The 1,153,433-nt window shown below is 34.6% G+C and overlaps 64 protein-coding genes, 2 long non-coding RNA genes and 1 other non-coding gene across 130 annotated transcripts in view; 38 read left to right on the plus strand and 29 right to left on the minus strand.

Annotated features, from left to right (window-relative positions):
* The window catches only part of LOC132700930 (uncharacterized), a 148,106-nt gene extending 130,667 nt beyond the window's left edge, over positions 1–17,439 (plus strand). For 2 of the 3 annotated variants that reach the window (XM_060668526.1, XM_060668527.1), the window contains exons 9-10: positions 1,123–1,295; positions 10,832–17,439. In XM_060668526.1, the coding sequence (XP_060524509.1) occupies positions 1,123–1,295; positions 10,832–11,086 (428 nt within the window). In that variant the 3' untranslated portion in view covers positions 11,087–17,439. The remainder of the gene's footprint in view (positions 1–1,122; positions 1,296–10,831) is intronic. The other variant, XR_009618700.1, reaches the window with a different exon arrangement.
* Positions 17,440–111,310: 93,871 nt separating this feature from the next.
* LOC132700859 (homeobox protein Hox-B4-like) lies at positions 111,311–111,991 on the plus strand. The gene has a single exon (XM_060668431.1). The coding sequence runs from the start codon at positions 111,311–111,313 to the stop codon at positions 111,989–111,991; it is 681 nt and encodes a 226-aa protein (XP_060524414.1).
* Positions 111,992–137,075: 25,084 nt separating this feature from the next.
* On the minus strand, positions 137,076–296,995 carry LOC132700756 (uncharacterized). 2 transcript variants are annotated; one of them, XM_060668278.1, is made up of 13 exons: positions 296,791–296,995; positions 189,867–190,056; positions 171,975–172,247; positions 169,045–169,334; positions 167,398–167,547; positions 163,180–163,534; positions 161,478–161,608; positions 156,572–156,808; positions 148,027–148,279; positions 147,761–147,970; positions 146,307–146,481; positions 143,585–143,861; positions 137,076–142,147 (listed from the first exon to the last, which is right to left on the minus strand). In XM_060668278.1, exons 2-13 carry the CDS (start codon positions 189,934–189,936, stop codon positions 141,422–141,424), a joined length of 3,147 nt encoding a protein of 1,048 aa, XP_060524261.1. In that variant the 5' UTR covers positions 189,937–190,056; positions 296,791–296,995; the 3' UTR covers positions 137,076–141,421. The 2 variants fall into 2 exon arrangements, with proteins under 2 accessions (XP_060524261.1, XP_060524260.1); XM_060668277.1 differs by having other exon boundaries at positions 143,540–143,861; positions 296,791–296,993.
* On the plus strand, positions 159,622–161,440 carry LOC132700951 (cilia- and flagella-associated protein 157). The gene is made up of 2 exons (XM_060668550.1): positions 159,622–160,058; positions 160,106–161,440. Exons 1-2 carry the CDS (start codon positions 159,653–159,655, stop codon positions 161,419–161,421), a joined length of 1,722 nt encoding a protein of 573 aa, XP_060524533.1. The 5' UTR covers positions 159,622–159,652; the 3' UTR covers positions 161,422–161,440.
* Positions 220,690–224,305, plus strand: LOC132701089 (uncharacterized). The gene is made up of 2 exons (XM_060668764.1): positions 220,690–220,946; positions 223,765–224,305. The coding sequence occupies exons 1-2, from the start codon at positions 220,733–220,735 to the stop codon at positions 224,121–224,123; spliced, it is 573 nt and encodes a 190-aa protein (XP_060524747.1). The 5' UTR covers positions 220,690–220,732; the 3' UTR covers positions 224,124–224,305.
* Positions 231,470–235,508, plus strand: LOC132700861 (uncharacterized). Its single transcript, XM_060668433.1, has 3 exons — positions 231,470–232,021; positions 232,067–232,133; positions 233,823–235,508. The coding sequence occupies exons 1-3, from the start codon at positions 231,471–231,473 to the stop codon at positions 234,396–234,398; spliced, it is 1,194 nt and encodes a 397-aa protein (XP_060524416.1). The 5' UTR covers position 231,470; the 3' UTR covers positions 234,399–235,508.
* Positions 236,666–237,247, minus strand: LOC132701142 (uncharacterized). The gene has a single exon (XM_060668847.1). It carries the CDS (start codon positions 237,224–237,226, stop codon positions 236,801–236,803), a length of 426 nt encoding a protein of 141 aa, XP_060524830.1. The 5' UTR covers positions 237,227–237,247; the 3' UTR covers positions 236,666–236,800.
* Trnal-uag (transfer RNA leucine (anticodon UAG)) lies at positions 295,877–295,956 on the plus strand. Its single transcript has one exon. It is a non-coding gene; the product is annotated as a tRNA-Leu (tRNA).
* A 2,329-nt stretch (positions 296,996–299,324) lies between the features above and the next one.
* Positions 299,325–470,503, minus strand: LOC132700280 (poly(rC)-binding protein 3). Of its 13 annotated transcripts, XM_060667446.1 has the most exons (11): positions 470,376–470,503; positions 470,136–470,244; positions 364,387–364,409; positions 324,278–324,401; positions 320,446–320,502; positions 320,264–320,380; positions 317,639–317,908; positions 315,277–315,573; positions 312,575–312,668; positions 308,677–308,965; positions 303,546–306,179 (listed from the first exon to the last, which is right to left on the minus strand). In XM_060667446.1, exons 4-11 carry the CDS (start codon positions 324,347–324,349, stop codon positions 305,840–305,842), a joined length of 1,536 nt encoding a protein of 511 aa, XP_060523429.1. In that variant the 5' UTR covers positions 324,350–324,401; positions 364,387–364,409; positions 470,136–470,244; positions 470,376–470,503; the 3' UTR covers positions 303,546–305,839. The 13 variants fall into 13 exon arrangements, 12 of the variants coding, with proteins under 12 accessions (XP_060523438.1, XP_060523437.1, XP_060523429.1 ...); XR_009618624.1 differs by lacking the exons at positions 364,387–364,409; positions 470,136–470,244; positions 470,376–470,503 and adding exons at positions 299,325–303,536; positions 325,073–325,271 and having other exon boundaries at positions 303,879–306,179; XM_060667447.1 differs by lacking the exon at positions 364,387–364,409.
* On the minus strand, positions 353,113–356,081 carry LOC132700682 (uncharacterized). The gene is made up of 3 exons (XR_009618675.1): positions 355,952–356,081; positions 355,627–355,895; positions 353,113–355,507 (listed from the first exon to the last, which is right to left on the minus strand). It is a non-coding gene; the product is annotated as an uncharacterized LOC132700682 (long non-coding RNA).
* A 4,094-nt stretch (positions 470,504–474,597) lies between the features above and the next one.
* LOC132701221 (uncharacterized) lies at positions 474,598–475,843 on the plus strand. Its single transcript, XM_060668995.1, has 4 exons — positions 474,598–474,758; positions 474,818–474,963; positions 475,585–475,686; positions 475,748–475,843. The coding sequence occupies exons 1-4, from the start codon at positions 474,689–474,691 to the stop codon at positions 475,796–475,798; spliced, it is 369 nt and encodes a 122-aa protein (XP_060524978.1). The 5' UTR covers positions 474,598–474,688; the 3' UTR covers positions 475,799–475,843.
* A 1,729-nt stretch (positions 475,844–477,572) lies between these two features.
* On the plus strand, positions 477,573–479,749 carry LOC132701308 (uncharacterized). Its single transcript, XM_060669113.1, has 4 exons — positions 477,573–477,702; positions 477,807–477,955; positions 479,485–479,586; positions 479,657–479,749. Exons 1-4 carry the CDS (start codon positions 477,633–477,635, stop codon positions 479,705–479,707), a joined length of 372 nt encoding a protein of 123 aa, XP_060525096.1. The 5' UTR covers positions 477,573–477,632; the 3' UTR covers positions 479,708–479,749.
* A 4,822-nt stretch (positions 479,750–484,571) lies between these two features.
* On the plus strand, positions 484,572–515,186 carry LOC132700308 (uncharacterized). Of its 11 annotated transcripts, none has more exons than XM_060667509.1 (14): positions 484,572–484,605; positions 493,902–494,163; positions 494,211–494,863; positions 508,962–509,048; positions 509,096–509,238; positions 509,286–509,345; positions 509,727–509,825; positions 509,877–510,059; positions 510,677–510,783; positions 510,894–511,115; positions 512,942–513,885; positions 513,933–514,158; positions 514,213–514,368; positions 515,004–515,186. In XM_060667509.1, the coding sequence occupies exons 3-14, from the start codon at positions 494,691–494,693 to the stop codon at positions 515,184–515,186; spliced, it is 2,583 nt and encodes an 860-aa protein (XP_060523492.1). In that variant the 5' UTR covers positions 484,572–484,605; positions 493,902–494,163; positions 494,211–494,690. The 11 variants fall into 11 exon arrangements, with proteins under 11 accessions (XP_060523492.1, XP_060523490.1, XP_060523495.1 ...); XM_060667507.1 differs by lacking the exon at positions 484,572–484,605 and adding an exon at positions 493,367–493,420; XM_060667512.1 differs by lacking the exon at positions 484,572–484,605 and having other exon boundaries at positions 493,419–494,163; positions 512,942–513,151; positions 513,203–513,885.
* Positions 515,187–515,189: 3 nt separating this feature from the next.
* LOC132700864 (uncharacterized) lies at positions 515,190–552,830 on the minus strand. Its single transcript, XM_060668436.1, has 14 exons — positions 552,765–552,830; positions 550,994–551,105; positions 548,024–548,172; positions 536,963–537,211; positions 532,475–532,699; positions 532,256–532,421; positions 532,037–532,175; positions 528,944–528,998; positions 527,960–528,071; positions 527,032–527,180; positions 521,028–521,276; positions 516,302–516,526; positions 515,937–516,093; positions 515,190–515,326 (listed from the first exon to the last, which is right to left on the minus strand). Exons 1-14 carry the CDS (start codon positions 552,811–552,813, stop codon positions 515,272–515,274), a joined length of 2,091 nt encoding a protein of 696 aa, XP_060524419.1. The 5' UTR covers positions 552,814–552,830; the 3' UTR covers positions 515,190–515,271.
* A 2,432-nt stretch (positions 552,831–555,262) lies between these two features.
* On the minus strand, positions 555,263–557,239 carry LOC132700294 (inhibitor of growth protein 3). 2 transcript variants are annotated; one of them, XM_060667477.1, is made up of 6 exons: positions 556,921–557,239; positions 556,786–556,857; positions 556,121–556,731; positions 555,908–556,068; positions 555,603–555,843; positions 555,263–555,548 (listed from the first exon to the last, which is right to left on the minus strand). In XM_060667477.1, the coding sequence occupies exons 1-6, from the start codon at positions 556,946–556,948 to the stop codon at positions 555,432–555,434; spliced, it is 1,230 nt and encodes a 409-aa protein (XP_060523460.1). In that variant the 5' UTR covers positions 556,949–557,239; the 3' UTR covers positions 555,263–555,431. The 2 variants fall into 2 exon arrangements, with proteins under 2 accessions (XP_060523460.1, XP_060523459.1); XM_060667476.1 differs by having other exon boundaries at positions 555,603–555,849.
* An 884-nt stretch (positions 557,240–558,123) lies between these two features.
* LOC132700298 (post-GPI attachment to proteins factor 2-like) lies at positions 558,124–561,392 on the plus strand. 4 transcript variants are annotated; one of them, XM_060667486.1, is made up of 6 exons: positions 558,127–558,499; positions 558,554–558,749; positions 558,798–558,959; positions 559,015–559,120; positions 559,172–559,390; positions 559,445–559,579. In XM_060667486.1, exons 2-6 carry the CDS (start codon positions 558,564–558,566, stop codon positions 559,576–559,578), a joined length of 807 nt encoding a protein of 268 aa, XP_060523469.1. In that variant the 5' UTR covers positions 558,127–558,499; positions 558,554–558,563; the 3' UTR covers position 559,579. The 4 variants fall into 4 exon arrangements, with proteins under 4 accessions (XP_060523467.1, XP_060523468.1, XP_060523469.1 ...); XM_060667483.1 differs by having other exon boundaries at positions 558,128–558,467; positions 558,521–558,749; XM_060667484.1 differs by having other exon boundaries at positions 558,124–558,728.
* LOC132700297 (surfeit locus protein 6 homolog) lies at positions 560,243–561,201 on the minus strand. Its single transcript, XM_060667482.1, has 2 exons — positions 561,041–561,201; positions 560,243–560,984 (listed from the first exon to the last, which is right to left on the minus strand). Exons 1-2 carry the CDS (start codon positions 561,156–561,158, stop codon positions 560,248–560,250), a joined length of 855 nt encoding a protein of 284 aa, XP_060523465.1. The 5' UTR covers positions 561,159–561,201; the 3' UTR covers positions 560,243–560,247.
* On the plus strand, positions 561,385–562,897 carry LOC132700296 (F-box/WD repeat-containing protein 4). The gene is made up of 5 exons (XM_060667481.1): positions 561,385–561,587; positions 561,634–561,918; positions 562,006–562,308; positions 562,352–562,622; positions 562,697–562,897. Exons 1-5 carry the CDS (start codon positions 561,385–561,387, stop codon positions 562,856–562,858), a joined length of 1,224 nt encoding a protein of 407 aa, XP_060523464.1. The 3' UTR covers positions 562,859–562,897.
* A 77-nt stretch (positions 562,898–562,974) lies between these two features.
* LOC132700295 (pantothenate kinase 1) lies at positions 562,975–566,451 on the minus strand. Of its 3 annotated transcripts, XM_060667479.1 has the most exons (8): positions 566,132–566,451; positions 565,662–565,797; positions 564,686–564,864; positions 564,161–564,334; positions 563,861–564,105; positions 563,634–563,810; positions 563,377–563,512; positions 562,975–563,316 (listed from the first exon to the last, which is right to left on the minus strand). In XM_060667479.1, exons 2-8 carry the CDS (start codon positions 565,783–565,785, stop codon positions 563,146–563,148), a joined length of 1,206 nt encoding a protein of 401 aa, XP_060523462.1. In that variant the 5' UTR covers positions 565,786–565,797; positions 566,132–566,451; the 3' UTR covers positions 562,975–563,145. The 3 variants fall into 3 exon arrangements, with proteins under 3 accessions (XP_060523462.1, XP_060523461.1, XP_060523463.1); XM_060667478.1 differs by lacking the exon at positions 566,132–566,451 and having other exon boundaries at positions 565,635–565,785; XM_060667480.1 differs by lacking the exons at positions 565,662–565,797; positions 566,132–566,451 and adding an exon at positions 565,470–565,569.
* Positions 566,452–566,598: 147 nt separating this feature from the next.
* Positions 566,599–571,855, plus strand: LOC132700293 (juvenile hormone esterase-like). The gene is made up of 10 exons (XM_060667474.1): positions 566,599–568,236; positions 568,302–568,436; positions 568,994–569,143; positions 569,198–569,522; positions 569,574–569,797; positions 570,490–570,634; positions 570,706–570,881; positions 570,940–571,069; positions 571,421–571,559; positions 571,620–571,855. Exons 1-10 carry the CDS (start codon positions 568,192–568,194, stop codon positions 571,807–571,809), a joined length of 1,659 nt encoding a protein of 552 aa, XP_060523457.1. The 5' UTR covers positions 566,599–568,191; the 3' UTR covers positions 571,810–571,855.
* Positions 571,856–575,562: 3,707 nt separating this feature from the next.
* LOC132701583 (juvenile hormone esterase-like) lies at positions 575,563–587,713 on the minus strand. Of its 3 annotated transcripts, none has more exons than XM_060669651.1 (9): positions 587,652–587,712; positions 583,362–583,499; positions 583,155–583,298; positions 577,371–577,910; positions 576,562–576,706; positions 576,328–576,503; positions 575,999–576,134; positions 575,806–575,944; positions 575,563–575,754 (listed from the first exon to the last, which is right to left on the minus strand). In XM_060669651.1, the coding sequence occupies exons 1-9, from the start codon at positions 587,694–587,696 to the stop codon at positions 575,568–575,570; spliced, it is 1,650 nt and encodes a 549-aa protein (XP_060525634.1). In that variant the 5' UTR covers positions 587,697–587,712; the 3' UTR covers positions 575,563–575,567. The 3 variants fall into 3 exon arrangements, with proteins under 3 accessions (XP_060525634.1, XP_060525635.1, XP_060525636.1); XM_060669652.1 differs by lacking the exon at positions 587,652–587,712 and adding an exon at positions 587,511–587,643; XM_060669653.1 differs by lacking the exons at positions 583,155–583,298; positions 583,362–583,499 and having other exon boundaries at positions 587,652–587,713.
* A 22,031-nt stretch (positions 587,714–609,744) lies between these two features.
* Positions 609,745–613,198, plus strand: LOC132701585 (juvenile hormone esterase-like). The gene is made up of 9 exons (XM_060669655.1): positions 609,745–609,799; positions 610,038–610,169; positions 610,693–610,845; positions 610,899–611,432; positions 611,755–611,893; positions 611,950–612,125; positions 612,191–612,320; positions 612,379–612,511; positions 612,678–613,198. The coding sequence occupies exons 1-9, from the start codon at positions 609,761–609,763 to the stop codon at positions 612,862–612,864; spliced, it is 1,623 nt and encodes a 540-aa protein (XP_060525638.1). The 5' UTR covers positions 609,745–609,760; the 3' UTR covers positions 612,865–613,198.
* A 3,970-nt stretch (positions 613,199–617,168) lies between these two features.
* LOC132701582 (juvenile hormone esterase-like) lies at positions 617,169–623,740 on the plus strand. The gene is made up of 9 exons (XM_060669649.1): positions 617,169–617,274; positions 617,544–617,675; positions 620,377–620,529; positions 620,583–621,116; positions 621,681–621,819; positions 621,871–622,046; positions 622,103–622,232; positions 622,287–622,419; positions 623,427–623,740. The coding sequence occupies exons 1-9, from the start codon at positions 617,209–617,211 to the stop codon at positions 623,611–623,613; spliced, it is 1,650 nt and encodes a 549-aa protein (XP_060525632.1). The 5' UTR covers positions 617,169–617,208; the 3' UTR covers positions 623,614–623,740.
* Positions 623,741–624,258: 518 nt separating this feature from the next.
* LOC132701580 (juvenile hormone esterase-like) lies at positions 624,259–627,910 on the plus strand. Its single transcript, XM_060669647.1, has 10 exons — positions 624,259–624,363; positions 624,443–624,577; positions 625,229–625,378; positions 625,433–625,757; positions 625,811–626,034; positions 626,186–626,330; positions 626,387–626,562; positions 626,616–626,745; positions 626,799–626,934; positions 626,987–627,910. Exons 1-10 carry the CDS (start codon positions 624,280–624,282, stop codon positions 627,171–627,173), a joined length of 1,692 nt encoding a protein of 563 aa, XP_060525630.1. The 5' UTR covers positions 624,259–624,279; the 3' UTR covers positions 627,174–627,910.
* Positions 627,911–629,797: 1,887 nt separating this feature from the next.
* Positions 629,798–633,817, plus strand: LOC132701584 (carboxylic ester hydrolase-like). The gene is made up of 10 exons (XM_060669654.1): positions 629,798–629,872; positions 629,933–630,070; positions 630,133–630,285; positions 630,546–630,870; positions 630,925–631,127; positions 631,185–631,332; positions 632,996–633,171; positions 633,219–633,348; positions 633,406–633,532; positions 633,587–633,817. Exons 1-10 carry the CDS (start codon positions 629,828–629,830, stop codon positions 633,771–633,773), a joined length of 1,632 nt encoding a protein of 543 aa, XP_060525637.1. The 5' UTR covers positions 629,798–629,827; the 3' UTR covers positions 633,774–633,817.
* A 297-nt stretch (positions 633,818–634,114) lies between these two features.
* On the minus strand, positions 634,115–636,274 carry LOC132701581 (para-nitrobenzyl esterase-like). Its single transcript, XM_060669648.1, has 8 exons — positions 636,209–636,274; positions 635,966–636,100; positions 635,756–635,908; positions 635,173–635,709; positions 634,972–635,116; positions 634,746–634,921; positions 634,437–634,699; positions 634,115–634,367 (listed from the first exon to the last, which is right to left on the minus strand). Exons 1-8 carry the CDS (start codon positions 636,263–636,265, stop codon positions 634,181–634,183), a joined length of 1,653 nt encoding a protein of 550 aa, XP_060525631.1. The 5' UTR covers positions 636,266–636,274; the 3' UTR covers positions 634,115–634,180.
* Positions 636,275–636,394: 120 nt separating this feature from the next.
* On the plus strand, positions 636,395–639,128 carry LOC132701587 (juvenile hormone esterase-like). The gene is made up of 10 exons (XM_060669658.1): positions 636,395–636,541; positions 636,595–636,729; positions 636,777–636,923; positions 636,976–637,306; positions 637,582–637,787; positions 637,842–637,980; positions 638,031–638,206; positions 638,256–638,385; positions 638,436–638,568; positions 638,624–639,128. The coding sequence occupies exons 1-10, from the start codon at positions 636,500–636,502 to the stop codon at positions 638,805–638,807; spliced, it is 1,623 nt and encodes a 540-aa protein (XP_060525641.1). The 5' UTR covers positions 636,395–636,499; the 3' UTR covers positions 638,808–639,128.
* Positions 639,129–641,766: 2,638 nt separating this feature from the next.
* LOC132700873 (juvenile hormone esterase-like) lies at positions 641,767–644,116 on the plus strand. The gene is made up of 10 exons (XM_060668450.1): positions 641,767–641,841; positions 642,110–642,244; positions 642,307–642,453; positions 642,508–642,838; positions 642,887–643,092; positions 643,146–643,284; positions 643,335–643,510; positions 643,561–643,690; positions 643,747–643,879; positions 643,933–644,116. The coding sequence occupies exons 1-10, from the start codon at positions 641,794–641,796 to the stop codon at positions 644,114–644,116; spliced, it is 1,629 nt and encodes a 542-aa protein (XP_060524433.1). The 5' UTR covers positions 641,767–641,793.
* A 252-nt stretch (positions 644,117–644,368) lies between these two features.
* LOC132700874 (uncharacterized) lies at positions 644,369–655,358 on the plus strand. Its single transcript, XM_060668451.1, has 19 exons — positions 644,369–644,420; positions 644,484–644,618; positions 644,672–644,824; positions 645,830–646,160; positions 646,218–646,423; positions 646,773–646,908; positions 646,962–647,140; positions 647,190–647,455; positions 647,508–647,685; positions 649,526–649,624; positions 649,696–649,830; positions 649,889–650,041; positions 653,437–653,767; positions 654,077–654,282; positions 654,340–654,475; positions 654,534–654,709; positions 654,762–654,891; positions 654,952–655,084; positions 655,141–655,358. The coding sequence occupies exons 1-19, from the start codon at positions 644,376–644,378 to the stop codon at positions 655,325–655,327; spliced, it is 3,315 nt and encodes a 1,104-aa protein (XP_060524434.1). The 5' UTR covers positions 644,369–644,375; the 3' UTR covers positions 655,328–655,358.
* A 90-nt stretch (positions 655,359–655,448) lies between these two features.
* LOC132701589 (myrosinase 1-like) lies at positions 655,449–663,741 on the minus strand. The gene is made up of 9 exons (XM_060669659.1): positions 663,534–663,741; positions 663,336–663,478; positions 663,188–663,284; positions 661,673–661,763; positions 659,489–659,828; positions 659,342–659,436; positions 657,218–657,652; positions 655,711–655,817; positions 655,449–655,653 (listed from the first exon to the last, which is right to left on the minus strand). Exons 1-9 carry the CDS (start codon positions 663,572–663,574, stop codon positions 655,527–655,529), a joined length of 1,476 nt encoding a protein of 491 aa, XP_060525642.1. The 5' UTR covers positions 663,575–663,741; the 3' UTR covers positions 655,449–655,526.
* A 2,607-nt stretch (positions 663,742–666,348) lies between these two features.
* LOC132701586 (transferrin-like) lies at positions 666,349–675,246 on the minus strand. 2 transcript variants are annotated; one of them, XM_060669657.1, is made up of 9 exons: positions 675,092–675,246; positions 673,391–673,478; positions 672,106–672,500; positions 671,597–672,046; positions 670,943–671,192; positions 668,897–669,234; positions 668,729–668,836; positions 667,969–668,234; positions 666,349–666,755 (listed from the first exon to the last, which is right to left on the minus strand). In XM_060669657.1, exons 1-9 carry the CDS (start codon positions 675,147–675,149, stop codon positions 666,573–666,575), a joined length of 2,136 nt encoding a protein of 711 aa, XP_060525640.1. In that variant the 5' UTR covers positions 675,150–675,246; the 3' UTR covers positions 666,349–666,572. The 2 variants fall into 2 exon arrangements, with proteins under 2 accessions (XP_060525640.1, XP_060525639.1); XM_060669656.1 differs by lacking the exon at positions 675,092–675,246 and adding an exon at positions 674,438–674,738.
* Positions 675,247–703,668: 28,422 nt separating this feature from the next.
* On the minus strand, positions 703,669–707,498 carry LOC132700955 (uncharacterized). The gene is made up of 3 exons (XR_009618701.1): positions 707,393–707,498; positions 707,011–707,208; positions 703,669–706,939 (listed from the first exon to the last, which is right to left on the minus strand). It is a non-coding gene; the product is annotated as an uncharacterized LOC132700955 (long non-coding RNA).
* Positions 707,386–729,089, plus strand: LOC132700954 (retinol dehydrogenase 11-like). The gene is made up of 3 exons (XM_060668553.1): positions 707,386–707,683; positions 727,126–727,748; positions 727,802–729,089. The coding sequence occupies exons 1-3, from the start codon at positions 707,533–707,535 to the stop codon at positions 727,985–727,987; spliced, it is 960 nt and encodes a 319-aa protein (XP_060524536.1). The 5' UTR covers positions 707,386–707,532; the 3' UTR covers positions 727,988–729,089.
* Positions 719,463–724,904, minus strand: LOC132701296 (uncharacterized). 4 transcript variants are annotated; one of them, XR_009618755.1, is made up of 4 exons: positions 724,516–724,904; positions 724,392–724,455; positions 724,007–724,335; positions 719,463–720,176 (listed from the first exon to the last, which is right to left on the minus strand). XR_009618755.1 is itself a non-coding variant. In XM_060669095.1 (3 exons), the coding sequence occupies exon 3, from the start codon at positions 723,966–723,968 to the stop codon at positions 720,204–720,206; it is 3,765 nt and encodes a 1,254-aa protein (XP_060525078.1). In that variant the 5' UTR covers positions 723,969–724,298; positions 724,392–724,455; positions 724,516–724,904; the 3' UTR covers positions 719,463–720,203. The 4 variants fall into 4 exon arrangements, 3 of the variants coding, with proteins under 3 accessions (XP_060525078.1, XP_060525076.1, XP_060525077.1); XM_060669095.1 differs by having other exon boundaries at positions 719,463–724,298; XM_060669093.1 differs by having other exon boundaries at positions 719,463–724,335.
* LOC132701297 (uncharacterized) lies at positions 724,898–726,403 on the plus strand. Its single transcript, XM_060669096.1, has 2 exons — positions 724,898–725,113; positions 725,774–726,403. Exons 1-2 carry the CDS (start codon positions 725,068–725,070, stop codon positions 726,124–726,126), a joined length of 399 nt encoding a protein of 132 aa, XP_060525079.1. The 5' UTR covers positions 724,898–725,067; the 3' UTR covers positions 726,127–726,403.
* A 14,465-nt stretch (positions 729,090–743,554) lies between the features above and the next one.
* Positions 743,555–749,287, plus strand: LOC132700940 (cytochrome P450 4c3-like). Its single transcript, XM_060668539.1, has 9 exons — positions 743,555–743,753; positions 745,635–745,744; positions 745,804–745,894; positions 745,948–746,133; positions 746,184–746,560; positions 747,123–747,191; positions 747,247–747,341; positions 747,399–747,655; positions 747,711–749,287. The coding sequence occupies exons 1-9, from the start codon at positions 743,588–743,590 to the stop codon at positions 747,866–747,868; spliced, it is 1,509 nt and encodes a 502-aa protein (XP_060524522.1). The 5' UTR covers positions 743,555–743,587; the 3' UTR covers positions 747,869–749,287.
* Positions 749,288–751,707: 2,420 nt separating this feature from the next.
* On the plus strand, positions 751,708–829,006 carry LOC132700648 (sonic hedgehog protein). 2 transcript variants are annotated; one of them, XM_060668112.1, is made up of 5 exons: positions 751,708–751,789; positions 754,770–754,899; positions 755,536–756,282; positions 819,017–819,278; positions 827,492–829,006. In XM_060668112.1, exons 3-5 carry the CDS (start codon positions 755,986–755,988, stop codon positions 828,163–828,165), a joined length of 1,233 nt encoding a protein of 410 aa, XP_060524095.1. In that variant the 5' UTR covers positions 751,708–751,789; positions 754,770–754,899; positions 755,536–755,985; the 3' UTR covers positions 828,166–829,006. The 2 variants fall into 2 exon arrangements, with proteins under 2 accessions (XP_060524095.1, XP_060524096.1); XM_060668113.1 differs by lacking the exon at positions 754,770–754,899.
* A 1,669-nt stretch (positions 829,007–830,675) lies between these two features.
* LOC132700392 (WD repeat and FYVE domain-containing protein 3) lies at positions 830,676–853,530 on the minus strand. Of its 2 annotated transcripts, none has more exons than XM_060667673.1 (37): positions 853,275–853,530; positions 851,714–851,948; positions 851,256–851,501; positions 850,373–850,531; positions 850,091–850,283; positions 849,845–850,031; positions 848,406–849,390; positions 847,152–847,471; positions 846,931–847,087; positions 846,719–846,856; positions 846,415–846,656; positions 846,095–846,366; positions 845,814–846,035; positions 845,117–845,439; positions 844,839–845,046; positions 844,658–844,777; positions 844,315–844,600; positions 844,032–844,260; positions 843,803–843,975; positions 843,113–843,752; positions 842,659–843,033; positions 842,244–842,605; positions 841,026–841,852; positions 840,420–840,969; positions 840,069–840,299; positions 839,781–840,006; positions 839,193–839,729; positions 838,922–839,132; positions 838,176–838,429; positions 837,924–838,113; positions 837,109–837,344; positions 836,823–837,053; positions 833,757–833,916; positions 833,554–833,700; positions 832,417–832,528; positions 832,178–832,358; positions 830,676–832,090 (listed from the first exon to the last, which is right to left on the minus strand). In XM_060667673.1, the coding sequence occupies exons 2-37, from the start codon at positions 851,924–851,926 to the stop codon at positions 831,980–831,982; spliced, it is 10,254 nt and encodes a 3,417-aa protein (XP_060523656.1). In that variant the 5' UTR covers positions 851,927–851,948; positions 853,275–853,530; the 3' UTR covers positions 830,676–831,979. The 2 variants fall into 2 exon arrangements, with proteins under 2 accessions (XP_060523656.1, XP_060523655.1); XM_060667672.1 differs by having other exon boundaries at positions 830,677–832,090; positions 853,305–853,530.
* A 536-nt stretch (positions 853,531–854,066) lies between these two features.
* On the minus strand, positions 854,067–859,293 carry LOC132701256 (poly(ADP-ribose) glycohydrolase). 3 transcript variants are annotated; one of them, XM_060669046.1, is made up of 11 exons: positions 858,471–859,293; positions 857,125–858,419; positions 856,677–856,939; positions 856,429–856,578; positions 856,132–856,376; positions 855,952–856,046; positions 855,714–855,879; positions 855,482–855,612; positions 855,236–855,423; positions 854,953–855,181; positions 854,067–854,854 (listed from the first exon to the last, which is right to left on the minus strand). In XM_060669046.1, the coding sequence occupies exons 3-11, from the start codon at positions 856,923–856,925 to the stop codon at positions 854,193–854,195; spliced, it is 2,115 nt and encodes a 704-aa protein (XP_060525029.1). In that variant the 5' UTR covers positions 856,926–856,939; positions 857,125–858,419; positions 858,471–859,293; the 3' UTR covers positions 854,067–854,192. The 3 variants fall into 3 exon arrangements, with proteins under 3 accessions (XP_060525029.1, XP_060525027.1, XP_060525028.1); XM_060669044.1 differs by lacking the exon at positions 858,471–859,293 and having other exon boundaries at positions 857,019–857,147; XM_060669045.1 differs by lacking the exons at positions 857,125–858,419; positions 858,471–859,293 and adding an exon at positions 856,990–857,035.
* Positions 859,294–876,152: 16,859 nt separating this feature from the next.
* On the minus strand, positions 876,153–889,560 carry LOC132700875 (uncharacterized). The gene is made up of 24 exons (XM_060668452.1): positions 889,367–889,560; positions 887,416–887,522; positions 887,254–887,344; positions 887,011–887,196; positions 886,370–886,436; positions 886,182–886,308; positions 885,953–886,132; positions 885,073–885,141; positions 884,811–884,976; positions 884,195–884,374; positions 883,979–884,137; positions 882,969–883,117; positions 881,876–882,078; positions 881,645–881,808; positions 879,883–879,992; positions 879,735–879,825; positions 879,487–879,672; positions 878,709–878,778; positions 878,525–878,651; positions 878,312–878,464; positions 878,187–878,255; positions 877,967–878,138; positions 876,435–876,614; positions 876,153–876,361 (listed from the first exon to the last, which is right to left on the minus strand). The coding sequence occupies exons 1-24, from the start codon at positions 889,521–889,523 to the stop codon at positions 876,195–876,197; spliced, it is 3,330 nt and encodes a 1,109-aa protein (XP_060524435.1). The 5' UTR covers positions 889,524–889,560; the 3' UTR covers positions 876,153–876,194.
* Positions 889,561–894,154: 4,594 nt separating this feature from the next.
* Positions 894,155–900,313, plus strand: LOC132701168 (cytochrome P450 4c3-like). The gene is made up of 11 exons (XM_060668891.1): positions 894,155–894,269; positions 896,091–896,256; positions 896,307–896,413; positions 896,482–896,575; positions 896,629–896,814; positions 897,320–897,389; positions 897,437–897,563; positions 898,665–898,820; positions 898,875–899,109; positions 899,238–899,417; positions 899,979–900,313. Exons 1-11 carry the CDS (start codon positions 894,267–894,269, stop codon positions 900,140–900,142), a joined length of 1,488 nt encoding a protein of 495 aa, XP_060524874.1. The 5' UTR covers positions 894,155–894,266; the 3' UTR covers positions 900,143–900,313.
* Positions 900,314–900,316: 3 nt separating this feature from the next.
* Positions 900,317–905,681, minus strand: LOC132701169 (uncharacterized MFS-type transporter C09D4.1-like). The gene is made up of 7 exons (XM_060668892.1): positions 905,191–905,681; positions 903,824–904,009; positions 903,526–903,706; positions 903,264–903,475; positions 903,109–903,212; positions 902,578–902,688; positions 900,317–901,207 (listed from the first exon to the last, which is right to left on the minus strand). Exons 1-7 carry the CDS (start codon positions 905,434–905,436, stop codon positions 900,883–900,885), a joined length of 1,365 nt encoding a protein of 454 aa, XP_060524875.1. The 5' UTR covers positions 905,437–905,681; the 3' UTR covers positions 900,317–900,882.
* A 2,364-nt stretch (positions 905,682–908,045) lies between these two features.
* On the minus strand, positions 908,046–915,443 carry LOC132700798 (heme transporter FLVCR2-like). 2 transcript variants are annotated; one of them, XM_060668339.1, is made up of 7 exons: positions 915,161–915,443; positions 913,160–913,288; positions 911,141–911,321; positions 910,868–911,082; positions 910,703–910,806; positions 908,879–908,989; positions 908,046–908,814 (listed from the first exon to the last, which is right to left on the minus strand). In XM_060668339.1, exons 1-7 carry the CDS (start codon positions 915,413–915,415, stop codon positions 908,505–908,507), a joined length of 1,305 nt encoding a protein of 434 aa, XP_060524322.1. In that variant the 5' UTR covers positions 915,416–915,443; the 3' UTR covers positions 908,046–908,504. The 2 variants fall into 2 exon arrangements, with proteins under 2 accessions (XP_060524322.1, XP_060524321.1); XM_060668338.1 differs by having other exon boundaries at positions 913,103–913,288.
* A 3,277-nt stretch (positions 915,444–918,720) lies between these two features.
* LOC132700458 (aarF domain-containing kinase 1) lies at positions 918,721–920,796 on the minus strand. 3 transcript variants are annotated; one of them, XM_060667786.1, is made up of 6 exons: positions 920,705–920,796; positions 920,142–920,646; positions 919,759–920,090; positions 919,451–919,700; positions 919,217–919,395; positions 918,721–919,165 (listed from the first exon to the last, which is right to left on the minus strand). In XM_060667786.1, the coding sequence occupies exons 2-6, from the start codon at positions 920,568–920,570 to the stop codon at positions 918,823–918,825; spliced, it is 1,533 nt and encodes a 510-aa protein (XP_060523769.1). In that variant the 5' UTR covers positions 920,571–920,646; positions 920,705–920,796; the 3' UTR covers positions 918,721–918,822. The 3 variants fall into 3 exon arrangements, 2 of the variants coding, with proteins under 2 accessions (XP_060523769.1, XP_060523770.1); XR_009618645.1 differs by lacking the exon at positions 918,721–919,165 and having other exon boundaries at positions 919,341–919,395; positions 919,451–919,535; positions 919,598–919,700; positions 920,142–920,784; XM_060667787.1 differs by lacking the exon at positions 918,721–919,165 and having other exon boundaries at positions 919,359–919,395; positions 919,451–919,535; positions 919,603–919,700; positions 920,142–920,786.
* Positions 920,797–920,893: 97 nt separating this feature from the next.
* On the plus strand, positions 920,894–921,925 carry LOC132700459 (probable oligoribonuclease). 3 transcript variants are annotated; one of them, XM_060667788.1, is made up of 4 exons: positions 920,894–921,106; positions 921,155–921,234; positions 921,296–921,457; positions 921,505–921,925. In XM_060667788.1, exons 1-4 carry the CDS (start codon positions 921,043–921,045, stop codon positions 921,859–921,861), a joined length of 663 nt encoding a protein of 220 aa, XP_060523771.1. In that variant the 5' UTR covers positions 920,894–921,042; the 3' UTR covers positions 921,862–921,925. The 3 variants fall into 3 exon arrangements, with proteins under 3 accessions (XP_060523771.1, XP_060523772.1, XP_060523773.1); XM_060667789.1 differs by having other exon boundaries at positions 920,901–921,046; XM_060667790.1 differs by having other exon boundaries at positions 920,905–921,234; positions 921,280–921,457.
* Positions 921,925–930,939, minus strand: LOC132700457 (ribosomal protein S6 kinase 2 beta). 2 transcript variants are annotated; one of them, XM_060667783.1, is made up of 12 exons: positions 930,772–930,939; positions 930,199–930,288; positions 929,822–930,145; positions 929,567–929,770; positions 929,279–929,514; positions 928,996–929,214; positions 928,745–928,943; positions 928,518–928,688; positions 926,670–926,846; positions 926,381–926,602; positions 925,402–925,661; positions 921,925–924,545 (listed from the first exon to the last, which is right to left on the minus strand). In XM_060667783.1, the coding sequence occupies exons 1-12, from the start codon at positions 930,823–930,825 to the stop codon at positions 924,434–924,436; spliced, it is 2,268 nt and encodes a 755-aa protein (XP_060523766.1). In that variant the 5' UTR covers positions 930,826–930,939; the 3' UTR covers positions 921,925–924,433. The 2 variants fall into 2 exon arrangements, with proteins under 2 accessions (XP_060523766.1, XP_060523767.1); XM_060667784.1 differs by lacking the exon at positions 930,772–930,939 and having other exon boundaries at positions 929,822–929,983; positions 930,040–930,145; positions 930,199–930,215.
* Positions 930,940–931,181: 242 nt separating this feature from the next.
* On the plus strand, positions 931,182–939,296 carry LOC132701329 (E3 ubiquitin-protein ligase Mdm2-like). The gene is made up of 6 exons (XM_060669142.1): positions 931,182–931,328; positions 931,535–931,699; positions 931,756–931,889; positions 932,058–932,246; positions 935,017–935,221; positions 935,339–939,296. Exons 1-6 carry the CDS (start codon positions 931,301–931,303, stop codon positions 935,701–935,703), a joined length of 1,086 nt encoding a protein of 361 aa, XP_060525125.1. The 5' UTR covers positions 931,182–931,300; the 3' UTR covers positions 935,704–939,296.
* LOC132701327 (thymosin beta) lies at positions 935,100–957,426 on the plus strand. 5 transcript variants are annotated; one of them, XM_060669137.1, is made up of 6 exons: positions 935,100–935,236; positions 954,229–954,382; positions 955,558–955,671; positions 956,472–956,585; positions 956,692–956,805; positions 956,890–957,426. In XM_060669137.1, the coding sequence occupies exons 2-6, from the start codon at positions 954,229–954,231 to the stop codon at positions 957,027–957,029; spliced, it is 636 nt and encodes a 211-aa protein (XP_060525120.1). In that variant the 5' UTR covers positions 935,100–935,236; the 3' UTR covers positions 957,030–957,426. The 5 variants fall into 5 exon arrangements, with proteins under 5 accessions (XP_060525120.1, XP_060525122.1, XP_060525119.1 ...); XM_060669136.1 differs by lacking the exon at positions 935,100–935,236 and adding an exon at positions 939,483–939,630; XM_060669139.1 differs by lacking the exons at positions 935,100–935,236; positions 956,692–956,805 and adding an exon at positions 939,480–939,630.
* Positions 957,427–957,559: 133 nt separating this feature from the next.
* On the plus strand, positions 957,560–961,585 carry LOC132701326 (putative bifunctional UDP-N-acetylglucosamine transferase and deubiquitinase ALG13). 3 transcript variants are annotated; one of them, XM_060669134.1, is made up of 9 exons: positions 957,560–958,292; positions 958,442–958,601; positions 958,655–958,842; positions 958,893–959,050; positions 959,103–959,360; positions 959,413–959,798; positions 959,854–959,969; positions 960,554–960,723; positions 960,777–961,585. In XM_060669134.1, exons 2-9 carry the CDS (start codon positions 958,473–958,475, stop codon positions 961,172–961,174), a joined length of 1,803 nt encoding a protein of 600 aa, XP_060525117.1. In that variant the 5' UTR covers positions 957,560–958,292; positions 958,442–958,472; the 3' UTR covers positions 961,175–961,585. The 3 variants fall into 3 exon arrangements, with proteins under 3 accessions (XP_060525117.1, XP_060525116.1, XP_060525118.1); XM_060669133.1 differs by having other exon boundaries at positions 957,560–958,112; XM_060669135.1 differs by lacking the exon at positions 957,560–958,292 and having other exon boundaries at positions 958,299–958,601.
* Positions 961,586–962,690: 1,105 nt separating this feature from the next.
* Positions 962,691–967,444, minus strand: LOC132700584 (T-complex protein 1 subunit theta). Its single transcript, XM_060667996.1, has 7 exons — positions 967,296–967,444; positions 966,935–967,211; positions 966,455–966,880; positions 966,181–966,398; positions 963,838–964,056; positions 963,196–963,411; positions 962,691–963,003 (listed from the first exon to the last, which is right to left on the minus strand). The coding sequence occupies exons 1-7, from the start codon at positions 967,353–967,355 to the stop codon at positions 962,785–962,787; spliced, it is 1,635 nt and encodes a 544-aa protein (XP_060523979.1). The 5' UTR covers positions 967,356–967,444; the 3' UTR covers positions 962,691–962,784.
* Positions 967,445–967,844: 400 nt separating this feature from the next.
* LOC132700876 (angiotensin-converting enzyme-like) lies at positions 967,845–996,432 on the minus strand. Its single transcript, XM_060668453.1, has 19 exons — positions 996,114–996,432; positions 995,501–995,762; positions 993,537–993,967; positions 991,728–991,897; positions 985,395–985,519; positions 985,213–985,337; positions 984,941–985,158; positions 984,746–984,886; positions 982,653–982,857; positions 974,082–974,288; positions 973,114–973,375; positions 972,026–972,456; positions 970,461–970,630; positions 970,278–970,402; positions 970,100–970,224; positions 969,463–969,680; positions 968,286–968,426; positions 968,048–968,223; positions 967,845–967,991 (listed from the first exon to the last, which is right to left on the minus strand). Exons 1-19 carry the CDS (start codon positions 996,399–996,401, stop codon positions 967,939–967,941), a joined length of 3,873 nt encoding a protein of 1,290 aa, XP_060524436.1. The 5' UTR covers positions 996,402–996,432; the 3' UTR covers positions 967,845–967,938.
* Positions 996,433–998,022: 1,590 nt separating this feature from the next.
* On the plus strand, positions 998,023–1,061,403 carry LOC132700713 (centaurin-gamma-1A). Of its 3 annotated transcripts, none has more exons than XM_060668209.1 (10): positions 998,023–998,461; positions 1,043,795–1,044,027; positions 1,047,983–1,048,124; positions 1,050,439–1,050,573; positions 1,052,189–1,052,628; positions 1,054,455–1,055,118; positions 1,055,208–1,055,444; positions 1,055,537–1,055,654; positions 1,057,069–1,057,426; positions 1,060,292–1,061,403. In XM_060668209.1, exons 1-10 carry the CDS (start codon positions 998,284–998,286, stop codon positions 1,060,559–1,060,561), a joined length of 2,775 nt encoding a protein of 924 aa, XP_060524192.1. In that variant the 5' UTR covers positions 998,023–998,283; the 3' UTR covers positions 1,060,562–1,061,403. The 3 variants fall into 3 exon arrangements, with proteins under 3 accessions (XP_060524192.1, XP_060524191.1, XP_060524193.1); XM_060668208.1 differs by lacking the exon at positions 998,023–998,461 and adding an exon at positions 1,032,977–1,033,347; XM_060668210.1 differs by lacking the exons at positions 998,023–998,461; positions 1,043,795–1,044,027 and adding an exon at positions 1,046,558–1,046,679.
* Positions 1,061,404–1,066,975: 5,572 nt separating this feature from the next.
* LOC132700961 (large ribosomal subunit protein mL51) lies at positions 1,066,976–1,067,731 on the plus strand. Its single transcript, XM_060668562.1, has 2 exons — positions 1,066,976–1,067,308; positions 1,067,365–1,067,731. The coding sequence occupies exons 1-2, from the start codon at positions 1,067,038–1,067,040 to the stop codon at positions 1,067,586–1,067,588; spliced, it is 495 nt and encodes a 164-aa protein (XP_060524545.1). The 5' UTR covers positions 1,066,976–1,067,037; the 3' UTR covers positions 1,067,589–1,067,731.
* A 313-nt stretch (positions 1,067,732–1,068,044) lies between these two features.
* Positions 1,068,045–1,072,723, minus strand: LOC132700959 (dipeptidyl peptidase 9). The gene is made up of 9 exons (XM_060668559.1): positions 1,071,757–1,072,723; positions 1,071,145–1,071,424; positions 1,070,875–1,071,091; positions 1,070,717–1,070,818; positions 1,070,422–1,070,658; positions 1,069,774–1,070,082; positions 1,069,501–1,069,723; positions 1,069,254–1,069,446; positions 1,068,045–1,068,256 (listed from the first exon to the last, which is right to left on the minus strand). Exons 1-9 carry the CDS (start codon positions 1,072,466–1,072,468, stop codon positions 1,068,052–1,068,054), a joined length of 2,478 nt encoding a protein of 825 aa, XP_060524542.1. The 5' UTR covers positions 1,072,469–1,072,723; the 3' UTR covers positions 1,068,045–1,068,051.
* Positions 1,072,724–1,072,942: 219 nt separating this feature from the next.
* Positions 1,072,943–1,082,369, minus strand: LOC132700960 (uncharacterized). Of its 2 annotated transcripts, none has more exons than XM_060668561.1 (7): positions 1,082,220–1,082,369; positions 1,078,122–1,078,234; positions 1,077,926–1,078,069; positions 1,077,197–1,077,319; positions 1,074,465–1,074,605; positions 1,073,346–1,073,480; positions 1,072,943–1,073,282 (listed from the first exon to the last, which is right to left on the minus strand). In XM_060668561.1, exons 3-7 carry the CDS (start codon positions 1,077,981–1,077,983, stop codon positions 1,073,089–1,073,091), a joined length of 651 nt encoding a protein of 216 aa, XP_060524544.1. In that variant the 5' UTR covers positions 1,077,984–1,078,069; positions 1,078,122–1,078,234; positions 1,082,220–1,082,369; the 3' UTR covers positions 1,072,943–1,073,088. The 2 variants fall into 2 exon arrangements, with proteins under 2 accessions (XP_060524544.1, XP_060524543.1); XM_060668560.1 differs by having other exon boundaries at positions 1,077,926–1,078,077; positions 1,082,220–1,082,368.
* Positions 1,082,370–1,090,842: 8,473 nt separating this feature from the next.
* On the plus strand, positions 1,090,843–1,092,759 carry LOC132700877 (uncharacterized). Its single transcript, XM_060668454.1, has 4 exons — positions 1,090,843–1,090,903; positions 1,091,845–1,092,186; positions 1,092,267–1,092,639; positions 1,092,708–1,092,759. The coding sequence occupies exons 1-4, from the start codon at positions 1,090,843–1,090,845 to the stop codon at positions 1,092,757–1,092,759; spliced, it is 828 nt and encodes a 275-aa protein (XP_060524437.1).
* A 1,647-nt stretch (positions 1,092,760–1,094,406) lies between these two features.
* Positions 1,094,407–1,104,261, plus strand: LOC132701024 (prion-like-(Q/N-rich) domain-bearing protein 25). 2 transcript variants are annotated; one of them, XM_060668652.1, is made up of 6 exons: positions 1,094,407–1,094,536; positions 1,094,998–1,095,243; positions 1,099,741–1,099,875; positions 1,102,667–1,102,933; positions 1,103,778–1,103,906; positions 1,104,148–1,104,261. In XM_060668652.1, exons 1-6 carry the CDS (start codon positions 1,094,437–1,094,439, stop codon positions 1,104,222–1,104,224), a joined length of 954 nt encoding a protein of 317 aa, XP_060524635.1. In that variant the 5' UTR covers positions 1,094,407–1,094,436; the 3' UTR covers positions 1,104,225–1,104,261. The 2 variants fall into 2 exon arrangements, with proteins under 2 accessions (XP_060524635.1, XP_060524637.1); XM_060668654.1 differs by lacking the exons at positions 1,103,778–1,103,906; positions 1,104,148–1,104,261 and adding an exon at positions 1,103,011–1,103,763.
* Positions 1,104,262–1,105,552: 1,291 nt separating this feature from the next.
* LOC132701266 (fibrillin-1-like) lies at positions 1,105,553–1,113,360 on the plus strand. Of its 2 annotated transcripts, XM_060669063.1 has the most exons (6): positions 1,105,553–1,105,753; positions 1,107,720–1,107,927; positions 1,109,631–1,109,845; positions 1,111,317–1,111,442; positions 1,112,139–1,112,258; positions 1,112,677–1,113,360. In XM_060669063.1, the coding sequence occupies exons 3-6, from the start codon at positions 1,109,776–1,109,778 to the stop codon at positions 1,112,760–1,112,762; spliced, it is 402 nt and encodes a 133-aa protein (XP_060525046.1). In that variant the 5' UTR covers positions 1,105,553–1,105,753; positions 1,107,720–1,107,927; positions 1,109,631–1,109,775; the 3' UTR covers positions 1,112,763–1,113,360. The 2 variants fall into 2 exon arrangements, with proteins under 2 accessions (XP_060525046.1, XP_060525045.1); XM_060669062.1 differs by lacking the exon at positions 1,107,720–1,107,927.
* Positions 1,113,361–1,113,367: 7 nt separating this feature from the next.
* On the minus strand, positions 1,113,368–1,118,462 carry LOC132701267 (multiple epidermal growth factor-like domains protein 10). The gene is made up of 6 exons (XM_060669064.1): positions 1,118,329–1,118,462; positions 1,117,916–1,118,062; positions 1,115,695–1,115,832; positions 1,115,044–1,115,304; positions 1,114,833–1,114,991; positions 1,113,368–1,113,579 (listed from the first exon to the last, which is right to left on the minus strand). Exons 1-6 carry the CDS (start codon positions 1,118,417–1,118,419, stop codon positions 1,113,389–1,113,391), a joined length of 987 nt encoding a protein of 328 aa, XP_060525047.1. The 5' UTR covers positions 1,118,420–1,118,462; the 3' UTR covers positions 1,113,368–1,113,388.
* Positions 1,118,463–1,118,608: 146 nt separating this feature from the next.
* LOC132700879 (glucose dehydrogenase [FAD, quinone]-like) lies at positions 1,118,609–1,124,970 on the minus strand. Its single transcript, XM_060668455.1, has 5 exons — positions 1,124,805–1,124,970; positions 1,123,052–1,123,360; positions 1,122,797–1,123,003; positions 1,121,935–1,122,740; positions 1,118,609–1,119,030 (listed from the first exon to the last, which is right to left on the minus strand). The coding sequence occupies exons 1-5, from the start codon at positions 1,124,968–1,124,970 to the stop codon at positions 1,118,680–1,118,682; spliced, it is 1,839 nt and encodes a 612-aa protein (XP_060524438.1). The 3' UTR covers positions 1,118,609–1,118,679.
* Positions 1,124,971–1,125,134: 164 nt separating this feature from the next.
* LOC132700880 (uncharacterized) lies at positions 1,125,135–1,130,671 on the plus strand. The gene is made up of 6 exons (XM_060668456.1): positions 1,125,135–1,125,240; positions 1,125,298–1,125,375; positions 1,128,933–1,129,133; positions 1,129,190–1,129,411; positions 1,130,044–1,130,301; positions 1,130,352–1,130,671. The coding sequence occupies exons 2-6, from the start codon at positions 1,125,342–1,125,344 to the stop codon at positions 1,130,669–1,130,671; spliced, it is 1,035 nt and encodes a 344-aa protein (XP_060524439.1). The 5' UTR covers positions 1,125,135–1,125,240; positions 1,125,298–1,125,341.
* Positions 1,130,672–1,131,543: 872 nt separating this feature from the next.
* LOC132700377 (uncharacterized) lies at positions 1,131,544–1,132,488 on the plus strand. Its single transcript, XM_060667645.1, has 4 exons — positions 1,131,544–1,131,689; positions 1,131,740–1,131,803; positions 1,131,859–1,131,957; positions 1,132,011–1,132,488. The coding sequence occupies exons 1-4, from the start codon at positions 1,131,618–1,131,620 to the stop codon at positions 1,132,247–1,132,249; spliced, it is 474 nt and encodes a 157-aa protein (XP_060523628.1). The 5' UTR covers positions 1,131,544–1,131,617; the 3' UTR covers positions 1,132,250–1,132,488.
* A 22-nt stretch (positions 1,132,489–1,132,510) lies between these two features.
* LOC132700372 (uncharacterized) lies at positions 1,132,511–1,136,700 on the minus strand. Of its 3 annotated transcripts, none has more exons than XM_060667637.1 (4): positions 1,136,639–1,136,700; positions 1,135,406–1,135,681; positions 1,135,109–1,135,342; positions 1,132,511–1,135,055 (listed from the first exon to the last, which is right to left on the minus strand). In XM_060667637.1, the coding sequence occupies exons 2-4, from the start codon at positions 1,135,439–1,135,441 to the stop codon at positions 1,132,515–1,132,517; spliced, it is 2,811 nt and encodes a 936-aa protein (XP_060523620.1). In that variant the 5' UTR covers positions 1,135,442–1,135,681; positions 1,136,639–1,136,700; the 3' UTR covers positions 1,132,511–1,132,514. The 3 variants fall into 3 exon arrangements, with proteins under 3 accessions (XP_060523620.1, XP_060523619.1, XP_060523621.1); XM_060667636.1 differs by lacking the exon at positions 1,136,639–1,136,700 and adding an exon at positions 1,136,458–1,136,595; XM_060667638.1 differs by lacking the exon at positions 1,136,639–1,136,700 and having other exon boundaries at positions 1,132,511–1,135,062; positions 1,135,109–1,136,162.
* LOC132700373 (protein MAK16 homolog) lies at positions 1,136,678–1,138,490 on the plus strand. 2 transcript variants are annotated; one of them, XM_060667640.1, is made up of 8 exons: positions 1,136,678–1,136,822; positions 1,137,085–1,137,127; positions 1,137,184–1,137,227; positions 1,137,284–1,137,330; positions 1,137,386–1,137,842; positions 1,137,902–1,138,045; positions 1,138,096–1,138,170; positions 1,138,227–1,138,490. In XM_060667640.1, exons 3-8 carry the CDS (start codon positions 1,137,213–1,137,215, stop codon positions 1,138,374–1,138,376), a joined length of 888 nt encoding a protein of 295 aa, XP_060523623.1. In that variant the 5' UTR covers positions 1,136,678–1,136,822; positions 1,137,085–1,137,127; positions 1,137,184–1,137,212; the 3' UTR covers positions 1,138,377–1,138,490. The 2 variants fall into 2 exon arrangements, with proteins under 2 accessions (XP_060523623.1, XP_060523622.1); XM_060667639.1 differs by lacking the exon at positions 1,136,678–1,136,822 and having other exon boundaries at positions 1,136,989–1,137,127.
* A 30-nt stretch (positions 1,138,491–1,138,520) lies between these two features.
* LOC132700376 (large ribosomal subunit protein eL19) lies at positions 1,138,521–1,139,567 on the minus strand. Its single transcript, XM_060667644.1, has 4 exons — positions 1,139,443–1,139,567; positions 1,139,159–1,139,265; positions 1,138,942–1,139,105; positions 1,138,521–1,138,887 (listed from the first exon to the last, which is right to left on the minus strand). The coding sequence occupies exons 1-4, from the start codon at positions 1,139,445–1,139,447 to the stop codon at positions 1,138,564–1,138,566; spliced, it is 600 nt and encodes a 199-aa protein (XP_060523627.1). The 5' UTR covers positions 1,139,448–1,139,567; the 3' UTR covers positions 1,138,521–1,138,563.
* Positions 1,139,568–1,139,624: 57 nt separating this feature from the next.
* Positions 1,139,625–1,141,213, plus strand: LOC132700374 (protein ILRUN). Of its 3 annotated transcripts, none has more exons than XM_060667642.1 (6): positions 1,139,625–1,139,763; positions 1,139,823–1,140,173; positions 1,140,310–1,140,429; positions 1,140,484–1,140,710; positions 1,140,767–1,140,921; positions 1,141,016–1,141,213. In XM_060667642.1, the coding sequence occupies exons 2-6, from the start codon at positions 1,139,986–1,139,988 to the stop codon at positions 1,141,055–1,141,057; spliced, it is 732 nt and encodes a 243-aa protein (XP_060523625.1). In that variant the 5' UTR covers positions 1,139,625–1,139,763; positions 1,139,823–1,139,985; the 3' UTR covers positions 1,141,058–1,141,213. The 3 variants fall into 3 exon arrangements, with proteins under 3 accessions (XP_060523625.1, XP_060523626.1, XP_060523624.1); XM_060667643.1 differs by having other exon boundaries at positions 1,139,642–1,139,758; XM_060667641.1 differs by lacking the exon at positions 1,139,625–1,139,763 and having other exon boundaries at positions 1,139,777–1,140,173.
* Positions 1,141,214–1,142,796: 1,583 nt separating this feature from the next.
* On the plus strand, positions 1,142,797–1,152,412 carry LOC132700787 (juvenile hormone esterase-like). Its single transcript, XM_060668321.1, has 9 exons — positions 1,142,797–1,142,902; positions 1,143,803–1,143,937; positions 1,144,197–1,144,337; positions 1,144,786–1,145,113; positions 1,145,937–1,146,142; positions 1,148,236–1,148,547; positions 1,148,601–1,148,730; positions 1,151,982–1,152,114; positions 1,152,172–1,152,412. The coding sequence occupies exons 1-9, from the start codon at positions 1,142,852–1,142,854 to the stop codon at positions 1,152,356–1,152,358; spliced, it is 1,623 nt and encodes a 540-aa protein (XP_060524304.1). The 5' UTR covers positions 1,142,797–1,142,851; the 3' UTR covers positions 1,152,359–1,152,412.
* The last annotated feature ends 1,021 nt before the right edge of the window (positions 1,152,413–1,153,433 follow it).

The raw sequence follows: 1,153,433 nt of genomic DNA on the forward strand, positions 1-1,153,433 counted from the left end.
CTTCCTAAAACGTGTGTTTTTTGAAACAAAATATATTAAATTATATGCCAAAAATCCGTTAGTTAACTCAGATGATTTAGTTACAATGCTGCAAACACTGAATTTGAAATTATTTATATAAAAAAATTAATGAATTTTGTTTTATATATTTTTTTTACAACACACACTTAATATTATTTAAATTGATTTCAATAATTGTCTTAGAAAATATGCTACAGTAGTTGTTTCGACGACAGTGATTGTTATGATTGCAAATAAAAATATTGCTTGATCAAAAGTTATAAAGCAATTAAATGCTTAATAATTTATTCAAGTGTTTTATAATTTTTTTTGTCTATTTAATATTTTTTCATTTAAAAAAATAAATGAACCGCCTTACCAGACATTTGTTATTTTATATAAAATGATTTTTACATATTCACAATGATAAATACAAACATTTAAATAAAATTGAACAAAAATCATAAAAAATGTTAAAGCCATAGAATTTATTCGAAAATTTCATACTTTCTCTGGCCAATTTATTAAGAATGTTCTGCTAAGTATTTTTATTTAACAAATAAATCCAAATTTAATTGAATTTTATGCAATTTTTTAAGGCTTTTTAACAGTTATTGTAAACAAATAAACTCTGTTAACACGCACTTGTTATTTTATTTAAACTGAGTGTTATGCAGTTTTTTACACCTTCTTAATATGTTAAGGTGTATGTATGTATATTTTATCCAAAAATTTCATGAATTCGTTTGTCTGTTTAATAATTTTTTTAATCTTATGTTGAAATTTTTTTTGAAATGTGTATGGCTTTTCAACAGTAACCTTATGAAATACGCTACGATGGTTGTTACCATGACAATTAAAAGATATTTTAATGGAGTTGAACAAAGATCATAATCAATAATTAATTAATAATAATTTCTTCAAGTATTTTCCTCTCTATCTGCTGTTTTTATATAATTAAAAACACCTAAAAAGGCGCATTATATGCTCCAATTTCGAAAATTCAATTAAATAAATCAAAAAAAAATTTTTTTCTGCCCCCTCAGTATGAGGGAGTGATAAAGCTAAGAGTAAAAATTAAAATAGTTAAAAATTAAAATTATCAAATCCATCGCATTCCAGGTGTCCAGTTCTTGCGCGACTGCCCCAGAGAACCGAATATCCCGATTTATATGGTGGTGGGCGGCAGCGTGGGCTGCATCAAAATGGGTCTGACGCTCTGGTCGCAACTTCACACCAGACGCATGGACGCGCAGTCATCGAACGCAACTTCCATCGGTTCCAAAGTCGCATCGGTATGAATATCTATTAGTTTTCGTCTAGCCATTCGCGGCAAATTTATTGCCGAAGTTAAATTGGTTTTTCAGCGGAGATACGGTGATTCGACTATGCGATGCCGCCCACGTAAACGGCCACCCATTTTTAATTAAGGCAGACCGCTCTCCGTGAACGATCGCGAAGCTTCAGTTAATAAATCAAAACGAAACTCGTCGGGTCTGAAATAGTTTCCCGATTTGAAGATTGGAGCGCGAGGGAAGCAGATCAGAAGAATATTACAATTTCAGTTTTACAAACTTAGGAAATCAAAATAAACGCATATTTTGATCGTAATTCATTCGGCATTTGTTATGTTAGTTATTCTTGGCAGTCCTAATATCCTTGGAGTTCCAAAATTACTTTGGCATTTAAACATTAAAACATGGTCAAACAAATTTTTTATATGGTTGCAACAGGACAACAGTGTGACAAGATAGTGGGAGATTTTGACATATTTCCGTTTTTGAGTTGCAAATTATGAAAATAAACTAGTGTAATACTTGAGAGTATCTCAGCGCTGCGAAAATTCAAAACCAATAGCAATATTTAATAATGGGATAATCTCAATATTTCACTTCTGGCATCCATCACAATATTTATGTAAACCTGTTTGAGCTACCGGTAGAGGGGGAAAATAAGATTTTTAATGGCTTGAAATTTTAGCAAAAATAAGAAAAGGTGATTTGGAGCGATATCAAAATTATTTGAGTGAAGAAAGTGGAAGCTAATAAAATTATTAAAGATATTTTTTACTCTAAAATATTAAATAGAAAAACTGAAAATGTGTATGGAAGATATGTCTTTTTTACCATGTTAATGTTTAGACATTATGCACCATTAAATCTTGTCGTTAAATGGAAATCATAACAACTAAATCAGAAGATTTGGAATGAACGTCGTAGTATCCTAATTATATCTAGTATATTTCTATTAGTTAATTGTTACCACCTCAAAATAAAAAAATAATTTAAAATTACTAATAGTTTATGAGTAAAAAAATATGATATGATTTTACTTTAAAATTCTTAAAGTAGGAAATAGAAGAACAATATCTGTTATTCCCACATTATTTTATTTTGTGAATCACATTTTTATATTCTCTAATATTAAGTACTGGCTAGAACGCTTGTATTGATTGTAATATGGACTTATTTGCAATTAAATTGCTAAAATTAAAACATATCTAACTCTTAAGATTCTAGAATATATTGTTGTTGTGAGAACTATAACTTTAGCTTAGCTTCTTCGATTATATTTGATTGAAACTTTTTGTGATCCTAATTTTGAAAATAACATTTTGTAAAATCGGGTTACCATTTCTGAAATTTACTTAAATAAATAAATTAATAAAATTCTTACAGTTTTTGAAAAACAAAGCCTAGGTAAATCTAAAAACCAATTTGACGATAAAAAGATGATAATTTTAAAAAACACCGATGGGCTTGACTGAAGGCAATAAGACTTTTTTATTTCTCCTCTGTCATCGTTAAAAATGTCCGGTCGCATTCTGACCGAAATCCAAAAATCTACTTGGAGGTTTTCGCTTGAATGGAAAAACCCGAAGTGGCCTTGCGCGATATGCCAAGAACGCGAAGTGCTCGGCATCAAAAAGACCGGAAAGAATTCCGCCATTATTTCTCCGACGTAATGTCAGGTATTTTTGCCGGTTTTACGGTCTGCCACAACAAATGACGGGGCGAATTTTCCGGGAGGAAAAGAACCTCATCGCGAGCAAAAAAAAGCGGGCCAACATTGTATATAAATAAAACACCGAAACTCCATTCCGTTTTCGTTGACATTAATCGACTGCGTCTGTGGCGGCTTTGCAGCGTGGCATTTTTTTTTATTATTCGTTCTAATGTAGTATGTCTACAGGGTGTCCGGAAATAACGGTCGAATAATTTAATTGAGGAGAAGAACATTCTTTTTAATATATATACAGGTCCAAAGAAGCATGATTTTTAAAGTACATTGTGCCAAATTTAAAAAAAGGTTTTGAATCTGTTGTGACAAGAGGCTCATTCAAGATTATGTAAATTAAAATTATAAAGTGCAGTAGCATCCCGGGAGGCACCTCACCGAATATTTTCGACAAAAAATATGTACCACTAAGTTTCCAGAAAAAGGAATGTATTCTATGTCCCTAATTTGCAACATAATCCATCGGTTTTTCATAAATATCACGCAGTATCGTTTTTTACTCGAAAACGCAATATTTTTAAAAAGTTGGACACCCTATATCTTGAAAACATTTCCGAACCCAGACATGTCATGTTATCCCTTAAATTATTTCCATGTTATTACCGAACAACCTTTATATAGAGTATTTTGAAGGAGATGATTTCTAGTCAGTTTAGAGGACAAGACTTCAAATGAAAGATAGCAGGCTTAAATAAAACTTGAATCAAATGCTATTCTTTTATAATCAATTATTTCTTGGGAATTCAAAAAAAAAAACAAATATATTTTTTATTATTAGAAATACAGTTTAATAAAACCTGAATGAAAATACAATCGTCGAACAGATTCGAAGTGATTTATAAAAACAATAAATGATTAATTATTAAATAATTGATTTAATATTTTAATTATTTGAGTCATAATAATAGGCAAAATAAATAATTTATAAATTTATCACAAAAATTTATCATGTTGGCAGAAACATACAATATCACAAAATAATAGGAAACTTGAACAAAGTATTAATTTGAAAAATATTGCTAATAAAAGTAAGTTTATGCTATCAAAAGAACCACAGTTTGGTTGTGACCGGTTGCTTTTCTTATCTTGTGTTTAGTATCAAAAAGAAAGTTTTGAAAATGACCGAAGCCGATTTTTTAAGAGGTCAATCTGGTAATTTACCTTTAGCGATTATGTTTATGTTCGCGGTTTTAAAGCTAAAACGCTTGTTCATAGAAAATTTAGCCACTAGCTATAAACCAACAAAATATTGTAATCAGCTTAAAGTTTTATATATTTTAAAATTCAAATGGAATATCAAATAAAATGTAGACGAATAAACAGTTTATCTGGCGTTTTAAGGGTTTTACTGAAACACTATAGCATGATTTGTAATAATGTTTTTGTGTGCTTCCATTAGTATAATGTAAAGCACACTAAGCACAAATACACACTGGCGTAGATTAAATACTTTAAATAAGCCAAAAATAAATGTAAATAATATAATTCTAGGCCTATAACCTGAAAATAACACTATACATGTCGTCGTATCGATCGAAAATCAGCGGTATGACGTCACGATCATTCCCGTGCGTTTAGTGTCGTTTAAAAGGAACAGCCGGGTTATACAAGTTCAATTATTTATTGCAACGTAAATATTGAATTTTGAATATTGTATTAAATAATTTGAATAATATATACCTAAACAAATGTATAAGGGAAATAAAAAAAATGTCAAGTTCCCTATTATCTCCAATTACATGGGATGAATTTAAAAAAATACATTGGAAGTATAGAAATAAAGATAATAGATTAATTCTAAAGGAAAAATTATTCCTACCACAATAATAAACGCAAGATTTAAAGTTTTTCCTTTGTGTTGACGCCACGTGTAACTGATACTTTAAAAAATATTATTTGTGTTCCATGAGACTGCTCTTTTTCAATCACCGCCAAGTCGATATACTCCTCTTATCCGAAAGTCGTAAATTCACTTCGACGATCGATTTTTGGAATCGCCCCAAGAAATTGACATTTATAGCCCGATAATGCCCCAAGAACCTTATAAATGTCAGGATAACAATGTTGATACCGTCGTTGGTCTTAAGCAGCGTGGTCAACCTTTTAACTTCCTCAAAACTTTTAGTTTATAAATGAATATGGGTCGTATACCTCCTTAGACAAAACCTAATTTTTAAAGTTATGGTAATAAATAGTCAAAAATGGGAAATGAAGTCGGAAATATAGTAATGATATCAGCAGCAACTTGGTAATTTGCTCTTTGAAGGTGTAGCAAAAAAGCAATGAAGATAAAGAACGAAATTTTATGCCGAATTTAATCAAAAGTTAATTTAAAATAAATTATAGTTTTGATTAGTTTTGCATCTCTCGATGCCGAATTGAATAATATTAAAAAGGATTTGCTTCAGAATGTAACTGTAAGCGGGAAACAACACCGGAACTATGTGAGGTACTTTTTCTCTCTTGACGGTCCCATACGCGAAAGCAATACCAGAAAAGATTAGGCGAATAGTTAAACAATATAAAGTTAAAACTGTATTTAAATCTGGATCAACATTAAGAAGTGTACTCAGAAAAACAAAGCCTGAAACATGAACTCAAGAGAAAGCGTGTATCTACCTGATACCCTGTGAACGCGGAGAGTCATATATTGGCGAAACCAAACGACCTCTACAAATAGGAGTTGAAGAACATAAGACATATACAATGAAGGGTGAAACGCAAAAATCAGGTATCGCAGAACATGTGTGGACCAAACAACACAACATGGTCCAGAGCGCGGGTTGTTCACAGAGAGCAGCATTGGAGAAAGCACAAATTTAAAGAAGCATTTTTTATGAGAAACAATGAAAACATCTTCAGCAATCCAAGCGTGGATATACCAACAATTTGGCAACGTCTAATAAGGCGCACCAATGCTGGCGTTCTAGTTGAACTTCACGCTTGACTACACCCGACTCCGTCATGGATAAACGCCATCGCCTAGTATATAAACCTTGTAGCCTTAGAATTAAGTTTACTTTACACTTGTTAACGGGTAGTGATACAACTGTCCGAAACGTTGTGTAAGTGAAAAATAAAGACAATGGAAGTTCGACATCCTTTAGTATTATGGACAACTACGGGTGTTGACAGCAACCCTTTTGGTGGAAATGTTTCCCAAAATAAAATTCCAAATTTGGTTTTATGTTCTTTTACTCATATTTTAGGATATGACAAAAATATTGAGATGTGGTTTTGACTAGGTTGTTGGGGTTTAATTAAGCGATTACCTCTATCATAGGAGCCAAAATCGTTCTTAACGGCTCCACGTTTATTAAAATGCGTTAAGCCATTTCGGAGTTTTAAGATTACTTTTAAACTTTAAGAAATAAATGCAAAGCATGAAAGACTGACGGAAACTAGTACCATGAAGTTCTCTTTTGTGCGCCTTATTAGTAGTAAAAAATAAATAAAAATATACGAAATAACCAGCAATAGCCATAAAGAAAGTAAACCCTAAAATCACAAGGAAAAATTGTTTTCCTTAAGAATTGTAATGTTTCCCTTTCGTGAAGCACTTTTTTCTAAGCAGCGAGTCTGCCCCTGCTACCGCAAACAAAATATCGACGGTACCCCAAAAGAATTTTAAACATTGCCTCGGATAATCCTCGTTACGTGAGCTTTTTTCACGAAAACGAAACGTCTTGGCAATTTATTTGTGCTAAAAACGTAATCCCCAAACACCGTTGGTGCATCATCCACTTCGAGAAATAAGTCGCGACCGCCATCATTTAGATGAGGGATTGGTCGAATTGATAGGATGATGGAGAGGAACGTTTGTCTGGCTTTTATTTGGTTTACCACTTCGTTAATTAAAAATAATCCGATGACGGCTTGAGGCCCTTAAGATCTATAATTTAATTCCTTTGGCAAAAATATTACGAAAAATTATATAATATTATTTATTTATTTATTAATTTTTATTTGTATTTCAAAGGCCGCTACTCAGTTAGAGAATGGCACAATATAGACTTCTACTATTTAACAACATCGGGAAGGTGAGCAATAAATCTTTATGTCTACAACGTAAGGAAAGATTAGATTTAAATAAATTATAACTACGAGCTAAAGAAGTTTATATACGATTGTCTTAACTAAACTAAGGCTTGAAAAACACGATTTTTACAATACTGAGCACATCTTATTATAGTAGACTTAGAAAAGTAAAACATATGTCTCGTGGATTAGCGTTAAAGTTCAAGTAATTAATAAAAAAGAAGAAACAGAAACAGTTTATTCGAGTTCTATGCGACTTCAAATTGTACAAAAAAATAGGTATTCTTCGTATGAGCAAAAGTGTCGATCTCTGTTGTATCTAAAGTTTAAGTTGTAAAAAAGTTTTTTTTGTATGCTTAGTATACTTACTATGAATTGGATTCCAAACTGTGTATGAGTATCCTAGCACAGATCTTATCATGCTATTATACCGTGTTATTACACATGCTTGTTGATCACTTTGGTGGTTCTCAAAACGAAGCCCAAATTTTTCAAACATTTTTTGACAATAGTTTCGATATTAGCCTCAAAGTTTGTCTGTGAGTCGAGAACAATTCCCAAGTTCTTTATTTGCTTAACACTTTTCAGCTGCTTATTATCAAGCATTAAGTAAAATGCTTTTTCCTTGTAAATAGAATATATCGGCGTTTTTGAAGATTTAAGAATAAATCTGTGGTTTCTGCAATAATCAGTAAATTTGTCAAGATAGCTCTGAACCTCTAGTACATCTAATTGTGGAATATTTCTTTTTACTTTTAAATCATCAGCAAAAGAGGCATAAATAGTAATCGGAATGCAAAGGCCCTTGACCTAGACATTTATTAAAGAGAATGTTAAGAGTTTTCGACAAAAGTGGGCAATTTTTGTGCCAGTATACGTTCCGGCCGTGGGTCCTCTTTAGGATCCAAGTTGAGCAATATTTTTCCAAAAGAACTGTCTGAAAATCCAGATATGACATAGGAATTGATGAAATGTACGACGGAGTATCCCTCGGTTCGAACACATTATTAAGATAGTCACAAAAAAGTGAAGACATATTTTGAAAATCATTTGCTGTAGCACCGTTATTTTATCAGGCAGTGGATATCTGGGCATAGTTTGAGAAAATACTGCGCAGAAAATGGCAAACTGACAACTGATTCACGAACTTTTGAACGCCACAATTTCTTATTGGTTAAAAGCCATTCATCTCTACAAATATAAATTTGACTAGTAGAAAAAATTTTAAGTACCAATTTTTTTTTGCGTTTGAAATTTTGGTTTAATAATTACTTTCCTTCTCATATTTTTTGTTGTTGCTGTTCACAATCCCAGTGAAAATTCAATGAAGAATAAATTAAATGAACGATGAATACTTAATAATTGTTTTTCTGATTGCACTGGATAATGTTATTTGAGCGTACAAAAAAAAACACAAATGAACAAAACTTCTACATCTTATTATTATAATAATTGCATCAAGTTTTAATATATTTTGCCAAAGGTATGCCACGCCAAAAATATATTATTTATTTAATTGCAAACTCAACATAATTCGGGAATATTATTAACTTACTAAAAAATTTGTATGAAAAAATTACTGCAGACATTTCTTCTGTTTTGTAGAGAATGAAGTTTGTATGATTCCATAATGCCCGTCTTTGGTAGGTACACTTCGTACACACCAGTTTTACGGCCATTGAAATAGCTCAGAAACTTATTTTATACTTTTTCAATGTTATACTCAAAGAACAACATTCAAGTATACTTCTGACAAATGATGTGTACAATACTAAATATTTCCGGGCTTTTGAGCCGTGGTCCCGAGATTAAACTCGACGTTTCGTCTACAACTACGGTAGACATTTTCAAGAGCGGCGATGCGGTAACGGTCGAAGTGTTCTTCCGTACTGCTCTCCGATGACTGGTTGGTTGACTGGAAGATCTGCCGTATTTAAGCGCGCTGTAGTGGGCGTGACCTCGGTGGCGGGCCTTTGCTTTTTACAAAGGTGACCATCGTATCATGTTCAAAGACACGCAGGTACTGGACAAAACACCACATTTTTATCCACGTCTTTTCAGAGAAGCTATTGAAATTCAAAAACATCAGAATAATTTCAATAGAAAAGAAGAAGGTCTCAATATCAGTAAAACATGGACTCGGGTCATCAACAAAACAACGTGTTTACCCAGACAAGCTCAACCCAAGCCCGCCACCGAGGTCACGCCCACTACAGCGCGCTTAAATACGGCAGATCTTCCAGTCAACTAACCAGTCATCGGAGAGCAGTAGGGAAGAACACTTCGACCGTTACCGTATCGCCGCTCTTGAAAATGTCTACCGCAGTTGTAGACGAAACGTCGAGTTTAATCTCGGGACCACGGCTCAAAAGCCCGGAAATATTTAGTAATGTAGTTTCTGGCCGTGAAAGCGTAACATCTTTGATGTGTACAATATTTCAGGACATATAAAATTAAAAGCCTTACAATTTATTATGATTAACACTCTAGATGTTCTACCTTCTTTTATCATTTATACGCGTACTGAACGATAACTAAGTATCAAAAGCACATCTAAGATCCCTCATTTCTATTACTCTAGCAGACACTGTTCCCCCAGTTTTATATTCAAAATCTACTTGTTTCTCTATACTAAAGCTAAGCACAAAACATTAATCCGTATTAAAATGTAATTTATTTTTCTACTTCCATCTGTAAAATACCTAATTATATACACATCGATATAGCGTGCGGGAAGTATCACTTTACCAGGTCAGTTTCGTTTCCCACGGATCCGAGCCATTTCGGACATTTCCGTGATATTACCGCACGCGTTTGAGAGCAATCGGATGTTTTCGCAGATTTTACCGTACAGCTTGAATTTTGACGTTTGTCAATTCTGACGATCATTGCAGTGAATGTATTGGTGTTGTTTTGCAAAAATGTCCCCAAAAAAAGTACGCTCGTAGAAAAAGTATAGTAATTTTTTTAAGTCACTCGTTTATTAAACATTCCCTTCGCTCGTGCCAAATAAATTCAAAAAAACTCAAATGCCGTTTACCACACTTATTGCATAATATACTATTTTTTAGTCCAGCCATGTATATTCCGTAGGGCTTGTTGAAGTTTTAGATAGTCGATTCCGGGATAAAGTTTCAGATAATCACCATATAATAGTAAACGGCATTTGACTCAAGAGTTTATTTGACACGATGTTTAATAAACGAACGTGTTGCATACTATATTTTTGCTACGACCTTTAATTTTGGATACACAACAACATTTTGCACAACAACACGAATACATTCACTGACATGACCGTTCGAATTGACAAACATCAAAATGCAAGGCGTGGGTAATATCTCCGAAAACATCCGATTGCTCCCAAACCCGTGCGATAAAAACCCGGGAATGTCCGAAGTGGCTCGGATCCGTGGGAAACGAAACTGATGTGGTAAAGTGACGCTTCCCGCACGCTAGATCGGTGTGTAATTAAGCATTTTGCCGACGGAAGTAGAAAAAAGTATTTTCCAATTATAAACTAAAAAAATGCGAATCGCCCTAGCAAAATCTGTACAAATAACATCATCTTGACTTTATTTGTCCAATCCCTCAGCAATACATTGAGTAATTTTACAAAGATTTTTAGATGCAGATTTTTTATTTAATAAGCTATGTTGCTTTGTTGATATTTTGTCCCTCATATGTAGCACAAAATATCAACAAAGTATCACCTCAGTATCACCTTTCCCGTTGTCGTGGTATCCCACTTGCTAATATTTAGCTTTTGTTCCAGGTCGCTCTCACCGTCCTCCTCATCACCTGGTTCGGCCTGGGCAATTACTGGATACTGAGAATAAAATGGCCGGATTATGCACCGTCGTCCATCTTCGAACCGAACAAGTGGTGTCACCGTACGCTGTACGTGTTCGCGCTGGTCCACCTGTGCATAGTGTATTCCCTGCTAGGGGCAGTGTTCGTGCTGGTAGTAGTGTTGGCCGGGTGTCAGATTTTCGGGTGCCCTTGGCTCGGACCGGCCCGATACAAATAGCAAAGCCCGCCCGACTACTTCGAACTGTGGGACGTGCCGAGGACTTATCATTAACTTGCTCAAAGTGGTCCGTCGACTTAATGGAGAGTGCGTGCTATGCGTATGGGGGCTCACATCAAACGGAACAGACGTCTAAGTAGAAAAGTGTTAGCTGTGCTTATGATTAGGTAATTACTGTAGCCGTAAGACGTCGCGAGATTGCATTTCCTCAGTTTCTTCGACCCTCTGGGTTCTTTCTTTGTTCGTTCCCAGAGCATGTGTCCAGAATCAAATCAATATTACGTAGACCTTATCCGATCGTTAGCGGCATTAGATACTAATCTTTAGTCAGCCCTTTCGTATTCGATTTTCCCATCATGCAAGCAGTAAAATAAATGATACATTTTTGAGGTATAATCTTTTCAATTTAAAGCCACGCCATGAAAATGTTCTCTGCTCTTTTACTATAGATCGCGAACATTGTCGCCATGTATGATGTAAACGAATGCATGACGCTTAACGTCTTGCCCAGTTTTAGTTTGGGAGACATTGAATTTATAATATCCTATTTTTTTTTTGTAAGGATTTTATAAAACCTGTACGAACCTTAAAATTTGTCTTCTTTTTTCTTCTCTTACAATTCTAGGATCACGAGCAATAAACATGCAAGAAATCGCTAATTGAACTGAGGTGACTTTTACTTGATGGAAATCCATTTATCAAAATAAATAAGAACTAAAAGTTCAGATTTTCACGAAATTATATATTTTTACATGACAATTGTTTTAACAACACCGTGTCTTTGTCAAATGTCAACATTTGATAAAAACACCACCATGTCGTATTGGAGGTTTTTTATGATAGAAGAGAACTGACATAAGCGCGCGAGGTACCTGGCTGAGAGTCCCAAATTCTCAAGACCATAGAATAGGAACACCACATTTTTGTATCATAAAATACAGGAAATACGAAAAAAAAAACGAAAATATTATTCTAGCAATTCAATATTCTATAATTCAATATCAGTTCGTATATGATCCACAGAACTGGTTAAAATTACCAGGTGTGATGTAAGTGATGGACCCCTGCTTTGATCGATATTAGCAATCTTGTAAGCCAAGAGTTCTTTTAAGTAATACTCCAAAAAGAAAGCTTTAGTAACAATTGTCATGTGAAAATATATAATTTCGTGAAAATCTGAACTTTTATTTCTTATTTATTTTGATAAATCACTAAGTTAAATTATGCCTGATTTTTTTTCTAAATTAATTGGTAATTACAAGTATGTGCCACAAATCGAATTACGTTTAAAAATTGAAGCTGGAAACTTTCCACCGTTCCAAATTCTGGATACTCTGCATATTCCCGCACTATATTTTGACGTTAACCCAGTCTCTAAAGACTTCGATGTTCGAATGTTTCACAAATCTTGCAAAATCCGTGTTAATTTGATGTGGGATGATGTGTCATGATATTCACACTGTTAGAATCAATATTCGAGAACGAGTGCAAACGCTTGTTAAGTTTTTCGACTTTAACGGTTAAAATAAAAACGGATGAAAACAACAGGCTCGAAGGAACGATAAAAAAAACCGTAAGTCGGCAGCAAATATGGTCCCTTTGGAACCCCGTGCAAGTCGCGATGTGCTTATGCTCCGTTTTAAATTGAATTTTGCGGGAATGTTTTAATATAGGCTGCAGGCAGGTTTTATTAAAGGAAAATGTCCCCGTAGAGAAACCAATTTTCTTTCCATCTTTGAATATTCTAGGTGGCATCGTATCATTTTTATATGGGAACATTTATACAATATGTATTAACAATGTTTAGTAAAAATTCGTTTTCCCAAATTCGTAGAATCTGAAAATTAATTTAGGTTTGGCGATTGGAAAATGCATTCTTGTATTCCTTATGGAGAAAAATGTTTCTAAGGAAACCAAGTTCACTATAAATAATATTGAAGTTTTTTTGCACACATTAAATAAATTCACTTCGAAAGAAATTCCAAAAACCGGTGTTTTGCGTTTCGTGCCAATAAAATTATAACGTACCAAGACAAACCAAAAACTAAATCGAGTTTGATAAATGAATCGCCCAGACAAATGATATATTGTTACCTCGTTCCTCGGTTATGGATCCTCTGTGTAATATTATATATATTGCCGCCGTTGATGGTTTTGATCGATGAAACCTTTGATTGAATGAGATGGCTTCTTGTATCGGACACTGCTGGGGAAAATAACCTTGGGGAGATGTATTCTCGTCGGCTTTTCCCAGAGGCGACGCTTCCGTACAACACAGGGTGGTCCAGAATTAGATGAAATAGAGCTAAAAATTTTCTTGCCGACATTTTATAACCATTCTAAGATGTAGAATTTTGGGGATACCCTGTATTCGTTGATGTTCTCGGTCTCGTTTCGAATTGTCTAATAAATTTCATTAACCTACCAAACTTCAGGCGATTAGAAGACAGCCGGAAATGAAAGGTGTTTCTAAAGTTCCGGACGCCTTTATAGGCTTCTGGTGTTTTCCAGCTTCCCCTATTACGTTGCGGTTTAAGGTTTATTTCTGCTACGTCGCATTAGGGAAAGCAAGACCACTATATATAAATTAATAACGTATATCATAGAATTTCTATACAAATCTATATTTTGTCATTTTTTTAAACGATTATTGAGCTGCTGCTCCGTCATACGGAAGCAGCGGGAACTTGCGAGGTCCAGCTTTAAACATAATGAAAATTTAGCCAGAGAATTCGAGTTGGGAAGTCGAAGCTAGGTGTCGGTTTAGCGTTACGTAAACATGTTTCATTCTTTACTGGTCTGTACGCAAATAAACGATAGGCGATCTTCATAAATTTTGCTATGACATTAAGCCAAAGTATTTTAGAGAAAATATATATACTTAAATTTCAACCTATAAAAATTACAGAAAAATTAGAACAAAATTGATAAAAGCGCGATAAAAAGGAGGTAGATATTAAAAATGGAAAAATAAGGCTATATAGCAATGGGGATAATTGTATTTCTCTAGCTCTTTTTTTAAATACTTTATTTGCAGAGATTTTTCTTGATGAAATTATTTAAATATGATTATTTGATGAGCAAACAATATTTTCTTTAAATATTTGTGGAAAATAAAATTTAGAATACTCAAAAGTCTTAAAAAAGTCCCAAAACAGCGCACACAAATTCATAAACTTAATAATTCAAAATTTTAGTCATTGAATAAAATATATAAATATAAATAAAACATTATTAATTCTTTTTTAAGGTTTAAAAAATATATTTTATCCTTCTTTCAAATGAACCTAACATATGCAGCTTTTTTCCTGACCATTTACCAATATTTTTTATCCATTACATTCAATACAAGAATTTGCCATTTAAAAAAACGTCTATTAACAACGGCATGAATTATCAGTAGATATTGTACATACACAAGATTGGCTCAGTCAAAATTGAAAAAAAAAATTATAATTTGTAAATAAAGTTAAAAAAATTTTTTCGTATATGGGAATTTATTTTACAAAATGAGACCTAAATAGTATCTGGACCTTTCACGGCGAAATTGTGGCCATTGAGGTGAAATGCTGTAAACCATTAAAATAATTTTATAAAGAACCCTCAAACGCTCAAAGGAGCTAAAAAAATTAAAAAATAATATTAAGCAATTAACAACAATTAAACTTAAACAATAATTATTACGACCCGTCTCCTTCTTTCTAAATAAAATTTACATCAAAAAATAGATATTAACTGCATTACCGGATCATTTCAAATTAAATCGAATATCCTGTAAACTCCCGCCGCATGCTGAACAAGTTTGGCTCTTTTCAAATGAAAGTTTAGTATAAAAATGTTGCCTTTAGTTAAATGTTTGAATCTAAATCGTAATTTCCACCTGCAATTCCGGCTGCGATCAAAATGCAAACAAAAACCTTTAAACGGTTAAAGTTTATTGGTTTTAATCGGAATCATTTAATGTCAAAAATCAGGTCGCAGTCGGCTTTTAAAAACACGGTCGGGTCGAGCTTTGACATCTAAATGGAATCCGTTTCCTGTTTTACCCGCGAGAGTGAACGTTTGAGAGAATCGGTGCCTATTAGAAAGGTTACCAACCCTTTCCTTTTTCTAACGCGCTCAGAAAGGTTTATCGAAATCGAGTTATTTATTTTCCAAACCGCTACCATACACTAGGCTTGACTTCCACAAAATAAACTGTACATTTAAAAAATGGGAAACTCCGAATTCTGCTGGGACTGTATGTATCTTATAAAATTGTAAATTTGTTTGATGTATTAGGAAATCATGTGGGAATTGCTTGCTCGCAGGCGTCGGCGTCTAAAAAACCAAAATGTTAGGCCTCTTTTTAGTCTACGGCCATCCGGCGAATTATGATTAGTTCGAATATTTTGCCTAACATTTTAGTAATTATCAAAAAGTCTAGTCGAAGTAGCAGCAAGTGACAGCAATCGATTCAATTAGATTCATATTTCTTCACAAGTGGACAAAATACACAAAGGTATAATTGGTTGCATATATTTAAACAATTTCCACAGCAGATCTCATTTTTCCTAAAAGAACATTTGCGTTGAACTGTGTCTTTGTGATTGGCTCAAATTGACATGAGGGAATTAGTAAGAAGCCAATTTTTCTGAAACTGGTATGGTGACAATATAATGGTTATTAAAAATGTATTTCTATGTGAAAATAAAAAAAAAATCAAATTTACCTGTAACACAATTCAAACATTCTACAGCTTGAGAACGTAAGACCCATTATTCGAAATGAGATAAGGTAAGAGCTACAATAACGAGTTTAAAACAAAAATTTCTTGTATTGGCTTCTTATGAATCTGGCATTTGTGTATTTCGTAAAGTATCTAATTTCAATTGAAATCATTTCTATATTAGAAGGATGCATTCCAAGACAATTTCAAGCATATATAACACTCCAGGCCTGTGAAGCGACATTTCATATCAACGGAGGGCTTTCTGTTTTTTGGCAGAAACGAAAAGTGTCAGAGCGATTAAATTACATATTTGATAGCAGGGTCTCGGGCTATAAATAGACTAATGGTATATTATGCAACAGGTGCGATAAACGGCATTTGACTCATGAGTTTATTTGACACGAGCGGAGCGAGTGTTTAGTAAACGAGTGAGTTAAAAAGTTTACCGAACGTGTTGCATACTATAATTTTTCTACGACCGTTAGTTTTTGGGTACATTTTCGTAAAACAACACGAATACATTCACTGACATGACCGTCAGAATTGACAAACGTCAAAATTGAAAGCGTGGGAAATATCTCCGACAACAACATCCGATTGCTCCCAAATCCGTGCGGTAAAATCCCGGAAATGTTCGAAGTGACTCAGATTGATGGGAAATGAAACTGACGTCCTAAAGTGACGCTTCCCGCGTATTTTACAGACGGGAGTAGAAAAAATTATTTTATTTATATTTTACTTATTTGGCAAGTTATAAGAATAAAAAAAGTATTTAACACGCTCGCTATGACAGTTTCCGTTTATGCCAAAAAGTGATACATCATATGTACATATATACAAAAAAATATTAAACACTCCCTATACATTGAAAACTTATACTTAAAACATTTAATTATAAACAAGAAATTTCAGTAATATTTTTTCTAAGTGCACTACGTTATACTCTGAATATGCAACCAACTATATACTGGAGTATTTTATCCACAACAGGCCGGTTTGCTTGCTATTTCAAATTGAATTTTAATCAATTTTGAATACGATTAAGGAAAAAAGATTTTTCGAAGTGATATTGCTCCCGCCATAAGTCAACAATTCACTATAAAATAGACGGCAGCGAACAATTTCCACCAAATAGAAAACGATATAGAATAGGGAAAACATATTAAACCCCAACCTCGTATTATGTGTGCGTGCGTTGAAGAACGATCGTCATTATTATACATCGAAATGTAAATGTATAAGCAGGAAACTGGTAGATAAACTTGTGTATAGCATTCTAAATATATGCTTTATGAAAGTGTCAATATTTAAACGTATATGCAGAGAAACTATTTACAACGTCATTGTTTAGGAATTTTCTAGAAGGGGATTGCGGAAGGGCAGTCCGCGGGACGCTCCCGCGGATTCCATGTTCTAAATTAAAGAAACCGACCGGTTTATTTATAATACCGATAATCAAAAATTCTATAAACAATTGAATATTGTTTATTGTAAAGGCTGTTTTTAGTATAATATACCGTTTATTTTCATTGTGATATATGTTGACGAACAAAACGTGTGCGCTTTCGATGTGTTTGTTATGAATTAATGATTTTATCGATTGTTTATGTTCGATATTGTTTATATGGTTATGAAAATAAAACCTGACAATGTAATTCGTATTTTATTTTTACGTTCGGTACTTTTGCCATTATTTGACTTGAGCCAAAATCAATCCACTTATGACGTTTCATTTTCAAATCCACATTAAGTTATTTAATCAAAACATTGTATATAAAGAATTAAATGTTTCTAAGATATGCCTAAACCATTAAATCGACTTAGTTGCCTGGCCACAACGTACCTGCTGCAGAATGTGGACATTAGATCTGCATAGTCTAAAGCCGTACTACTAGAGGATTCGTGCTGTGTTTCAGGACAATTGTTTGCCGTCGAATACGTATATAATAATATATATAACATTTTAAATTCAATAATGCTAATGCTTGTACACTTCAAATTTTTGATAAATCCATATAGGAAATATCTACTAAGTTATAAATCAGGACGAATTCTTTTCGGTGCGCAACAAGCTGGAAGATTAATGAATTATGAAGTGCGGTGGTGTTGCACCTTCTAAAATTTTTTACCAAAAAAAAAAATGGGTGCCCCACTGATCAAAATACCCAATTTCGGAAAAAAAAATGATGCTTTTGGTATTTTTTCCCTTGTTACAAAGAAAACGTCTTTGGTTCGATTATTTTGCTTTTGATTGAAAATCATTGTTGTTTTTATAATAATTTTGTGATTCTTTTAACTATAAATGCTTTTTTCTGCTCCCGTCTATAAAATATCTATTTACGCACCCATCAAGCGTGCAGGAAGCGTCACTTTACCACGTCAGTTTCGTTTCCAACGAATCCGAGCCACGTTTGTTAATTCTGGCAGTCATGTCAGTGAATGTATTAGTGTTGTTTTGCGAAAATGTACCCAAAAACTAACGGTCGTAGAAAAAGTATAGTATACAACACGTTCGGTAAACGGCATTTGACTCACAAGTTTATTTGATATGAGCGGAGCGAGTGTTTAATAAACGGGTGACTTAAAAAGCTTACCGAACGTGTTGCACACTATATTTTTTCTACGACCGTCAGTTTTTGGATACATTTTCGCCAAACAACACGAATACATTCACTGACATGGCGGTCAGCATTAACAAACGTCAAATTCAAGGCGTGGGAAATATTTCCGAAATCATCCGGTTGCTCCCAAACCCGTGCGGTAAAATTTCAGAAATATCCGAAGTGGCTCGGATCCGTGAGAAATAAAACTGACGTGGTAAAGAGGCGCTTCCAACACGTTAGATCGGAAGATAATTAGATATTTTACAGACGGGACTATAAAAACGTTTTAACTCACTGGTTTATTATACACTCGCTCCGCTAGTGTCAAATAAACTCGTGAGTCAAATGCCGTTTACCGCGCTTGTTGCATAATATACTATTGAGATAATCTCATTGGCTTTGTTTCTATAGACTTCCATGATTATATTCATGCTGAAAATCCCAGGTCTTTGATATTAAGGTCTTACGGCATTGGGTAGAGATATTTAACATCACACGCCGCGCCTCCTGGCCATTTTTTGTGGTGTGGTTTCGTGGTCGTTACAAATGCATTTTTGGAATAAACACTATGGCTGATTTAGAGAAATTCACACATCTTTCTGAAACATGGCGTTTCAGCCACATGACGAAAATATTTAAATAGAAGTCAATAACTTCATTAAGGAATGCAGTGTAATTTAGAATATTAAACCAAATTACATTATTGAGGAACTAAACAAAACAATAGTAGTTTCTCTATGAATTACGTTATTTACGAACATTTTTTATCTCTGTGAGGTAACCAATAAAGTTTAGACAAAAAAATCTTATGTCTCCACAACAAAGTTCTTCTTGTGTCAATTTCTTGAAAGAAAATTCCAACTTCTCATAACAAAATTAATATTTTAGTACTGTTTGTTGTACGTTGCCTTAGAGGCATAACCCAAATAACCATACTGAGGCGAACATTTTTTATTTTGTATAACAGAATATAGATGGACCAAATATTTTAGTATATATCAGAAGAACAAATAAATGCCAATGTATTGGAGACAAAATTAAGTTACAATTAAGTTGAAATAAAGTTAGGAAAATGAAGTAAGTACCTACTATAATAAAAACTATACCATATACGTTAATCTAATCATTTGTCGTATTCTTGTTTGTATATATTATTTAAACAAACTGGGTTTGGTAGTAATAGGTAATATTTGAAAATTTATCTTAATAAACTTCTGAAATTAAATTTCGTAGGTATATTGCCCAAAACGCTATTTTAAATATCTTATCAATATTGTAGTGATTAGTTCCATTCCATTTCCAGTTCTATTTTATTGACTTTACAATAGTTTTGCCACCTCATTTTGTATTGACTAAGAAATCTGTGTTATTTTTGAAATATATAAAATATATAAAAAAAAAATTTATTTAAGGTTAGATTTTCTTCCATGAATGGATAACGTAAGATAATTTAAGGAAAAATTCTTAGGGATTCTTAAAGCGCATAGATTGTAACGCAACTATTTGCTAGTATTATTACATATCAAGTGAATAATATAATGTCTTCCTTTTAAAAGGTTCTAACCTTAAACCAATTTTTAATGATCTTGAACCAAAGTAATAAAGCAGTTATGATAAAAGTGAAGGCAAAGCACAAAACTCTAAGTTAATGCCTCAATTTCATATAATTTTAGGCTAAAGAAAATGGGGGTATTTGTCCCAAAGCTTCTTTTGTATCAGATCATAATCTCCATTAATTTCGCCTATTTCAAATTATCAATGCACTGTTTTCTCTTTAAATTAAGCAACTATAACTATTTAAATGTTCCGAATTCGGGAGAGCGTTTTTAAAAAAAATTGTTTATACGGAAAGCAAAATAAAGTTTTATTTAGAATAGCCGATACAAAGGCTGGAATAATTAAGAGCGTTTTTACAATGCGACAATCGAATATATAAGGCTTTTGATGCAATGTCAGCTAAACGTTATTTTCGCTTAGCTTTTAGCTTCGTCTGCTGTTCGGGATATATTGTTTCATGATTTTTTTTCGTATCTTACTTCGTTTTCGAGAAAAAAAAACATTCTTTCCCATGATGCTATTTGGCAAAAAATTCTAATCGATATATAATAACCGTTATCCGGAAATGTGGCAGTTTAAGAGGCCAATTTATCTTCAACTAAATGAAAATTTTTGGGTCCAGGGACGCGCACTATCTATTGACAAAAATTTCTTATTTTTTCGTATTGAATCACCTCCTTAAATTACTAGAACGTCATTTCCGTCAAATCCGGACAAATGTAGCATCCTTTTTAGCAACTTAAAATAATAAATAATGAAAAATAAAGTAAAATTCTTAAACTTAAACAATTAGATAAGCTTCAGTCCTTCTTTTTTACAACAAAACTTTTTATTTTTCTTATTTTGGATTGGTAGTTTCACACATTCACAGAAGTTTTCTTTGTTGTCTTTTCAAGATGTACTTGGCAGTAACAGAACTTCTTGATTGGATATATTTTCTATAAAGAATAAAATTAATTGGTTTAATTGAAATGTTTCAGGATTCAAAATAGTACATTGTACAAAACGTTACAAATATACACCCCATCTTATAAAAGAGTGATTTAAGAAGCTAAACTTTATACTTTGTTTTCTACCACCATTAGTTTTTAGTTACATTTTTACAAAACAGCTCGAATGCATTCACCGGGATTCTTTCATTTATAAAGAACTTTACCAGGCTATTTTGCAGATGTCTCGTAATTTTAAACGTGTTGCGATATTTACTGCAACCTAAACTGCAGGTGTGTTGCAGTAAACTTCGTACATAACCTGGTACATGCTTAAATTATGGACGAAACATTGCTGCAAAATTAGCCTCGGTTATCAGTGCAAGATGTTTTTGAAGTTTAAATTTTAAAATTTTCGAAGATTTCGAGCAGATATGAATAATAAAATCCTGCAAAATTTTTCCCACTTTAAATCCGGGTTTAGTTATTTCTACCCAGAACTCACTCCTATTTATAATATTAAGAAAGCCACTAATTACAGTAATATACCGGTTAGTTTAAAAACTATTTTTTAACGTGAAATTCAAAACTTCGTAGAGCCTGTGATTTCGTCTTTTCTTGTCAAGAAATAACTTCGTTTCTTGATAATTTTATGCGATAACGTTTGGATTTTTTTACTGAAACCGACATTTCTCTCCGCTTTATTTGTTTTTTTAATCCAGATAACTCAAAAACGACTTTTAAAATCAAATTATCAAATTTAACCTTTCTGTTGATCATTTGGTTGTCAATGTATACAAAGTACAGCACCTGGGGTCTTCTAAATTTTATCACGAATATGAACGTTGGTTTTAATTTTTCATCGCACAAAAACCCTCCTAGCCAAATACGATAAAAAAGTAAGATGAATTTGTATTTCGCTTTTGCGCGGAGCTAAGTCAAGTTATATCGTCATATTTTTGACGTCATGAAGACACCTTTTAGAGCTACCAATTATAATCGTCGCTAGAGAAAAAATACAAAGCGTAAAGACCAAGTACGTTAAACTGTCCAATTAAGTCAGAACGCGTTGCCCACAATTCCTTTCGTAAATGGTATTTCGTATTTTATATTCATATAGAAGCTCAGATGGGATTATTTTTTCACTTCCGCTTCTACGCACCAATTTAATGATCGACATAGTATCTCGCACCGGTTCTAATATCCGCATTGCGAGTTGCCGAAACGATTATAACTGCGACGTTAGTCCAGCCTAAATACATAAGGAGGCATCCTTTATATACCCCAAGGTCGTAATTTATACTCGGAAATTTATAAAACTACAATACCGAAAATTTATGTTCGGCAAATACGGCAACAAAAGGCATATGAATCCGTGATATAAATTTGCTTCCGAAGCAATTATTATCCCAACATAAAGAAGGGAATATTAATTCCTAAAATAAACATATAAAACAAGATTTGGATTAACCGTTAACAATATAACGCGAAAATAACCAGTGTTTGATGTTTTGCCCCTCGTGAAAGGGAGAATGCATCAGATACAGTACCCATTCCGAACCAGGGTCGGCATCAGCGAACTTTTATTTACATTAATTTTCGAATATCCATACTGGTAACATATAATTATGATATAATTAATTAATGATTAATGTTTCTTGTCATTTTAAATGGAAAAATATTTACTGTTTTCCAGCATAACAAAAGTAGAAATAAGTCGCAAGTGTGCGTGTAATTTATCTTGTGAACACCTGTGCGCGGAGGTCAATGGCACCATTTTTGTTCAAACTACACTCTTTCAAATAACGTAAAATCAATGCGGAAACAAACTCCGGGACAATGAAAGAAAGAAATAGCTTCCGAGAAATAAACTACCTACGAAATTATTCATATCGGTCGAGGGCTAGCACGTCACTGTCCCTTCTTAACCTCCAAAATCACGTTCTTTCGGGTATCTAACCGATCTCTAATATGGAGTCAAATATGGCCGCAACTTCTACCAACCATTAGGTAGATCGATAGAACAATAAAATATTACGGAAGTATTACTATTATAAAAACACGCGTTCTGCTTTTTTTAGATTTTAAGTTCTTAAGTTAAGCAATGACATATAAAGAATTGTATTTTGTTTATTATGTTTTTTTTATAAACTTTTGTATCTGCTGCAATTATTTGCTTTCCAAATAAAATCTAAAGCTATCTTGTGGGCTTTTGTTACTTCTTAAGTGTTCCTGAATATTATTATTATAAAATTTATCATATAATCATTTAGGAGTTCAATAATTAGAGTTTTTGCACGTGCGTATTATATCAACAAATCTTTTAAAAAATGTATTTTCGTTTTGCTTTAGATGTCTCGCTTATTTGTTGTATTTTTATTTGAGGTACATTGGGTAAATAAAATATTTTTAAAATAGTTTACGCGTAAATAGGTCAATTAGTTTCAGAAATGCTTATTGATAAATAATTTTTGTAATGTAATTGTTCAGAAGATAACTGATAAATGTTGGTACAAAATACAATTCTTCGAGAGCACCTAAATTGGTTTTCAAAAATATGTTTTTTTTGGACACGCAATGGTTTACATTTAATTTTTCATTTAGAAACTGTAAGTTTCATGAAAAAATTGCAATAAAGAAAAAAGTTTATAATAAACCCGTCTATCGAAATCATTTTTTTCCATGATATTTAGTTATGTTCATTGATAGGGGTAGTCTAATCTAGTCTAATCCCATCTACTCATTTTAATAAATGCGAAAAGTGTGTTTTTATAATTAATAGTAATGCTTTCGTAATATTTTATTGTTCTATCTCTATCTATATAAAAAATGAAAAAAAAAAAGACTTTTGACCAAATATTTATGTAACAAACACAGAATCACCCCTCATAAGATTTTGGCATACGTTTTGAAACACCGTGTACAATTTAGAAAAAAATCTGCACTTTTCCATTTTTGAAGCAAAGAAATATAGTAAAAATATTACTTTCACCTTTGTACTCCGTAAAATAATATAAAATTAAATAGTTACCTTTTCTTACTAGAAACTTTTTTTTTTGGAAAATTGAAACAACTATTATCACAGATACACCAACTGTAACATATAAAATTAGAAGTATTGAAAGCGTCACTTTAACACTTCATTTTCGTTTCTCACGGATCTGAGCTACTTCGGACATTTCCGGGATTTTAAAGCCCGGGTAATGAAAGCAATCGGATGTTTTCGGACATATTTTCCACGCCTTCAATTGTGACCTCTGTCAATTCTGACGGCCATGTCCTTCCAAAATAGTATTTTATGCAACATGATCCCATGTTGCATAAAAGGATTTAACAAAAAAAATATTTCAAGATTTAACTAGGAAGAATCCACTAGAGGAGACAAAAAAGTTTACGTAAAATAATATAGCAAATAATATCGCAGCTAAAAAATATGTAAAACGAAAATAATAAAAAATGCACGATTGTGACTTTTATGGCACGCAGACTAACAGATTTGGCTGGAAGTCAAGAAGATAACCCAATTTTCCCGCCCCTTTCTGTTTCAAAATATACATAATGTGATTTACTGAGGGAGAGGCCTGCTTTCCGCAAAATTTAATAACCTCTCTTAAACGATAACATTGGTCCCGGGTCGGAGGACAAGAAGTACCCCTCCCCCCTCCCCCCTCCTCGTCCTCCTCGCGAAGCAATAAAACAGGTTGGCGCAATATTTTCGAAATTAAAATTCCTGACGTGTCATTCACGTTAGTAATTCGGATCGTTGTTGCAGGCGTGCCAAATTTCTTCTACAAGCAAGGGCGGTTTAAATTAAAACTTCACCCTTCTCACGGTTGCCAATGTCTCTCATAGGCGCCCAAACGTTTGAGCAAATTAAGAAAAAAAAAATTTCTTTAAGTAACTTTATCCATATTGAACAGCCTGATTGAAAAGGGGGAAAACAAGTTCATATAATAACGTTATTTTAAAAGGGTGATGCGGAATTTTGTATAATAATAATATTTTCAATAATCCGCGCGTATCTCAAAAATACAAAATGGAATTTTTTAAAATTAAAAGACAAAAACAATTTAGGACTTTTAGCACTTTTTGAACCTTGTTTTGGCTACAATGGTATACACATATCGAAACAAATTCTCTGAAACAAAATTATATTTTTAACTTTAACTTATTAATTATTCATAAATGTTATTTTCATATTTTTTATTATTTTTATTTTATTATTTTATAATATTATTTGTATTATTTAATATTAAAAAATAAATTTAACGAAGGATTTTACTTACTAAAGCAATTAGAACTTTTCCACTTCATTTTTTACCTTTTTAAATATTTTTTCTCTTCTACAATCATATACTATTTCTAAAAGAAAGTTGTACACTGCATACACAAACTAATTTTACTATAAGGGTAAACATTATTTACCATTATTTATCATAAATTCATATATTTGTCTGGTACATTTTTAAATATCATTCAGCATTACTATTACATTACTAATGGATGATATAATATGATTCGCAAAAGACCTTTTGAATATTTCTGTGGAGTGTTTCAAACATAAAGTCCTTTCCGAAAATGATGAATGTCGTGATTATTATCATTTACTTGATGTCAAGTGATGGCTTATTAGATTATATAACACCGCAGGCATAGTAATTTTTTAATCTTATTTGACTACATATGTTTTAAAGATGCTTCATATAATATAGTGCCGCTGTTTTATTGATATAGGAGCGATGCTGATAAATCCTATTTAGATTTCTTTAAATCTTACGAAGACACATATTTATGTGATCTGTGTCCACCCAAGATCATGATACATTATCAAACCTAAATGGTTTATGTTTCTGAATTCCTTTATGGGGTCGAAACCTAGTTTGATATTTCCTCGAACTTACTAGTCGATTAATGGGGATAAACTACAAAAGTTGATCGTAGGTACTGAATTATGTATATGTATATACGTTTTATTCCGTTAAAAACGTTACGCCCGCCACTGGCGAGATCAACCTGCATTATTTCGATTACATCGCGCATAGATGCGAACTAAAAAAGGCTTAAATTAATCTAAACCCGTGACGAAACGTCCTAGTGTTGGACCGTCGAAATGGAAAAACGGGGCGCAGCCCCATACGCGCAGCTGTCCACGAGTTCACGCCTTTTAAAATTGACAAGCTCGTGGAGAATGCCTTTGTCGTCCGATTTTAAGGAGCATATGCACATGTTTCATTTTCACGTTAATCGGCCACACTTAAACATTATTAAAGTAATGAACATCACTTACCTCGTTTTGCAGGCGGTGTATAAAGCACAACATCACGAACGTAATAATTATTATCCGCGAACGCTAACTTGACAAGCACCGAGCGAATTTGACAGCACAAGCGTGCCGTCGCGTCGCAGCCGCCTATTCTTTTACGAGGTTTTGCGAATAGCTCAGCGTGCAATTAAGGTTAAAACGGTCAATAAAATTTGTGCGAAATTAAATTGGCCGGTCAGAAAAATGGGGCAATAAATTGCCAGGCTTTATTTAGCTCCGGGACAATCTGTTACGGGAATATTATTTTGCGCTACCCGGAACAGGCGTGATTTATATACATTTGTGTTTTACGAACCTATAACTGTTCCGACTTACGTCGTATCGCCAATCGTCAAATCAAATGGAATTTTATCTTTTACGGATCGAAGATGCTGAGAGATTTTTGGACATGTGGTAAACCTGGTTTTGAAGTCAGACTTCTTTAGATCTTTTGGTATGTGGTCAGTGATATTTTAAATGTAAGGAAGGACCACAGTGGCAAGTGTAGCATTTCTTTCGGCCTCATTGCTATTGGAAGGTTGTGGTGAAGTGTATTTTTGGATCGAACGCTTAATATCTTTAATGTGGGAACTATTAGAGAGAAAAGCAGAGGTATGGTGTTTTAATTCTCGGTTCAGTGACTCGGGCTGAGACAGAGGGATCATATCGTCAACTTAAAAAAATCTGTTATCTGTTATCAGAGTCAGTGAAAAAGTCTGTCTAAAATTCCTGGTCTCTACGGACTCTCACTCCCTTCCTTATTACAACGTTTTACACGGAAAACTGGTAGTTTCGTATTTAATTCCTTTCACATTGAAGAATTAAAAAGCATTAGATACACAAGATATTCTAGTTAGTTTCGACATAGAATCCCTCTTTAAAAAAGTTCCTATTCCTGAAACTCTCAACATCATTTCAGATACATTAAAATCCGAGAATCTGGAACCAAACCTTCTCATCTTAATTGAAAAATAATTATTTGGAACATATGTTTCTTATAACTGTATAATTTTTGAACAAACGGCGGGATCAGCAATGGGTTCTCCACTATCACCAGTCATCGCGAATATGTTTATGGAAGCCTTTGTGAATAAAGCTCTCGACACCATTCATCTAAAACCAAAATTATGGAAACGCTACGTGGATGATAATTTTGTTATTTGACCTCATGGTCAAGAAACCCTAGTAGATTTTCTTAGACATTTAAACTCTATATACCCTAAATTTTTAGATATTCTTATCAATAGAAAATCAAACCTAACATTGGGTCATTGTTTTTATAGAAAACCTACGCATACAGACCGATACCTTAATGCATGGTCGCATCACCATCCGGCCCAAAAATCATCGGTTATCAGCTCTCTTGTTTACAGAGCCGTAATATTACCTCAGCCCGAGTCACAGAACCCAGAATTAAAACACCTTACCGCTGCCTTCTCTTAAGCGTTCGATCAAAAAATATACTTCACCACAACCTTCCGATAGCAATGACCGCGAAAGCGATCCTACACTTGCCACTGTGGTCCTTCCTTACATTCAAAAAATCGCTGGTCATATATGAAAAGTTCTAAAGAAGTATAACATCAAAACCATGCATATGCGGCAAAGAATACATTAGAGGGACCCGACGAAAAATATCAACTAGGCTCAAAGAACACGAAAGAGCCTTACGAGTAAGACAAATAAACTCATCAGCTGTTGTGGAACACAATCACGAAAACGGACACAAAATTTTATTCGATAAAACTAAAAATCTTGCATGTAATCAGTTCTTCTACCAACGAAAAATCCGAGTATCTATAGAAATCTATAAATAACCTAACAATCTTAACCGCCGAATATATTCATACAGTATTTTTGGAAAAAAGGATATCTAACAATGAATTACGCAAATCAATCAAATATTCGTGTTCAGTTATTTTGGAAACACTTGTTAACAGGAATGAGACACGTAAGAGAAACTTTGTCTAAAAAAAAAATCTATATATACACAAAATACTCTAAATATTATAATTATTTTCTAAGGATTAACAATAAAAAATGGAAAAATTGCAATTATAAATGGGAATAGGAATATTATACAAAAAAAGTTAGCTGCTATGTACTTAAATACGGGCAAGAATAAAATAGAAAAAGAGAATGAGAGAAAAAGAATAGATCCCCATAACGAAGAAATGTGAACTTTTTTGTTTTTCGCTCAAAATGGCACAATGAACATTATTTATCTCTTAAGGAATTCAAGCTTAAAAGTTTTACTTCATAAATATATCTTTTTAACTAACAGTTTTATTATGCCTGTTATAAAAGTGCAGCTGGTAATCATTTGCTGGAGTGGAAAAAATTTGTATTTTTTCATGTGTATATATAGATTATTTAAAAGCTATTAAAAGCAACTAATTTTAATGGGGTAAAATGTACAATATAACGATTTGCCGATTTAAATATAATTCTTAATATATAATTTTGACATATTTGTAACTTTGTCTAACTGTTGTAAGCAGTTAACGTTATTTCGATTGATTTATATTGATGATAGTCAAAAAGATTATTTAAATTTGTAACTTGAAATTTAACGAAAAAATAACAATTTTTCAAAATATTTTTAAAAACTTTGCATGTTATTGAGAACAGTCCTCAAAAATTCATCGGTAAGACTCAAAAGTAAGATGAAATCGCGTATTGAATATTTAATTTTTTTTTATTTCGCTATTTTAGGATAAAAAACAAAAAAATAAGACTATTTCCAAAACAAATAAACTCAGGAAAACATTCCTCTATAACCACGCCTAAAATTGTTTCTTTAAATCGCACACAAATCGTATGCAACAATCTTTGAGCCTAATCACATTCCTTACAGGAATTTACTACATCAAATGCCTATATTTTCTAATTTTTAAATTATTAAATGCTTAAAATTAAGTCCATCGGATTATACAGCGTCAAAAAATTTTTCTGGAAAATTTAAGAAATAATAGGAGTTTAAAAAAGTTTAGGGATTTAAGGAATATTTCCTCGGGAGGTATTTTTTCTTTTTATTTTGGAAAGAGAAATGGGTTTTGACGTCAGGATTTATTGTATAATTATATACGTATAATAGAGCACAGACCACATTTTATGATTATCAGAAAATAAAATAATTTCTTGAAACTTATTTTATTCATTATCTTAGGAAGTTCAAGATTAATCCAAATGATATGAAGTAACAAGAGAGATGTGAGAAAAATATTGTGCCTTATTTTGTATTATATATCTTCTCTTGTTTATTTAAATTACAAAATTTCTGACATTCCACTAATTTATGGAAAACTTTTATCTACTTTTCTGCTAAGCAACGTTTCCCATTATGTTGTTTAGTTATTTTTTTAATCCTAATATTAATAAAAGAAAAGGCCTGATACGGGATTATTAACTCCTTCGAAGGTTCTTGCCACGTTGAAATCAATCGGGAAGAGCGTCGAACGGACGACAGCCAAGAAAAAGGCAATTTTTTAAAACCTGGTCCGCGCTTTGTCTCTGTACCGTAAAAGTGGAGCTAGGAGCTTTCGACGGAAATAAAAGATACGATTGAGACGAATGGTTGGCTCCTAATTAAACGAGGGATCGTTCTCCGGGAAACAAGGGTTTAGAAAAAAAATCACTTTGCAAAGTAGAAAAACTTGTAGCGAAAAATTGAAGTTTTGACGTTGTTTGGCGGTTCTGCAGACTTTTCCTCGTCTGATTGGAATTTCGTTTGGGCGAGTGAACGAACAAAAGATTATTCCCGCCGCTTAAATCGAAAATATTTTTGCAAGAGTCTCGATAATTATCGGAAACCTTCTTGCTAATTGGACTTCGAAGCTGCATAGAAAGAAACGCGAATGTATAGGTCTAGTTCAAAAGAGAACGGGAAAACGGTTTCAATACACCTGGAATATTAAAATAAAATGGTGGAAGTAGGTTGTGCTGGTTTTAACTTTCCTTTCAAAAATCTAAATTGTTCAAATATTTCCATTAACGGTCGATTTAAAATGCATAATATTAAATAATGTCGGTTTTGGTTTAGTTTGTTGGTTAGTAGCTATCTTGGTTTTGAATTGTTGCTATGAGTAGCCAACTTTTTCTGAGGTTCTTTCTTCTCCGACATTCATACCAGGATCAAGCTTTTTCGTAGATATTTTGTCAAAGTATTCTAACTACGGGAGCCCCGAAAATATCAATTTGTACAGCGATGCCAGATTTCATATTTGCAGCTACGCTTCGCAAGACTCAAGTACGTTTGGTAAAAAAATTTCGTACAAAAGTTTCATCGACTCTCCTGAAGATTTGAAATATTACAATTCTGTTGATTCAGAGTGTCCCAAAAGTGCCCCCCGACATCAATCAAATCTGTTATTTTAAGAGGAACACCCTATATATTTCGACATTTTTTGAATCCTTGGTTAAAATAAAGGTCACTTTCTTAAGAAAGTCCTATTCAAATTTTGCATATTTTAGGCAGAAATTGAGGTTTAGTGTTTTTGTTTTCATATTTTGACTAAGGAGATGATGCAGTACTCAATCAGTTTGACAGATGCGCCTCAGCTCATACAGGATATCCCAAATAGGTGGTGATGTTTTGGCGAATTGAATAGACAAAATCTCAAGATTTTCAAATTTAACACCCTATATTTTTATACAGATATCAATTCTAACAGAAAAAATAAGGTAAGTTTGTAACTTATCTTATATTTAAATTTTAATTACTTTTTAAGATACTCGAGGTTTAAGATAACACCTGTATATATTCTTGTTGAATTTAAGATATTTAGATATTTTTTAAATAGCAAAGACATGATACTACTTCTATTACAAATAGAGTACTCCAGATATACGAATAAAACCTATCGCCAACAATACAGATTTAATAAAACCTCGGAATTCATAATTAAAGAAAAATTTAATTATCTAGATTCATTGAAAATACCTAATAACAAAAATAAATGACTAAATTTTATAGGCTAACTAACCAAGGTAACAAATTTGAATAAATAAATCTACAAAAAAGTTAACTAACCAAAACAAAAAACAAATATCAAAATATTTAAAAATGTAATTGGCTATGACATCACAATCCTTTTTCTTGGCGCATTAAGGTATAAACACACTTTGACATTGCTGTTTGTTTTTGTTGTTTTTCATATTTCTACTTAAAAAGTTCTTAGTTTTCAAGTTTTTTGCTAGTATATATTTTATTTGTATTTTAAATAAGTTTTAGTTTTTTGGTGTACCTACAAACTTTAATTATTTATTTTTGTTATTAACTATTTTGTTTTTTTAAATATAATTTCTGAAGTTTTATTAAATCTGTTAAAGGGTGTAGTATAGAGTTGATTTTTTTCAAAACTTCCACGTATTTATGGACACCCTGCATTGTTAGCAATAGGGTTTATTCGTATATCTGAAGTATTGTATTTTCAAAAGAAGTAGTATCATGTTTTTGCTATTGAAAAAAAAAACCTAATATTGCCAACAAGTAACTTAATGTGTACGTCAGCAATTAGTAATTTCGGTCTTTCATGGTAACATATATATTGTTTCCCTTTACGCACGGATTTATATATCATATTTTGATCTAGCTTTAGTTATTGACATATCATTTTTCTAAATTTTTTTTGAGCTAAGGTTCTATCGAAAAAATTACCAAATAAACACTGCCGAAGATAAACAATCGAACAAAATGTTCATACAATGACGACATGGAACCTCTAAAAAGTTTTGCCAATTTGGGAGGTTTCAAAATTCAAGCTGATCACAAAGCGAAAAAAAATCTTTGGATGACGAATGATTAATTACGCTGTTAAGGTGTGAGATCCCAACGGAAAATCTGACATTACTACCCATTAAATCAACGCGCCAAAATTTTTTCAAAGTCATTTGATGAAGCGAAATCGAACCTCCAATAAAATTTAAATAATTACATCGTTAAAGTAATGGGGTAAATATGTAAATTTGGCATCTACACGCACAATATCCGCTCTTTCCTTTTTTTTTTCTATCCACCCCGTGTTAAGCAGCATATAACTGCATCGTGATTGCATAACGAACTCTAATTAAATTCTTCCGTGAGTAGTGAGGAGAAGGGTTGGAAATTACAAAGGAATTGTCCGTCATGTTCCCGTAATAAGTTTCGGACTATACAGGAGGCGTTTCGATATTATTTGATGTATAAATGTTTGCCCCTGTTTCTTTAAAAACCCCCGAGCCTCCCCCCCCCCCACTCGAGTTAACGAAGACAAAACCGTCGTACAGTGTTTACCGGTAAAAAAATAATCTTTCTTGGGGCTTTTACGAACCGAATGGCCCATTTTCAAGACGACGAACCTTGCGACTTGGGTTTTCCGAAACTTCAAGCGGCCATTGTTGTTGTTAATTGGATTTACAGGAAAGCACGGGACGGAAATGGCACAAATTTCTCCGCTCTAAGCTTTTCAATGAGCATTTTATTTTTGAATTGCTTATCGACCTATTTCTAGTGGAGTCGTAAATTTTTAAATCAGAATATTGCCGTTTATTGCCGATGTGGATTTTTTAATAATACGAAGCAACTTTATTTTTTATTTGAAAAGTTTCAATATATATAATATATGTAATTATATATAAAATGAATTTACTAAATTATTTTTGTGCACTGCGGCGTGACATTGCTTCTATGCACTTTGACACGGTGCTAAAAATATTTTTACACCTCAATAGCTGCCGAAAATAGTTGAATATTATATATTGCTTCTTAAAATTAAATAAGAAATTATTTTTTATTTTGTGAAATGGCTTATTCTTAAAATCAATATGTAACATGTTGGAGATGTTTCAATTAATTAATGATCAGTCGGGCGATTCTGGTAGTTTGGTCAGGAGTTTCGGAGCTATCGAATATTTGCAGCAGATTGTAAATACTGATAGTATTGGGATGATCACTTCACACTTCACTCAGTGAATGTATCGAGGGCGCAGAAAACAATAGATAGGTAGATAGATACATTCATTTATTGACTACGTTTCGTACAAAAGGAACGTACAATTGTAGCAAGTCAGAAGTTATATTCAAGTGTAATAAAATCACATTAAAAAATAACATAAAAACACACATCTAATACAAACAAAATTATACAGTACTACACAGTTTTATAGCGCATCGATACCAGTGACAGTGTCAATGTATGCTCGCAGGGAGTAAAAACAATGCCGTTGTAGCAATTCTTTAATAGTATGTTTAAATTTTCTATTGCTCATCTTTTTCGAGGTACCTGGCAAAACAGGTTCAATGAGTTGCTCTCAGACTTCCTCAGTCTAAACTTAGGCCGTCTAAGGATATCCTCCGAACGAGTTGGATAGGCATGGCAATCAGAATTAGCGCTAAAGTTTCCTTTCGTTCTTTGTATCTCTAATAACTGCTAGTAGATATAGATGCAAGGAATGGGCATCACTTTAAATTTTTTAAAATAAGGTTGACAATGGTCCCTATATCCTATATTAGCAACGACTCGAACGGACCTTTTCTGCATTCTAAAAATCTCCACAGCAGTTGAGGAATCATAGACCATAAGCAGAGTCCTTGCTCCTATCAGGTCCTTCAGTCGTCGAAGAACGAACATGTTGGTGGACAATCTATTTTTCAGGTCTTAGATATGTTGTTTCCAATTTAGACTATCATCGATCCTAATGCCAAGCAACTTGACGGACTGTCCACTATTTACCAAGCAATTGGAGGAAAACACAATACTCTGGGTCTTGTCTAAATTTAATTTAAGATAGTTATTCTCGAACCAAACATTAGCCCTGTCCTCCAACATGCCAACCCTAACGGACAACTCCTCGACACTCTTAGCAGATGTGATGAAGGATGTATCGTCGGCAAACATCACGCAGTGATTGGGGGCCAAGAAATGATAAAGATCATTTATGTAGATTGTAAATAGTAGCGGGCCCAGGACGGAACCCTGGGGCACCCCGCTTACTACTGATTCAAGTGATGAACGGTCATCCTGGTATTCTACAAACTGCTGTCGGCCCTGCAAGTAGGACGCTATAAGATCTAAGGGCAGACCTCGTATACCATATCTATATAGCTTTTTAATAAGAACCTGGTGAGAAACACAGTCGAAGGCCCTGGAGAGATCACACAAGGTCAAACCAACTAATTCACCGCCAATATATTATTTTGGCATTGCGTAATGCACATTTTTCAGGCCAAATCTTACCACTTAAATATACTGCAATATAAATTGCTTTTTTTTTCAGCATCACGTACATGTTTTTGAGTAAAATCAAACCATTAGCTTCATCCCATGGAATGATATAATAGTTAAGTATTCATGCAACAGAGATCATTCTTCTTCTATTAATATGTATTCAAGATATTTATATGTATTCGATTTTAATATAAGGGTTGAATTGCAGAGTCAGCGACACTAAAGGAATATTTTGAATTGCTGTTCTTACCGGCTTCTCTTTTCTTTAGCGTGGACAAACGAATTTTGTAAAAGATTATGGTGTCATCCTCAAAATTTAAAAGTATTTTTTCGGCAATTTCCATTTGCCGTTCACGAAAAAATTAAAATTAACTGACGAATATAGACTGAAGACCTGGCCGTAGAACTACTTCTTAAGTTTAGGATCTAAAGTTACTACAATTACCTCTACTATTTCGGTGAGTCGTCAACGAAATTATCTAATGACAGTGAGGCACAGAACAGGAAAGAAATTAAACAGGGAAATAAAACTATTTTAAGTCGATGTCCAAGTTGAACCTTTGAATTGTCTCAGCAATGTACAATAGCCTATAATAAAATTCATTAATACTTTAATAAGAATAATAAGTAATGCCAAATAAATCAAACTAAGCGTATAATATATTATATATATATATTAATTTTGTTAATAAAAGTAATTTCACCCACTCTCTGCTTTAATGGCTTAAAATTTTGATTACGAGTAAATGTTTATGCGGAAACGAAATAATGAACGGCGTTGCCTGATTGGCGTCAAAACTCGGCTGGAATTTGACTAATGTAAACCGGGAAACCTCGCATAATGATAATCCAGTAGTTTCCATGCATTAGGACAATCGATATGCGTACTTTATTATTCAACAAGCGTGAGGAATTAAAACCCCGAACGTTCGTTTGGAATAGACAGTATATAGCTTCAAAAATGTCCCCTCTCCGTTCCTCCTTGATTAAAACGAAGATGGCCACTTTTATTTAACTCTTAAGCAAGCTGGAGTAATTAACTTTGGTCGTATATTTGAACTAAACTGGAATGGCGAAGCAAATTTTATTTAGAGTGGGACGGGTTGTGAAGGGGATTGTTTTCCTTGTCGTACGCGTTAGCACTAATGGCAGATAAGTGTAATAAGAGATTGTTCTATAATAATAATAATATATCTTTATTTAAAGTATATGTACATACATTAAATAGCGTCTAAATAACAGTATTTACAGTTTCCTGATCTTGGTGTAAAACTCTTCCATAGTGTACGGTTCTATTCTGACTAGAATATTAGACATTTCTTTCTTTAAGAGGTTGTTGAATATTTTTATGCACTGGTAATAAGGACTCTTTTCAGTCCCTGAGAATCGATGGTAAGGAAAACTAAAATTCTGTGTACGTGTTGCATAAACAGTCTATGATTCATTAGGGGTAAAACAGGATCTAGTTTTTAGAATGTATATGACGCACTCCTGTATGAACACTGCAATAAGAGATTAAGTTCTTTAAACTTTCCTCTGCACGACTGTCTACTTTCTAGACTTAGAAGTATTCTGATTGCACGCTTTTGTACTATAAATACTTTTTCAATGTCTCTGCAACTCCCATACAGTAGCACTCCATATCTAATATGACTTTCAAAATTAGCATGAAATAACATCTTTTTAGCATCTAAACCTATGTAATCGTTTAGGACCCGAAACGTATAACATACCTTGTTCAATTTATGCACAACATAACTAACGTGGAATTCCCAAGTTAACATATTGTCCAAGCACATCCCCAAGAATTTGATCTTATTGCTTAGGTCTATTTCACATCCATTGATGTTCATCGTTTTTGGTTCAGCTACTTTGCTCTTGTTAGTCTTGAATAGTACTACATTTTTTTGTTATTATTAACAAGCAATTGATTTTTATGAAACCAGTGTTCAACTGTCGTCATAAAGCTCGTGGCTGCGTTCTTTGAGAACATAGTTCTGGGGAATTCCCACTGAGACAGGAGCAGGGCTAGATACAATTCTCTCCAAATCAGTATACCAATATACGTATCCCTCAATTTTCCTCCTTTTTTTGTTTTTTGGTTGTAAATCGTTGGCTATATCCCTTTTCGAACTAAGTAGTTATGATACATTTTGAGTATTTTCAGCGGCGACAACCTTGTGTGTGTAGAATAATTGACATTTTTTAAAGAGAATCACTTGTGTTCCATATCGTTGTAGGCTGAAGAAAATGTCTGGCGAATAAATTTTGAACCGGCTAAGTTATTTCAAGATGGACGAAATTCCGGCCATCGAGATTTATCGAAATATTTTATTCTTTACGTTTTAATAAGAAAAATACAATCTAACTAATTGGACAAGTTATACTGAAAAAATAGAGATTATATAGAGAGTTATAACAAACCGCAAAAAAGCAATCAAAAGATTTTTATGATTCGTTAGGTTAGAGACATTGATTTTTACTCCATAGTTAGTAACATAAAGAACATGAAGTATAAAGAATATAAACATATTGTACTTAATAACGAATATTTTTAATTTTATTTTGTATAAGATGGGATTGTATGTACGTTTGTGGGTATTATTTGGTAATAAATAATAAAGCAGTATTTTGGTTTTATTTAGTTTTGTAAAAAATACATATAAGACATCAACAAAATGTATTTAATTTTTTTTTTAATAACAATGCTGAAAACATACATATACACATTGAACATATATTTCTAAAATCAAACGACGAGAATACCCCTTTATCTAACTTATATAAATGACGAAGAGAAGGGCAAGAAGAAATTTTACTAGCCGATGTTATTATTTGCTTCACTTTTCTATAACACCATTATTCATTTGCAGCAAGAAAAAACAAAGTTAGGATAATAGTAATTTTGTTTGTATATTGCGTATCCCAATCTTTTTGCCATATGAACTCTGGAGTTCTTGAATGTTGTTAAAAAACGAAGTTTTGCAGGAAATAACCAGCTTTCCCCCCATTTGTCTCACAGTATTTCCGTTTTTCCGATAAACTTATTTTTGTCGTCATAAAATGGTGATCTGGCCGTGTGTTAGGGTGTGTTACTGCAAATCGTTCAAGCTGACGGGAGCGATTCAGTAGCTAATGGACGATATTTTAAAGCCGTAAAACTGCCGCGCTCTCGCATCGAACGCCCCAAATTTCAAATCGAAACCCTTTCGTTGCAGCCGGATTATCGCCGCAGTCAAACAAACCGAACAACCCATAAAATGTAAACAATTATTTTCAGACAAAACTGCTACAATGATGCGGCCCTGGTGTTCAGCAAATAATGCGTGGCTGGTGTCTCCCACACAATAAATCCGATAGGTAGATGTGAAAGAAAATAGAACATAATGCAAGCGCATCCCCAGCAACCTACCATTGGTTCTGTATCGGTCCAAAATAGTGGGTGTGCATATGTATTACTTATTTGAAATTACCGGTAGAAACATTATAGGAAAAACCAGTACATCGATCCAAACAAACCCAAACTTTCAATTCTTGTATTTTATACGGGGTGTTATTTATTAAGAGTCCGATATTTCGCAAGATGTTTTGTAATTGTTACATTTAGTCGCAAACTTCTATTATGCAAGCTTCAGCACAATATTCTAGTTGATGCTTGAAAATCTTTTTTGGTTTACCGGCGACTGTTTTATCATCGATCAACAATTTAATGAAAGACTTGCTAGTGGATTTAGTTAAAATGGGCATATGTATAAAAGGTGTGCTAGATGGTGCTAAGTTCAAAATAAAGGGTAGTGTAATATATAAATGCATACAACAAATTACAATTTTTTTGTTTTTATGTTATATAAAGGAAAAAAGATACATCAATACAATTTTTAGCAATTATAAAATATCGCTATTATGAAGACACACTTTACTCATGTAAAATGAATGGCGGGGGTTGACTTAGACTACCCCATCATTCTTTCTAATTAAGTTTAAAGGATAACTTAGGGAATGATCGTGATAAAAAAAAATTCCCTAGTATTTTTTCATAAGACTTAGCGTTTCCAATTAAAAAAAAACATTGCTTGTTGAAAAATGAAAATTATTGAATGACTAAATTATGAATAAATACCGTTTTCAAGACAAAATGAAAAACGGTTTTTGATACAAATTTAATATTTTTTATTTATTTGTTTTCAATATTTATTTTTAACACCAATTTTTGGATTATTTTTGCGATACTTTACAATAGACTTTTTTTACGTATAGTCTTTCAGTAATGTTGTATAAGGTGCGCATTGACACCGAATTGCGACATCTGCGCGCTTACTACAATTCGAGCGGGATCTGGGTAACGCTTTGAAGATAGCATTTTGGCAAAGGTAACAATAGAGCGAGTTTGTAAACATACACCGCGTTAATTCAGGTTGACATTGATAAGGTTGAAAGAGCAGGGAGAATCCCCCGTCAAAGTCTGTACACGTTCTTCGTTATAATACCTTTTCGATCATACAATCTGATAATTGGAAAATGTAATTATACCGTTTTATGCGAGATTCCGATTACATTTACCCTCTCCCATATCTGTCAGTCTTTAACATTCACGATATATTGAAAAATCGCTCACACTTCTGCGGAATCTTTTTTTTTGTTGTTTGTTTAATTAAAACTCAATAAAAAAGAAATCCCCCTAGGTATCACGCTCAGGTCTCTCAAATCCCTCAGAACCTACATGGCTACATATGTAACAGCATCAATATCAGTGTCCAAAAATATTTTTTCTACTAACTACTATAAAGTAAATAAGTATTTTGCACAGATCAAGTATGCGGAAAGTGTCACTTTAAACGTCAGATTCGGTACCCATGGTTGCGAGTCACTTCGGTTTGTTGAGTCAATCACTTTAGTTTGGGGTTTGAGAGCGATCGGTGGACTTCGGTAGATTTTAGCCACGGATATTATTTTGACATTCGAGAATATAAAACAAACATAAAATACCGCTGCAAAACATATTATCATTAAAATATAAAACAGATCCACTTAGACTGCGAGATATTTTTATATTTACCCGTTTTATTTTTACGCAAATAGTTCAGCTTATTTTTAGTACGGGGTTCGATTTTCCTATTATAAGGGAAGCGTTTTAATCAACGTGTCATTCAAGGCATTGGACAGATAACAAAAACATCTAAAAATAAACTGAATTACATCATCACGGCTAATAAATAGGGAACAGACGCCGCTGCACAACCCCAATTAGCGGGTCCTTCCACTAGCGGTAACGTCGTGATCCCCCCGCTGAGACTGTTTTCGAAGGCCCATTCAGGACCGGACTTGACTTAGTACCCAATCGCTGAATACAGTCTTCTAAAATCATTTTAAGAATGTTCTTTTGTGACCCCTAAGCACCACTAAACAGACGGACCCTGACCCCACTAAATTTTTTTTATTCTATTATTTATTTGCAGGATTAACCAGTACCCTTGAAAATTTGGTAAATAACAATGTTGAAGCTTCAGTAAATCCTGAAGTCCCGTAGACAGGCATCTTGTTTTATAAATTTTATGTAGCAGATACAAAACTTTAGGTAATAAATAGTAATTTTACTCTCTTAAATAAATACAATAAACAATTCTGGTCATCAAACGTTAACAAAATGTAAAAACAGAAGAATATCTAGAATATAATATAAACATTTTTTCACTTCACATAAAGTAATTGCGTTTATTTATATCAATATGGTGATGATGATTTATACTATTATGACAGGCTGATAACTCTATCGAGAAACTTCAAAATAGCTGCACGAGATTTTCTTATCAAATACCATACAGGGGTCATAAAAAAATGGCTGAACAAAATTTAAATAATAAATAAGAAAATTTTAACTATGGCTAATGATGATGCGATGTGACGTGATTTTTATTTATTAAAATGTGGAATAAGCTACAAAATTGTATAAAAAATTCAAAACCAAAGCTTTGTTCAAAAAACAAGACAAATGTTATCAGTTGTGTTATTGAGACAATTATTTTTTAGTGTCTTTTATAGGTATAGTTAAAAAAATTGTAATCGATTGTTGGCGAAATAAATGGTTGGATTGTACTATTGTATTGAATATATTATTAAAATTTTGAATAATCAAAAATATAGAAATCGAAATTTGTACCTTTTTGGTGGTACCAACAACCGGCTTTCGTATAATCGAAAATTTTGCAAAACGTTCTACTACTTTATTGCTTATTCTGAATCCGTCTCTGCTAACATAATAAGAGTGTTTTCGATAGGCAAGTCCCTCGTTAAGGGTGGTCTCGTGCCATGCGTACGGTCACCTCCCCGTAGCGAATGTTTGATGTTTCCCACACGTTCGAGTGCTATCTCCTGATGGGATAGTGAATGAATTACGTTTAAGTTGTGCTGTTTTTAAAACATCATTGTCCGACCCCGACCTTTTTAATTTACTTATAAGGCTACGTTTAGTGTATGCAATCGGGGGTCTCGAATAATCCAATAAAATTAATAAACGGTAGGTTGAAACGATAGATATACTTACTTAAAAGTCACCACTGAGCACTACGCTTCCTAATGCTCTGTGGAAATTTTAATTGTATTAACATAATAGTCAATAAAAATTGACTGCCTAATTGCCTGAAGACGCAGATGCGAGTTATTTCAAATATCTCTTTTAAATACTTTTTACAAAACTTCCGGATTTTTCCGGTGTCGGTTTTTGCTGAGTCGATATTGCTGACGTTTCGCCAATCATCCGGTTGGCTTCTTCAGAGCTTGACTGAAACTGGCTCATGTTTTACTCTGTACCTGCTTATATATTGTTTCAAGGGGGCGCTAATGAGGGGCATAAACACCGTCTTGGTGACAGAAACCTGAGCCGCGGTTAAGATTATTAGGTTGTTTATAAATTTCTATAAACTCTCGAATTTTCCTTTGGTAGAACTGATTATATGCAAGAATTTTAGTTTTATAGAATTAAACTTTATAAGGCTCTTTCGTGTTCTCTTTTAAATGTGTTCATTTTCCTAATTTCAAATGATACCAAGCTGCTTTTAAAGATGATCATGACCAACTGAGTTGATAGATTTAGGAGTGACTGCTAACAGAAGAAAACTGTTGGGAAGGGATGCCACATTTCTTAGACCGATCAGTATTTTCGAGAAGAATATTCTGACGAGCTCAGATCTATAAACTTTAAAGCTGACAGATCTAGAATTAATGCTATTCCAGAATGACTGATGTGTGTAAATAAAGATGGATTTGCAGCAATGAGAGCTGAGCTGGAATCTGTTCCGCAGGAACTAGAAATCAGTATTAATTTTGAGATTTATCAATAAATTGTACTATTTGTGAATGGTCGTTTAACATCAGTATCTTTTAGACATTTTGCTATTGAATGGTTGCTGTCACTTTTGGACCTATTTGGCTTATCGATACTTGTGTATAATATAGACCAGATAGGTCAATGATGCCCTTTTTAGGGCCGTTGGTAGGTAATTGCTTTGTTGCGTTGTTTTGCATTTATTTTGTAGTATTATATTTTTCATTTTCATTCAACAATTAGAAAGAGAAAAAATACGAAGCAATATTTCGCGCCTTTTTTAACCAAACCAATCGACAGCAAAGAATAGCTGCAGTGAAGAAGAAAGAAAGGTTTTTTCGTTACAGATAAGAAGATTCTCACCTCGAGGCATTCGACAAAAATAAGTGTCTAGAATATGAAGTTTAAGCGAGAAAAAGTTCTGATCTTATTAATCCCCACGTAAACTCGAACAAACGATTTAGTTAGAGTTAATTTTTGTCCGCGCCCGCAGGCAAGCGGTTATCGAGTTATGAAACCTATACGACGCTTCCGATCTGCAGGAAAATATTCAATTATCGCGACTGCTATCGTGATGTTAACGCCCAGCGGCAAATGGAATTGGGTTCCGCTTCGTCGGTAATAAAAAGGAAAGACAAGGAATAGCGAAACGTATAAAAATCCTCCAAGATTCGTTTCGCGAACAATAATAATACACAGTGTCCAAAATAAATAGGACCACTATGGGGATCTTGGAGACTGTAGGCGACACTGATTTCATTCGATTGTAGCAAATTGGCGTAGTCAAATCAAAATCTGAAAATTGTGTACTTTTTGATGTATTTTCTAAAAAATTAAGCTTACAGGATTTCAGAAATATATAATGACAAATGGTAGTATTATGAAGTTTAAACTAAGATTGAAATCAATTAGCCACACCAACACCTGTGATAATAGTTGAGTATTCTTCTGGGGTCACGAGTGAATCAGAAGGCTTTTGTTTTGTCGTTCTAAGAGATGTGGAAAAAAACCGAAGCGAAGAGAGAATCCTATTTGACACATTTACTAAGGGGGCGTGAGAATAACGGTAGGTCTAATGAACTAAAGAAGTGGAAGTAACTCAAGTGTTCAGCAATGTGTTTCGTAACCAAATTAGAGATAATACATTTGGTAGTCATTGTGGAAACTGTGGAGTCAGATTAGAAAGATCAATAAAGTATAGTTCGCAGAGCGATATACCGTTTTTAAAACCTTTTATGGTTTTGACTTCGGAATAAGTTTAAGCCCTGCCTATTGCAAAACCATAAATGAGAGACAAGTTTTGATGGAATTAAGAAGAATTTCGAAGTGGGGGCCAAGAAATTCGTCTTAAAAACGTTCTCATCATATATTTAGATAAGAACTGGTTTGATAGCCACGATACTGTCAAGAAAGGATGGAATGATGGTAACAGCAGTAAATGTTCGTTGGCTCAGAAGCTGGTCGGCTAGATAACGCTTTGTTACTTTCTGCAAAAGATGTCACAAAATCATGACAGCAGACATCTTGGAAAAATGGTTTTCTGAAAAATTGCTTCCCAGTTTCCACCAAACAGTGTTGTCGTGATGGACCACGCCAGTTGCCATTGCACAAACGGAAAAAATACCGAATTCATCATCGACTAAAGAAGTCATTCAAAATTTATTGCTTGAAAATGATATGCATTTTGAAAATTAATATAAGAAGCAGTAATTGAAAAGTTCTTCTCTGGAGCGGGGATTCAAATTTATCCGTCTTCCACCATATCAATGCAATTTTAGTCCTATAGAACTGAATTGGGACAGCTGACACTCATAAAAATTTACCGAAATTAAATACCGAATTATGTCGTAAAAATCGAATATCGTCCGGAGAACTATACAATAGATATTTTGGCTCACAGTGATCTTTCCCAGTAGCTAACAATGCTATCTTGGAAGTCGGGAAAGAACTGCGGTCAGTTTCAGTTAAGAATATAAAATTGAGTATTTTTAAAATATCTTAAAACCTAAGATTTCTAAACATCATCTTCTTTTATCCACCGTGTATTCGGCTCAAAGTAAGGGAAAACCCCCCGGGCGCAGAAATTTTGTACATTTCCGAGCAGCGAGAATTTTCGGCAGGATGCGAATATTAGTCCGTGCAGGAACTACAAACCTTTGAAAGATTTACGTATTTCACTCGCGAGTATGGAGCGAAGACGTGACAAAGAATACAAAATGCATCCAGGACGGGGGTTTGCGGAACCGAAGCCACTTAAGGTCTAATTAACATCTCCCTTTAAGCCGGTTTAAGTCGCTCCGGATCGGCGATACTTTTCGTTTTACATCGTAAATACGGATTAATCCGGGCTTAAAGTTGCCGGAGGAGATTGTTGCGCGTGTTAGTGGCGTTCGTAACGAATGGCCTTTTAATTAAAGTAGCGTCACAAAAATTAAGAGTAGTTTGGTTAGTTTGAAGATTAGTTTCGAAGGAAAAGGGGGAGGAGAATCTAACTATTACCAGTAGTTCGATGCAAACATTGTCTTGGAACGTCAAAGAAAGAACGAGCGAATGTAAAATTTTCAATAATAATGTCAGGCTTGCTTGCTTGACTGGAATATCTTTTAAAAAGAGACCTGCTCCTTGATAGCTTTGGTATAACACGAACTAACTAAAAACTAAACCAAATCTATTCGATTTTTTTTTTTTGGTTAAATTTTCATATGTTGCAAAAAAGTCTCTGTCTCTCGTTTTTGTTGAGTTGTAAGGTCTTTATGTGTCTGAATAAGTCAGAGCAACCAGTGGAAAATAAGATGCATTGTAAGAACTCCACTAGAAAAAGTTCAAAGGAAAGAGATGTGATTGGGAGATTTATATATAGAAATGAAGAATTAAATAAAAAAGAAGAAGCAAGAGCAAAAGGACGTGAAAGAAATTTAGGAATATTTGGTTATTACTTTATTACTTATTTATTATTATTTATTGCTTTGGTTTGGAAATAAGAACAGAATTAAGATTACTTACTAGAAATATGTTAGATTCTCATTATTGCGAAAATGTAAAAGTGGAAATTGAAAACGATACTGTCGTTTGGAAGTAATCAAAAGTCTAACGAATCACTCTCCATCATCGGTTTAGTTGTTGTTTACTTTGTCCATCCGAATTTAGGGAAAACTTTCCTAATTAAACAGTCGCTCTCGTTAGACGACGAAAAATAAATAAAAACTGTTTTCCGCCGACGCGAATCGGGCAGCCATTTTCCGATAACGCGAAAATATTCCGGCGATATTACGCACGCAACAGCACGGAGAGGGTAGACAAAAATCTAGTGACGCTGATAAATGGCACTTAAGTGATTTAAGTGGTTCTTATCGACTTTATCAACCGGACCAGTCTTAAATCGCTTTTCGACGCGCTAGTCTGCTGCGGAAAAGTTTTTCTGTTTTTTTTTGTACTTCTTTCACTTTACGTTTAGACGGTGTTGGATTCAAAGTGGAAATTTTCCTTTTACGAATAATATTTTGGCGATTTCGTATCCCAAATTTTAAATTCTATTTAAATTTACTATTATAGCAATCGAATACTTTCTTAGTTTTTTGCTATTGTACGGAAATATTTTTTAAGTTCTCTCCATCCTCTTCATCATTAATGGAAAAAAACTCAAATAAGCAATTGGCACCTATTAATTAATTGATATTTTTTCTCTGAAATGAACATTTCTAACCATTTTCAGTCTAATATCTGGCCCTGTATAATACAAATACAAAAATTATTCATTTCGGTACGACCTACTAATATATTTTTTTCCCAATAAAGTATTTTTTTAATTTTGGCTCATAAACGAAACACTTTGTATATTATTTAATGACTGGTATAGGATCAAGCTAGTCCCGGATTTTCGGTTAAAAAATATTCCGGAGGACCGGCAGTTTTCCAGAAAAATATGCCTTTTCTTACTAGGAAAGAAAAACTCAATGTTTTCTTTAAGAAAACTATTACTTATTATTATTATTATTATTATTATTATTAACTTATTACATATTATAACTGCCCAAGCGTTCATAGTAATAATGAAAAACAACAAAGGAAAGTCGCAATTAATAAGACAGCAATATAATTAAACTTTAGACACATTTGAGATGTCCGTGTTCTGATCATCACCTTCATCCTGCCGTTGAGATTATAAAAAAGTCAGTCCTGGCGAATTATATTGTGGAATAATAAAGGGATTCTTGCCACTATAAACGGATAGTCTATAGAATTATTAAGAAGTTTTTAAAGCGTTTTAAAGATGGACAAATCTGTCTAACCCTAAAAGACTCCATGTCAGACAGTTGGAGTAAGAAAAAAGTGGGAGGAAATATCCACATATAGTAAAGTGTACATATTTTAGGCATTTACGTTGCACACTTTGCAAATTAGAAGGGTGACTTCGTGTAGCCCAGTAATTGGGATTCAGTTCTCAGAACGTACCAGCTCCACCTCCACCTCAACTTGGCATTTGACAACATTATTCTTCTCAGAGCGGATCTGAGTTAAAGGTTTGCAGACTACTGAATCAAAGTTGCTTAGACATCATAGATGTGTTTACATACCAATCACCATGTTGCTTGAATTGTCTTTTTTTTTTAGATAATTTCGATGCTCGTTAAGAGAAATTTGGTTGTCTTGGATGCACTCTAGGAGGTGCCTTGATGATATACTTGTCCAAGGATAAATTTGAACTTCACAGGCATTTCATTCTTATTTTTATAATGTTAGGCTGAGTAGGTTACTTTTCTATTTCCAAAAAATGGTTTATGATTTCGCGGAATATTAAGCACAGTGCAAAGTAAAATCCAAAGTCATTATTTCGTTTTTAATATGGGTTAATCGTGCGTTATCGCTTCCATCATTTCAACGCCCTATTTAGCACTTGACGTGCAAAACTTCGACCAACTGAATCGGTCCATAAGCGTGCCATTTATCATTAGACTGTAACTCGACGTAATGTAGTGTATAATGCGAAACTTGAGCACGGTTTAGATTCGTATCTATACGTTCGTTACAACGACGTAGAAATAATAAACACGAAGTACCAAGTGAAACAAGTGCGTAGAGTCGTCATCAGACGCTTCGTCTTTGGAATAGCTACGTTTCCGGGGAAATAATTTGATTTCCAATCACACTGCTGTCGACGGCTGTCGAGGTCTGAGGGCTCCATCGTTAGAGTGGTTTCGGGTTAAATAATAACTCTATCGGTGCGTGACTAAATGTTTTGGGGTTAACGCTGGAATCTAGCAGGTGATATTTTTAAACTAGATGTAGATCGCACAACATTTGTTGTTTAATGGAAAGAAAACACTTGTTCAGACCTGAGTTTTTCAACGCATATTTCTTCACTTGTTCAAAAAATCTATGGCAGATTAACTCATCACTCGCCGCTGACGCAATACGTCATTTTTTGTTCTAAATCCAGTACCTGCTGACGCAATAATACGTCATTTTTTACTTAAAATCTAGTAGAAGTACGTTTTTTGACAAAATAACTTTGTGCCATCACTTTTTAAATAAATATAGACTAATTTATTATTTAACCTGCTTTATAATGGAAGAAGACGATTTGAATCGATACTAAAAGAAAGGTTTTACCTATTGTAAGTGATTCTGAGAGCAGCGATTCCGATGATGACGAGTTTGAAAACGAAAACATTACAATTGCACACTGGTTCGAAAGTGATATTGATATAAATATAAATGCATTTTTGGGAAATGATGGTGTGAAGTTGGACAGATACAACAATAGCCGAAATGAAGAAGTTTCTTGGTTTGAATATTTTAATGGGACAGGTAAGAAAAAGTAGTATAAACCATTATTGGTCTACTGATCTACATATTGAAACACCAATTTTTGGCAAAGTTATGGCTCGAAATAGGTTTAGACAAATATTACAATCATTACATTTTTGTAATAATGATGAAACGCCAGAAAACGTAGATCGGCTCTTCAAAATTGAACCAATAACAGAATATTTTTTAAATAAGTTTGGCACAGTTTATAAACCCAAACAAAATATTTCATTGGATGAGGCAATGACACACCACAGAGGCCGTTTAAGTTTCCGAGTCTACAACCCAGGCAAGAGAACTAAGTATGGTATGCTTGCCATAATTTTATACGAATCGCAAAGTGCATACATAACGAACTTTAAATTCTTCAACGGAAGTGGACAAAAGTTGCAAAATCTCGTAAAAAATCTTTTAGATAAATATGAAAATATTTGTTACCATGTTTACATGGATAACTATTATAATAGTGTTGAATTTGCAGAGTATTTGCTTTCCAGGAAGATAAGAATATGTGGTACAATTAAAGAAAATCGTGGGTTGCCTCAAGATATAAAAAAAAATAAGTTAAAAAGAGGCCATCATATTTTCCGTAGAAAAAAAGAAATTTTAATTCATGTACGGAAAGACAAGAGATATGTCAAAAAGATCTCAGCGATACATCAGGCTCGGCTTATAGAAACCGGTAAAATAAATCGTAAAACTGCTGAAATTATTAAAAAACCAGAAAGTATTATACATTACAATAAGCATGGCAAAACACTACACCATCAATACTTTTCTTATAATCTTATTATCAAGTTTCAAATGGACCAAATAGTTTTTTATGTTTATGTTGAACTGCGCATTATTTAATTCATTTGTGATATACAAGAAATTGAACCCGGCACAGAAAATAAAATATACCTCTTATTTACTAGAAGTTGCTAGAAGTTGGGTCGAAAATCAAGAAGATGGGTTTAGAAGCAGAAGTTTCTGAAGGCCCATCAAAAAGAGTTTCTCGTGAAGATCCACCAAGTAGGCTTCCAGGACATATAAAAACACATAGGCTTGTAAAATTTAAAAGTTCGGGAAAAAAAAATGTCCAAGGTGCAAAGTTTGCAAACTTCACGGCGCTTTATGTGAGAATATTGTGAAATGCCTCTATGTGTTGGAAAATGTTTTAAGGACTACCACATTAAAAAAAAATTAGAAATGTAATTTTTAAATTAGGTACTTTTTGCAAGATTGACACTGGCTGCAAAGATGGTGTAGTTTTTTGATATGCTTTATTGCAAAAAGATATCATAATTCTCCAAAAACTTCATGATACATGTCCAGTTGTTTATAACGTGTGCAAATAAAATCTTATCACCTCAACCGGATAACTAGCGTTAAGCATTTGGCAATCGTTATTCTTAAGTTTGGATCTAAGAGGTGTCGTGAATTTTTTTCAAAAAAAAAACACACACTCTGTCCCTACTTGCCATTGGATGTTGCACCAAAGATCTTTTAGTTACAATACCGTCAGCATCTTTAATTTACACACGTCAAATAAGGTCCAACCATTATGATCTTAAAAAAAAATAGTCAAAAACTTGCACTACGTCTGTAACTGTTCTCTGAAACTTTTGCCTTTCCTTCCATTTGTTTATTTCTCGCTTTTTAGTAGCTTTTGGGCTGGGCCTAGTTGGATAACCACCCATCGAGTTATATTATCTCCAAAACTTCTATCGCTCTAGATGAATAAATTTTTATAAATTTATTTTATTGATAAATAAGGAAAAATACATCAGATGAATATTCAAAATTTTCATTTCGACAGTACTAGTACAACAACGGACATAGTATCAAATTATGCAATTTAATCTTCCGAAAATACAAATACTAATACTACTAATAAAAATACTAATTTTTAGAAGCCTTCTGTGGCGGTCAGAATAATGACAAAAAATCGCTGTTGTTCAGTTCAGTTAACCAGAAAATATTTGTCTTTGTCACGGGGGGTTATTTGAAATTAGATTGGAATATGCTTTAAACAAAAATTAGAACATTTTTTAAAAAAATTCTTTTATACTTTGCAAAAAAAAAACACATAAAAAGCTTTTCGTTAAAAGTTCCAGCCAATTAGTCGCCTTCAATGGGATTCACCCTTTAGGGGTGTTTTTAACTTAATACCATTAGGCTTGTTTAGATTTTATTAAAAACAAAACATTATTCAACATAAATGTTTTGTTTCTCTCCAGATATTTGAAATGGCCAGGTGAAACGTGCCGAATGGATATAAATATAATAACAATAATATTTATTTCAGCAATTAAATAATACATTCAAGAGAATATATCAAATGTACAATGATTTTGAGAAATTTGTTTAGTCTAATGCAACTTACAATTAACAGAATAAATTTAATTTTATTTACAGTTAATTTATCACTTCCATAATGCATAGTGAACACTATACAACCAAGCCTCTTAATTTATGTATATTCTTTATTTTGCAAATACAACAGAAGGTTGCTCTGCACTGAAATAAATTAAATTTTACCATCGGTACTGGAATGGCCTGCTTTGATACAAATCTGGTTTGTACTGAATGACCTATTATTTCTTTACTGATGACTGTTTTAATGTAGATTTTGTCGATACTTAGTACTTTGGCTTCAGTAAACAATTCTTTAGAAGGATAGATAAGAGAGTTTGATTTTGAATAATATTAATTTCAAAACACGCTTCTGGCTAAATGCTAGCGGTTGAAGAACCTTATCCGCTACAGCACCCCAGACACATATACCATAAGATAATTGATTGATTGATTCTACTAAAGATTTATATATGACAAACTTTGATGTGATAGAAGATTTATCGAATAACTTACGAATTTTCAAAGTGATATAATTGATGTGGTCATCCCATTTAAGGTTCTGATCAAAAACTATCCCTAAATATTATAACTTTTTGGTGGAATTTATATAAAAATGGCATTTGCAATTCGTGTCATACCCACAGTCAAAATTATGAATTCATAATTTTTGCAAGTCTGGAGCACCAGCTTGCGTCATGGAATAACTAATGAATTGGCTGTTCTCTAAATTATGTGGCAGCAGTCTATAATCAAGCCATTTTCTTATCAGACTTAGTAATTTTTCAGCCTTTGAGACAGTTTCTTTCCAAGTGTTTTCAACAATAATTATAGCAGACAATACCTTCCTTCGGTTAAATAGAAAATATTCGCCGGCCCTGCGGCACACCATACCCTACCGGAAGAAAGCAGCTCATGGGTCACCTAGTTTAACCTTTTGCACTCTATCTTGTAGGATGTAGGTAGTTTTTTTTACTAGCCCTCTAATACCTAAGTCTTCAAGTCGCTCCAGCAAGGTATGGTGCGACACAGTGTTGAATGCCTTGGCCAAATCGAGTCATTAAAAGATCGGACTGTGCCGCCAGCTTCCTCGATCAATGCAACTTCCGTGCCAACCTTTTTCCTTAATTGATTGATTAGTATTGAATGAAGCATTTTTTTCTAAAAATTGTTTTAATCTAATTTCAATACACTTTTCAAGGACTTTACCCACACTGTGTACTAGTGCAATTGGCTTGCAATTCGACATTTGGTCTCTCGAATTTGATTTATATAACGGGATAATAACGGATTCCTTAAAAAAGTCCGAGAAGACTCCTTTGTAGAATAGCAGGTTAACCAAATATAGTAGCGGTGTAGTAAAATATTTATATGTTTTTGGTAATAAGAGCTTTAGACATATCATCCCCAACCTGCGAATCTTTATTTTTTAGCGATTTTATTATTTGCATTAATTCTTTTTCTTTTTTTAGTCTTGGCGGGAAAAATACACTCAAATTACTTTTTCCTGTCTAATTGGCATTTTATTTGGCACCCCGATCCATTTATTTTTGAGAAATAGCCACTTGCTGTGATTTCTTAGTTAAGTAAATGATTGACTCCATCAACTTTGATCGTTTACTCAACACTTTTTAAACATAATAGTCACACATTGTCCCCGACTATAAAAACTCAATTTATGCCCCTGCCAGGGAAACCCGATCTTTTTTTGAGCGAACGTGCCGTCAGCCGTGAATTACAGACTACGACCCCCTCACATTTTCATCTCAAATGTCATTTTTTAAAGGTTGCTTGGCTACCGAAAACCATTTATTATTTTTCAATTGAAACGATTATGCCCGATAAGATCTTAAAGTGTGTCAAACCTATGGTGAACGTGGCAGTATAATTTAGTGGGTTTGTGCCTTCTGTACATAATAATATGTACTTTAGCAGCACTTAAGTTGAATGGGTGGAAAGGGTGTTTAACTTTGAATTTGGTGGCGCAAAGTAAAGTTTGAATGTTCAAATATAATTTTACAATTTTTGTGACACTTTTAACAGCTTTTTTCTACTTTGGACATGTCTGGGATATCACTCACTCAGTGTTTAGGAGCGATCGGATGTCACTCATTGCGCTGGTGAAAAAGCAAGATCGTAACTAAAGTGGCGTTTATAAGACTTGTTTGATGTATATTATTTGGAAATCTTCCGGATTCCTCCTGCATTGGTTGTTTATAAATCAAACTCGCTGACGTTTCGCCAATCATCCTGTTGGCTTCATCAGAGCTTAACTGAACCTGTGAAACTGTGGAAGTTTCATTGAAAAATTGCATTATTAGCGATTTTTCGTGAGCCGAAGTTTCGATTTAAAAATTAATCAACATTAATTTTGATAAGTAAATAAATACTTTTTGATAAAACTTAAAATCACCTTGTATATACTTTATATAGTTAAAACTTCGTTTTAAATTATTTTTGCTTCGTTCATAAAGAAAAATTGTCTTATAAAAAACACAGGAACAACGGAAGATGGTTGAAAATCTCGTTTTCAATTGTCTGCCATTTTTATTGTTTTAAATTTAAATATAATTCTGTTTTCAAAAAATTATATTTATTTGGTATTATAAGCTCGCTATCATGTTGGTAACCTCTTGCAGTTTTGGTTAGTTCTGGTTCGTTTCTTATATAATAGAGTCAAAATATGAGTATCCATTGACAATTAGGTCACACACACGTGTATCAATTGAAAATTCATTTTGAGAATTGGCTTCCTTTGGTATCTGACGAATTTCGTTTTACCGAAGTTCCTTAAATTGAAGTGCTCCATCGAAATTTGTTCATTGGTTTCGTTAATTTAATAATAAAAAATATTTTCAAAAGGACCGAAACTATTTTGGTTCGTTGGCCAGTTGTAAACAGATTTGACAGAAATTGAAATTTATATTTAATACGCAAAGTGCTTTTTTGCAAATATGTAAATTTATCAGGTTCTAGATTGAATCCCAAATATTCTATGTATAAGCTGAATCAGTAAAATTTATCCGGATTGTCGGTTGAATTTTTGAAAAGTAACCCTGCGTTTTGATAGTCTCCTGAAATTTTTATGTATAGTGACACTTCAATCACCAATAACATAAAAGAAAAACTTTCGTCCAATCGATTTATAGAATTCTTTTCTTTTGAAAAATATATTCGCAAAGCCTATCCTTTCAGCGGGACGATTTCTTTTAAAATGGCCGCCCCTTACTGTATAATAAGCACAAAAGGTTCCGACAAAGGTACGTTGATCAATTAGGAAAAGAGAAAATTTAATTTCCTTCAGGTAGTTACGGGAACGATAGATGCCGACGATCGAAATAAAATACCCCTTCCCAGATTAAAATCTAGTTTTATAGAAATTCTTACGTCTTCCGAGAATAGAATGTCTGAGTGGCAAAGGACGACGATGAGACCTCTAGATAGCTGAAATTCGCGGGAGTCAGTTTAGCGGAAACACGAAGTTCCACCACGAATAGATACACGCTTCGCTTGTTTTTTGATGAACTCGCACGACGAAAAACCGTCGCTATTTCCGCCACGAATTTCCACTGGAAAACTGCTTAGCGTGCTGCTTCGGTCTCCCACATTTGCTTCGATTTAGTTGAGACGTCGGAATTTTCAATCTTTTTAACCCTTTAAATAATGACGCTGCCGGTGAAAGCCCTAGATGTTTTAAATGTTACCACTACTTGATTCCACTAGATATGATTTAGCCAAAAATTAAATATCATTTAGAAACTACAAAAAAAACAAAATCAACTGAATGTCGAAAACAAAGACCAGATTCAAAAGATAATCACAGAAACAATCTAGCTTTTAATTTTATTTGAATTTGGTATCGACTTTCTATGTTTCCAACTGTACAAATTAATGGTTTAAACTTTTCACAAAAGTTAGTATCCCAAAACTGAAACTAATGGTGGAATATCGATAAATAGAGAATTTGTAGCCACAACTGCACTGTAACTTATAAGCAATAAGCAAATGGTCTAAACTCAAAGGTCTAAACACAAGAAACTGTATTTTTTATTTACAATGAATGAAATATACAACGTAGTACATAACATATAAAAAATGGATAAAAAAAATGCAAGATATAGAACACAATCACGTAATGGTCTCTATCAAGAATCTTAAAGCGCGACTAAAAATATAAATATAGGTTTTCATTTAATTAATCAAATTTTTCAGGAATAAGTCATAATTTCTGAGAAACAAGTCAGAATTTCTCACACAAATCAAGATTTGTGAGAAACAAATCAGAGTTTCTAAAAAATAATTCTGAATTTCTGAAAAAAATCTCAGAATTTCTGACAGAAGTCTCTCGCAAGGGACATAAAACCATCAATTTTTATTACTATACTTATGAAAACTTTTTCAATTAAAGGAAAAAATTCAGAATAAAATCAAAACATTGAATTATTTCGGAAACCAGCATGAGACATATTGAGCTTATTCTGTATAACTGATCTTTTAATTTGCATTGTAGAAATTGTAAAAAATTCTTACTAATTCTCTGCAGAATTAAAACAATTCTCCAAAAGAATTATTTTATTTTGCTTTTAAAATTTTTAAATGTGACCTAATGAAGAATTTTTGACGCTGCCAATAAAAACTTACTCACCCGAAGCAAATCTGATGATTTTGGGATATCTAGGATTATCTGAGACGAGTGATAACCGATTTTTTGAGTTATGAATTCCGAAAACTTCGTTATACATGTATGGCAGTGTCATAACCCTAACTTTTTGAAATAGCAGTCGACAATTACGTCCAAACAATTGTTATGAAATTTGAGTTTCCCCACAGTACAACAAGTGCGGAATAGCTCGATATTAGGCAATCTTTTCAGGTTTTTTTCTTAATTTTATGTCGTTACAACTTTCGGGAAGAGTAAGCCTCTCTGCCTAAGCGCTAGACAGTGGATTTTAGGTGAAAGAAAATACTATTTTTCATCAAATTTTAAATAACCAAAATTAATTGTGACTTCTTAGGCATTTAATTCAATTCTTGCATTTCCTTTATAGTTAAAAATACGATCAAATGCAACTTTTCAATTTTCGTTTGACGAAAAATTACTCACGACACATAATTTAGATTTGTGGCTAAGTAGTTGCAGTAAAGTAAAAATTATCTGCACATATTTCCATTATTGACATTGTCGGCGGTGATACATTTTATGTGACGGTGAGCGACAACTTCTTAAATATTTTGCAAGAGTAACATGTTTATCTTCTGTAAATTATATTTTAGAAATCGATTACTAACATTTTTACCAATTTATTTTATATAAATATAGATTCTGGTATAAAATACTACCTATTTGGATAAGCATTAATGATCTTACAGAAGAAATTATTCTAAATGACCGTAGAAGTGAAACGCTAATTAGAACGAAATTTGTTTCTTTCCTAAAAGACAGTGTTTTCTATCAAATCAAAAAGTTGCAAGTTCGCAGGGTAGAACTTTTTTTGCAATGTAAATATATTTTGCTCTGCTCTCAAAACATTTTTTTTTTTCATTTTATATTAAAAGGGTGATAATTTATTAGGGGAAATAACGAATAACAAATTTATACTGGGGTCCATAGATAAACTAGTCAGCACTTAAAGCAATATTTATTGCTCGTTAGCGCTTGCTTGTACTTATTACGTAATGACTGGAGCTGTTTTGCAATCCAGAATACAGTTGCAATCGAGTTTGCCCCAGTCGCAGTCGGGATAATACACTCACAATTGAGTTTACATTAATCATTGCATAGTCACAGTTGTGTTTGTTTACAACTCCGGTTACAATAATAGATTAAAGGATTTGTCAAACAACAAAATTTCGTTAGCTCTATTCTGAAATTCTTCCCAAATACAGTGCATTAAGTTTTTTCGTTAAAAAGTTGAAAAACTATGGAGCCAGAAATATTAATCATCTTTACTTCAGAGTTACATTACTCACTGGAATCACCACCCAATTATTTTTATGACGAATATTCTGGTGATATTTTCCAGTTAAATGTCTTTTCTATTGACGAGTAACACTCATAGAATTAAAATAAATTTGGCGGTTATCCAATTTTAGCAAGTATCAATTACTTAATATCACTCTAACCCCAAGATCTTATTTATTTGCTATTAAAACTGAGAATCACAAACGTGTTACTGATGTTTAACGTTTAAATAATCTTTAACAACTAAATTTCTAGTTACATCATCTCGTCGCTAGAAACACTTTAATGTTTGTGCCAAATTAAATGTTATACTCGAATATTTTACCCAAACATTTTCCATCTCGCTTCCTCCTTTTAAGATCTCAGAGTAGCTGAATCGCACTTGAGATGGAACCTATGATGCGACAAAATTGTATGTGACTAAAGTTAGATTCGGATTTGGATTCGGATTTGCGAATATTAAAGTGGATCACTTCGTAATTTACCTTAATTAGAAAAACGTATTTCTGTGAAAATGTAGAGATTCAACCAGACCATTAAAAAGTCACTTAGGAGAGCTTCAAAATAATGTATTGTTCAACCACCTCGAAATGGTCGGGAAGTTATAAAACTACCCTCAATAATGATATACCTAAAAGTTCGAAATATTTATTTCGCAATCGCAAAAAAATCTGACGTTGTCCCAGATATTCAATTGGACCATTAAAGAGCTACATAGGAGAGCTTCAAAATTATGTATTTCTCAACCACCTTGAAACCATCGGGAAGATATAAACCGATCCCCCTAGATGCCATAGAATTGGTTTTCAAATGGTTGTCATATTTAAAAGGTTAAGTTGCACACCCTGTATATTTTATCATAGTTTATTGCTATGGTTAATTTTAAGTTAATTTTCAAAAGGTGTATATCCCTGTCTCTTTTGCGTTTTACATCCAGCATGATAATTATTGCTCCTAATCCGGAAACGATTCAAATTATTTGTTCTTTAGATGGGACACAATGTTTCTCTAAACGGCATCAAGTACAGAATTTGGTCCCCTGTCGAATATTAGCGTTTCCTATACTGCAATTGTTATTAATCACAAAAGCTCAAATTTTTGCGCAAATGTCGTCCCAGAAAACTTTTAATGAACGGCTAGATGAATGTAAAGATGAAATGTAAAAATAAAATTGAGAAAGTTTTCTGAATATCGCAAGCATCCATGATCGATAGATGTGTCTTTGCGGGTAAATTTCGAGTCAAAAACCAAATTTCAAAGTATAATCGCGAATTGGGGGTAGTTTTATATCTTCCCGACGGTTTCGAAGTGGTTGAGTAATATATCATTTTGAAGCTCTCCTAAGTGGCTTCAATGATCTAATTGAATATCTGGGACAACGCCAGTTTTCTTTTTGCGATTGCAAAATAAATGTATCGAACTTTTGGGTATTTCATAATTGGGGGTAGTTTTATATCATTTTGAAGCTCTTCCAAGTGGCTTTTCTATGGTCTAATTCAATGTCTGGGACAATGTTAGATTTTTTTGCGATTGCGAAATAAATATATCGAAATTTTTTGTATTTCATTATTGGTGGTAGTTTTACATCATCCCGACCGTTTCAAGGTGGTTGAGTAATACATCATTTTGAAGCCCTGCTAAGTGGCTCTTTAATGGACTAATTGAATATCTGGGACAACGTCAGATTTTCCTTACCATATTTCCGTGCTTACTTACCCAGCATGTCCACAGGAATATGCTTTTTAGTCCACTGTAATATTGCAAATCCGAATCCGAATCTAAATCTAACTTCAGCCACACATTATTTCAGTATTGTAATAAAATTTTATGATGGATCCCCATATTTATCAACGTCTGGTTGAGTTTTTCCATAGGAGGCAAGTGGAAAAGTCATTCTTGGGAGATAAAAATCTCTGAATAGGGTTAGAGTAATTCTAGGGTTCTACAACTCCTTTCTAATTGCATCGGAGAGTACAATGTATTAATTCTTCGCTGAAAAAAAAACTAAAACGATGTCGTCGGTGAAGAATTGTGCAATAATCCACCTCTACCGGTTTGCTCTCGATTACATCTAAGTGGAAACGGAACGTCTACTTAATTTAACAACTCGGAGAATTTGAGAAATGCGATTCCACCGAACGGTAGCAGTTCCGCCTGACGTGTAACGCGGGTAGAGATTCATCCCCCGAACCGGAAGTGGGGAAGGGAGGCAAAAGTTAACGGTTCAGGTGGAATAGGTTTAATTAACGTTCGAAATGTGGCCGCCGCCGCCGTCGCCGCCGAGTTTTCGTCGAATTCGGAAAACGGAGTCTGCCAAATGCGTATTTTCCATTATCGCGATCGAATCGAGCATCGCCCCAAGAATGTTTTTTGCTAACCGTTAAAATTATCGAAGCAGTCGATGGAAATTTCCGATGGCACAAGCCTGCAGTAAACCGTCTGTTTTGAAGCCACTCAAGTCAACAATGATAAGAAAATAAACTTTGAGTTGGATAATCTTCAAAATTATGGTAGAGTTCACCGAACGATATATCGTTTTTACAACATTTTATGGTTTTGACTTCGGAATAAGTTTGTTGTAAAACGGAAGGAACCATTCGTTTCAGCACGTGTACGACAAGCCAAGACCGTATTTAAGATGTTAGCCGACAAAAACTGTGCCGCGCGGACTATTGTATTTTAAGATTAAGGAATTTTTCTTTGATTACAAGTGAAGCAGGAAAATATATCTGCTTCCAGATGGAAAAAATATGTAGAACATGCCATCGAAGAAGAAAATGTTTACAGAAGTCAGTGCCTGAATTAATCATTAATGTGGAGGACTAGTTCAGTAACGATAGCGATTATTTTGATGTAGAATAACTTTTTTTTATATAAATATTCCAACATTGTTTTATAGCCATATTTACTGCTTCATTTATATTTACAATAAACATATTAAAGTAAGAATGGATTTTTCACTCCATGTCCGTCCGCTTTCAGCATTTGAATGTACAAAGTACCGAAATACGGTTCTGGAACGTCATTGTAGAATTGCGAACATATTTATTGAATGTTACAAAGAGAAACTCAAGCCAGGTCGGTCGGCGGTTGGACCTTCACAAAAATTTATCAAAGTTAAATACTGGATTAACTGGTAAAAACGGTATATCTTTCGGCGAACTCTAATACTGTAGTAGTATCCTGGTACGAGAATTGGGTGTTCTAGCACATATTTCATTGCCAGAATATTAAAAAAAAGTTCCGCTCAGTTTCGGAGTCGGTCATAATCGTAGGTAAACTTTGTACAAAATAATTATATTTGACCCCCATTGTATATCCACTATTTTTCCCCCATTTTTGACAAACTACATCGTTTTACTATAATGTGATATACTGCGTCTCATTATTTTTTATAGCACTTTAATGAATTACAACATACATACGGACGGTACTTTTTCAAACAAACTTTCGCTTTTTACAAATCCTCTGGGTTCCTCCTCGGTTGTTTATAAATCAAACCTGATTACGTTTCCCCAATCATCCTGTTGGCTTCTTCAGTGCTTAACTGCGGAGCTAAAGGAGGGTCAAATTGGTCATATTAGTCAAAGGTTGGTTAGTCATAGATTTCTATGGATTCTGTGGATTTTTCTTTTGGAGAAGAATTACATACAAGAATTTTAGTTTTGTCGAATAAGATTTGATGTCCGGCTTCATGATTGTGTTGGGCAACTGCTCATCAGTTTATTTGTTGTAGTCTTAAGGCTATTTCATGTTCTTTAAGCCTAGTTAATATTTTTCGTCTTATCCCTTCAATGTGCTCTTTACCGCATATGCATGGAATTTTGTCTTTGACGGATCGAAGATGTTGATTTTTGGACAAGTAGTAAATCAGGTTTTAACGTTATATTTCTTAAGAAGTTTTGATATGTGGTCTGTGATTTTTTGAATTTAAGGAAGGACAATAGTGGCAAGTGTGGTGTTGCTTTGAAAGGTTATGGTGAAGTGTATTTTGCGATGGAACGTTTAATATAATTATGTGGATATTATTAGAGAGAAGAGCAGATCTAAGGTGTTTTAATTCTGGATTCAGTGGCTCGGGTTGAGATAGTTTTATGGCTCTGTAAACAAGATGGTGATGTCACAATGCATTAAGGTATCGGTCTGTAAGCGTAGGTTTTCTTTAAACACAATAACTCAATGTTAGGTCTGATTTTCTATTGATAAGAATATCAAAGGATGGGAGATTATGATTAGTCTCTAATTCGATAGTAAGTTAGAGTCTATAGAGTTGAAATCGCTAAGGAAATCTAGCAGGGATTATTGACGATGAGGTCAAATAACAAAAGTATCATCATATCATATCATATCATATAAATTTGATTTTAGATGCAAGGCGTGGGGTGATTTCTTCTCAAAGGCTTCCGTAAACATATGCGCGATGACTTGTGGTAATGGAAGAACTTATGGCGTTTGTTCATAAATTTGACCGTTACAAGACAAGCATTTTTCAATTTTTTAATTAGGATGAAAAGGTTTGATTCCTGATTCTCGGATTTTAATATATCTGAAATAATGTTAAGTATTTTAGGAGTAAGGACTTTAGTGGAAACTAGACAGAATTTCGTTTGAATCTAATGTAACGGCTTTCAATTGTTCAGTGAAATGAAAGAAATTAAGTAGGAATGAAGCAGTTTACCCTGTAAAGGAAATTAATATAATATTTTGTTAGAATTACGAAGTCACGATTAGATTTTAAAGATTTTAGAGCCATTCCTTAAGGATTTTTGCAGCTTCAAGTCGGATTTCATTAGTTGTTTGAAATAACAGTTTGCTTAAGACAGAGACGAACTTTGAAATGATTTTCTCTTTTGGGATCATACGAGGGACAAGGACGAACCTTTTGCAAGAACTGATTATTCCGTCTCAGAACGTTGGTGCGTCGACAGATTTACCACAGTGTTTGGTAGTCTAGAAGAGTTTGATGGTTTCAATAGTGTAAGTTTTTCAATTTTTTGAACATGATTCTGGGTAAAAGATAAACGAGGATTTTGAACTGTCATGAATGAAAATGAAAATTTGAAAGGGTATCGAACATGTAGAGAGAAGAGTCTTATTGGTTTGGTCTATTTTTTTAGAGATATGATGAATTCTCTCCCAAAGTAAAGCAAGACTATTTTTAGGAAGAATTATATAAGCAGATAGGGTATCTACAACGTAATAACAAAGATCAGTATACTGCGCAATCTTACCAGTTTCAATTTTCTGCTTTTGCGCTTGATAAAGGCTCCATAAAGGCTTGTTAATTTTTCAAAGAAGAGATATTAAGCGTTCCATCGCAAAATACATTCTAGCATAATCTTCCGAAAGCAACTCCGAGTGAAGTCGGAAATTTGTAAAATTTTTGGGACAGAGAAGGACAGAATTAGAAAGAAAATTTCAGGCAGACCAGTAAGTCCTTGACGTAGATATCAAAATTGTAATTGGAAGAAAATTTCTCTCATTTTAATAGAGCTTGGCTAGGAAAACAGTGATTTCGTTGATATCTAGAAAACTTTTATGGATCACATGGAGCATAATCATGGACATTTTATTGAAAATATTGGAGAAATGTAAAGCACTACCCAAGAAAACAGAAGAAAATATTTTATCTTGATGAGAAGTAGAACATTGCAAGTAATATAGGGCTCACCAAGAAAGAATTTTGCCAAACAAAGTGGCTTCGTTAGAGCACTGTATATTCTGTTTGCCTACCTCATGTGCTTTTACTACTTTACATCTTTCTGAAGTCAGTCGGCACCTAACGAATTTGCAAATCGTTTGTTTATTTACTTACAGAATCCGAAGAAACCAAAAAATTAATGTTATACAAGTGAAAAACTAAAAAGAGCATGTTCTTTGAATGAGAACGACCGTCAACCATCAAAAATTACATCAAAAATTACAAAAAACTTTTTTCAAATATTAGCCTTATTGTCTTGTTTTTGAAGACGCATACACATTTTTTTTATTGCGTCATGTTGCGGCCACATGGAAAATAATCAACTAAAAAAGTCGCTACTGTCTGGCCTTCGTTAATTAAAAAAGTTTGCGACAGCAACATTACCCCCGCCGAAGACAATAGGATGTTGATGACATTTTCTTCGCTTTTCGTCGGTTTATTAAAAAAGTTTTCCACCGCTAAATTTAGCACAATATTATTTTTATGCTCGTATCGTATCGTATGCTCGAATTTCACAAATAAACATAGAAATGCATGTCATTTATTCGGACGTCACTGCTTTTCATTATTGCAAATTAAATTCCAGCTCTTCCCGCACGCTTTTATTTTCTGAATTTCCTTTGGTTTTCTCTGCCATTAATTAACTTTAGTAATTTTTTAATTATAAGCAACTTTTCTGTGTATTTAGGAAAACATATACGGGTACATTTTTTGAGACCCATAGATCTACTGCAGAGGCAAATAGTGATAATTCGAAAGGCAATAGAATTATTATATTGGGCAACAGGGCCAACAGTTTCGATTAGTTTTGTAGTAAATTAGGAAATAAGGAGTTCACAAAACCGATGGAACAAAACAAAAACAAATGCTGACAGCACTTTCTAATAGAGTTCGATTCTTATAGATTTGTAAAGATAGCGGTTTTGGAAATTTTAGGAACTCGTTCCATTGATATATTTGTCGTAGTCTTACCATTTCAAAGCACTATTACACGAATACAGACGTATCTGTAAACCCGAAATTACTCCGCCCGGAGTAAGTTTAAAGTGCCTCATCTAAATTAACAACCACTCTAAAAGCACTATGCCATCAAAGAAAGTTTAAAGTTAACAGTTAAAGTTTCGAAAAAGTTTTATCTATAACATGGGAAATTAAAAATAGTCTTTAATTGTACTTATCAACCAATGGAGAAGGGAACCTGAAATGAAATTTTTCCTTGTTAGAATATAAAATACAAATCGTACAATAGAACAAAAATGGCATAAGTGCTAAAGCTAACGATCATTATCCATTCCATAAATTCTGGTTGGGACTAGGTCGAGCAACTAACAGTTCCAACCGATAGAAGATCGATTTATTAGTCACTCTTGCAACCGCAAAAAGCGGCCGGGTGGCGCGCTAAACCACGTAATGCGGAATGCTGGCGGATTTATACCCGGAAAGGTCTGATTAATGAGGGAGCATCTCGATAGTGACCTGCGCTGCCGAAATCAAAATCAATCGCACAACGGCCAGATAAGAATCGTTGGCCTCAATTGCTTAAGTCCAGCGCACAAAAGGATTCCTCGAGGAGGCCTTACGCTATACGCCGACGAATGAACACGATGCTTTAGTGATTTCGACCTTAAAGACTTTCGAGCAGCAGAGTATGTATAAAGAGACAAAAAGTAAGTCATTCAATTTTCCCGATAAAAATAGTGGGATAAAAGTAAAAACCAATGAGACAAGAAGAAGATGTTTGACATTTAATAACCAATTTTTAACCAAAATCGGCTATCAATTTTTATATAAGGAACCTATCGATGTCATTCAGAAGTACCGTTTTTTGGGTTGAACACTAGACTCCAAATTGCCATAAAGTGGTAATTAAATTCAGCTTTTTTATCAAGTTTCAAATTGCATAATTTTTATCCAAAAATGTCACCGAAACTTCTTGGACCTAATTACAAACTGCCAGTTAGTCGTTTTGGGAATAATCAATTTTGGTCGTCCGCAAACACAAATATAAAAACAACACTCCAACGATCTTGCAAAGCTGCGGTTCAAATGGTACCGGTTTCCGCAAAGTATATTTTAGTAACAATATAAATGTTCCCACTGTACGAGTATCTAAAACCTATTGTTGTGGAATTGACCGGTCAAATTTTTTTGTGTCAATTGACCGAAATGATTATTAAAATACCATGAAATATTTATATTGTGCCTTACACCGCCGTCGCGTCGTTTTGGTAACCAAATGGCGTCGATATTATTATTGGGATTTCCCGAATCGCTTAGTATCGCATTCGGGTACTTCTTGAAGAGGGTTATAGGTAAATTGTACATTACAAATGCATAATAATTTACTATAAATTACAAATTATTATTAAATAATGATAGGTAACACCTTACAATTGCAAGATGTTATTTAAAACATTTTTTGAATAGTCAATTAAGAAGTGCACAATTGACCAGTCCTAACACTACTAGAATATCTTAGGTTCTCTTTCTACATTTAATTTAAATTGATTTTGATTTCGTTGGTTTTATCTTGACTGACCATTTCTATATAATCAAAGGCATTGTTTTCATATTTTAGATTGAAGTGCTAAGACAATGTTGTTATTGCTGCCGTTAAACTCAATCTACTTGAACATAATTGCTTGCCTATATTTCGTGAAACATTAAGCATAAAATGACAAGTAGTTCTTTTTTAAATTTCTTCACAGCAAATACACGCTTAAGGCAATGTCTCGTCTGCTTTTGTTTATTTTTTATGAGAAAATTGACTTTTTGAAGCTAACTAGGTTTGTGTTGTCCATTTATGCTTAGTATTATTTACTGTAAAATTGAAATGTGTAAAATTTGTTTAATTTAACTCTTTACAATGTAATTATGAAGTTTTTATTATTGCTACATTACAGGCTCATATTTATTGCCCCTCTTGAGCATTATTTTCTACCACCGTGCGTGGTTGCCATAGTAACCTTTTGTAAATAGGCAACCCTTCTCACCCCACTCGTCCCTAATCCCAATATTTCCCTCACAACAATAATAGCAATTTTATGAAATAATCATATAGTCTCTTTTAGCTGGACGCTTGTACGATGCTGTCCCTAAAAATTAAATTCCGATTTATAATATATAAAGGAATTACTTGTGTCCATTGACTGTAGATGTTTATCATTAAATTTAAATTTTAAAATATCTAATCGAACTAGATCTGGGGATTTATTTTGTTAACCATTTAGAGCAGCAATTTATGACAGGCATGACCCAGTTGTTAGAATGCATTGACTTTTTAATGAATTTGAGCAGCAAGAGCCGTTTGAAAACAGTCAAACGTTGTTTTTTTTATGGCTTTTCTATTTAACAATTATAACAGTGAAATAACCAGAAATTGCAGTATTATCGGTAATTATGGGCAATAGAAATATGTATTTATCGACACTTAGTGGCAAATTATAGTACAATTTAGATTAAAAAAAGTATCGAACTGCATTAATAATGATAAATCTCCCCTATCGCCACATACTCAATAACGTATTCAGAATGATGTTATTTCCTCATTAGTAGAATATCGGAGATTCGCCGTGACCACCAGAATTTGCGCTTACGTGCCGCTGACGCACATGAAATTTCTTGTGGAGACATTTTCTTACGAAAATTGTGTTCTCTTCATTGGAATATAAATGTTTACACTATTTACACAATAAGCAAGATGTAATAAAAAAAAGTGGAAAAGTGATGGGGAGTCTCTGCAAAATAAACATCGAGAATCACCATACACTTGTCGATGAATAGTTTTCTTTAACACAAACTTACTGTCCATCCAACTCCTTCGCCTTCAACAGCCTTTGCAATCAAACCCATTGAGCTTTGATTCAAAAATCATTTGGGAATTATTTATCTAAATTGGTTGTATTATTTTAATATATCTTTGCTTTATCTAAATATTTACAACTTTATGTTTTATGCAGTTTTCTGTAACCTTTGAATGGTTGGTGATTTATCATTTGGAAAGAAAGGGAACACAGAATCACAAAATTGACAATTAATTATATAATGTCAAGAACGGTAGTAATTTAAACTTGTATTGTATAGGATATAAAAGGCTTTAAGATCCGCAATTTGAAAATTCTACATTTTGGTGCTTTACAAAGACGCTGACAACTTTTTGCTTTTTTATAAGAGTTTAAGGATAGTTTCCAAACATAATAATTTTTAACGAAACCATCAGAAACCTTTGCCTTATACGACACAGTTGCTATGAATATTGCTAGGTATGATTTTATTGAATAATAGGGGTAGAATGAACAAAACCGATGCCATAAAGTCTACAGTTCCAGTTAAAATTAATAATACTAAATTTTGTAAAATAGTATAAAGAAATAAAGATAACAACCACTCACTTGAACACTGCCAGATAAGATTAGCACGCGGAAAGCGACTTCCGTGGATAGTGCCGGAAAATCAATATTGGAAGTGAGACTTTATTCGTCCCCTTAGCAGACGATTGCTTTCCTCTCGAAAAAGAGCGAAAAGATTCCGGGATTGTCAGCGAGTAATGTTTAACTTGTTGGCCGGAGTCCTTTTTCGATGACGAAGGCGAAGATTCCTCTCGTGCAGAAAAACCGATTACTCCGTCGATTACGTGCAAACAGATAGTTAAACTATAAAACGCGCGAGCGATAGTTGTTTTATATATCGCTCATTGCCTGCATGCTGGAAGAAGAAGAAAGAAATGGAATTTTGCCGATCCCCACTTTTCTGCTAGTTAGTTTTAGCCAACTATTTAAAAACCCTCGATAAACTTCGAATTTGCTAGTATGATATCATAAAGATCTCGTTTTTATTGCTTTAATAAATAAGGAAAAATGGTCCATTGGTAATGACCTGACCAAACATAAAAACCTCAACACAAACAAAAATTGGTTTCTTGGTTTTATTTACCACTTGATTTTATTGGAGGTATAAGAAATTTAAGTACCTCCACGAAACTTTATTTTATTATGCAGATTATTTCAGTACAAATGCGAGAAACGTACGTACGTTAAAATAAAGTTTTTTTGAAAAAACGATAAGAGATAGAACAATAAAAATCGAGTTATCGCTATTATAAAAATGCGCAGAAAGCGTGTTTTAATACTTCTCTAGAAAGAGTGTAGGCTATCCTTCTCCCTCTGTAGGGTTATTTAGAAACTTGTTTATTTCTTGTATTTTTTTTCATAAAACCTAAATATTGTATGTCAATAAAAGGAAATTTATTTTTGTTCCATGTCATTGCACAAAGTGTTCCTTAAATTTAATTGGCAGGAACAATATGGGGATGGCTCAATTCAATCCATTCTTTTTCCAAAAAAGTTAAAAAATATGCAGAGAGATTTTATGGTAGTCACACTTCAATAAAATTCTATTGTTCTGTCCGTTTCGTTTTTAAGATAAAAAATTAAATATTTATTTTGTCCTCATGTTTTCGTAATGGAGTTTTTCGTACTTGTTTTGAAACACAATGTATACTTAATGTCAATGATTATATTAGACAAGCCAATTTTTCTAATAGTTTTAGTTTCATCAAATTTTATTGCTTTTTTCTCTCTTTCTTTAAAAAAATAAAAACTTTATTGTGTCCTCACATTTTTGTGGTATTTCGCACTTGCTTTGAAACACCCAGCGTACCGGATATCAATATGACAAATAAGTTGTATGAAAACATATATTTTAATATTTTTCCAATTTTGTATTTCTGAGATAATTCTGGATCGAAATGTGACAGTATCAAAAGTTTTGCATTTTGTTCCAAAATACAGGGCATCAAATTATAATTTAATAAAAAATAAATAAAATAATAACAAACTTATAATTGGAGGAAAAATAAATAAAAAACATTTTTTTAACCAGTGATTTTGACGTCTAAAAATGGTTATTCATCGAGTGGCGGCAAAAAGGGGTGCCGGAAAAAGCACCAGCTGCCCTTTTATGGATAACGTATACATTAGTCGCGGATTGTAGTGCGCTCGACTCATTTTTATTAAATTAAATTATTTTAAGATGACAGAACATCTTTAAAACGCGTAGGCGCCGTTAGAATGTCGTATCTCGTGAATGTTCGCTTCAATTGGCCAATCACAAAAGATCCTTCGAGCGAATTCATTCGCCTGTCGAATTGTGTTTTATTTTTATATTTACCGGAGCCCTCAAACAAAAGACTGGGGGACGCGTAAAGAAAATATTTTTCTTATTTATATGGAAACCGGCCGGGGGTGAAATTTAAGGGCGGCACTAAGGCTTCTTCTCATCTGGATGTTTCCGGGGAATTGGTTTAAGTGATATAAGATGGTTGAATGGCACTAAATTGAAGAAGTTTGAATCGTTTATATAAAATAATGGTCCTTGAAGATACGACACTAATCTGAATCTTGAAATGAAGAAAAAAAGTATTAAAGCCCTTCATAGCCTTCGAGTTTAGACATGTTGGATACTCGGGTGTTACTGAATGTTATGAAAAAAATTCAAATAATTTTGAACTATTCCTGGCATATTACACGCGGATAATTTACTACTTCAGGTTCGTTTGAATTGTGAAGTTTGGCAATTAAAAAAAAAACTAATACATAGAAAAATATATCAGACAATTTAAATACTACGTGCTATACGCTACAATTAAAATCTAGTGGATTAGTTGGTACGTAAAATGACATTTATAGTCTATGGATAATACAGAAATTTCAGATACCGTTCGCGTGAACTTTAGTGGTTTTTACAGTTTTTATTTCAATATCTTGCCGAGACCAATTGTACCAAATATCCATGTATTATAAATACAAACAAAACAAAATTGAAGGTTAGCACCTATTTTTTTTTTGCTTGTACGATCTTAAAAAATTAAGATTCCTAAAAGCTCTATTCTTGGACGATTTTTCTTCCAATTACATTCTATTCTTTAAATAAACTACTTAATGATTAATTGTAAAAATTAAATAAACAATATAACGTTTTACAATTGTTTATTCCGTTGTTTATATGACATATCCAATAATACATCCCTCTCTGTCTAACGTACGCTCGTGTCAAATAAACTCGTGAGTCAAATGCCGTTTGCCGCACTTGTATAATATACTATTACAGATGGGTGTAAAAAAAAAATTCACATGTGAATGTGACCTTCAGTGAATCAGTGGCGTATAGGAAAACTCGAGAAATTCAAAATAAACTGTAAATGACGGAAAAGTTTAAACACCCGGTACCGTGAAAACAAGAATATACCCATGGATTTAGAAACGTTTTTTCATAATTTAAAATAATTTTAATTTTTTTCCGCAACACTCTCTGAAACCCTGTATAAAATACAACTTCTAATAAAATATTTAGATATTGAGTTTAAATCCTCTTTAGAAAGAATATTGACCATCGCCTGATAAAACCAAAGTATGAATGTAATCCTCTGCATTCCTAAATAAAATTTTGTTACTGCACTCTAAAAAAGTACAGGACTTGTTGAAATTTTGTAAAGTATCTCTTCCGAAAGCTTCGCCGACTATTTAAAAGTTAGACAAGAGAAAATTTCCTCGCATAGTAGTATTTACTGTTGCGTTGTTAAAGAAAGTTTGCCGACATTCGAGTTGTCGCGTACACTTTATAATAATCTAGTAAACTTTCGTAATATTTGTCACTTGAGGCGAGTTTTAACAACAGACCAAGATTAATACTGTGGCAGTTGTTTTCGAAATGGTACAGTGTATCCGCATGCCCTATTGTTTTGACGTACCATAGATGTCGCTTAATATCAAAATGTATCAGAACAACATGCCATAAACCATCTTCCACGCAACTGTTAGCCTCACCTTCATCACGCAAAAATCGAAGCTGTCAGAATTGTTTAATATCACGAATAATCTTACTAAACTAAAAAGCAATATAAAAAGTTGGGGGGACTTACAGTTTCTCTTGTCTTCCTCGTGCAATATGATTACCTAAAAAAAGAACTTGATGTAATTTCACATATACAATATAAAACTTATATGTCACTCTCACAAATATAATTTCATACATGTCGCAAAGTTTTGCGCTTCCACCTTCCCACGTTTCGAAAGTATCTACGTCGCTTTGGAACATTTAGGTAAGTTGATAAAGCGAAAACATAAATGTACCTACCAATAATATCTTGTTCCTTCACCGAACATAAATCCAAGACTTAGCAATTTCTGTCAATTTCATTGATTCGATTTAACTGGTAGTAACAGGTAATGAGCCATTTTATGAAGCCACTGTTATGAAAAATGACGAAATTAGTAAAATTATTAGCAGGCTATGAGCATGACATTTCATGAATGTGTGGATTGAAACGTTTGCAAGATGGCGCTTGATAAAAGTGACGTTTTTAAGCATTTATGTCCGAAATTTGGCGTTTTTTGAATTAAAAATATGTATAAGCATCCTGTCTCAGTTATTACACTCCAAGCAATCCGATTCAACTTCATAAACAAAATACCGCCGTGATTGTGACGTATCGTATAGTGGCCTGGTGTTTCGACTGGATTTGCATATGCGTGAGGTTAATCGCTACCTGAATCGAATCGCGCCCTTGTAATGAATTAAACAACCCGTCGGGGTGAGAAATAATAACCCTACAATGAAGTGGATCCCGTTTTTGGATAATTGCCGTCAAGGGTCGCGTTTTTTACCGAACAAGACTTAGTGTCTCGTAAATCAACAAAGACACAAAAACTGTGTCCAAAGCTTGTCGCAATAATTCCACAATTACCAGTCATTGTTTTGGCGTTTCCTTTTTGGGGGTTTTAATTTCGGGCGGTAAATCATAAGGGCTCCGAAAAAAAATTTATTTATCGCTCGGGTTGGTACTGCAATCTTTAAAGCGATAGGAAAGTTGTTGTGGCAACCATTTTATGTTAATTGAATCACCTAGAATAAACATCAGAACTCGCTAATAATAGTTCGAAAAGTTCAACAGTTTCACAAACGATTTTATAAATGAATATTTAGTGTATTAACGGTTTTAATTATTTCTCTTTTTATTTAACTGCCACGCAAATATAAATGAGATATTAATTGCATTTTTGAAACAGATCTCATTTATTAGGCACATTTTAAACAATTTTCTGCCGTTGAGTTGTTGAGAGATTCCAATTTACAAATGAATAATTATAATTTTATCAGAAAAGGCGATCCATTCCAATCTGTTTTTGACGTTGAAATGAGTATCTCATAGATAAAAAATGGAAATAGATAGTTATCTGCAATCAAGATAAATTGCTCCTATTGTGCTGTCAACGCGATTGGAGTGTGAACCAAATAATACCACCAAATTATGAATTTGTGGCAAAGTAGTCGTGATATGATTTCTTCTGTATCAATGTCAATAATCTTTTGAGCCTGTGTCAATAAAAACAGTTATTTTTTCACTTCATTTTTATTTGAAAATTTTAATAACATTGTTTCAATATGTTACAGGAACTGATGACTGAAACTTATTGCCATTTTTACAACACCAAAACATGTTTCATCAGCTATAGTTAATAACGTTAACATAAATAGTAATAATATAAATAAAAATATATATATATATATATATATATATATATATATATATATATATATATATATATATATATATATATATATATATATAAATATATATAAAAATAATAATATAAAAAATAAAAGTAATAAAATAACACTTTAAGAAACACCAAAATGAGGAAATTCTGAAATCTTTAACACTATCAAAAGATTCAAAGTAAAATGACGTGATGATGAAGCAGGACAGTTTTAAACGTCATTTGTTGCGACGCTAGCTACGAGCGGTTGTAGAGCAAACTGCAATAAATTTGTTTTCTACCGTCTGTAAAATACCTAATTACGCACCGATCTAGCGTGCGGGAAGCGTCACTTTACCACGTCAGTTTCGTTTCCCGCGAATCCGAGCCGCTTCGGACATTTCCGGTATTTTACCACACGGATTTCGGAGATATTTCCCACGCTTTGAATTTTGACGTTTGTCAATTCTGGCAATCATGTCAGTGAATGTATTCGTGTTTTGCGAAAATGTACGCAAAAACTAATGGTCGTAGAATGCAACACGTTCGGTAAACTTTATAACTCACTCGTTTATTAAACACTCGCTCGGCTCGTGTCAAATAAACTCGTGAGTCAAATGCCGTTTAGTGCACTTGTTGCATAATATACTATTGTTTACCGCAAACATCTATTTGTTACGTTTATCTATGGCACATGCGTGGATGGTCCAAATTGTCATGGAATGCAAAATCACATTTTGTGAGATAATGGCGCAATGATTTTCACAAAACTCTCTGTTTTGATTTCAAAAATAGTTGCTTTTTACCAGTTACAATTTTCATTAAATGTTTCGATGGTAGTATCTTCAAAAACGTTTCCCGTAATTGGACATTTATATTTCTAATTTTGCTTTGGTTTCAAATGATTGGTTTCTCTTGCAGCATTATCAATTCTCTTCAAATTAAGAGCGAGCTTATTAATAACTCAAAGAGGCAATTTCGGTTCCGAAATTATCAAAAGTCGAGGTTATGGGACGTCGACAAAGAACCGATAACAGTGAAACGAGTCTAAGAAGTTAAAGCCGAGAGTTCTTTGCTCGTTTCAGGTTTGAGCTCAGTATGGAAATTAAAGGACTTATTAGGCAATTACTATGCATAAGTGCGCGTTCATCTGTCAGCGAACCGCTTGCTCTAGCAAGAGGAAGTAATGGGATTTCTTGTCAATTGCATTAAACTTATAGTCCGAGTTATAGTTCCGCTTTTGAACTCTACAGATATTAACTAATCCCTCGACGTCGAGGGAAAGGACGCTAGTGCTCGAGTAGACTTTACCTAATTAAGTCCTGTATTTACGAACGTCGAAGTTATACAAACGTAAATTCAAAATTGCTCGCGTGTTTTATCGAAACCTTCTCGTTCGGGTAAACATTCCACGAAAATACAGAATTCTGCGATGTCTTTCTAATGCTCGCGCTGACTTTTGTTGTATAGTTTGCCTTTACCGTCCGGGCAATCAAGTCGAGTGGAAAAAGTACACAATGACAAATCATTCGAAAGATTTCTTAAATTTGGCTACGGCCGACCGTCAAAGGTTGCATTTCAAAGCTTTCCATTCAACCTTCTAACGCGAGGGCTCTTTAGGCAAGTCGATGGTCGAGCGTAATGCTGATTTAAGCGTTCGTTGCTCAAGCAACAGAAATATATTATGCGTTTTCATTTTGCTTGAACCAAACGTACAACTTTAGTTAAATAACATTTTTAATAGACGTTCCAATGTCGGAGTATTAAATGTATTTTTTGGATACAGGTAAACCTATTATAAACAATTATCACAATCGTATAATAAATGTTACTAATAATTCCATAAAATAAATTACAAGTATATTCTCATATACGTTTGATGGAAACGGCTATTTTTTGCAAATATTAAAGGTTTGCCGCTAAATTTTTCGGATCGATATGCGAAATACGAGTTTTGAATACGACACTTCTATTATGGCTTGAGGTACTGCCCGAAAATTATTGATTGCCACAGGATGCCGGTTCAAAACATAAAAAAATGCCACATGGCGATCCCGCGCTAATGTAAATTATAGCCAGAATAAAAGTTTTCTTTAAAAAATTATACCCAAAAGAAAAGAACAAAAATATACTATATTTGAGATTAATTACATACTATGAGGGAGAAACCTGAACAACAAATGTTTAACAAACTTCTTAACATCTACCCAATAAACGTAAATCAGATAGCTATATTTTCATCTCAGTATTCATATCCAATAATATTAATCTAATTAATATAAAATTCCTCTGCCCTTATCACCAACAAAAAAAAATTAATTCAAAATTTGTTTCTATTGAAATGACCATTATTTTTTTTATTTTTGTAATCGTTCCTTTTTGTATAGAGGGTGGTAATTTTTTTTTTTTTTTAAATTCAACGATATATGAGTATGGGTCTGGGATGCACTGTTTCGAACTTATTAGCGATCATCTTCAGAATTCAGGTTACGTTCAACCATCATTGCTGGCTTGCTTATTAACTGTTTACACTTTTTCCCATCTAAAAGGATGCTTTTCTATAGGCAATGATCAATGATACTTTTCTCAACTTGTATATGATTGGATTTTCGAATAGCCAATTAAATAACAATTTCAATTATATAACATGGTACCGTTTTGGCTTAATTGTAAATTATTTTCCAATAATACATAAATTCTTTAACTTAAAATAAGGTCCTTAAATGGAAAAACACTTTTAAAAAATATTCATATTCTTAATAATATAGACCACATGTGTGTTTCGAGATATGGCATAGGCCCCTCTTAAACTGGCCACCCTGTAAAGAGTAGAATGCGAAAAGCTCTGAAGAAGACAACAACATGATTGATGAAACATCGACAAATTCCATTTAACTACAACAAAGCCAGCAAGTGTACAGATTTGGAAATAGTATTACTAGAAATAGTATTATTAGAAAAATTAATATTCGATGTTAATAACATATTTATTAAAAACGCGTAATAATCGTGTAATAATATCAAATAACAAAATTGTGTAATTAAGTATGTTCCGCAGTAGTTTTATAATGTAGTTGATTTTATATTTATTAGTAGTATTTAAAAATTGTCATTTATCATATATGTATATATTACAATACCAAAACGGAAATTAAGTGAAATTTTAGTTTAGTAAAGGTTTTTTACACCTTTTGGTATTGCTTGAGTCGAATCACACAAAATCTGTATGCACAAGGCGTTATTGAAATGATAGAGTCTAGTTTTATTAGTAAATCTCGATCCCATCCTGATATCGAAAATGTTTTAGTAAAGGTATGCGCAGTACGCCTAACTATCGATTTACAGTCCCTCAATATTTTTAACTAATAACTAAAACTACAGAGAATAATGGATCATTTTTATTTGGTTTCAAAATATGTTGTTCCAGCATAGCATACTTCATCCTCAAAGGGGGATGAGGGTAAACTCAGCATGAGAATATTTTATTTTTCTGCTATATCTTCATAGGCATATTTCAAAAAACGATTTTTTTGTAAATAGATAATATTTCTTTCTTTACCATGCACTTGCAGGTAAGTCCATGTCCAGGCCAGTATTACCATGTACTATTCAAGAACAGACTTTAGTTGGCCCCCCTTTTTCAACGTCCAATTAGACTTAGAATCCACTTCGTAGAAAAAAAAACAATTTATCGGTGCAATTTCAAAAACCGGTTACGGTTTTATGAAATCGATATCAAATTCCACCCAATCCATATCAGAAATCTTCAATTTCCTTTTTTAATCCGCCCAAGCAACGTCGCGGCAAGTGAAATTCCTAACCGACAGTGGTTTTGATGGTGCGGCCACATAAATTCGGCCTTATCGGCCACCGCCATTGGTCGGAATATGACCGCCAATTCCATTGGTTAAGTGCATTTGGCTTTACGCATTCGGTCTGTGGGAGAATATTTAATTAAACCCGATGCTAGTGAATTGAATAAAATTTGACATTCCGTATTGAGGGAATCGCATTACATTTAATGACTTGAATTGAAGCAAAGAAAATCGGGACATTTCCAACTGAACTGCCAATTTAGGTTAGCGATGTTTTAATCAAATCGGAATTTATTAAGTGGACTTCCACGAAATTGTCATGATTGTTCTTTAATTTTATTTTAAAAAACGCCCTTACTAGCGATCTTTTCCTTGGTACCAGAAAGAGAAAGCAATTGGGATGCTTGGTTACGTGTGCTATGTGACAAAGGATTTTGAGTCAGTTACTGCTGAACTGAAGCGGATTTTACTTGATGAAAATCTATTTATCAAAATAAATAAGAACTAAAAGTTCAGATTTTCACGAGATTTCGTGAAAATCTGAAGTTTTAGTTTTTATTTATTTTCAGTTACTACTGTTGTTAGACTTTACCAATCCTTTGTGTGAAAAAAAACATCGAAAACTGTCTGAATTATAACTTGGACAGACTTCGTCACTACTGAGGTCAATCTGCTGCTTTATATTACGCAGTTAATCAGAGAGGTGTTGATTGTATTGTTGATATACAAGGAATGTTCAAAAAGTATGACGACTTTTACGTGTTAATTAATGTTGTCCCCTTCAAAGTAATCCCTCCACATATGTGCCAACGTGTTTTTAAATCCTCGAAGCACTTGTGGTAAGCCCTTTCTAGGATAGCCTCTACTTCTTCGAGCAATTTTTTCTTTATCTCTTCAGTCCTTCCAAACCTCCTTTCTTTCATGGGTTTCTTGAGTTTTGGAAACAGGACAAAGTAGCAGGGAGCCATATCCTTTGAGTATGTTGACTGAGGCATGGTTGTGGTTTTGCTTTAGGCCAAAAAGTTAGACACAAGCAACGATGAGTGAGCAGGTGGGTGCATTATCGTGATGCAAATTCCATGAATTGTTTTCCCAAAATAAATAAGAACTAATCAGATCAGATTTCCACGAAATTATATATTTTTACATCGCAATTGTTTCGACGACACCGTGTCTTTATCAAATGTAATATTTACAAACTACCAGCTACTATATATACCGAAAAATGGCAATAAAACCGTAATTAATGTTGTTGTGAGAATTTAAGTTCAATAAAGGAGAGCTATTTATATCTAATTGATCGTCAAGCACTACATTTGAATGTCTCATTTTGATAATCTCAATGGCTTTCAATAAATTTAATTTTCTACTTTTTGTGGCTATATGTAAAATATCAAAATTGTCATCAAAAATGTGTTTTTCTGTGTTTAAGTTTATAATTAGAATGTTGATTATTGTTTTTAATGTTCGCTAATGCGTTTCTTGAAGGATCTACCTGTTTCTCCAATATACATTTAGGACAAGATCCGCATTCAAAATGTAAACACCTGATTTTTGAGATTTTGGACATTTCGTTTTATTGTTTTTTAAAAATTTTCCTATTGTGTTGTTAGTTCTGAAAGCAATTTTTAAACCACACTTTGACAAATGTTTTGAAACTTTTTCACTGGGTTCTCCTATGTATGTAATTGTTTTAAATTTTTCGTGTTCTGTATTAGGTTTCGGATAAATAGAATTTACTGTTGTCTGGATTTGTTTTTTATTTATAATTTTATCTATAATAGTAGCCGTTGTTGAGTGCAATTTGTTTAGTGATATTAAGTTCTTTGTTGTAATTTTCTTTTGAGAGTGGCGTATTAAGAAATCTGTGTATAAAATAGTGAAATGCAGTCATTTTGTTTGTATAAGGGTGATTTGAGCTGTTATGTATAACTGTGTCCGTGTGTGGAAAAATCTAATTTGTTTTGGGTTTTCGTAATAGTCAAGTCTAAAAAATTAATAGAGTTATCCTGTACAATCTCGATAGTGAATTTTGTAATGTAATGAGTTAATGTAATTTAAAAAAGAATTCAATTGTCTGTCCGTTAAAACAAAGCAAGCAAAACCATCATCCACGTATCTATACCACCATAGAAAACTTTTACTTAAAGGATGTTCTAGTATATTTTCGAAATTATCCACACAAATCTTGACTAACAAAGGACTAAGTGGGTTTCCCATAATCAAATCTTCCTTAGAGATGTAAATCTTAAATTCAAAATAATTGTTTTCCCACAATTCCGGAAGATTTCTTCGTATTGCCTGTCGCAAACGGCACTAACTTCAAGGTAACTCTTTATTGGTCGTGTTACCTTGTATTAAGAATTCTTGATGTACTGCGCCACGATAATCAAAGAAAATATTAAGCATTTGATAGAACTTGACGTACATTTTTCTTTTTTGGCGATTCTGGGTTCTTCCATTCTGACGACTGGGCTTTGGTTTAGATATCATAACCGTCACCAGACCTTTTTGAGCATATCAATACCATCATTACCGTCGTTTAAAAGATCTTGAGCGATGCTCTTTCAACGGTCAAAATTAAGCAGTTTCGGAACAAGTTTTGCTGCTACACGTTTCATGCCCAAAACATCGATCCAATAGAAATGCCGAGGTCTTCACACAGTTCTCTAATAGTGATTTGATGATTTTTCAAAACCATTTGTTTCACTTCTTCGACGCTTTCATCAATTATTGACGTGCTGGGGCGTCCACCGGCCATCTTAGAACAGCTTATAAACATTTTTTTTCCTCAAAGTAAATTCACCATATGCATTTCAAGTGTTGTGCAGTACTGTATTCCAATTTTTACACCAAATATGTCTAACGCTTCTGTTTCACAAAAAAGTAAACTTTGCAAATTGGCTGAAACTGTGAACATATGTGAGGGACATGTGTACCAACAAAACAAAAAAATATTGAAGGTCGGATGTACGTAGCCCGCCTGATTAAAAAAAGTCACTTTACTTTTTGAATACACCTCGTATTATTGTTTCGAATATGTATGTCAAATTATACGTAAAGTTTGCTGTTGTTGGGCTGTGATAGATCTCATGCAGAGCGTGATATGTTGTACCAACATTTTGACCATTTTAAGCGCTACTTGAAGGAAATAATGTAGTAGAATTTAGTTTCACTGTATATTAACTGATAGATTGTGCTACCTTATAATTTGATATTCTATAAATATCTGCTAAGAATACTGCCTGATAAATAAATAAACAAATTAATGAATGAATTAATTAAAAATTATAATTATTATCATATTTTAAAAAAACACTGGTTTTAATAATGGCGACAAATTACAATAATCCTTAAATCCGACGACATTCATATTTTAATTTCCAGTTTAATACTTCCACGCGATAAACGCTCGAGGCCCTAATTACTCGGCAATTAACGACTAATTAAAACGAGAATAAATTTGGGCCCACGGTTGTTGAGAGCTAGCTGGAAGCGACTTGAACGTAAAGTTTGAAATCAGTACGTTCCGCTAGTTGACTTGACAGATTTATGAGATTTCACGTCAACAATTTTGCGATCCTTATAGTCTACGAGCTGTTTATCTGTGGATATGATAACGAAAATAACAAAGTTAAGTATTAAAAGTTTTTTTTTACAACCGTGGAAAAAGAAAAAAATTATAAATTTTATAGTGACTCTCTTTTTCTTAAACATTTTCAGCCCACGATGCAATGGACACCAATGCTATCAGTTTATATTTTATGTATTTATTACTGGTCAGAGGGATACCAATTTTGATAAAAATGTATTTATTTGTATATATGTGCGTGTGTGCAAAACTACGGTAATAAAAAATATCTTAGAATTGAAAAGGGAATATAATAACAAACCACAAGTGGTGATACCTATTAATTATAAACGGTAAAACTATATTGGTCTCGTCTCCAAAAAAATATGTTTAAATCATTTATTGAAAAATACTCTAAAATAAACCTATAGACCTCTGAGGATTTCATTTCATTGAGTGTAAATCTCGAGGGATGCTGCTCATATTATTGGTAACTTATAATATAATATAATATAATTTTTTGGTTCAAACTTTCTTTGTAAGAATGTATAAAAAAATATATAAATAGAGTTTTGAACTCTACCTATACGCTTTGGATGTAGTTTGTCCAATTTTTTTCTTGAGGTTTTTAACCTGTTTAACTAATTTTTTATAAATCATAAAAATCTAAATCTCCGTAACCATAAGTAAAAAATATAAAAACATATAGGCCTCTCGATATATATGACGTTTTTAAAAAAATGTTTAAAATAACATTTATATTCCTTAAAACAATATTTAGGAATAACTCAAAAATTTTCTCCCGATCGGTTTAAAAGGGAATATAAATATTTATTACTAAGTGACCCTCAGTGTGACCGTCCAAAATTTTTACAAACTAAAAGTGATTAGACCTTATTATGTTTTTAGTCATAATTGTACATTCTTCTGGTAAACTAAATATTTATTTTTTCAAAGAAACTTCCACAGGCTACTGTAATACTTTTTACAAAACTTGTGGATGCCTCCTGCTTCTGTTTTTGCTGAGTCGAACTTACTGACGTTTCGCCAATCATCCTGTTAGCTTCCTCAGAGCTTGACTGAAATTGTCTCGTATTTTACTCTGTAAATATTTATTATTATTAAGTAGGTATTTAAAATACAATGAATTAGGGGAAATGGAGGAATCTCAGGGAAAATATACCAAATCCAAAGATTTACTAAATAAAAGAAATTGTCGTCAGTTTGAACAACATTCAAGTAAACACTCAAAGACTTGCTAATATTTTACTCCACTGCTGATTATTTCAGCCTAAACGCCATGGGGTAGCGATAAAATTTACGAAAATTTGAAGAATTAAAATCGAAAATAAATGTTACGAGCGAGGAAGAATACATTATCTAAATAAGGAAACACTCGCCATAAATATTAAACGAAATACCGCCTTGAATCTTTTTTATATTTAATTAAGTAATTAAAACTCCGACAGTCAACTCTCCCACTTAATTAAAAAGACCCGGCGTTTTTAGGGTTAATTAAATATTGCTCTATCTAATTCGATTTAAACGAGTTGACGATTTTTTTACCCCCTGTTCGAATTTAATTATTTTTTCCAACTTCGCCGCGAATTAGCTCACCCTAAGGGTTTGATCGGCAACCGAAACGCATTTTTTTTCTTGTTCACGTAAGAAATGCGTTTTTCCCGGGGGCGGAGGAGAAAACTTGCACGTTATTGTGGAATTACCGAGGCAAGAAATTCGACATGACTCTCAAAATTTTCACCTGCCTTTTACGGAATTAAGTGCCGAACACCTCATTTCCTTTAGAGCTCATTGTTTAATGCGCGTTAAATCATGCACCGAAAATAGAGGATTGATTACCGAGAAATACATCAAGACCTTAATGGTATCATCAATCCAAGAGACACAATCATATAAAAATTGAATTTACTGATTCAGTCCTGAACAACTAATCATTTTGGTGTTCTAACCGAGTTAAATCAGGAGACAGAGTCTTAGAAAAATTTAGTATATTAATTGAGTCCTGAATATATCGTTTATGTATCATTTTTCTGATTCGACTTATTCAGAAAAGATACGTCATATAAAAGTTGGTTGTGGTCAAAAAAAAAAAATTTAGGAATTATTAACAAACCGCATAAATTATCTTTATGACATGTACTGTCGAACAAGCCTGCAGTTATTAAAATTAGATAAGAACTGAAAAATTAACACAAAATCTGATAATCGTTTCTTTACTGATAGTCTAACTGTAGGGCCAAAATTATGTTCAATGAGGTAAGAGCGAGCATCATAATGCAGTATATGTGTAAATACTATATGATGTGGTCAGTTTTACAAAGGGAAGGTATGGGTCATTTTTAAATATTAAATTATTAACAATTAATTATAACGTTATATCTCAAAATTTAGAAAATTGCGATTTCAAAGTGTGTTTTTCTAGTAAACAACAACAATAGACATGAACTACTATTTCTAAAATTAGACTAGATTTTAACAAATAATCCAGAAATGATGAACAAAAATACAAATAGTTGATTTCAAATTTCATTGATCGTAGTGGTTCAAAATTGGGCCACCCTGTAGACAAAACGAGCGGATTTTGAGAAAACTCCTCGTTAAATTGGGAATAACGGTGTTAGGAAGCAAATACTAAACTTAAAGAATGTTAAATTTGAATTTCTAGATATGTGTTAGTCCCCTTCTCCACTTAATTTTGGTAGCTTCATGGCATGATGTCTCTACATACCTTTTATTCCATTTTACCCATCCTATGAATTGTTTTAAAATTGCGATTTATAAAATATTAATTCTTTTTTGCTGAATTCGTACGAGACAAGAAAATTTTCAAAATAATTTATTATGAAATGGAAATAAGAGAAAGACAAGTATCCCCATTACTAACCGTCTTTTTCTATTGTAAAATTTGCCTTGTGGTGCATCTGGAGGAGCAGGAGAAAGAAAAGACCCGATAATGTGGATAGGCACCATTGTACATAATATCAACATACATAATATCAACAAAATCCAGTAATTAGTTCACACAAAATATTTGTAGATATATATATATATATATATATATATATATATATATATATATATATATATATATATATATATATATATATATATATATATATATATATATATATATATATATATATATATATATATATATATATATATATATATATATATATTTATAAAAAATTAAAATATTTTCTTAGTTATTATTTTGAGACATTTTCACTATTCAGGTTTTTAAAAATTCGTTTGCAGATCGAAAACGAAACTGTTTGAGAATAACTAGCAACGCAGCTACAATCAATAAAAAATAAAATCAAATGTAAAATATTAGAGAAGTGCCGGATAAATGAAAATGAAATTTCTCGAGAAACATGAAATGCTACTTATAAATTTTAATAAAATGTAAACAAACAACTCTGGTACATACTAATATTATATAATAATAATAATTTTTTGGCGCTCATAGTAGATCAGGCCAAAGCGTATAATGGTCGTATAAGGCTACCAAGATCAAAGTTCCCTATAAAGCGTCTGAAACGAAAATGAAATTCGATTGAGCTAACAACGTCCCACTAGGCGCTCAAATTTACTTATCGAACAAAACGACTTAGCTCTAGCACGGATGATCTTAACGCTTCTATCTTTTATCGAGATGCCAATTCCCGAATTTAATTACGGACTAGAGCGTTCTTTAAGGCGTAACTCATTTCTCTTTGTTCGATACCGACCGTAGGTAATCATTTATTGAACGAATAATCCAATCTCCGTTCGGGATTCGCCGAATCAAATATTAAAATAGTTTTCGCTCGTCTAACGATAAACAAACATTGCGCGAATTTTGTTTGACGGCGACGGTCGTTTGGCATCGGTCTCCCCTAGGAGACAATTTACGTAATTAATGACGTAATAAAGTGGTGTAATATTGGCTGAATTTAGGGTAGATTATTCTATTATACAACGTATGGGGCGAACAAGGGGATAAAGAGGTACGGCATATGTATTTCACGTGCGACGCACCATCCCCTCTCTCTCTTTCGGTCTGTGGGGATTTGTCGTCGACTATAATGCAGTCGCTTTTTTTCGAGCATCCCGTGATTTACTTTTATTGTCGTCAGGGGAATTGAATGCCCAGGAACGCTTAAATTCTGAGATACGGGGTGTTAATATCATGTCAAGTAAAATTCTTTAACCCGTGGTATCGGGTGTAGAACTTTACCAAATGTTGTGCCTTTGGGCTGCTCAGATTGATAGCTGGAAGGGCGGGTTCAGGTTATCTGTTTCCTTTTTTTTTCTTTTATTTTGTCGGGCGCCAGTCCTTTTTTTATACAACGGAACAAAATTGGAAGTTAGGAAAAGGACAAATCTAGCTTCCTACTGTTTCAAAAAAAAAAAATTGGAGGCAAACAAGGTCTCAGAATCAGAAGATAATATAAAACAGTTAAAATTTAATTCTGCATGGATTCCACAACTTAATTAATTCCCACCCCTTTACAAGTACCCTGTTACTTGTCTGAGGTTTGACTGCTGATGCTTGACTGGCTGCAGATGTCACAGGACGGGGCAACTGGTTCCGTCAACCTGGTCGCTCGACTGGTTGGGTAACAAATTTCTAGGTTATGTCGGAGTAGAACGGCACCAATGTTCCCAGCGTCCTTCGAACTATCGGTTCGGGATGATTTAACCTCAAATAAGACAAGGCAACAGCAGTAACTTGTAACGGAGGAATTTAAGAGTACAAAACCATCAGTTTTCAAAATTTAAAGTAGACTGAAGGTCTAACGGCTAATGATTAAAAATAATTAACAACAATGATGATGGTGCTCAGGCACCCTAACAATGAAATGAAAATTACAACAGACCCTTAAAATTAATAAAATTATTACAAAAATTGCCTTTTTTTAGCCCAAATACAAAAATTAAAACACTATTCGACGAAGCGTGTTAAGAATAGAATTTATCAAATTAATACAAAAAATAAATGACTGAAATGGATAATTCAAAATTAAGTTGCCTTTGGAGGGGCGGTATTTATAAATGTGATATTCAAAATATAATTTCTTGTATTTTAGGTATCAAAACCAAAAACTGCAAAAATAATCAGTAAAAGAACATGAAGCTCATCGATCATTAAAACAAAACTGAAAATATAAATCTTAAATGTTACCGAAAGGAGGTATCGAACACTATTCAAACGAAGGAGTCTCAAACCACAGATATCGAGAGATAAGTGTAGGTGTTTAAGCAGTGGTAACTTGTGATTACTTACAACAGTAAAGTTAAAAAAAATAACCACTCACCCGCAGGTATCCTGGCTGAAAGTACTGGCAGAAATCTCCTCCTTTGTTTGGTGTCCCTTCGACTGGATTTAAATGGAAATAAATCTGGAATTTCTTCGAGTAAATTGCAACCTGACACAATGTTCTTTCTACACTAAAAGAAACCGGCAGTATCAGCGTTCAATTTACCACAAGCAAAGGAGAGAAAGAGAGGCCCCCAATCTTAGGTTTGGTGATTTCCAACCTCGACAACCCGCGTGAAATGTAGACTAGACATTCTTGTCTTTCATTTGGTTGCCTTGTTTGTATCTGCGTACATAATGTTTATTTTTTGAACTAAGGTTTCATACTGCATTGATTTCATATTACATGATTTGCACTAACTTTATGGATGCCTAAATGATTATGCAGGATTCGACGAACACTTGCATCAAAAAGCTTAGTAATTTCTGAGATTGCTTTGACCTTTAAACGTTGATCACTCAATACCACCTCCATTGGTCGACCAGTTCTTGAATACAAAGAGAACACCATCCAGCCTTTCTTTAATAATTTCAGGTGCTAACCCTTCTTTTGTCAAAAACTTTTTGACTGCTCTATGCTCAATTTGCGTTATTTGCGACATTTTGTCGGACATGTCTTGTTTAAAATGCTGTCAATAAAAAACTATTTGACGCAAGACTTCAATTTTTTTTTCGCAGCCTACTGTAAGATATCTATTTAAAGGAAGACAAGTTTTATCGTGATACTGGAACTGCATCTATGTCAGGCCGGGAAATTTTTTGCGCTAACCTCGTATTATTTTGCGATATTTTCACTATTCAGGTTTTCAAAAATTTGTTTGCACTACTATTTAAATATGTGCTGCAATAAATATGAATTAAAAGGCCAATATTTGGAAATTTTAAGTTGTAAAAAACACGTAATATCCGATTGGAATAAATACCAGAAATGCAGCAATTCGGACGAAAATGCCTCCGGGTATTAATTTTTTTTTTCGTTTATTTATTAAACCATTTATTTCAATTACCCTTTAATCAAATAGCCGTGCCAGGCAAATCAGAATTTAATTTCGAAACAATGAAATCGCGTCCCTTCAGATAAATAAGTGAGGGAGCAGCTAAAAATAGTTGGTCGTATAATCCCATTCCGCAAAACTCTGGACTGCATTTCTTCGAAACGTGTATTTTTCAGACTTAATAATTGACACCCTAATTTTATCATTGGGATGAAAATTCCATTTCCAGCGATGACGTTGACGTTCCCGGCCAGTCAGTTGGCCTCGTCCCGTCAGATGCATCGCCGCCTCGGATATTAATTATCCCGCAATTCCGCAGTGGGCTGGTCACTTTATTTTGAAGTCGGCGTTTGAACGTTGATCAAAATGCAATTTCGAATTGCTGCTGCTAGAGGTCGGAGAAATCTGACGAATAAAACTAGAAACAATGCGGTCTGCGATTCATTGTTGTTGAACCGATCGGACATGTGTGTACATACAAAGATGAAAAAAAATGATTCGCATATTTCGTATTCGTAAACTTGATTTTAAACATAAAATTTCTTGTGAGAACAACAACAACCATACTGCTAAAAAAGTATCTTTATAATTTCAGTGGAGCAACATACATATCGGGTGTCCCAATAAGGGCAACGAGCTACGGTATTTGGAAAATGGACGGTCCTAGGCGTAATTGTTATCTTGAATTTTAAAACTCTGTTTCTACAAAAATATCTAATGTTAACCATAGTTAAATCTGAGACAAAATCATATCATTTTTGTATATTGCTGTTTGCTCTATCACTACACGAAAAGGGGTAGGAGTAGTCCAACATTTTCCGAAATAAATAACCATGTTTCCAAAATTGCATAATACATTTTAATAAACCAGAAAAATCTATCAAAATTAACCAAAACTAATCAATCAGTACAACTTTCATTGACCTAACCTAAAATATGATTAAAAGAACTTAACGCTCAAAACATTTTTTTTGGGATTTCAGGAAAAATTTCCACATTACTTGTTTTTATTTAAAATTGAAATAAAATATTGTTATTTGTCTTCGGTGGTAAATTTTGGTCACACACCCAGTAACCATTACTACTTTTTGTTAATTATTGTAGTATTTAAGTGTATATTTGTTATGTATAATGTATATTGATATAATTACTATTTTTCTTTATTCGGGATGATAAATATTAATTGTAACCCCCATAAAGGGGAATTTTTTTCCAAAATCCAACTTTAATCGATCGTAAAGTTCGTTTATTCGAGTGGGAGGTTCGACTCTTACAATCAAATGACATAAAAAAGTCATATCTTTACCTGTATTCTTTTTTCAGATTTTTTTTTGCAATTGTATCAGAAAACGCCACCTGGCAAGGTAAGCAATCGCATTCGAGTCAATCGTAGCACGATAGGACTTTGGAAAAACCATTTTTAACTGGAGATATGGACATTTTTTAAAGAAAGTGTTCCAACATCCCCCATCAGTTTCCTTGCCGAGCCAGCAGCATTTAAAAAAGAGTAGACCATTTGTGGAACCATGTAAGATCAAAGGCCAGAGCAGAAAATGTTACCCCTGCTTTAAGTCCCAGTGTTATAAATTTCATAAAATTGTAATTAATAACGTACCAATTGAGAGCTGAAAAAATTTAGTACAGTACATTAGAAAAATTGAGGACTCTTACATTTCTATACAAAACAACATAATTTCTATTATAATTAATCTTAATGACGACCCTGATTGTCAAACAGGATTAGATTTAGACATTTATAAATTTATTGTATATTTTTTATGTCATTGTTTTTTCTTAGTGTAATCTAATAAGATTATGCCCACCTAAATACCTTTGACAGTCCCTCCTTAATGTTCTGTCCTTTAATACCTACCCGACGCGAGCTTTATTGCCGTCGGCAGGTAACTTCCATAATTGCGAGCAAAAGCCAGCACGATGAAGATTGAATGAGATTATGCACGGCGTAGTAACTAGTTATCTGAATACTTTTTGAAAGGCCTGAATTTTGTCCATTATCTGTTTGTAATATCCATTACCTTTGAAAAACATCTAAAAAGTTAAAGGCTTTAAAGCAGTTTTCTAAAATCTTTCTAGTTGTGGTTTTTTTAGTCTTTGCTAAATAATTTGTTGCATTTGACATGAATAGGAGTCATGATTTGCAATTGCATCTCCAATTAATAAATTAATTTCAAGAATAGTTTTCAATTTTGCACTCGTATTTATAAAATATATAATAAAAAAAAATGAAGTCAGAAGAAATATGTAAAAAGATGAAATAGTATATAGGGTATTTCCACAAACCATCTACAGACTTTTATGAAGCAAATGACCTTCAGTGATATTCTTTCAATTAGGGAAACAGTTAAATTTTAATACTTTCTTTACCTGTTTTTTTTTCATTTAATTAGTACTTAAATTTTACGTCTACAATGAAATGGGCCATTTTATGCCAAAACTACCAAAAAATTAGAGAAACTGGTAATCTGGTCAATAATTAATAACTCTTTATTGTGTAAAATCTTTTCAACCCAGTGTCGACTCTAGACCTTGAATATAACAATAATAATAACAATACAATACAATAACAATACATACTATTCATTTCAGCATAAAACTTTCAACCTACTTGACTGACACACTAGATAATACAATTTGAAATTCGCCATCCGGGTGTGATATCCCAGTGGAATGGTAATTTAACTAAAAGTTCTGAAGAAGTCCACAGAATGATTGGCGAAACGTTAGCAAGTTCGACTCAACAATAACCGACGCACGAGGAAATAGCGACATTTAGAGTTACCCAGTGAAACTCGAAAGCTGCGCAAAGAAGGCTTTGAAAAAGCTAAAGGCAATAATGGATGTGGGTGCTTGAAATTACCTTTACCACGAATAACCAAAAATATTGCGTTCTGTAAACGGCAGCTCTGGGTAAATAATGCTGGAATTCACAGTGGTAAAGAAGACATTAGGGTCGAAGAAGAAGCTGGCCGAGGATCTCAAGAAGTGGGATCATTTATATTAAAGCACAGTCAAACATACATTTCCTCAGAAGTAAAACGTTTTATTCTGTGGAGTGACTCGTGTGGGGGTCAAAACAGAAATATTAAAATGACTCTTTTTTTTATTTATATTTTACAAAATACCCCAAGTTTCGGAACAATTACCTTAAATTTTCTAACCTCGGGACACAGTTTCTTACCGAACGACTCGGACTACAGCGATATAGAATGTAAATTAAAATCATTCCAACGTATTCACACGGCTGATGACTATATTGATATTATCAGAAACTGCCGTAAAAAAGGCATTTATAGTAACCAAAATGAAATCGAATAATTTTTATGGAGTTTCAAATATTGAAAAAAATATTGTAAACAGACGACAAAGCGAAACAAGAGAAAAAAGAAACGAGCCACATCTTAGTTCAAAATAAATAAGAACTAAAAGTTTAGATTTTCACGAAATTTCGACAACACCGTGTCTATTACTATATATACCGAAAAATGGCCATAAAAAGTTAATTCCTGATATTGTGAAAATTTAAGTTCAATTTAAATCTAATTGATCGTTAAGCAATACATTTGAATGTCTCATTTTGTTAATCTTCATGGCTTCCGATAAATTTAATTTTCTACTTTTTGTGGCAGTATGTAGAATACCAAAATTGTCGTGAAAAGACAGGGTGTTGTCTAAACAATTGTCATGCAAAAATATATAATTTCGTGAAAATCTTAACTTTTAGTTCTTATTTATTTTGATAAATGGATTTTCATCAAGTAAAAGCCACCTCAGTTCAACATATTAGTTCGACTAAATTACAAAAAAATGACCCGTTTATGATCTTAGTTAAGGAAAATAATTTCGCAAATATAAATAAAAAAACAATAAAAATATACCAAATATTAAAAAAAAATCTTAAAGGAAAACCATCCACAACCATTAGTTTGCCTTTCACATCTCTAGTGCCTTTGTGGCCAAATGGTAAACCAATCTCTTGAAAAGAAACGAAAAGAAGTTTAACGAAATGATGCATCTTATACCGGGAGATGCTCTGCCTTTTTATAGCAGCTTAAAATCAGATAAACGTATAGTTCAAGATGTATATGGATTCGACGTGGAGGAGCTAGATTTCAATGTTTAATATAATAATCTGATGATACTTCCTACTGCTTTTCTTTTTGGTATTTTTGAAAAAAAAATCCTGTTGTGTTATAAAGTATGATACTTGTACCGTTGCTACGATTTTTTTCTATTTAGTTTCTTTTGCGTTGGCTGCAGATTTTTTTATTTAGAAACAAGTTCATTTACGAATGTCTCAATATTATTGATTAGAGGATTTGAAGGTTTTTGCATGACATGGCCAAATTAATAATATCACACTCTTTTTCTTACCCTTTCTGGCAAACGAATTGAGTATAACTTAAAAAAATATAGGTTGCAGCAGTAAAACATTTATGTATTTTATTTTAAGGGGTATGGTCTGTTCATAGATATAAGAAAGCGACCAATTGCTTTTAAATTGGATTATCCAAGGGAGGTCATTAACATACAATGCAACAAGATTATTACCTAAAGTTTCGGAATTGAAATTCAGGTAAAATTGTGGTCCGTAATAGAAAATAATTTTATACCTACCTGTGTTTAATAGTATTTAGTTTGGTATACTACTTAGTTTAAGTTTCTTATTTCGTGTGTAATACAACGTGTGTTGAATCGTCTGCGAATTATACAAAATATGTGCGCGTCTAGTGTATCGCAGGAGATGCTCCCGCCCAATTGTAGAAAACACTATTCTATTGAGACTAAGGAAGTAATAAACAAAGTTTATTTGACTCTCATTGAACGTGGTGCCAGCGAGCAAGCAAGTTTAGAAGAAATGGCTACATTGACGAAAATTCCAGCATCAACTGTATGGAAAATTGTGAATAATCCCATTTCAGCGAGGAAAAAAAGAAGCGATGCTGACATTTTCTCGAGTGTAGATGAAAGTGATCAAGATATAATACGGCGTAAAATTTACCAGTTATACGAGGAACAAAGCGTGCCTACATTGGATATGTTAATTAGGAGGCTTGAAAAAGGTGAAACCGGTGTTAAATGTGGAACAACTACCTGATGGTGTATTCAACACATTGGTTTCATATTTAAAAAACTTTACAAAAGGCAAGTTTTAATGGAATCTGTTAGAACTCGGAAATGGCGACTAGAATATCTAGAAAAAAATATGATTTACAGAGAACAACAAAGGCCAATAATTTACTTGGATGAAACCTGGTTCGACACTTATTATTAGTTTAAAAACAAACTACTTCCAAACATTCCTCCTAATAGCGTAATTGTAATGGACAATGCAAGTTACCGACATTTATTTTCACGAAGATTATACCAAAAAGCAATTAATTGAGGTTCTACAAAGCTTGAACCTACAAAGGGAATACGTCTGCAATAGTTATGCAGACGTATACAGTTTTACCACTGTATATTTAATCCCATTGAACATGTTTGGCACCAACTGAAATCTGCCATTCGTCGTAACAATGTTTTTCCCTGTGTTAAGTCCTCAAAGTTATAACTTTTTAACATCCCTCCATAAAGTTGTGCAAAATTAAAAAGCAGAACAATCGTATATCCATATTGCAAATAATATAGAACAAATAATAATTAGAACAGGCGATGATAGGGATAGTGATACTGATATATTATGTAATTTAAGCAGGTAGGTAATTTAAGTATTTAATAAAAATAATTTGTAATTTTATTTTAGATTTAAACATAAATACATACATAAATAAATAAATATTGTTTAGTATATTTCCTAACAAAACCCCAAATAATTAAATTCTAAGCAAAGTACGGACTTGTTCGGCCATATTTCATTCTTACACCTTGCCCGGGTCATTCCTCAATTCGTATCAGTTAGTCACTTTCTTATATCTATGAACAGACTTTATACGTTTAAATCGTCCCATGTGGCTGCAACATAATACGCCCAGAAGTAAGTATGTTCTCTAAGTACCTGTCACTCAAAGGCTCGTACTGCAGGGTCGCGCCTCCGTGAGGGCCCGACGAGTACAATGTTTAATATTCGTTCCCGAATTCATTCACTCATGTAATTATTATTTATTTGTCCCGCGAAAATTGGATGGCAATCCATTATAATTTATCAAGCAACGTCAACAATGCATTATGTTTCAAGCAGGTATAATGTCACGGTCATTGAAAAGCTTGTAGAGTTAAGAAGCGGGATTATGAATAATATCAGCGACAATAATAATACGGACCGGGAGTAGATTTTTGAGAGCCGTTCACGTTCCTTGGACCTTTTTCGTCGATCTCTCTCCCCGCGCCCAAGCAAACCCCATTGTTCTATGTTCACGCGTCATTTAATACTATATACAACAGAGTATAACTGACAACGCCGAAAAAATTCAATCTAACTCGTTTTCTACTAACGAAACGGTTTTGTTGTAACATAACTGGTTGTTATTTATGATACAAATAGGCTGGCCAAAACTAGATGTTGAATAATATTAAATACGGAAATAAAAAATTCCTTTTTAATTGACCTCACAATTTAGAAAACCAAAATGGTTGATATTTTAAAAAAAGTACAAAAATTCGAACAAATAGGTTAGTGCCTTAACCGGTTTTAAAACTTAATCTTGTACTTAAAACAACTATAACATAAGCTGTTAGCTATATATCTCTCAAGTCGAATCTTCGCAAATAACGATTTGTACGTCTTTTTTGGTATATCCATTTGGTTAACAATAGCATAGGACATTAATTAATATTTGTAAAAAAAATAAAACATCTGATTAACCAAACGGGTTGCCATTGAAATTATCTTATTAAAAAATAAGTAAGTATTTGTTTTTCAATCACAGAATTACACCTTCAATTGATAAATTCATTGTTGTTGATGCCAATTACATAAATTAAAAAATAAGTTTGGTAAGGAACTTTAACATAACAGTGTGTCCACAGATTCTGATTTTATGGGAATATCGTCTCTGCTTGATCTCAAACTAAGAGGTTAAGAAAACGAGTCCAATTAATTAATACATGGGGTGGTTTAGAACTGATTCGATAGTAGTGTTGAGAACCCTATTTTAAAAGACACTGGAAAATGTTATTAGAAAAAATTTGGATAGATAAATATGAATAATGTGAATTATTATATAATTATTCCAAAGTCCCAAGCAAGTAATATATACTTCAGATCAATAATACCCGTATATTACATTAAAATCAATACAACTAAAGTTGAACTACTAACGTGAAAATTGAACTAATATTGAACTATTAAACTGACATTTAAAACATAAATCAAAAAGGTATTGTTATTCTATTCCCGTCTGTAAAATGCCTAATTACACACCGATCTAGCGTGCGGGAAGCGTCACTTTACCACGTCATTTTCGTTTCCCATGGTTTCGAGCCACTTCGGACGATTCCGTTATTTTACCGCACGGGTTTGGGAGCAATCGGATGTTTTCGGAGATACTCTGCGTTATACTGTAAATTTAATACTGGCAAAAATAAATTGAATTCGCGGTGGGCTATAGTTGCACCCAGTGTCCCATGTCAAAGGGTTTGGAATGGGTTTGACCCCTTAGTCATTCCGGAGTAACCAAATTAAAAGTTCTCCCCTATTATCGCGTTAATTACCATATTTTCTTTAAACATGAACAAAGGGATTTATTCTTTGCGTCAGGGCTTACGGTGTCGAGAACTTTAGAGCTACGAAAGCTGTTTTTAAAGCTTGTTAAAAGTTTCCACGTTCTTTACTATCCTTTTGCATTTGAAAATGTCGGAGGATCAAGCGATTCGAGCCGTTGCGTAATCTACGGGGCGAATACGTGAATACAACAATTTGAAATGATGTTTTTCCTTTTCCATAAATTCAAGGATCGATGAAGAAATATTAGAAAAGATGTACATCGAATTGGTAAATTCTTTCAAACTGCTTTACCCGAATCTCTGAGAAAATGAAAGGAAACATAAGCTGTGTAGTTCGTTTACCATAAAGCCGTTTTTATTTAATAATTACAAATAAGTATAAGCTGTTCTATTAAATTCACTGATGCTCTACGAACGCGTGCTAGGAGCTAGGTAGTTAGCTAGCTTCATGAAGTGAGTAGAAAGCTATAAAAGTTATTGAACCTTGTATCCACTTGGACGCTCAGTCAGCTATTCCGTTTTATATTGTAGATATTCTTTTATGGCGTATACTGTCTAGTATGTAATTATGTAGTTCACTGTAGCTTCGATATTCTCATATTGTGAAAGTCATTATTAATGACTAAAGCGGCATAGAAAGAACCTCAGTGTTTTTAATTATGCACAATACATATCAAATGACAATAGGAAAAACTGTTATCGTGCTTAAGTGTTGGAATGTTTGGTATCAATGGAATGAAAAGCTGCAATATGTTAGAAGTCTATGTCAACCTTAGAAACATGTGTCTAAAAAACCCTTTAAAACCTTTTTTTTGCACTTGTGCATTAATTCTTATTCATTTAATTTCGTGAAGTAGATCACTTAAGTGAATTTATTGCCTTGTTCGATATTGCTACTACTTACTACTAAGCGTTAACGAACATTTAGAACAAAACTAATACGGTTTTGTTTAGAATAAAACTTTGTATATGAGGTAATCAAAATGGATAAAAATGTGTACGATGTGAAGCGACAATTTTCTTTGGCATTTATGTAGATGAACTGGTCTTGGTAAATCAAATATCTGGTAGGGTGGTTTTTAAATCGAAATTATATGTATATTTGATACAATTACATTTTTCTACAGAAACGAAAGGACTTTTGAAACACAAACTTGACATAATTACAGCACAGCAATATAAGAAAGGGGTACGGGTTTGAGTTAGTGTTGAAACGGCGTTTCAAAGAAAGCTAAAACAATTAATAGTGGACTTGGAACCTTATAGAATTAGTGACCTTTACAAATGTAAAGGTTAGCTAAGCTATTTAGGTTATAATTATATTAATATTATCTAATTATATTATATACAATTTGGATTGGATTTGATCGATTTGGGCTCGACTTTTGAGAAAAGTCCAAGCATGGAAACCCAATATTGATAATTCAACTTGGTTCCAAGCTATAGATTGATTCTCAAATACATGCATTTTTAAAATGTCCTTATAACTTTCTCGTTTCTAAAAATTTCTAAATGTTTTAGATTAAGGTGAGTCTGCGAGAAGTACCATTGCCAAATTGCAATTACATTTAGAGATATACATAAATTAATAGGACACTTTCTCTTGAAACAAGCTAAACAGAAAAATGCTTTAGTTATTTTTATTCTTCCTAAATTTTTCTTTATTATTAATTACACGCAGTAGGCTATAAATATAAAGCATAGCCTTAACTATAATTTCTACGCCAAACTGAGTATTGACAAAACTAAAAAGCCGTTTGGTACAAACAAAAAATTGTTAATAGTCCTCAATTATTATTGTGACATGTAATGAAATATGCATAACCATATTTAGAAATGCCGCATCCAAACATATTGTCTACCTGCCAGCGGCCATGTTGGTTATTTAATGCCGCAAAATCATTGCTTAAAAATTGAATTATTAATCTAACTTTATTGTTACGTTATGATACACTAAGATTTTTGTTGCTGTTTGAAAAGATTTTGCAAATGCCGTTAATGCCAGTTAAATTCTCTATTCGCTTCTCTAACTTGACCCAAACTCACTTCTACTCAAAACTAACATGCGTATGTGAGAAAGGGAGGGTAAACAATGGAGGCATCTGTCGTCGAATTAAAAACACCTCGCGTCGAAATTATTTCTTCGCCGGAAACGTATAAAACGACGAAACGCATTTCTTCCACCCGTCAACTGAGTTGTTTCGCGTCGCATTGTGGCGCAACAATGTTCCGGAAATTCGTTTCAAATTAAACCTCCACCTAATTCGAAACGTCCTAAGTGCCGGTATTAATTCCGGATGACTTGCAATTGCCGTCCAACTTTGCGCCGATTATTTCGCAAAATGGAAATGAGAATATGGCACCTCGCGCTTACGATGGATGAAGGTGAGCTTCAACCAAATTGCGCTCGATTTCCACTTTAGATAATGTCAGTCCAAGTTCTGGATTTCCAACTGCAGAACATTATTGTTCGGAAGTGTTCCTTCGCCTCCATTGGCACAATTGTTTGTTATATGATCCTCCCTAGGGCGATATGAAATGTTTTTCATTTTCGATTAAGTTCTCGCGTCTGGTTGGTTGTGTCATTTTTAAAAAAAGTAATTTGTGTTGCTTTAATTCTACAACATTTTTCCTATATAAAAATATAAACAAAAATTAACAGACATTCTCCAAAAAAAAACAAAAGCTAGTCGTTATGTCACAAATAACCCCTTCTACGGGTTCCTTGTGACGCTGCTAAATATTATCACCTGAGTTTTGGCAGATCAAGTACGGATTTTTGTCTGTGCACTCTATATGATCCCAATATTTGCACTTGGTATTGTACGACCAGAAATATAGTGCATTTATCACTTTGACGTTTTAAGTATAGTAGTTCTTCGGTTTGTAAATAACAACAATCTTTTTTAAGACTATAGATTAAATTCGCGGTCGATAAAGGTACGTCATAAGAATACAGATGAATATTTATTAGAATATTATAATAAAAAAATTTTTGAATGTTCCTGTATTTAACACTATAAAATGTGAAGACCGTGAAATGAATCAGATGGAAAAAGACATGGAAAACAACGCATTATTTGAAGATGAACCTAATGACAATTTACAAGACAAACTACCTCAGCAAATAAAAAAAATGGATCCATTTATCTTCGGATGCTAAACAAATTGTTCAGAATTTTTACAATTTTATAAGTAATTAAGAAGGGGAAGTAAAGCAGTAAAAACAAGTGACATAGAACGTAATAAATTGTCACTATGTACTAATTTTTTTATTTACATGTTTCAAGAATTGCTCAAAAAAGATTGAAAACATACTTATACCCCGCTTCTTAGTGTTCCATTCCTAATACGGTCCTGGGTCCTGTTAAGGGTCTGCTCGACAGGGTGTTCTATAAGGGGCTGCGGCCGATTGTAAAAGCACCATAATTCTGGTCGAAGTATACTCCGAACCCATTTTTCTCCCGGAAGAGAATTCGAATAAAGCTCTCGACAAATCAGATAAAATGTTTCCGTGTCATCTTCATCGGAGCTGTTGATGAGGCCCTTATAATTTCCTTTTTCTTCTGCTTGCACTTGCCACTATTTGTTGCCTTACCCTTGATGCAAATATTTCTTTTTGCATCAGACTCGTTAGCTTTTTTCTTCAATTTATTTTCTTGTTTCTTTTTATATTCTTCTTCTAACTCGTCCTTGTTGAAGGTGTCAGTCCAAATAGCTGCACTGCCACGTTTGCGTTTGGTGTTCATCCTTTTGACCGCCTTGGGTTCCCGAAGCGAAAAATATGATTTGCGCTTGCTTGGTGGCGGTTTAATTTGTCGCATCTACCTGACTTTTTGGAGCAATCAGTAAACTTAAATCGGAGATTAAGTTCATGCTTTTTGGTGACTTCTTAATTGGTGCTCTGTTTTGGGAATCTAACAATTTTTGAGCATCACTTTCTGTATATCGAGGAAATATTCGGCAAAAATAAATAAAACAATTCAGTAATTACTAATATATGACACAAAAAAATAAAAGTATATTGATGATGATGCTTAGGTGTTTCATCAACGAGACACAAGATAATTGATAATATATTTAATGAAATTTTTTTTTAAAGGAACTTCCACAGGCTACTGTAATCCTTTTTTTACTTTTAAATAGGTAATTACTAAAAATAGTACATACATAAATACATAACATAAAAAACGGTAATTAAGAAGAGCAAACTGAAAGTTTGTTTACTATTTAGCCACTATTAAGCACTGATTAAATCATATAGTTTATCGGACAAGCGAAATAAATATTGGTCAGGTAAATTTAAAAAATTCACCAGTGGTAACATTAATTTCGAATTTTGTAATTACCAAACCCTTGTTTCTCTATTGAAAAATTTAAACAAAACATTGAATTTGGTTGAAAACTTTATTAAAAATAAGTCAGTTTCTTAATTACCAAATCATAATAAAAATGAGAAATTATTGTATATAAGAAATTGCAATTTTACTTAAACTTGAATGGTTTAAATTAACTTTAATATATTAACAAACTATGTTAATTTATCTAAAATGTAGTGTAACTAATAGGAATGTTTAGAAAAAGTTTAATTGTTTAAAAGACACATTTTTGTGTTGTTGAATATGTTGAATGTTGAAAAAGAAGTTAAAACCTCCTGCTTATTTCACTATCCTAACCGTCTTAAACCGTGCATGCATTCTGAATGTTGAATGTTGAAAGTATACAAACATTTTTTGATGTTCACGTCAATAGTGCTTGTATTATCAGCTCAGGCGTGCCCACTATAGATCTGGCAGTTATATAGTTAAAATTCATGTGCCAGCTGCGGGTTATTTCAAAATAATATTGAATATAAAGACTTTTGAAATAAGACACGGGTTCCCGTTATTTAACAAATGATCACTCAATTTGCGCAGAATACGCACAGACATCTTCATTGTTACTTGAAGTGGATTTCGTTATTGTTGGTCTAACAGAAGTAATTAAAATTATAATGCCTGTACATACTACATTATTATCTGTGAACTATTAACTAATAATTTGTATGGACCTATCAAATTTATTGATTATTAAATAGCTATCTACTAAAAGATAAAAAATGACGATAAAAAAGAGGTTTTAAAATAGGTTCATATTTTTACAATGTATGCATTTTATTGAATGTATTCTGCTTCTTTTTGAAAAAAATTTATTTTACATCATGCTATACAAACAATTACTTAATTCTGTAAGGACAATTATTGAATTAGAAGAAGTCAATTTTTATCCGGTTGAATGGGCATTGTTTTATTGAATCCATATTAACAACCTCAAAAACCGTAATTTATAATATGGAGAAGAATAACTGCCTCTCCGCTTTCCGAGCAGCGTCAAACCATACTTGCCAACCAAACCAAAAGCTGTAATTTATTCATTTCAAAGCAAATCCATTTTCTGCATTTACGAAACGACTAGTCGACAAAGAGGAAGAGAAAATGTTAAAAATGTCTGAAACGTTGACTATTACTACCATTTTTTAGAGTTTTGAAATACAAATTTAGTTCATTAAAGCATTAAATCTCAATCCTGATTCTTGTTAAACAAATTGCTAGTAGCACATAAAAGCTTTTGTATGTTCCTCATTGGCATTATTAAATTAAACAGTGTGTGCGTTTAGAATGTGCTCTTATTTGCATACAACGTCATTGGAACAGAACCAAAGCTGAAAACTATAAGCGTCTGTTGCGCACATTCATAACTACTCGCCCCAATGTTGACCCCTTTATGAAATATTCGTCGACGTCGGCGTTATTGCTCTAGTTTACGGTCTTATTATTCTCTGCCTGCCGGCGCTTTATATTTTAAAACGATTTCAACCATGTCGGATAAGCACCTGAGTCGCGTAACGTGAGGAATATTCGAGTGGATTTCTGTTTGCTCGGTAGCGTCTTCGAACCGTGCGAAGCCTTTTAAGTACCGTTGCCCGCATATATCGACTGATACGACACTAATGTTTAAAGCAAGTGGATTAACAGATCTTACAACTATTTTTCAAAATTAAGTCAGCTACCTACATTTAAACTGGCTGCTGGCTTCTTCAGAGCTTAATATCTCTAATGTGGAAATTATTAGAAAGGTGTTTTCATTCTGGGTTCAGTGACTCGGGCTGAGATAGTGAAAGAAGAGAGTTGATAACCGATGATTTTTTGACCGGATGGTGATGTGACAATGCATTAAAGTATCGGTCTGTGTGCGTAGGTTTTCTATAAACACAATAAACCCAATGTTAGGTCTGATTTTCTATTGATAAGAATATCTAAGAATAGGAGGTTATTATTAGTTCCTAATTCAATGGTAAAACGTATATTAGGGTGTATAGAGTTTAAATATCTAAGAAAATCTACTAGGGATACTTGACCATGAGTATCATCGACGTAGCGTTTTAGATGAAAGGTGTCAACAGCTTTCTTCTCAAAGGATTCCATAAATATATTCGCTATGGCTGGTGATATTGGAGAACCCATATCTGTTCCGCTATAACATTCGAAAGACCGGACGAAAAATATCAACTAGGCTCAAACAACGTAAAAGAGCGACATCAGCAGTTGCCGAATACAATAGCGAAACCGGACATAAAATTTTATTCGACAAAACTACAATTCTTCCATGTAATCAATTCTTCTACCAGGACTTTACCTGTCACCAATATGGTGTTTATGCCCCTCATTTAAGCCCTGAAGAAGCCAACAGGATGATTGGCGAAACGTTAGCAAGTTCGACTCAACGAAAACCGATGCAGGAGGAATCCAGAAGGTTTTTAAAAAGTATTACAGTGGCCTGTGGAAGTTTCTTTGAAAAATTGATCTGGGATTGCTTTCTGATTATTAAATATGCCAATTACGGGGTTACACACCTTCGATTGATGAAAAATATTCATCAATATTCAAAACTAAAACACCAAAGTACCTTAAAAACCTCATATTTCGACACAAATCCATCAACAATAATTACGTTTAACCGATTTGCTTAGAATTCCAAAACATTAAGGAACAACTTCAAAACATTAAGAAACAATCCTCCAAAAAGATGTTTTCCTACCTGCCTTCTTTACGTGCTAATAAATAGAAAATTTTGCTGGCAGCGTTATTGTTTTAAGGTAATTTCAACAAAAGGAAAATTGAAAAAAAAGAGAAGAGTGTAGCTTTGTGTGCTAATTTCTATACTAGATACACACAACGGTTTAATTTTAAATGTTAAAAATATTATTATTATTGTTATTACTTTAATTGTAGAAATCGAAGAACAAAAATGTGAATCTGAGAAAATGATAACCCCAATCAAACAATGGTAAGCAACAATAGTACCAGGACTAAGACAAGGCAAGTATACATAGGATATGCCTTAAATTGTGAGCAAATGTAAAACTATAGCCATAACAAGTTGCTCTGCGCGAATGATTACGTCAGTTATATAGTCTGAAATTAGTAGGTGAATATACGAAATTGTACTTTAAAGGTGAATTAAGATAATTACATAATTATTCGGCACATGATGGCAGAGATAAACTAGATATATGAAAAAAAATGTCACAATAATCATCCAACCAAATCTAAGGAATGAAAATATAGATAGATAGATAGATAGTTTTATTCACAAAGCCCAGTTTGTAAACAGTGGAAGTTTCGTCAGGAAACGAGTACATTATAGAGTAGTATAAAGGTACATGGAATTATGTATATAAACAATAAATAGTTAATGCTTTTATGCTTGTAGGAAGCAAATTATAGTAATAAGGTCCTGCGTAATTTAACGACTTTTTGTAGAACATGTAGTTCAGTATTGACTTTAGAAGGTGTTCTCTGTTTCGGGTGTTATAACCGTGGACATCCGTGCGTTTCTTGAGGAGAACCTTTATTTTTATGAACGATGTTAGTATTTTATACTTTATAAATATATCTTTGTAGGATAGCCTCGGGAGCAGTCTGAAAATCAACCTAAGTATCTTTTTTTGCTGAATGAACACCCTCTCCGCATCACTCGCTTGTCCCCAGTTTACGATATTATATGAAATAGACGAGTATGCTGAGGCGTAATAGAAAGTCAACAAGGATCTTTCAAAGATGATTGTTAACATTGCAAAAAACGTTTTGTTCAGTTTATTACAAACACTATCTATGTCGTAGTCCCACCTTAGGAAGGCATCGATGTAAGATCCGAGAAACTTTGATGTGTGGTTTAATTCCACGCGTGAACCCGCGAAGCTGAACGCTAGGTTAGTCAGAGGTTTAACGTACTGACCAGTGAATTCGAAGAACAAACAAATTTACCAAATGATATTTGAAAGCTATGTTGGATCCCCACGTTGGGTAAAAGAAGCACTTTCAGATTTAATACTTTTATTAAATAACTTGCAAGAATGAAAACATTCACTTGAAAAATAATACGGAATTAAACTAACAGCAACTTGCTTGCCTTTATGTCTTTTTTTTGTATTGTTTCTTTTATGTTACAACTTGAAACTCTCATAGAAAAATAAAAAGAAAAATAAGGTAATGAATTTTAATAAAAATGACTAAAAAATATTAAAACTTATGAAGTCTCGGCGGAACTAAAAAGACAGCATTAGGAATATAGGAATGATAGGAATATCTTAATTGGTTTATTTGTTTCTAAGTTTTTCACCTGCTCTCTTTTAGAGGCCGACTGATAAATGTTAATTGAATCACGCAAGAAGAATAATTGCCTAATAATCCTAATTTAATATACTAGGTCTAACAGCTAGAACGAGGGAAATAACGATGATAAACAAAATATCATAGATAAAATAATGGGGGCAGCATATTACTTCATTTAGTTAAATACTAATTACATTTAATTAAATCGTATTTATAAAAAAAACATTTAATTCCACTAAATCAAATAAGTAATTCCCAACAATGTAAATTGTACAGTAGCCAAATAGATCTTTCGATTTTTGATGATGGAGCTGACGAACTCTAAACGTGAACTGGAGGGAAAATTAAAACCACAGAAATGCGTGTGAAATAACCGTCCAACAGCATCGAATCCTCCGCGCTAATGAGAATCGCAAACACATTTCGGGGTTCCAACAACTGCCGCACCGGCTTCAATTGTTGTTAACAGGTACGAGCAAATATTAAATCAATAAAGCAGTTCTTTTGGCGAAACCACTTTAGGAGGTTTAACAGAAAAGCCTGAATACGGGCTGTCATACCCATCCGCGTTTTAAGTGACAATCGGCGAAGGGTCAGGATACTTTCGTTACAAAGGACAAAAGCACGAAAAAAGATTTCAATTGTGCGTATTGTGTTTTACCGAAACGATTCGGGGCTACGATTTTTTATTCTTGTTGGTTACGAGAGCGCGGGGAAACTAAATATTTGATTTGAATTGAAAGTGCGATTAGTAATCTGTTATTTAAGTTGTCCTGCGGTTGCACTTGAGGATTTGCGGTAAAAAATAAAGCTGGATAATTCAGTGATCTGTTAACAAAATTCTTATAAGAATATCTTTTTATTCTTCAATCTTAAATTATATACAAATATAATGTCTGACCTGTTCTTTGGTTTAGGGTGTTCAATAATATCTATAAAACCTTTAAAAAATATATATTTTATTAAACTTTTTCAAAGACACTTCCACAGGCTACTGGAATACTTTTTATAAACCACCACCGTTTCAACCGCAATGTCGAACTTTGTATATTAAAATATTTACATAAAGTTTGTTCATAGATATAAGAAAGTGACTAACTGATACGAATTAAGGAAAGATCCGGGCAAGCTGTAAGATTTGTTAGGAAACATGCTAAACAATATTTACTTAGCCTTAGCCTTAAAACTGTATGCCCTAGATTTTTTGCATAATTATCACAGACCTCAACTAATTACTTTTTGGTATATTCTTCGTGAAAATAAATGTCGTTATTATACATGTAGTTTTGAATTGTTGCTTTTGTCTCACATGAGGAAGGGTTTCTACTATCTACCGTTACAATTACGCTATTAGGAGGAATGTTTGGAACTAGTTTGTTTTTAAACCAACTTTCTAATAAATCAACGGTGGTGTCTTCATGGTAATCCAGAGAAGAATCTTTAATAATTTTCGCAGACAGAGATAGTCCATTTGGAATCCAACCATCTTTAGAGCCAGCAGCATGTTTTTTTCCTCGCTGAAATGGAATTATTCACAATTATCCATACAGTTGATGTTGGAATTTTCGTCAATGTGACCGTTTCTTCTAAAGATGCTTACCTGCTGGTACCACGTTCAATGATAGTCAAATAAACATTGTTTATAAATTTCCTTAGTCTCAATAAAATAATGTTTTCTACATTTGTGCGGAATCATCTCCTGAGATACACTAGACTCGCACATATTTTGCATAATTCACACACGATTCAACACACGTTGTATTACACACGAAATAAGAATGATTACTAATAAACTTAAACTATATATACCAAACCAAAGAATATTAAACACAGGTAGGTATAAAATTATTTTCTATTACGGAGCACAATTTTATCTGAATTTAAATTCCGAAACTTTAGGTAATAATCTTGTTGCACTGTATATTAATGACCACCCTTGGATAATCCCATTCAAAAGCAATTGGTCACTTTCTTATATCTATGAACAGACCATACCTTAGTGTTATGTTCCAAGTCTATTGCAATATATAAATACGTAGAAATCTTAAATAATTGAAGTCAATATTTTGACGTTGATGTTTATGCTGTTGCTAAGAGCTTATTCTTTCATAAGAAAGCTGATATTATTTTTAATTTAGATTATGTTAATAAATTGTGGTATAATAGACTTAAATTACTAATATCATTTACAGCACTTATCTCACTTTATATATACATAATTTATCTGGGAAAATAACTTTGCTCACTGTGCCCAGTTTTCCACAACCATTTTTAAGTTCATTAGAAAGTAAAACTCCAATTAAAAACAAATCAAATATTTTATACTCAATACCTTGCTTAAATTACCCAAAAACAATTAAATAAACTCTTGGCAACACATAGTCATGAAAGTAAGAGTATTGATACTATTTACAAATCTTCTGGATTCCTCATCCGCAAGAATTTTGGTTTTATCAAATAGAAGAGGCAATTGCTGATGAAAAGTGGTAAAAGTGGTTTTGACGTTATATTTCTTAACAATCTTTGATATGTGGTTGGCAATTTTTTGAATGTAAGTTTGATTTATACACAACCAACGAAGGAAGGATCCAGAATTTTTGGAAATAATATTACAGTGGAAGTTTCTTTGAGAAAGCAAAATATTCATATCAATTATTCCATATTTCTAGTTATTTATACATTACAATAGATATTGAAAATAACACTAATATAAAATATTTAATTTATTCTAACATTATATGTCATGGCCCATATGTATCATTATCTGTGAAACATCACATCCTTCAAAGGCTCGACTCTTAGGACAATAGTCCCAGCGGTCCAATTTCCAACGACTCTTTCGCATAAAGCAAAAACGTCGGTCGATGGTGGATTATTAGCATAGGCCTGCGATTTCAAGAAACCCTACAAGGTCTAGCAGAGTCAAACCGCATGACCCTATTGACCAGTTCACATCAGCCCTGTGAGAAATAAGTTTATCCTTAATCATTCATGTAGAATTTTAATTGGTGAGTCCGTTGTGTGGCATCTAGCGTCGTCCTGGTTAATATCGTTCTGGATCGCTCGCTGTTGACACAAATGTCCTGAAAAAAAGAACTGTTTGAAGATGCATTATCACCTGGTATATCTCGTGTGGGCTGGTTAGTTTTGGTAGTCTATGGTGAAAAACTTTGAGCTCCTGGTGCAGTTTCATCTAATACGAGGGATAAAATGTTATTATTAGAGTGTAGTGTTCAATGGTGTGACTTGGCAGGTAACTGAATAACAAGCAGATAATTTCACAGACGTCATCTGTTAATCTACCAGTCCCATATGAAGAACCCTTTAGTACAATCTCCACTCGACATCAACGAGATCTCCCATTTCATTCTTCCGCAGTCTGTAATGGCCGAATTTGAAAAAACGAAAAAATTAAATCAACCCAAGTGATTCCTAAAGGAGCTTAATTTCGTTTCGGTTGATGTAAGAGTTTGTCCACCTATTTTATTAATCATTAGACAGTTGCTTGCCGTAAAGTTTCAAACTTGAACCCTAATAAATTTTTCATTTGATCCAAAGGTCAACCAACTTTTCAACCCCCCTGGGATATTTCTTAAACTTAAATCAAATTCGTGTGAAGCAAGTGCCGGTATTGTAGGAATCATTCCACAAGCCTCGTCAGTCTGCTTTAAGAATTATTAGCAAGCTGATTACGGTAAGGTATAAAAATTGCAAAATGGATCCATAAATTATAGGTTAAAGTTTTTAAAAAAGTGTTATACTCTATTAATTGTGATCGATTTATCCAATCTACGTTGGTTTTAGAAAAAAACGTGGAGAAAAATCCTTTCTTTTTTGAATTATTTATTTAATTGAAATGTAAGCAAATTTTATTAAGAAAAATAAATTTGTAAAAAATAATAATAACAAATGATGATATTAATGACCGGTTTTTAATCGTTGCGTATGAGATGGACAGGCTCTCGTGCTATATTTACAAGTTTAATGACGTAAAGGGAAGTTAGGAGTTTTTTCTCATACTAAAATAAGAACTAGCATAGTCACTGGTTTTATGTACTTATTATATTTACTATTATTATATTAACTAAATTACTATATGATGCCCCAATGCTGTTTTGTGTTTTGCGATTTAAAAGTTTAATGTCTCAATACATGTTATTGGTTTTATATTTACATGAATCCCTTAACCTATTTACCTACCACTAACAATCACTTTGGGCTGTGTTAACAGAAAAAAAATCTGTTACCAAACTGACAATGAGAAATTGCTAAAAATTATCATAAAGTTTCTAAAACGAAAGCTAGGTACAACTCCGATCTTATATAAAATTCCATCATATAGATTTTAGACGTTTTGTCTCAACCATCTTGCCCTCATTGCTGAGGTAGATTAACTCGGTTTTTGTTGAATTTTTAGTAACTATGGATTAATCATAGCACTAAAACGAGCTAGGTATCTAGGCTTGCTCAACTACTTTAAATATAATAGTAATATGCGTTAGACAATAGTTAGGAGATCCTGTTTTACAACTTGCACATGCAACTTAGGTGTATTTTTATAGTTTGATAAAAAAATAATAATAAGTGCAAAAAATTTTTAACACAGTAGCATTCTTAATTAATACCATTCTAAGAAAATATGAGGAATAAACCATTAATTTAATTAACTTGCCTTAAAGTAAACGCCAGATAGCTAGTCCACTAATTTTTTAAACCTTCGGTTTAGAAGTTATATAACAGAAATTACTTTAACACTAACTACATATTATCTGAAATGAATATTTATCGAACAAACTTCGTTACGCCCATTTTCCTCGACTCGGCCGGTCATTCACCAAAAACGCATTATGTTCCAAGCAAAAACTGGTGAATAGAGGGATGCCCGAGTCAAGACGTTTAACACCTGTGTACAATACGCCGCCATTATGCAAACTATTTTCATTCACGTTTCTAATGTCGATGGTAAACTTACTCGAGTATGCCCTACAATGGACAACAACAGAATTTAAAATGTATTAGCGGACGGTTTTTTGTGTCATCGTGCCGGACAGGTAGCGTGACATTCAACTTTCGGTCCATTCATAAAAATCCCTTTTTGCCGAAATTTCGGAATGAAACTCGCCAAGATTTGTGCCGGGATTGTACGCGGGAGAGTAAAGTCAAGTACACATTCAAAGCGGTGAGCTTTTTCTGGTGAGTTTTATTGCCGCCATTGTGCACGCGGAGGTATTTGGTTGTGGAATAGTGTAGGTGATCAATGGGTTCTTTTCACGCGACACAAAAGGTCCGATAGAGTGTGAGAAAGTTGGATGGATGCTTTCTTTGTCGAGAGATGCTTAATCATCGAACGTAGTAAAGGGAACAATGGATATAGTACGGTTATAATGACAAATTTTGCTGGGATGTATTTGACGGTTCGGCTCACCTTCTAATTTCTATATCGATTAGAATAAAACCATAACTGCGATTAGCCTAGTACATTTTTGGGGAAATAATAGTTGTTTGTTGACAGCCATCTAAGAAAACCTCATTTCTTATATTGCTAGAGGCTGGGTACGAATAACCTTGGAATGAAGAATTTACAAGTAAAATTTGATGTTGAATACTCACAGGTATCATCATACTTGGAAACGAGAGCAAGTCCTAACTGAACCTTACTAGAACTGTTTACTAACATGGAAAAAACTAACAAAAACCAGAATTGTAGATTACCTAGAAAGTATCGGTGAGCTAAAGGACTAGCTAATTTTCTAGCGTTAGGTGGGGGGAAATTTAAAAGGCAACAAAATATAAATGGAGCTAAGGCAGCTTTTACTTGGACAAACAATTAAATCAAACGCGAAACTTCTATTAGTGGTTGGTTGTTTGTAAGCAGTCATAGGACGGAACCATACCTTAACCATAACAATAAAAACGCATACCTATAATGTGTGCAAGTACATAATATGTACTTTACACACATAATATAGCCAAGCTAAGTGATTAGATTTGAATTATTGGAAACTGAAAATAACTGAAAATCACTAAACCCTTTACACATTTTATCCAACCTCACAATAACCATCAATTTACTTTTATTTTGGATCTCTAGGGTCTGTGCGCTTAAACAATCGGACAAGAGAATGCACGGTAGAAAACAAACCAAAAATAAATAAAATGGGTATTTTGTTTTGCAATTTTGTTGTTTCTAATCAATACATACCCAACGCTTTCAACCATCCGAAGGCCTACAGATGAACACTGAAATGAACCATAAATCGTAACTCTATTTGTTTAAATTTGGACAAATTTGAGTTGCGCTACAATGGTAAGTCGATTCTTCTCGTTTAATTTATCACTTTTTTTATAGTTTTCTGTTCGTTGTCTAGATATTCAGTACACATAAAGAAATCTGCAAAGGGCTAAGACGAATCACAACAATTACTCTCAATTTGTTTTAATAGTATTCGACAGACATGTAATTATCTGGGCTTTAATTTATATTCAGCATAATAACGTAATTAAAATTTTACCTGAATTTGTTACTTACATTAGTCTTGATTTCACTCCGTAGGGACTTGGCATTTTGTCACTTGAATAACAGACTTTACAGTTTGGGACAACAAAAATTCTGTTAGCATTCACTTATTTTGTACTGTTTTGACAAATCTTCACTAACGTTGGTTTAAAGTTTAAGCAAGCTGAACAATTATACAACTGGAGTGCGAAATTTTGAAACATTACTTTCTCTTTAGATTATCTTCTTTTTGTAGCCTTTCACAGTTTTATTTTTTTTAACTGAGGCTTATAAAATTCTAATGTGGTCAAAAACTCTTAACGCAAGGCTCAAATTACCATTCCAGATTTAGTAGCCGCTAGAAAATAGATTATTATACAACAGTACACACACAATGGAAGTTTCTACCGAGCTAGGGAACTGCCACAGAGTGTTTTTGCATACATTATGGGGCAATTAGTCCACTAAATTGAGTTGCTGCGCCAACTGAATTTTATCATTTTAGTCGCTTACAGAATATAGTAAATTAGTTAAAGTTTATAGAGCTTATGATAAAATTTGGACAATATAGATTATTGTTGCAAGTGCAAAAAATTATCCAAAAGAAATAAAGGAAACACAGACGCGTCAGAATTAAATGTTTAACTTCAAAAGCTATTATGGCTCAATGATTGGACAACATTTTAATTACATCTCCGTTGATTTTATTTGAGCTTCTTTAATCTCTTTAATTGTTGATTTTAACTTTAAACTAATAAAATAAGATAAGGTATCTTCATATCAGCGTAAGACTACCTAGATTCTGTGGTAAAGGTTCCGTGGTATCTTAATTGCCAATATATTCCAGCAATTATCATTTAATGATAATGGATTAGGTTAATCTACGTATACGATTAATCGGCATTTACCGAAATTATTCAAGCTGTGTGCTAGAACATCAGAGAATTGCAAGCCGCTGGGGGATATTACATTAAAATTAAATTACTTAACCCGTATTAAAGTGTTTTCATTGAAAATACATTAGCCCATTGCACTTGGCCGCTTTGAGGCTTTGAACTCCTAGGGAATAGAAATTATAGTTAAGTACGAAATTTCTAGCTAGTTCGACAAATAATTATAGAGGGCGTCTCATAAAGACAGCACCAAAATAATTCGATAAGATGTGTTTAGTATGGCCGTAATGTTGGTATAAAAAAATACAAGGTGTTTAAATTGGACATTTTCAATTTCATCATGTTGATGTTTTAGAAACGTTGACTACAAACTGGGTAGAGGACATTTTTTTCAGGCCTAAACTATGGACAGTAATGCTGGACGAAATATTGCAAATTATTTTAATGATGTTTTATTATATTGATCCAATGTAAGTAACAAATCTTAAATCTAACATATAGTCAACTATTAGGCACTTTTCGCTACTACAAAACAAGTTGTGTTTTGGCATAGCATTAGAAAAATGATTTCCGTACAATTTTGGTGCTTGCTTTACAGTTTATAGCGTTGCAAGTTTCTGAATATACTCAAGAAAACTATTTGTCTGGAAAAACTTTTAACTATTGTATGTAGATAAAAATTATTCTTCGGGAAAAGAGTGACAAATTTCAGCCATATCCATCGTTCATCTCAATACTATTTTAGAAAACAAATACAACATTAAACAGCTTTCAATAGAAAGCATAACGAGTAGATAGATAATTTATCTAATATGGTGCCTCCCTCATTTTAGTATTTATATATTCAGGTTTTATTCATATCACTTAAAATGTTCGGCTCCTTTTCAGGAGTCAAAATATTATCCTGTAATGAAGAAATGCTGAGTAAAGTCTGTTCATAGATATAAAAAGGTGACTAACTGATACGAATTAAGGAAAGCTCCGTGCAAGCTGTAAGAATGAAATATGGCCGAACAATTCCGTACCTTGCTTAGAATTTAATTATTTGGGGTTTTGTTAGGAAAGATACTAAACAATATTTATTTGTTTATGTATGTATTTATGTTTAAATCTAAAATAAAATTACAAATTATTTTTAATACTTACTTAAATTACTTAAAATTATTCACGTAATATATCAGTATCACTATCGCTATCATCGCCTGTTATTATTTTTTATTTTATTATTTATTTGTTCTATATTATTTGAAATACGATTATTCTGCTTTTTCTATATGTATAACAGAATTTGCCCAACGTTGAGGAGGGATGTTAAAAACTTCGGTTTCTATAATTTTGAGGACATTAGAGTCAACACGGGGAAAACATTGTTACGACGAATGGCAGATTTCAGTTGGTGCCAAACATGTTCAATGAGATTAAATATACAATGGTTAGGTGGAAGCCTAAAAACTGTATGCCCTAGATTTTTTGCATAATTATCACAGACGTATTCCTTGTGTAGGTTCAAGCTTTGTAGAACCTCAATTAATTGCTTTTTGGTATAATATTCGTGAAAATAAATGTCGTTATTATACATGTAGTTTTGGATTTTTGCTTTTGTGTCACATGAGGAGGGGGTTTTAGTCAACTGTCTACCGTCATAACTTGCATTGTCCATTACAATTACGCTATTAGGAGGAATGTTTGGAACTAGTTTGTTTTTAAACCAACTTTCAAATAAATCAGCGGTGGTGTCTTCATGGTAATCCAGAGAAGAATCTTTAATATTTTTCGCAGACAGAGATAGTCCATTTGGAATCCAACCATTTTTAGAGCCAGCAGCATGTTTTTTTCCTCGCTGAAATGGAATTATTCACAATTATCCATACAGTTGATGTTGGAATTTTCGTCAATGTGACCGTTTCTTCTAAAGATGCTTACCTGCTGGTACCACGTTCAATGATAGTCAAATAAACATTGTTTATAAATTTACTTAGTCTCAATAAAATAATGTTTTCTACATTTGGACGGGAGCATCTCCCGATATACACTAGACTCGCACATATTTTGCATAATTCGCACACGATCCAACAGACGCTGTATTACACACGAAATAAAAATGATTACTAATAAACTTAAACTAAGTAGTATGCCAAACCAAAGAATATTAAACTCAGCTAGGTATAAACTTATTTTCTATTACGCACCACAATTTTACCTGAATTTAAATTCCGAAACTTTAGGTAATAATCTTGCATTGTATGTTAATGACCACCCTTGGATAATCCCATTCAAAAGCAATTGGTCACTTTCTTATATCTATGAACAGACCATACCTAACTTCAAACTGAATGCCCCCGTCAGAACAAATCAATTGAGCGATAAAAACGGATTTACTTATAGATTCATTGTTCAAATTGCGACGAAATACACCACACTGCTGATTACTAGATCTTTGACATTGTACAAAATATGATAGATTTTTCTAATACAGTTGCTGTATTTCATCAATAAAATTAATAGCGAGTGCCATATTTAAATTATAACCTAACATACGTACCATATTGCCCATGGTTAATCATAGCAAACCGGTATACCCAACGTAAAACCCAATCATCCAACTATACAAACTTACATTACCCCGAGGGTGGTATGGGGGGGAGAAAAGGGCCGTCCGAGGCGGGGCCCACAATAAAACCCTTGTTTGTTAGCCTCGTATAAGCTATTAAGGAGGGGTACGACATATAAACCTGAATCACCACCTTAATCCTCAGTGTCCCGTTGCTTCTCGTCGAAATAAGTGTTCGTCCGGCACCCCCAATGACGAGTAGCAAAATGTCTTCTAATTTTTCAGTCGAATCGCTTATCGGCAACGCTTCCAAAGACGCGCATTCGCAGTACGTCCCTCACTTACCTCACGGTCAATCCAAGACCTTGCTGCCTTATCCGCCGAATTACCTTAGCTATTTCTACTCGCTGAGCTTTCAGCAACAACGCATGATGCAGATGTACGGGATTCATCATCGTCCTCATGAAGGTCCGATTCGACCGGTGGCGGCGCATCCAAGATTGGTACCCCAAGTATCCCCGAAGTCTTCGACGCCTTCGCCGAAGTGCGAGACCAGGGATTCGACGCCAAGTCCTCCGTTAACTCCGGAAAAGAACCCGGATGCGTACCTATCGAAAGACAACTCCAGTAAGAGGATCCGTACGGCCTTCACGTCCACTCAGCTGCTGGAATTGGAAAGAGAGTTCGCGACCAACATGTACTTGACACGCTTGAGGCGTATACAGATCGCCACGTGTTTGAATTTGTCGGAGAAGCAAGTGAAAATTTGGTTCCAAAATAGGCGGGTGAAGTACAAGAAAGACCTGCCCAATCCTCAGCGCGGCAACTATTTAAGAACTGCGGCACATCGGAAGTCGAGATTTTCAATGTCCGAGGATGACGTGGACGTCACCAATTTGGATTCCGACATGGACGTTGCCGGACTGGATAATGTGCATCTGGAATGACGTAGGTGGCGAGGGCCCGGATCCGCTGGCGGTTGTATATATTTTAAGATATTTATTATTTGTTATTGTTGATAATAGTGAGATATACTTCTAAGTTTGAGAGTGATGTAGAGATGCGAGGCTTTGAAAGTCCCCGGGCTGTGCCCAAAGAAATATTTTTGTATGGTCAAATATATATTTTTGACATAATAAATGAGTTTTTTTTTCGTTATATACATCAAATGTCAACTAACCGAAACAATACTTTGAGTTGATACAGATTGAAGGAAAAAATGTTTATAATTTATTTTCAATAATGTATAATTTAAGCTTTTATCTGTTTTAGCTATTTTAAATTAAGTTGAGAAATCGGAATGTGAGAGTGGCCATTTTTAACAGATGTTCACCACTAGTCACTTCATCGTGAAGTATGTCTCTGAGGATCGACATTTTCATTAGCTATTCCTATTTTCTGTTTCATGTAACAGTATTTAATTTATCAAGTTAGTTAATGTTATTTGTCAATCAGACATACTCAATTGACTGTACTTGACATTTATCACTATCCCAACGAATAACAAAGTATTGCGACTACTCAATATTCACAATAGGCAAATTTATTACATTACATTTATTACTTTCTGTGTATGCTTTGTAAATTATTTTTGTGAATGTGTGACCTAATTATAAATTATGCTTTTATCTGGTATAGCTGATTGAAATTAAGTTGTTCACCTCTAGTTACTTCATGGCAAGTTATGTCTCTGTCTCATGTGACAATATTTAATTTATCAAATGGGTTAATATTATTTGTCCCTCAGACGCACTCAGTTTTCAATATATTAAGAAAATGTGGTCAGTAGATTTGCTGAACTTGATTTTTATCCCTATCCCAAACAAAAACAACCTGCAGTGATGAATTTGGATAACAAAATATATATATCACGACTACTCAATATTGATAATAGACAATTGTACTATATTCCTTTTGATATTTTTGGGTAAGCAGACAAAATAAAATAAAAAACACAAAGAAGATTTTTAATTTAGGTGACGACATGGAAAAATCACTCTTTGCGTTTTATAAATTTTATACAAAATGATCAAAACTATTTTTCTCGCATTTTTTCACCACTAGAAATACCGGGTGACATCAGAAACTATAACTTATAAACTTATAAACGGCTTGAAATAGCGATTTGAAATTTGGGTGGGTAATTATAGGCTGAATATCCAATTTTTCAAAGTCTATGGTTGCACTTCCGGTTTGAATGGAAACGACAGTAAATTTCGAATTTTAAATGCACAACCTATATTTTTTGCATTTTTGAATTCAGGAGATTATTCTACATAGAAGAGGATGGTTTTTCTTTTTTTTTTTTCATTTTTGAAAATTGTGTCTAGGACGCTGGGACCAACATAACCAACCAACACCAGATCATGGGAAAAATTGTAAATGAAACTTTTCTTTACTTGTCTAATGGCAAATAGTAATAATGTAAGAAAACACTAGTTTTTTCAAATAGCACCCTTGTGGGAACAAAAACTTTTTAAAACCTGTACTTTTTTAGCAACATTTTGACACCAACATTTTTAAAATTCGGTAAAAAATAAGTTCACAGGAATCAGATAAATAAATACATCTATATAAAAAAAAATATTACTTAGGAGGCGTGATTAAAAAATTCAGACAGTTTGTATATTTTTATCTGATTATCGATTTTTCTATGTTATCGATTTGGATTATAATGGAAAACAATAATCAATTTACAAATGGAGAAAAAGTTGATATGTTTCTAACATACGGGGAATGCAGAAAAAACTCTCGACAGGCCCGTGAATTGTATGCAGTCCGCTATCCGGGATGTCTCCTTCCTACAGATTCTTTCTGTAGAAAGCTGGAATTGAAAATGAGAAATCCAGAAAATAATCGATATGATAATTTTATTATGAGTGAATTAATGGAAATCAATGTTGTGGGATACGTCAAAGTAAATCCAGTTACGTCGCTAAAAGAAGTGGCATTAGAATTAGACATCTTAAGAGAATCTGTAAGAAGAATTTAAAAAAAAACACGGCTGTCATTCAAGTATAACCTCCATCAGCATCTTTATAAAGACTTTGTAAGAAGACTTCGATATGGTAATTGGCTGTTAGATAAACACGAATAGAATTATAATTTCGTTAACTTACTTTTGTTCACTGATGAGTCACGATTCTCAAATAATGCTTTATTTAACCGACAGAACAATAGATAAATAATCAAAGAATTATTCGTTCGGGTCAGTTTCAAAAACTTTTCGGAATCAATATTTGGACAGGAGTGATAGAAAGGCGAATTATTTGACCTGTTTTTTTTTTTTTTCATGGTGCCTTAACTGTTGCATATTTACAATTCCTAAGAAATTAAATATGTATTTTCAGCAGGATGGCACGGATTTTGAAAATATTCCTGTCAAAATGTTGCAAAAAAAGTACAGGTTGCATTAGATAAGTAAAGAAAAGTTTCATTTACAATTTTTCCCATGTTCAGGTGATGCAACAAGTGCGGAACATCCAATTGCTTCCAAACCCCTGCGGAAAAATCCCGGAAATGTCCGAAGTGGCTCAGATCCGTGGGAAATGAAATTGAAGTGGGGAAGTGACGCTTCCCGCACGCTAGATCAGTGTGTAATTAGGCATTTTACAGACGGGAGTAGAAAAATAGTATTTATGACGGCCACAGCCTCCTACACACAATTTTCAAAAATGAAATAAAAATAAAAAAAGAGAAAAACCATCCTATCCTATTCTGACTCCAAAAATGCAAGAAAAATATGTGCCAATTAAAATTCGAAACTTACTGTCGTTTCTGCTCAAACCGGAAGTGCAACCAACTACTAAAAGTTAAAGAGTGTTCTCACTTTCTTGTGTTACCCGGTATATTAAATTAAATGTTAAAGTATTTTCAAAAATAAACAACAATTTTGTTGTTGTAGAACAAAGCGTAAATAAAACAAAATATTCTGAAATCAAGCGAATCGCCGATTAAAAAATTCCCGTTGGAATGCTTTTTAGCAATCGTCCAGCCAGATAATTCGAAAATTCGCAGCCATTGTATTTTTTTTTTTGCGAAAATATTGCTGGCTTCGGCGACCCTTGCGTTTGCCGCAGCGTATTATAACGAATCAAGTAGATTTTCGTTTGTTAAAAATCAGATAGCGTCGGCAATAGAATTACGGGTGTTTTTATCTTGTTAACATCCTATGCTGTCGAGCCCTTTATTGTACCGTCTCTCTCGTTAATGTGGCCCCTCCCATATGTTATGATTAAAGGGCCCCGTTTTGAAATTCGACCAACGAAAGAGGGGGTACGCTGTGGGGTGGTAGCGGCGACCCCCCTATGGCAATTATTTTAAAACACGTCCGTTACTATTATAAGTTTTCAAATGATGCTCGGGCAATTCGGCAGATATTTAATTGTGTTGCCATTGTGCTTCAAAAGGTATTTATGAATGTAGTGAATAGATAAGAATGGAATAAATGAATAAATATTAACCGCATTATCGGGGCGGTGGGGTTAAATCGCTACCGATTTGAAACCGCGCGGTCTTGAATATAACAATGTTAACATTTCGTAGTTATAACAGTGGAAATTTTATCACATTTTATCACTTTTTTTTTTGTTAATTGATCAATCAATTGATTGATTAGTTTTCAGTAACTTTTTGAGTTCTACTTATTTTTCACTTGCAGAATCATTTATATCTTATGGAATAAATGGTTGGGGTGCTGTCTGTCACACAACTCTTCAGCCCCTTTACGTAATAAAAAAAAAGAACTTTGAAAATTATATTTTATTTAAATCTGCGATATCCATCTGACTTAATTTTTACTCAATTTCAAATACTTCACATAAAAAATTTATATTACAATTCATCCCTTTTGTTCTTAATAAAAAATAACTTTCTGGTTTATTCAAAAACTCACGAGTACAAAACACGCTTAAAACTTGGAGAAAAATTTACTTTACAAAAGCTATATTTATCTGTTGGACAAAAAAATTACTTTCATACTGGTCAAAAAATGTATAACGCACTACCTCCAGAACTGAAAAATAAAATAAAATTAAAATCATTAAAAAAAAATGACCTAAGTGGCTTATTGATGTTAAATTGTAACTTAGTTTTAAGTGGCTATTTACTATAAGTCAAATTCACAGATTCACTAATGTATAGTAACTATATAAAATCTTTTTTTTTTGGTAGAATACTATTTTTTTTTCTTATTATCTAATAGATGGGAAAAATAGTTAAATTAATTTCCGTTATGTTCAGAGATGGCTGTCAAGTTTTTAACTTAGTATACCTTGAATCCAAGTGTTTTTTTCTATTAATATTTATATAATGTTTACGTTAAAATAAGTTGTTATTTTTCTTTATTTACATAAATATTATTATTATTATTATTATTATTATTATTATTATTATAAAGTGCATTTATTAATTTAATTGAGTGACAATATATAACGTCATATCCACCGGTTCCTTCAAAATACATGATAACAAGTAAAAGAAGTATCATTAAGAGAAATGTTCAGAAATTCAATAACTCAATGGTTTAATAAAATTTTGGAAAAATAAAACAGGCTAAAAAATAAAATATATAAATGTAAGTTAAGTTTTATTATCTTTTGGTCTAAATATTTACATAAAGGTTGTCATTTGTTGAAAAGTAGTAATAATAGTAAAAATAAGAAAATATTAAACTCGTCTTTGAAACGTCAATTTATTGGTTTTATATAATCATTAAAAAATCAAATAGACAAAAAATGCATCAACGGAAAGCGAAGATATACATAAATTATTTAAAATAAAAAAGTTCAAATGCAGATACAATTTAAAACGATATTCTGGAAAATATAAAAACAAAAGTAAGAAACAAAATAGAAACCACAAGCCTACAAAGCGGAAGTGATATATCAGTAGAAGGTTTATTTTAAAGGTATATTGATGCATTTATTAGGTTTTGGTTTGTCAGGTACAGATTGGTCCATATTAGTAAATAATTTTACTTTTACGCGTTCAGGATATAACCGTTTTATTGAGTTGCACAAGTAGTATTGTAAAATGAAAAACGATTTGATTGAAACAAAACTGACCCTGTCTTTTATACATTAATATAATTAAAATGTTTCAAACGAAATATTTTGAATATTTCGTTTAAAACATCTAAAAACCATCATCAATATTCTAGAATCTGGATCCAGAATAAATAACACGGTAAAACAAATACGTCGTTACATTTGGTCAGTTAAAAGTAATAATAATAATAATAATAATAGTGAAAAAAAAACAAAAGAAAAAAAAAATTATTAATTTTATCTATCCAATTGATACCCACGTTGTACTAAACAGTATAAAAAAATTAAAATTAAAGTGCCACTACATTTGCACTATTTTGTAGAGGAGGCAAAAACCAAAAACGTAACTGCATTAGACACTTAAAATTACTCTACAAACTTCCATTTAACCCCACTAAGATGTCCTCCGTTTCTTTAAAATAAAATATAATCTTATAGTGAAAATAAAGCCGACATATGAAAGAGCTATATATCCAGCGAACAAAGATAGGAAATATATGTCAGGTTGTGACTGAGAAATATTTTTTTAAATATCATATTTTGATGATTTATTTTCATTTTCAAGTAACAATAGCGCAGGATATATATTTATTGTTTTGGAACAATATTTTATATAACTTTTAGGTGGGAAAATAGGACAGTTCCAGAAAATTTGAAAAATCACCATAACACATTTCTTTATTTCTCCAAAATTCTTTGGAAAAAATGCTTGATCGTTGCAGAGAAGATTATTTTTTACTGATGCTGACCAAAATATAAAGGAGAGAAATGCACTTGGGCTTTCCCTGTAACATATCGACACGTATCCTCTGGATTGAAAAGTGTAATTAAACTCCAACATCTTCGTAGGTTTATCCTCCAGACTTGAAATTGCCAACGCCATGAATGGAATTGATGAGCGAGAAAAAGGATAACGACGGGAACACTTTTTTCTTGGTCGTCCCGAAGAGGCAAGTGATGTAGCTCTCCATTCGAATGGAATCGATTGTTCCCTCGGAAAATATCCCCGTTTTATTTACTTTCGCCCCACCCCATTTATCCCGGTTTACAAACGGATGTTCGCGAAACAGTATTTGCTACTGTTTTAATTTTTCCATCGGGCACAATAATTGAGTGGTTTGCAATAAAACGGGTTGTTTGGAAATAGTCAAAAATACGTACCGGTTAGCCAAATAGATGTGCAGAGTGGTTTTATTGTTCAAAAGAAGAACTCTCTGAAATTCATCCAGAAATTATAACCAAAAAATATTTGCATTTTAAGGCTAAGCTTTATTAAAACTTTTTTTTACAGATTTTTAGCTTTATATTAAGATAAAGTGGTAGGGATTAATTAAGTGTTTTTTTTTTAATAAACAGCTGCGACTCCTAAATGACGGATTTTAAAATACTTGATTCCACAGGTAAGCGTTTTTTGATACAATAACCGGTTATCCATGGCCCATCAAACCCGTCTTATCTGGTGATTACTGATGCCGAGAGAGTGTGTTTTTTGTACAACACCTTAATAGAAAGGCAGGCCCTAACCTTCAATTTTGTTTTGTTTGTACTGATGAGACATGGATATTTGAAAATGGTACAATTGATCTTGGCAAGATATTAATATAAAAACTGTAAAAACCACTAAAGTTCATGCGAACGTATGTAAAATTTCTGTCGGAAACTTAAATTATAAATGTCACTTTACTTACCGACTAGTCCACTAGATTTTAATTGACAAACGTCAAAATTCAAGGCGTGAGAAATATATCCGAAAACATCCGATTGCTCCCAAATGTGTGCGGTAAAATCCCGGAAATGTATGAAGTGGCTCAGATCCATGGGACAAGGAACTCATGTGGTAAAGTGACGCTTCCCGCACTCTAGATCAGTGTATAGTTGGGTATTTTACAGACGGGAGCAGAAAAAAATATTTTCGACGGTCTTCATTTGACGGATTTTTTTATCGTACTTATCGATAGCAATTGACAGGTCACCTAAAAACCACTGTGGTTGAATAAGGTATTTTTTCCATTAGAATTTTTGGTGACCTATTTTGAATACGTAGTACTACCGGTACTCTTTCTGGTATTCATGTGATAAAAAAATATTGTTGATTTCGGTTAGCTTGCAATTCTAAACTGTAATTTTGAATTCCTAACGTTATTTATTTATTGCTTTGTTTTAAATGGTTGTTAGAAAGATAGCTCAACTCGTTTCTCAAACCTTTCACACCACAAAATGAAATAGCAGTTACACCTAGATATCAAAATATATTAATTTTCCAAATATGAGAAATCACAGAAAATTTTCTAAAATTACTAGCCGAAATCCAGATAATATAGCGTACAGTCGAACATAACAATTCTAAAGTACTTCGTCGGTCTCACTTTGACGTAAAATTTTTGTAGTTTTTTGTAGTTATTAATCAGCGATATTACTTCTCACACTATCAAAATAAATATTTATCTCAAAATCTATCCATTGGATATATAAGTTTAATGAATGCAATAATGTCGGAATCATTTTCATATAGCGCAAAAAAAATTCACGTGTGTCTAGGGAAACTCCTGAATGTCGCCCGTACTTAAACTTGCCAACTCCCCCAACGAAGCAAATTGCATTTGCAACCGGAGAGCTATAGTTAAACGCGCGTCCGCCAGAGGTAAACAAACAAGCTTCCAAACTTTTCCGGACCCCTAATCCCTTTAAAGCTGCAAACTTTACAATTCGTCGTCGCGGCATCCTGACTTACGTCTCAAATGCATAGAGTCACAGCGTAATTTAGTGTTCGCGGCGTTGTCAGTTCGTCATTACTGTAATAATACTTTGGTATGGGATATATAGTGATATATAGTGATCCTAAGGGGGGTAAAAATTTAAGCGCCTCAATCGTCTATGATATTTTCGTAGCAAAGGAATTGATTTTCAGTGGCCATTGCACTTTTCTACATTCTTTCTTACATCTTATCTTATACTGGATGTTGGTAATCGTGTTGGTTTCCAACATGTTACTGGCAGCTGTCTTATTGAGGTTCTTTAGGCAAGTCCTCTTCTCTCTTTTATTACGAGATGTAAAACGCCATATTTTATAATCCGGTTTTCTTATCCTGCCCTGGCTGACACGTTCTTTTAGTTTGTTTGGTTTGTTTGTTGTTCATACTTTCATAAGACGAAATGTTTTCAAACTGCAGCCTCAGTCAGTGTCCAATATTCTGGCTCATTTATTATATTTTGCTTGGAAGTCTGGTTCTAGTTTTCATTGTTCTTGACAACTTATTGAAACCATTTTTCCGGAGACCTGGAACAGTGCGTCTGTGTTTAGTAATAAGCACTTGTTTGTTATTCCTGACATTTTTAATGCCTAGAAATTCCTGCCTTCCTCCCAAGCAGCATTGCTTCTTACAGCCAGCATCCACTTATTCCTGATCATTTCCAGCAGAATTGTAACTTCTTCTGACATCCCAATCTATGTTATGACCATGGTTGCAAGGTTTCGAATTCGAATATCTTTGTCGTCTTGTCAGTTTCTTTTCTCTTGCCATCTTTCCTGTTTAACCACAATCTATACAACAAGGCAGGAAGCAATATGGATTGCACCCTGACGAGTCCTCAGACATTGACCAAATCGATCTTTGGATTACAATTTTAATTTTACATTTAATATCCTGTGAGAATATGGCTTGTATAAAACTTAAATTATAAATCGAAGTGATGTGTTCTTAATACAGGCATGTGGACAAGAAACTTAGGCAGGGTATATGGCTCTGTCGTAGATATTTTTATTTATTTTTAGTTTTCAGCTCCGGTGCTGTATCCCCAAATGTAATGGTAATTACAACAATGAGCCTAAAGTTACTATATTTAGCAAAAATTTCAATGCAAAAAAACTTTATACTTAGTAGTAGTAGTAGAGTAAGTAAATAATCTATTGGCTAGATGTTGTCAGGTGTTTTATTTACCGTTAGTTTTTTTAAATTATTTTAGGTACGTAAGTTGCGCTGTCAAGGTGATTTAATTCAGAGGAAAACTACATTTGCAAATGAAGGAACAACCGAAATATCAGAGGCTCCTTTGAAATTTTGAAATTACCGAGATAGCGGTAACTAATAGGTTTCATTCATTCTTGATATTGATTGATGATTGATTGCTCTTATTGTAGGTGATATATCATATTTGTTCAAGTTGATGCCTGTTTTCGAGAATCTCCAGACACAAAACGGAAAAACATAAATTACGTTAATTTTTGAGCAGAAAATAAATTCTTCAAGACAGTTATTGTGTTGTTTATTTAAAAATATTTATCCTTAAAAACAAAAAAGCATCAAAAATATAAACTACAAAGTTACAGCACAAGTTAGTGAAGCACTATTTTTATTTTATTTATTTATTATAACAAGGAAGCAGCCGAACTAGCATCACAATTTACAATGGTAAACTAAAGCGAAGTACATTTATCTTAATTCAAAAGAGTAAGTAAAACTATTTCTAAGCCCGAAAAAAAAAACAAGAAAGGATGTAGAAATAGATTTAATTTAGCCCGAGCGAAACCCTCTTCTTATTGCTTGATTTCCAAATGAATTGAGTGACAAAGCAAAAATATCTGTGTGCAGAAAGTAACTGTTATAATTTCTTTGCAAAAGAGATATTGGTGAGTTGCTTCCTAAATTTGTACTATATTGAGACGCGTTGGACAGTCTACTCTGTTATTAACAATATTGTCCAAAAAATGCAACTATATATTATTTACCTAAAGATAATTTTTACATATGATAGAAGTCAAGGCTTGCTTCATGGGATACACGTATTAGATTGTGGTTACAACTAAAGTTCATGAGAAAAATATTTTTTTTTTGAATGCTTTCAATTCTGTTTATGCACTTATTATATTGGGCACTAACTAACCAAAACTATGATGACTCATACTTCCCATAGTTCGTATGGCGACCTGTGATGACTATTATGTTGTAGTAGTTGTTTAACCCTGAAACCATGTTGCCGATTTAGAGGACTAAATACCAAGTGAAAACTGGCAACGTTGATCGGATCCGAACATAAAGATGACATAGGCGTTCGTTTGCAATTTACCGTGTAGAGGGTGGAGGGCTACAAAACTAGGTAATTGTCGCCGAAATTTCGGGAAGAGCTGGGAACACGTGACGGGACTTTCCGTTTAGACCGGAGAACGAAAAGTTACACACGCGTCAACTACGAGCGTGCTTCGGGGGCGGTCGCGCGGGGGGGTAATTACAAGTCCGCAGGTCACGTGACAGGATGCAATAATTCGGGATCCCGCGCTAGGCTGTTAATTGGCAATTGAATGTTTTGTCAATAAGAATAATTTACTGCGACCACGGGGGTGCCGACGTTTCGTCACGGTTTAATTTGAAACGAATTCGGCCGTGTTTATGGCTTCCGCGCGCGGAATAAGTGTGAGAAAGCCCCCGCTATGCAGAAGCCTTCGTGTAAGAAGTTCTGGATTACAATTTTGAACTTGGGAGAGGTCGTGAAGGTTTCGGAGCAAAAAATATATATTTTTTTGTAATTTGCAATTGTAATTTGAAAAAAATAATGATGTTCTTGAAGTATCTTGTAACTATCAAAAAAGTGGTATGGGGTTAGAAAGTAGAAGAAATAGTGGTTTCCCAAACATTTTCGATAAAGATACTCAAGCTCAGTTTCAAATGAGTTTCATGAAAAATAACTATATCTGTTTGGTATATTCGTTGAATTTTTATGTAAAATAAATTAATTTCCTACAACATATCTTTTTTTTAAGGAAAAATATTCCTTAAATTGAAAGGTGGGGAATTTTTGTATAAACCGCAGTTGCGTTATATTTTTCGAACGTTGGCGCATAAAAACAAAATTGATTTCCACCAAATTGTTTGGCGGAATTTCAGAAATTTAGTAAGTTTGTCCGAAAGAGTCAAAAATTTTGACCATATTCACTTAGAAATTGTGTTTTGGTTCACCAACGAAGTAAAAGAAAATACATAATTATAATATTATTGCCATTGCCGAAAAACATTCCTTAAATAAAAAAATGTAATCTACTACACTCTTTTTAGAAAAATTTCAGAAAATTATAGACCTTGCTCGGACTGTTAAAGAACAAAGCAAATTGCTTCCAAAGTATAAATAAAGTAAGAAATTCATATTCCAGCGTATGAACAGGAATCAGATTAGCTGTAAATAAAAAAATGCATGTGGTATTAAAATGTAACGGGATCAACTAATAGATAAAATTATTTGGTTGTTAAAACTTAGGAGAAAATAAATATAATCTCATGACTTTCATGTCTTTCTCCTCAGATTTAGTAAGAAATGAAGTCCGATTATAGTCACTTTCTTAAATTTGGCAGAGGTCATGAGCATTTTTCGGTTTTTTGTTTTCTAACAGCAAAGACGCAATTTCAAAAAGTGGGATTAGTGATTTCTGAAATATTTTCGAAAAAGACCTGAATTTCAAATGAGCATAGAGAAAAAAAACCTATTTGTTTGATACATTTGTTGAAAGTTATTGCAAAACAAATGAAATTCATACAACATATAAAGTTTTGTTACGGAAAAGTATTCATAAAACTACAAGTTAAGAACTTTGTATATATCAATCCAAGTACCCTTTTATTTTTCAAATATTGTTGGATAAAATCAAATAAATCACTACAATTTAAAAAAGAAAGTGATAATGAAGGCAATAAATCGAAAAAATTGAACATACTAAATCTATTTTAGTTTTTTAATGTGCTTTCGAATGAACAAATTTTTTACAAAAAATTTAATGACACTAAAATCGGATATTTATAAAGTTATGTATATTTATATTTATATTTATATTTATATTTATATTTACATTTACATTTACATTTACATTTACATTTACATTTACATTTACATTTACATTTACATTTATATTTATAAAGTCGATTTTTTAATACTCTAAAAAGACTAAAAAAATTGAACGTAAGTATTTAAAATTTTTATTTCTGTCATATAAAAATGGAAAAATTCGAAACTATGTATTTGAAAACACATTTCATAGCTGTATCATTTCTTGCATAAATTAAATGTTATTAAGTGCTCTGGATAATAATTACTTCAAATTAACTGAGAAGACTTTCCTAATTATCTTATTCGGGAAGGCCCTATATACTTGACGATAATATCTGTACATTATAAGAAGTTGAGAGGACTTTAAAACTTTACAACAAGTCGCACCATTTCAAAATGAAAAGAATAAAAATATCAAGCAATTCAAAATCAAAATAAAGCATTTTTTCTACTCCCGTCTGTAAAATACCTAATTATACACCGATCTAGCGTGCTGGAAGCGTCACTTTACCACGTCAGTCTCGTTTCCCACGGATCCGAGCTACTTCGGACATTTCCGGGATTTTACCGCATGAGTTTGGGAGCAATCGGATATTTTCGGAGATATTTCCCACGCCTTTAATCTTGACGTTTGTCAATTCTGACGGTCATGTCAGTGAATATATTAGGGTTGTTTTGCGAAAATGAACCCAAACAATAACGGTATAGTATGCAAAACGTTGGGTAAACTTTTTAAGTCACTCGTTTATTAACACTCGCTCCGCTGGAAACAGCCAGTTTTTTAACCTTTTTGATGTTATAACTAATACCGCGTGTTTTGTCCAAAATCTACCAATTTTCCAACCCAGAAATGGCACCTATCAAACCAAAAACTGCCACATTTAGCCACAAATGCCAGGAGCAGGCAAAACTGACATAGAGCCTGCTGCAAAAAAATTATGTTTAAATTTATGCAAGAATAAAACGGTCTAGAGCCCTCTAACATTAAACAAATCAATAAGTTCAATTTCTCGCCATCAATATACTAACTCTCTCATATATGCAATGTTCCTGAATGAAAATATTATAAAAATGTATAGTTTTTTGTACGCGCTGTATATCAAGAACCGTTGCGGATTCATATTTTTCGCTTAAAATTAGTCAAAGATTCACGCTTCAAACTTTGTTCAAGTACTTAGTTGACATTTGACATTGTCCGATATTTACAAGTGTAATGGAAATAAAGATTAATATTTTTCAAACTTATTTTTGCTCAGCTTTAATGTTATTTATCATTAAACCAAAAACGCCTTGTTCTAGATATATAACACATTTACAACACGATACGATAACTGGAAAAAATATATTTTGGTATACACTAGAAAAAAGTTTACAAAGGGGGACAATCTTCCCAACAAATTCCGATGCGGAAAACTGAAAAATATCAAATATAATAATCGACACTTAAAGCGTAACGAATGTCGTACACGCAACCTTTTGTCGTCCCGAGGGCTCTTCTCCTTGTGAATGAAAGTGAAGCGTTATTCGTTAGTCACACGTATTTGTATCTGTACCCGCAATTAGAAACACTACGTTGCAATTTCTAGTGTCGCAACAAAAGACGTTCAACCCTCCTCTACACCGGGACACCAGAACTTAAACATTATTTCGTTAGCCATTTTTGGGGGTGAATCCCCGAGACCGATTTTTCCCGTCATTTTCTGGCAATTTTACGTTAGAATGAACACCAGGTGGACCGGACCCGACACATACGCATATACAAAAGCGAACTCGCGCGTTTTTGTTGCCCTTTTATTAGTTTTATTGGATTTTTGTGTTAAAAGATCCCGAAACTAGTCGAGCATTATCGGCGCGATATTGTGTTGTTTGCGAGTTTTTTTTCCATCGCCTGACCACTCATTTCCTCTATTTAGTCTCCACAAAAAGCCTATTATGGAGGTAATAAATTTTGCAGGCTGCTGCCGGAGCTGTTCGAGCGGGATTAATCCAAACACGTGTTTAATTCATATCGGAGAGATTTATGTATATTCCAGAGTTGTTTTTATTTCGAGCCTTCCGTTGGTTATCTAACGTACAGATTACAGCACCAGATAAAGAAGAACAGACACCGCAACTTATCTCTTTCTTATTTTATAACTGACACAAAAAACTGCTCCAACATCGCTTAAATTTGGCAAACTGGCTCTGTACTCACATATTTAGAACATCAAGAAATGAAATTTATTTGGTCCGACGATTTCATTGGTTATTATCGGCGCATTAATGACTACCTTTTCACATAACTATTTGCAAATAAAAAGAAATGAAAATTAAAAAAAATTACAGCAACAATTAATAAATAGATAAATGTTATGACAAATGGTTCTATGATAATGCAATCCAATCCAAGTCATAAATGCTTAATCAAATTAATAAGAGTGACTATTAATTGTAAGTTTACTGCAAAAATAATTTAAAGCATTTTATTGTCGTGGTGTGAAGTTTAATAAAGCGTTTACTTGACCAACAACTGTTTACTTATTGCGCCTTCGCATAATTCCTTTTATTTTAATTTTTTTTTTAATAAAATAAATAAATTAAGAATCATTAGATATGAAGTTTTTGAATAAAATTTTCTCTGAAATTTATTAATTCACATTACTCATTCTCATTCGGTAGGGCATAATAATAAGTAGGCCTTAGCTTTTTTATGCTTACTTACTATAATAATAAATAATAAAAAAATATATATTTTATATATATAATTTTATTTTAATATTTATATATATATATATATATATATATATATATATATATATATATATAAATATATATATATATATATATATATATATATATATATATATATATATATATATATATATATATATATATATAATTATAATTATATATATAAAGTAATAATTAATTTCTAGTGCCGTAATCTGAAAGCTTACGATAAAGGTTACACATACCTAAAGATGAAGATATAAGCACAATATTATATGCAACAAGTGTGGTAAACGGAATTTGAGTCACGAATTTATTGGGCACCAGCGAAGCGCAGCGGAGCGAGTGTTTAATAAGCGAGTTTAATAAAACCTTAGGTATCATTTCCGAAAACATCCGATTGCTCCCAGACTGGTGCAGTAATATTCCGGAAATGTCCGACGACTCTAGGATCCGTGAGACAAGAAACTCAAGTGGTAAAGTTCGGCGTATAATTAATTATTTTAAATTTAGTATTAAAATTATTTAAAATATTCATTCATTATTCATTATGTAACCCTGGTTATAGTTTGGTTTACAGTAAGTCAATAAAGATAGGAATGAAATTAGAACAGACACTTTTAGGTTCATATCATAATTATTTGCACAATAACATGCACATAAAAAAACAATTTAATACTGTCAGTAACATGAATAAGCACAGATCAGTGTCTTAAAACAAGGCATCCACTATTTAAAGTGTAAAGTGGGCCTTTAAATTACTTATATAGAGTGGACGAGAGCCATTTCAGACGTACTTTAGACATGAGTTTGGGAGTAATCGGATGTTTTCCGTAGCTTTAAGTGATAATTTTTTAACATCTCTCAATTTTGATGGTCAAGTCACGCAGTGCTGTTTTTCAAAAACCAGAGAAAAGGTATTAGAATGCAGCTAGTTGGTAAACTTCTTCACTTCTGTGTCCAAACTCAGACGTCACACGTGACTAAAATGATATTTATCAAACAAACATTTTGCTAAAGTACACTGAAGTTGAACTGAAAATCCTACAAGTTCTCTTTTTCTTTCACGAATGTCTAGGAACACGAACGATTAATTCTGATGGTGCCATAATATTTCGCACATTATCAACTGAATTTATTTAATTAATAATTAAATTACAGTTTAATTTAATTTTGGGTCGAGTATTTTGGCCTACATCTTTTTAATATCAACTGTTAATGCGTGATAATTACGACCAATTATATATTATATATTATATACATAAAGTTATAAATATACGTAAAATTGTACTTTTCAGTCAGTTAGAATCAAGCGTCTCGCTTTAACTGGCGCAGTCCGTAGGTTGAATACTATTTCGAAGCGACAAATCATTTTAAAATATTGGATACGAATTATGCACCCAAGTATTACTAAAAGGTGGAATCTCTATAAAGAATTATTAAAAATACAAAGCTATATAGGAATAAATAGAATGCCTCTTAAAGTTACCTTAGTAAATACATTTGTTTACGAAAAAATTATATAATTAGATTGCTTTATACTAAATAACAAAATAACATATTTTAAAAATACCAATTGCTTATCAAGCCGAGTTTAATTTTCTTCATTTACACTTTATACCTGTTCTGAAAAACAGTCAGTTCAAGACCGTAATTCCGGGTAACCAATTTCTTTTAAAAAATAAATTGCACTAATCATACACACAAAAGGAGTGCAAAAAAGTAATACATCTACTATATTTATGTAACGATATTGACTTAGAAGAGAACGATCAGAGTAGCCCCTGCACTGTCAAAGTGCTTGATTCCGCTAAAGACATCACCAATTGTGACCAAACAGAAATTAAACTTACAACTCCGCTTATTCGGCAGTGAGATGGAGGCGATCAATGATTGTTTGTACTGAGTAAATAAGAGCTCGTTAAATGCACTTGTGGTGGCCAAGAAGAAAGTCTAAACCTGTTCGGTACATACCTGTTAGCCATACCAAATAGTTGTCAAGTTATTATTAATGAAAAGACGATTGCCAAGAATCAAAAAAAGGTCTCGATTACCTATATACTGTGCCCCAACTTCAAAGGTAAAGTTACCTTTCTGCCTACCCTAGAATTAAACGCCCACGTTCAAGACGTAAAGCTCTACGGATTATTCGAACTTAGGGACAAAATTTTGGTTAGTTATTCTTCTGACCTATATCGACTTATCCTAGTATATGGAGTATTATTATTTACTCTATTGGTTTTACTATAGTCTCCGCTTGCTGCGTTAGGAAAATACGCCGTTCGAAACTAATAAACAAGAGACAAGTTCCGGAGTTCAATCATTTAACTGGCGGCACACCTCAAAGTATTTCCCTCGTCCAGAACATTTGGAATTAAATTTCAGTAATTTTTCGTAATCGAATCGAAATCTCAAGCTCGCCGTATAGAATTAGGAACGACCGTAATTGGTTTTTTTCGCATTCAATAAAATTCGTTCACCGTTAAAATGTTTTCATGGAAGGCGCGCTTCCCGAAATGGTCTTCCGTCGGGGAATGACATATAATCCCCGAGCTCATCTGTATCCCTACACGAGACGGTAATAACACGACAGGAGTAATAGGATATATAACAATATCACTCCGGTACACACAATATGTGAAAAGTATAAGGTAAACGGACGCTCTACACAATGGGCCCCGACATAATCCGATAGGAAAAAGGGCAATATGTGCAGAAAATTGGTCTAATGTTGAATACATTACGGGCGAGCATTGTCGCCGAAATCCGGATTAAACGAGTGCCGGAAAAAAAAATTTTTTATGTTATTTGGGCGGCGCGCGACCCACGTCAATCTCGATCAAGATTAACGCTACGGCGATTGATTTTCGATGAGCGAAAAATTAAAGCTTTTGACGTAGACCGGGAAATGTTGACGAGATTAAGCGAATTTTGAATAAAAGCGAAGCAAACATGAAACGGAAAATGGAAATAAGAAAAAGATAGAAGTTCTAGTGCAAAACTATAATCTACCTGGCCCTATAGTTTGTATAGTCTGGTCTATTCGCATTTTTGGAAGTAAAAAGTTTTTTTTATTATTTTATAGTCCGAACTAAATATGTTTAAAGAAATCGGTACTTCACTGCTGTCCTAAAAATAAAATTAAAATGCAAACTAGAGCGCAACTCCTTAAATAATACTTGATACTATTTACAAAACTCCTGGATTCCTCCTGGATGAATCGAGCCTGCTGACATTTCGCCAATCAACTTGTTGGCTTGTTTAGAACCTAAATAAAACAGTTTAAGTTGAGCTCTGAAGAATCCAGAAATTTCTTGGAAAAATTAATAATACTGGATAATCGCACCAAATGTAGGTAACCAAAACTAAAAAAACTAACCAAAATTAAGCTGAAATTTTAAGAGATAATTATAATGGCCAGCATCAAAATAAAAAGATAATAATAAAACTACCGCCTCAAACAATATAAAATCTGTGTGTCACTTAGAATTTAAATACATTTAAATGCGTTGTTAAAGTTATAAAAAAAATTATCATTTCCATATCATTATTTGTTAGAAGTGTTAACAAAATAAAAAAAATTGAATCATACAGAGAAAAAAGAAAATTTTTTGAGGTAAAAAAATAAATTCAAAGGTTGGGGTTCCATTCGTGTTTCTCCATCATTGAGAAACAAAAAACAAAATAAATCCGCAATATAATTTATTTTCTGTATTTATATAACAATAATTTATTTCCTTAACTAATCTTGTATTGTATAGTATTTGTTTGAATTAGTTTTTTTTGCAAATCATTTAATTATTATTTAGGGAGACAATAGGTAAAAACAAGTATCTTTTAAAGCCACTTCTTATACCGCAATTTTACACCAAGCATTCAAAAATGTATTAAAAAATATGGTAAAAAAGACATTTCTTTATAATTCAGTTTTCCTTATAAAAGAAAGAAGCAAAAAATATTGCGTTAAAGAAAATATGGGAAATCTTTAGGACATGTGGAGAATTACGGGGAAATACAGGGAAATATTTTGCCATGAAGAAATATATATAAAATTTTAGGGTTTGGGATTATGCTTATGATTAATTGGTAGTTTAAAATTAATGAAAAATCACACGCTGAATTTTTTCACATTTTGAAAATAATGTGCAACGGGTGTTATTAAAGTGCCCATCATATAATTTTAAAGCGAATTTATCTTCGAATTTATTGAACTTCTTGTTGCACCAACTCCACAAAATATAAGCTGAAAATTAATACAGCGCTAGTGTCATTAGTATGTTGTAAATACTTAAGCAAATAGGTTTGTTCAAAAATTCAAAGTTACCGAATAATTTAGGCAATTGAAAAATCTGAACCCGGCTCGAAAGACCGAATAATGATGTCGTAGTCCGTGCAATTTGTTCGAGTGACTTGGAAAGGCAATTTCAGAAGGAAGTCGACAATAAAAACCAACCGCGTATTAAATGGTACCATAAAAGCCCGAACCTGCTAAAACTGCCGCGTTTTTGCTTTATTTTAATATTCCATTAGGGCGAGAGCATTTGGATGACGTTTACGTCCGTAATAAAGTAGTTTTAGCACTTTTAATACAATAGGACTCAATTAGATCATTTTGTTACTGCTCGCCGTGAGCTGACAACTTCAACTTTAACTACTTAACTAAAATCAATTTTTATCACGTCCTAGAACCGTATATCATAGAGTATTGTTTGATTTTGTTCTAGGATTCAGTGTTTTATTGAACTTTGATAACAAAGATTTTGAGATTTGAATTATTTTGAAAAATATTATAGAATATTTTAAAAACTATTTTCAGAAAGGAAATTGTGGTCTCAATGTCAGTGTTAAATTAATAGGTAAGTAAATTAATAAATAGACAAATAAACTAATAAATAAATAAACAAGTTTTCAAAACGGGCATAAAAATTATTATGTAATTTCCTTCTTAGTACATGTTTAAGACATTTAGTAATGAAGTTTGATGATAATAGCATAGATCGATACATACATTGATAATTTTCAATTAGTTGTGAGGGAAAAATCCATATTAAAGAACCCAATAACAATAACAATAATAATTATTAATTATAGACGAACTAATTGATCACATATTGATAACATTTAATTACCACCAAACAGGCCATCCTCAGTAGTGGACACAAGATTTAGACACACACACACACACACACAATATACTGTATGTTTTTCTCGGAATTTATAGTATTAATTGCACTTACATTTTTTAATTTTTAAGTTTTTTTGGTTGGATTTGCTAATTGACGTCCGATTGCCTTAATATTCCTTTATTTTCACCAAGCTAATGTTAAAGATGCTTACATTAATTATTTCTGTTTCTGGCGTGTTCAGGCCGGAGTCATATTATAATGAGCATAGAGTCCGTTTCGCATAGTAGGCCAAGGGCCTTTTACAATATCCGACGTCGTGACTTTTCGATTTCCGGACGATATATCAAGGACCAATGAATTAGATAATACGTCATTTGTCGGAACCACACTTACTAAGTACGCCGGATCACGTGGCACGACATACGGTGGATGAATCGACAGTTTATTTAATTAAATACTTAGTCAGTCTTTCGCTAGACTGAAAATCGTTAGAGACGCTAGTAGAAAATGATATTTCAATAGCGACGGCCATCAAAAGTAGTTTTTGAATAATTCAACAAATTGCTCTTGTATTTTCTTTTGAGGCAATATATATCTTCTGGAAAAAGAATATACAAACGGCAACGTTGCCTGTTGTTGCCGTACAAACCGCGCAACCTATAAAATAGGAAATGTAAATAATTATGGAAGATACCAAAGTGATAGTAATAAAAATTTGCATAGAAATTAGAGACTAGAGATAGAGAGAGAGAATACTTTAATAAAATAACTACTCAAATATCTCATGGGCCGTTTATCTTGTGACACTACTATATCTCAGAAACCATAGGCAAAAGTTAAATACAAAAGTTAATTGAGGTATTACAAACCTTCAATGTATTTTAATTTGGTATATACACGGTATACTTTTTCGTTGGATTATATCAACTTTTTTATTTTAAATGAAACATCTATATAAAATTCTAGACATATTTTGTGTATAATGTCCTATACCTAAGTGTAACCGTTTTTGTTATGTTGTAGACAAAGGAGTGGAATAACGGACGCGAAAAATAAGATTAAAAATGAAATCATAGAAATGGCCAAATAACTTTTATTTTTAAATGGAAACTACCTATTTCTATAATTTTATCATATTTAGCATTAAAAATTAAGGCAATTTTATATGACTTTGTATGTGCCTAATATTTTTACTTTTTGAAATATTTCCTTTTAAACATTTGCCTATCACAAATAATATACTGTTGCCATATAAGTTCAGTTAGCGTTGGCTCTGACGGCGTTTAAATAAAACAAGTGCTAGAACGCTGCCTCCATGGACGCGTGTTTTGTTGTTGATTACTCTCATAATTCAAATATTTTTAGGCACATTATTATTATAATTTATTCGCTTGCTTGCGTATCATGTTTACTATAGAGGAAAACATTGATATGTTAGAAATTTATATATCGAACAATAAAAACCGGACTCTGGCTGTTAAGAAAAAAATCGACGTCGTCATATTTTGAAAAATGAAGAGCAACTTAATATTTTGTTATATCAAAAGAACTTCGCTTCGAACGTGCCTTCAAATGAACAACTGCAGGTCCTATAAATTTTGTCTAGTGCAGAAATTAGAGCAACAGGATTACAACATCAGGTTAGAATTTTGCAACAATTTTATGGAGAGACAATTTTCAGAATAGATATTTGCTAATATTATTGGGACTGGAGCAACACGAATAATAAAAACATATGGAAGTTACTAGATCAGGTAGAACTTCTATCAAAGTAAGTTGCGCAATTTGGAGGTTCAAGATTATAGGTCCAGTATTTTTTGATCAGAATTTAAATTCTTGTTATTGAAAATTGGCAGCCGGATGGCACTCATTTAAATGCGCACTATAGATCATTTTTCGCATAAAAAATTAAAAATCTCAAAAACGGTTATACTTGTATAGAATTTTGTATAGAATTAAAAAATGAAGTAATATACTAGGTGTTCTATTTGAAATAGGAAAATTGATATTCTCCCACGAAAAATTAAACACTGTATATACCAGATTAAAATATATCGAAGGTTTGCAAACACATAAACGTATTGCGTGAAAACATCCGAGTGATATTTTTTCAGGTGTTTTTAGATATTAATTTTCACCTGTTTGCCTAGCGAAAATGCGATTTCAATGTTGACAAACTATCGATTTTAATGTCGGGCTTTCCCGTATTAGAATTCCTCGCATATGGGAAAAATTTCCATTTGCTTCTATTCGTTTACCACGACTAAAACCGCAATAATTTATTTTAATAAATCAACGAACGCTCATCCCACTCGAGTGGTTACCTAAACGCACAAGTTATTTGTGCAATTTTCGATAAAGGAAATTATCATTACAATACGAAGATTCGAGGACTGACTAAGGGTGTCATCTGCCACCCCTCGACGAGCCGCTTCTACGCCTTTGTGTACGGTTTCATTAAATGAAATTTTCGGCATGCGATTCGACATTTTTCATACGACCACTATTGGCTTCGTCATGCAAATCCGCATGATCTGCAAATCAGATGTTCTATAACGTGGTAATGTTGTATGATGATTTCGCAAGTTTACAAACGATTCTAATTGCAATTTATTATCATAATTGAAATTGGTGTTACTGATGTCCTTGTTCTTGTCCATAAAATTCATCACTTCATCACCAGAAGATCGCAAAACAAACTTAATTTTTATATCTGGCATGGCGATTTACAAAAAAGTTTTCTCAAACTCAAATGGAACAACATAATACCTATTTTTCATATCTGCACAAGTTTTTTTGAAGGGCAGTGGGTTTGTGACCTAATTTTTAGTGGTTTATTTGGTTTTGTGCACGATTTGAAAACTTGTAACAAATTGGTGATGGAATAGAAATATATGAATATTGCGATTTTGTTTGATTGATAATTTGCATATCGATTTTAGGGTCTCACATTTATAGCAAATTTTTTGGAAGAGAATAATCTGAAAGAATTTAAATTTAATTGTATTTTAAAGGAGAGCTATATTACGCTCCATTGAAACTAAAATAGACATAATCCAGTAATAATATGTTGTATTAAATGAAAATGAGTTGTTTTAAAGCATAAGTTATACTTAAAAACCCCATTGTTTTAACTTTCTAGCAATTCCGTAGTATTTTTTGAAAACAAAAATTTAAAACCCGTGCCACCATCTAGTGCCGAGTGGTTGCCCTAATAGCAATCCCTCCAAATTATCCCTCGATTTTGAAATAGATTTGGTGGGTTGCTCCCTAGATGACAGTGTTTTTTGGTTTAATTTCTATAAAGAATTTAGGGTTTCACATTTGTATTAATTTAGACTAGACTAGACTTAGAAAAGGAAAAACTATAAAAAAGAATAACCGAAAAGCTTTTACATTTAATTTAATTTTGAACAAAACATATGTTAGCATCCATGAAAACTGAAATGGACATACCTCAGTTAATAAAATTAACCGAAAGCACGCGAGTTGAGCTAAAAAATCCTATTTAAAACCCTTAAACCTAAATTTAACAGCAGTATCCATCCAAACCATCCCTCGCTTTTAAAATCGGTTTGGTGCGACGCTCCCTAGATGGGGGTTAATTTTGTCGTATAATCGCACCGATATATACTTAATTGATTGTATCCAATTAACGTACGTTCTAAAAGAGCTTTATTTCTTCGCGGCTTGTACATACATTAAAAAGTGTGCCACCTTGTTCGGTTCGACCCCCACATAAACTGAAACTTTCTGCCGGTAATATAACCCTTAAAAATGACCCTAGATGGCGCCACTTATACAACAAATTTTTAGTTTGATTTACGTGAAGATATAAGGGTTTCACATGTATGTTAATTTTTTTGTTCCCTTTATTTAAGTCTAGACTAACGGAAGAGAATAATCGGAAGGCGTCTAAATTTAAAAATCCCATGTAGCTCTAAAGCAGTATCCATCCAAAGCGGTGATTATTTTAATAATTATATAAAAATGTTTTAGGTTTTCACTTTTATATTAAATTTCTTTATGGCTTTATACTTACTTATGCAACGGAACAATTGGGAAGCATTTAAATTTAATTTAATTTTGAAGGAGACATATGTTACCATCCATGGAAACTGAAATAGACATGACCCAGTTAATAAAATGGGTACCATTAACCGAAAATATCAATTAGTTATACTAAATCACCCCTTTTAATATATATTTGGAGCGACGCTCTAGAGAGCGGTATTTTTTTAGTTTATTGCTTGGGGTGATTCAAATAAGCTAATTGGCCTGGCAAATCTGGATTGAAGCAATGATTAGAATTTTCATTGCAGTTCGACTAATTTAAATTGGCGATATTTGTTCATCGAGGCCCTCGGATCTCGGTTTCAATGAACTAAACTTTTTATGCACTGACGTTCCTCTGTTAAATTTTGCAACCGACATTCAACTAACAAGTTATTTACTGCATTCTACTGGAATTTTATTTGCCTCTTTTAACGTTTCGAGACTTCCCTTTTCGAGTCGACTCGTGTCGTCTTTCTTTCAACATGCTAGAAAGCAGATCAGTATTATCTCTTTTTAGCCCAACCAAAAATGGTCTTCGCTACTTTGTTTTTTTTTGTGAATTTAAGAAATTTCTGCAATTATGTTTTGAGAATCTGCATCAACGAGAGAGAGAGAGAGAGGGGAAATATTCTTCGCTGTCCGCTGGGCTCGACTGCCGTGGTCATACATCCATTTTCCGGCATCCACCGAGGATTTTTATTTTGGTCACAGACCACCAAATGAAAAAGACTATAACAAACATTTGTTCTCGGCTTGCAAAAAAGGACTTTGACCGAAACCAAAAAACGACCACCCCCGCTACCACCACGGACCATCCGGGCCCATCCGGCCTTTAACCGGCGCGAATGACAGAAATAGCTAGGCCGACAACGATTGGATACATTCACAAAACACTTAAGAAACAAAATCCACAGAATTGAAAACTTTTTTGGGCGATTACAAAGGATTCTGCAGAGAACGAGAAAAGAAACCAAACAAACCAATACTAGAAAATGACAAGCCCTATGGGAGATTTGGTGATTTGTCAATATTCTTCGATTGCGATTTTCAATTTTGTTTTATTTATGTTACCTTCCACGGTCTTTTACTTTATTTCATATTCTGTGTGTTTATTTTCGTGTTTCAAAATCGGGAATACAAAAGTTGTGTTTACTATGTTGAGAGAATTGCTTTGCTTGGTGTAATTTTTCATCAACATTAGAAAGTTATTATTATTTCGTGGTATTTTTCCCTAATGGAAGATATTGAACATGAAGGGGTTGGGTAAATAACAAGCATTCCACATTAAATTTATTCCTCCTTAAACATCTTCAACAAAAAGGTTCCCGTTTCGTACGTTCCGTTATAAACGAGCATCTAAAGAGGGCATGTAAAAATCAAATCTTCCTTATAAAAACCAATTTGTTTATTAAAATCTCTATTTGTCCTCTCTAGAACGCAACGGGCACAGAAAACATGAAACAATTTGCGTAAGCCAACTAATCTGAAGCTTACTAGCATATGTAACGTACAGCAAATATTACTTCTTTTAATTCAAAGCACGACAGAAGTTGGGCACTATACAGAGCGGCCAATTAATAAGGGAGGCAATCGGGTCTATATCCCACATCTTTTCTTGGGAATGTCATACAGCCGCTTGCCTTTCTTATTTGGCACGAACAAATTAAGTGAGCGATTTCTTATGACAGTACTTTATAGTATTTAAAACGTAAATATTTAATTATTAAAATCAAAATTGGTGCCGTTTGCTGTCGAAATGTTCGCAGCTCTATACAGTTACCGAAAAATAGTAATGATACATCTTTGACGAACAATTTCTAATCCTCGAAAATATAAATTTTAAAACAACAGAGTAGGCATCTAACATCTAATCTAAACCTTAGTTAATTTATTCACAAATATAGTACTCTTCCCACAAGCGGTGACTAGAAATAGTGACTAGTATCTTAAAATGTAACCAACATTCAGTCTCATTCATATTACGCTTACATACTAGAAAGTATCCACAATCCTGAGTTATTTTTTTGATCGTGTTTGTTTATTTATGGCCAACAGGATACCTACTGTGTAGCCCAACAATTTTTTCCGGCAAAATATTGCCCGACATCGGCGGGATGCACCGCTATAAATCAAGTACCTAGAGTTTTGGCCCAACTCGATCGCAATTTTGTCGAAATCGGAAGTCTAAATGTCGAAAAGTGATTTATTAGAGTTCTTCAAACGATATACCGTTTTTCAACTTTTTATGGTTTTGAGTTTAAGACACTCCTGTTGTAAAGGGACCATTCTCTTCAGCACGTGTACCACAAGCCAGGGCCGTATTTAAGATGTTAGCCGAAAAAGAACTGTGCCGTTCGTAACGCTATATTTTCAGGGAAGGGAAATTTTCTTTCATTAAACTGTTATATTAACTCATATTAGTGTGCTTTTTGCAAGTCTTCCTAAACAGACTCTATATGAGGTGGCTCATTTTCAAGTTCAGTTTGCCATTAAATAAGTGGATCTCCCATATTAAAAACACTTTAGATATCCAATTTAATGGTTTAACATAATTGCTCTAAAATATTTTCCTAGGAAAGTAATACAAAATCTTATATAGATAATTGATGTATAATGGACGTTTTCCCAATTTGTTATTGGTTGATTTGTGGAGATTGGTGTAATCGGAGTATACCGTCAGTTTTATGTATTTTATTAGCCGTCGAAGCTTTGTAGTTATTTCTGTTCCGTCTTGTGCCTGTAATTTGTTACTGTTCAATTCAATTCAATTCTTTTTCAAGACTCAGTGTGCCACTTTTATTGAGGTACCATATACATTTTACTACAATTAGTTTCTTACCAAATACCAACATTATTCAATTTTGTTAGTCACATGCGATGTCCAGCGACGAAGAAGTTGAGATTGTGTTCGATGACGTAATAATCGAAATGGATCAAAGACTAGAACACATTTTCCGATTGCTGCTAAAATTACAATTTTAAATGTTTGTGTTTCTGGAATCGATATTCGAGGAAGGTGGAGCCATAAAATTAAAGTCCGAGATGACTAAAACACCGTATGCCACATTATGTGACATAGTTGTGAATGGTGTCCAAGAAAGTAAAATGCGGAAAGATCGTGGAGTCCCAAAAAGTCTACTTGACATGCACCATGCCGGGATAGTGAGACGGTTGATATATGATGCATATCAAAAGAAGATCGCTTTAACAATTAAAATTTTACATGAAGAGTTGCGTAGTGTTTTGAGCATTGACTGTTGCCGACAGACTTTGACTACGTTTGCAAGAAGAATTGGTTTTTATTACAAAACAGAAGAATTTCGGAGTGGATGACAAGAGATTTGAGAGAAATTCAAGAAAATGGTGCTAAGAATGTCCTCATCATATATTTAGATGAGACCTGGTTTGGTAGCCACGATACAGTCAAGAAAGTATCAACTAACGGTAACAGCAACAAATTTTCGAGGGGCAAACGAATTATCATACTATGTGCAGGTTCTGAAGCTGGTTGGGTAGACAACGCTTTGTGCCTTTCTGCATAAGATGTCAAAGAAGTAAAGGTTGAGTACCACGACAGCCATGGAGCGGGAATTCAAAGTTGTCCGTTAATTGTTAATTGTTAATTCGATGGAACTGATACGGGGGAGAGCTGAAACCCAGTTCAAGAAGAAACAACACTTCGCCCAAATTTAGTTTTGGAGCAATAGATTTAATTAGAAGTGAATTAGAAAAATATCTGTTTTTAAGTTTTGATGAAGAATAACTTTTTTTTTTAATAAATATTCCAACATTCTTTTATAGTTAAATTTACTACGTCATTCATATTCATAATAAACCTTTTGTAGTAAGAACGGATTTTTCACTGCATGGACTAATGATAATCGCGGAATCTGACCTATGAAGCTCTACACAAATCCGTGAGCTTTCACCATTTGCATACACGAAGTATCGAAGTACGGTTCTGGAATGTTATTGTGGAATTGCGAATCTATTGATTGAGGGTTACTCAAGTGAGGTAGGCCTGCTGTTAGATCTTCATAAAAATTTACCAAAGTTAAATACCGGATTATGCCGTAAAAACGTTATATTGTTTGGAGAACTCTACCTTGAAACGTTTAACCACGGCCGCTAATATAGCGCTATCCATAAATTATAAAATAAATTCTGAAGTTGTGTTTTATATTTTCTTTTTCTCTATCACTTCCCTTGTTCATTCAAAATCTAATCTTAGTATAATTAAACTTAGCTTTTATTTCTAGACATATAATTTTGCGGACATCTTTTCTTGTTTTTCCGATTATACACAATTTTGGGGCTGAACTTTGACCAGTTCTGAATTGCCTTTAGTCCCTTTTTGCGGATAATTATTTATAATTTATTTATTACTTATATTATTATTATTATATGCAGTGCTGTACCATATTTAGATGCTATATTAAGATCTCGCACACGGTTTATAACGACTCGACCTTTATATTCTGAATCTCTGGCCGTTTTTGATATCCTAGTGGTCCACGATTACAGAATAATGTTAATATAATGAAAAGAGATTTAATAAAAAACACATATCGCTCACTGAGTGCAATAATGGCGCATATCAAAAAATAGCGATTTTTAGTTAATTACTTTTTGTTTTGAAAAGAGAATAATAGAAATCAATAGGCAATTATAAAGACATAACACTATGAATTTTGTAATAAGTCGGAAACTTGATATGAGTCACCTCTATGTGTCAGTTTTTATTTTCGCAAATCTATCACTATTGCACACAATGAGCGCTATTTTAAAACTAAAATAATTCAGCTCTAGTAGTATTTTTTTGCTTTCAATTCGAATGTTCATTGTTACCATGATGATACGATTTTGGTTACAGTATTTTTCATATATTTTCGTTCAAAAATAAGATTTTGTTTCTATTTAAGGAAGTTAAAACGTGAATATGTTTATTAATTCAACTAACATGGAAAATTACCCAGAAAACTGCAATTTGGTTGCTCAGTTGGAATTTGATAATTTTTATGATTAAGTATCAAATTCAAGTGTTATGTATGTCACAGAAACATATTATGGTGCTTCTTGGTTAATCAACCAAATTCAAATATTTTCCAAGAGATGTAATATTGAAGACATTTAGTAAGTCTCAATAAAAAATTCAAACAAATTATTAATGTTAATACTTTTTTATGCTATGTTATTATGAGGAATAATAAATTACTGTTTTGTCTGGTATTGTAAAGTTCTACTAAACCAACCAAATATTGATTGCAGAAATACATCGGATCCTACGATAATGATGTTTGGTGGGCAATTAAACAAATTCTAAAGCTTTATAGTCACCTCATTTCTATAAAAGAGCTATAAGATATTGTTAATTTAACAGATTCCTTATTGCAAACGATACCGACTCATTATTCTTACCACACAAAAAATAACCAGCCACTTAGGGATTATTAATGGCAACATTATTCGGCAGCGCAATTATATCTTCTTTACTCTTTTTTAACTCTGGAGAGACTATATTGGGATGGTTCAATTTCACACGGGCCTTGCGGCGATACTTTTCACTATAGAATTATCAAATGCATCCCGCTTCATTCCAAGCGATTACCCCAAGCAACAAAAATCAGTCTTAACTGGAAGATAAAACATTTGAATCTTGATATGACACGTTTTCATTATTGCACTGCATTTCGTTCAAGTCTAAGTCGTCCTCGTCGTCGTCGTCTGCAAATCGAATTTCATCCTCGTCAATGCTCGGTGATTTTTGCACCTCCGTCTCCTTCTCCATGTCCATCTTGGACAATTTCTGCGTCCGCAATTTTTTCGGAAACTCGTGCAGCTGTATCTCGACGATCTTGTTGTTCACCAAAGGCTCCGCCTCGTTCAAGTATCTGTTGTCGATCACCTCGCGGTTTCTCTTGGTACCATGCACCAAAGGGTATACCACTTTGGTTTTCGCCTCGTTAACAGTTCTAGATTTGGGAAGTAACGACTCTTCTTCCGGCGACTCCTTGTTACTACCAGGATCGATGTAAACCTTCGGCGCGATGTCTTCGAGCTCGTGGTATTCTTGGTCCTCGGGAGGAAGAATCTCGCCAGACTCGTCCAGCGGCGGGATCCAAACCAAGAAAGCCGGATCCATTCCCAGATATGATCCGGGAGCTGCGCCAGCGTTGACGACGTTGTAATCGTAATAATCGAATTCTAGATCGGTGTCTTGCCCAGCTATGGAAAATTCCGATCCGGTCGGGCCAGCCAGCAGTTTCTCCCGATTGCGTTTGTCTTTGGTGGCTTTTGCGTTGGTGCTTCTGATAGTCGCCGTACTCACCATACTCGACGCCGAGGAATAGCAACCCTGCGGAATTTGTTGGTGTTATAAAAATTTTGTATTTAATTGGTTCAGTGCTGTTTAATGACTAAATCAAAATTTCTGTTGACCGAAAAGTGAGTGTAATACACATTTGATGCTAGAACAGTGCTCTGGTGAAGATTCGAACTCAGGCTGAAGAACGATACTAGGACAAAAAATCTGAAAATTCGGTGTTATAATGTGATATTTTCAGTTTCAGTTCATAAAATATTAACATTTTAGTTTAGTTTTATTATATTTATTAACGCTTTTGAAGAAATTAGAAGAATAATTGAAATATCAAAATTTGTACAGTCGTGTTTGTTTGGACAAAAGAGCAGTGTTGTATGTATTGAATTATGCTTTGAGAGGAAAAACTTTTTAATTAGCTTACTTAATACTGAATTTTCAAATTTTTGTTAGGTATAATTTCTCCCACGGTGTAAAATGGTGTGAGATTTGCGGCAGCCATTGCAAACATAAAAGCCTAAAACCTAAAGGCGTCAAGTAAAAAAAAAAAAGCAAACAGAATCCAAGTTTGAAAATATACTCTTGGATGTAGGAGAATCATGAAGTTTCATAACTGCAATATATTTCTCCAACCAGGCCTGGACTCTAAGAAGAGAGTTAATTAAATATTTAGATTAAATCCGAATCTATCATACATTCATTTCATCAATTTGCGTATAAAATAAAATGTTAGGGCAATTTTATTATTAAATTCATCGAATTCCTATGAAATAGCTGACCCCCTAAATTCATAATCACCTGCCGCATACCTGTGTTTTGAATATTTCGGATTAGATCACCACACACCAAAATTATTACGCACTCCCTAATTAAACTCGATTTAATTTCATGAAAATACAAGCAAATTTACAAATTATAAATTTTGATGGCTATAACTTTATATTTTGGAAGAAAGGAAACCGGTTAGTACTCCACTTCAGCGGTTACCTTCAGGTAACAAAGTAACTACATATAATTATCTAAAAATAAGTTAAAATGCAAAATACAAAAAACTCACAATAGGAAAAAAGTGTGGCATAGAAAGTAGTCAACTTCGCACCGAAGAAACTTCTCCACTAAAACTGCGCTCAAAAAGTATTTTTTAAAACTCTCAGTGTAGTTTAGTAAATCGGTTTACAAAATTCATAATTTTGTTTCCTTCAAACAACTCCACTGTGATGATAGACTGATTTGTACTTCATTTTCTTCCAAATTCTCGGGGAAAAAAAGATTACATTTCCGCCACCAGATATTAAGAATTTCAGAAAAAAGTTTCGGCCGATTTTTTCCCGAAGAAAACTCAAAATATAGGCAAGTAATCAAACGAAGCGAGTGATTAGAGTTTTAAAAGTGCAACGAAAAATAGCAAAGCGCAAAAAAATACTTCACCGGATCACTCTTAGAGCACAGCGTCCCGCACAGATCATCGCTCACGTTTGTTAAGGTTACGTCGCCTACTCTTCTGAACACGGCCTTCGGCAGCCCTTTGGGCGGACCGCCCTTTTCGGTAGATCGATCTTTTTCACTCGCTGAGGTTGAAGATCGTCTTATAGATCGATAACATTCGATCAGATGGGGCGAAGTAGGCAAGCTGACCGTGGGGGTGACGTCATCCGCCTCCGAAACCGCCAAATTCGGTGCCGTTGTTGCTGTAGTGTCGTTTTGGGCGGTCAGGGTGGCAGTACTCGCGCTCAGAGAATCCTCCTCTTTTCTGCAATTAGTTACCATTTCATAAATTTATTTAGTAGTAGGTATTGGTCATCTGGCTGCGATGTCTTGGGATACCGAAATTACAGATTACGATCTAGCTAAAATGTTTCGCCGTTCACCCACAGATAGCAGCACAAGTCAAAGAATTACAGATTCCAAACTATCCAAACAAATCTAATTTCGTTTCCTATCGTCAAATTTGTTTTACACATTGGAATAGAGAAAAAAAAATTATACATTAAGAAGCTAAGCTGCGTAAAAAAATTGTTCAAAGAAACTTTCACAGACTCTTATAATAGTTTTTATAAAACTTCTAGATTCCTCCTGCGTCGGTTTTTGTTGAGTCGAACTTGCTAACGTTTCGCCAATTATCCTGTTGGCTTCTTCAGAGCTTATTTGTCTTATGGCTCCTTCATGTTCTTTTAACCTAGCTTTTATTTTTCGGCATCTTAAATGAAATTTTGTTTTTGTCGAATCGAAGATGTTGAGAGATTTTTGGACAAGTGGTAAATCTGGTTTTGACGTTATATTTATTTGGAGCAATTATGGGTTCTCCACTATTACCATATTTATATATATATTTATCGAAACTTTGAGAAGAAAGCCCTCGACATCTTCCATCTAAAACCAAACTTATGGAAATGTTACGTCGATGATACTTTTGTCATTTGATCTCATGGTCAAGAATCTCTAGTAAATTTTCTTTGACATTTAAACTCTATGCACCCTAACATACAGTTTACCATTGAATTAGAAACTAATAACAACCTCAAATTCTTAGATATTTTTATCAATAGAAAATTAGACCTAACATTCATTGTGTTTACCGAAAGCCTAAGCACACAAACCGATACCTTAATGCATTGTCACATCACCATCCGGCCCAAAAATCATCGCTTATCAACTCTCTTGTTTGCAGAGCCGTAAAACTATCTCAGCCCGAGTCACTGAACCCAGAGTTAAAACACCTTACCTCCGCTCTTCTCTCTAATAATTTCCACATTAAAGATATTAACCATTCCATTACAAAATACACGTCACCAAAACCTTCCAATAGCAATGAAGATGAAAGCAATCCCACACTTGCCACCATTGTCCTTCCTTAAATTCAAAACTTCACTGATTACATATTAAAAGTTCTAAAAAAATATAAACCAGATTTACCACTTATCCAAAAATCTCTCAACATCTTCCATCCATCAAAGACAAAATTCCATTCGAGATGCCAGGAGTTTACAGCATTCCATGCATATGCGTCAAAGAATACATTGGAGAGACCGGACGTAAAATGTCAATTAGGCTCAAAGAACAAGAAAAAAATAAACTCATCAGCGGTTGCCTAACACAATCATGAAATCGGACATAATTTTTTTTCGATAAAACTAAAATTCTTGCATGTAATCAATTCTTCTACCAACGAAAAATCCAAGAGTCTATAGAAATCAATAAGCAACCTATTAATAAATATCTCAAATTTACGACTATAATAATTACAAATACTTAATCAAACTTAATCAATTTAATACATTCCTAATTGCTTAACAAAATGGGGATTTCAATGGGATTAAACATTGGTTTTGATAATAATTTGATATACCTATATTATTGTACTTTTTATAAAACTTCTGGATTCCTCCTGCTTCAGGTAGAGACCTGACTCGCGGTTAGGATTATTAGGATGCTTATAGATTTCTATAGACTCTCAGATTTTTCGTCTGTAGATAATAATAATAATCTTAACCGCGACCCAGATATTTACCAGTTACCAATAAGAGAATCAGCCATCCGAGACGTTGTTTATGCCCTTCATTTAGGTCCGTTCCTCTTAAACAATATAAAAACAGGTACAGAGCAAAATGCTAGCCAGTTACAGTCAAGCTCTGAAGAAGCCAACAGAATGGCGAAACATTAGCCAGTTCGACTCAACAAAAACCAACCCAGGAGCAATCCAGAAGTTTATGAAAAGTAATTTTTGGATATGCTTACTAGCAGCACCTGCTAGATACTAACAATTTACAGAGAAAAATTTCATTGGTAAAAACACTAGCCCTGTTGAAGCTTGTTAAGCTTCAAAAAGCTTCAACTTAGTTTAATTTTTGACAGCTACTAGTACCTGCTTTTCGAATTCTACCGAACAAAATATAAATTTAGTACACTCTGTCTATAACATTTCAATTTGACAGAGGCCATTATAATCAATAACTCGCCGACATTACGCTAAAGGGATTTCGAACTGAAGATGTTCGCGGCGCGTAAAATCCGCTAAAACCTAATGTGCACGATGAAGCGCTTTAAAGCTGTACGGGCTTGTCTAATGCGGCGTGGAAAATTGCGGAAAGTTCGCAACAAGGTTTTTGGGTGATTTCAAAGCCAACAAGGGAAAAGCCCTCAACTGTATTCGAAAAATTACCGGTTAACAAGCAACATAATAAAAATTTGTACTCACGCCAATGTTACTTCCTCTTGGTCCCGATCGCAATCCATCGACTCTCTGAGGCGCACGTGCTTACTTGTCCCAACTTTGATGTTCAGAGGTCTTAGTTTAGTCAGCGATATCACCTCGGATAGGAGGGTCGCATTCGATTGGGCGCGAGCGGTCAGGGGTATACTCGCGCTGGAAGCTAAAAAGGAAAAGAAGGAAAGAAGACATACTCTGCTCGCTTTTACTAAACGTAGGTATGTTTTGTGTTTTACGTTTAAATAAAAAGTCATATTTATCGCATATGAGCGACGACTTAATCTGGTTCGCACATTTCTATGTTCTAGTCACTTGCGTTGAAGTCAAATCTATTGCAATAATAATCTATAACTCGTAAGCCAGAAGAATTTAAAAACGCATGAAAATCAATCAATAAAACGTGGCTGTGTGAAAACTGGGAATCCGACACAGAAATAAGATGTCGAATTGAAAATGCCAGAAGTGCGTTCATGAAATTCAAAAAGGTGCTCACCAATACCGATCTCGATCTCAAGCTAACGATCAGATTTACAAAATGCTACGTCTGGCCTGTATTACTGTATGGTATGGAGGGATGGACACTAAAGGTGAGCTATATGAACAAGGTTGAAGCATTCGAGATGTGGATCTACAGACATATACTGAAGATTCCATAGATGGCAAGAAAAACAAACTATGAGATCGTGATACGCAATGAAAGATACCAATTCCTATAGTTGATAAATAAAGGGAAGATTGAAGGAAAGAGAGGAATCGGCAGGTAGAGGATGTCTTGGCTTTGGAGCAGCAGACAGTGGACGGGACTGAGGACAATGGAAGAACTAAACATATAACAAGAAATAAAGAAGAGTTAAGGGATATGCAGTAGCAGCAACAGCAGCAGCAGCAGAAGAAGAAGAAGAAGAAGAATCTATCTACTTACTTAGTCTTAGTCTTCCAGATTAACAATAATAACAATAATAATAATATTCGTTGTTCTCCCAGGGAATATACATAATTGGACAAAAAAGTACATTTTCTTACCTTATGCATATGAATAAAAATTTATTGAAAATTCAGACTGCCAGCCTAGCACAAATTATTATTGATAATATATAGTGTTTAATATAAATATTTTTTGTTCTAAAAAGAAAATAATACGAATCAATGTGTAATTATAAAGTACAAAGTAAGAGTATTACAGTTTTTATTTTCCTAAATCACTGATTTTCTCGGAACTATTATTTTGTGGATGTGCCATTAGTGCACCCAGTGAGCGGTACAACTTCTTTGCACACAACTATTATGAAGAATTCTGCGTGACTGAACCAATGATAAATTATTTATTTCGATGTTCTGTGGTTTTTGTTCTGAGATATATTAGTTTATAATTGAAATAAGGGAAATCGATGTATATCGATGTATTTCCAGAATTTCTAATTGAAATATTATGAAGCTCTTACCACCTAGTGACTCTTGGTCTTCAGCTTGCGCGATGTGATATTTCCTGTAGCGAAACAGATATTGCGTTCCCAGCGAAACCGTGGCGAGGATGAGACCACTCAAGAAAAATATTGCGGCTATATGAACGGCCGTCAGTTTCAAAACCACCGCCGGTATAACCCCGACGCTCTGAGCGACTGGGATCAGTGTGATGTTATACTTGTCATTTTCTGAAAAATAAATGTTGGGTAATCATCGACAGTTAAACATGATCACTCGCACTCACTAAGTTGGGTCGATTCCGCTAAGAATCCACCAGCGCACAACTGTCCTCCGATGGTGACTTCGTCCGTGTAAAAGTCGAGGAGCAAATCCGGCCCCGTAGAGTTTATAACTGACGGTGTGGATCCAGGTTCACCTGTGAGGTCTGCCAAAAGGTTTGCCGATAGGGACCTGCCGTCTCTTATTTTCAACCACTGATTGCCGCAAGGTAAATAAAACTGCTCGACGCGAAACTGGATGATAGAGTCGTGGTCGGCCTATCCAGAATAAAAATATTCAAATTCAACGCCAAAACCCATTTTAAAAAATGGATACATAATGAACTGGTTTGGAATGACGACCACCCGTTGCTTCAGATCTAATACCTAGTGACTGCTGTTTAATAATTAACATATAATGAAAACTTAAAATAAATGCAATGTGTTTATCTAAATCTTGTTCTTATGTATACAGCGGATCAAATTACAACAACTAATGCGCCATTTTCTTCTATCCTGGTTATCCTCTGAGCATAGTTGTCTACTTTGCATGAGTCCTTCTACGCCCTCTGCCCATGTTCTTCGAGCTTATCTTTTTTCATCCATGCCACCTATCTTCATTATTGTTGTATTGGGGATATGTTGAACTTTACAACTCTATTTCTAACGCCTGCATTTTATAGCTGTATTTTTTTGAGAGGTCCCATATTACTGCGATTTATAGTATTATTCTTTCCACTGTGCATGGATGGAGTTATACCACCGTATAGAATTTAGTTGCTGGATGGCCTTTCGTCCTTGATGTATTCGATTTTCTATATCTAGCGAGGAATTCGGTTCTCGTATATTAATATAACCACCTTGTTGTCACGTTACTGGTGACAACAAGAGTCGTTTACTCGAATCCCCATATTTGAGCATTTCTTTAGTCAATTTTTGATAGTATAAGATTCATATATTTTGAAAAGAACATTCCTGCAACAAGCCTTTTAATGTTGGGAATGAATTTGATAGTTTCCGTTTATCTTCACTAAATATGTTGTCATATAGAAAGATATTCTTCGCACATGACGTGACCACTCTATAGCCGCTTTGTGCTTCTATATATTCCACTTGTTTCCACTCATTTGGTACTGAGAACTGCCCTTTCATATACTGCGTGGAAACTTCAGTTAAATCTTCTTTGAACTATGAAGAAACTTTTTGTGTATATTCTTAGCGAATTGGGTTGTTCAAGGAGCACTGAATGTGTATTTCCGTCTCTGCTTCAGATTTTAACTAAAATGGGATAAAAATCGACTTAGTCACTGTTTGTTGTAATTTTTCGTGTAAGTTTAAATTTTTTAAATCGCCAGAGTTACCACAATTTTATCAGAACAGAAAAAATCAAGTTCCAAATATATAAAAGTTATTTTTACCTCCGCAGTTATTTCTTGGAGTTTTGGGAAGTTTTAGAAGTATTAATATTAAAGTTAAAAGAAATATTTAAAATGGAAAAAATCAAAGTATTTTTGACACCATGTTTCAATATTTAATCTTCCAAATAACGAATTTTCTTAAAGAACATGTAAACAAAATCTCGGGCTCATTTTCTTCTAAGGTCGTGTAAATTTTTAATAAATTCGTAACAACGCGGTACGAAGGAAGTTTCTCGTTATAATTAAAACACCGAAAATGAGATTTGTTGGGCTCTGCAGCCTTAAATATTACGCTTCTGCTTCTATGTAAATCATTTCTTTTGCTTTCGGGGTAAGCATTTTACACGACAGAGTGTATTACTAAACTTAATACGCCGAGCTTATCTTCACAAAATGGCAATTTATATTGTGGTTGCGGGTTACCCTTCTAGCCTATGAATAAATAATATTGAGAACGCTGCCGCTTTACGCCTTTTAACGAAATTTTAATATCCAAGAGCCAAGCGTCGCCGAAGTGGTTTAAAATTAACGTTAAGTTGAATCCGAAATGGAAACGAGCCAAGAAATTATAATTTAGGGAAATTTTTGGCAAGTTGCGATTACTAGAACTCTAAGGAAAGGCGCAAAAAAGTTATCAAAAGGCAAATTTAAATTTTCAAGGCGATGCCGTTGGGCTAAATAGTGAAAGTTGTCAGGTTGACTTGGCAAATTTGAAATGCCAACCGAAAACTGGATTAAAAAAGTATAGAAACTTTGACACATACGACATTCTCAACGGATATATTTTTTTTAGCCCTCGGTACCACTGACCGTTGCTGCATTTTCTTATTTGCAAGAAAAGGAGCTAATTTTTTGTCGTAATTTTCATATTACTAGAGGTATTATTTACAAAACTTCTGGATTCCTTCTGCTTTGATTGTTGTTGAGTCGAATTTGCCGACGTTTAGCCAATCATCAAATTAGCTTCTTCTGAACTTAACTGAAACTCAAAAAAAACTCATATTCTACTCTGTACCTGCTTATATATTGTTTGAAGAGGGCCGAGCTAAATGGCGGGCATAAACATTGTCTCGGATGATTGATTGAAAGGTAAATCCTGAGTCGCGGTTAAGATTGTATTGTTGCTTATAGATTGAATAAAATCTCATTTCCGGTTTCTTGAATGTGTTTCTTAACTGCTGAGAAGTTTATTTGTCTTAGTCTTAACTGAAACTGGCTCGCATTTTACTCTGTACCGAGTTATATAATGTTTGACAGTCGCTGGGCTAAATGAAGGGCATAGACATCGTCTTGGATGACGGCGAAAAGTAGAGAAATGAAGAAGCTAACATTGGCGAAACGTTAGCAAGTTCGAGCCAACAAAAACCGATGCAGGAGGAATCCAGAAGTTTTGTAAATAGTACTACAGTTGTCTCTGGAAGTTTTTTTGAAAAATCACTCGAAGTGTTTTTACGAAATGTACGTAGTCGACCAAATTGGGCACTTTTATAGGAAAACTCTTCTAACGATACGAAAAGTAATGCTGCTGGCTGGTGGTAAATAATGGCATATGGATATCTGTTTCCGTTTCAAAGTTATAAGATGTTTTTTTGAAAATATGTGATTTTAAATAATCCCTGCGACTTTTTTCTTATGTAAAATTTTCTGTTTCTATGACAACATTGTATTATATATATATATATATATATATATATATATATATATATATATATATATATATATATATATATATATATATATATATATATATATATATATATATATATATATATTTGAATATTGAAAAGAACTTAATATTATTCTTCCAAAGTATAAGATAATTGATACTTTCGTCCAGTTTTATTGGAGACAAATAGAAACCGGTAGGCGTTGTACGGGGCATCCACAATCTGGAAAAAAAATATCAAGAGGTTTGAAATCAAGGGAAAACCCATACTAGATTACATTCTCGGAATCACATGTACCATGAACTTTTCTGGAACTGGCATGTATGTTTTTTTAAGTTGCACACATTTCTTGTACTTCATATGGATTTCATGTGTAGCTTTTTGGCCACTTTTTCTCAAACAGATTACTATTACTAAATAGGTTGTGTTGCAATCTATGGGAGGTTGTTTTCATTTAGGATATTGTTTGATATAGTTTGACGCTATTTGGACCACCCGGTACACAACTTATAATCATTAATTAAGCATGTTCTTTTACTGAACGAAAATTATTCAACTTTTGGAAAAGAAAAAGCAAAAATAATTGGACAAGGCAAATTCATTTAAATGGCACGCTTTGCAGCTTATTGCTGTGGCTGTAAAAGTTAAATTAAACATCATGCTATAAACCTCGGATTCTCTAGTGCCACACACTTGCAAACACAGCAATCAAGTTATAACTAACAGTTATACTGTCCAATACTTCATGACGTAATGTAGTCTTGTATTGGCCTTCAAATAGAACAAGTTAGCCTGCAGCGTCTTCAAAATGCTTGTCTTAAATTTACACATACAGCTCTCACTATTAGCTACAAAAATAATAATACTAAATAAAATAATAATAATACATGAGAACAGTTCGTTATTTCCAGGCTTTAAGTTTAGATCCTTCACCTCATCAACGACTTTTAACGATATCCTTGGATACATTATTCGTAACGAATTCCGAACATCTACTAGGTTATCTTTCTGGATTTTTTTTATTTTGTTACTTATAATACAAATTTGTAGTATTGGTTGCAAATCTATAACTAGGTTCACAAATGTATGTATCTGTATGTATAATCAGGAGTGTCTCAATCTTAGGGTCCGGTAGGTATTTTACCACCGAACATTTGGGACGGGCTCTCAAAGATTTTGGTAATAATATTTTTTTTATTTATTTAGGTGGGTATAATTTTATTAAATTACACTAAGAAAAAACAATGACATTAAATATATACAGTAAATTCATATCTAGGAATATCTACAGATAATTACATTTTTATTCCAAATGTCTGTTTCGCCATCATTGAGATTAACTATAACAGGAATTATGTTGTTTTGTATAGAGATAAAAGAGTCCTCAATTTTTATAACGTGCTGTATTGAATTTTTCCAGCTCTTGGAACAGTGGGAGCTGTTCTGACCTTTGATGTTACTTGGTTCCCAAATGCTCTAGGGGGTTAAACATGCAATGATATAAAGGAAGACGTAAAACAGCATGCTCCGTCTGGTTTTTTTTCCTGTGAGGTTATTTTTTAAAGGATTTTGAAAATTTTGGTGTCAAAATGTTGCAAAGAAAGTACCGGTTTTAAAAAGTTTTTGTTCCCACTAGGGTGCAATTTGAAGGAACAAGGTTATTCTAAAAAATTATAGTTCATTACATTAAATGCTATTTGCCATTAGACAAGTGAAAAATTTCTTTTCCAATTTTTTTTTATTTTGATTATTTAACCAAATATTGTCGTTATTCACACTCTGGAGTATTGACACTCAATTACTAAACACCCCGTATACTCAAGCCCTCGCTCTTCCCGATTCCAACAAGGGAAGTGCTTTTTTTAATTTTTCGTTCCCTAAAGCTATTGCTTAAAGTGGCCGGTCCGATACTCTTGTTCCCCTGACTGATTTATCTCGCGACATTAACGGCAAAAAGGAGGCGATAGCCCGAAGGAAACGCAATAACGCGGCCAGTCCCGTTTTGTCCGGAGTGGGAAATTCTCGATTTAATTGCCCGCATTTCCGGACGTCTTCAACCCGACCGAAACGTACGATAAATTTTCGACGACGTCGGCTGAGTAATGGCCATTTTGAAAATCGAAAATAACACGACCGGCGGACAAGGAGTGGGTTTCATTTGTTCCGTTTTGGTATGGGGAATCATATCTTGTAAGGCACAACCAAAAATAATTACAAATAATGTAATAAAAATATTGTGAAATAAAATAAATAATAACATAACAATAATATCTTTATTATAAACCTAATTTAAAAAAAAAGGCCTAAAGAGCAGGTATAATGAGAAGAAAAACTAATTGAAATGAATAGACTATAAAAATAAATTTCGAGCAGATTAACAGGTGTTGCTTGACAAATAGAAAATTGATATTTTAATTCTATTCTTAAATGCTATACGTGGCACCGAAAATTTATATACCGGGTGACACAAGAAAGTGGGAATACTTTTAAACTGCTTGAAATAGCGATATGAAATTTGGGATGATTGCACTTCCGGTTTGAGCGGAAACGGCAGTAACTTTCGAATTTTAAAGGGTACAACTAATATTGTTTTGCATTTTTGTATTCGGATCATAGGATAGGACGGTTTCTCTCACTTTTTTTTTTGTTTTTTTTTTTAAATTTTTGTTTAATTTTGAAAATTGTGTCTAAGAGGCTGTGACCATCATAAATACTAATGTCCGCGTCGCCTGACCCTGTGAAAAATTTTAAATGAAACTTTCCTTTACTTGTCTAGTGGGAACAACAACTTTTTTAACTCGGTATTTTTTCAAAATCCACTAAAAAATAAGCTGATAGGAAGGAAAAAAACAGATAAGTCGGAATGATTGCAAATTCTGACAGTTAGTACATTTTTATCTGATTATCGATTTTGTCGTGTTATCGACTTGGATTATCATGGAAAACAATAATCAATTTACAAATGGAGAAAAAGTTGATATGTTTTTGATATACGGGGAATGCAGAAAAAACTCTCGACATTGTATACAGCCCGCCATCCGGGACGTCGCCTTCCTGCACATTCTTTCTTTAGAAAGCTGGAACTAAAAATGAGAAATCCACCAAATCATCTACATGATAATTTTATTATAAGTGAAGAAATGGAAATGAATGATGAAGTATAACCTTCATCAACATCTTTATGAAGCTGACTTTGTAAGAAGACTTCGATATTGTAATTGGCTGTTAGATAAACATGACGAGAATAATAATTTTCTTAACTTAATTTTCTTCACTGATGAGTCACGATTCTCAAATAATGCTATGTTTAACCGACAGAACAACAGATACTGGTTTTTAAATAATCAAAGAATGATTCGTCCTGGATAGTTTCAAGAACGGTGAGGAACCAATGTTTGGGCGTGAATGATAGGAAGGTGAATTATTGTAAGTGATTTTTTTTCATGGTGCCTTAACTGTATGGTGCACGATATTTACAATTCCTAAGAAATGCAATTGAATACTCGTTATATGATTTACCTCTTGCCGGGACATTACGTATGTATTATCAGCAGGATGGCGCGCCTCCCCATAATTAGAGATTTCACTGATCACCTAATCTCAACACATGGTCAAGCTAATGGGCCCCCACGGTCACCGGACTTGACACCGTTAGATTTTTTTGTTTAGGGGGTATGAGAAAGGCCGTGTTTATGTAACTTCAGTGTTCGACCTACAAGAATTACAGTGGCGAAGATCGGCTGCATTTGATGAAGGATTACAGCGAATGCAATTTCTAGAGCCAGGGAGTGTCATATACAAGCATTCTATGAAAGTTTCAACTTAAAATAAATTGGTTAATAAGTAAATATCAATCGCACTTATTTAATTCAACTAAATACAAAACTCCAGTTCCAAAATAAATGAATGTGAAGTTTTGTGTGTGTGTGTGTTTTGTGTTTTCAAAATATTGTGTTCAATTATCCCAAAAAGTAACAGATTTGAAAAGAAAAAAAAATTATATTCTCTTTTTCTTCTGAGTTTCCGGTAAAAAGTGCTTTTATTTTATGACGTAGGTTACTTTTTGACTATATCCACGTATTTCAAACGCATATTAACTTTTTACCATAATAAAACACTTTCAACAAAAAATTCTAGTCGTTGAATCTCAGAAGAAACGCCCACGAATTTTTGTTTATTTTTTAAATACTAATCTGTTTTTTCCTTTCCACTTGTCGACAGTATTTTCTGCATTTTCAATCTTACCGACTTACGATATTTAATAGTGAATAGAAGCAAATTCACCTAAGTAATATTTTGTTTTCATAAAAAAGTATTGACTTATCTGGTTTTTTCCTTCCTGTGAGATTATTTTTTTATCAGATTTTGAAAATTGTTGCAAAAAAGTACCGATTTTAAAAAGTTTTTGTTCCCGTTAGGGTGCAATTTGAAAAAACAAGATTATACTGAAAAATTGTAGCTAATTACATTAAATGCTATTTGCCATTAGACAAGTAAAGAAAAGTTTCATTAACAATATTTTCGATGATCAGGTGACCCGGTAAATAGTATTTATGGTGGTCACAGCCTCCTAGACACAATTTTCAAAAACTTAAAAAAACAAAAAAAAAGAGAAAAACTGTCCTATCCGCTGTAGAATGATCTCCTGAACCCAAAAATGCAAAAAAATATAGGTTGTGCAGTTTAAAATTCGAAAGTTACTGTCTTACTGCCTATATTAGCCATTCCTAATTTCAAATCGCTCTCTCAAGCCGTTTAAAAGTTATATACTGTTGCCACCTTCTTGTGTCACCCGGTATATGCAGATTTTTTTTTAACTTTAAAAATTTGAAAATAATTCGTTTAAATTATGTACATCAGTTCTGGAATAAATTTTGGTTTACATGTAAGGAAACTGTGAAAATTTTTATGCAACAAATATAAATAGTATTAATTAAAATAAATTTTCCACTATTTACTATTAAATTAAACCAGTAGAAGTAACTATTGAGTATTTTTTTAATATTTTGGTTCAAGTTTAACCATTAAACTAAAATAAGTAAAAAATAAATTCTAATTAGCAATCTGTAGACGAATTTCCCTAACATTTTATATTACCAGTTCGTCGTGCAGAGAAATGTAAATTTTGAAAAATCCTGGAACAGCTGCGTCTAGACTAAATGGCTATTTAGTACTCAAATATTTTTTTAAAGTTCTTGCAAAGTCCTCGAACACTGATATATATTAACAGTTGTGTCTAGAATAAACAGCTACATAGTGCTCAAACAATTATTCATAAAGTTTTTGTTAAAATCTGGCCAGATAACTTTATGAAAATTGCTATTACATGTTAATTTATCAGAAATTAGCAAAAAAAAATAGGTGCAAGTAGCCTATTATCATCAACATTGTTCATCATCAGATTTTATTAGCATTGGTAAAACAGAGTTTCCAACTTCTTGTTACCATACGTATGCAATTTCAAATACCGAATAGCTAAGACTTACCTCTATTAACCAAAACGTCCTCCCCGGACAGCTCTGCGAAGACACGGTCAGAAATCTTCTGCGTTTGGCCTCCCCCAAGTGAACGACGCATCCACATCTGCAATACGGAGACACCTCCTCGGTTACTTCGCGCATTTGTGCCGCCATGACGTCGTTTCCGGATACGGTGCCGCTGTAAAAACATTCCCAACCGGAGCCGAGCCCTACCCCGCATTTTTCCGTTTCCACGGCATCACCCTAAAAGATAAAACAAAATCCAATAATGTAATCCAAATTGAATCAGACAAGTGCACGACAAAAACGTTTTTACATATGTAACTTACAGAGACAAAGATTTTGAACCGCCACCCATAAATAGTAAAAACGAAAACCGTTCTTTGAACTACAATATTTTATGTATACTACTTGATAAAATAATTAAAGTCTGTTCATAGATATAAGAAAGTGACTAACTGATACGAATTAAGGAAAGACCCACGCAAGCTGTAAGAATGAAATATGGCCAAACAGGTCCGTACGTTGCTTAGAATTTTATTATTTGGGGTTTTGTTAGGAGAGATACTAAACAATATTTATTTATTTATGTATGTATTTGTGTTTAAATCTAAAATAAAATTACAAATGACAAACAGGATTACTATTGCTATCATCGCCAGTTCTAATTATCATTTGCAATATGGATGTACGATTGTTCTTCAGAATTTGCCCAACTTTGTGGGGGGATGTTAAAAACTTCGGTTTCTGTAAGTTTGAGGACATTGGAGTTAACACGGGGAAAAATATTGTTACGACGAATGGCAGATTTCAGTTGGTGCCAAACATGTTCAATGGGATTAAATATATAGTGGGCCTTAAAACTGTAGGCCCTAGATTTTTTGCATAATTATCACAGGCGCATTCCTTTTGTAGGTTCAAGCTTTGTAGAACCTCAATTAATTGCTTTTTGGTATAATCTTCGTGAAAATAAATGTCGTTATTATACATGTAGTTTTGGATTGTTGCTATTGTGTCACATGAGGAAGGGATTTTAGTCAAATAGGAGGAATGTTTGGAACTAGTTTGTTTTTAAACCAACTTTCAAATAAATCAGCGGTGGTGTCTTCATGGTAATCTAGAGAAGAATCTTTAATATTTTTCGCAGATAGAAGAAGTCCATTTGGAATCCAAGCATCTTTAGAGCCAGCATGCAAAATATTTATTCTTTTACCTCTTTTTGATGGCGCGTTTGTTTTACACTTATCACTTGAGTCAATCCAACCCTTTTCCGGGATATCATAAGTGTCGAACCAGGTTTCATCCAAGTAAATAATTGTCCTTTGTTGTTCTCTGTAAATCCTAATTTTTTCTAGATATTCCAGTCGCCATTTCTGAATTCTAAAAGATTTCATTCAAAAACTTGTATTTTCTCAATTTTTTTAAATCAAAAACCTATGTGTTGAATACACCTCCATAAGGTAGTTCTGCCACATTTAACACCGGTTTTATATTTTTCAAGCCTCCTAATTATGATATCTAATTTAGGCACGCTTTGTTCCTCGTATAACTGGTAAATTTTACGCCGTATTATATCTTGATCACTTTCATCTACACTCGAGAAAATGTCAGCATCGCTTCTTTCTTTTCTAGCTGAAATGAGATTATTCGCAATTTTCCATTCAGTTGATGTTGGAATTTTCGTCAATGTGGCCTAAAGACGCTTGCTTGCTGGCACCATTTTCAATGAGAGTCAAATAAACATTGTTTATAACTTCCTTAGTCTCAATAGAATAGTGTTTTCTACATTTGGGCGGGAGCATCTCCTGAGATACACTAGACTCGCACATATTTTGCATAATTCGCACACGATTCAACACACGCTGTATTACACACGAAATAAGAATGATTACTAATAAACTTAAACTAAGTAGTATACCAAACCAAAGAATATTAAACACAGGTAGGTATAAAATTATTTTCTATTACGGGCCACAATTGTACCTGAATTTAAATTCAGAAACTTTAGGTAATAATCTTGTTGCAATGTATGTTAATGACCACCCGGGGATAATCCCATTCAAGAGCAATTAGTCACTTACTTATGTCTATGGACAGACCATACCTTTATTATTTTGGTTTATATGAGTGTAAAGTCTGGAGTCCCCCGCTTTGGGCCTTCACGGATTAATATTTTTATCGATGATATGCCACTTGTTTTTAGATGACTTAAAAGTAAGAAAAGAAATCCATTCTTAACCGAAGCTCCAGAATGATTTCGATAGGTTTACTGTTTACTCTTAAAATCACTGACATTTTAGAATTAAACAAAGAAAAGGAAAAGTTTAAAGATTTAGACATCATTCTGGACCCACAGTTAACATTTGAAGCACATCTATTGAATATATTGTAAAAAGGATTCTAAGACACATTTTACAAAACTTCTGGATTCCTCCTTCGTTGGGTTTTGTTAAGTCGAAAGTTTGGCTTGTTCAGAGCTTCACTGAAACTGGCTCGCATTTTACTCGCTTATATATTGTTTGAGGGGGGCGAAGCAGATTCTAAGACATCAGGGTTTTATATTACATACAACTTTAGCAACCAGAAATCAATAGCTTTTATTTATAATAGCTTCATCAAATCAAAGAAAGCTATTTAGAAACCTGAAATTTACGTGTAATAGAAAGATACTACTCCAAGCATGAAACTAACGCACAAATTGCTCAGATGTAATTTTTTAACAATGTTATTGAATGAGTTGTCAAGTATGCATCAGGCTAACATTTTCTATGGAATATTTTAGATCAAAACACTTCTCAAGCTCAAGTGTTTTTGTCAACAGGAAGATACTCATTTATTTTTCTTGCGTCATTAAGTAATTTTCTTTGAATACTTTCTATTAGCTTTAAGAATATCTATTTAAGTTTCTTTTTGCACTCCCGACTACTGTGAAATCATATAATTATGTTAAATAGCGCTAGCCTGTGACTGCAGACTCTCGGCCAGTAGGAAAGCGGGTTCAAGGAAATAATCAATAATCATCACCTTGGAAACCAAACAAATCAAAATCTGAAGCGTCCGCGTGTGTGAAAGTCGAGCTCAAAAGAAATGGCCAAAAAAGGAAAAAAAGGCAAAGGCAAAAAGAAGAAAACGGTAGAGGATGACCCGAACGCGCTCACGGAAGTAGACAAGACGTTCTACGAGCTAACGATAGCGGACTTGAACCGGAAACTGGCCAGACTTCGAAGCTTGACGCAAGAACTTGAAGAAAGAAACGAATTGCTGGACCGGGAGAAACAAACCTTGGATGAAGATCGGGCAGACGTTATTGCGTATTTAAAACGCATACTCCAAGAGAAGGTGTTCGAGATAAATGAACTGGAAGAAAGGATAATCGGGCTTCAGGAAGCCAAACGGCACGATGCAGAAAAATACGAGGCGAAAATTGTAGATTTGGAGAAGGAATACAAGCAAATGCACGAACAACTGACCTCCGAAAATAAGTTGCTCGAAGGTGAGTTACATTTTTATCCTAAAATTATGCAAAACGTGTTGTTTAAGGCAAGCTGAATTCGCTGGAGGAGTTCCGATCGCAACGCGAAGAGCTGATGAAGAAATTCGAGAACCAAGAGGAGCAAATGCAGACTCAAGAGAAACGGCACACCAGAGAGCTTTACGAAATCGAAAGGAAATTCATCATTAGCAAAGACAAACTCAAAAAAGACATGGAAGCGCGTCTCCTGCAGCTATCCACTGAGTTTCATGACGCGTCTGAACTGAGAATAGCTGCCACGACACATAAGGTGATTCGTGAAAACATAGCGGTGAACAACGAATTAGATTCGATGCTGGTGGCGCATCAAAAGCTTTACAAGGATTATCAAGTCATCAAAGCCCGCGACAAGACTTTGCGTCAAGAGGCGACGCTCCACGATGAGGAAAAGAAGAAAGCTCTCATGAAGGTGAGGGTTCAGCAAAAAGTCATCGAGAGACTCACCGACGAGCACCGCGATTTGATGAAGGATTTGAACAAGTTCAAACACCTGGAAGAAGAAGTGCGCGAGTCTCGCAATGCAACCCGGAAATGGACACAAAAGATCGCTTCCTTGGAATACAAAATAAAACTTCTTGAACAAAACTTGCACAACGTCAAAAGTGAGAACGTCTCCTTAAAGACAGACAGTATGTACCTTCAAGAGGAGAACAATAGGTTAAGTGACGTACTCATGGAAGGTGTGAGCTGTATTAAGGAAGCCCTCACCATAAAATCAGAAAGTGACGTTTCCTTGAGGGCGACGAAACGGGAAAATCTCCTCAATACCTTGTTCGTTCTCCTGGACAAAGCTCAAGAACAGAAAGTTAAAAAACCATCTTTAGAGACCGTTCCTTCGGTGGAAGCCACTTACGCTGTTGGAGATCTGGGTTTCGTACCAAAACCTGTCGACATTCGTCCAAGTGTAATCACTAAAAGAAATATGGAGGCTCAAACCGGTAGCAGTTTAGAGAACTACGGTGGCGCGACCCGGCTTAGTAGGAAAAAAAGTCAAGCCGCAAGATCTGACTTGGAACTAGAACACGAAGAGGATATGTCCGATGACGAAGTAGAGGTTGCAGAGAAAGAAAGTGTTCTGTTCTTTCGCGAGTCAATTATAGAAGAGGAAGAAACGGATGGCGAAAGTAAAGAATTCGATCCATTCGCTGATTACGATAAGTCTTCCGAAGAAGATTTATCCAGGAGAGCTTCAAAGAGTGATAGACAGAAGAGCGTGGTTGGAAAAGCTTCAGCGACCGGTGCCAGGAGAGCCACGATAAAAAAATCTTTGGGCATGGTGATTGAGAAGAAGAAGTCCATCGTAGTTCGTAAAACGAACGAGTGACGCTCTCAAGACTGAATTAAAACGACTTAAATATACAGAATGGTTGTTTCACTTACCTCGCAGAATTTTGCCCCGTATCGTGGAGGTGGTGAATCGCAGAACCTGTACCGGGTTCGGATTCCTCCAATGCAGGTGCTCGAACACGCCGTCCATTCACTCCACCGTCCCCAACCACCGCTCTCCTGGTCTAAAAATCCCACAATTAGTTAATATTCTGTCGATCACTTGGACCAACATAACGGTGGTCCCAGAAAGGAAGCAACACTGTACTGTAAGGATTATTAGGGTTCACAATTTAAAATTATTTTAAAGTAAACAGAATGGCCCAAAAACGAGTGACGAAAAATACGTTTTTTTAAACCGAACACCCTATTTTCAAATTTTGTTTTGGATTCGTTTTGACAGTCTTCAATTTTTTTGTTAATAATAATACATATCGAAACCTATCTTGCTGAGACCATATTTATTGGAACTTAATGTTATCAATGTCATGTTGAAGTTAAGGTCTCTGCAAAAAGTTTAAATATCTAGGCCCTTTTGAGTGGTTCGATTAAAAGAATGTGGCCCAATAACGTTAAGGTGTTTTATTCCACACCACACATAAGGTAGTGGTTTTGGTTTTGCACTTGTTGTAACCCGAACGGATTTACTGTTGAATAATAATGTATGTTATGACGATTAACCTCATTATCTAATGCTAAATTTTTAACCGTGCATCACAGTCTATAAGTTCTTGGGTCAGTTCCATATGGAAGGGATAATATTTGTATTTTGAAGTAGACTGGGATGTATCACATAAGCCAGCTACGTGACAGCTGCGGGCCTGGGGATTATCTTGAACTTGAAGTAAAGTTTCCAAACGTTTCTTCATTCCGGTTTACCAATTTCAGTTTTTCATATTCAACACTACCACCAGCATCAAACCGTCCCATTTAACACTGTTTAGTTGATATACTCACAAAATATACTCACAACATATTTTTTCTGACTCACCCGGTATATAAATCATAACAATTACTCGGCTGTCAGATAAAAATTTGACATTGTCACTTAGTCAAGGCCAACTAATGCTGTAACAATAGTTTTAGGAAGAAAGAAGAGTAAAATACTGAAAAAGTTAAAATAAATCGCAAAGGATATAAAATACTTTTGTATGATCCAAATATAATCGTTTATTTTGAACACCCTGTAGCATCTACTTCAAATTCTGTCATCTGTTATCTACGAAAAAAAATTCAAACACTATTATTATTATTAATAAAAAAGTTAAAGGATTTTAAAATTTCAAAATAGGATGTTCCATTTAATAAAATGTATTTAATTAAATGTATTTTTTAGCCATCCTTTTTACTTTAAAACAATTTTAAATTCTACAGTGCGTTCAATTTATCTTGATAACAATTTAATTGGCTGTAACTTTTTTGTTTTTAGAGATATTTGTTCCATTTAGAAAAATATGATGTAGGCTAATATGTCAGAAAATTGATAGTGTTTTGTTTTATACGCCACTTGGAAAAAGACTTGGCTGCTAACCCTATATTTTGTTTTTTTTTTATTTACCCTGATATCTCTAAAAACAAAAAATTAAAGCTAATTAAAATGTTATCAAGATAAATTGAACGCACGGTACCTCCTAACAACATTTACAACTGTTGTGTTTACGACTTTCTAATAAATTTTGAAACTTGGTACCACCAATCTGTCAGTAGTTTTTGTTAAAAGCAGTGAAGCTACATAGTGTTGAGGAACTTTCCTCACCTGTAACGGGCAACGTAGGTACACAATCAATCCGGACATCATCTACAGCTCCGCTAATCGACTGACTCACGTAGACAAAGCAGTACTCGACGTAGTGTTCGGTGAAGATTTCGCAGTCGAAATGCAAACTGTGCTGGCCCCTATTAATCTTCTGTTCGGTGATGTATTCCAGGGTTGTGGGTGGCGACAGAGAGGCAACATTCGCCCTCAATCGGCCGTAGATTCGGACGCGATCACCTATCGCCAGTATACACGATGGGTATTGAAAGAGAACTGTGATCCCATTGCCGTGGGGATCGCACGGGAATATGGAACGGGCGTGAACATTGAAGACAAACTGCTCGCTCCATTCCGCCTGGAAAAATAATTACGCCTCGTTGCAGGATATGTATTCAAAATACGAGGAGTTTTCCACACCGGGCTATCGCTCTTTCCAAAGTATCGACATCGCTACACAGTTGCTCGGGCCTTCCGCGTTATTTACCACGCTATTTCACTTGCGTATCAACTTTAAGCTACATATTTTATTGGCAACGGTTTATAAATTGAACCATTTTTCACGCCGTTGTTCGCCCACTTGGCTGCTTCGTTTCGTCGTAAATTTTATTAAGGTAGGAGGTATCGCATAAAGATAATCAGCACTTCACTGTTTTATTTTTATTTAAAATAATCGCATTTTTCATAGTTTTATGTAAAAATAGCATAAATATTGGAACAACAGGCAACTACAAGTCACCTTCATTTGAAAAACAAATCTTTGTTTAGGATCTAGAACACCTTTTTCCAGAAAAATTACCAAGAAAAGTAAAAGTATAAATATTTTCATGGGACGTTTTAAAGTCAAAGCAATTAAAGGTAATTATTTCAATTGCTTGCAACAATTCGGATTTTCTAGTTTCAATAGTTTTGAGTCTGGTCAATTTACCGGTCAATTGACCACTCCTTTTAAATTAAATCTTGCAATTGTAGAGTGTTATGTATCATTATTTAACAATGATATGTATTTTATAATAAATTGTTATGCGTTTGTGATGTCCGATTTACCAATTTACTTAACTCAGCGATTCAAGGAATCCCAATAATAATGTCCATTTCGTTCCCAAAACGAAGCGACGGCGACTGAACGCATAATGTAAATAAGTAAATATAAACTAAATGGTATTTTTAAAACAATTTCGGTCAATTCCACACCCCTCATTATAATAGATATACAGACAAGCGTTCCAAACAGAATACATATCTTCAAGTTTAGATAATTTTCTACTTAGCAACTTGGAAAAGCATCGCGCCTCCTAAATTAAACGAAGGAAAGCTATATAGATACCTCAGAAAAGAAAGTTGGGAGGTCCTATTACAATCTCAAGTTTTCCACTGAAAAAAAAAAGGTATAGAAGACTAAAATTACAAGCAAACTTAAATAAAGAAAAAGATAAATTCTATTCTAAATTAAACGAAGGAAAGCTAAATAGATATCTAAGAAAAGCCTTGGATAACGCAAGATCTAATAAATTAAATGAACAATGAAGATGAACAAATATACAAAAACTTTAAGAGACGGATGACTGTTTTGATAAGGATAACGGAAAATAATTACTATTTACAAAAGTTTTGGTTTGTTTTAGTTAGTTAGTTGGAACAGCATTGTGTCAGTAATTGATCAATATGGTCAGATGTGGAAGTGGCCGAAACATTTAATAAATATTTAAGTGAAGTAGGTGCCAAAAGGGCAAGTAAAATGACTAAGCTACATTTTAAATTTGAGGCAGATAATTTTAATTTAAATAAATCAATGTTTCTCCTATCAATTATAGAAAATGAAATGATAATTGAAATAAATAGCCTAACCCAAGATTCCGCACCTGGTTGGGATGGAATCCCAAGAACAACCACCATCTTATTCTATCTTATTCTATCCGGAAGATATCCAGAATGGTTTAAAAATGCAATTATCACGCCAATCCATAAAACTGGAGAGAAAAAATAACGGAAAATTATAAACAGTAACTTCTCAAAAATGTATTAAATTACGCTTAAATAAATATCTCGATAAGGATAATTTTATTTCAGAACATATTCGTTCTACCGCCCCTGCATTTTAATGAATGATTTAACTAATCTAAATAGCTAATCAACACGTATCGGCACAGTGCCATGTTTTTCTTGAAAATAAAAATAATTATTCTTTTTATCAACATACATTTAAAGTGAATTGAAGGATTGAAATGAATCTAACACTTTTAAAAATTTCCCTTTTTTTTTCAATTTTCTTCCAATTCTCATAAGTCTGCTTCCTGTGTTTTACAGGGTTTTTAACATTCTATTTTGAAAAGAAGCATTTAATAAGTAATAATTTTAATCGAAATTGCATGCGAAAAATTGTTTCATAAATCCATGAAAAATACAAATTGTCCCACAATGTATTAAAACCAAAACCTAAAGAGCACAAATTCCAATTTTTTGATTACAAGTAGATAAATTGTCCGAGAATTGTTTTTCTAGTCAGTAAGTCCTGTGAATTTTTTCTTTGAAAATTTAAGTTTGGTGAAAATATATAAAGGCACTGTTGAAATTAAGTCAGCTTCCACCACTCATTTTTTGTACATGGACTGTAACTCTTTCTTCAGCTAGTTTTCTTTTAAAAAAAGCCACTGCTGACGCTGATCATCTGCTGCTGTCCATGATAAGTTAATAAAGATAATTAATAAATACTTACATAATTGTTCAATGAAAGCAAAAATGAAAACAGAAGAAAATAAAACATAAACTTTTTATATCTTCTGTTGATGCTACCCGTCTATAATATTGCATAAATTTTGGTTCGAACTTTATTCTATCCATCATATTAAATTTATAATGCATTAATGTAATAGATACCCACTTGAAAAGTTATTTAATAAAATATAATTTCTGAAATTGAAATAATGTATAATATCAAAACTATTATTCATTATTTTATTTTACATAATTACTTTAACCAATCGAAACTTTTGAAATACTTATCTAAATTTATAATCTCTTATTTTTACGAGTGTTTTCCAAATTCGTTTTCATGTCCAGCAAGTTCTACGATTTCTCGTTTGGCCTTTTCAATTAAAACACAAAAGCAAGACAATCCAGTAAAGCTCCCTACAAATTATGCACCAAGAGTGTTGTTTAATGATAATCCTAGTCCTACAATATTTCCTAACTTTCGGACAACTACTTAAAGCAGCCGAGAAGGCGGCGATAGCGTTCGAGCCCTTCCGGAGGAACTTTCCAAATATTTTCCAGGCTCCTATTAATTAAACAAAACTTCATAGTTGGAGATCTATTTGTCGGCTTAAGTTCATTAATCATTTCTCTTAAGAGAGGAGCCCAGTGGATCCGAAGGAAGTTATTAAAGTATTTCTTTGCGAAGTTCCAAGTCCGTCGGGAGGAACTAATATAAGATTTTTGCCTTTTATTTGCGACGCGCGACCTATCGAGATTATCTGGAATTAGAGCGTAATTTGCGGAGACGCCGAATGGCGAAAAAAGCGCCATTATCGTTCCGATGAAATGAACCCGCACTTTCCGACCGAGAGACAGATCGGAAAATTGTAGGGAAACGTTTTTCTGCTACATTTACAATATTCACTGCTCACGACTTCCTAAAATTGAAAAAAGTTTCCTTTTTTTATGAAAAATTTCGAAGCTGTTAGATTCCCGTTGGTAGAGCAGTTAATTACTGAGAGCTATTCAAAGATATTAAATTATTAAATTACTGAATTATTGTCCAATTATTAATAAGCAATGTGGAAATATCGAGATCTTTATCTTTAAATTGCAATAAAACAAGTTTCTAAAAATCGTGTTATCTTCTGACATGGTGCGTTTTAATAAACAAGGAATTACTTCAAATTCCTTTTGAAGTAAAGGTTTTCAACTGATTTGCACTTTTATTTTCATTTTTACTAAAGTAGCCATAGAAAAAGTAATTCAAGTCGTCAATTGCCTTTTTAATTTATTATTTTTTTTTTAGCTCTTTAGCTCTTTATTAGTAAATTTCTATAAATTCTCATTCCTCCTGAAAAAAATCGTTTCAAAACCACTTATTTAAACAAATTAATCTGATGAAAACAACAAATTTGTTTGCGTAAAAAACAGATAATTGGATTTCGCCATTTTTTTAATAAAACGAATTTACGGTTCACAGATTTACGTTATAATCGATTATTGTGATTGAAAAATTGTTGCTACCTTCACGTAAGCCGCTGTGCGAGGCAGGACCGGGTCCAGGTTCGTGGGTCTCAGCATCAGGGCGTAGTGGCCAGCTCTGCCGAATAGCTCGCATCTCAAAATGAATACGCTCCGTCCAGGCAATCCGCGTACTTGTTCAGAGTACAACACCTGAAAACGAATTCCTGTTTAGTACGAAAAATCAGAGGTAATTAATTAACTAGATTTAAGGAGAGGAAAATTTGCATTTCCCAATATTGTTAGTGTCAGGGTGCTTTTTTATGCCATTGTATTGTAGGAAGTTCACAGATATGAATACAAACTGCTCATAATTGAATTTTTTAGTTATAATTTTGTTGAAATTTCATTGCAATAAAATTAATTGCAGACATTTTTCAACGTCTGGATATTATAATTTTCAAAATTTTATTTCCTTTCATATTTAATGAGCAATCTGTGTATACACGATATTTTGTATAAAATAAATTCCAGATACTTTTCAAGTCCTGGATTAAGAAAAATATGTTTAATATTATAATTTTCAAAATTGTATTTTGTTGCGTATTTAATGAGCAATCTGTGTGTACACGATATGAAATAAGAACTACACGTTAATAAACTGAGATTTGTTTGATGAAAAGTACGCAAAATAAGATATATAATCAAATCAATTTCGAGAAAAAAAAAGTTTCAGAAGAAGCAAAGAAATTAAAAAAAAGAATGTCCGAAAAATGCTGTCAACGACTGTGTTTTGATAAGCTAAGCATAAATTAATAATTTTAATTAATTTCTTAAATGTATTTAACTTTAAATAAATATTTTAGAAACATTTTTTTAAATAAATTAGAGTGGAAAGAAGATGTAGAGATATTTACAGGAATGAATACAATAAACTACACATTAAAGAAATTAAATTTTAATTATTTTTATTTTTTTGCAATTTGCACCTTTTTCTAATTTTATTTCCAGACCTGGTTTAAGACTTGAATTAAGAAAAACAGGTTTAATATTATTTCCGCAAAAAAAAAATTAGAAATTTTAGAAAAAAAACTGAACTGAAGAAATTGTGTTACAATGGGTTAGCATAGATGTAAAAAAAACTCTGTATCTATGTTAAGTAAGCAAAGTGGCAAATCCGCATGTAAAATAACTCAGGCGCAAAATAAGTAGTGATGACTCATTAACTCAAAAAAGTTAAAAAATGCTAATATATGATACAATATTTTCTGTATTGGAATCATTCACAATGAATCAATCGCATTAGATACTGAATTGCATGCTGGAAAAATACTGCTGAACATCATCTAATAACAAATTTCAGAGGGCTCCGAATTAAGAAATCAAATCCTCTTTTTTACTGGACCGTCGGGCACCTGCTAAAAGGTATATAAAAACTGACCCAAGCGTCTAAAATCTAATCAAATAGAAGAATGCGAGCAACATAAATTAATTTACTGCACAACAAATTTAATCTGCATGGAAGCATTCAAATCTTTAATAATATTATAAATATTATTATCATATAAAAATTGAACCATATCGTAAGAAATGGTAAATTGTTATTTTGTTAAGCATCGGTGTCAGCACCAACATTGTTACTGTTTTTGAGGTCATTTATAAATAAATCAATAAAAATGAAAATAAAGTGCAACGGTTAAAATTCGTAACCTGATGGTCGGTTTTGTTGGCGGCCCGCTCGGAATCCACGGTATTATCACAGGTAAGCAGGGAATGCCCACAGTAATGGAGCTCTAGCCAAAATTCCGGTATGGCAGACGGCGCGGTTCCCACGACCGGAGGGCATACTACTTCGGGGAATGTCAATATGGCCGTCACCGGACTCTCTGGATAAGTCTGGACGTGTTCGGGGGTGAGGGAGAGCTGGGGCATCGGCCACCGGACATCCAGACTGCGGACGATTACGTCCGAATCAGACCAGTCCGACGTCGAGTTTTTTCCTGAAATATATTCGAGTTTCCAGCTATCTTAAAATTTTCTCTAATTGATAATTAAATAACAAGTTATAATTACTAGAATAATTGCGAAATAATGTCACCAGTAAAACCAACAAAAAAGAACTTGGCAGTAGGCACTTACCACAAAATTTGAAAATCAGTTTTGCAATTGATTCACAATATATTAAAATTCTGCACAAAAAAACCTTCAGAGTTCTATTGGAGGCTGTAGCCCCTTAAATAAACATTATATTATTACATATTTACAGATTACGTTATTACATTGCATAAACATACAACGTGGTAAAATAATGGTTTTAAGTGTACCAAAAATTCGAAATGGTAATATTTTGCAGTATTTTACACAGCCCCGATCTAGTAAAAGTCGTTGTTACAAAATAAAAGTGTTTCGAAAATCTGTCGCTGAGGGCCCATTTCCTAGAACATTTTTTTATTTTGCCCGTATTTTGTTTATTCATACTGGATATTGCAAAATAGAATAGCTTGCGTTCAGCGGAATCACAAATCCTCAAAAATTGTTACTCTTGTTTTGAGTCGATGAGTGTTTCGTTTAGCCACAAATCGAGTTTTTTATTTTCGACTCGAATACCCCGCACTTCTAATTTATATAAAGGCGATACTGGTTATCGCGATATGTATTATTAACCTGCAAGCGACGTGCACCAAATTTTTCAAAAAAGTAAGGAAATGGCATAATTCAATGCAATAACATATTTAATTAAAGTAACATAAATACATTTTACATTTTCGAAAATAAGAAATTATTAATAATCTGGAATTAAACAGTATACAACGCTAATTACAATTAATTTTCAAAATACCCACCGTTCATTCATTTTAAAAAATACGCCTAGCTTATTTCTAATGATTTCGCCACCATTTATTGTTTTTTGTCGTAGATCATTGATATCTGTTATAGGTGTTTCATACACTATAGACTTTAAGTGTCTCCAAAAAATTGAGTCCATTGGATTAAGATCTGTTGAGTGGGGGGGCCCAACTAGAGTTCCGCCTTTTGACCTATCCATCGATGTTCAAATGCCTGATTTAAATACAGCCAATGTAAAATTGGGTGGAGCGCCATCTTACATCAACCACATGTTTTGTGCCCACTGCAAGAGTACCTCTTCCAACAAAGGTGGTAGGTGTTCTCGGAGAAATTGCAAATACTTTTCCCGATTAAGAGTTCCGTTAAATAAATCATGTTCTATATGATTATCTCCTATAATCCCCGCCCATACATTTAAGGAAAACCGGAGCTGATGCTTTCCCTCGATTTGTGCATGTGGGATTTTAGCTGTGGGTTAAATGTGGGTTTTTCCACTGACGCATATTTCGAAAATTTACAATGCCATCAAGACTGAATGCAGCCTTGTCAGTGAACAAAATGCGATTTGAGAATTCCGGGTAATTTTGAATTTTTCCTAAAATTTGTACGCATAAAATTACTCTCGATTGCTCATTACTCTCATACAGTGGTTGAACCCTTTGAACAAAAAAGGGCCGAAGATTATTTCCATTCTAAACTTCTCAAACTGTAAAGCAAGCAATTCTTGCCTGATCAGCAAGTTTTGAAGTATTCTTTCTTCTCTTGCAGCGGTTCTTTTATACCTTGGTCTCCCTTTATTCATATTATAGGGTTTGAATGATCTTGTTTGACCAAGTATTCAGTGTATGTTGACGAACGTCTTACCAGATGGAACGTTTTTATTGGGATAAGCCTCGATATAAAGCATTTGCTCTTCGCGATATTCAGTATTTGTGACAATGACTTCTTCAAATTTCATCAAGTCCTGTTCGCTAAAATCACAGGTAAAATTCGAGGAGAGAATAAAAAATCGGTTTGTGGCTAAACGATAACACATATCGACTTAAAACAAGAGTGACAATTTTTGATGATTTGTGATTCTACTTATGGCAATCTGTTCTATTTTGGAATATCAGTCTAAATAAGTAAAATACAGGGAAAATAAAAAAAAATATTCTAGGTAAAGTGCCCTCTAATGACAGATTCCTGAAACACTTTTATTTTGTAACTACTACTTTTACTAAGTCAGGGTTGTGTGTAAAATACCAGCTTATTCCGTCTAGAATTCAGCAAACTGAGTTAAAAATAAAATTAAAAAGCCATAACTCGGAAAATATTACGATTTCGAATTTATGTTACATGACTTACTAACATTTTTTTACCAGGTTGAATCTTTCCTCCAAGTTTCCGAACTCAATTTCCGAACACCCTGTATAGTGGAATAGTCTATTAAATACAACGTGTTCCATCAAAAAATACTTTGGGAATTTTTTTATCATTTAAAAACCCCCCTGTATACCAAAGGAACACACTTGTCTACACAAAGCAATATATGTGCCCTTGGTAAACTACGCCAAAAACTTCAGCTTTCTAGGAGTTTACACACAATCATTTTCTTAGAGCTATGTTTTCTCCCAAACTGCTAAAGCTATGTTGAAGCGGAAAATATACTAATATATAGGGGATCCCATTTCAAACATCGTGTAAATGAGCAAACTTTCTGAACAATCCTACTACTCGTTCTCCACAAATGTTTATTTCAACTTCTCATCGACATGCAGATATAAAACAAAATTATAACAACAGCTACTCACCCAATATAGGTTGCCTCTTGATCTGAATATAATACTGGCCGCCCTTGGAGAAGTATCCACATTGTATTTTAGCCACCGTTAAGTTTCTCTTCAGCGCGCCGGCTTCGGGATAAACGGGAAATGTCGTCAAGGGCTGAGCTTTATTCCCCTCAAGTCTCGACAACTGAACGACCAGAGGCAAGAATGACGACGATCCGATGCTTATATTAAGATCTCCACTTAGCGCAATATGCGAAGGGGGTACGACAACGTTGATTTCCGGTATACCTTTTCCTGAAACAATCGTCAAAGTTATCAGTAGCGGCGTCGATTCCGAACGCCTTCATTTTGTCAACAATTTGCTTTACTAAAAGAAAATATTTATAAAGTGAAGCTTAAAGGCTGCGAGTCTTCTAAAATGTGTTCTACAAGGTGTTATATTCAAAAATATATTTATGATATGATATACCTTAAATGAGAATTCCGCTAAAATGGAATGAGGGTCAAAAAAATGTTATATTTGCTAAAGAGTTCGTTGTTTTTCAGCGTTTTTACCAAGTAGTTTTTAACACCGGAACTTTTGGTCCTCGTTGTATATTATTATTTAATATTTTGCTTCCAAGGGCCTTTTTCTAACGTCTACATTTCTGAACTATTTACTCTGTCAATCAAATTTTAAAAATTTCCGAAAGTACCTTAGAACCGATACTATACTATGCTACTAATTTGAATTTCGTTAGTAAAATTGTTGCCTGCATATGCAAACCCGGTGGTAATAGTATATTATGCAACAAGTGCGGTAAACGGCATTTGACTCACTAGTTGATTTGACACGAGCGGAGCGAGTTTTTAATAAACGAGTGAATTAAAAATTTTGCCGTAGTATACTTTTGCTACGACCGTTAGTTTTTGGGTCCATTTTCGCAAAACAACACGAATAGATTCACTGACATGACAGTCATAATTGATAAAAGTCAAAATTCAAAGCGAAATGTCCGAAGTGGCTCGGATTCATAGGAAACGAAACTGACGTGGTAAAGTGACGCTTCCCGCACGCTAGATCGGTGGGTAATTAGGTATTTTAAAATAGCATATTATGTAACAAGTGCCAGCACCGTTACCATCTCCGGCGCAGAGTATAAATACCGCACGCACCGCCGATAACCCCAGTGTCCGAAGTGTTTTCGGAGCGCGAGCATTGAAGATGCCAAGTGAGATTTTGGCGAAACGTCTGCAGGATTCCAGTCGGATGCAGGATTCCAGTCGGAGTTCAACGAGCGAATATTTTGTTTTTTCTTAGACCTTCTCTATATTTATGTTTAGCTTTTGGTTCTTGGGTTATAGGTCTTTGTATTAAAAGCGATTAAAATTTTTTTTGTCCATATATTGACGTTTCGGTCTTCTATGACCTTCTTCAGAAAGGGGTACAGTCAAAAAGAGACAAACACAGTAACGTCGACGCGAGCAAACCTCGCGTATCGGTATTATTATTATTATTATTATTTTAAACTCTTATATATATTTTAACTGTTTCGTTAAATTTGTGTGTATTATGTGTGTGAGTGCCGTATACAAATCATTTTTTGTTGGACTTTTATCTTTTATCAAGGGCACTATGACAAAACCAAACGCTTTTAAAGTATAAACTTTCATATGATGCTACCTCTTCAATTTTAAGATTTGTGTTTGTCTCTTTTTGACTGTACCCCTTTCTGAAGAAGGTCATAGAAGACCGAAACGTCAATATATGGACAAAAAAAATTTTAATCGCTTTTAATACAAAGACCTATAACCCAAGAACCAAAAGCTAAACATAAATATATATATATATATATATATATATATATATATATATATATAATTATATATATATATATATATATATATATATATATATATATATATATATATATATATATATATATATATATATATATATATATATATATATATATATATATATATATATATATATATATATATATATATATATATATATATATATATATATATATATATATATATATATATATATATAACTTTTATCCGTTTTCAAATTCGTCCCATTTTTCAGCAATCTAAACTATCAAAAAAGCTTAATGAAGCTGATAACCTTTTTTAGGCGAATTTTTCTGATGTGGTAAGGCAGTTCCAAAAACAATATTCACTATCTGCTTTTGTGCGTTGAATATTATGTTATTTTTGAATTATATGCAAGATACTAAACTTTTTTGAGAAATAGTATAAAAATAGGAGGATATAGAATGTTGCTCTGTTTGATACAATTTTAGCATTTTCCACTCATTGTTACCACCATGCGATATCAAACTGTTCTTAGCCCAGTATTGCGTGCAAGTGATATATATATATATATATATATATATATATATATATATATATATATATATATATATATATATATATATATATATATATATATATATATATATATATATATATATATATATATATATATATATATATATATATATATATATATATATATATATACAGAATTATATGCAAGATACTAAACTTTTTTGAGAAATATAATAAAAATTGGAGGATATAGAATTTTGCTCTGTTTGATACAATTTTGGCATTTTGCTCTCATTGTTACCACCATTCGATATCAAACTGTTCCTAGTTCAGTATTGCGTACAAATGATATCTAATCATACCTCCATATCTTTCGACGGAAACGCTGCAAATCTGAAAGACAACGCATTTCTTAAAAAAGTTTCCCACCATCTTAGACGAGCCTAACAATTCTATTCCGCAGTTTATTATTTGCGAAACTAGTATTTCGAACGATCAGACTTAATTCTCTAAAATATAACATTAAGCGTGGATGCGCAACTGAATTCCATTAGCCGCAAAAAAAAAAAGAAAAGTTTCTACCGACGCAGAGGAATAAAACATGAGCTCTGGATTAAAGCCAACTGGGTTGCAAGCGGGTCAAGTTCCAAATGGAGTTTGAGTCTTTTAGCGTCGGAACAAATCTTGAGTAAAATCTGCAATAGCGATTAGGATAAATCATCTCCTCACTCAGGGATTGTTTGAACGGTCTCCCGGGAGGTTGTCTTTTTTTTTTTGCTAGTGCTAAATGTTAATATTCTGGGGTAATGGTAAGGATAAGATTTATTTTGTTAAGTAACTGCGCAAAAAATCTACTTTATTTTTTGAAATAAATAATTAACAAACAACGGACAATATCCATCTTACAAAACATTCGCATATATTGTTAATTGTTATTTACAGTTAATCAGTAATAAATATCTAAAATTTACGACTATAATAATTGCAAATACTTCCTAATGGCTTAACAGAATGGGGATTTCAATGGGATTAAACATTGGTTTTGACAATAATTTGATATACCTATATTATTTATTACATTTGTTTCATAATTACGCACCTGACTAGAAATTATTATTTACTGTAGAACTTTGGTGTTTATTCATAGCGCTGCATATTAGTTTTGTACTTTGTAATTTGTGATATTTAAATGTTATCAAATACGCGTATAATAAATGCATGTATTTAAGATACAAATCGAAGGTTACATCATGGCGTATTTTAGTGTACAAGCCTAAGGAATTTCGGCGCAATTTGGGGAGTTCTGGAGAATTTGGGGGGTATTTCGGGCTCCTTTCGAAAAAATTCAGGGTATTTTGGTGTTTTTGGAAATTTCTAAGACTTTTGGGAAATTTCATAAAATCTCAAAGCATTTTCAAGTTGTGGTTGTAAGTTAAGGTAGGTTCCTAGGTTCCTCATCATTTTTTACATTAGTACACTAAGCAAATCCAAGAAGGAGGTTCACTACATTTTCTAAAGAAAAGTCGGCATCCACCAACAAACAAAAAGAAGAGCTAGCGAATTGATTCTGAATTAAAAAAATTCCGTTAGAATTGGGTCAAAAATCAATCGCGTCACGTTTTTTTGAACCCGAGTGTAAACTTCGGGAAACACTTTTGACACGGGCAATATCATGCTGTCGAATCCGAATCGTTTCAGTCGAACCGTGTATTCCGTCTGGTAAATTTATTATTCTCTTTCGCTCGTTCCCGTGTCCCAGTTACTTCAACGCTTCGGTAAAATATGGGAAAAGAAAAATAAGAATTGCGACGAGTTTGATTGCCGAAATGGAGTGGACAGTAGGGGAATGGAATTTAACACTTCGCGTGGTGATAAACGACGTTCCTAGTTTAAATTTGATTTATTTATTTGTTGGTTTTCTTCCGTACTTCACAGTATACAAATGAAATACGTTGACATGATTTGACAGTCAACGAAAATGAAAAAAATTTAAGTATTAAATAGTAAAAAAGTAATTCAGTGAAAACTCCCTATAGCGAATGTGTATAACGTAAAACTCTGAATACGAACAAAATTTGTTGTACTATTAGGTCTCCATCCAAAGATGTGTATTAACCCATTGTGTATAACGAATTTCTCATTCTCTGTATAAAAAAAAGGGCACATCAGGTAACAAAGTAAGGAAAGTAGGCCGACTTGTAATTAATAGAGTCTCTTACCTTCCTGGTCATCCTAAGTGTTTTTCTCGTAATAAGCAATTATTTTAATGCCTTTATCGGTACGTATAAAAGCACACCAATCAATCAGTTCTAATCTGACTTAGTCAATATGGCGAGCATGGCGAGTAAGCGAAAAATTTTATCTCTAGATGATAAAGTTGCTTTAATTCGGGAGATAGAACGGGGAGAAAGAAAAGTGATGTGGGACGTCGATACGGACTTACACCGTCGACTGTAACCACGATTTGAAAGTCCAAAGAAAAAAAAAAGGCTGAAGCGGCAGGCAGTTCTAGTAAAAAATAAGAAAGCCAAAATTTGAAGACGATTTTTCAACAGCAACGTCTTAAAAATGTACCACGCTCTGGACCTATCGTAAAACTAAAAGCAGAAAAGTTTGCTGAACAGCTTGGCATTATCGATTTTAACGCGTCGGAAGGATGGTTGGGGAAGTTCAAACAGAGACATGGTATAAATTATGGACAGATAAGTGGCGAAGCCCGTCGACAAAGACGTCACTAACGATTGGCTGGAGAAGACGTGGCCAAAACTAGCAGACAAGTATTCTGCTGACGACATTTTTAATGCTGACGAAACTGGTATTTTTTACAAAATGACGCCAGATAAAACTCTTAAATTTCGAAGCGAAAAGCGTGTGGGTGGAAAACTTTCCAAAGAACGTATAACGCTGTTAGTAGCTGCCAATATGAGTGGGACAGAAAAAAGAAAGCTAGTCGTGATTGGAAAATCAACTAACCCACAATGTTTTAAGAACATCAAGCATTTGCCGGTCACTTACAAGGCAAACAAGTCTGCATGGATGACATCGCAAATTTTTGAAGAGGAGATACGGAAATGGGATGCAGAATTAAAGAGGTTAAAATATTGCTTCTCTTAGGTAACTGCCCTGCACACCCCCATATTCCAAATCTACAGAATATTGAATTGGCATTTCTTCCATCCAAAACAACAAGTGTATTACAGTCGATGGATCAGAGCGTAATAAAAAGTCTTAAGAGTCGATACACGAAAAACATTTTAATGGAAATGATTGAGTCCGAAGACAAATTTTCCATTAATATGCTATCAGAAACAATTCAACACCCCTATCGTCATGCAGGACTTATTACCGAGACAGAATGTGAACAGGACTTAGAAGATGATCAGCCACTAAGCGAGTGGATAAAGCAGTTTCAAACAACAATTACGTATACAAGTGAGTAGTTTATCTCTAGATGGTGATAGATCAGGATTTGCCTACAACAGCAGACTTGACAAAGGAAGCCATATTACAACAAGCAAGAAGAAGATGAAGAAGTTGATCTGAAACCATCACCAACCATTCAACAAGCCCCATATTCAGTTAAGCTGCTAGAAGTTTTTTTTATGTATTAAGGGGGAGATGCGCCTCTCGAACAAATGGCGAAAATACAAGCCAAAGTACTAGATGCTTATTGGCAACTGCATATGGTAAACCTACTTTAAACAAAAAAAAATGGCAGGACACCCTAGCACGTCAATAAATGAAAGCTTTGAAGAAGTGAAACAAATGCTGTTGAAAAATCGTCGCATCTTTATTTACTGGCGCCATGCAATTTTTTCAGAAGTTTTGGGTATGAAACCTGTCCGCCGGTAGATCAAAAGCTGTTAAACGACGTCATTGATGATCCTGATATATTCAAAAAGGTCGAAACTTGATACGAATCATGGGTACATGATTATCACGTCGAAACCGAAGTCCAGTCGTCCAAATGGAAGAACCCAGAACTGCCAAGACCGAAAAAACACATCAAGTTCAATCAAATGTCAAGATTTTGTTTACTGTTTTCTTTGATTTTCGTGGCGTAGTACATCAAGAGTTCTTACCACAAGGTCGTACGGTCAATGAAGAGTATTTCCTGGAAGTTACCAATACGAAGAAAACGTCCGGAATTGTCGGAAAATAATTCATGAATTTTGCATCACAAAAATGCACCTGCTCATTTGCTTGTGTCTAATTTGTTGGCCAAAAACAAACCACAATCATACGTCAGCCACCATATTCACCGACTATTGCTCCCCGCGACTTTTTCCTGTTTCCAGGAAAAACCCACGAAAGGAAGGAGGTTTAGAACGATTGAGGAGATGAAGAAAAAATAGCTGGAAAAACTCAAGGCTATACCAGAAAGTGCTTCGAGAATTGGAAAAAACGTCGGCACAAGTGTATTATATTTGGGGGATTACTTTGAATGCGAAAACATTAATTTTGATGAATAAACAAATATTTTTTGATAAAACCTAAAGTCACTTTACTTTTTGAACACACCTGGTACAAGTAAACACAAACCATTTCACCGTTACCGAAGTAACAATTTTAATTTTCAAAATGGAAAACATAAATAAAATTTGAACGTTGAAATATTAGATTCGAAGAAACGCTAGTAAATAAAAAAAATATATTGATGTAGAAGGAAATTAATTTTAAGTCGTATATCTTTCGTGGCATAAATATTTTAATTGTGTTCGAATGCCGTCTATAGCTGTAAAAAATAGAATTCTATTTAGAAAATCTCCAAACTGTTCGGCTTTAAAATCATTTGACATATAAGTTATTTTATATATAGAGGCAGTTAAAATGGCATTAGAAAACCGAAAACAGACGGCAAAAGCAAAAATTCACATAACCCAGTTTCAATGTTGCAGGCAAATGCGTCTATCGAAAAACCTGTAATGCGAAAAAAATTCCTACCCGCATAAAATTGGTACAAGAAACATTTTGTCTATATTGCGGGATGAAATGGGAAGATCTCGAGGTTATAGGGGACCGCTTGGGAATTTATGCGGTACTTTTGTGTCTTCCACTTTTACTTTTCCAAGCTATTGGATCCTTTTATGAGAGCAAGCGACCTTTTAAACGAATTTCGTTTGAAAAAATCGACTTCGGAGGGATGAGACCGGTAAAAAATAGTGTTTTCAGAGGGGCGAGAGGTCTGCGAACGTGTCTCGATGAGTTGATTGCCCTAGCAACGTAAAATAAAGTCTTCAATGAAACTGTACGCTCGGCGAACTGTACATGCCAATTCCTAATATACGAAATCGACGTGTCCCAAAATTCACGCGCAAATATAGACATCCAGTAAATTTAATCCGTCAGGCGGGACATTCCAAACAAACTAAAGAGCATTGGCAAACAAACTCGTACTTGGTTTTGGAACAAAAGCTCGACTTTGATTATTTATTCGATTTTACTCGTCGACAGGGGTACTGCTATAAGCAAAAAGCCTTTTAGCCCAAAACGTCCGAAATCTAAAATATCATCCCTTGAATATTCGATTTACATCTTGTACATCAGTATAAGTAGGGCAAAATTGCTAATAATTAAAACTTAATATTAAATTACAAAAACGCACTTACTTTTGCAATAATCAGTTAATTATCATAAATAAACAGTAATTAATGATGGAATTTCATAGAAAGTGACATCAAATTCAAATTTTACTCCCTGTGTGTGCATATGTAAGAGGAGGGTAGCCTTCACTACATCACTTAGCCCTCACTAGGCCCATAAACTCCCTGAATATATTTTTGCTCAAACTCATCTTTTTTCTTTTCTGCTCCTTTTAAAAGCACAATAAATTTTACTGAACCATACTTTGAAAAGTTTTCAACATTTTTATCTTGGTTTGTCTTTCAAAGAAGACATTCGGGAAAAAATTACCAACACGCAAAAACGCTTGAACGCCTTGAATGAACCTGGAAATCGCAGGGATAATTCTGACCACGATTTACAGAATCTTACCTTCCAACCTAGGCAGTTTCCAAATCTAAATCGATCATTTCTATCAAAACAATTTCAAATTGTGTTTTGTTTCTTCGACTTCATTGTCGGTACTACTAGATCCATCACGACTAATTTTCATGGCTTTTTAAAAATATTTTATGGTGCTGTTACTAGTTTAAATTCATAGCAGGATACCACTTGTAAAATATATTCAGACAGTGGAAGGTTGATTTTCACTCAATACTAATCCCCAGGTGTAGAAAAGAAATCCCCCATCTAAGCACTAATTGAACCTGAAACATCTTGTAGCAGCAAAATCAAAAAAGTTCTCAGAGAAGAACTATCGTACTAAGTAATTAAGAAGCTCAAACAAATTAAATTATTGACACTGAGGCTTGAGCAAGCATCTTAATGATTCGGAACTTGGTGAGAACACTACATGTGGAATATGTGAAACACTGTTGACAAGTGTAAGGCTACTCTCCATATTCAGTGTTTCCTAAATACTAACCAAAACCTAACCTAATGACTAAAACTAACCAAAAGGAGGAGGAGGCAAGGAGCGGGCACCCTCACCTTATATTTGTCAAATATCGAGTTTGACTAAATTACCGGTGTTAATTGCTTAGGTTGAAATTGGGGGACACTCTAAATACTGCTGTCCCTCTGCCGCTTAGCATCTAAGCCTAGTGGGAGTGCAAAATAATGTTGTAAATGTAAATCTGAATCAACTATTTTCGTTCTTCTACAGTGTGTCCCACTTAAGAAGCGTAAACAAATCTTTGTTTACGGTTCGATTTTGATTTTTTGTTGTTAGATAGATCTCTGAAAAATGCACTAAAACCTTGTTTTAATTATTCTTCAACTTAAAGTGTTGGGCCAACTCAGACTATTTAACAATAGATAGAGAAAAGAGAAATACTACTAGGGATTAAAAAATAAATAAATTGGAGACGAATTCTTATTCAGGAGCACTTGGAACCCAACTATACCAATTATTATAATGTTTCAATACAAGGTGTTTGAAATATCGTTTGTGCCCCGCTTAATTAAAAAAATACAACGTTGTAAAGTCTGTTTAATTCGTATCAAATCCTCTCTAGTCATATCTAATTTAAAAAAAAATCGTTAGTGTCATTCAAAATTGAGCCATAAACCAACATTCTACAGGAGTAATGTTCAAAAGAGGCTCTCGGAAAATTTCGAACACCCTGGATACTTTAATACTTTTTATAATACTTTTGGATTCCTCCTGCGTCGGTTTTTGTTGGGTCGAACTAGTTAACGTTTCGCCGATCATTCTGTTGGCTTCTTCAGAGCTGGACTGAAACTGGTTCACATTTTGCTTTGCACCTGCTTTTATATTGTTTGAGAGAGGCGGACATTATTAGAGAGAAGAAAAGAGGTAAGGTGTTTTAATTCTGGATTCAATGACTCGGGCTGAGATAGTTTTACGGCTCGTAAACAAGAGGTATCGGTCTGTTCGCGTAGGTTTTCTGTAAACACAATGAGCCAATGTTAGGTCTGATTTTCTATTAATAAGAATATCTAAGAATGGAAGATTATTATCAGTTTCCAACTCAATGGTAAAACGTATGTTAGGGTGTATGGAGTTTAAATGTCTAAGACAATCTAATAGGGATTCCTGAGCATGAGCCCAAATAACAAACGTAGCGTTTCCATAATTTTGGTTTTAGATGGAAGGTGTCAAGAGCTTTCCTCTCAAAGGCATGCATAAATATATTCGCGATGACTGGTGATAGTGGAGAACCCATACCTGTTTGATTCCAGATTCTCGGATTTTAACATAACTGAAATGATGGTGAGAGTTTCACGAATAGGAACTTCAGTAAAGAGGGATTCTACGCCGAAACTATGTAAGGGGTACTCCTGATTTGCGAATCTTTGGGAGTCCGTAGAGATGAGAGATTTTAGAGTCATGAGGGGTGACAGATTTTTTCAAGGAGTCTGATAGAGGGTAAGGACAAAGTTGGAACCTTATAATAGAACTGATGTTTGCTGAAAGTTGGTGCGATGATACATTTATCACAGTGTTTGGTAATTGAAAAGAGTTTGATGGTTTCCATGGTGTTGACATTAGTTTTCCAGATTTCTGAATGTAATTTAGCATGAATCATGTTTGAAAGCTCTGAAGAAGCCAACAGGATGATTGGCGAAATGTTAGCTAGTTGGACTCAACAAAAACCGACGCAGGAGGAATCCAGAAGTTTTATAAAAAGTAGTATAGTTAGGTTTTATGTAGTCCTGAATAAGAATTCGTTGACAATTTATTCTTAAAGAAATCCCGAATAGCCCTTGTCGATATTTGACATCAAAAATTAGTCCCAGTTAGCCATGACTTCAGGTTGATGGAATAAGAAACATCATACAACGACGTACAGCCTTAAGCGGGGCGCAAATGATATTGAAACCTTATAAAAATATAAAACATTAGAAAAATCCCTAATAGTACTCACTTTTATTAAATAATATCAATTGGACATGACTTTAGGTTGAATCAATAAGCAAAACAAGGTTTTAGTGCATTTTTCGGACGCAGAACTATCAAAATCGTACCATAAACAGATATTTTAAGTTCACACTGTATATATCTAATTTTTTTAAAGCCAGCTGAAGCGATTTAAAATAAAACGGTTCAATGTTGCGGGATGCGAAACAGCAATCCGTAACCTTTTTCCTCTATTTAATATCGCTTCGATTGATCGTGTTATTTAATCGCATAGATTATGCTGTTTTGCGGCAGACGTCGCTCCGCAATGTCACGAAAAGTTTCTCGACACAAGAAAGTTTACATTTAATTCCGTAATACGTTCCGCCGAGGCCCCCGTCTTCGGAAACTTAATCCCGCGAAATAATTACACCAGGAATTAGGGCTGTAAGTGTTTCGCTAGTTACAACGCTTCTGGCTTCGCTATTACAGTAGCGAATGCGTATATGGTTGTAAGCGACGTAATAAAAGTTTTAGTAGTTTATGGTGTCTGGTTTCGGCAGGGTTAATTTTGACTTAGATTTCTTTGCCGATGTATTATTAGCTAGTGGAGTATAGCGTCATCTTTTCGCGATGTCGGATTTAGAAAAAAATCTTTTTAATTATACCGGATGTCACTGGAGGACAGCGAGTCCTATGAAACAATAATAGGTACCTTTTAAACTGTATCAAGCAAATGAAATCGTAAACACCACCGTCGTGTAAAAAAAGAGAGTTATTTAGGCTAGAGGAAGATCAACTCCTCCCTAATAAAAAGGACATTTTAAAGTTACAAATAAGCCAAACAATTTTTTTTATGAATACCTCTAAATGTCATAATTAAAAATCTTCATAACACTCTATAATCAGTTTGAAACTTCAAAAAAGTTTACTGTTTACAATCTTGTCGGTTGTTTATAAATCAAACTTCCTGACGTTTCGGCAATCATCCTGCTGCTTATATATTGTTTGAGGGGGCGGAACTAAAGGAAGGTCATGAACATTGTCTTCGGAAAGCTAAAGACCTGAATGGCGTTTAAGATTGATTGGTTGCTTCTAGGTTTCTGTAGATTCTCGGATTTAATATTATCGAATAAGATTTCATGTTCGGTTTCATGATTGTGTTCGACAACTCCTGACGAGTTGGTTTGTAGTAGTCTTATAAGGCTGTTTCATGTTCTTTGAGCCTAGTTGATATTTTTCGTCCGGTCTCTCTTTGCCACACATGCATGGAATGCTGTAAACTCTTGGTATCTCAAACGGAAGTTTCTCTTAGACGGATCAAAGACGTTTATCGATTTTTTGAAGAAGTGGATTCGAGTTATATTTCTTAAGAACTGCGTGGGGTTGCTTTCGGACTCATTGTCTTTAGAAGGTTGTGATGAAGTGTATTTTGTGGTGGAAGAGACTTGGGTTGAGGCAGTTTTGCTGTTCTGTAAACAAGAGAGTTCATAACAGATGGTTTTTGATAATGTGTGTACGTTTTCTGTCAGCAGAATGACACAATGTTAGGTATGAATTCAGTGGCAAAATGTATGTTAGGGTGTATAGAGTTTAAATGGCTAAAAAAATATGAAAGGGATTCTTGACCATGAGGCCAAATAATAGAAGTATCATAATTTTGGTTTTGGAAAGGCAATGTCGAGGGCTTTGCTCTAAATATTGATATAGCTGATCCCGACGTTTGTTCTTAAATTTGTCCGTTACTTTAATTAAGTAATGCTTTTTAATTATTAAATAACATGAAAGGATTAAGTACGAATCTATCTGTTTTCCCTGTAAAGGGTTTTAATATAGAAGCTAGATATTTTGCTAGAAAATATGATGGAGAACGAATGGTGCTGACAATACTTCGAAGGGGTAATCTTGCTTTGTGAATCTTAGGCACTCCGTAAAAACGAGGAATTTTAGAGTGACTGACTTTTTTTATGATTGTGATAGAGCAGAAGCTCTAATAACATATTTAAGTTAACGATCGAATAAGAAGAAGAAGAAGAGGTAAGTATATCTTGATTATTTTCCTGGTATGCACTTTTGTACATGACATCTTTTATTTGCTTTTAGAATTTCGATATCGGGATTAGGTTTTAGAGATTTTAGGGCAATGCGTCCAGGCTTTGGAATATTGGAATATTGGAAATTGAATTTCATTAGCTGTTTGAGATGGCAGTTTGTTTAGGATAAACTCGATATTTCAGCAGTATGGGAGTCAGTTGTCCGTTCATGCCTCGCCTTTAGCTGCGCCTCCCTCCAGCAATATATAAGCAAGTACCGAGTAGAATGGGAACCAATTTCAGGTAAGCTCTGAACAAACCAACAAAGTCAACAAGTGCGCTCTATAAACAACCGACGTAGCTGGAGTCAAAAAATAAGAAAATTTCGTTTTGATACGCCGTTGCCGTTGACCGTTTTCTTTACAATTTTGAGCTTCAATTTTAAAATAAAATCAGATTTTTTTACAACGTCTATATTGCCCGTGAATCGCAATATAAAAAACAAAACAATTTCGAAATTCTTTCTCCATAAATTAAAGTTTGCAACTGCCTAATATTCACATCCTGTATAACGCCAAGCGATTATTAAGAAATTCGAAGCTACTAATTGAACAAATGTGCCAACAACTGAACCAAGGGTGGAAAATCCAACTTTCCCAATTCATCTACAGTTGAGCTTATTAAAAACCTAAATATTTTTGAAAAATCGCCTAATCCACAAGCCTCGCTTCATTAGACTGGCAATAACAATTGCTTATCCTAAGAACTAATATATAAACAAATTGTTATCCTCAGTGGCCCAGTTTATATGCGCAATTTGTAGTAAACTTGATATACAAACACAACTTAAATCTTTTTTTGATTGCGAACCGATTTTGACATAATATAAACTGATAAAACGTTTTAGTGCAAATGTTACCAACCAAACGTATTGTGAATTGTCTGACCTAGTTTTAGAGTTTACATATCGTTATTCATTTTTAGTATATTTTTTTGCCTTTCCGTTCTGGTATTGTTATCAAATGTGGAATTTCTGAAGCTTTTTCATGTGTGTGGTTGTCATGAATGTATAACCTGGCCAAAGGATGCTATCTTTTGATATAAACCCTTTCTTTTATCCGATATTCCATAGAAGGATAAAATCCTCTTTGCAGCTATCACCACAACTATAATCTTTAAAATTCAAAATTCAATCAATTTGTGAAAAAAAAGTACAGACATTATTCTAGATCTTTTATAGTAATTTGTTTATGTATGTTAGTTTTGTGAGTACGAATCAAAAGTCCGTAAAACTTAAACAACGTCAGGAAAACTGTGATAATAATTTCCAACCTTGACACATAGCAATTTGCATAAACAGCGATAAACAAGATAAAAGCGGGCACAACACGATACGATTCGAATATCTGACGCAAAATTTAGGATTGGGAAACGTTATTTTTCTTTGTATTCGACGATCCATTTCGTCCTTAAAACTATCCTCGTTGTTCGCGGAAAGTTATTCGGTATTCATGCCATCATTAAAACTTGAGAAATATCTCTCTATCTCTCCGCGATCGCAATGCCACATTCTAATGCAGTTTGAGAAGTTTGCCGGCAACGTTATCGTAAATAATCACGATCAGGGGCATCGCTGATATTTCTCCCCCAATAAAAACTTTTAATGCTTACACTCGCTTCAGCGGCGCAGTGAAAACATTCACAACCGGGGTGATAATGATATTGTGATTCCATTTAAGGTTTTATGGCGATCATCAAGGAGTTCTTTATGACGCGTCAGACAGTGAATATTTACACTTTTACCGCTGCTGGAGTGTTTCAGATATTTATTTATCTATATTTACTTGGTAAAATAATAGTTGTAAGTCATATAACAAAAATGCGAAATCGAGTGATAGCTTGTCAAAATTCATTTTTTTAAATATTATTTTTAATGCAGTGGGGTTCATTTTCAATTTCATAAACTGGTATTTTACACACAGCCCTGATTTAGAAAAAAAATCATCGTCACAAAATAAAAATGTTTCAGAAATCTGTCACCAGAGGGCACTTTACCTAGAACATTTTTTGGACTAATATTGCAATATAGAATAGATTGCCTTAAGCAGAATCACAAATCCTCAAAAATTGCCACTCTTGTTATCATTTAGCCACTAATTGCACCTGCAACCTGCAACAGGACGTAATGAAATTTGAAAATGTCATCGTCCCAATCCTTTAGTTTCTATTAAAATAGCTTATTATCCAACTGCTACTGCTACGGAAGACCAAATTGAAATGCAGATCAATATGCACAGAAGACTTGGCGAAAGAGGATCATTCAAACCTGATATTATGAATAAAGGGAGATCAAGACATAAAAGAGCTGCTGCAAGAGAAGAAAGAATACTTCAAAATATGGAGACTAAGCCGTCGTGTAAATTTTTGAAATATGCAAAAATTGAAGGAAAACATCAGCGCCGATTTTCTTTAAATGTATGGGCAGGGATTATAGGAGATAATCTTATAGGACCACATTTCTTTAACGGATCGCTTAATGGGTAAATGTATTTGCCCTTTCTCCAAGAGGAACTACCACCTTTACTGGAAGAGATATCCTTGCCGTGGAGACAAAACATGTGGTTAATTCAAGATGGCGCTCCATCCTATTTCACACGAGGTACGAAGGTATTAAAATCAGGCATTTGAACATCCATGAATAGGTCGCGGCGGAGATCTAGCTTGGCCGCCTCGCTCACCAAACCTTAATTTTTTTGTGGCACCTAAAGTCTTTAGTGCATGAAACACCTACAACAGATATCAATGATCTACGACAAAAAATAAAAAAAACAGTGTTCGACAGCATTTTTTTATATGTATAACAAAATGTTTAGTGGGTATTTTGAAAATGAATTGTAATTAGCGTTGTATACTGTTTAATTCCCGATTATAATAACTATAAAAAAATACGTAAGTGCGAATGTGTATGTGTCAAAAGTCACGACGCGTTCAGTTCCAAGGGTGGCTCGAAGCGGATCAGGTTGTGTCTGATTGTTAGAGCAAGTGCGAAGGCCAACTTGTCAGTGGTCAGGTTTCGCGCCAAGACTGTTTCTACGTGATTTTCGTGGCAGAATAGTCGCTGAAAAAAATGGCAAATTCTAGATTATCAAAGAAACACGAAGACATTATGAGGGAATTCATAGAAATATATAAAGACAATCCGTGCTTGTGGAAGATAAAATGAAAAGAGTGGTTCAATAAAATATCAAAAGAAGAGGCATGCAGGCATGTTAGTTGAGAAGTTGAAAGAAATTAACGAAGATGTAGCAAAGGGAGACGGTATCAAAAAATAATTCAATGCGGAGTTGTTTAAATTTAAATGTTCGATTCTAATCTCAATTCATTTATTAAATTAACATGCGAGTATGTATTAAATTTGAAAAACCACGACTTCACCCATTTCCGTATTTTTCTTTTCTTTTTTTCCACACCTTCAACTGCAAGAACGAGAGAGGTTGTAATTACACACATTTCTTCGACGTTAATTTTGTGCAGAGAAGCAGGTGCACCAACTGGTAAACCTCGACGTTTGCCTGAATAGTGTGTGGCCGAAGTTCGTTTGGCACTTGCTCGTGGACTTATCTGGACACACTTGCGCGCGGACTTGCGTGCATGTGTATAGCCCCGCATTAGAAAATAGTGTCACATGCAGTCCATCCTGCAGGCTGATAAAATTTTGGAATAAAATGCAAAGAATTCACACAACGCTAGATATTGCAATATCTCTGTGGAGTCAACTTTGTTGAAATAATTTTTTTTAGAAAAATTTCGCATTGGCTTCTTTGCTATGCGGGAAACCCAAGACCGAAATCCAATCCGTCAGCTTTAACAATTGGGAATTACAACGATTTTCTTTGGTACCCTGGCTGCAAAATTAGAGAACCATATTCCAATATTTGCAAAGTTTTCGAAAAAGAACGGTTGTATTTTTTGTCCATTTCAGCAGCTTGTAATTCATAATCGGGATGGGATTGCTTCTTTTGGAGAAACTTGACTGTAAAAGTTGGTAAGTATACTTTTTTCTACCTAAAATTTATTCATTTTTTTTTTCTTTTTGATTCATTTTGATGATGATTGGTTATTTCAAGTTTTGACTAGTTACGAAGATTATTATTTGATACAATATATTACGTCCATGAAATTCATAAAAAAATTTGTAATAAGTAGTAGAAACAGCAAAATATATACTGTACTATAAGATTATAGATTAGAAAATTTCTTTAGAAAATTAAGTAAAAAATGTCGAATAACTAAAATGGTTTTCACTTAACAGGGAAACCGTATTAAATATCAACAAAAAATATAAATTTACGAAAAAATCTTATGCGTCATATTTTATAAGTTATGTAAGTTATGTTATAAGTATGTAAAAATAATTAAAACATTTTTTTTGACCAAAATGGTTTAATAACCACATATTGGAGCAGATTCTGGCTTAGTCTTGTTCGTTCTCATTTACCTACTTGTTTATTTTAGTAGTTTTAATTAATAGTTTTGCCAAGTGTAGGTTGTCAATATTACATTTCAGGATGACTAGATTGCTAAGTGGAAATTGGTGCTAATTAAAGTTATTTTTAGTGGTAATTCCTGAGGTAGTTTCTGATAAAAGTAGTGATTTACTCCGCTGGTGCACCATCGTTGAAAAGAAAGTTAATCTGTAATTTGTACCCACAAAGCTTTGGCGTTATTCGTTCATCACACAAATTTGTGGTACCCCAACTTTAATAAATATCTAAATGCATTAAATATTTGGCTCAACTTTTAAAACAAAGCCCAAAATTAGTTGAACACAAGCTTTGTAAATTTATCGTTGTAAAATTTAAAGCGTGTCATAATACATTTTATGTGCGGTTTTTACTGCGCAGAAGGATATTAAAAACGTTTACGATTGACCATTAAAAACTCAACCCCAGGGCCAACGTTATTACTCCCACCCCTTTCCTGCACGGGGAAGAGCACGCACGTTGTAAAAAGAGCAATTCAAAAAAATCCACTTCTCACCACGCGATCGCAATTCAAACGAGATTCGGCAAAACTAATTAGCCGACTTCTTCTGAAAATTTGATCATCCTATCGGAAAAAACCTTTCGTGCCTACCTGTGTGAACAGCCTGAGTCAGGTGAAACAGCAACAGGAACAATGGAAACGTGTTGGCGAATGTTGTCATGTTTCCGAACTACTTCACGCAACATTTTGCAATCTCCTCCTCCGGCCTGCCGCTTAAAGAAACGTCGCTGGTCTGCATTTGAAGGGTCGATACAGGAATTTTACTCGCCGCGATCACAATCTGTAATAGAAACGCTGGTTAAATAATGGCGCTAGAGTTTTTATAAACTGCTGTAACCGAAGAGCGGCTAAACGAAAATCGTGCTTTCTCTTCAAAACCAAAAAAGAAGGTTAAACAGCGATTTTTATGTATGAAACAGCTTTTTATTTGCTTTGGCGGAGTTCTTATAGAGGTGTAATTTTTATTCGTTGGTTAGGTCTAAACTCGAATATGTTTCCAATGTCTGGGCATCAATTTACTTAAGTCGCAATCGATCTATTTAGTATGTTCAACGACGATTTATAAACTATCCTATTTTTAGAGTAGATGGTGACTAATTTGAAAGAAGGGTTGATGTTAAGAGTTGTCGAAGCCAGTTTGATATTCAAGCCTTAGTTCCACGACGCATCTCTGACATTCAACAGACCCACCAATTTTCCATGACTCTCATTACTGTGACTTATATATTTAAGGTGCAACTGTTTCCCTTTTCCTCTTTTATTTGCATACAGGGTGTATATATTTTAGGTGACTCCGTCTTGACAAATTTGAAGAAAAGTGTTTATAAACATGGCCGCAAATGGAGAGCTTCCACTTTACAGAGTGTTGGAAAAATATTAATGAATTTTAGTATTAATAAAATAAAATTATTAACCCCAGTGACATCCATAACATAAAATACACTGCAAATGTCTAGCATCCACCTCCTTACTCGACGAATCATTGACCTTCAAACTCAAGCCCCCGGGACGCCACTGGGCTTAATAATTTCAATAGGATCGAGATAACATTTATTTAGATAACCAATAATTTTTTTTTCATATTTTTTTCCTGTGTCTATTTTGTAAACTCTCTATCTATAGTTCGTTATAGCAGATATTTTGTTTTTGTTTCTGTAATTTATGTATACTTCTGGACAATTTAATCTATTATTATTATTATTCACAATTACACAGGTTTCCTGATGCTTCAAGCTGTCACATCGGTCTACTGACAAGATGGTGAGCTTTCTGATAGCATTGAAAATGCCTTTAGTCCTGCATTCCAAGAATTCCCCTCACATTACTGCACGTTTGTAATATAACCGATTTTTGAATTGGCAAATAAAGTTAAGGTTTCAAAGGTTTTCAAAAATTGTTTTCATCTGTCACATATTTATTGCACACATATTAAGATTACTTGTGTCACAATTTCCTGATTAGGTTTAATCTTAAAATGCATTTCAAAACTTGTGAAGGTTTAAGTAGTGAAAAGGAAAGAAATATTAATAATAACATTAATTATATAATAATATGCTTTATTTGTTTTTCCACACTAAATAATGTTCGGCGTCGTCCCATAGTACATAATAGTGCTCAATTCAACATGAGAAAAAATAAAGTAAAATACAAATAGATAAAATTTAACTAACCCAATAGATAAGGTTTACATTTAAAATTTGTGACAAACACAGACATAATTACTAGAAATTTTTAAACGACCCTCGCCAATCCAGCAACAAACTCGTCCACTGCGTACGGTAGAAGATCCAGGATCTAATGGGGGGCGAAAGTGAATTAAAAAGTTTTATAGCTACAAATATATAGCTTTTATGGGCAAGGGATAACCCATGTTGAAGCAACAATACATCTTCGAAATGCCGTGTATCATAGACCTAATAAAAATAGACCATTATCATCATAGATTCTGATAGACCATCAGACCCTGCAATAGATCCCTAAAGCTATCCCAGGATCCAATCCAATCAGCAGAGGTCCCCCAAAATAGAAGTCCATATGATATTCGTGACGTGTAGGCAGTTCGAGATACATTGTTATGATTGATACATCTTTTACTCTGCGGCTGAGGCTGTAAGTTCGTTGACATATAAAATAAACAATAACATAACAATAGATTTTTTTCATGATCAACAACTTGTGAACGACCCGATAAATAGGCTTGTATTAGATGGAGCCTCTAAAGCCATAGCTTGGCAGTTTATCAAGCAATATCTGATGCGACACATAGTCAAACGCCTTCGAGAAGAATACTGCCGAAGCAGACTGCCCCCCCTCGAGGCACCCGACAATATGTCCCACCAATTCATTTACCGCATCTTTTGTTGACTTTTTCTTCCTAAATCCGTACTGGGATTTTGAGACAAGATTACAATTTTCCAAGAACGATACTCTATTATTAAAGCATATTTCAATAGGTTTAGACAGAGAGGGCACTATGGAGATTGGCCTATAATTGTATGGATCACTATCCTGTCCCTTCTTGAGCACTGTTATTACTCTACTGACTTTTAGTTTCTTCGGGAATGTACTCAAAAGAAAACATTTATTAACAATAATTGAAAGAGTGCACCTATCAGCTTCAAAATTTTGTTACCAAGGCCTAACACATCTGTGGCCGTATTGTTACTTAAATTACTCACTTGTTCTGTGCTTACTGGAACATTGAGACATCATTATGTATATATTTAGTTGTCGCATTGGGCGGGTCTAGATCTGTTTTTTGTAAGTTAGTGGTGTTGTTATTTGATATGTTAACAAAATAGAAGTTAAATTGTTCTGAAGTAAGCAAAGAATTTAATACCTTTTAACTTTTATTATTTGTACTTTTTACAATGCCCCATATTTCTTTCGATTTAATCGCACTATTCTCAATTTTGTCAGAGTAAAATTTAGTTTTGGTTATCTTTATTTTATGTTTGTAGTCTTCTTTAAGTTTGTTAATTATGTTAGAAATTTCCATGTTTTTGTTTTGGCTGTTAAATACATAAAGAAAGTTTAGCATATCTCAGTCAACACTTTGCGGCATGCCTATGCATGACTATACATTCAATTATGTAGCTGAACCGGTCTGAGGTTGGAAAAAAGTGTCAACAAGTGCGCACCTATATAAAGGTTAAATTTAAATTAGAGTAATCCATTAAATTTATTGAATGTTTTATATTTATCAATTTTTGTGATCAGATTAACAAAAAATTTCACAAAAAAAAAACGAGAAACATAAAAACACTAGGATTATTACCACCTTATTAGTTATTTATCTTCCAATTCTTATTAGTCAATATGATAGAGTTCTATTTGATATAGAGGAAATAGATATGTACTAGCAAAAATTACACAATAATGATTATTATTTATTTTACATACTATATGTATTAATATATAATAATATTTGCTTATTTATCCCTTAATAATTTTCTTAATATTAAAAAATATACTTTTTATATACCTATAAATATAAAAAAAAAAACACTTTAAATAATAATATATAAATTTATTATATGATAAATAATATATGCGGGGATACAAATTATTTAGAATTATTAATTTAAATTATTATGTTAAATAGAAAATTAATATTGCGATTTTTTTTCAATTTGATTGCAAATTTTTAGGTTTTAGTTGAATTTTTTTTTTAAATTTACGTAAAAGGGGGATTAGGGAAATTCTTAAGGAAGGTGCAATTAATGAGTCTAGAAAAAAAAATTTAAAAAAAAATGGAAAATTCAATTTAAAGGTAAATTTGATCCAAAATGCTGAAAATTAAAATTTTTTGAATTTTTGGAAATTTTAGTGGGAGTTTTTGATCCGCCCCCCTTAAAAAAATTTAAGTTTATCTAATGCAGAAATTGCTCTGTCTATGTATATATGTTAAAAAAACAACAAATAGCTAAAGACTAGAAAAGGGAAACGACAAACGAATACAAACGCTTCTATGAATGTAGGTACTTATTAAAAATGTTTTAGTTTGTTTCCTTTTCTCTTTTTGACGCATGCAACAACATTGAAAAATTGGCATCTGGTTGAACGCCCTCCTAAATTATTTATTATGTACAAAAATACCTGTCTGCCTTTTTGGCTTTTCCAGACACCACAGATACCTCTGAACACAAACGATATTTTTGCGTACTTTTTTTACAGAGTTCGACAGTTCGAGTCATTGGAAAACTCCCCTTGCATATTTTCGACGATCGTCCGTTAATTTTCGTCGACAAAAGACCCACCGTGTTCGTTTAAAACAGCAAAACCGGATTGCCTCTTCGTGCGGTGGCCAAACTGAATAACCACCGGTCGGATGGGCACTTCGAATTAATTGTATCAACCTCCGCATCGATTGACGCCATTAATCTCGTTTTATTTTAACGCTCTATGGATCCCCGACAATCCCCAGACGGATTAACCCAAAGTGGATTTATTCCGGCTGCGTCGTTGAAATATGACTTCCCGACGCAATCGCTCGAAGAAAATGTGCGGCAGCGATTTAAATTTTCACCGATAAACGCCGTTCCAAAAAACTCCTGCGTTTTCAAATTCAGATGGCTCATTGCAAGTCCAACTTTGTCAAAATCGGTGCCAACTAGAAAGACTTTTGGTGGAAGATATAGAATTAGAAAAGTCCCTTCCTGGTGGCTTCTTCAGAGCGTAACTGAAAAAGGTAAATCTGGTTTTGGCGTTATATTTCTTAAGAACTTTTAACATGTGGGCAGTGATGTTTTTGGTGTAAGAAAAAACAACAGTGTCAAGTGTGGGACTTCTTTCAGACTCTATTGGCAGGTTGTGGTGAAGTATATTTGGTGATTGAACGCTTAATATCATTAATGTGCAAATTATTAGAGAGAAGTTCAGTGACTCGGGCTGAGATAGTTTTACTGCTCTGTAAAGAAGATAGTTGATAACTTATGATAATGGAGAACCCATACAGTTCCCGTCGTTTGTTCAAAAATTTGACCGTTATAAGAAAAATATGTTCCAGACAGGCATTTTTCAATTAAGGGAAATGATGTTGAGAGTTTTAATAATAGAGACTTTAGTAAAGTAAATGTAATGCTTTTTAATTGTTCAATAAAGTGAATTCAGTATCAGTTTTCCCTGTAGCGGGTTGTAATAAAGAAGCTAGATAATTTGCTATAGAATATGTTGGAGAAGCAATGCTGTTCAAAATAGGTCGAAGGGGTAATCCTGGTTTGTGAATCTTAGGGAGTGCGTAGAGACGAGAAAATTTAGACTCATGAGGGGTGATAAACTTTTTCGCAAATTCGGATAGAGAAGCAGGCCTCAATAACAGATTTAAGTTTGCGGTCCATCCATGCATCCGTCTTTTTTAAGTTGACGATAAGAATCATGTTTGAAAGGGTATCGAACCCGGATGGGGACAAGATGGAAGCAATTTCAAGATATGGACAGGAGAGTCTTATTAAGTTAAGCTCTGAAGAAGCCAACAGAATGATGACGCAGGAGGAATCTAGAAGTTTTATAAATAGTAGTATACAGGGTGTCGTATTTGAAAAGAAATTGGGCACCCTGTAGGTGATAAATAAATTCTAATAATAATGATAATAATTGAGATGATAATATTGTCTAACTTTTGCAAAGTATAGTTATCAGATCAAATGAAAATTCCGAATACCGATATTGTACCAAAAACCAACAAAACCCAAGGCAAGAACTTATACATAAACGAAAAAAAAAATCAAAACCGAATCTACAATAATCACCTGAAACGTAAAAAGCTATCTTTTGAGGCCAAAAGTAAACAGAGCTAATATCTATATCACTATGAATACAATAAAAATGACAATTTATTTAAAGAGTGACCAAGAACTTTGTAGAGGGAGTTGGAAAATAGAATATTGGAGATATTTTGATGCCCCGCTTTAAAAGAACATTATAATCAAAATATCTTTGTGGAAATCCAATATCACACTTAAAAGCTAGATATTTTTAAAATTGTCTTTAAATTTTTTCTAATGGAATAATATATTTATTATTATTTATTATATATATTATACCTCATACTCCAGCTTGAATCTAACACAACTAAAGTAGAGTGCCTTTAGTGCCTGTTTGCTCGTAAAACTGACTAACATTCCGAAATATGAATCCAAACTTTTTGAACGCGCTGTTACAAGTTTGATTGATATGGTTAGCAAACGAAAACTCTCAAATCTTTGGAGCCATCACTTCTTTTTAATTTTATATTGCATAGAAAATAATCAAAACCTATGCAACCAACCCTGTTCGAAAAACTAACAGAAAAAATTGCAATCTGTTGACCTTACACCAACAATTTGCAATTTGAAGGACCTTCTGAAGAATGTGATAGTCATCTTGATTACGGAAAACTCTAGAAAAATTTTAAAATAGTATATATATATATATATATATATATATATATATATATATATATATATATATATATATATATATATATATATATATATATATAGCAAAGATTTGAAAGCATAATGCATCGGAAGGCTACCAACGACAGAAATGCAGCGCAGGAATAGTTTCTACAGATTCTTCCTTCAGTTTTTTCCAAAATTAAGTTTTATGGCATTTCTCCTTATTAAAGAGGTACTGCCCTTCCTTGAGAGCACATGGTTCTTTTATGAGAGGATGTTGCCATAATGGATCGGAAGATTTGAACGCGCCAGCCTTCAAGGACAGATGAGCATCGCAGTTTTTTCCAAAATTTCTACAGCTTATTGCTTCATTCAGTTTTTTCACAAATTATTTCCCATGTCCTTGCTCCCTATGAAAGAGATCTTGCTCTAGGGCACGGGGCCCATTTAGAGGATGATGGCATAATGGATCATAAGGTCAGAATGCAGCACTCCAGGCCACCAAAGACAAGAACGCACGGCAGGAACAGTTTCTATAGCTTCTTCCTACAGCTTTCTCCAGAATTATGTTCTATGGTTTTAGAAAAATAAAAAAATAGTTTGTTTAGTATTCTATGTCTGCCTTGAAGTATGTATATGTTCCGTATTTCTTAAAGTACCTAAAAACGATTTAAAATTATGTAAAAGCTCTTCTGTAAATTAAAGTGAAATTGTTAAGTTGTTAATTAAAAGAGTTTCGTTTTAAATCGTGTTTCCCCGCGTTAGCACGGAAAGCTCGTTACGACCGAAAAGAAAACATCTCCGACGCTCAAGGAAACAACGAACTCTCGGGAGAAGTATAAATCATCTTCAACGCGGCGCATATTCAAAAATTAATTGTCCTTGACTAAGCATAGAGCGAGCAGGGTTTTTCATAGCAGCGCCATTTATTTCACCTCCCCACCCCCGTTATTTATAACCGTCTGGTAAGTCTCTCTGGACTCCGTAAGGTGAAACGAAAAGTGCAGGGTCTTACGCGAGACAATGTCTCTTTTTTTGCATCACCAATAAAACCATAAAACAAATGAGAAACGCCTGAAGTCAATGCCCCGGCAGACCATAAACACGAGCGTTACGTCGCCCATTTGTGCGATAAAACCTGCAAACGGTGCAACCTAAACAACCCCGAAGGCCTTAGCGGGCGAGGTCTTGATACAGAATGTAATTTTCGCGTGCAACTTGATGTATTATGGCGGGACGATTTACCGCAAACCTACTATCGGGGTGAATATTCAAAGAATCGCTCGGGGACGTTATTTTCCGTGTCAACTTTGTGGGTCAAAGATGCGGTTCGTTTTGGCTCTCGCTTCAGCAGCATGACGGAGTAAGCAAGCCCGTAAGCGGGTCACGGGATAGGTAGTCTATAAATAGAGCATAGAAGTTTAGGTCTACTACTGTAGCGCTAGCTGTAATTTGAATTGGAACTTCATAAAATTCCTTTTATAAACAACAATGGAAATGATATTTTTTGAGGAACAGCCCATTTGTGCTTGATCCTATTGAAAACAATATTAAAAACACTTTTAATGGTTACAAAAACATTACACATTTGTACCAACTGTACTTATTTACTGAATTTTGTACTCATTTTTTAGCAAACCGTACTCTTTTCAAATCCTGAACTCTGAAAGAACTCATTATTACTCAAAATTACATTTGTGAAAAGATATATATATATATATATATATATATATATATATATATATATATATATATATATATATATATATATATATATATATATATATATATATATATATATATATATATATATATATATATATATATATCTATCTCTCCAATATTTCTGTACGTAATCCCCAGACTGATATTTGATGTGCAGTATTCATGCTTGACAGCTTCACGCATTAGTATGTACATACGGCAAAGTTTTATCGGAATTCCTTTTCTGTTTCATTAATTTGAAAACCAACAATTTCGTACTTTTTGTTCAAGTTAACAAGATTTGAGATGTACAAAATAAAACAAAAGGTTGTTTTATTTATCCAGTGATATAATTTTTAGATTATTAATTCAAATATGAGCTATAACAAAGGAAGGAAAATTGGTTAAACGAAAATTTTAAAAAAGATTTTCTTTTCATTGTAGTCAAAAATCGAAATGATGACTCCTTGGTTAAATGTACAATTTGCAATAAGGAATTTTCATTTTCATCACACAGCATCATCAATATCCAAACTAACAACATTTTTTCAAGGAAATACTTTTGGAACTAATGAAAAAAATTTCAGTATGGAGGGTACTTTGGCTTTTCACATAATAATCTATAATTAAACTTTTGGCAGGATGGACTGCACTACTAAATCATTTTAAAAAAATTGTGAAAAAAAAATTCTCTTGTACTAGAACAACATGTGAGTCTCTATCGTAACCAGCGTATTTAATGAATACTACAGGAAAATGGTATCAGAAAATCTTGATTCTGTATCATATATATCTATTCTATCAGTATTTCGATATTAAGAACAGTATTCAAATTAAAATTTTAAATTTCGAATCCATCGAAGGGGAAACATCAGACATTTGGTTAGTTACAACAGACAGCAATATTCAATATTCAATATTTCAATCGGTTTACAGCAGGGTAGAAAATTTGAAAGAATATTGTGAAGAGGCTGCTTGGTTATTCCTCAGATGGCTTGCTTCAACTCCAGCCTTTTGCAGTAATATGATCCACTACGTTCATAATTTTTAAGTCCTACAATTTTGAAGAAATTCTTTCAAAGCGAAATGTCAAAACGTACGCTTTATTTTATTCGCAGCCTGGCGTCGTTGTTTCAGAAAATTACTCTACAAATTGAAGTAGATAAAATTTCAGCAGCTGAAGTTTGAATTATATTAAACGATTTCATACTGCAATGTAATTCAAGATTTAATGATGGATTGTTATCACCAATTCTAAAGAATAAACTGACCGTTTTGGAAGGATCCAATCCCGCAATAAACAATTACTTTTTGAAAGAAGTTAATTTTTTTTATAAAATTTTCTATAAATATATCGACGAATGGATAATTACTTTAAAGCATTAAATAGTTTCAAATGAACCCTTCTAAATAGTAAAATTGAATGGAAAGAAGTTTCTTCAGCAGTCGAATTTGTAATGAAGGAAGTGAAAGATATTGTTATTAATGACAATTATCTCTTTGAAGAAATTCGAAGAGTAATTTTATATTGAAATGAAGAAAAATTGAAGAAATGGAACTATGAGAAAATAGAACTTGACAAATTTAAAAAAAAAATTAAAAGTTTTAATAATAATTTATTGTCCAGGCAAACTGTTGAAAGGGTATTTTCACTAGGGAATGATTATTGGAACAGTGAGAAGTCGCAACTTTCTGCAAAAACGTGATCTGCCATCTCAACAGTCACATTTAATATGCAAAATGAAAGTTGTTCGGATGTGGCTACATTATTAGACGAACATCCTCAATTAGCAAAAAAAAATCCGCTCCAAAGATTTAAAAGAAAATACGTGTACCCTTTTTGTACAAAAAATAGTTGGTCCCCTTAATTAAAATTCTAAAATAACATTTGTCTTTCCAGAATTTCTTTGCTGTCCTTCATTTGGTCGCAACATTTTGAAGTATTCTTGTAGTGTTACTTTTTTGCTACTTGTGCTAGCTAGATCACCAGATATAGAAGGTTTCATCTGCCAAAGTTTGTGGGAAGGATGTAGGCAACGAGTTGTTAAAACTACTTGTTTATATTTTCATTGCCTTGATTCAATTCCATTTCAGAGATGTAAGTTGTTAAATGTTAAATTGGCAATTAGCAATTGGTAACTAAATAATTTAAAAATGGTCTCAAAAATTTCCAAAAAATTACATTTATCTCTACGCAATCGTCAGCAAAAGTGGTTAAACTCAAAATATGAAGAATGTGACCCGTCGAATCGTAAGTGGGGAAAATTTCAGTGAACATCTTCCATGGAACTGGAGAGAAAATTGATTTAGAATGAGACTGTTTAATAGTAATTGCAGGTAACTGTAATAAGACAAAATAAGAATTTTTGTTATCTGTTCTGACTTTTTCAATAGGTTTCAACAGCTTCGTAGAACTAAGTGATTCTGATGCATTTGAATTGATTTTAATATTAATTTAATAAACATTTTTTAAAACGGTAAATTCTTTTGTTGCATGTAGCTCCAGAACGCAGTAAATAGCAAAAAAAAAGTTTTAGGGTATGTAAAAAACCACTATCGCATATTAATATTATATTAATAAATAATTACTCATCTCTCATATAAATAGATTATCTTTATATAAAGTATTTCCATGCAATAACGAAAATTAATTTAAATTTGCGATTTGTAAGACATTATTTTGAAATGAAACACTAAGCAGTATTTTAGTATTCTTTATCTTCCGTTTGTAGTTGTGGAAAATTCAAATATATTTCATATTTTACAGAAATAAATTATATATTTATATATTTATTATATATTTATATATATTTTCAAGAAAAGAAAAACTACACGCTCTATTTTCTGACCAATATTTTTTCAAAAGACTTAAATAATTTGAATTTTAACTTGGATTTTTTGGACAAAATTAGATTTTTGTAAGTTTCATTTTTTACAGATGCAAATATTTAATGAAAATATATTGGCAAACAAGATAATTAGACACACTCTCTTAAATTTGCCTCACATTTCTATTGAGCACTTGCCATTCTATTTTAGATGTAGTTCACAGATCTTAAGAGAAAATACGCAAGCGTATGTCTGGTTGCATACTCCAAGAACAACGTGGTTTTTCTGAACTTATTTAGTTACTTAACACTACAATACAGCGACGCCTGATCTAAAACCAAAAACTCCGGAGGTGCGTCAGCAACATTTTGAAATGTTGTTCTACCGAACGGTTAAATTTATCGCCCCCGCAGATTGCTATCGTAGAAAAGACGATTAAATTCGACCTTCCGACTGCTTTACTTTGATATTATTGGAAGATAAAACACGTTGATAAATTTGACCCCAAACGGTCCTTTTTCTTGCGAATAATCAATTGTTTTTTCGCCGTCGCCGCGTTGCCCTTTCCCTTAATAGGGGCACCATTTTTATCCGCGCGCGGAAAACGCAAATATTGACCCGGAGTTGTGAAAACCCATGGAAATGTTATCGGCCTGATTCCATACGGCAGGGAAAATAGCCGGGCCATTATTTCACAACCGGAATGTTTATCTAAAGTGCGCGTAAAGTCCTATCTTTCTAGCGTCGCCGCCGCGCGCTATTCGAAAGTTTTTTTTTTAAATAAAAATTTGCTCTCTTTCGCCGTTAATTTCCGGGGTGTGTTTTCCGGCACCTGTTCATTCTCTGACGTCCTTTAGCCTGACAGCGTTAGAGCAAAACACGCATTTCGCATGCTTCGGTAGGAATTGACGGAAAATATGCAATATTCGCGATGTTTTTACGTGAATTGAAATAAATTAAATAAGCGGATTCTTTTGTTTGTAAAGATTCCATTTTGGAGAAGATCAGAAATTACCTTGCTTTCCACCAAATATATTGAATTTCTAGATTATTTTATAAGGAAGATGCTATGGCATATAACAAATTTAAGTATAACTGTGCCGCGCACGTCACTATACAATTGCGCACTACATCCTATGGAACAAGTGACAAGCTTTGTAGAAAATACAGCAGGGCATTCGAAATGACACTGGCAAACCAGTCACGCAGATTTTTTATCCACGAAGGACGCTTATCCGTTCTTCATAAACTGTGCCAGATATTGCAATTTTGTTTTTTTGATTGTTTTAATATTTAAATTGTTTCTTTTTTCGTCCATCTTAAAACTTAATTATTTGTTACTCTTTCTCGTCAGATGGTTTCAAAACCGCCAATGTTCGAAAGCTTCTTATTCTTTTTACGCCTCCCTATTTCAAGATCCATGCGTTCGTTTCATAGATAATTCAAATTCTTATTTTCTGGGAACAGTGATTGTCCTTATTTATAATATCCGCGAAGTATTTATACTTTGCTACCCGTTCAACTGATTGATTATGCATGTTGATTTGTCCGACATTGTTCGTTTGTTTGTTAACTAACATGAATTTTAGTTTTTATGTTTTTACTGTCAATCCATATTCTTCACTTTTTCATTCATTTTTTTTAGAAGCACTTGTAAATCTGGAAGAGTACTTGCTAACAATACCATGTCGCCGGTATCTCTCAAATTGTTCATTGGTATCCCATTTATGATGAACCCCTTCGTTTCATTGTATGATAGATTTTTCATGATTTTCTATAAATGTAGGTTGAAGAATGACGGTGATAGTATATATCGTTGTTTGAACTCCTATTTTCATTTTTGCTTAGTTGTACTATGTTCCTCTATTTTTGAAAAATCATCATAGCAGAACGCGCCAAACATCCAAACATCCTAACCCGATTGGTATTACCTGCACTCGATAGACAGCCAAACAATAAAAACGGGTCTCTCTCTCTCTCTCTCTCTCTCTCTCATTTTTATAATTTTTATATTTAGTTTTTTACCATGTTATTTAAAATGCAATGAAAGCATAACCATAACCATAACCATAAATTAATTATTTCTGAAAAATATTTCGAGCAATAACCGTACATGGTTTAAATAAAACATGACACCACTTCATAATTAAGAGCTTGAAAGCTTGTTGAAGACTTCAATTATTGTTAACATAATAAATAATAGATAATGCATAACGATTCTAGCACTAGACGATATACCATATGTATTTTAAGTTTTTTTGTACTGTTTTTACTTGAGTTTACTTTATATTTCTTATATGTACTTTCGAACAGATTTGAATTCCTGCAGTTCCATTTGAACGGCGCTTCGTTTAGAATCAGATAATATATATTATTTTTCTTATTTAGACGCTTTTGTAATAAGTAATTTCGAAAAAAAAACAGTATTATAAACGTTATTTTAGAAGATTTTTTGAAGTTTTGAAGCATCTCAATGATGCTGTTGAGCACCAAATGTGATCTAGCACTACCAGCATTTTTAATAATAATCTCGATTATTTTTAACCCAACCAAAACTAAAATAAAGAATACAATATCGCTGGAACCAAATTAGATTGCTACAGATATATAAGGAGAGGCATTCAGCATGACAGTCAGTCGGTCAACCTTGACAATGACAGTTGTAAAACATAAACGTTCGAAAACAAAACCGAAAATAAATAAAAAATGATTCAGGCAAAAAACAGCGATGGGGACTTCGCTTTCGTTAAAACTCAACTTGAATTGGAACTTCTTCTTTAGTCAAATCCCGATAATAAACTTTTAACGAACGGTTTGGACGGGTACCTCCGTTAACATTATCTTTATGTACAGCGCAAATATTTTCGTTATTACGTACTCCAAAAATCGTCAATTTTTTGTTTCGAGTCGGAACGTTATTATTTTTAATAACGGCATTTTTCTGTGCGTGTTTATCCGTCGTTTTATTTTTATCCCTCCTGGTTTATTAACGTCGGGGTACGGAACGTGGACTAACAAACCAAAAAAAGTCCGATCGGATCGATATTACCATATCATCGAATGTTATCGTAACATGTAATTCGAATTATGCCGGCAATTTTTCTGAAGCCGTACTTTAGGGTTCATTTTTCAACCGATTGTGTAAAATAGGTTTGTTCGCCTGTAACGTCTCGGTTCGGGCACTAATTTAACTTGGGCACAATCTGAGTCTATGTGGCTTTTAGATTTACACCGCGTCGATGGAAGTTGGGCAAGTTATTTAACATAGTTTAGCCGACACATCAAGCTTAATGGCCGCAGAATGACTGTCAAGGGTGCATATTGCAGTGACGACGTCATTTGAAACTTCCCCTTCCAACGGCTTCAGTTTACGCTAGCTTAGCAAACCGTTCCCATTACCAATAAATAATGGAACGAAATATCTGTAGTTTATAAGACACAACATAATTGTGTATCGTAAGGTAACAAAAATAGTTCCCGGAAGGGAAGATTTCAGCCTTTGGATAAACAAAGGCATAAATATAGTATGTACATGGTGGCCAATATAACGTAACCCTATACCTTATCTCAGAATATACAGGGTGTACGAGAAAATCTTAAATACAAAAGTTATCTGGTTTGGCACGAAGTTTTATTTTATTATATTTTTACATATGCAGGGCACTCAGTAATGCCTAGGTAAACACAGGTTTTTTTAAATGGAACATCCTGTATATTATTACATTTTTAGATTCTACTCAAGTTTCTATGAAAATTTCATATATAACGTTCTATACCTGTGTCAATGGTTTTTGACATATTTAAGTGTTTATCTCAAATATGTAATTTGCAGGCCCTAAGAAAAATATCAATTTTTACTAAAAGCAGATCATTATTTTTTTATTTGGGTTTAATACCTTGTCGACTTGAACCCACTGTAACAGAATTTTTATAATATTTTGGTTACTAATAATACAGGATGTTCAAAAAGTAAGATTAAATACTAAATTCAGAAAACTTCGAAAAATCATTTTTTTTAAATTGAAATTCCCAAATCTCATAATTTTATCTTATTTTCCATTAAAAAGAAAGGTAAGTTTGTATAAAGTTGTTTAAAAGTTGGAAATGTTTAGTTTCCGAATGATTGAACCATGTTAGATTCGTTGATATCAAGTATTTCCTGTCTTATTTTCACTTTTAAATTCTCCCTGTTTTCAGTCAGATTTTGATAAGCTTTATTATTATTTGATTTTATATTAATAATCAGCAAACTTAGAATTTCATACCTTGTGCATTCTGGAATATAGTCTGTATCTAAACGGTGTAGAGTAAACGGGCGATTACGCTGAGTACTACCAAACTTCAGCGTCATCCACAAGCATGAGTAGAAAATCAACGCATATCATTTGGGTAGGTAATAAACATCGATAAACACTTCTAATGTAACAGCAACAACGGTAATAATGGCATTAATACATAAATTGGAGTACATCATCCACAGTCGTTCAGTCGTCAAAGAAAAATTCATTGTTACAAATATACGTGATTGTTTAGACGTGATAATCCTAAGTTACGATACAAGAAAATGTTGATGAAGGTTGCAGAATGGCAAGATTTCAAAATGGGGGCGGGAAAAAAGTAAGCATGTCAAGTTGAACCTCTCGAAAAATGTCCAGATAGATCAGCGAAAATCCTTGATGATGACTTAAAATATGCGATTCAGAGAAAAGTTCACTATTTCTACTTTAACAAGGAAATACACAACCTAAACAAAATTTAGTATAGTACAATCTGCAAACTATCTATCTATTTACCTAAAACAGGACGGTCCAATCTGCTTTTGATAAATTCGTATCTGTGGGTTGCCCTGTTATACTGCTCATTAATAATGAGGTATTATTACTTACTATTATTAATTATATTTGTAACTTACTATTGCAATTTTAAAAATATTTAGAGTGAGGTGAACTGTCACAAAAATCTAAACAATTAAATATAATTAATAGCAGAAGTCCATCTCTGACATCCTTTGAAAATCATTGTTAAGGAACAGGGATATCAGGAATGACCTTAAACAAAAACTGAATTGTCTAATATGCACCTTAAGTTTTATTACGATATTTTACACTTAAAAGTGTCGAAATTTATTCTCGAACCTGCATAGCTTATCTACTACGGCAAAATTAGACTAGAAATATTCTCTTTAATGTGAACTTTGGTGCTTGTCCGGTGTCGGGATATTTTAGGAAAAAACGTAACCATCCGTACTTCAAAGGAAAGTTATGCTTGCGGAATAATGGAGACCCAACTTGCTTACTTAATTAAATTAATTGAGTCGCGAGCCAAGCAAACACACCCTCCCGCCTTGCGACACAAAACAACGGTGTGCCGAGAGGGTGGTCGCGTCTGAGCCCTGTTTTTATGTACCGCCCCCTACACCCGCGCCTTCGGTCAGATCAATAGCGACTGCATTTACCCGTGGACAATCTCATTAGCGACAAAGCGAAACCTTAGCGAAAGAAGTTGAAGTCAAGTTTCTTTGGAACGCTACGCGAAGTTTGGAATTAAGTCTGCGTTTTTATTACGTTTTGTACAGTTTTTCGGGCAAGCTGGCAAGTTTAAACGGTTTTCGGGGCGAATGCTGTTGGGGACGTTCCGGTAAAATATTGGCCGGAGGGACCAAATCGCGTGGATCTGACTAAAATTTGCATATCTGGTTTTTTCCACGATCATACGACGTATTTGGATCGCGCGGAATAGCCGCCATCAATTTTCGTTAATTTTTTCGAAATCATTTTCAATTAGTGCTGCAATGTTCCAATATGTTATTAATAACCTGCTTTTTGAAGTATTTATTGCCATCCTGAATAAAACTTTACTATATCTGGTCGAATCGAAATGTCTTTATTTGGACGCGGCATTGGTGAGCATCAATTATGTACCCTGAAACCACCTCGAATGGTGAGTAATTTTATCACTCTTTTGGTTAGTTACCTAAGACTTATAAATTACATCAGGTATAAGCAAGTGACTGACAGTCAACCAATATTTTCCCAAGCAGTTCATTCCCGATCAACATTTAGTCAAGCAGTCCCATATACGAACAATATTAGCTACAGTGATGATGATTTACAGTCAAAACGATAGCACCACCACCATCAGTGTTTATATTGTATGTGTAAGAAGTTATCTTAGTGATTGAATGCAATAAGTCGAGACAAGCCCATATCAGCTCGAGAAACTGTTTGTTGTGGTGTGCCGCAAAGTTCTATACTGGTACCTCTGTTATTTGCAACGTACACCAGCAAAATTTGTCTCGTATATGAAAAATATCACGGCATACTTTTATGCTGATGATACTCAGGTACTGTATTTGTTTGTCCCCAGTACCTGATGTACGGCTCGACAATCAATTAATAAAGATTCTCACGTCACGAATTGCTCATTCATCCAACCAAATCATCTGTTATGCTCTTTGGGAGGAATAGGGATCGTGCGGTGACTGAACTTAACTTACAAGTGGGAGACAGAATTTTATATTTTACAAATTGTGTCAAAAGTCTTGGTCTAAAAATTAACACAGATTTTGGTTTTAAAGAGCAAAAAGGGTGTTATTTACAAATGACATACATCTCCTTAAGGTTGCTTTATCCGCATCGCCATTTATTGTTTGAAGTTCAAAAAATAAAACTAGCAGTTGTTTTAGCTATTGTGACGTTTTGTATGCTCCATATTGAAATACAATCAATAAAACTAACCAAAACTCTCTACGGTTTATTTATGGTATAAGGAAATATCTCGCTTAAACTACAATATGCCAAATGATTGAATATGAACAGGCGTAGACTACACTCCTTGTTATTTTCCATGACATTATCAGTCCACCTTACTTGAAAAATCACTACTACTTTTAAAACGGAAATTAGGACCAGATTGTTTAGTCAAAAAGCACAATTCATGTGATTTTCGAATTTAGTTTCAAAATTTTCTAGCCTATTTTTGATTTCTTTGCTATTGTTTATATTATACACCATAGTATTATACTATAAGTGTGTGTTACTCAATCAACTTAACAGTCAGAAGTAGTTGTTATGTAAAATTTTATATATGTATATATCATATTTATATATGAACTTTGAACAATTTGTAATTACCTTCATCTCCTTTGCTGCAATTCTATTTATAATATATTATTGTATTGTATACTGAATAGAGTAGAATAAATTTATTATTATTATTTTCATTATAATAATAATAATAATAATTATTATTATTATTATTATTATTATTATTATTATTATTTTGTAATACCGTCAGTAATACTGATCAAATAGGGCCGCTCAATCAATGTTATTTTTGTGCTCCGATGGACGCTATCCCTAAAGTTGTTAATCATCTATATTAATCCTGTAAAACAAAAATACGAAAAGCAGTAGAATCGTATTTAAACTGGACGATGGAACTGTAAAAAACTTTAAAAAGTAACAGAGATACATGAAGTATTCATTGGCAAAATATTAATATCAGTCGCCATCAGTAATACTAGCAGTTTTGGACCTTGAATCTTTAACTTGCACAGACGTAAAGAGAGATATCAAGTAGATAGTAATAGATAGTAATAGAAAGAATATATTAATACCCATTAAAATCAACTTTTTCTAAAATAAAGAGCACGTAATCACAGAAATTAAAAATACTACGCAGAGGTGGTAAAAGAAGAACCCATCAAACATACAAAGCAACAGAGAGAGTAGATAAGGCAGTACAACCAAAAAATTAAAAGAATCTTAGATAAAATCGAAGTATTAGAAAATTAAAACAACCCAATACTATCCGAACGCCCCATACACAAAGCTCCAGAATGTGTAATAACTTTTAAAACGATATAACCCAAATTTGACAAGATAACAAATTTTTCAAATTGAAAACAAAAGCAGAAGTATAAAATAACGTACATCTAAAAACCAGCGGTTTTCTTGTGTATATAGTGCGTTGTCTATATAGTCATCTTTACTACATAACCAATGTTTTATTAAGTCAAGGGCTTTTGAACAGCTATACAGATAATGATAAAATGCCGGCTTTGCGACAAATTGACCTATAGAGGCTAAAGAAGTTGGCAATTTCTTGTTTTGTCATAATCGTTAAGTCGATCAGTGCATAAAAGGTCACGGTCAAGGTAATTTGAATGGTGTGGTCTTAGAAACGTTGATGCCAAAATAAGGGAAAAAATGTATTTCCAAACCTCCCACAGTATAACAAAACTTACAGTAATCCTTAAATTTCAATTCCCACGTTTTCAAATAAAAACCTTTAACTACATCATGACAAATGTGAATACATCATGCTGAAAAAGATTACTTAAATCGACCGTACTCGAACGAAATCAGAATCTCTCCAGGAAATCTCACACGCGCTAAAGGATTCGTCTCAAAACCGCTTTTAATAAAGACGTCGATCCGACTGGCTTCGAATCACCAGATTAAACCGAGCGAAATGTCCCCCGAGTACTCATTGAAATATTAAAATGCTCGTTCTTATAGAAAATCGCTTCTAATCGAAATCTGGACATTTTGCTTTATTAAGCCGAAAATTTCGCTCGAAATTTAATCAATTCTATTGTCTAGTGCGACCGAATGGCGATCGCAGCGTGAACCTATTTACAAAACGTGTACGGGAAAATGGTTCAGACGCTTGTGAGAGCCGATTCGCTAGCATTTACTCGAATGACGAATCCGCGAGAACTAATTTAAGGTTAGTTTGAATGAGTGCCCTCCAATGCATTTTCCTTGGTTTATTAAAATGCATTTACGTCTTTGGACTTATTTTAAGATCTCGAGATTTTCAGCAAATTTTACTAAAACTATTTAATTCGCAAGTTTGTAAAGTGCATTTTATTAAATAAAGTCTGCGATGAATTAGTTATGTTATAGCAATAGCAACCCGGAAGAGAATTTCTACAAAATTACACGAAAAAGCTTTGAAGCTTATGAATTATTTTTTTCCGAATATACTATAACTAAAAATTTCCTTGACGTAGTATGTATAAATGTAAAAATTTTTGTCTTTTATTTATTTTTTATCCTTTTTTACATCTACGTATTGAACTTGTATGATTTCTTTGCGGCATTTTTCTAAATCTCCGCGTTTGTATATATCACGCTCTGTGATCGCAGCATTCTGCCATGTTAAAATTATTGTTCATTACATTCATTAGTTTTTATATATTTACATGTTTTATATATTACATATTACATATAAATATTGTTTTGAAATAAATTTTTCATTTCGCCCCAAATCCAAGGTAGCAAAAATTGTCTCGTTGTAAAGAAAAAATATTTTGTTTTTACAATTGTACGCACATTTTCGTTAGCTTTAAATTAAATTAGAAAGCGACAAGAACCCACATTGTCAATACAAGATCCGTTGCACACTACTACTACAATAATGAATGGACCTTTACAAATTTTTTGTCATACTTGTTTCATAAGTTCGTGTATTATCAGCATTGTCTGGGCCACTATATCTCTAGTAGCCATATGGTTGGACGTCATCAAAACGTCAGGTTATAGGTTTGTCATTATTGTTATTGTTAATAAAGGATTATACAATATTACTAAATATACTAAAATTACAATGTTGAAAATTTCATTCCACTTTTATAATTATTAGACTATTATTAAATAATTATTTTATTAATCCGATCTGATTAATTTTTACTATTTTATTCGTTGATGGGTATTTTTTCGAATCTTTGAGTATTTTTGAGCTTGTATAATTAGCGATTTGAAACAATTGAAGAGTATGTGCGTGGAATTTGTAGGTTTGCTGATTATTTTGTACTGGAACACGAAAATAGCACCTGATTGCAATCGGTAAGATTATAAGGATTAACGTTTCATGCGACAAGAATGTAAGATTTTCTCAAATTAATTATTTTATTTATGTTCTTGTAACACAATTTCAATTTTTTTTGTTACTAGAACACGAAGAGATTTTCAAGGTAATGGAATTTCAAATTCTTCCATACCTAACAAACAATCCTATTATCCCTAAAGATATAATGAATGACGTAGTAAAAGCACGAGATGAGAATAGTGCTACGATTCTAATTATGCTTGATTACACTAAATTCTTTGACGTGATTCATCATGTACCTTAATATTCATTTCATATATCTATCTATATTGGTTTTGATGAAGCTGCCTTCTCACTAGTATTGTAATTTTTGACCGACAGCCATTAGAGCGTCGATTACGACAGATAGAGTTAAAATTGGAATAGGAGTCCAGTGTCCCAAAATGTCACATGCTTTTTGTTCACACGGAAGCTAAGGAAGACAGTAAATATTATTATTACATATCTGTCATAACTTGGCAACAGATTCAATTTTCTGGTTGATGACATTCCTAAAATTTCTAAATAGCGTCCAAAAATTACAAAGTGAAACTAATCCAATACTCCAACTACTCTGATGTTCAATATACCTAGCTTATAAGTTTTAGGTAGCTATTAATTTGAGGCGTCGCGTTTATGTCATTTGAGGGTGAAAAGCACATTAAAGCGCGTTGCTCCGAAAAGACAACCGAGAGAGCATATTCCACACGACACCAGCGAAGCTCATAATTTAAGCTCCGAGCATATGCAAAGCTCTCGGTAATTACAAGCGATTATCGTCTTACTGAAACGGACAAAAACAGGCGTGTGTCTGTTTAAAACTGTCGTTTAATCAATGAACGGTTAAATACATTTAACGCGCTTTCTCGCGGAACAGGATAATTAGTGACATTCGCTAAGACTCGTTTAAAATGCGCGGCCCCGCCGCTAGAAGCTGCGGAGCTGTGATTCGGAAAGTAAGTCGATCTTTTCTGCCTCACTTAGTGTTTGTTAAGGCTTATTTTTCTGCTTTTTTACCTTCTTCTGAAATTCATCCGTGTTACGGAATACGACCTAAAATACTGAAAAGCCTCTTCGATTTTTTCATAACTGATGACTAGTTAAAAATGTATATATTGCTTTTCACAAAACTTCTGGATTCCTTCTGCGTCGGTTTTTGCTAAGTCGAACTTGCTAACGTTTCGCCAATCATCTTGTTGTCTTCCTCAGAGCTTGACTGAAACTGGCTTGCATTTTACTGTGTACCTGCTTATATATTGTTTGAGGGAGGCGGAGCTAAATCAGGGACACCATCTCGCATAACCGATCCCTATATTGGTGACAGGTAAAGACCTGAGTCACTGTTAAGATTGTTAGGTTGCTAATAGATTTCTATAGACTCTCGGATTTTTCGTTGGTAGTCTTAAGACTCTTTCATGTTCTTTGAGTCTAGTTGATATTTTTCGTCCGCTCTCTCCAATGTATTCTTTGCCGCATATGCATGGAATGCTGAAATCTCGTGGCATCTTAAATGGAATTTTGTCTTTAACGGATCGAAGATGTTGAGAGATTTGTGGACCGGTGGTAAATCTGGTTTTGACGTTATATTTCTCTTCAAACGTTCTAAAGAAATATAACGTCAAAACCAGATGCCAGGAGTTTGCAGCATTCCATGCATATGCAAAGAATACCTACATTGGAAAGACTGGACGAAAAATATCAATATCAAGAAAAATACAATATATAAGCAGGTGTAGAGTAAAATACGAGCCAGTTTCCATCAAGCCCTGAAGAAGCCAACAGGACGACTTGCGAAAGATTAGCTAGTTCGAATCAACAAAAACCGACGCAGGAGAAATCCAGAAGTCTTATAAAAGGTATTGCAGCAGCTTCTGGAAGTTTCTTTCAAATTTTTTTTGCATGTTATAATTAAAATTGTTAATTATATTTTGTCATGTGACGATCACATGTGTTGTCGTTGGGTTAATTTGTGGGTATTAACAATACACATAAAAATAAAACAGTATTTTGCTATTCTTCTTTGTGATTTGGTTGTCAGAAAAGTGTAATAAATAATTTTTGTTTAAACTCCAATAATTCGATATATATGCGCTTCTTGAAGATTTTTTCATATATATTGTTATATAAATAAAATAAATAATAAATAAGAAAACAGAATAAAAAGATGGGGGAACATTGAAATCTTAAATGGAAACCCGCATTTTTTATTACAGATTCGGATTCAATGTCACATAAACATCAAGTTTAGTCTGAAGTCTTCTCCTGGATGGCACTATATTCATAAAAAGGGTTATTTATTGTATTTGTACTAGTACTATACTAGACTGTTTTGTTACAAGGAGTGTGTTGAGTTGTGTTTTCTTAGTCCGTTTTCTACTTTTCATTTTCATTCTCTTTCTAATTCAAAGTTTTTCTTTTCTCATTTTCAATTTTTTCTTTCCTATAAAGATTGTTACTATGTTAATATTATCAAAATAAATAATTTTTCTGAAAGCTTCGTGGTCTTTGGGTCCGCTGGAAGAAAATAAATAAATAACATTTGTTTTTTCGTTCACTTCTCTGTTCTTCTTTTTTGCATTCTTTTACTATAAGAATGATGGATAATGTTGGATGGATAAAACTAAAATTTTTATGTGACCAGTACTAGAAGCAAGTTATACTAAGAACACCAAAAATGTTCCTTACAACTTAATATCACGAAAGTGGTTATGAAGACGAGACGAAGGGACTGTTGCGCCCGGAATTCTCCAGGAAGCGGACAAAAACAAAAAGGGCGTTATCGTTCGATTGTAAATCTTCCCTTGCCGCCAACATCCCCCTGCGAAGGGAAGCGAAATTAAGGTGGAAGGAGTCGGCGTCTCACCTTTCGTATATACACATCCGACTACGCGAAGAGAAACCATAAAACTAACAATTTAACCCCGGGTGCAATATAGGGGACGCCGGATCGTATAGTACACTGACGTCGCATCGTGGTAGATTGTCCCTACAAAAAGTCAAGCACGCGCGACCTTTTCTTCGATAAGAAATTTAATATTTTAGGAGCAACATAAAGACGTATTCTTCGCGTAAGTTTAATAAAGTGATTGCAAGACCTCGCAAGAAATTTATTTAATTCGCTAAATTTTCCCGAGCGCATCGCATTTTCCGGAATGTCTACAGAGGAGTGACAATGTTGCGAAGAGTCAAGAAACTTAATAATAGTAATAAAATCTACAGTGTTTCGAAATGACGGCTTAAAATTTAGATGAAATAGATTTATTCACTATCATCATCTTTATTTAAACATCTATTAATTTGGGAAGCTGCTAAAAGTCAGAAAATTTACATTTGCAAAGCTGGAAATGTCAATGAATGAATTAAAATGCTGCAAAAGTTTTTGAATTGAATTTTATTACCATTCTTTATTTATTCTGTCAATTATGACCTTGGTGTGTCGTTTGAACAATTTTTTTTCTGTAGCACTATTTTTAAAAAATGGTGATCAATTTTCGAATTTGGAGATTATCGTTCTCAATCAAATTGTTCGATGCAATTCTTAGGTTAGCTCCTCCTAACCATAACTAGAATTCGAAAGTTAAGATGGTAAGATAAAGCCTTAAAGTGGTTAATTTTTTAGGCTGCCGAAATTTTACTTATATTCTCAAATTTTGTGAATTATTCCTCATTAACACCAATTTTAATTATGAAAACTTTTATTCAGTTGGATGCATTGATATGAATATTAAAAAAACTCTTTTTAAATACAAAATTAGATTTTTCAGAAAACCTATATTGAAATGTCGAATTGGGCAGAAATAATTGCAAAAAATTAAGGGAAATCATTATTATATACCTAATTTTAGTTGAGTTTCAGTCACTCGCAAAACCTGGTAAAAATTGTTTAGAAACAAAAAATTTGATTTCAATATTAAGGCACAATATCAAGACGTCTTTAGAGAAGGCTTTACTTGACGGCTATGACAATATCAGTCCCTGGTAGACTAATATAATAGAAGTCGCACAAATATGACAATTAAAAGGAGAAAGTATATATGATATGTATAGAGAGATCAAGTGGAGCCAACTAGGTACAGAGACTTTGAAAATGAAAAATAATTCCCTAAAATCTATACCTTGGCGTAATATGTTCGACTTAAATTCTATTGATGAAAACGTAACTTTCTTGAATGGAAATATGAACATTCTATTGGATGCCTATGCTTAATTAAAAACAGTCACTTTTAAAAAGAAACACTTACCATGGATCACAGAAAACACTAAGTTTCTAATAAAATTAAGAAATAAAGCCAAATTTAAGTACAAAAATAAAAAAAAAACACCTGAAAGTCATGCCCGTTATAGCTTAGAAACTTTACTAACAAAGTGATCCATAGCGGGAGAAAAACATATATATAGTATTTAGGAAATCTCTAAAAAAATTAAATGTGATAAAAAGTACAAAAAACAGAGTTAATAATCAAGTCTTTCATTAACTCTACAATACAATTTCAAATTCAACATCGCCAATGAGAACTCTCCTTATCCGCAAGATAAATTTCAGTTTTCTATAGTTATATTTATATATTGCACACTTTCTCACTCAAATTAAAACTAAAGCGGTTGATCATGACGGAATCCATATTAACTTTATCATTTTTTGTTTTCCTTTTATATTAAAGTACATCTGTCTTCTTGTAAATTTTTGCATTACCCATTCTGTTTTTTCCTCTCTTTGGAAAGAAGCTAATATTGTCCCTCTTCCATTTCCATCTTGCCAATATTATCCAAGGTGTCCGACAAACTCAAATAACAAATTATGTTGAAAAGGAGAAACTAACTGACAAAACACAGGCAGGTTTTAGGAGGGGGCACAGTTGTGCTACAGCGCTTCTTAATGTGACAGATAATAGATATCATTCGAGGGATTGATGAAGTTGGTGTTGGTGTTGTGTTGGATCTACTCGATTATTCTAAGGCTTTTGATACCATTAGTCACAATATTCTGCTCACTATTCTTATATACTTAGGTTTTGGGGGGCATCAGTAAATTTAATTAAAAACTACTTCACAGGGAGAAAGCAAAAGGTGGTCCTGAATGCGGTCGAGTCTGCTTGCCTAGACATAAGACGTGGAGTTCCTCAAGGCTGTTCTGTTTATTATTTTCACAACAAAATTCTTAGATTTTCTCGAGTATTGCGGTTGCAGCTTGAGTGCCAAAATATCCACCTTGAACGAATTGACAGAATTTCCAGACATCACGGTTTGCTTTTAAACCCAAAAAAATCTTCTGTAATGTTTTTTGTTCGGTCGGTGGATGTTAAGCGTCTTCTTAAGCTTCTGATGTAATCATACAAATACACAATATAACTCTTCCACTTCAAAACGAGACAAAAAAATTGGGGTTATAATAATAATAAAATAATAATAAACTGAAGGAAGCGGGTTGGACAAATATGAAGACGCGGCGCTTGTTATTAATTCAAAATAATTAAGACAAAATTCCTCCCCGAAGAAATAACTTTTAGAATAGGTCATAATTCCTCGTCACCCATCTGGTATATTTGAAAGATCCTTCAGTTACCTGTCCGTTCAGAATGCGACAATAAATTCTTTTCCAAATAAACTAAAAACGTGGTTATGTTCTAGAATTTAATGGGAAAAAAAAAGAAAAAAAAATATCGAGAATTTACAGAACGCAGGAAGAATCAAACCCCTGTGCACTGCTAGAATTTTTTAAAAACTGTACGTACTTACAGTAATTTAGCCCCGACTTTGCTAATAGTTCTTTTATTTGCAGAGGTAGGTTTAGGTTTTTCATTCTGTTTTATAATTAAGTGGTAACATAACGAAATTGTAACACAATGGTGTGATGTTATGTGTAAGAATAAGTGTAGAAATCAGCAAGCAGATACGTCTGGGCGCTGCACTCTTGCCTTTTCTTGTAATTTTCCTTGTCGAAATTATCTGAATAAAATGTATTATTATTATTGTTAATATGATTACTATTATTATTATTATTATTATTATATTTTCCACGGGACTTTCCCGGATTTCAACTTTTTTCCGGTGCTCTCGGCCAAGGACAGAAATCCGGTTGGACTTTAGTTAGTCTGCAGAGAGGTAGTTCGTTTTTTTCAAATGTTCATTACTTTGCGTACTATTCGTTATTATTACTATTATTATTATTATTATTATTATTATTATTAAATTAGTTGGATATTATTGTCGTCTCAGTACCTCCAGAGGAGGAACTGCTATATATGTTAAAAATAATATTGCCTGTAGCAGTCTTAATCTGAGTAAATATTGTCTGGATCTTCACGCAGAGTTTTGTGGTGTGGAGATACCAGTGCTTAATCTTATTTTAACCAATGTTTATTGCTCTGCCTCTAGAGGCAATTTTTCTTTATTTGTAGAAAAACTTGAACTCTTGCTCGCTGAAAGCTTAATATTTTGACCTTGCCATCACTATTTATTTACTATACAGTCACTCTCATACATGAGCTAAAGAACGATATGCCTAAGCACTGTGATCGCCACAATCACTACACCAGGGGATCTGAATTAATTGTCCAGGGCCATTCTAGGCTGCGCACATCCGAGTTAAATAAATTGTACATTAATTACTACAATGTTCTACCAACCGTTGTCAAGGATCTGCCATTCACTAAATTTTGTAATATAATAAAACAATTTCTATTGGAGAACGCATTCTATACTGCAGATGAGTACATCCGTGTTGCGTCACGAGTGTCTCCATAATACTAATTGGGAATTTATTTATTTATTTATTTACTTTTTTTTTTACCTAATTTTTGTTTCAATGTTTGGTGTTTGTCTATCTGATAATTATGTTGCTCTCTATGAATGTTATTAGAATGTGTTTGATATTGTGACTTGCCATTTGTTGTTCTTGTAATGTATTTAATGGCCAATAAAGTCTAAAGTCTATTATTATTATTATTATTATTATTATTATTATTATTAGTATTTTATGGTTAAGCTAGGGTTTCAGAGCAGCAAAAAGTCAATATCAACCTATATTTCGGACCAAATTATACCCCACATAGTGGAGCGTAAGTCTAGGAAGGGCAGTACAAAGGCTACGTTGTCCATTTCGACAAGCAATTTTTTTATTTTCTCTTGCGGTGACACAGTGTCTTCTTTCTTGGAGACTTTGGATAGTTTGTTGGCATCAATAAATTGACCTGCTTGTACTTTTAGTAGTCTGCACTATATTGGGGCGTAACTGATTAGTAAATGAATGGGAGTTTCCTCTTTTAAACATACCCACTCCGCAATTTCAGTCTAGTCAACTAGTCGCGCAACTTGTTCGGGTAATAATTGGTTTTATTGATCGCCATACGAACGAGTCTACATAATTTAAACTACCACATAGTTTCGTTTTATTCGTACCTGAAACTATTATTACCGAACCTCGTTTAAAATTAATTAGATTTCGTGGCTATTAATGGGGTTGTTTGGAGATGCGATGTTTCCAGTTCTGGAAACGGTCTCGTCTGTTATCTGCAATCTGCCTGCGGCGTAGATTTCGAACGCTGTCGGAAAGCCCTGCCATTGCCAGTGCCGTATAAAAATTATGATTCAAATAAAATCATTCATTTTTATACTGTAAGAATTTTTAGGTTACTTATTTTAATTGACATAGAAAATTGGACGAGAAAAATGCATATTTGCAACTTTCGCAAAACTAAACAATGTTCTACCAAATCTTCGTAAAATGTCTTTGAGAGTTGTATAAAAACTGTAATCGAAAAATAAATAAATGTTTTATTTTTATATTGCGAAAATATTTTGGTTAATTGTTAATTGGCGGGCAAAATGCATATTGGATCTATAAAATAACTTTCCCAAAAGTTGGTAGCAACAATCAAAACGAAAAAACAAGTTTTAGTAGAATCATACTTTAAGTTTAGTTGATAACATAAATAACATATTAGGATATAACAAATTTAATAATAGTTAAAATATTTTAGATGGGTTGACTGAGAAAATGCATTACACTTTCTTTGGAAGTTTTGATTTGTATTTTATTTTAAATAAATCGAATATAATATAAAATAATTTAATAGGTTTATAGCAAGCAATCAGAAATATTTATTTAAAAAAACTCCACACCCATACTCCACGTTTGCGAAAACTGTATTTTTGAAATCAAAAATTTCTTTCTTTTTTCTATTTCGGAATTTATAGATTCGATTCGACAGGCATATATAAATCAAACTATTTCGAACGCGCGGGATATAAATTGTGACCTCGACGGAATGCTGTTTCTGACCTATGATATAATAAATTTAAATGAATAATTTAATAAACAGCCATACGTTAATGTTATATTCAGGACTCGTCGATTTTAGTTCAATGTCCCAGCCCACATTAAAATATTTATTCCGCAAAATTTAAAAAAAAACCAACTAAACCAATAATAATTTTCAACAATTTTTGTGATTAACATAATAATAACGAAAATACAGGCCCAATAGTGAGGTAAAATTCCTTATTTACCACTAAATGTTGAATAAAATTAAAAGGTGCACATTTTAAAAACAGTTTAAATTATATCAAAGGGAAAATAGAAGAACAATTTTTTTAGGATATTATTTAAGCATAATAAGCTCCTTAAATGTTTAAGTTTTTGAAATTTTGGCAAAAAATTGAAAATATTTCACAAAACATGAGTATTATCCCTACATTTTTTCATGCGCATCCTTTATATACGAAAAATTGACTCCAATATAGTCAAAAGCATTACCAAGACTATAGTAAAACAATAATGACCTCGTTTTCTAAAACAACGAATAACATATTAAATCAATTTTTCAAAATGTACCGCACCTGCCTTGTACGCAACGCAGAAATGTCGCGACAGAACTTCATTAATGAATTTAAATGGAAGCTGCCTTGACAAATTAACCCCAGGATAATGAGAAATGTTTACGTATTGTTTGATAATTTATAAGCTATTATTAAATCATTTAAGCAGCACAGCACTTAATTTGCCGATGTACAAAATTGATTTAAAATTGAAAACGCTGGTTTATATAACTATTACAAGTTTTTAGAAAAATTTCAATAGGCCCTTGGTTCACCTGCTGCGGTCGGTACTCTCGGATAGAAATAAATGTTTCATATAATGGGCACTCTTCGGAGGTACTTTATGCCACGTCCGGGGTGCCACAAGGATCTAATCTTGGCCCTTCACTTTTTCCATTTAATGAAATTCCTGTGCTGTTTAGTTGCCTGGTTTTCCTGTTTGCTGACCATTTAAAAATAGTATTTTGTATTACTAGCGTCAACTGGGAATAGTGCGCTATCTTTTGTCTAACATATTTGGAGCATGGTGAATTGTGCTGTGAGGATGTTGGGATTTATTAATAAAGATTGTCATACTTTCTCGAACTTAGTGACTAGATCTACACTGGAATGTGCATGCAGAATATGGGATCTAATTTATAATGTTCAAATCCATGCTAGAGAGAAAGTAGAGGGAGGATTGAGAATTGAAGATATAGAATGGCGAATTGAGAATATTGAATAGTAACTTCAAAGTTCAGACCACTGGAACAGTCACAAAATATCAATATGAACAAGATCAACTTGCTAAATCTACTCCAGCAGCTACTTACGAGAGTCTCACGATTCATTACTGCTTCTATTATTGCATCTGGATGGTAATTAAAACCATTACCTTTACAATTACATAATAACAATAAAAGACACGGAGGTTGTTTTATTAGCTTCATTACAGCAATACTAACTGTTTACTTTTGCTGACTGGGGGAGTTCGTACCAGAAAAAAAATGGCCGTGTCCGGGACTATTAAGAAGTTTGAAAAAGAAACGCAAATCATCACGGTATACATTAGCTACCCCGATTAACGCATAATTAATTACCCCCGTACAAATCGCCATCGAAATTTCAATAACCTCCATAGAAAGCGACCTCGATAGCGTTATTGACCCTTTTTCGCCAACCAGGAAAGCTACAATACAAAATTGTAAAATTTCGCACGTATTTTGTTCAAGAATAAAGCGCGCTTTGCTATATATACACCAAAAAAAAAACGGGAAAACATCGTTAGCGTATCGCGAGAGGGGGACCTCTCTTATACAGAAAAGCCCAATATCGAATCAGACTCTATTCAAAACCCAAGCAGATTCAATAATGTGGCGTTTGACAATCGTCGCACTGATGATGTTGATTGCGGTGGCGGCAACCGAGTCGGTCGACTCTCCAGTTTACAGTGCGAAATACGCAAATGTGCATTATCAGCCGGATATAACCGCGGCAGATAACGAAGGAGCCAATAAAACGGTAACCAACGATGGAAACGGCAATAAAACCGAATTAAATTTCCGCGAGAGGCACAGGGAGGAAGGTAAGTTTACGGAAGCCTTTATTTCGGTTTTCCCTATATTTTTTTCTGAAATTTTGCGTTTATGTTTCGTCTGCAAAAGAAGCATGCAGGTAAAAGACCAATCAATTATCTACTATTCTATTAACCATTAAATCCACATAATCATTTGCTTATAACAAATAACGACTGAAAGATCTCAATTCCTAAAGTTACTTCAAAAAATCCACTACTAACAAACTCCAATCTCAATTTAAACAAAAGTTTATTAATTAAACAATCTATTATTTATAACTTACACATGTGTTCATTAATGGCATCTTACCACTAGAAAGATAATCTATTACCGCTTCTTATGCAAAATAAAAAATATTTTTCTCATGTTTATTTTTAAAGAAGTTTTTTTCTTAAAATGAGTAAGAAATCTTATTTCTTTCGGTATTGTGACACCAGTTAGAACGCCCTATATTTATCTGAGTTTTGAAATTGTTAATGCCTTAAGGATTTTGGTTAGTTAGTTGATTTTTCATTAATTTTTTTAATTCCATTTGTAATTTAAATCTCCGTCTAGTTTAAGGCTAATTACATCAGGTAAATTTTTCATAGTTTTTTAACTTTGTACCCCATCTTTGTAAATTGTAACGTATTTTATTTGATGCAATGAAAACTAACCAAAATTGCCCGAAACACTTTTTGTATTTTTTTTATAATTTACCTATTATTCATATTTTATTTCATAACTATTTATTTAATTTTTATAGTTTTGGATAGAAGAGAAATTAATATTTAATCACGTGACGGGCAATACGAACCGTCAAATATAGAAACAGATTTTGTTGGCATTTACCTATTTGCCATTTTCAAACAAAATCGATTACGAGCGATATGGAAAACAAACATAAATACCACAAAAAAGACAATGGAAAATATTTTTGTGTGCTCCTAAAAATACAAAATTCAACTAATCCTTTTGGTAAAAAATCTAATAAAATAAGTATCATTTCGATTTAATTATTATATCCAACCACATTTAGGTAACATCTTACGAAATAAGCTTGTGGATAAATGGAACATATTAAAGCATTAAAATTAAGTTTTATGGTGATGGGCTCCAGATTTGAAAAAAAAAATAAACAGTTTTTTCTTGAAATTAAGTTTTTATATTTTAAGGTTAATATTCAGATTGTTTATTACTGTTTCTGTTTAGCGAACTGGAGACCTAACAGTACTTAACAAAGCTGATTTTAATATGGGTGATTTTAGTGTAATTACATTAAAAAAATTAGACCCAAAATGCAATTCGGTTCCATCTAAGTAATTTTTTTAATTATTATGTCTAACCACATTTAAGTAACACCTTACGAAATAAGTTTTTGGATAAATGGAACAAATTAAAGCATTAAAATTTAGTTTTATGGGGGAGGGCTCTAGATTTCAAAAAAAAAAAAATTTTTCTTGAGTTTAAGTTTTTATATTTTAAGGATATTATTTGGATTATTTATTACTGTTTCTGCTGACCTAACAGTACTTAACAAAGTTGATTTAAATATGGGGCGATTTTAGTGTAATTACATTAAAAAAATTAGACGCAAAATGTAAAATAGGCCGGTTTTGCGTATAATACAACTACAGGCCTGTGGCCCTCTTACTAATTGTTGCACAAATTTTAAAAAAATATTGCAGATCAAATTCTATCTTGAACAATATGAGTTCTATTATGCTTAACAATATGGTTTTTTCAAAAACAAAGAAACACAATTAGGACTAGACACGAAAGACCCTTTCATAGATATAAAAAAAGCATTTGATACTATTCTTAAAAGGTAAGAAGCGAACCTGAGTGCTAGAATTTAATATTTACATTGATGAACTCTAAATAGAAAAGTTAATTTTTACATTTACTGATGATATAGCACTCCTATATTTGAATGACTAACAGGAAAGTATTACGTAAGAATTAACAGCGATTAAATTTATATAATAGTGGTTTCACTTCACTTCTCAACTCAGAAAAAACAAAAAACAGATAGTAAGTACTTAAAAAAAAACTTCGAGACCATCGTACTCTCGTTGGTTCGCTCACCTTTTGCGTAAAACTATAAAACTGTAAACACTATTCAGAACGATTTTCTTAGAGTAATTAACATCAAAACTTAAAGTTCACTAGATCAATAATATAGCTATTAGTACAAATACCTTTTGCTATATTAAGTCGCATTCAAAACTCAAAATTATGTTCAAAGAACAAAAATATTTAAGGCTGTGCCAGCACTAAATCACTATTTCAAAAAAATAACCTTAACCTTATTCAAATTAAAAAAGTAATAAAATATATAATTCGAACTCAAAAAACCGTATCGTATATATTAAGATAATAGATTACAATATATTACGTAGTTATTTTTACTTTACGATAGTTGTGTGATTTATAAAATCCTAAATGATCTCTTAGATGAACGAAAACTAACTGATAGCCATGTATATCGGCAGACAAGTCGGCATCAGATACATGGGTACTAAATTATTAATTAACAGGTCGAATAAATAAAATGAATAAAATAAATAAAATAAAATAAATAAATAAATAAATAAAATAAATAACATAAATAAAATAAATAAAATAAATAAAATAAATAAAATAAATAAAATAAATAAAATAAATAAAATAAATAAAATAAATAAAATAAATAAAATAAATAAAATAAATAAAATAAATAAAATAAATAAATAAATAAATAAAATCTTATTTCGGCCTCTGTCTAGTAGTCTATAGTAATCCGTTGAGATTTCGGAACCCGACACTTTTGGCAAAGGTCTCGCTACCGAAAATTATCTCTTGCAGTTACGGAGCATCCCAGAGTCGCCGGCAACAACCAGGAAGTGTCGACCGAGCCCGAGTCGGAGCAAATAAATTTCGCCAGGATCCAAAATAGGAAGATCAAGAGCGACAAATTGCAAGAAGACGCGGATGAGGTCGAAGACGCATACGAATTGGCCGATCTGAATCAACAAGGGGTCTATTATATTTATCACCCTGACGGGGTCCTGCAGAAAGTCGTGTACGCCACGAGGGACAGTCTCAAAGACATGGAATATTCGGCGGAGGTGAATTATCGCAACGTCGAACCCATTGTGGAACCCATTTACACGTACGATCCCAGCACTTTTGTTCTACAGCGATTGCGGTTGATAAATACGTAGACGAAGGGGCATAAATTTGTTTAACGCGTTTTCATGTAAAGCGAGAGAGATTAGTGGGGGGGCATGAGGGGCGATTTGTTTTCGTGTCGTAGCCGCGCTAGAACAATGGTCGCGGCTGCGTGTTGGTTTCCATTTTTACGGGATCCGTTTTTGTTTGTTAATTAAATTATTTTTTGATAAATGGCCTAATTGCTTTGTTGTGTTTTTTTTGTTTCGCCGGTCTGGTCGCTGATATTTCCGCAAGTTTGATTAACTTCGCTGCGGAAGTTGCATCCGAAGTTTACTTTCCGAGTTGTGCGAAAGTTTTCAATTTGTATCGTCGAAGTTTTAACGGCGTTTAAACAAAAGGAATCGCGTTAACGTTATCTCGCGTCTCCAAGGCGTCCCTTCGTTGCGAAGGTGCGGCAAAGCCGTTTGAGATGGGCTAATTTTCCAATAAAAAAATCTCATTTTCAAAATACCACAAAACTTCCAAGTGATTGTTTTATCGGCAATAAAAATAATGGTAAGCTCAGTTTTATAGTGAATTTTTTTGTTATATATTCATGCATTTCTGGCTAGTTTCGGACGGCAAACTCGACCGATAAACCTGTGATAGAGACGCAAGACAAATTTCACACTAGAAAAAGGCGTAATGGGAATTCTTGTCTTTCTCTTTCTCATTGTTATTTGATGTTCATATTACCAATATTTGCGAAAAAGAAAAATTACAATAGTTTTCAAATTAAAAATATTTAAGTCCATTTAACGTTTTACAAAAACTATATATTTATATTTTTGAATTTATTTTATTTTTCTTGTTAAATGCTTGTGAAAAATCCAATATCCATGGGGTCACAACAATTTACCATTTTATTAGTAGGTATTAAGGTACACAAGATTATCGCCATCAAAAATATAAAATATATTACAACTACATGGCTAAAAGAATGATAGGCCATTGAAAAGCTTTTCGAATGTACGAATTTCCATCTCTTATTGCACTTACTCTAAATAAAGTTTGCTTCACTCTTTTAGAGTAGGGAATAGAAAACATTTGTTAAAACGAAGATTTCATAATAGTAAAATCGGATTCATATTGTTAATTATAAATTTATTTGACAAATACAACAAATAACCCTTCTTACGATTACAGTGCCATCCAAAAAAAGACTTCAGACTAAACTTGATGTTTTTGTGGCATAGAACCCGAATCTGTAATAAAAAATGTGGGTTTCCATTTAAGATTTCAATGTTCCTCCATCTTTTTATTTTATTTTATTATTTATTATTATTTATTTTATATTGAACGTTCAAAAAAAAATTGCGTATTACATTTTTGTGACAACCGAATCACAAAGAAGAATACCAAAATACCGTTTTCTTTTTTATGTGGATTGACAATACCCATAAATTAACATAATGACATCACATGTGATAGTACACAGTGACAAAATATAAGTAAAAATTTTAATCATAACATGGAAATCATTTTTCAAAGAAACTTCCACAGAATACTTTTACAAAACTTATAAAACTTCTGGATTCCTCCTGCGTCGGTTTTTGTTGGGTCGAACTAGCTAACGTTTCACTAATCATCCTGTTGGCTTCTTCAGAGCTTGACTGACACTGGCTCGCATTTTACTCTGTACCTGCTTTTATATTGTTTGAGTGGGGCGTAGCTAAATGAGGGGCATAAACACCGTCTCAGATGACTGATTCCCATATTGGTGACAGGTAGAGACAAATAAACTTATCAGCAGTTGCCGAACACAATCATGAAACCGGGCATAAAATTTTATTCCATAAAACTAAAATTCATGCATGAAGTCAATTCTTCTACTAACGAAAAATCCGAGAGTCATTTGAAATCTATAAGTAACCCAACAATCTTAACCGCGACTCAGGACTCTACCTGTCACCAATATGGGAATCAGTCATCTGAGACGGTGTTTATGCCCCTCATTTAGCTACGCCCCCCTCAAACAATATAAAAGTAGGTAGAGAGTAAAATGCGAGCCAGTTTCAGCTAGTTCAGCCTGAAGAAACCAACAGGATGATTGCCGAAACGTTAGTTAGTTCGACTCAACAAAAACCGACGCAGGAGGAATCCAAATGTTTATATGTTTTCTATGATATTAAATTCTACCTCTAGTTTTGTGCAATTTTATAGTAAACAACTCTACCAACTACCAACTCGCCAAATAATGAAAAACATCGATATTACAAAAAGTTATTCTTGGTTAGTTTGGTAAACGCTAAGACTTCCTATTAATTAGTTTACTATATTGATAAAGAAGACAGATTCGTTTTGATCAGAAAGTTATTATTTAGTATTACTAGGCGAAGCCTTAACAACATTTCAACAGGACTTCGAAATTGAATTCTCTCTAAAAATTCAGCGCAGTCGATAAACTGATCTACTTTGGAGTTCACCACTTTCCCATTCACGTTTCTATTGATGATAATAATGATTAAATCAACTCGCATCAATTGGAATTATAGTAAGAGTGCTTTAAAGTTATATTAATAATTAATTAATGGCATTGTGTCTTTCAATGGTCTCCAAATCAAAAATTGGTTATGTTTTCAGGTGTTTGCAGATGAGCAGTTTGTAGATGGGAAATAAGAACAAAACGAACCACACCCTTCGTTAATGAATTTCATTTTTCAAAATAAAACAAAACTTCACCACATTTCACACCATGCAAGCTGAGGTACCCTAATATTTGATTTTATTTAAAAGAGCTTTAAGTCTTTCCACCAAACAGGAAAAGCGTTTAAAGCGGAAAAAATAACGACCAATTATAAATTTGATTTCTTGCGCCAAGTCCAAACTAAATTGTGGTTCGCCCAATAAATTACATTCGGCCCGAAATTAGCTCCAACCTAATAACAGACTTAACGAAGTTAGGATTATTTGCCTGACGCGAAACTTTTCTTGTAGATTAAACGCTTTATCACTTGCCGAAATAATTAAGTCTAGAACCTCTCTCGCGGTCTTAATTTCTGCTTGGCTGGCCTCCTAACGACTCGATTCCGCGAGACTTTAAAATTCTAATTCTCCCTGTCTTTGGACCGCCTAACGGCCGCCATTTCACCTCGACAATGTCGTTTTGCGAACCGCAGCCAAGTCTGAAGTCTCGGCCTAGTTAACCTTGTTATTGTTTTGACATTAATATGGATACAGTTTAAATTAATGTTCCGAAATTTCTTAGGGATGGTTGTTGGGTCAGCTCTGGCGACTGACGCCACTGGAATCGATAATTCTAATCTAATCAGCTGCGAGTTAGTCTACATCACAGAAATGTACACCGTGTGCCGAATAAAACGAACCACTATTCGATCTTTCATACACAACACATACAACATTCTTTAGACTCTCCTGAAGATTTAAAATATTATAATTTTATTGATACAGGGTGTCCCAAAAATGTCCTCCCCCCAACATCAACTTTGTTATTTTAAATGGAACACCCTGTGTATTTCGACATTTTTGGAATCCTTGGTTAAAATAAAGGTACTTTCTTAACAAATCGCTATTCGAATTTTGCATAGTTTAGGCAGAAATTGAGGTTATGTGTTTTTTTAATATTTTGATTGCCCCATATCAAATTGTGCTATGCCGTTATTGATCCAGGTATTGCAACGAATATTTAACCACATACTAACGGGATGATGCATTACTCAATCAGTTTGACAGATGCCCCTCAGCTTATACAGGGTGTCTCAAATAGGTGGTTCCGTTTTGGCAAATTCAGTTAACGAAATCTGAAATAGAACACCCTATATTTATATTCAGATATCATTTCTAGGACAAAAAATAAGGTAAGTTTGTAACTTATCGTATATTCAAATTTTACTTACTTTTTGAGATATTCGAGGTTTAAAATAACACCCGTATAAATTCTTGTTGAATTTAAAGCTGCCCACATTAAGTTACTTGTTGGCAATATTTGGTATTTTTTAAATAGCAAGGAGATGATACTATTTCTTTTAAACTCCAGACATACGAAGAAAACCTATTGCTCTACAATACAGGATGTCCATTAGTAGGTATAAATTTTGAAAAAAATCGACTCCATACTACACACTGTAACAGATTTAATAAAACTTCAGAATTCATATTTAAAGAAACTTTTACTAGTTAATAATCTAACTTGATTGAAAATACCTAATTACAAAAATAAATAATTAAATTTTTGAGGCTAACGAAACAAGGTAACAAGTTTCAATAAATAAATCTAAAACAAAAAGTTAACTAAAAAGAGTTCGTTAATTCGGTCCATGAAGTTTAGTTAAAAATGTTCCTCTTAAAATGCTCGTTTCATCTGGCATCAAAACAACAAAAAAATATCAAAATTTTTAAAAATGTTGGCTATGACGTCACACTTTTTTTAACACATTAAGGTATAAACAAACTTTGACATTTCTGTTTGTTTTTGTTGTTTGTTTAGTCTGTGGTTAAATTTTCGTTGCAATATCAGGATCACAGGCGTCGCAACACAATTTTATATGGGGCAATCAAAATATGAAAAAAAAAACGCACAACCTCAATTTCTGCCTAAACAATTCAAAATTTGAATAGGATTTTTTTTAAGAAAGTGACCTTTATTTTAGCCAAGTATTCCAAAAATGTCAAATATTTAAGGTGTTCCATTTAAAATAACAAATTTGATGTCGTAGGGAACACTTTTGGGACAGCCTGTATCAACAAAATTATAATATTTTAAATCTACATCAGAGTCCAACAAACTTTTGTACGAACATTTTTCTCTATGGGTTTCCAGATCGTATAGTGGGTAGTTTTATTTGGCACACGGTCTACAAAGTTTCATCAAAATCGGCAAGACTATAGATGATGTGGATGAAACAAACAAATTTTTATGATTTGGTTAGTCTTCTTCTCCGAGTATAACTAAGGTTGTATAAGATCATTTCTTCATGGCCGTATTCAAGTCAGAAACATTTACTCAAGAGGAAGAGTGTATTTGATCTATCAAATACACTGTGAATGCAAAAAAGTAAAGACAATTGAAGTGCGTCTATTCCTTAGTATTAGTATTAGTTATTATTAGATGTTTGCTATTCGAAATTTATTTTATTGAATTTATTTTTCGGGTACGAGATTCCTTAAATACCTTTTAGAACCTTTCATTACAGACAAAGATATTCAAGTTTCTCTGTTTTCCATGTATTTATATTTTCTTCCCTTTATCTATTCTATTTAGAAGCTGCACGTTTGATAGTCTATCCACTCAATATATGCTCAACTGCAAAGCTTGGCGTATGCGAGTCATCTTGAAAATAACTTTGTTGCCCCAGGTTCAAATGATACTTTCCGAACTCTTTGATATTGAATCGATATTTCATTTCTTTGTAATAACCATGAAGTTAGCTTTTTGTTCAAGTTCATTATAAGTTCGTATTTACTGCATGTGTCGTTTCTTCTTTGGAGCAGACTTTGAAGTACCTCCATGAATCCTGTTATTAAGGCATGGTGATGTTTAATTAGTTAATAGTTAATTGCCATTGCTTTTGAGCGCTCGTTTGCTCAAATCTAGAACACCTAGAAGATTTAAATAAAAGAATATTAAAGACTAGTAAAACTTTTTGTAAATCCACTTCTCAGTAATTTATGCGCCGTAACTTGAAAACCTCAAATTATTAAATAATTCACTAAAAAAAAAAAGTTGAAATGAATATTCATAACAATTTTTAAAAATGTCCGTTCGCCGTGTAAAATTGTGGCCGCATTAAAGGCGAACTTTGAACAATTCACCTTATTAAGAACGATCTCAAAAGGTCTTTTTCTACACCGCTAAAGTGTTTCGGTCTGCATTTTAAATAACGAACTTGTCGAGCATTTTTTCAACCAAACCGACGAATAAATTCATAAAATGCGGTGAAAAGCGTATAAATATAAAGCAAACCCCCCCCCCCCTCCCCCAGACATCCCTGCCGGTACTGAATATAAAAAGGGGAGCAAATAGAAACGTTGACAAAACTCTTTTACTGCACAATCCGACTGAAAATCGAGGAAAATAAACAAAATATATGCCTCGCGAAATGTAATTTTGCTCAATGTCATTTACAGCGCTTAATTGGATATGGGTCGTTTTTTTAACTCAAGCTTCAACTCAATTTAATCCAAGTAAATGTATATTACCTACCAGAGTTAAACCGTTCTTCTACTGGTTGGTCTTAGTTGTCTTTGTTTAACCAATTATTACCTTAGCTTGCTAGATAGTCTTACAAACTTCAATTGAACAAACAAAATTTTTGTAACTGTAAAATATAAATTATAAAATAAGGTTCAGTTCAATTGAACAAAATTTTGGTCTATATCACAAACAGAAACAAACAGAATCAAAATTCTTTGGACCAAAAAACCATAAAGTCTAAATCACAAATATAATCAAAATGAAGATTCTTAGGTCCAAAAGCCAATAAACAAACTTATATTCTAAACCCAAAATAGCAAACAATACATCTGAAACCAGAATTTTGGAAACGCCACGTATTTGTTATTTGGCCTCATGGTCAGGAATCCCTAGCAGATTTTCTTAGACATTTAAACTGTATACACCCTAACATACCATTGAATTAGAAACTAATAATAACCTCCCATTCCAAGATATTCTTATCAATAGAAAATCAGACCTAACATAGGGTCATTATGTTCACAGAATACCTACGCACACAGACCGATACCTTAATGTATTGTCACATCACCATCCGGCCAAAAGTCATCTGTTATCAACTCTCTAGTTTACAGAGTCGTAAAACTATCTCAGCTCGAGTCACTGAATTCAGAATTAAAACACCTTACCTCTGCTCTTCTCTCTAATAATTTCCACATAAAAGATATTAAGCATTCAATTCTAATTTAAATGTCTAACAAAATCTACTAGAGATTCTTGATCATGAGGCCAAATTACGATACGCCAGTACATCGATTTAACATATCCATAAATTTTATTAGAAGAGGAATCAGCCTGCCCGTGAAATAATTCGAGATATCCAGCTTTGCTGGGAGAAGATTACGACTTCTTTTGAGATTTTCTCTGCAACCGAGAAAACCAACAAAACCGTTATCAAAATCGGCACACATAGCAAAGTCACATGCAACTTTAAACATAACTTCCATTCTAAGGTATTAAATATAATTTTTCTACATTTAAATTTACGTTCATTAGAATGCCTGGCACAGCACCGACCTTACGACGCATCAATCAGGTCAAACGTCCATTTAATAACAAACGAATAACAATTTCCCTGATTTGGCAACGGCCAATATCATCGACGAATGACGCTTCGTATAAATAAGAATCCGATTACGACATTTTTATATCAGTGCGCGACACGATGCCTTTCCTAACTTCGATTTGTTTTATTTTAATAGCCGCTCAAGCCCATGGCGAACCTCTGGGTTATTCCTACCACCCCAACAATGAAAAAACCGAAGTTGAGATACAAAAGGTGGAAGTTTACGAAGTACCTTGGGTAGGAGATTTACCTCCTCAACAGCAATATGGTCCTCCTCAGAAGGAATACGGTCCTCCTCGGCAACAGTACGGTCCACCTCAGCCACCCAGTCAAGAAGGTACGACCACAAGTTACCCCGATCTTACTACGACTTCGCTACCGGCTAACGCAACGAATAGTACTTCTGACGAGGGTGGCAACAATACGACGAATGTACAAAATGCGAAACTCCAAAGCGGTACAACTGAACAGGGGCAGTACTACGTTTACCACCCATCGGGGGTATTACAGAGGGTTGCGTATGTGACAAGAGACGATCCTGCTAGAATGGAGTTTTCTGCGAGGCTGATGTACAGGAACGTGGAGCCAGTTAGGGGGCCTATTTATACGTACGATCCGGACACCTATGTATTTTCCAGAATAAATAAATAGTTTGTTTTATTAGCCAATTTGTTTCTTAGTTTCTATTTTTTAAGTCTCAAATTTACTGGCAAGCACAATACGCAATCTTCTTCTTCTTTATGTGCCGGCTCCTCTAAGAAGGTTGGCTATCATCATTTTCACTTTGGACGCGGCTATTTGGAATAATTCTATTCATCTACAGTGGTACTACTTCCCTTACCGTGCATTTTTCCCTGTATTATTATGTATAATTTATCTGTATTTGTTACTCTCTCTGTCCAAGAAACTCTAAGCATGTGTCTGTATACCCAGCCTGGACTCTCTTTAAGTCGTTTTTGTTCGTTCTCCACGACTCTATTATGTAAAGAAAGATTGAAAAAGTATAACATCTCTATTCGGATCTTAAGTTTGATGTTTAGAACTCTGGCGCAGAATGCTTTTCACATGTTGGTAAATGCAGCTCTAGCTTGTCATATTCTGGATCTTATTTCTCGGGAATGTCCTCCAGTAGAGTTTAACAATATGGTGTCAATCAAAAAGTTTTGCTTGGTTTCAGTTTCAGTTGTATCGGAAATTAATTGAGATTGCCCTAACAAAATTTGATTGAAATAATATAGATGTAAAGGACTCGATACTAGAGTCATATTATGAATCCCTTGAAACCAATTTATTTTCCAAAAAAAGAAGTGGACTAATTCGAGTTTAAAGTTGTGAGAAAAACTAGAATTTTCAAATCAATGATGGAGACTCGAATTAAAGTGATTTTTTGTTAACAAATTATAAGTCCCAGTGTTTCGAGCGTATCTTTGTACTTGGACTAAAGAACTTCTATTTCAGTATTTTGAAATTGCTAAGTCTTCCTATTAAAACTTCCAGCAATAACGAAAAAGACTCAAACAGAGTCCTTTACAGTATTCAAAAGACACATACAAAACATCCTGCAGCGAAAAACTAAAAAATGGTTGTTAAAAAATGCTACATTAATTTCAGTCAAAATGGTAAGGTTATTTTTCTCATCGAAATAAATCTCAAACCGTTGATTTTAATTGCCATATAATTGTGTATTATACTCGTACTTACATAAAAACTAAATGATACTGAAACCGAAAAACACCCCTTAACTTCTTTTTTTTTATCACTTAAATGAGGAAAACGATTTGGATTTAAAGAAAAAAATAAAAATTTGAATTATTTTTGAACTTGCTTGAAATATTTTAAAAAATAACTAAGAAAAAATGCATGGAAAAGCTATAGTACCGTTTCATTGCGTGAAACATATATCACAGAAAAATATGGGAATTAATTTCGAAATTATGTTTTTTATATTTGTTAGTTTGTTGTATCATTAAGAAGTAGTTTTTATTTTAAAATTGTCTTTAGGAATGTGAACCAACATATCTTTAAATAACTGTTAAAGATTTAAATAGGTTGAAATGAAAAGAGAGTTATTAATTTATAATTTAATATTACATAATTTTATGCATATCTAGTTTTGTCCATCTGATGTATTGTCTTTGTAGTAGTAGAAAAAAGAATTGAAAAAATGTGTTTTATTGCCTTCTTAAAAATTCTTCGATAGTCCCGATTTATTAATTCAATGTTAAATTTACTTGTAATACGTGCAAATGCATTTGCAGTCGAACGACACTAACGAATCATCGATACTAATTAATATTTCGTTTCCGAAATACCTTGGCTCCAAAACCGATAAAGGACGACATCCGATCCGCATACTTAATAGCCTGCGTTTGTTCAAAAAATACGATTTTTATTATTGCTATATAAAGGCAACGGTGCTGTTAGTCAAACATCAGTCGATCCCGATAGTAAACAACAATGTTCGTCGTAGTTTTGTTCGTGGCTATTCTAGCTTCGGCACTAGCCGAAGCTCCGTCGAGAACCGATCAAGCTCGTCCGCAAACCAACCCAGAATTCGCACCGTATCTCCCATCGGGATGGAAACCTTCAGGACCCATCTTTCGTTTTCCAGACAATCCTCCGATCCCGGTAACCTTCTTCAGTCCGCCACCAGACCAACCACCGCTAAGCTATGGACCTCCATCAGATGCGACCACTCCCTTGCCGGATCTGACCACTACAGAATCGATTACGGAAATAACCACGACGGAATACTCAGAGACCAAAAACGAAACAGCTGCTCAGCTGCAAAAAGAAGATTTGAGGCAACAAGAGCAGGACGACAAAGCAAAACTGAACGAATCTGAAGATGGGATTTACTACATCTATCATCCAAGCGGACTGCTTCAAAGGGTCGTGTACTCCACGAGAAACGACGCGCAAAATATGGCGTTCAGCGCTAAGCTGAAGTACGAAAATGTGGATCCTATCAGCGGGCCTGTTTACACATACGATGCTCAGAGTTTCGCATTCATGAGGTTGTATTAGCGAGAGTGTGCCATTTATTTATTAAATTTCCGTATTTTTTTTTCTATATTTTTATATACAAAAATATAATTACAATTTCGTATTGGTTTCAAAAGTATAAAGATGCATTTTTCATAAAACTAACTTTCTCTGTGTTTATTTTTTAAAATAATGTCCATGGGTTTGCCGCTTCATATACAGAGTGATTTTGGATACAATGTGTTTTTGGATATTTTCGTATTATTAAAATTATTGAACGCGTCTATGCGTCGGAAGAAATTGCAATAATTAATATCATTCATCTATTGCCAATAAGAAGTAAATCATTGTTGCAATTAAAAAACAATTTATTGGCAATATTTCGAAATATACAATTTTTTGACTTTTAAAAAATGTTTCATTTAAATTTGTAATGTTAGTTTTTGATCACCGTTTATTTATTTATTTTTGAAATTTCATTACAGATTTCTAAAGTAGAGTCCTCCCGATATATCTACACAAGTAAATGAAAATAATAAAATTGTGCAATTTCTTTTTTAACTTTAATTATGTCAAAAAATAACATCGCAGTTACAAAAAAAGAGAGAATTTACACATAAAATATTGGGAAATTCTACTAAAATGATAATGGAAGGGCCGTAGAACATGGGCAACGTCAACAAAACGCGTGTACCTGCTGTAAACTTCTAGTAATGGCTAGAAACCCTTTTTTAGCTAAATCTAATGTGTAGAGTATACAGTACCTACAGATACCGCTCAGTATGACCAAGATAATTTTTAAAATTTTTAAATAAAACTTCCTGTAAATCAGTGTGGCACAACATTTCTTCTTAGTGATTTGGGTTAATCCTTAATAATATTTCCAAAACGGAAGAAATATCAGTGACTTTAATTATGGGCCAGACGATATATTAACTTTTGTTTAATTGTGAACGGAAGAAACTTCTATTAAAGAAGGTCATAAAACCTCTATATTTTTCAATAAATCTATAGCGAAAACGAAACGAAAAATGAAAATTTATACAATATTAACAATGAAATAAAAATAATAATAACAAATTTTAGAAGAATCATATAAATAGATATATAAAATAATATAATATAAGATATTGTAGGACCTATCTCCATAGTACACGATAATGATCTGTTAAATTATATATATATATATATATATATATATATATATATATATATATATATATATATATATATATAATAATAATATATATATATATATATATATATATATATATATATATATATATATATATATATATATATATATATATATATATATATATATATATATATATATATATATATATATATATATATATATATATAATAAATTTTGTTTGTTAATAAATACATTTGAATTTTAGTTTTTTTAACGCATATTTTTAATATAAAAAATTAGCGACTATAAAATTTGCCGGCGAAATTTCTCTTTTTATGATATTGATTCAGGCTAAGCAGGAACGAGCGAATGCCAATACCAAACAAGCCAAATTTTCATGTTTCTCATCAAACGTTTTTAATTTTTTAATTATTAATTACATCACTCCGTTTTTCTGGCGAGTTTTTTTAGCTTTTCCATTTGTCAAAGCCTGAAATGACTAAAAGCTCGAGGGTTTTGCAGCTCGTGAAACGCTTGATCAGCATAAGATGTCGACAACAGATATTTATCACGTTTTCTGGGTGTCTAGCTGCACCTTAATATATCTTATGCATATCTTAAAAATGTTATATGTTACACAAAGGAACACCCAAATAAGAAACTAAACAGTTCGAAACAGAACATCATATTTTGGTTAATAAATTTTTTACTGAAAATCAAACACACACAAATGAATTTTAACTACTCGACTGACATAGAAGGGAGATGCCCAAAATTACCTTTATTCATTTAAAAAACGTAGACTAGGTGAGGAAAATTTAAATTAAATTACATGTTAAGACGTTTTCCAAAAATTTTACAGATGATAATTTATAACATCTTCATGCATTGTAAAAATTCCAATTCCTACTACACTTCTTGGACTTGCGTGCTGAATGCAATCTTGAAAAGATAATTTACTAATTTATTTCCGAGGCTTTAACGATAGACGATTTAAGAGATTAATTTTCCGAAACGCAAAAAATATAAATAAATTTTCACCGCCGCCCTCCTAACGACTAAAATATGCAAAAATCGGGGGGGTGGGGGGGAACAAACGAATTACGGTAGAAAGAATTTGTTTTTAGAGTTTCCTTCGGTCCGCTAATGAATTCCGATTGCGTGAAAAGGAAAATTAATTTCCCTCCCCGAAAAAACCGTTTATCGCGTTTACGTTCCCGTTGGCGAAAGCGACAAAAATTGCACAGACTCCATCGCGATTTCAACTTTATTAATTATATAATAGAGGGAATAAATACAACATCGATTATTTCTGGAGCTGTCTCAAAACGTAGGTCTGAGGGTCGTAGGTGTAAACGGGGCCGCTGATAGGTTCGACGTTTTCGTACGTCAACTTGGCGCTAAACTCCATCCGTCTTTGGTCGTCTTTGGTCGAGTATGAAACCTTCTGGAGCAACCCGTTAGGGTGATAGATGTAGTAAAAGTTGTTAGCTAGCAACTTTCCGCTTTGAGCAGACGTATCGATAGGCTCACTTGCCGGCTCCGTGGTGGTCGGTGCTTCGGTGGTGGTGACTTCTACTGGTGGGCCGTACGACGGTGATGGTTGAGTTGGTGGCCCGTATATGGTATGAGGCACCGGAGCAGTCTCGATCCTGGCAAACCTGTTCCTGAATCTCGGAGGTACAGCAGAAACGATCGCGAAAACGGCTATCAGAACCAGTAGAGTTCTCATTTTGACGTCGCTTTGGAGTAGTGCGATTGGAATGATTCACTACACTGACGGAGGTGCATTTATATACAGATGCTTCGACAATGGACTTCGCTAAATATATTAATAACTTTTACGAGTGATGAATGTTTAAGTAGGTCCATCCGTTTCGGGCAAGTTCGGATACGGTTAAAATATTAATGTTTTGACATAATTAAGAAAGGACGAAGTGCAATTTTGGGAACGGGGTACGTCCTTAATTAGTAATCTTAAACTGCAAATGATTAGCTGTTATTATTATTAAAGAATTATGATTTAACTTGAGGAAAAAATCATTTTCCTGTAAAATATGTATTTTGTAATTAAAAACTCAATTCACTGGATTTATATATGTTTAATTCAAATTGCCATTATTTCCTCCAGACATAACCATATATAAATATATAATATACAAATATATAAATTTTTAAGAGATTCTTGGTTCTGTGTTTCTCATTGAGTTGGGAAAGTCGTGTCTATAATCCAATAGTAATGAAAAACGATTTTACTGATAAGAAAAAATTATATTATCTAACGGTCTAATCGTCAAAGTTTTCTGAATGTAAATGACTGGCATAATTAGAATCCGAACGTTTTTTTTTTATACGCCATTTTATGTTCGTTAATTCGTTTCTTAAATGTTTTACCTGTTTGTCCGATATAAATTTTGGAAGATGATCCATATTCTAACTCCAGATTTTTGAGTTTTTCGTAATTTAGTTTTATTGTTTTTTAAAAATGTCCTATGGTGTTTTCATAAGACTAAATTTAGATAGATGTTTCGAAATTTTCTTGCTAGGTTTTCGTATGTATTTTATTGGTTTACAAATTTTGGGTTAGGTATTAATATGGGATAGACAGAGTTCCCAGTTGTTTGAAACTGTTTTTCTAATTCTTGGACATTATTTACTAATTTTACTTTTTTCTGATCTAAGAAATATTATGGCAATTTATGATATGATATGATATGTTTTTACCTAATGTGTTAAAAAATGTCTTTCAAATCTGTGCAAGGGTCAGTTTGGGAATTGGTTATATTTATTAATGAAGTTTAGTTTATGCTTGAGAAATATAAATGTGTATTTGTGTCTAATATTAAGATTGTGGACATCAGTTCTAAAACTTATTTTGTTATAGAGGTATGGCGGAGATTTTAAATTAATAATTTTGTGGTATAAACAACAACAACATGTAGAACCAACCAATTTTCTTAATTTTATGACTAATTCTCTAAGATTTCCTTATTCGTATAAGTCGGAGACAGGAATTTTGCATTTTTTGCAAGCGTTAACTATCTACAACTGTTATGTAACAATTATAGAGACTGTCGTAATAGTTAAAATGTCTGAACGATTAGAGGAAGGTCTTAAGGTTAGCTCATGTAGTATTGCTGAATTTATTCGTTATTTTTTAAAAATTATATGGTTGTGAAATGTCTTTTACACTCTGGTATTTGTGGTTTACTTGTATATTCATGCCTATTTCATATTCGTATTATGTTGTAAAATTGAAAACAAAAACAAACCAGTTATAAAAAATAGAAAAGAAATTTACTTTACTCTAAAAAACGGTGATGAGCTTCGTTATTTGCGGTGATAACGTGAAAAATTTCGAGTGCGCATACAGTAGGGTCTTAATTAATGTATAGGCTTCCAACCGGAAGTTTTTAGTGAGATAGTCGTTACAAAAACATTAATTCTTTTGTTTGGTATTTTGCTACATCGGCAAAACGTGGTGCACTCTCATCCAATTTAAAACCTTAACTAATATAATGAATAGGAAAAAATAATACATAATACCAACAAATATCTAAAAAGCAATCATTAATTAATCAAATTAATATTAATATATACAATGAAGGCTTTTATTTACGCAACAATAAGAGGAAAAGATTCAAAAATTTTGTTAATCTGCTGTTGACCAATTTTACAAAATACAAAATAAAATAAAACAAAAGCAATCACGTGTTACCAAATTTTAGTTTCTACAAATAAATCCATAAAATTAATAATAAAACCAAAGTTCCTAAGATTATATAATTATTTTTAAATACATGAAATGTTCTTATTTTAGATTTAAAAATTCGGAATTAACTACTGTTATTTCAATAGAATAAACTAATCATAACTAAAAGTGTAACAGGGGAGTAAGATTTTCTTGAATATATTAAAAGAAAAATAAATTTTTGTCGCCATGTTGAATCAGCTTACACGCGCTGCCGATCAAGAAGTGTGATATTGAATGAAAATAAAATGACACAGGAAATATAAATAACAGTTTTCAATGACTTAAGTCACGAGAGTCGAAGCGAGAACCATACAGTGTATTTCCACATCTAAATTAAAAAATAAACAAAGACTTCAATAAACCCTAGCTAACGACTTTTAAATAGAAAACTGCAAATCTTAAGTCAAATTTGAATATGAACATGGTTCATAACTTGAATGAAGAACGAGATTCGGCATTTTTGTTCGGTTCCTTTTTGTTTCAAGTTAATTTTTTTCTCTCCATATCAATAGTGTTAATTTTTCTACATTTTTAACGGCGGTCGCCGAACACCAATAACATATTTACGTTTTATTTATTTTATTTAAGTCTCGCTTAGCAACCTACGAATCGCTCTCAATAACTGTTCCCCGCCGATAACATCAAATTTTTAAACGCCTTTGTGTTGAACGAACTCGAAGGCGCCCGACGGATATTACCCTCGAAATAAGCAACCCCTCACCGCGCTTCGTGATATCTAAAATGTATGACCGCCGCTGCTTCGAAACAGGTGGCGCTTTCTCACGAAGGTTCCGGTGTTACCATGTTCGCTTGTTTATGGAATTTGTTATTAAACTCTTCAAAACGAAATCTTTTCGATTTTATAGTGGGGAGTTGCACCGATAGCATTTTAACGACGCCTCGTTGCGAGAAATTTTATTAAATCGGCCGAGATTTATAAGAAAGGCCTTGTTCTAACCTTATTAAGTCTTAAGTCATTAGCTTTGGTTAAATATCGACAGCCGCCGTCGAAATAACGAAGTGAAATTTCTTAGACAAGGTAGTGTGAACAACATTCCTACCATTACCTAAAAATCTTAGGCTCCTACTCCAATTCTGCAAATTTACAATCGGCCAGTATTTTGTTTTAATTTCATGTGGAGCCGAATTGACATATTAATTTTGCCATACAAGCATAGTTTAAACTATGAATAGTTGTCACTCAAAAAAGTAACCAATTCTTTGTAAATGTTCTCTGCAGCAGAAAATCTTTGGTCGTAAAGGAGCCATCGCAATCAGCTCATGATAAAGAAGTTTTTCAAAAGTCTACCTCTGCTTTTGCAGATTACGCAAATAAGCAATGCTGCTGGTCGTTCTCTCTTTAGGAGCCATTTTTATTTCTGCATAATCCAAGGAGGATGTGAACGGAAACATTGGTTGTCTTTTTATTGACCACAACAACATATTGACGATTTTTAGTAGTTAATAATAACTTGGTCCCAGTTGCTGAAACTCAAATTATTTGAGGTTATTTGATTTATAAACTCAGTGCGATATGTCTCTCTACAGGGATACCAACATATAAATCTAAAAATAAGGTGTATGTTACCTATCGTGTTCTTCCTTTTCAGTAGTGTTTTTCGTTAAATTTTGAAAAAACAAAACTTCGTAACCAAAGCTAACTAATGCTAGGTTCACTTAGATACGTGTCTTTTTAAAACTAATTTATTATATTGTCTTGAAAAGTATTTCATCGTGTTGCGGAAGTAGAGAAGGGCATCGTTATATTGCGTTAGAATTTTGTGAAAAGTTTGGATAGTTACGGTAGAGATGTATTGATTTTGATTTTGAAAACCAGTTATCTACTTTTCTATGTGTGTTTCGTTATTGTCAATTGTCAAAATATTTTCTTTCATTTATTTATTATACGCTTTTAATTGTTATTATCATTATCATTATTATTGTTTTATAATCAAATTTTCCTAATTGTAATCGAACGAAGCTCTTAAAGCATACTCACTTTACACTTCATTAAATTATGTTCTAGTATTTGACTATCTTTCTTGCTTTAGAACAGTGTTTATATGTTATTTAGTTAAAATGTTTTATTCAAGATTTAGAAACACAAATGGTTCTTGTCTTTGCTACGTCGCTATTGAAACAACATTTTGGGTCAAGTATTGGAAGGAAAATTGGTTAAAAACATTTTAAAGAAGGTTCGGAACAGTTCAAATGGTTTCAAAAGGTTTTGAGAATGTCAAAAAGGTGTAGAATATCAGAGTTCGCTATTTTCTGATTTGTTTCCACTTCAAAGTAGATATTCCTACAATTTTGGTGGTAATTATGATTATTTTTATTTATTTATTTATATGGAATACTAACAGATAACATAAATACATAACAAGAATTCGCCTATTTGCTACAATATGCTTAAACTAAACCAAAATACGAGGAAAAAAATGTTGAAGTACAACTATAATTACAAGGTAAAGGGAATAAAATCATTATAAAATTAATTTCATTTGCATGTTAAAACAATTTAGACTTCAATATGGCTACAGTGCTCGGTAACTCTTGATAAAAGCTCTGACTAACAAACTGTGAAGTAACTTGTACCATGAAGGGATATTATCTTATTACCGCTTGAAAAAGAGTCATGAGTACCATTCATGTGTTGATGATTTTTGTGAGAGAGATATTTCAAGTATTTATTTTGGATTGTATTTTTGATATCTCGGGTTCTACATGAGCCAAACCTGAGTTTGCTTAAAATATTAGATGCTCGCGTTTACTGCTTTATACTGAAATAACCTTTTTGATTTATTTCAACAGTTGTCATTACTGAATGAGACAAAAATTTAATGAAAATTAAAACGTGAATAAATTTATGAAGAACTTGTTTGACGAGAATTTGATATCAAAATGGTGCATTAAACTAATCAGGTTTGTTAGCGAACCACCTTCATGAATTAATTCATGTCACTTTAAAACTGGCATTAGATGTTATTCCGAAACGCTGCCGAAAGTAAAAGTGGAAAAAGTCCGACCGTCCGATCGACTTGCGTAACAAAACAATAAACAATCAAATCGTGTCTCGAATATGGACACTTATATTCAAAATTATTACACAGACTGGGTCATTGGTACATCTGCCGCGGTCGCTTCTTGAATATCTATCAGTGCCTATAAAAACGCGTGTGAGTACTTAGACACGAGTAGTTGATATCACTAAACTGCCAAAATGATTTCAATTTTCGTGCTGTCGGTCTTTATAATTCCGGCGTTGTCGGATCACCCGCGGGAAAATTCGAAGCTCTCCGAATCGTTCCAAACCTCTAATGGAAGATTGGAGTCGGTGCAGACCGTTTATGGACCTCCGAATGACAGCGGCCGACCTACAAACGATGACGCGAACATCGATAACAGACGTAAGGTGCTTTTGAACGAAAAGCTTCGACAAGGTAACGCGGTAGCCAATAACGTCGGCGGCGGAGGCATATACTACATTTTCCATCCGAATGGGTTGTTGCAGAAAGTGGTTTATTTTACCGAAGACAATCCCGACGAAATGGCGTTCGCGGCGAAGCTCAAGTACCAAAACATTGAACCCATCGTTGGACCGGTTTACACTTATGATCCTAAAACGTTCGTGTTCAGCAGACTGAAATAAGATGAAATTTCACTTGGATATATGGACTAATTATGTCGTAGAAAATCATCAATTAAGTAATTAATTAATTAAAAAACGGGGTCATTAGGAGGCATTATTTGTCGGTTAGGTTGTAAAACACAAAGATTGTCACTCGCCAATTCTGTTGAAGAAAAGCCACGAATCATATGGCCTAAAAACGACTGCTAAATAGGTTCCTATGTACCTATATTTAAATACGAAATGTTAAACTGTTTTGAAAATTGAAAATAGGCAATATTTACTTCGTTACTAGATTCATAAACAGTGCGTTTTTGCTGTCCATAGGGATAAGAATAATTAAAAAATGTATTTCCATCCATAATTTATTGACTATGCCAAAGGATGTACACAACTCAAGGGAAAGTGCTGCACAATGTCACAAAAATAAAAACGACCTTGACAATAGACTTTTTATTAAATATAAAATAAAAATAATTGATGCGAAAAATTTGGTGTCAAACGTTTTTCGTTGATAAAATACGGAGGGTCGAAAAGAATCTTAATTTTGGGAAAATTAAAATAATTTTGAAACGAAGAAAGATATCAAATTCAAGCCGTGGTGAGAAATCCGAATTAGGTACTAGTTTGAACCTAATTCGCTTGGCGCTTTCATACTAAATCTAGCACCTTGTACTAGAAAAGTTGTTCCGGGAGATATTCGTTTTTGAATATTTTATGTTATCGATATTCGAAAATCAAAGATTCCACAAAATGTCTAGCGGATTTTTCTATGCTTTTGATTAAGATTGATTAAGAAGAATCAGTCATCATGCCCTTTGAGACAATTTCAGCAGAACTACCGCAACTGAACATGAGTGGAGCGTAACTGTGGGTCGATGTCCATGGATTGGAGCTTGTGCGTTACAGTCATACCGTTCTCGGTTGGTTATGCTATTAACCAATGGACAAAGACAGCTACATCTGGAGTGGTTTTCAGTGACCAGTGAAGTTATTGTTTATGTTCTTGTTATTCGTCTCTTTTGTCGATGATTTAAATATCGAAACTTGTTTTCAAATTATCAAAATCTTTCGAAATTAAGTTTCACTTCGATATCCCGTATTTATTTATTCATGTATACATTTAAATTTTGATTTACAATACCGCCGATTGGTCTATGGTGGATAAGTTTAGAAGAGTTTGCAGACAAAAACAAAAAGATGATTCGTGGTGTACCGCGCAAACATAATTCAAAAAATTAAAACGATCCATTATAAAATTACATTTTCGAAAAATTACGATAATTTCAAAACGGAGAAAGCTATCAAGTTCAAAATTGGCATATTTTTCTATTAATCCTTTCTACCCAGTATATCTGAACTTGTTTTTCTGACTTCATACCAGGAATGAACCGTTCTTTGTTCTTTGTGCAGATATAGTTGGTAAATATCGATATTTCAAGCCGTACGTTTTCGAATAATTCATCTTATCAATGTACCAGGAAATCACAAAATATGGTAATTGTTTTTGCTACTTATTTCTTTTGTCAATGATTTTAATATTATTGCCAGTTTTTAAATTATTAAAACTTTTCAGAAACAAAGATTTATTCTCAACACCCTGTATTTTTTGAACGATTAATATTTGACGTCACATTTTTATTTTGAATTATTATATCACCCTTCCTCTATGGCAGATAAAGTTAAGCGTCTACTTGAGAAAAAATTTAGAGAGAGAGTTTAGAGATTGGTCTGGGTGTGCTGTCCATTTGAGATCAGTTGTGGTCTTGAGATACGTATTTTAACAATCACTTCTTGACACTTGTGAGTGACAGTCTGAGTGTCTTGCTTGTAAGTTGATGGCTTTTTAATTATATTTTCTCAAAATAGATTTGCGTCAGGTCCTAGATTTTCAAAACTCTCGTAAATGAGTTGCGCCTGGAGGATGCACAACGTTTTAAAAATTGTATTAGAATGGCAGCAGTGAAATTTGAACTGCTTTTAAATTTAGTCAAACAAATTATGTGATTCAATGCCTATTCTATTACCTGCAAGTCCAATTCCAAATGTTTTGCACCAAAGGAATGTGTAATATTGTTTTATAGTTCCCACCTCATACTACTTCGTAAAAATTAACTTAAAGATAAAGATATTATTTCTAATCTCGTTTATTTACAGCCTTTTCGACTCTCACTTTGGTAAATACGAAAAATTAATACAGATAAATCCTGGAAATTATTAAATCTACTTTTTTGGAATCTCGAGATTTGAAACATTCTTCTGACAATGACAGAAGACTGGAAACCAAGTCTGCGACACGTATAAGTGTGAGTCTCGAGATACTCTCTCGATTATTTTGTCTCCAATGGAAACTTAACTTAAGTTATGGGACAGCCTGTATATTATAATTCAAAAGGTATAGGAAGTTTTCAAACAAAAACTGAAAAGGCCTTCAAGCTGTAACGCGCGAATATAATGTAGCGCATAAAAATAAGTGCATTTGTTTACTCAAAATTAATACATACGGGTAAAAGTGGAGCACGGAACGCGCAAATGAAAACAAAAAAAAAAGAGAGAAAACTGCTTTTCGCTTACCGAAATTTGGATCTAACGAACTTTATGCGGACGCGGATGACGCCCCGCAAAAAAAAAGTTTTAATTAAAGTCGACTTTTAGGAATTTTATTATTTTTCAACGAAACGCTGGTTTATCTGGCCATTTTAATTTCCAGGCATACCGCAACTAATGCGCCAGGTTGAATCTGAGTAATTTTGACTTGTTTTATTTTAATAAACCGTTGCGTTATGAAAAATGCTACAGAAAGACTGACATATTGTTTTGTTATTACATCAACTTAAATGGCGGTAACAGCTTGTAGGTTTTGGTCTACAGTTATAGGTTAGAAAACTGCAACTTTGCAAATGGAAACGAAGCATTGAATAAAGGACAGATGCAAACTTATTGTTATGGTTAGTTCGATATGTAATTCATAACTTAATTGAATGACATTTGCTTGAATAAAAGGTAAAAAGTTGAAATTGTGAAAGGCAATATTGGATTTATCAAAATTTGATGAAATCCTAATTTTCAAGCCAATATCATAAATAATTATAAGGCATATGTTACTTAAAGCAGTTATAATTAGTTAGGTTCCAAACCGCCCCATGACCGCAAATGAAGTAATCTACAGGAAATTACCTTTCTAGAACGGTTCTCTATTCTATTTTATCTACTTGAGAGTTTAATATTGTCTACATACTTATCAATGCCATTTTATCATAGAAAAGCCACAAGAAAGAACGAGCACCAACGAGCCTTATTTAATGGCATTTTTTTAATCAGGCGATTAAAAAGCGCAGAGTGCACTTTACGTCATAAAACACAGACAAAAATTCATATAAGCTAGTATCATATAAGCCGTTTTTTTTAATAATTTTGACAACAAATTTTGAAGATCAGTTTATACAAATTAATTTCATGTGTTTCCACTACAACTAAAAATTGTTTAAAAAAGTATGTTCCTTAAATATACAACTTTGGTTCTATACCGGGTGTTTCAAATTCGATTCTCACTATTAGGATCTCGGTAACGGTAACAGATACAGTGTGACTTATATTAGGGAAAAGTTGCGCATCAGTGAGCTCAATAATGTACCGTTTTGAAATTGAAGTCATTTTTGTTACTTTCGGTTTTCGTTCTCATTTTTTTATGTCTTTATGTTTAAACGTAACCAAAATTTGTAAACACGTTCTTATTGGAATCTTTTAGACTTCATCATATGACCAAGTCAAAAATCCTAACAACGTTTCGTTTTTCTCAAACCGTCATCAAATTTAATTTTTTTATGGTGACCATATGTATCGCAAGTGGTATTTGTGTCCCTCAGAAAGACTTTTATATGACAGTAATTTTAATATCTAGTGCATTAATGGTAAGATAAAGTAAGATATGGTAAAACTTTATTATAAAAACGATAGGAATGATGTCAATACATCGGAAATGTATTTGGATATGTATCCTGAAAGACGACAGCCTCACGCTAAGTTTGCTTCGTTTGAAATACTAAGACAAAAATATGGAGACAGAATGCATGAGAAATCTAAAGAAAATTTAGTTAATGAGGTAAGATATACGTGAAATTATTTTTTTCCTTTCAATAAAAGTTTTGCAAATAAATATGAACCCGGGAAAATCCACATGTCAAATTTACTCGATACAGGTGCTTCTTCTCATTTGAGTGCTTGGAGACACCTGAAAAAGTGGTTTCAAATGCCGCAAAATTCATATCTCCCAAAAATTACATCCAGAATCTTAAAATCCGATTACAGTTTTATAATTGGCTGCATAGGAGACCCGATTTTCCAGCTTTCTTAGAAAATGTGATTTGGACAGATGCAAGCATAGCATGTAGTTTCAGCAAGATGACGCCCCATCTCAAAACGCAATACAGATGATCGTGAATAATGGACAAGTGAAAGGGCCAGCCAAGTCTCCAGATCCTATGAGGTACACTTAAAAATTGAACTTACGGGCTGGGTGAATAGCAAAATATCGAAGAGCTTCAAATCAACATCATTAGAGAGTTTGAAAGATTACGCAGACCGCAAATACATCGCGCAGTGCATAACATGCAGAGAAGAGTAGAACTGCGTTGGCAGAATCACACAACATTTGGAGCATCTTTTGTAATTTGTTTATTATCTTTACTTATAGCAATTATTATTATAAGTTTTTTTAAAATATCCTGAAGTTTCTCATTAATTATCCATTCATAGTTTTAGCTTAGTTTTTCAAACGACGCAAACTCAGCGCGATTACTATCCAGTAATTTAAGCAAAGTGCGATGAAGTTATCGTCTTTCGTTGTCTTGACATCGTTTCTATCGACAAATTTGAAATTTCAAAGCTTACTATAGTATAAAAGCTTTTGTTCAACACTTCGAATTTCGAATAAATAAAATGGTAACAATGCGGGTTATTCAACACTGTCAAAATTCAATATGGCGAGCGTAGGAAAAAATAAAATTGATGATGGTTTGAGCAAAACGAAACGTCGTATATTCCAATGAGAAAGAATTTACAGGTTTTTGTTTATTTTTAAAATAAAGAAATAAAGAAATAAAAACGAAAACAGGAAGTTTCGGATTTTCGGAAATTATAAAATATATAAATTTATTTCCTTTCATGAAGTTAATAATAGTAATAGTAAGTAAAAACACAGGGTCATCAGAGAAGTTTCAAACCAAACTTCAACTACATAGACATTCGACAGAAGAAATGAGCAATCATAAAATACGAAAACCAAAGTTCAAAAATATTAATCAAAAATTTTACAGGATAATTTTTGAGGTAAAAAGTGACTTATAAAGTGTGGTCTTAAATACTTTGTTTTTGAGATACAGGATGTCAAAGTTGTATTTTAGTTTTTAATTTTTATTCTAATTTCCTAAATACCTTTGATTTCTAAAAGCAAATTGATACGTGAATTTGTTGTTAATATTAATAAATAAAAACTAATATAAATATAACAGTCCGTATCTCGAAAACAAATCATTTTTTACCACATGTTTTTAATAACTTTTTGCTTCAATGCTAGTCGCAAAATCGGCCTATGAAATAGTGGACAATTATTAAATAACACCCTGTATATTGAAAACAAATGGTTCAAATGGAAATCGACTTAAGAAGTGTTATAATTTTATATGTGCTTAACCGATTGACCTACGTTTCTGTAGAGCCCTGTGCCTGGTTGTTTATAACAACCGGCAGAATGAAAACCACCCGGGCAAAAACAGAGCCAAAGCGATTAACCGGTTTATTTCCAACTGGAACGTAACACGTGGTATTGGGTGACATCGTTATCCAGTTACATTGTTACATCTCGGTCTAATTAGTTAGTGAATAAAAGCAATTATACGAAAATGAGCTGACGCGAAAGGGTCATTCAACTGGGGAACAAAGCAAAGGTTCGCGTCGCCAGCAAATTTTCTAATTTTCTTTGGGACCCCGGCCACGCCCACGAGACCCTATTAGCCGTCCACGGTTCTACGAAGCTCGTGTTTTGCTGCCTCGCGTGACTAATTTGTTTGGACGAATTTCCTTTAGCTTTGCCGTTTGTGCGGTTCTGTTTCGGTGGTGGACCGCGTCGTGGGGCTATTGTGTGGAATTTTTGCGTCCCATCGAACAGAATTACGGCCCGAAACTTCGCAAATATCTCACCGTTGAGTTTCGGTGACCAATTCAAGGTTCCGGAGTCCACGTTCGAGACGGGCGACGACTCGAAACGTGTTCCCGGAGTAATCCCGAGGAATCGATTTTACATCAATTGCCCGAATTCAAGGTTAAGCGTGACTGAAAGCACGGGAGCTAACTGTGGAGGTGAAATCGGCAACCTGACAGATAAAAGGAACACAAAAATCTTTGCGTGCAATCTTTGCCTTTTTATTGAGGACCTTGGAATTATTTATTTGAAATCCGGCAACATATATATACTATTTCATATATCCCCACCATACTTCATTCACGACTGTAATCAGCATTAAATAGTAATAAATATTATCAGGCAGCCTTGTACCTCTTTGAAGCTTTTGGAAACAATACCAAGGGTATAAAAAGTGCAGTGACAGTCAAGGTTTCAATAATTCCTGTATTTTAGTTACACATGGCTCTTGGTTTCATCAACTGCTGGGTTATAAATTTTTCCAATTTTTTCAAACCGCCAAGTAATTGACTATTTTCAGCCGATACTGTTAAAATCCACAATGTTTTTTTTTAAGTAAAATATTTACTAGAACTTTCAAATCTATTTATAAGCTGAGCTTTAAGAAAGCTACAGAAACATGTCACTCTATTTATAAAATATATGTGAAAGTTCTAGCAAATATTTTGTGTCCTAAAAGACTTTCCAAGTAAAGTTCGCCGAACGATATCACGTTTTTAAAACCTTTAGTGGTTTTGACATCGGAATGAGTCTAAGACCTGCCTCTTGTAAAGGGTAAGAGATTATTCTTTTTAGCACGTGTACCACATGCCAGGGCCGTATTTAAGATGTTAGCCGCCAAAAACCGTGCCGTGCAGACTGTTTTATTTTAAGAATAGGAAAATTTTCTTTGATTAAACTGTTATATTCATTCACATTAGTGTTGTTTTTATAAATCTGCCTAAGATAGTCCCCATTTGAGGTAGCTTGATTTCAAGTTTCTTTTTAAGGTAAGAATGGATTTTTCACTGCAAGGACTAATTATAACCAAGGAATCTCACCGATGAAACTTTACACAAATCCGTTTGCTTTCAGCATTTCTGGAACGTCATTGTGAAATTGCGAATCTATTTATTGAGAGTTGCAACCCAAACGAGGTAGGCCTACAGGTTATACCTGCATAAAAATTTACCAAAGTTAATATATCGGATATTGCCGTAAAAATTGTATATCGTTCGGCGAACTCTAACTAAATTTTGAACCACTCGAGTCTTAAGTCATTGTCGAAGATATCTAACATCCGGGAAAATCTGACAAATATCTTTGATTCAGATAACAAACGAAAAAATAATATAAACATGTTAATATAATTTTTTCGTCGCCTCTAAAAAAAATTTGAAGCAATGATGACCGCTAGTTTGACCCCTAAACTAGTATCTCTAAAACATATTCAGCTTGTTGCAATCAGACATTACGCAAAAAGATAGCCGTATAAGTAAAGTAAAATGTTCAGTATATAGTATTTGAACGTCAAAAATAGTTGTTTTTGGGTTTTCCAATAAAATATGTTATTTTTATATTCAAAGATAAATGACTTTTTCTGAGATAAATTATCAGATGCTTATGTTAATGTAATAATGAAAAAAAATCAGTCAATACGCTTACGTGTCATCTTTGAGGCTTTGAATCGACGCTGGGCTGTTGGTGTAGAGCTTATCTTTCACGTGGCCCCAGCGAAAGAAGTCGCAATGCAAGAAGATCTCGGTGGGCAATTGTGATCACCTCTTCAAGAGACAACACGGTGCGAACACATTTCCCGTAAAAGATCGATGGTTTCGTTGCTCGTGTGGCACGTGGCGCCGACTTCCGGGCACAAAAAATCATTAATCATCTCTCTATAGCGCAATCCAATGACCCTAACTGGTTCTCTAGCGTCATTTTCGAAAAAGTAAGGTCCAATAAGCCCGCGGACTATAAACTGCACACGTTGAGGATGGAGAAGCTTATCAACAACAAATCTTGGGTTTTAAGAGCCCCAGATGCGACAATTTTTCTTGTTGACTTCGCTACTGAGGTGGAAATGGGCAAACCTATGTTTTCTTCAACGCTTCGGGCTACAGTAGCAATATTCTTGAATGATGTAAGCGGGTTTTATATTTCACAGTACTAACTTGTCCCAACAGCTAGAATTTTTCCACGAATTTCTGTTTTGCGGACTCACAAGATACTTCACGACGACCCAAAAGTGTGTTAGTTTTACGAACCGTCGCTGCCAATTTTTCACCATTTTTATAGTGAATTTTAATAATTTCAATGCGTGATTGAAGGCTGTATCCTCTTATTATTAGAAAACCCTTTATTTTACAGGCTACCCCAGTTTTTCATATTTCGCAAGAATTTCGCTTAATTCTTGTATGATCAGAGCGAACAGAAGAACAGGGTTCGTCAGGGGTAGTAAATAAAATTTAGTGATAAACAAATTTTCAAGAATAGTAGTAGCGTTGTTATTGAGAACATCAAGTAAGCTATCCAACTATCTCTCTTTATCCCTTAAGTCACGTAAAATCCGATTTTGATTAGAACAAAACGGTTATTTCGTAACGGATAATCAAAACCAACAGCACCAAATGCAAATTACAATTTTACTCTCATTATTAAACTCGGCGCAGGTTCGTTACTGAAATTAACAGCCCGTTAGTGCAGTTAATCCCGAACATAGTGCCGGTGTTTAAAACCCGTAAATTTTCATTCAAAGTTTGATCGAAATACATAAAAGCGAAACAACCGAATCCTATCAATTACTATTACGTCCGAATAAGCCCGTATTTATGGGACATTTTTCTAAATAATCGTTCGACACAATTTTTCCTTTCGACGGGTCATCGAAAGTCTCTAGTCATAACGACGGTATTTTGTTTCATACCCTCTTCTTTCTGACCTTAACCTTCATCGAGTTTGAAAATATCTGCTTGTGACGCGATACAAGTTCCCGAGACTGTCTGATTTATGAACGTTTTGAAGCCTTTCGAGCCTGGCGAAACACGGCAAAGCTAAAAATAAAATTGATAATCGTCATAAAATATTTGGAGGAAAAATTTTGTCACCACTTTTTTGTACTCCCTCTCATTTTAAAAAGTCAGCTTCCTTTGTCGAGCATTTCCGATATATGACTTGCAATTTGCAATTTGGCTTGCAAAAATTAATTCAGAAATTAATGGTAGTAGAAAAAGTATAGTATGCAATATATCCGCTAGAGCCAACTCATCCTCGTGACTGAAATAGCGTCTCAACAGTTAAATCATCCCGAATGCTAAAGGATCAACTACAGATTATCTTATTAGTCATAATCGGAAGTCCAAGTGACGGAGGAAAAGTTTCTGATCACAAAATCCCATAGAATTTTAATTATTCTGATTGTTGATAAAACACAAATTTTAATTCTCCATGCTGGCCAACAAGTCTTGACATAAGTTCAGACAGATACCAAATAGCATAAATTTTTTATTATTGCTGTACCTTGAGTGATATAAGTACCACACTTGCCTTAATGATAAAAAATACGAGGTGTGTTGTTAAAAAAGTAAGGTGACTTTTCTAATTGGAAGGGTTATGTACATTCGATCTTCGATTTTTTTGTTATGTTGCTACACATATCCCTGACATATTTTTTTGGAAGAACTGAAGGCTATACCAGAAAGTGCCAACATTAATTTTGATGAATAAATAAATACTTTTGATAAAACTTAAAAGTCACCTTGCTTTTTGGACACATCTCGTACACATAATATATATGCAACAAGTTTGGTAAACGCCATTTGGAGTTGAGATGTATGACAATTACCGAAAATGTCCGCAGTGGCTCTCAACCATAACGAAACGGACGTCTTAAAATGACACTTTCTGCGCCCTTGATCCGTGCACATTTGGATGTATATATTTTGTTTATAATTTGATTAATATTATTAATCCTACCATTATCTGCATTTCTCTTATTTGAGTTGACAAATAGTAGAAGTAGATATTTTCATGCTTATTTCTTATTAACTGTATGGACTACTTCGAATGTGTTCATTTTAATTCATCTCGTTGGATAACAATAGGGTCTAACAGTTATAGTTCGAACATATATCACTGTTTCTCTATACCTCGACGATTCACTTTTATTTTCGCAACCTAATATTGCCTCGAAATTTCCATGTTAATCGAATATGATTCCGACTAGTTGCCTTCTGGATCCTAATCCTATCACCGGTTGCCAATGCGAGGCGGCAAATGTTATTTGCTGTGTAATGAAATAAGTTGATCCGCAGTCCGATTTTCAACCCTTTCAGCCAGCGGCGTACCCGATCCAAAACGACTCGTTATAAACTTAAGAGAGAATAGATCAGCAATTTAAAATGTGCCTCGAATGATGGACCAGGAGTGGCAATGATGGCGAGGAATAATTTATCAATATAATATCTATCGACTAAATAAAAACTTTTGCATTAAGTTCATATTAGAAAAAAAAATCCTCCTATCTACAAAACTTCTGGATTCCTCCTGCTTCTCAAAGCTTAACTGAAACTGAAACAGTCAAATGAAGAATCCAACAGGATAATTGGCGAAACGTTAGCAAGTTCGACTCAACAACAACCAACGCAGGAGCAATCCAGAAGTAAATAGTATTACAGCAGCAAGTTACTTCTGCAATAAAAGAAGCAGTAAAATTAAGAATTTTTTTTATTAAAATGATTGTTTGCATCTCATTGAAGTGTTATTTAATTCCATATGGTGATGTTATTTGGTTGGTTTTGGTTAGTTTTCACTGCTACTGACATTAAATAAACCTTGCTCTAAAGATGTATCTCAAGTTAACCTCGTACTTTTGAACCTTTGACCGGATGATCCTACCTGGATAAGCGCCAATATGTCCATGTGGTTTGGGGAAAATGGCGCAAGACAAAATCTACAAGAGTTTTGTAGAAATTTAATGCCAAACATGTAATATTATTTTGATCTACTGTAGAGAACGATAACTCAAAAGGTAGGTAGGTCAACACCAAATCATACAGGAACATTCTGGGTAAGTTTGGGAGGTGGGTTGTAATTTTGTTAAAAAGAAATGCTCGGGAAATTATAATTGGTCTTCCTACAGGCAAGTTGATACCTTTTCCTTCGCTTTTCTTCCTCAATGATTAGAAAACGCAGATCTTCCCAGATTGAAACTGTGCGGTTTGGCTTTCTAATATTAATAAGGGAATGAAATTATTTTTCGGTTTTCACTATACGTATCAGTAGGGTTGTGGAATTGACCGGTCAATTTCTTTTGTGTCAATTCACCAGTCAATTGACTGAAATAATTTTAAAAATGCAAAGAAATTTATAATTATTTATATTGTTGTTATTTATATTGTGCATCACCATTGAATAGTTCGAAAAATCAAGTAGAGTGGATATTGCTAAGTATCGTATTCGAAAATTTTTTGATAAGGGTTATAGGTAAATCGGACCTCACAAACGCATAAGAGTTTATTATAGAATACACATTATTATTAAATAATGATAGATAACGTTCTACAATTGTTATTTAAAACATTTCGATCGAATTGGACTAGTCAATTAAAGAGCCGTCAATTGACGATCAATTGACCAGTCCCAACACTACTTATAACTAAACATTAAAATAATTATTATGTCTAAATGGGTAACTAGTATGCGTTGACGAAGTCCGGATTTTAACTCAGCAAATATTCTCAGCGCTACGGCTATGTTCAGGTGTTAACCCGCCCCCGTAACCTTGACGACGAAGTTAAAGAGAGTTTGTATCACACCCCCAGCATATAAACCGTTAAAATTGAGACATCGAGTTCCCAGCGTTTGAGAATACAATCGCGGGTTCTCATTGTCGTCTCGAATTAATTTGTTCTGAGCGAATTGGTTTTGCGAGATTTATCCGCCAGGAAACTATTTGTACTATAATCTCAGCGGCATGAAGAAAAACGAGTAAAGCTCTCGCGTTACCCGGTCATTGCGAATTCCTCCTTGAGAGTAGATGCGAAACTTTTAAACTTACTCGCGAACACCTGTTCGAGAAGGCCCGACACGTTTATTCGATTAAATCGTCCCGTAAGTTTTGGAACATTAGAAGCAACAGCTTGACACGCCATTTGCTGACGATTTACTCTAATGCGGGCAAAGTGCTCGCCTGCAAGGTTTGGAGGATCTTATAACGAACGATAATACAAAATGATCTAAGACGACGAGTTTTTTCCGGATCTACGTCATTTCGGCTTAAGCTTTATATTTCAAAAACGTTTTATGTTTATGAACATTTAGAACTGACTTTAATCATTCTCTTGAAAAAATTGTCATTAGGTGTACATCCCAAAAGACGCTATTCTCTACAAAACTAGTAGGCAGAATACTGGTAAAGTGCACCCAAAACTTCGGGTTTGTAAATATACACATACTGAAGGAATTGGAATTTTTTTTCCTTTAAAAACTCATTGTGTTTGAGGAAACAAAAAACTTTAATGATGACAACAAACTTTAAGAGTCCATATACAGATTGGTACGAATTGTAATTGAGAAACTTTAACCGCGTATTCACCAGATAAAAATAAGTAAATATGTACATATAGATAGATAGATAGATTCATTTATTGACTACGTTTCGTACAAAAGGGACGTACAATTGTAGCAAGTCAGAAGTGATATTCAAGTGCAATAAAATCAAATTAATAAATAACATAAAAACGCACATCTAATACAAACAAAATTAGACAGTACTATACAGTTTTATAGCGCATCGATACCAGTGACAGTGTTAATGTATGCTCGCAGGGAGTAAAAACAATGACGTTGTAGGAATTCTTTAATAGTATGTTTAAATTTTCTATTGCTCATCTTTTTCACGGTACCTGGCAAAAAATTATACAATTTCAGGTTCAATGAGTTGTTCTCAGACTTCCTCAGTCTAAACCTAGGCCGTCTAAGGAGATCCCCCGAACGAGTTGAATAGGCATGGCAATCGGAATTAGCGCTAAAGTTTCCTTTCGTTCTTTGTATCTCTAATAACTGGTAGTAGATATAGATGCGAGGAAGGGGCATCACTTTGAATTTTTTAAAATAAGATTGACAATGGTCCCTATATCCTATATTAGCAACGACTAGAATGGCCCTTTTCTGCATTCTAAAAAATTCCACAGAAGCTGAGGAATCGCCCCACAGTACCGTGCCATAGCATAAGTGTGAATGCAACAAAGAAAAATAGACCATAAGCAGAGTCCTTGTTCCTATCAGGCCTCTCAGTCGTCGAAGAACGAATATGTTGCTGGACAATCTATTTTTCAGGTCTGAGATATGTTGTTTCCAATTTAGACTATCATCGATCCTAATGCCAAGCAACTTGACGGACTGTCCACTATTTACCAAGCAATTGGAGGAAAACACAATACTCTGGGTCTTGTCTAAATTTAATTTAAGATAATTATTTTCGAACCAGACATTAGCCCTGTCCTCCAACATGCCAACCCTAACGGACAAGTCCTCGATACTCTTAGCAGATGTAGCGAAGGATGTATCGTCGGCAAACATCACGCACTGATTGGGGACCAAGAAATGATAAAGGTCATTTATGTAGATTGTAAATAGTAGCGGGCCCAGGACGGAACCCTGGGGCACCCCGCTTACTACTGATTCAAGTGATGAACGGTCATCCTGGTATTCTACAAATTGCTGCCGGCCCTGCAAGTAGGATGCTATAAGATCTAAGGGCAGACCTCGTATACCATATCTGTATAGCTTTTTAATAAGAAGCTGGTGAGAAACACTCAAACTCCATTTGAGATGCCAGGAGTTTACAGCATTCCATGCATATGCGGCAAAGAGTACATTGGCGAGACTGGACCAAAAATGTCAACTACTCATCGGCAGTTGCCGAACACAATCACGAAACCGGGTATTAAATTTTATTAGATAAAATTAAAATTCTTGCATGTAATCAATTCTTCTACCAATAGAAGATCGGAGAGTTTATAGAAATCTATAATCTATATCTAAGAATCTTAACCACGACTCTGGTCACCAATATGGGAATCACAATATAAAAGCAGGTACAGAGTAAAACGCGAGCCAGATTCAAACAAGCCCTGAATAAGCCAACACGATGATTGGCGAAACGTTCTACTCAACAAAAACCGACGCAGGAGGAATCCAGAAATTTTGTAGAAAGCATTTTAGGATTGCCGATATGAAATTAGATGGTCTAATAACACGGTTATCAACCGTCATTTAAATTTTTGAATAATTCCATTTTTTTTGGAATTTTATTAAAATTTTGGTCTTCTTTTGCCACCTAAGTATTTTTTACTTTATCTACGATCTGACATTTTTTAATTGTAAGTAGTTAGGCCTATGTATAAAATGTATCCTTATAGTCATATTAAATACCTATTATTAAAGTCATCTATGAAAAGTACTTTGAAACGTCAAATAGTGGATACCTTGTTTCGAAACATTGTTCTCTGCTTTCTTTACATTATTGACAGTGTTGCAATGTTTTATTTAATAAAATATGTACTTAATTATATGATATAGAAGTAACATGGTCTGTTTTAATTAATATTCCCATATTAACAAGCTAAATATGGTTAATATTCCTTTTCTTCTTCTTCGTGTGTCTCTACAAAATCAATTTAACAATCATTTATGTACCCACCCTTCGTCCTTAGTTTCTAAAAATATCTTCGAGCTATAGAGGGAAGCAAATGCTACATTTTCTAAAATGACGTGCTTCTAGCAGCCCGGAATGTTCGGCTAAGATCTAATAACTTCCTCACTTGCAGGCGATTAACAATCAGTCAAGTAACAAACGAATTAGCGTTTGCAATACAGCCGAACAGCCGAGTCGAAATCTAATTTTCGGATAATGAGACTAGGCATCAGACGGAAATAAAATAAAAGCAAAACGATTTCGCAACGTTTCCCATTCAGACGCTCGGCCTGATTTACGGCTTATTTGCTTTGACAGTCGATAAACATTAATCTAATCCCGAAATGGTAACAAATCCAACAGAAAAGCAATTTGCGCGGACCAAATGGGGTCGGCGTTACGATTCGGTAACCGCACGCAAACTGTTAAACGTCTAATAATATCGGCCAATTGATAATATCCGTTATCAACATACGAATCTTGATTTCAGTTAAGCTTTCATCCTGCAAATATACCTCAAAAAGGGAAAGAATTGTCTTACTCTAAAGGCGCGATCTGATGACGCTTTGTTGATCTCTGGGCAGACCCTCGAGGCTCTTTTTCCCAACATTTGGAGTGCGTCGATGAAGAATTCATGGTATAAAAATCATCCTCATTGATTAATTGTCTCGTGTCTTATAAATACTTGTTAATGGCAGATTCTCTGTGTAAATATTGGACTTCCATTATGATTTTTTTTATTTATGGGGTTTGCTTTCTATCATGCGTTGAACTTTATTACATTTTTATTTCTTAATCTAACAGTTTTCACATATTTTATTAAAATTTTCATTTAAATTTTACAAATAAAAATGGGATTTTAGCAAAATAGAAATTGCACTGTACCCTATTACCTCCCCAAATTATATCAGGACTTGAAATATGAATGAAGTTAAAAGTTTAAAATGACTATTAGTAAATAATCGATAGTAATAACCGACAATAACAAGATTCTTAAGTGCAAATAATAGTAATACTTTTTATTAAAACCTTCTAGATTCCTCCTTCGTCGATTGGCTTCTTTCGAGAGTTTCAGTTAAGATTTGAGAAAGCCAACAGGATGGTTGGCGAAACGTCAGCAAGATGGATTTTTTAAACACACGACGGAGCAAGAATCTAAAAGATTTGCAAACCTGTAAAAGTTTCTTTAAAAAATTACTTTTATTTAATTTTTAGTCCAGAACAAACGCAGCTTAAAATATCTACAAAGAAACTACTAATCGTTTTGCACTTTTATGAAGGTTCCAAAAAAAAAATTGTCGAAAAATGTAAGCACATAAGTTTATTTTGTGTCTTCAAATAATAATTGCAGTCAATACTAACAACAGTAATATGCATTTTGATGTAAATTTTGCTTTATTATTTTGAAAATTTGAATGAAAGAAAGTTTCTGTGATATTTTCTTTTTTTTTAACAGTTCAACATAAAAATGAAAAAGACATACTAGAAGTCCTAATATTTTTTCAAAAAGAATCTATCATTAATAAACAGGGTGAACCATCTTTTCGACTAACAACCTATTACGACGGGGAAACAAAGTAACATTAAACACTTAAATAAAGTAACTATTCGTGTATGTAATACTTTGTAAACTATTAATCATCATAACAGTAATTTCAGCCACATAATGGGCGAGTGCAAAAATTATTCACACACTAAATCATCAAAATGCGATAAAAAAAGAAAAATTGAACACTATTTACAAAACTCACTGTACCCGGAATTAAGAGACCTTATCTCTGCTCTTCTCTCTAATAATTTCCACATTAAAGATATTAAGCGTTCCATCGCAAAATCCACTTCACCACTACCTTTTAATAACAATGAGTGCGAAATCAATCCCACACTTGCCACTGTTGTTCTTCCTTACATCCAAAACATCACTGTCCACATATTAAAAGTTCTTTAGAAATATAACGTCAAAACCAGATTTACCACTTGTCCAAAAATCTCTCAACATCTTCGATCCGTCAAAGACAAAATTCCATCTGAGCTGCTAGGAGTTTACAGCATTATAAAGCCTTAAGACTGAGACTAATAAACTCATCAGCAGTTACTGAACAATTTCACGAAACCGGACATAAAATTTTATTCGACAAAACTAAAATTTTTGCATGTAATCAATTCTTCTACCAACGAAAAATCCGAGAATCAATAGAAATCTATAAGCATCCTAACAATCTTAAACGCAACTCAGATCTTTACCTGTTACCAATATGGGACTTAGTCATCCGGGACGATGTTTATGCCCATTTAGCTCGGCCCCCCTCAAACAATTTATAAGCAGGTACAGAGTAAAATGCGAGCCAGTCACAGCTACGTTCGCCTCCCTGATTGATTCCACGGTTTCGATATTGCCTCTTTAGTGTAGCTGGTTTGGTTACGCCAAGCATTGGGAACGCACTCTCGATGGACCTCGGCATAACAGCTGTGTGGCCGTTTCCTGCTCTTCTTGACAAAATCTGCAGTCAGTACTTTCTTCGACTTCCATTAAACTTCGATGCCTTTTAATGCCGTAACGACACGTCAGTAGAACTGACATTATTCTTTTGTAGTTTAGCATCTCTGCCGTAAATTTGGCCGATCGGTTTCTGAGGAACATTACTGGCGCGTCTCACAAGTATTCCTTCCGTATCTATTTTTTATGGCCAATTTTTCTGTGAATAACGTCACAAAAAATTTTGGTTCAATCATCATAGTTGAAGAACCTTCGCGGACTATTCGTCGGCGCCTTACATTTGTGACCTTTGGATCAGAAAGCAGCAACATTTTCGTTTCTGCAAAGACCTTTGAAAGAACAATGATAAATAGGACACTAAAATGCTGTAGTATTCCAAAGTATAATTTAAAGTATTACTTTGTGGTCGGTAAGGAGTACCCTTCACCATCATACCGGTCAAGCAGATGCACATTTTTCTTAAAATTTGGAAAATTGGAGGTGGGTTACTTATTCTATTCAATCCATTAGGGCATCAGACGAAAAATTGGTTTATATCCAGATTCCATTTTCTTATTTCCTGACCGGAATTTCGCCAAACCAGTCGGTGCCACCGTCGACCGGGAAGGCCACGTTTCCGTAATTTCAACCCTTATCCGTAACTCAAACATGTTACCCCCGGTGGAAGGGTCACGGAAAAGTCGGAATAATTCAAGCGATATCTCCCGCTGAAGTATATTTACTGACATTATCGGACCTCGGGTATTTATAAAATTCGAAGGTGAGCGAGGAAAGGTTATCCTCCGGAGATGGTAACTTCACCCTTGGGTCGTTTGCTCGCTCCCGCGCCCTTATCAAAGTAAGAAAGCTTGTTAGCGGGGTCTGCGAGGTTATTCGTCCACGTTTTTTTAAATTGATGCGTGGTGGTGACACCCGCATATCTTATGTGCATGGCGTTTTGTTAAAAAGGAAATTTTAAAGAAAAATACGCGAGAAACTAACGGACTTTTTGGCCCACGCATATATTAAGTTTATTACTTTTCGTTATTGTTTTATTTCTCACTATACATTTTTGTCAAGTCGTAAAATAAATTACGAAAACCTTAGCAAATTTTAAATTTAAATATAAAAAAAAACAAGAAAGAGATAGAGATAAAATAGATGGTATACTTAGTGAAGAGCGAACAGTAAACCAGAAGCCACCAATTTATATCATATTATAAACCCTTTCAGTTTCCAATCAAGTCGTATAGAGTGATGCAAAGAATCAAAAACTACTGTTCCGAGGAAAACAGCTTACCAATTTTTAGAAAGGTGGAATTAGATGCCGAGGCAATTCAACAATGTAGCCATATTAAATGATTTGAAGTAATATTGGAATGTGACTTGGGAAGCTTAGGAATCGTGCCTAAAATATTGGAGAGACAAACTCAAAAAATCCAGAGGTAGTTCCAAAGCCCGCGGCAGTTTCTTTAAAAAAAAGTATGTATGTAATTTTAGCTAATAGTAAATGGGAATCTAAGACTAAAAAGTCTTGTCTTCAAATTGAAGACATTTGCGAAAATAACCATCTTATCTATCTATCTCTATCCTTTCCACATTCCATTGTAGCAGATATAGTGAAATGGTTTTAAAAAACTTTGTATAAATCCCATTTGCTTATACGCCACATCCTTGAGAATAATTACCGACCATTTTCCATGGTTTCTTTGCTAATTTTTTCCGTGGCCAAGCGGCCAATTATCAAGATACAGCCGAGCGCCAAACGATATACCTTTTTTACGACATACGATTATTTTTGATTTTTTTCTACTTTCCCACTTTTTCCACCCCATTTCCACTACAGAAAAAAACGAATCTGTCATCGAAATTTGGCAACATTCTTTGAGGATCGAAGATTTTTTTAAACTTAAACAGACTTAAGGAAACATCCAAATAAGTAAGATGAAAAAAGTTGCCACCTTTTCCACCGCATATCATGTAAAAAACCTTAGCGAACCTTGCCAATATTTTTTTAACATATCGAACATCGGATTTAAAATAAAACAATCCGCCCATTTCTTGTCTACTAATATCTTAAATACTGCCCTGGCTTGTGCTACACGTGCTGAAAAGAATAATCTCTTCCGCTTTACAAGAGCCCACTCTTAAACTTATTCCGAAGACAAAATCATAAAAGGTTGTAAAAACAGTATTTCTTTTGGAGGACTCTACATCTATTATCACATTCTTTTTCCAAAAGTATCGTTCATTTTTTAGTTTACTAGGTTTCAATTAGCGACCTCTTCGAAAGACGTTCGCTGCACTATTTTTTATCCGATCAAAATGGCAAAAATGGCTGACTACAATAATTCAGACACAGCGGCGTAAAAACTTCTCCGATACGCTGATACAGCCACGGGCCCGAGGGGTCGTCTTTTATCGTCCCGTCATTTGCCAAATATTATGATTATTACTTTCGGTAGCCGATCATCAATTTGAGCCTGTCATCGTTTTTTTTTTTCTCCCGCTCTCCTCTCAGATCGATAATACTTTAGGTTCCAGTTCATTGTACTAAGTGGTTAAGAAAAACGTAATATTTCTCTTCAAACATGATTTATCGCGTCGTATTTTGTAGACGACGGTTTCTCGTTATTGCTGCCGAATGGTTTCCACAGGCGGCGCAAAAACCGCCCGACCACGACGACGTGGATTACGAATCATCGATTAGTAGATTAGCGACGCTCACTAATCAGAAACGAAACTGTTACGAGGCTGACTCCCTGCTGGCAGTCTGCCACCATAACAACTTGTCTACGGCATAGGGCAGACCTTTCAGCGGTAAACAAGCAGGTGTCTGGCAGGATTACCAGGCCAAATAATGCGAGACCATTTGCCAAGAGGTGTGGGAGGGTAAATAAAGCCCTTCGCACTCTAATTACGCATCCGTTAATATGAATAACGTAAAATATATACAGCGTTCGACATAAGAGTGGGCAATTTCGAAAACATTAAAGCTGCGGGAATTAGAAGAACTTTGCTTCATTTTCTATCTGTCAACATGTTGGACAATTGGAAAGTTGCAAAGTTGTTGTCAGTGGTTACGGAGATATCAGTAGAAAAAACTATTTTTGATTTTTTTCTACTTTCCAACTTTTTCCACACAATTTCCACTACTGAAAAAAACGAATCTGTCATCGAAATTTGCACAAAATTATTTGGGGATCGAAGATATTTTTAAACTTAAACAGACTTAAGAAAACGTCCAAATAAGTAAGATGAAAAAAGTTGCCTCTTTTTCCGCACCATATTATGTAAAAAAACTTAATCGAACGTTGCCAATATTTTTTAACATATCGGACATCGGATATGTGTTTTCTACAGAATTAAAATTAAAAAACCAAGCAAAATAATGAAGAAAAAAAATAATTAACATTTCCTTAGTTTTAAATTTTATCCTGTATGGCATAAAATGAACACATTGGGTTGGTGAACCAAAGCATATAAAATTACTACCCTTTCATGTTCGTTGGTATGCTGATAAAGAAGCGAACTTAAATCTGAACTTAAAAATGAAAAAAAATCAAAGTTTAAGTGAGCCGTGCACCCAGGAGTTTAATATCGACAGTTTAATTTTGGTCTCACCGAAAAACATTACGGGTCAAAAACGAAATCAAATTTTATTACCACTCTAAACAATACTGTTTTCGAAACAAATTGAAAGCAATGTTTTTTGTCGAAAAAATGTCCCATGTCTCTTTTAAACATTTTTTGCTGGAATGAAATAAGCCCCTTTTTGAAAAAATATTATATGTTTTTCTGGCGGAATTTCATTGCATTGGTGGTGTTTATCAGAAAATTGATTCAGAATACATTTTATGTTCACCTCAGGCTTCCCCTCATTCTTCTAATTCTGCTTTTTGCCTTCAACCTAATTCTCTTTGAATAACGTACCTATTTACGTTTACCTCAATTTTACAATTGAATATTTTCAAGTCCCGAATTTTAGTATTTAAATGCGAGCAGGTAAGTAATTAAAAATAGTATGCTACTCTATACACTAGAAGTTTGCTAATAACTTTCCAAGTAGAAACTTGAGCCATAATTTTGAAATTGTAATTATTTGCTGGTCAAATTATCTTACTGCATATATAAACATTCAGAAGATTCGAATTCAAATTCGCCTTTTAACTGACGTTAAATATTCCTATACCCAAATCTAAAGGTTTTCGAAAAAAAAAGTTTTTTTAAAAGTCGACTTATTTTAACATATTTAATATTTGATGAAACATCATAACCGATATCGTTATGAAAACTGGTGGAATGTTTATAGCACTGAGAAATGTTGTATTAATCATTATTAAAAACTTCTGAGAAAAACTCATTTGAACTGATAAACTTAAGTTTCCACGAGAAAGTCATCTGCATTCGAAGAAGTGACCATTTTTGAGCTGACCAGAAACCAAAAGCTATAAGGGAAGTGGTTTTTGAACAGAAATTTTTGTTTTAACGTTGAGGCTTCCCAATTTATGACAAAATGTTAAATTCGGTCAACCTTCCTGGTAGAATACCGGACCTATTGCAGAACCATAGCTATGATCGGACAAAACTATCTATCACGCTGCTAGATTTATACTCGTGAAGTACTTGAAAACAAAGAGTCTACAATACAATACCAGTAATAACGGAAGAGGGACTACAGAGTCATATTCTATTCTGTAAACGATAGAATTTTAAAATACTTGGAGAATAATTAGTGGAAACTTGTAATTTGGACACAATATCGACAAAATTTCGTATTTTAAAACAATCCAATATCAATACAATGCTACCAAATGTCACATGTATCACATGTATGATATTTCATCCCTATTTACCGACCACATAAGTATTTAAAAAAAAATGTGGAGATCTTTTTTTTTTCGAAAACATCAATTAAAAGTGATTTAGACTTTAGACATTAAAGTTAATGACATTAAATTAAAATTTTCAACTACTGCAAAGTATCTGGGGTTTGCATTTTCAGATTCGTTTTAAGGAACACTTGAAATCTATTTTCAAAAAAACCTATAGCCAACAAGAGATGTTTTATAATAACAGGCATATATTAGGCAAAAGTTTGAGAAGAAACTTATGTTAGTCACTTGTCTTGTCTAACTTTAATCATTGTGATTGTGTCTACGGTTTTTGTTTGGATCGTGAGAGACAGGGTTCAAAACTTATGTCCCCGTTTTGTCATTGGGATCCGAAAATTTGATCATACTTCTCATCTTTATATCGAAAATTGGCTGAGAATGGATGCTCGTAGATATCTGTATTTCAGTTGTTTTTTAATTAAAATTATTAACGAGCCTCTTGCTCCCACCTCTTTCCCATGGGAGATCAATATTTCGTTGAAACGTACATAATTTAAATATTAGAAGAACTATTAAACTTACAATGCCCCACCATCGGAACGCCATGTTGCGTCGTTCCTTTTCGTATAACGCAATGCGTTGTTACAATTCAATACCCAAACCCTGTTTAAGTCTCAATGTTAAAACTTTCAAATATACGTATCAAAAAATTATGTTAAAATCGGTTTAAGCTAACAATAACATTTTCATATTGTAAACTTGTTTATGATTTTTAAAGGATTTTTTTTATTTAGGCACTGACCCCGAAAAACTTAAATTTTTATTGTTATGAATTGCTCGAATGCGTAATGTCTAAAGTTGAATGTCTTGCTTAAATATCTCAGCGTCCGGTTCAGTAGAGTAGCTTTTAAGCTAGACTGCGTGATCAATTTATTGTAATATACTCTTGTTGATGATACATTACACAATAAAAGGCATTTATTATTATTATTATTTTGTTAATTATGTATCAGAATATCGAATATTATACAGGGCGTTGCATTTTAAAAATTTGCCTTTTTGATTATTTTGTATAAGGCAGTAAAATTATGCTTTTTTAAAAATCCTGTACATCGCAGAATTTCATATTTTACAGCAAACTAACTCCCAGGATGTTGACAATAAAAGGCATTTATTATTATTATTATTTTAATTATGTATCAGAATATCGAATATTATACAGGGCGCTGCATTTTAAAAATTTGACTTTTTGCTGATTTGGTATAAGGCAGTAAAATTATGCTTTTTTGAAAACCCTGTACATTGCAGAATTTCCTATTTTACAGCAAACTTGCAAATCTTGAAAATGTTTAGTAAAAGACGGCCAGGAAATGGTAGCGAAAGCGGAAAATGGAACAATTGATCCGGCAACACTGCGGTAGCGAGATAATTCTAGAACTATAGAAAATAGTCACAAACCTAAGTGATTCAAATTTCAGAAATTTTCTATTCTCCGATACGCTCCATTGATTATAACGTGTAAACACCAAGTGAGAGTTTCATATGTGACACATTCAGCTGGGGATCAATCTTTAAACGCAAGTTTCAACAGGTAAAACGTGTATATTATTTCATATACAAAACAGATGGCGCCATAAACTTTTACAACACCAAGCGTAGATACAATTTACGTATTGATAACATAATACGGCAAATACGGGCTGTAAAAGTAGCCCGACACCAAATTCGGAATCAGGTAACTCGGTCCCTGAGTAGGAATCACCGTAGGTCTGCCATTGGCGCCGACGTTCACGGGCTGAACGGGTTCCGAATCGGGATTGATTTTTCCACCAACGTTCACTTTATCCGTGCCGCAGAACTCACAAGGACCTGGAGTAGTGACTTCCTCCCTGCCTTCGTCCTCCGCGACCGTCGGATCTAGTTCGTTGGGACGCGGATGTGCCACCACCTTAACGTCTTGCCTTTCTTCCGGAAAACTTCTCAAGTCTACGATTCGAAACTGAGGCGACGTAAACGACACTGCGTAAGATTGAAGCTGAGCTTCGCTTTGCCAGACCAAAGCGGAGACGAGACAGCAACAAACATACAACGGATGCATCGTGATCAATCGCGGCGCGTACACTGAAGAGTTTCATTTTTATATCCAACGAAACGGGGCTCGTCAATATTAAACATTTCGCGTTTAATTAATCGGTCGACATTTTAGGGAATTATTCCCGTCACATGCCAGAACAAGGTCCCGTCGCACTCGGAATTTTAATGAAGCGACGGGAAAGAGTACCGCCAATGTTAATTTGTTGATATTTTAGGCACGTAGGGGTTTTAGACGTTGTCAAAGGTTGAAATTATACTCGCGTTAATAATTGGTACCTAAGTCTCGTGGAGAGAGGTTTGTGGATACTCGGAAAAGCCTGGTGAGGGATAGTATCTTTCCCGTGCAAAGAATTTTTAATGGGTAATGTTTAGGAACGGGTTCGAGTCCATACGAATAGTGTATTATGCAAGTTTGATAAACGACACCTTAGTCATGACAGAGAGAGAGAGAGAGAGAGAGAGAGAGAGAGAGAGAGAGAGAGAGAGAGAGAGAGAGTATTAAACAAGTGTCTGCAGAAGTTTATCAATGTTTATTCTTGACTCGAAACTGTAAACAGTTATGATTTTGTCATTTATAATATCTTGGACCCATGGGGGAACCCGCTTTGGTATTTTTTCCCAGCGCAGGCGAAGATAGTCTGGCTTTATGAAACCACTGGTCAGGTCGGATTTTAAGTAGCTGTCATAGTTTATTTATGATTGGCCATTTTGTAGTTGATCTAGCTGGTCACGAATCGTTAATAATGAACTAAGTTATTAGTGTTGTGCATTCTTTTAATATGTCCGAGAAGCCTATGTCGCCTCGCTCGCCATCAAAACCCGCCACTTCGCGTTTCTATTTCTATTTTATAATTTTTATTATATTATTTCTTACCATCTCCGACATATATATTTTTGCGAAACAGCACGAATACATTCACTGTGTACCGAAGTAACAAAAGTCAAAATACCGAAATTTACCGAAAACATCCGATCGCTCCCAAACCCAAAGTACCGGGAACCTCCGAACTGACTCGCGAAAGTGTCTAACGAACCAGCCATCTTAAAGTGACATTTGCCTGGTTAGTGCCAATTAAACAGACTGCTGCACTAACCACTGTGGCGAAGCACTTTTTAAACTTCGTTTAAACCCTCGTTATACTTGTTTCACTGCGCTACGCTCGCGCCTTAAGAAACTCGTGACTAAAGTTTCGTTTATAAAACTTATTGCGGGATATAGAGTACCCCAAACTTGTTAGCTTATTAGGAATATACGGAAAATGGAAAAATATTGGTATTGGTGTTAGATAAATAGATAGATCATTAATTAACTAATTTCGGTTTAAAAAATAAAACAATTTGAGTCATTTTGTACAGGTAAATACATAAAATATAAAATGTAAACGAGTGACAGTGACAAAATACGAGACTATTACACATTAAGAAAGAGGTACACAGCTTAAGTAAAAAAAATGCATACAAGCGCCTGCTACAGGCAAATACATAGAATATGAAATCTAAAAGAGTGAAAGTAACATAAACAAGAGTAAAAAAAATAACAAAATACGGAACTATTACACATTAAGACAGAATTACATAAAAAATATCACAGATTAAGTTAACAAAAATACATATAAGTTGTTAGCATCTTCTGTCATGATGGTGCTGTCCATGTACTCCCACGGAGTGGAAATAGTGCCTTTGACGAAACAGTGACGTACTTCTTCGAATGAATCAGAAATTGAAAATAATAAGTAAAAAGTCAATGCAAAAGTGAAAAGTGGAATACTTCACCCACATAACGAGACACCCAGAAAAATACGAACTCCGTAATTTGATTACTCTTTTAAATTCTAATTTTTGTTTGTACCACCATTATTATTATAATTTGTTACAATACCCCCAATTGTCAACCCTCAATTGTACCCCAATGGGTTTCCAATTTCGCCCCCACAGAAAATATAAGTAAATGATAATTTCTTGTTATTTTGTAATTCATATTATATTTTTTTGTGCTATTACACGAACAAACTAGTTCAGACTTTATAAATATACTCCATAAAAAATATTTTTTAATTTTAATGGTATTAAAAAAAAAATGCGGGGTAATGACTAAAAAAGTTCCCCAATCGCTGCTCTAGGGGAACTATAGATATTGACCTGCAATTATTTGGTGAATTAGGTAGTCTGGACACTTTAAAATACTCTGTTGAACAGGTAAGTAAGGGGCATCAATATAAATTCAATAACCTCTTTAAGAATAATACTGTTAATATAATAATAATCAAAGGAACCTGTTTTTTTCAAATCTTCAACACAGCTCAAGATATCCAAGAAAGTTGCATAATCAGAAGGTATATTTTTCAGACATTCCCTCTTCACCTCTGGTCTGACTGTTAAAAACGTCAAAATTGAATTCAGTTGCAGAAATATCACCGAAGTAATCTTCTCTTTTAGAGCGATTTCTCTCATAACTAATTATTTCCCATGCATGTCTAATTCTAGTACCTGATAATATACTTGACATATGCCTCTCGTTTAGTTATTTTTTTATAAAATAAATACATTTTCAGTTCGCTGATCTACATTCAGCTTATTGTTTTCAATGCAACTAATTTTTTTCTCATATTTTTTATCTCATCATTAAACCACACAGCCGGTAACCTCCTGCACATTGCAGCTTTGCCTAATCTTCTCAAACCAGATACAACCTTTTTAGTTTTAATTGAATTCTCTGTATATTATACAATTTGAATATTCTATGAAAATTATGAAAATTAAATATAACCAGAATAACACAAGTTATCTATGCTTGATATATAGGTTAGTGACTTTGAAAAACCCTGCATGTGTCATTGGTCCAATAATGATCATTGACATGTCTTATAGTCTATAGTGATAATTTGTGAAATACGGGAAACAATATTTTGTTTTATGACAAATTTAAAGTGATTCAAATTTAAAGGTTTTGTGTTTCATGCGATACACTTCTACTATGAGGTTAGTTAGTTATGCTGAATTGGATTGATAGATAGATATTTTATTGTTTATTATCTATTGTCTGTTGACCACATTTCAATGTGATATAGATTGTAGCCGGTCAAACATGAAAGACAAACAAAATTGAGTGGCAACGCACTATGTACTCTGTAAACAGGTAGATCGAGTAACAAATAAATTTTTAAAAATATAAGAATGTTCCTTTCTATACCTGGTCCTTATATTAACTAACCAAAAGTAGGCCAAACTAACCAAACTGAAAAAGAACACTGACTAAACCTAACCCAAGCAAAGGAAAACTAACCGAAACTAACCATGAATGAATGAATGAAAATGTTTTTATTTCTGAAGAAGTTTTTCAAAGAATATCACAATAAAGAAGCATGAAAAATTGTTTATAGTAAATATTCATTTCATTCGTAAAAGACAGTATATTTGTTATAACGTAGGATGTTGAAAGGAGGAGATATGTAACTAAACCTATTTGCCTACTAAGGGAATTAACAACCTTAGATACTCTGATGATAAATTAATACTCACAAACAGTAGCAATCAATTTGGCCTTAAATTGAACATTAATAAAACAAAATATGCAGTTGGAGTTAAGGTAATATATTTTTCAAGCACCGTGAATGCATATTGGGAAGCGTCATTTGGAATCAAAATTCTGATGGATGGCGCAACTAAGAAGAAAAGAATCAGGAATTGAAAATAATAAATTGTAATTGCAAAGAAAATGATAGCCGACGATCAATAACGCAATGCCACTTCATGACAAGAAAGATCAAAATATTTTTTAAAGTCAACTAAGATGTATTTATTTAATAACTTACTCTCACTTAATTTACGCCATGCTTGGGAATGCACCATTTACAACATGTTTCTTAAAAAATTTTCTGCAACAAGTAAATCTATCAAATTAATGTCGAATAAACCCAGTAAAAATAACGTGATTAGAGTATCCAGAAGTAGCATTTGTGGCACGGTTTGGCCGCTTATAACGGAGATTTATAATAATGGCATAATATTTTCGGTTAAGTATCGAGATTAAACTGTGGAAAAAGCTCTAGCTGCCACATGGCCTAAAGTAAACTAGATTCGGGCCCGAGAAAAAACGACCTGCAAAAAGCACAAACGACTCTGTCAGGCGCGTAAAGAAGGGTCAATCCGTTTTAATCCATTTTTTTACCGGAATTTACGGGGCAAACTGTCGACGCTTTGTTTTTCACTGCGACGTAATTTTTAGCAACAAAGTTTCCAGTATTCTCGCGGGTATTCCGGCACCGTGACACGTCGTATATCAGTGTTTCCCCTTAATACAACTTTGACTGTCTATCGATAAAGTTTGATACAGACCTTCCTCCCCAGCGTGTCGTCCCGTCTGCTATTCGTTTTAATTTTATTTGCTTAACCATAGAAAACGGGCACATTTATTTATTAATTTATTAAGAATACAAATACAGCGGATTTCTCGAAATAGTATCACGATGATGCAAAATTCACAATATCCATTCTATCCATCTATTCCAGAAACTTAGTATAAGGTTTAAATTCAATCTAAGTCTAGATTGGCGTTTAGTTGTATAGTATGATTAGTTTTAGGTAGTAGTTAGTTGAGTAGAAGGGGATGATTTTTTCATAATGCAGATAGTAGGTACATTTTTCCGCATTGTAATCAATAACTACTTCGTTTATCACTCAATCGTCAGTTTAAAATCAAATAGGACCAGAAGATCCTTGAAATGAAAAACTTTCCTAATACACACTTCCTAATTTTTACTTAATAATTTTTAATAGTAATTCAAGTTTGTAGACCCAGATAGTTGATTTATCAAATTTTATGAGATTCATTTTTATAGAAATAAGCAGTATTCAAAGCATAATTTAATATAATTAATGTAGATATAAAATAAAAAGCGATTTTTGATCACGCATATAAAAATCTTTGTTTAACCTTCCTCCCTAAATAATCTAGATACAAAAAAAATTATAACATAACCAAGCGAGCGACAGGATGTCGAATCAAAAACTTTCCTATCACTTCTCTCAATTAGCGCCATAGAAAAGTTTACTTTTAAGTTAATTTCCGGTGCATGGGTTTATTGTTCCCGGAAGCTTTCGAAATGCGTCCGTGATGCAACAATTTAAAACTTAAATCGATTGTATAGCTTGCTCGGAACATCGTTGTAACAACATTATAAACTTCAGTGCTTTGTTACTAAGTAGCTATACGTATACGAACACATACAAACTTCGATCAATTATGTGGCAAATTTGATCACTCAGTTTGTTTGAATAGCGGTAGTTGCTCAAAACCTAAAAAGTTTTAGAATTGAGAGCTATACTTGGTTAGCACTGCATTAAACTTTTAAAACTCCAATGGGTATGGGTATGACCTATAAGAAATTTTGCGTATATTTGTTTTTGTCATTTGAGTTTTTGCTCAACTCAGGAAAGTAATATTAATTATCTGAAATGCATCACTAATTTCACGCTGTTTAAGGCTCGTTTAAGCTTTAATATGATTTAAAGATAATTAAAAATTAGAAGTTTCGTACCGAAGGGTTCGTTCTGGGGTCCGATATTTTATATTGTCTGCATAAATAAATTTGCCCCTTTTGATCCTATGACACTTCATTCACAATTTTTGGTGATCTTTGGCATTAAATTTCAGATAACTCTAATAATAATAATAACACCGATGCATCACGTGACCTGACTCAATTAAACATTTACGAGATTATAAGCTATTAAAAAAGTAGCTCAAGAGCATAAGATGACACAATAAAATCGCAAAAATTTATTAATAATAAAAAGACAGAACAATCGACAATATTGCATACCCAACAAACCTGAAAATTACAACAATAAAAGCATAGCAGTGTAGTCTCACCTCTCGTTTAAATCTGCCTCTGTTTTCAACTCTAACTATGCCGCTAGGCAAGGATTGATATGCCTTGACCGCCCCATAATGTGGACTTTTTTCAAAGAAACTTGAGTTGTTTAAAGAGATATTGACAGTCCTCACTGGCTTAGCAAAAAAGTTAGAGTTGTTGTTAAGGAGCCTAGGATTTTTCTTCACGAACGTAATCAAAGACAGAAAATGTAGAGAAGAATGCAGATTGAGAATGTATCCAATAATTCTAACAATTATTTTCTGGGTCTTGAAAATGCTGCATGCTTGGAAGAACTCCGGGGCAATACCCCATATGCAATCCCAGACACAATTTTTTTTAAGCCTGGGCACAGAGAGTTTAAGTGATCCTTCCAACTAAGTGAACAGTCAACAATCATTACGAGAAACCTAATTATTTTGGCAGCATCTCGACAGTGATTGAAATAGTTAATTAAAAAAAGTAACATTTGGTTAGTTTTACTTGACCTCGAGTAGTGTTGTAGCTGAATGACAACAGATTGTCCAGGTTAGATGATGGTTCTAATTTATTTCGTGCAACCTGAGTCCAGACACGATATACGTAGTTGTATATTGTGTCTCAAAGCCCATCTGCCAATCTGACCCGTCGGTATTGTTGAAAAAGCATCAATTTCAGTTTTAATACTTATTGCAGCAGACGGCTATGACCCGGAATATTTTTTAAAAGTCGCTTTTGAAACCAGTTTTCAAAAAGATGTGCACATGTAGCTTCATGGTAGCCCAAGCTAGGGCCCTTTATATTCTTATCAGACCATAGCAAGCAAAAGTTTGATTGATCCAGCGCTTTGTCTAACAGCTTTTACCGGAATCAACCCACAGTTTGAATACTGTATCGGACCAGGATTTATCAAAATTTTCGGATTTGTATTTAATAAGAATGAAGGGGTCCGTCAAAAGCCAGGACGATATACTTTGAGACACTATACCACTCAGTATTGCAAGTGTGTTTAGAATGCGATGGTCTCCTTCGGGTCTTGGGTAGGAACTGCTATCAGATTTAAGTCCCTTGGGCGCGGGATTTAGTCACACATGTTTCAGGCACCACAGCAGGTTATCAAAAGTTGTCTACTTGAGAATAACAGCATACTTCCGGAAAATAAGCTACCCATCTCTATGTCTAAATATCATTTGATGTTTCCGTTCATGTGTGGCGGTAGGTTTGTGGGCACAGCTAAAAGAATGGCATCCAACCAACCAGAGTAGATCCTTTTAAGTGACCACAAAGGGCATTTTATTGCTGACGTACATTGAAGATGTCCAAATTTTAATAAGGTACAACGTTGATTTTGCGCGGTTCTGTCTATTTCGAATTTTGTCCAATGGGGAAGGGACATAATAGGGAAGAATACGCAGCACCGATGTCAAATATACCTGACCAATCAGTACGCTATAAATATTGTCGGAATTCTAAATTTTCGAAATTTTTGACGCTGGTATCCTGGTTTTTGTTTTTGTTTTTTCATTGAGAGTTTAATTTTAATATTTGAATAAGTAGGTAGTCTGCTTAATGATAAAAGAATCACACTGTAACTTAATTCATAATAGTTTATTGCTTGTCACTCTCTCTACTTAAAAAAAAGATTTAGGCCTCGCTGCTTTTCTTGCCTAGATGAGGTATATGTATTCTCTTGCTGGGAATTATTTTAATTATTTTAGTTATACTGTAACTATAAAAACGACAAATAGTTTTAAATCTTTTATAACTTACAAAATAATATAGACACGTAAATCCCTAAAGGATTTCATGCTTATATTGAATGATTTTTTATTAGAAAAAATTTTTGATCATGTAAGGCAATTTGTTGCAGCTGTTGCTATTTGTATTGTATTGTTAGCTATGGGTTTCGCAGTGTAGTATTTTTTCAAGTCAAGGTTCGCCGTTGGTTTAAGCCACGCTCCAAGAGCTAAAAAGTCACGCGCCTAATAAATATTTTATATTAACCGGAGGACCGGATGCTCGGCTCGTTTGAGAATTTTCCACCCGTTCCTGGGCCTCAAAGTTGCCAAATTATTGAAGGGGACGGTATTTAATTTCGCATTGCGGACGTGTTTGGCCAATCTACAAAACTTTTAAATAACTATTTCCCCAATTAAACGACTTAAATTATATCCGTGCGGTAGCATTAATGGTGGGCTAACTGGCCAGTCGTTCATTAAAACAATAATTAAACGGTATCTGATGTGTTGCAGTCATTTGCTGATATCGTGACATTTTAATTGAAAACGTCGGATGCAATGCTGATTGGATGTGCGATGCTTAAATACGGGAAAAATATCGGGAATAATTTCCCAAAAATTCGAATAAAGTAAATTTTAGATAAACGGCGATACAGATAAACAATATTAACGTATTCCAAAAAATGCGTCTTTAGTTCGTTTCTTTAAAAAAAATGTACCTGGAGTCCGATTATAATAATATATACTTTATATTTAACGGCCAAATTGTTTGATGTTAATGAGTAACTAGCACAATTAAAATATTTAAAAATAGCTAAAACCTTTTAGCTATTAAATGAACGACTTTTTTATATTGTCCCATGAGCAACAGTTTTGAATGAAAATCTATATCAACAAAAGCAAGTGGTTTATTGCATCTAAGAGAAATTTATCTTAGAAACAATTGCAAAAATTAAATAAATAAAATGCAATACACCTGAAAAGAAAAGAATCAAAATAAGTTAAGGATCTAATTAATGTTATACGGATAAGTCTAATCAACAATTTAAAAAAGACAGAAGATATTTACAAGACTAAACTCGAGTAGTAACTTCAGAAAAAAAAATGTAATAGACATTATTTACTTAACAGAGTGGAGGATATATAATAATTATATATAATTCTATAATTCTATTAAAAATAAATATCAAAATCAAAATAAGTATTTACACATAATTTCTCTGAAAAACATTATTAATATACAGTGTATCCCACTTTAAAACTGCACACACTTGTAAAATCTTTGTGCATGGATCGATTTTGATGATTTTTTTTGTTGGAGAGATGTCTGAAAAATGCACCAAAACCTTGTTATGTTTATTATTTCTACTTACAGTCATGACCAACTTGGACTATTTAACAAAAGTCAGAGAAGAGAGAAGTGCTATTAAGGATTTAAAAATATATATAAATTAGCAACGAATTCTTATCCAGGAGTACATAAAACCTAACTATACTATTTTCATTTGAAGTTTGCCTAAGCATAACTCCCGTTGAATGTTTGTTTATGGCTCAATTTTGATAACTCTTTTCTGCTGGGTACATCTTATTAAAGAGAAATAAAACGGCTTTTTCATATAGCATCGACTAAAGTCATGGCTAACTGCCACAGTTATTTGAAAACCGGGAAGTACTTTTAGAGATTTTTTCAAATTGAAAATGACAACAGATTCGTATTCAGGACTACCTAAAAGTAATTAGACTAATCACCAAAGTTTTTAATGTTTTTTAAAAAAATAATTTAATTATAAACGTTGTAAATATCGATTATTTTGTATGTGATTTTAACATATTACAAATTATAGTTACACAAATTTCAAAAATAATGATAAAAAAGATTTTTTTAGGGACACTTCTTTTTTAATATGATCTTAAAACAACAGCATTAATAAATCTTAGTGTTCGAAAGGTAGCTAATGAATTTGACAATCGAATATTCGCTCCTCCATAGCAAACTTGGTTTTATCAAGGAAACAGTATTTTGGTATTTCTACTGGATGAGAAAGAAAAATCCTTTTCAAATAAAAAAAATACAGCGTTGTAAAGTCTATTTAGTTTATATCTCTCTCTATCTCTTTTGTTAAATAGTCTCAGTTTGCCACGACTTTAAGTTGAAGAACAGAGAATTTTCAAGGGTGTACAGTTGTTAACTGGGACACAATGTATAATAATAATAACAAAACTAACATTACTATTACATGTGTCAACCTCTACATCATCAGAGTGTACAAATAAAAACATTCACACAAAATTAAACAAAATATATGGTATACGAAACACGTAGAAACAGTTAGTGTTAAAATATTAATGCGAGACACCTCTAGAATTAATTTTTTACTGATGTCATAACAATAACTATCACTTTTAAATCAAAACTAAACTTAAGATAGATAGATTGCCTATAGATATATAGTAAACATAAGACGATTTTTTTTTAATTATTCGTCAATATTCCGAGGGATAATTCTTTTTAGGCATTTTAATAACGAAGGCAGGGAGCATAACGAACAATTTATTTGGCAGTTTTCCGTCAAAACGCTGATCCACGGACTAAGGGCGAAGTTATTATTATTGGATCATTACCATCTGTCGCGCAAAATTTAATCTGCGTCCTGTCGAGTTTAATGAACGAAATTCAAAAGCAATTTTTGTGCCTTTTTTATGAATCAACCTGGGCCCTTAATGCAGTTCAGCGCGAGATTTTCTCCCTTCGAAGCTTGTCAGGCAATCAATAGACGCAAGATCACCCCTGCCTGAAATATTCATTCGAACTAGATTTATGTTATTTATGACAATATTTTAGTAGAAAAATGGTGAAAACAACAGTGTGGTTCCTCTTAACAGTTATAGAGAAGTAACAAATTTGTCACTATAATAATAATAATAATAATAATTATTATTATTATTATTATTATTATTATAATTAGTTGTAAAAAAGAAGTTAAATTTTTAGGTCTTACGTTTGACTCAGCCCTTAACTGGAAAACACATATCAAATCGATAGTTCCCTAGTGGGAAAATGCAGGAAAATGTTAGATATAATCAAAGTCTTGTCCCACACCCGTTGGGGAGCAGAACACCAAGCGCTACTACAAATCTACAAAGCTCTTGTGGTATCTCGCATAGACAAAGCTTATATAAAGGAATCGGTTTTCCTCCACTCGCCATACGAAGAAACAAATTATTAGTTGATTATATGACAAAACTAGTAAATCCGGAACATCCAAGTTATACACCTGTTCTACAGGTGGCGTAAGATTCCAAGAGTTATTAAAACAAATGAATATAGATTTACCGGTGATATTACCAGAAGGCCCAAATGAAATTCTTCCCTGGACGATACCAAATATAAAACTAAGATTAGACTTTGTGGATTTCGACAAAAATGAAACATCGGAAAGCGTATTAATAAATAAATTTATGGATATTATATATGAATGCCCAGATAGACAAATTATTTACACCGACGGCTCTAAGACCGGTAACAGAGTAGGTAGTGCGATAGTAGACAGACTGCGCTTCAGTGGTGTCTACAGAGGAACTCGTCGATATTTTTTGAGTCTCTTGGATGGTTTACTTGACGTGTATTCGCAAGATGCTATAACACAATTTATACCAGCCCTAGTGTATAGTATTCTACTGGTTACCAAATCACGTTGGAATCCCAGGTAATTAATGTGCTGATACCGCAGCACACCAAGCAGCTGTAAATGAAGAAATAAACGTAACCTACTTCAAAAAAGACAACTTTAAAAATTTTTTCAACAGTAAAAACCTGGAAGAGTGACAGCGGAGATGGACCCAAGTTAATACTCAACTATCGCGTATTAAAGCAGAAATAAGATCTCGCTACCACCACTTAGTAGACAACATATTTTAAATGGCACACAGGCACCATCCTGTGATCTGTGTCAAGTTGTTTGGAATATAGGACATATTATCTGTCCTACGCATGCAGTAGCCAGACATAAATACGAATTAAGTGAAGATTTGCAAGATAATCTAAAAGACAAAATCTACAGCAAGTTATAATTTATGAAAGAAATACCACTCTACCATAAAATATAGCTTTAAATAAAAAATTGGTTAAAGAGCCAATGACCTAGGCAGTTGACGCTCAAATAATAATAATAAAAATATTAACATTAATAATAATAATAATAACAAAAATTAAACGTTTATTAAACCGATAGAGAAAAAAGCTTACAATAATAAATAAATAATAAGTGAATAACATATAAAATTCTAGAAATATTTTCTTTAATTTAAAAATGAAAAATTAATGTAAATACTAGAATAGACCCTGTCTAAGAATTTGGAGAAGGTTCTGGTCGATCATTCGAAAAAGCAACAAATACCTCTGCTTGAAGTTCACAGATATTAGTTAAATTTAATACCCGATACCAACACATTTTTATTTAGTGGCTTTAATCAGATTTTGGGAATTTTTTTTATAAAGAAATGCAACCTTAGTATTAGTAACTCTAACTATTTGATAGAACAAATAATCTTAGAATAATCTTAGAGAAAGACAGAGGAGGGTGTGTATACTGTGTGTAACCTGAAGATATTTGAAGTACTAACTCATTTCTTGTACCTATGCTTTCTGCTGATTTCGATTTTCATTATAGGTCTAAGAGTATCCAGGTATGAAATTGATACCTCTTTGGGTTGTTAATGCCATTTAAAATTTGAACTAGACAGACCAACCTACAATTCCACCAAAACTAAAATACGCCTCGTATACGCAAGTACAAAAAAAAATAACACGCACCCTCGGAATGTCTTTCGACAAACAGACATGTTAAGAATCTCAGAAACGCAACTGCATTGTTTTCAATTGTTTTGTAATCAAAACGGGGCGGAATAAAAGACACGCGTCAACTGAAGGGGTGGAGAGGTCATTCTTATAAAAACGTGTTCCTCGCCCTTTATGGAAAACGACACCTTCCTGCGAGAGGCCGTCAAACATTTATTTCAGGAATAATATTGAATTTCTCCGCGTGCCTAAGATATGACACGTCAGGAAGGAATTCCCTCGGAATTTTTAAATTTCTCCCCCTGGACGTTCCGAGATTGTGTTGCGAGATGATGAAATATCGACGAGTGTCGCGTTCGGAACGGGTTCAGGGAAAAGGTTGCGGGGTTGACGGGCTCAGAGGAAATGAAATCGCTCCATTTGTGATAATAGGATTGCGGTATTATGGTATTAATTCGGCGGGGAAAAAAGAAGAACTGAAAAATGAATTCCGCGCTCCCTTCTAAAACGCGAAATTAATTTAAATCGATTAACGTTAGCTTAACAAATCGATGAGAAAACATTTTATAAAAATCTGTAAATTTCCATGTCAATTAAAAACATTACGGTATGTTTTGTGATGCATTTTCCTGTTGATATGTCTGACACGATACTGTTATATACATATTATGTATTTCTGTTCAAAATTATATTAAAACAATTTTAAAGTTCTTTAAATTACACACGACTATTCCGCGGGTCTGGGAAAATGTAGCCAGTCTCTGGGATACAGGATGCGAATACAGGTAAAAAAAAAATGACAATTTGATTTAATTTTTTCTTTCAGGCACTGGAAATTGCTGTTTTTATTGAAATGAATACATCCACTTGAACTTGAAACAATGTATGAATTTATATGTTCAATTTATACTAATTTATCACTATAACAGTGTTTTTAGAACAAAATGGTAATAAATGCTTAATTTAATTTGCATCATTTTTCAAATAATAAAATTTGATTTTCTTTTTCTCGATTTATCGATATTTAACTAGTATAACTTTTTTTTCCAATTAGCTCAAGATTGCTTTCGAAAAATCGTCGCTGGGTGGGGCAAGTTCGTAGCACACAGCGAAAAGAAAAGCCGTTTCGTGTGGTAAACGGAAGCATGGTTTTTCTATCGTGCTCCCGCGGACCACTATGGAACTGTCGCAAAATCGGTTTAATTTAATTGTGCATGCACCCTGTATAAAACATCAAACAACAAACATCCGTAAATATTAAAATAGCGTTGTCGAATGATATTTTTTCAAATATTTCGCGCCCCGTATAATTGACGAAACCTAAAACTCTCTTACGACACGCTTTAAGATGCTGTTCAAATAAAATTATCCCATCTTTAACGGTTTTTCATTTATCGCCAATAATTTACCCACAAAAACGGAAATTTTAAGGAACTTTTAGATTTTCTGCCAATAATCGACACACCCTGTATATAATTCAAACAATGTTCGAAATAGGGGTGATAGCCCTGGATCTCCCACGTTTCTTGGTGTATGATTTTTTTCAATAGAGTAAGTTATTTTCAAGAAAATACTTGTTTTTTGAAACCATGCCGTACGCCGTAATAATGAATGACGTCATCGCGTCTCGATTGAAGGCGAGGAATTGTGATTTTCAGTTGGATTTTTTCAAATATCTGGAACAGCGTATGTGATAGACGAAAACCGTAAATACAAAAATTGTAGGTCTCGATGTGACTTATTACACAGTTTAAACCAATTGGCCATATTTTTCACAAATTTTGATTTACGGCTAATAATTTAATAGCGAAAAGAACGATTTTCATGGTCTTTTAGATTTTTGTCCATAACTGAAAAACCCTGTATACAATCGAAAAAATGTCTAAAATAAAAGTCATAGCCCTCGATCTCCCGCATTTCCTGGTTCTAAAATTTTTCTGATCGGTTCAATAGTTTTTTGAGAAAATCATATTTTTCTGGAAGCCAAAATATTCAAAGAAAATTTTTCAATATTTTTAAAAAAATATTTGGTGATACTTGATTACGCTCAAATTCGACTGTTTAGATGTGGGTATAGACTTTTCAAAACAAATAAGAACTAAAAGTTCAAATTTTCATGAAATGATATATTTTGACATGACAATTGTTTCGACAACACCGTGTCTTTATCAAATGTCCTTCCTTCCTTACTTCCTTGTCAAATTTTAAATCGATAGCTACATATTTGGGTCACTTATGACGTTTTTGAATATAGTACGGAATATCCCGATCACCCTGTACAGTATGTGAAAACTTTAAATACAAAAGTTTTAGCTGTCCATAGCTATGTAAAAAAAACTGGCAACAGAATCACAGCCTTCTTGTTATGGTCAATTATCATTACAAAAGGAGACCAATTTTCAGTTTTTTGCAAATTACCGACGCACCCTGCACATTTTTAAAAAATCATAAAGGATAAAGGTTTTTAATTGATTGCCCGTCGTTAGGTTAAAGAATTTTTTCTATCGTATATACCTTCTTGGAGACATTTTTTTCTCTGATACCCTGCAAGTGCGGTTTTTGATTTTTACAAAATACTTCTCGATTCCCCAGCCCCCCCAGTTTCAATAGGCTTTCGGTTACGGAGCTAAACTTTATATATGTGCCAAATTTCAAGTAGATTTCGGACACTTATCGTGTTTCATAGTCAAGTCCAGAAAACAGATGAAAATCGAAAAAAAAAAGATGGACGCCTTGGTTTGATCAGACCCATTTTTTTACTGGTTTCTGTACGTCGTGCACGGCTTAAAAGGAGCCAAATTTGAAGATCGTGCTGCAAACCGTTCAAAAGATATAGCCAATTAATGCCAGGTCTACAGAGAAACGGAGAACGGAGAACAGAAAAAAAAAGTTTTTTTTGACGCTGATCATTTGTATACCAATGGCGGTCTCAACGGAAACTTTCAGGTTCGTCCTTTAGGAGTTTATAGCTATGTAGTTTTGTCGGAATCGCAGAGGTTTTCACACTTGAAATATAACTTGACAAAATAAACGGGACACCTTAATGAAAGATCTTCAAGAACTGACTCTTGCTCCTTTTCAAGGAACCAAAATCCATTCAGTGGTCCACAATCGAATTAAATTGCTGACAAATAACGACGCCCTATTATTTAACGACTCTTTTCTACGTTTACGTAAATAGCAAAATATGTGGTAATTTTTTTCTACTCCCGTCGTGAAATGCCTAATGACACGCCGATCTAGCTGCGGGAAGCGTCACTTTACCACGTCAGTTTCGCTTTCCACGGATCCAAGCCACTTCGGACATTTGCGGGATATTACCGCACGGGTTTGGGAGCAATTTGGAGCAAACTGAGACAGTTTCAGTTAAGCTCTGTTCGACTTAACAGGAAGAATTCAAAAGTTTTGTAAATAGTATTACAGTAGCCTGTGGAAGTTTCATTAAAAAAACTTTTCACCTGCCTTTAGAACAACTATCGATATTTTAAAAATACTATAAAATTGATATTTCTTCCTTTTTTACTGATCAAATTTTATATCAGATGGTTGTATTTCAAGTTTTAGAGTATGGTAAACATTGTGTATTGCTATTGTTCTTGAATTAACCTGTACTTTTTTTAAAATTACTATTTTTTTGTTGGCGTGCTCAAATCTAACAAAAAATCCGTTGAATAAAATGTTCCTCTTCGTTTCTTCGTTTAATCCGTTTTCCGCGGAACTCAATTATGTCGCGGTTCGAATTACGACTCCGTTCGATATCGCCGCAACCAAATAAACATCAGTTTCCACCGTCAATAATAAAGTGCTCGTTTACCGAGACGTAGCTAAATATTTTTCTCTCGTTAGAACTACAGAGTTTATCCAGTCCCGGATAAATTCCGACTGCTGCTGGATGCATATCATCCAGAGATTTTATTACTGTCGTTATGTGCGACGTCACGTGCTGAGGGAGGCGGAGCGCTGTGCGTTTCCTGGCACGGACCGCGGATAGGATAATTTTCCGACGGTTGCGATTCTTTGGGAGCAATAAATATGGACTTGCAATTTGGAATATTTTGCAATGCGATGGCGGCGGTAGTCGACCTCGACTGAAACGGATGTTATGATTTAGGATCGGCTTGCGTTCCGGCCAAACTAAAGATAACCACTAACCGACACTGACGTCATTTATCTTTCAAACTAATCGATTTTGGTCACTGTATTGGAGTCATTGATAAAAGATGATGATCGAAGTGTGAATTAAATTTTACCCAAATAGTTAGCTTGTGCAGTAAACGGCATTTGAATAATCATAATGTAATAATAAAAAAACACATTAAAATATCATATTAATCTTAATTTCTGGGCAATATTAAGACATTCAACGTTGAACAGAGAATAGGAATAGGCTCATCCAAACATCTTAACCAGCCTATTGTCATTTTCACAACCAACAACACAACACAAAAAAAATGTCGCATCAGCTATACTTAATAAAGTTTACACGATATCAAATGACACTAACCAAATTGCGAAAAGAATCTTCCGCCGTCAACCCCGTCACCGTCATTCAAAATGAAATTTCACTACGGTGACGCATAATAGTTTAAACCGTTATTTCATAAATTTGTTGTTCTTTAATTTCTCATTAATATATATAACAATGCCACCAAAACACAAGGCTGCTGCCAAGTTGCTCATACCATAGTGTATAAATGGTTTTATCCTTTTCTCTTTATAAGTAAAGGGTGGTCGGTTTAAGAGGGGCCTACATCTTATCTCGAAACCAACGGGGGTTACAAAAAAAATGTAAATACAAAAGTTGTTTCTTTTTTTTATTTTCCTAATCGTCACTTCTTGATATACAGGGTGGTAAAACAAAGTTACATTTTATTGCATTTTTGGATATATATGAGTATGGGTCTGGGATGCACCGTTTCGAACTTATTCAATCCACTTCCATGGTAAGGAGCGCCATCTTGCCGCCAAATTAAATATGGATGATCTCTTTGCGGAATATTATTATATATAAGTGGCCGAATTTCGTTCATCAATAACTTTAAATATGGGTCCTAAAATTCTAGATACCCACATTGCGCATCATACTTACACGGATCTTCGTCCCTGCTTGTTTACTTCAAAAACATATTTTTTTATTTTCTGAACTCCAATAATGCGTATTGTTTCTATTAAATAACACCACAGACGTTGTAAATATTCATTCATCGCTCCAAATTATATTTTGAAATATTTTAAATTTTATTATTGGCGATGTAACATTTTTATAGGTCAACTTTTTCGTCTTTCATAAACATTGTACAAAATAGACTCAACAAAAATGCAACTTAATAAAATAAATAGAAAATAGTGGAAGTCCAAGAAAATACGCCTAAAATATTATTATACACTGATACCTGTCAAAAAATCAGTAATAATATTACCACAACAGAGCACTGCTATTGTTTTCAAAGCTACTGCGATGATTATGTCAAAAGGTCAAAATTAATAATAATATCATCAATTTTGTGTTTGTGTTTTTCAACACGCAGGTTTCTAAATATTTTTTAAGACATATGGTCCATATTATTAAAAATATGAATGTCTTAATATAAAATAAGTTTTTTATTTAAAAGATTCTTAAATTATGGATGTAAAACAAATTACTTATTATTGGAAAAATAATTCCCAATTAAGCGAAAATGGTAAGTCAGAGACCCGTACTAAGTTTTATAATTGAAATTGCCATTAAAGTGGCTATTCGAAAATCCAATAATATACAGGGTGTCTCATTTAAGAAAATTGGGGAAAGTATTATTTTGCCAAATGTGGCTACACCGCTTACTTTAAGAAAATATTTTAAATTTAATCATTGCCTAAAGAAAAGCATTATTTTCGGAAAAGAATAGAAGAAAAAAAGTTTAATGAGTTAATAAGCAACCCAACAATGATGGTTTAAACATAACCATGAAGATGATCGCTATTAAGTTCGAAACGGTGCATCACAGACCAATACTCATATATATCGTTGAATTTGTCTTTGAAAGGACTATCCACAAATACAATAAAATGTAGCGTGTTCTATTTAAAAAAATGTAACTTTCTTTTTTTACCACCCTGTATATAAAAAAGTGACCATTGGGAAAATAAAAAAGTCATTTTAATAGAAGTAACTTTTGTATTTAATTTTTTTTTTGTAACCCCCGTAGGTTTCGAGAAAAAGCATAGGCCCGTCTTAGACGGGCCACACTGTACAATTTATTTGGCCACAAAAGCGTAAAGCATATGGCCAACTCACAATAAAAAAAGGTCAATTTAATAGAAATAACTTTTGTATTTAATTTTTTTTTGTAACCCCGTAGGTTTCGAGAAAAAGCATAGGCCCCTCTTAAACGGGCCACACTGTACCATTTATTTGGCCACAGAAGCGTAAAGCATACGGCCAACTTACAATAAAAAAAAGTCATTTTAATAGAAATAACTGTTGTATTTAATATTTTTTTGTAACCCCCGTAGGTTTCAGGAAAAGGCATAGGTCCCTCTTAAACAGGACACCCTGTACAATTTATTTGGCCACAGAAACATAAAGCATAAGGCCAACTAACAACAAGTTTACAATATTGATTCAAAAATCCTTCTCATAGACAGGGTCTGGAATCTAAGTAATTAGTTGTAAAATGACAATCGATTGACAAAACGACTCCCCGTCTGAACATCCGATATTATTTGGTCTGGGTGTCAAACACCTATGCCTTTAGCAATTCAAATGACGATTATACTTATCAATTTTTTTTATCAAATGAATGAACGAACATCGGCCATATGCGATGTATCCAAAGTTTCAATTTTACTGTGATTTCGTTAATGTGCTGGAACGTGTGTTGGTAAATCTTGCTCATTTATCTGTGTATTTGTCAAAATTTTCGCAAGAAATTCCGAAAACAAATAGCCACTCAAGAAAGACCACTGATCCAAATTATTTGGCAAAGAAAACTGATGCTCCTTGGTACCATGCCATCGAGAATTCGTTTCGTACTTTTCCTGACTACGAAATAAGTGATGGAAATGTTGATACATCACTCAAATTTTCATTAGGAAGCTATGGTTTATCTCAAAGTATATCGTGTAGCCTCTAACCCCAATAAAGTATTTGATTAGCTATTACTATTTCGCGATAAAATCACTAGCAAAAAGCAATATCTGTAAGTAACAACTGAGTTACCTTTCCAAGGAGAAAGAAGAAGGCAATCAAAATCAAAAATTAATATCAATTTAAAAGAAAGAGCCAGAGACATTAGCTCTAAAATCGAGACTTAATTAATAAGGCCTAGATACACAGGTAATTATTTACTTTACTTCAAATATGACCTAAGGTCAAAATTGGAACGTAACACCCACCAATTAATGATTTATTCCTTCTTGAGTAACAGGGTAAGTATTACTCCTATTTAAATCCCAGTGACATAAAGAGTATAAAATAAAATATTAATGTAAAATTTCTTCAAATTGTATGAAGAAAATGATGTAAAAAATTCGGAGGTGACTCCTAAAACACGTTAGAAAGATGCCTATCTATAATCATGGGATGAACAGCTACTGCAAAACTATCTGCCCTAACGATTTTATGAAAAATATTTGTTATCGCCATTGCAATTAAGGACAAACTTGTGCCAGCATGGATTTTTTTCTAAAACTTATCTTATTTTTAGGTTTGCGTTAAAAAATATATTTTCATTTATTTGTCAATACGTAAAATGACAAATAGTCAGCTTGTAAGAATTAACCATGATTCTCATGATACAAAATTTTAATGATTCCTGTATATTGATTTAATCATTAAGTAATTTGGATATTGCTGAATTTTTACATGCTAACTAATAACAGTTTTAAGTAAATAAATATTTTTTTATAAAAATAAAAATATGGATGGAGCATGGCAATTATCAAGCGACGAAACTGAATGCGAACAAGAATTGGCAGATAAATATAGTGTTATACGAAAATAAACCCTCAAATTCTCGGATAACAGTCAAACCAACGCTTTATAAAAAAAAAGCGGTATATACCGAGATATAAACGTTAGGTGTCTCGGGGGCGGGTAAAAAATTTGGGCTACCGCCGCCATTAATATCTTTTAATATGGTATCGCCAATCCACGTAGGCCGCGGAATATATAGCGCAAAACGTAATTTATATCGAATAATATACACCAGTTTGGGAAATTGGATTCCGAAAATAACGGTAAAAATGGCGCCCGGAATAAAAATTTTAAATCGCCAGGAAATAATCGATTTGGTTTTACGGGTATAATTTTTTGATCGAGTTGACAGCAATTATATTGTGTATAATGATTTACGCGGTAGCTCCCTTGGCTCTCTATTACACCCAAGTGGGCACTTACACATACAGGATGTTACTTAATAAGGGTCAAAGGATTATTTTTATTTTTGTTCATAATTTTATATATAATTGCTGATTTCTGAATGAAAATTGCCTTCCGGAAGTTTGTAAAATGAGCTACCTATTCTAACTTTCAAAGGCTCATGACTTTTTGTACGGCCCTTTGTTTTTGATAAATATGATAAATTTTTAACTAAAAAATGCCCTTTTATTAATAGTCTCTGAAAAGTTGCAAAAGTGAAACAATTCTAATAAGGAAAGAACGATTAAGTGGACTAGCAAATTGTAAAAAATACAAACACAATAAATTTTTTTCATAATCAGTTAAAATAAAACCTTGACACCCTAAAACAAACAAGTTTATTGTACCTTAAAAATATTTGAGAAATAATACCGTTAAATATCAGGCACTTATCAAAATAAATAAGAACTTAAAGTTCAGATTTTCACGAAATTATGTACACACAGAAAAACACATTTTTGACGACAATTTTGATATATTACACACAGCCCCGAGAAGTAGAAAATTAAATTTATTGGAAGCCATGGAGATTAACAAAATGAGACATTCAAATGTATTGCTTCACGATCAATTAGATTTAAATACCTCTCGTTTATGGAACTTAAATTCTCGCAAAAACATTAATTAAGGTTTTATGGCCATTTTTCGGTATGTACGGCCCTTTGTTTTTGATAAATATGATAAATTTTTAACTAAAAAATGCCCTTTTATTAATAGTCTCTGAAAAGTTGCAAAAGTGAAACAATTCTAATAAGGAAAGAACGATTAAGTGGACTAGCAAATTGTAAAAAATACAAACACAATAAATTTTTTTCATAATCAGTTAAAATAAAACCTTGACACCCTAAAACAAACAAGTTTATTGTACCTTAAAAATATTTGAGAAATAATACCGTTAAATATCAGGCACTTATCAAAATAAATAAGAACTTAAAGTTCAGATTTTCACGAAATTATGTACACACAGAAAAACACATTTTTGACGACAATTTTGATATATTACACACAGCCCCGAGAAGTAGAAAATTAAATTTATTGGAAGCCATGGAGATTAACAAAATGAGACATTCAAATGTATTGCTTCACGATCAATTAGATTTAAATACCTCTCGTTTATGGAACTTAAATTCTCGCAAAAACATTAATTAAGGTTTTATGGCCATTTTTCGGTATATATAGTAGCAGGTAGTTTGTAAATATTACATTTGATAAAGACACGGTGTTGTCGAAACAATTGTCATGTCATAATATATAATTTCGTGAAAATCTGAACTTTTAGTTCTTATTTATTTTGATAAATGGATTTTCATCAAGTAAAAGCCACCTCAGTTCAATATCAGGCACTTATTAAACAAAATTCTGTATATTATGTATAACATCTATCTTAAATATCAAAAACTATTTTAAAAATTAGGGACGGTTATTTATTGTTTGTCGAAATTTTTTTTGCCGAAAATGAACGAAGAGTAAACGGAGTGAATTCTTTTATTTACTTATAATTCCTTCGTAAATAGTCGTAATTCCTTCGGAGTTCTTTAACTACTTGGGAATTCCGTTCATTTCATTTTTTCTTCTCATTTTTCACAAATCAAGCGACGAGATTTGATGCGAGTAATAACAAATGTAGACGCACGATCGACTTTAATATTAGCGCTATAATTTTGTTTTCTACGTGACCAATCGTAAATAACCGGGTGTGTCGCCATATTAACCGCGGATATCCCATCACCCCACACCTGCCACCGTTTCGGATGAATTATCGCCAAATTTAAGCTTTTGCCTTTGCCTAATCAATACGCATCAGCGGCTGATATAAATATGAACACGTCCGTGAACCAGATTCGCACAACAAAGGCCGAGCTGTTAGCGAGGGTGACTACAGATCCATTTCTCAAACACTATCTTGCAAAATATGTGAGCAGCGTGTATAAACAAGTTTCGGGAATTTTTAACACGCATAAAAACCAACACCAACCACATAAAAGCCGTAAATGGCTGGTTTCAAGTTAACAGCAATATAAAATATGTTTTTGACTCCAATTATTACAGGTGAATTTTGTCAACAGCTTTGAAATTTCCTAGATGTTTCATTTCGTAAAATCATCAAACATTAGCCATTTTTTGAAATATGAAGGAAAGAAAAGAAACTTCTAACTTATTCTGTTCTTAAAAATAATCAAAAAATATAAAAGAGGAAGATAAAAGATCAATATTGAAATCATTTGTAGTTACCTTAAGAAAGTCAATTTTGTTTGTTTCGAATACCTTTCGAACTTAATACTTTTAGCTGGAATATTATTAATGTTATAATAATAACGTTTCGCCAATCATCCTATTGGCTTCTTCAGAACTTGAAGAAGCCAACAAAAACCGACGCAGGAGGAATCCAGAAGTTTTATGAAAAATATTACAGTAGCCTTTGGAAGTTTCTTTGAAAAATTACTATTAATGTTAATTGTTAAATTATTTTAATTAATTTATTTGTATAAGTTTGCTGTTTTGTAGCTCCAAACTAACTAAATTAGCAATAATATTTTCTAATTGTTGATATCTGCAGCTTTGCATTGAAATTAATGGAATATTTTGAATTTATTTATTTATATTCATTAAGTTTTCTTTTGTATTTTGCGAATGCTTCTAAGATCTTCTAAAATTGCAGTGAAGTTCTTTAAACGAACCAAAACTAGTAGAGCCTCACCAAATTCCTTCAAATATTGGTATCCCCAGATGTCCACTTTTGAAAAATTTGTAAAAATGTCATTTTCAAAGAGTAATAAGAAGAACTTGTTTTCAGTTTTCTTTCTTTTACTTATAAAACCTTGTAAATACATTTTGGAGGTTTGAGATCCAGATGACTAACGTGGTTCTGGACACATTTATGAAAAAATTTCTAGCGAAGTGCAAGCCAATCATCTGGTGAATTTTTTGGCGTTTGCCTATAGAACTTCTGACTTGAATTTGAATAGTGTGTTTTTTTTTCTCCTCGATTGTAAGCATGAGTTCTTTTGTTTAGGATTTAGAGCATCTTCGTTCTTTATTATTTGAATCAATGATATACGTAACATACTCTACAAATAACTTCTCTTTTCCCTTTCCATTGGTAGACAGAAGGTCCAGCTTTCCATCCATACAGCATGAGAAAAAATATACCATCTAACCATACTTATACGGAGTTCTACATTCAGAAGTGATCTTTGGAAAAGCTATCTCTTGTTTATAACAGGTTCAATTCCGGATCTGATCTCTTTCTTAGCGGTGATGTGTAAATATTTGAATGACGACACTATGAAGATGTCATTCAGTATCCAATGGATAGAGATGATTGTTTCGGAGACACTAAAAACTCTGTACTTCGTCACATAGACTACTTTTTGATGTTGACGATTATTATAATGATTATTAATAACAACAACGCTATTTACGCTGAATGATGGCCAAAAAATCATCGCCTATGGTGTTTCACAAAGCGCAGCATGCTAATTGTGTACCATTGTTCTAATTTTTCGGGACAACGAACAGGCTTTCTTTCCGCACACTCGGCACCTATTAATATCCATTTAAAGTTATTAAAATGGCTTCCTCCGCCTATATTCGCAACCGTTTTTTATTCTTCCACACGTATACGAACTTTTACTGACTACGTAACGAGATTTTAATGCATCCCTTAGTTCATTACCATACAAAGGATATTAACTATATTTTATACCGTTTCAGCATTTTTGCGTGAGTATTACGAAATAGCGTGTGTTCAGCGAGAAGGAGATACCATCTAATGGACATTACGTATAAAATGATCTTTTTAAAATATCAAAGTACCCGGCGTTTCGTGACGTCGAGGCTTTTAAATTTATTGCCCCTAAAATGCAATCCACATTAATGGTTTACCCTTAAAGTTCGTATAATCGCTGTTGTATTCAAGCTCATAAATTCCTTTAGAGGCGGTGTGTACAACGATTCATAGTTTTCAACCAATAGAGATCGCACCCGCAAATCAATGTACCGGGCGTCTCAATAAAGGCGACTGGATACAGTCTATTAGAAAAACGGATCGTCTTAGATATTTGAAAAATTATTATTAAGTTAACGCAAATATTTATAATTCGTTCGAGTTTCTAATATTGCCACCAGGAACAATAGTTGTCATCTTGTTTTTCAAAACTTTTTTCTGCAAAACTTTATAAATTTAAAAAATAAATATGAAAAATAGATTAGGTTTCACTGTATCTTTGAAAAGAAAGTCAATCGATTGCTATGGCATATTTTGACATAATTGCAGAAAAAAATATGTTTGTCAAAAAATTAATTAAATGTTCTTTTAAGTCGATATAACCAAAAATCAGAGCAACAACCCCGTGAAACCCCGTCTTTATTCTAACCTAAATATATTAATAAGAATATTCAATTTGTAAATTAAAAGGCAAATTACTTATTTAGCATGCTAAGTCATATAAAATATAAATAAAATTCCGTTATTTATCTTTCTTATACAATATCTTCGAAGAGAAACCATACCTGGAAGTCGACATTATTACCACGTTATGAAATCCATCGCCTCACTCATAGCACGTTTGACAGCATAGAAAAAGTGCTTCTCAACGACTCATTTTTAATTAAAATGCGTTAAGAATTTTTAAGGAGACACCCTGTATAATAATTAAATAAGTTTAAGTTTACCTAAGTTTCTTTGAGGTTATCTACACCACTGGTTTTTCGTTTTGGATGAGCAGTTAGATGAACGACGGCAAAGTCTTTGTTCACTACGTCGATAAACTTTTGAAATGCGAGCGGATGCGCCTTCAATTTCCTAGCAATTTCTCGAAAAAATACACCTTTCTATCCTTGGACTCTCTCTCTCTCTCTCTCTCTCTCTCTCTCTCCATTTCCTCTAGTTTCAAAGTGCGACTAAAATTATTTCCCCATTTCGCATGGCTGTTTTTATTTTCTAAATTAACTAACAACCGGCGAATATTTCAAATAAATTATGCTCAATAATACTGTATGATCCGCATGGAATAGCAGGTATACCATTTACATAAATTTCTTTTCTTCTGGTTTTCAGACAGGGCCGCGAACAAAATAGCCTCACAGTAGATATTAAACAGTAATAGGGAAAGCAAGCACCCTTGCGACTGCCTCTGAATTTCTATCTCATCCGATATATGATTCTCCACCTGAACCACCTTATGACACGCTAATCCATCCCGATGTTTTGGTGTCATTTTGTCATAGTAGATAAAATACATGTATGCTTTGAACTAGCACGCTAAAGACCAATTCTGAAGCCAAATTACAGACAGCTTCTTCACATTTTTTGTATATCCTGTTCCTTTAGGAAAAGTTTTAGTATAGCACCTTTCGGCATTAGCTGTTTTTGGTAGCGTGCCAAAAGTGGACTCCTACCAGTTCTGTGGTATTCTTCCCGACGTGTATATGGTATTAAGCAATTCAGTGAGCACCCTGGAGACATTATCCTCTGCTCTGAGAATACCAACATAGATGTAGTCAGGGCCTGCAGCTTTACTGTACTTTGACTAACGTACAGCTTGTATGATTTGCTATTTTAAGATATTTGTACCAGTACCATGTTGTTCAGGTCTGTCATCCTTAAATAGATGCTTTATATAACGTTTCCATGTTTGCAGATTCTCCTTTATATCTGTTAAGACGGTGTTATTCTCTCCGATTAAATTGCCATTTGGAAGTTTTCTTTTATTTTTTTGGGTAGATTGAAAGAGTCATGCTTCCCTTGTAATTGCCGCCATTTGCGATTCTGCACATATTCATGGTAATTGGCTCTGCATCGATCGCGATTATGAATTTTATATATTATGTGAATTTAAAAGATCATAAATGCTGAGGTACCTGCGACATCCCTTGCTAAATCGAAAAATTCAACTAAATATCGCGAAAGGAAACACGAAGCTCAAAAGGCTTTTTCGGTTACTGAATCTCCCCGTTCCGCCACCGGTCGGCTCCCAACTTCAGTGCATACGACATACAATTTCGGGGAACAATCAATTCTAACTTATTGTTGACCGCCACTGCCGGAAAATACCAGCAAAGTCCCCAAAGTTCGGCGTTTGTTTTTAAAGAAGCAACTAGACCGGAACATACCCTAATAGGACAGTAAAGAATAAGGACATCGCAACGGGGATGAGATCATCCCCCACATGGAAACGGGATTTTCACTCACCACCCCTACTAGGGTACAGTGTAGCGCATAAATTTTGTTTATTTCGCCCGACGTTATTTTGCATTTCGATTTAGGATGTCGTCTCCGACGCGCTTGAATGTCAAACGAAGTGACGTTTCAGTTAGTGACATATGAAAAACGATGGGGTTACTATTGGCTGTTACCTTTGGAATACGTTGTTGCGCAAGGACACGAAATTTATCGCAAACTCGTTTCTCACTTGGCAACTTTATGACGGTGCTTTATATCGTTGCCCAAGTTTCGGTGCGGGTTCCAATTTTAATGCTCGTGTAATACATCAAATTGGTGGTGACGTCGCAGCGACTTTTTTCGTTGGTAACTGGCAACGTATCAGATACAAACATACCGATTTGCAATATGAGTATTTCATTCAAAATTAAAATATACCTAACCTATAAGTAATGTAACAGCAATAAACAACGGTGACCAAAAGATTAGCTGTTTTATTCAATGTTGGCTAACATGCTGCATATCGAAATGTCAATTGTCAAATGTATGTGTCGTTGCATTGAATTCCCTAAAGTTTCCAAGAAGACAGCTTTAGATGATTTTTTTTTCTCCGATTGCAATCCAAAGTTATGGAAAAAAAAGAACAAGAAAACGATTAAATAAACTAATAAAACTTTGCCCAAAAGAATTTTGAGCAACACTCTTTTTGAACTTTATTACAAAATTTAATGGAAGGACAAGGATATAACGCAAAATGCCGGTTCAAAAATACATAAATTGAATATCAGAACGACTCTCGGCGATATCGGATGTCATTCAAACTCGTCGCCGACCCAGATTGTAGTCGGCGAGCGTAATTTTGATAAATATGCGCTTGGAAGTTGTCCAATTCTGGCAATTAGCGTCGTCACAGTTATAAGCTGCAAGAGAATTAATCATAACCATTATATGAAACGGGTTGGTTAAGACCAAGTTTGAGGCAGCACAATATGCCTGACAGTGCAATTTATCATGCGCTTTGATTGGGGAATAAGAGGTGCACTTTAGAAAATTGGCTTTGCATGTGTCCAGCTATGGTACAAAAAGGAATAGAGTCTATAGAAAGTCAAATCCCGTAAGAACGAAACCCTGTTTATTGGCTGCTTGGCTTTTAAACATTATAATAGCAAAAATGACACTATATTTATAGATTTTGTTTGTTAATAAACGTGTCGATTTTTTTTTATTGACCAAAGATTATGGAAAAATAAATTTCAACCACTCATCAGACATTGCATTATCAATTGCACAAACAACTATTTCCTTTATCCAAAATAATAGTAAATATATTGCCAATTCGATGCGGACTTTTTGAAAGCCCCTTTATATCAGATAAGGTAGCGGAGTGATGGACTTCGCAAAACTACAAAACAACCAGTGACACTGCGATAAGGCATCTCGAATACAATAGACACAATGCAGGTCATTGTCTATCGATAACATCAAGATACTGATTGCTGACCAGCGTAACGTGCCGTAGTTTAGCTCGCAGCGTCAACTTTTTGGATAATACGCATAGCGATCAGATACGAAATATATCTAAAGTTAAGAAATATGTAATTAGCACTAGCAACGCTCAAGTGAGTGGTTGGAAATCTACTTGTACGAAATCGACTCGTGAACATATTGAATAATGATGATAAGGGGGCGATAAAATCTAAAAATATTAAGAAAGAAGAATCATTTTGTTGTGCGCCGAGTATTACCCGCCATCGACGACGATTTAACCAGGAGGCAGCGTGGCCGAGCGGTCTAAGGCGCTGGTTTTAGGCACCAGTCCGAAAGGGCGTGGGTTCGAATCCCACCGCTGTCAAAACTTTTTTTCGTTAAAATTTCATTCAATCAACTTTTACTAATTTCCCGCTCTGTATATATATATGTGTATCTATATTTTTCAAATTAAAATTCATCACAATATAACAAGCTCGTATTATAAAAATTCATCAAAAATTATTTTGTCATGATTGGAGGCATAATAACTCAAATGTAATATGATTAGCTAAAGATGTTTCATATATTTCATGTTTAATTTATTCCAAATTGCCTAAAAAAGTCTACATTTCTTTAGAAGAGTTCCAAATTCGGATGATATTCAAGATGAAATAATATAACAAATTATAATCAGTTTTCCACGTAAACAACTTTGAAACCTATAAACAAGAATACGTATATCTGAAGAAGAAAGAACCCATACAGGATAAGGGATATAGGTTTTAACTTTGGGCAGCTCGTTCACAATTAATGTTTCAAAAAAAAGATGAAGCAGGTTCACTAAAGATGATTACGCAAAAATATGAAATTAAAAAAAAATTAAAAAAATAAACAAAATCTTCCAGCACTGATGTTATTGTCAATATTCGATATGAATGTCAATAATACAATCATCTGGGATTTATGGTCAACAAACATTTCTTTTTAATAATAAAATTGGAGTTGATTATAATTATATTTTCTTTGAATATATTTTTTTCTTTCCTCGTCATCTTCATTAATCAATTCGAAACGTTTGTGTAAAATTTAATATTTGTATCGATCTTTTATGGAAATAATTTAAGAAAAATTTTTTGCATCAAATTGTGCAAAGATTTCATATTTTTGACTTAAGTAAAGCGATAAAAATATTCCATTAAGTCCATTCGATACTTACCCAAATTTCCATCTTCTAACCACCGACGGAAAACATAACGAAAAATACAATTTCGTAATCACAACTTTCGCTTCGAAAGCTTCCTCCAGAACTTCGCGAATAAAGGGCGTCTATTACGCGGAAATCGTCATTCACCGGCTACACAGCTTTCGCAAGAACTTAAGGGTGCGCGTGTAAAGCGCGAACTGTATACCGACGCTTTCCCCTCGACGGTGGACGCGACGCGTCGTTCCACCCCCTCGCCGCATGCCGCTCCCTGCCATTGTACCAAACTACCCTTTGCGACGGACCAAGAGAGGGCTCCGATAAAGAATCCCAATGAAAGCACTACGTGTGGATTACGGGAAATCGTATCATTTGAGTTTAATAGCTTTGGCCCCGTGTCGCATACTAATGAACCGGATTTTTTATTTCGGTGAAACGGGGGTTTCGTTATTTGCTTTAAAATAAAAATAAAAATAAAAAATATTACATGTTTCAAAATATTCGAATATTCTTGATTCCTTGGTCAGATTAAGTTCCATGACTTTAGGGGTTTATCAACTGGCGCGTATATATTCGTAAATTTCGTTGTTGTTGTGCCTGTGAAATCTTCTGTACATCATTCACTTACTTATGCCAACTCGTCATGACAAGTTACATCATTAAACAGCATGTTCAAATGATAAAATTTTAGCAGCAAAATGCGCGCATCGCACCAATTTTAGGGTAGACGTGGTGACTACTCGCAGTCACATAGTTGGGTGGCCCACTTTAAGACGACGAGTTCGCTCTACAAGATCCAACTGAGCCAGGAGCTCCAAGTTCATGACTATAGACAACGCTAACTGAACTTAAAATCGTTTGAAAGATGACCTCCCTTTTTGGATGAAAAGCTGTGTTAATAAGGAAAATTGAAAACGGAATATGATATGACACTAACCCACGTGACTTTAAAAGACATCCTCAAAAAGTAACCGCTTTGGTGTGGGTTTTGAGGTTGTGGCATCACTGGTCCGTACTTTTTCGGGAACTACGTAAATGAGACCGTCACCGTCAATTGTGAACGCTAAAGAAAGAAGCTAACCAAATTCTTATTGTGTATATTGAAAGATAATGGACTAAGAGAGCGCTACGTTCCACACAATGGACGCCATAATTAATAGTTTGCTCCAAGGATATGAGAGTAAGGTTATATATCTCTGGCAGTGGCGATGTGAATTGTGATTTCTCACACACAGCTGTTTTTAATTTCATTTCAACATCTAAATCTCTTTACTTAAAGTTTTATCTCAAAACAAAAGTAGAATGATGTAGTTTTGTATTTCTTCATTTAAAATAACTTGTGTCAAGCGTATACTTCAAAGAAATTAAAATTAAATCTCCAACAATGCCAGAAATAAATGGTGCAACATATAAGTCGAATGAAAGAAAAGAATATTCACAGCTACTTCTGCAATCAAGCCGTCAAATTATTTCAAAAATTTTATTTGGATATGCGGTATGCTCTCCTACACATGCAACTTCAATTTGAAGTTTGCAGAACATTAGACTGCAATCCTGCACTTTGAGAAGAATATCATTCAGAATTCCACACTTGTAATTTTTAAATCGCTACGGAAACAGCGAATTATACCGGTAATTTTTATAGAAACATGCGTCGCTATCGAAATCTGTTAACCAAATCAATTTTGATTGGTTAAAAACCGCTGGTGTGCAATATTCTTACTGCATACCATACGAGGTCAAATTAAATGCGGAAATTTTTTGATCGCTAGTGATATTACTAGTGAAAATTGTGTCAGTGTCAGGTATGACTGCCGGGAAGTAAAGGAAAATTTGTTCTTTACTGAAAATGTTATCCACGGTTGCCGGTGATTTCGAATTTAGGTCACAATAAAAAAAAGGTGACGGACAATTGTAGGCAACCAACAATACCGACGAACAATATTTTCAAATTTATTTCTCCTTTACAGGATAGCGTTTCTCTTTAAATTTAGATACTATACCCGTATTATCACCTTCTGTCATTGTAATTGTATATCAATAAAATCAAAATATTTAATTTTATAAAAATATGTTCTAAGAAATAGACACTTTTCATTTTTCTGGAATGAATTTTCGCAATTTTTGCAGGAATTTGAACGTCGTTGGCAAGTTTGTAAATCTTTGTATCGTGAAACAAACGAAAAATATTATCAACTGAGAAAATCCAATCCTGATCAATAGCAAACACTTTGTTTTACAATGGTCTCCCTATTGATTATGCTGTCGATATTTACTTTTATAATTAAAATTACGCTTTTTTTATTAGGGATTTTTTGTTGGCAATTAAAGTGGAATTCGGCGAATAAAATTTGGCATTCGGCATTTTAATTTATAGAAACAATGGAGATCGCTACAAACAAATCGGCTTTATTGACGTGTTTACGGGATAAACAGACAAAATAAAATTGCTGGCGCGAAAAGGCAAACGCTTCTTTTTGTTACGGTTGAAAACGAATGAATTAGTGCGATATAAAATTGCGGGTCACATGAAATAAAACCCAAAAAAATAATAGTCACACTTTATTAACCAAAAACAAAACGTAAACCATCTTATAAATGTAAATACTCTAAACATTTCGCATATGATAAGAACAGCAATTGAGTGTACCGAAAAGTCTAACATTGTTCTTATATGCACAATTTCGAATCTAAATATTCTTTGGAACTACTCATGTTGTATTTTTCCGTTAACATGGTAATCTCATATCAAAATACTTTACTTTGGGTAGACAATAAAATACGATATGAGAGAAATCATATTGAGCAAAAAATTCAGTAGTTGTGTAGTAACATGTAGCAATTATTATTAACACTCCCACGTAATCAGATTTGCAGACAGTAATAAGGGATATGTAATAGATATGACAAGAATCGATATTTGGTACGAGCTAGGTAAATAATTTTTTTAGTAACAGCGTGCTTCTAGTCTAAAGTACGATACAGTCGTGTTGTGATATTTAAGCAAAAAGCTTTATAAATATAGAGCGTACATACAGATATTCTCGACACTAAACTATTTGCACTTACTAGAACGTAAACGACTACGCTTGCGGTTTCAAAGTCTTCGCCAAAACGAAAAACTCATTACCCTGAAAATTGTTGCCACAAATTTCCGGTAATTGCGAATGTGTGTGTATGTGTGTGTGATCATAAGTTTTATTTAGAATATTGCTTTGGCAACTTCATAACAATATAAAAATGGAATATTAACTTTTGGCATACTAAAATATATAATTTCACACAAAACAATGCTGCTTTTTTTTATTCTTTTTTATGTTGTACAGACGAAATTCTCTTCACAGTAACCTATATAGTTTCTCTTATTTTAATAAAGACCCTGTATTCAAAAAGGCTATAAAATGATATTTTTTCATGATTGTGTGATTTCAATAATCAGAAGAGTTCAGGGCACCGAAATTTATTTATGTACAATAACTCTTTTAACCGTATCGGTGGTGGCGTTTGCAAAAATATGTTATAAATCAGTCATATGTATTTTGTAAATACAAAGTTCAAAATATTTTACACTTAATAATTGCATTAATATTATTACTTGGTCGATAATTTCATAAATTAACATTCAATTGGCTAAACTCCACTAGATCGAGAAGGTCAATCTTAATACACCAACGGTAGAGAGGTTAAAGAATTTTTTTTTGCTGACAATTAAAAAGGGATAAGTAGGACACCGATGAGATAATTACCATTAACCACTATCAGAAACCAATAGTCCGTATTTGTACTATACACTGGAAAGAGACATGTATACAATAAAGTACAACTCCTGTTATTTTATGAAATTAAAATTAACCAACAGTTTGCCGTTGCGGCTCCGTAAAGTACTGATAGCGCGTTTTAAATCGCTACAGACAAGCTAACCTCTGATTGCCTGGCACAACACGACATCTATGAGATAGCCGAACATTAAGGCCCCGTCTAAAAAACACTACTTACCACTAATGTCAAAGCTTTGTTAACGGATCACAATGGGGACCCTCAAAGAACTATGGTACGCAGATTTTTTGGCACATAGATCAGCGTTTTTTTTAAAATAACAATTCAATCGTTTTAAAAAAAAAAAAATAACACGAATTTTTACTATGTTCAGACATTACGTTGCTCCAAAAAGAATTGTGGAAAGTGGATCCAAAATGGAATATAAAACATTTACATCATACATCTTGATATGATATTAAATTGTTAATAAAGCGAAAAAATGAACGAAACTCATTGAAAAACATACCAATATTCCCCCAGCGTCCCGACTATATAACCATTAGTCAAAATGAACCTACGGTGATCAACTACCTACTTGAGGGATGTAAATATATCGCCAGTGGCGGTATGATGTTAATTACTCAAGGTATTGTTAGAATTTTAAGCAGACCACCCTTGACGGAGCGTTTTCAAATCCAAGAAGGGTAGTTTTGACTAGAAAAATATCAGATCCGTTTGCAAAGTGTGATTCCGTAACAAACTACGAGTATTTAACAACGTTCCTACCTAACCGGATTTGTACGAGATCACACTCTATTGTTTGGGATATCAAAATCCATATCTCCTTCACTTTTCACCTTCATTGCTAATACGAGATCCATCGGAAAACTACTCTACTACCGGTCATTACGTACCGCAAACTGGAGTTCCTGTAGACTTTTAAACAATTTTAGATAAGAATTTGAAAAGTTGTTTACTGGCCAATCCTTCCAATCGGAAAACAATTCTTAACCGATGAGGTGGTTAAACTGATCGCTGATTAATTTTTTTGTAAATCCCTTACGAGAAAACCGAGATAATTAGCGGCCAAGATAGCTCCGTAATTGTTCGTTTCAGTCGCGACAGTACTTTATCATAGAATCGATTGGATTTAAATTGTCTCTCTCCTTTATAACTCCTCTCGAGATTGTTTAAAAGTTGTGTGTCCATCAGAAACGAGTTTAGCGTTGATAAAACCAGGCCAGCACTTTTCCGATAACCCAACCATTATTTCCTTTGGCACTAAGAATAATAGTATTAACATAAACATCTAGTACTAAGGGAAAACGGATTGTCCCCAGTTATAGTCACGTGGATATATCTAATTACTTTAAAATACGATAAACTCTTACAGCCTAGCCTAAAGGTTTACCTCGGACGACAGTGCCATTTGTCCGGATGATTTTGTCTTTTTGGTCCACTAAGATAAATTAACAGAGAAAATGTCTTTTATCAATTCGACAGTGTTGTTCCGAAGTAAACCACCAAAGTGTTTGAGCTCAAAAATGACTAGACCTATTACCTCAGACGATAACGAACGTTTAGATTATATAATTATCTATTGCGTAAAATAAATAGTGTACACATTTAATAACCGTAGCTAGATTGAAACTAGATAAGTTGGAACTGTTCCAAAAAAATAATAAATAATTCATAACTGCAAAGGATAACATTTGCTCTGTACGCAAAAGCTGTACTTCCGAGCCGATATTTTTGTAAAATAAAAGCCGGAAGGCGTATGAAAAATAAATACTGCTAACAAAATCAACTGGTACGCCGCCTAAAAAGCGCATGGGGCTGGTTTATTTTCAATCTGCCCTCCGAATACACCAACGTGGTTTTTGTATCCACGTCATGGTAATTGAAAATAGACCGACCACTAGAAAAGCTACCATTATATAAGCAAATGGTAATTCAACAGTGCTCGTTTCACCTAGACGTGATCACAGCGTACTTACACTATTCACAAACAGGGATTTGCGTCATAACACCGATAAATAACATCGTTAATTACACAAAATTTAATGCGAAATCGAATAAAGATGAAGTGAAGTGAGCATTTTAGTTAAAAATGTGTCGATCGTTAGAAGGAAGAAAATTTGGCACCTAGTTTCATGCGGGGAAAAAATCACAATCATTAATCAACATGTAACAAAATACTTTAATCCACAGCCCGATATTTAAAAATGCAAAAATGCCTTGCATTTATATTTCACCTAATACTTTATTAGAATCACAAAACTGCCCAAATCACTCCAATTGTTTGCAATGTCGAACAATTAACGTATCTAATAATAATATATTATAAGTTACTAACCCAAACAAAGAACTGTATAACAGTTAAAATACCATTACTGTCCTGTCTCCTTGCGAAGAATTCATTACCTAGTGAATCGGTTTTCATTTATGGGATTTATCGAAAGAAAGAGATATTTTCTAGTTCTACAGAAGTTTGGCATTTGCAAAAAAAAACAATGGAAGAGAACAGGACAGAAACAAGATCCAATCAACACCTCACGAGACAAACGCAATTCAAAACAGGCCAATAAAATAAATAAACCTAAATACAATAAATAACTAACGGCAATTGTATGATTTCACTTTATCATCTATAATGTAACTAGTATGTAAATAGAATATACATATTTTAATTTTGTAAAATATCGAAAGAAAAATTCTTTGGTTTTGTTCCCAGAACCGTTTTCTTTTTCGACTCGACATATTGTCAGAAACATTTTTTTATTCGCGTTTTCTTTCGCTTTTTTTTTGGCAATTGCACAGATTTTTTTCCGGTAACGGTAGAAGTTGACACTAAAACATTTACCACTAGATCGAGTTATTGCTGCAACGCCTGGGCAAAATGAGCGAGAAGGCCTCAGTGTATCGGCGCCTTCACTATGTGATTTGGAGCGATGTAGTGATAACCCGGGAGACCTGGTAGCCCCGCAGTTTCCATGGATATCCTAAAGGAAAGAGTGAAAACGTTTTAGATATTATCAGGATTCATTTTATGCATAAAAGAAAGACGGGCAAAGTTTTGTGCAATCTCTAGAAATTTTTGCCAAACATTAATAGGACTGCACCAAAACAAAACCTCAATATTACAATAAGTTTTGAAAACAGTTGGTTTCTTGGAAGGTAAAAGAGTTAACAACTGGGTGGCGTGGTAATATTTTCAACGCGACATTTTTTGAGCATCGGCAATTTTTTGTTTTAATATCGAAATTTGGCAAACCGAATTGTAAAAAAAATTGCAGGAGCTCGAATGGTTATAAAGGGGAGAGAAAATGGATGGTAGAGCTTACCGGGAAAATGAGTCTTCTTGGCCTGGATTGGTTGGTTCAAAGGCATCATTCTGTTAGCTTAGGCTTAGGATGTGATTTTGATGGTAGACATTATTTGTGGTGGACACGCAACTTTCACTCAGTTTTTTTTTTTCAAACAATAGGCCAACTAATAGAGCCAATCGCGAAATTAAAATTAAAAAAAAAAAAAAAAAACGCTAACTAGTTACCGAAACATCTTGAGCGAAATAACAAATGCACAAGAATTTTGTAACACTGAAAAATTTAGTAATACCATTCGCATAACTTAAGACGTCGCAAATACCTGCAAATCGTAAAATAAATATAATAAAAAAACTCAAAATATTTAAGATACATAGAGTTGTATTAACTTTAAGCATTACACGTGAAATTAATCAAATACACTAATATGCAAAAAGACAGTTTAGCCTTATCCTTAATACTATCTTAACAATTATAAATGTACTTATTTTGTAAAAAAAAAGAAATATCCGTAGAACTAGATTGTACGTAAAATGTAAAAATCTGGTTCTCCTGATGATACGATGATATGTCACCCTGGTTATCAAGAAATGAGACATCCATTTGCCAACCAGAGAATTTCTAACATCGGAACTATGTAACGTTACATATAACTTTATTCCAAAACAGTTCCCAATGTGTAATTCGCAAAAGCGCAACGACAATGACTAAAAGAAAACATTTGCAAAACATTTTTCAAAATTTTGAATAAAAATGTTCATTTTTTTAAAAATAACTTTAAGTGATTGCTTTTATACATAAAACACCAATTTTATGTGTATGTAAAATCCACAATTCTAATCATCAGCTAAAGAACCCAAAATAAAAATTGTGTATAAAATAATTTAAGTATAAATATTTTTTCAATATATATCAGCAAAAGTGCAAATGTTAGTAAAGTGTATAATAAAATGAAAATTGAACACTCTGCACACAATAGCATCTATTTTGTACCCTGTCATTCAAAAGACGCTTTAAAAGAGTCAACTCGGAAAAAAAGGGGGAGGAAACTCTCATATTTAGTTCGCGATATTCCAAATACACTTACAACCAATTAATATATATGTGTAACAAAAATATGCAAAAATACATACTATGGAACTTTATCGACTTTATATTTTTACTGAGAAAAGCAATGTTGGAATTGCTTTGGGTCATTGAGTAAAATGTTTTTGAAAATGTTGATCGGGCTTTGTAGGTCAACGGATTAGAAAGTCCTAATATGAAAATTAACTTACTTTCACAACGAATCACAAATAGATGTTTCGAATAACGTGATGTGGGGTTCTAGTGTCAAAAATTGAAAAAGGGACCAGCAGTTCACGCCATTGTAGCACCTGGTCTTGCTAATCCGTTCTGTAGGTCAGTAGTGTCAAATTTCAGTGATATGTGATGCACGTTTCCGTTTTCCCGAAATTTGGTCGAATACTAATGACAAAATGTTATCCTAACCCCGCATTGAATATGTATAATAATAAATTAATTATGGTGCTTACGTGTACATTAACCAAGCATATTACAATGCTTTGAAATTACGCATGTCTTTTCGAAATATTCCTTAAAACCTAAATTGTATTGAAAGTATGTTTTTGTCTTAAAATACAAACCACTAACTAAACATTAAAGAAGTATTTGGTTTACATTTGCCGTTAGATTTAAAGGTATACTCCATAACTCTAAAGGCACTACCATTATTAAACCTTACACGTTCAGCCTTTACCATCGAATTCGATGCCCAATGACCTAACAGTTGTTTTACTACTAATAATTGAGCTTTATCCGAAAAGCCGTTAGTTCACTGTTCAAAGTCCATCCGTCCCTTAAAAGTATCAAGCGATTACTTCACCTATTATAACACGCTACAGTGGCCCCGTTACTTTGCGAAAAAATATAAAGTCGAGAGCTACAACTAAATAAGTGACGTCGGACGATAGCAGCACCTAGTATGGGTTAAACTTGTTTCTCTCGCTCTTCAGTTTGGAGCCCTCCGACGGCCCTCCGGATCCGCCCGGGGACCTCAGTCGGGGCGTGTAACTCTTGTGGGTGCGATGGACGCCGGTGGTCTGGACAGGAGGTACACCACCCTGACCACCCAACAGCTCCGAGAGGCCGCCCAACGCGCTGAGACTGGTCAGCGCGTTGAGCGCCCCCGGCTTGGTTAAGAGTTGGGCGAGCGGGATGGCACTGGCCAGGGGAGAGGCGGCGGTGGTGGATGACTGGCTGGAGCTGCCAGTAGTTGGGGAGTTTTGGGCCTCTAGGTTAGCTTTCTGCAGCTCAACACTGTGGGGAAATAATAAACAAGGGATTGTTGAAAATGTGAGAGAGCTAGCGGTAGTAGTTTTTGTGGTGCAGGGAAACGTTACGTAGAGGGAACGAAAATTTCTGTTTACTCTAAGGTTAAACAAAAAAATGCTTTGAAAGAAAAAAACAGTTCTTGTTGATCTTTATTAACGTTGCACTCGATGTCAGTGGCCTTCATCGATCGGCAGAATATTATTTTTCATTTAGCCTGCTAGTGTCTCCACCAATACGTAGATCATACTAAATTTGGTAGATCGCTACTACATATACCAAGGAAGCAACACCATTCATCTAAAAATGTTTTAGTATTGGAATATTTCAATTCCAGTGGAAACAATAGTCGAAAAGGAGTTTTACTATTTAGGAAACCGAACTGAAAATAGCTTCCTAGGAACACATTTTTGTAAATAAATTGATAGATACCATGCTTTAGCAGGACCCACCTATATTGCAGTAATATAGAAATAACCAACAACAGGTCTACAAAAGATTAGGAGCGCTTAATAAAATAAAATCAGGAGGCAGATTCAATTTTTATCCTATATAAAAAGAACTTCTCGTTATAGGAATAAATAAATGGGAAAAACATTGCCGGAAACAGGGAAACAAAAAAAAATTTCACCCAAAATATACAAAAATTATGAACATATTTTCCAGCAAAACATGTGGAAATTTAATAGAGAATCTTTCGCGATGCATTGTAGATCTGTAGCTGGACTGCGATGTTCGCCATGTTTTGATGCTGAAACTCCTATATACTACACTGTATAATATTACCGACTAAACGCTATGCTTTAGGCCAAACCCGGAAAAGAAAAAAGGAGCAAACTGACCAAAACTAGCTGCTCCGGACAAACTAGTCTTGGTTTGTTTCTACTCTTTTAGTCGTGGCTCCTCAATTGATTTGGCCGGTAACATATACAGAGTATCTCGCAATCACAAGTCACTATTTTAACCACACACAGATAAATGTTCTTATAATAAACTATGGTCCACTTTTTCCCTATTATAATATCGCCTTAAGAGCTGATAACGAGTTTTTTAAATAATTTGAGCTTGGGACACATTTAACCCGATTTGCGTTTTACTCAACACCTAAACAATTGGCACAAACTTTTCCCAACTTAATTCCTAAAACATTTACAAAAACCCGTCATCAAGACCGCACCTTCCCAAAACGAACAAGTTATGTGTCATAGTTTATATGATTTCTATTTATGTAGTGAAATATGTGGCGAAAATAATTGACCTCTAAAATGTCACAAAAACAACTCGAAAATCACTTTTAATGTCCAAAATTGCCTCTGCTTAGTTTTTGACGGCGAAACGGAAAATAATGAAATACACCTCCAACATCGGCGAAGAAATTTAATTCTTTCACAAACGTATTAAAGGCTTTATATTTTTCATTGGTAAGAAGCAAATTACAGTATGTGCCATCAAAATGGTCGCCAGTACATGCACAGTATTACCTCGCGGCAGAAAAAGTGCCAAGAAAGTAAGGGGACCGTGAGGACCGTTTTTAATAGTAACATAAAATACTGCAAATTGTGAATAACGACTACAATTTGCTACCTATATCGCAATAAATTCAAAAATAAAACACATGAACAACCCCCACCTCGCTAAACAAACTCCTAGAAGTTTTTTTTTTGCTATTATCCAAAAATTTCTGAAGTTTTGTTTCCTGAAAATCTTAATTACTGTTGTAAACAAGGAAAAATGAGTACTAAAAAAATACAGAAGAAATAATGTGGATTTTGTTCATCGCAATCCTTTTTTTAGGTAAATATTTCAAGCAAGACCGCAACATTTTGTAATATATTTTGAATGTGGAAATGCTCAGAAGTAATAAGTTTTTCCCCAAAGTAAAAGTGAAAACGAACTTTTTTAGGAAAAATTTGTAGCTATTTCTGTTTCAGCACTACTGTACATATTATTAATCTAAATAGATTTTTAAAATTTATAACTTGAAAAAAATTATAGAAAAACACAGGTTTTCAATGTAACGTAAAAATCCACTTACAAAACATTGAACTTTGAAAATATCCAGAATAAACCAGTAACCACCTATTCATAAAATGTGCTTCAAGTATAATAAAATAGCTAATAAAAACTGTGATCTTTTAAACAATTTGTTTGAACCACCTTGACTTATGTGTAATAATTTAGATGCCATTTTTGCTAGAAAACAATAATATTATATAATTTCCGCATGAATATCATTTATGTAACGCATGCCTGCCTCGGACGTATCAATTACTTCTTTATTGGACATTGGATAATCAAATAAATAAATATATAAATAATGTTTAGCAAAAGTCGTTTGGTTGTCCAAACTCGACACCGCCATTAATACGCATACGTACAGCACACTCTTGCGATCGACGGGAAAGAAAAACGGGTCTCGGGCGCATTGCAACCGGGAAAACGATAGGAAAATCAAGGTCGACAAAGTACCGGCCCGACCGCTTACCTCATGTTGATCAAATATTGGGCCAACGCGACGGCGTCCGGGTTCCCCGATATGGTGATGGTTCTGTCCGAGGAACCGCTCTCGCGGTCGTCACAGTTCGAAATCCGTATCATGGCGCCGGAAATCTGCCGAATTTCGGCGATCTTCGTGCCCCCTTTACCGATGATACACCCGATCAATTCGTTCGGCACCGTCATCTCGTGCGTCTGCTGGTTCGAATTGTGTTGGTTGCGAGAATTCGCGCTTCTGAGCTGAGAACCGGCCAGTGCCGCCAGAGCTGAGAAATCGACTGAACGTCATTTGGAAAATTAAGCTTTGCTGCCATTTTGGTCGTTTCTGTTTATACGCATCGCAATTCAAAGGTTAATTTTCTCTTGAATCGTTTATTGTTGAATGTAAACAAAATGAAAACATTTTTATCGAAAATTATGCTTTAGGCATGCACAGAGTGTGTTTTATACTCAATGTTTGTCATGTTCTGTGGGAAGTTAATGAACACTATCATTTCTGGGCATATTGTTATTTAATTCACGTGTTCATTTTACATATTAAAGGAAACATAGAATTTAATATCAAACGCAACAATTACAGTTTATTACAAAAGAAAAATTGAAACAAATTCATAAACATTAAATAAAACATAGTCAAGGTGGGAGTTGATCTCTATGCTGCCTAGGGTTGTGGAATTAACCTGTTCAAATGTTTTTGCGTCAGTTGACCAGTTAACAAATTCAAGTGTTTTGCTTCGTCTTGAATCAAATTCTAAACACTTAATTTACCAAACTCTAAGAAGACAAAACAATGACATCTTAGAATGTTTTAAAACAAAACTAATTGAAACGGATTTCAACATTTCAATCGGTTCACACCACAGCTCAAGCTTTACACCCTCTGATCTACCATCCAGCTATTTCAATTGCCAATTGTCAATGGCCATTTTAAGAATTATCGCAAAATTAAGATTGAGTAATATTTTTCTGAAAAACCTGATCAGATCTGCTCCATATGAGACACTAATAAATAAGAATAACTTTCTTACAGCTTTGTTTGGGTCAAAACGTTTTGCTTATCTTATTATAACTACATTAAAGACCCGCGCCTTTCTAGGAAACGAGTAGAAATAAAACTATAATTTGTATCTGTGTATTTAAAATCACATGTTGACAATAGATCCCTATTAGTTTACTACTTTCTTTTTTTTAGGCTTATATAATGCCTGATGCGTCTCATTGTGGAATTGTAATTTCTGATAAATAACAAATAATAGCAGTTTTCTATTTATCTATTTATATTGTGCCTTACACCACCATTGCATCGTTCTAAGAACTAAATAGAGGCGATATTTTTATTGGGATTCCCCGAATCGGTAAGTGTCGTATTCAGACATTCCTTGAAGAGCGTTATAGGTAAATTGGACATCATAAACTCATAATAATACATATACGCATACAATACATATAATTAATAAATAATGACAGATAAGACTCTAAAATTGCAGCATTTTGATCGAATTTGACTGGTCAAATAAGAAGTGGTCAATTAACGGCCTACCCCTTTGTTCAAGGTCTTATTTAATTAATTTTGCACTAATCTTGCAGAATAAGATATGAAATTATAAAACTTCTCTTGTAATCTGGCAAAACTTATTCCTTTCATATTAAATACCTCATAGTATGGACAGCAATTAACACAAAATATAACCAAATTTGAGTACATAATTGCTTATTTAACGCTCTGTATACGCCTAAAACTTAAATTTTAATAAAACTGTTTTTCGTTAGGTCTTAAGAAAGAAAAAGGAAAGAAAAATATGTATATCCGAATTGAATCAGCAGTTTGCGAGAAAATTTACTTTGAAATTGAGCAAAAAAAAATGCTAATAAAGTTTTAGCTTTTTATAAGCAAAAAATGAGCAAGGAACTATTTAATAATTTAAATAAAAAAATAGCCGACACCTTTAAAGTATTAGTAGTTTATGTATATTTAGCAGTCGGAATACCTAAGAGTTTGGGAGAGGCCAAGTTTAATTTATTCTGAACCATACATATATAAAACGAATTTAGAAATAAACGATTAAACTCATTAAACCCATTTAAATCAGTTCGCAAAAAATGAGGTCAAAAATACACTTGACCACCCACAAAAGTTTTAAAACGTTATGTGTTAAAATTCAGTCAAGGGACGAGTGAGGTGAGACGTGTTGTTTAATTATGAATTGTTGCTATGGTAACCACATAGGGTGGGAGGAAATAAATCCAGAGAGGGCCAACGAATCATTAGCGTGTGAGATTAGAATAATAAATAATTAAATTATAAATAGGTAAATTAAACACAATTGATACACTTTTAGAGATAACGCAAACCATATCTGATGGATGTGATTCTTCTTTCGAAATACACAATATATGTAGATAGATAATACAAAACACAAATATACAAAACAAGAAAAAGTACACCCGCCTATGAAATCAAAACCCCAAAAACCCCTTTTGAGTTTAGTCAAAGCTGACGTTGTGAAATCGAGGTTGAAAACTCCCCTACATTGGAGCAAGCGGTTTTTCGTTTTAAAAGTTCTGAAATAAAACCACATGACTATCGTTAAAAAAAGAACTTTTTGTAATTTGAGTAATATTTAACAAAGAAATATTAGCAAGACATTTTATTAACATATATTGAGTTAAATTTCTAATTTAACTATACTTTTGAATACATAAAAATATTATTCTGTGGTATGCTGAATGAATAGGTAAAAAAATCGGGCCACGTTCAGCACTGCCAACATTGTCTCAGTCCGTCAAGGCATAAAGGTCATCTTATTCGGTTAGAGCATTATTGTAACTGCGACAGAGTAACACCCAAGCTCTTGGAATGTAAGAGTGACTAGAAATATACTCTGTTGCCACGAGATGAAATAAAAACCTGTTTGGCTCCCCCTCCCCACACCCGTGTGGGGGGAAAGAAAAAACGTCTCGTATAATTAATAATATTCAAAAGCATGATTGTTTACTTTATTGTAAAAAATACTTACAATCTACTGACCAGCAATTTGTTCCTGAGCGTCAATTAAATGAACAAGGGGAATGGCGAGAGTTGGAAGTAAATATTTTAAAGAGAAATGATTACAAGTGACCACGTAGGAAATTTTGCCAGCAGATAATGAGAAACGTATGGTATTCTGTAAAGAAACGTTTGAACGAGCTAACCAAAATAAACATTTTTTACCGAATAATTTATTAACCGATGAATCTTCATTTTCGTTACATGGATGTCATAATTTGGCAGTGGCTGTTGGGTATTCAAAAGAGAACTAACTAAAGTCTAGGCTCGTATTTTAAGAAACCATACCATTAGTCTTCTTTTTATACCAAACATTTATATCTTTTGCCTGCTCGAATAATTCCAGCTGTTCGGGCTCTTAATGAAATTTTGTACCAATAAGATGGTTGCCCCTCACAAAATGCTAGGAGAGTTCAGGATTTTCTGAATGCAACTTTTCCTAATCGCATAATAAGTGGAAAGATCTAGCACCAAATGATTTTTTTCTTTGGGATTACATTACTAGTACTATTTACAGGTACACACAGGTTCATGCAAATAATTTAGAGGAACTTCGTAATAAAATTATCGATGGTATTAGCAATGTTACCGCTAAAACACTGGCCAAAGTTCGACAAGAATTTTATGATAGGTTGGGACATTCCTCAGCTAAAAATGGTGGACTTTTGTTTGAGGAGACAACATATTTGCATCTCACTTCGATGCTTTTAAAAAATTCGTTTTACTTTGTCACACTAACAATATCCCTATAACCCAATATTTTTCGTGACCTGTATATACATCTACGGTGTTGACAGTGTGAACAGCCGTTGGATTAGCATCGCGATTCGAAACGTCTTACCTGCGGGATTGAGACCTCCCGTGTTCGCGGGAGCCAATCCGCCTAAACCTAAAGCGGCCAGACCTGCTAGAGGATTTTTCGTTAACGCCGCTACCTGCAACAAACAGAGCACGGAAAACTGTCAATTGGGCGGATCGACATCTGCAAAATATTCACTTCCGCTTCGGGTCACTTACTTTGTACGGTTCCCACGGCAAATCAAATAACGGCGTGAAAAATGTTTTTTCCCGTTGACACTGACATCAACTAAGTTATCCAATTATTCAAGCAAGCAAGAAATATTAACCGCGGACAATTCCAATACAAAACAATAACATTTATTGTCGTAAATCATCAAACTAACCAAACCAAACCCAAATTAACCCTGATTAAAATCATATAAACGCATTTCCCATCGGCTAGATTGAAAATTAATCGTTTGGTGGCCAGTCTTTTCAATATAGTCCATGCATCGAAACGTAACCGTCAAATACGACGAAGTCCCCAAATAATTATCGAAAAAGTGTACCCAATACGAAATACTGTCAGCAAAAAGCAACCAGAAAATTACCAACATTTAAAATACCTCACGAATTTCAATCGGTAACTTACATTATACAACATGCATACACAATCATCTTACACCGTATCTAGTTACCATGCTAACCTTGTTCTGTATCATACAGTCAACCACGAATGCACAAACAAATAAAATTTCTAGTCATCCTCGGTGCTTGATATAGATCAATCCATATCCATTTTGAATTAAAAAAATAAATATTTAACAAAAGTTTTAGCCACCATAATATCCATAGCAGACCTAGCAAACTGTTGTGGAGCCAACACATATGTAGATCACATTATAAAAACACATAACCACAAACTCATCGACCACAAGCTAGAAATGTGAAGGGCTAAAGGGATGTGTCCCTGCTTTCCAATAAAAAAACTTTCTATAGCCAAAAGAGTAGGAAGACAACTGGTTCACTGTTCTTAATGTATGTTAGCTGCAAGTTTGTAGCAGGGCCGACTTTCAAGATTACAGTGGTAACTGTCATAGAAGCAGACTCAGATGATAATTATTTTTTAGGCGAAAATAAAAATAACAAAAAAAAAAACAAACAAAAACAGTCCCATATTGAGCCCGGCAAATGGGCTTAGCCAATCCTGGACCGTTGTCGAGAACGAAGAAATTAAAGCAAATAAATAATAGGGGTACTTCGATACTTACCAATCCCCCACCCCCCCGTTATGCATTCCATCAGCGCAAGCAACTAATTCTAACAGACTAAGCAATCGGAGACTACCTACAACGAAAATTCTAACGACCATTCGTGCTAATAAGGGAGCACAGAAACCCTTGGTGCGTTCTTAAAAATGCCTGGGAGTCTTACGTAAGGTTCAATCCAGAATGTCCACAAGAGGCCTAGGGGGGATAAACTAAAGGACTGTTTCAGTATAAAGCGACGAACCGACATCGACATTTCACCTTGTAGCCTAACTCAGTGAGCCAAGCATCTCAAGTCCAAGCGTGATAGTAAAAGTGCAAAATATTGATAACTTTTTCTGAAGTTTTAATATTTCCAAAAAAAAAAAATATATATATATATATATATATATATATATATATATATATATATATATATATATATATATATATATATATATATATATATATATATATATATATATATATATATATATATATATATATTATTTTGGGTTCTGTAAACAAACACCGTGTAATTGTAATTACTTTGTGGCTTTTTTGATATGCGGTTTTCTTATCAGATTTTTTTTATTATTTTTTTTTTAATTTGGTGGTTAATTTTTAAGGGCGGGACAAATAGGTTAGTCCATAGTTGCCCAACTCAACAGTGTGTCAATGTGCGTCAATAAAACTAATTCTAACAGACTAAGCAATCGGAGACTACCTACAACGAAAATTCTAACGACCATTCGTGCTAATAAGGGAGCACAGAAACCCTTGGTGCGTTCTTAAAAATGCCTGGGAGTCTTACGTAAGGTTCAATCCAGAATGTCCACAAGAGGCCTAGGGGGGATAAACTAAAGGACTGTTTCAGTATAAAGCGACGAACCGACATCGACATTTCACCTTGTAGCCTAACTCAGTGAGCCAAGCATCTCAAGTCCAAGCGTGATAGTAAAAGTGCAAAATATTGATAACTTTTTCTGAAGTTTTAATATTTCCAAAAAATATATATATATATATATATATATATATATATATATATATATATATATATATATATATATATATATACATATATATATATATATATATATATATATATATATATATATATATATATATATATATATATATATATTATTTTGGGTTCTGTAAACAAACACCGTGTAATTGTAATTACTTTGTGGCTTTTTTGATATGCGGTTTTCTTATCAGATTTTTTTTATTATTTTTTTTTTAATTTGGTGGTTAATTTTTAAGGGCGGGACAAATAGGTTAGTCCATAGTTGCCCAACTCAACAGTGTGTCAATGTGCGTCAATAAAAGTGAATAAAATTTATCCATTACTGAATGAACTTAACATGGTGGCGCCAAACCAAAGAAAAATTAAATATAAATACGGTACTACTGAAACAGTCCATAGCCACACGATAATATAGCTCATCGGCAGAACACTGGTACGTCCGGGGAGAAAGGAAATTAGACTGGGGCACCAATACGATCAACTTACATCTGGCAACAGATGCGCGGGCGGTAGTGCAGCCTGCATATGTCCATTCTTGATTGGCTCGAAAGGCATGAGGGGGGCAGCAGCGGCCGCTTGGGGCGCCAAGGCCAACGGGTGGCCGCCGAGTGACAAGTGGGGATGGGGGGCAAGAAGGGGGGTCATTACTGAGCTACTTACGTCTGTGTGGGCGGGAACGGCGTAGTTGCCTTGGATGGTATAGGCCTGTCCGCCGGCCAGGATCACGGGGCCACCCACTTGGGGTTTGGGTCGGTAGGGGATGGTTGCTCCTTTGGGAGGGGACTGCAAAATAAAAAACACTGTAATATGACGCAACATTGAACTAGGCTGATTTAAAAATGCAACAACCTTTTTATGCCAGCAAAGTTAAATATCACTTCTTTTTCTTAGCTCAACATTTTTAGCTTTTTTTTTGCAAAATTCTTGCTTCATGCTGAAAACACAATAACACTAACATTGGTCGCATTCAACGGACGCAGTAAAGTGCTCCTGATAGGTAGCAATAGAGAAAGTGTAAGCTTACAAAACCGTACCGGTGACACATGAGCGACAAACCCCACGCACGCGGGCGCCACTTTTTGAGGCGGGTTTATTTTGTACTAGGTAGCGGTAGACAAGCGATCTATAATGGCAGAATCAGGTTTTGAAAGTGGTGAATTGGATCACGGTGTATTTGACAATGGCGGTGAGTATGAATCTCCAGCATAATAAATATATTTTATTTGTTATTATTCATATTATTATTAGTATTTACAGAAAACATTTTTTTCAACGGGAAAGTTTTCTCGAAAATCCCTTGAGTATTCGAAGATCATATCAAGGTATGTCTTTTATAAAACGAACGGTAATGTTTTTTAAACGCAAATTACACTCACATGAAATAGATATACAATTTTTTAAGTTATTTGCAGAATGTATTTTTACTAAATATTATTTTTCTAAGGCCCCCGACCGAAAGTTTTATCTAAAACCCCCCTACTTCTCTGGTAGAGAAAATATCTATCTGTTATTTGGAGACAATTTTTTAAACATTTTTTTTTTCAGAATATCTGAGGGAACCTTTAAAAGAAAACCAAAACTAGCATCTAGGTATGATCTTTTTTTAAAATGGCTCCTTTCTTACTGGGACAAAGCGACTACACTATTATTAGTGGAGCGTTATATGCATGTTAAGGATTCATTTAGAGATCCTAAAATTAAAAGAAAAAACTACGGATAGAAATTAAAAACATTTTTCAGTCAAAGGGTTATTGTGGAACTGACGAAAAACCTGAAAAAACCTACACAGGTATCAAAGACGATATACGGAAAAGTGGAAGAGGCAGAATTTGCTGGGAATATTATCACCAGTTTGATGAAATATATAGGGAGGACAAAACAATTAACCTCCCTAAACTAATAACGTCGGCAGCAGTTCCTGTTATAAGAAAAAAAGAACCCCTTAAAAAAAATCCAGCCTGTATGTTAAGTTTCAACAATTTTTTTATTGGCATAATTAAAAACATTAAAGTCTTGTAGCATGTTTTTATTTTAGAAGTTCCAAGACTAGGGAGTCAAAGAGTGGAATGTTATATCTACGAAGAAGGCTGTCAAAAATCGAGGAAGATCGAGTACAAGAAATGAAACTCTTACGAAATGCCATTGAACCACTTCCAGGTGTGGTAGCTCCTCTTCTCGCTGCTCCGGAACGTGCTAGATGTTGTAATTAATTCTAAAATGGATCTCTTATAATAAGTTTACAAATGTAGGCCTCGTCATAAGAAAATGTTCTAAGAGTAAGTTCCCTTGATAACTCCTTATAGTCTTTTCATAATACTTCTGATTTTTGGGTATTGGACACCTACCACCTTTATTATCCTCAAATATTCGAATTGGTTCTGCTAATTCCAAAGCCATCACACTTATATTTATATTATCCTGCGTCATTTGGTTTTGAATTAAAATGTTCACTTCTACAAATTTATGATGTAGGTAGCAGGTACTAAAGACCAAAGACGTTTCCACTTTATTAACACTTGTTACACCAGCAGCACTACACACAAACCTAAAAATCTCAAAATCAACAACACCCAAACAAAAATAAGAAACTATAACCTCTAAATATGTCAAAAATGGAAACGGCAAATGACTTGACAGCGAAGTTGGAACACGTTCCCCATCACAATCGCTAACGCTACTTATCACAAGCATTTTGTTACCTCCGCTGAATGCGACCATTAATGTTTTATAATTTCCAAGTTTACGAAAGTCTACATCCAATTTTTGTCAAAAATTTTCAAACCAAAGCAGAAGTTTTAGTCGCGGCATTTTTAATCCAAGATGGCTTTCTTTTAAAGGTTTTACTTACCGCGAGCATAACATTGCAAATGTGATAAATGCACTGCGTGATGGCCTCTCCCGTTCCCGAGATCGTGACCGCCCTCTCCGTGGAATTGGGCAACATCTCAGAAGCGACCTGGATCGACGCTCCCGTCACTTCGCGTATCTCTTTGATCTTCGAACCGCCCTTGCCGATCAACGAACCGCACTGGCTCGCCGGCACTATAAGCCTGAGCGTTATAGGCGGTCGCGGCACACCACTACCTGTAGTGTTGACATCCTGGAACTGGGAACACCACTGTGGTCGCCCGATGAAAAGGGAACACAAATGGGGAATTAACAAAAAAAAATGCACCGGGACTATCTACTACGGATAATAACTAGAGCTAAGTAAATTTAATCGACGCATTTTATAGAATAGCGGAAATATTGACACTCTTGTCAATTTCTCAAAGAAACAGGGTATTTACAAAACATCTGGATGCCACTTGCGAACTTGCTAACGTTTCGCCAATGATCTTGTTGGCTTATGGGGGGAATCCACAAGTTTGGTAAATAGTGCGATACTCTTGTCAATGAAGGGGCTAACCTCTACTACAGATCATCTATTCGCAAAACAGTTAAGTACATATGCCTTAATTTAATTTTTGACGACAAAATATTGACTGTAAAATGAGCCCAAGTCCAAGTGAAAATGAGTAATTCGAATGGATAAATTCTGATGCTTGCGCTAGTGGAAAGCAACAGATATGTACGCATTTAATTTCCAATCGACTGATTTCTTTTGTACTTTGCTCACAATAAATGCTTGCTGATTCTATGAAGCCATTTGAAATTGGCACAATGTTTTAAATTGAAGCACAGATGACCGAAATGTAGTCAACATGCACCGCTTGTTGCAATAACTATCAAAATTACAAATGGATTACATATACAACCTTTACGTGGTATCTCACTATATTATAATAACATACGAGCCCTAACAACTAAATGTTCGGACGATGTAAAAAATTATAAAAAAGACATTTTTATATCTATTTCATTTTTTTTTTGCTTTGTCGATTGAATATTCAATTTACGCACTTATTTTTTATTTCGCATGAATTACATAGCAAAATAACGGAAACGTACCAAATTTTCTGACAAATAAATCTTCGGACGCGAATGTTTATTGACCAAAAAATCAATGCTACCCATGCATTGATGGTAAAATGTAGTGTGCTTAGATAAATGAGATGTCAGTTCGGGTTGTATCTTTCAAGTTTGTATAATAGTTGATAAGAAAATGACGCGTGGTGTTGCAACAAACAAAAAAGTGCAAGAAATTATCATATCTCAGTACTGCAAAGGTAAATCAATGCAAAAAAATTCAAATGACTTGAGTATTGCAAAATCAACAGTCGGGGGTATTATAAAAAAGTATGGAGAGAAAGCTAGTGTTAGCGTTCGTGGTAAAAGTTCAGGGTGATCCCGTAAAATCACTGAAAGAGATCGTCGTAATTCAAGCCGAATGGAATCACGAGGCAAACTTAAATGTCTCCAGGGAATGTTGTAGACAATGCATGCATAAGTCTGGTTTGAGTTTTTATAAGGTAAGTTTACAATTTTTTCTGTTTCAATATAAAAATTATTAATATTCTTTGATCTACTTTTGTTAAAGGCAAAGAAAAGACCATTATTAACGTCTATTCAGAAGAAAAAACGTTTGGATTGGGCAAAATCTAAAATATCCTGGACAACGGAAATCAAAATTTGATGTGTGTGTAGGCGATTTTCGAAAAAGGGTGATTGGTACACAAAGATTGTCTAAAGCGCACTGTAAAATTTCCCCAGGGTGTTATGATATGGGGGTGTATGAGTGGTAAAGGGGGCAACTACGAGTTCGTTGATGGTACTGTAAATGCAGAAAAATACCAACAAATTTTGTGAAGAAGTTTGATTCCATCAATTGAACGAAATCTTGGAAATGAAAATTTTATATTTCAACAAGACGGTGCGTCCTGCCATACTGCGAAAATAGCAGTGGTTTGGGGACCATGATATGAAAGTTTTATCGTGGCCATCAAGTAGCCCCAACTTGAATATTATTGAAACTTTATGGCATCATGGCAGCGTACAGTTCCAGCATTAAAGGCAAAAATCACCGAAATTTGGAACACTTTCTCCTCCGAATATTGCAAGACTTTGGTAGATTCCATGCCACAACGCATAAACTGTATATTGCCGCCAAAGGTGATGTTAGTTCTTATTAATGTTCGGTTTAAAGTAAAAGATTTAAATGCGTCCGAATATTTATTTGTCAGCAAATTCGGCATGTTTTTGATATTGTGTTATGTAATTTATGTGAAATAAAAAAATAATTCATTACGATAGCACTTTTTGGTATAAAAATAAGTGCGTGATTTCATTTTCAGTCAAAAAAGCAAAAAAAAATCAATTTAAAATAAGTATAAATATGTTTTCTTATTTCGTACATCGTCCGAACAATTAGTTGTTAGGGGTCGTATTATCAGTTCTTTATTTTGCATAACAGTTTTTCTACCAAAACTATGCCAAAAAATACAAAATTTAATAATAAACGTGCAATGACTACTTTATAGGAATCTGTGTCTTAGCCTGGATAAATATAATCAGAATATTGTTAAGTCCTTACCTCTTCGAACTTTTTACAAATAAGTGTAAAAGCTTTAAAAATTGCACTTGTTGATCCTGTAACGGTTACAATTCTCTCCGGGCACGAACCATCCGAAATGTTTATTTTGGCTCCCGACTGAAATATTTTAGAATAGAACAATTAGAACGGTAAAACTTCGACTGTCGATAAGCGCCACTTACTTCCTCCCTAAATCTGTTTACGATTTCCCCTTTCTTGCCTATTATACTGCCAACTTCCTGAAACGGACAAAGAAAATAAATTATTCTCGACGACCGAGTGGCACGTTTTATCTGGATACATATTAATATTAAACTCTATACTTCTTTGGAAGAATGAAAACATTCATTAAAAAAAAAACATCTTATTCCAGCTGGGAGTAACGAGCAATGAAAATTATTAATGAGCTTTTCCAACGCAATCGTCGAATAAAAAAAAATACAATCCGAACCCGCAGTTACTAATTGGACATCTTATTTCGTTTGTTCAACTCCGACCAATAGGTCAAGGACATACATGCGTAGCCTGTTGGGGGCGTATATCGATTTGCTTCGACATACTTAAAAACCTAAAATTGACGTTTGCCAGTAGGCGTTTTTAGCGCCCAACGACAACTCTAAACGCCACGTGCAACCCTAATGGGATTTCAAATACAACGGAAGCCATTTTTTTACATCACTCCGGGGGATTATGTCCATTTCATATTTCCGTTAAAAGAATTATTTTTTCCAGACTCGCCGGCAAGGCCAGACAGATTGTAGGCCGACACATACACATACAAAACAAAAAAGAAAATCACTGATGGATATGATTTTGACTTGACCCAAACAAACCAGGTTCAACTACCTGCGAGTAGGCAACTGCGTCTGGTAAAAACCATTGTACAAGAACAGGTTTTAATCTCATACTATAATATTTATCCCACTTACACACTTTGCTTAATTATTGCCCGTATAAATACGGTATAAGGCGGCCTAGTGAAACACTGGCGTGTTTTCTAGACTTTCGGATGTATTTTCCAAAGTGATCAGATATGCTACTCATTTTTATAATTTACGCAGATGAAATCGCATTTTCGAAGAAACACAAACTTTTCTAGGTTCAACAAACATTGTTTTGGACAAATACCAAGTTATAATCACACGCAAATTGGAAAAAATAAATATATATATAGTTATAAATGAATTACTTTATGTTCAAAGATTCAGTTAAGCGTTATTTAGATCCGCTTATTTTGCGGCAAGTATTTTTGTATTTAACATATTTGGAATTTTGAAATGGTCATTAAAAACTGCCGAATTTTTTCAAGAAATGCCCAAAAATGAAACAATCAAAACCACCCAACTTATTAATATACTTGTTTTGTCAAAACATCCGGATCACCTTGTAATTGAAAAAACAAGCAATTTATATTCATTCATTCGACAATTTTACTTAATTCGACAACAAAATAATTTTCGAAAAAATATATTCTGGTACCAAGCGACGGGATTAATCGAACAGCTTCGAAATTGTAATTATAATTTTAGCAACTCATTAGTAAAAGTGTGTCCGACGGTTGCATATTTTTCCGGTACATCACAAATAACTTGGCAACGTACTTGTCGATTGACCCAGACGGTGTTTGTTTCAATTTTTAGCCGCGTGTATCAATCTATAATTACATTAATTGGCAAACACCAAAAGGAAAATCGTACGTCTGTAATTTTCTTTTTCTCATTACCAATTGACAATAAAAGTTTTATCAGAGCGAGTGTAGCCTTTACGTTTTTTTTTTCTTATTTCCGACGTCAACTTCCTTTTCAATTTTAATTGTTTGATGTTTTTTTAATCACTTACAATTTTGTGCAGGCGATATATCATTTCATTCATTTTAACATAACATAACATGTTTGCTCGTTTATTTCAGGATACAATGCCATAAAATCTTAATGGAATTTCATAATTATTTAACACTGCTGCTGATAGCAGTTTTTCCGAACATACAGACAGAAGTTAAAGAAATACTAAGTTGATGCTAATGACATGGTTTACGCTAAGAACAACCAAAACGAATATTTCTGGATATACATATTATCCATATTTTTGGACCCACTGTATATAAACAAACTTTCGCAACAAATTATACAATTAAACAACAAATAAGCGAAAGAACCAACTACAGCAAAAACTGTTGCCAATAGCTGAAGACCATAAACCCATGACAATTGTTTGAAGGTTGCAAGGAAGGAGAATACCGCAAATTTTGTTGACACATCAATATGCGTCTAAGAATAGAATGTAATGAGAAAATTTTGCGTTGACTACAAAAGCGTGCACAAAATCACAAACCTGATCCTGCGAATCAAATTAGCATACATAATAAGATGCAATTTTGCAATTTTAATTAAATATTAAGCATCAGTTAAAGTAGAATCACATAATTTACGACAATTAATAAGTAACGATCGATGTAAAAAAAGAACCACAATTTTATAATTCAGAAAACTAATACAGCACAAGGTGTTCACGATAAAACTAACATCAAATCTCCTAAAGAAAGTATATTACCAAGTAGAAAAAAAAACAAGATACACATCTGAGAGGGTGAAAAGCAAAGTTATTATCCATACTCAAAATCATCTCAGAAAAATGATGATCTTGCTTACACTACTTTAATTTTCCCAATTTCCTATGCATAATGCGTTTATAAGTACCGGGTATCCAATTAAGGATCAGGAGAGACCTGGAAATTATTTTTAAATTTTTAGAATGAACGCCAAAGGGCGTAGTCGCCTTCATGAATTATAAATGCCGTTTTCTGAGAACTAATCTTATAACGGCTACCTAAAATTAACACCGTTTTAAAGTTGAAAGCAAAGTAAGTATCCGATCATTTTCGAAAATAAATGTCAATAACTTCAGAATAACTGAACGCATGTTGTCAAAGTTTGAAAGGGGCCCTCACATCACTACAAATAAAATTTATTTTCTCAAAAAATTTGAATGCAACAATGTCGACTCTATTGCAACAAAACAACAAATAAGAGACTGATCGATAATCTCAGTAAAATAAATAAAAACAAAATTATTTCGCTATCTTTGGGAATATTTTTAGGATACTTATCATTCTTAGAAAATAATTATATAATAATAATACATTAGATATAGATATAAATTTAGTGTTAAAATGCCAACATCACATGAAGAACATAATGATGAAGAAAAGATAACACTCTTTCTTTTTGACCTATTCTCTGCACTTCTATAAGGCCACTAACATACACTATAAATAGCTGCAATATTAATATGCTTGACACTTAAACAACAGCATTATGATTTTTATCTACTTTTTGCTGCAATAAAAGTGATATCCTTGCATTTTTTTTTAAGAACATGAATTTTATTTACAGTGATGTCGCAAAACACTCTTTGGCTGAGATAAAAGCAATCTAAATTAATCTGTTCAAAGCAGCGCTGAAAGCAGCAGAACAACCCTTTTCAGAAAGTCAGTCATTTGACAAAATGCGTTAAGCCGTATTGATGTTATCGACATTTATATCCAAAAATGTTCTAACACCAACCATCACTTTAACTTAAAAGGTAGAGCAGAAACCGTTTAATGAATAATAATCGAAAAGAATTTATTCTAGTTTTACAATGGTGTCTTCCATTTTATCTATCTGTAATATATTATTTCTTTAAAAAACGGAATTTAAAATTCGGGAATGCGATTACGCCCCCTGGCGGCACTTATTGCAACTTGTCCGCTTTATGTTTTTTCGTCTAAAGTTTTGCGGCAATTGCTTATCAAGATAGGACACCTGGTACGATTTTTAACTCACAAACTAATAAATTTGCAGTTTCAAAATCTCTAAGACATTTTATAATTTCAACCAAATTTCTTTCCATATCGGTTTTAAAATCAAGCTTTTATATAGTACTTAAACTATTTTAAGATAAAAAGGTGCAATAAAAACTAATTAAAGCAAATAATACATGAATATTCAAACATTTATATAAGTGTTCACATACCTTCCCCTGCATAATCAGTCTAATAGTAAGTGTAACATTCGGCTCATCATTCATAATTTGTTTGGCATCCATGGTTCCTTGGCAGGGGATTCAGGGTGGTTGGGGAGAAGCGGTGGGTTTATTTCTGAAAACAAGAAAGGAAGTACTATTACAACTGACTCTAATGTCATACTAAACTAAGTTCAATGTTGCTGGACAAGCGAGGAGTTACATGTGATTCAATTAAATTAGGTTAAAAACAAAAATGCGATTTTGGAGGGGTGAAACACTTAAAGCAGAAACATGCAGTGGCCGGTATAACCTAATTTTTAACGTTTTTAAATAACGTCTTAAACACAGGAGTAATAGGTGTTTAGCTGTTCTAAAATACCCATCACGATTGATATTATTTTAGTTGGACCAACCCAAATTGGTTAGCTTCAAACATTGAAACCATAATTTTCTTCTTTCAGCTCAAATAGGCGTGCGTGTGTAAATCTAATACGATTGTCTGAAATATATCTGCAATGATATCTGAATATGGCCAATTCTATTCAACATAAAGCATTCAAAGCCGCAACAACATATATTTTAACCATAAATTCGATAAACAAATCCTAGTTATTTTACTGAGCAATGCATTATTATATCTATTTTTAGAATAATGCAGTTGTCATGACCGGCTTGGAAGCAGACCATAAAACTAAGCGAATAAATAAAACGTTTGGCATCCATTTTCCAGAGCCAAAACAGCGAAAATAAAAGGGCATCCTCGATAATTGAAACCAGAACATAACCACCAAATGGCGAAATTACCAACTACAGTTATCCGAAATATCGACGACGGTGTCTTCCGTAAATATACACTAATTTACTCCGCACTGAGAGATCACAGTTTCATTACAAGAACTTACATTAAATACACTATTCTGTATACAAAAGTAAAAAACTATGGGAAGCTTGCCGACGCTTCTCTCGTTCGTTCTCTTTCGCACGTGCTTCACGCGACAATGCTGCCAAGCCAAACCAAACGAACCCGACGCATGATCAAAGCAGGGTCGCCATACTTAGAGTTTAAAAATACCCACTTCCATGTTCGCTGGAGGGAAATAAACGCGCGCGTTTCGAATTCTGGCGAGTATTGATCGATTATAACGCGGAACACAAACTTTGCAAAGAACAAGAAAAAGTTCGGTTACAGTTAATGCGCCACAGAAGTTACCCGGAATGATGAATCGCAAAACGAGCAGCGTATACAAGAAAAATATCTTAAATGATGAAGGGCCGCGACGGACTTTTTTTATACATTGTGGATTTTATTTCCGCCCAACTTCTTTAAAAGTAAGGGAGAGATTATATATAATAAAATGTAACGCATTTGTTCTTATTTCCGACGCTCGAGGATTATGAGTTTATTGCACGACGAAATAAAAGTAAGGAAGAGGTAAAAGATCGATTTTAAATTTTATTTAACTTCAGACGCAATTTCATTTCAATATGAGAAATTGATTGCACCATCTGTTAAAATTTAATTGTGTCAACTTAAATTATATTGAGCATGCACCTACACCGTGACGTAAAAAGCAGTGCCTATGTCTAGTCCAGTGATTTCCAAAGTGAGCGATATATGCACCAGAGGGGTGGACTTAATTAATTTATTTTTACTTTACGTGTTTTTTAAAAAAATGATTACCTACTTAAGTATTTTTATGTAATTTGTATTAATAATTATTAATTACATTCCATAGGAAAAAAACTAGAGGTACGATTTTTAAAGTAATTGGACGGTCTGAGGAAAAAAACTAGAGGTACGGATTTTTAAAGTAAATGGACGGTCTGAGGCACTAGTTCAATTTTGAAAAATTTCTGATCTAGTCGAATATACGAATGTGAATATCCAAAAAATGTTTACTAAATTTTTTATTTTTGTTTCAAATAATACCAGACAAAACTATGACGGACACATGAGTAGATATTTATTTATCAGGCTATATATATCTAATCAGTTGCTGAACTTGCATTACTAAACTTCTTAGGTGGAATGAAGTTACATTAAACATTGTGATAAAACTTGAGAATGTTTAAAGGTATTGACATAACTATTATAAATATACGAGATATTACATTTATTTTGGTATATTTTCTCGATTTTCTACTTTGTATATACCGTTCATTCTCTATTTGAATTTGAAAATTGGGGCACAAGGAAACCGACTGTGCAAATATAATCAAAAATCGACACAAATCTCCTCTTGCAAACTATACGTGTTGTCCATATTTTTTAATTTGTAGCTTTCGAGTTGAAGAATGCGCAATTAAAGTTTCCGAAAAACAATAAAATTTTAATATCAGCGACCAAACAATCTTCTCTTATTCTGAATTTTTAAAGTCAGGCTAAAATTATCCCGGCGACTTTTCTTTATGACTCTTTTATGGAAAGATCTTTTCATCTCAAGTGAAAACTGAGTAGGTATATATATATATAAGCCGGCTAATAAAAGCGAAGAAAGTTCAGCCGTAAAACCAATAAGCTCGCTTTATCACATCATTGAGAATTTGCATATGGTATGAGTCGGTTGGGAAACTTTGACAAAGCAGTAGTGTTTGTTATGATATATATCAGGCGCCGTTTTCATTTTGCAGCACGGAGGAGAGGAGAAAGTTTCCTGAAAACGGCGGACACACAACGAACAAAATTTCCTTCTTTATTGCTCATTTAACTCATCGTGCCTTTGATGGGCGACGAAAAACATTCGAAAGCATAATTTTGCTAGGAATTGGTATACACTTTTTTAATTCTTAAAATAACGCCAATTGTATCTACTTCTTAATTGGAAATTAATTAATTAAGGTGCAAGGTACGTATCTCATCTAAACGGCATCAAACCTTACAAAACTAACCTCAAATTTTATTTATTTAGTACGTTGAACATTGTCAATTTTAAATTTAAAATTAATTTACTGGCACTATAAAAACGTAGTTTATAGTTTACTTTAAATTTAAACCACACGCTTTAAAAAATTAAATGAACTTTTCCATTTATACTCTGTTTATTAATTCGAGAAAGTAATAAAATGTAAATTTGCAACGATGGCGATCATTAAACAGGGTGAACAACAAAATTCCGTAATTGAATGTCATATAAAGACGAATTTGGTGAATGAAAGCAATATGACAGCGGACAGTTTAAACGTTCTCTAACGTTTCCTGAGATCCTGTCGCCATCGTTCTCAATCATTTTCTTCTTCCAAGCCTCTATCTCTAATCTCCTCATTGATTCCTGATTCCTCCTCGTCTTGTTCCTGCTGGAATCCATGTCATTATCTGTTTTGGTAATATTTACGCCCAGGTACTTGTACTTTCAGCAGTTTCTTATTCTCTCGTCCTTTTCCAAAATCAGGTCTTGTTGATTTCCTCTTACACTCATATATTATGCTTGTGCTATCACGATTTAGTCGTCCGCGAAGCGTATATACTGTGAAGTGGTTATTATATATATTTGAAAATTTTGAATGTTTCTATTTCATCAAGCCTTTTTCGAGATATATTTTAAAGAGTGTTGGCGAAAGACAGCAACCGCGTTCAAGTTCTTTATTTTGAACGAATCCTTCAGAGAAGTTTGGCAGTTTAGTATTGATGTTTAGGTTCGTTGTAACCGGAGCTTCCCGTAGCTTAACCAGTAGCACGATGTCGTAGGCTTTCTTTAGGACATTTTATGCAACAACTGTGTTATACAAATTAGATGGTCGATTGTTAATCTTACCAGTCGGAAGCTAACTGGTTCTTCCACATCGTGATCGGCATATTCACGTTCTATCTGTTGTTCAAAACTTTGCAATACCCCTATAGTTGTCGCCATTTTAATTAACACCCTTTATATATAGACTAGCTCTGTGGAAATGCCCCCTGGATCCGGTGCTTTCCTGTTTTTTAAAATAGATATGGAAATAGGTAAATTGTTATAAATTTATATTATTTCTATTCTTCTTCTTCTTCTATTTCAACCCAATCCAATGTGTTTATTCCCTCTTTATGCCTTTTTGACTTGCGACCATAGCATTTAATTGATAGCGATATGGCGATAGGCGAAATTTCGCTTTGTTTTGAATTTAAAATTTTCTGTAGCTTTTCACCACAACTTTCTGAAATTGCTTCTTATACGGCAATAAATGATGTAATTTTTTTCAAGAAGAAATGGGATTTTTTTCGCATTTTTTTAGGGTAGTGGCTGGTATTATCTATAGCCACAACAGACCGATGAGGAAGTAGGATGGAAGTAGTCTACGTGATAGTCTCCTCTCCGATTTGATTGAAATGCTAGTAGCAATCCACCATCGACATATCTATTTTTGCTTACGAATATGCGTAGTTAATCTTTTATCTTTTCAGCTATGTGCTTCAGGTTTTTTTTGTAACTAAAATTCATTGCTTTCAAAATTTTCTTTTCTTCTTACTTATGGGCGGAATAAAATCACCCTTTTTCATGCAAGTGCAAATTAGGTGCTTATTTTTTAAAGTATTATTCGATATACATTGCAATTACATTTCTACAACAAGAAATTTATTTTTACTACATTTCTTAGAAACACGCGACTCTTTAGTATATTTATATAAAGATAAGTAAGACATTTTGACCCACGTGAGAACAAATTTTTAAAGCTGTAATAAAGGCATAGGAAAACTCCATGTTACGAAGAGCCTTATACATCGGGAAACTGAATAGAGGGTGGTAAATAAATTTTTCAAAAAAATTTCCACCGGCTACTGTAATACTTCTTACAAAACTTCTGGATTCCTCTTGCGTAGGTTTGTGCTGAGTCGAATTTGCTAACGTTTCGCCAATCATCCTGTTGACTTCTTCAGAGCTTGACTGAAACAGGAAGAAGAAGCCAACAGGATGATTGTCGAAACGTTAGCAAGTTCGACTAAGCAAAAACCGACGCAGGAGGAATCCAGAAGTTTTGTAAAAAGTAGGATGTCAAATCTGATCAGGTTTAATGAAGCAAGTACAGCCTTTATAGGAGAACTTCAGAAAAAACGTTATTACTCAATCTTAATTGTGCGATAATTCTTAAAATTGAAATTGACAATTGACAATCAGATCAGAGAGTGCAAAACCTGAGTAAAAATTCGTATAGTGTTAACCGGCTTCAATGTTGAGATCTGCTTCAAAAAGTATTGTTTTAAAAATTCTTTTGCCGTCTTAGATTGATATATTATGGATTGCTCCACCACTCACCATAACCCAACTCACGAAACAGCTCTCTAATCTGACATGCCCCGTTGAATTTGGTGTGCTTTGTGTTATTGATCAAAACACAGTCTCGCACAGTCACAATTTTCGTCCAGTTTTCGTCGTAGTTTCATAAGAAAGCTGAGGCAAGATTTAAAGGTTCGGTAAATTAAGTGCGTGGAACCTGTTTCAAGGCGAAGTAAAGCACTTAAAGTTGATTTAGGAAGTAACAATATTGTTTTTAAAAAGTTGGTCTGTACTTGCTCAAGTATAACGGTATAACGTAACAGCGAAAAAAATATTTACCATGGTTATTTCGTATATTTTTGAATTGCGATCTAAGAGGAAAGCTTACTCTTTCTCAGCATCGACAATGCGGCCCCCACTGCCTGACTCGCTTTTGAAACTATTGTGTCTGCCATTTCTCTAAAAAAACCAACACGTCACACCTTTTAAACAATGAAGCATTGAATCGCCGAAGAAGAGCTTTGGCTGAGTTGTTGAAGGGGAGTTACTAAAGCATATAACTTTAGTTTTGTGAGCTTTGATTGTGAGAGAATTTCCGTTCCGTACCTGGCTAGACTAGTCAACATTTTCTGTAATCCGCTCTCTGATTCAGCTGATAAAACGACGTCGTCTGTATAGGCCAGTAAGCTGAGGCTATGAAACGCGTCAATAGAGAGGCCTTGAAGAAAAGTAGTCGTCAATATCTACAAGAAAAATATATCTAACATTTTAGTGAAGCCATCCTTCACGTTAATTTGAAATGTCGCCACTTCATGAAAGTTTGTGATTATTGAAATATACCTAGAATAACGTATGCCAGATACAGCTTGTTCGAAAAGTGCGTTTAAATTCAACGGAAGTTACAAATGCCTTTCCTTTTTTCAGTCTAAGTTGGAGTTGAATTGCCGAAGACAAAACATAAACATTGTCGATACAACCGCGTAAAGATTTAAAACCTAACTGAGATTTGGCTGCACAGTCCATGAGACTTTTTGTCAAAATGTTCGCAAATACTTTTGCGTTGCAACTAAGGAGCCCGATAGGGTGGTGACTTGTGCGATCATCAAAGCTGCCTTTTTTGTGAATCATGCAGAACAGCACTTGACCCCAAGATAAGGCGGCCGTTCGAGACTGAAATATGTAATTGAGTGGTGAAGATAGATATAAAAACCAATTATCTGGTACATTTTTTAAAAGTTCGTACGGTATTAGATCTATACCATTGTTTTAAAATTGGTTTCATGTAATCGACAGTTATATTAGAATCAAGTAAAGGGTCTGAAGCATCGAAGAAATGTGTGTAATCTATCACACGAGACGAGTATGAGGAACATAGAAAAGCCTCCTACTTGTAAACGGTTAAATTGTCTTTGTTATTATGATTATTAAACTGTTTGAAACATGGCCAGAATTTGCGTTGATTTTTTAAGTAAAACTAGTGTACCATTCACCTCCACTTATTACCGTTTACCGTTTGATGACCCATTTTGCAACTCCCAATGTTGAGTTTTGGTAGCGAAGAGTGAAGAGTGAAGCAGTAACAAATTCAGAAGCACTAATTATTTTCAAGAACGAACTTTGCCGGAAAGTAACTATAATTGTAATTTTAAATATTAAAACACAGGTAGATCAACAGCCTCTCCGTCTACCTGCTCTTGACATCATAGGTGTAATACTATGCCTACGGAATATGGTTAAATTCACCAAGTTTTACACTTATCTCGCGTTAAGAAACGGAGCATAGTTTATTTGATTGTTATAAGCTTTTAACCGTAGTGCTATAATTTTGGTTGGTATCATAAAAGGGAAGGACCTCTCTCGTTACCCGTATATCCACCATTTAGTCCATATGTGGCAGTCACGGCAAAAGTCATCCCACCGCACAGTAGCGCCATGTCAATGTTATTTAGCAATCTATCAAACCAAACACAAAATCTGCTCTCGCAAGCTCATTTTCGTCACAATGGAAAGCCTATTTCGAACGCACAGTGTCGTCCTGTAGCTCAGAGATTGCACAGAATTAGTTTCCTTTTGTTTAAGCCGAACTCATTAGATTCCCCGGGCCCATAATGCAATTAACTATTTGATTTATATTAAGTATTAATGCATTTTAACGTTTGCATATTGTTCCAGGCAAGTTCCATCTCGGCTAATTAGGACGTTTATAATGAGATAGTCTATTTATATTCTGCAAAGACTAAGCAAATTGGAAACCACGCGACGAAACTTGAGATGTATATTATACGATTACCGTCGCCGTAGAGAAAATAAAGAAATCTTTTCAGGAAAAAGAGATAATTTAAACTTCAATAAATTTAAGAAAAAATCTCGGCATCGGAACAATGGCGGTAAAACTGTATACCCCAAATTAAATTAGCTGGTTGGGCAATATTCCGGTGTAATATTTTTACAGCGCAGCTGGAAGTTTCATATTTCAGCCTCAAAATGCGGCAGGGAGGCAGGTATTTAGCGTTTTCCGTAACAACGTAATAATGGGTGATTAAACTGTCTGCTTTGTGGTTATTTTATGTCTTTCCGGGAGCTTTTTATATCCTCCCCTTTTACTCGGCACTTTGTGCCAAAAGAATGCGATGTAGTTCAATTATTTTCTCCATAGGACCGCTATTATTATAATAGCAAATGCGCTGCTTCAACATTTCTAGTTTGTAGCTAGAATAGTTATAGCCAATAATATTTAAAGGATAGCTGCCAAGCACCAATTATCATCGGAATATTTTATTATGAAGCGTAAAAACTTTGACCTTTATTAGTCTTTAGTTTTTTTTCGCATGTTTAGTAGCCGAATTCTCGTTTACACCCTGTGATCTTGCGCTTCGATATTTGTCGTTTGTCGTTTATTAGTATATTATGTAAAAAGTGCGGTAAACGGCATTTGGCTCACGAGTTTATTTGACACGAGCGGAAAGCAGCGGAGCGAGTTTACCGAACGTGTTGCATACTATACATTTTTTACGATCGTTAGTTTTTGGGTACATTTTCTCAAAACAACACGAATACATTCATCGACTTGAGCATCAGAATTGCCAAACGTCAAAATTCAAGGCGTGGGAAATATTTAACAAATTAAAACTAATAACAGATTATCGGGTTACTAAATGTCGTACCATTGAAACAAAACATTTACTAGTTGCCATTAAATCTATTCGTTTATCGTTCCGATCGGTTCTGCTATTGTTGTTCCTTTTTAACTGTGTGCGTTAGACAAAGAGAGATGTAAGGATAGAGCTTTTAACAGGATTAAATTATTAAGATCGTATAATCAGGAAAAAGCTTGTACTGATGAGACATGGTCTTGGCAAGATATTGATATAAAAACTCTAAAAACCACTAAAGTTCATGAGAAAGGTATGTAAAAGTTCTGTGGGAAACTTAAATTATAAATGTCACTTTAGTTACCGACTAGTCCACTAGATTTTAATTGTAGCTTATAGCACGTAGGCATTTAAATTGTCTGAAATATTGCATAACATTTTCCTGTGTATTACTTTTTGGGTACATTTTTGCAAAAATAACACGCATACATTCACTGACATGACCGTCAGAATTGACAAACGCCAAAATTCAAACCGTACGGTAAAATCTCCGAAAACATCCGATTCCTCCCAAACGTGAGCAGTAAAATCTCGGAAATGTCCGAAGTGGCTCGGATCCGTGTTATACAAAACTGACGTGGTATAGTGACGCTTCCCGCACACTAGATCGGTAATTACTTATTTTACAGAGGGGAGTAGAGAAAATTGTTTTTTTCTACTTCTTTCTGTAAAATACTTAATTATACAGCCTTAATTAGCCTGCGGAAAGCGTCACTTTACCACGTGATTTTCTTGTCCCACGGATTCGAGCCCCTTCGGACATTTCCGGGATATTACCTCACGGGTTTGGGAGCAATCAGATGTTTTCGGAGATTTTACTGCACGGCATTAATTTTGACGTTTTTCAATTCTGATGGTCATGTCAGTAATTGTGTTGTGTGGCACAAATGTACCCAAAAACTGTTTTATTAAGCACTCACTCCGCTGTGCTCTGCTAGCGCCAAATAAACTCGTCACTCAAATGCCGTTTACCAAACTTGTTGCATAATATACTATTGAGAAAACCAGCAACAACCGTGTGACTTTCTTTACAAATAGGTGAATACGCGCATAAAATAAACAGGAACCTAATTAAAACCCTTGCGCTCTTGAATAATGAAAATTAAATGTGACGCAAGGTCAAGTAATTATCTACCTACTTTATTGTATGTAATGTCATAATTCCAAAAATAAAAAACGCTAAAAAGTAATAAAGATTATTTTTATTTTATTTTTGTAATTGGTTGTACTCATATAGTTACTAGATTTATCGAGGCCTTGCCTATGCTGTTAATATAGAAATTTTTGAACCGACGATACAAGCAAAAGTCATTCAATATGCGCATGCGCGGTCATTTCCTGGCAACCAATAAGGCATGCAACAACGTCAGGTTTCAGTGTTGTTGTGGCATTTTTGTGTTATTATTTTCTAAGAAAAAGAGTTAAGTGTTTGGAGGAAAGAAAATGTCGCAAAGTATACGTTATCTAATAACTATGTGGTTGTACTATTTTCAAGTTTTCAAATCGAACACTTTTAATATTCTTTGAAGAGTAGGTCTAATGTCCCAATTCAATATAGTTGTTTTTTTTTATCCAACTTCGGGTGTACTAATAACATTTAAGTTTAATTGTTATTGTTTACAGCACAAAATATACTATTTCGTCTACGAAAATTAGATTTTTTTATAGTGGGGCATAACATTTGGTATATTTGATCCATTCTATGCAAGCATAAAAACTCGCAAAGTAAGTTTTTTGAACATTCTTTGAAGGTTCAGTATTTATTAATAAATATTTCAAATATTATACAATTTTCAATAGTTACGTTTTTGACCCACATAAATAACTTCTTTTGCTAGTCACAAATATGCTTTTTATGCTGTGCGTGGATTTTTGTGGAATTGAAGATAACGGGGATAATAAATGAAAAAGGAAAAGAATTACAATGGCAATTTGCTTCAGAAAGTCACATGACTATCTAGATGGCAATAATATACAGGCTGTAAAAATATATCTAAATTTATGTAGGTTTTGTTTTTGTAGAATTGACACTACCAACAACAAGAAGAGACATTTTTATTGTACATGCACATAGGAAATCTAATATGTCCAAAGAAGCGAAGTCAGAAATTTAATTCCTATTTAATGCTAGACACGACAATAAGAGTTACAATTAACGAATCAAGTACGATGTAAATGTGACGTATAATGTTTTGTTTTCAAAATCCTAAATTGTTTAAGATTTTGCCACTAAATATATGTTACCAGTTATTCTTATTATTTTTTATATTTTTGGTCATTATTTTGACTTTCTAGCCCTCTATGTGATTGGTTATATTTTCACAAAACCATTATCATTTTTATCTATATAATTACTTGTACCTAAAATTAATAAAAATCTTATTGCAACTGAATCTCGTGTTTTTCTATAATAACCTGAATAAATTGTCCTTGGATTATGCAGCCAGCTAAACGCTTGTGTATATATTTTCCTTACTTTTGAGGACAAGCAATTATATTACGAAATCATTAATTTATTCTAGTATATAATTATCCGATTGTCAACCAAACATCAGTATACAGTATACAGCGTCGATCTTTTTCTTATCTCGATTTTCAAAATTTGTAACGTGTGACGGCTAACTAAAACAGCTGAGTAATCTAACGTCTCGGCGGCCCGCACAATAAATTATCCTGCAAGCTTTCCTGCACTTTACATAATACAAAACTGCCTTAATCCATCCATCGGTTTACCAGATTGTGGGTACGAATAGCGGGATGACTAGAGAGCTTCCACCTTTATCATCAATCAATCACGGGGGCATATTTCCGGTCCATTTGACGACCATTTGCGTATAAACAATATTAAAGGGAACTCGACCATGTTCGATGGATTACACATGTTTGACACCGAGAGGGTGGACGAGGAGGATGGCGGTGATAATAATTTTTACGATTTTTCAATTCGAACCGATTTATGCAAATAATATGAAAAATGTCGGTCGCATTTTGAACAAAACCAGTCCGAATTTCAACGCGATCTTCGATGACTATCGACGGATTGAATCGGGATCAATTATTAAAATTTAATTCGCTTTTAACGGAATTGTACGAATTTCCAATTACGTTAAAAGCTTTTGCCAAAATGACGATTGCGATATTTTTTTCGACTTTATTAATTGCCGAACAGGATGTTTCCTTTGCTTGCGCGCTTGATGCGGCATTTTTACTTCATTCGATCCAGAACGAGAGAGAGAGCGAAGGAAAGAAGAATCAATTACACCCAAAAAAAAAAATCTTTCCTGTCTCCATAGAAGCGAACATTTCTTAGACAAGCTGTGCAAAGAACTCAAAAACCGCTATGCTGGAATTGTTATTTTTAGTACAAGTTGGCAAAATATATCGATTTCTCTCTCAAGAACTTGAAAGCACAAACACTCCCTCCCCTTGCGCAAAGCTAGGTGTAATACATATAAGGTGTAAATACAAACATAATTTTTCTGAAAAAAATAATTAAATTGCTATCCTTGCAGATGATACCAATTCTACTGACCGTGCCTGCAATTTCGATAATCTTTGGGGTCAAAGTGTAGCTTCTTGAAGCATCAAAAAGTGTTATTCGAATTTTGTATATAACGCCCTTCGCCTTTGGCAATGTGTTTTCATGTTCACTTTCATTGAAATTCACACCATTAATGACACATTCTTCATAAAAAAAGACCATTATAACATAGGATTAGACTGACTGACTATATTACAGCATAGCCTTATACGTTGAATTTAAGTATATACAACAATCAGCCAATTCAAGTAATGGAATTAGGAATAATAAATTTTACAAAATCATAAATTACTTTTCCCGCCTTAAAGAATTATTTTATAACAACGCGTCTATTCAATATATTTATACTTTTACACTATCCCCAGAGACTTACCTATTATTTGAACTCCATAATTATGCAGAGAGCTGTACCAGAAACTTTGCTTGCAAAAACGATCTATTATATAAATCTATATATCATTTTTGTTGCTGCTCCATAATTTCGTATGGCGCCCCATTTGGCTGCCTCGTGCCGAATTATAAGTTGCTAACTAAGCCAAAATCAATAGCATCTGCGTACAAAGCTCCCAACTAATGACTGAGCGTATTGCCTATTTAATTCTGATAGCTAAACGAGCTTGAGGAATCATTTATTTCCTGCCGTAGCGATTTTGAGAATGTATAAAACGTTTTATAAAATCCCCGAATGGCAAAGGGCGCAAAGAGTTTCAAGTTTATAGAATTAAATAAACGCTAAGAGACACTTTTTGGGCGGAAATGCATGAGTGCTTTTACCTAAGAATTTATCTGATTTAGTTGCTTCAAATGTGTTTTAATGCAGGTCGTTCCTGACGTGAAGCGGGTACATGTGTTATATAAAATATAACCAAAAGCGGATGCTTCGATTCGCCAAATTTTAATTAATTATTTTATTTTGGGATTAGAAAGACACATTTTCCTAGTGAAAAACCTTAAATGACGATCTATTAAAATGATAAATGTACGATAATTGCCGTTACAAGTTACAAGAAGATATACTTTGAGAGCAATTTGTAGGGGGGCATGATTTTAAGAATCTCAGTAAGCTTCAAAAACTAAGCAGTTGTGTCTATTTTACTTAGATGAGCACGTAAAGTAAGGGCGTTTCAAAGGCGAGTTTAAAATCGGCAAAGTTCGAGTCCGACTCAACCGACTTATTTTAATTTAACACGCATTTAAAATCGCTTAAAATTTCAAACAAAATTCGTTTACGTTGGTCCCGAAAAATATTATAAACTGTTTTTGTTTCCGATTTAGAGTTGAAACTAATCGAAAGTTTCACCTACCCGTTTAAGCTTTTAGGAACGCGTTTCCGGAGCAAACTTTTACTGTAGAACTGAACCTTAAAATAATTAAAACTTGTCCTATGGGTGGGGGCGGCAAATTTTGCATTATCCGCCGTTTCAAATTCGGTAAACGAGTGGGTCCTGTCTTTGTTCGTACATAAAAGTTAAAGCAATTGTGAGTACTGCAAAGTAGATTGATAAGACTTTGATTTAGGACTTCGGTGCAATTTAAATTGAGACAAGGCATTCTAGAACCTTTTACACCGTGCCTCAGTGTAATATTATTTTTCTGAGTGTAATAATTTCGATCGAGGTATCTACACTTTTAACAATGTGTATTTTATTCAAACTACACGAGAAAATGTTTGAAAAGCCGCGAACTTTTCGCGTTGATTTTACCGACTTTTATATGTCTTGCATAAAATATGTCTTTTTTTTGCATTTTATTAGTGTTAGAAAAATACCTGTATATTTTACTAAAGTGTAGAGTAAATAATATAGATGGCTATAGTCCTTGGTAGTTTCCTTTGAAAATTCCATTCACTTAATACAGTTGGTGTTAGATTACACTGGTATACATTGGTTTTGTTGCCCTGGATATGAAACTAATTTTATATATATTTATGCTCACAAGTCATGAAACTATCAATGATTTTGTAAAAATTGCCCTAAATTTTGTTAAATATTAGTTTTATTTTGAAAGATTAACAAACATTGAAGTAAATAAAGAAAAAATGTTAAAAACATACTATATTTCTATAAAACGCCTTTCATTAGCTTTTCTTTTATAACTCTTCTTTGGGCAATCTCTTTTTAAAGACCAGCAGTAATCATGTGACAATCCCAGCGATTAGATCCTGGTGGAACCGCTCTCCCTGTTCTTCACTATAATTCCTTAAATTATACGGGAATTTATCTAGATGATTGCGAAGATAGTGTAACTTGATACTCATATTTGCTCCTAGAATCTGAAAATTTGTCAGCATATTTTGCAGAATTTCTTCATAATTTGGTGCTTTATGATTACCTAGGAAATTTTTGACTACCAATACAAAACCTTCCCAAACTTTACTTTCCGGAACAGTCATAACTTTGATAAAATCTGAGTCTTTCTTTATTTGCCATATTTGAGGACCATCAAATATTCCACATTTCAACTTTTTCATACTAAGCTTACGACATTTTTTACAAATGTAATTAAAACAGTTTCCGTCCATGTCTAATGCTTTTACAAATTGCTTGATCATTCCTAACTTAATATGTAATGGTGGGAGTATGATTTTGTCTCTGCTTACCAATGGCTCTCTTATTACATTGGCTTTACCGACAGTTAAAGAATCTCTCACAAGCCAAACATTTTGATTCCAATGATGTTGCTTTGCTCTACTGTCTCTGTTGACCGAGTAAAAAATTAACCATTTTCAAATGTACACAAATCGGTCATTGATGTTCCGAGTATTTAATTTTTTCTAAAACTAATTTTACATTTTCATACTCCTCTTTGAGTTTTGTTGAATGAGCAATTGGAATAGATGCAAATTTATTAGCATTGTGCAGTAAAATGCATTTCAAAAAAAAAAAAGTCGCCACTCAGTAGGTTTGTATGCACTTAAACCCATGTCTAAAAGTAGCTTCGCGGTATCATTACAGTACACCAGACCTTCGTCTTTACTAAAAAATTACAATTAATCTTTTTGTCGTGTCCTACATGTCGTAATTGTCACTGTTGGGGCCAATAGTTTTTTTCTGTCAATCTTGAGGCTAATAATTCTGATCCTTGTTTGGAATATAGAAATATAGAATATAGAAAATAGAGATCACGTATTAAGTCACTGAGTTCATTTTGAGAAAATAACTTGGGCGTAGATGTTTCACCGTCCCATTCACTTCCACTTGTAGACTGTCCCGATTTCTGTGAATTTGGTAACATCATTGTTTCTGAGGGCATTCGAATTACTTTTGAAACGTAAATAGGCCGAGGAAGATTTTAACTGTGTAGTATAGGACATTTTGTATACTATAAATCTGGATATCTCCAGGTTTCATTGCGATGGAAACCTTTAGCATATACAACGCAAAAGTAACGATCATCGAAATGATTTGTAGGCTCCATCTAAATCATCGGAATCTCCATTTTTCCATAACCGTAAAGACTCAACGCATAACTTACAAACTTTATGAGGAACCCATTTGTTTGTCCATTTTAAAATCGAAATATTCAGTGTAAGCCTCCTTAACAAAGTCTCTAATGTTTCATTGTTGTTTTTTTGTTAAATAAACACCGCAAATATAACAAAACAAATCAGTACTATATTTACGCTTTCTTCTTGACGAAGTCATATTTTAAAAGACAAAACAAATATATATTTAAATATATATTGAGTAATTGAAACGAAATATTAACTCATAAGAACGTATTTAGATTCACGTGTAGGTCCTTCGTATTGTTGAATAACAGATCTCAGCTGTTCTGCAGAGCAAAGGGTGGGGATCGCTAAGACTAGGGATCACGTGATGTTTGAATGCGCGAAAAAGTTGTGCAGCAGCCTAATCAAGACTGATAAAATCGATATTTATGAATAAAAAGCTGATTACTGTTCAAATTATAAGATTTGTGAAAATCATAAAACTAAGAACACATTCAGTGCTTTCATATATATATTCGTGATCTGGACACATGAAAACATAAAAATTTTCACAGATATCCAGGGCAACAAAAAAATCTTTATTCGTAGATTTGTGTTATTTATGTACAACAAAATTGGTGAACTACACCGTTATCCGCAAAACTCGCTAGTAGTTAGCTTAGCTCACTTCGAGGACCGCCGTCCACTGACAGTAATCTGGAGATATAAATAAAAATGTTGAAATACAGGTTTCTAATTCGCTAAGTACAGAATCGAGATTTAGTTTCGTCACTCATCTATAGATTGTTGATTTAGTTACCTGGTAAAGGAGAATCCTGCGACCCTTTTTATAGTATACTCATAAAAGAATAGAAATTGTTTTTCCGGTTATATGTTTCAATCATCAATCATTCTCATCAATAAATACCCAACGGTTTGCCTTTTTGCACTATCCAATCCATTATCAACTCGGTGTGTAGTTAGAAGAATATAGACGATTTGTAAATAGTTAATAGTATATTACGCAACAAGTGCGCTAAACGGCATTTGACTCACGAGTTTATCTGACACGAGCGCAACGCAAGTATTTAATAAACGAGTGACTTAAAAAGTTTACCGAACTTGTTGCATACTATACTTTTTCTACGACAGTCAGATTTTGGGTACATTTTCGCAAAACAACACGAATACATTCACTGACATGACCGTCAGAATTAACAAACGTCAAAATTCAAGGCGTGGGAAATATTTCCGAAAACTTCCGATTGCTCCCAAACCCGTGCGGCAAAATCCCGGAATGTCCGAAGTGGCTCAGATTCGTGGGAAACGAAACTGACGTGGCACAGTGATGCTCCCGCACGCTAGATCGCTGCGTAATTAGGCATTTTACAGACGAGAGTGCATTTTTTTTTATTTGGAGATATTGACTTGAGTTACAGGCACACTGAATTCGTCACTCTCTTTTTATGAGTTTTCTCTATGACGAAAACTAACCTGAAATTTGTGAGCATCGAATTGCCGTCAAGTCAATGAAGACACCAAAAACACCATAAAACAAATACAGACAAATTTTACAAACACTTATCGTAGCAGAAGAAGTTCGGAAGTTTTGAAAGCAGTGATTATAAAAGTTGAAAGATGAAAATTGAAGGACGACTTGATCTATCCCTATTTAGTTTACTATATTAATGACATTTAACTTGTAATGGACAGGTCTAAAATATTATGGACAATTTTAGATAAACATCAAGGCTTATGTGACCACTATGGAATTTATTTTAATAAATTGAAATCTTGAAAAATATAATGCAAACACCACATATAAGTCAACATCAAAAGCTCTTGGGTGCTGCATAAAAATGCCAGAGTAAAAAGTTAAAGTTTTCCACGTTATATTGGATTTTCCGAAGGTAAATGTCATTGTTTATACTTGGTCGTTTTTATTCGTCCGCCCTGTTTACGTTAGATGCAGATTTTTCGCCGTAGCCTGCAATAAAACCCGGTTTAATACGGTTTAGAGTTTAGGCAAACTTTTCAAATTAAATTTTTGCCCTTTGCTTAAACGTCGTACTAATTTAAGCGGTCGGTGACTTTGTAAAAACCTCAAATTTATCGGGATTGTTTTCAAAGAGGTTTTTTTTTCGTGTCGCAATAGAATTTTTGGTTTTTCCTTTTTTGATAGAGCGAATTTCGTCGATGAGTCTGAAATTTTGCACGTAATAGATAACTGCAATTAGCAATTAACCTGTACTTCGGATATTTCGGATTAAATTTGCCGTTACAGAACGTAATAATATGCCCATACCGATATTCCATGTCGGGTTTTATTGCCGCTATTTCCTAAATTGCTTGTTTTGTAACAAAATTTCGAGTGATGCGTTTCCAGCAAATTAGCTACAGTAAATTAGCATTATGGAAACCCATTTCTGCCGTTTGAACTGACGATGTCTATTTTGGATACACGTCAATGGTTATTTCTGGCCTTTGAATGAAATGCAATTAGGATACAAATAACTTTTGTACGTTTTGGAACTCCTACAATAATTATCAAAAGTTTAAAAAAATTGAAACTAACAAATAATAATAAAATAAACTATAATGACATATGAGCTAGTCAAACGAAAAAAGTAATACAATAATAATAATAATAATAATCGTTTATTGACCACTTACAAATACAAAAACGTATTTTTGAAGTGAGCAAAAGAATAACAATTTATAAAATAACTTAAAATAACTTAGATCTACTGTGCCCGATGAGTAACAAATTCGTTTATGGAATAGAAACAATGCTCTTCAAAAAACTTTTTTGATAATTGTTTGAATTTTTTAATGGAAAGTCATTTAACATCAATATTTTTGGACCGAAAAACAGTGTTTGCAAAAATATTATACAATTCTAGATTAAGTTTATTTTTTTGTGTAGTACACAACCTCGATCTTAATGTTATGATATTGTCAGCTGTTCGCGTCATGTAACTGTGATATCCACCATGAGTCGGAAAAACAGACAAATTTGAGTGGATTTCAACTAAAGTTTGGAGAATAAACATACATGGTAACGTAAGTATTTTCAATTCTTTGAATATTGGGCGGCAGTGGCTGGACGGCGGAACACCCCCAAGAATCCGAACCGCAGACTTCTACAATCTAAAGGCTCTCTCGGGGCAGTCGCGTTCCCCCAAAATAGTAGTCCATATGATAAGACACTATGAAATAGTGCAAAATAAACTATACGGAGAGTGCTTTGCGAGATGGAACCTCGCAGTTGTCTCAGAACAAAAACGTGAGAAGACAACTTACCGCACAGGTAGTCTATATGAGGCGACCACGTTAAAAACGCATCTAGGTAAACACCAAGGAGTTTGACCGGTTCAGATTTTTTACTTCTTCGATTGGTATTGAAAATTAGAGTCTTTGTTTTATCGGAATTTAATTTAAGTTTATTTGCAGAGAACCAATGCTCAACCATGGAGAGTGTAGTGACAGCCTTTTTATTTAAATTAGTTAGATCTTTCTCCGATTCAATCAATGATGTGTCATCCGCATAGAGTATACTGCGAGCAGCATTTGTTGCAAATACTACATCATTTATATATATTATAAACAAAAGTGGACCAAGGATGGAACCCTGAGGCACTCCATTAGTAATGTCTAACAGAGTGGATTCCCGATCATTCCAGACAACATATTGCTTTCTTCCGGTCAAATAAGATTTTAAAAGGGCCTAGGTATTTTCACGAATTCCGTAGTACTCAAGTTTAGACAGAAGTATATTAGTATCCACGCAGTCGAATGCCTTGCTGAGGTCGCACATCGTTACCGAAGTCGCCAGGCCCTCCTCAAACCCATCAATCACATGCTCAATCATTGTGTATAAGGCACGGATGGTGGACCTACCTGACCGAAAACCAAATTGGGAATCTGTTAATAATTTCCTTCCCTCAAAGTAAGCGATAAGTTTATCTTTTATTATCGACTCAACAATTTTTCCAATGATAGGAACGATTGCTATTGGTCTAAAATTATCTAAGATGTTAGTATCCCCTTTTTTATGGAGTGGAAGAATTTTTGTCACTTTTAATTCATCCGGAAAACATCCCTCTTCAATGCTATTGTTTATTAGTAACGTAATCGGTTTCAGAAGTGAAGATATTGATTGCTTAATAATATTGGCATTTAGACCATAATAGTGAACACAATGAAAGTTTTTTAGTTTTAAAATCGCTTCCCTAACATCACTCTCCACAACTGCCGACATAAAAAACGAGAAATTGGGTCTAGTTGATCTGGAGATGTAGGTAGGTCATAGCATCTACTACTGACAGAGAAGCAAAATATCTGTTGAACTCCAACGGAGTAATTGATGATTGAATAGAGTTACTGTGCTTAGACCGTCTCTCCGAATTAACAATATTCCATGTCGTTTTAGATTTTTCATTTGAAAGTTTTAACATTGAGACTTAAACAGTGTTCGGGTATTGAATTGTAACAATGCACTGCGATATACGAAAAGGATCGACGAAACATGGCGGTCCGATGGTGGGGCATTGTAAGTTTGATAGTACTTCTAATATTTAAATTATGTTCGTTATAACGAAATATTAATCGCTGACCAATAGAGGTGGGACCAAGGTTTTCGTTAACAATTTTAATTAAAAAACAATTAAAATGTAGATCTCTATGAGCATCCATTCTCAGCCAATTTATATCGCTATCCCATGTATAATAATAATAAAGGACCTTTATTATTATTATTATTATAAGCTGCAATACAACCCCCAGTAATTACAAATTTTAATTTAGGGTCATTAACTTTAATGTTAAGTCTACCGACTAAAGGTATAGTTTTGTTTTTACTTTTGAAAATCATGACGCATTATTTTATAGGGTTCAATTTGAGATAGTGGGCACTAGAAAGGTCATTTATAATACGTAAATCGCGATGTATATTAGACTCAGCCTCAACATAGTCATCGGCTTCAAAACAATAGAGTTGCGTGTCATCTTCAAATGCTTTTACCCTACTCCACAGAACGGAGTTCAAAATGTCAGCAGTGTAAACTAAAAATGGAACCTTGTGAGACCCCAAAAATCAAAGCAACTTGATCGGAATATATATTATTAGAGAACCTTCTTTGAAATCTGTTTGATAGATATGTTCTAATTAAATTACACATTGCTGGATGCTGGTAAGAAACTATAAAACTTTAACTAACTTATAAGAAAACTGTGATTGATGGGGTCAAATACGAAATATTGGAATAATTTAGTAATTCTATAAGGTAATAAAAATGTATGAAGTAGGTTCTCGGTACTAGTTGGGTTTCATACCTAATCAGGTATGCTTGCTACTTGTGCACAAGTTGGAAATGTTGTGTTGAAGTGACTGAAAAAAAAATTGTTGGGCATATTATGATTGGAAATTAACAACAACTTGCAACAGTGCACGCATGCGTCAGTATCGGTACTGGAAGTTCGAAAGACCACTAAGTTTTACAGTTCAGTAACAGAGCATATAAACATGCAGCCCATAATTTTCTTATGGTAGCGACAACTTTTCCGTATTTTACTTTAATTAAACAGCTTTCTATAAAAGCCAAATATTTCAAAAATAGGCAGCCATTTTTTAAGCAAAACAAACTCATTCAATTATTCAATCCGCGTATGCTCGTTTTGGCTAATTGGCAAAGTTTCTATTGAATGGGCAACAAAAAATTATGTTATTTCATTTCCTAGAAAATGTCAACCCCGCAAAGTTGAAAATTAAATTGAAACAACAAGGATAAAAACTAATTCAGCAATAATTTAAATTGTTCCTTGTAATATAATAATAATATCACATGCCAATCAATTTATTCCCTATTTCATCTTCATTGGTAATTATGTATTAAAAATGATACTTAATAACTATTAATATTTTTACAAAAATTTAACATTTATTGGGTATTCTCTTTACACTATTTGATCTTTAGGTCATTTTAACTTACTGGTTGCTTTTCCTTAGAGAGTCAAATACAAAATTTGCTACTAATTAATTAATTAGGCAGCTCTCCAAAATTTATTGAAATTTTAAAAAGTTTATGCTGAGAATATTAATTTTTTAATTTAATACCTTAAAAGCTCATAAAGATATCAAAAATGCAGTTTCTAGTTTACCACTTTTTAGAGTACGTCCCAAATTCACGGAGTTATGTTGCAGTGCTAAGTCAAATACTGTGACCTACAAATTTTTTGTGCACCCCATAAATTTCACATGAAAACATCTGCCAAAGGCTGTTTTCATATTTTCATTATCGCAAAGGAATGTGGAGACAAATAGTGGTACCGAAAACGCATTTGTATTGGATCCTATTAAATTTCTCACGAAAAAGTCTTTGCAGGCTACCGAAATCATAAATTTAATATTTATTATTTATTAACGACACTACAACTATATCATATATATCATACTATCATATAAGATTCACCCGATACAAAGCCACATGACAAATTTATGTTGTCGCGTGTTACAGTCGTTTCACTTGAATTTTTGGAACTAAAAATGTGACCGCGGCAACGAACGAGTGATGCTTTAACACACTTCTGTGGACCACTTAATTGGAAAGAAACGGAAATGCAAGCTAAGCGAAAATTTTCCGGCTGATGCTGAAAAACCGTCGAGTGGGGGTGTGGGAGAGGGAGGCTAAAAACAATGGCCGGGTTGCAGCTGTATAGGCCCGTCGCTGAAAATTTTCTTTCAAAAAGTTCCCCGACTGAGATAAAACAAGCTCGCGCGAAACCAATCAATTTTGCTGCCCTTTGGAAACGATTGCTGCAGAAGTGTTCGCGAAAGTGACATCAAAGAATTCTGTTTTTGTTTTGTCTTTCTCTGTCTCGGGCCGCCTTTCAGGAGGTAAATTCAGCTCTAAATCCAGTAGTCAGTGTGAGTCACGTTCCTTTTGGTGGGGTCGTTTAGTTCAATTCATCCGACATATCAATTAAAAAAAAAAGTGTTCAAAAGAAGATCAATTTTTTATATATAAATTAATTACGACAGTCGATTACGACTGATATGCATTTGACTCTTGGAAAATTAGTTTCTCTGAGTAGATTAACAACACAAAAAATATTTACTTATTTTGATTTCAAATTAAAGGGATCACACAATATCATAACTCAGTAAGAAGCGTATGTATTTTGTTCCAATCCTTAATCAAAAATACACAATAATGTACAGCTTCATTGTATACTAGCCATTGGAAGCACTTCCGGTCTTTAGTCGCGAGTTTGATAAAAATCGAATATTTTGACATATGTTAGTCAAATTACATGTCACTCTTTTTTTTCTTGCTGTGCACTGTCTGACTTCAGACGTTAGCGATCATCATGGTAAATAGGGCGACAGTTAGGTCCAGTATTCGCTCTAATATTTACGTCCCTTAACAATATGTCCGTATGTTGCGTTTATAGTGTTAATGAGAGTCTGGTATTCTTCTTGGCAAGAACATTCTCGTCGAAAGTATGGGTAACCCAGAATTTTTTAAGCCTAACACCATAATCCCAATGCTTCTAATTTTTTTAATAATTGATGCTTTTAAGGTCCAGGTCTTATTATCCTAAAGCGATACCGACCAAACATAGCATCTAAGGGGTCTCTTTCAAAAATACAAGGAGACGTTTCTGTTGCTTAAAATCTCCAATCAGTGAATATGCACCAATAGCTCCAAAATGTTTACAAGCCATTTTAGTCTTGCCTAAATATTCGTGCCTAAATTGGCGTTTATCATATTTGTTGCTTATTACAATATTTAAAAATGATTATGCTACTGTATTATCAATAATTTGAATGTGTATATACGTTTTAAAATTTCACGCCTTCTTTAATAGACTTTTTTTTTCGTAAATTTTGTAATTGTAATTTCTATTTTCACTTTTTTTCTGTTCCTCTATGTTTTTTTTTTCGAGTCATCATACTTTCCATATTTCATACTATAAAATATTTAATTATTATTGATTTTGAACACTGATTTTGTCAGTCTCGTCAGAAATAGCAAGTATACAACTTTGACAATTTGAATCGCCAAAAACCAAGCATTTTCCGACAACACGTTTTTAATAACTATTTATACTAATAATTAATATAATAAAATAAACTGATACTGTGAAATAGTAGACACTTAATAATACTTTTTATAGTACCCTTTATTAGTTTAAAACTTAATAGTAATCAATTTAACTGATTAATTAACTGTTCTGAACCTTTGTTCTTAAGAATTTTCTATAGTGTCGCAGTGCGGATCTCCCGTATGATACAACACCTTCGATTGGTGTCCACAACCGCAAGATTGGCGGAAATCACCCAATATCGGTTGTAATTGTATCAAAACCCAAATCAATTTCCTAATAAAACGAGCGACACCTCGCGTCGGCTTGATAAAATAACACCACTCCATAACTCCGGCCCCGTGGGACCGAAACTGATTATTTGAAGTCACGTGATATATCGACGAGGACCAATTATGTCCGAGATGTCGAATTTTTTCCAACGTTCAATTTCAACTTTCAGTATATGAAAAATTGAGTTTCCATCGAATCTCGCTCGAAGTGTGCTATATCCTACTATAGCACCGCCCTAATTTGAAAACGTAATCACATGGAATTTATTTTCTTGAAACTAGCAGGAAATTCGGCGGAATTGCGATTGTAGAGCGTGAAGCACTTTCAATACAAACGATTTTATCATACGGTTCCAACCACTATGGTTTGGTTTTAAATGGAGACGTTCTTCACGATGCCTGCAAATTCTCGTCTTCGAAAGAAATCAGCAGTCTAAAAAGTTCATTCGTTACTATCATTATAAACAAGACTTAGGTTGAAACAAATTCAATACAATAATTTTTGCTTGCAGTTTATAAATAAATATTCAGATCTGCATAAATGAAAGGCTGAATGAATGAAAGGCTCAAAATTTATTTTTTTTGTATTTAATTTTATTCATATTTGGACAGCTTGCAGTCGTTTAAATAGGAAAATTGTTATAATCCTTAATTATTATTATATCGATATCGATATCGTCGGTAAAAGGTCCTGGAAAATTAGTTCGATGTCTGGGTCCATTATGTTTAATTTTTTCTTTATTTGATTTCGGTAAAAGTTGGACGTTCATTGGTACCTATTGCAATTTACGAAATTGTCCTTTGATTTACTAAGAGATTGAGTTTCGTCCGACTTGTATAAATGAGTCAGTTTTTGTGTTTGTGTAGCAATTGAATACCACGGACTGCTATGTTATTATTTATTTATTTAGTAGCATACCCAGACGAGAGCTTTAACCATTATCAGTTTATTGAAGCAAACTTTGACTGCCTGCTCCTAGTTGCTTTCGAAAATAGATAAAATTGAATTTTTCGGAAGTATCTATGCTCGTATAAAAATTTTATGTCTCGGTAACTACTAAAATTTTTGTATTTAAGGTTTTTGACCTATTGTAAAGAGTGTTCCGGATATTTCGTGCTATATCAAAAATTTAATGTGATTAAGTGACCTAACATCTGAACAGTAGAAATTGAGAAATATCACCAAGACTTTTATTTATTTTTGAAAAAGTTTTTTGGTTGTTTTTGCTTGCAGAAAAACATGATTTTCTCAAAAACTATTCAACCGATCGGCAAAATTTTAGAACGAGGAAACAATTTTTTTATTTACGGTTTTCGTATGCTGCTCGAGATATTTGAAAAAATATATGAATATCACTATTCTTTGCACTTTGCTTGGACGCTATGACGTTCATTTGGTATTACTATCCACTGCATAATAAATATATATTCTTGAAAACCATTTACGCTATTGGAAAAAATGGAAAACTCCATGGATCAGGAAACGTGGGAGATCCAGGGCTGCTACCCCCAACCATAGCAACTTTTTCGATAATATACAGGGCATGTCTTTAATGGGTAAAAAACCTAGAAGACCCTTAAAATTGGTGTTTTCGTGGATAAATTGTTAGCCGTAAATGAAAAACTATGAAACATGGGATTCAGACAATTTTGAAGCACATTTTCAGCGCGAGTTTTGATGTAGATGCCGCCTTACAAACCTACATAGATCCAGTCGATTCTAATTAGACCGGTGCGCCGCATTTTGTATTAAAATGATGCAAGGATCGATATTCCCGATTAGTAACTCTGTTGTGGGTCAAAGTAATCGCAAACCACGAGATTTTTTCCTCGAACACACGGATGAAAGGTATCCACAATCCGCGGTAAACGTCAAAGCATTGTAGGTTTATAATATAAATTGTGCCAAACTACCGTGGAGCCAACGACTCCCTAACACTAGATAATGGATTACGGCTCTTGGTTTCGGCTTTAGCTTTAACTCGCCGACATCAATCAACGGAAAGCCGACTTTGAAGTTCGTCGGGGCGTACAAACATGCAAACGCAACTGGCAGTTTGTTGCTATACGTAAATTGAGTCTTTCGGAGTTATTGGTGAACTATAAATGCGACGAAGTTTGTCGGGGACATAAGTTTTTGCGTTCCGGATCGAGCGATCGGGTTTGTGACTGTTCGTAATTATAAACCTTTACCAACTTGCATCTTTTTGACTCTAGTTTGAGCATGCCGATGACGCAAGACGGTAATGAATGGAATGCGATTGACAATGGCCTCCACAAAATAAACAATAAACTCCATCTATCGAACTGTGAGGAAAATTTCATTTAGGGTGAGACGGGTAGTAATTCTGTAACAATGGTTCTTTTCTTGGACACACTAGTTGTATAATGAGAGATTGTTTATATTGTTTTATTTGAATGTAAGTACTTAGTTAATGGGTAGGTACTTTGTGAAATCGTTTCAATCGTTTTTCCTTCTGTGAACTCAGTATTTGTGATATTTTTACAATTTTTTACGATGACCATTTTGTATGTGTATTTACAAACAATAATAATAATAATAATAGCACTTTATTTCCAACAGGTAACATGACCCAATTACAGGAAATGTGATATGAGAGAGGGTAAACATAGCAATAAAATTTTAATTTGAAAATGTATAATACGATATACGATATAATGAATAATTATTAAGTTTTTTTGGGCCTAAACGTGATTGGGCCATCAGCGAGGTGACACGGGTTCACATCTGAAACTAAAAAATATCCTGAGTACCAAAAATTATTAAGATTACTAAAACAAACTTAATTTTACTCAATATCACCAGAAATCACAGATAACAGATATATCTTGCATAAAATCTGGAACTGAGTTTAGGCTGGTACTAAGGGCAGGACACACATAGTACCTATTTCAATCACTAGTGCTGGTTATTCCGGTCGTGCAATCGATACTAAAGGCAGAATAACCACAACGGCACTGTCGCGTGTCTCTGCGACAGAGCATTAAACAACAGGTCATATTATACTGAAGGGCAGAACACACATCAGCATATTGGTACTAAGGGCAGAACCACGCTTAGTACCTCTTTCAATCACTAGTGCTGGTTATTCCGATCGTGCAATGGATACTAAGGGAAGAGTCACGAGAAGTATCCTGTCGCAAATAGCCACACAGGGACTGAAGGGCAGAGACATTCGACAGTAGCCTCGACTTTCAACAAGCAAAGTAACAATGGTTAAAAGAGTTCAAAGGGAGAACACACTAGTATTTAACTAAATTACTTGGGAATATTTTATAAATTAAAAATGAAACCGATCAATAAATAAATCATTTGGTAGTTTGGTATTTTGACCAATACTCTACTCACCTTTAAGTATCCGCAATTTCACGGAATGCAAACAATAGCCCGCACCACTCGAATGCACGGTTAACCGAGTAATGCCGGAAATATATTTGTTAAAATGTTACTGCACCCCAAAAGTATGTTTATTATAAATGACGCCCTTCTACTAATCGATATTCTGACAGAGCTAGGGGTGAGAAATGCGGTTTTTAAGAAAACATCTGGCTGACAAGTGGTTGCTTATTGCGTCGCACGTAAAAAAATTTTATAGGGTAGCTTAAAAAAAATGCGTCTTACATATATATACACAGGCGACGTAAAAACTAATCTGAAATGTACTAATCTTATAACTAAAGACAAAAAGGAAAGGACAGTATTGCTAGTACGGATCACCCAATGCCAAATCAAGTTGCCTAAGTATCGCCTGGAGACATCATAATATAAATCGCAGTGCGACGAGAGTCTGTTGACGGTAAATATGTTTAACTGCTGTAAGAAAGTTGCTTGATTTCTCCCTTCCGGCCGCGGCAAGTTAAAACGTAATTGTTCCAGAAGAAACGGATAATCGACTCCGCGATGAATTGTAGAGAAATTAAACAGATTGCAAGTCTCTGCGCATGCTCAGAGGCAGTACAGTGAACCTTCCCAGCAGAATATCGTGATCAAATCTCCTCTCAGGATAGTAACTGTCCTCCCTGAACACTTTAGTAACCTTCTCTGTACACCCTCAATGAACTGAGCGTGGCAGTGATATATTGGTGACCATACCAGCCAGCTATCGTCAAGCTTGAACCTAACGTAACAGTTAAATAACAATTTAACCGTAGCTAAGCTACAAAAAGTCTACAATTTCTTATTACGAATCATAAAATTTGGAGTGCACTGGAAACCATTTTAGTAATGTGAGGTACAAAAGAGAACGTCACGTCTGGTCAAACAAGATCTCCGGATCCTTTACAGTGGCAAGTCTAGTCAAGATAGTGCCATCCATACTGTAATTAGAGATTATAGAAGTTTTTATGCGGTGGTAAGAAACCGCATTACACTTGCTGATGTTAAGATACAATTTATTTTTAGTACACCACTGATTGACAATATTAATGTTGTCCTGGAGAGTCATAGAGCAAGTGCAGATGATCAAATATATTGAAAAGAAGTGGTCCAGGGTTAGAACTTTGAGGCACACCAGAAGTTGGAACAAAAGGAACAGATATTATCCCCTCAACGAACTGTCGACGATTCACCAGGTAGGATCTCAAAATTGAGATGCTTTTCCAATCGATAAGTGATGATCCATCTGGTCAAACGCTTCAAACGCAACTTGACCTTGCTTATTCAGGGAGCCACAGACATAAGAAGACAGAGAACATAAGTTGGTGATACATGATATTTTCGCATAAAAACCATGTGGTTGCGTAGATAGTTTATTTTTAAGTTGAGCTAAAATAAATGTATGTAATATAGTCTCCATTATTTTCGAGAAATTGGACAAGATCGAAATAGGTCGGTAGTTTTCAACTACGCACAATTTTTTTGAGAATAGGATAAACTTTAGCAATTTTCCAAGGTTCTGGATAAAAATAACCATTTATGGAGTTATTACATCAATAAAATATACAAATATGCTTTTATAAATACGGTATATTTCTGTAATAACAAATATTGTTAACTTGATGTTATTATTCTGCGACAACTAATGTATATTTTTTGATTATTATTTAGAATTAAAAAATAAATTAATAACAATGAATATTGAGCAATAATGCTTATTCTAAAATTATTTATATATAATAATATATAAATGCGACAACTAATGTATATTTTTTGATTATTATTTAGAATTAAAAAATAAATTAATAACAATGAATATTGAGCAGTAATGCTTATTCTAAAATTATTTATATATAATAATTTTAAATTCACTTGGACTTAAATTAAAAAAGATTTACATCAAAGTGCCTATTAAAGAATTTAAGCGCCCTATCAAAAGGGTCATTGCAAGCATAATTTCTAACATGAAAATTTGCATAAAGCATGAGTCTGTTTTTTAATAATGTTGCATCTAATTCCCCTCGATAACATCCAAGTTAGTTTTGGATTGTTATGACGCATTAAACGAGATAAAAAGTCAGAACGAAGTGAATCTGTTATGGGTGCCCGCAAAAACTCGTCAAGGCGCATGATTACATCACATTGATAGATTAGCTCAATACATTGCAGAATTAGCAATCAAAAAATGACTATATCGAACAACTTGCAAATGAATTCAGAGTCAAATAGAAATCTTCCATTTCAAAGTGTTTGCTGGAGTTACCCTATGGTGTATTATTGTCTTACCAGTGTTTATGACTGCATATTTTAGGAAAATATAACTGTACTTTTTTAATTCAGTAAATGTGTTGTTCGTACAAAGTAGGCCAGGCTTGTTGTCACAAAAATATAAAAAAAAAACATTAAAATCTTATTTCAAGAAAGAAAAAATATTGGTTGAAGGAGTATATTTGGATAAATAAAATTAAAAAATAATAATAAATTAAATTAAATTTTTTGAATTCCTAAGTGATTATTTAGTATATTTTATGCAAGTAAATAAAGTAACAAAATGATCTTAGGTACAAATATGTAGACACCACGCAATTTATGAGACAGATACAAAAGTTTTAAAGCGTTATTTTGGGACACTCGAGCTGACATTCGTAAAACTGGTTAATATTTTGGATGTTAGTGTAGGTTAAACGCTGCTTTAGTCACAAGTTTGTTTTGGAATGAGCGTGTTTTTAATAAACAATTGTCCGATGAAGTTTATCAATATGTTCTACACTATACTTTTCAACGACCATTAGTTTTTTAATAGATCTTTGCAAAACAGCACGAATGTCATTCACCATCCGATCGCTGCCAAATCGGTGACTAAGGTACAAGGTACAGAAGTGACTCGAGAAAGCGTTTGGACTAAGTTGACGTCTCATTTTGCTTGATCGGCCCTTAATTGGAGATACGGAGTAGAAAAATAATATTTAATTCATTAAAGCTTCTATTTTATATACATTAAGCTTAATGGTGTTCGCGAACCGTGCTTAAAGTCAACAGAAGTTAGAATCGATTTATATCGTAATTACACCCGTGGGAGCGGGCGGGGCGGCGGGATATAACGCAAAGAACCGCCCATTTATATCCAGCTTTAACCGCAAATCGCGGCAGCGGTGAAACCAACGAACTTGTTAAAAATCTACCCCGTTATTTATCCTGCACCGAATATATCTATCTTCATTACGGTGATGGACGATTTTAATTCGTCGCACGGTGGAAATGTGATTTTTTGCGTTTAGAATGTTATGTTTATTAAAGAACGAGACGGGTTTACAAGCCTAAAAGACATAAAAGCCGAAATGCATTGCGATACTGGGAAAAAAATCGTTAAATCAAAAAAGTTTATTTTTCGGATATGTTCTCGGGTACAAATTTCTTCCTTATACACCCACAAGTTATTATGTGCGTGGTAAAAATAATTTTGCATAAGATTTAACCGTTTAACACTAGCAAACAGTAAAAAGCATCTAATTTTTCAAAGAAACTTCCACACGCTACTGCAATACTTTTTATAAAACTTTTGGATTATTCCTCCGTCGATTTTTGCTGAGTCCGACTTGCTAACGTTCCGTCAATCATCCTGTTGGCTTCTTCAGAGCTTAACTGAAACTGGCTCGCGTTTTCCTCTGTACCTGCTTATATATCGTTTGAGGGGGCGGAGCTAAATGAGGGGCGTAAACATCGTCTCGGATAACTGATTCCCATGTTGGTGACAGGTAAACACGTGAGTCGCGGTTAAGATTGTTAGGTTGTTTATAGATTTCTATAGACTCTCGAATTTTTCGTTGGTAGACGAACTGATTACATGCAAGAATTTCAGTTTTAACGAATACAATTTTTGGGTTTGTGTTCGGCCACTGCTGATGAGTTTATTTGTTTCATAGCAGCTAAAACCGTAATGAACCATTAGATATCGACATAAAACCCCCTTTCTGAGTCAAATAGTTGCCGATTTCGATAAGATCCCAGTCAGAATCTGCTTTTTGCCTCTTGTTGCCCCGAAAGCTAACTTGGAAATGCAGATATGTGCTGAGATGTGTGAGAAATAATTGGTTTTTGCTCTTGATTTCAGGCAGATTATAGTCAAAACTTGCATTTTCATAACTTACCAGACTGAAATTGAAAATACATTAAAACTGTGTGACGGTTTCATATTTCAATGGTAAAATTTAGCATTTTTAAAGTACCAGTGCTGGCACATTTGCGAAGTAACGGGTTTATTTTATTAGTACCTTGTAGAATTAATTGTACTGTCCATTTCCTTCACCTTTTGCTGTTTGGCGAGTGCTTCTTAACCATTAAAATTCTTGTTTATTAGGTTCATATCGATTTTGCAATTTGAACACACGTTCTTTTGTAAACTCGGTTCCTTTAGTTTCGGACTTGTACTCCCCGGCCGATTGTGTTGCCGAACCATAAATATTTTATGCTGCAACGGCTGTGTGCGTGGCCCCTTGTTCGCTTGGTTTTCTCTTAAGTGACACCGGTTTACTGAGAGATACTAATGCAAAAAAAACAGAGTATTAGTTGCGCATTAGAAGGAGTCATAACCATTACCATCTGTCACTCTATGAGACTAGGGACCGCATTTGCTTTTCATTGCTTCGGTATTCCTTGGCGAGCCTAGTAAACATTGTTTCTTAACCTATTCTTCCTCGATTTTCTGTGACTGGCCGTCCGGTCGCCACCATAGATAGCGTTCGGGTAATTCGATCTCGTTGACGCAACCTCGATTCTTTGGCACGGGCCATACGGCCATCACCACAGATATAGTTCGGTTGTTCTTTCTACTGGCGGCGTACCGTCGACTAGGTTGGCAAGAGTGGCGTTTTCCCTCTAATTTTTTGTGCCCGTTTAGCCTTTTAATAAAACTGGTTCTCTGAATCGTCCGGCATTTTGTACGCTAGCTTTTGAAGCTTGGGGTTGTGGCAGATTTTCTTTTGTGTGACCGATTTCTTTTTGAGCCGGTAGTGCTACCCCAATAAGAGGGGGATATGTAAATTGGTCACTAATTTATGATTTCCCATACTTTTGGATCTATTTGGAGTTTGGAATGGGAATCTTCCTCAACGAGGGATTTTGAAAAGAATTGTCATTGCCCCACATTTCCAGAAAACCCTCGAATCGAGGTAAGTTACCTTTTGGAACCATTTCGCCACCTAATCAGTGTTCCTCAATTTATGCCGATTTTATTTTAGTGTTTTTTTTTTAATTGGTATTGTACGTATTGTTGCTCCGTTTCCCGCAAACCTTCCACGTGGTTTCTTCTTTCACCGGAATACCAGACCAGGCTTGGTGTCTTGCAGTGTATGCTGTCTCTTGGGTACATGTTTAGTTGTGGAGTTTCCCCTATCGAGCAGCCGGCTTTCCGGACGGACTTTGCTGGGTTAACTGAGACTGCCCACCTGCGGCTGTCTCATTGAGCCACCATTCCATCTTGGCTTGGTTCCCGGGATAGTGACAGACAGCTGTGTAACGTTCGGGACATCTTGAGGTTTGGGTAGCTTAAGTGGACTGTTCTCTTCAAGAACGGTTTGCGGAACTTATAGCCTTAAATTATAGTGTCTTACATTCTTTTGCACCGCCAAAACTTGAAGGTGAGATTTGACACTCACACCTACCACCAGGTTGAAGGAAATAAATTATTGTTCGTGATTCACTTGTTTATTTCCTTTACGGGTTGGAACCTCGGGTTGATAAGTACCTTTTTCGAATCACGTGGCGCCTACCTACCACCTTCCGGGACTGACCGAGGTGCCCTTCACCGCCTTCCAACCTGGCTTTGGTTTAGTATATATATATTTTTTTTCTTTTCTACTTTATTAATTTTTCTCGGTTGTTAATGAGCTAGCCTAGGCATTGTCTTACCTCACTATTAAATTACGAATTTAATTAATTAATGCGTTTCTTTTTCACGACCCTGAGATGGAGAGGTAAGAACTGCAACTGCAAAAACCCATTTTTTTTGATTGATGGTAACTTTTTCTTCCTCATTTCAAACAGATTCCAGTCAAAATCGGCTCATCCGATATATATCTTACCTAAATCCGCATCAAAACAGCAGATATCCGCTTAAACTATAATTTTTTGATCCAGTGGCCTTTTCGCGTCAATATCTTTCAAATACTAGTCAAAACCGGGCTTTATAGTAACTATAACCTTAATAAACCATTATATTTCGACGTAAAACCCCCTTTCTGAGTCAAATAGTTCCCGATTTCGATAAGATCCCAATCAGAATCTGCTTTTCGCCTCTTACTGTACCCAAATCTACCTTAGAAAAGCAGATATGTACTTAAAACCCCTCTTTTTGGGACAAATAATTGGTTTTCGCTCTTGATTTCGAGCAGATTATAGTCAAAACCAGCATTTTCATGATCTAGCGAACTGAAATCCACTTTAAAACTGCAGATTACTACTTAAAAACCCACTTTCTTGGATTGATAGTAGGTTTTTCTTCCATTTTTCAAACAGATTCCGGTCAAAATCCGGTCACATATCGAACCTAAAACTGCATCAAAACTGCAGATATCAGCTTGTCTTAAGGCTCTTTCATGTTCTTGAGTCTAGCTGATATATTTCGCCCGGTCTCTCCAATGTATTCTTTGCCGCATATGAATGTAAACTTCTGGCAGCTCAAATGGAATTTTGTTTTTGACAGATCAAAGATGTTGAGAGATTTTTGGACAAGTGGTAAACCTGGTTTTGACGTTATATTTCTTAAGAACTTTTAATATTTGGGCAATGATGTTTTGGATGTAAGGAAGAACAGTGGCAAGTGTGGGATTGATTTCGGCCTCATTGCTATTGGAAGGTTGTGGTGAAGTGTATTTTGTGATAGAACGCTTAATTTCTTTAATGCGGAAATTATTAGAGAGAAGAGCAGAGCTAAGGTGTTTTAAGGGTTCAGTGACTCGGGCTGAGAGTTTTACAGCTCTGTAAACAAGAGAGTTGATAACCGATGATTTTTGGGCCGGATGGTGATGATGTATTAACGTGTCGGTCTGTGTGCGTAGGTTTTCTGCAAACACAATGACACACAATGAGGTCTGATTTTCTATTGATAAGAATATCTAAGGATGGGAGGTTATTATTAGTTTCTAATACAATAGTAAAAGGTACGTTACGGTGTATAGAGTACATTTAAACTTTACTACTTATTTAACTATGTCTTCTTAAAAAAAACTATTTTGTACCATGTTACTTAAGGAAGGTATAATATAATATAATTTAACTTCTAAAAGTTTGTGATTATTTCGCGCTTGATGGACTTTTTGGCTTTCGTCTATGATATAAGGTTTTATATTAAAATTAATACTGTGCTGTGCTTCAAACTTAGACACGACAAGTTGCATTTTCTCCGAATTCCACGTTTTGTGTGACTCCGAAAAATCTCGGGCAAGAATACTTCATGACAAATCTCACAGAATTGGAAACTATAAATAATACTTTTACTCAATTTTGTTAATTAATCTAAAATACAGATCTGTCAAGTGGATATAGGCAAACCGGAGACAGAGCAAGACTTTAAGGTCACAGTTCTCACCCAACTCCGACGAAGCAAAAAACAACCCTTGGCAAAGGAATTTATCCCTAACGTCACGTCAGAGTCCCTTACTTTAGTCAATTTTCATCATTTAGCGAAACATCTAGATTAAATTTGTCAATCGCCGGTCCATCAATGTCCCGGCCTTCCCCGAATCACTTAAATAAAACGTTCCGTTAATGAAAATCCCGCCTCTTTCGTTCGGTTACGGTCCGTTACTATTAAGGAGACGCGGGGCTTCTTCATCTTTTCGGACTTTTTTACATCTAATAATATCATGAAAATTACTGGTGAACAAACTGACGCGAAATCTTAGAGAAAGCTTTTAACGGAAACAAGCAGCTTTTACCCGGAAGCCTTTTTGTTTTTTAGGGATCCCGTCAGATGAATATTCCCGTAACGAAGGTTCTCTAAGCTTCCTTTCTTCTGACATGTTTTAAAACATCATGCCGCGGCCGACGAGGCCCTGTTCCAATCCGAAAGTTTCCATGATAATTATTATTAAGGCTACGCGCTTTCAAGACTTTTAAGGAAAAAATATTAAAATGAGAAATGAGCAGTGATTTAGCGGCAGATATCACTTTCTTTTGTTTTTTTTAAATGTCCTCACAGCAATTGAAATTAATTCACGTGAATTGCCTGACCTTAGTCTTAATTGTACGCTTTGAAGGTATTAATATCAGTTCAAGGCTTCTTTAAAATTGTAAGAAGCTACCGAGAGTCGCCATCTAGATAAAATATTAGATATGGTGGATTGGCGGGTAGCGGGTAGATATTCACCTATGACTCCGATAGGTGATAGATCTGCTTCAGGGATGCTCCTCTGCCTAAGCCGTCCCTGGTTTATCTCCTCCATAAAGGGGAAAACCATTGTCACACCTTAAGCTGCTAATAAAAACCTATTATTTCCTCTTCAATGACCACCACCCACCCACCAACCCGCTTGGCAAGTATGGTGTTCTAAAGCCAAAAAACCCTCCATATCAAATGAAATGTTAAGTTTCAAGACCAAAATACCACAGGGGGGATAGAAAATTAACGTATGAAAATTTCCATAGACATAAGAGATACAGGAGAACATTCAAATTATAAACATCTCACGTGAGCAGCAACTACTGTTTTTAAAATCAGGTCACATGGTATACTCAGACGGAAATTTTAGTCTGCTTATACAAAAGAAATACATATCGGATATCAAGAAAATATCAGGAGGAGTGACCTACATAACAAGGCAACTAGAGGAAACAGATGAAACACAAATTGGAAAAGTCAATGTAATAAACCAAGGATCTGAACTTATGCCAAAAATAACACCGAAGCAGATGAAAAGTAGCCTACAAGAAGTGAAGAATACTAAGACTCCGGGAGATGACCAACTAGTAACAGAAGCCATTAAAGTAGGAGGGGAGAAAGTACTAGAAGTAATAAACCAGTTATTTAATTATGGTTTATACCAAGGTAATGTCCCAAAACTTCGAAAAACGCAATCTTACTAAAGAGAAAAGGAGGTTATACACTGATAAGCCTGTTGTCTAATATTTGCAAATGGTTTACCAAAGTCATCACGAAACTGTTCCAAAATTAGATTTTTATCAACAGAGAGAGCAGCCGGGTTATAGAAACAGCTATAAAAATTTTGATTGAAAAATGTATCGAGTATAATAAATCATTGACTGTGATATTTGTGGATTTCAGAAAAGCTTTGGAACTGTCTGCAATATGAAAAGCATTGGAACAGAGCCGTGTAGACTATAGATATACGAAGCTGTTGAAACATATACTTTATAACGAATATAACATATATATAACAACGCAACAGCATCCGTTTAACCTCACGATTTCACGGAGAAATACAAAATTAAAAAAGGCATCGGACAGGGGGATACAATCTCTCCGAAATTGTTTGCGACAGTTCTGGAATATACTTTTAAGGAAATGGATTAGGATAAAAAGGGAAAGTTTAAAGGAAGCCTTCGAAATGATAGAACATCTAAAACAGGCAATAGAAAAAGAAACATTAAGTTTCAGAAAACAAAATACATGACAAATCTAGTTCCAAGTGAAAGTATGAAAATAGACGGGTATAAGAGACATTGGCTATACTTATCAGGGACATGAGATTAGAAGAAGTAATGATAATCAAACTTGCGAGATTCAACGCCGTATAGGTTTAGGATGGACGGCAAATTACAACATATTCTGACCTTACCTCTGTTTAAAGGAAAAGGTCCACAACCAATGCATTTTTCCACTGACCACATACAGCTCGGAGAAGCTTACGTTGACTAACAAGTCCGCAGATAAGTTGAGAGTAAGTCAAAGAAAAATGGAACGAGCAATGCTGGGAAGTGGAGATGGGCGCTTAAGCGACCAAAACTAACCAAAAAATTGATAGAATGGAGACCCAGGGAAAATAAAAGAAATCGGGGTAGTCCCCCCCCCCCCCACAAGAAGGGAAGACGATCTGAGAAAGACAGCTGAAAAGTGGAAGTAGAAAGCACAAAACAAAACACTGTGGAAGCAGATGGAGAAGGCCTATACCCAACTGTGGATGCAAGGAGGTTGGCGGATGACGGTGGATTGAAGGGAAACCAAAATCGATATTGGCAAATATCATGACAGCGGAGAAACTCACATTTACTGGCTGTGATTACCAGGAATATTTAAATAACGACAATTACACAATTTCCTAACGACACCCTAGGTGGTCGGGTAACAGACCTAATCTAAAAACTTTGTGTTTGACGAGTGATATTGTGTGTCGTTAGTCAATATATAATATATAATATCTATAATAAGCCTACGCAAATCAAAGTTGTGTTGAACGCTGTGTATGAGGACCCGGCTCCGACATTTACCACAGGGAAATTTTGGGCAGTTGAATTTAAACGTGGCCTAACTTAGGAGATGATGAACGTTTGGGACGTCCAAAAACTACCGACCATAATATTGCTAAAGTTCATCAAATGATGTTAAACGACGGTCAAATTAAAGTGAGAGTGATATCTTAGTAGGCCGCGAAAAATAAATTGAAGTCTTGCGTCAAGTAGTTTTTTATTGACAGTATTTTAAACAAGAGGTGTCCGAAAAAATTTCGCAAATAATGCAAACTGAGTATAGAGCAGTCATAAAGTTTTTGACAAAAGAAGGGTTAGCACCTAAAATTATTAAAGAAACGCTGGATCGTGTATACGGTCAAAGTTCTCCTTGGTATTCTGTAGTGAAAGAATGGGCAAAACGGGGTAGCAGTCCCTTGAAGATGATTCAAGAACTGGTCGACCAGTGGAGGTTATAACGGAAATCTCAGAAATTACTAAGTCGCCACGATCTTTTGGGATTGTGAAGGAATTCTTTTGATAGATATTAAAGAAACTAATACCACTGTCAATGGTAAATATTACGCAACATTATTACATAAATTTCGAGACTGCATACGTGTAAAACGTCGAGGAAAACTGACCAGAGGCGTGCGTCTTTTACACGATGATGCACCTGTCCATACTGCTGGTGTTGCACAAGCTGTCATTTTAGAGTGTGGGTTCCAACAGACAGATCATCCCCCCTATAGTCCAGATATGACCCCCAGCGACTATTCTTCGTTTAGATATTTGAAAAAGGCCTTACGTGGACGGCGGTTTAACGACGAAGTTGAGTTAAAAGAGAATATTTTTTTAAAGGGATTGAGTTGTTAATAAAGAGATGTAATAAGTGTATTGAAGTTAAGGGGGATTATATTGGAAAATAATAGAAAATTGTTACTCTACTTTGTTTCTTTCATATTCAGGCCTGGAAATTTTGGCGCTGCCCTCGTATTTGTCATTTTACATCAAGATTTAGTCGCGAGAAAGCTGTCCGCGCCTTTACTTAAGTTAAATCAAGAACGTATTCGAATGAACGTTTCCAACGCTCTGTTAGCTCAGTTTAGGAGCAATAAATCCGAGTTTTGGCACCGATTATTCGCCCGCATTAAAAATACTCTGAAAACAATGGATTGCGAAGGGGGAACAGACTCCGAAAAAAGCAAAAACTGTTTTTTCAGCTGGGAAACTCATCTTAATCGATTACCTTCAAAAAGGAAATCCATGACAAGCACGCATCATTACTTGACAATCTGTGGACAGAAATGTTGCCATGGCGAAAATCCATGAATTACGGTTTGAACTGCTTGACCAGATCTACCCCCAAGTGACTTCTTTTTGTTCCCTCATCTGAAAACTGCGCTCGGAGGACAAAGATCGTTTACTTTCGTGAAAAATTATTTTGCGGAGAAAAATGCTGGGTACTATTTCGACGGGTTAGAGAGATGCAAGCATCGCTGGGTATAGAGTTATAAGGAGACTATGTAGAAAAATAAAAAAATATGAGAAAAAATGTCTGTGTGAGCGGCGTATTTGTTGGGAAGAAACAAGCAAAGTAAAACAAGGGAACAATTTCTCGGTGTGTTGACTTTTCGACGTTAAATTACTTTATTATAGCGGCACTAAAATGGATATACGAACTATATTCCCATTCACAAAATTAAAAATTCGTGTTGATATTTGGGTCGTCCAGAAGAGGTAGTATTTCTCTCAAAATGAAGGAATTTGGTTGGATCAATGGAAAATAGGCGCACAAATTATTGGGGTGTTTTGTGGATAAGCTTCTTCGCATTTCTAAAACTATGAGCCATATAAATCAAAATTTATAGCCACGTCTTAAATATTGCATTAATACCAGACAGGCATAAACAACAGTTCAGTATCCTCCACATATCATACTCCTTTGTCTCAGAGAACTTTCTCGTTGAACGCTTTTGAATTATATACCTCTTTGAAAGATTCATATTCATACGTACTAGAAAGAAAACTATACATACTTGCTGCAATAAAATAATTGGTAATTTTTTGACGGGTGTATTCAAAGTCGGTTACATGCTTAAGTCATCATTTTTCTTGACGATCATTACTTAAATTACTATTTAATTCAAATACCAAAGTTCTCATTTATTACTACGAAAACTGCATCGCATATATTCCGTGGTACGTATATTCTATTAAAGCGGTGGGTAAACTTTTGTGCTAGGGTTTGCGATTTTCCGAAATGTCACGTTTATATCGACAGCGAGGTATTTTGTGTGTGTAACAACAGCGAGCTCCTTAAACAGGTATATCGAGTCCGCAAGCCTCTAATAATTTAAAGCTTAACGTTTAATAAATATTCATATTTTACACACTCCGTCCAAGCATTATTTGGAGCACGCAAGGATTAGAAGCAATTAAAAGTGGACTAAAATATTTACATTTTATTAATTGTGGAGCTTTCGGTTTGCTCCCTAAGTAGGTTAATTTTATGCGATATTTTGGCTTCAATTTCCGCACTTGCAGTCCTCGAATGGCTGTAAAAATGGTCGCATTGATTCATTTAATGTTCTAAAGTGATTGATTTAATTTCCCTGGATAAAACTTACCTTCAACGTGAACAATTTTAATCCTGGAACAAAAGTAATAGTTAAATAACGTTGAAAAGGAACATCCTACCCACAATACTACCCACTAACTAAAAATATTTTAATCAGCTAACAATATTTTGAGGTTATATTGGACCCCTCACTTTTTCTATGCAAGGATTTCGGAAAATAAAAAAAAATTATGTTGCGATATTACGCGTTCTGAACAAAAGTCTTAACAAGTTTACTTTATTACAATTCACAAGTATGCAAAATGATCGCACTTCATTTTGGATAGCACTGGTACTAGGCCGTACCAGTTTTCAATACAGGGGTGTTTTAAATTACGGACAACTAAAATTGAGGGGTCCTTCTCAAATTTTAATTTCGCCTATTCAATAGTGGTAATATTATAAAATGTTTAAAATTCTTGTTAGCTTAATAGAAGCAGATAAATGCCTATAATTCCACGAAAAATGGGGTTAATTCTAAAGAAGTTCATTTAATTCCGCCAAACATAATAAAATTCCCAGAAATTTTTCAGTATGTATTATATTTTTCACCCAAAACATTTCACATTTTGAAAAGCACTATTTATAATCCGCGTCGTTTCAGCAAATTTATATTTCCCGTCTTCTTTCGGTACGCGTACGAAAGACCAAAACCGAAAATATGGTTTTAGGTGTCACTGTCGACGTCGCCTTTAATCTCCTTTTTATCTTTTTGCAAATCGGTTTCTGGCTACGTCTATTAAGTTTCCATTCGGATATTTTCGCGTCTCGCCCTATTTTCCGTGCAAGAAAATCCCCCTCAGCAGATTTAAAATGGAATCGCAAGTGTGGGAATAATACGCATGTTTTAGAAGCTTTGCACTTATCGAGTTTTTATTTTTTTAAAAATATGTCTGCGGCGATTTTTGATGGAAATCCCACTTTAACGGCGGCGTGTTGATTTTTCCTCTGTCTTCGCTATACGATTTTCCGAATAAATTTATTCAGAATTCCGACCGATGATTTCTCGAGTTCGATAACGAGTTTCTCTGCTGTTTCCAAAAAAAAAAACATGTATAAAAAACGTTCTAATATTTATATATTGCCCGAATTCTCAATTGACGCGGATTAATCAAAATAAACTAAGTAAATTCAGGTAAGGGAACTGATCCTTAAATATTTGCATGAAAAATTGAATTTAAATTATTAATAAAATATGTTAAACATATTTTTTATAATATAAAAATATAATACTAAATTAAATAATATTACGACAGTAGACAGAAGAACTAAGCCCCCTTTCGAAGTAATTTCGGTTAGTTTTTTCCATTGAAATTAAGTTATATATTATTCAAATATATAGTGGGTTCAAATAAACAAATTGAAACACTATTTTGAGCTTCTGAAGAGGAAAACCAAATATGGATAAAAGTGCCCCAATCCTTGATAAAATACTTATTTTATTTCGTTCGTCATTGTCTTTTAAACTACTATAGGTGAATTAATTATCAAATTAGTTGCCTATATCTTTGGGCAATATAAATTTTACGTTCAATCCTTATTTCACCCATAACGTTTTTAATCGAGTCATCTTGGGCCACCTCTACATCGAATGTGCGGTATAGCATACAATCTGAAAATGTTTTTTAATTTTAATAATGGTAATCACATTTACAAAAAAAAAACAGATTAAGAAATAGAGAGCCAGGATACCCAAGAACGTTGACACCGGAAAAAAAAATTGCAAAAATGTTTGCAAATTTATTAACTATTGATGGAAATGACTATTCGTACCGCGCCGAGAACTGTAATATAGAATGTAACAGTTAATAATACTTCAGAAAGTAAATATCACAATAATAAAATAAAAACGTATTAATGTGGAAGTTGCAAAATTGTTATTGACCCTTATTCGGTTTTTAGCATAATTTATTTTTTGTCGTGGAGTGCTGATGGGATATATCAAAATATTTAATTTAATAGTAGTGTAAATAACTCAAAAATTTTGAATTCCAATTAGATTTTTTACAATAGAGGTTTTTGGTTAGGTGATATTCGGTAGGCATCTTCTGCTCGCGTTCTCTTACAATTTTTTGTGCTCAGTTACATTTCATTTCATTTTGGTAATGTCTCAAATATAGCAGTAAATGTATATAATCAGTCAGCGGGAAAAGATAATATAAAACAAAATACGATTAAATTATACATAATATGGAGAACACACATATTCTTTTAGCTAAAAAGCCATAAAAAATCCTGCGGGCAACTGAGCGTATATGAAAGTTAAACGCAGCACATCACGAAATCATATCCCAGAAAGCAGGGAGGTATAATCACTTAGATGTGAATGGTGTCTAGAAGAAGGATAAACTCCTGAGTTGAATCTTTTCAGTCGATACTTGTTAAAAGTTAAAATCTATAACGTTTTGTTTTAGAAAACAAAATCCTTCGTTAACATCAGTTAGTTTGAAAAAGTCCTAGTAAACATTTTGCTTTCTAAAAAAAAACATTAACGATAAATTCCGGCAAGCTATAGAAGCCTATTGCGTGTAATGTGTTTTTGACTATGTTTTTAGGTGAACTTTTGTCTCAGGCTATAATTTGTTAAAAAAAATGGATACAGTAGCAATTTGAAACTAACCTCCAAGAATTAAGAGGATATCAGGTCTGAAGTTATCCCTGTTTGCGTGTAGTTTTAAATTAATGATTTTATGAAAAATTGTAGCTTTAATTACCCCTTTTTTTCATAAGAGTTTGCGAATAACTGAGTTAAGTGTTTTGACTAATTGCGAGTAAATTAGGATCAAAATCAAAACCAATTAATTATCAAACAGTTTTGTTAGCAAAATAAAAATTTATTAAAAAGTGTCGCTGAATACACAACTAAAAGTGTCGCCCCCTATAGTCGTTTTTGCTTTGAGATTGATATGAAGACCTTTCCAATTTAGCATTGTCACCACATTTATACCGTATATATATGTATAAATCACGCGAATTCGTCGGCAGACCAGAAACGAAATTAAATAAAAACAAATATTTAACGAGTGAAATTTCCGATCAATACCTTTTCGTCATTTCCGACACGTATTTTTGTTATTGGGAAATATGTTTTTATTAGCGGTCCGGCGTCCGCGTTTCATTAAATGACGGAATGACGTGGGGCGACCTCAAAATGTCTGATATTATTAAAACGTCGACCGGGAAACATTCGAAACGTTCTCCTTTGCTGTAATAAAGGCTAATGTTACGTTGAAAATTTATATGCCCGCCGAAGCAAACAAAATTACGATATTTTTCGCGTTTTTGTAAACGGATCGGTTTTCGCGCGCCCTCCGGGGGGCTGGGAGGATTTTATATCGACATTTGAGAGACGCGTTTATTTATAACAAAGTTTCGGGCCTATTTATAGGTGCATTAACAACTAATTACTAATTTATATTAGCTTTAGAGTGAGTACATTATTTGTCTGTCCATTAAACTCCTCTAATTCGGTAATGATTTATTCATGATTCGGGGGGAATAGGTCGCGGCTTTTGGTATCATATTATGACATATTTCTTTCATAACCCTGCTTGAATATTTGTAAAAATCCTGAAAGCCTGCTGATTTTCTGTTTAACATTTACAGTTTAAATTTTGGCTGCCATATATCGTTTTGTATCGTAATATTATAAAAAAACTTCAGAAGCATCGCATCCCCTTATTAGGAGCTCGTACAATGTAGACTCTGTCTAGGGGTGGTGTCTTCGATGCTAAGCTTAGAAAAGTTTGTTTATAAAGAACAGCATGTCAAATATTCAATCAAAAAACACAGGTCTACAAAATTAAACTTTTTGACAGATATTTTTATTTTGAAAACTGATTTTAGTTAATTTTGGTATTCTGATTAAGGTTGACGCAAGTTTTTTTTGCAAATATTGAAGGAAGAAAAAACGATTTTTATATAATAATTTATTTTTTTTATTCAGTGAAAAAAAAACTTTACTCAGACTTTTTTGAGTGAAATCTTCGTCTTTTTGCCAGAAAGCTGCGTTGTCCGGACATTGTGTTGTGTTTTTAAGGGCATATCCAGTTTTAACATCCAGCAGTAGTCTGCCATCATCGTTATGCTTCTTCTGCCTTGGTATCGCCGATAAATTTCCTTAATGTCCCGGTGAAACCCCTCTCCCTGTTCTTCGCTGCTCCAATATTTTCAGGAAAATAGTTCAAAGGTAAAAATAGGAAATGCACTTCTAAACCCATATTACAACCTAGACGATGTAACATATTTTGAGGAATACTTTCGTAGTTTTCGTCTTTAGATTTTCGGGATCCCAGTAAAACCTTGATGTGTAAATTGTAAATGTAATGTAAATGCTTGTCACGAAGTCTGGACACTAACAATTCGGATGCATCCTTTCGAGGGTGCAAATCTCTAATTAAACCATTTAATTAGCTCCGGTTAAACACTTCGGGTTCTCTGAAATCTGGTGTGAAATCTGAGCCATCTAGGTCGGAATTAGATGCCTTTAATTCAGACGGTATGAGGTTTTCTAGTTCTTTTGGTTCGGTAGGTATCGGTACATCTGATCCATGAGGAACTGGTCGAATAGCAGAGTCAAGATTGGGATACACAATTTGTTTTTTATTTTTTCTGTTGAATCCTTGAATATTACACCAACAAAAATAAGAATCATCACTGTGATTCCTAGGCTCTCGCCATACCATAGCAACACCAAAACTTAAACCTTCCTAGCTTTTTGCCCGTTTCTTAATGCTTCGGCGCAAACGGAATAAACAGTATGAGCAGCCAGGTCTTTGTCGCTACTTTTTACACCAATATAATTGGTATATATTTTTCACAAATGAAATTATAGTTTGCCTTTGCTTTACTACGACATTACTACCACAGATATAACAAAAATTATTTGGATTATTAACACAATGACTTCTTTCCATATTTATACATTCTAGAATATTAGAAATACATCAGATCGAAGACAACAGCCAGTGGAACGACGACCAATACAACCAAACTGCGTATAAGCAGTTTACAACGCTGTATTGACGCTTCTGCGCCAACTCAGTGTTGCCAAATTACATTTAACTTCATAAAAATCAATTTATTTAAAAATCATTCCTAATATGGAACAAACATGTTAATTTCATAGCTATGTATATTAATAAAATAACATTTTGAAAATATGGAGCGCTATACAAAAAATGATGTGATATGGCGTTTTTTGGTAAAAGGCCCCCCAAAAATATACAAATAAGCAAACAACTTTCAAATATCAAAATCACTGTAGAACTGTGATTGTTTATATTCAATTGTTACACATAATACAAATTATGTTATACAAACTCTATAAAATCTGTTCCAAAAACTAACAAATGTAAAACACAGTAACAATGCAAACACAAAATAACTACGGGATCGCCCAAATTTGTAATGGGAGCCAATAAAAGATCTAAGTGCTCGTTAAAATATTGTTTTTTTAATGGAAAGTCAAACTTTCGCTTATGAATATAGGCTTTCTCAGGACAACTGCAAATTATTAGAAAAATATTCCATCCAATCAGGACATGAGAGAAAAAGATTATTTGAGCAAGTCGAGGAACGCTTCAAACACAGAAACTAATACATTCAATGAAAATGTGGCAGTCATCTTATACTGACATCCTTTTAATAGTATGTTACGTAGCATTACAAAATTAGTTATTGTTAAAACTCGGTATTGTCGAAAATATTAATATTAACGGGATCGTATTCAACAGAACGTAAAGCCAAGCAAACATTATTTAAAAATTATTATTACACAGATTATGCCAGGCATCTTAAAACAACGAACTTATCATAGAATGACGTATGTAAGACAAATACGTGACCAGAGAATCATCGGCTTTACACACCAAGGAAAAAATGACAAAACACATACCATGAATTATAGAAGTAACAAAGAAGTAAATACCATAGTATACAAACAAGACTTAATCCAAAGGAACCTATTATACAAGAATACATACACATACACCCTATAGTTATGTAAACAGGTTACTAAAAAGGGCAAGCCAGGCAATATCTAATGAAACAATCTGGGATATTAGTTTTTTTAGTGAAATTTTGGTTCAATAAGTAGACATATATACTCAGACCTTGCACATATTTTTCTGGTTGATGAAACTGTTACATAAAATCATAAAACACATTTCCAAAAATGTTCTCTTAAAGGTGTTTTGTTCGGTGGAAAAGGCTATTGCATCATTGTAAAAAATTCGGTGGTCGGTAATATTCAGGTGTGTACTGAGGCTGGTTACATTAGGCTTGTGCTCAACTTCACTTTTATGTGCAATTATCCTTTTTTCAATCTTTGTAACGTATGCCCAATGTACAGCCTGTCACATTCGCACTTAAGATTTCAAACCACGTTTTTGGAGAATAGGGGTTGCATCCTTGAGATAAGAGTAAAATTGCCTGAGAACTTTCAAAACATAACAAGCTATTTTTAAATTTACTGGTTGAAACATTTTAACGAATTTAAAATCCTCATCAACTATATTTGTTAGGTAAGGAATAGAGTGTGTGGATCCGTAGTATCGCTTTCCCAAAATAATAGCTGACTAACCAATGCCCATTTATTATTATTATTATTTATTCTGTACTAATAAGTCTCGTAATGAATGTAGATTCTTAAGTGCTAGAGTAGGATGACAAATTCTATTTATATGATTTTTTTTGTTTGTAAAGATGGTAAGAATTTAAGGAATATACCATCTAGCATAACAACTTTGTCCTCACTCTGTATAGCTTTTGCACCTAAGAAAAGGACAGAACGGGCAATCTCAGTCTCCACAATGAACACAAGAATTAAGAAAAAGTCGTCTAGATATTGACAAACCAGTGTAAATTCCAAATTGACCCTAATAGATACGAAATATAGCAGTCGACCATTCTTTTGGAATAAGGCAATTGAATTTTATTCAATAAAAAAGTTCATTTAAAAATGACAAGACCAAATCCAGTGACATGTTAGTGAACAGAGAAGTCACATCGAAGGAAGCCATAACAAAGCCTTGGGGTACTCGGACACCGTTTGATCGTTTAACAAATTAGAGCATACCGTCGATTCTAAATTTATTGAAAGTTCTTGGGCAATGGTTGTGCTGTAGCGCCCACACTTGGGCAAATTTGGGCGATCCCGTATTTCTATTGGTAGAGTTCTCCAACGATATACCGTACTTCGATTCGGTACTTCTTGCATACTAATTCTGCTAAGACGGACGGATTTGTATAGAGATTCCTCCATTATTAGTTCATGTAGTGAAAAACCCATTCTTACTTTAAAATGTTTATTATAAATATAAAATGGCACACTGAGCCTTGAAAAACAATTGAATAACAGTAAGTTGGCAATTACTAATTAGAAGCACAAGACGGATTAGCAATAACTCCAAAGCTTCGATGGCTAAGAAAATACTGTTTCATAAACCTGACAGCATATTCCGATTTCACCAACCCCCACAAACCAACCAATAGAAAACTGGTAAAACGTCCATTATAAATCAAGTATCTACATAGGATTCTGCATTGCTTTCCTAATGCGTTTTTTATATAGTAGATCAAGCTATCTGAGGTAAATTCAACTTGAAATCGTGCAAATTCAAATGGGGACTGCTTTAGGAAGATTTATTGAAGAAATTGAAAAGTGTTACACTCGCTTAGAGTAACAACCCGCACTCAAGCAAACGGTATTTAATATTATAAAAGTGGGTAGGAACAGTTTGTTAGGATAAAAACAGAATTTAAACGGTTATACGCGGTAAAATCTCTGAATCAACCCGTTGCCGACTGACACTCGCGTCAGTACTCACACAGCGGTCTGGGCCTACGATGGTACATCCAGGTGGGCCTCCTATGCGTGTTCGTCACAAAAGTAGATATTATTTACTAATGTTAATAACCGCTTTTGATTTGATGGTTTAGAAGTGTACAGTGTTAGAAGGATTTGGGGGATTATGTGTTTGTTTATAATTTATAATATTATTTAAATTTTAGGGGATACAAATACTTATTTGCATTGATATAAGGTTCCCCGAACAGGCACCACAAGGAAGACTCAGGAAAAGCCAAAGAGACTAATGGCGACTGCGAGTCCGAATATGTAAAAATGCGTTTTTAAACCCTGACCAAATTTAAACAAAATGATATTTATGTAAATACCTTTTGCGTTGTGATTTTAGTAATGTCAAGGAGAAAACATATTTCATCTGATGCTAAAGAAATAAGTCCGCAGAAATTCAAATTAATTTACCCGAGCAACAGTCGCACACAATGAAAATCTGCTCAGCATCAGAATCCCTTTATGAAAATATCTAAATTTCAAGGTCGCCGCGCAATTCACGGCGTTTGACAATATTATACTTCGAAAATCGAACTGGGGGGTTTTGAATGAGGCAATCTCCAAGTTACAATGGGACGAAGCCAGCTGGAAGTCCTCAATGTCGAGTCGAATGGCGTTTGTAACACGAAGACAATGGAAAAGTTAGACAAACCTAGCGCGTAGCGGTTGATAAAGAAATGAAACTTTTTGCTCGAGAAGTCATTAGTTTAAAGAGACAACATGGGCAGTAAATCTTTCTGAGCCAAATGTTACGCAGTGCGTGTTTTCGCAAATCTATTTAGAGAGCTACTCCTAATACCAGTTGGCAAAGAATACGGAAACAGCTTTAGATTTTTGGTACTCACAATTTTACAAGATTTTGTGATACAGGGTGTTCGGAAATTGAGTTCGGAAACTTGGAGGAAACATTCAACCTCGCAAAATAATGGTAGTAATTCACGTAACAAAAATTCGAAATTGTAATATTTTCCGAGTTATGGCTTGTCAAAAAAATTTAAAATTTAATTTTTAATGCAGTGGGCTTCATTTTCAACGGAATAAACTGGTAGTTGACACACAGCTCTGACTTAGTAAAAGTCATCGTTAAAAAATAAAAGTGTTTCAAAAATCCGTCACTAGAGGGCACTTTACCTAGAATATTTTCCTTATTTTCCTTGTATTTTATTTATTTAGACTGATATTGCAAAATGAATCAAATTGACTTAAGCAGAATTACAAATCCTTAAAAATTGTTGCTCTTGTTTTAAGTTGATAAGTGTTATCATTTAGCCGCAACTCGATTCTCTATTCTCCTCTCGCATTTTACCTGTAATCGTGATTTTACAAAACACGACCTAATGAAATTTGGAAAAAGAGTTTATTATCCAACTGCTACTGCGGTGGCTCATCAGGAATATTCAAATACTGAATATCGCGATATGCATTTTTGCTGCGGAAGAGAAAATCGAAATGCAGATCAAGCATGACGGTTTTATGTCGAGGCTTATCCCAATAGAAACGTTCCATCTGCTAAGGCGTTCATCAACATACACAGAAGAATTGGTGGCATAATGTTCGACAAAGTTTCAAAATTCGTAATGAGCTTTGTTTCTGCATTAAACTGAATTAATCTGAATTACACATAACCTCACCTGCTTGTCTACTTCGCCTGCTGCTTAACCAAATTACCGCACTCTTCATGCAGATAAAAAACACTGGGGTTTGAGTGAGAAAGATAGATATCATTTTTGCTTAATGCGTATTTAAATTCTAATATCTAAATTCTAAAAACAGAACCATATCACAACTTGTTTAGGTTATATTGAGAGTTACGTTAGGTTATATTAAGATTAATGTATTAATAAAAAAAATAATTTTAAGGAAAACCAATATAATCGTTTATTACGCTTTTTGTAAATATACCTTCATAATTCACCTGTCAAGCACCACAAAAACTGGTAACAGAGGCCCGAATGATGCTTTATTGTCGTTTATGTAGGTAGAGTTGGTGAGTTTTGGTTGGTTTACTGACAGCAGCGCCACCGCAATAAATATGCTGCGAACCAAATGTAACAATACCGTTTTTTTTATAACCATCCAGAGGTGTAAAAACTTACGATTTGGTACAGGGCATTGGCTACAGCGAAACATTAACGATTTTACGAGCCTGCTTTAGTAATATCAAACATTTTAGTAGCACTAAATTTATCATTCGGAGCTTAATTAATCCTTTTGACTGTTATTGTTCCGGTTCGAGGGAACATATAAACCGTGGCACTAAACTTACTGGATGCATTTAACGTCTGCTTGGCACGTCAAGATATTCCAGGTACATCAACGGCCCTTTAGGGATATTAATGCGATTAACGACTGGCACGGGGCGCGGGCAAAATGGCCGCGCTAAGTCGCTTGCCTCACGCGGGATAAAAGCGATACAATTAACCTGACGGGAATAGAGAAAAATTAGACCTACGCGCTTTTACGTTTTATAGAGCTCGTGCTGAATTTATTGATTCACGAAACACAGAGTATTTCATTAATAATGACGCTTAAGGATCGTTGTTAAATGGGAATGAAGATGGTTTAGGAAATTGAGGTATTGAAAGTGAAAGTTGAGCTCTGAAGGTGCCAACAGTTAGTTTCCATTCATCAATATTCGACTCAGAAGATTTGTATTTGTAAGAATAGTATTACAGTAACCTGTGCAAACCAAAATTTTGTTATTCTTTTGCACTTAGTATCGACTTCAAATTTAGCAGTTCTATGTTTTTCCGGGATGAAATGATTATATTGCAAACCCGGTAACGCAGCCAATGTGGACTTCGTGAATCAAATTTTATTTCGATCGAGATTGATAGTAAATAAAAAAAAAATGTTTTATTATTATGATTTCTCAAGGATTCTTAGCTTTTTATAAGTAAATCGTTTGTTAACGGGTCAGATTCTGTGGACTAAGTGGTTGACTATTGTTGACGGTCACTACCTTGATATTTCTTGGGTAAAATATGATATTAATGTAAAGTAACGCATAATTGTAAATCGGAATTATTTAGAAAAAACATTCACTAATTAGACCACTAACCAACCATTCAAATATAAGTCATATTGACCGCTTTAAAGTCGTCAAGACATACGTATCCCTAGGATCACTATTGAGAAATACAGGCATATCTGAACAAGAAGTGAAGCGTAGGTGCAACATGGCAAAGGGAGACTGGCCAAGATCTGGAAAGACTACTAGCGTTTAAGAGCCATGAAAAGCAGGCTAGTCAACTGTCTGGTACTCTCAATATTGACGAATCGCTGCGAATCGTGGACTCTCAGACAGGCGGAACGTAAGAAGATCGACGCTACTGAAATGTATTGTTATAGACGTATGTTCCGTATCCCATTGACTGAACTTAATAATACCAACAGGTTTTCAAGTGAAATCCGACTAAATGAGGTAAAGACCGGACAATATGGTAAGACTCATAATTCAAGGCAAGGTGGAAAGGCGTAGACCACGTGGCCGCTCTCCGACTCGATGGATAGAGCAGACCATCGAGAGGACAAAACACACGTGTGGAGAAGAATCATCCATTATGTTACGCTGACCACTACACTCCCTAATGGGGGTACTTCCATATAATAACGAAATGTGTTTATTTTATTGTATCATTTGTGACATAAAATCTATAGTTGTACCCCTTAGAAATAAACAATGGATCATTATTAATTATAATTAAAAATTCAAATTTTTCCCCTTTTAGAAAAATAAAAAATAATACCTGGAATTTTGTGAATTTCTAAATAATTAAAGCAACTTTTTTTTTATCAAAAAATAATAATGAGTAAATAATTTCAATAAAAATGTATCGAGTAATCAAACACGAGAATGTGATGGCGCAAGAGCAAGAGAAAGGAAACTATTTTAATTTCTACCCGTGTTTCTCTATTATGTTCAGCTTAAATCGAGTTCATCATTTATTAGCGTTGCTTAGACAGGGCCTAGACTGAACTTTTCTTGACGAGTGTCAAATAATTTTTCAAAAATGAAAGAAGCACATGTGAAACTGTTCGAACTTTTTAATATTCTATGTGGGGTTTACGAAATGAATGGGGATGTTGTATCAGCCCAAACTTCATATATCCCCGAGAGCCTACAGATATTCTAAAAATATTTGCTGTTGATTGCCGGTCCCTACCGAAATCAAAGTGGAACTATCCGAAAAATGGAGTCCGTATTATGGAAATCCGATTAAGGATGGCTAACGAATTTTCGAAGTTTAGTTCCAGTTGCTTGTTTATTAATAAGTCAGCCGAACTGTTTACCGTCGGGTTTCCGAAGCTCAGCTTTATTTGCAGACGGGTGCAAAACTACAAGCAAATATTTCGTAGTTAGGAAACTTCCCGAACGGACAGAAAGATTGTATTTGCACGAACGTGTATAGGTAACATGGCGTCGATGAGAGCACCAATGCGAAGAGCTTTGACTTAATGAGTAAACAGTAAGCTTCACCTGCGTTGCACGTCAGCATATGCGCATGCAAAGTTCTAACCATATTGGATAAATCGCCTTGCCTACGCTGGTAGTCCCTTTTCCTAATCGATTATATCGGAAATGGATACAGTTTTGTATAATTAACAAACTTTCCTTTCTGAAATACAACGTATTTTGTCAAATTCCTTTTAAGCAAAAAAGTTATAGGATTTTTAATAATTATGAAATTTTGTTTTATACTTTTTTCTATACTTTTAACTAAATTGGTTTCTATAAGAAACAAACAGTGATGGCAATGAACATTGTTCCTAGTGGTTATTTTATACGGTATGTTTCTCCCATTTGCATTTTATGTGGCTTCCATAGTTTGAAACTGTTAATTAATAATAATATATAATGTAATAAAATAATATATTTAAGATTAATACCCTATAGTCATTGTTTCTTGATGTATGTGTATTTTGGCACTGGGTCCTAACGTAGAGCTTAAAAACTTATTTGAGAGAGGAGTTTTTTCGTTTTAGCAAAACAAATAGTAGGACATTTTAACTATTAGGAGTCCGTTTAGATCAAACCCTAACACAAAAAAAAATCCGAATTAACCCCGAAAAAAAGGTCGCAATAGCAAATTTGGTCCCCGTTTTGTGTCGTGTACGTTGGCAGTAAACTGCGCCGCCACTAGAAGAGGGTTTTACTGTCAAATTAAATTTATTGTTCTGCTCGGAATTAAATCCCTTTATTGCCGCTGTTTAATTAGGGAAGTACACACAAAACAAAGCATAAAGTCATCCAGACACACGCGGAGCGATGCTTCTTCGGGCGGGGGAGAGCGGTGTCCCCTCCCGCAAATACGACGTTGATTTAATTAATTTAAAAGCCAGTATCTTGAAAATAATTAAAATCCCGCGAACACAGAGGTGCAATAAAGATGGGTGTTAATGCGGCAATATAGTCCAAGAGCTAATCAAATTTACAGTCTCCCAGGATGACTCAGGTACCGAATTTTTAAACAGACGGCAAAACGTTCGATTTTTTTATGAATTCATTTAAAGTTCATATAATTAAGTTCACACGACAAATTCGTACTTGAGATACATATAACAAAAAGTTAAATTTTAGATATTTTATTTATAAAGTAACAAAATTTTAATTTGAAGTATATTGTTTACAAAAGTAAGTTTATACTATTAAAAGAACCACAGTTCATAAAAAAATCAATTTCGTAGTTCCATGTATCAAATATAAGCAATTAAACATTGTAAAATTTAAATCCTCTTTGAAATGAGCTGTCATTGGGTGCGATCGGTTGTGAAGTCAATTCGCTCGTTAGACTACCCACCGGTCGGAAAGGTAGCATAAAGAAGCCATTAGAGAACGACACGACGCGTTCGCCGTTTAATTTTAATTTTAGTTTTGATCCTGCCGCTTGCTTTTGTTATCTTGTGATTAGTATCAAAAAGAAAGTTTTAAAAATGACCGATTTTTTAAAAGCTCAATTTTCAGTGGAAATGTTTATGGTGACATCTTACATACAAAATACAGAAAGTTTTCTATTTGCTGAGGTTCGCGGTGCATAGAAAATTTAACCACTAGTTTTAAAGCAATATAATGTTGTAATCAGCTTAAAGTTTTCTAGTTTTTAAAATTCTAGTGGAAACCTAAATACTGATTTTAAAGTATGTTGGCATTAATAAGTTGAAGTCATTCCTGTGGATGCTACAATAGGATGGATGCAAGTAAAGACTAAAGTGACACCTGAACATAATGTTAACAAAAAACGATGGCTTTTATTTTCTATTATTTTACAGGTTGTAGCCAAGCACGATGGCACGAATTGTAATATTGTTTTTGTGTTGATTAAATTATCATGTAAAGCACACTAAGCACAAATACAAATTGGCGCAGATTAAATTCAAACATACTTTACAGGTTCCAAAAATAAATGCAAAGAATAAAATTCTAACAACCTGAGAATTACACTATAACATGTCGGCGTATTGATCGAAAAGCAGAGGTATGACGTCACTTGTTCTCGCGCGTCTGGTGTCGTTCAAAAGGAACAGCAGGGTGTCACAACTTCAATTATTTATTGCAACTTAAATATTGGGTTTTGAAAATTTGATCTTTGGTATGCGTTAAGTCTATGCATAAAAAAATGTATTAAAGAAATAGAAAAAATAATCTAGAATTTTGTAATAGATAAAACAAGGAAACAAAAAGAGAAAAAAAAGTCTCGGAAATTCAATAACTGATTTTCAATGTTGTTAATGTGCTGATTGCAACAATCCCACCATATTTTTTCAATCAGTTCTCAGTTCTTGTAAACCTAATTTTTCTACACTAATTTTACCGGCCCTGCGAGTTTTGAAAAAAATAAATACGAAGAAAATTTCCGTTTATTTCGAGAGGAAAGAATCTTACTTGCTCCCTTGCATATAAAGCTAGGCCTGATGAAGCAATTTGTAAAATTGTTTTTGGTACTTGTCACGTAAAATGGAATTAGAACGGAAAAACTAATAGCTATAGCATATATTTGATTGTGATTCAAGATTCACAATTTACCACATTAATGAACAAGACTGAATCTAAAGCTTGGCGTTGATTTGTTTAGTTACTATAACATTTTGTTGGTAATCATAAAGCAGACAATTAGGGAGAATTAGTGGAAGCTATGCTTTGAAATTTTAATATTCTCGGTTGTTACTTGAGTATAAAACTTAGGTGATTCTAGTGAAGAACAGGAAAAAAATATTTCATCAGAACATTAAAACAATGGAAAATGGGATGACCGCATGATTGCCGACTACTGCTAGAGGCTTGAACGAGATAGCCCTAGTAAACTCTATACTAGAAAGTGGTATAAAAAATTTAGTGATGACTAATATATGTAAATGGAGTTTTTGTAAATAGTCTACAGCAATATGCAGTTATAACGTAAAATATACTTAAGCTGTCTCAAAAACTAGAGCTAGAAGGCTCCTTTGAATTCTGCACCCAACAGTTACTCCGGAATATTTGAAAAATTATAAGCGTCAAAATGAATGTTGGCCTGTGTATTGGAAAACTCTGATGTTCAACTGGTGTTTTGCTGCTACATGCAGCGAGGTATTAACAATGTACAACATGTTATTTTTATCGCAAAATTCAGCTCTTGAAAATTATACAAGTGCCTCGTATAAATTATTAAACAAAATGTATAATTTTGGTCGGGCGGAATGTGCGTTCTATTATATATATTCCCCAAGAAAGCGTAATATAGGTCTCTCGCGCTCTCCAAACTCGAGCATCTCTGACCTCAACCTCATTTGCTACATATTTGATTGTCTCGGTGGCGTCCTGAAGCGATTTATTCTCCCTTGCTAGATTTCCACTCGCTTTGGACCCGCGAAGTATCGCCAGCTTTGTGTTTCAAAAATTTATGAAATATTTTAGGGCTTTATTGAAATTTTTGGGTCGTTATTAGGTGGCACTTTGCTTCTAGCTATAAAAATTTTATTAAAACTCGAATAAAAATGCGGGACAACCCAAGGCGGGGGGCAAGAACTTGCGCCATTGCTGGAAATTTTATTCAGTTCTAAATCACGATGCACATATACGTGAGACACGAAACGCTGAACATTTTTGATAAATGAAACCGGTAATGCCACATACTAATGAATTGAAGTAACACAACACAATAGGGTAACGCATCTTTAGAGAGTCAATTTAAGGTAAGTTAATATAGTATTCACTTTTTACAGTCGCAATCGGTAAAAAATAATTAAACCACAGTCTTCGTACAAAAAAAAAATGCGTAATAAGTACGAGCCCTAACGACTAATTGTTCGGACGATGTACGAAATAATAAGAAAACATATTTATACTTATTTTAAATTGATTTTTTTTTGCCTTTTCGTTGGAAAAATGAAATTACGCACTTATTTTTCTACCAAATAGTGCTGTCGTAATGAATTATTTTTTTAATTCACATAAATTACATAACAAAATATGAAAAACATACCGAATTTGCTGAAAAATAAATATTCGGACGCATTTAAATCTTTTACTTTAAATCGAACATTAATAAGAAGTAACATCACCTTTGGCGGCAATATACAGTTTATGCGTTGTGGCATGGAATCTACCAAAGTCTTGCAATATTCGGAGGAGAAAGTGTTCCAAATTTCGGTGATTTTTGCCTTTAATGCTGGAACTGTACGCTGCCATGATGCCATAAAGTTTCAATAATATTCAAGTCGGGGCTACTTGATGGCCACGATACAACTTTCATGTTATGGTCCCCAAACCACTTTTTTGTTGTTTTCGCAGTATGGCAGGACGCACCGTCTTGTTGAAATATAAAATTTTCATTTCCAAGAGTTCGTTCTATTGATGGAATCAAACTTCTTCATAAAATTTGTTGGTATTTTTCTGCATTTACAGTACCATCAATGAACTCGTAGTTGCCCCCTTTACCACTCATACACCCCCATATCATAACACCCTGGGGAAATTTTACCGTGCGCTTTAGACAATCTTTGTGAAAGGCTTCTGATTTTGTACGAATCACCCTTTTTTGAAAATCGCCTACACACACATCAAATTTTGATTCGTCGCTGAAGATGACGTTACTCCACATTTCCGTTGTCCAGGATATTTTAGATTTTGCCAAATCCAAACGTTTTTTCTTCTGAATAATGGTTTTTTCTTTGCCTTTAACAGAAGTAGATCAAAGAATATTCATACAACATTCCCTGGAGACATTTAAGTTTGCCTCGTGATTCCATTCGGCTTGAATTACGACGATCTCTTTCAGTGATTTTGCGGGGTCGCCCTGAACTTTTACCACGAACGCTAACACAAGCTTTCTCTCCATACTTTTTTATAATACCCCCGACTGTTGATTTTGTAATACTCAAGTCATTTGAATTTTTTTGCATTTATTTACCTTTGCAGTACTGAGATATGATAATTTCTCGCACTTTTTTGTTTGTTGCAACACCACGCGTCATTTTCTTATCAACTATTATACAAACTTGAAAGATACAACCCGAACTGACATCTCATTTATCTAAGCACACTACATTTTACCATCAATGCATGGGTAGCATTGATTTCTTGGTCAATAAACATTCGCGTCCGAATATTTATTTGTCAGCAAATTTGGTATGTTTCCGTTATTTTGCTATGTAATTCATGCGAAATAAAAAATAATTCATTAGGATACCACGTTCTGTCTGCTATCGTAACGTACGTAAATTGATTATACAATCGACAAAGCAAGAAAAAAATTTAAATAGATATAAAAATGTCCGAACATTTAGTTATTAGGGCTCGTATTACAATCAATATAATTAGAGAATCGCTTCAACTATATTAAACCCAGAGGCTATAGCTAGTCAAATATTATTACTGGAGATAGAAGAATATAAAAATATTGATATGAATATATTTTCATCGTGTTAAACACTATTAATCGTGTACATTTGCTGCTGGTTTTTTCAGAGCACTGACTGAATCTGAGGGCCGATTACCAACAATTAACAGCATCAAGATTTCGTAAGTTATCTTTCCCTCTCTTTCTCCCTCATATCATCCAAACCAGATTCTCTACTTTCTTAAAATTTACCTAACCATATTAACAACACATAAATATTATTTTAATATTCAGACTAAAGTTAGGTTATTGTATATTTTAATTATTATTAAAAATTACGAAATATATGGCCCGTTTCTTTGTGCTTTTAATAATCGAAGAATACAAACATTCCAAAAGTGGTGCTTGAAATTTTTGGGTTACGTAGTCGCCATAGGGAACCTTACAAACTTCACGACTCGTAGTTACTGAATATGTTCAACAGCCAAAGTAACTTCACATAAACCTGATATTTCGTACTCAAATCCATGAAGGACGTTTAACGGAATTATTATATATTAATTTATTTATTATTTGTTAATTTATTTATTATTTATTCATAATTATGAATTTATTTATTATTAATTATTAAATATTAAGATATTTTCCCACCCGACTACTTTATTTCGTAATAAATATAAAAATTTTCATTTTCATCAGTCAGTTCTCAGATGAAAAAAAATTAAAACACAGCTCTTAGTCTCAATAAATATTGTATGCGGGCGTTCTGTTCCCGTGCTGTCTTTTCCCTTCCTTTACCTTAATAGTTTAATAAATATTACAGATTTGTTCCAACTATTCTAATAGGCTAGTCTTACGTTTTTTTTCGAAATAATGCGTTATGCGAAAACTAATTTATTTTAGTTTTTCACACATTTAAATATTTCATTGACACAAATGTATAACTGCCGATTATCGTACAAAATTGACTTTATTAATTATTAAATTTGTATAGTATAAATACAGTAAGCAAAGTTCACTATGGAAAGACCTTCACGCAAGATTTTGTTTTTTATTATATTAAATATTGCGTACATTATGGCGCGCATTCTTTGCCTACAGCGTTACTGTCTGCAAATAAATAATGCAATAAAATAATTTCCTCTTCTTGGGTCGCCCACTAACGCAATAATTTCTTTAAAAAGGTTATATCGCGTCACCCCATTCCACCGGGTTATTTAACATATAAATATAAAAAGTTTTCGGTGTTATTACGCACGGATAAAGACTTTGCTGGCGCGTACTCCCCTAATATTCCGCAACCGCATATACAATTCAGACCGCATCAAAAATGAATGTCGTTCCGCTTACATGTTTCCCCCACGGATTTTTTTTGCTTTGATATAAGGACCGACAAACGGACGAAACGGGGGTTTTAACTCCCCCGCAGTGGCTCGTAAGTAAGGTAACATGTCGTAGAAGTGGCCAACGTCTTTCAATTTGCCCCAAGTGTTGGGCCTCATCGATTTCGTGTCGGGAGTTGATTTTCGGAAACTTATTCGTCAAAGTTGCCGCGGAAGAAAGTTCAACCCCCCCAAACGAAATTATTCGATTAGAGCAATTAAGTTGCTTACAAGCCGTGTGCCAGGTTAAATGAACTTCCGCTTGAGGATCTTCGTAGTGTGTTTGTCGAACGTACTTATCATAACATTTGCTTTGGGAAGTTACCGTAGCTTGAAATTGACGTATCACGTGTCGCTTTGTTGCCGAAAACTCGCTCCACTAACATTACTACGGTATATTTTTTTGCCCCCGTTCCCTCACACGCGTTATTGCGACAATTCGAACGAACAAAATTTCCCGCATGAGGAAATTATAAATCACATTCAAGGAAATCATTGATTAAAATATTAAACTTTTTGTATTAATTATCACGTAATTTTTTTTTACAAATATTAATGAAAAAAAACAGTGTTTCTAAAATAATTTATTTTTTCATGCAGTAAGCATTCGATAATGACCTCCTCAATCGGCCCAAAGCCTATGTCAGACAACACGTATCGACTAAAGTATCCCTTCCTGTCATTAGAGATACCACGGGAGAGGTCTCCTATAACCGGGACTTTCATTTTTTTTGACCAAGAGGACGTGAATTTTCTGCTCCCGGACCTGATGGAATTTCCAGTAAAATCTTAAAATAATGTGCCGCTTTGCTTGCAGAGCCTATTTATGTTATTTTGTGAAAATCTTTGGACTCTGCCACACTCCCGACCCAGTGGTTATCCGCATATGAAACAGCGATTTATAAAAAGGGTGATAAGCTCGATGTTTCAAATTACCGCCCTATCAGCCTAGTGTGTATTATATGTAAAGTTCTTGAACGCCTTATAGTAAATCAGCTGTTATCGTTTTTGATCGACTGCCATATTATACCTACATCGAAGCATGGCTTTGTTCCCGGCAGATCAGTCACATCAAATATTTATTAAACATATATTTATATTAGACATTATCTCTTGGCTCAGGTGATCCGATGTATATTATTTACCTCTACTTCAACAAAGCTTTCGACAAAGTGCCTCATCGACCCTTGTTATTCAAACTTGAATAGGTCGGAGTGGGGGGGTAAACTGCTAGAGTGGATAGCGGAGATTTTCAGCCACCGATCGTTCAGAGTTCGAATTGGTAACCCTTTTTCAGTGCCACAAAACGAGCCTAGTGGTGTTCCCCAGGGATCGGTGCTGGGACCAGTGCTATTCTTAGTGTATTCCGTGTATTTGCTCTCCTGGATTGATGCTCATGTGAGCGCTTATGCTGATGACACTAAATTATTTGAAAATCCTACAAAACACATGCGGACGTATTGCAGAGAGATGTGAATACTATTTCCAAGTAGTGTTCAACTTGGCTATTGCCGTTAAATGCTGAAAAGTGCTCTGTGCTGCATGTTGGCAAGAACAATTCCGATTTCAACTATTACATCAATGGAAACTTTGCGTCTAGTGTTGATTCTCAGATGGACCTAGGTGTGACAGTAACTAATGATCTAATGAGCGTTATTTTTGTTAAAAAAGACTTTTAAAAATCCTAGCTTACAGACTTATAACCACTTACATTCGCCCCATCCTTTAATTTGCTTCCCCAGCCTGGAACCCATGGCTATTGCGTGATTGGGATGTTCTGAAAAGAGTGAAACGAGCCGCAACGCACTGGCCACTTCAATTTAGACATACACCATTTAAAAAAAGAAAGGAACAATTCAGGACTTCACATCACCTGCGTTTTATAAGTAACAGGTCTTTCGATTATTGGAACAGTTTACCCCCAGATGTGTGTGCGCCGAACTTGTCTGTATTTAAATGTCGCTTGGACAGTGTATTGTTTCACAGCAATAACTAAATATTTATTATATGTATAACATTCTCATGATACTATCAATGTGCACAATAGGTCCTCCTCTGCACTTTATTCTTTGTAATAATGATAAAAAAGTGAAATCCTATTTAAAAAAAAATAAAAAAAAACATTACTCATAATTTTTTGAGTGAAATCTTGGTCTTTGTGGCAGAAAGCTGCATTGTCCGGACATTCGGCCGTGTGTTTTAACATCCAGCAGTAGTCCGCCATCATCCTTATGCTCCATCTGCCTTGGTATCGCAGTTCCACTTCGCTGTTCTTCGCTAACTGCTCCAAGATTTTCAGGAAAATATTTCAAGTGTGAAAACAGGAAATACACTTTCAAACTCATATTGCAACCTAAACGATGAAAGTGTTGTAACATATTTTGAACAATACTTTCATAGTTTTCGTCCTTAGAGTAGCCAAGAAACTTATGAATTTCTTCTTTAAACGAAACCCACACGTTTGATATGAGGAGGCAGTAAAACTTTTATGGGTTTTTCTAAGTTGTCTCTTAATACATTTTTGCTACCAGGTGTAACGCTTGTTCCAAAGGGCAATTCTATTTGAGTCCAAAGTCTGATGTTCTTGGCAGTTTATTTTCTTCCAAAGGAGTAAATTTGCATACGTTTCTTTTAAATGTACCGAATGTGCAACGGAAACCGAGGCCAGTTCATTGCCATTGTGCACTAAAACAGGCGTCATTCTTCTTTTATATACGGCACATTTCCTAATTTTGAAACTAATATTGTTGCAATACACTAACGGTTCTGAAGAAAAATGTAACTCTTTTTCGCGATCCCGCTAAAAGCTGGATGTGACGCCAGGTGCCAGTAAATGCTTGTCACGAAGTCTATATGTTAACAATTCGGATGCATCCTTTGGACGGTGCAAATCTCTAATTAAATAATTTAATTCACTATGGTGAATTACTTCGAGCTTTCTAAAATCTGGTGTGCAATCTGAGTCATCTGGTGCGGAATTAGATTCCTCTGATCCATGAGGGACTACTCGAATAGCAGAGTCAACATTGGGATACAGAATTTGTTTCTTTTTTTTGTTGAATCCTTGAACATTACACGAACAAAAACAGCAATCATAACTGTGATGCCTAGGCTCTCGCCATACCATAAGATCACCAAAGCTTAAACATTTCTTTCTACCTTTTTTCCAGTTTCTTAATGCTTCAACACAAACAGTATGAGGAACCTAGGACCACAAAAGAAGCTACAGTTTTGCTTTGCTTTACTACGACATAACTACAACAGATATAATTAAAGTTAGTTGGATTGTTCACACAATGTCAACACTAGAAATACGAACAACGAAGCGGCGAACACAGTAGCACGACGACCAATACAACCAAACTGCGCAGAAGCAGGTTACAGCGATGTACTGACGCTTCTGCGCCAACTCTGTTGCTTTGTAGACAATTTTAATATTATCCAGTGTTGAAAAATCACATTTAATTTCATAAAAATCAATTTATTTTAAAATCATGCCTAACATGGAACAAACATATTCATGTCATAAGTATGTATATTAACAAAATAACATTCTTAAGATATAGAGCGCTATAAATTAAATGACGTGATAGGGCAAAAGTATGGCGTTTTTTAGAAAAAGGTCCCCCAAAAATATACAAATAGGCAAAAGGCTTTTAAACATCAAAATCACTGTAGACCTGTGTTATTATTTATCGGCGACTCACGTAATCGAAGTTTGTTGGGCCGTACACTAGAGGGCGCGTTATTTGAGAAAAATTGGTGAAACGACTTGGTGGTTACTGCGTCGTTCCAACATCAAATCACAGATTTTAAACATTTGAACAATTATCTAATTTATTAATTAGTTAGCGTATTTCGATATGACGGCGTGAAACTTGGAGATCTGTTAGTTGGAACAAATATTTTTAAAATCAGTCCTCGCTTCGCTTGTGTTGCATTCGCTTATTTTAAGTTAATTTTTGAGTCATTCTGGTCAGAAACTGTCAATAACGTTGCCGATTAATCCATAACATCTACATTTAGATACAGGTGATTTAAATGTAATTTTAAATTATGGGCTACAGCATCAAATTAAACTGTTGGTTCAATTAAAAAAAATCTTATAAATATAATTCCCAAGCATTATTCACAAGCAAAGATACACAAGAAGATTTCATAATATATTTATGCAATAAAAATATTGTTCCACTCCCTTTAGTAAAATACCTAATTATACACCGGTCTAGCATGCACAAAGCGTCATTTTACAACGTCACTTTCGTTTCTCACGGTTCCGAGCCACTTCGGACATTTTCGGGATATTACCGCACGGGTTTGGGAGCAATCGGATGTTTTCGGAGATTTTACCACACAGCTTGAATTATGACGTTTGTTTTGCAAAAATGTACCCAAAAACGAACGGTAGTAGAAAAAGTATAGTAAGCAACACGTTCGGTAAACTTTTTAATTCACTCGTTTATTAAACACTCGTGACTCAATTGCAGTTTACCGTATTCTCTGTATAATATATTATTTTCTACTTCCTTCTGTAAAATACTTAATTATACACCGATCTAGAGTGCGTGAAACATCACTTTACCACGTAATTTTCTTGCCCCACGGATCCTAGCGACTTCGGGCATTTCCGGGATATTACAGCACGGGTTTGGAAGCAATCTGGCGGTGTTGTTTTGCAAAAATGTACCCACAAACTAACGGTCGTAGAAAAAGTATAATATGCACCACGTTCGGTAAACTTTTTTTAGTTACTCATTTATTAAATCGCTCGCTCCGCTCGTGCCAAATAAACTCGTGGCTTATATGCCGTTTACCGCACTTGTTGCATAATATACTATTAGCAAACATGTCATTTTTCTAAATAAATCTGAAAGTAATCCTAGGTTTAGTTAAAGCGCCTTTAAGTAACTTACTAACTTAAAATCCAGACTCTCTTTAAATCGTGAAAACAAAACTGGACAGTACTCATTCGCTTAACCTCTATGCGATAACTGAAATTAACATATGGTACTTCACTCCCTGAAGATTAATTGGCATCATTGTTAGATGTACACCACGCATCATATCTATTGATATTTCTCTACAATGAGCTATTAAGATTTCAAATAACTAGCAATTTTTAGGGTTCTATTAAGGCGATTTTAAATCAGTTACTTCGAGTTGAATTTTTCTGATATAAGTTATACTACTTTGCTTGTTTTTGTTTACTTCGCGGCTGAGCTTTGGGTTTTGGTTAGTTCAATAAGATTGAGATAAATGTCGATATTGTATACTTTCAGGAATCCAGAGATATCCCGATTAACAAGTGCAACCACATTTTTTGTCCATAATTTCTAATACATACCCTACGTCATATTTCCTTCATTAACTAAGTAATAAATGTTGTAATTAAAAGAAAGTCGTCATCATCATTTGTCATTTAACTTGTTTTTTTTTTGACATTTACCGATAACTGTGAATCTTCCAATCAACTCAAGCGTAACGTCATTAGTGTGAGTTCGGTAGCTTGAATAATTTTGACTAACTAAAATTAAAATTTAAAAAATTTAAAATTATTTAAAATTAAAAAAATTAATTTGACTAACTAAAATTAAAATTTAAAATCGCCTTATAATGTTAACACAGTTATTGACGGAAGAAAATACCTAATAATCAAATTAAAATCAGTTAAGTAATGTTTTGCAACAACGTTCGTCTTTTATAGCCTCGGATAAACGGGGCCTGACATAACATCCTTCCCTGTGGGACGCGGAAAATTATTATCACAAAGGACGTTGTTAAGTTTTCGCGAAAAGAGCCATTAAAAGGTGACATTTTGTCAATTTTGACAACAAGTAGTACAACATTCCCGTAAAGTAGATATAAGAACTGCATGCTCCTCTTGCATCTCGCTCCCTCATTTTAGTCATTCAACTCTAAAGCTCAAATTAATGCTGAAATCGGCGGGAGCGTCTTCCGTCTGGCAAAAAGTAAAGTGAAACGAAACCAATTACCACCGCAGGAAAAAAATTATAGCGCGTCGCTGATATTTGATGTTGTATGCCGCGCGTCGTTGCCATAGCGACCGGGCAAGAATGAAAAGCGCGTGTTGCCAGGTTACCGGCAGGTGACTCGCGAGTGCTTGTCCGGAAAAGCGAAATTATGTGACGTCGGAGTGCCTCTTACCAGATTTGCAGCCAGCGGCGCGGCTCAATTAGATTACCGCCCGCCAATCGGTTAACTAGGATCGCGAGGAGTTGAAGGTTAGCTTGGTTAATAAAAGATTTGCGGTTCCAGGATCTAGAAATGTATTTGGTATGCGTTCTCCGCAGTTTTGTGTTTTATACCTTTCTACCGCCTGTTTAACGCAGTTTTATGGAAAGTAAGAGGATTTCTGCATAGCTTCAGGAACCTAAGAAAAACTGAACGTAAAAAAGAAAGCTTTAAATATAGTTCGATTCTGTTGAATTTAAATTATGTATTTTCAATTATTCCAAAATCTCAATTTGCTTGGGTATTGTTGTAGTTGGTCGATTTCGTTTGGTTAGCACTTGATGATAGTTAGTGATATAACGCACCGACACGTTGAGTGGTTTTTCAGAAAAGATTAGGTAAATTTATAATTTTTACTATTTGCTCTATAATGTTGCAAGTCATTGCTACAAGTATGTTTCTGTTTTCATGCTATTACATGCACTTTAGGTGTCGTACATGTTAAAAGTGTCTCTGATGGTATTGATGAGTTGATGAGTGACAAGCGAACGGATGATACAGTGTCATATATATATATATATATATATATATATATATATATATATATATATATATATATATATATATATATGATATCCCGGAATATAGTGTCATCATATATATATATATATATATATATATATATATATATATATATATATATTGCATTTGATAATGGCACAGTGTTGCCGAAACAGCTGTCATTAATCATTAAAAACTGTGAAAATGTGAACATTTTTTTGTTCTAATTTAATTGTCTGAAATATTACTCGCAACAATTAAAACCAGCCCCAACTTATTGTTGCTACGTGACACACATCTTCCTTTTCCAGATAAATTTATTTTGTTACTTAAATAATAAAATTTATGGATGGTTGCATATTCCATTTGAATAAATAAGCTATAGCTTGTTAAGCGCTTTGCAAAATGGACCACAATTTTTAAAAAGACCAAACCGACCCTTTTTCTCGTCACGCGTTACGTCACCGTCGCGTCATTTTTATAACCAAATGGAGTATTTTTATTGGGATTCCCTGAATCGCTAAGTGTCGTATTCGGATATCCCTTGAAGATCGTTATTCGTAAATTAGACATCACAAACGCATAATACTGCACGGGTTTGGGAGCAATCGAAGGTTTTCGTAGATTTTACCACACAGCTTGAATTATGATGTTTGTTTTGCAAAAATGTACCCAAAAACGAACGGTAGTAGAAAAAGTATAGTCAGCAACACGTTGGGTAAACTTTTTAATTCACTCGTTTATTAAACTCTCGTGACTCAATTGCAGTTTACCGCATTTTCTGTATAATATACTATTTTCTACTTCCTTCTGTAAAATACTTAATTATACACCGATCTAGAGTGCGTGGAACATCACTTTACCACGTAATTTTCTTGCCCCACGGATCCTAGCGATTTCGGACATTTCCGTGTGTTGTTTTGCAAAAATGTACCCAAAAACTAACGGTCGTAGAAAAAGTATAATATGCACCACGTTTGGTAAACTTTTTTTAGTTACTCATTTATTAAATCGCTCGCCCCGCTCGTGCCAAATAAACTGGTGGCTTATATGCCGTTTACCGCACTTGTTGCATAATATACTATTAGCAAACATGACATCACAAACGCATAATAATTTATTATAAAATATATATTATTATTAAATTATGATAGATAATACTCTACAATTGCAAGATTTAAAATATTGTTTGATGAGTCAATTAAGAAGTTGGCAATTGACCAGTCCCAACACTATTAATAAGCAATTAGTTTTGTTTACTTTTGTGTTGGGATATTCCTTGTAGAGGTTTAAATTTAAATTTTACTTCACAAACGCATAATAATTTATTATAAAATACATATAATTATTAAATATTGGTAGATAACATTCTACAATTGCAAAATGTGATGTCATTTAAAACATTTTTTGATTATTGAATTAAGAAGTGGTTATTTTACGATCCATTGGGCGGTCCCAACACTACATATGTGATAAGCATATCTAAGGCAGACTTTCCTGTCTGAACTCTTTGATCAATTTTTTAATTCCTTTTGGACAGCATCTTCGATGCTGAGACTCTATTGACATATCGACGTATTTTTTATGAACTTCTCTCAAAAGTTCTTTGTCAAATAATAGGTAATTACAAATCGACTGCTTTGCTCATTAAAATTTTACCCGCGTCCGACCGGCGTTACTTTCCGAGTGTCTGAAACTTCCAGGGAGTTTTTTTTATTCACCCACCTCGAGCAACGAGTTCTCATAAATCCCAACCCTCCGGCGATTTTTTATATCCGTCTCGTTCTGCGGAAAAAAAATATCGCCCCCTTTGAGACCCCGCGCTCAAACAAAATAAGAACTTTTCGCGGAGAAAGAGAACGGAAACCAACCCGAACAGAAAATTCAATCTGTTACCGCATTTTCGCCGCCTAATTTGCCTGATTGCTTTACACTTTCACCTTTAATCTTTTAATTCGCCGCGAGGGGTGGGGGATTTTTATTTATCGTCGAACCCAAACAAACGCGACTTAAAATTTAAGTCGTGTGCGTGAAATTGAAAACCCAATTGCACGAAAAACCGCACCGGCAATTTTAATTCGGTTGAAAAATGTTGTCTGAAATAACTGGGGAGGAAGGGGGGTCGAAGGTTTAATTGAAATCGTCTCGCTCGCAGCCCGTAAACAAAAGCTCGAATTATAAACAGTTGAAGGCGTCTACTTAGATTAATTGCTTATCTGTCGGAGCAAAGGATTAGGAAGTCCAACCGCTTAAGATACAAAGTTGTTCTATTGTGTTTTGACAAATTTTCGTTTCATACTGTGTCACGTTCAGAGACCGATTAGAGTACCCCCTTAATGCGCGTCTTGGATGGGGAGCTTTATTCTAAATTTGAGGTGTTGAAGGACTTTTTCTTAGAATATCCCGAAAAATTATTCCCAGACTCGGCAACGATGCTGACATAGACAGTTTAAACAATTCAATTCAATTGCAAAAAGTGAAAGAAATTGAAATTATTTTGAAGTTCGAATTTCCACTTCTTCTGCTTGGTCGATATGCATCTCGCGCGTTGGAGATTAATATGTTTATTACGAAGTTTCAATTTGGGTAAAACATATCGATCAAAATCGATAAAATATGATTTTTCCGTCAGTTTTTTTTTACATTTTGTTAAAGTTCTCAGTGCAGATTGAACTTGCTCATTAGCTCATACTTATCGAGTGCGTCAAATTTGTTGTAGTTTTTACCTTGATTGATCTATACGACCCGTTACTATTTGTCCCTTATTGATGATGGATATTTTTAATTATCTGCTCACTAATTGCTATGGTTTTTGTTTTAGCAATGTTAAATTGTAGCTGCCTCATTTATCTTATTTAACAAGTATTGCGGGTCTTAGAGTGTATGTGTCGAAATTACTGCCTAGTCTACGGAGTGCAATCCGCAAATAATACGACGATAAACATATAACATTATTCCAAAAGCAGAGTAGTAACTGCAAGAAAAAAAGAAACAACCTTGACTTTTCATAGCGTATGGCTAGGAGAAATGGTTGGCGCGTATTTCACATGAAGCCCCTATCAGCATCGTGTAACTTCACATCAGATCTCATGGCAGTCGCGTACCATTTTGCTCTGTTGCCAAGCAACGGTAACTATTGTATTGCGTTTATACATCATTAAGCGATACAAATACGGCAACAGCGACATCGTGTAAAGCAAAATCTGAATGCATGATCCGTGCTGACGATTCGTCCTGCTCAAGTCATTTCGTATTTGTAATAATAAGGGAGGATCGAACAATGTATTTTGTAATATATCGTTTAAATATCATTTTAATTATCTTTTGTTTAACTGTTTAGATTAAAATGTATAAATTAGTTTTATGCGGGTGCTACACATTTTTGTGATTCTTTGAATAAAGTTAATTGAAATGGTATTATTTTATTGAACACTAAACTTAAGTAACAGTCAGTAGACACACGTCCCAATTATTAATTAATAATAATAAATTGGGAACACAAAACATTTTTAAAAACGCTACCAGAAACAATTAACAAGTTTTCATGCAATAAATGCATAGCAAGTTGCACTACGACTATGTGAATAAAATAAAACCGGTTTTTAATGAAATGTAAAATTTTAAAATATTTGAATGATACGCAACATTAAGGGGGATGAATATTAACCTTCGGTAACTTCTGATTTGCATCATATATTATATTCAATGTCAAATTCCCTTAACAATTATCCATTTAAAGACGTTTTCTGTCACTTCTTAATTATCGAGTCAGAACAAATATTGAGAGGAGAGCAAGACGCGAAATTAACTTCGGTATTGACCTTTTCCCGAAGAAATCCAATGGAACATGAATGAAAAGCTCAGCGAGGCAGCATCGTTTTCAGCGTGGCTGGTTGACGGATTTCTCAGGGGAACGGCAATCGCCATCGTCCGTGAAGTGTAAAATGACGTGGCATGTTCTCTGATTTTTTTTTTCGTAAAAGATCTGATAAAAGTACGAGCTAAACGACCGTGTCGCGACATTTGTCGAGATATTTGACTGTGGCTAAAAAATGTTTTATGTTTGCATGTTTAGCTCTTTTAATCTTTAAACAATAAAAGTCCGCATATTTAGTTACTAAAGATATTAATTATTTTTACACTATTATTTTCTTTTTTTTCTCTTTATCAAAAGAAATCAAAATCTAGGAATTTTTTATTTGACTACGACACTGAATTAATGAGGGCAAATATGTGTCATTGAACCTCGTTAGGTCAACTACTAGTCTGGATTAAAAGATATATTTATTAAAAATTTGTATAATTGATCAAAATGTGGGATTAGTAGAGGTAATTGAGCTTTAAATTGAAATTAGATTGTTTAGTAAACTATTTAATAATTTTAGCTATTTTGTTAGTTAATGGCATGCAAATTTTATTTATAAGTTCATTACTTTGTGTTTCATATCAGTGCTATTTTAAATTTTGTTGGTCCAGTGGCGGTTCAAAGATTTTTTTATTCTATTAAATTTTTTAATTTTAGGTCGTGATTATATTTTTTAAGACATTTTGAGTATTTCTATTTGATTGGGAATCCAGCAGTGAGGTCAAATTTGGAAAGAAGATACACAACAAGCTTCTGCATTTATTAATAAGGGAAGTCATAGAGTACCCTGATATTGAAAACTATGTTGCGAAAATTTGTCCCAGGACGTGCAAAAAAGCTATTTGAGAATGGAATGAAATTTTCCAAGGTTGTTTCCAACTCTCATATTTTACTCTTAAAGATTGGGAGGTAGCACTTGAATTTAATATATATAGTTAATTTTGAGACCCTCTGTATATGTAGACTTATAAAAAACTTTAATGCAATTCCCAGTTTTTCCTCGACAAGTTTAGTGTCAATATTTTCAAAATTTATTTTAAACTATTTCAATTTTTTGAAGAAAGATTTAATCGATCTTTTGTTGTCAAAACATTACAAATGATGATATTATTAATGATTAGTTTTAATTTGATTTCCTAAACACCGCATATATAAAAGAGTTTTCCAGGTAATTGTTACCAATTCAATGGATCGACCTATTCGGTAAAATTAATCATTGGCTTTTCAGTCCGAACAATTAGTTAGACGTTTGACAATCGGGTTTCCCTCGAAAGCGCATTCGGGGTCCATTTGGAAAGCGTTTGAAAAGCTTTAAATAGCAAATCAGTCGATTCAATGGCGGTGAAGTCAACATCACCGAATAGAAAGCAACAACATGCATTAATCACGCATTGCGAAAGATTAGGGATGGCAGACAGGTAATCCGGTAGCAAAATTTGTACTGCATACTGTCTCGGTGATTACTGATAAAAAATCGTTTTATAAAAGTCAACGATTCGTTGTTTTGCCTTTGTGAATAGGAAATCAAAACTCTGCACCTAAATAAGTTATTGAATTGGCTTTGTTTGTTAAATCAAAAAATGCATTTTCCAAATTTGTGAACGGTAAAAACTGCAAACATCAAATATTGCCACATGAAAATGGACGATAACCACGCAACGCGTTTATCCTAAATGTATGGAAATAATGGTGTTTATCCATTTATTGTGCACTCTACTTTGTTTGTTTTATTCGATTGAACCAATATTCGGTGAGCTGTAACCTAAAATGTATTATAAATTTAGTATAAGCAGCGTATTAATTATATATTCCTATAATGAAACTCTGTTCGTTCCATACAACCTTCTAGGAAGAAAAGAATAATAAAAAGTAATGTTAATTTCAGAATGCCTTTAAATGATCGTTTTTTTTTAATTTTCGGTGAAGTGGATAAGATGAAATTAAAACCACAAATACTTTTGAGCGTGGCTAAAGGGTACAGATCTGCCACTTGTTTTGACCCCAAACTATTCTTATGAGGGTGTTAATTGTTTGGACAAAATGTGCTCTTGTTTAAAGTAACGAAAAGTCTGGTTTTCGAGTTATATGAGTTTTAAGCTATTAACGCTAACCGCATAAATAAATTATTTAACGTAATTTTCAGAATCAGGTATTTCAGGGGTAAATTAATGTTCAGAAACAAGTATTTCGAACAGTAACATTTATGACTTTTACTAACCAAAGTAAGTAAATATCCTATTTATAATAATAATGAAAGCCCTTATTTAAATTATAAACAATTTTACGATATAAGTAAATAAAATTTTATCGAAATTTAGTCTACTACGTGTTCTAGTCTAACCCGAAGAATTCTCAGTTCTGTCACTTAAAGGCTATACTTTAAGTGAAACAACCAGTAGAAGATTCGTAAATGTAGTTTTAAATCTAATATGCACTTTTGGTTTCTTTCTCATTTAAGTGAACTTGCAACGCAACATATTTATTGAAAATTTGTGGGATAAATTGGTTCCAAAATTGGCTCTGTGTAATTTAGGTTGGTAAGACCACAACAACAAACACGAAACACCGTTGACACTTTTCCATATATCGGGTGTCCCATATTTAACGTACAAGCCATAATTATTTAATTTTCAAAAATAAAAATTCAATTACGAATGATTAGCAAGTCTCTTTAGAAAGTTAATTTTAAAAAACTATTCTCTGCAAACCAACCCTAGCTTATTTTTCTTGAACGGCGTTTCTGTTAGTTTTTTGAAATTTTCTAATGTTTCTGAGACAATAAAGTCTATGGAATAAAAAATATTTTTAACAACAAATTGAAGTAAATTTGTATGTATGATAATTATACCTATATGATTTTTTTTTATTTAACACAATTTTCTAAATAAAGCTCTATCGACTTATACACAAGCTTCATTGCGCCTAAAATTTCTCCGAAATAAGGAAGCGGTCTGAATTATGTTATATCATAAACATTATATAAACTCAAAAAATATTAAATGCATTATTTAAGAAAAAAGCTTTGGGTTGTTTTAAGAAATGTTTTTGGTCAGTATTTTTTATTATTTTGGAACGAGCTTTGCTAATCACTCAAAATGTTTTTAATACAATTTTTATCTTTACACATACTCTAAACCGATATTACCATACCACTTATTAATAATTGTGTTCCCATCTATTGAGTGGTGCTTGGCTTTATAGATCCCGTGCCATCTCCCGGGGGGTCGAATATTCCAGTCGTCTCTCGATGGGAGACTGGCTTTTTAGACCAATATATCTGCTTATGCCGAATTTCCACAAATGGTTGAAAAATGTATCCAGTTTTAGTCGTTATATTAGTCAGTTATTTCTTTGCTTATATTCATTCATTTCGTTCACTTTTCAAGAAACATAATCAAGATATTATTTTTCAAACAGAACGGAGCCAAAACATCATGAAAACCGGCCTGTTAGTCCCTTAAAGCGAGTGGAAACCAAAAATAACATCGTCGCTTCCAAGGGGTAATCTCATAATGTCCTGTCGATTTGATCCGGATTTGTGTTCTTTTCAGTCATCGATTCTCCCCCCGAGAGACAAATTCAATTTGGGAGGGAGGATCTTACGTCCAGAGTAAGTAAATATTGTGTTATGGCGCTTAGCGCGTGACGATCTGTTCAAATTCTCGTTAACAGTTTGTTCATTTGCAGTTTTTGCCGCTAGACGTGTGCAAATAGACCAACTGTTGCTCCGAAAGGGCCGCTTTCATTGCTCGCGTTTTCTGTTAAAGTATTATTCACTGTCAGGTCGTTGCGACTTATGTTCCGGGCGCGGGTTCTTTGGCGTTTTCACACGTCTCGGTGGGAGTCGTAAAAGTTATGTTCCGGCTCGTAAAATGAACAACGGAATATATAAAATAACAACGCCGCTTCCGGACCTCACAAAGTCGCAGCTCCAACAATGTCGGCGTAAATGCGTAGTATAGATCTTTAAAACTAATTAGCTCCGTCGTGCAAGTTAAAAAGAAAGGAAAGGTATTTTCCAAAAACTCTAAATTGTATGTTCTCAACTTAATTAAATAAAAAAAAAGTTTTCAATAAAAAAGTACAGAGGTAAATTTTGGTAAGCAATTTTTTTAAAAATTTAACCAAAAAGAGAGTGACAATAACTTAAAAGTGCATTTAGTCGAACCAATTTCAGTTTTTAAACCAAAGCAAAGAAGCGTAACCATGAATAACCCAAGAAAACAATCAGGAAATCAGTAAAACTAATATATATCTGTCTATTAGATAATATAGTACAGTTTATGTATCAGTAAAAATATAACAGAAGTTGAAGGTAAAGGATATCGTATTTATACAACTTTAAAGGTTTTATACATATGCAACACACAATTATCATTATGAATTAAACATCTCAACTAGTAAATGGAAAAAAAAAACGAAAATCCGCCCAAGTAAATGTCAGAAAATTTTGGGGTTATGATAAACATTTTGTACTTTCTAATAAATGGTACATATTAGGCTGCATTTTGTGGCGTTTTCTTTTTAAACAGCGATCTTACCCACTTAATTGCCTTAAATTTCCCATAAAAAAATGAACAGTATCGAATAAACCAGCTGTCTGCGGCCATGTTGGTTGTTACACTAGGTCTACGTGTATCATTGGTTCAAAGCTTGATTTGTATTAACAGCGTATGCGCACTTCTCAACATTTTTTCTAGTAGCTATATGATTGACCTGAAATGGTTCTGGTAATGGGTAAATAGGAATTTGAAAAGCAAGTTTTATTTAGAGCGAGACAGATAGTAATGGGGAGGGATGAAAAGTTATTACTAATTAATACCACTCGGTTTTTTGGGGGTGTGGGTTTGTTTTGTGGAACGATGTCATCATCATCATTTATCCTTCTTTGAACTAAGTGGTTGTGATACACTTTAACTCCTTTTTACGGAAGGAAAGTTTTTTTTGGGTAAGTAAAGTATTTAAAACTATTATTGCATTTCATATGATCCGTTTTTATAAACAGATAATTCATTTATCTATTATATAAATGAATAACATAATTATATAAATAAAGTATTTATTATTATTCTTATATTATATAAATAAATAACAAAATTATACAAATAAACTATTTTTAAGCAATAATAATCCTGAGAAGAATAATGTCATATTTTGAAAAATAGATTTATTTGTAGGTCTGAATTTTAAGGTTCTTTTAAATTAGATTGTTATTCGCTTTAATTTTTAGAAATATTTGTAGAAAATGATCACCAAATAATAATGGGTAAATGACTTCAGTAAGAATGTATCTGCAAATAACCAAACACCTTCCATTCACATAAATGAACAGAAGAAATGCAACAATGTCCATTTTCCATTGGAAAAGTTGAATCACTTTTCCAGTTTAGATCGAGTTCACTGGCAAAAACATATTATACTAATCTTGCATGTCTTACTGGTTTTAGAACACTTCCATTCTTTTTCAATTATCACCGGTCAATACTTACCCACGTTTAGTGAACCTACCCAGTTATAACTACCTTGAATAAAGAACTTGCATTACTATAAAAATGAGAACAAAAATGAATTATGAAACTAACCAAGAAGAAATTGTTAAAGAAGATGCATTTTCTTTTATAATCCTTTTTTATAATTTAGATCAATTTACATATTTGTATTGTCTAAATTTTATTCTTATGAGCTTTTTTGTCTTAAAAGGACCCGAAGCTTTAAGACCTTGTGTCCAAGACCACAGCCATTAAATAAAAAACTGTTACAATTTTTATAATGAAAACGGTGCTGTGGGATTAAAATTAATCACGACGCTCAAAACAATACATCATTCGAGGCGCGAGACTCCGTAATCCGCATTGATTACACCCCGTCGGTTGTACGTGACGTCACATCCGGTTCGGTGCGAAATTCGGTTATGATGATTTCGTTTCGCGTCATGGATCCGATTAGTGATTCCGATGGCATTTAAACGTCGTAACTAGGGCTGTTTGCAGACAAACAGCACGTTTTTGTTTTTTGCTCGGGAGCGGGACGAAATTAAATACGCCTCTGTAGATTTTATTAAATGTCCTCGGAAATATTCCGAAAATTCGATTGCTTTTGAAATAAAAGTTGGATCGAGTCTGTTCATAGATATAAGAAAGTGACTAACTGATACGAATTAAGGAAAGCTGTAAGAATGAAATATGGCCGAACAGGTCCTTGCTTTGGATATAGGATTCTTCTGCTTTCTCTATACATTTAACAGAATTGGCCCAGCTTTGTGGAGGGATGATAAAAACTTCGGTTTCTATAAGTTTCAGGACATTGGAGTTAACACGGGGAAAAACATTGTTACGACGAATGACAGATGTCAGGTGATGCCAAACATGTTCAATGGTATTAAATATACAGTGGTAAGGTGGAAGCCTTAAAGTTGTATGCCCTAGATTTTTTGCATAATTATCACGGACGTATTCCTTTTGTAGGTTCAAGCTTTGTAGAACCTCAATTAATTGCTTTTTGGTATAATCTTCGTGAAAATAAATGTCGTTAATATACATGTAGTTTTGGATGGTTGCTTGTGTGTCACATGAGGAAGGGGTTTTAGTCAACTGTCTACTGTGATAACTTGCATTGTCCATTACAATGACGCTATTAGGAGGAATGTTTGGAACTAGTTTGTTTTTAAACCAACTTTCAAATAAATCAGCGGTGGTGTCTTCATGGTATTCCAGAGAAGAATTTTTAATATTTTTCGCAGACAGAGAAAGTCCATTTGGAAACCATCTTTAGAGCCAGCATGCAAAATAGTTATTCTTTTACCTCCTTTTGATGGCGCGTGTGTTTTACACTTATCAGTTGAGTCAACCCAACCTTTTTCCGGAGTATCATAAGTGTCGAACCAGGTTTCATCCAAGTAAATAATTGGCCTTTGTTGTTCTCTGTAAATCCCAATTTTTTCTAGATATTTTGTCAATTTTTTTAAATCTAGAACCCATGTGTTGAATACACTTCCATAAGGTAGTTCTGCAATATTTAACACCGGTTTCATCTTTTTCAAGATATTTAATATAGGCACGCTTTCTTCCTCGTATGACTGGTAAATTTTACGCTGTATTATATCTTGATCACTATCATCTACACTCGAGAAAATGTCAGCATCGCTTCTTTTTTTTATCGCTCAAATGGGATTATTCACAATTTTCCATACAGTTGATGTTGGAATTTTCATCAATGTGGCCGTTTCTTCTAAAGATGCTTGCTTGCTGGCACCATGTTCAATGAGAGTCAAGTAACATTGTTTATAACTTCCTTAGTCTCAATAGAATAGTGTTTTCTACATTTGGGCGGGAGCATCTCCTGAGATACACTAGACTCGCACATATTTTGCATAATTCGCACACAATTCAAGACACGCTGTATTACACACGAAATCTAATAAAATTAAACTAAGTAGTATATTAAACACAGGTAAGTATAACAGTATTTTCTAATACGGACCTCAATTTTACCTGAATTTAAATTCTGAAACTTTAGGTAATAATCTTGTTGCATTGTATGTTAATGACCGCCCTTGGATAATCCCATTCAAAAGCAATTGGTCACTTTCTTATATCTATGAACAGACCATACCGCCTTTAGAGCGCGTTTTGCAACATCACTACAAGCAGAATTTATTTTTTCAGAAAATTAGCTCCAATAATATCACTTTTATTGCCGCAACAAAAGACCAAATAAGGGCAAAACTGCGTTTTATATTTGTTTCCTAACCTATAATATCAGTAGTCTGCTCCATAATGACATCCGTGCTTTCTCTTCGCCTTTTTCTTAATTTAGATCGATGATTTCTTCCTATTATTTAGAAGTGATTTTACAAAAAATGTTCTTCTTTTTCTTTGAATACAGTTTCCCTCATGGTAGTCTATCCTGTGTTTATTCCAGTAAAGCCTCTCCAGATAAGGAAGTCCAGCATTATTTCCATAGTCTCGGCGGTTTTCCTCTCGATCTTCTTCCTACTACGTAGTATTCTAAGTGTATGATTCTTTGTAATTTTTGGCAATCTGTCAACGACCATTCTGTCTGCTTGTTCATTCCAGAATTTTTTTCTTATTCTAACCCTTTTTGCCAAGTCTTGGAAAATAAATAGGAAACATGAAATAATTCTACGGCTTTAATATGATTGACACATAAACACCAGCGTTATAATTTTTGGAATTTTGTTTTCCAAGCATAATTAGATTTTAAACATTTCGACAGATGGGCAATATTCAACAATATTGAATTAATATTAAAAATTATTGACATTTTAAATTTAATGTTCGTATAATAGTACATTGATACATATTTTGCTAAAATAAAATGCAGTTTTCACTAGCGAGTTGTATGGAATTTTATGTATTTATGTATTTTTTTATAAATTTCTGTAAACTTGGGTTTGTAATTTTTTCCAAATACTTTTTTAAAATGACTTTATCTTGTATAATTTCGTAATTATATTGTACTGTTTTCAAAAATGCCTTTAATAATGCTGTTTTAACATTTTTTTAAATTTAAGTAGCAAAAAAAGTTATAGGTTACAACATAATTTGTCAAACTTTGTCCCTTTTGCTATTTGTGTATCTTTCAAAAATTGCAGTTGACGCATAAAAAACAGATTTCAATAGTTCTTCTGATATGTAAGCTTTCGCCAGTCATCTCGGAAATTAAAATGCTGCTAAAATTGGACAGCCGTGCACGATTAATACGCCATAAATGGCGATTTTAGTGATCAGGCTGTCGTTTTGCAAACGAGCTCTCACCCCTAATGGCTTATTTGAATTCTCTCGGATTTCAAACGTACACTTTTCGCATATTTTATACCCCTCTCGACACATTTTATTCATACCATTTGGGGTGGTGAACCTTATCCGAACATTACTAATTAGCGACAATCTGAGCGGTCAAAGAAAAATTTCGATAAATTCAATGGCGTAATATTCAAATGGGGCCTTAAAAATCTGCGCTAATAATCTAAGGTGAATAATATTTACTAAAATTGAAAATGTCATATAAAAGTGCAAGTTTTATAATAGTTTCAGCAAACTGCGTATAACACGGGTAGTTTTTACTTACAGAATTTTAAAATAGTTGGTGGAATAATTCCGTGGATAATAATATTTGTTCCTTACATTTACTTATTTGCTTTATTTGTTTAAGTGCATTGTTTCTTCTTCAAAAGCGAAATGAACAATATACTTTAACAGAAATATTACTTTTTTTACTCCCGTCTATAAAATACCTAATTACACACCGATCTAGTGTGCGGGAAGCGTCACTTTACCACGTCAGTTTCGTTTCCCACGAATCCGAGCCACTTCTGACATTTCCGGGATTTTACCGCACGGGTTTGGGAGCAGTCGGATGTTTTAGGAGGTGTTTCCCACGCCTTGAATTTTGAAGTTTGTCATTCTGACGGCCATGTCGGTGAATGTATTCGTGTTGTCTTGCTCTTGCGAAAATGTACCCAAAAACTAAGGATCGTAGAAAAAGTATAGTATGCAACACGTTCGGTAAACTTGTTAAATCACTCGTTTATTAAACACTCGCGCCGCTACGCTCCGCTGGTGTCAAATAAACTGACGAGTCAAATGCCGTTTATTACTATCTCGACCAAGTGACTTAGCTCGTCGCGTTGCCCTAATATCAGTGTGGCACCGCAGATCTAGGAGGACGCTTTTTTCTGTCGGTTGAAATTGAAGAATTTTTGCAGGTATCTTATAATTACATTGATCTTGTGCATGTGCGAAAGCTTTAGCGTAATTTCAGCGCTTGCTGCCTACTTATCGCATAGAGCATATAAACCACGTAAAAGTATAACCTACGACTGTCGAAAAATGCTGCGTCGTTTCAGTTTTTCTGCACAAATTAGATACAGAGTGTCTCAATTTTTTTTTTACAAATGGAGAAGAGTTTGTCGTACATTTCTAAAAAAAATCGCATATGATTTTGATAAATGATCAAAACATGATTAAATTTCAAGGGAAGAGCAAGACATTTATATCTAGTAAACAGTCAAGTTACATTTTGCGTCTATTGAGAGCACTCTACCTTAACGTTTTTGGAGTTTTTAATTTGAATCAAAATGATATATAAAAATGTTTATCTTTTTTTTAAGGAATTTCGCTTCTAGTCTCTATGTTAAATAAATTTGTATGAGCGTTGTTAATAACTAAAGAGACTGCCGAAAATAAAAAGGTTGTCGGAACGAAATATAAACAGTCGTTGTTGCCACATGAAACGGATCACTGGCAACTATTTTTTTATCAACAGATACCCGCAGGTAATTTTTTAACGTTTGCCTAACTACAAACTAAAAAATTAATCAACAGGACTATATAGGTACAGAGTTATCACAGGGAAGTGGCCGAGAAAAACTTTTAACACAAAAGTTGTATTATTTTTGCAGTCTTATCTTTTAAATTTGTAATATAAAATAAAATAAATACGTATGTCAAAGTTGGGAAACAGTAGCAAGTGTTTTATTTTTAAATATTTTTTGCTCTCCTGATTTCTGTTCTGTTCTGTTCTTGAATTATTTAATTTTAAATTTTTGATTAACTAAACAGATGTTTATCGAGTTGGCCAGGCGACAGTGTGACATATTACATTACAGTAAATCGAAACATTTAATTCAAAAAATGGGTTACTCAGAGGAAAAAGGCTTCAAATAGTTCATTTTTTTTATTGAACTAACAATATAATAGCTGCAGTTCAATGGCAATACCGTCAAATTAATTATGGGCGACGTATACCGTCCGATGGCAAACGCTAAAATTTAATGAAACCAAAGGTCTTAGTCGAAAAAAGAAAACCGTTGTTAATAATGAAAATGAAAACATGAATGTTTGTATGTTTTTAAGGCTACTACTGTTATGAATAATAATTAAATATAAAATTAATTTCATGTAACTTTTTAGAAAATCCCGTTCAAGTTCAATCTCAGAATGGGATTTACTTTAAAATATTATAAATATCATCCCTACAAATTTATTCCAGTTCAAGGCTTATCTGAAGGAAATAAAATTTGAAGGTTACAATATTCTCAAGAAATGTCGAGGCATATAAAAAAAAATCTCGATTTTTTGGCAAAATTCTCATAAAGCAACCTTCACGACGGAAGGTAAGTTTCATTGGAAAAATAAACATTATATAATGGAACTGATTTTGCATTGAGTCAAAGAATTGAACAAGAAATATTCATGCTCAACAGAGATAATCCCGGCTTTGTTTTGAATGTGACTCATCATAAAATGAGAGGTAATATTAGAAAATGGTTGGGAAATCATATATAGAAAACACATGGCCATTTACTTCACGTTAAATTTTCATTACTGTTAGTTTAATTATCGTTGTTATCGGTTTTATTGTCGTTTGTTGTCGATATTATGTTCTTCAGATTTTTTAGTATTATTGGTTAATTCATACTTATTGCAATAAAAAAGGCGAACTACTTAAAGATTTTCTTTGTCTGAGTAACCCATTTTCCTAACTGAAGGTTTCAATTCGGGGAAAGCCTGACCAACTTGATTAACATCTGTTTAATTAATCCAGAATTTAAACTTAAATTATTCAAGAAACATCTTTCTTGATAACAGAAAATACATAGGGAGTTCCATTTAAAAATAAAAGATGTTTTCATATAAACTGAAATTATTATTTTTAATTAAACAAACTAAATCTCAATTTTCTGTTATGGCCATTTAAATTTGGCTTTAAAGGTATATTAGTGTACATTTTTGCATTTATTGGTGATGTTGATGGCGAGACTAATTAAATTAAATGTCTAAGAAGAAAAGAAGAAGAAGAATAACATTATATATTTAATTGAAAAGTTTATGCCACGTCCAATACGTTGTGATTGCAAGCTTAGTATTGTTTAGATTTTTCTCTACATGTTCGAGTTTTCGGATCATGATTGCTTGCTGATGGTTTCACTTTTTGTATTTACCAGGCGCGTCAGCAAGTTACTACGATTTTTAAAGCGGTTTTACTGTTAAACTAATATTTAGCAAATCCGATTAATTAACCTTTCGGCTCCAATTAAAAGCGGATTTTGTTTATTTACAGATTGCGTTATATCGACAAAATAATAGCGCTACCTAATTATCGGCGCGCGGCGTATTTTTAAATATGGAATTGCCTATCGAGGATTATTTTTATTTGTTTAATCGGAAATCCGCACCGTTGAATTGTTCCGGATGCAATGATTTTCCGCGATTCGTACGGAAAAATGTTATTTATACTGGGTATTTTAAAAAACGCGAAGCTAATTTCTATAATAATTCTAGAAAATTAAAAAAAAACGTTAGTGTGTTTAATAAATATGTGTCAAAAGAGCCAAAAAGTGTCTTTTTAAAAATTATTTCTAAAACGCTTTAAGATTACTAAATTATATTTACGATACAACTTAAACAAATAAAAAAGTTAAAGAATTCAAAGTTGTTACCCCCTCCTCTGTCTTTAAATACTTTTATTGCATTCTAAAAATTACCGACCTTATTTGTTTACGATTAACCTGTTCAGTATTGGTATGCAAAAAGAAAACCTCAAAGTATTAAATCATAGTATTCTCAATTTCAAAAAAGACCTTTGTATATGACCTCAAAAGTTTCAAATAAATTACCACACAGAAAAAAGATCGCTGGTTTAGACTACTATATTATGCAACCAGTGTGGCAAACAGCATTTGAATCACGAGTTTATTTGGCACGAGCGGAGCATAGCGGGGCGAGTGTTTAAAAAACGAATGACTTAAGAAGTTTACCAAACGTGTTACATACTATACTTTTTATATCCCGGAAATGTCCGGAGTGGCTCGGATCCGTGGGACAAGAAACTCACATGGTAAAGTGACGCTTTCCGCACGCTAGATCTGAGTATAATTAGCTATTTTACAGAAAGGCGTAGAAAAATGTTTATATTGGATGTTACTAGAGGTCATTTGCAGTTATTTTGCGTTATATTTGAACTATTCGAAATTTCTCTTATTACATTACATTATTGGTTGATATAAATAAAAATTCGCAACCTGGAACATCCACTTGTAAAAGCAACTTTTATATTAACACTTACTTATTTTAAAATTTTCATATACTTTTGGCTAAAACAACTCAACAATGATGTCTATTAACATGTTCCTAATTCCATAACAAAAGTGATCTTAAATAACTAAAATAGTAACGTTTTTGACTATAAACAACAGTATGTTTTTATGGAAAATTGTTTCAGAAATATAATTCTGGACAAAAAATTATAAAAATAAGAATTTCTGAAAAAAATTGTTGTTGTTCTTTTATTATCCAAAAAGTTAAAAATTTAATTTTCAACACAGTCACAAAATGGGATAAAAGTAACCACTCTTTTTTTTTTAATGCAGATGGATATTTCAAGCAAATAACCTATTAAAAATGAAACCACCAACCGAGAGACAAATATAGTTTAACGAAGAAAAAAGAACTAATCAAGCCCACTATAATAAACAACTATCCTCATTATCAAAAATAAATATTTGTAACCTTTTTTGAAATTAACTACCTACAGATAAGTCCTTTAAAATGTAAATTGGTAATTTGTTGAATAATTTAGGAGCGTTATATATTTATTTATTAAAAAAGTTATATTCTTATTTACGACGCCACTGCACAAAATTTTAAAATTTTGTGGACAGTGACGTTTATTACCCAATTTTCGTCCAAATTTCATTAGGATATCGTTCCAGAAGCAATTAAAAAAGATATCTTTCTCCAGAGTCGTATATTTTTGAAGGAGACGTTTTCGAAATATATTTATTAAGTATTCAATGAAGAATTTAGCGGAACGTTTTTCGAAAGACTCCGCATATGTGTGCCGTTTTAATCCCGCTTCAACCGCATAAACGGCTACCATAAAATATAGATGCAATGTCCCGTCAGATACTACATATTTTCAACTTCGTAGCTACCTACACAATTTATCCATTATCGAATCCTCCGGGAGGAAAACGAACCGAACGTATTGCAGGCCGACTCGACTTTGTTTGTGACGTTTATGTCAATATCAATACAAACGGTATGGCCATTCTCGTATAGGTTTTCCGCTATATGTGACACTCGTATAAAGATCAGAGGGTCTAGACGGCGAAAAGGACAAAATCAGATAAACAATTTTTGTTTGGGCGGACCTCTGTGCGTTTGACATATGGGTAATAACGACCGAAAAGGGTTTCTAAAGGGTAATAAAATAAACGGCACGTGTTCGAGCAAAATTGGACCAAGCAGTTTTGAATATTGTAAAAATAGCCGAGAGTGATGAAATAAAGATTTCGGTAAAGACAGGAAAAAGAGGCCAAATAAAGTTCAATGAATATCGGACAATAATGGTGGTACTTTTAGATTTGAATTTATTTAACACTAATTTGATTTTAAATTACTGGACTTACGTGGACTTTACTCACTAAATTGTGGCCGTTTGTTAAGCCATCATGCAACATTCACTGAAAAACATGTGGTACATAATATTAATAAATGCTGAACATTAAAATCGTAGTGCTTCAATGATTTATTTGAAAACTGGTTCTTCAAATAAATGAATGGCCGTTCGTTAAAAATACCTTAATATTAATTATTATTTAGAGCACTGAATTAAGGAATTGAATTCATTAATTTGATAATCATATCATATAAATAACGTAAAACAGTCCTTGACTTCGTTGCTATTGATATTAACTTAACAGTGTGTGAATTTAGAAGGCTGGTTAATATTATGAAAAATATAAAATGCTCACAATTTGAAAAAAAAACACTTTGTTCATTTTTTAATATGTAACTCAAAAATTGAAAAAAAAAAAAACAAAACGAACTTCGAAACAATGTTGAATTGGCAATAAAGTTTTTTTTTAAAGAAACTTCCACAGGCTACTGCAATACTTTTTATAAAACTTCTGGATTCCTCCTGGGTCGGTTTTTGTTGACTCTAACTAGCTAACGCTTCGCCAATCATCCTGTTGGCTTCTTCAGAGCTTCACCAAAACCGACGCAGCAGGAATCCAGAACTTTTATAAAAAGTATGCCAAGTAAGTTGTCTAGAATTCTACCTACTTTATCACGTTCCTATGTCTTGTACTTTTCGGGATTCCTGTAGTGTTCATTCCTGCCATGAACACTCTGTATACCTGTACCATATCATTAATTTAATTTAGTCAATTTAAAAAATTCCTGACATAACTGAAACAATTGGTTCTTTAGCTCAAAGTTTAGAATCCATAAATTCAAAGACCAAATTACCACAGCCCTTAATTACAGCAAAATTATTAGATATAAAGGTTGTTATTATGTAAAACCGGTGTTCATTGAGTCAATGTTCAAGAATATGTTCAAAAAAAATATTCGTTTGAAGGAGTTACGCTGAATTTGCTACATCTTACCATTCAGTTTTATTACTTCAATATTTGACGAGCGCATAATAGTGCTTAAATTAATTTAGATGTTGTTAAACTAATCTCCCTTTGATAAATGCCAATTTTGGTGATTCTATCAGTTCTCATTTCCTTCCACTAGACGATAATAAGGACTATCTGACAAAGCGGCGGAAACTTGCACTTGAAACTTGATTACGTGACATCTCTCTTTGACTCTCTCGGCGCGTGACATGGCAAAATGGAAGGGGGAGTTAAACTTTAAACATAGCCAACCAGGAATTATTCAATTAGGACATCTAGTGAATAACACTAAACCAAAAGGAGAAGAATGAAGTGCAGTCTATATGGTTGGTTGATTAAAATCACGGCTAAAAGAAAGAAATCTCTCATTGATAAAATTCAAACTAAGAGGTATAAGGGGCTAGATCAGCATAATAGCAATATGTTGGACATAAGTTAGCAATAAATATAGTGCAGTACTACAACAACAGATGGCAGTGACATTGAAGGGGTTATATTTGGTCTGCATCTTGCACTATTGGTGACAAGCGTCATTAAGTGTTGACCTCCTCAGCGCCTGCATATTTTTCGAACTCAAGTAACCAGCCATTTTCAAGTAATTTTATTGTCGCAACCAATACTACTTTTTACATTTCACCCTAACAGGACCAACAAACCGAGGGAGAGCTTGACAGCGCTTCTGTTCCTTTTATATAATATAATAATATTATCTAGCCATTCTCAATATGGCCGAGTAACCGTGACAAAGACTTTAACTATGAGTGAAGCACAAAATTAACATTTAGTGTTTTTATCTCTCGAAGAATTACAAAGGAACTTAATAAAATAAATCTTCCATTGAATAAACCCAAACTGAGTTGTACGAGTACTACAGGTGCAAGGCACATTAAAAGGATTATAGTGGGCGATTATCAGGCATTGTTTTAAAAAAGCAGTAAATGATATAGTGCAATCACTGAGCACTACAAAAGGCTAGGTGAAACTCGTATTATAAGGGCTGTAATGGGTAGTTATTACTAATAAAGTTCGGATTCTTATGCACAGAAAATGCTTAAAATATGGCCATAAATATGTCTGGTTTTTCCAAACAATTGGGGAAATATATGCTTTTTTCTAACATCTATGTACTTTTATGCCCTTTATTTTGTACGTATATTGTTTACTGAAAATCAAGGAAAAACTAAAAACTATTTGGTTTTACAATCAGACCTATTATTATTGTACAAATTGACAATTAAGTGTTGTTCTCAATTTTCTATGGTTATTTTTTGTCTTTTATAGTTTAATATGCTTTTGTACTTGAAGAACGCGCTTTCGACGTCGACCGAAGTAATTGGCGCGAATTTAAATGATGCACGATGTTTTGGTTCCAAATAATGTAAATCATTATCAACCGTCGCATCTAATGATAAAATTTTTAAGTAACTTTTGACACCCTTCATTTTTTGTTGTTACACTATTAAATTTATCAAGAATAATTTTCCCTATCCTGCTTGGAACTTTTTTCACTCTTCTACTATTGAAATTGACTTTCACGGACTCCATTTTTTTAATAAAGCCACTTACAAAACTAAAATTTACTTTGATGGTATATACTGATCTATAAGCTCACATTTTTTGAAAAATTATAATATAATAAGTTTTTATCGCAATGTTTAAAATATATTCAATTACACATTTCAAATTATTTAATGAGAACTTACCACTTTTCCACAAGCCTTGCAGGAAACTTCTTCTTTTTCCAAAGATAGCTCTGGATGATTTTTAATCCATACAGACACCAAATGATAATTCGCCTTCGGCATTTTGAAGTCAATGATAGTTCACTCTCGAACCCTCGGAGAGCAAATAAAGTGTTTAAAATGCTTGGAAAAATTAAAAAGTGCATATGCAGAGGGTGGGGTGTATTTCACAAGCTCCATCAGTGATAATTTTCAGAAGAGATTGTTAAAATTACATTAGATCAAAGCGTCAAACAACAAAAGATACCAGGACTTATCCTTAGGTAACGGGATTTGAAGTCCACAATATTGCAATATTTTAATCTTATCCGCTTGGAAAATCCCAGTAATAAAGTAATGTATAGAAAAATAGAAAAATTGAAAATATCCATTTTATGTACAAACTCTAGGTATTAGATTTTGTCTAGGCCTCTATGCCAACGGACTCCAGTTGTGCAAAAATTAACTAACTTTCAATTGATAGATTTTCATACTTACGGCATATAAAAGAGTACCATGAAAAAAATGAATAGAAAAAAACAAAGATGATACTGTGATACAGAAAAAGAACCTCATTAGAGATACTATTTCACACTGTACAGGCTGGACATGCAGGAACTTTTTTTGCGGCCCATTTTCCAGACTGTATATAGTTGATAAAAAATTATTATTACTGGTTTATTTATGTACGCTCCTGAAGTAAAAACGTGACCCAGCTTCCCGCGTTCTTTCCCGACGAGCGTAACGCCTTCTAGATTGCGAAATAACTTTCGAGGGAACAAATTGAATAGATAATAATTTCGTTGGGATCCCTCCTCTTACGCAAGCGTTTAGTCTAACTTAACCAGGTTAGCGGAACCGTTTGGAGTTAATGCACGCAGACCGCATTGAACCATTTACATTTTGATGAGGTGGAAGTTTCTTTTGTGTCTAAGAGATCCATCCGTCCTCCGGCTGGAGCTCAATATTTAGATCTTTATTCAAATTTGGTCTTTGAATTCGACACTCCCGTCATTGACAACGCCCGACTGACTCTAGTGTCTTTGTCGTGTGGGCCATTGGCAGAGTAATTTAAGTTTAGGAATCGATTGCCATCAGCCCTCAATCGAAAGACGCCGTCGACTGTTTTTTTTTTGCAGGGGACTTTAATTAGAAGCCTACGCGTCTCTAGAAATCTAATTGAATTTTGGTGTTCGAGTGCCTGTAATGTGTGGAACAGCGACTCAATTAAGGGGAGAAAAGTCACTAACCATCATACCGCAGATTACTTGTTACGAACTTGTTTTGCAAACTTGTCGTCTATGTTTCCTATATACTAATTTTAAATTAATAAAAATAATTTCTATTACTATGCAAAGTCGAAATTTTGATAGTTTTGAAGTTGTTTTCCGCCTCCATTATGCAAAAAGTTTCATACACTATAGTGTTAAAATATGTATTGTATATACAGAGTGATTTCTAATTGGATGTCAATAATGAAGAGGGTGATTTTTAGATGCTTTTAAAAAAAAACTCCATTTAAACATGTATCCTAAATGTCTTAAATTTTGAGATAGCAAAGTTTTCAAAAATAAAATATAAATTTTTAATATCTGTAATACCACTTATTATTTTTATTTTATTCATTTTAATAAAATTTGGCACACATATAATATGTTTCAAGAGACATTATTTAGTATACCATAATTTTTTTAAAATGCACCAGTTGCGGAAGTAAGGACTTTCACATGTTTATTTTGGCACGCCACTGATTTCTCTTAAAATGAAAATTATTCTTACAAAATCCAATAATTTCTAAAGAAATTTAATTTTTTCATTTTTTCCATTCGATGTACGGTTTTTGCTTGGTCATAACAATATCGCTAATATGCGATATACTAAAAAAAATGAAGAGATCAAATCATAAGTGCTCATAAGTGAATGCAAATGTCATTATATTTTTTAAGGAAATCAGTGGACTCCCACTGACTGTCTACAAGACAAGAAAAATTAACGATTCTTATGACAATTGAATTTATTTATTTAAGTTTACGTACTTTGTACTCGCACTTTGATTTGTTGGAGTATTTCTATAATTCCCTGCATTCTGTCATATTAATAATATTTTTATGACCAACCGTACATCGGATTGGAAAAAATCAAGAAATTAAATTTATTTAAAAATGATTGGAGTTTGTAGGAATAATTTTTAATTTAAGAGAAATCAGTGGTGCACCATCAATATCTGCCAAAACAGACATATGATATTCGGTACCCCCGCCACTCGTGCGTTTAAAAAAAATGGGATACACTAAATAATACCTCTTGATACGTGGTACATTTGTGTCAAACTTCATTAAAATATCTTAAGTGATATTGAAAAAATAAATTTTATTTTTGAAAAAATCCTAAATATGAATTTCAAAAGTTAAGACGTTTAGGAAATATGGTGAAATAAAGTTTTCTTGTTAAAGTGGACTCAAAAATCGTCCCGGTAATTATTGACATTCAGTTTGAAAAAACACCCTGCAATTAAATCGTTATTTATTTGTTTTGTACGATTTTATCGAATTATGTCAGCTATTCCATCAGAACTTTCATATTTTATAACGTCATAGCGCTTCACATCCAAAATTATGATTATATGATTCAATAATAAACAAAAATATTATCCACTTAATATTTTAACACTGTGCACACAGAAAAAAACTATTAAGTTTGGGTTAAAATATTACATAACACAATATGAAATTTTAAATATACTTTCATTATATGTTCAATTATATGTTCAAATATATTTTCATTAAAATAATTATATATTTCCACTCCATAAATTCTCCATAATTTATTGTTCATTTTAAATACCTACCATCAGTTATTGTTTAAATGGTATTGAATTAATTCATTTTAAGGTTAATTAGAATAGGCTATTTAAGGGTTAGATCAACTCCATGGCAGTTTTTGATATATTGCAGGTAAAATATTAAGAAATAAAGATATATACATACGATGAGAACATTTCGAAAAAATAAATTCTTTTTCAAACTTTTATTCAACATTTTTTCAATATCATGCAATGAGAAATATTTTTTATTGACATTATTTTAAGATATAGGCCTATGGAATTAGGGCCCATCATTAGGTAGCACCCTGTATAATTCAGAGCACGTTTTATATTATCGTGTTTAAAATGAGACTTCACTCTAATAATTTTCCTGTGAAATTTTCGATGTCGGTCGCCTGAGACTTTATTTTAGGTCGGTATTTTGTGACAAGTCAAATTTTGAACATTTTTTTTTTAAACTAAAGCAGACGTTATGAATTATTTCTGAAATTGCATTAGTATAATTTATATTATTAGTTTATTAACTACACTTGATACAAAAGTGTGATAGCAGCCCATTATTATACATACTTATACATTCTACCCCCATTAGTGGTGTTTTTCTTCACTCGATTGTACTTTCTATCGCATATTCGATTTTATTTATCCAATTATTTTTGGAAGAGCCATTAAATCGGATCCCTCTTCATCATATCGAGGACGAATCAGCTCCGGCAAAGTTTCAATCGATATTCGACGGGGTGAAATATTTAAATACCTCGAAAACATATCATCGCAAAAATTTCAACCGGCCCATTGTTCGCTAAAACACAAAGCCTGTACTAATTGTCTGTGTGAATGAATTTTGAAAAAAGCTTACACGTCCTAGTTCACATCGCGAAATTCGCGATTTACTCCCGCACAATGGAACAAAAACGAAAAAAATAAAGGACAGTGCGAGTTTGATTGATAAGTCGGTTTAAAAGGGATAGAGTCCTGGAAACGTTGTTTTAGTCGAAAGTAAATATAACGGAAAAATTTGAATGCAAACCGCGGGAATTACGAAAATAAAGCGTACATACGCAAAAACGAAACACAGCGAGAACAAATCGCAAACGTTGGTGAACGACCATCGCGTTGAAATTCGGGCGCTTTTCAAGTATAGTCGCCCTTGAATGATTATAGAGTAATAAAAACGAATTAGAGAACCTGTGATAACTAGTCTACAATATCCAAAACAGGAATGTAAAGCAGACCAAGATTTATGTAGTGTCATGTTTACGTACAGAATAGAAATGTGGCCTTTGGATGCTCCCATAATCAAGAAATTTGAGTTATTTAAGATATATACACCTACTAACCAAAACAAACCAACTACGAAGTTCTAACAATGGACTCAAAAGCAAAGAGTTAACAATTATTAAAAAAAGAAAAAAAATTACACCTGCTTTAAATATCCTGGTTAGAAAACACAAGAGATTGAATAAATTTCAAGACGAAAAAAATTTCTTGTGGTGACGAACTTTCAATGAAAAGACGGCATGGAAAGAACAAGAATATCCTGGAACCCAAAAGAATTTCGAACTTCCAACCTTTATTTGATTTGATAGTGACAGTGACAACATTATAAGTTTTAAGTTGAAGTTTAAGATGAAACGTTGTCCCTTTCATTCCAATAAGACCCTAAATAATTCTATCGATTTAATTTTTGTTTACTATAATGAGTTGCAATTAGATAAAAAGTAAAATACCCGTATACCTATTGAGTTGTAATCTAATGGTTTTCTGTGCAATATGGGTAATAAATTTTATAAACACTTGAGTTTTAGATCCGGCAGGAGCAAATCTATATTCGAAATGCACAAACGTACAGTTGCCATGATTACTAGCAACATCTTGATACAAAATTATTTAACTTCCGCTATTAGATTATTTAATAAGTTGGTTTCAAGTCCTCGATATAAGTTCAACATTTTCAGCATCAAAAACGCTAACAAGCAGAGTTTTCCCACCCACTCTACATTAACCCAGCCCAAAGAGACTGTAGTTAATTTTCACCACGTTCAGATTCCTTTTTAGTTCAATTCAAGTTCGAGTTGCAGCTGATTGATCAGTAGTCCACAGTGAAAACCAGAACTGACTATCATATACACATTTTTTTTAGGTATATTATAAGATAAATGTACAACGAGTTACTGAGCAAATCAAAGGTAAAATTCGGTCTGTAAGTTGAATGAAGTCAAAAAATCTAAAAAGAACTTCAAAAATCAAAGTGTATAAAATTATATTCGGACTCATAATTACATATGGAGGCGAAACATGGATAAGGACCAAAGGAAATGAAAATAAAGTCAGACGCTTCGAACCGAAAATGGTAAGAAAGATTTTTGTACCCGACTACCAACCTTCATCGTATTTGAACTAATGCACAGGTCGATTGCCATCAGATCTCAATTGAAAGGCTGCGTCGGCTGTTTATTTTTTGGTCGGAAACGTTAATTAGAAGCCTACGCGTCTCTGAAAATCGAATTCAATTGTCGTGTCCGATTACCTGTAATATGAGAACAGCGGAACCAGTCAAGGGAAGAATAGTGACTAACCGACATAGCGCAGATTACTTGTTATGAACTTGTTTTACAAGTGACTATTACTACTATTTGAAAGTTCTCTATATAGTAGATGTACAGATTAATTTTCTATTTTTAAAAAAGTTTCACAGGTTATAGTATTCAAATATAAAGTATAGCGACATGGTCCAAAGGCTACAGGATAAAACGCATAAAACTGGCGTGGGAGCATGTTCCAACAGGCAGAAGAACACTTGGTCGTGTCATGAATCATTGGAGAGAAAACCTCAAATCAAACCTCAAAACAAATAAACATCCCTCTTGATTATAAGTTAATGAAAGACAGGGAAAAACGTTGTACCGTCAGCCAAGACTCACCTGGGTAAAAATAATTTTGCATAATTCCATTAAAATGCTATATTTAGAGATATGCGATATACCTAATAACTTTAATCAGATGTCACTCGACAATGTACACGATGCGTTTTAGCTACGGCTCAATTTTGAACTGCTCACTGCAATCGATCGAAAACGTCTGTCGCAATGAAATCTTATTAAGTTGGCAATATCGGGGGTTGTGTATATGTAAAACTCTTTGATCTGCTCTCCTGGCTTCATTGTTGCGACAAGCCCGGTATTTGTATTTGTCACCGGCAAATAACAACAGAGGGTTTTGTTGTTTGAAGTTGGCGGTATTGGATCCATGTCGCTTGCGACACAAAAATTTTAGTTTTCATTAGCATTTTTGTATTGAATATGGTGTCACAATAATACTGTTCAAATAATCTAAGAGATAATATTAAATTAACATTAAACATTTGTTTTAAGAGTTAAATTAGAATCTATATTTTAATATACTTTATCAATTTATATTTATCTATATTTTATATTATTAATTTATACTTAGTCTCTTAAGTTCAAGTGGAATTCATTTCGAGAATAATTCTGGACAAATATTTAGGTATGTAGTGTCATTAAAAACTCTCCAATTTTCAATGGAAAAAAATTGAGTTTTTGTCCGGCCTGTTCATAAAAACTTTATATTTTAAAAATTGAATTTGTGACTCCAAGAAGCGTTTACTCACATGTTAAAAGCTTCCAATCTCAGAAAGTATAAGTGATCCTCAGCTGCTCGATGACTTTGTTGTTTATAGATAGGTGGCCTCTGTTATATTTATTCTTGAATAAAACCGGCATATTTGTTTTGTTAATATTTATGCTGTGCCCATATTCTTCACTAGTATTGACAGCTGGCTCAATCTCCAATGCACAGTAAAGTTGCTTCAGAAGTTCTATATAATAATAGTATCTTATGTAACAAGTGCGGTAAACGGCATTTGAGTCAGGAGGTCATTTGGCACGAGCGGTGTGCAGCGGAGCGAGTATTTAATAAACGAGTGACTTAAAAACTTTACTAAACGTGTTGCATACTATATTTTTTCTATAACCATTAGTTTGTGGGTACACAACAACACGAATACGTTCACTGACATGAGCATCAGAATTGACAAACGTCAAAATCCAAAATCAAAAAATCAAAATATCCCAGAAAAAACACCCGATTGCTCCCAAACCTGTGCGGTAATATCCAGAAAATGTCCGAAGGAGATCTATGAGACAAGAAAGTCACGTGATAAATTGACGCTTCCCGCACGCTAGATCGGTGAATAATTAGGTATTTTACAGAAGGGACCAGAAAAAAGTTTTTTTGTAAAATACATAGGGGCTAGTGCTAACAAACTTAACCTCAATGAATCAAAAACACAACAAATTATATTTTCTTTATGCGAGTCAATATTCAACAATGCATTACATGCGAAATTGACGTTCGAGCAGCATATTACTGGTCTTTGTGAGAAGCTCCCCAGGATGGTGTACTTGTTGCGCGGTTTGGTCGGCGAGGTCTCTCAAAGTATAGCCAGAATGGTATATTTTTCACTCTTTCAGAGATTATTTAGCTACGCAATTTTGGTTTGGGATCACTCCTCACATACCGAAAGAGTGTTTTCGATACAGAGGCGAGCCATCAGGGCGACGACGCAGTTGAATTTTAGGGACGATGTAAGAGCAAAGTTTAAAGATCTCCAAATATTAACAGTTCCATGTTATTATATTTATTCAGCATTAAAGTATACTAAAAGCAACCAGGATCAATATCCCCTTCATATTAATGTTTGCCACCATCTGACCAGAAACAGAAACGATATGTTGATTAACTACTCAAGAATTGCAAAGACTAGAAATTATAAGAACTATTGTGGATCTAAATTCTTCAATCTATTGCCTCTAAGCGTCAGAGAACTGCCGGATAGACAATTTTCTATTAATTTGATGACTTTTTTACCAATTTTAATAATGGTGAGAGTTTTTTGTGTTATGTCGCGGTGCCTTTGCAATTATACATAGATGAAGATTTTGCTTAATGTTTTTGCTGACTTGTGTAAAACCGTAGGGTTGTTAACGTCAATAAATAAATTATCATCACACACCTATTTAGTGAGCGAAAAGTGTCATGTTACCACGTGAGTTGCGTTTCCCAAGGAACAAAGCCACTTCGGACATATCCATTGTCAATTCTGACAGTCATGTTAGTGAATACTCTTTTACAAAAACGTACCCAAAAGTAACGATCGTAGAAAAGCTATAATATGCACCACATTTGGTAATTTTTTTAAGTCGTTTGCCACAGTTGTTGCATAATATACTATTACATTTTCAAAATTTTAACACTTTAATAGTCTTCTTACATATATTACAAATATGCTCAGAATATTTTTTTTATCGAACATAACTCCTGGATCGTGGATCTTCAAGATCATCTCGTTTTAGGTAGCAGGTATATTGAAATTAATCTACTTCGTAGTAAAATGTATTACTCTCTTATCAGCAAAGCCATGTGTTCGGAAAGACCGAACAAATAAAATAAATTCAAATGCGTTCGACGCCAGGCACGCTGGCAACCCGTGACACACTGGGAATGAGGTTATGAGGGACCGGAAGAAGCATCTCCGGCTTGCTGCAATTAATCGTTTCTTTTGATTTTTCCTTCGATGTTGTGACAAAGAATTTATAAATTTTACGATTAGTAGAGTGAAATCTCGTTCCTGCTTTACGTTTAGTGTGTGTTATCCAAAAATGGTTTTTAGTTATAAACGCAAGGCATACCATATTAGCGATAATTACCTCATTAAAGTGCTCGGGAAAACTTTTTTGGATTTGAATTAACCAGATGTTGCAACGGCGGTACAATTTTTGGAGCATTTTACTATACCGAAAGCAGGTGTGTAAATTACAAAAAATAAAGATAAAGATAAAAATTAAAGAGTGGTGACTATTTTTTCTGCCTATCTAGCTTTCCACGCCGATTTTAATTAATCTTGTTATAAAGCTAAATTAAAAATATAGTCAAAAGCTAAACATTTCAAAAATTTGTCGAATACTTATACGCTTGTTAAATTCATAAAACGCATTTCCTGTTGTCATAAATTTTTATTACTGCTGTGCTAGTATTATAGCATTTTTAATAGGTTTATTTTTATTATTTTAGTAATATTATCCTGAACAAAGTTTAATTATAATAAATCGAAAATGATAAATACATGTAAGTTTAATATTTTTTAAATAAGGTTTGGTAATCTGACCGATATTTTGACTTGACAAATGCGTTGTGAAAATCACCGAATGTTTCGATATTTATTGCCCGCCATTACCGCGAAATCATATCGATATTAAAACATTATATTGAAGGCGTTAGAGGATATTAGTCAAGTCGACGGCTGCCAGTGATTTGCCACGCTGAAAAAAGATTTATGTTTAAAAATATATGGCCATTAGCGCGCGTTCGTTAAATTTCGAGAACCTGTTCCGTTAATTAAATTTTTCAGCAGCGGGGCACCAGTCGAAGCGAAAACTTAATCGTGCCCATAACATTTCCGGAATTTTATTTTTAACGTAACACGAACTACGAAAAATAAAAATTTCAACCGGGCTTTAATAGAGTCGGGAAACAGTGGCGCTTTTTATTATGTTACACAAACATTCTTCGACGATTAATTAAAAGCGATTATTAAAAAAATAATAAAACCATAACGAAGGGGTCACGCGCGTGCCACTGATTGTGTACGAAAATCCCAGCTTGAGATAAATCTGATATCAGAGAAGAAGGAAAAAGTTTCTGAAAATAGTGAAGTAAAAAGAAAAGCAGGTAGTTCACACTTGCTTGTTGCCAATTCTCTTCTTTTTTGTAGTTTTAGGCTAGCAGTTTCTTAAAGTATCCCTTAAACAGTGCATTATTTTTTTTTCTATAAAACCGATCATTGGACATATACGCTTGCATAATCTCTTTTAGGTGGTCCTTTAGATTCCAGTCTACGCGTATACTTTTTTCTTCAATGCATTTTTCATGGCCTCTATTATCATGAAAAGTAAAGACTAGAGCACACAACCCTATTTTAGTTTCAAATTGTTGTGAAAGCTTTCCTTCATGCTGGACCATGCGAGAGAACTATTGAACCGTTCTTTAATTAGGTTAACAATTTTTTTTTGGGCGTTCCTCTTTGTTCTAATATTAACAAGCTATTCTCTTTATCGACACAGTCAAAAACTCTTTCGAAATATATAAAATTGTAGAGGGTATTAATTTTCCGAGGATTTTTCTTTTATTAGTTTTGTTACTTCTTAATTTCATTCATTTTTAATTGTTAACTGTTTCATGTTATTCCTTCCCAGTTACTACCATTTTAAGTTCTCCATTTTCTGGGATTTTAATAATAATTCTAGTCTCCCAATTTGTTTTCCTCTTGCTGTACCACTACGATGCTGTTCTTAATTTAAACTAATGGTTGATTTTGTTTATGGTTAATAATCTGTATATTATAGTTGAGATTAATATATTATATATTGAATTTTGTAAAATGCATGATACTACTCCTTATAATAATAATAATAATAAAGGGCCTTTATTCGGTTTCAAAGGTTTCAATCTTACAAAAATATATAACTGCGGGGGCGGCATCCAACATAGTTGGTCTCATGGAACCCCCTAAAACCAACATATGACACTATTTATAAAATAAAATATAGCATATAAATTACATAGACATTCATTCAAAATAGTAGAGTTAAATTGTGAAGAAAAAAAAATTTAATAATTTTTAATTTTAACAATTTTAACACTGCTAGAGTAAATTCAAAAAAGAAATACATACATACAATTTCATAGTTACTAGTTTTATGATCGGTCTCAATTATGATAAATGTATTGTTTAAGTTTTTGTTTGAATGAAGTTAGTGAGGTGATTGATCTCCGTTGGAGAGGGAGTTTGTTGTAAGCCTTGATAGCATTGTACGTGAAACTGCGTTGAAACTGTGCTGAAGTATGTTTGGGAACGTTAAACAGCCCCCTGTGGGGAGTATTAACCGAATGAATATCTGATCCACAAGTAAGTTTGTCAAAAAGATACGTCGGACGTTGGAGATATATTACTTTTTTAATTAAGACTAAAAGCTGAGATTTAAAATGTTCGTCTAATGTTAGCCAGCGAAAATCCTCTAGGCTAGTAGATATGTGATCAAATTTACGAATGTTGTATGAGAATCTGAGACAGGCATTCTGAAGACGCTGAAGACTAACCTTGTCCTTTTGAAGTAGGGCAGGCCAGTAAACTACCATACAGTATGAAACAGTTTCAGTTAAGCTCTGAAGAAGCCAACAGGATGATTGGCGAAACGTCAGCAATTTCGACTCAGCAAAAACCGACGACGACGAGGAATCCAGAAGTTTTGTAAAAAGTATTACAGTAGCCTGTGGAAGTTTCTTTGAAAAATTAACATTCTTGGTTTTTTTGGATATGGATCACTTACAACTTGTGCAGAAAATATCGTATGTGTGCAGTATAAAAGCTACTTTTAAAATTAGTACTTTTTTCGTACTACAGAAAGTACGCATCGGTAATCTTCTTATGATAGATATCTGTTTATGATCACCTTTTTCGTAGTATTCTAGTTGTATGTTGAAATTTTGGGTAAATCAATTCAACTAAAACCAGTCCTCGATCTGGCTTCGGCTCCTAAACAACGCAAATAATTCAGAAAATATAAAAGGATTCGGTGACATCTGATGTAGGCTCGACGCAAGCCATCCACGTCGCAAAGAGTGACAATCCCCACACTCATCTAATACCAGGATGTTTGTCAGTGATATTACCACAGGGAACCAGCCGAGCTCCTAAGTGAGAAATGAGCTCGAGCAGGGTCGGAATGAATTCAATGGGGGAAAAACGGAAACTTAATTTTACGTTTTTGTACATCAACATTATTTCAACCCATACTTCGAAAGACTGAATAAGATCACGATTGTATCCTTTTCAATTAAAAAAGTTTTTTGACTGGGTTTTATTGGCCCACAATCAAATGTATCGCTTTACACTGTCGCGCATTTAAGAGTATTTATTCCGTTGTTTGTTCTTCCTTGTTTCTTTTCGTTTATATTTGTCTTAAACCACTTTTTTTATTAGTTAATTGACTTACGTGTCGCTACGAGCTTAAAGAACTGTGTAGCATTTCTATTGTTAGTCATTGTCATCTATTTTTTTTTTCCGTTAATACGGAGAAGCACCGGGTGAACCTCTAAAACCCACGTAGCACGCACAACGGAAAAAAGAGACAAAACAGTAACATTTATCAAAGTTGGCGAGGCCGTGCCTGCACTGGCACAATTCAAATAATACATGAGGGTAAGACAAAAGGTAAATAGATTTCGCTTTACTGCGTTTTATCATCATTCAGTGACAGTTTGGGGAATTGAAACGTGATAAATTTATTTTACAGGCTTGAAGGGCGTCGCTCGGGAATATAAAAGGTATTTTCGATGTGTGTATCCTTTTCCCTTTTCCAAAACTCCGGATCAGTATAATTATCGCAAAAATGCTAATATTTGCTCTGTATTACGCGATCTTTCTCGCTTACGTTATCGTGAAATTATATTTGTTTGTATTAATTTTGTTTCAGAAACTATTCTTTTTAGTTTTGGTTCAAGTATTTAGATTGTGGCAATCGTAACCTTTTTCTCAAGTGTTTCACTAAAATAATTTCCTTCAAATATGATGAGACAAAACTTCAGTCGCACGATGCTATATTTTTGATGAAAACTGTACACGGTATCGGTTTAACGTAGATGGAAAGTCATCCACAGTCTCACATTTCCGCGGTATCTCTCCCTCCGTTGAAAGCACCCAACCCACGTCCTTCCGGTTGAATTACTTCATCCGTAGCAGCCTTAAAATTAAAAACATTTTTCGATTAATGTTAACTTTAGAAGTTATTAAGATGCCTTTCATTCGGACGTATCTCCGTCCCGAATGGGCCTTTGCGCAATTTTTATTTAATTAGCGGTTTAGGAAGCACGAAAATTGTGGTGTCGCTACCCAAAGATAAGACATAGAGGAAAATGCCACCAAATGAGTTAAAAGTTCAAAATGTGGAGGCTGATCCGCCAACGAGTACGAGAAAACTTGCTGCTCAGGAAAGAATTGCTTGCTCTACAGTTTGGGAAGTTTTGCACGAAAATGATCTTCTGCCCTTTTATGTTCAAAGGATTCAAGAACTGTATGAGGGTGATGAGCGATTGATCAAATTTTAGGATATATTCAAAATTACCCGCAATTCTTAAATGTCATTTTGTTCACTGACAAGGCTGCATTCAGTCGATTTCGAGATATGCATCAGCGGAACATTGAAAACCCAAATGCAAAAATTGAAGCAAAACATCAGCGCCGGTTTTCTTTACATCTACAGGACGGAGTTCTAGCTTGGCCGCCTCGCCCACCAGACCTTAACCCGATGAACTTCTTCTTTTTGGGGCACTTAAAGTCTTTAGTATATGAAACACATATAACAGATATCAATGATAATTTTTACAAAACTTCCGATTTCCTCCTGCGTCGGTTTTTGCTAAGTCGAACTTGCTGACGCTTCGCCAATCATCCTGTTGGCTTCTTCTTCTTTCATGACTGAAACTGTACTCTGTACCTGCTTATATATGGTTTGAGGGGGGCGGAGCTATATAAGGGGAATAAACACCGTCTCAAATGACTGATTTCCATATTGGTGACAGGTAGAGACCTGAGTCGGGGTTAAGATTGTTAGGTGTTTGTGTCCGGTTTCATGAATGTGTTCCGCAACAGCTGATGAGTTTATTTGGCTTAGTCGTAAGGCTCTTTCGTGTTCTTCGAGTCTAGTTGATATTTTTCGTCGGGTCCCTCAAATATATTCTTTGCCGCATATGCATGGAGTGCTGTAAACTGCTCAAATGAAATTTTGTCTTTGACGGACCGAAGATGTTGAGAAATTTTTTGACAAGTGGTAGATCTGGTTTTGACGTTATATTTCTTTAGAACTTTTGATATATGGCCAGTGATATTTTGAATGTAAAGAAGGACCACAGTGACAAGTGTAGGATTGCTTTCGGCCTCATTGTTATTGGAAGGTTATGGTGAAGTGTATTTTTTGATGGAACCCTTAATATCTTTAATGTGGAAATAATTAGAGAAAAGAGTAGAAGTAAGGTGTTTTAATTCTGTTTTCAGTGACTCGGGCTGAGATAGTTTTACGGCTTTGTAAACAAGAGAGTTGATAACCGATGATTTTTGGGCCGAATGGTGATGTGACCATGCGTTAAGGTATCGATCTGTGTGCGTAGGTTTTCTGTAAACACAATGACCCAATGTTAGGTCTGATTTTCTATTGATAAGAATATCTAAGAATGGAAGGTTATTATTAGGTTAAAACTGATTGGTAAAACGCATGTTGGGGTGTATAGAGTTTAAATGTCTAAGAAAATCTACTAGGGTTTCTTGAGCTTTTTTCTCAAAGGCTTCAATAAAATAATAAAATCGACGCAGGAGGAACCCAGAAGTTTTGTAAAAAGTATTACAGTAGATTGCGGAAGTTTCTTTGAAAAAAAAAAACATATCAATGATCTGCGAAAAAAAAAAAACGGTTGCCAAATCGTTAGAAATAAGCTAGGCGTATTTTTTCGTGTTCGACAGGATTTTTTAAAATGTTTAAGAAAATGTTTAGAAATGAACGGTGGGCATTTTGAAAATGAATTGTAATTGGCGTTGTATACTGTTTTATTCTTATTATTATTATTAATATTTTTTTAATCTGTAGCATACTGTTTTGAAAAATTTAGTGCACGTCGCCTGCAGGTTAATAATGCGGGCCTGCATTTCCACTTGCTTTTTCGTAAGTGAAATGCATATCGCGATATCCAGTATCACTTTTCTGTAAATCATAAGTGCGGGAAAAAAAGTCGGTTTGTGGCTAAAAGATAACATTTGCGAACTTAAAGCAAGAGTAACAGTTTCATGTTCTTTGGGCCTAGATGATATTTTTCATCCGGTGTCTCCAGTATGTCCCTTTCCGCTTTGAATCTGCTATTTTCTCTAATAATTTTCACATCAGATATATTAAGTGTTCCATCATAAAATACACTTCACCACAACCTTCCAAAGGCAACGAGTCTGAAAGCAACCCCACACTTGCCATTGTTCCTTATATTCAAAACAGCACTGACCACATATCAAAAGTTCGAAAGACATCTTCGATCCGTCAAAGACAAAATTTCGTTTGTGCATAATAATTTTTTACCCTTGATTTGGCAATAACACAAAAACTAACCAATCGAATTTGATATTTATTCGGTTTTCAAATTAATCACACTCTTAACCGGTCGTTTAATGGCGACCGAAACACGTCACCCCTATAGTGTACATAGCGAACGCTTTTGACGCAAGTGTAAACCTTAAATTGCAAAATCACAATAACCACCCCGGAGTCTCGAATGCGTCGCCCGGAGTTAATTCGGCTCCGTATATTCCTCCGGGGTGAGGCAATTAGCTTTCGGCTTGAGAGATTGAAAGACGTACGCGTCGTATATACACCGATTATCGCCGTATAAATTGTCTGTAGTTCGCGCAATGTTGTGCGAGGAATGGGATCAATTAATTATCGCACGACAAACTACAATTCACGGAATGATGTGATATTATTCGGCGTGCGGGTTTAGGTATCTCCCCATATCATACTTTGCACGTAATAATAAAGCGCGCAATTCATTGATTGCTTCGACGGAAATTGCGCATTTGCGTGCGGTCTCGATTGTTTGTAGACAATTAGTATTATCCCGGCTCCATCGTCCAGTTTCCCAAACCTGCGAGTGATTAGTTCTTATTTTCAACGCAACCGCACTCGCGTGCGCCTCTTCGACGACCCCAGACGGTGAAAAAGTTATTTCCTCTTTTTCCATGCATAATAAGTTTCAGGTAGAACTGTGCAAGTATGAAATTATAGTTCGATAATGATATACCGTTTTTAAGACATAATCTGGTATTTAACTTTGGTCAATTTTTATGAAGGTCTAACCCTCAATAAATAGATTTCCAATTCAAAATAATAAGAACTAAAAGTTCAGATTTATCAAATTCTCACAACATTAATTAAGGTTTTATGGTCATTTTTCGGTATATATAGTAGCAGGTAGTTTGTAGATATTACATTTGATAAAGACACGGTGTTGTCGAAACAATTGTCATGTCAAAATATATAATTTCGTAAAAATCTGAACTTTTAGTTCTTTTATTTTGATAAATGGATTTTCATCAAGTAAAAGTCACCTCAGTTCAAGATTTCCAATTCCACAATGACGTTCCAGAACCTCGTGCATACGAGTTTCATCGGTGGGATTCCTCGATTATTATGAGGTGAAAAATCCATTCTTACTTTAAAATGTTTTTTATAAATATAAATGAAGGAGTAAATTAGGCTATAATACAATACATCAAAATAATCACTATCGCCACTGGACTCGTCATCCGCATTAATAATTGATTCTGGCACTAGTCGACTTTAAAACAACATTCTTCTAATACGCATCATGTATCAACCGTCTCACTATCCCCCCCCCCCCATAATCTTTCCGCGTTTTTCTTTCTTGGACACCATTCACAACTATATCACTGTACAGAGTCTTTGATCCATTTGAATTTGACCGATGTTCGTCATCAACCATTATCACCTCATCGACCACAATCTCAAGTTCTTCGTCGCAAGTGACAAACAAAGAAATAAATTATAATAAAATGTATATAGTACCTCAATAAAAATTGCACACTGGAAAACAATTGAATAACACTAAGTTGATATTTACTAATTACCAACACAAGACGGAATAGAAGTAACTTCAAAGCTTGGACGGCTAAGAAAATACTGTTTCATTAAACTGACAGCTTACTTCCTTTGATTTCACCGACCCCCAGAAATCAACCAATAGCAAACTGGGAAAACTTCCATTATAAATTAATTATCTACATAAGATGTATTGCGGTCCTAGGAAAATATTTTACAAGCATTATGTTGGCTTTCTGATATCTAATGGGAAAATTCTACTTGAAATCGTACTGGCTCAAGTGGGGACTGTTTTAGGAAGATTTACAAAAAGCACACTAATATGAATTGATATAACAGTTTAATCAAGGAAAATTTCCCTTCTCTTAAAATACAACAGTCCGCACGACACACGTGCTGAAAATAGTCCCATTCTGCTTTACAACAGGCGGGTCTTAAACTCATTTCGAAGTCAAAACCATAAAACGTTGTAAAAACGGTATATCTTTAGGCAAACTATACCACCGAGAGCGGTCTAAACTGCATTTGCAAAGGCTTTAGAGAAAAGTGAGGCAAATTTTTAGAATTGGAGAATTGGGTGTATCACTGTTTAATTACTTTATTTACCCGTAATGTTATTATTTGATTTCATGATCAAACAATATACTCCTTAAATATTTGTAAAAAATTAATTGTATAATTCATGTGATACTATTCATATATTTATTTATTTTTAAATAATTGTAAAATCTAATTATCAATTTGCGTTATTACATGAAAATACATTATTTATATTAATAATTTTTGCGTATTTTATTTATACACATAATAAATTCAGATAAAATCTACAGTATCTCATATGGTTTGAGCCCTCCCACTACTCTATCAAATTGTTAAAAATAAAATGAGAGTTAAGAGGGTTGTTGGCCATTAATGCAGATGACATTTCGACTTTTTAGCGCTCTATTGTTTTGTAACGTTTCACAAGTGTGAAGAACCTCTATCGTATCCTCCGACAGAAATCAGTGGTTCTCGGATAGTAATTGATTAGCAAAAATTGGTTTTGTTAGAGTACGCAGAACAATATACCATTTTTACGACACAATCCGGTGTTTAACTTTGGTAAATTTTTATGAAGGTCTGTCTAACCGCAGGCCTACCTCGCTTGGGTTCCTCTATGTGACCCTTAATAAATAGATTCGCAATAACATTCCAGAACCGTACTTCGATACTTCGTGCATACTACTCTAAAAATACGTCCGCACGGCACAGTTCTTGTCGGGTAACATCTTGGTTTGTGGTACACGTGCTGAAAAAAATGGTCCTTACCGCTTTACAACAGGCGGGTTTTCAACTCATTGCGAAGTCGAAACCATAAATGGTTGTCAAAACGGTATATTGTTAGGCCAACTTTATCGTTACCTTATTATTGTTGTTTTTTAAGAACTGTGCTGTGATAAACAGCGGGAATTCTCCACAGTTTGGCTGGTATACGCTAGAAGACCGCAAAGGGTAGAATCTGTCCTTGGTCTTAACAAGATGAACTTTCAACGTGTTACTTGTTATATACGAACAAACAGCGTTTGCGGAAGGGGGTTGGGGGGGGGGGGGCTCAAAAAATCTTGCTACCTTTGCGGATATATCTCTGAAATAGGAGATTGACCTGTAACTTCTAGATGGTGTTTATGAAAGTACAAATCTGTTAACAAATCTGTGAATATTATTAATATATGAAGCCTATGAAAGAAAGAGTGAAAGCTAGCAAGTTCATACCTTAAGGGAGTATTTGAACCAAATTAAATAATATTGATTATGGCAGAAGACTTCCGGGAATTCTGCACTATAACATATAATCTATGTTCCTTTTTTTCGAAAATAAGGTTGCCTTCAAATATCTGGTAATAAGTTTTTTCCCTAATATATACTTATTTGATTTGATTAATTACTAAATTAATTTGATTAAGTTTATATTTTGACCAATGATACTCTAAATTTCGAGAGAATGGACGAACTTTTCAATACAATAAACTGTACAGTAAATTTCCTTGCTGTCCTCTTCCTATTTTTGGTTAGAAAAGGAAAGACTGTTTTCAGCAAAAAGTGTTTTTTTGACAGACAAAACAAAAAAAATATCTGGTCGATCAGTAGAGAGTACCTATTAGAAATTTATAATTGTTTAAAAAATTACCACAAAACCGGTAAACAAACCAAAAATAGCCGAAACTAAAAGATAATAAAGAAAATTTATTCATCATTTAAGAGAACGATTAAACGTTTTTTGAAATCTGCATAGTTTAAAAATTATTTAATACAGCCTTGGATACCCATACACATTTAGATCTTAGCATTAAAAGTTTTGGTTAGTAGCCGTTTCCATTTTAGATACTAGTGTACAATTACATCATTATACTTTACAAATTTGTGGCATATTTGTCCTTATTTGCTTCTGCTAATAATAAATAATAAATAAAAAACAAAAATACATATGTATGACATTTATTTTTATTAACAGAAATAAATCTCGCAAACGAGTATCCGCCGCGTCTTAATTTTCGCGATAGGGCTCGAAAAATTACCCGGGCTAATAAACGCGAAAGTAAATCAAAAACTTTGTTACTCCTGAAGTTGTAAGGGCAAGTTTAAACATCGCGAAATGATAAATAGACCCCTTAATTGGCCGTCGGCCGTAAGACAAACGGTCGGCCATAATCGGCTGTTGACGAGGGTAAATGTAAATGTACTCATCCTACGTCAGAAATTCGGGGTGGCAAGATTACTTACTTAACAATAGTTTGTTATTTATGATAGCGCGGCTTTGTCGAATATTGTAAACAGGAGCGATGCAATAAGGATGCAGCGCAAGGATTTCACGCAGTGCTTAAGTACTTTGGGGCCACGGATAGAATAATTCGTTTGGAACTTATTGGATCGAACGTAAAATTAACCGAAGTGCTCAGCGAAAATTCAAACTGAAAAGAGTTCTCGACTTCAAATATTACGAAAAGCAAGGTTGCGTAATTAAAACCGAATTTTTAATTGACCGGTGTAGGTTGTTTGGTGCAAGAAAAGAAAATTCTCCAAAACTCCCCCATGAAACTTTAAGATCTTATAGACTAGTTATAGAACAATGGTTATATTTTGTTAAACACTTAAGCGGAACTGTAGCTGAAAAGGCCATCTAGGCACTCCAGAGAGAGAACGCGATTGCAAGTAGAGTTCCAGTGAGAACTTTTGTGGAGATTCAACCAAGTTGGCTCAGAAATATGGTTGTAATTGCCTATAATTGTCTCGTGGATATGAGTTCTGAACCTTTTGTAAACTACTTCTATCAATCATATTGTAGGGAATACTATCCGTATTCTGACGTTGCCAAGTCATTATATTTTATTGTGTCTTATTTACGTCAAGAAGAATGCTGAACTCTATACGACAAATACTAAAATCCACGAACATAACACCCGTGGTATAACTGATATAAGATTGATTGCCTTTTACAAGATTGACTCATAGCAGGTACTTTTATAAATATTACGTTCCTGTCTTATATAATAAATTACCCAACAAGTTAAGGGATTTAAGTTTGAGTGCGTTTATAGCAAACTTGAAAAAAAATCTACTTGAAAGGGCTTTCTACAATATACAAGAATATCTCGAATATCTCAAGTTTCATTTTGGAAATATGAATTTCAGGTAGATAAGGTAGTGTTTGTGGTTGGAATTGGCATAGTGTTATTTAAATTTTGTAAACTTGTAAATATCACGAAATAAATTTGAATTTGAATCTGGAGCTTTGTGGGCCAAACAACGACACTACAGTATGCAAGCTGCTAAAGAACCAAATCATCACACAGCTTAAGTTTTGACTTCCTTACTCAATTCATTATGCATATTGTAGACATGTGGTTGTCAAATTTAGCATACGATCTTCGGAGTAAAATCGATGCGTGATATAAGAACAATTTTAGAGGCAAGCTATGGTGACATTATTTCAGAAAAATGATGAGTTGCCTTTCACCATAATCTACAAACCTAGATTTACAGGATGCCAAAACAATTTTGTGTTGTTAGGATTGTTTTGGGAGCGAAAATGGTCTAGAATGGCCATTTGTCCTTCAAAAAGAATTAGTACAATTTGCAGAGGTCACTTTTCGAACTAGAGGATAAAAAAATGATAAATGTATTGCTCAATGGAACAAGAGAAGTGGATTTAAGTTATCTAGCAGCTTAGATGTCAATGAGTGGAATTTTTCCAATATCTTCAATGATCAATGTATCAGCATGTTAAACTCGCAACAATAATTTTCCATTATGGAGATATGCCACACTAGCATAAGGCAACCGAGTACTTACTAAAGGAAACGCAAAAACCACTACAAAATATTTTAAATATCAATTAATTCTTATTTATTATTTTGCTTAAGATGCGGTTCTCCACGCATTAAATAAACGACATTGCCTAGGCTTTAGCCCAGCGACTGGTTGGTAGAAAATCATTAATATTATTTAAGCGGGAGATGAATGGCTTTGTTCTGGGAACGAGAGAAGTTAAACGGGATAAATCATTATTCGAAAACGGCGAATGCCATGTTCCATCTCCGTTGATTCTGTGTTTCAAACTTCGGACGTTTTGCCCTATTTACCTTGGTTAATAATGGCAACGGTGTTTTTTAAATGGAATTGCCGCTCGCTTTGGATTATTCGAAGGGAACTTTGGTCGCTAAATAATTTATACTTCCATTAATATTAATTGTTATATGATTGCGCCGATGAGAAAAACAATTCGGAAAACGAAACAAGGTACAATTGAGATTTGTGTCAAATTCTTGGAACAAAATCTTCAAGATAATATACTTCTTTATTATTTTTAACTGGTAATAACAGTTTAAAATTTAGTAATTCTAATAAAAAATACACCATGTAATAATAATAATAATAACAATATCCATAATAATTCACAACAGTATATAAGCAGCTGCCATACAACTAATAGGGCAATAACTGGAAAAACAAACCTCGTCAAAGCCGTGAACCCGCTTGGAAGCAAAGGATGACGTAGCAGATAGGGCGATTACGTAGGAAAATCGACATAATAGAGGAGAAATCCATCACAAGCTCCGCCACAAAGGCAAACTAAGACAGAAGGTAAAACCTAAGGGAGCCCGCCTCAGGAAATATAACGATAAGAAAAATGCAAAATAAACAGTTTACCAATAACCAGAGGATTTTTTATCGCTCTCTCGACAAACAGTAGAATGAGCTTCTGACAGAATGGATCACTGAAAAAAAAATCCTGGGAAGACTCGACCTCATTTAATACGAAAATCATGGATAAATTGGAGCCCCTCCTTACGATGCCTGAAGTGCTGAAGACATCCATAATAAGACCAGATCTCTATCTGGTTGGAGATCACCAAGGCCTGATGATTATAGAAAAAGTGGCCGAAATGCTGCTGACAGCTGTTTTATATACAAAGATCTATGAGCACTGCATATGTAATGAGATCATATCACCAGAACAAAATGATGAATCAGAAAATCATTAGGGTGCAAAGAACAATTTACAATCGATTCAGTAATCCTCAAACAGGCTCAAGTCAAACATAGAAATCTCAGCCTCTGTTACATCAATTACAGCAAAGCGTTTGACTCTGTCCCACACGACTGGTTAAAAAAAACCTTGTAAATATATAAACTACACCCAGCGATACAACAGTTATTAACCACTTTGATGACTCGGTGGCGGATCCAACTACACCTAGACAGAGACAGATTGGGGGAAATTTACATTCACAAAGACATTTTCCAAGGGGACAGCCTCAGTTCACTTTGGTTTATCCTCTCCCTTAACCCACTGTCAATAATACTTAACTCAGAACCGAGCGCCTATCGACCTAATATTCGAAGGGGACCAATTGCAGCCGCATATAAAAACAACGAAAACTTTTAGGTGTGATGTTGGGATGTCGTTAGGTCTGGATAAATGCTGTACAATACAAATCGTAAAGGGTGGAGTTCAGCAAAGTCGAGAGGTGGAGGAAATTCAATCTTTGGACCAAGAAGTGGTGTACAAATACCTCGGCATTGGACAGAATCGGTCAATCGGTCACTGCCCTTAAAAACGAATTTAAAGAAAAATATAGAAAGCGATTAATCAAACTGCTTAACACATTTTAAACTCGGGGAACCTGACAACCGCTGTAAATACATGGTCAATACCGGTTCAATACCCACATAGCGACCCCCATGAGCTAGACAGATTGTCTCGAAGGACCTTCACTAAATTTAGAGCTTTCCATCCCCGTGCAGCTGTCGAGAGAATCTATTTAAGCAGAAAATAATGTGGACGAGGCCTCATCGACATCTATAAGCTATGCCGGGACCAAGAAGAAAAAATGAGAATCTACTTCCAGAAATCAAACTCTTAACTTCTTAAAGCAATTGTCGCAGTCGATGAAACATACTCCGCTCTAAATCTAAGAAACCATACAGAAACTCAAAGGCAACCGGGGTAAATACCCCAAGACTCTACAGGATGAGCGCATAGACAAAGAGGACTCACTCACTTGGTTGAAAAAAAGCCAACTGTATAAAGAGACCAAAGGATTTATAGTGGCCATCCAATATCGTACGATAAAAAGCAGATCATATGAAAAAACCTGTCTAAAGAAAAGGGTGGTGGACATATGCCGAAAGTGTGGTAATCCTGGAGAAACAATTGAACATACCACGGCTGCTGGGCTGCCCAGAGCTATTTAACACAGCATACCTTGGCAGCCACAACTAAGTTGCAAAAATTATCCACATAGAAATAACAAAAAAACATGGCCTCGTCTATAATCCCTCGCCCTATTATCAATGCTCACCAGAACCTGTACTGGAATCCAACACCCACCTACTCTATTGGATCCGGCCGATAATTACCAATAGAACTGTGGATTTCAAACGATCTGACATAGTGGCCATTGACAAACAAATCCAACATGCATTTATTATAGATGTGGCGTGCCTACTTAGTGAGAACGTTTGTAAAATGGAGGTTGAAAAAATTACAAAGTATGAGAACTTGGCAACAAAGATCAAAAATAATAATAATAATTTCAGCAAACGGAGTCTTTACGATGCGCCTAAAGAAAAATATCGATAAACTAAACTTACCAACACGATTGTACGAAATCATGCAAAAATGCGTAATTCTTCAGACATGCCATATAACGCGAAAGTTTCTGAATGGGACAGAACTATGAAATGAAAAGAAAAAGGATCTAGTGGAAAAGAATGAAATTTCTCTCCACCAGCCCCAGCCTAGCCCAAACATGAAGAAAACACCAAAGAAGTTATTGGGCAGGTGACAGTTTCAGCTTCAGATAAGGAAAAGAATAATAAAATAATAATTATAACATTGTCTTTTTGTCTATATCTCGTCCACTTATATAACTGTGCTTTCTGAATTAACTGAATAGTGCAAAAATAATAGTTATTATCAACTGTAGCGAGGAAAACTCCGTTAAATTGATCTTCTGACTTTGAGGTCATACCGCAAAAACCGAGAAATCTATCAAATTTATTTTTAATTTTTTAATTTTATATCCAAATATATTTGACTAAGCTAAGAATATTGTTAAAATTTTGGGTGGTGCGATACTTTATGGGTTACCAACGAATGTAGATTAAATTTTATTACAAGTAAAACTAAATTTAAGATAATCAACAGAAACAAACATCATATCAATGACTCAACTTAGAAGAGTAATCCAATAGAAATACTTCGGATGTTTGCTGTAGTCAGATTTGAGCCCTGATAAGGAAATCCAAAACAAAATTGAAATGGCAATAATAATGCATTTAGACAATCTGGATAGGTAGTTAAATAAAATGGCCTACACCTATCATTACGCGTTATTACTATTATATTAATATTATATTATATGGGGTAGAGATATGGATGTCAAACTCCGTAACTATTAATAAAATAGAAGCATTCGAAATGACATGGACAGACAGACGATTGCTTAGGATTTTATGGATTGATAAAGTAACAAATACCGACGTGCTAAATGGAAAGAAGAAAAGAAAAACTGCATATCTTGGCCCATTTTTAAAAATGAAAATTCTGATATACCACAGAAAAATAGGGTGAAAACAAATGTCAAAAATGAATACGATTAATTGGAGCACTCATTCACACTGCGCTAACCCGATCACAATAATTCCAACGTAACCGTCAAAAGTGGCTGAGAATCGGCACTGCTCTACTACTTCAATCGAAGAAAATTGAATTAATAAAAACATTTGTCTAATGTAAGTGACTTATTTTTGTATCTATGTAATAACAATCTTCTTATTCGTAATTCGAAAAACGCCAGGCAAAGCCATTTTTGCTGAGCACAGAACGAGCTTCCAACGACACTCGATGCCGTCGTTATATTGATAATAAAATCCGTTATCTTGCTGCACCTCAAGGCAGAGATTATGCTAATTTTTGGTAAAACGGCTGCTTAGAAGTCGCGCTTTTCGGCAAACAGAGCGAGAATTAAATGGGAAACGATTATTAAAAAATAATTGACGCCCCGAGATAATCGTCAGGGTATTTTGTACGTCTAGTCGTAATTTTTATTTATGAGGTGCGCCCGGAGCGGTAAGTTCATTTCAGATGGTGATAATAACGGCGGCTAATTCTGATTAAGTATTTGGCATTAAGATGTTCATTCTCTTGGCGCCGTTTAGTACATTGGCGCGTTCAGGATAAATCGTAAACATTACGAAGCAGCAAACTTAGGGAATAATAACTATAGGAAATAGTATTACGCCGCAATAAACTCTCTTCATGGAGAAAAATTTTAACTTGCATAATTTTAACTTTGCAATATAGATTGGTCATTTTTGATATACAGAATGCAAAAATTCTTGAATCAATCGAAATTTAAAAAAGAATGAGTTATTAGTTCCTGTATTTAGTAAAAAAATGAATATAGCTCAAGAAAAATTGAACATGTGGTTTTTTTTCTAGAATTTCAGCTTACAAAACAAATTTACAGGTAAAATATATATTTTTTTAAATGCGACCAGCATTATATAATTACATTTCCATACAAAATTGTCCCTAAAGTTTCATTTTTAATGGCATACCACTCCATACTTGTGCCCCATGGTATATGGTATAATAATAACGTTAATTACTAACAGCATGAAAAATTGCAATAGATATACATAAGTGTAAGTTAATTAAGAAAACATGCAGCAAAAGGGTTGAAATAAATGTCAGCCATCTAGGCAAAACCCAGATACTCTTAAAGCCTCATCTGAAAAGAAAAATCATTGTTCCTCATAGCAAAGAATAACACTTTTATATAAATAAACAATAAATATCCAAGAGGGAAGGAAAAGGGAAAGGTGGGTCTAAAAGGAGAAGAATAGGAAAACTTGAACAAGAAGGAACAAGCATTGCAACATACTACTGTAGACTTTTGAGAAGACTAAATTTAAACTTAACTCTAAATGGATGGTAGGCACCACCGAGACCATACCAGTCCAGAGAGTTAACTAGAGAAGCAACAGTGTAAGAACATGACCTTTGAAATACTTCCTTTCTGTGCTGTACAGCATTTCCCCTGATACCCAAATTAAGCCCCTGGACTCAACTGATAGAGAACACCTTTAATCAAAAAATTGGTTCTTGCAGTTACTAGGTGAAATACAGGTAGACCTTGAGGGAACAGGGAAGTTTAGCTGGCACAGCAACTCAGAGGAATCTACTAGTGAATTGCAAAGGTTATATAAAAACTGAAGTGAAAGGGACCTCCTACTATTCAACAGTGACCTTAAACGTTAGTAATCAATCAATATGTCCCCTAGCTGGGTAGGAACCAACTATATAAAAGTAAAGGAATTTCAGAAACTTTCTCTGTAAGTTTTCAATTTGAGTGATGTACTTGCCAAATATTGGTTGCCACACCGTTGAACCGTACTCTAGTTTCAAATGCACATAACTATAATATAATGGCTTTAAAGTATGTTCCCTTGGAAAATTTCTAGAGTTTCTCACTATGAATCCCAGCATTTTGAGTGCACTTCCACAGACTTTATCGACATGATTTCATAAGGACAGTTTTGTGTCAAACAGGTCTTTGAAATTGTCACATTTTCTCAATAATACGTGATCCAGATGGTAATTAAAAGCTATAGTATCAGTTTTGTTTGAAAATGTCATTGCGAAACATTTATCTGTATTCAGGGGTAGGTTATTAGAAGCAAACCAAGAACCAATAATCTCCAAATAGTTCTGCAGAGAGACACAGTCGACCACACTATCAATTATTCTAAACAATATCACATCGTCAGCAAAGAGCAAAATTTGCTAAATTGCTACCCTGGGGAACGCCGCTACTAGCCACGAACCTAAGCGATGAGTGACCGCGGAGCTCCACATACTGTAATCTGTTATGCAGATATGACTTTATGAATGCCACAAAGTCATGACAAAATCCAAGCATCCTCAGTTTAGAGAGCAATACAGTGTGGTCCACCCGGCTAAAGCCTTTTCAAAAGTCTGTGTATAGCAATCTACCCACCTTTCGTCGTCCAAAGCCTTAGCAGTGAATTTTCTAAAGCAAGCCAAATCACTGACCAAGTGTTTCATTTGGTTGAAAATACTATCAAGCAGCGACATCTCGAAAGCCCTCGCAAAAGGCGATTTTATCGATACAGGCCTTTAGTTGGATATATCAGATGCTTTTCCATTCTTTAGGACGGGAGTAATTCTAGCCTCCTTCCAGACATCTGGAAGGACTAAGTTAAAAACAAGAGACACGGCTCTAACCAAAGCATATGCACAAAGAACTTTATCAGGACCACAAGATCCATTGTTCTTAACTCATGCTAATACTCATAATATAGTGTCATCAGTTAAGGGACCAATGGTAATAAATGCACTAGAGAATCCATTCAACTGAGGGATCTGTTGTTGAGAAGTATTGTATATCTCCCCAAAAAACTTAGCAAAAGCATTAACAATCTCTTCAGGGCTGGCGTAACTCTCTTCCTTGTAAGTGAAAATCTCTGGCAGTTCCATATTTGAGCGATTGGATCTAATAAACGACCAGAAAGTCGGAGTTGTTGAAGAGTTTGTGGAAATCTGCTCTCCTGAAATTGTATTTGCGTTGTTGTAAATTCCTCCATAGAATTTTTTAATTTTTTAAATATCTGTTTAAGGTTACAATTTTAAACGAGCGAGTAGCTAATAATTTTTGAAATAATTTAAATAATTTTTGAGATTCCTTTGAACATAATTAGCATAATAATTAACGTGCATATTTTTCCCAAAAATTTGACATGGTCACAGTTTTGAATGAAAAACAAAAAAAAGTGAAATGGGAGACGGAATCCTGGAAACGCGAAGAAATTTTTACTGGCATGCTTTTGATTGTGCCCGGAGACATTAGGTTGATTTTATTACGAAGAAGTCGCAGTTATATGTTTTAAACTGGCGTGACGCCATTAACAGAAAATTGGACCGCAAACGAATTGCCGGAAAAGGAAGTTTGAGGAAAACTTATAGAGGGTCAATTTCTTAAGGCGCATTTGTGTCATTCGGGCTTAGGGGTTCGAAACTTTCAAACGTGGACGTCATGTCTCATACCGTTATAAGCGCAGTTCTTCAATTTTTCATTTATCCGGATGCGGTTGCGGTAATAAATCATTAAAGTTTCGGGCAGTCGAATTAATTGATTAGTTTCAGTTCCATTTCGTTGGAAATCACGAAAGCTGCAAGTACAAGGACTGCACTTCTATTTAGTGCCATCTCTTAATATCTAGATCAAAACAATCTGATTCCAAAGACATCCATTGAAAAATAGCAGTACTAGCACTAAACAAAAGTGCAGTTCTAGAACGCGCAAGTTTTTCCATTATAAAATGCTGTCTTAAGGTGGACCTTTGGATGATTTTTGATATACAAGGTATTGAAATTCAAAAAAATAATATAATTAAAACTGCTTCAGGATATTTTGTTGAAAGTTACTAAGAGTTTTTTTTTTAAATAAATTGCATGTTCAGTATCCCGATTCATGCCTTACTAAAAACGATCTTTTGATGTTGAATTAAATTAAATGTTAAATAATCGCAATTTACTACTTAATATGACAAAATAGCATGAAAGAACGTGAACGAAAACAAAAAAAAACATATCTAAATTAACTGTTCTACAAAATTAAGTAATTACGGACCTACAGTGATATGAGCTGTATAATCGTCGATAAAACTAGAAAGAAATCGTTCAAAATCTAAAAAGAGATAGCGCTCAAAAATCTGAAAAATAAGTAAAATAGTTTCATGTTCACCAGGTTCGCTTTTTAAAAGGTTATAAAAGTTAATAAAAATTAATTCACTCTTTAATTAATAAAATAATTAAGTAATAAAATATCTTAGGAAACTTTTATAAAACTTATCTAGGTGTCTTATAGCAATATTTTACTTCAATTTAAAAGTTACCGAAATGATATTTATAAAAACCGTAACCGTCATAAAACTAAAAGTAACCGGAAAACAAAAAAAAATTATTAGCCCACAAGCGTCAAATATCAATTATGAAATAATAATATAGTTTTTTTATAAGTATCTAAATAAAGTTTAGAATTAAACTAGTCATAAAAGCATTCTCTTTGGCAGTCGTTCCAAGTTCATAGGAGCCCAGGTGTCAAAGTGGTTGCAGAAAATTTATTTGGCGCTTTAAGATTTAATGAGAGTTTTACGGAGTTATGCTATAAAAGCCTAAGAGTAAAAATGTTATAGGTTTTTAAGGACGCTATAAAACATTTTTAAAAAAACCTGAAGTAAGGGAAGATTATAAAACTTAATGCGCGTTGGTACTTATTGAACTTTTTCTTATAAAACTATAAAAAAAAAACTGTTATAAAAGCTAACGATTCTTATAAACCCCTAACAATAAAATCTAAAGCTGCGAAAAATATTAGTTATGGAGCTTAGGAATATATTTTTTCTTATACTAATAACTAAATACTTATATCTGAATAATGTGTATACTAGGTTCTCCCCTGCATATTATGCTTTATAATAATAATATGTAATAATATTAGAAACAATGTAATATTTCCGATAAAAAACGGAACGGTTACATGACGCAAATTAAAAAGGGGAAGTTTTTCTTAATTATTACTTCCTCCGACGCAAACCCCTATTTTTACTTGGCAAATTTTTGTTCGTTATTCTTGCGAAAACACGAACGGCCTTTATTAACTGCAAATTAATTAAATTCGAGTTAATAATGTTCGCGGAACGTAACTTTATTGGACGACAAAATGCCACGGCAATACTGTCGCAAGAAGTGATTGGTGTGGGTACAAGTTCAAAGGGTAATATGAAAATTGTCCTCTCGCTAAAACGAAGTGAAAAGAACCGGGATAAACGAATTCGGAAAATGAGATGAAGTTTTAATTATTACTTCACATTCATTTTAATCCGTACATCTGGACCGTAAGCGAGAAAATTGGTGTCTCTGCACCATGCAAATTTAGTGTATGTTTTGCTGATAATTATTTGTATTTTGTTTTGTCAATACGGACAAGTGCTGACCAAATAATGCATAAAATAAACGAAAGTAATTAGAAAGAAGAGTAGAAAACTAAATCGTATAATAAAATAACTATATGAAAAAATATTGACTATGTGGATAAATTTTACTTTTGTAAATGAAATACATAATTTCTCACTCATACTTATACTTACGAAATACAAAACTATCACAAATATTAAACAATAATCCCAATATTTTAACCTAATGTCATTAATTTTTCGGTATTATTCTAACAATTTAGTCAATCAGCCTTAAAATTCTCTTTGTTGTGATGCTAATATTGGTATTTAGGCAAGAGGCGAATGGGATGAGGAATGTTCCCTAAAATTGAATGACAACGTAAGGTGGGAGAAAATTATTCCCCAGAGGGGCAAATCAATGGCGTGTAAGATTATATTGTAACAATATTATAGTATATTATGCAACAAGTGCAATAAACCGCATTTGACTCACGAGTTTACTAGCCGAGCGAGTGCTCAATAAACGAGTGACTTAAAAAGTTTGCCGAACGTGTTGCATACTATACTTTTTCTGCGACCGTTACTTTTTGGGTACATTTTCGTAAAACAACACGAGAACATTCACCGTCCATGAACATGACCGTCAGAATTGACAAACCTCAAAATTCAAGGCGTGGGAAATATAAAATAGATAAAATTTCTGCGGGAAACTTAAATTATAAATGTCACTTTACTTACCGAATAGTCCACTAGTAGCTTATAGCACATAGTATTTAAATTTTATGATATATTTCATAACATTTTTTTGTGTATTAGTTTTTCGGTACATTTTTGCAAAACAATACAAATATATTCACTAACATGACATACGTCAAAATTCAAACCGTGCGGTAAAATCTCCGAAAACATTCGATTGCTCCCAAACTCGTGCGGTACAATCTCGGAAATATCCGAAGTGGCTCGGATCAGTGGGAAACAAAACTGACGTGGTAAAGTGACGCTTCCCGCACGCTAGATCGGTGTGTAATTAGGCATTTTACAGACGGGAGTAGAAAAAATAAGTTTTTATTCAACTCTTAAAGCTTTTCTACAAATAAACATAAAATTATTATTTTTACGGTATTATTAAGTGGTTAACCAAATTTGACACATTTTTACAGATAATGCAAATGACAACACTTGCAGCACTGTAAGGAAATATACAATAGATAAAATTATATTATATATTATATTTTATATATTATATATTATATTATATTATATTATACACGCCTTTGACTTCTTTATATACGCTTGAAATGACACTCCACAGTACTGCGGTATTATTGCTACTTGTAATAGCAATCTCCAAAAGTCCTTCTTTATATACACTTGAAATGACACTTCACAGTACTGCGGTATTATTGCTACTTGTAATAGCAATCTCCAAAAGTCCTTCTTTTCACAAAAACCAGATGTAGTCCAAGGCGTACGTGAAATCATTGTTAAAAACTAAGTAAGCGTTCATTAGTTGTAACATTGTTAAAAAAACTAGTATTTGTTGTTTTAGGTTTAATATTTAACTAAATAACGTCAATGTATAATGACTTCAATTTGTTATTACCTATGCCTTTGAATGCAAAAGAATATTAGACATAAAAATCTCCAGAACATTATCCCACTCCGTGAACACATTTGGATCACGTTAAAATGTAAACCATACATCTCCTTTGATTATACATCTATGGATATTTTTCAAATAAAGATTCAATATTTTAATGTTATTTGTCCTCCTTCTCTTATAAAAACGGAAAATTCTAGATCCGGTCCTTGAATACTTCCCGCCCGATCATCGGCCATTTGGAACTGCCATGCCCTCTGCTTTTAACTTAAAAGCGATTAAAATTTTATTAAGCAAAAATCCTTTATCCGGCGGATGAGCTATGATCGCTGATGGGATTTGATCTCTTTGGAATTAAAAATTTAACCTCGTACTTGGGGACGTCGGACGAATACTTGTAATTCTCGGATAACTATTTTTAGCCACTCCCGGTGTCAGCGGTCAAATCCTCTCCCGCAAAAGGCTTTATTATAAGACGATTTTATCTCTTGTTTATCTTTTTCATCGATTTTAGATGTTCCTTCTAATTTTTCGATGAAGACATTGCTAAAGTTCGAAATTTTCTATGTCATATTCATTATTTGTAGGCATTACATAGAATAATTATTAAGAATAAATAGCCCTTATTCGATTTAATACTTGTGAGTACATTAACACTGTAACTTTTTCGAACTAACGTGAAATCTTATCCAAACTTCATCTACATACAGTGACTCACATCTTAAATGGTGCAGTCGCTACAACAAAAACTGAACTGAGGTGGCTTTTACTTGATGAAAATCCATTTATCAATATAAATAAGAACTAAAAATTCAGATTTTCACGAAATTATATATTATGACATGACAATTGTTTGGACAACACCGTGTCTTTATCAAATGTAATATTTACAAACTACCTGCTACTATATATACAGAAAAATGACCATAAAACCTTAATTAACAAAATAGGAAAGAAACTAATTAAAAATAGGATAAACTACTCAGCTAGACTAAACTGAATACTTTAAAAAAGGGTTTTCTTTAAATTTATCTTAAAAACCCGATTTCAAAGAAAATCTTCAAAGTTGATCCAAACGTTAATATGGCTTTAAAATTAAAAAAAATGTTAAATTATAATTAGATGAAGTGGAAAACATTATTAGGTTAATATGGATTAATATCCATCAACCACAAATTAGACATCTAGTTCAAAATATGAGTTGTCTATGTCAATCGGTCGTAAGAGAGACCATTTATTTGTTTAAGTTTTACGATTTTGTTTCAAAGTTATTGTAAATATCAAAGTGTAATTGTTACTTTTGATAATTAATTCCGTATTTCGTTTAATAAGTAATATAAAGACGTAAATAAAAAAAAATATTAGCGCTGCGCTGACCGAGACAGACACCTTGAGAATTTCCGCAGAGTGTGACAAACATTGAGTAGGTATAGAACTAGTTTTATGGACTCTGCACATGCCGAAAACTTAAATTTTTATTAAAATATTTTTCATAAGATCGTTTCTGAAAATTTATGCTACAATTTAAAAAATATGTATATATCCAAATCAACTCAGCAGTATCCGAGAAAATCAACATTGAAAATAGCCCAAATTTTAGTTATTAATAATTATTAATAACACACCTAGTTTAACACTTATTCTACACATTGACTATTTTTAGTATGGTCGTTGCACTTGATAAACCTGTCAATAGTAAACAAAACACAAAATATACAAATACGTCAATTTTGCAAATCGATTAGAAAATCAAACAATGAAACTCAATTCTAGGGCTTTTCTGATTATTCCCCATATCAAGCTACCTCAAAATTTTCAAATAATGGCTTTAGAACGATTCTATGTACTTCCAAAAATTGCTTTTCCACTCAAATACATAACTAGATACTTAGTAAGTTTGGGATATTTCACTTAATTGCAAGTTTGCGTCTTTTGTCATTCGAAACAGGTAACGTTTCACTATCCGCATCACAAAATACTCGGGTCTATCGATTGGCATCGTCTTGTCCGGCAACCGACCGGGAATGGTACATTGTTACTTTGTACAATGTTGCTCTAGGTAATGATATGGATCCTATTCAGTAGCGCAATCCGATACGCTCAAGAACGCGCCATTAAAATTGAGAAAACCCGCTCGTTACGAGGAACAAGCTTTATTATTTCGCGTTTAGAGAATATCCTACCACCCAAATGGGGCAAAAGAGTTGTTGTGCCGACGGCGTTGAAATCTATACCCGGGTTATGTAGGCTCTGACGTTTGATGTAATTTTCAAACAGAAACGCTAAACATTTGACCAGTTACTTGAGAATTTCTTCGCCTGTGCGATCAAAATTGACGTTCGCTTTTTTATAAACTCAAATACGATTATTTTGTGAGCCTCTAGGAGAGCGTTTGAATTTTATAAAAGCAATCTCGTATCCGTGAACTTTACAAATATATTTGTTGACGCATTCGTCGGTAAAAGGAATCTATTGCTTCAAAATCAATAACCGTCATACACAAAGGAAACCCTAAATGTTTATAGCGCCATTATTCTGGCACATTGTACTCGAAATGAACATGTTGCAAATTTATTATTTGTTCATGTGAAAATATTTTTAAAAGATGCCTGCAGTGTAGGTAGGTACTAATTTAATTAATTCACATTAGGGTTGATTTCATGACATCGTCAAACTGTTAACCATTTTGGTTACTGATTCGTTTTCCTACGCTTAGTCAAATAAGACTAATATCATGTTAAAATGGCGTCCACGAAACCGGACCTCAAATTTTATTGGATAAAACTAAAATTCTTACATGTAATCAATTCTTCTAAAAACGAAATGTCCGAGAATCTATAGAACTCTATAAACAACCAACCAATCTTAACAGCGGCTCATGTCTTTACCTTTCACCAATATGTAAATCATTCATATGCGCCAAACATCCTTTAGCTCCGCCCCCCTCGAACAATATATAAGCAATTACAGGTAGAATGCTAACCAGTTTCAGTTAAGCTCTGAAGAAGTCAACAGGATGATTGGCGAAACGTCAGCAAGTTCGATTCATCAACAACTGACTTAAGCGGAATCAAGTCAATGGAAGTCTCTTTAAAAAAACTTTATTTGGGTCATAGTCATAGTCATTTGGGTAAATAGTTTATTACTTTCGATACTTTCCGCAAGAAGGGAGCTGAAAAAAGAAATTTTAAGTTTTGTGATATTTTAAAACTGCGTAGTTGGCCGTCGCTTTCTAGGTTATAACAAATTTGAAAAAATTTGGTCAAGGTCTTGTACTTAACAAATCGTTTAAAGTTTTCTTCACGTATTTATAAACAGTTTGGTTCTTGAAACTCCCACTAGACGACCTGTAACTGGTCACCAACGAAGAACTAACACTCATGATGGTGTCACAAAGTCTACGACATCGTCATGATACAGCTGTGGGATCAGAAATCTGACTGACTGACTGACTGACTAGTCATAGACATATAACAAGTCAAGAGCATGTTAGACATCATTGAGTTGGGCGATTTCAATTTACCAGGAACCATCAACAGCGAAGTGAAAATGGAGGCAGATTGTGTTTAATGTTCTTATAAGTCGAGTTTAGCCTACGATCTTCAGATCATGAGGGAGTATAGCGAAAGTCACAAGAATGTTTTGCATTTTTTTGGATTTTCTCATCGTTCCAAGACGCTCTTTAACTGGTACATTGAAGACATTCTGGAAGATTTTGTTGTTTGTTGATGTTAATGGAGATAATTTTATTCTTATTCATTATAATGCCAGACCCCAGATACGAACCTAATTAAACATGTTTAGGTTTAGGTTGGGGCGGACAATACGAAGTAGTAAAACTTATATGGTCAGCTTATATGGGGACTTATATAGTCACGGAATGACCACAGTGAAAAATGAGGGATAGCTTTCAGACTCATTTTCTTTGGGAGCTGGATTGAAATTGTTTAAGAGAAGAGCAAATGTTAGGCGTTCCAATTCTGGGTCCAGGGCTCTGTAAACAAAAGAGTTGAAAACCGTTGACTGTTCATGTCCCTCAATTAGACATGCGCCAGCTGATTTTAGGCACGCCAAGAAGAATGCTAGCAATTATTCCGGAGTGTGGATGGAAACACCCATTATGAGAAATGCAACCTTCCAGTTTTCGTTAACATGGGCACAATGGGCACAAATAAGAGTTTTTAGTTTCAACGGTTGCTTGTTGATAGATAGATTAATTCAATAAAATTTTACATTACATTTTTTTAAGGTTAAAAGTCCTCCGTTTTTCGTGCAAATAAGATACTATTTTCTACCACGATAAAATAGTGTTCAAATTTGGCCGGTCGGTAATGCGAACACCCTACGTAAAGCCATTAATAGAGAAAATTTCGAGTGGTTTTTCAAATAAAAAATAAAACAGTGATGAGTAGTTTGTGTAGAATACACCGATTTTGTTTCAAACGGTTCATACGGAACCGGGGGTTATTTTTGACCCTTTTGAAATGAAATTCGATCCATCGAACGCATTTGCTATTCCCACTTGTTTTTCCGTACCCAAAGGTTTCGAGCGAAATAATGCCACTCCCCCAGCACTCCCCCACTCCCCAAAAAAAAAGATAAACAATCGACATATTTGCAGCCGAATATGGGGTTTATTGAATGGCAAATAAACGAAACGCGATAACATTTTGCATGTGATGAAAATAGCCCGCGGCATTTTTTGTTATTCGAAACAAAACACGGCAGAATTCCAAATGGAAATCGGTTAAAAAATAATGAATTATCCATAGAATAATAATTAACGAAATTTGCTTGGGCCTAAAACGCTTTTGCGAAACCGACAATTGGGTTTCCACGCAAACATTGTTTGTAATAAATTTAATTACGTTCATTAATTTTCATCGATTGGCGAAACATCGAGGATCATATTCGGTAATTAGCAATTTCAGGATAAAGTTTTTTTTTTAAAAAGAAAGGTTTGATTTTCACGAAATTTGGATTAAAAACAATCAATATTATTTCGTTAGGCTTTTTGTTGCTGTTATCAGGAATTAAATGGGATTATAAAGGAACTAACAACTAATTGTTCATCAATAATTTATATCATTTTGAACCTAAGAATTTATTTGTTTCTTTATTAATGTCAACAGCTATTAAAAAATTAGGGAAGTTTAAATTACAAATTATGATATCAAATGCAACATTAAAACAGTTGAGTTCCATACCCCGAAATTAATATAAAACAAAACTTACTTTATCTATACTTACTTAAATTAAAATATCAGCTGAAGAACTACTGACACTAGTGAACATCCCGTCATTAATATCAATTAATCAATTAAAATCAAAAATTCCGTGCCATTTAAACTGTAAGAATTCTGGATTTCTATTAGCGTCCTATTTTTGATGATTTTGCGGCGTATCTGCCTTTTTAATAAAGCCAGCGTGTTAAAGCTTTCGTTATCTAAGACTGCTTTTTTATGAAATGACAAAACAGAAATCTCATAGCTATCGTGGATTTTTAGACACAATGTGATTTTGGAAATTTTGCACTTTTAGATACGCTTTGCAGCTCGTTTATGCGTAAACTAACCAAAACTGGCGGCGCAGTCAATTTTCTTCTGGAATCAACACTTTGTAATATACGATCTGCATACATATCTTGTATTAACATGAACCCTAGCAAAAGAACCTCGGCAGAAATTTTAATAATAATTACGAAGTGTCATGACTGTTTTTACAATTACTTTTCATTATGAAAACAGGCACGAATTTTCACAAAAAACAGATAAATGCCTTGTATTTGAATTAGCTTTTATGTGGTGACATATTTGAGTAATAAAATTATTTAAAGGCATTCGCATTTCCAGCCAAGTTCAGTTCGTATATCAAAATTTGACAGTTTTAGAAGAAAACTGACTCCGATACTGGATCTTACGCCAAAAACCATATTCAGAGCACTTTTTGCTTTTCGATAAAGGGTGTCTAAAAATTGAACATTTTCAGAATCAAACTGTACCTAAAATCTTATTTATGCCACATTTCAATTCATTAAAAAGAAAGCCGCAATAAGCTAGGTTTGTTAATAATAACCATTAAAAATGGTGCACATTGTACAGCTTGAAGTATTTTATGGACCAAGAACATTAACTGAAAAATTATTAATTGTATTAGATTTTGCAACTTTTTGGATTTATTTTGAAATAAATTGAATTGAAATATTTTTAGGATTCAGAAGATACTCAATTATTCATAGATGAGAGTTTTAAAAGTATTGAATCTTAACATTTTTCTAAAATAAATAAATAACCAAAAATCCGTGGCAAAAAGGGATAGCGTAACGATAACAACGTCAAACTTCGCAGGAATTTTCGTCAAAAATACGCCACCATGTTACAATGTTAAATAAATAAGCATCGGGGCAGCGGGCAGCTACAGCTTCCCATAGAATTTTTATGCAGAGTTGTTTAGGGTTTCCTATTTATCGAACGGCCTCCGCTGCATACATAATATTTTCAAAATTAATTTCGCTCAGAAAATATACATAAAAATTGTTTAATTTACTCGCCGCGTTTCCGCGTTGGGATTGATCCAATATGTTATATATTAGATTGCATTTTTTACAAAAGTGAAGACGAAACAACAAAATATGCAAAATTAGCTCAATAATCAAAATTTTTAATGATATATAAGAAATTGTTATCAATTTTGTTACACTATTAATTGGGCTTAATAACAGAGCTAGTGAAGAATGACTGATAAAAGATTTAAAATTTATTTTGAAATACATCGCGAGTAGATACGTAAAGCCGATTGCAAAGCCGAAATTATAACATAACCTCGAATGTTACAAATACGCTGAGGCAACCTGAGTCTTTGTAGGGTCGGGTTAGGCCCCCAGCATAGATGTAGTGGGGCCCCGCATTTGTATGCTCAGCTCCACCACCCGGCAACGGTTGGTCCAAGCTGGGTATTCTCTCGTAGCAGCGTGTATTTGCCCTTTTAGAAACTCTATTTCATTTATTTAATCTACAATTCACTAATCAACCTTTCATTTAGGTACGTCACCTATTGGCCGAAATAAAAATAAAACGCATTATAATGTATTAGTATAAAATCAAGTAATTCTAACTAGGTTCTTGCTAACGATGTTCCAATCATAAACTTAATACAAACTTTTTCTCAATTTTCCCCTTTAAGTATAATTATATACTTGTTTTTAAGATTTTTAATTTTTTTTATTATATCCTCTAAATTCCCGGCATATCCTATATTTCTGCGGATATGTATTCAAGGTTCCAAGGGCCTGTTTAAGATTTCAGATCGCGATACGCAGGAGTTTGACATCCACTCACGGCAGGATTTTCGCGCAATTATCTCAGGGTGTAACAAACAAGCGTAACACAATTAGAGGCCAGGTTGTGTGATGATGAAATATTCACCATCTTTGCGCCGCGGGGTCGGTGATTTTGATTAAGAGTGCAATTAAGCATAAAATTTGCTAAAGCTTTGTTAAACGCTGAGGCTAATTGGACTAATTCGATTGGGATTAAGAAATTTATGCTAATGAATCAGAAGTAACGTAGGAGTAAGTTCTAAAATTGGAATCGCCCTTTGATTAACTGTGGACGTCATTTGATAAATTTACGCCATTTTTATGGCCCGTAGAATATGCTGGGTAATAAAAACAGTTCATTGAGTTGATTGTTCACCTTTTTCCGGTAAAAACAAACTAGAATCGGAATTGAAAAATTATCTGCTTAATTTAGTCCGCTAAATGAAGCAAATTTCAATATGAAAATAATTTTAAATGGGAATTAAGAGATTACCTCTAGCAAAGAAGATATGCATGCGATTAATGCATCGTGTCTTGTTAAACTGCAACGTTCTATGTGACTTAGCTAAATTTTTGGTCAATTCTGTTGTTATTGTTGCAAACGTCTTTCTGATCTGATTTTACGTTAAAAATTAAAGTTTTATGTTTAATGTTAATAGATGCTGGCGTGAATTCACTTAACTCGAGGAGTACAGAAATTGAATTTTTTGTTGTTTTTGTTTTTTATGCAGCGTTTTATTTGTTAATAAATAGCAATCCTTTATTTCTTTGTCTAAAGTCACACACCAATGAGAGCCCTACGGTGCTACAATTCTGCTGTTTTAGACTTTGCTTAATTAAATTCCTTTACCGTTGCGTTGTGTTCTTTGACTTTATCCTTTCAAGTTAAATTCCTTTTATGAACTGTTTCAGGGATAAAGTATATTGTTATATAGATTATATTTTAATAGAAAATAATAACGCAGACATTCCGCGACCCGTTGCGAATTAGGCGGGCAGAATTATCGATTGGGTATTTTTAATGAAAGGAGTATACTCGTACCTTTTATCTGGCTTAAGAGATTTGGGGCGCGCTCATGGGGAAATTTGCGAACGTGACAGTTTTAAATGGGAAATCTTTATTGGGGATTTTTCACTTTTACACGCCGTCTACTCGAAGTATGTTTAATTTAACTTTTTATCGAATGAAATTTTGTAATAAAGTTGCTAGTGCATCGAGACCGTTTCACCTTTAGTTAACGCGGATAAAGTTATTTATTTCATATTTTCGTACTCCTGAAATTGATTTCTTTAATTGAGCCAGCTATAAGGGGTTTATTCACTTCGCTACTAAAAAAAATTATGCACCTATAGTTCCGAGCGAATACCAAAATAGAAAATTTTCCATTATTTCATTATTTATTTGTTTTTTATATTTTAAATAAAGGCAGCATAGTTTTAAAAAAATGATATAAGAAAATTAAAAACGATATAAAAATTAAATCAATATGAAATTCCGTTAGCTTGCTAAATTCTTCTGAAAACTATCATTCAGATGTGCAAAAAAAACCTAATAGCGATTACGCCCCATAAATAAATTAATTTCCAGTATTTTGTCTAGACTGATTTATTTTACAGTGAATAAACCGCATCTGAGTCACGAGTACTAGCGGAGCGCAGTGGAGTGCTTAATAAGGAAGTGACTTAAAAGTTTAACAAACGTATTGCATATTATAATTTTTCTACAATCGTTTGTTTTCAGGTGTCGTGCGGTATATCTCCGAAAACATTCGGTGACAAATTTTTCACGCTAGATATAAGAGGGAAGTAGAAAAATTCATCAACATTGCATTTTACCATGTCAGTTTCGTTTCCCGCGGATAAAGAGCCACTTCGGATATTTCCGGGATTTTACCGCACGAGTTTGGGGGCAATCGGATGTTTTCGGAGATTTTACCGCACGGTTTGAATTTTGACGTTTGCATGTCAGTGAATGTATTCGTGTTGTTTTGCAAAAATGTGCCGAAAAACTAATATACAAAAACATTTTATGCAATAAATCAGACAATTAAAATACTACGTGCTATAAGCTACTAGTGGACTAGTCGGTAATTAAAGTGACATTTATAATTTAAGTGTCTCACAAAAATTTTATCTACCATTTGCATGAACTTTAGTTGTTTTTACAGTTTTTATATTAATATCTTGCCAAGACCAATTGTACCATTTTCAAATATCCATGTCTCATCATTACAAACAAAACAAAATGGAAGGTTAAGACCTTAAAAGTTCTATCCTTGGATGATTTTTCTTCCAATTACAGTCTTTTTCTTTAAATGAACTACTTAATGGTCAATTGTAAAAGTTAAGTAAGCAACATAACGTTTTAAAATTGTGTTTATCCCGTTTTTTATATGACATATTCAATAATACATCTCTTTCTGTACACAGAGAGAGAACAGCAGAACCGATCGGAACGATAAATGAATAGAATGGCCACCAGTAAATATTTTGTTTTAAACGTACGAAATTTAGTAATTCGATAATCTGTTATTATTTTTAATCTGTTAAATTGTGATTCTTTCGTGACGGTCGTAGAAAAAGTATAGTATGCAACACGTTTGGCACTTTTAATCCATTTTCGAATTCGTTGAACAGGTAAGTAGTTTACAATTACATTTCTGTCATCTAAATGAAATTTAGATAATTTAAATTTCATTTTTTATTGGATATGGAAACAACACGAGACCTGAAGAAGTTTGCAATTTGTTTAATGCAAAATATGCAGAAAATTTATAGTCCTGTATGTACACACAAAATTAAACATTTTAATAAGAGTTAAGGATAATCCCCATAGTGCATCTTCTGAAGCTTTGAGTTCATTAAAAGAAGAAAAGTATCTTCCGTACGAAATGACATTACTACAGGAGCTGAACAGAGATGATCTCGACAGCGGACTGCAGTTTTGGGTTAATTCAATTTTTCCATCGCCAGAAATTGGTTAGTTTTGTTTAAATAGTACGATAAATAGACAAAATTGTAGATATTGAAGTACAAACATTTTCCGGATGGATGCGAGAAAATCATACACAACATCCATAAAAAATTAAGGACCTCATTTCTTCGATCAAAATCTTACTGAAGCCCAAGTTTTACTATTTCTACCAAAGGACTTAATTCCTACTGTCGCAGTTTCTTTCCCAAATACAAATTAGAGTAATGGGATGATGCTCCGCTCCGTTTTGCTCGACAACAATATTTACATACGGTATTTATCTTCCGATATTTTTCCACTGGAATTTTTTCTTAATGATATATGGTATAGGGTAAGTTACATGAATTATACGCCAAATTTGCCGTAAAAATCAAAAATAGGTTCTAGAAAATTAGGAACTTGGTTTAGCCATTAACTTTTTGACTCACCCTGTATATTTTGTATTATAAAATTATAATGGAACTGTGCGAGCATTTTTCTTGAAATCTAATACCTTGTCTTTAAATTAATTTTTTCCATATTTTGGAAGTTCACTGTATAATTGTTATCGGGAAGCCGCTATATTATAATGACCGTTATACCAATACAAACGAACGAAAGAATGTTATGGAACCGCCTCCAAGTATCGACGTGCTCGATGGGTTCTTTCCCTTGTTCCACGTCGCAACAGAAATAAACTTAATGGCCTGTTTTCCTTTTAATGTCCGCTGAAAATGCGATTCGCCGTAAATAAAACGCGAACTTTTCATCGGACGAATCTTTTTAATTTAACTGGAGGACCGTCAGCCATTTCCAAGACGAGCAAAAATCGGGTACCGTTTGATTCACGTTACGAGCATTTCTGAGATAACGAACTAAAAATAATTTCGAATCGAACGTCTCGGCATTTAAACGGGCCGAGTGCTAAATAGATATTTAGTCGGAAGATCCGGCGACGATTCGCGCAAAGTTTCGATTTGATATTTCTGGCACTTTAAGTTTGCGAATCGGAATCGGGGAAATTAAGCGGGGGAGTTCGAATTTCAAATGGGGCATTACCCGGTTCGAAACAAACCTCGTTATTCGCGATTTTGCTTGTCGAAAGCGCGGAACCGAATTAATGAGTTTAATATTGTTTATCCGCATCAAAAATATGGTAATATCGAAACCGAAAACTAAGTCGAGGTATGCAATAAAACAAAACCTGAGCTTATCATTGACAATATGCTAAGAAACTCGCAGCCCACTTAAAAGAAGTTTACTAATTTCACTGAATACTGGTCCCACGAAGTTTACCGCCTTGGTCAATCCGAGTAAAAATAAAAACTGCACAAAATAACAAAAATTTGGAAAAATCCTAGCAGTCGAGATAGCGAGAAGTAAACGAGAACCACCAACACAAACTGTAGTCACAACAAGTAGTCTAAGAAGATTGAGAGAAATAAACATATAACGCTATGAACTTAAAATTAGAAAATTCGTATTTAGGTTGCAATAATTAAGCCACCCCAAATGAACTTTCCTTGAGTTAATTTTTCATTGAGTACTACGATTTAAGCACTAGGAAGTAATCCTTGATAAACTATAGAGTCGTAAGTAGGTTAATATTTAAATACTTAAATTTAATACCCTACTTACGTAAACAATTTGCGAGAGAAATCTCTTTCAAGCGGGTTTTTAAAACGAGGAGCAATTATTATTCACTCAAATCTAAGGAAAATGTTGTAAATTCATTATTGAATCTTTTAACGATAGTGCAGTACAGTGCAGTCTTGCCCAACAGCAGTAAAGAGAAGAAGAAATGCCACAGAATAACAAAAAATTTGAATGATGAATAAGAAAGAAAAAGAAAAAATGTCTTGAACTGAAAATAACGCAAACTATATAGTTCAAGTGGTATAAGAAGAGTAAGAAAAATAAAAAATATGTTGATGCGGAAATTCATTTTTCTAGTACTGCGATTGAAGTACTAGCGAGCAAAGCTTAATACTATAGGTATAGAGTAGTTTAAGGAAAAAAAAATATATTTAAAACTGTAAACCTTACCACTTCGTCCTTTTCTGTTAGAAAAGAATAAATGACAGCTACCGCTTTCTGAATAATGCTCTCTCTGGTTTGTTAATTGGTTTGTAAAATTTTGGAAATAATAAGAGATTGTCGAACTTCTATTGCTTTTTTTGTTGCCACAACGTTCATAGCAGAATTGTAAATTTTTGTATATTTAGAATTTGCGGATGGAAAAGAATCTTGAGGTTGCATGAGATTTTTCGGTTTCTTTTTCTGCCTTTCACAGGGCTGGCTTTTTTGTACCTTACCGCCTCATTTATATTTCTAAAACTTTTGCGCATATGGGTTAGTACTACTGTATTGCTCAGAGACCAGATGATTAATTGCTCTGAAATATTACTTAATTATTTTTTTCTACTCTCGTCTGTAAAATACCTAATCACCCACCGATCTAGCGTGCGGGAAGCGTCGCTTTACCACGTCAGTTTCCTTTCCCACGAATCCGAGCCATTTCGGACATTTCCGAGATTTTATCGCACGGATTTGGGAGCAATTGGATGTTTTCGGGGACATTTTCCCACGCTTTGTATTTTGACGTTTGTCAATTCTGACGGTCAGGTCAGTGAATGTATTCGTCTTGTTTTACGAAAATGTACCCGGTCGTAGAAAAAGTATAGTATGCAACACGTTCGGTAAACTTTTTAACTCACTCGCTCCGCTCGTGTATTTATAAAAGTGCAGATTTTATTCTACCAGTATTTGCACGAAAATCTCCACTTTTTTCTTTTTTATTTCCTCATGCTAAGCGTCTTTTTAGTAGTCCTAGAGAAGCAAATAGTTTTTTTTTTCAATTTGGCCATGATCTATATTTTTGAAAATTTGAGAGAACTTCAATATTTCCAAATGAATTTGAGACCGGTAAAAACATTGGAAATTTAGATATAATGTAAAATTCTATCCCGTCTCTTTGCATTACTTGCCTTTATTATGGCTTAATATTTTTTTCTGTGAGTAAGCTACCTATTTGAATGTTTTACAGGAGTTAGATAATACATTTGTTTCAATTACCAACACCAACTACATAAAATTAATAAACTCCGAAGCACGGAGATGTTAAGGAAAGTTACTTAGGATTTTGCGCAAAACCAGAAAACTTACTAATATGCACGATGATTTATTTGAATTTATAATGTTGTCGTCTTCATTCAGAAAGTTCCTGAAAGTTAGTTATATTTCAACTTGACCGGCAGTATCCCTTAAATCATCTTTTTAAGTATTTAACTATTCGACAGCTATACTATAAAGAAACTATGTGGAAAAACCCATTATTCAACAACCACATATCTCATGATCACTTTACTCTAGGAAAAACGAAAGAAAACTTAACTTGCTTTTTGTGACACGGGTACCGAATGATGTCACCTCAGAATTAATACAAAATTATTCAAAAAAACGTACGAATTCTACTGACACTGTTGTTAAAATCCGAGACCAAGAACAAAATCAAAATAACTAATCTTTCATGGTCGTTGTTGAACCAACATTTTGAAATTTTATGCATCAAGGAACATTGGCGAAGTGAAGCTGAAATATCCTCATTCTCTATTAATGGGCATGTCGCTGCAGGGTTATAGTGGAAGACAGACAGTTACCAGTGGAGATAGAGTTCTTTTTGTTAAGAGTGATCTGAAGGCAATTACTAAGAACTTTGAAGTTAACTACAATATTGAAAAATGTTTTGAATTTTGCTGTGCGTATTTGAAAGGTTTCAATATGTTCGTTTTAACTATATATAGGTCGCCGTTAGGTCAGTTTGACGCCTGTTTGGAAGCAATAGACAAAGATTCTCTTGATACCAGAAAGAACCTCATAATAGCAGGAGACTTGAATGTGCATTTTAACACCAACGAAACAAACACACTTCGACTTACTGATTTTTTAGCTAGCTTTGTATGTGGTACGGTGTATGTGGCGATCAGAGGAGATACGTGTTTAGATATCATTTCCATAAGTGCTGAGTTAAATTTTCAGCTTATCAGTGTATTAGATCTCGCGATCTCTGATCATAAGGGTCAGATCGCTAAACTAATTTTGTAGCTATTACCTGACACTTTGCAACGATTCAAAAAAATATGTAGGCCGATCAATCATTCAGGCGTAAGCGATAAATTTAGTAATTTTATGGATATCTTGGAATCTGATTATATTCGATCATTTCCAGTGAAAATGTATCTTGTATCTTCTGATCACTCTAATAATATTAATTAGCTCACATAAATATCAAAACAAAGAATCTAAAAAGCTTTATCGAGCTACAATAAGTAAAGCTAAGATCGAAGCCAATAATAATTTGATACGTTCATCAATAAACAACATTAAATCCATGTGGGATTTTATCAGTAAAAATAGAGCAATCCGTACAGTGATGATGAATTCAATACTTATTTTGCTAATATTGCTCAGTCTCTTGTAAGTAAGGAAACTGCGTCCAATGTGTCCCATTTCATATTTGTATAAAATTAAATTATCTCATTTTACGTTTGCTGAACTTAATGAAGTTAGGGAAGTCATAAATAGTCTCAAAAATACAAGTAGTCGAGACGTATTTGGCATAAGCACGCAGTTAATAAAATCAATCAAGAATGAAACTTATAAATTTAAGTATTCAAGCCAACACTTTTCCAGACATTTTAACACCAGTATTCAAAAAAGGTAATCCTGATGTTGTTTAAAATTGTCGACCTATATCTCTACTTCCAATTGTTTCAAAAATTGTAGAGAAATGTATAGCTAAAGAATTAGTTCAATATTTTGATATTAATGGCATTTTTAATAATAATCAATTTGGTTTTAGAAGAAATAAAAACACTGTTTCAGACATTCTCAGTTTAGTTTCAGACATTACAGATGCTTTCCAAAATTGGCAATATAACACTGTATTATTTTGTGATCTCACTAAAGCCTTCGACTGTGTCGATCATGGAATTCTTCTGCGCAAGTTAGACGCTTATAATTTTTCAAATAGCAGTCTTAGTTTGATGCAATCTTACCTTAGCAATAGATGCCAGGTGACACTCCACCACTTTATAATAAATTAATTAATACTAAGTTAGTCATTCCTTGCGCCACTCACTATTAACACCCTGTATAACTTCTCTGCACTTGCGAGTGCGTGCCATGCCGTAAAAAATCCCTTTGTTCGCGGGAGACGATCTCGCATAAATTTATGAAAATAAATGTTTTGCCTTTTCAGGACGCGAAGGGTTAATTAATTTTTATGCAATAACGCAAAAAACAACTCTCCCGGGGAGAATGAAATATCAACTAGCATAAAAGACGGTGGGGGGAGGGTGTTCACAAATGTTACCTTCAATAATGACGTCGGCTGTAATTTCTAAAAGCAGGTCTTGCCGTTTCGCTAAAATATGCGCCGGCACTCGGGACGGCAACTAATTAATTAAATTAATTTGATGGCGGACTTTTCGTAATTTTCTCATTTTGAGGTATCGCCCGTTGTCAAGCCTAACCTTCACCCCGTCTCATCCATAGAAAACGGCTGTCATTTGTTTGTTTTTCGTATGATCTTTATCTGCGGATGGAACCCTTAGGTCAAACTGAAGCTAACTGAAAGATAACGGACTCTCGGAGCTATAGTAAGGCATTAGCGCCTAAACTTATTTTTATTTTGTCTGGAATTTTTTATTTTTTGTTGTTCCCTAATGATTTATATATCAAATGTTTTCTTTCTTCCTAGAAAAGGATTATTCAATTTGACTAACAAATTACTAGTTTAATAGTTTGTTTTATCACGATTGCGAAATATCAAAGAGAAGTATTATAACTAACCAAAACTAACTAACTAACTAACTGGTTATAACTAACCAAAACTAACCAAATATTATTTCAATTGAGACATTGATATCAGCCAAGAATTACTTCTTTTGATTTTAAAATTACGATTCAATTAAAATGATGCTTATATGATCACAGTTGCAGCAAAATTTCTTAATTGTTTTGACCTGAAATCTTAATTGTCATTTTTAGGTTATATTATTACTTTGTTTTTCTTGTCATCATTCATTAAATCAATACTAAAAAGACCATAAGACCATAGGCATATAAAGGGTGATTCAATAAGGGTTAAAATAATAAAAAATCTCGTAAGAATATAAAAATATACAAACATTTTTATTTGCCATTTTAGATTGGCGAATTACAATTAGGTATGAAACATGATGTCATTCAAATGACCCCCGCAACTCATGTGGCATGACGTAATTCGTTTATTGAAATTTCCTATCACTTTTTGGCCCAATTCAGGTTCTATGCCGGTTATTTCGCGTCTAATCTCCTGTTTCAGATCTGGAATAGTGTTTGGCTTATTTCTATACACTCTGCTTTTTAGATACCCCAAAAAAAAATCTAGAGGAGTAAGATCCCATGATTCCTCCACACCAAACAGTCACTTTTTGAGGATGCATTGCTTTTTGAACAATCTCGCATGGATTTTCTAATCCCCAAGTACGAGCATTGTGTTTGTTTACAAAGCCAACAACGTGACAATGTGCCTCATCGCTAAAGATGATTTTCGTTGAAAAATGAACACCTTGTTCTCGTATCCATTCTGCAAACACGCGGCGCTGTTGATGATCTCGAGGTTTCAACTCCTGAGTTATTTGGACTTTATATGGGTGTAGATGCAAGTCTTTTGTTAAAATTCGCTGTGTGGTTGAATACGTAAGGCCCACTTGCTGCGATCGATGACGAATCGATGTGTTTGGATCTTCGGCTACACTTTCGCGAACAATGGCAATATTTTGATCTGACCGACCTGCACGAGCACGTTGCGGGACTTTGAGGTTAGTTACAGATCCAGTTTGCTCACATTTCTGTACCACATTCCAAATTGTCCTCTCAGAAGGTCGATTTTGCACGCCGGAAAATTCACTTAGAGCTCGAAATGCATTTTTTCCTTATCGACCATTTTCATAATAGGCTTGCACAATTTTTACACGTTGTTCAGTCGTATATTGCTCCATGACTAATTTTGTTTATGTTTTGAGGATATAAATCTTATATAATAATAAACAAAGACAGTGGCGTTTCAAAAATATTTATAATTTATAATTTCTTAGCCCCCGTAACACAAAGAAACGGATATTAAATATAAGTTTTTACTATTTTGGGGGTAAAGCCTATTTCAGATATTGAATTACAATATTTTCAAGAATTTGTTTTAAACAGACTGGATCCTTTTCAGAGTTTCAGAGAGCAGAGGCAGATGGCAGTTGGTCCTTGGACAGCTTCTTCTCTTCACTAAGAGGATTCGATACTGAATTATTAATCGCTGAATTGTAATTTACTAAGGTTTAGGATTGCAATTTTGTAGACTTAGAAAACATATATCTTTCAAGTAACAATGCTCCAGTTAAACTATTAAATTACCAAGCCGATTCTTCAGCCCTACTACAAAACATACATATGCCCTCCGAGGATTGATCAAGAAACACTGGCTTTTTTATTGTTCCAAAAATGGTTAAATGGTCCACTTAACTTCAACTATTTACGTGGCTGAGGGTCTACATCTTGGCATGTGTACTACTAGGGTCATGTGCGACCTGATTAGATCATAACAGAGACTATCAGTGCTTAATGCTGGAGAAATTATGATTCTGCTATTTATTAATGACCTGCTCATGTATGACTTACGAGGTGCTTAGCTGACATGGTTGGCCAAAGTCAAAGAAAACTAGACATTGCAACAAACTGGTTCTCTTCTCAAAAAACTGAAGTGAAATTAATCAAAAACTTCTTCTGTACTTCAGAAATCGGAGTGGGTACGCTGCAACTTATCTTGATCTATTAAGATCCTTATTTATTAGCTTTTATAATTCATTTACTTTTTCCGTTATGTATAAGGCTAGAAAATTGAAAACGAAGGGCGTAAATGACATAAAGCAGAGGGCTAATGACGAAACCTTCTAGTACTCCATCACAGCTTTGCAATGTCTCGCTACAACGCCCTACACGATTTTCCCCTAATGCCCATATTATGTAATTCACAAAAGAATATCTACGCGAACTGTGCCAAATGCTTTATGTAGATTAATTTAAACGACAACTGCAAGATTCTTGTGGTCTAAAGCTCTTAAATACAATATAACTATAATTTTCGTCAGTTAAAATATTCAGATCCGGGAATCGAAAAAAAAAAGAACTTTAATTCCTTTTTAACACTATCAACGTGATATTTCAATTCATTAAAATCTGTTTTACCCCGTGGCGAAGTAATTTCGATGCTCTGCTATTTTTCTTTCCCCGGCTGGTAAAAGCAAAACGACCATTTTAAATGTAAAATCAGCAGCAATTAAAAACGAAACGGGCCCGACGTCCGTTATTCGGAACTTTCCTCTTTCCATTATTCTATTTTTTATTTTTTTAGAATGTCGAATAACCCTCCAAAGTGAGAAACTGCATTAAATTATTAGGCCGAAGAGTTAATTATCAAAGTTTCGGGACAAACGCTCTCACTGCTCCTACAGCTCGCTGGAGTTCCTTGAAAATGTTAATTAATTGAATTAAATGGGAAAGTCGATGTTGTATCGCGCGATACAATGAGGTATGTATCTACCCCTTTATTATTAGGTTAACGATGGTGAATAATGCCTCAATTTGGCATACTGTGGCAAAAAACAACTAGGGAAAGGTCGCTGATAACTCAAAGACTCTAACACTAATTTCTAACCTAATGTCTTGAAGATTTGGCGTTCGAAAACTATTGACAACAATAACGTCATATAAGGAGACGAATGTTAGATATTGCTTTCTATTTTCTCATGTTGAAAGCGATTTATAAAAGAAAATGTGGATGTTTGATCGGAGGGGAAGGCAAGAATCACGTAATATTTTTTATCGCCAAGGTCACTACGTCATGTGCTGTAATCCCATCTAACATGCGAAATCTCCAGGGGAAATGAAAGAACAAGGGCCAACCGCTTTCGTTTTCTGCGGAAAAACCACAGCCACAAAAAGGAGATTGATATTAACGATCGGCAATCCTTCTTTCTCGAAATTTTTGGCGACGGTCATATCCATAATACATCAAACAGCCGGTGTTGCCACGTCGGCGAGCTTTTAGCTAAGTGATGGATAATTTACACTTTCTAGCTTCCACTATCGTATCGTTATTGTCATTTATATCAGTGCGTCAAAAATTAGTAATACTGCATAAAAACTAACGCCATATATTTGGAGCCTGTTTCATTCAAACAAAGAGGCATTTCTAATTGTTGACATATTGTGCACCTGGAAAATTTAATTCAATAAAGGCGAATGCAATTTGGTGAAGATGTGGGAGAGTTGGAGCGAAAAGATAAGTGGCGCTATAATAATGTGTTAGGAAAGAATTGAGGTTATTTGCAGTTAAGCAGTTATTTACCTGTCTCTCCCTTGCTCCTCCTAAGCACTTTATGGCAGCTTTAAATTCGTTATGTGTATACAAATAATAAAAAAATACAATATTAAGTTCAACCCTGATGAGATTGTGATTAGTTTTGCCGATAAAATACGTTTTTAGTTTTGTGAACCGGTTTCGCATCACAATCCTGAACGAGCGTATTACTACTTCGCCCTTAACTTATTTCTCTTTTCTTTGTAAGTCTTAATCTCTGCCTGTTCCTTTCTCCTGACTGGGTCTTTGTTATAGATGTGTCATTAACCTTGTTCTGTTAGTTGGTTGGATGGTTTTCCCCAACTATTCTAGCGCTTTATTCAAGCACAGTTATTCCAAAATAAAACTATACAGGATGCAACCAGTGTATTGGAAGAGTTGAGAGTACTTTCAAAACCATCTAGAAAAGTTCATAAAAATATAGGAAAACTATTGTTGATTCAGGATCTGGAAATCGGATACTGAAAGTCTTTTCTACTTTCCTCCATGGAGCTTAATTTTAGGTGTGGTGTGGTTCATTATCTTTTTCTCTTAGTTAGTTGCTTCTTAATTAAACTTTCCACCGCTTTGGTTCGTCTTGGGTAGAAAAATATGCAACCTTTCGTAATAAAATGCTTGATGAAAATTTCCATTCAATAATTTGTGAAAAAACTGATTTTGACTAGAATTTCATCGAAATCTTCTGAAGAGAGGTTTCGATGAAGAGATTTTTATTGATTTTTCATTGCTTTTTCGTCAAAATTCGTGCTCGGAGCTACCGTTAAACCAAAAAGTGAGCATTAAGGTTTATACCTGCAGGTAGGTGTCATAAGTTTAGTAAGTGATAAAAAAGCTGATTTTGACTCGAATTTCATCGAAATTCTTCAAAAACCTTTCTAGGAGCTCCAGTTCAACCCAAAAACTGAGGTGTATAATTGATACCTACAGGTTGAATGAAATTTTAGTTAGTAGTGAAAAAGCTAATTTTGAGGACAATATCGTCGGACAATACAAATTAAATTTTTCAAAGAAACTTCCACAGGTTACTGTAATACTATTTACAAATCTTCTAGATTCTAGATTATGAATCGAACTTGCCGACTTTTCGCTAATCATCCTGTTTAATTAAGCCAACAGCATGATTAACTGAAACAGTTTCAGTTAAGCTCTGAAGAGCTAATAGGATGATTGGCTAAACATCAGCAAGTTCGATAGATTTGTAAATAGTAGAACAAGTGCAGTTTCACTCACTGTTTCTTGTTTTTTCATCAAAACTCTACTTTGTAACAATGTCTTAATACAAATTTTTCTCGTATGTTGCGAATTTCTGAAAGACACTGTATCAGCGGCAAACCGATTTTAATTTCCCCACCCCTTTCACACCCGAGCGTTTGCGTCTTGTAAAATACGAAACTGGCGTTACATTGTGTGTCGGAGCAACACGTTCGGCATCGCACAGCAACAAAGGCCCATTATGTCGCCACTTTATTGAAATTCATTCGCGACCACCTTATCAGTACTCCGTTCTCCCGGTGCCGGAGATGTCAGCTTGATATTTATATAGAAACGATGGCGGTTTGTATTTCTCGACAGAGGCGCCGCTTCACGACCGGTTCACTATACTGTTTCTATTAACGTGTCAGTCTCCCCCGCTTTTGGCGGAATCGCGTCTCATTCACCGCTGCTGCTGATACGTTAAGCGAACATACGACGTCTGTGGAATGGAACGTGCTAGGAAAAAATCGACGCTATTAAGCGATCACGCAAATCACGTAATGTAAAGTTATTGGGTCTAGATTTTTCGTCGTGGTGGGGGAAGTTTTAAACTCGATAAAAATGTTGCTCCTGCGTCGGTTTCTGCTGAGTCGAACTTACTGACGTTTCGCCAATCATCATGTTGGCTTCTTCAGTGCTTGACTGAAACTGGCCCGCATTTTACCCTGTATCTGCTTATATATTTTTTGAAGGGGGTGGAGCTAAATGAGCGGCATAAACACCGTCTCGGATGACTGATCACCATATTGGTGACAGATAAAGACCGCGGTTAAGATTGTTAGGTTGTTTACAGGATTCTATAGAGTCTCGGCTTTTTCGTTGGTAGAAGAATTGATTACATGCAAGAATTTTATTTTTATGGAATACAATTTTATGTCTGGTTTGGTGATTGTGTTCGGCAACAGCTGACAAGTTTATTTGTCTTAGTCTTAAGGCTCTTTCGTGTTCTTTGAGCCTAGTTGATATTTTTCGTCCGGTTTCTCCAATCTAATATTTGCCGCATATGCATGGAATGCTGTAAACTCCTGGCATCTCAAATTGAATTTTATTTTTGACGAACCGAAGATGTTGAGAGATTTTTGGACAAGTGGTAAATCTGGTTTTGACGTTATGCTTCTTTAGAACTTTGGATATATGGTCAGAGATGTTTTGAATGTAAGGAAGGACCACAGTGGCAAGTGTAGGATTGCTTTCGGCCTCATCGCTGTTGCCGAACATCATCACGAAACCGGACACAACATTTTATATATATCTTTTTATATTTTATAAACAACCTAACAATCTTAACCGCTATCTGTCACCAATATGGGAATCAGTCATCATTTAGCTCCGCCCCCCTCAAACAATATATAAGCAGGTACAGAGTAAAATGCGAGCCAGTTTCAGTCAAGTTCTGAAGAAGCCAACTGTATGATTGTTGAAACGACAGCAAGTTCGACTCAGCAAAAACCAACGCAGGAGGAATCGAGAAGCTGTGTAAAAAGTATTACAGTAGCCTGTTTCTTTGAAAAATTAGATAAAAGTACCTACTATTAGGTGTAAGAATAAAGTTTCCGTGTGTCTCGTGTGTAGCTTGAAAAAAGGAAAGAATTCACCAGAAATCGAAATGAAACAAGGAGAAAGGGTTCTATGTTGCCAAATTTCTCATCAACTTTACCTCCAATGAGCGTCGGCACTTTTATTCCAACCTGCATAATATATTATTCTAAAATTTTGATGATCAACTGACCATTAATGCAAATAAATCAGACTCAGAACAATTATGGAGCAAACTGAGAGACTTAAACATTGTAAACAAACATAACAAAATTGATATTCATGACCTTTTAAATAATAATAAATAATCAAGTAATACGAATTCATTACATTTTTACAATCAAAATACAAAAAAAGAGTTTAATAGACTTTTCCACAATAACAAAAAATGACGTTAAGAGACATATTCTAGAAATTAAATCTCTTGCGATGGGTGTGGATAAACTGAACTTGGAAATTATATTTCTGTGCCTTGATAGAATACTTTCCTTTATCACGAATATAATCAATTGCTGCATTATCGAATACGTATTTCCAAAGACTTCGAAAATCAAAGAGTATCACAACAATGGACGAAGCATCTTACCCGTGTTTTCAAAAGTTCCTGAAAAAATAATAAACCAACAAATTAAAGATCATTTAGATATTAACCAGTTACTTTCCTCCTCGCAGTCAGGACTCCGAAAAGGGTACAGCTACACGTCAGCACTGTTAAATATAACAGACATTCTTCGGGAGAGTGGTATGAGCAAAACAACTGCGCTTATTTTGTTGGATCAAAAACTTTCGACAAAATCATGAAGTTCTATTGTTAATACTGCTGGCTGCAATTTAATTTTTGCAAGTCCTGCAGCCTCTTTTATGCCTAGTTAGTGTACCGAAATTATAGACACGGATATCAAGCGCGTTGAAGAGTTTTAGACTCCCATCAACTCGAAATAAATGCTACCAAACCTTACCTTATGCTCTTTGGTCAATCTAAACAGGTAATTAGACCTCACTTTCGAATACATTTAATTTGGGCTGAACGCGCGCGAAATTTGGGACTAAACTTTGATAGCGATTTGCGTTTGAAATCCCACGGAAATAAGTGCATTCAAAAAGCCTATATGAGTTTAAAAAACATTTATCCCAGTCGTCCCCTTAAAATTAGATTAATGCATTCGCTGGTACTTTCTCATTTTAATCATACAGATACGATTTGTGATCCTTGTTTGGATCAAGAAGATGTAACCAGAATACAGAGAGTGCAAACGTCGTGTTTACGATTGATCTACAGTTTCAGGCGACGTAATGGCATATCGTATAAACTCCTTGAGGCAAATTAGCTATCAACGTCGACAGTTCCATGCAATCATTTTTTACCATAATATGATTTTAAATGCCTACTCTTCATGTCTCTCTGAAGAAAAAAAATATAGAACTGATGTCCGCACTTTGAATGTTCGATACAGGGGTCATATTACTCCTCCCGCGCATCTTAAAGCATTGTTTGAAAGATCGTTTTCCTACTGTGTCTACAAATGGCATAATGCTGTTCCCAGTAACGTGAAGAAACTGATGCCCACATCTTTTAGAAAAATTATAAAATTTTTCTTTATAATCAATCTATTAGTCACAGATCATTAGCCGAAGTAGATTTCTAAATAAGATACTGTAGAGTTGTGTTTTTTTTTTTTAATTTTTATATAGTCATGTTAATGACTTGATATATTCATTGTGTATCATAATATGTTAAGAAATAAGAGGCCATAAAATTAGGGACTGGGCTCTGATCTTTTTTAAAATTGTTTCCCAGTTCTTTTTTTGCGCTGTACTTTTGGTTTACTGCTAATAGATAAACGTAAATCCGAAGTGCAAAAAATTAACATATATTATTATTATTACTTGCAAAAAAAGTATGGCTTTAACCTATCCTAATTAATGAAATGACAATGGTGATCCGTGGTGTTCCAGGATACCAAGTGTTTCTTACCAATTTTAATAAAAATGTATAGAAGAAAAATATGATTTTGCATTCATTAAAAAAGCCTCAATTAGCAGCCACTTCCACAAGTTGTTAAGCAAGAAGTTTTTTCTAAACAGCTGAATAAATTTTCTCTAGGAAACTTCAAAGGGATCCGTTTGAAGACGGACATTTCTTCATTCAGAACCTCCTCAAAGTCTGCATCGATAATACCATGCTAGTACGAAAGTTGGTTTAGGTTCACCCCATTTTTATAGTTCATGATTAACAGATTTCTCTAAGGGTAGTGAAAATTTAAGGAAATACTCCTACTATTGGCCATTTATGTCCATTTTTAAGCCTGTATCATCCTATAACACACTCTGTTGAAAACAAAAATATCTATTAACTAGGCGAGACTTGGGTAAATGAAGGATATACCGCTGATAAAACATGACAGGATAAACATTTTAAAAGCACGAGGCAAGCTTTCATGAAAGGATCGTCCACTGTGGTTTTAAACAAATATTACATTTCTAAAGTAATGACGTGTCGCATATCGAGAACTAAATCCGATCCTATCTTTATGTCGAGACGATGCAAATTGGATCATAACGTATCAAAGAAACGGCAAAAGCCTGTCAATAATGGACGTCAATTTAAATCTACTCGCGCAAATGCTCCTCGGTATTTATGGCGTGCGAAAGGTTGTAAATAGAACTTTACGCTGAAGTGTTATAAATCGGACAGGAGCGAATACGCGACATTTAGCTGGCCACAAATCCAGACGGTTTTATTGGCGACTATTTTATTTAATTCGATAAAATGTTTGCATTTTACGCATACTTATATATTCTGCCGACCACCATGATTTCGTTTAAATTAATCATCTAAAAAAAAATTATTAGTGCTTTTGATGAAAATTCTCGGCCTTGTATAACTTTTCCCTATATAGGGTGTTTCCAAATTTATACAGCCCCTTATGAATTAAAATTTGTCAAAAATGAAAAGATAAATCTGTGAAGTACTGTCAATGTCTGACAAATCTGCAGGTCTGATTCCAGACCACCACAATTGACGGATTTAGAAAAATATCCACTTGTATACCAAAATATCGATAGCTGTATTACAGATATAATTAAAAATATACATATTTTTAAAAATTTTACCACCATCTTCAATCAAATGAAAACTAAAATCGTCGCCTTAAATAGTGGTAATAAATTAATAAATGAACAAACTCTTAGTATTTTTAACTCCCTTTATAATAGTTTTCGCCAGAAATACGATTCATAAAAAATTGTCACGTTAAACCAAAAATAACGCCCATGTTACAGTTTATGAATGTCAGTTTTTGCAGATTAAAAAAATAAAATTGAGAATTTCAAATCGATGAACCAGATGTAATTTGAACAGTCAGAAAAGTGTATATTATGAATTAATAGTATTTTCTTTTCTTTTAAGCAATCTATAACACAAAAATGGCGTCAAATTCATTAAAATTTGAAAAATCTTGATAATATTATTATTATTAATAACATTTTAGTGTTTGTTTCATGAAATTTCCTATTAATATATTACAATACAGCAAAGCAAAAAAGCATGTTAGACAAGAAATACATAACAAAAAAGACATAAGCTACAATATCATACAAAAAGCTAATATACATATGTTGAGATAAAGTAAATGTTTCCCTACTTATTTTTTTAAAAATTAGGTACCGCAATTTGGAAATAAAGTTGCCGAACAATAAAATTAAATCACCTTGTATTACAAAACTCCTTTAACGTTATTTTAAAAGTTGTATTTAAGTTTATGTATAGGAACTGGTCAATTGATTTATTAAATTTTTGGAGACACATTCTTCCAAAAACGCATGCTAGTTGGGAGCATATAAAACTGAAACTTCCATTTGAACTTGTATCGTGACCGTGAGCTTCAAATTCTCGTGCCAGAGGATTTCTATTTTTTATTACATGAATAATAGTATAATATATGAACAGACTTAAAAATACATTTTTTGAAATATTTCCTTCAAAATGTCATTTTATCTAGATTAGTTATCTAATATTCTTTTTCTTGAGCAACAAAAACAGAGGAGGACCTGCCCAAATTATCCCAGTATACACTGTGTTGCATAATTTAATATAAAAATTGTAAGGTCACAGTTTATTAGCCAAAAATAAACCATTTTCAGCCAACCAGTTTCATTTAAATATGTATCGAAACTTGCTTCTTTTCAAGATACAAGATGTCAAGATTTATAGGAAAAATTGATTGTTCGCTAGTCTATGGCTATTTTTGAGATATAAAGTCTCTTATGACGGCAAAATATGCACGCCCATATTTACGAAAATTATTTTTAAAGTTTTTAAATAATTAATAAAAAAAACGATTTCTTCGGAACGGCTAGGTTTTAAAGATTTTTTATAGACAAAAAAAGAAAAGATAAAAAAAATCCTTTAAAAGTTATTACATCTTGAAAATGTCAACGGGGTACAATGATTTAACCTATACTAATACTTTTATTTTAATTAAATAAATAATAGTCTTTTATGACGACAAATAAACATATGAAAAATATGAAAAACCACTTCAATTTTTTTTAACTTTTGAAACTCCCTCTAGAATTCCATACATAACCGATTGAACGATTCCAAAATATAACAACTAAAGAGTACTGCCTGAAACCGTATCACAAATATAATTATAGTCCGCTAAACGACAAATGCGGCAGGTTTAGCAAACAAGCAGTTCGGAGATAAGACAAAAATGACTCACCCACGTGCACTTTGCACCAAGATGCACCCAGTAGCGTTGCGGCTGCGGTTCGACTGTCTCGGGATGTCGGACGAAAATAAACCCGGCCTGATGATGGTATTTAAATATTCTGGGACGAATAATAATGATAATTACTTTTTTTCGCTACGCGAAAAAAAATAAATTGCCTGCTGGTCAAGGAAATTGCTCGAAAAAAATACAAACGGTATTATCTATTTAAATATATATATATATATATACCCTATTAGATATATATACTCGCACTTTTTTCAAGGGAGATCGCGTGACCAGGTTGGGGCAATCGGAATGGGGAGGTTAGGTGTTACGAAAACTATATAAACTGCACAATTCCAATGCCCACTTTGGACTGACGACGGGCGCCGAGAGAAATCCGCGAATGGGGATGCTGCCGTGCGTCGCGACGCCTCGAACGTAACGCCGTCTCTTTTCGATACGCGGCGACGGTACCGGGGGAGAAGGAAACCTGTGCGGGGTTTGTAAATGGACACAATGCGTGTTTCGTTTCTATCGGGCCATCTTCCGTTCTTCGAAGGAGAAAAATTTAATTTTCTAATGGCCGCATGCCGGGAATATTAAAAATCGCGTATCGTCGTAAATCGTTGTGAATTTGTATTAAAGCCTGCTTTCGGTTCGGTGTTTTGTAGTATTTTTCGACATTTTCGGCTCCGCTAATTGCTAAGATAAATTGAATATTAAAAATGGAATGTTAAAAAGCATCAAAACTTGCTTCTTTTCAAGATACAGGATGTCAAAATTTATAGAAAAAATTGATTGTTTATTAATTTCTCAAAAATCTTTTGGCTAATTTTGAGATATTAAGTCTCTTATGACAGCAAAATATGCACGCCCATTTTTAAAGTTTTTAAATATTTAATAAAAAAAAAAACGATTTCTAAAGAATGGCTAAGAACTTGCAGGGCAGGGTTTTAACAGTTTTTTACAGTCAAAAAAAGGAAAAATTTAAAAAATCGTTCTTTTAAAATTATGAAATCTTCAAAATGTCAACGGGGTGTAACGATTTAACCTATATGTATCAATTTATGTATACTTTTATTTAAATTAAACAAATAATAGTCTTATGTGGCGACAAATAAACTTGCAAAATTTTATCACAAACAGCTAAAAGGGTTTTAAATTATTAAATTTCCGCATCCTGCCTTTGGAAACCAAGACCACCACTTAATTTCGTATTGAATTTTGAAACTCCCTGTAGAATTCCATACATAACCCATTGAACGATTCCAAAAGATGACAACTAAAGAATATTATCTGAAATCGTATCGCAAATATAACATAGTCCGCTAAACGACAAACGCGGCAGTTCGGAGATAAGCATATTTAAAAATAATGTTTATTTGGTTAATAAATATGTGTCCGCAAACGCCTCCGTCAGAAGATACGGCGTTATAAGGAATCTTTTTTTTTAATTATATCATTTTATTCTGAAACGAACAAAATTTTAATATGAATAAATAAAATACCAAATTTTAATTTTAATAAATTAATGCAAAATATTATATTCTGCCATCCATAAAATACCTAATTATACACAGATCTAGTGTGCGGAAAGTGCCGTTTACCACAGTTGTGGCATAATATATTATTAACAATTTTTTCTACTCCCGTCTGTAAAATATCTAATTACACATCGATCTAGCGTGCGGGAAGCGTCACTTTGTCACGTCAGTTACGTTTCCCAAGAATCCGAACCTCTTCGAACATTTCCGGGATTTAGGTACAATCGGATGTTTTCGGAAATATTTCCCACGCTTTGAATGTTGACGTTTGTCAACTCTGACGGTCATGTCAGTGAATATATTTTTCTACTCCCGTCTGTAAAATATCTAATTACCCACCGATCTAGCGTGCGGGAATCCGAGTCACTTCGGATATTTCCGGGATTTTACCGCACGAATTTGGCAGCAATCGGATGTTTTCGCAGATATTTCCCACGCTTTGAATTTTGACGTTTGTCAATTCTGACGGTCATGTCAGTAATGTATTCGTTGTTTTGCGAAAATGTAACCAAAAACTAACGCTCGTAGAAAAAGTATAATATGCAACACGTTCGGTAAACTTTTTAACTCACTCGTTTATTAAAAACTCGCTCCGCTCGTGTCAAATAAACTCGTGAGTCAAATGACGGTTACCGCACTTGTTGCATAATATACTATTGTGTTGTTTTGTGAAAATGTATTCAAAAACTAACGGTCGTAGAAAAAGTATGTTATGCAACACGTTCGGTAAACTTTTTAAGACACTCGTTCATTAAACACTCGCTCCGCTCGTGTCAAATAAACTCGTGAGTCAAATGCCGTTTACCGCAACTATTCCATAATAAAACGTACCCTTGTTTAAAGTAAAAAGATACGGACTTTGAAATTATCAAAGGATTTAACAATTAATACTTGTTCTAATAAATTATTTTCATAGGTGATGATTATCTCAGGGAACTATTTCACATAAAACTGTGAAGGCAAAATATTGTAAATTTTGAGCTTAAATTTTGTCCGCAGTAATCGTTATTACCCAATAGAATTTAGATATCTTAAACCAAAATAATAAATAAACATCTTTTGGAGCTCTATTAACTACCTATATTAATCAAACTATCGTTATTCCTTAATATTCCATTTAATCTATAAATTAGGGAAGCGTTTTGTGAGACTCCCTACCTATGTAGAACATGTCCTATACCCACTGACGTCATTTTTGTTTATCTTCACGTGACAACGGTGACAATTTTTGGGTGAACTCCATCTAAACTGCAAAACTGCAACTGCAAAAGGTTGTTATTGTTACTTTATTTACACAAAATTATTTACACATTATTATTTGGTGATCAAACAATATTTTATTTAAATATTTTTATAAAATCAAATTTATAATAATCTAACTTCTTGAAAACTCATTTAAAGAATTAGATGCTAATTAATAGCAAAAAAAGTCTTCAATTATGCAGTGATTTACACAATAAGTACCTGTAACCAAAATTTTATTTATTTATTTTACATTTTAACGACAACCGAATCAATAGGCATAGATATAATAAGCACAACAATATATCATCCCAAAAAGATATACAAACTCTGCATTCAGAGCAAATTGGCAATATTATAAAACAATCTCAGTTATCTGTTATTCGTAGTAGCTTATATGACAAAGAAAACAATCCCCATCACTACTGGTATGATTCTAAACAAAATTTGTCAGTAATATGTTAATAATCTTGTATAAAGGGTGCTAATTGCAAAAAATCAAATATTGAAAGAGATATAACTCAAAGGGGAGTTGAAGTTGTTTGCACTACATAGTATGCGCTTTTATTACAAAATACTGAAATTCGAGCACGCTGCTTACCTTTTCTTGCGTATTGTGCACAACACCAATATCGAAGTATCTTAACAGTTCAAGCTCATAATAAAGAACTTATCCTATTATAATGGGTCTCTAATACAATAAATAAAAAATACTATTTTATTCCTTTGTGCTTATTATCCTTCTAATATTTTGTTTCCCTATTTTGTTAATTTTTTAATTATATTATACGTATTAACCCCAGTCCTTTTCTTCACTTTTTTTATTTATTTTAACTACTTTTATATTTTCTTTACTTGTTGTATGTGTTTCTCATGTTTAAATAATATACAGAGCTGCATTGGTGGAACAGAATCTGCGGTATTCTAGAGAAGTCTCAAATATGTGCTTTCGTTTGGCAATTGGATTTCTTTTTCTCTTAAAATAATATTTCTATAACTATCTATTTCCCTATGTTTTTCCCAAATTTAAAATCGATATTATTTATACACCGAAATAATTTGTTTGAGAAGTTATTCTCTCGTTTTATTGGGGGTTTGTTCCTTTTTTCTAAACTTAGCGAACAAATAAAAGTTAAAATATGGAAATAGGTAGATACTGCTATAGAAGTAAGTGTGTTAGCCTTCGGCTAGCTTTATCAAGATCTGCAGAAAAAATAAGGGATAATTTTTTTGTTATCTAAGTCATTCAGAACTATCTAATGCTAATGTTAATTCGATTAGGCAATAAATTTATTTTAATAATGAATTTATATTCATCAATGAATTCCCGAAACAGAAAAGCAAAAATACATTTTCTAATCATTTTGTTAATGTACCTATATGTTGTTGATTTTAAAACGGTTCTATCTTATCTGCCGATAACGAAAAAGTCATGATCACTTCGTCAGTATACAAACTCCGAACTTTTCATAAACGCCATGTCAAACTCCATTTCAACGTAGGACATTGTACCGGCTTCAAATTGTCTCTATGGGGCAAATTATTTAAATAGATAACGAGGAATCTACTGAAATTAAAAAATCGTTACTCAATATCCAAAGCAAACAAATTAATCTCTTACGGTAATTGCTTATTCATGTGTTTCGATACATGCACATATCGCTGTACAAACGTTTCAAAGATAACGCCAAGTATTCGAATCGAGGTATAAATAGACGAAACGGAATCACAGGGCAATAAAATTTTACCGTATTCGCAAAAAACCAAAACAGCATGAGTCTACAGGGCAAATATACCTTCGTGAAAGACGAAGGAATGGATGAGTTTTTTGCAAGCCTTCCCCGTGAGTAACATCGGTTCTAGATTACACTTTCGACGATACATTCGGTTGCGTTATTTTAGCCGACGCTTTGAAGGCTGCTGCCTATAAAGAATTAGAAATAACCGTTGGCGATGGCGTCATTATTGCCAAAAGCCCTGAACGCGAAAAGAAGTACGATATTACTCAAACGGTTGAAGAAACGTTTCCTGACGGCAAGAAAGGCAAGGTACTTCATAAATCGGCTACTATCTGACAGTTTGATTGCGTAAGAATTAATTATGACTATATAAAGTCAACAAGGACAATTATAATTGTTGCATGCACAGATAAGGATACAAAATTTAAATCTTGGCGAATGCTTTGCAGTGGAAGTATATATTTTCTACAATAAGTTTAATCGATAATATGTTCTTACGAACATTTTTAGTATTATAGTAAAATTAAACCACTAGTTACTGATTATGTGGTAATTACTAGAAAACCTCCTGTATTGTGGATTCTAGTGAAACTGTGCTGAAAACCGCAAAAACTTACACTGTAAGACTAAAAACAAGCTGATTGCATGACAAAACAATTAGTTTAGATAAAAAATAGTTTCAAATTATTTATTTATATCTTTAATTTGCATTTTTTAGTTCTTGTTGTTACATTTCACAGAATTATAAGCAAATATGCTTGTTCTGCGTCTCAATCGACTGGTTTTCTTTCATTAAATCGTTTGAAAAGTTTCCCATAAATTTTATTCTGTAACGTCATTTTGCAAATATTCCATCCAAAGGTTATCCTGCAAAGCAATATTTTAGATGCATTTACTAGATGCATGTACTAATAATTTTTGTATATTCAGACAACCGCTACATTAAAAGGTAACGTCTTGACCGTGGAAACTGTAGGCGAGCAGGGCTTGTTTAAAAGGATCTTTTCCGCAACTGCGTCGGGATTGGAAGTGGTAGGCAACTTTTATTTTACTTATACAGTCTATGATTAAACTAACGATTTACAATTTGCAGGTAGTGAGTAACGGCAAAGCACAAGGCAAGCGCATCTTCTCGAGGGTCTAAACTGTGAAATGTATTTAGCGAAATAAAATAATTTATACACACCTGGCGCGTTTTATTTAATTACTTTTTATTTCAAGTCGCAATATTTTCCGAAAACTGGTTCCAAAATGGAAATCGAACTATGTGTTTTTTCAAAAATTTGAAAGCGAAGAAAATTATTATTTTTAAATATACTTAATTAATACATAACATTATTTGATCAAAATGAACAAAAGGCTAAATAAAGTGAACACTAAATCGCTATACTTTACAAAAATTGCAAAAGAACTTGGCTTAGGTCGGTATCTTACGATATGCACATTCCACTGGGAAAAATTTGCGACTTTGATAAAATAAACTATATAAGATTTCATTTTCTTTTAATTGTAGTCCTTCTGCAACTCTCTCTTTTTTTTTGGACTCTTCTTTGTTAATTACGAAGGCATGAAATTGATAAAATTTCTTTAATTCTTCTTCTAAACTTAAGGTAATCTAAGGTATGAGCTTTTTTTTTTAAATCAGTATTTGCAAGAGTAAAAACATCTTTTTTATTTTTTCTGTTGAATAATTTACATTTTATTTCATATACCATTTGGATTTTAAAAACTAGAAAACTTTAAGCTGATTGCAATATTACATTGATTTCAAATCTGTAGCTAAATATCTATGAACAAAACTTTTAGGTTTAACACCGCGAACCTCAGCAAAAGAAAAACTTTCGGTGTTTTGAATGTAAGATGTCGCCATAAACATATTCACTAAAGTTAAATTTTTAGATTGAGCTTTTAAAAAATCGGCTTCGGTGTTTAGAATGTAAGATGTCGCCATAAACATATTCATTAAAGTTAAATTTTCAGATTGAGCTTTTAAAAAGTCGGCTTCGGTCATTTTTGAAACCTTCTTTTTGATATTTAACACAAGATGACAAAAGCAAGCGACATGATCAAAATTAAAATTAAAATTAGCAAGGCGAACGCGTTGTTCTCTAATGGCTTCTTTATGCTCTCGGCTGACGGGCGACAAGCGAATTGACGTCACAACAGGTGACCAACGAGTCAAAGAGGATTTAAATTTTATATTTGTTACATAGAACTAAGAAATTATTTTTTTTGTGAACTGTGGATTTTAATAGTATTAACTTACATTTGTAAGCAACACTTTTTAAACTAAAATTTTGTTCTCTATTACTAAAAATCTAAATAATCTCTATGCACATAAAATTGTGAAATATTATGGACAATAAGAAGAAAAAAAAACTTATCAAATATTGAAATTCACTCCTCGATCCAAAACTTTCGAAAAATAACTTCCATTAGTCCATTATTTCTTGAAGGGTTTTCAGCTAGTGTCAGCTGTGGGGTTTCAACTCCACACCACAATCCAAATTATTCGAGGAATTGAATATTACGCAGAGGCTATAATAAGCACAGCGCAAGGTCGAAAATTTTGGTTTGTATTTAAATCGACACAAAAGAATAAACGCACCGTAGACTTTGACTTGGAAACAATTTTTTAAATGTACGCAAATCAAAGACAAAACAATCGAAATTATTGTGATGTAAGTAAATAATTTAAAGGCATTCGAAGAAAATCCCAAGTATTTTTAACATTTTTGATAACTCATGCACATTTTTAGTATATTTTAAAACAAAACAAATACCTTACAATTGCTCGAAGCTAATAAAAGAATCCCAAAAGTTAAATTACCTATTCATTTGTGCGAATACAAGCCTTTATCGTTATACAAACGGAAAAGATAAAGATGAAATATTCAAATCCGAAAGTATAAATACCCGACGAATAACGCTTTCATCGCAGTGCAATAAAATTTTAACGAGCCACTCGAACAAAAAACATGAGCCTCCAGGGAAAATACACTTTCGCGAAGGACGAAGGATGGGATGAATTTTTCTCGTCCATTGTTCGTGAGTAACTTTATTTATATTTTTATTCTAAGCAGTAATTTTGCCACCAATCAATATACTTTAAAAAATTATGAACCTTAGTACAGTTTAGCGTGATATTTTAGCGGACGCTCCAAAACCGACTGCCGCTTTCAACGAAATTGAAATTGTTGTGGGCGCGGACGTTGTTACGGTCAAGAACCCTGGACGGGAAAGGACGTACGCCCTAAACCAAACAGTGGAAGAAACGTTTCCAAATGGCAAGAAAGGCAAGGTAAGCTACAACATGAAGGAGTTGTACTTTCAAATTAGGTTTATATAAAAGCCACAATATATTAAGTCAAAATTACCAATTAGTTACTCTCATGCTTTGAAAATTTTCATCACCCAATTTTTTTTTCAAAAACTTGATGTTGAAGTAGGAAGCTACATCCGGCCCAATGTAAAATATATAGTTGCAATTATACCTAGTTCATTTTGATCAATTTCTATTCTAGCTTCTCTAATGCTAGATTTGATCTCTATTTTTTTTTTAATTTCATTAGGATCAACATATTTTTACTTATACCCCCGTTGGCAGTTTCTACTTTCAAAACATTGCTTAGCTAATGCAATTTATTTAAAAAAAGTTACGTTGCCATGAAACTATCGAAAATTAAAAAATAAAGCAGTAATTTTGCTTTCTGCGGGAAACGTTAAATATTCGGCGTCATTAATATAATGCAACTAAAGCTCAACAATATACAAAAACGCATTGCAACACAACCGCTGTCCTTTCTTATTATGTTACCACATATTGGACACTGGCGCCATAAATGCTCTTAGACTGTCAGAAGCTAAATACAATGTATCCTAAACCAAAAATCTTGATGTAGAAAGAAAGCAAAAATGAACAAGTATCCAATCAAATATTAAGAAATAGAGCATTTAAATGCTATGTAAACTGTTGTTTTTTAGATGTCAAATAGGCACCTCAATTCGATAAAAAATGTGTAAGAGCGCTATTTTGCAAAAAAAATATGTTAAATTAAACATATTATGCAAAAAAAATAATGAATTTAATGTAACATCTAGATTAATATTAGAATGATTTATATCATTATATGTCTCGAATATCTGGATATCATCTTTCCCCACGTTCATCAATCATTTTTCTACAACTTCCAAGTAGTTGTCACTCTTATGGTTGCTCAGAAAGCACTTTATAATGGCACGAAAAGCGTTTCTTTTTTTTCATTTTTAACCAATTATTTTTCAAAGTCGTCCAAGAGCCGGGATTTTAGGTCGACAAGACAAAAATAACAATCTACCACACTACCTACAATTTCTTGGAATACCAAATGGCATTTTTTCTAGGCTGGCCTCTATACTATGCCTCTAGGATTTATCGAAAGTTGCCGTCCAAGTTTTGTGTTTTGAATAATTTTAAATTTCACATGTTTTTTTATATGTATCATATTATGATCGCAAACATATCAAACTATTTTGTCGGGGCTTGCAAGTTCCTTTGGAAATCATATTAAGGCAAAATAAACCGAAGAGACTAACTAAACTGACCAAAACAAAGTCAGAAGTATCAAATAGTAACAACGGGGTTAGATTTGACAGCAAAATATATGATATACCATCAGGGGTCACGACCCACTCCATTTTGCAAGTATAAAATCCAGATAACCAATCTCATGTTACATCTGTGCTACCTTTTTGCTAAAGCTTCTGTTTTATATGTATTGGGATTTATTTCAAAAATATATTCGTAAATGGAAGATTAAATATAACTTATCTATTATTTCTTATGTTCAGACCACTGCTACGTTGAATGGGGACGTCTTGAGCGTGGAAAGTGTCGGCGACGAGGGTGTTTTTAAAAGAGTCTTCTCCGCTTCCGCATCGAGCTTGGAAGTGGTAAGTAATTTTTAATTTGACATCTCAAAATATATCAATACGTATATCTATAACGATTTACAATTTGCAGGTGATCAGCAACGGAAAATCTCAAGGCAAACGCATATTTTCGAGGGTTTGAGTGACTAAAAAACGTGAAATAAAGTAATTTATACAAAACAGACCTGTTCGATTTACTTCCAGTATTGCGGGACTCGATTTCAAAAGTTTTTAATTTAAAATTTTATTGACCAACGGATCAAATCAAACTTTGTAATAACCGTTCTAGAAAACGATATATCTATATCGATATAATTTGTGACGGAAAATCTCAGGCAATTCGGCGTGAAGAAAATCATTTAAATTGCATCTTGGGCCGTCACGCTGATACATGAACCCGATATTACGTGGAAATATCTTTTTTAAGATTCGTCTTCCTAAAACTACGTTTTCGAGTTTGAAAATATGATAATTTAAAGTTTTTTTTTAATTACAATTCACACCAGTCGTTTCTAGTAAAGTGTTTTAAGAATTTTATACAATTTCCTCAACTAAATAAAATGTGGAACACCAATCCAGAAGTATACCTGAACGGAATATTACAGTTTTCATATGTCTAAGTTTTTTAAGTATCAAAAATATATTTTTATACTTGCTTTTGAAAATTTCTTTTGAACTATGAGACTGTCAGTTTTGTGAAGGCTAGTGATATTAAAGTAGTAAAATTTTTGAGAAAAAAAAAAAAACAAAAAGAATAAAGTACCACTGGCAAACGTTAAATATGCGAATTTTGTTGTGTCATTCCTCTTATTGCTTGCACGTACAGAAGCCTATAACAACAAATATGAGAGGTGAATTCGCTACTCGTTGGAAAACAGCTATGATTGTTGCAATTTTTTAAAGTAGTCAAGAAAAATACGTAACTAATTAGAGAACAATAAGTAAAATGTCAGCCGCCGCAAGACTGGCATATGAATGTAATGTAAAAAATCACAAAATACAGGAAGATACGGTCCACACTGACTATAGCCTTTCGATAAAATAAGTCATAATATATTGTTGAAGAGCGTTGCTGGAGTCGGTATAAAAAAGCAGTAGACCACATCAGTTTGGTATGTATTATGATTAAGTTTGCTCACATGAGGTTAAGTTATTTGGTTATATTTCTAGAAAATGTGCAGAATTTACAAATAATAGGGTTATTGTTTGCTTATTTATCAGGTTTGTGCCTGGCAAGCTTTTATTTGGTAATGTAGCCTGGAGTCCATATTAGCAAAGATCGCTTTTAAAGCGTTCAAAATAAATTTCTAAAATAAATGTCCCTTTGGCTAGTTTTAGATTAACCGAAATGTGTAATGGTTCCTTTAGGAACCCTAATTCTACATAAAGTTGTCCACAGACCCATAAGCCCTATAGACTCGAATATTCAAAATCACTGAATGACGTGTAACGTGATCGTCAGAATTAGCAAAATTCAAGCAGCGAGTATACACCCGATTGCTTCCAAACTCGTGAATAATATCCCGGAAATGTCCGAAGTGACTTGCAGCCGCAGGTAACTTAAAAGTCTATTAGGCACGAGCATCTTGCATACTATACTTTTTGAACAACCGTTAGTTTTTGGGTACATTTTTGCAAAACAATACTAATATATTCACAGCCATGACCGTCATAATTGACAAACGTCAAAATTTAAGCCGTGCGGTGAAATCTCCGAAAACATCCAATTGCTCCGCGTGATAATATCCCGGAAATATCCGAAGGAGCTCGAAGCGTGGGACAAGAAACTCACGTGGTAAAGTGATGCTTCTGTCTATTGTCCCGATAATCTGTAGAAATAGATTATACTAGATTTTGTTTCATTATTGAGCAAATTATGTAAATTGTCGTTTTTGGATACCATTAAGGTTCACCTGTAGTACAAAAAATAAAATCACGAGCAACTGATGAGGCTTCAAATTTGAACATCCCAGTTAAACGTTCTTCAAATTTAAGCTCAGCGATGTATAACAAAATGGTCGGCATGCATAAACCGACCAGCAATTTTTATATCGCTGTAAACGCAGCAAAAATCTGGGTAAAGAAATACCGACCGGAAAATAAAAGTGCAACACTAATTTAAAATGCCTGAATAATTAACATTTTTTTCAGTTCCTGTTGCGTATCTTCTAATTAACGGATTTCTTTTGCTATCTCATGTTTGTATTTCGTTTCAAAGCCCGGTAAAATTTAAACCGCTTTAATGTACAAAAATGGAACTTCAGTAATTTAGCTTTGCCATCCATTCACGTCGTTTTACTTTGATAAAAAAAATCGCATGTAAGCACGTCAGCAATCTATACAATTAAAAGTCATAGAAAATAAGAGTCCTTGAGGGCATTTAATTGGTTTGTTTATTGAGTATCTATACATTGATTAAAATTCAAGTTTTTGCCATTTCTTGACATACACAAGCGTATAATTGGTTGCATAATTTGCAATGTTTTCAGTGGCTCGTAAGAACACGTATATTACTTATCCTATTAAGAAGAAATTTTAATCAATCCAAATTATAATACTAAATACGCGATCGTATAATTCGTTGCTTATTTCGTCTACCATGTTTTCGCTGAATCATAGGAAGACGTAGCATTATTTGTGGAAGCAAAATTAATAATAAAATCTAACTCAAATTATAACATAAAATTCGGAATAGTAAATTGCCAAACGGAACATAGGAAATCCCATGTAAATTTTTAGGTGAATAAATATATAAAGTTGTAATATAACTTTTTTTTACAATTAACTCATTTACCGAGTTTGAATAAAGTTAAATAAGCCAATTTTCAGTTATAAACACGAAAATTCCTGACAACAGCAATCTTTTTATTTTTAATTGTTTTACGTCATTAAAGACGCTTTAATTTAAGCTAAATATGTGTTATTCAATTGAAGAAAAAGTAACCACAATTAATTAATAGTGCAGAAAAACAGTTTTGGAGCAGTATCTGAAATGTTTTTAGTTTATTTTCCTGCGAGAACTATAACTTCGATTTCTACAATTAAACGTATTATTAACTAATTCGAATCCGAAGCCACGGTAATAAATAACTGCAAATGTGAGAGCAGAAGAAAGGAACAATAGAGATTTGAATATTTTGCTGCATGTGGAAGGATTCTTCGACAAGCTGTAAATAAACATCAAACCATAGTGTTGCACACAGAATGAACAGTAGCACTTTGTTCTGCAATGATGGAAGAAGAAAATTTTTTTCTAAAATATTTGTTTTACTGATGAACGCTCAACAATGAACCAAAGGTTCAAAACTGATGGCATTGGAACCAAGGAATGTTTTGTTCATACTCGAAGCCAATATCCTCAAAAAATAATTGTAATGGCGGGAATTGGCGGAACTCATATAATTGGGCTATTTTTTATAGATTGTAACCTATTTGGACTTATTACAAAATCAAATTGAACCAGCACTAGTGGTTCGTGAAGATCAGGAGATCTGGCACAAGATGGATGGTTATCCCGCCTATAATTCCCGTATGGTCAGGAAGTATTTGGGAAATACTTTTAACACGAATATTATTTGCCCAAGGTGCCTTCTGTGGGGTCACTTGCAAAGCATCTATAAAAATGTTAGATTTGAGCATCTTAATCAGTTACAAAACGTTATTTCCTTAGAATGTGATAGGATCTCGCAATATCAACTAAGCAATGTTAGAAATGAATTTTATGATCCCTTTGGATATTGTTTAACTGTTAATTGAAGGTTGTTTAAACATTTACAGAAAAAATAAAGTTTATTTTCAATAACATTTATATTTAGAAATGTTTTGTAGCCGCATTTTTATAATAATTATTAATTATTTTTAATAAAAAGCTTGAAGATCAAATTTATGGTCGTTCCTTGAAACTTCTTAAAAGGTCTTTTAAATAAAATTAATTCCAAGAACGTTTTAAAGGACAAAGTGGTGTTAAGAACCCAGTATGAGTTTGATCCAAAAAAAAAAAATAATGAACCTCCATACTTAGTTTTTTTCTAATGTGTGAAACCAAATGAAACCTTTATTTGACATGTCATTGTCCAGTTTGATGTCGGCAAGTTTTGGAAATAGCGTCATGGAATATATTCATTGACGCTTGTTGTATTGAAATTCTGCAATTTTGCCATCACAATTAAGTCACTAACTGAAGATTTTATTACTAAAAGCTATATTACAACTTAGCTATAAAATGTACAGGGGAGTCAATATTACATGGGACTTTCTATGTTCCGTTTGGTAATGCATCATCCCGGAATATACAATGCTTTCATTGAAGTAGATGAGATTGTTTGTATGCATAGAAATCACCTTTCGTACAAAATGTAATGTTTTCTTAAAGGCAAGTCTTGTGCCGTCTACTTTTTTAGTGTTAAGAGTAACAAAAATACGTAGTTCCTTTACTTTTATTAACAGCAATCCAAAGTCGTTAGCACTGCTTTTGCCATTATTCAGTTCAAACGATTACCTACTGGTTGTTAGAGACATATATAGCAAGTCCCAATTGATTACGTCGACTGGGGGAAAAAACCATGAGAAAAATTCCCTCCCATTTCAAAGATTTTGCCCGGAATTCACGTTCTCCATGAATTACGAGCCGAACATAAAGCTCCCATCGCAAAGTAAATTTCCGGGTAAAGATTGCAAATTTCAGAACTCGATTGGCAAGCAAATGTTTTATTACAAAAGCAACGGAGAAATGTTATGCGCCAACGTGAAATAATTCCTTTACGAGAAACCGAAAGCTTAAACTCAAAGCTGTGCTTTGATTAAGTTTTTATTCGTGCACTTAAACTTCACCATTACATATTTGTTTCCTTGCGAGCTAATAATGGCATGAATAATAAATAATTACAATTAGGAAGGAACTAGAACGGTACAAAAACGACATGAATAAAACAGCACTGTTGTAGGTAATGGTGTTTACCGTCTCGCCATAATATTCTGTTGCTATTTATTGAGTTATTGTCGTCAAACTGTCGTGGACTAAAATGGATTACCTTTTCCAGAGTAAGTAAACGTGATATATTTGATGTACAATATATTGTGCGGTATTTGCCACACGCACACAAGAACGTTTTGCGATATATCAACCGGCTTAAGCATTTTTGGTATTAAAGAAGAATTCGCTTACTTTAATGGTGAGTTTATATAAAAAAAAAATAACGGCAAACAAATTAACAACCTAACTAAAAAATAAACTCTCAACTAAGCAATAACGGCAGTGATTTAAAAATAAAATTATTATTGGAAACTTCGAAAGTTTTCTAATTGGCTGGAGAATTTATGATGGATATATAACTTTCAATTATATTTCAATTTCAATCGTCATATTAAAGTTTTTTTTTATATATTTTATTTCAACCCAATACTTAATATGTATAATCTATATCTGCTCTATGTGTAAGTTTATGCATCATTTCAAGGTTTTCCCAGCGGCTTCTTGAAATGATGCATAAACATACCCTCCCGCGTCGGATTTTGTTGAGTCGAACTAGTTAATGTTTCGCCAATCATCCTGTTGGCTTCTCCAGAGAGCTTGATTGAAACTGGCCCGTATTTTACTCTGTACCTGCTTTTATATTGTTTGAGGGGGGCGGAGATAAATAAGGGGTATAAACACTGTATCGGATTACTGATTCCCATATTGGTGACTATTACAACTATTTTCAACTAAAAGAAGCCAAAAAAGAAATTTTGCCTTCCAATATAATTGTATCTGATATTTCTGCAGAAGTAGATTTGCAGAATCTTTTACACAAAACAATAGAAAGCATTTTAAATTTAACTAATTTACATGGTGCAATGAAACTAAAACTTATATGCAAGTATGACTTTGACGGTAGTTCTTAAAATTAAATACCCTACATATTATCACTCATTCAAAGAGCAAATTTCGAATGATGAATTTTGTCAATATACCTAAAAATCGTTTGGTTTCTGAAATAAAAGCAAGTTTTTTTGTAGAAACTTAGTTTGAATGTGTCTTGCTTGTTAAAACATAATAGAGTAACTTTTTCAATTAAATTTCCACCTATGTGGTTCGTTAAAATCACGAGTTTATTTGACACTGGTGTAGAGCAAGGAAAAGTTACGTTATTGCATTGCATGATGCTTTAAACAAATAGATCCATTGGAGATAAAGAAGGCTACTACTACTACTAAAGTGTTTGGATGCAATGGTTAAAATGGTTTACAAAGTTTTTCTTAATTCTGGCAAATTTTCTCTTCTCCATATGTTATATCATATCAGGATTCGTTTTATTAAATTTTCTCCGTGTTTCGGTAATAATGTGGTTGCATGGTCCATAAGACGAATATTTCTTGGCCAAGATGTTTTATGCCAAAGTAATCCAAAGTTTTCAGAGAAACTTACTTTCATTTCAGAAACCAGGTATAAGTATACATACTCATAGATCATTCGAAAGGGAATTTAATTGGCTCTTAGAATATGTGATAATATACAGGAAGCTACACTTAAAAAATGTTTTTCGCCATTTTGGTCTCTCGTATGTGTGTATGTTATGTTGTTTGATTGGTGAAAGACCTGAGTCGCGGTTAAGATCCTTAGGTTGCTTATAGATTTCTATAGACTCTCGGATTTTTCGAAGGTAGAAGAATTGATTACATGCAAGAATTTTAGTTTTAAAAAAATAAAATTGTGAAAAGCTATGGGTTCTCCACTATCACCATTCATCGCTAATTATGGAAGCCTCCACACCTTCCATCCAAAACCAAAATTATGGAAACGCTACGTCGATGATACTTTTATTATTTGGCCGCATGGTCAGGAATCCCTAGTAGATTTTCATAGACATTTAAACTCTATACACCCCAACATACGTTTTACCATTGAAATAGAAACTAATAACAAAGTCCCATTCTTAGACATTCTTATCTACTACGACTACGCCTTAATGCATTGTCACATCACCATCCGGCCCAAAAATCATCGGTTATCAATTCTCTTGTTTACAGAGCCGTAAAACTATCTCAGCCTGAGTCATTGAACCCAGAATTAAAACATCTTACCTCTGCTCTTCTCTCTAATAATTTCATCATTGAAGATAGTACGCGTTCCATCACAAAACACACTTCATCACAACCTTCTAATAGGAATGAAGCCGAAAGCAACCTGACACTTGCCACTGTTGTCCTTCCTTATATTCAAAACATCACTGACCACGTATCAAAAGTTCTAAAGAAATATAACTTCAAAACCAGATTTACCACCTGTTCAAAAATCTCTCAACATCTTCGATCCACCAAAGACAACATTCCATTTCAGATGCCAGGAGTTTACAGCATTCCATGCATATGCGGCAAAGAATACATTGGAGAGACTGGACGAAAAATATAAACTGGGCATTTGACAACACAATCACGAAACCAGACATAAAATTTTATTGGATAAAACTAGAATTCTTGCATGTAATCAATTCTTCTACCAACGAAAAATCCGAGAGTCAATAGAAATCTATAAGCAACCTAATAATCTTAACCGCGACTCAGGTCTCTACCTGTCACCAATATGAGTAATCGCCGATGACCATAAGTTAATTGAAAAACACTCCGAATGGTTGTTAAATTAGACACGGTACCACTTCACACGTTACTGCAATTTTGCAAAAGTGCACCGAATAAAGAATATTCCTTTGCAATTTATTGTATTTATAGGATGGCAGTAGTTGATTAACTTCTTCAGGCACTCATTTATTAACTATTCGTTTGCATTAAATTACCATTCATTTATTATATTTACACCTACAATTTCCATTTACATTACCCTCAAGACGTAATTATAAAATTTGTTATACTTTAATAGTTATTTTTTGTGATTTTTGAATTGAAGCGTTAATGACATTTCGTAGACCCACCAAATTTATACAATAATCTCGAGAAACACTAAACTTAAGATAAAAACAAATAACGGACGGAATTTAGAAGTGGTGAATTTTTCCTTAACGCGATAAAATATCCCTAAAGCGTCAAACCGTTTACCTATACAATTAACTTACAGGCTCTTAACTCTGTTTTCCATTCCGTCACGGTCGTCATTCTCCATTTTCTCCCGGAACAATTTACATCTAGCAATCAATTGAACGCTTTTCACTTCTGCGTCGGATTTCTGATGTTTAGAACGCAGAGGCATCAAGTTTGCATTTAAATAATGCATTTGATTCAATTACAATTGACATAAATCTCACCGTTGGGAGTTTTATCGTTACTTTCCCGGCGAAAGACGTGACTCGGAAAAAGAATAAGCGTAATGGTGGATGAATGAAAGCCAACAACGAAAAGTTTGCCTTCGGCTGTATCGTGTATTTGGTGAATAAAGCGCGTTAAAAAAAAATATTCCGCAGAATGATGCCTTACGCAAAACAAAAAGTTTCCTTATGTTACTAAGGGCTAATTTAGTTCAAGAAAGATAAATATTGCTAGTTTTAAAATTATTATGAACTATACAATTAAAGCCACACGGTTGCCATTACATTTCAGCTACTAAAATTCCTAGCATAAGCAAACAAACCAAAACTAATTTTATTCTATTAAAAAATCAAAAGTTAAATAATTAAGACTAAGAAATGCGTTCCATTGCAAGCATTTGTGAACTTTCTATATTTTAATCGATTAATTTACCACCAAAGTTGCGGAAGGGAAAAATAACTTTTAGGACCAGCTAACATCGTGAAATTACTCCGTTTGTGCAATATCTTTTAATTAACTCTACCTACGGGGCGGTAGTTGGAGTTGGTATGCCACCAGAGCATTGCGGGAATGTTATTATACATATATATATAGATCTGCGGGACCACAGCACATAATACATATGTGCAACGCAATGAATAAATACGGGCCCATATTTCCGGGAATTCTCCATTTCCCTTATTTTGTCTCATGACGTTGTTCAAATGGAATACCGAACAATCCCGGAGTTTGGGAAAAAAAATATTCAGAGTTTTGTATTCGACCGGACCGTATTGCTAAGACGAAAGCTTACGTAAAAGCATTTGTGGCAGGAGGAAGCCCGAAGAATAAACCACTGTAAAATTGTGGCCTCGCGGTGATCGCAAATATTTTATCGGGAAAAATGAATGGAGTAATACGACAAATTATGAAGCTGTGCATGGAAACACTGAATTGAGATTTGGAATTGAAAATTTATAAAGAAAATATAGACGCTCTGTGTATATTTGGAATATTCTTTTATATTGATATAACATCAAACATATGAAACTGGCATGACTTAACTCAACCCGTGCCTAAATCTAAAGCCGAACGTTTTCTCTCCGTATTTCTGTAATTTTACAATAAATTTCCGGTTAGGTATCCGATTGTTGCTATCAAATCTCGATGGGATTTTTTAGTAATTTTAAATGAAGGAGTTAAAGGATAAACAACGGTTGTTTAACCAACAAAAATTTAAATAATCAGTAGTACGTAAACGCTGGCTAACCCCACTAAAACGATCCGAATGTAAACCAACCATGAGAGTTGGAAGTTTCCAAGAGACTCGTCGCAACTTTCCGGAATTCCAAGAAGAGTGATAAATTTTCAGCGTATATTACTTTCGAAATGGCAGTAATAAGTTTCTCTGCTATGAATTCATTTTCAGAATATCATGTAAAGTTCACTGACGCTATTTGAGAATATAACTTAAAAAATAGATTTATGACATTTTATTCGACATCGCAACTTTTTCTCTTTTAAGTGTTTATTTGTTACTCCTTGACTTAGTAACCTATTATAAGATATATTTTTAATGAATCTAAAAATATCAAATTTTGCAGCGCACTGCGTTCCTAAAGCGCGTTGATTTTTCGCTCACTAAATCCGTTACATTCAATAATGTACAAGTCAATTTTATTTTTAAATAGGATGTTTTGCGTGCCACTTTATAGCCCACCTTCTTTTCTAATCTCCTAGAAAATATTTCAAACTTCTAGATGGGTTATAAAATTGTCTGTCGAGAAATGCTTTATAACTAAGCAGGCTAAATTTAGAGTTATTGAGATATTATAATATTTTAAAGAGAAGAAAACTTGAGTACCTAGGCCATATAATGCGAAATGACAGCAAATACCACCGCTTCAAAGAAATAGTCCAAGGAAAAGTTTACCTTTAGAGAGGACCTGGAAGGCGAAGAATATCATGGTTGAAGAATTTAAGAACATGATTTTCCAAAACAACCACTGAAATTTTCAGAGCCGCCGTGAATAAGGTCATCGTAGCCAGAATGATCGCTACTTTCGAAACGAATAGGCACCTGAAGAAGAAGAAAATGTTTTCTTTTAAACAGCAGTTACTACAAGCTTCTTTTCGTCGCCGTTTAAATTCTTCCGATTAGGTTATTGGCGCGGGTGGCACGGTCCACCATTGGACCCAGAACCCCCTTGGCTATACTACTTATAACGTTACTACGCATTCTCCCAAGAATAAGGATTTTTTTGTTCATTTTCGTGGTGCTACCTGAACCTATTCATGCAGCAACGTTATCGTCCGAATTGACCTTCAATCACCGCCGAAGCTGATATCGCAAATGGAAAAACGGATATCTGGCCTTGCGGGATACGCCGCTTCCGCAATATGAATGCAAACAGAGTTACCAACTTTAATTAAGAGTCGAAATGAAGTTTTACATTATTAACGCAAACCGGTCAGGTTATATGTGGTTATGCATCGCACCGAACGGTCGAACACCTCCCCCTGTTTTACTCTAGGGGATTTATTGAATTTTTTCGTTGTAATAGTACGCAGCCAAGTGTTGTTCTCGTTTAGCTGTGGCTCCGAGAAGACATTGCGAAATGTTTGTTAATTTAATTGTTAATTAGATTAAGCAGAAACGTTTATATCAACAAATGTCTTAAATTCTTCATTTTTGAGCTACAGCATATTATCGTAACAATTTTCTTATTCCTAGAGATTTTTTAACCATTAAAGAGCGTTTTTGGACTTAAGATATATAGATTATTTTTGCCAGTAATGTAGCTGCAATGTTTAAACTGACTAATTTTGCTGAAAAACACTGTGAGAAACTGCATTATCTAACCATTGAAATTTTTTTTGGACATAAAGTTGTCAAACAGGATTGGCAATTACAATTAGTATGATAAAATCCAATCTCAATTAACTTTGATGCAGCAGAAATTTGGCTCTTTAGGGACGCCGCGTTCAATCCACTAGCAGCCTCTCGACTTTTGTCTCGTTAACAATCTCGGATGGCTAGCTGACCTGCCTAACGGTTTGTCCTAAGATTTCTTTCTCATAAAGCTGACTTGTGTTCGGGCTCCCAGCACTAACCTTGCTTCCAAAAATTCGATCCTGTAGAGTTCACAGTTACAAAATTATATGCTTCATCATACTTAGGCTTACAACTACTTCATCGAACTAGTTTTTCCGGTTCTTTCAAAATTTTCTTTCTGTGATGGTTCTGATTATGAAGTAAAAGTTCTTTATGACGACGTCAAGAGAGCACTGAAATTAACTAAATCCTCGAAAGTTAATAAAATTATGGGTGATCTTAATGCAAAAGTAGGCAAAGGTCGAGGAGAAGCAATAGTAACAAAATATTTAGGAATACCATACAAAAATATAATATATAAGGCGCAAATGTTCATAGATCGCTCATTGCTGGTTGCTACATTGAAACTGAAATTAAAGATGATCAGAAAATCTCCGGCCATACAAACTATAGGTACAAAAAAGCTTTTAGTTTAAGCAACAAGAACAGAAATTTAATGTTAAATGAAGACGACATTGAAAGCACATGGAGACAGATTAAAACATCAGTAGTCGAGGTTAGTCAAGATAAACTGAAAACTACCAAAACTAAACACAAAGTTTGGATCACCGATGATATCCTGAAATTATTGGACCGCCGTAGATCACAGCAAAAGATTCGACAAATGAAAGAAAATTGGTTAACAGAACAGTGCAACGAAATAGAGCAGTTAGAAGCCAAGCATGACTCTATTAATATGTACAAGAAAATCAGACAGACAACTACTCAACATAAAAAGAGCAACAAAAACAGTGTCATGAATGATAAACAGCAAATTCCTAGTACCACAGAAGAACAATTACAGGAATTAAAAAAATATATCTACAAGGCAGAACTCATACACGCTATATCAAGTGTAAAAAATAGTTGAAGGAAGATAGCACTTTCACACTTCTGTTAAGTTTGCTAAACTTTATATATACAAAACCGGAATAATTCCTATTGATTGGCACAGGTCGTTGCTATGCCAAAGAAAGCTAACTGTATTGAAGTTGTTCTTGAAAATCGTTCACTCCAGAATATACATAAAATGCAAAGAAAACATTGGTGTGTCTCAATTTGGTTTTAAAAGTGGGTTCGATGCTGTTTAGCATCCAGGTTCTCATACAGCGATTGTCTAGGTGTGGAAGTTGATGTATATACCTGCTTCGTAGATTACAAAAATGCATTTGACACTGTTCAGCATGATAAATTAATAACTGCACTGAATATAGGCAGCTGACATAAGAGTTAGTGGCCAGATATCTGAAGAAGTGCCTATTATAAGAGGAGTTCGACAAGGATGTGTGCTCTTCCCCCTTTTGTTTAATTTATATGCAAAAAAAATCTTCAGTGAAACCGTAGAAGAAAGAATAGAGGGTGCAATTGCTAATGGAATCGTTATCAACAATTTAAGATACGCTGACGACACGGTCTTACTAGCCAAAGATAAGTATGATTTACAGCTACTTTTATCAGCGGAAACAGACCATAGCCAACAAATAGGTATACGCTTAACTATAAAGAAAACCAAATGCATAGGCATCAGCAAAAACAAAAACATAACTAATAACCTAACAGATATCAGCGAAATTGGAGAAATAGTGGAGAAAGTACAAACATACAAGTATTTGGGGTGCTGGGTGAATGAAAACTGGGACTCAACCCAAAAAATCAAAAACAGAATAGAGCAAGCAAGAACATCTTTTAAGAACACTTAAACTATGTTAACTGGCAGAGTCTTAAGAATTCCCCTATTACGTTGGCGTGGCCCCTCACTGAAACAATGTGTAAGAAGATTATGTGGGTTTACCAGAGAATGTTGAAGATATGGACACAGTGACGAATCAAACGGCGCTGCAACATATGAACAAAGAAATAGAGGTACTTAATACCATTAAAAGAAGAAAGCTGGAGTATTTTGCTCACGTAATGAGAAATAAAAATTTGAATTGCTACATATATTCATGTAAAGAAAAATACAGGGAAAACATGATCCTGGCCGAAGAAGAACGCCATGAATCAAAAATCTTCATCAGTGGTATGGAGTAAGCACCACCACATTGTTTAGATCTGCTGCGGACAAAGTGAAGATCATGAGGGATCATCAAGGGAGGACGCGGAACTTGAAAAAGCAAGAAGCCTAAATAACCCTTCTCTTAATGCTTTCTATTCAATACCGGAGACAATAATATGGTGGTTAGCCATCGTACTACACCCGCTCCTACCCAGGGAAAATAACAAAGCCGTTACTGATGTGGTATCGATGACGTCGGTCGGTCGGCAGTCGGTCAAAGCTGCCCCGAGCCAGAGCCAGACAGGTAAATTTAATACGTAACCTTTGAAACGTCCGTCAATACTATCTGCCGGTGACAGGCCGCTCGGACGGCAAAATCATTATCACTTTATTATTGTGTCATGCGACTATTATATAAAGTTAATTACATCGGACACATATACGCAGATACAGAGAGGGGAAAGCCGGGAAAAATTGCCACACAACATTTCGCAGTCTCCATTCTGAAGTTACATTCATACTTTTAGTGCAATTAATAGTGTTGTAGGGTAAAGAAATAAGCTTTCTCAATTTTAAAAAGTTCCTAATATTTCAAACAATTCAATTCTATTTTTATTAACACGTTCTAGATGTTGTGACCCTTATTAAAAAAGCTAGAGAAACTATTTTCAAAATTTTTCATTTTTAGGCGCTCTTTGTAGTAATGACTTATCAAAAAGGTGAACACTGTCCCAGATAGCATAGTTGCGTAGGATCCAGCGGTGTACTCAGTTTTGTCAAAATCACGTCATTTTCAAGTCATAGGCTAAGGCTACTCGTCAGTGTTCCGAAAAACATGTCAAATTGACGTCAAAAAAGGATGTTTATTAACTAACAAAATGACTTGATAAATTCCAGATATGAAGTTTATACAATAATTAATTTAAAGTATGGTCAAAGTCTTTTATTTAAAACCATGATATAAGAGAATAATATCTAGAGGGTGTCCAGTTTGGCAGAGTAATCTAGTTCATTTATTATTTATTTTAGAGAAAAAAAATAAGTTTATGGCCAAGTATATGCAGACGACCTTGTGATAATGACACAAGGGACGGACGTGGGAAGGATGCAGGGGCTCCTGAACGGGGCATTGGCAAGATTCTCACAATGGTGCCGGCACAGCAAGTTAACTGTCATTCCTGGCAAGGTGGAGATGGTCATCTTCACCAGGAAACGAAAGGTGGAGCGTAACCTCAACATTTCGATGGATGGGGTGCACCTTTCTGTAAACGGAAGCGTCAAGTACTTGGCGGTAAGGTTAGACTCCAAGCTGACCTTCCAGGAACACATAAGTTCTAGGATCAGATCGGCTTTTGGAGCTCTGTGGGCGTACCGGAGAGCGGTGGGGCACTTGGGGCCTGGAGCCAAACATCATGCATTGGATCTACGGTACCATGGTGGTACCTATGCTAATGCATGGAGCCGTGGCATGGTGACCGGGGACGAAAGAGCAGGAGCAAGACTAGTTCTTGATAAACTGCAGGGATTGGTATGCTTCTGCATAACGGGCGCCATGAGAACAGCACCCACGAGGGCTCTAGAGGTAAGTCTGCCCACTCTAGCAGATGGAGGCGGCCGGAACGGCTGTAAGACTATCGAGCTGCGGGCTCGGGAGAGAGGGAACCTTCAAGCGGGGCCCGTACGACATGTTAGAGGGCTGGTTCGGGGATCGCGGTTTCATGGGCATGTCGAGTGACGTCATGATCCCTGAGACGACCTTCTTTGATAAATGGACCTTTCTCTTCCCATCGAGGGAGGAGTGGAGAGAGGGCTCCTGGGATGGACTCGTCTGATACACGGACGGGTCCAGAATGGGAGATTTGGCGCGAGCTGGAGCGTACTGCGAGACAACGGGATCGAGCTTGTCGGTCGCTCTGGGTCGTGTTTCAGGCGGAAATGTTCGCTATATTGATGGCGGCCAGAGAGGCGCTTCGGGTCCACCACGGTAGCAGGTGAGTATTCTTCTGCTCTGGCAGTAGGGCTACACTTATGGCGCTAAAATCAGTATGCATACATTGCTTTTTGATAAAGGAGTGCAAAGGGGTAGTGAGATAAGTGGCCGAGGTGAGGACTGTCACTTTTGTCAGCGGAATGGGAGCCAGGGAAGGCTCCTCGCACAATCATATGGGACCAGAGCCCCGCTTGGGGATTGCCCCGTGCGTGAGGCGGGAAGCTCTTAAACTTGGGTGAGAGAACGAGCCGTGGTGGGATGGAAGGTTACCCCGGGAATGAGGCACGCAGGCAGCTACTTGGACTGCTCAGAATGGAGTGTGGAGCACACCCAAAAGATATTTTTTGTAATAAATTAAATTTTACACCTTTTAATAATAATAATAAATAGACTAAATCTTAACTCAGAATGAGAATGGTGCGAGACTATGTGTTTTCTGTGCTTTTATATGGATGTAAGTGTTGGGCCCTTTATCCTTGCTCCGTCTTCTTCGAATTCCCTGGGCACAGAAAGTGAGAAACATACATATCATGAGAGGCCCAAAATACGAAATCCTACGTTTAATTATTGAGGGTAAAATAAAAGGTAGAAGATCTATTGGAAGAAGACAGAATTCTTGGATGAAAGACATGCGAAGATGGTTTGGATGTTCGTCAAATGATATTTTCAGAACAGCAGTTTCCAAAGTTTGTTTACTTAGATGGATCGCTAACCTTCGTAAGGAGACGAAGTGGAATAAGAGGAATTCAATCTTGAAGTGCGTAATCTGTGTGATCCCATTACTACTTGCCTTTTGTCTATTGTGAGTTATTTAAATCCCATTTTACAAACAACTTTATCGAGGGCGGTACGCCTTATATTTATCAGATTTATCTTGGTTTCATCTTCTTATAGCTTCTTTTTCAGTTTACCCAAGGTAGGAACAACTAACTTCGATTGATAAAGGCATATTCCTTCTTATTAGGTCCCGATGAATATTGTTCACAAGGTAAGTTTGAAAATCACTACGTTTATTCTTTTTCTTCAATTCTCCACTATATATAACATCCCTTATTGACGATAGTGTATTAAGTTCTCTACTCATTGAAGTTTCATACATATTTTTCACAACCTGTTTTGCATCAAGGGACAAATGATTTCGATACGACTTACATATTCTCGTAAAATAACTTTTGCGAAGCCAAGGTTAAAAACAATTATTTAACAATCTAGAAATATAACAGAAAGAAAGAAATATACCTGACTCACCCCTGCCTTGTCACTCGAGCAAGACTAATTTCTTTGATAATGGCTTTACCCAATAACAATAGTAATAACATCATTAAAGTTTTATCGGGGAGGGTCCGTCGAAAGCCAACAAAATGAATATTGAGACAGACGATACTCTGTATAACTATCAAAAGTAAGACTGACGACAACTAACTAACTAACGACTAGCTAACCAACGACTAACTAACCAGAACTAATCAACCTCTGGCGAACGTCTTCTCTCAGAAATTCTATTTTTTAACTGTGATTTGCCTACTGAGCGCCCAACCACCTCTGCCTTGTTTTTCTGATGGCATCTCATTTCTTTCCCAACTCCAACCCTATTAATTTCACCTCCCATCTGGAGTATCAACTGCACGGGATAATTTTCACTGAAAACTAGTATACTTCTCCAGGACAACGGCATCGTACGCATTCTTCCTTTATTTCCAAAAGAATATTTATTGAACACCGGACATAACTCATAATTCGCTAATTTTCGCAGCATTCCGGTTGCGAAGCAAGCACTCGAAATAACCTTCACTCGAATCAATGGAAATTCCGCGCAAATATCTCGCGATTCGAAAATAATTTCGACGGGAAAGTTCAACCAAATTGACAATCTCATTGAACCGACTACAAAAATTGGAGCAAATAAACAAACGAGCGAGCATCGAGCCACTAGCCGTGAACCAGTGCCGAGTTTAAATTAACAGGAAAAAAACTGGCGAACTCTCAGAACAACGGCTAATCAAAACTACCGGACATGCAAATGGAAAAGTCCACTGCACGGCACCTGCAAATCGGATGGAAATCAGCACAAGAATATAATCGAGAAAATAAAGGGAAAACTAACATTGGATTTTCTGGCAATGCTACAAATTCCGCCAGCCAGGGACGTACTGGTACTTTGACGTTTTGCAAAACTGTGACGTTCACGTCACATATCATATATCGCTTTGCTTTTCTTGTGGGCACGTCTAGTCAGGACATTTGCCTATTACCGACATCCGTCAAGAAAATGTACATATTACATATACGCTGATTTAAATGCAGTAATAATTATTATCTGTTCCAACAATGAACTTTAACCAATAAAAAAAAAACGGCTTCCCTCCGCTTCCACCAAAGGCCATCTGGGTCTATCCGACCTCCAAGCGGCGTAGATGATCAAAACAGCAGGAGCAGCACCACTCATACCTCAAAAACGTGCACACGACTCACAAAAATCGAAAACCACTCAATTCAAACCGACATGAAAACTTTAGAGACGAAAACACCTTGATAAAATTCTTAATTCATTCTTTCATTAAACACTCCCTAACTAAAATTGTGTTTATCAACTGAGCGTTTTCTGTTCTTTAATTCATACTAGTAGTTATTCGTCTTTTTATTTTAGTTAATGATATGATAGCTTTAAATTTCGTATCTCTGTATTGATGCACTTCACAGAATTGGGTAGATGGTTAACACAATTTTTCAGGTGACGGGGTGCGAGTATTATAATGTTATTGTATTGATTGTAAATATTAGATATTCGTAAATATAGATTACACACACAGTAATTACGTACAATTGCTCGAATCTTCCTCTGTATACAAAAATTATGCAAATTCATTTTTTCATTGATGTTATGGTCCTCTTCAGAATTTAATTATAAATTTTTTTATTAGATGTACAATCCCAATAGACAATCCTTAAGGCTTTTTGTTCTCATCTACCTACCTGATTGCATAAAATACCCTAGTTAATTTTGTACATAGATGTTGATTTAAAGGAAACTCCTAAAATTGCTACATATATAATTGGAAATCAATGTGAGTTGATTTTGTTCTGCTCATTTTGCTGGTGTTAATTGTTAGTTTATTTTAAATAAAACACCAACCTGTCTTGGTCTACAATTGATTGCATTGTCCTTTCTATAAGCTATATTGGCCACACAATTGGTCCGTGTTGGTACGCGTAAGCACCGATTACGTCACACCTCCCAAGTCAACCAAGTAGTTTTTTAGTCAAATTTGGAATACCAGTCGATCGGACTACCGTCCGTAGTTCGCCGTGTACCGATAATCAGTAAAATGGACGTTTTAATGCCAAAGCATTACGATTTCATTTGAACAGCAGCAAAATTGGTTACCGGCATACACTTGAAACGCAATAATCCCTTCGAAAATCCAGGCCCGCAAAATAATTGCAACCTTTCGTTTTGATACGTTAATGCCGTTATTAAAATTAATTATTATGTCTGACGGCGGGCCACCAGCGCTAAACAAGGAAATTAGCGCTGTTTTATTACTAGTAGGCAACTAAAATTCAGAGGTATTATAACGGTTCATTACTTTGTAACATTTTGGCGCGGTTTAACGTCATTTGGAAACCCCGCGGATTAGTTATCAATTCCGCACTTGGATCAAATTCGCGACAATGTTTTATATTGGTTATGGCAGTATTCCAGAGGACGTATAGAAGCGAACTGGACATGATAACAACGTTACCAAATGGTTATCAAAGGTAACAACAACCTAACAATGCGTGTTGATGCGCTGAGGAAAGATTAAATCAAGCAAAGTTAAAGACATTAGAAAAGTTCATTTAACATGAACCTTCCCCGGTGATCAGAGATCTGCAACAAATGACCTCTGCTTAGCATGGGAAGATGTGAAAAAGAAACTAACAAAATGAATAATAAATTGGCGTAAGCATTTAGCCTCTATTGGAATAAGGTGGGTACATAAGTGGGTATTTCCAATGCTTGTTCTAGTAAAAATTCAACTTGTTTTTTTATATTTTACTGTAATTCTTGTACACTAAAACATATTACCCAAACATTCTTCGTAGCTTAAATGTACGTAAAAATGTAGGAAATTCTGTTTAGTAAATTCACATGAAAATATTTATGTAAGTCTTTTTTCCAGTTTGTTAGAGGTCAAATATCACTGTTATTATACATGTTTCTGAGTACTGTTCGGACATATTGACAACAACAATGGCACAGGGCACTGACTATTCTGTGACAACGGTAATTACTTATATCGGCGTTGTCAATTATGTTCGGACTTCAGAGATTGATTTTGAGGGCTTATAAAAATTAATCAATTTTCCAGAAAAATTACGGCAACTCAGATAGCTTGGGGTGACGCATGCGCAAAAGATCCATACCTTCTTTACGAAAATATCATAGCCACATAGCACATCAATTTTTAGCCTAGTAGGGCGACCATATTATCTTATAGCTCTATGGGCATATCCAATGAATGTCACCAGAAAGTATTCCGAAACTAGTAATGGAATGGAGTCTCCATGAAAAACGAAAACGAGAATGACCGCTACCAGAAAGAGAGAAAGAACGCTATGGACTGGAACTAAGGTTAGACGCAACTGTTTCGCAATCATCAAAATTGATTAAAATTCAATCATAAAGCGGAAGTGTTAAACAAGTAAGTGCTAATTGAAAGAATGGCAAATAATGTCAAATATACATTTCCTAAATTTTAAAAATGTAGAAGCACAAGTGATGCACTGAAGATGATTTTTTTAATGTAGCTATAACATTGATATTTTTAGAGGATTTTTTTAGATAGAGGTTTTCTTCATTTTGTTTTAATAAATGATTCTACATTGTTTTCATTATGACTATTTAATTACTAACTTTTGAGACAAGTTTTTTCTATAATCAATAGCGCACGTAACATAACGATAGCACAAAAATATTAAAAACGGTATTAAATTATATTTAAGAAAAAAAAATGCTTCTTCGTAATTCTCTAAAATTTATATTAAATTATTGTTTGCGCGAATCTGAAAATATTTCTTCGATTTATATCGCGTTTAAAGTCATACAGAAGCCGACGGGCCAATAGCGCGTCAACAAAAGAGAAAATGATGGGTTATGTTTGACGAGCAGATACGTGTGTAGCGCTGTGAGAGTTCGAAATTCAATTTCCCTGAATTAGTTCTGTTTGAATAGAGAATCTGTCATGTATAACCTAAAATGAACATCGAATATCAATCCTGTTTTGTATATGTATATATACCTGCGACACTATATCTCGGGAAGATGGAGTTTGCCTTTTTTTCGGCGCGTTGATTTAATTTTCGTGAAAATTAAACGAACGTTAATTTTACGTGCCTGTATTCCCCAAATTGCTTTATACGCCGCAAAGATTTCGGAAAACCGTACCGTTCGTTTACAATTACAATTAATGTGCAATGGAAAATTTGTAAAAAAATCTAACAAAATATTACCTGGAAAAACAGCACATTTCCGAGTGTCTTAAGGATGGAAATCTTACTGTTTCCAGAGTGGCATATTTTTTAACTTTTTGTGCTTGTTGTCACTTAAATTTGTTTATATTTTTAAAAACATATTATTAGAAATAAGAGTCAATATACGTATAAAATGATAAATCACGTTACTTCGTACTTGTGTGTGGGTACTATAAATCCTTTTACACTTAAATTTGGGAGGTTTGAATCAGAGAAAATGCTTTTTGGGTGTTTTCTACGAAATCGAGATTTGTCCCTTATTTTTTTGCTGAGAAGATAATTGACGTTTACAACAAAAATGATTATTCTAATTTTTAATTTAAAATTTTTATCTTAATACAATACTTTTTTGTTTGTATTACATGTACTATCAACTATTTACTTATTTAAAAGAAAAATTTTTTTCTTTTAAATGAAAATTTGTGTCTAAATACTTTTAATATAACAAAGCTCCTATTTTGCTTTACTTTTTTTCTTAAACATCCATTGAACTTCATTTTTTTGTGAACGTTATTTTACATTAACAACTAAAATTACTTATATAATATATCTGTATATATGTTATAAAATACTAAATAACATACAAAGGAAATGGTATATGCAATAAGTGTGGTAAACGGCATTTGAGTCACAAGTTCATTTGATACGAGCGGAGCGAGTGCTTATTAATCGAGCGACTTAAAAGTTCACCAAATATAGAAAAATTTAGAGATTGTCGAACTTTCATAGCCTTAATTTTTTGTGAACACAACATTTCGGGCAGATGTATCAACTATCCGTTATCAAAGTTCTACAATCTCTTACTATTTCAACTCAATCATTGTCTACCATCTTCAAGTGTCCCAAACATACTTTTTCTACGACCATCAGTTATTAGGTACATTTTTGCAAAACAACATGGATACATTCACTGACATGACTGTCGGAATTAACCAAAGTTAAAATTGAAGCAGTGGGAAATATCTCCGAAAACATCCGATTGCTCCCAAACTCGTGCGGTAATACCCCGAAAATATCCGAAGTGACTTGCAGCCGTAGGAAGCGAAACTGAGGTTTTAAAATTACACTCTCTGGACGCTAAATCTTTGTATAATTGGGTGTTTTAGAGAAAGGAGTAGAAAATAGTATATTATGCAACGCACTTGAGTCAAGAGTATATTTGGCATGAGCGGAGCGAGTGCTTAATAAACGATCCAGTTAAAAGTTTACCAAACGTTGAACTGAGGTGAAGGTGAGGTGAGGTTTACTTGATTAAATCCATTTAACAAAATAAATAGGAACTAAAAGTTCAGATTTTCACGAAGTTATATATTTTCAAATGACAATTGTTTCGACAAATCCGTGTTTTTATCAAATGTAATATTTACAAACTACCTGCTACTATATATACCGAAAAATGACAATAAAACCTTGATTAATATTGTTGCGAGAATTTAAGTTCAATAAAGGAGAGGCATTTAAATCAAATTGATCGTTAAGCAATACATTTGAATGTCTCATTTTTTTAATCTCCATGGCTTCCAATAAATTTAATTTTCTACTTTTTGTAGCTGTATGTAAAATATCAAAATTTTCAAAAATTTGTTTTTCTGTGTTTAAGTGTGTAGAATCATTAGAATCTCGACTTTTTTTTTTTCAACGCTCTTTTATTTTCGTTAATGCGTTTCTTGAAAGATCTACCTGTTTGTCCAATGTAAATTTTAGATGTAAGATACGCATTTCAACCTGTAGACACCCGATTGTTGAGATTTTGGACATTTCGTTTTATTGTTTTTTAAAAATTTTGCTATTGTGTTGTTAGTTCTGAAAGCTATTCTTAAACCACATTTGAGAAATGTTTTTAAACTTTTTCACTGGGTTCTCCTATGTATGTAATTGTTCTAAATTGTTCGTGTTCTGTATTAGGTTCCGGATAAATAGAGTTTACTGTTGCCTGGATTTGTTTTTTATTTACAATTTTATCGATAATGGGCGGATTGTAGCCGTTATTCAAAGCAATTTGTTTAATGATATTAAGTTCTTTGTTGTCATTTTCTGTTGAGAGTGGAGTATTAAGAAGTATGTGTATGAAAGAGTGAAATGCAGCCATTTTTTGTGAGTAAGGTATGACTGTGTCCATGTTTGAAAGTAAATGGAAAAATCTAATTTGTTTTGCGTTTTCGCAATAGTTAGGTCTAAAAAATTAATAGAGTTATCCTGTTTATTCTCAATAGTGAATTTTGTACGATTATGTAATGAGTAAGCAAGCAAAGACATCTTCTACTTATATATACCAGCATAGAAAACTTTTACTTAAAGGTTGTTCTAATATGATATGCGCTAATATCTCCAAAAAACATCAGATTGCTCCCAAACACAGGGAATGTCGTAAGTGATTTGCATCAGTGGAATATGAAACTAGGGTGGTAAAATGACACTTTGCTCACTCTAGGTGTATAATTGGACATTTTAGAGAAGGGAGTAGAAAAAGATATTTAACCATTTCTTTGCCTAGGTTCACGTTTTAAGAAAGAGTTGCCTCTTTTACTCATTTTCAAGAATTTTTGTTGAAATGTTCGGTAGACTTTGTTTTTTTTTTATTACAACACGTTTGGTAAACTTTATACGTCACTCGCTCCGCTCGTGCCAAATAAACTCCTAACTCCAATGCAGTTTTCCACGCATAATATAGCATTTTATATTTCTGCTTAAGACGGATAAAGACTTATTAGTAAAAATTCGCTTTCCAACTCCAAAAGCCTTTCAAAGATGACCCTTTTCCGTTAACGTTTACACGAAAACCGTCGTAAACAATGCGACTACTACACGAACCAACTGCGGATATCGAAATATATTTGGAGCATCCCTAATCGACAGACGGAAATAACCCTTTTGCACTAAGTAAATTAACACACAAGCGGGTAGTCACAGGGATTCACTCGTCGCTTGTCCTTTTTAATCGTATCTATTAGGTCTGAAGATCAATGAGATATTTAAAAATAACCACGGGGGAGAGATCCGACCCGCCGACCCTCCGCCCCATACATGTTGGGGGGGGGTTGGGGAAGGGGGGGCTCGTTCTGCACCAGTTGCTTCGAAGCTCTAACTGGCGCGGTAAAATTTACCCTCATGTTGTCAAGTGAAGTGTTCAGCCTTCAGATAAAGCTCTCCGATGTTGTTGCTGCGATGAACACACATCACGTGTTTGACGAGATGTATAGGAACTTTTCGATTATGTCACGGACCGCCGTTCGATAAGGCGGTTGTGCTTTTGTTGAAAACTAGATAAGGTTGTGTTTTTTAACAAGATCTTAGGATTCGACCACTGCGGGAAAAGACTAAGTTACCAGATTTTATTTCAACATTGTGAATATTAAATTCCCGTGAGAAAGACGAGAAAGTGGGCCTTTTAATGCTCTGTTTTTTAATGCAAGAGATTAATAAAAAGTTACCTAAAGGTTATATCGTAAAGTTCAGATAATTGATAGTTTTTTTCAAAACATGTTAGGGTTACACTAATTTGCAGACGAGGACTAGTTTGGTGAATGAAAATAGTGTAACAGCGGCGTTACTATAGGTAGTACATTAGATGACTATAATTATCGAAATATTCAGATAATTGAGATTTTCATTATTCTAAGATCAACTGAATAAAAGTTACATAGAAGTAAGGATAATATGAAAATAGATAAATTGTTATTTATGATTATCAACTATTTACGTTATTTAAATTGTAAATTTTAGTAGGATTAACTATAGTCGGTGGAGTCCAGAGAAAAAATAAAGGGCTCTAGGGTATTTTCTGACATGCGGCTTCCACGATCTTTCTTCAATTTCAATCCCGTTCGACGCACTCCATTTATTACAATCCGTCTTTAATTTCTCTTGGAAGAAGGTTTGAATGTGCCTGATTATAAAAGTGGCATGTTTTGAAGCGAGGTTTCTTCAAATTTTCAATATCCAGTACTTGTTTAACGTGTGCCAATGGACGATGTAATTTTTTTTTTCCAGGAAAACGTGGATTTGGATTTTCTTGAGCAGTTGCTGGCATTATCTATGTGCATAACAGACCCAGGAGAAATTAGATCCGATCAGATCAGTATTCATGTCTTTATAATAGCCTCCAGTCCATTTTAATTGAAATTCTGGTAAGCCATCAGCGACAAATCCATTTTTGCTACCAATGTTATTATTATTATTATTGATCTTTTAATTATTCCCAGCATACTTTTATTCCAGAGGCGTCGCGCTTTTTCAATTTGGACAGTATATCCTTTATTTCTCGTCGTCATCATCAGATAATTTTGTTTATGTTGTTATGTTTGTAGCGAAAATTAATCTCGCATTAAAAGACCGAGGAGAGTCACGCAAATCGCTAAAAAATGACTGGGCAATAATATTATATAATAATAATGTCTACAATGTTTCCGAATTTGGTGTAATTTAATGTCTTTTAATATTTGTTCGATACGGTATAGACCCTGCAACAAATTAATAATAATAATAATAATAATTTATTGACTTTGAGAACCCTACGATTTGTTGTGTTTTTCATGCATTGAGGTTAAGTTTGTTAGCACGAAACCGATCACTTGCCTCGGACTGTACCCCCTCCATCCTGTGCACCAAGTCGTTCTCAGAATGACTTGAATAGAAGAGATAATGGAACCTTGAGGTACTCCATGTTCAACAACTCTAATTTGTGATGATTTTCCATTCAGGACCATGATCTGAATCCTGTTGAAAAGATAACTTTGAAGGAATCCAACCGATGAGGGATCCACACTATACCACTGAAATTTACTCAGAAGAACAGGATGCCTTCAAAAGCTGCGTAAACCTGATCAAGAACTCTACTAATCGGTCCACAAGTCGATCTAAAACGTCTAAACCCAAACTGGGCCTGAGACAACAAACGGTTGTCCTCGAAGAATCTTTTCAATAATTTTACCGATTTGTGGGGATAATAGATATTGGACGATAATTATTTATATCATTTACATCGCCTTTCTTGAAAACTGGAATCACTCTGGACAACTTCAAGGACTTGGGAAAAATACCCTCGAATATACACCTGTTCGCCAGCTTGCTACGTTTGAAAAATATTCATTAAAATTGTCGGGAGTGATACCCAGTCAATGAAAATTTGATCCACTCTTGCGATTCCTATTGATGTTGATGACCTCCCATGCTGCCTTAGAAGTGTTATCAGGAAATTTAGGATTTTGTTTTTTGATATGCTGAAGAAGGTTTTGTAATTCGTCGGTATAGCATTCGATATTTAATTTATTATTTTTAACTTATTCTTGAAGGGCAAAGCACAGTTAATTTCGCTTATGAATATATCCAGAAATGTACTGTATTTTTGTTCAATATTCGTGTAGGATACAAAAGACCAATCACGTTTACCAATGCCCAAATATAGATTGTTTAAACCAACCTGAGTTATAGGCCTATGACGAACAGTCTGCGCCCTCTCAGTTGAATTTGTTGGGCAATAAATCTCACACGTAACTGCACTGTGGTCAAACAATACTCTGATAATCAAAATTTATAAAAATGTTATCCAAATAGTTTTGCTGCCTGGTTGGGATATCAATTCGAACTTCAAGGCCATGGAAGAGCGTAAAATCCAAGAAGTCACGTTTATTCATTTTGTCTTTGTAATTTTTAACATTTTCTTGAAAATGGACATTAAAGTCCAAAAGCAAAGCAACTTTAACTTTTAAACTTTTAAAATACTAGTGACAACAATTAATTTAATAATTTTAATTTTTAATTTAATTTATTAATGTTTATTTATTTATTTATTAATATTTATTCATATTTATTTTATCTGCATGCTGGAAAATATAAATTTTGCCTGATAACTTTCACTAAAGAAATCTTTACCGTATTTGCAATAATTGGGGAGCTTCACTCAAATTCAGACATCTTCATATTTTACATAAAATGTACATCGAAGAGATTTAAAATTTTATCGGCAAGTTCTATATAATTCATTTTTAATTTAATAATGTTTAATCCAATATCAAAATGTTTTTCTCCAAATCAATTTATAAAAACTGGTTTTAAGTGAACGCTCCTAAATTGTTGTTGATGGAATTCATGACAATTAAATATAATTAAATTATAATTAATTTGACTTTGGTATATCAGTAAAGGATTCGTGGGGTTTTTAATATATTTAATTAAAATTCTCTAATACAAGTTTGACTTCGTACTGATATATAGTAAAGTCTTTTAATTTTAGAATTTTAAAATTGCTACCAAAGAATAAAATCCCAAATAGTGCGCTTGTTATCGGCGAGCCGATCCTGGAAAGTAAATTTAATTTTAATGCGAAACATTTTCCCAAAAAGTGCACAGTCCGCCGCTATACACGGTTTGATTCCATTATTCGGTCATAAATCTTGTTTTAAATAATACGGACGGCGGAGTTTTGTTGCGAAAAATCGGATTAACTGTAGATCTTAAAATGTGATTAATGCAATTTTAACGACAATATAAGTCCATCGCGACTCACAATTCTAACGGACAGCGGCCCCGGATTGTGTGATAAATTACTTTTGCCCGTTAAAAATTTGAAAATTAAAAAATACCCGGAGCTTACGAGAACGTCGATATTTTCCGGGCAAGTATACTAAATTTGTTCGGCCCGAGAAAAACGCCACAACGTTGTTACCGAAAATAACTTTTTAATCGAAGTTGAACAAATATTTTTGCCCAAAACGGCGCGCGGATTTGCTAAAATCATGGCGGTGTTGTTTGATCGATAGTGCAAATGAAAACGGCGGCTTAATACGCGATTAGCGATGGAGGTAATGGAAGATGGCAATTTAATGGACAAAGTCAACATACTTATTCAGAGAGATATGGAGTATTACAAGGTGTGTTCGAGATATTTAACGACATGTTAAATTCACTTGTTTAAATGTCAGCGCTGTAAATCTATGCCGCTTAGGCCGTAGCTATTTCAATATGTCGATTCTAAAAAATGAGTTAGTGGATCTCTGTGATTTTAAAATTAGAAAATTTTTATAGTTTAGGTAATAATTCAAACACCAGTAAAATATAGTTTGAGAATAACAACACTAAAATTCGCCACAGTAGCAATATTTTTATTTGCGATTGTTATACGTCATTGAATGCGATTTACTTAAAGCTGAATATGATTTATTCAATTGGAAATAAAGTAAACACAATTAAGTGGTATTATGGAAACAGTCTTAGAGCAGTGTACGAAATGTTTCCAGTTTATTTTCCTGCTAAAACTATACCTTCAATTTCATCAATAAAACATATTATTACCCAATTCGAGTAGAAAGTCACCGGAATAAATAACGGCAAATCTTCAGCTTAATAGTAGAGCAGAAGAAAGAGAGAATAGAAATTTGAACATTTAGAGGAAAACAAAATGATTAGTACCAGAATCCTTGGAAAAGTATTTTTCAAAAAAAGCACTCAGGTATTGCAGCTAAGAAAATGAATATCGTTTTGTTCATACTCAAAAAATAAGTGTCATGGTGGAAATTTCCAGATATCATATTATTCGGAAATTTTTTGTAGTTCATAACCTCACGGCAGAAATCTATTTGGACTTATTACAAAATAAAATTGAACCCGCATTACACGGATCCATCTGCTACCAGATGGATTGTTGTCCCGCCCATAATTCCCATACGGTTAGGGAGTTTCTAGGAAATACTTTTAAAGGCCTAAAGTGCCGAATAATTTGGGCCCCAGGTCACCTGACCTCCCACCGAACGACTTCTTTCTGTGGGGTCGCTTGAAAATTGTTATCTATAAAAATGTTAAATTTGAAAATCTTAACCAGTTACAAAATTCAATTTCCTTAGAATGCATTTCTCAATATTAACTAAGCATTGTTAGAAATGAAATTTATGATCCCTTAGTATATTGTTTGACTGCTAATTGAGGGTTGTTTCAACATTTACTTAAAAAATAATGTTTATTTTAAATAATACTTATTTTTATCATTTTTTTTTTAATAAAAGACTTGAGGGTCAATATTATAGTCATTCTTTAAAGCTTCCTTGTCGCTTAAACTGTTCCTTAAATGAAATTCATTCAGACAAGGAGGTCTTAAAAACCGAGTACGAGTTTGTTCCTAAGAAAAACATAACGACATACCTACATACTTAGTTTATTTTCAAGTCTTTATTGTAAACCAACCTTCATTTGTATATAAAAAATTATAATTGAAAAATAAAAAATAGATATACTTTCGCTTAAACAAATACCTATCAATACCCTATAGTTTTAAGATAATAGAAAAGTATGTTTAAGTTTGATTTTCAAATTAAATGATTATTATAATCTACAATTAACAATTCACAATGTTTAAAGAAAAACTGGTAAGTATTACTTAAAAACATATATGCATATGGATTATATTTCATTTTGTGGATTTGCGTCCACTAACGGAAACTCGAGCGGTGAACCGCAAAGGTGTATACTATGAATTCCAAATAATTCCGAGAAATTCCGAGAAGAATTCCAAGGAATTTCAAATACAAATGAAATAACGCATCGCTCTGTGATTTGCCACCTTTTTTCCATACGCATAACGTTTTATTTCTCAGAGCAAACAATCGGTTTTGCAAGAAACGATTTGTCCGGGAATCATCGGGGGTCGATTGGATTTTCCGCGGTCCGCTTCGTTCGCAGCGGTAAAACTGGTAACCTGGTGGGAAGACGAGTACATTGCTGCTTTTAGAAGACCATCAGGATTCATGCAAAAGAACGACGAAACGTCCCGAGACAGCATGCAAGCCTCCGGAGGCTGCGGAGGAATCGTGCGGTCATCAGACCCTTCGAAGTTTGTTAGTCTCATTGGCAAATCTTCCGATCAGCTGATGGGTAAGTCCCCGGGTTCGATTAGACCTCATTGACTTAAAAAATTCCAGAACACCTTCACGTTCTCACCCAGGAAGCGTTGGATCACGCCGATTTATCAGTTCTCACTGGTAAGTACTCGTTTCTATGTATTTTTTCAAATGTTGGTGTTACGTTTGTATGTTGGTGTTAGTTTTGTATTATTTACATATATAGGAAAAGAATAAATAATATTGATATTAACGTAATTGTTAGTAGGACAATGGATGAAGCCTTCAGAGACATTTTGGATTTAACTGAGCCAAGAAAATCTTTTATTTGAAAGGCTATTTAAGTAAAAACTAACACTGAACTAAATGCGCAGTAACTAAGAACTCCGAAAACAGTGTCAAAAAAATTCGAGGTCAATTTCTTTGAAAAAAATGGGTATTTTTTGTTCCTATTGTGTAAATTTGAAGCAGTGGTTTACTACGTTCATAATCCGTGGCTACTAGCTAACAAGTATTTTTAAGGCACGATCGGCGCGGCAGCCATCTTGAAAAATTGTCTGTGGTTTTACATTCAGATAATAAACGAAATTAAAAACGCGTCCCTAGAACCTCTCCAAAATGGTAAGAAAGAGAGACCAATCCGATTTTTTTGATAACTACTACTTTCATTAGGGTACAAAAAATACGAAGAAATGTGCGAAGCATTGGCCGAGAGGCTTTTGGATCTTCACTGCAGGTTGCTATCACTTTACATCCTCCAGGACGCCGACTGTTTGGACTGGGAGAGCGAGAAGCCCTTTTTTGAGTCGGAGAGGGGCTCCTACATAGTTCAAATGTGGTGGTTATACATGCAGGGTATTGGCATCAGTTTTTTGAACCTCAGTCGTATTGTCTTTTTTTCGCTCTTACCTACGTAGTTCTCTTAGGAAGTCATTTAATTAAAATAAGTTTAATTTTGCTTGTATGTAACCACGTAACCACAATTGATCTTTCAGTGCTGCCCAGCTGCCTGAAAATAAGTTCAAACCCAACACCCGCAGATCTCCGTGGTCTCTGCGTTGATTATTGTATCAAGCCTGACCTATATCTCAGTCCTCTGGTGCTGCTTGCATATATAAAAACACTTATGTTGATTAAAATTCAAAAATTTCCTTAGACAATACTAACAATACAAGAGACTCTAGATTATTATTAACTCAATAGTGGTAATATTTTTTCTCCAAGCATTTCAAAAGACTCTGAATTCGAACCAACAGATGATATCTTATCTATTACACCACAACATATTGCATCTAGATCTATCTACTCATATTAGGCCAGTAAAGTTTTTTAGGGATACATGTGAATGTTGGTTGCTACTTTAAATATGGCAACGACTTTTTTGCTCTCAGTTCTTCCCCACCTCGAATTTTCGTTTTTCTTATATTTTGTGTTAACTAAACAAAGACTAACTAACCCAGTGATCTTGGCAGGGACCAGGGAAGACTTGTGGAACACCGTTCCACCGAAAATGGCCCAAAGGGTATTCGCCGGAATGCTGAACGAATCTTTAACCATACTGACGGTTAGATACACTCAGGTATATGTTCTCACGTTATATAGAGCGCGCGAAAAAAAACGTACCGTAAATCTCTGAAAATAACCATAAATCTCGTGGAGAATTACTTACCTTGCGCGTGTCTCTCGCAGAGTTCACCGTCGGAGGCCAGAAGTCATTTACTTCTAGTCGACGTGAGCAATTTACTATTATGTGTCGCTCAATTGCTTCCCTCCATCTGCGACACTACTGAAGAATTTATAGGCTTCTCCTTAAATAATAGAACCAACATCCTGAGAGATATACACACCAAATGTCAAGATTTGTTTTATTGTTTTCTCGTGAGAGGAGCTTCGCTGGATACTCTTCACAAGGTAAGCGAAATATGTTTATTTGGAGAGGCGTTTCGAGGTCGCGTGTGTGTGATTTGATTTGCGGATGATTCGGATCGCATGTCGCAGTAGACAAATTTAACATGAAAATAAGATCGTGATACTTTCTTTAAGGTCAATTTTTATAGAAACATTTTATTTTAAAGCTGATTGCAATTTTCATAAAAAATTTTCGGTACTTCTTTGGGACGTAACATTATTTTAAAATTTTAGAATTTCAACATTTCCCTACTGGAAGCTAAAATTAAAAAAACATTTCAAGAAATTTGAAAATATTTTAATTCAACTTTCATTTGCGTGAGACTCAAAAAATGTAATTTAGAAATGTATACTTCGTGTTATGCGCACTGAGAAAACATTTTCTGAGCTGAATAAAATTATTTTAATAACAAACGTTACGTAAAAATTAATTGCAAGAATAAAATTACGTTCACAGTAAATCAACTTTTGTTGAGACATAATAGATTATATTCTTACTTTAATTGCCTTAACTAAAATATTTAATTCATTAACCCACAATTTTGTAAATTATATTCTTATTGCACCTCTACAGTTTTGCTGAAATTTTCTACGAATCGACTTTAACAAAATATTATATAATTTATTCTCTGAGTTAAACAATTCTTAACATCAACTGGAATTCAAAAATTATTGCTTGGAATAAAGCGAATATTAAATTAATGGTAGGTTTCCATATTTCCTCAAATTAAAATTTATTTGCTGCCAATAAATTCCTAATTCCCGGAAGCAAAATCTTTTCGACACGCTGCCAGGCGCACATCGCCATTTGTATTGCCGCCATGTTAGCCTATAACATAACGGCAATACAAATGGCGATTGATAACATTTTGTTCTGATGTTACTAAGTTAAATTATTTAGTACGTGATAGATCCCTCAAACTTAAAAAGTGGAAAGCTAATATTGCTGAGTCTAGGGAACCTGTTGTTCTGCAATTTACATTGTTTCTATTGAAGACATCTGTTCAGATAGAAGAAGCTGTAAGTGCAAAAAGAGGGAAAGTATGAAAATATGGCATAACATTAAAATCCTTTGCCATTGTAGAAGCTCCAACAGTAACTAAGGTTGGATAACTTTTTATAAAGAGTATTTTTTTTAATAAGCAGTACAAAAGTGGGGCCAAATTATAAAATTACTGCAATTCGCAATTCACTGCTGACCGATCCAAATGACCGACAAATAGCTACGCGAAGAAACCAACCTGAAGATAGCAAAACTGATTTTTCCAAAACGTCGATTTTCGCCACATTTCGTTACTATTATCGTTATAATTGTGGTTCCTTCATTATAATGTAAATTAATTTTACATCGCTGGAAACAAAAAATCCACTTTTGTTACTTCAACGAAAACTTCTTCTTCTTCTTGCAATAACTAAAATAGAATGGTAATATAAAAGATGTTTCTTGTAATTGTGTAAGACTTTCCCTAGAAAATAGAACTTTTTTAAAATTTCAAAAAAAAAATTCTTCGAATTCGATATTTAATTGCTCGATACGAATTAAATTATTTAATTAGAACAAATGTGCTGTGTACGATAAATTTATTTTTTGTTTTATTTTACCTTATTAAACTTAAGTAGTTAAATTCATTTTCTTCTCCCGTTTAGTGTATTGTGATTACAAAGGCTTATGTTTTCTGTTTTTAAGTGTAATAAATGGTTTTGTCTCTTCAATTTCTCACCCCGTTTCTGATGTTCTGATGTTCCATTTCTTAATGTCTAGGTTGTTTAAAAAGTAAATTTATATCATAATCTTACGAAGATACACTCTGTCTTTATATGTTTGTTAGCTGGTTCGAAACGGCATTGAGAATATCGAAATATGTAAAACTAGAAGCAAAGGTCCTATGCCGTGGACGATATTCGCTCTGCCTGGTATTTTCAAGAACCTGAAACATCGGATAGAAACCTTAGACGATCTAGACGACAGTACTTCCATCTCTCTTGAACTCACTGTCCTTCTTGCTCAGCCACAACCAAATTGGGCGCTGTTATTGAGGGTAACTAAAATTAGACCTCTAAATTTGCAATTAACTCATATTCCGTTTGAGGTGGTTTGCAACAAAAACTTCAAAGTTTTACAACATCTAATACAAGCTTTCTTCGACAACTTGAACACTGAATTGCCGAAAGCAAATCATAAACCGACCGATTGCAACGGGTTCCTATGTCCTGGCGATGGAAGCTGCAAAAACGTTGACTCATCATCTCCTATTCTTAACGATGTCCACTACTACGACCTCATACGCTCCCTAACTGATATAATATTATATATAGGCAGCGATGCCGAACTAAACGACATCTTAATCAGTACGATCACCAAACAACGTTGTTGGTCAAAATGTCTCGACAGGAGACAAGTTTGGAACCAGAACCGTTTACCGTGGTTTGACGCATTGCTCGATTTAGTATGTCCGTTGGTACCACTAGTCAGAGACTCAGTCGTTAATGCCTTGCAAACTGGGGCTACGATGTACCAAGCGATGTCTCTTATTCTGGCTTGCCTCAGTCAATATTGGGATGTCGTTAACCCATGTTTGCCCAGGATCGCCACCCTTTTACAAGAAGTCATACCTACCGAGACCATACCTTTAGCTAATTCGGTCCTCATGCAAATTTTAATTAGCGCACTCTACACCAGCTTGATTGACGTTGTTAACGAACCAAGGAGAGTATCTTTTGAAGATACAGCTTCAGTTTCTTCGGCGAACAGAAATGAAGCTGCGTGTTCAAGGTAGGTGTAGATGATATTGTAGTGATATTCTAAAGTTGTGTATAAAGCTCACTCGCTGCGGTAGCACTGGCGGCCGCCGAAGCTCTCTGCAGTATAGACGAAGACAACAAACATACCGACCAAATTGACGAGTTCTTAGATGAAGTAAAATCGAGAAAAGATTTTGATATATTTATCGGGGAAGGACATCGCAGGATCGACAAAAATCCTCAGATCGGAGAGCTGCTGGTCAGCGAATTGCTTCTGACGGCAGAAGGGAAACACAGTCTGAAGGTTTGAAAGATGATTTTAATTAGCAGCGCGATCGAGGCTAGTTATTGGTTCTAGGTAGTATATCATTTTATTAAAAACAACAGTGAGTGGCTGTTCAGTAAGCTAGGCGTCGCTCAGGCGAGGAATGTTGTTAAACCTAACCAAGTTATAGCTCCTCCTCAGTTAATTCTGCACAAAATGTTTCTGATCGGTTCCAGTTCATTCGACCAGGTATTTTGCAGAGCATTCTCATTTAAAATAGTTTATGGTGGTAAAATTGTTTTATACTTTTACTTGTTCTTTAGAGTCAATGTAGATGTCTATCAGAATCATGTGAGATTCACAGTAATTCCGTGAAAGTTCAGCTTCATGTGACAACAAATAATTAATTAATAATAGTTCTCTTAGAAGAGTCTAATAATATTGATTTGATTTGGTTTTGATACCTCGGTAGGATCACGTTGTATACGCTTAAGCAGAGATTTGGTTAGTTTTGGTTAGTTAATTTGCGAAATCTTATTGGGAAGCTTTATTTTTAATTGATAGATAGATTTTGACTGGATTTTTTGAGATCTAGATAAAAAAAAATTGTATTTGATAAAGGCACGATGTTGCCAAAACAGATGTCACACACCAATAAATTAATTGTGAAAATCTGAGCAACGTTTGTTATAATTTAACTTGGATCACATGGATTGTCGTAAATTAGACACGAACTCAGTTCAATAATCGTGAAACCTAGACCTGATTATTCCACTGTCACTCGAAGTTTTTCCTTCATGTCTATGATAACAAGAAAAAATAAAAGAACGTAGACTATTCTTTGGAATTTACCGAGTTATTTCATTAGTATATTTCTCTCGTAGCTATTGACAGGTGAACTGAAACCGAACTGGCAGGTTTTGCTTCAGACTCCCATGGGTTTAAGTCCGGAAAGATTGTGGATGCAAATGTCGCTGCGATGGGAATTCAGAGACGCAAATTCGGGCAAGCTTGCTTTACACGATGTACAGATAATCGATCAGATAACGTCGATTTTAAAACAATAGCAACGGGAAATGTGGAAAACGAAACGAATTTTGTCCTCAAACTAGATATTTTAAACCAAATAAATCTATCTGACTACCGCTTATTTCAGCCGTTGTAGATTCCGATCAATCCGGTATCCAGGTAAAAATCCCCTTTGTCCCTAAAAATTACGTACCAAAAATTAAAAATTCATGGCAATTACATCTAAGCCGCACGCGATTGTGGAATCGTCGTTCTCGATTTTGTGGTCAGTTTTCGTTTTCCCTTTTAAAAGCAGTCAATAAATCGGACACTTTATGATAGAAACAAGAAACCTAAAATTACACTAACTGACTGACAGCATAGACTGAACGGAAAGTCCCTTTAGTTTTAACTCCCCTCTATGTTTGCTAAAATTCAAATAAACATTCATCACATCCTATTTTTTTATTATTTTGCTTGCAATTTAACCTTAAAAATAATAGTAGAGATTTTATTGCCCATTGCTATACATTTTTTAAATCACGAGCATTCAAGCATTTGAATAATGAATGAAAAACTGTATGATCTCTTTGCAGTCACAGTACTTGTGAAAACAGGTGACTATATCATTAGTAGATTACCGACAGCCAACATAAAATCTGGTTATTTTGATTAGCTCTGGAAGGATAAACACGATATTGAATAAACTAACCCAAGCTAACCAAGAAAACCAACCAAATTCGATAAAATTTCTCATGTGAACGACGATTTCAAACCATTATGCGTCCAAGAAAAACTGCGCGTCTTACTTGGGATCCGCAGCCACGCCCAAATAGGATACGGGCGTGTTCTTGCAGTACCCCAATTTGAAGGTAGCGTAACTATCACACTTGTGACTGGGAAACAGATACGGGCTTCTCAAAGTCTCGACGTACAACTGATACGAGCGAAAGTGACTGCAGAAAACTGAAATATGAAAGAAAAAAATCGAAACAGGGATCTGCAGTTTGCTCTAAATTAGATCGGTAATGGTATCGGTAATTTTTTAGTTTAACTAGGCTGTGTAACTTTCAAATAATACAATTTCAATCCTTAAAACGTGACCCACACGGTTTTTGTAAAACCCATTCTATCGCCAAATGAATGGGTACGCATCTTACGAAAGGCGACTTACCCAACCACGGTATATAGATTCCATATCGATTGATGATTTCCGGTATACTGCAACCGGGTTGCTTTTTGCCGCCACCGTTGGGCCAATAGTTGACATCTCCGACAGAGTACTTCATCCCCCACAGGCCAGAACTCGTGAAGATGACGTCCACAAAGTCCGCATCCGAAGGGTCGATCCGTTCGTTTTCTTTGACGAAGTTGAACAGAGGTCCGGCCGGATCAAAGGCTTCAATTATAACGTATCGTTTAAAAGGGTGAAAGTGGGGAGGGACCATTCGATAAGAAATTTGAAAGAAAACCCAAATCACTTTGGACCGTTTTGTTAAGAAAACCCCCCCTAGCGAGTCAAAATGGGACACGCACAATAAGCCATTGTGCTTTTTCAAATGGCTTTTCGGATTTGATGGAATTTTAATATAAATGCCCGGTAAACAATTAGCAAAGTATAGAAAGGAAAAATTTCAGATAAAGTTATTCTCTTTTCCAATTAATTTATTTTCACTAAGAAAAAATTCAACAATTCAAGTTATACAAATACGTAATTTTTATAACATTTATTATTAATTATTATTAATTAATTAATATTAATTAATATTATTAATTAATTAATATTAATTAATATTATTAATTAATTAATATTAATTAATATTATTAATTAAATAAAATAAAAATGAGTTTTCATTGAAAGGTTTTTTGTGAAAAATTCATTAACCTTATTTCACTTTTTATAATTTAAATTAAAATTGTATATTGCAAGAAACAGTTGTGCAAACAATATAATTCATATATTATTAAATTAAAATTAAATTATATTGAAACTTTAGTTATTAACACTTAGACGGTTTTAAAAATATTTAATTAAATTTGTTTTAGTTGCAATAACTTTTGTTAATATGGAATTATTAAATAGAGTAAATATCAAAAAATGTGAAATATTGGTACTTATTTTTTAATGATGATAACGCAAGCGAAGCATTAATTTCTGTAATCGTAGTCGCTCGTTTTCATTAATTCCAACTAACAGATCAAACTTATATTTCGTTGAAAGTTCCAAAAGTCGATTTGCTAGTAAAAGTTACATAAGTGTGAAACCTTATTAAAAACTTCGAATCTTGTACAAAGTGTTCAAAAATTTATCCCAATCTAACTACAACTCTAACTTGATTAATCAATTGGAGTTAAGGTATTCTGTGGCTAATTTTTCGCTTTTTTCTCAAAATTTTGATATGATTGTAGTGGTGTTTTTTAGCCCTAATAAAATTTACAAAAAAAAAACGCTTTGATATGATTTTTATGCTTGACCAATGTCAAACTAAATATGCTCCTTTGATTTCATGCAATCTTTATAGTCAATTTTGATTGGCTAATGAACTAATTTCCAAAATTTTTAAAAATCTTGAACATTTTAATTATTATTATCCATGTTATTGTTTATAGCACTTGACTAGTTGATGAACCATTGATTTTTAAACACGTCACAAGTTTTCACTCTTAATAACAGAATTTGCACCAATATCAAGTCGTGCTAAAGTTTATGAGAAAGTGATCAAAGCAAAATCAGACCAAATTGAAATATGTTATTTCGTTTAAATTAATCAAGTTAACATTTTTGGCCACCCTGTATAAAATGGCATGCAATTTCGTTATTGAGATTTACAATAAATTGTTACACTTTACTGTAGATTTAGCTCACACACTTTCATAAAGTTTATGTATTTATGTATTTAAGAAAGTAACTTTTAATAACATGCAAAGACATAAATAGAATAAATATAGAAAGATATAAAATATTATTATCATTATTATACTTTTTATTATTATTATTCTTATTACATAGAACAATGTGCGTCATATTTTGGTTCTCTAATTTTTTGCATTAGGTATTAATTCATTGACAACTTAAATTCCAACTAAAACACCAAGCTTACATTTCGTTGAAATTTCTACACGTTTTCGAATATTATTTTCGTTATAAACACAATTCCAAATAGCACGCGCTGCTATAATTTACATTTTCAATTTATTGTTATAAAGTTTGCAATTTAAAAGTAAATATTTGATTTACATACTTTTATTTTATTTCATATTTAAAAATTACTCCTATATGTATTGCATACGGGAATTTAAATGCAAAATACGTTTATTAAAATTAATATAAGCTGTATTAGATCAGTTCGAATTTATCCATTTTAATGCATCTCCAACTTCCATTCCAATATATCAAACCTTCGCGCAACATACCACAATTATAATTAATTAACGTTAATACCCTTATAACGTTCTGGGAACTCTCAATATTACGCAAGAAATCAAAGATTAAATAGGTAATATCCATTCGAAAATGTGATCCTTACTGTGTACGTATCGGATCCTCATTCGATAACTCTGCGAACAGATTTCGTCGGGATTTACCTTAAATGTTTTATTCAAGTGTTGTTATAGAAAACAGAGTTTTCCCGGAAAACGGAAATCGACGTAATTCACTTTAGTGTTTGGGATCGCCGAAATATCTCGAATAACAGCAATACGGTTTCCGTATTGCTGTTAGCTCGGATATGTATGACGGCTTGGAAATTGTATCGGCCGAACTATGGGGATTTTATTTGCTCAAGAAACAAAAACGCAGGTTAAGAAATAAGGTGCAGTTAATGGTACATCAACAATATATACATATACCTCATTCTACACACGCGGTATTTAAAAACCTCGTTCTATCATCTTATAATCATTATCATAGTAGTAAATCACAAACCCATTAACTCAGTATATTCCTCCAATGAATGGCGTCACAAGGGAACATTTACAAATTCAGCCTAAACCTACATGTACCGCTGCAGAAAATATGATGCATTTGGCAAAATATTTAAATATGTTTTTCTATAATTAGAATTAAAATAGACATTGAAGTCTAATGTGGAGTTAAACTTTTAATAATTATGACGGTAATAAATATTACTATTGCTATTCCCAATCGTGTTCTCGGTAATTCCTTTCCAAATTAAATTTTCATTATCATAATTGTTCTTATGATACATGCTTACAATTATAGAGATTAAATGATAATTAATATAATAATAACTATAACACGAAGTAATCATATGTACTGTAGTTGTAGTCCAGGGAAATTATTTCAATGACTCTCAACTTAATGATTCAAATCGTCTGGTTACCATGGAAACGTCAACAATAATTTTGTAACGTTTGTAGTCAGTATCATTTTGAGAATGTTTTATTTATACAATTTTTCATGTGAAAAGCGTAGGGGATTTATGAAACAAAATTAGCTTTTGACAAAATTCAAGATGCAGGAAGTTCGTAAAGGTAAGTTTTGAGACTAAGTTTATGATAAATAAATTACTTAAAAAATTCTACATTCTTTTGAGCCACATTAGGAAACTAACCCAACAAAGTATGTTTGTAATTTATTAAGCAATATGTTACAATTTTAGCACAAATTAGGGATGCGGTTGATACTATGTATTAAAGTAACATGTTGTGGTGTTACGTGTAAGATACAATCTTGCTCCCACCTGCTCCATTTCATAAAAATATTTTTTAAAAGACTCACCACGTGGGCAAAAAAGACGGAGAAATATGTCTTTCGTTATAAGTTTTGACCTATTAATATATAAATTGATTTTTTTTTTTATAGAGCGATAGTGTAACTTAAGTTTGATTCATGTAAGATATTGTTATTATTCTTGGCATTTCAATAATGGAAGGTAATGTCATAACTTTTGTTTACTATGCGATGTCATGCTCTTTTGACTCTTAAGACTAACTATAAATCAAAACCTAGAATGAACGCTCTAACTTTTTAACTTTTTAACTTTTAACTAACTTTTTTAGAGCTAGGACTAATGCAAAAGTTGTAACAAAAACAGAGCCAAATGTTTAACTGAATGATACATTAGATGTATTAAAACCCTGTTATAACAATAACAATATTTTGTTTTCATTTATATTAAATAAATAATTAGTTTTTTTGTTAAATTGTTATTTTTGGGACACCCTGTATTATTATTTTTTTATTTACCTAAATATATGTATTTCACAATGTTTTTACATTTTGTGTAGTGTTATTAAACCGTTACCATGATTTAATTAAAAACTGTTTCTAAATATAAAGTTTTTTTTGTGAACACCTTGTATAACTGACTGGATCCTTCTGCACTGCACTCACACACAATAACGCGTTTCACCACAAACCGAAACTCAATTTTACGTACTCGAAGCGGGTATCGCCAACCAAATTGGCATCTTCAGGAGAAGATTAAAACAGTTTTGGTTAGTTTGGTTTAGTGGTGACTGGTATTATCCATGAGTGGGAAGTAGTCTCTAAGCACCAACCGTCAAATCCATTTTATCCATCTATTCTATTCAATAACTCCAGCCTGTTTATTTGGTTAATAATGCATAATATCCAATAAAATTAATACAACGCACGAAAAGAAGAGAGAAAACAATAGCACCTAAAAGATGTACCAGCGCTGAAACACTTTTATAATGTTTGTTACATTCTAATATTAATCTAGCACTGTACGGACTAATGGAAGTGAAATTTGAGCATATTCGATATACGGGGAATCAACGCAAGGAATTTGTTTGGGAAATCCATCGAGTCAGCACTATCATGTATAAAAGTATTAGACCGGTCTTGAATCGCTTATGATCTGAGTCTTGAACATCAAATTTGCTTCACCTTCGACACCTTTCTTAGTACTTACCAGTAATTCTGGGAAGACGTCCGCTTTTTACGTACTGTCCCGTCATACCAGCTATTTGTCCTCCCAAACTAAGCCCGATCACGTGGAGTTTGGACAGCCACATTCCTCTCGACACCAGATAATCTATAAATCTACCACAATATCGGGCAATGGGTTGGCAGTTGTATGCGGCGGTGATGTAATCCGGACCCGCCAGTAGACGTTCGTTTTGGACCAAGATGACGTTGTAATCTCCTACCTCCAAATATGCTGAAAAATTAATTTCAGTCTCTACAAATAGTATACTATGCAACAAGTTTCATAGTTTTTAAAGCATAATTGAATAATTTCGAGTAAGGAGTAGCGAAAAAGAAAAGGTTCATTTGTGCTTAGAAAGAAAGACAATTAAAGAACCTCTGTACCTACATAATAATCATTAATGTTTATTTACCCACGAAACTATAGATTATTTGGAAATATTTAAGTTATGAAATTGGTTATTCGGGCCGATAAATCGTGATTCTATTAATAAACAAACTAAATACATTTGAATGAAGCCCTCCTTCATCAAAGGAAGAGCCAAGCTTGTGTCAGTTTGCGGAAGAGACATCTGTTGTGCTATATGACATTTCCAGTCGTAGTCTGTCATTAGGAACTTGTGGTATGGCAGAATCGATAAAAACCGTTATTGATAGCCTTTTCTGAAAGTTCTAATAACACATGCTTCTTGCTGGTTCGATGTGATTGAAGAGCAATTCCAATAATGATCATATAAAATTCCTGGTACTTCTTATAAACGCAAACCTGTGCTGGGATTATCACATTTCTTGTTTTCATTTGACAATGAGCAATCTGTGTGGACTGGTCAGAACAATGAGAGAGATTATTGAGACCATTAAACTTTTTTATCATGATCAAGTCCAATCCATTATAAGGTTTGCTTCGGGGATTGCAGGCGTCTTCAGAATTTTAGGATATTTTGAAATTACAGAAACTCGTCCTGTTGAACATTATATAACCAATTTAAAGAACGTAGTGAGAAAAACATGCATGTATTTTCTCAAAACAGATATCTGCATGCTGCTGATATGGAAATGTTATCAAGATACAGAGGTGGAAACATATTTTATAGCAATTAAGGCATATATGTTTGCGAACTTAAGGCAATTTTAAATGTACTTTTTGAAATTATTAAATTTATTTTTTATTATTGTTATATATTATATTTGTATCCAGGGTGAGCATTCTATATGGTTTTTGTCAGTCAGGAAAATGTCGTTCCTTTAGTCGTAATGATCCCATATGTCTTTGTCGCCCTTCCTTGTTGACGTTTGTACTCAAGTGATATTTTTCATTCCTTTCTTCTATCACCTTTGTTCTGTATTCCACATTATCCATCGCTCCTCCATTCTTTTTGAACAAAATAAAAGAGTTGAAAATAGCAAAATCAAATAAATGCATAAATATTTTTTTATGATATTTTTCCCCCGTTTTTTAGTTAGTTGATAGTCATGTAAGTGTTGATCTAATCTATCGACGCCTCCCATGGGTGTCGTAGTCCACAACTAATTTAGGTTTCTTTATGGGATTTCCTTCTTTATCTTTTTTCGCAGTTAGGACATTTTCGGGATTGTGAATTGTCGACAAGAGACAAATTTCTTTCTTGTCATGTCACTGAGTTTTTTCTTTGGAATACTATATATTCTCCTTTATTAGTTTTTTTTTGTATCAAGTTGTCAGAGTACCATATAAATCAGTCTTTGTGGATACAAGTGATTCTACCAGTTTTGGGGACGTGTAATTGTCGGTCGTTACAAAATTTCCCATATCTAGTAGAGAATCTGCTAAACACAATACGACCTGTGAAGTAATAGACGCATATCTTTATATTTTTGGGATATTATATTATATTATTTCCAGTATAAATGATAAAAGAATATAAATACCATGTTTTAGATTCGCAGAGCATGTAGATTTTTATCCCAAAACGAGATCGTTTTAGAGGGATGTACTGGATCGAACCCAATCGTCCTTTTTACAATAACAAACTTTCATCTACACTTATGTTTCGTTCAGATATGTAAAATGTAGCAAATTTTCTATTTAGAGCTTCATTTATAGGTCAAATTTTGTTTAGTTTAGGTTTCGGATGAGCATGACAGTCATATGATTCATTATCAGAAAAATGTATTTTTTTTTGTATAAATATCGACGTAAAGATATTAGTTTTGGAAATATTGGAGTAGCAAAAATGTCTCTTTCTAAATAAATTTTTTAATATTAAACAATAAAAAAAAATCTTGCGTGAGATAAAATATTTTATAGTGTTGTACTAGCGTAAAACTGATTATTGTAAGATGTCTTGGACTTTCGAAAATTGAACTGAGGTGGATTTTACTTGATGAAAATCCATTTATCAAAATATATAAGAACTAAAAGTTCAGATTTCCATTAAATTATATATGTAATGTAAGTAATGTAAAATTTACAAACTACCTGCTACTATATATACCGAAAAACTTTAATGAATGTTGTGAGATTTTAAGTTCAATAAAGGAGAGGTATTTAAATCTAATTGACCGTTAAGCAATACATTTGAATATCTCATTTTGTTAATCTCCATGGCTTCCAATAAATTAAATTTTCTATTTTTTGTGGCTGTATGTAAAATATCAAAATTGTCGTCAAAAATGTGTTTTTCCGTGTTCAAGTTTGTAGCATAATTAGAATCTAGACCATTATTTTTAAACGCTCTTTCATGTTCGTTAATGCATTTCTTGAAGAATCTACCCGGTAGCGTCCAATATAAAATTTCTTTTTATTGTTTTTGAAAAATTTTCCTATTGTGTTGTTAGTTCTGAAAACTATTTTTAAAGCACATGTTGACAAATGTTTTGAAACTTTTTCACTAGGTTCTCCTATGCATGTATTTGTTTTAAATTGTTCGTGTTCGTGTCTGGATTTGTTTTTTATTTATAATTTTATCTATAATGCACGGATTGTAGCCGTTGTTCAGTGCATTTGTTTAATGATATTAAGTTCTTTGTTGTAATTTTCTGTTGAGAGTGGCATATTAAGAAGTCTGTGTATAAAAAAGTGAAATGCAGCCATTTCATGTGTATAAGGCTGATTTGAGCTGTGATGTATGACTGTATCCGTGTGTGAAGGTTTTAGATAAATTGAAAAATCTAATTTGTTTTACGCTTTCGTAATAGCTAAGTCTAAAAAATTAATACAGTTATCCTGTTCAATCTCGATAGCGAATTTTATACGATTATGTAATGAGTTAATATAATTTAAAAAAAGAATTCAATTGTCCGTCCGTTCCAACAAAGCAAGCAAAGTCATCATCCACGTATTTATACCACCATAGAAAACTTTTACTTAAAGGATGGGATTTTCAAATATCACTGCATATATGAAAATTTCCGAGAATGGCAATAATCTACCATCCAACGTGACAGATACGCACTTAAAATATTTGGAAAATTATATTTCTCTATCAACCGTGACCGATACGGAGCTGTAATATTTTGAGACATATAAAATTACAGTGCCCGTGACGTTCACGAAGGTGCACAATTCTGTCGGTAAACGTTGCCCGTGTATGTCTTGGAGGTGTACATTAAGCGGTTAAGAAAAACTGATAATTTTTTAATATATTTCATTGTTTGTTTAAATCCAACGAACGTTTTGTAGTAATACTAATTTATTGAACAAAAGGAAAATATTAAAATCGCAGGGCGACATAAATCCGATCGGTTTGGGTTAAAATTTCTTATTTCCGGTTTATCCGCACGCACGTTATGAGGCGGAACAAAAGAGAGCCACCGTCACCGCTCCCGAACTGCAATGCATATTGCGCCTGGTTTTGAAATAATATATTATTTAACTTTCCCATTTCCACACGTACACACACACACACACACACACACACACATATATATACACCAGCGGAGCAGTAAAATGCAAATGGTCTGAAAGCCAATCCAAAAAAAAATGCATTTAATTAAACACCGAACGTTCCGATTTAATTTAATGTGGTAATAATTGTTTTCGGTTAATTTCGTTTCTAAACGATCTCTGAGGTGAAAATACAAACACAAGTTGCCAAATAAACTATGCATTATTCATTTACGTGGTCGGTCATGTATATGGTAGGATGCCGCGGGAATTAATAAATTAATAACCCTTCCTTCAAAGATATATTCAAGACTGTTTACGCTCTCAAAATTCTTTAATCCATCTTAATTTATAGTGTAGGAAAGTCGCTGTATAACAGCATAATAGAAAAGTGAGGCAAATTTTACAATAAAAAAGGACTGCTACTAATAAGAATTCTTGTCTTTATATTACTCCTTTAGATATATCAGAATGCGGTGTTCTCGTTATTTGATTACTTTATTGACTAATATGTTCGCACTGCACTTATTTACTAATACCTACTATTTACTGTGGCTTAAAAATCTCACATTTCCACATGAACAAAAACCTATACGAACCACTGTTTTCAACAAATAATAGGAAAAAAAATAAAATTTTGTAAGCTATAAATTACACCTCATATAAATTATAAAAAAATACATACTTTTATAAAAATATTCATTTTTATATATATTTTCTTAATTTTGCAAATAATAGTGACGTTTTTATGCTGCTCAATTGTTTTTTTTTGTTTGGTCGCCACCATACTTTCACAATGTAAAAAACCTTTTGTTGCTAATTTTAAAAAAAGTATAACTTTTTACAATATATTTATAAATTTTAAAAATGGGATATTTTCTTGGAAAAAAATGTGCTTTTAACTATAAATAAAACGCACAAATTTACGTACAACACTTTATTCATGTAATGACTCTATTAGTTATTATTTCTTTAAAAACGAAATCAGATATGTATTATGCAATAGGTGTAAGTTCCTTACTTATCCAAAAAAATGAACTTTTTTTTTGCTGGGTTTATAAAGACAGAGAAAAATTATCACCGTCCGTCCACCCACTTATCAAAATTTTAATATTATCTCTTTCGCATTTATTAATTTATCTTTTTCTTAAAATTCAGATTTCCATGATACTCAACCCGAAACTTAATTCTATACTTACCTATATTTGTCATTAATATTATTATTGTACAGGTTGGCTTTTATTTGCAGTTTATGTATATTTTTCTCAAGCGTTTGTCAAACAAATAAATACGGACGTTGTGTGCTCACCATAAAGTCACCGCAACCACTCGAGATAACGTTGCAAAGGGAAAATATAAAAAATTGAAAACTTCGGCTGAACTGCGGCAGCGAATGTGGAAATTAAATTCTATTAAAAATATTGTGCCCCGCGGAGGTGTAAGAAGTTCCTCAATTTCCTTGCGAACGTAGGCGGAGCGGATTTTACAAAATGGTTAATTTTAATGAAAAAGAGAAAAATGTTTTTTTTCTTTTTTGCTCGCAAAAAAATACTGTAGGTTGTTGATCGTTACTTTCAAAATTAAAAAAGAGCTACATGGTTCCGACTGTAGTGTACGCTAATGGGCAACAACAAGAAGATAAAAGTACGTTTGGACAATAATGTTCACAATTTTAATTGAATCCTACGGAATTTATTTTTTATATGCGATGGAATCAGTCTATTGTGGTACTCTATAATTTCTATTTTTATGTGCCTCAAATTGGTTTATTGCGTTTCTCTATTTATTACTTCGTTTTCCATTCATTTTGCCTTCTTGATTGTTAATTTCACATATAATTTATAATTTTATATAATTATTTACATATATGTATTTTATATAAAAATGTTTGTAGTTTCATTATTTTTTTTCTTCTAAATAGTTACTTTTTCAAATTTTCCTGCCCCTTGCTCCAATTGGGTGAAATTTTAACAGTTGGCACTTAAAAAAAATTCTTTAGATACCATATTGCCAAAATTTTTCTTGAAATAATATTATAGCCAAATTTGATTGGATTTTTTAATTCTGCGGCTCCTTTTCGATACGTCCTTAATAATTTCATAATCAACGTGGTATTACTTACCATTTTTCACCGACTGTCCGTCGTCATTTTCGTGAGATTCCAAATATCCGTGAAAGAAAATAATTGTTTCTAAGGAAAAATCTATATTGGATCTGGTCAATGATTCGTCGTCATCCAGGAATATAATCTGCGATATTTTCGGATTTTTCCTAAAACGAGAGTGATAAAAAAACTGTTTTTCATCTTATGCTATTCTTACAAGAAATATACCATATTAATTTCAGAGAGTTATAAGGGGTAAAACTTATTGTAAGCATAAGATTACAAAAAAAAGATGGAGCTAATATCTGTTAATATTTTGTTAATGATAAGATATGAAATGCTTGTAAGTGACTCTTCGCATATATCTCCAAATACCTTTTTCCAGATGAACAAAATCCTATAAGAACAACAAATAATAGAAAACATTTAAAAATTTTAAGACTTATAAATTATAAAAAAAATACATACTTTTATAAAAACACTAATTTTTATATATTTTTTCTGAATATTGCAAATAATAGTGACGTTGCCATCCAGGAATATAATCCGCGATATTTTCGAATTTTTCCTAAAACGAGAGTGATAAAAACCTGTATTTCATCTTATGTTATGTAAAAATTAAGCATAACATTATTAAAAAAAGGATGGAGCAAATATCTGTAAATATTTTTTAATGGTGAGATATATTGGCACTAAATCAGTTTCTCGTCAGAATTAATAAATGACATTCACGCAGACAAACATTGCTCGAGTGACTGAATGTGCAATACTTCGAATTATCATTTTCTTGGTGAAAGGTGTGTGCCAAAAACCACTAAATAAATTACTATTAGAACTAAATATCGTAGACACACGATCCGCGGTAATTTGCAATAGACACTAAATTTACGTTTCGAATCTACCTATCTATCAAATCCAATAATTTTTAAATCTGAAACACACTTACCTGGTGTATAAATGAAAAATTGTGTCCCTTAATGGGTCAAACTCGGGACATATTCTTTTATTGACCGACCACAATTGCAAGGTCATGTTCTGGAATCTAATTGACGGAGGTCCTTAAAATGAAACCAAGTGTCAGATTCAAGAATATTTAACCAAATTGATCTATTGATTTTTAACTTTCTTGTTTATAAAATTCAAAATGTGGTAAAAATTTGCCAAAGAAGCCTATTATGCTTAAGCTAAGTTCATTAAAGTTAAGCTAAGATACAAATTCAAACTGAAATCGCTAGTATATAATGTAATTTTCAATGTCAACTACTACTCTATACTTACTAAAGTGAGATGCGCACCATTTTTGAGCAAACAACACAATGAACGGTAAGAAAACATTTTTAAAGGATTTTCATCGCACTTTTTTTTTTTTAAGTTATTTTTAGTTTCCAAGTTTTTTTAAAGAGAAATGATATAAGTGATCTTGAATAAGGACTATTTTTACCCCCAAAGTTAAATTTGTAATTTATAATTATAATAATACAATATTTGTAATGTTTTTCAAATTTAACAAAGAACCTTGAATAATTATTTAAGGCATTTCAGGATGAGTTTAATTTAGATATTATTTCGTGTAATTTTGAATTTGAACAGCTCTCCTACATTTAACTAGACCTATTCGATTCGATTGCGATTTTGAAAAGGATATTCGTGCAAATTTCCCAAGAATATTTTTTCTGAATTATTGTCAATGTCAACATTTTTATTTAAGTTTTAATAAGTCATAAGATTTTTAAATTAAATACCTAAAATTATTTTGGTCCAAAGTAAAATTTATTAAACTTTTGTGACCACTACCAACAAAAGCAATTGTTCAGTTTGATTCCCGAAAAATTCAACTAAACGTGCATTTTTGTTTGCCCGGTTTTCGATCGAAGGTGAAGAAGAGAAGCCGAAACACGCCGAAATAAAATAAAAAACACTCACTACTTACCCGGCATATTGGCCAAGAAACAAAACAAGGAAAGGCCGGTAGCCATGTCTCGTCGCTATGGATAATAATAAAAATTTCGTTTTTGCATTGACTTATAACAATTTTATTGAATGCGTTAACAAACCGATCAGCGGCAAACCGATGTGAATTTCAACACCCGATTTCAAGCCTACCCGAACATGCCTAAAAGATATTTTACGGTCATTTAATGGGTGCACGTGCCACGAGATTAATAGTCGACGGCCAATTATCATGCAAAACGACTTTTTGTTTCTAAAAATTGCCACTGTCCAGCACACAAACCAGTACGTTAAAGTTCGACCACATTTTACTAATGTTTTGGTGGTGCAATTAAAATTTCATTCTTGCAGTATATTATATTAGATGGTTTTGAAACGACTGCTAGCGGGGGCAATAAAAAAGTATAAATACATCACTTTACAGCCAATTTCATTGTAATGGAGGCTCTCCAGTTGAAAGTACTTATGACCGAGTGACAATCAATAATCAACTTTAATCGAATCAAAGAAGAACGTAAATACAAGAAATTTCGACTATGACGACAAATACTTGGATGTTCTACAATGGATGTTCTGAAACAAGAGAAGCTTATCTAAGCTGCAGCCTCACTAGTGGGTAGTGAACGACTTCAAGTATCATTGAATTGAATCTTACCAATTACATAATTGGTACAGTCCTAATAAAAGTAACCAATTTACATGTACATGTTACATGGTAATTAGAATAATCACAAACCTCAAATATGCTAGCGGGGTCAATAAAAAAGTGTAGATACTTCACTTTACAGCCAATTTCATTGTAATGGAGGCTCTCCAGTTAAAAGTACTTATGACCAAGTGACAATCAATAATCAAATTTAATCGAATCGAAGAAGAACGTAAATACAAGAAATTTCGACTATGAAGACAAACACTTGGATGTTCTACAGTGGATATTCTGAAACAAGTGTGTAGTAAACGAATTCAAGTATCATTGAGTCGAATCTTACCAATTACAAAAATGGTACCATCAGAATAAAAGTAACCAATTTACATGTACATGTTACATGGTAATTAGAATAATCACAAACCTCATATATGAATGAATAAAGTTAACCCCTACAAAATACGGAATAGGGACAACCTCTGACCTGACTTCTTCCTTCTTCCTTCTTTCTACTCCATCAATTTTTTTAATAAACTTAGGCCTGAGACAAAACAACGCCCAATAAACAGGTTCCAAAACTTAGTCAAACATTCGACTCCCCCTTTCGATGATAAGTTTCTGTGATAATCTTCGTTCAGCTTTAATGTATGTCCAGATACCCACAGAGCGCGTTATGTTTTATGTTTTATGTATATTGTATTTTCTCTATATTATATAAATCAAATGAAGAGGAATTCCAATTTCAAAAGACCTAAAACAAAGAGTAGTAAATGCATTTATGGAAGGTACCGATCAAGCTGATATTTCAAGACAGTTTATGTTACCGCGGTACAGCGTATCTAGAATAATTTCATCGTATAATGACAGAGGACACTTAGAAACAACGGTTTTGACTGACAGGCGCATTAAAAGAATTGCTCAACAAGATCCTTGGAAGTCCGCACCTCGAATAGTTGCCGAAATTCCAGAAATTACGGTTGGTATACGAACTGTGCAAAGAAGATTAGTAGCAAAAATTGATAATTTAAGCACCAAATTTAGTAGGTATGCGCTTGGTTTTGGAAAGTAACTAAACGTATACTTTCCATTACCGTACTTATTAAGCCGTATCGGCATTTTTTGGTTAATTGGAAAAACCAAATTAGGTATAATGTAATTACTACTGTCACACATTATCTGCAAAACTTTTAAACCCCCTGCGTAATAGCTAGCTAGAGACCGATAATAATATTGGGCAACGCGGACTATTAAGAAATTTATCAACGGTTTAAAATGGCGACAACAATGAAGTGTAGTTAATGAATAAACTGAGTTTAATGTTTTCCATCGACAATGCGTAGAAATGCACAGGAAGACTGACTGAAAATACTAGGTATAAATAAAAAGCATAATTACTGTGATGATATTTAATTATGTCATTTAATTTTCTTGGTTTGAATGGTAAATTTTATCTACATATACATATCGAGGTACATTGCAATAATTGTTCAAGAAAAAAGCAATTTTCTGTACAAGGTATATCATAAATATTTTACATAACTTTTCTCTTAATTATTTACAGGACAGAAATAAATACTCTTACTCTAAGACTAGACGGAATTTTCTAAGGGACCACGTGGCTACTGGATCGGACGAAATAAATACTTAAATTTACAAATTCACGGCTATTTAAAAGAAAACATCAAGTTTTTGAATACGGTGACTGCGCGTTGGTTGTCAAAAAGAAGTTGCCCCTAGCCCTAAAAAGAAAATCAAATAATAATAACAATAGGATTAATAAGATACAAAATTTCTTTCGAAAAAAAGCTGCAAAACAATTGAGGAAAGACCTAGGCTAAGCTCTAGCGAACTAAATCAAGTAATTAAAATTAAAAATAACGAATAATTGTTAGCAACAGGACATGCAAAAAAAACCTTATAATTTAACTGTTTAGTTTGTAACTCGAGCGGATTTACGCAGTACAACTATGTAATAAAATTTTAATGTATTCTCTATAATCTATATTTTAAATCACATTCATCATCATTCATCTCTAATGTATTCATTTTTTTCAATTTTTATTTTAAAACGGTTATTCGTTTCACCAGGCTGGGATATTTTAATAGCATCTTGCCACGTTTGACAAATTAGAACTAAAAAGTTACCAGCAACATATATTATTAAAATGATTTGTAATGCACAAAAAACTACATGGTACTGGAAGAAAAATGTGGCTACCCCTCACACCTGGAGCAACTTTATTTTCAAAACAAGCAACAGTAAAGGTGACAGACAGTACGACAGCTCATGGCAAATGATAAATCCGGCAGGTTATGATATCAGCAAAGGCACACAGAAATTCCGTCTACCGCACGAAGTAAAAACCTTGCCATTGAAATGACGAAAAATCAGGCAATTGTCACGACCAGATCATATTAAAAACAAGCAAATTCGTCAGAGTAGCAAAGGGTTCCACTGGCAGGAAGGAAAAGAAGCAGACCGCCGCCATATAAGGTGACACGCGGCGATGATAAACCGTTGTCTGAATAATGGAGACTGGTTTCTTTTTGTTTGTGGGATATTGTTCTACAAAATATTGTTTTCGAATGTAAAAATAATCTGGATTACGCCAAATTGTTGTTTTTAAAATGATTTTACGATTTTACCTAGTATCTACGTACAGCCCCATCTGGGTGACGAAACTCGTATCCTCATTACACACTCCTTTTTCGTAGTCCCCCCAGCTATCGCAATTGACGGCCCCGTAAAACGCATTTGGATCTACTATAGACTCCGCAAAGTACTGGTATGACTTCCAATGACTACAGAAGGCTACAACAAACCAATTAATACGGAAAAGTGAACGGGTTTCCGAATCGAGTCACCATATTCCAACACGGCGTCTGGATTTCGTCGTTTGACTTCTTTCAGGTTGCAACCAGGTTGAGGGGCGAGACCTCTGTTGGGCCAAAAATCAGCGTGACCTATTTGACTGGGATAACCGAATATTCCGGCGTCGGTGTGGATGACGTCGACGAACTCGGCGTCGTCGGCGTCTAATTTTAAACTGTTTGGCCATTTGGTGAAGAGTGGACCGGCAGGGTCCATACCTTCGATGGTAAAACAAAAATAGCGGTCTTAATTATCTTATTTTTAATATCGATTTAACTAAATTTACAACCTTATTCATTAAATGTTTTAATTCTTAGTGTGTAACACGTGTTAGAGGGGTTACCTCAGGGAAGCATCTTGTATCCTTAATTATATTTAATTTATACATGGAATGTATATGAATGTTCAGTGAGCAAGGTTGCTGTTTTGTAGTGATATTGGAAGTACGTTTAAAAATTTAAACATTCAGAAAATTGCATTTTCAAATGGATCATTTAGTAAATACATATTAAACCAAAATGCTCTACGGCATGTTTATATAGCGTAAAATTTTTAATTATGTATACTTTACCAATTTCAGATTCGGCCTATGACTGTAACATAAAACTAGTAAAAATTCAAAAGCATATTTTGAAAATTATCTTTGAAAATCATACAAATTTCTCAAGAACGTTATTGTTCCGGGAAGTCCCAGTTTTGACATAATTGTACAGGGTGGCCCGTTTAAGAGGGGCCTATATCTTATCTCGAAACCTACGGAGGTTACAATTTTTTTTTATTTTTCTAATCGTCACTTGTTATATACAGGGTGGTAAAACAAACATACATTTAGACACATTTCATTGCATTTTTGGATAGTCCTATCAAAGACAAATTGAACGTTATCTATGACTAGGGATCTGTGATGCACCGTTTCGAACTTATTAGCGATCATTGTTGATCATCATTGTAGGGTCGGTTATTAACATTTTAAACCTTTTTCCGTCCATTGTTTTTACAAAAATAATACTTTTCTTTAGGCAATGATCAAATTTAAAATATTTTCTTAAATTACGCGGTGTTGTCGCGTTTCGCAAAATGATACTTTTCTCAATTTTCTTAAATGTGCCACCCTGTATATTATTGGATTTTTAATTATATAACATAGTACGTGTTGCTGACTTAACGTTTTCGCTTAATTTGCAATTATTTTCCAATAATACATAAATTCTTGAACCTTGAAGATAAAAATGGAAAAAAGCTTTTAAAAAATATTAAATATTCATATGAAAGACACAAATATAAAATTGATGATATTATTAATTTTGACCTTTTTGATATAATCATCGCAGTAGCTTTGAAAATCATAGTAGGTCTTTGTTGTGGTAATATTACTATTTTTTCGACAGGTATCATAGTATTATAATATTTTACGCGTATGTGATCGGACTTCGACTATTTTCTATTTATTTCATTAAGTTGAATTTTTGTTGAGTCTATTTTCTATAATGTATACGAAGGGAGTTGACCTATTAGGATGTTACATCGGCAATAACAAAACAATATAGAGCCAAATTTCCCTATATACGATTGCCAAAAAAGAAAAAATGTTTGTGAAAATATACCAACAGTGTTTTGGTGAAAAAAAGTAGGAGCCGAACGGTTTTGGTCGAAAATATGCAGCTAGATATTCTTCTGAAAATACTCCAGAGACCTCTACCCGCCTTGCCGTTCCAGATGTAGACGTAAGACGAACCACACTTCAAACATATATTTTTACAAAATTTCTAGATTCCTCCAACTTCGGTTTTTGCTGAAACCGACACAGAAGGAATTCAGAAAATTTGTAGAAAGTATTACAGTAGCCTGTGGAAGTTTCTTTTTACAAAAACTACAAGAAGCAAGTTTTAAACTAAGACTGCCATATAATGATGGATAGGCATTTTTTACATAACATATTTGAAGGTCAAAAAATAAAAAAATGTGTTTTTGAAGTAAACAAGCAGGGACGAAGCTCTGTGAAACAAAATTTAACATACGTACGATATTTAAACTTATTAAGAAACGAAATTCGGCCACCTATACATAACGATATTCCCCAGAGAGCATCCAAATTTAATTTGGCGGCAAGATGGCGCTCCTTACCACCGAAGTGCTGCAAGTATTCGTTTTTTAAACGAGAGTGGATTGGACACAAAATCTCCTGGCCAGCGAGGAGTCCGGATTTGATCCCGATGGACTTTTTTTCTGAGAGGCACATTGAAAGATATGGTTTACAAAGATAAACTGTCAACAATTTTGGAAGTGCAGCAAGGAGTTCGTGAGGCAATACACGATCTGAATGTAACGAATTACGTCACAATTTACCATTAGAAATAGCATGTACTACTTGTATTCTGAAAACGGCGGAAATAAGTAGAAATAAGTAATTTGCGAAATGTGGCAACATTGTGCAATGCCTAATATTATGTTTTGAATATGACTTCTTAACAATGCTCTAAAACGGTTGTGAACAAGTTGATAAGGAGCTAATTCCCAGTTTCATATCTTAATAATTTAAATCTTATACCGAACCATTTAACCCAAAACGGTAAATCAGAGACCAGTACTATGTCATATAATCGAAATTGATATTAAAGTGGAAAAGTAAGAAAATTGAGAAAAGTATCATTTTGCGAAACGTGTCAACACCGCGAATTTTAAGAAAATTTTTTAAATTGCCTAAAGAAGAACATTAAAATAAATAAAAATAATAAGCAACCCTACAATGATGCTTTAACCATGACCTGAATTCTGAAGATGATCGCTAATAAGTTCGAAACGGTGCATCACAGACCCATACTCATATATATCCAAAAATGCAATAAAATGTAACTCGGTTTTGCCACCCTGTACATAAAGAAGTGACGATTAGGAAAATTTACAAAATTAAGCTCATTTTAATAGAAACAACTTTTGTATTTAAATTTTTTTTGTAACCCCCGTAGGTTTCGAGATAAGAGTTGTTATTAAGGGGTCGAAAAATGGTTCTTCCAAATTCGTTCACCCGCAAACCTCCAACGAACTAAACGGAAAACGCCGAAAGTTGAAAGCTTTACGGTTGTATAAAAACAGTGTATAAATAATTCAGCCATAATCCGACCACTCTAGAAGATCAAAAATACCTTCCCGCACCCATTAGCGGATTATATTTTTTATACCGAAGGTCCCATTCTCGGAACTTTAATTCTCATCATGTTACCGAAAAAAAACTCTATAAGCAGATTACTGGTGATGTTCGCTTTCAACTTCCCGAATCTATTAATGGGCAATGTTGCCATTACGTTATATTGCAAAATGCATCTTTAAAACATTTATCCAGAGACAAATATTTCTAGATATTCTCTACAGGTATTTGTATATATATTCTGTTGTTTGTAAGAAAAGAGGAATAAGATAAACAGATAACTATTTGGATTTGATATTGCAAATACCTGCAGATCTTCAATGAATGGTTTTGACAAAATGTCGATGACGTTTATTCTGCAAAGCATTCTGACTTTTAAAACTTCATCTTAGAAAGCACACTTATAAGGACAGTATGGCCTTTTTTATGGAGCATTTTTTATTTAATAACAATAAGGAAAGTCTAACGCCAAAACCTGTCCTCATATTCAAATTTTGAAATTTATTGGCAGGTAACTAGTTATGAAACAATTAAAGATTTTATCAGGCGAGCTAAAAATATTTGTAGACAAACTGGGTGGTAGTTCCTTATATCACTTTCAACTGCAACTTTTCAAAATGCATATTTATTAATATCTTTGGTGTTTTTATATAAATTTTCTAAACATACTCCAAGAATTAGAAAAAAATGGCGGATTTGTGTAAACGGAGGGCGGGGGGGAGGCACACCATAGCAATAACTGTTAGGGTACATAAAAGCATACGCTGCAATTTATCTAATTATAAACAGTTCGAATGGAAACACCATGTATTAGAGATCACTGTTCTGATCGTGAATTGTTCGCAAAGCGTTAAAAATTTAAAGGATTTAGGCAAAAGTAAAAAAAACTGGCTCTCACTATTTCAGAAACCTTTTCGATAATGTAGTTCTGTTTAAAATATCGTCAAAAATATGTTTCTATTTTGAAAAGGTGTTTTTAATATTGGTTCATTAAAATGTTGTGGTAAATTTCTGATATTTTTTAAAACAAAAAAAATATTGCTGTGTGTTGTGATAAAATGCTGCGCCCTCAGAACCTAACGCGTCCTTTCGATTAAAAAATATCCTAAAAAATAGGTTCTCAAAAGCAGCCACAGCGTATCGAGTATCGTGTTTCCCATCCGCATAACATTGAAATTAAAACGACCATCAAACAATCTTCAACTCCCCCTCTCCAATAACTTAACGCAAATTCCATTTCTATGAAATTTCCCGCGTTCCAAGGAACCTCAACTTTATATCTTCGCCCGCAACTTCCTGCGCACAACGTATCAACCGATATCAAATGTTCCTTTACCGGTTATGCGGCGTATCCTGCCACTCTTTACATTCTGTCCGCACACCCCTGCCATCTGTGCTCCCAAACTTAACCCCGTCAAATGCAAACTGGGCAAATAGAGGCCTCTCGATACGAGGTAATCGATGAACTTGGCAGTGTACTCCCCCACGATTCGAGTATTTTGAGCGGCTGTCAAATACCACGGGCCCGCTTCCAGCCTGGGAGCGTTCAGCAGGAGTATGTTGTGGTCGCCCCGTCTCGTGTAAGCTAAAATTAATTGAACGATTTCAAAAGTTTAGACGTAAATAAACTACTCCCACCTTGCAAGGCCGTTTAAAATTAATGTGCAATAAAATTAACCCCGATGTACTTATTTGTGTACTCAGATTTTTTTATATTAGATTTTTTTTTAATAAAAAGAAATCGCTTAATAAAAAGTATGGGATTTTTTTTAAATGTTTTCTCACACGGATGTTTATTCAAATTGAACACAATAATATATTACATGAAACATGAAAAATAAGTAAATAAAAAAAAACTTGAAAAGCTCTAAATAAAATGAATCTTGAGAAATAGAAAAACACAAATAAAACATAACATTATCATTGTAACTACCATTATCGTTAAATAAATTTATACACAATATAAAAAAATACATCTTCAGCAGTCACCAATGTGTAGTCCAGGCCTACGGGTGCAAGTATTACAGATCGAACATAACGCACAGTCTTTTTTCTTCCCCTCATTTTGACCTAAAATATGTAATTTACCATTTGGCAGCTCTTTTGAATCTGCCACAAGTTTTGGACCCTTGCTTGTCTTGTCATCTCGTCAACCAATTCCCGAACAAACTTCAGATGTGTCATTGGTTTTTGTTTTGACCGCGTTATGAAATTTTATATAATAAATATACATTGACACTGAACATTTCGAGTCCCCAGAAAAATAACTGCAGCCACCATTTTATAAAATTCCCCGGGAAGTAGTATAACGCTGAACAAGAGTGTGCGCGATCGACACCTCCCATAAATTTATTGTAATTGACTTGGCTTATTTACAACTTGTAAGTTACCTCCTCGCACTGTTGTGTTGATAAGCTGTATTCCTGAAATATCCGACGAAGTAAGAGTGGTGATGACCCTTTTATCTTTCCACTCCAATAACATAAAATTACCTGATCTGCATGCGAATGTATTATCTTCCGTAAATGTTGGTTTTTTGATAGAATCAGGTATAAATTTGCGGTTGATTTGAATAGGGCCTGTCAAATGAACATTTAGTTTTAACAATTCTTCTGTAAGTGGCAAGCTCCTATAGTATCTATCGGTGTAAAAATGATATTCTCTACATCCTGGATTATCATCTAATAATTTTTGACAAAGATGTAACAATGTCCTTGTGCTTACATCTAAATCAGGTCTCACTAATTCTTTCGGTGTCAAACTTCCGTAGTACGGCAAAATTGAAAAAACTTGTCAGGTGTTAGCACCCGCCATTACATTAATATTGATTGTGATTAAAATATTGTGGTGAATTGCTGCCAATTTAAAAAAAAAACATTGCTAGTATATTATGTGTGATGTCAAACATTCACTCTAACACGTGTCGTATTGTGATAAAATGCTGCACTATCAGAAAACCACATCAATTTGTTCCCGAATTAAATTGAGATCATGGTGAAAAATTTCGTAAGCTAGGATTGTAAGTAAAATTTGATTTTACCCTGAAATCCAACCACAGATTGATTGATTGAGTTTGGTCATTTGGATCGTTTTCATGCAATTCAAAATTTGTAAAAATATTCTCTTCTAAATATGCTACTACAAAAGGGTATTTTGGCATTAAACTGTTGTGACCAATCCTCTTGGATAATAGTTAAGGTTATCGTAGCCGTATTTAAGACAACCCCAATAAATGCGGTAAACTCTTCTACAGCAGTTGTTGTTTGTTCCACTATCCTAATTATTAGTCCCTCCGTACAAGTATCAAAAATTTGTTTTGCTACCATTTTATCCCCAGAAGTAAATAGAATCCTGTTTGATACCTGATCGAGGCATATGACGTCCTGCCATGGACCACAATTACCAGATTGTGTTATACTCTCGTTTTTTTCCCTGCTGCTTGAATTTGATGGTAAAGGTATAGCTCTCTGTCTTGTAGTAACTATAATGTCACTACCACTGCTAGAGTCACTTTCGTCACTAATATTATCACTATCCAATCTATCATTTTCAGAGACGTCAATATAAAATCCATCGTCACTACTTTGCAATTCATTTTCAATTTCATGTTGTAAAAAGTTCTTAGACATTTCAAAAAATACAACGCACTTTACCCAATGGTGTTAGTTATAAAATTGACTATTATTCAAAATGCAAAAATGGTGCACATGTGAAATGACATGGTTGAAATAAATACATCAATAGATATAAAATAAACATCTTACGATGGCACGTATAAAATAAATATTATGTTATCTTTTATTTTTACAAAAACATGTCCTCAACTAAGGTTCAAGAAAACAATTTAGAAAAATCATAAATGAGTTTAAGGGGTGACAGACCGGCCATATAAGTTAAACGTATTGTGGCGACTAACGGCTACGGCCAACCAAAATTAACTAATAAGTTCTATAAGCAAAAAAAATTGTCCTTTTACAGTCACAATCCCTAGCTGTAGCTGTAGCCGTGGCTTGCTGTACTGATATTTGTAGCTTTGTGATTTTTATTCTGAAGATGTTGACATTTAGTATTAGGAATTGTTGTACTTTTTACAATTTACATATGATTACGATATTTACTATTTTATAGAACCCAATGGTTATAATATGGCATACAAGGTTCACAATTTGCAAAGTTCAGTGGCTGCAACAGCGAAGGTTCACATCCGTTATTAGTACATAATAAAAAATTATCGATAACAAGGTAGACCCGATCGATCTACAGCTATTTACTCCACCTTTTGAATATGTGATTTTTTGTTGTAGTGTCTCTATATATTTGGTCTGTACTTGTTATTGTAAGCTCTTTTTTATTTGACAATTCCTATACAAATTGTTAAAACATTTTTCTGTATCGAAAATAAAAGTATTATTATGATTATTATTATTATTAAATTTGAAATATTTATTTATGTATTTATCTTCAAATATTTAAAATCCGTTGTTCCAATCTCTATAAGGTTTTTTATAACATGTTAATTGAGTCTATGGAAAATACAATTTGCCCTGAATTTGTTATAAAAAAAATTTATCGCCCATAACGTTGCTCCTTAAATACATAGAACATTCTGTCAAAAAAAAACTTTGCACCAAACTGTCCATTTCAATAAGGAGGCTTATTACAGAGGTGTTAAGATTACTCGGTACTTTCGTATCATTTTATAATAAAGTTTAAAGTTATACGATACAACACGTACCTCTTGAACTTAGGTCAAAAATAAACAAAACGGGACGTCCACTTTAATTTAGATTTTCCATTTCATCACTATTAATTTAATTGTACCTATTAATTTGTCCAATCAGTCTTTATTTTACTTTGTCATTATCTTGGTAAATCTACAATCCAAAAAATCTCCTGGACTTGACGGGATTTGGGCGGAACCACTTAAAAAGATAATAGATTTTATTGTGAAACCTCTAATTCATATTTTAAATAACTGATATTCCCAAAAATTTTAAAAAAGGCTATAGTTCGACCATTGTATAAATCTAGCGACAAAACAAACCCTACAAATTATGGGCCAATCTCCTTGCTCTCAAACTTCGCCAAAATTTTTGAAAAAATATTAAAAAATAGGATTTTTAGTTATCTCGAAAAATTTCAAATTGTACACCACAATCAATTTGGGTTCCAGAACAATAAATCCACCCAAAATGCCATTACTACACTGACAGGAAAAATCTGTAAATCATTAGATATAAATCTTGAATCACTCTGTATTTATTTAAATATTAAGAAAGCAATTGATAACGTAAATCACAAGAAGTTGATTGATATTTTGGAGGGTATAGGAGTTAGGGGAGTAGCCTTAAAATTAATGTCAAATTGTCCCAGTGACCGAACGCAATGTATCATCCAGGATGGTGTGCCTAGTTCTGAAAGAAAGGTCGAATATAGAGTTCCACAGGGAACTGTATAGGGCCAAATTTTCTTTGTTTTGTATATTAACGATATGTTTCGTGTAAACTCAAATGGGAATATTTTGAGTTGTTTCAGATGATACCGCGATTTTTTATACCGATGCGTCATGGGCTGTGCTCAGCGTCGAAAACGATTTAAAATTGTTGTGATTCAGGTACCTTGCCAAATTTCACAAAACTTCAAATCGAGACTAAACTGAATGAGTTTATCGATTGAGTTTCCTGGGATTATGTTAAATACCTCGGTATCTACATGGACAAACACATGATCCTGAATTGAGATCCCTTCTTCCAATATTCAAGAATGCCAGGGAATTTTGTGATATAAAACACCTAAAAATGATGTATAGTGTGCATTGGTTGAATCACATCTCACATACGGTCTTTTGAGGTGAGGTGGTGACTAATAACTACTACAGCAAAATTGAAATTACCCAATAGTGGATAATAAACCACTGATTTATGCTACCGAAGAACTCTATCAAATCTTAGATTTAAGACAATTATTTTTTATCAAAATTAGGAATTATTATTACAAATGCAAAAACAGCTTACTCCGAGTAACAAAAATTATTGCCGTGGTACTTGAAGTGATTCAACAAACGAGATTTTATATCCACCAAGCATAGTTTATATTATTATATAGTTTGTTCGGATTTTTGCAAGTCTTTTATACACCACACACTTAAAACTTAAAATTTTATATATTTATTTTTTGATTTATGTATGTTGTTCAGCCTATTAACAAATATTCATTTGCTAATATTTCGTGAGTTTATTGCCTGCTTATTTACTATTTATGTATCTTTACTAATTTAATGTCCTTTTGAGTGTGCTATTTGTAAATAAACTATTATTATTATTGTTATTAAATTTTACGAAAAAATGTTATCCTAAGTAAAATATTAAAAAGCAAGACCCAGGAAAAAAAATTAATTCAGCAAATAAAAAATACATAAATAAGTAATATATGTGCATAATTAAGTCTGATGATTATGATTATTTATTATTATAATCATTGGTTTATTTTAAATGGTAGATTGTTAATTAAAATTACATAGCAGCAAAAACGTTGCAAGTCAATGATCGAATAGCTTGTTGACATAATATTCCGAGTGTCACCGACAGGATTGGCAGAGTATTGAAAAGACACGACATCAAAACAATCTTTAAGCCTACAAAGAAGATCCAGCAGAGCATCAGGTCAGCGAAGGACAAGAGGGACTCACTTTCAGCTGCAGGAGTCTACTGCATTCCGTGTTCATCCGGAAAGGTCTACATCGGAACTACCAAGATATCAATGGGAACGAGACTTAAGGAGCATAAAGCAAGCTGCAGGCTAGGACAGACAGAGAAGTCTGCAGTAGCGGAACACGCACTGGGCAGCGGGGAACACAGGATACACTTTGAGAGCTGTAAGTTACTAGCATCGGTCAACGAGTATCACAACAGACTAGTCAGGGAAGCCATTGAGATACAAAAACACCCACACAATTTCAACAGAAAGGAGGAGACCCTTAGACTCAACCAAATCTGGAACCCGATCCTTAGGAACGCCCGAGCAGTACCGATCGATACCCCGAGACCAACCGAAGCGGAACAAGCCCCGCCCACCACCAATCGGCATAAATACAACCTGCGCAGGAGAAATCGTCAGTCTGCGTCCAACATCGGAGATGGAAGGACTTCTGAAGAAGCTCGCCACTCGTGCTAGCGAAACGTTAGGAAGTAATTCCAACCGACGACGGCCTTTAAACCCGAATCAAGATAATAGCTTATCAACGGGCCGCGAAAGCCTTAACCAATTTATCAATGGATGTAATTGATAGCAACCACCGAATAATTCACTTGGTCATTGCTTTCTTGTTCCTGATTGATATTTAGGATATTTTTGCAAAACCAAAACAAAATAACAAAGAAAGTTCCATGGGAGCACGGGAGAAGGTTAACGAAAATGGCCACCCATGTAAGCGGCCTCTCGCAATAAAAAATGTACGCACGTTATAATCACTGGTATAACCAACAGATTAATTACAGGGACTGCGAAACGCACAACTCAATTACTATGAAATGCGAAACGCGTATAGGCACACGGTGCATAATACAAGGCCCGGCTATCGGTACAATGTAATTGCTCCTGGATATGCGACTTGGAAGGTCGGCAAACCCAAACGTGAGGGGGCGGCGACATCGATTGCTTCCAATTAAAAATTACGAAACGAACGGCATGAAAATTAATCGGGAAAAAAGATCAGGGCGACGGTATGATACGTATAAGACCTGGGGAGCGTAAAAATGCGGTTTCAACCGCTGACGCTGGAAGTACACGGGATACGAGCGCGGACCAAGTAATCGGAAATTAATTAAGGCTCTAATTAAAACGCCCCCGTTTTTGTTACTGACACGGGGGTGGGTGTGCGGATCGGCGGCCCGCGTGTTTGTGTATATGCGTTTGATTAATGAAAATTAATTCAAATGTTTATTAATTGATCAAGAATGGTTATAACATATTAAAATTCCCATTAAGGAATGTGTTTAATTAAAACGCCGCGTTTTGTTAACAAAGTTTTTTTCTGTACTGGAGGGTGTATCGGGTTATAGAAATTTAAAATCAGCAAAACGGTCCATAAAAGCAAAAGGAAAATTTTTTGAGATACGCGCCCTTTAGCTTTAGTTTATATTTGTGGAACGGTAAAAGATATTATATTTAAACTCAGCTAAAAGGGATCTTCTTAACTTAACTATTAACGAGCACTCGAGACACCATATTAAAATTTTCATATAAAGAATGGTACTCTGCTTTTTTCAAGATGAAATTAAAAATTTGTTGGCAATTATTGATAATTTCTCTTTTGGCGTATATCACAGGGCCAATTTCGTTAATAATAACATCACTACTATTCTAGCAACTCCCGATAACTGTTTTGCTTATATTGTATAATAAGTATTCATCAACTTAATGTTCACTGAAGAAAAGTAATGGTAGGGATATACAAGGGACACTTGAAAGGTTTCCGACGTCACCCTGAAGATGGCGGCACTAGTTGCTAAAAACTAGTGACCGTAGTAGTGCACCTCTTGATAGTTTTACTTACCAAAGTTTCAGCCATTTTGAACTCGTGGTTTCTATTTGAGAGTTTTCGTGAAAAAGGAAAACATCGAGTATAGAGCTGTTATAAAATATTTGTTTTTGAAACGCAATACTAGCAAATTAAATTTGAGTTAGACGCTGTGTATGGAGAATTTGGGGCACCTGAATTTAAACGTTTGGGACTTCTAAAAACTCGAACTACCGACGATAATATTGCTAAAGTTCATCAAATGGTGTTAAAAGACCGTCCAATGAAAGACAGCGGAGGTTATGAAAATGTCCGAAGAACGTGTTTGTCATATTTTAAATCAAGATTTAGGCATGATAAAGCTATCCGCGGGTTGGGTTCCACCTTTACTCACGTTATAACAAAATCGTATTCGAATGAACGATACTAAAGCTTTGTTAACGCAGTTTCTTCGCACTAAATCCGAGTTTTGGCGCCGAATAATTAGTGTAGATGAAACATGGATACACCATTATACGCCCGAATCAAAAATACAGTAGATTGCGAAGGGTGAACCGACTCCGAAAAAAGGAAAAACTGTTTTTTCAGCTGGGAAACTGATGGCAACTGGCCATGGAGACATCTTAATCGGTTACCGTCAAAAAGAAGAACCTTTACAGGAGCATGCTACAGATCAAGTATTTGCAAAAAAATCTTGTTTCACCAAGACAACGCGCCAGCCCCAAATGACTTCATTTTGTTCCTTCATGCGAATACTGCGCTCGGAGGACCAAGATTTTCGTCAAATGAGGGAGGCAATCACTTTTATGAACAATTATTTTGCGGAGAAAAACGCTGGGTACTTGTTACTTTTTGGTACCTTTTAGAGTTACAAGGAAACAATGTTGACTTGTATGATTGTCAGGTCGGAAACTTTTCAAGTGGCACTTGTACAATGGGGTCACATAAATGTGCAACATTTGCTATTTTTTTTAATAAATTCTTCTAATGAAGAGAGAGAATGAGAAACTCTAGTGTATAATGCCTTTATTTCAGAAAATTTAGTCATTCAGCATGTCTTTTAAGCATTATTTTCCTTACAATGCTTAACAATTGATGAGTTTTAGTTAAGTTCTGAAGAAGCAACAGGATGATGATGATAAAGTTTAGCAGCAAAAGATTTGGAAATTGTATCGCAGTAGGCTGTGAAAATTTGTTTGAAACATTTATTTTCCTTTTTTAACGAAGAATTCAAAATGAAAAAATTTTCCTTTAGACGTGTGTAAAAAAAACTGAACAAATTGTCAAAAGAAAATTCCTATCTGGACAGGGTGTGACCCTTTTTAGTTAATAAACTTCCTCTAACGTATCTTTTTTAAATGATTGTTTTGGAAACTCAATTTTAAGATCCGTGATAGAAAAATTCATGAGTAATAAAATCAGGTTCTAAATGAAAATAATATCACACAATCATATCATATTAAAATTTGTACGATACCAACGTCGTTACATCCCGTTATATGAAAAAAGTTCATGAAAAATCAGATCAATTGCTGGGGGGAAATAATATCATCGCAACTCATCATGACTTTAAGGAAAATCATTCTCCAAATCATGCCGTATTAAAACTTCTATACCATACTAATAACTTTTTGGGGAACATAACAACATAACAATTTATTGAGTAATGGCCAAACTATATGAGTGCCATAGCTGAGGAAGTATAATTTTTGAACTACCCAAAACTATCATTACCTCCGTGTATACACAAAATTAAAGAAAAGTTTATGAAAAATCATATCACTTTATAGGGAAAATAATATCATCCTTGCCAGTCAGCAAGACTTTAGGCAAAATCACTCAACAACCCTTACCATACTATTGAATTTTTCTGAAGGATTCAGCAATAGTTTTTTAGCATATTAGTGCCACAAATTTACCCAATATCGTTACCTGCAAAATTAAAAATTACACTGCACAAAATGATAGAAAAGTTATTGAAAAATCAGATAAGTTTCATTTAACAACTTATGTCGCATTAGCAAAAATTGTTTGAATAAAGCGAAACTGAAAAAAAAATTGTGGCGGATTACTTTTTCTCCAAAAACGCGAGATGATGACCAAGATGATATCTAAGCTGAATGTTGAGTTCAAGATATTTTTAGCGTTTGATAAATATGAATAAAAGTCGATAGTTGTTTTCTTATTATTATAATGGCGCTTCAATAAACTGATACACCCTGTTTCATTGCAGCGTAACGTGATGCAATACGGTATAGGTCAGTGATAAAGCAAAAAACGTTTGCGGTTTGGGCAACTGGAACTGTGCGCGCTGTACTTCGTTTCGTTGCAAAACAAAACGCTGAATTTCTATGTCAAGTGCAGTCAATGTCGCCGCCTAGGTGCATTTAACTTTCACTACTGGGCATGCACCTCGGGTGTAACCGCTGACGGTACACAAGTCGATGAACCGTAGTCGTACATGTTGTCTAAGACACGTTTGTTGATCGCTCATGGCGATTGTTTCGCTTTCAAAATAGCAACAAACAGAAAAGCAAGAAGGGGTGGGGTTTTTAGCAACTTGGAAAACACGGGGGCCAGGTCGTGGTGTTTTTAGAAATCTGTAATCATTTCCTAATTAAAATGTGTATAGGGTCACATTCTATTATATTCCAATAAAAATAGTATTTTGTCTTTTCCTTGCCTGAACCAAACAGTTGTAAGTAATGTTAATACTGATGGCATATCTAAAAACGAATCTGTTTATAGTATTATATCCACTATGTAGATATTATGTCCAAACCAAATGTAAGATTAAATAGTGTGATACTATTTAATAAGTTTATTTGTAGAAGAGCTTTAAGAGTTGAATGAAAACTTATTTTTCAATACAGAAATGTATTGATTTGAAGTGTTTCTTTGCTGAATTCTTTTTGTAAAGTAGTAAAGTTATTTTGTAAAGTTTCTAAGTATTAATTAAAAATTTAAAATTTTAAGAAGGTCAATTTTTCGTCGTGTATTTTGACAACTTCTTTTGTTTATTTACTAAAGTCTTCAAACTTCCAAAAAGTAAAAAATAAAGTTTGGCACTATTATTACGTATTATGGGAAAAATCATTTTTAAAACTGAAACCAATACGTAAAAATTGCTATTGTTTTAAAAATGTTAAAAATATTTTTAAAATTTCTTTTCAATATTTTTTTTGTTTTTTTCTCGCAAATCATTATTGATACTTAAACATACAGAAAAATTGCGATTGTTTCAAACATTGATAAATTTTAAAAATATTTTTTGTAATGGAAGTTCCTGATACTGAATTAGCACCGTTCATTTATTTATTGTTTTAATTTAAACCCTTTTATGAACTTGATACTTTCTATGACATTTTCGTTTTCATTGACATTATATGCAACGAATCCTAATTTGGAAAAATTCTCCAGTTCAATTTTTCATGCAAATTAATTACGGGCTGGGGTTGGGCTTGTAATTGTATATCCTTAATAAGAAGTGGTCTAGAAATGAGTCTGAAAACTTGTGTTTTAAGTATTATGTATGTTAATGCTTATTTGTTCTTTCATGACAACGTTCCAGAAAGTCTTTGCAGTCTCGATTTAAATTTACCTACAATGAGATAATACCGATATATTTTTTTTATTTTTCCGTTGTACCCAATTGCTTGTTTCTTCGAACTTCATTGCATTTCTTTTTGTATCATTTGTATCAATTTTAACAAGAACTAAAGTGTAACCAAATTTGGTCACCCTATACTGCTCATTACGTGTTTCAAATTGACTTTCTTTCAAATGAAACAAACACTTACCATTCATTAATATTCATTATTAGTCATTGTTATTCATTATTATTAATATAATCCGCACCTGGTACTGAACGATAATTACCTGTACGTATAAAAAGTGCGGGTTGAGCTGTGGAAGACTCGAAAAATGCATGAAAAAAAAACACCGTCGGCTCCGAGAAATTGAAATGCGAATTTGCTAGCGCTTGGTCGTCGTCGATCCTCAGAAGCGTCGGTTCTATGGGGTTGTGCCTGAAAATATGGAATGTTCGAGTTCTTTCGCCTGTAATCGTTTAGCCAACAATTATTCCAGCTATTTTGATTGCGGCTCTCTTCATAATGTTATAATTTTTAAGTGCTTTTGTTGTTATATTTTCTTTTATTTTACAACATAAGATTAATAAATTATAGCGGCGTTATATTAAAAAATGTTCTAAAAATACCATTTTATCGTAAGTAGCTATTACGCTCAAAAAATCCTAAACAATTGCATAAAGCAAATAGACGCGTGTTGATTGGTCAGATAGAAATTCAATACAAAGCCAAACCTCAAAAAGTAAAATTACGAAGCTACAGTAAACTATCATTTTTAAGTATTTGCTCCAAAATTTAAAACTTGCATATACGAATCAAAAAATTATAAGAGAATATAATATAAACTGATTAAAAGTAGGGTCAAAAATGGAGGCCCTTACCGTTAACCGAGACAGAATAGAAAGGAAAAAGAGAAGGTTCCTATTGGGAGTGGGCAATTCCTAATCTGGATTTATTAAAATATAGTAGAATCTTACACGCTGAAGAAATTATTTTGAAGGAAGGAACCAAGGGAATGATTAATTCTGCTGACAATTCTTCGTTTTCAAATGTAAATTTTAGAAAATATAATTATAATTTATTATCATGAGCCAATATCTTACGTAATGGATAAAAAAAATTCATTCAAAAATATTAATTAGTGATATATCTATGACGTTATCCCCACCACCTGCGCCTTGTGGGACGTTTTTGGCATTCATATTTATTTCCAAATCCATCCGAGTCTAAAAAAGGCAAATAATCTGCAGATCTCAAATGTTGCGAGGGAGGAAATAAACTTCTTTAAAAATACTGTCCAAAATATTGGTAAACTCAACCTAAAGAAAACCTTTGTTAGAAGATGTAACGTAAAGAAAAACTTGATAGTGAAAAAATGTGTTGTATGTAGTGTTTGCTCTATTCTTTAACATTAATATTTCATTATACTCTCATAATTCAAGCGCCCCTATAACAGCTTAAGAGGTATGGCATCAACGAAAATTAAAAATGCTATATTAATTTCTCTATTGCTTCTTGCTAAGCCCGGTCCTTGTTGCTCGTTTAAAATAATATTTCATCAAATTACATATAAATACGGTCAAAGCAACAGTCGCGGGTAATTACGGTGTCCTGGCGATATTTATATGCGTTAATTTGAAATCGTATATCGGCGGACAAAATAAGCAATAATCGCAATTTCGTTTGAATGTTAATTCGTTGGTATTGCATAAGTAAAAGACTTGTGAGAAAGTTCTCGCCATCGCGGGAAACGTTCCTATCCGTATATTTTAGCGGTGTGTTGGAAAATATCTCTCTTGAGAATTTTTGTTACGCAAGCGCGAAATTCGTTCTATATTTTCGTAACATACTTTAATTCGAATATACTTTCCAACGCGTTATAAATAATTAGTCAGATTTTATTTTAAAAATTATTTAGCTAATATTTAACGAAATTAATTAATTTGTTTATAGAATACCTTCTGGTTAGTTCGATTTAAAAAAAAAATTAACCAAAAATAAAAGCGCCTTAATAGTTTCTTACAAAACTAGTGTTTAAATTAGGATTAGTTTAGTACTTTACATAAAAATAAACTCTCAAATGTTAATTATATTTGTGGAAAGTACAGGAATTATGATGATAAATTCTGGTCAAAAAATGCATCTAAAAATAAAAACCTATTTTATGGAAAAGTAGCATTAAGAGAAACTAATGCAAATTGCAGGAACCATTTTCAGTTGCAATGAAAGAACTAATCACTTATTCAAGAAATGTCGTGGTTTTTTTATTTTTATGTACGTAAAAAAAGACAGCTTCTAGGATGTATGTGTTGCATACACTTGGAATATTTTAGGAGCCAAAGTCTAAACACAATATTTTCGGAGGAAGTCTGCCAGGAGGGACATATTTTTAACGATTATTTTTTGTAAAATAAGTAGTTGATTGCGATACACTGTATATATAAAAACGCACATATTTTCAGCCACCAACTAAAACGGGATATTAGTGAATCATTGGTCCTCTTTAACCTCAACAATTCATAGCTTTTGTAGAAACAGTATACTTTTTTGGTAAATGTAGTAAATAATAACCATAACTCGTCAGTTAGTATGCGTTTCTGTTAGAATAACTTAAGAAATAACGTAAAACTAATCATCAAAACTATCTTTTAAATCTACTAATGTACTGAAACTCGGAAATCTTAAAAACTTGTCTCTGTTTGTTATAAGTCAATGAATCTTTTTTTTATATTAATGAAAATTGGATTTATAATGTATAAAAGAAAAATGCTTCGCTCGGACAATTTTAACATCGATTAAGATAATATTAAAAATCATGTTTGTCCTTGTTTCGGGTTCAATAGAGTAGTCAAAGGTTAGACCTGGGCCAAACTTAGACATGTAATTTTAGAACAATTTCTGTTAAATGCTTTGTGATTAAATGTTGACAAATAAATTGGTTATTACTATTATGATAGTTTCCAATCCGATTGTGATATTATCTGCTAACTTACCATTTGTTGTTTTGTAAAACTTACATGACTGTTTGATAAAGTTCTTTATTTCTTTCTCCTTCAAAGATTATAAATTTAAATATTAAGAAGTTAAATAATACGCTTTTCCTCAAGAAGTATAGCATCAAATTCTAGGTCTAAGAACGTACTTAGAAACCTATTTTAACACCTATATTTTCACCGAACACCATTCCTAGCATGGTTTCGCTTTCGATTCACATTTTCATCAAAACATTCGTTAATTTGTTAATGGGCCCTAAAATTACCTCGTGTACAGATGAAACGCGATGTCTCTGTTCGGATCGATGTGGTGACACTTTAGCTTGCTGATTGGAAACAGCTGAAAGTTGGCCCCCTCGAAAATGACAGCGGGCGGTCCTAATGAAACATCAAAACGAATTGATGTCAAGTTCAAAAGAGTAAAAAGCTGATATTTTGCTGTAGATTAGATCCGGGTCACCCATGTTACAAGCAATAACCCATTAATCAGCGGCGTCCATTTTTTTTACCGGCAGTCGGTAATTTGGCAACGGACAAACCTCGCATGCAACGTATTTTACTAAATGGCAAAATAGACAAAAAATCAAAAAGTGAAAGGCTCATAAGCGCACGACAGTGCGAAATGTAAATGGCCGCTATAGAAACACAATAGACATATTTTTTGACTTTCTATATCTGGCCTATTTAAAAAAGTTTCCAACGAATATTTTCCCGCGTATTATTAGATGGGAAATAAAACTTTTCTCACATAGACAAGTATTTTGAAACCGCACTTCAGTCCAATTGTCATTTTTGATATCCAAGTTCGATTATTGTTAATAACTGCTAATTTCCAACTGCCAAATGATGTGCTGGAAATTAGTTTTTTATTGTAGCACGATATTGCATAACATACTTTTTTTCCGGTCTATTCATGCCGTTTATTGTCTTGTATCCATATTTGACGTGATCTATCCACTTGGGAGAACTTTATTCAGGTATAAATAACTTTCCTGCGAAATGTTTACTTAATCGACTTGTTGTTTTCTTTTTTTTGGGTGTGTCACTTTTTGTACCTCTTTTCCGAAACATTCATAGAAGTCAAACAAAGACTGGTACAACGCAAGATTGATATCAGCTACTGAATACGTTCCACTTGAGCAGCTTGTCGTAGAAGACTACAATAACATATTTTCCTCAATAATACTTTTTTTTATTTTTGACTGTTTAAAAACGTTAAATCAAAAGATATTCCCTTTTTATTTTATTTTTTTCATGATTTATGCAAAACAATTAGGTGTCTTAATTATTTCAGTCTGATAAACCTTTGGTATGTCTGAGCTTGGACATTTTTTAAAACAATATTTGTTACATTGCCTCATCCAATTTAATATTTCACTTGATGTACTGATTAGAAATGTTCTGCAATTTTAAGCCGGTCATACGAGATATACTTTAAATGAAATTACGCATAAACATAACATAAATACGAATTATTTTACTAATTGTAATTGCTAAATTTATTATAGCATTCATAATGTCTGTTCTTTTTAAATGTTTTGAAACAGGACATATTTATTAACCAACGCGTGTTTAGCCTATAACCTTTTAATGGCAACATAAAAATAACAGTTAAAATTTTCATACATATACGGCACTTCCATTATATTAATTAATCCGAAAGCTCTAAAAATTACTTAATTCTGAAGTATATACGGAAAAAGGCTTCGGTACTCACACACATCCTGTTTATTCTAGTCATTTTTATTTTCTCTGAATTTGCTCATTCCTAATAATTTAATTCTTGTTATCTTGTCTCCAAAATGAACATGTTAATGAAATTGCTGAAAATTAATTAATTGAAATTAATTCCAAGATAAATACGACGCGACTGGAACGATATGTATGTAGTATATTTTATATGCACCACTACCAAATTATCAAATTATCCAAGCGCGTTATTTAAATAAGGCCGCAATGTAACCAAAAAGAATGTAGCGGGTGAAAGCAGGAACGTGCAAGACTGCGGGATGAAAAATGCATCGAAAAATGACATACCCGGTAACGCACCAATCAAACACACGAATAGGTAATCCGAGAGACCCATAATGTGCTAAAACGTAACGGTAATTGATCGGGTTCGACGGGCTTTTGGTCTAGACCGTTTATTTGGTCTAGCCGGGCATGTGGCAGGGATGAAGCGGTAAAAATTAAGAGTGACTATTTACCACGAGTATTCAAATCGCAATCATTCGCTTCTATTATATCCGATGTGTCGTATTTCTATACTTTTACTTCTGCACAAAGTGCCTTGCCGTCTTTTCTGCTCCGTGCCTGTATAATTTATATTAAAATGGTATTAACGAAATTTAAGGTTAACCCAGAAGGGTAAGCAAGTTAAACCGTCTTTTTTTCAAAAAGCAAGAAAATTGTTCGAACCCGCGGAAAGTGTGGCTTTGTTAGCCACTTCGGACCTTTCCGGTACGTTAGACACGGATTTGGAAGCGATTGTATGTTTTCTGTAGAATTTCGGCACCGATTGTATTTTGACGTTTGTCAATTCTGTCACAGTGTGAGCTTAAATTAATGATGGTAATGTCACACGAGTTCAGTGTATTCAATGTATCAAGGAATATCTGGTGCCTGGCGGTCATATTACCGAATATGGGTAAAAGGGGATACAAAAATCGTTTCAATTGTAGAATATGTGGAATAGGCAAAAATGGTCAAGAAATTAACAGAGATATGGTTGATAAGCATTTTTAAATTTTCTCTCGTTCTCTGTAAATACAACAAATAAATATATAATTAAATAACAGATAAAATAGAGCGTCCTGCACCTTTAGCAGTGATTGAATTATTAGCACTAAATAAAAACTTGATGAACAAAAATTACTTTCTATCAAACGAAATGTTTTTAAATTAGCTGTTAGTACTTGATTCAACAGTGTAGGTTACAAATTCTTTCAATTTCGTAGAGTAGAAAATGAAGCTCACGTAGCATAAAATAAATAAGATTAGAAAACGTTTAACTTGCTAGAACATCTTGTAGTACTTAAATTACAATTTTGCAAGAAACTTCTACAGGCTACGGTAATACAAATCGTACGGATTCCTCCTTGGTCGGTTTTTTATGAATCGAACTTTCAGTCAAGCTCTGAAGCAGACAAGAGAATGATTGGCGAAACTTCAGAAAGTTCGATTCATCAAAGACCGGCGCAAGAGGAATCCAGATGATTTGCAAACAGAATTCCCCTTACAATTCGGAACACAAGTATTTATCGTAATTATATCAAAAAAATATGCTAATACCAAAACCATAAACTTTTATTATTGTTAATTAAACACTCGCTCTCATTCTCACAAAGAAAAGAAATATCTTGACGACGGGTGGATGCGCGCAATATTTGGTAAATGCTTAAAACTTGATGACCACTGTAAAATAAACTTTTAGATTTTGAAAAGTTGAAAACGAATCGATGGTATCAACAAAAACATTTGTCATAATTTTTGTTGATCAAACTGGACTCAGTTTGGTTGGACAATCTATCAAAACACATAGGTATTGTGTTTTTTTTTCTGTTTCTCAATGCATTCTCAATTAAAATGCAGGTTTAACCATCTATTCCTTAATACTATAGTACTATAAATAATTTTAAAACATTATAAAAGCGTCGTTACAGGCATAAATCTGAGATAGGTAGTGTTGGGGCTTGTCAATTGACCGACAATTGATTACTTCTTAATTGACTAGTCAAATTCGATCACAATGTTTTATGTGTTAGGTGTTATCTGTCATTATTTAATAATAATAATATACGTTTTATAATAAATTATTATGCGTTTGTGATGTCGAATTTAACTATAACCCTCTTCAAGGAATACCCGAATATGATACTTAGCGATTCGGGCAATCTCAATAATAATATCCACCCCATTTTGTTCTCGGAACAACGCACTAGCGATGAATTGCAAAATATAAATAAATAAATATAAATTTTATTGTTTATAAAATTATTTCGGTCAATTGACATGGCTACAAGGACATGGAATATACACAGGAACCAATCATTTCAAGTCAAGCAACTTTCAAGAATCAACATGGCCGAAGACAGTTCGTCAATTCGGTCACGAGTTTACCGTTGATCTGTCTCATTTCAAAATCAACCAAAAGTGAATTCGATCACGAAAATGTACCCGTTGCAGTCCCAGACTTATTTTCAATAATTCGTTATGGCGTAACACCATGAGAGTTATCATCTATACAAGAATTATAAAATTTTCTCCTTGTTTTTGTCTAATTATTTTGATATATTTTTGTTTCGCAAAATTTGCAAAAACCATGCCCTATGCGTTTATGGTTTGTGAGGTAGTTGCATGAAACTATTGCGACAGTACCCCTTCATCGCGAAAACGTTGCGTGATTAGGTAATTCGTTAAAAAAATCGTTAGTTTTGAGTTCAGATGACATTTTTTCCCAACATATTGAAAGAAAGAAAATAACGCAGAGACACACACTTCCTAGGAATGTCAACAATAAAATACTCAAAACTGGTAATATTATTGTTTTTATTTATACATAACTAAAATATAAACACAATTGTACTACATGCTTTCTAGTCTATGGTAATGGAAGTTCTAGACTACATTAAGACTTAAAGGAAATATCGAATATCTCAGATTGAATTAATATTGAAGCTACAGGCTCGCTCAGTTACTCTACGCTCAGTTTTTCCTACCACCCCTTCTTTTCATAGTGGCAGTGCACTGGGGGCAGAACCATTTTCCTTTAGGTGGGGCGGTAATACCCACGCAAGGGTAATGAAACCATTCAGATGGACACTGGGAGAGAGCACATTTAATATTTAATGTAATTAACGAAGAAGAACTACTTACGTCTTCATTATCGCAAGCGACCATATCGCCGTAAGATACTTGGTTGCACAGGCAGTACCTCGGCTCATTAGGATCATAAGTCCATTCGCCGTCTGTTACTTCGGCGTTTGAAGCGTCTGCCTCCACAACAGGTACCTCAACCACAGGAGGAACGACGGGTGTAGCCACCACCGGCTGTACTATTGCAGCAGCGCTTGCTGAAGTAGACGATGACGAACTTGAATTATTACTGCTCCACTTCCTAGAACTTCATTGGAAAACATTTCTACAAACGAGAGATCGTGTTTTTCGATTGGCAAACGTACTTTTGTTTCTTTTTGTTGTTGGCATGGTCCTGCTGGATGGCCTGAATTGCAGTCTGAGCCGCACCGGCCAATTCCCTTGGAATAAACTCATGACCATGTCCGCCTGTATTTATAGCCTCATAGGAAGCTTTTAGGCTAGCCGTCCTCCTTCCTTGTTGCATCTTTGACATAATTAATGAAACATAACCTCAAAATGTTGACCATGTAAATCACCTGCTGCGTAGCGGCGATAGCTTGAGACGCGGCTGCCGCAATGGCATTACCTGCACCCAAGTTATGCCCCAAGCTATAGGAAATATTTGAAGTCACCGGAGTTACTGTAGGAGCGGCAGGAGTTGTGTGTCTTGCCTCAATAACTGGTGAGGGCGCTACTGCTTGACGCTTCTCAGGATACTGATTCACAGTAATAGAAGTACTGCTATCCCTCCTCTTTTCGCTCCTGGGCCTACTGTAACGAAAACTGTTTGATGAAACACTTTCAAATCTATTTTCCTTCTGCTGCGAGGAAATATTTGAACCGAGAGTTGGAGTATCAAGTTCCAAAGATCGTTTTTCCAACACCTCTGTAATGCCCTTGTTATCCGCTTCCAACTCGCATTTGAACTTGTGAAGCTCAGAATCCAGCCGCCTAAGGTATTTGTCCACTAAGTCATACATTTGATTTGCTAAATGAACCTTTTCATCTGCATCCTCAAGAGTTTTATAGTATTCTTTTCTAATTACTTGATATTCGTCATCAACATTTTGAGGCAATTCCTGATTTTGATATCTCTTACATTCGCTGAAGAATAATTTTACTCGTTTTTCTAGCTCATCCATATTATCTATAGGCATGGAAATATCAACACAACTGCAAATAACTCAAGACAATTACGTACTGTGTATAGTCAAATCCATTTCCCTCATGTCTGTAAATCGATCTCTGAGCTCCTGGGGAAGGTGCTCAATCACTAAAGCAACAAGAGTAATCCAACTCAGTGTAGGAATTTGATAACTTAGTATGCTTTACTTACTTTCAAGATAATCCTCCAAATATAACATATTCGCAGAATTTAAATACGTTCAAATATTTTCTAAAATCAAATTACTGGCAACCAAAACAAATATCCAGTTACCAAAAACACAAACTATAACCACATGTATGAGATGCTGCTAAATATTTGACTTTAATCCATTGTTGCCAAGTTATACATGTACATATTTTCAAATAATATAAATACGCATATTTATGCTAAACAACAGCAATAACAAAAACTGAACAAATACTTACTGCTTATTTATAAACAATTAAAGTGCAAAAAGTCAAGAACAACATTGGACCACTGTTAAACATTTAACGCCCTATTCTATTTATGTAGTTATATTGTCAATTGAAACCACAAACCCCAATTGGTCATATATAATGACAGAGTAAAAATACTAGATCATTCGCTTATTAGCGGCATTGGTTGAGGGAAAAATAATTTTAGTGGCTTTAATCTACGAAAGTTAAGCCATTTACATTACACCAACCCCAACTAGGCCGAGTTTAGGAATTTGTGGGTTCGATTCCCACCGGGGCCATGGGTGTTGTGTGCGTGAAAAATTGTTATCGGTCAATTTTTCTCGGCGGATGCTGGAAAATGGATGCATATCCGAATTGAGTTGAGCACGGCGTAAAAAAAACGATACAAAGAAATATAATAAAATTATGATATTTGTAGATAACCAGCTAATTCTGTGGTGGAACATTGCACATGGCGGTTTAATCTCCGCTCCCACCCTGCCGAATCTGTTCTAATAGTCCCAAAAAGTTCTGATATCGGTTTCTTTTTGTGTGAATTTTGTTTTGAAAGTATTGGAGTATATTTTAAAAGTGTGCGGATGTTTTGTTTGGTATCCATCAAAATGCATTTTTGCCAGCTGAGAATAAATGTTGGTAATAATGCCTTTTATGTGTTGGTCTGTGACCAAAAAAAAAATCCTCGGCGGATGCCGGAAAATGGACGAATGACCACAGCATAGAAGCCCAGTCAAGAGCAAATGTATTTTCAAAATAAATAAGAACTAAAAGTAGTTCTTATTTATTTTGATAAATGGATTTTCATCAAGTAAAAGCCACCTCAGTTCAAATGCAATTTTCTGTTCCTCTCTCTCCATAATCAGCTGATTCTCGCTATCTTTCTTGTGTTGTCAATCCGTTAGTATTAGATCTATGCTCGCATGTGGTGGTAAACATATTTTTTCATAAAGTTTAGTCGTTTAATTGAAACGTCCGTACATAAAAAAGTATCGTTTATTTGGTCAAAATTAAAAAAAAATAAAATCGAAACATCAAGCACATTGTGCTTGAAAGAACGGCACCGTGTGTAACACCAAAAAATTGACGGTTGTCGGAATGGACGGCTGATCCTAGCAGTTTGTACTAGATTTATTGGACTTTCATAAAGAAGTAGAAGTACAATATTTTGATCAAAATTTGAACAAATGTCATGTTAGAAAATGATGTCAATTTAAATTAATTTCATGTATTTTATTTACTTCTCATTTTTAAATGGAGGGAACCAGCACGATGGGTTATGTACGCTTTTATTCGCAACACTGTTAAACTGGGTTACTTGCTTAGTCTTTTAGAATGACAAAATCAGACAATGACAATAATTGTAGAACTGTCTCTATGGAGGGAGATGGGGACTTAATTGAAAAAGCCCAAAACACGAAAAAGGAACTAATTGTACACTACAAATTGAATTTTAAATGTGTTTGTCTCGTTACGGTCTCCATCCCGTCAATAGCTTTGATAGTGTGTGTCATATCAGCAGTGGTATTCCAGTATGATGATGTACACGAGTCTCATTGCCAAGTTGGTTTCAAAATAGATAGTGAAGAATTTTTAGCATATATTTTTTAGGTGTTTAATATAATTCCTTCCATAAGTGCTGTAACGGGAATAAGTCCTCAGCGTTATATATGGAGAATTAGTATTGCTCTTCATGTAGGTCCCAGAGTCATAATTTGTGCAGTGTACAATGCATATCAGCTTAATTCCATAAAAGCCATTGCTCCACTCGAGGTATGTAAAAATTTCTAAAATATGACTGAATATAACCTTTATTGGTTTTTGTCAGAATAAGATGAGAGCACAAATGTGGTTGAATTTGGCATACATTCTTAATCTCATTGAAACTGGAGCTTTGTGTGGAGTTACATACATTTCTAATGTAGAAAATTATCGTAAGTTACTTGTTGAGATGCTCAAACTTTTGCTAATACATTTTTCAATAGCGATGCACGAGAAGCTCTTCATAATGTTTATGATAAGCAGTCTGGGACACATGATAGCTTGCATTCAGGGTACTAAATTTGCAGCAGAGACCAGAAGAGATCTCCATTTAGTTAAAGAAGGACTCAAATATAAACAGAATTTGTTGATAATGTCTCTATTCAGCACTGTTACATTAATTGGTTTCTTCTACTTGCACCGTTGGTACTGCATGAGATTGGGTGAGCTGATGGTATTCTTTGGCTAAGTTAGTTCCACATATGATCCACTTTCAGCATTTAGCATCTTCTCATTGAGTGAATACATAATAACAGCTGCAAATGTAGCTTTTCATATCTCGGTTATATTAGACTTTCCAACTGAAGATCTGATTGTAGGAAAAATCATACATACCAAAAAAATTGATTAAATATAACAATGTGATCCTCAAATTCAACTTTTCTAGTCAAATAATAACATTAATTAGATATTTTAAAGTAGTTTAGCAAAGGACTCTCCATCAGTATTAAATTTAATAGAGGTACCAGATTTTACTGACCTAGGTCTTAGAGTTTAGCCCGACAAGGCTTTAATTTGTATGAAATTTTAGACAAATTTAATTACCAAAACTAGATGTAGGGTTTTGCAATAAAAATGCCTTATAGACTCTAACAAAGTTAATTTATTAAACAATATTCCATACTAGGCATAAGTAAATTGTAGATGTACACTTCCTCTAAAGTTCTTCCCAAAAAAAAAGTATTTAGAAGTGTTTATAGGGTTTTCCCAGCACAGGAAACTGTATTGTTATATGATTGTTTACCATTTGTGTGATTTTGGCTTGCTGGAATATTCTTTGGAATTATATTTTGGGCCAAAAATTTTATCGTCCTATATATGTTGACATGGCAAGTACTGCTTTCAATATTCAAAATGGGTATTTAAATTTAATTTAACTTTAAAAAAACTTTGACTTGTGAGAAATCTCTTAGGATTTTAGGTATGTTATAGGTGGGTATATTACTCGAATTTTTGTAAATAAAAAATAAAATTCCACTAAATCTAGTAAGTGTTTATTTGTCACAATTTTAAAATAGATTTAAAATCCAGGAATTATCTTTCCTTTTTTTGCAGCTTTTTTCAAATTTTTAACTTTTTTATCCTTTTTCCTTCTTTGGATATTCTCTGTTCTTTTCTTCTGCCTCTCTTCCTTAGCATTTTCTACTCCTTTTATCCTAGCCTCCCACTTTTTTTTACTAGATCTTACCCTCTGCTCCTTCCTCTTAATGGTTTTCTTTAGTAGAGTAGGATCATCTTTGATCTTTTGCCCTTCAGCTTTTGCTAATGCATTTTTCCATGCCCTATGTTCTTTGATAGCTACAACTTTGGTTGTGTCTCCACTTTTCTCTAATGCATTTAAAGTGATTTTTTCATCTGTTAACTGCTTTAAGATTTTTTTGGGATCCTTTTCTTGTTTTTTGGATTTCTTTTTACCTAAATTTGCAAAATCAAACTTTGAAAACACAATTTTATCGCCACTGTTAAATATTAGTTTATTATCTGGATGTTCTTCAGTTTTAATGTGACCAATTTCAGAGCTTAATTTAGCTGCCCTTTCTAATTTTGATTGGGAATTCCGTTCATCCTGTTTATTTCTTTTCTTCATTCGGTTTTTAAGTCCTTTCTTAACAAGTTTCTCTTTGTATGATAACTTCTTTCTACTGGTTAATGCTTTCAGTCTTTCTTCTAGCTCCTGAAGTGATTTAGCTCGCGACTTTTTATTCACACTATTAAACGTTTGTTCTATGCCTTGGTCTAATTCAGGCTGCTGAAAGTCTAAACAACGCAAAAATCGATATTAAACTCCAAATCCAAAATATTGAGTCCCTTACCTCCTCGGTTTGGTATGGCGGCAATTGCGAGCAAATCCGTTATAAACTTGTTTTCATTCCGTAACATTTGCTGTACTTTTTTCACGTCGAATTTATTTTTACTTTCGGGAAGTTGCATATTAAACGAGTGGTGCGTCGTGTGGCAAACTTATAAACAATAAAATTAGATTTTATTGTTTGGTTATTTTGGCCAGTTGGAATTTTTCTTCTAGGTGCTGTATTTTGGCCATATGTCCAGTTTATGAAAGAGGAAAAGAAGAAGGTCCCCTTATCAATATTAGTGGTCCGTTCCAAGTTAAACATTTGAAAATATTTTGCTAATACTAATAATTATTGCGAATGTTATGTACGATAACGATTGCATAATAGAAAAACTTTCAAATGAGTTATTAATTTATATATTCAGCTTCCTTAGTATTAAAGACATATGCAACCTAAAAGAAACTTGCTTAAGGTTCCACAACCTTATTGGTTCCTGGGATAATACTATAATAAAAGGGCATGCTCCTTTAGTGACGAATCAAATAAGTCCTCTTTTTATTACCAGGTAAGCTGTGGCTGTCAATTTTCTAATAAGAAAAAGTTTATTTTAGATGTCGGGAGAGATTTAAGACAAAACTAGAAAAGCTTAGAGTTGAAAGCAACTGGATCAAGGGAAAGTATAAGGAATATTCGTATTTCCACGTAAAAAAAAAGTACATGCCTTGGCTTCACTTGGATCAAAAATTTTTATGGTTTAGTCGAGGGCAGCAAATTTATGTTTACAAGCGGTCAAAGAATTTTATTAATCAAACTCCATTCAAAGTAGTTTATCCAAATGGCCGTGCAGACGTTACCAAATTTCAAGTAAAAGCGGACTTGCTAGTGAGTGGACTTAGGTAAGTTAATTGATGTATAAATTTAAAAGCAAACCAATAATTACCTGTGAATAAACATTCAGTTGATTGCAACAAACATTATTTTAGTGATGGAGGTGTTTATCTGCAATCATTAAAAAATTCAGATGTATTTTGTTTGAAAAGTGGGACTTCCTACACATATTCAGTAGATTTCTGTAGTCAATTTGTAGCTTCAGCTCACAGAGATAATACTTTGAAAATCAGATTTATTAGAAATGAAGAATTGTTAGAATTAGACGACTGTCTTTCAAAGCGAGTTTGTGATCGACCTTGGTGTGTCTCCTTCAATGATGATGGAAGCCGTTTGGCCATTGGAACATCAGCAATCAGTGACCGTCACAGATCTGTTTCTGTCTATGATTTGGAGAGGTAGTTTAATAGGACTGAATGAGGTGAATATTATTTGCTTTAGATTTGAGGAATGTGTAGATTTGGAAAACACCTGCAAATCCTGTGGTACTCTGGACCTTAAATGGGATGGTCCTAATATCATTTGGTCATGCGGAATGGACAAATTGAAAAAGTGGGACTTGCGAGTTGGTAAAGTCGTGCAAGAGTTTGAAGATCCATTCCATTATAATTTATATTGCCTGGACTATGACTATTACAACACTGTCATGGTTGGGACATATATGAATGGCAGGGTTGTCCTCTGGGATGTGCGGCACAAACAGTGCATCCAGGTTGGTCTAAATGTGGTGCCAATTACTAGTTGAAATTCATTAGGTTTAAGTATTAACAGCTGACTCTGTTCTAGCTATTCTTTATGAATTCTTGTCGCGGTAAGCAGCAAAGCTCTCCAGTATACAGTTTGGCCTTCGACTCAGTGTGTTTATTTGCCGCGACTGACCAAAATCTCAACATTCTCAACTTTGACTCCTACCAAAGCGCAGGCAAGGATTACAAAGTTTTTATTTAAGCATCGCCATTAAGTTCGGTCCAGTTTAATAAAGTTTTCAATAATTTGCCTGATTTTTTACACCGAAACCTTTGCCAACATAGACAGAATGACAAGTTGAAATAATAAAATCACAATAAAACTTCAAAAACATTTTAATAATGTTCTTAAGGGTACAATGATTAATTAATGATAAATTATGTGTTGCCAAATCCCCGTAAGATATATTTACATGAAACAGATCGGAATGTTTGTAAAGAACAATAAAATCCGCAAGGCAAGCCGTCGGGGCCACATTTCCCATAGTCTCAGCTCTTAGTCTCCGCGTGATACTGCAACAGGCATCCCACAGCCCCGAAATATCCCTCGTGTTCTAGAAACAGGGCCTTCATGGTTCCCTTGGACCAATAGTCCATGGCCGAGGCCAGCAGTTTCATCGCTATGGGATTCACCCTTAGGAAGTTGCCTATAAATACCACCTGAAAAAATGAGGGCCAACATTTTAGAGTTCACTTGGAAATTTACAGTAACAATCTTACCCTATCAATTTTCTCTTGTATGGCGCACATTCTTGCTATGGAACCGATATTGTTAGTGATTGTAACCAGTGTGGCCCGAGCCAGATCCTGCCTGTTCACTTTGCTTCTCCTGTCTCTTGAATTCATCTGACCAAAACTACAAAAATGGCTATATTTCGCTATCTAAACCATTGTTTGTAATTGAGATTTTATGAAATACAAAAGTTGCTTTCTCATAATGTATAACTTCTCTCCAACTTCTGTTTCTGTTTTCTCACCTGCTTGCCACCAAATCCCCCGGAAGCTTAAACTTTTCATAATCTCCACCATAAATGTCCTTAACTAATTTATCGACGTGAGTATGATCACCTTCAGCCGCTAATTCGATCGCCTCCTCAAAGGTGTTGCAGCCAGTTAAGAGACAACAAAGCCCCAAAAAAGTGCCGCCGCCGATACTGAAATACCACATTTAAGAACCAACTGCGCCAAACTACTGTGTCCTAACCTCGTTCCTGATATTCGCCTATAATTGCTGGACGAGTAGACGGCCAAAATACTGACCCCAGACCCGATGTTGACAATCAAAAACGGATAGGGACTGGAAAAATCGTATTTAACCTTGGCACACTTGGTCTCGTCTGTGGGCTCGGCCCAATAGTAGCACTCTTTGGAGTTATTCTTGTCCACATACAAGAGCCCTTTTAAAAGCGTTTCGAACTCGTCGAATTTAGCGAGTTTCAAATTAACCTCCTAAAATTAAGGTAGGAATTAAAACAAGACCAAAATTTTAGGGGGGCAACTTTACTTTTTTAAAGTCTTCTTCGAATTTGTAGGCGCCGCCCCCTGTAGCGCATACAGTGGTCACCAGTTTGGCCATGCCCTTGTATTTAGCAAGCACGAGAAAATTTTTCATTTCCGAAGTAGGAAATCGGATAAAGTGCAAAGTGCCAATAAGACCTCTTATACATACATTGTCCATCTGAAAAGGAAAATTAATTATTCTTTAACAATTGGTTAGTTTGCTTTAAAATCGATGGGCCCATATTTCTCAAAAAAATGTACCTCCATGAGCCTTAGCTATTATTAAAAATCGAAATCTTAGCTTCAAGGTCAACTTCAAGGATATTTGTTTTTTAGCTGCTGGTCACAGTTTGATTAATTTTCGACATTTAATCTTATCTAAATAAGCATTAACTTTATATTAAAATGGCTTAGTAAAGATAATGCTGGTGAGCTTCTATAAATATTTTTCGCTACCTAAATTCATGGAAAAGTGGAATGTAGTTTTCACAATTATAATTATTAGTTCTAGGAAAGTTTTTTACCTTACCTGGAGATGTATATCCCTGTGTCCTGTTTTCCCATAGGCCGAGTTTTTTGTTAAATACCTCCTTATATTCCGCAGAATTTCAATTTCCGACTCGGATTCGCCTTTACACATATCCTTAGGTTCAAAATACACCAATTTACATAGAGAACCCCCTATGTCCATTCCAAACCAGGGCATCGCTATACATAAATACAAAAAAAGTCTAAGATACACATAAATTCACGCGCGCATGTAATTTTTTGAAATACAGAAACAATAGAATAATCAATGAACGAATAATTCAACCACATTAGATATGCGAAGAACGGAAACGTAAAAATCTGAATTTGTTAATATTGACGTGTTACATAAGACCTTTTAAATAAGGGTAGCACGCCCAGGTATTTTCTTATATTTGCATAATTATTTAAACACATTGTAGAGGAATCCGGATGTTGCAACATCGGAAATATCTAAATTTAACAAAAAAAAATTTTTTATTCACAATCCAAAATATATGCAAATATATTCGGTTGTTCATTCCAAAAATAAAACTTACCTTTTAAGTTTTTTTATTCTTTACAAAACCAACCAAAGGAATTAGTTTCAATATAAGCAAAGCGTTTTTTTGCAAACTTAAATACCTGGGTAAATGACCCATAAAACGTAAAAACAAACAATTTATGTGCACTTAATCAGTAATTTTAGTAATTTAAAAGTTGTTCTCTTAACTGTGCGGTAAACTGTGCAAAGAATATTATTATTACATACTGGCATAAAAAAGGTGTGACTTGCAAAAATTTACCTGTTATAATAGTGGCTTTTGCAAACAATATTGGCACAACATGTGAAATATTCGGTAATTTACTTTGGAAGTTACTTACACCACAGCTGATTGGTTGTAAAATTTGCTTGTAAGTAGGTATACTTTAATATGTTAATTATAAATAATTTAACACAAATTGCTTACTACTCATAGGAACATAAAAGCCCTTACATGGAAAGTCAGATGCATCATGCATCAAGCCATTCACTTGTGCTTCACGAGCTTTATCTTCTGATTTTGACATTCTGCCGGTCATCATATAGTGCAGACAACTTCTACAGCTGTGGGGAGCCATATACTGCAAGTCCTACAATATTACCAAGTAGTTAAGTGACTTAACTGGGAAAATACAACAATTTCTCTGCACCTTGTAAAAACACATGTTCACAAGGCAAATTGATGTTCTGGAATGTTTATTTACAAAGGTGAACTAATTTTTCTGAGCAGGTATAGTTTCTAAACATAAAAGTAATATGTTTTAGCAGTCAACTTAGTTTTGCCTTGAAACAACAAATATCATTTTTGGAAAAACAAACATGCATTCTTAACACCTCGTTATAAATTCATTATTTGATAAACTGCATATTTTTTGTAATGGAATTAATTAAGTCCCAATGAATATAGGTAAAATTATGACTTACCTTTCTTCATTTTCAAACCTTAAGCGCGGATTAAATAATCTGCGTGAAATGCAGCGTAATGTTTAACTACCACGTTCAAGTTTTTTGTGAAAAATAATCGATGTAAATCGATAAATTTTAATTAGTTATAGATAAAACAAGTTTCGGGAGACACCATGTAGCTTCGAGTTTTTCAATCTGCCGAAGATTGACCTAGTTTTATCAAACGTTGATATCACACATCTAAAGCATTTTCGCGAACATCCTGTGAACACGCGAGACAACATTAAAAATATACAGTTCGCATGTTTACATCAGCAGCACTTTGCCCCGAATCCACGAACACTTCAAATAATGGGACCACATACATTGACCACTGACAGATCCTTTTTATGGTCTCTAGCGCTAAAATTGGTTAGTTTAGTCAAATTCTTGTTCATTTTTCCCTAATATCAAGGTAAATATTTTTTTTATTGTTTTTTGCTAACAGGAAAAATCATCCATTAACATCTTGTGCTAGGATGAAATAGGTCGGAATTCTTATTTGTAAACTTCTCTATCCTTAAATTTAAATTATAAAATCTACGTATTTTGATTTGTCACAATGCTTAAATTTAATGAAAATGCTAAGTTAAATTAATGTTGCCTTCTATTGGCCAGGACGGAACAGAGATAAATTTCGACTCCTATACCATACTAGTTTCGTCTATTGTTCTCTGTGCTTGGATGTTTTCAGTAGCGGACAAACTTTTTACTTTTACTGCAAAATTATATATTTATTAAATTTAAACGGCAGAAAAATCAATCAAAATAAATAGTGCAATCGAATTCTATTTTACATCATTTCTTTGTTTTTATTTTTAATTTAATTACCCCAGGATTAGGAAGCTATAAAAATGTAATGAAAAAATTTTAGTTTGTTTTCCAGAAATGAAAATAGATATAGTGGAACATGTACAATGAAAAAACATACTTCAGACGTACAAAGGACGAATAAAATGAGACATATCCAAATAAAATAAAGTGAACCTCAGCATGTGGGACGGCGCCCTTTAAGAGGGTCAAAATATTCCATTTCTACATTTTACTGTTTTGTTTGGTTGGTCGATGTAATAATTATAATTCAAAATACTGAAAGGTTGGCCAAAACATTTATATAAACTTCGATTTTCTGGCCTAATATTAGGCATAAAAATGTCACTTTCAGGATTTATCTCACAAAATCACATTTTACCTCCACTAAAAAAATGTTTTTTTTCTTCCTATTAGTCTCTTACTTTGGGCAAATACAAAGAGTAAAGCAAACACTTTCAACTTTAACGATGGCAACCCAACGGTGTTGTTGGCATTTTTTCCAACCAAAAGACGGACAGTTCAAGGCCGGGAACAAACAACCATAGCCTTGGATGCCAGAAAAATGTCCGTTAATCTTGAAACAAAGCACCAACTGATTGGATATCTCGAATCTTATTTTATGGTGATGCAACAAATTCGTTTGCGTTGCATTTTAGCCTAGACCGTTATTGTAAAATAAAAATTTTTTATCGTCTCTACATACGCTCCGATGCAAGGGCATCGTAGTTTTCGAAAAACAAAGCGTTTGGCACTTATAGAAAGCCAGGATCGTACGCAGAAAATCCTGACCTTTGAATGGATTATTTCAAAAAGTGGTCCTACTAAATCTTTATGTGCAAACTCTGTTAGTTACAAAAGTGGAAAATTGAGCAGAGCTCATACAGATGGCGCTGCCAGAGGAGGTTTATTTCGCTAAACACCAGTCAAAACCAAAAGAAGGAATCGACAAAAATGGGACAGGAGTTATGTCGGGTTCAAACGGACAGAACAATTTCGGCCCAGAAAAAATGTAAATTGCAGTGTTAACCATCGAAATGCAGTACCAGAACTCCGATAGTCCTTTAAAAAAACGCACTTTTCACGATATTTTTGTAATTATATAGGCCGATTTAAATGAAAACAAGGAAGCGAAAAATATTACTTGGACCGATCCTGCCCGTGCACACATAATAAATATACCAAAAAACCTTTCCACATTTCTATTTACAAAATAAGCGTATTATAAAATGGCAATACGGTATTTATGTTTGTTACTTCCTGTTATCGTTATGGTAAGCGCGTTTTGATTCATATAAACGATGTTGTCCGTTAATTGGTCTAGATTTAATTCGGTTAGAGCGCTCAAATCCTAGTCGACACCGAGAACGGAAAGGTGAGGGGTAAAACGCTGACTAGCCCCTCCAACAAGACCTTCTACGCCTTCCAAGGTATCCCATACGCTGTCCCACCTATCGGCGACCTAAGATTTCAGGTATATAGATACATAGTTACGTACTAATTTGTAAAAAAATCAGGAGACAACAAAATGTAAAGAAATCTCAACAAAATCAACAACTAACGACAATAAATAAATTATCTGATATTTCTAATTAAAAGTCCTATCTAATTAGCTTTAATATTTGGTCACCTTGTATAATATGCGATGTTTAGGAAAATCACGTTAAAGTACAAGTAATTTGTAATCTATTACTAGTTTTTATTACTTTTATTTAATTTATATTAAATTTAAAATTGAAATAAACTGTGGCATATATGAGGTTGTTGTAACACCATAAAAAACTATTACTTAAAAACTTTATCACGACTGCCGTATTGTACCATTGCTTGAGATCACCTTTATTCTGAAAAAAAATGATGACTGAAAAAATGGGTTGCCAGAGCTAAGCCCGTGGTACATTGATTTAGCAAACCAAACACCCTTTGATTGGTACTGCAACGATAAACTTGGCGAAATACCAAGTATTGAGTAAAATGATGGTTCCGGGAGAATAACCTCAGAGCATTGGGTTATGCAAAATGACCTTGTAGGCTACCACAGCCTCTGGGAAATGGGATGGCATATTCGACGCTACCAAAGAGGGCAAGAGTTGCATCGGGGCTGACTATAACCACAACCCTGAAGACCAAAGTGAAAATTGTTTATTTCTCAACATTTACACCCCGTCGCTGGATCAATCGGTATTCCTCAATTTTGAATTACTCTAAACCGATGTACCAGAATTCCAAATTTAGGCAAAGTATCCGGTTCTTTTTTGGATTCACGGTGGGAGGTTCGTAGCCGGTACGTCCAAGTATTCTAGATACGGAGCCGACTACTTAGTCGACCAAGGAGTGATATTTGTTAGCTTGAATTATCGACTGGGTCCTCTTGGATTCCTCTCCACCGAAGATTTAGCGATTCCCGGCAACGCGGGGCTAAAAGATCAGCTCTTGGGTCTCGAATGGGTCAATAGAAACATAGAGGCATTCGGTGGGGACAGTCAAAAGATCACTATCGGGGGTCAGAGTGCGGGAGGCAGTTCGTGCGGTTTACTTGTTCTTAGCAAGAAGGCCAAAGGTACTTCCGTTTTAGTGGCAGTTTCGATTTCGCATCACCCTCAAGTTTTAGGGTTGTTTCGGGCAGCCATTTGCCAGAGTGGTTCTGGGTTGGAGGAATGGGCGATTTATAAGTCTCCAAGGAAATACGCTTACAAAATGGCAAATTTGATAGATAGCTCCGTGACGGCGCAGAGTCACAATTCCGAGCAATTGCTCGAGTTTTTGAAGCGACGCAGTGCTAGCTCCATAATACATGCGACGGGAACACTGGGCGCAACCGAGCCGAAGGAAGACGTAAGTAAACTGAAAAAGGTATGACTAGCACAAGAAATTGTGCTTTTTAGTTTTACTTTTCGGGCTATAATTCGATTCAAAAATTGTTTTGGTCGAATATTGTCAACCCCCTAAGTTTCTGAGCACTGAACATTCAAAATATGGTTCTAATTAAAAGATGTTTGGGCTAGTGAAGTTGACGAACGACCTGTAGTGCTAACTTAACTTATAGTTCTCTGGGAACTCTTATTTCTTAACAAGTGATTTATCTTAGCTCCAATATTGTATAATCGGCTCATCTTAGGGCTCCAACAGACATCTTGATAGTTGACTTAAACAGTTGTTCTTATTGCTGACTCCTATATGACTAAAGTATTTCATTAGAAATTCAAGATCTGAATTTTTTGTACCTTTGAGTTACTGCTCTCTCCTAATATACAGGTCATCCACCAGGGGCCGTTATAGGATTAGCATTTACATTCTACCAACAAAGTTGGCGACCTCGGGCTAATTTGGCTTAGGGCTCTTATTTCACAACTGACTTATCCTCCGGTTTCTAACACTATTAGTGTATGATTGACTGTCTTAGGACTACCATCTCCAACCCTCAAGGATCTGACTTGTCTCTGATACCTTGTCGCATTGACTCTCAACACATATGATAAGTATTTCTAACATTGAAGAAAACAATACGAATTTCTCGTTCCTTTTAGTTCGCATTGTCACCTAATATTGAGGTCGACCACGAGGGGGCGTTATTGTCTGAGTTTCCATACGAACTCATGCGGCGAGGAGACTTTAACCAAGTGCCGCTCTTGATGGGGATCACCTCCGAGGAATTTCTATTGTTTGCCGGACGTATGTATACGTATTTATGAACTAAATTGTAATTCTTCTTTTTATTAGGCACGTAATTTTTTAATATTCAGAACCCGGCAGACTGGAATCAGACGCAGAGAGACTGGACACGATTCCGGATTACTGTTATCCGTACCATTTCGTACCGAAAGATGGCGCCAATGAAACGGAAATTGTAAAATACATCAAGGATATGTATTTGGCAAAGGGTCGAAAGTTTAGCGATAATCTATACGACGTCGTAAGGGTAAAACATTTTCCTTAGTCGAAAAGATCGATTAACTTATACGGTGTGTCGCTTTCAGTTCAGAAGCGATCAGACGTTCAACAGAGGCGTCATTAAACATGCGGAAATGCAGTCGAAATTTACCGACGTATATTTCTATCAGTTTTCATTCAAAGGATCGCTCAACCGACACTCTTTCGATATGTTAGGTGGGATAAATGTTCTTCCGAAAAAAAAAGAAATAGAAATGAAAAAAACTAGTTCTTATTTTTGCAAATTTATTTTAATTGAAATATAAATGAAAAAACAACGATTATATATTATATAATGAGAGTTATAAATACCAATAGTATATTGTGCAACAAGTGCGGTAAACGGCATTTGACTCACGAGTTTATTTCACACAAGCGGAGCGAGTTTTTAATAAACAAGGGACTTAAAAAGTTTGCCGAACGTGTTGCATACTATACTTTTTCTACGACCGTTACCGAACAACACGAATATATTTAATTGTATTAATTAGCATTAGCATTTAGTTATTTAAGAACACATACATCTAGGTGGTGAGAGTAAGTGCGCTCACGGAGACGACTTGGCCTATTTATTCATAAGAGATTCCAATCCTGAAAAAGGCGACGGGGCGGACGAATTGACGACAAAGAGGATGGTTAGAATGTGGACTAACTTCGTTAAATATCTGTGAGTAACGTCCACATATGTACCGCCCATATGCAATTTAGGTTTTAATATTTTTTCTAGAAATCCCACTCCTGATCAGTCTGACGAGCTGCTGCAAAATCTTCACTGGCCCAAGGTGAAACCCGATCGTTTCCCCTACGTTAACATCGGTTCCAATCTGGAAGTGCTGGAAAATCCGAAATCCGAGATGTATTCAAAGTGGAATCACGTATTTCATACCTGGCACAGACAACCGTTCAAAACATTCTAAACGATTAATTGATAAATAAAATTTTTGTTAAATAAATGCTTCATTTTTCGAGATTTTCTTGTTTTATTTTATGCCATTTATTGGAGTCGATTTAACGGTCCTCCATACGTGAAGATAAATAATATACAACTAATTTTTCAAAGAAACTTCGACAGGCTACTGTAATGCTTTTTACAAAACTTCTGGATTCCTAATGCGTCGGTTTTTGCTTCGCTTAGTCGAAATTGCTGACGTTTCGCCAATCGTCCTGTTGGCTTCTTCAGAGCTTGACTGAAACTGAGAAAAACACATTGACGACAATTTTGATATATTACATACAGCCACAAAAAGTATAAAATTAAATTTATTGGAAGCCATGGAGATTAACAAAATGAGACATTCAGATGTATTGCTTAACGATCAATTGGATTTAAATATCTCTCCTTTATTGAACTTAAATTCTCGCAACAACATTAATTAAGGTTTTATGGTCATTTTTCGGTATATATATAGTAGCAGGTAGTTTGTAAATATTACATTTGATAAAGACACGGTGTTGTCGCAACTGTTGTGAAAATCTGAACTTTTAGCTCTTATTTATTTTGATTTATCTTTCTACACGCTTCGAAGGAGACCAATAATCCTTTTAAATGCAATTAAAAAAATAAGAAAAATGTGAGGGTTTTGCATTGCATTTGCAAACAACAGTTTTAGGTGTAAAATTATGTTAATCTTCTTTAGATATAATGTTATTTCACATTAATTAATGTAATAAGTTGAACATTATTATAAATAGTTGTTCATAAAGTACAAAACTCATTTAAACAATTTATATTTAAAGTATTGAGTTTCTTGTATGTTAATAATTGTTTACTTGAACATTGTTTTCAATAGATTAATCATGGCCTACTGCTACAAATAAAATAAAATAAGAAAAACTTTATACTAATTCATCATAACTAATTAACGGAGGACGTTTTTTAAACTCTACAATAACTCATAAGACAACGGAAATACGGAGTTTTCCCAAAATCACAACTTGACCATAAAAAAGTAACCGATATACCCCATAAAAGTGTCCAAAATGGGATACCCGGTAATGCTCTCTTTATTATCAAATATTCATATATTCAGAAATGTCCTTTTTTACGCAATTCAGGGCTGATAGTTTTACACTTTAGCAAACAAATATACCCCAAGCTAAACAATTTAGACTATACGCTCCCGGTTCAACACGAAGTTAAGTGAAGCGACACCGCAAGGCAATTACTTAGTATACCCATTAGAAGATTGGTATAAAAGTCCTCCTCTTGAAAAGTATCTAATACGGTCGATATGTTTGTATCGCCAAGCACGCGTGTCCATAATTTTTTTCGCATTCGCGTATGATGGCGCAAAGCAAATCCATAGAGTTCTTAAACCCGTTGATAAAATTTTTGAATATTTTGGCACTCGTGCCATTCTACGATTTCAAATCGACTTCGCTAATCCACGAAAAATGTTACGGGTTCGTGGTACTGACACAGACATTTTTCAACATGGCGATTCACGCGCCGCTTTTATTAGCAGTGATCGACAAGATGAAAACGTCAAGTACGATCGATCTGATCCTGTTCGCCGGTACGGTGGTGCTGTTGGTTTGTTCTGAAACGATCGCGATGATAAATTCTTATGCGAAAAGAGCAGAGTGGGGGTTTATTTTGAAAGAACTGATGGATTTAGAATCGCCATCGTACCTCGACATCAAGAAGAGAAAGTCGAATAAGATTTGGAGGAATTCTATTGTGCAAAACTTAATCCTCCAATGCGGACTTGCGGGAATGACGACTTACTTTATCATCCGTACAAAGCGCGACATGCTAAAGTTCACTTCGATGTATTGGGATTTTTATTACGCGATGATGATCCTCATCCTGTACATGAACATGATCCACAACGTCAAGCTGAAGTTTCAACGCATCAGCAGTTATCTGGTCGGGCAAAAGTATATGTGTTTTTCTTCCAACGACGTTGTCGTTATAAGACGCATCAGAATCATGTACTTTAAGATGAACGATGTCATTCGCTCGATCAATGAATGTTTCGGAGTGCCGCTACTGCTGCTTTTGGTAGCTGGAAACGTTAGCGTACTGATTAACGCGTATATGATTATGCTGAGTGCGCAGAATTCTGATCGCCTTGTCATGAACGTGTCGGCTCACAGCTTCGGCATTGGTTTTCAGATTGTAGGTACATTGTGTGTACGCTATCGTTGCGAAAAACCAATAATTAAGTAGCAAAAAATGAAAAAAATCACCGTTTGTTATTTTGATGGTTTAAAAAGGAATTTTCTAAATTTTAGTTAGAGATTAAAGATTAAGGAGGAGTTTTCTAAATTTCAGTTAAACGTTAGTTGTACAGGCGTTCAACTGCAGATTATTCCAACTCAATAAGATTTGGAAATAAAACAAAGTTTCATCGAAAACTTTCCCTTCGTTGAACCCTTTCTTTAGTAGATAGATGGTTTTAAATCAGTGCTTCTAACAAAACGTTTAAATGCGTCTTTGTGACGGACTCAAAGCCATATGAAGGAAAGAAGCAGTTCTAAATTTTTGGGGGTGAAACTATAAATATTTATATATCCAATATTCATTTACATAATTTTATTTATTAAATAGGAAATTTATCCTAACTCCATTTGGACATATTATAATAGGTAACCTTGTATTAACTTTATTTAGAATTTCTGACAGAATTGAACAACGGAGAAAAATAACGTAGTAATGGTGAAGTATATATTCGAAAGTCAAATTTCAAAAAGAACTTTGTACAGTGGCAGTTGTGCAGTTTGCAGCTTATTATCGTATGTGTCAAAACGATTTATATGTAAATATGCTTTGACAGGACATCTTGTACAGAGCATAAAAACTGTGTCCTGGCGCTAATATTGAAGCATAATTTTCATTTTAAAATTAATTTTTCCCGATTCGCTAAACCAAAATAACCAATTTAACCATTGTTTAAAATTCAGCTTCAATAAAAGCTGTTGCAAACTGCTTCGACCTTTTCCCATACTTTAGTCACGGATTGGGAGCGATCGAAGGTTTTTGGTATATTTAAAACACTGCTGATTTTTTAGCAAAAAATACAACTAATATCCTAAACAAAGTCGTGACTAAAGTGTCGTTAATAAACATTTTTGCATATAAACGTTATTATATTGTATATATAATTTGTGGTATAATGGTTCAATAAACAAACGTCTGAAGGAGTTTATAACAGCATATGTACAACACTTTTCATAGACCATTAGCTGAATTGAATACATTTTGCGAAACCGCACGTTTACTGAGTGGCCTGTCACGTAACCATCAAAACTGATAAACATCAAAACATTCAGCAACATTTAGCGAAGCTGACTTATAAAATGATATTTTGGAGTAGGGAATATACTATTTCGAAGCTGCTTGGTGTATTTCGGAATTATTTTTACATCTTTTCAGGCGCTTCTTTTGTTCGTGACTCTTTCCTGCGACAAGGTGACCACCGAATCCGATAACCTCATCAAGATAGCGTTTGAGATGCAACATGGATTGCGACCCTCGACGAAAGAATACCAGGAACTTCAAGGGCTCATCGAGCAAGCAGTCCACAACAAAGTGTATCTGAGCGCAGCGGGCTTTTTCCAACTCAAAAGGTCCACCATGTTTTCCCTGTTGGGTTCCATCGCGACTTATTTTTTGGTGATTGCGCAATTTAAAGTAAAATAAAGCGATTTATCTTTAATTGTCTTTATTGTCTTAATAAGTCACCAATGGGTGTTGAGCATATTTGTCGAATATTTCGTTCCATTTTTGGTAAGTTGTTTGCTTGAGGTACGGCTCCATTGACATCATCTCGTCGATATTTAAATACGTCAGGTGATCCGCTTCGATCGGGAGCCACGTGACCTTTTGAAACAATTCCGTCACCTGAGGAGTGGGATTCCTGGAAACAATCGTCTCAAAAAGGTCGCTACTAAAAGAGCGTGGCATTTACAAGGTTTTCGCGAAGTTGCTCCATAGTTTGGTCATTCTTTTTCGAGTTAGTAGACCCTCAGCAGAAACTTCACTTCCCCGATAAGCGGTAATGTTAAACAAGTATCTCAGTTCGGCAGTGTGTGCTGCCTTTCCGGTATCTGTGGGATACAAAATTTGTATATAAGCATCACAAGTGTCCACGTAATGTTTACCATTTCCTGGTAATTGTACTCCAATGCTCGCAGATGGTTCGTAGAATGAAAACTGGTACAAATATACCGGAGCATAATTTGAATGAAGCTCCGCTTGCTTCAGGACACTTCTAACAAATCCGTTATCCGTGTTGAACTAAAAGAATCCTATTCAAGATATTCAGCAATTTAGGAAAAAAGAAGAACAATTATGTAACCACCGAGAATTTTCGTTTAAATTCTCAAATACTGCGCATGACATTGTGATAATTTAGTAGGCAATTACATGCAATGTCATTTTACACGGCTGCTGTTGCCAATTTGTATGTACCATTTTAAATCACTCTCACCTTAATCACTGCCGCTAAATTGGTGAGAAAACCTCCTCCATTTTTTAAATAAATGTTTGCAATCTGCTGGCCGACTTCCCTTTGGGTTACATTGGAAATTGGATGGAAATTTGAAGGGACAAGTTGTTCCGGGCTGAGGTCGTAACCTACTGCTGCAGCCAGTAGGGTCCATATATCTGCGAAACGCAGAAAAGCGATCAACATGCGAAATATTTTGCAAGCACGACTGCCTACCGGGAATGAAATATAGGGATTCCTCGGACGTGACTCCCGTCATAAGCGGAACCCTTTGGAAATTGCCAGATTCGAGCAATGCGTAGTGCGACTCTGCGATGAATGCGTCTTCGCTTTCTGGTTCCACAACGGGCCATACTTGTCTCTAAAACGATAACTTATTTCGGATTAAATGCCATTAAATATCATCATCCATTAAATATCATTTTTCAACTCAAAAGGCAGAACACAGTATATTTCACTTTTCACTTACATGCCCGCAGAAAAGACTTCGAATCTCCCTAAATATACCGTCATAGCAACGATTAATCAACATAATTATCCAAACTGTTCTTCAAGTAAATATACTAACATTTTATTTACAGCTTTCTGAAAATTTCTCATGAGTTGGTACATTTCATAGACGGTCATACTAAAGCAATTATAATAAGGTCCTTCTCAGTTACTGACAGTCTATGATTAGGTCACATGAACATGATGAAGAATTTCTTCCAGATAATGAAGACAATGACATGGAAGAAATTGCTAAGATTCCGAATGATGATAAAAAGAGGGAATTATGGGTTCAATGCCTGATGTTTGCGATTTTTGTAGATATATTTTTTTCATTTAGATATATTTTACTCTGCGAAGATTTTGTTTAGTAAGATAGTTTTTAATCAGTTATCGACAATGAACGTCGCTAATTTTCAATGCGCTGATTGCCAAGCAAGTGATAGAGTTTTTCGAAAAAGTGACCTATTAATTACCGTCACTTGTTGAGACCCACTTATATGGTTTAATATTTTTGGTTTGCCTATAAAACTTACGTTTGTAGCCGCAAGATTATAGACTGCCTGCGTAATTTCCTCTACAGTCGCGTTTTTGAGGACGTCTCGTATGCGATAGGTATCGTTCTTATCTACCAGACTGCTGTCTATCAATTTAGTCAAGTCGTAAGCGTAGGCCAAGGGATCTTCTAAAGCGGTCCAGTACGTCAGGGCCGATCCGCTCTGGCAAATGGCCGCTCTAAACAAACCGCTGGATTTTTTGCTTATCAAATGGAGGCCGCAAGATGCTCCTCCCGCGCTCTGACCGAATATGGTGATCTTCTTGGGATCGCCCCCGAAGAGTTGGATGTTGTGGTACGTCCAATTGAGGGCAAAACTTTGGTCTTTGAGACCCGCGTTTCCAGATATTGCGGAATCGCCAGTCGACACAAATCCGAACGGACCCAGTCTGTAATTAAAAGTAACAAGGACGACGTCTTCCTCGATGAGGTAGTGCGGCCCATATAATTCCTCGCTGCTGTTGCCGTTGGTGAATCCACCACCGTAGATCCAAAATAGAACGGCCAGGTTTTCAGTCGGCTAAAATGCTAAAGCGCTTAGGACCATTGCATATTGCGTCGCCTAACTTAAAATAATAATTTACTTTTTTGTTTTGTTAGTTTGGTTTTTCGTTTGTTTGTTTTTTTGTTTGCTATGATCTTTCTTCAGCAAAAACTGTTAAACGGAAAAAGGGTCCCGAAGTACGTACAGTGTTGTCTGACCTTTTATGATTGTTAAATGTCAATCACAGATGTCTCTTTGGAAGGATGAAAGAAATCATCTATTCTCTGTGTATATTTAATTCATTATTGTTCTGAAAATTTCGTTATTTCCAAAAGCGGCGATGCCCTATCGATTTGATAAAAAGCATTAAAAAACATTATAACGAAAAAGCATCACATTAGATCCACAAGATATTCTGGTTAGTTAATAAAGTCTTTATTTCTCATAATAATTTTAGATATATTAAAATCCGAAAATCTGGAACCAAACTTTCTCATTTTAATTGAAAAATGCTGGTATTTATCTTGTCTTGTCATTATCACTAGTCATACCGAATATATTTATGGAAGCCTTTAAGAAGAAAGCCCTCGACACCTGCTTTTGTTATTTGGGCTAATGTTCAAGAATTCCTACGAGATGTTCTTAGCCATTTAAACTCTTTACACCCTAACATACTAGGCTCAAAGAAAATGAAAAAGCCTTAAGACTACGACAAATAAAATCATCAGCAGTTGCCTAACATAATCACGAAACCGGAAAATCCGAGAATCCATAGAAATCTATAAGCAACCAGACACTCTTAACCGCGACTCAGGTCTTTCATCAATCAAACAACATAACATACACACATACGAGAGACCAAAATGGCGGAAAACATTTTTTAAGTGTAGCTTCCTGTATATTATCACATATTCTAAGAGCCAATTAAATTCCCTTTCGAATGATCTATGAGTATGTATACTTATACCTGGTTTCTGAAATGAAAGTAAGTTTCTCTGAAAACTTTGGATTACTTTGGCATAAAACATCTTTTATGTGGCCATGAAATATTCGTCTTATGGACCATGCAACCACATTATTACCGAAACACGGAGAAAATTTAATGAAACGAATCCTGATATGATATAACATATGGAGAAGAGGAAATTTGCCAGAATTAAGAAAAACTTTCTAAACCATTTTAACCATTGCATCCAAACACTTTAGTAGTAGTAGTAGCCTTCTTTATCTCCAATGGATCCATTCGTTTAAAGCATCATGCAATGCAATAACGTAAGTTTTCCTTGCTCTACACCAGTGTCAAATAAACTCGTGATTTTAACGAACCACATAGGTCGAAATTTAATTGAAAAAGTTACTCTATTATCTTTTAACAAGCAAGACACATTCAAACTAAATTTCTACAAAAAATAATAAAGTCTGCAGAGAAACTTGCTTTTATTTCAGAAACCAAACGATTTTTAGGTATATGGACAAGATTCATCATTCGAAATTTGCTCTTACAATGAGTGATAATATGTAGGGTATTTAATTTTAAGAACTACCGTCAAAGCCATACTTGCATATAAGTTTTAGTTTCATTGAACCATGTAAATTAGTTAAATTTAAAATGCTTTCTATTGTTTTGTGTAAAAGATTCTGCAAATCTACTTCCGCAGAAATATCAGGTACAATTACATTGGAAAGCAAAATTTCTTTTTTGGCTTCTTTTAGTTGAAAATAGTTGGGAAGAAAATTAAGTGCCAAAGCTTCAATGGGAGTAAAACTTGCAGTAGATGGAACCTGATTACTGTTACTTCCCGAAGCTATAATTTGCGAAGCAAACTGTAGTTCCTCCGGACCGCTAATTCGGCTGCTCGTCTTTTTTTTGTTTTAATTGAAGCCTCTTCAAAAAGACCGCGGGGTCTTCTTCTCCGATTTAAACTGGTCTGAGCTTGTTCTTGGTTTAAACATGGATTTTCTGGTAAATTGTTTTCGTAATATATAATTTAGTTCAGCCAGGCCACCTCTTTTTCCAAAAGTTGCTTGCGGGAGCGACACACTGTGTCGTATTTAGTGGCCATTTTTAACCCAAAAATCTTGCTACAGTTCATAATTTGATTTTTTAAACTATTGGACGGTTCTTCAATATCACGTAGGATTTTATCATAAACCGACTGTTTTCGATAACCTTTTGGAGTTTTTAACCAAACGTCTATTAGGTCTTTATTTTTTATTGTAAACATCTGTCACTAAAAAAAATTATTACTCCGTTAATCGCAACCCAAAGCAAGTAGGGTTTTTTAAGCAAATAGTAAATTAGTTTTGAATAGTATATTAAAAAATTTTGAATGTGATGCTAAGGGACTTTCTTAAAAATTTGGACAAAGTTTAAAATGCTATAAAATCCGCACAAACTTATAAAACTCGCTAAAAAAAGCTTCACGGTAATTTAATTTATAACAATATGAAGTACTTACAAACTTGAGAAGACACTTAAAACATAACTTTGAATAGTAGTAAAAGTCACGCTAAATATTTAATTCTCGGCTAACGTTAACAGTTGTCAAACTTTGGAGGCGTGGCTAAACAAAAGCACGGCTAACCAAGATAAAATAATGTTTGTATGTTATTAAGTGACAAATCATCTGTCCAACGTTGTAACAAAAATGCTAAAAATAAAAAGTTGAAAATTAACTTTTTAGGTAATTTTGTCCACGGTACATCACACAGTGCGTCGTAGTAATAAAAACTGAAACTATGTATTGGAAGAATGAAGAAAATAATTATTTTTTCGAAAACGGCTCAAGACAGGTATATGAATGTATAACTCGTAAACAATTACAAAGTATTAGCAGATTTGAAAATGTAATAACATACAAGGTGTCTCATTTCAAATTTCAATGTTGATGCTACTTTTTTGAAGAAGGGGCAACGCCGCAGTGTTAAAAACATTTCAGATCGATAGAGCATCACCGGTTATGGAACGGTTCAAATCTTAGAAACATTCAATGTACCGTTCGTCGTGAACGTTTAAGGTACCGTCAATCGTCAGTTAGAACTAATTTTGATAAATTTAAGTTATAGATAAGATTGTAGGTGAAAGTCTATCTTCATATCTCTATCGCAGAATGACTAAGGTGGCAAATAGCCCCTCACTACAAGATAATCGTTTACAACACAATAAATAGTTTTACTGTTTCAGGTTTTGATTTGGATAGAACACCTTTAACTTTACTGCTAAGCCGAAGCAATACCATCTATTGAAGTTTTTTTCCCTGTTGAAAATTTGACTCTATTTGAATTACTTGTAAGGGGTGTTTTTTTTTCGAAGTGTAGAACTTTCAGTTTGCAATAAAACAACGATGGATTATTCGATTGGCATGAATTTTATTTATCCGAAAGATAATCTTGTGGCATTACATTTTAAATATGATTTCTGGCATATGACCGCCACGGCTGGCGCGGATGTAGTCCAATCTGGACGTCCAATTTTCGATGACTTTTTCCAACATTTGTGGCCGTATATCGGCAATAACACGGCGAAAGTTGTCTTCCAAATGGTCAAGCGTTTGTGGCTTATCCGCATAGACCAATGACTTTACATAGCCCCACAGAAAGTAGTCTAGCGGTGTTAAATCACAAGATCTTCGAGGTTCACAGGTCCAAAACGTGAAATTAACCGGTCACCAAACGTGTCTTTCAATAAATCGATTTTAGCACGAGCTGTATGACATGTTGCGCCGTCTTGTTGAAACCACATCTCCTGGACATCATGGTTATTCAATTCAGGAATGAAAGCGTTAGTAATCATAGCTCTATACCGATCACCATTGACTGTAACGTTCTGGCCATCATCGTTTTTGAAGAAGTACGGACCAATGATTCCACCAGCACATAAAGCACGCCAAACAGTCAGTTTTTCTGGATGTAACGGGGTTTCGACATACACTTGAGGACTAGCTTCGCTTCAAATGCGGCAGTTTTGTTTGTTGACGTAGCCATTCAACCAGAAGTGCGCTTCATCGCTAAACAAAATTCGCTTATGAAAATCGGGAACAATGGCAATCTCGTTTTGGGCCCATTCGACGAATCTGCGCCTTACTTGATGATTTCATGCTGAATTGAAAAACCAAACTGAGAATAAATCACTTGACAGCTGTTAAATGGGTCGCCATCTTGAACAGTAATGCCAACTTAAAGTTCTATACATCGAAAAAAAAAACACCCATTATAAGCTTTCACAATTATTTAATTTCACCTAATTTAAATTTAATTTATTTACGGTTTAACAAAACTTTTACATTTATTAAAGGCAAATAGAGATAAAGACAGCAGAATCACTCAAACGGAACACATCAGAACGAAATGAGCGGAGACTGCCGATGAAAGGATCAAGCTTTAGACAGTTGCACTCTTTCAGCATTCTAGTAAAGGGTGAATAAACTCACTAATTTGTGCAATGGTAATGAATGCGAAATATTGAGTCATCACAGTTTCTGTAATATGCGTTCAATAATATGCTAGGTAAAAGAGCTGGACCATAATACCAATCATTCAAAATCTTAAAGACAATAAACTAAATCACTCTCTGGAGTCTTCTGGTTTGAAGAGTATCAATATTGAAGGTCTTACTTATAATACAATAAATTTGATATGCGCCTTTGAAGCCAAAGATCCTAAAAATACTTTCTGAACGGCTTCGATGTTATCTATATGCAGACATAACATGGAGACCATACCACAGATGCTTACTCCAGTCTAGAACGAATCAAAGAGATATAAAGGGGTCTAAAGCAATGTGGAGTAAGTTGGTCACTATTGCTTACAAAAAACCTCGATCACGACTCCATCAATGTCATATCGGTTGCGAACCATACTCAAAGAACGACTAAAGCTAATACTACAGCATTTTTTTACATTGAACGCAAACTATATTAATCTTAGAGCACATGTGAACACTGTATATGTCCCTCGGAAGCAGCAGAGTATCCTCCGCGATCCAACCCTCCTGAATATATTCAAATCATCCGTAAACAAAAGACAATGCGATTCCGAAACAGGAAGCACTGAATCCACTACGTCAACCCAGCCCCCAGGACTATAACTCTAAATTTATATTTTATATTTAGGCATTATGAATTTTTGTTGCTTTTATCTAATATCCCAATGGGGCTCAAAGTGTAAGGTATTAATTTGTTTAAATCAAAAACAAAACAAAAATAACATGCGTTTTGAAACCATTTTACACATTTCAAAAGATGTTGGTGGGAAAAATTATAAAGAAGAATAAGCACTTACTTTCAGTGAGGGCGTATATACATTGATATAGAGGCAATCCTCGCTTTCCGCATCTGCATTGTCGAAGTGTTTTACGGATATACAAGATTGACTGTCTTCAGTTGTATCCAGGACGTCAGACCAGGGCTGCGGAAACCGGGGCGGCTGTAGGGTATAAGTTCTAATTAACTTCCGACAAGACAACATCTAAATCGATCACGTCCTTACCTTAAATCTTAGTTCACCGAGGGGCGGTTGGGCGTATGGAATACCCTTGAAGGCGTAAAACGTCTTTCCGCTATCAGTTTCCTGTAGGACGCCCCTGATTGGCCCGTCATTTATATCGAGGACCAAATCATCAGCGTACTAAAAGTGTTTTGCCATTTACTCTGCGATTAGTATCGTTTATTTTTATTGGTAGTATAAATATACCGAAATCCGAGTTATTATGGATGAGCCTCTCAAAAGAATTTGTTAATTGTATAATTATAAAATACCGCTACCGCCCCTTCTTTGGTATTGAAATTTGTCCATTTTTAGCCAATACGCAGACCACTCAGTCTGAGCCCAGTTTGAGTAGTTTGTCCTTTGTTATCCATCTAGTGGTAAAATGTACCACAATAAATTTAATATTTGTAAATAAAACAAATATAGATACAACACTTCTGTTAAATTAAACAAAAAAAAAAACAAAAGAATAAACCCTAAAACTTTTGCATTTTGTTTTTTAATTAATTTTATTATAGGTAGGTAGGTCTCAAAATACTGCTGGATACATAGTATATAATTCAATACAGATGAATAAAGGTTCTTTTTGGTAAGCACAGGATAGTAATATTTTGTTTTTCTGTTGTATCTTTGGCTAGTTGAGACTTATTTCTCTATTAGGTTTTCTTTAAAATTCAGTATTATTGGGGCCACTAAAAGGAATAATGGCCAATATGTAAACGAAAATTTACTAAATAGAAACATTTACTGCAACTAACTACGAGAGTTATTATACTGGAAAGTCATCCTTTTGACACCTTCTCTATTATTCCTTTCTCTCTAAGTAGTAGACCAGATGACTGATTTTTGTTTTCAACGATCATGGTATATTTTGTAACACTTCAGAATTGTTACTTTACTGGAATACGATCCGGTAGTTCCGCGCCTACATTTTAAATTCTAAGCGCCTTTTTTTCCTGCCTCACCGGCAAACACCTGATTTGTTCTGATGTCCGCGCTGCCAGGCTAAGAAAGTCGTAATTTAATTCGCTTTATTTAGTTGTTATTACCAATGTTTCAAATACACACTTCTTAATAAATGATCTCTTTAAAACTATACCCTTTTATCAATGAAGAATTAATTGAACCCGACAGCGGAATAAATGCGTATATATTCTCTTTGAATAAATAATTCTCTTTGAAGAAATAGATTCGTATCGCTAGTATCATTGGGCGTATGGCCTTATGCACCAAGTTCCGTGATTTCTCTCCGTTCCGGCATCTATCTCGAATATCTGAGAAAATAATCTATTTATCTTTCTCACTCCTGGCTCCGAGCGACATGCGTGGTATGATATCGTTTTCCTGTTTCGGTAGAAGAACAGTGTGGTAACTAGCCAAAAAGTGATTAACCTACCGGCTTTTTCTTCAGCCATCGCTTTGCGGATATAGGGTTAAATTCACTTAGATGTGTGGTCAGCGATTTGGTGATTCCGTTGCTGTTCATATTTTTGGTTCGTTCGGAGAACTGCCCACACTTACTCTGTAAGAGGATTTGACTGCTACCTGCTGCCTACGAAGCTTTCACCCTCAAGAACATCCATCGAGGTAAAGTCTTTAACTATTTAGCTTTTGTTACCTTTACCATTCTATTCACTCTTTAAAGAGTCAGTAAATTTTCCGGCTCGTTTTCGGAATTTAGCCGCTGTCAGCTTATACGAGGAAACTTTATAGGGTCCTTGGAACACCCGTACTCTCGTTGGAGCACCCGTATTTCCTTGAAGCCCTGTACTCGCCTTAGAGCACCCGTACCCCCTTTAGGAGGGCTCGCGTTTCGGAGGCTTCTGGATTGACGTATTCGGGGAGGATCCAAACTTCGAAGTTCCTGTGTTCTCTGGATATTGGAACACATTTGAATCATTGCTTGACTACCGGCTCACTTGATACATCTGCGCGAGGTCAGACACCCTCTGTAGGCTGCACTGTTCGGAAAATAAACGAGGTGACGTCCAGTTCGATGTAAGCGCTACGCGAGATATTGTTAGGCATACCTTTTTTTTTATTTTCCGTTATTGTTACGCTCGGTAATTTAATCGATATCCTTTTTTGCTATACCGACACGGAAATTCAATAATCATGTAGTTTTACTCTCGAAAATTTGTGTACAAATGCTTTGAAAATTTATGTATAATTATTTGCTGAAAGTTGACGTACCGGTAATACTGAGTATGATCGTGGTCGAGTTTTTTTATTTTAATAATTACCTATATTGCCCCTGTAAGCCTGTGGTGATCACCTAAGGGAATTTGACCTTTGTGTATTTCTATTATTTTGGGAATTTCGTATTAAACGGGCTGTCAACTTGTTGCGGGGACGGTAATTGAATTTTGCGGAGTTTAGGTCGGTATGTCGCGGATTTGTAGTTTCTCATTATCGACGCGTAATAAATAACGTAGACCAGTTTTCATCTGTCTCTTTTTTTGTCCCCTTAACCTTCACGACTATCTTTTATCGATTGTACCAATTTAAATTTAATGGTAGGTTTCATCGTTAATGTTCTCTTTTTTGTAAAACATCAGGTTCCTCACACCATCTGAGAGACTGGAAGATCTGCCACTTCCTGGCGCCCTAAGGATAGATAGTGCTATATTTTCTTTATTATTCGTGGACCCCCCCCCCCAACGCTCCAGAACTCTGAGCACTACGGGTAACTAATTTGCAAGCACCCAGCGACCCAGTTTTGCAAGAAATTCAATCTTTTTTTTTTCATTTATTTACCCCTTTTCTTTTTTCTTTTTTTTCCTATTCTGACCAGTATTTCGCGTTGATTTTATATACGATTTAGACCAAGAGGTGCGTGGCAATTTTAGTTTATTGATTCGTTTTGTTATTAATTATTGGCGTATTGGAAAATGTAAGAATTCCGCTAATACATTTTATCTGTCTAGAAAGAAAATGGTGCAGATAAACTACTTCATCATATTTTTCCAGAAATGCTAGTGTTAGTGTTTTTTCAATGTACCGTGAACAGCAGTCTATGGTGTTAGTACTAGTACAGTATCCATAACCACTACTGCTTTAAAAACATTGGTATTAGGAGGAAAGACCCCCCCCCCCCGCCACATATTTTACATATGATTCAAAAACTTTGTTACGAAAGTCTAAAATAAGCGCAAAAATTCCAATAAAAGCTTATGCAATATTTTCATTTACTTCGTGGCAATGTAATCTTTAATTTCGTCATTTTATATCAACTTATTTGACTAAAAAAATGATCAATATGCTGCTGCATTTGCTTAATCTTGGTGTAACATTGATTTGACATACAATATTTGTAACTCGGACACAATTTGAAATCGGCGTCAGACTTTTGTGATTTGTCGCATTATGTACTTATCCATTCGCTTGACAAGTACAAAAACGTTATCGAGGCCGACGTAAATTTTTTTATCATGGTGTTTAGCCGATATCTAATCTGACGGAGCACTAGCACTTAGCATATCATATCGTTGTGATAGTTGTACGAATTCTGCGATTCGATCACTAAAAATTTAGTAACAATACACAATTTATTCTCTGAAGATTACTGCGACAATTTTACAGTAACAACCGATACGATAATTCACACTTACCATTAGAATACAACCATTTAGAATATCTGTGCATTAAAATTCTGAGCCTGTCAATAAAACTAAAAACGAAAATGCAAATTTGGTTGATCGAGACCACAGGACACTGGTTAAGGAATATTTTCCTGAATATCACTTCAAATTTTCTTCATAACAATACAATTTTTTGGTCATAACAGTGAAGAACATCAATTGCCGAAAAATATGATTTTCGCTTTTGGGTTCTTAACTCATTTCAATTTTAGTCGAGCAGCTCAGAAGGGTCTTTGCAGTTGTTATGTTGGTAGAAAATAAGTAATTTCTTTTACGACGGACATTAACAATTCCGGGCTGCTTGATTTTTAATATATAAATAAGTTAAGAAAAGCAAACAGCTAGCGAGGCAATACGGATAGAGAAAAACTATTTATATAAAAAATAGTTAAAAAACACGGTCTACTTTATTAGGACAAAAAATGGTGTTGTTTTGGGTAAAAGAAAGTTTATAATGAGCTTAGCAATTTTAGGTAAAATGTGAAAGTGATTATGTACAAAAATATACCTTAACTACTGCCTTTTGCTCCCTTGTTTTTCGTTTCATTGATATAGGCCGCCGCCAACTTATGCAATAAAAGAAATTGGTGCTTGTGATAAACTATTCATAATACAATTCTTGTGATAGCGATATTATACTAGGCCTCACCACAGTGTGAAGTACAAACACGAAAACGAACTCTAATTTACACATTGTCACTAGTCTAACCAAAAATTACATCTGAAATGTCGCAGCTACTTATCATTCAGATGTAAATCGCGAATAATAGCGGCGATAAATTCTAGCGTTCTACAGAGCGACCCATCATTTGCCGCAAAGTGCGACAGGCAATCTTTAAGCAGCGTGTGTTCAACACGGCCTCCACGATTCGTTTGCCTTTTCGCGCGATCAAAATCTCCATCGCAAACACCATCGTGTCAATAACAAACATGAAGATTAGACCCTTAATGAAACCCAGGTAATGGCCGAACTTGACCAGCTTTCGGTCGGAAATTTCCGTCTTCGTTCCGCGAGAAACTTTCGTGGGTTTAAGCTGCATCAGTCGGGCCAACGCATCGTCAATGTGTTTCAAATTTGGCAGGTTTTTTTTGACCATATACGCCCCTAGACTGGGTACTACCGGCTGCTTCATAATTTCAAAGCGGTAATCGCAATTGTCGGTGAAGTATACGGCCAAGCTAAATGGTAAAATAAAAGCCGCGTTCGGTGTGCAGTCCACTAACATTTTTTCCATCGTCTCGAACGAATCGAGCTCGGCGTGGTCGACATTTAAATCGAGATGCAGGTTCAGGGAGTACTTTTTCAGGTCGCTGTTGTTTAGCTGCCGCAACGTTTCGATCCTCGGCTCGAGTTGATAAGGGGCAAAAATATTTTTCATCATTTGAACGTTGTACATAATGGCCATGATTGCGCTGAATATCAGCCAGGTTCCATAAATCGTGGATCTCTTTCGGATTGTGCCGACGTAGGACATTCCCAAAGACGTAAAATAAAAACTGCCCAATTCGTACTCTCTGGTACGTCGATTAACGCTTAGGTTCTTGTCCAAAACGGTCATGAAAACCGTCGTAAAGAGCATGAGAACGTTTATGCGTCCGGAGAACCCGAATTCCGGGTGCAAATTTTCAATGACGGATGGTTTTGGCACCAACGCAACTATGTCGTTCATGGTGTGAGGGTACGTGAAGCTAACCCTGGTCCTCCATCGGAGAACCAGCAACAGCGGAACTGTAATGGTACAGAAATCTCCTCTTCCGAATTCAGTCAACTGCATAAGTTGCTCCAAGTCGGCATTGCGGTTCAGCAACACGTAGGAATGTGTCATGTTTAACAATTGAGGTAGAGCCTTCGCGACGAACACGTCAAAAGAATCCGCGTAGTTTGCAAAAGCAGACGAATTCCTGGGCAGTATAAGACGTATGGGCTGAAGTCGGCGTACCTCCTGTTTCCAGTTGTGAAGAAGGCCGTCGCTGTAGTAAACTACATTAAATCTTATGACCCCATCGTAGTCTGATAAATTTTTTAAAGTGCCGGCTAGTCGATTCGTATCTATTGGTGAACATATCACAAATTGAAACGTACCTTGGTTACGAAACGATTTCCCAGCTACAAGTTTTACGATGGTACTTTGGATAAGTTGTATTTGTTCTATGAAAATTACGGTAGTCATTGACTCGGTGTAGACGAATATATCAGACGCGTTTATGTCGGTCACGATTGCCTTAGAACATTGTGTTAATTTCAAATATGATTCGGCCAGTGGGTCCATCGGAATGCACGTATTGATAACATTGCAACCTTGATGTAAACGATACGACAAACTCGGAGTCGTCAAATTAAACACTATAAAGAAGCCGACCCAACAGGACCGCATTTTGGTAAAAAAATGTGTATTTTCTGTAACGTCCTGTCGCTTTTTACAAGTTAATGGAGCCTCTAATGGGGTAAAAGGGTGCTTTTGTTATGTTTGATATTCTCGCTTTCACTATCTAATGGTGTCTAGTTTGGAACGCGACGAAATGAAATAAAAATGAATCGAGTATGAACCGAAATAAAGTTGTTAACTATCACAATGTCGATTTTTCATGTAAAAATAAATTTTAAACGCCGCAAAACCTTCTGAAAAACTGTATAAAGATCCATAATGTAAATAACTAAATTAAATTAATATCTATAATTTAATAATTATAAAACTATAGTATAGTGACATGATTTTGAAATAATTTGGAGTAACATAATATACCAGGGATTCCAGTAAGAGCAGCGAGGTTCTGTATAAGAAAAATTTGAATAAGAAAACCTATTAAGAAAACGCGATAAGACAAGTGCTGCAAATTATTTTCGAGTTTCTGCAATTGTCAAAAGCTGGTATGTTTGTTGCCTTGAATTTCAAAACTCTGTTCCTACAAAAATTTATAATGTTAACCATAGTTACTGTTTTGAAGCTGAAATACATTCAAATCATTTTGTGTGTTGCTGTTTGTTCTATCTCTGCATGAAAAGTGACGGCGGTTATTCCAAAATCGTGCTTTGAGTGACTCGATCGCGATATAATCGCAAAACATCTTTTTTTTAACTCAATTTAAGTCTGTCGAATTGACGAAATAAAACTCTTTGCTGTTCTCTATATCATTTACGATGGCAAATGATATTTAGATTAAAAATCATCAAAAATATTAAAAATAAAATTGTGTTTTTTTTTGCCTTCTATTCTCAATACCAGACATTACTACATTTTGACATCATTGCCCGTTTTCAATTAGTTTATTATTAGTAGGAATTTTTCGTTACCTAATAATAATTCTTTTAAAACTAACCGAAACTAACAAAATTGTTATATATTAACCATTTTTATTAATTATTGAATTATTTATGTAGCAATATATGTTTCGAAATGATCACTTCCTAAGGCGTCGATTTCTTCGAGAGGCCCTCGATTACAATAGATAGATAGATAGATAGTCAAATTTGTTTTCATAGCAACGTTGATAATTCGAAATGAATTATTTCTCTCAAAAGGCTGTTTTGTTGATTTTTTAAACAGCTTTATATATTTGACTACGTGATTAATTAACCATTATTTACCGATTGAGTTAGCCATTCAAACTAATTTTTAATGAAAAAGTACTTGATAATACTAAATATTTGAAAACACCACTTTGAAAGTTTAGTGTTATCTAGGGGGGTAAATTGGTACCCTTCGAAAGGATTGTAAAATAGTAATAAATTTAAAAAGAAACATTAAAATATATTTTTTTAAATGCTATTTAAATTATTTAAAATTGATTTTACTGACCTTTTAAATAATCCTGACGACATTAATAAAAAAAAACTGCGGTACCGGATGTCCACCTAATAAGAATTTACAATTTTTTTACAATCAAAATACAAAAAAAAAGCTTAGTAGATTGCTTGTTTTTTTAACAGCATCAGAAAACGTCGTTAATGGGTGTGGATAAATTGAACTTGGAAATAATACTTCTGTTTTCATAAAAAAAAATTCCCTTTATCACGAATATAATCCATACTTGCATTATCGAATCCGTATTTCCTAAGACTTGGATAATTTTTAAGGTCCTTCCATTACCTAAATCAAAGAGTATCACGACAATGGATGAATTGAGACCTATAAGCATCTTATCCGTATTTCCAAAAGTTCTTGAAAAAATAAACCAACAAATTAATGATCATCTAGAGTTACTTCCCCCCTCGCAGTCAAGATTTCGAAAAGGGTCCAGCTGCACTTCGACACTATTAAATATAAGACTACATTCTTCGGGAGACTGATATGAGCAAAACGACTGTGCTTATTTTGTTGCATTACTCAAATGCTTTCCACAAGATCAATCATGAATTTCTTTTTTCAATACTGCACTATTTAGGTTTTTCAAGTGCCGCAGTCTCTTTTATGCATGTACTGCCCGCTTTCAGTTTGTTTCAACATCTAAAGGAGAGTCATGTAATGTTACTTATCCATATGGGGTACCCCAAGGCTCAATATTAGGGCCTCTCCTATTTAATACATGCAATTTGAGTAAATGTTTACAGGACTGCAAAATGCTGCTGCTGCTATGCTGATGATACCCAAAATATATTTTTCAGCAGGCTATGGAAATTATAGGCAGGGATATCAAGCGCGTTGAAGAGTTTTCAGACTCGCTTCAACTCGAAATAAATGTTACCAAATCTTATCTTATGTCATTTGGTCAGTCTAAAGAGTTAATTAGACCTTACTTCCGAATACATCAGATCAACATTTAATTTGGGCTGAACACGTCCGAAATTGGAAACTAAACTTTGATAGTGATTTGCGTTTCAAGAACCACGTAAATAAGTGCGGTCAAAAAGCTTATTTGAATTTAAAAATCATTTATCCCGGTCGCCACCTTTTAAAAACTAACGTTAAAATTAGATTAATGGATTCATTGGCACTTACTCATTTTAATTATGCAGATGCGGTTTATGGTCCTTGTTTGAGAGTGCAACAATCGTGTTTACAATTGATCTACGGTGTCGGGCGACGTGATCGCATATCGTATAAAGAGGCAAATTGACTACCAATTGGCTGCATATTTCTTTAAAAAAATGAAATACCGAAGTGATGTTCATACTTTGAATCCTCCTACTGTATCTACAAATGTTATAATGCTGTTACCAATAACGTAAAGAAACTGATGCCCACATCTTTTAGAAAAACTTGTAAAAGTTTTCTTTATAATCTCTTAGTCAAAGATAATTAGCCGAAATAGATTTCTATTAATAAGGTCATATATAATATGTTAAGATATAAGTAGCTATGAAATTAGGGGCTAAGCTTTGATGTTTTTTAAAATCGTTTCCCAGTTTTTTTTTTGCGCCGTGCTTTGGGCTTACTGCTACTAGATAAACGTAAATTCGAACTGCAAAAAATAAATATATTATTATTATTGTTGTTATTATTATTATTGTTGTTATTATTCTTATTGTTATAAATATTTTGAAATATGTTTTTTTTAATATTTCTTAAAATATTATTCGGCATCCTAAATAACAAATTATCACTTAGTTCAACTTTTTTACAAAATCCAACTTTTATTAGCTTTATATCTTTGTGTTTATATTTTAATTTAGATTTAAGTTAGCTATCACTGGGTTGTTGGCCCTTATTTGACTATTAAATGACATAAAAAAGTCGTTGAATTTATTCTTTTTCCTTTTTTGCGATTATATCACCTGGTGGAATTGTGTCTAGATGAAAAGCCCTTTTTGCCGACTCCAAGTTTATTAAAATGCGTTAAACCATTTTGGAGATATGAACATTTATTTAAGAAAATATTCGAACATTCCCCACTACTTTCCTTAAAAAAATAGAGGAATAATTTAAATTTGTTTCCCCCCACCTCTCCCAACTCTAAATTAATACTCACTTTAAGTACGGTTAATATTAGATATTTCTGTAAAAACCGCCCCTGGCGGCAGTTTCGAAACACTAAAATAATTTCCACCATTTCTTGGTGGATTTATTTTTTTTTTTCAAATTTCTAGGACCGCCAGTTTTCCTACTATATTTTTAATATAATATAATATAATATAATATGATAAAGTACATCCTATCTTTTATATAAAATTGTATAGTCAGAGGTACCACCACGATCTTTTCTGTTTTACAAATTTCTTCGATAAGTGAATATCGTTTTAATTGCAATAGAGTTAGATATCCCAACTACATTGCGATTCTGAAAGTATTTTGCATCTGCATGTTGAAGATGTTCTCTCCAAGAACAGAATCAAGACAAACCATTGAAAAACATAGTAGTTGAAAAAAACGACGGATGTTAAGTTTGCAGTTTTATTCAAAATACACCAACGAATCTCCATTTTCTATAATTTCTATAAATTTACTATAAGTTAATTTTTTATTTTATAACCAGTTCGAAAAAAAAAATGAATATGTAACACAATTTAGTTAGACTTATTTTTTCTTAAACTCTCCTCAGGCATACAGAACAAACTAACTTAAAAACTGCTGACTTCGAATCTTTTGTTATTTCTAAGTGTCAAGTACTTGTCAGCAATAACTACAAATAGTAACAGGACATTTTGAAAAATGTTCCTCTGCATTGTCTTAGTTTTCCGCAGCGTGAGGATAAGTGAAACTCCATCAGCACGACCCGATAACAAGCAGTTCCTGAACTTCGATACATTGTGTGCAGTTAATTCTCTGCAAAAATCTTGTCAAAATACATTCCCATATGGAGGTTCGAGGCATTGCCACTGTGAAGGATGTTATACCACGCTTGTGATGGTACCCTCTGCATCCACATACCGGTGTGGATCTTTTTTAAAAATGGGTCGTACTCAACGACCGTCAAACATTCTTCATGATACACCAAATGCTAATTTAAAGGTCTGTTATTGCAGATGGAGTTAAGGGTCCTTTCCAGCGACGACGCAATACAAAAGGCTATATTTTAAATATAATAATATGATAAAAAATGAAATGGCAAATTCCGAGGTACCACCGCTATCTTTTTCTGTTCTACAAATTTCTCCCATAGCTGAATATTAGTTTTTTTTTCAATACAGTTATCCATCTCAACTATAATGCGATTTTAAAATTATTTTGCATCTGCATGTTGACGATGTTCTTCAAGAACAGAATCAAGTCAAACCTTTGAAAAACATAGTAGTTGAAAAAAATGACGGATGTTAAGTTTGCAGTTTTATTCAAAATACACCAACGAATCTCCATTTTCTATAATTTCTATAAATCTTTAATAAGTTATTTTTTTATTTTCTAACTAGTTCTTTTTCTGTTCTACAAATTTCTCCCATAGGTGAATATTAGTTTTTTTTTCAATACAGTTATCCATCTCAACTATATTGCGATTTTAAAATTATTTTGCATCTGCATGTTGCCGATGTTCTTCAAGAACAAAATCAAGTCAAACTTTGAAAAACATAATCGCTGACGAAAATAGCAGATGTTAAGTTTGCAATTTTATTCAAAATAACCAAAATATATTTCTAACTCCAACGAATCTCCATTTTCTCTATAATTTCTATAAAATTTGTATAGGCTCTTTTTTTTAATTTTCTAACCAGTTCGAAAAGAAATTAATATGCTACACAGTTTAGTTCGGCAGTAAATTAATAATTGGTAAATAGTATTTTATTCCATGCGAACGTCTACGCTTGAACGGTCCCAATTTATTGCCAGGAATAATTTATATGGGCCGACTTCATATTTAGTAAATAAATAATAGTATCAAACGCATTATGAAAATTAACTAACACAGCAAATAAACTCTAGTTAATTATAAGCAGGTGTTTTATCAACACCTGCAGCGCCTCGAACTGTATTGTGTCTTCAAAAATGGAACCTCAATTATCTGTGTGTTGGCTCGTTTTGTGGGTTGCGTTCACAACCACTGCCCGAATATTGCCGGTCTTAAATCAGCAACACCTAGACGACTGGAAGTATCTCAACCGAAACGTGACTCGTTCTAGTTTTGAAAGTTGCTACACAATTAAAAGTCACGCAAAATCATGCAACCCTATTTTAGACTCGTATTTGAGTGGTAATCGCTGTGCCAGTATCATCGTAAACGGCATGACGGATAATCTTAACATTCGCGATGCTTTCGGTTCGATAATCATCACCCTGGTTGCCACTATTAGAGACGTTTCAGGAGTGGTACATGATTTGGTACGACGGAACTTTTATCGTAACCGCTCTAAATATAGATTTGTCATCTGTGACAGAGTGGTGGGAAACGATTCCTCCACAGCCCACATCCTAAAATCAATCTGGGAGCGCGGCATTTTGAACTACGATCTGGCATATTTTGACGAAACCTTGAAAGTTGTGCAGTACGACCCTTTTTTAAAAGAGATCCGTTTAGGCGACGATCTGCAGAGCGCTACCTTAAATATGCAGCACCACGAAGTAGTTGTCATGGCCGGTATTCGACCAGATGCGAATGCGACGGACATCCACTCGGGGTTATTTCATGACTTAGCGCTCGCCGACACTTTCAGAATTATCACCAACGCTACCTTAAAGTATCGGATAACCCACAACTTTTCGAAAATCGTCACCAGCTTGATATCGGGCCGGGTTGAATTCAGCCCCGTAATCATGCCTTTGTCTCTGGTGTCATTTCTTGCCGACAAAATCGACTTCACTCCGCGTTACGCTCCCGAGAACATGGTCGCGCTCATACCGAAATACCAGAATATAGCGGTTGCCAGACAAATCTCCCTGGAGGTACAACTTTTAATAACATTCGTGTTATTCCTTACCGTTATCGCTGACAAGTACGTTACTCTACAAAAAAACAGGAAGTTCGCTTGGAACAAATTTTTCTTCACTATCTATGGAATGCCAATCGAAAGGTTTCAAAATGAAAAGACGTTCATCATAGCCGGCTGGATGTTGACGAATATCATTATCCAAGTACTTTATAACGTCGAAGCTATGCATAGCTTGTTTCCTCAAACTATTAAATCCGAAATTACGTCCATCGAGCAGCTGACGAATCGGAACTTTCAGATCTTCTCTTTGGGTTCCCAGGGAAATATAAGCGCTGATCTAGTAAAAGTCATATCTCGCGAACAAATCATAGCACAAATATTTAACAATACACGCAACAATGCGTATATCGTGCCGTACACTATGGCGAGCGAGATTGTCAGCTATTCGTCCCAGTGGGATAAAACGCGTCAGTACGACATCATGAAGGAAGTGATCGAGCCCAGCTGGGGCGGGTTCATGGTAAAAAAGAACACTCCTTACCTAGAATCAATCAATAGGGCGGTGATACGGTCTAACGAAATGGGACGACGTCGTCTGCTAAAGGTGAATCCATCCAATTGGGGTGATCCCACAGTTGTAAAATTTCATGACCTGCAGTTGATATTTCGACAGCTCTGCCTCACCTACATGAATATTATAATGGTATTTGCACTAGAGATTGTCGTATATAGAATAAAAGGATGGTGGGCCAGGAGACAGACACCGGTAGAAGAATTTAGAAATTAGATTTACATAGCCATTTGTTATTGTAGGACTTAATTAATAATAACCGTATTTCTTTATTGTCGTTTTTTTTAATATTGAGTGCGAATCAACAAATTGCCATTTTTATATTTTGGCACTGTATCAACGTATCGATAGAGTAGATACTTATGTTCTCAGTATAAGTTATATACTTTACTGTTATGCAAATGGCCCAGTATTCACCGTTCACAAAAATCTTAATATAATAAATGTAAATATTTTTTAAAAAAACTATGTTATTTTTCTCACCTACAGTAAGGTGAGTTTATCGGCAATCAAACATATTTTAAATTTTTATAAAAGTTAAATACACGCGCTAAGTAAAAAAAACAATTAAAACGCTTGGTGGATGGTCGTGCATCATTTATTCATATTTGTCAAATCATCTTTGTAGCGAAACCCAACTTGTCAACAAGATTAATATTGGTGAAGTATATTTTATTGTTCAAAATATATATATATATATATATATATATATATATATATATATATATATATATATATATATATATATATATATATATATATATCCTCTTGACATAGAATACGAAAAATGATAAAATATCAAAAAATCATCAGTAGAACTGAAATACTGTATTAAACTAACAAGCTTCCAGTTTATCATATTTTTAGACTAGACAATAGACGAGTAAAATAACACAGTGCTGCATATAAGAGTGAAATGGGTTATAGAGTGACAAAAACATATCCGCAATAGAGTCAATCTGAAAAACTACAAGTAAATTGACCATTGCCTAGTCGCATACGGCATTATTCCCGCAAACTCCTATTAAATCGATAAACGATGGGCTCCATAGAGAGGACCAGGACACCCAAAATACATCCTATCATCAACAATGCGAAGGTGCCCAGAAAATGCTCAAACTTGAATGTCTTTTCTTTCGCATCCACTTGCATCTTGAACTGTAACTTGTTAGCCTTAAGCCCTATTTCTCGAAATACCAAATACCACTGGTTAAGTTTGCTGAGGTATGGGGAATACTTGCTGACGCAATAGGCTCCAAGGCTAGGTTTTACGGCATCGGACATAATCCGCAAGCTGAAATACTGGTTGCACCAGGAAAAATGCTCGACGAACCAGTAAGCCTCGACGTACGGCATGACGTATATGGTGTCAGGTTTGTTTCGCAACACCATTTCTTCAAGTTCAAATTTGCTGACGAGAATCGCACGAGGTATACCGATATCGGTTCGAATGTACGTATAAACCGTCAAGTTACTATTTCTGATGTCGTCGATGGTTCTAATCCGACCCGTTTCGAATTTGTCTGTTAAAATGGTGCGCAGCAACAGAGACTGATAGAAGACTCCCAAAATGACGGTCACCAGCAGCCAGCCGGCCGTGATGAAAGATTTGTGCCTTCTAAGTGGAGTCCAGGACACTCCGAAGCACGCTACCCCGTAACCAAAGATACCCGCGGTTCGTACGCTGTTGCTAGGGCTTATCACTTTGTCCAGGTAGCGCATGGCTATCACTGCGATCAAAATAATCGCCAGTACCTTAATAGGGATAACAAAAAATATGTGTTTCCAAGCCGGTATCATCTGCGGCTTCGGCACCAACGCCACTACGTTGTTCACTATGTGAGGATAGGAGAAAGTCAGTGAGTTCCTGACATCATTGCTATTCAACAAGTTCATCGGAACCGTCGAGAGATAGAAATCTAGTCTACCAAATGCGAACATTTTGTAGTCAGTATGGGTAAACTTGCGTTTTGAACTCACCACGGTGATGTTCAAGGAGGCATTAAGCGCTCGAGAGAACCAGTTCGCGAATAGAATCCTGAAACCGTTGTCTTCTCCGCATAATTTGTTCACTTTATCCTCGGAAATGGCCACGTGCAAGGTATGTCCCTCCATGTCTTTTAGTTTGTCGGGAAACATGGCGAAATGGTAGCTCATCTCACGCACTAATGTAGACACCATCTGATCGGTGAACGAATTGTAATGAACGAGTTTCGCGGAATGGTTGAAGTACAGAACGTCGAAGTTAAATACGCCGTTATTCCAGGCGGTGTGGAGCATACTTCGCACTCTGTCGCCATCGCTGTTGGGTGCGCATAAGACGAATAAATAGTTACCCGTGTTTTGGAAAAAGTCTGACTTAATGAGACCATAAAATCGACGCTCAAAGTTAACGACTTTGTCCAACGCGATGATCGTGAGCGTGTTTAGGGTGTCGTTGAAGTTGGCGCTTCCTGCTTGCTGCTGGGTCACGTGCGCGATATATTTCGCACATTGTGTGAACCGCAAAAACAACGTGATGATTTCGTAGCACCCATAACTCTCCGCGTGGTAGATGACGTGGCACGTTGCAAGCCTGGAGGTTGTCTCGATAGGTCTAGTTTTGGCGACAAACTCTTGTATCTCTTCTTGTAGTCCTTCTCGTTCTATTGGTCCGAGTTTGGAGAATTTACTGTTCGTAATGGCCTTGCCAGTCCAGCCTAATACGGCGAAAAATAATATGGCGAGATTCCACAACATGCCGACCTACTTAAATTATTATCGATACTCTGGTGGTGTTCGCGTCCATTAAGTTTTCTTTTCCATCATTAGCCATACTCCTGTTATTACGTGAATGATATATTACGGAATAAATGAGCATTTTATGGAGTAAAGGAGCATATGTCGATTCTGTTGTAATTGTTCCCTAACTACATATCCTAACCTACATAAACCGAAATAAACAGAATCGTTTCCTCCGACATTTTATATCTGATAAATGCATTTACACTTTTAATACTATAATAGAACACTATAGCAAATATAGCAGCCGCTGATGTCCTCCACTGTTCTCGAGAGTAGACGATCTAGCTATAGATTGCGTTGCTAGATCTAGTTTTTCTTAGTTTTGGTTGGTTATTTAGGTTACTTGATTAGGTTGATCCATGCTTAAAGAATTTGTTGGTGTCACGTGTCATGTCATGTATCATCTAAAATCGGTTTTAATAATTTAACCTATATTATAATCAACAATTATTTTATCGATTTCAGCCGCTGTCATTTTCCTTTGACGTTTATTTTATTGACGTTATTTAATGTATTTTTAAAAATATAAATATTTAAAAATTGGGAGGATAGTTTATTATTTATTAAAGTTTTTGTATATACTTTTTTATTTTTCCTCGCTCTAAGGAAAAGCATTTATATATACTATGTTGTTAAATTAAAAATTTATGGAAGTAACAAAATACACACGTTTATTTCAAATATTGGTTCATTTGCCAGCAAATCATTTTGTGGTGCAAAATGTTTAGCACAATGTTATATTTTTATGCTGTGCTCCTTAGATACAATTATTCTTTTTTGGTGATCGTCGAACTTCTAATTTACAATAACTAAAAGAACTGCAAGTGAAGAAATTCTTCACAATTGTTCGGTAGTGGCTACAAAACAAGCTCAAAAGAATTTCCATTGATGCCAGCATTTCATTATTTTAAATATGATAATTTCTAACGCCAATACCACCGCGCATTGAAAGTAGGACGGTAGCAAAAAATGCTTGCATAGGCTCCAAATTTGATCGAATTTTACTAATTCATGCGTCGATGCAATAGCATTCTGCCTCAATGTAGGTATTTCGGTACTTCGGCCCATCATCATAGATATTAAAACCGCCTTGTTTATTGCATCTAAATATGGAGAGTTTTTCTTGACCAGAAAGCAGCGCCAACTGGGTTCTATCACTTCTTTCATAATTTCTAATTGATGCGGCTTATCTCTTTTGGACGAATAGCTCACCATAAATGTAGCCATTGTGTAGGGCACGATATATGCGGCATTTGAATTATTGCTGAGTATAAGCTGAACCATTTTTTCTGGTGATGATATCTGAACTTGATTATCCGTCAAATTCTTTGTCGTACCTAAAGAAAACACCTTTAATCCGGGTTCATTCAGTTCTTCCTTGTAAGTGACTTTGACTCTAACATATTGGAGCAATACCTCGCTCAAAATTTGCACATTGAAGAACACTTGCATGACGATATTAAATAGCAACCAGCTAGCCACAATCGACGTTTTGTTCTTTTTGAACGTCTCGATCGGCATGCCAAACATACTAAAGAAAAAACTGTCCGGAGCGAGCCTCTTATGTATTAACGACAATACTTTATCAGCAATAATAACAACAAAAAACAAAATAGCAATCATGATATTCACATCCCAGTTGAACACTGCACGCTTCCACTGCCGGCGTTCGTATTTGGGTACTAGAGCTACGTAGTTTTCTGTACCGTGCGGGTAAGTAAAATCAAAATGATAAGCCAAATGAAAGACGGACGATTGGGGCACGATCAATGGACTGAAATCTGCTTGTCCCGATATGAAATACTTCGTAAATTCCAATTTAGTTCTTGCAGTCAGCATCTTTACAGTGGCATTGGTAATAGTCTTAAAAGCTTCTATTACCTTATGGTCGAAATACATTCCGTTGCCGCTTCCAAATGTGACAACCACGTTTACTGGGTAGTGCTGCATGTTATACCTCTCCTTCGATGGACTTATCAGCATAGAAGAAACAGTGTTGATTTTTCTTAAAAATGGGTCATACTCGGCAACTTTCCAAGATTCTTCATGATACACCAAATCGTAATTTAATAGTCCGTTATTCCAGATGGAGTCAAAGGTCATTTCAAGCGACGACGCGTCGGATACTTTTTCGCAAATAACGAACCTAAACCTTCCAAGGTTATGGAAAAAATTCAGTTTTACTAATAATTCTGCCACTCGGGAAACATCGTCGAACCTAGCCACCAGAATGACGATGATAGATGTGGTACTATCATAGATCAGGTCACTATCCGCCAGGTTGTTTAAGACTGTACTTGCGCAACGACTAGAGCTTAGATATTGATCTGCAATAAAGTGGCAGCACGAGGAGTTGGTTCCTATTATGTAGCACAGGTGGAAGCTGGAGTAGTTGATGCTTTTGGTGAAATTCATCCGTTGGTCCAAGTCTTGTTGCCCAGACAGCGCAGGAGATATTTTAGCGGTGCTTACTGCAGCACTTGACACGAGAAACCAAAAATATAGCATTTTCGTGTGCCTACTGCGTTCATGTGACTATGCATTCGACGCGACCGTCTAGTGAGGAATGTACGACAATTAATTTTGAGTCATTTACTAGAAAGGTTTGTTAAAAATGTCTGCATTATGTAGCTCGTCAACTGCCACAATATCAATAATTATCTATACAAATGAGGAGAACATTAAATGTTATTGCCCAGTCCGTACAGTTGGTCACAAACAGGGTTCAGAATTATATTTGCTTATTATAATTCCGAGTGGATCCTACTTAAATAGGAAATACGTTGAAAAACAAACTCTCAGTCAGGGATCAGAGGAAAAAATATTACATTTTTTGAGGCAAGAAAGCAATGTTAATTTCCCTTGTTGACAAAGTGATTTAATTGCTTGTTTTTCTTCAATTAGAAGAGAAATGAAAACTGCAGCATAAAATTTTTCTGAAAAAACTGCTAAGCGCGTTGAAGTACAAGTCGTTATGTTCTATATACGGCTCGTGTCTTTCAAAGCATTTTAAATCGATTAAACAGTAGTCGAATGTTATGGGATTATCAGATCAATAATTCCAGCAGATATTTTATGGAATTAAACTATGGTGCGGAAATAAATAAACATATGACGTTTGTTATTACGACTAATGCATTATGCCGAGTATTTATGTAATAAATAAATAACGGTAAAGTAGTCCTGAACAATGATGTCCCGATTACCTCCATATTGGTTCATTTTCGAACTTTCGTATTTTCTCTTTGGGATCTCATGGGAATATAAGTCAATATAGTTAAAGTAATATCTCATGACGAAATAGTACAGTGAACCTTACATACAATGACGCGTACGTCGTGCAATACACTATGGCGACCGAAATCGTCAGCTATTCACCAAAGTCGGATAAAAAAGAACTCACTTTATCTCTTTTCGATCAATACGGCTATTTTGCGATGTACCCAATTTTGAGGACATTCTTAACTTAATGACTCCTGGCCGAAATTCCATAACCTTTTTTGCTTATTTGGCCTAACTCTGGGCATGCTCGCCTTTGAAATCGTTTTATATAGATTAAAAGTTAAACAGTAGCAAGAGTTGAGATCGTACTCAAGACATGCTGCAGACTATAACAATTTTTATGGCAAAAATGTTGTAAAAATAATGCTTACCCACTCATCATCGCCATTAGCGGTAGATAGAACTAACATATTGAGGATATCGTACATTACATTATGGCTATCAAGATTATCAGCTTGTAATGTAAAAACAAACACCTCGTATCTATCGTATTCCTATATGTGTAATATTTCTTTATTGTCCTTCAATTATATTAAATATCTGGGTCCGTGGCGATGCAGAAACAGTGAAAGTTTTCTATTTTTTAATTTGATAGTTTTGGTTAGCGCGTATTAAAAACTTTAGTTGAAAGAATTGAACATAAAAGGACCACATTTTGGTAAAAAAATATTTCTTTTCTTTGCTGTACGTTGCTTGTAGCCGCTTTTAACAAGCTTATGGAGCTTCCATATAGCTACTAGACATATAGAGGCCCTGCCTATGCTAGGAGTTCAGGAACTCCTGAAGCAACTATGTATGCGGTCTGTTGAACGTGCGCATGCGCGAGAGTTGAAATTTCGATTTTAACCAATGGCAGCTCTAATTAGAAATTCTGACTTTCGACTTATAAGGCCTTGCGCAAGCCGCTGGCAGGTCGTGAATGTTTGGATGCAGCATTTTTGCGGCAGTATTTTCTCAAAATATGTCGAAATCCTATTAAATTTTCAGGCAAAAAAGGAATTAAGATGTGAAAAGCGTTGTTAAAAAAATTAGCTTCAAGTGCATGGTTAATATTGTGCTGAATTACAGCATACGGATCGGCGTCTTTAATATAATCCTGTAAGTAGTTTGGCGTTTTGGTTCTTTAAGCCTATAGACACGATACCAGCTATTTTTTCCCGAATTTGTGCCCGCAAATCGGCGCAAACAGTTTGTTTTTATAAACTCATTGGTTTAACCTCCACTGAAAATTACTTTGGGGTACTAGATAACGCACTGGAAACATCTAAATGGAAAAAATCGTCAACAAGAGCCTCGTACAGACAGAATGCCCTTCTTTCATTGCAAGTCTAGTAATTGTAGAAAGTTTCGCCTCCCAAATATATAATTATGAAAAGTACCAATTGATAATTTCATTAAAAAAATGTAGGTATTGGAAAATGTAACCAAGAAAATTAAAAACTAGTATAAAACAAGTCAATAAACAATTAGTAGTTTATTGTCTCAAAACGCAGAAAAATTCCCCGTTAAAAATATTTAACAGCAAATGTTAAATGCTAAAAATACATGTAGAAATTGCATTGTGTCTACCGGGCTTTAGATATTAATATATATAATCTTATTGTAATCTGGATTGAAATGTAAATAACCAAAAAGAGAGAATTATGACCACGAAAAATGTAAACAACAATGTCACAGACTGTTAGTATTCTCGGGCAATAGCAATTCCTAGCTCGGCGTTGCCAATTTTATTCGGACTTCAGAAATTGATTTTGAGTTCCTATGAAAATTAGTCAATTTTTTCAGAAAAATTACGGCAATGTGACAATTGGGTTAGTTGGGGGGACGCATGCGCAAACGATCCACACCTTCTCTACGAAAATGTCATAGCCACCTGCGGCCCATCACTTTTTACCGTAGTAGGGCCACTATATTATCTTATAGCTGTATGGGAGCTTCTAATAGGCCAAAAAAGCTCTATGGTTATGTTTGACATTACGTTTCATTGAAAATAACGTTCCAATTTATCCGGAATTTTCACCGTCACTGTAACATTTACTTTTTAAGTGCAAATTAGTAAAATAGAAATACATCGACTAAGAAACTAAACAAAGTTGTTGACTATCATGGTATTCGAAAAGTGTATAAACATACACATAATAAATAAATAAATTGATTTCTGTAAAATATCATAATACGACAAGATGACGATGATAACGAGTACTTTATCAAGGAAGAATATATTTACCATTAACAAAGCTTAGCGAAAAGCGTGTATATCTGAGCTATGTTTGCACAGAAACAAACACACGGTACGATATGGATAATGAGTGAGTAAAAAGTAATATGCTGTGTTAGGTTTATGAGTAAATTTTATTATGTGATCCAAAGGACACAGAAGTTGCGGAATTTCAGAACGTAGGATGCAATACACTCCATATTGGATTTCATGGTGATGCGAATTAAACTGAATAAAAAATACATCAAGTAGCAACATATTTTTAATAACTACAACTACTAGGCAAGCAAAATATTTAAAAACAGGTATGTAAGGGACCCCGAGAAAATACATTTTTTTGCATACTGACTGACTGACGTTGTGGGGTACAGACCAGTCCAATTTATCGGTCGTTATTCTAAATGCTACCAATATATTGCTATAAATTATATAACGCTACATAATTTATTTCACGCCAGGCTATTTATTCCATGTGTTATATTAACAGCAATACGTACACAATAGTGCAAATAGGAAACTCTATTAAAATATATTGGCCATTGCCTACTCGCCTATGCCATTATGATGGGTGTGTCTGAAAAACCTCCTAAATCTATAAAAGATGAGCTCCGAAGCGAGGACGAGGATACCCAATGTACACCCGATCATCAAGAACACGAAGGTGCCCTGAAAATGCTCAAACTTGAACGTCTTTTCTTTCGCGTCCACTTGCATCTTGAACTCTAATTTGTTAGCCTTAAGCCCTATCTCTCGAAATTCCAAATACCACTGGTTAAGTTTGCTGAGGTATGGGGAATATTTGCTGACGCAATAGGCTCCGAGACTAGGCATAACGGCCTTGGACATAATCCGCAAGCTGAAATACTTGTTGCACCAGGAAAAATGCTCGACGAACCAGTTAGCCTCGACGTATGGCATGACGTATATTGCATCATGTTTGTTTTGTAGTACCATTTCCCGAACTTCAAATTTGCTGACGCGAATCGCACGAGGTATACCGATATCGGTTCGGATGTACGTATAAACCGTCAAGTTACTCTTTCTGATGTCGTCGATGGTCCTAATTCCACCCGTTACGAATTTGTCTGTCAAAATGGCGCGCAGCAACAGAGACTGGAAGACGACTCCCAGAACGACGGTTACCAAAAGCCAACCGGCCGTGATGAAAGATTTGTGCCTCCTAAGTGGCGTCCAAGACATTCCAAAGCACGCAGCCGCGTAACCTAAGATGTCCGCGGTCCGTATTCTGTTTCTATGGCTGACCAACTTGTCCAAATACCGCACGGCTATCACTGCGACCAAAATCACCATCAGTACTCTAGGAGGAATAACGAAAAATATGTGTTTCCAAGCCGGTATCATCTGCGGCTTCGGAACCAACGCCACTATGTTGTTCACTATGTGCGGGTAAGAGAACGTCAGTGAGTTGCTATTCATCAAGTTTATTGCGATCGTTGAGAGGTAGAAATCTAGTTTACCGAATGCGAACATTTTTAAGGCTGTTCCAGAAAACTTACGTTTTGAACTCACCACGGTGAGGTTGGTGGAGGCATTGAGTGCTCGGGCGAACCAGTTCGGGAATAGAATACTGGAATCGTTTTCTTCCCCGCACAATTTCTTCACCGTGTCCTCCGAAATGGCCACGTGCAAAGTATGTCCGTGCATGTCCTTTAGTTTGTCAGGAAACATGGCAAAATTGTAACTCATCTCACGCACTCCTGTTGACACCATCTGATCGGTGAACGAGTTGTAGTGAACAAGTTTCGCCGAATCGTTGAAGTACAAAACGTCGAAGTTAAATACGCCGTTATTCCACGCAGTGTGGAGCATAGTACGCACGCTGTCGCTATGGGTGTTGGGTGCGCACAAGACGAACAAATAGTTGCCCATGTTTTGGAAAAAATCTGATTTAATCAGACCATAAAACCGACGCTCAAAGTTAACGATCTTCTCCAAAGCGATGATCGTGATCGTTTTGAGAGTGTCGTTAAAGTTGCCACCCCCTCCTTGCTGCTGGGTTAGGTGCGCGATAAATTTCGCACATCGTGTGAACCGCAACAGGAACGTGATGATTTCGTAGCACCCATAACTTCCCGCGTGGTAGATGAGGTGGCACGTTGCAAACGTAGAGGTTTCCTGGGTAGATCTAGTTTTGGCGACGAACTCTTGTATTTCCACTTGCATATCTCGTAGATCGATCGGCCCGAGTTTGGACAATTTACTGGACGTAACAGCATCGTCGGACCGACATAATACGGTCGTCAAAAAAAATATGGCGAGTCGCAAGAACATGCCGGCGCCTCAAATTATTATCGATACTCTGTTCGTTGTCGTGTCCATTAAGCGTTCTTTGATGCCATTAGCGCTTACCCTTGTTATTTTGTAAATTACATATTATGGAATAAATTTATATAGGGTAATTGTTTCATACCTATAGATATGTTTTTTTCTACGAACTCTTTTAATCCTAGTAGACAGACTGGTTACATGCTTTTGGAATTCCCAGAAGTAACGCCGTCGCTGCTTCGACATGATACGGTCCTGGCAAGCAAGGCAACATTCTGACGTCTAAAATCACTATTGTTATTTGATTTGAGACATAAGTAAACTATAGTTGGTTTCCATTAGATTTTGTTTAGCGATTTAGGAATAAACTTTCATAGGGCGACTATATACCTTAACAAGCATGAAGTGGAATCAACAGAATGGTTACCAATGCCACCCTGTCATTTTAATTTGATATTTATGCTATTGGCGTTTCTAAACATATTATTTATTTTACTCTTAAAAATAACCAGACTACCAATTGCAAAACTGGGAGCTTTTGAGAATTCAGAATTATTTAACAATTTATTCTTTTTATCTAGATGAAGCATGCGACCTTTTACCACCAATACCTTAGTAGTAGAGAATTTCATATAGAATTTTTAAGGAAATTAGGTAGTTTGTGGAGCGCGAAATTATTGTTACTATGCATACCTATAAGGAAAAACATGCAAAATAAACTTTCTAAATATTTATTTTCAATTTAATAATACAAACATCAATTGTATTCGGATATGTTTGGGTGAATTTCATAACCAATCAATTTGTGATCCGAAAAGCCTCGTACAATGTACAATATTGTTATGTTGTGCTCCTATAAAGAAAACCAACTTAGTAATGTGCAGAGTGTTTTATACATTCTCTAATGCTCGGCTAGAGAAAGAAAGAAAAATAACAATACGTCTTAGCTTGCAACAAATCTGATGGTAGTCATCTATGTTGAGAAAAATACTTTTTGTCAATTTTTGAGATTTTTTGTGTCTATAGAAAACGAGGCTTATTACAAAAGCATCTGCAGAGTCATAAAAGTTGTTCTTACAGTAACTGTAAATTTACCTCCCGGGACAGCATTGGACAATTGTATAATTAAGTTTAAGCAAAATTAGCCCGATGTATATGAGATTAAAAAATGTCAACAAAAATTGGGCAGATTTTTTTTATATTTAACATTACCTAAGCCATGTTTATATAAAAAAATCTTTTTTGGATGGCTAATGACACCCTGGCAACATTATATAAGAGTTTGGTTTATTGGGGATCGTCTTACTACTAAGTCAAAATGAACAAAAATAATGCAATGTGACGTTAGTTTAGTGTTATCTCTTATGATTAGTGAGAATTGTTCACAGCAAGACCAGCAAAAATTGTATTTGTACTGATTACAAAACAAGCTCAGGCGAACCTCCTTCGACGCCAGTATTTTAGCCCTTTAAACAAGATAATTTCCAGCGCCAATACTACCGTGCATTGAACGTAGCCCGGTAGCAAATAGTATTTGCATAGGCTCGAGATTTGATCGAATTGCACTAGTTGATTTGTGGATGAAATAGTTTCCCGCCACCTCAGTGCCTTGTCCCATCATCATAGATATTAAAACCGCCTTGTTGATGGCACCTAAATACGGAGAGTTTTTCTTGACCACAGAGCAGCGCCAACTTGGCTGTATCACCTCGTTTGTAATTTGGAATTGATGTAGCTTATCTCTTTTGGATGAATAACTAACAATAAATGTAGCCATTGTGTAAGGCACGATATATGCGGCATTTGAAGTATTGCCGAGTATAAGCTGGATCATTTCTTCTGGTGATGATATCTGAACTTGGTTATCCGTCAAATTTATCATAGTACCTATAGAAAAAACCTTCAATCCGCGTTTAATCAGTTTTTCCTTGTATGCGATTTTGACCCTGACATATTGGAGGAATACCTGCTCAAAATTTGCACATTGAAGAACACTTGCATGACGATATTAAACATCAACCAGCTGGCAACAATCAGGGTTTTGTTCTTTTTGAACGTCTCGATAGGCATGCCGAACATGCTAAAGAAAAAACTGTCCGGGCGAGCCTCTTATGTATTAGCAACAAGACTTTATCAGCAATAACAACAACCAAAAACAAAATAGCAGGTAAGTAAAATCAAACTGATTAGTCAAATGAAAGATAGATGACTGGGGTACGAACAAAGGACTGAAATCTGCTTGTCCCGATACGAAGTACGTTGTAAATTCAGATTTATTTTGTACACTTAGCTGCGTTACAGTGGCGTTAGTAATAGCTTTAAAAGCTTCTACGAGCATATGATCAGAATACATGAAGGGAGTTGTTACCTTTCCAAATGTGACGACGACCAAGTTTACTGGGTAGTGATGCATGTTATATCTCCCCTTTGACGGACTCATCCGCATTAAAATTCCTCTGTGGATTTTTTTAGAAAATGGGTCGTACTCAACAACCTTTAAACACTTTGTGTCCCTGTGGGACACCCTGTACAGTTTCACAGATGGTTTTCACCTAATCACTTCAATAAAATGGGGCGCTAAAAATTATTAATTAAAAATATAAGTAGATAGTAAATTGATTTTTATTTAATTGTTTATTTATTTATTATAAACTTCATGGATGGTTTTACTCTTATATACGTAACACCCTGTGGTGTTGCATTAAATGTTGTTTGACCGGATATACTTATGTGTTTAACTATTTGCGATGCTTGTTTCCATTTTTCTATGACGTTGTACTCCAGTCACCTACTGGTGGGAGAAGTATCATCAACTCATCTTCAAGTGCTTACTTTCTGAGTATAAATTGGAGTATAATGATTATAGCAACAACAGCCGCCATGAACGCATTTGTGCTTATTGCATTTGTGCCAACCGCCGTGAGTATTCACCAACGTTTAAATTTGCTTTGGTTGTTCTCCGAGAGTTTTCCTTGTTGATCGATATATCACCCGCTACGACAATACATTCGTTCAGAATATAAATAAAATATTCGTCACGTTCAAGTGTTTTTCTCGCAGATTTACGCATAAACGTCTAATCTGCGTAAACTACTCGTTCCAGGATGTATTCATTTCTTGCTACTCATTTGTTGACACAAAATATGCTTGCGTATAGGTTGCGGATCTCGTAGTCGACATCCCTGACGGAAGAGTAAGGGGTCATGAGATCAAAACGGAAAGCAGCAGCATGTACGCCTTTCAAGGAATACCCTATGGTCGACCGCCTGTTGGAAAATTGAGATTTCAGGTAAAAACTGCGATCGGCAGACATTCTGTATTTAAAATATCTTAAAATATCATTCAACAACTGGAAACTACAAAGCTCTCTAAGAAACAAATTCCAAAAAACTATGTAATAGTTTGTTGATCAGCAATTTTAGTTAGTTTATTCTGGAACTGGTTACTTTGAAGGATATTAATATCGTCGCTAGGTAGGTGCTGATAGATCCTCGCCACCATATAAAAAAAGTATTCCTTATTTTTTGTGTAATAACTGTGTTTTTCATAGTATCAGTTCATTGTTATCTGTCAAAAAACTCATTTATTTTATATAAACATATCTAGTGGCGGACTAAGATTTGATTCTTAAATGTGGATATTTGTTCTCTAGTTTAACATGTCTTATCACTTAGATTTTTAACCTGTGGCGCATCGAATAATCTAAGTTTAAAAAAGTGGTCCATTCTGGTGCTGTAACATAATTAATGTCGTCGAATTTTAAACTTAAATGAACCGCAAGGTTGTTAATCTTTTTTTTATTGTACATGCAGGCTCCTTTACCTTCGGAACCATGGGAAGGAATGCTAGAAGCGAATCGAACTGGGGCTTCGTGCATTGTGCAAGTACAGTTTGAGGGTGATCCAGATATTGGCGAACAAAGCGAAGACTGTCTTTTCTTAAACGTTTACACCCCTGCCCGCGAAGTTACTACTCTCGTATGAGCGATGGGAATATTCTACTAATACCACTGTTCCAGATCTCCGAAAAATTACCGGTACTATTTTGGATTTATGGTGGTGCGTTTGTCGGTGGATGTGCAACATACGATTACTACGGCCCCGATGATCTGGTCAATCAAGATGTAATAACAGTGACGGTGAATTATCGAATAGGTTTTTACGGCTTTTTGTCCACCGAAGACAAAGCGATTTTGGGTAACGCCGGCCTGAAGGATCAACTGCTGGCACTTAAGTGGGCGCGAAAAAACATCGAGTTCTTCGGTGGTGATCCCGAGAAGATTACGATATTCGGCGAGAGTGCTGGTGGCATTTCGGTCGGGGCTCACATCCTCAACCGGAAATCCACGGGGTTATTCAGAGCCGCCATTTGCCAGAGCGGATGTTCCTTGGAGACTGTGTTGCAGGTCAACGCCAGACAAAACGTTTACAATTTAGCGAAGATTATCGATCCAACCATTTCTGAAGGGAACACGACAGTGGAGGTACGAGACTTTTTGCAAAGTTTATCTACCGAAGTTTTGAACGAGGCAGGAACTAAGTTAGGCGTACAAGTAAGTACAAGAGTTAGACGCGTAGTACACAGACTAAAGCAAAACAGAAAACGTTTTTTTATTATTTTGATTGCGAATTAGAAAGGTACAAAGTTAAAATAACATATTAATTATGCAAGCTAACTAACCAAACTAGAACCAATACTGACCAACTAGATACCTAGCAGTAACTCAATAAACCTTATCAAACCCTATCGTGCAAGTCTTAATATCTTAAAACTACCGCAGGTCATCCTTCATAGTAGATTTCCGTAGAAAAACATAACAACTCATCTTTCAATTTACGTTGCGGTTGTGCTATAAATCAAACTAAAATTTTCAGCTAGGTGCTGTTGTTGAAGTAAAAGACGAAGACGCGTATATAACGGAACCAACGGTTCCTTTGCTCGAATCAGGAGATTTCAACCAAGTTCCGCTCATCATCGGAACAGTCTCCGAAGAATCGCTAGGATTTCTTTCCAGTATGTGCCTTAATTCGTCAACCCGCTCATTTCAACAACGCTTCTAAATTTTGCAGCTGTTTCTGATATCGAGGAAGCAGCCCGGTCTTACGATTCGGATGTAACTGCTTTGCTACCTGTCGGTTTGGTACCGTTAGAGAACGCGAACCTAACCGAGGCTGGAATAACAATCAAAGAAACTTACGCCGGCAGAGATGGAACGTTCTCAGAGGATTTGTCCAGAACTTTGAAGGTAGCTCAAACAAAATTAGTGGTAACACTTCGATATTAGTATTCAGTTGAAACTTTCGCTTTCAGTATTTCAGCGATAATATTTTTGGAAGATCCACACTGAAGCAAGTGAAGATCCAGTCGAACTATACGCCGGTTTATTGGTACCAATTTTCCTTTGCTGGAACGAGAAGCAAAGACCGTCCTGCAATTCAAGGTATCATCTCGTTTCCTAGTAGCGCTAACTCAGTGGTGTCGAATGATGATGGTTGTAGGTGCCGGTAAAGTAGGTCACTCCGACGAGTTGGCTTACCTCTTCAAGATATCGACATTTCCGTTGGCTACAGAAGCAGATTATTTAACGCGAAAGAGGATGGTTAAGCTATGGTCGAATTTTGCCAAAACACTGTGAGTTTCTGTTAACCAAAAAAAAAGATGTCTTAATATCAAAAGTATAGAAACAATAAAACTCAGCTTTGGTGCTACTTATTTATTTGTTCAGAGTGTCCAAAAATTATTGCATAACTACGGTAAAGTGTGAAAAAAAACAGTTGACATTAATGCGTGGTTTCAGGGATCCCACTCCTGATGCGTCCGATCCGCTCCTGAACGTAACCTGGCCGCAAGTTTCGCCGATAGACATTCAATATCTGGACATCGACGAGATCCTTCGAGTGAAGCCCAACGGGAAGGTTAAGGAAATGGAGATGTGGGACAATCTGTACGAAACCTACGCAAAACGCCCATTTTATTGGTTCTGAATTGTAGGAATAATATTTTTCAAACTCTTTCAACGCGCGCTTGATTACCGCCCAATTGTTGGAAGTGAAATAGTATCTAACAATGAACAGGATATTTATTTTCGCCGTTTAAAATATCTATAGTGTGCGCATTATATAATAATAAAGCAATTTTAGGTGATTTTCGCTGTTTAACGCACTCAATTACCCATCTAAATGTAAAACAAATTAGCAATAATAATTCACAAATTGAGGCTTCTTTTTTTGTGGCTGTTGGCGATACGCTATGGCAATGTTTTCAAAAATTATTAGCGTGCAGGCACGCATGGCAATTAATACTTTGGAAAAGTTTGTACGTAGTTAATTGAACATACGATGAAATTAAAATTAATCCGTCCATAACACTCAATGTGTATTATAAGTAATTTTGTTATACGAATTGTAACTGGATACGAAGTGACGACAAAACAAACTCAAGAGATGTTTCTTCGACGCCGATTTTTTTTCATTTTAAACACGACAATTTCCATCACCAATGCGACAACGCATTGCACGTACGATCCCAACAATACAATCTTGCACAGAAACCAGAATTCATCGATTTTTATTAGTCGACTCGCGGATTCGTTGATCTCCGGCCTGGAGGCCGGTATCGCTGGTCCTCGACCCATAGTCCTGGATACGGATACCGCTTTGTCGATTGCCCTCATATAAGGGGAGTTTTTCTTAACGAGAAAGGAGCCCCAACTCGGTTCTATTATGTCCTTTATAATTTGGTATTGATACGGTTTGTCTCTTTTCAACGAGTACTCTTGAATAAACGTAGCCATTGTGTATGGCACAACATACGCGGCGTTTGCCGTATTTTGGAGTACAAGCCGGGCCATTTCTTTCGGCGATGATATCCGGATTTGATGGGCCGTTATATTCTCCTCCGTGCCTATATGAAAGACTTTCATTCCACTTTTATTTAGATCTTCTATACAATTTATTTCGACCCTGACGTACTGAAGAAGCACATATCTCATGACTTGCACGTTGAAGATCACTTGTATGACGATATTAAACAAGAGCCAACTAGCCACAATTGTTGTTTTGTTATTTTTAAAAGCCTCGATGGGCATACCGAAACAGCTTAAGTAAAAACTGTCAGCTGTGAACTTTTTGTTTCTAATGGTCAAGTACTTATCGGCAACAACCACGAGTATGTACGATAGAACTATCATGATAGTCACGTAGGGATTGAAAAATGCGCCCCTCCACTGCCTGCGTTCATATTTGGGCACTAGGGCTACAAAATTTTCGGTAGCGTGAGGGTGAGTAAAATCGACTCGGTCGGCCATATATCGCATAGATGATACTGGTACTATCAAGGGGCTGAAATCTGCACGTCCTGATATGAAATACTTCAAGAACTGTGATATATTTCGTGCCCTTATCACTTTTATAGAGGCGTTGGTAATGGATTTAAAGGCACCTACTACCATCTCGTCAAAATACATTCCCAGACGGAGATTTGGACTATTTCCATTATCAAATGAGACGAGCGCTACGTTTACTGGATACCGATGCATATTATACCGCCATTTCGATTTCCGCGTCCGCATTGAAACACCGCTACTGATCTGTCTTGAAAATGGGTCGTACTCAACTACCTTCAACGACCTTGGTGTACCGCGATGGTACACCAAATCGTAATTCAAGAGACCGTGATTCCAAATCGATTCCAGTGTCTTCATTATAGACGAATTTTGCGATATTTTCTTACAAACGACGAACCTGAACCACCCGAGATTGCGAAAAAAATTCATTTTTACCATCTTTACTGCCACTCCGAACACATCATCAAGGGAAGCCACCATAGTGACGATGGTAGACGTGGCACTGTCCTGAATCAGGTGACTATCGACTAAGTCATTCACGATTACACTCTTGCAGTGGCTAGAGCCTAAATATAGGTCTGTAATAAATTGACAGCACGACGCGTTGGTGCTAACAATATAGCACACTTGGAAACTAGAACAGTTTGCATTTTTGATAAATTGCTTCCACCGATCTGAATATTGTTGATCGGACAGTATAGGAAGCATTTTGGCCGTACTTACAGCGATAGCTGACACGAAAATCCAAAAACATAACATTTTTGCGCTGCACAGTCCTGTAGGTATACGCGCAACGCAACTCGAAGAAGGCATGAATACTAAAAACGGATCGTTTACTAAATGGGTATGTCAATTTACTAAGTGTAGAATTAACTAATGTCCCAATATCATTAATTATTCGTAGAAATGCGGAAAATATACTTCGATCCAGGAATAATACACTTGTGTTGAGTTTAAAATTAAAAATATAATTAATAACATGGCTCCTTTATTTAACCTTTCACCAAGTAGACTTAGTAGGCTAGCCGGTAGTTGATTTGAAGCGGGCCATATGATCTTGGATTTTCTTATATTCACTTTCGTAGAGATCCAGTTGAAAGTAAAAAGAAACAGCGTGAAACAGAATAGAGATTTGTTCTTGTTATTTTCGAAAATCGATTAAATCGAATTTTTCGAAAGTAAGTGCGCTCGTATAAAAATTTTATATCTCGGTAACAGTAAGTCCTACGGGATCGCTGTTGGTACAGAAATGATCACCGTAAAAAAATACATTTTTTTTGTCTGTCCGTTCTCCGTTCTCGTCTTTTGGTTTTTCCTGAATAACTTTCGAACCGTTGGAGCTACAAAATTGAAATCCTTTTTAACCCTGCACTAGGCACATAAGCTCATAAGAAATGGCCCTGATCCGACGCCGGAATCCATATTTTTTCGCGATTTTCGACTGTTTTTTAGACCTTGCTATGAAACACGATAAGTGTCCGAAATTTGAAGCAATTGACTTCATATTTTGCATATATATTCAGCTTTGCCTCGTGACGGAACGAATTGAAAATTGGGGGGATGAAAATTTTTGAAAAATATACAGGGTGCTTCGCAAATTAAAAACAAAACTGAAAAATGAGTCCCCCTATTATTGAAAATTGGCAACAATTTCAAATCTGTGTTTTAAATGTCAGTTTTTTTTACATGATGATATGGCCCATATAGACAGCTTAAAATTTTGTATTTACGGTTCTTAAGTATTGTACAGGGTGTTCGCGATAATCCGTGCAATATTAAAAAACATAATAAGTACTCCAAATTTCCAGCTACCGACTTCAGACTTGGGAGAGAAGTAGAAGTAGAAGTCTGGACCCGCATTTAGACTCTTTAAATTGAGAGCAATGAAATAACGCGAAGTATTTTTTTTTAATTTTTGATTTTTTTTGTGGTTATTTTGGCATCCAGAAAAACATCTTTTCCTCCAATCTAAAAAAATTTACATCCTTAACACGTGGAGAACTCGGCGCTATAATTTTTGTTTCACGCATTTTTTGGATTCTTTACAAGGTGTTTTAATTATGGACAAAAATCTAAAAGACCCTGAAAATCGTTCTTTTAGAGAGTAAATTATTAATCGTAAATCAAAATTCGTACAAACAATAGCTAGTCCGCTCCAACAGTGTTATAGGCCGTACCAGGGGCTACAATTTTTGTATTTATGGTTTTCGTCTATTAGATACGCTGTTCGTAATATTTGAAACAATCCAAATGAAAATCACCATTTCTTGCCCTGAATTTAGACGTGATAAAGTCATTTACTATTGCCACGTACTGCATGGTTTCAGAAAACAAGTAGATTTTTGAAAACCATTTACTCCATTGGAAAAATTCGAATACCAGGAAACTAAGAAGATCCAGGGCTATATCCTGTATTTCGAACATTGTTGGAATTATATACAAGGTACGTTGTGGGTGAATTATTGGAGATGCATGAAAAATTTTTAAAGATGTGATAATTTGATATGAACAGTATCGTAAACTGCGTTCAGAGAGAGTTTATGGTTTCGTCAATTATACAAGGGGTGAGATAATTGCAAAAATATCATTCGACAACGCTATTATTTGTGCAAATTTTAATATTTACCGATGTTTGCTGTAACTTTGAAGTTCGGCGCGACGTGAAGGACATTTTATACAGTACATGCACAATTAAATTACATCGATTTTCCGAAAGTTCAATAGTGGACCGCAGGAGCACGATAGAAAAACAGTTCGTCCCTCTAGAACAAGAATCCGCGAAGCGCCATCTTTTTAAAATAAAAAGCTGATTCGCGCTATTTGCTACGAACTTGCCCCGCCCACCGACGATTTTTCGAAAGCCATCTTGTTATATAATGATTAGCCGATATTATTTTAGTATTTATTATCAAAAAAATTTGTTTGTTATTCTTACCTACTCAAATCAACTTCAAGTACGTACGTTTCGAGTATAAATTGAACGATGGTGGTTAAAACAATAACATTCGAAATGCGCGTATTTTTACTACTTGTGTTAGTATCAACCGCTGTAAGTATCAAACAAAATTCTAACCTGGATGGGAAAATGAAGGTTTCTTTAATATTAATGAAGCTAAATAAATATTCCAATTATGTTATGGTTTATAATTTGAAGTTTTTAATTGATGAGTATTTACTATATGATATATATGTTAAGTCTAAAACGGTACTTTACTGTAAAATCTTTATTTCGCACAGGCAACAAACAACATAATATATTTGCGTAAATAACGCATATTTGTGTTTGGTTCGAAAAAACGGAAATACTTTTTTCCATAGGTTGCGGACCTCGTGATCGACCTCCCCGATGGCAGAATAAGAGGTCATGAGATCAGAACAGAGAGCAGCAGCATGTACGCTTTCCAAGGAATACCATTCGGTCGTCCGCCTGTTGGAAAATTGAGATTTCAGGTAAAAACTGTCATCGACAATCTGCGTTTACGGTATCTAACACTTATTTTTTTTGTAATTATGTAACAAAATTACATTATTGGTCAACAATTGTGTGACTTCTACCTTCTAAAACTTGGTGTAAAAGTATATAGCTCATGAAATAAGTACGCTTTACTTAAATCAAATAATTTGGTTTTATATAATGACTGTGTTGTAATATCGTAAAATACTTAACTAAATAGTGATTATGAAGCAGTTAGATGATCCTATCACTTAGGTATGTGTTGGTAGGATGAACTATATGATATAGCTGTTTTTCAGATGAAGTCTTTATTTCGTCAGTTTTGATTAGTTATTTAGTGCGTATATAAATTATGAGTTTTAGTATATTGGTATCGTTACTAAAATGTTATTTGCTTTATTCCCAACATATTTTAATAATAAAAATGTGCCATATACTATTAAATAAATTACGAACAACCTATCTGAGGCGGTTAATATCAGGGTTTAAAGTTTTTTTATACAATACATAAATTGTTGCAGTAGTAGTAACAAGATTGCTTTCGAAAAATCGTCGGTGGGCGGGGCAAGTTCGTAGCAAATAGCGCGAATCAGCTTTTTATTTTAAAAAGATGGCGCTTCGCGGACCACTATGGAAGTTCCGCAAAATCGATGTAATTTGATGTGAATACACCCTGTATAAAGTGTCTCTCACATCTCGTCGAACTTCAAAGTTACGGTACAATTCGGAAAATATCCAAATTTGTACTGCTAATTGCAATTTAAAATTATATTTTTTCAAATATCTTGCGTCCCCTGTATTATAGACGAAACCTCAAACTCTCTCTCGACACAGTTTACGATACTGTTCATAACAAATTATCACATCTTTAAAAATTTTTCATGTATCGCCAATAATTCACCCACAAAATCGGAAATTTCCAGGATCTACTAGAATTTTTTGCCCACAAACGACGTACCTTGTATATAATTCCAACAATGTTTAGCCCTGGATTTCCTTAGTTTCCTGGTATCCGAATTTTTTCAATGAAGAGAATTGTTTTCAAAAAACTACTTGTTTTCTGAAACCATGCAGTACGTGGTAATAGTAAATGACGTCATCGCGCCAAATGGTGATTTTCATTTGGATTTTTTGAAATATTTCGAACAGCGTATGTGATAGACGAAAACCGTAAATACAAAAATTGTAGCCCTTGATACGGCCTATAACACTGTTTGAACGGATTGGCTATTGTTCGTACGAGTTTTGATTTACGGTTAATAATTTAATCTCCAAAAGAACAATTTTCAGGATCTTTTAGATTTTTGTCTATAACTAAAACACGTTGTATATAATCGAAAAAATGCATAAAACAAAAGTTATAGCGCCGGGTCTGTCACGTATTACGGATGTAAAATTTTTTCGATCGGATGAATGGCTTTGGAGGAAAAGCTGTTTTTTGCAAAAAATAAATCAAAAAAAAAAAGAGAGTCAAGACTTCTACTTCTCTCCCAAGTCTGACGAGGGTAGCTGCAAATTTGGAGTACTTATTATGTTTTTTAATATTGCACGGCTATGTCGTCATGTAAACGAAACTGACATCTAAAATACAGATTTGAAATGATTGATAATTTTCAATAATAGAAGGACCCGTTTTTCAGTTTTTTTGAATTTGCGGCACACCCTGCGTATTTTTGAACAATTGTCAAAAATAAAAGTTTATGGAGTCGTTTCCTCTGCGTTTTCTGGTTCAAGAATATTTTCGGTCTTGTAAACGGTTTTTGAAAAATGGTCTTTTTTATACACGCGATTTTAAATTTAAAAAAAATGCTTCCCGATCCCTCCCCCCCCCCCCATTTTCAATAGGTTCCGTCACGGGGCAAAGCTGCATAGATGTGTCAAATATGAAGTCGATTGCTTCATATTTCGGACACTTATCGTGTTTCATAGCAAGGTACACAAAACAGTCGAAAATCGTGAAAAAAAGATGAATACCAGCGTCGGATCAGGGCCATTTCTTATAAGCTTATATGCATCGTGGAGGTTTAAAAAGAAGGCAAATTTCAATTTTGTAGCTCCAACGGTTCGAACGTTATTCAGGATAAACCAAAAGACGAGAACGTTTTTAATCTTAAAAAAAGAAAATTCCTATTATAAAAACACGAATAATACGAATTATTTACCATTTAACGGTTCAATATAAGTTTTTAATTCAATAATGGCATATATGCATCGCATGGAAACTACAAGCTTTATGAAAAATTGTGGGAAGAAATATAATAAACGCATCTATCGAATTTTTTTTTGCGCGAGTTTTTATGTAAATTTGGTTAAAAGGTAAAAAAAATATACGCAGAAAGCGCGTTTTTGTAATAATATTACTTTAGTAATATGTTATTGTTCTCTCTATTATCGGTTTAAAAAGAACTAAAAACATTATTTTTTCGCCATATTTGTGGCGTGATATCTCCCTAACCACCTTTGCTCCATATAACAAACTACCCTTTTGGTTTAAAGTCAAAATAAGTTTTCGTTATTTCCGGTATAGTTTAACTTAGCTTAACTTTCCTTGTAGTTGTAAACAACCTAGGAGGTCGGAGGGATTAATGTTAATGTTAATGCAATACTTTAATTATAGTAATATTAAAGCTATTGGCTAGTGAATTTGCAATCGGGTAACATAAGGGAGCTTATTTGTTTTTTTGGACACGCATGTAGGCTCCATTACCTTCGGAACCATGGGAAGGAGTGCTAGAAGCGAATCGAACAGCAGCCTCGTGCATTGTAGTAATGCATTTTGATGGCGATCCCGAAATTGACGAGCAAAACGAAGACTGTCTTTACCTGAACGTTTATACACCTGCCCGACAAGTAACTACCCGTCTGTGAGTGTCGGGAATATTCCACAAATAGCACTGTTTCAGATCACCGAAAAATTACCGGTACTATTTTGGATTTATGGTGGCGGGTTTATCGGGGGATGTGCTTCGTACGATTACTACGGTCCCGACGATCTTGTCAATGAGGATGTAATAATCGTAACGGTGAACTACCGCCTAGGCTTTTACGGCTTCTTATCCACCGAGGACAAAGCTATCTTGGGTAACGCAGGTCTGAAGGACCAACTACTGGCACTTAAATGGGCGCAAAAAAACATCGAGTTCTTCGGTGGCGATCCCGAGAAGATTACGATATTCGGCGAGAGTGCTGGTGGGATTTCGGTCGGGGCTCATGTCGTCAACTCGAAGTCCAAGGGGCTATTCAGAGCAGCTATTTGCCAGAGCGGATGTTCTTTGACGACGGTATTGCAGAGCAACGCCAGGCAAAACGTTTACGATTTAGCCAAGATATTTGATCCGACCATTTCGGAAAAAAACACTACCACCGAGATAAGAGACTTTTTGCAAAGTCTACCCTCCGACGTACTTGCCCAGGCCGGAACTGAATTAGGTTTACTGGTAAGTTAGAATGGTGGGTTAAAAATATTGCTTAATTTTTTTTGTCGTTTTGAACTTTTTTTAACTACTTTTATCTAAGATGTTTCTATTCACTTTGAGGTAACCTAGAATCCTAGAGCTAGGCCTGTCGTCTGCACTTAAGTTAGGTGATACTTTAAAGGCATTCAGTTAGATTAAAATTATACCATTGACCATTGCAATAAATGAGGTACTTGAATCTCATAATACAAAATTAATTGATTGATTGAACTGCGATTAAATTGTAGTAGTGGAAATAGGTCCTTTTCCCATTGCAAGCATATTATCGCTCTCTTGTAAGTTTTTTCAAGGTGCATATTACTTAAACTATTGTAGTGCAATAAGAATTCGAAACAATTTCCCTATGACGTTGCTTTCAAAATACGTTTAAAGATATTGTAAACTCAACAATTGCTATTAAAAAACAATTTAGATCACACGTAGATCTGAAAGATAAACGGTAAAGGTGATGAGGCATATTTCAATTTAATTACGTAGATAATTTTGTGGTATCTGCAATACACGGTGGTTCGCTAAAAATTTCAGTTAGGCGCCGTGGTCGAAGTAGAAGATGAAGACGCGTTTATAACAAAACCAGCTGTCCCTTTGCTCGAATCAGGGAATTTCAACCAGGTTCCTCTCATCATCGGCACAGTCTCCGAAGAATCGATTGGATTTCTGCCCAGTACGTGACTAATTCATTAATTTTGTCGTTTCAAGTGACTAAATTTTGCAGCCATCTCTGATATTGAGGAAGCAGCTCGGTCTTACGATGCCGATGTAACCGCTCTGTTGCCTGTGGATTTGGTACCTTTGGAGGGCGCGAACTTAACCGAAGCAGGGATAGTAATTAAGGACGCTTATACTGACAGAGATAGAACATTCTCGGAAGATCTGTCCAGAACTTTGAAGGTAGCTCAAATAAAATCCAATAAACACACTCAGTTAGTTGACAGTCTTCCTTTTAGTATTTCAGCGATAATATTTTTGGAAGGCCCACGCTGAAGCAAGTGAAGATTCAATCGAACTTTACGCCGGTTTATTTGTACCAGTTTTCCTTTGCCGGAACGAAAAGTCAAAACCGCACCGTCATCGAAGGTAACATCTGGTTCAAAATCTAATTCACTAACGTTCTATTGGTGCCGGTTGCAGGTGCCGGTAAAGTAGGTCACGCGGACGAGCTGGCTTACCTCTTCAAGATATCGACGTTTCCACTGGCCACAGAGGCAGATTTTTTAACACGGAAAAGAATGGTTAAGATGTGGACAAATTTTGCCAAGACACTGTGAGTTGCTGCTTAAGATAGTGGTTTCATTTTAAAAAGCGGAATGTGATTTATAACATAAAAGGTCACGCCCATATTCAAAGCTTTAGGGCGAGCGGTGAAGAAGTAACCAAAGGCCATCGTGACTCTGCAATTTTACAAGTCAATACCTTAATTTTGAAAATCAAATCAAGTAATCAACAAAACATATAATATTCCTTTAAGTAAAGTAAGTAAAGTCAAATATTCCAACAGGAACTAATGTGTATTTTTCACTTTGTATAGGCCATACAATTTTCAAGATTTATGGGACTCACCGTATACTTTGCGATAATAAGCATAAGTACTCGATTATATCGATATGTACTGATGTACAAGAAAAATTATCAACCTCGACTGCCTTAAGTGAAGTTTCCATAAAACGTCAATAGGAATTTTAATGCGTTAATTTTATTTAATAATATTAAAAGGATATGTGACTTTTTCTTGCTGTTTATATATAGTGTTTTATTTATGATATTCAATAACACAACAAGAGGGTAAAAATACCTTCAAAATCGTTTGTGCAGTGTGGTAATAAAAATATATAAAATAAAATTTACTTGCTAGTTCATGACGGTCGTAGAACTATAACAAGCAACACATTAATAACATTCTTCAGTCACTCGTATATTAAGAATTCGCTCCGCTGCGCTCCGCTCGTGTCAAGACAAAAAAAGTAATGGAACTAAATCAAACATATATGAATATTTACGAAAATGATAAATGACAATAAGGGCTGCTTAATTGACATCATACGTTTTATTGCGGATGATTATTGTTGTGCTTTTTTGTCCCTTTTTGTTTTTTATTATATTGAGATTTTTTTTACACTGCCCGTTGTTCCCATCTGCATTTAACATTGTTCTTTCTCATTTAAATGAATAAATAAACAACAACAAAAAAAGCTTTATATATCAAGAAAGGAATGAGATACAGTATATGAGATCATCGCTGGATAATGCTATAACAAATATTCGTCGTTTCAGCAATCCCACTCCTGATGCATCCGATCCGATTCTAAACGTAACGTGGCCGTCAGTTTCGTCGATCGATATTCAGTATCTGGACATCGATGATACCCTGCAAGTGAAGCCCAACGGTAAAGTGAAGCAAATGGAAATGTGGGACTATGTATACGAAACTTACGGAAAACGTCCGTTCTATTACTTCTAAAGTGTACTAACATTTCTTTAAATAAACTTTTGGAAACCATTCAATACTTGTTTTGTTATTGCCAAATTACTTTTCGAGAGAGAAAAAGCAATAATTAATAGTCTGGAACAACAACGTTTATGGTCAGTACAATAATCGTCAACTCCATACATTTGGTTACATAGTTTCAAACAAGGTTTAATTAGCGAATCTTAATTAACTAAGTCAATCCTTGCTGAGCAAACACTTAGTCAGCATCCATTGGTTTCACTACTTTGCCTTCGCAAAAATTTGGTTCGTCTTCGGACCTCCAAAAGCCATATGGTATAAGTGGCTTGCCTACACCCACGTGACTGTCGGATCACCCATAGAGAGTCGACTCGTCCTAATACCCCGGGCTCTCCCATTTTCCCTCTCGTAAACAACCTGAAGTGCCAGATAAGGTAAACCCCTACGAGTTTTACCATGCAAGAGCAACCAATAAAGTTAGTGCTTTGTAAAGCGAGGGTTTTTGTCGAGAGCTGTGACAATTTAATCAAAGGCAATTTCAGGCTCTGCCAATTTTTGTGATTTTGGCGAAAAATTAAAGCGCGATAACAATTTCTCCGCGCATACCTACTCGAGATAAAATCTGCAATTAACCATATAAATCGAAAACTAATCAGCTGTATTTCCTTTGAGTGCGAAATGAGGGGTTTCTTGGTGTTTTTGGTGTTCCTGTTGTTACTGGCGACGGGGGTGTGCATGTGGTTGCTGTGGCCGGCGTTTTCGGTAGGTGAGCAGAACAAAACCGAAACAGACTTTGTTCAGAGTAGTTCTACTTCGCGACTGAAAAAATTACAAATTTCAGTCGGAATACGTCATCGTAAGCACTCCCCTCGGAAAGATTAAGGGCAGCATATCAAAAAGTCCAAATAATCATGCAGTTCATATATTTCAAGGAATACCATACGCTGTCCCACCACTTGGGAAGCTCAGATTTCAAGTAAGTAAAAAAATCCTTTAGCCGTGTATGGTTTTTCTTTGACAGTTTATGAAGAATTTTTTTAGTTTTAATATAACTCCTAGAACGCAACAAGTATCAAAAAAATGTTACGTGTTGTTTTATCTGCAAGGTTAATCACTTAAAAAGAACATGTAATTTTACTTACCATATCAAAATTTTGAATGATTATAAAAATTTTGAATGATTTTTGAGATAATTTACAATTTTTGCCGAGCTGGCTTTCGTTCTTCCACTATAGCAGCAAAATGGTAGAAAATACATAAAACTGATACCTAAACACTTTGCACGTTCTGTTTTACGGTTTGTTTTATTAATTTATGGAAAATTTTCTTCACAAAAGTAGCCTACCATCTCCTGCAAATATTCGTAGTTGGATTGGAAGTTGTCATATTGAAAATGTTAAGTATAAAGTATAAAAAATTAAGAATTTTACTTATCTTCCGGACAAAGAGGCAGAATTATCTTCTTCTGAACCTACACTGTAGAAGAAAATTTAACATCCGATTTTAAGCTGGGGTCTTATTCAGTTCTTGTTTTGCAAATGAAAATTTTCTTATTATATAAAAATAAGTTTAGAGTCCTTTAATGTAATTATTCACATAAACAGCTTACAAAACTTTGAGTTTTCAGGAAACCCAACCTAAAGGAAAATGGAACGGAATTTTGGATGCAACCAAAGAAGGAAAATCCTGCGTTGGTGCCATGTACCTGGACGAACCCGCCGAAGAAAGCGAAGATTGCCTACAGTTAAATGTTTACACGCCTTCCCTAAAAATGTCGGTAAGCATCTGCATCCGGCTAAAATGAAAGACAGCGTTACAGACGTTTCTTTAGGAAAGAGTACCGGTTATGGCTTATATTCACGGCGGTAGATACGCTTACGGGTCTGGAAGAATGTCAGCACTCAATCCTTTATTTATTGTCGAGGAAGATGTCGTGGTCGTTACGTTCAACTACAGATTAGGCCCCTTTGGGTACCTTTCTACCGAAGACACTGTGGTTCCCGGAAATGCCGGTATGAAGGATCAGCTCATAGCTCTACAATGGATAAAAAAAAACATCAGAGCTTTCGGAGGGGATACCTCCAAAATTACGCTTTTCGGCCAGAGTGCTGGTGGAAGCGCGTGTGGTCTCCACCTTGTTAGTAGAAAATCTGCAGGTACTAAAATTAGGAAAGTAGTCGTCAGAATGCCATTTCTTGTCCTTTTTCAGGGTTGTTCAGAGCAGCGATCTGTCAAAGCGGTTCCGCGCTAACTCCCTTTTCTATCTATCGGTCTCCCAGGAAATACGCTTATCTGCTGGCGAACTTAATAGACCAGAAAGTATCCGAAGAAAGCCACAATTCATCGCAGCTACTGGAGTTCCTTAACGCACAGTCGCTTGAAGCTATTACAACAGCCGGCAATATCCTTAGCATCAGTCTCGAAAAGGAAGATGTAGGTATCATTATTCCATCAATTTTATTTATTTGCACAATTTGTCTAAAGTAAAGAATCTTATGAATTGTTAAAGTTTTTGGCCGCTGTTATTCATTTTCATAGTATTGTTTGTTGTTTCCTTTGTTTTATTGGTCGGATTTCGTGGTAGGGTCTACCGGCGCCTTCCATCGAGGTTGAACACGAAAACGCCTTTCTGTGGGAAAGTCCGTACACCCTTCTAGAGAGCGGCGATTTCAATCGAGTCCCGTTGATAACGGGAATCGTCTCCGAAGAGGCTCTAACGCAACTTCCAAGTGAGTCGTTATCATTTTCTGATAGCACCTTGATCACTGCGTGTTGGACATTTCAGGTTGGGACGAGTTAAACATTGAAGCCAAAAAATTGGACACAGAGGAAGAATACATATTTCCTTATGGTTTCGTACCGGCCAATGCATCGGATGATCCCGAAATAGAAAAGTTTATTAAAGATATGTACATCCAAGACGATAGTAGCTTCAGTGAGAATTTGTTCGAGGCGGTGCAGGTAGGAATAACGTAGCAATAAGTTGCCTCCATTACTTATACAGCTTGTTGCAGCTCAAGAGTGATAATTTGTTCAATAGAGGAGTAATAAAACATGCGGAACTTCAATCCGTATACACTGATGTGTTTTTGTATCAATTTGCTTACTCGGGCGAACTGAATACTCCTCACCTGGATGTACTTGGTAAGTAGTCCTACATCTCAATGGCCTAACAACACACTGTTTCATCACTGTAGGTGCTGAAGGGAAATGCGAGCATGGCGATGATATAAGATACTTGTTTGTGCGTAAAGACATATCGCTAATTAATGCAGGTGACAAGTTGACGATTGAAAGAATGGTGAAGCTCTGGACCAATTTTGCGAAATATCTGTAGGATCTTTAGTCAACTTCTGCTGGAGCAAAACTTAATGATTCATTGCAGGAACCCGACTCCCAACAGTGAAGATCTACTCGGGAACGTTATGTGGCCAAAACTGCAGCCCCAGAATTTAGTGTACCTAAACATAAGCGACACTATAGATCTCGGTATTAATCTGAAGGAAGAGACCTACTTCAAGTGGAACTACACTTTCTTCAAGTGGGGTGCCAGACCCTTCGTAACATTTTGACCTTTGTGTTTACCTCTTAAGATAGAAATTAAATTAAGTTTTTTTGAAAGTTATTGATATTGATTCCGCATTTTGGGTTATTTGATCTCAGCTTTCTGGTGACAATGACTTCGAAGCACTAACGCGCGTCAATCAATTGTAGTGTAACATTGGTCACGTTTGGGTATTTTGTGACACGAAAACGTAGAGATAAAATATATACAGTGTGTCACATTTAAGAACTGTATACCCTTGTAAAACCTATGTATATGGTAAATGCACTAAAATCTTGTATTGCTTATTGCTTAAACTTAAAGTCATGGTCAACTGGGACTATTTAACAAAAGAGAGAGAAGAGAGAAGTGCCACTGGGGATTTTTTTTTAAATAATTGGAATCCGAACCATACCAATTTTTATAATGTTTCAATGCAGGGTTAAAGTTTGATTTTGATAATTTTTTTTTGTTAAATAGATCTCTCAAAAATGCACTAAAACCCTATGTTTCTTATTACATCATCCTGAAGTCATGACTAAGTGGGACTAATTTTTGAGGTCCAATATCGAAAAGAGCTGTTAGGGATTTATTTAAGAATTAAGCGTCAACGAATTCTGATTCCGGACTACATAAAACCTAACCATACTTATTTCCATGAAGTTCCAATATAGGGTGCTCGATGCTCAATTTTGATCATTCTTTTTTTGTTGGATAGATTTCACTGAAAGACAGTAACGATTTTCTTAAAATTATATTTGTTTAATTAAAAATTGCCATGGAAAAGCGAATATTCGACTGTCAAATTCACTCACTAATTTATATTTTAATTTTGTTTACATTATACCTTTCGAATACTAAGATTTATTAAAGCTGTAGTTTTAAGATGATACTAAAAAATAAATGTCCTTAAAAAGTATTTTTTTCTACTCTCGTCTGTACAATACCTAATTACGCACCGATCTAGCGTGCGGCAAGCGTCGCTTTACCACGTCAGTTTCATTTTCCACAAATCCGAGCCACTTCGGACATTTCCGGGATTTTACCGCACGGGTTTGGGAGCATTCGGATGTTTTCGGAGATATTTCCCACACTTTGAATTTTGACGTTTGTCAATTCTGACAGTCATGTCAATGAATGTATTCGTGTTTTGCGAAAATGTACCCAAAAACTAACGGTCGTAGAAAAAGTATAGTATGCAACAGGTTCAGTAAACTTTTTAACTCCCTCCGCTCATGTCAAATAAACTCGTAAGTCAAATTCCATTTACCGCGCTTGTTGCATAATATACTATTTTATCATTATTTTTGCAATTTGTAAGATCCTAATATCATATACAAAATAATCGTTATTTACAAGGTTTACAATATTTATTTTTTTAATTTGCAATTTGAAAAATTCTCTAGAAGTACTTCTCTGTTTACCGCTTCAAAAGATGTATCTAGCCAAAAAGAATTACCAAAAATGAGCTATAAACATTCAACAGGAGTAATGCTTAAGCGAGGCGCCCGCGATATTTCGAGCACCCTGTATTCGAACCGGAAATTAATATATTTTTGTACTCGCGTCTGTAAAATACCTAATTACACACCGATCTAGCTTGCGGCAAGCGTCACTTTACCACGTCAGTTTCGTTTCCCATGGATCCGAGTCACTTCGGAGATTTCTGCGATTTTACCGCGCGTGTTTGAGAGCAATCGGATATATTTCCCACGCTTTGAATTTTGACATTTGTCAGTTCTGACGGTCATATCAGTGAATGTATTCTTGTTGTTTTGCGAAAATGTACCCAAAATCTAACGGTCGTAGAAAAAGTAAAACTTTTTAAGTCACCTGTTTATTACCCACTCGCCCCGCTGTGCTCCGCTCGTGTCAAATAAACTCGTGAGTTAAATTACCGCACTTGTTGCATAATATAGTATTAGGTTTTATGTAGTCCTGAATAATAATTTGTTGACACTTTATTCTTAAAAAAATCCGATCCCTAAACAAAGATTTCACAAGAGTGTACAGTTCTTAAGTGGAACACAGAAAGCTGTTTGTTGTGGCGATTTGGTTACCAAAGTGGCCAAAAGAAGACTAGAAAATATTTTCAGATTATTAAGATGCGTAGAGCGGAAGAGCCATTTTAAATTTTTGAAGTGAATTTTAATGAAATCCACCTAGTAAATCTATCACACAAGTATGTGCTTTTTGAAGCTAAGCCTAAGTCACTTTTCGACGAATCATTTAATTTCACTGGTATTTATTTAAATTACCAGCTGCAACCCCGGCTAAATGGAAGAAAAATTATCTCTGTTGATCGGAAAATAAACAACTAGGAAAAATGGAGATCCAGCGCATTTAAAATAGATATGAACTCATCTATAATTATATTAAAAAATTATAATCAAAAGGGTAATGGTAGGTAGGGTTAAAAATATACAAACAAACCCAGTACTTACATTTGCAGGAAGGAATGGAAATGGAATTATTCTATTACTGCTGCTTTGTTTCTAACTTAGCACCAAACAAGGAAATAAAAAGAAAAGTAATCGATCAACTACGTTTGACCTAAAAACAACAAAAATCTTCAATACAATGTTATTATCTCAAGTACAAAAATACTTTGAATTGTATACCTATATATATTTACGCAGGTTCGTTCGTCGTTGCAGTGCACAGTTACATATAGAAATCAAAATGTTTTTCACGATTTTCTGGTGCTGTTATTTCTTTCTTCAGGCAGTAAGTTTTATTTTTAATGTTGCTTTTCTATAATTTTAACTGTATATATGAATTTTTGAGGATGGTTCTCACCCTCAAATCACCCTACCTGATGGAGAAATCCGAGGACACAAATTACAAACGGATAACGGGAAAACATATTACGCTTTTTTGGGTCTCCCATATGCGGCTCCTCCTTTGGGTAACTTGAGGTTTCAGGTAATTACATTCATCCATCAGGATTCGACAATAAATTCTAGATTTATGCGTTTATTTTTCAGGCTCCCGTAAATCCGGAACATTGGAAAGGAGTTCGGGATGCCACCAAAAAAGGCGATGCCTGTTTAGCAATTTTCGACTTTACCCCACCGAGTTATAGCGACAAGCTGAGCGAAGACTGTCTAAAAATTAACGTCTTCACTCCATCATTCAATGTAAGTTCAAAAAGTAGTGAAATAAAAATGCTAAATTTTCAAAAATTAACACAATCAGTGGTGAAAATTCATAAAGGTTCTGTTTTAATTAATAATTTATACTTACTGTTTAATCTTAGAGGATTTAAGAAGTGAAAAAAATGCCCAGTTTACAATAAATGCATTTTTCATCAGACATTTCATAGCAACATAAAAATAAGCATATAAGAATATTCTTCCACTAAGTAAAGTACACTAAAATGATGATTGGTGTTATCTAGAATACTCAAAAGTTTCCCGTAATGTTTTGGATTCATGGCGGAGGCTTTGTGGGAGGATCGGGTAACTTCTACGGACCGGATTTCCTCATCGAAGAAGACGTTGTTGTAGTCACTTTTAACTACAGATTGGGAGCGTTCGGGTTTTTATCCACCGGCGATGACGTAGTTTTGGGGAACGCCGGACTGAAAGACCAGTTACTTGCTCTTAATTGGACCAACCGTAACATTGGTCTGTTTGGGGGCGATCCAGACAAAATTACTATTTTTGGCGAGAGCGCAGGTGGAAGATCTGTCGGACACCATATCACCAACAAAAAATCCAAAGGCAAGTATGCTCAATTAATAGAACTTCTAAGCAAGAAAATATTTATATTGACAGGTTTGTTCCGCGCAGCTATTTGCCAGAGCGGCTGCTCACTTCTGGGTCTACACGAGGTGAAGCCGAAAGAAATCGCCTTGGATCTAGCCCAGCGCCTTGATTCCGAATTGCCCAGAAACATATCGTCCGTAGATCTTTTAAACTTTTTGCAGAACCAGTCGGCCGATGCCATCTTGTCGAAGTCGATAGACATGAATCCGATGGTTGGTTTGAAACTGTCCGTACGCTATCATATGTTTGCTCCAGTTTTGGTGTTGTAGACATACCTGTTTGTTCCCATAATGGAGGTCGACCATGTTGACTCGTTCATCACGGAATTGAATTACAATCTGGTTGAAACTGGAAATGTTAGCCGAGTTCCTCTCATACTAGGCACAGTCTCTGAGGAATGTTTGGGTTTTATTGGAGGTGAATAGACCAATATTTTGGCCATATATCTTGCAGCAGCAAACACGACTATGAGCATAGAAATGAACTTTACGAGCCGTGAGCAAATTTATAACCTCTTTGACGCTAAACCTCTTTGACCGAAAAACATAAAAATTATAGTAAAAACAAATGTAACGACCAAAAATTCATTATCAAATGCATGATGGATCAAACCAGAAATAAGCCAACATACAAATATATAAGTAATTGTTTACATTTAGCGTATTATCTGCAATTCAGAATAATATAAATAATAACAATAATAATCTCTTTTCACCATAACACTAGATAAAAAATAGAAAATTAATGTAAGATATAAATATTAGAAAATAAAACCAATCGCCATATTCGATGATCTATTTACGTATGAGGGCCGTTTTTATATGTCTGATGATGTCTGTGTGGGCGAGCCACGTGTAATCTTTTATAATAATAATTTTTGAGACCTTGTTTTTAAAATTTTTGTTTTGTATTTTATTATTATAAATTGGTAAATTGAAGAAAACAAAATTCTATAATACAATAAGATGGTGTTCATAGACAAATGTTTGACTATTCTGGATATAAAGTTAATTTTTTTAGTAAATGTAGTGTCCCAGAAAGAGCAACAAGGTATTGTATTAGAAAAATGAACCATCCTAGAAATTAAAAAAAAATCATCCAAGAAAAAGTAGTGGAAATTAGCTTCGAGCTTCTAAAATGGGGTAATTGTTATCTTGAATTTTAAAACTCTGTTTCTTCAAAAATTTCTTATATGTTTAAAATGAGTACTGTTTTAAAGCTTAATTTTGTTTGCTCTATCTGTGCAAGGATTTTAATAAAATTTGGAGTTGTAAAAATGGCTTTCTCTACGTTTTCATTCGTAATTAATTGTGATTGCTTACATTTCCACCAGGTGTCGTTTTTTGACCACATAATCGCAAAAAAAAATAATTTTCTGGAAAAAGAACAAATCCAACGATGTGCCTTTTTTACGGCATTAGATAATCAAATAAGTACATAACAATCCAGTGAAAATCGTATCCTAATATCATTATCCTACCTAAAATATGATTAAAAGAAGTGAATGCTCAAAAAAAGTTGCATTTTGGAAAAAAATTCCACTTTGCCAAGATGCCTAATTCCCTTCAGAGAAACAGCGAGCAGCCTTTAGAAAATCAGTTGAATGCATCTCAGCTTTAAAACATTTGCTCTACTTTAACTACTTTAACTCTAATGAATATTAGAAAATTTTGTAGAAACGAACTTAAAATTCAAGATAAGAAATGCTGATGGCCACTTGAGAAACTCGAAAATAATTTCCAGCAGTTTGATGCCTGATATCAATTTTCTTTCAAATCTCTAGGGCTGTCCGTTTCCTTAATGCCGTACTTTGCCCTAAGTATTTTATTTCCCTTTCATACAAGTTTTTCGTTGTTAATACTAATTTTTACATTATACATCATCATCCAAAACTATAAAAGTTTAGCCTATACATATTTATATAACGACCATTGAAAAACTCTAATATATTTACGATAAAATAGAGATAAAAAACAGCAAGGGTGCCAAAACTGTGCCCTGACAATCTGAAATGTAATTTTTCTATTTAATTCTTCGCTCTCCGTCTGTCAAATACGATTAATCAACTGTCTCTTTCAAGATCTAAACAACATTACGCTTACCGCGGCGTCTTATGACTCCGACATAACTACTTTAATTCCGAACGATATCCATCTGAAAGAAAACTGCACCCCAGAAGACGCGGCAAATCTAATTAGAGAAGCGTATGTTGGACCTAACGGAAACTTTTCCGATAACTTGGCAGCTACTTTGCAGGTACCTATAATTTCCCGGTTGGTATAACTTTAGTAACTTTTCTTTAGTATTACAGCGACAATTTGTTCGGGAAAGCTACTCTAAAGCAGGCGGAGTTGGCGTCAGATTATACGTCCGTGTACCTCTACGAATTTTCGTACTACGGTATCGCTAGCGAGACTAGAGTAGTTATCGAAGGTGACGCCCGTCAATCTCGAAGTAACCGATTTTATTAAAGAATTTTACTATATACAGGAGCCGGTAAAGTAGGTCACGGCGATGAGTTGACGTACCTGTTCAAATTCCTCAACTTAACGGCCGAAGCGGATATCTTGACTAGCAAAAGATTCGCGAAACTGTGGGCGAATTTCGCGAAATATTTGTAAGGAAAATACATTGGAGCCATTTTACGCTTTAATTGCGTTGGTTATTTCAGGGACCCCACCCCCGAAACGTCGTCGCTGCTGCAAAATGTGAGCTGGCCCAAAGTAGAAAATGGCGATATCCGTTATCTCGACATAGACGAAACTCTGAGCGTGAAACCGAATAACAGAGCGAAAGAATACGCAATGTGGAATTATGTATATGAAAACTTCGCCTCGAGACCTTATATGGGGTTCTAGAATGTCATGCCTTTCTAACTACTAAAGTAAAATGGAAAGGCTAATATTATATGTCTCTTTTCCCTAAATCCTACGTAGTGGAAATATGGAACTTCTGCTCCCTCTGCCTTCCGGATGAATATATATATATATATATATATATATATATATATATATATATATATATATATATATATATATATATATATATATATATATATATAGAAGCAGAATATTACCGGCAATATCTACAATATCACCTCTAAGCGTTTTCATATCATAAAATTAGTTGGGGGAAGATGAAAAAATTACGAAAATCGACCAAAAAAATATTATACTCGCATATTCCTTAAGGCGAATTGCGTAATTTTTTTAATACTGTAAAAACCAAAACCGTTGTAAATTTGTATTCAAAGGAAAAATCGCATTTAATAAGTAACAATCGGACGTTTGGCGTACGTGTCGTAAATGTTTGTCCAAACTATCATCTCGTTACTTTTTCGGTTACTTTTGACTTCCAAAACATCGTCGATGTCGAAATATTTCACGTCAGCTGCGGCGACTTCAGGCCAGGTGAGGTTTTGCAGCAAATCATCCGATTCGGGTGTGGGATTCCTGCAATACAAACCTCTTCGTCAGAGACACGTTCTTGCACTTAAGTTCCCCATACGTTCTTGTACTTACAAAGTCTTTGCAAAGTTCGTCCACAGCTTGCAAATTCTCGTCCGTGTCAGGAAATCGGCATCCGTTTCGAGAGGGTAAGTAGAGACCTTAAAGAGGTACGAAACGTCATCAGCGTGACCAACTTTGCCCGAACCCTGCACGCTGAATCGGTTTTTGCTCCTCGTCCCAAAGAAGGAAAATTGGTATAAGTATACGGACGTGTAACTAGACTGGAGTTCTGCTTGCTTGAGGGTACTTCTCAGGAATACGTTGTCGCTATAATACTAAATAAGTCCATTAGATTTCGTTCAGAATTTGCTGATGTCTCACCTCTAGAGCTGATCCTAAGTTGTCGGAAAATCTACCATTTTCCCCAACGTAGGCATTTTTTATCAACTGTCCTATCGCCTTCGTATCGGCTCCATCGACGGGATTTAAATGGGCTGGTACCAAAGTCGACGAATCTTGATCGTAAACTTGGGACCAATAAATCGTATTATCCAAACCTAAAATAGTAACATTTTTCATAATCAGAGTGAGTGGGTTAATAACTTACTGCCAAGAAATCCCAGCGACTCTTCCGAAGTTGTCCCCAATATCAGTGGTACCTGGTTGATATTTCCCGACTGAACCAGACCATAATTTGCTTCAGTTACAAATGCTTCTTGGTCTGTGGCTTCCAGTACTGTTCCTACCCAACCCTGAGACCATAAAATATTGAACTTTTGGCTATGAGTACACATTCTCTCTACTTTACCTGGTCAGACATCTGCTTGAAGGCATTGACGATACTGTCAGCTGACTGACTTTGCAAAAGATCACGAATCTCTGCTGTTGGAGTTTGCACTGTGATGCTGGGGTTGAACGCCTTGGCCAGATCGACAGCGTGAGCTAAGGGATCTTCTTGAAAAAGCAGGGCAGTCAAAGAACACCCGCTCTGACAAATCGCTGCCCTAAAGAGACCTGCAGATTGCTTGCTTAGAAGATGAAGGCCCACTGATATCCCTCCCGCGCTTTCTCCGAAAATCGTAACTTTATTAGGGTCGCCACCAAATTGGTGAATATTATCCCGGGTCCACTTCAAAGCCATGAGCTGATCTTTCAAACCAGCGTTTCCTAGAATGGTATTGTCTCCGGTAGACAGGAAACCTAATGGACCAAGCCTGTAGTTGAGAGTTACGACAATGACTTCATTGTCCAACAAGTAATCCGGGCCGAAATAGTCGTATATACCACTTCCGGTCAAAAACGATCCACCATAAAACCACACCATGACTGGTAAGTTTGCTGCAACCTAAGATATCGCATGGTGACTGCTTGTTATTAGTAGATATACTCACATCTGTTGTGGGAGTGTAAACGTTGAGATACAAACAATCTTCGCTCATCGGACCTGGATTTGGATCATCTGAATAATGAACGAATTCGAGACAGGAACTCTGATAATTTGTGGCATCCCTGACACCACTCCATGGCTGAGGGGGTTGAGGACTCTAAAGAGCAATACCAAACATCACTCAATAAGCCGAGTTCACACTTTTCTATTTTACCTGAAATCTAAGACTGCCTATTGGAGGAGCCGCGTAAGGAATTCCCTTGAAGGCGTAGAATGGAGTATTCTGGTCGGTTTTACGCTCCTTGCCTTGCAGCTGTCCATCTGGTATGGTTACGATTAAGTCTCCCAGCTGATAACATAAACCAATAAGTTGCACATTGTTTCTCAATTTTAAAAATTGAGAAGTATTTGAAGACAATATTTGCCACCGCTCTAGGTTAAATGATACCCAGCTTACCGCAGTTGAAAGAAACAAGCACAAAAAGACATTCGCCAGCATCGTGGGACACTTCATTTAATATCGTGAAAATTTTTGTTATTTTATTAGATTGCTTTCAAAATATCGAAGTGGATAAAGTGAGATAACTCAAGTGTTTACGTAATTGGTAATCACACTTATTTTTCACAAAGCTTGCGGATTTTACAAGATCAAATTCTTTTTTATTGTTATTGAGACCAGTTCTGAGTTCCTACTACCAAAAACAGGCATTTGTTTCTTAAAGTGAATCGTACTATATTTAAAACAAAAATGCGTGAACTAGTTTTGCTCTTAATACATATTTCTTTTGCAGTAAGTAGTAACAGAAGGTCATTTCAATCTTCATTTCCATATTTTACTCGTAGGTTTCGGATCTGATAGTTGAACTACCAGATGGCAAAATTCAGGGACACCAAATGCTTTCGTCTGAAAACAGGACCTTCTTCGCGTTTCACGGAATACCGTATGCGTCTCCTCCAATAGGCAAACTCAGATATCAAGTAAGTAACAAAGATCTCTTACATTCCAAGTGTATTCTTCAAATCAGTCACCGATACCACCAGAACCGTGGAATAATGTAAGGGACGCCACTAAAGAAGGCCCATCTTGCTTCTTCATAATCGATTACTTCCCCGACGATGGTCCCAAGAGTGAAGACTGTTTGTACTTGAATGTCTACACTCCATCGCTAAATGTAAAATATTTACCCATCTCAGCTAACCTGGTCAAACGCACGTAGCTTTCAGAATTCAGAAAAACTTGCTGTGATGTTTTGGATACACGGGGGAGGATTTGAAACTGGAAGCGGCATTTATCAGTACTATGGCCCAGATTACCTATTGGAAGAAGAAGTCATTGTGGTAACTATTAACTACAGATTGGGTCCATTAGGATTTGTATCTACTGGAGATGATGTGATACTGGGCAACTTTGGATTGAAAGACCAGCTTTTGGCACTGAAGTGGACCAGGAACAATATCGCACTTTTTGGAGGTGATCCAGAGAAAATAACAATTTTTGGCGAGAGCGCTGGCGGGATGTCAGTTGGAATACATTTGGTGAGCCAAAAATCGGCAGGTAAATTACCAAAAGTCGAAGTAGCAGTAGAAGGAAATCCTTAATTCAATGCCCCCCATCCCGTAGTGATCATCTCATATGTAGTTTCGCCACTCATCGCGAGATGGCAGCCTAGTTTAAATTTTACAGCATAAAGCGTCATGTAGGGTCATGTAGGTGTCAAATTGAAGGGCATCGCGTTACGTAAATTACAAATTAAGAATTTCAAATGCTTTCTTTCTACGAATACAATTCTATAGTATTTTTTACGATCTTACGATTTAACCAAATTTCAGGTTTATTTAGGGGAGCAATTTGCCATAGCGGTTGCTCGTTGAGCGTCACATATAATTTAAACCCTAAGCCCTTCCTATATAGTCTCGCCCAACAACTGGATAGCAGTATTTCCGAAAAAAATAGTAGCGTTGAAATTAGAGATTTTTTGATAATGCAATCAGCAGAGGATATAATGGAGGCCAGTCATCAGCTGGACCACCATGGGGTAATGGGTATTGTGATCATATTTCATATAAAAAAAAATGGTTTAATGTTGTAGTTTGTTCCAACGATCGAAGTAGAACACGGCGAAGCGTTTATATCAGCGCCAAATTTCGAACTGCTCGAGTCGGGGAGGTTCAATCAAGTGCCCCTAATTTTAGGCACTAATTCTGAAGAGTCTTTGAGTTTTGTAACTAGTAAATATTGCAAAGTTATATAATATATCCCATTAATCGCTAGCTTTAAGCTTTGAGTTCCGCAAAGGAAACAGCTCAAACATTTGATAAAGATCCCTCTGCTTTGGTACCGTCCACTTGGCAAATTTTGCCTGACGCCAATCTTTCTTTGGTAGGGGAAACGATACGAAACGCCTATGTAGGGGAAAACGGATCATTTTATGCAACCTTAGCCAAGACTCTCGAGGTTTGTTCCGAAATCATTAGAGAAATGTTTGTAACAGCTATTTTTGTAGTACTCTACGGATAACATATTTAGAAGAGCCACCATAAAACAAGGCGAGATAGCATCCAACTTTACGTCAGTATTCTTGTACCAGTTTTCATTTTATGGAACCAAGAGTTTAAACAATTACAAAGTAGAAGGTAGGAGAGAATCGTAACTTGGCGTTGACTAATCTCAACTTATTATTCAGGAGCTGGCAAAGTAGCGCACTTTGACGAGCTAGCATATTTATTTAAAATGGAGCCGTATCCTTTGGTTACAGATGCAGATCAGTTGACCCGCAAAAGGTTTACGAAATTGTGGGCTAACTTCGCGAAAACACTGTGAGTCTCAGATTGAATCGGGTGATGGCGATGCATACTCAGGTTAATTTTACAGAAATCCAACTCCCGAGGCTTCAGAGTTGTTGCAAAATATTGTCTGGCCTGCGGTGCAACCGGATATCATTCAGTACTTAGATATCGGTGATATCCTCGAAGCGAAGTCGCCTAATATGGAAGAATTTTCAATGTGGAATAGGGTTTATTATACGTATGCCGAAAGGCCGTTTATTGTGTTTTAAATAGTATTGACAATACTTTTGAAATAAATAGTTGCTAAACTTTTCTTTTATCGAACAGCCAAAACCGTATATCAAACTACTATTCATTTTTTTGAACGTTAATAACCTATATCTGGCAGCTCTTAAAACCCCACAAATCTCGTATAAAATTGGTTGTGACATTAAATAGTAAAGTACACAAAAATTTCTGGTCTACGGTGAAAACTGAAAATATTGTTTTGACTTCATTCCCAAATTATCAGTCACTAAGTGAAGTTGTAATGTTTGCTGTAATGGACAATTTTGTATTATATCCTTCTTTTAAAATAATAATAATATACTTATTCTACAGACAACGGCAAATTTAATTTAAAAATAATTCGTTTACTTTTAATATCGACAAAATAAAAACATCAAAATTCTCCCTAAAACCCTTAAATTATATATTATATATTAAAATTATATATATTATTTTATTTGTATATTTATATTATATTTTTTATATTTATATTATATTTGGTGCTTAGAGGCTTACAGATCTCTGTCTTAAATGCTATTTGTTTTTTACACTAATTTGTTATCACCCTTTTCTCTATTTCGAGAATTGTAATAATGTAATGTTATAGTCCGGTTTTGTTTTTGAAAATATTTGAAACCGTTGTTAAATAGTGCAGTAATTTCTAGTTTTTCGGAAAACTATAAACTGTTTGAACAATTTCCAATTTTTTCAGATGTATTACTTGTACCCTTCCCAATCCCAAAACACCATATTGTAAACGTGCAAAATGAAGTGTTAATATTTGATGTTTATTTAAAATGTGTCTAAAATGAATTTGACCTTAGGTTGTTTGCTACTGTTTGTAAATGTTTATTGCATTATAATTGTGTGTCCATTGTCATTCCTAAATATTTCAATTTCGGTCAACTTTATTGCTTCTTGTTTATATATCTAAAATGTGAAAATTTGGCAAACCCCCTTTAATGCGCGAAAATGGCATCAAAATTGTTTTTTCTTCATTCACACATCTGTTTAAACCAGCTCGATTGTTTGCTAAAATCATTTTCCACTTTGATTTTGAGATTATCCCAAGAATCATCTTCGTACAGGATATGGTCGTTCGCAAAACAAAGAAGAAGTGTAGAGTGGATAATTTTGGCCCTAAAACGGATTCCTGGGGGACACCATAGGAAAACCATAAGTATTATTAATTTTTGTTTTCTGTATTCTTTCAGTAAAATAACTTTAAAATAGTTTCCATGGTATTCCGCGCACGCCAGAGTCCTGCAAGACCTCCAACATCAGTTTATGATCAACTGTGTCAAAGCCTTGGAATAATCGAGAAACATTTCAAATTTTTTGTTATTGTCTTCCAGTGAGCTGTAAATGTGTGTATTTAAAATTTTTTTGTTTTCTCTCTCTCTCTCTCTATCTCTCTCGTTCCTAATCTCTCTTCTCAAAAATTTTTGCTATGTTACATACAAGTAATCGATGTTTTTCTGGGAGGTTTTTGTAGCCTTTTTTAGATAGGGGTTTTACAATAGATAATTTAAATGTTTCAGGACAGATTTCTGTTACAGAAATTTCCAGTTATATTTAGTTATATTTATATTATTTATTATTTATATTTATGTTATCAAAACCTGGTGATTTTTTCAAATTTCAGCAATCCTATAGAAATTATTTTGTCGTTTTCACTTAAATTTATACTTTTGTATTATATTTTCTGCTTTTGCTCCACGTTTGAGAAATAGTTGTTAAAAGTTTTTGCAATTTGAAAATCATTTTCAATTGTACATTCTCTACAGTTCTTATTTGTATTATTTTGTTTGTTCTATTTTTCTTATTTATTGTATTTACTGTATCCCAGAGTGCTTTAGCGTTTCCACCATTTTCTGCTATTTTTGTTGATCATAATTATTTTTTCTTGTCTGTATAAGTCGGTTTAAGTGATTCTTATATCTCCAGTATTCTGTTTTGTACAAGACAGGATTTTCCATGAAATTTTTGAAAAGCTCGTTTTTGTTTTTTACTCACTGTAACGGTTCATGGTCATCCATAGTTTTCTCTTTTTACAATAACTGTTTATTTTTATTTTTGTTGAGTTCACAGCGGTCGTTTACATATTTAAAAAATTTGAACTTATTTGCTATATTTTTTTTTACTTTTGCATAATTTGTGTAATATTGTAACTGGATAAAACGGTGAAGATAGAGACACTGGCCAATGATGTGAATTGCGAGTTTTTGTTGGTTGGTTGCATGTTGCTTTTTATAAAAAAGTGGTCCAAACATCAACCAAACATTTGATTGACTAATGATATATATCCATATCTACTTAAAACGTTTAAATATCGGTTACTGTATCAGTATTTTCTTTTAATATGTTTATGTTTAGGTCACCTGTCAGTGTGCAGACTTGTCTTAAATAGTTAGATATGGATAAAGCTTTCCCAACAGTGAATTTTCAGGAGCAGACAGAGGACGATATATTGCAGAGATACGTAAATGTTTTCCCAACAAACTTCTAATTAAAATTTCAATAATCTCTATTTTCCCAAGATAAACAATTTTTGTTTAATAACTATATTTTTTTAATAAAGATTATACTGCCATTATTGATATTTATATTCCCAAACTTGTACATCAAGTCATCGGTGCGAAATTAACCATTCATCAATTCATCAATGTTTTTTGAAATGCTTCTGATATTGAAATCTAAAACTTTAAAGGTCTTTTGTTGATGTTTTCTGTTAGATCATTAAGTTCTTAAAATGTTTTAACTTCTACCGCCTCTTTTTGTTATACTTTTTTTTACAATTATCCCGCACCAAGCTTTTACTAATCAACACTCTTAGAAAGCTCTTATCTACTTTACGTGTGAACAATTTCCGATAATGAAAGCTCAAGATATGTAATTCTTATCGCTATTGGTTTCAAAAAACTCATTTATTGTCGAAATCGAAAATTGTTACATTGTATCTGGTAAAATTATTTTTTTAATTAGACCATGTTCTTCGTGGGGGTTGCAATTTTTGGTGTTATTTTGTCACCCGTGGTGAGTATTTTGTGTTGCTGTTCATTGAAGAGAAATATGAACTAAGAAGATAAGTAACTTAATGATTAATGTTTAAATAATATCATTTGCAACATGATATTTCGTTATTACATTCGCAATCGGTTTCATAAATAGCTGAAAAGCTCCCATTTTGAAAAAAGGACACTAAATAATGAATTTAAAATATAGTGAAGCCAATCATGAATTGCAAAAAAAGCGCAGCATTCTTCTTCTTAAAAACACTCTCTTTACTGCTTATTGCCATTAGGTGTCGGATTTGATAGTAAATCTACCAGATGGAAGCATCGAAGGTCACCAAATGCTATCATCTGAAAACAAATCCTTCTACGCTTTCCACGGAATACCCTACGCTTCCCCGCCAGTGGGAGAGCTAAGATTTCAGGTAAGCCAAACGCAGCCGTTCTGTAATAGTCACTAATATATATCCGAGTTATTCTTGCCTAGCCTCCAATACCACCACAACCCTGGAGTGGAATCAGAAACGCCAGCGAGGAGGGTGCTTCTTGTTTCTTTCTAATCGATTACTTCCCAGATGGTAGGCCCATAAGGGAAGACTGCTTATTTATCAATGTATACACACCGTCTTGGAATGTAAGTAACCGATTCGACTTTAAATACTAATCTATATCCGTCGATGTATGTTAGATTTCAGAACAGCTCCCAGTAATGTTCTGGATACATGGTGGGGGATTTGTAACTGGTAGTGGCTCATATAAATATTATGGACCCGACTACCTCCTTGAGGAAAACGTGATCGTGGTGACATTTAACTACCGATTAGGTCCTTTTGGTTTTCTGTCCACCGGGGATAAAGCGATCCTTGGAAATGTTGGTTTAAAAGATCAGTTGCTGGCACTCAAGTGGACCAAGACTAACATTGCGCTATTTGGAGGCGATCCCGAGAAAATAACTATCTTTGGTGAAAGTGCAGGTGGGATGTCAATAGGGTTACATCTTTTGAGTCAAAAATCGTCAGGTAAGTATTAAATGTAAAATCTTGTGATCTCCTATTGAGTATTTTCAGGGTTGTTTCGGGCTGCTATTTGTCATAGCGGATGTTCGTTGAGCGTCACCTACCAATTGGAAGCCAAATCTTTTATATACCAGTTGGCCCAAGTCCTGGACAATAACATATCAGAGAATAATACCACCGAGCATATTAGAGATTTCCTGTTAAAACAATCTGCTGAAGATCTGAATGACGCGAGCGCCTACGTAGACGTTCATGGCGTAAGCTGGTATATAAAGATATTAAAAGAAATTAATAAACCTTTCCTATGTAGTTTGTGCCTACCTTAGAAATAGATGACGAGGAAGCATTCATATCAGATCCTAACTACGAACTTCTGGTTTCGGGACGATTTAATCAAGTGCCTCTTATTTTGGGAACCAACTCGGAAGAATCCTTGAGTTTCCTGACTTGTACGCCCTATATCGCACGTTGTAGCCATTATCTGATGAAAAACTTTTAGCCCTAGAGAATGCCAAAAGTGCTGCGCAGACATTTGACGAAGACTCAACCGAGCTGATTCCAACCACTTGGAATCTCTTACCGGACTCGAACAGAACGTTTGTTGGGGAACTGATACGAAACGCTTACGTAGGTAACAACGGATCGTTTCTCGTAAACCTAGCCAAAACGCTCGAGGTTTGTTATTGATAATCATCATGGAGGTTACATAAATCGAATTTTTACAGTACTCTACGGATAATATATTTAGAAGAGCTACAATAAAGCAAGCCGAACTTGCGTCCAACTATACGTCCGTCTATATGTACCAGTTCTCATTTTACGGAACCAAAAGCTTGCCTAACTATAAAGTAGAAGGTAGAACTGTCTATGAAAAAATCTAAAATCTCAATTTCCCCAATGTTTCATTCTAGGGGCTGGGAAAGTCGCTCATTTCGATGAGCTGGCCTATCTGTTCAAGATGGAGCCCTATCCAATAGGTACCGACGCAGATTTATTAACACGAAGAAGATTTACCAAACTGTGGACTAATTTTGCCAAGACTCTGTGAGTATTTAATAGCATCGACAAGTAGCATATACATTTAAACTTTCTTATAGAAATCCAACTCCTGACGAATCCGAATTGTTGCAAAACATCACGTGGCCCAAAGTTACTGCAGACAACATCCAGTACCTCGATATAGATGAGTCGCTAGTAGCGAAATCACCCAATATGGGAGAGTTTACAACGTGGAGCAAGATTTACGATACATACGAAGCTCATCCACTTATTGTGTTTTAATTGCTGAACAATAAAATATTTTTGGTGCTTTACTTTTTAGCTCTTTCCGAATTACTGTTCCCCAGAACTCAACGTCACATTTGTCTTACGCTTTGGCCTTTATTCTGGAACGGCTCATTAGACATGTTTAAGCACTCGAACCCACATTGTCACGCGTCCGTTTATCTCAATTGGATATTGTTAAATTTAGTTAATCTTATCTTTTTGAAACAATATATACGGTCAGCTTTATGGCACGACTCACAGAAGAAGGCCAATCATGTTCAAAATAATTTTGGTGCTCTCCCTTTTGGGATTTTCTGTGGTGAGCAAAACAATATAGAATACATTTCCCTTGTGAACCATGAATTTTCGAAATTGCCATTAGTTTGCCGATTTGATCGTGGATCTACCGGATGGACAAATCCAGGGCCATGAGATGCAAACCATCCTCAACAAGACGATTTACGCCTTCCATGGAATACCATATGCCGCTCCACCAGTCGGAAACTTAAGATTCCAGGTAAGTCGGTATCGAAGCACGGTTGGTTATTTATTTTGCTTTCGTCGTTGCAGGCTCCATTACCACCAATCCCATGGGAAGGTGTCAGGGACGCCACAAAGGAGAGGGCTTCTTGTGTTTTCCTGGAAACTTTCAGCTACTACCCCGATCCGGGAGAGCAAAGCGAGGATTGCTTGTTTGTCAATGTCTACGCGCCGTCTTGGGAAGTAAGAAACTTGGTTAACCACGAAAATAACTCTACCCTTAAGATCCATTTAATTCTATCTTTATTTTCATGTCTGTAATCTCTGCTGCTTCAGTTTCGTTTCCATTTACTCTCACTTGTCGAATAATAAAGACAAATCCTATGCAATATTTTTGGTTAATTGGTCAAGTTAAATTATATGAAATATACAAAAATGGTTGGCGATATATAGATAGCGCGGGTTTGATATCTCAACATTTTTATAACTAGGGTCGGAAAATTACTTTCGAGTACTTTGAAATTGTTGCGTGTGACGTAAGAGCATGTATCAACATGAGTACCACTCGTCATTCAGTCAACACCGTTAAACTCTCTGTTACTAACAACAAATTAATTAATATTGATGACGAGAGTAATGATAAAGTTGATTTTTCATTCTAAATGTAAAAATTTGGTGATGTTTGAGGATATCTCGTTTAAGATTTTGTTGCAGATACTTTTTTCTGCTACCTATTCTAAAATGGCTAATTATAAACCGATTTAGCATGCGGATCTAGCATGTCATTTTATCAAGTCAGTTTAGTTTCCCACGGATCCGAACTCTCCGATCCGAATGTTGACTGAAATATCCATGAATGTATTTAAGTTGTTTTCCAATAGTCATACAAAAAATTATAGTACGCAACACTAACGATATCAATCAATTCCAGCTGAATCTCCTTGCAGTGCTTTTTTTGAGGATCTGTTCGGAGTATGCGTTGAAATGATAATACAGATTTGATATAATTCTTAGGTTAAAGTATTCTCTATCTATTATTTTATAGCGCTTTTTCCATTATTTGTTGTATTTGAGACGGTTTTTCTTTGTGATATTTGGGCTAGTTTCGTTTGAGACGAAGTCTGCATGCAGTTCCACGTTGTAGTTTGTAAACATCCTACTCATAAAAAAAAGAAAGAAAAATAGCAAAATTCGGTACATTTTCCCACAACTTTATACGTGCCATATATCACAAGTTAGCATTTTTAGCAATCGGAAAAATTACCAGTCATGGTCTGGATTTACGGTGGGGGTTTCATCGCCGGGAGCGGAGTCTATAAATACTACGGACCAGACTACCTTTTGGAAGAAGACGTCATCGTCGTGACGTTGAATTACAGATTGGGTCCCTTCGGCGTGGTCTCCACTGGCGACAAAGCCATATTAGGAAACGCGGGCATCAAAGACCAAAACATGGCACTCAAATGGGTCCAAAACAATATCGAATACTTCGGCGGAGATCCCGCAAAAGTTACCCTATTCGGAGAAAGCGCCGGCGGCATGGCCGTGGGCATGCATTTGGTCAGCAAAAAATCCGCAGGTTCCAAAACCACCAACAAATTCGAATAAGCAAAGGTAAACGTTCTATTGTTTTCAGGCCTGTTCCGCGCTGCTATTTGCCACAGCGGTTGCACTTTGAGCACCACGTATAATCCGGACCCCAAGGCTTTCATTTATAGTTTAGCGAAACAGTTGGACGACAGCATTTCGGACCAAAACACCACCATCGAAATAAGAGACTTTTTGGTGAAACAAAATGCTTCCGACCTGGTCAGCGCCGGTCTTCTTTTGGACGCTCACGGGGTAGGCACCACCAATAAACAACCAAAAACAAAAAGGAAGTAATGATGAATGACGTTCTATGAATTACAAAGAAAAAATAATGATGAACAAATTCACTCTTTTGGTAACAAAATAGAATTTCGGTGTCTAGAATGGGTTTCTCGAGATAACTGTACAATAACTATACAATAATTGAAAACCTAATTAATTCTCAACTGGCCAGTTTGAAATGTCTAAAATCGACTTCAACTACATCTATATGATCTATACCATGACTCGTAAATGCAAAGGACTTTTAGAGTCTCCTCTAGATATTATTTGGTCTACCTATACTACTGCTTGGGTAATAATTGTATTGCAACGTTTGTAGTTTGTTCCCGCTATTGAAGCCGATGACGAAGAAGCTTTCATATCTGAAGCAACTTATCCGCTTGTTGAAGCCGGAGTCAATAAAGTTCCCCTAATTATAGGTACCAATTCCGAGGAATCTTTGAGTTTTCTCTCGAGTGAGCAGAAAAATTGCGAATGTACGCGCTTTCAATGATCGGAATGTTCGTAGATTTACAAAGAGCGCAAACCGCAGCCGAAGGTTACGACAAAGATCCGTCTGGATTGTTCCCAAGCGTATATTTGATTCCTCTACCGGGTTCTAATCTCACAGAGGCGGGTGAAGTAATCAAGGAGGCTTACATCGGTAGCAATGGCTCGTTCCTCGATCAACTCGGTCAAAGTCTAGAGGTGGGTTAGATCGAACTTTGATTAAAAGGATTTCATCGTTTCCTTGTAGTACGACAGTGACAATCGTTTCGGAAGGGCGACCCTAAAGCAGGCCCAGTTGGCTTCAAAATATAGTTCAGTGTTCCTGTATCAGTTTTCCTTTTACGGAACCAAAAGCAAGAACGATCGTTACGTTGTCGAAGGTGCTGGCAAAGTGGGCCATTTCGACGAGCTGCCGTACCTTTTCAATATGAGTCCCTTCCCATTGAAAACTGACGCCGATGAACTGACCAGGCAACGATTCGCCAACCTCTGGGCTAACTTTGCCAAAACATTGTAAGTATCAGCACTCGAAAGCAAACAAAAACTTACAGTATGTTGGTTCTAGAAATCCAACTCCAGAGCAATCGGAATTGCTTCAAAATGTCGTATGGCCTGAAGTAGTTTCCGATAACATCCAGTATTTGGACATCGATGACACCCTTCAGGTAAAACCAAATAGGAAAGTGAAGGAATCCGCCATGTGGGACTATGTCTATGACAAGTACGGAACTAAACCGTTTATAGTATTTTAGTCAAGGTTGAGAATTTCCTATTAAAAAGTTTTCCTGTAAACTGATTCTTTCATTTATTTATCCTTTCGTTTTATTTAAAATCTTCTGTGAGCTAGATAAAATACCAGCTAACAGTAATTTAGACGCAATTTATGAAAATGGATACGTAAAAATCTAATTTCCCCTTCAACATTCGATCGGAAAACTGGGAAAGTCACTTTGGAGAAATTGTTGCCTGGTACTGAAGCAAGCGGCAAGTGTGTGTGTGCCAAAATGTTTATAGTAATACCGTAACATCTTCCATCCCGTCTCTTTCCTTTAAATTCTCAGAGTTGCTTTGTCGTACTTGGGGTTTAACGTAGAGAGCGATATAAATATTCGTTATCTGAGTATCAATTGATCTGAATGTTGCAAAATAGAAAATAAATTTTCGATAACAACCACTGATGAACAGATAATAATTTCAACGATGATATGACACAATCTCCTTTAAAAGAGCATATTAGGCCACTTTCAGACACACGATTTTTCGAAGTCGCAAAATCTAGAACAAAGCAGTTTACGAAATAAAACTTTTTGATGCAGATAGTTGAACTGCTTAAATTCAGGAGACCACACAACTGATATTTAGTAAAAGGATTGAAAAGACAAAAGCTTGGAAAAAGATGTGTTTTTATATGCAATTTCCAAAAGTTAATTAGCGAAAAAAAATAAACTAGTCCAAACTTCAGAGAAATATTTAGAATAGGATACACGCGACTTTCTCCTTTTGTCGTCTTCGCAGGAGCAAAGATGTAATGGTAGCTGGTAGTCTGCAGTATAGTAAATGATGGAATACAAACATGGTTGCAGTACCTGAGAGGGTCATTAAATTTTGTTAATGTGAAATCTTAAATTCTTCTAAAAATTATAAACATTCAGATACATGAAGAAATAATTAACTTTTCAAAGAAACTTCTACAGGCTACCGTAATACTATTTACAAATCTCTGGATTCCGATTGCGAACTTGCTGACGTTTCGCCAATCATCGCGTTGGCTTCTTCAAAGATAAATATATAATTATTTCTATTGGTTTTTTTGTGTTGAAACTAAATTTCTTTAGAAATAATCCCCCAAAATTAGAATAAAATGAAAACTAAGTGGTTTGAATATTCGTATACAAAATAAATTTTGATAGCAACCAGTGTGTGTTACTGATAAAAAGATTATAATTGGTACTGACGAAAATACTCTTGTACAGTTTTTTTTTAATTTTATCTCACATTTGGTTAAATTATAAAAACTTTAGTTAATCTTCATTATCATTATGATGAAAAACCTTGCATCATTTATTTTCGTTTTATATCGTTAATGTCTTAGCAAATCTCGAGGCATATCTGAAGTATTGTTCATATCTTAGCACACTTGAACTACTGTCTTCCGTTGTTCTAGTGTCTCCACGATACCGCATTTTAGTAATTTTAAGGCCTTACTTGGATATATCATAAACACAGTGTTTATATAACTGTAATTTAAAATTATAAAATAACAATGTAATAGTATAATAGCACATATTTTTTGAGTTACAGTGTTCTCAAGACTATTTCACTACAGTACTTTGTATTGCAGTACTTCAGTGCAGAATGAATAACGATAATTGCTCCCCAAATGAACCGAAAGAATAGTGGATTTTCTTTGTAATTACTACGGGGATGTGAGATGCTATTTTTAAGGTGCGTTGTGTTGGGATATATGACTGAAGCCAACCACTAAGAGCAGAATTTAGAACAGACCACTTCACATTTATCTCACACACGCGAACTGATTTCATCTATTGTTTAAAATTGGCCTAATCATCTTTTATTTAAAAGTTCCTCCAACCCTGCAAAATGCTCAGTTGGTTGCTTTTGGTCGGCAAACACGTCGCCATGTTTGTCCTTCTAGGAATAACGCTGCTACTGACGTCTACGGTAGGTGGAAGTAAAACATTTTGTTAAACAATCATTGCCTAAACTTTCACTAATACTCATTAACTTGGCAGCGTGGGGATTTGATTGTCGAATTGCCAGATGGAAAAATACAAGGGCACGAAATGCAGACGTCCGAGAACAAGACGTTTTACGCATTCCACGGAATTCCATACGCTTCGGCGCCCGTTGGCAACCTAAGGTTCCAAGTGAGTTGTAACTAAAGAACCTTTGCAGCAATTTAGAAGCTTTGGGTCAATTTTCTAGGAACCGACACCACCGAAACCATGGACGGACGTTAGAGACGCGACGAAAGAGGCGGACTCGTGCATCTTCCTGGAAAACTTTTTCTACTACCCCGATCCAGGGCCGCAAAGTGAAGATTGCTTGTTCGTCAACGTTTACACTCCATCTTGGAATGTAAGTTTTCCATAATGTTTTATATGGTCCCATCAAAGGACCTGGGAGCTGGGAAAATCCAAATTCGGTTCAGTTCAACAGTTTAAACATTTCAAGTATCCTTACCATATCAATTTAGATCTTCCCTAGCAACAGTTACGTCAACAATTGCACTTGTTATTGTGTGTTATGTCATATATTCTAATCTAATATATTGTTGGGTACTCGTAATGGATAAGAAAAAATTATTATAATTATAAAAATTTGAACAAGAATTTCGGTACATGAAGGATTATTTTCCCCGCAATGATAAACAAGTAACTGCAATTTTTCAAATTTCAAGCAGTGCACAATGGCATAAAATTGGAGAATTTTTTCCATAAATAGTTAACTTAGGTTATTTTTTTATCAGCTATCAACAGTAAACTTTAAAAATAAAGATCTGTAGGTGTCGGTCAAAAAACTCCATATATTGTATATGTATTGTATCAATTGTATAACAAAAAACGTTAAATAGGTATTAAAGCGGACATATTAGGTGTGTTTGTGGAAAAGGATTTCAAATCTAAATAATTTCTTCCATTTCAACAAACAGTTTGTGATTAGTTGTAAACCGATTGGTAATTTTTGTTCTGTAAAGAGGTTGAAATTTGTATAATTTACATCATAACCTAACTTTATCGTGATACATTTTTTTTTACTTATCCCACGATCGGTAGTACAGGGTGGTCCAGATACCTAATCTCCAAAAGTACCACACTGAGGAAAAAAAGTTAAATAAAAAAAATAATTATGTATTTTATGTATGGTGTTTTTATGTATACAGGATGTTCCGTTGTGCCAGGAGAGTAACCAATTTATTTTTTTTAATGGAAAATACTATTAATGTTTTTAAAGATTCGAATTGAATCGAATTGCTTTCGAGTATTTTTTGTCATTACACAGGGCACGAAATTTTTAGTAGTTTGTGAGAAAAATGAACTTTTTTTTACACTTGAAAACTATAATTGGAAATTTTTGTTATGGATCCGCGGAAGTAGTTAATCTTTAATGCTTTGACCTATCTATGGTGAAATATATTATACAGGGTGGTCACAAATGACCATCAAAAATTGATTTTTCTAATTTAAAAAACTCAATTTTATAAATGTATGTATATTCTGCATCAATTCATATATATCAAAAATGGGTAGGTTAGAAGCAACAACTAATGTATTTTATTTTATATCTAACTAAACCCATATAATATCCTATTCTAAGTTCATTAATTACTTAAAGTCAATATAAAATCGACAACCAATGCACGTAAATAGAACTCATTACTAACTACAAAACGTTTTCTATCCCCCGTAAATATACATGTTTCAATTTCCGCAATTGCATTTCTAACCGCGTCTTATTTTTACAAGAGATCCATGGGAAAAATAATAATAATAAATTGCCTTTATTGTTGTATATTGTTATATATAAACATACAGTAAAGAACAGGCGAAGTCTAGCAAAAGCTTCACCTCTTAATGTTTAAATTGAAAACTAAATAGGAAGTTATAATTACATTGATAAATTAAATATAGTATAATAGATAAATGTAATAGTAAGACGGAACAATAGAAAGTTACTAAAAGTAAAAATAAAAAGAATAACATTAAAAATCAAATTATTTGAGAAGTCAGCAGTTTCAACCTGAAATATTTTTTACAGAATTTAATTGAATGTGATTTTACTGAATGGGGTATACTAAAAATTACAGCAGCGTTACAAGAAAATGATCTGCGGAACAAAGATAAACGATATCGTGGCAGTGAGAGTCTGTAGGGGTGTCTTAAAGATACTGATTGAACTTTATTGATTGAATGTGCTAATAATTTGGAAAACCAAAGACGCCAAAAAGTAATTGAAAGTACTGTCAATTTTCAGGCAGATAAGTTCCTGGAGTTTGTGGGAAATTTTTTGCAATCTATATGTATTAATACTATCAAGACATGACTAAACCATAGTTCATAATCGAAAGGACAAGTGATTGAGCTAAGAGTTTCCGTAAACTGAAATTAAGGACAGTTCTATGCCTGTATAAAAATTCCTAATTTTAGTTTTCAAGTGTAAAAAAAAACACATTTTTTCAATGACCTGTTTTTCAGAAAAAAATGTCACAACCTACTCAAATTTAGTTCGCTATGTATTCACAAACAAAAGTCACTCTTGAATTTTGTAGACATATAAATTAATACATGAATAGAATGTGAAAGTATATATTTGTAACTGATCAAAAAACGCTGTTAAAAGTCAACTAAAAGGAATGAATAACAACACACAATAATTAAAAAATCAATTTACAATTATTTTATATACAATTATTACAACTTAATTATTAATATAACTAATTACGTTATACCAATTTCGTCTGGTTTGATTGAAGAGGCTTAAGATCAATAAAAGGTACTAAAATAAATTGACTACTTTTACAGAAGCTTACTCGAATAAGATACAAATATTTTTATATTTAAATTTTAATATTTAAATTCAAGCAAAATTGAAAAAGCTATAAATTCGTTATTTCTAAACCGATTTTGACATATCTTAAAGATAGTTAAATACACTTCTAATATATGAAGCATTTTTTTAGTCCACAGAGACTAAAAACACCATTTTAGTTTCATCATACGTCATATGTGCGACGTCATAACTACAGCACCTACTGTCGCAAAAAAATTTAAGCCGCAATTTTTATAGGTGGGTATATAGAAAATTTTGTGGTTTATACATAAATACTACATCAACAATAATTTTCAATTATTTTAAGGAACTTTTAACCATGCTAAATTTTTAAAGCTATGAAGTCGTATCAACGAACCTGGAAAATTTTCGTCATTTTAAAGGGGAAAAATCTAAAACAAACTCTTTGGCAGTCGGCCTAATATATTTTCAATAGTTCGCTATAAGGATACAATTAAATGAGGCGTTTCATTATATCCAAGTTTTGTTCAGATATTCAAAAATTTTAAATAATGATAGATCGTGTTTTAAGCCATTCACTTGTACTGGAACAGACTATTAAAGTCCGAAATAATTTGAAGTATAAAGTCAGTCTATCAGAGGATAGAGTTTATCAAACGAGACTACTAAACTGACAAAAACTTATCGAAACTAAAAATCATAACAAGAATACAAACTGCCATCAGAGTTTGGCCCCGCCCCTTTTTCAACGACAATGCGTTTTTCAATTTCCAATTTTCCATTAAAAAAAAATTAGAAAACAATTCTGAAAAATTGTAAAGAGTTGGTGCACTTTAATAATCATAAGTCGAAATGATTCTTTTAATACATTTTTTCGAACTGGCCATTATTTCTGTATATCATTCAGTCCTTATTAAACTCTATCGAGCCGCTGTGTTACTGACATGAAGAAAATATTATAGACCTCTGACAAGCTTCCGGTCATGTTTTGGATTTTCGGCGGTGGTTTCGTTGCCGGAAATGGTAATTACAAATTCTACGGGCCGGACTACCTACTCGAAGAAGACGTCATTGTGGTCACTTTCAACTACAGAATGGGCCCGTTCGGTTTCATATCCACAGGAGACAACGTCATACCCGGAAACTTGGGCATAAAGGACCAAAATTACGCACTGCAGTGGGTGAACAAAAACATCCAATATTTGGGAGGCGATCCAGACAAAATCACCATTTTCGGTGAAAGCGCTGGAGGAATGTCGATAGGAATGCATCTCGTAAGCGAGAAGTCATCAGGTAATGACGAGATGAGTGTAAGTTGTGCACAGAGTGTTTAGATATTTCAATACTTCGTTAACTTTTGTATCAATTTATTTTAAAGCCCTTTTGCCTATTCCTCTTAATAATGGCCAGGGCTATTTTTCTTAACAAAACTAGAGCGCAAATAAATAAAACAAACCTATTTGCAGATAACGTCCTCAATAGCATCAGCATTCTCTTTTGGTCAAAAATTTACCAAAATAGCACAAGTGATCTAATTAATTAACATAATTTAAATAAAATTAAAAATAACCCATTCATTTCAAATTATATTTCTCTTGTTAGGTCTCTTTAGGGCAGCCATTTGTCATAGCGGATGCACGCTAAGCACCACCTACCAATTGGACCCCAAATCATTCATCTACGAATTGGCCCAGGTTCTCGACAGCAGTATTTCCGAGCAAAACACCACAGTTGAAATTCGCGATTTTCTATTGGCCCAAACTCCCGATAATCTCATCAATGCCAGTCTGCAGGTGGATTCACATGGCGTAAGGACTATCGTACTCCACCCAATGAATATATCCAACTACATTTTTATGTTGCAGTTTGTGCCAACCCTAGAGTTGGAATTGGAAAACGCTTTTCTGTCGAAACCGACCTTCCCTCTCGTGGAAGCTGGCGTAAACAAAGTTCCTTTAATTTTGGGTACCACGTCGGAGGAAGCTTACGGTTTCCTCTACAGTGCGTATTCAATTTTCGTAACCACCCAGACAAAATCCCTCACATGCTCGCTTTTTAGGTTTGGACAAAGCCATAGAAACTGCCCAGTCCTTCGACCAAGATCCCACAGCTCTGGTGCCCTCGTCTCTTGTACCTCTGCCAGGATCGAACGTAACTGAGATCGGAGAAATTATCAGGGACCTCTATGTGGGTGCTAACGGTTCTTTCGAAAATAATATTGTCCAAACTTTGGAGGTAAGCGAACTTGTACATATTCGCTGTGTCCTCTACTAATTATGGTTTTCAGTATGATACTGATAATCGCTTCGGAAGAGCAACGCTTAAACAGGCCCAGCTTGCGTCTCAGTACACGTCAGCATTCTTGTACGTATTTTCCTTCTACGGCACCAAAAGCCAAGACCACTACGTTGTTGAAGGTATGCGAGAGCAACAGGAAACAAGTTATCAATCACTCTAAGATGTTCCACTTGCTTTAGGTGCTGGAAAAGTAGCTCATTTCGACGACCTGGCTTACCTGTTCAAAATGAGCCCGTTCCCCTTAGTGACAGACGCCGACCAATTGACGAGAAAGAGGTTAACTAAGCTATGGGCTAACTTTGCCAAAACTCTGTAAGCTAAGATCGTCGTCTTGGTCTAAATTAACACCTTAACGTGCTCTCTTTTAGCAACCCTACGCCCGAAGAGTTAGAACTACTTCAAAATGTTATCTGGCCGAAAGTTACTAGTGACAACCTCTCTTACCTCAACATTAACGATACGCTCGAAGTGAGGCCTAACCGGAAGGCTAAAGAATTTGAGACGTGGAACGACCTGTTTTATAAATACGGAACGCAACCATTTATTGTGTTTTAAAGGTTGTCTTTCATATGAAAATACAGAATTGAGCGATTTTATGTTTTTTTTAATTATTTATTTGCTCGCTGCCAAAAACTCTCCGAAATTGAAATCAAAAACCTTTCAAGTCGTAAGAAAACTAAAAAAACAACACGTAACAAAAATAAATTATATTTTAAATGTTAGGTTGCAATTGAAGCGTTATCAGATTCCAACATTAAGTTTCGCAAACTTCATCCAAACACCGAGCAGCGATCACCTTCTGGTACCACTTGGCTGAGTCCTTAAAAGTCCTCGTTCTATTGGGATTGTCAAAATCTATTTGCACGAGGCCGTACTTTACACTAAAACAGGACTGCTTGTATGCAGGCGCAACCATAGTATATCTCTCCAGCACCTACCGGTACCCATAAATCCACTCATAGTTATCTAGCAGGCTCCACATTGAATATCCAACAACGTTGACGTTGTCTTCGTGTATGGCATCCAAAACGTTACTCAAATGCGCCTGCAGAGTACAGTTATAAGAGCGAAGTACGTAACACCTCAAATCATACTGTAAAAACACTTTGAGAAACTGAAGAAACGCCACCTAATAATAATTACTCTAAAGTTCCGATGGTGGCGCTGCTAACAGTAAACAGACGTGGCTTCCAAACATAATATTTACATGTTAGAGGTCTCCAAATGATATACCGTTTTTACAACCTTTTATGGTTTTGGCTTAGGGATAAGTTAAAACCATTCTGATGTAAAGCGGAAGCGACCATTCTTTTCAGCACGTGTACCACAAACCAGGCCGTATGTTAACCGACCATTATGATTATACTGTAATATTAATTCATATTAGTGTGCTTTTTATAAATCTTCCTAAAACAGTCCCTACTTGAGGTAGCTCGATTTCAAATTAAATTTGCCCATTAGATAGGTTGATCTCCTAAACTAAAAACACCGATTCCTAATAAAGCAATACAAAATTTTGTATAGATAATTGATTTATAATGGATGTTTTCCAGTTTCCGAATTGTGTTTCTAATTAGTAATTACCAATTACTGTTAATCAACTGTTTTTGAAGACACAGTATGCCATTTTTATTGCAAGTTAGTTCTTAATCAATTTTGTGTAATTATAATTTTAAATAAGTTTCTGTTTCTGATTTCTTTTATTACCAAACCATCAATAAGAAACAAGTTTGGATGAAATGAAGAAGATTTTAGGACAGAAATCCAAGAAATTCGTGCTAAGAACGTCCCCATCATATATTTAGATGAGATCTTAACATTGTTTTATAGCTAAATTCACTCCTTCATTTATATTTATAATAGTCATTTTAAAGTAAGAACTGATTTTTCTATCTATTTATTGAGGGTTACAAAGAGAAACCCGAGAGAAAATTTACCAAAGTTAAAAACGGTATATCGTTCGGAGAACTCTACCTTTGAACTTTTGACCAGCTCATTCCACCGGTGCGTCATTAATTGCTCTGTTATAATTTCTTGTGGTTTGTGGAAATAACGCAAGTGCGGAATTTTTATCCTATTTCAAGGGTAATGTGGAAGCAGGATATACACGTTTGAAAGCATTATTAGTGATAACGATAACTTAAAAGGACATGATTGCAGTATGTTATCAATCTAGCTAAATTTAAACGTAATTTTGATTTAATGTTTCTTGAGTGATATTCATCAACAGATAAATTGATTGTGTTTCGGATTTGGTTAAGCTTTTTTATTTCATGCCGAACACTCAGACGAATTAATAAAGGCAATGAATCGCGAATTATTTTTGAAAACAATGCGACCATTCCCAACTTCCAAACTATAGCAATATTTTTTTTTCCGTGAGAGATCTCATGGAATTCTAAAAGCGGCAAAAGTCCAAAACGACTATGATGGTGACGTGCTTACCTCGAGATATTCGATCCTCTCAGTATCCTGCAGTTCCGTGTTACCATCTGGCCAACCGTTTTCCGTTATGAAAATCTCACTAGGTTGGTAGCGGTCGTTAATGTATTTGAGCAATTTCCTAATTCCCTCGGGATTGGAGACCACTGAGGTGACGTTCGACGGCCTCCAAGCGGGATCGACGTGGGTTTGAGTTTTTTTGTCCGCCATGTAATCCGCCCAGAGAACAAAAGGTTCATCTTCATTTTCGACCAGGAAACTCGTGTACATGTTCAGCGCGAAGAAGTCGTGAGTTCCTTTTATATATTCCACATCTTCCTGGCTCATTTCTGGTAACCGGGATACGTTGTAGCCCTCCAACGAGCTTCTGGTCGCTACCCTTTCGATCACGATTTGCGGCCAATTGCCGAGATAGATCGGATTAGCGAATCTACCAAGCTGCAGAGACATACGAAAAGTAATTAATTTAAGAGTTTTTAAAGGAATGGTTGTTTCTAATTTCCATAACTATTCCGGAATTATGAAAACAAGATTGCTATCGAAAAATCGTAGTTGGGCGGAGCAAGTCGGTGGTAGCGATGGTAGATGATATTTTTTCAAATATCTCGCGCACCCTGTATAATAGACATGAACTATAAATAAAAAAATTTTAGCTCTCGACACAGTTTATGATAATATCAAAACCAAATTATCCCATCTTTTACAGTTTTTCATGTACGACCAATAATTTACCCACAAAAACGGACATTTTCAGAACTTTTTAGAATTTTTGCTAAAAAACAACACACCCTGTATATAAGTCAAAAAATGTTCGAAATACAGGTTATAACCCCCAAGTGTCCTGGTCCACGAATTTTTTCCATAGAGTAAATCGTTTTCCAGAAAATAGTTCTTTTCTCAAACTATGCTGTACACCGTAAGAGTCAATGACGTCATCGCGTCTAGATTGAAATAGCGATTTTCATATGGATTTTTTCAAATATCTCGAGCAGCGTATATGATAGACGAAAAGCGCAATTACAAAAGTTGTGGCTCTTTGATTATGATTTGCGGTTAATAATTCATTCCCAAAAAGTACAATTTTCACGGTCTTTTAGATTTTTGGCAACAATTGAAAAACCCTGAATATAATCAAAAAAATGCCTAAAATAAAAGTCACAGCCCCGGATGTCCCGCATTTTCTGGCTCTAAAATTTTGCCGATGGGTTGAATAGTTTTTGAGAAAATCATATTTTTAGGGAAGATAAAATAATCAAAGAAAATTTTTCATAATTTTTAAAAAAATATTTGGTGACATTTTATTATGCTCAATTTCTACTGTTTAGATGTGAGTACGGACTTTTACTTCCTTGCCAAATTTGAAATCGATGACTACATATTTGAGACACCTATGATGTTTTAGAATATAGAACAGAATATTCAGAACACCCTGTACAATATGTGAAAACCTTTAATACAAAAATTTTAGCTGTCCATACGGACTATATAGAAATGTGAAAGAAACTTACAACAGAATCACAGCCTTCTAGTTATGGTCAATTATCAATATAAAGGGAGCTCAATTTTCAGTTTTTTGTAAATTACCGACCATCAAGAATAAAGGTTTTTGGTCCGGATCTTGGAGGAATGATTTTTTCTCGATGCAAGTTTTTAAATTTTTAAAAATACTTCCCGACCCCCTAGCCCCTCCAGTTTCTATCTAGATCTATACATCTGAAAAATTTTAAGTGGATGGCTTCAAATTTCAGTCGAAAATCTAAAAAAAAAAAGATGGACGCCTTGGTTTGATCAGCCTCATTTTATACTGATTTGTGTACCTCGTGCACGGCTTAAAAGGAGCCAAATTTGAAGGTCGTGCTGTAAACCGTTCAAAAGATATAGCCAATTAATGCTAGGTCTACGGTGAAACGGAGAATGGATAACGGATAACGGAGAACGGAGAATAGAAAAAAAAAGTTTTTTTTCCACGCTGACCATTTCTGTGGCAGTGGTGGTCTCCTAGGACCTACCGTTGCCGAGATATAAGTTTCGTTGCCAAGCGTGTATACTTTCGAAAAATTCGAGTTCAACAAGGACTTAAACTTGAATAGGGAACAAAAGTAATTCTCCAAAAATTTTTTTCCTTACGCTAAATTCGAATTCCCTTTCAACAGCTCCCAAGTCCTCCGAGCTATTGGTGTACGGTTCCAACCATTCCACGTCCAACACTATGGAAACCTTACCTGCAAGTGTGGTTTGAAATCACAACCATTCAAATCGAAAATAACGGCTTACCATTCTGTGAGCTACGAAATTCTTCATCGTAGATATGATAAGCTTTGGCGTGTGCCTTGTTGATGATGTACGAACATTCGTAGATGGCTTCGCCAGTGACGTAATTCTTTAGCACGCCCCAACCGATGTTTATTTCACCCGGGGGACATATCCGCCGCGGTTCGTTTAGGGTCAACCAGTAATTCACGTAACTTCCAAACCGATCAAAGCAGATCCTCGCATATTCACTAAAGTAATCGATGATTTTGGGGTTTATCCAGCCGCCGATGTCGTTCATGGGTACCGGTAGATCTCCATGGTATATCGTCACTATCGGTTCAATGCCATTAGCTTTCAACGCCTGAAAATGCGGTTTGCAGGGTGTTCCTTTACGACGATTTTCCAAAATTCGCGGTTACAGCGTAAAATAATTTTTATATTAAATTCAATATTATATGTAAAATATATATTATGATGTCTAATCAATATAAAAGGTGTTCTATTTAACCCATTTTGTCCCAATGGTGCGTTAATGATTTTTTTTGTCACATCCAGGAAATATTTTTGCACATCCATTTAGAAATTTTATTATTATCACTGTTAAAGGACATAAAACCTTATATATGACTTCAAAAGTAAACAAAAGCGGTACATAAATTTGTATCACATTTTCAAATAAATCCTAAATGGTAAAAAAACATATTTTGGATTTGTATTGCCATTTTTGTTAAGTCTATAGCATGTAGATTACATCGCAGAAAACATACATTGGAAATACTATATGGATTATGCTTTATTTTTTGAAAATATTCACTGGTGCGTGAATGAACCACTGATTTAATCTGTGAAACAAAACTTTGTTATTGCAAGTCTAGACAAGTTAGCGCATGTAGAATGAACATCCAACAATTAGCGTGTTCTTTAGTATTAGTTAGGGCCTTGTACAGTGCACGTTGCAGTTCGTAAAATATGGTCTTTCCTTTTGACTCAAAAGGAATTAAAAGCGGTTATGGAGGAGATCGTGATGGATGAGGACAATAACAATGAAACTCGTAAGTATTATTTGGATTTATGTATCTTATGTATTGTAGCATTCCATTCATTGTAAATTTATGCTAAAAATGACATGAAAATATATTTACAGAACGTAGTGACGAGGTCTATATTCCACCCCACGTGAATACCTTGACTGACGAAGAAGATATGAACTATAACCTAAATCTACAAGAGTTTGGGGAACCAACTGATATAGTTGGAACTTTCGAGTTACATACACTAAATGATACAGCTTACCTTCAACAGTTTTGTAATTCATCAACTACTGAACCTGAATGGGACGCATCAGATGATGAAACACTGGAATTCAAAAGAAGACGTATGCTTTCCGCAAACGACAGGCTTGCTTCTACTGTCAAATGGAAGAAAGGTCAGATTGAGTACACTCATACACCTATATCCGATGAATTTAGATCATGAGAGGAACTAAAAAATAGGTTTTCTGGAAAAACTCCGCTTGAAATTTTGTTTATGTTTTTTGATGACGAAGTGATTGATTTGATTTCAAATCTTACATTGCTTTGCGTCTTTTAAAAATTGATAAAACAATTACTCAAAGAAATCTTGCACCTGCCATAGATGAAGTGCGTTTTCATAATCAAGGTCAACTCATGATTGTTCATGGTAATAAAGCCCGAAGGAGATGTAGAATCTGCCACAGCCACACAATTTACGTTTGTAATAAGTGTAATGTGCATTTACATGCTTCGTGCTTTGTAAAATATCACCAAAAATGAAACCGGGTGTTACCAGTGGTGCGATGACGCACCATAAAATATTATACGTTTTTTTTTGGTATCAAATCAGGTTCTATTTGGAAAACAATCTACTTTTAGTTGTTTTCTTTCGAATTTGAAGTTTTTTTTGTATATTTATGTATAAATTATATGTTACATCTTAATGTTTTTCCCTAGTGGTTCTTTTACGTATCAGTATTTTTTGTATGTTTCGCGTTTTTTTTTTTTGACACATGTAGTGCAAAAAAATTAATCATTTCAGAGCAAAAAAGTATTTTTTATTTTTTTTTATGGTTGGGATAATATGGGTTAATGTCACCTCAACATTGGTATTTACGACATGTTTACATTTTTACCTCAATAATCTAGATCTACATTTATTACCTTCAATACTTATTATTATTAGTATTACCTTCAATATTTTCAGATAATATTGCACCCCTTTTTCATTTACGTAGTCGGCAGTACCGTTGGGTAAGATCCTTGACCACGATATGGACAATCTAGAATCAAATTCACAAGAAGCAGAGACAATATTTATCATAATTCCAGTTATTTACCGGACAAAACTAAGTATTTAATTCACAATATTTATTTGGGGGACGTGTAAGTTGAACAAAAAGGCAGAATTGCAAAATATATTACGTTTTAACTAAATGCAGTCATACAGACCATTAAAAACATAAAGGTGTAATTAGTTATACATTGAATGTAATGTAATGCAAGGAAATACAAGAAAAAAAGTGAATGACATTCAAAAAACGAAAGCAATTCTTGGGTACAGGGTGTACGAAATAAGGTTCTCTACCCCCTTCATTCAGAAAGTATGAACGATAGAAAAAAAGTTAAAAAGAAAACTTGCATAGTTTCATAGTTCCGTTCATTTGTGGTAAATACTAGCTTTTTTTAATAGAACGCTTTGTATATTATTGCATTTTCGGATTCCCCGGGAAATTGTAGATACCCGATAAAAATGACGTTTGCGGGACCTAAAATAATTAACAATTTTTTCTATAAGAGAGCCTTAATTGCTCAATGCAGTAGTTAAAAACATATTATTTTTTTCAAATGAAGTTCCTCTATTTTGATATTTTTTTTCGACTTCGACTATTTCGGTTTAGAAATTGAATTTCGTTCCTAATACTATTTGTTAGAGCTAACAACAAAACTTAACCGCTATATTATAGAATGATTGCAATAGGAAAATGTTAAATTGTCAATTATTTCGGAAAATATAAATTTCCGGAATAGACAAGCTTACACAGTCACCTTAACTGTTAATTTCAAATTCAAAAATACTGGGTTTTCCTTTGGAAAAATTGACTTTTTACATTTTTTATAATTTAATTTTGTATAAGATTGTCTATATTTCTATTATATATATGATACATTATTATATATTAATTATCATTTTCTAATTGCGTTTCCTACAGCACCACTTCGATTTAGAATTGTTAAAATCGAATAAAATTATGAACATAAGGCGTTTCCTTGGAAAATTTTTTACTTCACTTTTGCTCAGCCTGTATTAGTTTTGGTTAGTTTAGGAATTGGTCACCATATGAATAATTAGAGTTCTCTTATAGGACAAATTGTTGATCATTTTGCAAGCCTTATTTCGAACTCATGTTCACCAAAACACATAATTAATGTCCAAAAAATAGAAACAATTTGCATTTGGATTGCAGTAGAACTAATACGAATTTATACAGTCCCACGCAATATGCAGCAAAAGTCTTTAACAGGCTTCTCTTTTTTTGCAATTTGGAAAATTAGGGCAAAATCTTTTTTTTTTCTAGTAAATACTTATTTTGCTCCATTCATAATAGTAAAGTTATTTCATTATTTAAAAGTTTAGGAACAATTTACTTACTCTAGATGATGCCTCTTTAGAGAATTAAGTACTTAGTTTCTAATAATTAATTACCTATACGTCTGGACGCCTAAAGTCTTTAAAATTTGGATGTCTTCCTCCCACTTGTGGTACGAGTCGCAGGCAATATCAGCTGTCGGGAAACTGATAACTACAAGGGAACATAATCTATCTTCTAGTCGTACCAAGCAACAATCCTTACCTGACAGGATATGTGTGTAAGAGTCCCACACGTTCTGACCTTTGCCATCAACATCCCAAGCGCCCTCTATTTGATATGCGGATGTGCTAGCTCCGAATTTAAATCCATCTGGAAAGTGCCTTCGGGCACTCGCGGTCCCTATCCTGTAACATGTGAAATGTAGATACTTCGTATGGTATACCATCGGGGGTAACCTACACCACGAAGAATAAGCTTATCGTAGAAGGTATACGGTGCATTATATTTTGCGTGTGTTGTTACTGGGTCCATTGTTTTCGTTCTTTATATAGTCAATTGATATAGATCTGAATCATTGTTTACGAGATTAATTTACTTGCGAGAAATATTTCGGCAATTGGCAAAAACAACCTTCTAGGTATTCCACTTTATCTACGATGTGTTTCAAAATTGTGCCGAATATATTAAACCGCTATTGATGGTTACGCCAAAGTTTTTGTAAATGTTGGCAATGAAGATTTATCCTTTTTTTTTTCATTGCTCAGGACAATAGCACAAAAAAAACTAGCCACACGTCTATGCGGGATTTTTCCGGTTTCTATTTTTAACTTGCTAGGAAAGCGTCACTTTCCACCCGAGTTTCCTGTCCCACGGATCCGAGCCACTTCGGATATTTGCGGGAGAAATCGGATGTTTTCCGGGATTTTACAGCACGGCTTGAATTTTGACGTTTGACAATTCTGAAAATGGTACTAAAAACTATTGGTCGTAGAAAAGTACGCAACACGGTAGGTAAACTTTTTAAGTCATTCGTTTATTAAACACTCGCTCCGCTCGTGTCAAATAAACTTGTGACTCAAAATGTCGTTTGCCTTTGCCGCACTTTTTGCATAATATACTACGAAATCCTAAAAAAATGGAATGTCTTTTCTGGTGGTTGAGGGAAACTAACCAAAACTATCTTTTGACGTCGGATTCATTATTCGCTGTCGGGAGCCACTATGGGCGTTTCCGGCACACGAGTCATGGGTTTTGGAGAGATCGGTTGCTTTCGGTATATTTTAACCATGCGATTTTGACATTTGTCAGCTCTGACTCGTCACTAAAATTGCGTTTATTGATGTTGCTTAATATACCATACGTAATTATCTTTCGTTGAGTAATAAAACTTTACTAGGAGTATCATACGACTGGTTTTATAATTTCAATTTTCCTTGTATACCTGCCTACAAGTGGACGCGAAGAGATAAATGTTTTTAAACGCCACAACTGCGTTTTTTAAGAATTTTATTGCGAAACGTAATTATCTTATCATGTAAATAGTTCATGGCGTTTTAACTGCGGGTGTAATTATGTTTTAAAGTTCAAGTTCAGTTCTACTTAGTCATGGGCTTTGATCAATAGATAAGTAGGTAATTTTATTAATTTTTTGATATTATTAAGACTTTCAAACTTTAAAAGGGAAAAAATTAAATGAAGTTCTTTGTCTTTTCAAGTTATTTTGTTTTAATTGTTGATATAGTCTTATTTCTTTCTTATCATTTTTATTAATTTGACATTACAATACTTATATACCACATTTCTTGATACTCCACCATTCAACAATTCTATACAATGTTTACAAAACAATGTGGACCAAAAACACCATCGTAATGTGAATTGGACACCATTCTGTTAAAATTAATTGTTAAAACTAAAGCAACAAAGAAGCTTTATTTACTCTGATTGGAATTTTTTTATCTTTGCGAGTTATTTGTTTACTGATACATTACTTACAGTCATGCACATAAACATGCGCTTTAAAAAATTTCAAATTTTATCACAATGTTTTCTTCCCTTATCTCAAAAACGGACTGACGTTTTCTGCAACCAAGTGCCTCATTATTATAGATAACCTAGAATTATTCTATTGACACGTGGGATTAGCATTTGAATCCATTGGTAATAAAAAATTTGATCAAAATCAATTTGGTAAAAACGAATTAGTTTTGGTGTTCTAGATAAGGAAAGTGTGGCCCCAAATATCTTATCAACTGGCATACCGACGACCATAATTTCAGCTAATTTTTAAATATATATTTGTTTGAAATATTATTTAATAACTTTTTCTTTTATTTTAGTATTTTGCGGCGCTACGTTTGAGCTTGTGGATTTTGGAATTCCGATTACTTTCAAAATTAAAAGGAATGGCCTATAATTAAAATTACTTATTGGCAAAAAGGATAATGATTTATGTGCGGATAGCTCGTGGAAAGTAAATTTACTGTCAAAGTAAAACGCTCTAAAATCAACAACTTATTGAGTAATAAATTGTAAAGAAAGAATAAAAGATATCGTTATGAAAACGCACTTATAATATTAGATAAGTAACTTTGAAAATGTTTGTTTTTTTCCTATTATTATCAAGTGACCAAGTCAGAAGGAAACTTTCAAACGAGTGATAACCCCGTGTTATAAAGATTTTATACAAAAAACATAAATTGCCAGATTTTTATGCGTCGACGTTTCTGTTATATCTAAATAAATTCATCCAGATTGTGTTGCCAATGGTCACATTGAAAGGTTACCCACTAGAAACAATTGTTTTATTTACTCCATCCAGGTAGGAGCGCAACTGTATTTGGCCCTTTGTCTAACCTTTCGACTCCTTCATATCTCCTTCATTTTTTTAAACTTGCGACAGACCCATATTATGTTTGACTAATTTTCTTTTGGAGAATTGTTTTGCTATTACTGGGCGTCTATAAGACTTTGTAATATGCCATCAAGCCTGGTCACTTAAATTTCGATTATCGCTGTTATTGGACAACCCGGCCAAATAAACTATACCATTGAAGAACCTTATACTGTTTGCAATTTTGATACTTAAATTATCGTACTTTATGAAAACTTAGCCTTGGATACTCAAAGGTACATGCGAAAAAGCTCAATTTTTCACTAATCCGGACTATGTGAGCAGTTAATAAATCTCTAAAGGATAAAGGATTTTGGTAATTTAAAAAAAAACGAATAACACAAAAAAAAGTCAATTCATGAAATAGTTATAAAAATGCCTTTGTTTACATAAAGTAGTATATTTTAAAATACAAAATTGGTCATACATATTTATTAACCAAAATTATGGACGTAAGAAAGTATCTTATATGACGTGGCTGCCCCATTTACCAGAAAAACCAAGCAATACGACAACGTCGCAATCATCGAGCCTCGTAAAAACTCCAACGCAAGGCAAACACAATCACAGCTGCTAAGGACACAAGAGTTTTTTAAAAATAAACGCTAATAATCGAAACAAAACTGTCCGAATCGCATCAACTGGATAACGACCAAAACAAACGTTGCTGGCATCAAACGTAACGCGAAACTGCTCGCGTTGCCACATTTCTCCGAACTACTGATCAACTCCTGGAAGTTTCGGATGTAGGTGTTCGTTTCGGTGAAACTGAGTCCCGGTGTGGAATCCTAAAAGCGCAAACTTTCGATTAAAAAAAATGGATATTAAGGATGACGCCATTGAACAGTAACGTCAAAAAAATCCAAAAGATCCACAAAATTGTTTCTTGGCTATGGAAATCCCAAAAATACAGTGAATTCAAATGTTGTATTATTATTACTTTGTAATTCTTAAGATGTAATGCTTAAGTTACTATTATACATACTAGGCCTGCGTATTGCTATTTTTTTGTAAATACAATGCAATTTTGAAAATTTCGCATTTTAGACACCCCTTGTAGTTCGGTTGTTCGGTATGTAGTTCTTGGATAGGTTTTTTTAAGTAGGATCCAGTTTCCTCCTGCATCTCACAAATTTGTGTAAACTAAATTGTTTTTTTAATGTTTAATAGTGTCTTAATAATTATATTAGGCTTTCAAAAATAGCATGAGCTATTATAATTGCCTAAAACAAAAAATAAAGCTTTACCAAACTAAAAATAGACATTTTTCGAAATCATCCTGTACCTAAAAATGCCCGATAGCTGGGATTTCTGTTTGTGCCACCTTTCATTTAAAAAATAAAACCTTGGGTTAAGCTAGCTGCATTAATAAGGGGAAATGCATCATTAAACCACCAAAAATGAGACACATATGTTAGTTTAAGAGTAAAATGCACTTTATTAGAGTTTTTCAACATATAACTCCCCACAGTTTCCATGAATTTAATATCAAAAACTCCAACTGCCACGCATCATCATCACTGTTAAACCAGCCTTGCAAATAAATACAGTCGATCCATGGTTTGCAGGCTTGTTCTTATATTCATTTATCATGTCGTCTATTTGTATTGTCTCTGGTGCGAAAATTACAAATTATTCAATTTTCTTATATGTCAATTTATTACTAATATGTGAATATTAGCGTTTTGATTTTTAAGTATGTGTAGTATGTTTTATAAATAGAATGTATATCTTTTAGAGATCTATAGAGCTCTCAGACCAATAAAATTATATCATAACGTGATATGACAAGCCCCTAATGATGGTCATAGATCACACTCATTACTTGTCCTGATGAAAATATACAATTTGGAAACTCCATTTACGCCACGCATTATTTTATTTTATACCGTAACCTCAATTTTCAAATAAATAGTGCACCAAGTGGTTCGCAATTTATAGTTTTTCTAGGCATTTTATTAATGTTTTGAAGCATTAATAATGTCATTCTGCGACACCTACCGGAAACAGCAAATCTTTCGTCCTGTTAAAAGCGTCGAACACCTTGAACGGTTTCCTGAGATCTTGGCCGAACTCTTTCTCGATGTCACGCAGGAGAAGGACCGCGTCGTTGTAGATGGCGCTGCCGTTGACGATTACGACCTCGCCGGCAGTGATGATGGTCAGCGGCGCGTTTTCGTCCACTTCAAAGCCCGCGTATTGGGCGACCGATCCGTTTCTGCAGATGACCTTGAACTGGTCGCGGTCTCGGAAATGTATCGGGAGATCTGGCAATGGAAAAACAAGAGATTTTAACTGACTAATTCTAGCAAAAATTTGGGTTCCTTATTGTTTGCCATTTTCCTGTATAATGTTGACCAGTACTTTTTACATAGTACTTATTCCTTGTAAAATTTCAAAATTGGTTTACCCGGCGGCAGAGAGATTTGTAAAATTTTAAAGAATATTGTTCTCTGAACAGTTTGTTTGTTAACCCTGAGAAATCTCACTGTGTTTTGTTTACAAAAAAATTACCACTTAACTGGAAATTAAAAGTGATCTCCACCTAGGCAACTACAAACTGAAGTTTTCGAACTCTAAAGGACCTGTATATTGGAGAAAAAATTGTTTACATGTATAGAACGACTATCATATCATAGTTTACGACAATTAGTACTTCTGATTTCGGGTAAAACTCCTGAATAAATTCATCAAGAATATCTTATAATACATTAATTATTAATTTAAAATGAGCTGCTTCATTTGTAGGTGTTGCTATTACCATTTGTTGAGATCACTGCGTAATCGCCGCTATTGTCACTCAGACATTTGAGAGCGCCGACACTGCCATAATACTTGTTCATGTTGTCTGCGTTGCAATACATGGCGGCTAAAAATCAAAAATTTCAACCAATAAAAACAAACCGCCCGAAAAACGGTTTCCGCTTACTCCCAGTGTTGTTGACAGGTAAGCAGTTCGAACACAATTTGTCGCTGTCCGTTCCGGAAATGTCGTAATCCTTGTAATTAATGGCTCCGGGAGCGCAGGACGGTCCCACGAAATCGCTGAGAAGTTTCCCGTAGTCGCAGGAAGTGTCGAGAATTTTACGGGAACGCAACGCGTCAATGAAAGCGAGCCACTCCTTGCCTCCGTACTCTGGCAGACACGCCCTCTGCCCTTTAAGGTCGCCAAAACCGCTAAAGTTTGACTCGCTCCTGATCACCACAACGATCTTTGAAAGCTGACGCGGGTCAGTTTCCGGGAATGCCACGTTGGTCAAGTTTTTCCTGAAAACCGAGCACCGTTCGGTCCCGAAAGACTCAAAAAGTTGAGGAAAGATATACAGACGTTTTCAGAGAAAAAAGTTTTACGAGGAAATAACTAACCAAAATAAACCGCTAGAGGGCGCGATTCGTTTGATATAACAAGCTTGACCGCCCCTGACTTCTCTTTGCGGTGAGAGAGAGACAGCTAGCTAACAATTCTACAAACCTAAAGGCACGAGGATGGATGGCTATCAAGATGACTCCTGGTTTGCACTGCCTCGTTATTGAAATAAATAGGTGAATAATGAGGTATCATATAAGACAATTATTAGGAAAATAACTGGATCGCTTTCGAAAAACTGTCGCTGGGGGGCAAGTTCGTAGCGCGAAGCAGCTTTGTATTTCAAAAGGAAGCCGCTTCGCGGGTTCTTGAAATACAGAGACCTTCTATCGTTCTCTTGCGGACCATTATGGAACTTACGCACAATCGATGTAATGTATGACGAAACCTGAAATTCTTTCTCTCTCACTCTCTCTCTCTTGCATTTTTTAACAAAAACGGAAATTTTTAGGATGTTTTAGTTTTTTAGCCCATAAACGACACACCCTGAATATAATTCAAACAATGTTCGAACTAGAAGTTATAGCCCTGGATCTCCTACGTTTCCTGGTATATGAATTTTTCCAATAGAGTAAATGATTTTCGAGAAAATAATTATTTTGTGCTAGAAATAGCGACTTTCATATGGATTCTTAATACTGTTTAAACCAATTAGGCATATTTTTAGAATAGAACAATATATATTATATATAATCGAAAAAATGATTAAAACAAAAGTTATAGTACCGAATCTCCTGCGTCTATTTTCAATTTTTTTTAATTTGATGGCGCCCAGTTTCAAAGGGTTAAATTACGGTGTGGACTTCTACTTTTCTGCAAATTTGAAGTCGATAGCTGCAAATTTGATACAGTTGTTACATTTTTTAATATAGCAAGGAATTTCCTAAACACCCGGTACAATAGGTACAAACCTTAAATACAAAAGTTTTAGCAGTTTTAGCAATTTTTCTTTAAAAAGCAACCCAATTTTCAGTTAATCGCGAATACACGGCGCACCCTATATATTTGTCAATAATTATTAAGAGTAAAAGTTTATGAAAGTATGGTTTAAGAATTTTGCTAATACCATCAAAGGTTTCTGAAAAATGATTTTTCTCCTGGACCCCCTGCAAACGCAATTTTTTATTTTTAAAAAAATACTTCCCGAACCCCTATCGATTTTTCAAAAGTAACAGGTATTCACCACAGCACTTGATGGTACTTTTTTCATTGTTTTATTACTGACTAGATGGCACAAGCTTAAGGACCAGCTCACTCTCTTGGCTAAAATAAAAACTAGCGATCATTTGTACGTATTTGTTAGAAATATTTACTAGTAGATTTAAAACAGACCTGTCCAATATTTTTGAAATACATGAAAACACACAACTTGTAACTTATATAAATTTATCTATAATATATAGATAAAAGTGTTTTTAGGCCAGTTCAACAATTTCCACTTTTTGACATTGAATGCATCTCTTGAGGTCACGAGGCGTTTTTGTCTGACCTCAAACTTAATGGGCTCCGGGTAGAAATAATTTTTTCCAAGAAAAATAATTATCAGGTAAACTGCAACCGGATGATCAATTTTTTTAAAGGATATGAGCATCTTGTATAGATACAGACCTGCGGGCGATATAACCGTAATTCGCATCGGCAAACGTGATATCGGCTAGACCATTGCTGATATTGTCCAGACTAGAGATGTCATCTCCATCCCCACTCCGAACGCAAGAGATTACTGGCTGAATACCGAAATTGACAGCGACCTGTCGGAGCCACAAGCATTTGCCCTGCTCCAACTCGTTGACGGTCGACCATCTCACGGTCAGATTGCACTTTACGTTTTCTTCAGGGGACGGAATCGTCCTGTTGGCTGCGATTTGAAGAAAATTGATAAGTGTAAACCAAGAAAGAAGGAAATTCAGTAACAAGAATACAACCAGGACAATGCCATCACAGTGGTAGTTGAGAGTTTTTTATAAATCGCAATTCTGTTAGCTATGCTGGATCCCGCACACCAAGTGTCTTTATTTATTGTATAACGTACCTCTACAGTACCAATAAAGAAATTTTGAATTGAATTGAATATTTTCGACAGCCCTCATGATTGATTTGACGTTAAATTTCGATTTTTTTAGGTAACTTTGTTGTTATCGAGAGAGAAATTACGATTTTTGATATTCCGTTTTTAACTGGCATTGAGTAACAAAAAAAGGTATGACATTTATAAAAGATGGTGATCCGTATTTGTATCACACAATTTTTTTTTTGACATACCTCTCACGTAATTGCTCAACGGCGTCGGCGATCTCAAAACAACCCTGTCCCGTTTATTCAGCTGGAGTACCGTGGCTAAAGATGTTTCCAAAACGCTATCGGTACTGCTCGCCACCTGGAACTGACCAATCGCGAACGAGGGTAGTTTTGATTGAAGGTATTCCGATATGAACACCGCGCTCTGACTGGACGAGATTATAATCCGGTTTAACTGATTGGTCCATGTGCAAGGGCTGTCGGGAGAGCTCACGGATCCATCGGAACATAAGTACCGGAAATTCTGCGCGTTGGAAGATTGGTTCAAAAAAATCCGCGCGTAATTTAAAGTAGTGAGCGCGACGTCACCGCCGCTGTCGCTGAGACAAGAGAGAGTATCCTGCAAAGGTTCCTGGTACTTTGTGTCGCATCCATTGCTGCCGCATTTCGAGCATAACGACGGATATGCAAGCTCTGAAAACAAGAAAACATGCTTCACGTCCAGCTACATATTTTAGCGACTCCAGCAGTACTTAGTTTGGTGTCCAGTGCGTCATCCTGGGTCCATCTTCCAGGTCTACAAGAATCGCCGAAGAACGACGCTAGAGCGCTAAATTTCTGTTCAACGATGGTACCGTTGCTACAAGCCAAACTGATAATCTTCCACTCCAATTCTTCCAACACGAATTTGGTGACGAGCTCGTCATGGTCGTATCCTGGGTGGCAGTACCGAGACCCTTTGAGGTTCTCGAATCCGCCAGTGAAGCTGGAACGGACGAGAACCGCTGTTTGGTAAGGTAGATCCCCAATGATTTCGCCAATCACTGAAGCGGATCCGGTAACTTGGGAAGCACCCAATAGCGCCTCTTCTGCTGTCAAAACGCTGAGGCTGGGTAGTCCAGTATCGGCAGCTATAATGCAGTCGGCTCTATGGATAAAACAGTCACACTGTGAACTCCAGAAATAAAGAAAATGGAAGAAATATATATACATTTTCTTTTCGACCTTTATCAACTTTCATGCTCAACTTCCGAAGATCTTCATAAATATTACCGGCAGGATTATAAGACCAAAACAAACCTCTATCTAGTCTACCATCTAGCTATATCGTACATTAACAATATTTCCCAACTTGAAGGTAGGAGAGGGGCAGATTACATGAACTAAATTAGGCACAAAGCGGTAGCAATCATATACGCAACCAAAAATAATACACTAAAGTTAAACCAGTAAAAAAATAGTAAAAATTTGCAAAGTAAATTGATTTCAAAATTTGGTTCAAGTTTTTTTTGGGAGAAGATTATAAAGTATGGAACGGTATAATTCACCCCTTAAAGATGTTTAAATTACACACGAATCTAACGTGCGGGAAGCGTCACTTTGTCACGGATCTGAGCCACTTCGGACATTTCCGGGATTTTACCGCACGGGTTTGGGAGTAATCGGATGTTTTCGGAGATATTTCCCACGCCTTGAATTGTTTTGCGAAAATGTAGCCAAAAACTAACGGTCGTAGAAAAAGTATAGTATGCAACACGTTCGGTAAACTTTTTAAGTCACTCGTTTATTAAAACTCGTGAGTCAAATACCATTTACCGCACTTGTTGCATAACATACTATTGTATTCAATTTCCTTATTCTCTTCCATATTACATACATACATTTCCGAAAACATCCGATTACTACCAAAACCCGTGAAGTAATGTCCCGGAAATGTCCGAAGGGAGCAGAAAAAATTGATTTTGCGGATGAACACTATGGTTTATGTTAAGGTGATCGAAATATTTCAACTATTACCACAGTATATACTAAACTTACACTGAGGTCACCTTTTGGCATTCGAGAACTTGGTCTCGTTGTATTTGCGCACATGCGTCCCCGTAGTCGGTATGTGTGCATAACTTATCTGGAAATAAAATCCAAGTTTACCCTCCCATCAATAACATATAGCTATTCGATAATATAGTGGCCTTACTATGCACAAAAATTTATGCGCTTCAGGTGGTTATGATATTTTCGTAGAGATCGGAATGATCTGCGCAAGCCTCTAAATTTGCCAACTAACCTGCACTTTATTGAGCCATTTTCTTTATAACCAGCAATATCCACACACTCAATTCTTTTTTGCCTTTGGATTTAACGGTTTTTAGACACACTTTGAGAAAATATTGCCGCAAAAATGCCATATCCAAACTTATTGACAATTTGTCAGCAGTCATGTTGGATGTTGAATGCCGCAAGGTCATTGGTTAAAAACGAGATGTGCATGTTGAATAGACCTTCTCAAAATATTTTTCATAGTTGCTTAAATAAGTTCCTGTATTATCCGAATAGACAGGGCCTCTATATCTCTAGTAGCTATGTGGTCAATAATTATCAGCCATCATTGACAACGTACAATGATGAAATGTGGGAAAGAACTCTCTGCTAGACTTTGGTATAGCAAAAATTTCATATTAAATTACTCTGGTAATAGGTCGGAGACGGACTTTGGCAAATTGGAAACCAAGTATATTTTCTATACCACTTAGTCCATCTTTATGATGTGTAAACGCTGCTTTGTGCAAATATTTCTAAATGGCAACTACAGTTGGCTCTAAGATCTCATTCCTGAGAGCGACCATGAGAAATTTATTTACAGGCAGAGGAGAGGACATTATTTTTTTTATCAAACTATGACCCGACGTTTCCCCGCTAACATAGTAGTAAGTAATTTTCAAAAACAAATGCGTGAAGCTGGGTTCGCCTAAGTAAAACGCACGAAGAAGAAGAAGACTAATATTGTACATTAATCCTTCCAAACACATAAGCAAAAAAGGCATCACTGCAATTTCCGGATAACAAAAAATTAAAAAAAAAACTTACGTAACTGCACAGACACCGCACATTCTCTATCCAACAAAAAAAGAAAAAGCAAAATAAGGTTATAAGAAATCATAACAAATATAACCTCAAACAATTAAGACGGAGCAATTCAATAAATAATTCAGTAGTAAGTTATGTACATCCGCCGCGACTAATGTCACACAATAAATTAACACCGAGTGGACGAATTTTATTATGATTCACCGAGATCAGTCTCCTGATGATGCAGGTTATAACAAATAAAATAATTTAAATCTTATATCGTGATTTCCAAACTACGCCCACCTGTCAAATTACTAAGAAGTGCGTTCGAGATAAGTTAAAATTTACAAGGTAATGTTCACGGTTCTCGTTGCCTTTTAGTGACATAACCTATCCCCTATTATTAGCTTAATAAGTTTCATATACAAATTTCATGAGGTAGCTTTAGTGTGGTAGGTATTCAAAATTGTGTGGATCTAGTTAGTGCTGATTAAAATATACTGTTAGTAATTTAAAATATCGATTTTTATACACATACATAAGTAGATTATAGCCCATGTGCATCACAAAAATAGAAATGCAGTCGAACTTACATCAAGCAACTGGCTTAAGCAATTAACGAATGGAGTTTTTTTTTACAGAAATCCATATAAGAAACGAGTTCATACTTACTTTGTATTATCTGCGCGTTAATGAACTGTATAAAAAATAATATAAAATATCGACACATGATTGTACTATTTATAAAATTTAAACGATGAGAATTTATTCGAATACCCAACAGACCGCACCCATTTGCCTAGTGTTAGATATTACCGGATAAATAACTTATCAATCGTTTTTATCTTATCCATTTAGGGATAGCATCATCGAAATTTTCAATGAAAATGTGATATTCCATAAAACTAATTTCTGGACATTTGCTGTTATTCTGCATCATGCGCCTACGTTGTTTTACCTCATTTCATAATTAGTGGGATCACAAGAAATGTTCAATAACTATAAATATAGTTTAAACAGGTATAAAAATAATTCATTGTGAAATATTTGAAACTTTCCTTTTTTTCCCTTTGGTTTCTAATTTTATCTGTTGCTCAATAGATGAATTCCATTTATGAAAAATTCAATGGAATTGAATATGGAGAAACCTTGAATCAAGTTGGAAATCAAACCGAGTGGTTTATCTACTACCCAACAGATGGCACCATTAAGCATATTTTTAAAATATTTCCATACCAAATGTAGGAAGTGCCCGCTAGTTTAAAAATAAATTATTTTGATACAATCTAATTTAGTAAAAGATATTAACAAAATAGAATCATACCGCAGTCTCGAAATTCCCTAAAAAAATATGAGAAATAATTTTTAAAACCTATTTCCTAAAAATGATCCTCAAAAAACCTATTGTAAAAAATGTACATACAGACTCAAAGCACCATTTGCCAATTATAATGAAAGTAGAAAAACTTTAACGGTTGTCTTTATTTTTATGATAGCGCATATCACATCGTATTTTTGTCTTTCATATTGGGTGATTGATTATTGTTATTCTTCCTTAAATGTTATTTTCTGGATTTCACTTAATTATTCTTACCTTAACTTTTCACGGAATCGGATACATTTTATGCAATGACCTTAAATATGAATGATAACATTCAAAAAAATTCTTTTTCTACTCCCGTCTGTAAAATACCTAATTACCTACCGATCTAGCGTGCGGGAAGCGTCACTTTACCACGTCAATTTTATTTCCGAGCCACTTCGGACATTTCCGGTGTTTTACCGCACGAGTTTGGGAGCAATCGGATGATTTCGGAGATATTTCTCACTCCTGCAATTTGACGTTTGTCAATTTTGACGGCCATGTCAGTGAATATATTTGTGTTGTTTGGCGAAAATGTACCCAAAAACTAACGGTCGTAGAAAAAGTATAGTATGCAACACGTTCGGTAAACTTTTTAAGTCACCCGTTTATTAAACACTCGCTTCGCTCGTGTCACATAAACTCGTGAATCAAATGCCGTTTACCGCACTTGTTGCATAACATACTATTTCAAAATACTATTTGATAGCTCCTCTTGATTTTTTTTAATACGACGTTTGTTAGATTTAGCAGAAAAGTTTTCAACAGTACGACACGCACTAATCAATATATTTTTCTACTTCACATAATTGAATATGCCATAAAAAAATGTATTTCGTGAGAGGAAAATCTAATTTCGTTTGATCAAAATTTTTACCGGTCGATGCCGTTGTTCTTGCCTTTGCATTAGGAACCCTCTAAATGTCAACGTCGTTACAAAATGCCATCTGAAAAATTAATTGACTAGCTGAGTGGCCGATCGTTTGTTTGATGTTCGTAATCATAGAGCCTTCGATCCTGTCAAGCGACAAGCAAGATTTAAAATTATTGCAGGCAATATGTGAACTTTGCAAATTCTCCTTGCAATTTCGGGCAAGCTTTATTGTACCACGCCAAACATCTCTTGTTACAAAACAACGTAGGCTTAAAAAAGTGACAGCCCGACTTTCTAGCGGACTTCCAGAAAGTTCCGGTGCGATCGGGAAAAAACCGCACGAGTTGGCAACGTGGTGGCGCGATTGTCCGGCATCGGCCCCTCGGATATATTTCCCACGGACCGGTGGAATGTCGCCGCGTCAGCCGCCCTCCCCCCCGAGGCCCGCCTCGCCCCGTGCCCGTGGTGAACGTTATTAACCATGGCAAGAACAAAAGACTGTGCTTGCGTCCGATTCATGGCTCGCTGCAATACGGCGGAGGAGACCCATTTCGGTCTTTTGCTTATTTTTTGCCGGGCCACAGGAAGATCTCGAAAGGCGATAGACGGCACCGTGACCCTGCTTGACGACGACCAACGCGATTTGCCCGAAAGTCTTTTATATTCAATTAGAAGCACTTGTTACGCTGCTTTAGCGCGAAACGCAAGTTGGAGTCGACGCCACAAAAGACGACAAAGTGACGTTTGGTTTATGCCGAAGAAAACAGGCTAACGTTGATGGACTTGACGCCTGAATGACATTTTATACCGGAGCAAATTTGCTAGTTCTTTTTGAGGAAATTAATACACTGTGGTTGCTCGTTCGAAGCGATGAAACCCTAAATTGCAGTTAACTGCACAATAATACTACAATCTGACATAAATTTTTACATTTGTGGATGAAAAAAATGGTTTTTGAAACGTCAAAAAGCACTAAACAAAATTAGAAAAATTGAACGATTTCTATGAAGCTGAAGTTTACCTTCTTCTTCAGCAATGTTGCCAATTGGAGGCTGCAGTTCGCGTGTGGTGTTTCCTACATATAATAGTGAATAACCGTTTTATACCGAAACAAAGTTATTAATTCTTTTTGTGGAAATTAGAAAACTACTGTTGCTGCTTTAAACAGGTCAAACAAAAATTGTCAACCGTTTTTCAATGTAAACCTAAATTTTAAATTGACAAAACCTTATATTGCAGTTAACTGCATATTAATATCGCAATCCGATATTAATTTTCACATTTTTGGTTAGTTAGAATATGTATATAAAAATGTGAATATTGCGATACAACTTTGTCAGCAACATTTTGTGGTTAACAAGCGGAATTTAGCTCTGCTTTCAGCACTATTAGCGGCTTAGTTGAATTGTGATCTTTTTTACTCAAAACCTTTATAATAGTGAATAATTGTTTTATAATGGCTATAGTAGGGCCCGACAGCGCACCGTCCTACCCGAAAATATACTTAGAACCATTCTGTCACGCCGAATTGATTCGCTAGGGAAATCGATACCAACTTCTACTGTCGTATAAAACGTGTGTAATTTTTTTTTAAATTGGGGTTGGCAACGCTGCTATTTAGTGGCGGTAAACTTAATCAACGACGGCTGGTAAGTCATATACTATATTTTGTTGCAAATTTAAACTAGTTTGGCAATAAAAATAAAACATAAAAATAAGTGTTTTTCAATATACACACATAAATTACACCTATAGAGTGTTTAAAATAAACAAATATTTATCGCAAAAACAAAAAAATTGCACGCGTTTATGTGACAGATCTTGCGAAGTTGTATTGTATTGCGAAATCGCAATGATTTCCATTTGCAAAAGAAAAGAAAGGTAAAGCGTTAAAATCAGTGAAAATGTCAAAGGTATCAAATTTTTGAGAAAAATTAATGATCCAACGAATTTGTCTTTTACCCTTATTATAGCTTGGTACTTTTTGGTCAAATTTATTAATTATTGACTTTAAAAACAGCCTTTGAACGATAGCCATTTTTGTATTTTAAATAGGACAAGCGTTGACAAGCTGATAACAGAAAAACGTCGTGTTTTCTGTTCATAATTGGTCTATTTTTGAAGGTCGGACAATCGATGACGTCAGCATGGACCCTGGTGAAGTCAATTTTAAATAGTTTATCCAATTTTCCGTCTATCAGCACCAAACTCAACATCGGCTAAAAGGAAGTTCAAAAACCGAGATCGCTGGCTTCGGAGCGTTTCTCTCGATCCATTCCGACCATCGCTCACGTACACGACATTTACAGCCTTTTTTAATTAGTGTAAAATTGGAGCTATTTATTTAAAATGCTTAACGACAGCCGCTTAAAGGTTCGCATTTCGAGAGACCGTTTATAATTCAACGGTCCCTTTGAGGATTCGCGCCGCAACTAGTCGCCCGGATTAAAAGGAGAAAAAATTCGCGCGACGCCATTTATCAGTTCCCGCACGTTTAATTACGTTAATTTAATTGTTTTAATTGCGGCGCGTCAATTAGGCGGACGTGAAAAACGTAACGAGATAGCAACGGAAATTGGGCTATAGCAGGGTTGTAGTTGCTTTCAGCAATCGATTAGAACAAATCGACGCGAATCATCGCATTTGTTTGTGTTATAGTTCGAATTTCCTACTTCTTCTGATACGCGATGTCATGTTTTTTACGCTGTTAATGTCACTGAATACTTATTACACGTGTGTGAAGATATTAAGACTATTATACCAGCGCAACGAGTATACGGTATATAAAAATTAAATAAATCGGCTAAGAGAACATGCTGAAAATTATTTTTGAGGTTCTGAAATGGCCGCGAGAGTGTGTAGTTGCCATCTTGAATTTTAAATCCGGTTTTCTGTAAAATTTTCTTATATTGATGGATACTCTATCTCTAAAAGGAAAGTGGAGGGGTGCTCTAACATAAATAAATGATGATAACTCCAACACGCATTTTAATAAATTCGGAGTCCTAGTCCTGGTTATCGAATCTGATAATTGCGGTTGAGTACCTTGTTACCAGATGGCGTTTTCTGACATAATGACAAAAAAAAATTTATACGTCGTTAGATGGTCAAACAAGACCCCAACAGCTCTATGAAAACCAAATCTCAATATCTTAATTAATAACTTTATCCGAACATTACTGAAACTAAGCATTGATAACGATAAAACACAACAAAATTGATTATAAGGAAATTCAAAGGTCTTTATAAATGTTCAAAATGTCTGCCGGAATTTTTTATTCGGGAATTTATCGTGCGTCTTGTATTTAATACGGTTGTACTAATTTCAGCTCTTGAAAGGTTGCCTATATTATTTCGGTTACGTTCTACTACATTTTCAAGGGCAGTAGGGCAAGCTTGATAAACAATATATTTTATTCCACCCCAAAGGTAAAAGTCCAGGACAGTAATGTCCGGAGGTCTGGCAGACCAAGGAAACAAACTAACGCTTCCTATCCAACGGTTTGAAAAAGTCTGGTCTAAAAAACTCCTAACTTTTGTAAATGAACGTTTTCTAATGAAATCTTAAAAAGTTCAAGCAAAGTCGGCCATTTCTTTTTAGCATTAAAAAAATGGTCCTATAATTCGGTTACCCAAAATACCATACCAAAAGTTCACACTCCACTGATTTTGATAATTCACTTTACGCATCCAATGAGGATTCACCGGCGAAACATAATTATAAACATGTTATCCAAACTGACTCCTCAATTATAAGAAAAAGTAGCGTCGCATCATCAATTTAGCCAATTACAGTAGTCTAATCTCCTATCAAAATCAGTTTCTAAAAGAGTCTGATGTAATTCAATATAAGGATTTAGATAGTGGTCTTTTAGAATGTTTTACTAACCAACTAACCAAAACTAACCAAATTTATTCTTCTTAAGCTTCAATGGGGAATAATGTTGACATTAGCAAGAACAGTAATGACGTTTTCTTCGTTCCTAACGCTTAAAATTTTTAGGAAAATCCGTTTCCCCAATACCCTACCTTGTTGCCGTTTGAGCCCATCGCTGCCCTATGTTATGTCACCTTTATGTTATTTGCTAAGTCTGAAGCCCAGAAAATCATCGTGTTTATTATACAAAATACCAAAGCAACCACGGTGTCGTATAAACAGATATGCACGGTTTTAAAATTGAAAGTATTCTTAAAATGTTTATCTTTTGATTTTCTGTCAAATCTGTTCAATTACCAAAGTGGTTTAAGCGTTTATGTGTTCGTAGATGGCAAAAAGTTACACGTACGCACTTGTTAACATAAACACACCCCCAACGAGAGGGTAAGAATAATGCTTGTCTACAAAGCGGTCTTTATATAATTAAAGGCTTTAATAAAGGTCTATACTTCATTTTCTAACAACAATATAGGAGTGGGTGCCATGTTAGCGATAAAACGTATGTTCACCGTATAAACAATCAATTTATCATTATTATTATTATTATAGTTCCCAGAATGTAGTTTAACATTGTGGTTCTTTCTCTTACGGCCGATTAAGTACAATAGTATAGAATAACACGCATACAACCGGGTACTACCCGAAACTAACACGTCCATAAACACCCGACAACAACAATAAACCAAATGCATCACCGAAATTAATCCAATTATCCGAAACGCAAGCACCAGCTAACGAGATCCTTTCGAGCCGCCCGTCACCCGGGTGGCCTCCCGTTTAAACCTAATTGACAAATTGGCCGCTATCAAGGCGGCGCTGCTGCCGTCGATTGTCACCGACCGCTGCCGAAGTCGAGGTGGGCTGCGCGTGCCGCTGCGTGTGTGGTCGATCGGCGTCATGCGCGGGGCGTGGACCGACACTTACCGGACGTTGCCGAATGGAGAATGGGCGCGTGCCTTGCTGCGTGTGTGGTCTGTTACGCTGCGCGCGGAGTCACGGGCGGCGAATAGGCGATTGGCGGGACGGCGTGGCCGTATTAATAGTCCCGCTCTCGGCAACTTCCGCGTTTGAAATGCCCGGTTCGACCTTCACGACTGCGCGTTTTAAAAATTCGTGGTCATATGCTGGATAAATGAAAATGGCGTATGGTCACTGCGAAAAATTGAACCAGGTGATCTCTCAAAAGTGTGATTTCTTTTTATAAACAAACAATATATTTTTTCTGATACAATAAAAATTTTCACTATTTGTTGACCAATAAAAAAATCTCGATTTAGTTCATATTAGATGTTTCTTTTAGCAACATACTTTCTCCTAATATTCCTGCGTGTCTTTAGGTATTTGGAAATATTTGTCTTTAATAGGTAAAATAGTTGCTACATAATTCTATAGATCATTCTAATCCCAATAAAACTGACACAAAAATACACTTCCAACTGACACACCTTAAAATCGAAAAAGTTTTGGTGGGAAGAAGGAGGGGTACCAGCACCCATCCGTTTCCACTTTCACTATTCACCGAAGTTTCACCGGATAATATTTAATTTTAATTAACATCATATTTTAAAAGACTCCTTCCTTGAGCAACAATAGAAAGAATTAAAAAAAAACTAAATATTTTGGACGAAAAATGCGAAAATATCCCAGAAAGTTTAAACAACGTGGATCAAATGAACAAATATTCCACACAAATAATAGGAAATAATGTTGTACCTAATTATGACCTATTGCACTATTCTTACAGTAATTCTTTGTTGGAAAAAACTTTTTTATTTACAAATGGAGCAGATAAATTAAATACTACTCTCTACTCTACTTTCGATTGCCCTTTTATTTCCCTATATTACTTATTTAATTAACTGCTGTGTTCAAGAAACGTATTTTCCCAAAAGCTGGAAGCTTGCAAACGTTATCCCGATACCCAAGACTAACAATCCAACTGAATTTAGCTACTTACAATCCACGTCAATATTACCGGTACTCTCAAAAGTTCTAGAGAATTCCCTATAGACAGTCTGGATTTAGAAGAGTGTGACATGATTCATCAGGATACCTTATTAATCTATTTTCAGATATTAAGATCTGGCTACGGCCCTTGAAAACTGCCGAGCTCAATATTATGCAGACGATACACAAGCATACTTTTCCTGTTATAGGTCAAGAGTTCGTCTGGACTGTCAAGTCATATGTCGAGATCTAAATAAATTACAATCTTTTTCACTGAAACACCCACTATTCTTAAATCCTTAAAGAAATGTTGTATTATGCTTTTTGGTAGAAAAAATGATATGGATGGTTTGGAGGCTCAAGTTACAATCAACATTGGGGACATTACTCTACCTTCTTCGATTCTGACTTGAGATTTGAGAGTCATGTCTCTGACTGCATCCGGAGAGCATATGCAAGGCTTAAACTGCTCTATGGTAGTCGTCACTATCTATCAGGAAAATTGTGCTTTGAGTGTTCAATCGCGGTGATATTTTATATGGAAACTGTTTAACAGCTATGCAAAAACAAAGAATACAGAAACTGCGGAATTCATGTTTGCCACTAATATGCGGAATTAGACGCCGAGAAAGAATATCACATAAAATAGTAGAGACTAAATGCTTGAACATGGAGAGCAGAAGAAAACTACATGAAGCCTGTTTTTATCCCAAAGTTCTATACTACAAAAGTCCTCAATATCTGTACAGAAGGATTGTGCTCTAATCTCATGTTGATAATTTAAATATTAGATTCAGAGGTGCCACAACTCCTCCTCTATAAAAAACAACACTATTTGAGAGTGGTTTTTCCTTTAATATAGCTAAATTGTATAATAGTATTCCTAATAACTTAAAAAAATCCAAGTAAGTTTAAATTTTATGCTATCAGATATTTGTTCCAAAAGTAAAGTTTAAAAAAAAAGCACGGTCTATCTTTAACAAACGTAAGCAAAATAGGATACATTAATAAGTGTGAGAAGAAGTAAAAATTTTTTTCTGTTACTGTGCTATCGCTGTCGCCATAGAAAAAGAGTTATTCCTTCTCAATCCGTTGGGTTAAATAGAGCAGGCCGGCTAACATACTGACGTTATCCATATTTGGATTTCGCGATTTTCTGTATATATATATATATATATATATATATATATATATATATATATATATATATATATATATATATATATATATATATATATATATATATATATATATATATATATATATATATATATATATATACATTCATTTTGTAAAAGAAAACAGTATGTATATACAAAAATAAAGACATATTATTACTATTATTATTATTATTTTATTATTATTATTATTATTATTATTATTATTATTATTATTATTATGTATTGTAAGTATAATTTATACCCCATCGATACTCAGATTTACACTTTATTTTCCCCGTCGCAAGTTAATACTATTATCGACCTTCTAAACTTTGATTTGGACAATCTCTTAAAAATTTGTGATAGACACCATCTTCAAAATGAACCCATCCAAATCTGTATTCCTGTTATTCTGTAATGATAACATTCAAGAAAAGTTAACGGAACGTATAAAGTGAATTTAAAATTTAAAAAAAAACACGTAACTCTGTGTTAAAAGAGGGCATTTTAGGGTTTATATTCGCACCGACATTTATTATCACAAAAAACTAAGTCACTTCTGTGTAAAACTTTAATCTCTCTTTAGTCCATTACCCTAAGGAGGGCTTAGTGACTATGATGCTCTTGAAGCAGTGCTTATGGTATTGTGCCATTCCGTTCTATTCTGAGCCATGATTACGGTTTCATGAAGGCCATGGCCGATAAGATCCTTGGTTTGATCTATCCATCTTTTGGGTGACCTTCCGCGCGACCGTCTTCCTTCTACCTTTCCTTCGACTATTAGTAGTTGCAGCGAGTCCGTTCTTCTTGCAATATGGTCAATGAATGTTAGAAAGCTTCGATTTATCATCTTTGACAGATTTAGTTCAGTATTTAGTTCTTGTAGAACGGACTCATTTGTCGGTGGGCCGTCCAGGGTATCCGTAACAGCCGTCTGTACGCCCATATTTCAAAGGCATCTATCCGCCTTGCATCGCTCTTCTTGATCGTCCAGGTTTCAGCTCCATAAGTGGCAATCGGGAACACAAGTGACTTCAACAATCTTTGTTTGCTGTTTTTAGTGATTGCTGTATCTCTCCAGATCTTACTTAACTTAGTTACGGCTGTTCGAGCTAGTGCAATTCTTCCTTTTATTACACCTTCACATGCACCGCTATTGTCAATTAAGGATCCCAAGTACAGGTACAGGTATGTTTTTTACCAGGGGTTGGTTCTGGTTTTGCCGATCTACAATCATGACATTAGTTTTGTTTGGATTTAGTTTCAATCCAAATTCTGCACTAGTTTCCTGGAGATGGGGCATAATAAATTCCATTTCTTCTACACTAGATGTTATAATTAGTGTGTCGTCGGCATATCTCAGATTGTTGACCTTTCTTCCCCCTACAGATATGCCACCCTGCCAGTTATCCAGAATGTCCCGCATTATGTATTCGGTGTATATGTTGAACAGTAAGGGCGAGAGAACACATCCTTTTCTGACACCCTTCATCGCTTGAAACCTGTTTGATGTGACATCGTTGATTCTTATCAGACCGTAATTATGTTTATAAAGCTGTTGGATAAGTATTATTAAGTGGTCGGGGATCCCCATTTCTTTGAGTATTTGCCACAGTTTTGTCCATTTTACCAAGTCGAAGGCCTTGGAGTAATCGACAAGCAGAGGTACATTGTTATGTTAAATTCTCTAGCTTTCTCAATTAGTTGTCGTACGTTTCCTATTTGTTCTCTCGTACCCTTACCCTTCATAATGCCGGTCTGTTCTTCTGCAATCTGGGGTAGTAGATATGGTCTAAGTCTGTTATTAATGATCTATAGCAGAATTTGGCATGCATGGGGTATTAATGCAATCATGCGGTAGTTATTGCAGTCTGCTGGGTTACCCTTTTTATACAGTGGCATATAAAGTGAGCCGCATCATTCGCCTGGCCAAACTCCTGTCTTCCAAACTCGATTACTTATAAAATGCAAAACATCAACTACAAACTGACCTATTGACTTTAGTATCTCTGCAGCTATGCCATGTATGCCTGGACTTTTATTGTTTTTGAGGCTCTTTAAGGCGCGTTCAACCTCCGATTTAAGAATCCCGGGTTCGTGTTCAGTAAGTGTAGCAAAGTTTACGGTGTTTTTAATACCATCACATTTTAATTTTTGCTGATACAATATATGGATCATTTCTGGATTCTGTTGTCATTAAAAGGATACAAGAAGCCCAAAATTCTTGTATAAGTCTAATAATCGGAATTCGGCGGAGGCACAGAGTTGCCTATAAGCTTGAAGAGTTGGGACGACTTTCTATGGTTTAGCGACGTGCTTTGCATTCGGTATTTCTGTATTACAAAATAATTAAGTCAAAATGTCCTGCCTACCTTCATGAAAAACTAATATATCGTACAGATGTTCACTTTGCTAACTATACCTGTTCATAAAAAAGATTTTTTCAAAAAGCACTTTTCCTATCAGATTAATAACTATAAAAGAAACAATTTTTTTGACACGTTGGTAATTAGTTGAACTTCAATTATTGTATTTAAGGCGAATATAAAATATTATAATATATATTACTTCTCTGTTAGAAGTTTAGTTGGCCTCAACAGCATCCTCCCTTGGGGAGGAAGCTGGGTCAGGGCCCATTATTCCTTTGTATAGCTTTAAATACCTTGGCATCTACATGCTATAATTTGGAATAATAATCATTATTATTATTATTATTTGCACTTATAGGTATATAATTAGTTCAGGTTTAAATCACCTGGACTTTGAATGAAAAATTTAAGAGAGTTACAGCCAAAATAGTAATCCCGCAAGGGCCATTTTGCTGGACGAGTGGTAGTAGTAGTACTCGTCCAGTAAAATCACGTTAGGAACATGTATATTTTTTAAATCGGCTCAGTATTGTAGCATTGATAAATTTTTAAATTTTTATGCCATGACACGTTGAAATATTTATTTCATTACTATGGAAACTAATTCAAAGCACTAAATTGAAACAGTCCAGCAGAAACAAAAAGAGTCTGACACGAGATTTTATCGAACTCTGACGTCATTTTATAATATTCGGCTCTCTTACTGTCGAAGAAAAGAAACATAAAAGTGAGAAATGCAATTAAAGCCAAATAACTTTTGATAGTGACGGGTCTAATCAAATATACTTTACTTTTAATTGTCCAGTGAGTAGGTCTGTTGTAAAATACGACTGAAAAGGCAGTATTGTTGCCAGATTTTGTCACTTTTACAAGAAAAGGTAAGCAGACACACCAAAAATGGTTTCAAAGGTGGAACCGAAGATTTTTCTTCATATTTAAGTAACTGCGGGCTCAAACCTGCGAGTGGCATATATTTGTATGGGCAAATTTAACTGACTCCGTACAAGTGAAATGTGCATCAATAGTAAAAACGAGGCGATTCCATCCAAGGTTAGCCAAAAATTCCTGCTACATATGTTACGCTCCAAACAGTAATAAGAAAAATAATAATAATAATAATAATTAATTGCTTAAGGTAGATTCTGTTCAATCGTAAGGCAATGTCACTACAAAATATTAAATAATATTAAATTGTAAATTATAAAAATATAAATAACAATATATAAAATTAAGCAATACATAATAACAAAAAGACAAATGGAAATAATACAAAAAAACTATTTAATAAGAGCATGACTAGAAGTTACAACAAACAACATATATCACAGATCTTTCACGTAGTCATTGGAAAAAACTCAACCTCTTGTTCTACGCCAGTCTCGCTCGTTAATGGTATATTATGCAACAAGTGCGGTAAAGGGCATTTGACTCACGAGTTTATTTGACACGAGCGAAGTGCAGCGAAGCGAGTTTTTAATAAACGAGTGAGTTAAAAAGTTTACCGAACGTGTTGCATACTATACTTTTTCTACAACCGTTAGTTTTTGGGTACATTTTCGCAAAACAACACGAACACATTCACTGACCTGACCGTCAGAATTGACAAACGTCAAAATTCAAAGTGTGGGAAATATCTCCGAAAACATCCGATTGCTCCCAAATCCGTGCGGTAAAATCCCGAAAATGTCCGAAGTGGCTCCGAATCATGGGAAACGAAACTGACGTGGTAAAGTGACGCTTCCCGCACGCTAGATCGATGGGTAATTTGGTATTTTACAGACGGGAGTAGAAAAAGTAAGTGCTGAGGCTCCAGAGAAATTGTGAACCTAGTTTCAGCATTGGTAGAATTGGTAGAGCAGCTCTGAGCGGTCTATCAACCTATTACATAATTCAAATAAAAATAACACTGACTTTAAGGGCGCAAAATTAAATTGCCCAAGCAATTTAGGAGAGTCGCAACCCTGTAATAACAAATAATCATTGGACTTAAATCATATTATCCGCTCCATAAATGGGAGATCAAATTATAGGATCACAATTATCTTCTGATGATGATGAGGTCTCTAATTACCGACTGGACTATATTCTTAATTCGAATGTCAAAATTTAAATCTCGTTGTCTTTCTGATCAATATAATAGGAATCCATTTTCTAAAAATCTGAAGAATCTCTGTAACCATCCAGTATACTTAACACCCGATACTACTTTAAGTTGTCTGCAAACAGCAAAATCTAAAATTCTAAATCCAATAATTACGCAAGAGCAATAATGATTTTCCATTTATTGTTCTTGCTAGAGAGTCGGTGGTCCGTGGTCAGAGAAGTGGTCAGAAAACTGGGGAACCCTCGGGCGCACTTGGAGGACGGTGTCACAGCATTGTCTCATCGAATATCTCGGTGACTAGTCAGAATATTAATAACGTGTCCCTCGCAGCGGGCTAAGCTCTACACGGCCTACCCGCGGTATCCTGTGGTTCTTGCGCGGCACATTTATACCAAGTGTTGCTTGTCCTTCGTCCATTAATGGCGAAAAAAGAAAAGCGATCGCGGTCGCAAGCGCTATTTGCCGTTTTAATTCCCACGACGATGCGTTTTCGTATCGTAAAATTTGTACCAAATTGGTCAAGAAAGGACGAGGTGTAATGCGACATCGTCCAGTACCCTCCCAAGCCCTTAAGTGCCGCTTAAGTGCCGCCGTAAGTAAGTTGAGCCTATACAGGGTGTTCGTTATTGATATAGAAAAATGGTTGTGCTATTTGAGTGACAATTATTATATATAACGAAAAATAGTCCTTTTCATGTACAAAAAATATAAAAATTAAATAGTTTCTATCTAGATAGTAATGAAAGACATATATAGGGTGCGGTATTTGAGGACATCCATATATGCGACTGTAATTTATGGGGAGCAGTTTTTTTTGTTTTTGATTTGGAGATCATCAATGCGCGAAACACATCTAATTGGAAATCTCCAATTTTCTCAACTTCACCCGGCCATTCGTACATAAGGTTCATAGTGAATTGGAAGCATCGACTGGCATCGGTAGAAACTGCTGCAAAACGCAAAAGACATAAGGAACGTTCGGACACAACTAGAAATACACAATTTGTCCGACAAGTGCAAGAGATCTTTCACGAAATCCCTTCATGAGGGCCATTGCGAGTGACGTTAATGTCTCTGAAGGTCTAATCCGTCGAGTTGTCCACGAAGACCTCCGCTTTAAGTACTACGTTATGCGCAACTTGGAATCATAGGTAAGACACAAGATTGGATGGCCACATCACCCCAAACTTATAGCCACTTAATGCCCTTGATTATTACGTATGGAGCGCAGTCGAGCGAGAGACCAATAAACATAACAACCCATATCACTATAACAACTACAATGATCAACATGAAAAAAGAACATTTGATTCGCGCATGCAGTCGTACACAAGTACTGGCAAGACATAGCATTTCGCAGATCGAATTCGAACGGAAATATTTAGGTCCCCATTTCTAAGAATTGTAAGTGTACTTTCAATTCTGCATCTAATAACTTTCTGGTTTCCTAATATCACGGACCACATACCACAGTGCTGGTTGATAATCAAAATGTAAACAGAGTAACACAGTGCAAATATCTGGGAAGTTCCCTACATACTGAATGCAATTCGGAGAAAGATATTAGAATTCCAGTCGGTGTGTAGTAAACTTCCCAAATATTTGTACTGTGTTACTCTGCATTCTGATTATGTTACAACACGTGGGGACTGAAAATCCTAGAGATGTCGAGAGAGTAATATTTTTATAACCGCATCTCCGCAACCATTGATGGTTGCCTCTAAGCGCATAAACATGTGTTTCAATTAATATGTCGGTTTGCATTGTTGGTTCGTTCCCGTTATTCCGTATCTGGAACGAGAGCCCGCCCCTTTTGTGTTAACACGTAAATACGATTTCGGCGCATGCCACGTAGTTTCCGTGTATCCCAAATTGATTATGCATTCAAAGATAATTAAATTCGGTAATCTTTGTTCGGAGATTTTGTTTCGTAAGTCGTTGACTCGTCGAGCTATTTAATGCAATTCGCCGGATGGAGATAAAAGAGAGAATGACAAGAAATGGACATGCAAGTGTGGCGGGGAAGAGGAAGTGGATAAGTAAAACATCGTAACAAATATGAAAAAGGCTAGAAATAATTAATGTGATGACGGAAAGGTACTTTAATAGGAAATATCTATGAATAATGATAATATTTGCCAATTTGAAAGAAAAATACTAATCAGTAAGTATTAAATATTACACAATGGAAAACAGAGTAGCGAACTGTGCAAAGTTCAGCACCAAAAAACTTTTAACTATAATAGGAATTTGTTTTCTGAACAAGGTACCTAATCTGAAGAGATGGACCCCTTATATTCTTTGATTGGCGAAGTATGGTTGACATTTATTATAAATTATATAATGAGAAAGTAATAAGGAATGCAGTTTGCGCATATTAGACGTATTAAATGAATAAACTTGTCCCAGTTTATAGAATGTTGCTTCAATACAAAAGAAGACTAGATAAAGAGAAGGGAGTACATTTGTGCATATGTATACATATGTACGAAAGAGGGGGTGGATATCACATAGATGAAACGTTGTTTTCTTTTTCAAAGAAACTTCCAAAGCCTACTGTAATACTATTTACAAAACTTCTGAATCATCCTGTTGGCTTCTTCAGAGCTTAACTGAAACTGGCTCGCCTTTCACTCTGTACCTGCTTATATATTGCTTGAGGGTGAGGGGGGAAGTTAAATGAAGGGCGTAACCATCGTCACGGATGACTGATTCCACACAAGCAGCTATGATCTGTTCATAGATATAAGAAAGTGACCAATTGCTTTTGAATGGGATTATGGGGTAGTCATTAACATACAATGCAACAAGATTATTACCTAAAATTTCGGAATTTAAATTCAGGTAAAATTGTGGTCCATAATAGAAAACAATTTTATACCTACCTGTGTTTAATATTCTTTGATTTGGTATACTACTTAGTTTAAGTTTATTAGTAATCATTTTTATTTCGTGTGTAATACAGCGTGTGTTGAATCGTGTGCAAATTATGCAAAATATGTGCGAGTCTAGTGTATCTCAGGAGATGCTCCCGCCCAGATGTAGAAAACACTATTCTATTGAGATTAAGGAAGTTATAAACAATGTTTATTTGACTCTCATTCAACGTGCCAGCAAGCAAGCATCTGACCAACTGAAATCTGCCATTTGTCGTAACAATGTTTTTCCCCGTGTTAACTCCAATGTCCTCAACAGGCGCTGATAGCGATAGTGATACTGATATATTATGTGAATAATTTTCAGTAATTTAAGTAGGTAATAAAAATATTTTGTAATATTATTTTAGATTTAAACATAAATACATACATAAATAAATAAATATTGTTTAGTTTATGTCTTTCCTAACAAAACCCCAAATAATTAAATTCTAAGCAAAGTACGGACCTGTTCGGCAATATTTCATTCTTACAGCTTGCCCGGGTCTTTCCTTTATTCGTATCAGTTAGTCACTTTCTTATATCTATGAACAGACTTTAGAAAGTAAAATGCCAGCGAGTTTTAGTTAAGTTCCGAAGAAGCCAACAGCATAATTGGGGAAACGTTTACAAGTTCAACCCAACAAAAGTTGACGCAGGAGGAATCCAGAAGTAAATAGTGTGGGTTGTTTTTTGTTTCTAATACTTTTATTATTTTAATGGTGTGTAATAAAATGTATTTGTTTGGATTGTAAGTCCCTTTAGCCAAATAAAGCTCAAGGAATCATTTTTGGGTCTTTAATGAACAAAAAAGCGAAAGAACTTGGAAACGGTGAAGGAAGTTTTGATAATTACAAATATGTGACGCGGAATCTCATAGCTTACGCGTTTTGCGTGTTCCGTCGCGTTAATGGGCTGTTTTATTACCATTCGAAAGGGCCATTAAACTGGCAATTAAAAGCTTCATTCGACGATGCATAATGAGTATTGAAGAATATTCACTCTCACACGTACCGCCGACCCGAAGAGCCGTTTGGTACCGGGAGGAAAAGCGAAAATAATTTTTCTGTTTGTGTTTTTACGCTTACTAACATTTGATTGTAATTTTTTTTAGTTTAATAACAATAGACTAATCAGCTTTGTTCTTAGACAATATTTTTTTAATTAAGATGAGAAGATTTGATTACAGATTCTAGGATTTTAATACATGTGAAATAATTTTTAGAGTTGGTATTGTTATTGGTATTGGTATTAAAGAAGGGCGCCCTCGCGGGCGTCCAAGCACTTAGGCCACCGGATGGGCCCGTTGTGCCCCAGATCACGCTAGAGGGCGTCCAGAAAGCCCCCCCCTCCTATGGGAAGTCAGCAACTCCTTTAGCCCAATACCGGACACTGAGTCCGGATCGATCTGTGCATATGCCTATGCGGGGAGCCCTTCCTGGCTAAGGCGTCCGCTGCCTCATTGCCCCGGATCCTGGTGTGACCCGAGATTCGGACCAACGTAACAATCCTCTCCTCGGCCACTTTCCTCAGTACCCCTTTGCATTCCTTTATCAACAAGGAGCGCGTGCACACTGACTTCAGCGCCATAAGTGCAGCCTAACTATCAAAGCAGAAGAATACCCTCCTGCTTCCATGGTTGAGCCAAAGCACCTTTCTGACCGCCATCAATATAGTGAAAATTTCCGCCTTAAACACAGTGCAGTACTGACAAAGAAGGACCGACAAGCTCGATCCCGTTGTCTCGCAATACGCCCCAGCTCCGGCCACATCCCCCATTCTGGACCCGTCCGTGTACCAGACAAGTCCATCCCAGGAGCCAATTCTGCCCTCTCTCCACTCTTCCCTTGATGGGAAGAGAAAGGTCCATTTGTCAAAGAAGGTCATCTCGGGGATCATGACGTCCCTCTAAAATTTCGTACGGGTCCCAATTGGAGGTTTCCTCTCTCCAGAGCCCGCAGCTCTCTAGCCTGACAGCCGTCAGTTTAGAGTTACGGGAATAGGGATTTTAGTACGTCGAAACTAACCACCATATGGTTTGTGTATAACGTAATGGGTTTTAATTGTTCAATGAAGTTAAGTTGAAATGAATTTTTAGTATTAAATAATTTTTTAAATGACAAGGAATGAAAATTTGAAATTGGCACCCTGCTGTAGCTTGATTTATACTTTAAAAATAGGACTTCCATTTATTGAATTAGTGAAGGACGTCTTATAACAAATTTACGACAAAATTTTCTTGCGTCTAAAAGATAATAATAAAATACTAATTGGAAAGGAAATTTCGATGTCAATTAATTCCAAATTAGAGACTCGAATTGTATGAGAATTATTTTCAATATTCATTCATTACTTAAAATTACGCGAAATTGATTAAATGTTGATTTTGATTTGATTAAAAGCTAAAAAAGTCTTCAAAACTGACAAAGCTGGAATGAGCAAATTCAATATTTGGGCGTTTTTGAACATGCGGAATTCAAAAATGCTAACAGTAGTTTTGTAAGATTCACCATTGTTAATAAAAAAATTCTTAACATCTCAGATTTTTGAATATAGCAAACTTTGAAAGTGTATCAGTGAAAGGTTACAAGAATTATAAATATCATCACGATATATAACAACATTGCTGTTAGCATTTTGTTCAAAAAACCCCAGGTATTGAATTTTACCGTTTCAGCTTTGAGAGTTTTGGAGATTTAAGTGTTCCCTTACGTCTAACTGAAGAAACAAAATTGAAATTATGGGACCTTACTAACTTGCGCATTTCAATGCACAAAAACAAATATGTATGAGAATTATGCAAACATTGTTCATTTATAACTATTTGATTCGAATTTTAAAGTTTTTCAATAATAAATTCTTAAGACATACATGTTGAGATTGAGACTCATCAATTGTATTATTGGTATTTCTGAATAATATAGGCTACATGCGGCTATGATGCACTTTTTAGGAATGTTTGTAGGTAGTTCGTCAAGAACTCTCAACGAAGCAACTGGGTTTTTCCGTTGATCTGCATTTATTTTACGGTATTATATTTTTCACTAATTTTATTTTAATAAACGGCACTAAGATATTTTTAACTGTGTTGAATCCTTTTATTCTAACCAGTAAAAACTTCAACAATACGGTGCAACTAACATGATTTTTTATTGACAGACTAGGAAAAATAATGAAAATCGATGTTTTCCTTTTTTTTAATATTTAAGAAAATATCGATGTTGCCGAAAGTCTACAATATGGAAAACAGTTATGTTTTTTATTCCGCACTTTTCGCATCTTTTTTCTACATTTGCTTTCTTTTCATACCCTATACGCACGTTTTTCTTGTATTTATATTTATAGCCAGTATGTATGTATTCTATAGAGTACAGAACATCTGTTTTTACTTAAATTCGATACGAAAATCTATATATTTTATTTATTTTTCTTGTTAAACTCTTTTTATAAAAACCAATTTACGACTGAGTCCAGTAAAAATTCAAGTTCTACAATCCCAGCAGGCAAAGTGTAACTCAAATTAAATTAAAATGTAGTTGGTTTCATTTCGAACTCAAGGCGATAGATAACAGATTTTTCCTTGTCGTCTTGCTCCTTGATTACTAAACGGATACCTGAGGTCTCATAGGCTTTTTCTACTTTGCTTGATCTTTTTCGTTGCCTCCTTGGGTTTTGTTTTTCATTTTTTTAAATATTTATCCTTATTTTTTCAATATAGAAGAATAGCTTATAGAAATAAATTCCACAGACCTCAACAATTTTTTTTTTGAGTTTTTTTACCAAAATATTTTGGTTTATTGTCCTATTCGGTTTCGCAAAACACAGAATTAAATTATTTGCGCGCGTCCGCCGACGTGGAAGTTCAAAAAAAAAATTATCGGTCTCAAAGCGATCACCCGACGCACTACACGACGTTTCGGAACGTTATCTCGGGTCCGTGGTGTAACCGAATACCTTTCCGGCCCAATTAATTAATGTCACTTTCGAAGTGGACGTGGAAGTCGTTTGTTTTTGCTCCGGTCATCGCCGGGTTTGACATCCGACGCCGCCCGCGCGGCCTACTCGAATTTCACGTGAACCTTCTCTGATCTATCGCTCGGAATGTGACCGCCGGCCCTTCGAATACGCGTTTTTCCACGTTTCAATATCGGAACGTTTGTTTTCGGTTACTATTTGAGCGTTTTCTTCATAGAGGAAAACTAATACAAGAAGAGTTTGTGATAAAACGAGAATGGTCCGGGTATCGTATGTCCCAAAGTATATCGTCTTGATGACCAGTCGGTATTGTAGGATCAGGGACATTTTTTTTTAATTATGAAGATTAAATATTCTGATATGTTTATTTACGTGCTAATAGAAATATATAAGAATTATCTAAAACTACCTAAATAAGTACGTTTCACTTTTAGAGTCGTCATTAAGATTAACTGCAATTTTTTTATTGATCACTTATAGAGGTCATTGTCAACCATCGTTTAAGAGGTGTGTCCATTGCCCTGTGTGTGGGTGTATCAAGAGCTCATCGATAATCACAAAAATCATGAAGATATTCCTAGAAATGCAGACAATCATAATTATTTTAGTAGATTTGACAACAATCTACTCAAACCGCAACTGAATATCGACAGACTTTTAAGAATAAATATTAGATCATTAAATCTCAATTCTTTTAAAAAGAAAATTAAAAAGTACTTACAGCTCGTCATGGATTAAATTTTATTCTTTTTTTTTTTTTTTTTTTACTTTTTATTTTTATTTGTTTTTTTTTTGTTTTTTATACTTTAACTCTGCATTTAAATGTACCTATCTATTTATCTAATTTATGTCGTACTTTGTTTTTACTCGGAGAAAGACGTAAAACTTCTGCTAAAACTTAACACTTCCAAAAGTTTCCTTTTTTATAACTGGATTCAAAATAAATACCATTTTGTTACAAACATTTGCTTGCCCGATATCAACCGACACGTGGTCGACATCTTTCTCACTCCCCCCTGTCTTGTCCCTTGCTGTAATTAGTGTTTGGGTCCGTCAAAAGTTTTTATTCTTCTAAGATTTCTTTTTTGAGATTTCGTTTCCAGCAATTCAATTACTTTGAAGCTTTATGGTGTCTGTAGATTACATATGATACATACAATTGACCTGTACCGCATTTTCTTCAAAATACGTACTAGCAAACTCGGTGGCGTTTCCCTTTTATGTTACAAGTCAGAAGTGGGATAGAACCTGTTCTTTCTTAATTGAATACATTGTATTTCGACATTTGTTCATGATGGGATAAACAAAATGAAATAAAGATAGTGACGGCAATTCTACGAAACGTAATTTTTTTTGGAGTTTGTTCACTTCGAGATCGTGCAATACTTGCTCAATTAGTTCATCCGAAATTCGCACAAACACGGAATTAAAAGAATGAAGCAAAAAATAGCGAACCCATTTGGTCTGATAAAAATGTTTGATAGCAGGAGGAGCGAAACTAAGTTTATACCCGTTTGTTATGCTAAAGGGAAGCTGAATGACAAATATGAGATGAGGAGGAAGGTAAAGTTAAACATTTTTCGATCATTTCAAAGCAGTTGTGGTGTTGTGTTGATTTTGAGTGTACAAAGCGAAATTCGCTTTTCCTATGATTTCTTTCTCAAGTTATACTGGATGGGCTATAAAATTTTGGGGACTTACTACAAAGTGGTGGAGACTGATACTGGCAATAGCCAAATTAAATCTTGGGAACTCGATAAATGAAATGTTTAATACTTTTCATTTGTTCAACAACTTCAAATTATATCACCGAAAATTTATAATCTCAATTAACCGAGCAATAAGAAGGACTTAAATAACCCTGAATATAAAGAAAGTGAAGAATTATCTGATGATTACTTAAGATCAGGAAATTACAGTAGTGTGATGAGCAGCAAATTTTGTATTTATTTACATACACAGAAGATTGAAGCGACCAATTTGAGTAGAAAAATAAACAGATATGATTTGAACCACCTCGTGAAGCACCCAATGTTTTGATTTGAGTTCTTTTTTTTTGTTATGTTGTTACATTTGTCGTTAACATTGCTTCTCAATATTCGCATTATGGCTTTACATTTGCAAAAGTTACGTACCCAAGAATACACCTATCTCTTTGTTTGTTGGCCACCTTTTACAATTTTCAAAAATTTTGTATTCAATTTTGCGTTGAAACGGATCTATTCTACTAAGTGTCATTTTACCACGTGATCCGAGCCACTTCGGATATTTCCGGATATGGCCCCACGGGTTTGGTAACAATCGGAGATGGCTTGAATTTTGACGTTTGTCAATTTTGACGCCCATGTTGGTGAATGTATTCGTGTTATTTTGCACAAATGTACCCAATAAGTAACGGTAGTAAAAAAATTACAGCATGCAATACGTTTCGTAAACTTCTAAGTCACTCGTTTATTAATCACTCGCTCCGGTGCGTTCCGCTCATGCCAAAAAAAATTGTTGACCCAAAGGCCGTTTTTCTAAAAAAAAGGGCCTTTTCCCGGTGGCACGAGCTGTTCAAAAGTGGTCGATGTCAATCGAAGATGATGAACACAGTGGCAGACTATCAAAAACCGACAAAAACATTGATAAAGTAACAGAAATGTTGGTCAATAATCGTAAATTAATCATCATAGAGATTGCGGAGGATTTTAACATTGCCCATGGATCCGTTCAAGACATTTTGTTTAATGATTTGAGTTTCTGCCGTGTAGGAGCAAGGTTCTTGCCAAAAGAACTCAATTTTATTCCTTTCACCAAATGAGCCATGTAACTATGATAAAAAATTAAAAAAAAAACATTTCAAAAAGTTTGATTAAATTTCAATACTTCCATAAAATTCCATAAAAGTACAAAAATATTGCAAAGCAGCTATGTATCTAATACGTAAATTAAACATTCTGAGTCTCTAAATGAAGTAAATCAAAGAGGGCTTATTTTTTCGAATACGAGATGACTGTCTCAGATTTAGAATATTTCTCTCCAATAGATAAATAAATACCTAATTTTATGTTCTGTTTATAGTCGACGAATGATGAAGAATAAGCAACACAACAGACACAGACACTATGGAGATTTAAAATGTTCTTTTAGCATTCCACTTTTATACAGCACGAAAATTGAATTGATGATTGACTGATGATGAAATTTAACCAGTAAGAAAATAAAAATACAAACCCGGAGAGTTTTCGCAAAAAGCGAATATGTTGAATATAACAATACGCCCAAAGGAATACGAGCCTCGAGCCTCGGAGAATGAACAAAGCACACAGTCACAAATATTAATTATAAATATTAAAAATTTAACCATTTTTACATACATAAATTGCCGATGACAATATATCTTAAATTTGGGACACGTTGCATAAAATTCTTTTAAATCAAAAGAGCGCAATTTCAAATATTAATCGAAGAAAAGAACTTTGTTGATTTTTCGAATGTATGAAAATTTAGTGACTCGCACTGTAGATGAATAGATAGATCGAAGGAGGAAGAATGCAGGCAGCTGGACTCGGACAAACGACATCGTCAGCAAAAACTACAATGAGCAATCTACTTTGAATCGGCCTGCCTCACGCACTCATAATAGTGTTAATATCCCATAGGGGGCGCTTTTAACTTTACGCCTATGTCTGCATTTAACGTTACGCGATCATCGACCCGTTTCTTTTTTTTCGTCCGACGAAAAATCGCGTAACTGGATATTAAAGTCGTGTAAATTCACCGGCGGAATCCGCCGGGAATGCGTCTTCCATCGAACGGGCAAAATGCCGGGGCCTTTTGACGGCACAAATGGCACGTAGAACTGCCCGGCATACGTGCGCGTATGCCATTCGTCAGCTGAGTTCGCGAACTGCTTGGTCAAGCGCCTGCGGAATATTTGTTTTTGAACCGCGGTTTACGGAACATAAACATTTTGAGTACGATTTATGATATAGGTCAAAGACATTAATCCAAACCAAATCCGAGCAGCCATTGCAATTTATCCGCGGGTTATTAGCACATGTTTCTACGATGCTCCCACGAACTATATCGTTCGTTGTCTGCGTTGTTCGCCGAACAAGTCTGTTCTAACACAATCTACTCTAATGTTATTAGATCAAACGAACTTGCCTGTAATGACATTCGATCGTAAATATATGAAGTCCTCGTTTAAGTAAATAAGATCAAACGTAGTTTCCCCACTCCATGCTGAATACCACGAATTTCAAAGCAAAAGAACTCTGTGTACCCGCGACGGTCCGCGGCTCCTATGATTCATTTTTTAAAGATCTTGCTGAAAACTATTACAGCTAAAAAAATAAAGGGAGATGAGGGAAGGGCGGGTCTTATTTACTTAGATGAGACTTCATATAATTACGATCGAACTTCATTAAAGGAAAGTGCGTTTGATCTAGTAATGATCTGGCCGGTCACGCCACCAATTCAGAGCCTAAAAACAAAAAATATACCAGAAAATCAGTTCTATATAAATTAACTAGAGCTGATGGCAAACGTCATTGCTGTAAAGTGCTTTGCAAAAGACTTAGAAAACTGCCAAATCTTAATTAGATCAGAATGTACGACAGCAATATTATATATAAAGAGAATGGGGGGGTGTTCACTTTTCTCGTTAACTAGGTCAAATTGGTAATGGTGTGAACTTCGCAACATATGGTTATTTGCCACATACATCCCATCCAGGGATAATTCGATTGCAGATGAACAATCTAGAATCAGAGAAATAAATACAGAATGGCAATTAGCAAATTGAGCTTTTACGAAAATACTTAGAAAATTTGATGAAAGATTGATTGTTTTGCATCAAAAGTGAACAAAAATGCAAAGTGCTTTGAAGAAAATAATATTGAAAAAATCGGAGGGAATTTTACTTGTACCCTCATGGTTGGTATCCGGGATTTCTTTCTCTGCTTTTAGAGGATCCCGTTATTTTTAAACCTGATCTTACGTTGATAGCAGGACGTGCATCAGCGAAGCGTATTCCCTAAGGAATCTTTTAGTGTCATCTATGATATTTTGTTAGCGTCTATCTCTAACCCCGTACTTAAGCGATATGATTCAGCAATAAAACAGTGGCGTTTTTTTTTTTGTTTGACTAATAGAATATGTCCATTTAAATTTGCTGTTAATGATTTGATAAATTTTCTCACTCAGAAATTTAATGGGGCTGTTTCTTATGGAACTCTGAACACCATAAGGTTAGCGACTTCTTTAATTTCATATAAAGCTGATACATGCAAATGTCAAATAGTAACAAAATATTTTAAAGGGATTTTTAGAAAAAGATGCAAATATGAGAAAATACGGGACATGTCACTTGTTTCATCAGTACATTTTCCTATTGAGTCTTTGTCGTTACAAAAAATGAGTGCACATAGGGCACAGAAGTTTACCATTATAGATATTGATAATATTTAAAAAAATATATAAGAACAATATTAGTATACGTGATATTAGTAAGGCATCGGGACCTGGTAAATTTCAACTGCTCCTAGTTTTATTATTGAGGAAAAAGCAGAACTGTGTGTAACAAGTACTCTTGTACAATATATGGAAACGACCAAGCTTTTAACGGGTAATGTGAAAAACTTGTTTGTTTCGTTTAAGAAACCGCTACGGCGGTGGGGACACAGACTATTATTAGGTGAATTAAGTTTATAATTGTTTCAAGTGTGGTAGATCTTCACATTTTACAGCCTATAGTCTAAGGCATGCTGCCACTTCAAAACCTTTTTGAAAGGCATATCACTATTCGGTCCACCGCTTGCTGGACTAAGTAAAGTAAAAGAATAGAAAGGCTAGAAGCAGGATTGTTATTTAATTTATTAAGTGTTGAACTATAATGTTAGATTAAGTCTTCAGAGGCTGTCAGGCTTTCGTTACATTATTTATTGTCTTTGTCCACAAATCGGATTAGATTTTGCAATAGTTTGATAAGTTGCTTTTTGCTTTAAACTACTACTAAAATCTGAGCAGAAGTGCGGAAAAAAATATTAAATTAATACGAATCAAACCATTAGAAACATATTTATATAAATCTCAAGAGCTCAAAATCGCTTCTGTAAAACTATATTATATTGTGGATGAGCCTCTTATAAAAATTGCGAAGTTCATAGAATTTTTAGACCAACCGGTTGCAGATCTAATGGTATCTATCTATGGATCTTTATATCCACTTGAGAAATGGACAACTGATGCCTTGATTGAGAACCAAATTGCTGTATATCAGTTCCTGCATTTTGCATTATTTCATGAATCCATCGTGAGATCGATTGAAATGATGCGGGCGATAAGGTTTGTTGAAGGACAGCAGTAATTTATTTATTAATTATTTTTTGTATATAGAAAAGTTACAGGTTGCAGCTTATTAAGCCCGGAAGATTTTACTCTTGGCTGAATATAAATATTAACACATACATGATATATTTTTTAATTCAATAAGGTCTGAAACCCTTTGTCCAGAAGCGAACGCTAAAAGCATAGCCAATTTACAGGAAAAAAGCTTTAAGGAAGTTGTTTTGATATTCAAAGTTCTAAGGTAGCTTAAAACCAGGGCCGGGTCCCACGTATTTGTAAATCTTGGTCGACTTCCCTTAAAAATCTACGAGAGTTAAGGGTGCTGTAAGAAGCCCTTCTGTCAAATTCCTCTTGGAGGAACTCTATAATAAGTGGAATAGAGGCACCAAAACATCTCTGCTTCTTTGCACCACAAAAAACTCCACCACAACTTCAAATGTATATTATATTGCTTCAGTGTAGATGCTGTTATCGAAGCTATATACATATTTAAAACGGCTGCTGACACTACTCGTGAGTGTAATGCTTGGCGGACAAAAAAAGTAAATCTGTGAGACATAGATTTTCAAGTAGAAGTAGTATCTGCCCTAGATTATCAGAAAGTTTGTGAAAATGATCGATTCACCAAAGAAACGAGAGACGCGCACATTTTGTGATATTTTACTAAACTCTTTGATGTAAGTGATCAAGAAAGGTTACGCGCCAGCATATTCAACTTAATAAGATAAAACTACAGCATGTTGAATTTTTCTTCTAACTTCTAGGGGTATTAAAAACAAAATAAATAGCACTACATGTGTATGGTAAAATCTGCTACAAATCTTCCGGTGAGAGATGAAAAAAAATCATAAGGGACTATTATATAATTTGCTCTTTTTCGATTTGTTGTGAAAATTGTAGTTATTACACACAAATATAGATAAGTACTGATCTTATCTCTAAACAAATAAAAGTCTGTGCGCCAACCAAACCAAACAGGCTAGCAAAATACCACTAATGGAACAAACGGTTTCTATTATCGATTTTCATACAACAATGTGTGCAGTTTGTGAAATTTATTGCAATCTTATAAAATTGGTCATCACAGTCATTTAAGAAAAGTTCATTGCTCCGAACAAATGCTATGGAGATTTGACCATTTCTATTATCATCTCATCTGAATTTAGTGTATTGAAAAAGAAATATTTCAGAGAAGAAATTCAACGTATGTTTGTGTTATTTTGTGAATGTCGTGAACAGTGACAAAAGGTACTTCCTCATCTCCTATACCACTCTTTGTTAATGTATTAGCCAACACTAACCTTTTCCTTCGCTTATTTTGTTGCAGCGGCATCTATTTATCTTAAATGTAACAACAACCAATAACTCCTTAATACGATCAATGCATTCCCGTGGTTTTGCTTCGATAAAATTAACATATGTTTCAAATATAGTTCGAACCAACTCGACATAGAAAAACTATCCAATTCCAACTTGTTCTTCGAACAATACAACGGACAATGTAGTTTATGCTATGTTTATATTCTACATTTTCTATATCTTTAAATTGGAAAAGTTGTTTGAAAATTTAAAAAGAATTGTCTCAAATCGGGTTAAAAACCGCAAATTTCAACAAAACAAACACAACGCACGGCGATCCTTTACACACGACCAAACCAATCGCAGGGGTTCGGATATCAGATTCCCATTGTGCAGCCTCTCATTCACACAACCGTAATTCTAGACCGGCCAACTTAAAGGCTAATTAGTAAATACCATTACTTGGGTAAATAAATACCTTTTTAGCTTTCCTTTCGGCCGTTTTTAACTCGAACTCTCGAGAGTCTTGACACGCTTAACAAAACACGACCGCAGAAGAAGCCTTTTATTATTCGTCGCGTTTTTTTCATTCTTAAGTGATCATTTTTTGCCATCGCGTCGAAGATTCCAGTTCAAAAGCGGGCGCGATATCGAAAAGAATTTCGCGAATGTGGTACAAGGTCCCAATGACACAGTGAAAGCAGAGATCAGCCTCTTGAATGGGCTGTTTTGGGGAATGACGTACCAACGAATGACCCTGAGGCGAATAGTGTAGAAAAATGATCGGAATGAAATTCCCTTGGGTGGAGTAATAAAACGTCAGAGTAAGAGTTCGTTTCACCGAGTTCTCATTATGATAATTTATTTATTTTTTCTTTTTTTTCTTTGTGATTATAAATTATGGAATGACTTATAAGTACCTATAGTAAAATATAAATTGTAGAAATATGATGAAAACCTGCAGTGCTTGTTGAAGTGTGATGTAATGTATATATTAAAAAATATAAACCACTCTAATTTTTTAAACTTTTTCATTTGTTAAATTACCTAAAAGAAAGGGGAAATGAAATGATGAATTTGCGCTCAATTTTAATCAGCTCTATATTTTTTGGGTAGAATTTAGAAAATAATTATACTTTGTCGGTGTTGACGGAATTACCATCTTCTAAAAAATAGTGAAAAAGACGAGGCTGTTTCTTTAGAGATTAATGCCAAATCATTCAACAAGTTCGTAGAAAAATTTTATCTCTGTATATCTGTAAGCCATTTTTCCATTTTTCATCCACTTTCAGATACAGCAGGGTTTATAAAACACCTTCATTAAACTAAATTCACACATGAATGTAGAATTGTGGACTAGTAAACAGTAACCTATTTGTTTTATATTGAGACGACACATTTTATCTGATTTTGAATGATGAAAATTTCGATATAATCAATAGAAATAAAAGCTTACTGTACCGCTAGTCACACAGACACTTTCGGGAAGAAAATCACGTTTAAAAATTGCTTGGCTTCGCATTGATGATAATTGATTAACTGTGCTCCACTTGCGCATTAACGTTTTTTCTCATAGTTGGGAAATAAATAACTATTTGACTAAATAGCTTTAATTTCCGACAAAATTCAGCCTCTCCTCACCTTGCTAGCTACGTCGATACATCAAACTCAAGGTGCGCTAGTTATAATATTAAAAGGGTTTTCCCGCTTTATCTTATCAGTCGCGGCAAACGTCGATCAGACGAAAAAAACCTTCGTATCAGAAGCTCCCGTACCAACACCGTTCCATTGGTACAAAGCTTCCATTCATTCATGGTTAGATTTTTAACAGTCAAGTCGTATCAAATACTGTTTAATTTACATTCGAAAGGTGAACGCACTCTGCGCAGTCGGTTTCAGTATCATTCGATACCGATGTTATTTTGTCTTCGGTAATTTTATATCAAAAATGTTATCTATGTTTATACCTCTGCTGTTGCAACTCCCGTAATCCAATCTGTCGTTTTATGCCTCGACCTACGCGGGCTTGAGTGGTCTTCACGTCGCAGTCATAACAAATTTAATCAACGATGAAAAATTGCCTTTTTCTTTGTTACATTGCGGCGAGTAATCGACGAGCGCTTTGCCGTTGTTTAATAAGTAGAATAGAATACATTTTTACTTAGCAAATAATGGTATTTTAGATAGAAATCTTAATTGTAATAATTAGTTTTCAATTCAAGCCAAAACTAATCACTTTAAAGACAAATAAGAAAGAAAACAATATACAACCAAATCTAAATACCTTGAAGTTTATCAAATCACTATACCAAAGATTTAAATTTAAATCTTACTTTTTCATTTTTTTCTCCTCTTACCTATTTTTTATATTTCACTAACCCTACAAAAAATGTAGGGTTTCTACATTATGCATAGTATACAAGTATGAAAATTTGCAAAACTTTTTTACCTCCGACAGTTTAAATTGTTACAAAAACAAAATTCTAAAAACATTATTAGAAACGGTTGTAGTTCGTTACGTCATGACTGCTTTAACGAAATGAAACGGCCAATTTCAGGTCCAATTTTAATGTTTTCTACGACGGAATTAGTTCACATAGTTAAATGGCGTGGTTTTACACGCCTAATGATATGTTGAGTACATTGTCGATACAACAATTTTCCGATTGGGACAATGTATCTGTTACATTTGTCACACCTTAGTCTGACCTCAATAAATTGTGACCGATAGTACACCCAAGCGGTCAGACACTCAGATATTGGTATCGGTATAACCATTGTCGTCATCAAATGTAATATAAGCAAAACGAGCAATGCTATAGAGTGTATGTAATGTCACCCTGTTTAATTTGCAGTATGCAATTAGTCTTGTACTACACTGATATTCTCTAATTCCTTTATCAAAAAGTGAAAACATTTCCACTTGCCATTATATCTTTCAATCTGCATTCAGACATGCATATAATTCCAGATATATTTTGGAGAGATATATTTCATGAGAGGTATTTTACAGTAGTAGAAAATAGTATATTAGTGAGTTAAAAAGTTTACCAAACGTGTTGCATACTATTCTTTTTCTGCGACCGTTAGTTTTTGGGTACATTTTCGTGAAACAACACGACACGACTGTCAGAATTGACAAACGTCAAAATTCAGAGCGTTGGAAATATCTCCGAAAACATCCCATTGCTTCCAAATCCGTGCGGTAAAATCCCGGAAATGTCCGAAGTGGCTCGGATTCGTGGGCCACGAAATTTACGTGGTAAAGTGACGCTTGCCACACGCTAGGTCGGTGGATAATTAGATATTTTACAGACGGGAGTAGAAAAAATAACTTTCAGGACTGATGTAGACACTCTAAATTTCGTAATTTTTATGGAGTTTCTGTTCCACATTATAGAACTGCCAGTTTCAAGCGTTCGTTTGAGTATGACTTGGCTTAGTTATACAGTAGTTTTAATGGAATAACTTTTCAAAAAATCTAAGATTTTTAATTGCTGACCTTACTATTGCGTATCTTTTGACTTAGTAGTTCAAAATGTCTCTGAAAATGTCAGATTTCTTTTCTTTTTTTAGGTTTGGAGCTACCGAAAGCCTGAAATGTATACAAACAAAAAATATATTGGTGTATAAATCAGCTCAAGAGTCCTTTTGAGTTACGTTCTCCGCAACTCATCGTATATATTAAAATTGAAATCAAGATTATTCTTGTTATTTAGTTATCTAGAAGAACGCTTGCAAGCAGAATGGGATACTTATCAATTAATAATAATTGCCTATGTCTCCAATTTGGAAACAATACTACAACAACAGTGTCTGTCCCTACGTAAGCGAAGGCGATCAAGGCGATCATAAAACAATTAATTACGTATAGCAGGTAATTACCGAAACATTTTGCAATTTTGTTTATAACCTTGTTAGAAAATGTCGACAAATTAAGTACCTCGTTAAGTACTCGGCATCACAACAAAAAGTTGTCAACAATTGCAACATAATGTTTAAAGCAAAACAATTGACGTAACAAAAAAATCCCGGTTCTGTGCCCAATGGTCATTTGGAGCTATACAATATATACTATAAACACTCCCCGATTATTAAGAAGTCGATCCAGTTCTTTACTGGGTTTCACTAACTAACCGTGTTGGTCGATTGCTTGCGCTACAGGGCTGCCAATCCCTCGCTGTAATCGTAGTTAGTGAATCTTTTCACATGCGAGTGGTAGCGATGTGAGTAATAAAGGTCTAAAACAATAGCAGAGGACAGCCCATATGTAAATTCTATCAACTTAGAGTGAATACATTCTACTAAGTACCTTATCAATTGCGGTAGATAGACAAAACCATCTGGTTATCCACTAGAAAAAGCATAAACCCCACAAACGTTTTCTTCCTCGGTGGACTATCTCAATAGCGTTTTATAAATATTTTCGTCTAGCTGCTTTTTCATTTTCACTATTCCTCATCTCCCACTCTTCTGTGGCTGTTTACATCAAACTGGCGGAAAATGCCTACTAAAAATACAACGGTTGGAGGTCACGAAATTAATTCAAACAAGGTTGCGTCACGTAAGGGCAACATATAATAATGATAACGAATTTCCCCGAAACGCTAAAAACGCTGGTAGACTTGGAAAAAATCATCGGCCGTCAAAACAACAGCATAAATTTTCGTCAACAATGAAACATTGTCATTTACCTCGTCAATAATTACTTCTACATCCAGGTTATTCTTAACGATTACAGTTTTTTTTTCAATCGTTTCTACTGGCCGCACCGCGTCGCCCGACCATTGTAGTGCGAATGGTAATTTGTGGTCGTAAACATTGCGTTCGCTGAATGGCGCTGCTGAGTGTTATGTTTTACTCTGGGGCGTTCATCGCGTGGTTTCTGGTCGTTTTCAAGTTTTACTTGAAACTGACGAGCGCTTGGTGCCTCAGCCAAACCTGTCTCGTAGGCAAAACGGCCCTCGTCACCGGAGCAAATACAGGCTAGTACCGTTTATACCTTAAATTTTAAAATTTAAATACAAATAGTGACAACATCGTTCTCTCATGAAGTTCACTTCACATGATATATTAGAAGCAACTACATGTCATATATATTGATAAGGTGACCATCAAATTCTTTTACAAAAGTTAATCAATTTTGGTTATTCTAAGATTGCATATCAGTTTATGAGGCCTTACTTGAGGATGAGGCTTCAGAAAGTAAAAATAGGAAAGGGGAATTCGGATGCAACATCTGGAGTACCCCAAAGAAGCAATTTGGGACCTCTGTTGTTTATCTTGTGTGCGCACTATTGTATCTCATTGTAGGACTATAACTAATTGCAGGCTGATTTGGACAGGGCTGTGGGTTGGGTAGCGCAAAACAGAATGTAAATTAATAACATATACTTTAAGGCAAAATGTGATCACTTTTCAGCATGTAATTAACAACAGCGAGGTAAACAGTAAGGGTAAATATTTCCAGTCCAGACTTCTTAGTAAGAAATTCACAAAGTTTTATTATTAGGTTAGTCAGACCACACTTCGACCAATAATGTTTGGAAAATTTCAGCGCTGAATTGTATTGACTGGATCGAAAAAATACATAACGCATTTTTAAAATCTCTGTACCTGTATTTCACAGTAGATGTATAGTGCCGATATAAGCAACAGAAACCGTACATAACCTCAATTTCCTAACCCCCCCGCAGCGGGGGCCCCCCGCGCGTGGCGTCCTAGTGTCCCCCCTGTCTACCAGAGTGCGCTCCGCCCCCCACCCAGCTTGTGTAGCGTCCTGTTTTGCCCCGGTTCCGCCCGTCGCTGCTAGATGTCGCGCGCTTGTGTAGCGTCCTGTTTTGCCCCGGTTCCGCCCGTCGCTGCTAGATGTCGCGCGCTCCGACCGTCGTAGGCCCCCCCGGTAGAGGGCGGTGACGGTGCGGCGCGGAGACGGTGTGGCGCGGTGACGCGGGTGATCGGGTCGTCGGTAAACAAGTCGAGTGACTTATACAGAGTGTCTCAATAATCACGGTTTAATAAAAGAAAAACTATAGATACAATAGTAAATATTTATTAGCTCATATGTAGACAACGTAATGCTTCGTACAAGCGGTGTTTCTGGTCCATGAGATTTTCTACTTCATCGCGGTCGAGGATAATTTCGTCGCCATGATCCTGTTTCAGTATCAACTCACAGCTCTCTTCTTCGTTCGAATAGGTCACCTCGATACTGCTCCCGATGTAGACTGTTATGTCGTTCCAGAACATGATTTCTCCCACCTCGTCCTCCAGAAAGAACAAAAAATCCCAAAAATCCTGGACTTGAAAATCTATGTGCTTGTTCTTGAAGATGAAACGGACACCTGAATTCTTTATTTCGAAAATCGTGTTTTCATCGATAGTGACCACTTTGTTACACATTGCGACAAACAGACTGACTTCGGTATCAAATTCAAATGTACTTATATATCAACAACCCCCCACTATCGGTGTAATTAAGAGAGATATTTACATTTAGTCAATTTGAATAAGCATTTTGCCAAAAGAAGCAAACAAGCGCACGTAGTTACATATAGCGGGATTAAAATAGTTTTTCGATCTGCCGAGATGTTGTATTCGTTACCGCAATTGTCGTTAACGCCGCCGCTGGTGTTATTGGAATTCTTGATAGCGATCGTTTGCCATTCGCCGTGGTCTTCGTAGCTCCGGTTCGCGAAAACGAAACGTACCTTGTAATTTAAATACGGCTTATCTGCGGTAGTGTTATTCGACAATGACACGCTAAAAGTTTGTAGCTTGTCGATTCCGTTGACCTGAGCGAGTTGCATACGCGTCCACGTATCGGGCCAAATGCACCGATTTTTGAAACAAACGAACGCTTCAATCACATCCTTAGGTTTATGTATATAGAAAACGTTTTGTACCACAGCCGACAACAAAACAAAGTGAGCACTTAACAAAACCATGTTTCTAGCCCGAATGAATCTATGCTATATCTCGGTAACTGCTTTTATAACACTCAAACAATAATGACATTTATTCTGGGGAGGTGCCGGGCCGTCGATATGCATTTTGCTGTCCGGTCTGTTATAGTGAACAAAGCAGGGCAAATGAGTTTGCAATTCAAAATTGTTGCGATGTCGTACTGGTAACTTATGCCACATATTTAACAAATCGTGCGGTCTCACATGCTCCAAAAAATGTTGCACAGGAATCAATTCAAGTTGATCGGTATCCAAGCTTCTAAAATCGTCGAAGAAAACTAACTTCTTATTCATTGTTGTGAAAGATCGATAACTTTCTTAACAAATCTCTAATTTGTTTAAAGACACTCTCTGTGGGACAATTAATTGCGACAAGACTCAAGTCTATTTCACCGACTCTCGTTAATTTATTCAAAAATTCGTTGTATTCGTAATACGTTTTCTCTTTGAAAAAATACAAATGTCCGTTGGTGTATCGAAACGCGCCCGACAAATCGTCGGGCAGACCCGGAAACAGTTCCGTAGTAAAACCGTGTTCACTCGCACTCAAAGAACACTCGTCTATTTCTGCATAGTAGCGTTTACCGTAAAATATATACGTTCGACCGCCATACGTATTAAAAATAGCGTTCACTGTTTTACCCGCAGGCACACCCAGTCGCTGGACGCTTTGTCGGTCGCCCACTACCGTGAAACTCGGGAAGTGAAGTAAATAAAACGAATCACCGGTGACTACCAAAAGTTGTCCGTTGGGTCTCTGGTAGATATGCGAAATAGGAGCGTAAATAGGGACATAATCTGATATCATTTTAGGTTCCATGTAGACTTTATCACCTAATCTTATTATCCAAACCCATTTGTCGTAAAATAGATACATATGATGGTTAGACGTAACCAAAAATATGGATGGATTTACGTGACACAAATCTGGTACTTTTGTTTCGTTTTTCCCTATCGGAGGTTTCGTAGTTGTGGTAGTAGTGGTAGTTGATGTTGTTGTGGTCGGAGTTGTTACGCGGGCGGTGGTTGTGGTTTTTTTACCATATAAACGTTGAAGACCTGCAACATCGTCGTATGACAATGTCTTAGAATTTAAGCTATACCAAGGGTACATAATGGCATTGCGATCGTTACTGTGCGCCAAACCCAACGTATGTCCAATTTCGTGGAACAACACAGTAAACAAGCTCGTTTTTCCTCCGGGCGCAGGCACTTCTAAACCGTAGTACCAATCTTCGGATTTATCCAAATGAACTTCCACGCACTCTTGTTGTTGATTTGGAAAAAATGCATGTCCTAATATGTTACCCCTTCCGTCAAAAGCAAAAGGGCAGGATTCGTTCCCTTTACATCTTATGCTTTGTCTGTGGGTAGTATATTTGTCAGACATCAAAATCATTATATCCGGCTCTGAGTAATTTAAGAAAAAATTTAAATTTGATTCATCACTCCATATTTTAAAAACCTCGGTTGCCAGCACTTTTAACTCTTGATAGTGACTGGGCGGTACTTGAATATACCAATTTAAATCCGTTTTCTGCCATCGCGAAACAGTCGTGAAGGCATTTTCTATTACACCACATCGGGGTTTATTTATTAGTTCGACGGTTTCGTTATTAAGAGTACCATCCACCGGTAAATTATAGAAATCCTGAAAATCCATTAGGGCACGTTGCAAACTCGACGCATTGATCTGCGTTAAAGATTCGTTGTCGTTAGGTGAAAGGAATCCGAATTTTTGTAAATATTCAATCACACCTTCCTCGGGCAGCGCGGCGACTATCGTCGACACGTCCGAACAGGTAGTAAAGACAGCGTAGCATAGCAACAAGACTCTCATCTCGTTCAAGGTCAGTAAAATACTAAAATGTATTCGGTTCCTAGCTAATCTTTTATAGGTAAAATAACAAAGAGAAGTGATGAACCAAACGCTTTTAGTCGCTATTTTGCGTGAGATGACGCAGAATATTACTCGAGAAATGGAACGAAAAAAGAATTATACTTCAATAGATTACAGTTTCGCAGTTTGTATTCATATCATAGCATTAGCGTGCTTTATTTTTACGTGTAAATGTATTATTAATTTTTTTGGATTGAAATAAAAAGTCTTATTTAAATAAAAAAAGTTTTATTTCATACAGGGATCCTTGAATACAACCAATTATATAAAAGGGCAGAATTTCTCAACGCGCACATGCGCAGTCTTCCTCCGGAGTGAAACATGCAATGGGCGTGATCCGGTTGAAATTTCGGAGGATTCAACCAATTATCATCGTCGAATTTCTCCACGTTAATGACTCTGCATGCGACACCTTCCCGATCCATTTTCGACATTAAAAATTCCATTTTTGATCTTCCTCTCACGTATATCAAGTCAGCATTTTCTATCAGTAGTCCGATCAACGTATCAATGTCGGAATATTGAACAAAACCAGAACTGTATTTGAGACCGTGATGATATTGTTCGAGCCAGCGTACCGTTCTTTTTTCTGCACCGGTCAACGTGCAATATTCACGCGGCGGTTTCAAAACGTAATGACTAATTTGACATCCATTGTAGACAGCCATTTCTTTAACGACAAATCCATCTTCTAACTGGAAGCCTTGAATATCTACCGCAACGATGCGCATTTTTAATATGACTGGTTAAGATTAGGTTCCTCCGGCGGTATTTATGTTAGATTTCGAACAATCTCGCTGAGCGGTAGTTGTTCCACGATACAATCGTGAATGATGATGCAATAGGCACGTGTATTCGCGGGAAATCCCTTTTTTGCTTCGATGTCTAACTTTACGTCGACAGTGCTGGATTTTACACTGTCGTTTCTTCGAGAACAGTCGATGACGAAAATCGCGCAGTTTTTGAAAGTCATATAGTCAAGCAACGCAGTTTTTTCCTCACATCCCTTATAACTGGGGTAGAAATCCGTGTAATTGTGATGCGCTTCCACGAAGTCATTCTTTTCAAAATCTAATCGTAAACGTTCGTGAGGGTAATATTCTCCGTTTAGTGTTAATCTTATATCCGTTACGTCGACGTGATCGAAAAGCGTCGCATTTTTCGCTTCGTTGTCTTTGCGATTTGTTTGAAAAGCGACTATTACGTATCGGGGGCTTTCGATAGCCGCGCACGTCTTGACAGACCAAATTTCTTTGGTAGAGCCCGCGGTTAGGGCAGGATATTCATGAAGTTCCCATCGTCTATAGGGTATCAATATGGGTTGATCTAATCTAATCGATTTCAGCAGAGCCAATTTGATTTCGTCGTTTGGAAATATGTGCTTGACCCTAAGATCGACACTATCAATTTTTAATTCCGCCGTTGTTTTAATTGCACTGGCCGCAACACCGCCCATTGGTTTAATTATCATACAATTTTTGTCATGTCTGGCTCTTACCAATCTTATGGTTTGTTTTCCACAAGTTATCATATTATAATCATTAAATATGTTTAAAAAGTGTCGTAACGGGATTCGCATGCTAAAATGGCCATTTTCTGTATCGTGAATCGCATTTTCAGGGAAATTCCAGCCGGAAATATCTAGATGCGATGAGTCATCTTTCGAGTAACATAGATAACCTCTAATCGTACTAACTATACCCGGATCACGCACGCTATCCACTTCTTTCCCATTCAGCTCGTACGATATAGTTTCAAAAAAAAATGCTCCTGCATTGTTTACAAATTGCACTTGGTCGGTTCCCGTGAGACGTTTCAGCGATCCCTTAATGCAAATAGCAGCGTCGTACATAAGCAGCCAGGCATCTCCTTGATTGATCGTGATCTCAATGGTGTCGTTGTTCAAAAAAGATTTCACAAAGGGATGATAGGTGCGGGTCTCCACGCGCTGGATAGATTCATCAAATTTTGGCTTTCTGTGTATGTCGAATATTTGATTCGATAACATCGTAGCCCAGTGATCGGAGAAATTGTTTGTTGCTCAATGTAAGACGACCTTTACGGATACGCCTCGGTTTTGTTACTAACCCTACCGTTTGGATGTTCGCTTTTTTATATTCACCAGCGTCTCCGATTGAGTTGAAAATCAACATTACGTTAATTTTTTAAGTTCCAATCTAATGATGATTTCTTCACCTCGGAAATTAACCAACTCAAAATTTTGATCCAGAACCTGTAGGGTAATGTTGTAGATTTGTCGTTTGTTTACTGGCAAGTACGTTAGATATTTAGGAGTTTCGTCGATGGCGTACCCCGGATCGACGGACAAGGCAAACTCGTAAATTGTGTGCGAAGGTCTGTCGTTGTAGAACGCTCCAGACGTTATGTTACTATCTACATGTATCGTTCGCACTTTTATTATATCCACGGGTAAATCTGAGGAATGCATAATATTGGGCTCCAAAATTTTCTGTGAAAACCCCAATAATTTTCCGATACTGTCCGAGTGTTGTTTAAAGTTTACCCCGTATACGGGGCTGTAGATTTCACACTTTATCGTATTATTGTTGGGTTTGATTGATATCTCCTCTATTAACTTTGGGATCGTATTCTTCTCTTCCTTATTTTTTGGCAGATGTTCGTTAATGTAGGTTTCAATGTCGCTAATTTCATAGGACCCGGTCGGAATTTCAATTACGTTTTCTTTATTGTTACCATCGAAGTAGTAAAATTTATTCGAACCCTTATCTATGTTGGGAATGTTGTTGTAAGAGTGGAATCCAATCAGCGCTAAACCGTACTCTACATCTTCATCCAACTGCAGCGGATTGACAAAGTCGATGGATAATGTCGACGTGTGCCCTTTTAACGTAAATATGATCGACATGTTGACTGCTTATAGATCCGCGATTTCAGTCCTTTTTATAGAGAAATTGCAAACACAAATGACCGCAATTGTATTGCGTAAACTTTTGATATCTATCGTGATTATAGTAGATATTGACGCTGTTGCCGAAATATTTAACAAGTTCCGCGGGTGGTTTAAGGTTACCGAAACTGTCAAAATACTCAACATCGTTTCCCTTCCTCTTTTTGTATGCTACCCAGTGGGTTCCTCTATTTCGACGAACATCCAAATTTACGATTCCGCATTCTTGCGATCTGATTCGACGGGGTAAACTATCTCGCATAAAAACACCCCTGAAGTGAGGAATTTTTAATTTGCGCGCCAGAGATATTAAATCGACGTCGTATAGAGCCCTTCTGGGTAGCTTTATTGGGAGTTTTTTTGTTTCTTCAGATAAAGACCGAATCCGCCGCGCGGACTCTTTTTCAAGAATAGACCCGATCCCTTTTTTCCAATCTCTTCCATAGCTCGGTTATGGCGGTTGGCCTCTTCGAGTTTCTTTCGTGCGTTTTTCGCATCGATGACAGTTTTAGCGATAGCAGCGGCTCCGCCCGAGAGCGAACCTAAAGCCCCTAGCGCTCCTAATAACGGTAAAAGTGGTAAAATACCGCCCGATTTTGATTCGAACGGTATAATTCTAGGTACCCTAATTTTTTTACGTCCTCCCGCTTTTCTTACAGCGGCTCTGCCAGCTCGAAGCGCTTCCAGTGCCGATCTTCTAAGCATTTTAGGGTTATCGATATGAAACAATTGTTTCTTCTTTAATGCATTGCGAACCTTTTTCACGACACCCTGTCGAAACGAAACAGAGGGACGCCGTTGTTGACCCATACCGAGCTTACGTTTAGTTTTCATAGTCGCGGTGACAAAGAATGCGGCAGCTTTTTCACCAAACTTTGCGTCTTTAGATTTTACTCGCTGCCACGCACGCGTTTCCAATTCTTTATCCGCTTTATGACGTTCGTCTAACGATTTGTTTTGCCAATAGGCAATGTCGTGTACCTTACACGCAGCGTCCAAAGGATTCACCCCGCTATCGCCTCGGTTCAAGCGTTTTTCCAATTTTGTACCGGGACCGCAAAACTGGTAACCCGGAATGTGTACTTCAAAAGGTAACTTGTTAATAAGCGTGTTAACGAGACCACTTCCGGACGCGAAGCATAACATACTAATTAAAGGAAATTGCTTGTGTCGTATATATATATACGAGGTGTCTCGAATAAACATTGTAGTCATGCGGGTGGTGCAGCAGAAACTCAAGCTCCCCATCGATAATTTAGATTTGGTTTGCGGAGATGGTTTCTTTAACAAAAGCAAACACGGTCAACTGCTACCCAATTCATTTAGGGCGGTGTTTTGCGGACCTAGCGGTTGCGGCAAAACCAACACCATGTTAGCGCTACTCTTTAACCCCAACGGGGCAAGTTTCGAAAATGTTTACGTCTACTCAAAGTCGTTGTATCAACCAAAATATCAACTGTTATCTCGCGTATTGAGCAATGTCAAAGGAGTTGGATATTATCCCTACAGTGAAAGAGACTCGATAATCGACCCCAGCGACGCGAAAGAGAATTCTCTGTTTATTTTCGACGACGTGGCGTGCGACAAGCAAGATAAAATTCGCGAGTATTTTTCGATGTGCCGACACAAGGCCATCGACGCTATTTATCTCTGTCAGACATACTCCAAGGTACCCAAGCAATTGATACGTGACAATTGCAATATTGTCGCGTTGTTTAAACAGGATGACATGAATTTACGTCACGTTTATGATGAACATGTCTCACCCGACGTTTCATACGACATGTTTAAACAAATTTGTTCCGAGTGCTGGAAAGAAAAGTACGGCTGTTTGATAATTGTCAAAGATTTCGACGTAAAAAACGGATGCTACCGCAAGGGTTTCGACAAATATATAAAAGTCGATATTTAATTGTCGATAGAAACAGTCATGAAGGCGACGTCCGCCGACATCGCCGACGCGGCGCTAAAAAAAAAAGTAAACGAGTTGTCTAGATCTATTCGAAAGAAGTATTTAACATTAAAATTGGGTAAGAGCGAAGAGGATGCGTCAATTCGGAAGCTTTTCAAACCCGTCAGCGAGCCGCTAGAACGTATAGCAAAAATAAAGCTATCACCGTCACCGGCAGAAATAAAAACTGAACGTCGAGGTGTCAAGCGGGAACACAAAAAGGAACCGAACGAAGAAACAAAAAATAAGGTTAACGTATCATTTTTGCCTATGGAAGAAATTCAGGAAACGCCGGATCCCAATAAGAGCGTTGAGATGCAAAATATCGATGAGGAGGAAGATGATGTGTTTGACACATCGAGCGTGGCCAACGCATCCCTTCAATCATACCTGGAACAATATCCAGAAATTTCCCATTCATATATTCAAAATTTATGGGTAAAATCGCCCGACACCGATATTGTTTACGGACCCGTTTACGACAAAATATCATCCAAATGGTTTCTCGGCAATAAATCGCTGGATTTTCATCAAGGATCTGGCGATATTATTGTAGACGGCGAGAGATATTCCGGTACCCGCGGCTTGTATAATTTGGTGTTTTTGAAAGATCCCATAGCATACACAAAAGACGATTTGGCACAATATAAAAAAATAATGGAGGCTACCCAGGTGCACAGGGACGCGATCGGACGTTTGAAAGGCGCATCGACTGTACCAAAATATACCAAGGTCATCCGACCCTTAATAAAATCTCAGTCGCGTTCGTACTCGTACAGCGGTCAAGGTTATAATATGCGTTATAATGACGCTCCTACTGAATATGTATACTGGGACGACGTCAATGAACTCGTAGAGCGTCTGAAATTACTAATCGCGTCGAAACACGCAGGCAACACGTCTCATGATAACGAAATAGTTTCAATCGTTGAAGAGCTAAAAGAATCAGGTTTTATACGTTAGTTTAACGATGAGTCTGGACAAGTTTGGACGTTCTAGCGCGCTGCGACGACCCTTCACTAATACTGTGATTAGAAGCGCCCTCGACTATATGCCAGACGGAAACGTCAATATGAACAATTTAAAAATTTGCAATGTCCAAACGCCTAGCGATGACGGTGACGTGGCTAACAAAAAATATGTGGATGAGACAAGTAATTTATTAAAAATTGCATTGAGAAAGATTATTGGACAGAAACTCGAAGCGTACACGAAAAGATTACAAATTGAAGACAAAACTAAATTCTCGCGTCTTGAAGAACAACTGAAAATGAGTAGCACTACACTCGAAAATGAAAATATGCAGTTTCGCGAAGTTTTCCACCAAAAGCTAAGCGAAATGAGCGCAAAGAAAGATTTGGAAAAGCACATGACAAAAGTCGCCGTTTTGTCACAGCAATTTCGTGATATTGTAACCAAAATGGAGCGACTTACGAACGAAAATGAGAATATAATGAAGGTATTGAAACAAAGGGTTTTAAATCCTCCATCGCAACCGAACACACATTATGAATAAAGAGAAGGTACAACTGGTTCGAGAACTGCACAAGCCGGCACGCAGAAATTATGCTCGCCGCCGGACTATAATACGAGGGATGGATGACCTGTGGCAAGCGGATCTGGCCCAATTAGATCGCTACAGCAAACAAAACAGAAATTTTAAATTCGTGCTGGTTGTGATAGACTGTTTCTCAAAATATGTATGGTGTCGCCCGTTGAAAACCAAAACCGGGGTCGAAGTCGCCAAGGCGTTTTCCAAAATTCTCAAGGACGGACGGCACCCTCAAAACTTGCAAACGGATCTCGGTAAAGAATTTTACAACGACACGTTTCTGAAACTTGTGGATAAGCATAAAATTAACCACTATAGTACGTATAGCATAAAAAAGGCCTCAATTGTCGAACGGGTGATACGTACCCTCAAAGAGAAATTGTTTCGACATTTTTCTTTACGCGGGACGTACAAATGGATCGATGTGCTCGCCTCTATCGTTGGTGAATACAATAACACAAAACATAGAACGACGGGTACGAAACCCATCGATGTGAGTAAGAGCAACGAAAAGAGAATTTTGAAAACCGCGTATAGTAGCATAAAAATATTCGGTCCTCGTAAACTTAAAGTCGGCGACATCGTTAGAATCAGCAAAGTCAAGCACGTTTTCAACAAAGGTTATACACCGAATTGGACCACGGAATTGTTTAAAATTGTTAAAGTACGGGTTACTAACCCCGTAACGTATTTGCTTCAAGATATGCAGGGTAAACCCATAATGGGCGGATTTTATGAAGAAGAATTGCAGAAGACAGTTAACCCGGACTTATATCTCGTCGAAAAGGTGTTGCGCAGACGAGGCAATATGGTTCTCGTGCGCTGGTTGGGATTGGATAAGTCGCACGATTCGTGGGTAGACAACGTAGACGTTTTGAAATAAATTTAGTCTCGATTTAGAAGTTCTGACATAAATACGTGTATATGATGGCTCAAGAGAAAATTGTGACATCCAACGAATTGTATAATTTATTGGAAAATTTCGAGTTGCAATTTCCTTCATCAGAAGTGCTCCCGTCCAGCTTCGTTCCTGTAGAGCAACAAACCAAAAAATCTGCGACCAAACGAAAACAAAGTGCGTCGGTCGTATCCCGCAAGAAGAAGAAGAAAACTACCACAAGTGAAGCGTTTGCAGCTCCAACGTCATCCGCTGATTGGCTCGAAGTGTTCACGGACGGTAGAGAAAAAAGTGTCATTTGTGAGGCATTCAATTTAAAAAGAAACTTGGCGTCTCAGTTGTCGGGATTAGAGTGCAATATCAACGAAATTGAAACACAAATTGCGCTTTTTAATACAGACTTGCAAGTGGCGCGGATGCAAGCTCAAGAGTGCAAAAGAAAACTAGAACAATTTAATAATTTAGCATTTAACGAAATTGTAAAATAGTAATAATGTATATAATAAATAAATTATACAATTACAAACTTCTGTGTAATTATTATGCGGTGTTGTGGTGGTGGTAAAAAAGAAAATAGCGTCTAAATATATACATGTTTATTCTTGTTGCAATACAATGGAATACAATCAATACATAAAAGCCTTATCTACAGTTACATATGTTATAATAAAACCACAGTATTAATAGTTCAATGGACTATCAGAAAAGCGTAACTTTTTTCCATATTTCCTCTCATCGTGAAGCATTAAATTACATTCATCTTCAGTTTCTACAGTGAACAAAACTTCTTCAAAGCAGCTTTGACACCAAAATTGTTTATCGTGATATACATCATTCAAATTATTTATATCCAGCTGTAAATGATAGTGATCCAATAAAAGTCTAAAATTTTTCTTTTTAAATTTTTTAACTAGTTGAAATATAAAGTGACAAGATTTACAAACTAAAATTTCCGAATATTTTATCCTGTAATAACTGACCCATAAACAGTAAGCGGATTCTCCGTCAAAATCAATGGTTGGAGTTGCCAAAATGCTATTTCTGTAAGACGATCCAAATCTCTTATTCAACAGAATGAATTCTAAATTTAATAAAGAATTGCCATCAGACTGGAGCGCTAATTGTTTAAGGTACCTCCATCTATATTTCGAATAATATTTAAATATTAGTATCGTTAGTTTCCAAGGCAAAGGTGACTCAAGCAAAAAATCAGCACTACACCTAATATTTTCGCAAATTGTTATAATACAAAGGCTTTCTAATGTAAGTTGTTTGACCATAATCTGTAACAAAAATATATTAAAAAATAATTACGGCACTTTATAATGTCCCCACGGAAGCGTTTCATATGAATTCGGCAAAAGATAACGTTTATCGTCTAAAGGACTCAAGGCAACTTTTGTTTGTTCGATGCTAAATACATTGTGAGTGTATGAGCGAATGGTTCGTTGAGTGGCGTACTTTTCCCTAAAATTTGTTAAGCATTCTACGTAGTCATCAAATGAAATTTTATTTTTTACAATATTGTACTGAATACCCTTTGACTTTTTAACTACCGAACCCGTTAAAATTTTGAAAGTATACATTTTCGACCTTAACCCCGCATAATGACTAATGATGGTGCCATTAGTCTCATCCTTCATCAACCCCAAAACCTTTTTGTTGATTTGCGGTATATTATAGGGATTGTCATTAGGATAATCAGACGTGTCAAATTTTGTTAAATCGGCCTTAATAACGCTTTCATATGCGTCATAACATTTGATATTATAAATGAAACTGTCCGTATCCATGTATTGAATTTTACATTTTTCGGGACCCAAATTTGGAAGCATGTAATTATAATGAAACTCGTACATGGTCGTTTTCGACAAATCCAATATGGACATTCCAATATAAAGTGGCTTATTAAAGCAAAGTTCCGATTTTTTTAATTCTATAAGCAACAAATTGTTATCAAGTATGGTTCTACTGTGAAATCTAGGACTAGAAATTAAATTTTTCGCACCGTAGCGACCATCCCACGCTTTAACAAATTTAACAATACGATGCTTGCGAATGTTTTCCATTGTTTTACCGTAAGCGGCATTATTAAACAATTTGTATAAATTTATACCAAATTTTGTCTTTGCTTGGGTTCTTAATTTATTATTATGATCGATATAACATTTCAACCAACGAGATTGGTTAAATTTTAATATTTTGTGAATTTTCTTTAGTACGAGACCGTTTTTGAGAGCCTGTTTTAAATTGCGATAGTGTATGACGTATTTTTCTTTATTATACAAAGTAGTCATTAGTTTTGGTAACTTTGAATTGGGGGGCACTCGATGTTCGGCACAAAATGGAAAATCTCTATGTGTGTCATGTAATTTCTGCGGGTATTCCAGGTCTACCTCTAGGATATATCCTTGGGAAGATTCATCTGGAATGTTCATGACATTAAATGAATCAATCTCTTGATGAGACATCCAGTCGAATCCTCCGTAAGGAAGAGGCTCGCACATGGCCTTGCCATAGAGGTTATTGACGTCAAAGTACATGATATAGGAATCATCCCTGGATGAATCGTAGTTGGGCATATATTTATTGTTGGCCTCCGCATATCTACCAACACACACCGAAATTCCACCTCGTATAGCCCGCTCGATAAACATAATTTGGTCAATGTCGCGCAAAAGTTCTAAACGACATTTTGTGAATCTAAGCATGCAATCCCATGTATACCCGGGCATACTGAAATACCACGCCGGATCCAAAACGTGTGTTGCCATACAAGTTTTTCGAAAATTTTCGAATATATCTGCCAGAAGAATAACGTCGGTTTTTAAATACAAATCTGAATACTCGCCTAAATTTTTTATTTCAAACGACTGCCAAACACTTTGTGCGTGGGAATATTTTTCTTCACTAATATTGCTTTCACTTAATTTATTATAGAATTCTTCAATCGGGGGTAAAGTTGTTTCATTTAATTTGTCTATATGGTCGATGTAATCGTAACAAAAAATACCTTTTTGCGACAGTAAATTTAATTTTGATTCGTCGAGATCGGAAAATTCTTTTCTTAAAATATATAGTTCATTTTTATCCATACTGGAAACTAAATTATCCAGAGATGCTCCCAAAAATCTAAACGAATCTATAAATCTAAATTTTATGTTATAATCAGGTTCGAAATATGTAAAAGAGATGTATTTTTCCTTATTAACCGGAACTATGGATACATAGCTTTTTTTTGCTAAAACCGGAAGCAGGAAGTGGCTATCGTATCCAGAAAGGTTCTGGAATACTACGGGCACTACAAATATTTTTTTAAAATTTAAATTACAAGCCTGATGGGCAAAACCTCTAAATTTACCAGTAAAATGATCATGGTCACGAACAATAACATCTTCTTTTAAAAAAGGTTTTTCACAAATATGACAATGACTCGACCTTTGATCTAGACTAATTTCACTATCCATTGGTATAATATCCTTAAATTTTGAACGAACAAATTTTGATAAATTAGATATTTCCTCCACGAACCAATCAATACAATCTAGACCACGATAACTTTTGAAAAATGATATTGAATCATCATAAGAACATTTAAAGTAATATGCAGCACTGTAAGCTTCGTGCTTTTGGTATTTCGAGGTTTTATCTGAAATTTTCAAATTTACTTTTCTCAATTGACTCTCAAAATCGGCGTAAATTACAAACGGAGTCCTTTGTTTATATATATGGTTTCGAAATTCAACGTAATCATATTTGGGAAAAGACACTTTATACTCATTGAAACTGGAACATATTGTTTCGTGGTCATGTAGACGAGTTTCGTTATTGAAATAATTCAAACACCTATCGCAAATGTATTTCTTGTGATTATATTTACTGAGCTGTGAGGAAACTAATCGAGACAAATTTTTAATGTAACAATAGTGATATTTTATTTCTTCATAATCATTATCTTGCGGATCAGGATCAAAATCATTAACTTTTGGATAATATTTATTTTGTATTAACAACAAATTTGAATGTTTTTCGCGTTTTTCTTTTGTTAATCGTGCAGGTAACACGGAAAAAAAACTAGTTTTTTCATTTTTATTAAACTCTAAGATATAAACATTGATGGAAATATCATTGTCTTTTTCAAATTTGCTTATTTTATTCATTTCCATAGGTGTTTGTAAATTTTCAGTTTTCAAAACACTTTTGTAGTATGGATATGAAGAGGGTAAATACTGACGAAAACGTGCTGGAAAGAGTCCGCATACAACTGACCAATAAAAACACGCTTGATCGTCATTTCTAATGTTAATACAAGCCCTTTTATTCGCAATTTCTTTAGGCAACTCAACGAAGGATGACCCGTTACCCATTTCAAATTTATTAATGTTAATCTCTAAATAAATAATATTATTTAAAGCCCACCCGGAATCACGTTCCTGAAACTCTGACATTTGATTTAAAATTTTATCTTGCACATTTTCAACAAACCAATCATTCAATTCTGTTCCTAAATCAACTACAGCATTTCCGGTACTCAGATATTTAACATCAACTTCGCCTTGGACATCATTTTTTGCCTTAATAAATTCACCGCAAAATGTGGTATTTACTTTCAGCAATAAAAATTTCTTTAAAATTTGACTAATTTTTTGTTGAAATATTGGACGAGAATCGTTTAAAAATTGAATTAAATCTTTATGAAGTAAATTAATTATGACACCAGTCTGAACTCTTCCCTGGAAACACGACGCTACCGATTCCCATACAACCATTTCATTTGTGTTTGTCTCGCGGCTACTACTTTGTAATCCCAATCCAAAATGCTTATGTTGATAATTAAGAATAATTTTTCTAATAGCTTTCAGATGTTGAATTGTAGTTTGTAATTTTCTTTTTAACCCAATAGATAAATCCTTTTCGTTAGAAACGATTTGGTTGCAAGATTCAATATTTTTATTTAGTCTCCTAAGCCACACATCACTATCTCTAAGAGTGAACTTGTCGGAAATATGCTTTTTTAATTTTTGTAAGGTTAAAATTAAGATTTGCGCTCTATGAATGATCTGCTTTACGCGCATCGTGGTTTATTAAATATATAACAGTAAATAAGACTTACCCTGTATAATATGTTGATTAATTTTGAATTATTTTGAATTTCTTTAAAGAGTTGGGCTTTCCAATATCTTTGGATCCCTCGTAGACCAGTTTGTACTGCCCCGACGCAAAGTGTTCTAGTCTCGGACGGAAAGCTTCTGTCACGCGAGTAGGAAGAAATACTACGGAATTTTCTAATTGCAGCAACACGGAATTGCCAAATTTTGTATTAACAATTTTGGCTCTAGTAATTTTAAACGGAACGCCTATCGGCAATTCATGCAGTTTGACAATCGGCTGCTCAAAATCACCTTCTGCAAGACAGGTTTGATTCAGTTGACTTAAGTCCATCTATAAATTATTATTAATTATTTTATCTCAAAATTAAAAAAATAAAAAAAACTTACGCTTAAGATTGCTGCTATTCTATTTGCGGTTACGGGTTGAGAGTACTAAGATGATCTTTAAGACCTTTATAAAATAATAACAAATGTTAAAGAATTAAAATAAGACAATAAAAAAGGTACTTACTGCTTTTTTGTACGAACACCAAACCACTAAGTTAGCTTCCACGTTGCACGAATAATACCAAAAACAACTACTGACAAAACAGAGAAAAATGAGATGTATTTATACGGTGCGAGAATACTTTCTAAAAGTTAACAAACGAAGACACCTCCACATGCGTTGCAACAAATTTTTCCCATTACGTTAATCCCACGGAGCAAATATAAAGGGGGCAATTAATTATTATTCTCAACAAGCAAAACAACTCGACATTTAGACTCGGCGCGTTATGAAATTCCACATCCCATACGGAGATTGTAAAAAATGAAAGCAAGTTGGCCTTGATCTTTTGCGGCAACATACGTTCGTCCAACGTCCGAAGCGGTTGCGTTCCCGTGTGAAAGCGTGTTGACCTTGAGACTTCTACCTGCACGGTTGTCTGGCGACAACATCGCGTCTATTCAAATCGGCGTTGGTGCTTGTGGGTAGAAGACCTTTCGACTTTTAATTCAACCATGGAAGGGAGTGCATGTGTATAAATACGTTGCATGTGTATTATAGACTATATTCAGTGCAATGAATACAGAAGTGCGATGTCCATTTCCCTACGATCCTACAACTGGTAAGTTTTATATTTTAATTACCTTTATACAGTGCGCGTCTTTTCTTGTGGGTTTCAGTTTGGGTTATCACTTTTTTGGTTAGTTTCTACCTGTTTTTAAAATATGATACTCATCTTTTTTACGTTGCATAATAACCGATTTAAATTGAGTGTTTTTAATAGCTTTTAAATGACAGTGAATGGAAAAGGGAATTTTGGCTTTTAAAAAATAAACAATTTTTAAATTTGTTTCAAAAATGTTTTATTTTTTGTACTAAAAAATTGCAGTTTGCCTTTTTGACAATAATAATCGAATTAAATTGAGCGTTTTTAATATCTTTTAAATGACAGTGAATAGGGAATTTTGGCTTTTAAAAAATAAACAATTTTTAAAATTACTGAAAGTTTTGTTTCAAAAATGTGCGTTTTATGGGGAAAACGCGAAATATATACATATTTTTGTTTATTTTTTGTACTAAAAAATTACAGTTTGCCCTTTTGACAATAATACACGTACATTTAAATGACAGTGAATTGAAACGTGAATTTTGGTATGCGCGTATAACTTAAAAAACAATTTTTAAAATTATTTGATAACCCCCCTTTTTGGAAGTTTTGTTTAAAAAAAAAAAATGTGTGTTTTATAGGAAACGCTACATATCATACTTTGTTTTGTTCTAGAAAAAATCGCGGTTTGTCCGTATGACAAGTCGCATATTATGTTGGCGCATCGCTTAGGGCGTCACATATTCAAATCACACAAAGAGTACCGGGGGTTAGAATTCCCGGTACGACATGAAACGACAAGGGAACATCACCAGCAGCAGGAGCAACCCGGTGGATCAAAAGAAACAAAGGAGCAGCAGGAGTACCCGGGTGGGTGGTCGACGGAGTGGGACGGCGAGGAGTGCACTTCGTATTTAGATTTCCTCCGGGAACGGGAAGAAGAACAACGCAAGGAACAGGAACAATGGGATGGTCGACTGAATCGACATAAAAAGAAGAAGAAACTCCTCGCCAGACCAATTTTATAAATAAAATAAAATGTATTAAAATTCAAGTTTATTTAATTATCCTCCCGATCCACCGCGTCACCGCGCCGCACCGTCACCGCCCTCTACCGGGGGGGCCTACGACGGTCGGAGCGCGCGACATCTAGCAGCGACGGGCGGAACCGGGGCAAAACAGGACGCTACACAAGCTGGCGACATCTAGCAGCGACGGGCGGAACCGGGGCAAAACAGGACGCTACACAAGCTGGGTGGGGGGCGGAGCGCACTCTGGTAGACAGGGGGGACACTAGGACGCCACGCGCGGGGGGCCCCCGCTGCGGGGGGGTTAGGAAATTGAGGTTATGTACGGTTTCTGTTGCTTATATCGGCACTATACATCTACTTTTCACATAAAACATTTTTGGAAATGTTTGAAGTTAACCAATTAACGAGATAGGCAAGTATATTATATTGTAAATAGTAAAAAGTACAACAATTGTGATCATATAAAATATATCCATTTTAATGGTAATAAAAATTAATTTAAGAATCCTCAACTACAATGTAGGTATTTAGACTAGTAGTTCAAAATAACTGTCAATACCTCACTCAACAAAATGACCTTCATCATAATATTGACTTGTTTTTTTACCATAATACAATGTTTTTTTTGTGAAGAGAGATTAAATAAATGAATCAAAATATATAAAAATATTTTGGAAAGATTTCATTTCAAAAATATATACTAATATTTATTCCAAAAAATGGCAGTGATGCCATCAAATTTTTGAGAACTTATAAATATTATAAACGATTTAACTCCATTCGAGCAAAAAGACGTGTTGAGTTACTGGCCGTAAGATCTTTAATTTTTAATATCTTACATTCAACGAAACAAGCAAGAAAGTAAAGCGAATATTAAATAAACAACAGTAAAAAATGTCACATGAAATTCTCAATGTGTGTTTCACGAACTACAAACACCCAGAAAGACTTGTTCTGTATTATTCCACTTTAAAAACTAAAAACAGTAATTTGCAGGTTTGGGCTACGAGACCGCTTTGGACTTCGCCAAGAGGGGAGCCAAAGTGATTCTCGCCTGCAGAAATGAAGAAAAGGCCCGCAAAGCTTGCGAGAGGATAAAAGAAGAAACGAGCAATCCTGACGTTTATTACAAGCTCGTCGATTTTAGTAGTCTGCAATCGGTACAAACTCTAGCCCAAAACATTAACGCCACCGAGAAACGTCTTGATATACTGGTAAATAACGCAGCTACCGGTTACGTGCCCAACCAAATCACCAAAGACGGAATCGAGATCACCGTGCAAGTCAACTATTTGTCCTCGTTTCTGTTAACCATTTTGTTGCTAGATCTTCTGAAGAAAACGGGCTCGTCCAGGATAGTGAACGTGTCATCGTATGCTGCTCTGTTTGGTGACACGAACGTGGAGAAAATGAACGAGTTCAGGCAGAACCAGTACGTGAAATACGCCACCACCAAACTCTATATTATATTGTTCACGACAGAGCTTGCGAGAAAACTGGAAGGGACTGGAGTAACCACGTTTTCGGTTCACCCAGGTACTGCAGTCACCCAAATATACCGAAACGTGCCCGATATGGTTAGGAAACCTCTGGAGTTCGCACTCAACTTTTTGGTAAAGGTGCGTAGGTTACACCGGTCGCTGAGAAACGGATGCTTATGATACGGTTTCAGACTCCAATCGAAGGGGCTCAGACACAGATCTACTGCGGGGTTCAGAAGGGTATAGAGCCTTACTCGGGAGAGATTTTTCACGAGTGTCACGCGGTCAATAGGTATTTCAATGCAAAAAATCGCGCAGTCGCCGAAAACTTGTGGAAAAAATCCGAGGAACTGATCAACATCGAACAGTTTCATTGAATAAAACGCGTTCGAGTTCTTGGCAAGCCTTGACGTATATTGAATTTTTGATAGGTTGTAGCTAAATAATATATTAATAAATATTTATTATTATTTAAAAATCTTTTGTTGATGAATCGAAGTTGCTCATGTTTCGCCAATTATCCGTTTGGCATCACTAAAGATTTGAAGAAGCCAACAGGGTGATTGAAGAAACATCAATTCGATTCATCAATAACTTGTTAATGATGTTAATTATTAATGTTAGGTATATTTTGCCCAACGCCTATAGTTTGTTGTTTATCTGGGGTTGTTTTTATTCTTTGGTGTAAAGCCATAGGTTATGACACGCAGTATTTTGTATGTCCTTTGGTCCTGATTATGCCTGCTATCTTAAATATTTCATATAAACTGATTGTAGATTCATTTAGTCAGAATTTTTCGTTTTCGTGTAGTATATATTTAGCAGTTTAGCAGATGTAATATTGTGGTACCTGACACATTGATGAGAGTTTTTGTTTGTTAATAAATAGATTTCTCACGCCGTTGGAGAAGATGAAAAAACAAAGAACAGCATGGGCAATTTCAATATTTCGCTAATTTGAAGAAAGTTGTAATGTAATAATGATAAGGTTCATTTCAATTGTGTTGAAAAATAATCTCTCAATTAAACTGTAAATGAAACACATAATTCAATTTCAATGCTCGACCTTTGATAACAACCGAGTAACGTATAGTTTATTTAAACAGTTGCAAGTTTTAAAACAAAAATATTTTATCGTAGTTATCAGTTAAATCGTTGATACATTTTTGTTATGAATTTCAAATGTGTTTATTTTGTTTGTCGCAATCGGTTGTTTCTGGCGACAAACGAGCTGTTTTTATTTTATTTCAGCGGATTTTACTTTTTAAATGCGCGCCTTTGCGTTAAACGTCGGTGTTGGTTTGATTCGCTACAAAATTTCAGTTCTTTGTTTTACAGGTGCGATTCATAATTTTATGAATGTTTTTTTGAAATTTTAATGTCTTATAAAAGCTATGAAATAGGAATTAAAAATACGAAAATACAAATCACACAATGATGTAAAAATATAATATGTAAAATAATATTATTTGAAATAAATCGAGAAAAAAAATTATTGGTAAATTTTAATCCCAAAATTTGGAATGATTGTTGATTTGATGAAATGTTATCAAGAATTATTGGCACAATTATGGGAGTAGTTGTACTAAGGAATATGCTTTTTGTTGGGACGTTGAGACATGTACTTAAAGTTCACAAAAAATATAACATGGTATCCGGAAGATTTGATCCACCTTTCTTTTGAATACCATAAAATTATTTGTTTTATAAAATGCCCGTCTCAACTAAATCTTCTCTATACTGGCTTAGTTTGCCTATGTACGTATTTTATTACCAAAACCCTTTTAATAACAAAGTTTTAACGCACAGGTCACATATTCTGAACTATTTTAATGGCCTTGCCTATTTAATGAAATCATCTTTCTTTTTATATATATTATATATATATATATATATATATATATATATATATATATATATATATATATATATATATATATATATATATATATATATATATATAATGATGCTCTTTTTCTAACAATCATATTAAAAACATCTAACAGCAGAAGCTACGCGGAGATGGGGGAAGTATACAACGCAAGCAATATCTGCCATTATAGAGTGAGCAAGTAAGGTTACTATTGAATAACAAAAAGTACATGTGTCAAACTTATCATTATATATCATTATGATATTATCATATTAGATCATATCAGATCATATTTTCAAACGCATTTCTTAATTGTAAGGAAAATTATTATATTTAAAAAAAGCATTGCAAAACCTGTTTTTTGTAACATTTTTGGAAATTTGCTAATCAACGCCTTATCAATGCATTTCACTAAAACTACAATGGGAGCACATAATTCACTTGATATTTTAATATTCTCTTTACTCACATTTGAATTTTTATTTACGTCTTACTCTACCGGGCAAACGAGAGCCACCATCTTCCCCTTCTTCATTCTTCTTCTTCTTATGTTTTAAAACCCACATTACCAAAATGATATTTGAATTTCCTGCGCGATCTAACACCTAAGAAAGATTGTAGGTTACCTTTTTCTGCGACAAGTCAAAGGAAGTAGTGAAGGAGGCAGTAAAAATTATTCCAACTAGTGCAAAATGTAAAGACAGAACTCAAAAGCGAAAAACGCAAGGAATAACATCGAAGTAAGCTCCTACCAAGTCGAAACAGTTCGCAGAGGCACACGAGTCGTGACGTAGGTGCCGTCAGATAGATAACCGTCGAATCGACATGTGGGTATAAGTTACACGCAGACGCGGTCCACGCAGCACGGGGCGTCATCAACTTAACACAGATTTTATGTTCGTCCCGAGTGATAGATTACAGTCATTTGTTATACCGGGTGACCTGGAACAGTCCCCGTACCTGCCACAAACTTATTGTTTCTGCTCCTTTATCTCCGTTTTCTTCTTCTTTGCGGTCGCCGGTGATTAATTCCGATGTCGATTACGGCGCGGGAGGCACTTTTATATTTATGGTGCGTCTCGGAAATGCCGGAGGGTGGAAGCAGTAACGGTCGAAAATTTTGCTTCGCGTACGATAACAACTAAAACGCATTTTCCCCGTGGATGGCTTTAAACCGACTAAAACGATATTTTTAAAAACCTTCTTGGCATTGATTTTTGTAGGATATTTATTTATATATAAAACGATTACGCTTTTGGCAACCGTACCAGATATCACAGACCTGGGAGGTGATATTTGATAAAAATTCTCTTTTGCGAATAACATTGAGGATATTGTGATCTGAGCATATTGGGTTCCTTAATCAAATTAGAATACGCTTCAATTAAACTAATATTGCTAGAGGAGGGGGTCTTAATGTGGGCGAGCCTTGCTCTTAATATCTTGATATTTTTACAAAGCAAGTGACGCCATACTTTGAAAGTATCTTAAATTTACCGTTAGAATTTCAATTCTGTAATAGTTGAAATATTTTACACAATAAGTCCAAATTGCTGATTGAAATTTTTGCTTTTTTAAATACAGTTTGTTTGCCTTGAACACATACAACCTTATAAAAATTTTAACTTAGTAATTTTGTTAGAAGGACTGTATATGAGCTAGTGCCCCTATTTGGACCCGTGCTAATGACAATACATTAGGGTCTTTACTGTGGCCTCGTACGGTTGAGTTATACATACGTAGGAACTTTGTGGCGCTTTTCGATGTTTCACCTGTTCCTACAGTGAAAAAAAAACAGAAAAGTTTCCAAGTCATAAATTATCACGCCTTCACCAAGCGAAGTACCGTTGGAAAGATCAATTCAGAATTCTCCTAGTGCTACCAACAAGGAAAACGAAATTCATTTGAAACAAAAATATAGAAGCAGACGATAAATGAAAGCAAAAAACTGAAAAATGAGAATCAAAAAATGATGAATTTCTTCCACCTGATGAAGGTCATCAAACGGAAGAAATTGGTGACGTTCCAAATAATGATGATAAGATGATCACTTCAAGGATGCTAAAATGGGAGAATTATGTGCACATGAGCAAAGCTGTCGGGCAGAAAAGAATACGTTCAGATTAGGATTGTGGAATTGACCGGTCATTTTTTTTTGTGTCACTTGACTGAAATAATTCTAAAAATACAATGAAATTTATATTTATTTATATTGTGCATTACGTCACTATCGCGTCGTTCTAAAAACTAAATGAATTAGATATTTTTATTGAGATTCCCCGAATCGCTAAGTATCGTATCCGGGTATTCTTTGAAAAGCGCTGTATTTATTATAAAATACAAATTACGATAAAAAAAAGTAGATAATACTCTACAATTGTTATTTAAAACATTTTGATTGAATTTGACTATTCAATTAATTGTCGGTCAATTGAGCGGCCCCAACACTATTTCCGATATTTAGCGATATTGTTTTTAATTTAGATATATTTTACTCTGCTTGTGTTTTGTTTAGAAATATAGTTTTCAGTTTGCACGTCATTCATTTTTATTCCATACACTCTGCCTAGATAGAAAAAATCAAAATTTTACATTTTTTCAAGATCAAGTTTTTTATTACTTCAAACACATCATACACTACCAAGCAATAAAAATGGATGTTCGAGGATTGGCATACAGTATTGAATGAACGAACCGGCAAAACCAAAAACTTGTCAAGTGACGAGTAGGCTCAAAGTAAGGAAAATTATGTTAGGAAATTGTGTTTGTGCTTTGTTTGAAGCACTCGACATCGTTCCAAATTTACGAGCATTGAGATTATTTCTCTCTTTAAAAAAGAGGCTCATTGTAGTAATTTTTTAAGTATTATTGTAATCATTTATACAGGCATTTAATGGTTCCAACCAATATGAACTGTTTTGTGGATAGTACAATAAACTGACTTTTTCTTCTCTTGATCGCCATTTACATCCGGAATTTGAGGGAATTATAAACTTCTTTAAAGATCTCTATTTGGAATATCTGATCAACGATCAAAAACTGTTTTCACATTCCCAACCTCCTTTTAAAGCAGCGTACCCTAATTTTAATACCCAAGTTTTGTAAATTTTTGAAAGCAGTTTCGCGGAAAGGCGATTCGGCAACGCTGTCCGAAATCGGTTAGCAGTCGAGATCTGAACCGGGCCCGCACACCACACACGACCGACACCGAAAAGACAAGCGGACAGGGCTCCGAAAACATTCATTAGTACAAGAACTGTCACCTGATAAAAGAGCAACCGTGTCGGCACAGCGGCTCCACTAAATCTTGTTGTACCCACCTTGCCCACCCGAAGCAGTTCGGACACTTTAAGTGGCCTTTTAGATTAAGAAAGAGCGGATTTTTGTATCATTCGGGATATTTACGCTCCCGAATGACATTCCCACAAATTCGGATCCTGCTAGCTCTACTTTTTCATCTTGTGTTTATAATAGTAACAATAGATTTTTTTCAAGTAATATGCATTTTTTTAATTAAAATCAATTCGATGAACACGTATGGTTTACGCGAATAGTCACTTGTAAGAAGTGTTCTTCCTCATGACCGAAAACTAAACCAGTAGTTTAATAAAAATTTCCTATCCTATACAAAAGATGGATTAATGTGGATTAAACGCCACTTTTTCTATCTAGAAAATGGTATACTTAGATTTCGTCTATACGAGGTTTCGTTTGCGAGAAACTGTCATGAACTTCCACACACTGGATTTCCTTTTTTTTTCATTTTTCTCATAAAATATTCTAAAGTACTATAGTATACTATACAACAAGTGCTGTAAACGACATTTGACACGAGCGGAGCGAGTGTTTAATAAACGAGTCACTTAAAAAGTTTACCGAACGTGTTGCATCCTATACTTTTTCTACGACCATTAGTTTTTGGGTATATTTTCGCAAAACAACACGAATACGTTCACTGACATGACCGTCAGAATTGGTAAACGTTAAAATTCAAAGCGTGGGAAACATTTCCGAAAATATCCGATTGCTCCCAAATCCGTGCGGTAAAATCCCGGAAATGTCCGAAGTGGCTCGGATTCGTGGGAAACGAAACTGACGTGGTAAAGTCACCCTTCCCGCATGCTATATCGGTGGGTAATTAGGAATTTTACAGACGGGAGTAGAAAAAAAAATTAACGTATTATTGTAGTCATGTCATTATAGCTCTTTTTGTATTGACATGACATTGGTGAATGGCAAATCCACATTTGCCGTCTTTTTTTAAATTTCTATTTCGACTTTATTTACAGGGATGTCTCAAAATTAATTTCACGTTGCCATAACAACGTTTTCTCCGCTACAAGATGGCGCTATTAAATTAGAAGTCCGACATCTCGTTTGCATGCTAGCATTATTAATTAATTTAAGCACAACAATTTTTATAGCGTAAAAAATAAATTTACTCTTAAAATCAATCAATTTCTAGATATTTCACCGCTTTAGTCATAAGTGCTTTTATCCCAAGTCTTTACCACCATTATTTTTCGAGCTGAGACTGATTGAAAAGTTGTTCGTTTGCTATTCTATATTTTGACTTTTATTTATAATATCATGACGTTTTCATATTTCAACAAATGAAATTCGTCCGTAGACAAATTAATAAATATTCTGAAATCCTCGAAAACGGTATCTACCAGACAAACGAGTCGCTATACGACCTACGTGCACCGGTAGGAGAAAGCTCGCCCATAGGTATCCGATATCGGTCAGAGGTTCGATGTTAAAAGCGTCTGTGACAAGAAGACCACCATCAATCATTCAAGCGCTTCGTTTGAGCGAGTAAACCGAAATCGTTTGTTTGCGAATGATAATCGGTACACGATGGTTGTCCTCACAGATCGGCATCAGTAAGCAGTTTTTAATTTCCGGTGCTGCAGATCGGCTGTTGTTGATCGACTATTGAAGATACCGTTGTAGGTCCAGAAAATTTAGTTTTCCTCTTGTTGACAATTAGAGGGTTTCCTTTTTTTTTTCATTTTATTTTTGTATATTGGAGAATAAAGATCGTAAATGTTTAGCACTGATTGGGTCACTAGTCATTCACCACAACAATAAGTTTTAATCTACAGTAACATTCGTTTGTTGTTGATTTCTAAATATAGTAAAACAAATAATGTCTATTAATAAAAAAATCAAATATATGAAATAATCAAAAATGGAAACAAATTTTTTTAGTTTAACAAAAACATAAGATATAAGACCAAGTTTGATCATTAAATTACTATCAACGTAGAATGACTATCTTCAAACCTAGTATCAGAGCCAAAAGTACTTCGGACAAGTAAAAGTAAAATATGCTGTGCTTGTTTTAGGATACCTTGGTACGATGTGCAGAAAAAAATGTCAAAAACGGATTACCACAACAGTTTTATATTATTTTTTTGCGTCATTTATACCCCTAAGTATTTTTAGTTGTTTTTTAGAACCACTGTTTTTACTATTTTTCTTACTAGTTAAGAAAGCACTGAAAAAGATTGAATTTTTAAAAATAACAGCTGATATTTACAAACAATGTACTCTGCATATATTTTACACAATTTGGAGGGCAAAAGAATAATAATAAAATTTGTGGGTAAATTTCATTTTGGGAACGAATTAAACGTCCAGACAGTCAAATTAATACCAACAAATGTTGGAAAAGACGTCAGATATATTTATATTTTTTGTTTTTTATTCACAGCAGCAATATTAAAAATTATACTACTCCTTTAAAAATAAAAAATCGCTTCCAATTCTTCTAAACCTTCAGGAATAGACTAATTCTCGTTTTTTAATTTTAATTTGTTCAGGAAGAATCCGAAAAGACTTAAAATTCTCATCGGAAACTTGCCAAGGCAATCTAGTAACTGTATATTAAAAATTACTCAATTCTTAAAATTTATTGCTTCTTTCCAATCCTTCTAAACCAAAGCAGAGTCTTCTCTGAAGTCAATGTCCAAAGATCTTTTTCAATTTCGCAGATACTAAGACAGTCTATACAGTCCTTTTTGCTTACCAATTTCGAATGCTAACCAGTTTCTGTTCTAGTGGACTGTCACAGAAGCTCGCTCGTCTCGACCCTCCCGCATAACCAAATCCGAACGTTTATAAAAATTCTCTCGATTTCTACAGGGCGAGACAGAAACAATAGGTCAAACTGGTTCCCGTTCAAGCACAATGAATGTCAGCTCTACAAACCTCGAATGTATATGCTTGCAATAATTTCTGGTCGCAGACCGATATATCACGAGATACGGTGTATATGCGCATCCCGAAGATGGCGAATCACGCTTTTATCTCGATCCGTAACGACGCGACGTGGCACTGCCTTTTGAACGGGTGTTTCTCAAAAGGCGTTAAATTAATAGTGTACGGACTTAAAGATATGACTACCTTGTTAATAAGTACCCACGCAGATTTTTCGAGAACTTGACCTCTGAAGACGACTCTGCGGCGTGGGTTCGGGACGATGCGTGTCCGCGAATTATGGGAAATGACATAAAACGAATTTGGCGTCAACCGAAGTCCTTTCGAAAATTAAAAAAAATTCTAAATCGCCATCATTTCAAATATGGCTCATTTTATGCAGATAGGAGGTCATCTCTGGCAATACAATGAGGTATTAAAAGACTCTCAGTTTTCCTCTGTTAATGGAGAAAGCAACCGTCATCTGCGGCGCACTCAAATTTCGTAAACAAGTTTCATAGTTAATTTCTTTTAAGTTAACGATTTAAGGATTTTTTAAGTCACTTTCAAAGGCCACTGTAATACAAATCTTCTGGATTTCTCATAAGTCGGTTTTTGATAGATCGAACTTGTTGATGACATCATACTGCCGGATTCTGCACAGCTAAGCTTAAACTGAAGAGTATTGAGTATCATTGGTCACATCAATCGACAAGAAATACAATCTACGCCGGGAATAACCTCGTATACACTGGCTACAATTACCAGAACTAGTCCATTTGAATACATTAATAGAACGTCGCACGAAGATACGCACCAGTTAGGCAAAACCCTCATAGAGAGGGTCACTGACGTTGCAATCAAAACTTAACAAAACCAAACAAAGTACTAACTAATTTTCATTTTGATAAGTTTAAATGAAAGTAAATATCAGATTCTTGACAGATAATTATAGGGAGCTAATTATTATCCAAACTTGACGAGACAAACATAAAATTGAGAGTGTAACGCAATAGATCTGGTAGCAGCGAAAGGTCGGCAAGACGGCCATACACATTAACCTTCACCTGGTGGATTTATACAGATGTACTGCTAACGAGTATTGGTATATTAACTAACTAACTAATCAGCAACACTGTCTCACATTTTTCTTTTGCCTATTACAACAGCAGGTAATATACAACAATGTAACACTGAAACACTTTTGATTTTATTTTCCCTAGAACTAACAAACTGGTATATCCATAAGTCACCATAACTTTTGACATTCTTCGACACATTGTAACCATGAATATTTTTTTCCCATATTATTATTATTAAAATGCTTAGTTTAATCCAGGCGTTATTTCAACAGAACTCATTAAACATATTTCTGCAAAGCTGCAACGCTGATCTTTCCGAGCTAAGAGGTCTCTTTATAATAGAAATATCGTTGGCTATCGGGATTCTTCTTTTGATTTCATACGAATAAGTTGGCAGTAATATTGTTAGAATTATTTAATACATTTTTTGTTGAAATAACTTTTCTTCTCTTCCATCTTGTATCCTTCCATAGTAACTTTTGCAATATCTACCATCAAGCCGCCAGCGATTTGAGATCTGTTTCAATCACTCGTTTATTAAGAACTCGATCCGCTTGTGCCAAAACAAAGCTCGTGACTCAAGTACGCTTTATCAAACTTATCGCATGAAATACTATTACCGTTTTCTTGTGATTGCAAAGGCTGGTATTGAAGTTCCGGGTTCCGCTCAAATCGATAAGAAATGTTTATCAGTTTGTTTTGAACACCTTCGGCTCACTATCAGTATGGTTTTTATAACAACAGATTGCGTCCTTCTTGAAAAGAAAGCAAGTAGCAATAAAATTCAGTCGCTATGGTCTGATCATAGATATAGGAGAGTGACCAATTGCTTTTGAATTGGATTATCCAAGGGTGGTCATTAACATGCATGCAAGATTGTATTGTACCTAAAGTTTCGGAATTTAAATTCAGGTAAAGTGGTCCGTAATAGAAATAATTTTATACCTACCTGTGTTTAATATTCTTTGGTTTGGTATACTACTTAGTTTAAGTTTATAACTAATCATTCTTATTTCGTGTGTAATACAGCGTGTGTTGAATCGTGTGCGAATTATGCAAAATATGTTCGAGTATAGTGTATCTCAGGAGATGCTCCGGCCCAAATGTAGAAAACACTATTCTATTGAGACTAAGGAAGTTATAAACAATGTTTATTTAACTCTCATTGAACGTGGTGCCAGCAAGCAAGCATCTTTACAAGAAACGGCCACATTGACGAAAATTCCAACATCAATCAAAGAAGCGATGCTGACATTTTCTCGAGTGTAGATGAAATTGATCAAGATATAATACGGCGTAACATTTACCAGTTATACGAGGAACAAAGCGTGCCTACATGGGATATCTTAATTAGGAGGCTTGAAAAAGATAAAACCGGTGTTAAATGTGACAGAACTACCTTATGGAAGTGTATTCAACACATGGGTTTTAGATTTAAAAAAATTACCAAAAAGCAAGTTGTAATGGAATCTTTTAGAATTCGGAAATCTCGACTGGAATATCTAGAAAAAATTAGGGTTCACAGAGAACAACAAAGGCCAATTAATCGACACTTATGATACCCCGGAAAAGGGTTGGGTTGACTCAACTGATAAGTGTAAAACAAACGCGCCATCAAAAAGAGGTAAAAGAATAACTATTTTGCATGCTGGCTCTAAAGATGGTTGGATTCCAAATGTTCTTTCTCTGTCTTAATTCCAATGTTCTCAAACTTATAGAAACCGAAGTTTTTAACATCCCTCCACAAAGTTGGGCAAAATATAGAAAAAGCAGAACAATCGTATATCCATATTGCAAATGATATAGAACAAATAATAATTAGAACAGGCGATTTTAAGTAATTTAAGTAGGTAATAAAAATAAATTGTAATTTTATTTTAGATTTAAACATAAAAACATAAATAAATAAATAAATATTGTTTAGTATATTTCCTAACAAAACAAAGTACGGACCTGTTCGGCCATATTTCATTCTTCAGCTTGCCCGGGTCTTTCCTTAATTCGTATCAGTTAGTCACTTTCTTATATCTATGAACAGACTTTACCACCCAGATAAGATATAATTCTGGTTTTTTAGTTCTCAATTTTAATTGGCTGATTTAGGTTTTGTAGTAGAACTAAGCAACAAGAGATACCGTCTAAGCATTAAGGAATGACTTGTAAAGAAAATTGCCAACACCACAAGGCGGCATTTATGAAATAAAAAAAAATATTTTCAACAATTTTGTACATAATTACTGTTTAAATGAATTGGACATAAAGGGGTATTTAATACAAAAAAAAACATTTTAGTAAGGCTTTGGCCCTCGTGTAGCCCAAGTAACTGGGCCATACTACAAAGTATTTTTTGCAAGCAGCTGGTTTTGATCATTTATAGCTAATCAAAATTACTCAACCTGTCCTACTTCACCTCATGTTAAGTTTGTTTGTTTGTCGTAGAGTAAGATTAACACCTCCATCAGCAAATGTTTTACGACCTGTTCGATTCATTATTCCGTAAAAACGCGTAAATCACGTCCTTATTGCCTGCAATATAACGTCGTAAAGCAATTTAAAAATCAGTAGGACTCGTAATTTGTTCTACGTCAGCGGGGACGCTATAGCGACAACAGCTTCCCCGAACAAAATATTTACCCCACAGTCGTAAAACTAGTTGCAGCAAATCGCGAAGACGCATTGTTGGTGCTTTGGGTTGACTTTATGGTACCAATTGGCTACTGTTCCGCTCGCCAAGCGTCGCAAATCGCTCGAGCTATTTTTTTTTAGGCGACCGCTCTTTGTAAGAGTTGCTCTGTATAGTACATGTGCCACGTAGACAGCATACAGCTCGCAGCTGTGCCGTGAGAGGCGAAAAAAATTAATCATATCGATACGGATCTACAACAAACATTATACCTACAACAATGTAACGAGACAGACCATAACATGGCCGTACATTCGTATGATTCGTTTGGTTTTATTTTTGGTTATATTGTGATGTTAATATCGTGCAATTTAATGCGAGTAGCCCCGCAATAATCTCGGTCGTGAAGCGCAGCCTATATTTTAGAAAAACGCGGCCGGTATAGTACATTTGAAGATGTTTTTATGGCTTTTATGGCGATCTAGAAATGTTACCCGCAGGTAATCATGTATTTATTAAATATAAGAAACAAGTAACGATCTCAATAGCAGAAAATTTGAGTTAATTATTTTCATAGTCTTTTTAGTAATTACCATGCAGTCCAATCCACTTTTTCCACGATCTGGAGAAATTTCCATGTCAATGCATCACAAACATATGCTGTTTTAATAAAAAATGCTTTTAAAACCTGAGGGTTAAAGATATTTATGGGAACTGATCTATGTCGAAACTAAATACTTTTAAAAGACTACACTATATTGTATTAAAACATAGTGATTAAAATTTAATGATTCGTTTAATTTTACTTGCCTAATTTTTTCCTTTAAATCTTTTAAATAGTGTTCTGGCGAAGCTTTGATAGCTAATAATTCTGCAAAGCTATCGATGTTAGAGGTTAGTTTATAAAAAATATAAATCAACCAATTATTTTGCATTTATGTTGATATCAATATTAATAAATAAATGTGCGTTTCTAAAAACCCTATATAACTTTTTTATTCGTAAAGATAGAGATATTTAGAAAAACATTTTTTGGAGATTTTTTAAGGGCAAATCTACCTGTTTCACCGATTTTGTCATAAAGTTACATTTTTTTAAATGAAATACCCCAATTTTTTTATAAAAATTAGTTTTCTAATAAAGTTTCCTGTCAAACGATGTGCCATACACCTATTTTTATTAATTAGTTAAAGAGATATCTGCAATTTTTAATAATTACCATAGTAGGCTGTGCTTAACTCTGAGCTATGCAGTTTTATGGTATCTATATTGGTGGCTATGATCGGATAAAAACAATTGCCATGATACACAAGCCCAAGTGTTAAAAGTGCCCTCTTCGTCAGGCTATAAAAATGTTCGAAAAATTTACGTACGGCATGATAAAATATTATATTGAAATTAATGAAAATCGACAGACGGCGTTAAATCTATATTTCCGGAGATATACGGAAAGAAGGCAACCTAGCTCAAAGGTTAGGTCCTATCGACCCCGATGGGTGCATCAATTACGGCAACGAGATTTTGCTCCAAGACGTGCACTTTGCAGGTGGTACCTAAATAAATGGCAAGAAGACCCCAATTTTGCCAGGAAAGTTATTTGGACGGATGAGGCTACGAGTTCTAATGATGAAATATTCAACAAATTCTAGTTTATCGATAATTTGCCACTTCAGCAAAATAATGAGAAAACTGGATCGGAAATATCCTATATATTGACGCTCCAGGACTTCAGACCTGACCCCTTGCGACTTCTTTTGGTGGTAATTGGTAATTATTGTAAACTACAAGTTAAAGTGCGATGTTGCTGTGTCTCCTGGTGTCGCAGCCTACTTGATTTTATATGAAAAAAAAAACAATAAAATTTTATTTTTTAATTAATTAATTTAATTATTAAATTAAATTAAAATTAAAATTTTATAATATTTTACTATGGTAAATATCAAAAATTGCAAATATCTTTTAAACCATTGAATAAAAATAGGTGTATGGCACATCGTTCGACAGGAAATTTTATTAGAAAACTGTTTTTTTAGAAAAATTGGGGTATCCCAATTAAAGAAATATAACTTTGTGCGATAACTGGTGAACTAAAGGCTCTAAGACAAAATGGGTAAAATAGAGAGATTCCCAATTAAAAAAAACTTAAAAAACTAACCAAAACTCTATTCTTACCATTAAAACAGTTATAGACGGTCTTTAAAATCGCACATTTTTGAGAATCACCCTGTAGCTCAAAAACGCCTTGAAATATCACGATGCGGTTTTCAGTTTTTGACTTCTTTCGAAAATCGAGCCCGTAACATGCATATTAGTTTTGGATTAACTACCCGGTACGTTCTTAAAAGGCATCGTAAATCGAAACTATATACCCCATTTTTTACTTTACTGTCTTAAAAATTAGGTAATTTTTACTTCAGCAATAATATCTTTCCAACGTTTGATAACAAGAACATCCGCAGCAGTTGCATTTTCTAGTTGTTCTCTACATTAGTTAACGCTTTCTCTGAGGCCTCTAGTCTTTCTGTATATGACATTTTTACTGGAATAATTTCGCTTTAATTATTTCTTGATCAGTCATTTCATCTTCTACACTGTCACGGTTTAACGATTCATAAACATCCGTTTTCGTAACATTTTCACATCCTGGAATTTATGGTCAAAATTTCCTGTACACTTCCTTCATCTTCGGTTTCTTCTGCATCTTTGAAATGTCCCTCCTCTTGTTAAATCAATTTTGACCAAGCTATCCAATATAAAACATTTTTTAAATTTCATCTAAATCTTATAAAATATGCGTGTATAGCAAACGCCTGTAATTGTGTAATAATGTGTTTTAAATATTCCAGCACACCCTATGTTTCCAACTTGAAGTTGCTCCTCACTTGGCTGAGTAGTAACAAAACATATTTTCTAGGGTATCCGCGCTCTTTAAAAGAAAACACTTCCTTTGGAACGAAACTAACCTTTTTAAATAGATCCGCATTCATCTAGGCATTTTGTAGTTTTATATAAAGCAGTAAAATCATTGAAACAAATATTCTTGAACGCTCGTGATTTTGCTGACTTAGCAATACAGAATAATAGTGGTCCAACTCCCGTTTCTGAGGGCAACGTTTTGTAGTTCAAGCCGGTTTCGCCACAATTGTAAATCTGGTCTGGTTGTAAATCATTTCGTTTCATAAGCTTCATAAAATTTTCACAGAATTTCAGTTGACGTACACCATGTCGTTTTTTCCATCGGTCTAGCCATCCATCAATTGCAGAAAAACTTTCACGCCCTTCAATGACCGGAAAATCTTCGCTTAAACCCATTGCTTTTTGTTTTCAAATGGTTACCCAAATTAGTATTATACGTTCTCGATTATGCGTAAACACAACTACATCTAAATCTTTTGATATATTTTTAAGCAATTCACTATTAACAGGATTTCAGAAAATCGTAATTCGGATAATCGGAATTGTACTGTATATGCATTTTTATAATGAGCGATTTTATACCAGCTAAGATTTAATATACTGCTCACGGTAGTCTAAAATAAAATGGGAAACTCGAATAACAGGTTGCTATTTTACTAGAGTCAATTTCTACAATTACTTGTTCTGTAACTACGCGCATAAATTTTTAACCAAGTTAAAAAACAAAGGTTAAAATACACGTTGTATTTGAAGGAAGAACAAACAACCTAATAAAGCAATGGCTTTTGTTAATATTGTTGGCAACTTAAAAGTGTTAATGAACGGCATAGTGGTTGGAAAAGATGACGTATTGTTGCCTCAACTTAGCATGTTCAGAGGCCTCACTTACGAATCAAAAAAGGGTCTGTCTAACAACTCGCTCAGGTTTTTCTAAAGCTAAAACCCCTTTCATCAGAAAGAAAAAGTTTTATTTGTCGGTGGCAATTTATAAAATCAAATTATTTGACAATTTTGGTCATTAAAAAATAACAAGAAAGCAGCTGCCGAGGATTCAAAAGTGTGTGGTTGTTTGAAAACTGTTTTCCTCTCATTAACGTAATCGAGATCTTTATTTATTATATAGGTCAAAATTCAAGAACGACTAATTTAACTCATCCAAAATTGAGAAAGATCGAGATAAGCAAATCCACCAACCTACCGTAATATATAAATGCCACAAAACAAAATTTCGCGGGAAGTAGTCTATGTATGACTGCGACGTTGATAAAGTGGACCCGATATGTTGTTGCTTATAATTGTTGCGTTCTTTGTGATACTTGCAATCAGTTGCGCATCTAGCGTTAAAGAGTTCGTTAGATGTAAACGACGAAGAGCGAGAATGCCTTGTCCACGTGGATATCAGCCCATATTGGGCAACTTACCCACCATTATACGATTGATACCGGGTAAGTTGTGCTTTTTCCGCTTAGTAAGTATCCGTGGGTGAGGCCAGGGTCAAAGGTATCCTTATAATTCTGGGTTCCATATTTCTCAAATACAAAAACATTACCTATAATTTTTGGTTAGTTTGATTTGTGTTGTTTCCTGACTTATCTAAATGCACTTGTGAAGTCATATCTGCCCACTTGAAGCTAATAAAAATTATAATCTGATCTATTTTTAAAACATGAACTTGTAAATCTAAATGCTATCTTCTCCAAGCGCAAAATTATTTAGTAATTATTAGTATATTATGGAACAAAGAGCTTTTGATACTTTGTATTTCAGGATCAAAAATTAAGCGCTATTGAGAAACCTATATTATTATTAGTAAGAAAATTTATACAAAAAGGTTGAGTCCAATATTTGTATTCCAATTAATAACTAATTATATAAGGTGAAGTCATTCAAAACCTATTGCTTGAAATTAATAAGTGTTTTTATTAGTAAAATAAATTTCTTAGAGACTAGATCTAAATATAATTATAATGGAAAAGCAGAACCGTAGAAACTTAGCATTTTATTTGCGTTAAGGTAACGCTATATTATAGATGTCTCCCTCTCTAGCGTTATTATTTTAAATTTTGGAAAAGTTTAATACAAAAAGTGTGGCGTTTAATAGGCATATTATACTTACGTACTTAGTTATATCCAAGTTGTGCCAAAAAAAGCTTAGTATATCAAAGCAATATTTTTTAAAAATTGGAATTCCTATATATTATTTTATAAAAAGAAATATCCTTTTACGACTTTAAAAATAGATAACATGTTATTTATTACATTAAGGCCAAAAAAAAAAATGCAAATAGACAAATATACAAATATTATACAAAAAATATATAGGTAATATAAATATATAAACACTAATTTGTTGATTAGGAATATTGCGTAAATATTGAAAATGTCCTCCATTTTCGTGAATACATGGTTGATACCCTCTTTTTAATTTTTCTGAAGCTTCAATTATCTAGTCAATATTTAGTTCGCTCTTAATTAGTTCTTTAATGTCATCTACATTATCATGCCAGGCAAAATCAATTTTGTTATTTAAATACCCCTACAGAAAAGTATCTCGAAGAGTAAGATTTGTTCTATTGGCTGGCTACAGTATCACCCAATGCATCATCATTATTTAAGAGGTTATTTTTAAAACAACCTCAAACGTTCAAGGATCGACATCAAAATATTTTTTCTCATTTTCTGCAGCTCAGTAGCATAATTTCTTTCTATTAGGATTATTCGTCAGTCCATAAAATTTTATGAAAAACCCGTAGATCATTCTCCAAAATTTGCAATATGTCTACAAAATGCTAATCTTTTATTTAATAAATTCATAACATAGTCAGTCAAATGCTGATCTTTGATAAATTTAAAAGGGTTTTTTTAAAGTTCTCGAAATTTTTCCTAAACTTTTCTGCAAATCGACAACACTTTCGCGTATGGAATTTAATGGGTTTTCGAAAACAATTTTAAATGTTATGTATCAAATAATTTGGCTAAACAAGTTGTTAAATAGATCTACATAATATTAAAAGGATATTTAATTCTTCGTCAGGATTTAAAACGCGTTTCCTAGTTTTTCTATCAAAATTTTTGTTTCTTCCAAATGTTGTATAAATGAGATGGAATGACATTTAAATGTGCCATAACTGTTATAATTAAATAATAGAGGAATTTATTTTTGAAATTTGCCTATAAGGGCCATTTATTTATTATTTTTATCTATGCTTTTTGACACACCTTGTATATAAACGAGAATGTAATATTAAATATACATTTTAAACCCTACAACTTGTGCACTAACCTTTTTTTTTTTAATGTAAAATAACACTTATAATGGATTTTAGAGGAATTGTTCCGAACCCTACGAGAATGGGGATTGAACTACTACCCAGTCTATAATACGTACGCTTTGTTCTACACTGCAACGCACATCTGCGGTCCTGAAGAAACGGAGGTAAGTCTCGAAACCTTTCCACGTGACACTCGGCCGCAATTGCATCTTGGCAATTTTAGGCGTTAATTTCAACGATGAAACACAATAGCAAAGGAACAATATATCATTTCTTGGATAAATGGTTGGGAGAGGGTCTTCTGACCAGCGCGGGTAACGTAATGAAAATTTTCTAGAAAAGCGTTAAACGTCATTCATTCTCACAGGAACTAAATGGCAAACGAGAAGGAAGATCCTAACACCGGCGTTTCATTTCAAGATCCTGCAGCAGTTCGTAAGCGTCTTTAACCGCGAAACACACGTCTTGGTGAAGAAACTGGAAGCCGCTTGTGATCAACCGCAGTTAGACATAACTCCTTATATCACCAACTTCACGTTGGAGACCATCAACGGTATATCGATTCGTCTACCAAAAGTCACCATTGATAATAAAATATTTCAGAAACATCAATGGGAGTGAAGTTGGACGTGAGCACCACAGAAGGAAAACGCTACAAAAACGCCATTTACGGTTTAGGCAACCTTTTAAACGAACGCGTGCTGAAGCCGTGGTTCTACCAAGACTTGACTTATTTCCTATCCCCATCGGGGAGACTTTCCTTAAAATTAACGGATATAATGCACAAATTTACGGATAAAGTGGTCCGAAATAGGGAGAAAAATTTCGAGCAGTTCAAAATAATCGACCAACACGTGGACGACTCCTATTCTTCGAGGAAAAAGCTCGCTTTTCTAGACATCTTGCTCAATGCTAAACTACAAGATGGCATCATCGACGACGTAGGCATAAGAGACGAAGTCAACACATTTATGTTCGAAGTAAGAATAGAAAATATTAATAAAAATGTGTTCATTATTTTTATTGTAATGTTGACTCTGATGGACAAATGTAATAGTTTAAGAAAAACAATAATGAACCGTACTAGTAACTCAAATGGTACTCTATTTAGCAGTACTGACAGACTGACGGCATTTGACTCACGAGTTTATTTGACACGAGCGAAGCGCAGCGGAGTGTTGCATACTATTTCTTTTTTTCTACGACCGTTAGTTTTTGGGTATATTTTCGCAAAACAACACGAATACATTCACTGACATGACCGTCAGAATTGACAAACGTCAAAATTCAAAGCGCGGGAAATATCTCCGAAAACATCCGATTGCTCCCAAATCCGTGCGGTAAAATCCCGGAAATGTCCGAAGTGACTCGGATTCATAGGAAACGAAACTGACATGGTAAAGTGACGCTTCCCGTACGTTAGATCCATGGGTAATTAGGTATTTTACAGACAGGAGCAGAAAAAATTGGTTAGTTATTCCCCACTTATATTCATGTTTATTAAGTTATTGCGAAGTTTCAACGTCACCATGTCGTTTTTAGGGCCATGACACGACCGCGGTCAATTTGACTTTTGCTCTTATGCTGATAGCTTGTCACCAAAACGTGCAGGTACAAATAACGGCCGGCAAAATAAAAAAAGGAATAATATAGAAACTGTTTACAGGAAAATATCTACCAAGAGATTATGCAAGTGCTGGGCAACGACCCGGAAAAGCTTCCGTCTTACAACGACCTCCAGGAGCTGCAATATATGGAACGGTAAGCAAAATAAAAGCACGGTAATTTACCGTTTTATTGAATAACTGATTGTAACAGATGCATTAAAGAAAGCCTGAGGCTATATCCTAGCGTTCCACTAATAGTAAGAAAAACTGAAGAAGACATCGAAACGAGGGTGGGGATAATCCCAAAGGGCTCGGAAGTGTTCGTTCACATCTACGATCTGCACAGGAATCCTGATGTGTGGCCCGATCCGGAAAAATTCGATCCCGATAGGTTCCTATTAGACAACTGCAAAACGAGGCATCCTTACGCTTACATCCCTTTTAGTGCCGGACCCAGAAATTGCGTAGGTGGGTGATTAAACCGGATCGTCTTTGTTGGCGCATCTCAACAAATCGGTTTTAGGTCAAAAGTTCGCGGTTTTGGAGATGAAAGCTGCGCTATGCGGAGTTTTGAGGAAGTTCAAACTGGAACCGGTGGACACGCCCGAGACTTTGGTTCTTTATCAAGATTTGGTGATAAGGTCCCGTCACGGGGTCAAATTGAAACTTGCTTTGAGATAAGTTTTTTGACAAATTTGTATTATATTATTATAAAAATGTGATAATTAGAATCAAATCCAATGCAAATTGTAAAAAAAGTCAAAATTTGGATTTGAATATAGTTAAATAAAAATCGCAGGATTTTAGATCAGCATTCAGAGCTGTGAACGAGAGTTTATGCCAACCTCATGTCTTTGGTGCAATAGAGCACCAAAGAAAATTTCTATAAACGCTGTTGATTATCTTTATAGTGTGCCATATTTCACTTAAGGTTAAGTGTAAATTATTTGATATAATATTATATTATAAAGAAAAAGGAGGCCAAATTTTCATCAAAAAGTTTTGTAAAAGACAGGCAAACTAAAAGTGAAGAAAAGACTTTCGAAAAAAGCTTAGTTTTCGAACCTTATAGAACTCCTTTAAGAATATTTCTGATGTATGATGTGAACATTGTGGAATCAATCTTATACCGTTTTAATAAAAGGATTCATCTGTATCTCCTTAATTATCTGAAGATTTTAAATTATTTTCTTTTCATTTCGTAATTATTTTTTGTGGGCCAATAAAAACCATTTATTATTATTACTTGTTAGAATTAAGTGAATAATTTTACTATTATCGTACAACCATATTTGTTTCAGTTTCAGTTCATATTAAATAGTAGTTTATCAAATTTTAACAATTTCCGTGTGTGACGATTGTATAAACATTAAACGTTTTCTGCCAATTTAATAATTTCTCAGGGATCATAAGCAAATAAATTAGGTAAAACAACAACATATTAATTAAAGAGTGAAAAACAAACTCATTTAGCCCTAATTATAACTCTCATACATAGAAACATAAAAATTATCAACCATTCTTCAACTATAGCATGTTTGAGTTCTAGAAGATTCCTTGGAGCAACATTTCGCATTTTTAACTTCAGTAAATTTTCTCAGAACTAACACTTCTAATAAACATCTTTCAGGCATTCAGATATAGATAAACTTGCCGCACCATAATGGACCTTCACGAAAATTGGAGTCAAGTCGATTTTAGCATTTTGAATATCCTCGTCAACTGATATTTGTTGATTAGAAGCAGAAGACTAATTCTAGACTCTTCAGTAAAAAAACCTTGAGCTCAGTCGTTAATGTTCTCCCTGACAAACTTTAGGCTACTACTATTTTCTCGTATTCCATTCTCTCTTAACCTATTATGTACAAGTTGGCTAGTAATATCGTATTTCTAGATATTTTTGCTCATTTAATAGCCTTCCTGTACAATCATACATGAGCAGAGGTTTAAGTATATCGTTATTCTATCAATACTCTAGCTGAGAACTGCCTAATTGATCTCTTTATGATATATTTGTGTACAATTCTATAAGCTCATACAAGATACAAATATGTAAAACAGTTATGTACGATTTTACGCTGTAAAAATATATTTTCCTTACATTCCATTTTTAATTTTTCTCTTGGTTTTTGCCGTAACCTTTCCTCACCTCAAACTATAGTAAAGAAAACTATAGAATATAGAAACAGTCCAAGTGAGTACGGAGACGTAAAATTCCTTCCTCTACTGCAGAATAAAAACAAAATATTGACAGCATTTGCTCGTGAAGAGGAGATTTTTGCTCAACTTATTTGATAATTCGATTCATGCGCTCTAAAGTTGTGATATATAAATATATATAAAGTGATATTATCTTTGCATTTTCTGTTAGACACTCTGTAAAACAGACAAGCACAATTTGTCATTTCAAAAGTTCGTTATTGAAATTCCCCCGCCCCGCGACCGCCGTAATCTTCTCTCGTCCTGACAGCGCGGGTTTCTTTTATCAACACATTCACCAGTGAATGGGTTTTGTTTTACGACCATTTAGTGTACCGTGCTGAGGCATTCGCAGCGGGTAAGCCACTAAAACGACTCCCATGATGGTCCTTTATTTCCCAACGATACCAGAACCGTTTGTAGGCCAGCGCTATGGGTGTAACATTAGTTCAACTCTTAAAGGAATTCCAACGGCGTCGTGGAAGGGGGGGGGATGCGGCAAAATGGACCCGGCCTGGCCTTAAACGTTCGTAAAATAGTCAATTCGATGGAACTAGTTCTACTTTTTTTTCGGAGATTCTGCTAACTGGCATCGCCGAGCTATTAATTTTTTCCGAGTGACTATGCGACGCTCATGGGAGCACCGTTTAGGTTAATTTAAATTTATTTTTCCCGGTAGATACCTCGGACGGGTAGTATGTTGACTTACCTTTTAGTTGTTTTCTTGACGCAGGCGAGTGCGCTCCTTAATACGTCCCTGTGTCAGTTGCGCATGTTTTAGCGAATGTTTTTTCACGCGAATATATACTTAATTTGTTTTTAAATATACTTTTAATCCAAAAGAGTTGATATGATATGATATGTTATGATATATGATAAAGCGGAGCAGGTACAGTGTAATATTACCGTGATGCCACCGGCAGGATTCTGCGGAAACATCCGACGTGTTTCGGACCTTTTAGTCGCGGGACATAAAACTTTTCATTGGCCATATGATATTTTTCACCAAATTCGGCAATTCACTGATTTATATTTTCGAAAATACAAGACAAATTAAGAAGCTTCCTTTTTGAGTCTATGTATTATTATTATGTCTATTATTGGTAAAGTCTATTTTTATTTATAGGTTTATAGGTTATAGAATTTGTATTATACCAAAGCTGGTTGACTACTTAATCTATATTTTTTTTAACTAGCTTTGTTGATCAGCAAGCTTAGGTTCACGAATACTATCTCTTCCTGCAAAGTTTAGGATAAAATAAGTCATATTGATTTCGCTCGATTGGATTAGAACTTCTCATTAGTGAACTACATAATAAGAATAAAAATTTCAATTTTTGATAGATCTTTTTATATAGAATTTTTTTAAATGAACAACAACAATTTTTGTCTACAGTTTTTGAGTTATGACGTCACATATCTCTCTTTAAATATGTATTATTAATTTTGAATAAAATTAAAAAAAGATGCGGAAATTCGGTACACGGTGAGCTAAAAACAAAAATTATACCAATGAGGTGTGTACTAAAGCTCCTATTAAGAGCTGTGTTTATCTCTTTATATCCCAAGAGACTATCGTTATATAAAGTACCCCGCAAAAGTATGTATCTTAAAATCATCCCTTAACTTCCCAAATTCATTAAAAAAAATTATAAAATCACTAGTTCAATTATAAAAAAGTTAGAAACGATACTCGTACAAAGTTCTCAAGATACCAGGAGACGACGAATTGGAGCTGTATTATGTGTCTTAAAGTACATCATCTAAGTACTATATTACGTTTATTTGGAATTTGTCTTTGGACGTTTTGTAAGTAGGCAGGTTCCTTTTAAAGCTTCTTGCCTCGGGAATCCTTTATTTAATAAAAATTCGGAATCATTTTTTTATGTTGCATCTAATGACAAGTGATTTCGACTTGACAAAACGGTAAAATTAGTGATATACTCGTAACAACATGTGTTGTATCCTAGCTATGAATCAATTATTGGCTTTAGGGTTTACTAAGGAACAATAGGTATGAAGGTCGTAATTACTTTTTTGGACTAACGGCAGAGACACGCAATGCTTATACTATAAAAGTTTGCCATTAAATTTTGCAAAAACTGACAGTGTGACCCACGTCCGCCCCGCTGCGGAATATATTTTTAAATCGATCTCGCTACGTATTCACGCACTATCTATCCGTAAATCAAACAATAACAGCGGAGGCTTAGCTTGGGCTACGAGTGTTTACGAATTTTATCAATTTTTCTGCTCCAAATTTTGTTTAACGCACCTATCGGACCGGTTGTTTGAGGATTCAGTCAGTTTCGTGCGTCCGAATCGGTATCTTCGGTCGTGTTGTGCTGAAAACATCGCGTGATACGTTTTGACGGTGAAGTTTGGCCAACGGATTAAGTTCAAGTAATTCACGCCTAGATAAGATGCCGTTTCCGATCGATTTTTGCTTAATCGACGGAAGCACAAATCTTTCTTATGATACGTGTTGGAAGATGATACATTTTTTATGAGTTAATACATTTTATCATAAAAAAATCGGTTGAAACACATAAAAATAAGGCGGGTCTCAGTTTGACAGCGTGAAGTGGCAAACTTTACGTGCTGTCAAGTATTTGACAATTTCTATTATATGGAAGATCTATACTTCTGGTAATCTATAGTCTAACGAGATATCGAAAGAGCAAAAAGAATCGTACTTTAATCAAATGAATTGATTTATTTATTATATTTATTTCAAAATTAAATTTTAAAAATAATACATAAAATAATGCTTGAGCAAGATTTTCTGCAAACAGTCACCCATAACCCAATGAGGCATATATTTGCATATATACGACTTCTATACTGTCAACTATCCAATCAAAAATGATGATTAATATTAGCAAATAATATCTTTTTTTTGTAACTAATTACTTGTAATGGTACCAACAGAAGACCTTATCTACGTATTTAATCTAGTACACATGTTCATATCACGTCTGTAATAACATTTAGACAAATGGAAAATTTAAATTAATTTTCTTATTTCGTCTCTGTTCGTAGGAGATAATTCACATAACCTATAGGGAGCAGTGCGAAATTAAGTACAAAAATGATCCGAAAACCTCAAATCAACATTAAGGAACAGTCGCAGATTCCTAGAAACAGTTGAACACTCAAGAAATGCGTTACTGAAATTGATGTGTAAAAATTTTTAGCGTAACCAAACGATCTAGATCACTATTAAAATGTTCCTATCCGTAAAATTATTATTTTATAAAATAGTCGACTCATCAGCATAAGGCATCAGACGCTATAGGGACATTTGCATTGTTTTTAAATATTACGTTTTTTTTTATAATCTGACAATTACGACCTTTCTAAACCCCCATACGTAAGACTTGACCAACAGCTTTAAAGAGTGTTCTTTTCCCCACATCCTCGTTGCTCAAAAGGGGAAATTCTAAATTCACTGATATAAAAATTATAAAGTGTTTTAGACAAATTTCAATTGTTTTGAGACGGCACACTTTTTGGCACAATATTTACTTTCATTTTCATTCATTTTGAACGTATGAAAAGGAACATCCTGTATCGCATGTAATAACATTTTACTATTGCATATTATAGACGTTTTGGGGTTCATATAAAGCAGTTTTTGATATAGAGAATATAAATTTCACACAACTTCCAATAAAAGATTTGTAAATAGTATTACAGTAGCGTGTGTAAGTTTCTTGGAAAAATTAATTATGTATGAGGTCCTGAGGCTTTTAGCAAGAAATTTCTGTCCAGTGCATTTAAAATGTAAATTTGCACTAATTGTGAGGTCGTAAAAAAAAAAAAAACATCTTTTATGAACATTTTGCAAGAATGCATTAGGCACTGGATCCAAATTTTAAGACCACTTTAGCAATCACAGGAGTCAGATTTTGATGTGCATAATACCAAAGAAATTAAAAAAAACAGACAGATTTCAACCATTTGTACACGCATACAAACGTTTTCAAAAAAACGTGCGAGATTTATCATTTTAGGTTCAATTGGATAAAAAATTTGTTGGAAATTCCAATTTTTTCCGAAAACGTATCGTAGGGAATTGTATTATTGTGTAAAGTACCTTAACGTCAATTTGACATGCCAGACTGCAAAAAGCAGAGATAATTCGCAAAACACAAGATATGGAGCAATTGCCTATACCTCTGGCGGAAAGTGATTTAACGATTCCGACTCGATAATTCATCTCGTCGGTTAGCAATGCGGTAACAACAATATTAATCGAAATTACATGCATTTAATAAAGTCATCACAAAAAACGGCCTTGGGTTGTGCAAACCGTAATAGACATGTTTCCTTGATCGTTGTGTTAATAACGAGTGAAAAATGCAACGATGTAATAGCTCTTTTAAAGCGAGAGATAATGAAAAAAATGTATGAATAGGTTTGCGGTTTTTCAGTTGATAAAAGGGTAACTATATTTTCCGAAGCCAGAAAAGTAATTAACGGACAGCGGATGTGACCGAGTAGGTATTTCCCCAAGAACCCATTTACAAAACTAACAGAAAGCGATTTATATTCTAAAAAATCATATTAAATTTAAATATCTGTTAGTAAATTCTAAAAAGTAATGAACGAAAAACTATCAATTGTCGTCTAAAAAAAGTAGAACATAATTAACATAATATCAATATCAAAGTTCCAACTTTTAATCAGAACTGTTCTAAATTTCCAAAAGACAAGGTCATTTACGCTACAAGTTTCAACTCGTTTAGTTTAGGTCTGTTGACCAGGCACCCGTATCATTTTTAAAGTGGCTTTATGGAAATCTCATTTATCATTAAATGTACTTAGTTTTTTGAGACCTGCAAAATTGTACCGTCCAATTTTGAATAGTAGCTATCGTTTCTGAGCTACCAGGAAAAATTTTAAAATTCACCATATTTTTCGTTGCAACTTTTTGCCAGAAAATAAAAATTTGAATTCAACGTTTTGTTTTTTATACGCAGGTATTATTTTTTTGCATTAATTATAACCGTTTTAGTTGATTTCCGTAATGGTTTTGATTTAAATCTAATTCGGCGTTTTTGTGTTTTTTGTTATTTTGTATTTTATGATTTCCTTTTAAAAAAAATTATTATTTAATATAAATTATTAAAATATAAGAATGTTCTTTACCAGTTTAATTAGTTTTATCGATTCTTGTAAAACTTTTCTTTAACTCACGCGTCAACCATCCATAGACAGTATCTAATATATATAATATATATAATAATAATAACAATAATCTTTAATGTCTAACATCCATTTAGAAGACAATTTCATCTAAATAACTATAACTATAAAAATTATTCAACTATATTCACTTCAGCAAAGTAATAGTGAAACATACATTATATCATTTCAGACTAAGACACTAAGACAAAAATCAACTGATAGAGAGGACCTTTGATCAAGAAATTGATTCTTGGAGTTACTAGGTGAAATAAAGGAGACCTTGCAAGAACATGAAAGTTCAGCTGGCTCAGCAACTAAGGGTAAAGTTTATATAAAAACTGAATCGAAAGGTACCTCCTACGATTCAACAGTGAGGGAACCTTAAACAATGGTAATAAATCACTGTGTGACAGTCCCTTAGCCGTAATATTTTATTAAACGTTATCCAGATGGTAATTAAAAGTTATAGTTTTGTTTGAAAATGTCATTGCGAAACACTTATTTGTATTCAGGGGTAGGTTGTTAGAATCAGAGCAAAAACCACTAATTTTCGAAAAGATTTAGTTAAAATTAATTTTTAAATGTATTTCATTTCTGTCAAAAAGTTGCATGAACAAGTGCTTACAGAATCAAAATATCTTTCACATTAATTCAAAATCCGATTAGACTGTTTTCCAAGTCTCGAAATAGTAGGGCACATAAGAACACATCTAAAAAATAAGGTGCTCGAGAAAGCTATTAATATTATCCAGATAGCATACTTCGCTAGACGAAAATTTTTTTATATAGGACCCTACCTCAAATTTTATTCATTGAGATAGGTCGATGTAGACTAACGAAGAGTCTTCCTCAAAAAAAAGAAGCCCGTTAAAGTTTTATCGCCGAGAAACTTCTTCTATGCCATGTACCGTTTCGCTCCGTCGAAATTTTTATTCTGAAACCGGCTAAATTTCAAGGTCCGGCACCCATGACGTCAGCGCCCTAACGCGCGGATCGCAGAGATACAGCGCGGCTTACCGGGCGCATTTTCGCGACCTTCCTTCCCTTGTGACGAAGAGAGCCGTTGATTTGCGAGTACCGGGTACCATCTGCTTAACCTGCCAGCCCCGCCCGACGGCCAATGGGCGCGCGGACCGCCAGAAGATGGCCTGGGACCCGGCAAGTGGGGTCGTCAGTCTTCAACTCACCTATGACAAGTGCAAGTACCTGCCCGCAAGTACCATACGCCGGTACAACTGTACACCCGGTACGACGACGTCAATGTGCGGGATGATGATGATGATGACGATTGTTGTCGTAGTATATAAACAGGCTCACTACGCGGTTGATACCGGTGCTGATGGATATTGAGTAGTGAGATGAGGAAAACAGTGATGAACGGACTGCTAAACAGGTGAAACCGGGAAATGAAGTGGTGCGTGGTCGTTGCCGCAGCCCTGCTTCTCGCCCTGGCAGCCCCTCGGGCCCTGGCTTGTGGTCCTGGTAGGGGCGCGGGGCGCAGAAGGGGCCCCAGGAAATTGACGCCGCTCGTGTTCAAGCAGCACGTGCCGAACGTCCCGGAAAATACGCTCACGGCCAGCGGGCTCACCGAAGGCCGGATCGACAGAAACGATTCCAGATTTAAGGACTTGGTGCCGAATTACAGTCCAGATATCATGTTTAAGGACGAGGAGGGCACCGGGGCGGATCGGCTGATGACTCAGGTGAGTTTCATTTTCTAACGCGAATCAAATCAAAATTTCTCAAATATTGGAATATTCAGGTCGGTAAAGTAAAACGTAGATATTTAAAAAGAGACAAGAAAAAAAAAAGAAAAATGTATTTACTAACAAACTCATTCATGTGAATATTACCTTTTTCAGTTTGGGTATTACTTCAAAGTTAAGATTTTCTGACTACTTTTATTTTGTCAACATCGATATGAACAAAAATATTTAGTATTTTATACAACGTATCGATACAAATTTTGTACTCCTTGTACCTTTCTAAAATAAAGCTTACTGACAGGATGGTGGAACTCACTAGAAACTAGAGCACAATAATGTAAAAATATTATTAAAACATTGAAAAGCTTTAAAAACACACCTAGACACACTTGAGCGGAAAAACTATTAAAATCGGGGATTATGTTTTTTTTTTCAAATGAAAAGAAGAAGAAGACCTTTTTTAATCAACAGTTATAATGATAAGTTAAAATGATAAAATTTTTCAATATTTAGTTAATTTATAGAATAATTTCCTTTGACGAAAGATCGAGTCCAGTGCTGGTTCAATGGGAAAACAAAATGAAAAATTTTCTAACGAAATATAAAACACCCGCACCAATAAATCTAAACATATACCAGTCGGCAAATTCAGTAATTTGCAATTTTCGCGTTCGAAATTAATCGACTAGCTTTTTACGACGTTATTTGGCTCATTCGCGTCGCATTAAGAGTGCTTTATCCATAAATAAATATTAAATATTTAATTATTATCCGCATAATTTAATTCCGCAAATATTTGGAGAACATAAGCGTGGTCTTATGTTTAAACGAATACATATTTCCGTTTTTTTTGCCCCAAAAACTATAAAACGCTTAGGAACTTTATCTTTTATACCATGACGAATTACGATTTTTATTTGTTTGTTTGTTTGTATTTACTAACAAACTCATTCATGTGAATATTACGTATTTCAGGTTAGGTATTACTTCAGAGTTAGATTTTCTGTCTAGTTTTATTCTGTCAACATCGATATGAACAAAGATATTTAGTATTTTATACAATGTATCGATCCAAATTTTGTACTCCCTGTAGCTTTTTAAAATACAACTTGCAATGCTCTCCGTATTTACTGACAGAATGGCGGAAGTCACTAGAGACCAGAGCACAATAGGGTAAAAATATTATTAAAACATTCAAAAGCTTTAAAAACACACCTAGACAAACTTGAGCGCAAAAACTACTAAAATCGGGGATTATGTTTTTCTTTTCAAATGAAAATATGAAGACGACTTTTTTCAGTCAACAATTATAATAATAAGTTCAAATGTTAAAAAATTTCAATATTTACAGTTTGCGGAAGTAATGATATAATTAGTTTATTTATAGATTAATTTTCTTTGACGAAAGATCGAGTTTAATGCTGGTTCAAAGGAAACGCAAAATGAAAAATTTTCTAATGAAATATAAAACACCCGCACCAATAAATCCAAACATATACCAGTCGGCAAATTCAGTAATTTGCAATGTTCGCGTTCGAAATTAATCGACTAGCTTTTTACGACGTTATTTGGCTCTCGCAAGGTAATTTCATTCACGTCGCATTAAGAGTGCTTTATGCATAAATAAACATTAAATATTTAATTATTATCCGCATAATTTAATTCCGCAAATATTTGGAGAACATAAGCGTGGTCTTATGTTTAAACGAATGCATATTTCCGGTTTTTTTTTGCCCCCAAAACTATAAAACGCTTAGGAACTTTATCTTTTATACTATGACGGATTACGATTTTTATTTGTTTTGCGAAATAACAACGCTCCTATTTAAACACTGTCAACGGTTTACTTAAGTAATTGCTGCGTCTGCGTTTTTTCAGTTTAAAGATCGCGTTTTAAGTTAAGACCAAAACGATTTTGCTGAGTTTCTTCTTTGTTTTTGTGTTTGACGATGCCGGTGCCCTAACAGAGCAAATCATAAAATGATTAATTATATATTCGATTCCATATACAGGGTATCTATAACAGATTTCCTCAAACCTACGTCCGAAAATTCAACCTTTCAATTATCAAACTTGTTTCAAATTCGATTTTTATTTTAATCTTCTTGTCCAGTTTCTTGAAATTTTGTAGTCACATGTATTGAAGCGAAGGGCTAACCAAAGCTAACCTTAATTCGATATTTATGGCAAAAAAAATGGACACCACTGACATTTCTCCTGTTTTGTATTTTTTATAGAATAAACAATTCAAAATATCAGTTTATTTCGTAACCCATAACATTAAATATATTTTTGTCAAGAAAATGCAGTTTTTCTATCGCATTTTTTATTTTTAGCAAAGCATTTCAGGACGTACGTTTTAAAGGCCTTTTTTATAGTCTCGTATATGATGATGATTCTGCAAAATCAACAGGAAATCGCGCGTTTAGCGATAATACACGAATTGAAATTCCGCTTAATCCGTGTGTTTGCACAGGGTGTGTTATTTTTAATGAACATTACGTTCGTAGCCGAATATATCAATTATCTGTCGATATTAAATTACCTATATAAACAAACTTCAGTTTACTTTTCGGGTTTGCTAATATTGTTGCGGGAAAACCCATCGGAAAACCACAAAGGTGATTAGATCTATCTTCGTGCTAAAAAATATAGTTTTTGCACCTCAGCTGCCACGTGATGTATGGCAAGATCATCCCACGGAAGAAAACCAATTAAAACACTTAAAGCAATGTACAAACAGGTAAAAAATCGAAAATAACTGGAGCAAAAAAACAGATTTGAGAGTACCTCTAACGTTATCTAAACCGCTAAGCTTACACTTTATGAAATCTTATATTTCATTTCATTATATTTCTTCATATTTCGGTGATTACTAAAAATGATAATCGAAATTTTCATTCATTTAGAATGAAAATACGCACCTTTAACAAATTTGAGATGACATTTACAACTTGAGCACTCGGAAACAATACGTTTCGTATGTCAACATACATAGGTAGTGTTAAGACTGGTCAAGTGACCACTTTTTAATTGACTAGTCAAAAAATGTTTCAAATAACATCTTGCAACTGTAGAGTGTTATCTATAATTATTTAATAATAATATGTATTTGATATTAAATTATTATGCGTTTGTGATGTCTTATTTACCTATAACCCTCTTCAAGGAATACCCGAATACGATGCTTAGTGACTTCATTTGGTTTCCAGAACGACCACAACGGCGACGTAACCTACAATATAAATAAATAAATAGAAATTTTATGTTATTTTAAAAATTATTTCGGTCAATTGACACAAAAAAAAAATTGGCCGGTTAATTCCTCAACCCTACATAGGGAATTTGAAAAAACAGTGCTCTTGGCTCTCCTTCTCCTTTGGAAAGAATGTAGAACAGACGGCACATCACATTCCTGTTAATAAGTTTTGTTGATAATGATAACGCTACCTAATTTCATGGTTTTGAATCTTAAAACTGTCTATCACCTTACAAGTTATTAAAAAAGCCATTAAATATTTGTGTATAATTTTGTTATAAATTTTGTTGAGTAATCATTCGTGCTTTCAACATTCGCATAATAATTTTAGAAAATATATTCATCGTACATCGTACTTAAAAACATACCTACAGAACAGACTACTGTCACATCACATTTCTTAAATTATCAGTTATTTATAAAGTAATGATTTTATAATATTTTAAAAAAACCGTTCCATGTTACTAAGTCTATGATGACGTCAAATGCCAGTAAATTAATTTTCTTGATAATGATAATGATACTGGCTTAGTATTTCATATTTTAAGGGTTTTGCATCTTAAAAATTTCTGAAACAAGTATTGCTTATTAAGAAAATACAGCAAATTCGTGATTCAATCAACATTAAATTCTAACCTCATTTGACTATTAAAATCGTTGACAGAACCCATGCGCAAAGTTTCCTAAACCACTAAAACTAAGTGAAATCGTGTCTATATGGTTAGTCGAGCTTTACACAAATATTGCATAAACGTTGAATTTGATTTACACGTATTTTTGTAATCTCGGTCATATGTTCAACGCTCGCGAAACCGCAAATCATTTTTTTTTATCGTTTTTCTCGCAACGGCTCTACCGCTGCATCAATCACTTAAGCAAATTAAAGCGTTGCTTTTTTTTTGTTTAATAACTTTTTTACTTTGAACCGCAACAATTGCCGAAAAAGGCAAACGCGTTAATCGCGCCGACGGCGGCCTCGAACGACAACATCCGCCACAATAATAATTAATAACTATTATGTTATCAGCGTTGATGAAAAGCAGCGTCTTACGCAACATTTTCGGTACCACGCTTAAGGATGATTAATTAGTTTTTAATGTTCGATAAAAATCGCGTTTTAGAAACAATTGATATTTTTGCGTCTTAGAAAAAAAAAAGAACCAGAAAAAACAAAACCGTCAAATAAAAGATGCAGTTACCCAGATAATAAAGATTCATAAAAGATTAATCTTTCGTTTTTTTGTCAGAAATTGGCCAAAATTCGGCAGGAAAGAACATTTTTTCAGCAAACCAAAAAGTTTTCGTTTTTGACTTAATAAAAAGCAATCCAGCCCATTATGGGTTTAAATTTTAACCTTTGTCAATTCTGGTAATCAGACAACACTCAGTAAAGGTATTCCTGTTGTTTTGCAAAAATGTACCCAAAAACTTAATGGTCGCAGAAAAAGTAACACGTTTCATAAACCTTCAAAACAAAATGCCGTTTATCAAACTTTTTGAATTTTGGTTTGCTTACCTGATAATTAGGATCAACCACATTAATTTTTGAGCTGAAGTGTTATGGTATTAAAAAAAAAACTTTTTATCATGATTTTTTATCACTCCACATATTTTTATATGATATAAAAGTTTTTTTTGGCAGTCACCTACATACGAGGTCTTAACAGAATATATGTAAAGAAAAAATGGTACGCTATTGCTAAAAATTTATACTTGTTTCTAAGGCAATTTTGATTCATTAAATTTAAACGAAAAAAAACGTCTTAATCATTTGAGACAGTTTTGGAATATGGATATTTTTTCCCACAAAAATTACTTTTCTATTTTCACCATTCACGTCCACGTATTGAACGTTTGGATCGAAAAAATTGTTATAATGTTTTTTTTTTCATAAAACCTATGTGGATTCACACATTTCAGTATCCCCTAATATTTTCATTAATGATGTTGAGTTTTGTAATAAAAATCCACTTAACAATTAAATTAATTTGCGAATTCTCTCCAAAAAAATTTTATATAAAAATTATATAATTAATATAATAATATAATTATTAAAAAATATTAAATCCGGAATGGAAATATTTTTTTTCTATTCCCGTCGTTAAAATACCTAATTACACACTGATCTAGCATGCAGGATGCGTCACTTTCCCACGTCAGTTTCGTTTCCCACAAATCCGAGCCACTTCGGATATTTCCGGGATTTTGCCGCACAGGTTTGGGAGCAATCGGATGTTTTCGGAGATATTTCTCTCGCTTTGAATTTTGACGTTTTCACTCATTCCAAGAAACGCTCTCTAGCCGGACCTTGATGATTATTAAAAAATATTACATTCCGATTGGAAATAATTTTTTTCTACTCCCGTCTGTAAAATACACCGATCTAGCGTGCGGGAAGCGTCACTTTACCACGTCAGTTTCGTTTCCCATGAATCCGAGCCACTTCGGACATTTCCGGGATTTTACCGCACAGGTTTGGGAGCGATCGGATGTTTTCGGAGATATTTCCCACGCTTTGAATTTCGGCGTTTGTCAATTCTGACGCTCATCAGTGATTGAATTCGTGTTGTTTTGCGAAAATGTACCCAAAAACTAACAGTCGTAGAAAAAGTATAGTATGCAACACGTACGGTAAACTTTTTAACTCACTCGTTTATTAAAAACTCGCTCCGCTTGTGTCAAATAAACTCGTGAGTTAAATGAAGTTTACCGTATTTGTTGCATAATATAATATTTTCTACTCCCGTCTGTAAAATACCTAATTACGCACCGATCTAGCGTGCGGGAAGCGTCACTTTACCACGTTAGTTTCGTTTCCCACAAATCCGAGCCACTTCGGACATTTCCGGGATTTTACCGCACGGGTTTGGGAGCAATCGGATGTTTTCGGAGATATTTTGACGTTTGTCAATTCTGACGGTCATGTCAATGAATGTATTTGTGTTGTTTTGCGAAAATGTACCCAAAAACTAACGGTCGTAGAGATAATATAGTATTCAACACGTTCAGTAAACTTTTTAAGTCACTCGTTTATTAAACACTCGCTCCGCTCGTGTCAAGTAAACTCATGATTCAAATGCCATTTACCGCACTTATTGCATAATATACTATTATCGCATAAGCGTAGGATAGAGACTGAAAGTCAACTTTGTTTTTTATAATACCAAATCCGTTGACACCTTCATGAAGGAGCGGTAACATTGCACACTTTAAAGCGGTGGTCGCCAACCTCTTCAATGTGTTTGTTAGTTTGTTAATTTTGGAATAAACAGTGAGGTACCCATAAGGAATATTATGACAATTTGATTTTTTTGTGGAATTTTGAAGCTTCTCTGATTTTTTCAGTTTATATTTTTAAAATCAAAATCGTTGTGAGAGCTACGAGAAATGCCTCCGCGAGCTACCGGTAGCTCGCGCTCGACAGGGTGGCGACCGCGGCTTTAAAGGGATGATTTAATATAACTGGCACTGATCATTTCGCTAATCATTCTAGTGCCATGCCCATTAATATGATCAACCCTGTTAATACTGTTTATACCAAATCTCATTTAAATTGAAAAATTGAGTTATCTCATATTCTCCGTCTCTAGTAGTATTCTATTCAAATGACAACGCTGCACGATTTGGATGCACAATAAAATGCCTAATTCCGATTCAATTTTCAAGTGTTTTAAGACGAGTGAGTCGAGTGTAGCAATTTATAAAGTTCGATTCTTCGACCGTCGTCGACTGTATCGAAGAGCAAATACCATTATCTTTTGTCTGGAGACAGAGAGCCAGAGTTTACACACCGCTCTTCAAACAAAACAATCCAATGTTTATATTGATACTTCTTTTTCTCACGACACGACGGACGCACAGTAAACACAATGAGAATAATAATTATTCGATTGTTGGACTTATTTCCACTTTCAATTTGCATACGCGGTGTTTGCGTTTATTTTTCCGTTTTCGGGACCCGCGATCTAGATCTTCGCGTAGTTTGTCATTATTTGAACGGCGACAGATGTTTTTTTTACCGAACGCTTGTTGACGTTGCAAAGGGTCGATCGAAAATTAGGTTCGTTCCAACCTCGAATAACAAACATGTCTGATTATAATATGCAAATAATAGGTTTTTTCCAAGCTGTTCTCCCAAATTAAAGTATTGGTCTTATGAAAAAAAAATTAGATACATATTGTTTTAGGCAGTTGTTTATCAATGACTATGAAAGTTTGATCTTTGTATGCAGGAATTTAATATATAGTATATATAGTTAAAATTTAACCAAAACTCCTTGGTTAGCTAATGCAATTGTTTAAGAGGGTATGGTTTTTATAAGAGTATCACAAACTGGTAAAATGTAGTAATGACAACATAAGTATTAATAATTATAAATAAGATCTTAAAAAGCCCAAGCAAACTACAGCCAATGCAAAATTAAACCACATGCAGTGTGGCGGATAATTAACAATGAAGTTAATATTAAATGACTGCTTTAAAAATGTTATCGCTGAAATAACTGGAGAAAATGAAAACAAATTATAAACATAAAACCTGGTCAGGTCACATCCACAAATTCAACGTATTTAACAGATGAGAATATTCATGAAACTACTGATATCAGTAAAAGCGTAACAGGAAAGCACTGAGCAGGTTATGATGGGGTGCCATGTTCTGTGCTGCCAAACGTTGTAGGGGCACATCGGCCAATTTTACAGCGGACCTACTAAGCTACAATAGAATAGTCGTAAGAATAATGGTAGGTCTGCTGACGGGCTACTGCAGGCTTAAGAGGCAGGGTGGAAGAAGAGAGAGAATGTAGATTCTGTCAGCAAGAGGAGGAAACAGCCGCACACGTACTGTGCCACTGCGAAGGCCTAGCGAGAGTGCGTTTCCATCTGCTGGGCGATACCAAACCAGAGGCACAGAGCTATACGGGGGAGCCATTATCGAAGTTGTGGAGTCTGGTTAAAGAGACGAACCTGGATAAAGCCCTATAGCAATGGAGAGAGTCACAATAGATCCTCTAGGTCGCAGTAACGGACAGGCTGGCTGCTAGCTCTTCCAACTGTTAATCTAATCTAGCACCGATTGTGGCATTTTTTATTACTGATTTACTGAGTTGTGCATGAAGGAGTTTTTTTCAGTAGCTCTGAAGGTTGTAAGGCCGATATATAAAAAGAACTATAAATATAGACAGTTACTGGGCAGTGGGCTCTGTTTTTCCCAAGATTTATGAAAAAGATTATTACACTTATTAAGTATCTAAGTGCGTTGAATAACTTATTTAAGGGTCAGTTCAGCTTCCAAAAAGGTAATTCCACACAGAATGCTATCATAAATATAGTAACGTTCATTATTCGGAAACTGGATGAAAAACTTGTTTTCTGACTACTCACGAGCATTTGAAATGGTTAATCATGAAATCTTACAGCGGAAGTTTATTAAATGTGGAGTGAGGGGTCTGCCTTCTAGGTGGTCATCCTCATATCCGGTTATCGACAATCTGTGATCTATATTCAAATTTATTCCAGTTTTAAGATATTATGATTTTTTTGGTTTGAAGTATATTGACGTTTTAGTGCCTAAAATCTTTAATCGTGACGTCTAATAATAATTCTACTGAATTCCACTGAAGACATTGACGAAACTTCCTTATATTTGTTATAGTTCTCGACAATCATATTTATGTCGACATTCATCAAATAAATTTGAATCATCGTAAATTTCAAATTTTTCTGTAATCTCTTGAAGGCCAATTTTTGTTAACCCAGTGCTAATTTTTAGCTTTGTTGGCCCAAAGGCACGAAAAACAAGAATATTTTGTATAACCACTCTTCTATCCAAAGAGGAAGTTTGACCCACACAAATGACGTACAAATAGATATTTGACGAATTAGAATCGAATTTCAAGTTTAAATTTCTAGTCTGATTATTATGTCCATATTTAGTTCTTTATGTGTGTCAAAATCTATAGCCGGTAGAAAAAATCTTGTAACATTTCTGACACCATTTTCTTTCATTTTATAACCCTGTTAGCGACCCGACATGAACTCGGCAGAAAGTTCGTTTGGAACGAACCTATAGGTGTCCGTATTGAACGAATAAAATGATGCATCGTTGTTTATACTATACTCACGTGCATCCGGTAGAGATCCACCATTCATTCAAGATTCAAGAATTTTTCGATTAGATAAGGGTCCTTCAAAAACTTTGACGGCATACTGGTATTAAAATATGACACAAGATAAGGACGATTTTGATCTCGTTAATATTATTACAATGGAATACATAGTTACAATCGTAAAAGTCGTGTTTCTTTATCTTGTGATAGTTCCTGGAAATACGCAGTGCAGGCCCTTCTTTAACTTGGTTTGCCAGTTGGAGATTTTATTGGCGGAATAAAATTCGATGTGTTTTGTTCTACGAAGAAAAGAGATTGATTGTGTGTGATAAGTGCAATATGATCACAGTTTATTTAAGAGATCCTTAAATTAACAATTAATGAAGTTACACGCTTTAAAAACGAGGTTCCGTTTAGTGAAAACTTTTGCCTCTGCCATAGTGACTTTATATGATTTTAACAGTAAAAGTTAACCAATAAATTTAACCAAACACATACTTTAACATAAACCTATTAGATCGCTTATAATAAGGAAGGGTCTATCAGAAGCGGCAAGATATTATTTAGAGAATATTTTTCAACGCACTTTTCGATAAGAAAAATGCCAATCTCGAGTGTTGTCGACAAAAACGTCAAAAATCATCGGCTCGAGTGTGTTATTATACCGAATTGTCGGTGAAAAATGTCGAAATAATACGCAACCGATAAATTATTGTACCCTACTTGGCGTGGCTCCTTCTCACGATATCGCTTCAAACCTGCGAGACCGCTATGGCTTCTTTCCTGCTGCACGAAACCGATACTTCGAGGTACTTCGGTTGGCGTTGCTTCATTTTTTCACGCGATTCGTCCGCAGAAAACGCAGTTATTAGTTCTTATTTAAAACTTGTTCTCCGATCGGATTATCGGCAATTTGTTTCACTTAAATATTGAGAAACGTCCATATGAATTAAATAATTGTTACTACAAGATTACTTTGATGTTTTTTACTGTGTTAAAAGATCGGTGGTTCATTATATTACAATCCTGTTGATCTCATATCATCGCAGAATTTGTATTACTTTGTTAGGGTTTTTGGTGACGTCAATATTATAGATATCACTAAGGAGGAGGCACTTAATTTATTCATCTTGAATTTTATGACGGTTCGTTTTCTTAAAGCCTATTTTCATATTGTTGGTTTCACTTTACTGAGAAAGAAAATCGAGAGGTATGAGGTTAGAGTCGATTGAATGGTAATGTTAATTAATTCTAATTATAAAAAATAATAGCAAAACTAAGAAGCCAAACTTACTCTAAACTAAAATCGGTACAAGTCAACAAGTAATTGATACAAACTAACTAGGAGTCTCTGGATTGTAGAATGATTGGAACGACGCAAAGCCGACGTTGCTGTCGTTGCCTAGCGACGATACAAACAAACCGAAAGGCGAAGCGCTTGCTGTACCTTCTTGTGTGCCCCTAAAACTAATTATTTTTTGTAAAATGTTATATAGAAGCGGTTTTACCTTCTATACCCATGGAAAAGTGTTACGGGATTGAGCAATCAATTATACTTGAATTTTTATTCACTTGTATATAAATATTGGGAATACAGAGGTCACCTCAAACTTGGCCGACTAGGAGTATATAGAGAATTGTTTAAAAAGTAGGTTGCGGTCATAGGAAACTACGATCTTTATTTTAGAAATATTTAGGACACTAGAACGTTGCCACATCCTCTCGAATTACAAACCAACTTCTTTTTTTTTAAGGAATACTCTGTGCATTATTACATCTCTAGATTTCTACAAAATCTAAAACTTTGCGAAATACAATATAAAAATATATTTAATCTGATATTTTATTTTTAGATCAAGAATGAATCGTTCTTTTTATTGCCGCATTAAAACAGCGGGCTATCATTTTAAATGCAAGTTTACATTTATTTCATTTATTTTGAAAATTTGCAACCATTGGCGAGTCGCAAACAAATTTTCAAATTTTCACCTGAAATGGTTGAAAGAGATAATTCCCGTGATAAATTTTAACAAAATTAAAAAAAAAAAAATTTAACAACAAAATAACTCAGGAAAGCTGTATATATATATATATATATATATATATATATATATATATATATATATATATATATATATATATATATATATATATATATATATCAAAATGGAATCATAGGAAAACATCAGTAGCTAGTTTTCTAGTAGAATTAAGATTTGAGTAGTGATTCTAGTTGTTTGGTATTTGAGTGATGATATTAAAAAAGTTATATTAAAGTAAATTTCATTTTCGTCAAAATCTTCGACAAACTAATATTGGAGGACATGCAATTGTGTTGGCGAATAGTGTGTGTATAAATAGAGCCTAATGAAACCGATCTTTTTACCCACAAATGCTTAACATAGGAAGTTTTTTTTTTTTTAAGAAAAATCAATGTTCTTTTTGAACCCAAAAAAGGTTATTTGAAAGAACGTGATCTTTAATTTGTTTTTCTACTCCCTTCTGCAAAACTTCTGCAAAATACCTAATTTTACACCGACTTATCGTGCGTGAAGCGTCACTTTACCATGTGAGCTTCGTGTCCGACGGATCTGACCCACTCCGGACACTTCCGGGATATTATCGCACGGGTTTGGGAACAATCGGATATTTTGACGTTTGTGGATTCTGACTGTCAGGTCAGTATTCGTATTGATTTGCAAAAATATACCCAAAAACTAACGATCCTAAACAAAGTATAGTATGCAACAAGTTTGGGAAGCATGCTTGATATCTTGTACCGTGAATGAAAAGAAAATAAAGTAGAACCTTTCAGAATTTCTCATAGGCTTCCAAAATGTGATAATTTGTGGGGCATTCGATTTTAAAAAAATGACAAGATGTGACAACTCCGCAGTCTCCCAAATATATTTTTTTAAAGAGATCATAGCCTGCTATGGCCGCGACTCAATTTTTAAATGCCCATCTTTTTCCATTCTCCGTATACTTCTAACATGCGATCGAGGTTGGGAAACCCTGTATAGCCGGTGTCCTACGCATGTTAATGTAATTTTTTTAAATATCCGTATCGTCATTTTTAAAAGTTGTCCGTCACGACTAAAATATAAACCTCGCCAGAAATTGACACATTAAAAGGAAACTAAAATTGTATCCGATCGATGAAGTCACTCGTACCGCTGCCGCGCCGTGTGGGCAGTATGTTTATCTTATCAGGCGCTTTGAAAATATTTCGAACGTTCGGAATCCGACCGATTATTGCGATAACGATATCCGCTCACCGGTGGCGAAAAATTTGCTGGTATATATTTTTTACGCGTCATTATCGTGGCGGAATCCCGATTCACGGATTTAAAAATGTATTACTCACTTGGGAAATATTAAGTGGGTATTATCGATTTCCATTTAGAACGTAGAATAATTAATAGAACGAAAATTCCGGTGAAAGCAAAGATTAGTTAAAAAAATATTTGTTTATTATCACACGAACACATTTTTGAAATTTCTCTGATTTCTTTTATCCTTTACATCTCAGCCATTTTTCATGATAGATCTAGTTTAGAACGACTAAGGCTAGGACTGATGTTTGCGCTCTTAAACAGACAGCTGCTCAACTTTCGTTCAGTCGAAATCAATTACATTAATAAATATTGTATTTTCCTTCGTTGCCATTTTCCGCGTTTTCGAATAGACGAAATCAGTTAGGGGGGGGCGGGGCATTTAAGCTTTTTATTATTTTTTGTGGCTTTTAACCATCAAGTCGGTTTATTTTTGACTAACTTTAACTTAACTTTAATTTTAAAACGTTACTGATTAGCAACTATTTTTCTATCTATTGAAAAATTTGTAATTATATTTATAAGATTTTCGAAAGCTCCGGCTCAAGGCTAAATACATAGAATTATCCATAAAATAACACTTTCAATAAATTAATTAATTTTTTAAGCGGTCCATTTTACCCGTGGTATTACGCAAAGGGCTAAAAATGTACAAATAACCAGAATATATAATTATGTTGGTTAATTTTTCAGGTGTGCTTCCTTGTCCCACCCTCTCCTACATTAAAAATAATATCTGCTCTGAATTCTAAGTATTTTTCTAGACGTAAAAATATGATTTTTTTTTGTGGAAATACGTAATTTTTATTTTATGAACAAATTTTAATGACTTCAGAATAACCGAAATCAGTTACATTAAAATTACTTTTTGCTTTGGAAATATAAATATGTATGTTTTTAAGAATTTTAAATATTATTGTAAGTGAAAAATCACCTCGGTATGTGTAATCACTTCTAATATGTCTTTTTATTAATAAACGAAAAAAAAATTATCTTTATATATGTATTTCGTGCAAAGAATATGTATTACAGATACACCTATTCGAAATGTATTATTGTATTGCGTCTTGGTTAGTTTCAGTTTCATCGTAACTTCTTTGAGATATTCCAAAGTCCATAAAATGAAAATGGTAAATTAAAAAGGTACAGGCTAAACGAATTTTTTCCCAGCCATCAAAACGGAGGAGAAGATATTCTCTACAACCTTTTCAACGCCGACGTGAATCTAGTAAAAGATTTATCAAATTTTAGGAAAATATACGGAAATATTCAAAAAAAATGTTTCCGGAGTATTAAACATAGCTTCACCAACATTCTGCCAATTCTTCTCCTTTTCATTTCTGGCGCTATATTCTTCCAAAATGGTTAGCAACTCTTGGATGCATTAAATACATTTGTCTATATCGAACATAATTGAATTTTTTAAAAATTCACTTCCTATAACTTTAAAAATAATTTTCTATGAAAATTTCGTCTCCTTTCGAAAAAAGCTTTCTCTTTAAAAACGTCTAATTTGGCCCACCCTGTACATACTTATCAATCATGACAGCCCGGATATCCGCTGAAACAATAAGATAAGCGAACTTTTGAAAGATTTGAGCGAGCGAATAAACCTTATTGCTGAAAGGTATGTAGGAAGTGGCCCAGTTTCATTTGTGTACAAACATATCGCTCGGCAGTATGGCAGCCAGCAATCCGTTCGGACGTAAACTTAAACGCAAACCGATCAAAATGATTTATTTGCATGTAATCGCCTCATACTATGTCAAACGCGCGATAAACCCAGATTAGCCACAGTTTAACGAAAGTGATTAATTACGCTGCGGAGCGAAAAGCGCTCGGCGTCTGAAAACGTTTTATGGCCGACAGCAATTCAAGATATTTTTCGCTAGGCAGTATAAACAGCGCGATGCATTCGCCGTAAATTATCGAATTTGGTGTCCAAAATGTTTTTTCTAAAACTCGTCTCGGGTGGGTTTAACGAACGTTTACTTCCCAAGGTCAAACCGTCGGCCCAGACAAATCAAATCACAGCTAATTCAACAACCTATCAAAGAGGTGGGTATATTACCGGGCGTCACATTTGCTAGAACCGCGCAGACAGTGGCCGTTTCTGGGTTTTGTTGAAGCCTGATGAAACATTACTGCTTACAGGGTGTTTCAAACAAAAAAAATACTAAAAACTTAACGGGGTGATTCCCTTTTTAAAATAAAGGGTAGTTTGTTACATATTATATACTTATTATATTTATTTATAAATTAAATAATATAATAACAGTTAATAAATTGTTAGAAGTTTTTTCACAAAGCTTGGGTTTGTTTATTTAAAATTTTCTAGACAAATAATTTAGTTAGGTGCGGTCAAACAATTGAATTTTGTACCAACAATTATCAATCATCTTTTAAACAATTACATTTTAAAAATAATTTCTTAATAAAGATCTCAAAATGTAATTCATGCGTAATATACACAATAATCGAAACAATTTAAATCTGTGGATGGAGGCGGCCAATAATAAAGGTCACCTCTTCCTATTCAGCGGTTTTCATACACACAACTTAAAAACGTTCGGACATTTAAACTGAAATATACAGGGACGCCATCACGCATGTTTATAGTTAACAGGGGTATAAAGAACCTAATGCTATTCGTGGAAAACGAAAGTAGGACTCACCAGTTAATCTTAAAGGTAAGAAATAAAACGATCGGCTATAATTTCTTGAATTGCCCTTGAATTTTGAATTGCATCCCTTAAGAAAAGATAATTTTTGAACAAATTGGTATTTATTCCGCGAAATCAAAAGAACTTGAACTATCTGTACTTGGTATGGGTAGAACTGCTGTAATTTCTCTGGTACCTGCCTCCGGTTGGGCTTCAATAATATATTTTAGTACCGCAGCTTTTAATTCGAACTTTGTGGTCTCAGCCGGTATCGAAACGGAAATTTCTTGTGAAGAGGTCTATGATTAAAATACATTTGAGTATAAAAACAAGCTTCTAAGGAATTTCCGTTTGCATGCAAAAAATGCCTATCTGGCGTTTCAAAATCAATTAATGAAAACTCTTAAATGGCTAGGTAATAAATTTTTGATTTAACTAGTCGTATTTTGTATTGAAACTAACTGAACGATGTCAAATAAACTAAAAGAGGTGACAGTAGCACACTAGGTTTTATGTATTGCTTTAGATTTTATTTTTTTATTTAGAAACGGTAAGTATTATGAAGAAATTGTAGAAGGTAAATGTTTCTCGTTAAAAAAAAATGTAATAGGAACTTTTCCGTAATTTTGTCCTACTTTGGCAGATTTCACTAAAATCGTGATATTACATATTAAAATATTTATATTTTTTTCTACCTTTAGTAATCACAACCTTAAACATTGAGATTCAGTTAGAAAATACTCTGTAATAAAGGCTTTGAATGTTGTTAAAATATTATAATAACACAATTCTAAATAATTTATCGAAAAATAGAGAAATCACAATCATCCACAGCAACGCTATTTATAAAAATAGTGTTAAAATATGTGGTTAATTAAAAAATACCTGTGCTGGATATTATTAAAATTGTTGTACTACCAGACATTATTAAAATATAGTTAAATTTAAACAACCAACCCAATCCAGACTATTGAGACATAGAAAGTACTCTACATACACCCAAGCGATCTCAAAATGGGTAAGATTGAGTTTGACCATGAGTAATTACAACATATTTGGAATTAATTTTGACCAAATCCCAAGAAACACATATTATGTTGTTATTCTATAATCTTTAGATAATACTTATTCAATAACGGAGAATTATTTAAGCGAAAAACAGATACAAACAATACGTATTTTTTGTTATCGGTCGTTTACCGGCCCGATAGCATGTTAGCTTCATACAAGGTGTGTCGCTAAAGCACGATTTTTATACCAGTCGCATGGCCTCGAATCGTTCGCAACTTTCAATTTCAGGCGAGAACCGTCAGTCTTGAAAGAAGGACTTTTTTTTGACATTTTTAGGTACAAACTGTAAAGTTTGTAAAGTTTCCTTTTAAGGATCGACTAACTTTTTTTTATTTGTTGCAATATCTCAGATATCAATTAATCGTAACTAAAAAAATGATGTTAAAAAAATTTATTAGCTTTACACTTTTCTAGTAATTAAGTAATTCTGACTTGTGCGGCACATATGAACATCCAAGGGATTTAAAAAAAATTAAATACAGTTAATAATTCTCTTTTGTAATGTAATAAATTTTCCTGATACCTGCATCTTATTGTGCTAAATATTCTCTGTTACAGAAACCTCTAACATTTTGTTTAACGTCTTTTCTTATAATAATAATAATAATAAATAGCCTTTATTATAATAAAAAAAAATACAATATTAATATTTTTCAAAACAAAGTAAACAGATAGCTCAAAAGCAACGCAGTCTAGCGTTAAATAGCTACTCTACTGAACCGCTAAAGACCTATTTATATAATTAATAAATTGCGCACTACTTATTGAAATAAAAAATAGATGAACAACAAATAAAATATGAAAAATACCTGCAAAATCGGAAGAACAACATAACTCTACTACAAACTACAGAAAATGCAATTAAAGAATTTTATAACTCAATATATTTCCTTGCTAATAACATAATTAGTAACACATTGTTAGGAATACTGTATTTGTAACAAATGATCTTTGTACCCTTTTTTAAATGAATATAAATTTAAGTTACTGAATTCCTGCGACAAAGAATTATAAACACGAATTGCGTTGAGTGTCAAAGATCTAGGAATCACTCGGATCACAGACAGAATGGATAGTACTCCTAGGAGTAAGCCGCTCTCTCAGCATTGTATATTTCTATAAATAAAATGTAATTGGACATAAAAGTGTTCTTCTTTCAATAAAATAGATTCATACAATAACGAAAACGTTTAGTAGGCAACTAATCGGCTAGCTATATCGTTGAGCTTTTAGCGTTTTCTTCATTAAAAATTCAAATGTGAGTCCCCGTTCTCCACTTTCAAAAGAAAAATTAGTGGTGACGCAGTCTGCATAACACCCACTATAACATCGTACTCGTAGAACATTGTACATGGTTGCGTTTCTAAATATTTAGAAAACGTTACGGTTTGAACAAATAATTATTATGACAAGAGGCATGCCAGGCCCGCATTCCGAAACTTATAAATAGCTTTTTATTGAAACCCGATCGATCTCCTCAATGTTTTTACATTTACGGAATCTTGTCTTGTGCTATAAAAAACCGACCGCGATAGCGATTACGCATATTCTCTTGTACGATGCTAAACGTTCTAATTGCATTTTTTCTGATTTCCCTTAATTGTTGATTTATGTCGTGGTCGCGTTCGTTGTTTCGACTCCTCTCCATTCAGGCCAGTACCAAGACGCAACCGAATTAATACATTAAAACAGAAACAAAATACCGTAGTTGTGGATGCTTCAAAAGGGGCTACTTTTTTTACTCGTAAATTCTAAGGGCACGTCGTGCTCTTGCGCTTTCATGGTATGTTCATGACCTGAATATTTCTGTTGTCGTTAATTAGCCTTTCCACATAGTAAAGTTGCAGGCGGACTGAAACAGATATTCTGCGAATCGATCCACATCATGAAAGATTTAGGGGCTATTCGGGATTCTAGAGAGAATTTAGACGATTATCGTTTGCAATTATTGAAGTGCAGCAGGCAGTGTTTTAATATTATCTTTACTTATAAGATAGTAAGTAGCCGCTCCTTGCTGATGATGTGAAATTGTTTAGAATAATTGATAGTGTGGTCAATTGTGTGTCTCTGCAGATTGATTTGGAGACTATTGTGTTTTCACCTACCAGATAAATGTTTCGGAATGACGTTTTCAAACAAAACTGATACTATAACTTTTAATTACCATCTAGATAACGTATTATTAAGAAAATGTGACCATTTTAAAGACTTGGGTGTAACGTTTGAAACAAAACTATAGTTCAGAAATCATGTCGATGAAGCCTGGGAAGGTGCACTCAAAATTTGGTAAGGGGGCATACTTTAAAACTGCTATACCATAGTTATGTGCGCGCGAAACTAGAGTACTGTTCAACGGTGAAGCAACCAAAATTGGGCAAGTCCATCTCTCAAATTGAAAACGTACGGAGAAAGTTTCAGAAATTTCTTCACTTTCATGTAAATGGTTTCTTCCCGGCTAGGGGACTGCCACAGAGTGATTTATTACTATTTTTTTAAGGTTTCCACACTCGTAGGAGGTACCTTTCATTTCAGCTTGTATATAAACTTTGCAATTCATTAGTGGATTGCTCTGACTTTTTGAGCGAGCTGAACTTTCATGTTCCTTCAAGAACTGTAAGGGCATTATCTGTATATCACCTAGTAACTCCAATAAATATTGTTATTATTATTATTATGATTATTTATTCCGATTTTTTGCGTCAGCTATATTGCTTTTAAGGCTACCCGTTATACACGTAGGAAAAAAACTAACTTTCAGTGTCCCGGCTTTCACAACTGATTCTCTTTCTAACTCGTATTGGATCCATTAGATGCATTAGATTATATGTATAATAATATTGTCAAACATGATAGTATTATTGATTTAATTAATTCTTATTTACATAAACTCGAATCTAATCAACGAGGACGAATAACAGTTTGGTTTCTTATTTTTTTATTGGGTTCGTTACCTTAGGAGTAACTATATTTATTTAATTTTCAAAGAAATTTCCATAGTCTACTGTAATACTTCTTACAAAACTTCTGGAGTCCTCCTAGGTCAGTTTTGTTGACTCGAACATGCTAACGTTTCGCCAATCATCCTGTTGGCTTCTTCAGAGCTTGACTGAAACTGACTTGCATTTTACTCTGTACCTCAAGAATAACATATAAGATAGTACAGAGTAAAATTCGAGCCAATTTAAGTTAAGCGTTGAAGAAGCAAAGAGGATGATTGGCAAAACTTTAGCAAATTCGACTCAACAAAAACCGATGCAGGAGGAATCCAGAAGCTTTGTAAGAAGTATATTTATTTAGTAACAAACATATAATATATATTCAAAGAACGAATAAGATGGGAAGTTCTGGGGTGTGGCCAAATTTCTCTGCAGTTGCACTAAACTGTTCTCTGTCACCCTCTCCTGTCTTTCTTCATTATTATAGTCCAAGAAAGTGCATTCTTATTCTGCGAACCCCCTGAGCCGTCCCGGCCCTACGTAACTCAACCATTTGAAAAAACGTAGATTAACGTTGAGTTTCGTTTTCACCCACCTACTTTCTACGTGACGAATAACGTATTGTAACGCGACATGTAAATTTAGCAATTTTTTTTTACGGAACAACAAACAATGCAACGACATTCTTAGATAATTCCCGGTCGGAGATCTTTCGCATTTTAATATAATTATTCAATGAGAAATCTCCTCGCGGCAGTGATCCACTTGACATTCCCGCGTGGGTGGTGAACGACCGATTACAGCGATCCGGTGGTGTCGATTCGAATTGTGACATTCTAACGACAAGCGAAAATCGCCGCCATGTCATTATTCGCACCTACCTGCCGAATGCTAATGGTCGCATTACAAATTCAAAGCAGCTTGTACCTTGTCGGCGTATGTAACCGACTTTTAGACGAATCGTACAGCCGAATTCGAGAGGAGCTGTTTTCAGTGGCGTAGCTTATTTTTTATTCTTAGGAAGCATTCCCAAGATTTTTTTTCAATATTTCAACTTATAAAACATCTGAATGAGTACTCAGTATTTGACTTCACTTTGCCACACATTTACGTTAAATAATATGATTGTTAATGGGACACCCTATATATTATTTTCTCTGTAGTTTCAAAAATTCTATATACTTTGTGGAAATTTAATATCAAAACGATTGAAGTTCAGTAACTGACGGAACGATGAGTTTTGAAATTATTTTCATAAAAACGCAAAAACTTTACATGTAAAGAGTTTTTTCTATGCCCTACTCTAAAAACCAAATTATGCACTGATACGCAAAATGGCACTTTAAAACTTTCTCTCAATGAGTGTTTCCAATACTTTGGTCACAGGTTGCCTGCGATCTTGATGTTTTCGTTAATATTTAAAACACTGATCTATTTTGCTAAATTTGATGGTCACGTCAGACGTAAATCGGAATGTATTCGTGCTTTCTTGCGAAAATGTACTCAAAAAATAATGGTCGTATAAACAGAATGTTTTATTCAACATCAACACAAACTTCTTCAAACATGTATTTACATGTACCTCGCGGCTAAAGTGCCACAATAAGAGCTGTAGGTCTGTATCAAAATATAAAGAAGGGAAGTGCAAATAAAAATTTTTTAATTATTCTAATCGCAAGTTATCAATGATATTTGTGCCTAACAACTTTTTAATTATTCTTTGCTTCACAAAGGAAAAAACTAGTTTCGGTTAGTCCATCTTGTGCTGTTGAAGAAACATGCCCAATATGCCCTGACCGCTATTGGATTTTTCTACATAAAATATCTCAACATTGAAATAGAACCTTAATTCCTAAGGTCGATATTTTGGAAACCACATCACATCTAAAATAACCAAATCTATTTTTCAGATTTATAATGGGTATTTTTTTTCGATGTATAGAACTTTAAGTTGGCATTACTGTTCAAGATGGCGACCGATTTAACAGCTGTTAAGTGATTTATTGTCAGTTTGGTTTAGCAATTCATCATGAATTCATCAAGTAAGGCGTAGATTCGTCGAATGGGCCCAAAACGAAATTGCCGTTGTTCCCGATTTTCATTAGCGAATTTTGTTTAGCGATGAAGCGCACTTCTGGTTGAATGGCTACGTCAACAAACAAAACTGCCGCATTTGAAGCGAAGCTAATCCTCAAGTGTATCTCGAAACACCGTTACATCCAGAAAAACTGACTGTTTGGTGCGCTTTGTGGGCTGGTGGAATCATTGGTCCGTACTTCTTCAAAAACGATGATGGCCAGAACGTTACGGTCAATGGTAATCAGTATAGAGCTATGATTACTAACTCTTTCATTCCTGAATTGAATAACCATGATGTCCAGGAGATGTGGTTTCAACAAGACGGCGCGACATGTCACACAGCTCGGGCCACAATCGATTTATTGAAAGACACGTTTGGTGACCGCCTAATTTCACGTTTTGGACCTGTAAATTGGTCTCCAAGATCTTGTGATTTAACACCGATAGACTACTTTCTGGAGGGCTATGTAAAGTCGTTGGTCTATGCGGATAAGCCACAAACGCCTTGACCATTTGGAAGACAACATTCGCCGTGTTATTGCCGATATACGGCCACAAAGGATGGAAAAAGTCATCGAAAATTGGACGTCCAGGTTGGACTACATCCGTGCCAGCCGTGGCGGTCATATGCCAGAAATCATATTTGAAATGTAATGCAACAAGATTATCTTTCGGATAAATAAAATTCATGTCAATCGAATAATCCATCGTTGTTTTATTGCAACTTAAAGTTCTATACATCGAAAAAAAAAACCCTTACGTATATTTAGGTATTCAGGCCAGAGACATTTTAACGTACATTTTAACTTTTTCATTTCCAGTTTTTTTTTAAATTCACTTATGACTTAAGTGTTAACTTTAAATTTAAAATATTCACCTGTTTATTCAGGTCCCCCCAATAAATCTTTATTTTCGTAAAAAACAGCCGTTGAAAATGCGTCTTCGTGTTGAGCCCCTTCTTTATCAGTTCAGTAATTTTTTGAAATTATTATATCTACTATTTTTCAGTGTTGGTGTTTAAATGCGGGATAACTTTGCATACCGTTTAATAACTCGACACACATTTGTGAAGCACCTGATGATCAGCTGCAGCTTTCGCTTTACCTTGACGAAAACGTCAGTGGCTCTCGCAGTCAAAAAACTGGCATTGCCCAAAACAGATAAAAGTGATCGGGCCGTGCCAGCTGAGAACGTCACCCATTTAAATTAGGGCAACGAGGGCAATTAACGCGAGATCAAAAGACGATTCCTGTAATTCCTGCGGAAAGCAATACGGCAGCATCAGACGGTATGCTGACCTGCCTCAACATCGTCACAGTGTGCTCCATGGTTACTGTCAAGGCTGCCGATGTGTTCAATCGCCATAAAAATGGGTAAAAATAGTACAAAATAAACAACTCCGAGCGTAATGTGCATAATATACGCTCACCAAAGCAGGACCGTAACACCACACTTGCCTTTCCCACTTTCGTGGTAGCCGGTAAATAGACATTAACCAAAAAAGTCTATATTTTTCGCGGTGCCAAATAAACGTAATTCACTGTGGACAGTACCAAAAATACAATGAAAACAGTGACGCTTCAGATATTAGCAACAAACTGCGCAGAAACTGAAATCGGGAAACTTTATGATCCGAAATGAAAAGAAGATAGTTTGTGCTACCGATATGGTATTTTCATAAAGAATATTCAGCAGGTGACATGTATAATTTTAAACAAGTTGTATTGTCCATTGAGTATAGAAGATTGTGGAGAGGAAACAAGGAGAATGGTTTTGCTTAACTTATAATATTCTCTGATCATGATTACACGTTGATGATTTGTTTTCCAACATGAATCAATGTTTTCTTTCCATTATTCTAGAAACATCAACACTGTTTGTCAGATAAGACGCAAGTTTGTTTGTGCGCCATAGATTAGAAGAAACACTTACAAATAACCTAGGGAATTTTCGCATATAACAATGTAAATATTAAATGGGACCCGATCATTCGTCTCACGGTTATAATTAACATATTTGGTCCCTTTACTTCTGGTATTGCAAAATTTCTCGATAAACGGTAACGATTCGACCAAATTCTAATATCGGTGTCAAGCACCCATTGAAACATTCCGATCGAAACAGAATTACGATTTTGACTATTGTTTAATGCACGCACACTGATAACGAAAAATTCCACATTCAGATAAATTCCTGCGAGGTGACTACACCAATGCATTTATAAAATCAAAACATGACTGCTCCACGACGGCAAAATTTCAGAAAATATGCGAAAATATCCATATTTTAGTTTTCCGAGTTCTACTTAAATGGATCAGTTGTATACAATTTGCTAAAAATAAAATAAAAAGTATTGTTGTTTTGGAGTATAACAACTTTAATATGTTGCTGGCATTATGGTAACTTTATCATGCATTTCAGGTCCGTACTGCTGAGAGAATTAATAAAATCTTAAAGTTATGTGAATTTAACTTACGAATTATTATGCAGGCTGAAAACCTATTGAGTCTTAGTACTGCAGAGGAACGTGGCAACTGGTGGATCTTACTTTTATGTATAATCTTAGTACACGGCAATGTGGATAGTTCAGATGTAATTTGTAGTAGAGTTGACAAAATTTACCTAAATTACAGTTTAAATTTCTCTATAGATAATGAAATAATAATATCGCCGATCTAACTAACGTTGTAGTAATAACACACTGCAATTTGTTTGTTGCAATGCTTCGATAGACTTGAATAGATGCACATTTTCTGAAAACAACATATACAAAAAAAAAGCAATTCAGTAAAATACTATGTGATCGGTCCATAAGACGACAGACGTACATGTTTCAAGTTGTATGGTTTGGTCATAGATATAAGAAAGTGGCCAATTTTTTTGAATGGAATTATCCAATATACAATGCAACAAAATTATTACCTAAAGTTTCGGAATTTAAATTCATGTAAAATTGTGGTCCGTAATAGAAAATAATTTTATACCTACCTGTGTTTAATATTCTTTGGTTTGGTATACTACTTAGTTTAAGTTTATTAGTAATAATTCTTATTTCGTGTGTAATACACCGTGTGTTGAATCGTGTGCGAATTATGCAAAATATGTGCGAGTCTGATGTATCTCAGGAGATGCCCCCGCCCAAATGCAGAAAACACTATTCTATTGAGACTAAGGAAGTTATAAACAAGCATCTTTAGAAGAAAAGAAGAAAATTCCAACACCAACTGTATGGAAAATTGTGAATAATCCTATTTCAGCGAGGAAAAAAAGATAGTGAAAAATATATGAAATAGATGAAAGTGATCAAGATATAATATGGCGTAAAATTTATCAGTTATACGAGGAACAAGCGAACAAATTAGGAGGCTTGAAAAAGATGAAACCGGTGTTAAATGTGGCAGAACTACCTTATGGAAGTGTATTCAACATATGGGTTTTAGATTTTAAAAAAATGACAAAAGGCAAGCTTTAATAGAATCCAGTATTCGGAAATGGCGACTGGAATATCTAGAAAAAATTAGTTTTTACAGAGAACAACAAAGGGCAATTATTTACTTGGATGAAGCCTGGTTCGACACTTATGATACCCCGGAAAAGGGTTGGGTTGACTCAACTGATAAGTGTAAAACAAACGCGACATCAAAAAGAGGTAAAAGAATAACTATTTTGCATGCTGGCTCTAAAGATGGTTGGATTCCAAATGGACTTTCTCTGTCTGAAGTTTTTAACATCCCTCCACAAAGTTGGGCAAATTCTGTTAAACATATAGAAAAGGCAAAACAATCGTATATCCATAACATAAATACATACATAAATAAATAAATATTGTTTAGTATCTTTCCTACCAAAACCCCAAATAATTAAATTCTAAGCAAAGTTCGGCCATATTTCATTCTTACAGCTTGCCCGGGTCTTTCCTTAATTCGTATCAGTTAGTCACTTTCTTATATCTATGAACAGACTTTACCCCCAAAATATTAGAGTAGGAAGAGGCGAAAAAAGCGCATTTTTCATTTATCTCTAATTAAATCCTTCATTAACGGAAGATGAATTTTCTATTTCTTCAAGGAAATCACTTGGAGTCGGTCCAAAAATGTTGGCGGTGTCACTTAACTCGTTCGCGTTACCTGACGAAAATTGGTGGGCGTGGTCGTGCATAAATCCCGCGTGTAATTATGATCCTGACGTGGTACGTCGCATTTTCAATTTATTTATTAATTTATTGTCGAACGGGCGACGGGCCTGAGTTATTATGCGAAGAAGAGCCAGAATGGTGCTACCCTACCATTATGCCACGGCGATAATCGCTTGGTCGCTGCTTTTTTTGTTTTCGTGACGTCACGGGTTGCAGCTCATAACGTGTAGGTAGCGATACCAATTATATTCCGAGAAGTACCACTTGGTAATCGGTAAGGTAACGGTAGGTGAGTGAGAATACCAAAATGGGCGCTGATTGATCTTTGGCTATATTTAGCAACCTTTCCTACAAACAGATCTTGGTGAGGGTCTCTTGAACACTGTCCTAAATCAGTGGCGTTTTTTTGAATTTTCCCTGACATCGTTCTTCCTTTCTGTTCGTTGAAAGTTAAAAAAAAATAATAATAAGGTTATTTGGTCTCCAGAAAAAAATTATTAAGAAAAATTTATATATAAAATATATAATCACGCAAAAACCAATAATAATTGCTTGTTTCATGCGCCTGTTGAAAAAATATTTGCTAAGAAATGAAATATATGAATTCAACCAGACAATCTGTGAACACTGGTTGAGAAATTGATCTATTTTAATTGTTAATAGCAACAATTACCAACATGTTTGATCGAAGGTGGTAAATTTTTCAGGAAATGAACAGGAAGTATTCTTCTTCTTCTATTGCTTTTAAATTATCGTCAATTTATCCAAACGATATTACGTTTTATTTTATTCCCTTTTTTTGAAAACTTAAAAGAATTTGAATTCGTACACCATTCATAAGTTATTGAAAATATTTACCTAAACCTTTGACCTAGTAGACCTTAACAAGCCAATGCCACTGGTAGTGATGGTGTGTTCACCCTTATGCTGAAGCTCTCTCCTCTCCAGTAGAAGCTATCTATAATTAAGCTATTTCTGAAAGTAGCTCAACCTAAATCGTCCAATATCTCTGATTCCAATACTGGCTAAGGGTTATTTAGCCTCAGTTATATGAGTACATTATCATCATCATCAGTAGCACTACAACCCTGGGTGGGTCTTGGCTGCGTTTACAATTCGCCTCCATTCCTGACGATCTTCTATCATTTGGGGTTGGTACGTGTATCCCATTGTCCTGAGATCTGATATTACATTATCTCGCCATCTTAAACGAGGTCGGTCTAGAGGTCTTCTCCCAGCTGGATTGTCACTCCAGACTAGCTTTGTAATTCTATTTTCTGAATTACGTTCTATGTGTCCAAGTCAGCCAAGGATTTAGTCTCCTGGACAATGTCCGCTTCCTGATATATGTCTCTCAGTTCATTGTTGTTTCTTCGTCTGTAGTTTCCCATTTCAGTATCTTTTACATGGCCAAAGATTATTCTTAGGATTTTTCTTTCAAAACACCTCAGTTTTCTCTCGTTTTGCTTCGTCATTGTCCAGCTTTCGCACCCATACATTAGTATCGGTCTTAGTATAGTTTTATAGATTTTAATTTTGGACTTTCGCGATACCACTTTAGTTTTAAGGACTCCAGAAAGAGCAAAGAGGCATCGGTTTACGCTCTGGATTCGGCTTTTTAGTTCTTCTGTTATGCTGTTGTCCTCTGTTATCGTCACTCCTAAATACTTGAAACTAGTCACTGTTTCGAAATTGTATTCTCCCATTGTGACATTTTGTCCTACACGGTCTCTGTTTACCTGTAAACCTTACTCTGTTAATAAATGGACTAAGACTCCCGATTGTTAGAAAAGTAAAAAATCTTAGCTTAATGCTTGAGAATGACCAAGGCTTGAAAGCCTATATTTCATCCCGAAAGGCGAAAAGCATATCTTGCTCTCCGATATCGATATACAAAAATAATACAAATTAAATTTTAAATTTCACAAAAAAAATTGTGAATCCTTAGTTCTATCTTTATTAAATTATGCTAAAACTGTATATTACCCTACCCTACAGAAGATCCAAAACGCTTGCTGTAGGTTTATTTTCAGGCTTGAAAAATTTGTCAGAGGGTCTTAAAATATATTAAAATAAACTTTTTCATTCGTCGTTATCGGTTAACTTTGTTTCGTCGTAGTTTTATTTATAATGCTATTGTAATATATAATTATGTTCCACCTTCTCTCTTAACCTTAACAGCTTTCCCAGAGAGCCCAATAACTAATAAAATTCCAACGTAAATCTTTACATTGTAAACCTCGTTTGTTCATAAAATTTATTTTGTAATTTCTATTTATAGTAAGGTATTATACATAGTTAAGTGTGGATAGTCGAGAGTAGATTTCGCCTTTTGTAAGTTTACAATAGACCTCAAATACAAAACGAAATTCGAAAATGCTACAAATGCATCGAATGTATTTCCATAATTAAATCAATTAAATTAAAGCAAATTTCTTCTCCTTTCTATAACATAGCACAACGCCCATTTATTTTATTTCCCGATTTTCAATTTCAATTTCCTCACGACGCGCCGAGAGGTGAACGCACCGACCTTACGTAACGTGAAATATAAAAATCCATTCAATAACGAATTGCATCGCAACCTGATACACCGAGCTTACGAGTGGTTTACAAACAACTAATATTTGCTCGTGCATAAATTGCGATTAAGATAAATGTGAACAAATATTGCGTGATTTCTAAGCAATAATAGTTGACGTTCTCTCGGCGTTGACCACGTTAACCCTAAGAGGTGAAACTAAGTTGAAGTAAGAAATAACGCGTATTATATGCATAGGGTCTAGTTTCACGACCTAGTAGTCGCTTTCAGGAATGTCGCGTAAAGAATAAGGCCCGTACCTCGGTATCGAACATTTCATTGAAATAGTTAAATATTATCGACTAATAACAACACATTGAATTTATCCTTGGCAACATCAAACGGTTCATCATCGGAGGAGGAAATGCACATGAAGTGGACAGTGGTTTTAAAAATATAACCTCACAATATGATTCAACAAATTGAAAATAAACCAAAAAAAAAATTTTAAGGATTCGCTTATTTATCCACTTAAGTTTTGATGGTGGAAATTATTTTTAGAACTCGCAACGATTTGCCTTATTAAAAGATAATTAAAAAATGTATGTGATTGAAGGCAGTAACGACCGTGGGAGAAAACGGTTGCATTCGTATTTCGATAAATAAAATATATTTGGGGCATTGCACCCAACACATCATTTGCGTTATATCTTTCAGTATAATAAAATGACTACTGAATATTAGTACACAGAAATAAAAATATATTTTACTTTAATTTGGAAGCGAGTTATCACTTTACGGCTTACGGCGAAATTCTCGCGATTCCAATTTAGAATGCGGGAAAAAGAAACCTTATAAATTTTGATTTTTATGGTAAGGAAAACAATCAAATGCACATGAAGTGGACAGTGGTTTTAAAAATATAACCTCAAAATGTGATTCTTACATCAAACCCAAACGTTCTAAATATGTCTCTTATATATCTCAACTTTAGTTGAAAATCGCCATTACAGAGGTATTCTCATCATAAGCTTGTATAAATATGGGTTTTCTACTCCCTTCTGTAAAATATACAATTATACATATCAGTTTTGTTTCTCACGGATTCAAGCCACTTCGGATATTTCCGGCATGTTAGCTCAGGGGTTTGGCAGCAATCGGAGTTCTTTCGAGACATTACTGCACGCCTTGATATTTGACGTGTGTGTGTGTGTGTGTGTCAATTTTGACAGTCATGTCTGTGGATGTGTTTGTGTCATTTTGCAAAGATGTACTCGTGGAAAAAGTATAGTATGCAACACGTTCGGTAAACTTTTCAAGTCACTCGTTTATTAAACTCGTGACTGAAATGCCGTTGACCACACTTGTTGCATTGCCGGGAAAACAGCAGTTTTTAACACATGCTTTATGAAGCCAAAGTATGCTTCTGATTTTACGTTTGTATTCTTTGTATAAAAAAGGTTAAGTTTAATTCAAAAGCGCCCATTCGGTGATACTTCGCTTATTATCGCATTTTTTAAAAAGTTGTCATGATTAAATTGTAAAGTTTCTTGCCTTCTGAATAATAAGTTCACAATATGAATATTGCTTTGGTTAGTTGTCGCTTGACTATAAAAATAAAAAAATATTTCCACAGAACATGGTTAACGCACCCGTTGTGAAATAGGCCTGGAGATGCTACAAAATAAAAAAGAACCTTTTTGAGACGACTTCAGGCGCAAGACATAATCCTCACGTCCGATCCCATATCTTATTGTAACAACAAATAGAGAAGCCATAAAGCAAATACGCATAACCTTCGTAAACACGGCGACAATGTTGTTAGCATTGCAAAACAAAACCATAATATATGACGTTAAATGCGTTAAGTCAATAAAATTTCCAGTTAATACTTACCCGTCGGCCAGCCTGCAGCAGTAATAATAATCCCGGATTGTGTATATACTACATTTGACGCGACCGTTGTGCTAATTGTGAAATTTATGGATTTGAAAATGAATTTCGTTCTGTGCTCTCTTTAACGCTGCGAGAACGTTCAAAAACTGAAGAGTATCACACACAAAATGCGATTCTTACATACCATACATATATGATATAAAATAAATCAGAGATAGATACCCCTTTTAACAGAAAAGTGTGATCAAAAATACAATTATCGTTCAAAATTAATAAACAAATAATAAGTTGTAATTATTTTCTTTCAAATAAAAAATCTACTTTTTCTGACCATACCTCCCCTTTAAAAAAAGGAAAGAGGTGTCTTTCTTTATCTTTAGCATCTTAAACTAAATTAGATAAATTAAACATACTCGTAAAATACAGCACTAGAATCACTGACAAAAATCTCGTTTAAAGATTTTTTTCTTAACGTGGTTAACGATAGCAGCCCCTTATTTTTGCACGTCCGCCAGTATCCTAGGCAACATTGAACTGTTCATCATCGGAGGAGGAAAAATCGTGATTTTCGTTTTATTAAAACTTCAGCTGATTTTTTTTTGCTTTATAGTTTTTGTAAAAACTAGCATCGGACTAATATGCTCCAGGAGTTTCTTTTGCCCGGGCAATGTCTACAACCATCATTGAACTTGTAAAAGGAAGAGGTTAGGCACTGACTTTTGCAATAGTTTCATTAGACTGAGTGTTTTTTAACCAACTGTATCATGAAATTACTATAACTTTTTTTAATAACTAGGTGACGAAAAACCATATATATATTGTGTGCCCCTGCCTTTAGGAAAATGAATATAAATATATGGTATAGAGGATGTTATATGGAACGCCCTGTACTCTAACAATATTTTATTACAGTCACAGCCAAAATAACACACACGTTCGTATTTGAAGGAACAAATATTTAATGAGACGATAAAGTCAGTGTTTGGGAACTGCGTGCCTGATCGTTCAGACGCTTAAGCGGACATACACTTCACGATTTCCAAAGTGGTTCCGTTTTAGGGTTCATACACGTAAAAATTGTGCCCAAGCGCAAGTTCCAATCATAAATTTGGGTCGGCTCAAAAATGTCAACGAGCATCTGTTGTTCACAACGACCGTTCGCTGTTTACATTCCGTCTTTGTTTTATTTGACTACGGCTCGTACGCCTCGCTAAGAAGGAGGTTTACATCAAAGACGGAAATTTGAAACAACCCCGGCATACGGATTTCGTCGAAACAGTTAAAGCGAGGTGTTAAACCAAAAAAATGGAATAAAATCCACAGTCTTTAAATTGGTTTGTTTACCAAGCGGGTAAAGTAGTGTGCTTGAAAAATTTGTCTTTAAAACTTATAAGTTTCTTGTTAAAATTGTAAAACTTTTATTTCATAACTTGTGGAAAGCTGTATTTAGTGCGATTTAAATTTTAAATTTTTTTTTTCAGTCGAAAGAAGAATTTTTCGATCATCTTGAGTGACTAGTTCGTCCAAGATCATTGGTTCGTGCCAAAAATGCCACATTATGTCAGCAAAAATAATACGGTTTTAACATGGCCATTCTACTAATTTATCACTTTAATATTTTTTAATCTACAATAAATACCTTTAATGTGTCATAAAATTGTAAAATCCCATTTGGCGAAAAATTCGCATTTCATTTAATGACTGACATAGAGACAGACGTCTAATATTGTTCACAGAAATTCCTGACAAACACTTTGTGTACAACTGACTTTTCTTAATTAAACACTCTGTACATGTCTAAAACTTAAATTGAAATAAAATTATTTTTCATGACAACATATTTGAAAATCTAAGCTACAATCAAAAATACTCATACGAAATCGTACTTATCCCCCGGACACTACAAACAATTGTTAGATGATATCAATGCTCACTAAGTTAATTTTACTAACACCACAGCCACGCCACTGATTTTTACCACACTGTTTAGAAGGCTATTATCCGATTCAAATATCGAATCTGACTGGGACAAGATGGAATCTCACGGTTGCATGGATAAGTCTCATGCCATCAGGAGTTGTAACGTAATCCACACAGTGACTGGAGGTGACTCTAACGTCAAACACGATCAGTAACGCTCTGCAGCCCCGCGGACGGTTATGACGACCGACTTCGGTATTATCGATGTGTTAAATCGTATCGATTTACAGCACGATCCTCACGTTTTTCGAAAAAAGATTAGAAATATAGCCATTTGTTTTTCGCAATGAATACTTTGGGAAATCAAAAACTCTAGAAATAATTTCAAAATGCATTGAAGAGATAAATGAGAGAATATAAAACACGACTGTGCTGCCATTTAATATAGTTAGTGGTGGTAGAGTAAATTATATAGCGCACCTCCTCACTTTTGTCGACTAGTAACAGAACTTAATTAATTGAAAGAGGTGCAAGAGTTCCTTGGCCAGAAAGCTCAGCTGAACCTAATTCCTTAGATTATTTTTTATGTGGAAGACTGAAAACTGTAGTATATGCAGAAAGTATTGAGAAGAACTGGTAGCTAGAATTTTGGATGCAGAAACTATTTGGGCTGATCGTGAGGCTGTTAACAGAGCTACCGCTTCAATTCCAAGAAGAATTAGACTATGTATACAGCAACTGGGTGGACATTTTGAACAACTAATGATAGACATGCTCGATATAGTGTTTAGTTTTCTCGGTAAGGTTAATTGTTATATACTGCCACAACGTTTATCTGAATAGTACATAGAGAGATTATTCTTATTATTGTTGCTAGGTAAATCGTATAACAAGTAAAGAGTTTAGGCGAAATGATCTGTTGTGGTAACTATCTTGTCACTACAAGGCACACATTATGTTTGACTCTTTACTAGGATTAATTAAGCTGAGAACATTTTTATTGCTTAAATCTGGTCGTGGCTAAAGGATTTTCTGGACCGTAAGTTTAATGGTCTGAAAAAATAACCTCAAACGAGAAGAGTAAATAAAATTCGTCACAAAGTTAAGTCGCAAACATCGTACAAATACATCCAGTAATAAAATCCTTAACAGGTTTGGTTCATTGAAGATATATGTGACCGATTTGCTTCCCATATAACATCCCCAACTTTTTACGCCTCGACAAGCCTCAAATAAACGAGACAAATATCCTAATCGGGAATTTAAAATCGCTTAAATGCCAGATTCGCTGGATTCCAACCAACAGGATTGTCGTAAATTCCTTGCGCACCTTTGATCAAAAGCAGACCATATAATATACATGGCATAATCTTTTGCGATACACCTCGCGAATTCAATTTGTTGCGGCAATAATTTTCAGCTAACTGTACACAGTATAAGCACCCGGACAGATTAAACCTGCGGTATATATGGCCGTATAACTCTGAAAACCCGCGATATTTAATATCTGAATCGTTAAATTTATTGAACCCAGGTGTATACCCGCTGTCACTGTATATAACAACCGCGTGGCCCTTACTCGATATAATAATCCAGGAAACGATAACATGGATTTGGGAATAAACCATACCCAACTCAGCTAAGCCATAAGTTTCATGTAAGACTAGCATGTCAAAAGTCTCCCGCGAAAGTGAAAAATTTTATATTACCAGTATTTTCAAAGTCACATCAAGGAATCGTCAGCATCGTCATGGTCGCAGCTGACGCTGAAGGGCCAACCGTCAGACGCAACGTTAATACGAGTTTAAGTTGATTAAAATTTATTTCTGCTTTTTAGGTTTAGCCTAGTAAAATAACGAGTCAAATTAACTTTTTTTATTACTAAAAACAAATAGGGTTATTGACAAATAGCAACTCAACACTTATTTTTTAATAATGGGTATGATCTCCTCTTGCCTTGGTAACATCTCTTACTCGATTAGGCATATATCTAATCAGGTTCGCTATTGTTTCTTGTAGAATGTTAAGCCACTCTTCCTCTACTGTAACAATTTGGGGTACGAAGTCTAGCTCCATGGCGACCACTCCATAACTCGAAAACCGCATTGTCATGCATAAAAATGAATTGTTCTCCAATGTAGTCGACATACGGTACCATGTGACCTGATAAAATTTCCCCGATGTACCTAGTACCCTATATACCCCGTTGTACAGAGTCACCATACCATGCAGGAACCACCTCCATAAGGTCTCCACTCTGCATTGCAGCATTCTGCAAATGACTTGGTACACTCTTTTTCGTCGGTCACTACCAAACAGAACAGACCTCAGATGATCCCGTGCAAAGCGTAGGCGTGCTTGTCGATGAGCTGCAGTAAGTTTTGAACCAATTGCAGTTGTTTTTGGGGTCAGGATGGCTCTTTCTTTACAAGTTAAGTGTTTTTCTTTAATTTTTGCGACGAACCCACAAAAGGAAGAGTATAGGAAACAAAAACAACGCATTTCGGTAAACGGCGTCAATATGGCAACGGGGCGAGCGACCGTACGAGACGTGATTCATATTCATAAAGCGCCTCGGAGCTGCATATCTCGTGTAGCCATTTATTTGGCTCTCGAGAGATCTTTGTTTACAAACGACGTACTTTGGAATTCAATTATGATTTGTATAAACGAGCACACCTAGTCGGTGTTCGTTCGCTTCGGGCGGAATTGTACATAATTTTATGTCCGCCAAGTCCGAAATATTTTTCAAAATCGAGTCTTGTAGCGTCGGAGCACCTCGAATATTTGCTCTAGGGTTTGTCTTTATCCTTTATTTAAAAATAAATAATTCGTTATCGATTTCTAAAGCTTTCAACTAAATAAAAAAATCGTTACGAAAACAGACGCAAAAATATTGGAAGAAAAAGCGAAACAATACCTCATTTGTCATTGAACTTTGGGAGAGCTTTCCTTTTTCAAGTATTTCTTAAAATCAAAGCATTTCATTTCCCCGGGAAGCGCGATAGCATTAAGTGAACCAATTAGACATCGACGGTCGATTAGCATACTAACCCTCGCTTGTTAATTCAAATTCAGAAATATGATTAGTTTTGTTAGTTTAAAAAGTTGAAAATCGCTGTTATATTTCTGCTAACATGGCCTGAAATCTATCGCTACATTAAACAGAATGTTTCATTAAACGATTATTAATTCGTTTTGAATGAATATGTCGTATGCGAATGTAAAAAGTTTAGAAACTACAGGGTGTTGAAATGAGATTCTTTCTTTGATATTAATGTCACAATTCTTAAATTATCGACTTGAGATTTGGGAGTTCTATGTTACGCTATTATTATGGCAAATTGTGTTATAACTGTGTACCATGTATGTCAAATAGAGTTGGGAATACGAAGAACTTTTCCTTTGTCTTTTTCAATCCTGACTACTCGCTTCGCACCATAACTTTGGTTTGGAACGAATTTTACGAAAACGTTACCTCAATACCAGATGGAGACATCGACAGTCGATAAGAACATGAACCTCCGCTCCGCGTTCAGTTTCGAAATGAGAAAAAAAACGCCGATACAGATCTAAAAATCTTCAGTTTGGTTCTCATGCGTGTGCCTCAGGAGGTCTACCTCATTCCACCGTAATCCTGCTTAACCCCCTTCCGTAATGCCTTAAGGAATCCGGTAGATTATACCCGGCTACTTGCAAACAAACCATCGACGACATAATAGCATTATAAAATCGAATAATAGCTAAGGAGTGTTCTGGTATTTTTTTCACGCGTTTGTTTTTTACTTATTTTTTCCACGCGCGGCAGTCGTAAACGTTTGAGTGTCACACGGGCGGTATTTTGCGCGGGATGGTGAAATTCCCAACGCGACATTTGAGAATTAATTGTTGCAGATTTGCGGTGCGTGCGGTCTTAGGTTTTGAAATGTTTTACGACCGCTAATTGCCCATTAATATTTGCCTGTTACGTATGTTCGAAACAACGCACGCCGCTTTTCTAATAAACAAAAATAGACATTTTCCACAACTGTTGGCAAAACTTGGGCTCAAAAACGTGAACAAAGTCCCTAATGGTTTGTTCAATGGTTTTCAATCGTTGTTTACTTATTTGTTCCTAAAAGTGTGTGTTTATTTCTTAAAAATTGGGAAAAAAAGCACTGTTTTTGAAAGTCGTTCCAATCGCATAAGAGATCAGGTTTCCAAGTACTACAAAACCTTTCTAAAAAATCTGAAATAATCAACACTTAGTAACGGAAATACATTTCGGTATTTACTGCAAATCTTACAAAACTTGTAACACTAATGGTTTTCTTATAACTCTATAAAACGTGTTATCCAAAGTCAAAATCCTTTATAAATATTCGTTGCTTTATAATAAAACCTTAAAGTTGCGAAAAATATTAGTTGGGTATAAAACAATTTTTTTTTTGAGAATATTTATTGCGATTTATTATCAATATAAAAGTTACAGGGCATCGAAAAATAAAAAGTTCATTTTTCACAATTGTTGCGAAAATTAAGTAAAATTCGGCTTAAACTCGTGGGATATAACTTACTATATACTTACTAATATTATACTCAAAATAAGCATGTGCTGTTTTCCCCGCAGTTTTTCTCTATTGTGTTTCAACAAGCACTATTTTGAGTCGAATTTAAAAAAAGTTTGCTGATGATGGTAAAAAATATCTATATATACTCGAATATAAAAATTATAGCCCATATGGAATCTGATTTGTTACCAAAATTTGTATCTAATAAAATTAAGTTAAAGAACGGAGACATTCCATTTTTTCCTTTTCAGGAGGGTTGGAAGATAATAAAGGAGTCAAAAAATAATATTGAGAGAGTTGTTCATTCCTTATTGTTTCCATTTCCATTCCATTGTTTTTTATAAATCAACCATTAGAGATGTTTGTTATGAATGAATTAATGAATAAATGGGGATTTATTAATGTAATATCCCCCGAAACGGTTTTACGAAAAATTCAACCATTTTTTTTATATCTATACAAAAAAATAGTTTCATAATTAATTTTGATACACTGCATCTCAATAACCAAATAAAAATGTTGGACCAACTCTTTTGGTTAATTTTCTAATACTCCGAAACTATTACAAATTATGCAATCGTAGTATTTACGTCCACGGACAACGAAGGGAAGCGGATGACTCGAACAAAGCAAACGGCACGGAACCCCTTCGAAAGCAAAATAAAGAAGCGAAACCTTCCGACCCGATATATAAAAGTTGTTAATTTTAATTTCTTGCTGAACCGCGGGTTACATAACCTGCTGTAATGCACAAGTTATTATTTATTATATTATTGTGTACCTGTGCATATACGGTCTACCTCGTACGGCAACAATGGATCGCATTGTTCTGCAACGAGAAAATAATTTCCCCCGATGGCCAATACACTTTTAATACAATAGAGCTTTTGTTGTATGCTAATGGCCTTACGTAGAGCGGGCAGAGATCATATTTTTCAGACGCGCCGGGGTCATGTGGTGGCTATTTAAGATGAGAACGGAATTCCGTCTTCCACGTCCCAACTAGGTGGTTCCTGGAGGTTAAACAAAAACGTATTTTTAAATCATCACGACATTTTCGTTCCTATCACTCAGAAAATTCCCTAATGTGGCAAAATAGCAAAATATCTAAAACTAGAAATGTCCCGAACTAGTTACAGAGGAATTTAGAAAAATTCCAAAGGAATTCTCACTAATTACAGAAGAATTTCGAAGGAATTACGGGAAGAATTTAAAAGGAATTCCAATTAATTATAAAATGAAGGAAGTATAAAAGCAGTTACAATGGATCTATTTCGTCTGCGGTTTATAAAGGCTGCGGCGAAAGAAAAAAACGCCACCTTAAGAATACCTCAATCGGATTGCCCTTACCAACTATATAATATACACTCATTTAAAAAAACCTATATACTTTATTGTAAGTCACTATTTTTTATTTCATTTCTTTTTCTTTAGCAACTTTTTTTTTCTAGATTCCTGACGCTGACTCCTAATAATCAAAAGTGTTATCATCATTAAGGTTTTAATAACATTTCCAGTTATTTATTTATTGAATCTTTAGTTTCGGAGAGTAAGATACTAGACTTAAACGAGTAGAGTTTCTGTTAAAATTGCATCTTTAGCGAATGACGGCTACAGATAAGAGCATTCCATCGTATCGTGGAACGATATAATGAGATTAGAGAATATATACAAAAGTCCATTACCATCATTTACTTATTAATAGATAAGTTAAGGTAAATGTCAAAACGAAATACGAAGATTGAGGGTTTGTTTTCAATCCAAAATGTTCTGCTAGCGTCCCTAGCCTCCGCCTGCGACATGAAACCTGCCGATTAGGTAGGTACAATTGGCATTACAATCTATAGTAAAACTTCGATATGTAACTGGAATCTTCCAGTAAAACGGATTTAATTTTTATCTGTGAATGGTAGTATAATCTGAAACTTTAAAATTTTACCTAGTTCGAGATTTACTTAATCAGTGCTAGACTAAATTTTGGATAATTATGGTGAAATTGATATTTGTGTAGAATTTTTTTCTATGAATTTTTAATAATTGCGTTACACCAGTTGTTCTAAGATCTTTTTTGTTGCCTTTTCAAAATAAATTTAAAATAAAATAAATCTGTTCCGGCTGGCAATGAAATATTTGGCTAAACGATATGACAAATTTTCATTTCATACTTTTATAGTAGTTCTTTATGGCAGTTCAAGTATTCAACGAAGGTGGAGCGGCAGTCATTTTCAACAAGCGAAGCGTTGCAAAAATATATTTTTCTGTAAAATAACCAATTATCCACTGATCTAGAGTGCGAAAAGTGTCATTTAACCAGGGTGTTTTCGGAGATATTACCGCACGGCTTGAATTTTGACGTTTGTCAATTCTGACGGTCTTGTCAGTGAATGCATTTGTCGCTAGTGCCAAATAAACTCGTGGCTCAAATGCAGTTTACCAAACTTGTTCCATAATATACCATCAGTGAGTATCTGTTAGTAACCTTTTAAAAATATCATAGTGACCCTTGAAAAATTCTAACCTCAAAGAGGAACAAATGAAACGAACGAAAAACGCGCGGCTAGAAACCGAGATGATTTTTTCCTGTCCGGCGCTGTACGCGCCGCGCGAGCGCGAGAACCAAAGTACAGGGAAAAGTTTTAAACTGGTTAGCGAGTGGTTGCGTTCAAAGGCACCGCCGACATTGTTGTTGAATCGAGAGTGCCGGGGCTCGGTTTTTTGTGTCCGACGCCGAAATATCTGGGAACAAAAAAGCACGGAGCGCGCGACGCGAGGGGCGGGACCACCCCTCGCCCCGCCTACGCCCGAAGAAGCCATCGTTGCCCCGGCATATATATATATATATATATATATATATATATATATATATGACATCCGTCACGATATTCGCGTCGTTCAATTTCGGTGAACATGCGGCCGTCCGAGTGACGGAAATAGCGGACGAATTGAATAGGTGTATATTTTATATAGGTCAAGAATCTTGGTTAATTAGACAATGGCGATGGGCAGGATAAAAAGTGACCTTGTCTCGATAGACAAAGCGCGGTCGCTTCTTTTGGTCCGTCTCACCAAAAACCTACCGGCGAGCAGGTAAAAAATCTTGCAGCAAATTTGAATATTGATGTTTCGGGCCTGTCGTTTTGCGCGTGATCGTAGAATCTATGTGTTTGCCGGCGACGTGAATCGAAAAAAAAAATACAGCTCGAACGACGATTGCTAAGGTATACAAAAAGGGAACCACTGTTGCGCTCGTGTTGAGGCGATTAAACAACACACATAAAACTACTTATTACCTGCTTATGTTCAATTATCTCTAAGTTTATTAGATTCCATTCAACAAATTATCAGGTCTAGAGAGGCAACAGAATCACGAGTCTTCAAACTTTTTGTGACACTTGAATATAAAGTATATGAAATCAGAACCTGTGTAAAAGAGTGTGGATATCTAATAAATAATGAAAATGGAATGTTATTCAAGTATTGCCTACCATATCTTAGTTTTGATGATCGTCACTATTGTTAATAACTTTTACCCATTTTGCGCACGCTAGATCTGCGTATAACTGGGTACTTCGTGGAGGGGAATAGAAAAAATAGTTTATTTAAAGTAATATTCCTTTTTCGTTAAAATAACAACTTGAAGCAAAATATTCCAGAAGGCGAATATTATACTACAGGAATTACAAGCACTAAATAATTTTGAGCACACATGCGTGAACAAGCTTAGTGATTTTAGTGCCACTTGAAGGAACATGTAAAGTATCGATGTTTTACCACGTAATTCTCGCACTCAAACAAAAATAAAAAAAAGACACTCACATACAACATTAATGTAACTATTAACGTCCCAAACGAACGCAATTCGTTAAGAACGTGAATTCACAAATATACCTATAATAGACAGCCAATTCTTATTCATGTTTTCGTCAAGTATGCACACCGCACGACTCCTTGCATTTTTTAGCGATATAATTCGGAAGGGACAAAAGTTTTTGTTTACTTACTAACTACTACTAACCAAAAGTAATCCAATTAATTTAATCTCTGAATTGAGAGAACTGTGCATAGAACTGTACTATTCAAAAAGTCCTAGCCTGACAAAAACAGAATCTGTAACAAACCTGTCAAGAATTATAAAAATGTTTCCCTCTCAGATATCCATTGCACAAAAGAATAAATTGCAAAAGCCATAACCAATTTTGCAACGAGAAGAACCCAAGGGGAATCAATTACGATAAGAATGATTTCGAAAAAAATAGGCGTACCTTCTCCCACCAATTTCCAACCGCTTAATACTTAGTAACCGCTTTATATTGTATATTTATAATTTATAACCAATCGATGGGTCCAAGAGAATATCCTAAGAGATGACGTACGTGGGAAGATCCCTAGAAGAAACCCATCGGTCGTCATTTGCAGTGGTCGATCTCGATTTAGCTAGAAGTGAGCCGCAAAAACATAAAACAAATGACAGACGATGACTAATGGAACACCACTGCCTGGTATTAGGTTTCTTGCACTTCATTTTTAACGACTATCGCAAACAAAGCAGCTGTTTGCTCGTACCGTTTCGCAGGCCGATAAATACGACAAGAATTAAATTGAAAATCGACGGCAATGTTGCTACGTGCTGATTAAAATTGGTTCCCTTTCGTTCGCGTCACCGCAGAAGCGGTAACTTTATACTCCCTTTACAATCGCGAACTGAGTGTTTATTAGGGTACTGGCGTAACTTTAATTCCGGTTTGACGATAAAGTTGCCATACGAAGCAATGTGGATAACGCGCAAGTGGAATTATATATTTCTTGTTAAAGCTAGAAAATTAAATTTAAAACGAAGGTTAAAATGGAATGTCGTGTATATTACCGGGCGATTCAATAAGAGTTTAAACATTACAATCTGAAATATTTTTGAAACGCCACTGTATTTGTTTATTATCATATGAGATTTCTAATCTCGAAACATAAACAAAATTAGTCATGGAGCAATATACGACTCAACAACGTGTAAAAATTGTGCAAGCCTGTTATGAGAGGACAATTTGGAATGTGGTTCAAAAATTTGAGCAAACTGGATCTGTAACTAACCTCAAAGTCCCTCAACGTGCTCGTGCAGGTCGGTCAGATCAAAATATTGCCATTGTTCGCGAAAGTGTATCCGAAGATCCAAACACATCGATTCGTCATCGATCGCAGCAAGTGGGCCTTACGTATTCAACCACACAGCGAATTTTAACAAAAGACTTGCATCTCCACCCATATAAAGTCCAAATAACTCAGAAGTTGAAACCTCGAGATCATCAACAGCGCCGCGTGTTTGCAGCAAGGATACGAAAACAAGGGGTTAATTTTTCAACGAAAATCATCGTTAGCGATGAGGTCCATTTTCACGTTGGTGGCTTTGTAAACAAACACAATGCTCGTATTTGGGGATTAGAAAATCCAAGAGAGATTGTTTATTGTTCAGCAATGCATCGTCAAAAAGTGACTGGTGCACATTTTGGTGCGGAAGAATAATTGGCCCTTTGTTTTCGTGTTAATGGTGTTCGCTATCGAAACATGATATCTGATTTTTTTCTGGGAGGAGTTGGAAGGTATGGACATTGAAGATTTGTGGTTCCAACAGGATGGAGTCACTTGTCACACATCCAGAGAAACGATGCAATTGCTGCGGGGCAAGTTTCCTGGTCGGATTATCTCACGTAATGGCGATATCAATTGGCCGCCGCGATCATGCAATAATAAGGCAATTTGTCAATGGATATCATTTAATCATCAAACATGATAACTAAAAGCTGACGCCTTGATCGGCACGTAATTGGGTAATTTAGAATGAGTAGAAGAACATTATTTAAATATGCAAAGTAACTCATGGAGGGTTCGTTGAAAGTTTCAAATTGTAGATGTCGTGGAACATCGTCTTTGAATTTACTTTTTCTATAACAGTGCATTTTGATTTTATTTTTTGATATCATTGTGAATGATGGCTGTCAAAAAAAGCGTCAAACTTTTAGAATTAAAATTTATTATTATTTTAGTTACCCCTGCCACCATTAGTTTCAACTGAGTTTCAGTCGAGCTTCGACAGGATGATTGGTCACAAATGAGCAAACTTAGTACAGTGGAAGTTTTTTTGAAAAATTAGCGATGTTTATTACCTTTAATTTTTCAAAGAAACTTCCACAGGCTACTATAATACTATTTACAAAGCTCTGGATTCTTCCTGTGTGTTGAGTCAAACTTGCTAACATTTCGTCAATCATCATGTTGGCTTAACCAAAACTAGCTCGCATTTTACTCTGTACCTGCTTATATATTGTTTGAGGGGGGCGGAGCTTACATCTAGAACATCACTGACCACATATCAAAAGTCCTCAAGAAATATAACGTCAAAACCAGATTTACCACTTGCACAAAAATCTCTCGTATACAGCAAAGAATACATCGCTTAGCTCTGCCCCCTCAAACAATATATAAGCAGGTACGGAATAAAATATGAGATAAAGAAGCAAACAGGATAATTTGCGAAACGACTCAACAGCAACCGACGCAGGCGGAATCCAGAAGTTTCGTAAATAGCATGTGTATTACCGTTTTTAGTAATAATAATAATAATAATAATAATAAAGGTAATACCCTCACGAATAATGAAATACATAACTCATTGTAAAAAAAACTAAACGCTTTGGAAATATTAACAATTTATTAATTTCTGTGTTTAAGCCAAAACGACCTAAATAAAATAAAAACAGAATCAACTATAGATATTAACAAAACTTTCAAAAATTTTCAGTGTGAAGCGCGTATTAGTTGAAATGTACATTGTATGTGGATTATATAAAAAAATAGTAATTTTTAGTACTGATAGAATAACTGTTTGCAACGCACTGATTGATAGATGTTTAACCTTGGCGCCGGACTAACCCAATCATTTATTCTGTTTTTAGATTGATTGAAGGACCTAGAACTTTGGATTGCTTCGGGTACAATGAAAGTAATTTTTGTCATCAAATACGAATAGTTTTTTTTTTCTGTTTTTGGTACTCGTAACTTCCGACTTTCTGTCTTGTTGTCTAATATCTTGAAGTTTTCCCTATTTGATAAAGTACTGTGTTGGTTGGTTATAAATAACCTAGGGAATAGACTTTTGAATACCACCACCCTCATTTAGGAAACAAAATGAGTGGTGCGCTGAAGCTCCAAATTACATGAAAAACTTATTTTCTAACTCTTACCACGGGAAATTCGAAACCATAGCATATACACAACTTGGCAAAGGCGCATGGCAACCGTAAGTGCGATTTCGTTTCGATGTTTATTTAAATTGCAATTAAAATTCATCGACGAACAGCCGGTAATTTAAGTCTTGTCAGCGAGAAAATTTAAAATTCATCTCGGGATCTTATTAAACACGTTTCGGGTCGGGGAGCAATTACCGCGGCTTATTTCCCCTTGAAATATGTACCAATTATCGCCTTTATACGTCATTACATCGGATGAAAATATTCAGCCGGGTATCATTATCACTAAAAATGCAAAAAGAGCCCATTACGCGCGCCGAGAAGATCTGATTTTCGCCAGCTTTGCACGGAGGCGGCACAACGACAGATACGTATACGTTGATAAAATCTGAGAATCTGCAGGCGTGATTATCTTCCGGCAATTGATTCAGCGCAACAATGTACGAGGCAAGATCAACGACCATATTGTACCAGTTAGAAAACTTTTTCAAAACTGGGGTTATGTTTTATTATTATTCTTCTAATTAATATTAAAAATCCTATTAAATTAGAATATTCCTAAATACCATGTTACATGGAGCATTACACCCTGCAATGCAATATTGCTTGGAAACATGAACGTTTATATTTTTCGGAATAATTTATACTTTCTTATACTTTTTTAGCAGTTATTTTACTAACTAATTTTCTTCGATTTGGACAGTATCATACAGGGTAAATTAATCGATCGCTTAAAGAACCAACAACCGCAAAGCGTCTCATCAACTCCTTCTGCCAGAGCCTTGTCGCTTATTAAAGTTTCCCGTCCTGTAGTACGAGAGACATAACTTTCAGTATAGTCATCCTCAATTAAGGCAACAATTCGACCTACGTCGGCGGTAGTTCATACCATGTCGATTAAATGACTACAATGACTGAGATTCAGAAAATATTACAACAAACCAAGTTTTGGTTAGTTTTTTCCACAGTGTATCTTGGAGCTTTAACAAAAAACACCTTTTTGATTTAACCTGTATGATACGGCCCAAAACGAACGAAATTAGTTACTAAAACAACAAAAATTAATTCAAACATTACCTTGGTGTTAAAAAAATAATGAAATTCGGATGAAAAATAAAAATGCAATTACCATAAAGAATTTTTTGCAGGGGAGCGTAGTTAGTCCTTTGATTGTTGGCAAACAAGTTTTAATTCGAGGAATAATGCTAAATTAAACTGTAAAAAGAGTTATGCCACTTGGTCCTTGTCACTTCAATTCCTACAGAAATGTATAAAATCAAATGACAAAAAGTTCCCATTCTGAGTTGATATTGAAGTCAGATACTAGAACAATAATGAGAATAGTTATTTTCTATCTTATGTGAAAAATCATGTATCATCATCAAATTAGCCTAAAGCGTTCGCTTAAATCTTTTGGTCTTGTACCAATGTCCCACTTGGATCCAGTTCCTTTTACATCTCTTCCAGTCATCTGATCATATTACCCGAAATCAGCTTCTGCTTCTGTCTTAGCAGCCATTCAAAAATTCTAGGGTTGCAGAATTTGTTTACCTATCGTAGTATAATAAAAAGCGACGTTGACAATTTGACATACCATAATTAATAATAATAGAGAAATTGAATGAATGAGAGCTTTGTTACGTCTGCAAGTCTCAAGGGATTGTTGAAGAATTTCATCAATGGACTAAAGGTACCATACTACACCTATCACAAGTAATAATAAATGATTGTCAGATATCCCATCGATAACTACGGAAAGCGTCCATCTCATGGGATGTGCGAAATACCTTGTGTATTTCGTTGAAACTGACCAGGCTACCAATAATGGAGATAGGATTTTTTTTATTCTCGCCAACAGTCAAAATCGTTTCATAGTTTGACGACAGAATATATAAATTATTTTTCAGCAGCGTTAGTAAATTGCCAATTTTATTTGACTTTAGATAACAACAAATCTTGCCCTAAGTCATCCAACAGAGAGAACATTGAGTCTTTACATAATTAAAATGTCAAAATTTCTGGAGCCACTGGTATTAAAATGTCTTCCATTCAAATTTATGCAAATCAATTATTTAATAAGAAAAGGAACAGTATAACACTAGCCCTATCATCTAAAAATTTGGAATAAGTTACACCAATATAATAAGGTTGTCATTTGAAATCTAAGAAAATTGAAGCAAAAAAAAAATATCTCAACAGAAACATAAAGGTTAATATTTCTTAATCGTCAAGCTATTGTAAAGTGATACACTTGCAAAAAGTCTCGATTTTTTTTCATTTTAAAGTAGAGACAGAAGGCAAGTCAATATTTTTGTGACGACTAAGATGGTCAAGCACCTAAGCCCTTGTGTTAAATTTTATAGACACAAATTTGATTTTTATATCGAGTTGGTTTAATGACAAAATTTTATATTGACAATATAACTGTCTTGATGGATGTCGACAGCGTAACATATGTTTGATCGCGTTGTTTTGTAGCATTTTCAAAGCATTTAGATATTTATATGCCGAAGGATGCCAGATAGCTGTGAGCTTGGATCACATATTCTCTAAATCAGGAAAGATGCAGCAAATGCCATAAGAATATGCTTGGTGTTGTTGGTAACTTAATCGTCATCTTTTCTGAATAACTGTATAGTTTAGCCTCCCATTATACCCACAGCACCTGCAATATTTTTACGAATATATGGTTCATGATTTTCAAAAGTAATTTTGTATTTTTTTTATTTGACACCAAACATATAGCATGACTTTTCTGTCTTTGGAATATTTTTGCCAGCATAAACTACCAGCTGGTCATCACAATATATTTCTATACTACCAGTCAGGTGGAGACATAAGATTGTGTTAGGTTGTGACTAACTAACCATTTCTAACCATTCTCTAGCGTTATAATTCGACTAATATAAAATACAATAATCAAATCTATTGGACACCCGAGAGTGAAAGTGAAACGTCATCTCTACGTCACAGTATCTCCCTGGTATCTGATTGGCAGCGCTTAACGCAGACCTTGCCCATTATAACGAACAATCGCAGTCGTCTGAATTGACAAACGACATCGTTAAGTCAGCGTTCGTCGTTTAAATAATTAAAACAAATTTGGCCGTTCGAAGATTTGCATAACTCCTGTATTTCGTATTCGCCGCTAATAGACGGCTAATGACCCCGATCTTTGTTGTAAATAATTAAGCGAGATACGGGCAATTCTGAAGATGCTTAGAACAGAGTATGGAGATTCAGATAAGTATTTTGTTGATGCAGTTTCGTATACGTTGCATTGTTGTCATATTTCTATTAGATAATATATGTAATTTTACACACTAACCTGCACCTTGCACCATCTCTTTCTAAATAGCGATCTCCACATATTTAACTAGTTACATCCAATCCAATCCTAGAACGGTGGACAAGAAATACGCAAGAGTGGCTTTCATGCAGAATTCACAAGAAAAATATTGACCCGGAAAAGTATGAGTGGCGTACCAATATTTTTTTCACAAATATGACAGACCCAGATAGTAGAAGTGTTGTGTACCTAAAAATGAAGATATCTATAATCGTTTGAGATAATATAAATTCCTGATAATTTTATCGCCCTATATTTGCAAACTTAAGACATTTAGGATATCATTTTAAGTTTTTTTCTTAAAATGAATACAAGAATTATCCCCTACAATATTGACACGCCATTAATGAAGCCCCTGTATTAGTATCTAGTAGTTGTTCGTATAGTATGTTGTCAATCACAATTTTTAATATATGGCATGCTGTTATAATTATAATTTGTACTCCCTTGCGATATATAAATGCACGCACAAAGATCATTCGTAAAAGCAACAATAAAAATCCAAACATATACTGACATCCGGCTACAATGACACGAGAACGTACTAATAAAAACCATTTATCTTAGGTTAAGGTAACAAAAGTTGTGACAACAATACTAAAACTACCTCGTTGTGACAATCGCCTTGCGGTCGTCCGGCAACAATAATTTACAGCCCCTTTCTTCTGCCCTTTGACGTGTCGTTTGCCGATTTGTTTGGCCCCTTCTTTCTCAAACCGTTTCAGCTTTTAGTCCCCTTTCAGTTCGATCGCGAGTCGTATAAATTCCCGAACGATTAGAATGGACTTTTCGCTTAGAAATGTTGTGTTTCCGTAATTTGATTGTCTTTTCTAAGCAAACACTCGTTCCCCACAAATTCATAAAAAGTAGCTTTCATTCGAAGAATAAATTAAATTGTAAAAAGAGTTATGCCACTTGGTTCTTGTCACTTAGAACACTTCAATTCCTTCAGAATTCTATAACTCTCGAAGTTGATATTGATACTAGAACAATAATGAGAATATTGAAAAACCATATATCATCATCAAATTAGCCTAAAGTGTCCGCTGAAATCTTTTGGTCTTGTACCACTTGGGTCCAGTTCCTTTTGCATCTCTTCCAATCATCTGATCATATTATCCAAAATCAGCTTCTGCTTCTGTCTTAGCAGATATTCCAGCATCTTTCAGCGAAATGCTCTGTAATATAGTATCAGTTATTATTTTACTCTGTGCTGTAACATCAATCACTTTATAGGTCAGCTGACAAGAAAAAATACAGCATTATTCTATTTTACACCATAATATTACAGAATTTGTTCTTTTTGATTGCTAGGTCATTCTCTTATTCTAAAATAATCATAAGTTGTTACTTAACTTTGTTCTGCTATAACCTAACAATAGTTCTCCCTTTAAGTTGGTGCATTAAAAGAAAACTAAGCAGTTTTCTGAAAGATTAGTGACGAAGTAACTTTGAGTGCAAACCAGGTTCGCAACGCGTCATAACGCGTCTCGACAGAGTCGGAACCACAACAATATTCCACTTAGCGAAACGTTTATTGCCTGCAATTCAATATGCCGGCGTTATATTGCACAATAACGAGACGCGCAAGTACAATACTGGCTCATTACGGCTCGTACTCTATACCTACTATGGCAAGTCCATTCATTCATCTCTGTATATCGTTTATTGCTTTATTGGGCGTTTAAGGCCGCCAGTAAACAACCGATAATTATTAGACGTCTATTTATCTCTAATGGCGGCGGGTTAAAGGAAAAGGCTATAAAATATTTACCATTGTCCTTTGTGGTCTCGTGAGAAAAACACTTACCGTGGCCCGGGATTTTATGGGCCCCCGGTGCCTGCCCAGGAATACGGTTTTACGATTTGTTGATTGAATTATTAACAAATTGCCCGTTTAGGGTAGTTGACACTATTTTCCAGACAATTGTCGACTGTCAATTTTTATCACTGAATTTTCTAATAAAAGAGCATCGATGACAACATATCGCTATCAAAGTAGCAGTGTCGGAAAAATATTCTACCCCAATTTACTGCAATTGAAGTCTATTTGCTAGAGAACTGAGGAAAAGCAAATGAATTAATTATCACATTCACATATACAGAGTGATTTATAATCTGGAGATACTAGACGAGATATGATTGAGCTCAACACGCCTTATACAAATAGTTTCGGATATACAGGGCAATACTAAAAGCACCAAAAGGTTGTCGAACTTCCATTGTCTTTATTTTTAACTTACATATACACATACATATATGCAGGGCATTCAAAGTTCAAATTTTCTTTTCACCTTTCTCATCAATTGAGAAAGTTTTTATAATACAATACTAAACATTGATAGTTTTGGTTAGTTTAAATTTGAAACTTATTTGGGAGTTGTTTCTAGAGGGTGCTAATTTCACTTTATTATTTAGATAAATCGAATCATATTTTCTTTATCTGTCGAGTTGTGGTTAAAACATGATGAAAATCTGAAAGAGTGCTGAGTTTTTCATGGAAAACGTACTCTTGTTTAGGCTGTGTAATTTTGTCAATTTTTGACTTATTTTCACTCAAAAAGTTCAACGTATTTTGCAGGTTTTTTTTGAATGAAAGATGAAAAGGGGGGGCAATAAAAAACAATATTTAACAAGAACAACTTTTGGTCATAGTTCTATTTTCTTTTAAGTAGACGTGTATCAGCATTCGTCAAATTCACATGTCATTAAATTCTGATTAGTTTTGCTCGCGTGTTACTACTTGTGCAAACATATCAGTGAACTTACGGCGTCGCAAATCAATCAATTTTAAATAGGATCGTTTCTCTCGAAAAGAAATAATAATAAAATAATAAATCAGTGAATTTGTTTGGCGACCAACTACTCCAAAACATTAGTTCTTCGCAGGAGTCGTGACAGAAAATGCAAGGGGCCGCGAGTTATATTAGAAATATTTTGTTTTTAGAACTTTTATTTAAAATTCAAAGACATTTAAGATGGTATTTTGTAATATGTATTGATGTAGATGCTCGAGAATTTGGTTTGAAGTTTTACCGTTACTATTTCCAACATTTTTATTGTTAAATATAGGTGTTTTGTTTGTTGTTTTAAATAAAATCAAAAAAAGAAACTGAACATTCCTTCAGATTTTCATCACTTTTCAACCACAACTCGACAGATTAAAAAAAAATTATTCGGTATATCTAAATAATTCCTAGGAGCAACGTCGTAGTTGTCATGTGAAAAAACCTAAAACTGCCAATTTTCATTATTATACTAAAAAAACTTTATCAATTAACAAGAAAAATCAGAACATTTCAACTTTGAACCCTCTGTATCTCCGAAACCAGCCTCAATTAGCATGTTGAGCTTAATCACAATATTTTGGTGACTGGTATCTCCATTTTAGAAACTAGACTCTTTATGAATCAACCCGTATAAGAATTATATTAATTATATATTATTAGAATTATTAAAAATACAAGAATTAACGAGGAAATTATAGATGTATATGGTGTCAATTCCAGGTCAATAACATGAAAGGAAATCGAAAGGTTGAACGAATTACAGTATTTTCGAAATCAACAACATCTTAAGACCTTTTAATTCCACTCTGTTGCGTTGGAATTCGATTCAGTGGCGGATGATCCACACCAGACTGAATTTACAGTATTGTAACAATTCACAAAAAGGAATTATTCACAAGTGTTCACGTATTGCCGCATTAGTTGTACAGGGTCATGCCGTTCAAAGTAAAAATAAAAAAGACGTGTTCTGACATGTATATCGCCATATTGGTTTAAAAATGCCGACAAGACAAGCGCACACCGGTTAGCTGACGCAGTCGAGCCGTGAAATCGGCCATTTCTCAATAGTTTTGTCAAGACTTCATCACAGAATCACGCACCATAAGTCATTGGTTGGTACCCCGTCGAAACCGGTACCATTAATATTTAATCAAAACGTGAGATGTGAGAGCGATTGTTCGAATGGTTCTCATATTAAACAAAGCGTTTCGTATTATTTAATGCGAAGAAAAAACCGTACCGCCTTCAGTACCGAGATCCTTTGAGCTTTCGTTTTACCGTCCACGTTTTACGATTGTTTTTGTACGAGCGCGATTATCACTGCCCGATAGTTCTAAATGGGTTTTAAATAAAATGCACCTTAAAATGTCGTTACTTTTATGTTTGGGTTGCGTGGTTCGTAAAACTCGCCGATTAATCGGTTCATTCTTCTATCTTTTTTTTTCGAAACCTTATTGGCTTTTCTTTCGACGAATTGGGATCGCCTTTGTTGTTGCCAACGCGGTACGACTTAGACCTTTCGCGTGCTTTAGCGACGTTATGATTTTTGTTTTAAAGTTTGGCAACAGCCATATCGGTGACTGCGAGTTTTTAACTGTGCCTGGGTAATTGTTGCTTGTAGAATTTAAAAAAGCTCTCAGATTTTGTCTATTAGATTTAGTTTTTGAGATAGGCTATATTTACATTGCCAGTTAAAATGTACAAATGAACACCAAGCGTAGATTCAGTCTAGCTGATTGATGTGATGAATTTGAGACCCCAAAAATATAAAATCTCAGGAAATTTGCTTGTGACAAGTACCCACAACGTTTTCTATCCCAATTTAAAGCTTTAAGGAATTGTTTTTATCCTTGTTGTTCCAAAATCGCCAAAAACAAAAATATGCGGTCCAAGAATAAAAATTGCTATTTTGAAATCAGCGCAGATTGCCAATTGATGTTCTTCGTTTTTTTTTTTTTATCTAAAAGGGCGGGTCACCCTAGTATTGGAAGATTGGGTCAGAGACAACATTTTCCTAATTATTTATTTTAAGTATGTTCATAGATATAAGAAAGTGACCAATTGGTTTTGAATGGCATTATCCAAGGGTGGTCATTAACACACAATGCAACAAGATTATTACCTAAAGTTTCGAAATTTAAATTCAGGTAAAATTTTTATAAATTTTTATAATTAAATAATTTTATACCTACCTGTGTTTAATATTCTTTGGTTTGGTATACTACTTAGTTTAAGTTTATGTGCGAGTCTAGTGATCTCTGGAGATGCTCCCGCCCAAATGTAGAAAACACTATTCTATTGAGACTAAGGAAGTTATAAACAATGTTTATTTAACTCTCATTGAACGTGGTGCCAGCAAGCAAGCATATTTAGAAGAAACGGCCACATTGACGAAAATTCCAACATCAACTTTATGGAAAATTGTGAATAATCAGCGAGTAAAAAAAGAAGCGATGCTGACATTTTCTCGGCAGTGATCAATCGGCTTAAAATTTACCAGTTATGCGAGGAACAAAGCGTGCCTACATTAGATATCTTAATTAGGAGGCTTGAAAAAGATGAAACCGGTATTAAATGTGGCAAAACTACCTTATGGAAGTGTATTCAGCACATGGGTTTTAGATTTTAAAAAATTGAAAAAAGGCAAGTTTTAATGGAATCTTTTAGAGTTCGGAAATGGCGACTGGAATATCTAGAAAAAATTAGGATTTATAGAGAACAACAAAGGTCAAGTATTTACTTGGATGAAACCTGGTTCGACACTTATGATACCCCGGAAAAGGGTTGGGTTGACTTAATTGATAAGTGTAAAACAAACGCGCCATCAAAAAGAGGTAAAAGAATAACTATTTTGCATGCTGGCTCTAAAGATGGTTGGATACCAAATGGACTTTCTCTGTCTGCGAAACATATTTAAGATTCTCCTCTGGATTACCCTGAAGACACCACCGCTGATTTATATGAAAGTTGGTTTAAACACAAACTAGTTCCAAACATTCCCCCTAATAGCATCATTGTAATGGCCGATGCAAGCTATCACAGTAGTCAGTTGACTAAAACCCCTTCCTCATGTGACACAATAGCAACAATCCAAAACTACATGTATAATAACGACATTTATTTTCACGAAGATTATACCAAAAAGCAATTAATTGAGGTGCTACAAAGCTTGAACCTACAAAAGGAATACGTCTGTGATAATTATGCAAAAAAAAGTCTAAAGCATACAGTTTTAAGGCTTCCACCTATATATATATATATATATATATATATATATATATATATATATATATATATATATATATATATATATATATATATATATATATATATATATATATATATATATATATATATATATATATATATATATATATATATATATATATATATAATCCCATTCTGTTAAACATATAGAAATAACAGAACAATCGTATATCCATATTGCAAATAATATAGAAGAAATAATAATTAGAACAGGCGATGATAGCGATAGTGATATATTATGTGAATAATTTTAAGTAATTTAAGTAGATAATAAAAATAATTTGTAATTTTATTTTAGATTTAAACATAAATACATACATAAATAAATAAATATTGTTTAGTATCTTTCCTAACAAAACCCCAAATAATTAAATTCTAAGCAAAGTACGGACCTATTCGGCCATATTTCATTCTTACAGCTTGTCCGGGTCTTTCCTTAATTCGTATCAGTTAGTCACTTTCTTATATCTATGAACAGACGTTACCTAATTTCTATTTATTCTTAATTTATTTCTTTATTTTTGTCCTTTTTCAGAACTAGAGCTGGTGGTTTTTTGGAATTAGCACATGTAAAATATCGGTTGTTGGTTTTCCTGCATCATTTTCTCTTTCATTTTATTACCCTCTGTTATTTTCAATAAATCATTACCAATTCCACGTTTGCACTTTTTCAAAGGGTCCATTAAAGATCCAGGGTTGGTTAAGTTATCTAAAAACATCCGCTCATTTTTTAACTAAGCTAACGTCTTAAAGGGGCACTTTGCACAAGCTTGATCAGTGTATACTTCGGTACTCTAAAATAGAGAGTGAAAAAAAGTAGTAAAACTTCACAAAATTTATTTCAAATATTGCCCGTAGTCTGAAATTTGCAAAGAAATTATAATTTGGACTGAATTTTAACTATTTTTGTAATTGGTTCTATTTGAAAAAAAATTTAGCAGTTGCTTTAGCTTGTAACACTTGATTCTCTACTATTAATATTTATATTCACGGGAAAATTACAGCCGCAAAGAGCAGTAAATTTGATTGGCGAAACTATTAAGTTAATTATCCAATTATCTTAAAGAATTTTATGTTTGTGGCATAGATTTTAAGCTGATGACGTCATACATTTTTCACGCAACGTCCTTAAAAACAGACCCGGTCGCATCTCGTCCGCTGACTGCAAACGACGAGCAAACAAAAGACCGAAAAAATCGGTGTTTTCGCAAACGGACAAAAGCGATCTGGGATTGTTTATCCAAAATAGTGTAAACAAGAATACCTGTCAGCAAACTCTCCCGGCAAAACGAATCGGTATTCTTTCCTCTCGCACTGCGGACACCCATCCATTGCCTTCTTTCCACGAAGTGCCTAGTTACGGGCCCAAATTGATTTTACGTGCGTCAGTCAGGATTCAAAACAAAAATCCGAATGGGGTTTGCTTTGATAATTTGTCACTTCCGGTGTACATTTTTACACTGCGCCACACAATTTTTAATATACCTTTGAATTGGTCATAAAAGGTACGGCTGACAAAATTTTAGTTCACAAAAATTGCAATATTATTACTATTTTTAAAACAATAATTGTCCTCTGCGATTCGTTCTCGCGCATGAAAATTACTACAAATAATTTATTAACTTGGTCAACAACAGCTAAAATCTCCAAAAAATAAAAGGTCACCATTTAAAAAGTAAAATAAGTTTAGCGTCGTCCAAAATTAAAGAAGGAAACTGGACAAACATATTAACATATATTCTTTGAATAAAAAAAGAAATAATTTCTTTATTTTATATTTGCTTTTACAAGTTTACATATTTTACTCTTTGTTCTAGTCTTTTAACGGTAACAGTAACCAATGGTTTGCATTTCTAAAAAAAATTAGAGCTTATTTACCAACCAACGTTTGTAAAGTTGGATTATAAATGAACAGTTCATCTTCTGTCCGGATCTAGAAACGAATTAATTTGATCCTAGAACTGTCTTCGAACTGTTAGCGAATTTTTAAAATCCCGAAAGTCTTTTTAGGATAATTGATCTATGAAAGTGGCAAATGATGTTCGCAAATCTGTTTTATCATGCTAATTGCTAAGATTCTTCTAAAATGGCCTTTAAAACCGCCTCTCCAAAATACTAATTTTCTGATAACGAGTCATGCTTCGATTACAAGATGACAACAATTCCCTTTTCCATATTTGACCACAAAAACTTAATGAGAAAAATGAAACAGTGCGCTGTGTTTGGTGTAGACTCCTTGAGACGGGCCAGCTAACTAATGGTCTAGATGGAGAAAATTTAATTTTTCAAATATAAACATACAAAATTATAACTGATATACAACCATTGGGAATTTTAAAAACCATTTAAAAAGAAACCGCTTTATTGAATTAGTTGCTAAGGGTATTACGTTCGGCTGTTAATATTATTATTAAAAAATCCAGGTGGCTGTGAATCTTATGTTTGTGTAAACGTCAATTAAATTAATTTTGCGTGCTGGATATTGAGAAATAAAAAGCATTTGTCGGATAATATTATTTAGTTATGAAGCCGCATTTGCGCGAACAGTGATACCAGGAATTGACATTAGTGGGCACTTCAAAATCAACGACAAACTCGGGAATCCCATTTTCGAGGCCGATTTTCGGTGTATATTTGGTGTGGCATTATTGACGATCGCCTCATTGGTCTGTTTATAATTGAAGAACTTCTCACGGTCATTCGTTGTTTACGTTTCATTGAAAATGATCTTCCAATATTACTGGATGATGTTCCTCTTAATATAAGACATGAATGTTGATTCAGCACGATAGCGCATCTCCTCACTTTGGTGGACCATCAACAAAATTTTGTAATCAAAGTTTTACAAATTTTTGGACTGTAGGAGGTTCAGCAGTTCCTTGGCCAGCAAGGTCACCTAACCTTAATCCCTTAGATCACTTAGAAAACAACTGGTAGCATGAATTATGGATGCCACAGAAACTATTCGTGCTGGTCATAAGATTTTTACCAGAGCTACCACTTTAATTCTAAGAAGAGCTAGGCTATGTATCCAGCAACTGGCACTAAAATAAAATATAAATAAATTTCTTTTAAATGGTTTTTAAAATTTCAAATGATTGTAGCTCGGTTAGAAAAGCGTTCCGGGTATATGTTCATTTGACATATTTAACTTGAAATCACTCCAGCAACACACTCCCACGCTGTGGCATTGATTTAGTGGGACACCCTGTATTGTGTCCGCACTAATAATTCTTGAGACAATCTCTTGATTCGGAGAGCTATTACTGGGATGGGAGTTTAGTACCATAATTTAAAAATTTATAAATTTGCTTGGACTTATTTGCCTTGACAGTTCTGTGGCGGTAATCCCAAGAATTCGAACAGTCCATATCTGCACGGGTCGCTGGTGATTGGTCGGATCATCATCACGCGCCGCGGCGGGCAAAAACAAAACGCATTAAACCTCGACCAACACCATGACCTTCATGAGAAAAGATTTCTCTTAGCTCGTTGTGCAGGGCCGCGGGGTACGATCCGACCGGCCCGGTCATTTTCTTAACACCCTGTCCAATTATTCATATCTCCGTCTCCGTCTTACGGCGGACGATACGTTCGTAAGCGTGAGGAGGTGGTTTCGCCTCCGGCAGATAAACCGAACAAGGTGCGAATCCGTTTTAGATGGCCGACAGTTTTTCACCAAAAGATTCCCCACGGCAATGACGCTACCCATTTTTATTTTTGAATTTTGATCCTGAAAATTTGCGTATGGACCATTTAGCAGAAATAATGGCGCATTGCAATGTTACAATATTTAACGCGTTGGGGATTGTGAATGTAGAAGTCGTTCTCTCTGTAGATTTGCATGCCGAATTCTGCGGTATTGTGTTCCCTACGATCGATACAGTGTTTATAAGTGTTTATCGTTCTGGTTCACAGGGTGTACTTAATATATTTTCCAACATACACCCTTTCGACCAAACGCGAATTTTAGATCAACATGTTTTATTATCTACCAATCTATATTTACGTTTTCTGTTAAATTTTAGAATTCATAATTTATGTATTGTACTTTTATAGTGTATGTCTATTGTATATTTTGTCATATTGCTTTCGCGCATGGAATTTCTCTATTTTTCTATCTTAAGACTCTGTTTTATTTATCCACAACCACAAGTTGTCAGCGTAAATCTCTCTTTTTTCTTTTGTACTACAGACGCGCCATTTGTTGTAAAGACTTTTTATGTAAAAAATGGCTAAATAAATATATCTATCTATCTCTAATACTAGTTTTACACTATCAATTTGTTCATGGAATTAGTTCGTTTCATTGGTTAAATTTGACGAGTTTAATGCACCACCTTGATATCAAATACAATAACATTTATTCGTCAAGTTTTTGCATCAATTCAGTAATTTCAACTGTGAAATAAATAAAAAAGCAAGGTTGTGTCACTTACGTATTTGAACAATGGTTACTAAGATTATAAAACAATACATTAGCTCAAACCGATCAAATCTTTTTCTCCATAAAGAACAACATTTGTTAACTAGCTCTAATTCGTTCTTAGAAGTTCCACTACGTACATTACTCAACTTATTTTTGGTACGAATAATGACGTAGTGGATTCTGATATTAGATTTCCAGAAGTTTCACCTATTGCTAGAAATGCTAGAGTTACCATAAGTTTATCTTATCAACTTATGGCATTTATCAGATCTCAAAAGTTTGAGTTTTGAGACTACGCAGTTTATCCAACATTTCTTCGACGATATTAGGCATAAGCCAAAAACTGTTAGCAGCAATCATAAGGGCAGCATTTCTTCATTCATTCTGTTATTCTTGTATAATATTTATTTTTCTGGGGCTTAAACATTTTAACTCAATAAGGACTATTATGGATATAACAGTGTTTCATAACAACAAGAACAGCCAAACGTAATCTTTAAAAAATTCTATGAGTTGTTTGACCTGTCGAATGACATTTTGAGATGTAAAATTAATTCACGTTTCGGGTATGCTTCGTCTGAAGAAATTCATCATTTGCTTCATGAATTTATTGTCAGTGTAAAACTAGTATAATACCAGTGGAGCCCAGGTCAGTCGCTCACAGCATGCAGCACGATCACAGACCATAAAAGTACCAGAGCGCAGAACATCTGAATGAGATTAAAATTGGCAAACGTGCAGGCTTGCATCTAAATATTAACAACTTGTGAACCTTTTAGCTCTTATAAAATAAACATATACAAAAAATGCGAATTCAAATATTCAGGTTTAGGTTATTTAATTTATAAAACAACACATTCTCTCACCAAAAGAGTGGATTTTCGTTCATTCATTAAAGAAAACCAATACGGAAAAGGAGTTCCAAAATTTATAAAAATTAAGTTGAGAGGCGTATACAATAAGCTCCTTCATTTTGATTTTCTGTTCTCTGTTCTTCGAACAGACAGTTACATGATGAATGTTCCAATTTCACTAAATACATTGTTGCCATGTCACGACATATATTCAAATTCAAAAACGTTATTGATTGCATTTGCTGTTTTACGCGGCTGGCACTAGTGGGGACTTTCTGCACCGTTTCATTCTAAAATGTTTTACTTTATCTAAAGCATGCGCACATAAAAAAAAAACGTTTTCCCTTACTAACCGAACAACTTTAAGGCAACCTACGGCGGAATAAGATAGGCCGATTGCCGTTAATAATGTTTAAAGCGTAGGCAGTGATGCTTATACCGTTAAATATTTTGGATTATAAATGTAAAAATAAAATGATTTGATTTTATCTCAATGTCATCTTTTACTAGTCGCGTATTAATTATTGATTTGAATTGTATAGTATTTTCAATTTCCTAAAATGCTGCTGCAGGAGTCTTAAATCTCAATGTGGAAATATCTAATTTAAAACGACGTTGTTATTTTGATAAAGCGTTTAGAACTGTCAATTAAATTGCGTAAAAGGACTACATTGTTGTCTAAATTAAAAGTAGGTCTACGGGAACTTCTTTGATTACATCAATTACTTTTTTATTACGATTTATATATAAATAAAAGACAAATTAATTTAACCTTTAGCGTAACGTCAACAAAAAAGGCAATGTGGCCTGTCAAAAATAAAAATATTGGATTCAAAATAACGCCATAATATCTGATATTTGCTGAAATTAATATAAATAAGAAATGCAAAAGAATGTTAATTTGATGTTGATTTTTGTATTTGATTTAAAATGCTATATTTGTGCGTATTAATTACAAATAAAAAGCAAATCAGTACTTTGGTATTCATTACCTGTTGATTCAATTGTATCAAAAATTAAAAAAACAAATTTATAGTCTTTCCCTACGATGTCTGAATGTTCCTGAAAAATAGGTAATGCTACTTTTTTACCAATAATTTTTTCCGAAACATTAGGAAAGACTTAAATATTTTCAATTTTTAGGTACATAAATTTGCATATTTTAGAAATATTTCACCACTGTTCTATCAAGTCGTTGCCATTACTGCCTATAAGTAAAAAAAAACAGGAAAAAGAAATTCCCTTTTAAAGTTGCAAAAACGCTATGGGTAGATTTACCGCCTGTGTAGGCAGGCGCATCAGTGCGCCATTTTAGAGAAGGAACCTTCCTCTTAACTTCAATTAACTCCGCACAAAAAGAAAATAATTATGCCGAATGGGAAAGGTAACATAATCCGGCCTCGTAAATTGTCGGGCCACTCGGTCGAAATCCTTCGGAAAAAGATCGCATTAGCGAAAACGTATTAAAGCCGAGCAATTGGTCAGAAAATTTCAATGCCGCGCGCACACACACGCACCCGGACCTTTCTGCCATTGTGATAAATGAACATCGGGTCCCGGCAACAGTCAATTTAATGCGTGTTCGAGTTTTCGGTAAAGAAAAGATAGGTCGGCACCTTTTCGGCCTATTCATTTCGGGGCAATATATTTGAAAAATGTGTGTACACAGCGCCAGTGTTTGCTCTTTTAGGGACCTGCCAGGTACAACAACGGCGGCCCACCCTCCGACCGAAGACGCTTTTACAAAACGACCGCATTTTATGTCAAAACACTGACCGACGCAAAAGTTTTCTTCCTGTTCGACGACGGGGTGCACGTAAAGACCGGTCCAGACGCTCCGTTTTGTACAACGTTTTGCCCGCATAGTTTTAAGACAGAAGCTAAAAGTATTCTTAAAAAGAACGTCTACTCTGATCAATGTTGGAAGGTTGTGATGTAATTAAAAAAAAAGATTGGAGTGACTTGTATTTGGCATTCAACATGGTCGCTCTTCTAAAAAGGCGCTATTTTTGGAATTACTTAACGAACCTAATAAAAGAAAGAAACTGTAATACGATTTACTAATGTTCTGGATTCCTCCTGCAACCGTTGTTGATGAATCGATATTCAGCGTCAGACGCTCTGAAGAAGCCAATAGAAGAAACGTCAGCAACCTTGATACCCACGCAGGAGGAATATAGAAGATTTGTAAATAATTTTAGGTTTTCTGGTGACTGGCAGAAGTTATAGATACTTAAAATTCACAACAATTATGCCGTTTCTAGAGTTTCATTAACTGTAGTCTCGTCATTTATATCCGCATTTATATTCGCAGACTGCCTTGGTGTCACTCTATCATTTAAGAAGTTTACATCATATTCTCCAGTCCCAAATCTACATGATTTATTTAGTTTTAACGGCTCTTTTGAATAAAAATTTCTTAAAGAATTATTTTTTTACAATTTCTGTGAATTTTTCGGCTGTCTTTTTGAAATTATTGAATTATTGAAACATTGCCTAAGGTTTGCCTAAAACAAAACTACGTTTGCACAATTCACGTATTTCTACTTTTATCAGTTCAGTTATTGCTGCAACTGTACAGTCTTTGCACAGTACGAAAACTGCAGAGTTTTCTTATTCGGGCGCAACGTTCTGTCTATAACGTGCAGGCAAAACGTTCTACAAAACGGAGCATCTGGACAGGGCTTCAGCAATCCAAGAAGAAATTGACGACTACTAGACAAATTGCATTTGGTTAAGTTTCGTTCTATCGAACAGTTGTTTTACAAGTTCGCCAAACAAATACACACAAACAAAACAGAATATTTTAGCTTATTTCTCAAAACAATTAACCGCTTATTTGAAAGTAAAACCAGATTTCAATAACAAAAACAAATGCATAAATTTATCACTTAAAACTGCGTAGCTGGCATTGGGTATTTTTGTTATGAGAAATTTGAAAGGTATACTTTTTGTATGCTTAACAAGTTTAAAGTTTTCTCAGGCTTCTTCCTGAAACAGCTGCTGCAATGGTTATGTTAGTTGGCTAGTCATGGGCCCGCAACAGCCCCAGAGTTTCTTAGACATCATAACGCGCCTTCAGTTTGCTTGGAGTCATGAACATCAACTTGAAAATAAAATGAAGCACATTTTTTTTACCGATTAGTCGATATTTATTTAGCGGTCTTTAGATGGTTGTGAGAGGGTATGGCGAAGACCACGAATACCTTTCGCAGAATATACCATCAATCGTAGGATAGGTTACCAAGGGGGTTATGATGTGGACTGTAATTTCTATGGAGGCACACACGGAGTACTGTTTTACTGCCGGCAGCTACATTGAAGATATTCTTGAAGATTTTATTATCCTTTTTGTTGATGTTATTGGAACATGATAATGTCACACCCACACTGCATGAATCACTCAACAAAACTTAAACGATGTGAGCATTCCTGTCTTGGAGTGGGCAGAGTTAAGTCGAGATGCGAAACCGAACATATTTCGAAATCGTGTCCTGCCAAGTAATTTTAAATAAATTGCAGCAAGCTTTATTAGAGGAATTTCTTTTTTTATGCATAAAATGGCCAAGTGTTGCGTTTTTCGTGTCCAAAACCTCCGGATCGTAAATTCCAATGCTTCAGTAATATTTCTTTAAAATTGGTTACAAAATAATTTAATAGCAGTTGCTCTATAGCTTTTAAAGTTTACAATACTCCGAAGCAATTTCTAATGAAAGTAAATAATTTTGTGGACTATTTTTTGAACTGTGAAGATTGTCATGTAATTGGACAGTCCCATAGGAAGATTTTCATCAGCGTTCACGAACATCTAAGTTTGGTGAAAAAGTAGGATACCGATGTGAGAGAGAGACTACATCAACTTTCGTTACTCATCTTTTGTCCATGTGTATGAGTGCCGAAATAGTACCAACTTGATCTTCTTGAATCGGCAAAAGCAAGAAGAACTCTATCCTTGATTGAGTTAATGACGTCTTCAATTTTGAGCCGACGTTAATTTTGAATAACATAAAATGTAAGCCTCCGTCGTAAGCGTTGTTATGAGTTTTTTATATTCAAATTACAACTTTGTTTTAATTCGTTGTTTATGTTATCGCTTAAATCAGAGGGACTTATTCTAACTTGTGTCTGTGCGAGTTTAAGTTGACATTTGGATGCCTTGGTGCGAAACACGTGACGTTTAATAATAATAGTAATTTTTGAGAGAATAACTTGTGGGTGTATTTGAACCCTTAGAAAAGAGTTTGTTTTTTGTTCGATCCTCGATCTATAAATTGAAACGGCATCGGCGAGATGTTTTGCTTTCGGCTGACATTATGTCCTCTTTTTGTTCCAGCGTTGTAAAGAAAAAGTAAATACGTTAGCTATATCTGTGATGAACCAGTGGCCGGGTGTGCAGCTGATGGTGACGGAGGCCTGGGACGAAGAAGGTCACCATACGGCAAACTCTTTACATTACGAGGGTCGGGCAGTGGATATCACCACATCCGACCGTGATCGCAGCAAATACGGTATGCTGGCAAGACTAGCGGTCGAGGCAGGCTTCGATTGGGTCTACTACGAAAGCAGAGCCCATATCCATTGCTCCGTCAAGTCAGGTAATTATTTTTTATGTTCTGTCTAAACCAAAAATGATCCACATATTTTTCAAATGTTTGGTTGTTTTCTTTTTCAAGTTTCCCTAGATCTATTGCTATCAAAAAGTGTACCTATATACGGAGCAAGCTTCAGCACATCTTCCTTTCTTTTCATTTCTTTTTTATTAAAAATATTCCATCCTTCCTTAATACCAATTTTCATTCATCACTGCACTAGACAACTGGTTTTAATGTTATTATAGACAGAGATACCATATTTGAAGTTGGTAGTCCTATATCTCGAATAATTTAAATACGATAATCAAGGAATACGTTGTAAGTCAACCAAGCTGTTTAAAGTTTAAAGCAACTTACTTTTTAAATAAAGATAGGGGTACTTTAAAAACACGAGTCACAAACAGACATTTAACTTTTTATATTAATTAGTATGGCGATTCTTAAATTTACCTCCATTGTATGCAATAAATATAGCTTTTTTTAAAGTCCTAATCATATTTGTCTTTCTTCATAATTAAAAGTGCGTTGAAAATGAAATTTCAATTCTGAACATTGACGCCATAATACACAATTTAATTTTTAATAAGTACTTTTATTAAATAAATCAAGTTAAAGAAGTTTACAGTGAGAATCTTCTGGAAAATCTTGTACGTATGTGTATTCCGAAGCGTTTCCTAGTAACAAGAAAGCTCAGTTTTATCTCGAAAACTAAAAGCGAGAAAGGTAATCCCGAAAAGTTAACAAGCCAAAAATGTAATCGCATTACCCGAAATCCCAAAAACAAGCAACAACAAAAGATACGGGCGTTTTGGCCTAAGCTCTTGGGGCTTAAAATTTTACCCACAAATATTATTTCGGATTAGCCTTATTGGTTTTCCTCGTTTCGACCCGCAACGGCCAAGATGTTTGTTTAACAGTTAATTTTTGGTGCTTTGAGCGCATCCAGTCAGGTGTGTAAGCGCGTAGCCTTTTGAAAAATTCGACCAGATAAGACCTGTCGTAATACCCTCCAATAAATTGGAAAGTACCTGCGTTTGACTTTCGAGGAAAAAGTCGGCAACGTTTTTTCGCTCGATTGCATCCATGTTTTCGAAAATCAAAAATCAATTTGTGACCTTGAACGCAAAAAAAAACAAAGCCACAAGAGCTTTTGCTGCATATTATTTTCAGAAACTTTCTTCAAATATTTATGAAGGAATTGCAGGGGTATTAATTTCAATCAGCTGATCATAACAACACATTTCATGAAATGAAACTAAAATAATAGTGCTTTGGTATGCCAGATAGACTAAAATAATTATTATTTTAATTTATTTATTATAATATACAATCTAGTCAAAAAAAGAGAGAAGCTATACTAGATATTTTGATTTTAACATGTCTTAAATAAGGATGGGGCAATGACCTAAAACTTTATACTAGAAAGAACTTTGACGTTGGGTTGTTTTGTGATTTGGTATAACATTATTCATTCCTTCGGTTTCTAAAATGTCGAGATGAAGTTACTGTGGGTGAAGCTCGATGATCGAACTTCTTTAACTCTGCTCTGCTCAGATCTACCAAGCGATTTAATATCATTACTACTAAAAATTTTCAACTTTAAGTCATTCAAAACAATCTTTGATACAAATATCTCAGTTTGTAGCTGTAGCTCATCCAAGAAAAGTTCAATTTTTTTTACGTTATTGGGTAATGAAAGAGATTTATTGTTCAATTGAACTTTAAAAATTAAGTTAAGTGAAGAAACTGTAAAACAAGTGACTAAAGTTTGTCGGGTATCCAATTGGTGCTCCCTTTCTTCGTGGGTTTTGTTATGTTTGTTCTGATTTTATGGTGATCGAAGGTATCAATTATGGAAGAATGGTTATTCTTTTGCCTGTTTATCTTGGTCATTTAAAAAAAATCGAACAGAGCAAAGTATCACAAAGCTGGTTTATACCTCCTCTCAAGCCCCAGAAGTTTCTGATTTTTTCAATTTAGCCTCTCCCTTAAGAAAATGATCTGCAAATTGTCTCTTTGTTAGCTTCAACATCTATTTCCTTATATTTCTTCATTTATTACAGGCAGAATTCATTTTCATTTCGATTACTAAGATTAAAACAAATAATGTCTTTTAATGGGCTGGATTTCAGGACGTCGCATGCATAGGGATCACACCATTGTTTATAATCTACTGCACTCAAATTCTCGTGGACCTGAGCTATTAATTAAGATTGGACATCGTACTGACTCTGGGCAGAGTCCTTTTCTTACTAGATCAGCCGCACTAGCATTCGCTTTTGGGACCAACGTGACAACTTCCAGAGTGCAAAAATATTTAAGATAGAACTAAAAGTATGTCAGTGAAACTGTTCCGTTGTCTGACTTCTGAATAGTATGTGTTGATGCCTTGCTAATGTTGTTCTTACTGTCGTGTCGACTCCTATATTAATATTTTGGAAAAAAGAATGTCATACTAGGGTTGGATCATTATCTATCTACTTCATTCTGTTTTATTTTATTTGATTTCATTTTGTTTATGTGAATCTTATTTTATACTGGGCAGTTGGCCCGTCCATAAATAAATAAAATTGTCTGCCTACACGTATTGCCTCTTTAGTCTCGCAAAAATTTGCTCTGTTCATCAGTTTTCCGACTTGTTTTTGGACTTCACTCGTCCGTTTCGTTATCTCTTGTGTCAAGGTTTTTTCGTTGAAGTGCTTCTATTAGTTGTTTGTGTCTCACTTTATGAAATGCCTTGTTGTAATCAATAAAACTGGTTGGTTGACATTGAGGCGTTGTAAGCAAACAAAGCCTCTCTTGTGACGAACTGGTTATCTCCTATATCTTCTTCCGGCTTCTTATAAATCCTACGGTGGATGACTTTAAGAAAGACCTATGGCTCGTTAGGCTGATAGTACGGTGTTCTCCGTGTGCTCCGTTTTAATTGATAGTCCTATAGAGCAAAACGTACTATAAATCGTAGCGTATAAAGCGCCCTTAAGATCCCGTGGCGTCGACGTTTTTCCTCCTTTTTCGCGGCCACCGAAAGTGCGGAGACCGTCGGAATCGCGTGGTGAAAAATTGGCAGCGCCCAAAATACCGAATCACGAAGATAAAAGAAACGCCGGGACATAAATAAGGTTTTATCTACGACGGGGTTATTTAATTTTGGGCCAACGCGGCGCGGCACCCGATGTTGCTAAGCGCGCGGCGGCATTATCGTCAAATACCAACGGACCCGGTCATTTGTTATTTTGGACGCCCAGAAGGACCCAACGGGATGGGACGGATTGCACCCCGCACGACCAAGTGCCGGTTTTAAACATATATTATTATTTCCACCGTATACTTTGCAATCGTTTGTGTTTCCTTTTGTGGTAGTGCTTATAATGTTGGAACAATATGTAATATAATAGTTTTTCAGACAAGGCTAGCGAGAAAGCGAGAAAGAAAATTTGTCTTGATTGCGGTGGTTTTAAAAACTTGCAATGAAAATGGGTGAAACTTCACTCTTTTAGTAGATACATACTTCTAATGTACTTACGTATGTATGTCATTATTTTTTTCTGATTATTAGATGCTAGCTCTTTTTCTTTTTGTGACAATTACAGTATTATGTAAACTTAGGGTTAAGTGGAAGAATAGTGACTGTTTTTCAAGTCTAAACTACGCCCTTTTGGTGTATAAGTTATTATTAATAGCATTAGTCAGCTGGTTTAGGGTTTTTTAAATTAAATTACGCGTTTTTTGGCCACTGCTGCTAAGGCCATTCGGTCAGCTTCTCGGTAGTGGTGTGCAACAATCTCTTTCCATGAAGGATGCCCCGGTAAAGAGGGTCCGACTGAACGGCTATGCAGATGGGCGAATGGACGAAATAATTAGAAAGCAATATTTAAAGCTTTAAACCACATGCATCTAAACAGCGATAAGCAATTCTAGCAGCAAAATCCAACTGAGTGCGGTGAAACAATATAGAATTAATTTGCTGAGGCGACCGAAAATTACAATTAATGAATGACTCATACAAATGTGATTTTTCCCAATGAAGAGCACAGTCACACAGCAGATGACTTAAATCGCCTAGTTTCGCACTCTCTGGAGGGCTTAACTTTAACTCTATCTAAGTGGGCAGGAGAACAGCAATAATTGCTTCTCAGTCTACACATAGTTGTGATTTCTGTTCTATTTAGATCCAGCTTATGCAACCAGGGTTTACATGGTAGAGTAAAAAAATGTGAGTTGAAATTAACTCCTTTCCAGAGGTTCTGCTTTAATTTAGGGAAACACTCCCAAAACTCAGCAATATCGTTCTCTTTTATACTAGTATGGCTTGGTATCCAGCATAGTTGGATGTCCTTATTTTGAGTTTTTATTAAGGTAATTAATTTATTTTTAACCTTCAGTCTCATTCTTCTTAATTTCAAATAATTATTACTAAACTTCGCCCTTTTGATATATTAATACCACTAGTCGGCTGGTTTGGGTTACGTTCTTCTTTACTTCTGTTGGCCAAGTCTGCTAGGATCATTTGACCATTTGATCATTAGGCTTAAAATTAACTATTATACTAGAGACCTTAAGGAATGACTTGATTAAACGATTCCTATTTTAGTGGAAAAATGTTTCGCACTCTAGTGAGCGAAATATAGGAATAAATATACTAAATAAATATACACAAATGTTAAGTCCAGTCATTTTCTTAAAAACTATTTTGCCAAATACTTGGGAATACTAGATCTTTTTGAATGACAACCTCAGTGTAAAATTGGACCGTGGTGTGTTTGGTCCGTTCCCCCGAAGGACCCGTGTGTAGATCGGGCACTTGTAAAGCGATACATTTCGAGATAGGATCTGTTGTGACATTTGTGCTAGTTAAATAGCCTCAAATTAACTTTACTAGTTCACATTATCTGTTTTTCTTTCGGTCTCTCGCTCTTTCGTCTTCCAAATCGAACGCGGAGGGATGGCCAGCGGCGCACGAATGCATATTTCTCGAGCTGTATAAAGAGTCACCCATAGATATGCATATGGACGTCTGGACTGGAGCTCAATACAAAAATTATTAAATGTGTAGTGCTGTAGTTGTGTAGTTAATTTATAGCGTTCTCCATAAAAACCCGGGGTTCATTGTTTATTTTATTTAAATGGAAGTAACACCATATTATTTATAATGTTTTACACGTAACCACAAAATGTTATGTGAAATAATTGATGTTTGCAGCCACTTTATGTTCTTCTCACTGAAGATTGACGATAACTACAGCAAATTCTTCTCGTCTTTCTGCTGTTCTGACTAGTGTTTTGACGTGCGAGACCGTTATAGATATTTTTCATCTTCTGCCTCGCTGTCTTTCAATTTTATCGTTGATTATTGTTGTAGGAAGTAGTATTTATCATTTCTGAGAATATGCCTAAACCATGCCTGTTTCCTTTTCTTAATTATGGTCAGTAGCTCTTTTTCTTGGTCTATGCACAGTAAAATGGATCCATACGATACATACAATATCCACATTTCAATTAAAGACTTGCATTTTCCTCATTAATGTAGCTCATAACCATACTTTTGGGCTATCCATCACTCAAGATCCTTGAGATCAGATGAGATACTCTATTCAAAAACGGTTATTCTTAGTTATAGGACGATACTCGTCTACCATATTTTATGAGTGACGTACCGGGACAACCGTTCCCTCTTCGATTACGTCGTTCTTGCGCCATAGACTAAGTAATAAAAACGTCATAAATTATTCTAAAGGGCGACCGTGATCCGCGGCCGATCCCGATCCACGTGACGGAACGGCGATATGGCGCCGCTGCCTTTATTGGCAGTAAAGGGATGCCTTTTAGAAACAGTTGACAATCAGGCGGCCGTCACATAAATATGATCGATAAAATCTGCCCGGCCATTTTTGAACGGGGTCCCGCTTTTATCTTTTATGCATGTAAATATTCAATTGCGACCACAAAAAACTTAAATTTATGGCCGCGTTTCATATTCAATGGGTTAACGAATTAGCGATCTCTGGTCACGATATGTACCGACGTCGCGCGCAGACAGATTTCGTTTTGGCGTTTTTTACGCCGCCCTACTGCAAGCGTTATCATCGATTTATTACACGCCCCTCCATCGTATTGCCTGTTTGGAACTGTCCCTTGATTCCAAAGGCTTATTCTAAGCTCCTAGACTATTAGCGCATTTTACTACGTCGTGTTCGAATCCTTTCCTGTGATCGTGGAATCGTTAATTGAGATTAGGAAACGTTTCATTTGCTAGACTACTGAAGTTCTCTTCTAATTTAACTCCTAGTTAATACCTAAATTTAAGTGGAGTTCCAATTTAAATAATAGACAATTTCCTTTTCCTAAACACGTTTACTATTCTGTGATCCATTATGGTTTTGCGAAGTGCGAGTCATAAGAGCGTCGTAAATGTATGTTTTAATATGGCTCATGTTATGTAATTCTTCCTGCGTCAGTTGTTGTTGAGTTGAACTTGCTAATGTTTCGCCAATCATTCTGTTGGCTTCTTTAACTGTTTCCAGTTTCTTTGAAAAATTAAGAAGGTACACCTAATTTATTATATCATAAACAGCTGTTTTGGACAAAACAACTTTTCTCAAACCTGGAAGACCGCAATCGAAATTAAAACCAAACACCAGGAACCGTCTCTTATTATCCAAACTTAGTATTATGGGTTTAAGAATGGATCATCAAATCTAGTCAGATTTTTTTTTTGTAATAGGTCACAAAACGTTCTGGTGGATGGTGTGTTTTCATAGTCCAGTAATGTACTTTCTGGGGTGCCTCAAGGCTCTGTACTTGGTCCTCTAATTTTTATAATCTGCACATCATTGTCACTTTCCTGACACTGATTTTAATACCAACACGGATGCAATGCGAGCGAAAACTGAATACATCCAAATCAATTTGGTTGGCTATTTGATAACAAAACAAATTGGGATTTCTTAATGTCAAACCTTGATGTCTTGCTTGATTTCAATATATTCTTTAAGGAAGGACCAAAATGAAAGTTGCTTTGTGCGACGCATTTTAATTATCTACGGTCCTTGTCTGCGGCAGTTGGAGCAATATCGCATTCAAAGGGTGCAGAACAATTGCTGTCGTTTGATATTTAACCTAAGAAAATCGGATCACATAACATTGATTGGACATTTTTTATTGAAGGAGTTATCATTTGAGTAGTTTTGTACATGGTTTGGCAAAAAGCTCTTTTCTTTCTTTAAGAAAATTATAATATGCATAACAGAGATGCCAGAAATAAATTAAAATTTTTAGTACCAAAGTACAGAACAGCAGCAAAGGATTTTTCAAAGAAACTTCCACATGCTACTGTAATACTTTTTACAAAACTTCTGGATTCCTCCTGCATCTGTTTTTGCTTAGTCGAACTTGCTGACGTTTCGCCAATCATCCTGTTGGCTTCTTCAAAGCTTGACTGAAACTGGCTCGTATGACTGATTCCCATATTGGTGACAGGTAGAGAGCTGACTCGCGGTTACGATTGTTAGGTTGTTTATAGATTCCTATAGACTCTCGAATTTTTCGTTAGAGTTTTACAGAATAAAATTTTATGTCCGGTTTCAAGACTGTGTTCGCCAACAGCTGATGAGTTTATTTGTCTTAGTCGTAAGGCCCTTTCGTGTTTTTTGATTCTAGTTGATATTTTTCGTCCGGTCTCTCCAATGTATTCTTTGCCGCATATGCATAGAATGCTGTAAACTCCTGGCACCTCTAATGGAATTTTGTCTTTGACGGACCGAAGATGTTGAGAGATTTTTGGACAAGTGGTAAATCTGGTTTTGACGTTATACTTCTATAGAACTTTTGATATGTGGTTGAATGTAAGGAAGGACAACAGTGGCAAGTGTGGGATTGCTTTCGGCCCTCATTCCTATTGGAAGGTTGTAGTGAAGTCTATTTTTTGATGGAACTCAGCAAAAACAGACTCAGGAGGAATCCAGAAGTTTTGAAAAAAGCAACAAAGGAATTTTCAGCATTCAACTTCATAATTTCATTTATTTAACTAGTAGGCAGAGCCTTATGGCCGGCCCCTAAAAATTATTTTTTTTTCTAATTATTTCAGTTTTGGGGGAGGCTAATAGCTCCATATAATGTGTCTTTCCCCACATTGTTGGCAACGGAATATATTTTCTCCTTTCTTTGTAGAAACTTGGAAGAATGTTTAAGATTTACCCGTGATTTCTTGATTTCAGAATCGTCACAAGCGGCCAAATACGGAGGCTGTTTCACTGGCGATACATCCGTAACGACGCCATCGGGTGAAAGAAGATCACTATCCGATTTGCACGTCGGCGAGAAGATCCTGACCCTCGATGCCGCCACCAAACGTTTAGTTTTTAGTGAAGTGATCCTGTTTTTAGACTACAACCCGTCCGATAAGCGGGAGTTCTTTGAAATAGCACTAGAAACAGGCCGAACACTAACGGTGACGCCGTACCATTTGGTGACCCTAAAAGATGATCGGACGGTATACGTGGCGGATTTAAAAACTGGTGATAAATTGTTAGTTAGTGACTCCGATAATAAATTAGTGGAAGATACGATAGTGCGAATAGACCTCGTGTTTAGAACTGGCGTTTTTGCGCCCCTTACTAAGACGGGCACCGTAGTTGTTAACGACGTCGTGATGTCGTGTTACGCCACTGTCGATAGCCAATCGTTGGCGCACTGGGCTTTTATGCCGTTAAGGCTGTTTTGGAACATAAACGTAGGCGTGCACAGGCTCTGGTCGGTGTTCAGCAAACCTGTACAAAGCTGGCAGTTCAATGAAATTGCCACCGCCAAACCAAAAGTTGGTGTTCACTGGTACGCCAGAATGTTGTACGCTACTGCTGATTATATCATACCGTCTCATCTTCACAAGTGATGTGCTAAATGTTACACATTGGCAGGTACCCTAAAGTGCTTCAGAACCATATAGGCACAATAGATAAATTAAGTATAGGGTGGTCACCGAAAACGCAAGCTGTCAATTCGATTTTACTTTGGCTGTGGTCTTTTTTCGAAGAAATTTATGTGCATGCCTGGGAGAACATTCCTGGACAATCCGTACACAGAAAAGTAATTTGAATTTTTGCTGCCGCTCGGAGTGAGTTCGTGTCGTTTACGTACTAAATCTATAGCAAACTGCTGTAGGCTTATTCAGTATTAGCAAGGTGTTTCGGTACAAAACCGATAGATACGTTTTATAATAGTTAAAATTAAATGCGAGAAAATCGAGGTTACGATCCCAAGTATGTTTGTCAAATTAATTTTTAAATTATATAACATGACAAGTTTTCGAAATGCGTATCAAGTTTGCTTATTCTAATTTACGTTTCAATTATCGGGCCAAGTTCCAAGAAACTTTTCAGTAGGTGGGTAGCCTAATCGGTTGTGTGTACAGAGTATATTTTTCCCGCTGGTTAAATTATTTCTCAGAATCCCGATGGCGTCGGATTTGATATTACTTACCTACGAATTACACTTATCCTATTTAAGTTTGGCCAGTGACTTAAACGGTACTAGCGAGATATTTGACTAACAAGTATGTTCCTTAAATGCGTTTAATTCTATGTTAATAGATGCTTCGATAATTTCATTCATGTGCCAACGATTACGCTGTTGTCGTATTAGCAGTTATTAACTGTTTTTGTAGTATTATGGTTGTTTAAATAATGTATGTATTGTATTTTATGTAAATATGTTTTTGTAAAGTCTATATTATTTAAAACGTGTAAATTATTTTGTAATATATTAATTCCAATTTTTATTTATCGTGATAAATTTTATATTCGATTTAAAAATAAATATTTATGCAGAATCAGCTGGTTTGCCTTTTTGCCCTCCAACACCAAGTGGCCGAATCATAAGATAGTTAAACGCTGCCGTGCTTCATTTTCTTATAGTAAGTCAGTTCTATCTTCGACACAAAGTTCTTACGATAGCATTAATTTTATCAAAACTTCTTTTCATTGGCAACTTCCGATACAAATTCAACTAATCGTTCGTCTTCGGGATAGGAAAATAATACTTTCGCGTTATTAACAACTAATATTAGTGAATTATCGTTCACAAATACAAAGCGCAAAATATGTTAGATGCACTCTGCGCTGCGGCCGCCGTTACACTGCTCAAAGACTAACTCGGCGGTGAACTTGGCACTCCAACTTTTACAAGCGGCGTCTTAGTTCGCAAATAAATGAATTAAAATTTATATTCTCAATTTTTTTTGGTTAGTGCTGGTTGGCGTTTGGTTACTTTTATTTCTGATGAACCTTCAAAGACAGATAGTCAGTAATTCCTGATTAATGATTTCTTTCACTTGCTTGCTAGACGTTTTTAACCACTGTGACAGACGCCAAAGAAAACGATTACATTTACTTTTCGTCGTGGCACAGATTTGTATCAGATGTAGTCCGTCAACCACGTGCGTTCACTGTTCCATAGGAAACGTACGTTAAAATTGAAAATTCAAGAATCATTTTGGGCAATACCTGTGGCGACATCTACGAGTATGTAGTTTAATTAGTTTTGCATGCACGTCATGGAATAAGAAACTGGACATGTTACCGTAACTTAATTCTATGCCCCGACCATAGCTACGGCAGAAAGTGTGTTTCTGGCGGTATTTGTGATGAAGATCAAAATGTTTGTGAATTATTTTTTGCGTAGCGAGTAGTTTTGCAGCCTTGTGTAGACTTACTTCTAATTCGATTGGTGAGTGTGGTTTTAAATTAATAATTTATAATTTTATGTGGGAGATAGCGGATAAACTAAATAAGCTCTTAATTCAAATCTAAACAAGGGTAATCTAGCAAACGAACTTATTATACAGAGGCGAACAATTCGGTTGACGAAATTGTAATTTTTGTTCCAAGTCAAGTGTTTTTGTCCAATAATGCAAGGGGCCCCTGCTTGCAAGCACTTGATCCTAACAAATACACGTTACAAGTTGTATATGAGATTTTTTGTGTTACTTTAAAAATAAGACTATGAATATTAATTTCAAAATTTCATGCATTTCATGATTCACCTGTGATGTTTATATATATTTATATATATAAATATTTATATACCTTTAAATAATACATTGTATTATTTAGAGGTAGACTTTGTATTATGCGTGGGTAACCTTCTTCAACATACCACAAAGCATTTTGTGATGGGCTTTCACAAAACCAAAATTAGGTTCTACAAATTGACTATATTAAAGATTATGTTATTAAGGTATGGGCGACACAAAATAAACAACTATGAGTTTCCTTTAAATCAAAATTTAATGTGAAACAACATAAATAACAAATTTAACTTAAAAACTATATCACAAAAATTATCAGATAAAAATTGTATAAGTAACATAAAAATATAAAATATGAAATATTATATATTTTTATATTTATATTCTATTATATAAAATTGAGGAAAACAAAATGTATCCAAATAAAAATGGAAAACGATAGACAAACCTTAATTCATAATAAATAATATATAAAATATGAAAGGTAATAACCAATAATAAATTTTCATTTAAGTTAAAACAAAATCAACAAAAAAATGTTTTGTATACAATTTAATGTTTTTGCATCTTCTTCATTTATATCCATTATGCAACTTGCTCAAAATTGGGTTTTCAAATGAATTGACTAGAATTCCTAATTATCGTAAAAATATGTCCAAAAAAAAAAGTGAAAACAATCAATTGCAAACAAAACAAATCTAAAACAGGCCAGAAACACTTTCAATTAACATCAAATTATTTCTATTATATTTAACATCATAATTGTTGGTTCTATATAATACATTACAATTTATATAAATATATATAATTAGCATTATTATGTGTACACATTTATTCTACAGGGGACCGAATTTATCAGTTTCTAGGCAGGAGTTCTTTGTAGAATACAATACAATGCTCCGCTTAAATTGTATACCCGCCTAAAATACACTTCTACATGTAAAATTTTTAGAAATTCAAAATGCCAGAAATGTATTTTAATTCGCGGCCACGAAAATACGCGACTGTGAATTGAAAACCGTCGAACGGAGTCTATAACAATAATAATTGAATAATAAGTTTTGAATCAGGTATCGCAGCCAAAAATTATTTGGTAAAATATTTATTGTCTCATCTAAGACTACATGGTAGATAATACTTCATGAAGGTTGTTTGTTTAGCACAAAAAACTATTATCTGCCCATCCAAAACCCAAAAATTATCGCTAGTGATAAGGTTAAGTGTTCGCGTTTTTTATTTCATTTTAAATATTGAGAAATTAAAATCATTCAAGTAATTTGGATACCACATCAAAATACCTTCCACTATCAGGTTCATAACAGACGAGAGAGCGCTTTCGAAAGAAAATATCACAACCAGAAAATTGAAAAAAATTTGCTAGTGAATTGACCGCTTTTGTAAAAGGAAAAATCAACAGTCCAAGTCCCCCGCATAAAAATTTCAGTTTCAGTTAATCTCCACCACCAAGTTCCATCATATATAAAAAAAAACTGAATTCATTTTACAAAATAATTCTTTACAATCAGCCCTGTTGGTTAATACTTCTCCTTTATTCGAGAACTGTGTCTCTTAATAAATTACCTACAAAATATATCCAACTCTCTACAAATATGATTTTGTACAGTTAAATATTGTTCTTAATATTGTAAGTTTCCTATGATATCCTTAGTGTAAAAGTGAATTATTTTTCACCTTTCAAAGCCGCGTAACAGGCCTGACAAACCCTTACCGGCTTTAAAATTCGCAGCCTCGAAATCTCGCTTTCAAACCTTGAACACCTCGAGCAAAACACCTTTAAAGAAACAAAAATACACTTTATAAAGCTGGTCTTGGTTTGCTTACTTCACCACGTATTAAATGAATTTTTTTTGATACTGACTTGCCCGCAGTTCCTGCAGTGATGTCGCCTTTCGTAAAGTGTAAACCTTACGTTACAATTCGCACAACCTTCAGCACCCTCGTCCTTTAGCCAATGGTCAGCTGCTCGGCCGACCGTGTCCGACACTGACCACGAAAAGACGCGACCTCTGGTATCCCCTACGTACACCACTCTGTGGTCCCTAAAGAACAACTGATTAGCATCTGTCTGGATCGCACTTTCCTACGCAGTGATCTTACTTGGAAACTGCCAACGCGGTGATAGAAGCTGGTTCCGCGTTATCCTTCCTATCGTATGCCGTATGCATGGTTAATTTGCTTCTAAAAACTAGTTGTCTTTGCCATTTGAAGCCTAAACATGCGACCAAATATTAGACATTTAATTCAAGGCTAAAAAGCCTAAAACTAGGTGCTCCTTCTAAAAATGTGGTAAAAAATATCTTTAATAATAATAATAATAATAAAGGTCTTTATTTCCAATAATCAACAAGTCAATAATAAACAAAAACAAATCAAATCAGTTGAGTGATGTATCACTGACCTGTTCTTTATTTTCTCGAAAGTTTTAAAAGATATATTAGAATTATATCACAATTCTAGAAAGACATAAGAAGTTAGTTAAAGAAGATAAAAAATACAACCAACAAAATAAAACTAATACTAATGATCAGAGAGAGAGAAAGAATACTATTTAAGTTATTTCAGGAGTAGAAGGACATTCAAGACTACGTGAAGTCTAGTAGTTTCTAACTGAAATTATTATAAATTTGATTCAAGAAAATGTTGAACGGTGCAAAAAAGTCAATCATGAATTGGATAGTCGCAACTATCAGCTGCTCAGGTTGCTCTGGCAGGAAATTGAAGGTTAATTTTATGAAGAATTCCATGGGCAGCAGATATGGAAAATTCAAAATAGAAATGTGTAATGTAACTGAAGAAAGTATTGATGTATGCCATAAAATGGACGCCAGACACTAGATGAGTATTCACGATGAGATCACAGAAGGAAGGAATACAAATTCTTGGGTCTATCTCCTAATAAAACCAAGCATCCACAACGCTTTATTATTTAAATGACTACAAAAGTGAAGACTTGCATATATCCTAGATCATTAATATTCAAAACTTTCAATATTTCTTAGGAGCTTTTGATGTAGGAAAGAAAATGGCTTTTCATTTTGAAAGGTTACGATTCATGCCATTTTAACTTATCACAATTGGTGAGATGATTTTATAATACAATGGCAGCAAAAAGAAAAATGGCCAGAGTGTGAAACTGGCGCTAACCCATTTACAGAATAGAGACTAGTTGCCATGATCAAAACGAGGTCTTAATCTTAAGTTACCGGTCTCACAACCACATCATTAAATAAATACCTGTTCGAAGTACGTGCAACGGATTAACACTTTTTTTCTTCGCGTCGATAATTATGAACGAGTCCGTTAAGCTGGTGTCGGATTTGCTGGCGCGCAATCCCGAACCATCGTCGACATCTAAACTTGCGCTGTCAGCGCTATTGCCACCTGCAACCAGACCAATTGAACGCGAACCATATTCGATTTTTCGCAACAATACTCACCCTCGCTCTTCCTAAATCCCGCGTGAACTCGGGACCGCCTTCTTCTCGCGGGCGCGACCGGTGGTACTGACTCTTCGACGTCACTGCATGTTTCCTTCTCCTCTTGCTGTTCGTTTTGCCGCTCTTTTGTGCTTCCTTCCTCGGATATATTTATATCGACCTTAAACAAAATTGTTTTGCACGCAGCACGCGGAAATCCCGATCAAAAATCAGAAACGCCAACCTGAGAATTTCTGGCGAACTTAGTTTTACATTTAAAAGAATATTTTCGTTTGTTATTTTCTATATTATTGTTTCAAATAGTTTTATAGAACAAGAGGCAAGTTTGTTATTTACAATAAATTATTTACCACATATACTAACTAACCAAAACTAAGAGATGTAAATTTAGTAAAGTTATATTGTACGACCAAAAATATAGTCCTTTGACGTTCTAAGTATTTTACAGTACCTTAACCGCAGCCTTTCGCGGGACAGTGGTAAAACCCATCCCAACAGATGCTTATTCTTCATTAAGTAGGTCTTGCCTGAGATGGACCGCAACGAATATTTGTAGAAACTTGAAATTTTTATTTGAAACTTGTGTTTTGAATTTGAAATATGTCAGTTGAAAGTTGACACTTGTATGTGGTGTTTTTCAATTAATTTTATATAAATTTTTATATAGTTAAGGGTTATTCACGGTGAGTGTCCTATTTGACGTTTGTGAAGAATGACTTACCGTAAAAACCTGAAATCTTGGTCACTTGTGCAAGCGATTATGAGCTGCCTACGTAAAATATTGTGGCCATGCGATGTTGCCAGATGTACTCGTAATGTATATCGACTTTTGTTTTTTAAACGAAACTCCTTGTATATTATTACATTTTCAGATTCTGCGAAAGATTTTGGAACTTTTTATGTAACATGTACCATACCTATCCACCTAACGTTTTCGGAGATAAAAAATACTTTTTAAGATATTTGGCAACAAACAACCCGATATAAAATAATATTTTTTTCGCAACCTGAACATCTAAACGCGTTCATAAGATAAGGTCCGATTGGCAAGATATAAAAATCCATGTTACGTGGAAATTTTAAATGGAACATCCAATATTTTATATTGGTACGTAAATGTGCAATTAATTTGATATCTAAAAGTACTAAACTGTTGTATATCTATTTTAATTCGTTTTCGAATTATAAGCGAATTAAAGCAATCACATTTCATTTGGGTAGCAGGCTCTGGCCGGCCATGATGACGTTTCCTATAAAAAAATAACTGACATCTCTAGATGCATTCGGATTTCTCATTTTTTCGCATTTTCATAGTTAAAAGTTGCATTTATTTGAGAAAGCAAGATAGCAAGAAAACAAGATAGCACATAATGATGCAATGCAATGCAATGATGAGTGTCAAAAAATTGTTTCAAGAACAATATTTGTCACCAGTGTTTAAGAAAACGTTTAATAGAATTGATGTAAATTTCCGAAACCTACGTACGAGAAAAGTGATTTCACTATACATTTAGTTCCAACTGTTTTGTTTGATGATAGATAATAAAAAAGATATTTATATCTACAACGACAATTTGAACGAGGAAAAATATAGTGATATTTTACGAACAGTAGTTACAGATTTTTTAGACAATTTGCCATTAGCGTTACATCTCCCAGATGTTGGTACCAACTTGTTGGAGCTCCGGCTCATTGCACCGGGTTCGCCAAATAATGTTGATACCTACCTTTGGAGCGCTATTAAAAGAAAGAGTGAATTAAACAATAGAAGATTTGGAACGCCATGTCAGACAGGCTTTTCAAGAACATGCTCCAAATGACATTTAAAGAGCCAACAGTTTCTAATGTTATGTAGTCAATTCATGAATGTCTTAGAGCAAATGGAGGTCATTCCAAGCATATCTTGTTTGTATGTAATTGAAAACAATTTAAAACCGTTTATTAGTCTTTAACATTAGTTTTGTGTATAACAGTTTCTATGAATATTAAATTTTTGTTGGCATATGTATTTCGTTCCAGTTTCACTGTTACAATTATTCATTTGAACACACTTATAGCGGAATCTTAAGGTTATTTATGTCAAAGACAATTTTTTTTACAAAAAACGCCACCATGGCCGACCACAAACTTCGCTTTAATTGTAATATTTTAGTTTTTTGCTTATAACTCGAAAACCGAGTATAGTTTGATACTTTTAGATGCCACCGAACATGGATTTTTAAATCTTGCCAACTGGGCGGCCTTATCTTATGAACGCCCCTGTACGTTAATTCTTATACTATTAAATTGCTTTCTTTATCATAGTAATGATAAAGCAATTTAATAGGAAACCGCAACCAAAAACTCAAGTGTACGGGTTGCGAAAAAAACTATTATTTTACGAGTGGTTGGTTACCATATTTCTTAAAAAGTATTTTTTTATCTCCGAAAATGTTCAGGATAAGTATAGTACATGTTAGGTAAAAAAGTTTCAGAATATTTCACAGAATCTAACAATGTGATAATATGTGTTCTATTAAAAAACAAAAGTTGATATACTTTACGAGTATATCGGCAACACCGCATGGCCAAAAATAGTTTACATATATATTCGCTTACAGTAGTAACCTACATTTCACGATTTTTCCTTAAGATATTCTCCATAAACGTCTAATAAGACACACCGTCAATAACCCTGTATAACATATAAGTTTCTTATAAAAATCTTGAAAGCTGTCAACTTAGTGGCAGGTAAATTCCAAGAGAATAACCCTATGGACAGTAAAGTCGACAATTTTATTATAATATAGTTACAGATTTTTTTTTTAAGTTATTTTTCAGTTTTTCTTCAGAGAAATAGTTACTACCCCCACGCATTGCCGCTTTCAAACGAAATCTTTGAATTTATTGTGATATAGGTAACAAATTGCACCGTTTTTCACAATCTTTGTTTTGTTACTACTATTACACTATAAATTACACCATCGAGTGAAATTTTACCAAATTTTTTTATACGAATTATGGGCGTTTGATTTTTGACTGAGATTTAGGTCACATTCGCCTATGTGCACCGGTCAATCTACGTACTGTGCGTTTATGCGTGATATCTTCGGAGAGGCTACTCTCAGACCCTGATTTAATGAGGCTTCCGTCGCTAGCCACGTGGATCTGCTTCACCAATCGGTGGTGCGCAGAAATCGGTTTTACCGGTTCGTTGGTTATTTCCTGATTCGGTTTGTGTTTCGGCGACTGCATCCTGTGAGTGGGCGTGGCCGAACCCTCCTCGATGGGCACTTGGACGTAATCGATAGACCACATCTAAAAGAAAACATGTGTAGGGCTATCGATAATAATGCGAGTCTCGACGCGCTACCCTCGTCACGCCATCTGTAGAACCCGTCATAATGACGTTTAGGGGGTCCCAGTCGTGCGCCTGTGAGAATGCCACGCAAAGGATTTGTTGCATGCGGTCGGCGCGTCCGACGCAAGTGTTAACCGCCGCCAGAGGGCACCCGTTTATGCTCCACACGTGGAGCCAGGTGGCAGCACACGTCGCTATATCCCCGGTGAGTTCGTTAACGGCAACTGCCGCTATTGGCCCTGCATGACCTACAAAATTGACTTGGATAGAACTTGAGACTTACGCTCAAATAAACAAAAACATAATTTTTAATGATTGATTTGATTAAGAAACAACCCACGAGAGAATTATGTGATTTGTAGAAGCAATAATGATTAACAAATAATTATCACATCAATTAACTAACTTTTGTCTTTGATTTCGTGAATTTTTGGAAAATTCAAGAAAAAAAAGGTTGACCTAAACAAACTAAATTGGGACATTTGTGTTGAAAAGCAAACTTCTGTGAAAAAAAAAGACTAAAATTGTAGATCAAAATTTTATACGTAGAAATCTTGGTACATATTGTAGAAACTAAATAATTGGTCAACCTCAGGTTGTCATTTGGAGCACCTGTTGGAAATAATACAAGAAATAAGTAAAAAATGATTTTGAATACGTGTGATCAGATTTTTTTAATAAACCGAGATTCTTTTTCAACCAAAAGTTCGGAATATAAAAAAATATGAAATAAATGAAAATTAGATGTTCAAGCAGCTTCATCATTTTTTCTGTTTCAGAAATAACAGTACATTTTGCACACACGTGATTTGATATTTTAAGCAAACCTCTAAGTTGCCTGACGAAAACGCCCCGCGACAGGTCCCATATGATCGCCGAACAATCTCTCGATCCAGAAACTATGACATTATAGGCGGGACTGACGGCCAAACAGGTTACGGCGTCCGTGTGGGCGTACAAATTGTGCTTGATGCAGATCGATTTTTTCCTAACGTCATACTCCCAAACGGTGACGACCTAAAACGGGCAAAAAAATTGAAAAACTCAGCTCATAGCTCCGAGTATTGAGAGAAACTCACGGAACTGGTTCCCGCGGTTATGATAATTTTCGGCGACGCGCACACGCACGCCAAAATTTCGCCCATATTTTGTTCGACACTCTCTGACACGAAAATGGCCTTGTCGCTGTCGTAATTGCCTATTCGAATAGAATGATCCGCGAAGCCCCACGCTACGTACTTACTGAACGAAGGAGGCATTAAAACCTTATTCTGTTCTACAGCTAATACAGTCTTGTCGATATGGAGAATTTGGCCTACCGGACCCTTGACCTCTGGAAAATTTAAGAAAAACAAGGTTAACCTAACTTTTCATGTGACGTCAACAAAACAGAGCAGCACAACGGGCAAAAACTAAATTAATGTCACAAAAATTATGTTGTAACCAATTAATAACCAATAAAGTGACACAAGGGGCAAATTTCAAAGGAACTCGAGAAAATCGCTATTTTTTGCGTTCTTCATTTTTCATACGTCTTACTTACGTATCCCATTGACTCCGCGAGTTTGATAGGGAGATCGGATCTGTAAGCTGTTAGTTAAACCTTGCTTTTCTATTATCCTTCACCTAATATTTACGGTTTTAACAAATAATGTTAACACTAATGAGGTCACACAAATCGTCACGACACAATGGTGTTTGATTGATACATGTTTATATGACGTATTGAAACTGGGGAATCAAGAGAGTAAAACTCACGCAGTGGAAACAGCAAATAGCAAATTATGCAATTAAAAATGTCAAACAGTAGAAAATGGATTGATACCTTTAATAGGCTGCAAAGAAGGCCTCAAATTGTCAAGATGGTGAAAAAATAATTTTTCCGGCTGGGGAAGGCTGAACGCCTGAACTAACGACCCAGTGTCTATAACGGAAGTTCTGTTGCCCGCCCCTCCCATTTTTTTACACGGATGTGGTTTTTTGAATAACTGTTTCGGTATCTGACCGAAATTGTTGATGAAGCCGATGGTGGCATTCTGAAATTTTTTTTATATATTTCGTGAAGAAGAACAAACATCTAGCGCGCCCCCAAGTACCTTTTTAAGGGGATCGTCGATGTTGTAGATGTCAACATTGCCTTCGTAAAACAAATGGTGGAAAACGTTGATGGCATCGACAGCAGTCTGACCTTGCTGTTTGTATCCAAAAATAAGATCGATCCAATGGTGCAAATTTTGAGACACATAATCGCATTCCAAAGCCATCCTGTGAGCTCTTATGAATTCTCTCGGATCTTGTTTGGCCCAAGGTGGCAATACGACATCGCCCAAGGCGACGCCATTTTGTTTAACGCCCAAATCGAACCGGTTGGAATTTTCCAAAAATTCCGGCAAATAAAAGAACTCCGGAATGAGTTCCTTCACGTCGGCCATATTGTGCTTCGAAGCCGACAACCAAGCTTCTTTTACGGAATGAAACATCCGATCAGCCAAGTCGAAATGACCACCTTGGAGCCTGAGAAAATGTTGAGTGAACGGTTCCAGCCGCACGAGGTAGGAACATACTATCATCGCGCTGGAATAATGAGTTCCGTAATGATAGGGTGGGGTTTCACCGTGGGGGTCGTCCCATTCCTAGAAAATATTTTGGGTAATGCTAATCTCAAAGATACCATGAAAAATTACTTTAAACCGTTTTCTGAACTGTTCTAATCTTTCCACACTCTGAGCACCCATGGGCTTGGTAAAGTCTCGAAAACTTAAAGGGTCTGTCAGATCCAAATCTTCCGAATCATAATCCGCCAATATCCACGGGAAAACAGGGTACTGCATCAAGTCGTTATACGATCTACCGGCTAGAGTGTTGAGGTACATCAGGTATTGAAAATTTGATATTTCCCCTCGTACCCATCTAAAACAAAGCATTCGGGTGGTCTTAAATACATACCTTCTTTTATTTTTCAATTAACTAACCTCTGGGTCACACTTGTTTCCCCAATAAGATTGCTCAGCAAGCTCGTAGCTTGTTCAACGTTTGCTGTTCTTTTTTGTCCCGCAACCGACTGTTGCGCGCTATCCGCGATACCGGTTGCCGTCGACATAAAACGCTGATACACTTTATTTCTTTGTTTTCTCGGGAAAGCCAATAAGTAATTTCTACCGTCTCCCGAAAATACCTCCAGGGCCATTGGCTGAAGAAGGTATCTACAAATCGCATTCCCGCTTCTGAACTGACACCACTCAACACATAAAAAATATAACTACACTAATTTATCATTCCATTCAATAAAAATCCTACTTTTTCTTTACTAGAGTAAGGTTTACCTTCTTTTATGAACTTCCCGTACATCGTCGTAAGAGAATTTCGAGCATTGTCTCATGGCTCTTGATCGTCTCGGCGACCCAGGATTCGGCAAGATCGGTTCGTATTCATGGGCGTTGTTAGGCACCCCATCAATGTCTCGAATTTCCCGGTTTTTCAGCAACGTAAATCCATCTACGACGTAGCAGTGTTCCTGTCCGAACAGCAACAAACCTTCCGTGGTGTCTAATCCTTGGATTCGGGCACATCTGAACATGTAACTAATTTTTTCATTATGCTCGAGTAACCGTAAAAGCGTCTGATTGTCTGGCGGAGTCGACGGTTGTTCCTCCTCGTTATCGTTTTCTTCGGGTTGATCTTCATTATCCGACGTCAGCCTCGCTAGATGAGGAAGGGCGGTATAGGGCAACGGTGAAGGTTCATCGGTAACGCTATCCGATCTTTCCGGCGGATCGGCTGTTAAACCGCTTACTCCATTATGTTGCCTGAGCTGCAGTGCCTGGTAATAGTCTTTGCTGTGGTAGCTTGTTGCCACCTTATACTTTAGCAGCCCTTTATAAAAAAAATCATATAATGAGGGAAAACTATGTGTATTTGACATAACAAACCTCTTTCATAATCAGACCTATACGGGTAATGCACATAAAACAGTTCGTTCTTCATCGCTTTCTTTCTCATCCTGTGGGGACCTTCGGTCATGTCTAACATCCATTTGTCCAAAGGGCACGGCACCGGAGGACCCCACAACCCCCTCTCCCTAGTGAGTTCGACTTCCGTTTGTAGCCACTCCTGATGGACGTACCTCTGAGTGTGGTGCGTAGTGTTCTGGTGTTGTTGCCGTTTCAACTCTATCAGATCTTTTATTAGGCCGATATGGCTGGCCATCCACTCCAAAGCCTGCCTCCGCCCCATTCTTATTCTCATCCTGGTAGTTTCCTCTTTCCTGACCTTCGTTCGGCTTGCCAAGCGCGTTAAACCGCCGGTGACCTTGTGGATTTTCGACTGGATCTGATTGTGAAGTTCCCAGGGCACCCTGTAGGTGGCCTTACGTTCGGCATCGATATAATTCAACCAAAGCCTAATCGCCGCATCGTAGACTTGTTCTCGAACCGTGGACAGATCTGGTGCTTTAGAACAGGAGCCCGGCGGCGCTAATGTTACCTTAAAAACTTCTTCGATCGCAGGTTTCTTGCAAACGTATAGTTCTTCCCAGACGCGCGATGCCGCAGTTGCCATCAGATTTCGACCCTGGTGCGAATTCAGAAATTCGTCACGGGATTCGACGTCTTGGCCAGGGTTTACGTGCCACGTAGTTTTCGGACCCGACGCGCCAGTTTCTAACGCTATTCGCATATCGGCCGTTAATTGGAGCAAGCAATAAGTAAGACATCCTATGAAGTCTAATTCGTGATTGCCCGCGCCGAATACTATCAACCTAATAGCAAAACGCGACCATTAATTTAAACAAACGAAAGTTTACAGGCCACTATTTTCAACAATAAATAAAACAATCAGGATATACTTGCTTATTAATTAGAAGGCCATTCAAAAATCAGTAAGCAAAGCACATGATATAAACATAGCACGCAAGATTTAAAACCTGCATATAGTTGTGAAACGTATTGCGGATTTTTCACGTTGCCTCATTTTTTTTTTATATCTTTATTACATTTAATGTTCAATTTATATGTCACTTCTAATAAACGAAAAATTATTTGGAATTTCCATAAATTTGAAGGTCTCTTGCCCGAAGAACCTTTCAAGATTTTCTTCCATATTTAAAATATCACTATTCACCTCTTATATATAATGGGTGGCAAACATACCTGTTGGTGGTCAGCTTGTGAAGCGCCTCTAACACTGACATTTGATCGGCTATAGATTCTGTGTTTCTCGATAACAGATACAATATAGTCCTGTTGAGGCAATGATGGAGGTTTTCCAAACTCAAGTTCCCGGTTCTCCTTTTCGCCTGCCCGATGAGTTTAACGATGAAATCGAACACGTCGTGCGGATCCCTGTCGAGCGCCCCCTGCCACAACTTATCGACGATGCGAGCCGTAAGATAAAAGACGTTGGGCGCCACGTGTTGAATGTGCGCGTTTGCGAGAGGCACTATGGGTATGGCGGCCTGGTCACCTACTAGCATATCCGCAGCTAAAAGGTGTTCCATTAACGTCACCAAAATCTGAAACGCTGTTATTAAGCGCGAGTCGGCAAGGTCGTAAAACCTGTTTGCACCTCTGTCTGATACGCGACCTGCTGATGATTGGTCGAATTCTCGGGATACGCATCGAGAACCAAGTCTATTATAGGCGGAGTTTTGCCGGTATTCGACAAACTCAAAGCATCGACCGCAATCACCCTGATAAAATCCACGATATACTGTCTGGCAGGGTGAATCGTTAAAGGCTCGTCGTCCGACGGGCTATTCGAGATTAACACCAAATTTTCGCATGCCTCATCGCCACCCGGTGTAGACGCGCCACTACTAGTCGGGCTGTCTTCCGAATGATTGGGCAACGGAAAAAGAACACTGGCCAAGGCCGTCAGCACCTCGGACGACATAAATATCGGCATAAATTCAGGCATATTGTGATATAACTGAAAGAGAACCTGAAAATGGGAGGTTTCGTAAACTTTCAATTCTGCACCAAATTGAGCCTTTTTTTTTTCTTGTCCAAGAGATTAGTACCTGTATTATCGAGACAGCATGGTCTTGTAACCACTCCGGAAAGGCGGACGGATCCGAGTGCACCAAGTGCCTCATCATGTCCAGCAGCACCACCACCGCCTCAGAGCATAGGTTAATCCTGGGAACGACACTGTTTATAGGCTGGTTGTTTATCGAGCCTCCCCACAGGAACGCCCACACCGTATCCAAATCAAACTTGGTGTCGGCCGGTAATAGTTTCGCCGGCTGACCCAGCATTAGGGCTGTCAAGAGAAAGTAAAGTTCCGGAACGTCCAGGTGCGCGTTGAGAAACCACTTCAAGTATTGGAAACCCGGAATGTGCACGGCTTCCGATCTTAACTCGTTGTTCCCTATGATGGAACCGTTGATCGAACAGCCAAGAACGACCGCCATTTTGTTGTGGGTTACTTGTTCGATGTGTCGAAGCCACCCTCCATTGCTCGAACCTTCTCGGAATCGCGATATTAAGAAGGGACTCGAACATACTGCTACCAAAATGCGAAACGCCCACACTATGGTGGTAGAGTGCAGATTGGGTTGCATTAGTAGTAACAGCCAATCAAAACCCAGCACTTTAGAAATTTCTTCACCGACTTGGTTTCGGCTCGAAAACACTAGAGAGTGTAAAATGGTCAAACACCTGAAAACAAATGTTGGGCAAACGCAATTTTGACTTGATTTGAACCCTACTTATTTCTTAGCAAAATATTTTCTGATTCGGCGTCGCCTTCTTTAAGGATGATGCTTCTTTCGTTAACTGGAGTCAAATGGGGTATCGTCGACGTTATAAATTGACCAAATAACAATAAATCATTAGCTCTGGGCTGACTTCCCAGCAGCACAGTCAGAAGAGAGAAAAGGACCTGCGTTTTAAATTTTCAAGCTGGCAGAAACATCATCACAAGGCAGTCGATCTTACCTGCCTGGTGGCCGGATGTTTTACTTCCAAAATAACGTAGAGAAGTTTTTCGACCAAATTTAAATCCCTCATCACCCAAGTATTGTGCCGTTTTTCATTGGATTCGGAGGCCAATTCGTAAAGGTGCTCCAGGTGTGATCGCAAGAGGTCGCCGGGAGCTTCGTGCCACACTTCGAGATCGCAGAGCAAATCTTGGAATGCCAGTCGGTTAGGTATGGCAGACGACTCCCTAAATATTTAACCAACAACAATTGTCGAACTGTGGTGCGGAAATGAGTTCTACCTGCCGCTGTCCACCGTTCCGACTAATCCGAACGCTAAATGCAAAATATGCGAATTGAGCAAATGTCTTTTACGTCTCAACAGCATGGCCAACGTCTGATAGCTGCGCCGGCGGTCCATTTCCGCTTGCGCCACTTTGTTGCTGCGCACGACGCAAACCAAAGCCTTTACCCCTGCGTAAAGGCTCTCCACATCTTGCGCCATGGCTATGAGCCCCAAGAGAACCGAGCATCCACCTACCGTGTCGACGGTGGTGGCTACCGGCCGGGGACAAAACACTCGTACGCCTGAAGAAGAATTCACAAACATGTCACAAAGCAAGCCAGTAATTTTGGTCTGCTTACCCAGATAACCGATAACAACACCTCCAAGGGTTCTAGCAGAGCCAGCCAAGTGACCCGCGGAGTTATGAAGGATTCTGATAGGGGTTGCGCTCTCGTGACTCGACATCCCCAACTGTTTAGCTGAATTTAAAATATCAGAATGTCGTCATCGATATGTTTTTTACTTTTTGTGATAAACTACCTATTGACTTGTTGTCGGTTCTGCTGTACACTTTTCGAATTTTATTCAAAGTTAGCTGCGACACGGCCTTGGCATTTAATCCGAAAACAACTTTCTCTTCTGATACAAGCTGAACAGGATCGACGGTGGAGAAATTTGGTGCTAAGAACGAGCCCATATAATGGGGACCCAGTTGGTACATCTGTGCGACCGTTGCTGGAGTCAAGACCTAAAACATTTACGGGAGTCATACGCCCACCTTAATAACCATTTAATCTTGTAATTTCAATAGAACCTACCTCTTCAAACAAATGACACGGACCTTGCTTCCAGCACAACCTAGAATACCTTCTCCATGCGGGTGGAGTTCCAATGTAACCGTAAACGGAGGTAGCCACATTCAAATTAGCGGCGGGACCTCCAGGATTTTGAGATATATAATGCATTTTTTGCGTGTGAATCTGTTGCCCGTCGAGGTATAGGGAAAACGAGGAGTTTTTTAGAACAGCTCTGTTCAAAACCACCACCACGTAATGCCACTGACCTTCCTGAAGGATATCGGGGCACCAAACTCTTGCGCCGTGTTCTCCCGTGCCGTCCGGTTCCCAGTCACCATTTATATCTGTAAGTAATATTTCACACTTTTTTGAAATTCGTCTTTTTGTTTTGTGTTATAATTCTACTATGGTACTGCAAAAGCGAACCAAGCAGCAGACCCTATCAATATTAAATTGAGCTTTTTATTTTACTGATTCCCCTACAAGGTGCTTAACTGATGACAGAGATATTTAACAGCCTCCCGACTCTACCTAAATATCCAATTTATATTGCAGCATTGCTAAATTTTGTCTGGAGATTCCCTTGTCAAGTCATTTACAGTCATCTCAGTCTCAGTCTCTCTAAACCAAGCTAACCAAATTTTAGTAAAATCATTAATTTTTAAAAAACCCGATTAACAAAGCAATAAGGTATAGCACAAGATCCCGCCACACCTACTATTTGGAACTCTGGTTTCCTGGGTGGATATAATGAAAGCCTTGTCTCTAGTTGACAGCACGATGGACAAGCAAACCAAGTGGTCTTCCCTTCCGCCATTGTAGCTTCTCACGAGCGTAAGCAAATGCACTGAATGTGGATCAGTTCTGGGATCGGAAAATTTTTCGACACATATCCAGCTCGAGTAGCTTAGGCCAGTTTGGGGTGGAAATAGACGATCGCCTAAAAAATACAAACGGCAAAATTTAATTCTCCCACGCCTACTCACTGCAAAATCTTACCAGAACCTATTCCACCCAATACGCTGCTATCTACGGTAGAGACCACGCTAGGACCGTTGGGCGATTGTGGCGCTATACTCGGCAAATAGAGGCAACCGAAGCCTTCGGCGGACATATCAAATTCGACAAACGGTGGAAGGGTGTAAGAAGATTGTGCTCGGAAATCCTTGGGGGTGGTCATGGACACTATAGTTTTGACGCGCGTCAAAGGCACGGGACCCCCACCCTGCTCGGTAGATCCCAAAGGCAGGCAACAAAGAGGGTTTCCCAATCTGTAAGATAAAACTACTTTCAAGTTCTTTTTTTTTATTAACAAGTACCGCAGAAAAGTTCTCAAGTCGATTGGCTCCAAGGCTTGGGCAGCAAGCCTCTCCAGCATGTATTGAAAAGGATTGTGTATTGGATGATTTTCGTTCTGCAAAGGGGCCGCTCCTATCTCTAAAAGGTAGCTCACGAAGTTTTTGTCGCACATAATTTGCTGATTACGTTCGTTTCTCACTAAAGATTTAATAACTTCCGCTATGTATTGCTGAAGGTTCACGTATGTTTCGTAATTTTCGTCCTGAAAACGTACGCCAATCCATGTAGAGTGTAACGGTAAACTTGTGCACAAAAAAAACTTACATTGATACACGGCAGGAGTTGCAACATACAGATCACAACACCAGGATGAACTATAATGGGATCCGGAGATGGAGGACTTAAATTTAAACTGTTTATATTTGAACGTTTGTTATCCTTTATATTATTATTCACTGTTGCCTAAAAATGTACAATTTCAAAAGACAGCATTAGCGTCACAAATGAAAAACCACATCTGCAGATCCGATACTTACCTGACAATCGCTTGATTCTCTTGATAGTGGCGGCGATTTGATTGAAAAAATATTGCCATTTACGTTTTGCCTGTCAAAGAGATCTAATGCCAAATCGTATAACAGCCTGTAGATGATAGTTGTGTAGGTCAACGAGGGCGAAATATCATCGGTGATACTAAAGGAGTAAACGGTGCCAATGTTCAGATTTGATACACCGCCCGATAATGTGTTACACTTACATGGGATTTGTAACCGACCCTATAAAAAGCTTGTGGAAAACCTCATGGCAACTGTTAGAGGACGGCTCAAAATCGCTTTCGCTGATGCTATCGACTTTCTGAGCTGAGAAACACCCGAGCAACCTCAAGGTATCGCACAGGCTAGTCCGGCATATTTCGTGGTAGAAAAACTTGGCGTTTGCGGGTTCGAATCTCATCGCAATGCATATCGTTTGAAAAACTAGATATAGTAAATTCAAAACTTGCGGATTTGTTTCTTTCCGGTACAGTCTGCCTTCGAGTGCCACCAAGACACTTGTTACATACACAAATCCATTTGCCTTAAAAAAAAAACATATACCGATGTAGGCGCCGCCGATGTCGAAGTTTAGTATTAAAACTTGGCCTCTGGCGATGATTATGGACAATGTTAGCAACGTGGTACCAAAAATGAGGGACACGTTTTAAAACACGTTTTTAACAACACCACCCTATGGCCTAGTAAGGTAGGTAAACAAGAAATGATGATGAGAATGGTTGATTGAAAAAAACAGGGATTTTGTTCTTGTCTTTTCAATAGCACAACTGTGGAAAAATTGAATTTGCCTTGTGATTGCTTTGGTCGCTTTTCAAGTTTTCTTCAACGAAATTTAATGTCCATGAACCGTTGACTGAAATACATGAAGATTGGTCTGTTTGCTCATGCTTTGACGCACGTACCTATAATTAACGGTCGTTCTAATCACAACGTTAAATTTGCTTTCTTTTCAAACAATAATCAAAAGCAAATACGCCTCTTTGTGATTATTCGGCTTCTCTTTTAACAATTGATAAGTCAACTTTGCGGCTGCATTCGGTATATACCAACAAAGTAGGTCAAATTTACATTTTTACATTTCAAAACAAAAGTATTTAGTTGCCACAGCCCGCCATTGCCAACGTCTATTTATTACTAAAGATTACTCATAAAGGGTAAAAACAGATATTTTGGTTTATGCCACATTTTAAATTAACACTTCAGACCTCCGACCTCATTGATTATAGACTCAAGGAACAAAATAATTAAGATTCCGAATCCTTTGACTGACTTGTTATAAAAGATTTAAGACCTCCAACCTCATTAATTATGGACTAAACGAAAAAATAATTAAGATTCCAGCTCCACTTGTTGATTTGGAATCTTAATTTCATTTCATCACGCAGTGCCAAGTTAAAATATGGTCAAACTAAGCAAGGATACATCTCCTAGTTTCTGTCAAATACGCTGATACTAACCTTTCTGAACACAGTCCTAGTGCGGTGCGATTCCTTAAGACATAATCGTAACGCCTCTAAAATATCTATCTTTAAATCTAATTCCGTTCTCGGTGCTGAATGTAAAGTGTTCAAAAGATGGCCCATGTCTTCGTCTCCCCCGCCAGCCAACACCAACTCTTTAATGATCCCCAAAATGGCGTATCGACATTCAACGTACTGAACTAGACCATGCACGCATTTGGCACCACCGCATTCTCTGAGAACGTTAGCATTTGCGGCGTTGCCATTGACAAGTAGCGTTATGGCCTCGGTGACCAAACCGCCCAGCCGTTCTTGCGATGGAACTAACGGACTCTCTTTACTCTTAAGCTTGGCCGATTTTTTGTTTTCTAAAAGGTTTCCGTAGCGCGTCAGTAGGGTCACGAACACTTCCAACAGCCCGACCTCGCGGTAAACGTCTTTGAAGAGAACATTATGTTTGAGAATATCGAGAAGCGTCCTCATACACAATATGCTGCACTCCACATAGTTTATGCTGTGCGACTTTAAAAAAATCGACATTGATATCAGCTCCTTGCACGGCACGAAGTTCAAGGAAAATACCAAGAACTCCACCAACTCGAACGACTTCTGCTGTATTTCAGCCGGTTTGTAGTGTATCCGTTCAATGAACTGACTCAGGGTGTTCTGATTTTCCAAAATGAAATAATTGGCATTATCAGAATGATATATGCTCGATATCGCGTCCAAAATGGTGTTACAAACCAACGTCGAGCTAGATTTGATAAACGTGTTCTGAAGCACGTGGAATGCTTGAATGTTCCTGACGCTGGTTCCTCGGCCCGAAGGCTGCGGGAGGATAAAACCCTGCATTTGAAACAGCGATCCCGTGGATGCCTGCGACGGTTTCAATTCGATATATCCACACATGCACAATGAAGTTATCATTAGCACAAGATTTCTTACGGATTCTTGGGACTCGCTGGATTTTTCATTTTCTAGCCTAAAAGGAAGTGTGGCCGGTTAAAATCCGACAAATCGCAAAAAAGGATAAGAGTACTCGATAATGACATGATTAATATAGCCGTGAATCGGGCTACAGCTTTGAGCAGATTTTAACAAAAATCTCCGAGGAAATCATTTCAAAATACGCGACAGAGCTGCTGAACTCTGAGGGATGCTGAGAATATTTAACTATATTCAAGACTAGAAACTAAGAAAATAAGTTAAAGCAATAGCCAAAGTGGTTTAAAATAACCGTTTACTGTGACAGTTGTTTTTGAGCGTTACATACATTAATTATTATTGCATAAGCTGGACTCATAGCCATTTATATCGAAAAGATTAAGAAATAGGTATCACTATAGGGAAATTATTTGATTCTAAAAATGAATGATATACAACACCACAAGCTTCAAAAGATTGATACAATAACATTTTCATAAATCTGTACTCACTTTAATAGAAAATCTGAGAGGAAAACGTATCCCTGGGCTTGCCGAAAGTCGTCCAACAAAACCGACGACACTTCACTCGAGTCTTTTAAAAAACAAAAAACAGTAACGAACATTTCGACGAGTTCCAACGGGGCCAATTCAGGTACTTTTTTCATGTTTTCTATGCACAGGGCTACACAGGACTTGGCTGAAGTGTAAATTATATTCAATGGTCTCACCGAGACACCAATCACGGCGATAACTTACAATGAATGTAACCTACGACCGGTGGCGTGAGACCGTGTCTCGATAATGTCATCAAAACTTCCGCCGCACTTTTCCGCCACATTACATTGTAAGATGGACACCACGAAGTTATTGCGGAAAACAGCAACGTCAAGTCGTCTTTTTTGGCCAGTTCTTCTGCAGGTATGCGATGACTGCACAGCCTAACCAAAAGCTAAAAAAAAAGTGCGGGAGTTATCATGCCACTGCCAGCGGGCACACCTCTACAATGACTAAGCGAATTGATTCGATTAGAATTGCTACCTGCACAAAGATTTTTTGTAAAAGTATTCTCCTTTCCATTGGCGTGAAGTCACTATTATTGTCTTTACTGTTTGATTCATTTTCGCAAATTTCTGGCAAATCGAAGAATAGGTAAAGACATTTTACCAATGTCGACGGTACAGACACTTCGGTCATCACCTAAAATATTACCGTTTAGAGCAAAGCTCAAATCAATGGCATTATATCTAAATGTGAAAATGCCTTAAAACACTACTGGAGGCAACAAAGCAAAAACCTAAACCGTCCTTATAATAATCATGAATTCAGAGCCACCCCCTTCCCATTTGGCGATAAATTGTGGAAGGAATAAAAGTGGATCTAATCAATGTTCTTCAAAAATAGAGAATCCTCAGAAATTTTCAAAAAATAGAATTATTATTTGGGAAGGACAAATTTAGTATTGGTATTTTGCCTTAAATATTATTATAATAACACAAAATAAAAATATAAGCTGGGCCAATAAAAAGTATAGTTTACTTTTACTTTTTACTTTTTAACTCAGAGACCAACTTTATAAAAAGAGAAATTCAAAAATTTAAAATATTTTTAAAACTATTAAAATTTGCAAACTTTTAAAATAAAACTTTATGAATTTCACTAATCTTTTAAAAGTATGAGTACTTCTGCTGTATTTCAGCCGGTTTGTGGTGTATCCGTTCGATGAATTTTTAAGGCGTATAGGTTTTTGAGGGACACTAAAATAACTATTTAAAAAATCAAAGATAAAAGTCAATAACAATACGTAATAAATCTAATTTTTCAATAAATAATTTCTAGAATACTGAGAGAATGCGTTAAAGTGGATGAAGCCTGAACGGTGACGTAATGGGGTACTCAACGAAATATTAAATGACTTATAAACCTGTACTAAAGTTCCATCCCCAGCGGCCAACAAATTGAGGGTGGACAGAAGCATCCAACCGTTACTTGATTCCTCGCAGTTTTCTATTTCCAAAAATTTGGCAATGGCGGCACTGGCTGCCTCTGTGCTTTGGTTGGAGGCACGTTTCCTAATCTCAGATGCCATCAGGAGCGAGACCTGGTGGCAAAACGATAGGATATCCCAAAATTTTTCATTCATGTCGCTCGTTGGACTTGAGCCAAATACCTAAAAGCAAAATAAGTGGCTAGTCTCAAAATAATTTTGGAATATGAGGACTGTTAATCCATAAAGAAATGTTTTTAGCTCATTTTTGGTAATAACTTGCCAGTGTCAAAATTATTTTGGAGTTGGAAGACTAATAATCCATAAACAAATTTTCTAGCTGATTTTTAGTAATACAGATTATTACAATTTTTGATATGTTGCGTGTCACTCACTTTGCAAAAAAGAGGCAGCATGTTGTACAACTTGTCATCCTTTTCTTTATCCGTTAGAGGGTGTGATGGATGCATGTATTCCAAGAACAACTTCTTAAGGTGCATAAGACCAAGTTGCGTATGCGTTGAAGATGGATCTCCCATCGTTGAATCTGAGGTTGAGGCAACAGCTGCGGATATACCGCTACCTCGCAGTTTGCGCACCAAGTTCATCAGAGGACAGGCTTATGAACGTCTAAAGAGATTTTTCATTTTAATGAATATATATATGGTGTCCCACAAATAGGATCTATGCGAGTTGATATTTTAAACTTGACCGTCAATTCTACAACAAATGTTTAATAATTTTATATACTATTATATACATAAACTATACCATAATTTTTGAAAAACTCCCCTAATCATTTATAATTTGATTTTACTTTAAAACCAGTTTTTTTTTAATACCTTATGTAACAGTAACTAATCGGATGGTACAGCGCGTCGTCGAAAAGTCAAAAATCAGTTAAAGCATACAAAATAGAGTTTTATAAATACGTATATAAAACAAAATAATAAAAATAAATAAATAAAGTAAATGTCTATAAATTATAAAAGGGTAACATAAACTAAAAAATTAATTAAACATACTTACGTAATTATACATTAAAAAAATAAAAAAATCAAATTTAAGCACAGCCAATAAGGTGTTAAACATTTGTAAATGATCTTGTCTTTAAAAAATCGATTAAAATTCTCTTTTAGCAATTTTGAAAATGCCGCTACCATTTTTTTTTATTTGTTCCTCGCTCTTATTTTAAATATTATTTGTTTTAGTGAAGAAAACCTTCAGATTGCATGCCTTAAAAAACAAGTTGAAGGATAATAAAATTTTAAAAAATTCAACCGTATCAATCGTACGAAATGTGAAAAAGAATTTTAATCTTTATTCTTTTCCGCAATTACCAAATTATACAAAGTTTGCCCTGCGCATTTATGGTCATTGTTGAAAATATTGCCTTAGAATAGAACGTGCATATTAAATAATTTAAAGCGCTCGCATCAGCCCACTTTTTTTAAAGGCCATTTTAAAAATAACAATTTTAATTTTGTAATATAAAAGCGCAGGTTTTTGCTAATTTGGACATTGACAAATAGCATAAAATATAATTAATAAACAAACTTTATATTTACACGGGGTGGTGACCAAGATGTAATATTATAAATATTCCGCTCAGTTTCAGCCCGATCGCATTTTAAAAGTTAATGCTTCTCAAATAATAGACAAAATGCGTTTATTACTTTGGGTATTCTTGCAAATAACATTAATCTAAAACTATTTGTGCATAAACGATGAATCACGCAGATGTTGAAATCAAAACTCGCGAATAAATTTTCATAGCAGTGTTTGTTTTTTTATTTTGCATTAAATCGAACGCTAATAATTTGGAATAGCATTGTAAACAAATGCGGATCCTAATAATAATAGACGTATATGTTTAAATAGACAATCGAAAAATAACTAAGATGTATAAATTACGATAAAAGTAGTTTGATATTTTTATAATTTCGCTATAATTACCATACTTAATCAGAAAAAAGATCGATTTACCCCTCGTACTAGCAGTTAGGCCATTTCACTACCGTTTTCTAGAGACCGATCAATTAATCAAACGCCGCAGAGTTCTATTATTTAATATTCACAAAATTTAAATAACCAACTATTCCGCGAATTGTCACAATTCACATTTCGGGACAGCTGATACTACACTCATTTCCCATTTAAAAAAAAAACGTCGCCATAAAATTAGTTCCGCTCCTTTCGACATCGTCCGAGAAACATCACTCTATCTTAAATGGTTTTTCCTCTACGTTGGGCTGTGTTGCCAGATCGATTTTGTTATTTCGGTTTGTAAGTATTTTTTCAGCGAGGTTAGACTATGCTATTACTACTAATTAGTTAGCAAACTAGAGTCCCTTTACAAAATGCTCAAATTAACGCTGTAAGCGTATTTATAAGCGTAGTTTTACCGTTCTAACTCAGGAAAATTATTTATTTGCAAACTGCAACAGCGCCCGAATGCTAATTGCAGGTCAATCCAAAGACAGGACCGACTTGGCGCAACATTTATTTTATTATAAGGAGCCGGAATTTTATTTTTTCCTCTATGTAAATTTATTGTTTTTTAAGCCGTTGTGCTCTTTAAAATGTTTCATTAGTTGTGAACTGACCCAAAATCGTAATTATTTTCTTTTTAGGTTGAAATTATTCCTTAAAACGCAGGACCGGCTACCGCTAAGATTTGGTTGGGTCTGTGTATACAACTCAATAAAATATACCTGTGTTAATAAAAAAAATATGTTAGGTTATGTAACACTTAGAAGTATTGGTATATTTTAATAAATAATTAATTACAATGACATGAAGAAACAATATAAATATAAAATTTGATACATTACTTCAGAAAAAGTTTTAAAAAGACAATAAACAAATATTGGGTTAGGGTTTGTTGTTTGTTATAAAATAGTCTGTTATTTTCTTTTCTTTCTTATTTTTTAGCTCTATTAATGAATTTTCTCGGGTGACATTATCCACTTTTTCAATTGGTTCTTCATTTTTTATGACAATAACTTCCTCTAGACCATCAACCTTAGCGGTTAATTTCGTCTCAAGTTTGCCAGAGTTTCTTTTGTATTTGTCTAATTCTGATAACAATGATCCTGCCTCATCCATTTTATCAAGATTCCGATTCGCATTACCATCTAATATATCAAATAATTGCGTTATATCAGTCATCACATCACTAGGCGAAATTCTGGGTTTAGCTTTAATTATTTTTTTATACTTTTCTTGGCTGGGCTGACTGGAAGGAATAATATCTTCAGAGGATGAAGATTCATCCACTATTTCCATTGCCTCTTCTTCCCTTTTGCATTTCTTAGGAGATCTAGCTTTAAAACTGCCTGAGTTTACTTTTGGTGACCATTTTGATTTTTCAATAGATGAAGGCATATTTGATTTCAATTTATCACTTTTGATAAGAAAGCTCTTTATGGATGGCTGCTTCTTCACATCAAAGTAAGATTGTTGGATAAATGAGTACAACTGCTCTTCTTTTAAAGATTTGGTGGAAAATTGGCATAGAAATCTCCAGAGTTGCCCTGGAATACAACAAAGTTGCAATTATCACAAAGGTTTCAAATTACATAAATATGTCTGTCTTTAAAAAATTAATGTTAACTTCGAATATGAGACCTACCTATACTTATCTTATTAGCTGCTAAAAACAGGTACATGTTAGAAAAATCTTCTCTTAACTCTTCATCTCCAAATGAGTAATATACCAGATCTCTACCTGCAGCTGTGCAGGCCATCAATTGAATAAGAGTTTTGAGTTTCTTGCTACCCCTAAAAGCTCCACAACCCCAATTTCCAGTAGCTACTGGCGCCAGGTTTTCCTTTTCTCTAGAACTAAAGCCAACATATGCCTGGAAATTATCAGTTCATTACTCACCACCAACCATTAAATGTTGGAAATATACCTTATTCAGCTCCTTTAAAATTAATGAGCTGTGGAACTGGTCCTGAGGTTTATGAAATCTGGTTGCATCTATTACACAAATTGACGTTCTTCGCCTACCATATATATCGAATGGTACATCGTCAATGATATTTTTACTCCACACAAATGTGTCTCCATAACCCAAATAGTCATTGTACCTTTCAGCTCCTGAAAATTAAACCCTATCTGATTTTCTAATTGTCTATTAATAATGATTAATTTTTACCTGTTATAATCACAGCCTCTCCACTTCCTAACTGTTCAACAAACAATCTGCTTACAATTAACTCAGGGCATATAACAAATCTTATTTCTTCTTGCACACACCCATAACCTAAAACTCCACCTCCGATGTTTCTAAAGAATGAATGAATAACATATTACCAAAAAACACCCAAAACATCAACCAAAGTAACAAAACTGGCAGTATCATTAATGCATAATTTAACAAAACTTACTTATTTGCAAAATCAACCTGCAAAAATCCTAATCCATCATTCTCTATTGTACCTGTACTGCATATATGTATTTTCGTATTTCCTAAATTATTTTCAGCAGTATCCCAGCGTGGCATTTCACTTCTAGGAATAAATTTTCTTTCAAAAGTAATTACACCAACAGGCTCTACAAAAAGACATCATTATCAAATTATAATGTTTTATGTTCTTTACCCAAATATAATTTTAAACATTATACCTTTTTCGGTTATCCTTTTAAAATAATTACATAAGCATCTTATTTTCTCAGCTACACATTTCTGTCTTTCCAATCTATCATTTGCAGAAAACAACCTGTAAAGTCCATTTTTCATCAGGATATACACTACTGTTCTCCATTAGCAGTTTTAACATATGATTTTGATTGTTTAGTTTTTACCTAATGAAGTTAACCCCAGGAACACCTGGACTTGTAGGATCTCTTTTTTTCCAAGGAAAAGTACACAAGAATGCATTGGCTAGTAGACAACCTATTTGTAACTGAGAGAGGCTAACTGATCTATTATAATTTTGCTTCAGTATAGGTAAACTTCCAGGTACAATTTCTGACAAACTCAATGCTAGTGTAATGATTTTTGGTAGCAAACTAGAAAAGAATAAGTCTCTTTCGTCTTCACTACATACCTAAAAAATCTAATGGGTTTACATAAAACTTCCAGTTTTATATAAACATTACCTCATAAAAAAAATAATGTAGTGCTGAAAATCGAGGTAGGTTAACATTATAAGAATGGATTGAGTTTTCAAGCTGCTCCGCTGAGGTGATAGTTTTCGAAAGGGAGTCTGTAATTAGTTTCCATCTTGACTTGGCAGTCTCTGTATTACCCTAAAAATAAGATGATACAGCAAATGTTGACAGCACCAATGAAACTCAAGTAAAGTTTAGCAACAAATATCTGTTTAACACATTATTTGAAAACCAACCTCTTTAACGGGAAATAGATTACTTCTTGAATAAGGCATTCGAACATGATCATCATCCCAATGTTTAGGTTGAAAGTTGCAATGGGGTTTTGGAGGATCTTTCAAATTGACCGTTGCAACATCGTATAAAACACAATGGTACTTTGAAACGGTTATAGGACTCACAGCAAATGACCAGCGTCCTTTTCCTTTACAAATTTCCTCTATACTTGAACCATTCCATGTTTTGGAATTCGATGCGTTTTCCATTGGTAGACAAGTATCTTCAATAAAAAAATTATATTTGTGGCTATGAAAGGCAATAAATAAATACAAATTGTTTGCTATGAAAATGGTACCCACTGTGAAATTTCGAGGTTAGATCGAAAATTGCTTTTTCACTTTGCGTTTGAAATTGGGCAGCCATTCAGGAGGACTTAAGTTTTAGGAAGAAAGAAGAGATATTTACATAATTCTTTTTTATTCTATGTGGAGATTCTGTGGTGGTTTAACCTCCGTTCGTTCCCTACAGAATCCTTTGTAATCGTCCAAAAATTTTGAAATCGGTCTCCACTGAATGGATTTAGTGTTTTCAGTGTTTTGTGAACGTCGTAAAGTGATAATCGTCGCCGATCCCTTCGTTTTTCCCCGTTCACGCCGGTATGGAGGCCGGATGGGCCCGGATGGTCAGCGGCGGAAGCGGGGGGTGTCGGTTTTTTTTTGGTATCGGTCAAAGTTGTTTTTTGCTAGTTGAGCAAATATTGGTTATATGTCTTCTTTGTACGTGTTGGTCCATAACCAAAAGCGAAGATCCTCGACGGAAGTCGGCAATGGGCGAATGATCCTAGCAGTCGGGCCCAACTTTTTTTGTGAATCGCATAATTGAATTGATTTGAATTATTCTATGTGTGATTCTGTGGTGGAGCACGCGGCGGTTTAACCTCCGTTCGCTCCTAGCAGAATCCGATGTATTCGTTCGAAAAACCTTGGTATCGGTCTTCAATTTGTGTGACTCTGTTTCGGCAGTGTTTGGTGTTTGTTTTAAGTGTAAAAGGCCCGCCGGCCCCGCTGTTTTAACCGTTCACGCCAGTATGGAGGCCGGATGGGCCAGGATGGTCCGTGCTGGAAGCGGGGGGATGCCGGTTTTTTATGAAGCGAAAATCCTGGACGGAAGTCGGCAATGGGCAAATGATTCTAGCAGTCTCCCCAAACAGTGTTTGTGAAACGCATAATTGAATTTGAATTTATTCTATGTGTCTGTATTAGTGAAACGCATCATTGAATTGAATTATTCTATGTGTAAAACATGTTAATATAGGACACTCGCTCGTTACCAAAACTAAATCTCAAAAAAATATATTTATTGCATCTTACTTTCCAATATCATAAATTAGGACGAATTTCTGTTTTAAATTATGTATTTTGATAGGTGTTATATTTTATTAAATTATACTAGACGTTTTTCTAGACTTCTAGAGTTTAGGAGAGTTAACACTTTATGTTGTACATCTGTGCAATTAAAATAAAATACATTGCCCCGACGTTTATAAGCGAAAACATTTCTGAACTGTTCAATTCGAAAAAATCGGCTGCAACAATTCTGGGAATTCTGCTGTGGACCAATTTAGCTAGATTTTGAAGGTCGTGATACTGTTCATCTTTTGCGTTTTCAAATCGCTTTTGAATGGTATAACAAACTGGTATCATTCCCCGCTCTTTTCTCTTTGCCGCTTCAAAACTGTTCAACGCATGTAGCGGTAGAATCTATAACCGGAAAGCCTATATGAAAGATATTTAAAAAATCACCATACTTACCACCATTGGCAGCACCGTCCATAGTGTGGTAAGCAGCGTCGAAGGTTTTTTCCTAAGCAAATCCTTCAACATAAAAATGAGATTGCAGTGTGCGAGAAATTCAATTAATTGATATGCCATTAAAAGAAGTAACTGGTGTCCAATTAATTTGTTAAAAATATCCACAATTTCCGTCATTGCGATATACATGTGCTGAGACTTTTTAATAATCTTCTTCGAATGGAATCCGGAATGACGCATTGATACTATCAGAAAATTCTTCACGTTATCATATTTGACAGCCATCGTCGAAACCAAACTCGTTGTGGTGGTACATAAGAAGAAAACGAAGTACAGTCTCAGGGTAAACGCAAAAAAATAAATAAGATTCAGGCTATCTGAATACAAAACATACCCCAAACAGATCCAGAGAAAAGTGATGACGTGATAAACCAGCCCATACGGCATTGTGCGAATCGAATATTTCTCTCGAGATCCTTGCGTATTCAAAAATTCGAAACTTTCGAGTACCTGGAATTTGCGATACAACTCCACCCACAAGTATCTTTTGGTGTAAGATTTGACCAACGAGGTGACAATCAGGCAGCCCCATATTAATTCGCCAGTAATGGAAACGATGTAGTGCAATCTCGAAAAGAAAATGGCGATTTTAATCAATGCTAACGGTATGGATAAGACGCAAATAAAAGATAGTTGGATCAAAACGTAGCAAAGTGCCCATCGTCTCTTGGGTAGCTTAAAATTTCTTCCCTGTATCAGCGGCAAAATACCAAACAACGACACGTATTTTGCTAGAAACCTAAAATGCCTGAAGTCTTTCTTGTTATAGTTCATGTTACTCTAGGACTGCGCTCATTTTGATCGATCGCCTCCGTCTAATTTTGATAATTGGATCCGCATTGCGACCACAAACACAATTAATAAATTAAAATAATCGGGCTGCTGTTTTTGAATTTACAAGTACAATTTCACAAGTAATTTCCAATTATTTTCACTTTATTCATTGTTTTTATGACATTATTATAATTAAGTGTAATTTTATGTTATACTTCGTCCAGAAATGTAGTGCTTTTACAACCGACCCCGTGATCAACTTTGCCTAGTGTTTATCATCTAGCAGATCCTTACTCGTAACCATTCCAGGACCGTCCTAGAAATTTATCTACCTACATTAACAAGCGGAATATAAGTATGTTTTCAATCTTTTTTTTGAAACATGTACATAAAAAAAATAGTACAAAGTAAGAATTTATTACGATCTATTTCTTTACATTTCTAAATAGCATCATTATTAATATACAAAATATTAAATATAATAATAATAAAGTATAAGTCACTATCGATACTGTGTGCAATGATCAACTCCGCAATTAATCGTTCTCGATAAATAATTTCTTCTTTTATTATTCGTTTTTCACAGTTAGACAATTTTTGTACTGATATTTTAGCTACCTCTTGCCGAATTACGTTTATGGCACTATCGCTAAATTTATAAATAATTTTCGTACAGACATTCTTTAATTTCTTCTTTATTTGTAGAAGTATTTATAATGTTTTTAATTTGACTGAATGATACGAGGCATTATCCAACACAATAACAGTATTTGGCGATAGTTTAGGCAACAGTTTCAACCAGTTCCTCAAATATTTCCGCGGTCATATTTTCATGGTAATCCACACTTGAATCTTTAACGTTTTTGGCAGACAAAAATAAGGCATCTTCCACCCAACCATTTTTGGACATGACATGATGAATTGTTATGCGTTTTTCATGTGAAAGCGGCACGTCGAGTACACACTTGTTGCTGTTATTACACCATCCTCTTTTTACAGTGTCGAGAGTGTCGAACCACGTTTTCTCCAAATACACGGTTGGCCTATTTTGATCTCTAAATTTTTCACCCTCCATTGCGAAATTCTTTGAAATTCCATTAGCACTTATCGTTTATTAATTGCTTGGAATTGAAAATCCATTTTTCTACTCCCGTCTGTGAAACACCTAATTACCCACCGATCTAGCGTGCGGGAAGCGTCACTTTACCACACAGTTTCGATTCCCATGAATCCAAGCCACTTCGGACATTTCCGGAATTTTACCGCTCGGATTTTGGAGCAATCGGATGTCTTCGTAGATATTTCCCACGATTTGAATTTTGACGTTTGTCAATTCTGACGGTTTTGCAAAAATGTACCCAAAAACTAACGGTCGTAGAAAAAGTATAGTATGCAACACGTTCGGTAAACTTTTTAACTCACTCGTTTATTAAAGACTCGCTCTGCTCGTGTCAAACACGTGAGTCAAATGCCGTTTACCGCACTTGTTGCATAATATACTAAAAACGTCAAAGCAATAAATGTTAATAATATTATTAACATTATTATTATATAATTAAAACTTTTATATAATTAAAACCACAGTGAGTAATTTGCAAGTGAATATGTGTATATTTAAGCGTTGAACAATTAATGACAATATTGACATGTTTATCAATGCAGACGTTATCTTCGGGGTATGCTAATCTGAAGCACAAAACTCAGCCATTGATATCCTGCGTTAACCACTGTGTAGCGACTTGTCTTCTCTACCACTTATGGTGAAAAGCGCTGTTGCTAGGCCGTAAATGTTTCTCACGTACTAAAAATAATTAATTTTTGAAAAATTTTCCCACAATGCCGAAGTTTTTTGCAAGGAAAATTCCTATTATACCTCAAATAATGTGAGGTGACATGACAAACCTGAAGAATTTGTGAAGGATATTATAAAGTGAAGTGAAGTAAAGCGGAAAAAAAGTAGAGTACATCAAACAATTAATTTTAACAAAGAAAAGCCAATAAAATGTTGCCTTGAAAATTTATTAGTATGATACATATTGCAGTTCCAACGTATTACATTTTTGAGGCATTTGGTGACTCTATTGTAAGCCTCTCATATATACCTACTTAAATAAACCTGTTTTACGAGTATCTGAGAGGTATTACTCACACTTAACAAGAATTGTGTATCAATCTTAACAAAAGTTGAGGCAGAAAATGTCATGGATTCTTGAGAGTGCACCATCACTTGAAGTAGCGCCTTTTTGTTGGTGGCGTTCCACAAATACCAGGGTGTGCTACAAATCAGCTCGTACCAGTAATCTCCCTAAAACTTTTATTAATTGAGCAAACAGCTTTATAGCGCTTGTTGGCACTCGGCATGCAATGTTTGGATACCTACCTGCGCGGTCAAGTTGTGAGCGTAGCCGGTTAGTATCGCGTTGAAAGTGAGTGATGTGAAGCAGATCAATATACCTCGGTAATTTTCAGATGGACTCTGAAATTTAAGCGGCTTATGTCTAAAGAAGTTCCAAAATCCGTTATATCGACCAAAAATATTTTTGCTTACAAGTGTGACGCAGAATATTATCACGGCCAAAAGAATGTACGCCATGTAGTAGTAGACCAGGAGGAAATAATAGAGCACCTTCTCTACTTCGGCTTTAAAACTGAAACAAATAAAATTAATTCGTGTTAATTTCTCGAAAATATTAGCTTTTGGGAATGACAAACTATACAGGGTGTCCCACCGATCACTTCATCGATTTGTCATAGCAAAACTATAATCATAATTTAAAAATTTGGAATTCGATTAATCTCGATGAGGGCAATCCGTCCAAAATATTTTCAAGATGGCGGTACCTCCGGATATACCGTAAGTGGGTGTTAACTTACTAATTTTAATGGATCAACCTATATATTATTCTTCTTGGGTTCATATATACTTAAACATCATCCTAAACACAATGATCTATTGAACACATTTCTTTAATAATTTCAATTCTTAATAATACAAGATGTTGAAAAAAATAAATTAAAATAAAATTGAAAAAAAAAAGATTTTCACCAGTTTTTTCAATTTCATTTTGATTGAATTTTTTTTCAACGTCCTTTATTATTAATGAATGAAATTACGAAGTTTTTAACAGGTAGGATTGCCCCTACCAACGTTAGTTTAATTAAAAAATTTCAAAGTTTTGCTCCTTATATTTTTACCATAATCCATCGACGAAGTTCCCGGTGGGACACCCTGTATATACAAAATATTATTATAAATTTGAGAGACCTACAGCTTTCATACATACATAACTTATCTGCCATAGACCGACTTTTCCTGCACATTTATGTATTTAAAAATCTGCGGACTTTCTTGTATTTTGAATTTTTTTTTCTGAACCCCTAGTTGCATATTAAATGTGCCATTTCAACGTTTGTCATAGCATCGGAATAATTGAAAATTAATCTAACTCTTATTTTAGATAATAAATATTTTATAACGATAATAATTAGACCACAAATGTACACCGTGTGCCAAATGAAACGATCCACTATGCGATCTGGAAACCCATAGGAGGTATGAAAAAAAGTTTATATGTATATGTATATATGTATATGTATGTAATATAAATATAATACAGGGTGTCGACATTTTTGGAATCCTTGATTAAAATATAGGTCTCTTTTTTAAGAAATTCCTATTCAAATTTTGCAGAAAAAGAAAAAGGCAGAAATTTTTTATTATTATTATATTATTATTTTTATTCAGATTCTTGGACAAAAAATAATGTAAGTTTGTAATTTATTTTATACTTATTTTACTTACTTTTTGAGATATTCGAGGTTTAAGATAACACCCGTATACATTCTTATTGAATTTAAAGCTGCCCACTGGTTGGCAATATTAGGTATTTTTTAAATAGCAAAGACTACCTCTTTTAAAGATATAGTACTCCAGATATACGAATAAAACCTATACAATACAGGGTGTCTATTAATACGTTAAAAATTTGAAAAAAATCCGCACTTTGCGGTGGCCACGCAATGCCACTATTTTGACCAATTGTATTTCGGAAAAAGTTAACTAAAAAGAGTTAATTCGGTCCATAAAGTTTAGTTACAAGTGTTCCTCTTAAAATGCTCGTTTCATCTGGCATGAAAACAACAAAGAAATTTCAAAATATTTAAAAATATAGTTGGCTAGGATATCCCAATCTTTTTTTTTGAGGCATTAAGGTATAAACGAACTTTGACATTTCTGTTTGTTTTTGTTTTTATTCATATTTCTATTTAAAAAGTTCATAGTTCAAAAGTCAAGTTTTTTGTTAATATATATTTTAAATAAATTATAATTTTTTGCTTACAATGCTGCAATATTCTGCTCAGGAACGGCTAAAATTGTATGAATGGTGCCTACGAATGGTAAAAGTAGTAGTAGTAGTAACAGTAATGCGGTTAGAAGTGCGGTCTCCAGCATTAGGACGCGCTATACAATGTGAGGATGGACAATATATTGAAAATTTATTACAGTATCACCATATGTAATTTTTTTTAGTTATTTGTTTCTGTTTCTTGTTTTATAGATATATTTATTCAAATTTGTTACCTTGTTTAGTTAGCCTATAAACTTCAATTGTTTATGTTTTTGATTAGGTATTTTCAATCAAACTAGATAATTAACTATTAACTATTAAATAATATTATTAAATACTATTAAAAAATTAATAATAAATAATTAACTATTAAACGAATTCTGAAGTTTTATTAAATCTGTGTAGTATAGAGTCGATTTTTTTCAAAATTTCCACGTATTAATGGGCACCCTGTATTGTTAGCAATAGATTTTATTCGTATATCTGGAGTATTGTATCTTTAAAAGAGGTAGTATCGTCTTTGCTATTTGAAAATATCTAATATTGCCAAGTGACCTAATGTGGGCAGCTTTAAATTCAACAAGAATTTATACGGGTGTTATCTTAAACCTCGAATATCTCAAAAATTCCAGGAACATATAAGATCAAGGATCAGGTCGGCCTTTGGAGCTCTGTGGGCATGCCGGAGAGCGGTAGGGAGGGGGCACTTGGGGCCTGGGCCCGAAGATCATGCAGTGGATCTACGGTACCATGGTGGTGCCTATGCTCACGCATGGGGCAGTGGCATGGTGGCCGGGGACCAAAAGAGCGGGAGCAAGGCTAGTTCTTGACAGACTGCAGAGATTGGCTTGCCTCTGCATAACGGGCGCCATGAGAACGGCGCCCACGAGGGCCCTGGAGGCTCTGGTGGGGCTGCCCTCTCTGGCGGATCGGGTGCAGATGGAGGCGGCCAGGACAGCTGTGAGGCTGGCGAACTGCGGGCTCTGGAGGGAGAACACCTTCAATCGGGGTCCGTACGACATTTTAGAGGGCTGTCGCGGCGATCGCGGGGTCATGGGCATGCCGAGTGACGTCATGATCCCCGAGATGACCTTCTTTGATAAATTGACCTTTCTTTTTCCATCAAGGGAAGATTGGAGAGAGGGCAGAGTCGGCTCCTGGGATGGACTTGTCTGGTACACGGACGAATCCAGAATGGGAGATCTGGCCGGAGCTGGAGCGTACTGCGAGACAACGGGATCAAGCTTGTCGGTCCCTCTGGGTCAGTACTGCACTGTGTTTCAGGTGGAAATTTTCGCTTTATTGATGGCGGCCAGGGAGGTGCTTCGGCTCAACTACGGAAGCAGGAGAGTCTTCTTCTGCTCGGATAGTAGGGCTGCACTCATGGCGCTGAAGTCAGTGCGTACGCGCTCCTTGTTGATAAAGGAGTGCAAAGGGGTACTGAGGAGGGTGGCTGAGGAGAGAAAGGTCACGTTGGTCTGGGTCCCGGGTCACACCGGTGTCCGGGGCAATGAGGCAGCGGACGCCTTAGCCAGGGAGGGCTCCTCGCATAGGCATATAGGGCCAGAGCCCCGCTTGGGGATCGCCCCGTGTGTGAGGCGGGGAGCTCCCGAAGCCTGGGCGAGAGACCGGGCCGCGGGGGGCTGGAGAGTTGCTCCGGGAATGAGGCAGGCGAGGCTTATGATGGATGGGCCCGCCCTTCCTCGGACCAGGGAGCTGCTTAGACTGACCAGGAGGGAGTGTAGAGCACTAACAGGGGCCTACACAGGACATTGCAGGCTTAGGAGGCATCTTTGCTTGCTAGGCATCGGAGACGACCCGGAGTGTAGGTGGTGCATGGAAGGGGAGGAGACCCCGTATCATCTGCTCACCGAGTGCCCTGCCTTGACATGGGCAAGATTGGGAGTCTTCGGAACGGCCCTGATCGATCCGGACTCAGTGCACGGTATTGGGCTAAAGGAGTTGCTGACCTTCTATAGGAGGGGCGGCATTCTGGACGCCCTCTAGAGCGGCCTGGGGGCACAACGGGCCCATCTGGTGGCCTAAGTGCTTAGACGCCCGCGAGGGCGCCCCCCTTTAATACCAATACAAATACCAATCTCAAAAATTAAGTAAAATTTAAATGTAAGATAAATTACAAACGTACCTTACCACAACGTACCACAATTTTTTATGGGGCAATCAAAATATGAAAAAAACACATAACCTCAATTTCTGCCTAAACTATGCAAAATTCGAATAGGAATTTCTTAAGAACTTGACCTTTATTTTAACCAAGGATTCCAATAATGTCGAAATATACAACAAAATTATAATATTTTAAATCTTCAGGAGAGCCCAAGAAAATTTTGTACGAAACTTTTTTTCGTATCTCCTATGACTTTCCAGATCGTATATTGTCTCGTTTTATTTTTGAACTCGGTGTACACTTTGCGTCTTCCACGGAACTGCACGAACCCACCATTTTATTGAAACGTGATGCCTGGCCGACTCCCGGAGCATTTTGGCAACGTGGCGTTGATAATTCACGTCGTACTTCAGCTCGAGACTCCAACCGAAACCTAAATTGTTTTCTACCAATTCGAGAATACGATCGTTGAGCAAATACATCTGAAAGGTAAGGCAAAGCAGGCAGTAGAACGCGAAAAGTGGTTGGGTGCCCACCACGTAAACGCACAAGTAAACGGAGAAATACAGAACCACTCGGAATACGATGGCGCCGGTCCTGCTTAATTTTTCGTCCACTGTCGGCATGAAGTAGCACACGTTTGTTTCGTCGGTGAACCACGGAAGCGTCAGAAATAAATACGTAAAAAGCGCCATGTGTAGCGTGTGGATTAGCAGTTCGGTTTTCTTCGCAGCACTTTCTATCTTTTTGTACAACACTTCCCCTCTAACGTGCAAGTCCATTAACGTCTTCGCTTTTGGATATGCGAGTATCATCAGGTGACCGTTCACTAGGTTCAAAACGAGGCCGAGGTAACCCTAAAATTCGCCAATAAGCTATTTCGTAGACGCCATTCGATCGAACAAGATAAGAAGGGTCACTCTAGGTTCCACCACCATTTTCTGATAAAGTTTGCTAACGAGATACCGTTTTTACAACCTTTTATGGTTTTGACTTCGGAATGAGTTTAAGACCCGCCTCTTATAAAGCGGAACTCACCATTCTTTTCAGCACGTGTACCATAAGCAAAGGCCGTATTCAAGATGTTAGCCGATGGTTAATTGGTATGCTTTTCATAAATCTTCCCAAAACAAGTTGAATTTGCTGTTAGATAAGTTGATCTATATTAAAAACACATTAGAAAGCGAAAACTGATTTCCAATTTAAACGATTAACATAATGACTCTAAAATATGTCCGTAGGAAAGCAATACAAAATCTTATGTAGATAATTGATTTGTAATGGATGGTTTCCCATTTTGCTATTGCTTGATTTGTGGGAGTTGGTAGCCGTCAAAGTTTTGGAGTTATTTCTATTTCGTCTTGTGTTTGTAATTAGTAATTACAAACTAACTGTCATTCCATTGTTTTTCAAGACTCAGTGTGCCAATTTTATTGAGGTACCATATACATTTTATTACAATTTATTTCTTACCAAGTATTAACATTATTCAATTTTGTTAATCACTTGCGATGTCCTGCGATGAAGAAGTTGTGATTGTGGTCGATAAAGTAATAATCGTTGACGTCAAATTCAAATGGATCAAAGACTCGGACACATTTGCCGGTTGCTGCTAAAATTTTAATTTTAAATGTGTTTCTGTTTCTGAAATCAACATCTGGGGAAAGTGGAATCATAAAATTAACGTCCGAGATGACTAAAATATACCGTATGCCATAGTACGCGACATAGTTGTGAATGGTGTCCAAGAAAGAAAAACGCGGAAAGATCGTGGGGTCACAAAAAGTCTACTTGGCATGCACCATGCCGGATAGTGATATATGATACGTATCAGAAGAGTGTTCTTTTAACAATTAAAACTTTACATGAAGAGTTGCGTGCGAAGAATTGGTTTTTATTACAAACCCATCAATAAGAGACAAATTTTGATGGAATCAAGAAGAATTTGGAAGTGAAGGACAAGATATTTGAGAGAAATCCAAGAAATTAATGCTAAAAACGTCCCTTCATATATTTAGATGAGACCTGGTTTGATAACCAAGATATCGTCAAGAAAGAATGGACTGAAATGTTCGTTGGATTTTCAGTTTCGCGGGGCAAAGGAATTATCATACTACATGCGAGCTCTGAAGCTGGTTGGGTAGATAACGCTTTGTTGCTTTCTGCAAAAGATGTCAAAGAGGCAAATGTTGACTACCACGAAAACATGACAGTAGACATTTTTAAAAATGATTTTTTGAAACATTGCTTCCCGCTATTCCGGCAACTACCATTCTGCACAAGCGGAAAAATACCGAATTCATCAGTGACTAAAGAAGTTATTCAAACTTTTTTGCTTGAAAATGATCATCATCGTGGAATTTGTGAATCTATTTATTGAGGGTTACAAAGAGACACCTAAGCGAGATAGGCGAGCGGTTGGACCCTCATAAAAAATTACCAAAATTAAATATCGGATCATGTCGTAAAAACCGTATATCGTTAGTCGAATTTTACCACTCTTCGGATTTCGGACTGTGGTTTAAACTTAAGTAATTAAATTAAAGACTATACAACACAGAACTTACTAACGTTTATATATAGTATAAGTTTTAAATCAACGGAACGAGTGTTAAATAAACTAATCAATTGTGGTATACGAAATTGACATTTTAAAGCTACCTCAGTATTTTCACACTTACCCAAAAACCCAAAATCAAATTCGGTAGTTGCGGAAGAGTGATCGGGGGCGTTTCAACTCTACTCACTGCGAATGTCATCGTGTTGAAGAAAGCAAAACAAAAGATCATTACCACCCTAGGAATCCTCCAGGCGTAAAAAAACGATTGGCATTGGGCCAAGAGCTTTAAGGGATCATCTGAAATCGTATAATGGTTGAATTGATATTTAAAAGAAATGTAGACATTACAATAAATAGATTTAAGTTAGTATATCGTTCAGTCTGATATAGTTGTTTTTGTGACCATAAAAGAGCCAGAAAAATCTTTTGTTGAAAGGAAATGTGAAAACATGAGAAGTTATGCAACGTCTGTAAGCAGTAGTTGTGAGTCTCCAATGAAAAAACATCACTGCTGTCGAAGACCTACTGAAAGAGAGGATAGGCGAATGACTATTCCCAAAATTAGTGTGCGCCTACACGACATGTTTATGGCATTTTGCATGATTGTTTGGGTTTTAGCAAGGTTTGTGCTCGCCGAATGCGGGGACCAGAAGCGAAACTCAATAGGACTGATACTTGTCGTCAACTTACTTAAAGTTATGCTAGCAGGTTATGGTGCTGAATTTTTGCAACGAATAATGACCACTGATGAAACGTACATTCCTTATTTCAAAAGTGAGACCAAAAGTCAATCCAAAGAATGGCGCAAATCTGAAGAAATGCCTCCATTTAACGCGCATGCACTTCCGCCTGTTGAAAAGGCAATGTTTGTTGTATTATGAGAGCTCATTAGGATTATTGTTATAAAAATATCTTGCGATAGGTACTTCAGCAGAATAGTACTGAAATTTATTATACGGACGACTGTGACAAGCACAAAAAACAGCCTGGAATGTTGCATAAGCGTCCATTATTGAAACAGGATAATGCAGGAGCACATACCGCAAAAAAATGAAGAGTATTTTGAACAATTTAGGATGGGACTTGCTTCCGCATCCACCTTATTCCCCAGACCTCTCACCCACCAGTAATCATATGTTAACGGATTAAAAAATATATCGTTGGAATAATAGTATATTATCCAACAAGTGCTGTAAACGCCATTTAACTCACGAGTTTATTTAACACGAGCGGAGCGTGTGTTTAATAAACGAGTGAGTTAAAAAGTTTATCGAACGTGTTGCATTCTATACTTTTCTACTACCGTTAATTTTTGGGTACATTTTCCCAAAACGCGAATACATTCACTGACATGACCGTCACAATTGACAAACGTCAAAATTCAAAGCGCGGGAAATATCTCCGAAAACATCCGATTGCTCTCAAATCCTTGCTGTAAAATCCCGGAAATGTCCGAAGTGCCTCGGATTCGTGGGAAACGAAACTGACGTGGTAAAGTGACGCTTCCCGCACGCTAGATCGGTGGGTAATTAGGTGTTTTACAGACGGGAGTGGAAAAATATATTTGCAGTTAGCTGCAGGTTAGGTTGGAACACTACCTTGTAAAATTGACTGAAATTTGCGAAACAATAAAAATTATTGTCAAAATCTTAGAACTTTGCAAACATCCCTCGTAAATTCGTGGGAGCAATAAAAATTTGGAAGAGCATTTGAGAGTTTCGTTTGTTATAATCTGTAAATAATTTTTCCATAAAGGAAAAACAGCAAATATACCGAAACAGTTAGAAATATTTAGTTGCTAATACGAAATTAAGAAAGAAAAAACAAATAATTAGTAGTATGTACTCGCCCTTGACCAATTTGTCTACTTCGTAATTACGCGTCAAAAAATTCTTGAGCGGCTTGAAAACCTCGACGAGCAACTTCATTTTATTTCATTCCCATTTTTGAGACTTTTGAATCGCACTTAATCTTTCTTTAATTTGTTGGACAGTTAAATATTTCCGAGGCGATTCGTTAATAATTCAGTTCATTTGCCAAACAAGAATGCATTTCTAAGTGACCAAAGTTTCTTTTCCCCTAAACTAAAACCGATAGCAGTTTTTTTAACATTTTCGTTACACGAGCTGACTTTTTAAAGTTATGTGATCCGTGGGTTTGATATAATTAATTGTTTTGCAAATACTCAAAAAGTTAACTTTTCTTCAACAAATGGGAAATAGAAATCATTATTTTTTATGGGGTCCACAATAACGACTACATCTTTTAAGATAAGTATAACATCAAAGTTGCTCTTAAACCAAGTAACGACAGCAAAAAATGATTAGCTAAAATTAGAGAAAGAACGTATGTTGTCCTACAAACTAAAATGGAAAGGCCGCAATAGAACATATGTCGGCCAATCATAACATGTCATGGGAGGATCTCAACTAACCAAAAAACTGTTAAAAATAACAAAGTTCAATGCTCCTCTCTGGCCAAATTTCAGAAAGCGATTACCACAGAGAGAGTGGTACTTGAAATACTACCCATTGAAAAAAGTCTTAATTTAATTTCAGCATTTTCTTTATTTGTTAGTTATATACCAAAATCGCTTATAACCGAAACATACATTATTATAAATACAAATATACTAAACTTGGAGGAAAGATTCAACGTGGTAAAAAAATGTCAGTAAGTCATACAATAACGCGTTTTACCACAAACCGAAACTCAATTTTACAACAAACTTCAGTTTTAATCTTCTCCTGAAGATGCCAACTTGGTTGGCGAAACGCGCGTCGATTACGTAAAATTGAGTTTCGGTTTGTGGTAAAACGCGTTATTGTGTGTTAGTGCAGTGCCGAAGGTTCCAGTCAAGAGTTAAAAAAAGAGCTATAGCTTGTCAAAATTCATTTTTTTGAATTTTATTTTTCAACGGTATAAGGTGATTTAGTAAAAGTCATTGTTTCAAAATAAAAGTGTTTCAGAAATCTATCACTAGAGGGCACCGTACCTTGAAATTTTTTTTTATTTTCCCTGTATTATATTTATTTGGACTGATATTGCAAAATAGAACAGATTGCCTTAATCCTCAAAAATTGTTACTCTTGTTTTATATCGATAAGTGTCAATGTTTAGCCACAAATCGATTTTTATTTATATTCGATATATTCGATATTTATTTAGATTGCTTGATTCAGGTTCTTTATATTAGGTGTTTAAAAATATTTGTTACGATGTCTTGAATATCTACCATAATTTATAAACTTTTATTTTTTTTAAGAAGTCGTATTTCCAGAAAAATGATTTTGTGTTTTTTTGTTATTTTTGTATTTGAGCTTTGATATGACTTTTTCCTTTATTAGGACTGACATTGCAAAATAGAACAGATTGCCTTAATCCTCAAAAATTGTTACTCTTGTTTTATATCGATAAGTGTCAATGTTTAGCCACAAATCGATTTTTATTTATATTCGATATATTCGATATTTATTTAGATTGCTTGATTCAGGTTCTTTATATTAGGTGTTTAAAAATATTTGTTACGATGTCTTGAATATCTACCATAATTTATAAACTTTTATTTTTTTTAAGAAGTCGTATTTCCAGAAAAATGATTTTGTGTTTTTTTGTTATTTTTGTATTTGAGCTTTGATATGACTTTTTCCTTTATTAGGACTGACATTGCAAAATAGAACAGATTGCCTTAATCCTCAAAAATTGTTACTCTTGTTTTATATCGATAAGTGTCAATGTTTAGCCACAAATCGATTTTTATTTATATTCGATATATTCGATATTTATTTAGATTGCTTGATTCAGGTTCTTTATATTAGGTGTTTAAAAATATTTGTTACGATGTCTTGAATATCTACCATAATTTATAAACTTTTATTTTTTTTTAAGAAGTCGTATTTCCAGAAAGAAATGATTTTGTGTTTTTTTGTTATTTTTGTATTTGAGCTTTGATATGACTTTTTCATTTATTAGGACTGATATTGCAAAATAGAACAGATTGCCTTAATCCTCAAAAATTGTTACTCTTGTTTTATATCGATAAGTGTCAATGTTTAGCCACAAATCGATTTTTATTTATATTCGATATATTCGATATTTATTTAGATTGCTTGATTCAGGTTCTTTATATTAGGTGTTTAAAAATATTTGTTACGATGTCTTGAATATCTACCATAATTTATAAACTTTTATTTTTTTTTAAGAAGTCGTATTTCCAGAAAGAAATGATTTTGTGTTTTTTTGTTATTTTTGTATTTGAGCTTTGATATGACTTTTTCATTTATTAGGACTGACATTGCAAAATAGAACAGATTGCCTTAATCCTCAAAAATTGTTACTCTTGTTTTATATCGATAAGTGTCAATGTTTAGCCACAAATCGATTTTTATTTATATTCGATATATTCGATATTTATTTAGATTGCTTGATTCAGGTTCTTTATATTAGGTGTTTAAAAATATTTGTTACGATGTCTTGAATATCTACCATAATTTATAAACTTTTATTTTTTTTTAAGAAGTCGTATTTCCAGAAAGAAATGATTTTGTGTTTTTTTGTTATTTTTGTATTTGAGCTTTGATATGACTTTGTCATTTATTAGGACTGATATTGCAAAATAGAACAGATTGCCTTAATCCTCAAAAATTGTTACTCTTGTTTTATATCGATAAGTGTCAATGTTTAGCCACAAATCGATTTTTATTTATATTCGATATATTCGATATTTATTTAGATTGCTTGATTCAGGTTCTTTATATTAGGTGTTTAAAAATATTTGTTACGATGTCTTGAATATCTACCATAATTTATAAACTTTTATTTTTTTTTAAGAAGTCGTATTTCCAGAAAGAAATGATTTTGTGTTTTTTTGTTATTTTTGTATTTGAGCTTTGATATGACTTTGTCATTTATTAGGACTGATATTGCAAAATAGAACAGATTGCCTTAATCCTCAAAAATTGTTACTCTTGTTTTATATCGATAAGTGTCAATGTTTAGCCACAAATCGATTTTTATTTATATTCGATATATTCGATATTTATTTAGATTGCTTGATTCAGGTTCTTTATATTAGGTGTTTAAAAATATTTGTTACGATGTCTTGAATATCTACCATAATTTATAAACTTTTATTTTTTTTTAAGAAGTCGTATTTCCAGAAAGAAATGATTTTGTGTTTTTTTGTTATTTTTGTATTTGAGCTTTGATATGACTTTTTCATTTATTAGGACTGACATTGCAAAATAGAACAGATTGCCTTAATCCTCAAAAATTGTTACTCTTGTTTTATATCGATAAGTGTCAATGTTTAGCCACAAATCGATTTTTATTTATATTCGATATATTCGATATTTATTTAGATTGCTTGATTCAGGTTCTTTATATTAGGTGTTTAAAAATATTTGTTACGATGTCTTGAATATCTACCATAATTTATAAACTTTTATTTTTTTTTAAGAAGTCGTATTTCCAGAAAGAAATGATTTTGTGTTTTTTTGTTATTTTTGTATTTGAGCTTTGATATGACTTTGTCATTTATTAGGACTGATATTGCAAAATAGAACAGATTGCCTTAATCCTCAAAAATTGTTACTCTTGTTTTATATCGATAAGTGTCAATGTTTAGCCACAAATCGATTTTTATTTATATTCGATATATTCGATATTTATTTAGATTGCTTGATTCAGGTTCTTTATATTAGGTGTTTAAAAATATTTGTTACGATGTCTTGAATATCTACCATAATTTATAAACTTTTATTTTTTTTTAAGAAGTCGTATTTCCAGAAAGAAATGATTTTGTGTTTTTTTGTTATTTTTGTATTTGAGCTTTGATATGACTTTTTCATTTATTAGGACTGATATTGCAAAATAGAACAGATTGCCTTAATCCTCAAAAATTGTTACTCTTGTTTTATATCGATAAGTGTTAATGTTTAGCCACAAATCGATTTTTTATTTTCCTCTCAAATTTTATCTAACGGGACTTTGAAAGTCATTGTCCTAATCCGTTAAAAATTAATTTTTATAAAGAGAGTTTATTATCGAACTGCTACTGTAATGGCCCATCAGGAATATTCAAGTACTGAATATCGAGATATGCATTTTTTCTACAGAAGAGTAAATGGAAATGCAGATTAAACACGACGGCTTTATATCGAGCTTTATCCCAATAGAAACGTTCTATCTGCTAAGATATTCATCAACGTAAACGGAAGACTTGGTGAAAGAGGGAGACCAAGGTATAAAAGAACCGCTGCAACAAATGATTTTCGGATATTTCATGTTTAAAGGATTCAAGCGCTGTATTAGGGAGATTAGCAATTGAGAGTAATTGTATGCAATCAAATTTTAGAAAAACTTCAAAATTACCCGCAATTCTTAAATGTCATTTTGTTCACTGACGAGGCTGGATTCAATCGTGATGGTATTGTAAATTTTCGAAATGTGCATCAATGGAACATTCATAACCCACGTGCAAAAATTGAAGGAAAACATCAGCGCCGGGTTTCTTTAAATATAGGGGCAGTGATTATAGGAGATAATATTATAAGACCTTATTTCTTTAACGGATCGCTTAATGGCAATTGCAATTTGCAATTTGCAATTTACAATTTCTCCAATTTATCCAAGAGGTACACTTGCAGTGGAGATAAAACAGCAGTGATGAGTATATTTGTCTTAGTCTTAATGCTATTTCATGTTATTTGCGCCTAGTTGATATTTTTCGTCCGGTTTCTCCAATCTTTGCCGCATATGCATAGATTGCTGTAAATTCCTGACATCTCAAATCGAATTTTGTCTTTGACGGATCGAAGGTGTTCAGAGATTTTTGGACAAGTGATAAATCTGATTTTGATCTGATTTTATATTTCTTTTGAACTTTTGATATGTGGTCAGTGATGTTTTGAATATAAGGAAGGACAACAGTGGCAAGTGTGGGATTGCTTTCGGTTTCATTGCTATTGGAAGGTTGTGGTGAAGTATATTTTGTGATGGAACGCATAATATCTTTAATGTGGAAATTATTAGAGAGAAGAGCAGAGGAAAGGTGTTCTAATTCTGGGTTCAATGACCCAGACTGAGTTAGTTTTGTAAAAAAGGGAGTTGATAACCGATAATTTTTGGCCCGGTTGGTGATGTGACAATGCATTAAGGTATCGGTCTGACTGCGTAGGTTTTCTGTAAACACAGTGGTGTTAGGTCTGATTTTCTGTTGATAAGAATATCTAAGAATGGAAGGTTATTATTAGTTTCCAACTCAATAGTAAAACGAATGTTAGGGTGTATAGAGTTTAAATGTCTAAGAAAATTTACTAGGGTTTCTTGACCATGAGGCCAAATAACAAAAGTATCATCGACGTAGCGTCTCCATAATTTTGGTTTTAGATGGAAAGGCTTCCATAAATATATTCGCGATGACTGGTGGTAATGAAGAAAGAACCCATAGCTGTTCCCAACTTTTGTTCAAAAATTTGACCGTTATAAGAAAAATATGTTCCAGGTTCTCGGATTTTAGTATATCTGAAATGATGGTGAGAGTTTCAGGAATAGGAACTTTAGTAACGAGGGATTCTACGTCGAAACTAACTTTATTAAAACTCTTTATAGGGAAAACTGACAGTTCTGTACTTAATTTTCTTCCACTTCATTGAACAAATAAAAAGCATTACATTAGATACACAAGATATTCCGGTTAGTTGTTTATGTTTATTTGACCGAGATACTAAAAAGTAGTCTAAAACATTCTGGGAGGGTATACAGAACAAAACCTCATAAAAAACATATTTATTTCTATTTTTAGTTTTCATTACAATAAATAATAATAAATAACAAAATCCGCTGGTATTGACTCATTTCCAGACACGTTTTTTAATACTCAAAAAGTAACCCCTCTTGGGCCTCACTGAAATGTCCATCCGTAGCGGCAAATCTGGTAGTTGTCCTTCAGCCTCGATTTCGAATCGCTGCAGCAAGTTCGATAGGAATATTTTTAAGCCGGTGTTGGCCAAGATTTTTCCTAAAAGTTAACCAAAATTGTTGCTCTATAATCTGGCAAAGTCTTGAACAGTTTTGGAAATTTTGAGGCTTACCGATACATCCTCTCGGTCCGGCACTAAATGGAACGAAAGCATACACGTGACGACCTTTTACTTTTTCCGGCAGAAAATGATCCGGGTGAAAGTGGTGGGGGTTATCCCAGTACCTTGGATCCCTATGAATATTAAAAATTGCCACCACAATAGCTGAATCTTTGGGTATCAACCATTTGTCTACAAATGAAGAAGGACTTGCTAATTAAACAACTTCACGATATACGCGGATGAGCATAATCCATAACTGTTTAAGAGTGATTTGTCAGTAAGTGTATAAATAATTTAGCTGGACTCTTTAATTACCGAGATAGAACAAAATCAATAAAATGTTGATGGTTCTAGATGTTTCAATATAATAGCAATAATTGCTTTCCTCAAAAAAACGGAATTTGCAACAAACTTTAGTGCTGCTTATTAAAAACAGATATAATAAATTCTTGAGTAGGAAAAAAAATTATTTAAAGCAGTTGGGTACTTTTGGAACTTCAAAACGTCAATGAATTTCGAAACATTTTAGTGCAATTTAGAGAAAGAGTTGAAGACTTAAACGAGGAGGTTTTGTTGTCATAATTTGTTTTGCAGTCGTCATAATTAATGGAAGTTTTTGATGAAATGGGTGGTTATTACTGGTAGTTGAAGTTGTCATTAGTTGTCATTTTTAAAATTATGCTTTAATGTTGGGGAATCTAAGGAAGTTTTTGAGATAATTAGGGGAGATTTTGTGCAAATAAGTGGTTCAAACCCATTTGAATCTGAAGACGCACGAGGATCTGTAGAAATAGAATAGATGTGGGATGATATATCAATAAAGTGCATAAAAACATTAATAATCAAATATCTCTATTCCTAAAGAGAATATTTTCTATGAAGCTCTTAATTTAATAGCAGTTGGGTCGTTCCGACTTACAAAAGTTAAACTTAATAAATATAAATAAGAACTATAACATTCTGAAAGAATTCATATAAAAACCTAAAAATGTACTTTTGGTTTAATAAGAAACATTTTGGCAAAAGTTTTGTCTGTTGCATTTGTATTCTACCGAATGCCCTCTGACTGTCTTTGCTTTTATGGCTATTTTTTTAAATATAAGAGTTGTTTATAATTTTTGACATTATTAAAACTTTTTGCCACATGTGGGTTTTATATATTAGACTTCAGGATATGCTAGTCTGTTGGACTGTACTGTTATGTTAATTTTTTGTCAAATTTATATTTATTTGCTTTATTTATTTTTTATTATTTATTTTATATTACATTTGCTTGATTTAGGTTCTTTATAATAGGTGTTTTAAAATATGAATTTAAAATTTATAAACGTTTAAATTTTTTTAAGAAGTCGTATTTCCAGAAAGAAATGATTTTTTGGTTTTTTTGTTATTTTTGTATTTGAGCTTTGATATGATTTTTTCTTTTGTTGATAATATTTTTTCCTTTAAATGTAGATATAGATATAGATTCTTAACTGTCTCATTAAAACCACAATTTTATTTAAATACACAGATAAAAGAGGTAATCATTATTACTATACCTTCGAGTTCAAAATCTTCGGTGCATCTCCTGAGAATATATGGAGCTATGGGGAACAGACGTTGAGCGTCTTTTATGCACATGCTTAGATACGGCAGTTTGGTGAGGTCTTCAGGCGTGACGGGCCTCGGCGTTTCCCCAAAGACTTCTCTGACTTCCGCAGCCGCTTTTTGCTAAAGTACACGTTAAACAGGAGCATTCGGCGAATCAACTCGACTTACCTGGTGCTCCGGATACATTCCCAGGCAAACTGAAGTGAAACTTGAGATTATGGTCAGGGTATCTTCCGCCTAAAAATAAAACCGACTGTACGGTAGGTCTGGGAAATGTCTGAAGTGATACAGACGGCTGCGTGTAGTGTTAAGAGATGATCGATGAACGTTTCCGAATCGATAATTCCAGGATTATCTTCGATGAAATCAGCTAGTCGGTCCACCACCGGTGGAAAGTCTCTGACAGTTTTAGTTATCTTCCTTCTTTTGTAAGACGCGTCTATTATCTGAAACGAACAACGTGTTAGGACTTAGGGTTTAAAAATTGCTTTTGGAATCTGATTTACATCCTGCGTCAGTTTCCTGAGCGTTTTACGTAGCTGGTCTTGCCTCGCTTTTAGCGGCGAATTGTTGAATATTATGTCCGGGTGTAGCCAGGGCTTTACGAGCCTGGTGAACCCGAAATTATAAACGCTGAAAAGTTTGAGTTAATGCATATCAACTCTGAACGAAATGCGAATACGATCTTACTCAATCATGGCTTGATCGAACGGTTTGTATCCTTTTTGTTGTACTTTCGCGTCTATTCCAAACAGTATTTCTAAACAGAAAATAAATCTTTATATTTAATTTGATCGAATTTTTATAAAATTATTTTTTGGTGGGTGAACAAGATTTTTATTAATTTAATATAATAATACTTCACGGAGTTTTAAAATAACAACTGTCCTTTATAATAATTTAAGTCGAATTATTGGCGCTTTAATACAATTTGAGACGTGTTTATCAAATTTTACCCATTAATATTATCCATTAAATTTTTAACCTCATTCTTAAGTAATATATTCCTCCTATTTAAACTTAAATCCGCGGTCTATACCGACTGATTTTTCGTCTCTAGTAGGTGAGAAGTGCACGGGAATGGAAAAATGATTATTTTAAAAATTTTTGGTACTTGGATTTGGATGTCTGCTATAACGAACTCAAATATTTTCAATAATGCAACGTTGCCACTTCTAAAAATATCATGTGGCATCATCGTTGTATTAAATAATCAAAAGAAAACAGGAAATATAAAAAAATAATAAAATGTACTACAAGCAGGTAACATTGTCGCAGAATGAGAAGCCTAACACGGAACTATGAAGTACACTAACACTACACTACACTACTAACATTAATTAAATTGGAAGTTATATCTCTTTTGAAGGATACACTCATCTGTAGTCAAAGATTTAGTTTGTACATAGAAGTGTTTAATGAACGATTTGGTTTAAAAGTTAGTGTCCTGTTTACGGAAAACACTCACCTTGAATGATATCCACCATACACTTGTGTACCACGTGTCCGTAATTGAATGTTCCTTTATCGACAAACTCTTCGAGTTTGTCCATGCAAATGTTGATGTGTTTCTGCATTATGCAAACGCACTCGTGTGCGAATTTCAAATCGAATATGGGCTGTATGATGCGACGGTGCTGCTTGTAGAGCGCTCCTGGAATTTTAAAAGCTCAAAGTGTCGGAAACTCGTGCGGGCGCAAATGAATTCAAAATTACCCGATCCTGTTACTAAACCTTCCCCTAAATAGGGTTTGATAAATTCGTAGAGGTCGTGTTTGTGGGCGAATTTGGGGGAAGACATAATTTTCTGCAACCAATTTTATATAAAACTTTGAGATGTGAAAACGAAGCGATGGTTACTTACCTCTGCATGATTTGGATTGTTGAAGGATATTAGTAATTTATTTCCTAACCAAAATCTGACCGGAACGTCCGAGTATAACTTCATTAGTTCATATATTCTCATTAACACCTCTAAAAAAAACTTGTTCATTAATTTCCCCTTAATTCGATCGTTTTGCTGTTAGTTATGCCTTCAAAAGGAAGGAAATTTAAGGAATAAATATAACTTCTTAAATTAACTACATAATATTAATATATATTATGGGACAGTGTAATACGAGCTTATAAGAACGCATTAGCATTAACTAACACTCAGCATAGGAAAGATGAATGAGGTAGCTCCAGCAAAGGAGTTCTAAATTAATTATTTCTTGCTAGCTAGTCGTCGTTAGTTTTTGGCAACTGGTATTTAACCTAGGGATAACACGCTACCGATTAGTCGGCCACCCGTGCTATAAATTACGCACAAAAGCGATTTTTACAAGTCTAAAGGTTACTTTATACGTGCAAATAAACGACGAAACAGCACGCTTTTTATTTCGTTATTTCATTGATTGCTAAATTGCGATGCTATGGATAAACATAGAATATTTCCTGAGCCAACAACAAACCAGTTCAGAGTCCTTTTAGCTAGTTAGAAATGTCCAATTTTCCATCCTATCCTTATTTTATTACTACAATAGAAAAATATGCATCACTTTGGCAAGTCTTTTCTTCAACCCGTTTTACATTTGCGCCATCTACCGGAAGATATAGATCGTCAAAAAACGTTTCCAGCAAATTATCATCTTTTTGAGAAGCGTTCAATAGGCCTCTTCTACAACTGATTTCGTTAATATTTTTTTATCAATATAATAAATAAACTTGGTACATGCAAAGAACGCCACCTTTCGAGAAAAGCAAATTATTAGCTACAAGAAAAAAAACTAGCTCTGGTTCTTTTGAATTCCGGGGAATCCAAAATCATGAAAAAAACGTGTAAACCAAAGGTAATTTTAATAACATTGATCTCCCGAGATGTTTTTTCGATGTTCTTTTTTAGGATCTTATAATCTGCTACAAGCTAGCTAGTCTTTTTTGGACTTATTTCCACGGCGTGTCGGAAAAATTTTGTAACTGTGTAACTAAGTTAGTTTGAACACTGAAACATTGTTTCTCACTTTAATTAGCCCGATTGAATCCGACTTCTAAAAAGTTCGCACTTTATACAACCGTTCTTTTACTGAAGTTTACTCCGGAGTGAATCAAGGTCCTGCCTTGGGGCTAATTTGCACTATTTATAGAGCTTTTTAAGCACAATTTAAAATTTAAATCTTCAAAAAACCTAATAAGTATGTTAAGCTGTATCAGTTGAGAATTCAGCTAAAGTAGATGCCGAACCTTGACTTGATGTTGAAGTATTGAACTGAGGAGGCTTTTACTTGATGAAAATCCATTTATCAAAATAAATAAGAACCAAAAGTTCAGATTTTCACGAAATTATATATTTTGACATGACAATTGTTTCGACAACACCGTGTCTTTATCAAATGTTTGATAAAGACAGGGTGTTGTCGAAACAATTGTCATGTCAAAATATATAATTTCGTGAAAATCTGAACTTTTAGTTCTTATTTATTTTGATGTTGAAGATTTATAATTAAAACTGGTTCACAAACCAGTACTTAAATCAAATATATATTCATTTTTAAATTGTATACCCTGTACGCAAATAGGCTTTTTAAATTGAAATTGCCAAAAGAGCAATCTTGGCCACGTACTTATTAAACGCCCTGAATACATACCCTCATTTTTACACATGAACTTATGAGCATTGCCGATGATGGGAAACGCGAACGGTCCGGGGAGTTTGCTGGCTGCCCAATATAAATGCCGTCGTTTCCAGTTGTAGTAAACTAGCAGCACCGCCAGCAGAACCAGCGCGATCACTTCTAAGTACGTAGTAATCCTGCAAAAGAACAAAAACCGCGAAAATAGATAACACGGTTTACCAAACGCCGTGTAATTTCTCTTACATTCTGGTGCGCTGTTTACTGGTTCGTTTGTGCCGCAATTTCACAACAACTGCTTGTTTTAACGTCGCACAGGTATTACATCTTCGGGGGACCTTGGTCGACATAAAATTACTAGAATAACAATTGCTGACGACACTTACAGGGAGCACCCAATTTGTTTGCAATTTGTAGGTGCAAAGTATGAACGACGTGAGTATTTCACACTGTAAACATTACGCGGTGAATGAGTTTGCATAAAAAATACTCATCATTGCAATTAAGAACGTCAGTAAGATACAAAATAAAAATATGTAGGAACGGGGGGATCAGAAGAAAGGCGACAAGTCAAGCTTCAGAGAAGCGCCTTCCCATATCACCACACTGCGTATGCTTAGTTTGGACACATAATTTCCGTCCAATACTTAAAAATCTTTACTCTGGTAATGGACGTTTACTATAGCATCACTCCGGACAAAAGTTTGATGTTTTATAATTTTTTTTTCCGATTTCCATGAGTCTGTAGATCCATTTATTATATTTTAATTACTTTTAAAGGGACATTTTTCGACTAATCTATATTTCAGAGGAGTAAATCAAACTGATGCTTGAAACTGAGGTGAATAATTTTATTTGACTATTTCTTGTAATCTTTGATGTATTCTAAAACATTTCGTTTTTTGATTCATTGCATTATCACATTTCTGCTGCGAGCTGCAATTTTTTTTATCAAAACAGCAGTGATCGGTTTTCTCTAGCCTGCTCTAGCCACATCTGCGTTAGTTAATATACAGGGTGATTCATAATGAATCGGCTATCTCGAAACTGAAGATTAGACACCAAAATATTTGTTCACCTTGCTTTATATTGATGTGTCTGGTTTCGGAAATTCGGGTCCCCTGTTCAAAGTTTAAATGTTATTCTGAATCATTTTTTTTCTGATTAAACGTAATGAACATCTGAAAGAAGCATTTTTATATTTTTTTATAAATACTTATATTTTTATATTTTATTTATTATTTTTATTTATTTATTTATATTTAAAATTTAAAATATGAAATTTAATAATAACAATTTTGGTAATAGAAATAAAAAATTCAAATCAAATATATTTTACAATACATTCCAAGTGAGTTTGTTTAACTTCCAAAGAGTCCAGACTTAAACTTTCCGGACTTCTTAATAGAGTCATACTTGAAGAATTTGGTACAAGAAATTCATTCATTAGAGGAGTTGCGGTAGAAAATAGATGGAGCAGCGAGTATCCTTAGAAATAATAGAGAAGTTTTGTTTAACATTCTAATATATTTAAGAGAATGTATAGCAAAATATATTGAGATAGATGTGGACAATTTCAACATTATTATTTTGTTGGTTTTATTCTTATTGATTGTATTTTTTTTATAGTTTTCTGTATCTTTTTCATCTTTTAAGGATATATAAAAAAAAACGAAAAAACATTTTGAACTTTATAAATTCCAATAAGTCAAAAGCCGATAGAGTTAAACATCGTAAATAAGAGTCTATTCTATGAAAAATTGAAAAATTGAATATTACAGATTGTCATTATGTTTTAATCATAGCTCGATAGATAAAATAAATATTAGATTTATTTAAATAATACGCAAATTTCCGAAAACAGTGACATGTATATGCATGTCGAGCTCAATCAATATTTTGGTGTCTAGTATCTCCCTAGAGATTGTCCATTCTTTGTGAATTATCCTATGTAATGTTCAAAAGGAGAACCATTCCTTCGTTTATAGCCTATTGAATAAAAGTGCTCAGCTCGAGAAACGCAAAATTTACCAAATGAAATCTCTGGAATTTGAAATGCACATTTTATGAAACATTTTTGACAATATAAAAATGTAAAATAAAAAAAAATATTTACATAGATATCTTAGAAAGCCTGTTTTACAAAATTTATAAATATTTCAATATATATTTCTAATCCTCAAAAATGTAAGAAAAAATCCGTATTTTTTCAGCATAAGCGTATGCATGTCGTTCATTATATTTCGGGAAACATACGCAAACTCTAAAATACGTCCTGTTCCATTTATTTAAAAAACTACATTACTATTTCGCGAGGCATATACTAATTTTACGAAAAAAAGTTTCAACCGGTTCTTCGTTTGATTTTAATTTGATATCCATTCTTGGGACGTATTGAAACATCAGTCATCAGTTCGAGGTCGTCTAGACAACCCTCGCACTCCACCACGTAATTAATCAAAATATTCGTCAACAGAACCTTCATGTTTACGTAGGAGTAATGCTGAGCTAAAACGCGAATTATTTATTTTTATGCCGAATATTTTTCTGTATTTATATACGTACCTATGCATCTTCTGGGTCCTGCGCTAAAAGGTAAATAGGCGTAGGGATGCCTTTTCGCCGCTTGTTCGCTATCAAAATGCTCAGGATAGAATCGGTCAGGCTTTTCCCAGTGTCTGGCATCTCGGTGTACTTCGTAAATGCCCAAAATTAACGAACAGCCCTTTGGTATTTTGTATTTATCTGGAAGTAGTATCTTCAAAGTACCTCTCCTAAGTGTTTATTAGCCATGAATAATGCATCTGAGTTTAGAAAAGGATGTCGAGCCATATTTAATATTTATATGCATTTTTTTTAGTCCATCTGTCAAAGTGGAGTTGTCAAATCAAAAGAAAAGAAACAACCTTCTGCTTTGCCACACCAGTGACGGTCAAAGGTAATATATATTACAGATTGCTTTTTTTTTCTTTTTATAATCATCTTTGTTTCTGAGAAGAGCAAATGTAATTTGCTATAAGTTGCCCGTTGGTGCCGAAAAGTTATAGTAGAATATAAAATAATTATTGTTTTAAAATTCATTATAATTTAACATACTTTTCATCTTTTAGTAAAAAGATGAAAGCTGAAATTTTTTAGTATAAATCATAAACTTGTTTATGATTAGTAACCATTTTTTTACCCAATTCGAAATCTTCAAGGACGTCTCTAGGCAAGAAAGGCCCCACGGGAAATAATCGCATGGCCTCCTTTAAACACATTTCCATGTATTTTAGTTTTCCGGTGTCGTCGAAATATACTTGTCTGCGATCCCCCATGATTTCTCGTATCTCTTCCACCACTTTGTCCTGAAAAGATGTCGTTCGGCGTATACTAAACACAAGACCTTATTTTGAAATTCGTTGTAATAAAATAAAAATTAAATATAAAAAGTCACTCTTTACCTGAATGTTCGGGTGCATTCCCAACATCATCAGAGTAAAAGCCACAACAGAAGTTTGTGTATCTTGACTCTAAAATAAAAATTCAATAAGAAATTGGTTATAAACTATACTTAAAATTTGATATGAATTATTTTTTTAACAGGTTTTGAAGTAAATTTATTGGTGTTGTTATAGTATATTATGCAACAAGTGCGATAAACGGCATTTGACTCACGAGTTTATTTGCCACGAGCGGAGCGCGTTTTTAATAAACGAGTGAGTTAACAAGTAAGAAAGTGTTGCATACTATACTTTTTCTACGACCGTTAGTTTTTGGGTACAGTTTCGCAAAACAACACAAATACATTCACTGACATGACCCTCAGAATTGACAAACGTCAAAATTCAAACCGTGGGAAATATCTCCGAAAATATCTGAGTGCCGGAAATGTCCGAAGTGGCTCGGATTCATGGGAAACGAAACTGACGTGGAAAAGTGACGCTTCCCGCACGCTAGATCGGTGGGTAATTAGGTATTTTACAGACGGGAGTAGAAAAAATTTACCTAGCGAAATTACACCGAGCCACTTCGAACATTCCGGGGATTTTATCCAACGGGTTTGAGAGTAATAGGATGTTTTCGGAAATATTTCCTACGCTTTGAATTTTGATGTTTGTCAATTCTGATGGTCGTGTCAGTGTTGTTTTGCGAAAATGTACTTAAAAACTAAAGGTCGTAGAAAAAGTATAGTATGCAACACGTTCGGTAAACTTTTTAATTCGCTCGTTTATTAATCACTCGCTCCACTGCGCTCCGCTCGTGTCAAATTCAATCCGGTCATACTGATTGATTAATCTATGGGGAAAGACATCACAAATCGTATTATTTCCAAAAAATTACCGTTCCTGCAAAAGTCAATATATGATCGCGAAACTCTTCCTCACTCAAACATTCGGGATTGTCCCTAACAAGTTCGAGCATTCTTTCCAGGACAGATGGAGACATCTTGGATCGCTCGTTGGAGAATTCAGAGTCAGTTTCCATGCGTCTTATGATCTCTGGTACCCTTTCGTTGGTAACCTGCAACTCGGCAATCAATATCAATCAATATCAATACCCTACCGCTTACATCTTGAGTTAAGGTCGTCACAACTTTCACCATCTCCTCCTGCTCCTTGTACATGGGAGTAAGCTTGAATATTAGATTAGAATATAGCCAGAAGGATACAACACGTTCAGTGAAAATTTGGTAAAATCTGAAATTAAAGATACCGAAAAAGAACTTTACAAAAACCAAAAATTCTGTTGCGTTTCTACCTCCGAATGTAGCCTGGAACTAGTCTATAATCCACGTTGTGGTCATTTTTGTCTTCCAAAAGAATGTCTAAAACGGTCAGAGGATAATGGAATTTAAGACACATGTTACTTACAAAATAGTGGGAGACTAGCTATTACCCATAGCTAATATTCATCTCTCTAAGCCTCTCTCTTTTCCTTCCTGGTATATAATTTGTGCTTTATCTTGAAAATTGTAGTGAGAAAACTAACAAACGAAAACTAAAATAGTAAACAGAAAAAAGAAAACGTACCTATCCCTAAGAAAAAACAAGACTACTAACCACATAACCAGAAAACGACAAGTAATTGGAAATGAGAAAACATAAAAAGAAAAATTGAAACGGACACTGAAGATACAAGTATTGAAGGACAGAGGTTGCGTCCATGTTTTTTATGGTTGTTTATGTCCATGAAATATTTGTAGCACTCACAAAAGATCTTGATGACTGATTAAAACTCTACATCTGTTGTAAATTATTACAATAGTAGAAAACCAACGGTATAAAATTAGAAATTGGTTTCGCTTAGTTCAGCCATCGTAACCGATTTTTAAACTCTCTCTATATAAAAAAAAACGGCTCATATCTCCGGGCTTTAAATAATTAATTATGATGTTTTACCCATGGTAGCTTCAAATGCGATTTCATGGAGAAGGTACAAAACGTCAAAGTTGTTGCCATCCACGTGTACGTCCAGAAGCTTGACCAAGTTTTCAGCGTGTTTTTGAAAAAAATGCGCGTATCCATCGAGCACTTTGGTGCCGAAGAGGGGTTGCAACAATCGCCGTTGAGTTTTATGCTTAACACCTACCACTTGTTAGTGTTAGCGATCTAGGAGTAAGAAGATGAATAAAATTACCTTACCTCTGGACGTGAAAAGTCCTTGACCCATGAAAGGTTCCAGGAAATTATAAACGAAGCCTTTTGTGGAGATTTTCGAAGACTGCAACACGATCTACAAATATCGGTAGTGATATTAAATTTAATGAACAGAATAAAATACCTATATAGACTCAAACGTGTTACCTGTAAATGGTCGGCATCTTTAATGGAAACTACCAGCTTTGGCCCTAACCACACCCTCGAAGGTGACGGATATTTCTCGGTTATTTTTAACCATCTTTTTAATAAATCTAAAATCGCGGACAAAGATTAATTAATTGCGTACTTAGTCATTTCCTTTGAATATTTAATTAAATAATTCTCCGAGGTAAACAAACTATGCATCTGTAGATAATCAAGTTTTGTAGAGTGTTTTGTAAAAAATAATCTGGTTTAGTGTTCTGTTATGTTATTTTTGAAAAATATTTCTTGGGTATTTAAATAGGTGTCCCTCAATAAAGAAGCTATCCCAAAGGAAACCACTTATTCTAAAACCTGCAAACTTTGTATTTAATGTAAAATTTTATAAGTAAATAATAAGTAAAAGTTTAAATATACATGAGCTGACAACCCTGTTTGTTATTTATACAAATCATTATTTTGAAGTTAATGAGGATGGAACTTAATTTTGAATAAGTTTGCTTATATTTTTGTGTTTTTGGATTACCTCCTTTAAAAAAACAGGTTAAAAATTCTCCTGGCCTGGAATTTTGATACTAGTTAAAATTAATACCAGGTGTTTTCCGTTGTAGTTTGAAAAAAATTGTTTTGAAGATTTGGTTCCACGAAATTTCACTATGATTCGATCGAAAACTAAATTTAGAGTTTCATTGTGCCTACTTTTACCGTTATTAAAGTTTTTTGAGAACCTCAGTTTAGCGGTATCTACAGGGTGGATCGTATGTTATCGGATTTCTTTTCTAATAATCCCTTTCTTTCACATTTTGAATTTGTTCAAACTGACGTTTGCAACTGTATCTTCGTCGTTTTTTTTTATTGTAATGAATCTTTTAATACAAAAAAGCACTAATAGTCAATAAAACAAAGAGAATCTATTATATGTAACAATAAGTTAAAAATACATAAAAATGAGATTTTTTATTAAAATATATATTTCCTTATCACGTACAATTTTTTTTATAATAGTATTAAAATTTTCTGATTTTTTGATATATTGTTTTTCATTTCAAGACATTATACAAAGCTAAAATCTTTTACATAATTAACTTAATTACCAGGCACAGTTGATAAAAAAAATGTTAAATGACAGTAAGTGCCATTTCTTTAGTGTTTAGCATTTTTATAATAAAAGATCGTTTTGTTGCTAATTATTTGATATTGTAGCTGATATAGGAAACCTTATACATGCATTTCTTTTTTAAATATCAAATATAACAAAATTATAGAAATAGGGTGTTTAATTGAAAAAATATTTATTTATTTTTAAAATGTCAACACAAGGAAACACTAATAGGAAGTTAAGTCCAAAATTATGTCAATAGCTAACACCCTTTTCAATTTCAAAAAAATTACTTTTAACGATTGTTTAATGTCACTTTTTGATCACTGTGTATTTATTTTTCAAATATCAATCTCCTTTTATAATGTATAATGGAGACTTTCAGTCGGATAAATCGATAGATATATCTAGACCTGCAAATGGCATAAAATTTAAAATATGTCAGACACGGTAAGGCTTAGGTATAGGTCAATCTGTATAAGATATGTTTAAAAAGTTGCAAAAAATTCGGAACCACCTTAATGCTATTTATTCAAAATAAGACAGTTTTTACTTATGCACCAAAATAAAAACACACTTTATATATGGGAACATTATGTTTTAAAAGTCTAAGCGAAACAACTGGTGTCTTTGAGTCGTTTTGATATTCTTTACAGGTTCTCAGGTAAGGTGAACTCGAGAGTCTCCTTTTTAAAATTTTTCTGAATTTATGATCTAGTAAAATTTACATTCGCTTGCTGATCACAATAAGATTGTGCAAAATAAATTTTAAAAAATATTGAATTAAAAATTTTGAAGGTTACACCGGAAGCGACCCTAAAAACTAAGGAATTGGAATTTGAGTAACACTTCTACCTTCAATTCTGCACATAAAACTAAATCCATTTCCGACAAGGGGTAAGACGGCAGGCGGTCCCGGTAATCGCGCAGCCGCAACATACAAATGCCTTCTGGGCCAATTGTACGCGAAAAACAGGAACAAGCAAAACCCGAACAAAACAGGAAAGAACATCACTGCGTCTGCGGGATCAACCCTTCGACTGCGCTGATCTAACTAGACTTAATATCAATAAGTGACCCAATATCATTTTTATAACTAGCAATTTGCGTTCCTGACCCAGTCACGGCTGGTGGCAATGCAAAATCCGTTCAGAAAAGCTCCTGCCATTGGCGTTTCGGATAAATTCTGTCCAAGAAAACATTTTTTTTATCTATCGTTAACCTCTAATTACACTTCCGTTGCCGCTATTTAAAAGGACAACTATTAAACGATGCGTTCTTGGTTAAACAACAAACAAAATTAAACATACAATGAAAAAAACAGCTGTAAAACAAGATACGGCCAGCTAAATTGTAACTATTTGCTTGGTTCGCTCGTCTCTCTGGTTAATTTCAGTTAAAACGTGTAATATGTCGTTTAAAATGCGTTCAATTCAATTTGTCGGTATTTTCCTTTACTGTCTAACAAATCGGATGTAATGAAACTAACAATTTGTTTACACATTTAATACTGTGTACCTACATTTTAATATTAAACGGAAATTGACGTCTTTTTAAGACATTAATTAAGAATAATAATAAGTAAAACCAAGTGTGGATGCTATTTTTCAACAAAAAAAAGATTCACAAGAATAAAACTTTCCAAAAAAAAAGAAAATTGACAATGCGGTAACCCCGATGTCTAATTTTAATAGCAAAATGCGCTTTTTTTCTTCCATTCTAAAAATATACCATCATTAGCAAAATAAAACGTTGTTATTGTTTAATTGTTTATATTCAAATATTCTTAAGTATATATTTATAGTATATATTTAAAAGTGTTATGGATTCAAGGAGGAATTATAGCAGTCCCTGGACGTACATAGAAAGAATAGTATTGAAATATTGATTTATATTAAATTTATGAGAAGTCGTGCATAATATGTAGCTAGGTAAATTATATTTTCAGGAAAAAAAACACAATTTTCTAAACAACAAACAGCTCTATGGAGGGTGGCACGAGCAATAGTAATAATGGTTTTTTTCTTCGTCTAGTTTCGTTTATCCAAGGTACTTTGATAAAGACAATATCTTCTTATTAGGTCCTGTTCACCATTGTTTGTGCTGTTAGATTGAAAGTCAATTATTGATCAACGATATTTTTCACAACCCGTATTGATATAGTTATTGTCGCAAAACAATTTTTTGAAAACGCCCTTTAAAAAGAGTTTTGTCAACACTGCCACTAACAGATCAGTGGAAATATTGATACCAAAAATAACAATAGATGGTTTAAAGGTAAAAAAAAGTGTCCGTCAAAAGGCGAGACGATATAGTTTGAGATACATTATATGGATGAAAAAGGATGGATTTTTTAAAGCGGTAGTCAACAAAGGATGGTTTCCTATATACCCTGACCAGTCAATTTCACCAGAATAGAATTTTCTAATAATAATAAAAAAAAATTATCGACCATGTTTTAGTGTCCCCCTCGACGCTGGTTTTACGATAAACATAAAAAAAATTGGACACGTAGTTCAGACTAATGAGGCATTATGGAATATCCAGCGCTGTATAAGTTTCCGAATATTTTATTCATAACGTGTTCAGATATTCAACGAACGTTGAATACGCAGTGGCCACTTTTCAATGGGATTTAACCATTAAAGGGTACAGGGTAGATTGAATTAAATTGAAATTAATTTATCAGGTGTGGACTAGTAAATATTTTTAAAAAACCCAAATCTTACTTTTTTATTTCCCTCCTAGCACACTGATTTCGAATTTTTAGAAACAAAAGTGTTATACAAAAGTGTTCGGGTTCAAAATAAGTGTCTTCGGAATTCACTTTATTGCACTACTAGATTAAATTTTAAATAAAAGGCCCTGTATTTTCGTGGATTTTTGGATTGTTTTTAGCAAAAGTTTTTTTTAGTTAGTTTCATTCATAATAAATAAAAAGTCATGTATATTAATTTAATTAGCTTATATAATTTAATAACACCAACAAAATTAAATTTCACCCTAAGGCGTGAAAGTTTCTCAAAAGGAAAGTACTTAGTTTTTTTATGCATTTTTATAGTGCGAAAGTTTTCTCCAGTCTCAAACCACTCGAGAAAGATTAACGATTAAGGAAATACCAAAATCAAATAATTTGCTTTTCTTAAAACAATTCTCAACTAATAATTTCTTCGCTTCAGGTCGTTAGTTATAAATACAATCCCATTGAAGAAGTGGCCACCGTGTACACCGTGAATTTTTTGATACGCGACATCGAATATCATTTTGGGCAAAGTGTGCTTTTGTTCTTCGATAAGAATTTAATTGTCTCGTCGCCATGCACGCGCAGGGGGCGGGTAATTGCGAATAATACAACGATCGTAGTTCTTTCGAATAGGCTACGTGGGTCGCAAAGTGCACGTCGTCAAACTTAAACGGCGTCTTTAATAAGTAATAATCAAAATTTTGTCAAGAGTTAATTCGAACCTGTTTTCGCGTTACGAAAAAAAAATCGTGTTTGCGAAATACTTTGTGCATTCGTTCAAATGCACTTTCAATGACGCGGGTATCGCGCGCGGCAGCGCTGCCCCCGATTTTTACACCTAAATATCAAAAGTGACGAAACGCCGCTCGGTAAATGCAAGGGCACTCGAACGTAAAGAAAGTCTGCTTTGAATATCCTTTGTTTCCGGTTCTTTAACCCTGTAGAATATCACACCTACTTTGTTTTTGAGGTTTAATCTCCACACTCTACTTAATATATTGTTGTTAAATTAGTTTTGGTTAGTTGGTTAGTCAATTGACTTACAGATTCCTTCATGCAAAATTCTCGATGTGTATACCCCAACATTGCCACAAATTAGGCTTTTCTGACTCTTAAAATTTAAAAATTTAATTTATTTCCTAAACAACTTTTAATATCTTTTGTTCCCGTTTCCCGGTTCCGTGTAGAATATCTCACCTATTTTGTTTTTCGGGTATTATCTCCACACCCTACTTAATATACTGTGTTTGAGTTATTTTTGGTAACTTTTATCATAGTTTTATTTCGTTTTGGTTAAAATAAAATAAAAGTAAAATTGAAATTTTATAAAAACAAATTTCACATACAAGTGCCTCCATACAAAGATTTCAACTCTAATGAAAATTAGGCTCTGAAAATTAAAAACAATTATTTTTTCGTCGAAACCAAACTGACTCTTTTTTAAACATAAATTACTGTTTCTGAAACCGATTGATTCGTGTTGTGTTCTTTTATGATGCCTTATGATTAATGAATTGCTTAATAATCATAATAATCGTCATCACCGATTTTGTGTCCATATCGCCTAAACTTATAAACGTACCAATAAAGTTTCTCTTTACTGATTTCTCTTTACTGTATCTAACATAATAAATAAAATAACTGAACATTCTTTCAACATTTAAATAATATTTTCATTGTAAATTACGAACGAATAAGTTACTAAACTTAATCCTTTCCTCCCTAATAAAATTGATACTAGGCTTGGTCTAATAATTAATAGTAATAATATAGAGATTACAAATAACATAATCTATATAAAAAATAAATTAAACATACCCTATAAATATACACTATAGTAAAATTTAATTTAATTTACGTCATATGCTAATAATAAAAATCAGTTTCGATGAGTAAATTTAAAATTAATAAAATAGAAAAAATTTAAAACCACAACGAATAGATTTTACAAATTGTTATTACTTTAGATGTTTCAATTACTTTAATTCCACAACTTAATATTTTGTGTAAACTATTGAAGCAATTTAGAATCTATAAATCACTATTTAGTACTAAAATAACTTAAGGTAATCGTGGTAACAATAATAATATATTTATTATTTTAAGGTATTTATAATTATAAAACTATAAGTTTTTTTATTTATCGTGTAGAATATAAATGTAATGAATTAGCCCCACTTCAAAATGTTGCTATCAATAATAATAATATATTTCGGTTATGATAAATGATATATCAGGGTAGAGCTTAAGTTTATTTTTAAGACTTTCTAAAGTAAGAAATATAAGTATAATTTAAAATATGTATAAAGGAAAATCAGGTATGCTTATTTGAAATAATCTTTCTCATTGTCGTTAACCTCGATACCCATTATATTATATAAATATTTTACTAATAAAGTATTACAATGACGTATTGTACTAATTTAATTTTAATTTAGGCAGCAATGAAATTAATCACGTATTTGTAAATATTAAGATAATAATTTTAAATTTTAAAAGTGCATTTTGCATTTGCTTGGACGTCATTGCCTAGGCTTTGATACGGTTCGCACACCACTGGTCTTAATTACAGGGTATCGGACCGATATTTATTTAAGCGAATTAAAAACTTCATTACATGCTATTAATTAACGTGCATAATTGCGCAGGTTTGATAATTGTGGGCGATTTCTAATGATAATTGGGAGTGCAACGGTTTGTGCGGATTTGGGACAAAATTCCTATTAAACAATATATTTTTTCGTCTATCCGTTGTTAGTATTCAAATAACGCAATGTTTTTTTTATCTACCTTCTTCTTGGAAATTGTGTTATAGTTCAAGATTGCGGCACGAGATTGTGAAATTCGAGAACAGGTTGAAAATAAAAATTCTACTTCTTCATGTCGCTCGCACTCGTCAACGCGATTTCCCAACAATTACCATGCTTCAGTTTTTACTTTTTTGCAACTGTTCTCAGTATCATCCCGCGTCGTTATATTGTGACGTGATCTATACGGTAATTGTTTAACAAGATGGTGAGTCTTTGTCGTAAACATATGCGTAAAATTTACCAAAACCGTGGTTTAATAGCAAAGTAAAATCTAAAATACGCTATTTTTTTTCTAATTATTTAACTGCGGTAATATTAGAAATATGAAAAATGAAAATATGAATCTCGCGTGGTCCTATACCTTTTTACATCTTGCAAGACTTCACATCATTCACAGCATCGCAATCTAAGCAAATTAGACGTAAAAACGACGAATAAAATAAAAAAATTATGCAAATCCGAGGAGCTCCCATCCTCCCGGTAGGAGCTTCATCCTCTTTCTATCAAAAAATCACCCTCTATAGATGATTTCACGATTCTGTTCGGAGTTTTGCTCGTAAACCGTAAGTTCTATGCGAAAATGTCTCAGAACTTTTTATATTCTCCATTAAATTCTACATAAAATTGTTATTAAAGCCTTGGAAAATCAACGTAGTTCTCAGTCCGAAGAGAAAAATGACCCCAGTGCCGTTTTTTGCGGCGAATGTCTTGACAATTATTAGTAGGGTGAACAAAAACGAAGAGAAATAAAATAAATTATTTATGAGCAAGTGTTGTTGTTGAGGTAGATTAATGAAAAAAATTTGTTTTTATTTAATTATCTGCTTTTGCAAATTCTAATGCGAATCACCAATCGGCGTGTCTTTGGCGAAATTTAGATTACTGAATGATGGTGCAGAAAAACTGACAAAATTCCAGTATCATTGGTTACCACCAGAGCGTCAGCTTCATCATCAGTTTTTCAGCTCATATCCTGCTGTAAATGATTGGTTTACGCAGCACAACAATGTGCTTTAATTATCATGGAAAAAGTGGTGTAACTGTCGTCGAGGTGAACAATTTTGCAGAGCCAAAATTGGTGGAACAGGGGAAACCACTTTAAAAAAATTGACCAAGAACTTGCATTTTGCTCTAACAAAAATTTAGTAATAGTATGTATATACGTTTGATGAGTTTGATAAATGCCACTTTGGCCACAAGTTTGATTTGTTTAATGAACGAGTGATTGAAGAAGTTTACCGACGTTACCTATTTCTACGACTATGAGTTTTTGGACATTTTTGTAAAACAGCATGAATACATTCCTTAGTCCTGGAGACAACTTTAAAATACTATGAGTGTCCAAAATCTACTAAAAACATCCAATCACTCCCAAATTTGTGACTAAAATACCGAAAACGCCCAAGTGAGTCGTGACAGTGTTTAAAGAAACTAGCGTTTTAACTTTAAGAATATTTGCGAATTTTAAAGTAGGGAGTAGAAAAAGTAAAATTTGGGGCTGATACTCCTAAAACAAATGTGCGCTATCGAAGCTCTGTTACAATTCCTCGAACGTTCTTTTACCTACATTGCTGTTCCTATTTACAAATCTTCTGGATTCTTCCTGCGTCGTTTGTTGATGAATCGAACTTGCTGACATTTCGCTAAGCATTCTGTTGGCTTCTTCAGAGCTAAACTGAAACTCAGAACAGTTTTTCAGTTTCAGTTTCAGTTTTTTCGCAATAGCCTGTATAAGTTTCTTTTAAAATAATACAATGCTGTTGGCTGCATTAACAATCTGATAAGTACTTCTTATATTAAATCATGTCAGTTACTTAGACAGAAATCAATATGATGTCCTATGGAAAATAAAAAAATTCTTAATCATATCCACTGATATAACGTTTCTTCATCTTATTCTCCCTCTCTATTTGGTTCTCTTTAAGTTTAGTTATCCTGATATCAGCATTATTCAGTAATTATAGAAAAAAGTGCTCAATTTAGTCACTGGACCGAAAAAATATATAATATATACAACACATTTTAGGTGACCTTTGCTTGGTGGCTTTCTGAATTCTCGCTGGTCTTGATATTCTTCGTCGTCTGCTGGCTATGGCTTAATCGGAAGGAAATAGTGTTATCGAGAAAATTGCCTGGGCCGCGTATTTTACCCTTAGTTGGAAATGCTTTAGAATTCTGGTGTAAAGACGAAGGTGGGATGTTTTAAATGTCGATAGGCGGTCTGATGACATCACCGTTTCAGACATTTTTGATAGAGCGGTGGAATTGGTGGGCAGTTATCCGAGTCCGATGAGGTTCTGGTTCGGCCCAAAGTTTACCGTCATGTTGAGGGACGCCGAACACATCGAGGTATTGTGTTGCCTAGATTGACAAGTATTTGATTAGGCGCAAAAAAGTGAATAGGTGTTTTCCTCTAGAAAATACTGCCGTACGCAAAGTTTTCGAACAAATCCGAAGATATCTACAAATTCCTGAAAGTTTTCAACGGGGAGGGACTCATCACCTCTTCCGGTAAGTCGCCAGGCTACCGACATTTCGCCGCTGACGCGTCAACGCGATTTTAGGTGCGAAATGGAAGAAAGACCGAAAACTGATATCGCCTCTTTTTCTGAAACGCTCCGTAATGAAATATTTCCGCGCTATTTTAAGGCACGCGCAAATTTTGGCGGACATTTTAAGTCAGAAAGTTGACGGAGCAACGTTCAACGTTGAACATTACATACACAGGGCTACGACAGACATTGTAAACGGTTGGTTACGTGTGATATGAAGTTGATCAACCACGAATGAGCGAGGGTTTACTCCTGGGTGTTAGTATTTTCAAAAAAATGTTTTAAAATTTATGCAAGTCTTAAAAGCTTTTTTAAAATCTAAACGTAACATACACAGTGTCATCATACACAAAATATGGTCTAATTGTGAATCGCATTAATATAGAATTTCGTTTTTTGATTAAGCAGCCTATAGATTATTTTTTTATATTGCATCTGAGGTTTCCAAAAATACATCTGGTTTTTCATTGTAGTGAGTGATTCTTTAATTCTAGTACTTGGTGTCCCATTGAAAAAATATAAGTTTTATGAACTGCAAAATTTTGGAACTCTCTCTGCAATGTTTTTATAATATAGTCTATCTATCAACCCAGTTAGAAAAGTTTTTCAAAGTAGGACCCTGCTCAGAAGTGCTCCTCAGCCTCATCTTGGTTAGTTCAGCCTGTATTTTCAATTTTGATTATCCAACTCGTTGTCGTTTTAGAGACTGTTCTGGGGATAAGATCGGACGCCCAAAACGGCGAATTGGACGAATTATTGTGTCATATCGCTAGGTAAATGGCGACAAATCACATTTCTACACTTACGCTGTGATTTTCAGGTGCTACGAAATTGTTCACAGAAGAATAATAAAATTTTGGTTGCAAAATGACTTTCTGTACATGTTGTCAAATTATTATTCAGAACAACAGGCCGCCATCAGAGTCATTCAAGAGTTTTTTAATCGGGTAAGACATTATTGAAATAGACACCGACCAACGATACGACTCTTTTATTTATAATGTGTTTTATATATAAATTTATAGCCCTGTGCGGATTTTTCCAAATCGATATCAGTAGTTTCTTCTGACATTCTTGTTTTTTATATTTTTTTATTTAGTTAGCTGTAAATTGCAGTAAAGTCGAGAAATTCATCATCAATATCGTTTCAAGTTCAATGTGTTTTTATTTCCTTCAATTGTTCGCATTACAATAATGTAAAAGAATTATTTCATTCAGAATACCGAAAAATTAATGTATTTCGATGTTTTAAGAGACCCAAATTTTTCACAAACTTAAACTAAAACTCATTAAGAAATAAAGTCCAGTAAGGTAACAAAAAACAACTCTTACTGACATAACAACCAGTACAACTAGTTCTAGTTGTATTCGTTGTGATGCAATGGCGTTTCTAATCAGAACGTTGAATTAGTAGAGTTTTCCAAACAATATACTGTTTTTACGACATAATCCGGTATTTAACTTTGGTAAATTTTTATGAAGGTCTAACCTCGGGCCTACGTCGCAATTCGCAATTCCACAATGAAGTTCCAGAACCGTACTTCGGTATTTCGTGCACACAAATGCTGAAAGCTGACCGATTTGTGTAGAGTTTTATCGGTGAGATTCCTCGATTATTATTAGTTCATCTAGTAAAAAAACTATTTTTACTTTTAAATTCTACTCTCAAAATACAATAGTCCACACGGCACAGTTCTGTTCGGATTCACATATTGCGTCCCTGTCTTGTGGTACACGTGCTGACAACAGGCGGGTCTTAACCTCATTCCGAAATCAAAACCATAAAAGGTTTGTGAAAACGGTATATCGTTCGGAAAACTCTACCATTTCGAAAGACTCCGACGAATTAATGAGAACCTTTTGAAAAATAAAGTCTACTGGCACAACAAAAAACAACCAGAATTGCACCAACCACAACTAGTTGAAGGTTGTAGTTGTATTATGATAATCGTTACACACTCAGCATTTATCGATCTTCCACTAGAATTAAAACGTAATAGAGGGAAAAAAGCTCTGATATAATATTTGCATTCGACCTCACCTTCCAGTGCTTAAAAGCAGTCGAAGCAAGACATGCACTGCCAAAGCAGGAATGCGGGACCCGTTCAGTTTTAGATCAGATGGTAGAGATAAGAAGGCAAGTGCCGGACTTTGTAATCAGCGACCAGCAAATGATCGACCACATGGCTACATTGCAGTCGGCGGTATAAAAATTGTTTAAACCATTAGTAGAACTCTAATTCGAGCGGCCGTTTCAGGCCGAAGACACGATAGCGGTGATCTGCTCGTTTTCGATGCTCATGCTGGGAAAATATCCCGAGTATCAGACCAAAGTGTTTGACGAAATTGTCAGGGTAGTCGGTAGAGACGAAGCGCTCCGCCAAGAACACCTGCCGAAGCTTGAGTATATGGACATGTTCCTCAAAGAAGTTTTGAGGCTGTTTCCGATTGGACCATTCATCGTGCGGGTGGCAAGTGATGACGCTAACATCGGTAAGCTATCCTCCTTGTCTTCAAAATTCAAATAAAAAAATTACTCAGTGGAACGGCTTGCATTTGCTTGCTTGCTGGTGATAGCGACGCCGACTTCTATTAATCTTGATTTAGCAAGCAATTTTCAGCGGGTTGTGAGATACCAAAGGGAACGTCTATCGTTCTCGCGATTCACAATGTCCACAGAGACGCACGCTATTGGGAGAGACCCGATGACTTCTATCCGGATCATTTTTTACCGGAAGCTGCGAGGTCGAGGCACCCTTACGCTTACATACCGTTTAGCGCCGGACCACGAGGCTGCGTGGGTAAGTTACAACTATTTTTGCTCGAATTACAGCCTCGAGCTTCGAGCAAACTTGAACTATTATTGACTTAATTTGTTATTAAACACCCAAATCCGAATAACTCCAGCACCCGTATTTTTTCTGTAAGTAAGCTATAGGATACCCTAATAATCCTGATAAGTCAATATATGACGTTTCATTTAAACACTTTAAGTTAGAATCCATTTTTTGACACCTGTATAAGTTGAAAAGTTCTCTATAATAATATAATATATACGTAAAATTCAAAAATGCTATAATAAACATGGTTTTTACAAAAATGAAACTTTAATGTATTTACTATTTTCGGTATAATATGACAGACATTTTAAAAAGTAACCAAATTAGACCACCAAATATCCCATAAACAAAACTTTTTAAGTGACAACATTGATTATTTATCGAATTGGTTCGGTTTCGCTTAAATTGAATTTTAAAATGAAAAAATGCGTCACAGTTTGAACCATCAAAAATGTAACAGTGGGTAACAATTTGCTAATTTTTAAAGAAAAATAGTTTAATCAGATGTCGCGTCGGTTGTAGGCAAAACGTACGCACAAATGACCTTGAAGATAATTTTGACGACGGTCCTGCAAAAGTACGAGATAGAAGCGGATGGTAGCTTGAAGGATCTTGCTTTGACGACGGATATTTCGGTAAGGTCGAAGGACAACATATATCCGATTCGGCTCCGGAAAAGAATGTGAGGATACGTGCGTGTGTAATTATTAAATCCAATGGTGCTCAGTAGTACCTTAATTTTAACACTAAAAATACATTTTTTTGTCGCTTGCGTTTTCACTTATTATGTATTTTATATATAGTATATAAAGTTGTGATGCTCACGTTTTAGCCTAAGATATTGTTTTTTGACACTTGACAACACTTGAAGGGTTTAAGTTTTTATCTTAAACTCTGCTTTTAAAAGGAAAATCTTTAGTGGCAGATGTTTTAATGCTGGAGCTGATTCAGATCCGTGGCTTTTAAATCGTGTCATTTTAGATACGGGGCTTTTGGAGTTGTAGCTTTTAAAGGGGAACTTTTTAGAACGGAAGGTTTTAGAATCGGGGCTTTTAGAGCGGGAGCTTTTGGAGCTGAAGCTTTTAGAAGTGGAACTTTTGCAGCAAGCTTATAGGGCCTACGCGAGTTTTTAGCGGTGTAACATATACAGCGTCAGAGTGATCTTTGAATGCAGATTTTTTAGAGCGAGACCTTCTAGATCGAGTTTGAAGAGGTAACATCTACAGAGGTCTAAAGAAGGATAATATAACAATAAACTATTACATGAAGGTTATAGAGGCCTAACTTTTTTAACTCCTAAAGTTTCATTCTATTTTTTAGGAAATGTATATAATAAGCATCAGCCTTAAGAATCCTAGCTGGGAAATATGTCAAATAATTTTTTAATTCCACAAGAAAACTCTAAATACAATTCTTCATTCGTTTATTATACTGCTTGAAACTCGTTTTGATTCAACAATTTCAATTCTTTCTCGTCACCATCTCGTTGCACATTCGAAGCGTCCTGTCTTCTGCGTTCGTTAGGTACGAAGGACGTTATTATCGCTCCAACTAAAAGGACTACAGCCTGACTACCCAACGACCAAAAAGCGCCGAAACGCATGTTGAACATTCCCAAAATGAGGGTAATCCCGACACCCATTAACTGTGTCATCGCATTTAAAATACCAGTCGTGGTCGTTTCGTCTGCCGGGTAAGTTATCTCTACCGCAAACTCAAATCCTACAGGCATATAAGCGTTGGTGAAACACCTAGGAAGAAATATCGCAATGTAGTCCCAGATTTGGCTGCAGCTGAGCGCTAAGTATCTTCTTTATTTTATAATACTCAAAAATTGAAAACTGTATTCATTGAACAAAATTTTCATTGTTTAACTAAGTATAACTTAAATATCCGTTTTACGCCAATCAAAATAAAAACAAAATTTTGTTTCTCCTAGAGAGAAATTTTTAGATACTCGGTATAGCGAAGTTTTTTATAATTAGGATTTGAATAGATAGATAAGCAAATAAAACGAAATTTTGACAAAATTCAAATTATTTAAGAATAGTTAATAATTAGGCATCTTCAAAAATGGTAGAATATGCAGTGCTATTCATAAAGCACAACTTTGATATTGTTAGCACTTTTGGAGCAATCTCTATAATATAAAATAAATTTTAAGAAGTCACTATGCTTACTGCGGAAAAAATGCATATAGGGTGTTCGCAAGGTGAAGAGCAAAATTAAGGAGCCGATTCTGATCGAAATATTAATAAAAAAGTTCATCAGTATTTTTTGAAAAACTCAAAAATAGATAATTGCAGGGTTGAAAAAAAATGTTTAATTAATTTTTCTTAATAACTTTTTTTCTCATTTGTCGATTATTGTTATTTTCTTTTCTTAGACTAAATTTGACGTAATGATAAAGACAATGTCCTCAAACTTTTTTGTTTGAAGTATTTTACTAATTTTAAAAATACGCAATTAAAGACCATTAAACTTTAATTATTCCACAATAAAATAAACCGGTTCCAATTGTCTTTTAATCATTTTTAATTTCAATAATTATCAAAACATGCTGTGAAAACACACTAATTTTCTTCATATAGCTATTAGATAATATTTTAAACCTGGATTTTCTTGGAAACGGTGCGTTTTACTCTAATGTAACAAGAGGGTATGTTTTAAATTTAAAGGTGTCTTTACTGCAAGCTTTTAAAATGTGGAAAATGATTTAAATAAAAAAAATTGAGTACATTTTGCTAAGATCATGGACATGAGATCCATTCGTTTTATGTCAAATTTGGTCTAAAAAAAACAAACAAAGTATGCCAAAAGTTTGTTGAGTTTCCGAAAAAATAATATATGAACTTAAACTCAATTAGAATCAACCCTAAAATTTTTTGTACATCATTTCCAGACACCCTGTATGTCTTGACTGTCTTCCACACTAATTGAGAAAATAGCGCTAAAATCGATCATTTTAAATGTCCCTGTACAGAACAAACTTTTCTTCAACAAACTCAAATTTTGAGATTAGGCAAATAATTAAAGCTAGACATAGAAAGATAGGCGTAGTAACGAAGTTTACTTCTTACGATGAAGAGCAATTCTGATCAAACCAGTCAATGGGACTAACCCTAGTATGAGAAAGCTGACGTAGACCAGAAGTTTGGACCGGGTCTGCAGCGAAAACATCGTTGCCACTGTTGCAATTACGGCCGCAAAATAAATAAACACGGTGGTTTCCCTAAAATGTACGAATGTTATGTACGAATAGGCACCAAATCTGGTTACTTGAGAGGTGTAGACTTGTTTTAAAATTACTTTTAATTTTTTGAAAAATATCGAAATAAAAGCATTTAAAAAAAAGTGCCTTTTGTATGTACAGATAGTGAATCAGTATAGCCACTAGATATAAATAAAGAGGCTTTGCTAATAATATGGGTACTTTTAATTTCAACCCAACAATAAGACCTGCCATTTCAACCCTCGCCTTCAACCACTTTCAACAATCACACAATTTTCGGTTTCTCTGTGAAAAGGAAAAAGATATCTCTTTAGAAAGAAAGTAGCGTAAAGTACAGGTTAAAATATCATCAATGTCGAGGTATTTACAACCCTTATATATATCTAGTAGCATGTGGGTAAACCAGAAATAAGTATATACTTGTAGGTATGCGTTTTGTCCAGAATAATACCAAACCCTAAGGAAGCTACCATTCCACCGACTACCATGAGCAACCCTATTCTCCCAGAATCTTCTTCTGAGCTCTACAACACTAAGATTACTTCGTTTTTCCTCAATCGGGTTATTTCACCGACCGGAAAATATTCCAAAATGAATTGGTTCAAAAGGGTTCCCACCGCAGCAAACACCCCAATGTTCAGTCCGTACGCCACAGTATGAAGAGCAAAACCCTTATTGGCGAAAAGCTTTACGAAAAATTTCAAGTACTTTAAGAACGGTAGAGGTATCCGCCTGCGTTCCTCAATCTGCGAGACACTTGGAGGTAAAGGTGGCAGATCTTCAAATTCTACAACAAATTCCTCTGCCTGTGAGCAATTTTCTTGGGTTAGTTCTTACGGAAGAATATAGCGAGCACCACGGGAACCATATAAATAAAAATAACCCAGCAGAGTTTTCTTAAACCCGCGCCCACCAAATCCAAGTCATCGTGATTCGTCACGATGGACGATGGTACTACGAATCCCAGCGCGAAGCCCAATTGGGTACCGAATACTGCCAAGGCGCAAGCCGTAGAAACCTGAAAGTATTCCAACAATATTTCTGTAGCACGTGGTGACCATTAGGGGTGGGATCAGGTAGTACTTATAGCGAATCCCATCCCTAAGTAGTAAAAAGTTTCGTACATGTTGAATACCTCACTCGGTTTAAACCAAACAGCTGCGACTTTTGACGGTAAGCAAAGCACGAATACCTGTGCCGCCGAACCTATACCCTGACCTATTATTACCAAGGCGAATCTGTTCTCGTGAACGGAAAATACTTTTACTGCTGCCGCTAAGAAAGTACCGATTCCGCCGAAAAGAGCTGCCATCCTCAGACCCTGTAAAATTTATGAAATATGCTGAGTATCCTGTAAGCCATATTGGTGGTGCATGTAATCGAATCTCAGAAATTATTTATTTTCTAAAAGCCACTATGAACCAGATGTCCCAGTAACGGCAACGAAAATGGAAACGGACAGTTCTAGAAATTTGAAAAAAAAAAGTAAATCGGGCGATAGAAAGTGCTGCATATTATTTTTCCGAAATTTCTGCAAAAGTTTGCTTAAATTGACCATAGTTAGCGTAAGTGCTGTTTTTTTAATTGCTCTCACAAAAAAGACTGGAGGCGTTCGAACATTTTAACGTATTTTAATAAATCCGGATTCCCCTAAAAAGGGCTTCCTAGGCTTCCCTAGGCTGTAAGTGAGATGATTGCGATTGCTTATCTTAACAAAAGACCAATGATCAAAAATTTATCCAAAAAAAATGCTAATTTATTATGTAGTCAAAAAATTAAGAAACAATTTTCTTCCTCCACACCAATTACAAATCCTTTTGTTTTAAGTAAACTGCCATCGTCAGTCTATGCTTCGAGCACTGAAGTGCGTATCTTCAGCAAAAAAGAGAGCAGCTAAGCAAGTGTTAACTAATCCATTGTTGGAGACTAACTAATTTTATTAACCATAGAGGTTTTTAAGTATTAAAAAATGAAAAATAATTATACATAAAACATATCATCATGTTATTTCATTCTCGTGCCAGTTACTAGTTTGCCGATCCTTTTAAATAGTGTGATTGTGTTTATGGCATTAAAAATATCTTATTTGAAACTCACGAGTTCATCCTAATCCATTCCCTAGAGGAAATCGATCGAAAAATACTGATTATTTCAATGCACAATTCTTGAAATTAATTGAAAATGGGCAAGGATACTAACAATTAAATTCTTTATTAATATTTTTCAGATTTTTGTTAAAATTGTTAACATTAATTTTACTTTTAGAACATTAAACAAAAAAGAATAGAGTTTATCTCAACTTTAAACTCGAGTTTTAAAAATTAAGATAGAAATGGTAGCCGTTTCAGAAACTCAAAAATAATTTTCAGCATTTTCTTATGACCGATTGATTTAACAATTTTTTTTGAAAATTTTTAAAGCCGTCTCTTTCCCTAATACCGTACCTCGTTGCCTTTACTGAAAGATCCGGTATATCTCAATATTAGCGACAAAAAATCTTACTTTCTTTTCTATAAAGTACGAAACAGGAACGACCAACAGAGGATACAAAGCCATGTATATGATTGACGTCCAATCCACGTCGGTGGGTCCAACTTTGTAAAACCTCATAACGATGCTGGATATAATCGAGTATTCCATCCATTGGAATGAGTTGGCGGCCGAATATGACACGTATATAAGTAAAATTATCCATCGCCTCTTGTAAACTTGCGTTTTTTCGTTGCTGCTTATTTTCATTTCCAACATTATTTTACCTGGGTTCAGGCACTTCGCGACAACAAGGCTCTGAAGTATTGAGATTTTGGCGCGATATTTACAATTAAATAAGTCGCACGAAGTAATTAAAGCAATTTTCTCTGTTAGGAACCAAACCAAATTATCCCATTTCAAAAACTGAGAGGAGCAAATTTTAAATCAGATGTTAAACATTTACACTTTCATTTCCGAATTAACTAAAACAAACGGCGACAGATAAGCAATCGTACCCATTGTCCCACGAACACGATAAAATCTAGCACTAATATTAATTCTGTCCTCAGATGCGAAAGGTCGTACACGACGAAATTACCCAATTTAAGGCGTCGAAGGCTTAAGCCGGGTTTTTCTATTCTACTGGCAACAGGGCAATGCGTAACTGAAGAGTTTCCTTTTCAAGTTTTCTGTTGGCAGATCTTTTGACTTGGAACTATTCTAAATTACAATCGAACATCGTCGCTAAACACCACATCCGAATAAAGTCATTATAATATATGTACATGATGATTCGCATTGAGGAATCAGTAAAAAGGAAATTACATGCTATTTCCAAAACTATTGGACCCAATAGGTAGGTTCGACATTTTTCTATTTTAACTGAAAGCGAAAGATTTTTTTTTAAAAGACGATAAAAAAAATTAAGGGCAAAATATTCACATTTACGTCCGCCGTAAACATTAAAAAAACAAATGTCGGCGCGAGGCTAGAAAACGAAACCTTTACGCGAGACTAGGCTGCGTGACGTCAGTAGCCAGACACATAATAATCGGTGTTGGGTTTAGAGTACAGACATTTAATCTTTACAAAACAGCAAGTGCTCAGCGTGAAAAGGACAAGACAGAAAGATATCGCGGAATATTTTCAGAGAGTACCGGCTGCGGAGCCCTCAACCGAAAAGTCTCCCTGAATTGAAAAATATGTTTTCCAAGTGGACTCCAAAAAAATAGATTCTGAGATTATATCTACGTGACTGGTCGTTCTCCTAGAACGTATCTCATTGAAAACATCATATAGTTCACATCACGAATCAACCCAATTTTCGTTAAAAAGTAATTTCGATTTTTAGAAGTCTAAACAAGTTATCAAAATCAAATAATTTCAGTTGGTTATCCCCCACCATAGGTGTACGATGCTTCGTACATTTCTGTTATCCTATATTTGTGTATCATTTTCTTTAAAACATTGAAAGTAAAGCTACGTTCTCATGAAGGCGAAATACGCTTATGTATTCGCTTATGAGACACTCTTCAGTTTTATTGCCTGATCGCTTAGCCAATGCAAGAGGGAACTTTGATTCGGCAAAAAATATATAATATTTTGTAGATTATAGATCATTTACTGCATGCAAAACAGAATATTCAATGCAGAAAAAAAAGCAGATAATAGCTTTCCTCACCTTGCCGGCATATGTACCATGTTTTAAGGCAGAATTAAATTTTACCCATTAGTGCTAAACAAAAAAAATTTGGATGTAGAACAGCTTCGTTTAAATTTGCGTTATTTTCCAAAAGCTCGTACACCGTTTCTACATTGACATGGGGTAAATTTCGCGAATCAGCCCTTTGATAACCTTGAAGCATTGCGTTTGCCACAAACAAACGTTTATGAGAATTCGTAATCCTCTGTTGTCCGGCACAGCGTGGCGTCTGCTGTCTGGCTACTGACGTCACGCGGCGTAGCCTCGCGCAAAGCTCTAGCTTCACACCGAGAATCGATTTTAAAATGTTTATTCATTTTTTTTTTCGTTTTTCAATAACAAACTTTCTAGATTTTAGAGTTAAAATAAAAGTCACACGAAAAATGTCGAACCGATCTATTGTTATCTGACGTCTGGCTCAGTACCAAATGTGCCCAGCGCATTGCTATTGAACATTTTATTGACTGTGTTTTTGTTCATTTTTATGAAAATAGTTCATTTTTTAAGTCTCGTTATGTCATTGTTTTTACAGAACACTAAATATTTCTTTGAATAAATTAGATAAATGAAGAATAAAGAAAGTAGTCTTTGAGTCATTTACTCGAGTAAATTTTGTTTTTCGGCAAGATGTACATTTCGAACTATTTATTTATTTATAATATTTTTTTATCAAACTCACATTAATGATGAAAATATTTTAGCACTTTGTATATTTAGCCTTTAGAAAAATATAATCGAAGATAACCAAATGTTCCTTAATACAAGGTTTTTATTAAAAATAAAGGAAAAATCCTCCACAACAAAAGCAAATATTTTACGTTCAACTTAAACAAATGAAATGTTTTGCTTACACTAATGGTTAGTTTAGAATTTTTATTTGTAAAATAATCTGAAGTAGCGTTATTCAGACAATCGTCCTTATCTATCGATGTTCCGAGGTATGAAGGTTGAATATTTTTTTGATTATTTGTAATTTGCACATATTTTTCTACATACACTTACCTTTTTGTCAGCATGTTTCAGCTTAATATCAGGATATAGGCGACATAAACAAACAAATGCGGAGAACAAATTTATTTAATGAGATTCTCAACTCATAAAACGTTTTATAAATAAATATACATACTCATACTGAGAATCGAAAACTGATACAGTCGTCGGTAAAAAGCAAAGACATCCAACTACAGAAGGTACGTATATTCCAATTAATCAGTCATCAATAAGGTGTCTCTATGCAGTCTCTAAAGTGCTCTAAACTCGTAAGAAGATGATTCTTGATTTTGTGATACTAATCCATAGTTGAGGAAGCACAAAGTAATACTAAGTTGCACGTATATTTTTAGAATTAAACAAAATGGGTGCAACTGACTATCTGTGGTGTCGAGAAAGGATAAATATCACTGCTTCAACTGTCCGTTTGGTGTGAAACGCAATTATAAAGAAGAATATCGGTTGTCTTCTATTATTAATTTCTTATTATATTAAAATTACTAAAATACGCATTAAACTACATAAATGCCCAGATGTTTAAAGGAACAAACATCCATTTGGCAACGCCTTTCGAGCAGAAGGTTATACCAACACTCGGTTGATTCTAAACACTTCAGGTCTCACCAATGATTTTAATGTCTTCCATTAAAAGTCAGTTCTTTGTCAACTCCTCCTGCGGTATTTCCTTAAATTCAACCGCTTTCTGAAAAGCGGCCTGCCTTCGCAAACTATTGGGAACGAATGACGTCAGAACCGTGCCCAAAGCGAGTAACAGCGACTGAATGGAAAGCGACCAAAACGTTCCCCATTCGGCGTTGAGCCATCCCAGGCCGAGGGTGAACGCCACTCCCAATAATTGAGACACTGCAGTCATAAGACTAGTCGTGGTACTTTCGTTGGCCGGGTAGGTTAACTCGGTCGCGAATTCTATTCCCGCGGGGATGTAGGCGTTCAGAAAGAATCTGTCAAATGAAAGGGCGGCGTTTTTAGTTGCTCATTTGACGGATTTATTCATTAGCGGCTCACCCGAAACATCCGATGGCTAAATAAATGAGCAATTTTAATTTCAGTTCGAGGGCGAATATCAAACCGCCGATGAATATCGTCGACATCAGGTAAATCACGAAGGTCGTTTCCCTGAAAAATTAAATTATGACACGATGCATGTGAATATATCATATTCAATTAAATCTATTTTCAGATTTATCATTTATATTTTTTAAATGTAAGGATATCTAATTTTACGTGGTTTTGTATGGGGAGTAAATTGTTATAAACTTAACCTCCCTTTTCATAGGTAAGAAATTGAACAGCATTAGTCGAAATCAGTGCGATATTCAGAAATCCCCTCCAAACATAATACCCATTACATCGCCAAGAATTCAGAGAAGGAAACTGATTCCTATTATTTAATTTAATATTTCATCTTATTCGTATTCCCAACACACAGGACATCAGGCAAATCGCGAAGGTCGTTTCCCTGGAAAATTAAATTGTGACAAGTTCCATGCGAATATATCAAAAACATTCAGGAAAAATATTATATCCACGTGCGCATGGCAACACCGCCTTCCCATGGAAATCATATTCAAGAAGACCTTATTACTTCAAATTAAGCGATCTCCATCACATTCTCAACGCGCAGGAACATTCATGCCGCATTACAAATTTATTACTTCATCTTAGGTTGTATTAACTTTTTTTTTAACCATTAGACTTAAAAGGTTTATTTGTTCGTGATTCCACTAAAATTCAATTTTTATAGTATATTATGCAACAAGTGCGGTTTCACTCACGAGTTTATTTGTCACGAGCAGAGCGCAGCGGAGCGGAACGTGTTGCATACTATACTTTTTCTACGACCGTTAGTTTTTGAGTACATTTTCGCAAAACAACACAAATACGTTCAAAGCGTGGGAAATATCTACGAAAACATCCGATTGCTCCCAAATCCGTACCGTAAAATCCCGGAAATGTCCGTGACGTGGCTCGGATTCGTGGGAAACGAAACCGACGTGGTAAAGTGACGCTTCCCGCACGCTAGATCGGTGAGTAATTAGGTACTTTACAGACGGGAGTAGAAAAAAGTTATTATCGAAAATATATTGCCCAAATGTCATATTTCCGTGTCCTGCTAAGAGTAAAAAATTCAGTTAAATATATTTTAAGATTTATCATTCATATTTTATAAATGTAAAAATAGCTAATTTTACGTGGTTTTGTATAGGGAGTAAATTGTTATAATCTTAACCGCCCTTTTGATAGGCAAAAAATTTTACAACATAAGTTGAAATCAGTGCCATATTAAGAAATATCCTCTAAATATAATACCCATTGTATAGCGAAAAATCAGAAGGAAACTGATTCCTAATATTTAATTTAATATTTCATCTTAAGCAATCTCTATTGTATTCCCAAAGCACAGGAATTTACTTCATCTTCCGATAAATAAGTTACCTACATATACTACAGTTCCCATTTTTAAGTTCTTGTCACATTTCCGGTGCTTAATTGTAAAAATATCAAATATTACCTAATCAACACGTCCTAGAGAATTTTATGATTCTGGCGTTGCTAAGATAATTTTACTCAGTTCTGTCAGTGCCAAATTCAGAAATCCCCTCCGAACATAATACTAATTCTATAACAAAAAAGTATGATGGAAACTGGGTCCCGATTTGTAATTGTTTGTTTTTATTACTATTTATTAAATTTTTAGTATTAGTATATATTATTATTATTATTATAGGACCACATTTAAAAAATCTCACTTTTAAAAAACTTCAAAACTTTGTGATTCATAATAAAATTATCTTAAATAATAAAATCAAACTGTAAAAGATTACTTACTTGTACCTATGAGTTTTGTCCAAGATAACCCCAACGAGAACACCCCCCACCATCCCGGACAAAATCATCACCAATCCCATTCTGCCGGCATCTTCGGCGGCTCCCTGTAGAAGTTACGAACCATTAAAAATAATACGCTCCACAAAAATCTACGAACGTAAGTACCGGGAAGTAATACAGGATAAATTGGTTCAGCAGAGTCCCGAACGCCGAAAATATACCGTAACAGATACCATAGCCGAACATTTGCATGACGAAAGCTTTATTTTTGAGCAAACCTTTAACGGACCTCAAGAAAGTTCTCAGGGTCACGAGTTCGACCTGTCTCCTTTCCTCGGCTTGAGCTTCGCTTGGCGGGTTAGCCGGCTGGTGTGGAAAATCTGAAACATTTTTTCACCAACTATTTTCACCCATGGGGGCGCTAGACGCTGCACTCACAAATGGCGACTGCGACGCAAGCAGGCACCACGACCAACGTCAACCCCCAACAGAGTACTTTTAAACTGGCTCCTATTTGGGAAATGTCAGGATCGTCTTTGACTATGATGGGTGGTATTAGGAAGCCCATGGCGCTTCCCAGCATCACGCCAAATACTCCGATAGAGCACACTGTTGAAACCTGAGAAATTTTGATATAAATAAAATTCGCGATGTATTTTATCGTCATGTCGTTTTCAAACGTTTTAATGTATTTATAAGTAAAAATAGTATATTATGCAACAAATGCGGTAAACGGCATTTGACTCACGATTTATTTGACACGAGCGGAGCGAGTGTTTAATAAACGAGTGACTTAAAAAGTTTACCGGATGTGTTGCATACTATACTTTTTCTTCGACCGTTAGTTTTTGGGTACATTTTCGTAAAACAACACGAATACATTCACTGACACGATCGTCAGAGTTGACAAACGTCAAAATTCAAAGCGTGGGCAATATCTCCGAAAACATCCGATTGCTCCCAAATCCGTGCGGTAAAATCCCGAAAATGTCTGAAGTGGCTCGGATTCGTGGGAAGGGAAACTGAAGCAGTAAAGTGACGCTTCCCGCACGCTAAATCGGTGGATAATTAGGTATTTTACAGACGGGAGTAGAAAAACATATTTGTTTGTTTAGAAGAATAAGTTGCTATGGGGAGTCGTTATCGAAGTACATTCTAAATAATATTTGGATTTAACGTAATGAGAATACAACAATTATTCTTGTTACATATTTGTTTATTATTAATAATTTCAGTTCATTAGCCAAATTAAGTATATCTTTTTTTTACTATAAAAAATATAAAACAAGGCGTATTTGGAAAACCCGGTTCTGGTGTTTCCTAAATTAGAAGCTTTTGTCTTAAAATTAAGCAAAGAATCAGAACATCCATCAATTCGTCCCTCGAAAACGGGCAATAAAATTAAAAAAAAATTCATTATCAATTTTGGCAGACGACAGTAATTTAAATTATTTTATATGCGTTTCATCACAAACTTTGAGTTTGTAAAGATAACGTATATCGATACAATATGTGTATGTCTACTTATCCATCTGGATAATGGTTTTAAATATATTTTCCCATAAACACTTTACTAGTATTTATAATTTTTGTTCTATATCGTGTTTTATGTTCTATATATGGGGTAAACTAAAATTAATGACATATGAAATGAGAACCGGGCAGGCCCCTAAATGTTTATGGAGTCAATATATACACATTTTAAGCACTCATGTATACATATAATTGTTATATTTCAACTTTTCCATTCTAACATTACCTCGGTTTTCACAGATCGTTTTGGGTTAATATTCTTGTTACAGTAAGCTATATAATCGAAAGTTCTGAAATATGTATGTATATCCGTATATGAAGGTTTATAGGTAAAAAGCAATACTTAGCAAACGTCGAAAAATTAAGAACGCTATCTTATAAATCTCAATAACTCTAGCAAATACGAAAAAAGGAATAGCAAAAATTTTTATTTTTAATGTGTTCCATCTATTACTCTAGTTATGTACACACCATTGAGATTTTCTTCTAATGATAACGTATATAACGTCCTCACATAATTATGATTATCAGACACTATGTTTCAAAAATCGTGTGACAAGTAGGTAAGCATGTCAATCATCCCACATTCTTACATATTTTAAAACGATATCTAATTAGTTAACGCATTCCCGAGAATTTTGACTAAACCCTAATATAGACACGTGACTAGTTGAAATTGGAAATATCCGCGGAAAGTATTCAGACTCTAAATCTCACACGTCAATCGCTATAATTAATTGCAAACAATAATCACAAATTTGAACGCCCCAATGTAAATAAAACCTCCTAGTTATTGACAAAACCTTCCGAACGATTTATTGGCGTTTTGATTGATTTACGATATAAGTCGCGATAACTACTACGCACCTCGTTCGGCTTGAACCAAGTCACAGCCAACTTGGGCGGCAAACTTAAGATAAACACCTGAGACAGGGATACTATGGCCTGGCCCAGCAACACGATCGAAAATCTATCCGGGCTTATGGAGAAAAGTTTCACCGCAGCTCCTATCGCTGTTAAGAAGCACCCGACCAACGCAGCGAATCTCAAGCCCTAAAATGCAAGAAAATAACATTTTACTGGGGGGTTTACTGGATATTAACTATATATTATTAAAATAAACAACTGCTGTGATGCCTGACCAAGAACCAAGAACCAAGAACGCAGTTTTTCTACTCAAGACTCTAAAATGAAACTAATGAAACATGTGCAAAGCTTTCTCAACCATGGTCGGTGGATTTTAGGCATTTTCACGTTTTGCAGTTCTGATTGCCACGTGTCACTGAGAGAATATGTTTGTTCTGTTTTGCAAAAATGTACCAATCAAAAGTTAATGGTCATAGAAAATGTATGTATAAATCGGTCACTCGTATGTCACTACCTCCGCTTATGCCAAATGCAACTCGTGACTAAAACAACGTTTATCAAAGTTGCTGCATAATATACACTATTAAAGTTTCCCAATAAATTTCCAAAATATCTCTAGGCGAAAATCAATAATTGGTGAGGCCAATATTGCCTAAATCGAAAACAGACAGCATTCGAAAACCACATTTATATATTTAGGATTTTTAGAAAATGCACGTTGTTGAAAAATTAAGCTGTCCAACTTTGAGGGGCGTTGCCTTGCGTGATTTTGAAACGTAAGTTGTTGTCAAACTTAAAAAAAACATTTTTTCATAAATATCTTAGCAATATTCCGGACCATTTTATTTAAATTTAACAATTATGTTAAAATTACTAATTCCATTAGCGCCCCTGATTATTATAATTTAAGAATAAAATGTTTATGTCATATTTTTGTAAAATAAATGTTCTCAGTTGATTTTTAAAATTTTCCTTGTTTTGAAGAAATTAACAATTATCTAGTGGTGGCATAGGCGAGGTTGCCACATTAACGCTTTTTTCCCTAAGCTACCAAACTTTTTATGCCATTTGGGATTGTCCATTTATTTAACATACCCTATCATCAAATTCAATTACAAGAATGTCAAGGCACTAAAATAATTAATTATTTAATCAATAAACTAGAATTTAATTTATGCACGATGGTTGTTAACGAATTAATAAATAAATAATTAAATAACAATAAAAACTATTTAAAAAAAAGGAAAAAGATAGACAAAAGCTAAATCTATGGAATAATTTTTGGACATGTTATAGAGCCTTTCTTTATGAATGATATTCCCAACGGTAAATAATATTATACTCTTTTAAGGAAGCACCTTATCCCCCATTTAGCTTGGCTTTAGCCGAACATCAGAAATGGCGAAATAGGGATAATTGATAACCGCATATGGCTCAACAAGATGGGGCAGCTCCCCATGTAAAAAGTGCTTGCAACAAATGTCTCCAAATCGGTAAATCGGACAAAGAGGGACTATCGAGTGGCCACCTCGTACGCCAGATTTAAATCCCCTAGATTTTTATCTTTGGGATCACCTCAAAACTATTAAAGTGTACAAAACCAAACTTGGCTGACTTAGAAGAGCGGATAAGAACCGAAATTCGAGCTGAATCACCGAATTTACAGACATGGAAAAAAGCCAGAGAGAAAATTCTGAATAAATAAACATGCCGCCAGAAACGCCACTGATACCACTGTGTTCTAGAAAACGATTTCAGTGAAGCATCGGCGTGTTCCAAACGTCACCTCAAAATGTCAAGTCGTTTAAACACCTTCTTTTATATATTTAGATATTGAATCTATCACTTTCTTCTGCAACAAAAATTCTAAGCCGCGTGGATCGAAAATGTTTTATGGTAGTTTAATTTTATCTAAGCAGGCTGTGCGGTACTTCTTGGTCCGTCTTCGATATTAGCAATTAGATATAAATCTAACTAACTAAACTAATCGTTTAGAGAAAGTATGAGTTACTGAACATTCAGTCCATTTTTTAAAAGAAATTTTGTGTGTGAACATACCAATTTATCGATCAAAAAGGACGACGGGAACACAAAGATCGGCCAAACGATCATAAACATAACAGCCGTCCAGTCCACGGTACTCGCGCTCACGTTGTAGTACCTCATCACGACATTCGTGATTATCGAATACTCGACCCATTGGAAACAGCTAAAAGTGGCATAATAGACGTACACCGCCAAAATGTACCATCGTCTCTTTAAAGCCTTTACTTCATCGACGTCTTTAAAATCTGTCGATTTTTTTTCTAACATTGTTTCGTAAAACCCAACCCTACGTCCACTGTCAAAACTAAAACGCGTAAGATTCTTCACATCGCCACATTCCCTCTTTATAAATTTTTGCCCGAACGAGATAAAAATCTTCACAAATTCCAAATACGCGCGGTTTTGATTCGCTTTGTATGATAATAATCGCTGATAAAAGCAATAAATTGAGTGATCGACTGCTACTTATTGTCGCCGAATCCGATTTTCCGATTTTTTTTGCGTTCGCGAATTACATCAGGTGCGAGAAAAAAAAAACGACAAACCCGGCCGCGAAATTTTTAAAAGTACTCACCCCGCGTCTTCGACGGAATCGGCATTTGTCCGTGCAAAATCGCCCGCATATAAATTCACTTGGCCGATATTGTACTGAACCGCGCTTTTGTCTTTCCCGCCTTTTAACGAAAACGAAGTTTGAAATTTATTTTCAAGAAACCGATTTGCATTAATTACGGGGAAACAATATTACCTCTGCGGCTCGACCAATAATTTAATTACATATAATAGTAAATAACAGTCATTCGTTTAATTACACGGATTAAATCTTATTCCACGTTACGCAATAGACGTGGAATTGAATGAAACCGTCGAAGATGAATTTAATATATGCGAAGACGTGACAATAAAAGTAATCGAAACTGCAAAAATAAACCGATTAACTTTAATCTTCATACGTAACCGACAATGTCGTTCGAATAAAATTTTCCCAACGGTCGCGCCACTGAAATTGCAAAACGACCACAGTAGTACAATTACGCATTTTTACCAATTCGCATCATTTTTAGTTCTTGCGAAAAACTATCTACCTCTCTCTGCCGCTAAGGTTAATAATGCCACAGAAATCATTTCCAAAGGATATCCGATTATCCGTCAATATTTATAATAATAATAATAATATCCTTTATTTCCAACAAAATCATATTATACAAGGAAATGTCGCCGTGGCATCACTTGGCCTAGCATAGCATAATTAAACACTTACAGGTTACGAACAATTTCACAATAAAATCTCTCAAAAAAACTGGAAAATAGTTTAAATTTCTCTCTGTTATCAACCCTAACTATGCCGGCCTAACTGTGCTAGGCTGTACTGTAAAGTACCTCTCCTGCCTGAAAATATTTCAAAAAAGGTTGAATTGTTTACAGGATTGCTAAGTCTGGCCCTGTTCGTGGCGACAGGCGTCATTAGTGTTGTGGTAATCGTTCATTTTACGAGGAACTAATCAATCAGTGACCGATTTCGAAAAGGACCGAATCATTACAATCAGTAGTTCATTCAATACTTTTTGATGCCAACATAAGCGGCAATAGTCACGGAATCCGAACAGTCCGAACGACCGATTCAGATTCATTTGAATTTGGATTATTGTTGTGTCTATATGTTATGTTTTCTGTTCTAGTTAGTATAATAGTTAGCTGTGTACTGCTTTTTATTGAATCTTGACTTTTTTCAAAATAAGTTGTACCAGTAATCCATTAATTTGTTTAAATTAAATACCTGTGTCGAAATAGATGTTTCATTCAATATTCAATTCAACACATCAGCAAATCTACAGATCGATGTCGCAACTCAATACTATAGAATAAATATAATAATACTCCCATTCCTTTTCCGTGTAATGTCTCAGTCATGCATTTAAATCTTAAACCATTCAAATGAAACGTATTCCGGCGAATTCGGTCGGTCGATCGGTCGTGCTGTATTCGGTCACTTCTGACCGCTCAGGGCGGCAGCGAGAGCGAACAAGAGGATCGAATCGTTACGAACAAGCAGGATTCGATCGTTCGATCCATGAAATGATTGACTTGGCATAAAAGTGTGAGTCGTTAAAACGACTACGATTTTTTTTTTACGAATATAAGCAGCCGATGTGTGGATTATATTCTAAAACGCACATAATAACGATGCGCAAAAAAAAATTTCTACTCCAATATGTAAAATACCTAATTACACACCGATCTAGCGTGCGGGAAGCGTCACTTTACCACGTCAGTTTCGTTTCTCACTGATCCGAGTCACTTCGAACATTACCGGGATTTTACCGCACGGGTTTGGGAGCAATCAGATGTTTTCCGAGATATTTCCCGCGCCTTTAATTTTGACGTTTGTCAGTTCGGACGGTCGTGTCAGTGAATGTATTCGGGTTGTTTTGCTAAAATGTACCCAAAAACTAACGGTCGTGGAAAAAGTATAGTATGCACACGTTCGGGAAACTTTTTTTTCTACTCCCTTCTGTAAAATGCGAAATTATACAACGATCTAGCGTGTGGGAAGTGTCACTTTACCACGTGAGTTTCTTGTCCCACGGATCCGTGCCACTTCGGACATTTCCGGAATATTACCTCACGGGTTTGGGAGCAATCGGATGTTTTCGGAGATATTTCCCACAACAATCGTAATACGATTCTTGTATTTCCCACGCCTTGAATTTTGACGTTAGTCAGTTCTGACGGTCATGTCAGCGAATGTATTCGTGTTGTTTTGCAAAAATGTACCGAGAAACTAACGGTGGTAGAAAAAGTATAGTATGTAACACGTGCGGTATACATTTTAAGTCACTCGTTCATTAAACACTCGCTCCGATCGTGTCAAATAAACTCGTGAGTCAAATGCCGTTTACCGCACTTATATAATATACTATAAGTCACTCGTTTATTAAACACTCGCTCCGCTCGTGTCAAATAAACTCGAGATTCATATGCCGTTTACCGCACTTGTTGCATAATATACTATGACCTATGTTCTGTGCCCTGTATTATGTTTTTTGCTTTATTCTATTACAAAGTTTGCTTTACTTGTTGCCGATTCTGCCGATCTACGAAGTGACTTCGTGTAATTATTAAATGAAATTCAACTATCTTAGCGCTAATAATAACTTAAGAATTTTTTTCTGCCTTAACCATATAGCTATTACACATATGGATTCCCTGCCTATGCTGACAGTTCAGGAAATCATGAAGCAACTACGTAAAAAAAAATTCAGTAAGTTCAACGTGCGCATGCGCGAGATTTAAACAGCTTTAATTTCTTATTCTGACGTTAGGCCCATAAGACCTTGCGGCTTTCATCAAGCAACATATTGTCAATGTTTGGATGCTGCATTTTTAGGGCAGTACAGAAGGGCAAACAAGGAGCAGGAAAAGCGTTGCAGAATTGTATCACCCACGTCGGAATCAGTATAATTCTGTAATTAATTTATTTGCCGTTTTTGTTCTCTAACCATAAATATTTTGGGAGACAGAAAAATCAAATATCTAAATAAAAATAAATATATTTTATAAACAATGCCTTTTCAAATAAGGAATAAACATTTTTAAAACTTACTAACTAGGAATTTCTTGTTTACAACTGCATCATTAGACTTATTTGGTACTGGACAAGTGCACAGATAATATCAAATTCCTGATATGTGTCTTAGATTTAGAAAGGTATAGTATATTTTAATTTTAAGCAGAGCCCAAAATTCTGCTAAGGTGATTTTAATCCTATCAATGCTGTTTTTGCATTTCTGATATTTTTGATTATATACAGAATGGACACAACACTGCGACATCACCCTGAAAGCTCCCATTCTAGCGCCAGTTCGAAGAGTGTGTTCTATTCCTCGCATAAGATCATTAGTTTTTAATATAAGCAGCATCTGCCGATTTACATTCTCCAAAACTGAAGAGATTTGGGGCAATATGCCAGTGAAGTTCTGCCTCATGAAATCTTTTTCATTTTTGGAAATAGTATGCCTGAAACAGAATCATCTTTTCAAAATATACAGCTCAATCATTCAGTAATACCTATCAATGCCCTTCAAAATGGTATCCCATGTACGACCCGTAACCATACAGGCAAACAAACCATAAGCATCTCCTTCAATACCTAACTTTTTACTATATAATCTCATAGACTTTCTGTCTCTGTCTAATATGCTAAGCCATAAATTTGCGTAATTTATTCGAAATTCATCACTGAGATTCTAAAAACGGTATAAAGGAAACCCTATAAATGTCCACCCAAAAAAACTAACTTACTGCATAGAGACCATGATCTAGAAGTACTATATTGCAACCACCTGATTGATTCTTTTGAACCAAAATATTCCCTGGGTGTGGATCACTGTGGACAAAACCATGGATAAAAATCATTTCTGCATACAATTTACCAAGTTTGTCTGAGACCTCACATGCATCAATGTCATTGCTCTGAATATATTTTAAATCATTAACTTGGCCCCCTTCCACAAATTCCATTGTTAGCACTCTTGGAGTTGTCAAATCCCATCTACAATTAATAATAATGTATATAATATTGACATATTAAAAAAATAACTGAGTAAGACCTTATTTTAGGAATCTTTAGCCAACCTATTTTTTCGAACAACTTTGCTATTTTCTCAGCGTTTTGTCCCTCCAATACAAAATTTAATTCTTGGGGAATATTTTTCTTGGATTCATCAACCAACCACTGAAATTTAAATTCTGGAAACACCCAACTCATCAGTTTAACCAAATATTCCATGGTTTTCATATCAATTCTGGAGTTTCCCTGAACATAAGGATGCTGCACCTTTATTGCCCACATGGAACCATCTTTATGAACTGCTTTGTGCACCTGTGCAAGTGAAGCAGTTCCCAAAGGTTCAGCACTGATACTATCAAAAATTGCATAAGGCTAAAACATATAAAATTCATAACTATTATGAGAAAATTTAATGTAACTTACATCCTGTTTCAAATCTTCCTTCAATACTTGGATAATATCCTCCACATCTGTTGCTGGTGCCTCACTATGCAACACTTTCATTGTCTGCACATACTCTGAAGGCAGCAAATAGTCAAGTGCAGCAATATGTTGGCCCACTTTTATATATACACCCCTATTTGTGCAACACAAATCAAGTAATTTATTGGCACAGCGTTTATGACACACTGACTTGAGATCTTTGTACTCTTTGGACTGTTTATTTAGACCTCTACCATATAAGTCTCTTTTATATATAACCCCTATGTTAAACACTGTGACAACAGCCCTACTAAACCTGACAATTCCAATAGAATCCCATTCGTATTGGTTGCATTTCAAACTTAATGCTGTACTGGCTACCGCACCCCCAATTATACAGTATTTTACCAAGGGCCTTATTCTAATCATCTTGAAAAAGTAACCTTCCTGTGCGATACAAAACGGCAGACGTCGTATGTGCAAACCTTTTGTTTCAGACTATGGACTACAACCACGATACATTTTCGTTGCAAAACATTTACATAAATTCCTGGACTTGAGACCTTAGGTGCCAAATTTCTAATTTCAAATACTTTCTCTTTCCCATCCTGCATTTTGATTCAATCGAACGACAGAAGAAACGTGAATTTTGATAGGTTTCCTATTTCATGACAATTCACAGAACATATAATTTTTTTGAAAACAATGTCCATAGAAAAATGTAACCTATTTAACCTTACTATTCTGTAGAAAATATTTTAACCATTAGTTCTGTCGATTATGAATGAGGTCTCTCATTTTTTTTGGCAATTTCGCTACCTTTCACAACGTTATAATTAAGAGGTCTAAGGGGAGATCCTTCCAGTGATCAATCATCTCTTTGTATACACTGAAAATTAACATGAGTATGAGTATTAGTATAAGGCCTATTTACCGTTCATTTAGAAGAGTATATAATTCAATTAGTAGGTGACTTACTTTAAAAATGAAAAACTCTTAATATTTACTTGCAGCACAAACAGTAGACTACAATAGGAGATATTCAACTATTGTAGATTTGGAAGTAAATCGTATAGTATGGATGGATATGGAGGTTAATAGGCAATGTGTTGCACGCTGTCCATAAAATTTTCCATAGCTTTTTCATCTTTTAGATGACTGGCCTGGATGTTGACAATGATCAAATAATGGAAGTTGCTTGTTTAGTCACCGACTCAGATTTGAGAGTAATAGCTGAAGGGCCCGATATTGCAATCCAACACTCCAAAGATGTTTTGAGTAAAATGAATGACTGGTGTCAAAAGCAACATGAGAAAGTAATGATATATTTCATATTTGTAACACTTCCTTATAGTTTACTTAGACAGGATTGGTGAATTTATGTTTGAATTCCAAAATTAAATTAGAAGAAGCGGAACAGATGGTGCTGGAATTCTTACAAGAGCATGTTACCTACAAAATGAGCCCATTGGCAGGGAACAGTGTTTACATGGACCGAATGTTTCTCATTAAGCATATGCCTAAGGTTCATGATTATCTTCATTATAGAATAATCGATGTTTCTACACTTAAAGAGATATGTAGGCGCTGGAACCCTGAGCTGTTTAAACAAGTACCAAATAAAATCTATGGACACCGTGCTTTGCAAGACATTAGGGAGAGTGTGGAAGAGTTGTTGTTTTATAAAAAACATTTTCTAAAAGCAAGCGCAGAAAGATAAAGGTTTTAAGTATAATTTTTTTCATTAAAACTAATCAAAACTTAATAAATCAACATTTCATCAACTATGGTGTTTTATTACAACCTGGTAAAAGAAATTATAGTATTCACAAATTTTTAACACAACAAACACTTCATATAACATTAAGTGACGCTAAATAAGCAAAAAGGGGAAAGAAAACTAACCAAAACTCATAAAGGATGTGAATGTGAATATTTTGATTTCTCAGTTAAAATTAAAAGGATTAATTGTACAAGACTGCGGATTAATATATACTGGAACGCTGAAAAGTGTGGAAAGGGTATAACAACAAAATCATTTGTTTTACTTGCAAATTTGGATTTAAGCCACAAAATAGATGCTACTTGATATTTTTTAATTCTTTTCTCATTTTCGCCTTCATCAATTTTTAATTCCACTACTGCATTCTTCATTAATAGTATATCCCGTTTCCACAATTTTTGGATACCACAGTAAACCCAATGATCAGCAAAGAATAATGCTGCAATTACATTATGCATTGCGTCAAATTTAAAAATAATAACAGTTGATTTAAAGTATATGATTTGGGCATTATAAATGTTTACTTAATGTTCAACCATTAACTTGAAGCAAATTTAACCACCAGCATATACTATGATATGCATCTTTAGTACCGAATGATATAACGATTTTGGGTAGCAATTAACAATATACAGATTTACAGACACATAATAGCTGTATTTCAAGCATTTATAAGTTTTAAAATTGGTAGTAGAAAACATTTGTTTTGCCCGGCATAAAGGTTTCTCAATTATATAAGGAAGGTATCTATTTAACTCCTAGAATATCATTAAAAATTTTAGGGTCGAAACATACCTTTACTTTGATATGTGTTACAAAAATAATGTAAACATATAGGTATTAACCAAAATACATGGAAATTCACAAAAAAATAGTTTCAATGCGTACATTTAGAACATTAACATTAGCCTTAAGTGAAAAAGGGAAAAGTGGGAGATAGGTCTGTAAGGCACATGACAGAGATACACACAAGGTGTACTAATAACTATGTGTTTTATATAACTGAGAAATCCCGATGCACGCAATTACTTTTAATAACTTTGAATTGAAAATCGGTTTCACTCTGCATTTAAATGTTATGCAAGGCTTTCAATGAAATCTATACAATATTTAGTCATTGATGCAGAAAAATCAATAATCAAAACATGGTAATGACACAGAGTATCATATATAGTAATTATTGTCAAGATTTCACCGAAATCGTTGCATAACCAAAACTAACCAAAAAAAAAAGTTTATAGCCTTTGTGGATATAATATTTTAGACATAAGGGCAAGAGCTCAACAAACACCAACCATCTCGAGTTAAGATTGTCAATACTCGCGATAAAGGCTATCAGTCTACACACTGCCACGTTAAGTACCAACGATTTCTAAATGAGCACACAATGACCAAGTCACTAAAGAAATATGACTGCATATCGTTACAAATATAGATTGACAGATTGTATGCAATATTGGCACAGTGAGAACTAGGAGAGTAAAATTTTAAAAAATATTCATTCATATAGTTGCGGTATAAACGGCCACCACGGAAATGATGAAAGCCCCAGTAAATGAGAATTACCAAACCTCACAAGGTTCGAAGCTTAATATATTATAAAAGTATTATAACAATGAACACAGTACTTTTCGCCTATTTCATATTAATTACACTTAAATTATTATGACACTAACAATCAATCAATGGCTAAGGTTCATTAAAAATATAAACTGGCTTTCAGGAAACGCTAAAGTGATCATTTATTAATATGTTGCTAGTAGGCTGACTTGTATATGCGCATGCGTGCCAACAATCAATTCCCTATTTGAAATTGGGAGAGATGACATATGCTAGGTGTAATTTTTTTGAGCAGGTACTGCTACACGTCTGGAAAACGATAACAGTGTTTTCGAATTCAATTAAAAAAGGTGGTCAGGGTGGAAATCTGTACAATTACAAGCTTAAAAATCTCAAAGTTATGGATGCAGGGAGTTCCACAGAGAAGTATAGGTGAGAACTTGAAAAAAAAAACGTAATTGCCCTCCATGAGGCTAAAATATTATTAAATTGGCGCCACTTATTTTCATTCAATTTCTCAGAAGATTCCAAGGGATAAAAATAAACAACCTGTATAAAAATATTTGGTCGCAACAAAGGTCACAATTTTTTTATTTATTTAATATTCCTCAGTTAAATTATCGACCAGGGAAATAAACATATGTATATAAATATTATCGTTGGCACACAAATAAAATGATGTAAGTTTTGAAGAATTCAATTCTCGATATGAAAACTACTGGCAAACATTCTATAACAGAGAACAACGAAGCGTCCGTCTAAAAACTATGGAAAAATAGTTTTGGTATACTCGTTCTTAAAATACCGAAACGATTCGGGCACATTCCTCGTCTCCCACTTTCGCAAGAATAATCGTATCCAACTATACCGTTTTGGAATAAATTAATTTAATAAATACATCAATTCTTGGGACATTGCACCTGCAGGCCGATGAATAATTGACTACTAATTACGACGGTTTTTGAGCTCGAGCCGCGGCCTTATCCCTAAACCTTCTCCTCGCCAATTCGGACATCGCGACAGGACCCAGGTGCGCCACCTGCGGGGATGTCGCTATCGCCCTGTATGAATTTGGTTAAAAAACCGAAATCATCCGATTCGCAACCCATGACGTTTTATCCAAAGAAAACCCGACAAGCCCTTAATATTAACTTCACATTCTAAACGCACCACAATAATATTACTCTTTTCCTCCATAAAAAAAAAATGTTATAGATTTGATAATTATACGTGTACAAATTGGTGCATCCAAGCTAGTTTTTTTGTGAAATTTTGAAAATTAATCGAAATTCCCTTTGAAATATCTTCTGATTATCCAGTCTTCTACCAACTTGTGCACATAATATTTATTTAATAATTAAGATTTAGGAATTTATTTAATTGTCAATAAACTCATATTCAATTTCTCAAATTGTTATTCTTAATAATTTCAATATTAGGATTTGTCAAAGACAAATTCTCAATTTTGTTGACTGTCCAAATTTGTTGCCAAAGTTTTCAAAAGCATTCCCACCAATAAGCGTCGGTAGTTTTATCCCACCTCCACCCCAATAATATATTAGTCCATTATTTTTATGCTCGCATGATGAAAACAAACGTGTATAGTTTTATTATATCTTTTTAAATAAAATTAAAATTCCAAGATGATGAATACTATTTACAAAAAGATCTAATGATGGTGAATGATGAAACAGGAAATACATCACGCATTGTAAACAAAATGAATCATAAATTTGCAATTCAGTTTTTTTAAATTACCGCTAGAGGGCAGTGTAAGATTTAAATGCGATTTGTTTTTTAAACTAAATTCGTTGAATTTCGAAAATTTATCGCCCAAAAGGTGGGAAAGCAGATTTTATCAGTGACTTATCGGGTCCGCTGTGGATAAAATGCCATGGTTCGCAATTTAAAATTTACCTGAACGTGGCAGCGACAGTTTCCCTCAAGTAAGCCCCGCCCGTGTCACCGCCCCCGGTCGTCGCTGCTTGCTGATTCGCTGGCATTTGCGAGCTCGACAGAATTGCCGAACTTTCTTCCGCGTAATACTTCGCGCACTGCACGTTAACCCAGGAGTGTTTAATGAGCTGTGCGGCCGTGGGTCTGCGCTGGGGTGCTATGTGCAGCATGTCCGCGACGAGTCTTTTCGCGTCCTCCGATATGCCCACCCAATTTTCAACCTTTAGAGGCACACACAAACTAGTTAGGCCCCTTGCCCATGTCCAGGGTGGTCAAATTAGACACTTTTAAAGGGAAACTCCCTTTTCTAAATGAAATGAAATGACAGAGTGTTTTTGGAAAATGTGTGTTTAAAAAAATATAACCATATATATTTTTGGATTATTAGAGGAGTTAAAATATCCTTTCCAGAAATATAGCACACTTGATATTTTGTTTTCTTGGAGAAAAAGGAAGTTTTGAACTTTGAACACGATAGGTTCCCTTTAAAATTATCCAATTTAGACCATTCTGGTTGGAAATGTTTAAAAAGACACACACACACACAAGCCTACATAAAAATGAAACAACTCAAATTTTTGATGCGGCAACCAGTTTTTGGGATAATTAGAAATTTCTCCTTTAATGTAGATCCTTGGGTGAATTTCAGTAGAGCAAACATTTACCATCAGATGTGCTTACAGCATATATGATCTTAAACATAAAATGCTTATATTTTTAAAAAATACTAATTTGTTGGTCATTTTAAAACCCAAATTAAGATGGTTTATATCGTTAATATTTGTTAAATAAAAATAAAAATCTATTTTAAAAGTTTAATACTTTGTACCCCAAAAATCTCAGCATTTGTTGGCGCATGTTGATACGAACTTTTTTTTTAATATTAAAAATTTCCGCCACAATAAACAGATACACCATGTGAATCATGTTCTTAACTTACGTGCAAATCGAGTTTCCCCGAACTGATCCTCTGCAAAATTTGTTGCAGGCTGTCGTTGGGGGCTGTGCTGAAAGGACACTGCCCGGAAAGCATTATATACAATATCACTCCTAAGGACCAAATATCACAAGCGGCGTCGTACCCTTGCCGCTTTAACACTTCGGGGGCGACAAAATTCGCGGTATAACAGGGTGTCATCAGTAAACCGTTTTCGGCACGTAACTGAAATAAAATCGGCATAATTTGAAAGTCGGTCTTGCTATTTTCCCCTTTTTTTTCGTGGTAATACCTGTTTGGCAAATCCCATATCACAGATTTTAACGCTATCGGGTGCGCGATTTTCCGAAGCGAATAGGATATTCGCGGGTTTCAAATCTCGATGAACGACGCCATTTTCGTGCAAATACGCGACCGTCGACGCTATAGTTTTCAATATAACGGCCGATTCTTGCTCCGAGAGTTTGCCCTAAAACACACAAGATCTCCGAATCACTATATACAACGAAATCCCTAGGGGGGCGCATTGTAGTTCTATCGTGCTCCTGCGGACCACTATGGAACTTTCGAGAAACCGTATACCGCCTAGAGGATAGTTTCTCACATTCTCGGGACAACCTGAATAATATATCTGCCAACTATCATCATGCGGATTTTTTACACTCATGCGTTGAACAAATAAAAAAAAATAAAATAATTTTTAGTTGCGTCACATGCGTAAATCCAAATATTTTTTTAACGATTACCGCAGGCACAATTTATAGGCAAATATTAACAAAAGTTATTTAAAATGTTCCAAAAGATTCGGATTTGAAAGAAAATTGCGCCAAAATTTCTTGTAGATCTGGCAACACTGCATTGAATCAAGTTGGAAGAAGTTCTCTTACTTCGTTCTCTGAAAACCGAATAATCAATGTCCGTTACCAGTGTTGGAAAAAGAAATAAATATTTATACTAAATTGAAAAATATTTATAGTTTTCTTCATAAAAAACTTCAGTTACAATAATTTACCAAATTTAAGCACAAGAATATAATAAAATTAAATATTTCAAGTGAAAAGAAAATAACCTGCAACTGGGTTTGAACGCGAAACATTCCGTGTGCGTGTCGCATCCGACGCCCTAACCACGGATCTCCACAGCATGTGTCGAATTTGCGATTCGGTGTGTGTATATACAATATGTTAATTGTCGTTTTAAGCAGGGACCTGTGGGTTTCGGTTTAACGTATCACGCGAGTTCTACAATATGTGAAAATGGTGAATGCATAAAACGGTAGCTCAGATGACCGTCTACTCAACCCGTTATCCGTTAACGGTAATAAAGTTATAAGCTAATATTTAATTTTAACCCTGTATGATAGACGAAAACAGTAAATGCATTGCAGCTCTCTCAGCTACCTACAAAAATGTTCCAGTCAGTTCAGTGCTCCAGAAATAGACAAATTTTAAGGAATTTTAGGTTATTTGCCGATAACCGACACTTCCGATACATTTTTGACAAAGTGCCATAGACAGCATTACTGACCCGCATCTCTGGCAGCTTCTCGTTCGACAATTTTATCGATAGGTTTTCGAGAAATATACTTTTTTTTGGAGGCAATATTTTTAACAACATTCGATCCCGCCCAGTTTCAATAGGTTCCATCTGGGGGCGGAAACTTAAGGTTCCGTCGAATCTCAAGTCGATTGCGAGAATGGCCGCGGCTGTCGGCTAGCCTCAACATTCTGCCAGACGCTGCGGGTCGTCTAGCATTAGAACGGAGGAAAATTCGAAGCCCGTACTTTTGTATGAAGGTGTCCCGAATCAAAAACCCGCCGTTAGGGTCCGTTACGAAGAAGACCAAATAAAAAACCATTTTTTTTTCGACGATGAATCGATCTGTACCGACGACAATCCCGTGAATCTCGATTTCATAGGTTTCTCGAAAGTAACCCCAATTTTTTGATTCTCTTGATTTTCTTTGCTTTACTTTTCGGCCAGATTTGTAATAGAAATTATTCGCTGAATATTAGCACAAAAAAACAATTTTTCATTCAAACATTGAATTTAAAAAATTCTAACCTTTTATAATTATATTATTTTTTTATGCAATATCCGTCTCCTCTGTTACATAATAAAATAATTTTATTGAAGATACCTTCATCATTAAATAATCAAGCAATTCGCCACCCCTTAACAGTTGCAGCACGAGATATACTTTCGTGGGTTCCTCAAAGAAAGTCTTTAAGGTTACTATACCGGGATGCTGACCATATCTTAATAGAATTTCTACTTCTTCTCTACAATCACAGAGAGTTTTATTTATTATCTAAAAAGCAGAATATTCACTTAAATTATTAATAATATAATTGGAACTGTCCGAACCTTAACTGCATATTGTTGGCCGGTCGACTTATGTCTAGCTAATTTACAAACGCTGTAGCTTCCTGAACCAAGGATATCCATCAGAATGTACTCATCGGAAAAACTTCGATCTGTCGTCCTGAAAGACTTCATTGGTGTTTCCATAGATTTTTTCTGTACTGTACCATTTTCCAACAAACAAGGTGCAACAAAACTAAATCTAAAAATGCCCTCACTTACACTATCAATAGAAACAAATACAATTTTATTACCCTCGGAACAATTCATGCGCGTTTGCGCTAGCAGGGACGCCGGGAGAATCTCTGGGAGTTTTACTAGTGTATTCTGAATCAAAGTAAGCATCTTCAGGACCACAGACTGCAGGTTGAAATGGTGGTCGAATTTTTTTGGCAAGAAGAGCATCAAAGTCAATTGTGGCGAAAAATTCATGATTTTTTATATCTTCCACGCCCCCCACGCCCGCACCTAACCTAAAAGAAAAATAGAGAAATCAATTTCTAAAATACACTGTATAAATTTCTAGAATAAAGTTACCTGTTACATGGATTTCTTTTGAACAACGCTCTTAACAGACTTTGAGCTTCCGGGCTAAGATTTCCAGGCATGCCCAATTTTGCTTTTAAAATTTGTGTCATTGTTTCTTTTCTATTTGACCCTTGAAAGGGCAATGCGCCAGTTAACATTTCATACATAAGAACGCCAAAAGACCACCAGTCAGCTGCAAATGAATGACCTTTCCTATTTACTACTTCGGGAGCCATATATTCAACCTAAACACATTAAAGCTAAGATTCAATTGGAGGACCCTTAATTTTAACTTACAGTGCCACAAAAACTATATGTTTTGCCTTCATTCACTGGCAATTTTGACAGACCAAAATCTGTAAGAGCTATATGACCTTCAGCATCCAAAAGAATATTTTCTGGTTTCAAATCTCTGTAAATAATGCCAACCAAGTGTAAATGATTCAAAGCTAGTGCTAGCTCAGCTAAATAAAACTTAACATCTTCTTCGGTAAACATAACCTGCCAAAATAATTATTTATTTAAAAAAATATATTACTACATATCCTTTACCTCTTTGCTCAATCTAGAAAACAAATCACCTCCCCTAAGAAAATCTAGAATGAGATACAATTTGCCAGCAGTTTGAAAAGCATAATGAAGTTTGACAATAAAGGGGTGTTCAACATCAACTAAGATATTACGTTCCATTTTCGTTCTATGCCTATCGCGAACCTTTAATGTAGCTTTTTTAAGGACCTTCATAGCATACATTATACCAGCATCAGTACCAGCCACTTTGCGTACCAAAAAGACTTTCCCAAATGAGCCCTCCCCTAAAACCTTGAGGAGATCAAATTGGGAAGGATCTGCTTTATCATGCCCATTTCTAACAAGCTGGAATAAACAATTTAAGACTAAAAGTAACAGTTCTGAATTTATAAAAGTACCTCGCCGAGTTCAATCTCATGTTCACCTTCATTTTGAGCACTCGTCGATTCTTCTGCTACAACTGCTTCATCAACATCTCCTGACTGTGACTGAAAGGCAATAACAAATTATTTAATAAATTATCTTTTAATCAGCTTTTCTATTAGACGAAACTTTGAATTCAATATACCTAGCAATCAATGTAAATGGAGTAAGAGATATCCAACAAGAGCCTCATAATAATACAGTACATGTAACCAAGTGGTACAATAAGCACAATCAAGGTACTGACTTGTAAGGGTAATTATAATTTTTTTCAGTTCTAACACAAAAATTTTATTAACATTACATGCACCAAATAAAGAAAAAATTAAAACAACAGATCACAAACCCAAGAAACTCACATAAACTGCAAACATATTTTACGTACAGAAACCATTCTTAATGAGCTGAATAACCCGAAAGCTGTAAATCGACGAGACATTTAAAATACCTACTTAAAAAAGATACAAATTTAATAAAAAAAAAATGAACCAAAATAATTTGAAAAACATCTTGGTGCAGATTACCAAATAAATACAAAATGTACTAACCTCTGTATCTGCTCGTTGAATTTGCCATGGCTCTCCCGAGTTTGCTAACGGCATATTAGTTATTTAAAACTCACCATCAATAGAAAAAATATTCCCAAAATTATTCTGTTTTTGTAAACTAAGAACTGTCAATAAAATATGAAAAGAATGGAATTTAAACAATTGACACTTGGCGCAATTCTTTCAACATGTGGCCAAAATCACCATCACTATATGCTCACTGCAGTTAAACGGAAAGCCGGAAAGAAAAAAAAATATGTGGGTAACTTAAACTTTTATTTAATTCAAATGGTTATATTATAAATCGTTAACAGAATGTAAAAACGTAAATGACTACACATTTATTCTGTGATAAAAGAAGAAGAATTGGAGTTTGCGCGCTTGTTAGCAGCTGAGGGTAATTTCCGGAATGCTGTCCATTTCGTAGAAATCGTAATACAAGTTTGTGCGCGTCTGTTTAAGGTGTGTTCGAAGTGAGTTCGTATCCTTCGTTATCGGCATTTAAACGTTGGATTATAATCTAGTCAACATGTCAGCTACTTTAGAGTCCAATTCAGGTACCATAATGCTATAAAATCCAAATTAATTTGTAAACGGTTGATTACATACGCGTGCTTTTTTCGATTTGTTGTTCTAACCATAATAACGAACGCGCATATGTCGTAACTATAGCCTTCATAATCGCATGGCATCGCATTCGTTTGACTTAACTACCGTTTTCAAGTAAGACATTCTTACCAAGATTTTATTTATGAATAATTAGGGTCCCCCTGGAGAAAAAGGGCTCGAGAAGACGATGCTTCCGTCTCTTTAGAAATAAAAGAGCTAAAGAGACCGAGAATGTACTACTTTCGTCTGGAGAGTGAGAGTTCCAAAGCATCTGAAGATGATACCGAAAGCGTCTACAGCTTGCAAGACAGAGCTACTGGTAGGAGGCTGCTCACTTGGGTCCGGTGTAGCAGACGTTTAATCAGTTCTTTTCAGACATCGTTAGAGATACGTCTGATACAGATTCTAGGGCGGATATGGATGAATATGAAGTGGAAATTGAATATGAAGTTGCTAGTTTATCTGAAGATGATGAACGGAAATCTTTAAACTCATCAAGTGATTCAGAGGTGAATTTTCCAAATCATCCTAAATTAATTACAATGTTATTATTCCAATATTGGTTTTTAAATTATATTCCAATCAACTACAATTATTGATATTTGGAACAACTTTGATGAACAACAATAATCTTGTGTGGGAGGAGATATTTGTCGTTCATAAAATATTTCTTACAGGGTATGGTATTATCCGCAGCTGCGGCATTTATAATAGACACATCGATAGAGGCTTGGGTGACAGACGTTGAGGATTCCGACAGTTCGTCGGATGAAACGTCTTTCGGGCGCACAGATTTCTCTACTTGCGTTCAATGCAAAGGAGAAAATGATAATCCCCTCTACAGATATTGTGAAAAATGTTTTCAGGTAGATATCTATAATAGTGGCCAGAGGTGGATTTGCTTGGAATGTTGTTGACTATTTGACATTGTATTTGACTTCTAATAGTATTTCTATAAAAGATATCTAGTTTGTGCCACATTTTTAAGGGACTTTTGGTTTCAATTTTTTAATCTGTCCAACAGAATTTTCGGCAATACTCCAGTGGTACTCCAATACTACTTGCTCTCTCTCTATATATATACATACTCCTTTCAAATTATTTGTCATGCTTGTCCGGCATACCATTAAATTTATGACATTTTTTAGAGTTGTCTCCTCATTTTCGAAGATTTGGAAATCTGATATAATTTATTTCCAACCCAAATGTATTTGGTATCCAAGTTACCAGGAACTAGCAGAAAGCTATTCTTTTTTTTTTTTTTAATATGGAAATTCCTCAATTTTCTGAATATTTTTCAGTTTTAAAGGAACATTTCCTTTAGCCTTTTTGGCCTATTGATAAAGTCAACAGTCGCAAACAGGCAAATCTACCGCATAAAAACTAGTAATAGTGAACTAGATGTATAAAGTGTTTGAAAATGTGTTGTGTGTGGTTATGGACTTTCCATTAAAAGACTTAAGTGTTCTAATGTTTAAATATCCAAAATGAGTCATATGGACAATATTCCAATTGGTGCATAAGTTAATGGTATGATAAGAAGTTTTTCACAGAGAACTTTGTTGGGTTCTTTTATTGGGGTTAAGGAAGGATGGTAAAGAAAACTCGGTCCTGCCAGGTAAAATGTGTTTTTTTTATTTTTCTCTTATAATTTATTTATTTTTAGGAAATGGGTAAGATTTTTATTTTATTTATAAAAAATATGATTTTTTATTTGAACGTTTTTTCCGGATTGATTGATTTATGTGTTTTTTTATCTATATTTGATTTATGAAGTTTCAATCAAGCTTTAAGCGTTTCATAATAGATTGTTATAATTATTTTTAGGTGTCGGTAAAAAATTTATAAATATTTTTATTGAGAATTTCCACCAATTTTAATAGAAGCTTAAATTTAAAAAAAAACGAATTAGTTGTTATTGCGTATTTTTAATGATTGCTTAGCTTGAATATTGACGTCAATAATGTCCTCCCAGCCCCAGATCTATACCTCCTTTTTTCCGTTAGTGAACTGACATTAAGTTGCTATTTCTCTGAGATGCATGTGTGTGTTAAAGTCACAGGGAAACGTGGTTCGGAGCCCAATTTCAGGAATTACGGTGACAAAACTGCTTATAGTGAAATACAATTTTTAATATATTGTATTTGGCTATGTCTCGGTAATGAAAAGTTTCTAAACATACGTTTATATATGTTACCGGCAATATACAAAAAGCCTCAATGTGCCAAATGTCTAGGTATTCTGCAAACTGACTAATTATGCCTTAGCAAAATCACTATTATTTTGCAAATAATCTGCAAACTGACTACGCTGTTTTGGCCATTCTGCATAATGTCTGATGACTTTGTCAATCTGAGGATTAAATGATTTTGTACAATATATATACAGTAATAAGTGAACAAAGACTGTAATCCATTTTTACCAGTTCGTTTCTGTTATTTTGTTGAGTTGGATGGATTCCACTTAAACATTTAACGCCTTGTCAAATACTACTGATTAAAAAGGTGGTATGTACAATCTTAAGATATGTTTAAGCTTACATTTATATAAGGCCCACCTTAAATTATTTGTGTTTTTATGTATATTATGTGTATTTCTATGTACATTGGTATAGTGGTTCAATTTGTTAACAGTTCTGCTAACAAACCGAAAATTGTGTTCAGATTTAAGAAAAATATGTTTAAAAATGTCTTTTTATTAATCATCAAATTGTCTAGTCAATGAAGAACGAATGAATGAAGAAATTTTCAGATTGAGTAGCGCATCAGATATTTTGATGAATTACCTAAAACAGTGTACTCAATTTGCAGTTTGCCCGAAATAGTCATTTTGCGTATTTCCAGTAAATTGGTCACTTTGCAGGAACCTAGACACAATTAAAAAAAAAACATGACGTTTCTTGTCTTAACTTTAATAAGATCCAATTTACAAATAAAATGCAATAAACTGGTACTAATGTGTAAAATTAAGTGTAAAGTGGAATTACCTTTGCTCTTTGTATAACTTTCGGATAATTCCGTATCTTCTCTGGTGAACATCGATTTTGATTTTTGGAATATTATTTGCGATTTTAACAAATTTACGGAAACATTTTTTGCGTCTATTCGTTGGGATTCGTTCCATCGGAGCCTAGAACGAATCTTGAATTGTAGTAGTAGTATGCACATTAATGTTCCAACAAAGTTTGTTTCGAGTCTGAAACTTTTCAGAATTTGAACTTTGCTGTTCCAACAACATTCTAGAACTGTTCTCGAACATTAAAGTTCGCGCATCAGCTAAAACTGTTTTATGTTAACCTCTCTCTTGGAGTTTTTAAGTTTTCGAAGCCAGGAATGATTCGCTGTAAAATATGTTAATGTTTTTTTGCTTAGTTTTTTATCAATATCCTGTAATTCCTGCGAACTCGCAAGTCTAGTGTAAAGTCAAAATTTCATGAACACAAATCCTAAATTAGCTCAAAAACTGTTTGAGATTGTGTGTTGGGACAACAAACCTTTTGAGGATTGGAAAATTTTGGTCCAGATTGTAGAACATTGGCGAAGGTGACGAGTTTCTGGGTTATTTCACACCTGCCGCGGGCCACTTTGTTCCGCCTGGGGTCGTTTCTACTTACGAAAATTGGATTTTGTTTCTCAGGAGCGAAAGAAATTTTTCCCGCCGAGGCCGAGAAGAAATCGACGCGGCCGCGTCGCGAAGAACAAAAAACCCGAACCCGTGAACTCCGTGAAGCTCGACCTCTTGCGGAATTGCCTGACAAACCTGTCGCACGATTCGGGCATCGGCTCGAGCCAGGAGTTTCCGTCGCTGGAGTTGGATCGGATCGTCGTACCGGAATACAAAGGTAGCATGACCACAGGTATGTCCTCGACGGGCGGCGAAGATTTATTAGCCAGCGCTAAGGTCGCGGAAGACGCTGAAACACGTAAGTCGGACTCGCCTAAGTCTAGTTCGGAAGTAGGGGCGGCGACGCGCCTTAGTTCCGTAGAGGGCCTTAAGGTCGAGCCGGGAACGCGTCGCAAACGCAAATCGTCCGAAAGTAGTTTATCGGATTACGAGGTGAAAAGGGCGCGGAAACAAGAGTGGGAGGTCGATTCGGCTTCCGGTTCGTTCACGTCTAGCGTTGCGGAAAAACCGAACGACGAGACGACGTCCGAGCTTTGCCTGTTTTGCAATAACGCCCCCAAAGACAGCATATTTTTGCACACGACTTTGGCGCACCGGTGTTGCTGTTATCCGTGCGCGAAAAAGACACTTAAGACTACCAAACGGTGCCCGATTTGCAATCGTTCAGTGAATAAGGTTCTTAGAATATTTACTTCTTAAATGGGAGGGTTGTAGGGGAATGTTGGTGTTTTCGTTTCATGTTAAAGATGCTGTGGGCTGCCGTGGCTGCTTTTCGCTCCACCGAAGACCTCTTGCGGTATTGGTTCGTTCAGGCTGGCACTCGACACAGCGAATGCCTATTCGCGAGTTGTGAGGAATGTCAAAAAATATAGAAAGGAAAAGTTTTAGGGGTCGCACAGTTTTCTGCCAGACATTTTTAATCCTTTTCCCATATTTTACACTAAGACAATGTCACTTTTTAAGTACATACTTTAAAATCGGTAAGGGCAAGGTGGCTTGAGAAAGTACTTTTTTTTTATATCTAACAATGTGCCTTTTACATAGCCAAAAAGTTTCGAGTAGTTTCGTTTACGTTTTTGCTAAATTGCCCCATTAACATTGCACATCCACTGTCAAAAGTGTTTATTATTTTTGTGTTTTAAATGATGGATTTTAATGACTCCTAATGATTTTTTCTATGTTTTCACTATGTTTCTATGTTCTATGTATATAAAGATACGCAACAAATGCAACAAAATTGATCTACACACGTAGCATCTTGCTTTTAACAGGTTTCAACACGTTTTGTGACGTTTTTTTTTTACTTCTTGGTTATAAAACAATTTACGTATACCTAAATACATCTACATTGTCCAGATAGCGAACTCTTCCAACATATTAATCTCGAATTGTCAATTAAAAATTACTAGAAGCATAATTTATTTTATTTATTAGGTGTACATTGGCCGCAATAATGTTTACAAAAATGATATTCAAACTGTTCAACGATGTGGCTGAAATAATATATGGGTTCAGTAAGATGTCAGAGCAGAATTCTGTAATATTTTCGTTAACCTTGAAGTGACCTCTAAAACTAGCTAGGGTTATGATATAAGCTTAGCCATTTTTTGTTATTCTGCGCAAGTGAAGCGTAAGGTCGTATATTTAACCAGATCTCCGTTTTGAACAAGAGGAATTTTAAGTCAAAAATTGTAAAATTGCGTTTGATGTGTGCCATGTGAATAAGTTTTGATTATTTTGTGTTCCGATTGGAAAATCTCAGGGTATTCAACATTTTGTACAAAGAAAAAAATACTATTTGTGTAAATAGGATTGTAGGTTTAGAAATTGTGCATTTGCAAGTTCCTCCCAGACCGTTGCGGGTCGCATTTTTGGGCCCGCGTGGCTGCGACTCGTATAAAACGTTTAGCGTCAGCATCTTTAATGATTTGTTTAAAGTGTCTTTAGGGTTCTAAGTTGGCTTAGGTGTACAGAAAAAATTTAATTTATTACAGAGTTTATAGAGCGATATAATATAACGTCAAAAATTTAAGAGCATAAAGACTGACCGGTTTAGTTTAGTTAGAAGTTTGATTTGGTTTTTTTCGCGTTTTCGAAATAATACTCTTAAATTTTTGAAGTATCCCGCGTTGTCCCTATTTGTAATGTAGTTCCACGCTTTGTTTTTCTCTTGAAAAATTTAAAGTTGTTGGTTGTTCCGCCAGTGTGTGATTCAGATTTTGATCTCGTATAATTTTTTGTTTCACAAAGGAAATGGGTTCCCGGGAGTTCCGTTTGTTAATTGGTGGGTTATTCGGGCGTGAATATTTTATTTTTTTCTATATTTCCTGTAACAAAACGATACCTAATGTGCAATCATTTAACTTTGTCTCCATAATAAAACACTTCTAGCTATTGCCAATTTTTATTTTTTACTCTTTCAGCGTTGGTCTAGGGAAAGATATTTGATAGGAAGATGATCCAGGGTCCAGTCAAAATTGGGTAATGTTTTTTGAAGAAGCACCCGTTTGATTTATGAAAAAAGAACATTGGTTGACAGCAATAATCGTGGTTTGGGTTGCTCTATTTTTCAGTTTACCACAAGATTTTGCGAGTTAATTATTAATATTCTTTCATTTATATATATGCTTTATACTTTTCAAATGACCGAGACAAATATATTCAGAGAATAAATATAAATAACATACATTGTACTATATATTTAGTAAAAACTCTGTGGTGTTTCCGCCTTTTCGACAAGTTCATTCGTAACGGACATAAACGTGAAATTTTCAAAGTCCTCTAGTAAATCGAAGTTCTAAATTGGGCTGGAAATTGGTAGGTGGCATCTCTGCCTCAATTGATGGAATCACGATATGAAGTGTCTGAAGATCAATTGATACAAAAAAGTTATTTTGTTAATTATGGGTAGGTATAGGAGTGCTATTCAAATGGATTTGTCAATTTTGAATATCTAATAAAACTTCTCTCCCTGCGCATTCGCCGCCTTTGGTTATTTACTTTCTGTGAAAATACAGGTCATAGTTTCTCATTCCTGGCGCATTCGCCTTTGTTGAAAATGGAAATAGAATATAGATTGTAAGGGATAATTGCTTACACTTTAGCATCAACCCATCTTATTATTTTTAAACGGTTCGAAGAACGTCAGCCCGATTTGAAAAATATTTTAAGTGGTAACATATCTTCGTTTCGTGCAATATATTTGCTTAGTGCTTCAATCCAGTATTTTATACCCATCTTTATGATTATTCTCAAAAATATTCAGTGTTCGCATCGTATTAAATCGTAAGCCAATATTTGAAGTAAAATCGGAACGTAGGTTCGTCACGTCACCAGTTTATACGAATTGGGAGTTGCCTATAGTTAGTTGCTCTTAAATATAGCGGGTGCATATAATATAAAATAAATGTGCTTTCTTGGAATATTCCCGCTGAGAAAAAACAATGATTGTAATGTTTATATATGGATATTCTAAACAATATAATTGTAAATGTTGTGATTTGCTATTGACCCAATTTGTTAGGAATTTTACCTGGCGGTAACAAGCAAAATTTTTGTTTTCGCAAATTTTGTCTAGGGGAGGACATACGTGTGGTTACGTTTCTGATGTATTTTTTTTTATTAACAATCGAGCAAAGAAATAAAAAAAAAGTACTTGTGAGTTTTTTTAAAGTGACAAATGACATTTTATTTAGGATTCAACGGTTTTTTCAACGTTTCCATAATAAAAACTGTGTTTTCAAAAAGGACAACGCATTAATAAGGTTACCAAAATATAAACAAAACCTTTCAGGTATATTCTTATGAAGGCATTCGAATGGAAATAAAATAAAGACTTTCGTGTAGAAAAAATGTAATAGTTTTCTTTTATAAAAACATTGTTTTTATGAAACGCCCGGGATAATTAAAACAATTCTTACTTCTACCAGCACAATATTCTTAAATTTTCTGATGGAAAATATAATTATTTTTTTTTTGTCGGCTATTTAGTGTGCTAGATTTTAAATTTAGTTGTACACATAATTATTGAAATGAACATTTTACAATTTATTTGATATCCAATTTATTTTTGTCACTAGGCAAACAAACAATATCTCGTATCAAAAGTCGCATTTTGAATTCGAAACAACTTCGAGTAAAAACATAAGGCTTATCGATGACTCACATTTCCTCCCCGACGACAAGGAGACAGTGCAAGCTACGGCCCCACTAAAACGGTCTGCCTACCTAAAGTGGTCCACATACGTTAAAAATTATTGTACCTTGCGATGCGCTATGCCTATAAAGTTGATGACATGAGATTTTCTTTTCTCGTGATTGATGTTGAAAGGCAAAAATTACACTGGTCTCGCATAACATACGATACGATACGCTTAGAAGTCGGGGGCGCAGTGCATGTGTGTCAATAAATTGCGTGTGTATGGTCTCCTTTAGATGGAGCAAGAAGTCCTGTCTGCGCACACACGACGATATTCATTCGAATGGGCTACCAAGAACTCCGTTTGTGACTCGAGTCAGCTGTAGTTGCCGGTTCTTTGTGGAGTCAATTGTATTGTTGCTAGATTATTGAACTTTTCTAACATTATTTTTTTCGACAGACCATTTTATTGACCTAACATATCGAAGGTAAGAAATTAATGGACTAATTTTATTTTCGCGTTTACGGATTACCGATATTTCCAGTGTTGAAATTACCAGACGAATTGACCATCAGGTTTTTTGTGAGCTGTCGTTTTAGGGTGGGGTTTTTGTTGAATTTATTTAATCGTTAGGTGCGTTGGCCAAGTTGACTTTTTTACTTTTAAATGGTTTATGAATGCGTGTATTCCATGCAATATAAACTTGTTTTTTTCTTGAAACCACGATTTTTAGATTTCCACTTTTGTCTGCAACGAGGAGAAAGCGGCCGAATTTTGGGCATCGGTACTTTTCTCTTGGACTTTTTCAAGAGAGAAATCAATTTTTAGGAATATATTATTAGTGGTTCAGCCATACCCGAGTGCAGTTTACATGAAATGTCTATTAAATTCAAAACCTGTTATTGTGGCTTAAAAGATGTTCTGGAAGATATCCTGTCGTGAATTTTACCTGTTTAGTTGAAAGTTGGGACGGAATACGCCTTGCTTAATATTTTCGTTGCATTTGCATAGAGTTTCGGTATAAGAAATACACTCAAAATAAACGATCTACTATACATTTTGATAAATTTTGACTATCAATGCTTTTATTTTAAATGCGATTTGAGGTTGGTATTTTTGTGTTTTATGTGTGTCAGTTTATCGATAACTTCGGCCATGTTAGTTACGGGTTAAATAAAAACATTTAAAACACTCGGAGGAATGATGGAGATCCCAATTTTTTTGTTTCTTTTAATTATCGTATCACGTATTTCTTCACATTTTCAGATTTGGTTTACTGTCACAATTATTGTAATTAGAAAATGGCATGAATACTCTGCGTAAAAAATCAAAATATTATTTTGTTCAATCAATACTACCTTAGAAAAGCTTAGTATAATATAATATACCATATAATATAATGGTACCAAATTTAATTATCTTTACCTGTTTGGGAAAAATTATAATTATAAAAACTGTCTTTAAGTCTTTCACAAAATTAAGTTCGTTTCGGAGAACTTTTATTATTATAGGGAGAAGAATATTTGGTCTCAAAAATTGTTATTTTCACACTGAAATGTTTACGTACTTAAAACGTGTCTTTTGTATTTTGAGATAAACTCATACGCCAATAATTGCAGTATCGGGCAAGATAAAACTAATTGCGTGTACCTTACTTAGTACTGTATCCGTTGTGGATTTTTCGATGGAAAAACCGCGCGAGGATATATCGCCGATTAGGAACTAAAAATAGAAGTCACTTTGTGCCGTCGTAAATCGGATTTTTATTAACTTGTATATTAAGATTTTCGCTCGTGCGCAAGTGAACCACACTTAAGCAAAATTCAACAACCATTAAAGTTTTAACGAGCGGTGTTAGAGATGTGGGTATTACTGGGTAGACTTCCTGTTAAAATATTAATTTTAAAATGTGCGATAAAACAAGAATGTTAACTTTTTCGGTTTGAGATGCAGCAAGTTCATTTACCCGTTCTCGCTCGGCTATTCTACTGACTGTTTACCGACTGACGGTGGCCTTGAATAATATTTATTGCAGAAATGGTTTGAATATTAATAATATTGACCAAGGTGTTTTGCACATGTGTCAAACATCTGCGATATGTTTTCGATTCGATTCGTTTGGGTTAGATTGGTTTTTCCTCATTACATACAGGGTAATTTTAAAGGAGTGTATGTATTATGTCGTAAAGCCATATAGCTATTAGATAATATAGTAACCGCCCTATTAGGTTAAAAATTGATACGAATGCCTTTACATTTCACCCACCAACCTGCACTTTGCGCCATTTTCTCTATAAACCACGATACCCACACGCCTAACTCTTTGTGGTCTTAATATTTAACGGGATCTAGACATATTTTGAGAAAATGCTGCAGTAAAAATGCCGCATCTATACTTATCGGCGATCTGTCAGCGGCCATGTTGATTGTTGAGGGCAGAAATTTCATTGGTTCAAAGCGAAATTTTAAGGCTCGCGCATGCGCATAGACCTCAATTTTTTTTTCATGGTTGCTTCGTGAGTGGTATGCACTCTTTTTATTCAACTAAGCGCAACAAGGAGTACTTTAATTTTTACCTCTTTTTGTATATTTTTCGCGTAAAAAAAATAAAAATCAACAACACTTTTTTAGGCGCATGGTAGGCACCTACCTTGGGTTTAAAATCAAACAAGTTTTTTAAATTGTACAAATGTTATTATACAAGGTGATAAACCAGAAACTGCATCTTTTATAAATTTCTGATTTGAACTGCGTGAAATAGAAGATCACTAGACTACCTCTTGAGCTTTAGAATCCTCCCCAATCAATTTAACTGCGATTTGGGAAATATAAAAATTTAAATTTAAACAGTTATACAAACTAACTTTCATCAGGTTTTTCCGCTTACTATCGAAATAAATAATAATAATAACCAGATGGCATTCCTGAAGTCCATGAATTGTCGATATATTTTGAGCGTTTATTTGATCTAATAATTTCATCTTTTATGAACCATAATCATGATGCTTTCCATTAAAATTTTACTCTAAAAATGATCTACTGGTCAAAACTACTTGTGGTTTGTGGAAAACAGGGTTCATTAGTTTACTGCTGAAAAAAATAATATCGTAAATTCAAAAATGTGTTTTTTACCTTAAATACGAAAAAAACAATTCTTAGAAACTGAAATCCACGGAAAATTCAGTATCTTTTTTACTAACCGGTGTGTTAAAACTTACACGTTTCAAAAATCATTCCCAAGAGCTCGGCGATAGCGATAACAGTTTAGCGTGTGCAGTTTATATAGTTATTTAAACATGGCTGTACTTGGAGATGCAAAAACCGTTTGTATATTTTGACACGCTGACAAATTTTCCAATCACGTAGCACCTTATTTTGCGAACGAGAGCATAATTAAGGAAAGTGTTTCTAAAGCTAATACCGACATAATTTTTTTGCCGTTGCTCGTTAAATACATAATATATGCATAATATTAATACAAATTTCACGCTTCGGTCGGTCTTAGTCACAAAATGTCCCCTTTTTCCATATCGTTGTATTTTGAAGTGATCTGAATTATTTTCGAGTCAGTCAGATTAAGATAGGTTATAGAAAATATACAAAACATAACATAGATATACTTGCTTACGACTTGAACAAATAATACGCAAGTATAGGTATAGGATTAAAATGAGAAAGCTGATGCCTGCATCCGGTATAACCGGAAGCGATTTTTAAGAATATTCTAGTCTGCAATGTTCAATACTTGTAGTTTATCCATGATCTGATGTCATTTCTCTATCCTAAATTTTGTCTAAAACGCAATATAATTATGGTGTATAGCGAAGGTTGAAACAAAAGAAAGCGCGCGACGCAGGAGGCTCGATCAATTTTAATGGACACATCCGACAGATGGAAATATGCGGACCAGGAATAATGCCCGCATGTGATAAATACGTCACTGTCAAACTTCGTTTGCGATTTGATGGCTGCCAGCTCGTTCACAACACGCGCAGCAAATTGTTGAGCTTTTCGAACGGGAAAATGGATAAAATTACATATGAGGAATCCCTTAATACAAAATTGAATTTATTATGTCTATATTATTCATTATTTTGCAGATTAGAAATATTTTGAAAATTATATTGCTGCGAATGTTTAATTTTTATTTAGAACAAGTTTTCGTTACCAAACAATTACTCACGATGGTCTTTTCCTCACCGAGAGATGATATAACGAGTTTAACGCCACTTTAGTCACGAGCGAAGCGATAGTATATTAAACCTAGTGACTGGCCATTAAAACTGACATGTCTGAATAGTATTCGCTATAATATATCCAAAACATCCGATACTTGGTTATTTTGGAGCAGCGGGTAAAAAACATAGAGCATTTTAGAAGGGAAACATTTCTTATGGTTATTCCGAAGTAAACCCTGAAACGAATTGAAAACCCAGAAAACCTACGAAAACTTTCTGATGGTCATTAGAAATACATTTACAGTTAAGATAAAAAGAGACAAAAAAATCTCATAACAAACATACATTTTTGCAAGCACGAACCTTCACTATGCACCTAGCCAATAGAACAAAACTGAAATTTCAGGGTCTCCGAATTTTTGTCGGTTTTAAGAGTAGTTCATTTTTTAAATTGTTGGCGATAAACAAACAAGCGATGTATCATATTTATCATAACATATAGACTATGTAAAATCAAGCATTACAAAATAGTACAACCAAGAAGAGGTGAAATAATTTTCTTTGATTTTATTACCAAAACCTAAGTAAAGGTATCATTTAAATAAACCTATTTGTTTTATTTTAAGTATATTTTTGTATTGTATGTGCCTGAAACTAAAAAATAGAACTTTCTAGTCTAAGGATAGCGTTAACAGAAAAAAAAGGACTTTCCTTACAATTTGGAATGACGACCTCTTTGTTTTAAATCTATAACATGTTTAAATTGTAATTTTAAACATTTAAAATAATATTTTGCGTTGCTTATTTTATCTGTTAATTGTAATTTGAATGGTTTCCTTTTCAATCCAAATGTAGGGAATACTTTTGCACATGGAATACCCGAATACCATACTTAGCGATTACACTTAGTTCTCAGAACGACGAGACAGCGACGTATCGCACAACTTTTCTTGTTGCATGTAAAGGCAAAATAAATACAGAACTGTGGGAACAGTATTATTAATAAAAATTTAAATAGTTTGTGTACTATTTTTTCTACTCCATCAGATCGGTTTTTTAATTAGATATTTTTATTGGGTTCGACCACTTAATTGATGCCATTAATTCAAGTGCAAATATCTTCACCCGATTTCACCGTCGATATTTTTGCTATTTTTTTAATTCCCACCACTGGCGTTTGACATAATAGCGTTGTTTACCGACTGAGAGTCGAAGAATCCTCTTCAACAATTTCGATTAATTACTGGCAAGCGAAGTGACTCGTGTGCCGCATTCGTGGTACTTATATGGGCATATGGCGCTTTACCGTCTTATAACCTAGATTTTCTACATTGATTAACCTTGCTCGTTTTGCTACACAGGTTTTGCTTCGCACTGCTCGTCTATCGTTGCCTGTTAAAATTTTAAAATTCGCCACGCGATTCATGAATTTATTACTTTTAATTACTCGCTTTAAATCATTAATTTTTAAGGGGCTTAAAATAGACGTTTAGAATGCTGCGGAACAGTGTGCGAGATTTTCCATCTTTTTTTTTTCCTTAAGCGCGGTAGACACGATGCAAGTTCTAAATGTGTTTCTACGTGTATTTTTATCAGCTAGAAATTACTGCTATAACTAACTATATTAATTTTTGTTTTCTCAAAAACAAAGTTTTAGTTCTCGTATATATAGGGCTAATTCCGTTTTTCGTTATTAGCATTGTTATAATAATAATATTTGGGAGACACTAGACTTGTGATGAAGCACTGAACGATCTGCCGTGCATATCACCGGTGAATTGATAATATTAAAATTTTCTAATAAAACGTTTAATTTTTTCTGGAGTTATTGAAAATTTCTTCTTGACTTTGTCTAAGTAATAAATCAAAAACTTGATTGGAATTAGTTTCCTCAAGGTTCCATAGTTGCTTCTTGAACATTTTTTCGATCTAGATTTTTCATTTATTATAATTAGTTTTGAAAAAAGTTGAACTAAAGGGTTTTCTTTATAAAGGTATGCTAACTATTTATGTACAAATTCAATGGTCATCTTTCGTGATTGCGACTTTTTTTAAGTAAAAACAGCTGCCAATTTTATCTATTAAATTTCTTGAAATTTGTTAGTAGAAACGTTGCAAGATTTTTTTTGCATTTTTGCAAAACGGAGTTTTTTCTTTATATCAATTGTTACATTTTTAAAGTAACAGAAGCAATATGAAAATTTTATAGATTAGTTGTTTTCAATATCCAAAAATCCGTTTGTAGTTATAGTTTATATACAGGGTATTTTCTAATTAAATGTCTATAATTATGAGGGCGATTTTTGGGTCCATTTTAAAAAGAAAAGTCCATATAAAGGTATGTCCTATACGTCTTAAATTTTGAGATACAGAGTGGTAAAGTTTTCAGAAATAAAATGTTTTTTTATTAATATCTGTAATACCACTTCAGATATTTTAATGAAATTTTAGTATACCACGATTTCTCTTAAAATAAAAATTATTCCTACGATCTCCAATCATTTCTAAAAAAATAAATCTGTTTGGTGAAAATACTTCAAAAAAAAAAGTAGGAATACTGTATCAATGATATATTTATTATACAAAAAAAGCAATTAGATGTATGATGTGTGTCTTGTAGAAAATATTTCAAAGAGTTGGGAATTTTAACATCATTATAAATTTACTCTTTTGTATACGTAAAAAAAACATAACATGAAACCGAAAAGAAAAGACGTACATAACCACAATGTACATGCAAAAAATTATCTTACACGGTCATTTTCAAGACTTTCTGTAGCACAACAGCATCCTACATTAAATGTTGTAACAAAACTGCAAAGATCGACAAGAGCTTGCAGGATAAAACAGTTAAATTACCATTGTTTAAAAAAAAAACTAAAATCACTATCAATTCTTAAAATTATATATTAATTAAATATATTGTATAATTTTTGTGTGCGTATTTATACTAATATTTGTTTGGTGAATGCCTGTATTTGTTATGCATATTTTTGTTGGTTTACATTTTATTTATACTTAAACTCTATCATAAATTCACGTGCATACGAACATTGTAAAAGTAAAAGGACAATCTTCTTGTTTTTTCTGGTAATAAATATTTTTTGTTCATATTATTTGTCCATAAACAATAAAATAAAAAATAATGACATTTGCATTCATTTATGAGCAGATTTGATTTTTCAAGCGAAAACCGTACGCGGAATTGAAAAAAATCAAGAAATTAAATTTCTTTATAAATGATTGGAGATTGTAAGAATAATTTTTATTTTGAGAAAAATCAGTGGCGTGCTATCAATGTCTGCCAAAAAGACAGCTGAAATTCCATGCCTCCGCCACTAGTGTATTTAAAAAAAAAAGTGTGGTACACTAAATAATGCCTCTTAATCAACGAAATTCCAACGGATAAGACTAAAAAATAATCAAAAACGTTCAATTATTCTTGACTCAACAAATATGGTGCTTTAAGGTGCGAGAGTGGAATACAAAACGGGTGTTAATATTCTGGTGAAGTTAAGCAGCTTGCCGTCGCCGAGTTCAAAAACACACGGTTGTTTCTTCGGGGCACGGTGTACGGTTGTAACTGTTAAAGCGTTTTGTCTAGAGCTACGAGTGCGAGTACCGAATTCTTGTCGGATATGTGTTTGGGGCCACGATACTCCCACAAAAATTCATTTAATTTGAACGACTGAGCTTGCCGATACCGATTGAGGCTTGTATTATATTTTTTATTGGCACGTGTCAGCACTTCCGTTAATTGCACAAGAATTCAGAGACATTTTTGTAATCTACGAGAAAAATGACATTGAAAAACGTACTTATGTTATTTTGCACGAAGTTACGTCATTTCTGTTTTCTCTACACACTTTTCTACTCTCTACTCTAAAAAACGCATGGCAATTGTGCACTGAGCGTGCGCAAAGTATCACTCTGAAACGGTATTTTGACTTTTGACAATTCTAATGATGATATTTAACGCCACACATCTTCGTAGAAAAAGTATAAATGTAAAAGTATAACTTCTTTAAACACTCGATCCCCCATTGACGAGCTTTCTGGATGTGGTACAGCTAATAAGGGAAAAACGTTTTGAAACAAGAGATGGCCAAAAGCAGGTGTATTGAAGTGTATTAAGAGTGGTGGTTACTGTATCTTGAGATGGACTAGCGGAGGTGGTGTTTTAAAATATGTTTAGAACAATATAAATGACCAGTTTGGTAAAAGTCTAGATTTGATTTGATGATAATTTCTTTGTCTGCTCTCCTTTTAAGGCATAATTATTGTGTGCCATCTTAATATATTCGCTTCTTAATGCGAGAGAGTTATAAATCATTATTGAACTGTCAATCTTAGTAGTCATAGCCGTATTCCATAGGCGTAGTATTGTAGCTAACATGATTGTCAAGAGTCTCGAGAGTGGCAGGTGGCGATTGTTGGCAAAGTTAGTTTGTGGATATAGGAGCTTAATAAAAATGAGAAAATTATTACTCTTAGACTTGAATACATACATACTTTAAATAAGAAGCAGTTTCAGAAGGGTAAGCTGGAAAAAGCGCCGTTGGAGAGTGAAAATTTAAATAAACCTCTTTGTATGAAATTTTTTGTCGCGGAAATGTAGTCTGTCTCAATCTTCATCGTGTTGGCTTTCGACCACTCTCCACAATAAAACTTTGACGATGTTATTACCTATTGTTATTGGGTACAACCATTAATAAAAAAATTATTCTTACTTGAGTAAGAAGGCAGGGGTGAGTCTGGTATATTTCTTATATTTCTTCCTTTCTGATATGTTTCGTGAGAGGTGACAATTCGTAGCAGCGTTGAATAATCGTTTTAACTGTGCTTTTCGAAAAAGTTATTTTACCAGAATATAACAATGTCTCGTCAAAATCGTTTGTCTTTCTTCTTCTTCTTCTGGCATTCTCGTCACCATTTTAGCGGTCTTCCTTGAGATATTTTCCCTATTGGGTTGTTCATTTTTGAGTTCCTGACTAGTCCGCCATCTTCCATTCTTTTTATGTGTTTTTTCCAAAATCTTCGTTTTTGCCTCACCCACCTTCCTATGTCTGATGGCCTCTGGCCACTGCTATCTGATGGCCTCATTCCGTATTGTGTCCGTTTTATATATCTCGATTTTGCTCTCCGTATTAAAGTATTTATTCTTCCATACATTTTCTTTCAGACGTCCCGCTATTCGAGCCGCTTCCATTGTTTGCTCTCTTACTTCGTTAAGAAGGCTTCCGTTACTCGTTATTTCTGCACCCAGATATTTATAGTGATTTACAGGTTGTGAAAAATGTGTACGAAACTTTAATCACTAGAGGACTTATTCAACAAAAAGCTTTGAAAGGAACCTGTCTTACAAAAACGGCACTATCGTTGATAAGGAAGGGATGTTATTAATAGTGAAGAATTGAAGAAACGGAATATGGACAATAGTGCTCAGAACCTAATGAGACGAAAAATATATTGAATTTATCGAAGCAAAGTTGTTCCTACCTTGGATAAACTGAAAAAGAAGCTAGAAGATGAAACCAATATAAATAGAAGCCATGCACAGAGTTGTTTGTAAAATGTAATTTAAGTACCGCAAAATAGACAAAAGGCAAGTGGTAATGTAATAATTATCTTCAAGAAATAAAAGATATACATTAGACAACTGGTCCATAATTTACCTTGATGAAACATGGCTCGATACACACGACACTGTATTCAAAGGATGGGTTGATTCCACTCCAAACTGTTAAACACGCACCATAATACACGCTGAGTCAGAAGACAGATTTGTCCCAAACTGCTTGCTGTTGTCTGCAAAGAATATTAAGGATTCTAGCTTCGATGATCATGAGGATACGAGGGCCGAACTTTTTGAAAATTGTTTTCAAAACAATATTTTAAAAAATATTCTCAATCGTAGTGTTATTGTCATGGATAAAACTGAAATCCAATAATGTTTGTTAGAAAATGATGTTTATTTTGATTTTAGTTACAAAAAGCGCAACTTTTGGAATTCCTAAATTAATAACATACCAATTGAGAGCTGGAAAAATTCAGTACAGCACATTATAAACATTGAAGACTCTTACATTTCTACACAAAATTCTATTATAATTAATCCCAATTGTATATATTTAAAGTCATTGTTGTTTCTTAGAATAATTTAATAAAATTATACCTACCTAAATAAACAAAAAAAATTATATTACTACCAAAACCTTTGAGAGTCCATCCCTAATGTTCTGTCCTTTAATAGCTACCGGACTCGAGCTATATTGCCGTCGGCAGGTAACTTCCATAATTGCGGGCAAAAGGCAGCACGATGAATATTGGTATAGTGGATTGTGAAAAATGGAGTCTTTAAAAACTGAAATACGGAATTTATCAGAAACTATCCTTGCCATTTATCTAAACTTAGCAATATAGCCTTTAAGTGGTTTAATGCTGCCATTTACATTTTATTAGTCTCTCACGTTAAGGGACGAATTTATATTTATAATTTCCTGAGTATAAATGCATAAAGTTAGCTTCGCTAGACTTCGCTTATTTGCAAGTGCAGATTTAGCGCTAACCCAGTAACAATTCGTTGGTATCCATTTGATTGGGTTAAAAATGACTGTCTATATAAGGACAACGGTCTGGTAAAAAAGAAATCGGCGATAGCAGACACGCAAGTATTCCATCGACGAATCTTGCGCACGAATTTATTATTATTAACCCAAAAATACCAGCACCGTTCAGTACTTTCAATGAATTTTGCGTATAATTAATTTTAAATTATTTATAATAGGTGTACCGAATTCATCCGGCCTTAAACTCACATTATTTTAAAAATGAAAATCCAAACGTAAAGCCAATAAAGTTTGGTGAAGATTGGACGATATTAAATTCTAAAATTGCAAATGGTCGTTTTTGATAATGCATACATTTTTTGTTTAAATAGTTTATTTAGAATTATAAGTCTAATCCAAAGTTTTGCGTCTTATGATCCCCGAATATGGTTGTTTGGTGCGTTCTGGCATTTCTAGGCAGAAATAATCGTTCGAATGGCATTTCGTGACGTCAGTACTGTAACACATGGTCTGTTTTTTGTCGGACCATGCAGCCTTCGATGTCTATTCAAAATAGTTGAGAAATCCGCCGCAAACGTGCCTAGGAGGAGTAACTTTTCTTTTTATCGCAAAAGTAGATGAATTCCTTTTTTAGCCATAGACTCCTAGGCCAGACGTATTACCGTGCGTCATACCGCAGCGGCGTGCGTTGCGGGTACCTTCCTGTTTTCGATGTGCTTATTAGGCATTATTTAAACAATTTTGCAATTAATATCCTGAAGACGCTTAGTCTGATGAGCCCGCGTTGCTGACCAATAATAATTAATGTAACGCGTTCGATATTATTTGCGTAGTGGTAATTGATGTTTAGTCATACATGTCACAGTTAACTAATTATCAGAGGCGCATGCACAATTATGGCTGTTTTAACTGCTATTCGAGTCAACGGTAAAGCTCGGCCGCCTCTGATTCAGCAGCTTCGTCCGGATACCAGATGTTTCGGTCATCGCCATTTTCAGGGATTCTTCTGATTAACATCTGTCGCAGTTGATTTCGTTGGTTATAAAAATCAACGATGTATATGCGACCCGAATGAACATTAAATTATTCTAAAAGTGGTCGAGGTTCAAAAACGGATACAGCATTTTTTAAATAATCTGAAATACCTAAACAAGAAACCCGTTCTAATTTGTTGTTTTCGGATTGGCATATAGGTACTAGACATATAGAGGCCATGCTGATAGTACAGGAACTCATGAAGCAACTATGTAATTTTTTTTCACAAGGTCTATTCAACGTGCGCATGCGCGAGAATTAAAATTTCGTTTTTAACCAGTGGCAGCTCTAATGACAAATTCTGAGGTAGAACCCATAAGACTTGGCGGCTTTCAACGGCCGTATAGCAACTCAGTCAGTTTGATGGGGTGGTCGGGGGGTGACGCATGCGCAAAAGATCCATACCTCGGCGCAGCGTAGTAGAGACACTAGGGATTAGGTTGGATGTTGCAGCACCCTAGCATAGTCCTAGTCCTAGCATAGTAGAAAAAATCTACTCTACAACTGGTTGCTCAAAACCAGCAAAAAAAGCAACCATCATATTTATATTTCTGAGTTTTCTTCTTTGTCAAACAGCTAACTATAGCACCTAATTTTTTAATCGAAGGACTATAGAACATTACTATCACTTTTGTGTCAATAATTTTTGGGAAAAATTGCTATGATATCGCCATACAAGGTAGTAGTCAATATAGACCCGTAATTAAATGTTGACCTAAATTTTGAAGTATTTTCTTTCTAAACCGAGATTTAAAATTTTTTATCTGGTAATTTAATGGGATCTGGGAATATTTTTCTGCAAAAATTCTGCATAAAGCTGAAAACTGTCGAAATGAACTGTTGTACGTGGACAAGGCAATGCAAATCTTATTAGTTGAAAGTGATATTTGCAATAACAGGTTGTGGGCTGTAGTTAGTTACATTCGAAAAATCGATGAAACGAAATCTCGGTAACGGTAGGTCCTAGAGGTTGGTACAGAAATGATCAGCGTCAAAAAAAAAAAATTGTTTTGTCTGTCTGTCTTCCGTTCTCCGTTCCAGGGTTTTTCGACGATAACTTTCGAACGGTTTATGCTACACACACAATTTTGTTCTTTTTTAACAGTCCTCAGTGTGCATAAGATATGCAAAAATGGATGCGGTGAAGCTTCGAGGTCATCTTTTTTTTTTTTTTTTTCGGTTTTCGACTATTTTTTGGACATTCGCATGAAACACGAAAGTTATCGACTTCAAATTTGGCAGGCGAATAGCGTTTGGTCACCTAACGGAACCTATTGAAATTGGGAGGGTCGGGCAGTATTTAAAAAAAAATCGCGTTTTCCAGGGTCTGACAAAAAAATTATTTTTCGAAAACCGTTTATGCAACCAAAAAATTTCTTAAGTGAAAAGACGCACAAGATTTGGCTCCGTAAACTTTTATTCTTGATAATTTTTCAAGAATGTATAGGGTGGGCCGCATATTTAAAAAATCTGAAAAATGGGTGCTCCTAATAGGGACAATTGGCTATAACTAAAAAACTGTGTTTCAGATGTTAGTTTTTTTTACATAACGTTATAGTCCTTATAGATAGCTAAAACCTTTGTATTTATGGCTTTCACCTATTGTAAAGGGTATTTCCGATATTCCGTGCTATATAAGAAATGTGTTAAGTGTCCTAAATTTGTAGATATCGACTTCAAATTTATCAGGGAAGTAAAAGTCCATCCATGCCCACATGTAAACAGTGGAAATTAGGTGCAATCAAATTTCACCAAGTATTAAAAAAAATATATATATATGTATATATATATATATATATATATATATATATATATATATATATATATATATATATATATATATATATATATATATATATATATATATATATATATATATATATATATATATATATATATATATATATATATATATATATATATATATATAATTACCAGAAAAACATGCTTTTCTCCATAACCATTTACCGGATCGGCAAAATTCTTTAACCCGCAGACGCGGAAGATCCAGTGCAATTACATTTATTTTAGGTATTTTTTCGATTATATACAGGGTTTTCCAAGTATGTTTGTCCGTTCTCCGTTCTTATCTTTTGGTTTTTCCTGAATAACTTTCGAACTTTTGGAGCTACAAAATGAAAATGTGCCTCCTTTTTAACCACCCACGAGGCACATAAGCTTATAAGAAATGGCCCTGATCCGACGCCGGTATCCATCTTTTTTTCGCGATTTTCGACTGTTTTTGGACCTTGCTATGAAACACTATGAGTATCCGAAATTTCAGACAATCGACTTCATATTTGGCACATATTGGCTGCGGGATCGGGAAGTATTCTAAAAAAATCAAAAATCACGTGGGCAAGGATCTACAAAAAACATCATTTTTCAAAAACTGTTTACGAGACCAAAAAAATTCTTGAAGCAGAAAATACGGCTCTATAAATTTTTATTCTTGATAATTTTTCAAAAATATACATTGTGCGCAGCAAAAAAAAAACTGAAAAATGTGTCCCCAAATTATTGAAAATTGGTTATAACTGAAAGACTATGATTCAGATCTCATTTTCTTTTATATTGCGATATAGCCCGCCTAGACAGCAAAAAGTTTTGTATTTAAGGTTTTCACCTATTGTGCAGGGTGTTCCCGATATACCGTGCTAAATCAGAAATGTGGGTCCTAAATTTTGCAGATATCAACTTCAAATTTAGTATAGAAGTAAAATTCCGTGTCCACATTTACATGGTAGAAATTGGGTGCAATTAAATTTTACCAAGAATTTTTTTTTAATTTTTGCAAAAATTTTTTTGGAAATTTTAGTTGCTAGAAAAATATGTTTTCCTAAATAATCTTTCACCCGATCGGCAAAATTCTTTAACCAGCAGACGCGGAAGATCCAGTGCAATAACATTTATTTCAGTCACTTTTTCGATTATATACAGGGTTTTCAAATTATAGGCAATTATGGGTATATATATCATCTGAAACCACGAAGCGTTTTTTTTTTTAATAAAAAGCTGCTACGCGCCACGAACTACGAACTTACCCTGCCCAGCCACCATTTTTCGAAAGCAATCTTGTATATAGCGACACGAGGGTCACTAATCTTGTCCGATAACTCTTGATAGAGTATGGTGACATTATACACCAATTGATCTTATCGTAGTTCTCCGTTCTTCTTGTGGTGCTAGTGAAGCTTTTGCGGTAAATGATGTTTTGAAGTAGCGAGTTAGATAAGCCGATGAACTTATTGATTTTTTTTAAGCAAGTGGATTATCGGACTAATATTTTAAGTTATTTTTCAGATGTCGTGCCCGGTTCCCGTTGCACCCGCCCCCCCAGCGCTCAAGGACCTCCCGAAAGTAGCCGGGGACCTGAAAAGCGAACTGGAAGGGTTCAAGGCCAGCAAACTTAAAAACGCCGACACCCAAGAGAAAATAGTCCTGCCCTCAGCAGAAGGTAAATACTTTTCCCACATTGTTGTGGCGAGGGCGGGAGAGGAGGCGAGATGTTTCGCCCTCCGAGTGATAAATAGGCTTCGAATGACAGTGGCCAGCTGTTACCACGGGGAAAAATTCCTTGGAACGTCAGTTTAAATTTGGACGAAAAACAAATACTGCAAGCGAATGCGTACGGGGCGGAGTTGGGGGGGGGGGGGGGGGAGTTGGTCTCTCCGATGTTCTTTTGTCTCTGTTCGTCTGCTGCCGCGTCGGAATCTGGCGTTTATTAAATTGATCGTCGGGAACATGCGGCGGCGGTCGTTGAAATGTTTTCGAAGGGGTGTAAAGTTTGGTTTCCGATAACGTACGAGTTGACAAGTTGTTAAAGGTAACATTAACGCCTATCGACCGTTTTTATTTTGCGATAAAAGTTAAAAAATCTGGCAACGCTTTTATAAAGACAGGGTTGAAACCGGTCTTGGCGTTAATTACTTTTACTTGGCGTTTTGTAAAAGTTTCTTATTTTTTTGTTATTTATTTCAAAAATATATGTTTCCGATGAAATTCCCAAAATCTTATCTTTTTAAAAATGCGTTATCGCGGACAGTATCTTATATGACTTTATATATGCCCTTTATTTAACTTTAACTTAACTTTTAGTCATTGTTACGGAACTTGTCAATTTATAGCGATTCTAATAATAATTATATGTTTATTTGCCCTTTTGTAGTTACGTTTATCTAATAGCAATAAATTTCCTAAACTGGCAAATCATATATACTGTACAATAATAATATACAAATACTATACAAAATATTAGTATCAGAAATTTATTTCTGTTAATTTAATTATCTGTAATAATTATTTGTAAAAGACTGATAGAAAAAAAAATAGACACAGTAGGAAAATGGTCTTTCAAACAATTCTTTTCAATGGTAGGTTAGATTTTTTAAGAAAATTTGAAACACCGGATTTTTTTTGCCACACCACAAATCCTCACAGGCAGACTTGTACCAAAACAATTCAGAAATCCGTCAAATATCAAAAATGTTCCGAAGTTCGAAAGTCGGAAGGAAATATGGAAATAAAAGTTAATTTCCTTAGTTACAATTAGATGCTGCAAACAAAAATCAGTAATAATAGTAGTAATCAGTTTGGAGTACGTTTGATCCACAGCATTGTATTCTGCTTTAGATGTAGCGCAAGAAAAAACTCACAACGCCCTAATAGCGGGAGTAGAAAATTTCAAAAGTTCGTCGTTAAAACGGGCGGATACCAAAGAAAAAATCGTTCTTCCCAGTGCCGAAGGTAAAAAGCTGACGGCAGTGCAGACGTGTAACCCAGCCTTAAAACGCTTGCTCATCGCTAATAATAAGCTTATTACTTATAATCGAATTAACAGCGTTTTGTTGGTATTAATTGAAATTGGTCAGGAATCCCTCATAATCAAACAAAATCGACTAACAACAGATAACCATAAAAAAAAATTTTTTTGACGTAGGCTAACCGTTAATTAACAAAATGTCGGGTTTGGCATTACTCAACCATGACTTATCAGAGCCATATATTCCCTATCGCTCCCTGTACGAGTGATAAAAGCGAACTCTAACACAAAGTAAACAGTAAAAACATATTATTTTTAGGTCTGACTGGGTGTTTCTAAACGGCACGTATTCATTTATCGGTGATAAATGCCGGTTTGAAACGAATTACTTGACATACATTAATTTTAAAGTAATACATTGTTGTGTCGGCGTCTAAAACATTTTTGTGTTTTAATTATTATCAAGCTGCCACATTTTCGTTTGTGATTTGCTTCAGTATGTTCACTTTTCCACCAGATACGAAACATTGCAATTTCCAACTAGCTATGAAACTGTCAATTGAGACGTTTAAATTTATTTTTAAATATAAAAATAGTTATGCCAAATCTCATTAAAAGTGCAAGATAAGTTGCAGCTAATAACTAAAACTAAATAATATTTACAATCATTATTTTACTATTGAATAAATCGATGATTTTGTCGGTAAGTGGTTTGGTAACATAGTGACGTCAAGACTGTTTAAAAACTAAATGCCGCATTTAAACTTTTTCGTGGTAATTGCAGACGTTGCGGCAGAGAAAACAGAAAAGGCCCTTATTGAAGGCATTACCAAATTCGACACTAGTAAATTGAAACACACCGAGACACAGGAAAAGAATCCTCTACCCGACAAAGAAGGTAAATTGTCTTTTGGTTTGTTTGTTTGTTTACGCATGTGATTTTGTTTGCATCGTTTTTTTTTGTGTTAATAACTTACGTTTGGCATTTGCATGATTCTCTTCAGTTGTGTTGCAAGAGAAAACTCACCAAAATCTTCTTAGCGGTGTCGAGCACTTTGACAAATCGACCATGAAGCATGCCGAAACGACCGAAAAGATTGTCTTGCCGAATCCTCAAGGTACCTATGCAACTAGCTTCGCTGCTTTGATATTTCCGAATCGCGCGGGTAACCCGTTTAGCTTCACCACACTTTTTTTTTCAGTTATTGAGCAAGAAAAAGTACAAACCAATCTGATGTCGGGTATCGAAAACTTTGATAGCAGCAAACTGAAACACGCCGAAACGCAAGAGAAAAATCCACTGCCCACTAAAGAAACGATTGACCAAGAGAAGAGCGCTTAAATTCAGGCTGTGGAAGAATGAGGCTCAATTCTTATTGCCAACTTTTGTAATTTTTTTACTTTTATATATTTGATACAAGTATTTATTATGTAAGATATATCAATATGGATATTTACGACATTATCAAAATATACTTTTTATTTATCACGAAAACTTCTTAATCGCGTTAACTCAATTGAGGGTGTTCACGATATAGGAAATTCTGATTGAGCTGATATTCATTCAGGGCTTGAAAGTTTTCGTTATGAATTGAAAAGTTTTGAAAGACAGTGTTTTCTACTCCAAGGCTTCTTTCTGTACTTTCAATTTTGAATTTGTATCCAATTTTATATTTTCACATATTCGGAAAATTTATTTGCGTGAATATATGGTGCTTAATAAAATTATATAATACAAAGCAGTTTTTATTCAATAGGATAAATTAAAACATTTGCACTCTTGTTGGCACTTTAAACCCGGTAAACCCGATACAATTTCTACATGTATTTAACCTCTGTGAAAAATGTAAAGAAAATAGAAATCACGAAAGGATGATTCTTAAACGTGTAAATAAAACTATTGGATACTACAATTATCCTACAACTGGAAAAATTTATTTTTTTTAGTATTTGGATTATGGATTGCCCTCATACACCCTCAAATTTGTAATATGCGTGGTAAAAAGAATTTAGCATAAAATTCATTTTATCAAAACAAAAACATTTAACCTTTAAATGCATAATTCCAACAAAATAAGCCAGCCGATTTTGCTGAAAAAAATGGCATCGTGTCTAGCATCAAAAAATTACCAATTAATACATTAATTTTTATCTGTTAGAAATGCCGGCAGAAATACATGTAGAAATTGCATCCTGTGTACCGGGCTTTAGAAAAGTCATCTAAACCTAGGACGCAGGAAGTGTTGCTTGTCTACTTTTGTCTATGCTTTGCCCCTACCATAATAGATTCTGTGAGGAGGCGGCAAATCTGAAAGGAATAATTGGGCATAGTTTTAAAAGCAAGAGCTATTACCAGGAAAAAGCCATCAGAGTGGTGTTTATAAAACGTTTTTGATACCCGAACTTTAAGGATCCGTAAAACAATGTGAGTATTGTGCATCAAATCATTTCTATTCTCTCTTGCGAGTGCGGCATTTATTTGTACCTTTTAATTTTTTTTTGCTATATTTTTTTCTGTATCAAACGCGCCGCCGAAAACAAGTTTCGCGGCTGAACGTTGCACGTGTGTATTTTAAAAATTGGTTATTTTCAACGAGTTAGGACGGTAAGAACTGTACATTAATAATGAGTATTAATTATTGTTCTTTAATTTTGGGAAAAATATAGTTTGTTCTTCGAAAAGCTTAATTTAAAGGATGATCTAAAATTTAAAGTTACAGCGTTCAAGAATTTTTGTCTTGTGTCCCACTTTAGGGTAAAGAGACATCTCCGTGTCCCCCGAAATATGTCTGCAAAGCTATCGAAAAAAGGCCGCAATCCAGGAATGGTGGATAATTGGTTGGATGAGTTGGGATTTTATAGAAAAAATGTTGCCTACGATGAAACGTGTTTTTTCCGTGCCGTTAGTGAACAAGTATTTAACTCGCTGATTTTATATCTGTAAAATTGAGCTCCTTGGGCTTTTAGATATTTCATTGCCAAATTTTTCATGAAAAGGTCCGAAAGCAATGTATCGAATATGGTAGAAAGAATTATCTAAAATTTAGTGATCTGATGGAATCAGAACAGGCTTGGGACAATCATTTGGATATGTTGGAAAAGCATATGGTAGTTTGTGGAAACATAGAAATTCATATAATAAGTAAAATGTTTGAGTAAGTTTAATGATGATTGAGTTTTTCGTACTTTAGTAGTTTAATTCCAGGCGGGATGTAATGTTATTCCATGCACAGCAACAAAACGTCTACAATGTTACCAAACAAAATATTGCTAACTTACCCCTTATGTTGTGTTTAATGGATGATGATCATTATGATGCTGTATACAGGAAAGAGCATATCTCAAATACTGGCTTTTGCCAATGTAAATTATCAGTGTTTCTTGATATTTCAGTTTGTTATACTTTTTATTGCAGCTATTGTTTATAAGATATTGTATCAGGAGGTGTTCAAAATACCAAACATTGATGATATTGTTGGTGGTATGTTATATGAAAAAGCGCCGGTAATCAATCAACTTGAGCTGGAGGAAAGGAAAATCCCCAAGGAAGAGGAGAAGAGGTTGGAAGAAGGGGGCATTGTCATCGCCCCCTTTCCATTCAAAGTGGCTAAAGCTTTGGACCCAACCATTTACCGAAACATTGAGTATGATTCGTGGGGTGAAGTGCGTAGAGGTAATACAACATAATTTTGAGATTTTCTTTGTGCTGTAAGAAATCTTTGCAGAACTTCGCCTGGGAGATTGGTATTATGGTGATGATAAGCTCAAGCTTGGTACTAGGTGTATTTTACAAGATGACATGTTGGATGAATCCTTCGACTGTTACATACAAGAAATAACAAAGGATAAAAATAAATGTGTTGTCTACCTGACCAAGTTGGCAGAAAAAAGACTGGTTAATTATTCAGATTTGTCTCCCGAAAATGATGCCAAGCCCTGGCCTCTTCCTTACAGATTCTCCAAAAATGTTATAATTGCCGAACAAGCAGTCCCACAGCTACCTCCCATGGACAAAGTGAGAAGCATGCGGAAGAAAAACAAGGAGAAGAGGCAAACAAAAAATTCAAATAATTCTGTAGAAAATGCCAACCCTTATCTAGGCGTTCCTCTAGTAAGTGGATAAAATTTTGTTGATTTAAAATGTTTTTAGCAAACAACTGTTTTAGCAAATGCAAAGTCCCGGCAAAGTCGAAGTGGCTACTGATACGACAGGACTCTCAGTTCCATCCCCGGACAGAATTGTATCACCAGTCACTCCAGAGGTTAACAATTACCCCCAAAGGTATTTACAGTCGAAAGAGAAGAAGAAAAATGTTTTTTCTTCTCAGAAATTTTCAAAGTTGAATTTTTCTTTTTTCTTTGAGTTCAGGTAGTGCTGCTCCTTGCTTATTTTTGTTTTGTTTATTTTTTTTTTACTTTTCTGAATGTAAGTAATATTTATATATATAAATAATATATATATATATATATATATATATATATATATATATATATATATATATATATATATATATATATATATATATATATATATATATATATAATATTTTATGTTTTTTAGGTGTTTAAATATATAATCATTTTTTTAATTTTATTTTCTTTCTGATCTCTTTAAATATGAACGAAACCTTTTTCCATCTTTTTTCTGTGAATGTAAGTAATCATTTGAAATATTTGACTTTAATTGTAAAAAATTTCTTTATTTCTTTGAATTTGGATAACATTTTTCTCCTTTCCTGAAGTTCAGGTAAATTTTTTTCTATATTCCCTTCTCAATGTAGACAAACATTTTTATTTCTCTTTGAATTTCGATTAAACATTTTTCCTCTTTAAAAAACATATGTTTCTCATTATTTTCGAATATAGGTACCAGTGGGAGCCGGTGCATTGGTCAAACGCTGCTTATTTGACACCTGAAGTGCCTTACTACCCCGCTACCCCGGAGTCGTTTATTTCGTCTCACAACGTATTCAATTTTGATGTTAAGCCCGTGACTTCTTCCGCTGCGGTCACTTCCAACGCGATCCCATGTCACGGTACAACATTACGAATTATTTTTCCAGCAAACTGTGCACAGGATTCATTTTAGATCCCAACTATCCATACTGTCTTAACTATTTCGCCGATTCTCACAATTCGTTTTTGCAAAATGAACCAGTTCTTCTGAACGATGAAGTGTTATCGAAGCAGCAACAGCCCCACGACAGGTACATCACGGCGTTGGGGCCTCAGACGCCACAGCCAGTCGAAATATATTCGCCGATGGTGCTGCCATCTGGCGCGATCGTTTACACTCCACTACCGTCGGATATAGAGGTCATGCCATCCTCGCCTTTGCTGTACACTCCGCCGATTGACGTACAGTACATCGCTCCACCCAATTACGTATACACGCCGCCGCAAAGCGCGCAATGGTACCACACCCCGCCTCCTTCCGCATTCCCATGCAACTCGAGCGGATTCATTTTTCCTCAGCCCCAAAATTAGGAACGTTTTTGTGTAGGCGTTTCTTTTTTTGTCTTTCCTGTCGTTCGGTTTTTGTTTAACATTAAGTTTAGAACGTGTTCCTTTGTACCAACTACTTTTTAAGAGTATAAAAACGTTACACCAGCTACTTTATAAATAGAGTAAAACTAATATGTTGCCAACTACTTTATTGTGCGTTGGGAAGGGTATTTGTTAAGTTTAATTGTAATAAGCTTCAAAAGCAATTTATTAAGTATATCATGATTGTGATTGTAATAACAGGGCTTCACTTTTTATTCCCTGCAATGTTCTTTTTTTACCAAATATTTACAGTTGCTTTATACCCAAGGAAACTATTTTTGAGTTGTAACACTTGTGTTATCTTTAAGAGTTAATTTTTTATTTTTTTGTAATTTTTTATAATAAAACTTATCTGCAAAACGTTTATTTGTGGGTATTTTGTTATGTCTTGGAATTCACTGAGTTTCTAAAAAGTTGCAAGTATCTTTGAAGATTGATATTAACTAGGTAAGTATTTTTTTTAAATATTTATCACGCGGAAATTCATAACTTTTTTGGTTTCATTATTATTTTGTTATTCTCAATTGTTTAAGTAATCATTGACATAGAAATTATTTTGGCGATCCGAACACATTTGTTAGTTTTTGTGCGTCATTTTGGTATAAACTATTTTTTCCTCAGGTTACTTGTAGAAAATTGAGTTCTTGACAAAAGCGTTTAAGATATGATTTTTTACTGTTAAACTTCAGAATTCCTTCTGCGAGGGTTGTTGAATCGAGCTTGCTGATGTTTCGTGCATCATTCTGTTGACTTCTTCAGAGCTTAACCGAAACTATCTCGTATTCTACTCGGCACCTGCTTATATATTCTTTGAGGGGACGGAGCTATAGTAGGGGTGTCGATACTTTTGTTTTAGCCTCATACTCAAGAATCTCTACCATTGAATTAGGAACTAATAATAATATAACTAAATAAAAATATTAACTAGATTCAAAGAATATGAAAGGGCCTTAAGGCTAAGAGAAATACACTCATCAGCAGTTGCTGAACACAATCACGAAACTGGACAAAATTTTATTCAAAAACTTAAATTCTTGCATGTAATCAATTCCTCTACAGAAGATCTATAGACATTTACAACCAACCAAATAAGCTTAACCGCGACTCAGGTCTTTACCTGTCACCAATATAGGAATCATTCATCCGAGATAATGTTTATGCCCCTCATTAAGCTCCGCCCCCCTAAAATAATATATAAACAGGTACATAGTAGAATACGAACCAGTTTTATTTAAGCTCTGAAGAAGTCAACAGGATGATTAGCAAAACGTCAGCAACTTCGATTAAATAACAACGGACCCAGGAGGAGTCTCGAAGTTTTGTTAATATTATTACAGTTTTTTTGAAAAAAAAATTTAGAGTACAAAACTAATTGTTTTATTGTCCTGGCCCAATTAAAGTCTTGACCTCCCTGTAAAATATTAAAATATAAAAAAAACACCATTACTATGAAATAGCCCTAAACGTTTATTAAATTAGTCTATAATTAGTGCTTCAAATTGATACAAAACGTAAGCGGCGTATATAGCAAAATGGATAAGGCGTATTATTTAAGATTCGTCGTCGCTGCCGGCAGCTTGGCGGGGCTTCGGGCCACCCGCCCTTTTTGCCATAATGATCTGGTCCACGCGAAGCACCGTCGCTGCCGCGTTTACGGCGTATTTAAGACCCCAGTGCTTGGCTTGGTACAGATCCAAGATGTTTCTTTCGACGGCGTCGCAGATGGCGTTCTCTGTCTCGATATCCACGCCCGCGTTTTTGTTGCCATTCTACCATAATTCACGTTAAACCACTAATTTATGATTTGCTTTAACAGTATTTTTAATCTAACATTTTGTCAACCTTGGCTAATCAAAGTAAAAAAAATGTTTTTTTTTTAAATGTCAACTTAGGTTGCTTAAATGACCTTTATAACTAACCAAAACTCCACTTAAATTGAAATTACGCAATTGATAACTTACCTGATGTGCATCTAAAATCTTCTCCAAAACGTTTTGATATCTGAGTCCGCTATTATCGGCCAACGCTTTGGGAAAAGTTTCGAGTGCAGTGGCGAACTTCCTTACCGCATATTGCTCTAGGCCTGGCAACGTGTCTGCGTATTTAAGAAGCTGCACCGCCAGTTCAGCTTCGGTCGCTCCCGCGCCAGCAACAAATCTAGGATCTCGCGTTAGACCCTTCGAACCACAATATTTTAATTAAAAAAAAAAAACGAGCTAGAAAATAATAATAATAATAAATAACCTATATTAAAATACAACAAAAAGAATACACCACCATAGAGTTGAACAGGTGGCGAGGTCTAGCAGCGCTACTCCACTGAACCATCGATACTATGTAGCACAATATTCAGAATTTAACAAGAAAAAAAACTAACAAATATAAATAAGTCCCTTCTACAATTTTATACAAATCAAAGGGAGATAAATGTAAAAAAAAAAATTGACGCCGGAAAAAAGCAAGGACAATAATCAAAAACGACTAAAAAGAAAATATAATAAAACAAATAAATAAGAGGTTCAGCCTACCCTTAATCTCACCAGCTCTTTTAATTTGTTTTTAAATGTAGATGTAGATGAACAAGCAATCGCTAATAGCAGTACCTTAAAAGTGTTGACCCCATCGTCGATAGCACGTTCGATGTCGTCCATATAATTGTCAGTGGCGCCCCTCACCACTATCGTCGCTATGCGTGATTCTTTGCTTTCAAGCTTAAAGACCACGATGGGTGTGTCTCCTAATTCCTCCAAACAAACAATGTCGCAGTAGCCCAGTTCTTGGGCTGTCGGAGCAATAAGGCGAGGTAGTACAGTGGCATCAACCTTAAAGATAAGTTGAACCGAGGCGCCTTTTACTTGATGAATGTCCATTTAACATAATTCAATTAGAACAAAAAATGTTCAGATTTTCACAGTTATTTATTATTCTATGGCAGCTGTTTCAACAGCACCCTGCCTTTATCAAGTACAAAATATGACAATATTCTGACATTTATATATATAATAAGTAGTAAGTAGTAGAAATAGATTCTTAATTACTGGTGTAGGTTGACCAAAATAACAACAGAAGACAGTCATAGCTATTGATTCTCTAGAATATATTTCAAAAACCAGACATATGTCAAAGTATAAGATATGATCCCGCTATATATACCAAAAACAAATCAAAGCGGTAATTACAGATACATCACTTTTTAATGACAGTGAAAAATACCAACTAATAATTATATATTTTAATTATATTATTTAATTAACTTACACAAACAGGACCATCAGTTAATGCTGCCTTTAAACTTGGATATGTTATCAAAAATTCCTTCGAACTAATCAACAAGGTTAAAGACATTAAAATCCCTCCTAAGGCTATTCTAGTTTCCATTGACAATAGACAATATGCCTACTCAGAGATAAGTCTACTCTATCATAAAACAAGACTTGCTAGATAGCTTAATAGTTTGTTTAGACCAAAATTATTTTGAACTTAATGATCAATGTTGTAATGCCAAAGAAGGATTAATTATGGGAAAACCAATTAGTCCACTACTTGCAGAAATGTTCATGGACAATTTGGAAAATATCATACAGAAACATCTTCTGAGTAAAAGATTTATTTGGTAATATAGATAAGTAGATAATGTTTTTGCTTGTTTCTCTGGAACGGAAAGACAATTGCAGTCCTTTTTGAATCATATTAACACCATACATAAGTGTATAAAATTTACCATAGAGACGGAACTGGATAACTCTTTAAATGTTCTGCACTTAACTATAACTAAATTACAGAACAAATTAGATAGAGTAATTCATAACTCATATAATAACTCAAATCATCCTCATACAAAAAAATGAAAAACACAAAAGTCTGGAATCTACAAGTTGAAATATGGTTCATGTCCCAAAATTTATATCAGACACACTGCTAGAACATTTAAGAAACGCATTAACGAACATAAAAGACCCTATAAAAATAAAAGTTCGGATTCTAACTATGCCATTGATTTAAATTCAGGAATACACAAGTTTCACGATAATTTTGATATTTTACATAATGAAACAAAACAAGACAAAATTAAAACTAAATTTGTTGGAAGCTATGGAGATTCATAAAAGGAGATATTCGAATCTATTACTTAATGACCAATTGGATTTAAAGTGTCTCCCTTGTTAAATTTAAATTTACAACCCTACACCGGTAATTAAGAATCTGTTACTACCTGATAGTATATATAGATGTCTGAATATTCATATTTTGTATGTGATAAAGGCAAGGTGTTGTGGAAACAACTATCATAAAGTAATCAATAACTGAAAATATAAACATTTTTGTAGTAATTTAATTGTCTTAAAGATAAGTTATAAGAAAAGGGGGGAATGCACTAATCCTGCAGTTTATGCAATTAATAGTTAGAGTCATAGATACCAAAAGTTGTCATTTATCAATTCTAAAATTGTATTAAATTTAATCTTTACTTATTTTTAATAATTTTTGTGTTAAATTTAAAAATTTGATTTTTGTTTATGTCTTGCTGATAGTCAGCTATAATATATATATTCTACTGTCATAAGTTATACTGTTCTTATGAAGCGCCAAAAACTGTATCTAAAATAAACACATTGCTTTGGCATAATATCATGTTGCTATTGCTGTTACCTTGTTACAATAATGAATTATATTAATGAAATTTGATTTCTTTTTCGATCCTATATTCCATATGGCTTCAGTTCAAAAGTGAAATGGAAAAACTAAGGGGATGTGAATTTTATTACTGCACATTTTGCAATTATTGTGAAATTTCATTGGATTATAGGTGTAGGAGTTTTCCATTAAACATGAAGGGGTAACTTCATATAACCACAACTTTGTTATTTTGTATACTTGTATACCAGTTTGACAACACTGTGCAGCTGGATGTTATTTAATGATTCAGTTAAAAAAGAAATACTTACAGTTTTGCTTAATCTTCTTAAATCAAATTTGGAATTCAGTTGAATTGCCATCAAACCATATTTATGTATGAAATGAAGAGCCATATCTCCAAATTTAGCACCCGCAACAATAACTTTTGCCCCTGTATCCGCGATAGCTTTAATTTGCAATTCCAAAAGGTTTTCTTCACCCCGACTGAAGTTCATTAACTCATCAGCTGATTTAATCAACACAGTACCTAAAACCCACAACGAAATAAGCAAATTTTTAAAAATACTCAATGTGATCAGCAACCTTTGGTTTCAGTCTGCAAGGTATCAACTGGACAACTATAAACAACAATTTTGGCTTTTTCAGCTTTGGTAATTTCTCCTTGCACTTGTCTCTTAAATACCATACCCTGGACTATTTGGGAGCTGTGCAAGCCAGATCCCAGAACTTTGCAAACTCTCACATTGTCAACATTAAAGGTTGTCTTTTCTGGCAAAATGGAAATGCAAGCCTTGGCAACCAATTCACCAATAAAGTCTTCATTGCCATATTGTTTTGACATAATTGATGATTTTATGCATTTTGTTACTTCACTCAGGTTGCGGCTGTCCTTCACCTTATAGCATTCCAACTTGGGAAGAATTTCTAAACACTTGTCTAAAGCTTTCTCATAACCTTCGGCAATTTCAGTAGGTGTGACTCCTAATCTGATTAATTCTTCAGAGCATTCTAAAATACATGACATTTTGTAAATCCATAGAACCAACATTACCAATTCAATACCTAAAAGTGCCCCTGCCAAAATAATAACCAAATTAGTTCCATCACCAACTTCGGCGTCTTGCATTTCGCTGGCGAGTATCATCAATTTAGCAGCGGGATGCTCCACATCTAATTCGCGTATAATAGTAGCAGCATCACTAGTGACGAACTGTTTTTCAATGTGGTTAATGACCATTTTGTTCATGCCATTAGGTCCGTAAGCCGTTTTAACAGACTGAGCGAACTCCTTACACGCTTTTATGTTTCTAACAACAGCTTCTTCCAGTCCAGAATAATACTAAAATTGGGAAGCCGCGAAATATACACCTCATGACAATGAACACATGTCAATTTCTATGAGTTTTTCGCTAAGACTACTTACCCTAGCACCATCCTTTAACATTTGGGCAAAGCCCGGGGCTTTAGGGACGTGAAGAGCCATTTTAATTTCTTCGTAATATAGCAAAAATTAAATTTTTCTTCAAATGAACGATACGCACCCAACAATACTACAACCTCAAAAAATGTTGGCACAGAATAATGAAGTGAATCATATTTCTCAAAGATAAGTTAAAGCTTGTAACTATGTTCCACAACGAACCACAGAATAATTCTTAATTTCGATCATAACGTAGATAGGTAATTCCCTTAAGCCCGAGGCTTTAGGGACGTGAAGATCCAATTTTTATTCAAAGAACGAAACGTACCCAACACCACAATCTCAAAAAATGTTTCCACAGAATAGAGAAGTGAATCATATTTGTCACAGATAAATTAGAATGCAACTTTGTACAATAACGAACATCAGAATACCAAATCAAGAATTTTTGCTTTAACGAAAAATTTGTAAATTTCGATCTTAAAGTGGGTAGGTGGTACAAGTGCTGAGTTTATTTAATTATTTTAAACGGGATAGGTACGGTAGAAGGCTAGGAATAATCCAGAAACTATGAGGAAATAAATATATGTATATATTTAATGTATACACCTACAAATATTAAAAATAATATTGAGGAAAACTGAAGTTAAACATTTTCATCCTTTTTGGCCTCGAGTTCTTGTCGAGTTCTGACGCATACTGAAATCAATGAATATGGTATAAAACTTAATACCCAATTGTTTTCTCAAACCAACCCCTTTTAGATGGTTCCCAGCCCACGGTTACATTGTTCCGTGCGTTCTCCTCCTCGAGCCACTCTTGCAGAGGTTTGAAATACTCCAAGAGGCCGCTAGCGTCCATGGACCGTTGACCGGTGATCACTTCCATGGCATCGGGCCACGGTTTTGACGACCCCATCGACAACATTTGCCTGCGAACGAGAATTTTTTCCTCTCAAATTTGATATATCTACTCGAACGCAACTTTTCCTACTTAAGCGCATTTCCAGCGTTTTCGTTTCCGTAAATGTCGCATTCGTGAAGTGGCGTTTCCGGGTTATTTTTCTCATATTGGCCGGCCTTCTCGCACAAAGCTCTGTGGAACTGGAACTGAATCACGAAACTGATAAAGTACCTGAAAGGGAAATGGAGTTGGTTATCTGTATATTTGGAGAATGTGTTGGGATCATGTAAATGTAAAAGGTAAAATGTAATCAATCTCGGAAAATTTTAAGAAAATATTGAAAACTGACGAATTTATGAACTGTCAGGAGTCATGTTGATTGTTGAACAACGTAAGTTCTTATTGGATGAAACCATATAGGTACTAGACATATAGAGGCCCTGTCTTCTACGCTGACGGTACAGGAACTCGTGAAGCAACCATGTAAAAAAAATTGGGAAGGTCCATTCAACATGCGCATGCGCGAGATTTAAAATATCGTTTTTAACCAATGACCTCGCGGTATTTGCCAACCAACATGGCCACTGAAAAATCGTCAATAAGTTTGGAAGCGACATTTTTGCGGCAGTATTTTGTCAAAATATGCCTAGATCTCGTTAAACGTTCTCGGAAAACGAGTTACGTGTGTGAAAATCGCACTTTAGAAAGAAAGAAAATATCAATGCCACATCAATTTTTACGGTAGTATGATCACTATATTGTCGAATAGCTATATGGATGACACCATATACCTACTAGAGATATAGAGGAGCTGACCATGCCAAAAAAAACGTGGTCCATGCAACATGCGCATGCGCGAGATTTAACCATTGACCTTGCCGCAATTTATGATTAAAATGACGGCTGACAGATCATGAATAAGTTTGGATGCGTCAATTTTAAGGCAGTATTTTTCCAAAATACCCTAGATCTTGTTAAACGTTCTCGGAAAACGAGTTAAGTGTGTGAAAATCGCTGTTTAGAAAGAAAATGGCTGAAAATACAGGTTAGTGGGTGAAATTCGGTGGCATGTGCGGAAAATCGTTTCCTTCTCTATGAAATAGTCGGTCCACTATATATTATGTAATAGCTATATCAATACCCTTCAACATTTTTTGTTTTGGTTTTATCAGAAGGGCAAGGCCTCTATATACCTAAAAGGTATATTGAGGGGAAGGTGACTGAGAATCCAGGATATTAGACCAGAAATTAAAGTATTTTGACTTACCTGAGATATGGTACGTCAGCGATGATATGGTACTTGGCTGCAGGATCAAAATCATCTTCCGATCGATCCTGGGGAGGTTCAATACCTTGGTACTTCTCGCGAAGCTCCCACCATTTGCAATTGTAGTCGTCCGACTTGGTTTTGCCAGAGAAAACGTCCCACCGCCAGAGATCCATTAAATATCCAAACGGCAGGAATGTGATTTTGCTCAGGCCCGTCTGAAATGCAAGAACTTAATCAGGAAGACAATTTGAAAAAATGAGGTTAATAGTACGTTGTATCAATTTAAAACTTGTTCTAATTTCGGTTTAGAATTTTTGCCGTAGATACTTTTTTGTTGCCAACTGAAAATTTTCGTTGGTGAGATTTGAAATTGGGGTTAGAAAAATTAAGTTTTAGGAAATTACGTTAAGGTAACTTAATTTCTTTACATTTTGGAAGCTTTATTTTGATAGGACAATGAGTACAAAGTGAGGTTACCTTTTTTTCGGTTAGTGACATTTAGTAAAGTTATTTTTTACAGGTTGATCACTACGACCCTATTTTTATTTGTGGAAAATCTTAAGGGTATAAATAAATGAAATTCTAGCAAACTTTAGGCGTTGTATAGATAATGTCTTGATAATTTACTACTTACTCTGAATAAGTTGTTCAACACTTGTTTGGGATCGTCTTTCTCTGTGTGGAGAAGTCCAATTTTCCTGAGATGTTTGGTGGACTGAACCGAGAGGGAAATTAAGTCGCCGATAGCTTCGTGAAAACCTGAACGAAATAAAATTTCGCCTACACAGTGAAACAGTGTTTTCTTGTATTACCATCGTTAGCCCCCGCTCTGAACTTTATAGGTTGGTCCTTGTACTGAATGAAATACTCGATGTGGCCCATCTCGTGGTGGACCGTGATGAAATGTTCTCCCGTTATTTTCGTGCACTGTTTAATTCTGTAGGATGAGGGACGATTTAAGGAGAATTTCATAATCTGGTTGACAGATATAGTACCTAAAATCTTTTTTGTCGTAAAAATCCCAGGCGGACGCGTGGCAGACGATCTCTCTATCGTCCGGTTTTTCAAAAATCGAATTCTCCCAAAACGTTGGGGGCATTTCAGTCAGATTTATCGACCTGAAGAAATTCTCCGCGGTTTGGAATATTTTAATGGCCGTGTAATTCTGAAAACATAAGCGTTACTTGAACCATAATCTTTAAGAGGATAAGATCTTTAAAACGAGAAGCAGGCAATGGGAACTTGAAAAGATCATTTACGGTTTCAAAGAATCAAAATTAATGAAAAGAGATATAAATCGTTTAGGATTTCTATATTTGGATATGGCAAAATTACACCTCTATATGTCACACATAAATAGTATATTATGCAACAAGTGCGGCAAACGGCATTTGACTCACGAGTTTATTTGACACGAGCGGAGCTAAAAACTCGCTCCGCTCGGAACTTTCTGGAAGTCCGCTAGAAAATCGGGCTGTCACTTTTTTAAGCCTACATTGTTGACACAAAACACTCATTAATCACATGCTATTTTGTAACAATAGACGTTCGGCGTGGTACAATCAGGTTTGCCAGAATTTGCAAGGAGAATTTGCAAGGTTAACATATTGCCTGCAATAATTTTAAATCTTGCTTGTACGCTTGACATGATGGTACTCTCTGTGACTACCAACATCAAACAAACGATCGGCCACTCAGCTAGTAAATTAATATTTCAGCTTGTATTTCGTAACGACGTTGACATTTAGGGGGATGGTAATGCAAAGGCAAGAACAATGCAAGTTTCCTTTGTTTGTATACACAAATTTTGATCAAACGAAATTTGATTTTCATCTCATGAAATACTTTTTTTATGGGATATTTAACTATTTGAAGTGGAAAAATATATTGATTAGTGCGTGTCGTACGGTTGAAAACTTTTCTGCTAAAACTAACAAACGTCGTATTTAAAAAAAAAAAACAAGAGGAGCTATCAAATAGTATTTTGAAATAGTACATTATGCAACAAGTGCGGTAAACGGCATTTGATTCACGAGTTTATTTGACACGAGAGGAGTGCAACGGAGCGAGCGTTTAATAAACGAGTTAAAAAGTTTACTGAACGTGTTGCATACTATACTTTTTGTACAACCGTTAGTTTTTGGGTACATTTTCGCAAAACAACACGAATACATTCACAGAATTAACAAACATCAAAATTCAAAGCGTGGGAAATATCTCCGAAAACATCCGATTGCTCCCAAATCCGTGCGGTAAAATCCCGGAAATGTCCGAAGTGGTTCGGATTCATGGGAAACGAAACTGACGCTTCCCGCACGCTAGATCGGTGGGTAATTTGGTATTTTACAGACGGGAAGTATTTTTAGAGTGGAGATACTTTTTTGAATACTTAATTAGTCTTGAGGAACCCCCAACAAATTTAATTAATTTAATATTATTCAAAAATTAACGGGATAATAATGAATGTCATTTTTTCATTTTCCATTGTTTTAAAAAAGTAGCTACATTAAACATCTATTTATAAACGGGGAATTTACATCTATTATGGGTTTTATGTTACCTGGTTAACAAGCTCTTGCGTCAAATCCTCATCTTTTACGTCTGGATGGGGCAGCATCAGCTCCGCCACGTTCGACCAAGACTGAGCCCACATGTTGCCCAAGAGATGGGCTGGAATCGGACCATTCTCCGTTACGATGTCGCCGTATTTTTGTCTGAGTTTGAAACGCACGTAGGCGTGAATCTGCAAGTAGAGCGGCCTCATCTGTTCCCAGAGCTCTTGAACCTGCTGCCTAAAATTGGGATCTTCGTAGTCGTGCAGCCAATAATGCGAGGTGTCGGTAAAATTGTTCAAGCGAGCGGCTTCGTTGGACAGCGCGACGTATTCCTTGTAGAGGGTCCGACATTTGGGACCCACTGCTCTCCTCCATTCCAACCACACATGTTTTAGCTCCTCCGGATCTCTGGAGTTCTCTAATATGGTCGTCAGTTCTGTAATGTTAGTGAATTAAATTTGGTCTAGACTCGGTTTGTTGAATTTGATTTCTGAGTCTGAACCAATTTGTTGCTTAAAATTGAAAACTTCAAGTGATTTTATAATTGTTTAGAAATAATTACGTCATTCAGTTAAGTGCCAAAATAACATACTGGCGCAACTGCTGCATACAGGGCGTTTGAAAAAACGATCCGCTTATTTTTAGGGTAGATAGAATATAAGTATAGATCAATAGAATATTAAAAAAACGTCATATTTGGTTAATAAAAAACAGAAGATATGATTCTATAAAAGGAACCGAAATGGTGGTTTTATTTTTTTTCCAAAAGGGTTCAAGATATCTAAATGAAATTTATAGACCCCAAATATGTTTGATTGAGACATAAAAGTTGTTTCTGGAACGAGTAATCATCATTTTCTGGGAGAGTTCATCTTTGCGCTTGAAAAAGAATTTACTAATTGGTAAAACCTCAATAACTCCTAACTTTGTACTTAACCGAGAGATTTTTATGCCAAGCTTTTTAAAAATGTCATTTTTCAGAAATGATTTTTTAATATTCTGTTTGTCCTAGAAAGAAGCGGAACGATTTTTGTAAATATAAATATAGCGTGGGTGCCAATCGAACTATAACTAGTTTAATATTAGCCGATACCTGGTTCAAGTCCTAATTTGCATTCTTTCTGATCCTGCACCCCCCTGGGGCAGATCTTCGCTTTGGAATAGATCGCCTCCATATCGCTGATGATCTGGTTCAAACGTTTAAATTTATCTTCGGGAAGGGCCGAGACGCCCAAAACCGAATACTTTAATAACTGCCTCCTCATGATGGGATCGGAGAATCTCGTCCAGTCGTACTGGATCACTTTTTGCCAGGCGTCTTTCTCCTTTTTGGCCACATCCGCCGCCACCGCTAACTGATTAAATTATTCAAAAAAAAATTAAATTATTACAAATTCCAAAAAGGGTTTTGATGTCGCGTCAATAGGTCCCTTGAACATATATTTTTTTATTAATTTAAAATGAGCAATTAGACTTTACAAGTACCCCCCCCCCCCCCACAACATTTTTTGTTAAGATGCGTGAAATATTAACGAAGTAATAAACAAATAAAATTGAAAATGTTTAAATTCTCGCCAAAACAGGGCGTTCATATTTCAGGCGATGGTGATGTCACAAGGTATATTTGTCAACTTTTGTTTTGATTTTTGACGGGTTGAAGAGTGGAGAGTACATTGTGAAAGTTTTTGATACGCTTTTCGTTTTTGATGTGGTTTCTCGGTATTGTATTGTGCCGGGTTCTAAAAGCACAACAACTTTTACACCTGGAAAGACTTTTATTAAATCACCCATGTACGATTACGTCATATTTAAGGGTGTCCGTGAACCTTTTTCAGGTAGATCATACCTTAATTAGACTGTTTGTTATTCTTTCTTACATTTCGGCAGTTCATTAAGTAGCTTTTGTGTAACAATTAAAATATGTGCAAGGAGTCTATTATTGGAATGCTAATAATTTCCACAATTATATAATTAATATATCATGTAAATTAATTCATTAATAATATGTTATATGTAAAACGTTCGTCTATCAAGATCAAAGGAGAGACATTTTTCTCTTACTTGATTCTTCAGATTTTCGTCCGTTAAATTTGAAGCGTAGGACCAACTCGCCAGAGCCAATCGGTTGTCATCTTTTTCGGTTTGCTCGTTGAGAAGGAGCAGGAAATTTCTCGCTTCCAGTTCTTCCTCTTCGATTCTCGAATCTTTCGCGCAAATCGCACAAAACAATGCCACGAAAACGCACACGTAGCCTAACATGTCTGAAAACTATACGAAAAGAGATAATTATGTTGCGGAACGTATTGCGGAAAATTTAATGTAGGAATGCGCACATTTTAGACGAAACGTCGGCGCTTTTCGAATTGTTTATCGCGATTCCAGTGCTTTATAAACAGCCGCGGGTGATGGACTCTGATTGACATAAAAAAATAATTCTCGGTTGACAGATTTTGCGGCATACCGAAATCATTTTGCGTAACGATCGGTGTTCTTGGTGTTGCAAAATTTTTAGGTCATTGCAACCGGTAAATAAACATCGCGGATTGAACGTCGAAGCTAATTCGCCGATGTAATTTAAAGTGGAATGAAAATTTTAAAGAATAACAAACTGGTAGACATTCGAAAAGAAAAATTAACTATTAATAATGAGCTTTACACTAGAGCTAAACTTGAATGGGCCCAGCGTGATAGATAAGTGAGGCAAATTTTACAATACTTAAAGACGGCTAGTAATAGGGATTCTTGTCTTTCTCTTGCTTATTTATATAAATAAGACAATGGAGTGTTCAAGTTTTTGATTACTTTAGTTATCTATGGTTCTTACTGAAAGTACATATTTTATTCGATAATCAAACATTTTCTTTAAATATTTGTAAAAAAATAAAATTTTGAGCGCTATAACCCCCGACAGGGGCGCATACTTATTATATTATTAATTTTAAATATTCAAATTTTGTCTAACATTTGAAAAAAAATGGTAATTAGAAAATATCGGCATGTATTTTTCAGGAGTATTATTAAAAATAGTATATTATGCAACAAGTGCGGTAAACGGCATTTGACTCACGAGTTTATTTGTCACGAGCGGAGCGAGTGTTTAATAAACGAGCAAGATCGGTGGGTAATTAGGTATTTTACAGACGGGAGTAGAAAAATACATATAATGCACGTCATTTTAACTAATTTTTTGTTTCAAATTTTTGTGACACCTAAGTCAATAGATGAGCATAAGAATAAAATTTTTGTGACACCTAAGCCAATAGATGAGCATAAGAAAAGCATCTGTTTAAAAATTAACGTAAGCTAGGCAAGCGACTTTTCATTATTTTTGGGTCAACCGGTTGGTGTTTCCAAAAAAAAAACATTTTAATTCAAGACAAGGCAAGTGTTATCGAATTAGTTTATAATAGGGCATCCCATTTGAGATTCCAAAGTGGCCAATGATATTTGGGTAGGATCTTGTCTCCTGTCTCCAAATATGACGTGTTTGATCAGTTTTTTTCATATATAACAAATTCTTTGACCAATAGAGTACGAAGGCGACTAAACTACAAACGAAAGTCCCAGTTTGACAACATTATCGTCACTAATTTTAATTTTAAATGATTTTTGCATAACTGAGTCAAAGTCCTCTGTCGTCCGCGGACGTGGCATTGCCCAAAGGAATTTTAATTGCTGCAATGCCTATGATTCACAAGGACGTCATTGCTGATAGCCGATAACTACCGGCCCATATTTTATAAAAATTTGAAGCGATAGACAAACAGACAACAGAAAAAGATTTTTCTGTGTATTTCACCGTGGAAAATTCATTCATCAAGCTCCCTTTCTCATATTTAATAACTTTCATATTGGAAAAAAATAATACCATGGCCGAAGCCATATTTTGAAACTTGAAGACCATTTAGTATACGGTCTACCCAAGTTTATTTGGTTAGTTTTGGTTAGTTATTTAGTTTGTCGTTATTTTATGTAACCAAAATTTGGGTAGATCTTAAAATTATATCATATAATAGAATAAAAAAGGTTATTTGACTGGATTAGGCTAAGCGAATTTGATTTAGAGAATAATAATAAAAGCTCTATAGTATAACAACTTTATTGGGCAAACACACAGTATGCTAAGTTACCATAGTTCGCTCAAAAAACGATTGTTGACAATTGTTAACTTTTGATAATGTGGCTACAATTGTAAATAGTAATTTTTTAACTTTTGATAATGTGTGCTATAATTGTAGGTAGTAATGTAATGTAATTAAAAATCTAGTCAAATGTAAATGTTAGGTTAGTATATTGCGAGAACCAAACGTCAATGTCTCCAACTCGTCAGTTCAATTTTGATGCGAAAACAGCGTTTATATAATTATAGAAACATGCAGTTTATTTGTATGTGCAATTAATAATTATTAATAATGTAATGTAATTGGTGATTGTAAATATTTATAATCAAATGAACAACAATAAATAAATAGTATTATTATTCTATTATTATTATTATTATTATTAATTTTAAATTTATGAAAAACACACCTGTGGCATTTAAATTTCTAACAATGGTACTTTTTAAAACGGATTTCATACTTTACACTATAGTCTCAAATTTGATTTGGTACAAGCAGAGCCTAGCGTGGCGAGTATTTAACAAATGAGTGATTGAAGAAGTCTATCGTGTTAGTTTTTACAAATAGCACAAATACGTTCACAGAGTGACTTGTGACGTGATCGTCAAGAAAGCGTAAACTTCCGAAGTATATCACGAAACTGGTTAACGAAGTCTTCTTAAAATTATACTTTGCGTACGTTTGATGCTTAATTGGGTCATTTTGGAGTAGGGAGAAGAAAAATTATTTAAAACCTTGGTTAGTTTAGAGTTTTTGGGGTCTCCATACATACATCACCAAAATAGCCCGCACCGTGCTGCATCTAATCTAAACAACTCTTAAAATAAATCATGTCCAATGAATTAATCATTAATTAATGGCTAATAGTGAGTGAGATATTGCTATAAAATTCAATTTCAATTTGAATTTATATTTTGTTTACGTTAGGTGCGTTAAAAAGATTCGATTTAACCTGACTTTTTGCTCGATCAAATAGCAGTATCATTTTTATCATTTATTTTTAAATATACCTCATCAAAAATTTCACGTTTAGTGAAACTTATCGCAAAACACCGAGCGGGAATGGTTTTTTAAACGACTGACGCTCCACCTACATCGAAAACTTGAACTGCTACGTACAAAAGCGGGGACAAACGCGTTGAAACACGATGTTATCGTGGTGTCTTCTTTTCCGGTTTAAGATTTATTTTTTATTTCAATCAAGGCAATAACTAATATTACTGACCCCAGTTTGCAAATTCCTGGTCCTCATGGATAATTTCTCGTTCGTCTCGTCTTTTTAACACCTTCTATAGTATTTGGATAAGTTTTGGTCGGTGCGCCATGAAACAGGTAATAAAATTCTTACGGCCGCGGATGCTGCAGCGGCAATAATAATTGCAGAGTGGGTTCGTGGTCGCTCACCGATCGAAATACGAACAAACAACGAAGACAAGATCGGTACAATAGCGTACAATAATTAATCCGTGACGTTTTATTTATATACTTACCTCGAACTGAGCAAAGAGCACGGCAAAACACTACACCAACATCCGACAGATTTTTCACCCGAGCTCACGCGTTTTGCGTTATTTTACAAAAATGAAATAGACCCGACAACCAACCGGTTAATATATAGGTGGCGGTGGCCATCGACCGCCGTATCGTACCTAAAAGACCATCATCGGGATTGTAAATTTCAATCCGCCCATATTTTATAACGCGACGTTAATAGTGGTTGCACGCTAATCTGCCGCTGCGGGCTCCGATTTCTGAGATATTCCGGGACGAAATTCGCGACCAGCGGCGTACGTTGGGAATTAATAGGGACGTTCTGCACCTCTTATGAAATTTCACCTTTATGTGACTTTGTCTTTAGCGAGATATAACTTAATTTTTTAAAAGATTATATCTGGATGCCGTAATTTAACAGAAACAATTGTGTTTATCGCAACGGGAAATGCGACAATAAATAAAAATCAGGTTTTTAGATCCATGGAGGTTTCTCAAGTAAGGTTCTCAATAAAATGTATAAAATTTCAGTGGCGTAGGAACCAAATGACTAATGAAACTAACGAAATAGGAATCTTTTTGTAAATAAAATACGATTTTAAACGTTGAACTTCTTCTTAAAGAAAAATATTAAATTTTATTTGGCAACAATATATTTTTTTAATGTTTAAGTAAAAACCGATATCGCATTTTATTTTACTGTTTAGTCTGGTCTTATTTAAAATATTTTTAAGTTCAGTCATTTTTTTAGGGCACCGAATTGATATCACCTGATCCTCCATCCAATTTTTGCAAAGTTATTAATTTTTTTTTCAACCATACGCCACTATGAAAGAAAAAAATTAAATTTCTGAGAATTTGAAGCCCTGGCAAAAATTTACATGCAAATTTAAAAGTTTCTCTTTAACTCCAAGCAATAAGTTCCGTGAATTTCTGGAAGACGCGAAATTTTTTAAAAAAATTCAACGCTTAAAAAGTACACGAAAAATTTTTTTTTTATTTTCTATATGTAACTGATACCTACATTTTAAGAACATATACATAACTAACTAAAAGCAACCAATGTCGCATACTAGTTTATACTAATAAAAATTAAAATTGAATAAACACGGCAATGTAAAATTAAATGTTGTAAAAGATGCTACCAAAAACGTATATTTTTTGAAAATCGTATATAAAAATGCTTTCTATGGGATCTATGAATTCTCCAGGTTCTATATTGCCACTATTGTCATTGCTTTCAATATAATATGGAACAATCAATAAAAAAACACTATTTTAGTCACGAGTTTGATTTGGCACGAGCGGAACGAGCTGTATCACGACTGGTAACTAATAAAACTTTCTCAGCGGTGGTTCTCAAACAGGCTATATCAATAAGAAAAAAGAAAGGAGGAGTATTATATTAAATACCACATATAACATAACTCCTGAACTACAGTTATAAAAATTAATTTTTCAAAGAAACTTCCACAGGCTACTGTAATACCATTTACAAATACTGTGGATTGCTCCTGCGTTGTTTGTTTAAAAATGGCGTTTCCGCAATTATATTGTTGACTTCTTCAGAGCTTGCGAGAGGAGGAGCTAAAAGAATGGCATGAACATGGTCTCGGAAGATTGTTTAGTGGTTTATAGATTTCTATGGATTCTTGGAGTTTTCTTTGGTAGAAGAATTGATTACATGCAGGAGTTTTGGTTTGGTTGAATAAGATTTGATGTCCGATTTCATGATTATGTTCGGCAACCGCTGATGAGTTTATTTGTGGTAGTCTTAATGCTCTTTCATGTTCTTGTGCCTAGTTGATAGTTTCTATCCTGTTTCCTGAACTTTGACTTTGACAGATGGAAGTTGTTGAGAGATTTTTGAAGAACTTTTGATATGTCAGTGATGTCAGTGGTGAGTGTGGGGTTGCCTCATTTTCCTGGTGAGGTTGCAGTGTATTTTGTGATGAAGCGCTTAGTCTCTCTAATGTGGATTATTAGAGAGAAGAGCAGATGTAAGGTGTTTTAATTAAGCTATAAGCTACAAGCTGATCACCTCTTATGGTGTCATGAGCATTATTCGAGTGTACGCACCAACAAACGATAAAACAGGTGACGTGGTTGAAGACTTCTAAGCCCATCTTGATGGGGCCATGAAATTAACAAAAACCGGTAAAATTACAGTGATTCTTGGAGATTTAATGCAAGGGTTGATGGCGACTTCGTTGAAAAATATGGTCTGAGAGAACGAAATACAAGAGGCGATCGACTGGTACAGTTTTGCTCCGAACAACGACTATGCATTGCCAACACTTTTTTCCAGCTCTACATGTAACGTTTATACACCTGGCGTTTACCCCTGTGAATTGCGACGTTCACATTATAAGAAAGTAAATAGATTTTTTCTGCTCCCGCCTGTAAAATACCTAATTACCCACCGATCTAGCGTGTGGAAAGCGTCACTTTACCACATCAGTTTCGTTTCCCACGGATTTGGGAGCAATCGGATATTTTCGGAGATATTTCCCACGCTTTGAATTTTGACGTTTTTGAATTTTGACCGTCATGTCGGTGAAATATTCGTGTTGTTTTGCGAAAATGCAAAAACTAGCAGTCGTAGAAAAAGTGTAGTATGCAACACGTTCGGTTAACTTTTTAACTCACTCGTTTATTAAAAACTCGCTCCGCTCGTGTTAAATAAATTCGTGAGTCAAATGCCGTTTACCGCACTTGTTGCATAATATACTATTATTCTCATTAGATACGAATATAAAAGGTTTATCAGTCAAAACCGATCTTAGAGCACACATCCAGAGCGACCACAACCCAATTGTCACTGATATTAGGATATACCGCTCTGTCAACTACAAACGGGTCCCACGACAAAAACGCAACACAACACAAAGTAGCCAAAAACTTGAGAACACGTTGATAGAACTAGAGAACTCCAAAAAGACTCAGAGAGATGGTGACATTGAGTCTTCAGAGACCCATGAGACCGATACTGGATGTGCAAATAACATAAAAAAAAGAGTGTATAACTGATGAAATTATAACATTGCACGAAGAGAACAGAAACACAAAAATGGAGTGAAATATGCCGAAAATATACTATTGGCTTTTTCGTGCGAAATGCAAGAAAGCCAAAGAATCGTAGCTGGCGGACAAATGCACGAAAATTAGAAACCCATCATCAGAAAGAAACACGGTGTCTTTAACTTACATAAAAATCTCAATGAGTTTACAGGTAGGCAGCAGGGGGGTTACAGAAGAGTATTAAGAGTTTCCAACAAGGCAATACTTGTAGGAGTAGATGAGAAACTAAAACGGTGGAAAGAATGGGCCGAAAATCTTTTTAATGGCATGACACCAGACTCGCCCCTAGGTCCAGACGAAATCAATGAAATAGGTCCTGAAATTACTAAAGAGATTAAATATGCAATTACGACAAGATATTCTTGCAGAACATTCATACACGTATATGCATAAAGCGCCTGGTTAACCGTTCGCAAAGAAGCTGGATGGGAACTCGAGAGGCTCTTTTGTTTGTGAATGTGCAGACTCAGCAGATGTAGAGACATGAATGCTGATGTATTTGCATTTTTTATTGAATATAAAAAAGTTTTTGACTGTGTGTCACATCAAAAAATGATCGTCATGCTAAAATTAATCGAGATGGACGCACAAAATTTAAAGAAAATAACCTGGACTGCAACAGTCAAGGTCGCAGGGTCCGCATCAGAATAAATAGCACAAGGATGTGTATTGTCTTCCCTGTCATTTAACCTCTAATCTGAAGTAATAGTCAACAAAGCTCTCGAGAACACAACTGCAGGCATTAAGGTCAATGGAAACATTATATGCAGATGGTACTGTGGTTATAGCCAGTAGTCTGCCAGAAGTTCAATTCTTCAATAATTGAGCAAGCGCGGAAAACTTTGAACAACATGAGGACACTTCTGGCAAACCGAAACCTCAGCCTGGAATTTCGGACCAGAATACTTCGCTGTTATATCTTTCCTGTTCATCTGTACAGATGCGAGAGTTGGAGCGTAGATGCGGCCACAGAAAAGAGAATTGATGCGTCCGAAATGTACACTTACAGACCAATGATGCGACCATCTTGGAAAGGGATACAAGAGAAGATCGAAGGAAAACGGTCGTAGACAAAATTCATGGCCGAAAGACTTGTGCAGATGGCTCGGAGAGACGTGTATTTTCAGAGCTGCAGGTTCTCGTGCAACAATAGCCATTTGGATCGCCAACCTTCGTAAGCAGACGATGTCGTAAGATAAACAAGAGATAGAGATAACCGATGATTTTTGGGCCTCATGGTGATGTGACAATGCATGTGTGCGTAGGTTTTCTGTAAACAGAATGATCCAATGTTAGGTCTGATTTTCTCTAGTATATATAAGACTATCTAAGAATTGGGGTGAAACGGGTGATATCTGATATCTTAGGGTGTATAGAGTTTAAAAGGCTAAGAAAATCTCGAAGGAATTCTCGATCATAACAAAAGTTTCAAAGTAGCGTTTCGGTTTTAGGAAGGTGTCGAGGGCTTTATTTTTGTTCATAAATTTGAGCGTTACAAGAAAAAGATGTTCTAGACAAGCAGTAATCAATTACGATGAGAAGGTTTGTTTCAGAATAATAAAATAATAGAACTCTTTGGTAATTAAATGAAAACGTTATTTAGTGTGGTAGCATTGGTTTAAACAAACAGCAGTTAGCCGACCAACGAAATGAAAGCCGACTTACTCCATTGCCCATGTCTGATCAGTCGTGCATAACTGGGTAATTTAGGGAGCGGAAAAATGCTATTTCAGTATTTATTTTAATTATTTTTTCCCAAAAAAAGGTGCATATCAAGCAAGGTAAACTGACAAAATTAAAAATCTACAGTTCAACTAAACAAACAATGATTTTATTGTCACGCAAAGTAAAATAAAACAACTAATAGCAACGCCCTGGGACTGGATTCGGGAATCTGATGCTCCGCTGCACGCTGCAAATTAACCGAAATCGTTATTACCGCAAATCGCGTTTGCGTCATATACTGACCCATTTTGGAAGATTCCCATCCGGTGGTTACATTATTTTTCGCGTTTTCCGTCGCGAGCCAGTCCTGCAACGGTTTAAAGTAATCGAGTATTCCGCTGGCGTCCATTTTTCTTTGGCCGGTGATGACTTCCATCGCGTCTGGCCACGGTCTCGAAGAGCCCATCGCCAGCATTTGCCTGAAAAGAGACCATGCCATTCGCCCATAAAACGAATAAAAATTCTTAATGGATGATCCATTGATTGATCCGATTACAAGATTATCGAAATTTCAAATTTTGAGGGAGGCGGGTGGTGATGGGTACTTCTCTTTGTCACACACGTTATTACCAATGGTAAAATGAGTAATAGGGGATTGTTTCATATTATTTTCCAGTTTTTATAATTGTTTGGCGTTTTTGAGGTTAGAGGGTACTTTGTGAAACAATTTAATGTGTGTACGTATCTTCAAAAATTTAAAATTAAATAATAAATATTTTTCTTGAAATAATAGATACTATTGAGTAAATGCACACTGACTAAAACGGTTAGAAAGGACTAGAATATTACAATTTTTTTAAATTTTTTCATTTTCGCAATTATATAAAAGAGCAAGGGAAAAACAAGGACCTCCATTATAAATTTGAACTATAAAACTTAGTGGTCTTCGCCGTTTTCCATGGGCGTAGTGTGTGACGACTATTAAGGGTCCCAATTGTGGCCTATCTATGCTCCACTGTTTAAAATTGGAATTATAATTACTGTTTGACAGTTATTGGCAAAGTTTGTTCTGAATTTGTTGCGGGTTAGTAAAACTGCGTTTTCTCAAAATGATGATGATGAAAATTATTATTCTCAAAGTGAACTAACCAAAACTGACCATTCGGAATTACAAAAATAGTTGAAATGTGTTCTAATATGAATGGAGTTGCAACAATATGCAGACTTGTGCATGAAAATAAACGCGGCCCCAGTAATTTACCAAAGAGAAGTACAGGAAGAAAAGAAACTGTAAGAAATCAGGAAAAAAAAAGATTGCATCAGAAGATTAATACATTTGTATTACTTAAAAATAGAAACCTACCTTGGGCACATCTGAAATGAAAAAAGAAGATTTTATTCCATCCATGGGTAAGAAAAAATTGTGGAAAACTTTGAATGAAATGCATTTTGGTACGTTACTAACCAAAACTCAAAATGGAAAATCACTTTTAATAGAGAAAGATAAAATCATTTGCTGGCGGAGGCGATATTTGAGAGCAGTTGGGCAGTTTCCCAGAGAAAACAGAAATATCTATTACATGGAAGAAACTTAGTCAAATGAAGGTAAAACATGGCACGATAAAAGCGGAAAAAAACGTGCAAGTTAAGCTTTTACAGAATGATAGTCCTCTGGAATAAACGCACCCTCGGGAAAAGATATTAAAAGATTAATAATTACTCACATTGGCAATAAAAATGGATTGGATATGAATAACATTTTTGAAGACTACTTCCATCCAATGCAGGATCATATTCCTCCTGGGTCTGTTATAGTCATGTCAGCTATTAAGAAAATGTACCCACGACTTCTTAGAAAAAGTCATCAAAAAAAATATTCCTCCCGTCTTCCGCCATATCACTGCCAATTAAGCCATACAGGGTCGACAAAGAACTCGAATCTTGTAATGTCATCGCGAGAGGGCGCCGCCAACCAGGCGAATTGCGGTTCGTGGGAGAGAGTAGTCGACGGATGTAAATAATATATGTTATACAAATTATATAGTAGTGTGGATTTATCTTTAGCTCTCAATGACGTTAATTCTTGTTTTGGATGAAATAAATTTTTAGTTCCTCATCATCGCATTTAACGAACCCAAAACGTTTTTAAAATACGTTTCGAGGAACCGTTATGAACTTATTCGTCTATATTTTTAGTTTCATTTTGTTTATTTAGATTCTAGAATGGAGTGAAAGCCTATTTGACTGTATTTGGCCCATTTTGACCGGTCACTTTGTTCGCTATTTTATTATCGCAAAATATTTTTTGATTTTGGCCGCCGGGTCTGGTTTTCGATATGACGTCATCGGTTAATAACCTAAATTTACTTCAAAACGTTTCCCGCGTTGGTGTTTTCGTAGATGTCGCATTCGTGGAGAGGTTTCTCGGCATTGTTCGGCTCGTATTCGCCCGCCTTCTCGCACAACGCCCTGTGAAACTGGAACTGGATTACGAAGCTGATAAAGTATCTGCAAAATTACTTGACGTTTAATAGAACCGCATCGCTGAGTCTTGCTCAGCACCTGAGATAAGGAACGTCGGCAACGATGTGATACTTAGCCGCCGGGTCGAAGTCATCTTCCGATCTAGTTTGAGGAGGTTCGATACCCTGGTATTCCTCGCGCAACTCCCACCACCTACAATTGTAGTTCTCCGGTTGAGTTTTGCCGGAAAACACGTCCCATCTCCAGAGGTCCATCAGGTAACCGAACGGCAGAAAAGCGATTTTACTCATACCGATCTATAAGCGAATGACGTTATTTTTAAACAGCGCTCGAATCGCTAGGTACTTTACTTTGAATAAACTGTTCAACACTTGATTGGGGTCGTCGGTTCCGCTTGGAAGCAATCCGATCTTCCTCAAGTGTTTGCTCGATTGAACCGACAGAGCTATCAAATCTCCAACTGCTTCGTGGAATCCTATAGACGAGGACATATTTTATGTTGGAAATTTAATTTGCAAGAAAGGAAATCTACCGTCATTGGCTCCACCGCGGTATGTAATGGGCTGGTCTTTGTACTGAAGGTAGTACTCAATGTGACCCATCTCATGGTGAGCTGTGGTGAAGTGAGCGCTGGTGATTTCGGTGCACTGTTTGATTCTAGAAACAGAAGCAAAGGAACCACTGACTTCAATTCAGGATTGTGATTTTGTTTGCAGGTTATAGACAATGATAAGTGTTGAAGAAACACGATGTTTTGGATAATCAACTAGCACAATGCTCACCTGAAGGCGACTGGGGGTGCTGGACCAATTGAAACTTTGTGAAAATTAATAATAAAGACAATGAAAGTCCAAAATATCTCGTTTCATCAATATTTACTTAGTTTAAACTAATCTGTTCTTGTCAATTCTTCCCAATTTTTCCGAACCAAGGGCTTGTTCTGAGGCAATCATCTTTTAGAATTCTGTTTTCATTTTAACAGATTTACTTATTTTATTATTGTCAATTTTTTAGAAGAGTCAGTTAAGGAATTTTAAAATCTTCCTCTCTGGATAGAATGAATGTTACCTATGTATGTATGTTACCTATATATGTACCTACCTATGTATAAATCGCTAAATAAGGAATATAAACAAAAAATTCAACAAACCAAAAAAGCTGCTTTTGATGGCTTTATCGAAAAATCAACCAATAAAAACAAAGATGTCTGGAAAATCGTTAACTATGAAAGAAATTGTCTTGGGAGATGTGATAAAGAATCTGATTTATCAGCAAACGATCTTAACAGGTTTTTTAGTTCTGTCTCGAGTAATATTATAAAGATCTTAACGGTGAATCACAATGTACAGAGTGCATGTGTTGAAGGGATTCCACTGGAAGAAACTACTTTTTTTTGCATCCGATAACTTGTGAGGATACGTACCGAGCCATACTAAGATTAAAAAAATCTTATTCTAGCGATGCTTATGATATCAATAGTGTCTTGGTGAAGGGACTGGTTGAGTACATTACACTGCCATTATTTAATAAATGTATTGATACAGGTGTATTTCCGTCGCTGTTTAAGATTTCGAGAGTAGTTCCAATCCATAAGGCAGCTGATATAAATGATGCTAACAACTACAGGCCGATTTCAATCGTGCCTTTGTTCGGAAAAGTTTTTGAGATCTTACTAAAAGATCAGCTAACTTCTTATATTAATAAGATGGAATGTCTTTGTGCTGGTCAGTTTGGATTTAGGGGAGGGTGTTCGACGATCCAAGCATTGTCTAAAGTTGTGAGTGGGATAGTTAGGGGCCTCGAGGGGGGTGAATTAGTTGGTTTGACTTTTGAGTGGCCTTCGACTGTGTTTCTCACCAGCTTCTTATTAAAAAGCTATACAGACATGGTATACGAGGTCTGCCTTTAGATCTTATAGCGTACTACTTGCAGGGCCGACAGCAGTTTGTAAGTAGTAAGCGGGGTGCCCCAGGGTTCCGTCCTGGGCCCGCTACTGTTTACAATCTACATAAATGACCTTTATCATTTCTTGGCCCCCAATCAGTGCGTGATGTTTGCCGACGATACATCCTTCACTACATCTGCTAAGAGTATCGAGGAGTTGTCCGTTAGGGTTGGCATGTTGGAGGACAGGGCTAATGTTTGGTTCGAAAATAATTATCTTAAATTAAATTTAGACAAGACCCAGAGTATTGTGTTTTCCTCCAATTGCTTGGTAAATAGTGGACAGTCCGTCAAGTTGCTTGGCATTAGGATCGATGATAGTCTAAATTGGAAACAACATATCTCAGACCTGAAAAATAAATTGTCCAGCAACATATTCTTTCTTCGACGACTGAGAGGCCTGATAGGAACAAGGACTCTGCTTATGGTCTATTTTTCTTTGTTGCATTCACACTTATGCTATGGCACGGTACTGTGGGGTGATTCCTCAGCTGCTGTGGAGAGTTTTAGAATGCAGAAAAGGGCCATTCGAGTCGTTGCTAATATACGATATAGGGACCATTGTCAACCTTATTTTAAAAAATTCAAAGTGATGCCCCTTCCTTGCATCTATATCTACTACCAGTTATTAGAGATACAGAGAACGAAAGGAAACTTGCCATGCCTATTCAACTCGTTCGGGGGATCTCCTTAGACGGCCTAGGTTTAGACTGAGGAAGTCTGAGAACAACTCATTGAACCTGAAATTGTATAATGTTTTGCCAGGTACCGTGAAAAAGATGAGCAATAGAAAATTTAAACATACTATTAAAGAATTGGGGGTGTAGGGGTTGCGCTGAGGGGTAGTACCTTTTGTCAAGGACGGTGGCACCTAACGATGTACTGATAGGTGGTCGGCGATAACTGGTCCTCCAGGGCACCCAATTCTCACTTATGGCTCCACGTGCCACACCCTGGTAACCGCATCCACCTGCGGGCCAAACTAAGTGAGGATAGCTAGATATAGCGAACAGCGTCGGATCTCCATGTTAGGGGCGGCTGGATAAAGGGCACCCTATTGCCCAGGGGTAGCGATACCACAAAGGCGGATGAACCATAAACAAAGGGTCAACGACATTGGATGCGAAAGGCAAGAGGGAAACCATCGCATTAACTTCCCAAGCAAACCATTATGGCAGGCAAAATACAAACCATGGCCCCCAGTCCCTGCACGACCTTAAGTGGTCAGGGGGTGCTAAGAATCACAGGGAGAAAAATTAGAATAGCAACCTGGAATGTCAAAACCTTATACAGAGCAGGCAGGTTGGCGAATGCCGAAGCGGAAATGAGCAGGATGAGTTGGGATATACTGGGCATGAGCGAGGTCAGATGGAAGGACGTGGGACACGTCAGCACAGAGTGCGGCAATGGCTTTTACTATTCAGGAGGAAAAAATGCACAGAATGGCGTGGGCGTCTTAATTAACAGAACTATGACCAACTACGTAAAAAGCTTTCTGCCAATCAGTGATAGAGTAATGTTAATCAAATTGAATGGCCAACCGTTCGACGTCAATTTGGTGCAAGTATATGCACCCACCTTAGACAGCTCTGAGGAAGACCTGGAAAACTTCTACAACGACATTGAATCTGTAAAAAAGCATATAAAGAGCAACGATGTCAGCATGTACCTCGGCGACTGGAATGCGAAGGTCGGGGATGAAACAGCAGAAGACATAGTGGGCCCATACGGCCTTGGTACCAAAAACGACAGAGGCGCGCGCTTTGTTCAGTTCTGTCAAGAAAACAACTTAATAGTGACGAACACTTGGTTCAAGCTGCCCAAACGACGCCTGTACACCTGGAAATCCCCACAGGACCAGGAAGAGAAAATTGTCAGGAACCAAATAGACTATATCACCATCAATAGAAGATTTCGTAACAGCATCCTGAACACTAAAACCTACCCAGGATGCGACATAAGTTCCGACCACAACCCGGTAGTCACCACTTTGAGAATAAAACTTAAAAAGATCAAGAAAACAAAACCATCAAATAGAATAGCCTGGAGATCCGCTGAGGAAAATAAAAAGGATATATATAAGAGACACGTGGATACATTATTGGAGTAGAACCAAATAGCTAATGCCAGAAGCGAAGCAACCCAAGACAGTGTGGAAAATGTGTGGCGGACTTTCAGGGACACGGTCGTGGAAGCAGGGATGCAGGAGATAGGCGGGGAGGGCAGGGAGCCAAAAAAACCTCGGATGACAAAGGATATTCTGGATCTAATGGACAAGAGACGTCAAGCACGAAACAGGGACGAATGGAAATACAAACAGATTGACAGAGAGATAGGTAGAAAAATCATCGACGCCAAAGAAAACTGGCTACAGAGGAGGTGCGACGAAGTAGAAGAGTTACAAACACAGCACAGAGATAGAGAACTGCACAGAAAGATCAAAGAAATGGCGGGTCTGTGGAAACCCAAACACATATCTCTAATAAGCGATAACAACAACGAACTAGAACTCGACCCCGAAAAGCAAAAACTGATATGGCAAAACTACCTGAGGGAATTGTTTGGAAATGAACAGAGAAGAGAAGAACCTCCCCAAATCCAGAAGGGGGACAAACTACCCATACTAAAAGAGGAAGTCCTACAGGCTATCAGGGACACAAAAAGCAATAAGGCACCAGGCGACGACCAGACGACGACAGAACATTTTAAGTATATAAGTGACAACGCCATCACAACATTAACCCGGCTTTTCAATGAAATATATGAAAATGGAATATTGCCTCAAGACTGGCTAACATCGACCTACATAGCATTACCCAAAAAAAGCAAAGCCCGAAAGTGCGAAGATCACAGAACAATCTGCCTGATGAGCCATGCAGCAAAAATCTTCATGCGAATAATATTCAACAGAATCTATAACAAATGTGAAGAATATCTGAGCCGATCGCAGTACGGGTTTAGGAAACGCACAGGCACAAGGGAAGCTACTCTGGGATTAACTCTAATAGCAGAGAGGTACATGGAAGTCCAAAGGAAACTCTATGTGTGCTACGTCGATTACAAAAAGGCCTTCGACCGTATAAAGCATGAGGAATTAATACGAATCCTGATGGAAATAGGACTGGATGGTAGAGATATAATCATCATCCGCAACATGTACTGGGACCATAAGGGCTGCGTACGAACGGAGACTGGAAACACCGAATACGTAAATATAGAAAGAGGGGTAAGACAAGGATGCATACTGTCCCCACTCCTATTCAACGTGTACGCGGAGTCTATAATGAAAGCATCATTACAGACCTGCCCCGAAGGAGCTAAAATAAACTGCAACTGCAAACTTTGATGAGCACCCTAAATGAAGAAAGCTCAAGAATTTGCCTGGAAATCAATACCGCTAAGACCAAGACCATGGTATTTGACAGATCCTCACAGGGGCACATAACCAACATTATGATAAATGGTCTCAGACTTCAAACGGTGCAACACTACATCTACCTGGGCAGAGAAGTCAACAACCAACTGGACCACTCAAAAGAAATAAGAAGAAGAATAGAAATCGCCAGAACTGGATTTCTAAATATGCGTAAAGTGCTATGTCATCCGAGACTATCAATAACTCTCAGACTAAGAGCACTTAAATGCTACGTATGGGCTCTATTGCTTTATGGCTGTGAGACATGGACACTTAAGCAAGACGACATCAAGAAACTCAACGCATTCGAGATGTGGTTTTATCGACGTATGCTTCGGGTCAGTTGGACAAGCCACACAACTAACGAGACGGTGCTACGTAAAATGAACACACGAGCACACTTGTACACGCTCCTTAAAATACGTAAAACCGCTTACCTCGGACACATCATGCGCCACCAAGAGCACGAACAGCTTCAGCTGATATTGGAAGGGAAGATAGAGGGTAGACGGAACATAGGCCGAAAGAAGAAATCATGGCTGAGAAATATCCGGGACTGGACCCACACAGATGGAAATGCCCTCATACATCAAGCCCAGAACACAGAAATGTATGCCACAATGGTCGCCAACCTCAGCAGAGACGGCACTTAGGAGGAGGAGGATTAAAGAATTGCTACAACGTCATTGTTTTTACTCCCTGCGAACATACATTGACACTGTCACTGGTATCGATGCGCTATAAAACTAGTACCGTCTAATTTTGTTTGTATTAGATGTGTGTTTCTATGTTATTTATTAATTTGATTTTATTGCACTTGAATATCACTTCTGACTTGCTACAATTGTACGTCCCTTTTGTACGAAACGTAGTCAATAAATGAATCTATCTATATCTTGACAAAAAGTCAAAAAAAAAATCAAAAATTGGAGATCAGGTTATCTGGAATATATTACACAATTACCGAAGACCCGACGCAACTGGATTGCAGATCATTATAGTACTTTATAGTCATTATAGTACTTATTATAGTTTAGGTTTGCTTTAGTTTACTGCCCTAGAATATTTTTTCTTTTTGTGTCAGAAAACTTGGTTTCCTGAAGAATCTTACTCTCGTCATTACTGAATAAATGAAACAAAAAAAAGGACTAAAGATTTAAAATTGCAAATCATATTTGTAATTGTATGTAATTTGTATTTATTGATTGAAAATGGTTATAACAAATGAGAGTGGCAAAAACAAAAATCGTAGTAAATGTTTTTATAAATACCACCACTTGTATCCTTGAGGTGAGTAATGTCTTGCTATTGTCAAAAGGTTTCGATCAACTAATTAGTGTTTTTCCTTATCTCCGATCAAGATAATGAATAATTTGCGTTGCTCTTAGAATTATTACATGTATCCTTATGATAGGAATTGGTTATCCATTTGGCCATTTCCATGGTTCAAAGGCGTTTTATTTGAGATCAAGATATCTTTTTCATACAAAACAAAAACTACTTCACCTGAAGTCTCCACCATCGGAGAAATCCCAAGCTGACGCGTGGCATACCAGATCCCTATCGCTCGGCCTTTCCAGAATAGAATTTGTCCAAAATGAAGCAGGCATTTCCGTCAAATTTATAGATTTAAAGAAACTCTCGGCGGTCTCGAATATTTTGATGGCAGTATAATTCTAAAAAATTAATTGCTTCACTTTACAACGTTAGAGAGCAATTTTAATCCAGCTGAATTAGAGTTTAATAGAGGTGATTTTCGTAAAAACTGCCATCTGGTATCAGACTCGATAGTAAAGGACAGGAATAAATTGATATCCAATTTTTATTTTTATTTTTTTTGTTTTTTTCAATATGGACAATTACTTCTTTATTAAGAAGAAAGTTGGGAAAACAGTTTTTTTTTTTTTGCTTTTAGCTGAAATTGTGGGGACCAGTTATGGCAAAACCTTGCTCCGTCATAAAAAAGCCCTGAAAATTTGCAGTAAAAATATTCAATATCAAAGTTCAAGGATTATTTTAGTAAATCAAAATAGAAAATTATTCAAAGCTACTGTTCATTTATTAGCTACCACCAGAATAACTCATCGGAGAGTGATTCGATCAAAACACCCATAACTGGACACGACAACTGATATTTTTTGAAGAATTAAAAAACGAACTTGGATACGATCAATGGAAGCCGAGTTTTTTTTTTTTCAAAAATCACTGTAGCTTTGTTTATGGGCATTCAGAAATTATTTTGACGGGAATGCATCGCGATTTTCTTGAAATCGCGATGCATGGAAATAGTTTAAAGACGCAGTTGTTTCGAGAGTCGGACTGAGTGAAGGAGTCATCCCCAGTTAGTTAAGCCGCGTTTTCTTCTTTCAATCACGACGTAGAAATTTTAAAACAATCTATTGATTATCAAGAAAAAAAATCAATCTGCCATCTGCTATTAAAGCTTCTTCTCTATTAGAATCTGGGAAAAAATCCGTCACCTCTCACGTCTCTAAAATTGTTCGTTCCTACCGACTGCATAATCTTCAAACCTATTGTTAGCACCATTGCAGCTTCTATATTAAAACCCTTTGTAGGGATAACTGATAGATTCGAAGTTAATCCCTCTTACTTCATTAAACAATTAAAAAGTATTCTGGATATTCTGGTTAGTTTCAACGTTGAATCCGTCTTTACTAAAGTCCCTATTCCTGAAACTCTCAACATTATCTCAGATATATTGAAATCGGAGAACCTGAAATCATATCTTTTCATCCCGATTGAAAAATGCATGCCTGGGATATATTTTTCTTGTAACGGTCAAATTTACGAACAAATATCAACAACATGTCATCGCAAATATATTAATGGAAGCTCCACGATTTTCTTAGTGATTTGAACTCTTATTACATTACATATTCCTGTTGTTTACGGAGCTCAATCTGAATCACTGAATCCATCATCTCTTCTCGGATAATTTTCACATTCAAAAATTAATGACTACATATTAAAAGTTCTTATGAAATATAATGTTAAAACCAAATTTACCAGTTGTCCACAATTATCTCAACATGTTCGACCTATCAAAAATAACTATCCGTTTGAGATACCAGGAGCTTAGAGCAATCCTTGCAATGCATGAACCTATAGCTTCAACTATAAATCGAAACCCTAATTGGTAATTAAAAAAGTAGTTTTGGTTAGTTTTCGCTAACCTTCAAAATGGATACCAATTCATCCCAGCATTGTCCAAAAATTTAATTTCGAGTTTGTTACCGGGGGCAATTACAAGTGCCCCAAATGCTAATTCGGCTGTATTAATTATAAAAATCGCACTTGGTTCACGAGCTCAGCGGTGATATCTACGTCATTGACGTTCGGATAAGGGAGCATGGTGTCGGCGATATTTTCCCAGGTCTGCGCCCACATGTTTCCCAAAAGGTGCGCGGGTATCGGTCCATTTTCCGAAACTACCTCGCCGTAAAGTTTCCTAAGATTGAATCGCACGTAAGCGTGCAACTCCAAATACAAGGGTCTCAGTTGCTCCCACAAGTCTTGCACTTGTTGCTTGAAGCTGTCGTCTTCGTAGTCCTCAAGCCAGTAGTCCGAGGTGTCTTTGAAATTGTTCAAAACGGCCGCTTCGTTCGATAGGTCCACGTATTCTTCGTAGAGGTCGCGGCATTTGGGACCGACGGCGTTCCGCCATTCCAGCCACACATGTTTTAACTCTTCGGCGTCCCGAGAAATGGCTAAAATATTCGTCAACTCTGGAAAAATAAATCAATTATTGAAATTGAAAACTCAACACCTCTCGCTTGAAAACGCGCAGCACTATTGTCAAATATACGTTGCCAATCAGTGCGTCAGAAATTCCGACGCCAAATGTCATTGTAACGTTTGTAGATAGAATTTTTTTCTTTAAAAGTTCAGTTTTAATATGTACCTATGCGAATAAATGGTTATTGTGTGCTTATCATAAAATTGTTAGGTAACTTCTTACGATGCCTTTCCATCATGGCACATAAAAAAAAGTGTGCATCAACAGCCAACTTATGCGAAGGAGACAGTGACTTCTCCTTGTTGTTATTATTGTTGTTAATCTTGTTATTATTATTGTATTACAACATTCTTCAACATTAAGCAAAATATCCTCGCATTTTATGACTATAGTTTGTAAAATTTACATTTAAAGACACAGAACTCGGTTTCTTCCTTCAAAACAATTTAAGAGAACATTCTGGGAATAAAATTGACTTGAATATGAGTTGCGTACTTTCCATAGAAATAGCCCCACATTCTCTATTCTATCGCGTTCAAGACTAAATGTCCAGAATGGATCAATGTCGTCCATGCCCTCCTTTTTAATTTTTATACCTCAAAATTGTCACAACTTTTTAATTATTGCAAAACTTGCGAGATGGAAACAATATACAGCTCTTCTGTTAATTTGAACTTATGACGTTAAAGCAGGGTTGTATTAATATGAGCAAAGATATAAAAGTAACAAATGAGCCATCATAGAACTTAAAAAAGTCGGTTGTACTATTCTTTTTCTTTAAATGTCACCATCGCCAATGATATTTCACATAGGATCCAGTGGTGTAATCCGTTTTATTCTGAAACCCACAAATTTTGATATACATACTAAACATGTGTATTTGTTAATGAACCACCCTGTAAGATATTTAATAGTTTTATTAAGCTTGTTATTAGCTTTCCAAAGCATATCATTATTTTTCATTATTTTTTCTACTCTCTTCTGTAAAATACCTAATTATACACCGATCTAACGTGTGGAAAGCGTCTCTTTAACATGTGAGTTTCTTGTCGCGCGGATCCGAGCCCCTTCGGACATTTCCGGGTTATTACCGCACGGGTTTGGGAGCAATCGGATGTTTTCGGAGATTTTACCGCACGGCTTGAATTTTGACGTTTGTCAATTCTGACGGTCATGTCAGTGAATGCATTAATGCTGTTTTGCAAAACTATACCCAAAAACTAACTTTTTAAGTCACTCGTTTATTAAACACTCGCCCACATTCTGACTCAAACGCCGTTAATTTTTTTTAATGGGTCATGAAAAATACAGTTTTTTTTTACAAAAATTACATAACTTATTACGAAAAGTGAGTTATCTATCAAAATAAACTTGGCTGTTTTCTTTCCTAAATTTACAAAAAAAAGTTATACAAACAATAAGTTTCTCTGAAATGCTCTTGTTTTGTCTACTGGGTGTCCCGATTTTGAACTATTACCAGCAATTTCGAAATTATTGTTATGAGATTACAATTGTTATTTACCCGGTTCTAAAGCCAAAGTGCATTTTTCGATATCGCTCTCTCCCAAGGGGCAAATCTTCGCCTTGGCGTAAATAGCTTCCATATCCCCGATGATCTCATTTCGTCTCGTAAATTTATCTTCAGAAAGTGCGGATACGCCCAAGACGGAATACTTTCGAAATTGCCTCTTCAGATCATAGTCCGTAAAATTCAACCAGTCGTATTGGATTAGTTTTTCCCACGATTCTTTTTTATTCTTCGCTACCTCAGCCGATACTGCCAACTGCCAAATTTAATAAGCAATCAGATCGAGACAGTAACTTAACATTTTCAATTCAATTTTTATATTTAGATTTTCGCTTTTATTTCCCTATATATAACTTATATAAGCGCCGGAAGTGAAGTGAAATGTAAAATTTTGCTGCTTTGAATGCTGGTGTATCAGCATTTATTATATAAAATAAAAAATATTTACCTATGCATTGTTGCCAAAGAAATGGCAACAAAAAGTTTAATTATTTGTTTTAAGGAAAACAACAATTGAAATTTGATAAAGCAATACTGGGGTGGAAACTGATCATTTGAAATAGAGCATAGTTAGAAACAGATAGTTAGAAACAGACTATAGGTATACCTCGTTATTCAAATTCTCGTCTGTGATGTTTGAAGAATACGCCCAACTAGCCAAAGCCGCTCTGTTTTGGTCTTTCTCGGTTTGTTCGTTAAGCTGGACCAGGAATTCTCTAGCTTTCGCTTCTTCCTCGTCGATGTTCGAATTTTGGGCGTGCACGACACTGAAGAATATCGTCGCCGGTAATAAGTAAAACACCAACATGTTTGAAATCTGAAAACTGCTCTGCAGCCTCAGCAGTTCAAACACCAAGTAACTAGGTTTAACTTTGGCGGGGAAAGTTCGGCCCATCCATCAAACAATGATATCGTATTTACATCAGAACTAATCTTCTAAATCCGATTTATGGCGTCTGTTGAGGCTTTTCTGATATCTTTATGATTGCTAAGGTGAAATCGAGATATGCTATAATGTTATTTGATTATTAAGTAGGACAACCAGTTTTAGTATTATAGAGAATTTATTTAACAACAATAACAACAGTTTACCTGTCAAGTAAACTAAAAGCATAAAATATTGTGTATTATGCAACAAGTGTGGTAAGCAGCATTTGAGTCACGAGCGGACCGAGTGTTTAAAAAACGAGTGACTTAAAAAGTTTACCGAACGTGTTGCATACTATACTTTATCTACGACCGTTAGTCTTTGCGTCCATTTTTGCAAAACAACAAGAATACATCCACTGACATGACCCGAAGTGGGTCGGATCCGTGGGAAACGAAACTGACGTGGCAAAATGACACATTACGCACTCTATATCGGTGTATAATTAGGTATTTTACAGAGGGGAGTAGAAAAAAAATCATTATGGAACCTAAATAAATATTTTCCTAATATTGTTGAACAACTCAACCCCTATCCCAAGTTTGCGTATATAATGTAACCAAATAAACAATAACAAATTAAACTGGACAATGATGGGGTGATTAAAAATATTATATTTAAATTAGCTACAGCTTATAAAACTGATAATTCACTTTTTGAAAAATTATTCTGTAGATGTTGTCAGAACACTTTTGGTCTCCATTCTCATTTTCATCAACAAATTTTTCTTGGAAGGTATCTTTAGTAATTATTATGAAGCACAAGTTTTGTAAAGTTTGAGATTGTCTTTGTTTTTTTACATTTTGATGAAAATAGCGAATTGAAAAATCAAAAACGAAAATTTTTATTTGAAAACCAGTGCAGACGCGATTTTAGCTTGACGTTTATAATATTTGTTGAATATATCACAATTCCCATACATCAAATCGTTCTATAGATTTAGTCATATCTAATCCATTTCGTGTCATACCAATAAATCATCGTAAACTCGAAAAAATGAAGCGTATTTTACCCAAATAGTCGTCCCTGGCGGTAGTAGGCGGGTCGAGTTTTGATTATAATTTTTGTAACCTTGTCGGTCGACACATTTCGATTGATGTAATTATACAAATGTCTGTGTGCACGTGTTTTGATTCGTTATTTTGTCGTTATATGTTACGGTTTTTCAAAATGAAGACTAGTCAGCGTTTTGCATTTGTTTTATTGCCTTTTTTTGACTCGACAAAACTGTTTTGCCGTTTACTCAAAATAGATTACGCAATTAAGTTTTTAGAAACAAAGCACACTCTTAAGTTTTTATTGAACCGTCCCCATCAAAGATTTGATATTTTTAATTTATTTAAAATGAAAACTTCTTATTTTAAACACCTTAGTAGTGCATTTTTGCATCGCTCTGTATAATGTGTCACAGCGTTAATATTTCATTGTAGAATTTAGTAGAGTTGGCAGCGCCATCTATTACGGCGTCTAATAATCGGAGTATTCGGCGTAGGAAACTTCCCTCTACATAATGGGGGTTCGATTGTTCGCCGTCAAAATTTCAGCCTTGAGCGCTTCGGTCCGTAGATTTCACCAAACGGAGAGCGTGTAGTGGGAGTGTTCGGACTTATTTCACCTAACCTTATATTTTAAATAACATTTTTTTTTACAAAAGGACGAAATAAAATTGAATTCCGTTTTTGCGATGGCGCGGTCTCCGTCGTGTCGCTACGCCCGGAGTCGTTCGGAAACGTGCGGGTGTGATAATTCGTAATTACTTATGTTTATTTTTTTAAACAAAACGCACTTGTCAATAAATTGACGGCAATGTTTACCTGTGATATTTGATACGTAAAATCCGGGCGGCAAGATGAATTCTAGAGTGCCTTTGGCCCAATCTTTTATCAACAATTCGCTGGCGATTCGACAGGAAATTCAACGATTCGAGAGTGTCCATCCGTCGATATACGCGATTTACGATCTAATTGATCTGATACCCGATGGACTTGTTGCCCAACAAATTCGAGATCACGTAGTTTGCATAGAAGGTGAGTAATTTAAGATTTGTTGATTTTGTGCCTAACTTAATTTTAAACCGCCAAAATGTTTGGGGTAAAAATTAAATGGGTTGGTGTTAATTTAATTGCGTCGGGGGCTGTTTAAAGATCGAAAAATAGTTGGTCCACAAAGGTCGGGCAGGTAATGGCGTGCTAATGGATACCTTAAATGGCCTGGGTAGGTACCTGTTTCTTTTGATTTGATCCCACAGATGATCCAAACGTGTTTGAGTTGCTTCATTATACCCAGATTTTGCTTTTTAAACTTTAAATCTGGGAAACCTTTTAAAGTTAACGGTTTATTTAAAATGCGTGCTTTTAGGATGTTTATACAGTGCGTTTCAAGGAACGTGTGCAAACCAAATTCTTATTAACATTTGGATATTTCCTGAATTGACCTTATTTGATTTATTGTTTTTTGTACCTTCATCAAGGAAATTATTTTTTAATGCATGAAGACATTTTGTTGTTAAAAAAACCTGGGATATTTGGCAGACTAAATTAATGCAAACCCGATTGTGAACTTTATTCAGGACGCACTGGGATCGTCAAAGGGGTTAATTCGATCGAACTCCCGTTTGTCGCCTGCACATTTTTAATAGGAAGTTCCATAAAAACGAAAATGAAATTGAAAACGGGCAGGATGGATTTAACCGCAAACAGGATGAATGTGTATAACAGGAATCGATGAATATCTCTGTGCTCGCACAAGCGTGAAGCATATAGAATGAAAACATCAAAACGTAACCTAACACGTTTCGCTATTTTTATCATCCGCACACAATAAATAATTGCGGCAATGTTTATAATTCGAATTACGCAAGCTTTGTAATACACTTGTTACGTGTCGAACACTTTGTATAATTTAAAATCGAGTTTATGGTATATATTAACAGCGGTTCTAGGTACTGGGAGGAGAATCCTCTTCTATTAACATCGTACGTACTTTTGCTGCTAATGTATATGGGCGGGAATGTCGACATTTACATATTTTGTATTGCCCAAGTACTAAGGCAATGGTCAATGGTTAGATACGACTGCGGCGGATATTGTCAAAAATGTCTCAAGATTAACGCCGACTATAAGAAATATAGAAAAACATTATTATTGAAGAAATATTAAACGAAAAATAGTATAAAAGGTTATTTTGAAATAAGGCCTTGAGGACGATATTCTATCTATAGGTTCTATTATTTTTATATTCCTTTAAAGAACTTTCTTTTTGAAGAGGATAATGTAATAATAATTATTCGAGACTAACCTTTAATTGTCATGAGTTTCATCAAAATAGGGGTCACAAGATTAATTAAGACTAAAGCTTAATAGATTTTTTTGCAAAAGTTTTGGGTTTCTTTGAATTATACAGCGGATAATATTATTATTAAAATATATATCTTATTTTTTATCTATTAGTAAAAAAGTATATGGTACATATAAAGTTATTCAATAAAATTATATGATTACTGATTAATATCATCACAGAGTCGCCTGTATTAAAAAGTTAGCAGAGTAATAGTAACTCAAATGTATTATACATCGTATTGCGTTATAAGTGTCTGTGATATAACTAAACATTTTTGGACACCATGCACATCGTTGGACACTCCTCTGGTTTGCCTTTCATTAAAAATAGAACCACGCGGTTCGAATAGACAGATATATATGTAAAAAGAACGTTGCCTCGACGTTAACAACTGTTAATATGCGTTTTGCTACACCGTAGAATTTAAAAATAATTTGAAATCAGAAACAACCCGTCCCTGACGTTGCACAACCCTCTTAAGCATTTTCTTAAGTTTCCTCTATCGATATCGCCGCTCAGAGCGATTAATCATCGCTAGCGCTACCTTAATTAGAAAAACCATGGCGATTTCAAATTTAAATCACGCTCATATTGCGTTTATATATTGCGATGCAACGCGGCGACAATTTTACGATTATCCCTATTAGGAGTGCACGATGATTCATCACGTAGCGTTGTCCTGAGTCCATCCTTTTCCGGCGTCACAACTTTTTAGGAGTGTAGGGGATAGTCATAAAGTAGCTCTATTCGTAAAAATCTGTAAATACACTCAGTAGAATAAATTTAACATTTTTAAAACGATCGTTCGACAAGAAATGAAAGCATGTGGAAGTATTTGGTGCACCTCTTGGTCGGCACCGAGGTGGAGACCAAAACTGAATAACGTGTGTTATTCGTATAAAATCACCGTTTTTTTCTGACAGACTCGCATACTTTCCCATTCAATAATAATAATTAATTAACATGTGAAATCCGCCGATATTTTTTTTTTCATTTTTAAATGAAGCGTTGTCAGAATATGTGGAGGTTAACACTAACAGTAAATAAAGATTTTTGTGTGTTAACACCACAAGTAAGACAGTATTTTAACATTTTGAAACCAAAAATAGAATTAAAAAAAAGACAAAGTCAAAATTATCAATTCTTTTGAACGGTGAATCGCAGAGAATAAAAACATATAAGTATAAAACGATCATCTTAGTGGTTTGTCGCCCTAGTTTTTAGCGTATTTGAATACGTCAGGAAAAAAAGTTTTAAATTAGATAACACCACCCGTTTTGCTGCGAAAAGTTGGGAAACAGGCGAAAATGTCCTGCGAAGATGAGTGAAAATGTCAGAGCCGCAGTTTTGACGGAGTTTTCGTCAATTTTTCTCGTAATTTAGACGATTTTCATCAAAAATTCTCATTTGGAGTTTGGGTTTGAGACAGAAGATGATGTGACAGATTTTAACGGAACGTCTATCAAAATCGACTATTAAAAACGAAGTTCCACTGAACTTTAAGTCAAATTGACATAGAATGACGACGCAATTGGCATGGGAGTAGCAATTTGTCACAAAAACTCGTTACTCGCTATCGAATGGTACCGGCTAATCGAATCATAACTTCTATATTAAAACCAATCGCATCCGAACGCAAAACCGACCACAGTTCGCGTTGTTATAACAATTTAAAGCAATTTGGTACGCCATAATCTGCATATAGAACAACAAACTCGTTTACTACCGTATAAAATTTTGCCGAAACCGTTAAACGGATTGATTGCGCGGACAATTTAAAATAAAAAACGAATAAACGCAATACCGTTATACGCGGTTTATTTATTGTTATCGTATCGAACGACACGAATGTTGAATTTAGCAAACGTCATCCATAGGCGTACGCGGGGTCACGTCGCGTCTGCTGCGGTGTCCTACCGTTATTTCAAAAGCTATATGCACTTTTGAAAAAAAAAGGTTTGAATGGAACAGTACATTTTTTTTATTTTCATATAATTTGCAGGACGCGACGCCTAAATTGACATAAATTAAGGCTACCAATTTTGACAAAAAAGTAACTAATTATGTGTTTATCGTAATTATTTAATTTAACCAGTATTTTTCCATTGAATGAAATGTTTGTGTCAATATATAAACAATATGTGGCAAAATTCGGATTCAGAAATATCATTTTTATTGAATTTTGTTATCTGCTGCAACAATAGTGTCAGGAGACTTATTTTTACTTGCCATATTAGCAATCGGAGAGACTCTTTGAACTGCTGATTAGTTATCTTAACAAAGATATCACCATTTTTATATTAATTGTGTTCATTTTTGAAATGACTAAATATTACCATCCATTGTTTTTATTATTTCATCAATTTATGTGGTCATCTGGTCCTTTCTGCTTACCGAATATCGAAAGGGGTAATGTAAATACGCGTTAAACATCCATTGATATATTCATCACATTTGTTCATGAGTTTAAAATTTCATGATTTTTAAATGTGAAGAAAATCATCGTATGTATATCTCACCAAAAAGCAGTATTACTATTTCATAGGATAACATTTATCCAATGGTATGAAACTATCACTTACAGTTGACATGTATCCCTAACAAGCAAAAAATATTTTATTAATTTTTCAAAAAAACTTCCACAGGCAGCTGTAATACTTTTTACAAAACTTCTGGATTCCTCCCTTGGCGGTTTTTGCTCTAGTCGAGTCGAACTTGCTGACATTTGGCCAATCATCCTGTTGGCTTCTTCAGACCTTGACTGAAACAACGGTTTCACTCAAGCTCTGAAGAAACCAACAGGATTGGCAAGTTCGACGCACGAGGAATCCAGAAGTTTTATAAAAAGTAAATATTTTATTTTTATTTTATTTTATAAACCCAAAGGCTAACCAACAGGCAGACAAGGCTACCCAATTACAGGACAGCGCATATTAAACATAAGATTACATAGTCGGAAATACTAAAGAAACTTAACTAGATATTTCCTAAACTAATAGACGGTAATTAAAATAATATCACAAAATTTTTTATACATTTCTTTTAAGTTCAATAACTCCGTTGATCTTCGTTGTTCAGAAAAACACAGTTATTGTACATACCAGTACATCTAATAAGCGGAGAATTTAAGAACTAGTTAGATCTGATTCTTTCTATAGAAAAAATTAGTTAGTTAGCCTAGTGTGCACTCGGTAAGGACTAGCATTAAAAGATAAGTGACTTGTACAAGAAAGTGACTCAATAAGACTATTATAAAGAAAAATTACGTCTGAACAATTTCTGCTTGTTTCAAGTATATAAAAATGTAGGTTATTTTCATACGAATAGTGGCGGTCTCTATTAAATCTAAAATTAAGGTTACTAATAAGCTTTTTTGGACACTCTCTATCCGATCGACAGACTTGCGATAGATCGGATTCCATACGGTGGATGGATTTGATGAGCCTATTATAAATTAGAATGACTGATTTGTGGTTGCGAAAACCTTTGGTGTTACATAAAACAAAACCAAGATTTCTCAAGTCCTTTACAATATTTTCTACATGTACTTCAAATGTTAACTCACGAGTCCAGTATGATGCCTAAATCTTTAACTTGAGTAACTCTCTTAAGTTTTATATTGTCTAATTTTAAGTCAATATTAATAGGTTATTTTTTCCTTGTAAACTTTATTATTTGGCATTTGTCGATGTTTATAAAAAAAGCATGTGAGTTTTACAGTACATAGTAAACCTATGGAATATTACCCTCTGTGACGTCTAAAATCAACTAACGAGCTGTCTGTTTACTCAGTTTAGTTTTACTCGCGTGTTTGTTTTTATTTCCCTTGCTTTGTCGTTTACGGTCAATGCACGCAATTTAATTCAAGTGCCTAAATTGTGTTAAATGGTTTTCTAAACATTCAATTCTCGCTATCGATAAAAACAACAAAATAAAAAATAACTCAACAATTTAATATGTCGTTGCTAAAGTAGACGCGGTGACGCCTGACCTATTAATTATGTTAAACTATGGCTTCTTTTCGAAACTTAATCGACAAATAGAATTTAAAGTCTGTTTGAAACCTTATTTCCGCAAAGACTTTATTGCATAAATAATTACACGGCCGAGTACCATTCTAACAATTAATCTCATAGTAATTAACGTTTTCCACAATCGCTTTTAAAAGGCTGCGTATACCAATCCCATTATAATAAGTCGTAAACCAGGAATACGTTTTTAATACGCAATCCAATTTTCTGGACACTTTAATGGCGCCATTTTCATCGAAACGTTTTTTGTTTATGCGCCGCCATGCCATGAGAATCTCGTAAACAGCTACACAATTAGTGAAATTTCTCTTTCGGATCTTAATTGACAGTAATTCACCAATTTAATACGCTGTTAAGGCAATTAATTTAAACATTTTCGTGTAGCGAATATGCTACCGACATCTGCAAGTCTACGTGCGAAACTGAAAGGCGCCTCCCGATAGATGGCGCGATTGTGCAAGCAGTTTTTCCGTGACCACGCTCGTATCATTAGTTTAGAGATGGCGCGCTCTATCCATTGGAACATTTAAAGCTGTTGTAGAGATTTGATTTAAGATGATTATTTCTATAAGGTGATTTGTAAAGAAACGCAAATAAAGCAAACGCTGCCGTTTTGGAAGCGAGAAGCGCTGACCACTTACATTTCGTATTACGTATTAATTTATGTTTCAATACCAGACCGGTCGTTTTCTAAAAGGTGTTTTCATTATTCGAGATCAACTTATTTTTATGGTCTGATTCTCTGATTGTTAAGTAACCGCCGCATCTCTCAAGTGGTTTACTTGCTCGAAATGGATGGGTTCAACTACAAGGGAATTCTAAAACAATTTTTGCTGGAAGGTTTCTCTCATGGAATAGGCGTTTTAGGACTTGAATGAATGACTTACGGATTCTTCGGTAAATATTGTTGCGTTTTTTTTTGTATCCGAATCGGTTGACCAATGCACTCTGACCTATAACGCGGGACGGCCTGATATTTATGGTAGGGCTGCCTTTTGTTGTCGCACCACAATTGGCCTTATTTGAACGGCACTTAAATCACGGCGGCCATTGTCTCACCTGATTTATGGCCCGCCGAATATGTTAGGCCGATAATTACCCTAACCGTGTCCATTTTCATATCTATGGTTATATGGTTTTCTTGTTAGCGCTGGTTTGAATGGAAGGCCCCAAAAGTTCCGTTCAAAAGAATGATTTAAGGGGTGAACTTGTACGCGCTGTGGCGTTGAGCGAAGAGATCGTCGCCGATTATTGTGGTTTTCTTCATTGGTCGTAGTTAAAATGTATTATAACATCTAATGTAGATTTCACAACAGCTTATAGATTATTTGGGGGTGGCGATATTCGAACCTATTCAATGCGCTTGTCAATATAAACACCCGAAAACAAACGAAAACAAAAAGTCGTTCGGAAATAAGGCCAAAAAGCAATTTCAAACAAAACACACAAACGAAAAAAAATGCACATAGGTTTTACCCACAACTCTCTAATTTCGTCTTAAATGCTATAACGTTACCCATATTTTTTATGTCGGGGTTGCCATTTTGATTTTTAAAATCCGGTTTCTGCAAAATTTTCATATATTTATCATAATATCATAATGTTTTTAGCTTTGTAGTTATATTAGATAGTATCTGGGCGGCAATAAAAGGTTCTTGTTCCAAATTTTAAGGTTATATTTAACATTACATATCTTTCGTTTCTAGTTATTTTGTGGTATTCAGCGTGGTATATCACTGGAGGCTTAAACAGTATCTTCTCGTTTCGGAATATTGTCTTTAGGGCCTTTGAAACTAAACAAAAGTGCGTAGCAAATTTGGTATACTAACATTATTAATAGTTAGAAATCGTGCCGGGTAGTCGCGTACCTTATAGACGGCCAAATTGAAAGGCAAACGCCCCTTTTCCTCTCACCTTCATACCATCGACGCCTGTTGCATAATATAAGGAAAGGCCAGGTGTGTTGCCCGCCCGAATAACAGAACCGCAATCGTTGCTCCAATTCAACCCGGGAATGAATCTTCTTTGCAGCATGACTTACGGCTCGGATCGTTTTTTTTTTGTTTGTTATCGTTTAAAAGAAGCAACACATGTTATTAGTCCGCCCCAATAGTATGGAGAAGTTATAACATTTCATTTGATGCTACGTGATAAGATTTTGTGCACTCCAAAAGAAGAAAAAACGAAGAAAACAAAGAAATATGCCGTGTCGGTACTAGTTTGGTTATGCGATTTACTTTGCGTCTACCGGTTGAAAAAAAAATAAATCTTATCTTTGTCTTAAACTAACTAACTAATAAAAAACCAACTAAAACACCCACAAAGCTTGCTAACCCATAAAATCTTAGGGAGCTCGTATATCGAAATGAAAAAAAAAATACAATTTGACAAATCTTCTATTTAGTATAAAACTTTCCAGCACTTGTAGTTTATGTGTGTGTGTGTTATTAAATATGAAACAGTATGCAAGTCGGTCTATATCATAGCATCCAGCATTATAGTCCGGTAAAATTAGACCAAAATAAAAGAGTGAAGGTACATAAAATTACTACAAGCTGGAAACGAGTGAATTTGTTTAAAATATAGTCAAAAATATAATTTGAAAATTCCTCGGTATTTGCAAAAAAGATTGCTAAAGTTCAAAAAACGTTTTTCTTTCGATTTTCAGCAAAACAGTAAAGTTTATCAGAAAATGACCTCAAACAAAATTGTAGATCATAACATGCCCACCGTTTCCGAGAGATAATAATAAGTACAATAAATATAAGTACACCACGTATATAAATCTCTGAAGTTGTAGTCCCGCAAAATTATATGCCAGTGTAATGTTGAGACAACACGTATGTACGGAGCTCATAAAAAACGATTTGCTTAGATAAGTTTCAACAGTGGCTTGGTTATGAATTAGGTGCAAAAGACTGGGCTTGAAACTTGGGCCACAATATGTTTGAACCAATACAAACTTTACTCTCACCTACACCGGAGAAACTGCTAAATATCAGTTTTTGCAACTGTAAAAAGAGGTACAGTAGTAAATGTACAAATTGACAAGGCCGGGCTTGTTCTAATGTCGAATCACCAACAGTGGAGGATTCGTTTGATACCAACGCTATTGACTAATAGTTTCAAATTAATTAGGATCACAATAGACCTGTGCAATGGACCTACTGGGGAAATCACATCAACGCGCAATTATTCACCTCATAGGTGGTGTGGAAACGTGTGCATATTATGACGATTTGTAACTTTTTGAACCGCCAATTTTTGCCCGAGGTAATTTTCTGTTAAAACTTATCGTTTTGATGAAAATCGCAATTTTTTTTACCTTTGACCCTTAGTAATATTTTTTCCAAGTACCTAAACGATGAGGAACTTTCAAATTTTATTTTTGAGTGTGTTTCAAACCATTTTATTCGTTCTCAGCTCGTTGTGAATTTATGTATCTTTAAATGTCTAGATTGACCGGACTATTAAAATTTCCTTGTGTGTTAAAACGTGATATCAAGTTTTTGTAGGTTTTAGATAGAATTGTAAATTAAGTTTTCGAATTTCGCCGATATATGACGGCAACGAACAACTCAAATACAGTATGTATAGCTTATACTGGTACCTTTATAATTTTTTTTCTGTATAAATTTAATGCAATGTGCAAGTTGTTACAAGGTGTGTGAAATACGTTGGTCTCGTTATTAAGGATTAAAACCAGGACTGTATTTGTAAGTACTTACCACTGCATTTTTAAAAAGAAAGTCTCAATATGAGTAAGTACATATAGATAAGATACACTTAAAGGGATTGTATTTGGAATATTTGTTCGAGGCTTTATAAAGGATTGTATACGTGGTAAGTTTATAAGGGTATTTTTGTTACTCTTCCCCTAAACAACTTGCAGCAAAAACTGCGCGCCAATAATACAGATTTACGGATAGGATCAGACATTTCCTGTTCAACTGACGCGGACCCAGACAATACTCTAGTGTCAATCCCGGACCGGTTTGTTTTTTTTTCATCAGGGCAAAGATTTGACGGCAGTTATTTTCTTTTTTCCGGTAAAAATTGGTTTTATTTAAGCTTTGTTTAATATAAACGAATTTTCGAAGAAGCAACATTAAAATGTGATAGAATTTTTCAACCCTACAGCGGGCTTTAATATTATTTAATTATTAAACTTAGTTTTTCCTATTTGCAGCAAAATGGTTCCTAATACGTCAGAAATTTGATTACTTCCAGTCTTCTAAAAGTCATTTAACAATAAGACCTCTCTGAACTATTCTTCTGACTGATATTCAGTATTATTCTGATTGTAAATTTTGTAAAAAGTTTTCGTAAAAAGTTTGGTAAACGGCATTTTCGTCACGAGGTTGTTATCATGGCTAAAGTTTACAGAAAACTGCCGATCACTACGAAACTCATGATTAAAATACCAGAAATGTCCGAAGTGGCTCCCGACCGTAGTTAACGAAGTGAAAGTTTCCTCAAGTTTGATCCGTGAATAAATGTTTATTTCTAAGTAGAGAGTAGGAAATAGTATATTATGCAACAAGTGCGGTAAACGGAATTTGACTCACGAGTGTTTAATAAACGAGTGAGTTAGAAAGTCTAGCGAACGTGTTGCATACTATACTTTTTCTACGACTGTTAGTTTTTGGGAACATTTTTGCAAGGCACCGGCGGCGAACACCCGAAAGAGGCCGAAACATTTATCCAAATAAAGAGAGAGGTTACAATACAAGTGTAAACACGGCTCAGATAGCAAATTAATTTATAAAATGCGGTTAAATTATTTTACTTATTATGTAGGTGGTTTCCACTATACAGTGTACTTAAAAACAAAATAAAATTAACAGTTTTTAATTAAAATGCCACTGAAACTTTTAAGCTGAGTCACTGTAAATATTAACAAATTTTAAAAACATTGTGATGTAAGCAACTCATAATTATTCTCTACCGAGGAACATTTGGACAAATAATGTGTAATTAGGTATTTTACAGACGGGAGTAAAAAAAATATTTTTTGCATTAATATTTCGGTTCAGTTTAAAAATGCTTTTATTTTTCTAGACGTAAGCAAGTCGTTATACTTAACAGTAAAAAAATGTACATACCTGCTGAAGAAGCTGATTTTTTTTTAAGAAGACTTTTTAATTTTCTAAATAAATAACAATTAGTTTCAGTTTCCAAATTTCCAGTTCAAATTTTCATCAGTTTTACCTAAAATTACTGCTGTGAAGAAACGAATAAGATTGTGGTTTGCGAACCCTATAAATTTCGCTTTCGCTTAAAGAAATTCAAAATCCAAATTAATACCGGAAAATTGCAATTTCCTCGCCGCAGAAGTAAAGAAATTGCAACTTACGAGAGCCGTGTCTCTCATCATAATCCCGCCTTTGCACCTCATTCCGTCTCCCAGTTTTATTTTTCGGTTTTCATATACCCTCCTTTCTATTATTGCGATTACCGTCGTAACTAGAAGGCAGTGCACCGTATAAAAATACAATAGAAATATCGCCGAGATTTTTATTGGTTCCATATTTACGACGACGTTTTCCCATTGGCGGATCCCTCGTAAATTTTGTTCTCAACGGGACGTGTAAAATTGTTTACAAAGTTTTTAAATTTTCATTATCCCGGTATGGCGGATATGTATAGGGGCGAACTTTTTGCAAGTTCCGCATGTTTGAATATCTAAAGAATCGTTCATGACATGATGAGGATGTAACGGATAAAAACGAGGCGATTCTTATTTTGATGGGAAAACCTTTTATTTTGGTTTTGCGTGGCACGTTCTGTTGTATTCAGTTGGCGAAAAATAAATTTTAACTGTGGTCTGCAATATTGGTTGGACACGATACGTTTTCATCCATCATTAGCCCTTTGAGGCTACACTTCGCAGAAAATAGATTTCATTCGTAAACAATACAAATTTTGCTAACATATTACCATTTATATTTAGGAATTTTTATCTTAACGAATCGCATTCCGGAGATTTGGCTGATTGATTGGACGAGCTTGTTCAGTCTGGAAACAAGGTGAAAATGAGAGAAGATATTTCGCGCTCATTTAGCGACTTTTTGAGTAAAATTTGTCATTTATTTATAAAGGTGTTCATATTACTCTCAATTATTTTGAATTAATGTTGAATTAATTGAATTAATGTAATTTAAAATCCTTAGTTATTTTTGGAAATTAAAAATTGATGTGACGAGTGGTAATTGTTACGAAAATATATTGATTCGTTATTTTTGAACCTACAGGAACATTTAAATGTTTAAATGTTCCGGAAATGTCCGAAGTGGCTCGGATTCGTGGGAAACGAAACTGACGTGGTAAAGTGACGTTTCCCGCACGCTAGGTTGGTGCGTAATTAGGTATTTTACAGACGGGAGTAGAAAAAAGTATTTATTGGTCTACTTAAAACAAATCAATTCAATTTTTCATTCAATTCTTCGTTGCTATGGCTAATTAACTTAATGAATTCGTTTTCCGGGTTTCTGGGTCTACCACTAATACGTTCTGATCGAAAGCATCGAAATTTTTGCCTTCTTTCAGCTATCTCAGATAAAAAGGTAATCGAAAACATGTCTTAACTAAGCTAACCAAATAAGCTTACGTATACCACATATATTATATCAAATACCTTTAATTACTAGTCCGGAATGAAAAATATTTTATTGATATCAAAACTTGTGCGCATCGTATGCTAAAAGAGAGTTTTCCAAAATTATTGTCCAAAGAAAGTCAACTATATTGATGAATTTTGTCAATTTATGGTAAAAAGTAAATCTAAGACTAAACTAACCAAAACTGAAAAGTTCGTTTAAAACAGTTTTGAGACTTAAAAAACGCGCCTAAACCTCTTTACAGGAATTCATTTTGGATGCATACTTCGTATGAAACTTCATTCCACGCGAAGAAAGAAAAAAATCGAAACGGGCAAACAACCCTAACGAACCGTGTCTCGACCCCTCTTTTTCTTTTGGCACCGTCAGCAATCGTCCTTGGTCTTCCGCATCCGGAATCACTGCGTCTCTCTCTTTTGTGTAAAGATTTTGTTGAATACACCGGCTGCAACCCCGACGAAATTTCGTTTTCGGTCAGTCATCCTAATCTAAACTGGGGTGAGATTACACCCTTGTGCCAACGTACATGCGCGATGTGATTAGGAACGTTTGTGCACCCAACCGAAACTGACCTCGTATGTATTTTTTCACGCCGCTATTCGAGTTAGCCCGAAAAAAAAAGCGCTTTTAACAAATACGCGAATATATGGCTTTTATGTTACGGTGTCATGTCGACAAATTTTACCACATTATTGTAACTAGATCGGCAACACATTATACACCAAACTAACTAACTAACCAACCATCCGAAACTAACTAAAATAGTGTTAATAGGCGTTTCAAACTCTCTATGCGAGGTACTGGTACTGGAAGAGGTTATTGTACGATACTAATTTTCTCTAAGGTTGCTCTCTAAGAAACGTCCACAAGCAACTGTAATACTATTTACAAAACTTCTGGGATTCCTCCTGCGTCTGTTTTTGCTGAGTCGAACCCGCTAACGTTTCGCCAATCATCCTGTTGGCTTCCTCCGAATTCAACTGAAATTGATTCGCCGTTAGTTTCGACGTAGTACTAAAATCCCTATTCCTGAAACTCTCAACTTCATTACAGATATATTAAAATCCGAGAATCTGGACCTTCTTCAACCTTCTCACCTTAATTGAAACATACGTGTCTGGAACATATTTTTCTCGTAACGGTCAAATTTTTGAACAAACGTGGGGAATAGTTATATACATTATCACCAGACATCGCGAATATGTTTACGGAAGCCTTTGAGAGGAAAGCTCTCGACACCTCTCATCTAAAACCAAAATTATGGCAACGCTACGTCGATGATACTTTTGTTATTTGGCCCCATGGTCAAGAATTTCTACTAGATTTAAAGTCTATACACCCTCACATACGTTTTACTATTGAATTAGAAACTAATAACAACCTCCCATTCTTAAACATTCTTATCAATAGAAAATCGGACCTAACATTGGGTGATTGTTGTTACAGAAAACGTACGCACAGAGATACGTTAATGCATTATCACCATCCGGCCTAAAAATCATCGGTTATCAACTCTCTTGTTTACAGAACCTTAAAATTATCTCAGTCCGAGTCACTGAACCCAGAATTAAAACACGCTACCTCTGCTCTCTTCTCTAATAATTTCCACATTAAAGATATTAAGCTTTCCATCACAAACTACACTTCACCATAACCTCTCAATAGCAATGAGTCCGAAAGCAATCCCACACTTGCCACTATTGTCCTTCATTACATGCAATACATCACTGACCACATATCAAAAGTTCTTAAGAAATATGTCAAAACCAGATTTACCACTTGTCCAAAAATCTCTCAACATCTTCGATCCGTCAAAGACAAAATTCCATATGCGGCAAAGAATACATTGGATAGACCGGACGAAAAATATCAACTAGGCTCAAAGAACATGAAAGAGCCTTAAGACTGAGACAAATAACCTCATCAGCTGTTGCCGAACACAATCACTAAACCGGACATAAAACTAAAATTCTTGCATGTAATCAATTCTTCTACCAACCAAAAATCAGAAGCAACTATGCAATCTCGGTCTACAAACAGGTCTTTACTTTTCACCAATATGGGAATCAGTCATCCGAGACCATGTTTATGTCCCTCAAATATATATTGTCTGCTGTTACAAGGCTGGTTCTAAAGTGGACCATAAATTTTGTTCTATTAAATAAAAAAAATCAAAGTAACTCATTTTTTTAATAACTTCCACATTAACGTTTTAAAAACAACACGTTATTTAGACAAGATCCAGAGAGAGCAGGTCTGACTATCCTATGACAACTCAGAAATTCTAAACGAATAGCCTAGGTATTTTCGTTTTACAATCAACCGGAAATCTCTGTTTGGATCTCTCCGAGGTTCACCGTTATTGGACCAACTTTAATTCTTGGTAATATTATTTACTGTCTCCAAGCTGACATATCCTGCCCAACTATTGATGCTTAAACTTCAAGAATTGTTTCCTCGTTCCATTTGCACAGTATTAATTTAACATTACAACAAAATAAATGCCAAAAATAGTCCATCGTTACAGTGAAATCGTTTGAAATATATGAAAGAAAACCAGATCGGACTAAACAAAAATCTATTATTCAGTACACGTTTCGATCGCTTATGCAATCATTTCCAGCTATTAAAATTATTATTGAAAACTTTTCAATAAGACAAGCCAGGAAAATACTTACAACTCATTTAGTAAAAGAAAATGTGACCAAGGGAAATATGTAGTTACTAAAATAGAGAGTTTTAAAAAAACAATTTTTAAAAATTTGTTTTAATTGCTAAGGTTGAACTTCTCTTATAAGTTTAATTAAACACTGCCGAAATTTGAAATAATCAAAAAATATGACAAACATCACGCCGACTCTGCAGCAATTATGTAAATTACTTCACAATAGATACACATTAAGTTTTACGAGGAAAACGCCTCTAGGAAGAGGAACAATCAGACGTCAATCAATCAAGTGGGTTAGGCATTTATCTTTTTTCTTTTCTTTGCTTTGCCGGCATAACTTTTTCGTCACCACGTATTTACACGTTGCAACTAATTAATGGCAATTTTATTTGTGTTTTGTGTAATCTTCACAGCGCAAACGGCAAACTCATTAGATCATTCTTTAGGGAGGCCCCTTTTAAACATATTTTATAATAACTGTGTACAAATTAGCATACCAGCCGATAAACAAAACAAACAAGTTTAAGTTGATCTAGATACTCTAACCTTCTTTCATATTGTTAAATGTCGACTGAAATATTTAGAATGTTTTCCATATTATATATATTTTTGAAAATATTTCCAATTCTCAAGTAGACAAGCTAGGTATCCTTTTGGAGGTAAAATCGTTAATTGACAAGAAATAAAGTCACAGTCAATAATGATTTTAATAATAATAGTACTATTTATTATTAACGCCAGTTAATCTCAATTATCGGATCGTCAATAGTATATTTTGCAACAAGTGCGGTAAACAGCATTTGGGTCACGAGTTTATTTAGTACGAGCGGAGCCATTGTTTAATAAATGAGTGACTTAAAAAGTTTATCAAACGTTTTTCTACGACCGTTAGTTTTTGAACACGTTCTTGCAAAACAACAGGCAAACATTGACTGACATGATCGCCAGAATTGACAAACGTTAAAATTCAAGTTGTGCGGTAATATCTCCGAAAACATCCGATTGCTCCCAAACCCGTGCGGTAAAATCCCGGAAATGACCGACGGGGCTCGGATCCGTGGGACAAGAAACTCGCTTGGTAAAGTGCCGTACGCTAGATCGTTGTATAATTAATAAAAGTTCGATTTAAATTCATATTTTGATATTTGACAGACACAAGACACAGACAAGACCTCGGATTTTATTGACCGATTATTATGTATAGGGGTAAGAAATAATAAAATCCCCGTTTGACCTCGGCAATGAACTTCATGTGGCAATACAGAACAGCAGTGCTTGAATGTCCCCAATAAATATATAATACCATAACATAACCGATTGAACAAGTCCAAAATACAACGACGTATTCTCTGAAACAGTATCGCGAATATCGCCTTAAGCTAAGCTTATACACGATTTAAAATGGCTATGCTCAATAGCTTTTGATTTAAATAGACGCCAGGAAACTTAGTGCTTTAACTAGTCTTCATTATCTTAACTTGAGTTCTAAATAAAACGCAGCAGTTTAATCTTGTACTTCAACATTCATCCGAATTGCATTGGAAAGAGCAGAAAATTTGATTTTATTAGAAGAGTTAAAAATTAGAAAAAGTTAGAAATTGACCCCATTGACAGCCTACGTTAGAGGAAATTGTTGTCCGCGTTATCAAAAGCTCGTGTCCAATCGATTATGAAGTAGTATTACGAAATGATCAGTGAAGAATCATGGAGCAAATTAAATTGTAGCTTTTAAATTGTCGTCGATTTTTGCACACGTGTTATATTGAATCACACCACGGGGCGTCATTCGATTGCCCTGTCGATGCCTGCGGTGCTGATGACAACTTCATCGAAGGTATTCGATCTTGATATTGCGAGACCACAGGGTGGTTGCCGTCAAAACGTTTGAAATAATCATCCATCATTTTCACTCGGTGTACGCGTAGGGATTCTTTTTATATTTTGTATCGTTTTTGGTTGTGAAGTTATGTTCTTTATATTTTGTGCATCTACGAGGTTAGCGCCAAAATTTCTTAGTAGGCTGCGAAAAGAAAATGGAAGTCTTGCGTCAAATAGTTTTTTATTGACAGCATTTTAAGCAAGACGTGTCCGAAAAAATGTCGCAAATAACGCAAATTGAGTATAGAGCGGTCATAAAGTTTTTGACAAAAGAAGGGCTAGCACCTAAAATTATTAAAGAAAGGCTGGATGGTGTGTACGGCCAAAGTTCTCCTTCGTATTCTGTAGTGAAAGAATGGGCAAAACGTTTTCAAATGGGGCGGAAGTCCCTTGAAGATGATTCAAGAACTGGTCGACCAGTGAAGGTCAAAACGGAAGATATTGTTGCGATTGTGAAAGAGGTGGTATTGAGTGATCCACGTTTCAAGGTCAAGGAAATTTCAGAAGTTACTAAGCTTTCTGATACAAATGTTCGTCGAATCCTGCATGATCATTTAGGTATGCATAATGTTAGTGCAAGATGGGTTCCTAAAAACCTTTCGGTTATTCAAAAACAACGCCGTGTCGAGTGTGCGCGGTCTTTTTTGGAACTCTGTGGGTCGGAACCGAAGCCTGTGATAGAAACTATTGAGACGGGAGATGAAACTATGGTTTTCTATTATGACCCTCTATCGAAAAAAGAATCGATGTAGTGGCGTCGTAAGGGTGAAGCACCTCCAAGAAAATTCAGAGTCTACCAGTCAACAAAAACGGTGATGGCCACGATCTTTTGGGATTGTGAAGGAATTCTTTTGATAGATTTTAAAGAAACTAATTCCACTGTCAATTTTATGCAACATTAAAACGTCGAGGAAAACTGACCAGAGGGGTGCGTCTTTTGCACGGTAATGCACCTGTCCATACTGCTGGTGTTGCACAAGCTGCCATTTTAGAGTGTGGGTTCCAACAGGTAGATTATCCTCCCTATAGTCCAGATATAGCCCCCAGCTACTATTATTTGTTTGGATATTTGAAAAATGACTTACGTGGACGGAGATTTAACAACGAAGTTGGGTTAAATACCTAATTACACACCGATCTATCATACGGGAAGCGTCACTTTACCACCTGAGTTTCGTTTCCCACGAATCCGAGCCATTTCGGACATTTCCGGAATATTACCGCAAGGGTTTGGGGCAATCGGATGTTTTCGGAGATTTTACCGCACAGCTTGATTCGTGTTGTTTTACAAAAATGTATCCACAAACTAACGGTCCTAGAAGTACAATAAGTATAATTACAACACGTTTGGTAAATAAAATATAATAAAACAAAATAAGAATGAACTCGTGACTGAAGTGCCGTTTACTACACTTGTTGCATATTTTACTATTTTGTGCCTACCCAGTAGTCAGTAGTTATTATTTCATTTGTTATATATTTTTTGAATATCATCTACTCAATTTACGTAGCCTTTGATATAGGATTCGGTAAGGAGACAAGGTAATAATAAACATGAACCTGTACAAAAATTTAAATATGTTTTGCTTACTTAATCTTCTTAGGGTGGGTCCGTACGTACCGCAACACAACTAACGTTAAAAATATTGCTTTTAAATTGCCAAGTACAATGCACGGGCGACCCGTCATAAAAATATGATAATAATACTCTGGCCGACCCCTTCGTCGGGGGTCTCTAGAACCCTGAGAATTCGTCAAATCAAAGGCGACAGTTCGTTCATAATCCGCCAACCCCCAAAACATTTTCACCTCTCGAGACTATACGTGGCAAATCCGGAATAATGAGACGGGAAAACGGCAAACAATGGCACGGTATTTGTAAAATTATACCAGCTGTCAAAATCAAGGACTTTGGTGGTTTGATGGACCCTCTCAGTATCGATCGGTACATGGTGCGCAAATTTGGATGTTTCTGTAGGTGATCTCGGTAACTGTAGAAGTCATGAAACGATAGACGATACGTTCTCGATTGCTCCTTTTGAGAATGCAATGCTGAAAACTTCAGCTTGTAGTTCAGTTTTTTACGATTTTGATTAAGGTCCAACTTACAATAAAGATGTTTAGACTTTTTTTCGAGCATCTTTAAAAAGAAATTATAAAGTGAAATTTACATCTGAGCCATTTCTGTGTATTTCAAGTGATAAAATTAAGTGACTTTTTGGACACTATCCCATCGGTATACTTGCAATAGATCGGTTTTCATTAAGTGAATGAGTATTCTAAGATTGATCTGATGAGGCTATCGTAAATAGGAACGACTGATTTGTGGTTGCCTTAGCTTTAGTGGTATCCGTACAAAATATATTTTTAGACCTGTTTTATAAAATTTTCTGCATCTGCTTCATATGTCTAAGTATTTAACCTATGTACGTTTTTAAACATTTGTAGCGCCTTAATTTTAAGTCAATTCTAATAGGTTCTTGTTTGTAAGTAGTATTCTTGGGAATTTATCAAAGCTTAAAAAATTGTCTGAATTTTACAATAAATTTATTAACCCAATTATAACCGACCCGTCTGTTACATGGTTTATGAATTTTTGTTGACGATGCATGTTATGGGTCGGTGCTCGCACGGTAGTTTGGGGAAGGACAGGGAGTGTAAGTTAGGTCAAGTTAGGTTAGGTTAGAAATTGATGGGGCTCCTCAAGAATCGTAAACCTAATAGGATGGCCCAATCCCATAAGACATACGTTCGCCAAAATTATCGATCGCACGTAGTCCCTTGTGGCGTAAGCGAACTCCTCTAACCGTTTTTGTGTATTCTGTCAATGCATTTGAAGGCGTATTAAACCATTGTATCTTGTGTTCTTTGAACAACTAAAATAATTTAAACTAATGAGTAGTGCGCTTATGTTCGTGTTAATTGTATTTCTGTAAAAAAAACTTGGACAAAACAGTGTTTTTAAGCTTTAACAAATACTTTAAAATTGTATGTGCTTGAGTGGCGAGAACTGAGAAATACAGTATTTTTAACCTTAAACAGAGACTTATGTTATAGTGTTATTAGTTAGGAGGTAAGCTCAAAATATTACACAGAATAATGTACGTAAAGGTAAGAAATACATTTCTTTTACCGTTTTTAGCGGGATAAGTTACATCAAAAAATTGTTAGGTATGCCTGGAACGAGATGTGTCATGTATGGGTTCAATAACAACTATTTTGATGAAAAAGCAAGTTTTGGAATGGGAAGGATCTAGTATCTCGAACTATTCGGAACGAGTGGATAGTTCGATGTAGAAGAGAGGACAAACACAAAACAGATATCCCCAATTTAGGTGGTTATACTTATAAAATTACCACAGATACAGCATTCTTCCCCTTCTGATCATTTTTTGAAAAAAAATAAAAAATGGAACTTTTATTTTGAATCCCATCATGGTGATTCGTTTCGAAAAGGGCAAGGGGTGGTAAAAAATTTAGCAAAAAAAATATTTAAAACAGAAAAAGAATTACCATTTAGTTTAGCTAGAGATTTTTGTAAGCTGCGAACGATAGTTCGTATGAACTTCAGAAATTTAACAGCAAAATACAACGTTAGTCTAAAAAGAAAATCTTTGCAAGATGATACCCGCAGAAAAAAAATTAGAAAGTATGATAAAATTGTAAAATAACGATTTAAGTGTATATACGACTGTTATGTATGCCTAATATATTTTTTGTGTTTTAATATGTTCTTTAATATATTCAAAAATAGGGATTTCTAGTTTATAAGTCTTTGTTTATTTTTGTATATTTAAAATAAAACACAAAGTTTTACAAGTAAATCGTTTTGTTTGCTAGTTTTATGTATTATGTATTTTAATTTAATTATACATGTATTTCAAGATAATACATAAAAGTTAAACTTGATTGCTATAATATTATTTTTACCCTACCTGAGACCCTATCCTACGCTACTTCTCAATAATTATTAAATAAGTACTAAAACGATTTAATGTTGACTTAAAATGAAAATAACGAGTGATTATCCAAACAAAATGCTATATTAGCTACTCAAAAAAATCAAAGTCCATCAAAACTCGGGTCAGTTTCAGATTATTTCCATGCATGTACATAGTAAACGCACCAATACAGGATTCACCTACGTCACAGCCAGCGAGAGTTTTCGCATTGCACCTGCGGACAGATTCTTGGGGGCTCCTGATCAGAAGCTGTTATTTGGTAGCTGTTTTCGTGGGTGAAGGACCGAACGAATAGCGGCGAGGCCGCCGCGAGGCTAAGGTGCTTTATGCGTTTGCACGGCTTTTGGATCAGTAATTACCAGTTGAATGTTTCCTGAGAGGCTACACAATCCAGATCATTCTGTACTCTCAAAATGCCCTTTTGAGAATACTTATAATTAGATGCTTTTGTGACGTTACTAGACTTACTTTACTACAAATTTTACAAATTTTAAAAACTGCTAGGGTATCTATCGAACTTATTCATCTGAGAAATTGCTAGCTACTGAAGTAGTCAGAAAATAGATGTGATATAAGTTGCGATTGTAACGCTGTTTCGCCGTTATAGGATTGTAGTATAATAATGCATTGTTCATCTTGCCCACTTGATCTCCCCCATCACAATAAGTGGAATGGTTCAAATCAATGTGTGTATTATTTTCGAAATTAAGCTAGCTTTTCAAAAGCTATCCTTCTTTATTGTGCAAGAAATATTTCTGTAGTCTGTGCTCAAGCAACCCCGAATTGGTTACGGTTTAAGGTTGTTACAACCGTAAACAATTAATATACAATTAAGATAACGAAAGCACGCGTCGTTTTAATGAATGTCGGTTTTTACGTAACGTAATGAGGCTTCCTATGGCACCATATGCGATACACGAATTATTTATTATCCTGCGACGCCATCTCCGAACAGTGTTTCTGAGTACCCGTCGCGTACATCTGTCGGTGCCGACATTAATTGATACGTTACACGTGTCCTTCTGTTTTCCATGCTTAATTAATTTTCAATAAATTCAGCCAGTTGTTATGATTGGTCCTTGCTTGTTAACCGAAATGCGAAAACAAATTTTGTGTTTGGTGTAAGCCTATATATTCATAGTTCATTTCGCAGCACATTTTTCACACAGGTCGAACATTTAATTAAAAATATTTCTCTTCAACAGCGAGAAAAAAATTCGTCAATATTCGGAGGAATATTTAAAATTTGTCTTTTTTGCCAGCAATGCTTGGCCACCGAATCAATGAAACGAGGTCGTTTTGAGGCGCATTTGAAGGCTAAACATAGTGCTCATATTAATGCAGATTTGAGTTTAATACTTCAAAGAAAAAATTGAAAAAAGAACAACATTTCTCTATTTACTGCTCGTACTTCAACTAATAATCATCTTACTGAGGCTAGTTATCAAATTTCAAAATTGCTAAAACTGTAAAAATCGCACTACAGGGGAGAATCTGATAAAACCGTCAATATCAGCATTTCTTAAAACTGTTGTGGAAAAAGATGACAAAGGTGTAAAAGCTATGCCAAGAAAAATGGCTGCTTAAAATTGATGAAAGATGCGAATACAGAAATGATTCTTGTGCATTGCGTTATTCATGGGATAAACTTGGTACTATATGCAATAATAAAGTGTGTTAATGTCATTAAAGCGCTAGGGTCAAATCTGAGCATCTTTTCAAGTTATTTTGTGAAGAGCAAAATGAAGACCATGTGAGACTTTTACTTCTTACTGAAGTAACTAAAGGAAATTGCTTAAAAAAATTATGGAACTGTTTGATACTGTTAATGATTTTTTAAGCGACACACCTGAAAATGAAGTATCTGTTACCATCGATGGTAAAGCATTTGGAAGTTATTTAGCCGATGTCTTTGAAGAACAAACTATATTAAATAAGCGACTTCAAGCAATAAATAAAAGACTTGTCGAGGCAAAGATATTCGGTTGCATTATCAATATAATGTTATATCAGAAACATATTAACAACAAAAACTTTAAACAGTTTCATTGGTTCAAAAAATGTGAAGTAACTAATACCGCTTTACTTATTATTGTCATTCATTTAAATATTCTATCCGCTGACTTATAAGAAAAATTTTCTTATTTAAAATGAATTTATTTCCCAATATATATCAAATATGCAGTATCAAGAAGAACTAACTAAATACCCAAATGCACTCAAAAATGCTAGACAACTTTTACTACTGTTTCCATCTTTACTGATGAAAAAAGAAATCGACTGGATATTACACAACATGGATACTTGAGATTAAAGCTAACTAAAATAGAACCTGATATAAAATTGCCGTGCAGGAAGCATCAGGCGCAAGGACAACACTAAATTTTTCTTATATGTTTTGAAATATTATTTACTGTTTTTTGATAGCAATTTCATGTTGATATACTCCTAAAACCTATCATTTATGTTTCTTAAGTGAACAAATCAATTTTTTAATGTTAAAAATTACCGATGGGGCATACAAATTTTAGAAAAGTTACAGTTACACTGATATAACTACATTTTTGCTAGTTTTTTGACGTAAAAGAGGAAAAAAGAAAAACTCAAGCAACCGATTATTTAATTATTTCTCCAGTGAGAAGTATCAATGATATTACAATTAAAATTTGTTTTTACAACTTATGACAGAACGATTTAGGAAACATGACAATGACTTTTCAATTTGCAAAACGGGCCGATACAATAGCTGTTACCAGTTTGATCCCTTCTTCATTGGAAACCCCGTTCTATCCCCAAAGGGGTGGTTGAATGGATGGGTTGCTATTTTTTATATTTTATTTGATTATGTTGATATCATTTTTTAATCTTCGTAGTCTGCATTAAACAGTGACGCCACTTTTTAAAAACTATTCTTGTTTTTCAAATAAATTGGAAATCCTGCATTTTACTCTGATAAATCATCCTCTGTGCCTTTACCGAATCATTTTGGAGTCGAGTAAAACCTTTAGAGAAGTAAGACAGAGATATGTGCTCTCTCCTATACTTTTTAATCTTCACTCAGAGAAAATTATATAAGCTGTTACAGCTGAAGAAACAGCAAGAATGTCAGAAAACGGTCAAATCATTAATAATATCCGTTATGCCGACGGTACCTTCGTAACAGCAAGGACCTACGAAGAAGGATGTAGGTGAAGAAGCTGGTATTACATTTAATATCAACAAGAAAGAAAATCTTGATTATCTGCAAAGGGAACGCTCTATGTTCACAATATGGATAACCAGTGAGTGAGTGAGCCACTTCTACAAATATGCGGAAAGTATTCTGCTCGAGAAATATATCAGACTTAAATTAAGATAGCCAAGATGTTGTTTGGTCAATCCTTCCGTACGGAATGGCGTCATGTACAACAAAGATCACTTAAAAAGACTCCAAGCTTTCGAAATGTGTTTATATACTTCCTTAGAGTTTTTTGGACGGAAATAGTAACAAATGCGAGTGAATGTACACTGCCAAAACATGGAAGCTTGTGTACGTAATTTCGAGAAGCCCCATCCAAAGCAAGAATAGCTGTGATGATAGCCAACTTTCTAAGAGGAGACGGCGTATAAAGCAGAAGAAAACCTTTTAATCAGCAGAGGCAACATTAGGAAGATTTCGCGAATGTAAAACAATGCAGCTGGGTTTCGCAACGTTTCGTATAGTTTGACGTTTGGAACTAAACATCGACACGTGGCTCGCAGTGGTCGAATACAAAAAAGTTGTTAAAAGGCGTGTTAACTACAATTAGCCGTAATACGCGTATATAGATAGGGAGGTCAGCGCTCGGGTGACTCGGGGATGCTTTTCGCCTATTATGCACGCGCGCGGACAACCCTATAACGCTCCTATTTACAAAGAGCCTCCTCAGTGGCGAATTAGCATAGTTCCACGGCGAACAAATCACTGTCCGAGGACAGCTGATGGCGAGGAAAGTGGGCGGAAGGCTCGGCACACCCTTTATACGTTGTTTATTATTAAGTGTAATTATTTTACGGTTGAAATGTCGTCAAAAGGTGCGATAATGATTATGTTGTTCGGTAGTAGGCAACGGTTTTTGTTGTTGTTGTCACTTCTTGTCGGAAAAGGTTTTCTTGTGATTGAGAGGCGGGGTTGCTAGGAGGGACAATGTAAATTGATAATGAATTTCTTGACAGATATTTCGCTTTTCCCTATAATTCGGAATTTTGCGGTTTTCGTAGATCATTAGCGAAAAATTAAAGTAGTAACTAATAATGTTAATAATTAATGATTAATTTGGTAAGAATTCAAACGTAAATGTAAATAATTTTCAACTTTGTTTATTTGCTATTTATTTAAATGTTAATTATCTTGGAAAATTTTATGTATAAGTGGTATGTTCAAAAAGTAAGGTGACTTTTGTAACTGTAACAATTTTGTTTTGTTATGTTGATACACATGCCCTTAACAGTTTCAGCCAGTTCGCACATGTACTTTTTTTTTGTGAAACTGAAGCGTTAGACGTGTTTTGTGGAATACAGTGCTGCAAAACACTTGAAAGGTTGACAACGGCATATGGTGAATCTACTTTGGGCAAAAAAAAAATGTTTTAAAGTGGTACAAGTTATTCCAAGATGGTCGAGAAGACGCCGACGACGAACCCCGCTCTGAACGCCACAGCTATTGACGTGCTCATGAAAGCGTTGAAAAAGTGAAGCATATCGCGTCGAAAAATCATCGAATCACTATTAGAGAACTGGCTGAACATGTCAGCGTCTCTATTGGCTCGTTCCATACAATTTTTTCCGAAGTTTTGGGCATGAAAGGTGTAGCAACAAAAATTGTCATGAGGCATCGCGTAAGATCTATTAAACCACATCATTGTTGATCCTGACGTCGACACCAAAGGGCGTAAAGTTCGATCGATCGATTGTTTTCTTTGTTTATCGTGGCGTAGTACATTAAGAGTTCTTACCTCAACCTTGAAGTTATGCGCCGTTTGCGAGAAGCAGTACGAAGAAAACGTCCGGAATTGTGGGAAAACAATTCATGGGTTTTGTTTGTGTCTTACTTTTTGGCCAAAATCAAAACCAGAATCACACCTCAGCCACCATATTCACCGGATATGGCCTCCTGTGACATTTTCTTGTTCCCAAAACTCAAGAGACCCATGAAAGGAATGAGGTTTGGAATGATTGAGATAAAAAAATCGGTATCGGTAAACATAGGTATCATTAGCTTGAACAAATAAATGCGATTACACCGGACTCACTACTCCGTTTTATTACTCTGGATGCAGTATGCTATCCTTCATAATGTCTGGAACTTATTTCATTTAGATACGTATATCTGTCACATAAAAAACTTTGGTTTATGTTTAATAATAAATAAAACGTTGAACCTGATTATACATTTTCAGGCCATGATATAGTTATTTCATGACTCGATGAAAATAATTGTCATTTGGTTATGAACATAATTCTTTATGATTAAGATTTGTTAGTTCGATGATTGTCAATGCATCAATTTAAAGAATCCCGTGAATCAATATTCCTTGTATTAATTTACTTCAAGTTTCCACCTACAGATCTCCTATGATGTATTTGATATATTTATAATATCTTGAATTTCATCCTGAAGAATGTTAATTCCAATAAGGAAGTTATTTCATTGTCCGTCGAGTTAATCAACTTGATGAATGCTGTAGTACCTTATTCACATTTACATATATAAGCGAAATAATGACTGCTATGTAGTTTCCGGAGCACAGCTAAATGTAATTTTGGAGTTAAATAATATATATAGGATATAGTACCCAACCACGGTCCAAGTGGGTTAGCTATTTACTAACATCAGTGGTTGGTTAGCAAATACATTTCTTGAAGGCATCGCGTTCCTTAACTCAAACTCAAGTCAAACTTTTTGCGGTAACCCGCGCCCCAATAGAATCACACAAAAGTCGCCACAATGATTGATTGGAGCTTTCGATATGTTTTTGCCTGTTTGCCATATTCTCGTAGCAAGTAATATTGGCAATTGGCGATTGCGAGCTTGTCCCGAATTCACATAAGCGAGACCAATTGGAATAACTCGGGGTAATTTTGGTTAACGAACGAACCATCGACAACCGTAAATTGGAGGAAAACGGTAATTTGTAAAACCACATATTCCCGTAAAAAACGTATCGAAATCGGCGGAGCGTAACGAAACAGATTTTCATGACAAATGTGAATTTTAATCATGCAAAACGGTATGAACCATGTGCCCTTCGTGGGCTAGGTGTGTATCCTGGCGACGGGGCAGCTGTTAAATTAAAGCGGATAAATAATTTAGACACTTTAACCAGGCAACGCGTATAGAGCAAAAGCAAAGAACCTCCCCTGAATGATACCATTAAATTGCGATTTTTTTCTGCCAATTTTCGGGTGTCAATATTTCATTCAGTATCATTATAAGCTTATCTGTAAAGTTTCGTAAGTGAAGTTATATTTACTGTCTTATGACGTAGGTCAGAGAACTAAAATTTTATTGAAAATAAAATTCTTTTGAAACAAGCGCTTACTATATATACTATACTCCCTTACTAGTCTGTATGGCTGACATTACGACACATCTCTGTCCATCATAATCGTCATAATTCGTAATCATATCATAATTTTTGCTTATGTTATTATAGGAAAATATTTTCTATATATTATTTAAAAAAATAACGGTTCCTAGGAAAGGTATCATACAGACTGATTGATTAAAAATTGGAACTATTTAATCGTGAGCTGATAATATTAGAATTTAACCCAAATTACTTAAATAAAATGTGACTTTTGTGATATATATAAGTAACGAGTACTAACAATAATATTTTGAAAAATAATGATAATTTTTTCAAAGAAACTTCCACAGGTGGTACTCGGAAGTTGTGTAAATAATGACATTCCCGTTACAACGAAAAATTGAAGAATCAGTAAATTATACTAAAATGGCGCCAGTGGCTTAGAATTTTCCCTTGCAGTACGCCTGTTGGAGTAGACTGCGTATACAGTGTCTACAGTTTCCTCCAAGTATGGCAAGGATACGTCAAAGTCCCGGGCAAAATATTAATTTGTAAATATTTTAGTAACATATCCTAAATTCAAAATTAGCCCTTACATCGAAACTTTGGCGAACTATTATTACCAAGAAAGTCAATTTAAAAACAAAAAAAAATGTTTGTTATCCCTTGGAACAAATTTTCAATCGAACATCGACGGAAATAGTCAAATCACGATTCCAATGTCACATAAAAAGGAAAGTCCCTAACAAATCGTTTTCGGACAGTTATTCGGGGTTCAATAAACACCTCGGATCGGTGTAAAATTATCTCGGATCGCCCGTAATACGCTCTGATAATTTTCACCAGTCATGGGAGTCCATTATGCCATTTTGTGCGCCTCTCCGATTCGTAAGAACGAGGTGTTTTTCCGGTCGACAAGTTTAGTTGCGTAACAAAAACACCCACCAAATCGTAGTTTCGGAAAGGAACCGGCATTGGGTAACGATTTTTTACGGTTTTAACCTGTTGTAGCTTTCTGGGGCCTTTAAATCCACAAATGCGTAAAACAATGTTAGATTCCTATCCGATGGAAAACGCACGAACGTATTTATCTCAACCGAATAACAAATTACACAGTAATAGGCGGCAATTAGAAAACTTGCTGGCGCTTCGTAGTAACTTGAATAAAAAAAATGTTGCCTCGATTTTCTCGACCTTTACGTGTGAACTATATAATTAATTTCCTTAATAGGTATAATGAATTGGAGCATTCATCTGAAAGAAAATTTGGAGACAGTTTAATTTTAAACAATTCTAATTTTTAGAAATTTTGAGACAGCATCCAAATTTTTGTAACGGCTGTGGAACATTAAGAAAACAGAAGTGTAGGTGGGATCCAGTTGAGAAGGTTTGAAATGTTCAACTTGCTCGACGCCCCTGCTTGACTAATATATGTGAAAGATAAAACTTCATCTGTCGTGTATATCTTTCATTCAGCTTTGGAGAAGTAAAAAAAGGTATGGTCTGCTCATAGATATAAACAACAAGATTGTTATTATTAATTAAGATAATTATTAATTATTACTTATTATTACTAAAGCAATTGGTCACTTTCTTATATCTATGAACAGACCATACCCACACGATCGAGACCTTGTAAATCTATCTAGCGCAAGAAACGAATCTGTATACAACTTATTCTAATTTGCCCGACGGCAAAGGTAAAGTGATACGGTTATCGATACATATCTCTCGGCAATCGCTCTTTAGCTTTTATTAAACTCCAAGATCACCGTTATGTTATCGCAGACCGATCTTCCTGTGCGTCTACCGAAGTAGGTAGTCACGATTTTTAAATTGATTTTTTTGGTATTCTTTATGGGAAAGATATTTAACCCTAATTAAGTTATAGTAAATATCATTATTTGGTAGAAATTACAGACGAATAATTTCTAAGTATCTGTGTTTTTAGATACTCCAGAAGACAAAAATATGTGGTATTTTTATTTAACAAATTATTTATTGCTGTATTAAAGCTGTTTCGGTAACACCTCGCTTTTATCAAATACAAAGTATATATACTAATCAATAATTTGCATCTACTATGCGAAAAACTACTTTGTAGTGACCGAGAGCTGAAAAATAGTGGAGATCATCAAGTGTTTCCCTCGTCAGTTGCTAATATTATTTACCAAAAACGTAAGAATATTTAAAATATAAATAAGAACTAATAGTTCCGATTTTCACGAAATTATATATTTTGACATGACAATTGTTTCGACAACACCGTGTCTTTATCAAATGTGATATTTATTTTGTTAAATGGATTTTCATCAAGTAAAAGCCTCTTCAGTTCAATGTAAGAATATTTCCATGTAATTTTTCTAAAATAAGTAATATGGTTTATATGTTTTTTTCTTTAAATCAAGTAGTCACTGTAACTATAGAAATAAAATAATTAGTTAACAATTAGTTATCGTTAAATATTTAGAAGTAAATGATTTCTTGGATTTTTGCTCGATTTCGCGCCTTGTTTATAACTGCGCAATTTTTTGACGCTAGCATTATTATTCAAGCACAGATTATTTTGCATATGGCAAGATTTTTCATAATCGCTCCACTTGTGGTTCTGACTGAACTGATCTATCTTTGTCATAGTTTTGGACCGGGATCAAAGTAAGGCAAAACGTTGCCTTTGATTATATTCAATCTGGAACATTTGTAAATAGTATTTCTGGATCTATCCGCCGTTTCTTGATCTTATCTTGTTCACTGAATTCACGTTTTAACAATTACATTACACACTTTGTCCGATAGACACAGGTACACTATCCCGCTTCTGATTTATTAAAGACGTTCAAAATTAAAATCCACACCGACTCCATGAATATTACTTTTAATCATTTCGATCGGCATGCAACCGTACAGCTACGTATTCGACACATGACTTCTCAATATCATTTTTATCATCTGGATGAGTTTCATAGATGTTTTATTTAAGCTGCTTAGAAGTAATTACTAAAGTGATCGAAATCGAAGTTTAGAAGTGGTACGAAAATAAACAGCTTTGCACCCTTACGTGTAAAGTGTTTTCGGGTTTGCATTTGTTAGCGTTTACAGCTCTTACGATATGTTATAAACAATTACCTGATAAATAAATACGTTGTGGTCTCGTTTTTTAAGGTTTTAGATCAATTTTTTTAACATTGGGAAAAAATAAATAGTTTTTGACGTTTCTTTGAAAATGCGATGCTATAAAATTTTAATCGAATTTGATAAAAGAAAATTAAATAATTTCATTGGATTTTCAATTGTACAATTTTTTTTTCTAATAACAATGGAAAATATGTTGGTAATTGCACCCGTTAACTAGATGCTAATAATTTTTTTTTCTTAATTTGACTTTTGTTTTTGTAATTTCTTATTTGTTTTGTAAACCAACTGTTATGTTTAAAACAATAAATGAATCTGACATGGGACTAAATATTTTTTTTGGAAAAGTGGAGAATTGAATATGGTAGTTGCAAAAATAAATGTCAGGCCTTTCTTAAAAACTGAATTTTAGAAATAAAAAATTATTTTGTAGTTTTTGTGGAAGTATAACACTAACTGTTTTTAAAAAAAATAGAATGATTGCTAGGATAGGTTTATAAAGAGTGATAATTTTTTTAATCTAATTAATTAATTTTTGGACAAATTTTGTATGTATATCAATCACTCATGATATATTTTATACTTAAAAAGTTTCAACTCTATATATAGATATTATTATTAAGGTAAATAAAGAAAATGCTTCAAGATACCATAAATGGGATAGCGGCTCATAATAGATCATTGGACCTTTATTGCGTATATAAAAGTTGCCTCAATCTGCTGCTTTAAAAAAAAAACAAATTTTTAACTATACAATGCGCACTATTTTCAAAGGGATTAGTTGTATTAGAGATCAATAATATTTTCAAAAAATGATACTTCTGAACTCTCTTTGAAGTTTCAGATTTTTTAAATTTGTCCGAGGACCTCAGAATATAATAATTGATAAATGTTAAAACAATTTTGCATATATATTATTCCATGAGTTCTTTCATTAACGATATAAATAATCAATTGAGTTTCTTTTTTTAAATTATTAATTAAAGACATTTTGAATTGAATTGAATTGAATTCAACTATCAAAAATTGAGTTAATGTTTTCGTTGTATTTTTTTGAAATAAAATGTTAAATGTTAATTGTTCGTTGCTCAGATAATGTTTAAGTTATAAACAATTAACCTGATAATAAGTAGCTTTTTAATATTTTTTTTTTATCTTTTTCTTATCTTATAATACATTTTAAAAAATAGAATACTATTTCTGTAAATCCCTATGAGCTCAAATTATTTATTAATTTATTTTTTATTCGCACGATATGCAATTTTTACCATCCTGTCAAATTTTGTGTATTGCTCGATATGTGGCGTTAAAATACCTACGTACAAGAGAGTCGCTTGTGTGTGTTTTTTAAAATTTGATTTTTTCACTATCGGTTTTAACGTGTCGACGCGCCACTGTGACCAAACGAAAGGGAACACAACCCACGACAGCTGGCGACTCGTCTCGGCGGATTTAATTCCTTCTTTGGACTATCGATTCGTGACTGCATACGCTGAGTCACCAACATCAAATTATAATCCGGGGGAGGAAGGTCCGTCTTTTCTCTAATTGGAGGCGAAACGGGCTCTCGTGAAATCCAAAACGCGCTAAGCGTGTAATTATTCCGAATGAGCGCAAATCGAAGGGGAAACTCGTATCTCAAAATAATTGGACCAGGGAAAGAAGTAGATACAACTTTTTCCTCCCGTAGGTTTTGCTTGATATATGGGTAGTTTTTGAGGCTTACAAAGACGCGGTAGGCACTATAATGAGTTATGTATCGAGAGATGAGAACGACTTTTCCAGTATTTTTAGCGAAAACGAAATTAGTTCGATGTATCAAAACACGGCATCTGAAAAAATGTAATATTATTATAGTATGTTTGTTTAGAGTTCAATTTTACCCAAAAAGGTACAACGATTTTGATTGTATATATATATATATATATATATATATATATATATATATATATATATATATATATATATATATATATATATATATATATATATATATTCTCATATTGTAATGTTTTTGTTTTTTAAAGCACATGAGCTATAAAAATTATTGTTTTGCCGTGAACCAAAAATAAAAATATCCAGATCCGCCTCGACAAACAATGAGAAAAATTACTCCAACAAGAGTGTCATGCAAGTTTCATACAAGGGTGCGATTGTCGATAAATAAGCAAAACAATATTGGCTCCCCGATAAACCATCTTGTGAACAGCGGTGAAAAAAAAGTTTAATCCATCGACGACAAAAATTGAATCGTTCCACCGTCCGAAGCGGTACTGGAGTCACGAATCGAACCTCCAGAGATATAATTAACTGTCAGATCTCGATGCTAGGTTTTGCCAGCGTCATTTTTTTGCTCCGGTGTTGTTCATTGGCGTAGTTGAGGAATCGCAATCTAGAATGAGCAAATGTGTCTAATTTTGGCATATAAATTTCTCATAATCTACCATAGTGCCTCCGCTGCTCTTTGTATCTGGACACGAAATGTAAATTTGGGCCGTGATTTTACCCATTTTGTTAACGTACTTCTCCTAACACAGTGCATTTAATTGCCTGTGTGTAGATTCAAACGTTATGTTATTTAAATTTGAATCAAAATTTGAAAAGGAAAACGTGGTTTAGGCTCGTTAAACGCTGATGTCCTTGGCCTCCATGTCAAGAAAATCCAAAATATGAAGGCTGTCGGTATTCAATTTAATTTCACTCAAATTAGGTTTTCTAAAAATAGTTGTATTTAGTTGACCTACAATTGTTATATAAGCTGAACTTTCCTATCGTATTACGCGCTGCACTTCCGGTTCTGGTTGTCCATGAAGGAACCTTAGAAAAATGTAAGGACTTCTCAAAGGTGGCCCGCAAACTGTGCAAAATTGTTTGCAAAGGGTTGGGTTCAATGATCGAATAGTCGGAAGGAAGCTTTTCGTTTCAGAGCACAATCGTAAGAACCGATTGGATTTTGCAAAAATGCACTGACGAAGGAAAAATTATCTAATATTTTTAGACCCGATGAGCGAACAAGAGTGTGCGTCAAAGCGCCCATGTCTTAATTTGGAGGTGATTGTCAGCATGTGGTATAGGGAATTTTACTTTTATAGATGGATAATGTGGTCACCATGTTTACTTAAACCTACCAAGGGAACGATCATTTTACTTTTATAGATGGATAATGTGGTCACCATGTTTACTTAAACCTACCAAGGGAACGATCCCAAATAACATTTTTTTGTTTTTTGGTTACGGTTAAAATCCGACCACCTAGTTTAAAACCCCTATATGGAAAATCTTCTAGAGGTAACGGTAACCAAATTTTAGTCCCATATAACTTTTACTCCCCATTTATTTGTTACCTTTATAAACCAGATATAAGTTTCATAACGACAAGAAAGAAATTTCCATTACAGCTGCAGTGTTCATAAAGCACAAACAAAAAACACCCCCTTTTTTTGTATCATTTGTATACAATATTTTTTATTTCATCGCCTTGTAATTTTACTTGGCACAAGTACTTTCTATCATTCCCAAAACTGAAGCCCTGTAAAACGCAACTTTGTTAAGAACTTAAAATCATCAGATCATTTTTTAATCGTATAGATTTGAAAATGGGATGTTCTTTTTTTAAGAATTTAGATCAATTCGCAAATGTCAATTATGCAATCATAACCTCACTTTTTCATTTATTTATTTATTTCTTCTGGTGCTTAGTTTCTCTATAAATATGTTTAGAATTAAATAACCATGCGTTCTAAAATCCTGCAACGAAAGAAGTGGGACAACAGCATCATCTTTGATGGGCGTTCCTAGCGCGTAGGAGTTCAGGTTTCATAGTAACTGCAGAATATTTGTTAGCTGCTTTCAGATTTATAACGGTTAGTAAGCGATATAAAACCCCATGAGTAACAGTGTGATAATAAGGTTTTTAAGAACGTTGTAAAACCTTTTTAGACGTTTTAGTAACACCAATGGTTTTACTTATAAAAACTGTTATAAACGCTAAGGTTTCTTATAAAGCGCTTATAAATAACCGTTACTTTATAATAAAATTCAAGGTGCAAAAAATATTTGTTGGAATTCGTGTTTAGTTTTCAAAAATTTGGACTAAGGATGTTTCACTTAGAAAAATTTAGTATGTGCAGACTTTTTTGGTAGACTGTTAGATCTACGAAAATATTGATATAATATTCAACAAAGTGCTGAAAAGTACAAATTTATGAACCAAAAAGCGCGTGCGGAAAAGAGTTGTTTCCTCATGCTCCAAGAAAAACAACTGTTTGCGTAGGTGCGCGCGCAACATTCTACACGCGTTCGCTCTCGACACCACGGGGACCCAATGGAAAGCTTTTCTGACTAACCCAAAGTGCCACCGGCAACCGAAGAGTCGAGAACGTATACCGGGTGGATATGTGTTCCCGTGCCGCGACAATGTTTCGACTCGCGTTCTTCGTGATACCATCAGGATAATGTAGTTTCCACACGTTTACGTGTCGTCGGATTTAAATACGGAAGCGACCACGACCAACGATGGTCGATATAAAAAACGACGCGACGCCGTCGTCGAAAAAATCGCGGGGGATTTCGATGAGCGCGGTGAAAAATTGGCTTACCCTGTCGGACAAGAAAAATTCGATGGAACCGCCTAAGTTCCAGAAGATGCCGGAGAGTTTTCTGAGGTCGCTGAGGCGTAGGTCGTTGCGGGTTAAACGCAGCAAGTCGTTCGTGATTAACGAGAAAAGGAAGTCCGGTAAGGAGGAGGAATATGTTAAAATTTTGACTTTTAAATTTGCAACGAAGTTCCTATATTTTTCTTCGTTTTCTTTTTCTTATTCTCTTCTTATTTTTGAGAAATTAAATTCTGTGTAGAATTTATTCTTTATTTTCGTGCGTTGCTTTTTTTACGAATTTTCTTACCTAATGATTTCTACTAAAATTTACGTTTTATTATTATTGTTATTTATAATATTAAATTTTATTTTTTATAGACCACAGTCTGCGTTGCAATTGATTTTTGTAATTCTTTAATTTAAATCAACTAAAATTCAAAACCCAGATTTTAGGGGTATATTTTTCGAGTTGGCGGACCTACAGATTGTTAAACTTTTATGATTTATAATAAATTTTCACTTTAATGTTAAACAGGTTAAAACAAACCTTTCAAATAACACGAAATATTGCTAAAGATCAAATGAATATAGCAGTCCAAAAGTTCACTGCATGTTCCCTTAAAAATTTTAATTAAATTTACATATTTTTATTGTTTTTATTTATATTGTTACATTTTGTTTATTAGAGCTCACGGTTTGTTTTCTAACTAGTTTTTGTAATTTCTTTGATATATAAAATTTATTATTTATTTCTATGTTAATGTTAAACAAGTTAAAATAAAATGTTCAAATTACGCGAAATATTACTTGAAATGTAACCAAAAAGTAAAAATGAATATAGTAGTCAAAAGTTCATTCCTTTCTACTACCGTAAAGGTGGTAGATACAATCAGTTAGAATATATTTTTAAAAAATTAAAAATCAATTCTTGAAAACCGTTAGTGCGATCAAAAAAATTTTTCAACGAGATGATCCGCGAGGTCAAATTCTATAAAACCTTTATTCTTGATAATTTTTAAAAATATACAGGGTGTGGCCGGTATTCGCAAGAAACTGAAAAATTGGGGTCTCGCTATAATGGTAATTGATCTTAACTTTAAAGATGAGCTTCAATAGTCAGTTTCTTTTACATGCTCAAATAGCCCGTATGCATAGATAAAACTTTTGTATTTAAGATTTTCAACTATTGTACAGGGTGTTCAATTTATTTCGTGCTATAAGTCTACACCCACATTTAGACTGTTGAAACTCGGCGCCATCGAATGTCGCGAAGTATTTTTTTAAAAAAATTGAAAGAAATTTTTGAGTTATTTTCGTCTCCCAGGAAAAATATATTTCTTCGAGAACTATTAATCCGATTAGCAAAATTCTTTAACAAGGAAACGCGGAAGATCCATACTATAACCTTTATTTACCAAAAGTTTTTTTGATTATGCACATGGTTTTTCACTTGTAAACAAAAATCTAAAAGACTCTGAAACTATTCTTTTCCAAAGTAAATTATTTCCTGTAAGTCAAAATCTTTAGAAAATATGGCTAATTGGTATATAAAGTATTATAGGCTGCATCAAGAGCTACAATTTTTGTATTTACGATTTTCGTCCATCACTTACCCTGCCTAAGGAAATCAATATGAAAATCGCTATTTCTCACACTCAATGTAGACGCGATGACGTCATTCACTATTACGGGGTACTACATAGTTTCAAAAAAGAATTATTTTCTTGAAAACCATATACTCTATGGAAAAAATTGGTGGACCAGGAAACGTGGAAGATCTAGGGCTATAACCTCTTCGTCGAACATTTTGTTAATTATATACAGAGTCTGTTGTTTTTAGGCAAAAATTCTAAAAAATCCTGAAAATTTTCTTTTTTGTGGGTAAATTTATCTCCGTAAATGAAAAACTGTAAAATATGGCATAATTTGGTTTACACGGTATCATAAAATAAAATAAATAAATCAAAAAATAAAATTTTTTGATTTACAGTTGTGTATTAGACAGGGTGCGCGAGATATTTAAAGTATTAGTGTGGATCGCTATTACTGGTACAAATGTATATATTAAGTTTGCTATGATTTTGAATTTCGGCGAGACTTGAAAGGCACTTTATACAGGGTGTATTCACAATGAAATTACATCAATTTTGTCAAAGTTCCATAGTCGTCCGCAGGAGCACGATAGAAAACAATGCGTTCCTCTAAGACAAGAAGCGGCTTCTTTTGGAAATAAAAAACTGCTTCGCGCTACTTGCGAAGAATTTGTCCCGTCCAGTGACGATTTTTCGAAAGCAATCTTGTTATTTTGGTGTCCGTTTGATTAATAATAACCCAAGTTACTGCCCTTCACTTTTTGTTTTGCATTGTATTAGATTGACGTCAAGAAAAATTCAATGGGGTGGCGTGTTAACTAAGGCTTTTTTTCGTTTTAATACACATTTCATAGCATCGGCATTCCCAGAACCGTTTGGAATCAAACCAAACCAAAACAAAGCTATAGCGTAACACACGGTTTACCGTTTTCAGTTTATCGCAGGTGTTATCGGGAATTGGATGGAAACATTCGCTTTACCGTTTTCTCGTCAATTTCGCGGCTCACTAGATCAAATATAGCGTTAATCGATTAATTGAACTCATTTCGCGCTTACTAGATCCTATATTATACAGCATCGAACGTATACTCGGTTTCAACGAACGCGAATGCGAAGAACTTCGGTAAATATAGGGATCAATCGGCCATGAAAATCGCGCTGAAATCAAGCGCACAATTATGAAATAACTAGTTTAGCATTTAAATTATAACGTATTATACATTACCGGAATTCCTGCTGCAAGCCGAAAGAGGACGTTCATTAAGGATCACTATGATCAAGATAATATGAATGAATAGAAAAATAAAGTGTGTCTTTTTTGTCTCCCTTTTTATGACGTGTTCCTCTGTATATTTTTGTGATGTTCAGAACTAATTAATTATTTATCGGTCTATGTGTCAATTCATCGACTAAGTAGCCTTAGAGAGAGAATATGACGACTTTGGTGTATCGGAACTGGTTGTAATGCTTTATGGAATTTTAATTGAAAACGTTGTATTTTATTATCTTTATTATTTATTATTATTTTTTTGGTAGGGAAGATGTAAACACGATACAATATACTGTTGTAAAACGCTCGAGACCGCAGTGTCAGAAGTCCATATTTGCAAAACAAAGCCACAATATCACGGGAATGTCAGGGAATTTTGAATAATTTTTACAGTTTTATCATTCAGTTAATATTTTTCAAAAAGTTAAAATTTTCTATAATTTTGTAACTCAAAAGCTAGCTAAAAAAGACTTCAATTAATGTGACGTTCATTAAGGATCACATGATCACAATGATCATGACGAATATAATATGACTGATTAGAAAAATACAAAGTACATCTTTCTTGTCTCTTTTTTATCACTTGTTTCTCTCTACATTTTTTTGTGGTGTCCAGAAGTAATTAATTATTTATTTATGTATATGACAATTCATTGAGTAAGTTGTAATGCTTTATGAATTTTTAATTGAAAACATTGTATTTTATTATCTTTTAGTAGGGAGCATGTAAACACGATATATAATATACTATTATAAGATGCTCAAGATCTCAGTGTCAGAAGGCCATATTTTTAAAACTGACAGCTAAAAATTACGGGAATACCAGGAAATATTGAAGAATTTTTATAATATACTGTTATAAGACGCTAGAGATTTCAGTATCAGAAGTCCATATTTACAAAACGGAAAGCCAAAAATCACGGAAATGGTAATTTTGAATAATTTTTATAATTTAATATCAATCTATCATTATTTTTTAATAACTTTAATTTGTCATTATTTTTTTTAATCCAAAAGCTAGGTGAAAGAGGACGTCAATTAATGTGAGGTTCATTAAGGATCGCCATGATCAAGACGTATATAATATAAACCAATAATTGAAAAATATCCTAAACCTAATAAAAACCTAAACCTAAATAAAACAAATACTCTCATTAGATAAAATTTTACAAAAATATTCCTGCTATTTCTAAAAGTCTACAAGTTTATATATTTTTCGTATTGGTGTAAATATATTTGGTTTTTCTAGATTTGTCTGTAGGAGCTAATTTGTAGCTGTGCCGACGTTTTAAGGTTTTATTACATTGTCCACGGGTCACGAATAATGTCATGATTTTTTAGCTAAAAAAAGAATAAAATAAGGATTTTTTGACATAAGCACATCAGCAATAGATGAACTTTCGCTTAGTCGTTTGTATACAAAATTATATTTCTTCATCAAGTTTGAACATTGTAAAAATTTTTATTCTGCATGGATTTACATTTACGTGCGTATGCTTACAGCAGTAATCGAGGCTAGGCATTAGAAAAATCGGATGACGTTAATAACTATGTCATATGTATTTTTCATTATGATCGAATGTAACGATGAGTAAGACCAATGGTTTCAATTCCAATTATGCAATTTTAACGAACGAACTTGATTCGTCGAGACGAATTCTATCGGTCGTTCGAAACGCGACGAATCAAGGTTTTTGCTTAAACGGTCTAAATTCTAGCCGCATCAGATACGTCTTCATCTTTCCCTATTATGCAGGAAACATCCTATATTCGATTGAATCCCAACAAAAGGCAAATACAAGGGCACCAGCTGAGCAACACTATTCGGACCATTTTTGTTTGAATTATAGATCAGCTGTCGGGCCGATACAAACGAATTGCTTGATAAAATTTAAAAGGAAACTTACTTCGTTTCGGGGAAAAGCGACCTCTCAAATAAATAAGGGGCGACCCTGACTTGAGTCACAAATAGAGCGAATATATAAAATATTGCTTGATGCCCTCGCAGAATCATTCAGAAATTTAGGGGTTTCGGAAAATTTGCAGTTTTCATTCTGTGATCAGTGCTGCCGTGGATGAAATCGAGTGTCTATATGAAGCTCTTAATTATCACTTATAATAAGAATTTACATTATTATCGCTCGAAGTTTTGAGATTTTTTTGTAACGCTTTACATTTTGTAACTCTTATAACAATATATGGATATTAATACTAAATTATGTCTTTAAAGACCTTATTATAAACATAATTTCTATTACCTTTCAGTGAGATCGCCCTTAACTATTTCGCGTACTTTGTTATTTGCTTTTAGCATTTGATTATATTATAACGGGTGATTCAATGAGAGTTTCCACATTACATTCTGAAATATTTTTGAAACGCCACTGTATTTGTTTATTATCATATGAGATTTCTAGCGTCAAAACATAAACAAAATTAGTCATGGAGCAATATACGACTGAACAACGTGTATTATGAAAATGGTCGATCAAGAAAAAATGCATTTCGGGCTCTACGTGAATTTTTCGGCGCACAAAATCGACCTTCTGAGAGGACAATTTGGAATGTGGTTCAAAAATTTGAGCAAACTGGATCTGTAACTAACCTCAAAGTCCCTCAACGCGCTCGTGCAGGTCGGTCACATCAAAATATTGCCATTGTTCGCGAAAGTGTTGCCAAGATCCAAGATCGTCATCGATCGCAGCAAGTGGGCCTTACGTATTCAACTACACAGCGAATTTTAACAAAAGACTTGCATCTCCACCCATATAAAGTCCAAATAACTCAGGAGTTGAAACCTCGAGATCATCAACAGCGCCGCGTTTTTGCAGAATCGATACGAGACCAAGGGGTTCATTTTTCAACGAAAATCATCTTTAGCGATGAGGCACATTTTCACGTTGGTGGCTTTGTAAACAAACACAATGCTCGTATGTGGGGATTAGAAAATCCAAGAGAGATTGTCCAAAAAGCAATGCATCCTCAAAAAGTGACTGCCGCGCATTTTGGTGCGGAGGAATAATTGGCCCTTTTTTTTTCGAGGATAATGCGGAGAACGCTGTTACGGTTAATGGTGTTCGCTATCGAAACATAATATCTGATTTTTTCTGGGAGCAGTTGGAAGGTATGGACATTGAAGATTTGTGGTTCCAACAGGATGGAGCCACTTGTCACACATCCAGAGAAACGATGCAATTACTGCGGGGCAAGTTTCCCGGTCGGATTATCTCACGGCGATATCAATTGGCCGCCTCGATCATGTGATCTTACTCCCCTAGATTTAAATGGCCAATAAAAATGTTTGTATATTTTTATATTCTTCCGAGTTTTTTTTATTATTTTAATATGGAAACCCTTATTGAATCACCCTTTATTATATTGTGCTGTTTTTTTTTGCGTACTTCTAATAAACTGTGTTAGTGTTCTGCTTTGTTCAATTCGTGTTTATAATTCGTCTGTTACAATCAGTCTGTTGAGTGAGCTTGTTTGTTTAATTAAATAAATAAATACCAGGTATTATTTTACCTGGCGTACTTTTAATATATATATATATATATATATATATATATATATATATATATATATATATATATATATATATATATATATATATATATATATATATATATATTTTCTTTTTGGTAAGTGGCTTGTTTGAAACAATTACACATCCTACACAAATCACAATTATTTCACATTTTAACCAATTTTTTTTTCTTTAAATTGACAAAATTCTTGTTAATAATTCTTGTTACGGCAAGTACCTAGGAATTTTCTGATTTTGTTTTCGAATATTGGCATTTCTGTAGTTTATTTAATTGATATTTAACTGGGAGCCTATATAGGACTTCTTTGGTTTCCCATTCAACAACATGCAACATTTGGCTTATTACTTTTTAAAATTGCGTTTTAAGAATCAAAAATTCATTTACCAAAAGTGCTAATCCTAAGACTAGAAATCGGTCGTTGTATATTATAAGAACGTTTCCTTTTAAACATCTCTAAAGTTCATTGCCAATAGACTATTCTTGCGAAGAAAGTTATTTAGCTATAAAATATTGTCAGCTCGTTCGCAAACCAACAAACACACTTTCTATTTTGTTGAAACCGGTAGGTAATGGAACTAGTCGCGAATGCAGATAACGGAATTCGCGATAATAACGCATAATATGCGTTATTGTGAAGATCGGATCATAAATGTCCCAACTTAAGTTGCGGTGGGCAATTTTGATGCGACCTTGTTACTGAAAAAAGAAAACTGTTTGCTACCCATCTGTCACAAAGATAACACTTCTCTTTATTTTAAACATAGCTTACGGGGATTTCATATGGCTCTACAAAATACCCCTTATTACGTTCGCATCTGCTGTAAATACAAATACACCTATTTAATGTATAAACTTGGGTACGGTTTGGATTTGAGCACTCGGTGTCCATTTTTTCGAGGTGTCCTTATGAGAAAATTGCGTTGTTATTCAAGATACATTGATGTAATCTGCACCGTTCTACTTCTATTAGTTCCATTAATATTTTATTAATTATCTTTTAGATTTTTGTTAATAAGACGGTGTTATGTTTTTTTTATTATTTTACGTTTTTGATATCCCTCGTAGATCAAAAATTATAAGTGAAGTGAAAGAAACGAAAAAAGTAACTGTTTTATGTTATATTCGGCACTTTTAAGTGCTTCTAAAATTTTTACTGTTACTGTTATTTAAAAAACAATTAAACGTAACTATTTTTATATCTTAATACATAAGCGTTTTTTTTAGAATTATCAAAAAAAAAATTAGTAGCATGCGATACATCAAAGAATTAGTTTTTCTATAGTTTAATGCTCCATTTAAATATAAGAAGATGGTATATATCTACATACTTCACTCTATAGTAATCAAGTTAGATATGGAGATGCAAAACACTTAGCATTTTTCTATAATCTTAACTAAATCGGTTAATTTCCTGCCACCGACGAAGTCGAGGTATTTATTCGGCTTTCAACATAATTACGACGTCGATTGCCTTGGCCATTTCTGCAGATACGCGTAAAGTAGGTTTGTCAATCAACCGTTCAAATTTGCTGCCTAATTTCCTGCGTCAGGCATTTTCATCAACGTCGCTGTCGACATTTGCAAAATTGTGACGCAGGAATTGCTACTTGACGCTATTTTAAAATCGGCAGTGACGTTCTCGCGCATTTTTTCATATCCAATGAAACAGCAAAAGATTGAATGTTTTTACTTTTAGATCTTATTTCCTAGAATCCATTGCCAAAACCTATGCACGGATGCGCTGAATTTTGGACGTTTCAAATTGTAAATTAAATCTTTGTGTTATTGTTAGTGGTATTTATATTGTTGTGTTCAAGTGTTATTATTATTTATCACCCCATAATTGTCCTATTTTCTTGTTCTCTGAAACGACTAACTAAAACACGCCTTTATGTGTTTCCAGAATTCTAAAATATTGATGAAAGTAAATTCTTAAGCAGATTTCGGAACTAACTTGCCACTAGAATTACTTAGGGTCTCATATTTTAACCAATCTCTAGCACTACAACCCCCATCAAATATAAACAAATAAAAATACTTAATCTCTACTACTTTTGTTGTCTATACAAATTTTAGTTATCTTACAGCAGACCCACGACATGCTGACCTTACCAAGAACGCGTTTACTGTTATTCTTGGAAAAAATCTTGTCAAAAAAAAAAAGAGTCATAATAATTAAATCTAGGAATACGCTAAATATAAACAGCCGCGTAACTTGTTAATCTTCAGTGTAATTTAGAAACGTTAAGTGGTCTAACGCATGGGGAATTAAAATAAAGAACTCCTATATACATGTCATTCGTAATACCATACTATAATAATGGTTAGTTTCGCATTTTTTCCATTAAAATCCTAGCAGACCCTTGAACTTCAGTTTGGTTTGCAGTTGTCTTATTCAATTGAATAACGGTTAGATCAACCGTAGTTTTTCCAAAAATCCTGCTAAGCAAGTGCCTGGTGATGTTGGACCATTTGTTAACTTTGTTCTTCATCGGGCTTGGAGCAAATTTGGTTAGTTTTCTTCTGGATACACAATCAACATTCATTTTTTCTCAGTGTTATGATGTTTTTTCCCAATCTTTATCTGAGAAATTTTCGATATCAGTCACCTAATAATGTGAAGGGTCGATATTTTCAGAGGAATCTATTGACTAGAATTAGCGTAATACTCAAATACACTTGTGTATGTATTCACCATACCGGTGTAATTCATTAGCAAAATAATAAAATGTACTTCTCAATTGTTAACTTCTAACCCTCGATCTCACAACTTTAAAAAAATTACAAAAAATATCTGTCAATGCTTATCTTTATTCCGGCCACTCTGGGAAAATGTAAATATATATATCACGAAACAGGTTCCAGAAAATGCATTTTCTTGAGGAGTGTATGTGAACATTAACCTTATAGGCTATTAGATAGTTTTTTGCTAATTTTTTCCAGTGTTTACATTTACCCCAAAGTTATTTGACTTTATTTTTAAAAACCTAGGCCTAATTTATTACAAAATTTATAGTAACACATTAGGTAAAGAAAACAAATTGTTGGACAACAAATAACAAAATCGGTTTTAAAATAATATTTCATGAAATAGGCACTTTATTTTCAAAATGATAAAAGATTCTACCGCCTTTCATTTTAATTAAGGGAACAGATAGAACTCCCAATATTTGCTCTTGAGAGACAAAACTAAGATCACTTTTATTGATGGCGAAATTTTGCTATGTTTCGTCAATAGATTTGAGTGCTACTACTTCAATGTCACTATCTTCTATAGAACACAAGTATCTATGTATAGTAGTATTTCTTTTACCATCTGTGAATTTGATGTGAATTTGACAGGAACAAAAACACCATTTTTCAAATCTTCAGAGTGACTTCTTCATTTTTGTTGAAATCTTCTTCCCAGAAGCTCTCTGAATCACTTTTAAAGAATTCAATTGAATCATCGTCAATTGAGGAACTCTCTATTTTTTTCTGCCTCTTCGTTTTCATATCTTCCTTTTTTCCATGCTTCTTCAGTCATTTTGGCCTTTGATGGTACAGTGATTGATTTTTGTTTTTTGGTTTTTCGCTCTGGACAGAGACTGCTCTTTTGCGTCCTCGACCAGTGGAATCCATGTAAATTTTGCGTCCATTAATCCTTTGGGAAATTACTGCAATAGGGACATTATAATATTCTTGAGCTTTGCGGCAAGTTTTGTTGCGGTTCTAAACATTAATGAGGTGTTATTTTGGATATGCTGGATATGGTCTTGCGCACATATGTTCGAGGCATCTGAAATATAAAAAAAAATAAAAAGCGTGTTTACATTTACCCCAAAATATCTGGGGCAAATGTAAACACTCTTCAATTATTTTAGTAATAAAAGTGAAACATTTGAAACCTGTAAATAAGGAGAAAACAAAGCCTGCATGTGTCTAGCCAAACAAACTCGTCAAAACAACGTGATTCCTTAAGTACTAGTGGTAGGGGAAATCTCTTTCTCGAATAGTCGCGGTGTTGCAGTTTGATCCTAAATGCTGAAAGTTGCATTAGATACAATACTACTTCAATTTAACTAACTTGGCCCCATTGTTATTAATCTTTAGCTCAGTACGTCGTACAGGTGCGATGGCCGGAACTAAAATTTGAATTGAAATTGAAAATTGAAATTCATTGCAAATATCTTTGCAGATTCCTTCGTCAATTCCCAAGAATGGACGCTGTCGCGATCAGTTCCAGACTTGCGCCTTGGAATCGTCGGGTCATTGTCGTCGGGCAAGTCGGCGCTCGTTCATCGCTACCTGACCGGTTCTTACATGCAAGAAGAATCGCCGGAGGGCGGGCGATTCAAAAAAGAGATCCTGGTCGACAATCAAAGCTACTTGCTGCTGATCAGGGACGAAGGTGGCCCTCCCGAATTGCAGGTAATCAAAGTTTCCCCCCTCTAGCGGCGTATCCTAAAACAACAGCCGTGAAGACCTTCAGCGTTCTATTGTTTGTGCGAATCGAGTAGGGATTTTCACACGCTACGTCTAATGGGTCTGGGTAATGTTACACCCTTATCAAGACGAAATTGGGAACAACAAATTTTGAATTTTTACGTATGGGGCGCCGCACCACCACCCGGGTGTACGCGTTATAACCGGCGGTTCGATTATATGTATAACTGTTGCCTTTTTTTGTTCGATTATATTTTTTAATGGCGGTTGATTGAAATCGCTTTTTAACCGCACCGTTTGTGTCGCCGTATGAATTCCAACGGAGACACGCATCGATTATCAATTATTTATTTTTCATGCCCCGGTAGCGTCCTAATGGATACGCGCAAAGTACGGATCCGTTTGACCCGAGAATGATGATTATATCTTAACTTTCAGTAAGAAAAAATGTAAGTTTTATGAAATTGATTTTTCGTTTTTTTTTACTCCCATACTCTAAAATGCCCAATCATGCACCAAGCGTGCTAAAAGTGTCACTTTAAGATGTCGACTTTGTTAACCACTTTGGCTACTTATGGTTTTTTGACGTTTGTCAGTTTTGATGGTCACGTATTCATGTTGTTTTGCAAAACTTATCCCGCTCTCGCTTATATACTCTTTTATTAGAAGTCAAACTTTCTTTTTTCAACTTAAATTAGCGATGTTGTGCAAATAGAATATATTGATGAACCAAATGTGTACAAATCTACAGGAACACATTCAAACAATTATTAATGTCGAACCAAATGGCTTGCCACTGTTTTTGGCTTAAGTCCTGCGTGAAAATTAAGGTTAGGATAATATAAGAATTTAGTCCACTACATTTAAACTGACTCCTGACGAATTGTCAGCGGCCATGTTGGTTGTTGAAAGACGCTAGGTCTTATTGGTTGAAAACGATAGGTGACCTCGTATGCCAACCAACTGGGTTAATATATTAGCTTTGTTCAAACCGCAGTCAAAACGCGATTCGGAACTGTAAATTCCTGCCACTCAACTGATTTTTTGATGCGATGAATGTTTTTTGCCTGACAAAAAAATCAGTTGGGTGATGGAACAAAACTATATTAAAAGTTTCAGAAAGCTAATGTTTAGGAGGACTCCTACATTTAATTATAATTTTTAGATTTGACGATTTTAAATTTTGTTTTAGAGTAGGGTCAGTTCTTTCTAAAGACTGCAATGGTTATGTGATGTCCCTGTCCGACTCAATCGTCATCGTGTTGGATTTGGACGGACCCTCCCCAATAAAACTTTAACGATGTTATTACCTATTGTTATTGGATAAAGCCATTACCAAAATTTGTATTCTTACTTGAGTGACAAGGCAGGGGCGGGCCAGGTAAATTTTTTTCTTTCCGATATATTTCTGGAGTGTTCCTCCATATCATTGCATGTTTAACCCCATAGAGCGGAGGAACCAAGTAAAATCAAAAGGTCAGAGCAGAAAATGTTACTCCTACTTTACGCCCGAGTGTTATAAATTTGATAAAAAACGTAATTAATAATATACCAATTGACAGCTGGAAAAATTGAGTTCAGCACATTATAAAAATTGAGAACTCTTACATTTCTATACAAAACAGCATAAATCATATGATAATAGCTAATAAATAAACAAAAAAAAATATATATTATTACCAAAACGTTTGAGAGTCTGACCCTAAGGTTCTGTCCTCTAATACCTAGCGGACCCGAGTTCTATTGCCGTCGGCAGGTAACTTCCATAATTGTAGGCTTTTGCTAATATTAACATTTAAGAAGATTTGAAAACTACAAAGAACTTGATAAAGAGTTGGAAAAGGCCATTGAATTTCTCTAAGCCTTAATAATCCGATTAAAGGGTGCTTATCTGATCAAACCAAAACCAAACCGATGAAACTAAACATCAAAATAAGAAATAAATATGGTGACGAATGTTAATTGTTGACGATTTGTAATTGTTTCGTAGATTGAATATGGAATATTTTCTCCCCTCTCTTAATATTGTTTGCAATTCTGAATGAAGTAACATTTTCAAACCCTTAAATGGGAATCTTCAACTTGCGAGTTCTGTCTTTTAACTATTTTTGTTAATGGATCTCTCTTCTTCGTTTTGATATAAAAAAAAATATTTGACCGACGTTGTATGAAAGGAAAAAACCGTGGAGGCAGTATAAAAACGACCTCGCGGGCAAAATGCACTCGTCAAACGAGATCTTATCTTCCTTTCCGTTTTTTCTCCCCTTATCTTTGGCCCTCGGTGCAGCGACGTGCATATAGCGTATACCCTACATACATTGTCTGGGACCAGCGGCGACGACGTCGGGCTGCAAGTGGTGGAAGGGGCGTTATCGATTCCGAAAAGTAAAATTGGCGACGAAGAAAGTCTAATAGGCGTGACGGTGACGGCGACGAGGACGGCAACACAGGGCGGGAAATGGAAAATGCCCTCGGAGCGGCGCGTTGCCGTTAACCCTTCGTAGTTTTCGGCGTCCTCGACTGGTTTTCTTGCGTAGCTAATCGTTTGGCGCGCGTTGGTGAATTTGATCGGATTTATTTGTTTTATTTGTTGGTTTTCTGCGGTTTTTCATTTCGAGTAAATATGTGGAAAAATACGTAAGTAGTTAGAAGGTGTTAGGCGTTTTTTTTTTGTTGTTTTACCAACGGGCAGCAAAATCTATTTAGTTCTGTAAGCTGCCGTCTAAATGGTAGAACCATTTTTGAAAGAAAAGTATAATCATTTTTAGTACCACTATGTACTTAGCAACGCGAATCACCTCACTGACCTCGGTCACTGACGATGTCGCAAATGGTGATTGGTTGAGGACGGAAACAGAATTGAGGTTAGAGACCGTTGTAAAATGTTCTCTAATTGTTGTAGTAATGCTGCAAGAAACAAATCTTGCCCATGATTCCTGGACTCCACCACTTTTTTCCAGTGTCTATTTCGCTATCGTAGGTCTAGCCACACCTTGTCTTGTCTCCGCCGCTGTATAATATTATTTGGTAATTGTTGTAATAATGTGGGAAGATTAAATCTTGCATACGTATTCTTCCTTTTTGAGGTTATTTTCAGATATTCTCTGCTTTCAACTTATAACATATTATAGAGGTGGAAAAGCGTATAAGTATAATAATTGCGATTACCCTCTCTTTATATGCATTTACTGACTTTAGCTTTAGTTAGCTGTTCTTTGGTTTTGTAATTGTTGGGTGTAGCGTACTCTTTAGAGAGATTTTGTTCTTTATGGTTTATGGTACTGTTTTTTTTGTGTATACTGGCGTTATAGTTATTTTGCGGTGCTGACATATATATTATATTCATTAATAAGGTAATGCTTATCTTGTTCACTGTATATAAACCTATTGATTATTGAATATTTATTTATTATATATTTATTATATTTATTATTAGAAATGGCGGAGTTAAAGCTATACCTCATATCTCAACCAGGAAGAAATATATTTTTAAATAATTGTCTCTCCATAATATTTTGTATTTCTACAAAAGAAGTAATACATTTAGGATTTTGGCATTTACCGGTCAAATTTTTTTTTGTTTCAATTGACCGAAATAATTTTAAAAATACAATGAAATTTATATTTATTTATATTGTGCGTTACAAGTCGCCGGCGCGTCGTTCTGAGAACTAAATGGAGTCGATATTTTTATTAAATTGGACATCACAAACGCATAATAATTTATTGTAAAATGAATATTGTTATTAAATATTTTGACTAGTCAATTAAGAAGTGGTCAATTGACTAATTACATCATATGCTACAATAATTCATGTTTATAAATTTTAGAATTTAAGGTGTATCCAATTGAAGTACCCCAACCTCCAATCTTTCCGACTTTCCAACCAATTATAATCTGTTTGGTGGTACCTAATCAAATACGATTTTTTTGTTTCAGTTTACAGCTTGGGTGGACGCTGTCATTTTCGTGTTCAGTCTCGAAAACGAGTCTTCATTCAACGCCATATACAATTACTACACGAAAATGTCCCATTATAGGAACACTGCCGAAATCCCACTAATTCTAGTTGGAACGCAAGGTAAGCGCACTCAAAGAAGTAAAAATTGCGGAGAGCCAAAACGGAAGATGGATAAAATGTTGTGGTTCAAAATTTTGTGTCTCTAATTTTTATAGTAGTTTTCGATGTATAGTTACTAAACCGAAGTAAACTTAAAATAATTTATTTTAAAAATTGTTTAGTTTTATGCCCGAAACAAACTTTGCATTTGGTTTGTCACTTAAAACGCTGTAATTTTAAATAAATATTTTTTTCAATATCGCAATTTGTTCCGTTCTATTTAGCGCTTCGTATTAAGAACAAAATGTTATACGGTGATGAATCACTAAATTGTATTATAGGAAATTTTCAGATGGTGTTTCCTTTGTCAAACAACATTTATTTAAAATAAAAAGCACCTCACTACATGCCCATGAATAATAAAATAATATATAAAAATTAAATCCAGACTAACCTGCACTAATTCCGTATATACATATATTTCAATCATATATTTTTATAAACATGGTTGACCTTCCTCTACAAAAAGGTTGATAATACAATTGTTTGGCTGATCGCTTAATATGACTTTAACATTTTATAATATATTTTAAAAAATGTAAATGGTTAGTAGCAAAATATTATCTTAATAAAATTCTTTTGTCTTTCTACCAAGTGGTCATCATTCACATTTTATATGCTTTTAGTATTTAGCTGTTGTAGTGACTGAAACGTGTTCTACCAGCCATTTTTAACTATTGCGCTGCAACGTTTTTTGGCAATTTTATAAAAATAACTCCAGAAAAGAAATGAATTAATTATATATTAGAGCCCAAGGCATCTTGATACCTATATGCGACATATTTTGATCTCAACGTGCGATCCACAAATTGCCCCATTAAGATTGTCTATTATAAGTTGCGACCTACTACCAAAATATATTTGTGACGTAATGTATAATATAATAATATATTTTTATAAAAAGGGTCGATCTTGCTCTGCAAAAAGGTCGATAATAAAATTGGTTGGCTGATCCTAAATACCAAGTGGTCATCTTTTTAATTTTTAAAATATATTTAAAAAAACTAAATGGTTGATAGCAAAACATTATCTTTCTGTAAGGAAAGCTGAATAATAAAATTCTTTTGTCGAGCATTTACTACCGAGTGGTCATCAGCTGTCGATAGCTGTTGTCAAGCACCTAAGTGGATGAAACGTACTTTTTACAAAACTTTTGGATTCCTCCTGCGTCGGTTTTTGTTGAGGACACAGGAGGAATCCAGAAGTTTTGTAAAAAGTATTACAGTAGCCTGTGGAAGTTTCTTTGAAAAAAAAATGGATGAAACGTGTTCAAGGAGCTATTTTTATCTACTGCATTGCAACGATTTTTGGCAATTTTTCAGGTGAAAAAAAGAAAAAAAAACTATTAGAGCCTAAGTCACCTTGATACCTATATGCGACATATTTTGATCTCAAGGTGCGATCCACAACTTTTGCATTGGAATTTTGTAATTGTTACCCCTCCTCATCCCAAGTTGGCCCATTAAGCTTGTCTATCATCAGTTGTGACCTATCTACCCGCAAAATATATTTGTGACCCCTTAATTAGAAAAAATGCAATTTGGCGTTTTATGATATAATAAGGGAATCAAAACTAACCTGTAATAATTCGAATACATTTCAAGAATACGTTTTTATAAAAATGATTCATCTTCCTCGACAAAAAGGTTGGTAATAAAATTGTTTGACTGATTCTTTAATACCAAGTTAACAACTTTTTAATTTTTGAAATATGTTAAAAACATATATTAAAAAAAAGTAACTGGTTGATAGCAAAACATTATTTTTCTGTACCAAAAGCTGAATAATAAAATTCTTTTGTCGAGCACTTGCTACCAAGTGGTCATCAGCTGTCGATCTGTTCCACATTTTATATCCTTTCAGTGTTTAGCTGTTGTTAACCACCTAAGTAGCCGAAACGTGTTCTTACAGCCATTGTTAACTACTGGACTGCAACGATTTTTGTCAATTTTTCAGCCGCCAAGAAAAAGAATAGAAATAAAAAAATTAAATATTAGAGCCGAAGGCGACATATTTTGATATCAAGGTGCGATCCACAAATTTCGTCATAGGAATTTCATGATTCTTACTCCTGCTCTTCATTCTCATTCTCATTTTGTTTGTCTGTTATAAGTTTCGACCTACTCCCAAAATATATTTGTGACGTAATTTAGGGATAACCCGTTAATAAAAAAAATTGCAATTTGGCGTTTTATGATTACATCGATAAATCGCCTATCGGGATTACGGCGATATCGTGCGATCTACAGATAAAACCTTGTGGGGCTATTTTCAGACGCAATCAGCGAAAACAACCCGCGCGTGATCGACGATTGCCGCGCGAGGAAATTGGCGACAGACCTGAAGAGGTGTTCCTATTACGAGACGTGCGCCACCTACGGACTGAACGTCGAGCGAGTGTTTCAGGATGGTGAGTGAGTCGGGCTCGCTGACCGTTAATTTCGCGCCATTAATTATCACGTGTCTTGTATGTTGTTTCCGTCGGTAGGTGTATAGGAAGGGGATTTTTGTGCACGTTAGATAAGCGCCCGGCGCGATTTTTAAATTATGATCGCCTGTACCGTAGGCGTTTGTTCGCCTGCCCGTTTATGAGATGGCGATTTGCTTTTAATATCTATTTAATATATCTATTTAATGGTTTTAAGGCAATTTCGCTAATAAAAACATAACAATTAATTGATATCTTTTTTATTAATGTTTTATAGAATACCAAACATATTACTAAGGCTTAACTGATTCGCTCGCATTTCGTCCACAAGAAAGTCTTCTATTGCGATTAGCAATTACAAAGTTTAGATTTTGAATAAAGCAGAGTAGAGTAATGAATTTATTCACCAATACCAATTTTACAAAGGAAAATTTCGTGAGAAACCAATAGCAATATGCTTAAATATTTTAAAAAATTATAAACATTATTTTAAAAAAAGTACAAACATATATTACTTGAAAAGATCAACGAACGAAGAGCCAGTGTGTCGCATAATACACACTGTTTTATTATTATCTATTGTTCATTTGTTGTCAGTAAACATTTAAAATATTTTTTAATTTTTTTTTAATTGAAAGTTATTTCAGTTTCTTGTCGACTTGGAATGAAAGTTATATATATTAATATTTTAAGTAAATAAACACCTATAGGTACATATCTTCTGAATTTCTCCTGCTTCTTATGTCGATTCTGTCTCGCTGACGTTTCGTCAAGCATATTGCTGGCATGTTCGGCGCGCTGGCTGAAACTATTTCAACTAATTTTTATATTTGTATGTATTTTATTTATCACTAAAAATTGCTTTATACTGTTATTTGCATATTTATGGTTGATACGTTTTTTAATATCGTTTAAAATTTTGTGGCTACCAAAATAAAAATATGCAATAAATGCAATAAATATGCAGGCTTGTCCTACTAAAGTGTAATAAAAAGAAGCGGTTGTGTCGTGTCAGATTTTGACATTTAAACATTTGCGACTTTTTAACATTAGATGGAGAACTCAGAACTGCTGTTTTTTGGCATCCCAACGACTGGAAAGTAACAAACTTTTAAAATAAGTCGACACTTTTGCCCCGGGTGTCCAATTTTAGGTACTCTGAAAAAGTGTAGAAGATCTTATAGATTTTTTTACGTGTGCTGCGGTGGTGTAGATTTTTTTAAAAACATATTTATTGTCTTGTTTTGAAACGTGAAAATAAAAAACAATTTTCAAAAATTAAATATATGGTTTATCTTTAAGGCTATCCAAAGGATTACAAAAACGTCGCAGTTTTCCATTAAGGGAAAGTTTTTTGAACTTTTATTTTGTTTCAATGCTATTTTCTTTCTATTCTTTAGATGAATTATGTCCTATTGTTAACTAAGTTATTAGTAAATGCGTCTGTAGTAATGGTTTGTTGCTGTTAAATTACGCATAACATATAGTCTGTAAATGTATAGGGTGTTTTATAACTCAAAAGAGTTAAAGGTTTCTTTTTACCCTGTGAATACGTTAAAAATGTCAGGATTGAGAATTTTCAAAATCGGACTTTCAGCGTGTCAAAAGATTGTCCAGCAACGCCTCGCCCAGTCGACGATCTGCCTGACGCCGACCAATTCGAGACCTTCGACGCCGAACAACCACTACCACCCCGCCTCCATCCAGCGACATTTGGTCCAGGGCAATAACGGGTACCAGCCAATGGATAGGCAATCGCAACAGATCCATATGTCGCCCGGTCACCACACGTTGCCCCACAACAAGGACCACGTCAAAGCTCAACAAGAGGCGAGGCACGCGTCCAAAGCCATTCCCCACCAGACTTCCTCAGACAAAGATTCGAGCAGCTACAAGTCGTGCGACGAAAAATGGAACTCTTCCTCGTCTACTTTGGCCAGCGTCAATTCCGGTCACGGCGTCGTCATACAGACGGTTATGACGGAAAATAACAACGTCGCCAAGTTTGCGGCTCCTCACTCCCTGGATAATCTGCAGGTATGCTTTCCAAGGGTTGTGGAATGACCGGTGACATTTTTTTACGTTGCCATTGCGTGGTACTGAGAACTAAATGGAGTGGATATTTTGATTGAGATTCCTAGAATCGTTAAATACCGTATTCGGGTATTCCTTGAATAGGGTTGTAGGTAAATTGGACATCACAAATGCATAATTTGTTATAAAATACATATTATTATTAAATAGTGATAGATAACACTCTACAATTGCAAATGTTATTTAATTAAAACATTTTGATGGAATTTGACTATCACCAATGTTATGCTTCCCTTGTATCACGGTGCTGGTGAAGCAACAGTAAAATCTTTTTTGGAGTACGGAGTAACTGTGGGACTGCACTTTTTATTAATTTGGAATTAATAATAATAATAAAGTTTATTTGGAATGTTGTAAATATAAACACATTGAAATCACTGAAGTATCAATAAGGTGCTTGTGTCTGGCAATTTACTAAAAAAATTACAAATAATATAGGGACAAATATATGTATACACGTAGGGGATGCGGTGGGCTGAATTCATTCATCGCTAAAAGTGGGAACGAGTATTGGTTAAATTGAATTAAATGGTTTGGGTAGAGTTTGAAAAAGTGGAAACCCAATTTTTCAAGTCTAGTCAAGTCTAAAAAACGAGGCTACCGCTTGGAAATATAGATTTTTCTAGACAAGTTTTAAAGGTTTTAAAATTTTAGAGGTTTTAATAAGGTATAAGGTATAACATGTTATGCAATCTGAAGGGATCGCTGTCCTTGGGTTTTTTGTTATGATTGAACATATAGCTTTGTTTCGATATTGTTATATTGACAGGCTAATTACTTAAATTTCTTGCAAACTAACAATTGTGGAATCCAGCAGCTCCACATTCTTTGAATAATAGACCAGTTAAAAAAAATCGATAAACCATTTTTTCCCCTTCCCATGTTCTAATTTCATAGGTAATATGGTACCATAGGTACATAGGTACTATATCGCTAATAAAGATATGAACTAAGTGTTTAATGTAAATCTACATTTATAAAGTGTAAACCACCATAGGGTTAATCACGTCTGCGTCCTGTGTTCTATGGTTCTGTGCTTATGTAATAGAACACATGCTGAACACATGTGTTTTATTATATTGGTCAAATACAAATAATAAATATTAAATATCCAATATAAATAACTTTAAGCAAACACATTAAGCAATGACATATATAATTGCAAATTCTGGCTTTTCACCAGCACGACCATGCGGCATTCAACAACCAATATCGCCCCTGATATATCGTCACCAGCTTTGGATTCGGTGTTTTTAAGGTAGCATTTTCTCAAAATATGCCCAGATCTTATGATATCTTCAGGCCAAAATTAGTTAAGACGTGGCTGTTTTTTGAAAAATCTAAACTTAGATGGATTCTTCTAACAGGAAGATTTCTTATAAAAAAATATGTTTGTGCCCTATTGGCCGCAATTTTGTGAAATAGCAAATATTGAAAGCATAAATTACAGTTTGTGAGTCCTATATAAAGCACTTTTAAATCTTTTAAATTTAAAAAAAAAAACAAAAACGGTGACACTACTTATCTGTGACAATAGCGATGACTTGGCTCTGCGTTGCCAATATTGTCTAGATTTCAAAGACTAATGTTGCGTGTTTATAAAAATAAATCAGTCTAGTTTCGGAAAAAAACGTCTCTCGCCTCAAGATTTCATCTTCCACCTTATATAGATCTTAAATTTTTTGAAACTATTTTTTTCCCCAAAATGGTCACGAAAGCTTGCCCTAAATCTGATACTGATTGGGACATCATGGGTGTGCTTTTTTCAGACCGCTCAGCATCAACAAAACAGTTCCAAAGACTTAAAAGATCTCCCCACGCCGAATTCGACGCCCACCACTTCGCGCAAGAACAGGAGACGTTCCAACCTGTTTACCCCGTCCAAGAACGATAAACTCAAGAACGGCGGCGACTTCGGTAGCGGCCGGGCCATACCCCTCAAACAGGGCTACCTGTACAAAAAGTCTAACAAGCCGTTGAACAAAGAATGGAAAAAGAAGTACGTGACGTTGTGCGACGACGGACAACTGACCTACCATCCCAGCTTGCACGACTACATGGACGATGTCCACGGGAAGGAGATCTCGCTACAGTACGTCACGGTGAAGGTGCCCGGCCAGAAGCCCAGGGGTTCGAAATCGATCGCCACCGTTTCGGGACAAGGGTATAGCGGCAACGCGTTGCACGAAAATTTGGGCGGATTGTCCCTTTTGGGTAAGGACAAGCGCCCCACCGAGAAGGTTCTGCTCAGCGCTTTCGAAACGGTCAAAGATCCCAGCTTCAAGTACTCGCAGGCGAGCGGTGACGAAGGCATGACGTTGTCCAGTAGCAATTCGTTTTTGAACGGAGAGATCAGCAAGACGGAGACGCCGAGCGTGAAAAAGAGGCACCGCAGGGTGAAGAGTAGCGGCGTTAAAAACTCTGAATATGACGGTAAGATCGAAATCTGGATTCGCGAAGATGAAACAAAACATATCCGGTTCGAAGGACCAAAAAAAAACTATCTACAATATTTTTTACAGATGCGGACGGCTATGAATTTTATATAGTCTCTTTAGAAGGCAAGCAGTGGCATTTCGAGGCATCCAGCTCGGAAGAACGTGACGAATGGGTGTCCGCTATCGAGCAGCAGATTCTGAATTCGTTGCAATTGAACGAATCGTCGAAAGCGAAGAGCAACCCGAACGAGGTGACGTCGATACAATCGATTAAAACGAGAATACCGGGCAACAATTTTTGTGTCGACTGCGACGCGCCGAGTAAGTTGTTTTGCCGAGCGAATAGTTCAAAGATGATTTTAATTATAATAGTCAAAATATTTCCTATAACGTTGTTCGTTTCGCTTTTTCAGACCCCGACTGGGCGAGCCTTAATCTGGGTGTGCTTATGTGTATCGAATGTTCGGGGATACATAGGAACTTGGGATCTCATATTTCTAGAGTCAGATCGCTTAATCTCGACGAATGGCCGTAAGTATTTAAGTTTAGTGAAAAAATATGAATATTGTCTACTCAAATATTATGCATCTATAAAATAAAAGGTGACAAGTAAACGTCGGATTTTTCATACATAGGGTGTAAAGGAGAGTAGGTGTTACAAAGTTGATGTGTAATATAAGGAGTCCAAGTTTCAAAATTGCAATAAAATGAATTGTTTTTAAAAAATTCTACTAAAATTGAACTATTTTTTTCAGAGTCATTAGGTAATATTTTACAAAAAGGATCAATGAAAAAGAATAAATGATAATAAATAAACTTAGGTTACGCCAATGGTAACAATAATAATATTGTTTCGAATTTGTTTATTTTGTATAAACAAAATGTCTCCTTTTGTTTTCATGAGATTACCATCAACGCACATTAGGAAAATTATTAATAAATTTATTTACTTATATCTAGTATATTTTATTGTATAAATTATTTTGAAAGTAAAATAATATAAAAAGCTATAGAGTTTTTTGATATCTAGCAAAGTACCAGTGCATAGTACTTACAAACCTTGTTTAATTAAAACAAACATCCTTTAGATATATTCATCCCTATTGACAATATTTTATTTTCAAAATAATGACAAAATACAAGAAAAACATAACAAAAATATCATTATTACTATTAAGTATCGTTATAGGTTTTTGTTTTCTCCTACTTTTGTTTGAATACTTAGTCCTTTTGAATTAACTTTGTCCCAAAAAACATCTTCCTGGTTTCAATTCAATAGCGGACTGTCTTTTCTGTTCAAAACGTTCAAAAACTTTTTCTGATATTTTAGGACCATTCCTGATTGAGTTATTTTTATGAACTTTTTAAAATTTTCTTCCACTGAAATGGTGGTTACATTAGCCCTGCAGATGTGATACCCATTTTGGTATGAGGTGTGGATGATGTTTAAATTTATAGGCCACCCACCTAGCTAAACATCTGTCGTTTTCACACAATTTTTCGAACTAATTAAATCTAGATTTGTTGAAGTTTATTTTAAGGGAATCAATAAAATGTTTTTTTTTTTTACTTTTACGATACATACATACTGTTTCTCCTGTTCTACTAAGAAGAATTACTCGATAAAAATTAATTTTTACTCCAAAACCGATTTTCTGAATGTAAAAACGACAAATAAAGACGGCTAACAGCCAAAGTTTCAGCGGAAATCAAGAGTAGACGCGTACCTCTCGTTTCCTCTCTTACCTTTATCCGTTACTTGGTGCTTGGGACAACGTATTTACAGATCTGGAATACATATAATGGTAAAAACAGTAGATAGGGAATTATTTTCTTATTTGCCTTGCGAATGCTCTCACACTATTTACCTTCATATATGTGTGCTCTATGTGGGAAAAGTTAGCGAAAAACCGCCTGAAACCCTTCAACGATAATTTTATTTCAGTCCGGGACATTTAAGCGTAATGCTGGCAATCGGCAACACACTAGCGAACTCCGTGTGGGAATACCAGACCTATAACAAAACGAAACCGAACCCGGGCTCTAGCAGGGAGGAGAGGGAGAGGTGGATACGTTCGAAATACGAAAACAAAGAGTTTTTGCCGCCACTGAACGGCACGATGTCCGTCGGTCAGCAACTCATAGACGCCGTCTGCGGGTCTAACATCAAGAACATCGTGCACGTGCTCGCGATCGCGAACGCGCAGGAAGTAAACACCCACGTGGGCCCCAACGACCTGCGCACGCCGCTGCATTTGGCCTGCGCTTTAGGAAACCTAGCGGTCGCCCAACTATTAATATGGGTGAGTTTGAAGTGTGTATAGATTCGCGCGAAGACTACGTAGGGCTATAAGAACGGTATAATGTAATTGAGCTTTGTAAAACTGCTTGCACAGGTGCCAAATCACGGATAAAGACTTTTTATAGAACTTTGGATTCCTCCTGTATTACAGTAGCCTGTGGAAGTTTCTTTGAAAAATTAAGTAACTTTTCCTACCTTTACATTTGTATTAATTTTTTACTTGTGTCTTTAATACATGGGATTTTTTAAATTAATTGCTCCACCAAAATAAAATTATTATTTAGGTGTAGCTAGGTTCGAAGTCACACAGTTTACTGGGTAGGGCATAAAATATAAAAATTACACGAAACTAAAGTACCCTTATGACCTTAGGCCTTCTTTTAAAAAAAGCTTTGGTAGTTTGAAAGAAAAAAGAAAATGTTTTTTGCATTTAACTTAAATTAATTAAATCAAATCAATCTGGAAAATGTTCAAATTCAAGAATATTTGAAAAATACGTAATTTAGGTTTTTAATTTTCATGAGAATGGAATGCAACGATATTAAATGCAAAATTTCGAAAAAAAAAAAATCTAGTAAAATAGTTCAAAATCAAAAAAATGTTCTCATATGTTGCACGCTTAGGTGGCTACACTGTATGATGGTCGCTCTAACGAGACGTCGATTGATATTAGCTGCCAAATTTTGACAGGGCTTTACTACCAATTACCAGAATTATCCGGTTTATAATAAAAATCACTTACGCATATATCATATAATTAAACTACGACAAAGCTAGCGTCATAAATGTCGAAACATGACTACCTCAACTATCATCCCGATCTTGTAGCCTTCTCCAGACAAGATAATATATCATAGGAGAGATTCAAAGACATTTTAGACAATATAACGTTGTGATGTTTATGACTCTTATTATTTTGGATAAGAGTTTTCTTCAGTTTCACTCCCATTTATATCTTTGCAGCGGCCATTTTAGCTTTTCCACATCCTCTTAGCAAGGTTATTTATTTTTCAAAACGAAATTGATAAATAAAGGTGCTTATTCCATGATAAATAAATGCGTTTATTTCCACACCAAAGAGGGCTCTTACGCGAATCTCTGATAACGATTTTTAATTTAAAGTAAACAACAATTTGGCACCGTCGCGTATTTACCAACAATGCAATCAATCTCTGATTATATATAATATAATAATATTTACTGAGAAATGAAATATAATCTACAACTGGAAGAAAATGTAACTATCTACTGCAAGGTTCAAACGGCGAAATCTAGCTTAAAATCTACTCAACATTAACCTAGTTAAAAAAAATTGTGGAATGGCGAAATTACATGACGTCTACATAATATCTTCCTTATTGTTATTTTTTAAATTTGAAATTTAATATTGAATTGTAATATAGAAATGATAAATAGTCGGTAATACAAGAGCGACACAGGTGCTTACCTTTTACTTATATGCGAGTCAATCATCTGAGTCAATGTCCATGCCCCTCAAAGAGTACGTGGTGTGTTCAAAAAGTAAGGTGATGTTGGTACACATGTCCCTAACATATGTTCACAGTTTCAGCTGGTTTGCATGTTTACTTTTTTTGTGAGACAGAAGCGTTAGACGCGTTTTGTGTGCTCGGCAATCTACTGATGTCAGAAAAACGGGAACAAAGAATTTGCATAAAATTTTGTGTAAAAAATGGAATGCAGTGTTGCAAAACACTTGAAATATTGACAACAGCTCTCTGTACGCCGCATCTCATCAATCAAGTGATGAAAGTGTTGAAGAAGTGAAATACATGGTTTTGAAAAATCGTCGAATCACTATTAGAGAAGTGGCTGAAGACGTCGGCATCTCTATTGGGTCATGCCATGCAATTTTTTCCGAAGTTTTGGGCATGAAACGTGTAGCAGCGAAAATTGTCTGGGAGCATCGCTCAAGAGCTGTTAAACGACGTCATTGATGATCCTGATATGCTCAGAAAGGTCATAATTGGTGAATAATCATGGTATATGGTTATGACGTCGAAACCAAAGCTCAGTCGTCCCAATCAAAGAACCCAGTATCGCCAAGAACAAAAAAGTACTTCAAGCTCGATCAAATGTCAAGGTTTTGCTTAATGTTTTGTTTGGGGTAGTGCATCAAGAGTTCTTACCACAAGGTCGTACGGTCAGTAAAGAGTATTTCTTTGAAATTATGCACCGTTTTCAAGGAGCAATACGAAGAAAACGTCCGGAATTGTGGGAAAACAATTCGTGGATTTTGCATCACGATAATACACCTGCTCACCCACTTGATATGGCCCCCTGCGTCTTTTTCCTGTTCCCAAAACTCAAGAAACCTATGAAGGGAAAGATATTTGAAACGATTGAGGAGATGCTTACCAGAAGTGCTTCGAGGATTGGAACAAACGTTATCACATATCTGGGGGAGAGGGATTGATTATTTTGAAGGGGGCAACATTAATTTTGTTGAATAAATAAATACTTTCTGATAAAACTTAAAAGTGGCCTTACTTTTTGAACACACCTCGTATCTAAAACTGTACAGAGTAGAATGCAAACCAGTTTCAGTTAAGCTCTGAAGAAAACAACAGTATGGTTTTTTTATCAACAACGAACGCAAGAGGAATCCAGAAGATTTGTAGATAGCATTGCAGTGGCGTGTAGCAAAAAAAATATTGTATTAGTCCTTATTTTTGTATAATGGTGTTGAGTACGAAATGTAACTTTTCCCCTAATTATAAAGGAGTTTCCATTAGCTGAAATAACAGAAAAAGATATAAGTATAAGTTTTGCATTTTCAGTTAAGATAATTCATCTTCTGTGACATGTGATTGATTTCGTTTACAAAAAATTATTTTTTTGCAAATAGCACAACGCGGACGTGAAGGCCGTAGACCAAGACGGCCGGACTTGCTTGGCGTACGCGAAAGCGGCCGCCAGCATAAACATGGCGAAGTGCTCGTCGTCGAAGAGCGTGAACCATGACGTGACGGTCGCCGCCAGCAAAAACCTCGTTGAATTGTTGCTGTCGTACGGTTGTCCCGAGATGGCCACAGTTTCGATTAACAGTACCATTCCGCGGAGGCGGGGCAGCCAGGCTTTGCCCCAATTGGACAAGTTACCGTCTAGCGTAATTTAACCGAATGCGGGCGGTGACAAAGATGAAACGACTGACATAATATTGTAGGCGGAGGTTGCCAACTAGCTATCGAGCGGTTGGTCAGGAGGCGAGCGATTTGTCACTAGTGAGTGATTCGTAAGTCAATCGAATCCCATCCACAAATTACCAATCAGCTATTTAATTAATTCTTTGTCGTTTGTCGTTGAACTTGCGGCTATGCTCTTTTTAACTTATGTGGTAAACTGCACGTCCCTGGGAGTTGGCAATCTCGACGCAGATTATTTATTTTATGCAGATGTACAATCACGTAATACTCTTAGGTAAATGTTACGACGCACTCGTGTACTTAAACGAAACCTTTCGTGTCTATTATCGAGATTTGCACTTTTTCACCGACTTAGCAATTTTTATAGTGGGTATTTTGTATTTAAAACGCAAAACGAAGGCGTGCTGATATTTTTCTTTGGTGTGTGAGTGTCAAGCGTTGCCCGTCGTCGGCTCAGAATTGTTATTCTTCCGTCTGACTCTAACTTTCGATGTTAAACCTGTTTCGCTATTCTGGTACGTTATTTCTTGAGTCGACGATACCATTCGACCCCTAACTTTTAGATGTCAGGTTATGTCTCAGGACCTGTATGTTCGTTTGTACGTGTACGTTCCAGTTTTAAAACCGTCGCGACTATTGTTTTAGGCCTTTCGACGTCTTGTAATTATTTATGTTTTTTTTTTTGTTATGTTTATCGTTACTTTTATTTTTTGTATATAATTTCGCCAAAGAATTTGTACGTATTATTGTTTTGTATATAATGCTAAATTATGTACAGAAATTTATATATGTTGTTCTTCCTTAATAAAAAAAACCATTCAAAACAACGCCTTTTTTATGGTTACATAATATATAGGGAAAAACGTTGGTCGTGCACCTGACTGGTCTTGACAGAAATGTTTTTCTGAATCGTTTAGTTGTCGTTGGCAAATAATTACGTAACACCAAAAATTACCTAACAAACAACTGAAATCTACTCGTCTCCTTCCCTTTTTGGCAATGAAATGTGTGCTTCCAACCAATATGGTTTAAACCATTATTTCGATTTGATACATGGCAAGGTTAATATTATGATCACAACATTCTAATCACAACTAGCGGAGGGAGTGTTTAATAAACGAGTATCGAAAGAAGTTAATCAGCGTGTTGCATATTATACCTTTTCTACTATACGTTCCCTCTGAGTAACGTGCGCCGCTAGTGACAAACGTTAGAATACTGTGGCTAAAATTTCCCGAAAACATCTGATCGAATTTTTTATGATGGCTGAAATCGCGAGATTGCGGACACGTTTAATTCTCAAAAATGTTGTTTAGGAAAACGTGAGCGACTTTATCTCATTTCTTAAACTCTAAAACCATAGAACGATTATAAAATGCACGTGCTTGCTGTTTTCGGCAAATAAGTACAAAGAGCGATTGCAGGATAACGCAATAACTAAAAAAATTGTGGGAGCGACGAAAACGCTTTAGGGTATCCCACCATGAGAAAAATGTGCTTCGCTCCCAGCTATCAATATGAAAATGTAACTGACTAGCAAATCTCATAGTGAGTTTATTACTTTTAATTATTGTAAATTATACCCCGAGCAAAATCTTCTTTATCTTTACTCTTAGGATTTCATTTCCTCAAATTGTAGCAAATAAATAAAATAAAATAAAAATGTGGATCCAATATGCATGCAGATAAATGTTTTGTTACTAGACTTGTGCCCTAAGCGTCTCTGACAGCTTTTGTGTAGAATTTTGATACTTATTATTGATATATTTGTATATAGAGACAATAACCATCTTCGTCCCTCATGGGTCCAGAATAATATTCAAGCAAAGGGAGAACAAGGAACAATTATGAGGAGGTTATTGTAAACTAAATAGGGCTGCTTTAATTTGTTTCTACACTGTAGAAAAATTGGAATTATATTCTATTCAACCTACACAGCGCACATGATAATTTTTAAAGAAAGACGCATCTGTAGACGAAATGTTCAACCAAATAATCTCATATGAGTTTGTTTTGAGGGTTAAATCACAATGAATTGAGTTGGTTTAATTTGTAGGCCTCATTTCGTTTCCTATGGTATAGTAAACAAACTAACCAAGCTGAGAAACTTTACGCCTCACACACCTATCTTTTGCTCTCCATTTTGCAGTGCTTTGGTTTGTAAATTTTCCGACTAGATATTATTGAAGTGGGTGCTTGTGATCTTATCCGATTTTTTCCATATTTTCAAAAAAAAAATCCTCGAAGTCACGCGAAGAATATGTGCGCTACATTTCCTTCGGTTTGTTTCTATCGCGTCACCACAGTGTGTCAATGGAGCAGAATACGAGTTCACGAGGGTTCAAACACTGGCAGATCCCGTGCGCGACTGGTGATTAATATATTGATAGCTCGCGGACACAACGAACATTTTTTTGAGATAAATCCCGCGGCTTGACGTCACGAGAATAATTAATAAATATAATATTTTGATACCCCGCGGACGTCTGGCGATTGTGTATCCGATCCGAATGGAAAAATAGGAAAGGCACTTCTGTGTATTTTGACTGACAATGGCAAACGATTTTATTTACTTAAAACGTAGGTGATTCCGATCGAAGTTCAGATTTTTTGGAATATGACGCACGTTTGAAGTACATAGGGTACTCAAAATCACGACAATTGAGATTAGCACGTAAAAATAAAATGTATATAAAATTCTAAAACCAAATAATATATATTATCGTGAAAGCGCTTAGAACAATAATTTCGATTTTATGTACTAAACATTGAGAAATAGCACGTTAAAATAAAAGCATTAAAACTACCTTTCAAACGAGGTATCACTCGATACCTCCCGCAATTTAAGAATGTTCCAAGGACAAGGAGGCAATACTTCTGATCAAAAGGCCGCCCCTTGGATAACTTTTTAACATCAGTTTTCGGAGACTTTTTAAATGAACAAATGGTTTCTTGGATATTTTGAAAAACCAGTTCCTTTTTCTATTCAGGGTGGCACAAGAAAGTGGGAACACTCTATAACTTTTAAACAGCTTGAGGTAGCGATTTGAAATTTGGAAAGATTAATATGTTAATATGTAGTCCGGTTTGAGCGTAACGACAGTAAATTTTGGATTTTAAATGGCACAACCTATATTTTTTGCATTTTTGGATTCAAGAAGTCATTCTACGTAGGATAGGCCTGTTTTTCTCTTTTTTGTTTTTTTTTTAAATTTTTATTTAATGTTTAAGATTGTGTCTAGGAGGCTGTGACCATCATAAATACTATTTATCGGATCATGGGATAAATTGAAAATGAAAGTTTTCTTTACTTGTCCAATGGCAAATGGCATTTAATGTAATGAACTATTAACTTTTTAGAATAACCTAGTTTTTTTAAACAGCACCCTAGTGGGAACAATTTTTTTTTAAAACCGGTACTTTTTTGCAACATTTTGACACCAAAATTTTCAAAATCCGTTCAAAAATAAGCTCATAGGCAGGGAAAACCCAGATAAGTAAATTTTTATAAAAACAAAATATTACTTAGGTGGCTGTGTGGTAAGATTAAAAACGCAGAAGAAACTCTCGACAAACTCATTCATCCCCGTATTCCAAAATAATATCAACTTTTTATCATAATAAAACACTTGCGAGAAAACATTCTAATCATTGAATCTCAGAAGAAACTCTCCCTTGAATTTAATTTTTTTTGTAAATCTGCTTTTTTCTTTCCACTGCATCTTACCGACTTGACAATTAATAATGAATAGAAGCAAAGCCACCTAAGTAATATTTTGTTTTTATAAAAATGTATTTACTTATCTGGTTTTTTCCTTCGTGTAAGCTTATTTTTTTAAAAATTTTGAAAATTTTGTGGTCAGAATGTTGCAAAAACAGTACCAGTTTTAAAAATTTTTTGTTCCCTCTTGGGTTTTATTTGAAAAAAACTAGGTTATCCTAAAAAATTAAATGCTATTTTGCATTAGTCAAGTATAGACAAAATAGTATTTATGATGGCCACAACCTCCTAGACACTATTTTCAAAAATTAAATAAAAAAATTAAAAAACAAAAAAAGAGAAAAACCGTCCTGAACCCAATAATCAACCGCTCAAACCGGAAGTGCAACCATTGACTACATATTGACAAAAAATTGTACATTCTGCCTATATTAACCCTTCCAAATTTAAAATCACTATCTCAAGCCGTTTAAAAGTTACAGAGTGTTCCCACTTTCTTGTGTCGCCCGATATATGTGTCATCCGGTATAGCGCTTTAAAGTTTCCTTGTTTGCTATTTAAAGCCAGTTTTCTTCACCTCAGTCAACTTTGTTTTCTCCTTTATTTATCACAACTGGTCATACGAAAAATAATCACCAAATTGCGTACGATTGACGTCTGAATAATTAAATAATTCGCAATGGAAGTCAAAGATTTCATCAACGCGCTTAGGTTACGAATATTTTATTCATTTTCAAATAACAATTTATAAAGTATTACTCGAAAATTCAAATGCGAAACGTCAAAACCGACTAACGCTCCACCTAAATCAAAAAATGGAACTACAGCCACAAAATTAGGGAGTTAGCAGTAGTTAAAATTACGTTTTCAGCTTTAATTAGTGTCTAAATGTATTTTTATATCAAGTTATGACCATGGAAAATCTATTCGATTCCAAACAATTTTTATTCTGGATCAATTTCAATCAAATACAATTATCAAAATTTCACAAACAATTCTCCGAAACGTAAAATGAAATATTTTCCGAAAGATATTGATGGAAGGTATTATAAACAGGGTGTTTTATATAAAGCTAACGTCGTCGGAACGTTTTTTATAACTACTTTTACATAAACCCTTAATATTGTTGATAACGATTTACACAGTATGATCAAAATGTTGAATATAAAAAAATTGAGAATAAAGCTTATTGACAACCTAAACCCAAGATGCAAAATTTTTAAAATTTAGTTAGTAGACCGTTTTCCCATATTAGATCGCTACGGTTCACTTTGCGATACCCTGTACAGACCAAACAATTACTAAGGAAAAATTCCGTTAAGTGCCCTAAAAAAAGAAGCAGCACATAAAAGCCGCATGACACCAAATATTCCGCAGTCCAGGATTTTACGTCAGTTTATGATTACGTATTATTTATCGATAATATCGGACTATAAATCGGAAAGCGGTGGCACTGGCAATTCATTCTTTTCACACAGTCAAGCTTGTTAGAACCACGGTCTACGGGTTTGAAGTGAAGAAAATCATCCATTTTTTGTTATCGAAGAGAGTGAAACAATGTCGGCCCCAGGCAGCTTAGTCGGTTCCGCAACGCGATACATCGCGGGAAGAAACGCGGTTCAGACAGTGTATTGGAGAACGCAGCAAAGCAGCAAAAATCCCAGTCAGCAGCAGAAACTTGTAAAGGTGTCAAAGACGTGCAACTTTGGACGTAATCCCAGTCCACCCGACCAAGTTAAGGCAATCAACCAGATGCGGTTTCTGCATTATTAAAGTTTAAACTATTATTTATTTACCGTTTATTTATTTTGTTTAATGTGCACTGTGATCGCTGTCTGTCCCGTATTGTTTTTAATAAACCCTCTTTAATAACCACAATTGTTTTATGTATAGTACACACACAATTCGCGAGCCTTTATTACGGAAACTATTCATGTTGCCTTACCAGAAGCCCAAACACAGATATGGAAAACCGAGGCACCAATTTTATTGTTACAGGTATACGACAAAAATCTGTATATACAAACAAATACAATAATTATATACTCTTACTTTTTAAGTTGCCAAAGCCAACTAAATTAAAAATGTTCTATCAACTTATCAAATTTGTCGAATGTATTCGCTTTAAAACAAAAAGGAAAAGCATGCCCAATATAAAATCATATATTTAGAATATATAATGTCAAATTTTTATCTATGAATAAAATATTAATAGCGTTAAAATTAGAACCTTAATTTGTATTAGTAAATTATGAAAGTTTTGAAACTTATTCATAAAATTTGACTCGATTGCAAAAGTGATGCCAGATTCTGATTTGTATTTTATGATGATAAACAGAAAAAATCATAAATACTACCTGTGTCCAATGACACAAAATTTATGTTTCAGTTATAGCAAATATATATTGGCCTCTCCGTCAGTAAATTCCAGCAACGACGATTATCGGTAGAATTCTGGGTTCTAATGTACCCACAATTCTATGAAACCCAATTTTCAACATTTATGGCACTGATTTGATTAAAATCAATAAAATTACAAACACTGACTTTCCTAGACCACAAAATTACATTAGGTTTTCTTTTTTACGATATGTGTTACATACTATTTACTTAACACAATTAAAGAAAAGGATGCTATTTCTCTGAACAATTTGGGATAGTCGGCGTAAAGAAGAAGAGTACGGAAACAACCGTTTTCAATTTTTTTCATAGAATTTTTTTCCTATTATGTCGACTTTAAATTTGGCTCGATCATGTTTTTGTCTTGCCGAATCCTGGATTCCTCAAATAACTTCAAAACGATTTCGTTATCACTCGGAAAAAATAGCAAAGGGCCCTTTAATTCAGCGCTATGGATATGAAGATCCAATATTCCAGAAGGGTCTTTTGCCCAGAGTTAAAGATGCCAAACCGCTTCCTATGCCAAAATATGCACCTAAACACGCATGGACAGAAAAAAGAGCACTTTTTGGCCAGAACGATTACATCGATATATTGGGTGAGCATCATTATTGGAGTACCTGCAAAACATTACCAAGTGATCAATTATTTTAGGTAACGAAAATTTGCACCCAACTAGAGTTTTGTACAATATACCAGCTTGGTTGCGTGGAGTTGGAGGGAATGAATACCAGGTCATGTTAAGAAAAAGAAGAATGCTTGGGCAGACTGCATACCCAATTGCTCGCCCCACCAAATGGCATCAGCTGGAGAAAAGGATACATTATCTATATTGGTACATGAACAGAAAAACACGAACAGGGTTTTCTTATCAATAAACAAGCTTTGTGGTTCAATCTTGTAGTTGCAGTAATATTGTGGTAAATAAATGAATGCGACAGTTAAAATCAAGCACACAGTAAAAACAGTAGTTTTATTAGAAATCCGATGTAAATAATTTATTTTTTATACAATAAATATAAGAGCTCTAAGATTTTCGTAAGTGTATACGCCGAGCAATCCGGTTGCGAAATACAGACAATAAAATTGCAAATTCAAAAATATACAATGTTTGGGTCAAAAAGACCTATCGAACTAACCTGACAGTTAACACTCAGAATCGATACAATGTTAATAATACAGCGGGATAATAAAAATGGAATTTATTCCTTTAATAACGCATTTGCCACTGTTGAAAAATTACAACGGTGTTAGTCAAAGCTACATTTTATAAAAATCCAATTTTGTTTAACGCGGTTAATGTTATTGTGGCTGTGTGAAGGTAAACAATGTTTACATTTATTAGAGGTTATTTTGTAAAAACGATAAGAGCGTTGTTTCGTAATGTTTACTCGAATCTAAGTGCCTTAAGGAGTGCCTTTCATTGGGGTAAATTTGCAACTGGTATGGCTTGCCCGCTTTAATTAAACCATTTATAAGCTGCGATGTGTGGTTGAAATGGACGTTTTCATCTATTAGACCGTGAATTATTAATAAGCGGTTTTCCCTGAAAAAAAAAAGGGTTTTTCTTAACTAACAGGGGGGAGAGAACAAAAACATTACAAAATTTTACAAAAAATTAATCTTGAAAAAATCGTAAGTAAAAAAGGATTTTTAAAATAGCTGAGAAAGAGCAATCTTTTTTTGGTAGCGTGATAATAAGACGGTGAATGTCAATGGTAGTCAAGACACAGATTTTAAGGATATTATGATTTTTTCCACTATTAAATAATCTATAAGACATTTATATCTATGGGAAAATTGTGTACTATTCTAAACATTGTTCTATGATTTTCTGTTATAAGGTTAGGACCACAGGGATTCGCGCCATTCACGTTGTGTGTAATGTCGCATAATGTCCCGTCTAAAGAAATAAAGGTTTATTTCAAAGTGTCTAGTGTAATTATTTAAAAAATATTGTCATTCAACTTATTTAGCTCAAATAATTAATAATATAAAACATGTTGATGCTGACAATATTCGAAATTGTCCTGGAGATATTTCTAACGATTTCAATGTACACAAAACCTTTTCAAAGAAATATTCGTCACTAAGTGCTCCTCTTGATAATAATCCATTATCACCTTTGCCCAACATTAATGTTAGTAACAAGTTGCCACATTCTACGCCAGTGAAAACCCCCGAAAGTACCAGAAGTTGAACAATCAAGTAACGATGTATCAAACCCAAATAAACAAAATTATTTAACCGGGAACTCCCAAGTTTGGTACTAATACTCGATTAGGTAGAATTATTAAACCTCAAAAACTAGACTTGTAAAAGTAGAGAAGTTTTATTTTTAGTAAGAGGAGAAAATGTAGTGTGCTTTTCTAAACATTGTTCTAGGCTATTCTGTTTTAAGGTTAGGAACATAGAGATTCGCGCCATTCATGTTGTATGTAATATATAATATTCCCTTTTAAAGAAATAAAGCTTTAATTCGAAGTGTAGTGTAATTATTTAAAAGTATGTTTAATACATAACAAAAATGTTATGATACTTACTCTTCAGGAAACTTGTGTGCGAAATTCAATACTGAACCTTCTTGATACCCTTCGGGATTATGCATGGGCAAGTCCATGTACCTTTCCGTGTAGCCGGTATCATACAAATTCCAATTGGTCACGGGCGCGCCCGCGATAGCTATTTTAAATACGTCCGGATGATGAATCAACCCCATAAGGCTCAAATAACCTCCTGGAAGCGCAACGTTTTAGAAAATATTGGTAAATTTTCGGCGACAATCTGTACCATAAGACCAGCCGTGTATTGCCACTCGGGCCAAATCTATATAACCCAAAGTTTCCGCTAGCCAACATAATACTTCGACTTGATCTTTGAGCTCGACAGTGCCCATTTTGCCTTTTATATAACCTTCAAACAGTAAGCCGCGATGTTGAGATCCGCGCGAATCGATCGCTATAACGCAATAACCTCTAGCGGCCAACATGTGCATTCTCAACTGCCTCATGCCCTATAAAACGATTTTGCGTCTGTCCACTAAAAACCGCTTTAAGAGTTTACCTTGAAAGTGTTGGAGACAAGCTGCACCTCGGGTCCACCATAAACGTTCAATATGGCGGGATATTTCTTACCCGGTTCGAAATTGTGAGGTTTAAATACCATAGCGTATAACACGTGGCCGGAACTAATTTCGTGGGTATAGAGATCGGGTGAGTAGCATTCGCTAACGCTGGGTGCCGACTCTACTAAGTAGCCTAGTGGCGTCAGGCCTATACCCTCGACGGTCCAGTCAGTCTCATCTACTCTAAATACTTGACAAGCGGGAGGTTTCTGAATGTTGCTATATACAGTGACTAACAAATTACGCTCCTGAAATAAACAACAGACTTCAATAGTGGCCATTTCTCGATGTGTTTACATAACAAATTTCTATTTTTGTTGTAAAAGTTGACACTGTAGGTAATACCATATCAACTAAATACATGAAAATGGAATATTTACAAACATAACCTAACAATGGGACCGAGGCGTTAGACCTACGAACGCAGTGTGCCAGAAGGCGCGAGTTTAATTTTCACCATGAGCATTGAGGGTTGTATCATCACAAAAGTACTATAGATCACTAGAGGCAAAATATTAAAAACGAATATTAAATTTCTGATGTTTAAATATAAATATTAACAGGAAAACAAAAGCACATTTACTAACCTTATTAAAATCAATTGCGTATGAGTATCCAGGCCTTGTCAGCAGTCTTACCTCTCCTGGTCTTTTTAACGAAACAACGTACAGATGCTTTTCTAATGGGGTTTCTTTAAGCCCCATGAAATAAAGTAGTTGTTTTTCAGGATTCACCCAAATATCTTGACCCATGACCTCCCATTCGCCCATTGTCAGCTGAACTTTTGACACAATTTTGGGCGCCAGAAAAACATAATCCGTTAACTAGCAGAACGCACTCAGTTATATTAGAACGTAAATGTGCAAACATAATAAAACATACTTGAGGGCTTTCTGTAACACCATTGGTGTGTGGCATAATTTGAGATGTTACTAAATACAAGTGTCTGTAGCCGCTGTCTTCGTTGGCCCAGATGAATTTAACCTAGAAATTACTATATACATATATGTTGATATAGTAAATTTAGGATCTAGAGTTACCTCATTATTCTCCAAAGGTAAAAAATACAGCAGATCATGAACATTGACCCACAATTGTGAATCTTGGGAGTACAAAACTTGGACAATTGGGTTACCAGATATATTGCTCATTTTACATGTGCTGTTGAGATATGGAAGATCATCGCAGAAATTGCTGAGAGATAAAAGAACCACTTCCAGATGTTGTTGCCTTCGATCTAACAGCTGTACCCACACACTGAAAGATCACAAATCAAAAGTTTGAAAATTAGCTTATCATTTTAAAATTACTATTCTCCCTCAGGGGTCCATCCAACCCGAACCATGTATTCCATCCATGGAAACAAAACTGACAATGAAAATTGCAAATCAAGCATGCAAAGATCAACAATCTGCAGGTGCTCGTTAAGTTTAAATTCAATCATTTTGAGGTATGACTTTGAATTAGTACAACCCGCTCTGGGAAATCGGAACTCTTCGACGTCACCACTATCAGACTGGGAGGATGGGAAACAAAATAATTTAACATCACCATCATCTACTTCCTCATAAAGAATTCTATAGACACCACCTTAAATTGGCATTTGCAGAAAAAGTTTATAGATCTATAAGTAATGTGTTAATGGTGACTCACTATAAATGTTACCTCTAACTTTTATTTCATTTTAGAAAGAAAAGGTTAATACAAAAATTGTAGGATGTTTAGATTTAATATTATATATTTACCTATATGTAAGATGTGACATAAAGCATAATACATTATTAAATTTTTTAATTAGGAGCCCTGTATGTTATTTCATAAAATGAACAGTCCGTTTACATTTATTCCAAAAATAATACTAAATCAACACATCTAAAAGTTAGAGTGGGGTAACATTTATAATGGATCACCCTGGTACTAACCTATACATTTGGGCTGCCACCAGTATCCTTGATATCTACAAAATTCCTCCTGCATGACGTAAGATGGCACCCCAGAGCTGAGTGGATCGTCTGATAGATTCCTTCCTCCTTTGTGTGAGTATGTTAGTCTAATATTTGAGCCAGATATTGTGTGTGTAACCCATATATCGTGGTTACAAATGTAGGCTAGCAGATCTGGATTGGATGGACATATTTGCGGGTCTAATTTAGCTCCAATAGACGTCAACCGCAGCTTGGTTGGAAATAATTGCCCATTCGAAAAGCCATTGTCTACACATTGAAACAAACTACTAGCCGCAGGGAATATAATTTTTCCAGACTCTTCGTGGATTTCATAACTGTTTATGCCCCATGTAGCCAATCGTTTTCTTTCCCACAACAGCTGTTCTTCCCTGGATGACCTGTTACATGTCGACAGACAAGGAAAATTTGACTCTAGAACACATTGCCACTGCAATCGCAAACTGTTTGGTTGATTGGAATTGGGTATGTCCGCGAATAGTAAAGTGGTTTCCCAACCATTGTGGGGTGTACTTAAAAAGTATATTCTGGTTCGACCATCTTGCAATGTTCGAAATGTGAAACCAGTTGGAACCATGGTGGACAAACTTGATAACTGCCTTCTTAACTCACTTACGACCGCTTTTAATTCGGGCCAAGTTAATTTGCCCTCTTTAGATTCCACGTCCATTATGTTTTAATTATATTGCATTTGTTAAATTAATATAAAATTACAAAAATAAATAACGTTATGGTGACAGAGCACCATGTTATTTATTATTAAAACATAGTGTAGGTTTTGGCAGACGCAAAAAACAATTTATTTATGGCTTCAGAATATCCGGAAAATGTGGCACAATTTCAATTTAATACAAAAAGACATTTCTTTTTTGACCCAAATCGCAACCGAAAACAATTTATAACCTCAAATTAATAGTACATTTCATACAAGGGAGCCAACACAACACGCTTCTTCTTCTTTGTGTAGACTCGCGCCTCATCTTAAGGTTCCAAACAAATACGCAAATAATGACAATGGACGTTATTGTTACTGGCAAGCACGTGCCTCAAATATGTTATTATTTCTAATACTTTATACTTGCTATTATTAACACTTAAAAATGAAATAAAACTCTGGGATAATATTTTCAGATTTTATTTCGCTTATCAAACCTGGTAAAATAACCTGATGTCATGAAATTGCTCGATATACAATATGTATAAAATTCTATTTACACAGTAAATATTTTTTTATTGTGTTGAATATAAAATCTTACTATATTATATACGAATATCAGTCTAAAGTAATCCTTATTTCCAAAAGTTTATTATAACTATCGGAACATATACTAAGAAACTAAAGCTACGGAATAGTCTACAGCTATTGTCCACAAAAGTTTCGTTGGCCGGATACTGAGTTATTGGAGTCGTCAGGCTGGGAGTTGCTGAAGTTGGAGATGGGCTGGTGTGAACATCCGTGGTAGTCGGTAGAAGTACATCATCGGCTATAAATATGCACATTTTTGTTCTGTTGTTTTAAAAGCAAATAATGTTCAATTAATACATACAAATTATGCATTGCCTGCTTCTGTATGGTCTGTGCCCGTGTTTGCACGTGCAATTACGTCCGATACAAGCGATTTTATTCTCACAACCCGCACCGCAATAACATTGGTGGTCGTGTTCACAAATGTCGTGTAAATCTGCAAAATGAAATGCTGATTTTGTTTCCATATTTTTTGCCAGTTGAGTATATTACATAGTGGTTTTAGTTTGTTGGTCCTTAGTTAAGGTGACCAAATTTTTAAATCGGCAAAGCGTGACAACTCTGAAGGAGGGAGAGGCAAATCAATAAAAATTTTCGTACAGAATAAAAATAATAAATATAACAATATAAATAATAATAAAAATATTATTTTTTTTTCATTTTTAACATAGGTACAATTTATAACTATCAAAAAATGTATATCTTATTCCTTGACATATTTGAGTGAATTTGTTTCAGTATATTGTTGTCGTTTTTTTTAAATATTGTAGGATTATTAGAACACAAAACAAATTGAAAGATTTTTAGAACGCAAAACAATGATTTTCGTATATATAAAAACCCTAAATCGGGACTGTCCCGCCAAAAGCGGCACGTCTGATCACCTTATCTTTAGTCCCAGTTTACTGCGAACAGTATACTGTTTCTCTTCTCTCTTTCTCCTTCTTTCTATCTTATAATATTAGGTGTACACAAACAAAAGTAAGGATGGAAGGAAGGCTTTGCTTTTACTTGTACCTGCTTTTTCGATAATATGAGTTCAGCAACCGTATGAAATCATTTAAAATTATTTATATATATTTGGAAACCGGCCAAACATCTAGTCGAAAGACAAATGAATAGTTCCGAGCATTATAAAAAGCGATGATAAATCAACCGAATACCGAAGAACCACGATTTTCTCATTTTTAGAATGTTAACTAACGACTATCGAAAATTGAAACAGCCTAATTTGTTTTGGCCCGGCCCAAAGAATAACTGTAAATTGTGCGATGGGAAACTTATCTACATTCGAAATTTGTTCTACATTTTTTATACCGTATCTACCTGTAAAAGAGATAGTGTTCCTCGTGGGAATGTGAAGATATGTGGGAAAATATTGTTTTCGCTTCATCTCGATTCTAAATTGATAAGCACTCACCTCTATTTTTGACGCACTGCCCGAGATGCAAGTGATGAAAAGGCTTGCACACGCATTGTCTCTTTTTAGTGCACATGCTTCTGATGCCCATCACTTCTTGGCATTGGTTTCGATCCGTACATCGTATTCTTGGCTGAGCGACTAGAATAAAAGTTACACTTATTTAATTAATTTTGGTTTCAATGGTATCGTCCAATTATATCTTAAATAAAAAAAACTTTAACAATAATTTATCGTCGTGAGGATATTTGAGCCCCATCTGCTGGGTTCAAATATCTCCACGTACATTATTTTATACAGGACGCGGGGGTTAACATCTATCATTGGGTATTGTCGGATGCCCAGTTCATTCGTGGATACTAAAAAACCCGCCTTTTCAAAGCCAATAACTTAATTTTATGACTTTATTTACCCTAATTTGCATGCAACCCTTAGCGGCCATAAATTGCAGTTCAAACAGTGGTCTACTGTTTTTTTAACGTAAAGGCAACACCCGGCCCATTCACACTTCCCAACGGGTCCCAAAGTGCGCAGCACATCGTAAGTCTCGTTCACACATTCACTAATCAACGCGTCGCGTCGGTCGGAAGTGTAAATAAATCATCGTAACATTTTTACGACTCCCGTGGAGAGGGTGTGAGTACCGCTGCAACTTTAGGCAATTTTAAGTAAGGTTTTACGTTTTTTAATATCCATACGATCTCGATTGAACCGAAAAATATTTCAGGATGTTTTCATGGACGGTAAAACGAAGGAGTTGTCATGAAAAGGTAGCAATATTAACATTTTTCTAACTTTAACTTAAATTTCCCAAGAAAAACACTGGACAAAATTTAAATATACGCGATTAATTAATTTCATTATTTTTAAGAAAAATGGATATTGCAAATGAGAAACATATTTTATTTAAAAAAATTTTATATTATACCAACACCAAATTTACATTATTACTGATTTAAAAAGCTGCATATTCATCAGTTCCCCGACAGATTGAAACGGGTTTGTGATTTATGGTGGTAGCGAATAGAAACGAATAGAATTGGATGCTCAAAGGATTTCAATTGCTGTTGAAATAATAGGCGTAAAATTTTCACAATGAGGAGCCGTCGTATTCAATTTAGTGGTAACACACTAGCAGCAGTTTTATTTGTTTTTAACAGCGGTGCGTTGGAAATACTTAACTCTTTAAACCAAATTTATGATGCCGTAAATGTAACTAGGACTATTAAATCTAATTGACGCGAGTGAGGCGGTAGTCATCTAGTGGTAGAACGTATCGATATACTTATTCAAATGTTTCGCTGAAATAAATAGTAATAATCGTAAATGACTCATAATATGAGTAGGGGATACCACAGCGATATATTACCTGACAAAAAAAATCATCTGTGTTAAATATCGATTATTTACTTCTTTACCTTTACTATTACCATTACTTGATTTATTTTATTCATTTTTAATTTGTTATGACCTATACATTATTATACGTTAAATGACCTATACATTATTATACGATACGATACTATATACACTTTTTGTCAACAACGACGATCAACTATCTTTTTTTCTTCAAAAGTGTATTTAAAGTAATAGTTAGACCTAATTTTTAACAAAATTGTACAATTTAAAATAAGACAGTTACTACCGGAGCTACAAGTGGCTTTAAAGGTTTTTTGTCAACACTAATTACACATATTACACATATTACACATTACACATATTATATCGTCCTCAAAAATTTTAAATTTTTTTATTTCAAAATCTGTGGAAAAACTTATTCCCCATGTCCTATACTTGCAGGTCTTGGGCAAGACATTTATACAGTACCCGAAATGATGAAACCTCCCTCCAGTTTTATATTTTGTACAATGCACGTATATAATAAAAATGTCTAATTTTCTACTTAAAAACAATATTTATAAATATGTCAAAACGACAGCAGTAAGAAGGGTCATGTGATACCTCTTTTTAAAGGCCCTCTATTCGCATACTAATTCTGAAAACATTTGATTCGTTCGTTTTTAGAAGACAGTAAAATGAATGCTTGCAAATGTTTTGTCAACTATTTCATTAAATGTTCGAAATTAACACCTAGTAAAATTATGCAAATTTTCTGGGGGAATTACAATGCAAACATTTCAAACTCTGTCTTTCAGACTGAATTTGATTTTGTAACATAAATTTGACATTTTAGATATCCCCAAAGAAAAAAGTCCAGGGGTGTTAGGTTTGGCGAAGGAGCTTGCCATTGAATGAGGCCTCAACTTACAATCCACCTGTTAGGGAAAGTAGCATTTGTAGCATTGTGCAAAAACTGAAGAATCAAATGTTTTCAAATTTGGTATGCGACTAGAACGTGAAAAGACCTTTGCTAAAGACCATCTTACTAATTAAAAAAAAAACTTAAAATGTCAAAAATTGGATATTTTAATTATATACGTGCAAGCAAAATTTCACCGTGGTACAAAAAATTAAAGGGTAGTCCCATCATTTACGCGGGCACTGTATAATATAAAAGATCACCCAAGTTTAAAGCCAACAGATAAAGGCGTAGGTGTGGTTTTGGTTTTTTATTAATACATTAATAAACTGATTAAATAATAGCGATAACTACTAAAAATTTGTATGATCTTTAATTTTTACTCTCCATTAGTATACAGGGTGTTTTATTTAAATTATTAGCGCCAACGCCTGTAATACTTTTATCGGGTTTAGGATTTTTTTTTACTCACGTGGAACGCAGCTATCGTAAAACACAGCAAAATGCTCCTTGCACGCGCATATCTTGTTGCTGCAGTATGTGTCTATTGTTCCACAATCTTCGTCGGTATCGCAACGCTCGTGAAGCCCAGACCCTAAAATAACAACTCAATGTTCGTAGAAAGGTTATTTTTGGGTTCTATCTCACTTTGAACCAATACGGATGCAGGTTACTCAATTTTTATAAAGCATATTTAATAAGAAAATGGCCGCCGTCAGTTGGAATTGCTTACTTTCTCCTACTCCCAATTCAGGAGATGGAAGGACCTCTGGATACAACAGTAGTTCAACCTATATATGAGGTGAACGTAATAATAGGTACAATAATAACAAGAATAATTTTTGAAAAATATTTAAAAACATATGTGGTCGATTTCCTCAAAACTTAATTAAACATCTCCCAACACCACCATTGAAAAGAGAAATGACTTTGCAATCAATATAAACAAACATATATAAATATGAAATCACCTGCAAACAGATCAAATGTGACTTCGAAACGTTATAAACCGAAATGCATGATCATGTTTTTCTTGAGCACCGGCATCCGTCGAGGGTTCGATCATCAAAACAAGGGACAACTTGTGAATAAAATCACAGATCTATTAGGTCAAAATTTTTACGCCATATGCGTTTAGAATGTCGGCTAGCAGATGTCAATGGCTTGTCCTTTGAATTAATTTGGTACCCACGTGTCTTACCTATGACGCAACTGATCCCGAAAGTAAACAGAAACACTGTCGGTGCCGTACAGATCATTTTCGTGTTTCCTTCGTCATAAATTCCGCGGTATTTAGAGCTTTCGGCGTTAAACGCTCAATTAACACGTCGCTGAATATCTGAAACTGCGTAACTATTTGTTTAATTACATTAACGGCTCTCGCTAATGGCCTGTACCAAAAATCTTAGAAGACGCAGAGTCGCACTTCCATATCGTTTGTCCTACGATCCAACTTTTATCGGTTGTCCAGCTCCATCCCGCGTCTATAACACGGAATTGTCGACGGGATCTGTTAATTAAAATGTTGGTTTTATTGGCGGCGATAAAATTTATTTTTAATTAAAAGATAACAACAATACGTCAACTGTAGAGGATACATAAATCGCCGTTAACGGGGCACAAAAAGTTCGTGTAATGGAAATCAAATGAGGGAAATATAATTAATATGGACTGGGCTCGTTATCGTTTTACTAAACGTTCTTTATGTGCCCATGTTTTTATTGTTATTTGGATAGTCCGATGTATCGGTTGTATTGCCTTTCTAATCTATAGTGTCGTAATATTTTTGGTCCCTTTTGTGAATCGTAAGACATAGCGATTTCTAAAAAATTTAATTTCTCATATGTACCTACTTATAAACACTACTACATGTCTTGCTAATAAGTTACAAGAGGTTAATACAGTGTGTTTCAAAATTAGGCGTTTACATCTTTTGTAAGATAGAAAGATATTTATAAATTTAAATATTAAATGGTCTAATTTTTACTACCTTTAGGCAACTGTTTTTCTCGTTCCTCATTGGCAGGAACCGATGTCCAGTTTTGTTTTAATGTGAAAATGTAAACTGATTTTTTTATTCGTTGCAACAAATACAGTTTACACAATATCTTGTCTCTAGTTTAGAGCACTAACTTCTAATAATTTTTAAATGGTTCAGGTAATTCGATTTTGTGAGTCAAAAATTATTTAGAGTGAGAAGGGAAGTAAAAATAATTTTCTTTGTCTTTTTTATTTTTATACCTCTAGTATTCTGTGAGTCATCTTTTATCCTTCTTTGAACGAAGTGGTTGTGGTGACTTTTTTTTTAAAGTAATGAATATAAGACAAAATAAGTTTCTTTTTTGTCTTGTTTCATTTTGTTATATAAATAAATATTACAACGTATAAAGAAGATTTTATAAACACAGCATTTCGAAGCATTAACGAAAATCAAAATTACCAAAAAAATCAGTATATGGGAATTTTTCATCTATTGATTTGTTGCTCTTTTTTCTAGAAATGAGAAATATCACTTTAGATAATAATAAGAACTTTTAGGGTTATTTAGGTAAATATTTACGAGGGTATTTCAAGTCTTTTCCCAAAATAATACTCCTAAAAAAATACAAATGCAAATATTAAAAGAAAATAATGTTTGTTTATCATATGATAAAATGTAAATGATTTCAGTAAGAATTATATCGGTAAATAAAGTAATTGAATAACCAGAAATTTATATAAACGATCAAGAGACAAGAATACCACCATTACTCTCTGTCATTTACTATTTTAAAATTTGCCTCATTTTTCTATCACGCATTTGCCGTTCTAGTTTTAATAAAAAAAATACATTATTTTTATCTTCTTAAAAACGAATTTGAATTTTGGATACGCGTTTTGCGATGTATTTATCAGGTCAAAGCCTTCTTTCTTCACGCAAAAATGGAGATATAAATAAATCTATAAGGAACTGTGCAGGCGATAACCTTTTCGCTCGTATTCGCCTTAACTAAAAAGTTTTTATTCGGCATCTGGCGATTCACTACAACATAAACAAACATTGTAATGTAATAGTATATTATTGTATACACGATCCGTTGAAGAACGTTACTCACACACGTGGTATTCGACAAAAGCGTCGAATTTATTGCGTTGAGGCGCTACTATCAAATCGCCGAGCAATACACAGACGAGAGATTTCCATGAAACCAATAAAGCGAAGAAGGGATATAAATTTATTTGCAACAAAAAACTAGGACTAACGATATCTGCCTCGAAATTCGCAATAAATATACGTTCGGGTTTCGCATTAGATAATACAAAACCTGAATGTATATATAGATAAATTGATAATATCTTGATGCTATATAAACTATTAGATCTTAAATTGATTGTGACTACTTAATGTTGTTGATTATCCTATGGAACGCAGGCTGATATCAAGAATGGAGAATTGTTTTAATTGTTAATCTTGAAGATGATGAACGCGAAAGATTATAGTAGACCACTTACAGCGAACTTTTTTATCGGCTTTATTGGTGTATGACGTTATTATAACTATTTGCATTTAAATTATATTTTATGCGCAAGTTTTAAATTGCGACGTTTTTGCTCCATCAACGCCGCGAATCGCTTTATTTTGAAAAACGAACGATGCTGATAAAGAAAACGTTTAAATTCGAAAAAGCATGTAAAAAGCGATTGAGTCTAAGTTTTGTTTGTTGATGCAGTTTATTGACTATGTCTGTTTTTATCTAAAATCAACGAACCAAAGAATATAAATTGGTAGAAAAATACTAATTACAAAATTTGAAGCTATCGCGATTTCTTTCAATAAATTTAAAATGTATTTTTCAAAATGCTAATTTAGTGTACACAGTAGTGTAAATAATAGGAAATTTTAGGGGAAATGAGGACTGATTACAGGTAATTAGTGGTTTTGGTAATCAGTGGTCATTAGTGGAATCAGTAGAATTATAGAAAAAAAAATGCTAAAAGATGATAGATGATGATATTTAATATATAGTATTTAATGGAACAAAAAAAAGTGACTTGAAAATAACGATTATATGGACCTCCAAAAGTATCAACCAATAGTATAAAGTCCTGAAAGAGGTTATTTATGTAAAAACAAATAAACTAAAAAGTAATTTAAACGTTTTGTAAAAACTATTTAATTCATTCAATTTTGCTGATTTTGGCTGTTACTTATGTGTCCATAAAATTTGTATTTTTTTTTGGAATGTATATTTTGCTTGGTTACATTGCTAGTTTTTATGTTTGTTCCTGAATATGAAATGATGATGAATTTTACCTGTTTGCAACGCGTGTGAGCTCTAATATCATTTTTCATTTTGTTTGTTTACGTTGTCTGTAGACCGAAATTAGGTTAATAAATAGAAGATTTAAAAGGTTTTCGTTAGTAACCTGTCGTTGGAATGGTAACAGCACTTGCAATGTAGTAGAAATCGGTGGTAAATTAAGTGGTATTTCGGTAAGCGGTAATTCTTGAGGTAATTTATAGTAAAAATGACAATTTAGTGTACACGGATCCATTATTTAAATATTTTATTTGAAAAGCAAACTCGAAAAAATTACACCAAAAGGTCATTAGAAAAAATCTGAAATCTATGATATTATAAGAATGCCGCGGGTAACGAGTTACAGTGAACTGTTATTCCAACGTGGTAATTATAACCTAGTCTAATCTACCCATCTCTTTGGTCCGTCCAAGAAAATATTAAATGACGCTGTTTATTAGCGAAACGCTTAAATCATTCAACCGCATCAAACTCTTCAAGCCCGAGTGGGAATTACATAAAAGTTAACTGCGTTGACCGATGGTCAACCGAGCGCAGATAAAGTTAATTTGTTGTTTGTCCATCGAAAAAATATATTCCTTTTCAGCTCGTCGATTTACCATAAACATAAATTGTCAATTTGAAAGATATACGTCAAATTATCTCGTTTGGGTTCATAAATTTCGAGAGGTGTCCGCATTTGCATCCTATTTACAACTGCAAGTGGGGCAATTTGCTCGTTAAATGAAATACCCGTTAATTTAAATTTTTAAGAAAGTATAGGTACACTCATTTTGGAAAAATCTTAGACGGACATGATCTTACTTCATTCATCTCAAGTCGAATCATATCAAACAAAATCAAGAAGGAGCTTTGTTGAGGAATGTGTGGTGTGAGAACACCATAGAGTATATTAAGCACTTTTTTATTAAAAAGAAAAATTATATTAGTGGTTTGGGCATTTTTTGCTTTGAACTATTTTTTTAGTTGATTCCTTTCCTTCGGTTAGTTCGCAATCAAAATAATGCTATTTTTATTGTTTAACAAAAGTTAAATGAAAATCCAAATTATGACGGTTTTATACTAAATTATATTTGCTTTAAAAAAGCAGAAAAAAAAAACAAAAAATGTACATTTTTTAATTTTTTTTTGATAAACCTTATTTGTTGGTATGGATACAGGGTCAAGATCAAATAGTAAAAAAAAACAACTCACCCTCGCAAAAAAAAAATCGTTCGATGGAAAATATCCCTACCCAGAGAGCTGCCTATTCCAGGACACACTACGATCCACACTACCACAGGCGTGACGTTCGACTGTTTCGATTCTAAGTGCCATATCATTCGCCTAGCTGAGTATCGAAGGATCCGAAAAATTTTCATTCACTCGCTGTGTCCCACAAGGCACTGATTGACGAGCGTAAACAATACGTCGATTAATGTAGACACATCGACTGTAATTAATTAATTTGTTATCGACGCATTTCTGCGAAGACCGTTTTATTGATGTTTAAATTGAACTAATTTAATTTTTCAATAATTTCATTTGGAAAACGAACGAAATAAGAATGTACGGGCTCTCAGTTTTGTTAATTTCTTCGGACATTTCCGGGATTTTACCGCACGGGATTGGGAGCAATCGGATGTTTTCGGATATATTTCCCACCCCCAATTCTGACGGTCATGTCAGTAAGGGTAATCGTTTTACCCAAAAACTAACGGTCATAGAAAAACTATAGTATGCAACAGGTTCGGTAAAATTTTTTAAGTCACTCGTTTATTAAACACTCGTTTCACTGTGCTCCGCTCGTGTCAAATAAATTCGTGAGCCAAAATACCGTCTACCGCAGTTGTTACATAATATACTATATCACAACTCCGGCGCAGTCTAACTTAAAAGCATTCGAGCAATTCATAACAATAAAAAAATAGGCCTTTTAGGCTCAGTACCTACATAAAAAAATCCTCTATAAACCATAAACAGTTTAACAATATGAAAATGTTATTGTTAGCATATTTTTTTATATGTGCATTTGAAAGTTTTAACATTGAGATAGTGTTTGGGTATTGAATTGTAACAACACACTGCGTTATAAGAAAAAGAACGACAACACATTTCGGTCCGATATTAAAATTATGTCTACGTTATAACGAAATATTATTCGCTCACTAATATAGGTGGAGGCAAGGGATTCGTTAATAATTTTAGTAAAAAAAAACAACTAAAATGTAGATCTCTACGATCATCCAATTTCAGCTAGTTTATATTGTTATAAAAAAGAGAAATAAGATAAAATTTTCGCATCCCATAGACAAAACGGAGACATGAGTTTTGAACTCTTCGTATTCGGGTTCGACTATCATAATCCAAGTAAAAACCGTAGGCAAAGTCACAATAATTACAGTTAGACAAGACAAGTGACTCACATAAGTTACTTCTCAAACTTTTGCATAGTATGTGTCTGTTATTATACAGCAACTTTACCGAGCAGTAGATTTTAATGTTGCTTGAACCGAAGCTGAGTATCCAATTCAACCCCAGATTCTTTGCACTAGTTACAAATTTTAATTTAGTGTCATTAACATTAATGTTAAGTTTTTACTTTCGAAAATCATGGCGCATGATTTCGTAGGGTTTAATTTGACGTTGTGGCCACTAGAAACGTCACTTATAATACCTAAATGGCGATATATATTATTCTGCACCTCAACATAGTCATCGGCATCAAAACTACAATAGAACTGAGTGTTATCGGCAAATGCCTGTACCCGACTGCACAGAACGGAGTTCAAAATGTCAGCAGTATAAACTAGAAAGAGCATTGGTCCTAAAATGGAGCCTTGTGGGACTCCTGATCGGAATATATATTATTAGAGAATATTCTTTGAAACCTGTTTGATATATATGATCACAATGCTGATGAGAAACTCTAAAACTTTAACTTACTTATGAACAAACTATGATTAATGGTGTCAAATGCTTTTGAAAAATCTGACCATATTTTTGTCACAAAACTTTCTCAAATATTTTTGAAATTGCGTGTAGAATACTGACTGTTCGTAGATCATTCAGATCGTTAGGATTACTTATTTTTGCCAGTGGTTTTCCTATTGATATTTTTCATAAGTCAGGAAAGCAACTGCTTATAATATGTGTTATATACTAAGTGGTGAAACTTCGTCGACCCCGGTTGGTTTTGTCATTTTAGTCCAGTTTTAATGTAATATATATCCTTTATGTTATTTTATAGTTCAGTCGATCTAGGGCAGGAAGAAAAAATACCTTTAGAATTCAAATGTGCTTTGAGATATTTTTGCATTTTGTTTAAAAAACTGGTTTTACAGTAAAGTTAAGATTTGGTATTGGGAACATAGATTTCCTTATTAATTATAAAGGAAAAACTCTTACTTTACATTTACATTTATAAAATTGGTCATTATAAAATTAAAGTCCCAGAAAAAAATGCATTTTGGATCTGTATGTTTCAAAAGATCCAAAACCTCAGCGTTGTATATGTTACTGTCGACTAATTTTTAAACTGCATTAATAGAAATAATTTCAAGTGTCACAAATAAATCTACCTAGTTTCATACTTATGAAAAGCAAGTGCTATTTGCATTGATAAAAATCACCCCCACCCCCATGGAACGTATTCACGTAATTGACTAAGCTCTGTTTGATTGAAAAAATTCCTTATAATTTTTTTTCCCAAAGAGTGACTTTTAATTTTAGTGCAATTAAATTGCGGTTAGTCTACCATCATGTGAAATCGCAACTTCTTATAACAAAAACCACTTTACAACTCTTACTGGGTGAAAGCGTTTTGGTTTAAAAAAAATTCTTTCAAATCAAATGCAATTAACTGATTCGTTACTGCTCAGGAACCAAAACGTTAAAAGAAGAAAGAGTGTACCTAAATATGTGGATGTAATCAAAGAGATGGTGAACTACCTACCAATGATTAAAAACCTTTATAATCTCTATATCTACCTTTGGCTCTCTCAGAATCACGTTTCAAAATCATTTTTCTCTTTTTGCGTTTAGTATAAGCGAATACGATCAGTCAGAAACACATGTTAAAGATGTCGAACAATTTCTTGCCGGTCATTGTCAATTAAAATATTTCAGGCTTGCACGCACCTACATGCATTTGCATGCCCCCCAACCAAAACTAATTAATAATCGGCGTTTCTCATTAACAAATGCCATTTATTACGTCAAAAGGACGAGGCTCCGACCCTTAAAAAAGAACTCTTTGGCGTCTCCTCGCAACATAATACCGCAATTTACAACCGACTTTACGTGGTCTTATTGGTACGGGTATAAGGTCCAGACATGTGGGGCACGATGTAAATAGGTCTGCGATTTATGCAACCTGCATGCAGAAATTACCACTGCGGGCTGAAATGCAAACATCTAAAAATACTCGTTCTCGAGTGAAAATTCAGCAGCGATAGACGTGGCCACTGACTATTTTTTTTTTAATTTCTTCCTCGCCTTTTCGACCATTTGAAACTACTCCACGACGTCATTGACTTTCACACGATACTCGTAATTAGCGTTACTATTTTCGAACTCTCCTCTTAGGTTTTATTTCTTCCACTAAACGATTTTACTTGTCACATAAATTAGACATCAAAAAAGACTAAACTTTCTGCACCTGCGAGTTGGTCTGTTTTTATTCTTCTCTAATTATCTATCCACTTTAAAACAAAAATTAAAATAAACAAATAAGTAGAAAAGTGGAATGTGAAATAAGCAATTTATATTCATTAAAAGTGCCTTACGTACATCATCTGAAGCGATTTCGAACAATAGATAATTATGCAGATTCATATTCAGGCATTCGAAAGAACCCACCGAGAAGGACACACGCATACACAATGAAAATATCAAATTTTTATCAAAATAGTGGCTTAAAAAACAAATTTTGGGAACACGTTGTAATCAAATTTGGTTCGTTAGAATATTAGATGTTTTAAGAGAACGGCACTTTGCTGAAAATTTGGTTACCTAGGCTTCTAACTCTTTAATTCTAGTATTATTAGTAGTAACAACTTTGATTTTTTAAATGGGACATTTCCTTATACCTATATATAACGGTTTTTTAGATGATGAGGGCGTTTAGAAAATCATAATTTGCACAAAACCGTCGAAAAGTTATTTTTTCCACACCCTTTTAATTATAAAATGAGCGGAAAATAGAACAATCTACAGTGTATACTACATAAAAAATCACAGTTGTTGCTAATTTTCGATACAATCGGCAACACTGCGACACTGAAAATATTTTAGATTGATAGAGGAGAGTCAAAAACCTAAGTAACCAAAAAATATGCCATACACGACAAAACTACTGTTGTATCTACAACAAGCACGATAAGAAATTTTTTATAAATAACAGATTTGAATAAATTAGATATGTTTTAATGCAAAATTGTTTTTCTTCCCAGTACTGCCTCATATTTTTAAATACTGTTGCAAAACGTTTAAAGCGTGATCGTTTTATAGCATCCGAGTGCTAATAATGAGTATAGCGAACGCTTTAAAATAAGCTAAATGAACGCAAATTGGAAACCGCCCGTTTATTTTTCATTCTCGAACAATAACAGTTACAATTTCTCTACCGCTCCGAATTGTGCCATAAAACTTGGTTGTTGAACTTATGACGTAACCTTTGAAGTTGCTACAAACAGACGAAAATTAAAAACATCTTCCGTATTAATTATTTGGAAAGCAGTTTTAAAGATCTTCCGCAATTAAATAAAATAAAATTTCAAGCAATTTGCCGTGGATTTCATCCCAGACAATTTATTTAAAATTTAAATTTATGTAATAAACATTTGTATATTGTTGAACTATGTGTCTCACACTGGGCGAAATAAATTAGTAGTAACGCGTAGCGCATTATTAAACATGGAAAGTTTAAACAATACGTTTGTGTGTGGTCTGTGATCTGGTATTAAAATTAGAACTTAGGCAGGGTTAATTTTGGTTAGTTGTAATTTTATATAATTGGCTTAGTATGTTTAATAACTATTGTTGCTCTTTTTGCTGGAAATTGGTGTTTCTTGTCCAAACTTACTTGTTTGTTTGTTATTTGCAATTGTTAAGACCGAATGATCCTATTGCATTCGTATTACGCAAATTTATATAAAAAGTATTTTGAAATTTTGATTCGGCGAGCATAAAAGTTTTATTAATCAAGTCAGCAAGGACTTACGTATTAATTTTATATTTTTTAAGATTTTCATTCCGGTAGACACAATGCTATTTCTACACCTGTTTACGCATGGATTTTTAGCAGATAAAAATGCATGTATTTTTAACTGTAAATTTTTTCATGGTGGACAAGACACGTTTTTTTTTTAAACAATTTTTTTATTGACTTGCTCTATAAAAGTTTTTAATTTTCTTTGTTATAATTTGCAATTGCTACTTTTTTTAAAATAACTTTTCCATTGACACGTTTTATAAGGAAAGGCGAAACTTTCATTTGCAATTACCTACGATGAAGGAATGAGGGTTCTGTTTATAAGAGGTTCTACAGTTGCTTCTTGAACATTTGCTTCACTTAGATTTTTTCCTGTGCGATATCTCATAAAATTATTATTTATTATTATTTATTTACATTGTTTATAGAGGTTAAACCTATAAGTTTATGAAAACAAACGCTTTGCGCCTATTTACAAACAAGTACGGGAAAAAATAGCTTTTAATTTTATTTGCCAAATTTCTTGCAATTTGGTGGTAGACATGTTGTAATACTTACAGAAATACATGGGCTTTAGACTAAATTTAAACACATTAAATTATTTTTTATTTTTCTTCAAGTGTAATCACTTATTATTGATAAATATACCATTATTTTAATAACAATGATCATAATAACAAATAGTCTTTATTCGTTAATATACAAATGTTATAAGTTAGTTTAGATTAGATATACCCATATTACAACGAATAGAAAACCTTATAAGCAATATGAAAAACAAAGCTTTTGTAACGGATTTACAAAACAAAGAAAAATTCTAAATAGAAAGAGAACACAATTTATTTAGATGTTTAGAAGTTCTCGATTAAAAGTAATTAATCAATTAAGTTTATTGTAGGTTTTGATAGCGTTATAGCTAAAGCAGTTAGCAGTATAGCTAGAGTAAGTTTCTCAAGTAAATATGTTGGTCTTTGCAGGGTGATAATTTTTTTAGTTAAAATTAAAAGTTGCGATTTAATGTTGATTCCTTAAGGTTCGCGGAAATATGATCAAAACTTACGAAGACCATAAGAGTATCTGAGACAGGCATTCTGAAGAGCTGAAGGCTGGATTTATCTTTCTGAAGTAGGGAAGTGTGATGATAGTTTTTGCGCATTCTTAAGAAAAATCATCAATTCCGGACAGAAATTTTTATCTGCAACGGCAACATTTTTTTTACAATATTTATGAAGTTAAACTTCTACTCTTCAACTCTATAGTTGAACAGCGAATAAAATATATAATAATAATAATAATAATAAGATATTTACAGTTTTATACATTCCTTAGTTATATAATTATTCATATATTTATATAGATTCACAGAAAAATTTCAAATAAGGCATAATCAGAATAGCAACCTAGTGATATCAGATCAGATATCTTTTGTCTGTACATGCAGCCTACGTTTAGAATATCCGACGTCTCGAATGTTTCACTTCCTGAAACAAACAAGCGTTTAACCTAAAAACTACTGTAAACTTACGCTCACCATAGTGATAAAAACGATTTATGAAGCCCCCGTAAATTATCTCAATTAATTAAGGCGTATATTATTTTAGCATCATATGGTGTCGCACTTGACTGCGATAAATCACTTATCTCTATCAGACCACACTCAAACCCAAAACTGAAGAAAACGCTAATGTGCAACTAAGCAGGCGCATTGTTTGTCCTATCTGATATATTACAGTATTTGACTCTACGTAGAAAAATCCCCAAACATCTTCAAACAGTCTCATCTACCTATCATTGCGTGGCTAATCGGTCGGGCGAAGAAAAACAAACAATGCCGTGTTTTCGGGAGATGAGTTAAGACATCTGGAAATAGAAATACGCACTCCTCTTAAGTGTGCGTGCACCCCGCGTAAATCACAGCACTGCCAAAATAGTTAACCAAAAATAGAAGTGTATTGTGGAAATACGTCTTTGAATTTTGAAATCAATGCCGCCCGGAGTATGTTCTTGAAGTCTTGAATTTGTAAGAAATGCCTGAAATTCCATGGTAATTGTTCTACAAAATTCAAGTTCAGGTCAGGTTCGTTTTTTGCATGCTATTATTTCAGTTTTCAATAAGTAGCTCTTTTTAGTTATACTTTAATTTCGCATTGTCATTTTGATCTTGAAAATTGAGTGAAAGATTTTCTAATCTAATTCTTTTTCTCGATTAAGCAAAATTGGTCGGTCTATATGCACATATATTTATATGCTTAATACTTACCGTTGACGTCCGGATTAGTACCGTCGATTTAAGCAGATCTTTCGGATGTAATATAGAAGATGGAACACGCATACTTACTTATTCGAGAATATATATGAAGCTCTATTATAATGTAAATGGAACAAGACTCACTATAAATACATTTAAATAGAAATGCAGCATCAATTGCCTTGTTATCAACAACAGATACGTTTTTTCTCAAAATACGGTCCATGATTATAGTTAAATACACACTGGATGACAATACTTTTTTAGTTAGTGCAAAATTTATATATTATATAAACGAGATATAATTAAAAGAATGCTGCAAAGGGAATGCTAGAGTCATCGCAAAGGGGCTGATATATACCACCTACTTTAAGTACAGGTTTGACACAAAAAAGATGCCTTAATATAATTAGAGATATCCGCTGGAGGTACCGCTCTGTTTCTGTGTCATTGCTTTAAATTATTGAAATACTGTCTCTGTGGACTTTTATAAACGATTCTTGAATGCCAGTTTCAGAAAAGGAAGACGAAAGTATTAGAAAAATATTGTAAAAAATTATATCAAATTAGAGAGCGTCGTCTAAAGAAAGCCTCAGATGGTGAGATTTCAATTATTGAAGCACTTAAAAATCTCTTACTTAGTTGTTAAGGTAAGGTAGGTTTATCGACTTAACCTATCCCGTGCAAAACAGAAGAGTGTTAGTCACTAATATTAGCATTTTGGTCACGTCTTTCAGCGCTGTTTTTATTTTATGTTGACATGGAACACGCGGCTTGAAAATAATGCGCGGATGTCAAATTTAGATGCTATTCATGAATGTGCCATTCGGCGAACCTTTCGCGGAAATTTAATTAAGCTCATCGAACTCTGTTCGGGTTTGCAGAGATTCAGACGCATCGAGAATTTGAAGCGATTTAAAGCTATCGTCGTTCAGAACTGGTGGCCATCTTAAATTTCGCGTCAAATTATTAATTGTAATAACAATTGTCGTAAAATATTAGGTTTAATCATCACTATGCTATACTATGCTTCTCATAATGTTGCGGTCAAACTCTTCTATAGTAGTGGTGCAACAATATCTGCATTCGAAATATGGAAAAGATTCAACGAAATTTCTTAAATAAAAATAAAATATTTATTTGCCCGCTCTGTGGTTGTAAATAAATAAATAAAAGAAAATTATTATTACATATATATATATATATATATATATATATATATATATATATATATATATATATATATATATATATATATATATATATATATATATATATATATATATATATATATATATATATATATATATATATATATATATATATATATATATATATACTTTCTTTGGCAATTTCCATATTTATAAGGATATGATATGAAGGAAGATGGAAGATTAAGTGCACTGCAGCATGGGATCTCAGGCGACCAAATATTAGGTAAAGTCTGTTCATAGATATAAGAAAGTGACTAACTGATACGAATTAAGGAAAGACCCGGGTAAGCTGTAAGAATAAAATATGGCCAAACAGGTCCGTCCGTACTCTGCTTAGAGTTTAATAATTTGGGGTTTTGTTAGGAAAGATACTAAACAATATTTATTTATTTATGTATGTATTTATGTTTAAACCTAAAATAAAATTACAAATTATTTTTATTACCTAGTTAAATTACTCAAAATTATTCATATAATATATCAGTATCACCATCGCTATCATGGCCTTTTCTAATTATTATTTGTTCTATTTTATTTGCAATATGGATATACGATTATTCTGAGGAAATTAAACAAGATATTGAAGATAAAAGACAAAAGTACCAACACTACCATAAGATAGTCTTCCAAGAAGCACAAACCCAAGTAAGAAGAAAAATAACAAAGAAAAAAAACGAATCGTGGGAAAAAAATGCAACCAAATAAATACCTACCTGGGAGGAACAAAAAGTAGTGAAAGCTGGAAGCTTCTGAAATCTCAACGCCAAAACACAAAGAGAGAGATAGTAAAGCTTTTAACAGAGGACCGAGAACAGTTCCTTGAAGACGACAGCCCTAGCATAATACAGGTTTCGGCTTCACCGACCAGAATCAGCATTAATGAGGTAGAAGATATTTGCACAAACATAAAAAATAAAAAATTACCAGGGCCAGGTAATGTTCTCGCAGAATTAATCAAACATGGAACACACAAACTGTATGAACATCTAGCAAAGCTCTTTCAAAATTGTATTAACGGCGGAGATATCCCAGAAGAATGGAAATTATCCTTCCTTACCCCTATCCACAAAAAGGGCAACAAGGAAAACTGCGACAACTATCGAGCTATCGCAGTTACGAGCTCAATCGGTCGGATTTATGGTAAAATATTAAATGCCAAAATAGAACGCGAATACACAAACAGTGAAGCAGAAGAACAAGCGGGCTTTCGCGCGGGAGGATCCGTCGTTGACCATCTGTTTTGCGTCACCCAGCTTATCGAGAAAATGTCAGCCTTCAATAAGGAGATACATCTCCTGTTCGTGGATCTGAAGAAGGCATACGATACCATACCGCTAACAAAACTTTGGGAGGCATTAGACAAGACAAACCTAAGCGTCAACATAATAAGATCAGTGAAAGAATTATATAGAAACTGCCACATTAAAGTCAAGGTCGGCCAAAAAATATCCAACAAGGGACTGAAACAAGGGTGTTCTGTATCCCCCAGATATATCTTGAACAGGCGTTAAGGATGTGGAAGCAAAAATGCAGAAATATGGGCATTCCCCTTAAGAATGCAAACATATATACCCTAAACTTCGCAGATGACCAAGTCATAATGGCGCAAGACTACGATGATGTAGAATACATGATGCGAAAACTGATCGAAGAATACAAGAAATGGGGGTTGGAAGTAAACTTACCAAAGACAAAGTATATGTGTATCGGTGGAGCACAATGCGACCTCCTCTTAGAGGATGCTCAGGCTATCAAAAGCTGCGAAACCTACAAATACCTGGGAATGTACATATCCAGCAGTGGGACGTTAGACTACGCCATTAAAGAACGCAATAATCAAGGAAGAAAGGCGATTACTATGCTGAACACCTTCTTGTGGGACCAAAAAATCACGAGACGAAACAAACACTTAATATACAATACGATCATTAAAAGCATAGTCACAAAACAGTTAAAGTGGTACGGTCACGTCCAAAGAATGGAAGAACAGCGACTGCCTAAACAAATACTCACCTGGACACCTACAGGAAGAAGGAAGAGGGGAAGACCGAGAAAGAGCTGGAGAGAGGGCATCTATAGTGTAAATACAATGGAGATGACTGGACGAGGACCTGTGGAGGGACAGAGATCGATTGTGATTGGGAATCGGACAGACGTATTCCTTTTGTAGGTTCAAGCTTTGTAGAACCTCAATTAATTGCTTTTTGGTATAATCTTCGTGAAAATAAATGTCGTTATTATACATTTAGTTTCGGATTGTTGCTTTTGTGTCACATGTGGAAGGAGTTTTAGTCAACTGTCTACTGTGATAACTTGCATTGTCCATTACAATGAGGCTATTAAGAGAAATGTTTGGAACTAGTTTGTCTTTAAACCAACTTTCAAATAAATCAGCGGTGGTGTCTTCATGGTAATCCAGAGAAGAATCTTTAATATTTTTCGCAAAATAGTTATTCGTTTACCTCTTTTTGATGACGCGTTTGTTTTACACTTATCAGTTGAGTCAAGCCGATCCTTTTCTAGGGTATCATAAGTGTCGAACCAGGTTTCATCCAAGTAAATAATTGGCCTTTGTTGCTCTCTGTAAATCCTAATTTTTTTCTAGATATTCCAGTCGCCATTTCCGAATTCTAAAAGATTCCATTAAAACTTGCCTTTTGTCAATTTTTTAAAATCTAAAACCCATGTGTTGAAAATACACTTCCAGGTAGTCCTGCCACATTTATCACCCGTTTCATCTTTTTCAAGCCTCCTAATTAAAATATCTTTTTTCCCTCGCTGAAATGGAATTATTCACAATTTTCCATACAGTTGATGTTGGAATTTTCGTCAATGTGGCCGTTTCTTCTAAAGATGCTTGCTTGCTGGCACCACGTTCAATGAGAGTCAAATAAACATTGTTTATAACTTCCTTAGTCTCAATAGAATTGTGTTTTCTATATTTGGTCGAGAGCATCTCCTGAGATACACTAGACTCGCACATATTTTGCATACTTCGCACACGATTCAACACACGCTGTATTACACAGGAAATAGGAATGATTACTAATAAACTTAAACTAAGTAGTATACCAAACCAAAGAATATTAAACACAGGTAGGTATAAAATTATTTTCTATTACGGACCACAATTTAACCTGAATTTAAATTCCGAAACTTTAGGTAATAATCTTCTGCATTTTATGTTAATGACCACCCTTGGATAATCCCATTGAAAAGCAATTGGTCACTCTCTTAAATCTATGAGCAGACCATACTAAATAATATGTTTTTGTAATAGAAAAAAGATTTTGTCAGGCCGTTTTAGGCATCAAATCAAATAACACTTTGGCGTATCGTAAGTGTTTCCTTTTAAGAGGGTTTTTATTAACGAACCGACTTTAAAAGTTATTTGGTTTAGAAAATTTATCACACTCGGACGAAGGTGGAGGCACATAAATTTCGTACTTTGGTTACTTTATGAGCGTGATAAGAATTATTTAGACGTATTCAATTAAAGATAAGTGATTTTGTTTTCATAGAGTCGATTAACCCTACACGGTTTGCGATAAAAAAGCGATATTTAATTTAGTACATCTCTGTGGAACGTGCGTCTGTCAGAAAGATCGTATACACCGACAAAAAAAAAGGAAAATAAAGTACGTCAGTTTTTGTTTCGTAGAAAAAAGCGACCATTAGTTTTGCTCGTCCTGCTCTTATTTTTGTAATTGCCTTTTAGCAGTTCAGTTTGTTAGTTATCTTCAGCAACAGCGCACGATGTTCAAAACGAATTTAGCGTTTTCGCTCTTGGTGGTTGCGTTTGCAAAATCTGGAGCACAAAACAGTTTGCTCGGTTCCGCACAAGAACATAACTTGGGTAATAAAAATTAACTACATATTAAATAAAACGTAAATAATCGGGACTGTCGAACCAACACCCGTTTACACAGGCATTTCCATTTCTTAAGCTTTGAACTGATCTCGTGTAACAATTCATAATCGAAATTAGTGAACGAATGGACGAAATTGTTTTGCTATTTTATAATAAATATAGACCAAAGTTTAAAATCGAAGGCCATTTTATGTTTTGTTTTTTAAGCGAAGGATTTAGGAATACTTTTAATTTATATACGATAAATAACGACCCATTCCAAACGAAAATTCAAACTGATGCTATGGTTACTTTTTGAACTGTCGGGCGAGGGCCATATTATGAACCTATAATTAGCTAAATATCACTTATTATGATTTTTCTCGTTCAAAATTCATCCAAGTTTCTCCTTGCTTATAGAAGCTCGAATCCATCGTTTGTAGATAACATATTTTTTGTTTTTTTAGCTCTAACTCCATGCGAGAATGACGTCGAGTGTAGTCACTTGCAAAACGCCACTTGTAAAAATAAGTTTTGCGAATGTTTAGGCACAAAGTTTTGCGCTGACAAAATAGCGACCGTCGTGAATAAAATCGGCGAGAAATGCACGGACGATGGCGAATGCAATATCGGGTATTCCGAGTGTCAAAGAGGCGGATGCGCATGTTCGACCGGAAGAGTCGCACCCGAGGACGGAAGGAGATGCTTAACAGGTAAAACGTGAATTTTGCAAAATTTATGTCTACACCTGTTATGCTACAATTTTTCCTACGATTTTTTTTTAAACACTCGGCAATTGTTTATTACGTCTCGACGGCAGACTGCATTATTGTAATCTTAACGTCGTACTTGACAGATTAATTTCAATGCGCTTTAACACAAAAAGAAGCTTATTGTATTAAAATCATCTACATATTTATGATGTAGGTGGAGTGCATCGTATCGCTCGGTATTGTTTCCTTGATGATAAAATAGAATAGAATTATTAAAGGGCAATTTAATCTCGGTCTTTCGAACCCGCTCGACACAACTGACTGAGTACCTGTAACGATCAAAAAACATTTTTTAACATTTACGTGCCTTTGAATGGCGCCTTAATTTTAATCTTTTCCTCATCCATATGCGTGCGTTATTATTGGACTATCCGTTAAGGCAAAGCCACTTAAACTGAATAAAATGTTTGGTGAATCAATTCATTTATAAAATCGATACTTTACAGGGCGATTCTTCGAATATTAAAAAAAATTATATAGACTAGTAAGTTTTTAATATACATGGAAATCTAAATTCTAAACCCTCGATTTTAGATCCTGTTTTGTTTATTATTTTCGCAACAAAATTCTTAGATTTCGTCGAGTACTGTAAAATACAATCATATGCTGGCGACAAGCAGCTCTCTTCAAAAATTTGGGGTTATTTTTGTACACAAAACTTCGCTTTGAAAACATGTCTCAGCTTGTACTCAAAGGGCTATTAGTCGTCTAAAAGGTTTGTATAGCTCAAGGCATTTTCTAATCGGAAATCTTAAAAATACGTTATGCGATGCCTTGCTTGCCAGCTAACTCTTCTCAACGAATTGAGAAAATTTAAAAATGCCGCCTGAGGTTCATTTACGGCATCCGTCTTGGAAGATCCGTCGGCCATAAGTTGAAGGATGCGGGTTGGATCAATATGAAGACGCGGCGCTTGGTCCACTGCTGTTATCTCTATTCGAAAACCATTAAAACAAAATACCCTGAATACCTCTCAGAAAAAATAACTTTTAGGGCAGACGCACACTGAGGCAAGGCCACCTGATGTGGGGAATTAAATGAAAGCGTACCCAACGCTAAGTGCTAAGTAAGTTAAGTGCTTAAATGTTTCTTTATGTATTTTAAAATGAATGAAAATCTAGTATATAAGTAAGTATGACCAGAAATAATACATTTGTATTATACAAGGTGAGCCCTTTTACAGGGCCAGCCTATTAATTTATAATTTTATTTTCCAATTAAAAAAACAAGAAGTCCTTTTCAACTTTAATAGTAATTTTACAAAAGGTAAAAATAAATGCTAAAGTCCAGTTTTAAAAACCATTTTTTAAATGTTTATATTTAATTTTAATAAAATATAAACATTAAAAAAATTCAAAATACAGATAAATAAATAAATTCTAATTATCAACACAAAGTCAACAAATAAAAAATTGGGGTCTCTGAGTATTTGTCATCAGTTACGGTAATAGAAATGTCAGAAAATCAATCAGGTCAAGTTATTAAGCTTAAAACTTCTTGCGGGAATACATTAAATTTTTTGTTGGTAGTTTTATAAAGCTCGTTATGTAAGAATCAGAACTTATTAGCATAAGATTAAAAACATCCTCATTGGGAATCTTGCTGGATCTTTTGTTCTTATTACGTTGTATTGTTATCGAGTCAATTTAACTTCTACCATTCTCGAAAGTGCTTCCTCTCCAGACATTAGTTTATTAGCATGGTATCTTGTAAATTGAGTGTGTGCTTTTTGGTATTCTGATGCACATTTAGATGACTGTACAATATTTTCAATCAATTCCAATTTAGAAGACGCGTGGAATCCAGAAGCCTCTAAGCCCATTTTGGTGGCATACCCCTACTCCAAAACCGACCAACTCCTTGTAAGTTGCTCGGTTTTTTGGCCCTTACTTATTTCACAGCTTTGCTCAAATGATAACTCAGGTGTCCCACGCTCTCGATTCGGTAAGTTGTTATTGTTAAATATAGGAAATTTAAGCATCGTCTCAAGCCACTCTTTGTTTTTCTTCATTTTTCTTTTAATCGAGAAGTAAAATGAGCAATTTTTGACTGAGAGAACGTACGTACATTAGAATCAGGACAATTTAAAAAAAAATTCAAGTGATCTTTCAAAAATGCACATTGTTCTTCAAAATTTTTACACCCAAAAGACTTCATTTTATTTAAATTTAAATTTATTTCATATTTTTCGTTTAAGTTTCGTTTCCGAAAAAAATAAAAAAAAATTACGGCACAAATTGGCGTAGGCAAATATGGTAAAGTATGAGACACGGATAGCCTAGCTATACTCTGGTATAAAAATCTTTTTGCGATAGCGTGTGACAGTAAAGTTTCTGTCTACATGTTTAAAAAAATATATATATTTTTGCTTAAAATTTAATAAAAAATAAATTTGGGTTATAGTAAATAAACCTGTGCCTATAAATATAATAAAATAACGAGTACATAGCTGATGCTATTTGATCCATTTAAAAGATAAATGCTTGAACGAAACTAAATACACTTGCTATCTAATGCCGGTTTAAAAATGCACTTTCGCGGCAGCATATTTTTATCAGCGCTGCTGCGATAACAGAATTTATAACAAAAAAAAACAGAGTCGGCGAAATTTGTAGGTTAGTAAGTGTTCTTCCAAAATATATAATAGTTAGACGTTCATAGCCAACTTGATTTTTTTATTTAATTCCGAACTTTAAGTTCCTTTGTTCTAATGTGGGACGTGAACAACCCTAATCTAAGATTTGAAATATCATTTAGTTACGGCTTCCCTTCACAATGCGAGAATAAATTGTTTTCCTAATAAACTAAAAACCTGGTTACTTTCAAAAAAATAAAGTACTGGCCTCTTAAGTTTAGTTAGTTTTGTTACAGAGTAGGTTTAGGTCCTTTTTTTATATATAGGTAGGTACTTGACGAATATGAAACTTTAGTTGAAACCATATGGGAAATTTGTGATTTGTGTTTTTGTTTTTGTAAGGATACGTGTAGAAATCAGCAATCAGATACATCTTGTAATTTTCTTTGTCGAAATTACTCGAATAAAGTATATTATTATTGTACTGAAGTGTCTTTTACTTGATGAAAATCCATTTAAAATAGTTAAATAAGAACAAACGTTGTTCAGATTTTCACATAAATATATTTAAATGACAGCTGTTTCCGCAATGCCTTTGATAAAGGCACGGTGTTGCCGAAACAGCTGTCATTTAAATATATTTAGGTGAAAATCTGAACAACGTTTGTTCTTATTTAACTATATTATTATTATTATAAATTTTCGAATTCGAATTTTCGGACGAGCTTTTTTCAATTATTTACTTTATTTTAATAAAGAATAGTCAAAAACTAATTAATACATGGTAACTTACTTAAAGAAGTTAGCTTTGTTAACCACTGTGGGGAATGGGAAAAATAACATATATTTACGTCGGATGGATATGAATTGAAACAATTTCAAATATTTGTTTTAATATAAGAAATAGTTTAATTCGAGAATTTTTGTATTAATTAAGGTAAACTTCACCAATAGTAGACTTAACTGGCACGTGCATATAGATTTGCTGGTCGGGAAATTAAACAAAGTTACATTTCACATTCGAAAACTTATTCAACTGTACAACTTTTGAGGCAGCTTTAACGCTTTGTTTTAGTAACTTCATTAACGTGATATCATATAGCGCAGAGGCAGATAGAATCTTTAAAATTCAAAAAAAGATTGTTCGAACTATGAGTTGCGCGCAAAGTTAGGATAACTGTAATTAAAAAAAAAAAAATACTAACACATCCTTCAATTTTCATCTATCAGTTCATAATGTATGTGGATGAAAATAAAAAAAAGGATCCGATTTTCAAATGATACCAGACATAAAAAACAAAACTCAATCGTCCATTAACTTGGTTGGTATTAAATTGTATAACAAAATACCAATCACTCTCAAAAGCAGCTGCACGCCGATTAAATTTAAAAAAACAAAACAATTTTAACTATAAAACTACAGTGCGTAAACTCTTTGTATGTTTACTTCGAAAACTCATACTGACAACTTTAAATGTATTGTTTATATATGTTTGGGAAATAAATTATTATTATTATTAAATAAGAAAAAGTGATTTTTTTTCTCTGGTCGCCTATCAGTTTCGGATGTTCTTTATACAAGCACGGTTATCATTTTATTCATGCTTAGAGCCTAGTTGGAGATGTCTTGCCGAACTACGTTCTTAGATTTTCTAGTCAAGCTAGTTTCATTTGTTCTGGTGTTCGTTTGTTTTTGATTTCGCCATGAAGGAATACTTGAAGTAGTCGGTATCAATGTGGCTTCATCATTACATGACACAGATACTATTCATGCATTAACGTAATTCTTGGTCATTGATTTTTACGATTTCTACGTCATCTGACAACACTGCTTTAACGCATGAAGTGTTTTATTTTCGCAGCGTCCAAACTAAACGAGAGCTGCGAAGACAGTGTCCAATGCCGATCCACCGACCCCCGTTCGGAATGTCAAAATAACGAATGCGTTTGTCAGCAGCAGATGCACGAATATGACGGTGTCTGTTACAAAAATGTCGGTACGTATATTTCCAGATAAACACCAGTTAAGAATACGTCAACGTTGACAAGGCGTCGTTTGTTATGCCAACGTGATTTGTGGGATATGCGGGAGGATTTTCCTTTCCTTTAATGACGTTTTAAATGAATCGGAATCAAGGCCTTCTGTCACTGATCCGCGGGATTAATTCGTGACATTGACTGAGGACGGGCTTATTAAGCCGTGGATATCTTCATCGGCGTGTGAGGATGCGCGAGCGAAAGAGAGTAACTGTCTCGCGCGTAAGCGCTTCGCTATTGTTTAAACAATCCCTTTTTAATTTTTCCACAAGGCCCAGCGTTACTGTTAATTTAATGGATTTTTTTTACTTAATTCTCAAAGTTTTCCAACGGAAACTTTATTTTATTTGGCAGCCTAGTCTCCAAAGGTCATTTTTTTTCCTCGATGTGTGATAGATAGACGGCGTGTTAGTCTCCCATATTTCACATAGCCAGTTCTGAAATATTTGTAAGGCGAAAAATTACTACAAACGTTTCCAAGAGTTTTCGAAATAATGCCGATTTCTGCACAAAAATTGACACCTGTGGTTTTTTTGGAATGAGAAATTGAAATTTATTCTTAATTTATCTCCTTTTTCTTACTTTTAGAGGCTCATACATTTTGTGTGATCCCGCATTAAAAAAAATGAATTCAATAATTGTTGGAAATGACTATCTGAAAAATAATCGGCATTTTTTAGAAAATTATTCAGAAAATAGAAAAATCAAGCTTTGACATCCTGTCATTTTAGATCTCTTGTAAATTTCTGAACATTTTAGGTAAAATTGATTTTTATCGACAACTATTTCCACAAATCATTAAATTAAATAAACAAAAAGACGGAAAGTTGACGATCTAATTAATAATTATTATAGAAATACAAACCTAGAAATCGTGCCTGTCAAAAGAAACAGGCGTAAAAAAAAAATCAACTTTCACACCACATTTCGCTTTGACCATATGTTTACGTATTAGATGTTTATTTCTTAGCACTCCCAGAGTAAAAAAAATGGACTCCTGATGGGGATTATACGATCCGGTTTCTTTTTTATTGACCTATTAAAAGAGGGATTAATAACGTTATTAGCTTTTAAATAAATTGCGTCGCACGTTCTTTAATAGGCCCCTTTATCTACCAATCACCAAAATTACTCTTTATGGTAATGTATTTAAAAGCAATAGCTTATTATAAACAAAAACATATATATATATATATATATATATATATATATATATATATATATATATATATATATATATATATATATATATATATATATATATATATATATATATATATATATATATATATATATATATATATATATATTCGTAAGTAAAGATGCGAGCTTTAAAAAAAAGTTATTTATTTCTACCATATACAGTGTGTTTAATACAAATAAAAAATTTTGTATTTCTAGAATCTACCATCTGTTCAAAAACATACGCCGTAGTTCTGCTGGAGATATGTTATTTTATTTTAAAAAAATGAAAAATTTCAAAGGACATGCCTTGATGCGAGGTATTGAAAATTTAATTTTTTCATAATATATTAAAAAAACGTGGTCTATTTGTTGAGATTTTCCAACGTCATTTGTAATGATAAGTAATGTAATAATAGTTTTAATTATAAATTATATAAGTACAATTAAAAGCTGAGCACCAAAATATTTACAGTAAAAAGAACGGCAATGAGCTTGTTTTTCGAGACACTTAGTAAATAGAACATTATATTATTTTATCTTTTGAGACACTCAAAATCTATTAATTTTTACGATTAAGGGCTCAACCTGTCCCTCCGCATATGAAAAATTTTAGCGAAGGGCCATGGTCACAATTTCTAAGGCATACCAAAATGACAGTTACTAATAGAGTCTCTACCAGCGACAAACCCCCATTATAACGAAGTTTAACCCGTGAAAAGGACCGACGTCGGAAGAATCTGTTCCTATATTAGCGTTACATAACGGCCCTTATTAATAACGGGTCTAAATTAACTTAAAACAACATGACAGTTGACAGGTCACACTGTCCCGTGTCTTTAATACGCTATTTATTCCGGAACAAATTGGACTCGAGATGAAAAGAATGTTCCATAGGAGAGCTTTATTTATGGAAGAGAAAATTTTTTCTTTGGAATATATTTAATAATATATATTTAATAATAAGTCCGTTGATAATTAAAAATTTTTTTTTATTTGTACAACTCATAATTTATACCGCCTTCCCCTTGAATGTTCGTTTTCGTACAGTTTTTTTTTATGTATCACATATTAAACTACGGTTCTCTTATATAAAGATTTACCAAATATTCACCTTCACCTTTTGGAATATATATTTGTAATATATTCACAATAACGCCGTTTTATTATTAAATTATTTTCTTCAAATTTTAAAACACAATAGACCTAATTTTAGATTGTTATTGTTTGTATTTTGTGTTTTAATAAGTAGAAATCCCAAACAAAGAACTTAAAATTAATTAAGAAATGAAATAAAAAAAATTGCATGTAAGCGGTGAAGGTGCCAAAAATCTTTTAATTTTCCTTCACAACACCTAGGCTAGAATACTAGTATACTAGAAACTATAATTTATTGCCAAAAATATTACATTTGTATGTGTTCTCTTATCTCAAGTGGCTATTGTATAAAAGAAAAAAATGCATTTCAAAGAAATTTACTGACTGGATGAGTCCCATATTTTAACCTACCTATGCAAAGCAAGTATAAGAATTATTTTTTAATTTACCTTTGCCTTTTGCATTATACAGGTCTTGGTGAACATTGTAACGCGACTGGCGACTGCTCGCTGGTCCAATTTTCCAAATGCTTGGTACACTGCAGGTGCAAGAACGGCTATTTGAGAAGCGACTCCGGAGATAAATGTCTGCCTGTCGGAAAGAAGATAAGCGACCCATGTTCCGAAGATATTCAATGCAGCGCGGAACTCGGAGCGGCTATTTGCAAAGATGGTCACTGCGGCTGTATGGATTCCTATCAATTCCAATGGAAGTCTAATAAGTGCGTCAGGGATAAACGTAAGATATAGATATATAGATAAGATAATGAAAACATTCGCTAAAGAAGCAATTATTAAGTGGGACACCCTGTACAGGTTTTCATGTAGAGTTCTCCCACTGATATACCGTTTTTACGATATAATCCGGTATTCACCTTTGGAAAATTTGTATGCAGGCGTGGATCGCAATGCCGATCCAGAACCGTACGACCACATTCTTCATTGAATAATGTTAGTATATGGTAAGAAATAAATTGATAAATATTAATTACAAACACAAGACGGATTAGAAATAACTCCAAAGCTTAGACGGTTAAGAAAATACTGTTTCGTTTCATAAAACTGACATACTCCGATTTCACCAACCCAAACAAATCAACCAATAGCAAACTGGGAAAGCATCCATTATAAATCAATTATCTACATAACGAAAATATTTTACAGTCATTATGTTAAACCTTTAAATTGGAAATCAGTTTAAGCTTGCTAAAGTGCTTCTAATATAGGAGATCAACCTATTTAATGTGCAGATTCAACTTTGAATCCAGCTACCTTAAGTATGAATTAATATAACCGTTTAATCAAAGAAGATTTCCCTACTCTTAAAATAGAACATGACCACGGCACAGTTCTTGTCGGTCTTAAATACGGCCATGGCTTGTGGTTCATGTGCTGAAAAGAATGGTCCCTTCCGCTTCACAACAAGCGGGTCTTAAACTCATTCCAAACCATAAAAAGTTGTAAAAACCGTATATCGTCGGGCGAACTTTAGCCGTTTGAATGCTACACTAGTTTTGCAATTGGCAATGTAAACCACGTTTACTTTTCTTTTTGTATCTAAACATAAAGGTCGTATTGTCTAGATTTAGGCGACAAGTGTAGGAATAACTCCGATTGTAACGAAGAAGGAGAAAATCGCTTGGAATGTGCAATGGAAACGTGCAAATGTGCCGATCATACCACTTACATTGATGATATCGGGTACTGTTCAAGTAAGTTCGAGTTTTTCAAAACGGAATAAAATGATCTGGGTGCTAAATTTCAATCCGGCTTGCACTTTCATCGGTGGTTCTCATTTTCTGGCCAATGCCTTGGCAGTGCCTATAATTGTACCCCGGCCGTTGATTGGAATTTACTGCGCTTAAAAGTTTGTGACACTTTTATTGCAGTTGTGTTTGTTTTTTGTCCATTTGTTTTTTTAAAATGAATATAAATTGAGACTTCGTTTTTCAGGTGATTCCACTAAATCAGGATCCGTTTTAATTAATACAATGTTATTTATCGCGGGCTGTGTAATTTTTAATGCCTAAATTGTAGAAAAATCCGAGGTAGATTTTAACTTTGTCCTTATTTTAATGTGTTTGTTGTTATTCAGATAAACTTTTTTAATATATCATATATATTTTGTTGATACGATTTTGTTTAATTTGAGCCACCTACAATAAAAATGTAACACAAAACAAAAGTTATCTTTACGATTTTTAAGAAATATACCTGCATTGGCTATCTTAAACTACAAGACTTTTTAAAAATCTGCTCGGTAATTACGCACAAATCCATCTAGCGGGAAATGTCATTTTGAGGCGTCAGCTGCTTTACCCACGGTCGCTAGACACTTCAGATATTTCCAATACTTTAGTCACGGGCAGTTTGACTCAGTAAATGTATTTGTGCTGCTGTATTTATGATCGTAGAAAAAGTATAGTATGCACTCTGATAAACTTCTCTGCTAAGCTCTGCTCGAGCCAAATCAAATTCGTGACTAAAATTGTGTTTATCAAATTTTTTTACATTGAGATTTTTGCAGAAAACCTAACTGTTAACACAGAGAATGGAAAGAGGAACTAATAATGAAAACTATTAAAATACTAGATGACAACAGTTGTCATGGAAATAACAAATTCAAAAATTCATTTGCAAACTGTCACATATATAAGTGTCAAATAAAGTTGTTTTCGCTTAAAACCGAATACTAACGTTAAATAAGTTTGTTGAATGTTGTTGAGTGAATCTTTTGAGACGTCTACTATCAACAACTATTTTATTTGACGTTGCCAGGTAATCCTGTCAGAAGTAATTTTGGAACGCACGCTTTGAGAAGTTGGATTTAAAAAAGCCGAGGCGTATAGTTTTTGGCCCGGCGCATCCACCGTTTTATAGCGACAATGAACGTTGGATAAAGTATATATAAGCGTGTGTTTTTTATGCCGATCGGATTATTTTCTTTCTCAGTAAATAGGATAATGTTGAACAGGGTATCCGCCTCCAATTTTAAGTTTAAACAAATCAAAATTTGAAAACTATATCGAAAGAGGTAATGGAGGTAACGCTAACTAGCTTTGTAATTTTGGACTGGATTTATAACACCAAAAAGAGTCTTCTACGAATATTTTAAGGAAGCACGTTGTTAAGTTTCCTTTATCTAGGCTAACATACTTCATAAGTATGCATAACCCACTTGCGGTGTTCTTCACGAATGGATTAGCTATGTAAATGCCCATCATTGTGTACGAGTATGAACGAACGTATATAAAAGTAGGTTCAAATGCAAATGAATCTGAAAAAACCCTGGGTCTCCAGTTGATGGCAAAAAAATGATCGTTACAAACAGATGGAAAACCGCTGAAACGTTAAACCGAATGAATACCTACCTAGTCCCGATAAAATGTTCATATACGTAGCGCGTTCTCATGACTATGTGGAAAATAAACGCGAATAAATTGCCAGACATCTAGCGCGAATATTGTTACACCGTAATTTTGCAAAGGTGTCATTATTTTCGACTTCGGAAAGTTTCGATTTGTTGTTCATTGTGAGGATTGTGTGTCGGTTACGAATAGTAAGTACATATCATTGCTATAATTTTGTAGTTAATGGGCATAATTATCACTGTAAATTCATCCGCAAGACTGACCAATACTGACAATATTCCGCAAAACAAAAAACTTTAGGCGCAGATTGAATCCCAGACTCGAAGAGGATGGAGTAAAAAATGTTTTGTGCATGATAACAAATAATTAAACAAACATGACTTTTACCAAAAGCCATTGTCATCTGTAGAATATATCAAAATGTAGCCCAGATAGAGAGAATACTTTCGAAAATATTTAAATTTATTTATCTTGAAGTCCCTTCTAAAGCAGTGGAAATATCTAAATAGGTGGTAGCCTATGAAAATTTCCATAAAAGTATATCGTAGACAAAAAAAAAAGAATTTAGGATACACTATATAAGAGAAAAAAAAAAGATAAAATATTTCCACTAGGTATAACATTTAACAATTTTTGGTGGCTTTAAAAACTTTTTGATGCGGAATATAATTTTTATGAACATATCCATCAATTATATTTAATTCATTTCTAAAATATTTAGATCATATCTATCTTTTTGCGCATCGGTATGGTTATTTTTTATGTTGTTTTATATCATCATTTAGATAAAAACTTCAACAATAACAAACCAACGTTTTCTTTATGTCTACCATTGGCGTCCGTCTGCCGTATCGTCCCTGACTGACATTTTCTGAAAATTAATGTAATGTTTTTGTCAGATTCACGGTAAAATAATTAAATTAAAATTGTTTCATTACTAAATCACTTATTCTTCGTTGCGTTGCGTATATATATATATATATATATATATATATATATATATATATATATATATATATATATATATATATATATATATATAAGAGAAAAAAAAGATAAAATATTTCCACTAGGTATAACATTTAACAATTTTTGGTGGCTTTAAAAACTTTTTGATGCGGAATAAAATTTTTATGAACATATCCATCAATTATATTTAATTCATTTCTAAAATATTTAGATCATATCTATCTTTTTGCGCATCGGTATGGTTATTTTTTATGTTGTTTTATATCATCATTTAGATAAAAACTTCAACAACAACAAACCAACGTTTTCTTTATGTCTACCATTGGCGTCCGTCTGCCGTATCGTCCCTGACTGACATTTTCTGAAAATTAATATAATGTTTTTGTCAGATTCACGGTAAAATAATTAAATTAAAATTGTTTCATTACTAAATCACTTATTCTTCGTTGCGTTGCGTATATATATATATATATATATATATATATATATATATATATATATATATATATATATATATATATATATATATATTTAATATATATTATATACTTTAAAGCAAGTCTATTTCAGATTATTTTCTAAGTGATATTTTTGCTATAAAAACCCTGTATAATCCCGGAAAACACACCGAGTCATATAATTTATTGTTATCCAGTTCCATGGATTCGTCATATAAAAGCAGTTCCCATACTACTCGATAAGCCATGCCACCGGAAGTGTACTAATCTTAGATATTTGATATTACGATCCGTTTATACTCGTAACTTAAGGACGCCACAACATTGTCGCGTGAAAATATACGAGGGACAATGCACGCACGCGTTTTTTATTTGTCGCGAAAACATTTCGTTTTGTCCTTTCTTAAATCGATAACTACGCATTTACGCATTACCTAACGAGGCACGACCCTGCTTAAACTTATACCCTACACTTTATGTACACATAATGGGACTACGCTATGTCCATTCCTTCCCCCCTGGTGTCGGCAAGGATTCCTTTCATTATGTATTCAATCTATTGAGGGGGACAACGGCGCGGAGGGGGGTTGTAACGAAATATCAGTAACCCAGAAATGTCCGCGATAAAAGGTTTCCATGAAAAACCTTTGATCGATATTTTATACCTACTCGATAGTATTCATAATATTAGTTGGCGATTAAACAAACGACGATCGACATTTTCCAGGTGTTTGTGCCCGTTAATAAAAGAAGTTTAGTTAGTGCGTGGGTGTCGCGGTTTAGGTTTGCACGGAGGCCCGAAAAGCATAATACTAAATTATGGAGAAATTCCGGTTCCTACTTGGATAGTAAGGGGTTCTCTTGGTGGCGGTGGTACGCCCACTACTTGTAAACATCTACATCAACGCAGCTGATTTTTTACGTCGCACGTTTTGGTGAGAATCAGTAGAATTTACCCACTTTGCGGTATTGTTTTACCCTCTTTTTAATTATATTGTGTGTTTCGTGAACAGGCCATACGAATGTGACAAAAATGACAAGTCGTAGCTGTCGTTGTCTTCTGTCAACTATACACTACTACCAAACACGAAATTGCGAAACTAAGCGGCTTTGCTTTACTTTTGCTAAAACTAAAATGTTATTAATTATTTACAATACATTTAGAATATTTTGAACGATTGTGTTTCAACAACCCACATTTATTAGGGACACTTTAGTGTTGTGGTTTCTACGTAATCGACCTTAGGCGATTGATAGTTGCTATATTCTTTACGCCCATGTTTTGCTCAAAATTTATTTATTTAGTTTAACTCCTCTTAACCTTTTAAATAGTGTTTTTTTATATGTTAAATCTCTAGGGACTGAAATCCTTAAAAATTGTAGAATTCATGTAAAGTGTGTCCCACTTCTGTTGGTTTTAGTAACTAACTTTTTGTATTTATGTAATTATGTTAAAAAATCTGTATTTTCCTACTCAATAATCTTTGAAATAGCTCTTACGAGTCATGAAAAGCTAGTAACAAGTCTAAAGAATTTATTAAACGGCATACAGTGTATTCCATTAAAAAAAAAGTTTATTGTATATATCAAAATTTGAGAGTTTCAAAGGAAAACTGACTACGCCACCGAATTCTCATCGCATCTATATCTGTATTAAATTTTTGTTTTTTTAAAGAACCTGCCACAGGCTCCTGTAATACCATTTACTGCGTTGGTTGTTTTTGAATCGAAGCAAGTTGGATTCAACAACAAATAAGTAGTAAATTTTTGTAGCATTGGATTACAACACTCTAGCATTATTAATAAAATAAGATACTCCGTAAAACCATTAAAAATGGGGAACACTGTACATATTTCATTTCGTAGAATGCGTCAAAATATAAATAGATATACACACTTTTTGTTACCTTATGAATAATCAATAATTCATATTAATTATTTTCCAAAGCACTTCTTGGGGAATTAATCTGGTGCTGGTCATTACGCCAATTTAAACATTGACGAGTTTTATAGATGTAACTGGTAGTAAGACATCTGAGGCTTAAACTGGTAATATTTTATAGTTCTCTTATAATTCGAAGGACAATTTATATTTTCTACAAAGGACTTCTAAAACAAGATAAGATTAAGTTAAGATACTAACACGCAACATAAAGGTATGAGTGGTTAAATCCTCTTTTTACCTTTGAAACAGTTTTCGTTAGTTTGTAGAGCTTTGTATATTTTTTTAGAAAATCAAGCAAGTCAAGTAAACGGTTAAGTACACCATCAAATAACCGCGACAAATTGATTTTTGTGGCGATATTATGTTTGTTTAGGTGTGAGAATTACATGTGACTTCCATAAACATGAACAGCTTGTTCAGTCTCCTTTGGATATATCTGTTTGTGATGGATTATGAGTACAAATACTTCTGGGAGTTCTCACATTTTTTTTCCCAGTTTCGTACCGCGCACACACAGCAGATTCCGTCCGGTATATCATTTCCGGGGAACAAAGGGGCTTTAGACGGCTATCCCCAGACGTCTAACGTCTCTTTCGCAATCTCTAAAGAGATTTAGGTACCACACATTCGCGCCTCCTCGTCGCAATCTCCCGTTTCGCTGCGGGCGATAAAGGCAACGTATGTTCATTGTAGGTCACAACGGCGAAAAAAAAAACGCGTCAAAAAATACGAGAGCGTACTACGGAATCGACCAAACTTTCATCAAGGATAACCGGATCCCCACACATGAAAGAAAAGGAGGCGAGACAGCTGCAATGCAAAAGGACTGGTTTTAGTCATGGATTACTGTGTTTTTGCGGCGCTCACGTTCTTGTTGACTGCCGTTTGCGCACAGGACAGTAGGTCGGGTAAGTGGAGAGGCTTTTTATAGGTTATTGCGGTGCGCGGATTTTTGCCGCCGTTTTTCGGAAAGCTGCGCGCCGTTTCGGCTTTTGCGGTTAGGGAAAGAGGAGCGGTAAGAAAAATGTACTTGGATAATCGCTGGAATTTTAGCAACCGCGTTTAGTTGGTATAAAGTGCGAGCTAGCTATTTTGTTGATACAAAAAGTAAAATATCCGTTACACAAAATTACGCAACAAGTTTCCGAATTTTCTTCACGTTTAATTTTTTTGTCGGAAATAAGTTATATTTTTATGCTTATTGTAAATTCGTCATCATCAGTGTTTTATATGAACGCCGTATTGGATTTTTCCATTTTTAAAGTAAAATTAGGAGATCCTTCGATGTTAGCAAGTGTATACTTAATAAATAAAACTATTAAATTGCAATATCAAGATTTGATTCTAGTAGTGTTTGCGATGGTAACCATATTATTTTTTTGTAATATTTAATGAACATATTTAATGTAGTTATGGAAAATGGATTTGGATTTGGCATTGATTTGATTCTAGTAGTGTTTGCGATGGTAACCATATTATTTTTTTGTAATATTTAATGAACATATTTAATGTAGTAATGGAAAATGGTTTTACATATGTAGATAAAATTATAAAAAAGAAGTCACACAGCTAATTTATTCAAAGTATCTGAAAACACGAAAACAAAACGACTTAGACCGTCTTAAGGTATTACGACAATGTTCCAGAAAAATAATTTAGAGACCAAATACTAATTTTAAAAAATACATTTAAAAACAATTCAATTATAACACCTTGCTGATTGCGGTGACAATATGAATGCAATTACCAATGCAAGATTAGAGGATGTTCTCTCAAAATTTAATATTCTGAAGGTGATTTTTGTTGTGCCGCAATACAGATATACGAACTATCCGCAAATCAATCAATCAATCAATCAAACAATCAATGGAAAATGTTGAATATATAGCTCGTTTTCGGAAACGTTTCCAGTAAAGTTTTGGTTAGTCCGTGAATCAATACGTGAGAATATATATATATATATATATATATATATATATATATATATATATATATATATATATATATATATATATATATATATATATATATATATATATATATATATATATATATATATATATATATATATATATATATATAAAGTCATATCAAATGGCAGTAGAATAGTCCTTAATAGGTCCAATTTTTGCGCAAATTAAAAGAATTTTGTTTCACTCCCCTGCTTAATGGTTTGCATTTTTCCATCTATGTTAATTTCCAAACGCAGTCGGTATTTCCCGAAATAGTAATAAAACAATAGCAGAGAGTAGTTCGCAGAACGGGTCTTATTTGCTTAATTGCTGCAGTAGCGGAAAAACTCCGATTAAGTTTCTACAAAAGTGATTTATGATTTCGTTAAACGAGATAGCATCATTTTATTTTACGTTTTCTGTGCAGATTTGAACGAACACTGTTTGACTGTCGGAGATTGTAAGAGCATAGGTTACTTCTGCGCGAGGAATAGGACATGTCAGTGCAGACCGTCGTACATTGCAAGCAGGAATGGGGATAAGTGTGTTGGATGTAAGTACAAAAGCTTCACGTGCTGAAAGAAATCAAACTTCCTGACTGCATCTGCCTATTAAAGATATTTACAGAAGGTCAATAAACCATATTTTCAAAAATATTTTATTCTTGGCAAGTAAACAGTAAAAAGTAGTAAGTTTAGGTAGTTATCTAGTTTAATATTTATTTATTTTGTATACGCGATTATGACAGAAAATATTAAATACCTCAAAAATGGCAGGTTTACTAGGGGGCATCATTAGACATTACATATGTTCACAGCTGTCCGAGCAATTGGAAAATCAATCAAATTTAGTATCCTCTCGAATTTGCAAATCATTAATAGCCAGTTTTGTATATTTGTGAACAAACTATACCTTTGTGCGTTGATTATTGTTCGACTTCATATGTACTGAGTTGAAACATTTGCATATTTAAATACGATGTAAATAAATGCAAATGACGAACGGTAATCGCATCGAAATATGCTGGAAGCCACACTATTGTGAATATTAATCATCTGTTTTAAATGTCAAGTTTCGTATTAGCACTAACCTAAAAAATTTGGGGCTCGGAACGCGACCTATATAATTTTTATACAAAAAAGAGCGCCATAGGTACTACTTAATAAGCATAATTATTTAATTGTACCAATTTAGTAATGGTCATTATTAATCATTTTCCTAAATTAATTGCAAATCGGTACACTTTCAGATGTAGGAGAGCGTTGTAAATATGACGAACACTGCATAGATGGCGCTTACTGCGACGGAAACGTCAGGTGCCAATGCAAAGAGTTTTATTATCCCAGTGAAGATGGGAGAACATGCTCTAGTAAGTTCAACTTTGTTTTCTAAACGAGTGCGTGGGTTTTTAAGTTTGGAGAAAAAGTTCCAAAAATGTCTCTAGACAGTTAGAACTATTTGTACATAGCCCTGTATAAACATTTGCTCAACTACTTGTAGCTCGGTGAAGTTAAACACAAAATGCGACATGTATTTTACTCCGGAGGTGTAATAACAGGATAATTGTTTTGCGTGTTTTGTTGGCTTCCTTAATTAATCGTTTACCTTTAATTATTTGGCTTTAATTAGCTATTTGAAGATCCAAATATTCACGCGTCATTTTTCGTTCGACCGCCTTCCATTATGTGAATTATTTATTTTGATTACGTTACTAGTAGCAAACGCAAATAATAGCCCCCGCCCTTATTTTCAAGATTTGACATGATTCTTATTTTTCGTTCTTGCAGGTTCCGACACACAGACTCTATACCAAAGACTTGCGATACCGCTAGTGATGTTTACGATTTGTTCCAACATGTACTTCAACACATAAAGGTCATCACCTACCGAGAAATTGCAGTAAAAGTTTCGGCCATGTTTTGTATATAGGATTTAAAATTTGTTGCCATACCATGTACCTTAGTGTTTCTTGTACTTAATAATCACCTAGATTTAGTATTTTCGAATGTCAATTATTTAATTCGCGTTGCCTATTTATACACATCACGCAATATTTTTAAAAATTCGAAATTTATTGCTGCACCGAACTTTTCTTACCACAAAATTCATCAACGGAGATATTGTTGATTTTATGAAAATACCAAATAAGACTGTTGGATTTGACGTTTAAAAATATATTCAAAATCAAGATTTATTAAAATATTGCACATTATCGATTTATACATCGATGTAAACACCATTTATTATTGTTAACCATTATACCAGTAGTTCATAAAGTGATATGGGATAGGAATGACATTCATCCCAGTGCCGCGTGTCGCGCGATCCACTATTATTTTCACCGCCATACCAACTTCGTTATTACCAAAAATACGTATTTTTTGTCGTAGATTTTTTCGGCTTTTCTTGTTTTGTTTTTAATTTATTTTTGTACGCCAGAATTAAAAAAATGAATAACCAAAGTTATAAAATTGCGTTTTATTTTTGTTCGGTTGTCCCTTACCAATCTAAGGCGGCCTTAATTAAATAAATAACGGTAAAAAACACTATAAGCGAATCGTTTACGGGAACGTCATCGCTGCGCGAGCATCCATGTCTCTCGTCCACTACCCCCCTCTGACACTGACATATGCCTTCGGTGCAGTTGACAATGTTGCCAAACTGTCGTTCCGTAACGCATTCTTCCAAAGCTAAAAAACAAAAAATAGTTAATTTTATTTTTTTTTCTGCTTTTGATACATGTCGTTTTCCCGAAAAAATCTAGAAAGTCTAGAAAACTTTAGATTTTACAGTTTTATTTAAAGGTGAAAATGGAGAGTGTTATTGAAATGACACCACATAATTTAATAAATGTACTTCAAGATCGTGGGACAAATGGCAAAAATAATCATTAATGGTTGAAGCCCAGTATATTCTAGAAAAATAGCTTCAAAAGTTTGGTATTAAATGGCATGCGATAGGCAATAAGGTTTCCCACGTGAGCCTTGATTCAAAGCTAACTCTACCTTAAGAAAAAGAAAGAAGAAGAGAAAGAACAAGAAATTATTAAACCGGTTGGACAACTAAAAAGTTAATCGTAAAGTGTAGATAAATTGCATTGGTGATTTTTAATAATTCCATATTTCAGTTTTTAAGAACTCGAATCGTTCCTAAAAAAGAGGAGAGAGATACGGTGTTTACTACAGAAATAATAGATATAATAATATGATAATAATTATATACGACTATAATTGTAGAAATGGGCGGATAATCAGATAATAAATTAATTTATTATTTAATTATAAGATGAAGTAAATAAAAACTTATATAGAAACAAGAATAATATTAAAACAGATTAATCATGTTCCCCGTGGTCAGATGAAATAATTTTTTGGACGCCGAACTTTGCAGTGTTTTCTACCATGTTGTCAGCTTGTTTCAGTCACATGTTCGATGCACTCCATTTTTCACAATCTGCCGTTTTTATCCCCCCTTGGAATAGCAATTCTATGGAGTTTAATTGGCAGTGCTATGGCGGAATGCGAAATACCATTTATATTTCGTTTTGAGGCGATTTCGTCGACAACAAACTTTATAAATGGTTTATTCAAATTTACAGTCTTCAGTAGCTCCGACAACTGCTGAAAAGCAACTATAATTCTAATTTTAAATACTAATATAAATAGACAGATTATCTACCTATCACTCCCGGGACCCTTGACGATCCTCATAGGTACAATACTACGTTTTACAGTTCAATAATGATTTTTATAGTTTTCAGCACGCAATTGGCTTATATCATAAATTTGTCCCAAAAACTACTAACTAACTACCCAAGATTTCATCACTATTAGTTTAACACGTCCAAAAATAACAACAAATTAAACTGAATTCTGTGAGGAGAGATAATATTGATTTTCCTTCAATAACACCGAAACCGAAAGTTATTGAAGCCAATAATTACCCGCGCAAGCTTCTCCCAATCCTGCACTCCTGGCGCACGTGTTTTCAAACCCGTGAAACCCGTCCATGCAGGAACAGTTTCCTGCGACACAAGCGGCACCCCTCAAAAACTCCGAGCACTGGGGGTTCTCCTCGCAAGGTTCCAGAAAATACGTAGCGGCTAAAACACGACACTTAATCGAAAGACAAAGCTGCCGCTGTAAAAAAGAAACCTTTTAAACACGCGGTTCTGTTCCTGGACAACACGTATCCGGCGGCACACCTGCACACCTCCCTGCAAATAGCGTTTTCCGTTAGAGAGCACTGATTATTGTCCGAGCAGCTTTCCCCCAGATTTCGCGTTTCTATACAACTCAGCTTGTCGGCGGACGGTTGCTGCTTCAAGTTGCAACTGCACTGACCGTCTGCGCAGAAGGCGAATGTGCCGTCGCCCAGGATGCAGTTGGCGTCCGTCTGACAGAAATCGTCCAATACTGCGGGCACAAATTGAATTAATCAAAGTTGAAACCAAAAAAATCACTTGCCGTTATACTCAAAGGAAAGCTGGCATGCTTTCAATTATTCAGCTAACAATTATTTATTATTATATTATTATTAATTTTGAAAACATTCTTTGAAATTTTGATATCGCATTTTGACGTTAACATATTTGTAATTTGGTGAATAAGTGCGTGCGAAAACAGACCAAACAGACCAAACCATCAACTATCCCTTCCACGCCTTGAAACACATTCTATCGCCAAGAGAGTGGACAGAACGATAGTTTTTACTTTATACTTTTGTTTTGCTTAAGTTTGCCATATTTAGTTATTTTAGGATGTCTTCTTTCCTTTGAAAATAATGCCATTGCCTAGAACACTCACGGATGCTCTTGTAACATCTCCCGTCGGTGTAGCGATGAGCGCCATCTACACACTTGCAGAACCCATCGCATGTAGAGAGGGCGCCCAAGCTTTCTATACACTGCGTGTCTTGTACGCATTCCTGATCGTAACCCGCAACTAAATTGCAAACATCAAATATTTAAAATAAAAAGATGTGTCAGTTTGTTAGGATTTTGTTGAATTTTTTGAAATCCAGTTTCTTAGTTTTGTCTATATGATCACAAAATGTTAGCTATTGATGGAAATTGGATAATACAATTTTGTTCTGGGTGTCTTAGTAAGGGCAACGAGGTACGATATTGGGAAAACTCTCAAGACAATTATTAATTGAATCTAAAATGGCCATCATTTTTCTACAAAATTTTATCATGATAATAATACTTATACTGAACACTGTTAAAGCCAAGACAAACTCAAAGCTTTCATGCTCTATGCTTTTTACTCTAAAAGGAAAGTGGTGGGGGTACTCCAACATTTCCAGAAATAAATGTCGATAACTCCAAAATGGGAAAATGGCTTCTGAGTGAGATGACTTGGATTGAATACCCTGCCACCACATGACTTTTTTTATACATGGCGTGACATAATGGCAAAAGAAAAAATTTTCTGAAAAAAAAAACTGAAACGATATAATTTTTTTAAAGTCGTTAGATCGTCAAACAAGAGCCCAATAATTCTGTGAAAAATGCATCTCAATATCTTTATCCTAACATAAAATATGAACAAAAGAATTTTTAACTCAAAAGAAGTTGAATTTTGGTAAATATCTCCGCTTTACTGGTTGCTATTGAAATTTGTTTTCTAATCTTAGTTTATATTATTTTTTTTACAATACCTTAGGCGTTATTACTATATTGTGATATCCTTATCTGTTTTCAAAGATTGGGTACTATCAATCTAACCAAGACTAACCAAGTTTATGGATTACTGATGTTTAAAGTGGTAAGTAGTAAATAGAAAACCATGAAAGAAATAAAGCAGCTCATTTGACTGAAATTCTTCATTACTAATTATAGAGTTCATCCTACCAGTGCATAAAAGAAATCGGCGGGTTAGGAACGAACAAAACGTCGTTAATGCTCTTGTCCACCTTAATCCTCATTTACCTTAAGAATAAGATTGGACTTGGATATTAGTAAAACATCGGTACAGTTAGGAATTTTTAGGAATTAGGATTTTTTTTTAGACCAGGATTGTCCAAACCTTTTCATAGGAATAGACAGTTTGTTTCCGTGATGTGCCAGATCTCAAGACTTTACTATGCTGTACTTTTACCTTTGAGGTAGAATAAAAGATATTGTTTATCAAATTCGTTGTTCTACCTCTGAAAATGCAATTGACTGTATCCGATATACTGTAGTCAATCTTTTAACTTTTTTATTATTTTGTCGTTATAAATGTTTAGTTTCCATAACGTTCAGATAGAGTTAATAATTTATAAGTTTTGGCGTTGGGTTAGGACAAAGATATTGAGATTCGGTTTTCAATGGATTGTTGGTCTCTTGTTTCACCATCTAATTACGTCAAAAATTGCATATCGTTGCTTTTAAGCTTTTTTCAGAACTTTTTTTTGTCATTATGTCAGAAACCGCTATATAGTGACATTCATCTCACTTATAGCACGTTTAATATCCTAGGAAAAGCTCTTTTTAATGACTCCAAGTATATTAAAATCTATTAAGCCATTTTGGAGTTGCCGACATTTACTTTCGGCAATGTTGGAACATGATCCCTGCTTTTCTTTTAGAGTTGGAGTAAAAAACATCTAAGCAAAAAGACTTAAATTTGTCTCAGCTTTAAAACAGTATTCACTTTAAGTATCATTACCTCATTGCCCTCACTAGGACATTCGGTATATACTATAAAATAAACAAAAAAGTTTTATTCTATCTATTTCTTCGCTGTATTTTGTGACTACAATGATACAGTACTTTATTTTAAAAAATATTCGAGAGTATGGCTGGAATTCCAAAGTCAAATTAAAAAAATGTTTTCTGCTTGGAGAACAGAAACACAGGTAGCAATTAATATTTGTTTTAAGATATTCCATCCAAAAATATATATACCTGTATTCGAAAACTTATCACTAGTCCCGATAAAAGTCTAAGATTAGAACGGATGAATAGAAAGGACTTGAATTGTCGAAGACTCTCCAGTCGAGAGTAAATTCTCCAGTAAACTCTCAAATCGACACACTTACATTTTAAACAGGCGTAATATGTCCTGTTCCTATACAACAATTCGTATCCATCCGTGCATTTGCATATTCCGATTCTGTGCTGGTCGTTGTCGAAACAAAATGAGTTTTCTCGGCAGTCGCTGTCCAACAGACATCTCTGGTAACTAACTGCAAGTGTGGTAGCAACTTTTTAAAGCCTTCTATGTGTTTTCAGGTGGAAAAAGTGGTGTAATCGGGTATATAAAATTTTTTTTCTTAATTTAAAATACTGACACTGTAAAATAAAAAAAGTTAAGATTTCTTAAGAAGCTCTACCACTCCTTTAAACATCTATACGCGAATCCATCAACACGCTGTATGAAACTCACGACACACCTGATTACGTCAATTGCCGTTAAAGGCAATTTATGTTAGGTAAACTATCAGAATCTTACCAAGTCTTTGTCGTACGGCTCGTAAGTCTTGCGAATGTATTTCGTTGGAATGTATTAAAATACAAAAGGCGCTTAAAACTAGTTTGTACATTTTAGAAAACGAACGGCTCACATAGTTAGCGGCGACTAATTTGAGTCACCGTTTTTAGTATATGAAACAAAATTTACGATACCAGTTTTATCATTCGGCTGATATCTGATAAGGGAAATCTGCAAATAAAACAGGTCACTTCTCCAGTTCAACCCAATTTTTACGTCCTGCCAGTCGGTAGGCGTTTATTTTATTTTTAGATAATTGATACATAATTGACTAGACTTTAATCACAAATCCAATGCACTGTTAACACAAAGTCACTGGTTTCGCCACTGATTTTTAATCATGGCCGCTGCTTTTTCGCCGATCATAAAAATAACCGCGTTGGTATGACCGGCGACCACGTTGGGCATTATCGAACCATCTACTACCCTCAGTCCACGGACCCCGTAAACCTTGAGTTCGTTATCCACCACGGCATATTGGTCGGTGGGTGGACCCATTTTGCAAGTGCCCACGTGATGACCCAGTGTGGTCGACAGGTGTCGCACTGAGCAAGCCCAATATTCGTCGGAACCAAATGTTAACTGCTCGCAGCCAGGGAATGGGATTGTGTTCATTTTGACTGCGTATCGTTTAAACCTCTCTGTCTGGGCAATTGATACTGCCTGGAATTTACGTACAGCTAGTTTCATAAAAAACTGATACGGCTTGAAAATTTTACTGTATATTTTGTGCAGTATACACATCATCAAGCAACACATTTTGGCAAAATAAAGTTTGTTTTGACGTAGAATATCGGATCTCAAGGCAGGTTTATAATAAAAATTAATACGCATATTTCTAAGAGGCGAGTGTTTTTTCCTTGGGGATATCGAATGGTCCAGTTTAGCTGTTTCGTCAACTGTTTTAGAAAAAAGTGTAAAAGCGCGTATTTCTATTGCCTTGCCACTGGGTGAGCCACTTCATAGCTACAACAAAACTGTATCCACCTCTTATTAAATCTATTTTTATTACTAAAAACTATTGCGTTAATCGGCCTTTACTGTTTGAGTGAACACGAAATTATGGTAAGCAATATGGGGCATCCTCTTTGGTAAATTGGTGATGTATGTATATTATGCTTTTAGATAGATAGATTCATTTATTGACTACGTTTCGTACAAAAGGAACGTACAGTTGTAGCAAGTCAGAAGTTATATTCAAGTGTAATAAAATCACATTAAAAAATAACATAAAAACACACATCTGATACAAACAAAAGTATACAGTACTATACAGTTTTATAGCGCATCGATACCAGTGACAGTGTCAATGTATGCTCGCAGGGAGTAAAAACAATGACGTTGTAGGAATTGTTTAATAGTATGTTTAAATTTTCTATTGCTCATCTTTTTCACGGTACCTGGCAAAATATTATACAATTTCGAGTTCAACGAGTTGCTCTCAGACTTCCTAAGTCTAAATCTAGGCCGCCTAAGGCGATCCCCGAACGAGTTGGATAGGCATGGCAATCAGAATTAGCGCTAAAGTTTCCTTTCGTTCTTTGTATCTCTAATAACTGGTAGTAGATATAGATGCAAGGAAGGGCCATCACTTTAAATTTTTTAAAATAAAGTTGACAATGATCCCTATATTCTATATTAGCAACGACTCGAATGGCCCTTTTCTGCATTCTAAAAATCTCCACAGCAGTTGAGGAATCACCCCACAGCACCGTGCCATAATAATAAGTGCGAATGCAACAAAGAAAAATAGACCATAAGCAGAGTCCTTGTTCCTATCAGGCCTCTCAGTCGTCGAAAAACGAATTTGTTGCTGGACAATTTATTTTTCAGGTCTGAGATATGTTGTTTCCAATTTAGACTGTCATCGATCCTAATGCCAAGCAACTTGACTGACTGTCCACTATTTACCAAGCTTATACTATATAGGTATTAGAGTGTTCAGTATTTTGTTCAATTTTATTGTTTATCGTTAGTTGTTCTGGTATGCTTTATCATTAAAAATCGTCGAAAATAAACAGACTCAACTTTTATTAATTTTAAAAATGAAAAGATGATCGTTAACTTTTAAATAAACACCTTAAAAATAATTAGATTTAGAGATTTAGGTAAATGCAATAATTGTAGCAAATTTGGAAGATGATTGGATCGTTACCAGCAGGGCTCAAAATTTTAAACAAACAGGACAATAAGAAACAATTGGAAGGAATTTAATATTTAAGTAATATTTAAGCATCAATCGCAGCTTCAAATCGTCGGCTCATTGTCATGAAAGGTATTATTATTGAGTTTTCTTTAAGCGACAATTCTTTTCATACTTCCTGAATACTTTGCCGTAGAGCCTCGCTGCTTTGAGTAATAAAATTTCTTCGATACAGCCATCTCAGCATTATCCCTATATGTTTTTCATTGGGTTGATGTCAAAACTGTTACTTGGTGATGGCAAGATTTCAATGTTGACATTTTGGAGCCATTGTGTAACGATGTTTCGCAGTGTGGATAGGACAGTTGCCTTTTTGGAAAATATAATTATTTTCCGGGTAAAGCTGTTCCACACTGAGAACCATAACGTTCCGCATTATTTCGGCATAAGTTTGACCAACAAATCTTTTAATCCGCCATTCCTCTGGAAGAAATCCATGCCCATACAATTAAACTGAAATAAGCCTGCAGATATGTACTTGTCGACAAATCGGTGGTTGTCTGGTCTGTGCACTTTGATTTTACACTGTTTGGAAAACTGGAAGATCTTTTCATCGGAAAATATGACCCTATCCCAGAACTTGATAGTTAAGAGCGAACATAAACAGTGCTGGCTTCTGTTGGTAAGTGAGTGCGGTCTTTTTTGCCGCAGATCGACACTTGAAATGCAATATCTTAATTCTTCGGCAAATTGTGATTTTTCTGTCCGGAAATTTCGACAGAATTATTAATTTCTTCGCGCTTTAGGAGGGGTCATCATCAACTATCCAAAGGAGCATCTGATGTTCTACCAAATCCCGTTTTCCTTTCAAACGTTTATTCTTGTCTCGATGTTTTGTTAATGGAAAAAAACGCTTGTTTTGCTTATATTAAAATGTTGAGCTACTACTGATAATTGCCAACCATCTTCTAATTGGGTCACAATTCTTGCTTTTAACTTTCTACTCGTATGTGGAGCCATTTTAGGCTTCCTTTTATTTTCTAACATATTTGTGACAACGATGATATTTTTTTTAATTGTATGTAGCAGTACGAGAAAGACAGAATTAGAAATATGAAAACAATTAAGTTTGCATGACAAGTACTATAATGCAGTGTTCGAAATTTTGAAAAAACAAGGTGCTGCAAGGGTCCAATCAGTTTTTTTATAAAACCAACCCCCTGCGCAAATCGAGTACTATCGTTCCAGAACTTAACGAGGTAGAAAATTTTAGCAGTTGATTTTGGCAAATCAGAAAATTGACAAACTTTCCCAGCTAGATCATGCTGCTCCAGTCGCTGACAAAAACCCAATATCAATTAGGTATTTTAGCAATTGAAGCTGCACTAACGAAATGGTTGCGGTATAGGACTTTCTCAGCTTACCATTTTAATGCCTTCCACCATCGTGGCGACATCTTGAGGTTCAGCAAAGTAATTCGGGTCAATCAGAGGTCGGTGGAACGGATTTGCATCCTTCAATCGTACCCGACCTCTGCTCTTAGGGGTCAGCAGTACCGGAGCTATACTGAACGACGGTTTCCCAATCAAAGGGGCGTATACCTTTTTAAAAGTGCTTTGTGGTATACCGAGCAACGCCCTGAAGCCACCGAATACGTCCCCGTTCAGACCACCCGCTCCTAGGACGAGTTCAATATCTGGGTAGTCCTTAAGATGAGGAGAAGCGTATTTGGTTCTGACGAAAGCGAGAGCTTCAGCACCGCCTGGGATCGTATAAGGCCCTTTGCCCCTGAACAGAAAGTTGTAGATGTCGATCGGATTCTGTACGCTAATATCTGACACGGTAACACTTTCGTTTACCAAAAAAGGAATGGTAGACATCGCCATGTGATCTTGAAAATTGTAACCGACTTTCAAGTCTGATATAACCGGAATGTCCAATCTTTCCAGGTCTTCTCGAGGCCCTACGCCCGAAAGCAACAACAGCTGTGCGGAATTGATCGTCCCTGCCGATAAAATGACCTCTTTCATCGATTTGACAGTGTACTTTTGTCGATCTTTAACGAACTCGACTCCGTACGCTCGCTTGGTGATCGGGTCGATCATTATCTTGGTTACGCGAGATCTGGTGGATACATGCAAATTTTCCCTATCGAGGAATGGTTCCAAAAACGCCTTAGCCGCGCTGCATCTAAGACCTCGTTGCATAGTTGCTTGAACTCTTGAAAATCCTAAACCGAAAACATCCACTCGTGAAAAACGTTAAATTATGACCTTTTCAGTTTACCCGTTCCATATTTTCCGTTAGGATCATTGTTTTTGTACCCCATATCCTGTCCGGCTTGTATAAACAGCTTAACGAATGGACTTTCGTAACCCGGATGTTCCACGTGAAGCGGACCAGATCTGCCGTGGTAACCCTCATCAATATCTTCGCATAAGGTACAATTCTCAGACTTGACAAAATAGGGCAGGACATCCTCGTAACCCCAGCCTGCAATTTCCTTCAAGCACGCGAACATTTTTAACCATTCCGTATTACCTGGATTTCCCAGGCGTTCCCATTCGTCGAAATCCTCCCTGTTGCCTCTGGTGTACAGAAGGAAATTGATTACCGAGGTCCCGCCCAGCGCTTTACCCCTGGCTATGTTGCACCTGCCGTCGATCAGTCCCAAACAAGCCGTTTTTAGTTTTTCGCTCTTGTAGCTCCAATTGTAGTCGGTTATGGATAGCAGGGATGCGATCAACGGGACGTCAGTTAGGAAAATCTCGTCCTTACCGGCTTCCAGCAGGAGGATCTTCCAATCGGGGTTTTCGGAAAGGCGGCTGGCTACCACACTTCCACCTGACCCTGATGAGACGTTGGATGTTTTTTATTATTGTTGTGTGAAATAAAAGTGGAAAAATGAATCAATGTAAAAATTTTTATCTACTCCCTCCCGTAAAATTCCTAATCATACACCGATCTAGGGTGCGGGAAGCGTCACTTTAGTACGTGAGCTTCTTGTCCCACGGATTCGAGCCTCTTCGGACATTTCCGTGATATTGCCGCACGGGTTTGGGAGCAATCGGATATTTTCGGAGATTTTACCGCACGGCTTGAATTTTGACGTTTATCAATTCTGACAATCATACCAGTGAAGAATGCATTCGTGTTGTTTTGCAAAAATGTACCCAAAAACTAACATTCGTAGAAATAGTATAGCATGCACCACGTTTGGTAAATTGTTTAAGTCATTCGTTTATTAAACACTCGCTTCGCTGCCATTTGTTGCATACTATACTATTTTATTTACTTACTGAATTCGAAATGTTAAAAATAAAAAAAAATAATAACTGAAACATTTAGTAAATTCTCCAACATTAAAAAATAAAAATCAAGTTTAGCCATTAAAATATCTTACAGCTGTTGAAAAGATTTGTTTTTTTTTTAATTTTATATATAAATAAGATACTATTTATTTTGGATTTACCATAGCTTCTAGGCAGATAATTTTCCATATTGTTTACCGAGGATAAATAATAAACAGGTTATGAAAAAAAACTTGTTCGTGTACCGACTATTTTCTGACCATGTTAGTAAAGTAATTTTGGTCTAATTTGGTTTATTTATTTATTTTTGAAACTATGTATCTATAAAAGTGCACTCCAATTTTGGCTAGTTATTTAGTACCTTTCAGAATTTTAACAATTTTAAAGTAGTAATGTATAAATGATACATGTGAAAAAATGTTTAACCAAATACAATATTAGGATATTTTCATCTAGATCCCCATTTAAGGAGACATACATATCAAGTCCCATTTTACCACCGATATTTATATTAAATCAATTAAATTAATATTATATGAAAGAGCAACGATAAAGACTATTTTTTTCTTATTTCTTTGTCGCGCCCCACTATTCCCTAGGGAAGATATTTAGTCATTATCTTCCACGCTGGCCAGGCCGGTTACATTGCCAACCGAGCCATCCTCGGTCCCTTTTTTTTTTGTTTATTTTGTCAACTTTGACAAAATATGTAAACATAATAACAATAATTACTCAGTAATACCTGGGTATTGTGTTTAGTATTTAGTATTGATTTTTTTATTCATTCGTAAATACATTAAACATTGCATTATGTTTTTTCTTTTGAATGTTAAAATCACATTTTGCATATTTTGTTAAATATTGACATAAAAATGTAGATACAACAAACTAAGAGGAAAAAAATAATAAAAAGAATTTGAAAAAAATATTTTTTCTCCGAATTTTTTTGTTTTTCGTTCAAAAATAACTCAAAATTTACAAACCTGAACCGATTACGATAAAATCATATTCCGCCAAAATAGTTCCAGAATCACTTTTGTCGCGACGGTTTCCGCTAAAAAATTGCCTAAAATAACCAAAACCGTTCCGTTGCGATTGACACAGCACCAAGATGGTTAAAAATACACCAAACGTCCTTAGCAAATTCATTGTTAGCCCGCCGATTTCACGAAATGAACTGTTAATACAAAATTTAAATCTTTAGATGTTTCCCAACAAGTTGTCTTAACCTTGCATGGACAAGATCCATATACATTGGACGCGACTTTGCTAAATTTTTCTTTTAATTATAAAATAAAACGAACAGCGTACGCGTCGGATCGCTTCATGATGGGAATACGAATATTTTTTGTCTGTAATAGTGTTATTTTGATTTGCGCAGGGTAATAATTGTCTGACAACCCTGGTAATAGATGTGAGGCGAGATGAGCCTAATTTTTTAACATTTATATAATATTAATATGTTTCTTTTTATAGGTATTGCATAGCATTTTTTCTGTGAATGACATTTCTGGCAGCACATGGAAAACTTTTTTAAGGGGTGGGATCAGGATTGTAAGTACCACGTGTATTCCATTAATTTTAAAAATGTACCACAAGCCGTAATAATTCAAGCTGAAAATTAATAATTAAATAATAAATAAATAATTAATTAGATGTATAAGAAAATTAGAAATACAAGGTGTCCGGTATTGCCAGCAGATAACTTTAGAAGTGATTCTACTGCGATTTTCTGTATGTTTTATTGTTTATTATAAAGTTACATCAAGAAAAGCATACCATTTTACCATTTATTTTGCGCAAGATGTTTAAGTAAATTAATAAAAACCTTGGACATTATACAATGTGGTTCAAAACAACTGCGAGAGACTTAACTAACTTGTTTTAAATAAAGGTAGTATGTTATTTAAACGTTGTGTAACTATCCATTACGGAGATATCGCACTACAAATATGCCAGATAAATAATATTTTTATTTTTTATCTTAACGAAAATAGATGGAGCAATAAAATATTACGGAAATATTATTATTATAAAAAACACTTTCTGTATATTTTTTTACTTTTTTTTTAGTTTAAAGCAAACTAACTCAATGACATGGAAAAAATAAATTTTATTGTAAACTTTTTGTCTCCTGAATAATAAGGAGATCTACGCTTAACATACGCTTATGTATGAACACGGCAAGCTTCTGCATTAGTGTAAGTTACCATTAATGAATGATTTGAAAATATTTTTTTTCTTAAACTTATTTTGTGTTCAAAGTAACTGACCAATGTCAAGCAATACTAAGAAACTCCTTAAGAAGTGACAGTAGCGTATTAGATATTTTTTTTAATCGTTATGCGTTGCTTTAGATTTTATTTTTGTTTGGAAAGAGCAATTCCCAAAAAAACGCAATTCCTTCGACTCATTTTAAATACGTGTTTTTATAATAATAATACTTAATTTTATTGTTCTATTTTGGTTTTTAAGATAAAAAGTAAAAACATTATTTTTCTGCCATATTTGTAGCCCCGATATATACCTAATAGTTGAGTTTTGACCCAACGTTTATATAACAAACTACCCTTGTTTTGTTGTTGTTTGTTTTGAAACACCCTGTATATACTACCACGGTCTTTTTTCTAGGATTAGATGAGATAAAATTTGATAAGCGGAAGTTATTATGAACAATATCCACATGTTGCCAAAATTCATTTATTTTTTGTTTATTATTATTTATTATCAAACTTGTTTCAGTTCGCTCTTTAGCGGTGAGAGCAATAATTAACAAATGGCGATGTTAAATTAATAATTTTCATGGCTGCACCTTTCCGCCAAGTCATACGATGCGATGTTAAAAGTTGCCGTTAATCAAACCATTGACAGCGTATTATAGGTATACATGGGGTTTTCATTTTGTATCCTTGGCCGCATAAAAGATCGCCATCTGAATTGGGCAAGTAAACTATTGCAAAATAAAGCCGAGATCAACCCAAATTCCTGAAAAGCAATCTAATTGGAACTTTTGGTGATCGGCGCATTAATCGAACTCTTTCAGTAGTATAGAATTCTCGCCGCTTCTATTATAGGTATTGAAAATAGAATGAGATTTTTGAACTATTTAATTATTTTTGGGTATTTCTGTTAAGCTACTTTTAGAGACAACTTTATAAATTTTTAGAAGGAATTATATAAAAACAATAAAAACTCCAAATCACATTATTATTACTATTATTATTAATATAGCTATTTTGATGTAATTAAGGAAATACTACGAGTGTCCCAAAAAAGTTTTTAAAGAAACCTTGTTCGTTTTTCCACCATGGTCCTCAAAATAAAGTACAATTTGATTTATTTATTTATCCCTTTATTACTCTACTAGACACTAAAATAAAAGTATACTACAATTTCCGCTGGTTATTTATATTCAACTTCTCACAATTTTGAAAATAGTGTAATTGAATAATAATAAAAATTGAAGAGACAAAAACCGACGAACTTAAATTATTTATATTTTGTTATAGTATTTAAGGGATCTTTTCGAATATTATTGATTATATGTTGAAGAGTTTAATTTTAACAAAGTGGTAATAGACATAAACAAATTTGAAATTGTTAGTTAACAGTAAGCATTATACTATCAACAACATGAAATTTGAAAGATACGTCCTTATACATGAAATTGTGCACAGAGAAAAAGGATCAACTGGTCGCTGGGTGTTAATCCATTACATTCAGCGAACTGTGTCCGCCATCGTCCTCACTTCTTAACTCAGGAAAGTGGGTAGCAATAATGGTTTCTTTTCGTCCGCAATGTCGACCGGACGATTTCAGTACGCATTGCTTTCTCGATGACTTTTCGCATAAGTAACGACCATGTCTTCGGCAAGACATGGTTCATGAAAAGGTTATAGTTTTTATTTGGTTTGTTAATTATTGTGCGTTCGCCGTTTCTGAGCGGAATGTTAAACAGAGTAAGTGGTTATTTGATTCTTTTATGATTCTGTTATGATAAAAATTAATGCAAAAGTTTCTTATAAAAATAGGTCCTAAAATGCTTAGTTATTAAAATATAGGCTGTTGAGGGGTGCATTAAAAGTTGGAAATTTGGGGGTTTTGGGAGCGAAATTTAGATTCTTTGTTAGTTACATATTGCTACTAGAGAGCGGTACCAACTTGGTGGTATATGTATATGTTATTTAATTCTATCTTATTTAAATCGCAACGAGTGGCCGTTTTGCGGAAAAATCACTCTTGAATGTTTACATACCATGAATTATTTATAAGACGCGAGAATCGTGTTAATCATTATAAAAATAGTGTGCCTTGAAAGCTGTTGCTAAGAAACCGAAAATAAAAGAAAACTATTCACATTTGCAAATTATTAGCAGAAATTTTAACTTATTTATTTTCTGTTTCGTTTCTTGTATACTTCTTTAGCTTAGCAAAGTGCCTGTAGTACCTATTTTCTAAGCAAGAATTGCAGAACTCCCAATAGAAATGGGACGAGAATCTGAAATATACGTTGTTCAATGTAACATTCCAGAACTGCCATTTTATTTCACGTATATCTGGTAATGAGGAAACCGGAAGTTTTGTTAAAGTATACTTTAAAATCAAGACCGAATGGATTATATAGTCTGTGTTCGACCAATTTAGATGCTATAGCTATATGGTTCCAATTTGTATGTTATGGATAAGGCGAAAGGAAAGAAAGGGTTATGCATGTAAAATAGGAAAAACGCGGTTGTATGAGAATCAAAAGGGGGTATTTGGCGAGTTTCTTTGGTTAGTTCTCCAGAATTTTATCGTTCAACCGTGAACGTATAATAAATTTGTTATTTTCGCGATGTTATTAACCAAAATAGCTTTCACTTCAACAGTCGACTCATCCCTCGCTTGCCGTTCCACTATTCTTATGCTTTCTATTTACGCGTCAAATTTTCACAACTGTACGAAAACGAAACAGCCAAAATTGCACCAAATTAACATTACGGGTTGCGCAAGAGTTATTGTTTAAAAGGAACTTTAAGAAAGTCGGTGTTGAGCAATTTTTTTACCAAAATTAATTAAAGCCGGCAGCTCGTAAGCGTAACACGTATAGCGTAATTAATATTATTTCGCAGTAGAACATTTGGTGCGACAATGGGCGCCACTGGTATGGTTACAACCCGAGGAAAAATTCATGCCGCTCGCTGTCGAACCGTTCCTCGAAAATGTCCACATCGCCGATGAAAAAGGGAAAATTTTATCCACTTCTAGACACCCGAACAGATTCTCCGAGTACAACGCGAGATGGTTCTTTTTGGTACCTAGGGTGGGATTAGGTGATAATTGTCGTTCGCTTCCACCGAATTGAATTTGCCTAAACTCGACTTTGCAGATCATTTAAAAATTAATAGGAATTCGTTTTTGTACGGCAAAAATCCGAAGGAAAACGCGGTACCTGTCTATGCTGTCGTTCACCACTGTTCCGACAGTGCGCAAGAAAACGCGTTTAACGAGTTGAAAGTGACTCCGGGAAAATTGGAAATATTCCCGGAGTTTCTCGTAACTTATTGGATGTTTTATCCTTACAACGAAGGAAAAGAAGTTTGCTTCATTGGTAGGTTTTTTCTTAATATAGGGACTGTTGGGACTTTCGCAAGATACTGATAAATATCTTCAGTTACTCCTTTATCAAACATTCATGCCAAATCAAACTCGTGACTAAAATGGAGTTTATCAAATTTATTGCATAATATCTTGGTGACAGTCCTAGTTCCTCATAGCTCAAAATATTTACTATTCTCGAAACGTGTTAGTACACAGGCACTAAGCTTTATTTAAAAAATAACATTTTCATAAACAGAAACGGCATACTAATTCTTTCTCGCTCTTTTAATTTTGATAAGGAGGTCTGGTTTTTAAGATATTTTTATAATCTAATAAAATAATAAAGACCCCCACACAAATATGTATATTATTTTTAGTAACAATTGCAAAGGATTTACAAGTATAAACTAATTCAAGACAAATGTTAATCTTTTTTTAAACAATAGAAGTTTTTTTTTAAATATATTGCTTATTAATATTTAATAAAATAGGTAGGCGCGTGAAAAAAGTAATTAATTCAAAATAGAATTCTGAAAATAAAAAGACATAATAATGTATTTTGGACTCCTATGGCTTAATCTTTCACTGAGTGAATTCGCTTAGAAGAGTAATTGGTAGTTACTTTTTACGTTTGTTTTGAAGGGAAAGTGCCCGCACCAAAGATATTTGGAAGATGTCTTGGTCACGTGAAAACTATGGGAAATCACATCGGCGATTGGGAACGTGTAAGCTTGAATTTCCGTGGTCAGCCGTTTCCGGACAAAATGTTTTTGTCGGTGCACGACACCGGATCCTTCTACACGTACGACAGAAAAAACAACATTTTTAAATACGAATCCAACGTGCCTAGAAAAGGCGTTGCGCAAGTATCCAAGTTTCCACCATTTGTCAGAATCCAAGGTAGTCGCTTATCCACGTGAATTTTCGCACAATCTTATTAACCATTTTAGGAGGACATCCTGTATTATTCTCCGCGAAAGGATCTCACGGTTTATGGTCTGCGCCTGGCGAACACCAGTTCATAAGACTTCCGAAAATAACCGACAAAACCGGCTACGGTGTTCCGTGGAAAACGTGGACAGTAGTGGAATTTTACCACTATGGCAAAACGAATCTTCCCACTTGGATAACTTTTAAGGGAAAGTGGGGCACTCCGAAAAACAGATGTTTGCTGTTAAAGAGGCTAGGCCTTTGTGAATATAGCGAAGGCCCGATGGGTTTGCTCAGGGATAGTAAGGATTTTTCCTGCTGGAACAATGTGATGAAATAAAATATGTTAATAATAAAATAAAATTAGTATTTCAAATTCCGAGTTTTATTTGGAAAATATCTTATAAAAAACTTAATAATAAAAATCAAGACCGAATGGATTATATAGTCTGTGTTCGACCAATTTAGATGCTATAGCTATATGGTTCCCATTTGTATGTTATGGATAAGGCGAAAGGAAAGAAAGGGTTAGGCATGTAAAATAGGAAAAACGCGGTTGTGTGAGAATCAAAAGGGGGTATTTGGCGAGTTTCTTTGGTTAGTTCTCCAGAATTTTATCGTTCAACCGTGAACGTATAATAAATTTGTTATTTTCGCGATGTTATTAACCAAAATAGCTTTCACTTCAACAGTCGACTCATCCCTCGCTTGCCGTTCCACTATTCTTATGCTTTCTATTTACGATTTTAGGAGGACATCCTGTATTATTCTCCGCGAAAGGATCTCACGGTTTATGGTCTGCGCCTGGCGAACACCAGTTCATAAGACTTCCGAAATAACCGACAAAACCGGCTACGGTGTTCCGTGGAAAACGTGGACAGTAGTGGAATTTTACCACTATGGCAAAACGAATCTTCCCACTTGGATAACTTTTAAGGGAAAGTGGGGCACTCCGAAAAACAGACGTTGCTTTGTGAATATAGCGAAGGCCCAATGGGTTTGCTCAGGGATAGTAAGGATTTTTCCTGCTGGAACAATGTGATGAAATAAAATATGTTAATAATAAAATAAAATTAGTATTTCAAATTCCGAGTTTTATTTGGAAAATATCTTATAAAAAACTTAATAATAAAAATTACAATTTCACGTTACGCAACCGTACATTCGAAGCGCTCAATTTTTGGCTGCCGCTGTTGATCATTTCTATGCCAAAGAAAAAGTTTAATAGGTTATCTATCTGGTTATTTAAACTTAAATGTTTGGTATTATATCAGTTTGTAACGAACATGGACAAATCGCTGGTAATAACAGGTGAAGCATCTGAAACAGAAAGTGAGGAAGAGGCAGAGGAGATCGAGGTAGAAACAGTGACATTTCGAATTTGTGTTCCCAAATAAAACATTTTTAGATTGACCTAGCGCACTCTATTCAAGGAGCGGTAATTTCTGGAGAGGATTCAGAGTCAGAAAACGGCAAGTGTATTTTGAATATTGTCGGAGGTTAAAATAAATATTTTTTTTTCCCCAGAAACTAATGCAAGTGTTGACAGTGCAATATCTGCCTTGGATCAATTTCAGTGCCAAGAAGAAAAGTTTGAGAAAGATTCCTTGCTACATCAAAAGTTAAGTGGGTAAATTATGAACGATATAAGATGAAGATTTTGACCAACAGTATTTTAGGAGAAACTAACAATCAGCTTTATAACAACATTGAAAATTTCACACAAAATTTGGTGACCGATACTCATAAGAGTCTTGGTGCAATTGATCAACAGTTAATGAAATCCCAAGTAGTTCTGCAAGGTGCAGTTTCTTCTTTAAAAACCCTGAGCATCAATTCGCTTGCCATAAAAAATAAATTACACTCTGTTTTGTCTTCAAACTTTTTGCCAAATGTTCAAGTAGGTAAGTCATGCTAGACTAGATTGATGTGTGTCCCAGATATAGTTCAACAGCAAGGAAGTTTTGAAAATTGTAGTTTTGGTTGTAGCAGGGCCAGTTAGAGAACTTCATAATATGCCATTTAAAAGCAAACATTTTAAAATCTTATCAACTTAGACAATAAGTTTTGATATACTCAGAAAGATATAAAAACAATTATCTGCATAATTTGTTTCTCTTTATTATTAACTTGTTATTTATGTTTAATGTAGGATACTGAATAAGAATATAATACTTTTCCAATTATTCTTTATTTTTTGAGCCCCTTGGATCACCTGCAGATTCCTTTCGCAAATAATGAAGATCATCAGAATCTGTAATTGTTGCAGATGATTCTGAAAGAATGTATCTGGTTTTTTTATTTTCATCTCGTGTGGGTGGATTGGAATCAATTCCGTATCTCAGTAATATCTCTGACATGCAGCTGCAGTCATCCTTCATGGGACAAGTATCTGATATTTTGATATTATTTTCTATTGTTGTTAGTGAGTGTAATATTTCCCCAGCTATTGCCTCAGTCGAGTTGTCAGCTGTCATTCCTCTAATTTTTCTTTCTAAATTGTCTACCAGATTATTAATTGCAGATCTAAGAATGTTGTTATCAGATGCCAATTTGTGTATATAGTCCTTTAATTCAATTATTTCATAAGATGCATCCTTAATTTTTTGCTGAAGGACGCCTATGAGCTTCTCTTTTTCAAACAGTTGCTTTTTAAGATCCAGAACAACCTTACAAGGGTTAATTTCAACTCCTTCTAGTTGATCAGTATCTTTTCGGTATTTACTTATCTGTTCAGCCAGCATCACTTTAATTTCTTTGTATTCTTTTTTTAAGTTATTATACTCCTCTCTGCTGATCTGTGATTGTTTAGAACAAGATTCGCATTGTTTTTTTAACTTCCTAATCTCTTGCATTTTCTCATCAAACCCTCTTTCTAGTCTGTTGTACTTCTGCGCTAATTCAGACAGTTCTTTTTCATTTTCTAACCGTTCTTTGATAAGTGCCACACATTCTTCCTTGCATCTTTGCCTTTCACTGATCTTATCTTGCAGTTCATGTTGGACTTTTTCATTTTCAATGGATTTTCTAGCATATTCTTCTTTCAAGGTAGTATGAATTTCTTTCAGTTGACTAAACTGCTGAACTACTGCTGATTCTCTTCGGTCGTTCTCGCGTAATTCGTCTTTCAGCTGTTTCATCTCAATTTCCAAGTTTGAGATTTCCTGCCTGTGCCTTGCTTCTGCCTGCTTCATATTTAAAATGCATTTATTGAGTTCTTGTTGTGTTACCGCGTTCTTAAAAACAACGTCATCATAGTTCTGCTTTAGTTTGCTATGATTCTCTCTTAGTTGTTGGAGCTCACTCAAATTTATTGTATCTCTTTTGTGTTTTTGTTGCAGGTCTTGAATTTGCATCTCCAATTCCAAAGAATGTTTCCTATTTTGTTTTTCGCTGTCATGCGCATTCTCCTGAAGTTCATATAAGTTTTGTTTCAAATTGTCATTTTCTAACTGGAGCTCTTGAGTTTTTCTCGCGTATTGGGTTTTAATTTTTTCCAATTCGTTTCTGAGAGTAAAGTTTTCCTCTTTTAAGGTGCTCGTCGCGGTAGTCTGTATCGACAAACTTTGTTTCAAATGTTCTTGAAGCGTTTCATTGCTCTTCAGTAATTTCTCGTTGGAATTTCTCAACAGTTCATTTTCTTCCGCTATATTTTTAACGTTCTTTTCGAATTCCCTCATGTTTTCATTAAAATCGTCGATATTTTTCTCCAATTCCACGATCAGACATTGTTTCGTGATATTTTCCTTATTTAACCTTTCAAGTTCTGTACAAACATCTCCGCATTTGCACCCTTCCAGTTTTTTTTCGTATTCTAAACATTTGCTTTTATGAGCGTCCCTTTCGTCTTCCAACTCTTTTATTTTGATAGAGAACTTTTCGCTTTCTTCGATCGCATTTTTCCGAATCTTGTTCAATTCGTGGACCACGCTTTGAATTTTATCTGTTTTCTCGTCGTGCTCTTTTAAAAGAATCTCTATTTGATTTTGAAATTGCAGCACCATATTTTGTAACTTATCAACTTCATTTTTGTTTTCCCATTTTATTTTATCAATTTGAGATTTCAGCTCATCATTCTCATTTTGCAGTGTATCTATTTCCGTTACTTGATCCCTTATTGACTTACGAAGCGTCGTAGCATCATTGCTTTGCATTTTGCAGTCCTCATTAAGTTTAGTACATTCGCAAACGAAAACATCAGGATCTTGTTTTAATTCTTGTAAGTCGCTTTCCATTGGTTTGTCATTTTCAGTTTCCAGTATTTCCGTTTCCGGTATTAATTCAAGTATTGTTTCTGTGTGAGTGATCATGGATACCTTTGATTGTAATTTATCTCTGTATTGGTCATTTTGTTTGGAGCTTTCTTTCAACTCGTTTTTCAACTGAGCAATTGTTTCTAGATTGTTTTTGTTTTCTGCTGTTATTATTTCCAACGTTTCGGATAATAGATTATTATTTTCCACCAGGTCACTTATTTGCTCGTTCATTTTACACTTGCATTCGTTAAAAGTGATTTCATTGTCTGTAATTTCGGATTTTAATTCTTTCACTTGTTCAAGTAAGTTTTTATCCGTACATTTCAATATTAACTCGTTTTCTTTGAATTTGTCATCCTTATGGACGTCTTGTTGAATGCAGCTACATTTTTCTAGTTCTTTGAGAATTTTCGTTAATAAATCTTTGGGACAACATTCTTGGATATCGTTCATATGCTTTACCTCCAACTAAAAACTAAATATTGATATAAGAAAAATCGTTAAGCACTTTGCAGTTTCACCTTTCCAGCGATTTCTTGTAAAGTGGTGTTATCTTGCACGGCGACGCAATGTTTAAAACGAAGGTTCTCAAAGTCATCGAAAAGATTTTTGTAGTTATTTTCGGATTTTTTAAGTTGGTCTTGTAAAAGCTGTATGATTATGTCTCTACCCGTTAGGCTCTGTTGTATATCGTTGATTTTTCGTATGTAAGTTTTGCAGGCCAGGCAGGCTCGATCATCTATTTTCCACAAATCCTTAAAGGTAATTATTTAAGTAAGCGAATGTCAATATCATTTGCATATATAGAGTCGATTTACTTTTGTTTCACTTAAATTTTGATTATCTGTATTCATTTTCTTATGGTCTTGCAAATTAGCTGAACTCCGAGCAAATTTAAGGGCTGCATAATTTTTAAAAGGCAGAATAAATCCTGAATTGTTGACAAAATATATAATAAATTAAATTTGTCACATTTCATGACGGTTATTTTTGTCTGTCTATCAACGTTTGTCGCGGTGGTGTGACATCTTAATTTATAGTAAACCCCCGGTATGTAGAACTATGGTACTTTGTGTTTTATAAACTGGATTGCGCTGTAAGTGTAGCAACGATAGTTTAAGCTGACTAGGATTATCGATCAACTATATAATAAAAATGTAGTCTTAGGTGTACGACACATGCTGTGAAAGCACGGTTTTGTATCGAGATTTTTTTTTCGCCAAACACCCAAAACAACATTTTTTTTTCTTTTTACAACTATTGACGAAAAATGCTAGCTTCATTTGGCTATTTTACAATAAAAAGATTTTTAAGTTTAAGTTCTATTGGTCTAGATTGTTAGAACGATTCTGCTATTTGACGACAATAGTTCAACTTTTAAATAATTAAAAAAAACTTTAGGATTTGCATTTTAACGATCGAAATTAAAATACTTATAACATAAGGTAATAAACAATTAAAAAAAAGTATTTCAATATAACATTAATCAGCCCTTCTTCTTTTTTTGAGGTTGGCGCTGCTACTAGGCAATTTGCCAGCACTATTTTGAACTGCCCCAGATAATCGAGAATGTTCTCCTGGGGAAGTTTACTTTTCCGACTTCTGTTTCTATTATTATATTATTATTATTATTATATTTCTATTATTATATTATTATATTATTAAAGCTGCTAAGGAGATAGAATCAGTTAGTAGGCAGGTTCAGAGCTCACAAAAAGCACAGACATACAGGCAAGACTGTCACATCTAAAAAAAAAAGGACAAACAAATTCCAGCACTATGGAACTTGGGACGGGCGTTCCTGGCCTAGGATGGACCATGAGACCAGGCTCGTCAGATCTGAGACAAAACAACAGAATCAAATACATACAATTCAAAATTCCTTAGTATTGTTACTAGGGAAAAGCTGTCCGACCTCGACTCCTAACTTAAAGTTTTATCCTATTATAATCTAAAAAGCATATGACCATTTGTATGATCTCCGCACTCGGGGAGCTTAACATATTTTCAACACAAAGTGGTAAGTTAAGTCCGAAATTTCTAAAGTTTACGTATAAATCCACACCCGGGACCTTTGTTATAGGGCACTCGAAAAATATATGATTAAGGTTCTCAACCCCACCGCACTTGCAGAAAGGTGAGTACCTAACCCCTATCCGGGCCAGGTGTTCCCCCACCGCGCAGTGTCCAGTTCTCATTCTAATTATAGTAGTTATATGGCGTCTGTCTATGTAGGTAAGCTCAGCCCTAAATCCTAAATATACAAGCATTGTTGAGAAATTAGTCTCTGAAAAAACAAAAATTAGTACCATTGACGTGTTTTGGTTAGTTCAGTTCCTTCAAACGTTAAATATCAGAATAATTGCAAAAACAGAAGTTTTGTAAAAAGTATTGTTAAATGGTAAAAATACATGCAGAATTTGCATCTTGAATACCGTGATTAATTAAGATAAATAAATACCTCTCCATCTGTTTTTCATCTCACCGAGTGATCCAGCCCATATGGTTACTAGCAGAACGCAATAAAGAAGAGGATTTAGGTTAGTTACTTTTTCACGTTTAATTAAAACGAATTTTAAAATATTAATTGTTACAGAACCGTCTTGTTTAACATATTCATTTAAAATGCAACATGATGATGTGAGTTGTGTAAATGTAATAAATGGCCCATCATTTCTGTAAATAATATATTTTAGGTAGTGTGGAGCATCATAAACAAAACGTTCTGTTCCTACAAAGTGAAGTTAGTATGAAAATTGAGTTACATAGGGCTGTTTTATCACTTTCTTTAATTGCAGCACGAAAACCCAGAAACTTTGCAAGAATGAATACAATCTCACAGGTTTGTGTAATCGATCTTCATGTCCTCTAGCTAACAGTCAGTATGCCACCGTTCGAGAACAAAATGGTATTATATATCTCTATATGAAAACGGCTGAACGTTCGGCTTTTCCTAATAAGTTATGGGAGAAAGTAAAGCTCTCCAGGAATTTTGAAAAAGCAATACACCAAATTAACGAGAACTTGCTGTACTGGCCTGGATTTATTAAATCAAAATGTAAACAGAGGTTTGTGAAGATCACTCAGTATTTAATAAGGATGCGAAAACTGAAACTACGAAGGCAGAAACTGTTGGTGCCCATTCAAAAGAACATTGAGAGACGTGAAAAAAGAAGAGAAGAAAAAGCTCTTATTGCTGCTAGAATTGAAAAGGGAGTTGAGAAAACTCTTCTGGATAGGCTCAAAGAGGGAGTGGTAAATGTTTAAGGTAGTTTTTATGGGTAAATGGTGATGATTGATTTATAAATTTGCAGTATCAGGATCTTTATAATATACCACAGACAGCCTTCCAAGAAGCAGAAAGGGAGGATGAAGTGGAGGAGGAATTAGAATTTGAAAGGGAAACAGAAGGGGATACACAATTTATTGCAGCTGATTCTGATGATGAAAGTGATCTGGTAAGTTTTTGACAGTCCCATTTTTCTCATAGATAAGGTTGTTTTTGCAGGATAGTGACAGTGGGCAATTAGAACATGCAACTCTTGATAGTAGCTTTGAATCTTCTGATGGCTCCGATATTGAGGTAAATTACTACAACTTCAATTTGAATATTAAGTATTAGCTGAACCTTTATTTTAGGACATTTCATTACCTTCACCATCAAAGAAAAAGGCAAAACTGAAAAAGAATAACAGTAAAAAGTCGGATCAGGATTCTAAGAAAAGACCTAGGATTGAAATAGAGTATGAAATTGAAACCAATGTTAAAGAAAAGTTACAGGGATATTAAGCATTTAATTTTTTTTTGTATTATTTTGGTTTTGTCCCTAATAAACCAAGTTTTTTAAAATTAAACTCCACTATTTAATAAAAGTCATTAAAAGCCCATAAAGTAAAGTTTATTCCCAGGATGAAAATCCAAATAAAAACAAAAGTTTTATAAACTATTTTATTAAGAATAATACATAATAAACAGTTTATTTCTTAGTAGCAGCAGCTTCATCTTCGCGCTGATAGTTCTGTAGAACCTCCTGCTTCTTGGTAGCAATGCGCTCTTCTCTCCTTTCCCTGGCTTGTTTAACCTTCTGCCTCCGTGCATTCGCCTGATCTTGCAACATCTTGGTGCGAGCCTTCTCTGCCTTTTTCTTGTGGATGTACTCCATGAGTACCCTCTTGTTTTTGAATACGTTACCCTTAGCTTTCATGTACAATGAATGGTACAGGTGCCTGTCAATTTTCTTGGCTTCACGATATTTTTTCAACAATCTTCTCAAGACACGCATACGCTGAATCCATAACTCCTGCAAAAAAAGGATTTAAACGAAAGCGCCGGATTTATTTACTTATTCCAGTACCTTTTGTGGCATACGGGCATTAGCAGTACCTTTCCTCTTACCAAAGCCGCAATGTCTTCCCTTTCTGCGCGCTTCGGTGTTTTTGCGAACCCGGGCACGAGAGTGAACAGCTACAGGTTTCTTAATAATCAAACCATCCTTAATCAACTTGCGAATATTTTGTCCTGCAAGCAAACCAGTAAGTTTCCTAGTACCGATTCTGAATTACTAGATTTACTCGAATTAGTGTTGGCAATTTCATTTATTTCGTTTGGATCCAGCCACACCTTTTTCTTTCCACATCGCATAACAGAGGCTGCAAGCCTCTTCTGGAGCTTTAAAGAACTGCAACATTAATAAAAACACAAGCTTTCCATTGGGTATACAATGTGGTGCAATCAAAACAAATTATAGAGTTCGCTACCAAATTTAATTTGCTTATTATTTTTACGACTATCAACGAACTCAAATATAGCATTTTATGAAAGATGTATTTGCAGTGGAGAAATAAAAGCCACAAACCTCATTTTCTGATGCACTCCGCAACGTGCTCAGCAGAAAGAAGGATTGTACTTTAATTGACAGTTTGACAATGATGCCAACCAGCGTTTTGGTAAGGTGAAAATATGTTAGCCACCAAATTATTTATTCTGTCCTTGATTTAAAATATGGTGTTTGGTTCTTATAATGAATGGAAAAATAAACTTGCTCAAAGTGAATGTAAACTGTTTGATTCTGCGAATTTATGCGTTAGATGTCCAGAGAACGCGCAAGGTTTTTAAAGAATACCTTTCTTTATATATTCGCAATATCGGCAACCCTGTGCGGATCCTTTGTGGTAAGGTAAATATGTCAAGTCAGGCTGATTGTCAAATTATCTTTCAGATTTAATAAAATTTCAGGCTTTTTTCCCAAATTTCCATGAATGGCAAACAAATTAAATAAAGAAAAACGTCGTTACGAGCAACAACCACGGTTTCTTGTTGAATATAACGGAAATCCACACGTTTAGTGTACTATTCTTGTACCTGTCAGCCTGCTTGTTTCTAACAAATCTCGCAGAAGATGAATGTGGACAACGACTCTTCCAGCGGAGGCGGCGCGTTCGACATTGAGCAGTCCCTTCTGCAACAGTTCAGCTGCATGGGTACCACTGACAAAGATGAGCTGGTCCAGCAGTTGCAGAAATTATTGGGGAGTCCTACACATCTTAACTACTCTACTGCTGCATTCTTTTTAGACATGAATAATTGGTAAGGATGCAACAGGCCATTGACACTAGCAGCTCTTTGTTTCACTGTACATTACAATTTGATAAAAGGAACAAGCTACAAACAAAGAAACATCAAACTAAACTGTAGGTGTGTTGTGAAATGTCGTTAATTATAGGAACCTGCAAGCTGCAATCTGCTCTTACCTAGATATTGAATCTCCCAACCAGCTACCTTCATTGTCATTAATATCGGATCCAGTGGCCACTGAAACTGGGAGTATTGAGCCCAATACAAAGTATATTAGTTCACTAATTTGCAATTAGGCCCTTTTAAATATTTATCTTTATAGATTCCAGAAGTTCTGGTATATATGTAATAGTGGATCAGAACCATGGCCAGTTGGTTGTTATGTTCAGTGTTCTGATGGTGATAGCTTTGGAGGCGGGAGAATTCCCTTGCCTTGCCTGGCACCAGGGCAAGCTACCTATTTGAAGATTGAAATGACCAGTCCGCCTGTGCCAGGTATTTATCAAAGCAAATGGAGAGCCTGCACCCTCAATGGTTCTTATTTTGGAGGTTTGCATTACAGTGTGTGGCTGTTTTAATGTCACTTATTTACACATGAATTTCAGATCCTATGTGGGCGATTTTGACAGTTGTTGAACAGGGGACTATTGAATTAACTGAGCAGCTGTCTCATTTTAGTGAGCTTGGTGCGATACCTCCCTTGCCATCTCAAGTTCTCAACCCATTTGTGCCCCACAGATCTCATCTTGACAGTAATCGGGTTAGTAATGATAAATTAGAACTAGGGAAATTATTAAATAAGCCTTTTCCAAAATGGTGATTCAAAAATAATCAAAAGTGTATATTTATTGTAGGAATCGGCACCTCCCGAAGATAACGAGTCGCAGATGTGCTAGTAAAGTGCCATTCGAAGAATGTTTTTAAGACTGCGATTTGAGTGCGCCTGCGAAAATGATTTTTGGTTTTTCTTTTTATTAATAAATGACACTTAACAGTTGGTTTATTTGTTTGAGAAAGCAATTAAAAAAAATATATTTCTAGTTATACTCTTATTTGGTAATTTGTGTTCTGATATTGCCCAATTGACCTATAGCAATTTTTATATAGGGTTAGAAACTGTTACAAAATATGTTTATATGAGTATGAACGTTGGGTATGCCTTGGGTATGCGATACTTGGGTTCATTGTAATAATATATTTTTAAATAAAACAGTTTAGGGTTTTGAGTTGTTTTATTTAGCCCAAATTTTCAATTTTGGTTAGTTTAAAAAACTGATGCACAGTAAAAAAGACCATTAGTTAAGTCATAGGATGAATACACCTAGAAAGGTATACAGTACAATTTATTTTCTGTACCCTTGTATGTGCCACGGTGAAATTTGGCAGGCATCTATATAATTAAAACTTGTAATTTTTGACATAAAAACAATATCTCAAAATGACAGCAGAACAAAGGTGTTTTCCGTTCTGTTCTCATACGAATTTTGAAAACATTGCAAAAAAATTAATAAATCCATTTTTAATGACAATTCAATTTAATAAAAATAATAATAATTATTATTGAAAAGTTGTGTGTGAATACATCATTCGAGAGTGTCAGGTCATGTTAGATTACTTTCACTTGTCAATGTCAAAATATTTATTCAATTGTTTTTTTAAGTCTTTGGAGTTTTCCAGTTTTTTTTTGTGGCAGATCCAATAAAACTTTCATGTTTTGATATGTAATAATGATTTTAAATACTATAACTTCTGTAACAGTATTTCAGTAACAGTGAATAATTTATATTTGATATATGATTTGATATATGGTAAACGATTTTCACAGAATTTCAGTTGCTATTAACAATTCGAAGAAGAAAGACAACTTTTGAGAATAACTGCTCTACAATTTCGAAAAAAAAAAATGCATGAATTAAAAGTTATAGACCCAGAGTTCCTTCTATCGAAGTGGAGGTTAAGGCCAGTTAATCTACTTTTCAGAAAATCATCCAAACTAATTAAGCTAGATAAGCGCAGATAAGAAATATTAATCCAGTACGCAACGGCTGCTATATCCTAGTTTTCAGTCTTTCGAGTTTTCCAGTTTTTTTTTTGGATTATGTAGAGGGTAGGAAATATAACACATAAAGGTATACTCAGTTAAATCGGTGTTAATTAACTAATACTTTGCACCTAACGCTGTTCATTACCTCTTAAAATAAAAACTGTTTTCTGCCATTAAATATTGTTACATTTGTTGAATCAAATTGATAAGAAACTCATTTTTTAAATAATCAATCAAATCGAATCTTAAGGATCGATTTGCTCCGGAAAAAAATTGATTATTTCGCAACATATTGACTTATTTGTCTCTGGGTCTTAAATTGGGTTTCAGATTTATTTTGATTATTAATAATTATGAGTGATAAGCAATATCAAACTCATTAAACTTTAGAAACTTTAGAATTAATTTCTAAAAGTAAAATCTATAAAAACATTTAGAACGAGTGATCGGTCATGCTCTGGAAAGATTATTTTAGATTCATTTGAAACTAAATGCGATATCACAAATTTGGTGGAGTGGACACTTAGGAAACGTGTCGTTTTGAAAAATCTGATTACGCTGTTATCAGAAAAGACGTAAATGGGAAAAATTGGTTTAAATTGTAGACCCAAAAAATTGATAACATTTTATTGTGGTGGTTGTCGTAATGATGGGACTTTTGGGGGCAGGGTTGCTGTTGGCCGCAATCTCATATGCGGTAAGCATTCAATTTTTTTATGCAGTCATTTTGATTGGCACGTTGTATAGTCGCCCCCCAATTATAAGCAAGTTATAAATGACTGAGAAACTCTAATGAACTCCTAAACAATAATTTCTCATTGTTGAATGTTAGAGGGTCGTAGTTAAAAAAAATTGTTTGTGTTTCATTTAAGTTGAAGAGAATGTATCCTTCTGAAATCTGCATTGAATCAAATTCTGTTCTAGGTTTCTTTGCGGACTTTAAATTCCAAGTAATATTGCAGTACCAAATGTCCATATTGTCAAAATTGCATTCCTTTCTTATAAATCTGCGACTTTAACTAAAACAGTTGGTGCCAAGTCGAAGTTTGGGGAAAACCTCTTAGCGGAAGCTTTAGTTTTGTACTTTACTAAATATATGAGCTTATATATTAATTAATTATCTGATGGTTGGTGTTTCAAGATTTAGACCATGCAGAACTTGTTATGAAGAATGAATTGTTTGCGTAAAATTAAGAATAAAAAGATTTCCTATATAGGACCGACTTGTATAATGGAAAAATTCTTGCTGGAGTTATGCAGAGAAACGTTATTAAGATGTTATTCTTTTTCAACAATTCCTTTCTGCTTTGAATCACAAACTGGGGGTTGGAGTCAAAAAAGTTTATTACTTAAATTGAACTGAGGTGGCTTTTACTTGATGAAAATCCATTTATCAAAATAAATAAGAACTAAAAGTTCAGATTTTCACGAAGTTATATATTATGACATGACAATTGTTTCGACAACACATAAAGACACGGTGTTGTCGAAACAATTGTCATGTCATAATATATAATTTCGTGAAGATCTGAACTTTTAGTTCTTATTTATTTTTATTACTTAAGCAGATACTTATTTTAATGTAATCGCTTGGTAGGAGTGCCAGTTAGTTGTCGATCTTCCGAATGGAAAAATTGAAGGGTTCCAACAAACCACGTATACGAAAAAAGTATACAATGCTTACCAAGGTATTCCTTTTGCTCAACCTCCCGTTGGAAATCTTCGTTTCCAGGTATGTATTATGTTTACTGCTGTCGAAAACTAATTGCTACTAACAAAATACTTGTCCTGTTTCATAAAACTCTTAAATGAATTAAAATGCAATTTTGATATGGGTTGGATAAATATTAGAGCTAATCAAACAGCACTCTTGGTAACATATTTTTATTTTACAGGACAATGAATTGTTTATCTGTTGTTTGCGTTTAAGAATTGCCCTAAAAATGTAATTCTGTGCTAGCTCCGTATTGTATAATACAAAATTTTGCTAGGCTCCCCAGCCAGCGAAAAATTGGTCCGGAACGCTAGAGACCAAAGCTTACAGTGATTACTGTTACAATATGGATTCGGATGCACCTGAAGAAAATGAAGATTGTTTATATTTGAACGTTTTCACTCCCATCCTTAACGCTGTGAGTATAAAATGCCCGAAAAACATTGCACATAGAAAATACAAAGCAATACTATACCATTATAAAGTACCTGTCAAGAAGATATCACGACCACTTACCATCTGTCAAACTTTAAATTATACCCGTTCTAGTCGCACTGACTCCAGAACAAGGTTCATCTGAGAGATGTTGTGGACTTTGTGTTGTGGTTTTGTGACAATTCTGATAGAGAAACTTTGAGTGAAATCTCGATTAATACATGTTTTAGAAATCGGTCTTTAACAAAAATTTTTAAGAAAATATACATAGAAAAGATAGATACTTTCAATTAAAATGCAAACTTTTCAAAATCCGTAGGTGATAACCTGCACGACTTCAAATTTGAACTTTTTTCGAACGCGAACCCCGATCGTCTCATCTTGGGCTTAAATATATGCTTAAAATAGAAGGATACGTGTTTATAATTTAGGATCAAAATACGACCAAGTTGCCGGTAGTGTTCAGCATTTATGGAGGAGGATTCAGAAACGGAAAGGCAGGAATTTCACCACGATACTGGATCGACAATGACATAGTGCTGGTTTCGCACAACTATCGGATAGCAGCATTTGGGTTCCTCGCTACCGGAGATACAGTCGTTCCGGGAAATGCCGGCCTCAAAGACCAAAACCTTGCCCTGCAGTGGACCTACGACAATATCCATCTCTTCGGCGGTGACCGTGATCGGATCACTATCATGGGCCAAAGCGCTGGAGGAGCATCCGTCGGCTATCATCTTTTGAGCCCCAAATCTAGAGGTATTTAATAATTTTTGTGTCGTTTGTTTCTCGCGCAAATAAAATTTGAAGTTTGTCGGGTACCCTTCGTTCAAAATATTATTTAATAATAATTTTTTCATAAATTTTGAAATATCCTCGGAAACAACTTTTTTAATTGCTTTTGGAGTCTTCACGCTCTATTTCAAATTCAAATGTGGATGTCGAATGTCATTCAAATAATTGACACATTCCAATATTAAATGAGTTATTTACAAATCTTCTGGAAGAGGAATCCAGAGCATTTGTAAAAAGTATACAGCCCCTTGTGCTAATGTGCCCAAATTGTTAGCAAACAACATGTTTGGGTTATCAGCTCTTATCATAAAAGACCATCATTCTTCATTGTTCAATTCTTAATGTTTCAATTATTCTATTTATCATTTCTAAGTCCATTTCTCTTAGATTTAGCTCTATTAGAAGCGATTTTTTAGAAACAGCATTAGATTTTTTTTTATTTTCCTATTTGTTTCAAAATTAAGAAATGTTATTCATCATTAACTTCATTCATTATGGGATAAAATAGACTAGTAAATATTTTGTAAGACAATAATATTCCAGTAGTTTATTTTATTGTACTGTCAGCTTTCTGGAGATTAGAAGAGTTGTCAGATTTATGAAAAAATCGATAATGCAATTATAGCAAAAATCGTTTCCAAAAAATAACTAAATAACTAAAAGTCTCTATTAAGAAATATACGAAAATTGCTATGGCTGCATTTTATAGGTATTTTATAATGACGATGTAAAATTACAAGTTCCTAAAATATTAATAATTAACATAAAACATTAATGTGGTGTTTAGGTCTTTTCCGGGCAGGCATAGCTGAAAGCGGCTCGCCATTGAACACCTGGACCTATCTAGAAGATCCATTGGACTACGCCTTTGAATTAGCTCAAACTATAAATAGCTCGATCCCGTCGGATCTAACTAGCGCCCAGCTCTTGGATTTCTTACAAAGCGTGGACGCCAAAGCCATCGACAATGCTCAGGCCATCATTAAAACACGAGTAAGCATGTTATTTTTTACTAAAGCAACAGAATTTTACACGTACTATTTTTATAATTTTATAAAATCACATAAAAATTAATCTAAATATAAGAAAAAAATAGTTTTCTACCAAAAAACGCATATTTGCTTCTAGATGATTGTATCGGGTGTCTCAAATAAATGTAGCGGATGTCCACTGATTTCTTCTTATCTCATAAGGTCATAGAAAATAGATAAGTGTGTTTAACACAAAATTGGAAAAAATTTAAAAACAGATTATTCAACATTTCATTGTGTTACACCTATTTGATGATATTTTTCAAAAATTCAATCCATAAATACTTTATAAAAAAGCAAATATCAAAGAGAAAATATATCTTGTTATTGTATATTATTAAAAAGTTGTCAGGACGTACCAAAATACTTGATAAGTTTATGTACTTATGCAATCAATATTAAATACAAATACAAAATACAAAAATATTACAGTGTACAGCTATTTGTTGAAGTTTTAGCATTATGCCAAATGTACACACAGATTACTGTCCATAATGCAAGATAGTAATTGTTAAATTACCTAATATGAAATTTTGTTGGAAATAATACAAATATAAAAATAAATTTCCAACAAATGAAAAGCTTTATGAGTGTAAGCTTATTAATGATTCGCCATAAAATGTGTTATAGTAAAAATGCATTTCACAAGTTCTGCCGGCGACTGACGAGACGCTGCCACTCGAATAAGACGTTTATTTTTTATGCTAACGCCACGCCACGTTGGGGTAAATATCAGTTTTGAGAAAGGTTGGGTTAGAGCTTTTTCAATTTTATATAACCAATAACAAAGTATTGCAGTTATTTTTAGAGTATTTGGAAATAATAAATAACCACTAAATAAATTATTACCTAAAGAAAGCAGATTATGAATAAGAGAAATTACTAATCAACTGAATTCAACTAATATTTGGATATAAAACTTTTAAATGGAAGGAGAATTTGACAAAAATAATAGAATTGTGGCTTATAGCCATCGATATAAAAAGATAAATTACTTCTGATTATATATTTTTTTATTTCTAAGATCGGCATGATATTTAATTTTTCTTAAGATCTTATTGGGTGAAAACAAGTTTTTAAATTCTTCTCCCATGCTCATATTTAATGTCCATTTGCAACTTTTTTTGATGTGAACTTCAAAAGTGCCCGTACTATCAATATAGGCCCGACCTCCTACATATCTAGTAGCTAGGAGCATCACCGGAAAAGTTTCCGACAAAAAAGTCACTTGGGGCTAGATCTGGGAAGTAAGGCGGATGATCAAGCAGTTCAAACCGAAATTCGTGGATTTTCGTCACCGCTGTGGTATAATACAGCGCGTTGTCTTGCCGAAATAGGATTTTTTTGTAAATGTGTCAGTTTTTTTGCAATTTCTGTCCTAAGGTTATCAAGTAATGATGCGTAGTGTGTTCCTGTAATGGTTTTTCCTTTTTGAAAGTAATCGGTTAAGATGACTTCATGGCTATCCCAAAAAACAGTTTTTTATTTTTTTCGGAGTCAGTTCCTCCTTCGCAGTCCACTGTTGTGATTGTATTTTTAATTCGGGCTTATAATGGTGTATCCAAGTTTCATCTACAGCAATTAGTTGGCGCCAAAACTCGAATTTATTGCGCCTAAGCTGCTCTAACAGGTCTAAAGGCGGCACCCAACGCGCGGACAGCTTTCTTGGGTCTAGATCTAGATCTAGATGTAAAAGATGACAAACATTTTCTTCGAACATTTTCGTAACTTCTGTTATCTCTCATTTGGTAGTTTAATTTGATGCAATATTATCGTCACTAGTTTTGGACGTCCCGAACGTCCATCATCTCCCAACTGCCCAAAATATCACTGTGGAAAATGACGGTACAGAGTCACACTCTGTACTCACTTTTTTTCATTTTCACGAAAACATTCACATCAACTCACTCAAACGACTCTCAAAAATCACGCGTCCAAAATGGTCGAATCTTTGGTAACCAAAACTAAGCAACTGCTGCCGCCATCTTTAGGGCAAAGTCGGGAACTTTTTAAGCGACCCTCGTAATTGGTTCCTTCATTGATCACCACTTTCAGCCTGTGATATTCACCGAGCCGGAACACGACGGGGCTTTCATCACAAAACCGATGTACGAGTCGTTCGAAAGTGGAGATTATACCAAAGTTCCCCTCATTCTTGGCGTCAACTCCGAGGAAAGAATAACCATCATTTCAGACCTGGACAGCGTTGCCAAATCGGCGGCGCAACGCGACGCCGATCCTTCGAAAGTGTTGCCGGATACTTACCACTTGAAGAGCGGAGTGGATAAGAACGAAGCTGCCGACATCATTTACAAGGCTTACGCGGGAGACGCAAAACTGGCGGACCATTTGGGCAAATATGTCAAGGTAATGTTTGAATCGCGGCAGGATCACTAGTTTTATACGCTGCATATTTTTAGTGGGAGAGCGACAACAGATTCACGAGAGGCGTGATCAAGCAGGGTCTTTTGATGTCCAATTACAGCCCCGTTTACTTTTATCAATTTTCCTACGATGGCGTCATCGGAGGATTCAATCTTACCATAGCTGGTAAGCGATCGTTTTTTTTTCGTTGTTCTCGATGAGTCCGACCATGACATTGTATCTAGCAGACGTTTTTGGTTAATTGGAAATTGGTTAATTTGATATTAAATGATCAAGTATAAAATCTTGATAATAAAAACAATTAACAAGACAGGTGATGACAAGAGATGCTTCAATTTCTATACAACAGTATAAAAAAATCTAAAAATTTATAACAAAATCAGTAGAAGAAAAATAAGATAAAAAAAGAGACAAGAGGCTGTGCACAAATTAAGTACTTGTGATACAGATTTTTTTTCTAAACTTAAAATTTAAAACTTTTTAAAATTTGTTGGTTTTTGTGTTTTTGTCTAGTAAGTTATTAGGAAAGGGCAAGCTTTTTATTACTTTTTGTGGCATTTAACCATCACCACCAACCTATTTATAATGTTATATATAATAATTATAATTATTTATTAAAGAGTATTTAATAAAAAAAAATGACTATGAAGTTAGACTCGCAAGTGAAGTTTTTTATAAAGATATGGGAGCACTTAAACACTTTGACGTCGTATACCGAAGAGTTTCGCATTTTATATACTTTTTTTTTTATCCACACAATCGAGAAAGGGGCCATAAACGTTTTCGCAATAACCAAAGTGAGAAAATATTAACGAACCACATACTAACTCCCTTGTATTTTGGTTAAGAATGTAGTGATGTGGATAAAGAGATCTAAGCACTGAATAACCTTTTCTTGGGCAACTTTTTACATGCTTACTAAAATTTATTGTGATATCTGATCATTCCAAAGGAATATTAAGCCCATGCAGCTCTAGCTTTAAATCATTGGTAATATTTTTGGCACAGAATAAGTTTTATGGGATTCAAGTTCGGAGAAAGATCAATGGATATTACATAAATTTTAGCAAATCATTTTGTTAAGGACAGCTGAATGTTATCAGCACAGTGATGATAACTACAATGGCTCAACGATTGACATACCACAAGCAATTTTTATATTAAAAATTTTAAAGAACAAAAGGCCCAACCCCTTTCACTGATCAATGCCTTCAATACTTTTTAAAGATGTTAACTATTTATTTCAACCACTATTCTCTCACGTCTGTACGTGAGAAATGATATTACTCTATTTACAAAACTTTTGGATTCCTGCTGTGTCGGTTGTTGTTGAATCGAACTTGCTGACGTTTCGACAATCATCCTGTTGGCTTCTTCAGATGTTAACTGAAACTGGCTCACATTCTACTCTGTACTTGCGTATATATTGTTTGAGTGGGCGGAGCTAAAGGAAGGGTGTGAACATTGTCTCGGATGACTGATTCCCATATTGGCAACTGAGTCGCGGTTAAGATTGTTTGGTCGCTTATAGATTTCTATGGATTCTCTCTATGGAAGAATTGATCACATCCAAGAATTTTAGTTTTATCGAATAAGATTTTACTTCCGGTTTAGTGATTGTGTTCAGCAACTATCGATGAGTTTATTTGCCTTAGTCTTAATATTTTTCGTCCAGTCTCTCCAATGTATTCTTTGCCGGTATCTCTAGCGGAATTTTGTCTTTGACGGATCGAAGATCGAAGAGATTTTTGGATAAGTGGTAAATCTGGTTATGAGTTTATATTACTTAAGAAAGGAGGACAACAGTGGCAAGTGCGGAGTCGCTTTCGATTCTTTTTGAAGCGTATTTTTATATCTTTAATGTGGAAATAATATGTAAGATGTTTTAAGAGATAATTTATGACTCTGTAAATAAGAGAGTTGATAACCGATGATTTTTAGGCCAGATGGTGTTGTGACAATGCAATAAGGTCCGTGTGTGTATGTTTTCTTTAAACATAAACGTATGTTAGAGTTTAAATGGCTGATAAAATCTAGTACGGATTCTTGACCATAACCAGATAACAAAAATATCAACGTAGCATTTTCATAATTTTGGTTTTAGATGGAAGGTGTCGAGAATTTTCTTCTGAAATATATTTGCGATGACTGGTCATAATGGGGAAACCATAGATGTTCCCGAAGCTTGTTCAAAATTTTGACCGTTATAAGGAAAATATGTTCCAGACAAGCATTTTTCAAATAAGATGAGAAAGTTTGATTTCAGATTCCCGGATTTTAATATATCTGTTGAGACAATATATGTTGAGACATTCAGGAATAGGGTATTTATTAACTAATGTAATCATGAGTTTTCTGTGTAAATGGTTTTAATATAGAAGCTAGATATTTTTCTAAAGAATATGTTGGTTTATCCTGGTTCTGATAGAGAACAAGTTTTAATAACAGATTTAAGGTCGCCTTCCATAGATGATGTAGGATCTTTTTTTTAAGTTGGCGATATGATCCATCTGTAAGAATATCTTGAATAGTCCCATGATATTTATTTGTGTTCATGCCCATCGTAGCATTTCCTGTATCTGCTTGTAGAATTACGATGTCGGGATTAGATGTTAGAGCTTTTAGAGCGATGCCTTCAGGCTTTGGAATATTTGGGGAATTTTGCAGTTTCAAATCCAATATCATTAGCTGCTTGAGATGGCAGTTTGTTTCCTCTTGATTTCCTCTTTTGGGAAAATACGTGGGGCAATGACGAAGTTGGAGCCTTTTGCAAGAACTGATTTTTCCGTGTCAGAAAGTTGGTGCTATTCTACATTTACCACAGTTGAGAAGAGTTTGATGGTTTCACTAATGTTGACTTTTGAAAGGGTATCGAACTTGGATGGGGACAAGATAGAAGCAATTTCAAGATGTAGATGTTGATTTGGTCTACTTCTTTACGAGTATGATGAATTCTTTCTCGAAGTAAAGCAAAACTAGATTTACAAAAATTTTTATAAGTGGATGAGGTTTTTTATATTTACATATTTATATTTATATATTTTAAGATAATTAGAGACAACGCTAACGGTCTGTTCAACGCAACAAAAAGGTCAGCGTACAGAGTAATCATAACAGTTTCAGTCGGTGATCTTCCAGTTTTCTGCTTCGTTTTGTTTTGTTTGTTTGTAAATAGTGTTACAGTTTCTTTGGAAATTAAATGATTTTAATAGTAAACAAGGAATATGTTTTCGATATTACAAGGCCATAGACTCGCTTCTTAATATTGCGTAAAAGATCACATTTAAAAAGTCTCAGCTCTGTCGTAACCGTCAACAATCGGCGGCTTCCTCAGAGCCAGGTTTTGTCGCGCAAAAATCGTTGGGGACAGATCATTCCAAGAAATATCGCATGGTTTGATTTTGTCTCAATTTCAGAGGCGGACAGAGTTAGCCACGGCGAGGAGCAGAATTATCTGTCCACCCCAGGGGCAGTTGGAGATCTAGATTCCGGCGACGCTCTAACCCACAACAGGATGATCCAGATGTGGACCGACTTCATAAAAAAATTGTACTTGATTTGATTTTCAGTATGTCGTTCATCATTTTGATATTGTTTTATCGATAGGAACCCCACTCCGGCAAAATTAGAACTCCTGCAGAACCTCATCTGGCCTCAGGTAGCTCCAGACTCCTACCAATATCTGAACATTAACGACACGCTCAAGATAGAAAACACCCCGAAGGCTGAGCAATTCCTGGCATGGCAGAACCTCTTCGACACTTACATGCAAAGACCGTTCACGACGTATTGAGGCGGACATTGTTATTTTGTTGTAATTTTCGATAACTCTCAATAAAAATACAACATCGCCTCTATTTTATTATTTATTATTGATGATCATCAATCAAGCCGACGTCTACCAACAATTTTAATATAATATATAAACGAAATTGCTTCTACCTGGCTCGGTGCTTTTATCCATTATTGACGAGCAGTGCGACGCCAGCTCAAATCATGAGTAAAAGCAAAACTTCCTTGCCTAGGGACATGAAATTCTTCAAATCACTCAAATCGATTCTATCCATCCTAAATTTCTACGAAATGGATGGTGGTGGATTATGTGCTCACACGCACTCGGTTCTCAGTAAATTTGTCATCGCCGTAGAGATAGGTGGGTTGATTACTTGGCTCAAGCTGGGAGTATTGCAAAACAATCGATCATCCATCGCCATACAAGTGGTTTACGCGGCCATGGCTTACGTGATGATGGTGGCTAGTATCTCATTCAAGATAATCGTGGCGTTTTACAAGAAATCGAGGTACAGACGATTGGTGGTCGCCCTGGCGGAGACGGAAACGTTGCTGATTCGTCGATTTAAGAAATATCCCGCCTACGAGAGTTTAAAATTGATTTTGTGGTGCTTGCCTTTGGTGGTCGTTTTCACAACGCGACTCTTATTCCAGTATTTTAACGCTGACAAAACTCCAATCAGGAACATACTGCAAGACGTTTGCCTCTTCTACTATTGGTTTCAGATTATGATATTCAGCGTCCACTTGCTCATGGAGCTATGGCTCGTTCGAAACATGCTTCGGCTGTGTAACAAACATTTTTTCCAATTCGAGCCTTTCCAAAAATGTACCGAAGGGCTAGTGCTGGGTTATAGCACGATCGCATTCGAATATCACAAAATTTATCAAACTCTTTCCGACATTTTCGTGGATATTGGTGACGTTTTCGGAACGCAGGTATTTTTAGTGATAGTTTCTTCTTATGCTGGAGCCACTATCGCATTCTATTACGTTATCCTCGGGTTGTTAAAGGGAAACGCTCGACAAACCAAGATGACAAACTTTATTTACGCAACATCGGGATTCATTTTCAT

The sequence above is a fragment of the Cylas formicarius genome, unplaced genomic scaffold, assembly GCF_029955315.1.
Source record: "Cylas formicarius isolate icCylForm1 unplaced genomic scaffold, icCylForm1.1 PGA_scaffold_4__25_contigs__length_36172078, whole genome shotgun sequence".
NCBI classification, from domain to species: Eukaryota; Metazoa; Arthropoda; class Insecta; order Coleoptera; family Brentidae; genus Cylas; species Cylas formicarius.

Coding starts and splice junctions, on each gene's coding strand:
- LOC132700376 (XM_060667644.1), bottom strand. Junction 1,139,106..1,139,158: donor AATTGCCAACACTAATTCGA/GTAAATCTAGTA, acceptor GTTTGCTTGCAG/GACAAAATATTCGCAAGTTG. Junction 1,138,888..1,138,941: donor ATGCCCGTATGCCACAAAAG/GTACTGGAATAA, acceptor CTTTTTTTGCAG/GAGTTATGGATTCAGCGTAT.
- LOC132700880 (XM_060668456.1), top strand. CDS start 1,125,342: ATGGAAAACTTTTTTAAGGGGTGGGATCAGGATT. Junction 1,129,134..1,129,189: donor GGTACCTAGGGTGGGATTAG/GTGATAATTGTC, acceptor TCGACTTTGCAG/ATCATTTAAAAATTAATAGG. Junction 1,129,412..1,130,043: donor AAAAGAAGTTTGCTTCATTG/GTAGGTTTTTTC, acceptor TTTGTTTTGAAG/GGAAAGTGCCCGCACCAAAG.
- LOC132700648 (XM_060668112.1), top strand. CDS start 755,986: ATGAAGTGGTGCGTGGTCGTTGCCGCAGCCCTGCTTCTCGCCCTGGCA. Junction 756,283..819,016: donor CGGATCGGCTGATGACTCAG/GTGAGTTTCATT, acceptor TTTTTGTTCCAG/CGTTGTAAAGAAAAAGTAAA. Junction 819,279..827,491: donor CCATTGCTCCGTCAAGTCAG/GTAATTATTTTT, acceptor TCTTGATTTCAG/AATCGTCACAAGCGGCCAAA.
- LOC132701583 (XM_060669651.1), bottom strand. CDS start 587,696: ATGTGTAAATTAGAGTTCGTTTTCGTGTTTGTACTTCACACTGTG. Junction 583,299..583,361: donor TCGGTGAACTAAGATTTAAG/GTAAGGACGTGA, acceptor TATACCCTACAG/CCGCCCCGGTTTCCGCAGCC. Junction 575,755..575,805: donor AGCAACTTCGCGAAAACCTT/GTAAATGCCACG, acceptor GATTGTTTCCAG/GAATCCCACTCCTCAGGTGA.
- LOC132700756 (XM_060668277.1), bottom strand. CDS start 189,936: ATGACAACATTCGCCAACACGTTTCCATTGTTCCTGTTGCTGTTTCAC. Junction 172,248..189,866: donor GACTCAGGCTGTTCACACAG/GTAGGCACGAAA, acceptor CGATTGTTTCAG/GAAAAGGTATACCGGAAATC. Junction 167,548..169,044: donor CCAACAAAACCGACCATCAG/GTTACGAATTTT, acceptor ATTCGTTTTCAG/GTGTTGTACTCTGAACAAGT.
- LOC132700959 (XM_060668559.1), bottom strand. CDS start 1,072,468: ATGGACGTGGAATCTAAAGAGGGCAAATTAACTTGGCCCGAATTAAAA. Junction 1,070,659..1,070,716: donor GTGTTACAGAAAGCCCTCAA/GTATGTTTTATT, acceptor GCGTTCTGCTAG/TTAACGGATTATGTTTTTCT. Junction 1,069,447..1,069,500: donor AATACACGGCTGGTCTTATG/GTACAGATTGTC, acceptor TTGCGCTTCCAG/GAGGTTATTTGAGCCTTATG.
- LOC132700584 (XM_060667996.1), bottom strand. CDS start 967,355: ATGGCTCTTCACGTCCCTAAAGCCCCGGGCTTTGCCCAAATGTTAAAG. Junction 967,212..967,295: donor TGTTAAAGGATGGTGCTAGG/GTAAGTAGTCTT, acceptor TCCCAATTTTAG/TATTATTCTGGACTGGAAGA. Junction 963,412..963,837: donor ATGGGGTCAACACTTTTAAG/GTACTGCTATTA, acceptor TGTGGTTCGAAG/GGTCTAACGCGAGATCCTAG.
- LOC132701580 (XM_060669647.1), top strand. CDS start 624,280: ATGAGGGGTTTCTTGGTGTTTTTGGTGTTCCTGTTGTTACTGGCGACG. Junction 626,035..626,185: donor TCAGTCTCGAAAAGGAAGAT/GTAGGTATCATT, acceptor ATTTCGTGGTAG/GGTCTACCGGCGCCTTCCAT. Junction 626,746..626,798: donor TCCTCACCTGGATGTACTTG/GTAAGTAGTCCT, acceptor TCATCACTGTAG/GTGCTGAAGGGAAATGCGAG.
- LOC132700713 (XM_060668208.1), top strand. CDS start 1,033,128: ATGGTCGATATAAAAAACGACGCGACGCCGTCGTCGAAAAAATCGCGG. Junction 1,044,028..1,047,982: donor GTGGCCCTCCCGAATTGCAG/GTAATCAAAGTT, acceptor TTTTTGTTTCAG/TTTACAGCTTGGGTGGACGC. Junction 1,055,119..1,055,207: donor TAAAAACTCTGAATATGACG/GTAAGATCGAAA, acceptor TATTTTTTACAG/ATGCGGACGGCTATGAATTT.
- LOC132700377 (XM_060667645.1), top strand. CDS start 1,131,618: ATGGACAAATCGCTGGTAATAACAGGTGAAGCATCTGAAACAGAAAGT. Junction 1,131,690..1,131,739: donor AAGAGGCAGAGGAGATCGAG/GTAGAAACAGTG, acceptor AAACATTTTTAG/ATTGACCTAGCGCACTCTAT. Junction 1,131,804..1,131,858: donor GGATTCAGAGTCAGAAAACG/GCAAGTGTATTT, acceptor TTTTTTCCCCAG/AAACTAATGCAAGTGTTGAC.
- LOC132701587 (XM_060669658.1), top strand. CDS start 636,500: ATGCGTGAACTAGTTTTGCTCTTAATACATATTTCTTTTGCA. Junction 637,307..637,581: donor GGTGAGCCAAAAATCGGCAG/GTAAATTACCAA, acceptor ACCAAATTTCAG/GTTTATTTAGGGGAGCAATT. Junction 638,207..638,255: donor CCTTAGCCAAGACTCTCGAG/GTTTGTTCCGAA, acceptor CTATTTTTGTAG/TACTCTACGGATAACATATT.
- LOC132700372 (XM_060667637.1), bottom strand. CDS start 1,135,441: ATGAATACAGATAATCAAAATTTAAGTGAAACAAAA. Junction 1,135,343..1,135,405: donor AAAATTTAAGTGAAACAAAA/GTAAATCGACTC, acceptor ATTACCTTTAAG/GATTTGTGGAAAATAGATGA. Junction 1,135,056..1,135,108: donor TACAAGAAATCGCTGGAAAG/GTGAAACTGCAA, acceptor TTTAGTTTTTAG/TTGGAGGTAAAGCATATGAA.
- LOC132700876 (XM_060668453.1), bottom strand. CDS start 996,401: ATGGGCCGAACTTTCCCCGCCAAAGTTAAACCTAGTTACTTGGTGTTT. Junction 985,159..985,212: donor TGTTGAACAGTTTATTCAAA/GTAAAGTACCTA, acceptor ATTCGCTTATAG/ATCGGTATGAGTAAAATCGC. Junction 974,289..982,652: donor TGACGCAAACGCGATTTGCG/GTAATAACGATT, acceptor CTTTTCGTATAG/TTTTCAGACATGTTAGGCTA.
- LOC132701256 (XM_060669044.1), bottom strand. CDS start 857,082: ATGGCTGCCCAATTTCAAACGCAAAGTGAAAAAGCAATTTTCGATCTA. Junction 856,579..856,676: donor ATCTATTTCCCGTTAAAGAG/GTTGGTTTTCAA, acceptor TCTTATTTTTAG/GGTAATACAGAGACTGCCAA. Junction 855,613..855,713: donor CAGGTTGATTTTGCAAATAA/GTAAGTTTTGTT, acceptor TTCATTCTTTAG/AAACATCGGAGGTGGAGTTT.
- LOC132700960 (XM_060668561.1), bottom strand. CDS start 1,077,983: ATGATCTGTACGGCACCGACAGTGTTTCTGTTTACTTTCGGGATCAGT. Junction 1,074,606..1,077,196: donor TTACGATAGCTGCGTTCCAC/GTGAGTAAAAAA, acceptor CTTTTATTCTAG/TCGCTCAGCCAAGAATACGA. Junction 1,073,283..1,073,345: donor AAGCAGGCAATGCATAATTT/GTATGTATTAAT, acceptor GCATATTTATAG/CCGATGATGTACTTCTACCG.
- LOC132700298 (XM_060667483.1), top strand. CDS start 558,522: ATGACAAAATCAGACAATGACAATAATTGTAGAACTGTCTCTATGGAG. Junction 558,750..558,797: donor TACACGAGTCTCATTGCCAA/GTTGGTTTCAAA, acceptor TATATTTTTTAG/GTGTTTAATATAATTCCTTC. Junction 559,121..559,171: donor TTCTAATGTAGAAAATTATC/GTAAGTTACTTG, acceptor ATTTTTCAATAG/CGATGCACGAGAAGCTCTTC.
- LOC132700280 (XM_060667447.1), bottom strand. CDS start 324,349: ATGGATGCCAAACAAATTATGAATGATGAGCCGAATGTTACACTTACT. Junction 315,574..317,638: donor TTTGCAATGTTATGCTCGCG/GTAAGTAAAACC, acceptor TTTATTTTGCAG/TCCCCTCCCAAAGGAGCAAC. Junction 308,966..312,574: donor GGGAGGTCTCAATCCCGCAG/GTAAGACGTTTC, acceptor AATGACGTTCAG/TCGATTTCTCAGCTCTGGCG.
- LOC132701168 (XM_060668891.1), top strand. Junction 897,390..897,436: donor TTATTGTGTCATATCGCTAG/GTAAATGGCGAC, acceptor TGTGATTTTCAG/GTGCTACGAAATTGTTCACA. Junction 899,418..899,978: donor CGGACCACGAGGCTGCGTGG/GTAAGTTACAAC, acceptor CGTCGGTTGTAG/GCAAAACGTACGCACAAATG.
- LOC132700392 (XM_060667673.1), bottom strand. CDS start 851,926: ATGAACTTGGTGCGCAAACTGCGAGGTAGCGGTATATCCGCAGCTGTT. Junction 845,047..845,116: donor CGTGTCATTTGTTTGAAGAG/GTAGGTTCTATT, acceptor TAAATGTTTTAG/GTCTTGACTCCAGCAACGGT. Junction 840,300..840,419: donor CGGGAAGTTCATAAAAGAAG/GTAAACCTTACT, acceptor TGCGATTTGTAG/ATACCTTCTTCAGCCAATGG.
- LOC132701329 (XM_060669142.1), top strand. CDS start 931,301: ATGTCAGCTACTTTAGAGTCCAATTCAG. Junction 931,329..931,534: donor TACTTTAGAGTCCAATTCAG/GTACCATAATGC, acceptor ATGAATAATTAG/GGTCCCCCTGGAGAAAAAGG. Junction 935,222..935,338: donor CGTCGTACCGGAATACAAAG/GTAGCATGACCA, acceptor GTTCGGAAGTAG/GGGCGGCGACGCGCCTTAGT.
- LOC132700877 (XM_060668454.1), top strand. CDS start 1,090,843: ATGAAGGAAGATGGAAGATTAAGTGCACTGCAGCATGGGATCTCAGGC. Junction 1,090,904..1,091,844: donor CTCAGGCGACCAAATATTAG/GTAAAGTCTGTT, acceptor ATGCCAAAATAG/AACGCGAATACACAAACAGT. Junction 1,092,187..1,092,266: donor CAGATATATCTTGAACAGGC/GTTAAGGATGTG, acceptor TAAACTTCGCAG/ATGACCAAGTCATAATGGCG.
- LOC132700297 (XM_060667482.1), bottom strand. CDS start 561,158: ATGCAACTTCCCGAAAGTAAAAATAAATTCGACGTGAAAAAAGTACAG. Junction 560,985..561,040: donor CGCCATACCAAACCGAGGAG/GTAAGGGACTCA, acceptor TGCGTTGTTTAG/ACTTTCAGCAGCCTGAATTA.
- LOC132700374 (XM_060667642.1), top strand. CDS start 1,139,986: ATGAATGTGGACAACGACTCTTCCAGCGGAGGCGGCGCGTTCGACATT. Junction 1,140,430..1,140,483: donor AGTATTGAGCCCAATACAAA/GTATATTAGTTC, acceptor TTATCTTTATAG/ATTCCAGAAGTTCTGGTATA. Junction 1,140,922..1,141,015: donor CTCATCTTGACAGTAATCGG/GTTAGTAATGAT, acceptor TATTTATTGTAG/GAATCGGCACCTCCCGAAGA.
- LOC132701221 (XM_060668995.1), top strand. CDS start 474,689: ATGAGTCTACAGGGCAAATATACCTTCGTGAAAGACGAAGGAATGGAT. Junction 474,759..474,817: donor GTTTTTTGCAAGCCTTCCCC/GTGAGTAACATC, acceptor GCGTTATTTTAG/CCGACGCTTTGAAGGCTGCT. Junction 475,687..475,747: donor CTGCGTCGGGATTGGAAGTG/GTAGGCAACTTT, acceptor TACAATTTGCAG/GTAGTGAGTAACGGCAAAGC.
- LOC132700940 (XM_060668539.1), top strand. CDS start 743,588: ATGTTGTTGCTTATAATTGTTGCGTTCTTTGTGATACTTGCAATCAGT. Junction 743,754..745,634: donor CATTATACGATTGATACCGG/GTAAGTTGTGCT, acceptor AATGGATTTTAG/AGGAATTGTTCCGAACCCTA. Junction 747,342..747,398: donor GAGCTGCAATATATGGAACG/GTAAGCAAAATA, acceptor TGATTGTAACAG/ATGCATTAAAGAAAGCCTGA.
- LOC132700296 (XM_060667481.1), top strand. CDS start 561,385: ATGTACGATAACGATTGCATAATAGAAAAACTTTCAAATGAGTTATTA. Junction 562,309..562,351: donor TCTGTCTATGATTTGGAGAG/GTAGTTTAATAG, acceptor TATTTGCTTTAG/ATTTGAGGAATGTGTAGATT. Junction 562,623..562,696: donor GGCACAAACAGTGCATCCAG/GTTGGTCTAAAT, acceptor ACTCTGTTCTAG/CTATTCTTTATGAATTCTTG.
- LOC132701169 (XM_060668892.1), bottom strand. CDS start 905,436: ATGTTGGAAATGAAAATAAGCAGCAACGAAAAAACGCAAGTTTACAAG. Junction 902,689..903,108: donor GACAAAACGCATACCTACAA/GTATATACTTAT, acceptor CGTACATTTTAG/GGAAACCACCGTGTTTATTT. Junction 901,208..902,577: donor GTCAGCTTTCTCATACTAGG/GTTAGTCCCATT, acceptor ATTTCTTCCTAG/GTGTTTCACCAACGCTTATA.
- LOC132700373 (XM_060667640.1), top strand. Junction 1,137,331..1,137,385: donor TTCTGTTCCTACAAAGTGAA/GTTAGTATGAAA, acceptor CTTTAATTGCAG/CACGAAAACCCAGAAACTTT. Junction 1,138,171..1,138,226: donor CTGATGGCTCCGATATTGAG/GTAAATTACTAC, acceptor CCTTTATTTTAG/GACATTTCATTACCTTCACC.
- LOC132700875 (XM_060668452.1), bottom strand. CDS start 889,523: ATGTTCTTTCCTGTTTTGTTCGGGTTTTGCTTGTTCCTGTTTTTCGCG. Junction 879,673..879,734: donor AGGTTTAGTAACAGGATCGG/GTAATTTTGAAT, acceptor TTAAAATTCCAG/GAGCGCTCTACAAGCAGCAC. Junction 878,652..878,708: donor TTCGATCAAGCCATGATTGA/GTAAGATCGTAT, acceptor CAAACTTTTCAG/CGTTTATAATTTCGGGTTCA.
- LOC132701296 (XM_060669095.1), bottom strand. CDS start 723,968: ATGCGCGTAAAGCAGATCATTCATAGAGCGCAAATCTTAATTTTAACC.
- LOC132701584 (XM_060669654.1), top strand. CDS start 629,828: ATGTTTTTCACGATTTTCTGGTGCTGTTATTTCTTTCTTCAGGCA. Junction 630,871..630,924: donor CACCAACAAAAAATCCAAAG/GCAAGTATGCTC, acceptor TTATATTGACAG/GTTTGTTCCGCGCAGCTATT. Junction 633,349..633,405: donor GACTAGAGTAGTTATCGAAG/GTGACGCCCGTC, acceptor TACTATATACAG/GAGCCGGTAAAGTAGGTCAC.
- LOC132701581 (XM_060669648.1), bottom strand. CDS start 636,265: ATGAAGTGTCCCACGATGCTGGCGAATGTCTTTTTGTGCTTGTTTCTT. Junction 635,710..635,755: donor TTTACACTCCCACAACAGAT/GTGAGTATATCT, acceptor GCGATATCTTAG/GTTGCAGCAAACTTACCAGT. Junction 634,368..634,436: donor ACGAACTTTGCAAAGACTTT/GTAAGTACAAGA, acceptor TTTGTATTGCAG/GAATCCCACACCCGAATCGG.
- LOC132700961 (XM_060668562.1), top strand. CDS start 1,067,038: ATGTCGACTTTAAATTTGGCTCGATCATGTTTTTGTCTTGCCGAATCC. Junction 1,067,309..1,067,364: donor CGATTACATCGATATATTGG/GTGAGCATCATT, acceptor CAATTATTTTAG/GTAACGAAAATTTGCACCCA.
- LOC132700787 (XM_060668321.1), top strand. CDS start 1,142,852: ATGATGGGACTTTTGGGGGCAGGGTTGCTGTTGGCCGCAATCTCATAT. Junction 1,146,143..1,148,235: donor AGGCCATCATTAAAACACGA/GTAAGCATGTTA, acceptor CACCACTTTCAG/CCTGTGATATTCACCGAGCC. Junction 1,148,731..1,151,981: donor ATTCAATCTTACCATAGCTG/GTAAGCGATCGT, acceptor TCTCAATTTCAG/AGGCGGACAGAGTTAGCCAC.
- LOC132700864 (XM_060668436.1), bottom strand. CDS start 552,813: ATGGGTCTCTCGGATTACCTATTCGTGTGTTTGATTGGTGCGTTACCG. Junction 551,106..552,764: donor TTTGATTGGTGCGTTACCGG/GTATGTCATTTT, acceptor ATGTTTCATTAG/GACCGCCCGCTGTCATTTTC. Junction 521,277..527,031: donor CGGACAGTCGGTGAAAAATG/GTAAGTAATACC, acceptor TTAATTTTTCAG/CATATTTGGAGGTAGGAGAT.
- LOC132700293 (XM_060667474.1), top strand. CDS start 568,192: ATGGCAATACGGTATTTATGTTTGTTACTTCCTGTTATCGTTATG. Junction 568,437..568,993: donor TCGGCGACCTAAGATTTCAG/GTATATAGATAC, acceptor ATGACCTTGTAG/GCTACCACAGCCTCTGGGAA. Junction 569,144..569,197: donor CCCCGTCGCTGGATCAATCG/GTATTCCTCAAT, acceptor TTCCAAATTTAG/GCAAAGTATCCGGTTCTTTT.
- LOC132701326 (XM_060669133.1), top strand. Junction 958,843..958,892: donor ATAATAAGTAAAATGTTTGA/GTAAGTTTAATG, acceptor GTTTAATTCCAG/GCGGGATGTAATGTTATTCC. Junction 959,799..959,853: donor CTTATCTAGGCGTTCCTCTA/GTAAGTGGATAA, acceptor CAACTGTTTTAG/CAAATGCAAAGTCCCGGCAA.
- LOC132701024 (XM_060668652.1), top strand. CDS start 1,094,437: ATGTTCAAAACGAATTTAGCGTTTTCGCTCTTGGTGGTTGCGTTTGCA. Junction 1,095,244..1,099,740: donor CGGAAGGAGATGCTTAACAG/GTAAAACGTGAA, acceptor TTATTTTCGCAG/CGTCCAAACTAAACGAGAGC. Junction 1,099,876..1,102,666: donor TGTCTGTTACAAAAATGTCG/GTACGTATATTT, acceptor TGCATTATACAG/GTCTTGGTGAACATTGTAAC.
- LOC132700873 (XM_060668450.1), top strand. CDS start 641,794: ATGTTCTTCGTGGGGGTTGCAATTTTTGGTGTTATTTTGTCACCCGTG. Junction 643,093..643,145: donor CCTACGTAGACGTTCATGGC/GTAAGCTGGTAT, acceptor TTTCCTATGTAG/TTTGTGCCTACCTTAGAAAT. Junction 643,511..643,560: donor ACCTAGCCAAAACGCTCGAG/GTTTGTTATTGA, acceptor GAATTTTTACAG/TACTCTACGGATAATATATT.
- LOC132700879 (XM_060668455.1), bottom strand. CDS start 1,124,970: ATGAATTTGCTAAGGACGTTTGGTGTATTTTTAACCATCTTGGTGCTG. Junction 1,123,004..1,123,051: donor GGAACGCCTGGGAAATCCAG/GTAATACGGAAT, acceptor AGGAAATTGCAG/GCTGGGGTTACGAGGATGTC. Junction 1,122,741..1,122,796: donor TAACGGAAAATATGGAACGG/GTAAACTGAAAA, acceptor TTTTCGGTTTAG/GATTTTCAAGAGTTCAAGCA.
- LOC132701142 (XM_060668847.1), bottom strand. CDS start 237,226: ATGAGAACTCTACTGGTTCTGATAGCCGTTTTCGCGATCGTTTCTGCT.
- LOC132701585 (XM_060669655.1), top strand. CDS start 609,761: ATGAACGCATTTGTGCTTATTGCATTTGTGCCAACCGCC. Junction 609,800..610,037: donor TTGCATTTGTGCCAACCGCC/GTGAGTATTCAC, acceptor GCTTGCGTATAG/GTTGCGGATCTCGTAGTCGA. Junction 612,126..612,190: donor ATTTGTCCAGAACTTTGAAG/GTAGCTCAAACA, acceptor TTTCGCTTTCAG/TATTTCAGCGATAATATTTT.
- LOC132700308 (XM_060667509.1), top strand. CDS start 494,691: ATGGACTCGTCTGATACACGGACGGGTCCAGAATGGGAGATTTGGCGC. Junction 509,239..509,285: donor ATCTTCCGATCAGCTGATGG/GTAAGTCCCCGG, acceptor AAAAAATTCCAG/AACACCTTCACGTTCTCACC. Junction 509,346..509,726: donor CGATTTATCAGTTCTCACTG/GTAAGTACTCGT, acceptor AGTATTTTTAAG/GCACGATCGGCGCGGCAGCC.
- LOC132701267 (XM_060669064.1), bottom strand. CDS start 1,118,419: ATGTACAAACTAGTTTTAAGCGCCTTTTGTATTTTAATACATTCCAAC. Junction 1,115,833..1,117,915: donor ATATTACGCCTGTTTAAAAT/GTAAGTGTGTCG, acceptor TTTGCAATTTAG/TTGCGGGTTACGATCAGGAA. Junction 1,113,580..1,114,832: donor ATTGGGAGAAGCTTGCGCGG/GTAATTATTGGC, acceptor TTTGTTTTTTAG/CTTTGGAAGAATGCGTTACG.
- LOC132700951 (XM_060668550.1), top strand. CDS start 159,653: ATGGCCAAAAAAGGAAAAAAAGGCAAAGGCAAAAAGAAGAAAACGGTA. Junction 160,059..160,105: donor CGAAAATAAGTTGCTCGAAG/GTGAGTTACATT, acceptor GTGTTGTTTAAG/GCAAGCTGAATTCGCTGGAG.
- LOC132700954 (XM_060668553.1), top strand. CDS start 707,533: ATGGCGCTGCTGAGTGTTATGTTTTACTCTGGGGCGTTCATCGCGTGG. Junction 707,684..727,125: donor CGTCACCGGAGCAAATACAG/GCTAGTACCGTT, acceptor AGTAATTTGCAG/GTTTGGGCTACGAGACCGCT. Junction 727,749..727,801: donor CACTCAACTTTTTGGTAAAG/GTGCGTAGGTTA, acceptor ATACGGTTTCAG/ACTCCAATCGAAGGGGCTCA.
- LOC132700859 (XM_060668431.1), top strand. CDS start 111,311: ATGTCTTCTAATTTTTCAGTCGAATCGCTTATCGGCAACGCTTCCAAA.
- LOC132701327 (XM_060669137.1), top strand. CDS start 954,229: ATGTCGTGCCCGGTTCCCGTTGCACCCGCCCCCCCAGCGCTCAAGGAC. Junction 954,383..955,557: donor AGTCCTGCCCTCAGCAGAAG/GTAAATACTTTT, acceptor ATTCTGCTTTAG/ATGTAGCGCAAGAAAAAACT. Junction 955,672..956,471: donor CGTTCTTCCCAGTGCCGAAG/GTAAAAAGCTGA, acceptor TGGTAATTGCAG/ACGTTGCGGCAGAGAAAACA.
- LOC132700798 (XM_060668338.1), bottom strand. CDS start 915,415: ATGTTAGAAAAAAAATCGACAGATTTTAAAGACGTCGATGAAGTAAAG. Junction 910,807..910,867: donor TTATCCTGTATTACTTCCCG/GTACTTACGTTC, acceptor TAACTTCTACAG/GGAGCCGCCGAAGATGCCGG. Junction 908,815..908,878: donor TTAGCCATCGGATGTTTCGG/GTGAGCCGCTAA, acceptor TTCATTTGACAG/ATTCTTTCTGAACGCCTACA.
- LOC132700294 (XM_060667476.1), bottom strand. CDS start 556,948: ATGTTATATTTGGAGGATTATCTTGAAA. Junction 556,069..556,120: donor CTATCGCCGCTACGCAGCAG/GTGATTTACATG, acceptor ATTATGTCAAAG/ATGCAACAAGGAAGGAGGAC. Junction 555,850..555,907: donor AACAACAAAAAGAAACAAAA/GTACGTTTGCCA, acceptor TTTCCAATGAAG/TTCTAGGAAGTGGAGCAGTA.
- LOC132701297 (XM_060669096.1), top strand. CDS start 725,068: ATGAATACAGAAGTGCGATGTCCATTTCCCTACGATCCTACAACTG. Junction 725,114..725,773: donor TCCCTACGATCCTACAACTG/GTAAGTTTTATA, acceptor GTTTTGTTCTAG/AAAAAATCGCGGTTTGTCCG.
- LOC132700457 (XM_060667783.1), bottom strand. CDS start 930,825: ATGCCGTTAGCAAACTCGGGAGAGCCATGGCAAATTCAACGAGCAGAT. Junction 928,944..928,995: donor GCGCATGAATTGTTCCGAGG/GTAATAAAATTG, acceptor GGGCATTTTTAG/ATTTAGTTTTGTTGCACCTT. Junction 924,546..925,401: donor ACTGTCGCTGCCACGTTCAG/GTAAATTTTAAA, acceptor AAATTCATACAG/GGCGATAGCGACATCCCCGC.
- LOC132701089 (XM_060668764.1), top strand. CDS start 220,733: ATGTGGCGTTTGACAATCGTCGCACTGATGATGTTGATTGCGGTGGCG. Junction 220,947..223,764: donor CGAGAGGCACAGGGAGGAAG/GTAAGTTTACGG, acceptor TATCTCTTGCAG/TTACGGAGCATCCCAGAGTC.
- LOC132701266 (XM_060669063.1), top strand. CDS start 1,109,776: ATGGATTACTGTGTTTTTGCGGCGCTCACGTTCTTGTTGACTGCCGTT. Junction 1,109,846..1,111,316: donor CGCACAGGACAGTAGGTCGG/GTAAGTGGAGAG, acceptor TTTTCTGTGCAG/ATTTGAACGAACACTGTTTG. Junction 1,112,259..1,112,676: donor AGATGGGAGAACATGCTCTA/GTAAGTTCAACT, acceptor TCGTTCTTGCAG/GTTCCGACACACAGACTCTA.
- LOC132701589 (XM_060669659.1), bottom strand. CDS start 663,574: ATGCACCGTATACCTTCTACGATAAGCTTATTCTTCGTGGT. Junction 663,479..663,533: donor ATAAGCTTATTCTTCGTGGT/GTAGGTTACCCC, acceptor CACATGTTACAG/GATAGGGACCGCGAGTGCCC. Junction 657,653..659,341: donor AAAGGGAATTCGAATTTAGC/GTAAGGAAAAAA, acceptor ATGTCTCTGCAG/CTTGGTAGATTCGCTAATCC.
- LOC132700861 (XM_060668433.1), top strand. CDS start 231,471: ATGCCTTTCCTAACTTCGATTTGTTTTATTTTAATAGCCGCTCAAGCC. Junction 232,022..232,066: donor TTTTCCAGAATAAATAAATA/GTTTGTTTTATT, acceptor CTATTTTTTAAG/TCTCAAATTTACTGGCAAGC. Junction 232,134..233,822: donor GTGCCGGCTCCTCTAAGAAG/GTTGGCTATCAT, acceptor TCCCGATAGTAA/ACAACAATGTTCGTCGTAGT.
- LOC132700874 (XM_060668451.1), top strand. CDS start 644,376: ATGTTCAAAATAATTTTGGTGCTCTCCCTTTTGGGATTTTCTGTG. Junction 649,831..649,888: donor TTGGCAACCTAAGGTTCCAA/GTGAGTTGTAAC, acceptor TCAATTTTCTAG/GAACCGACACCACCGAAACC. Junction 655,085..655,140: donor GCTAACTTTGCCAAAACTCT/GTAAGCTAAGAT, acceptor GCTCTCTTTTAG/CAACCCTACGCCCGAAGAGT.
- LOC132700458 (XM_060667786.1), bottom strand. CDS start 920,570: ATGATTAGAATAAGGCCCTTGGTAAAATACTGTATAATTGGGGGTGCG. Junction 920,091..920,141: donor AGGAAGATTTGAAACAGGAT/GTAAGTTACATT, acceptor TATATGTTTTAG/CCTTATGCAATTTTTGATAG. Junction 919,166..919,216: donor ATTTTGAAGGGCATTGATAG/GTATTACTGAAT, acceptor ATTCTGTTTCAG/GCATACTATTTCCAAAAATG.
- LOC132701308 (XM_060669113.1), top strand. CDS start 477,633: ATGAGCCTCCAGGGAAAATACACTTTCGCGAAGGACGAAGGATGGGAT. Junction 477,703..477,806: donor ATTTTTCTCGTCCATTGTTC/GTGAGTAACTTT, acceptor GTGATATTTTAG/CGGACGCTCCAAAACCGACT. Junction 479,587..479,656: donor CCGCATCGAGCTTGGAAGTG/GTAAGTAATTTT, acceptor TACAATTTGCAG/GTGATCAGCAACGGAAAATC.
- LOC132701582 (XM_060669649.1), top strand. CDS start 617,209: ATGGTGGTTAAAACAATAACATTCGAAATGCGCGTATTTTTACTACTT. Junction 620,530..620,582: donor TTTATACACCTGCCCGACAA/GTAACTACCCGT, acceptor GCACTGTTTCAG/ATCACCGAAAAATTACCGGT. Junction 622,420..623,426: donor ACAAATTTTGCCAAGACACT/GTGAGTTGCTGC, acceptor TCGTCGTTTCAG/CAATCCCACTCCTGATGCAT.
- LOC132700459 (XM_060667788.1), top strand. CDS start 921,043: ATGAGTATGAGTATTAGTATAAGGCCTATTTACCGTTCATTTAGAAGA. Junction 921,107..921,154: donor AAGAGTATATAATTCAATTA/GTAGGTGACTTA, acceptor ATTTACTTGCAG/CACAAACAGTAGACTACAAT. Junction 921,235..921,295: donor TAGTATGGATGGATATGGAG/GTTAATAGGCAA, acceptor TTCATCTTTTAG/ATGACTGGCCTGGATGTTGA.
- LOC132701586 (XM_060669656.1), bottom strand. CDS start 674,510: ATGATTTCTTATAACCTTATTTTGCTTTTTCTTTTTTTGTTGGATAGA. Junction 671,193..671,596: donor GTTGAGCAATTACGTGAGAG/GTATGTCAAAAA, acceptor TTCAAATCGCAG/CCAACAGGACGATTCCGTCC. Junction 668,837..668,896: donor ACCTGTCAACAACACTGGGA/GTAAGCGGAAAC, acceptor TTTGATTTTTAG/CCGCCATGTATTGCAACGCA.
- LOC132700295 (XM_060667478.1), bottom strand. CDS start 565,785: ATGGCTCCCCACAGCTGTAGAAGTTGTCTGCACTATATGATGACCGGC. Junction 564,106..564,160: donor TCGAAGAAGACTTTAAAAAA/GTAAAGTTGCCC, acceptor CCTTAATTTTAG/GAGGTTAATTTGAAACTCGC. Junction 563,317..563,376: donor TACAAGAGAAAATTGATAGG/GTAAGATTGTTA, acceptor TCATTTTTTCAG/GTGGTATTTATAGGCAACTT.